The following is a 1,090,088-nucleotide window of genomic DNA, read 5'->3' on the forward strand; positions in this document are numbered from 1 at the left end:
CGAGCGTCAGGATACCGCAATGCTTCCTGCTGCCAGTTGCTGTTGCTTCTAAAAAGACCCACAAAAAAAAGTATGGAAGCAAAAATAAAAGGATGGAGATTCGACCCACAGCACGCTTCATTTCTGCTCATGTTGACCATAAGCCGGCAAAAACTCAATGCACAAAAGGCTCCGGCGACACAAAAACGTGCCAAAAATATCCTGCTCAGAAAGTGGAACAAATGCACTGCTCCCAAACTCACTCCAATACCTTTTCGAAAAACCACTCGAAAACCGGTTTTCCTCCGCGAGAGTCGAACTCAAAGGGAAATTTTCTCGCTCTCAATTTTCTTCTCAGCTTGTGCGCACTCGCTCTCTTGGTTTCCCTCGCTCTCCCGCTCTTTGATTTTTCTCTGGCGAGTGGATTTTCCCATTTCCCTGGCAGAGAAGCCAAGTGAAAATGAGCAATCCACGGCAGTTGCCTTTGAACTGCCCTGGGTGAAAGGTCACACGGTGTGTGGGTGTTTGCCACAACTAGAAATGCCAGGGGTCAGGCGGCTGGAAAATACGTAACTCGCAGACAACTAAAACGTTGTTTCGACTGCCCTGTAATTGCCGGGGGAAATTGAAATAGATGCCCGATAATAAGCACTTAGCTCGAGACCAAAGTCACTCGATAAATGCATTAAAAACTTTTGCGAGCCGCCGAAAACTTCTGCACTGCACTTTGGCAAGCCGAGCTTATCGTTAATTAGCTTTCGGCTAATTCTGAACTTGAGCATATGTTTTAACTGCAGCGATTTTAATCAATGCGTGTTTGTGGGTGCAGTTAAGATAGTTTCGCAGTAAAGAAACTTTGCAGAAGTTTGGGTTAATAAATATCGACAGAATAATTAGAACCGTTTATCGTTTAAAGCATCAAGTCTATGAAGTAATTTAAAAATATGTTAGTCCTTCTTTAATGTAGGGAAAATTTATAAAGATTTCTAAAACAAACTACACAGTACTTATTAATGGGAAAGTTAGAAGTTATACTAGTACTATTACTATTTATTTGAGCACCTTTAAGGGAAAGATTTATCGAAAATGAAAAAGGGAGTTCTCAATATTTTTTATCTTAAAAAGGAACCAGGAAAGAACTAACTTCCTGAAGCTCTCGAAATAATTCAATTGTGTTCTTTTGTAAAACACCACAAAAAACGTCATCACACAATTTGATTTGTTAAAATTCCTCCTTGAGCTTTCAATAACATTTGTTCGCATTTCTTCGTTTGTAATCCAATTTTGATGGCAATGCAAATTAAATTCACATCACTTGACTTGTCGCATTCAATCTGCTCAGATGGAAAACCAACCCCGAACCGCTTTTCCCAACAAAAGTAGAGTTTGATAAACAAGTTTACACCTCTTTCGTTTGTGTGCAGCCAAGGATGAAAACCTCACAGACAGGCGAGATTTTAATATGAATCCTTAGAAAATATTCTGCCTTCTTCGAGGAAGGACACACATGCACACGCATGCAGATGCTCCGTGACACCCAACTAAAAGTAAATTCATTAAAAATTCCATCATAAAAATACCTCGGCTGACGTGAGCGCCCCAAAAAAAGAAGGAGGAAAAACTTGTATTCTTTTTACTAACTAACTAAAAGTAAACCATAAAACAGGCAAGCTGAAGGGGGAGGGGAAGGGAGGGGGTTGGGGTATCGTGGTTCGGGGTCGGAGTCCTAAAGACGGAAGGAAGGATGTGGCATATATCTCTCGGTTCTGTGCTTTGTGCAGGACTCGCTTCGCTTCCATCTTATCTTGCAGCTTCCATCACACTTCACTTACATGCTCTTTAACATGTCAACATGTCAGTCCCGTACGTGTATTTGTGTCCCTGCATTGGTGTGGGTGGCCGTGTGGGTGTGTGACATAGTGACATAATAAAATGTTACTTTAGTTAGTAGTTTAGACGTTGCGAACCCCGCAAAAAGATCCTTTCCTCGGCACTAACTGCGGGACTCAGCAACTTTTCGCCTTAATATTTTTCTAAGGGTTTCCAAAGTGCTGAATAAAGTGCAGTTTCTGTGGGGGATATGGTTTTAACTTCCTGAACTGAAACATATTTTTTGTACTAAAAAAATTAAATAAAATAAGTTAAAATTTACTATTTAGATTAATGTACTTTAAAAAGTAAATTTTGTGTACAATTATCTAAATGCTATTAATCGTTCATTTATAAAAACAAAATATAAAAATAAAAACTTAATAATTAAAATCCTCTAATATTGTATCAAGATAAATTAAGATGTCACCCTATCAGCAGAACCTTATGTTCTGTAAGTAAACAACCCCTTTCAATCTGAATGGGTTCCACCTTGGTTTATTCATTCAGATGCTGATTATGCAGCAGCCGGTGAATAAGCATCGAGATCTCAGTTCCCTTTCATTATTCAAATCGATTCACATCCCAAAGCAGGCCACACATAACATGCAAAAGTGATTTCCATTCGCCATGTCCGCATGCCATCAATGGCAAATTATGCATTTAATGGCCAGATGCAATTAGCATCTCCTTCCGAAGGAGTGAGAGGGGGGTGGGGTCCTTTAAGGCCCCCTTCCACTTTCAATCCTGCCCATACCAAACGCAATCGTCTGCGTGTCCGGCATAATTGCCCAAGATTAACATAAATCAATCAAAAGGCATAAAGCACCTTTGTACCTTTGGAACTCCGCTGTTGTTGCTGCAATTGCATATGGAAAATGCCTGTGAAATTGCGCAGAAAGTTTTGCGCGCTGCCAAAGGACCCGTCACAAAGGATATATGTGCAAAGAAGCAAAGAAGTGAAAGAAATGCAAACAATGCGGCTGAAGGAGCGGGGGAACTCAGTGCTAAGCCGTCCGGGTAAACAAATACAATTGCATAAGTCCTGTCGCCGTTGTTGTTGTTTTTCTTGTTCTTCCTTCTGTTATTTGTGTATTGTAGTGTGCACTAAAAAAAAAAATAATTAATTTGAACTGAGGTGAGTAATTAGTTGCAACTAGTTGGGTTCATAAAAACTATCTTTTGCGGAAATTAGTCAAATATATTTTATAAGGTTCGCAATATTTTTCAAAGGTTTGAAAAATAACTTAAAATAATAAAGAAGTAAATATAGATTGATTTTAAATAGATTTTTATTTAGTGCAATATTTTGAACAATAAAAAACTAAAGGTAGATGCATTTGGATAGCTTTAAATAGTGAGTAGTATCTTATTCCAGTTTGTGTTTTTGGTTTAGGCCTTAGAAAACATATATTATGCCATATTCATATATTTCTTTATCTGTAACTTCAAGATTCGGTCTTCATAAGTGTGTTTGTGAGTCTGTTTATCATATGTGCGCTTGATTAGCGCTGACAACATATGCAGGCATTGCAGACATCAGGCCACAGGACCACAAAAAGGACTGCCAACAGGACTCTGTTGACAAACAAAACAAACAAGTGCACATTTTTGTGCCGAGCTGCATATTTTCGTTTTTGGCTCAACAACAACAACAACATTAAAGAAAACAAATATAGAGGCCTTTTCCCCAGGCTCCCCAATTCCCTTCGGTATCCTGCTGCAACTCCTGCATCCTGTAGCTAAACAAAAGGGTCCTGCATCACGGAGCAGTTTTAAAAGGATTTGCAGTTGAAATATGCTCCGGGGCACGGCTGCTGTAGTTTATGCAAACAGTAGAGAAGACGCCACATAAATGAACACTGGTGATTTTTTTGGCAAGGATTTTGCCAGAGTATCTAAACAAACGACAGAGGAATTCAACTGGAAACTTAATGTATAGTTGCAATGTGTAGTCAAGGGAGAGAAGATTTGGCTGGCGATTAGTCACCAAAGGTGTTGATATATGGTTGTCACTGACGAAAACGTGCTGAACGAAATAAAAAAATAAATTTAGTTTCTAAAGGAGTATTTCATGAAGTAGATAAGTTTTTAAAGACATTCCAAAAATTCTTGAAGCAATTCTCACAATAATAATTTATTAAAATATATTTTTTTATATTCGAAATAGTATGTGAGTATGCTGAATTCCATACAGAAATTCAAGAGATTTTCTCACAAACTCCACATAAATAAAAAGCTAGTTTTAAGTTTTGTAGTGGCTTTTCCATTCATCATGTTTATGGCAGCGCAACATTTTTGAAAACCCGTCAAGGACTCTTTCTGCTCCTTTTACTGTACAGTCTTTGCTTAGAGTTTTCCAACCCAATTATCTAATTAATCTATTTCAAGAGCATTCCCTGCCATTTCGACCTACATTAATTTCCTATTCATTGTTCGGGCGGAGAAGTGGGCGGTGCTGCAGCACCAGTCGAAAAAGTGTTTGTGGCAGCATCAGCTGTTGCCCCACATACCAATGCCCCGCCACCCTGTGAAAGCAACACCACTTCCCCCTTCCCCCCTCCTATTCTCCCCTCGCGTGCCATTTGCGCATATTTCGCGCACTTCAAAAGTTTCGCTTGCTTATTAAGAGAGAGCCAGCGAAACAAAAAGGCCGAAACACAATTTTTTCGCCATAACTCAAGTGTGGCAGGCAGACAAACAAATATGCACTGAGAAAAAATATTAGGCAATTCAATCATAAGTATTTCTTGAAGATTTTGTTTTTGTGCTTTAAATGTATTTATAACAATTTAAAAAAAAAAAATGATTTAAACTTTTTATTAAAAGGGGAATACCAAATAACTTTATAAAGAGTTGAGCTTTAGAAACACCATTAATATATTTGTTAGGTTTAAGAACTGTACTTTAAAGATAAATAATTATGAAATATGCATGTATGTTTAGAAGGTTTGGCTTTGTTTGATACGTAAATTTATACGTAAATTTGGGTATTGATTTCCCTGTTATATTCACGATTTTTTCTCTGTAGGCAAACAAACAAATGCAGAGGGCCGGAGCCCCTGACATGGCCGTGCTGCTGTCTCCGGGCCGTGGTCGAGTACGGTATCCGGAAGGAAGCCGGCTGCACGCTTCCGTTTTTGTGCCTTAAAATTAATGAGCTGAGCGGAGCAGCGGCGTTGCCACACTTTTCGCAACTAATTCCCAACAACTTGTTACAGCAGCAGCGAAACTTTTGCAGCCCATCGAGCCTGAGGAGGGTTAAGGAGCTGGAGGAGGGTTAAGGAGATGGAGGAGCAGGAGCGAAGGACCCTCGACCTTCGCGCCGGTTCCTGCCTCACGCCGCACGTATCCGTATCCGTATCTGCCCCATCTCCGCTGTAACTCTCCGTTACCCTCGGTTTTTTCCCACCACCCACTTCCAACCTCTTTCCCTCCACTCGCCACGTTATTTGCGCAAAATTTTCGCTTCAAAGTTTGCTTATTGTTTACGTGCGTTGCTTCATTAAGACCTAACAAGTTGGAGGGGAAAGGGGAAGAGGGGGGCACGGGAGGCATCCTCCTCTCCGGTTAGTTGACTTACGGATATATAGTTACAGCACAGCAGTACAACTCGAATTGGGTCAGACAGACAGAACGAACTTACAATTGTCTGCCGTGGATTGTGCAACGGGGGGTTAAGTTCGTTGGTTGGTTGGTTGGTGCAGCGAGGGGTAGGTTATGATTTCGAGGGGCACGTGTTTATTTGCCTTTGATATAGATTGGATTGTTCAACAAAGAGTGTGTGCGAGCTGATTATGTGACGGATACAGTTACCAACTCGAGATCAGACGAATGAAGTTCCTAATTAATGCGAACAGCTCGAAGTTCTAATCAGATATATTAAGGTGGGAAACGAAAAACAAATCCATTAGAAGAGATCTCCAACTATAAGTTCGTTTTACACAGAAAAGTTTACTGTAAAATACGACGCGAAGTGTCTCAATTTGTGATAAGATTTAAACTTTAATATTTCCCTTGAATTACCGTTTTAATTCATGATTGAACGCATCGAATCCCTAATATTTTTATTAACATACATTAAGTGCCCTCAAATCCATTTAAATATTTACATTAAGTATCCAAAAAACGAATCAATTTATACAAAATCTATGAAGCTTTAATTCTTTAAAGAACTCCCCACAAGTGAGCACACAAATTTCACAAAAGGAACCCAAACAACCCCCGACTAAACTAAAAAGCCGTTCAGTTTCCAAATGAGCAGGCCAATCGTCGAATCGACAGGAGTAGCAACAAAAAGCGAAAATAAAAAGACGAACCGAAGCGGAAATTGAAATAAGCAAGTGAGTGAAAATAATCAAAAGAAACAAAAGCGCCAACACAAGAGCCCCAATCGAGCGGAGCATCCGCAACGAACCAAAATCATTCAAATCAGTGGAAATCAGCGCTGAGCCTCAGTCAAAAGTCCAGAAATTAACATTTCCACTAGAGTAAACAATCAACGCTGGCGCCAAAATCACAGAAAACAAAAAAATGCGGAAAATCGGAGGGAAAAAAAAACCCAACAGAAATTTGAATGGCGTGCAAATTGGTTTTCAGGTCCAGATGGGAGGAGAAAATGAAAGACAGCAATGCTGTGAGCGAAAACTTTTACCCCAAGGAATACTATTAAACAAATTTATTCGATATAATTAGAAAACTTGGCGACTTTTGAAGTAATTCGCTTAATTACTTTAAGTGCACAAAATGACGGCGAGGACCAAGTTCGAGGCGGTGCCATTGACTACCTCCCTGTGGGGCAAGGACTCCGCAATCCTGATGACAACAGAACGCAACAGCGAGGCGCCGCAAGCCAATAAAAGTTATGCCACGTAAATCGCAGAAATGTTCAAACTGCCTGCCAGCCTGACTTTGACATGAATAATGCCCAGAAATGGAAGGAATTTTCGGCGAACGGCGTACAATTAATTGATGACTAGGATAATGTGGAGTGGGAATCCTTGGAACGTGCTAACAATTCGCCTCAAGTTTCGAATAATTTCGGATCATAAATTTACCAGTTTAAGTCGATGTAAAGCCTTTGGTTACATTTCGAGCTTGAAATTTAAGAAACCTTAATAAAACAAGTAATTTGTTTAAATTCAAGCTAAGCTTATAATTACATTAAAAAATGATTTGGTGTACTGAAACTCTATATAATAAACTCAATGACTTTCATTATAACCATATACTGTTTCCAACTATAAAATCAATTGAAATCTCCAAAAATTCCCCTCTAATACACCAAACATAAAGCAAATTTCCACAAATTAATACCCATCGCAAATCCGTAACCTCAACTGACCTAACACAACCCAAAACGGACCCCAAAGTGATTCGAACCGAACCGTAACCCAGATTCGTGTTGCGACAATAACCGTTCGCCGTCAAGCGCCAAAGTTCCGGTACAAACTTGAAAACATAATCCCACTTCCGGTGACCACAATTTCCGGTAATATGAAAAACCCACAGTAAGCACAACGGCAAAAACAATAATAGCAACGACAACAACAACAACAACAATATCAACAAGAAACAACACAAATGCTAAGCCCTTAGCCGAAAAAACAAAGAGCTCAACTGACTCGTTTCGAGGTTTTTGCTGGGGAAACGCTGTATAAATTTGATGCCAGGATTTGCCAGGAAGCTGAACGGGCAGAAATGAAGATGAGATGGTAATAAGGATAAGACGCTTGTACATTAGGCAGCGAAGAGCAGAGACCGGAAAGCCAAATGGCAAGCGGGCAAAAAGGCGTTAAAAGCCACGACGAGGACTTTGTCAACGCAAAATGGCCAGGATCCAGGATGAACTGGCCGAAAGTGAGTTTAAGGGGAAGGGGATTGTGGAATGGGGGGTGGCAGTTGATAATGATGTTATTACCATAGGAATGCTTATGATAAGCCACCAGCTTTTTGCGGAGGGGGCGAATGTAAACCGAAAGACGCCGACGGTTCCCCGTAATAAAAATTAATGTTTATTTTGCTCACGCTTTTAATTAAAAATTGTCAGCGAAGCAAATTGAAAATTAAAATCCACATTTTATGGTTGACCCAGAAAAATGTGTGAAAAATTTCAGCTATTATTGTTTCTCCCTCGCCCAACAATTCTGGTGAGTGTTTTCGGTGCGACATTTTTGGCTCTTGGCTGAAAGTTGAAATGTTTTGGCCATAAAGTTTGCCCAACAACAGCAACCCCCTTTCCAAACCCCCGAAATCCTCCTTTGTCTTGTTGCAAATGGCAAAAGTTTGCGCTTTAAATAATTGGCAAGGCAAGCAGAAGTGGCAAAGGGAAAGTGGAAAAGCCTTGGCAGTTAGTTTTAAATATTGTTGCTAATTTGCCACATTGTGCGTGAGACGACGGGCGGGTGAGCTGCGACTGAAAGCTGGATTAAAATTATGAGCTTGGCATATTTTTTGAAGTGTCCAAGCTGAAACTGAAGATGGGCGATGACGATGATGGGCGGAATGCGGAAAACTTGGCTAAAACAGAGCAAAAATAGTTGCTGAAGAGTGCGAAAAATTACAAGACGGCCAGATTAAAAAATCTCATTTATTTTGCAAGTGTAAAAGGGAACTCAACTAGATGGGTGTGAAGGATGAAGTTTACTTAACGAAATGAAAGAAATTGAAAAATAGCTAAGATGCTGTTAAAACTTTGCATAATTCCAGGAAAAGTTGTAACTACTCGGCAACAAGGAGCTTTGATGAAATATAGTTAAGATATTTCTATTAAGCTTATGGGTGTGGAATCATATTTTGCATAACAAATAAAATTGAAACTAATTTCTTTATTAAGAACATTAGGAGCAAAGCTTTTCAACCTTTTAACCAGAAATTTTTGAACTTTAATCATGTTCTTACAAAAGGTGAACCATGTCCCCAAAGTAATCCCTAAGCCCTATTAAATCGGTGCTACCTTCGATCCCCAATTACAAGTTGTGGCACAACATAAATCCTTAACCCTCTTACAGATTATCCTTACAAGTCCCAAAGCTCACTCTGACGCACTTCCTGACGTTTGCGGGAGGAAGCGGATGTGTGTCCCTTCACGTGTTATCCTTCGGTCGGGGATAACCGCATAACTGTTTTGGCATCTTATTACGGGCCAGTTGACAGGTGCATGACATTCTGTGGCCAAACGCATCGAAAGGACTTGTAGGCAGACAGGGTGGCCATGCAACTGCACAGGGAAAAATACATTATGCTCTTGATATATCATTAAATATAATATATATTTATTTCTTGCACTTTTCCAGCAAAATGCAACAAAAGGATATGAAATATGGCAAATGTTACAAAAATGCAAAACTGACTATAATGCACCAATAGGTTTTGAATATATTCTCTTTTATATTTGGTTATTAAATTCCACCTTTATCTCACCTTAATCGATTCCGATTTCTCCCTGTGTGGCATTGCTGGTAGACCGAATATAGCTGATGTCCTGGTCAGAGGCGTCAACGTGCCAGAAAAACGAGCAGACCACAGAAGCCAACATTGAATGTCCTGTCGACTGGCTGCCGTCTGCTGTCGCCTGTCTCCGGTTACCCGAATCCTGAAAACCCCCCGGCATCCTTTATCCTGCTGACCAATCCGTGGTATGGTATGGTATCTGCTATCAATTGCCGCCGCTTGGCGTCAAATTGCATTATGGCAAAGTAAATATAAATGGGAAATTGAATATATATATATTTGTGCATAGCATATACCGATTTATTCGCCGCCAGACGAAAATTGCTGACAGCTTTGAACTCTTTTTTCGCGTTCGTGCCTACACAAAAAGGTTATTAAAATTGGCGAAACACTTGCCAAAGTTTTCATCTTTTTTTTTTTTGCCGTCATCAATTTGTTTATTCTTTCATTCGTTTTCCATGCACGAATTGAGCGCCATTTTTGCAAACTGTTGACAGCTGTCGACGAAGAGGCGGGAGTCAAAAGTGGGCGGGGCTGGTTTGAGCACAAGAGATACAAAACGAATTTAAGCTCTTTAATCCGGTGCCAAAAACTACTTTTCGTTATTCGTTGAGTGACAGCGTGGTGTGAAAAGCAAATTAAACTTGAGGCAAAATAATGGGATTGTCAGTTGATAAATTTTTGGAATGTGATCTGAGTAGAATATACTTTTAAAAAGCTGAACCCATTTCAAGAGGTTTAATGTTGATTAAAACCAATTCAGCTTAGAAGCTACTTCAATAAAAATGAAAACAACGATAATGATAATGACTATATTAATTTTTATTTGTTTTCAAAGCAGTTGCTAAAGTGCATTGAATAATATTCACAAATTAAAAATTAAATGTCACTTATTTTAGTAATAGCTTTGGATTCTTAATTAAATTATTCAATAAATCAATTTTTTAAATCCAATAAAATCAAATTAATTCAAAGTCAAAATAATTAACCAAGGCAATAAATAAGGGCAATAATGTTACTTAAAATGTAAGCGGTTAAAGTAAACAATAATGCCATTTCGAACTAATAAACCTGATGCAAATGTCCCCTTTTTAAACAGTCCCTAAACAAACTCGAATAAACCCCGTTGATGGCAGCTCGAATTCCCCTACGACAATCGCAAAACTCGCTGTGCCGTGCAAATAATCCCAAGTTCAAAAGCCCGGCTGTCATTTTGGCTGACAGTTAGTCGGCCGGGCAGCCGCTGCATTGCATTGGCAATCTGTGTCTGCGTCCCTTATTTGATTTCTCGCAACTGCCAACTGCCAAAAAGTTGCTCTTACCCAGACCAACAAACTGCGTCCGTCTGGCAGCGTCTATCTTCATTCGATTCGATTCCAGTCGATTTCCTGGCGAAACGCGACTCTACGTCATCTTGACATAAGTCAACGGATTTTGGATTGGTCACGTAGCGACGCCGTCGACAACATCTGTTCGTCTGCACATTTTCCCCGCTGTTTTGGCATATATGAATCCCAAATGCTCGAGAACTTATCGTCCAAGATATGGGTATCACCCAATTAAAGAGTTTTTTATCACCCCATGAAGATATAGCTCCTTTCCCCTCCATCGCTCTATAAACACATCGAGTCGCAGCTCTCGGTCTCGGCATAAATATGCAAATTTAATGGGTTTTTAAATAATTTTCTTGTTTCGGCGCATCGTTTTGCGGCCCACGCCAAAAACATTTCCGTTCCCATTTTTATGGATTCTAAACGGGTTAAAAGTTGAATGTGTTGCACTGATCATCGAATCATCGATCAGGGGCAATTAGGCGGGGCAATGAGGAAATGATGAAGGAAAGTTTTCCCCAGCGAAAGTTTTTTCCTCGCCCCAAGCGTTTTCAGTTTGTTTTTATGGGATTTAGATTGGGCGTTTATGTGTGGATGGCTGGGGAAATATTTATGATTGGATTAGGGAAGGCAAACATTCGTTAATCCCATACAAAATATATTTGTGGTATTTTAAAAAGTATGTTTAAATATTTTGGAATGCATATTAAAGTGACAAATACCTACATAAACATTATTTCCAAACTTTTACAGATTAAAGAAACGGAAAGTCTTTTTTAATGGGATTAGATTGTATATCTTAGATACCACACTGATTTGAATAGATTTTAAGCAAAAAGGTAAGGTAAGGTGTTCAAATGAACGCCTGATTCAAAATATCTTTGAATCACAGCCTTAAATGATTTAATTATTTTAACTTCAATCAAAATTTTGCTCCAAAAAACTCATAACAGCTTTATAAACATTATAACTGCTGGATAAACTGTTTATGTGCATATTATATTTTAAGACTCCATTCATACCCTAATAACGTTTTAAAACTTTTATTTTGACTTCCAAAGGAAAATAACTTACGAACCTTACCCATTTCTTAGTCATAAACTTAAACATTCTTTTGTGCAGCCGTCCCTGACCAAGTATTTATGATTTTATTTTTATTACACTAAAAGGATATACGTCGAAATGCAAATTCGCTTCTTTCGTTTGAAAAAGGCATCAAATTAATTTTATTTTCATTATGACTCATAAAACGCCACCACATTGCGGAAACTTTAGGCGCCCAAAAAAAGAGGGATTTCTGTGACCCAAAGCCGTCAAAACAAACACAAAAAATTAGGGAAACCTTTTTTGCTGCCAACCAGCCGGCCACATTTAATCAAGCTACTCGGCAGACAGAAAAAATGTCCAAAGTGCGTACTTCCAGCCAACACATAATTAAGCTTAATAAATTTCTAATTATCAGATGGTCAAACTAAGTGAATAAAAAAGGGTCTAAGGACTCACTCAGTCCCTCGAAAACACATGGTCCGTTTGGGTTTGGGGTTCGGGGCTTGCAAATTAACCCTTTTTCGTGGAGGAGCCAGAACTCCGACCTCGGACACGACTTGCCAGTAAAAAGTGCGCTCGTAAAATGCCAAGTTTTATGGTCAGAGTCGCTCGTCAGTTGCTGTAGCAGTTTAAATTTAAATAAATTGTACAAAACTGGCTGCCGCCGAAGACTTGGGAAACTCTTTGCCACTTCCCACGTGGAGGCTTTTACGAGTTGGCCGGGAATTAAAAAGTTTATCTTGATTCTCTAAACAGTTTGATGAACAAAGAAAGACGGCGACACAGCGAGCTGCATAATTAGACACCCGCTGTCCGTCTTTTATTTTGTTTCTCTCCTATTTTTAGCTGACCATCTCCCTCCCCCTCGGAAAAATTATTCACGCTCAGTTGACCACCTGTGAGTGGGACTTGGTTACGGTATCACCGCCGATCCGACCTGAACCTGAACTTTATCCTATGGCGTTGACACAACTCGAATCGTTTCAAAGCGAATTAGCATAATTGAATTAAGCATCGATAAGCCATGTTTTTCTTTCCTCCTCCTCGACTGCAGTCGATATCATTAGCTGCCGTTGCATAAACCAGGAAAAAAACGAAAGATAAACCTTCGAGCTGAATGCTTATGTTTGGAGTTCATTAATTTAACATTTGATAAGGTCGCCACGAAGGGTTAAACTGCCAGTGCGGCGAGGGAGGGTTAAGAGTGGTGTCTGTTAGTTGTCAAAGTGGTAATAAACGTTCGCTGCTCTTAACCCTTTCCGGGAAATTAATTCGCCAGGGTTGTCAGCAGATAAAAAGTATTAAAACGCAAGAATCCAAGTTAAACGGGTAAAATGTTTAAAGTCACATTTAGGTTTCACTGGTAATAAATCATACACCAGTAAAATATTTATTTCGATACTGAAATTAAAGATAAGCTGATTTGTTCTTGTAAATAAAATAATACCATTTTACTTTAACAAAAATATTTTCATAAATTTCAAACGGTTTCCTATATTCAAAATTTATGTTTTCCCTTAATTTATATCTTTGCCCAACAAAGTTGCATTTTCGTTACAGAAACATTAATTTCCTGATATCTGACATATCAACTGCGTAATCCCATTTCGCATTATCGATGCAGACACTACACAAGATAACATGGCAAAGTGCTGTTCAAACTCACCTGACAACCCGGCCAAATAGCCGATTGGCTTTTCTGTCCTGCACTCCAGATCCAACTGGCAAGTGGCCAAGACTTTTGCTAAGCCCAGACAGACAGACAGCTGGGCAAATATTTGATATTTAATCTTATGAAACAACAAACAGACAAACAAACGAATGGAAAGAGGTAAGGGCGCTGATGTCTGACTGAGTTTCGCAGCCAACGCATAAAATTGTAATTAATTTAATTTAAAGTCGAGTCAACAGGGCGGATGGGTGATGGGGATGGCGGAATGGTGGCAGACAACGCCCCGAAAGGATTAACAAATACAATGGCCAAACAACTTGAGGCTTAAAACTGTTCACTACAAAACCGAAGATAAAATGCAAACACAAACACAAATACAAACAGCGCCCAACCCAAAATGGGGGCGTGGCGCAAAAGTCCAAGAGTGCTTTTAACCTACTTTTTCGCGAGTAAACAGACTCGGAATCCATCCAACATATGCATAAATAGACTTTAACCCTTCATGACGGCACCGCAGGAAAGTGGGGAGCAGCTGGAGTAACATGAGTATATAAAACAGTAAGCAAGAATATCGCCGGTTGAAAATGATGAGCTGGAGGGTTACTTATTAAACAAATAAAAAAACACCAGGGATTAAAAAAAAAGTCGTACTATTTTTAAAAAAAATGTAACAAAATTTATTTGTAAGAAAACTTACATTAAGCCTTTTACATCTTATTATTATAATTTTTATAATACATTACCAGGAGCTTTACTTTTAAGACCACTTTTGCATTTAAACAAAAAAAGTATAGAGCCGATAAATACTACATTCTGTTTTTTAACCCATTAACTATTTAAGTTCCTTCATTTATGTAACTATAAAAACGCTTTATACATATATTTTAATATTTAATTTAAGTTTTTTAAGATTTATAAAAACGTGTGCTTTCGCTATATTTTAGATACCCTCTGTAAATCCTTTCTGGTGGGGTATATAAGTGTGGACCACACTTTGCTTTTTGGTCGCTGTCGTCGCAATGCTTTCAACAAATTTAATCTTATTTACCCACACACACACGCACACTCTTTGACTCTGGAACACTCACACACTCTCATCTACACTTAACAGTGTGCAGAACGTAATCCTTTAAATGAGTTTAGCGTCACGTTCGCACTTATGCGTTAAACACGTGTTTTTTGCCCAGCATTATCCTTGCGCCTAGGCACTTCTCACAACTGGTTTCCGGGGCGGTGGGGGTGCCAAAAGGGGGCGGGGCAGCGGGTGGTTTCGGGTGGCTGACCCACCCCCCTGCAATATGCAGTACGTTTATTTTTTGTTCAGCAGCAACAGCTGCACAATTCAAAATGTCAATTGAGGCAGTCCGTCGCAAAGCAAAAAAGAGAATGGACGCACGCCCCAAAGCCATTCCCCCAAACAAGGACCTAGGTCTCTATTCCTGGACTCCGAAACACTCTAATCCTGCGAGTGTTTGTTGCATATACACAGGAAACAAAATGCATAAGTTATGTGTTAAAGGAATTAAGAAGCAAGAGACCATAGTTGCAAAGAGCCATATAGTTATCAGCAAGAATTTAAGCTGAAAATTTTAAAAATAATTTAAAAATATTGAAAGGCTAAAATATAATACATAAAATAACCATTTATTATCAAAAATTTTGTTTCAATAACGTCTTACCAATTTATTAAACGATGGTTTAAGGAACGTAATTCAGTTTATTTAATTTTTATAATTTGATAAGTAGCTAAATGAATTTAATTTTGGTATTATTGTGTTAGGCAAAGTGGTTTGTGATTAAGAATTTATTAATTTATAAGCCAGCACTTAAGTCCAAAGCTCAGATGAGATTTTCCTGAGTGTTGCTCCCTCAGTTGGCCAAGCGCCGCTGGCGGGATTCAGTTTAGTCCACGCCACTGCACCAACAACAACTGTTCCTGTGGAGGGTGGAAGGGGGTCTGTGGCGCAGGGGCCACTGGAAAAGGACTTCAGGGCGGGTCGGGAAGGGTTTGCATGCAAGAGCACTCAGTGCGCAACGTTGGCTCATTAAAGTGGCATATTTCACACATAGCCCGAGCGACAACCACTGAACCAAAGGCAACGACAGCAACTTGAGTGAAGAGAGTGCAGGACAGGAAAAAAGTGTTCCAGAATACTCTTTTTTGGCAGCCGAAAATAGCTTATGCAGGCGCGAATTCTATTAAAACTTTCGGTCGGTCTTGTATTTTGTACTCGCACTTTTTATTTAAATTATTAAACAGCTTGCTTTTAAATGTGGTGCTCGGTGACAATAAATCTGAATGAAGAACTTACATTTTAATTAATTTTTTTATTTCTTAATAAATCATAAAATGATGTTAATTTTTTCCATTTTATAAATTAAGTAAAAGTATATTAAATATAAAAAATCAATCCAACACGTTTTATGTTTAAATTGATATACATTCCAGACTCATGCTTTTGAATTAAATGTTATCTAAGGAGATAAATCTCCGAAATATTTTAGGCCACGTGCACCTCCAAGGATGTGTGACAATGTCAGAGGAAAAAGGACAATGGACAGGGAGGCCCGAAAGTGCAAAATTCCCCAGAATGCCACCTAACTTTGACGTTGGCCTTTTTCCAGCTACGTGCGGCATGTTTTTTGGATCCTGGCGTGTCCTGGCTGGCTGCCTGAAACGAGTACAGTTGGCCAACGGCTGCTAGAGTTAAGTGCTGGCAATTTGGCCTTCTTTTTCACAAAAGAACATTGTCGTTTTTGGTTGTTGGTAGCTGGCTGTTGCATTGCGTCGGGGGACGACGCGAGTATGTGGCAAATTATTTTAATTGTTTCGCAAGTGCTCAGAATGCCTCGAACTTAATGGACTCGCCGGAAAGTGGGTTGAGTCCGAGAGCTACGTCGTCTAAATTAATGTCAAGGGAAATGCCATTTTTCGTTTGGATTAATTTCCTCTTTGTTTAGTTAATTTTTGAGAAAGGTTTTTGCGTACGCCAGTTGGGAATGCGAATTCACCATGGGCCTGGCATAATTATCCCTCTAACTTTTAGCTATGAAAGTTAATTACATATTTAGTTAACCAACAATTACAATTACTAAAACAAAGAACTGTACAGCAAGGGCACAGAAAAAAAGTCACTAAAGCTGAAAGTAAACTTTTTACGAGGACTAAAAATTAAATAAAGCAAGTTTACAGCACAGAATCAATTTTATTTAATATTGGCAAACATATTTCCCAATCAGAGTGCTGAAAATCTAGAAAATCCATAAAGTTTCCCGTTGCTCGGAAACCTATTAATTAATTTATACGGTTAATTGTGGCAGCCAAAAGCCGATTTACCATATAATTACTATCCAATATTCATAAATACAAGCGGCGTGCTCGTGAAAACCCATTACACTAAATTAATTTCACAAGGACAGTGGGTGGGTGGTAAATGGGAGGTTGGCCCAGAACACTTTTAGTGAAAATATTAAATGCATTGCGAATGACGAAAAAAAAAACAACAAAAAAAAAAAAAAAAAAAAAAGGAGCAACGAACAGCGGGCAATATAATAATAAATAACATGCAAACGAGGCGAAATCAATGTAAAACGCGTTGAAGCGTATCATTAGTGGGCGGGGCCACGCCCACCGGGGCGGTGAGTGGGTGGTGGAGTGGGCGTGGCATCGACAAAATAACCACATGCTGTCAATCAATATGCATGGAATAAACGTGCATGGGATGTGGGCTGGGAATGGTTCTGGCTTGGGTTTTGGGCCCTGGCATCGGGGTTCGAAAGGCAATATATAATCGAGGCATATCAACAACTTGCCGTCACGCTGGTTAACACTTCAATAAATCGATAAACGCATCAAACAGAAAAGCTGTTGCATAATTATGACCGTTTGTGGGCCAGGCCCAGACGGGGGCTTTAATTAAATTGCCTGTGTTTTAGTGCGAGAGCGATTGGCAGGCGAATCGAAGGGAAAACAAGAAAGGAAGCTAGCTTCGGCAAGCCGAAGCTTATATACCCTTGCAGTCATCAAATATGTCGAACAAAACGCATAAAAGCTAGACAACATCGAAGTTAAGACGATTTTTCTATTCATTTTCCATATTTTCGACTATAGATCATATGGGAGCTATACGATATAGTTGTCCGATTTTGATCAAATTTAATTCGTAATTCAAGAGTCGTAAGAAAACTCTATATTCCAAAAATCATTCTTGTCTGATGAAAAACAACGATGTTATAATTTTATTTCCATTATTTCTATATAGATTTTTCGATCTTTCCTATGGCAGCTTTAAGATATAGATTACCGATTTTTATGAAACTTTTTTCTCAATATAAACGTTGTTAAAAAACTTTATATTCAAAAAATCATGCTCGTGGGATAAAAAACAACGATGTTATCAATTTATTTCCATTAATTCTATATATAATTTTTGATCTCTCCTATGGCAGCTATATGATAGAGTTATCCGATTTTGATCAAATTTAATCCGAAATTCAATAACAGTTAGAAAACACCATCTTGAAGAATTCAAGTCGATCTGATCAAAAACAGCGAAGTAAGAATTTTTTATTTCATTCTCTCGTATGGGAGCTATCCGATATAGTCGGCCGATCCGGCCCGTTCCGACTTATATACTGCGTGCAATAACTACACACATTTTGGGAAAGTTTCAGCGAGATAGCTTTAAAACTGAGAGACTAGTTTAGGCAGAAACGGACAGACGGACAGACGGACAGACGGACAGACGGACAGACGGACAGACGGACAGACGTACAGACGTATTCCGATTCTACTCGTGATGCTGATCAAGAATATATATACTTTATGGGGTCTGAGGTGTCTCCTTCACTGCGTTGCAAACTTCTGGCCAAAATTATAATACCCTTTGCTCTGCAAGGGTATAAAAATGCAGGCGGTCCACGCATGCATTAATCATAAAAATGCAATCAATCGGGCGAAATCGTACGGCTGCTCACATTTTCGTCCCGGGAATACGCTCATCCGCGGGCTATTTTGTTACAGCGAAAAAATTGGTTTAATAACATAAATTCGGGCTATTTTTAATTCAATTAATTTTTTTGTTTCTGCGCAGTTGTTCAAGAACCACCTGTACAATGTAATCCACGAGTAATTTAATTCGTATTTATTCAATAAAAACAATAAGAGGATTATGCGTGTTGTATTTTTTTAAATTTATCAAATTAAATAGAACTTCTTTGATGGCAACGATTTGGCATAATTTAATTACAATTATTTATTGAGGCTTGCTCCAAACTTTAAATAGTTGCATGCTTCTGACCTAGAAGCTGAAATACAATTTATCTTTAGATAAAATTCATTCTAAGTAGATCCAGGATGATTTAAATATTTTATAAATTTTAAAGATATTCCCTAGGGTTTCATTTTACTTATAAGAGAGCATCTGCGGTTCGCGTGACTCCAATATTTCTTTAACGGTACTTTTCATCTACCGTTTCCAAGTGAGTGGGCACATCAGTCAGCGATAACGATGACGATACCGATTGCCAGTACGTCAGGTGCGCGGTGCAAAAACGAAAATTAAGTTGCCGCCACTCCAGCAACACTAGCACCACCCAACACCCATCAGCCACCACCCATCAGGCGGCACCCAACGCCCACTTGCCACCCACCGGAATACGGCTGTAAACTGAAGTTGGCGCACGTGTCCAACAAACGTTTGCCACGGCACTCCACTCCACTTGCCACTCTCCTCTCCACTCCATTCCACTTCCACTCAACTCGACTCCGGCAACTGCCACGTGTCGATGCACTTGTCAGCATATGTTCCACGTGACTCCCAACTGCCACTAGTTCCCCTCTTCCTGGATTACTTCCTTGCTGCACTTTTAGAAAATAAAAGAACGTCTAACAAATGGAGAGCTACTAAGGCAAAAGATATTGTTAATAGGTTGATACCCATAAGCGAAATTAAATTCTACCTTTAGTTTTCTTTAGATTTCCTTTTTTCTCAAAGAACAAAAATTTGTACTTAAAAAAAAACTCTTCCAGGAAAAACTCTTTTAAAAATCAGAATAAAGCTTAAAATGAAAGTCATCTTTTTACAATACTTCACTTAGTTTGTAAAATTTCAGAAAACTCGCTTTTTGAAGATAACATTTTTTAAGTAGTACACATTTTTAGATAATTACTTTATTAGTTCAAAATTAAATTCCAGAAACCGATTTCCAGTGCATAGTTATCATCCCCAGATCCTTTGGAAAAGTGGTTTGGTGTCATTATGAAGATATCCTGCGAATAAAAGCCAACTAATGGCGGCTTTTGTCATTACTTCGCGCTATCAGGATCTCCTTGCAGCGCGCATCCTTTCCTTAATATCATGTTGCAACTTGTTGTTTGCTTCCCTTTTTACTAATTTTATTTAGCACTTTGTTTGCTGTTGGGTTTTTAATGCTGTTAAATGCAATGCAATTTTTATCTGGTCTAAAAGGATTTCCCAACCTTCGGTTTTTTTTCGCACTCCCCCCTCGTTGGATTACGTGTTTTTGCATTTTGAGCTGGACTTGCATATCCTGGCCACGTCCTTTTTCCATCCTGGCCCGCTGTGTTATCTTGCGGTTTTTTGCATCAAGTTGAGAATTTTCTCATTAATTTCAACGTTTTTCTGCAGCTGCCGTAGCTGCTGATGTGTTTTGTGCTTGCGGACAGTTGTTGGTCCTTTTGTGTGTTGGTCCTGTCCCACTGATTGTGGTTCCCCGGACGAGGATCCCGGACGTCCTGACGTCCTGATGGGCGGCTTCATGGTGACAGGGCTATTCACATCTAAAAGCATGTAAGCCACGAAGAGCAAATTAAAAACGGAATTGCTCGATGAGGGCTTGGAATTAAATTTAAACAAAACTACATTGTAAATATCAGCAATATTTAAAGTAAACCTTTAAGAACGCTTTAAAATAAACTAAAAATTTAAAATAAATACCCTTTTAAAAAGGTTCAGATGGCTTTTTTCTATCATCCCCGGCATCTGCTTATCACCTTTAACAGTACCAAGCCAAAAAGAATTTCCCGTAAATAAATTCTATTTTAAATCAACTTCAACCCATCATATCTGACACATCACAATTGCCTCATTTGAAGTTCATCAACCTACCGCACTACTCTTTAATATCCACGCCTCATTTCCGATAGACAATTCCGGCCAGTCGGAACAGAAATAACGAGAGACCAAGTGGAAATTCACACAAATTAAAGCCAAGTCCGGAGAATCCAGGGCAGCGAAGAGGAAAAGCCAGGGAGGAAGGGCGGCCAAAGTCAAGTAGACAGCCAAGACAAACACCAATTAAATGCACATAATGATAATGTTGTGCCGAAAAGTCATTCGGAGCAACTAAATTACAACTTCCACTTTACATTACATGGCACGGCAGCGGAACCTCAACCTCCAGAATGAGAATCCCCAACCCCAACCCCAAACCGAAGCGAAACTCAACCCCAACCTAACCCAATGAACTCTTGGAGTTGGAAAAACTCGAACAGAACCGAAAAATCCACACGAAATTAAAAGTCTGCTGCAGTTGCAAAAGAAGAAACAGATGGCTACTGCAACGTAATGAAAACAAGCACCAACAAAAATCGCCCAAATTTGTGTCTAAAGTGTTTGCCCTCGGCTCCTCCACCCTTCGCCCTTCTTCACCCTCAAAAAGAAAAACCACTCAAATGGAAAAAAGAAAAGACAATCCTAGAGCTAAAGTTGGTTTACCGCTCGGTTGAGCGAAGAAGTTCAATGCACAAGTTCATGAACTTGGCCAAAACCGGAGACTTGAAAAGGTTTGCCTTCTGGTCCGCTGACGGAGCAGTTTATAATTAGAAATCGTACGGAGTCGGGGGACTCGGGATTTCCCATCTTCGTCTGCATCTCTGGAGTGTATCTCACCCAAAAGAAAGTCAAGTGGATTTCGGCGGCAAAAGTTGGGAGTGCATTGCATTGCCACGAAGGGAAACCCGGGAGATGAAGTCGGAGTCCTCCGCCATCGGTTACGTAACGTGGGATTCTCTGTTTACCCAACGACGGCGATGATGGCGACAAGTGCATACAGCTCCTTGGATATTGACAGAAAACAAAAGCAAACAATTTCTCGTGCGCAGGTCGCTTATGTAAATAAAACGCACAAGAAATAAGGATAAATCCAAGAAAAAGAGGCCGAATGTGCAACTCCCTTTCCAAGATATACCACAGAAAATTTAAATAAAATTGTATACCCGCAATTTTCCTAATAAAATTATATGGAAAATCGTGCGAAATAAAATGCTTAACATACTGAAAGCAATCAACTATTATCAAGCACACTGAATTAATTTGAATCATTTAATGTATTTTAATTGCCAGATCAACCTTTTCATTTTAACGCAAAATAGCGTTGCTTAAATTAAGAGAACTTAAGATTTAATTATTTATTCATTTATTCGTTTCTATAAGGCAAATTGAATTGTTAAACTATTCTAAGCTTTATTTACTAGATCCAAATGGTAATCTATTAGCCACTTAACACAACTTATTTACTAAGCAAATCGATGTTGGAAAAAATGTTCAATACCTTCGTTACAAAAATATAGATATACCTACATATGTATATGGGGAACATTTTGTAAGTCAAAATAAATCAGAGCTCATCATGGCTGAATAATTAATTCGAAATAAAATTAAGCCTACGAAAAATAAAAAAAATAACAAAAAGATGTTGCCTGACTTGGCCTGAAAATGTTAAATTTTCCCCTCGAAACGTATATCTCGGCCAAGACAATTGAATATGCCTAGGGTATTTAATTTTAAAATAAATAAAAAAAGAGGAAACGGAGCGCGCTCGCCACTGTACATAAAAGAATGTGGGCGAGTGCCCTTTGTTATTGTTTTCAGCGGCTTAAGCAATGTTAAATATTTAACAAAAATAAAGCCGTGGCAACAAAGGCGGAGATTCCGATTTAAACGTATGTATGCTACGGATATTTTCGGAATGGGGAACCTGTAACAAAGCGGAGTTTCGTGCTCGTGGTTAATCTTTTAAGTGTGCCGTACAGCCAACTTCCAGCTCTCAGTACAGGGCCTTTACTATATCATTCCCGCGACGTGTTTATATTTCGATTTAAAATTCTGTGCACGCGCCGGGCATTATAAACATTTTCTATATGATTCCCACATACGAGTGCTGCAATGGGTTTCGATATTGCCTGCGAAACTTCAGCGGCAGCGGCAATATTCTGTTTTCTGTTTGTTGTCGGTGGTTTTGCAACGCTGTTGTCATTTGTTTGCGTTTTAATATGCAAATAAATATAATAGGACACACGATGCTTTTGAAATAAATACGGCCAAAACATTTATGACAACTCCTCGGCGGTTCGCTTCGTTTGTTCGCCGATTTTATTGTCCACTTTTCATTGATAAGCGGACCGAACTGCAGTCTGCAATTGCACTGCGTTGGCAAATAAATTGCAGGAAATGAAAAATAAAATGTTTATTTGCCATAAATCGGTCGAGCAGTTTGTTGGTTAACCAGTATTAAAATCGCGATCGTTCAGTTCAGGTGGTCGCTGGTCTGCCAAGAAGTTGCTGCGGTGAATGTAAAATTGTTCGTTTAATATGCGCAAACGATTGGGGGTCCGCAATCTTTGGCATTTGGTAGCCGGTTTACGACAGTCCTCTTATTGCAATTGCTGGTTTTAATAGTTCTATAAACGATGGAAATTAGTTTCAAAGGTTTCTCAGAGTGGGCTCAAATTTCTGAGACATTGTACTGCAGTTTTTTATTTGATGCGGGTTTTATGCCATTGCGTAGAATAAATTCCGCATAATTTAATTAGCTTCCGCAAGCTTTAAGATTGTTGTACCCAAATATTGTTCTTTACAATATTTAATTAACAATGCGATAAAAGCAATGATTACAGAATTCACAAGCTGTTTTATTTACTCATATTAAGTAACAGTCTTGTGACCACAGATAATAAATAATTTATCTTGAGTTAATACTTGTTTTCCATGTTATGCAACCGTTTCTCTTTTATAATGCGCAATCCTGTGAGGCAGTAAATTTACAGCCGCAGTTGGCAATTGTGCAACAAATCTGCTTGCTCATGGAGTTCTCAGGCGAGAGGACTTTGCCACTCGAAACGCAATCGCAATAGGTCCGCATTCATAACACTCGGCCACATTATGCTCAGACAATCTAATGCCTCGCCTAATATTTATATCCGCTCTCGACTTAAGCTATTACCAAGACAAACACCATGGCCGTAAATCCTTCGAGCAGGCATCTGCATAATGCATTTATCTCCCCAAACCGACTTACATACATCCATGGTCGGCACTCATTTATCACATTTATCGCTTGCAAGCGAATGCAAAAATTCTATTACTGTCCACAAGGAGCAAGGAAGCAAAGGACTCCTGGTCGGGGGGAGTCCTGGGAAGCAGACCATTAAAAATTATGGAATAAAAATCTAGCACATCATGTGAGACCGACGACATATGCGATAAATTTGCCACAATGGAAACAGAAAAAATAAAACTGGAAATGGGGAACTGGGAAGCACTGCATCATTCCTCGGGATCTTGAGAAGTCCGTAGACTTGGAATTTGGTTTTTCTTTCACTGCACTGCACATTTTGGCCAGCTGCCATTTATCACTGTCCAAGTTATGCCTGTTCGCATTGCATCTAAGCCGTGTCCATAAGGATCAATGAGGATAATTCGAATCTATGGCAGAGGCAAACTCTCTGGCCAAATGTAATTATCGTTTGTGCCGCAATGGGGCACGTTTCGTATTGAATAAGGTGGGTCGGGTGGTAATATGTATTTCTGGGTGGTTTTCTAGGTGGCTCGGCTTAGGCGGGGGCCCTTAGATTTGTCATGGTTTTCAGCTGCACATTGTGATAAGCACATGTTATGGTTTTTCACACTCCCACTCTCGCGATTGTGGGGTTAAATTTTCCTGCTCGGATTTTTCGTGTTATCGATCGGCTTACTATTCCCCGCCGACTCCTTGTTTGCGGTTGTTACATGTTATCCTATCTGGATTATGATTAATTGATTGCCAAGCGGTTTGTTTTGTTTTGGGAGGGGGAATCACAATTATTGGGGCGGTTTTTGTCACGCCCGCTGCAATTCGACTTTGGGTCAATGCTCTTCGCCGAGAGTGGGAAAACTTTTTACAGTTTTTCAACGGAAAAAGCATAAAACCATTGCAGCGGACGCTGATGTCAAACAGCTGGAGTTCTTTTGGACTTTTCGTGCATCGCATAAACAGCCAACAAATGTGCAACACACCAAATTGACAGCTCGAATCAAGCATAAGCAACGTTTAATTGGCACTTGGCAACCAAAACAAAAGGAAATTGTGGGTTTCGAGGAATTTTGGATGCTCTGCTTTGTGCTAAGGAAAACCATTTCCTGTTTATTTAATGAAAAACCTAACAACCTTCTATTCAGCACACATTTAAAAATGATTCACTTAAAAAAGTTATTTAAATTAACATTTACAGAATTTTAGGTTGCAAACTATTTGGTTATATTTTGTTGGCAAGGTATGACAACGAACTTTAAGTATGCATTACCTAGTTTACTTTTCCATAATTTTACGTAAGAAAAAAATAACCCATCTACCGCCGCAATTATCAGAGTATAATGAGCAGTCAGTTGGTTCAACATGCCATCGAATGCGGCAAGTGCAGGGGAGTCTGTGGCCGCACATGTGTGCTCGGAGGCAATCATTTAAATAGTTATTGCACTTTTCCCCACCCGGCGCACACGGCAATGCAATTAGTTTAAAAGGCCAAAAAGAGCAGGAGCCAGCAGAAGTGAAAAAAGGGAGGAACAGCGAGAAACTGACAGGCTGACAAGCCAAAAAAAAAGCAGGAGGATGAGCTATGGCCCAGGGAAGAATGTCAAAGCAGAATGAAGCCATTAAATGAACGGCAAAACTTCGAGCCACCCGAAAAAAAAATCGAATAGACGAAGGAAACAGAAGTAGTTTTAAGCCAGAAAACAGAGGCAACAAAATCTAACACCCGCTGCCGTTGAACGTCAACGTTGCCACAGCCACAGCGGCAACATCAACATACACAGCAGCAGCAGCAACAGCAGCAGCAGCAACAGCAGCAGCAGCAGCAACAGCAGCAACATCATCAGCCGCAGCAGCAGCAACACCAGCCGGCAACATCATCTCCTCGTCATAGTCCACATGGAGTTCCTAGAGGAGAAGGATGCAAGGGGCCAAGACTCGTAAACGTCGACATCTTTCACAAGGAAGCACTGAGAAAAACGATTTATCTTTGCTATTAACTTAGTAAGAAAGTCAACTAAAATAATCTTCAGTAATGAAAAAATAAAATTCTCATAAAAATTAGTTTATAATATTATATATATACATTATTGCATGTACAAATAATACGGCTTGAAGAAAATAATTAAAACTTTAAAATTAAAAAAATGTATAAATTAGACAGAAACTGTTTCATAAAAATTTAAGTTACGCAAAAAGTTTTCCAAGTTTTAAAGTTCCACTAAAAAGTTCATTTTGTATGCCATTTTAGAAGAAATCGACATTTATCCCCAGTGTAGATGTCCACGGTTGACGTTGACAGGTCGCGAAAAAACCTATAAGCTCTACCGAAGCGGATTCCCACCAGAGATTGAGGTAAAGACGAAAATTTTAATGGCCTTCCCAGATGCAATTCCATATAGAAGAAAGCTAACGCTGGAATGCCCAGAGAGTGCTAAAAGTTTTCCACATATTGCCTTTTCACATTGTGCATATTTCACACTTTGCCTCACTTTGGCAATTGAAGTCGCTTTACTGCGCTAAGTCAAGAGCGTGCTCCACATTAATCAGCTAATAATGCCAGACAATTAGCATTTGCGACAGCCATTTACTGCAAATCCCCCAGATACTCCAAAGAACGTGAAATGCCATCCATTTTCATATGCCAGCGTTTTGAGGTAGCGCACCGCCGAAAAACTTTGCTGGAAAGACAAACGACTTGTCAGTTGAGGTACACTCAAAACAAATTTAAAAGATACCGAAAATATGTGTAGAAATATTTGCCATTATTAATAAGCGAATATTGACTAAGGAATTTCTAATAAGCACTGTAATTAAATAGGAAAAGCTTTATTACCAAAAGTAGCCTATCAAACAATTACTTTTAAAACAGTATTTATTCAAAAAGGAACATAAATCCTTTAGTAAACATACACATATATATATATATATCTCATTTAATTTGTTGTGTAGCTTGAAGAATAGGGTCTTTGCATCCGTTTGGGGATCTGCTTTTCGCCTGAGCCCTGTTCACGTGAGTTCTGCAACATTTTTGCAAAGTAATTGCTCATTTTGACAGGTCGAGCAACGCCCTTGTTTGCAGTGCCAGCTTCTTCGGCTTTTTCTGCTGCCGCCGGCTTGTTGCTTCCTGCCAGCAGCAGCAATGGATGTTGCAGTTGCAGCAACAGCAACAGAAGCAGCAGCAGTAGAATAACCTGCAGCAGCCCGTATTTCTTCACATGCGAGAAAGCAATAAAATCTTATAGTTTGTTTTTTGTTCCCGCTGCCTTCTGCACATGTGGCATGCCGACAACGACAAATACAACTCGGAGTCTTGGAAAAAAGGCGACAACAATGACGACACTGACTACTGACTCGCCTCTGTCACTGACAGCCTGTCAAAAGGGGCTTTTTCTGGGGGGGCAGGAGCGGAGGTGAGAAGCGCACGAGGGGGAGTAAATGTCCTCCAGTTGTCGTGAACGGTAATGTTCCTTCCTCGTCCTTTATCAAGGAAGCTTGGCAAAGAAGAAAAAGAAAGGAAGGGCTAAGCTGGGGGTTCAGGACCTTCAAAGCTTTTGTGAGCTGCAGTCTGATACCTAAAATACTGTAGCTGTTTTCAAACTATCTTTTGTAAGCTTGAAGCACTTTAATCTCTTGAGTAATCAACGTTACTTAAAATAGCAGGTCCACTTACGCTTAACTACATAGTATTTATATCTAAGCTAGAAACTCTTAAACTTCTTATATAGTAATTTGTATATTTCCTTTTTAAAGTGTATATCAAAATCGTTGTTTTGAGGTAATATTAACATTTTCTGTTATAATCATATTTCAATTTTTACTCCTTCCAAAGAAAATATTAGCAAATACAAAGGGAATCTCCACTTCGCTTATCAACGAACCTTCAATATTCCCTCTGAAAGTATTTGCTACATTTTCGCCCTGCTCCTTTTTATTGCAACTATTAAATGCATTTGACAATAGTATGTCGATGGATATGTTATTGTTAGCCATAAAATTAATATGCGTGCTGGGGACAACAATGAAATGGTTTTGATGACAGCGTCTACATGGAGCAACATCTGTTTAGCATAACCCGGTGGCAACATTGAATGCGATTCCTTGCAGTTGGGTCGCCTGAAACCCACTTGCTTCGCATAATGGCACTTCTTTTGTTGGTCGAACGAGGAGCGAGAGTTTTTCACAATTTAAACGGATGACACAACACAAAAGTGTCAATCAAGCGGGGAGTTAAGGCCCCCGAGGGCCATTCGAGGAATTCTGATGGCTGATGGGTGATGGGATTGTGGATGGAGTGTCGGTATGGAGCAATCTGTCACAATCAATTAATTGCTCGCAGAACTATCAACACACACAGAGAGGAGGGACACTCACATCAAACGGATCCAAAGGTAAATAGCAGCGATGCGTATCTGTCAGATGCGAGTTTGTCTTTTATCAGCACGCACGATCACTTCAAAGTGGGGAAAATCGTGGAGCGGGGAGTTCCAGTCCCAGTTCCAGATTCAGTGAAACGGAAGTGATTGCCTTCACACCCATCGGGTTCACTTTTGCGGTTCGTTTGGATCCGATCCGGGGTCTCCACTCCTCCTCCAGACTCGGCGGCAACATCAAAATCTAGTTTCTGTTTGTTGGCAGGGAAAATATCAGATCGATAATTCGATCATGTCAAGGTTTTCCCCGTAGATCCACGCATCTGTGTGTTTGACACAACTTGTCATGTTCGCATTTGTGTTAAGGTTAAATGGAATTTGTTTTGGTCTTGTGACCTCTGAAGCGTGTTTTCGGGTAGAACTTAATTGAAGGTGACATATTTGGGGCTATTTTTCATGAGGTTGCTCAATTGATTAATCGAAAGAGACATTTTAGAACTACGGCACTTAAAAGTTTTGTTATTGCATAAAAAACGCAGACCTTTTGTGGAATTTATTCATGGTAAAAACTTCTTTTGATCTGTACTTAAAACAAATAATAATTCCGTTCCTTAGTACCGAAAAATTTTCAAACATCTGCTTAAGGTAACCTCATCTGTTAAACATCAAACTATCTCCACTAATTAAACTCCTATTACACATATGCCACTTTCCCAGGTAACCTCCATTAAAGACGCATTACTTCCTGCTCGAAACGAGAGCGAAGCCAAAGAAATGCAACTGCAAACAATTTGGCTCATAAATAACACGTTGACAGTTTGTAATTTTGAAAAGTAATCAAGCAAAGCTAATTAACAACAGCACCCATGGTCGAGGTGTATATGTGGAGTGCACTTTTCAAATGAAGGCGTGTCTCGCCGAGGGAGAGGATATAGTCGGAGGAGACATGTAGAAAGTCGGCGCTAATGAGGAAAATATGACACAATTGTAATTATCTGCAGGGAGCGGTGATGCCGCGCTGGTCTCAACGGTTAATACCGAATATGCCACAAGCAGTCCGAGCAAGATGAATGAGCATGAATTATAAAAACATAAAACATAAAAAAAGAAATGAGAAAATGCGAGTAAATAAAACAGCAAGGAGAGCTCTTCACGTGGCTGGAAATAGTTGCTACTCTTGGTTGTAACTGCAGCTGACATTTCTGTTAATTTTGATGTATGGCCAAGACCGGGAGGGAATATGTTTCTGTTGTTGTTAACGCAAACGGATTTCCACTCCGGGGGGAAAACAGAAAAAAAAAAACAGGCAACCGGAGAACGCTTGAAAAAACAATAACAACTCGAACGGAGAATGAAATGTGGGCGTTATAAATTCAGTTGGTTAGTAGTTGGCAGTACACCTGCCTTCCCCGCAGCTCTTAATTGCGGAACAGGTAAGGCGATCCAAGTAGGCGCTATAAAGTTTCATTAACCGTGACGCACACACCCTCCAACTGGACTATCAAAAGGCCGTAACTGATTAACAAAATGCGCATAAATATAAGAAATTTAACTGGGGTCACTCTCGCTTTTTCCCCTGTGACAGCATCCCATGGTGGAAAATCCACCCTTAGGTGATCGTGATCTCATGGCGAAAATGTATGACTCGGTGAATTTCGGTTTTCATGGGAAAATATTATGTTTGTAGGATGCACAACATTGTGGTTGGTCCTCGGCAAAAGGGGATCGCCTCTATCTGTGGGTGGCAGAAATATCTAACTATCACTTGTCGGGGAAATATGTTGTGTCATTCCTGCCACTCGAGCGTGTGTGTGTCCTACAGATCATTTAACTTGTGAGCAAGCAGGAAAATTTGTTCAGACATCAAGAATTTTGGGTAATTTTTCTATGGGAAAGTCTTTAGTAGAAAGTCAAGGGTAACATGTGTAGATCAGCTGAACTAAAATACTGTTGGAATTACAATAATGTTCCATACTATAAACTAATTAATATGCAAGGGTATATTTATATATTATGGAGAAAACAAATCAAACCTCTTACTCTTCAAATGCTTAAGCCAAACAGTTTTATTTTAATTTTCCCGTTTACAAATGTCTGATCACAGATTACACATGTAATCCACTTGCATGTCCACACAACCAAAACAAAAATCGTTCAAAGTTTTCCAAAATCATTTTCAGCAATTTCGATGCATTACCGCATTTACGAAACTTTGACGTATATTTACAAATTGATTTACAATAACACATGAGCCAACAAAAAACATAGATGTAGGATGCAACTTTAAACAAACTTTTACTTTTTTTTTGGTGCGGGGCGGACTTCTGTTTGACCCAGATTGCAGGGTAGATGAAACATTCTCATAAATTGAAGGCGTAATGCGCAAAATTTATGTTTCACAATTTATGCAGTCGAGATTCCCCAATTTGCAGGCACATGAATCCCCAATGTGTGTCGGCAAGTGGCAACATGGTGCGGAAGGAGAAAAAAAATTCAAATTACAACTTTACAACTTTGCGAGGCAGAAGAAGAGGTTCTCACTCTGTTTATCATAAAGACTCGAAAGGAGAAGCGAACAGGGCAGGCCCAAAAAACCAAAAAAAAAAAAAAATGGGAAAAGAAAAAATCAGTGAGAAAGCATGGCAAATGTTTTCACAAATTACGAATCTGAGTCCCGCTCCGATTTTTCCCCTCTGCTGTGTATATTTGAACGGCTACCGTATTGGAAAATAAACCAATTGCCTTGTGCATTCGTTAGATACGAGAATCGATGTTCAGGGCGATATGTATATGCGAGTGTGTGAATATATCTGGGAATGGAGGAGGACGTGCAAACATTTCCAGCCAAACTGACACACGGAGTATGTCAGATGATAATATTTTTCCAAATGTCGATGGTGTGCTACAAGTAAATGGTGTGTACATCGGGAATGCCAGTCTGTTAAAGAGGAGAACGTGATAAGAAGGTCCTTGATTAAACAGCATATGAGCTGTAAAATTATAAAAAATATTAGATAGTGAATATTACGCACTGTTTATTAACATTTATTAATTGTAGGTTGTAATTCGAAAGAAAAACCTTTTAAAAACAAATGCAACTAGGTAAGACTTAAACTTACACCGCAGCATAAAATAACAAACACAAGTAACTATTTTTGTATACCTTCACTTCTGTGAATAATAAAACCCATAAAGTAAAATGATATTTACACCTCACGTTCTCATCTCTAGGTCCAATCTATCGAGTCCTGGTCGAAAGCAAAGCGGATTGAAGGTGTTAAATGGGCATGAAACAGCTGCAATGCGGACGACGACGACGCCGAAAAGGGACAACGAGGCAACGATGACAACAACTCGCAGGACAATCACCAAATAAATACAAACAACGTGAGCATTGAGAGTTTTTCCAACCGCCTCCTCCATCAACCCCAAACCTTCACCACCCTCCCCCACTTTCCCCTCCACATTGGTCTGCCGAAAAAGCTCAAAGGACGAACACAAAATTCCCAATTGTTAATGCATGTTGGGATAGGGGACATCGATCGGGAATGTCTACTCTGGGCATATGTAAATACCAATTTACGCTACGGAAATGTCAACAACAACGATTACAACAACCATGGGGTTACCCTTTAACCCTTTGAGGCCGGTCCTCCCATTTTCCAAGGTGTGCAGCCTGCTTAGTCGCTGCTCACTGTTTACTTTTCATTTTGTGCCTGCGCATATTAATTTTCACATCGATCGGGAATATATAACTGACCCCAGGGCATATATGGACGCACCTTGATAGCCACCCTATATCATGACCCAAATAGAACTAATTGACCATGACGTAATTAGTCATCTATTTAATTGTGAATTGAAAAACATTTCTCCAGGGTTGATTTCCCAGGATTTCCCTTTGTTTTGGTTGGGTTTTTGGTTATGGTTTTTCGGTTTTCGCATGGGAAATATTATATTTCTGTTTTCAGAATACTCAATCAAAGCATATCGTATTTTGATTGAACTTCTGCAAAACACAATTGCGGTCATAATGTGAACCATGAGAAATTTATGAAATTTGCTTCAGTAAAATGGGAATCTTGAATATTTTCTGTACCTTTTATTGGTTACCAATTAGTTTTTTGATCTAAGCCACATACTTTTTAATAATTTAGTTTAACCAATTTAGTATGGCACAAAATAAAATTCTTAAAAAAAAAAACTCATAAACCTAAAGCAAATATTTTATTATTTATAAAATTAAAAGAAAATGATACATATTAGAGATGGGCAGATTTTTTTAAAACATATTAAATGCTAGTAATGCAACTCGCCTTGTGCTAGATTTCACATAAAGTTCGAGGGATAGTTTTAATTTACCCTGGGGAAACCCGAAAACATATTGCAGTTACAGCGAAAACTGCAGTTTACTCGTAATCAAATAACAATTTGTTATGTCCGACGGATTACAACATTTAAATCATTTAAATTTGAAATTAATTTCATACCAGCACCGGACACCAGCATCCAACCATTCAGCATCCAGAATCCAGCATCCATAGCAATCTCAATCTCAAAGCGCCGCCGGCTGGGGAACCGAGAACTGGGAAAAGTCAGAGTCAAAAGAACATTTGTTATGGCAACAGGCAGCAACAAATCTCTTAAACCAAACGCAACACCCACAAACACTGGAAGTGAGCAAAAAACGGAGCTGGGAAAACCCCATTACCGAAATGAATTTATGCACATCTCAAAAACAGCAAACAAACAACGTGGCACAGGGCACAAGATGCAAGCTGGATGGAAAACAAGATACGGATGATGATGCTGCTGCTGCTGCTGCTCCGCTGACGAGGAATGGAAAACTTTTGCATCTCTCTGTGTTTGGTTTTTCTTCTTCTTTTACTCCCCATTCCCCCCTTTCCCACCTATTTTTTCCGGTTGAGTTTTCTTGTTTTTGCCATTGTCGACGCTTGAATTGCAGGGGCAAAAACTAACCAGGGTAAATATTTATTTTTTAACACGTTAATCTCACAAATCCCCTGAAGTGGACCAACCACAACACACAGAACACACAGAACAACACGCAGCAGCCACACGCAGTTGGCTGAATAAACAAAACGACATCAGACACCGCTGCCACGGGCAGTTGAAGCTTCAAGCGTTCTAAATCTGTAAATCATGCATCATTTTGGCTCTTTTTCCCATCCGCCACTGGACGCAGGAGGGTAAACAAACAGTAGCCGGTCTTCATCGGCTCCATAATCAGCGGCAGGCCGCTCCGGAGCTGTCAGCACTTGACTTTCCCCCGGACTTCGCTTTCCACGACGAAGACCACAGACGACGGCCTGCACTTTTCCCCTGAAATTCGAGGCAGGCGCTGCTACTTGCTGACAAAAATGTCGCGCCTGGAGGCGCTGGCAAAAAAATATTATTTAATTCTAGAAAAGACAAAAGTCACAATAAGGAAAGAGACGAATTTTTAATGCTCTAGAAGATAAATTTTTGTGCCAATGAAAAATCCTTAATTCAATTTAAATATCCTCTTATTATTCAATTAAGTGAAACAAACCAATTTTTAGTTATTTATTTTTAAGAAAAACAAAATGCTGGAAAAATAGAAATGGTGTAAAAAAAATGTTTGTTTTCACAGAAGTGATAAAACATTTGTTTAACAATTTTTTTGTAATAATCTTTTTTTTACTGCACTTTATTGTATTATAGAAAAAAAGATAGGAAACTATTTGTTTTTGTTAGGTAATAAAAAGCTTTATGAGGGATTTCCACGACACACATACAAATTATTATTGCTGTCTCTTAATTTCTTTTTAATATTTTTAATTTATTTAGATAATTTATTTATACATTTCAAATGACATTATTTAGCAATATATCGTTATATCCCAAATGTACCCCAAATCTCTTGAGTTCTCCCTAGTGTATTTATAAAAATATTACAGTTAATTCAATTTTTGAACCAAAAAAGACAAGAGACTCGGCGCGCTTTTTGTTTGTCAGTCAAGAGGCGACGAGACGAGGCGCGGCCTCTTCGGGGACTGTTCTCCGTGCTCCCGACTCCGGATATCTGTCCGGGAACTGTCAGCCTTTTGTGTGTGGTCCGGTTCAAGTGGCCATGGCTCTGCCAGTTGGCCAGGCGAAAAGGAAACGGCTCGATGGGTGGCTCTTGTGCTTTCGAGGGGGCGGCAGAATCTCGTTTCAATTGTACTTTGGCCAGAGCTTCGCGCCCGTTAATTATGATAACCAGTTGTTGGTCAACAGGGGGGCGTAGAAAGGGGTTTCTAAAGAGGGGTTATGAATGGGGGTGAGGGGTCAGGGGTCAGCGAGGTGGCCAAACAATAGCTGCGAACGCGATGCAGAGCTTTGCTAATTAGCAGGCAACTAAGAGCCCGCTCTAATTTGCAGGCAGCTCTCCAACTGCGAACCGGACTTTGACTCCGACTTGGACACGAAATCAGCTTCATTAGCTGGCATTAGCACTAAGTAAATTTCCTGGGCCCTTCCTACACGAAATATGATTAAGATGAAACACATGCCAAGAGAAAATAACACAACAGGAACTCGAATTGGAACTGCTGGAGAAACCGACACAAAAAACCATCAAAACGCCGCAGGTGATTTCATTTCCATACAAAAAAATGAAATACAAAGGCCCCAAAAAAGGCCGAACAAAAACAAAAGCGCACAACAATATAATTAAGAGCCTCAAGTGTGTTTAAATCAAAAGGAAGCAAAAAATATTATAAAAGCAGCAACTTGGGCAGACAGGATCATCGAGGTAGGCAGCGACAGATTGGCAGGCAGATGTTTCCTTAAACTTAAATCCCCCATGGAGCCTGAACAAGAAAAAAAAAAAATATATGCAACATGAGTTAAGCCAAATTTTGGCAAGCTGCAAAAAATATGAAATGTGCTACAAAGGAAATTAAGAGGCATATGGATTAAGGAGACTTAAAAGCTTAAGTAATGTAGCATATATTAAAATACATAAACTGGATCCGGGTTTTGTTATAATTTAAATTAAATTTCTGTTGAACATAAAAGTTATAAAATAGTATGGTAAAATTATATGGTATCGTGTCCTATATCCAACATTTTAAAAGAGTCTTTAAAGAGTGGAAAATCTAAGAAACTTATTACAGCCTAAGCAATATATTAACCAAGAGGAAAGCTACAAGATTTACACCACCATCATTAGCTAAATATCTTTATTTACACAAACATCTTTCAGGCCAGGCAATACCGGGACATATGAAGTGTTGGGGAAATATGCCCCAAAGGCACTGCAAGCCACACCGCAGAAATTATAGCAACCAATGGACCTCGGCAGCGTATGCGATTATTTTGATGAGTCCGCCAGTCAGTTCGACTTACGCCGTAAATATCGGAAAAAATATGGCACAAGAGCAGTGCCCAGCGGGAATACAGAACGAGGGGGATCCACCGGCGAGGATCCCCCAAACAGACAGAGAATCGGAACCAGAACAGAGGGGTCTGGTCTGGCAGAGAAGATATTCCAGCAACGCGAACAACTCGCATGCCCCGATGCCCCCAACTCGCCAGCCAGCGAGTTGCGTGTGATGTGCGTGAAATGCAACTAAATCATGCCGCGAAATATTTCAGGGATTGCTGCTCTCTCACAAAGAAGAACTGAAAAGGTACACTGGGAGAATTAAAATATTTAGCTACAATTTAAAAAGCAGGTTTCTTAAATGAAGAGCGATCCCCTTGTTGACAGGGAATAGTTAGATACTAAAGATACGAACTTTCAACAACAATTATAAATAATTTTGATATATAATTATAAGGTTCTATATTTCTCTATATTACATTAAGCAGATAAATTAGTTTTTATCATTTCAAGAAATAAGTTATAAAGTTATTTATACTCGGAAAATCATTAACTGAGCTATGATATGAAAAATATTATTTAAATAAATGTATATGATGTTATATTCTATTTACTATACATGTAAAAGACACATCGACAGTTTCTTTGTACATCCAATTTGTATTGCCATTAAAATATATTTTTAAAATCGGAAAGCGAAATCCTCTTACCGAAGTATTGTTCATGATTTAATTCCGATTTTTTCGCTAGTGCAGCGACCGTTGTCGGATCCAACAACACGAACAAGCTCCCCGCCAGGCGGCAGATGGCCGGTCGAGCGATTCTTGTTGTTGTTGATAACTTAAATGCCACATTTAGATACAGAAATTTCAGTAAAGTCGACGCATAAATCAAGCGGCAAGCGGCAGGCAGAAGGCAGCATGCAGCAGGCAGCGCAGCCAACTTGGGGCATCCAAGATCACCAGAGGCAGGAAGCAGGGGGCGTTGCACAAAGACTCTGGACTCCGGAGATCGGCTTCTTCTACTGCAACTGCAACTCGATCGCCAGAAAGTCGGAAAGACTGAAAGACGGAAGTGTGCAGGGACATAAAGTGAAAAGAAAGGGCTGCCATTCAGATTTCTCCACCCCGTGCGCTTAATTATTGTCATTTTTTTCAGAGAGTCTTTTTTCCAGAAAGGGGGAAAATCGGAGACGAGCCGCTTAGTCACAGCTCTTTATCATCATTCGTCGCCCTCGTCGTCGTCATTTGACACTTTTCTGACATTTTTATCATTTAAGTCACATTCAGATACATTTTTTGTTTGCTTATTTTCGATCACTTCCCCTTCCCCTGCATAGAGTCTTGGATATGACAGCTTTTCAGGGCCATATAGAGATATTTTATTGTTGCCCAATTCCGTTCTGTGTTTAATGAAAGTGTTGAGTTTTAGTTTTCGTTGCGCTTTTTATTCTTTTAATTGTTTGTTTATAGTCAACGCATTCGGGGCGTGCTCGTTAAGAGGCTCCCTCCATGATAAATTGCTGGGGATTTGGGAAAGGAAAACCCATTCAAAATACGCCATAAAACTGCCTCTCTTCGCCTGCACATTTCAAATTGATTTAAGTTGCTGCCCGTTGTCGAAACACGGAAAATCTATAAAACACCCAAACTCACCTTAACAACTCTATTAAAAAAAGGAGGAAGGGAGCGGGGATAATACCTCTTCAAGTCAGCATTTCAAAACATTTCAATGAGTTCGCCTTTAGTGCGAGTACTAAAGAGCTGAGCATTAGCAAATACAAAACGTGGAGCAAATCATCGGTGGGTTATTTAAATGAAGGCACAGAGTAAACAAATGTAATCCAATAAAATGTAAGTATTCAGTAAAATGAGCAGCCAGGGAATGTTGATTTTGTTGCCGCTGTGATTGCCATTCAATCTAAAATGAGTGAGAGAAAAGTGAGTTAAAATGCAGTAAAGTCAGCTACAAAATATCTCACATACATATGCTAAACGTTAAACACCAAAAGGATCCTTTGACTTGGGATTATTTATAGTTATTTACCTCATACAACGGTAATAACATTAAATCTTTGAGAGAATTAAGTGTATTGAACAAGTTTGAGCTTTGCTTTCCCAATTTCGAATTGAGAGAATAATACAACTTTATTAGGTAGTATATTATTTTACATTGAAAGTATAATCAGTTAAAGTATTCTTTTAGCTGCTCAATTATTATTTGTATTATACAATTATAAGAAGTGTATTATTTTATATTTATGTGCACATTAAATTGCTAAATTTAAAGCCATGTTTGCCAAAAATAAATAAAACCAAATCCTTTATACAGCAATTTAAATATTTATCACCTATTTGCAGAGTTTTTTTTTATAACTATAACCATATAAAATTTTCATGTTTAAATTACAGAATGCCTATCAGATAATCTCCACTGCAGCCAATGCAAATTATTTTCTGGCAATTAACTACAAAAGGCAGCTGATACTTTACCTAACTTTAACCACCACAGAACAGAAAACTACAGCGAATTATGTCTACTTATAAATCAAATACTCTAACAACATGGCCCCTGTAATTATGGGAAACTTATAAAAAATTACATAATATTTACAAGATGTTATCGAACTTAACTATGGGGGAGAAGAACGAAAGGAGATAGAACATAAGTTAATTTGTCTATTAGGACCAGTTGGCAGCCAAATGCATTCGAAGAGAGTTTTTTTTTTGGCTTGTAAATGGCTCTAATCAGTCAGGCAAAAGGGTAAGCCTATAATTTGGTAATTACGACTACCAGCCCAAAGGAAACCCGAGGAGATTACCCTCAACCAACGGCATACAAATGAAGGTAATAAGTCAAAAACGGTTGCATTTTGGGTGCATAATTTTGGGTATTCGAACTTCTGTTCTTGACTTTCTTCCCGTTCTCATGGCCTGCGGGTATAATTAGCGGGCCCAAATGCTGCAGCCCCGCTGTTCGAAGGTCTCGACCATCGATCTCTAAGGCGGAAAGAGCAGTAGCCCATCCAGTTCCTGTTTTCCACTTACAGCAGTTGATGATCCAATCTGCCATAGAGACATCAACAGCTGTGGGATTTTTGACAATTTGATTTGTGGCTATCACGAAATTGTTTCACTAGCATACACATTTCTCCCGCATCACAAACGTGCTCACAACCCGAAATTACATTTTAACAATTACGGTGCGAAAAAAGAGCAGAATGCGGCAACATTGTTTAGAGGAATGTTTTCAAAAACCGCAGGACCTAAAAACCGTTGAATGACCACAGCCGTCAGTGGCAGTTCAAGCCACACGGAAATCGTCGTCCTTTTCACAGTGCAAAACGAAATTGATAATTGCAGATCCAAATAAATGCACAGAAAATAAGATACAATGTAACAAAGGCATTTTAGTCGTGAATTTAATGGGTATCTTAAAATGGGATAATATTTTTTGGTTCTGAAATATTTAAGTTCTAATACGAAAAAGTCAAGCACACCTTTAATTTATAAATAGTTGTATGTGGATGCAAAAATAAAATTAAAATGCACTTTTAAATAAAAAGCTATAATTTCAGCTGCCTTTCTAAATTTGTTTTCAAATTTCAGTAACAAACATTTAACTATTATTTTTTTTCTGTGCACAGAAATAGGAATTTCGCATTAAAACAACAGGTACGAAAAAAAAGTTCAAAGGGCTTAAAGGTTAAAGGCCATATCCCTGACCAACATTTGTATTCTCAGCCACCCATCGTGACCTTTTTTTGGGCCGAAGTCCTGTTTTTGGGACACGCTCACGCACTTTGGCGCTTTATCTACAAAACATTTACCCCCCTCGGAAAATGGAAAAAAAGGAGGAAAATTGGTTGAATATTTTTGGAAACGGAAAAACGTTTCTCAGCCCACATATGCTGCTTCTGCTGCTGCCGTCGTCTGTGTCAAAATTACTGTTTAACTTTTATGGTGTTTTGTCGTATTTTGTCGCATTTCGCCAGCTATTTATACTTGGCTGCCATCGCTTTTGCAGCTTATTTCTTTGGCATTTTTCGGCTGTTCGGCGTCTGACACAAATGTGACATAAAATTTTCGGTTCGAGCAGTTTCGGGGTGGCCATCATCCCCAGAAAAACTCGATTCCCAATCCCCGATCCCCACAATATGGCGCTTGTCTTTGGCCAAGTTGTTTGCTCTGGTTGCATGGCGTGTTGTGTAATTGCTGCAATCTGTTTTTGGGAGGGTCTCATTGGAAATATAGGGAAAACCATAGGAAAAAAAAACACAACAACAACATGAAATTAGAGGTGTGGCAGTTGTACAAGGAGTGGGAGTCGCAGGGGGACACATGTTGTCGGAACAGCTTTTAAATTGTTATTGATTGGCAAAGCGAAGCGAAACAAAACGAAACAAACAGAACAAAGCCAAAAGTGTGACATGTTTTTGGTCTAAGTGGCTGGGAAAAGCAAAAACAAGCGCAAGCAAAAACAAACAATTTAATATTGGAAATCGGGTTATGGAAATACACAGATATGCGTATCTGAAAAGTTTCAGCAAGAGCTCGTAACTGTGTAAACACCATCAATCAATGCTATTTAGGTATTGGCTGCGGGTAGTTTTATCTTACCATGGGAACAAATGTGAATCAGGAGTGAATCTTTAAAGACGTATATGAAATAGTTTGGGAAAACATACTAACTTAGAAATCATTCATGAAAAAAGGTATCTAAAAACAATTTGAATTTGGTGCTTTAAATTCTTCTTAAGCCAATAAAAGATGAGCAATAGTAACATAAAAATTTAAAGCATTGAAATGAAAAAACCCTTACATCATTCAATAACATTTACAAGCAATTTCTTGCAAATTATCTCAAAAGGAAATATAAAACCAATGTAATTAAGAAGGATGCCATTGGCCAACCTTTAAAATTTATAAGTTTAAACAATTTCCTTATCGGGCAGCTGCGGTGCATATTACACATGTCATATGCCGAAGAAAAATGAACTGAACGAGCGGCGAGCCGACGAGATGGCCACCGAAATGCACTTTTCTCTTATCTAATTGCATTAAAAGTCGATAAATTAATAAATAGCAAGCAATAAATTTAGTAAAAACAAGCCATTAATAACACTTTGGTTGACACCGCCGGCGAGCGAGTCTCGACTGGGCTGAAACCGTTGGCCAGGTCGGGTCATCCAGTGGTCGCTGCTTGGGGATGGGGTCAGAGGTCAAGGGTCGGGGGTTCGGGGATCGCGGGCCGCCGACATGTGCGCTGAAAAGTTGAAAAATCGAGCGCACCATGTTTTTGTCACCGCCAAACTAGCGGAAATTCCTAAGAAAAATGCAGCAAGTAATTTAATTTTTGGACCACAAAAGCAAGGCGGGCACACAATTCGTTGCACTTCGTTGCGTTTTGTCGTTTATCAAACAATTCATTTATCAAACGACGTCCCACAAAGCGAGGCCAGCCTGTTGAGGTGTGGGCGATTTGTGTGTGAGTGGCTGCCGACAATAAAGCGTAATTAAATTTTTAAAACTATTTAAATCAACGCCGCCAAACAATTGGAATTTTTACTGTAAATTAAATTTGATGGCCCACGAGTTTCAAATGCGGGCCTTGATTGAAATCGGATCTGTGTCCAAACCCAAATCGAAAAAGAAATCCTGCTAACGCGTGCCACTTTCCGCTTTCCACGAATGTTTTAAAAAAAAAAAAAAAACTTTTCTGTTGTGCATTTTACAGTCGATACTGTTGTTTGGGTAATTTGTTTAATTGGAAAAATCGTAAAAAAGCAGAAGAGAGAAGCAATTGCCGCACAAATTGATTTTTACGACATTGAGCAATTGACAATAACGGTGGCAAAGTAACGGATAATTTACGATACAAAGTTAAGCCTGTGGCATAGTTGTGCCAAAAAGGGGTGACAATGGAAAATCAATAAATCTATGAAAACTATGCGGCACTCCGGAATTCATTTAAATGCCCATAAAGCGAAATTTATGTGAAGAAGCGATCGGAAAGTCAACCATTTAAGGGGCAACTTTAGAATTTCCTTCACCGCAACAAGCCAACGAGGCCGAAAATATATTTCCTGCTCTAGAAGTATATGTTTGTATATATTTCCATCCCTACCACCGCAAGGCCAATTAAATCAGCAGCAAGAGTCTCACACTTTTGGCCAGGAAGGAGCATTAGCCTGCGGCACGTACCGCACAATAGGCCACAATACAGCACTCCAATTCCACTTCCATTTCCACTTCCAACGGGGCCAGCTAGTTAGTGGGCTTTCCCAGGCAATGTGCGTAGGCAATCAGCCTCCCGATTTTCCTACTTTTCCAGCATCGAGAGGGTTGGGGGTGGTGGCGGGCGGGCAGCTTGAGAGACAACCACAAAAATGCACGCCACTCGGTTTGTGTGTGAAAATGCCAGAAAAAAAGAAAGGAATACTGAGGGAACCAAATGGAAAAGTGGTGAAATGTATTTGGTTAGAACCACTGGGAAACGTGTCTCTAACTAACTTTCTGACTGACATGGGGACTGGCTGACCCACTGTCAGTCCATCTGACTGACAAACTGCACTGAGAACAAAATTAGAAATGTCTTATTTTTTTTTTATTTCGAGAAAAATGCAGCCCATGTTTGTCTAAGATTTCGAAACAAGACCATTTATCCCTTCAATCTAAACAATTTAGTTTAAAACCAATTAAGTAATATCTTTACATATTCTTCTTCACATTTTAAATGTTACTTACTCTTCAAAAACATTACAGCAGTAATGCTGATGATCATATTATGGTCAAGTTTTTTCCTGTGTAATATTGTGCGTTTCCAGAAGATAGAACAAATAGCATTTGGACACGCAATATGGAATTTATGTTGGATAATGTCGGAACGACTCGTGCTTGTGTCGACTGCCGATGCAGAGATAAAGTTTCAAATTAGTTTTGTGGCTGGTAATTAAATTTAATTTTTTTATTAGGCCAAACCACACAGCGAACAATGCGGAATGTGTGCTGGGGTTAAATAAAACGAAATGAGGACACTTTTAAATTGAAATGGGTTTTAAATTCAGGAGCGGGAGTTGGTGTTGCGATGTGAGTTGATCGAAACAAATATTTTCACAATTTATTCGGATTGCATGTCTCGAAATAATTAGTGATTTTTGGCCATTTATCAACATCATCCGACGAGGAAATTTGCATTTGCACAAGCCCAAAAAGCTTTCAGTTGAACCATCTTGATTACCATTTGATTCGTGATCTTCCTCAACTCAACTGTCAGCTGACTTGACTTGATGACTCTGGCCCCCAGTTCTGCCAAAAGCTGATTGATTGATGATGCTCTCTTTCTCGATTGTGAGGTGTGTTCTTTCTGGCAAAAACTTCGTCAAGCACTCCTCTTAAATTCAGGAAGTGTGGGCTGCTTTAAGGAAGCCCCACCTCAAGGCGCTCTGGCAACCTGTTAACCCACTAAACAAAAACACCCCAAAGAAGTAAAAAGTTTCCCTGCATTATTGTAACAGAAAATTCTGACAGAAACAACCAAATGAAAAACACTGGAAAAGCTTGCCAGCAAGGTAAACACGTGAACCAAACGAAGCGGCTAAAACAATATTGGCAAAAACAAAAAAAAACCAAAATAATAGAAGTGAAGTCAGCTGGGTCTGATAGCTGGCAAAAGGAAAACGGAGGTAAAAACCCAATAAAGTAGCAAACAAATTGGAGCACATACATATCTCCCGGAGCAGACATAATCCAACGGCATGCCGGGGTTATGATAAAGTGTCAAGAAATTCCGGAGGTTCACCCCGAGAGGTAATTGAAATAAGCGTGAAAAATTTGTTAGGCTCAGAGGAAAAGCTCTTAGCTGGAAGTTCCCTCCACTCGATTTGCCCTCTTTTGAAATGTATTCGTGTCTATTAATTATGATTTTCAGGCAGGCTCCTAATGGAGCTCACCTGAATTCTGAGTTTGGCGGGGGGTGAATAGGGTTTCTCCGGAGTAATAAATTCAATTTAAATGAAGCGTAAAATTCAATCAGTTCGGTGGTTTAAGATCACTAGGGTTCGGCTTCTGCGGCTGCGGCTTCTTAGGTGGTAAATTGCTTCCCAAGACGCTCCTCGAGTGGAGTTCTGCGAAATTAGAGGCAAACGCCACAATAAAGAAGTCAATTTATATACATTTTCCACTCCTCAGGTTCTGCGGTTCTGCGGACAAAAATGCAATTTACGAACTGGCCCGTCCTTTGTTTTCCCTCCTCGAGTGGTTTTCCTTTCTTTGCCGCTCGCTTTTCTTTTGTGTAATGAAATTAAGGAAAAAATCTAGGTAGACAAAGACCGGGTAGCATATGTTATGCGGTCGAGTGATGCGGCATTCTCGAGTCTTTCGGTCCGCAGGAATCCCGGGCGGCATTCAATCAAAATGATGTTGTTTTAATTTAAGGGACAAGCGGGATTTGCGTTGAGAATTTTTAATAAATGCTTTTTTACGACCATAAAGAATTGCCCTGTGGCTGCACTCGAGTGTTCTTGGCCCGGGTCCTTGCTCTAATTTTATTGATGGTGTTTCATGTGCACTGGATTGCTCGCCGCATTTGTTAGCTGTAATTGCACAATTTTTGGACAAGGCGCAGATGTAGTGGGCAACCCAGTTGGGTTGAGTTAGGTTTGGGTTTGAGTTAGGGTTGGGTAAGGGTTAGTTGCATATGGTCTTTGGTCCTGACTTAACAAATGGGTAAACGAGGCAGAAGGGGTTTTGAAGTCCAGTTTGCGGTAAACAGAAAAGTTGGTAGCCTAAACTACAATTCAAGCTGTGCAATTATTCTCCAAAAATATTAACTATTTTTAGAATCCAAGAAATAAAATACCTAGGTTTGAAGGTATATCAGAAGGTGAGATATAATATTATTGCTTAAAGCCAACTTGAGTATATCTTTACCACTTTAACTAAATGTTAGATATTTTTCAGAAATTTTAAATTAAACATTACATCCCTCGCTTATATTGAGCTGCAGCTCAGAGCGACCTCATCTGAAACCCAACTTTGCTTTGGCTTACCCACGGGATCCAATTGCGAACCCTCGCATATCCCACAAAAGCTTTTCATTGATAAAGAACAACAAATGTAATGGCTGTCGAAACTTAAGCTTCAATTTGATGAACCAACAAAGGGAACCTCAGGCAGTCCTTTGAAAATGGTAGCCCCAAAAAGGTTTCCACCGGAGTCCCAAGCAAATAAGAAATATGCTTAGCTTGTCTTTCTGCAGAGAGAGAAAATTTCTATAAGTACTATGCCTAAAAACTGAATATATATTTTATTTGTCATTCAAATTTTTATTAGTCTAGTAACCTTTAATGTAAAAACCATTTCTAATGATTCATTGAAAAAAAAAAATTTATATATGACGGAAATATTTTTCCATGTGTAATGCCAGCATTGATTTGAAAATTGCAAAACGTTTGGCATGCGTATGTGTGTTTGTGGTTTTTGTTTGCTCAACGCTTTGGATCGGGGATAGCCCCCAACTATTTAGAAAATTGAGACACCTACGGGCAAGTCTATTAGTCGAATGTAGGGGCGGCTGGCTGTGCTCGAAGCTGTAAAACAAAATATTTACACGCGCCGCAAACAGCACGCAAGCCAGCTGAGAACCCTCCTTGGGTTCACTTTGCTTCGGTTTTGTTGGGCTCACTTCAGTCCAGGACATGGCAAGGACATGCGAACGAGACATTAAAGCCAACAAAACGCTACAGAACGGAGCAGAACAGAACAGAACCGAGTTGAAGGAGTCTTAGGCTCCCTGCAAAAAATAAAAGCGGAAAACACTTTTGCCTGCCTCGCATACATTTAAACGTTGGCAGACAAACCTTCCTTCTGACTCGGAACTCCATTTCACAAAACAAGGTAGTGATGACCGATTTACGTTTAATGAAAAAATACGGAAAAAATTTAAAAAAAATATACAATTTTCTGTAAAGTTTTTACTTTTTCTATTAAGTGCAACGTTAACTGAAAATTTAAATCCAATTAAATGTAAAATGTCTTACATAAAGTAACATTTTTCCGATCTATACAGATGAGAATAATGAGATCAAAGCGATCATATTTGAGTTATTTCTACATTGTATAAGGCGTTTTCAAATTATAGATTTAATTTGATTAAATTTCTTAAATATATATTTTAAAGAAATACATTTTTTCAGATAAAACTTATATAACTTAAGTAATTTTATTGAAGTCAGCTAAGCTTATTAAATTCAGAAAAATTCGGTTATCATATTGGTTGCTATTTGAGATGTTTTCCAACCAAATTAACCAGTTAAAACCCAAAGTGCCAGCACTGTCGCTCATATAGATGGCAAACTGGCCTGGCACGTCTGCTCCGACGCTTTTAGTCTAAATAAAGGCATTTAAAAGATTTAGAGCAAATGAACCTAACCTCAAGCGTTGCCAGTTCCCAGTCCGCCATTAATGGCTGCGGTTTTGACAGCGCGTGGGGCGTGCCACATAAAAACAAAGGACACGCATGTCCTGCCTTGTCCTGTCTGTCTCTCTGTCTGTCTTTTTGTCAGTCTGCCTCACCGAAAACCCGTCCTCCTTCAGTTGTGTGTGACATTTTTATGGCGAATTTAAGACACGCAACTTTTTGCGCTGCCTCCTTTCTTCTTATTTCTCTGCCATTTTTTTCGGGTTTTTTTTTTGTGATTTGTCAGGAGCCGCTTTAATTTCCTGATTGTACATATTTTTTGAGGGATTTCGGGGCTCCCCGCTCGCTGCTGATGATGATGACAAAATGACGCAAATAAAACTCTACTCTGCATTTCCCGATCACATCCAGCGGTCTGCGTGCACGTAATTGCTTAATTTTTTATGTTTTTCTCCTCTGACCCCCTCTTTTTTCCCCACATTCTCTTTGATTCTGCTGGGGATCCAATTTTTATTTATTTTCCGCTCTTGGCGTATTTTTATTGCTGCCTCCGTTTTGTGCAGATTTTCTGTTAATTTTTGCGCTTGATTTTTATCTGCCAGCCGCTGTAGTTAATTAAGTTATTAAGTGCGCCAAGGGAAGGACGTCACCAGCAACTTTATTTTGTATTATATAAGACTGTGTATGGTAATATCTTGTCTGGGGATGCACATATACTTTTATGGCCAGTGCCAGGGGCCTAGATCAAGGCGGTTGATATTAAGTCTGCGACAAGCAGAAGGTGGCGCAGCTGCCGAAGCTTTTAGCTAATTAAGTCGAGAGGCGCACTCTTAACGATTGAAGCTTACAAGCATAATTAAATGGATTCACCTCATTGGGGAGTTATAATAGAGCCATAAATTAGGGTTTTCAGAATGGGATATAACCCATTAAAGATGGGATCGCGGGGAAAGCTAAAAATTGGGAAGCGCTAGGTTGGTCATTTCGCATTTAAGATTGATTGATAAGTAAAAAAAATAAAATTGATAGTTAACAACTCCAATAAAATTAAAAAAATATTTTTAATTCTATCTGATAGTCTAATGAAGTCTTATCTAATCTATAGTATTTTTATACTTATGAATACAATTAAGAAAATACAATATTTTACTGAATGTTAAGATATTTAAACCTATTCCATGCTTTTTTGTATCAACTTAAAATTCTTCTACTAAGTAATATTCTTTGCCCAACTCATTACAGTATTCTCTACCAGCAAGCACAACCATCGCAAACACTTTTCTTATTCCGAGAAACCCTTTCATTTGGCAGTCTCTGCTTTCCAGTTAAGATATACCCGAACATTTTCGCTGTCCACGCTCCAACGCCTACTCCAAAGTTTTAGCGCAACCAATGCAAATTAGCATTAGCATTTCGGGCAAGACAATGTTGTGCCATTAAGTTGCTCTCGAGCTCTCAAGATCCATTGTTATGCATAAAGCTGAAACCTAGACGCGACGTTGTCATGCATAATTCAAAGTGTCCGTCAAGTTGTCATAAACTGCAGCAACAAAGAAAACTGAAGCTGGCGGAGCTCAAAGGAAATTAGCAAGCCAGAAACAGAGCAGCCAAATTTGGCAGGAAAGGAAATTTCCCAGCAGCCAAGGAAACTCTTTCGGCAGACGAAAAGAACAGCTCTCCGAACTTACTCACAACTTATTGCTAATGTAAATATTTTGTTTTAATTTTCGGTGCTGATAAAAACAACTTCTCATGCGGGCCTTCGGCTGTCTGAGGGACTAGAAACAGTCAAACTTCGAAAGTGGAAATTCGAAAGTGGAATTGTGACGGTAACACGAGATAGACAGACAGCTCTCGAAAGCGCAGTGATATAAAATAAAATTATGAAAACTAATTATAGGGGTCGCTTCCCTTGAGGGTTGTTCGGCAGAGGTGAGTTTTCCCCAGTTTTCCCGTCAAACAGTAGCCGATATGGAATATTCGAGCCTTCGACTGCCACGCAAACGTTCAAGATAATTAACCACTTATGTTTAAACAAATTTTAAGTGCTATACCCCGCGCCCCCCGACTCCATCAAATGTGGGAGTGGCACATCGACGTGGGAATAATCTGAATCGCTGTCAGGCAAAAAGAAATTCAATACCTTCAAAAAGCGAAAGGGGAATGCTCTCGCATTATAGAAATTTTATTTCATTATCAGAGTTACATTTAGGAAAATATATTTGATTACTTTTCAGATGATTTTACACCGTTTGGATATCTAAAAAAGATTAGTGAAAAAATAAAATAGGGGAATACAATTTGAGAGCGAAAATAAAATTAAATATAGATAATTTTCTTAGAAGTATTAAATAAATTTGTTCAATAATAAAATTTTATGAACCTCCCAACTATTTTCGCTGCAACCCAAAGGACTAAAGTTTAACCGCATAATTTAAAAAGGAAGCCCGTGACCGTATCAATAAAGAATCCTCGATCCACTTCCTTTGTGCGTCACCAACACAATTAAAAAGTAATAATACCCATTATTTTAGACAGTTCTGCTCTGTTCAGGAACTCGCTCACTGTGCAGGAACTCTCCTCTGCTGCATTGCGGCGAAGTTTAAGTGAAAAACTTTTCTGTTTTTCCTTTTTTGCGCCGAAAGTTTTGCAGCTTGGCCGAGGAAAATTGCAGCGGCTGCCATTACAACGGCCAGGGAAATCACAGTTGGCGGTTGGACGGGTTCGGGTTGAGGGATCGGGCAAGGAAATGGCAGCGGAACCAAGGAATGTTAACCGAAAACAAACAGCAAACAGCGCGGTGACATTGATTTTTACGTGCCCCTGGACCAGGCACACAACAGGCCACAAATGGCAGCTCAAGCCATCATTAACACGCACAGAGCTTACTTCCAGTTTCAGTCTACACAGAGGTAAATAATTTAAAAAAAAATCTGTATCAAAAATATATGTAGAACATGTTTATTTCTCCGATTGCATGAGCTTTAGATGAAGCTCTTAACTTTAAATACAGGTGATTACCTAAAAATAACAAATTCTGTTTATTTTATTGCATACATTTCACACCAAAAAATATTTTTAATTGTACAATTTTTAAACTAATGATACTTACAAGTAAAAATTTCATAATAAATAATTTTTCCAATAACAAAAATTGTTTATTTGTTAATCTGTTGCACTCTAATTTAACCCAACTAACTGACTAACTAACCCTAATTTTTCCCAGTGTAGACCACTGCTTGAAGGCAGAACTTAAGCAGCTTAACGGAGTTGCATGCAAACGGAAGCACATTGTAGCTGCTGCCCCCAAACACAGGACCGTAGAAAGGACATTACACTCAGGACCCACATCGAAGTGAAGCCGGGCAGCAAGAACTACAATGTTGTCAGACATTTAGACAATTGGACAGCCCTGGGGAGTGGTAATGGTTGTAGTATAGGGACATGGGGATATAGGGGGTGGCCCTGGGTTTCGGGGCCAGTTGCAATTAAAGCCAAAGTAGTTTTGCCTTTTTAAAATAGTTTCCTTTTTGGCAAAGACAACGTCTGGAGTGGCTTTACCATCGGGGGCACAAAAAAAACGGCAGAGGAGACCTACAAAAGGGAAGTGGCAGAAATGTAGCAATTACTTTAATTATTGGCGGCAGGAAATGGGTTGACAGACAGAGCGGAAAAAGCCGAAAAAATAAGGGAAGGAGATAAAAGCAACGAGTAGATCTAGGATGGACAAGTAAAGTACCGAAATTGCGAGGTTGGAGTTATAAATATATAAAGAAATATAATATGATCTACTTCTTAAATTAAGATTGAAAAACGAATCATCAACTCGTCCAAATCGTCCTATTATTTCTTCTTATTTTATATGTTTAGCTGATATTGTTTTATTCATTCAATATTTTTTGATCTTGAAAACTTCAATTTCCCTTACTTTTCTACCAACCCTCGCCCCTTCAATTACATGCCAAGGCAATTTCGCAATCGCTGGGAAAAAGTGATTTTACTTTGATTTTTGTCTGGCACTGAATACTTTTTGGCGCCTTCTCGCTGATTTGTAATAGCAGGACGAAGGACCCCTGAATTCGCACTCCACCACCCACTACTTAGTTTATTCCTTTGTTCTTTTGTTAATGTCGATGTCACGTAAAAAATTAGAGTGACCACCCGCTGATAGCCCTCCGTGTTGTTTGTGTTGCTTTATTTTATATACCACCCAAGGCGTTCGTTTTGGCACGCCCAGAAATCCGAAAAACGTTTCATTATTTTTTGTAAATTGCTTGCACGCGTTCAATGCAAAACTTTAAGCATGATAAATGAGTGCAATTGTCGTTCCTGTGTTGGTGTTGCTCCTGTCAGGCAATTAACTTCTGCGTTTCCACCAAGTGAAATTTGATTTTTTTTATTGAATTGCATTTCCAACCACCGTGAAAATCTCATAAATAAAGCAGTCAACGATGGTCGAGCTGAAAAGGTAGGTAGACAGTTAGGCAACCCGCTGACAGCAAAAAAATAGGGAATAAAATTGAGTCATTGTCAATAGTTCGTTTTGACAGGCTGACACACAGCAAGAAAATTTATATCTAAAACAATTATATTTAATTAGTATTCCGTATGTTTTCTGATAAAAGATATACTATACTACATCATCTTTATTTAAATTATTAAGCAAATTTTGTTGTTATCTTTTGAATCTGCCAAATTATTTTGTTTTTTAATTTCAATCTTTGCTTTCCTTTTTCGAAACAGTATTATGATTTTCTTCCAGTGCAGATAGAACTGATGGATATTAAGTGAATTATGAAATATTCCCCAGCTCAGTTTCTTTCAGCTAAGAAACGTCTATTTCAAACTCCGAAAAAGAAGCCCAATCAATGTCTTCAGTCCGCCTTTGAATTTACCTTTGGCTCAACCAGTCCGTTGTCTGGCAAGTTTGACTTTGACATTTTCGTTGGCATTGTCGTCCCGGCATTCATGTGCAGCCAATTTGTCCGGGTTTTTTGGTGGTCGGGGTGGAAATGTTGGAGATAAGCGGCTTAGCTGGCTTATAAATGGAAATTGCAGGCAAGTTGCGTTTCCTGTTTATATAAGATCATGATCACAATACTGCTGCTGCTGCTGATGACGTTGCATGCTGGCGATTTGAAAAATCAGATTAATAACCTGAATTGCTCTTGAGCTCAGACACACAGAAACTCGGTGGCGAAGGCTTAAGCTCCCTTTTTCCCTCAGTTTCGATCCCGATAATTGGCTCACGTTCCAGGTAAATACTCAAAAGAGCATATGTGAACTGAGAAATGGGAGGATGAGTTTTCGGAAGGCAGAGCCCAATTGAGCTTCGAGGTGTGGGAGTGGGTGTGTCTGCGTCTGTGAATTTTAATTAAAAAATTTTTCCCAGCTGCACTCTTGCAATTTTGATTTCAACACAGGTAAAAGTGAAGATAACGAAAGTTATTTGAACAAGAAGCAAGAAAAGCTGAAGAGGAAGGCTGCCAAAGTTGGTAATCGTAATGAAATCACGTTTGAAATTTGACGGTACAAAGAATAAGTTGGGAAAACTTTAAGCCATTATTTAGATTATTTTTATAATTTTTATTCAACCCTTTTGTTAGTATTTTTAGTATTAAATAAAAATAATTTTAGTAAATAGTTTAAACTTTGTATTCATGAAAATAGCGAGAATTACCAGCTTGAAAGTATAAATATTCTAACAAAAGGCCATCCGAAATTTCCAAAGCCAAACCATTTACGATTCTAACCGCCACACATCAGTATCAATTTTCGTAATTAAACGTTTAGAAAACTAATCTAAATTAAAGCGCAATCACTCCCAACGCACAACCCACTTTAATTTAAAACGAAATTAAACTTTTATTAGCAACTTGGGAAGGCCAGGCGGGCACACTCACTCGGCAATGGCATTTAATCAATGGACACCAGCATCGATCTGCTGACCGACCCTAAAACCAGGCAGATGGCAATGCTTCACTAAATAAAGAAATTAGTACCAAATAGAAAACAAATTAGGAAAGGGTCAGTTTGGAGAAGCGAAGGCCATAAATGCCCAGGGGATGACCCACCGGACAGCCTCCCCCTTTTTCTCTTTTTCCAGCGCCCGATGAATGACAAAATCAAAGTGATGGTCAGTTTATGATGGTCCACTGGGCCCGCACATCCCATACGAGAATTCGATAAGACACGAGCATAAAAACTGACCACTGTCCGGAAAATAAGAAATAGTTACCCCGCCCCTTATCGTTTTTCGTAGTCATGTGTCCGCCTGTCAATCATGCGGTCCATGGGCGATAATTTAACTATTTCCCGATAATGAAAACGGTCCAGCAATTTCTGTCTGCCTCGGCAAAAACGGAAAACAGAGCGAAAATCAAATGTACTTCTACTGATTGCCTTGGGGACCTGTGAATTGGATTGGCAAAGGGAAAACCCCGGCTGATGAGGCCGCATATGTAATGCCATTGATTAACTTTGATGCCTAAACATATAGATTCTGCATAATTTGCCGGGGCGACAAGTTGACAAAAATTGAGTTAGGCACCATGTAAAAATAGCTCTGGGAGTCACTGAGGAGCAGGACAATCGATGGCCAATTAGGGAGCTCGGAAATTGTGGATAATCAGCAGATTAAAGGGGATTGAATACTGCAAGTTAGCTGATTCATTTCAACCAAGTTGGTTTAACTTTCAAGGTTGTGTTTTTACTAAAAATATTTCCCGAAAATTTAAAGAAAACATTTACCATAGTTTAGAGAAACATTACACACCCATCAATTAATCTCCATTTGTCCAACGCCCCCTTCGCAGAGTTTTCCCAATCATTTTTCATGCCTAGGTGCAAATATAGAACTACATCATCCATCTGTGTTTCTTGGCGTGAGAAATGTGTAACTGAATACACGGCCGCGTCTCGGCAATTTCCACTTCACGTCCCCCAGTGACAAACCATTAGCATGTCGGACTCAACCCCAAATACCCCAAATATCAATCCCCCGATTGTGTAGGGGCCTGCCCAAGTTGGATCCGCTCAATCCTTTTGCTGTCAGCCTAAAAATAACATTTCCCTTAATTTGAGCCAGAGAAAGGCGAAAGACTTTAAGCGCCTTTTTGACAATTTTCACGTCAACTACAAATCCCCCCGAAAAGATGAAGAGACCCTCGAAGAGCCAGACGAAATTTACATACCCGACATTATATATGTACTATATCTGGTGTACGAGTATATATAAAAATAAACACAATTTTTGTCGCTCTGCTTCATCTCTATCTGTGGCCCTCTGGAGGCATTCGTTGATATAAAAATATGAAGCGGAAAATCAGTGACAGCAGCACGGCGAGGACTCCTTTCCTCCTGTTTTTCCCGACTGGGAGTTCTGAAGTGGAGTTAAATTACTTTCGGGTTGGGGTGGCATTCACCGGGATCGGGCTGGAAATTCGTATCTACACGAGATACCGGCATGTGCAATGCATTTGCCTCGCCGTTCCCTTGTTTTTATTGGAAACTTATTCCCACAGTTCGTCCGACTGCCGGTCCAATCTGTCTGTTAGCTTGTCCGATTTGACTGGCAGCGAATGAAATATGGCTTTATGTGTAAAAAAAATAAAACAGAAGAAATCCAGTGGTGTGGGCAAAAAGCATACACGAAAATCAGCCAAAAAGGTTTGCTGATGGGTCTAGCAAATTGCATTCTGATATTTGGCAACTTCTGTTGGCTATTGATTTTCCTCAATTGTTAAATTTCACAGCTTCAAGTGCTCGCTGTCTTGGGTCCCACATCAAGTTGAAATTATCTCAACCTATTAATGCCCTACCCTTATATTCAGTTACTTTCTCCGCTCCTCATTGATTTATGGGCAAATCATGTAAATTTTACTGGGCATCAAACTTGATTATTATTATTATTGATGAACTCCCCAATTCTCCCTCGGCTTTGATGGCTTTTTATGACTTTGCCGCTGCAATTAAATGATTTCTAATTGCTGACAGAAAAAAAGTCCCTCACAAATGATTTGTTGATTTATTGTGCCTCGAGACTTTAGCTCATAATTTGTCATATTTCCTTGACGGCCTGTTTTTGATAAAGATTTATTATGACATTTCCATTTTTTGTTGCGTAATTAATTATATCGAAGTTGTAAATACGCATACAGGCAATTTGGCTTGAGCAATTTTCATGCTGGAAATTGATTGAGTTAATCAAATGAAAGTTGATAGGCTAATAAAATCGGGATTGGGTTGGAAACGAACAGGATTGGGGTTTTTCTGTGGGATTTCTTAAGGTTTTTGTGCAGCCATTAAGATCTATTAATGTCTTAATATTCAGTGAATTTATGTAAATTGATGAATCACTTTCTTTTGTGTTTTGATTAGAAAAACTATATAAGTTCACCACAAATAACTTTTGTTGATAATTTTATGTTGATTTTAGGGGAGTCTAATTTAAACAAGAGTAATTTAGAATAAAAAAATCATTGTTTTAAACCTTTCTAAATTTATTAAGTTAATCTGTTTATAGGTTAAAGGCATGCATAAATTTCTTTGAATTATTTTTGGCTGCCTTAAAACAAATGAAAATAATTTCTTGATGATAAATGGGTTCCCTATCAGGAGACCGCAGTCCTGAAAGCATTTTCTCGCTTTTATGGCCGCCTTTCCAGCATGCTGCACGCATTCTTGGCCAAGACGTGTTGGCTTTATCGCGGCCTCACTCCAGCTTACAGAGCGAAATGTATACGGTGAAGCTTAACACAAAGCGACCAAAAACCGCCAGCAATTCGAGCGACCAAGCAGAGCCAACACATTTCGGTGATTTACATTGATAAAGTTAATGGAATGGAATGCGTGCGCACTCGCTGACTCGACTGCGATTTCGATTCCGGTTCCATAAGGCGATATATGGATATATGTGACTGAGAAGTGTGTGTGCAGAAATTTGCATTTCTTGTGAGCAACGCCGACATCGTCACACGCCAAACGGAAGTTGTATACAAAGAGTTGCACTTAAAAAGCACCCAGCAATGTTCCCGTTTCCCATTTATTTTCAAGAAGGTACACCGCAAACTTTTTTTAAACTTTAGAAAGGTTTTCTTGTGTTTATAGAAAAGAAAGTTAAAGCTACAAATTCAAAATTAGTTTTTATTTTAAAATGATGAGCTCAAACGTATTAAAATAATTGTAACAGAAGCAATTTCACTCCAAATAATTTATTTCATTATATTGTTATTTTAAAACTATAGGCTAAAGTGCTACAATCTTTTCTTATTGTAAATATTTATTTCATAATGTATATTACAAACAAGGTGTATAATTTTTTCTGTGTAGCTTTCAACATGCATACGACAACCAGGACATGCAATTTTTATGGCTTGTAAGCTGGCTCCCATTTCGGCAATCGAAATGGGGCTGGTTCATGTTTTCCCGGGGTTAAATGAAAATTGTTTCTCTTTTTTCTTGGCGGGGAGACTCCCAAAGCGGAAATGAAAAGCGCCTAATCTAACAAATTTTCGTGCTAATTTAGGTCAGAGGCGGATTTGCATAAATTTTGCCCCCGTATTGCCGGCTTTCACCTTTTGCCACCTTATCAAAGTCCATTAGAACCGAACCAGCCGACATAATTTGTGATGCCGACGTCAGGTGCTCGTACTTCCTTCTGCTCCCCCCTTCCGTTGTGGCAAAAAAAAAAAGCGAAGTATTTTCTCGGTATTTAAGTCATACTGACACATGACAAATTCCACATGAAAATTCCAAAACAGTCCAAGAGGGAGCCATGGGAGCCGATGCCAGAAGTCATTAGCCCAAACACCCAGTTCCCCGCCAAGTCACCCAGTCACCAAGTCACCAACTCACCAAGTGGGCCTGGGCCAAATGGAATTTTGTCATAAACGCCGTTGTCGTTTCCCTTTTTTTCACCTCTGTTGTTGCTGCCGACACTACTGGCATATTTTCGTGCAAAATTTCACGCTCATGCATATTTAAGGAGAGTTAAGCGGAAAAAAGCCCACGAAAATCTTAAATCGTTGGATGGAATGTTTTTACACTTTTTACTGATGGCATCCATCACATTTCAATGAATATTTTAGTAATAGATATTTTTTTGTTAATCGAGTATTATTGCTCCTATGTGAGTCGAGGTGTATTAATCCACTTTAGTTTACAAAGATGAAACATCATTAATGTATAAAGAAATTTTGAAGCTTAAATGCAATGGTAAATTATTGGTTTAAGTTAATCAAAGTAGCTAAAAACTATGTTCCAGATTTTTTATTTTACAAACTTCTTCCAATTTTAATTTGAAAGGCTATCATATGGCTTGAATAATTTCTGTAATAAAAAACTTATATTTTTGCCTGAACCTTTTTTCAAAAACTTGACTACATTTCCCTGTAATTATCTTAGCATAACCGGAAAACCCTCTCTCCCAATTTCGACCCAGAGTTCCACTCAGTGTTATCGAAAGGCCCTCTGGCATGGAAATGCGCTAACTAAATAAGCCCGAAATTATAAATTACCATTGGATAGCCGGCACGAAAGCCACCGGCAGCTGATAGCCGGCTTTTCCCATAATTTTGCACTTTTGCAGCCGTCCAAACGGAGGGACATCAATCAAATGTCAGGGCGAGAGAATTTCAACTTAGCGCTGAGTTATTGTTGGAAAGCATTTTGACCATAGTTTGAGGTCGGGATACGAATTCTTTGTATTTTACGATTCAGTTTTTGGGCGTGTCCTTGCCGGTTTTTGGCCGCATTAAGTGCACAGTTGCGTGCACACACGCCCAACCCGTTCAGAGGTGTAAAAGGGGGCGTGGCCGGTCGGAGGTGACGCCACGGGGCGCCCAGTTAGCAATTTGCCTCAAATTGTTGCCATTTGTTTGGCCGGCGCTTACTATGAGAGCCTTGGAACACAAAGTTGCATTAATATTTCTTGTGTGTGGCTTAAATTGTTCATCAAGTTGTGCAAATTATGGAAATTGCCGTGCGTGAGGAGAGGTGTTGGGAATCTGGGATAATAGCTGGTGGAATGACATGGGGGAAGAATTTCTGTGCAAGGAATCTTATGCCGGAATTTGCATTTCAATCGATTCAGCACAAAAATACATCATGCACTGGCAACCACTTTTGAGTAACAATATTCATCAGCCTGTGAGAACATTCTTTTAATCGGATTTATCGCTTCTATTCATTGTGCTATTATGCTGAACAAAAAATACAAATATTTTTGTGTTCTTGCTAACATTTCTTCAGCTTAAAAATGTCTGCAATGCACTCAATATATGTACATAATAAAAACTAAACTATTGCTCTCTTAAATAACTCAAAGTATTGAAACTATTTCTTGCATTTTAATTGTAATAAAACCCGCAGCAGCAGCTTAAAGCTTTCAGCCAATAAATAAAACATTTTATAAATCCTTTTTAAACCTCTACCAATCCTTTTCGTTTACTGTAATTCCTGAACTTTGACTAAGAATTATTAAAATGTTTTACCTTGAGCTTACGGCCAAGCCCGGCCCCACTTGTATTTATCAATAATAATTTTTTGCCGAGCTCTCGTTAAGCGAAATGCACTTCAGGCCTTTGCCTCTTGGCCAAGTCCTTCACGGTTGAATGCACCCGGTTCTGTTTGGGCTTAACCTCGCCTGACCTACTCCAGAATGGAGCAGGAGCAAAAGCAGTAGCAGGAGCATAAGCAGGAAAAGTGGCAGTGGAGTCCACAGATGGTGGCTCCGGGCAGAAGGAAAATGCAATTTCCTTTCTCCATTTTTCATATGCGCATTAAGCGCCTTTTCCACATTTCAATTTGCAGAGCGAACTGCCTGGCTGGCTGGCTGGCAGCTCGGCACAGTTGTGCTTTTGGCCAGGCCCACAACTATTGCCACCTGGGCCTGTAAGCATATAAAAATTAATATTTGAATGAGTAACCCGAAAGAAGCCCGACTGGGTTATGATTCCAGGACCTCGGGCACCTCAGGCTTCTCAGGCTCCTGGCAGAAGGAGCACTCTGGGCTTATATATATGGCCGAAATGTGGGCGGTTAAAAATGCATGAGAAGTCAGTCTGCCGGAAAACTGGGTGAAAGCTACGACTACGGCTGCACTGGCACAAACAACTTTATTTCCACTTAAGTTGTAAATTATACGAGAGAGCCTGGCGCCAGGATGCCACCCACCAGGGCATTTGCCATTGTCCTTGGCCTGTGACATATTATTTTCGCAATTGTCCAACCACAAAAAGGCCAGGCATTAAATTAGGCGAAGGCCAAGACCATCAACCTGTCCGGGGACTCAACAAAAAAAAACACACACATAAATTTAATCGAGGAAAATTCTCACGCATTCACCTGTGGCTGCAATCACGTCCCCTCCAAAAATATAACAAAAGCGAATTCTCCCCTTTTAAAACGTGGGCACACAAAGGAACTCAAACAAAAGACTTTAGACTCGAAGACGACGATGTCTCGCGGTGCAGCAGCCTCAAAAAAATGTTCCAAACTCGAACACAAAAAGATGACACAAAACAAAAATAATTTCATTTCTATTTCTCGTTACCAATTTCTATTCTTCCCATTGTATTGTGCCAGTTCCCCTTAAAAATGGGTTTGACATTGTCTATGCGTAAAGTGTTGGGCCAGTGTCTACAAAAAGCCTCCAGCGCACGAATATTCGAACATATCCGAACATCGTGTTAAGCACACGTCGCTCTATTGTTTCGGTGATTTTCGGGCATAAGGATCGTGTTATAAAATTGATTATACACACTTGCCCGGAGACAACGAGATAGTACAAAAGAACAGACTATAAATATAATTTATTATATGATTTCTTTGAATATTAAAGGCAGGTTGTGGGAAGACTGTCTAACAAATAGGTTTAGTTGGAGTACAGTAAGACACAGAATGGAGCGGAAGTGTGTGGGTAGTTTTCCCCTTTTTAGCTTCATTTGAATATGCCAATTGACTGCAACTTCCTCTCAATTGTGGTCTCAAGTAAGCAAAGAATCCTGCCAAAGTTTTAACTTCATTAGACGCCAGGAAACCTTTGCTTAACCTTTTTAACCCTCGGTGTGATTTACACTTTTTGATGTTTAAGTGACATCAATTTAATATCTTAAAAAAGTGCAAGTTAAATAAAAATACGGTAGTACCTTTAAAATTATTAATTTCCATATTTATATTCAATATACAAATAATTATATTTAATTTATGTCTCGAAGAAGACCTAACATTTGCATTAAGAAAAGGTGTTTAAAGAAGCTTTTCAATTTATTTGACTTTTTAAATTTATTAATTTTGGTGATTCAAAAGAAGCAACAAAGTTTCCAAAATGAAACCCCTGTCGGGTTAAATCAAAAGTTTTCTTAGCTGCAGACTTTATTAGTTCCACTCGCTCACCTGAACTTGCGTTGTATAGTATGTATCTTCAAACTTTTTTCAAGACCAACGCGAACCGAGCAATCATCGTCAAGTTTGGTCCTGGAATCCTGACAGTTTTTTGCCAACCACTAAATGTCAAACTTTGCGGAGGACCCGAGCGAGCGGGACAAAAGATGCTGAGTGAGAGGGACAGCAGCCACGTCCTGTCTCATATGTGACATTCAAGTGTCATCAAAGGGAACGTGATGGTTTGCATTTTTATGAGAATGACAGCTAAATGTACGGAATCCCGGCTCCAATGACTTGAGTGACTTTCAATAACAGTACACCAGTTCGGGCCTAAGATTTAGCATAATTAAATTTGGAAAAAGTTTTTTGTATCCAGCGCAGACAAAGGATCTGCGATGCCGGGGAAATCAGCATAAAATAATTGAAAATGTGTACGGTTCTGGTTCTATTTGAATAAACGCAATTTGAATGCAAAAGCACGAAGTGCAAACAAGATGGCAGACGTGAAAGGATATCCTGGATGGATGGGTGGTTTTTCGGGTGGAAGTTAGGATCCCAGGATGCCAGGATGACAGTCTCCTCTTGTCTGCCGTTGATAGATGGATGGCACTGAATGGGGTGTCTAATGGAGTCTCTTTTTTCCAGCGCGGTAAAGAAAAGTCAAAAGGTAGGTGGGTATTCTTGAGCTTTGGTCAACTTAAAGTATCTTAAATCTCAGGTCCTCTTCACTGAGTGATTTTCCGTGTATCCTATCTCTAATCAGCCAGTTTTTCCGCCCTCTTAACCCTTGCTAACCTAATCTAATCTCATTTGCCAGCAGCAGCAGCAGACATGAAAAGACCAGCTGTGGGTCTCTCTCGGCCTAAGCCTTTTGTTCCCCTATCAAAATCGCACATTTTCCGCACTTTCCACTCTTTGGCAATTCACAAATTTCCACACCTACGCACACAATTGAGCGTGCGGGCAAGTGCAAAGAGCACTGTAGCAACAACAAAAAATTGTTAATGCCATTTGACAGTTGACAATTATAGCAATTGTCATAGCATTTAACACGAGAGCTGAGCACTATACGAAAAGGCGGAAAGGGATGGATGAAATAGTCCATTGTTGTCTGTACAGTGAAAAAAACAAAGAGGCTTTTCGGAAAAAATATACATAACAAAAATCGATTGCAAAAGAAAAACAGAAATAGCGTTGGATAAATAGATACCTACACAAAGCATAAAGAAAGCATTAGTATCTAATGTAGTCTAAAATAATAATAATAATAATAATTTTTTTTAATAATTAATAATTAATTTTTATTATATTTAGTATAAAATGTAAATTATCTTTCTCCTAAATTAACCTCATATTAATACTATAAACTATTTTGTATATATAACTGTTCAATGAAATATTCATTTTATTTTTAGGAATGGTATCCTTAATTTTCTTCAGTGCATTTCTAGGCACGGGGATAGAAAAACCAAACGAGGGTTAAGCGACAGAGAGAGGCGAGTGTTAACCCTTGGTGGGCCGAACTCGCCCCACGATTCGTTTTGTCCTGTCACTCATTTACCCTTTTTTGCATGTCAGCGGGCATTAGTTGTCCTTGCTGCTGCTCCTGCTGATGTTGTTGTTTTTGTCCTGGCTTATACCACTACTACTACTGTTGTTGCTTTTGTTGCTGTTGTAGCTCTCGGACTCTGCTTATCTGCACCAAATTTGCACAGTCATTGTCAGGACTGGAGGTCCTGGTCTGAACCGCTCATCCCCTCTTGAACCTCTATTTTTGCCCGACCATCCTTTCATTTTTGCTCGCTCCATTTTCCTCGCACTTTTTGCCAACTTTGCATATGTGCAAATAATTTAGCATCCCATCTACAGCAAAAACTAGAAAAAGAACAACAACAGCAGCAGGACAATTGTGGATTTACTCGAGATTAGGGATCTTTGTTAGTTGGTCTGCGGGTCTGTTTGTTTGTCTACTGCTTTGCTGGCCAAATAAAAATTATAGTTGTCCGTCGGACGTGGAGGGTTTCAATGTTAGTTGCTTTGTTAAAGGAGTTGCCACTGGTTTAGGACAAATAGAATCTGGCACTGGTCCGAGTTTGGACCAACTCCAAGTGGGGATGAGCTGCTAAGTTTTCCGAAAGTGTGATGGAATAAATGTGCTGATGATGGTTATGTGATGTGGGTGCTTTGAAGTATATTTGTCCATGGATAATAGAAGTAATATAAAATATAAATAATCCCATTGACATGTTCTTTTTACTTCCTTAAATAATTTCATTTTCTTGAAATATCTTTCTATCTGACGAATATAATAAGCCAAATCTGTATTTCAATAGCACAAGCATTTCTTTATTTTTTTTTTTGAACACACTAGCTAGTAATTGGTTCACTTTTTGATGTATGCTTGCAGATACTCAGATGCAGATCCCCTTAAGGAGCTCACTTTTAAGGCCAAAGAGCGTTGAGGGAATCCGAACAGAAAATCCTTTGGCTCCCCTTCTGGCTTATTTTTCTTTATATTTTTCCTGTGGATTTTCTTTCGCACCCTTTTCCTTTTTCAAGTTCGTCATTCCGTAAGCCAGAATCGCACAAGAGTTGCCTCGAGGATTTTTCCTTGGGCTCCCCAGAAAAGTCGTGTGAAGTCAAAAGTGTCTCATCGCTGCTTATCTATACTGCAGAAATTGGCTGCTCAAAAGTTCGACGAGGCGGGCAAATATGAAAACTTTCGGTTCAGCCAAGCGAAGTTCCCTTTTCCAAAGGCAATCTCTCATCTTTATCTGCACCGTTCTGGGAGAGATGAATGCGGCTTTCAGAGCCCTTCGCTCACATATGCGCCTCAACACTCCAGCTTGTGCCAAATGCATAAAAATTCAGAGGGCGCGGCGCCTGGCAGAAGATGAAGAACGGAGCTCCTTGACAGCAAAACTGCATTCAGAACAAGAAATAGAAAGCAGAACAGAAGCTGCACTCAAGAAAAATAGGTATCAAAAAATATAATATATATTTAGAATGTCTCTTAAAGGTTTCTGCAATAAATACTTTTTATGATTTCTCACCCCAAAATGGTAATATAAAAAACTCATTTGAAACATGTAAATCCCATGAAAATATTCTCGTATATTGTGAATAAAACTATTTAATATTAACATTCTGCATACCTTTTCTGTATTGTATATCTAACCCACATACGAAAACATGATTGGATTTAAAGAATCACATTATTTCTTATAAATGAAGAAATTTCCATTAGACCAACAGTTAAGACTTTTTAATAGCTGTTACAGCAAGGATTAGATCTCTGTGTAGTAGTAAAGTAGGTCAGTTAAGGGAGTTTCCACAGAGGGACTTAAAGCACATCCTTGCTTATTGTGCAAACAACAAAGTGTTCGTCCATTTTCAACACCCACTGGTGTTCGGTGTTTGGTGCTTGGGATTCTGGAATAATGGCCGAGCATTGTAACAACATTTCAAATGCAAAATCCCATTTTCCTCCTAATTGCTTTATCGCTCAACAAGCTGTTGGATGTGTTTCACTCACACCCACTCATCGCTTCGCTCATTTCTCACTAGCTGACTGCCGACAGGATAAACCGACACAGACTCAAAATGCCACCCTATTAAGTAGGGTGGCCCGATTAATCGGTATTGGAAGCTAAAGATATTGAAACTGGTTTGAGGAATTTCTCAATAAGTAAAGTAAGTAAATTGTAAGATGAAAAACATTTAATAAAACCTAATCAACCAGTTATAATATTAAAAACTTATTGGATAATTAGTTGAATTTTCAGTACAAAGTTTAAGGTGGAATTTGTTTTTTTTTTTCTGAAAATCTTTAAGTACAACTGTAAGAATTCATAAAACTATGATTTTTTAATCAACCCTTTTGTTAGTTCCACTAAACGTATCCTATAACTTTATCCCAGATCGATCCACCCTAACAATAAGCCTCTTTTGCAGCCCCTAGTTTCTTGTTTACGTTTGTGCTCTGTCAAATATGTTCGAATTTTCTAACGATTACAACTACATTGGACGCTCTCGCCTCTGCTGACCTGATTTTCCATTTTTCGCTTAGCCGTTTTGGAACATGTGCTTCTGTTGTTGCAAGACCCTTTTGGGAGCTGCCCGTTCAGACTTTTGTTTGCCAAACGTCCCGGGGCTAAACGGATTTGTCCAACCTGCCATCGTCACCGAGTCAAGGGTACCGAGCTGCAATCCCTTGATCAAATTGTTTGTTAATTGCGAAAAATTTTCGAAAATTGCGCATATTCTGCTCGGAACGTCCTTTGTTATCGGGCACTATATACGAGTATACTCTATATAGTGACTGCGGTGAAGTGGGGGCGGTTGAGGTGTTGGCCTATTGATCCGATGTGGCCGCTCCGCATTTCGTAACAGTTGTCAGCTGCAGTTTGGCTAATGTCGGAGGCAATTTCCCGTATGGGCTCAAAAGGGAAAATTGCTGGCGGAACATGCTATTCGATGGTTTAAAGCGTTAACTGGGGCAAGGCTGTAAATGGGAGTTATTGAACCCAATAAAAGCAAAAGTCAATGCTGCCAATTAACCAAAGCATTTTTGCGCACGAATAGCGAGGCAGTTTTCACATCAAATCCATTTGTTTACTTATAAATAAATGAATATAAGTGCATAATTAATTAAAATATGCCAGAGAATAATATTAAACATAACCCTAATTTCACTATCATCACATCATCAATATAATGGGTTTTGACATTCTAAACATCATCCGCGTTTCAACATATCGCCGCATTTGTTAAAATCATTATGGAACCCCCATATCTCTTACCGCAACTCCAGACCTACGCCAACCATCTCTCAGCCAATAATTGAAATGTCAAATCCCTGCTAATGACAAATGTAAGGGCCAAAAAACTTTCCGAACCGCAAGCGAGCAGAAACCCGGACAGAAATTAATAAATGACACAGATTTTAGCACTTTAGTCGAGAGCGCGGGCACTTGGGAGACAAAACTGCTATAAAAACATAAGTGACAAGTGTGGCAGACACATGTGAATGAGATTTTCGGGCAGCCGGAAAAAAGGGCGGCGGAGAAATCTGAAATGTAGTGGGAATTTTGACACTTTTGACAGGCGAGCGGGGTCCCGGGTAAGCGGCCATTTGATAGCCTCATTAGTGAAGAGCCACCGCAGAAGGAGCCGAGTCCACCGAAAGTGGCTGTCAAAGTGCTTAAGGAGGCTCCGATTCCTCGAGCTGTTTGCGTAACACAAAACCGAAAGGATATCGACCATGACGCACATGCGATACTCGACCCCCGCCAATATATCCAGAGACCTATAAATATACCCAACCAGAGGTAGGCGTTGTGGTCTCCCCACAACAAACAAAAAAAAATAAAGAAAAAGTATACAAAATTAAAACATAACCAAAACCGAAACCGAAACACGAACACAACGCAAAAGTGGGTTGGTCCCCCACAAATTCAGAGGCTGACACAAACTTGGCTCCTCGCTCGGGGGTATTTAGTCATATTGAAACATTAAAAAAGTCAACACCCCCACATGGAAAACTAACAAACAGAACTTGACCGTATGGCTTTGCGGTTTCTGGTTATAATAAACAAGTCAAGGGGGTAGTCCGAATGAATAATATACCAGAGGAAATCTGGAGCAGTTGCGGCTTTTTGGGGGAACTACAAATGCCCTGCAGGTTGGCCAGAAAATGGGAATAACAAAGGTCAAGCTGAGAGATAAAAAAGGGGAATTTAAAAAAAAATGTTACCTATTGTTACATTTGAACATAAAACTACATACACTAAAAGTAAACATTAACGCATATAAAATATATCTATGCTACAAATTATTATTATTTTAAATTATTTATAAAACAAAAAATAATAATGTTACAAGTTATTTAATTTATATTGTAGTTTCCCATACTTAATGACAAAGACATATTTATAATCTCAAGCCACTGATAATTATTTTAAAACTTATCCCTATATCTCTTATCCTTATCGACAAACCGCAACTAAACGATTGTAACACGATCATAGCTATCGTTTATATGGTGACTTGGCCTTTAGTTTTGGGGACATGAGGCGGGCTACAGTAAATGCCCAAAGCAGCCATAAAAATGTCAAAAAATTTCTATGTATTCATAAACACATGTGTGCTGCAAAAGAGGAAACCCAAAGTCGATGGCAAGCGACCCCAAGGAGAAACCGAAAACCCCAAAACACGCCAACGCAATTCGACCACAAAGTTGTCCAGGACACTCCGCACTTCACTCCATATATCCAAATATCTATATCGGTCGATGTGAGTGTGTGTGTGTCTGTGTATCTTGTAGTTTATATATATGAAGGGTACATAACTTAAACGTCCCAAACCCAAATGTCCATATGTGCATTTAACATGCAAACTACGCCCGATATGAAAGGCTCTTCATTGGGGAGGGCGGGTCTCAAATTTCCGGTCAAGCAAGTGAATCCTTACAACCAAACGAGGAGCATTCCATATTTTTTTGGTTTATTTCTTTCTGCTGCTTTTTGCTGGCTTTATTTTTTTGGTTTCCTTTTGCTTGACGCCCACAAAATTTCTGCTAAATTAAATTATAAATACGGGCAAAAAGTCGACGATAAAGTGGCCCGAAGGCAGAGGGTCTGGGCTTCCATTATGATTCATGGCCATGTCTGGACTCCCCACATCCACTTCCTGCGTTAGTTAAAGCTCGCCAAAGGATATCTCTCGCCTTTGGCCAAAGTGCGTGTCAAATTGGAGGGGCTAGCCATTCAATCCTTTGACAAGTCTGCATAGTTTTTGGCTCCGATATCCTTGATGTTGTGCTCAAGCATATTTGCTGGTCGGGATTTGTGTATTTTGTGGGTTGATTTGGGTAAGGAGATTGCCGATGGGGGTGTTTGGATAAGCCTGATGTGGGTTGATTGTTTCCGAATAGGTTATTCGGTGCGTTTAAATCAAGTTATTAAAGGGAAATAGTTTTGGCGAAATTAAAGAAATATACTGGAAGGCATAATAGTGGCGCAAAAAAGAATTCAAATATTTTCGTTTGAATTCTGTCATTAGATTATATTTTTATTATTTTACTTGTTCCTTTTACGCGACAAAGAAATCAGTGTTTAAAAAACTGCAGTCGAATTAGCAGAAGTCGCAAAATATAAGCTATTCGATGCTTCGACTGTGTGCAATATTCTAAAAGTAGCAATTGCTTCTGCTTCTGCTTTTGAAAAAATCAAAAGTCGCAGTCGAAGCATAGCACAAACTTATGAAAGCAACGAAAAGCAAAAATCATCAGCAGGCCTCGCTTTTCGTTTTCTTGCTTCTGATTTTGCTGCTGCTTTCAATCGTAGCCGAAAGTCGTTGCTGTTGCAGGTGTCGGCTTTCGGAAGTCGTCAGCAGTCGAAGCCTCAAAAAACGAGGCATTTGACTTATTGCTGCTTTTGATTTTTGATTTCGACGCTGCTGCTTTTAATTAGAAGATGAATAATTTAAAATTATAATGTTTTTATTTTTAATATATGAACATACATGGTTAATCATTAAATTTTTTTAGAAAAATGTACATTTTTATGTACTTCTTATCTCAGCTGCTTCAGCAGCAGCTGCAAAATCAAAAATCAAAAGCAGCAATAAGTCGAATGCCTCGTTTTTTGAGGCTTCGACTGCTGACGACTTCCGAAAGCCGACAGCAGCAACAGCAACGACTTTCGGCTACGATTGAAAGCAGCAGCAAAATCAGAAGCAAGAAAACGAAAAGCGAGGCCTGCTGATGATTTTTGCTTTTCGTTGCTTTCATAAGTTTGTGCTATGCTTCGACTGCGACTTCTAATTTTTTCAAAAGCAGAAGCAGAAGCAAAATCATATAAAATGACACTTACGGCAGTTTTTCAAACGCTGAAAGAAATATAAACAAGTTTGCATAAACAAGTATAGATTGCATTTCGGAAACCACATCCAAAAATAATCATTTCAACAATAAATAAATGCTATTTTATTTTTCCCATCAAAAATAACAATTACCATATCAACGCAGTCCTCTTTCTTTGTTCGCTTTGCCAACCCAATTTTCCTGACAATCATAAACAAAGTTGGCAAACAGGATCATAGCGTGCCTACAGAATCAAGGCCTTAATCCTTCCACTCAATTGTGTGTCGCCTCAATCAACATTCAAGCAACACCTCAGAACTCGAGCACCCACACCGAAAACTCTGCCCGGAAGTGAACAATTTTCGCACCAATTAATCAAATTAAACAACAAGGACATTCAGCGGTGGAAAAGGGATAAAAGGTTAACCTTTTGCAAAGTTAATTGAAAATTTTGCGGTCGTAGGTTATCGCCAGAATAGGGGAAACGAGGACAGCGAAAAGGATAAATGTCGTGGGTGCAGCTGCAGGGATTTTTTCAATGCAGCCCCAGGATTCCATTCCGCATCGGGATCAGGATCGGGCTCACGCACTGCGGCAGGACAATTACGCAGACGATTAGGCACGTTGCTAAAATCCACAGACAGCACAAGGACCTTCGCAGGACACCCTCGCCCCCCTAACGCTCTCGGGGATCTGCCAAGTTTTATCAGCTGCAAAACAGTTGCCACTGAAATGGCGCAGAAAGTCGTTAGATAGATGGCCCGAAAGCAAAACAAAAAATAAAGGAGCAGCCAAGGAGTCGAACAAAGGACCGCGTAGCCATAACCCACAATCCGCAGACCTATCCCATTGCCACGCCCACTCCTCCGATACTGCTCTCGTTTATAGAAAAAACATTGCGAAAATTGCTTTACAACTGATTAAACATCGAGCGGAACGCACGGCACGTTTAAATTTGGGTTAAATAGATTATATGAACTGGAAGTGTTATGAAATGATGTGCGCTGCCAGCCATAGATGCGTTCTATAGTTCTTCCCTCCGATGGAGATACCCTAAATGGGGAGTTGGCTGATTGTCTATGTTCGATTAAATCCGAATTCATAGACTTTTGGTGAATTTATTTTATGATAATCTAATATACATAGGGGCTCTCATAAACATAAAATTTTATAAGTAATAATGCGGAAATAAAATTCATTATTGGCCTTTTTAATAGAGGCTGCTATATTTTCAGTATTTAAAAAGGATAGTATAACTATTTTTGGGGAAAGTGAAATAATAGTAGAAAAACCCACACAAATTTAATCGTTGTAAGAATTTTTAGGTTGAAAGGATATTGAAATTTAATCATATAAAATGGTTATAATCAAGTGAATATTTCATTGTTGTTTGAATCTATCAACTGAACAATTTTTATTAATATTTTTGTAATCTTTGAAATAATTTTCCCCGAAAGTGTATCCCAGATCCGCTGCCTACGCTTCGCTCTATTTCTTCATTTTCTCCGTTTTATTTTGCTGTTCTCGCACTGTTGCTCAGCTCAGCTCAGTTCAGCTCAACAGGACTCAGCCGCAGGACCCGGCTCCATCTCCAGGTCCTGGGGCAATCCTCGCAGCTGCGGCGCCGCTTTTCACGCTCGAAGGGTGCAAGTTAATGGCCGGATTCGATTTGCTCGTGTAGATGTTAACCACAGTTAAGGATTTTCGGGTTTTGGGTTTCCTTTTATTCTGGTCACTGGTTGCCGGAGTGTGAGGTTTGCAGGACCTGGGTTAATGTGACCTTGACTCTTATCTGGCTTTGAAAATAAATTTCAATTCAATTATCCAACCCAAACCAATACTTTTCGAGCTCATTCAGATAGATGTATGGTTATATCTAGCGCATCGTAGAGCATGATTAATGAAGTCTTAAACCGCGAAACTGAAGCTTATTTTTCCGGGTCGCTGAAAAAGCAAAGAATCCGGAATCTGCCGGGGTAAACTTTTAAATTCCCTCAACGTTTTGCCATTAATATCGCATTTATCAATATCACAGTTTTTCATTTTGTCGTCCGGTAAAACGTATTTCACTCTATCCACACTCTGCCCATGGCCCCCCCGCCAAACTCCATTTTCCTTCTCCTCCTCGGCTCTTGTGCAATTTTCTTCTTCGCCAGTGTTTGCCAGGCGCTGGAGGAAAAAGGGAAAAACCCATTTCCATTACACAATGCCACATTTCTCTTTTCCGGTTTATACCGTTTAGATCGATTGCATTTTATAGTTTGTTTTAATGTTTTTTTTTTTCTCTTCCTGCGTCCTGTCCTTTGTGATTGCAATGGTAGCGGGGAAGCCAGGATGCCACAGGACGAAATTGTCTCCAGCAGGAGGCCTCCTCATCCTTGCTTATTTCGGCCGCCGGAAGCGCTACAAAAAATATTCTCTCAAGTCGGTCTAGAAAAATTATTTTATTGCTTCCCTCGCTCGATTCTCAGTCTTGTGATTCATTTCAAGTGAATATAGCTTCCGTTTTGCCCGCACAGACACACAATGGCCCATTGTCCTGGCTCCTTGTCCGAGCATCAAAAGATTTTAAGTGTTTCTTTGCCCAATTTCTGTTTCAATTTCTTCTTATTTTTTTTGCTACAATTCAATTAGGCATTTGGCAGTGTTCTGTGTGTGGAGTCAAAAGTGAGAGCACTTTGCTTTTGACCATTTCCTGTTATTTAGATACCTCCCTTAATGGGGAAAATGTTGGCGGAGGGTCATTTGCAGTTTAAATTATATAGTATAAATGTTTCCAATTCAATTTATGAAGTCTTAAAGGCAGAACGTTAAAGTAAGAATATCTAGAGTGTTCAGGGCCCAATAATTTAATTTGCTATCTCTTAATACTGTGTTTTTTTATACAACCTACCGAAAAATTGAAAATTAAATTTATGATTTAAGTGAACTTAGAAGTTTAAAGTTTTTCTTCCTCAACTTTTCCCCAAAACGCACTCATCCCGTAAAACAACCTGAAACTCCCATATATTTTCTCATTTCCTTATCTCATATGTACCCATATTCTCGGTGTTTTTTATATGTGGCCTCCATTAAATAAGCAAAAAATCTCTTCTTATCTTTGGCAAAACTTTTCCTGACCCCAGCGCAATATTGTTTATGCCCGTCAATTATCTCCTTCCCCAAAAAGGACTGAGATGTCGGAAAAGAAGGAGCTGAAACAGCAGCAGCAAAAAAAATAGCAAACTAAGTAAATCTCTCCCATTGCTAACAATAATCTGACATAATGTTTCAATTATGCGTCGTTTAGCATTATATGGATGTCCCAAATCCCCCACTTTCTACATCGTAAGGAATAAACAAGGCCAACTGCCCCTGCTGCGCAAAGAGGAGCATTTGAAGAGCTAAGCAAATCTTACTAGAATAAACATTTTAGCATTAAATTTACATAAGAAGCGACAATGAGCGAGAAGGCGTGGCACATAGAGGGGGAGAGGGAGGGGGAGGTGGAGGAGGAAGGACGGTCTACTTACCAGACATTTTCATAAACATCAGTAGCAGAATTTTCCGCTTCTTTTTTTCTCGCTTCAGCTTCAGCTTGATGTGTTTTCGCGTATTTGCATAAACATTAGCAAAACAAATTTGCACATTTGACTCACAACCCCCTACCCCCAACCACCACCCCCTCTTCCATCACTCCCCACTCGACATATGCAAACAAGCCGCAAAACAGCAACAAAAGTTCACGGGCGTCAAGGAAAATGAAGTTAGAGAGCAAAAGAACGGAAGTCTTTAGGCCAACGACTGTGGAGAAAAAATCCAACCAAGGCGGAAACGGAAGTGCGTGCCACGGATAGGAGCGGAAAGGGAAGAGGAGAGGGGAGGGGGAGGGGAAAATATGTCTGAAAGGAACTCCCAAGTGAAGAGCCAAATATGCCAAATCAGCCAAAAATGTTTATAATCATTCAAAAGATGAAGACCGCGATGATGGTGATGATGATGATGGTGATAGCGGTTGGAGAAAGATGATTTCATGGGGATTGTCAAGGAAAACTATTTGATGCCCTGGGTAGCTATATTCTTTCCAAAACTGTAAATATATTTTTAAAGGTGAACAAGGAAAATTCTCCTTATTTTGTATAAAAAGTAACATCCTAAATAATTTAAATATGATTAATTAAAATATTTACCTAATGTGAAAAAATTTATTGATTCTTATTCCTTTATCATTTGTTTATCAATGTTTTTACTAGGTTATTGCTATTATTTATACTTATGTGAAATATGAGTAAGGATGCAAAAATTAAAGCAAAAATTATACACTCCTATCCACTGACTTCCTTACTTATGTCTGTCTAACGTCTATTTCAACTGTCTATCTCCCGCTTTCTCCCCAGTCGACTGTTCTTCTCCTCCGGTTTTGTTTGCTTTCTTTCGCAACTTTAGCGCCATTTCTGTTTGCTCTGTGGCAAATTTTGTGGCTCTTTGGCGCCCAAAACTCGGAACAAATGACAGCCAAATATGCGTTTTATTGAATTTTATGTGCTCGGCTCTCTCTTCGCCGTTTTTCGCGCTGTGCCTCTCCAAGGATAACGCTCCTCGCTTGTTGACTTGGCCAGACATTATTTCTTTACAGCTTTTTTTTTTGGCGCTTAGCCGCTTTTTGATATCTTTTTTCCTTATTTTTACTTCGGCAGGGAGATCACGCTGAGAGAGTGCAAAATACATTTTTGTATATTTTCGTTTTAGCCGCCAAGTGTGCATGAAATGTGCCAAGGACCTTTTATTTTAGACTTATTTAGTACCGTCGAGGAGAGCCCTTGAACTTCATATTATGGGACTTCATGACTTTTGGCAAGGAACTCGGTAATAAATTTTGATCAGGATGCAATTCGGAATTTGGCATCTCAAGTGGAAACATTTTTGTGTGGCTTTGAAACTAAAAATACGCTTTTGTGTTTAAAAAAGTTTCAACGAGCTTCACAACTTGTTATCTTAAATTTTGAAGTATCTCTAATCCTTTTTAAATAAATTTAAAATACCTGCAAGCTTTCACAACTAACGCCACTCGACAACGTCCACTTAAGGCTAAACCTCAAAAACTAATTAGCACAAGTCAAAGGAAACCCGAAACATTTTCATTTGGACGTGTGTCTTGGCATCTTCTGGTAATATGTAATCAATTAATCAACGCCTGAAACGGCACCCACAAAAACCAAATTTCAACCATTTTCCAAATCCTTTCGACAGTTGACCGCATCTGGATGAAAGTTCCCAAAACAACAACGACAACCAAATCGAACTGACTTGCGGATGGGGAAAATGCATAAAATTTCAATTTTCTCTAGCATAAACAAGGCAAAAGGATCAGACAGCTGAGGGAAAATCAAATCAAACCCGGAGGCAAAATTTAATTGCGTTTAACCTGAAATCAAATTTTCAACAAGAAGCTGACCAGGCCTAGATTCAATCAATCCACAGAAAATTCTTACTTGAGGCGGAAGGGCCAAAGCACAAATCTGAAGGGTTCCTTGTTTATCCAAATATTTATACACTGAGAAAAAAGTGCAACTCGCAGTAAATAAATAAGAGAGTGAGCATAGAGTATGTAAAGATAAATATTTCATCCTCATCTTGAGCTTAAAATGTATTTTAGTTAGTCCCTTTTGGTATTTGAAGCCTTCGGATTTTATTAAATACATAAGTTTCCTTAAATTCAAGCAGGTGGTAAATTAAGTATTAACAAAAAGAACAAAGTACCAATTATCATTATAGTTATAAACTGTAAATTAATTTTTTCTCTGTATTTATATGTTGGGAAATTCTTTTTCCCACACAAGAAAGGATAATAAAATGCCTGGGGCAAACAAAAATAAACAAGATGCGTACGCCCGGCTGGCTGCATCCTTCAAGGATGGATCCTTTAGGGAAGTCGGGCGAATTGGGACGAGTTGAAGGCTTAGACTTAGATTGTGGCATTGATTTCATTTTCAGCTGTCTATCAGGCCAAATGGACAAGAACATTTAACACAATCACAGGCAGTAAGGATGCCCGCCAGGCACTGTTTGCTTTGCCTTTTTTATTATTATTATTTACTTTCATTTTGATTACTTTTTGCCCACCGGCAAAGTTTTCCCTATTCACACTTCATTTGATAAAGCCCCAAAGGGCTAAAGGAAGTTAAGGGTCAACATAAGAGTTCACCCAAACTTTTTTTGTCCGGCACTTTGAACAAATCATCGACTAATTTGCTTCACTCACACCGAAACTAAACGGAGTAAGTTTTTTATGGCCGGCAAATGAAATTAGCCGCCTTATCAACAGGTGTAGCGCCTGAACAGATGTCCCACTGCCCGACCTTTCTCATATTTGTGGTTCCAGGTAAACCTACATAAAAATGAAACCTCTATTCCTTGTACTACCCCTTCTCGAGATTGATGTTTATCGTCGGGGAACCAATTCCTTTATTCCTTTTTAGGAATCATAAAATTTTGGTATTAATAAACGCGCGCCTGTCAAATGAAATCTAATGGATTCTGGGTTCACCCGAGATAGAAATCTGTGGCCTGACAGATCTTTGGTGGATAGTTTATGGCGCGGTTTGTCTTTGCTCCGGTGACTCACATATGAATGTTGAGTCATAGATACAGGCTGTGAATATTCTTTTTAAGATACTTTCAACAGGTGATGCGGGTAGAAATATTTTGGACATTAGTAAAAAATTAGATAAAATCAAAGTACAATCAAACAATAAAGATTATAAGTACATTAAACAAATATTATGTTGGGACTCTACTCGCATATTTTTTTATTAGTATTTAATATTTATAAATTACAATTGCATGTAAAAACGTAAAAAAGCGTTTTTTCCTTTATCAATTTTTGACAAGAAGTACAAATTTATGAATTAATAAGAAAAAAATTAAATTTGTATGGCATACATTGCTATTTTTCCTGAATGTCAAAGTAAATAAACATTTATTCATCAATCCCTAATTGGTTTAATTCCACAATTAAATGGCAATAATTTCGTTACTTTCATAAAAAGCGCAGATGACCACTTTATCCTACAATCAATATGAATTTCATTTGCTCAAAGCCTCTTCCTTTTTCGGTCCTCTGTCCATTTATGTCCTGTTAAATGCAACCAAAGAAAAAAAAATGTTACAACCAGATTCAATGTACCGATTCGCCACTACATAAAAAGGGTTTGAATAAAAATAGAGAATCCTTTTAGCGGAATATCCGAAACTATAAATTATCAACCCATTGAAAGTATCGTCGTGAAAAAAAGTCGCTACCATAAATCCCCAAAAGAACGTTTTTCATATGCAACCCAAAACGTAACTCATGAATATTTCAGCCGAAACAGAGGAACTCAAAAAATGTATAGAGCAAGTGTGGGAAAATAGAAATGCAAAAAGTGCGACAGACGCCAAATGTAAAATCAACAAATAAACAAAAATAATAGACAGTTTTATTTAGAAGTTGTTTTTATTGCTGTTGCTCTCGTTATTTTGTATCGGAATGGGAGCAACAATCACAAAAGTAACCTCAAAAATTTCAATAAAGACCACAACAAAGCAATTTATAAAAATGCCACAGAAAGGAATGGGGCGAACGACAACAAATGAAAGCTCAAATAGAACAGAAATATTGGTAGGGGGTATTTTTTGGGGGTTGGGGGAAGAAGTCGGGGACCCGGCACGACATTTTAACAAAACAATAGAAATCAATTGATTGCGTTGTGGGAAGCTTAGCACTTGATTTCCGTAGAGTGAGACGGGATGGTGGACAAATGGACCAGAGGTGGATATATTGCGTGAAAGCCAGAAGAGCTTTTCCTCTTTGGGTACAGGTGAAATACGATACAAGGAACTATCCAAAAAACTATTTTGTATGCCAAAGAAGTTACTTCATTTTATTTACTAGAACATTAAAACTGGCGTAATATGAGTTTTTAGATCTGTTTTCTTTTTTCGAAAAGTTTAAGGATCAAACTTTTAAGTTTAGCTACAATAATAAATTCATAATTTAAAAAAGAATAGATTTTTAAAATTTATAGCATATGCCAAAACCAGATTCAACTGTACAGGTTGTTGCTACTGTTATTGGAAATGGTGGTGCGGCTAAAATTCTATTTTTCCAATTTTTGCGCAATTTATTGCATTGTCAAGGGATTCGCAGGAGTCAGGAGGAAAACGAAAGCAATCGAGGAAAAAAGGCGAGAGACATTGGGAAAAACAAGCAACCCAAATGCCAAAACATAGTGCGGCTTGTTCGGTTTATTGGGGGGATGAGGACTGGGGATCTTTGGGGGGCTTTTGTCTGGTTCCAAGCGTAAAAGTAAACAAGGCTAAAAGCGGAAACGCAAGTGAAATAATACCACAGAAACTCGGCAACAGCAGCAGCAACTAAACATCAATAAGCATTGACTAACTGGATTCGCATTCCGAACACAACAAAAACCCAAGGATACGGGCGACTGGGGAGTACTCCCCACCTCCCCCCAGGACCCCACGGCATTAATAGCTCCAGATTAAATAATCGTTCCTTAAGCGAGCGAACAAAGAAATGCAAGAAAATTGAAAAGACACTGCTGGGACTTGATTTCGAATTGAATAAAATTAATTTTAATTGGGTCTGCTTTTTGCGTGGAGTCGTTCTTGGGGATAGTGGAATTATTTAGGGTGCTGGATGCTTAAATTGTAGTGGTTTTTCGGGTTGATTGGTTTAATTGTGGAGCTGAACGAAATAAGAAATCTGTAAGATTCTTTAAATCAGAAAAAAGTACTTTAATATGATAGTTTATGAATCAAATTTAAGTTCTTTACTAAGTACAAAATTAAATAAAAAAGTTTTTTAAGTTATTGAAGTGCCTATATAGCTTTAATTTTTTTGTAAATCCCTTAGGAATATATTCATTGTGTACCAAAGATTAATGTCATTCAGCAGCCGACAGTTTTTCCCTAAAAAAGATATCAAAAGGACAATCCCCCGAACAATATCAACAACAAAGTCATAATCTACTGTCGTCTTTGATATTGAGCCCTAACTCTAATAAAGATGCAACATTACAACGATTATATCGTAGGGCAAAGAAAGATCTTTTAGCGAGAAGAATGCAACAGAAAGACAAAAGGGCGGGCGAACAAAATGTCATGATTATGGCAAATTTTCGGAGTCCTTTGTGGCTTTTCAGTTGCGCTTTTTTTCATCCACACGACACACATTCGACGGATCGAGAATCTATACAATTCGAAACTAACAATGTCCAGCATTGAAAATCATCGACTGCAAAATCTCAAATGTCATGGGCCGAGGGACTGCCCGTGGCTCCTTCTAAACTGTAGGCGAGTTTCACAAATTAGAGGCTCAGGCAGAGCCTGCCGAGATGTCCTGCAAGGATGGCCCGCCAGGGGCGGTCCTTTCTTCAGTTTTATCTCCTGTTGTCCAGGTCGGCTAGTTTTATGGTCGACGCGAGCATCTTTTGACTCCGACTTGACATCATTGTTCCCGATTTGCAGCTGCGTCTATATCTGCTGATGTCTTACTCCCTTTCAGCTTCCCTGGTAGCATTTCTTGAAAAAAAGGTCTCTTTTTTGCGCAATGTTTGTTTGTCTTTCCGATGTCCTTTGCTGGCTGCTCGATCCTCCTGTAGGTGGTTACTAATTGGGTTATTGTCAAATATTTGATAAGATTAGACGGCAGCTGCTCCTGCTGCAGCTCCTGACCAATTAATATTTCTCTCGGCGTAATCATGAGCTGGAAAATTTATAGTTCCGTGGAAGCGCCGGCCCACCTTGTTATCCTTTCCTGTTCCCTGCACACGGAGCACTATAAAAAATTAGTTAAAGGTCTACCATTAAATTGAAAGCACCCTTAATTAAGGAAATTCATATCAATAAATATGCCTTAATAAATAAATAAAAATAAATAAATTCATAATATAATGTAGATTCAAAACTTGTATTTCATTCATTTTGAGAAGAAAAAATGAATCAATTTCTTACTTTTGCACGCTCATTTTATAAGTTGTACTTAATTTTAAAAATAAAAGTAGGGGAATGTCGTCAGGGTTGGACACATTTTCGACCCTTGCCTATAATTATCGTTTTAATAAGAATTAAGATCATTTGCGTAAATAGTTTGAAAGGTAAAGGCAAAAGGTATGTCTGACAATGAGCATTATGTTGTGGAATGAAAAACATAGAAATGGCGAGTATTTAAAAAAAAAAAAAAAAATGTAGTCAGGCTTGGACACTGTAGTCAGGGTTGGACACTTGAATTGCTACTTCAGAAAAGTAGCAATAAAAGCGGACATTATCCATGGATCAGGTGTATTTTATGTCTTTTGACTCTTTTTTATTGTGATCAACAAATTTTACAAACAATTAGGACAAACAAAATAACTTTTTCAGGGTCTTCTCGAGATCGTCGTCAGTAACAGTAGAAATGTCCTCATATTCTTCATCTACAATACTTTTTTTAATATATCGCCGCAAAGTCGTTCTAGGCAGGTCATAAGCCCTTGCTACTGTCTTTAACTTTCCTTTCTCCAACTTAACTGCTTTAATGGCCAGGACAGCATTATGCAAGTCGACTTTACCTCTTTTCGTCGTTCGCTTGTAGCGTGAACCTCCTCAAAGGGAGAAAATAAATTATTACTCAAAGAATTTATTTTTTTTTACTTATTTACTAATTATTTCACTTTTTGTTGAATCAAGTAATTAATTACCACTGTAATAACTGTAAAAAACATTGGAAAAATTAAAATATTCTGACAAAAGGGAAAAAACCAAGGGTGTCCAACCTTGACAACAAAAAGTGTCCAACCCTGACAACATGAGTCATAACCCTACCGCACAACATAACTACCAAATCGCTTTATTTAGAACAAATTTTTTTTAGGATTTCGTTAAGGGGGAACCACTTAACGTATTTTTAAACTTACCCTGCGGATGGCATATTTTCCGCTGAATTATGCCACTTTTTTAGCGCGTTCTCGAATACTTTTTTCTTCACTATCACGACACTATGTCAACAAAACAGGAAAATTAACAGTTATGGGATGCGGCTAGGGATGAAAAGTTTCCCACAGTGATAACAATTAATACCACATTCGCACACAGATGGCGATAGTTGGTTTATTAGAAAAATTGCAAGTGTCCGACCCTGACAACTGTCCAACCTTGACGACATTCCCCTATTCATTGAAAGTCTTACAGTAAGTATTCTTAGTTTTTCTAAGTGCCTTAAAATATTAAATGGAAATGGGATGGAAACAGAGGCCCACCAGCAGGTCGAGGAGGCGCCTTGGCGTCATCATAATTTAAATCGCGCCACGCGCACCGAGCGAAGGTAAATATGGAAAATGGGGAAAACTATGCCCCGGGCACTTTGCGCCACCGTCAGACATAATTTTCCAGCGAAACCGAATGAAAATGAGCATTATCCCCGCTCCGGTCGACGGTCCTTGCCGCATATAAAGTCAGTTTTTACCTGTTGATCGGACGGGCATTGGGATTGTGATTCAGATTGGGATTGGAATGGGAATGGGATCCGGATTGGATTGGATCCCGACCTGCGGCTACGGCGCCCGGCGGAAGGTTATGACAATGTTATACGCTAATTGAGCACAAAAACATTTTGAATTTATGGAAATTTTATTACACTGCCAAGCAGAGAATGTTTTGTAAGGGAAATAGTTACGGAAAATGTTTAAACTGAGGTAAATTGGTTGATTTCGAATGGAGCATCGTTGCTAAAAACATATAAATATGTTTAAAAATTCTGTAGTACAATTACTTTAAAAATTATAATGTTTACTTCCTAAAAAATATAACAACGAGTCATCATATGCCAATAATTCATATTATTTTGTTTTTATTATTATTTATACTTGTTTTTCAAAGGGGAATTCAATTTTAAAGAAACGAAATAAATAATCCAAGAAAATTACAACATTAGGCTTGCAGTGTCGTCTTAAAATCATATGCATTCCATGCCTACGTACCCCTTGGTGCCATCCAAGTATTTCTTTGTCACACATGTGTCCCCAGAAGAACATTATTCCCGATTCCTGGCGGTCGCCTCCTCTCGATTTCGTTGGCAGCGCCTTATGACAGTTTTATGGGTCTGGTGTGAGCTGCCCTACGCTACTTTTGTTTAAATGCAGGCAACAAAATCAGAAGACAAAGAGGAAAACAGGGAAATTATGCATAATTTAATTTGAATATAATATATGCATTTTCCGAGCACATTTTGCCGCAACAGGAATTCCTAGAAGTTGGGCGACGGAAGCCGTTGGCGACAGGCTGCCATCGCTCCCCAACTTCGACCCAATCAACAGAAAATATATATTTCTGCGGGGGAATTTATTCATGTTTCTCGTTTTTTATTGTGTTTCACTCGTAATTTGATTTTGATTTGGGAATTTTAATTAATAATCATGTTTTTTGGGGGCGAACGCTTTGAATTTTTGATGAAATATTGTTATGAATGCGCTGCGTGTGCCATGAACATGTAAATTGGAATTCGAATTGGACTCGGAATTAAAAATTGTGTCTGGATGGGGACATCTAAATAGCCACCAAACAATATAATAATAATTTTATGGCTTTTAGAACATCTAATTGGCCAAACAACAATTTTATGTTCAGATCATTTTTTTTTAATTGCTGCATTGTTGTTTAACAGTTTGTTGAATATTCACTCAGGTGTGCAATGATTTCGATAATGGGTTTTTGTTTTATTAGGTTAAAAATGTAGTAAGTAGTATAGCAAACACATGTAATAAATAGTTTAACAAATGAACAGGGCATATTTACTGAATACAATAATACAACCTACTGGCCCACAAACCGTAGACCATCTTACAATACCCGATTAGTTCCCGAAATTTTTTTCTGAAAAAACTTTTCTTTTAAATAACCAAAGAGAACCATTGTCGTCGACTTGAAAGCGGAACTCGTGTATTGCATTACCCGAACCGAAATGAAAAAGGAGGAAAATCTCAATTAGTGAGCACTCGAGAACGTTCTGAAAAGAGCAAAAGACCAGAAGCCGAGAAGGAAATTTGCAAAAAAGATCAATTTTCCAGCGAAACGGAAAGCCGGGGCGCACATTTTAACAGGATAAGATGCGTTTAAGCAAATGAACGCACAAAAGGACAAAGGACGTGAGCCGGTACCGGCCATTGAAGTTGCAGCCAGACAAAGCGAAATGGTCAAGCCACAAAAGGCAAACGGTGCGGAGCAGCTGGCCGAGATGTGAGCAGTAGAGATTAGCCAGGAAAAAAAAGGAGCAGCAGATCCTGAACACAATACCGTTTGAAAGGGAAGAGGGGAAAAAAAAGCGGAAGCAAAGTCTTAAGACGTCTCGCTAGTCGATTTAAAAAAAAAAAATTGAAAATTAATCCAATTTGGCGGAAAAGATACTCCGGCAAAATATCGAAAAAGCATGGCGAATCGAATAAATGCCGCCAAAAACAGCTGGGCATCCTGCAAGGCGGCATCCTGCTGCCAACTTTAGTACAAATTTCATGCTGGCTTTGGGTACTGAATTTCGTCTCTCAACTCGCCGACAGCGTTTGGCAAAAACTGTTGACACTTTCAGCTGTCCTTTGATGTCCTGGTGCTAATATGTTAAGCAGCAGGCAGCCCAAAAGCCGGACCATTCCAAAATTCATGCTGCGAGCCGAGAAATTCCTTCACACTCCAGAGAATTGGGCCTGTCATCGCTGAGTTTTGTCCTGCGGCGCTTTAGCCAGAGAAAATTCGGTGTCTTGAAAGCGTTTCGGTGGGTTCCAAAGACACGCTGTGAGAATATCTCTATCTGGTTTCCCTTCAGCTGAAATCCACTCTGTACCCAAACACTTGACCCACATCTTCGTCCACCAAACTATTTTGCCTGCTCAATCGAATCGCGTAATCGATACTTTGCCCCAATGGCAGGCTTACGATCGATTGCTAAGATACAATGGCGGGGACAAAAGGATTTTCTGCTACATTGAGTTACGTAAAAAGAAAGATCCCCTGCCATTTTTTGAAAAGGATGTCTAGACAGATGCTTTACCTATGTGGGCTCAATCAATTAAATTCCTCTATGTTCAAACAGATCAAAATCAACTTGAAAATATTTCAACTGGAAACCCCTAAACAAAAATAAACCGGCTGCAGTAGAATATAAAAGAGATTATTATGTTTTAGTGAAAAATAAATTTATTTGAATACGCAATTTAAACTGATTCTTTTGTAAAGTTATTTAAAAGTTTTTAAAACTGTTTTAGTAAACAAAAGTAAAGATGTCTTTTAATTTAAGTCATCAATCACCCTTCAATTTTAAAATTTTGTAAAACTTAAAATTCATGCTTAATTTCTTTTATTAAATTTTACGATCTACGATACCAAAAGCAGCCACTTTTACGATCAAATCTCTCAAATATTTTTCATAAAGGGACAGTATTGCATACTTTTCGGCTACCCAATGTTAAGCGGCAATGCATATACAATTTTTTAACTGTGTAAAATGTAGAATATACGTACTTTAACTTAAATATAAAATATATTTTAGGTATTCCAAAATTCCTATATATATGTCGGGACCATGTTTTCCAAAAAAAAACTTGTTATCTAATTTGTATTATTCATCATTAGGCCCAGTCCCAATTCAAAACATAATTCTAGCTGCCGAAATTCCCAAGCACGGCCTAAATATGCCAACCTTGAGTATTCTCCAAAAACCTCGAACTCAATAGCTATGCTAATATTTTGTTAGTTTTTTAATTCGTTCATCTTGGGGTAGTGAAATACTTGGGTCGCACAATTTGCCATACAACTGCCAAATTGGGTATATAAGCTGGAGCTGAGAACTCACTCAGCTTCAAAGGCATCGCCAGCTACGATCAATTAACAAATATGCAGTTCGACAAGGTTTTCTTCCTGTTTTTCGGTGAGTTGAAGGAGAAGTCTAGGAAAAGGATATATAAACTATATAATTTATCTATCTGTAGGTGTTTTGGCCGTGGTAATTGCTGCTACTATGTCCGCGGAAGCTCAGGACAACGATGTGATTAGTGACCGTCGTTTCCGTTGGGATTTTTCCCAAGATTCTGATGACTCTGCTAATGATTTGCAAGAAGATGATTCCGCGGATAATGCCGCTCAATCTGATAACGGTGGCAAGTCCGGCGGACAAGATACCGTGGAAATTATCGAGGAGGGGTCCTTTGAGAATGATCCAAAGCAATCTAAGGAAAGCGCATCCATCGAATCTTAAACATGATTATTTGTTTTAATATCTGTTTTTTAAATAGAAATTGTTTTTATGGTGAAAGGAAAAATTATGAAAGTACAAATCATCTAAATTGTTTTTGACCGCATATTTTGTTTTAAAGGCAAAATGTGTCAGCAATAAAAAATGTTCATAACTCTAAATCAAAATTGGGTTTTCTTCCACAAGATACAAAGATGGTTTGTATAATTAATTTTATTTAACATAATTTAAAGTATGTATAATTCAATTTTAATATGGTTTACATATTTATAGTTTTATTTTGCATTAATTTAAACATTTTATTATTATGCATTTAAATATATTTAAGGTATATTTAAACTATGACTAAACATAAATTTTACATGATCTCTTTGTCACCTCGCTAGTGATGTCGTTCAATAATTTATTTGCAATTTCTACTTAGTTGAACCAAATTTTTTTGGAATGATGGGACACAGGCAACACAATAATAGGATATAGAAAACGCAAAACGCTATTTAACACAATATACATATACATACATTTAATACAGATCTGATATTTTTTATTAATTTTTCCTTCAAGGGGGTCATCGGATTTAATAATTTGGACAGCTCTAGAAAGAGATCAGAGCTAATCGGATTTAAAAACACCTATGATTCTTCTGCCTCGGTTATTGAACAATTGGAAATTGCACATGATTATGTAGATTGCCTGCTGATGTTCTCTTGGTTGGGTTTGCCCTTCAAATGTTGCGTTTTGAGTCTTGTTTTCTCACGGCACACCAAGCCCTCCACTTCTGCGATTTCCCGATCAGCTAGCTCGTCGATCACACATTGCTGTCTGTGCCCACGGCCCCGGTGAAGGAGAAGGGCTGGGCGTTGTTCACAATCCCCGCTCGGTCGTTCGTCTGGGGCGTGGCACCTCCAAAGGTTTGTTGAGCCGCTGCCCGCATATCTTCAGAGGATGCTCTGTTAATATAAATAAACTTTTAGATTTTTGCATTTCAAGATTACAAATCTATAATCTATAATACGAAATAATAGACTCTTTACAAGTGCTCAACTAAAAACTGTGATGTTGCCTACATAGAACCAAAAGGACGAAAGAACAGCCAGAATGTTTAATATCGCACGATGCGTGCAAACTATTTTGCTAAAAAAAAAAAACAAAAAAAAACTAAAGCATCTATAAATACTTTATGAAATACCGGGATCTACAGGAACTAAGAATTTAATATGTGCTATAGACAAAGCAAAAATACATTATTAACTACTTAAGAGGTCCACCTGTGTGAAAGGGGTATTTTAAACTCTATCTCGGGAACTTTTATCATTACATAATAGAATACCAAATGTTGTGTATTTCCATGAATTACGGAAAAGTAAAAGAATAGGTTTTTTCAAAAATTATACACAGGTAAACTCTATTTAATAGTTTACATTTCTCTACAAAATACAAATCTACAATAAAATATTGAATTTAGGAAAAGCTCAAAATGTATTTGCCTTCAGTGATCTCATAGGCGCAGCAAAGTTATCAACGAGTTGTTGTAGCGTAAATCGTATAATTTTGTTTCTCGCTGTTGGCCACCGATTGATGTAATTGGCTTTAACGGCAGGGTTTTGGACAGTTTCATGTGGCATGTACAAAAACATTGATATTTGATTCATGCGCCTTCAATTGTTAACGAAATATTTTACATGATTTCATTTTTAGTGTTGCGTTCATTGAATAACAAATTTCAACAAATTTATTTCGATTCAATATTACTTCAGGTGAGATTATCAGTTTCCATCGAAGGCTATATGTAACAAATTCTTGCGAGTATTTTTCAAATAAAGCCTGCTTAAAGTTATGATAAATAAAGATACAATAACCTATAATTTTAACAAATTTGGAATGCTTCTTGGGGGAAGAAAGCCAAGGGCAACAATAGAAACAATTAAGAAGTTTTTCTCAGACTATCAAAGTTAAAATGGTTGGAATAAATACTTATAAATAACTTAGGTATACCAAAAAACTAAAGACACATATTTCTAGCAAATGAGAAATAATACGAAGCCCGATAAAGAAAACCTATTAACCAAGTGATTGTCTAAATTAAAAAGCTTCTAAGAATGCCTAGAAATTTAAATGGACATTTCTTGTTTACAACATGTAAAAAATAGAACTGGTAAATCCTCAACTGGTTGTATATATATCTATTTGTATGCTTGATTATGTTCAATTTCAATTTGTGGCTATCTTGCGAGCAAATTCATTCTCAAACAACGTTTAACATTTAATTGTATGGTTTACATTGAAGCAAAGCATATAAAGTTAATACTTTCTGAGTTGTACATATTGCTCTAGTTTTCTCGATTTTCACTTTTCCATATCATCAGTGGCTTTTCATTAGCTTTAGCTGTGTGTGAGAGTGTGTGGAAGCTGTGGTTTACTTATAGGTTTCTTTTGCGTTCGGCTAGCTTTCAAATATAGTTTCTCACTAAAAATATATGCTTGCTGCAGTACGACATGTGTATTACGTTATTGTTATCAGTAGTTTCTCTATGCGTATAATATATTTAACTGTAGTTTTTAACAACACCAACCGCTCGACGAAAGACATTAAAAAAAATTTGAATACGAATACGAAGGACATGCAAAAACGGACGAATGACAAAAATGCATTTGCCCAAAAAACACTTTGATTACTAACACTTTCGGTTTCAACAATAATGAGAATTTCGTTCAATTTCTTTTTGTAATTGGTGGGGTGTTCTGTATTCTAGTTCTCTGATGCCCTACAACGCTGATTTTGTTTGTCTTCTAGTTACATTTTTCCTTGGAACGAACACTAAAAACTAGGCGCCGTAAAATATTTGTTACTCGATCAATTTCTGCATCGTTTGCAATTCTAGTGGATTGTTTTGTGTGTGTGTGTGTGTGTGTGTGTGTTTGGGTGTATCTGAGTATCTGTATCTGAGGGTGTGAGAGTTGTGGTTTCTTTTTGGCAGTTACTAATCGCGCGACTGGGCATTTATGTGGGGCGCCAGACGTCTGGATCTTCCATGAGTGTGATATGCTGATCGCCGCCCATCTGCATCTGACCGCCCGCCTGACTGCCGGCCATCTGTGTGGGCGATGTGGCAGCGGCGGCCATGTCCTCCCGAGAAGCTCTACGTATTAGTTTATATTTATTAAGCGTTTTCACAGTGGCAAGCACATCGTGGGAATATAAAGAAAACAATTGGTTTCGATTAGCAAAAATGGCTTAGCTTAGCTAACTAATTTCACACGCTCCTCCGCTCACTTAGCAACTGAACTAACCCCCAGATTAATTATAAAAATCGCGTTAAAATTCTTTAAACGTTCCTTGAAGAGTCTTTTCGTTTTGAAAAAAATTCTTGGACGTTTTAAATTTCATAACGATTTTTACCATAGTGACTAGTACCCCTTACTCACTTCTTGCCTAACGCCATCATTCCATAAACCACGCCAGTGCCGAAGATCAGGCCACTGCCGAATAAGCTGGCCAATCCGAAGCACAAGATGATGGGCGGACAAGCCATGCTAAAAATTGAATAAACATTAAACAACGAAGTTTTCACATTACATTATTAGCAACTCACGCAATATAAAGTCCAGCCCGGAAGTACAGGGGCTTGGAGTCCACCTTATCCGCGATCATGTTCACCTGCTCGAAGCAGACGAAGCAGCAGGGCGCTTCCAGTAGCATTACCACAAATCCTGCCACCATTTGTATGATTCCCGCCACAAGGCAGGATACACTGAGTGTAAGAATGGAGAACACATTCCACAGGCCAAAGAGAATGGCAACTGAAAGGAGGTAAATGTAAATTGGATTTAATATAGGTAACTATTGTATAAAAAATAATATAAGCTTAGGGAATAAGCAGGCCTTAAACTGATTAAATTTTTAAACAGCAATAGTAAAAGTTTTGAACTTGGTTGATTTCTAATGAAAGGCGTATTTCCTTATCTGTTAGCACTGACCCAGGAACTCCTACAAAAATGTTAATCACATTAACCCACTAGTTAAAATTTGGGAACGCAATCTAATCTACTTCGCTGACTCATATGTGTGCCAATTTTGAACTTTTATGTGCCCACCTCTCTTTTATTTATAAATTAACAACAAAGCCAGCCATAGAAGCGTAACAAAAAGCATCGAAAACAGTTGGTCAAATTGTTACTAGACGTTTATGGAAAAAATGCTCCAAATTCAACTTCATATCGCTAGGGGCGTACAAGCTAACTACATTAGAATATTTTATCAGCTGCTTTTCGTCTATGATAAAAGCATAAACAAAGAGTAAACAACACAAACGACTTTAATTCTAAGATAAATAAATGGCTCGACGTAATAATTGGATACGGGTAGCTGGAAAAAGTACTCTAGAAAACGAGGGAGACCACGACTTTTCTTATTTAATAAAGATTCCTTTGTAAGTTTTTTCTTACGTTTTGCGAAATTCGATCTAGGTTTTGAGGTTATTGCGGTTCATAAAACCAGACAAAATGACCCAACTTGGGTTAGAAGTCATTGTGCTCCACGGCTTATAAAATTGTTTATTAATCATAGACTTTTGGTTTTATTTTACAGAAGCACAACCGGTTCATTGTAGAAGCCGCACGAGTGAGTTTGCTCCCTTAATTGAGGTATTCAGCTATTTATATTGATTTTAAGTGGATACTGTTTGTTTGTTGGACAACAAGTGCTTGATAGAAATTTCACCATTTCCCAAGTGAGAGAAACACATTTCCAGAAAATTAAATTGCATATACACAGATAACAAAGAAAATACGCAAATCAGTCGAAACAAAGTTAAAAACAGAGAGAGGCAGAGAATGAAGCAAGGGATGCTGATAAACAAAAGGCTGTGTGAATTTTGAGTGAATGACCAGAGAGAATTTCATTTGTTATGGAAAAAAAATAGAGCGCCAAACTTGACACAGAAAACCTACTTCACACTTTTTCCGATTTTCCACACACAGAAATAACAGTCCAACATTGAAATGAAAAATAAATTGATTTGTTAAAAAAAAACTAACAAAATTAAAAATTAATCTAAGTTTTTTTACATATTTTTTTTTTATCAAAATAATTATATGAGTATAAAAATACTCAACAATTGTAAACATTTATTCCTGTGTACGAATTTCTGTATCCTTTTTGTGTTTCCTTTCTCCGCTTTCTCTCACTCAATTTCTTCCTTTATCAATGTCAGAGAGCGTGCGTACACACACACATGCACGAACACAATCCAACACACTCCTACACCTACAAATAGATAACAGCAACAACAACGGTTGGTACACAAAAATCGATGCAACATATTTTTGGGCCGCCCAATGTCACGGCTGCTTTTCTTATTTCTTTTGTTCTAAAAAGGGGTTTAAAAGATGGTTCAATTTTACGCTAAATATGACTTACAGAAGGCGGCCACAATGCCCAGTAGTCGACTTCCATATTTGAGATACCAGGGCTGCTCCGGTCCAATTGGATCTTGTTGGTTTGGCCGTGCCAGCAGGCCCGTTATCTTTTCCGCAAACGACTGATCCAGGAAAATTACATCGGAAAACGTGAAAAATCGAAATGCAATTAGGAAAAATCGAAGCACAATTTTGTATTGTGACGCGGCGGCCGCTTTTTTTTACACGCACACACGGCCTCACAAACGCACACAATGTAATTAATGCGCGGCTCACACGTACACACGGCCACACGTCGCTGCGTCAGCATGTTAATACCTTTATTCGCCCTTATTGCGTTACAGCTACCTACCATGGCTATTTGTTTGGCTAGTTAACTGGACTTAAGCTAATTTGAACAATTATTATGTGCACTTTTCACGTCACACCGAACGAAAAAAATCCTGTTGTACTTTGCGTTCTGGTGCACAAGTATCGAACTGGTTCGCGATTCTGGCTGCCGTTGCGGCATATCGATAAGTAGTGGGTATCGGCACTACTAGTTCTCAAGAATCTGATTAAAATTGAATTAAACTAAATTTAACGAACATTTAAAAAAATGGCATTTCCGTCCCTTCTTTGTGATAAAAATGTCTTAGAATAAGTAATTTCATATCTCGCAGAAAAAAGTATCCCATGTACATTTGGTAAAAACGGAAAATGACGGCTGAAACGGAAAATGGAAAGATTTAAAGGCTATTGTCATCCTCGCCTTTAAGGGTTCGACAAATGCATTAAAAGAAACAAATTTTTCGTTTTTAATAAAAATTGCAACTTATGCATCAGCAGTGGAATAATTTAAAATCACAAAAGAACAAGGAATTAGTTGAATAGTTTATCCCTCTTCACTTGACTAAGATTAAAACACTAAAAAGCTACATACATTCTGGGACATCGCCAGTTATCATATCGATACATTTGTTTACCAATGTTACTACCAGCTCTTTATAGTGGTGTCCAAATTATCGATAGTGCTTGAAAACCAGCGATGTTTTAGATTTTAGAGCTTCATCGATAGTATCGATTGGTAAACATCGATGGAAACATTGATTATTTGGCAGCTATAGTTTATCAATAGAGTTTTTAGAATAAGTAATTAACAAAAATTTATTGAAAAATGTCTGAAGAAGGACTCTGTAAACTATGCAAGGAAAATCGGGCGTTTGATATCGACCTGGAGAAGAGCAAATTTAAATTGGCCAACAAACTGCTGCAAAGACTCTTCGAGAGCTACAAAATTGATGTGAGTTTGATAGAAATTCTCCTATTCTCCTGTTTAAGTACTAACATGCATTTTTTAGGTCACCATCCTGGGAGACAATTCCTGCATTTGTGAACAGTGTTTTAACGAGGTTTTACATATAACTGAATCCCTGGAAAGGTGGAGCAAAGCACAAAAAGAAATTCAAGAAAAACCCCTTGACATAGACGACTCCATGGCGTTTCAGGTGAAATCGGAGGTTGACTCTTTGCAGGATGAGGGGGAATTCCCCCGAGAAGATGTCACTGATCTGCCGGATGAAGATCAATTGGGTCAAAACAAAGAATTGGAACTGGTAGAGGATGAGCTCTTTGATCCCACGCCTCAAGATTTCTTTTCCGTTGGTCTGGCACGCGATGGTCTGGCGATAACCAAGTTATTTAAGGACAAGACCAAGACCACTAGGATGCTGTGCACCTGTTGCGATCAGGTCCTCGAAATCCTGTCCCACATCCGGATGCACAGTGGAAAAGCACGGCCAAATCCTGTCTACTATTGCCGTGAGTGTGGCTCGGGTTTTCCCAAACTTCGCGAACTTCAAACGCACATGACGACAATGGACCACTTTAAGACCAGTGATGGGGGCAGGGATCTGGAATTCCTTTGCCTAAAATGCCACCAGCTATTTCCACGATTCTTCGATGTCATTCGGCACGAAAACAGCGTCCACAATTCGTTAGAGTACTTCTGTATGGAGTGCAACATGTATTTCAAGTTCCAAAGATCCTACAAGTGTCACGTAAAGCAACACGGAAACATGGAAACGGTATTTTCCACCGCGGACCACGAACCGAAGATATATGAGTGCCGCTATGGGGACTGCGATCGAAGATTCCGTGTGTGGGGACGATATGTGCAGCACATGAAGTGGCACAAGGGTGCACGAAACCTCCATTGTCCCTATCCCAGGTGTAAAGAAACGATTCAGCCCGGCCATTATATGATGCACATGAACTCGCGACACAATCAAAATGGTCGATTCATGACCATTGATCCCAGGAAACGGGTGGAGCCCGATACCCGCCAGGTGCCATACGTCAGGAGCCAAATGCGACCCAGGGAGTTTCGCAATCTTTCGGAATCTCTTCTAACTGATTATTCCGGCGGGCAGTTTATAAGTCTGGACAAGGAGTTAACTTTGCAGCAGGGAAAATACATAAATGTTGACGGCAGTGAATGCACATAGCTACCATTAAGTTACCTCAGCTAAAAAATAAATAAATTAGTAATTTTATTTTAAGCAACCCATAAGAAACTCTCTTAAATAACAATCCCAGTTAAGTAAATGAAAAGCAGGTGCTTAAAACTTGGTACATCAATTTATTGCCGGAATTTTGGGGGAAAAATATGGGAAATATATATTGCCACAAATTAGTTATTTGATAATCTTTTTACGTTACAATTGTTCTGGATTGGAGAGTTAACTTTGTTTTTCGTTTTTTTGTAGTTTTGGCATTATATTCTACGAATTGTATTTTGATATCGTATGATTTTCAAGGAGGTGTTTACACAAGAACAGAATTGCTCAATCTAAAAATTTTGAAAGTTAAATTTCTTCTCTCAAATTATTTTTTCGGTTATATTTTTTTCAAGAAATCTATTCTGGTGTACCCAATTCCTCCATTTTTTGTTTTGGACGTGTTTACAGATTTGTTTTTCGCTTTTGTTTTTTATCGGATACGGGGGTTAAAATGCATAGCAAATTTAGCTTGGAGCGAGTATTCGGATCGTCGGGCGGTGCAGACTTCTGGTGTTGGCAAGATTTCAATTTATCAAGTCCTCACTCGTCCAACGTTCTCTTAAATTTAATGTTGTCTGTTGTTGATCCGGGAGCCCTTTACTAAAGTTAATTAACGCTATGTCTATGTTTTTTGCACAAAAAGTTTAAGTAAAAAATAAAATATTGTTTTCGGGTTTGAGGAGTTTAAGACGATTGCAATTAAAAGGTGTCGGATTGGACTGCGTTGAGTTCCTTAATTGAAATATTTCACTTTGCTTTGTATTTTGATTCTATTTTTACAACAAAATTTGAATTCTGAGGTTTCTGGTAATTTTTTAAGCTGTGTAAACAATATTGTTCTTGTTTTATATTTGCAGAGCTCTTAAAATACGTGTAATGAAATTAATATTTTTTAAGAGGTCTGTTTACTCAAGAAAACAAATTAAAGAAACGGACTCGAAGCAAAAGTTTTTTTGTGTCAGGAAGCAAGTGGTTTCTTTTTTCTGACAACAAGAACGAGATACCGATTATTGGGAGCTCTGGTAATTTGATATTTATTGCTTGCTGGATAAGTTTTTTGTTTTGCCAAGACAAATGTCCAAGGAAATAAAGCTTTTTTGTACAATAGAGGAAAACAATTCATTAAAATTTGTGAATCAAAATAATTTGCCAATTTCGTTGGGCATTTGTCTACGACGAATGGAAACCTTTTTTTGAAAAATTTCCAAAAATATAAGTTTTAAATATACTTTTTTTTTTTAGTAAAATGAACAGAATCCAAATTAAAATGAGAAAAGTTAAAAACAAATTTTGCTGCTTAATTGTGAACATGTAAAATAAAAATTAATATGGCTTTTCAAAAAGCTTTAAAAGTCAGTGGTAAAAGATTGAAAGCAAATGCAAACTTCTTTCCGATTTTGCTTAAATAACTAGCATTGAATTGTACATAAAAGACCGAGTTACAGGGAACTTCTTTTGATTTTGGTGCTAAAACTCTGAGATTACAACTTTGGAGACGCTGCTGATCATTGCTTAGTCTAAAGATATACGCTAATAGGCAACTGTTTCACACGTTGGAGACTACGATGATTGATGGAGAAGTTAGTTAACATGTTGCGACATGCTTACGAATTATAGGAAACTTGGCTCGGTAGAAAAGCTTAGTTATCAAAAGACTTAACATTTCTTAAAAGGCTTTTCTTCCTCATTCTTACGCACTAGTGGCTCACAAAAATATACTCCTTTGCTGGTTTTCATAAAATTACAAATCGCTCAAATACTTTCAACTTACTTCGTGTATATCATACAAATTTACCATGATTGAAGACGTTTTAAGCATTCAATTTTAAACTAATTTAAATTCGTTAAATGTTTTGCTTTCTCATATTTAGCTTTGCATTCCCCAAGTGGTCAAGAATGCATTGACGAAACGTTTTCTGCTAAGATATGCCTGATATTGCCCCTGATTGTGGGGAAAATGGGTATCAATTTTGAACGGTTTGTGCGGGGCCCTTTTTGATTGATTAAAATGGTATTGTTTGTGGTTTGCTTATAAAAGTTTTTGTAGTTGCCAGCCGTTTGTTAAGATCACAATTGTGCTAAGAAATACTATATCACAATTTAATTATTTACATTGTTATTATTTGTATTCTTTCTTACACATCTCTCTCTCTCTCGCTCTCTCGTCCATCGTTCGTAGGTGGGGCGGGCAGTAAGTAATACGGCCCAGAAACTTTATTTGCTTATCATCTCATTCTCGCCCCGCAGAAGCGTTTTGTTGCCCTTGTAAAAAGTCAACGGTGGACTCTGAAGTTAAAGCAAAACGATCCGTACTTTGGGGCGGTTTAAAGCTACGCTTTAGTTAAGTTAGATTTAGTTTGTTGGTTTTCTCTAAAAATACATTCAAACGGCGAGCACTCGGCTCGAAGTAGGCTTGGTTCACTTGGCTCACAACAAACGATTTTAGCTTATACAAGAAGGATTCTAACATAATTATACTCAATCTGTTCGTTTGCACTCGGATCTTAAGGCCGAGTAGCGATTGTTGTGTTTTTACAAAATATTACTTTACATGTGCTGAGCGGAAGACTCTCGTTTTTGTTTCTTTTCTTTTTTGGTATGAAAACGTGTTGTTTTTTCGTATTAAAAATGTCCTATACAATTGATCGCATTCAATTTTTGAATTTGAGTTTGAGTGTGCTCGCAGTTCCCTAATGTAGAATAAGTGTGGAAAGTTGAATCTCCAGTTAAGAGATCGGGAAACTTTACTTTTATACATAGTCTCCAAAGCCTAGGACTAGACATGATTAGTTGTCTATAGTGTTGGTAGTTGTAGAGTTAGTTTTATAACAAATGAACTTGTTAAATGCAATTGGCATGCTTTCATTTTGTGGCAAGTCTCCAAAGTTTCTGTCCCCCAAAGCGCGAGTTCTTCAACTCCACAGAGCCTGCTAAACTATTCGGTGTTCCCGGTAACTTGATCTTTTGCTGGGAAATGCAACGATTGAGAATTTGAAAAGGATTGAAAGATTTTTGACTCGAAAGAAATGAAAAGTTTAGCAAAACACATTTGCTATGAAGTTCTTGGTGAAGGAGAAATTCGTCCACGAATTGAAATTGGGCGTAAAGTCAGTGCCCAGCTGCTGCTGTTGATGTTGCAACTGCTGTTGCTGCAACTGTTGCTGCTGCGGCGGTTGCTGCGACTGCGCTCGCTTCAGAATCCTCAAGTTTGTGCCCGAAGCCATGCGCTGCAGCTTGTGCATGTCCTGGGCATCCGGGGCCGTTGGTGTGGCTCCTGCGGCACTGCCGGCTCCAAAGTTCAGCGAAACCGAAGCTGGTCGTGGTCTTTGCTGCTGCTGTTGCTGCTGTGGTTGCTGTTGCTGCTCGTTCTTTGGTGTCTTTTGAGCTGCAGCCGCTGCCGATAGCATGGCTATTATATCAACGCTAGTTGTGGACTGCTGTTGTCCCAGAATCTTAATTGGCTGCTGGGGATTGCATGGCTTCTCACTTTGGGACATGGTGCGCAACCTCTGTTGTTGTTGTTGCTGCTGCTGTTGCTTCTGCGCCTTAGCTGCCTTAAGTTGTTGCTGCTTCTCCTTGCGTATTAAATCAAAGGAGCTGACAATCTGCTAAATAATCAGTGGTAGGACAAAAGTACATTTTAGACAAAAACCAAATAGACTCACCTTCTCATTGCTTGCCGACTGCTGTGCATCGTTCTGACTTTGGCTATGGAACAGTTGACGCTTCGAGGATATTGTGCTGCCGCCGCCTGATCCATTCGGCATGGCTGCCGTTGCTGTTGTTAGTGGCGTTGTTTGATTGCTGCCCGCAGCCGCGTTTTGTTTATTGCGCTTCCCATTGCTATTGCAGATGTTCATCGGATTGATGGCAGCGGTGGCTGAGGCGGGGGCTGCTGCTGCTGATCCTCCCGCTCCCGGCTGAGCGATCACCACCTTGCCATTGAGATTATTCAACTTGACACCATCCAAATCCCCCATGGACTTGTGTCGCTGACGCCGCGAATCATTTCGCAGTTTGGCGGCGTCCTTCTTGCAACTCCCATTGATGTTTGTGGGAGAACCCGCTTTCGGGGGAGATTGCTGGCCGGAGCACTTGCGACGACGCGGCTCGATACCGGCCTTCCGTTCGCCCACCCACTTCTTCAGGCGCTTCACAAACGGCATGATCATGAAGAAGGAGTTGGAGTTCTTGCCCAACTTGGCCTTCGATATGGCATCGTTCTTGTTCACCGGCAGCGCATCTATGCGGAACCACTCGCAGCACTTGATCTCGTTGCGGGTGCGGGGCGCGAACTGCGTGTCCAGCGGTATGTTGCGCACCACGTACAGCCGCGTGTACTGGTAGTTGATGAAGGCTTCGATGTAGTCGTTGGCATCGATGGTGTCCGTGATGTCGAACCCGGTCTCCTCATAAACCTGCAGGAGTTCAAATAATGATCAGAAAACATGTTCACATTCGATTGATATTCTTATAAAATATACCCATCCTTCTTTTCTGCCTCAAAAAGAGTTAATACGATAGTTTAAAACCCAACTCAGAATATTACTAAAAACCAATCCGTGAGCATTTGTTAATTCTATGCATTTTAAATATATTTACAAAAATGTTTTAATAAATCATTCAACAGCATATCAACAATACGAACTTAGAGGATCGAAATAAACCAAAATAATCCCACTTAGTATTTGCTTATATTCTTGACTTGCCTCTCGAGTGGCACAATGAGCTGGGTCCTCGTTCTCGTTTATCTTGCCCTTGGGGAAGCCCCAGGAGTTGCGAGCGAAGTAGGATTGCACTAGCAAGCAATGATTGTGATCCTCGGACACCAAAATAGCTCCATATGTCGGCACCGACAGCTTATAGTTCTTCCACTCTTCCAGGATTTGATCCACGGTGCCAAAATATTTGTTCAAAAAGGGAATGTGCTATTGGAAGGACAACAAAAGTTATAGATTTCGAGTGAAGCTATGTACCGAATATAAATCTCACTTGGAACAACTGCATGGCAAATTGCTTGATGCCCACCGTCGGCAGCTTTCTCTGCACACACTTCGGGGTCTCAGCATCCACACCAGCTTCAGGGGCACAAAAGAAATCCAAATAGAACCAATGGGCCAGCTCGATTTGGAAACACATTCGTATTAGATTGTTTAGCTCCATGTCCGGTACATTGATTATGAACCGACTGGCCAGATCATCAAGTATATCGGACGGAATTTTCGATTTCTCTGGCAATTTAATGTTGGACGCCTTCGTGGTGTTTGTTCTTGGTGTTAATTTCGATAATGCGGCAGATGCTGCCAATGTTGCATCCTCCGAGGAGGAGCTGCCGTACGAGGAGTTCGTTGATATCGATGAGTGGGTCGATGATATGGATGAGTTGAGGCGTTGTTTCTGTGCGCTGCATTGCTGCTGTTGTTGCTGTTGTGCATTTTGATGTTGCTGCTGCTGCTGCTGTTGATGCGGCGTCTGCTTCTTCTTTGTCTCGATGGCAATGGGCGCTGTGGGCGTGACGGTTTTGGTGAAAACAGCTCCATTTTTAAGCAATTGGTTCAATACATCATTCTCGCTTTTAATATCGAGGTTTCGTCGTTGTGGTTGCTGTTGCTTTTGTTGCTCGTGTTTTTTGATATCGCTGCTGTGGTTATGGTTGTTGTTGCTGTGCTGACTATTGTTGTTGTTAATATTTAGCACTTTTTGTAACGTCAGCGAAGCGAGCAGCGCCAGATTGTTGACTTGAAATAAAAAAAAACAAACACTTGGAGATAAGAGAACGAGCCAGAAATTGATAGTACAAAAAAAAAAAACAAAGTGAGGTAATGGAACTACGAAAACCGCTAGAGGATATCTATTTTCCGTCTGATGTTTTGATTTCACTTTTTATGTGACCTTGGATGGTGTCAAAGAGGCTGAAATTTTGGGTAATTGCCAGCTGACCAAAACTTTTTTTGTTATTATCAAAGAGAAAAATCATAAAAACTTTTACATTAAAAAATTGACAAGTTATTTTTGATAGTTACTATTCATTTCATTATGTAATCTTTTGTGTTAATCTCATCCGTAAACTTCCTTTGAATAGTTGTATCTTTATTATTATTGGGTTTCCTGTTCAACAATTTGAATATGTAGTTAAAACAAGTTTTACAAATTGAGCTGATTGATTTATGGCCTGCCTAAATTGTCTACCGAATGTTTTGTAAACTCAAAAATGTTAATTAGCGTTCTTACTTTAAAATGTCCCTCAGAAAGTTAACAACGGTTTTGTTTTTAAAGGAGAATTAATTGATAAGCTGCAACTGTAAGTGACTTAAAATAATCTTTAAGACTATTTGTTGCCAAGCTGTCTAGGAATTGGAGGCAAATGCTATTGAAGCACCTTGGCAAACTGCTGAGTAATCGCAATCACCCGTTGGATGGCCGTTTGGCCAATGATCTGCGCTGCCAGTTGCGCAACAACAAAAAGCGAGATAAAAGGCAAAACTACTACTATTACTCCGTTCGCTTGGCCTCTAAAAAACAATTGAAAAGAAAAACTCACGGCACAGTTCACCGACCTCAGTTGAAAAGTGTTGCAACATGCACATGGATACTACTCGGTAGTGTGGGTGAGTATTTGTGCAATGTGCACTCAGCACTACAGTCCGACCTCTATAATCGGAACTATAAGGTACCTCAACTAAATCGACCATGCAAACAATATTCAAATTTTCGTATCAGTTTCTTTCATGAAAATAAATGATATACAGTTTGCGCTCAACATGTGTGTGTGCAATTTTCCATTCCAGCGAATTTTTTAAAAAGTATAGTCGGTTAACTTTTTCCATATGTATATTTTTTTCCTAGTTTAGCTATTTTTGCAGATTGCTTTTAAAGTTCTGAAGTCGTAATAGAAGTGTATGGAAATGAGTTTAGGCAATATGGACAAATAAGTGTAAAGTTGTTAAATAGAGGAATATGCGTCGTAGAAAAAAGAACATGGGGTAGCGACTGTATCTCCTGATTGCTGTTTATGGTTTATTGCGGGCCTACTCTGAAGCCCCTCTTATCATCTGGAGCTCCGCTTACCGTTATCATTTTCCTTGCTGCTGCTGCTGCTGCGCGTGACGCTGGCAGAGGCAGAGGCGTTGGCGGAAGCAGCGACTGCGGCAGAGGCTGTGACGACAGCGACGGCGTTATTGATCAGAGGTGCAATTTCCATAATATTTCGATATTGGGGCGCTCTGTTTGTTTATGTAATACACTTTATTGGATTTTTGTGTTTGTCTTTTTTGCAAAATATTTTTGTTTGTTTGTTAATTCACGTTCGCGTCTCTCTTGCTCTCTTTTAGTACGAGGGTATGTGTGAGTGCAAGAGTGTGTGGGTGTACGACTATGTGTGAGTGTGTATGTAAGCGTTTTGTCACGTATATTTACAACGGCGTTGTTTTTGTAGTAAATATGGCTGCCAAGTTTCGAAAATTTTTGCAATCGACCGCTTTTGTCGCACGAATTTTAATTTCCAATGCAATTGCTTTACTTGTACTGTATTTAATTCATCGAATGCTTTACATTCTAACGCTTTCGCTATTGTTCTCTTGTTTTTCGTTCTCTCTGTGGTTTTCTTAACATTTTCTGCATTTGTAATGGTTGTTGTTGTGTTAGCTATTGCATTTTCTGTTGTTTTTGTTGCTGTGTCGTTGTTGTTGTCGTTCCACTCCATCCACAAATAATTGAGTGCGCTTCACTTTGGTGCGAGCGAGACGGAAAATTCTTCGCACGCACACAATCTCACTTTTTTGCGTTTTCTTTTCTTGCTCTTTTCACGTACTTTCCACTTTTTAATCTCGAATTAATATTTATCGCTGCTTGGGAATTTGAGGCGATCCGTACTGCATCTATTTACACGTTGTACTTAAATTTAATATCTATTTTGCACTATGTTATGGGCCTTTTTACTTCTGGAAAATTGCTTTCCTTCCTCGTCAGTCGCGTAAAAACAGTGTTACCAGGTGGTACAATGGCTATCCTCTATTTGCTCTGGACAAATCCAGATTTCGCTTCCGTTTCAATCGAGTTGGCATCACCGACAAAAATTGTTAACGTTTTTGTAGCACAAATTTTTATTGTTTTTGTGTTAATCTGAGTTTTCAAGCGATTTTATTATAAATAAAAACTAAACAATTTCAGTAACTTGCTAAAAGTATTTTTAGCATTAAAATACATATCTAAAATCTAACCACTGGTTCCAGCTTGCGAAGACACTATAATTCCGTTTATGATTTTAGTATATTTTCCCACCCCGACCCACGGTATTTTTTGTACGGTACGAATGGTCACGCTGAATACCTACAATCGTGTGTTTCGACTTTTCCAGGCCACAAAAAATCAAGTTTTTCCTGCTGAAAAGTGCCTTTCGCGCAAGGAAAATCTTCGATGTGGTCGCTTTAAGCCAGCAGCAAGATTGCATTTTCGAAATTTTCCGCCTGCAGCTGGCCCTGGACGTGCTTTGTATCCGTGGAGAACAGAGACGCAAAGGTTGGGACACCCACATCTACACCTACAGCTAGGCACATCTACATCCAACCCAACATCGGCCGCGTGTGTGTGTGTTAGTGCTTTAAGGTGGACCTAGTTGCCTCCTAACTTAAAGGTGACCCAGTGAAGTATCTGGTTTAATAACATTAAAACAGCTATGAAAAATTTGAGGAAAACCAATTCATTACGAGCCACATGGTTTTTTTACTACCATAGTTTTTAACTATTGCTAAGTGATTTTATCGTGTAATAAATGGTAGAAAGTGTCACACCACATATAAGGCAAACTTTTTGTTTGTTTAAAACAAAAAACAATTACTAAGGATAACGTTATATATTAAACATTTAAAATGTCCACCTTAATGTTCATGTTCGTGTGTATGTGTGGTTCATACAGTGTCTGTGTGTGGGCGGTGCAAAAGTTGGTGGAGCAAAGGAAAAATAAATCAAAATTACTCCTTTCAGTGTTTAAAACCTTATTTTACTCAAATTTAAAAAGCATTAAAATTTGAAAAAAAAAAAAAAAAGTAACTTTGTTGTACAGTACGAAAGTACAGAACGAAATTAGTTTCACAAAAGACAAAAACAATAAGAGTTGTTACGGTTAAGCTCCAAAGTAATTACATTAAATTTTAAGCATTTCATAAACATAGTGCGTCCCACTTTCTTATCTCAACCTGAAATCGACTTCAAATAGACCGCAAAGATTGTAAAGTTAATTAAACTGAAACTGATAAAATTTTGATACATTTTAAACCGAAGTTCAGAATTATTGGGTGCCTCACAAGATTTTATTAACTTTTCGCGTCTATTTAATGTACATCTTATCCACTTTTCAACCCACAGATAGACGCCGTGTGGGGTTGGGTTGCTTCCGGCCCGCTGCGCTTAGCAGCGAACAGAATGGGCGACCTGCCGGGCTCCACCGGCGGCGCTGGCGGCGTGGGCGGTGGGGGCGGTTCTGGCGGCGGGAACGGCGGCCCCACAGTCACCGGAACGGGTGGTAATTCCACTGCCGGTGGCGGCTCATCCGTCGGATCAACGGGCGTGGACCGACCGCCGTCGCCCGCCCGCCTCTCACACACGTCGGAGAAACACCCAAAGGTCACGCTCACGGAACTCAATATGCTGCGGCGCCATCGAGAGCTCTGCGATGTCGTCTTAAACGTAGGTGGGCGGAAGATCTTCGCCCACCGAGTAATCCTGTCCGCCTGCAGCTCCTATTTCTGTGCCATGTTCACCGGAGAGCTGGAGGAATCGCGCCAAACGGAGGTCACCATACGCGACATCGATGAGAACGCCATGGAGCTGCTCATCGACTTTTGCTACACAGCCCACATCATTGTTGAGGAGTCCAACGTCCAAACACTCTTGCCTGCCGCCTGTCTGCTGCAGCTGGTGGAGATTCAGGACATCTGCTGCGAGTTCCTCAAGCGGCAATTGGACCCCACCAACTGCCTGGGTATCCGCGCCTTCGCCGACACACACTCCTGCCGCGAATTGCTGCGCATCGCCGACAAGTTCACGCAGCACAACTTCCAGGAGGTGATGGAGAGCGAGGAGTTCCTGCTGCTGCCAGTCGGCCAGCTGGTGGACATCATCTGCAGCGACGAGCTGAACGTGCGCTCCGAGGAGCAGGTCTTCAACGCGGTCATGTCCTGGCTCAAGTACAACGTCGCCGAACGGCGTCAGCACCTTGCACAGGTGAGTTAGTAATATACTAAAGCTCTCTCAAAAAAAGTACTATAATAACGTAGTTTTTTGTATCTTACTTTATTCATTTACTGGGATTCTAATCGCTTTTAGTTACTAACTAATTTATGAATGAATAGCTACTAAAAACTCTTGTATTCCCCCTTCGTTTTAGGTTCTCCAACACGTCCGTCTGCCTCTGCTCACTCCAAAGTTCCTGGTCGGCACGGTGGGCTCCGATCTCCTGGTGCGCAGCGACGAGGCCTGCCGGGATCTGGTGGACGAGGCCAAGAACTACTTGCTCCTGCCGCAGGAACGTCCCTTGATGCAGGGTCCGCGCACCAGACCCCGCAAACCGACTCGACGCGGCGAAGTGCTCTTTGCGGTGGGCGGTTGGTGTTCCGGCGATGCCATCGCCTCCGTGGAGCGCTTCGATCCGCAGACCAACGACTGGAAAATGGTCGCTCCCATGAGCAAACGCCGTTGCGGAGTCGGCGTGGCCGTTCTAAATGATCTTCTTTACGCCGTCGGCGGTCACGATGGCCAGAGCTATCTAAACAGCATCGAACGCTATGATCCGCAAACGAATCAGTGGTCCTGCGATGTGGCGCCCACCACTTCGTGTCGCACCAGCGTGGGCGTGGCCGTCCTAGATGGTTTCCTGTATGCCGTGGGGGGCCAGGATGGCGTACAGTGCTTGAATCACGTCGAGCGATACGATCCCAAGGAGAACAAATGGTCGAAGGTGGCCCCGATGACCACACGACGGTTGGGAGTGGCGGTCGCCGTCCTTGGAGGATTCCTCTATGCCATCGGTGGTTCCGATGGACAGTGCCCGCTAAACACCGTGGAACGATACGATCCCAGGTAAATAAATCCTATATTAAGAGTCCGTATTCAAAATACTATTTTAATTAGTTATTAAACAAGAATTAAATCAGCAGATTTGGTTTTAAAAATACATTTTCCAAAAAAATAATGATTTCATATATTGTTTTCATAGCATAATTCCAATTAAATTCTATTTAGACTCTTGTTTCATAAAAAGTTCCCCTATTTAAATCAGCAGATGTGTATAAAACTAATTTAAGATATTGTAGCACTACGGCCCTTTGGTTTTAAAAATACATTATCCAAAAATAGTTGTAGTTGCCCCGGTTTTTTAGGGCGACAACATAGGGGAGTCTCCCCTTTGATTGCACCTAAACTGACTGCCTGATTTGATTTAAAATGCCTGATTTAATTATTGTAGACAAAACAAATGGGTGGCCGTCAGCCCGATGTCCACGCGACGAAAGCACCTGGGCTGTGCGGTGTTCAACAACTACATTTACGCCGTCGGCGGGCGGGACGATTGCATGGAGCTCTCGTCCGCCGAGCGCTACAATCCACTGACCAACACCTGGAGTCCCATTGTGGCCATGACCTCGCGACGCAGTGGGGTGAGTTTGCCTTGTCCGCCCCCCTTTTCCTTCACCCGTCGAAAAATATTTGAATTGATGAAACGCTGTCGTTTTAGGTTGGCCTGGCCGTCGTTAATGGGCAGCTGTATGCGGTCGGCGGCTTTGATGGGTCCGCCTATCTGAAAACCATCGAGGTGTACGACCCGGAGACGAACCAATGGCGTTTGTGCGGCTGCATGAACTACCGCCGACTGGGCGGCGGCGTGGGCGTGATGCGGGCCCCTCAGACTGAGAATTATATGTGGTGCGAAAACAGTTTTAAGCAGCAAAACCCCTGAAAATAATCCAATCCCCAGCCCTTCCATTGCTGATCAACTGTTGTTGTCTTGTCTATTTCTCCCCCAAAAACGAAAACATGCTAACAATCGCAGGATACGCAAGGATTCTGTTGTCTGATGGGAGCAGCAGCCGACGACGTTGCCCTCTCAAACGTTGCCGCCGCCGCATTTCTACTAACAATATCCGCAATCGAAGCCAAATCTAATTGTCTAAACACCTTAAACCCCCCGTACACCCCCTCCATCACCACCTTCATTGTCTAGCAGCTTTGTAAGATTGTATTAATTGTTAATTGTTTATTTGGTAGAGCCTAAAGCACGTGTTTGTTAGACTTTCCCAGACTAGTATTAGAGTTAGCATTGCCCCTCCTCTCCCGCTAACTGGCAATCACTCATCCCCATCACTCTGTACGTAATTTATATTTGATTCTACTGTATCTTGTAAGCATCTATATTTTATAAATAACAAAAACAACATCTAAATGTTGCTGGTGGTATTTCATGGAAATCGCTAGCCCATAACCATGCCTTCTTTCGAAAAAAACAAATCAGAATCAAACATTAAACTAGAAACGAATTCGATTAGTTGTAAATCTTTAATCGATGAGCTCTACAGTCAAGTAACAATTTGGTATTAACATAATTTAGCCGTAAGAAATTACTTCAAAAAGTTTGTCCGAAATTAGACATCACAATGGTGCAATATTTCGATCGACCAACTTAATGCTGTATTAATTGTTTAGTCAAGACCACTTAAATCCGAAACTGCAAACGTCTCCAATAATAATGAGGTAATATCAACCGAACCGAATAATTAAAAAGTTAGGAAGAGTAAATGTTCTGCCTGTCAAGCTTACAAAAACCTTAAAGATAAAGATAATGAACTAATAATGAACAAAGTTAGACGTAGCCTCAGACATTTCAATAGTAAAATTAACAATTACACAGCCGTAAGATCAACTGTAAGCCAATAAATTTTAATATTGTTACTCCTAGATCGTAAGAGGTCACGTTTTAAAAATAATTATTGTTGAACCAAGTTTGACCATCGAGCTGTAAGAACCAACTCGAAATAGTTGCTTAGAGGAGGGCGCCCAACAAAATGAGTCTCTCGATAACAACAAATTTAGTTTGTTGCCCTTTTACACCAACACCTATTAAACAAATTATTTATTTTCAAAACTATTATTTATTATGCGCTTTTGTATCTCATATAGTTTATTTTATTGTGCCCTTTTGTCATTACTTTATACACTGTTGTTAAATCGAGCAAATGGGAATGAACTTTGCTTCCAAACGATAAATAAGAATAGCATTTACAAAACAAAACCAGGCTTATTTATATTCTAGGATTAATTGAATGGAGAACACGCATACAAATATAAATATCCACATACCACACACTATGCATAATTAAACAATACAAATTTATAGTTATATTGAATGGAAAAAACGTGCTTAACGCAAATAATAGACAAAGTGTTAATAAACGTATTGGATCGTAAACCCGTGCTAAGTGTAAGGATATATGATAATAAAATATATCTAAACTTAAAAAAAGTAGTTTAATTCTGGAACTGGTTTGGTAATATTGGTTTGGCAAGAAAGTCATGTCGTTTTTTTCAATATTTTTAAAGATGATTTATTTATATCAGGGGACTTATAATTAATCAATTATGTTTTGGCCGTTTTGTTGGACCATTTATTTCCTTTAAGCTCTGCGGAACCCAAACATCGTCCTCCCTTACGTAGCCAAGTTTCTTCAAATGGTTTTCAACCGTTGTATGCGACACACTGAGCTTCTCTGACATCTCCCGTGTTGAACAACGCCGGTTTTCATCCAGCAAAGCCTGAATTTGTTCGTCAAAAACGGTCGATGGTCGACCAGAACGTGGGGCGTCTTTAACTTCAAAATCTCCAAGCCTGAATCTGGCAAACCAGCGCTGACATTGGCGATTACTAATGGCATCTTCACCATACACTTCGCACAATTTTTCGCGAGCTTCGACCGCTTTCTTTCCTTTTCGGAAGTAAAAAAGCAAAATATGCCGAAAATGCTCACTTTGGTCCTCCATGTTTATTTTGCTATAGCTTCCACAAATGTTATCGAATAATTACCAAATTTTCGTCGATAGCACCTAAGACAATAGACTTTAAAACGATACTAAAAAGTGTGACCCTGGTGCTCGATTGGTCGTAAATAAAATAGATTAAAAACGATTACTAAAAAAAAGACATGACTTTCTTGCCAACCATATTTACTTTTAAGACTACTTATCCAAAAGCTTTATGTTTTGGAACGGAACTTGAGCTTTTCTTACAATCCGCCACGCCTATTTTTACGCCCACAAGCCTTGGGGCACTTCAGCCTTCATATCGCAGAACATATTTCATAACACTATATTTTGAAAGGGAAAACGAGGAATCTTAAAATAATATTTCAAATTTTTTTTTGCAACATCGGCTGCAGTGTAAACAAGTCTTTAAAAAACTATCACACACCGCCAAGAAATCGATAAATTTGAATACATATTCGATAGTCGCTCGCCACAGCTGTTTATTCTGGCGCTCTTTCCTGCTTTTGCTGGAATAGCTATTATTTTGGCTCCCCAAAAACCATGTCCCAAGCCCCGGATTTGGCCGGCGGGAATGTTCAGCAGAAACGGAGGATACTTAGCGGAGTGGAATACAACCGGATATGCCAGTTCATTAACGGATACCACGGACTGCCCATCGACTGCGAGTTCGAGTTGAGGAACCGCTTCTTCAAGGACGTGGAGCCGATGGCCTTGACATGCATCCTGCAATCGGAGCTTTTCAACAAGTCGCGGGGTCACCACTGGAAGCAGGAGCAGCGGGGCAAGAAGCTTCTCAAAACGTAAGATCCTTAGGAATGTCCTTATATGTTCATAGGGATTACAGGTTGGTTGCTCCTTACGAATTTCTCTGGGAACTTAAAGTTGTAAGAACAACTTTATATATGATTTACCTGTAACTGAATCTTTATTTGCCTTATTTTTTAGGTTTGAGGAGCAGAAGAACCTCTACGACAACGCCCTGCTAATTCGAATGGCCTGTGTCGAGGGACTTAATCCTGTGGCCGTCTGCAGGATGCTGTTGCAAGAAAAGTACAAACTGCGCCATCGTTCGCACATCTCCCGGTTTCTAAAGCATCCGCACCTCATCGACGATCCCCGGCTGGCGGCCAATGTGCAGCAGTGCATGATCAGCGACAACCAAGAGGGACCCATCACAGATCTGCGGCGCCGCATCATCGGCGAGGAATACGAGCTGAAGCTTAAAACGCTTTCCAAAGAGGCGGGAATCCACTTCTACGACGAACAGGACTTGCGGCGGATGGGCTATGACAAAACCCCAGACATCAAGATGATCCTACCGTTTCTGTTCAAAGGATCCGTGATCAACTGGATCGAGAGCAAGGCCAATTTCGGGGACACCAAGGGACACAAGTTCAACATCCAACAACAACTACATAGTTACTGCAATCGGTACGGAGTTATTATACAAAATATTATTTTTAAAGACTAAATCAACATATTTTTTATTCAGTTTTGGACCAGGAATCATAATCTATTGGTTTGGCTACCATGAGGAAACGCCACTTTTGCCGGATAATAATATTGGCATCACTGTGCTTGCTGATTTTCCTGCCAAAGAGGATTTGGTTTTCATGCAACTCGCTCAAGCAGAATTGCCCACTAAAAATGCAACCATCAATGAGGAAAACAGTTCAACGAGTCAGAAACCAGAGGAATATAAAGAGCCTTCGTGAAGTTTTACCTTTTTTAAAGAAAACGGCGAAACAGGGAAAATAACTTTTTCGGAACTTGTTGATTAGGCAGCGACTTGTTTTACCATATTAAACGATATGTGCTTGTTTGTACAATGTACATGGACAACCTAAATTTTAACTAGAAATTGTCATTAGCCAAAACAATCAAATTATTATAGTTGTATTCTAAAAACACTGCGAATATAAATTTAAAGACGGGAATGCTTTGCATTTAAACTGTAGCTATTAAGACAATGCTGATGCAGCAAAACTACATTTCTTTCAGATTTAACAATTATTTTTCTTTTTATTGTATTTATAAATTCTCATTTACATGATACTCTCGTTTGTTTATAGTACAAAAAGATTGTTTTATTTTTAAATTCCCGGCATAAGTCGTATAAAAAACTATAAAATATTGTAATAATCGCTGTTTATAAACCGAATCAAAAACGGAGCACGAGTAATTATTGTGACTCAAATTGCTTGTTGTCTTTCAGGTATAATAAAATAGGGAATCAAAACAAACGTATTTATCTTGCTATGTGGTAGGTTGCTATGTATTGTGGTAGCCATTTAGCCAAGTGTTCTTTTCAATTTATAAATCAAAAGTCAGCAGTGTGTATATAAAAAAATTCAGCTGCGCCCTTCGCATTGGAAATTAAATAACTATAACTCTTATCCACCCTCTTGGCTTCGGCTTAATTTCTGGTATCCGTTTTCGGGCTGGTGTAAAGTTATTGTTGCAAAGGTTTCGTACCGGTAGGCAACTCGTCGATCTCGTTCAGCTTGATATATGAATATACGCACTCGGCCGCGTCGGCCATCAGACATCCTTAAGCTCCTCGGGCAGATCGTTCTTGGGGTGCTTGTTCTCGAAATGCTGCTTGTAAGTCTTGGGATCTGGCATTTGCGACTGAAACGGAGGAGGCATTTATTAGATTTAATGTAGAACTATTTTCGTACGGTAAATAAATTCCTTAAGAATGTATACAATAATACTTTTGTTGACTATAGGAACTAAGTACTGTGTAATTGGCTTAACAATTACTATTAAAGTAAACCTTTGAGTGTGGAACACCTTTCAAGTCGTTAAGATAACGAAGTAATACAGTCGACTCTCGTTAATTCGAAACTCGAGGGACTCTTGAAATATTTCGAATTATCGAGTGTTTGAAATATCAAATGGTTCGAAATTTGCGAGAGAAAATAAATAAAATTTCGAATTATTAAGTGTTGGTTAATGTTTATTTATTAATATAAAAATGATAAGAATTAAGATGTACATTCGTGTACGTACATGTATTCGTAATGTGAATTAATTAATCTTTCGAAAGAACACTAACTTTTAATATGCATACCAACGAAAGAGTAACAGTAACTGAATAACTACACAAAACCAATTCGTAAGAAGTGTGTGCGTCAAATGGTCAAACTACATAATCAAAACAAAAACAAAGGCAAGTTTGAACTTGTCGCAAAATTCCCGTCTTTTTTCTCTGCAACTTTGAATTATCGAGTGTTAGACGCTGATGAGTTCGAATTAACGCGTGGTTTTGTTAAATATCAATGATTTTTTCGTTCGAATTACCAAGTGTATGAGAATGTACTGATTTAGTTCGAAATATAAAGAGATTTCGTAGGGACCTCGAGATAACTTTGAATTATAGAGAGGTTCGAATTATCGCAGGTTTGAATTAATGAGAGCCGACTGTAATTAACACGGGTAGCGCTTTTATCCTAAAAATGCCATCGGCACGAATTGATTTTGTAAGAGAGAAATTACACCTGATATATTCATAAAAAAAAGCGAAGAAAGTTAAATAGTACTACTATTGTAATTTAAGTCGTATGACGAATAAAAAACCATTAAGAACTGAAAATATTCAAGTTTATTTTCGCAGTTCTGATGCTACGATTGACCCTTCAGTATGTTAAGCATTTTTTCAGTCAAGGTCAACTTATACAGTATCCACTGTGGCTGTCTTACCTTGCAAACAGCGCACACATGCACGAGAGCCTTTTGAGCCGCCTTTTTCTGATCGTTGGCACTGTGTCCCTGCTGTTTCTTCAATTTAGCCTGCTTCTCGGAGGCCTTCGCCTGCGATTGGATCTTCTGGTGTCCGCGTGCCATTTCTTGCTGTATAAATGTAAAACAAATGTGGGAATATGTAAGTTGTACCATTAATCACCTTTGTTTGTTGTTTGGCTCAAACGGGATTTGCAACAAAGGCGGCAGAAGCGCAGTTACTTTCACTTTTTTCCCCCGCCCACAAACACTCGACTTTGGGGGTTAGATGAACAGGAAATGGTTTTCCCAATCTCCGTACTCCCAACGTTGGGATCGTAAATAAAAATCAAATACGACACTGTACTGCAATCACCCCCGCAAAAGAAAATGTGGCATTGCGACCACGTTCTGCAGCCTTTTTGCGAATTCGTACTAACTTACCTAATTAACCCGATTAAGTTTGGTCAACTTTAGTAAATGCGGTTGCTGCAGCCTTTTGTTTTCAATGTTACTCGTTGTTCAGAAAGGTTTAGATTTGGTACCCGAAATTGATGAGAATTTGCTTGGGAAATTTTTTCTAATAATTTGTTGAGTTTTGTTTCGCTGCCAGGGTTGAATGAGACCAGATGAATATAAATACAAAATACATCGGTAAAATAAAGGCCAAAGGGTGAGGATGTTAGGTTGGACTTAGTGCGTACCCAAACCTCACAAGGAACTCAAAAATCTATATTTTAAAGGACTTGCGTTTTTTTTTTAATATTGAATATAATATTTAAGGAATGTGCATACAAAGCTCCAAGTACTTTTTTTTAGCTAGATTATAATGCGGATCACCTCTTTTATTTTTCGTTCTAACATTTTTTCTCATTTTATTATATTTATAAATTCTCATTTACATAATTTGCTTAAGTTGTATGGTACAAAAAGTATGGGTTTCTTTCATTTCATATAAAATGGTTCTTCACGGAGGAATAAGTTCCGATAGCTGTCTTTAAGGATAATAATTATCAAAATCAAAAAACTCGCTATCTGATACGTTGTCTTGTATTTTTGTAGCCTTCCATTTAACAATTGCATACTGTGTTATTTTGAATGTATAAACTAAAACCAAAACCAAATGCCAGCAGTGTTTGTATAAAAATTCAGCTGCTTCCCTTGCATTGGCAAATATAATTATTACTACTATTATCCATCATCTTGGCTTCGGGTTGATTGTTGATTTTAATGTATGGTTGCAAAAGTTTCGTACTGGTAGACAACTCGTCGATCTTTCTCAGCTATATATAATGTTTATAAACCCACTCGGTCGAGCTGGACATCAGACATCCTTAAGTTCCTCTGGTATGTCGTTCTTGGGATGCTTGTTCTCAAAATGCTGCTTGTAAGTCTTCGGGTCTGGCATTTGTGACTGGAATGGAGAGGAACTTCGATTAGATAAGATTCAAAAATAAATATTAATCTATTAAAAAAGGAAGTAAAGCGAGATACTGATATTTGTTTTTCAATTTTGAAAAGATTATATTTTTTAAACTAGTGTTGATATTGATTACTGGTGGTATTGATTATTAATTACCAAATTAAAATAGCTTTGGATTAACACCTTAAGATGAAGTCGAACTTAGTAAAAGGAAAAGTTGTCGTCCGAACTACAATTTATACGTGGTTATCCTTATTCTTAATACAAAAGACAGCTAAACTTGGTTCGATTCTTTTAGGTTTCACTCGAGTTGGCTCACCTTGCAAACAGCACACACGTAAACCAGAGCCTTTTGGGCTGCCTTTTTCTGATCGTTGGCACTGTGTCCTTGTTGTTTCTTCAACTTGGCCTGTTTTTCGGAGGCCTTTACTTGTGATTGGATCTTTTGGTGCCCGCGTGCCATTTTTCCTGTAAAATAGGATGTAAATTAGTTAGTACAATTGGTTTGAGAAGCTGTCATCTTTAGCTTTTGTTTGTTGTTGGACCTAAAACGGGATTTCCAACAAACGCGGCAGAAGCGCAGTTACTTTCACTTTCTCCCACCACTCCGATGACATGAATGGGAAGCTATTTTTAAGATCTGTAGCCGTTGAACTATTAGATCGTAAACATAAATCAAATAATTCCACACACTTTACGTCAACAAAAATTCGCACCTGCAAAAAAAATGTGGCGGCCACGTTCTGAAGCCTCTTCGCGAACCTCAATTAACTTACCTTAATAACCCGATTTAATTTGGATGCTTCAGCTCAATGCAAGTTCTACGGCAGTTGGAGTAAAGCCAAATTCTTTGTCCAGAAAATGTTAAAATTTGATACCCGAAGTTGTTAAGGTTTTTCCTCAAAAATTTCTTAATTTGTCGAGTTTTGTTGCTCTGTCTGGGTTGAATGGGGCCAGAATTTGAAAAGGTATAAAATACTCCTCAGAATAACTAGAGGTTGATGTCTGCGATAAATATATTACGAAGACTTAGCCAACTGACGTAAAATAACGTAACAACTAACGTGACGGAGAAACATTTAAAATACTTAGGATAAAGCAACCATTTAAAAAAAAAGCAGCATTAAAAATTCATATTTTTGCTTTTATAAAAAATGTATATTTATTCGGTAGAAAACTTAACAAATTACAACTATTTACAATTAAACCAGCATACTGGCATTATTATCGCAAAACTCGTAAATATTATCAACAAACTGCATTTCCTGCGAACTTTTAGCAACGTGAGGGGTAATTTTAATTTCTGGTGAGGGTTGAGGCAGTTTTGCAACGCCCCTTTTACTGGCAGTGTCTGCCTCCGTTTGTTCCAAAGTCAGTCGTTTTAAATTATTAATAAGTGAGATATCGTGTTTTATCTCGTTCTTCAGTTCAAGGAGTTCGTGTTCTGTTTTAATAATGTCCTCGGCATAAGCTTCGATGTTTTCTTGCAATTGCCCAACCGATAACTCCATTTCCGGTCTTTTGTACCGTTCGTTTTGCAATCGATATAGTCGACACTTTTCCGATAACTGACGAGTTAGTGCATATTCCTTTTCGTACCGGAAATTCATATCGGCATGAAGGGCTGCCAATTTGTTTCGAACACTGTTACGCAACGGTTTATCCTTTCGCCTCTTTATGCAATTATTAGCGTTATTATAGTAATTGTTGTTACATTCGCTGGGAATTGCTGTTCTAAATGTTTCGATTGAAGCTTTGGTTATTTCATGACGACTTCGCCTTCGACGTCGTTGCTTGGAAACTCGATTTTCGGCCAGTTTAAATAGCTTGGATTTGGCGGCATTTTCATTGCCCCTATATAGCTGATCTGGCATTATAACCAGTACTAAATCATTCGGAATCGATCGCTTTTTGTCTGGCACACATCTTTCTTTCAATTTATTGGGCACTTTGGGAGGAGTTTTTGTGGGTTTTGGCATAACCTTCTTGTCTTTCTTAAGATGAAGTAGTTTTTTGAGCCACTTGATCATCGAAAAAGTATTGGTCGATTGAGTATGTGGTATTAGTTGCATGGCCAAAGGATCTCTAAAGTTATCACGATGTTTCAACGATAGGCGGAGCTGGAATTTAGAAAAGAAAAAAATGTTTAATAAAAAAGGGGTGTGTCCAGCCTACGCACGACAGAAGTGAAACTTCTAGTATTCCTCTCTCTCTTATCATTTCATTTCCTCTATCTCATCACTACTCATTTTTAAAATTGAAATTCTGTAGGAAACCGAATAAAAGCCATTTTAGACGCTTATTTTAGAGGTCTGGAAATGTGCTGGCGACTCTCAAAAGTTAACAAACCGATTGAGAAGAAGAAGAAGACAAATACATATCGATATGTGTTTTCATTTCTAGGTCAAATAAAATGGATAGAAATTATGGTGCCAATTAATATCTGTATGCAACCTGTTCGATTTGAATGCCTTTTGACATTCACACCTCTCACCCCTTTTTCAACTGCAACTTTGTGCGAGCGCGCTGAGAGCGAGAAAGGATAGAGGAGGATAGAGACATCGTTCGTCAGCGGTTAGAAAGGGATGGGGATCCTCGCTTTTTCGTGACGGTAATTTTCGTGACGGTAATTTTCGTGACGGTCATGAATCGGTTTTACTCCGTCCCCGAAAATCCATAACGCGCCTAAAGAAGTTTCACTTCAAAAATATATTGTTTCCTGCTTAAACAAAGATTCTTGTGAGTTTAATTGGTATTTGTTTTAGTTTAATCTGTCTAACAATAAGTTCACGTTAATGTGTTTTCTTTTTCCCAAAACCCTTTCAGTCCATTAACCGGATAAGATCATCAAATAACAATTAGGAGTACACAAACATTAATCCAATTGCTAATGGCTGGGATCATAAAAAATTTACAACATAATTAAGTCGAAACGAAAACATGAACTTTAATATAAAAATCAATAGGCAAATTGATTTCCCTCGGTGCGTCACAAACAAATAAATACGAAAAGCCGGAGCATAAGTCAAATGCGAATGGTATTATATAGTAGGCGCGGGTGTGACTATGAAAGGGGGCTGACAGGAAAAAAAATACGAAGGGAATGGGTTTCGAGAACGACATGAATTTCACATTTCTTGGCTTGCGTGTGGCGCCAGGAAAAAAGCGCTTATTATGCAATCACTGTAGACGTTTTTTTTTTCGGGCCCAGTTCGCTGGTGTTTCGCTCTTTTTTTTCTGCACGCCAGGTGGGATTCCCCCTGGCTTCCTCCGGATTGTTGCCATTACCTCATTGTGTACACGGCTCCAAGCGCGCCAAACGGGCAAAATGGCCATGTTGCCATCGTAGCTCCGCTCTATGCCGCCCCAACTTTCCGTTATAATGTAATCGCCGTAGTCACGCGATGCTGCCGCCGTATTCCTCTGGCCGCCATCTTGTTTTTCCAACGTCCGGAAAACAAAAAAGAAATTCAATGAAATGAAAAGAAAAGAAACGCAAACGCAAAGTGAAATAAAAGTAATTGTAAATAAGTAGCATAAATAAATAAAAAGCCAAATTGTGATGTACTAACAAAATAACAGTCACGACAGGATCGGCTGTAAAAAGCATATTGACTTACCTTTTGGATTATTAGCATTGTTCAGTTCGTCATCAATCAGGGCCTTGATTATGTCATCGCAGGTCGTTTTATTCGTCACTCCCGATACGTAACGCGCCTCGCCATCGTCCATCCAGATGGGGATTTCCTTGTGGCCTTGTTCCTGATGGGTCGCAGGAAAAAAGGGGAAGTACGGAGATCAATAAACAGAGTTGCCAGACATTCAAACCGGAAATAGCTTAAGGTATTGGGTTAGGGACCTTGAGTAAACTTTGAAATTGCGTCAGAGATTCTTGATTCAATGAAATCATTCTGAGCAAATTTAATCCATTTTTTCTTATTAAATTAATAATAGAAAAATATTAGTTAAAATTATTTTTAGGAATCTCTTTATTTTAAAAAATATGGTTCTTTGTAAAATACTTTATACGGCGTCTGTAAGTACTAGGAAACTTCAAATAGTATTCATTTGCCTCTAATCATATCTTTGAATACTATAAAAACAATGTGTAGATGGTAAAGACTTTTTGTAAAGGATAAAATGTAAGTACTTCATAAATATCTTTGCGTTCAAAAACCTTGAAGTTATAGTTTGTGGAAAGGCTAATGTTGTATAGCAGCACCCAATCAATATCACAACTAACGCACATTAGGAGTTTCCCCTTCCCATTTAAGTACAGGTCCCGGCGAAAGGTAGCCTCTGAGTTTGCCTGTTTATGCATATGACTAACGCCTGTGGCTGCCCCCAATTAGATGATTTGTTTGATTTCAGTGGAAAAGCTGCCGCAGCCGAAAATCAGGGGAGTGGGTTGTGGATTGCAAAGGGGGGGTTAAGGATGGGGAAAGGGTGGGGGTTTGTGCACTTACCACAGTGCTATTAACGCCGTAGAGGGAAATGGAACGGTGGCGTCGACTGGCCTGGCCAACGTTTCCGTTTTCCCTGCCGTGTTTATTTTTGCATGCTTGCCGAGTTGCCGGTGCTTTGGGCATTGGTGGTGCCACGGGTGGTGCTACGGGTGGTGCTAATGGTGGCTCCCCCACCGAATCGTCCACCAAACGCTCCTCGAATGCAGCCTGCTTATTATTATTATTGTTGGTGTCTTGATTTTGACATCGTCGCGGCGGAAGAATGGGGCTTTCGGGTAGATCCAACAGCGATGGACAGCTGTCCAGATTATTATCATCGATGAATGTGGAGTTCTGTTGTTGCGGCGCCATATTCCTTTTGAAAAACCTCTTTCGCTAATTGGCACTGCAACGAATGAAAAAGCAGAAAATACTTAAATATATATGTATATATAAAGAGTGAACATGCAATATCCTTGTTAGACATTTTGTTGGTACAGCTGGTTGTTCGCCTACGCCTAACGATCAATTTAGATTTGTTTCCCGCGATTAAATAAATTATGCAGTAGCCCTTCACCGTACTCGGTGTGTACTTCTATACTTTCTACATGGCTCACATATGTACTGGCTTTGTTGCACCACAGACACGACGCAACCCCATCTAGATTCCTAGAAAATTGCCTACCAACGTCAGTTGGCGCCGGTGGCCCATTATTCAGGAACATGGCCAACGTTTAGCCTGTCGCACCATCCCAAACCATTTCGAACAGAACCAAACCAAACCAAACCAACCGATTCTACGAGGCCTACTGAGCCCTTTTCCCCCGATTTTCAGGCCCCACATAATTTGTTGTTATGGGGGGCGTTGTACGAACCTTGCAGTTTGTATGCAAATTCCGCTTTCCAGCCGAAAAACATTTTCCTTTCTGCTTCATTTTCTCCTTCCTTTTTTTGCATTGCAATTGCTGGCCTGGTTGACTTATGAATTAATGCTAATTTATGCCGCCGGAAAATGCAGCGAAGGAGCCCAAATTATATAGATTGGCGCTGGTCGGCGAATAAATATTTTTGGAGAACAAATTAGAGGGAATAGGCAGCTAATCATCTTTGGGTTTTTGGTTGAAAAGCTTCGATACAGTCCTTTTAAATATTTATACTTAAATTTATTATTATGGTTCAGTCATAGATTTTTTGAAATTCCCTTCTATTTTGTTGGAAAAGAGCAGAAAATCAATTCGCGTTAAAATATTTATTTATATATTTATTTGTATTAAAAATTGAATTAAATTATTCTGAAATTCTAAAAACTACTCTATACTTAATTGTAAGATTATATTCGAGATCCATAAAAAATCAATACTAATATTACTTTGATCAATTCTGCACTTAATTTTTACTTGAAAAAAGTGTTTAGAAAACAAAATTGAAGTTGCACCCCCAAGGACCTAATTCCTGGTGAAAACTACAATTGAAATGGAATTAACAGACGTTTTCAGAATTCCCTCGTCAAATATTTATTTGCTCTCTGGACAGGTGCCTCAGGCAAGGGCCACGCCCCCTCTTCTATTAGAGAAATGAGTTATGAGTGGAGCAATTTGCAGAAGGATTTCCCCCTGCCAGGACCAACACTCGTGCCGCGGAATATCCTTCGATGTGTGCTGCCTTTGATTACGCTGGACACCTGGACATGCCAGCGTTCATTTAAAAATGTAATTTCCAATCAAGATAAGTTCAAATGTAAATTTCCTTCGGCGAGGTCAATTACTGAACTCTGACCCGCCCCCCGCATTGCACTTAATTGTTTCGCGGTGGGGTGGACGGCCGCCCCCTGATTACACATTCATGGGCGTGCAGTTGGCCAAGTTAGGAAATACTTCTGACCCCCGCCGAAAGTTCAATGTCTCTAAAGTTTGGCCAGCGATCGGGTTTCACTCTGGGAATATTATATTTTTAACTGCTTCACAATTTTAGCCTAACCCCAATTAATTGCTACTGTGCAGTTCCCCTCGATATTTCCGTTGCGTGTTGGGGTGAAATTAATTTTGTTTGGGTATTGCGCATTCGATTCTAAAATGAAAATAGAGAACCCAACGCAATCGTGACGTTAGCAGTTCACTAGGCCTGGTAATGGGGGCGTATGAGTAATATTGCGAAGGCTGTGATTTAATAATGTACAAGTCAAAGTTAAAGCTTCCGAAAGACAAAAATCTTTCAGGAAAAGTTGAACAACTTTTTATGAATTGCGTGAATTCAATTTGATTTTCATTTGCAATCGATTTTGGAAGTAAATTTTAGGTGGTCATGAGTTTGTATGCTGCTTTGGTTGTACATATTTATACAAGTTTTTATTTTTGTATTTATTTTGAAATCTTTTTTAACATCTTTGGTGATTCAATTGGTTTTCATAAAGTTTCTTAAATCATAAATCCAATTCTGTTTCATTTCTTTTTCTCCTACATTGATTTTATAGAATAATTTGATCGGTTTCTCTCAGTTTTTATCCCTATGATCCCTATTTTTTGTGAAGTTTTTTTTTAACCTTTGTTGTTTAAAGCTGAAACGTGAATTTTGGCACCCGCAGAACCACAGAATAGTGAAATCAACTGTGAATTCTCCCAGTGCCAAGATTCACAGCCAGCCAGTCCTTGATCTTGGGTACCAAAAACTCAAAATCTAAGCACAAGATCAACTGGGATCGCTTACCTCTTGATGTTTTCTGCAAATGCGGCAGCAATATTACACTTTTCCGGGTGATCCTCTCGTGCTTTCTTTAGTTTTTGACAACTTGGTGTATGATTTGGCTCTGAGAATTGTAGTTTTGAGCGAGCTTCACTGTTTCACACATGCTGCAGCTGCAAGGACATGCTAATCCTTTGAGCTTTGACACTTGACTGAAGTTCAAATTTGAATTTGCGGCTATGTAAGGTGAGCTAGGCAGCGACGTCGACGTCGCAGTCGGCGCTGACTGCGCTGCCGCCTACCGGCCGGATAATGTACGGTGGGATATATATAAAAATGTTTCTAGATCTAGACAGGTGCTAATGTTGCTATCCCTGTCGCTAGCACTCGATTCGAGCCTGGCACTGAAAAAAGCCTTTCGCTCCGTTCGCTCTGTTCGGTTCGATTCCGCATTCAAATTCTCCACACGGCACAGGTCCTTCCTGCTCGATGACTCGTCGTTGCCAGGAACAACGTTGCACAACAAATAACTGAACGGCGTATCCTTGACGACGGCAAGTGACTAACTAAAATTTTATTTGCTACCACACAAAACTTTAAAGCAAAAAAGGAACGAGCTCGCGAGCTCAGGCAACGCACACCGACACACCTGGCGTTGCAAGAAAGAGAGAGTCCGAGGGTAGGTTCTCCTGCACCCTGCTCCCCTCCTCCCGCTCCTTGCACCCCGCTCCCTGCTGTCGTCATCATCGTCATCATCCTGCCACGGCTGCCACCGTCTTTGGCCAACCACCAGCCACCACCGAAATTGAGTAAAAACAACACAGTATAAACGAACGAGTGTTCCTACCAATTTCCACTAGCCCTAGCCTTCTAGAACTTCTCTCTTTCGGCCACAACCACTACCACTGCCACTTCCACGGCCAACACCGATAGCAGCACCAATACCAGTGCCACTATCTCGACCACGACCACTCCCTCCGCTCTTGGTTGCATTTTCAGCTATTCCGTAAGCGAACTATAGCGTGTGCTACCCGCCAGCAGCACCAACACCACCAAACGCCACGAAACACCGGGAACCACCAAAAACCACCATCAACACCAACACAGAAGTGCACTGGGGAAAAAATATTACCAAAAATAAGACCCCTCTTTATCCCTTATAACGCCTATCCAGTTGTTCAGCTTTAAAAACATTTTATTTTTCAATTTTTCAATTACATTTTAGTACAGTTACAATTGAAAGCCTTAAAATAATTGGAAATGAAAGGTTATGGCATTTGAAATTCGATATCTTATAATAGTTGCTTGTTTAACAACAATTATCCTATTTAAACTAATGTTTTTTACATTTTAATAGACAACGAATGATTCTTTTATGAATATTACAAGTTAAACAAATAAATAATGACAAATTTGTAAAGTTATTCACACACATTTGTTTGGCTTAGTTTAAGTTTAGTTTAAAAAAGTCTTCTAGCACACAATAAGATATATTGCAATTTTTTTGTCAGTGTACCAATGCCATGACGCGCACTTTGCGTTATTTGGTAAAACGAGATTGTTGATAACGTGCCACCAACAACAGCAACAACGAACTATAAAAAACTAGCGGTACATAAAAAACGAATTTCTGCCTTGTTTTTATCCACCCCCCACGGCCGCCCCCCACCCTTTACTTCAGCCTATTTTGCCACCCCATTGTTTTTTTGCTGTGTATTTTATTGTTAATGGGCAGCATTTGCTTTTCGATTCGATTTTTTTCGAATTTTTTCCTTCGGTTGTACATTTGTTGCTAACAGACTTTTTTCGGCCAGGATCAAAAACTTTGGGCTCGAATTTGGGATGGGTTCAATAGCGCTATCTAAGAAATAGTGCTAATGGTGGAAGCAGAAGGCATTTGTGTTTTCTGTAAATTGGAAAAGTAAAAGTGTCTTTTGCGGAAATTCAGTTTATTTATTTTCTGATTACCCCTTTATGAGGACATTTCCCTTAATGGTTTTTAATAAAATGTTATAAGAAAATAATAAACCATGTTATCCACATGTAAAGATACTTTAAATATAAATAGAATATATGATCTTTAGTATAAAAGAAATAGGTATTCCTGTGACATATTGAAGAACTGTTCCTAAAAGTGGATACTACAAAAACAGATCGATCAACTATGGCATTTGACTATGGCTCCAACTTCTTGTTTGGCCACCCTATAATTTCCATTGGACTCATTAGGATTGGGCAACACAAATATTCAATAATGCTCAAGCTCATTAGGAATCGATTCAATGGAAGTACGCCGCATTCTAGGATATAAAGTTGAAGCCACCTCCTGCAAAGTTGTTGGCAGGTGCCAACTTATCTGTGTAATATGACAAATTGCCCCTCCCTGCCAGTCATTACAACTTTGCTTAGTAATGCTCAGGCAATTGCATTCGAAGCCAGAATAAAGTGGCTAAGTCCAACCACCTTAGTAAAAGAGAAAAAAAACAATTAAAAACACGCAACTTGTCCATTTCTGGGGAAAAAGCGCGTGAAATTATGAAGCGATTTCGGGGCGAAAAGCGAATGTGGCTATGACGATTATGTAAATGATTGATTTGGAGCTGGAGCAGGTTAGGCTGTACTTACTAGCTCTCAGTGGCTAGGAGTTAGTTAGGGGTGGCTAACTGGCCCGATGTGGTTCAGCGATTTCACGGTATGGCACCGCGCGTTCGGAATAAACAAACATAATGCTCGTAATATCCTTATAATGGCACCAGCAGCTCTCCGGGGGGATTATTACTACTATTTGGTACTGTTCTTTTATGCTTTTATTGTGGGAACCATTGCTAGTGGTTATTAAATTTTATTTGGATTTTCCTCGGCCACATGAGGTGGCTAATTGCCACGCCTCCGCCGCCTTAGCTCCCTAATTTAGCAAGGTTTTTTCTGTCCATTTCGAGTCCTGCATGCAATTGCCTGGCGCCACGTGTCAAAGGGGCAAGGGGGCGCCAAAAAAGGGGGTTATTTGTGGAGGAGGAGGGGTAGTGGGAGGGAAAAGGGGGTGGGCCGGGTGTCTGGCGTTGCATGTGTCGCATATATGGAAATTTCCTAATGACAGGGGAGTTCAACGCGGTGCCCAAGTTCATTGTAGTCGAGTTCAGTGCTCAAGCAATGATTGAGTTTTATTGTTGATTGTTGAACAGAGATTGCGGCTCAGCCGAACAGGGTTAGTTGTCAGTGGGCAATTTATACCATATAGGGTGTCCCCTCATAAAAAAAAAAACGAAACGGAAGTTAGTTTATTTAGAACCTTGCTCTACGATTTTAATCTCAGTTAATCTATATATTTTTGTTTGGTATCCTTGTAAAAAGTTTTTATTAATTAAATTCATTCTATTCTTTGTTCTTTAAAAAGTTATCGCAGATCAAATACCGGTTACACTTTTTGTAAAGAATTCGTATAAAAAATTTTTATTTTCACTTTACACGTGCTCAATATTGCAATCCATCTTTTCAGAGGTAATCCTGCATTGTTCTTTTCCAAAAAGTAATTTTTCTTCCTTTTTCCTTTAAAACTCTGGAGTTCATAATCCCGGGTCACAATATATAATACAATCATATAATTTAAGCCTCAGCATCAGCTGTTTTCCGGCATTGTCGCCTTGTTATGGCCTAACACACATGTCCTTCTTTACAGACTGACCCTGACATAAATATTTCCTAAGATCAATTCACATGTGTTCGATCCTCCCTCCACATTAATTACAAATTGTAACGTATTTTACCGCCACAGAAACGATTATAATTCGCTCTTAGCCAGTCCTAAAGAGGGGAGATTGTTACCTTTTGGGTACAAAATAATTACAAGTGGCAACCGGCAGACGACAAACGGCTAACTGCATCCAGGTAGAACTTGGCCTGTCTCCGCGTTTTGCCTTTACTTTTCCTTTACCGCGTGCCATCAATGCCGGCTGCTGCTGCAGGTGCACGATTCAGCGAAGCGGGACGCGATCCCACTTGAACTCAAGCTGGTACACTTTAAAAAATGCTTTCATAATTAAAAAAATGTAAGTTGTTAAGTCTTTGTATGATAGATTTTTTTAGCGTTGCCCCTTTACTCCCAATGAAATTCTTCGAAAATAATAATATGAACTATATTTTTTGCTGTGTACCCACATACGTTCTTAGAGCCAAAAGACAGTTGCATTTTATGCAACGGGCGGAAGGAAGCTGTTGCGCGGGTCAAAACACTTGTCCTCATTCGCCGGTTCCGAGTTTGAACCTTTCGGTCGAACCTGTTTGCTGGCTTATCTGGCAAGGGCGGGCTGTGAGATCTGGCCAACAGTCAGTTCCAAAATGTACACTGAAAAAGTAACACAAGTTCTTTAACCTGTACTTAAAAAAAATTATAAGATCCAAAGTATTATAAATTATAATTTATAATGATTCTCGTGGTCATCCTTTTATCCATTTTATGTTTTGATGCAATTATATTTGAAACAAATATAATGATGAATTTCGATTGTATTATTTTAGTTCCACTAAGGTTTTTAATTTTTCACCTAAAGAGTCTTAAGAATACTGTAACCATTTTATTTAAAAAATGCTATTATTTATACAGTTTTGATAAGTGTAGTAAAAGTAGCCCTGGAGCACTCAGTTGTCATTCTTTGGGCAGGTTGTTTAACATGTGCGGTGTTCGATTTTAGGGGTTGTACCTTCTTAACGGCAACTGCGACTGCGCCTGTGACTCGTGTGCATTGACCTGAAAACTCAGCGCGCCTTTTTTGTTAATAAAGCCTTGTTGCTATTTCAAGAAAATTAGCTGAATAAAGAGAAAAAGATTACATCCTTTACGATTTTTACATGATTATAGCTGGAGTTAAAGAATCTTTTAATCTTTTTTTTACCCTCGCAGAGCGTATTATAATTTCAGTCAGGAGTTTGCAACGCAGTGAACAATACACTTCGACCCCATAAAGTATATATAATTTTGATCAGAATCAAGATCTGAATTAAAATACGTCTGTACGTCTGTCCTTCTGTCTGTTTCTATGTAAACTAGTCTCTCAGTTTTTAAGCTATCTTGCTGAAACTTAAGGCAAGTACTAGTTCCCAATCCCAATAAAAAATCCAATTATTTCAAATTTATTTAATAATGGTTTTTCGTTTTCTGATTGAGACGATCTTTATTTATGCGAAGCTGCTGTTAGTTTTCTGTTTTTGTCTGGTTGTTGTTTTCCAATTTTTAGTTTTTTCAAATTGTTTCTCGATTATTACTAATTTTCGACTTGGTTTATGTACTTGGTGTATTTACATGATGTTCGTTTTGGGAATGCAATGTTAATAAATTGGTTTTTATTATGCTCAAGGTTGTGCATTATAAAAAAGTTTCTTTTGTTATTATTACGTTGGTAGCATTGTGGGGATTTTGGTTTTTGTAATTGATCTTTAAGAAATCTACTCGTATGTGAAATAATTTGGACAACAGAAATTGCCCCAATGGCTCAAGTGGTTTTCATTTTTTAACGTTTTTATATATATATCTTTTTTAACAAATATTTAGCAAACAATTCAGTTTGACTGGCATAGATTTAGCAAGTATTATTTAAAAAGAAATTAATTTTAAGTTATTAGATAAAATTATTTAACTACTAACTGTGTTGTTTTATTATTATGTACATTTCGTTCATTGCATTTACAAATTATAAAGCTTTGGGTATTGAGAATTTAAAAAGTGTTTTGAGATCTGCTTTTACCACTCATCAAATATGAGCACTTAACAGATTTTCTAATGCGTTTGAAATCTCTTGTTTAGCTTTTCTTAATTTCATTTTAGTTGCTAAGTTCATTAATGCTTTTGTTAAGTGTGAACTTTTATGGCTTTTTATTAGATCTATTTCATTTAAATATATTTTCATAATGTTACTGGTCTTTGGTTTAGCTTCTACTTTGTTTTATCAGCAGTTTAGCTTGTGAGGAGTTAAAAACGATCCCAAACTTAAATCGTTATAGGGCACAGGGGTTCGGTTCCTATCCATAACAACTAAAACTGTGTTTCGCTTGAAACCATCTAAGCAATCAATAAGTTTTTAATTCTCTCAAAGAAGGCACCTTTACCCAAATCGATTGCTAACTAACATTTAACGGAGTTATATGGTTAAGCGGTTTATTAAACATCGTTAAACAAATCGAATATAGTTTCTAAGGGTCCATCTTTATCGTATTTTATTTGTACATTCCGTATATTGGCCACATATTCAGCAATTTCCACTCATATATCTACCCTTCTCTGTATTTTGCAACAAAAATATTTTCTTGGACGCGATGAATTTGGATTTCCGGTTTTTGTGTATTATATAAGCAGCTAATTATTCAAAAAGATTCAAAATTATTTGGTATTGCTGGTCGAAAGTTTACTAAGCACTTCCATTTACTCAGATGTACATTTTTGTTTTACTAAATTGCAAAAAGATTGTCCTTGTCTTTGGGTTTTCTCCTCTTTTTTTAAATTGTATTTAGATATATTTATTTTTTTTTAAACAAGAATTAATTGAGACGAGCTTGCAAAAAGGCGAAAAGAAATTTCCCAAAAAAATCTACAAATCTCTAAATTCATAAATTTATTTATTTGCAAAAAGCATTTTGTGTATACGCATATTGTGTTCTATATAGTTAATATTGTTAAACAATTGGTAACGGTGGCCCTCAATAACCTGCTCTCAATTAATTTCAATAAAATTTCGTATGCAAAGGTTCGTTTAATTTTTGTTTGTTTTGTGTTATTTATCACAAGGTTTAAATTTGGTTTAGGTTTAAATTTGTTTGAATTTTAGGTCGTGCATCTTTTGGGTTTTGTTAATACATATTTTAATTGTCCTACAAACATTCGCAGATCGTTTGTTGACATACATTTTATCTAAAATACTTGGGTGTTAGTTTGTGAGTTCATAGTTGGGTTGGCATATGCATTATAGCTAGTTATGAGAGTTCTATAAAGTTTCTTGTCATATATTTTTTTGTAAATATTTTTTAGCTTCTTTTTGTGTTTCTTCTATGAGCTTTGATATGTATTTTAATAAAAGTTTTTAGGCAATTCCTGCTGCTACTTAAAAAGGCGTTGATGAATCAATCAAAATAAATATCTAAAGGTGTAAAATAATTAAATTTGATAACTGGTTTTTATACACTTATATAAAACCAATTTTTTCTGTTCTTTTTTCACCTGAATTTATGTTTAGGAAAGCTTTTTCTGTGGTCTACTTTGCGGCGGTTCCATTTCAATTTATGTGATGCAATTGAGTTAATTTTTATTTTATCAATTGAACATTTATTCAAAAATAAACAGAATTTAACTAAACATTTAAATAAATATTATATACAGTGTAGCATAACGTAAAATCGGTGTGGTGATTAACAATTGGTTTAATCTGTTTGTTTACTCTTTGACATTTGAGGAGGCGGTTCAACTCATCGAATGAATTAGAACAAAACTGGGTTTTAATTTCTTAATATTTGACTAGAGCTGTTTGTAAATATATAACATCTATGTGTGTGTGTATAAACAGTTTGCATCCTTTCGACTACTCAAATAGGTAAAGCCTTAAAGCTGTTTGGTTTGCGTTTCATATTTCATAATTATAGGCTAGGTCTTTTTATCTTCTTGGATCGTGTTTGTTTTTGGTACTTTCAGCATTAATTTCTTTGCTTAATAAATTGTTTAAATATTATATATTACAATTGCTAGACAGTGTTTCTTTGGTTGGTATAATTAACTAATGCATTTTCGAGCATATGCAAAAATTTGCAAATTTAATTTAAAGTATTTTTTTTGGTTTTTTTTTGTTTGTTTCTACTATTTTTAAAAAAGGCAGTCGAAAATGTTTCTTTCGTATGTTTGCTCATTTGCATAAATTTAACTTTCGTAAATATTAATTATTAACAACTTATTCATTTTGTTTTATCCCCGTTAACAACTCAGTTTAAACTAATTTTTCCTTTTGACGTTTTTATCACTGGTTTTGTCATGTTGCCATTTAAATAATCGTTAATGAGTAATTAGATGTACTTTGTGTTTCCCTTTGTTACATTAAAATTAGATGACTTTGCAAGGCCCTAGAAATTAGCAAACGAGTTTCCATGTCCGGTTTGCATGTTTCTCTACAAATTACTTTACGAATAATGCATTCTGCACTTCTGGCTTTGCTTCGGCAATTTAGCGTGTTCAAGTATCTATATATGTATGTTTATGCATTATTTGTTAGTGGTTTTGCTTAATTTTACGAAAATCCTTTATAGTGTACAAAGAAGAATATCAGAAAAATGGCATAAGCAGTTGGAAATGTAATTCTAGCGATGACATCGATCGTCTTGGCCACGCGAATTGGATGTGGTGGCTCTTTTTTCCTCACTTGAACGAAGCAGGTCTGTAAAACAAATGAAAAGTTGTAAATATTTGTTCCAAATAAAAAAGAAAATTAGTTTCTCCATTTTAAAATTGTATTTTAATATTTGTAATTCAAAAAATTACATATGTAGTTTCTATACTTTTTTATTAAGTTAACAGTCAATAAAATTATTTTTGGAGAAACTAATTTTAGGATAATTTTATTTATGAATATCTAGGGATGATCTCACCTCCGTGGCACAGCCATTATTCGCCGAATGGGTGCACGGACTGTTGCTGCCGCCGCAGGTGGTGCATGCCACAATTTCATTCGGTGCCCCGGCGTCGCGTCGCTTTTCGCCCTGATAGACGGCGGTAAATTTAAAAAACTTAATCGTTAATTTTCATTGAGCCACAGTGGTGGTTGGCAAACAAGTTGGCAATTTTACAAGTCAAATATAATTGGTGAAAAAGGAGTTATTTACACATACATACATACACACACAAACGCATACGGAAAAAAACGTAAAATTGGTTTTGGCAGTTGCAGTTTGGTTATATTTTGGTTGTTTGCATATCGTTTTTGCAAAAACCCAGCAAAAAGCGTATAAGTATGTTATAAATATATGAAAAAAGGTAGAAAAATATTTGAGTTATTAAAGTTTATTAAACATGTGGCACAAAAATTGTAATTGAAATTAACAAAAGTATCACTACGAAATTTGTCACAAAAGCGCTTCAAATGCTTTTACAATTTGAACTACAAAAAGAATTGAAAAACAGTATAAGCTATGTTAGTCAGCATACTTACGGGCTTTTAAATGTTATTATTATTTGTTTATGTTTATATCATTGGCAGCAGTTGAAAAAGCAAAAAAGAGCAAATTCGATTTTAGTACGGGGTATTCTATTTATAACCACAGCGCAATTTAATTAAATTTGTTGAAATTTGATTCAAATTTTACTATATTTTTTTGCACGTACAGTATTTTATTTATTTGTTATTTTTGTTTAAGCTATAGCAGTTTGTATAGAATTTTGTATTTCGATTGATATGAGAATGGCATGAGAATTTTGCTGTGTTTTCATTATTAACTGGGTTTCAACTTAAATTTGGCTTAAATGGGATGAGAATTTTTTAAATAAAAAAAACACCAAATAAAAATATATTTAGTTTTAGTAATAGAATGTTTAGTTGTGTTTACTGTAAGTTCAGTGTGATGTAGAATGCATTTATTTTGTTATGATTACGAATATAATGATTGGAAATGAACTCAGACGAGGTTAGTTTGGGTAATTTTATGTAGAGTTTTGTGCATTTTATTGTGTGGGTTAAAGCGTGCTCTATATAGGACAATACTAGGCAGAGGTGTTGGGGTTAAAACACAACAAAGCTTATAGCTTTCATACTGGTATAGTACTTTATATACAGGCTGTTTACTATGTAAGCACACATTTAAAAACGAACTAAAGGTGTACTGGGTAAATCTTACAATACAAGTTGGACTCCATAAACGTTTCTTTCGAGCTTAAAAACACCAGAGTAATTGTTTTAATTGCATAACTACTCTGATTACAGTTCTGTTCCATGTAAATTGTTAGCTTAATTATCATCAAAAATTTGTGAGCGGTATATAAATAGTCAAAGGGGTCGTAGGTGGCAGGCTAAGAAATTAACTGCGTCCGCTGGCAAGTATGCTACAATTTATTGCAGCCACTGTGGCACGTACTACTACCAAGTTGCATCTGAAAACGCCAACGAACCAAGGGAAACGTATAGGGGTGGGGGTGGAAAATCAAGGGGATTTTCCGGGGGGATTTCTGGGCAGTCGGGCGGTGGAAGCCGACTTGTCTTTGTTTGCCAGCAGCTGGCGGGCATTTGCCGAGTGCACAAATGCAGCCAAAGGTGGCCGAAGGGGTTGCGAAAATGGAAAAGTCGGGAAAATGGGGAAAACGGGCTGGGAGGAAACAGTTACTTAGGTAAGATGTATTATGCGGGTGTGTTTAAGCAGCCAGAGAGCCGGATAACGTGGCTGACCTAAATTAAGCCCGCTTGCTGTGCCAGAACTTTTCTTCTCGTTAATTTCCACAAAATCAACAAGGCATTTTTAATGATCTATGATTCAAAGGGTATTGGAATTGTCTGTTATATATGTAAAAAATATGTTTGTTGCTTAGTTTATACATTCAAAGAGCGGCAAAAACGATTATTTGTTTGCTCTTGAAAGTTTTTTTTTTAGAATAAAGTGTCAAATTATTCTAGCGCTTTTTATCTTAAGTACTTAAAAAATTCGAGATTTCCTAAACAATAAGATTTCTTATATACTTTATGCGAAGTGCTCCCCAAACTGCTTATTTGGCAATTTAATTTTATTAACACAATACTGTGAAAAACACTTGAAAAATGTATGACAAGTGAAGATTTATACGCCCAGTGCAATTAGCATTGGCGAGGAAAAGTGTGAAGGAAAAGTATCTTCCCTCGTGAGTTTTTCGCCGAACTTTCCGAATTTGCATAAGACTCCCAAAGGGAAAAGTCTGCTTTAAAAAGCCGCGACTCGAACTTTTCCGCTGAAAATCTTTGCGCATCCTTTCGAGAAAATTTTCGGCTATTATGATGCATGTACCGACGCGTTTTATTTTCGTTTTTTTATCCACGTTTTCATTTTCATTTTCATTTTCATTTTCCTTTTCTGCCTTGGGCCGCATCCTTCGCATCCTTCGCTGCCATTTGTTTGTGTTTCATTCTCGTGTCGTTGGTTTTTCCGGTGCTCTCGGGCTCATTACGGCATTTTCCACTTTGGGGCGCTCATGAATAATTATGTTGTCCTGTTGCGGCACAGTCATCCTGATGTCCACCTGGCCGGGCGCCAATTTAAACGCGTACACCATTTTTAATTTACATGCTAATGGTGGAAAACATTTTCCCAGCCACCTTGTTGTTGACGGTTTTCCGTTTTCTGGCCAACTGGCTGCAACTCCTTCATGGGCCGCGTATCCTGGCGTTCTGCTTCTGCTGTCGGAAGTCGTCGTCAGCGTTTCACAATTTCCCATAAAATAGTTTTGCCGCTTTTCATCACGCCCACTTGCGTTGGTTTTATTTGGTTTATGACGTTCCTATCTTGATGGCGGTTTTCTCCTCCATTCCGATAAGTTTGATTTACTTGGCCGCTTTTGGGGGGAAAGTTTTGTGATTTATGCGCTGGCAATCGCTTGCAAATCTTACCATTGAAAGTGAAGTCGAGTGGTTTAAATTTCTAAAGAACTCTAAAGTTTTTACAATTAATGAGCTGTAATTCTACTTGCCAATTTATAAAATTTGATTTCTAAAGTGGAAAACAAAATAAGAGTTTAAATTTTTCAAAATTGCTTATTACTGCATATAGCAAATAAAATGAAGAAATATATATTTTCTTTTTTGCTTAAACTATAATACTAAAGATTTAAGACATCAAACCCCATTAAACCTGAAGCAATATTATCCCCAAGTAAATGACTAAAACACTTTAACTAAGGGTAATTAGTTGAGAAAACATCTGCGTTGCTTGCATTTGATTTCGCAAGACAACTTGCGAAGCAACCTGGCTTTTAGCCCTAATTGCTTAACCCTTTGTTTTCTTTTGGCCACCAATCGCTCATGTCTAATGCAGTTACTCTCGTTAGTCGTTGTTAGTCTTTCATTAAAAGTTCAATTGCAAGTTTGGGAGAAAAATCCAACTTTTGGGGTGCGTGTTTGAGGGTGTTTGGGTGCATTTTGTGGGTGATTTCATTTTTTGTTTGGCAAAAGGCAAAACGGCAATCAAAATAACCGCAGGCAATCAAGTTTGTTAAGGGACGAACTTTGCTGTTCGCCTTGGGGCCAACTTTCTTCTTGCTGACGTTTTTCTTTGGCTCCGGCTTTTTATTTTCTATTTTTTTGTACATTGTTATGGTTAGTTATAAGTTATTAGTCGGTTGTGCAAGCAACAACAACAAGAATGAATGCGTTTTTTTTTCTTCTTAGGTGGTTTAATTTTTTGTTAGTTTTCGGGAGCGTTTTTTGGTATGTCCTTTACTCACTGTAGTTTCCGCAGTCTCGAAGGCATCGCTGTAAATGGATGCTGGTGAATTGGAGCGTGAAGGCTTCCTGCGCGGCGGTTTCTGTGGCAAGGACAACTGCCTCTCGGTCATTTCCATATCCTGCTGGGGTTTCGCTTCCCCATCCTGATCGGTTTCGGCCTCGATCCTCACGACCAGGGCCGGTGTACTGGTGGCCACCGATCGACGGAGGGCCAGGGACTCCGGCTCCTCCTTCAACTCGTCCTTGAACTTCACCTTGGTGTTGGTGGCACTGGAGGCGGGCTCTTCGTATATGTGCTCAGTGGCTTTGCCACTGGGATTGGGCGATATGGAGGTGGAGGGACTTCTGGCCGCCTTCCGTTTTATCGAGCGTGCCCGCAAGTTTTGAACCGCAGCTCCAATGATGCCGCCGTGCGCCTCCTGCCATCGCATTCCGCCGCCGAAGAACTCCTCCGGATCGGCGGTCCTTGGGGTTCCGGGCGTGGCCGTGGCCACCGAGGAGGAGGCGGCCGGTGTGCCACCGGACATGGGCGTGGCACCGCCCATCATCGACATGGCCGGCGTGGCAGCGGCACTTGCCTTTTCGGAGGACAAAAGCGGCATGAAATTCGCGTTCGATTATTTCCTACAGAGCAGGTTGGTTCAATGGGGATAGTTTTTTGTTTTGGATTGGTTCTGAGCTTTGGTTTCTTTATAGTGTTCTATTTTTTTTTTTTTGGTTTGGTTTGGTTTGTTTGAACGCGAGGAAGAGAAAGACAATTTTCGGAGAGAGACACACAGGTGGTTTTAGTCAGGATAATCGAAGGCCACACAAGTAATTGGGTTAATTGATGGGCATTATCAAGAGAGGTTACTTGGACTCAAGCGGTTGTTGTGAAAAGGTTAGTCAGTTTGGTTAAGTAATACCATATTAATTAACTTTCCCTAGTTGCGTCGAAATTCAATTTTAAATTTTTACCTTTTGCATTGCAGAAATTCTCTCAAAATACTTTAAATTGCAAGGTGATATTTAAAGGAATTGTCTCGTTTACTTAAAAAAGCAAAAACAGACCTTACCATTTAATAAAACAAGCTTATAAAAAATATCTCTTATACTTTTCAAATACTATCTTTTGTGACAAAGAAAAGTGCTCAGTTTATGCACTGTTTGCTTAGTTCTTATGTTTTCTTTTTGTTGCTATACGAAAATATACCCATAAAAGCATTCAACGATGGTTTCGGTGTCTCGTATGTAAATTGAATGAGTGTTTTTTATATATTCATTGACAAACATACAGATGCACAAAATGCACTAAAACTATTCGCCTAAACAAAAAGCTTTCAAGCGAACACAGACAACACAAAATAACCAAAAACGCAAATGCTTCAGCTACTACTTGTTAGTACTTGTACCATAAATAATAGTGGCCAACATTTCCGGCACCATATATCTTTTGGTTTTTTTATTCGAGTAAACGAAAGAAATATTTGTTTTATAAGTGGTGGAGGGCGTGTCAGAAAATCAATAAAGAACTTAATTCAAATGTATTTTTTTAAGGCAAATTTCATTTACTAAAATTAAAATGTAAATCAGGGACAAATAACAAAATTGATTTATAGCTTTTCCGATAACATTTTTTTCGTATAAGTAAGAAGAGAAAGAATATTTTTCCATATTAATTGGTAATCTTTTTTTCGCTTTTTTGTTACAATTTTCTCTCGTAACATTTTTCCCAATTGTAAGTGACCTTAAAGTGTGTTTTATTAATATATATCGTTTTTTTTTTCATTTATTTTTCATCATGAGTTTTTATATGTTGTGGCTGTAGTTGTCGTTTCTGCTGTTGGTTGTGTGAAACAGATTCTTCAAAAACAATTAAGCTACGCATATCATGTACGCATAGAATTGGCTGTCAGGTGTTTAAGTACATTACGAGTTTGTTTATGGTTGGATAAAAAAAAAACAAATAATTGTAAGTAAATTATGGAAATAATTATTGTAGTAAATATGGAGTTATATACATTGAAAGCGAGTGCGAATCTACTAGGTAATTATTTAAATTTGAATTATAGTTATTGTTATTTTCATTGGTTTTCCGTTTGGCTCGAAAATTAAATGAAACTCTGTTGTTTTGGGAAACACAAAAACCAAAATCGAAACAAAACTTTCTCAATGCATTTCATCAAAGCGAAATTCGCATGCCATTTTTTTTGTCTTAGGTTTACTTTTCGCTGTTTGGTCGGGAGAAGGGGGAAAAAGGACTCGGGGGTGTACCAGTGTGTGTGTGTGTGTGGGTGTGTGTTTCAGAGTTGGATTGTGTGTGTGTGTTTTTAGTTGGTTTATTGCTGCTGTTTGCTGCTAAATGGTTTTGTTATAGTTTTCTGGTTTTCTCAAGGGGGGCGGGGCGGGGTGGTGCATGAGTTGTGGTTGATAGCTTACCAAAGGACTTGCAAGAATTACTCCGATCCTGCTTAGTACTGCTGGAAGACGCTGCAAAAATGTACACAATACAATGTTCATACTCAAAACACACTTTAAGTTTGGTTTGGTTGTCATTTGGTTTGTTTGGGTTTAGTTTTGGTTTTTGTCTTTGTTTGTTCTCACTTAGCTGCTAATTTCGAGAATAAATTAAATTTGGCTGGTGGTTAATCGAATAGTTGCATATCACTAAAATTGGGAACAATGTTCGATTTTTTATAGTTTCGCTTACGTCATTTGACTCTTTTAGTGGCGTTTTCTTATTGGAAAATAAGGTATTTTTATGATGCATGGGGCTAAAAAAATGGCATTGATTTAAGTGGCTTTACAGCTTAATTTATTTATGAGTTATCTAGTTATTTCATTGATTTTTTTCTATCATCCACTTAAATTAATTCCACTAAAAAGGATTTAAAGTTCGTAAATCACATCAAACAAAAATGCTTAACGTGCATTATTAAACGATTTATTCTTAATTCGAAAAGTGCCTACGTAAAAACAAAATGCATACTTTATTGTTTTTATTTTGTAAAATCAATTTTAGTTTTTGTTGCTTCGCTTTCATAGAAATTAATGAAAACATAAACATACCTACCTACGGGCATGTTAAACGCTTCAATTGTTTTATTATTATTGTTCATTTTATGTTTGATTTTTTTTTTTGTTTAATATTTGCAAACTAATCGGAGATGAATAAACGCATTGTTTCCTTGCGAACGATTGTATTATACAACACTTAGAAAATAATTAAAACATAACAGAAATAAATGTATAGATTTCTATCGTAAAGGGAGGATGGGCTGTTGGCATTTATCACTTCGATTGGATTGGTTAATAAAAATGCAAACAAATAATACAACTGAGCATTGGCACAATTATTACACATACATAGACAGTATCTTGAGGTTGGACAAAAGTCAAAATCAAAAAAGAAATGTGTGGACAAAAATCAAAGGGAAACACGTTCGGTTTAAATCTCTTAGTTATTCGAAGGACACACAAAGTTACGTTTAGTAGGATAGTTTTAAAAAGTTGTTGTACAAAATGCTAAGTTCGGGATCAACACAAAGTGAGTTTTTATAGCGAGCATTTTGTTGTTGATAATGTAAATATGGCAATGGTTCTATCAACTAAAGACCGACAAATAAGACTGGACAGTACACGGATAGGTGATCAAAAGGGTATTTCGGGTATACGCAGATAGATAAAGGAAGATATATAGACGGATAGAGAGAGAGGGAGAGATAGACAGAGAGAGAGAGAAAGAGAGAGGGACGCAACACAATGGCGGTAATCGAATTTGTTTTGACTGAGTTTTCATATATATATATATATATAGATTTTTCTGTTGTATGACTTTGGGCTCAGGTGTTTCTGGCTTCTTAAACAAAGGAAGAACAAATAACTTGAATAACTTATATAGTACGAATGTTGGTTGTTGTGTTCGCTGTGTGTTCCATTTTTATTTCATTTGCTTGGTTTGTTTGGTTTATATAGTATAGTATATATATATATAGTATAGGTATATTTGGTTGGCTTTGCACGCTCATGTAAAATTCATATTTAATTGCTTTCAAAATGCATACGAAATTAGCTTTTTTTTCGGTTGGGGCGGGGCTGCCTGGGTGTGAATTGGATTAAATGATTATTTAATTTACCTGTGTTACGGGATTCTCGCCGGGACGATAGACGACGTTGTGCAGGGGCCGCTTTCGCCCCACATAATTGACGCAGACGAACTCCAGCAGGGAGGCGTAGATGAAGCACATGCACACGCCGTCCCACACGTTCATCGCCGTCAAATTAGAAACAACCGGCAGAGTGCTCCGGAAACCGTTCGAGGTAGTGAAGAAATTCAGCATTGTTGTCACGCCTTCGCGTTGTTCAAGTTGTTCATGTTGTTCAAGTTGAGAGCAGGTCGTTTAAAGTTGGCAAATGTGGATTGCGGATTGTAGAGAAACTTGCATTAGCCATTTGACACGTAATTAGAAAAGCATTGCATACTTTTTGGGGCTTTGGGGGCGGGGCAAACGGGTGTTTTTTGGGCGGAATGGCAGTATGTGGTATGTTTTTGGTGGCGTTTAGTTGACTTGTTTAATTAGTTTTGGCATATGTACAAAAGATTTTAGTTTTAATTTTATGCGTCCGGGATCCGGGCGTTAGTCGTTATGTCATAATTTGTTTTTGTTTCATTTGTTGGGTTTTATTTTGTGGTTCATAAAATGTGCAAAAGCTAAAGAAAAGTAAACAAAACTACTGAGTTGAAAAGGCGAAATATTTCTAAGCATTCGGTTGGTTGCTTTTGTTTGTGTTTTATTTTTTTCCGCTGATTTATGGTTTTTCAATCATTTAATCGTTTTTTATTTATGAGAAAGTAATAAAATTATTTATTGCTATTCATTTTTAATGTTTATTGCTTTCTGTTAACCTTAAAAGCTTTTGCACAATAAACGCAATTACATTTGCATTAATTTAATCAATCACAATGCTGTAAAGTTCTTCTCTTTCATGAATATTTTATGACGCTGCAAATACTATATTTCTTGCTTCATTAATCAGGTTTTTCCCCATTGGCCGAAGCGAGACTCCAAATCAAATTAATCAGGGATAATGCTGGCATTTTAATTAATTATTCAGCTCATGTCTGGTCGACATAAGAATGCAATTGGCGGATGAAGCGGGGATTGCGACATTATCAATCTTGGCTGCCTAATTAGTTGCGTCAACAACTCGCCAGCTGGCTTGAGTGCAATGGAATTTAACTAGTTTGGTATGCAGCAAGGAGCTCTCGCCTCGCTGTATCCACGAACTCCATCGATTTTCAATTTGCCAGCGTTTCGGTTTCCGCCCTACACTCTTCAAAAAGGAAAAGGGGAAAATATAGGAAATCCCGGCGCTGCAATCGACTGAAAATGCTTCGAGGAAAAGCTGGAGCGTCGAGCGGGTCACAAATGAGGCAAGGAGATGCTGCCACGCTAAAAGGAGCTGCTGCAAAATGCATGCAACGTCGGCACTTTGACTTACAAAACGGCATCGCTTGCCTTCAGCCACTTCGCCCTTTTTTGACTATTTATTTATTTAGTTTCCTTTTGTCACTGAAATGTCGTTTGATTGTATTTCCTTCGGGCAGACAATGCCAGCCAGAAATGGAATTATCTTTCTCTTTTCGATTTTCAGAAAGCTATTTGAGTGCTTTGCTAGCGTTTTGTCAAGTGCATTATTACTAGAAAAATTGTTAAAGATCATGTCGTTTTGTTGTTTAAACCTATAACTTACTTATGTCTGTTTAATCATCTCCAACTTTGGTTGCAATACAAACTTATTCTAAACCTAACTGATTTAGCATACTACGAAATAATATTGTATGATAAACTATTCCCTTTGCAGCCCAAACTCAAACTGATGACCAACTCTTGGTGTATTTATTCTCTGTGCACATATTTTCCTGCAATTTAAAGTCAAGTCGAGCACTAAGCCTTTTATAATCCCCATCTGGTCTTCCATCTCTGTCCCTACTTTGTATGTAGTTTCTGCATTACACGCACAGAGAGCTCTCTGTTCTATTTGGCTAGTCCATGTTGGCCATATGGCTTATGCATAAATCATCATGTGTGTTGTGGCCCCCGCTCCACGTCATTCTCATCATCATCGTCATCGCAGGGATGTGGATAACACAATTCGTGGCGAAAACCAGGAAGCGGCCGTGTCCCTTTTTCGGTGCCTCCTGTCCAGGAGCAGCTGCCAACGACGCAGGACACTGATGTTTCGACTGACATTCCCTCTGCGAAGCTTTCATTATTTTCATTTAGATTTCCCTTTCTCGCTTCTCACTCTTGACCAGGATGGAGAGTGCTAATTGCATTAGATTTGCTCCATTCACCATAAGCAGGTGAAGAAAAATTATGGAAGTGGGCCATAGAAAGCATTCAGCTCTAACTTTGAATACAAAGATTGAATAGCAAAGCTCTTTTATAAAAAGCAATTTATTTTTGTGCTGCTCAATTAAAGGTTTGACAAAATACAGACACATCAACACATTTTTTATATTTTTCAGAATTAGTTTAAGAAACAGTTGGTTCTATATTTGTTTATATTTTATTTTATTTTCATTTATTTTTTATTATTAATATTTTTGGTTTGCGTTTGCTTTGATTTTTGTTATTAAATGTTTTATATTATTTAAAGTTTTTTTAATGTTTGTTTTAAATATTGTTCTGTTTTGAATTTAAGTGTTTTAATCTACTTGAAAGTAAATTTATTTAGCCTTAGCATGATGTTAGTATTAAGCTTCAGTTTCGTAAATGTTTTTACCAAAGCTTCTCTAGAAAAATAAAGCTTAAAGGGTTGCCTATTTTAAGTTAAGAAGTCATGCAATGCACAAGGTCTTAAGGGAATTGGGCGTTTACCAAATACGAGTGCAGGAATCGAAAAAAAACAAAATGAGTAAAGTAACATTGCTTAAATCAGTTCAAGTAATGAACCGAAATGAAAAAGGAATCCATTTAAATCGAGCGGCTAGCTAAACTTGAATTTTAATGAGTTAGATGTTCCTAAGCTGTTCTAAGCTGGAAAAACACTTCTATATTATTTATGCATGGCCAATTGTCTCGTGGTTGCGTTTAAATTTTGACTAAAACTTACTGGACAGCTACATTTCGTTTTACGACTAAATTGTGATTTGGATTGGTTTTTCATTGATTTTGGAAGACTTCGATTTTTGTTTTTGGTTTAGTTTTCAGTTGCTTCATTGAGAATTTGGAACTTCTTTTGGTTTTTGGTTTCTTTTGTTGGTTTTAGATTTAGCTACGTACCGATCATAACCCGGGCTGGGACTGCATTCCATTCCAGCCAAAATGTGATAAACGACGAGGTGACCAATATAATGCCAGGTATGAAAACGGTTGTAAAATAATACGCACGATCACGGGTAAATGTCAACTCGACCTGTAGGCAACTGTAATTACCTTAAGAAACAAGGCCGGAATTATGCAAATTCGGCCAGAGGTTAACACACGCACACACACAGAGACAGACAGTGAGAGAGAAAGAGATAGATTGAGAGGCCTATTTGGTAGGAGGACGAATTTAATTATCTGAGGGCCTAAAGCTAGCCTAAACTATTTCCCGATTTTTGGCTTCTTTGTGGCTGAGCTACACTCTGATTTCAGAACGGAACAAAAATGTAAACTTGAATAAATTAAATGGTGGTTCGGTAATTTGGGCTTTGCTTTCCAGATTTTTTGGGTGGGGTGGGTGGCTATCATTCAAGGAACAGAACCCATGCAGCAATCCTTAAACTCTAAGATCTTGTTCGGTGTGGGCATACTTTGGGTGGGCACTGTATTTCAAATTTTTTTGCTACTACTTTGGCCGCATTGAAATGAAATGGAAAAGTGACAATCAGAAATCATAAAATTGTACAAATTACATTACAGAAGGGCAATCGAAAAAGGCAAATGCTACGAAAGGCGGAAAGTAAATCAATTCTCAATGGCGTACAAAATTGATTTTTGGTTCGGTTAAATTCTTAAAAGTACATATTTTAATTAAGAGTATATATATTTTTTTTGGTTTGGTTTTGGTTTAGTGTGAGAGAGAGAGAGAGCGAGGGCAAAAATTGGTTATGGTTGTTTTGTTTGATTGGTTGGTTGGTATTTTTTTTGGTATTGTTACCTATCATCGATCTAGCTGGCACGGCATTCCATTCTAGCCAGAAAGTTATAAAGGATGACGTCACCAATATAATGCCGGGTATAAAAACGGTGGTGAAATAGAATGCACGATCTCTGGTAAAGATTAAATCGACCCTAAGACAGCTGTAGTTCCCTAGGGGCATTATTTGTTTTGTTTTGGTTTTGTGGATATTTTTTGTTTGTTGGTTGGTTGTTTTTTTTGTAGCGTTTTTGATAAGAGATTGGAGGAGCGGGAAGGTAGACAAAGAGTAGACCATTAGATAGGCGTTGGATTCATTTTTGTAGATTCTTTGCTAAAATGTAAAAGCTGCAAAAGCAAGTCTAGCCGGAATCTGAGACTACGAAAGAAAATCAAGAGAAAATCAACTTTAAAAGCCAAGCCAAAGAATGGAGAACTAAACTGAGAAGGTCCGTTTGGTAGGAAACCTAAAATAATTGTTTCGAATACGCCTTTTTGTATGTTGAATAAAGAAAATATGTACCATGTTACCAGAAAACACTACGATTACTAAAGAGCAAAAAGTATCCCAGTTATATAATTTCTTTGGCTAATACAAAGTATAAGCAAATGAAGTGATTGGCAATCGAGTCGAGCTGAGCTCCCAATGACTTACCTCTCCAGCTGTTCTGATCGCAGGCCGTCGTCTGATTCTTGATCAAGTAGGCGTTTAATGTGGTCAGCGAAGGGCTTTTCCTCAGGGTGTCCTCATCGTTTTTCCAGACGTACTTGATTTGCGCCTCCTCATAGGAAACTGAGCAGAATAAAAACAAGAGAAACATGACTTAAATGACTGACTTGCTCAATTAGATTACATGCTCAAGTGCCAAGTAAGCCCCTCATCCCCGTCATCCCATCATTAATTAATTAGATTAATGTAAATAGGCGGGCATACACAAATGCATATTGTCTGGGCCATTTGTCAGGGTTTGGGAGCCGCAGACTCGGCAAATTAAATCATATTTGACAAACAAGCCACGACAAAAGGCACAACACTTCGATGGATGCTTCCCGCACTCGTAGATGAAAATCTCGGCGGGAAGCGACATCATCATCCTCTCAAAGTAATTTACGATGTTGCTCACGTTCTTAGCCGATGTTTCCAAGAGGGTTGGCAACCGGAAACAACTTTTCGAAAACAATGTAAAGACAAAAAGCCCAGAACAAGCCTGACTGTCTGTCTGTCCCTCAGTCTTTCTGTCTGTGTGGCATCCAGTCAGCCTTGTTAGTCACTTTGTCAGCTTTTGTCCTCCTCCTGCTCCTTCTGATTCTGCCACGCCCCTTCAGGCCCCCCATTGTTGCATAAACACACACACACCCACAACCGAACACTCGACAGAATGCAGATGGAAGCAAAGATTTCCCCTGAGTGGCAGTCAACACGCTCGCCTGCCCATCTTTTTATCATCAGAAAATCGGAACATCAACATCTTGAGGTTCCCTCTCAGCACTTTGCAATTGTCACATTGTTTGAACATTAATCCTATTCGTTGGCTATTCAATGGCATTATTTAAAAAATACTTGGCTCTCAACATTTGTTTTTGACATCTTCATGCTTAAAATTAAAATGATTGGAGGGAATATTTTCATTTGACTAACACAGGTTGAACTTTTTAAATTAATTTGAATACCCTCCATCTTTCGATTTTATAACAATTATACAAATAAATATTGTTTTACTTACTGCTCTCCATGGAGAAGGAACACTTTGGATCGTCGAATGGAAATATGTGAAGACTTCCCTGGCAGGATAAAATTAGGTGACGTCTGAAAGGAAAATGCCACAACAAACGTTTTAATTTAAACTGACCCAATTAACAAACTTTAACTTTAATTATGAAATAAACCATTTTATACCCGCCCGTTTATTTAACTCACTTTAATGTTCTTAAGAGATTAAATTTATTGCCCGGAGGTTTTTGGCAAATATTGTACTTGAAAATCCTTGACTTGCTCATATAATATTATTTATGTAGCTAAGAATGAAATGCAAATCGACATAAACACACACAACTCATGTTTTATCTAAGCTTTTAATTATTTTTCAAATGTTTTTTGATGAGCGGCAGTCGTAAAACATTTTTGACCTTTTAATTCTTTGAATTTTCTCCTCGAGCAATTTCATGCTTGTCTTTGCCACTTAATATCACGCTTTGTTCGGGAGCATCAATTCATAATTTTCCACTCCGTGTCGCTGTCGCTTTTCCAGCAAGTTTTCCCGACGTTTCCCCTTGTCGGCTATGCAAACAGCAAAAGGGAAATGCTGGACCAGAAAAAGCTGGCAAAGTAAATGGCAACTGCAACTTATTTTAATTGCTGGACGACACTTTTCCGCTATGCAGTCAATTGGAAAAGTTCTGTTGAATTAAAAATGCAGACAAGTTGGGGAAAAAGTGGAGAGCACGGGCGAGAAAAGGGGTAAGAAAGACAAACATGGCCATCCAACAAATGCTGGCCATATTGTAAAAAGTTTCTCCTTTTTTTTTGCTCCCAGCAAACAGCATACAACCTGAATTTCCCGCTGGCCAGGAGTCTGGATATATGTACTTTGTACCTGGCCAAATATTTACATACCTACTTTCTCTTTTTCTGTTTTTTTCAGCATTTTACTCATATTCCTATACTTCTGTATGCTGCCTTCGCCATATCTTGCGCTATTTTTCATTACGGCCTCGTATGTTTGCCGGCTAGCTTACATATTTTCGTGTGCCCTTTGCTCAAATTTTCCACTAGCCAGCCAGCCAGCGAGAAAAGTGTGGAAAACTGAGCAAAAAGAAGCAAGAGCAAAAATGTAGATAGAATAAAAAAATATTGCCGCTCTGCCTGTCATCTTGCTCTCCCTAATGAATATGAACTTTGAGCGAAATTTGCATTTTCTGGCGCCATTAAAGCCGCTTAGCCCGGCCTCGTCTGCTCGCCTCCTCGCCTCCTCGCATTTTTTGTATAAAAAATTCATTCATATTCAAATCGGGGGCTACCGAAACGAAACGAACTACAGACGAACGACACACACCTCATTGCGTACGTAATGGTCCCGTTCCGAAATATTCTTAAAGCGAAATGCATTGGTATGATGGGATCCTTGAAGTCGCCATGCATAATGAAATACGTATCCGGCGTCCAGATGCTATCATGATGATGCAGGGCATTCAAGAAGTCGTAATGAGACTTATTGCCATATTGCAGTCGAGGATCGTTCCACTGCTGGTTGAGCAGAAATTCCACCTCGTATTTCTGCAAGTAAAATTGTTTTTTTTTTATATAGCAAAAAATCAAGGTATTACTTTCAATCGTCCTTGGACTCACCAAACTGCTTTCGTCGGGCGATGCTAAGCTCAGGAGCAGCACGTTCACGTTCACCGTCAGAGTGCCTATTAAAAAAGGATTTAGGTGTACACAAAGGCGGTCTACTTAACATACATTTTATTGAAATTGGAAAGATGTGCCGGGAGAAAGAAAAAAAGTTCGAACTACCAATGACCAGATAAAAAGAAAGTGCTACAAAATAAGTTACAGAAGAAAGTAAAGAACTAACTAATTATTGAGTACCCCAATTTAAACTCAAAGTTTTAATTACGTAAAGTGCTTTATGAATTTATGAAACTTAAAATCACTAAGAATTAGTGCATCCATTTTACTATATATTTTGGAAGACACCAACCGCGATTATGTGGTCTCCGTGCATTTTGATTAGTTGCCATATCGGGCGATTGCAAACCACAGCAAAAGTCTTCATCTGCAAAAATTCAAGGATAGAAGTCTGAGCAAAAACCAGAACAAAAGTTTCACTTTAAGCTATTTGAAAATTAATTTCTGATCAATAGTGGCTTATCTCCCCTCAATAGCAAGATATTAAACTTTATAACTTTATAAACATATCGAAAGTAATTGCATTACATAGATGGTCTGACCAAAGATAGTGGTTCCCCCTCCACAAAAGTGTCCACTTCTTTTGTGCATCGCATCCAGGGCATTGGAGCCATTAACTTTAATTGATTTTATAGTGTCCATCCATAGTGGTGGCTCCTCCAATTGTTGTCTGCTGGTTGTCATTTAGCAACCAACACTGAAAGTATCTCTCCATCCCCTTTTTTAACTCTTGCCGGCGACTTTTAATGGCACAAAAACTAAGTATAATTCTTACAAACTCTCTCCACTTAGTGAAATTGAAAATTGAGTCAAGACAATGGGAAAATGGCGGATAAGTTCTGCAAGTTCTTACCATTTACAGGCGGCAGTAATCGTTTATCGTATCGCTTCTTTTCAAGCAGTAAATCTAATATCTCCTTATCCGAACTGGACTCGTCGAATCTGTGGGGAAAAGCATACAATTAGCTTGGAATGTTCATAAAGTTTTCCATTCTATGTTAGTTTGTGTTAGTAATTGTAAAAAAAAGCTGGTTTATTCTCCCCAGGAATATTTTATGTACAACAGTTTTGTGTGCTGTTTGCAATTGATGGGAAGATTGTTATATTCTGGATAAATAAGTCGAACAACAAATCGATTAAAACCGTTTAACTCGTAAGAAGCAGTAAGTTATTTAATTTTCTATTTAAAATATAACTTCAATTAATTAAATTTTTGAATCTGGTAAATATTGGATTTGCCATGAAGTAGTTTATAAAGCAATTTAGTTAAGGCAAATCATAAACTTGTTTCCAAATTGCATGCATAATATCAGCAGATCGAAGCTGAGAAAATCCAATTACCTTAACGAAAAATTAAACAAACTCAAAAGGTATTTTGTGTGCCAAAACGAAACTTCATAATTTTTATAAAAGATTGAACTGAAACTCTAGTTTGCTCTTTTTTCATATAATCTCTGTTTTCGTTTCTTTTATTTGTTTTTAGAAAGGGAAGGAGGTGTGCATTAACTTACTTCGACCAATCGATGCCATGACTGAAAGAATTTCAAAAAGGAAAAAATAAATAGAACAATTTTTGTACGTGTTATGGAAGGGATTGAAAGGCGATACAGATTGATAGATACATGGAGACACAAAAAAATAGTTGGGAAAATAGAAGGCAGTGTGTGTATTCAGGGGTAACAAAATCAAATTTTGGTGTTCTGAAATGCATTTTGGGTATTTTCATGAGTGCAGCATATTTGCCATGATTTTTTTTTACTTTTATTTAGATGAGATACTACAAAAGTTGCGATTCTTTCTATAAAATATAAATATGTAATTGGTAAAATTGTCAAATTGTCAAATGTAACCATCAATAAGTCATCTTTAGTCTTAGGTATTTTAATTTCAATAAAAAGTAATCGTTTCCGATCTCATTTTGATTCTGAAAAGCAAGTATGAAAACGGAAGTTGCAGATTTGCTTTCTGTAAATGCAATGCTATTTAGATTTTCTTCAAATATCAATTGAAAAATCAAGGCAAACTGTGCAGTGAAGTGGACTCCGAGCGGATGCCACCCGGTGGGGCACTCACATGGGATGCTTGTCGAGGGCACCCGCCTCCGCCTGCGTGGCAGCCGCCGCAGAGGCGGTGGTCAGGTAGCACAGCATCAGGATGACGCTGGAGGCGGCGTAGAAGCTGATCGACTGGCTGTAGTGCTTGTAGTGCTGGCCGAGATACTGGAAGGCGGCCGCCGAGGTTGCCGCCGCCGTTGCACCGACGTTCGCGATGAGGGCCGCCGACATTGTGGCGGGCATTTGGCTCTCCGCGTACGCATTGCCTTGCCACGAGCGGTAGGCTAACGAACCTGGCTGGCGATCGTGGCAGTCCTGGTGATCCCGGCACTCCTGTTTCAGCTGCAGCGTTTTCGCTAAAGCGGCGATGGCGTGAAAGTGCAGGGAGAGTGCCGAGATGCCAGAAATCGCTGGGACTTGGCTCGCAGGATCCGACGGGTGGCGCCTCCGCCGGCGGACATGTGGATGTGGATGCTGCCGCTGCCGCTCATCGTTCCCATCGAATCGCTCGCTTGCTGCCGCAATATTGATTCCAATTCTGGCCGTCGTCGTTGTATCGACAATGGATCCTTGTGTCGCCAACGCGTCCTCGCCTTCGTCCTTGTGCGTTTGAGCCACTTGAACACCCCGCCCGTTGTTCTCCTCCCGGCGCAACGTTAAAAGCACTTGAGCCGTCGCTTTTCGATGGTCGGCCACAGTTTCTGCTTCTGCCTCTGATTGTGTTTGATTTTTGGTTTGGGTTGGGATTTGGGCTCCTTCTTCTAGTTCTGCTGCTGCTCCTGCTCCTTCTGTTTCTGTTTCAGTTTCAGTTTCTATTTCTATTACTATTTCTACTTCTGTTTGTGTTTCGGTTTGCGTTTGCGTTTGCGTTTTATGGCTTTGTTGATAGTTATCCTTGATTTTGATGTCCTCAGCTGGTTTGTCGCCTGCTCCTCTGACGGCGGCCTTGCCTCCCTGGCTCCCCGTTGCCGTTGTCGTTGCCGTTGATGCCTTGCCACGGCATTGGTTGCGCCTCGGTTGCTTGCTTCTCGGTTTGTGGGGCTGCTCTTTGGCCGCTTCAAAGACGCAGCCCATGTTACGACAACTGCAAGGAGACATGTGATAAAATATGAGGGCTTTTATTTCAAACTGTACGCTCATTCGGAATTGTTATTTAATGTACACCGTTTACTCGGCATAAAAACAAGATGTTTTACTATTTTCTGCTGAATATCTTGAAAAGGATTCAAACAAGATGTTTTACTTATTTCTGCTGAATGCTCTTTAATCAAAAAAGTTTTACTTCTTAAAAATCTTTGTTAACGAATTTAACACTTTTATATCTTCGACAAATAAACATTAAAAGTAATTTCTATTCTGTACCATATAAGAATATTTTTGGCTGCGAAATAAATAAATTTAAAGCAACAGGTAATTAAATGTAGCTGTATAATTTGATCGCATTTTTTATAGAAACGAAACTTTAATCACTTTTCTTAGATAATGTTGTTGCCAAACTTTTTATTTCAGTGCTAACCCAAGTAAACTATTATTCGGCATTTCAATTTCTTAGCGCCCCCACAGAACTAATTAACTAAGGCGAAGGCAATTCGCGCGGCACAATCTGAAATAAAAATCTATCGTCACCCACTTGATTTTCCTTTCGAATGACTTGACTGCATCAACACACAAAAAGAATTTGATTGATGTGGCTATATTGGATTGTTTCGGGCCAACGGCCACGCCCACCTGCGTGCACAAGTAACCGTAAATGTCAGTTGCCAAATAACACGGTTCCTGAAACCGATTTACGACTGACACTTAAAAACTTTTATTTTCCAGGTAACTTGGAGCATAAGTTTGCGACTTTTTGAAATTCTATTATAAAAGTTTACTGTAGTGCAATTGTGATTTATTGGGATTAAGTTTTAACCAATTAAAAAGCTGGGGGAAATATAACAAAGTTAAATTTTCCTTTTGTAAAAATAATAACAAAAAACAATAAATAGGTAAAAAATATAGGTAATTAGATGGAAATAATTTAATACAATTATTGAAAGAGTTTCTAATTCGAACTGACTTTTTATTACTGCAGAAAAGTTGTTTCTAGACAACGACCTGAAATTTCGTTTGATATGAATTGTCGTGATATCCATTACCAACCATGATCGCATTGCAGTCTGGAAATGTAGAAGTGTAAGCGGTTTAGGCCAGACCCAAAAACCGAATGTCAGTCAGCCAGTCAATGGGCCAAACGAATTTTTATTGTTGCCTGTCAAAGGCTGTCTTTTGCCTGTCTTCTCTTGGCTGCTGTTGTTGCCATTTCGTTTCTATTTCTTTTTTTGTTGGCCATTATATGTAGTTGTTGCTGTTGCGGTTGTCAGTTTGTGGCCAACTCAGGGAGGAATGCAATTTTCGTTTCGGCCAATCGTATATGTAGTTTTCAAGTAGGTACAAGTTTGCCTATATTTTGACATTTATTCAACATGCAAAGAATACAAGGGCCATTGCACTAACTGAAATGAATTTAGACCGCAAAAATTCAATTTCCGCTTTTGCTCCAAATAAAACTGAAGACTAAATGGCATCCATTGAAAACGAGTGATTTGGGTCTGATTAGTTACGTATGTATATGCTAAGGATTGTTTTTTTGGACACATGTATTTTTTTTTGGTATGTTAAAGAAATCGGCTTATGAATACAAAAAGCAGTTTAAGGAAATCGTATAAGCTGCTTAAGGAATATTTATTCTAATACTTTTAACATAAGTTTACACATTAGGAATCCGGAAAACATCGGAACAAAACCGCAGTCAATTTAAACTTGATTGCCTGAAACAGCTTATCCCCGGCCATATGGAAAAGCCAGTGAAAAACTTTGACATGAGTGAGTCTGCTCTCTGTGCTTTTCCCCATTTTCAGACGAAGCAAAACCGCAGAAAACACAGACAAACCCACCAAGGCGGGCATTCAGTGGCTTTGTGGCGTCCTTCTCCACATTCAGGGTCTTCATTATACATTTATTCGATTTTTACGTGACTTTGGCCATAAAGCACAAAAATAAACCCCAAGACGGCAGATACCAAAAGTAATAGGCCCCCGAAACTAGGAAAGGCCTAAGAAGTGGGCTTGTAAGTGGGTCTCATATACAAATTGGTACCAACATGGCGTATACGTGTTTTTTTTTTTTTTTGCCTCGGCCCACCCACATGTGCCAGGACAATTATTGACCTCAATCTATTTTAAACGCTTGTTCGTTCGACTTTATTTTTTGTTTTTCGGGTTGGTGCACCAAAAATGTCAAAAAACTTTAACGGAATGCGAACTTTTTGAGCAAACCGCAGAGGGTGAGAGGAAAAAAGGGTAAAAAGGCACAGAAATAACTGACCATAGATCAGTTCATACCGGGTTTCCTTTGAATCCTTGCCGGTCCTCCCCCGCTGATATCCTTCATGCCTTCCGGGGCATAAATTTATACAAGCCGCGCTCCAGAGTGCCAGACCACTGCAGCCTGGCCAAAGTTAATCCGGCCATCGTCTGGCGGCCGGAAACGGCGCCAACTGACAGCCCAAGCCAACAACTAAACCGAAACACAACCAATCCCCCACTATTCCCTCCCTAACCCCTCCCCCTCCCTTCATCCAATTTTTTCTTTTTCGGTTTAGTTTAGTTCGTTGTGCATTTCATTTTCGCTCTCAGCTTTTTTCATATTTTTACTGGAGCAACTTTTCATAATCCGTATCTGTATCTTCGTTTTGTATCTTTTTGTTGGTGCGACTTGTTCAGTCAATTTAATAATTTGCTACTAGTTTTTGCCCTCCCTTCCCAAATTAGTTGACACTGTGGGGCGATTTGCAGCCAACATTATTTGCATACTTTTGGGTGGGCGCTTTTGTTGCGGTCGTGGCCACATGTCGGATACTTAATGTCCCTCCAACCCACAAACATTTCGAGCACGTTTCGTGTTGGATCAGCTTTAATGTCCTAACTAGCAATTTCATCCAAATCAAGCGGTAATCCAATTAGATGTTAGTCCAACACTTTTCAAGCTGGACAGAGTTAATTGAAAATTCCATTAAATTTGATGGAAATTATTTCCCAGGATGAGTAATTGAAATTTACATCTGCTGGTCAGTTTCGAGTGGGCTGCAGGTGACAGAACTCCAAATCAAGTGATCTTATATGGAATTCCACTTAATTATGTGTATCTTTACCTAAATATTTAGCTTATGTAAATTTAAATTTTATCTTTCGAGTCAAATAAACTTTTCAGGTACATATTTTAGTTTTCAGTTAAACAGACAAGTGTCGGTCACAGACCATCGCGTAACTTCAGTAAACAAGAAAACAATAAAAACTTTATCCACAGCGACAACAACAAAAATAGCAACAAGCAACAATTACAAACAACTTGCTATCGATTTTTTTGGAGCGTCCATGTTTGCCATGGCGCCATTGTTCGAAGTCACGAACTTTCCAGTGACAGAAAAGACAAGAGCAGAAATAAAGTTGATTAAACCCATTGAAAATTTTCCTGGCCTTTAACGTAACCCATAAAGCCACGTATATATAAAGATTGTGGGCGGCCAAACAAGAAAGGCTAAATGGCGGCATTGTTGCGTTGAAGGCAGCTCTACAAATTATAAATGTGGACAACTCAACAAATTGTGAATTAATCCATTGTTCTGAAAGAGTTAAAAGTGAGCAGAGAGAAAGCCAATGCTGCTTCCCCCTTTAGGTTTTTCTTTATTAAGTCCCTACATTGTAATAAACTTTACCATTTTTCCAAGCAAAATATAGGAGGTTAATAATATTCTTACTTATAATTACCATAACTTTATTTATGAATAAGTAATAAGCTAAGTAATAATTGCAAAACACATTTCCTTCCATCTGCTAGATATTAACAATGTAATGTTGGGATTTTGCTAATAAACCCCTTTAGTAATCCGCAATGTGCATTGATGGCCTGCCCTTCAATCAAATTTACGCAAAATGAAATCCATATTTAATGAGCTTAGCCTCCCGCAGACCATAATGGACCATAATCTGTTGCATTAAAAGTTATTAAAATGTCATGGTGGATGGCAAAAATTTATGACCAGGCAAATGTGGTAATTGAAGAAGGGCACTTGACCCAGTTTCGGTGGCCAGTAGATTGCAATTGGAAATTGGCAGTGCGAGCACTAAGAGCAATCTGCATGCAGCCATGCCTAATTAAATAACTCGGCGGGTAAATGCAGTGAAGGGTTAAGGGAATGCAGGTGCTTTTCCGGAGTGGAATGCCATATTGCGATGGCAATAGCAATTGCAATAGCGATGGAGATCGAGCGGAGTCGAGTGCAGTTCATTCGCATTTCAATTAAAATGGAAGTGCAGACACAGAGACACAAACAGGCGGCGGGCACTCAACAAATGGCAAACCACTCAGAGGGACGCTAAGCCGTTTAGGCTTAAGTCAGCTTATTGCTCGGAAAAGTGGAACACGCGACGACATAGTTGACACACGACTACGACTACGACGACGACGACCTGTTGGAAACCGAGAATTTTCCAATAATCGAACGTACACGTTTAATTAATGCCAGCCAATGGTTATTGAATAAAACTTCTGCTGTCTCCACGGGTTTTTTAATTTGATTGCATTGTTTAATTTGGATTTTAGTTCGAATAGATTGTGGTACATTGCCTACCCCTTATACAAAAAAGAAAAGGATTTTTTAAAAGCAAAAAAGAAAAGATAATCCTCTTATTTTGATCACCACAAAACTCTAAAGGCTTTTAAACATTTGATAAGGAAATAAGATGGAATATATTTATTTTTTCTCAAAAAGAGGGTATGTTAATAATAACTTCTTGTATTTGTACAAAAAACCATTAACCAAGTTTTTATTTAATTTTCAATAGTTGCAAGGTACAAGTCGCGTTATGACAATTATCATCAAAAATTTAATTATTTTCATTCAAGGATGCCCTTAACCAAACTCTACTGTGCATGCTTATGATTCATCGCTGAGGTGAGCCATTTAACCCAACTAATTGCACATTTTGACAGTTTGCGGTGCAAACGTTTGCGCAAAGTTAACGCAAAATGACAAAGTGCAAATGTGCAACGGTCGTGTGGAGATAGAGCAGGAATTGCGATTGGGAATCGGTATGGGATGGTGGTGCACTCAGTGGTGCATTTAGAGGGGGTGGTGCGAAATGTCTGCGTGGTATCACATTCTGTACACAATAAGCCGGGGTCAGCTCGATGACGATGTTGGCCAACACAAAGAAAACTCGAACACAGAAACATCGCAGAAAAGCCAACTTGTTATTTTCTATGCCCCGGAGAGCAAAACTGAAAAAAGGAACAGAAATCGAACAGCTGCTATTCGAACATGTTTGCCTTGGGAATTTCCGCGAACTTGTTGGGTTATGTAACATGTTTTCAGTTGAACACTTTCGAAAAAGTTGCAGTTAAATATTTCATTCATAATTAAAACTGAATAAAGCAATTGCGGTGGATATTCACGGATGACCGCGACCACAGTCCCTTAAAGTGAAGCGGAAGTGTGCCACGCCCGCAATTATTACCTGCACAGTTGTGGTCAGGATAATAGCACTGGGAGCTCAAGTTTACACAGATAAACTAATTAATTGTAACAGGTATTTCTTTAAAATTTAAAGTAATATTTTTTAGAATATTATAACTAAAAGCACCGTTTTAATAGATTAGCTGTAAATTAAGGATATGGTTTACATTTATAAACCTTATTTCAAGGAATCAAATTTAATGCTTTCAAAAATGTTAAACCTCTTAAAGGTTTTAAATTTTTGTTAACGCATAAATTGTAAATATTTATATTTTAAATTTCAACACGGCTATACATGTTTTATTTAAAACCAGCACAACTCTTTCCCATTTCATTGATTGTTTGAGTAATTAAACAATTGAACCGAGCAATCCCCTTGATCCCATTTTCAGATCGAACTTTTCGAGGCTTCGTCCTTTTCAGTTATATATTTGTTTTATTTTTTTGTGCATCATACCCTGTTTCGTAAAAGGGCTTTGGAAAGGATTTGTTTTTTTGTTCGAGGACCTGCCTAAAATGTCGAAGGGGAAGAGTTCAAATGCTCTTGATCCTGTCACAGCCACTTAAATGCCATGCATCATGGAAATTTATGTGAATAAATTATAATCAAGCAAAGAAAAACTTACAGACCGTAATAATTCAGATTAAAATGTATTTATACACATGACACAGTTGGTGGGGGGGATGGCGGGAATTCGCGCTGGTGGAATGGGCCCATGGGAAGGGGGCGTGGCAGTTGGTATATTGGGATGTTGGCTGTTGGTTGTTGGGTGGGCTTATGCTGCTGGTCACGCGTGTTGGCCGCGTGTGTCCAGCGCTGATTTCGCCATAATAAATTGACATTTTTTGGACATTCCTCTTGAAGTGGCCACTGTTCTGCTTTTCGCTTGGGGAAACTGGGAGCTGTCTGTCAGTTAAGCTCCTCCTCTTTTTTTTCATTTTCCCCCTTTTGGCTGGTGGTTTCTGCTGTTTTTACAAGGTCCCTTGGGCGAGCAGATTACTGAGTTGAATCGAGGACGATCTCAAGGATATGAATTCGGCACTTTCGAAATTAATACTTTGGTCGAATTGCTTCTTAAAATTTCCTAGGCCAATTAAGATGCAATATTACTTTTTTGAATGGCTTGAAGTTCTTGAAGCGTTTTTTACATTGTGGTTTAAGTTCTTCGGTAGGTTCAGAAAGGAAAAGTAGTCAATTCTTATTTTAGAGAAAATAACTTAGAGGTAGGGTTTGTAAATCAAAAAAGAACTGAAGGTAGTATGTATTAGTATATCATGGTAAGTAGATTATAAGCCGTACTTAAATTTTAAACCTTTTTGGTTCTGCATCCTGCAAAATCCCTAGTCTGTATGTAAATAAACAATGCTAATGCGGAATTTCCTTCACAAAATCTGGACAATCAAAACTCCCGGATTTCCCCCATGAACACAAAAAAGCCAGCCAGAAATAACAGGAAAAAGCAATAAGCATTCAAATAACAAGTAGCATAAGAACAGCGAACAAGCAACGACAAATAATTTGGCACAAAAGCAAATAAACAAGATAAACAAACAAACAAACACGAGGAGAAGACGTTGAAGACGCAACAACAACACTGAGGAAAGCAAAGACAAAAGCGAGCCAAGTACCAAAGCACATAATGAGCATAATGGGCGTGTTGAGAGGGGGAAGGGTGCTTACTGGGGGTCACATTGCCCCCATGCATGTAACCCCCCTTCAACCCCCCGACAACCCCCTTCCATGGACATGAAGAGTGCCAAAGAGCTTTTTGTGTTGGTTTCTCTCTTAGTGCTAGAATAAGCGCCACTTTACATGCACACACACACACGCCAATCACATACGCACACACTCGAGGACTGAAAAAAAAACTTCTTTAAATTTTAAACTTCTGCAACCTTCAACTACATATATAACGGCAATGTTATAAGTAATAACTAACCAAAATTCAAATAAAAATGTAACCTAAAAACAAAGTTTGTCTGTTTACACAATTATTAGATTTAGGCTTAGAATTTTTAATATATCCTATAAAATAACCCCATTGTATTTCAAAACCAATAATAAACAAAATTATTTATAAATTTTTGTTTGTGTAATATGTATGTGCAGCTTAAATTCAGGGCTAATTATTATTGATTTAAAGATTCTGGGCTGACTTTTGACATGCATTGTTTTTGATCTTGATCTAATTAAAACTAGGTTCTCTATTTATTATTACAATGTGTTGTTTTTTAATCTAATTTTAGTAAAATGTATTAATTTTTCACCAAAATTCCCATAATTAAGGCTGTTGTTCAAGCCATTTTCACCAGTGCACTCGCCGAGGGGCTTGGGCAAAGGAGATATTAGGGTTGTCACCCCTCCTGGCGGGATGCAGTTACCAACCAGCTGCATCTGTGAAACGAGGGCAAAGGCACGTCGCCAACCATTTAAACTAATCTTGAGGCAGTTTATTTATATATCTCAAGGGTCGTTTGTCCTAACAATGTGCCCTACATATATAGGAGCAGATATATACGCAGATACGGGGATAAATGTATGTATATATACCTGAGTTAAGTCCAGGTAAGCTATAAAAAAGGGGAGCGAACCAAACGAAAAGGGTTGTGTCGCCAACTCCCCCAAAGTAGATTCGCTTGAGTTCTATATATTTTTGAAAACACATTAAGGGGACTGTTACATAAAAACGAATTAACGAAATCCTGCAACGGCGTTCTATTTCTTAGATAATCAGAAAATATTGTTCCCATTACAGAGAATGCAGGTACAAAATGCAATATTTTATTTATTGTAAATGTTATTTATTACTATTGTCCGAACTTTAGGAACATCGGTGCGTATACGTTATGTATTTATTTATATGTATATTTTTCATATCCTTAAATTGCTTCACTTGTTGTTGAACTAGGGGTTTAGTCTGCATTTTATTTAAATGTACATAAGATGTCCTAAATTGATTTTCCTGGCCTGCTAGCTTGTTGATTCTCATAATCTGTATTAAAAGGACTTCAATTACATAAATGCATTGAAATACCCCGCTTCCATGCCACACCTTCACCTCCAGTTGAATGGTTCTTGGGGCTTGGGTCGGAGTTGCACACTTCACTGACCTTTACCCTAAGTAATACCAGTTGTAAGGCTATTTAATTTCTATATAAATATTATGGCATAGACCACAAATCTGCGGGTCATAAGCCGCAAGGACACTACGCCGCAGGACACGCAGCTCCTTGGAAGCTTACGAGTCCGTCAGGCTCGCCAATCCTCGCCAAGCCTCAAGTGCATGCTCCACTGAACTTGTATTAAAGCAGCCGGAAATTAAACACACAAAAGTTTTCTAAGACCTAGCCCGCACCTTTACTAGTACATATGCAAGGTGTTACACAGAAAAAAAGACCGCATAATCATAAAACTAGAAGTTCAAGAAAGTAAACATAAAGTTTAACCTAGTCACTTTATGCTGAAACTCTTGTTTAAAGTTGTTTATAGTTTTTTTAAATTAAAAATTATTTAATGAAAACATTTCACTGCCTAAAGAAACATTTGAAGTATTTCTAATAATTTTTTTCTCTGTACTCGTGTATTTCTTGCTAGTGCTTTGCATTTTTTTTTGACTCGTTCTGTATTTTCATATTTTTTTTCTCACAACTTTCCTGGCTAGCAAATGCATTCAAAAATGCGTTTCAGCTTGTGGAGCTTTAAAAAAGTAAATCCTGCCATTGTGATTGAAAGGAAGTGATTTGCACTCACCAAATATAACTCGGCAGCCAGTTCAATGGAATCCTTTATCGCTTTGTGTCTGCATAGGCGCACAAGACGCGAACCACTGAAAGAGATAAACCCATTAAAGCCAAGCAATTATTAAATGGATATCAACACCGAGTGCCCGCACATTTTGGCACTTCAAGATTGTCTGGTTATAGTGGGCTGATGCTTGGATTAATTCCCCTTTGTCCGGGTCACAGGGCAACAACAACAAGCAACAGATGAGTAGCTTTTAGAGGGAATTGAACGCATGATGAAGGAAAGGAAGGGTTTGGGAAGGGGTTTCGGAAGGAGTTTAGGAAGGGGTACCACCAACTTGGAATTCCCCAGCATGTGCCGCTGGCGCAAATGATGGAAATCACTTAACACTGAGGGTGGAGGACTGGATGGCGATGGCGATGACAACAAGGATATGACAGGAGTGGGTTCTAATGCCGCTGGAGTGTGGGTCCTGCGAGTGGGAAAAGAGATTGTGTCTGAGTTCTTAATGAGCTTTTGTCTGCTGCATACTTTTCAGCGCCGAGCTCGGGAGACAAGACTTCTGCGTCTTGGGCTTTGTTCAAATATTTGACAGGCTGCCAAGGGGGACGTGGCAGTCCCTCGGCCATTATTGCCAAGTTTCTCAAGGAATAGCGAAGAACTAATGAAAAATCAGAGCAGAGGGTTCGCTGGGAGAAGTTTAGCTTTGACAAACCTTGCAGATCATTTCATTAGAATGCAAATGCAAAAAACTAAAATTGCTATTCATAAACAAAAAAATAAAAGAGAAAACAAAAACCACAGGCGCGCTTTAAAGAATATAATGAATAAATAAAACAAAATAAGTTTTAAAAAAAGGGTTTTATATACCTTCTGTGCTTGGAAAATTTAAAGTGTATTAATGATATTTAATATTTAATCCTAAAAATGATCCTTGTACTAATTTGCAAATTTCAGCCACAAATGATTAGGAATATTCATAAGCTTCAGTAGAGAAAATCCAAAATGATTATCTACGCATCAGAATTTAATTAAAATCTTAACTTCTAATAAGTGTCCAGTTAATTATTATGATTTTGCATAAGATTTGCTGCTTTCCGGCTGCAATAACAACATCAATATCTTGTTTATGAGCTGCACACAAAATGAAAATTGCTCCACTTATTTAATACACTTAAGCCATCAACTTGGACTTGGTGCACATGACCACACGTCCGAAATCACTTACGGCCAAGTTCAATCAAACGAGTTAATAACTTCCGCAATGTGCCAGCCAAAATTAACCATAATTCACATGCTACGGCCAACTAAACTGACCTATTAGCCTTCTGGATTTCGGACTTGGGGGTCTTGGCCCGGGTTTTGCGCTTGAATGGATGGTCGCTGGTGGCTCGGTGTCCGAGTGGGCCACGTTTATCCGGGGCCAAGACAACTGGGTGGCTGTCGGGGGGACTGGTATATGGTAATTTTAGCGCTTGTCTCTCCACGGACTCTCACACGGCAATCAGCACACACAAGCCCAGGTACACAATGAATAAAAATGCCGGAGCACATGTCACATTTGCCACATGAGTTAACGTAGCTCATTTATCATGGCCCCCTGTCCTGCAACCTGCGTCCTGCGTCCTGCGATGTCCTATATCCTTCTGTCTCCCTTAGGCGGCAAGGCGGTTCAAGGTGACCAAGGCATTTGCCGGCCAATCTGAGGTCGTGTTTTCACGTCAACTTGAAAAAAATTGTGTGCCCTTTGATTAAGTGTAAAGCAAAACATAAATAAATTATGTTTTTAGCAGGCTTTTCAGATATAACTAATGGTAGGTTTAAGAAACTAAAATAAACAAGCATTGTAAAATTGGTTTAAAAATTAATAAAGGATAATTCTACTTAGTTTTTATTTCATTAAAAATTCTATACAATTTAATACATTTAAGAAATCAAGTACATTTTCTAAATACGAAATATAAGAAAATCATTTGAAAAACACTTTTTTTACTTGTCTCTAAGAACTAAGGTATTTTCTCTGCTAAAGAAGCCTACTTCTTTTCACGTGTAAGAATACATGAGTACACATAACGCCAAAATCTAATTGTGGCCCCTGGCCATCGGCAGATGGTGGCGGAACTTTAATTACGGTGGCCACGACTCCTCAAACTGAATGGACTCCATTCCCAGTATCACAATGCAATATTTATTAGTGCGTGTGTTCGTGCTCCCTGGCCTCCACATATACATACATATATGTATATATATATAGTAAAAATGTATGCATGCGAACATACACTGTGTGTGGTATGGCATTATATGTCGCCTGACTAAATTTAGATATGCAAATCGATAAAGGAAAAAAAAATACTAAGGCACGCACGCATTTTTAGTGCCCAAGTTTTGCCTCGAAACGTTTTTTTCATGCAGACTTCAGCCTAGTAGTTCGAGTCGGAGTCGGAAAAAAAGGGCTAGAACTGAGGGACATGTGCATAAAGGTCGCGCTTTTGTTATAATTGTATAAAGATAGTAAAGGTCTTTCCCCGGCAAAGCGATTTACAAAGCTGCCACGAGGATTCGCCCCCAACTGAGGCTCAAGATTTAGGCTAGTCTGATAGCATTTCACATGAAATGCCAACTCATTTGTTTGCTCTATTGAGTGGTTGGGCAATAAAGTCGAGCACAATATATTTAAACGGGGATATAATGTATTTGAGTCATGAGGATTGGTAATCAATCACTCTTCCAAACTATTTCTCAATACTTTTAATTAAATACAAGAAAAGTTTGCACAAGTTCTACTTATAATTATATTACCTATTTTAACACTAAATAATACTTTTTCCTTGAACTCAAAAAACTTAAATAGCAATTACTTTAAATCGGTGTCAGGTGCTTGGGCTTTCAGTAACTGTCCGACTCAGTCGTTTACCCTTAATTATATTGTTCGGCGGCTTCTTAATCGTAATTATAGGACTCCTGCCTGAAAAATGGTTTCCCTTGCAGTTTAGCACTGTGGGAACCTTAACTTTTGTTTTACTTTCACTAATTGAACCAATCGGGGCCACACAAACACCAGCATATGTTTATAGCCATTCATATATCTTTTCCCGTTTGCCTGAGAGCTCTGTGCAATATTTATGGGCATATATTGATTAAATAATTAGGCCTAGGCAAGAGACCAATTTACAGAGATATAAATGAAATTTATGTCAAATGCCAGAGAATATAAATTTTTGCCCAGGCAAAGGCTGCTTGTTCAGTTGCATTTCATTTCATTTAATAAAGCAAATTGCACAAACTGGGCGAGTAGAGCAACGTAATTAATAATTTATATGCTTGTTAACACTTTTTTCCCTACTTGTTGTTCAACATTTTCTCTGCTGGTATCCCCTTTTTTTATTTGTTGTTTTCTTTGTCAGGCGCAGCCCCTGGATATTTGAGCAGGGCTCAGGCGAAATAGGGTTAAGTTTTTCAGCCAGACCGAGATAGACAAAGTGAATAATAAAGCTGTAGCCAAAGTGGAGCAGACCCGGCTAAAGTATGTGGCAAAAGGTAAGAGAAGCACGAAATTTCGTGATGGATTTGGCTGTCGGTCTTTCCATTAATAAAGCGAATGGCTTAAAAGGAGGAAAAGTTAAAGAAATCGTGATTTTGTAACTACCAAGAACACCTTATTAAAAATAATGAAGTATCACACAGAGCTTTGTAGAGTTTTGAATTACTTAAGTAAGCTTTTCAAAATATTGTACTAATTAAAAACTATGTTGTACTTACTCATACTATTTTAAATATTTAATTTAGTAAACTACAATAACTTTATTGCCAATTACAATTCTTTGTTGTGATTTACAAATCTATTTAGAAGTTATTAAAATTAAACAGACAGTTTTGATTTCAGCTGTAATTATTATTAAAACTTTAATCAATGCACAAAACCATTTGTGTTTAATTTTAACGAGACAATCTATTTAATAATGTAATTTGATAAAATCTATTTGAAAACGTGTATAATTAGGTGTACATAGCAACTCCCTGTGGCTTACATGCGGATTTATTTGAAATAAATACAACTTTTTGCTTGTAATGTCAAATCCCATTGGAATTCCGAGAAAAATAGTTGAAATCGCGGAAAATGCCGAAAGTCACTCGCTCACATATTGATGGATATTTATGGCGTTCGTGGTTGGGAAGCGGAAAAGCTTCAAAATACGTGCATTATTTAAATCCCTGGCAGGAGCACACGGATATGCGGATATGGCCAGCGGACATGGCTCAATCAAGCCAGCCAAATAGCCACGGGCTCCGAGAGCGTCTAAATTGGCTTTGTAACTGTTTGAATTTGTTTATCCAGCATTTTATTTGGCCAAATCTGCGGGGCAGCGGAGATTTCGTTTGTGGCGGTGGGTTCACCTATCGATTTTCCCATCGAAACTCCGGCTATTTAAATGCTATATTTTTTCGGTGCCAAATATTTGCTCTTATTGTGTGTTTTTACCACTAATTGCTTGCAGGGGATAAATGGCGAACAAGTTTGTGAGTTTGGGGACTAATATTCAAATAGTGTATACTATCTAGAATTCAACAACTTTTAATTCGGTTTATTTCTTTTGGGGCTTGGTTTAAAAATTGGGGAAATTTTAGCGAAAATGCAAATGTAAAAGTTAAAATAAATTGCAATTTGCTATAAACATTTTTTATGGCCAAATTAAACTATTTTGAAGGCTCCCAAGAGTTAAATTAAAAATGAACAGTCATGGAATTGACATAAATGAATGAATAAATGAATTAGATAATACTCTAATTACTCCAACAAATCAATAAATAATGGTTGCTGCATAAATCATATAGAAGAGCAAATTATTTGTTTCCGAGTATAAAAGCGAAACCAAATAAAATTTTAGCTTTTCAACTAAAAATATTAACTTCAGTTTTAAATGCCTTTTTTCCCTACAAATCATTTTCGTATCTTTTACAAACACCCTAGATGGTTATTCTAAATTGATTACTTAGAGCAAATAATAAATTCTGCAGGAGCACAAACATTCCCCTCGCAGTCCGCAAATAGCAAAGTTAATTAGTTTTATGCACAACCTTTGTTTGCGCAAAAAACTAGCAGACTAACGGAAAGCAGAGGGGAAATCTACAAAAAGTTTTCACATTTCCGTGCAAGGACATGCGTGACGTAGTTGGGTGACCCCTCAGATTTCACACTTGCCACTTTCTCACACGAACACACGCTTCTTTTTTGGCCGGGACTCAAGTGGAAAACAAACTTGCACGAGTTTCGAGGAATTAAGAAAACGAACAAAAAATATATTACGTATATATATGTTACAAAGGACATTGCTATGATTAGCATTTCAATGGTGCTGGGTTGAGTCCTTGCCGAGGATATTATTCATAAGTGGCGATTACTTTTAATGCCCAGGCAGGTCTCGTGTGCCACAGTATGCAACTATAACTATAATTAGATGGCCAATTATGGCGTTGAAAATTGAAATTTGCAGCGCCTGCAGTCAATTTGCGATACAAAGAACAACTTGGCTGCGGTGGCGTATACGTAATATGCACTTGTTTCCCGTGGACCTCTTAGTCACGCGTCGTCCTGGCATCTCGAAATCCCAGGCGCCAGGTAGCCATAAAAAATCGTGTCATCCAAGCGATTATCCTCGCGTGTCCATGGATTAATTTTAATGCTCGAAATGACGCACGATTTGGCCTAATGCATATGGGCTTTCGCCCCGGGAAAAGTCCCTTTATGTGGGTCACTTGGCCCACATCCTGATCACGAATCGGAAGGGACAGGCTGCTGGAACGTGAATTATCCAACAATTTAATGTACTAATCCCCACCGAGGACCATATACCACGACAAGGTTTAATCAACTCGCGACTAACCACAATTTGCATTTCATTTCCCTACGAACAAAGCTGCATTGCATTTTTTTTCGCGTAACTAGGGCTCACTATGATTGAATTTTAATTAAAAAACACCCACGAATCAAACCGTGTAAAAAACACACGTCAAACTGTTTGGTAATAAAGTCAGCCGGTTCATTTGCCATTTAAGGCAATTAAACTACAATGTTTATATCAATTAAATGCGTTTCCACGGCTGTCCACGGTGGACTGGTCCACCGAAATGTTTACATAATAAAATAATTAAAAGTAATTGTGCTGCGTTAAACGATAATGAAAATGCGTTGGGCGAATATCGCAGCATTGACATTATTAAATATGAAGAACAGCAAAATAATAAATGAAAAATCGAATTAAGCGCTGTGTCACAACCTTTGTCAAATAAATATTTACATTTTATTGTTGATGTTTGCTAACTGCAAACTTTAATGCTTTGGGTAAATTACAATTTAAATAAATTGTGGAAAAGTGTCTAACTTTGTTTTCGTCATAGCACTTTTATAAATAAAAAATACATTGTATTCCCCTTGATTTTCTAAAGTCAAGAAAAAGTCCTTGGGTTTTTACGCATCTCGTCGAGTGCAACATCAAAGAGCGAATAAGAATAGCGTTGGAAATTCCTTAAAATATTCTCATCTCACAAACGCAGATATATATGTTGCACTAACTTATTACCATACAAAATTTTCCTCGCAAGCAGCAAAAATTGTTGCACAGCATGTGGCGTGGAAAACGGGGGAAAGTGGAAAAGGGGAGAAAAACGTGGGGCAGGAGTTAGGATTTTCGGTACAGAGAGCATATTTGAGTTTCCTGCTGCCGAAGCCTTGCATAATAATCTTGAACACACACACATACACACAAACATGTGTGTGTTGATACCTTGTGTTGAGGGGAATGTAAACGAAATTTGTTGTATTGAAAGCATGGCTTGGATTTCAACGCCCTGCAGATGACACGCTGTCCCCATTTCCACCTTTTCCTTTTTGCCGCCCCGAATGTTCAATGAGTTTGAGCTTTGACTTTTTACCTGCTCGAGACTGTTGCTGGTTTTTGGCTGGATTGCTGGGTTTTTGATGTCACACAGCCCGCATTTTGCAGGAGCAAAGATTAAAGGGGCATATATCACATTTGAGTCAATACGATTTGAGCCATATTTCAATAAACGCCGTCATTCAACTTGTCAACGTGTCGCCTGCCAAAGTGGCTGTAAAATGGAACTCCCTTCGCTCAGCATTTCACTGTTTTTTTTTTTATCACTCCCGCATATTTTCCCTGCACTCGAAACTTATTTTTTCACGCAAATTTCCTTTTGCCAGGACCGAAAAAAAAACCGCTGGAGGAACGGAGGGCGTAACTCATTTAAGCCGTGACATGTGATGCCTGCCTGCCTTGTTATGTGACGGCCAAGGGTGAAAGTTTTGCATAATTTACGCTGAGCGCGAAATGCGAAAGTTTTGCATCCCCCTGGCCGCCATTTCTTTTACTTTTTTTTTTTTTTTTAGATGTTCGGTGTCAGGCCCGAAGGGCAAAGGACTTTCAGTCCGGAGAGTTGAAATATGTCTCTGGCAACATTAATTAAACTTATTACAAGGCGGTTCTTTCCTTTTTCATGTTATTTCAAGTTTGTAAAGTTGTGTGGCCTGGGTTTTTTGTATAAATTTGAATAAGTATATTCAAAGGTTTAAAGTTAAATATAACTATAGCATTATAAGTTTAAAACTTTAAGATTGTTTTAAACAAAGAAACAAATCTCCCCATCTGAATTTTAGGAAACGTTTTCTATTTCCGTAAAACTGTTTTAAATGGATGAATACAATAAATTGTTACATTTTAAAGTGTCAAGAACGTAATATTAAAATAAATAAAAATAAAAATACTATTTTAAAAGTTATTTCAAATTCAATATTTCATTTGTTATATTTTTTTGAGAGACAATCTAATGCTGCCCCAGGCCAGCAACATTTCCATTACGCCAGCCTGATTTGCATTCTTCGTTTATTTGAAACTTTGAAATTCAATATGTTCCTATTGGAAAGCTCATACTGTGACAGGTCTATATCCCCTTGCCAACAAAAACATGGCCAGGTATCGTTTTCATTTCGGTTCTTGCAAAGAAAACTGCAAAAAATATCGAGCAAATATAGATATGTACGTATGTATATATATATAATTAAATACATATATATATGTACCACCAGTAAAAACAACAAATCAATTTCTGTTTGACCAAACGCTCCAGTGAGCTGGACATCGAGCTAACTGAAAGCGGCGGCAGTCGGATTGGAGGGCCAATTCAGTGCACTTCACTCCAAAACCCCTTCAATCTTCCTCCCTTTCTGATTTGGTTTATGCCCTTTTACTACCTGCAAATAAACTTGGCCCGCTGCTTGGTTTCTTACCCCAATCCCCAATCCCCACTCCCCTCTCCTTTTCTTTCTGTTTCTGTTTCTGGTTTTGGTTCTCGTTTTTGCCCGTGGCACTGGCACTGACACTGATTGCTTGTGAGCCATATGCCCGACTTGACTGCAGTCAAGACGGCCATTATTCACTTGCACTCGCCACTTCAGCCATTCGGTTCGGCCATTCGGTTGCGTCTAAAGAAAGAAAGCCGCTTCTCGTCGCAACTTCACGGGTAATAGGCGCCCAGCCACAAAGAAAAGCGACGAGTATTTCCCTCGCATTTCCATTGCACCCTGAGAAAACTACAATTTCGAGAACACACTGACAAAAACAAAACCGCAAAAGGGTTTCTAACTTGAATTTATTTCTGAACAGCATGTGACTATGGTGAATATGAATACAACTTTTCTTTAAAAAAAAGCAAAATGTGATCTCTTTTAAATTATTTTGTATTCCTTTTTTGATTTGAGCTGAAAAGAATTTGCAAGCATCTCTTTCCATCATCAAAATAAATTCGATTGCAGAATATTTGTTTCTCTGTATCCAATCCCAATCGCAGTGGCAATCCCTGGAGGGTGGTGGTGGTGCGTTTGTAGGCTTGGCCACCGTACCGGATGTCCTGGCATTTCCGCCCCGCTAATACGGAGTTGCCATGAGTCAGCCATCGTTGGCCATGTTTGCCTTCGTTTGGCTCGTCGTTTTCTTAGTTTTTCATTAGCATTTCTCTTGCAACTCTATGGGGAAATATTGTCGTCAATTATGTTACATAATCAACAAAACAAAAATGTAACAATTCCGTTACTTTCGCAGACTTTGACATGGTTCCATTTTCCACTGTTTTCCTTGGGCTTTTCCCAGCAGATTAGTATTAATGATGTTAAGTTTGCACGCGCCCAAAACAAGGCTAACTTAATATTTGGGTTAATTCGGCTAATTTTTCTTACTTTTGGCATCAAGACGAATGGATCAGGAAACTAGACCCAAATTACGCAATTATGATTTTAGCAACGGATGTTTGCTAGAAATGTTTGCCACTTTTTTTATCGGAAAGTTTATCAAATCAAGGTTACAGCTAATTATATTCTTAGAAAAAAGTAACACAAAAGTAGTTCAACTGTTTCAACAAGTTAAAATTTAAGTATATATTTCCATTTTTTTGATTCTATAACTTTTTTAAACTCAAAATTATTCAAATGAAGAAAGGTTAAAATTGAAATGCTTTTAAATCCAACTTGATATTTTTAAACATGTCTATATTTCTGATCGTTATTAAACCTTGTTTTCGTCAAGTTCTCTGCTGCCTTCGAGGCTAATGTAGCTGAATTTATTGCCAAGGCTTTATGGACACACACACACAGTTCACACATACTCGTTTTATGGCCGACAACGCAAAATAATGTGGCTGAAAAGCAGCCAAATCGGCTAATGTATGCAAACGTACGGCGGTTGGAAAAAGGAAAAAGGGGATGTTCAGGATGTCAACGCTGTGCATGCCCAAAAAGTTTGTAACAAAATGGATTTTGTCTGCATTAAAATAACTTCTAGATAAAATGAGGAAATTGCCTTTGAATACGGGCTAGAATATATATATTTTTGATGGCAAATTGAGACGTTTTCTGTGGCATTTTTTTAAGTCGTTAAGCGGCAAGGAGCAGACATGACGTATGCGCAATTTTCCACATTGTTTACCAGCAGCATCGATCGCATAAACAAGACGGAACCATTCAGAGTATTTCAAATTTGCATCTCTGTTTTTTTTTCGCTTGATGTTTTGCCAACGAAACGAGTGCCAATGGAGTTGACTCCCACACAACAGCTCATAAATCGTAGTGCAAGTTCAAACTGCTGAACTGAAGACAAAGCATAAATCCGAATTTGGCAGAGCAGAAATCAAGTTTCCAAGCACGCACAGTTAAGAACGGACGCCATATCCCAGATATAGTTTCGGCCAAATAAACCCACTCAATATGTTGAAATATCTGGGTCAGACCATGAGTTATGAGCTCCTTCGCAGTCGTAAGCCGCTTAAAGAGTTCGGCAAACATAGTGGTCGAAACAAAATGAAATCTTTCGTCTGGCGAGGTTTTCTATTGGATTCGTAACCTTGGCTAAGTCTATCCGCACTTCTAGGCCGGCCACACGCACACATAAATAATTAAAATGACCTCATAATGTTTCGATTTTCTCGCTTTTTCCTCGCTCCTTTTCATTGTTTTTCCCTGGTTTTGTCTGCTCCACGTTGGACTTTTTGGCGCTTTTTCGACTTTTTGCCGCAGTCATTAATGTAATGGTCTGCATTATTTGCGAACATTCGGAGTGTTAGTGTCCATCTCTGTCCCTCTATCCTCTATTTTGTTGCCTGCCTTTTTGTACGCTATTTTTCGTCTTTGGGCCGAGACACTAAATATATGCGAATGACACGCAACGCACTAGGATGTCCTTTAAAACATATTAGGAGAAGGTGAAGTTCATGGTTTTATATACAGTGAAGCGATAAAAGTAAACAAAAGAACAACTTAATTGATATAATTATATTTAATATCCAAAGAAACCAATAAAACAAATTGATTTTTATAACACCATAATCTTGTAAAGTAGTTAATATTTTTTATTTTTTGAAAAGGAAATGAGATGAGATTATAAGAATCGTTAAAAAATTGTAGCTTTCTTTTCAATTCCTAATAGAGTTGTGGTTCGGATCAAAGAAGTTTTACTGTACATTCTATTTCTATAATGTCCTTCTGCTATATGTGTTATATACTTGTTGTATGTTCGGTCCCTTTTAGCATTTTATTGCTGGTCACTTTTATTTTCGTTCCGCTGCCGTTCAACCTTCGATGGGAAGCTTCAATTTTTTGCGTTCTTGTTCCTTTTTTTTGTGTTTTTGAGCTACCGCTTTCCTCAGCAATTTTTCCACTTGGCATTCGAGGGGCGGTCATTCATGACGTGGCCACCATTGCTCCGGCCTAATCCTCCACTGCCGTTTTGCCTGCCAAATCGGTTGTGCCATCAAATTAAACGACAACTAAATTGGCGCAAATTTTGCGCTATTTGGCAGGCTTTTGTCTGCTTTTCAGGGTTTACATAAGCGCACAGAAACCGGCCAACGAGAAGGCAAATAAAATGCTAACAATGACAACAGCTGACATTGATTGGGGCTACGATGGCCAGCGGGGGGTGACTGAGGGGAGGGTCTAATAACTGTAATAATAATAAGTAGCTGATAATTCGACACTAAGCCACGGGGTCGCATGCGTAATGCGATAGAACAAAGCCGGAATTGGTTTTGACCAATAATCAGGTGATTAGAAAGGTCATCAGGTAACAAATAATAATACCTTTGAGAGGTATTCTTTTAAAGGATATATTTATCCGGTATATATTTAACAATAATACTCAAGAGGTACTTTTAAAAGTGTCTTGCCAGTATATATATTATTCTATATCCTTGGGTGGCAAAGAACCAAAAAACCCAAAGGCAGCTTCAAGTATGTTTTAAGCCAACATCTTTAATTTTTGAAGTGTTTCCTTATAAATACGATTTAGTTTGGCAACATATTTTCCACCAAAGAATCTCCAATTTTTCAATGAAACTATAATCGTTTTAGTGGCTTTCACCTTTTCCAAAGAAAATGCGATGAGTGGCAAATGCATCGGAATCACATCAAATGAACCCCAATTTCATTCCGCGTCTGTGCAGCGATTCATTGGAGTCTTGCCACGCCAAAAGTGTTAAAGCAACCACTTTCCGGGCGCGAATCTCTCGACCGACACTTTTCCGTCTTTCCCACCTCGGAAAATGTCGAGTGCAATTTCCCGACTGACTTAATTAGTTGCTGTCACATTTTCTGGCAGCTTGTTCGGCAAGACGAAAGCCCCGAAAAGTCCGCAACCCACCAACACTCGCTTGCAGCTCCCTTGGCGCACATGGAAAACTTTCAGAATAGATTAAATTTGTTCTCGATGCGGTTCTGCGGGAGGGTGAAAAGCTGTGCATTGCAGTGGGGGGCTTGATTCACCGCAGCTTCCAGCCCCAAAAGAAAGCGCCGAATTGCAAGAAATGGCTAAATTGAGTGCACACAAAGGGGAAAAGGCGAAGCGGCAGGGGAGCAGATAGTTGTTGCACAAGTGCAGTTTTCCTGCTGCTGCGGCTGTCCAAACATAAAAAGGATAACACATGCAGCCGCCACAGCAGGACCAATAAGTTGTCAGATAGTCCTGCCAACAGGATGAGCCGTTTTTTTTTTGAGCCCCGCAGCTTAACAGCTACTGCTCAGTGTTGGCAACTAAAGATTGAAAGGAAAACTAACTCTCTAACCTTCTAGCCATTTTTTAACTAAAAATGTAATTTTTAGCAGAAGAGTTGTATATACAATTTTGCCTACTAAATTTGATTTATAAGAAATTGAGCTTCTGAGCATTTTAAACAATTTTAAAATCAAATGCCTTGTTTAATATTTGAATAAAATTTAATGAACAAATAAAGACATGACATAATAAATATAAGAAACTAATCTCTAGAGAGTAGCTTACACTCGTAAATAACTAACTTTGAATAAAATGGTTTCTAACTAACTTTCCAGCTACCATCTTTGACTATAAGTTAGCCAAGCTGTCGGATTTGGCCGTGATGTTCGTCCAGTTATGACAACAAAAGGATGGGCCAACGCGAAAGCAGAAAGGACACAGCGAGCAAGAGCAGAATGGAGCCTCTGTTGTGGACAACCGAGCTGGGGGAAAGGCCAAACTAGTTGGGGCTGCCTTTGGGCCATTCAATTGTCCGCCTGATCCCCGGCAAGGAGATGCCAGTTAGCCCCAGCATCTCTTTCCATTTGCCTGCTGGCCTTTTCATTCTCTTTGCTGTTGATTTTCCATTTGGCCGGGACACCGCCGCCTCCGCTTTTTCCCCAGGCTTAATGTTTAAGTTTTTTGGCTTTTAGTTACCTTTACCTCTATGTAGGTCAGAGTTCTACGGCCAAATGCCAGGATACCCTTGTGGAATACAATTTCCAGAAATATTACGCATAAGTCAGCATGAACGTTGACCATTATACAGAAAGCTAGCAAATGCGGTGTAAGCTAGAAATGGAATTAATTCCAACGAATTGAAAATGTTTTTATAACTGTGCGCTTTGTTTTCATAAGGCGATTTGCCAGTTGATTTCCTAAAAATTCCCCAAATTTTAGACGCTTCATAAAATAGAAACTACTGTCGTTTCAGGTCAGATTAATACAAAATTCGGCGATACTTCGCAAAAAAATGGAATTGACCCAGAACACATGGAGCTACTGGAGTCTCCATAAAGTTGACAAAAATAAATTGAGACAGATGGCAGAACTCAAAAAAATATAAAACACCAAATTTACAGTAATCGAATGCAATTTATCATGCATCTATAATGCAATGGCGGAATCTACTCAACGTGAAATGAAAGCCAAACATTTCAGCATCATTTCACCTGTGTGTATGATTATATGCACCCTCAGTTTCCCCGGTGCATTTTAGCCAGGAAATTCAATTTGGCGCAACGCGGTTTATCCGAAATGAAGAGAAATCGGTTCAAAAGCTTTTTTTCCTTTTTTCCTGGCAAGAACGATTGACTGCCTGGGGCAAATAAACGGTGGAAAAAGGTTGAATTTAAACTGCCGTAGAGGTAACTATATATCCAGAGGGTTAAATATGTAAAAACGGGTTTGTTTTTGATTCAACTGATCAGCTTGTTAAATAGGAGAATTAAAAAGCGGGAAAAGTAAACATTTTCTGTTTTAAAAAAGTAGAATAAATTAAGCGGAAATAGTCGTTGATTAGTTAAGAACATTATCATATTAATTTAGTAGGGGTTACTTTTAAAACTAACGAAGACAGTGATTAATATAAGTTTAAGCCTAAAATAGGTTCTGGTGCCCACGTGGCGTATGTGTAACATTTCCTGCACTCGCCCGGCGGCTGACGCAAATTGCCATAATTACAGGCTGGCCTCTAAATGAAATAATATGCCCATCACCTCCTGACCACAAAGGACACACTCCTTGCGGCCGCAGTGGCAGTGACTTACCTAATTAGCGACAGGATTTCCAGCGGCAGCACGCAGCACGTTGTTCTTGTTGTTTTTGTTGCTAGTTGCTGCTAGTTCAGCCAGCAGCGCCACCAAGCGGGCGACAAGCGGACTAGCCAACAACGTTCATTTGGCTTTGGCCCTCCAGGCGATTGTTGTGGCGTTGTGTTGTTGGCTGTTGTGGTTGTTGTTCTTGTCGCTGTTGTTGTTGTTGCTGTTGCTATAGCTGTTGTTGGCCAACAATCTGGCAACGCCTTTCAGCCTGCTTACAATGTTGTGTTGTTTATTTTTACCCCTTTTTTTCTACCTTTTTTGTAAGGTTTTTTTTTTTTTTGGTTGTTGTTGTTATTTTGCTTGTTGCAACTTATGTGCAATTGCCGCTGGCTGTGGGCTGTGGGAGTGAGCGAGAGGGGTTGAGAGACGGAGGGGAGTGAGTGAGCGAAAGGACGAAGGGCGAGGACTGAGCCGAAAGTTGCAAGGACACGCATCGCATCGCCTGACGAACGACACACACACACACACACTCGCACACACTAAGGATTTCGCACTAACACTCGCGAACAACCGACAACGTACGACACTTTGAAATGTATATTGCTTTCCTTTTCGTTGTTTTTCTTTTGATTTTTCACTGGTGTTGGTGTTAGGTCCTTTGAAGCCACCATTACCAACTACCCACGGACACCAACAACAACAAAACACCCTCGGTTTTATTTTATTTCTTCTTTTATTTCGGCTCATTTCTGGCCAACTTTTGACGCTTTATGTTTGGCCATGTGATTTGCTTGATTTCGTTTCCCTTTTTTTATGCCTTTCTTACTTTGTTTTGTTCTCACATTCGCACTCGCCTTTTACGATTGTTTTGTTTACTTTGAAGTCTTAACTGCCCTGTGATGTATGCTAAAGTTTTCTTGATTTTTTCCCCTACCTTCACTCAGTTGCTCATTTGGCGCCACTTCCTGGCCAAAAACTTTTGTGTATTTCTTTCAGCAAGTGATGGCCGAGCTGCTTATGTAAGTGGCAGCAATTTGCCAAGCAGTTAGTTGGCGGCGAAAGCGGGGGAAAGCTGGAAAACACTTGCCTTGAGGTGGAAAACTTATGGAAAGTAATGTAAAGCTGGTACGCAGATAAAAGTCTTTGGAAAACGACAGGCAACGTCTTGTTGAAATTTATAATGGGATCTGGTAGAGTTGAAGAGGTTAAGTAAAGCGAAAGTTTTTTTTAAAGAGAGTCTGGGAAGACGAGTAACTTGCAGGATCCATGCTTTCCGAGATTTTAAGTTGTGATCTACAACTTTTTAAACGATGGCTTATTGCTATGGCAAAAACTTTAAGTTGGGAATATAAATTTTGACCAAAGAGAAATTGACAGAGACATAAAAAAAAACTAAGATTACCATAGATAATAAAAGTTGGGAAATTGAAGAGAGAAACTTTGAGAATGGGAAATCGAAAAAATAAAAACAAAAGTTGCAGAATTCTTTCATTAAAAAAATTAAAAATATAAAAAATACTTTATTGAAATGAATGCTCATAAAATATAAAAACAAGTTAGTAAATAGTTGTTTTGAATTCTCATTTCCCAAAACATTTTCCTAATTTTCATTCTATTTGAACTCAACCACCTCAATGTATCCATCGACTGTTCATTTGTGCACTCGCTGTTTTCCCAGCGATTCATTAATAAATAATTTCTTGCACTTCCTATACTGCCGTGTATTTGCATGCCTCTTTGCCACAAATGTGCACTTGCGTACATACATACATATGTATAAACAGCAAAGGCTGTAAAAATCGTGTTTGTCTTCTGCCTCAATGAACTATTTTTATTTATTTATGCACTAGATTATTGCCAGGCGTATTCGCGTGAAAATGGTGCGCTTAAATGAAATGAAATTAAACAAAAAAAATAAACCCCTTTGGCGAGGAAATTCAATTCGCATTGCATCTCTAAGTAATTACGACAAAACGTTTGCTATTTTTGCGCTTCAGCGCGTTTTTGGTGCAGTTTTTGGACTTTTATTACCGGGATGGCCATAAGAAAGGTCGTTTGTCTGAGCTTTCAAAAGCGATAATAAATTATCCCTGCCTTGGCCTTATCATCTATTTATTTCACATCATCTGTGCCAGACAATGTAGTGAGGAGGAAAACAATTTTTCACACGCTCTGAGGAAAGCTGTTAAAAATAAACCAAAGCATTGCAAAGGGAAATGCAAAATGCGAAACATCAGACCAAAGCAAAAACGAGAAAGAATACCATTCGTATCTATGTATGTGTGATGGTTAACAAGCAAAAAACAAGGAACACTAAATTTAATTTAATTGAGTTTTATTTTTTTTGGGTGAAAACAAATTCGCCCGCAAGTCGGTACAGAAATGCTGAGTATATTTCGGTGTTTTTCATCTCATTACTGCGAGGGTGGCGGTCAGACAAATGCCTCTGTTTCAATGTCTGTCCTTAACACAGCTCTGGTATGCCGGGAATTTCGTTGGGAACGACATTTTTGTCTAGCAGCCAAACACGCCCCGAAATATGCAACATGTCTTCCTGCCCCCCAATCGCGTACCGCCCCATATCAACTTTTCTTCGGCGGAGGCTCCACCCAAATGCACGCAAGCTTCGAGAACGAGGACTTTACACTGGAAACTTATATAGATTCTAATCGGGGAAGGCACATTTTTACTTTTTGAACTCTTTGAAGGATAATCTTCAAGTTCAAAGGAATTTTATCTGAATTTTTGCTTTGTATGTTTTTACTAAGAATGAACAAGATGTGTAATAAAACTAAGATAGTTGCCAACTTTTTAGAAGATTTTTATAGTGCACCGCAATATAGGTATACCACATAGTAATTAGTAAACTCGCATATAGAAAATTTTAACAATTATTTTTAAATTTGAATAAAAAGCTTAGAAATTTTAAATTTTATTAAAAAAAAAAATATCTCAAGGTTTTCAATTTTAAGCTTGACTTGTAATCAAAGTACTGAATTGGCCTCCAAGTGTAGGTCACATACTGGCTGACTCATAAGGCATTTTGGCTAATGATTGACGGACTGACTGGATGGACTGGCTGACTGACTGACTGACTGAATGACGAAGTGGCAGAGTGCCGGAATGACTAACCAACCAGCCAGCGTGTGTGACTTTTCCCAGTTGTGTGTGGGCTTTCGGCGACTTTGCGTGTAGTTCGTAATTTAAGTAATGTGGGTCGCAGCCTGAAAGCTGAGCCCTGCGTATCCTTGTTGTTGTTGCTAACGCGATTTACCTTTTGAGTGAAACACGCGCCACGGTTTCGTTAGGTTACCTACAGCTATAGCTTTACCGTTAGCCCGGCGTGTAGCATATATAGAGCTGCGGTTATAGCAGCCTAATTGTCATTGAAGGCAACCCACCCAAGACATAAATTCAATTTCTTTCTGTTCGATGTGACAAGTCTTGAAGGAGGCCCCCTCCCCCCACAGCCGCACCTCCCACTTGCCACCCCCACTGCCCCCTAATGCACCGCCCCCTTGCTGCTGCTTTTGTTTTTGTTATTATTTTTTGATAGCCACCTTTTCGTGTGTTGCTTTCTCGCGATGTCGTCGCCGCCAAGAAAAGGGGATTCCCCCTTTGCTGCCCCTTTCGCGTTCTTTTGCGTTTTCTCGACTTGTTCTTTTCGGCTCGCCTCTCGCCGTCTCTGTCTCAGACTCTACTTCCATCTCTGTCTCTATGCACTGGCTGCACCTTGACACTAATATTGAGCAAAGTAAAAAAAAAAAAAAAAAAAAAAACGGAAAAAAGGAAAGCAAGTGCAACTAAAAATAGTCGGAGAGAGACCGCTAAAAGCGAATTGATTGGCGGCTGTGTGTGTGGCTTTTGGGCTCTTTATGCGGACACTTGGCGATTTTATTGTCAAGTTATAATTGGTAATTGATGCCGATACCCAACCTGATTGTGTTATGATACAGCTCACTCAGTGGGCTGATTGCCATGGATTGAAGGGTCTGTAAATGATATTTGATTGATATGCCTAGCAGGGAAAGTTTGAAGTTTACATAAACCTTTGCCAGTCTTGGATAATCTATCATTTGGGTTTCAAGAGGGTAAAATACAAGATTGCATTAACATGAAATTGAAATGAATAGATATAAAAGTAATAAAAAGTATTTAACTTTTTAATGCTTGTAATCAGGGCCTCAGTATATTTTTTTAAGCCACTGGTGCGTATACTTAATTTTTTGGTTCAAGACCTTTCTAAAAGAATCTTTTGTTAGTTATTTTCTTTCTAAACGTTTTACGCAATACGTTAATAGAATTCTTCAGTTTTTGTATACTCCAAAAAATACGGTTAAATAACTAATTAGAATAAATTAATTCATACCACTGGTGCGTATACTTAATATTGTTCATTCTATTCTATTTTTGAGGAGAACTTTTTCTAACAATACTTTTAAGATTTAAAACATTTGAAAGTTCTTTATTAAACACGCAATAACGCGTGTTTTTATTAAGTATTAGGTTTATGCATCTATAAAAATTAATTCATGGTTGCATACACTTTATTTTCATTTCTAACACAATCCTCGTTTGAAATCCCATTTTCGCATCCTAATTCTCTCGCCTTTAATTTTTAATAACCACGTTATTTTTTTAAGCCACTCAATCTTGCAACGCTTATTGTCGCTTCACACGCTCGCTGATTTAGTTGTTGTTGCTGCACTTGCCACTGACCACGGTTATTGTTGTTGTTGTTGTTGTAGTAGGTGGTGTTGGTTATTATCCCGCACCCAATGAAAACACCAAAAGAACCCAACACCAGAGCTTTACATAACTCACTCGCTCACTCACTCACTGCAAAAAATGGAACTACTGGGTTGTACGTTAAAAATTCAAAACACAAATGCACATTTCATTTCGCACATTGCAATTTCCACACGTTTTTCAATTATTTGCTAGAACACACACGGTTGGCAACTTAACGGGACAGCCACAATCGCAATTTTTCCGATTTCGTTTCCTTACGACGAATATCGCATATATACTATATATATCGAGGGCGGTGAAGTCGATATTACTACGCTAAGGCTTATTGTTAGGCCCGTCCCGCTGAGGTGACGAATTTTCTCCGCTTCCGCAGTGCTGTTGAATTGCAAACCCGACCCGAACTGAAACCTCAACTGACCAAGTTTTCCTTTTCATGCAGTTTGGCACGCATTTTCGATTCCGATTCGGATTCGGATTCGGGGACTCGTATTTTAGATTCGGTTTCGGATTCGGAATAGCGGAAAAGCAGGAGGACGAACAGCAGGCGCGACGACAAAAAGAAGAAGAGCCAGCGTCAGTAGGGCTGCAAAAACATCGTGAAACCGAAGAAGAAGAAGAAACTGTGACTTGCTGTGACGAACAGCAAAAGGTCTCTGGTGCGCCGCTAGCTTTTCGATGTCGTCTCCTATTTTCCGTTCGGAGCCAAAGCTCCCAGCCGGCTCTCTCAGAAGCTCTGCAGATTGGCCAGCTTTCCTTTGGTGCTCCAAAGCTCCACAGCTGATTGCCGCCAGTGCATGCGGCGTTTACCCCCTTTCCCCACTGTCCTTCTTACCACCAAGCATCCTTCGTCCGTAAAAACAGCTGATGGCCGGAGGTCAGCCTCCCTGTCAAAAGAGACATGGCGGCAAGTGACGTAATATTTTGCGGATGCATGCGGCACAGTGGGATGCATACGAATGACAGCACTGAAAATGGCGGTGAATTTATTTAGTAACAATATAAAATAAAAATAAAATAAATATATATTTATGAATTTAAATTGGAGTTGTATACAATTCAAATTTTTTCCAAAAATTAGAGTAATAAGTGACCAAAAAAATTTATAGAGTATATATAATTTAGCTGAAAGCAAGAAAAAAATATTTAAAAAATTAATCATACGTCATGAATACCAAAAATAAAGAATTATTTCTAAAACAATTTTTTTAATTCGCATTTCAATAAAACATAAATCCTGTTATTTGAAATATTAATTTTATTTTTAAATTGCAATTACAATTTGTGGTTGTTTGCTTGTCTGTTCACTGTTTGTTTTTATGCTAAATGTTATTTTATTTATTTATATTTATATATATTTCACACATTTTCTTGCAAACAATATCAATAATTCTTTTAACCTAATAACAGATGCCACTTTGTTTGTTTTGTTTTGTATTCCTTTTTTTTTTTTGGTTTTGTTGTTCCTCTTACACGTGTCGGTTTTAATATTTATCTCTTTTATGGTTCGATCTCGGCCTGGTTTTCGACTCACCCTCAGACGCGATTCTTCAAGCTTAAAATTAAATTACAAAATACAATCATTCAACTTATATCCGAAGATACAAAACAAAGCGCACAATGCCGTATTTAACTTAGCCGTAATCACTTGCAAAACTAATTACAATATTACAATAATATGTTGAAACGCAGGGGGAAACAAAACAACAACGTAAAAAGCGTAGTACAATACACAACATTACCCTCTAAATGTATTTTAATAAGTATGCGAATCGTTTATTTCGTAATGAGTAATAAACATTTCTCCATTGCACAGCATTTGCATCTGAAGTAAAGCGCTTGCTCTGGTGTATAATGCTTGTATATATATAGGGGTGTATATATATACTATAGATAGAAATATGTATACGTTGCATATAAAATTATCTCGGCGCAAATATTCGCTGCTCATGCTGAATGTGAAGCAGTTAAAATGAGTTAGTTGGGTTTGGTGGTGATTATGTTTTTGAGAAGAGCGCGAAAGATTGGTTGATCATCTAGTATAGGCTTCAGTTAAGGTAAAAAGGTAGGCGTGGCATAATGCAGCATTGAGTATTATGTTCATTTTTTCATTGTGTTTCCTTTGGATTGGTAGTCCTTATAAAGCAATTATCGTTTTACTTCTTTTTTTCGCAGCTGCGATTGGGTTTTAGTATGCAGAGCTTCTTGGTTATGCTTAGGCTTAGTATTGTTAGGTTTTAGTATCAAGTGAAAAATATGATCTTTACATTTCTTATGATACAATTTGGGTGATGAAATGTAACTCGTATTAAATGCGATTGTATGTAAATATATATGGATGTACGAATGCAGGTGAGGCATATAGATGTATACGTCGTATATGTTGGGTATGCTGGGAGGACTTTGTTCTTGTATATGAAAGTAAATACAGAATACAATATGATCGAGGTGTATATGATATATGCATGTATAAATATATGTAATGCCATCTCTTCAAATCGGTGAGCTTAATTTTGAATGTATGTTCAGCTTAAATGCGTTTTCTTCTTGAGTATTTTCCATATGATGAGCTTTAAATAATTTGATGTATTGTAGTTAATGCTAGAAAGTAATTTCATTTCAATATTATTGCATGATTTTTGTTTGAGTTCGTCTCGTGTGATTTTTTTTAAGTACTGATTCAATACTTTTTAAATAGGTATTTTAAATATTTATTTACTTTTCGCGACCCTACTTCGGTTTATCATTAAGCATTTATTAACTTGCCATAATTTGTCCTTTAATATTTGTTCTAATCACGTTTTAGTATCGCCTCTTATCTCTCAGCTGACTATTTTGATATTGCTGTCATACACAGTTTCAGTATAGATTTATATCCTTTTACAAGTTACATACGTCGTTATTCAGCTTTCACTTTACACTCGTATCCAGTAGATTTCACAAATTGCTGAGGTGCCTCTACATTGTTGTTAGCTTTAAGTGGATAAATGGACGGTTTTTTGTTTGGATTTCATTAGCTTTATGTCGTTTTCTTAAGTCTTTTAGTTTCAAATTATCGTATGTGTTATAAAAAGAACTCTGATTGATTGGCATGGGTGTTAGAAAGTAATCTATAAACTATGAGAACCACTCAAAAGTAGGGTAGGGAAGGATTCATGTGATTGTTTGTGGGGTTGCCATGCGAAACGCTCCTTACACTGAGAGAAGAGTTGAGTAGATCATAATAGCATTTGTGCATTCTTGGACAGCTTGTTTGCTCTACTTGTTTTCCAATAAAAATATACAAACTCCAATCGAATTTCTCTCCTAGGTATTATTTTTTTGTCACTGATGCAACCCAGCAATTTGTTCAATCCCTGATCCATTCTATACATAGATAAATATTTCGTCCCAATTGATTTATACAAGTACTGGTTAAGAAAGCTTTATTTTAGGCCCATGCAAAATATATCTTGTTTCTGGTATTTAATGTCGTTACTTTAATGTGCTGTATATGCCTTATTAGCCATGTGCTGTGCCGTTTTTAGTTATTCGTTATTCGGTGTCTTATGTACATTATACATGTTTCTAATCGTCTCCTATATTCTTTGTCAATATCTGCTGAGTTTATCTACCGCACAACACTCTTTTGATCGTCATGTATGCATCTCTGAAGTTCGAAAGTTGGCGCGATTTGTTTAGTATTTTGTTATTTAGGAAAAATAGTTTGCCCTTCCCGTCCTGTTTCTTCGATTTTCTTTAGTGGCTAGCAAAATAGTTATATCGATTTGGTTTGTTAGAAAAACAGCAACGCTAAGTAATGCAAAAGTTATTTTGTTTTTCTTTTCTTTAATTTTGTTAGTAGTTTAAGATCAGTGCATTTGCGTAATATTCTTTATACACTCTATACAAATCGTCAGCGAATTTTCTTGAGTAGCATTCCTCGTTTTCGTAGCTAAATCTGAGGCCTAATCTAGGTAAAGAAAATGACTAGAATAACTGGTTCGACTTATGCTAGTGCTAACTTGATTCCATTTTTTTGTATATTTTTACACGGTGTTTTTATTTGCAAGCTTTTTAGGCGCGGCGGCAACAATGTCCCTCAAAAGAACATATTCAAAAAGTCACTCAAAAAATCAACAATAACTAGAAAATGAAGTTTAATAAAAGCTGGAGCAGCTAGCAAAGTTCTGTTCAATCGTTCGGCTTTCAAAAGTTCAGATTCGTTATTAATGCTAGTTCATATAAATTCCACTATTATTGCTTTGGTATATTATTCGGATTTGTTTTTCGTGTGTGAGAAGTGTTACTTAGTTTGAAGATCTCTGGCTGATGGTATTCTAGAAAAAATACTGTTTGAGTGGCTGATTCGTTATCTAGTTGGAGTACAATATTTGGTTGCGTTTTGTGTTGACTAGTGCCATATCGAAACAAATGACCTTTAGAAAAATGTAACTAAATCAGAGAAATAATTCTCATGCGATTGCACTACCGGACATCGTTGTCGCCTGGCGCTCACTCTGCAGTTCGCGGTTGCGTTCGTGTTCAGCGGTCTCAGAGCTGAAAAAACGACGGAAAATTAGTTAAAGAAAGGGAAAATTTTGGTTACCTAAAATTAAAAATTATAACAACATTTGGAATATGTTGGGTTGCAGTAAGTTTATAACATTTTCGACAAAACATAAACTTTTCCTCATCATCTTGGAACATATTAATTTCTTTAATTTTAGTTATAAATGCTTGCAGTAATATTTTAACATGAAATATGGTTTGGCAAAAACACAACAAATAAATTTAAGTGTGTAATATTATAAAAAAAATTGGTATTTAGGACTTCACAGTCTAAATAATTTTTATATCAACAACTTTCTAAGTAATTTATCCTTAGTTTTATCTTACTTGGATCGCACTGCAATGGGACTGCCGGGAATGTCCACTGGATTGGCATTGTTATTGTTGGTGGTCGAGGCTCTACGTCCATTGCCCGACTTGTACGAGAATATGGAGTCGTTCTCCATGTCGTTTTCGATCTAAAAGGATTTTAGTTAGCAGTAATACTTAAAAATCTGTTCTGGAAACGACTCACCACCTGTCGCTTGTAGGACAACCTCTCACTGGACACCGATCCGCAGGAGGAGCTCTCGGAAACAGCCTGGGTTACGCTGGTCACCGTGGGCGGACTACTGGGTCCCGGGAATCGCTTGGAACACACCTGCGATTGGATGTGCTCGCAAATGCGTCGAAAACGCCGAATGTTACCTGAGTAATCAAGGAGTTTAGTTCTACTGGTTACAGGTTTTCATGGTAGCATATTGTTTACCTGATAGCAGCGTAAATGTTAATGCAAACAACATATCCGCTATGTCACCTTGTTTGCAAATGGCACTGATGTCAACCTGAAAGGCATTCACAAGCCATTAGTGGGTTAAACTTTGGCCTAAAGCTGACCTGAACTAACCTGAAATTTGACATGGCGCTGGAACATGACGGGTCCATTGCCATTTCGCTTGTACTCCACTCGAAATGAGGTGGGCGACACCACACTATGCGATAGTTCAGCCATCTATAAAAATATGTAAAAATTAATATAATAATTTTTAATGGTATTTAGCCACTTACGGATAAAAATGCGTGTATCAAATGCGCCTTGACCGTGGCAATTGGCTTGCCCTTGACCAAAATAGTAAAGGTTTCGTCCTTTTCGGTTGTTATGAGATTACCAAACCAGGAGCGTTTTGTCAACTCCGGCGAGGATTCGGGCGTCAAGTGCACCTCATCGGCAGAAACTAACCAGATGAATCAAATAAATAATTACATATGTAAAATTATTTTTTAATTGTATTGACTTTACCCTGCATTTTTCTGCGATGGAACCGCGGACTTCCCAAGAAACTGTTTTTGATGTTGGTGAGCCGAGTCTTCCACAATTGGCCACCAGGTGTGTTGCAAGGTGATCCAGGCATTCCCGGACTGCTGTTGTTCATCATGGGCGAACCATTTGGATTCACAACTGCAAGATTAACAAAATGTGTGGTTATTCAAGAAATGTTTCTGTACCAAAAAAAAATTAAATAATAAAGCGATACGTCTATAGGGTAATTAAAAATAATCCATAATTCAAACTTGTTATTTTAAAAGTTGATAATATTTTATGTTAGCTTGGCTTATACATTTTTTGAAAAGTTATTAAGTTAATCCATGACGTATCGATTTTTTTACATGAAAAAGTATCGAATATATATTGTAAACATACATATTTTATCTTTTTCTTAGCTTAAAAACTAAAGGGGATCTACGGGGCATGCACACACCACTATTCGACTCTGGATCGTGGAACATACTAATGGCAATGGTCGGACCTGAGTTGGCACGGTGGTGCACCGACGGCGATGCGGAACTGGAGCCGCTCGAATTGCCGCCCGGACTGCCCGGCGGTATGCCGCAATCGCCCCGCTCCCTCGGCGATCCTCCACTGCGCTCCTGGCGCAACGAGTCCCTCCTCTCGATCCGCGGCTCTCGCACCACCACCACATCGCCCTCGATGCTCTTCTGCGAGCTGTGCGACGGTGTCCTGCTCACCGAGGAGTGGTGGCCGGAGCGATCGCGATCGCCGTACGTGGAGTGCCGAGTTCCCGCCGCCGGTGAGGATGGTCGCGAGATGGCGTTCGCCTGCTGCTGCGCGGAACTCATTGGGGAGTTGCAGCGCGTGGGACTGTGATATGAGGAGCTCCGCACCGACGAGGAAACTGTTGTGGGCGAGCGCCGTTGGTGGTTCCGTGTGCTGCTGTACGAGCGGAAGCTAAAAGTAAAGAAAAAGCAAAAGCAATTAATTAATAGTAATATAATAATAATAATAATTAATTATAATATATTAAATTGGGAATTGAGGATGCAGTTTCTTGCAGTTTATGTCACAAGCATTTTGAAATCGGAAATCTAACATCATTAAGAAAATTTATTGGCTTTCAAAGGCTGGCTTTAGCCCTTTTTTCGACAAATAAATTTTTCGAACATTTAACATTAAACATTGAAAAAATCAACCCAAAATTTAAGAGGCTTGTCACTTTTGATTCGGACTAAAATTGGCGGAGTTATGGCCTCCAATAAATAGATTGCAATTCATAGGAAACTTGGAAAAATCAGACATGAGCTCGGATAAACAAGTTTATATTTTAGTATATTTTTGTATTACGAAACACTTACTTGAAGGCCTGTCGTCTTGGCGTGAGCGGTGAACCCTCTGAGATTTGTCCGTAGCTGGGTGCATTGGTTCCGTTGATGCGGCAGGTGTCCAACCGCTTGCGAGGCGGATCCACTGCGTCGAGTTCACTGCGGGACTTCTGCGCAATTTCATCATCGTCCTCCAGAGCAGGTCGCCTTCGCTTGCGCTCCAGCAGCAGGAAATAAATGACCTTCTCCGTATTGTGGCTACGGTGATTAAGTCGTGTGTGATTAAACATAAAACCACTGTTAAGTGAAAGGGGAATTTAACAACACACCTCGCACTGAGCAGCTCTTGGATGAGCTTCTCCTTCTCCTTGAAGCAGCCCAGCGAGCAAATCGCATTCAGCACATCCGGATCCACCGCGGTGGCTGTGGGAATAACGTGTGTCTGCACCACCTCCATCATCGGAAGCTCCAGCTCCAGCTCACCTTTGCCCCCAGCTGTGACCCACGGATGGCGGTTGATTTCGGCCAGCTGGATGCGGTCAAAAAATAAGGAAATAACCGGTTTACAGGGTTTTGCAGGGAGGAAGTACAAACGGGGGGTGGGTAAATAGCTGACCCAAAAACCAACAATTGCCTGGGGGTGAATTCCAAATGACTCACCATCAACACTTCGAGAAACTTATATTTACTAATATTTGAAAAGCTTTAAATAAATTTTCGTTTAAAGTTACTAATTTTTAGATAATTAAACTTAAATAATTTAATTATCATATTCAAAATTGAAAGAGATCTTCCAAAAAAACAAATTAAATATGTAATTACGTTAATTATTTAAAAGTGAATAAAAGGATTTTGAAATAGTTTTCAACATGTATAAACATTAAATGTTTTCTAATTCTTTAAAGCTTCAAAAGGAGGTGTTTCAAGGTTGGTTTTTTTTTTTTGAGTACACTTAGGCAGTCGGAATTTTGAGAATTGCCATTGTGGGATGACCGCTGCATTTCGGGTGTGAATGAGTGAGAATGTGGGGATGACTCACCGTAAGCCGCCGGTCCGGATTCACCTCAATCATGCCGCGCAGCAGAGTTTGGCAGTCGGGGGGCACGAAGTGCGGTATGTGAAAGACGCCGCGCTTGACTTTCTCGAGCAGCTGTCGCAAGTTGTCGTCGTCGAAGGGCAACGCACCCACCAAAAGGGCGTACAGGATGACCCCGCAGGACCAAACATCCGCCTTGCGGCCATCGTATTTCTCACCCTGAAAAGATCCCGAGAAAATAAAAGAAAAATGGGGAATCAGAAATTGAGACACTTTCAAGGCGAACATATTTCTGTTGGGTTGACTATTTTTTTTTTTTCTTTTTGGTTGGGTTTGCTTTCAGCTTGATTATTTCGAAAATTCGATTGGCCATTGTGCGTGGCCCGAAATCGTTAGGACCCATCACCCTTTTATCGAACCACACTCGCATGGGAAAAGCATTCGATCTGAATGCTTACTAATTTAAAAAGTTTTCTATTTAAAGACTGATAGAGGGCAGGTCCGTTCAACTCGTTGACGTCCATTGACGTGTCCATCAAATGCCAAGTCTCTGTTCCCAGTCCAGCGATTCTGTTTTCCCTGGGGACGGTTATTGACTTGGCAGGTAAATGGCACAATGACTCGCAGTTTGTTGCCCAGCACAATGTGTAATTGTGGCACGACTGTAAATTGCAGGCCATGTATTTCCCCTTTAAGTCGCAATGGTAAATCTTTAAGCACGAAGGTGGTGTGTATTTAATGTTTACAGAGGTATTTGATTCAAATTATACGTTACGTTGCTCTATTCATTTGGAGTTGATTAATAATCTATATTTTTATGTCCTTTTAAAGTATGAAGTTGAGTTAAATATCTCCTAAAAATCTCTGTCATACGCTTTAAATTACCCCTAAAACCATTACTTATGAGCATTTTCCAATTACACCTACACTCGAAACTCCAATTTGTAAGATTATATGTCTGGAGTACGCTCGATTACCCCTACCAATTTTTGTTCGTCGGTAACCCTAAACGAACTTGGGCCTCATGTTGCGGTTTAAGCCCCTACCATCTACCAAAGATTGATAAACGACCACTTATGTGATTGAGCACATGGGCTTTCCACGCAATTTTCCCCTACAAATTGTCAAGGTTTTTCCCTTGCAAAGCAGATTTGGCTGGAAGACATCAATTAGGAGGTGGGGAAAACTACCAATCCCCACTGAACTGTGACTGTTGAATATTTATAAAAGAATATAACGTGCAGATAAGCTAAACATCACGTACCAAGCCAGATTTATAACCCAGCTGGAGTATATATGATAAGACTGAACGAGGAAATATTTTAAAATTCCCCTTATGAATTTATTACGGGTGCAGGAGCATGAAGCCTTGCCAGAAGCTCCTGCAGCTCCTTCTTGAAGGATATGCTGCAGGATACACTTAGAAAATTGCAATATAGAATTCAAAGTTGATTTCTTTGGCTTTTCTGATATAAAAAATTCATTGTAAGAAGATTAAAGCCCTCAATTATTTTTTCTTATGCGATTTTTATGCGTAACTAAATACCTAATTTGTTTAAAAAAGTCTTAAATGCCTGAACTTAAACTTTTTAAAATGGAAACCAATATTCAGAAGAAAGAAAATACTTTCTGCTTATAATAAACACCTCTTTTAAACTTCACGTAAACTTTAAACATTAACTTTTTGAAAAAAGTCAAAGTTTTTAGCTTTCAATAAAATGTTCCTTTTACAACCGCAAAGAGCTCGTTGTCCTTGGCGAAAAATCGAACACTTTAAGGGGGAATCGAAACTTTTTGTTGGGTGTAGGGAGCGCAGGGCTTCCCGAGATGGGAAATCATATGCGCACATGACGTGCATTTGCATAGAAGGGATTTCGGATCCAGCCCGACGAAATTTGCATAGGAAAGCGACTCCAGGAAGCCGCCTCCTCGACTGCCACCGATGGCTGCAACTGAAAATTTGCTAGAGAAAAGTTCGCCTTGATTGACGTTTATGCGTTTGCCGCACCAACCAGCAGATATGGCAGCAGAGGAGCAACCGAAGAGCAATCTTTTGGCCATTTTTTTCAGTGGGGGGGGGAGGGTTACTTACCCGTATGACCTCCGGACACGCGTAGTGGGGACTGCCGCACGAGGTCTCCAACATACTGCCAGCTGGCTGCAGCGAAGCCATCCCAAAGTCCGCTATCTTAATGTTATTCTTCTCGTCCAGCAGCAAGTTCTCCGGCTTCAAGTCCCGATGGCTGAAAAACACAACGGAAAACGGAACAAACACCAAATAAATCCAGTATTGATTACAGTTTAGCTGGGAGTTTGCTGCAGAGACTTACCAAATCGAATGTGAGTGGCAGAAATCCAGGGCTGAGATGATTTGCCTGAAGAATTTGCGCGCCTCCTTGGGCGTCAGACGGCCCTTCTTCACCAGGTAGTCGAAGAGCTCTCCGCCGGATACATGCTCCAATATCAAATACAAATACTTCTTGTTCTCGTACACATCGCTCAGGCCAAGGACATGCGGATGATCGATTAGTTTCATTATGGCGATTTCACGTTCAACCTTCGCAAAAACAGAGAGAGTGGAGCAGACAAGCGATTTTAATCGACTTATCGACAATGTTGCCAAGTTCCCCTAAATCCCCGTGCTCACACAGAGAAAAATAAATATATTAAGGCGGAAAAATAAAGGCATACAAAAAACATAACAAAGTAGGAAAATCTAAAGCTTCAAGTTAAAAATTTGTATCATTTTTATTGAAAGTATATTTAAATAGCAGAAATATTTAAATACCCGATAAAAGATTTTTGGTGGAACATTTTCTAATTAACTTATATAAATTTACTTTTTATTTAATTTTTCTAATTTTAGAAAACTATCCCTAAGCATTTTTGAAGAGTGCAATCAGCCTTACAATGCATTCAAAGTGCTTGGTTCTTGGCTGGCCATTATGGGCCATTGTTGTCCCCCGAATGGCGTCCAATTTCTCATTGCGTGTCCCGACCAGCTGGTCCTACAACACGGACACCACACGCAATCATCGACGGTTCTTTATCCTCATTTGCACCCTCGACCCCGCCTTCGTGTCGAGCACCTTGCATTTCGATTGTCCTACATGTCTGAGCTTTGGTCACCCCTCCCAGAAACTCCATCCCAACCCAAAGAGCAGTCAATTTTGTTTTACTTTGTTGTCGCACGCACTAATTTGTCCCATGTCCTTTCAATGTCCTACAAAAAAAAGTGCACCACATTTCGGGTGGATAAAACGGAAAAGTGAGGGGGAGGGACATCCCTCCTTTTCTAAGGTTTTATTATGACAGCGCAGAGAAGATAAATAGTTGAGCTTTACTGTGACTTTTATTGGAAGCGAATGAATGGACTTGAAGTCTGGAAATGAATGAAATCTATTTAGAGTGTTTTCCACGTAGTATAAAAGATATGGTGCGTTCTCGATTATGGCAGGAAATCGATTACGGGCTGAATATATATTTACCACAGATAATTGCTTGTCTATTTGTGGGGTAATTGTAATTTTAGTATCGACTTATGAAATGTCACACAGGCAATGGATTATAACATTATATATTCTAATGGCATTAAAATTAAGCATTGTAATAGAGTGACGTCTCCTAAGAAGCGTCACACCTCACCTTTAAATGTAAAGGTCACGTCGAAATGTCCGAAACATTTTAAGTCTAGCTTAAGTCGCAAAACATCCTTTTGACTTTCCCTGACTTTGGCACACTGAAGATCCAAATCCGAGGAAACCACAAGCCTGGTAAATCCCCAAAGCATTTCCCCTTTCCCCAGCATGTAATGTAAGTCCAAAAGTCCAAATGGCTGTAAGTTTGACTGCAATGCCCCGCCCCCTTTTTCTCCACCCTTGCGACAGCCCCAAAAACCACGTTACACTTTCAAGGAGCCGGGCAATAAAACAACGAACCACAAAACAAATTTTATTGTCACAGTTTTTTATGACTTGTACGCCAGAAGAGAAGACAAAAACAAGAAATAAGGGCGAATCATGAGAAGAAGGCGAAAAACAAAATCATAAACAGCGGGGAAAACAATAAACCCAAGGCAGAAAAAGTTTCCATCGCGTCGTGACCTTCGACCCCGGGAAACTACTTACCTTCATTAGCACCGATTCGCTAAGTTTCTCGCGATTGATTATTTTAATCGCAACCTTCTTGCCAATCACACAATGCACGCCCAACTTGACGAGTCCTGCAAAAAGGATAAGTGGAAAATCGCAATTGCAATAACTTTATTGAGGACTGCAGATATTTCTTGTTTTTCTTTTATTGATAGAAAAGTTTTCCCAACATATTTAAACAAAAACAGCAGCTAATTAATAAGATTCTTAGCTTTTATGAGTGATTTCTAGTCGTGAAAGGAAAAATATATATTTCTTGAAGAGCTGGTGAGAAAATAGAATGTTCAACGGGATGTGTAGATCATAATTAGCTTTCCTAATATCGATTTGCTTTTTCCTCTCCATTTATTTTATTTCGATCTTTGGATTTAGATAATATATATCGAAGTAATGAAAAAAGATTTATCTACTTCAATGAAATTCGAGAGACCCATTAACGAAATTGCAATAAATAAGAGCCAAAGCATAGATTCGCTCCAGCTAATAAATGCAATGATGGTTTTACTCAGTGAACCAGGCACTTAGTAAGCCGTAAATGGCGAGAGTTTTCCTGCACTTACCCGTTTGACCCTTGCCGAGCGTTTTCTCCAGGCGATAGGGCCCCACAAATTGGCAATTCTCCGCCGTGACATTGTTCTCCTTCTGCATTTTGTCGGCCGTCGCTTCCTCGTCGCTTCGTCCTGCGTCCTGCGTCCTTGGTCCCCGCGGGGCTCCTTCGTGTTGGCTGTTAGCTGTTTGCGGCTGGCAGCGTCAGCTGGCTTTTGGCCATGTACAGGACTCCTGGCCCCCAGTCGCCCCACCTCTCGGCCGCACCTTCTCGCCTCTACCAACTTTGTTGTCCCATAGCGTACGGTGAGGTATTGGTATGGGTGTGAGGTCCTTTAATTACTTTTGTTCGACAAAAGTTTTATTGCGATTGTTAAGAATTCCTTTTTGCTTGCAGCTTGCAAATGATGCAGCATTTAATTAACTTTTGCCTATAATTGTAGTGGTCTTGTTACTGCTGCTCTGGTTGTTGTTTTTGTTGTTGTTGTTGTGGCTGCTATTTCCACATGACTTCATCACAAAATACTAGCTGCAATAAAAGAGCGAGACAAAGAGAGTAATGAGTAAAAGAGAAGCAGAAGCAGAGAGAGAGAGAGAGTGAGAGAGGTAGTAAGGTCAATGTAATTACCAATGAATATTTATGTTCCCCTTTGGCCGAACTGAATTTTTAATTGAAATAAATGGAAACTAACCATATTACCGGATAACTATTTTAGTGTGTGTGCTAGATGGTGTTTATGTGTATGTGTGTTAGTCAGTCAGGTGTTCTAATTAAAACCCCTCCAGCTGTGTTCGCTTCTCCTTTTGCCCATTTCAGTAGTAAATTTATGAGCCTGACAGCCTCCTTCGAGGCAAACACACACACACATAAACAGGTAAGAATCACATATATTTGGGGAGTAGTGTACATGTGTGTGAGTTCACTTAAATTCGTAATAATCTTGGCTCTTTGAAGTGTTTCGTTTTCAATTATTTGGCTATTAAAGTTAATTAAAGATTCACACAAAGTGGTTTTCCTTGTAGTAGAAAGATTGTTACTGTGATTCATTTAGATAATTGCAAAATATTAAACTTCTTCTTATTCTACCGTAACTAGAAATCTTTTTCTCACTTTATGATTTAAAGGTTAAAATTCCAGAGTTTAAATCAATTAAAGTTAAGACACGATTCCCATGCAGAATGATATAAACACTTGCTGGGAATTTTCCTTGCCGGATTTTAGCCATTTCTTGCTCTTCAATCTGCTGCGTTCCGTGAAGTGAGACGAAATCGTTTAAAAATTTCATTAGGAGAGCACTAAAAACACCCATAGCAGCAACAACAATTGCTCAACGGGGCGTGTTGGCATAAAAAGCGAGCATAAAACTTGGCCAACTACGAATGGCCAAGAGATGGGTAAGAACAAAGCCCGGCGAAGGATGGCAAAGCCAGGGAATCAGGCAGAATTCCTGGACGAGGGGGGGGCAGGTGAGCATTATATTTAGATGCTGACGCAGTCGCTGATAATTCTTCGAGATGACGTTGAAGTGCCGAGTCCCTGGGACGGACGGGTTTGAATGAGACACCAAACTGACAGGACGATGGATGCTCACGCGCACAAATTGAAAAATAAGTGCACATCAAAATGAAACAGTGCGCAAATGTAAGAACACAGAGAAAAATTGTTAAAATAAAACAAAATAAAACAATCCATCTTAGCTTTAAAATCACAATATTTTTTTAAATAATTCTCATAATATTTTTTTACAAAGTAGCTCGTCAAAATTGGCAACCAGATTCCTGGGCATAAAAAATATTTTCAAAAGAAAAACAAAATCTTTTTGGACTTATTTCAATTTAACATTAAATGTAACGATTTAAAGATATCATTACTTTTAAAGTTGTGGAATATTATAAACAAATTAATGAAATGAAAACCGTATTTTATTTAAATAAAAACAATATTTTTTCACGGTGTGGTTAAGGGCGTAGTGTTTGAGTGTGAAGGGTGTGGTTCTGGTTTGGCCCAAAACATTAAGGTTAAACGGGCAGCAGATGGTGGCTTTACACAGGAAGCGCAGGAAGGAAGGATGCTAACAAGCCTACCATACCAAGCCAAGCCCTTTCCCTTCCGCTCAAGACAATAAGAAAACTTTCACTGGGGCCATCACACCCCTATATCCTTACACTCGCACACCCTGACATCCTAACATCCTTTCGCCCAGCCCTCCCCCCACCGCTGTTCCGCTAACCTAATTTGAAAAATGCGCTAAAAGTTGAAAACTGACATTGTTTGGCAAGTGCCAACAAAAAAAATGCGGAAAGATAAGGTCAAATTGAAGCCACGAATGGTAGATACTCAGCATAACTTAAACTTTCCATTAGCTTGTTCTCTTGCGATTTTATCTTTACTAAAGAATTTCCGCTCAAGGCGATATCGATGTTTTAAAGTTCGGAGAAGTAAGTGACCCCATACCATCGATTAAATAGAAGAGTATTCAAAAGTTTTTAAATTTGGCTGGCAACTTTTAACGATTTCCTAAATGTCATCCAAAAAGTATGCTACGTTTCTTTTATAAAAAAGCTTTCTTTAAACATTCCATTTTAAATAATGCTAAAATATGTAGACCGTCTCATCAAAGTGAACTTAATGAAATAAACCAAGTGCTCGCCCATATAGGCACACCAAGTATAAAAGGGGCGTGGTCGCCGCCTGCCATAAAGAAGCCATCGTCACGGGTCGCCTTTTTTCAGTTTACTTTTTTTCATCTTTCACACTTAAGGCTGCGGCAAAATGTCTACACAGGGTTTCCATCCAAACATACAAATTTATACTTATGTATATATAGTTATATAAGTCTGAATAAGTGTGCGTTTGTGTGCGTGCAATAAAAATCATAAGCAAAACGTTTACAGCATTTGGCGTTGATTTTGGCCAAGCCACGGGAAATTTATGCTTTTAGGTCGTGGCAACTAGGAGAATGTCACTCACCAAAAAGGAAAGCGGAATGGGAAGAGGAAGCACCCGAGGATTGAGCCAGGAAGATGAAAATGGAGACGACCGTTATTGATGTAGGCCCAAAGGACCTGGCGTTGTGACCGCCTTTTATGGCTCCATGCCCCAATAAAACGCCATCAACCATAATTAAGCGATTTGCAAACAATGCACAGCCATATAAAGGCAATGAATAGTGCTGAGATAGATCGAAGCTGGAAATGGCTTGATTTCGCATAAATAACTTTATGGAAACATAAGAGAAATGAGACAATCCTTAGAAGTTCGTCTAATTAGCGAGATGTTTCCAGAACAAGTTTATTGGGCGCTGGGAAATAGAGCATTTATGTAATTACCATAATAATATTGAATCCTGTGGATAAAATCAAACCATTCCAAATTGTTGAAAATATTTTTGTATCTTTGGTTTTCACCTTAAGTTTCTTTAACTACGTCATTCAAACATACAACCAATATATTAAATACAAAACCTCGTTAAAATTCTACAAAAATTATAACATATTTCGGGTAAAAAGACTTCTAAAGTTTTTGTAATTAAAAATCTATTATCATTAAAGCTACGCATTAACATATGAATTAACAATCAAAATTGTTCCTGCCACCAAATAAACTTTCCCGCTCATAATTCATAGGGCTGAAATTCAACCCCAATTAAGAGTCCCCCAGCTCCAGCTTCTCTAGTTTTCATCTAATTTACATCTTATTAATGTTCACTCAACGATTTCAAAAACAATTAACAAGCCGAGTCTGAAACGCAGCTGTCAGATGCTGCCCAAAAGCCATGTTCATTAGCCTTCTCGCACAATTAACCCCGAGGGGCGAAGAGCGCCGGAATAGAAGGAATTTTTCGTAGCCAAATGTGTTATCTAACCAGCAGTAAGCAAAGGAAAAAAAATGAGCAGAAATGACTTTGATTTCTCAGGCGAGCCCATCCACATTTGCATACATCTGGCTGGGAACCTCGAGGGCTAAATTGCCTTTGCAGCAGAGTCAGGAAAAGACCCCAAAGTTTAACCAAGTTTTTTTCGGGGCGAGCGGGGAGAGGGAAGGTGGGGCCGTCTAAAAGCCAGAAAAACTCAATTTCAAAAACGACAGTCAATAAACGCACACGCACATTCTCAGTTGGGGGGCTAAAAATTCTGTAGAGCAGTATGCCAGCCAACGTGGCGTATGAGTGTTTTGGTTGGCTTTCCCTTAACCCGGCGTTTTTAAAGTGCAATCAATAAAATGCTTTTGAGTTGTGAAAATTGTGCGTAAGTGGCTTTTCATCAGGCCCCCCGACAAGGGTTTGCAGGCTAGCAAGTTGAGGAAATTCAAAAACAGCAACAGCAACCGAAAGGGGAACAGCAAAAGGGCGTTGCTGCCATGGGAAAATGGGTACTTGGGCACAGTGGAAAAGGGGGTGACAAATGGGAAAAGCTTATCCAGCATTCATAATAATCTCAGAAAATCTTTTCAAATTTGTATGAATTTTATGCTTATATACTTTAAAGGAATTTCATATGCTATTTAATCTACTACAGGTAAATGCAATGCTCACTTTATTTACTACAATAAGATGATAAAATTCTGCCTTTAATATATTATTATAAAAATAATAAAGGTAATTGGATTAGAAACTTCATAATGGTAAGAAGAGGTACCTAAGGAACATTTAACACCCCAGCTAAAGGTTTTAAATCTAATTTCTGTAACTTGGTGGATCAATAAAATTAAATTTTACATCTTGGCTTAGCCACTGTGCCACTTCGAGCCATCATAGTGCTGGCTGCTCGACTGGATTCCTCCTTGAATGTCTGTTTTTGCCGGCGTTCCTGTTTTTGATGTTGCCCCGACACCATGTTTAATCAGAATCAGACACCGTCCGCCCAGAGGCGATGACAGCGGCAGGAAATGGGAGGCAGGATTGCAACAGCTGGCTCCACATTCATCAGCTAATTGCAATTATGTGGAAAATTAAAATCAATATTTAACTAACTTCCGCCCCTCGGATGCTTCCCTCAACTGCTGTTGTCACTTGCCATTTAACATTGATTTCAATTTGATGTCAGTTCGCTGCTGCAGTGTCAGCAGTATCGAGCCCTTTTTGTTTACTGATTGCTTTTAGACTGAATTCCTTAAATACTCGAACTGCATGAAGCTTGTCAACTGAATAATTTGTAATTAAAAGTGCAGGAACGAAGCAAAAAATTTAGTTCGAGGAAATTAAAGGCTGCATTTTGTAAAATATTAAAGATATTACCATCAGCATTTTATTGCAGTTATTTAAGGTTTCAAGACATTTTATTTCAAGTGCGTAAAGGTTAAGAATCAAACTAATTTAATATCTAAATGTCACAGTAAGAACAAAATCAACATACATTAGCAGTAATGAAGTTTTCTGTTTCATTTAATGCCACTCAAGACCTAAACAAACTATCAAACCAGCTTGATTAATCATTTATATAGAAAATCAACCAGAATATTAAATGAATTTGTCACTTTGTCACCACAACTTGATGAATACTTTTCTTTCCCGAAAAAAACCAGGAAAACAAACAAGTTGTCAAGAAAATCAACTGCTTGGACAAAGCTAACAAAAACAGGGCCAACAAGCCGACAGACAAAGTCCTGTGCCAGCAGGATATGCCAACTTTAAGCTTTTACCATTTAAGTGGGAAGAAAATGAGGAACTAAACCGCCTCTCCTTTCATTATTAAATAACAGCAGCAGCAGTATTCGGGAAATGGAAAGCCGCTTACTTGCAAATCGGGGCTAATAAACCGCTTAGATCAACACGCAAAACGCAAAGGCAGCAAAGCAGAAAAAACCTTTAACCTGAACACCGTGAACTCCTCAAAATGCCGCAGTTGGCTCAACAGCAAAAATTCGATTAAAAACGACCGAAAACTAACACAGTGGCCGGAGGAGGAGGATCCTATTCGAGGCTCCAGGACATGGACCTCGGCACAAATTAACTCGATTCGATAGGGCGAAAAAGCAGAAGCATTCACAGCAACAGCAGATGTTCCTGCTCACAGCAACAGGAACAAACAGCAACAAGACACTTAAGAAAAATCATTTAAAAAGTTTAAAATTAGAAACAAAAAAAAAACAGAAACTTATTTACTTTGTCACTTTTTCATCTTAATTGTCGAGGTTATTTTCATGAATAATTTGTAGTTATTCAATATAAGAAACTCATAAAACACTTTTAAAAAAAATTATTTCGGTTTCAAATCTGAGTGTACTTAAAACCCAGTTTTGCTCATCTTTTTGCGAAACCAGCATCGAATCAAGTTTGTGTTTGCCTACGGAGTGTCCACCTCTCGTCCTCGAAATTTGCAAGCGGAAAACATTTGCCAGTTTATTTGCTCTGCCTTTTGGCAGGACGATTTCGATTACCAAACACACAAAACTGACTAACCTGGCCGGAAGCTAAAAAGATGAAATGATTAAGGTCGCAATTAGATGGCTAACATCCGCACCAAACTCTAACCTGGCCGTTTTTCGGTTCCCTGGCGGCAAAAAATTCAATTATTTCTTACAAAAAAAAAATGCAGAGCCAGCCAAATAAAATGCAAACGCGAAAAAGGGAAAAAAAAACTGAAAATTGGCATCGGGGCAAAAGAGAATGGCGAATGGGATAGCTGGAAATGGCAGAAACTATGCAAAAACTCAATTAAAAACGAAGGCTGAAAACGCAGCTCTGTAGATTGTTCAATTCAATCGGACAAGAAAACGGTGGAGAAATAAATGAATGATTAAACGGAGTTGAAATGTGCGAATAACGAATATATTTTTGGCAGAAAAACCGTCAGAAAAAGTGAAATTTAAAACTATTAAACAATGAGATTTTCTCTGCAACGCAGCATCCATTTTTTTTTTTTAGCAATGAAAATTCGTTCTATCAAAAATAAATATAATAAAAGAATGACCCCAAATAAATCGGTGGTGATTTTCACATTACCAAATAAATCATGACTCATAAGTACTTCACTAAACATATTTCATTTTATATTGATTGAAGACCCACAGGAGTAATCTTGAGTTTGGGAATCGCTCCTGAAGCTTCTTCCCTTATTCCAGACACATTTAAAGAAACCTCCCCCGCAAAGTGTTTTTCTTACAAAATATGGAAATCAAGTTTAGTTGTACAAATAATCCGCAACACAAAAAAAAGAACAGCAAAAAGAAATCCAAACAACAACCGAGAAAAACAAGGCAAAAAACAAGCAGGGCATTTTTCAATTTTACGCGTAACACTGTTCACTGTTCACCCCTCCGACCACGAACATCCCCTCCTCACCTTGCCCGTGAGGCAAACAATCCGGTCTCCGGACTCCTGAATCCACAATCCGGGGAACAAGATCTCAGGACATGAGCACGGACTTGGCAAAGCCCGCATTTGTTTGCCAAAGCCATGGGCTCTCGCCAGCCATCACCTCCAGCTGCTATCCACTGCTCCGCTCCAGCCCGCTTAGAATTCAATTAGGGAGGGTGTGGGGCAGCCAGGGGAGCAGGGGATGCCAGGACACTCAAAAAAAAACAGGACAAGCCGGTAGTCGATTATTAAATATTTTTTCATAAATTGCAAGCCAATCGTTATGCAAAAACATGTATTATTAATTACCACAATCCGACATATGCATATCAAACAATACCTCCCAAAAAAAAATGGAATGCAAATAATATTTCAGGAAATAAATAACTTACTAACCCGAAAAAAAACTAATTTATATGCAAATATTTATATAATTATAAAAAACAAAAATGTAGATTGATGCAATATTAAAATTGCATCGCTTTATAATTTTTCGATATTTTGCTAAGTTCATTGGTTTCTAATTATGAATAAATGAATAGATTAAATTCATGAATGATTTTATATTTTTGTGAGTGATGTAGCCCCACTTCCTTTAAGGACGAGAATGATTGCTCGCAGCGCGTATATTTTGTGGTTTTGCAACCGCACTTAATTCAATTTTCATTTACTCAGTTATGCATGCGTGTTGCCGTCGCCACGCCCCCGTCCCCGTCAGCCCCTTTTGGCCAAGGATGCTGGCCTGGCCAATTTGCGATTGCCAGCCTCTTGTTATTTTGTTGCCTTGGCACAATTTCTTTTTTTTCACCGGGCCAGGACGAACGTGTTTACGCCTTTCGCGCAGTCACTTTGACGTTTTAATTCGCCGTCACTTTGTGTGTTTTAATGCAATTTCTTGGCGGGATTGAAGGGGTCCAGAAGGCCCAGCTGGCGGCTGGAATTGCACTTCAGATACGGCTTAATTGGCCACCGACAGTCGACGAAACTTTTCAATTAGAATTAATGATGTTAGGGCCAGTTGCCAAGGGCAGGAAAAAACTCAACGGGAAAAAGGGGAAAACTTGCACTTGCTGTTGCGGTGGAGCCAAATTATTTTGCCAATTACAACTGCAATTTTTGCAGAAATGGAAAACCGCCTGACAGACAACTGAAATATGCAAATGAAATTTATGACTCGACATTCCTCGGGGCACAAACTGCAAACTGTGAAATACAATTCTCGTGTTGCATACTTTTGGTCGTGAAGAACCAGAAAAAAAAATACCAAAACTACAACGAAAACGAGAAAGCCCAAACACCGGCCTTTAATGGCAGGCTAAAGCCTTAAAGTACGGCTAAAAAGGATATTCGGCTCCATTTGCTGCCAAGGATTTTGCATTTTGATGTTGGATTTTGTGTCACTTTTGTGTTACGTGTATTTCTCTTTTTTTTTTTTTTTTTTTGGCAGACTGAGCCATCGCATTACGGCTAAGCAGGTGGCCCGAACCCGAGCCTGATGGAGTCTCTGGTGTAAGCCGAGTTGTGTATAATTGATGACATCGGAGCGAGACCGCACAAGCAGGTCAAGGCAGGTGGCTGGGGGCACATCCAAGGGCAGTTGGATTGGAACATCTTGCAGGTAACTGGGCGTTTAAATGGCTCACTCTTAATTTCTTTGTCCTGTGGCGCTTACCAGCCATGAGCTATCATTTGGGTAAGGTGAAACTGTGTTTAGTAGTGTGTTTATACTGTTAAATAGAGAAAACATGTTATTTTGCACAGTCCTGCTGGATTTCACCAGAGCTCACAATAGTAGTTCTCCTTTGGTTAAGTCTAGATAAATTAAACAATGAAACTACTTTATTTAGGACCATTCTTATTTTCCATTTTTCTTTACAAAAAGGCGAGGTGAAGGAAATCCATTTTAAACGAATATAATTTTTACGAACCAATTGAGCTATATATAATTCTCAAAGTATTAGTTGTCCTTGAAGAAGTGCAAGAAATTTTCCAATCGCAGATAAGCACTTTCAGGACAATACTCCATAGAATTCCTTCGGTCAGCTACGAGCGTAGCAAAAATCGATTTCGGTGACACTGGATGGGGATAGCTCCATCGCGCTCTGTGGCTCCACTCGTGCAGGCAATAAAGCATTCCCAGAACGCATAATATTTGCCTAAACAAATGCCACGGTCCCTGCATCGGAAAACCCCTACGGCGGATACTGGCTTAACCTATGACAACAACAGCCGGACAAACATTGCCAAGCGCAAGGACGATGGCAAAGGCATTCCCAGAGCAGAAATTTATGCGGTCGGTGGCATAAGCAAATTTCAACTTTAAAACAAGGCGAACAAAAATTTTGCAAGCTGGCGCAAGCTGAAAAACCAATTCGATTTAGCCATATGCAATGTAAATCCTCCGAGGATTCCGAGGAGGAGAACGTAGGGATATGCGGCACATGTTAGAAGCTCAGAAGTTGAAAGCAAAAATGTGGCAAAAACGGGGAAAAAAACGTTTGCATATGCTTTAATCAAAGGCAATGACGTACGGGAATGTGGTTCATTCTTAAAAACGTAGCCAGGATTCCGGAGAGGGCTGACGGGGTTCTCAGAGGGTGTGGGATTTTGAGAGAGGGCTTCCTCCAGAAACGGAACTGTTGACAAAGCCATGCGGGTAGCTCCTCAGCCAAGATTGCGAATGGACATTGTGATTGTCCGCTGGCAAGTCCAGCGCCTGCGCAAGGGTTAAAACGGAGAGTGGAGAACGGAGAACGGAAAACGGACAACGGTGAAAGGAGAGAGGCGAGAGCTTTGCGACTCTCTCTGCCGCCCTTTCTGCGGCTTACACGCCCCACTGGGTGGTTGTTGTTCTCTCGGCAGGGTTGCTTTTGACATTCTGTTTGCCATGTGCCCCACTGTAAGACGGATATGCACCGAGAAAAAATTTGTATATAAGGGATTCCATAAGTCGATTTGAAATTCTTTAATGCTTATTATGCTAATTTCTATCTTTGCAACATTTCTGATTTTTTTTTATATAATAAGAGATTTTATTTTACATTGCTATTATGACGGATTCAAACTGTTGCTCTCAATTGCCCTGTTTAGGTATAATTTTTTAATTTGTTTGACTATTAGATCATTTTGGAAACTATTTGCAGTGTACCCTCCCCGCTTCCCCATTTTACGCCCATCAACCCCTCGTGTCTTGGTCGCCGCTTATAGCTTTTTAATTGCAAATAGAAATTGTTAACATTTTTGTTTACGTTTATTAACTAATTGGATGAGGCAATGTCGTTGCATAGTTTAGCTCCTGGTCACCTGGCCTTTCTTGGGTGTTTTCGGGATGCAGGAACACCCACGTTAAGGGGAGTCGGGACTTTGTCTACAGCGGTAATCCCCCGGGTCATTAAGGCGTCTACGTGTCTGCAACAGCAGCATCCCAGGATGCTTCCAACCAGGACATTGTCGCCTGCCGATTGTCGCATGTTTTATTCAGTTCGGCGACGTTCTCCTCATCGCTGCCATCAGGTTGTAAATATTGAACAACACAAACAACAACGGGAAAGACGAGAGGAGAAATTCACCGGAAGCTGAAATGGTGCTCATATTTTAAGATGTTGCATTTTTGATCTGACGCGACAGTTTTTTTATTGCCCAAGACGAAGGACACCTTAATTGTTTGCTGGCAAAAGGATGAATGCCAAAGGATGGCGGAGCTAAAATTGCAAGGACCCCTGGGACACGTCAGTGGATTTGAAATAGAAATGGCAAAAGAAACGGAATAAGAGATAGTAATAAAGATGGGGATAGAAATTGAATTAGAAATGAAGATGGAAACGGAGATAGGAAAAGGAAAATATATATATGAAAGCCACTGAAGCTCAACAGAGCTACACATTTTGGTATATTTATCGATAAGCCAAGTCGCCTGTCGTTTCCCTTATGAAAAACTTCCATGGTCCTGAGTTTGATTGATAAAAAGTTTGACGTTGCAAATGCCCGATGAAAAGTAAGCAAGTTGTAAACGCAGAGTTCAAAAAGAAAACGGCATAAACAAAGTTATATAAAATTTAGCACAAATATTGCACTTTGGCACATTTTTTCTGACAGTTGAAAGATTACCAATTATAATCCCCGAAGATAAGCCGGGCTCAATAGTTGTGGCCTGTAACAACACGATTTGATGTTTGCGTTGCATATATATTTAAAGCAACAACAAAATACTGTAACTGGCAAATACAAATACATGTTTCATAAAATACCTTTAACAGTTTAAGCCTTTGTTTAAATTTTAATAGCATTCAATAAATTTTAGGAGCCATTCAATTTATCCTCGCTCCCTGAGAACAATGTCCTGCCATTTATCGACTTTTTCATTGCATGGATTTATTTTTTGGTTCGCTCGAGAGTAGAGTAGTTCATTAGGACAGTGCAATGTTGACAATAACATTTTGAGGGTTGAACTTGGCTATAAATACGAAACTATAATGCTCCCAAAGAAACTAAGCTGACAAAAACAGACAACAAGACAGGGGATCACCGCTTGGGGTTGAAAATGAACGGAAAATATTCATGAACTCACGTTCATAAGTATTTCTGGATAGGTCTGCGGTGACGTCATCGCCGCACAAATATGATTGCAATTTATTGGGTATACTTGAGCAAACAAAAACAACATCAATCAATTTTGAGTATTTATCATCTTAACTCGGCAATCCGCTGCCCCGTTTGTATATCAATATTTTGTGCGAAGACAATTTGATAACGAAGACGTTTAGCCATTTGCAGGGCCAACTTCAGGCGCACAAGTGTCTCCTTCATTTCCCAGACCGCCTCCGTCCCGTTCCGCCCCTTTTTGGCCCTTGATTAATGCCCTTACTGTCAGGCCAAACACCTCAAGTGCCCATTGAGGCCCGGCTCCTCTTCCACCTTTTCTCGAAGCTCGCAGGTGAGCACTCGTAAAACTCAAAAGCCACATCCGCCCGCCATATTAAATTCTGCAATTCAACTTCGTTTTCGAGCAAGAACAAAAAACTGTCTATAAATACTATTAAATGAGTGAGGTGAAAACTCCTGCGTACAAGGACACTGGGGAAAAATAAACCTTCTTAAGAGTATCATGCTTTCAAGCTTAAGATAAGTTTAAAGATACAATATTTTAGCTTTAATTTCAAACAAAAATTGATGGTTCTTATAGATTTTAATTCACAAGACAACATAGGGTTCTAGATGCAAAAGATTTGAACTAATTTATTAAATTATATTTAAGGGATTGTACCGATTTTTCAGGGGAAAGGTTAGATTTATAAAGCACAATTTGTTTCATTCTGAATCCTGAATATAAACACTCTTTAATAAGCTGGCTCCTTGAACTCTTCTTATTATTTGAACCCTTTTTTTCTCTAAATGTGGGTTTATGTGTGGCCATACGTAGTTGCGGTTGTTTGTGGTTTCCCCCTGAAATAATTGTGGGTGTATGGGTGTTTGTGTGTGGGGACGCACGGATGGATGGTTCGATGTTGTTTCCCAGTTGTTTTTGGTTGAAAATCGATATGAACAAAAAAATCCATAAAAACAAAAGAGTAACAAACAGGGAAAAATGTGAAATATGCAGAGCACGCTTGAAAATTTATTGACTCCACAAGCCAACTATTTCCGTTTGCCTCTGTTAAAAAATCTTGGGTTAAAGACAGTTGAAAAAATATTTTTATAAATTTATTTATGAAATAAAAATTTAATAAATTTGAAAAAATCGAAGCACATCAAGGAATTAACCATTTAGAAGTTGAATATATATCTTCTTTTAGTGTTTCCTAAAAATATTGCAGTAAGGAAGAATTCTTGTCCGTAAAACACCTTAGATACAAATGGTTCCAATATGGGATAAAATACGAGCCTGCTATGTATAATATATGGGCTCTACGTACCAACTATTTCCGCTCGGGTGTAAAATTTCAGAGGCTTTCGGCCTTATACAAATCACTTCCGGGATGAAGCGTTCACGTTGTTGCACCCACAGTGCACACATACAACCACCCACTGCCGCACACACATACACAGACAGCTGGCCACGAGACACCAACACACGGCCGCACTTGCCTACACCTACACATACACACGCGAAGAAAAGGAAATGGAGCTGCAACCTTTGCCTTTCTTTGTATTTGCCAAAAAAATACTTTTCGCTTATTTCCTTGTGGCGCTCCTTAATTATATAATTTCGTTTCACTAAATGCACTTTACGATTTTACGCAATTGGCGCACATTCGTCGCATGATTTGCATAAACATTTTACTGATTTTTCCCATCGCACACACACATACCCGCGCGGTCTGTGACGTACGCACACACACACAGCCGCACTTATATTTTCCTTGTTTTTTTGTTGCCTATAATCGCGCTGCCGTTTACAGTTGGAAATGCTATTTCAACTAAAATAGTGTTCGTCCGTTCTTTTTTGGCCACGGCAAACGGTGTCTACAAACTGAGCGAACTGAAGCTCGTGAAAAGCCGCGCTCTGTATAACTGTAAAAAGCGTGCCAAAAGGAAGAGAGCGCAAGAGAGACCGACAGAGTGGGTGAGAAAAAGCCTGTGAGAGCGGAAGCACTTGCTGTGTTTGTTGTTGTTGTTTTAATATGGTTGTTGCTGTCGAGGTGGTAGTTTAGTGTCCATAGGGTGCTCCACCCTCAGGACAAGAAACACCCTGTGATGAAAACAACATGCGCGCCGCACAGTGGGCTATCAAATAAAGCGGAATTTCAAAACAAGTTGAAATAAAGAATTCAGCAAGTAACTTCCAAATAACAATTGGTTAGTAATGGTTATGGAACTCAAGCTCTTTCACAATCAAACAAACCAAAAAAAAAAATTTTTTTCGGGCCCCGAAGCAAACTAGGTTTGATTGAAATTAATTTTTGTGTATAAAGTTTTCAGCCTTATTAACATTTTTGGTTATTTATATAAGTCCGTAAAGCCATCAATTAGTCTCCTGAAAGGTTTAAAAACTTCAAAATTCAATATTTATTTTTGATTTGAAGTTGCCTCCGATTGCCATAGATAAAGGCAATCGATTTCTCAATTTTGCGGTATCTTGGACACAAACCGGAAAGCGGAGAAATGGCTGTGTCCAAATAAGCTGGGTGGGAAAAATATGTTAACAAAAAAAAAGAGATAAACCATTTTAATTAAGGATATCAAAATGGTAAAAACCTATTTATTTAACAAAAAATTGTTAACAATATAAAATCAAAGGATGGTTGTTAACTGTAAGTAGTCCCCGATTAAAATAAAAAGAAACTGTTCAATATTAAAATAAATATAAAACTTTAAATATAAATACCACAAAACAAATTGTCTGAGATAATTCCAAAAATATATAAACACAAACGTCAAACAAAAATCACGCTGATACGCCTTCGTCAGAACGACTCGTGTTCAAGATCTGACAGATTTACGGATCCGAAACTAATCCCTTCCCAAAAGTAAAGAAATATATGCGAAATAAAATACAAAGACTAGACAGAATTTCAATTTGTATCACTTTATTCAACGTTTTACGTTAATATTTTTTTGTTTTTTAAGAATATTTATTTTTACTGTACTTTAGCTGTACTTTTATAGGTGTTCCTTTTTGGGTGTGGGAACTGCTCGCAATTTGAACATTAAACAATTAAATAATTATAAATAATAATAGACGTCACTTGCTAGACATAACATTACGGGTATAAACTTAGGCTTACTATTTAAGGGTGTACGTTTATGTATAGTAGTATATTATAATATAATTTATGTATAGATATATGTACCGCTACATATCATTGCAAAAGCACAGCACTTTAAACACTTAATTGCCAGTATAAATAATGAATGTTCTTGCTGTCGCAAATTATAACAATTTTCAACAGAAAACAAAAAACGACAATTTCTCGGCTTTTATTTAGAAATCATTGAAGTACTGCAAATCTCTTTGGTCTACTGCCTTGGCGGGTTTCCAATCCTTCTCGGGATAATCATCAAAATTTTTAGTATCACCATCGTGATGTACATCGGGTAAAATTGGTGGCTATAATTGAAATAAATTCGGAATATTATTATTTTGATGTGAATATCTTATATAATATTTTTGGCACAAATTACTTATTATTTATGATTGTTTTAATGCAAGGAAAATAGTGAACGACTAATTGCAACCGAAATATATTTTCAGAAAAGTTTAAACATTTCACAAATACATTGTTTCTAGACATATATAAAATATTTCTAAGAAAAAGTTTTGCAAAATATAATACCAAAGTAAAAGTGCATACTAAGTGTGTACCTTTGCCCCCATTTAAAGTTTATTCTTGAAGTCTCTTCAAACTCGCATACGTGATTTGCTAAAAAAAAACGCTGAGAAATGTGTGCAAAATTCAGCACGTTTGTAACAATCATTTCTGACGCATTTAACCCATTGACTCCCTCCTGGGCGGAGGCGTCCATGTGGGCAATTAACACCTTGTTCTTCTGGGGCGAAATGCCCCCTTTTGTTACATTTCACTCGCACTCGGCGCTCGCAATGGGATCAGCTGGGTTGGGCAGAGGGAACCGGCAGATTTATGGCTCTAACACCCACCCAAAATAGCCGAAATAGACGCTGCGGTCATTAACTAAAGGCACAGCTAATTTGGAAAACTGATTTGTTTATTTGCTTTTAATTACGAGAACGTATGAAAATACATTGGCGGACTGACAAAGAACTAGACGAAAACCAAAAAAAGAAATGAGTGACGCAAAAATCTACACAAAGTAATAACCACAATTACTACTAATTAAAAAGGGAAACTTTGAAGACAAAGACCCTTGAACTCACCTTAAGTTTCTTGTTGTAGACGTCATTCCAATTCAAGTGCTTGAACCAGCGATGCCTCTTCACGTCATCGGCGCCATTCTATTAGGGTGAGACGTATTCCGAAATCGGGGGACGAACATAGAATTAAATACAAAATATTAGACATAAATAACGTTTTGCATTTGGCTGGCTCGTGTTGCAAAAACGCGCGACAAATCTATTAAAAAAACGCAAACGCGACGTGGCGAAAACAAAATTTGGGGGGAACAAGAAAAAAGATTTGAAGAAAATGTATTAGACTAACTGACAACGAGCATGTGCAGATCTATTTGCGATGGCCAACAATTAATTTTTGATATATGCGATGCAATTTTTAATGCCAGCAACAAAATCTGGCCATCCAACTGTGACAAGTGTAAACAATTCGCTATAAATATAGGGCCTAATAAGCCGGAAAATGTTAACCGAAAGCTTGCCAAGTATTTTTATGCGAAACTATCTAAGGAAGATAGAGGTGGAAAAAAATAAATAAACTTTGACAGAGCTAATTTTACAAATCATTAAAAAGGAATCTTGATGGATAGAATGGCAGCTGAACAAACTTTATGCTCCAGTATATTTGTTTATTTATCGATTCTCCTGTTAGATCTTTCTATATTTTAATTTTTAAGAATTCAACATCTGATTGGTGATGATTCTCACCTTCATGTTGCCCAGTCGCTTGGTTCTATCATTCACCAGCAGCTTTTTGATCAGGTCTTTGGCAATGGGATCCATATGACGCTCCCACTCGATTTTACCACTCAATATCTTCTCGTAAATGCCGAAGGGCTGCTCATCGTAGAAAGGTGGATATCCCACGAGCATTTCGTAGATGAGAACTCCTACAAATATGAATCTAATCAGTATTTTTCATTATTGATAGATAGAGATTTAAACTCACCCAATGCCCACCAATCCACGGCTTTATTATGACCCTTGGACTGAATTATCTCAGGTGCTATATACTCTGGAGTTCCGCACAATGTCCAAGTGCGATCCCTCAGCTTTTTGGCAAATCCAAAATCTGTTATTTTCAAATGGCCATCCCGATTGATCAGCAGATTCTCGGGCTTCAGATCACGGTAAACAATTTGCAGCGAGTGCAGGTACTCCAAAGCACTGACGATCTCAGCCGCATAGAAGTTAGCTAAAATATAGGTAACTCCTTATGATTCAAATAGAGATATTAGAGGATGACTACTCACAAGTTTGACTAGTGAATTTTCCTGCATTCCGCAGATATGTAAACAGCTCTCCGCCGCAGACATAATCAAAGATCATATACAGATTTGAGTCATCCTTTGTGGACCATTCCCTGAAAGCAAAAAATATCAATAAATTTATAATGTTTTCTCTGTGGAAAATATAATGGATATTTTTTAATAAACAGATAAATTATATAAAAAAATTAAATATTTATATCGTTTCCAAAATTACATTGACCTTTTCATTTGTATTCGTACGTTAAGGCTTACAAAAATTGTGTTTCATTTTCTGTTTATTATTAAGCTGTATATGCAACTTCCAAAAAATTTTCAATTTTTAATAAAAAATATTTATATTTGTTAAGAAAACTATATTTTCCTATCGTTCTACTTACAGACTGATGACAAACGGATGTCGTATCTCGCGCAGTATATTCCGCTCGTTCTTCACGTGTTCAATCTGTTTGAGACGAATGACTTCGGTCATGGCCAAAATCTTCATGGCACAGTACTTCTCCGAAATGCGATCACGACATAAGCACACTCGTCCAAAGGTGCCAGTGCCTAAAAGAAAACAACAACAACAAAAAGAAGAGGTAATGTAGGGTATCGTATTATCGAATGCATCGAAGCCAAAACCGCAAACAACATTCTTGAATATCGGGGCATGCCCCATTAAAGTGTTTGCAAACGATATGGTAAAGGTCTCGTTTTACCTTAAACGTCAGCGGGTAAACAATCTAGGTCGAAATAATAGAACTGAGACATTTTTAAGGAAAGATAGAAAATCTTGGTTTAACACCTTCTCAATTATATTTATCAGAAAAAAAAAAAAAAAAAGGAATTTCAAGAGATATTTTTTAATTTATATCTCCAACTTATCTCTTTGATTAGAAAACAATATATTATATTATATAATAATAGAATAACCAGCTTAAAGATTTTAACTAAAGAAACTGTACTTTGGGAGACTATGTTTCATATTGGGCTGACATTTCCTAAACCTCCATGTATACTATAAAATATTGACATTTTAGAGGAGTCTATTTTCAGTAAAACTTGACATTTCCACCGCAACTGTAGGCAAACATACTTAGGTGGCTGGTGCATAATTACTGTTTTCACTGTCGAGCACGTTTTGAGGTTACAAATGCGAGCTGGCTTACCAGCCAAGTCAGTGCCACTGGTACCAGGTAATACATATGGCCGGCACGGGGTGTTGGCTTACACGCCCAGCCGAGATTTTCTCAACCTTGAGTTTTTAATTGGGCTAACGTCCGACTCTCTGGGCGCTCTTTTTTGGGGCCGGCAAACGAGCGAGTGAGTGACTAACTGGCAGGAAAGGAAACACGGAGCGTGTGAGCCTCTCGGATTTCACATACTATAAACACTTTGGCCAGCAGATACACTTAAGGCCAAGACCAACGGCGGAAAATTTCTTTTCGTTTTTCGTTTCGTTTCGGTTTTGCTGCTTTGTTTTTCATTGCATGCCAAAACAACAAAACGGCTACAAATTGATTTGTCTTATAAATCAAAAGGCGAAACGCAATCATTTCCAATTACACGAGGCAAGGGAGGAGTGAGAAAAATTTTGCTTTCTACAGCTGCTTTTAGTTTTTCAGCACGTTTTGCCGGTGTGTGCCGATGGTTCGGTGCTCTCGATCTGGCCAGCAATAATTAGCCGTGATTTTCAATGTAATAAAGCAAAAGTGAGCAGATTATTGAACTCGGCCACAATCGTTTGCCACGTGCGATATTCCCAGAAAATCAAACAATACTCGGCGAAAAACTGGCCAGAATAGTTGGCTCCGTACAGTGGAGGTCAGAAAAATAAATACAAGCATATAAGATATTTATGGTAGATATTATATGGTATTACTTTTTTTAATTTGATATATGTATATGTATTGCAATTATTTTTATTTATAGTGTGCATTTAAATTTCGTGGGCTATTGTAATTAAACTTTCTATATTACATATTTTTGATATTAAATAAGCTGGTTTTTCGAAACTTAAACCCTATTTTTTTGACCGCAAAATTGCGTGGGTGTTCTTTTGTGTGAAGTGAGTCAAGCATTACACGTGCAAATCAAAATATTAATCCCGACATTGTAATTAATGGATGGTTCTTTTTGCTGTACAGAAATCGGTTTCTTGATTACGTAGTTCGAGTGATTCAGCAAAGCATCGGGATTATATAATTTTGAAGTGGGGATGGAAAAGCTTGAAAACTGAGGCAAAAAGTATGAGAATCGAGTTGATAAATCCCAGAGACGCATCAATGAGCCACTAATACTTTTAGCAAAGTATTCGAATTTTGTGCCTTTAAAAACATTCAAATATTCAGAATTCCAGACTTCCAGAGAAATATTTCAAGAGAAACAAGCAACTTGGCTACCAAAAAAAGATAGGGAATGTTTCAAACATTTTTATATGCTCAAGTGCAAACAAACCCAAACAAGAGGAACACCCAAAATCGAACTTTGAACAAACCTACTAAAATATACAATAACGAATTAAGCCATTATAAATAAACAGCTCATAAAACATGCATTTGAGGAAAATCTTTCCATGTTATAACCATTGCTTAGCAATTGCCATTGCCATGGCATGCAAAATTCAAAATTTAGCGAAACGAGAAATAAATATTGCAAAATGCCAGACGAAATAAATCAAGCAGATATAACTACAGCAATTGATGGATGATTTTATGGTTGAAAATCCAATTCGAGGGCGGAATTGCAGACACCGGCACCCTGCAAGGAATCGGGATTCCAAGGCGTGAAGAAAACAACAAATTGCAGGAAACAATTTGAATTATTTTGGGGGAAAAGTATTGCCCCAACGGAAAGTTCTGGCTGGCAACAAGTTGCATGCCTTACACCGCACATGGCTGCGGTGAAACAATTCCGGCGGCAGCAAATTGGCAACAGGAATTCGGCTTCGGTCTGGAGAAATAAGTTTTTTAAATATTTACATGTTAATATAGGGCAAAATTATACTGAACATATTTCAAAATTTCTAATGGGGAACAAACAAGTGAGAAACAAACAAGTGAAATGTTTTGTTTGAAATGCCAGAATTTTCAGCAGCTAGTAAACCACTTGATTATTTACATTTATTTTAAAAACTTTGCTGCAAAATAAATTGAGAGAAAATTAGGTATTCTACAATAGTTGAGTTTATTATTTAATTATATAAATTTATTTGAAATCATTTTCTTTAACTAAAATCGAGAAAAATATCTTAACTTCTGTAATAGCTTTTTACATGCCAGCTTTAAATATTAAACGCTAATCCCAACTTTGTGATAAATGAAAAATACATAAGCCACTAGTTTATGTCAAGTACAATGACTTCGCATATGTGAAATCCCCAAGTTTCGAAGACTTTTCAATCACGCTTTCGAAATAGAAGCAAACACTTCCCAAGCGATCTCTTAGCATCTCGTAGACGAGCCACTCCACCTCAAGTGGATCGCGTCTAGTGCAAAGGAAAGTGCTTTTACCGATGTTTTAACTGCCACTTCCACTGTCTCACTACCGCCAACTGGAAACTGGCAACTGGCCGCCGGCTGCTCCTAAATGTCTGGCCAAAGTGAAATTGTGACAGCTGCGGAGCAGACAAAACCGAGACTGAAGATTGCACTGCGATATGGTGAACAGGATCAACAAGATCGGTCGAAATGGTCATTCATTTAATAAAAAGGTAAAGGGTTTCCATCAAAAAAATATCAGAACTGTGTTTACATTCAAACTTAATTTAATTTGATTTAATTTAAGGAAATAATGCTGTCATTAAAATAAACATTATTAAAAAGAAAACTAAGGTGGAAACATTTTTAATAAAAATTCTCCACTAAATTTAGTTTTTATCATTGCAACATGATTATTTTTGTTACAACAAGGCAATGATGTACAACCTATCATTCAAATAAAAGTAATTTTTTTCGCATTTGGTAAATTAATAAATATCTATAAAGCCACATTTTGTTGCAGTGGTATTGCGGAGTCTTCAGACGATGCCGCAGACGGTCGAGTCCGCCGATGTCGGCCACAATTAAAGTCTGGCTGAGAGGTGGCCAAACCAGTTGGCGGCTGCAGACGGCAAACGGCTCACAAGTTGCAGAGATGCAACTGCAAAAAGTGCGTGAAAAAAGGCGAAACATATTTTACATAATACGTGAAACTTTCTATTTGACGAAGCGATGCCATAAACTGTCCAGTGAAATTGCCATCCCGTGGATGCAGTCCGTCCATCTGACGGATGGATGCCTTTCATTTACGCTTGGGAATAAAAATCATTGCAGTCGGACGCGTATCTGTTTCTGTTTTTAACAAATTAAAAACTTTCCGAACATCAGAGCATGTAAATGCGAATATAAACTTGGCACCATTTGCAATTCTCGGCAGCTGCCGACCAAGTTAAATAAAGTTAATTGCGTTTTATGCAGTTCGTCGGAGCAAAGATTGTTTAAAGATCCATAAATGAAGGAAAACCGACTGAGAGACACGGAGCTATCGAGGCCAGTTTAAATATAAATCTGAACAGATCTTAAGTTTAAACAATTCCGAATAGGCATTAAAACCGATATTTAAGCTGTTGTAAGAAATAATAAACAAGGAGAATTTAGGTCGCGTAATTGTTGCCTAACTGATCTCATTTTAGCAGTCAGTGAATAATTGTTGATTTTGCAATTTGTACTTTTGAGATAAAAATAGTAAATGTACCTTTTGGGGTAGGTTTTTTGCTAATAAATATTTGCAGGCTTACTCATTTATACCTTGAGGCAGTTATACCAATTAGTAGGTGCTGTTATTCGCAGTTTCTTGATTTATTTCAATATTGATTTATTGAAGGTTATGAACTAGCGACAGTTTACGAATTAAATACAAAATAAAGCAAGTCATTGAAAAATATATAAAAAAAATTTTACATGCGGAAACCAATCGTCAAGCTAAGAAATTATAAGTGACTGCAATTCCTAGAATTCTTTTAAATAAAATGCTTTTAATTGAATTTAAAGTATAGATACATTTCTTGGCGTTTTTGAATATGGTCCACAAAATTAATTCAAGTTGTTCCGTTTCCAGGAAAAATAAGATCAATTCTTTTGAATTGAAATTTTGAAAATCAAAATAAATGGTTCTTTGTTGTTCATTTCAGCTTATCGATGCTCTTCAAATTTTAAAGTACACAAAAAATGATTTCAAGCCTTTATAAAAATGGAATTACCTTACACCTTATCGGTTTATTTCACTTTTTTTTTGCGTATAGCCTTGTATCTTTATTGACGCAATATAGGCATGATGTGCACCACGGAAGTCACCCACTCGCCCACTGAACCACACACCTTGCCCAATCACCTTTCCATGGGCGACATCCCGCCAATAACTTAAGCGATTTACGACACTTACAAAGCAGATGTTTACCATTTACCACACGGCATATTGAAATTGGTCCACCTGTGCCTGCTTGTCGATTTGATTTTCACATTTGTCAAGTTTTCACAGTACAATATTTACAAAACCACAAAGTGGTGGGAGGCGGCGGTGATCGAACATAAATCTGATGTTGAAATGTGGAAAATCATTCGGCGTTCATTTCGGCCTGATGGGTGCAGTTCAATTTGTCTATAATGGCCAGATGCAAAGTGCATTTTTAGGTCACCTTTATTAATAAGAATCAACAGGGGCGAAAATGTGTGCTAATAACGCGGTTTTATGTGCTCTTTTAATGTTTCAAAGAGCAACGCGACATGCGATTTGAATTCAGGGATGGGTCCCCTAAAAACACCAGACCAAATCTTTTCACTCCCCCCAAAAAATTGGTAGATGAGGGGTCTTCGGTTCTCGGCATATTGCCAAATAATATTTTCTATGATATTCGCCTATACGTTGGCTCGATTTTGTTGAAATAAAATTCAGATTTTCGTTCGAGCTTCACAAAGTTTACAAAGATCGGGCGAGGCGAATTCAAATTTTCCATGCGATCGTAAATTTCCCGTTGACTGATTTTGTCTTTTCATGCGGCGAGCACAGACAAAATTATTATTACTTATACAGAAAATATATATAATATTTTTGTTAGGCACTTAGCACACAACAACAAAAATATAGCAGGAGATTTTCCATTTGAACTATGAGTTATACTTTGCAGACGGAACGTCGACACACAACTTGTTGTTCTACACGGAGAACAACCAGGGGGACATGTGTTCGCTATCCGACAGACACGTTTGGCCGCTCGAAATTTGATTGGCTTTTATTATTTAAAAATCAATTTATGCTAAAAGCACACGAGAGACAACCCAAGAACGAAAGGAATCCCCGCCACACACGCCGTCTGACACTCTGCGATTTCAATTCGATTCCGAACCGATTTCAATTGGCAAACGGCAGAAGGCTATTGTGTTTTGGCCAATTTTATGTCCCGACTGAATTCCGTTTCTCAGAATCGTGCGTAAATATTTATATTCGTAAAAAATCCATCAATCAATGGGCAGACTAAAAGGATTGTCTGCTTGCAACTCTTTCTGTTTTTCAATCATTAAGACAAAGAGACATCCCCCACTGGGAAAATTAGTCAAGTTGATATATTTGCTTTGGGAAACAGAAGGTCAGCGCCTCAATTGTCAGAGATTTCCGCATTGCCTCTAATTATTCAAAAAAAAGTGGGCCACCAAAGGAAATTTATAACTTTTTCGCTGCGAATTGATGGGGTTAATGATCCTTTCCGAAAATATCGCCCACTTTAACTATACTTTGTACAATTTTAGAGCGTTTGGGAATTTTTAATGAGCCAATTGATTGCCCGAGAGCACATTTTAAAAATCCAAAGTAATGTCTATCAAGTCGTTTAAGCTTTTCAGTTTTAGTACTTTGAATTATGTGGAAAAGATGTTCTTATATTTTTTTTGGAGGGGAATAATCTTGAAAGAGATTTTAGTACTTTGTAAAATACAAAGAACACTTCAAATAACTTTAAAGAACGAACGTGTTTTTAAACTTCGTATCCTGATAATAAACTTTCTTCCCGGACACTTAAGCGCTGACAAGTAATGGACTTTCACTCAAAGAAAACTCTTGCCCAGACAGGCACAAACTTCAATCCAGTTTCCCGATGCGAACATTTCCTTTTCGAATGGCCACCAGAGTCCATTTCATTCCATTGCGGTGTTAATTGCAACCGAGCTGTTGACTCGACAGGTTTAAGGCCAAAGCTAATGGCATTTTCTGGTTGTTGGTTGTTGATCCATCGAATCACATGCAGCCAGAACGTGCACAAACAAAAACATGTTTTATTTGTTTCCCAAAAGCGCTGTTGTTGTTTTCCGAAATTTGAAAACATTTCTTGGGAAATGTTCTCCCGGGAAAATCCCCGTTTTGTTCTCTTTTTTAAAGCAATCGAAGGAGACCTGAGGTCGCTGGTTAATCAATGGGATTTCGTGCCGGCAACCGAATGAACTATCAATATTTATAGTAAATCTTAGGGGGCATATGTTCAGAGTTCCCAATGTTTTCGTTGCGGTTCGCTGCGGTTTTTCTTCATATTTTCTGGCCATATTGTTTTCAGCATCCACTGGCTTTTCCGCAATTACGGCGATGATGTTCACTTGCCCGTAGCCGCATCTCCTGGCCATCTCAGCCATTATTGTTATTATCGAGGGGGGGAATTGGGATTGGGATTGGGAGAATAGCAGAATAGACCGGCTGATTATCCGTATGCCCTAATAGAAGCGTGACTCACTGGCATTAATTCCCCACAGCCCATTCCCATTCCCATTTCCATTTTCCCATTTTCACATTTTCGCATTTTCATTTTGGGATCCCGTGCGTGTGCATGGCATGATATCCGCTCTGGTTTATTTACTTTTAACGGATTTCTCTCGAAAATCGCACTCAATACCTTTTGGGCAGTGCGATGTTGGCTCTGGAAATTGTTTGAAATCCATGCTACAGATTACTCATACGTCGTGTGGTCTGCTCTAAACTCGTGGATCGTGAATTGTTGAAAGAAAATACGGATAGCAGATCTCGGGGGGGAATTACTCATACCTCGGAAGAGGTGTTGACTGAGGAATTTTAAACAATGGCCGAAAACCGGAAATACTGGAGAACATCCTCCCCTTGACATAGGACAAGATCGATAAGGTAAATAACACATATATTCTGTTAAAAAGCTGAATCTGATATTTATTTCCATGCATTACACCCACAAAAAATTGATGCTTCTTTAATAAAACAAATATACTTCAAATATAATTTGATTAATCAGCTTCCTTTAAGCTTGGTAAAATTTTTAAAGAAAGTTCTTTCTGATTAATCTGTTTCAAAACATGCCTTAGAATTTTTGTTTAAACAAAATGCATTCAAACAAAAAATCTGTGTTGAATAAAATATATTCGGGGAATAAATTATAGTGGGCAGCAAAAAACCATTAACTCCTACAACGATTTAAAAAATATATATTGCTGTAATTAATCTGTTGAAAAAAAGAAAACGTAGAACAATTTAGCAGGTAATTGTTGTACAAAAAGCCATTATTTACTCCCACAATATTTCCGTGACTGTTTGAGTTGGCTCTAGCAGTTTTAGCAGTTTGGAACTGAAACAATCGATGCCTAAATGTTTTCAAATGATTTTGATGGCAAAACGAAAAATTATATTGTTCGCACGTGTAGTAAAGCAAATGTTGTGGTAATAAATCAGGAAAATGCTCTGAACTTGCCCAAGTCTCGGGTAAATATTTATGCCGCAAGGCTTAATGAGTGTTTGAATTGTATACTAAATTTAGTCGGATACTAAAATCGTTTGCTTCGCTCATACCGAAGACGTCAAAATGGGGAACAAATCAAAATATTATGGGCATTAATTGGCCGATCGTCTGAACGAGTATGTAAGACCCATTGATGATCCTAAGCAGAGTCCAAGAATAAATGCCCGTACGTAAGAGACTACACTTTAAATATTGTCTAATGAAATTTTACGCAATCCAGATCGCCGTGGAGCAATGAAAACAATAGCCGCTGCCCGCTGTGCTGCGAAAATCTCATAATATTCATAATACGAGCTCCTAGTCTCTTTGCCTCCCAGCCTCATTCAATTTGCGTAATCAATAATAATTTATTTATGCATAAAACCAATAAAAAGCAATAGAATTGAATAGAAACCAACGCTGAGCTGAAGGAGCTCTCACATGCCGATGTGCTTAAAAATGAGGTAATAAATATTTGAAATTAAATCGTTGAGCGAAATCAAAGAATATCAAACAGAAAGCAGATAAAAAGTAAGACAATGGCATTTGAATCTTTTTTTTCGTTTTTCAGATGAAACAACTGCAGATGAGAACGAATTGATTGAACAGGTGAGAAAACTCTTTTAATTAAAATGAATAATCAAAGTAAAGAAAGATTTCGAATGTGTGCGGGGGTTTGCCAGTTTGCATTTTTTTGACAGGAATAAAAATGTGTTTTCTATTAATATTTTAAGAATTTTTTATACCAGAGAGAAGTATTCAAAAGGTAGGTTGCTGATTATTCCACTGTAGTTAAAAACAAGAAAGGAAGCTAGCTTCGGCAAGCCGAAGCTTATATACCCTTGCAGTCATCAAATATGTCGAACAAAATGCATAAAGGTTTAACAACATCGAAGCTAAGACGATTTTTCTATTCATTTTCCATATTTTCGACTATAGATCATATGGTAGCTATATGATATAGTTGTCCGATTTTTATCAAATTTAATTCGTAATTCAAGAGTCGTAAAAAAACTCTATATTCCAAAAATCATACTTGTCTGATGAAAAACAACGATGTTATTATTTTATTTATAAACAAATCTATATAGTTTTTTTCGATCTTTCCTATGGCAGCTATAAGATATAGTTGTCCGATTTTTATGAAACTTTTTTTTCAATATAAGGGTTGTTAAAAAACTTGATGTTCAAAAAATCAAGCTCGTGGGATAGAAAACAACGATGCTATCAATTTATTTCCATTAATTCTATATATATTTTTCGATCTCTCCTATGGCAGCTATACGATAGAGTTATCCGATTTTGTTCAAATTTAATCCAAAATTCAATAACAGTTAGAAAACGCCATCTTGTAGAATTCAAGTCGATCTGATCAAAAACAACAGAGTGAGAATTTTTTATTTCATTCTCTTGTATTGGAGCTATCCGATATAGTCGGCCGATCCGGCCCGTTCCGACTTATATACTGCGTGCAACAACTACACAACTTTTGGGAAAGTTTCAGCACGATAGCTTTAAAACTGAGAGACTAGTTTGCGCGGAAACGGACAGACGGACAGACGGACAGACGGACAGACGGACAGACGGACAGACGTACAGACGGATTTCGATTCTGCTCGTAATGCTGATCAAGAATATATATACTTTATGGGGTCTGAGGTGTCTCCTTCACTGCGTTGCAAACTTCTGACTGAAATTATAATACCCTTTTGCTCTGCAAGGGTATAAAAAAGCTAATTTATTAAAATATCAACAAATATTTTCTATTTATACTGTTGTTACCATACATATTTCTAATTTTATGGAATAAATGTAGGTGTCTTTATAAACTTGATTATAAAATTGGTTATCAGAAGTATGTTAGCGGATCTTTAGTAGACTAAGTTCAATCTATTTTATGTTTAATTCTGCAAGTGAACACAGAAAGTACAAAACTTTTGCTCGAACTATAAACCAACAAATTTTATTCACCAGAGCTAGTTCTTCGATTCGAAAAATAACACCCATAAATCCCGGAATGACCTCAGCAAGCCTTGACTTGCAACCCGACCTAGAAACGAGTGTGTTTTGATAGCATCCGTCGAAACATTTTCCCCTGGAAAACCAACAAACAGGCGAAAATCGATCGGATGGTGAACTATGTTCGTTCGCGCGACAAGTTGAAGGTTAAACGGCGCGGGACCTTAACATCAATCATACGCCCCGTGGGATTGTAAGTAAACAGCTTCATCGGGGGGACTTACCCACTGTCTTGATTATCTGGTAGTCGTCCAAGTGGTATTTGCGCACTCCCTTCGCGGTCTGGACACTGCTGCTCTCCTCGGAATCGTCGTCGTCCTCCTCGTCGTCCGTTTCATTGCCATCGTCCTCCTCGATGCTCTCGCTGGAATCGTGGGTGGCATCATCGGCATCCCGTCCGCTGCCGCCCACCTCTTCGTCATCGTCGTCGTCCTCGTCGTCCTCCTCCTCCAAATCATTGTCATGGTCAGCGGAACTGGCGGAGGAGGTGGTGGTGGTGGTGGCGGTGCTGCTGCTCCTCCTATTTGTAGCCGGATCCGGCATTTGCTGACTTGGCTCCGGATCCTCCTCGCTGTAATCGGACTCCAGCGGATCGGATGACTCACTGGAGGCCACGTTGCTGCTGCTCCGGCCATTCGAGCGGCCCAATTTGAATGTGAATGTTGTCTCTGTGTTGTTGCTGCTGCTGTCATTTGTTGTTGTTGCTGCTGCTGTTGCTGTTGTTGTTGTACTGTTGCCACTGTTTGATGGAATTTTCTTCTTGTAGGATGACGTCATGTTGCCGCTTCCGCTTCCGGTTGTCAATTTTGATGTGGATCCTGTGGTGCCGGATGTCAAAGGCGTGCAGAAGCGGGCACAAGTCGCCGTGGACATCTCTCTCGGTCCCTCAAATGTCCTTGCCGGAGTTCCTGTCGCTCCTGTTCCTCCTGTCAATGCTTCGCCTGCAATCGAATGGAAATGAGTTGTCTGGTTATATTTGAATAACAAAGCAAATAGTCAAGCGAAATTGATTGAATAGTGAACGGAAAAAATATGAAATGGATTTCACTGGCTATAATTACAAAACGATGACGTTTTTAGTTGGTAAACCAATTTCCAAAAAATATTTTAATATTTTAGATATAAGGTGGGTAAAATCAAATTTTGTAACCTAAATAAATAGACAATGTTAGCTAACTTTGATCTTAATGAATGCAATTAACCAAATGTTCTCTCCGCATTTAGAATATAAAAAAAATTTAATTTTTATTAAACAATAAAAACTTAAATGCATACTAAAACTAAACCTCGAAATAGTTCTGACACCAAAACATTTAAGGAAGAGAACTGTAATAATAATAGTGTCTGGCATAAACTTGCATTATTTTCCGTTTACTTCCTACTCCCCAAGTTCAGTTCACATGTCCATTAAAAAAAATCGCAGTGCTCTTAGCTAAATGCCGCCTCTATTGTTCTTTCAAATTGCCTTGGGTGTATTTATACGCCGAGTCCCACAAAAAATCCAGTCCGATCCAATCCCATTGCCAGACCATGGTCGTTTAATTAACCAGCCGAGGATAGTGATGATGATGCCTTTGTTTTTAGGCCATTCTACTGTCCATAAATTGAAAGTGAAATGCAATGGCCGCCGGTCAGTTTGTAGTGTGTGTGTATATGTACTATATATTCATCGAGCAACAAGTGTGTGTCGCAGGTTTTTTCAACGAAGAGACAGACAAAAGGGCATTATAAGCTGTCAGCCTAGGAAAATTGAGTTCGCATGCCAAAGGGTTTTCCACCGGCGACGCAAACACAAAGGAGTCGCGGCTGCAGTCCGGTTAATATCACATACTAATATTATTAATAACAATAACTGCAGTCTTGATTCAATTTGATGCCTGCCTGACTGCCTGGCTGCCTGCCTGCCAACAAAAGGAAAGCCCAGAGTCCCCAGACACAAAGGCAATTTCTTGAGGTCCGCCTTAATGCACAAATGCATTTAACTCAAGAAATAATAAAGACGATAGAGAGTCATTGAGGTCGGTCCACCCGAAATGCAAAATCGAGATGGATGGATGGATGGTCGGATGGTTGGATGGTCGGATGGATGGATGTGACTATAAAATCAATACCCATCTATATGGCGAGCATATTCTTGGCTGGCCTGAGTGGCTTTTATTGTTTAAGCGGGTGCAGGGGCAATCTAGGCCAGAGCATTCAATTGATTCGAGGATGGTGCAAAAAACCCAACCAAAATGTGTTCTCGTGGGCAGCGATTGATGCGCATCATTAACTGCAGCTTATGCCGTTCGAAGGCCAAGTAGATGACAATAGATAAGTCAGGCATGTCATTCGGTTCAGAAAAATCGAAAGGGTTTACTGCGAAATTTGGCAGAAGCGAATATTTCAAAATGAACAAATATTCAGCACAAAAATAAGTACAGAAGAAAGCGAAATAAAATCTTACTCTGTGATTTTTCATTGTTACAAAAATGTTATACAAATTTAAAGAGAGTTCCTAATAATAATTAAAATACATTCTACTAAAAACATAAGAAAACCCCAATGGACTAACAAACCTGTTAGACTTTTCCTCGAATTCAGGCGACTCGTAATTTTAATTAAAGCTCTTCCCCTTCTATTTGTACACTTGGAATCATCATCTCAATTAATTTCGCAGTCGATTGCCAGTCGATCTTAACCACGTAACCAATTTCCCATCCCTTAATGCAATCGACACGCTCTAGTAGCAAAGGTAACCCCTGATAGACATGGGTTTACGTAAATAAATCTAACTACGCCTCAAGAGAAATGAGTTGTACGTATATGCATATCTATATTGCTTTGTTATAGTAAACCTTGTCGTAGTAGAACGTTTTGATATTTACGAAAAATACCAACCAACGTTTTCTTGGAATATTTGCTTGAGCTTTCGTTTTGTTTTGTTTTGTTTTTTTTTTTTTTATTATTATTACACACACATTAATTTTATGAAAGGCTGTCACTCAAGATTATTTACGTACGCGTTCAAAAATTATTGCACTTTTTCGGTAGGAAAATATGAAAATGAAACGCCAACGCATTGAAAGTGCGGAAATATAAATTAAAGTTGTCTAAGGCAAAGTGCATGGATTGTTTTGAGAATAATTTCTCAAAAATTATTGTAGACAATCACTCGGGCTGTAAATTAGCCAAGAAGCAAGCAGCAAGAACCAAGAAACACAAACAACCGATCTCGATCTCGATCTCGATCGGCGGGTCCTATATGAGAATATATCCACTCACACTCTGAAGAGCCGCCCCATTCACCTTGGCGGCTGCCAAATTTGAAAATGGAAATGGAAATTGGGGTCGTCGCTGCCAACCAGCCAGCCAAATGTTAAATTGTTGCCTAATCTTCCGGTGGCCAGCACTCTTTTTCTGCTCGCGTTGCCGCTTCCACTTTTCGTGAATGGAAAACGCAATAAAAAGTATATACTATATACACAAAAGTTAAGCACAAGAATTAGTGCCAACGAGATAAGGTGGAAAGATCAGGTGAATGAAGCGGAAGATTGCGAAAGATCAGGGTTATCAAGTTCTTTTGAAGCATAAAATATATTTTCAAATTCTGGTTAGGGAGAGTGATCCTTCTGGTATTTAAGAATTCATACAAAACATAATAAATCTTAACAAAATATTCACAAGAATTTCTGGGAACTCATTTAATAATATTTTATGAAGATCTCTTCCTGTTTGTTAAATTCCTAAAATATTTCACTATTTTAGTATTACAACACATTAAAAATTCCCCTAAATATATTTATTTATATTTACTTATTTCCCCAATCTTAATTATTGCAAAAAGTCCTATAAATTATATGGGAGCATCTTCTTGTTCGAGCAGATTTTCCGTGAAAAATTATGAAACTCATCCCATGAGTGTTGGCTCACCTCGCCTAAAGGCACTTTGATTTATTCAAAATATTAGCAAGTATGTCAAAAGAAGACATTGCTTAATTTTGAGACTGCAAGCCAATTGACCTCTGATTCGGGAAATCAAATTAACGTGCAATGTCTGCAACATTTATTAATTCGTTGGGTTACCCAGGGCATAAATTATGTTATTAATTAATAAAAAGCAACGTGAGGCGATTTGTTTAAAAATATATGCGCTGGTATAAAAAGCAAGCGTCTCATATTTATATCATCGTCATCGGTTTATTTTCGAAATTTCCAAACAGTGGAAAGAATTTGATGTAGGCGTTGGGCATTATTAATATTTTCCGTACGCCAGGATATGTAATTATCTGAATAAGTGCAAACGCTCGAATAAATAACAAGAGGGTGTTGCAAAAACGAAAATTCATTGCCCATTTTCGGTTGACAAAATAAAGATTTGCACCCCATCCCCTCGGCATTTTTGGTAATAAAGCCCAAATGGCAATAATCGTCAAAAATAATGCCGGCTAAATGTAATCATAACGTAAATACATATAACAGCCAGCGACACGCTTTGTTTCTTCCTCGGTTTTAGTACGAGAATATTTTCTGAGGGGTTCCTCGAACTCGCAAAAGGGCCAAACAGATTTATGGTCTTGGATTTGTTTTTATAGAGCAAGTGTTTCCGTTGTCCTTGTGCTAGTTCCTCACTCACTCACTGAATTCGGCTATGAAAATATATGAAACTTTTATGCGTATGGGGAAGTTGGGGAATTGATTTCGAAAGTCCTTGGCTGAGTTTGCTGAGAGTTATTGAAGCGAGTCATGAAGAAGGGCTATTTAAATGGGGTCAACTACATGGAAATTATGATAAAATTTGGAAAATGGGGGAAAGGAAACTGAGCAACTTGTTGTTACACAAAAACTAATTATATTTTGATTATTTTACATATTATGAATATGTCGGAAAGGCATCTAAAGTATCTTCATAATCTCCACTTTAATTTTCCCCCATCTGATCGAAAGTTAATCACTACATTAGCAAGATCTCGGAAATCTCTTTCTTACAAAGCGAGAAGAAACCACATTAACCACCGACACTCTTTTTGTATCTTTTCCTCTCCAAATATTAAGATTTACCTCTCTATGTGAAGTGTAATTAGCTAATTGCACTAATTAAATCGGATCGCCTAATTATAGTACTCAAAGCTTAATCATCAAAACGAATTTATCTCCACTTTTTGTTTCTATTTTGGAAAGCAAACATTTATGATTTGTTGCTGGCTGCTGTTGGCTGCTGGCTGTTGGCTGTTGGCTTTTAGCTGCTGGCTGCTGCTTTTTACACTATTAACGATTACTCACCAAACTAAATTTTAAGAGCCAAAGTTGCCGGCCGTTTGCCGCTGCTGTTTTGGTTTTCCTTAACGATCGCGCCGCCGATCTATTTATTGTTGTTGTTCTGGTTGCGATTGTCTGGTTTCTGAGTTCTGAATTTTTTGCTGGAGCAAAATTTGAACGCTTGCGAAATTGTTAAAAATAAATATGTTACTTTAAGAGCGCACGATTTTCCACGACTTTTGCCGTCGATTTTCCTTTGCTTTTGGCCAGCAAGAAGAAAAAAAAAACGCGAAAAACCGCCGAAGCCGACACAGAAACAGAAATAAACTCAACACTCAGCGTTTCTCGGGGAGCTATAGGTATATAGGTAGTATCTGGGGGGTATTATAGGTATTATAGGTACCAGATCGACTGGACACACCGACCGCGCTTTGCTTTATTTGTGTCACTTTTTTGGTGGGTTTTTCTTACGTTGTTTGCCTCTTTTTCTTGTTGTTTTTTTTTTTTTGTTTTTTTGGTTGAAAAAAGTGCCGCTTTGTTTTGTTTATACGCTGGGATCGTGAGATTCAAGAGATCTAGAATTTCCGGTTTTTGCAGAGCAGCTTGCAGTTTTTCTTAGCTTTTTGTGGGTCTCCGCTTAGCGAGCACAATGCAAACTACTTCGTCTAACCGCAATTAATCAAATCTAACGTTCGGGCAATTTGAATTTTTTTTTTCGTTTCTTGTTAGTCTGAAGAACCTCTAGACCAATGCCGAGTTTTCCAATTTTCTTTGGCTGATTTTGTTTGTTCTCTGGTGGTTTTCCTGGGTTGACCAGCCGCTTCCACGTTTTGCACGAAACTGAAACGTAAAATCTGCGAATCGCTTGCCACAGCTCTCGACGTCGCAGTTGCCGTCGCCGTCGACGTCGCAGTCGTCGTTGTTCGGAAAAGGGGGCGGCGCCGTCGGGAGGGGGCGTGGCAGCGGGGAAACGGCCAACGATGATGACGACGGCGATGATGATGTTGGCCAAGAGGAGATGGCTTTGGGATGCTCGGATGTGGCTGTGTTTGCGTTTGCTCTCCATGTGTGCGGCTGTTTGATTTTGGCCAAGTGCCTCGAGTGTTGTTCCATTTGAGGGCCTAAACGGTTTGGCGGCAACAGGATCATCGCCGCAGGATGGCGCAGCGACTGTAATCAGCGACAGCGATAAGGCGGCCGGAATATTGTGTTTGGCTAATTGACAACAACGCCACGGAACACAAAGTCTTTATACAGATAATATTTCATGTTAAACACACGAACAAAAATTTCTACTGTCCATCTTATAACTTAAATCTTCATAAATTTAAATTTAACTACCATTAGGTATTTAAATAGGCTTTAAATAATAAGTTTAATGATTCTTATCTTAGAAAATACTTCAAACCCAAGAACTACAGTGATAAGATGGTCATTTAAATCTTTACTATAATAAACTGTGAAAACTTGTAATCTTTTTTCCGAGGAAAGAAACTCATATAAAGCATATTAAAAGGATTATCTCCGATTTTAATTGCGCAGAACAATATTATAGAAGTATATTTTTTTTATTATAATAAGTTCATTCGGTCAAACTATTTTATCCATGATAATTACATTTTTTTTTATCCATTTGACGTTAATGATATGTTACATTATACCTATACATTTTAGACACCATATTCGTTCCTCCAATTTTTACCTGAATTTTACTAACGAATTTTCCATAAGAGATTTGTTTGTATTAAGCAGGCATTTTTCTCGGCAATAAAACTGAAAATGTTCAGTAGGGGTTTTCCCTCAGTGTTGGGTTTTCATGAGCAGACGTTTTGTCAGCGAGAAAAGAAAAACCAAGAAATACATATTTATATATTGTTACCTGCAGAACATCAAAAATAATATGTCTTGTATAAAAAAGCCTTTTCTTTTAATAAATCATTTCTTTTTCAACTGTATTTAAAGAAGTCCCATTTTTCTAAAGTTCTAGTTGCTATTAGAAAACATTTATACTAAACTAATATTACAATATGTGCTTTAAAAAATTACAAAAAATGTATATATTTTATTTGGTTAAAGCTTTTAGTTTCCAAAACTAATAATGAGCAGTCCTGAATCGGAATCGCCAAATGTTGGCAAGAAACCAATTCGAATGAAGAGGTTTATGTGCGATTTTATAGAGGTGGGTGTTTTCCCTCAGTGTTTGTTTGTTTTCAGTAGACTTTGCGGCAGCGGCGTTAGCGAAACAAAAAAATCTGGGGAATATGTTTTGTGTATTTACGAGCCCTCTGCCAGTGTAAGCAAACAGGGAAAGCGCCTCTTTAACCCTTATGTTAGTAACCGGGTACCCGGGTACCCCCCGCGGTATATCTGTGTGAAAAGCTTAAAGCAAGTTCGATATTTCATGTTAAGCTCTTAAATCGTCGTTTTTTAACTTAAAAGGAAGCTAGTTGCGAGTTCATTTAATTTATATATATTTTTTTTATTATATTTTTTTATGCTTAAACTTCAGCCATCGCCTCATTAGTAACCGGGTACCCGGGTACCCACAGTGGAAAGCATAGGAAATAAAGTGAATAAAATTTTTATAAATGCATGCAATATAATTAATTACATTGAACACACTGGACACGATTTACTGAATGTTCGTCACATACAGGTTGGCGACAATTGGCACAAAACTTGCGTGTCTTTCGCCGTCTTCTTATTGGAAAAGCATTGCAGACATAGCAAGATCCTATAACCATTTTTCTTCCGGTTTTATCTTTTGGAATCTCTGGACCAGGATTTACCACGACTGTTTCTGTCAATGCATGGCCAAAAATACTTTGAATGGCAATCTTTGTTGAAAAGTGACGCATAATTTGTGGATTCGCGGTACGATTTTCAATCATCGGCAATGCTAGTTCCTCACTTAGCTTACGCATAAATTGACGACGTTCTGTCGTTTTTTTTTATCATTTTATTATTTTTTTAGAATAAATTATATATGTCGCAAGTGAAGAAATGTCTAACATATTGAAAAACATTGCCATTGGCCATCTCGAGGATCGTCGTTGACTGGTGTATCTCCGCACCATTTGGTCCATTGTGTCGACTCCAGTTTTATATTTATTATAGAAATTTATTATTTCTGGTTTCTTTTTAGCGTCATCACTATTTTTTTTTTCCTTATATTGTCACTTACTATTAATATTTTAAGAAAAAAATATTTTGGAAAAATTTTTTTAATAAAATAAACAAAATTTTTGATATTCAGAATTATGGGTACCCGGGTACCCGGTTGCTAAAAGACGTCGGTAAAGTTGGTTACTAACATAAGGGTTAACGCTTTTCGGGTGTTGCGTTTGCATGTTTATGTATGTTGATTTTGTTGGCAGTTGTAATAAAGGCCAACAAGGTCAGGTGCAAACGAATACGAGTGACGCCTGCGTGCCAGAGTCGCATTTCAGGTGGGCCGCACAATTGCCGTGTGCATTTCAATTTGATGTTATAATTAAGCGTCGGCAGGCACGAGATGTCAGCATGGTTGTGTGTTAATTTGTGTGTTTTATTTTTGTGTATTTTTCTTGCCACTGCGGCTGCTGCAAGTCCTGTTGTCAAGGGCAAGGACATTGGGCACTCACCTCCTCCTCGAGTGGGCGAAGCAGGCGTGGCAAGTCCCGTCCGCAGACCGGAAGCCTTGTCATGGTCGCGCCAGTCTGACAGGTATAATTATTTAAATTTCTTCCGTTCTTTAATATTAATTTCCAACATGCAACTTACTTTGCCACCAGCTGGGAAGGAAGAATTGGATACCTAATTTGGCTAAAACGCACTTGCTTATATCGGTAAGTACTACAATGTTATTTAAAATTTTCCAAATTCCCATGGAACACAATTATTTTTTTTTCCGAACACTTTTGAATTTTCCCTCCTAATAGTTCGACAACTTTGTTTCAGGTGCTGCCAGACTACTGGCATTTAAGTGTGTAACAGATGGCGCCACTATAGGACACCAAATTTTTTTAAATTATTGTTGATTATCCATTGATTTTCAGTTAAGTAACAGGTGAACACCATCCTAATAATTATAATTCCGTTCTTAATATTTATTTAACTCATCATTTAACATATAGTTCCTGAGCCGGGTGGTATATTTTTATAGTCTTACACCGGTCACACTGCTAGAAGAATCTTAGGATAGTTTATTATTATGTGCTCACAACAAATATATCATCTCCCCTGAAACGGACAATAGAACAAACAAAATGCAGTTTTCCTGGATGAAGGTGGCCATATACCTCTTGACTTTCCTCACATACGCCTATTCCGGCTACGGATCCAGCACAATAGTTCATGTGAGATAGTTCTTTGCGAATCTGTAACCGATTGATATCTGTATCCCTGTATCTTCTCTCCCCGGATTTTAGCTAAGGGATGCCATTATTGCGGCGGAAGCAATATTCGGTGACGTGTTCAAGAACCTGATTGTTCTGGTGCGCAAATTTCGTACGGTTCATGAGGTTTTCGATGCGGCAGTGGACGAGAACTGCGTTTACCAATGCCCCGCTCCGGATATCGGTGGACCAGGTGTGTGACGCAAATCGAATTATGTAAATTGCCCGGCAACCGTGTGTACATTTTCTTATCTTTTACAGCCCCTCGAGCGGTGCAGAATAAGTTCTATACCCCCACGGCGGATGGCTGTGGATCCTTGGGTTTAAGGATCAGTACAGACTATCTGCCGGCCAAGGAAATGGAGACCTGTTGCAATGACCACGATATCTGCTACGACACCTGCAATAGCGACAAGGAGTTGTGTGACCTGGATTTCAAGCGCTGTCTCTACAAACACTGTGATAGCTACGAAAAGTCCATTGCCAGCGATCTTATGATAAAGGGATGCAAGGCGGCTGCCAAAATGCTATTCACGGGCACTCTGACCCTGGGATGTCGTTCGTTTTTGGACTCCCAGCAGAGATCCTGCTACTGTGCTCCGCCGAGGACATCCTCCTCCTACAATGGCAACAAACAGGGGAACAGCCGGGAGCGACAACAGCGCCAAAAGTACGGCTGGAAGGATCGGAACGAGATATAGTACAGGATCACTTATTTTGAGGGTGCGGGGCACAAGGGGTATCTGAATAAGTGCGCGTTAAATGTTGTCGTTATCCTGTGTTGTGTTAGTTTATGAAAGGCTGTCCATATCCTCTGGATTGTCCTTTGACGAATTTCATAATTGTATACCAAATAGTGGCATGCAAACGGTCCAGACTGTTAAATACATTGATATTTTTACCTATAATATATATACTATTATATATCTATTTTTTGTCTTTTGGAGGAAAATGTTAAAACTGACGTGGTTCTTAGTTATTGATTATGCAAAACTTATTTTCTGGAAAACAGGGCCGGCGGAAGGTGTATACCGGGTGTTGAGCACTCCACACGCCAAATCTTAGCGGGTGTGGAATTCAACACCCCAAAATGCTTGACTTGTAGAAAAAAATTTATTTACATCCATTATTATCAGTTGAATGTATGATTCAAAACTGTTTCTCCGAAGAAAAACGAAGAGAAATCCCGCCTTTACCACGGCCCAATTAAATCAGTTTCTATTTAAATAGATAGATAGTAACTCTCCCAAATACTTCCCAAGTTAAGCATTTTCCAACTTAATGTAACAACTACTTAAATAATTATGAGATTATCATAAATAAATCTTTTCAGATTGGTACTTACTCAGTTAGCTCCTTGATCTGCACTGCAATCTTTCGTCTTCTTGAAGTAAGATAATCACCGGAACCACTTTATTCGCAACATTAACACTTAACACTTTACCCTGAAATTAAATAAGAAAAAAAAATAATAATAAATAATTTGTTACAAATAATAATAGTTAGAATTATTTTGTTAGTAAAAAAAGGTATTTACCTCTTTGGGTTATTGATTCACTGCATCTTGAAGTACACTCCAAGTAGAAAGGTATAGTCATCACCTGTAATGAAAAGAAGCATTCCAAAAAATTAGTTAAATTATTTTATACAAATCGGTTGTTTAACAAATACATAATCCAATGAGGTGATGCACTGCATCCTGGAGTGGAGTTCAATAGAAGATCACGCCATTCATAATTGATCCTGCAGCCTGTTGTCCAGTCCATTTATGTGGTGTCAGCATACTATATATTTCCGGTAACCGCGTTCTTACAACTATTACTATATATAAACTATATATATTTATATTATATGTCCCTACTTTTTTACAATTATATATTTATATTATATGTCCCTACTTGTTTACAATTATTAATTGTGTTTGATTTTCATGTACTTCAAGTTCAATATTTGATAAAATTTACCTTTCAAATTTCTTTCATGTTCTTGAAAACTTTCAGATCTTTATCTGTTTCTTTTAGTTTCTTTGTCAAAATATTTATGATTTTTTAAAATATATAACTTAATTATTTATTGTCTAAAGGATGTACTCACTGCGTAATAACTTTGGTGCAGTGCATCCTGATGTCGAACTTCAAGTTACAAGTTGGATGGTGTCACCAATTATTTTCTGCAATCAGCCAAATACACAACCAAAAACCTGAAAAAAAAATATAAAAAAAAATTGAATTAATTAACTGCTTTTTTTTACAAAAGCCACGTCATCACATAATTAAAAAAAACTGCAACTCACCTTTTCAGGTTTGGATGCCCTGCATCCTGGAGTCCACTACATGCAGGAAGGGATCGGGCACCTTTAAGTTCATGCCAAGTCAGGTCATGATGCAGTGCATCCTAGGAGGAGTCGACCCATGGTGCACTGCATCCGGGAGTGGACTCCAGTAGGTGGAGTCGACCCAAGATGCACTGCATCCGGTAGTGGACTCCAGTAGGAGGAGTCGACCCATGGTGCACTGCATCCGGGAGTGGACTCCAGTAGGAGGAGTCGACCCATGATGCACTGCATCCGGGAGTGGACTCCAGTAGGAGGAGTTGGCCAGATACTCTCTCCCACTCTGGAACCACGTCACTAACACACACGCACACACGCACACACACACACTTCCAGAGACCGGAAAAAGTTTCTTGGAGAAACTGCCGGTCATCCCGGAGAACTGAGAAATTGGCCAAAATCAAGGGGTATCCCACTACGAATCAGCCAGAACCACTTGGGAATTATAGGTGCAAGAAAACGAAACAAATAATTAATTATCATTGTCGCTGACGTGGCCATATTAATTTAATTAACATTTAGTTAACATTACATTTACATTATATTAAATTAACATTATTTTAACATTAAATTAACATTATATTAATATTAAATGGATTTTAATTAACATTTTAGATTTAAAATAGTTTTTTTACCTGTTGCATTTTTATTATTTTTTAAAAAATATATTCTGTTCAATTCAGGATCCATCATACACTGGTCGGCATATATATTTTGACAAAATAAAAGTGAAATATACTCGAAACTTGAACTTGCTTCTTTTAACTTTTGGTATCAATGGAAAGGTAATTCAAATGCCGTTTGAATGATACCATACTTTTCTCAACTCATTCGATATTTATTGAAAAGGGCCATTTTAAACAAAAAAGTAAAAAAAAAAACTTTTTCCCTCGGCTTCAAAACTAAAATTAAAAATATTGAAAATTTGTGAGGTCATCACCCCACTCAAAACTGTTTCTCCGGCCCTGCTGGAAAACCTACTTATTTTCAATGTATAAGGTCAATTTAAATTTTGGAGTTGTCCCTTAAGTTCTTAAAGGATTTTTAAAAACTTTAAAATATTATTTTGTTGGGCAAAAAATCGAAAAATTTTAATAATTTTTTGAGGCAATAGAAATAGAAATAAAAATAGTTTTCAATATTTAAATTCTATTAGAAATATATTGTTGCATTTCTATTAAGCAAAAGCACACTTTAAATTAACCAGATGTACTGTTTCCGCGGTCAGGCAGTCTTTTTATACAAAACAAAAACTGCTTGAAATTCGAATCTGTTTTGTCTGCACTGCTTTCTTTTATTCATAAACATCCATTCGCGATATAAAATAGCTGGTGTGCCACCACTCCTTTCCAACACTTCGATATTTTCACATTGCACAACACTGAAACGAAACAAGCGCAGCGAAAGATTTTGCAATCCGCAGAAAAGACTTATAAATAAAACTAACTTCATGCGGATGGCCAGCGCATAGAGAACCTAAGATGGGCTACGATGTAAACCGCTTTCAGGGGGAGGTGGACGAGGAGCTCACCTGCCCGATTTGCTCCGGGGTATTGGAGGATCCGCTTCAGGTTTGTTTTGTTTGTACATTGCACGAAGTACACATATGTGTTCCCCCCACCATATGTATTTTATGTATATTTAACGATTCAGGCGGTGATGTGTGAGCACGCCTTCTGTCGCGGTTGCATTAATGAGTGGCTAACCCGCCAGCCCACGTGTCCAGTGGATCGCAACGCCCTGACGACTGCCAATCTTCGGGCAGTGCCGCGCATATTGCGCAACCTACTGTCTAGGTAAGTGCCACCCAATCCTCCTCCTCCTGCTGCAATATTAATCTTTGAACCCTGACCACAGACTGTCAATTACCTGTGACAATGCACCATACGGCTGCACGGCTGTGCTGAAGCTTGATGCCTACAATTCGCATCTGGAGGAGTGCATCCACAATCCGAAGCGTCCGTTTCCCTGCGAAAAAGGCTGCGGCTTTGATATACCCAAGGATGAGCTAAAGGATCACAATTGCGTACGCGAACTGCGCACGCTGATTGTCAAGCAGACGGAAAAAATGGGCGAGCTCAAGTCGGAGCTAACAGATCAGCAGCTGACCATCAACGAACTGAAGCGGGAACTGCAGCTGTTCAAGGACTTCATGCGTGCCATGCGCGTCTCCAATCCTGCGATGCGAGCCATAGCCGACCAGATGGAGCGCGACGAGGTGATCCGCTGGAGCAGCACGCTGCCCCGAGCCAGGGTCACGCGCTGGGGGGGAATGATCTCTACGCCCGATGATGCACTGCAGGTGAGTCCTTGGAAATGCATGAAATGGAATTTACTAAGACTTAATTTACTCCCCTTTTCACAGCTCATGATCAAGCGCGCTTTGTCCGAGTCGGGTTGTCCGCCACACATCCTGGACAGCCTCATGGAGTTTTGCCACGAGCGACGTTGGCCTCGAGGACTCAGTTCACTGGAAACGCGACAAACCAATCGTAGAATCTACGACAACTATGTGTGTCGGCGCATTCCAGGTACCTGGCATAAATCCTTTTGAAAGTGAGAGATACTCATCCATTTTTTTGTCCCCAGGTAAGCAAGCTGTGCTCGTGTTGAGTTGCGACAACCTCCATATGACTGAGGACGTCATGATCGATCCCGGCCTGGTCATGATCTTCGCCCATGGCATCGAGTAGGCCCAACAGCCCAGCCGCTGCTTAACCACTTATCCTAGGTTAACTGCTAACTATATCGAACAGTGCTCAGTTTTGTTGATTCCTTAACTTAAGTGTAAGCATTAAAAGCAATAGTCTAAGGAAAAAGCTCGCAAAACGTACCATTCAAGCGCCTCATGACGACTTTCAAGTTGTACAAAAAATTATACATTTATTTTGGATCATTGTTTTTTTCCATTTAGTTCATAACAAATTTCATATATTCCATTAAAAAAATCGCATACACAATATTAAATGTTTGATTAAGCGATCTCAACAATTACCAATATCCCTTTGTTATCGTTCACTTCATCCTCGTTTTGATAGAAGGTAGCTATGAGTGTCTTAATTCGTGTTTTAATTACTTATGCACACCCAACTTAAAGTTCTGAAATAATTGTCAATACTTTTAAATTTATTGTGGGACAAGTAATAAAGAGTTCACTTACTAAAGAAATGTTTCACGTGATTATATGAAAAAGTTCTGGCCTTATCTGAAATTTGACACTAAAAATTCTACGAAATTCAACGAAGGAACTTTTTATTGTCTTTAAAATATAAGTGTAATGAGTAATACATTACACATTAGTACACTACTCTTTAAATTTATAAGAACACATTCATAGATAACATTTAAATAATTTTTTTGGTTATACATTTTATTTCTTATTTGATGGCAACATTTTATAAATTTTATATGTTTTCCTTTTTTAATTTTATGAATATTTTATAGTTATTAAACTATGCTGTGTTGAAACTAAGCGGAATCAATACATTTTTGTGGATGTACAAATATGTTTGATTACTACAAATCAATTCATAAAATTGTCTTAACTTTTAGAATAGGATTAGAAATAAACATGTTTATTCAAATTGAAGTATTGGGTCTATACTCTTATCAGCTAAAAGGGCAGACAATCAAATGCATTTAGAAATCTCAGGCAGAAGTTCACTGGGATGCCGCGTTCATAAACACAAACACATCGAGGAGATCTCTCCGCCTTCGCACTTAAGACCCGTAAAAGTTCTGGGCAACATCTGTTTCCCGAAAAGGAAATCGAAAAAGCAACAAAAACCAGGCACACCGCCGAGCTAAAAAAATAAACAAAAGAAAACCAAACTAGTTCCTCCACGAGCTTTGGTTACTAACCGGTTTCGGCTTTTGTACACCCGTTTTGTTTTTTTCCTACATAATACAAAATTATTAAATGTTTGCATCTGTTACATGTGCCAAAAATCGTTTGATTATACAATCCAGTTTTTGTCTTATTTTTTTCTGAATTGTTTTCGCCGAAACATTTTGAATATTGATAGAAGCAATTAGCGCCGTCGGACAAAAGGGGAGGCCCCCTGTGGCCATTGAAAAGTGAGAGTTGATCGGCCGATTGGAAATGCTGAGATACATCCAACATCCAACAGTTCATCGTGAAGCGGCCTAGCTAGCGGACGTGTCCAGCTGCGATTCCCAAACGAAAGCCAATCGAAGAGTTCGAAATGAATCTGTCTATTCCGGTGCTAATTGTGGCCCTCATCTGTTTGGGGACCGTTTCGGCGTTTCCCCAACTAAGGCAGCGCAACGAAAAGCAGGTCCAGACCGGCGAGGGTGATTTGCGTAAGTTGGGGTCTTAATCAGGGTTTTAAATTAGTGAGCACAAATTGCTAAACAGTTAAAGAACAAATCTATTTTTAACACTTCTCCATTGTGTTATTAATTACTTGTTTATGCGAATCGGGAATCTGGACCCGATTTTGTATGACAACCATAAAAAACGAAATATCAAAAATTTTCTTTTAGTAATTGGCAATATTTTTTCGTTTCACAGCTTCCAAGGGCGCCACAATCGAGGAAGTGGTTGTGGAATCTGCCTTGTACATCAAACCCAAGTCCAATCCGCAAGTGCGTCGCGTACGGTCCGTTTCGTTAGGATCAGCAACCACCCACAAGCGGGTTAAGCGCCAGTTTGGTGGTCGGCAATTCGGTGGTCAGTATGCCGGAAATCCCGGATTCGGAGGCCAATTCGGTGGAAGTCCCGGCTTTGGAGGTGGATTCGGTGGTAATCAAGGATTCGGTGGAAATCCAGGATTCGGTGGCAATCAAGGATTTGGTGGTAATCCAGGATTCGGTGGCAACCAAGGAGGAAGTGTACAGTCCGAAACAGAAGCCGGAGCTGGAGGAACCAAGGCGGGCGTGGATGTTGGAGCTGGACCGAATGGTGGCAACGCCAATGCCAATGTCCAGTTGAATCCGCTGGGACCTCTGGGACCAAGTGGCTACAACCAGGAGCAGGCAGCCTCGAATGGAGCTGCCCACAGTAACTACAACAATGGACCCAACTCAGGCTCCTCGGCGGCCATTGGACAAGCGCAGGGCTTCCAGTCGCAGAGTGCAAATGGATCCTTCGGTGCCTCCTCCGCCAGCACAGCTACTCAGTCCCAGAACTCCAGTCCCTTCGGATTGAATAACGCTGCAGGAGCCTCGCTGAGTCAGGTGTACCATCTCCCCAATGGACAAACTATCAACTTCAGTTCCACCAACAGCTTCGCCAACGGAGGAAACAACCATGGCAACAGCCACGGATCTGCGGTGTCCGTAAGCCGTTAATGCAAATTGCATCCTACAGGGTAATTACCTCCAAGTAAATTGGTCAGCAATCCTACTATATGTGCAAAAGTCGAAAAAATACTAATAAATATTTATGATTGAATCGAAGAATTAATTGACTAATTAATGGCCAATAAAGGTAAGAAGAAGGAAACGAATTAAAAACGAGTATTGGGCAAGTATTTACCAAAAAGCTCATAAAATTTTTAACTTTGTGATACTAACAGAAAAGATAAGATTCATTTTAAAATTATGACTACGTTTAATTGGTTTAAATTGTAAAATGGTTGATCTTTATTTGCGCGACTATGCCCAACTGATGTGCCTTAATATAACTAATCCGACTCGCTCTCGCTTTCCGACTGGAAATCGCCCACTTCGATGGAAAACTTGTACTCCTGATCGCAACCCAAGTAGGAATCGCTCATGTAGTACAAAGTGTAGTCGTGTTTGCCCGGACTGGGGGCCACAAAGTCCAGCTTGACCTTCGCCTTTTGCTGCAGCGTGAGTCGTTTGATGGAGAGCAGGGAGTTGGTCTTGGGGTCACCGATAACGACCCACCAGCCCTCTTCACGCTTCTGCGGGAAGAAGGGAGCTATAACTGGACCGGTAACCTCATCCTCGCGTTCCAGTTGAACCACCACATTGACGGTTGATCCCGAATTGATGCGATCCTTGTCCACCACTTCGTAGTTGAGCTCAATGTTGGGATACCTGTTGCAGAAACGAGCCACATCGGCCATTTGTAAATCGGAGAGCTGCAGCAGGCGGGTGCGATCCTCATCCTCCAGCTCCATGATATCGAAAACAGTTTCGATTTTCTGTAAAGCAAAGATATAAAAATCAAATAAGAATAGTTTACAGATGAGATGATTTTCCAATCTCACCTTTTCTGTGCAGCGCTTGACAATCTCGGGACTGAAGTGAGGCAATTGTTTCAAGTAGGAATCCTTGCTCCACATGGCCTGGGTGACCATCTGGGCCAGCTCCATGGCAGCCACAGCCGGCGATAGCCAGCCATTCGAACTCAGCACATCCACACAGGCCTGAATAAGTCGAATGGCCTTGCTAAGTATCTGTTCCGTATCGCCCTGCAGTTCTGGACCCAACTGCAATCGCGAAAGATGCGCCTGAAGCAGCAAATTCGTCTTGATGTGGGGATCATTGAACCTAAAATAGGGAGTTGTTATAATTGTTCGGTATAAAGGGGTATGCGTTATTTACTTTGGAGCCGTTTCATTTGGCCCTGTTAGTTTGTTGGGCAATCGCTGTGAAAGCGTGCGTAGAACCTGCTCTTCGTGGTGTCTGACCACCACATCCTCGTACTCAGCTGCCGAGGAAATGATCTCCAGCAGGCCACGTACTTTCGTTTTGCTGTTCAGCGACAAACTGAAGAGTTCTGGAATAGGTTTTTGTTTTTTTAGTTATAAATAATGTCATGATTAAATTTGAATAGTATTTTCTTTACCAATAGTAGTGTAGTTGATGTAATAGTAAGCGGCAATCATTCCCAGATTGAGTGGCAATGTATCCATATCGTCCTCCACGCTGATGCACTTCGACTGCTCCAGATCGCTCAAGGTATTCTCCACCAACTCCGAAAGATGATCGGATAGATGGCGATGCGTGACGCCCTGCAGATTGTAGTAATTGGGATTCTGTGTCAATCTCCTATAGAGGAATGTCCAAGTGAGATAATCCACGGCATCCTGTTTGTTCTCAATGGTCTTGGTCACCACCTCCGCATTAAAGTGATCGTGCATTCGATGATCCAAGTGACTCTCGATGGGCAGCGGCTCGTTGATGAACTTCTTGAAGAAGTCCTTCTTGCTGCTCTGGCACATCAGCACACACTTGGCATCCGCATCCTCGTTGGGGCGATTGGCGCGACCAATCATCTGCAAGACATCGGTGATGGGATAATCCTCATACGAGTGATTCTTGCCGTTGTAGAACTGCGTGTCCATGATGATCACCAAGTGCGCGGAGATGCTCATGCCCCAGCAGAGATCCCTAGAAACCACAGCCACCTGTACAGCTCCCGAGTCAAAGAGCTGCTCCACCAGGCGGTGATCGGAGGAGGATAATCCCTCATGCAGATAGGCCACTCCTTGGGCCAGAGTCTCCTTCAAAGTTTTATCCGTCATTCGCTCCAAGAACGGCTTGATGTCCTCCTCCTCGGCATGGAAGAATCGATTCGGTTGCAAGTCCGATGCAGCATAAGTCAAGACATCAATAGCAGTGAGCCTGGCCTGCTTCCTCGACGAAACGAAAACAATCACCGGCTTGTGGGCGCTGTACTTGAGAATGGCATTGTAAACCGGCTTGGACATAGTGGCAATCCTGGTAGCATTGTGGGTGACATTAAATCCCTGAATGTGCAGCTCCAGCGGTATGGGACGCACACTTGGGTGGAAGTTGAAAGTGGCATTGGGATTGCAGCCCAACCACTGGGCCACATCCCTGGCATCGGTCAGCGAGGCGGACAAGGCCACAATCCTAATCTGCTTCTCGATCTGCGAGCTAATGTACCGCATCCTGGAGCACACAATCTCCAGCACAGGACCATCCTCGCCGCCAACCAGCTGCAGTTCGTCCACAATGAACAGATTAACCAGTTGCACGTTCTTCCTTTGCTTCCAACGGCGCGACAACACATCCCACTTATCCGCAGTGGTGATCACCAGCTGTCCCTTGGCTATTAGCTTCAGATCGGTGCCAGTTTCGCCAGTCAACTTAACCACTTTGATGTCCAGTGAACCAAACTTGCTGTGCCAATCGGCAAAGACCAGATCCGCCAGAGCCTCCTGTGAAACCAAATAGACACAGCGAGCATCCGATTGAGTGGTGAACAAACGCATAATGGCGAACTCCGCAATGGTCATCTTTCCGGATCCCGTTGGAGCTCCAACAAAGACATTTTCATCACTGTTGTAAACGGCGTTGAAGACCTGCGTCTGGATGGGATTGAACTGCGGGAAACGTTGCGAATAAAACGCTTCAAACTTGGGCTGTCGAAGAGCACTAATGGGAAGTGGTTGCAGATCCAGCAGCTCTGTAGGTGGCATATTCTTCTCGGGCAAAATCAAGTGGCGGAACGAGACTGGTAATTGGGTCTCGGCTCCAATCCAGCGATCCGAGACGATCCGGAGGAAATATTGCGGCGGCAGAGGCTCGAAAACGGGCACAAAGAACTTCAGCTGGTGCTCATCCTGGGAATACTTCTGCTTCAGCAGGAAGAACTCATGGTGGAGTATGAGTTCCGAGTCCACATCTTCGATCAACACCCAGAATCCTTCCGACTGACCATGCACCTTCTCATCCCATTGGAAATCCGGGGTGATAGTGAGTTCCACTCTTAGTGTTCCCCTTGTTATAGGTTGAATGTGCGTGGATAGCTCCAACTTCGGGAACTGGTGCACAAACTTATGGATGGTTTTTCCTAGCTTGGGCACTCTGATCAGCTCTCCAAGTTCATGGGGCTCCAAATCATAGAGCCTTCCCCAAGGGAAGTGCTTCTTCTCCAGCTTCTTGGCAATCTCATCGGGCATCTTCTTGAACTGTCGAAGCGGTGTCATAGATTGCCACATCCTTCGGTCAATCATCTTGCAGAGCGTCAAAGTTTTATCTGCCAATTGAGCCCATCCGCGGTTCAGGACGATCTCGAAGATGGCCCTCATCAAACGGGCTGCGGATTGTGTGATGAACACCATGTCTGACATCAAAGCAAAGCCCTCCAGTTTCAATTGGGAGATATAAGCCTGCAGCAGAACATTCACCTTGGCGCTGTGCTCTTCAATGGACTCCTTAATGGGAATGGGCACACGTTCCATCAGTTTCTGTAGCTCCAGCTTTTCCTCTTCCCTGACAGAAATGTGTCGGAATTCCGAGGATAATGAGAACACACGGAATAGTTCGATCTCGCTGAGAGTTTGCTTAAGCAGCTGGTTGTAAGTGAGCATGGTTTCGTGGGTCAGGTAATAGTGGGAAGCAATGCGTCCCAGGTCCGTCACCTGGAAGTGTCCCGTCTTGCGATCGTATTTAACGAGGCCACTCCTCTCTAGACAGCAGGCTGCGGTATGCAGTAGATCCGCCCGATGCTGCTCCAACAAGGGATCCGCCTTAATGGCATCGTGGGAAACACCATACAACGTGGGATTCCGCAGCATTCGAATGTACAGATAGGTGTACCCCAGCCAGTTCACTGCATCCTGAAGATGTTGCACGGTTCCCAGCACAATCTCTGCATTCAACATGTCAGGAAGCTTGGATATGAACTGCGACTCGATGGGCAACTGCTGATTGAGCAGGGAGAGATAGAACTGCAGCTCGCTGTGATTGGTAATGAGAATACCCTCACCCTTGGTATCGTACTGCGGTCGCCCAGCACGACCCAACATCTGCAGGACATCCAAAGCACTCAGCTCCACCCAGCGACCCTTCTCCGGATTGTAGACCTGCGTTCCCTTGATGATTACCGTGTGAGCCGGCAGATTCACACCCCATGCCAGCGTGGCAGTGGAGACCAGCACCTGGATGTGCCGATCAGCAAAAAGATCCTCGACGAGGGTACGATCGACCCGAGTCATTCCAGCATGATGGATGGCGAATCCGTAGGGCAGCAGCTCCTTCAGCTCTGTGTTCTTCACTTGCTCGGCTTCAGTGCGCAGCACCTCCATGCTGGCTGATCCTTCCCTGAGGAAGCTTCCAAGAGTATCCTGCTCCAGGCACATGTCCCTTACGGCCCTCGCCGTTTTTCCAGTCTCCTTGCGCGAGTGAACGAACACAAGCACCTGATTCCGTCCAGCGTGCTCCATGGTCTTTTCGTATACAATTTCGTTCATCACCTGGAAACGCTTCAGGGCTTTCTTCTCCGTTACACCGATATACTGCTGCTCCAGAGAGACTGGTCGATAGCTGTTGTCAAAGTAGAAAAGGCCTTTATCTGGTTTCACGCGCAAGAAAGTGGCCACATCCTGGTAGTTCGGCAGGGTGGCAGATAAGCCCACCAGACGAACCTCCTCCTGCGTGGTCTCTATATTTCTAATGGTACGCGCCACCAGGGCCTCCAGAACCGGACCACGCTCGTCGTGAAGCAAATGAATCTCATCGATGATTACCAATCTAACGAGGCTCACAAACGTACGCTCTCCTCCCTTTCGGGTAATGATATCCCACTTTTCCGGTGTGCAAACAATTACTTGCGTGGCGGCAATCTGTTCCCTGGTCAGCTGATGATCTCCAGTCAACTCGGATACCGTCAGATTATAGCAAGCAAGGCGTCGTCCAAAGTTACCCACCATTTCCTGTACCAGCGATTTCATAGGAGCCACATAGATGATCTTGAAATCCTGCGCATTGATGGTCCCATCCTCGTTGATGTGCTTACCAATCTCCCGCATCATAGTGAGCAGGGCTACATTGGTTTTGCCAGCACCCGTGGGAGCACACAGCAGCATATTTTCGTCACTGTCCAGGGCGGCTTTGTACAACCGACTTTGGATGCGATTAAGGGTCTTGAAACCCTCAAAGACAGGCTGAACGTATTTCGGCAGCTTGTCAACCGGTTGCAACTCCTCGTTGGCATCGAAGGGAACTGGTTTCAGGGCAGGCACATGCACTTCTTCGTAGCCCTTGCGCTGCTTCCTATAGGAGCCATCAGGCAGCTGACAGCGCTTGTTGGCCATGAAGTGGGATCCCTGGGTAAAGGCCATTTCCTCCAACTCCAGGAGCTGCCGCACTCCAGCCACCTGACCAGCGGTAGCTGCTCCTCCATCCTCAGCATCGCCTTTGCCACGTTTGCTGCCCCGCGCTTCTCCTTCGTCTTGTTCCTCCGATTTTCCTGTATCCAATTGCCGCAGGATTTTTGCCAGTGTGGAATTCCCGCGCATTTTCTCGCGGATTCTCTGTCGCTCGCTGTCTGTTTGAGCTGAGGCCAACATGGTGCAGTAAAGAACCATTTGGCGGTTCAGTTTCAATTGCTTGATGAAATCAAAGCAATCGTAGCCAAGCAGGAGCACCAATTGGTTTTCACAATCACGATCATCGGCGGCATCCTTGAGGATCTTAAGCACATCGGCTGCCTTGCTCTGCGACACCATGGCATCCTTATAGAACTTGCTCAAGCAGCGCTGCAACCAATATGCATCTATGTCCAATGGATGTAAGGAGCGCTCCTTCTTAACATTGTTGGCGGCTTCCTCGTTGGCCAACTGAGAACAGAAATTTAAATGACAAAGGTTCATCTTAAGATTAATATTATTACTTACATTTTCGGCATGCAGGGTGTGATCAATGCGCGCTTCTTCGCCTTCATCCTGCGCATCATCATCACGAATCTCACCATACATGTCGTTATCGCTTTCCTCCTCAGATTCCTCGAACTGAACATTGATGCCGTAGGTCTCGTCAATTTGCTCCTCGTTATTTGGAGCAGCAGTCAATGCATTTACTGCATCGCTGCCAAAGTCTGTGATCTTCTTACCCAGATTCACCAACAGAGCGAATCGCTCATCTGTGACAGCACCCAGCAGGCTGTCCACATCCCTTTTCCGCTCTCGATCCTTCAGCCGATCATTTTTGAGCACAGCCAGAATCTCGTCGGCGGCACCGCATAGGATGTCCCTGGGCTGATCCCCCAAAGCTTCCTGGATGAAACTGAGCAGAACTTCGTAGGTCTGACGGGTTTCTTGAGTTTTGGGCCGGTAGACAATGCCCACCATTTCGTCGATGCCCTCGGAAAGCAAAGTTGCGCCCTTCATCCGCTCGAAATCGTACTGGGCCTCATCTCGCTTCTGGCGCTTTACCTTGCGCTCTTCCGTTTTCTCTGGCTTGGTTCGCTGGTATCGATCGCCCATCCGGGTTCCATCCAGCTTTCCCACCAGGGAGCACACCTCACCGGTCGCTTCATCTCGTCGCGGCCGTTCGATAAGTCGGACATCGGCTTGCAGCACAAGATTGGAGTTCTGAAAAATGAAATAAACACATTTAACATTTCTGTGAAATTCTTCGGAGACGCCGCATGGGAAGGGGAAAGTTTTTTCGGTCTGGAATTTCGCACTTACCGCCTTGTACTCGTACTGCAGCTGACGTGCTGCGGCATCAGCCATGACTGTTGAATGTTTTTCACGGGATTTTAATACCTAAATTAACTTATTTTTATAGATTTTTCAGTAAAATCGTAGTGAAAAGCCGCTGTTTGTGGTTCGGCCACCACACAGAGTTGCAATCGAGTCGTTCACACAAAAGTGGCATTCAAACACAAACGCGTGTTTTAATTCTTTGGAACTTTTAATAAATTTATTTTTAAATAATAAATTAACAATAAATAAATTAATTATTAATAATGGCACATAAAAATTAAAATTTTTCATTCACTATTTTCATTACATTTTATTATTGTTTTGTTATTTTTTTTATTTTTAAATAAAATAAATTTAGTATATTGTCTTTAAGGGACAACCCATTCAATAGGTGGTAAATTAATTTACAATATCTAAAATTTAAATTTACAGATATTCCTTTGATTTCGTAAAATTTATTTTTAGTATGTTTAATCTCTCGAATGTATTCACTTTGGCCACACTAAAAGCGACGCCGGCAGCGACGCTGGCGTCTATTTACAACGCATCGTTTTTGTTTATTGTTCAGTCAGATTGGATCAAGAGCTTATATATGAGGCTGCAGCTGGTTTAACTGGAAACATTTGTGGTCCGTCGACTGTTCGAGATCATTGCACACGACTGTCAAAACTCATAAGCATCGGGGAATCCGGAGTAACTGAGGAATCCGAGTGCCAACATGTTGTTGCCCCAGGAAGCCTGCAATCCCGGCTTTTGTGATTGCCCCTTTCCCAACTCCGTTGAGGTAACCACCCACAAGGGTCACATTCCCGACCTGGTCAAGTGTCGGTGCGGTGAGGATGAACTTGGCAACGTAAATCCCTGGAAGTGGCACGTCTCGGATGAATCGGATGCCATAGTGACCGAGCGGGACATCATCTTCCATCCCACCTACAGCCAGGGCACGGCTATTGTGCGAGGAGAAAGGCCCCTGAAGCCTGGCATGGTTCACTTCTGGGAGATGCGCGTCATTACGACGCTGGCCGGCACAGATGTGGTGAGCTATCAACCCGGCTTGGCAACTATGTGGGATGCACGGCGAGATGAATGTCAGTCAAAGTCGCCGTCTGAAAATAGAACGCTGCCTGCGGAGGCATCTGGTGTGCTCGATTCCATTGGCAACAACTTAATTGTTCGCACCATTGTACGCTAGATTACAGATTACAACGAAGCGATAAGATAACAGACGCGGCGGGACGAGGAAATCTCGGCAGACAGCCCAACTAGATGATAAGCCAGAAAAAGTTCAATGTAAACAATGTTTTCTTTTTAATCGGCTTCCCTTTTCTCTTCTCCTAGATGTTTGGCATCGGCACGGAAAGCGTAAATCTAGGGCAGTTCAAGTTCCACTTTGTGTCGGCTTTGGGCACCAATGCCCAGTCATGGGGATTTTCGTATTCCGGCCGAATTCAGCACTGCGGCGAGCAGCTACCCTACGGCCAGAAGTTCTCGCAGGGCTGTCTGATAGGAGTCTGTTTGGATCGGACGCGCGGCCAGCTGGAGTTCTACCTGAACCGCCGGTCACTGGGAGTGGCCTATACGAATGTGCCCACGGATCCGGATATAAACATATATCCCATGGTTTGTTCAACGGCAGCCAAGTCTGTAGTAAGGCTGATCAATTGCACATCACAGCCGGTGACGCTGCAGCTGCGATCCTTTCAAGCTTTGTCCCGGCAGCCGCTCAAACTCGCCGAACTGCGCCGGATGCCGGGTCTTAAGGGCATTCTGCAATCCTACTGGTTCCTAGCGCCGCCAGTTCGCTATTCGCGAAACTCTCGCGAGCATGAACTGGATCTGGGCGACGAGGCGGTGCTCTCCAGCTCCAAGCTGAGGTTGGGGCGCAAGCAAAAGTACCGAGGTGAGAGCGTCAAGTCGCTTTCCACTATTACTTAAATAATTATCAATTGCCCTTAATAGAAACTGACGATGCGGTTGTAGACGAGGACGACCTATACGCCAATGCACACAAGATCGCGTTGAGACGCAACGATAGCGGCGACGAGGAGCAAACTGCTTCCGTCCACGAGATGTGCGACGAGTACTTCCACTACCTACTGTAGAGCCTAGAAAACATATCAAAATAATAAATTATGCATTTATTTAAAGAAGTGTAATTATTAACATAATAAGTAAAATTGAAATCATAAACAGAAATAGAACAAACAAATTCAATTAGCAATTAGTAAACTTAAATAAATTGAATTATAATCTGATCAAGTGTGGATATTATCCAACCAATGTCTATAGGTGTCTACATTTTCCTTGCCTTAGTTACTTGATAAGCTTTGTTAAACATTCTTATCGTAAGAAATGGACACGCTTTTAAATTTAAGTTAATAAAGAAATAAATGTAGATTGACATGATTCATGGATTGGGAAATGAATTGGCTTATGAATTAAGAACCGAGAACCGATTATCATTTACTCGTTATAACAAAATCGACGGAACTTCAGTTGCAAATTGAATTCAGTCGTGGGCGGAAGTGTTCACAAACCTATCTTATTCAAACTCGTTACACATTTGTCGACTTCAAATGTCTTCTAGCTTTTGTGACTGCAGGCTTCCCAACACATTCCAAATAAGAAATAACTTGGGGAGCATTTCCGACTTGCTGCAGTGCCGATGCGGCGAAATTGGGGTCAGTAATGTCAATCCTTGGGCATGGAACGCCGACGAAAAGACAAATGCTTTGGTCAGTGGGAGAGACATCATATTCAATCCAATCAAGAGTCGAGGCACTTCCATAGTGAGGGGAAGTCGATCTCTAAAACCTGGTATGGTTCACTTTTGGGAGATGCTCGCTATCTCTCCCCTATTCGGAACTGACGTGGTGAGTCGGGTTATCATTCAATTGATAAGAGAAGATTCAATCCTACATTTGATTAACAACCTGCCTTTCATTTTCTTCCTAGATGTTTGGCATCGGCACGCAGAGCGTAGATCTAGCGGAATATAAATCTCGATATAGATCTGCATTGGGAAGGAGTGAACATTCCTGGGGTTTCTCGTACTCTGGAAACGTTCAGCATTGCGGAATTAAAACATCATATTGCCAAGAGTTTTCCAAAGGCTCGCTTATTGGCGTCTATTTGGATCGTTCGCGAGGTCATTTGGAGTTTTTTCTAAACCGAAAACGATTAGGCTTAGCTTATACTAACGTGCCTGTGAATCCAAACGTGGATATATATCCCATGGTCTGCTCAACAGCCTTACAAAGTGTTATAAGACTTGTTAATAGCACCTCAATGCCGGACACACTTTTGCTCCGATCATTTCAAGCCTTGTCAACCGATCAACGCTCCGAACTTCGTAAAATTCCGGGACTCGAGAAGATTTTAAAGTTCTATTGGTTTTTGGACATGCCATTTCTCCACACCAAGCGATAAACTTGTATTAAATCATATCCATCCAAGAACGTCCATCCAAGAACAAAATAGTATCCGATAAAACTTATGTTAGGTATGCATTTATTTTAAAGCACATAATTATACAATCAATAAAGATGGGAGAAATAAATTTTGTGAGCATAATAATTAGGAAAGGAAGCTTAAAAGAAACCTAAAATTAAAACCGATGGGTAGAGGATAGAAGTGATAGCCTGGACAGGGAGGCCAGATGGTTAAGGGAACCCTTGAGTCAGGGTTTCGGTAAGCATCTCTCTCGAAAGGGGTTAAGCTTAGTCTAACTAATGATCAATTGCCCATGCCTTCGACATCCGATGATCGGCGCTTGAAGATCACGCCCAGCGGTAGCTAGTCCATATCATCGTCGTCGTCATCGGAAATGGTGTATTTCTTCTGTGACCGCTTGCGTCGCGTTTGCTTTTTGGACGTGGTGGCTGCACCACTGCCCACATTCGATGATTGCGTGGGCGTCGCCGGAGCACTGGCCAAAGATTTGTTCAGTTTGAGCTTCATTTTGACAGCAGCCGCGGATGTTGTGGCAATCTCCTCGTCATCGGAACCATCATCGCCTCCATCTTCGTCCTCGTTTTCCGAGTTATCCGAACCACCGCCGTTTCCGTGCCCTTCACCCGTATTTTCTCCGGCTGCCACTGCAACTGCGTCCGCTGCAGCTGTTATTCTCTGCCTGGCGGCAACAAACACCTTTTGCAAGGCCATCGAATCCAGGTAAATCAGCGAGGCCTCTTCGTTATAGATCTGCGCATTTTGGCACAGCTGCATGAAATCCTTCTCCAGCTCGTTGAGATCGGCGTACTTGCAGTCCTCGATGCGCTGCAGAATTTTCTTAATGTCCACCGGCCGTTTGATGATCTCATAGTAGTCGGGCAACCGCTGGCGAGACGGCAACTTCATGAATGGCTCGGACAGGGTGCGACCATCCTGGTTATGCTTGATCACCGCACTCATTATCTTATTCATCTGCTTCTTGGAACGCTTGTCTATGTTCTGGCGTCGTCGCCGCTTCAATATCAACGAATCGTCGTCGGACTCTTCTTTTCGGTTCTTACGCTTGCGTCGTTTGCGCTTGGAGTCGTCCTCCTCCTCTTCCTCGTCAAACTCAGCGCCATCGTCAATGGCTTTCAGCCACTCCTTCTCAGTCAAACTGTCCGTGTAGTCGACCTCCTTGCGCTGACGGGAACCTCGACCTACAACCAAATAGTAAGACAATTAGTAAATTAGTTAAATAAATCATATGACTAGGACTCACCGAGAATGGTATCCTCATCGTACTGATAGTGGAAACGCTCAACCTCGTCGTCGTCCTTCGTCAACCAGTCGGGCAATTCGGACTCATCGATCAGGCGCTCCCTGCCCGGATGGATCTCCTCGTCCTCCTTCTTGCGTTCTGCATCCATGCGCTTAAAGATCTCTATCTCCTCTTCGCTGCGAGCAATCATCATGTTGATCATCTCGTCATCGGGCACCTCATTTTCCTCCTCCTCCTCGTTGTCATCCTGATGCAGGATCGTTTGGAGGAACTGCTGGCGTTCGCTGCCCGTTGATTTTTGATCGAACATACCGGCCTGGATGACCTTCTCGTCCATGTTCAACTTGTATCTAGCGGCAGCCAGAATTCGCTCCTCCACGGAGTTAACTGTCATCAGACGGAGCACGCGCACCTCGTTACGCTGGCCAATACGATGAGCACGATCCTGGGCCTGCAGATCCTGGTGAGGATTCCAATCGGAGTCGAAGATCACCACAGTGTCGGCGGTCTGCAGATTGAGACCCAAGCCACCGGCTCGAGTGGATAGCAGAAAGACAAACACATCCGAACCCTTGGCGTTGAATTTGCGCAGCAGTTCGCCACGATCCTCGGCTTTGGTGGTGCCGTCCAGTCGAAGGTATCCAAACTGGCGCCATCCCAAGTAGTCTTCGATAATGGTCATGCACTGGGTCATCTGACAGAAGAGCAGCACGCGATGGTCTGTGGCCTTCAGCTTGGGCAGAATGCGGTCGAGCAGCTCGAATTTGCCGGATACGCGATACAAATCCGGACCTAAAAAGCAAAAGAATTAAGATCATAAAGATTGCACTAAAATAAGAGTAAGGAAAACTTACCGGACACCACGCCATGTCCTCCGGTGTGGTCGCAGTACTTCTCCTCGATGTGCTGGAACATGAAAGGATGGTTGCAGAGCTTGCGCAGCTGGACGATCGTGTTCATCAGCGCCTTGGCGCCACCCTTGCCGTGCTTGCCCTTCTCGGAGCCGTCGGTGAGCAGGACGCCCTTGCTCTGCATGTGCTTGTAGAGAACCCGCTGCAGGGCGGACATGTCGCACTTGATGATGTACTCGACCTTGTCGGGCAGCTGGTGCTCCACCTCCTTTTTGAGACGGCGCAGCAGGAAGGGACGCAGCACCTTGTGCAGGCGGCGAATGATGAGGATGGTCTCCTCCTCGTTCAGCTCGACCTTCTCGCCGGTCGTAGCGAATGGTGCATTGAACCACTGCTCGAACGTGGAGCAGGACTTGAAGATCGAGGGCAGCAGGAAGTTGAGAAGGGCCCACAGCTCGGGAAGTTTGTTTTGTAGTGGAGTGCCCGTGAGCAGCAATCGATAGGGAGCAATGTAGTGGGTGTTCAGCACCTGGGTGAGCTTACAGTGGTGGTTCTTCATGCGGTGACCCTCGTCGATGATCATGTACTTCCACTGGATCTTGGCCAGCACCGCCTTGTCCTTAATGACGTACTCATAGGTGGTGAGCAGCACATTAAACTTGGTTGCCCGCATCTGATTCTGCAGCAGTCGCCTTCCCTGCGGACTTCCCTTGTAGCTGACCACGCCCACTGCCGGCGCCCACTTCTCGAACTCCAGCACCCAATTGGGCAGGGTCGAGAGTGGGACGATGATCAAGTAGGGCCCCATCACCTTTTTGCGGTCCATCAGGTAGGTAACCAGCGAAATGGTCTGAATGGTTTTACCCAAACCCATTTCATCGGCCAGGATGCCGTTCAGATTGTTGTTGTACAGCGACACCAACCACTCCAAGCCCTTGATCTGGTACTCCTTGAGCGTGCCATTGACCATAATGCTGGCCTGCTCCACCACCTTTTCGTGAATGGTGTGGGCGATGCTGTAGTAGGTCTGCTCCTCTGTCCTGTACTCATCGTCCTCCACCTTGGCCTTGGTGATCAGATCCTTGGGATCGACATCGCCGCCCGCCGTCGCCGCCTTATCGGTCACATCCTCCGTGGCCGTTGGCTGCTCCTCCACCTTGTGCTTGTGGTCCTCGTTGCTGCCGCAGCTGTCCTCCTCGTCGTCGATCCAATCCCAGCCGGGATGCATGTTCAGCCAGCGGTGCAGGTGCTTCAGCATGGGAGCATCGTCGCCGGTTAGCTTCTTGCCCGTGCACTGCTCCACCACATGGACACGCATATCGGCAACGATGCTGCCCTCGTCGATGCCAATGTACTCGCCGCTCATCAGGAGCTCCTTCTTGAACTGCAGCAGCCGCTTGCCCTCCTCCTCCTTCTTCTTCATCTGGTCGTCCTTGTGCTGCTTCACCATCTGCGTGAGGTTGCTGATGTACTCGTCCGTCTGCGACAGCAGGAACGCCAACCGCTTGTCCTTCTTCTGATCGATGAGCTTGCGGTAGCCCTCCTCGTCCTCGGCCATCAGACGGCGCATACGTTCCTTCTCGATGCGCTCCTGCTCCTTCTTCTGTTCGCGCTCTGCATTCGCGTGATGGTTCATCACGGCCTTGTTCATCCTGGCAAGCTGAGCCTAAAGGGAGGAAATGAATTATTAATCACTCATATTCTAAATTCCCTATTCCATATTTCCATCAACGTACCTTATTATTCCTGTGGAACTCCCTCAAATCCTTGCCGTGCTGCAGCACCGCCGCCAGGAACTCGAGATGCTTCTGCCGACGCTTGCGTTCAGCCTCTTGCTTCTGCTGCTTCTCCAGCTTTTCGGTGGCGCGTGCCTCCCGCAAGCCCTGTCGCTTGGTCCTCTTGTAGAACTTGATGTTCAGCGCGGTCTCCAACGTGGTGTCCCTTCTCGTGCACTGGACAAACTCCATGCGCAGCTGCCGCTGGAAGTTTAGGACCCTCAGGGCCCTCAACTCAATGGCTGCCTGCAGGCGCAGATCCTCGGACATGGTGGCCGGCAGACGCTGGAGCTCCTGCATGCGAAGCGATATCCTGGCCGCTATCCGGTTCTCCCGTTCCTGCAGCAACGTGATGGGATCCAGACCAACGGGCTTGGCCACCGTTGTGATGCGGTTGGGTTTCGGCATGGGCATGCCCGCTGGTGGCACCTGTCGCGGTGGACCGCCTCCTGGCTGAGGAACCTGACTGCCAGGCGGCATTCCCGGCAGAGCTCCCCTCACCTGCGGCGACGAAGGGATCAGTGGCTGTCCTCCGGCGGGTCCCATGCTCAGCGGTTTGCCTCCATTAGGCAACTGATGCTGCAGTTGCTCCGGCGGCGGTGGCTGCGGCTGTTGTTGCTGCTGCTGCGGCGGCTGTTGCTGCTGGATGGGCGGGGTCCACCCACCTGCGGTGGTTGGGGCGGCAACGGTTGTCCCTGCTGCAAGTGTGGCGGTGGTGGAGCCACCTGCATTTTCTGGCCAGGAACAGGTGGTCCATAAGGATTGCTAGCCGGTGGCGTGGAGCACTGGGGCGGTGTTCCCGCCGATGGTGGTGGTTGTTGCGGCTGTTGTGGCTGCACTGGCGGCTGACCGGCATGTTGGCTGCCCGGTGGCGGTCCACCTGGTGCTCCGGGTGGCCCAATCGGAGGTCCCGGCGGTGGCTGTTGCTGGGCCGCCTGCAACGCCTGCTGCATCTGCATGGATATGGGCTTGTTCCGCGCCAGCAATCGGTAGGCAGTGATCTGTGTGCGCAGCAGGTTAACCTGATTGCCATTGAGGTGCTGGTGCTTGGAGGTGGCCCGCATGGCCAGCAGTTGGGAGTAGCGCGGATCCTCCTGCAGACCCTTCTCCTCCATCGAGTCAATAGCGCGCTGCAGGGCGTGCAGGTTCTCCTGGCTGGAGCGCTCCGGCGGAGGCGGGCCGCCAGGCGGTCCTCCAGGTGACACTATGCAGGGTTGTGTTGGGGCCTAAAACATAAGTTTTTGTCAATAGTTATATTTTTTTTCTTATTTAAACCATTAACTTTGATTATAATATTATTTTTTTTTTTATTAATTATAAGTTATAACATTTTAATTCTCAAAAATTATTATAGGATTGCGAAAACAGTTTAACCAGATAATTCTTTCTTTTTATGTTAATTCTTTGTCTTATTTAAATTATGCAAATAAGACTCAAAAAAAAAACGTACTGCAATTTCCATTCTGTCGAAAAGCTGACTTCAAGTGCAAATAAATTAAAAGCTCCCTTCCAGAATCTCAGTTAGCGAAATTCAGTCAGTGAACCAAGTTACTGAGTTGAAAAAACTCGTTCTACTGACTGCTCTCAGTGTTTAATTTGCTCGAAGCGAAGTCACAAGAGTCGCAAGATACGGCAATTAGATATAGAAAGATATCACAGATAAGTGAGATGGCAGCCAGCAAGTCACAAATAGAGGAGCTATACGATTTCATCCATCCGCTGGCAGTGAAAGCTGGGGAAATCCTACTGGAGGGTTATGAAAATGCCGGGAAAGCTGTCTCCCTCAAGGATGGAGAATTCTACAATGTAGTCACTGCCTATAACAACCAGATCGAAGAGTTTCTCATGGAGACGATACTGGCTAGCTATCCGGATCACAAGTTCATTGGCGAGGAGGATACCCACAAGAACAACAACGTGACTAAAGAGCTCACGGATGCGCCCACTTGGATCATAGATCCCATCGATGGCACTTCCAATTTCATTAAGCAGATCCCACATGTCTCCGTTTCGATTGGTTTGTCCATTAACAAGCAGATTGTACTGGGGGTGGTCAATAATCCTGCCCAGAGAAAGCTATATACAGCTAAATTGGGACAGGGTGCCTTTTGCAATGGGAAACCCATCCATGTGAGCAGCTGTGAGCAACTTAACGATGCCAATGTGGCTTATGAGGTTTGTTTGCTGCACGCTCCAAAGATTCGGAATAAACATATCAAGAGGATTTACCATGTGGGATCCAATGCCAGGAGGTTGGATTAACCATATAAAAAGTATCCCATGTTTTCTATACTTTTTAATCCTTTTTCAGACTCCTTGCCTATTCAGCTGTGGTGGATTCACTTTGCATGGTGGCTGCCGGTAATCTGGATGCCTTTCACATCGAGGACATGTATCCCTGGGATTGTGCCGCTGGCTACTTGCTCATCCGTGAGGCTGGCGGAGTGGTCACCCATCCGTATGGTGGACCTTTTGATATCATGAAACCCGATTTAATCTGCGCCGGAACGGAGAAACTGAGAGCGGAGATAGAGAAACTCATTCGGAAGGCCGATCAGGAGGAGCATGTTGGCGGGGAATGAGTTTTAAAACCCTGAGAGCTTTTGTCAACAAGAATATAATCTTGTCGTCAAACATTGAAGAGCGCATCATTTAAATGGGGGGTTAAGATAATGAGGGAAACTGCAAATCATCATGCAAACACAGTTTTAGAAACTAGGTTTATTATGTTGGTTCTATAATATAAATGGAATAATATCAGATTGTTTGTACGCTTACAAACCCCGACATTACAATATTGACTACAAAATTCTGGAACTACTTTAAATGCACAAAACAATATTTTCAATTAAATTTTTTTTTTATTAAATCATATTTTTAGCTTCTATTTTCTTGTCTTGCACTGTATCAACACACCCACGAAACCGAAACAACGGCAGTTTGTAAGCAACTCTATCGCCGCTCTTCGATATGTCCAAAGTTCTATTGGATAGAAAAAGCTTCCCCGAAAAGCTCTTCTCTCGCGTCGCACTTGGTTGCCCAGCTGATTTCCATTCATATAGTCGAGTTGCTCAGTCGGAAATCAACAGAAAGAGCGATGAGTTCCCCGGTCAGCGAGTCCAAGCTCAAGGAATACTACGATGTGGCCCTGAAACTGGTCCTCAAGTGCGGACCTCTGATGCAGGAGGGCTACCAGAAGGCCAAGACGGACTACAAGGTCAAGGCGGACTTTTACGACTTGGTCACCGTGTACGACAAGCAGATCGAGGACACTCTCACCGAAGGACTGCTGGCCGCCTTTCCCGAATCCCTGATTATCGGGGAGGAGGAGTCCGCGGCCACGCATCGCGAGGCGGAACTAACGGATGCGCCCACCTGGATCATAGATCCCATCGATGGAACCACCAACTTCATCCACCGCATCCCGCATTGCTGCATTTCCGTGGGCCTGGCCATCAACAAGGAACTGGTGGTGGGCATCATCTACAATCCGCCGGCGAACGAACTGTTCTCCGCCTACAAGGGACATGGAGCCTACCTAAATGGCCAGCCCATCCACACCTCTAAAGTGACGACGGTAAGAGAGAGCTTATATAATTCGGGAGCAACAAAAACAAAAGAATTCAGAAAGTATACTGTGACAAGCAAGATAAACGAAATATAACCATGCATGTCATTCTGACTGCAATCAGGTTTATCGGTGCACGAAAAAATATTGGTTTAACTTGGATGGGTTAAAAATATTTTGTTAGGAGAGCCTTATCCATGTTATCCATTTGACTGATCGCAAAAAAAAAAAGCAAATATTCTTTATCATTTTATAAAGAACAGAAATAACAAATCAACTTTTAAAAAATGTTAGCAGAAACTCATTAAATTTCTGCAATTGGCATTTATTAGACTAAATTATATTCCAATTATATTCTCCCCCTTCCCAGATCAACCAAGCGGTGATTGCATACGAAATCTCCCTGATCCACGCCGCTAGGGTGAGGGACAAGAACGTGAAGCGCATGTACAAGATGGCCTCGAATGCCACGGGAACCCGGTGCTTTGGAAGTGCCGCTCTAACCCTTTGCTATGTGGCCACCGGTCAGTGCGATGCCTATCATGTGGAGGATCTGAAGCCCTGGGACTTGGCTGCCGGAGCCATCATCCTGACCGAAGCCGGTGGCACAATTGTTCACACCAGCGGATCCAAGTTTGATGTGATGAAACCGGACTGCGTGTGCGCCTCCACGCCGGAGTTGGCCAAGAATGTGATTAGCCTTATCGAGGAGGCCAATCAGATCACAGAGTACACATTCAAGTAAAGATAAGACCTAATTCAGTATGCAAAGTCAGTATCCACACATTTATCATTTGTCAGTCAGCTATAAACAATTGTAATCGCAGGAGATTGAAGTAAAATATTCCAGTATATAAAATAAATAAAATAAAACAATCCAGATCTCTGAAAGCATGTTTATCTGGACAAAGCTTACTTAAAAGCTTTTTCAAATTGATATGGAGCTCAACAGCTGTTCGCCTGGAAAAATTAAATAGTTTGCAAGCCATGAGCTACGAAATTAGCGAAGAAAAACTCCGGGAATACTACCAGGTCTCCTTGGATCTGGTAAAAAAGTGCGGTCCCCTTTTCCTGGAGGGTTTCCAGAAACCAAAAACTGATTATGAAGTCAAGTCGGCTTTTTACGACTTGGTCACGGTGTACGATAGACAAATAGAGGCCACACTAGCGGAAGGTTTGCTCAAGGCCTTTCCGGAATCGAAAATTATAGGGGAAGAGGCTTTGGCCGACGCCAAAACACAGCCGGAATTGACGGACGATCCCACCTGGATTATCGATCCCATCGATGGAACTAATAACTATGTGCGAAAGATTCCCCACTGCTGTATTTCTGTGGGTTTGTCCATCAACAAAGAACTTGTGGTCGGCATTGTTTACAATCCGCCGGCAAATGAATTGTATTCCGCTTGGCAAGGTCACGGAGCTTTCCTAAATGGCCAACTTATTCAAACTTCTAATATTAAAGTGGTAAGTGCGGTAAAAGTTGTGAAATAATCACAATCTCTGGGAACAGATAAGATTTGGTCAGAGTACATATAAATGTGGGAATAATTCAAAATAAAATAGGCAATTCCCTGAGACTTTTACACAAATTAAAAATCCTTCAAAGCCACGCATTCAAATCAACATTTGAGTTAGTTTATTAGTATTGTGATGTTGTAGATAATTGTGAATTAAAAAATAAAACGATCTTAGTCATAATGTTTCTTTGGAAATATATAATAAGTATAAGTAATAAAAAACAATTATTTTACTGATAACAACATAACTAGGGAAATACATTAATAAAACAAACGTATTTTTTAACACACTGTATGAGTTTCAATTGCAGATAAATCAAGCGGTGGTTGGCTATGAGATCTCCCTAATTGTGGTGTCCAAGGGGCGGGACAAAAATGTGAAGCGTCTCTACAAGTTGGCGTCGAATGCCACTGGGTTAGTGACCCAAAAAACTCTGATCTCGTCCTAATAATTTTAACCTCGTTTTCCCTATCAGCACTCGCAGTTTTGGTTGTGCAGCTCTCACGCTTTGTTATATTGCCGCCGAAAGATGTGACGCCTATCATGTGGAGAACCTTAAGCCGTGGGATCTGGCAGGAGGTACTGTAATCCTCAGGGAGGCTGGTGGAAAAGTTTACCACACCAGCGGATCAAGATTCGATGTGATGAAGCCTGATTGTGTGTGCACATGCACTGAGGAGTTGGCCAAAAATGTAATTGAACTTATAGAAGAGGCCGATAGGATATCAGGTTATACATTTGTTTAAAAAATAATAAATTAATATCTTATGATAATCAATTGCAAAACAAATTGACAAAACAAGTATTAAAGTATGGCAAAAAATAAAATCCAATTCCTAAATGGAATTAAGTAAACCGATTACAGGTTATCCATTTGAATAATAAAGCAAATAATCATTATTGTTTGGTAGTCAATAGATATAGTTACCAAAGATTTTAAATTTAGGCGCAACACAGACTGCCAAAACAAAAGATTAAAATTTCTTAAGAGAAATACAAGAGACAATTGTCATTGGAACCCATTCAAAACATTGCTCATAATAAAGACTTTTGATTGATCTTTACATAAAAGATATGAACAAATTTAGCACAATACTCCTTCTGTGAGGCCTGTTAAACAATAATGACTTGCTGCCCGAAATTATAAATCATCTAATAAGGTCTGCGAGAGGGAAAAAACGCTGATAAAAACGAGTTTTACAACTATTTGACTACACCGGCTGCCTGCGGAGATAAAAGAGTCTGTCTATGTGTGTACATCAAACAAATTGAGATAAAACTCAGGCAAGCAGCCAGGTGAGATGCCAATTTTCAGTACACGCTATAAGGAGGGGCTGTCGTGCAGCGTTCATAAAACTTGATGCAGGCAAACAATCAGAGAACGAATGTTTCGCAAATGTAACCGAACCGAAAGAAAGCTTCAGCGCCAGCCAGACAAAGTAGCCGGAGCGTGGAGATACTTCCAACCGGGCACAATCTCTCTGATTAGTTGGCACCGCGAGCTGAGCAGCAACGCATCGGTTTTGTTTTTTTGGTCTGGAAATACAATATCTTCAAAATGGCAGAAGTGAATCAAGCGGATATCGAGGAGTTGTACAACTTTATCTATCCACTGGCCATCGAGGCGGGCAAGATCCTCATGGAGGGATACGAGATGGCCAGTAAAAATGTCTCGATCAAGGGCGATTTCTACGATGTGGTCACCGATTACGACAACAAGATCGAGGACTTTCTCATGGCCAAGATACTGGCCACTTATCCGGAGCACAAGTTCATTGGTGAGGAGGCAACGGCCAAGAACAACAATGTCTCCGGCGAACTGACGGATGCACCCACCTGGATCATCGATCCCATCGACGGCACTTCGAATTTCATCAAACAGATCCCACACGTTTGTGTTTCTATTGGTTTGTCCATCAACAAACAGATCGTTGTGGGGGTGATCAACAATCCTGTCCAGCAAAAGCTCTTCACCACCAAGTTGGGTCAGGGTGCCTTTTGCAATGGCAAGCCCATCCACGTTAGCAACTGCGAAAGCGTCAAGGATGCCAATGTGGCCTACGAAGTGTCATTGCTGCACGTTCACTCGGTGGCCAACAAGCACATCAAAAGAATCTACCATGTGGGATTAAATGCTAGACGGTGAGTTAGTATTCAGTTGTTTTAATAACTTTCTTTAAGGCTGGAAAACATAAAAAACATTTTGTTTGCTTTCGTTTATACAAACGTTATCTGCGTACAAAACAATTAACCAGTCAAAGCTTAATTTAAAGCTTCAATCGCTTTGCATTCCATCGATCAAATCGAAAGAGTCTTGCAATTACTATAAGGAACATATGTACATATAGATGCTCAATTGATTGGTTAATTTGTTTGCTTCAAAAGCGATACCATAACCCATTGTTCTGACATAAATAAAAAATATTTATACAGTTTGTATGATCTAATTCGTCTTTTAGTTTTTGAGTCGATTTTGTTACTAAAAGTGTAAATAAACCTAAATATTTCCCTACTTATTTTCAGACTTGTAGCCTATTCCTGCGTGGTAGATGAGCTATGCATGGTGGCAGCTGGCAATCTGGATGCCTTCTACATTGAGGACATGTATCCCTGGGATTGTGCCGCTGGTTCCCTGTTAGTAAAAGAGGCGGGAGGCGTGGTAACACATCCTTTTGGCGGACCCTTTGACATTATGAAACCAGATCTTATTTGCGCCGGAACGGAGAAGTTACGCAAGGAAATCGAGGACCTGCTGCGCAAGGGTGATCAGGAGGAGTCAGTGGGAGACAAGCCAGTGCCAAAATAATGTTGGCACAAAACTCAAAATTGCTTCACAATAAGGTCAGCTGAACTGGCACTTATCGTTGGAAGCTCTTATTATGGTGAGCTTTTAGATATATTCCAGCTTTGATCGCCGGCAGCTGGTAGACACGATACACAAAAAATGGCGGGAAAGCAAACAACTCTTCGTTTAGCCTTTTTGAAAATAACTTTTTATGATTTTGTTATTTTAATTTTAAGCCTTGAGCTGCCAAAATAAATCCCTATACAAATTTCGGAAAATATTGTTTAACTATTCTGCGTGGAGGTTAAGAGACGTCTGCTTCTACATATAAACATATGTTATAAACTCTACCAATTTTAAAAAATATTAACTAAGTACATATGAATAAACACCATAAATAAACAACTCCAAAATGAGTAATTCTAATTTTAAACTCATCAATCGTTTGGAATGTTAGTGAGGCAGAGAAATAAGAATTATTTTGGTTGTCCTTAAAGGACGACTTAAGTGGCACTTACATTGGGAGGCATTCCGTGAGTTTGGTAACCAATTGGCGACATATTCGGCCCCGTCGGCGGCATCTGCATTCCCATGTGAGGACCTTTTGAGAAAACTACGGATAATTACATGCGAATAAGGCGACGTTGCTGTGGGTAAGCTGGTTAACATACTCATCCCCTGGTGATGTGGTGGCATATGGTGACCGGGAGGACCTTGTCCCGGTGGTCCGTGCTGCATGGGATGTCCGTAGGCACCGGGATGACCCGGGGGCGGGGGGTCCTTGCAGAGGTCCTGGCTGCTGATGCGGGTAGGGGCTGTGCGGTGAGGGGGCAGGGCTCTGCGAGGGCGGAGCCATCGGACTGGGCGCCTGTGGCGGTGGCATGGGACTGTTCGCCGGAGAGGGCGAGGCCATATTTTCAGCTCCTTTTTATGCGCTTTACAGAGAGAATCCTTCCAATAATAGCCAACCAACTTGTGCAGCGTTATCTGCAAAAAGAACACACGTCAATGCACTGTATTTAACAACAATATAAAACATACAGCCACGATATGTAATCGAAGCTGATTTTTTTGCAGTCGTCGTTCGGCACACTTTTTTGCGCAGTCCGGTGCAAACATAAAAATAAACAACAATACACCCGCCAAAAGGGGCAAATTCAATGTTATTCTTATCGCGCACGGTGTAGGGAACCGCACTGCTCTATTTCTGACCGAAAGTATTACCTATTACCACGGTTTTTAGAAGGTTTTTCACACTTTTCTCAACGCGACGCGACAGCAAAACTCTAATGGCGGCCGTCTCTATAACAAAAGTCACGTAGGGGTGGCAACTCTGACAACCGGCAATAAGGCTGGGCGCGTTCAGCAAAGTCACCATTAGTATTTTTTTAAATATTATCTTGTCAAAAAAGCGAAAAGTTAATAAATTATTTATTTATTATTATCAAATATAATATTAATATTTATTTTAAAAAAATTCGTGATTAATATTTAACTGCTGAACGCACGCTGTGACACGTCATGTTCACGTGGCCTGTGAATGGCAAAAACGCAACCATTCTCTGCCCAAAAAAAAAAGTGAAAACAAGATTGTTTCAATTTTGTATTAATTGTAGCACCGAATACAATTACCTAGGTTTATACTCAAGCATTTAGAGGCAGCGCCAGCACTAGACAAAGTTCAGCCGGAATCATGGGTACGTAGTCCATGGAAATTGAATCTTCCGATTGGACAACACCCGGTGACGATGTCTGGTCATAAAAATCGTACGTTCCTTCATTCCAGGTGGGGTGCTCAGCTACTTTCGCGGATTGCTCGGCTCCCGGGAGATGCGCATCTTGATCCTGGGCCTGGATGGCGCTGGCAAGACCACGATCCTCTACAGACTGCAAGTGGGCGAGGTGGTCACTACGATACCAACCATCGGATTCAACGTGGAGCAGGTCACCTACAAGAACCTCAAGTTCCAGGTGTGGGATTTAGGCGGACAGACAAGTATTAGGTGAGTGGCCGTTACGGATTCCAGGACATAATTGGTTTAATGGATTTCCATGTTTTATAAGCCCTACTCGTTTTTGGCGAAACTATTTTTGGAAATGAGATAAAAAAAAATGTTATATGTATTTCCAAATCAGACTTTTTATATCCACATTTTGATATAGTATTATCTATAAATTTCTTTTAAAAAAATTAATGAATGCAATGAAGTTAAATTTCTAAAATTCAAAACTTTTAATTCTCAAAAATAATCTTAATTTTGAATTATTGATCCGATAATTTTTTTAAGAATGTAGAGCTAAGAACATTTTGGTGCCAAATAAAACTCAACTGCTGCCAGTATATCAAAATATTAACTATTTTTATTATTATTTCAGACCCTACTGGCGTTGCTACTACAGCAACACAGACGCCATCATCTACGTGGTGGACTCGGCGGATCGGGACCGCATAGGCATTTCTAAGGATGAGCTGCTCTACATGCTGCGCGAGGAGGAGCTAGCAGGCGCGATACTGGTCGTCCTGGCGAACAAGCAGGACATGGACGGGTGCATGACCGTCGCCGAAGTGCATCATGCGTTAGGGCTGGAGAACCTTAAAAACCGCACATTTCAAATATTCAAAACATCGGCCACCAAGGGCGAGGGTCTCGACCAGGCCATGGACTGGCTGTCCAACACCCTGCAGAGTCGCAAGTAAAACCTTAGCCAGTCTCAGTCCCCCAAACCCCTGTGTAAAAATGTATGTCCAAAGCATCGCCAGCTAGGAAACGTCTACAGCTTTTTTCAAATTGCATATTGCGCAAAAAATCCACGAACCTAAAAAAAAAACTTTGTAATAACTTCTAGTAATATAATTATTAAATTATAGGATTAAACAATTCAGTAAATCGGTAAATTCATGCATCGATCACCACTCGGGCAGTCCGAAACGCTGCACTCTCTTCTCCTGTGCGTCCAGATCCATGCGCACCTTTTGTCGCATGTAGAAGATGGGGCAATCTCGATTCGAGCAAATCACCTCCTCATGCAAGGATTCCTGACACCTCTGGCACTCGGTCCAGAGGCGGGAGAAGTGCTCCTCCAGTTCCCTCTTCGCGCTCACCTCCTTCTGGTAGAGCTCACTCATCCGTGGCTCGCAATGTGGACACAGGCAGGCCTGCTCGTACCCCTTGGGCATTAAAGATTTGCAGCCCAAGCAGGAGGTTTTCTTGGTCATAAAGCCAGCCAAGCCACCCACTTTGGACGTGACCACAGTTCGAGTGCGTGTATGCTCTCCTTTCAACAAAATGGATTCAGCATTGTCCCCCAAAATAGGTTCAAAGATCCTTAGCAAGGGCTTCGATAGTTGCTGCTCCAGATAATAATTAGCATCGATGGGCACGCTGTTCTCCAGAACGTACAACGGATCCTCTGCCTTCTGATAAGCTGGAGTATTTTTAGCTGCCGCACAGATCACATAAGGAACTCGATCGCCTAACTTGGGAGCCGTACCCGGATCCCTTTTCTTCATCTTGGCAGCCAGCTCGACGTGTGCCTGCTTAGCTGCGTAATCCGTCTTCGCCAGCTCCTTGGTGATGACCAGATGCGAGATGTCTATCCGGTTGCACAGGAGGTCGGCTATCACCTGTTTAACATAGGCCACTGCTCCATCGGGATCCCTTTCAATGAGCAGTTTCTGCAGGCAGGAGTTCATCAGGTTGGCCACCAGTGGGGAGTTGTCTCTCCTCACGGTTTCAATGCCCTTGCAGTCCATTTTGTCGTAGGTCTCTGGACGCGTAAAGTACAAGCCCGCATAGCGTTTCTTGTTGATCAGGAGATACGGATAGTACACTTTTTCGAACTCCAGTTTTATGGGATGCACAAACTTGGAGCTCACAAGCTCTGCTGCTTCGCGTCCCAACTCCATGCTTCGCTCCAGTGTTTTAACGCCAAAATTAACCATCACGGAATCCGTGTCGCCGTAAATGACCACCGCATTGTTCTCGTAGCCATTGGCCTGGGTGTAGTGCGACTCCACCTCGTTTTTGGTCATTTCAATCATGGTACGTCCATAGGCGGTAACACTGCCAGAAATCTCTAGACAAGGTAACTTTCCCACCTGAGCGCCTGTGAATCCATATACGGAGTTAGCGGAGATTTTTAACGCCAGCTGCCTGCCATCCAAAACCTTTCTTTTAAACGGATCAGTTTCCACTTTAAGGTCGTTTTTGGCCCGCTTTCTGGCTGCCAGCAGCGATTCCAGGATCTCGGGAAGGAGGCCTCGACGCACCTCCGATTTCACAAAGTAATTGTTGGCCGGTGTGCGCTCCACTTGATCGTCCTGGATATTCTCCTGCTCCCTTAGCTTCTCCCGAGTGCCACCCAAGATCAGAGTGGTGTAGCACAAGTTATGTGCCATCATAATACTTGGGTACAGCGAGGCGAAATCCAGTGTGGAGATGGGATCGGCATAGTAGCCTCGTTTGGGCTCAATCACAGTGGCTCCCTCGTACTGTTCATCCGATCCTTGAGAGGTATACGACGGCATTATAAATCCTTTGGTTTTAGCTTTGCGCAACAACTGACTTAATACTTTTATCTGCTGACCACGGGTGAGCAGAGACTCTAGCGGCACACCCGTTACCCTGGCCATTTCCATGTAGTTCACAATGGCCATTAGTTTCTCCAGCAGTCGTAGCGGTAGGTAGGCATCTTTTAAGCAGTACATGGCCAAACGGCGCCGTGTTTGCTCATCTCCATTCTGAAGGTCCGTGATGATGCTATGATGCACGTCCTCCTTTTGCTCCTGCAGAAAGTGATAGCTCACAGCGTTTAGTGTATATGATCGCAATTTGTAGTCGCGCAACAGGACAAACAGAAGATCAAAGGGAACCCGTCCCTCGAAATTAACATACTGGTTCTCCCGACGGCCCATCTGCTTGGACTGTAGCATCTGCTCTTTGATCACCGAACGGATGTTCTTGATTCTGCCCAAATACTCAAAGTTCTTCACCTTCAAGTGCGCTGCCCGATTGAGTAAGTATGGGAAATCAAAGTTGTTGATGTTATAGCCCGTCAGAATATCAGGATCGACTTCTCGGACGAAGGCAGCCCACCTGTCCAGCATTTGGGTTTCTTTTTCGTGGCAAAGCACTTGACTGCCAATAATGGGAGCACACTCATTCAAGGTAAAAACATTCCTGATGAAAGGTTCACGCTCGCCTTGCCTTATCACCATATTTGCTATCTGAATGACTGGATCCATTTTAGCTTCGGGGAAGATTCCCTTACGACCAGCGCATTCAATATCGAAGGAAAGGATGCGGAAGGGAGCAACCTTTGACCATTCGCCCTCGGGTTCGTGGGATATAAACCTATCAAAGGCAACGTCCACTTCGATTTGACAGCGGGATTCGGGCAGGGGCTTGCTGAGGCTGTTTCTTAGTCGCCAGTGGCCTTTGGGCAACTCAATCCAATTGCAGCCCACCACTCCATTGTCCACCATGAAGCGAATATCGAAATCTATATTATTTTCAAAGGCACGGCAGTCCTGAAAGTCAATCTCCGACATGATCACCTGATTTTTGAGCAGACGTGAGGCGGCAGCCACGAATCTAGGCAGTGTCAGCGAGATCTTAATGTACCTCTGCTTTTTGTCCCCGTTGTAACCGTGGATATTCAACTTCTCCACCAGTTCAACCATTAACACAGCCTCCTGTACATTGTCCTTATTATTGCGAATATCGGCTATAACTTTCTGATCCAAGTCTTTTTGTAGTTGTTCGCAATGGCGCTCTTCGAATTTCTTGGGTGCTTCGATATAGAAGTACGGACAAAAGCCATGAACATGGCAGCACACGGAATTGCCCTCCATAGTGATGCCAAACATTCGTACCACCGGCACGGGTCCTATTTGCGCACCCGGCATCCCTGGAAGCGGTTGGCCCAGATAATTTTCCACATCTAACTGCTGAAACTCCAAGCCGTCCTTTGAGGGATCTAGTTGTGGAGGTCGTGGTCGGGACCAACGCTCGCTGGTCTGCTGATTCTCAGGTCCATCGCCCAGTAGCAAGGTCTGGTCCATCTCCTCAGAGTTTTCGAATGCAGCCAGCTCTGCCTCAAAGTTATTTTCCTCATCATCATCGAAATTCCTGTAAGAGTTAACATGTAATGTGTTTTATACTTCAGTGTGGTAAGCCTACCGAGGTTTTTTGGCCTGGCCATTAGAGGTTCCATTAAATTTGCGTTTGGCATCCATTTCGGCACCCAAGTATTATGTTTATTGCAAAAACATAAGATAAAAATTGATGATGCCAAAAAATTAGGCGCGCTTTTGCAGGTGGTTCAAGTTAGTGTGACCGCAGTCAGCAAACAACAAGTGCACTTTAAATTTAAATTTGCATATGGTAAAGGAATTATAATAAGAAAATTTGTTTCTCTATTTAAATTGTTATATTGTAGGGATGTTCAGAACAGCGGCTTATCGGAAAAATTGTTCAAAATTTATTGGAAAACGTCTTAAAATGTGTGTTTTATTAACATGTGCATATGTGCTTGCGCCCTATTCACTAGCGAAGAATAATTTAAAACAGAATCTGAACATTAGCCTTATACATAGGTTAATGTAAATTGCAAGTTTAAAACGATTAGCAAAATATTGTACATTTTAGATTTTTGCAATAAATTATTTAGAAAAAAACAACAAAAAAACACATCATTTCCATATTTTACTTTATTTTTTTTAAGCTGTTTTTACCGTGCACAGCACTTGTAAACAATTACCAAAACAAGTGGTATAATAAGTAAAATATAATGTATAATTTTTAATTTAAATATAATTTAAAAATAGTTTTGGTGGAGAATACAACAACCCTGATATAAAAATACCAAAAAAGTTGCGAAATTCCCCGTGACAGTGTTGAAAAACGCTCAACCGCAAGCAGTGCTATCAGCTTGTACCACCAAAATCGCTTAGTCCTCCAAAATTGGAAGGTAAAACGCAAAAAACAACCGCGATATTCGTGAAGTGTCGAGGAGATCCTCGCGAGAAACGCAATCAGGATTACGACGGACCAAGCAACTGCAGTCGTCAGACAGAGGGAAAAATGACAAACCTGTGATTCGCCCGAAACAGTGCCTGGTGGGGGTGTCTCTCCTACTGTCTCCCTCTCTCTCTATCGCTCGCCATCCGCTCACCCCTCTCGCTCACTCGCCCGCTCGTCCGCTGGAAGGAGGGGGGATGGACGGTTGATGTTACGAGCAGCACAGCGCAGTGTGAATCACGTTTGGACGGACCCAAGGGAACCCAGTGAAGCTAGCGATGTACCAGAGTGCCTGCCAGGCGGCCACCACGGGCTCCTGTGTCCCGGGAACCGGTCAGCAGCCGGATAATGAGCGCCAGTCGGCACTCATAGCCCAACAACCCCCCACCGCGCCCGTGGAGCCCGATTACAGTGGCTTCGATATCGTTAAGGCTACCCAGTATGGGGCAATCGCTCGAGTCCGGGAGTTGGTCGAATCCGGCTGGGATGTCAATCAGCCGGACAGCGAAACCGTGACCCTACTTCATTGGGCGGCAATTAACAATCGGCGGGATATCATCCGATACTTCCTCGAGAAGGGAGCCACCGTGGACGCCGTGGGCGGTGAACTGAATGCCACGCCCCTGCACTGGGCAACCCGGCAGGGACATCTCGGTGCCGTCGTTCTACTGATGGCGGCGGGAGCCGATCCCAGGATTCGGGATGCGGAGGGGTGCTCCTGCATACACATCGCCGCCCAATTCGCACATACCGCACTGGTGGCCTACTTCATAGCCAAAGGCGTGGATCCGGATCTCCAGGATCGGGGCGGAATGACGGCGCTGATGTGGGCAGCATGGAAGGTGGGTTTGGTTCTTGGCATTTTTTAAGAAAGTAAATTTAAGATAAAATAAGTTTTTGTAATTTTAAATTATTGAAAAGAGTTTGGTGTGAATGGATTACTGCATCTCACTCACAAACATATTTCTAAAGAATACTTACAAGTGTGAAACCAGAGTGAAACCATTTTCACAAAATACAACAAAATATATATGTATAACAAGATTACAACTTCTAAAAGTTTTTAAAGAACTTTAACCTTGGGAAGTTTTAAAAAAGTTTTAAAATGATCGTTTTGTTTTCAAGGTTTGCGCTTTGGATCCCGTGCGCTTGCTGCTGACCCTCGGAGCGAATCCCGCCATGGTTGATTACACTCATGGAAACACGGCCCTACATTGGGCTATTCTGGCCCGGAATGCCACGGCCATTTCCACACTGGTGCTCAAGTCGAAGGCCTCGCTGGATGTGCCCAATCTGCGAGGCGAGACGCCGCTCTCAATGCTGGAATCCCAGTCGGGAGCCATTTGGATTGGGGCCAAGGTGATGGATCGCGTAAAAGAGGCGGCGCTCACCTCGCAGCAACGCCGATCGCTGCTCTCCAAGCTGCGGCACGACAAACGCCTGAGATGGTGGTCCATGGTGGCCTGCCCCTTTACTGCTTTCTATCTGGCTGGCATTGTGTTTACCGTGAACACGCTGTACATTATCAAGTTCTTTCTTTTGGGCTGCTTGTATGCCATATTCCACACGATCGGCAAGGCCTTGTTCGATGAGCATTTGATGGCCCTGTTGCCGCTGAGCGTTTACCTGGCCACCAAAGCCTGGTTCTATGTCACCTGGCTGATGTACATCGACGATGCAGTTTCGTTTACGGCCACAGTTTGCTTCCTGATCTCCTCGCTGGCCTTGTGGGTGTGCTTCCTCAAATCTTGGAAGGGAGATCCTGGTATTATTCGACCCACCAGGGAGCAGAGATTTAAGGTAATTAAGTTATATTTCTCTGTTATACCATGTCAAGTAACCTATAATCAATTTATGTTTACAGACCATCATCGAGTTATCTGAGCGAGGTGGAATTGGTTTTGAACCGGCATCTTTCTGCTCTGGCTGTCTGGTGCGGCGACCTATACGCTCCAAGCACTGCTCCGTGTGCGATCGCTGTGTGGCGAGATTCGATCACCACTGCCCCTGGGTGGGCAATTGCATTGGGCTGAAGAACCACAGCTACTTTATGGGCTTCCTCTGGATGCTGTTGATTATGTGCGTCTGGATGCTGTACGGTGGTTCCAAATACTATGTGAACCAGTGCAATGTCCGATTCGATGGTGAGATTACAGTTTGATTTTTCTAAGAATTCCTATAAAATTCAAGTCTTTCGCAGATTTCCTCGGTGCCATGCGGGCCATTGGTAACTGCGATGCCTGGGTGGGCTGGGTCATGGGCAACGCCCTACTGCACATGTCCTGGGTGATCCTGTTGACCATCTGCCAGACATATCAGGTGATTTGCCTTGGCATGACCACCAACGAGCGCATGAATCGGGGTCGCTATCGCCACTTCCAGGCAAAGGGCGGCCACAGCCCATTCACACGTGGGCCCATCCAGAACCTCATCGACTTCCTCGAGTGCAGTTGCTTTGGATTGGTGCAGCCGAAGCGTGTGGACTGGATGAACTACTACGATTACGATGCCCAGACGCATCAGACCATCGAGAAGGAGCCGTTGCTGAGCGTTGACTGCCCAGATGGAATGGCCGGTGACCACCAGTACGTGTAGGATAAGTCCTATCGGGATGCGAAGACGCTTCAGATGCCCATCGCGCATGTTTAACAATCGACACCAAATGCTTTAGAGAGTCCGCTACTGCTTTTTCTCTCTTCCTCAAAAACGAAACCGTTTCATTTCCGTTAACTATTTTAATTGGTCCACGCTGAACTGATGCAAAACTATATATTCGCCGAGAAGAATTCTACACAACCAAGACAGAAGCGTCATCGCTGACCGATATCGGATGATCGAGTTGGGGGTCAAGGCCCTTTACTTACGTACATATTATTCATGTATTACTGTAATTACTCTGTACATTTCTGCGTATTTCTTACTCTTCGATCATAAGCCGAAAGTACACAAAACCTTTTTGTCCTTTAAAGTATTTGTATACCAAAAAAAAAAAACTAAATGCAAACGTAAGCAAATGAACACCGAACAAATTTACCAATGCAACCATAATCAAAACCAGAGTTTGTTTAAGAGTGCAATATTCAAGATTTCGATTCACCTACTGAGATATTAAATTGTAAAGCGCACACAACCAGAAGAAAAACCAAACGAAATAACAAGCAAACTAAAACTTTGTACACGTTTTAGGGGATTTGCACGAAGGTGAAATCTGAGCGAAGTCGGTCTTAGGCGGGCTGGAACATTGAGCATTATGTATAAGAGAAATGTAAACTAATAGTGAAAATTCGGAAATACGCAGTCTTCAGGAACTTGGAGACACTGGCAGCTCTCTAAAATCGACGACTTCGCTTTAGGTACGGCAAGCAAAGGTTCCCAATATATTACCAATAAAAATATAGCGACGACAAATTAACCAATTGATACCAAGCACTAGCATACTTAAACAAATAATGAATAAATTCTAAATGCGATCCAATTCTAATTATGCACTAGTCTAGTCAGAAAATCATTTAAGTAAATGTTAAAGTGCAACTACAGCCTCAAATCGATAACAAATTGCATATTTATATAAACCCATATAGCTATGAAATTATCTAATTATAAAGTAAAAGGAATTTCAGCAACCTGAGAACAACACGCATAGCAATGAATAAAATATGTTGTAATTGTAACACGTTACTTAAATGCATTTAAATATTAATTCAAACGAAGTCTACAAACAAATTTAACATGAAGAATCGCTAAGCAAACATTTTCAACTATGTACTAAATATTGATAAAAAAACACAACTTTTTCGAGGTATTTTGTATTTGAGATTATACAAATAATGATGGAGATGGAAATGAAGCGATTTGCTAAGAAAGTTATATGTTTCAAATCCATTTTGTATATTCCTTTCGCTCGCATTGCTAACACGAAAAAAGCTTTCAAAAGACTATTTCAACCGATCACGATCTAACATTAAGCCAGCCCCCAAAAAGGATGGCGCATATAAACGTAATAATTAAGTGTTTTTGGCCTATTTAATGAAAACCAAGCAAATCAGCCCCATTGCCTACATCTTTAGTTTAGCAGCTAAGTTCAAGACAAATATATTTAACTAAAGATATATAAATGAATGTATTAAATAGTGTGTAGAACGATGGGAATTGTGAGCTCGAGGTGTCTGTATGTATGTGTAACAATGTGCGTTAAAAACAAATTTGAATAATAAATAGAACTTTATTCCGTATTCAAATAGACAATATTGTTTGAATGAATGAAAGGGTTGCTTGCCAATTTGCTCAATGAAATAAAAAGTCGCTTCGAATTGGGTTTTAATTTGTTTTTATTGTTTGATGACATAATATTTGTAGATTTTAAATTTCATTTTTTGTTTTTATTATGTTTTTGTTGTCGACATTGATGCATTACATTTATAGGCTCACTTTAAAAATAGAATTTCTTTCCATTTATGATAAATTAAGTTGAATGATTTATCGGTTGGTTTTTGTTTTGCTTTTATTAAAAGTAAAACATTTAAATATACGCAATTAAAACACGTAATCGCATTTTACACTTCAATTTTGTGTTTAGTTGCAATCCTTTTTGTTTAGCTTTTGCTTTAGACTTTTGCAGCGGGTGTAAATGATATACAATACATATATTATTTTAGCATTATGTATAATTTACTTGCTCGATTGCAAAAAATATGAGAATTTTGCGCGTTTGCAACGTGCCAATTTTTGTTTCCTTCCGATATTATTATTTTAAGTTTAAGCAAATTAAAAACACAAAGGCTTATGCACTAAAAAAGAATTGTTGCAAAAGTTAGTTGAGAAATACATGACATAGACATTACATAGAGAGTAAAAGATTGAAAGAAGATCTGAACTGGTCTGTGAGCGTGTCGTGTAGTTTGGATAGCATTAGCGTCTTTTGTCTATATATAATATTTATCAGGTGGGATTTCGGCGTGGCCAGCTTGAGCTCAATATATATATACATATATATACTATATAATGATTGATATTTGGTCGGAGTTGAAAGAAGCTATTGGTGTTTCATCGTTTACAATCGATTGCCGTTTTCACATGCTAACACAGAATACAGATCGCGGCCGAAGGTGAAGTTCAAGTTAAAGAAGGGTTAAAGTAGACGTAAATATATATTGCAATGCGTTTCATAAGCGCACTTGATAAGAGGGGAAATTAACATAAGTTTGGTTAAAATATATAGATGTATAATTTTTTCCATTTAAGCCTAGTACAATGTTTTGCAACTGCGCTTGCCTGAGTCCCAAAGACGGGAATCTGAATTTGCGCTAGGACATTGGGTTTAATCTTAATACCAGATCGGATTGAATGTGAGTACACAGAATAGGATCGAATTGAAATTCGGGACTTTGGGTCACAGACAAGCGCAGTCTCAGTGGTTTTTGTTATATATTAACTACGGACGAGCCGCAGACATTTAGATGCTTTACAAAGTGGCTTACAGATAGCCCATTTTCACCCTCTTGCAATGCAACTTAAACTCGTTTACACGCGACCAACCACTAACGATCGACAGACATTTCAGGAAACCAGAATGTGATACGATGCCATCCCCGCGATAAACCCGATCTACTAACTTTGACATTTGCCAGTGCCAGCGATCAAACGTGAGTGGGTGACCGCGTTTAAACTGATTTCTTTAATAAATATACGAAATATTATACATGCCTTAGCGCTATTAACATGTGTAGACACATGCCTTAAATATATATCCATGTATGTATATATAAATTTCTTTTAGTACTCATATTAAATATTTTTGTTTTAAGTTTTCTTTCTGCTTTCTCATCGTCGCCCCTTTTACTCTTAATTCTTTTTGTTTCGTTTTCTTTTTTAATAAAAAATATATATAAATATAGCTATTTAAATTTGATTTTATCTCTCTGCTCATATGTATAGTTATCATTTTTGTTTTATGCTTTTAAATCTTTTGCTTGCTCAGTTGGTTTTCCATTAAATATGCTTACAGAGTTATGATTATTGGGTAAAAGTAGAGGCTTATTATACCCCTTAGACGGGGTACCGCAAAAACGCATTAGCAATTAGCAGTTGTTTAAAAAAAACACAAAAAAATAATAATAGTTATAATTGGTAGAGCAAAACAAAAAATAAATAACAAATGTGCCGTGTAAATAGGGTTCTGTAAAAATTATGTATATCATATAAAACTTATGCTTAGCCTAGGTATCGAGCGGGGGGTTATAGTATATAGCAAATGGTAGTTGGTTTCATCTCGTCACCCCGTCTTCTTTCATCCAGGGTTAGTGAGTGAAGAGCAGCGCAGAGGGAAGGGGAAAAGGGAGGTGTTTGTTTGCTTGCTTATTGGCTTGCTTGGTCTTGTAATATGTATACAATTTATCATATATTTATAAACATTAGTTCCCACTGATGTTACGTCTTTTGCAGCAGCTCGCTTTGTGGGCTGGGCGGACTTGGCTGCTGTTGGTTCAACATGGTCGGAGCAGACAGAGTGGTTGCCTGGGTAATAACTGTCGTGGCAGAGATGGTCTGTTGCTGCTGCTGTTGCTGCTGGTGCAGCTGGTTCGGCGCCTGCTGCAGCTCCTGGGGATGCTGCTGGTTGGTCTGATTGTTCAGCGGCTGGTTCGAATTGCAGAGCACCGAGTAGACGGAATCAACTTTGCTAAGCTTCTCAAAGAGCGGGATCAGTTCACGCAGTTCGCAGTCGGTCACATCGTCGAACCAGGATTTAACAGGAACCTTTCAAGGAAAACAAACATAAGCTTTAAGATGCTCTATAATTATAGGGTACTTTTCTACTTACTGCATTGTCTGGATGAAAGATATAACTGGCCGGTGAATTGTCGACGATGACAATCTTTTGCAAATCCCGTCCTAGACGATTCAGATCCTTAATGTAATTACCCCTGTAATAAACGCATGATTCCCTAAACAGTCTTGCACGAAACACATTCCATCTGAAAAGGAAATAGTTTATTAATACATTTTTTCTAATAAAATACAGTGACTTACTTGTCTAACAGATCGGCAACAGGATCTGCATATTTGGCTAGTGATGCTGTAAACAAAACGCACTCGTACAGTTCACCCATCTTCTGCAGAAACTCGTCCACATGCGGTCGCTTCAGAACGTACACCTGATGTACGGTCCCATCGATCTCCACTGGAACTATGAAATCAGCATTCGGTATGGGCTACATATTAACAAAACACCCAATGTTATTATGAGAAATCGGTAGGGATTGCGGAGGTTCACTTACCTTAAAACTACTGTGCACTAGGGTCTCATCCAAATCGATCACCATGCACTTTCTGTGCATATCGGTGAGCCTAACTTGAGGTAGTAGGTACCTTTGTTGGTCCGGTAATGGTGGCGGTGTTGTCGAACCATCGATTTGTGTGCCATTCTGGTTGGTTTTCGTTCGGTTTCGTCGCCAGCAGCAAAGCAGAGATTGGATGAATCCTCGCTTCTGTGGCTTAAGGCGATCCACATCGTCTGGAGAGGACAAAAGAAGGAACCAAAAATTGTAATATTATCATCATTTATCTTTGTAAGTAAATAAAATATTGGTCTCTTGAGAGGTTCTTGGGAGAGGAATAATTCAGACCCTTTAAAGAAATATCTCCAACCTATATGTACTATTTTAATCAATTCAAGTTAATTTACATACTTTTCAATTATTCGAAACCATCAGTAATTGATGTATTTATTCACGTCATAAATTGTCTTAAGGATATCCAAATACTAAATACATTCTTTCGGTTAAACTTCATAAACTTTAATACAAATTCCAAGCATTTCTGTTATAGCTCCTCCATTAATTTAAACAAAATTCTAGCAGCCTCATAAAAACTTCTCCCGCAGAATTTAAGACCCCTAAAAACGCCCACGAGGCTTCCAATACGCGCGTATATATTTTTATTCCATTTTCGTCTGTGTGCTTTTAGCCTTGCTCAGATTACTATTTACAGTTTGCGCCTCATAATGACATAAACATTGTCTGTTTGGTTTGCTACATTTGCATAAAACAAATATAGATCTATTCCAATTTCTATATCTGGTTAATACTGCAGTACATGCAATGCAGACAATTTGTTTTAGTTATTCGTTCGGCCGCCAGTGTGTTTTGGTTTGTGGTTTTTTTTCTTTTTTTTTTTTTTTTAGTGCGAAAAAATTTAAAAATAGAAGTCAAAGGCAAAACTAGAAGGCAGCAACACTGCGGCGCGAGGGGGTGGGAGTGGGGCAGAGGGGGTGGGAAAATGCGTTTAATCGATGGGAAACGCTATAATTGCATGCAAACACAAACAAAGTAGCAGGTATACTGAGCGTTACAGTAACACTTCAACAAACAAAACAGCACACTATAATTTGGGTTGAAACTATTCTTTAATTAGACAATTTAATTTAGTTTACCTAATTCTAATTTATCTATTCTCTTAACACCATAATAGTATATTGTTCTCAAGTAATTTAGTAAGGCTTTTTTAAACTCGCCAAATTACAGTATAATAAATTATAATACAATGAAAAAATAGAGCAAAAGCAATATAATAAAACTAGTGAGTTTGAGTCAGAGCTAAATTGAGATTGATTTGTAGGACTGGGATAAACACGTTTAAATGTAAGATGATCTAAAAATGCAAAGGTAAGCATTGAAGAGTTTACTTTACTGAAGTTGGACTGTAGCAGATAGAACGAGCAAGGAAGATAGTTAGTTGGATAGATAGATAGATAGATGGATAGAAGGTCACATGTTGACCTTTAAGCTGGCTTGAGGTGCGGCCACCTTGGCTAAAAGGGATAGGGGGGATGGGGGAAGGGCGATTAGGGAGTCAGGGATAGAGGATAGCGAAAATGCGTCCGTCCGCCATTTGCATTGTGTGGCAACAAAAGGAAACAGCAGTCAAACATCACTTAGCAGAGAAAACAAGCTTCAAGTGGGTGATGTGGGGGGCGGTAGGTGGGTGGCAAGAACGGGTGCAGGGTGCTGGAGGCAAGGGGTCCTTCTCGCTGGCTAAGCTAGACGTAACGGTTCATTGAACCGTTAGCCAAGTGAAAACTGTGCTTAGGATGTGACGAGCTTTTTCTTTCTGTGTCGGTCTTTTTAATATACCCTTACTTAAAAAATCCCTTATAAAATATAAAGAAACCAGCTAACTTAAAACCTGGGAAGACTAAATGTTTTTAACTATAAATTTATTATTTGTATTATTTTATTTTATTATTCGAAAATCTTCACATCTAAAAAAAGCTACATTTGAGATCTATAATAAGTTATTCAAATAAAAATAAAGTATTTAAAGAATCTTCGGTAATAAAAGTAAAGATCTTGTTGGGACTTTTTCAGATCGCAGCTTACTTGTGTAGATGCATCTACTAAGAGTACTTAAATCCACCATTTCTCTTCTTTTCTCTGTTCCTAATGTATTTTTTTCGCATAGAACCTTTGCAAGTGAAGTGCAAATGCACTTGAATATTTTATGAGCGTGTGCTCTTGTTGTAGTTGCTGCTGCTTCTCCGGCATAATGAAAGCTTTTTCCAGCGTCTGGCATTTGTAATTATTAGGCAGGTGAACCTCCCTCCCTACCCCTCCTCTCATCCTTAACCCCTTTTCCGCTCCTTTCGCTTACCTCTCAACTGTTTTTTTGCATAACTTTGCATAAAAGGGGCCGAAAGCCAACCCGTAACACTCAACTTGTTGAAAACTGCTCTGTATCCTTGCTGATTATTGATAGGCAATCTATATTTGGGTCGTCGATGGAGCAACACCTTCAGCGAAGCAAGGCAACCCACTCGAATCCATTCCGAACACCCCCCAACCACCCACATTACACTCAAATAGGCTTTTGTCCTATTTTTAAGGTGTTTCGAGCAGAGCGTCGCTGGAATTGTGTGGGAAGCCGCTTCGCATTCTTCTTGTGCTCGTTTCCAGACATATTTAGATGACCATATTTATAGCTCATTATTGGGCCAACAATCTGTCATGTCTCTACAAGATTCTTTTTTAATAGACCCCCAAATATGGGCCGAATGTTTGCGAAACGAGTCGATCACGTTGAAATATTTAATATTTCAAGGGGCTTGAGAGCAATTAAATTTTTTGAGGTTGCCTTTGATGTCTACAAATCAAAATTAATTGTAAAAGGCAGTGTATACATTTTTGTTTTTTCTTTTTTCCAACAAATACTTTTAAAGAGACTTTTAGACCGTAAAGTATATAAAAAATCATTTACATTTAGCAATACAATAACAAGCTAGAAACAATTTTAATTATTCACTGGTCATAACAACTTAATATTCTTTAGAATAAAGCCAAAACCCGCCAATAACAACAAGTAGTATTTTGTTCAGAGTACATAAGCTGAGAGCAAACAATTAAATCAAAGATTTGTGTATAAGAAAATAATACGACAAGGACGTAACAACTACAATCGGTGCATTAATTTATGCAAATGCGAATCCTTCTCCGCCAGACTGTTAAACGGCCTCACGCGTCAATTGGGCTTGATTTTCAGGACAACCCGCCAACAAACACATCCAGAAAAGCCAACACACCCGTCTATATATGTATCTACTGAGGCGAAACGCCAATGGTAATTTCTTAAGATTTTCTTTTGTTATAATTTGAACATATTTCGTTGACAAATTTCGGTTCTGTTGGCGGGCAAGGTCTTTTCAGTCAGATAAGGAGAGGGCAACACGACAAGGGGGCATTATTTGATAATTAATTTAAAACAAATAAAACAACAAAATTCGTAAGAAATCGAGAATATAATTGTTCACATACCGCACACACACACACCCAAAGTGAAACAGTTTTTATTCGACTTTCGGCCACAGACGCTTATCTAATCAAAATGTTTGTTATCTGGTGGGGGGCACACTATGATATCATTCTTTCCGATGCCAAGAGCAACAAAAAAGGCCACACAGTCTCGACCTTCAGCATATTTATGAAGCTTTTTTTTTGTTTTTTAAACTTCAAGATAGAGAGGGCTCAAAACTTAAGCCGCAGCAGAAAAAGATGGCAAACAAAGTTAATGGCACGTGATATAAATGGACAAAAAAAGTGTCAACGACTACAGTAAATATCGCCAAAACGAATACCTTTTTAAAACAACAAGCTTTAAGTCATTGAAACAAGAATATTTTTGGAAATGACTTAACGAAAACAAGACAAAGTATCAGAGATTCTTCCACTTTACCTATAGAAACACCTGTTCTACAGTTTTAGAAAAACATCTCCCTTATAAGAATGGCTTTTTAGAGCTGCAGCACCCCAATCTTGCCTTTGGTTTTTGGGGGTTGGCCTTCATTTAACCCCCAACGAAGTTCAACGAACCTGTATCAACCATGGAGATAAAATCTTAATGTACAGAACTCGTTGACCTTTATCGATTCAAAAAAGAAAAGCCAAGACCATCATTTTTAAAAGTGTTTCTTATTTGTTGGCATGAGTATATAGGAACTAGAACCACACAAATCTTTTGCACGCAGTCCGCTCATCTTGTTCCGCATATAATATTATTTTTTCAATAATTAAGCATTGCATTGCATCTGTTGTGTCTGTTTTGTGCCTTTCAAAAAACATAAGGTTGTAGAACAAATACATACACTAAGATATGAAGATATGTATTTTTTTTTTTTTTATTAAATTTTTTTATCGATTAACTTTTTTTTTATAAATTTGATATAATTGCTTGGGCAATGTTTAAACATTTAAAAAAATAAAAGACATTTTATCGCGCCTTGTTACACTTTTGGGATACTTGAATACTTTCATCATTAGCTAATACCATATGTTTAAAAAGTTAAACATGAATATTAAAAAAATATTACGAATACGCTATTTTTGGCATAGCGTAATAAATGAAACAATAAAAACAATATATAAATATTTCAGCGTACTACTATATGTATTAAAATAAGTGAAATGTTTGTATGAAAAGTATAAACATTTCAGCATTGCACCGTAAAAATGTACGGATTGGACTGATCCAGTTTTTCCCATTTTCCCAAATTTGTTTATGCACGAGATCTTTGATCCCAATTCGCATTCTTTAAAATAACATTATTTGGCTATTTTTGGACTTGATCAATAAATGTGAAAAAATAATAAATACTCAAAAAGGGCGTAAAATTGAAGAAAAACGGGTTGTCTGTGTGTGCGTGAGTAATTTGGCTTTCAAGACCTTGAGAAAAATGAAAAATCACAGCAGTTCAACAGAGGTGGATAGAAATGAGAAATGAGATACTAGGAGAGCATTTGCGTTTGCCCATAAAACCAATATAGATGTATTTATAAGCGAGGGGAGTTAAAGGCGGAGAGGGAGGTGGGGGTTGGCGGTATGGCGAACATATATTTATATAAATATTTATACGCGGTGAGGCAAAGCAAAAAGCACTTAGGCGGCGGCACCCACTCTCAAATAAAAAAGAAAAACATATTTCAACTGTTGCTTTTTGCTTGCCGGTTTGCCCCCATATTGCCGTGCTCCTCGCACTCACACACGCCCCGCACACCCACTCGCTCACATAAAAAAACAGCTGAGATCAGGGTAATAGCAGTGGGTTTGACAATAAGCTTTAACAACATATCTTTATAGCAAGTGATTACGTTTTGGGACCCTTTAATTTACTGCAAATATAATTTTAAAGGAAATACTGCAAAAAAATATTTGTAATACATATGTACTTATTTATTTTTGTCAACTTTACTTATTGTGTACTTTAAAATTGTAACAAACCAGATTTAAAAAGTAAAATACATAATAAGTTTATTAAATTTTTGGACAGTGTTCTACTACATTGACCACAAGTGTTTGTACATACAGCTGCGATGACGACTCGCTCAGTAACTCACGCTCTCTCAGTTGTTCCAAAGTCGACTAGAAAAAACCGCTTAACTCCCAATTTGGAGCCCATTGGGATAACTTGTATTCTAAAATGTAGGCTCCTGGAATTGATTTTCGATACAAGTAACTGTTGACACATATAGATTGGCGAGCAGATAAAGAAAAAGACATTTTATTTGCGCCAAATTGGCAGCACCGTCAATCAAAATTGAAATCAAAGTGAGCGAGCGACGTCGATTAACACCTAACCGCAAAAATGCTATATATTATATATCAAGTTTAGACTGTACATGTGTGGCCATGTATTTGAGGTGCACTGGCGACCGCAGATTAGATTAAATTAGTTATTACTTTACTTTAAAGGCGTTCATCGCGGTTTTTTATACGTCCAGCCCCACCCCTCAACTCACTGAACAGAAAAAAGTGCTAATCGATACCGAATGTAAATATTTAGAATTTGTTATTTATAAATAAACAATTTAATGCGATTATATTTTTATTATCGAAACTTGCGTTTTTCTAAACTATTAAAGACAGCATGTTTTTTGAATAAATGAAGGCAAATCGTATTTTAAATGTCAATGTTACAAACTAGTTTTTGTTTTTAAACTATACATAAAACCACAATTTTAATAATTGTTGTTACTTTTCATCTGTGAACTAGCCCGCTCTCTTTGGCTCTCTCCATTCATTTATTCATTCATTCATTCATTACAACCATCTCGCAACCTTTAAGCTACGGTTTTGTTGTTCGTCTGTTGCTTTGTTTGTTTGTTTGCATCACTATAAAAAAGCACACACAACTAGTTTTATTGTGCTCTCGCTGTATCTCTCTTTATACCGGTTTTCCTCAATTTTTTCTTAACTTTTCTACGTTTTTTTCTGCTGCTTTTTACTGTGCAATTTAATTGGCAGTTTCTATTGTTGGACCCTCGAAAGTAAACATGCAAAGGCAGTTAAGCGAAGGAAAAGAAAATAACATAAGAGAAAGAAAAGGCTTTCGTGTCGAAATTCCATGACGTCACTTGTGCCGAAAGACGTCATCAATTGATTACAGGTGGGAGTGGGCCAGTGGGTGGCAATTGGGCGGGTGGCGGCAGAGTTGCAACTGCGTCGCAAAATAATTCAATAACCACAAAGCGAAGAGAGCAATTTGTTAGATCATTCACAATGGCCAACGAACAAGAAAATACAGCGATGAAAAGGGGGCGAGACAAACACAGGCAACTGGGGCGAAAATAATACTACTATTATTAATCACAATAATGGAAACCTGTGGAGACTTACTTAATTTAATCGTACTGCACTATACAATTCAGGTTATACGGAGAGATTTTTTAAACAGAAGACATACATACTTAACTTTTTACCCCTTTTTCAATTGGTACAACAAACAATTATCTTCTTTGTAAGGTTACTTCGATTTTAAGTTTCCCTCATTCTTTCAATTGCATTTTGAAGTACTTTTTTAAAGCGTTATTTTATATATACATACATAATTGATTTTAGTTACGAAAATCATCTACTCTAAAACTACATCAATTTTTTTTAATGTTCGTAAAGTATCTATCCCGTCTGACTGGTATGCTAAAAAAAAAACTGTTTAAACATCCACGTCTATCAACTACTCTCAGTAAACCGATTCTTTTTATAGTTACAATGAATAAAAATATCAATTATAATTTTAAATAGTGCAATTTTTAAGTAAGCGTTAAGGGTTATAAAGTACTTAAAAATCTTTTTTTAAATGTGTTACGTTTTAATTCTTCTTTTTTTACTTATAGAGCGTACTTTGTATAAATTATAGAAAAAGGCCACTGCCATTAAGTTTGTTGAGACAGAAAATACGACATATGTAGCAACTAACTATTCCCACAATTATATTGACCGCAATTGGGTGAGCACGAAAGGTCAGCGGGGTGTTGGGGGTTATTTTTGGAGCATGGTGGGTGGTGGGTAGTAAGGGGGACAAAAACTTCTTGGCAGCGGACAAGTGTCCTTTCGTCTTTGTTGTGACGCCGCGGGTCTTTCAAGTAGCGATGAGTCATGAGGGGAGGTTAACTACTGGGTCTTGGGTTTTCCCCGTTTTCCCCCAATTTTTACTTGTGTTCTCACCTTTGTCATTGGGATAGCTGGGATAGACGTTCAGTTGCTCGTCGTCGCGGGAAACTTGCGTGATTATTGATGTTGCATCCATTTAAGCACTCGGTTTTGGGCTCCACTTCGCTTAACAGGTTGATAAATCAGATCGGTTTCGGATAGGATAGCTGCAAAATGTTGCGCACACATGAGAGATACATATGACAATTATCGCGAGTTATTTCCATGTTTTCTTCGCTTATATATATGTGCCATAAATACATATATGTATATACCACGTATATAGCTCACACACACATGCACCAATTGATAGCCTGCCCCAGACAGTGGAATTTTACAATTACGCTTTGGCCGTCCGTTCGCTTCGTTTTATTTCTCGATGCAAATGGGTTTTCCCTTTGATATTCACCTCTCTCTTTATCGCTCTCTTTCTCTCTCGTCGCTCTGTTGCACTTTCGCCTTTCGGTTTTTTTAACTTTTTTAAAACTATTAAACGCTTTGCTGTGCTAAAAAACACTTTCTTTTCCTTCGCTCTTGTTTTTGGTTGCGCTCATTCTTTTACTTCTTTATCCGCGTCTGCTTTTCGCACTCAGCTTCGCAGCGTTTTATTTATAAACGCCCACACAGACACACACACTCTCACAGGTACGCACACGCACGCACACTAGCTCGGCCGCCGATGTTTTCGTTATTTTCTCCTTATTTAATTTTTCGCACTCGGATTCCCTGCTCGCATCTTGCGTTTGCCATTAATTAATCGCGCAACAAAACAAAACGCGTGCGTACGTCGAAAAAAAGTAATACGAATAGCGCAAAAAAACAAAACGTGTGAAGAGTGTGCCCGCCGTGGTTGCAAGACGAATCGCCAAATCTTTGGGGTTAATGTACTAAATTTGACTAGATACCGCAAATGTATCACCTGAAAAAAATTCTTTAAAACCAAGTTTGGAATTATAAAAAGAAAGTAGGCATTTAAAGGGTTTAAACTAATTTTTAGAAACAATCAAGAGAAAATTTAAACAAATTTTTAGCAACATTCGAGAAGATCATAAGACCTAGCCACAAACGGTCTCCAGTAAGGATTTTGAAAATTTGCCAAGGGTCATACCAAAGTGTTGCCAACTAATATAAACTTTGGGTAGCTCTCTTCAGATGTTAAGAAACTTTAAAAAACATTAAAAATATATTTATTTAGTAAAAAAACCTTTTTTATTTAAATATGTATACCATTAAGTATAGATGTCTCTATAAACATTTATAAGAAAAATAGCCGAAAAATAGCTAGGTTCACAGACTGAAAGAATTGCGGTGGTCTGGCAACCTTTTGCCGGGTTGTTGTTACGCGAGCGATTTTTTTTGGTTTATTTCTAGTTAAATTTGTCAAAGAAATTGGATAAAATGCTGAACCTCCGTAGCGCTCAAAGATTAAGCTTGCGGTAGGCTTTAGGTTAAGACCTTTGAAACCTAAACAAAATTTTGGAATATCAATCCTGACCCTTATTTATTGCAGCTCCCTTGTGCCGGCTGCCTACAAAAACGTGGGATTGGTCAACTACTCCTCGAAGTCTAAAAACAACGATGGGTACTCCTCCTCGGACGACGAGAAGCCCACGAAGAAGAAGGATAAACCCACGGAGACGGCAGCACAGCGGTTGAACCGTTTGTTGGGCACAATGCAAGCCACAGACCAACTCTCTGCATCAGATTTCCCACGTCCTGGCGATGCAAACAGGAAGCGCAGAGAGGCCCAGAAACAGGAGATCGCTTCTAAGAATGTCCTGACCGCAGCAAAGAACATTGCAAGCATGCTGGGCACGAGCGAGAGCGACAAGAAGCAGACCGAATCGGAGCTGCTCGCCAAACTCTTAGGCCATAGTAGAGAATCTTCTTCAGCTGGGACAGGAGAAGCTCAGGAAACAAATGCTGCTACAGCATCTGCCGGCGATAAGGAGCTTAATCTAAGGTGAGGACAAATCTAAAAATTAATTTTGATTAAGAAACCAGTAATCGCCAGATGTTCAATATAATACTTTTTTTTTCTCTTTTAGCGAACTAATTGTGGGCATGAAGATTGATCGTCGCCAGCAACCGCAACAGGTGGAGCAGACTCGCGGGGAGTATGTGCGCCGCTCATTGGCTTCCAGAAGCAAGTCTCAAGGCAGGGATGGTCAGTACCAGCGGCCACAGAGGCACATCAAACGCGAGGCTGAAACCTTTACGGGCAGCGTCAATCTGTACGGAGGCGAACCTCTTGGGATCTTCAAGGATACCACATTGCCCATTTCTACAGACATCCTTTCCACCTGGTCGCAACTAAGCGAGCGGGAGCTTAGCCTACAAGCTGCCCATCCGCCGGCGAACTATTTCGAGCAGATGGTCCTGTGGACGGATCAGAGCAAGGTGTGGCGCTTCCCCATCAACAACGAGCAGGATTGGACCGACGAAGTGAACGTTGACTTCTCGGAGCACATCTTCCTTGAACAGCATTTAGAGGACTGGTGTCCCAGTAAGGGACCCATCCGTCACTTCATGGAGCTCGTCTGTGTCGGCCTTTCAAAGAATCCCTATGTGACCGCGCAGGAGAAAAAGGATCACATCTTGTGGTTCCGTGACTACTTTCAAGCCAAGAAGGACATACTCAAGGATCTGATAAGCAAGGAACCGGGCAAAAGTATTTCCGCCTAATGTTTTGGTTTGAATATTTGTTAAAAATATATTTTTGCTTTATAAGACCATCGATATATAGTTATATATATGATATTGTGTAGATATATATATGTGTGTGTGTATAAGAATGTGAGTCCGTTAAATATCCTAATACTTCGAAGGCTGTGCAGGCTGTGTGCGGAATGTGTGTGCCGGAAAGGGGCTTCAGAATAGCAGGATGCGTTTCTCTACCGTCTTGCGGCAGATGGGACAGCCCTCGATCTGGTCGCCGCACATCTGGCAGGTTCCATGGCCACACAGGAAAACCATGTTCTTGATGCGATCGAAGCAGACGGGACACATGGTCTAGAAAATAACATAGAAATAGTAAAGTGGCCTTAATTCGTAGTTTATAATATGTTTAAACGTACCTGCTCCTTAATGTCCTGCAATTGCTGCTTCAACTTTTGCACATCATCCATCTGGAAGTTGTTGACGTTGGATGGGGCCACCATGACACTTCCAGCTGCTGCCAGATTCGAGACATTCGATGAGGCTGCCGCTGCAGCCAACAAATTGTTCTGGCTATTTAATTGATTGCCGCTACCGGCCACTGGGGTAACCACGGTGTTGTTCATGGCCACGCTGTGACCTGATGCATTGGCACAGGCTGCTGCTGCTGCTGCCTCCAGGAATCGATCCTCGGCAAGTGGCAAGCCTACGGTCGGCACTCCTCCTGCCACCGCCGTTACCTTCTCCGGTCGTCCGATTCCTCCACAGCAGAGACTAAACGACAGGATCTCGTCGATTTGGGTACGACACAGGACGCATTTCTTCATCAAAGCACTGCAGTGCTCACAGGCAACCATATGGCCGCATGGTCGGAAAAAAACAGCTGCCCTGCGATCCGAGCACACCAGGCACTCGTCGATCTTCTCGCGCGATGAGACGGTTTCGCGGCAAATGAGGCACTTCTTAACCCGCGGCGCGCAGGTCTCGCAACAACTGACATGACCACAGGGTTTAAACACCGTGTCACGCTTGGCATCCGAACAAACCAGACACTCATCCAAGCTGGCCGTCGACTTCGGGGCTTCTTCGTGCAGAGATTGGCTCATTTCGTTGGCCTTACCGTTGAGTGCAAAAATGGAAGATGATGAAGCGGCAGGGAAGGTGGACGAGGCAGCCATACTGGCCAGGGACAAACTAGCCGAGGAGGATTGGTTAAGGCTGCCACTGGCTGCTCTTGCCCTGGCATTTGAGCTTGTTCCAGCCACATTTCCCGGTAACTCCGAGTCATCAGTTTTCCTTTCGTTATAGCACTTGACCAGCGTCTTGCAGAGATTGGGATCCGGACACAAGTCCAATGGAGTTTGCTGCTTGCGGTTCTTCAAAGTCAAGTCAGCTCCGTTGGCAGCCAAAAAGCAGGCAATCGAAGCCGACGCCTTCTTGTTGTTAGCATTCCGTAAGCCCATCAACAGCTTGCCAAATCCCTCTACATCCTGCAGTTGCTTCAGCTGCGAAAGCGTATGATGCCTGAGCGCTTCATGCAGCGGCGTATCCCCGTCCTTATCGGGTATGTTTAGATCGGCGCCATCCTGCACCAGCAGCTTGACAATCTGTACGTGCTGACGTTCCACCGCAAGATGCAGAGCCGTCTGGAGATTCACATTCTGCCGGTCCATGTTCGCCTTGCCCATGTGCACGAGTAGCTCCGCTATCTCAACGTGGTTATTGAGTGCCGCTAGGTGCAGGGCAGTGTAGCCATCATCCTTTTTCTCCTCCACGATCCAAGGACGGTTTGTCTTGGTCAGCAGAATCTTCATGGCGCTGGGGTTGCCCTTCAAGGCAGCATGATGCAAGGCATTAAAGCCATTGTTGTTGTTCAGGGTGATGTCAGCCCCGAAGTCCAGCAGCAGAGACAGCATTTCGTCGTGCTCCTTGGATATGGCATCGTGCAGCGGTGTATCACCCTCGGAATCCTGCAAGCTGGGATGGCAGCCCAGCGTGAGCAGTGTCTTTACCACGTTCAAATGGCCCTTATTCACGGCAATATGCAAAGAAGTTTGCCTTCGCTTGTTGCGCGCATTCAAATCCGCCCCAGCTTTGGCCAAAATCTCGATGACCGCCGCCTCATCGCCGAAGGCGGCATGGTGTACAGCTCGATCTCCGTCCTTGTCCTCGATCTCCACGTCGACGGCGTGACGCAATAGCACTTGAATGACCTCGATGTGGCCATTCTGGCTGGCCGCCTGCAGGGCCGTATGTCCGGCAAACACGCCATTCACATTCACATCCGGACCGGAACTTGGCGAGGCGCTGGAAGTCGAAGGTTGAGCTGCGCCGGCCAAGTACTCCTCGCAACGTGCCTAAAAGCAAGAGATATTTGTTTGATTTCAAAGAAATATACATTGAAGACCTTGAACTTACTGCAAATCCATTGGCTGCTGCCTTGACGAACTCCTCGGTGGCATCGCCCGAGACATTTGGTTCGAACAGCTTCTTAAGAATGGCTGAGAGTCGCTCTCCACTAGGAATAACCGGAGCACATCCCCCATCGGAGGCCGTGGACGAGGCCACTTTACAAACGGCCAGCGGATTGTAGGTCCACGAAGTGTTGCCCACCTCCACCTTGAGGTCATTGTCATGGTAGACCTGTTGCACCCTGCCAATCTTGCCCAGGGTCAGCTGCATGGCATCAGCCCATTCTCCGTGGCCACGCTGCAGAATCTTGATGCTCTCCACATCCGAACAGATCTTTACTATATCGCCCACTTGGAATTCCGGTGGAGCTGTCGTCGGCGAAGACACTTTCGTGAGAACAGCTGGGTTAAAGGTCCAGCGATTGCCGGAGTTGTAGGCCACCACAATGTCGTGATCCTCATCGATGCCCACAACCATTCCGGCGTTGCTTAAACACTCGAACATGCCATCGGTCCAGCCGCCATGTCCGTGCTGCAAAGATTGCACAATTTCCAGGTCCAAGTCCACGGTGACCTTGTCGCCAATCTGGAAGCCATGTGGTCCTTTACCAGGGCCATTTTCACCCAATAGTGGCAGATGATCCCGGTAAACATTACTGCCCTTGGCATCGTTGACGACCTTTAGATCAGCCATTCCCTCGAATCCCACGCGATACAGATTCTTGGAGCCATTGTCCCAGATCACATAGGCGGCGGATCTCGGCGAGGCGGAGGACCAATCCTGTATCTCGTTGACCTTGCCACGCCGACCAACTCCACCATCCTGGTCCTCCCACTGCCAGTCCACACCACGAACGACTCGAGCTCCCGGGAAAATGCCCCTGGCCAGTACTTTCTTTGACTTTCGACGCGGTTCCAACATGGTTCTCTCGCCTCCTGGCGTCGTAATCCTGTAGAAGCGATGCCTCAGGTGATGCTTATCGCCGTGATAGCAGATGGAGCATAGATCGTAGTTGATGCACTCGGCGCACTTCCAGCGGATGCCGAAGATCGGTTGTTGGCGGCAAGTGTCGCACATGGTGCCCTCGTGTTTTACGCCAGTCGGAGCACTGTCCAGGATACGAAGATCATAGGCTCCGGCGCAGCGGTAATTAGCAGCGGTGCCGTTGTCCCAGACAACCACTACCTCCTCGGCGGATTCGAAATTGCGCACGGTGCCCACGTGTCCTTCTCCGCCATCCTGTAAAAAAAAGGGAAAAATATTTCATTAGTAAATCAATTAATCTTACGATTTGGTATTGTATAAGCTGAAACAGACGCTGATTAAAATGCGAAAGTTGTACTCGAAGTGCATAACAGCAACTGACTAAGTGTTAAGGTAGGCAAAAGCTACTAGTTCGTTTGACTATCTCTCAAAGGGATCAGCAAAACAAAAAAAAATATGTATTATAAAATCGTAAGGGTACGAAGATGCATTCCCTAGTTCAATCTGACCTGTTTATATTTCTTAAATGTTAGTGTATTTGGTAAAACCAGATCTCATTATTGAATAAATTCCACTGATAAGTTTTGATTGCAAAAGAAATATTTAAAGCGAGAATTTAAATCTACTTAAAAAATTTTTGCACTTTGATTTCATCAATGAACAGATATTATTGTCTTATGGTTTGGATTTGATTTGTGGTTCACTTGTTAATGCTGGTTATTCTTCACTTTAATTTAATTTTTAATTTCGGCACGTATTTGCGGAAATAACCATATCTTGATTAGGTTTTATTCACTTTCAAATATTTTTTTCCGCGTTTCGGCAAACACACTTTGAAGATTGCATGAGAGTTATGACTCACTTGCATAATGTCAAGTAAAGTGGACTCAAACATTTTCAATAAAACAGGTAAAATAAATCAAATATATTACTACTGATTAGATTTATTTCACTATTTTCTTTTTAAATCCAAAATCGTAACAACATTAATTATTTAAATAAACATATTTAAAATGTCGTGATATCACACTTACTAAATTTGGCTAAAGGAAATGTTTTTTATTTTTTTTAAGCAAACACTTTAAATTTTTCTCTTGAATTGGGATAGGAAATACAGCTTAATGCAATCGCTAGTCTCAGTAAACAATATCTATAAGACTCCTCTGTGATTGTTATTCTTCTGAGTATCGAAAGAGGACTGCATGTGGGTATACACACACTTTCTAGGATCACCTTCGTCCATCGGCATTCTGGTGAAAATGTGAAAAGAGAAACCTGACTAGTTTGGCAAGATGACAAGAATCGCTTTTACGGGGTGTGCAATTAACTCAATTGATCGGTCAATTGAGAACAGGGAGAGTTTTGCTTTTCCCCAGAACCAGAACCCGGACCCGCAGACTTGTTGACCCCTTTCGGCTCACCTGTTTGTTCCACTTCCAATCTGGTCCGCGGATCACTCTGGCACCCACTCCTTCCATTGAAAAACGGCGGACAACGGCGGCCGCTGAGCTGGGAATTCCTGCTCCACCGCCCCCCGTTGTCGCGCCCCCCGCTGATGAGGAAGCCGACGAGGTGGTGCCACCCGGACCTCCACCCCCGCCCCCTGTTGCACTGCTCACTACCACACCCACAGCCGTTGATTGTTGTTGTTGTTGCTGGCCGCCTGTATTGGTGTTGGTGTTTGTTGGAGCTCCACTGGCATTTGCTGCATTTGTCGAGTCCTTGGCCGTCGATAAAGTGGCCGCACACGACATTTTACCACTCCGCAAGGTCGTTGGGCGGATGGTGTCACTTTTCCACGGTTTATTGCACTATTTCGCTGGGGTTTTCGCGATGAAAATCGAAACAACAGCAGAGCCACGGAATTTTACAACTAGCCGAGTAAGACCGTAGCCGTGAAATCGAACAACACCATACCATATGCAAGCTATCGCACGAACGTGTAGTGTTGCAAAATGCTGGTCACTCTAAGGCGCGCAGTGGAAAATTCATTTTATGCAGTTAAGTTTTAAAAATCAAAAATAAAATATATTTACTTTAAAAATATTTAATAATAATCTAATGAATTAAACAATGATAATTGAAAAGCAACCCAAATAAATTGGAATTACTTATTTTGTCACTATATAACTACAGATTTTTTATGTTTTAAGGTACTGCTCAGGATTGGTAAGAAACGCTTTCAAAAATGCAATTCCCTTCGGCAGATACTGGATATTTTCATTGAAGAGGTGGAGCTCAGGACGCAATATATCTCTGAAAGAAACCTCGTTAATGTTGGTGATCTCAATAAGGAAGTTGGTCTTCTCGAGTTGCACAACCGGTTCGCCCTCAATACATTTTCGTACGGTCTTCTTTACAACAGTTCGATGATATGCATCTCTGTAAAAATTGAGATCATATTATTATTATTAATGTTATGAATATTATTTTTAATTGTTTTTAACTTTAATTGAACCTTCTTGGCATCAGACAAATTCAATACTTAGATTTTAAAATCCAATAAATATTTGAAAATATATAAAGCAGAGCTTTTCAAAAAAAAGGACTTACCTTATGAGCCTCGCCCTCGAATCCGTTAATACCGTCATCAATTCGTGAAACGATTGCCTAATCTTCACAATGCTCTGATCAATTTGGTGCAGAAATTTCACAAAAGCCGATTCATGGCTGTCTTCGATCGCGTTAGTAAGATTCAGCGGCAGATAGAGACTCAGTTGGAAGTCCAGAAAGTGTTCACGCGAAGACCAATGTTCCTTAGGAATGGCAACCGCGTTGTCCACTTCAATGGAGACCACTTGAATGGCCGACTCTTCCACCACGTCCTCGATTTTGTAGTTAACTACAATTCGAAATGTGGTCAGCAGACGGTGGTAAAATATCAATTGCTTAGAGATCTTGCGCTGAAAGTCGAAGATCCAATTTGGTTGCTGCTCATACAGTAATACTTTGAGGCGATCAAAGAACGAAGTCGCAGGTTGGGTTGTAAGCTTCTGTTCACCGATTCGTCTATTCATAAAAAATAAAGAAGAACATTTTATAAATATTTAAATATATTAACAGATTATAATAACCTTTTGAACTGTTCTAACAGGCAATCCTTGTTCCATGTAAATGGTTCCTCCTCAACTTTTGTCTCATCCACCGAATCGTCGTCAGACTCCTCAAACTTGGACAGCCTTGCCTGTTCTTCAATCTCAAAATAGAGCATCACCTCCTTCAAAGTTGGTTTCTGCCTCAGAATCTGTAATCGCTTTCGTTCCTTTGAAAAATCCCAACACTTCTGAGCAGGCAGGAAAAATGAATCATCGCCTAGCTTAGTTTCGCTCATCGTTTGATTGCAATTGGCGCATTTCTTGCAGGTGCCACTGCTCCCGGGAATATTAGCTGAATTTTTCTGCCCTTCGCAGAGTTCGGGGTTTGGTTGAGGCTCAACTTGTTCCTCCACCTGTTCTTCGACCTCATCGTCCGTTTCGTCGGCCAGCGTGGAAACCAGACTGAGTCTTTCTTTGTCGATCTGATAAGGTTGTTCCATTTCCTCCTTGTCCGAATCCTTTGCGGCTGCAAACATGGTGGTGTCTCCCGTAAGATTAAGGAACTTTGTGATTGTGACAGCGTAGCTTTTAAAGGTTCGATCACTGGAGCTGCCGCTTTGCCTTTGCTCCTCCTTCTGCTTTTCAAAGAAATCTGTCACATCCGAGATAGTAATTGGTTTGTCCTCCACGGCATACACCGATTTTCGTGGCAACTCCAGCATATCAAGAGAGCTCTTTTTGTTCAACTCAGTCATGGCAGGATGGTAATCCCTCACTGGCTGTACCGAAGCATCCATTGGATCTACTGTAAACGTCCTGCGCGACTTATTTGTGGCTGCCTCCAAGTTTATGTTTGTCGTTCCCCAAGCTCCTTCTTCTTCGTCGTCCATTTCCATGTCCATATTGCTATCCGCAAAGAGATTCGTATGTTGCTTTTTGGACTCTGGCAGGTTTGGTGTGAGATGTGTGACGGACCGCTTTAATTTGAGGTGATTTATTGGAGTTCCAACAACAGAGGCATTCGCTGTTAGTTCCATCTGCACTGGCTGGTACATGGACATTTTTTTTCGGAGAGACGTTACCATCATTTTTTTGGGAACCGGTGTCTTGCACAACTCCTCTTGATTCTCAAATTCAGTCAAAGACATTCCCGGTGTGTAGGTGGACAACTGTTTTATTCTTGATATGGTCCTGGTATTTGGCAAGGGAGTTATGGCGTCGAAGTCAGGGTCATTCTTCGTGGCTTCGGGACTTTGGTAGTCCATGGATTCGGACATAATCATATTTTGATGAGTTTTACTGACAGCTTCTTCTTTTTCTTCCGTTTGCAAAAAATTGTTAAACATTTTCTTCTTAAGGAATTGTAAAAATCCTTTTGGTTTTTCTAAATTTTCCGAAACTTGTTCTTTTGTTGGGGTTTTTGTTTTCGAAATTTCTCCATCTTCTTCAATGGGCTCCGATAAATGCAAAGTATGCCTTGTGGAAGATGGAACTGGAGGCATATTGTTATTTTTATGGAGAGTCTGGTCCATTGTCGAGATATTTCCATCATCGATGGGTTGAGTGCCGACAAGATTAGGTCTTGATTTTCGTGATATTTCTTTAACTCTTAGATCCACATCCTCGGCAATCGGCTCGGTTAAGACGATTGTATTCCTAGGTTTATGTTTACAACTTTCTGCAGGTAAAGTCATCACATCGTGTTGATCTGAGATATTTTCCTCCTCTATGGGTTGCGGAACAAGCAAAGTGTGTCTCGAGTTTGAAGTTACATTTTTAAATGCTTTACTATTCTGATAATTAGTGGAGTTATTATAAACACTAAAGTCTTCTTCAACGGGTTCTGCCATAATAAGGGTCTGTCTTGCTTTTGATTTCAACGGCCCAGTCAATTGAACCGCCTTTGGGGCTTCCAAGTCCTCCTGAATTGGTTCATGCGTTAGAAGAGTATTTCTTGGCTTTTGACGATGATAATCATTTTGATAATTTGCAGAGTAGAGGGGTTGAGTATCTTCTTCTATGGGTTCCGCCAAAAGAAGAGTTTGCCTTGACTTGGAAGATCGTTTTCCAATTACTTGATCAGCATTTGAAAGCAGCTCGTTTTTAATAGGTTCTTCTAATTTCTGGTTAAGTAGAGACTTTTCTTTCACATTTTTCATTGATTTATGGATTTCCACATCCTCCTCTATCGGCACTGCATTATGTAGTGTGTGACGGCTGGACTTTAAATTTACATTCGACGCGACTTGATCTATTGGTTCCTCAAGCATTTGAGTGTTTCGAGAAAGATTATTATGGATATCTTCTTCTATGGGCTCTTGCATTAAAATAGTTTGCCGAGACTTGCGTGAATGTTCAGTTTTTTTAACTTCCGCTTTTTTGTAAGGCTGTGTCCATTGCAACTCCTCTTCCTCTATAGGCTCTGCCATAAGAAGAGTTTGACGAGAGTTGGATGGCCGGCCAGCATTTTCAATTGGCACATCTTCACTATATTCTTCCACAATTTCACTTCGTTTTTGGTGAGTCCTTGTCATATGCACCTCTTCCTCCATTGGTTCGCACATCCAAAGAGTGCCTCTGGGTTTTGTTGACTTATTATTTGTGGTACTTTTAGAGACCACTTCACTACTTGGCGCTTTAGTTTGATCCACGGGTTTTACCTCCCAAAAATCATCGTCTATGGGTTCGGACATCAGAAGAGTATGTCTGGACTTTGAAGTAATAGAGGCTGTCTTTTTAGTTTGTATGTTACTTTCGGGGTTGTTAAATGATTTATGTTCTGTCTGACCAACATCTTCCTCAATGGGTTCCGACATAATAAGTGTTTGCCTTGGCATTAATCTTTGCTGCCCAGCTGGGTTGTTCTCCTTTTCGGCTTCCAAATCTTGTATTGGCGCATACATAAGAGTATTTCTTGTTTTACCGCGAGGCAATTCTTTTAAATTGGGTGAAGGATTCTCTTCTTCAATTGACTCAGACATAGTTAAAGTCTGCCTAGGCTTTTGGCTATGGGGAACATTTGTTCTATCGATGACTTTTTGTTGCACTATTGTTTTTCTTTTAGGCTGCAACGTTACAACATCCTCCTCTTCCATGCGTTCTGATGTGGTAAGCGTTTGCCTGGATTTGGCGCGTGGTTGATCAATCGATTCAACGTTTTTCTCCGTTTCTATGGGCTCCTCCAATAGAAGAGTATTTCTGGACTTAGTTTTGTTTGTGTATAATTGCTGGTTTTTAATATTGGAGCCAGTATCTTCCTCTATAGGTTCAGCTAAGAGGATAGTTTGCCTGGATCTTTTGCTGACTTCATTTCCAGAGATTTTATTTTTGTTCAAGTTAGTTTTCTGTTCTTCAGTAATCATTTGCCTGGATTTGGGGCGTGATTCAAAATTTTTCTCCGTTTCTATGGGCTCCTCTAAAATAAGCGTATTTCTGGGTTTAGTTTTTGTTGTATTTACTTGCTGGTTTTTTATATAGCAGTCAGTATCTTCCTCCATAGGTTCAGCAAACAATATAGTTTGCCTGGTTCTGGGTTTGCTGCCTGCATTTGCAAAGACTTCTGGATCCTCTTCTTCGGTAAGCGTCTGCCTGGATTTGGCGTGTGATTCAAAATTATTCTCCGTTTCTATGGGCTCCTCTAAAAGTAGCGTATGCCTGGGTTTAGTTTTAGTTGTATACAATTGCTGGTTTTTTATATTGCCGCCGTTCTCTTCCTCCATAGGATCAGCTGACAGGATAGTTTGCCTGGCTCTGGGTTTGCTGCCTGCATTTGCAAAGATTTTATTCTTGTTTGGGTTTATTTCCTCTTCTTCCAGAGGTTCCGCCAAATGGAGAGTTTTTCTTTTGGAATTGCAAACTGGTAGATCTTTTACATTGTTGCTTGTCTCCTCTTCCATGGGTTCCTCTAGTAACAGAGTGTGTCGAGCTTTGGGACGTATTTCCTTTTTAAAAGGTAACATATTGTTTGGGTTTACCTTTTTTTCCTCCACAGGAGCAGCTCTTGTTTTTAAGCTTAATTCTTTTAGAGGACTTATGATGTCTTCTTCCATGCTCTCCTGCATCAAAAGAGTCTCCCTGCGCTTGGTCTTAGTGCAGGCCAAAACGGTGGCTTTTTGATTCGGGTTCTGCTCATTAAATGTGACTTTTTCATAGCTAATCTTTTCTGTGGTCACAGATATCTCCTTTCTTAAATGCATGGGCCTTGTGGCTTCCTGATCGATGGATTCATTAAGATGCATAGTACGACGATTGGCAATAGATTTCCCTTTAGATGCAGCAGGCAAATCTAGGTGATCCTGCTGCATTTCCTCAGCCAAATTTACAGTCTGTCGAGATTTCAAATTCGGCATGGATTGAAGTACTTGACTGCTTGTAGGAAATTCCAAATGCAATTCAGAATTATCGTAAGTGGTTTCCCTTCTCGTCGAATTTTTGGAAGTATTTCTAGACTGCGTTTCGTCGCCCAATTTCGCATGAGCCAAGAAGTTTGTGTTGTCAAGCATCAACTCATCCGCCTGTGAAAGTCGATACTTTTGTTTGTCATCCGGCATCTTAAGTTTCTCCTTCTCCTTAAGAACTGGACTTCTTTGAGCCGGTGACATAGTCATGTTCTCACTGAAGTTTAGCGTTGCTCGTGGCTTGATGCTCCTTATGTCAATCTTGGGACTACTATCCTCATGTTCCAGGCCACGCCAAAAACGATTTTTTTTCGTCTTGCGATCCGTGGTTGGTGTTTTTGGTCCGTTGGAAAACAATTGAATCTTTCCAGCCTCCAGCTCATCGTTCAGTTGTCGAAAATTGATCTTCTTGCTAATGTTTTTTCCCGAAATCATGTCAAAAGGTATGAGCATGGACTCATCTTTCATATATTGAATGGTGCAGTTGTTACTCTCAAGGGAGCTCGATGGCAACGGATCCCGGTCCTCAGAAACTAAAAAAAAAAACCAACATTAATGATCAGTTTTAGACAATTTCTAATACTCTTTTCCAATATGACTAATGAACTCAGATTCTCATAAAAGTAATAAGGAAAAAAGAGTTTGATTAACACAAAACAAACCATTTAAGGGACAGTCAAAGGATATATTCATGTCTCCATGTTGAGTTTGATTCTTCAGTCCCTTTCCCACCTCCTCTAAATCCATGAAAAGCGATTTCTGTGCAGGAGTTTTTCTGTCCTTTTCGTTGAACTCTCTCATTTCCCTCACCAAACTGTCTTCTTCCATCTCCATGAAGCTCTGCTGTTTTGGAGGATAAGCAGTTGCCGAAGAAGCAGGAACGGCAGCTGGAATAACTGCGACAGGAGCAGGAGCTGCCGGTACAGGAGCAGCTGAAACTGGAGCGACGAATCCCAATGGCGTGATGTCCATGAAGGAGTCACTTATTGCCTTAACTGGAGGGTTATCTACCCTTTTTTCTGTTTGGTTTGGTGGCATTTCAAAAGAGGTATCCTCATTTATGCTAGAAGGTATTTGTCTTCGGTTTACCAAGGTTCCCGACATCAGATCCATGGTCTTGTCCATACACCGGCGATCGTAGATACTGCTTTGCATTATCCGGCGTTCCTCTGTGGACAGACACATTGAGTTGGTCTTTCTGGTGTTTTGCAACTGCTCGCTGGGCAACATGGTGACGTCCAAGCTGGTCTGCAAATTCAGTGTCAGGGTGCTCTCCTCCCGTTCACAGATGCCGGGGAATAAAACATTCTCCTTGTTGGCATCTTCTGTTGCTCTCGGTAACGATCCTGATCTTGATCCTGATCCCGATCTCGATGAGTCCTCGGCATTGTGTTCGGAAACCTCGTACGAGTCGTCCCAGTTGTTTGTCTCTTTGGTGTTTACAAACTCCCTATACAAAGGTGGTTACATTTTTTAACATTAGATATACTGTTAGTGGATTCCCATACTGTACTTACCGCACGGACTTTTTTCCGCTGAAGCTGATGCGTCGCTTGATTTGTTGTTGCTTGGTTATTGCTATTGTTGTTTGATCGTCTTCCTTCGGCGGCGCCCTGCGCAACTGCAAAATAGTTGAAGCAACTCTTTGTTAGTTTGTTTATTTATTAATTTATTAAGAACACTCACAGAACTTCGACGTTTGTTTGCATTCATTGTTTTAAATGCTGTTTCAAAATCTCATTGGACAGACGCCGCCAGTTTTGTGTGAATGGCATATCGTCGTTGCCAGATCGTTGACAGCAATAAGCAAAATACTAAATAATTTGATATAACAAAATACAAGTTTCCCAACAATAAATATTAATAATAATAATAATTTTCAGTTTCCCAATTAAATGGTAATTAATTATTTTCGTAAAAGTCAAAACTACACACTTTATTAGGCAAACTATAACAATGTACTAACGCGTGTGGTGAACGCTGGAGATAAGGTAAAACCGTTGAATTTAAAATAATTTATTAAAATACTTGAGCTCATTATTGTGGTTGAATATGATACAAAATGATCAACATTATTTTGAACCATAAATGGATAAAACACGTTTTTTTTTCATATATACCGTTAATTTTATTAACCATTATTTCCAATATTAAATCACATGTTCAAACGTTATTTAAAAAAACCCCAATATATAATTAGGCTTTGAAGTTGTCCTTCTCCTTGCGTAACTTGCCCATAGTGACGATGGGATCGGTGGCCCCACCGGCATGCTTCTGCACAGTGGCCTCGTGGACGCGCATAAAGGGATTCCAGGACTTTTCCTCGCCAATGGTCGAGGGCACCGTGGGATCCTGCGAGGCGCGACGATGCTTAGCCCACTCGATCCTCTGCTGGATGACCTCGTTGTCCGGCTCCACGTGACGGGCGAAGCTCATGTTCTGCAGCGTATACTCGTGGCCACAGAAGACTTTCGTGCTATCCGGCAGAGCGGAGAGCTTGGTGCACAGTGCCTCGTACATTTCATCAGGAGTACCCTCGAAAAAGCGTCCACAGCCGCCCTGGAAAAGTGTATCACCAGTGAAGACGGCTCCCTCGCCATTTCCATCCTGTGCAGTGACGTGGTAGCAAATATGTCCGGTGGTGTGACAAGGAGTCGATAAGCACTTGACATTCAGGCTGCCAATGGTGAAGGTGTCATCCTGCTGCACCTTTTTGTTTAAAGCGCCAATCCTATCATCGCCACCATAAACATCCAATTGCTGTTCCCAGAGCTTCACTAGCTTTTCATTGCCACCAGCATGATCCCAGTGATGATGCGTGGTCAGCACCTTTTTGAGCGTCAGTTTCTCCTCCTGTACTGTCTTTATGACCAATTCCGGCTCAACAGGATCCACAACGGCTGCTTCCCTTGTTTTTCCGTCCACAATAAGATACATATAGTTATCCTGCAGGGCAGGCAGGATTTTAATCTCCATGCCTTCCAGCTTGACGTCCTCCAAAGTGCTATGCATGCCTCTAAAGCCGACTTTGCGCAGTTTTTGCACTGTAATAAGGGAGATACACAGATATGGATTTTGACATTTAGATTCTGACAGCAGGAAGTAAGGCAAACAAAAAACAACGATAAATGGAAATGCAGTGGGGGTAGAGATTAGATTAAACACATATGTACGGATAGATTACGGTTGACGAGACTTTGACAGACGGGCACAGCCAGAAATCGTCTTCGAATTGCTCCAAAACCAGGGGAATCCGGATGAGGAACCGCCAGCCGCAGACGCAATCGCAGATTGCTGGACGAACCTCGAAAGTAAGTGGCGGTCAACTGAGTCTCCACTGAAGTGGCCACGCTGCGCCAAGCGGAGGCGAACATTTCGGGCGTTTATATTTTGAAGATTTTATCTAAAAAGCGTGTGCAATTTGGTATGAAATAATAATGGCACCTAATTACAGTTCAGTTGTTTTTTTTTCTGTCCAGTTGCTCCTAGAGTATCCGCTTGCGAATCGGCTTAAAATACCGCAGAAAAAAATTTCGTATCGAAAAAATATTAAAAATATACTAGATGATATAGTAAAGACACACATAGATTGATAACTTGGTTATCTTGTTAGTGCAGTCTCAAACCTATATAACCGTTAAAATTAAAATTAACTTTAGCATCATTAATATAAATAAGTGAATATAAAATAAAATTGTTCATTTCGAATTTTTGCAAAGTTTCAATAAAGCTTAGATAAAGCTTATATATTTATTTCCTTTCTAATAGAATAACTTGGTGTACTATTACTATATAATCAACAAAGCACTGACCTATTTATCTTTTCAACAAACCAATTTAAAATAAAGTGTAAAATATAAAAATTCAACCCGATGTCCGAGTCAACAGATCCTCAGTGCGCCACCTCCAAATCCAACCTGATCAAAGTCCATCATGTGGGTGTAACGGCCAAGATGCAATCGCCGTTGAAGAAGCTGCTCCCTCGAATGAGTTCCTCCAGCGATTCGGATGCTTGCCAGCACAGCCAAGCTCAATATAACATGTTTAAGGACGATCAGCGAGGTGAGATGACCGAATCCACAATTTCCGGTAGCTCCCCACATACTCTCTATCAAATGCACGCCGAGCCGGAGAAGAGTCTGCTAAACCTTTCAAAAAATAAGCCGCACAGGATCGAGTTCCAGCGATACTCAAAAAAGCGTCCCCATGTTATTATTCCAACGAGATCTGCTCCCAAGGTAAAAACTCGTTCGAAATCCCATAGAGAATCTGAGGTGAAGAAACGCAAGGCTGGTTTCCTGACCCGTTTGTTTGAATCGCTGGACAAGATGTGCAAGTGCCAAGTGCAGACTCAGAAGTCTATTATCGATGATCTGCCGGAACCGCAGTGGAATCAAAAAGAAGCCAGCAGGCATACCTGCATAGGTATTTACCCATTCGAACATGGATGTGCGGACTATCTGAGCACCACTGACACCCATCCCAAGATCAATTCAATTGTTTTGGCGGATCGGGCAACCACGTATGCCACCCACTTCTGGGCGGAACTCTTTGGACTCCTCCACATCGGAGTGGCCTTCGTGGTTGCCTTCATTCTGCAGAGCTACCGATTTGTTCTGTACTCCCTGGTGAACACTTTGATCGTCGGACTTCTCCACATGACGTCGGATTACTTTCTAAAGCCCTTCTTGACCATGACTTTTAACGGTTTCCTGCAGCCACCTTTGATTTTCCTTTATAATATTTTGTGTTCTATAAGGGACATAATGGAGCCAGTGGCAAATACCCTAAACAACTTCATGAAACCACTGGCCACTGTGGGAAGTAGTATACGGTTGGTGGATGTCAACTACAAGCAGATTCATAAACTGGCCAAAGACGTTTAGGAATACTTTTTTCTTATCTGTTAAATTGTTGTTTATTGTTATCGTTCTGTTTCTTAGTTTAATTAAATATTAAATTGTTCTCACTTGTTTACCCTTAGTTATAATTTTCTTTATTAAGTTCCAAATTAGCTTTTAACTTGGGGAATCCCCTTGTCGAATTTCCTACACCAATTTGTTTCAATCCCGTTTAATTTTGTCATTGGTAGTTCCGTTCCACTCGTTTCCCTAAAGGGCGGAGCTATTACAACCCCTAATATTTCAACAAGTTCTCCATCAACTTCCCCATCTCTTCCGCACTCCACGCACAATATTACGCACATTTTAAAAACCAGATCGGATTACATTGTTTTTCTTGTTTCATAGAAGTGTAGCCATGGTGACACACACACCCTTCCCCTTAACAATTTTAAGGGTGAGTGCGGGGCTCAATTACGTTGAATGCAACATTTATGATTTATTTGCTCATTTTGCGGCAAGGGAAAGCATATGTCCGAAATAAAAAGTATAAAAAGTACACTAATTGTGTCCCCCGGGACTTAAATTTGGCTGTGGTTAATTATTTTTGAATTTAAGATTGATAAAAGCTTTAGAAAAACCGGAATTTTAGATTTGTACACCAACAATTTATTTTAGAATAAAATTCAAATATTTTAAGTTAAGTAATGAAGGGTTTTTTTGTGACGCATAAGCTGTTTAAATTTTTAAAGAGGAAAGTTATAAAGAATAAAGTTATATTTACTCTTTTTTGGTAAAAATGCAAATTTTTCTTTTAACATTTTATTTAATCAGACATTCGCTTCGAAATCAAGAAGCATTTGTAAAACGGAGTTTCGGTTAGTGGTGTCCTGATTTTATCTCATCAACATCCTTTCGCCATATTTTTTTCCTGACCAAAAGAATTTCAATGAACTCAACTCATTTTTTTTTGGCAAAAAGAAATCACACTATCTGATCTACAAGAAAGATGACTATCAAAGGATTTTGTTGCCATTCCGGCTAAGTTTTAATTTTCAATGGAATTCCCTATTCACTGCAATCAATTATCATATTCAAATCTTCGCAGGTACTGTGTGTATACAAATAGTTGAAGAGAATTAAGTGGAAAAGTTGTAGTTTTGTTATTTATCGCTTGAGTGGAGAAAGGAAACACCAGCGGAGCTTTCATTAATGAGAATAATGAGCTGGTTGCCAACTAAGGATCGCCTTACATTGCACCCTTTCCGATTTCTGAATGGGGGAACTGGACTCGTAGCCACTCAGTCAACCAGTCAACCCGCCCAATTAGCTGGGGAAATTGTTTGGGTGTTCGAGTATCCCGGCATATGTTTGAAATTACCGATGGAAACTCGCGAAGCATTGATTGATTTGCGTTACTAAGTGGCAGGAAAATAAAATCTGTTTTCCTGGTTTTTCTGTCTGTAAAGGGGATTGATGATTTGTCTCGTGATTTATTTTTTTCCTTAACTTAATACAAAATTTTTAACTTCCTAAGAAGTTGAATATGAAATTATGTTATATTAAAATGTGTATTTTAAATAGTTTGGTACTGTTTACAACAAGTATTATAATCATTTCAGGCCACAACCAATTTTATCAATTAATTGTGTATTAGGTATTAAGCGTTTTAATTAATGACAACTCTCTAAGGTATTGCTTTCATTATAAAATAAATAATGTGTTATATTTTCGACAAATGTGTGTGTTATGTTTTCATTAATTGGATTGTGATGTGATGTCTCTATAAACACCATTGTTTGCGCCGCGTAATGCCCACAACATTTTCGGCTAAAGGTGCGAAAATCATTTGGCATCGCCAGACAAGAAAACTCTGCCACACATAATCCCTCGGTTGGCCCATTATTGAGTGATCGACAGGCGGATAAGGGAATCCTCCTCATGAATGGGAGCAGACGGAATAGCGACAAGGTGACACCTTGCAGAACGCTTTGTTGGAAATTTCAGGATTACAGATGGTAAGCTGTTTTCTGGGCTGCTCTATTTTCTGTTCGGAAACTGGAATTTCGGGATTAACCGGGCAGGTTCTTCTCTTACTGGGAGGATGACGTTTGCTAAATATCCCAGAGTGTCCTGTCTCTTTTTGCGAGAAGTTAAGCAATTTGTTGAACGTCGTCAGGATAACAATGGGCTACAATGGAAAACTATTGAGAAACGATGGGCTGGCCAGCCACAAATGGTTATGCAAGAAGTTACGAGTAAACACAAAAATGTGAAAAGAATTTGAAGATCTTCGCTTGGAAAATTGAGTAAGAGTTGAAGATTATTGCAAAGTGCTCGGAAATTCTGGGTATTTGAGACGATATTATAATGCTGGATGATGCAAAAAAGATGGAACTGAGATGAAATGTGAGAGGAGCTACTTAAAAAGTATTAGCCAGGAAGTACTTGCGGCTGTGGGATTTCACGATTAGGACTATTTTAGACAACAGGAAATTAAGCGATATCCTCAAGAATAAGTTTAACGAAAAAGTAAATACTTTATATACCTAGATACTGTAGGTTGAAATTCAAATACATATATGTATCTAAAAATTCATTCAAGATTACAATTTAATTTTATTTACATTTAAAGTATTGAATCTCCTGTCATCTTTTCTACAACTTTTCTATCTCAGTTGGACTTTTTTTAGTGGTCAGATGCGGATTGCATTCATGTGCTTGCATTATTTTAGAAACAGACACCAAACGCCCGAGGAAAAAATTCAGCTTGAGTCAGCTAAACATGATAGTGTGGGAACCAAAAGACGCGTTTGCACGAAGCTCGAAAAAACTCGCAAAAAGCTAAAGCTTCGTTTGATTTAGCCTGACAGCTTGCATGCGATCCCTAAGTCCTGCCACGTGATTTTAATAATGGAATTAGTTCCGCTGATATTACAATCCTTTCACTGCGGTCAATTAGAGGACACACCTCTGCAAAAGGGTGTTGCCAAGCAACGGAAAACAATAAGCTACCTTAAAAATAACACTAAAGACGATTTTTAAATTTAAAAAAAATATTTGAATTATTCAATTTATAGATCTAACAATTTTGTAGATAATAACTAAGCCAGTTTATTGATTTATACCAAATATGTGTTTAAGCTATTTCAAAAACTTATTAGCATGGCACACCGTGCAGAAGTTTATAAAATTTTAATAGAGATTTTAATAATCTGGTAAGTGCAGTAAACAAAATAAACCCCCAACACTAATCTGCAATCACTTTCGACACCTGTACGATCATCATTTGGTGACAACAAAAGGGCTATGAAGTTGTAATATTGTTCGGGGTGCTGATGATGTTGGCTGTGACAAATCTGGGTTTATGGGACGCTGTCGAGGGGATTTACGAGTGTGACGAAATCGTCAACCCTCCCAATTTGATGCTTAATGAATTCCCATCGACAACAAACAGAATCCGTGAAGTGCTCCTGTTTCTGCTCCTGTTCCTGGGGCAACGCAATTGTTTGGCCTTTTTGTGGATTGTCACCTTTGTCATGTCACTTTTATTTCATTTTATTCTATCACACCATTTCGCGTTGAATGCAGCCGAGAGGACCGTTTTGTAATTGAAATTTGATCCTATTAGATGAGCAGCAGAAGGAATTTTCCCAATCCCAGCCCCAGTCGAGCATCAAATTGCATCGAGTCTGACTTTATACGTATTGCATACATTGACGAAATTTAAAAACTTGAAATTTCTGTTAATTTAAACAGAATTTACGTATCTATATTTATTTATAAAGTGACTTGAATTAAAAACAAAAATTTAATAATATTTTAAATATGTAATAAAATAATATTAAGTATGTATCATATAAAACTTGGTTGAAAAAAATAACTATGGCCGTGTGTTTTGAAGTTTATATAAAAAATTATTGTACTCTTCCAAAATTAGGTTTGCAAAAATATTAAATAAATATTTATTTAAATTCAATTTATCATATTATTAATCCGCAATATGAAGAAATCTATAATGTTAATTAAAAAGTATTTTATATGTTTTTTGTCTGTGAATTTTCAGCAACTAAAACATACTCTATGTGACAAAGAAGCTCGGCTGTGTAAAGAAAGCTCTTACCAGCTCGCCAAATTAAGCAATGTCAAAGAAATCCGATGTAAATTCCAAGAAGCAGCACACGGGCATTCATTAGACACCCTCAAAAACGCTAATGAGGTCATGATGTTTCCAAATCCAAGACCCCTATTCTGCACCTAGATAGAAACAAAAAAAGAAAGAACAATACAAAAAGTTAGCACAACTGGGAGATAATAAGACAAAATGGCTGCCAAGGACCACGCCCACCGCCAGAGGGCGAAAAACGGAAACGGAACCACCCCTAAATTGGCCAGATTGCAACCAGTTAACGGTGGCCTTCCCACTCACCCACTCGTTCCGCAGGCTAAGCGGAACGGAATGGAACGAAACACACCCTCGGAATGCAGTTTTCTTTGGCTTGCAGTCGAGTTTGAAGAGCGGTCGCGTCAAGTCGCAAGGAAAAAACGGTCCACAAATATTATTAAAAAAATACATTTTAATTTAAACAAAGTTTCTGTTCCAAAAAAAATAAATAACTGTGCAAAGAAATGATAAAACAAGTAGAATAAAAAGTTAACAAATAATACAAATTAATTATTATGTTGCACATATTCGAATAATAATTACTAAAACCCAAGTCAAATTTACAACTTGAGATTAACAGTGTTTTTAAAATAAATCTAAATAAATTTTAAGAAACACAAAGTTTTTAAAAGTGTAAAAGTATGAAAAAACAGCAGTATTTAAAAGTTAAACACTAAATATATTTTGAAGTACAACTTATTATGAGGGTTTGAAATTCCAAACAACGAAAAATAAACCTCAACTAAATAGGATTAAAAGTTTAAAATAAAAACAAATCAAATACCAACTGAACTTTGTTCAGTAAAATCGCAAGATATGTTTGAGAAGAATATGGATGGCAACAATTTGTCGGTTTCGATTGGCGGAGATTTGGATTCTACGAGTTCCGGCGGCACTTCCTCGGATCACTCGGCTGTCCAACAGGATAACCTAAGTTCGCCAATGGCCTACGGATCACTCTTTCTTCCAAATGCTGGTGAGTGCCACCAGACCCATAGATTCGTGTATCCAAATTGGATCCAACTAGGTCTAGTCTTATCGGTGCAAATTGTCTAGAGACGAAACCGGGAGTATCGCGTTTCTGGACAGAGGCGTCAATGAGGCGCTGCATAAACAATTAAAGCCTGGGACTTTTATTCTGCTGAGGAGCACACATTTTTGAGGACTGCATGTTCAGGGTGCATGATGAGGTTGCGAAATTCTCTCACAGTTTATAAATTTCGGTTAAAAAAGTTATATATTTTTTACATTTTAACATCAAGTATGCGTCGTTTTTGTTTATCTTTTGGGACGCTGATATTCCATTTAATTTTAAAAGATAAAATGATTAAATACTTATTTTTAGTTCTATCATTTTTCACCATTGTGTAAGCTATAATCTCGACCTTAAATATTACAATACTTTATATTTATGTATATGAATAAAATATTACAGAAATAGTTTAAAAACATTTTAAAAAGGTAATACACAATTAATTGCATAACTGTATTTTATATAATCAATATATCAAGTTATCTGTTAATTTTGTATTGATTCAATTTTGTTTAACTGTTTAAAGAGCACTCAGAATTCGTTTATTTTGTAAGTAATCCCCAAGCAATGCACCATCAAATGAATTATGTTTTATAACATTTACATATTCACAACTGCAATATCCACACACAATTACTTATGCAAACTAGTATGTGAGCATATCGCATTTATTTATTTATTTGCTCGATGTCTCTTTCGCTGCCCAATATGATCCACAGTCCCCGTCTGAGGTGTCGAAAGACAACGATCGTTTTGGTCATGTCGGGTATTCGATTAGTCACATTCTGATTTGGGGCTCCCCTGGGGAAGGCGGGTTCTTTCATTGACCACATAAATGGCACGTGAGAAAGAACCAAAAAGAACAAACCTGAGGTGTCAGATAGTTGTAATCAGATTGGAAAGGCAGTTGCTTAGAAAAGCTACCGTAAATCTTTTAGAGTTTCTAGAATTTGTATTGTATTTGATAAGCCATTCTGGTCAGATGTGGAAACAAAATTGTTAAAAGCATTGTCTTAAATATATGTAAATGCATATAAAATAAACAATATTTTTTTTAGTTAACGTAATCATTTTCCATCTGCAGGTTATCGTGGAAACCTCTCTTGCAAAACAGTTTTGCAATTGGATAAATTTGCACCTTATGAAGGGGCGGAAAAGGATCATCTGCTGGAGCGACGGTTCCAGGATATAACCAACGATTATGATAAGTCACCTCCGCCCACCGCCTCAACCACGCCCACCCACTATCCCAGCCTAAATAGCATAATATTTGAGAACGGTAGTGGCGGCGCTTTAGGAGATCTCAATGGCAATACAAAGACCGATTCCTTATGCGGCAATTTGCAAAGGAGTGGAGGAGGCTTGGGTGGTAATCCCGGAAGTGGAGGCCACCTCATCTCGAATCTCACCGCCGCCCACAACATGTCCGCAGTAAGCAGCTTTCCCATCGATGCCAAAATGCTGCAGTTTTCCACGGATCAGGTAAGGGATTATTGGACTTACATTTTACACAACATTAGTAACAAGTTTTTGTAACACTTTGGGTGAGATCAATCAATCTGCGAATATATGTTTTAAAAGAAAGTTTAATTAAATATAAATATCAATAAAAAATTATACAAAAATTTTTATTATTTTCCAGATCCAGTGCATGTGCGAGGCTCTCCAGCAGAAGGGCGACATCGAGAAGCTGACCACCTTCCTCTGCAGCCTGCCGCCCAGCGAATTTTTCAAGACCAACGAGAGTGTCCTGCGAGCCCGTGCCATGGTGGCCTACAATCTTGGCCAGTTCCACGAGCTCTACAACCTGCTGGAAACGCACTGCTTCTCCATCAAGTACCACGTTGATCTGCAGAATCTCTGGTTCAAGGCGCACTACAAGGAGGCGGAAAAGGTTCGTGGTCGTCCACTTGGTGCTGTGGACAAATATCGCCTGCGGAAAAAGTATCCCCTGCCCAAGACGATTTGGGATGGCGAAGAGACGGTCTACTGCTTCAAGGAGAAGTCGCGGAACGCCTTGAAGGACTGCTACCTGACCAATCGCTATCCCACGCCCGACGAGAAGAAGACGCTGGCCAAGAAGACGGGACTCACGCTCACCCAGGTCTCCAACTGGTTCAAGAACCGCCGGCAAAGGGACCGCACGCCCCAGCAGAGACCGTAAGTTGACCCATTACCAAAACGGGAATAGAAGTTACACCTTCACTTTCACACTCACTGAAAGAAATCTATGCCACTATTTTAAATAAAAGTATTATTGTGCAATAATTATTGAAACCAAATCAATATTTACATCATATTATAGATTCAATTTACTTTAAGAGTGCTCTAAGAAAATGTTTAGACCTCCTCTTTATCTTCAAAGTTCCTGTATTGTTCCATTTCTTTTACGATTAATTTTTTAAGTTGATCCTGGCAACAGGAAACTTAATTTTAGCTTTCCCCTTTTAAATTCATATCCAAATGACATACCTTCAGATCAAATTCCAACATATTTATAAAATGAAGGCATTTCATATAGAAAATAAGTTTTGAACTCTACCAGAACCATTTCGTCCAATTTTAAACCCCCTGTTATTTCCGTTTGAAGTGAAGATAGATTTACTTAACATTTCCCTGAACTCCAGCAAATGTCGTTTGGTAAGAAGCGAACGTAGACCCGGCATTTGCGTTTCCATTTCCTCATAACTCGTAAAACAATTCATTCAACACTTGAGCGTGTTGCGCCCCTAGAAACGAACTTCGAAATCCGAACGAATATAATCAATTGTTTTGGAATTGGCATTAAAAATCGTTTGTAAGTGACCGTAAAGCACTTGTGCGTCCAGTCCGCCCACTTGAGCGTGTTTTATGTCCAATTTCGGGCGGCTCCTTGCACGGTCCTCTGCATATTTATAGAGCCAAGGGACTCGGGACGTGCCGGCTCCTAACGCAGCGCATGCGTGTAGCATGTGCCCCACATCGCACCCCGAATGCGGAGTCCCGCTGTTCGATCGCCTGGCCTCTCCACGGGCGTCAAGTTGCAGCACACACAAGTGGACTAAATGTGTTCTTTTTAGCTGGTAAAAAATACACAGTCTCACTTCCTTAACGAGTACCATCACAATTTCAAGTAACGCAGTCTTCGAGTTACAAAAATTTTATTAAATTTACTTGGGGGAATTATGGATTTTTTTATAGAACTTTTAAACTGATTCTCGTAAAATTAGCCCAGCTTTTCGAATTAAAATAAACAGATCCTAGTTGAAAAAAAAAATGTTTTTTAATATAATAATGCAAACGCTAGTACTTCATTTATTTCATGTTTATACATTTTAATTTTTACTGTACTGTATTACCCAAGTTTTATTTTAGATTTTCTATTGCGCTGAATTTAACAATTATTATTATTTATAGATCTTAAGGTTTTTAAGTTTACGACACTGATAATAATACAAATTTTTTTATTGTTTTCTTTTTAGAGATATTATGTCGGTGCTGCCTGTGGGCCAATTGGACGGCAATGGATTCCCGCGCATGTTCAATGCTCCAAGCTATTATCCCGAAACTATTTTCAATGGGCAATAAACTGCGACCCATGCGAGGCTGTTTTTTCGTGTAAATAAAGCGTAATGCGTTTCTATGTTAGGACAAAAGCAAATGGAAAATTGGTCATCAAATGGCACATCTTCGTTAGCTTTAGAATAAACTAATTTTGCTTTATGTATTGTACAATAATATTAATAAAAAATAGTAGACAAATAAATTTGAATCATGCGTTCATGCATGTGACTTTTGCTGAAATAACGGTTTCTAACGGATTTTTTAGTTTACCTTAAAAATTCAAAACTGTCAAAGGTCGAGGCGGGTCGAAATTAAAAAGTATATCTTCGAAACATTTCAACCAGTTATTACTTCTGTAGCAAAGGATTAGATAATCTATCCCGCCAACTTTCATTTAAAACTTATGCTTAAAAAAAGAATAGCTCATAATATATACATTTTTATGCGCTTTTCAAACATGTCAACTATTGGCGCCATTCATAGCCGATAGTGTTTGCTCTGGCAGCAACGATAATGCCATCTCGAATAAATTATCGAAAAACAATCGGCAAAAGACATGTCAAATAAAATAAGCGAATATTTTGCAAACGATCCGCCCAGTTTTTTCGATGAACTGGCAAATAAATCCAAGTCTAAGGACTTGCCAGCAGAGGGCAGCTCGACCAGCAGCACCACTAATTCCGCTAACAACATGATGTCCAACACCTTCGCCGGATTTTTCCAGCCACCTGAATATGTTGAGACACCTGAGGCAGGCGATGATTCCATAAAGGTCAGCGACGAGGTGCGAAATCTGTGGGAGTTGCCCCGGGAAAATGATACGGGAAAACTCATAATGCCCGGCATTCACCTACAAAATGATTTGGTAAGTAATGTTTTAAACAGGATAGGGTTCGATTATGTTCATATACATACATAAAAATTCATATGAGTTATTATTGTATATGATAGGAGACATTCTGATAGTATGAGGTACTGATTCAGCTGGTTAATCTTTTAGACAGATCCTATCAGCGTGGCTGTGACCAATCACCTGGGAGAAGCGGAGTTGGCCAATCGCAAAATCCTCCGAGTCGATGATGTCACACAGGATGAACGGGGCTTAAGGACTCTTATCCACGCCGGTTGCTACCGATCCGCTGTGAACCTAACTGGCCGCCTTCTTACCATTTATGGCCAGGGATACGGAAGATCCGGTCAGCCGGCCAAGCATTCGCCGCACTCCCTGCAACTGTGGTTCACTCGCCTTGCGCTTCTTGCAAAGCTGGGCGAGTTCGAGCTCTTGAATGCCGAGGCGGATCCTTTTGGACAGCTCACCAGTCCAGACGTCTTCTACGACTTCTATCCAGAAATGTACAATGGCAAGAGTGGATCCATAGCCTGCTTTTCCTTCCGCCTTTTGCTGGCAGAACTTCCCATTTATTCGGGAAAACCGCACATTGCCTTGGACAGACTTTCAGAGCTTCATGTAACCAGTCGGGAAATCAAAGAGCACTATATTAATCTGCGGAACAAGCCAGCCGAGGAGTTTTGGCAAAGGCGCTGCGAAAGAGTCCTGCACTCAATTATCAACTGTGGATTGATGGTAAGTTCAAGATGGGATTGCAGTCAAAATTATTAAATTGTAAATGTTTACTTTTTCTTGCAGATGAAGAAGTTTAGTATGATCGACGATATAATGGAGGGAACTCTTTTAAAGCGTTCTAACCTCAGCAAGGAAGATCAACGGTCTTTGTACTCCGCTTGGGGACGCATTTACCTACAAATTGGTGATATATTTGGAGCAGAGCAGAAGTTTGCCGTCTCAAGAAGATTGAGGGAAATGTATGTTGCCACCAATTAATACAAGAAACCTTTTTATCGTAAACTTATTCGTCCTTAGAAACTGTTCGCCTGATTTGAGGGACCTAGTTGACAAAGGACTAATAGCTGTGGCCAAAAACGACTTCCCCGAAGCTTATGTGATATTTCAAAAGGCTCTGCACTTGGATTCCGGCAATACAATGATTCTAAACAACATGGGAGTGTGCCTTTTATATGCCGGAAAGCTAAAGGACGCTATAAATCTTTACGAACGAGCTATCAATCTGAACCCGCAGAAATCTCTGAACGAGAGTTTGCTGGTCAACCTCTCTACTTTATACGAATTGGAATCAAACAACTCCAAAGCGAAAAAGTTTAACCTTTTGCGGCTTATTAACCGATACAAACCAGATCTCAACATAAGCATAGAAATTTGTCTTAAACTGCAGACGATAAATTAAAAATAAAAGATGTTAAACATTCCAATTAAAAAAGAAACGAAACATAAATTAAGGTTAGGTAAATTATCTTAAAAAAATATTTTTACCACAATATGTGGGTTTTTTTCGTAGTTAATATTTAGACTTTTTTATGGTATGATACAAACTTAGTGTAAAAGCACGGAAGCCTAAATTATTTTATGTATTTTGAAAGTCAACAATTTCCGGAGACGTATGCTCCCCGGTTCGGTTAAAAATCGAAATAAAACCCGCATAACTATCGGGAAAGACAAAGCACCAAGCCAAACGATAGGGCGGAATGAAGCGGGCAATCGATATCACGCCTCCTATCGATGCAATGCCATCTCTATCCGACTGCCTTGAGTTTCGTCGCTGAAAAAGAATTTCAGAAGAACTTATTTATAAATTTCGATAGAAAATCGCGGGAATATTTACGTCCAGAGCACGCCCAAATGTTTGCAAACACAAAGCGCGTGCTTATCAGACTAGGATAGTTGAAACTAGGTGAGTTTTGTGGCGTTTCAGGGCGTTTTGAGCAGAACGGCCACACGATGCCAGGCAGCAGGCAGCGTATATAAAATGGAAAATATTGATGTGCCTGTGGTGCCTCGGTGGGTGCAAAAAAGAAAGTGTAGAGAAATTTTCGTTGCACCCAGAATGTTGTTTATTTACCCCGCAGTCCAGCGAGTCCTCTTTGTTCCCAACACCGAATTAAATAGTGCTCGTTTGCAAAACCTCCAATTGATTATGTTTTTTTCCTTTAGATTTTTAGCGACTTTGCGAGTTATTGTGGGTGCATTAAAAAGCGCGCCATTATTTTAGTGCTATGACGTAGCCGCCGTCGGGGGCCACGAAACCAAGTGTAATTTTTTTTCGCAATTGTTTATATGGCCTATGCATAATGCCTGCACTTTGTGCAGGTGTGTGTGACGGATAGTGTGCCAGTATGTGTGTGCGAGTGCAGCAAATAATTTTGTATATTTTTTTATTCTGCTTGTGGCGGTGCGCATACGCTTGGTACACGCTCGTCAAAACATATACACATAACCCAGGCAGAAAATCTCTATTCTTTTGCAATTTGTTTTGATTTCTCATTCGTGAGAGCGAGAGCGGTTGAGTTGCTCTCTTTGGCTCTCTCGCTCATGCGCGCCGCCCTCTCTTTCTGGTTTTTAATTGTGTGGGCGGCGAATTTACTGTTTTTACTAGTTTTTAACTTTCCTCTAATTTTTGGGATGTTCAGTCTTAAATTTATTGCTAATTTTTGCCAGACCTCCACGATCCCACGCATTACTTCGGACGAATCTAGCGCGCCCCCGATCTCGCTCCGCTGAGAGTCTGTTGTCGACTGGTCGACTAACGGCAGTTATAGCTCTCCGGTGGTGGTTTCTTCGACTTCGACGCGCGCTCACTTCATTATCTGCTGGTGTGGCACTGTCTACCTGGCTTGTTTACGGCTAGAACTAGATTTTCAACTACTCAAAAAGCAGGGAACACGATTTTTTTTTTAAAATAGTATTTAGTTGACGGTGTAATTCAAGTTTTAATTATAAAGAAATCATTTTCTTATTATTGTAAAAATAGTTTGTGTATTTTATTTAACATTAAGTTATTGAGTTGAGTACAAATTAAAAACTTCCATATACCACAAAATAATTAAGTTTCTTATGAATTAAAATATGACTACGAAATGATTTTTTCATTCATTTTTGATAATTAAATCTAAAGAACACCTAAATAAAGCTTCCTTTAAAATCTGAACTGTCATTACTGAGCATTGATTATCGTTTCTTCTGATTGCCTTGCGCTCTTCTCCACCTTTCCCACCCCCTGTCAATAGCAATCGGTCGCTGTTCTCTCGCTCTCCTCTCCAATTGTAAACACTTGTTTTTGTTTACCTCTCTCTTGCAGAAATATTCCCGCAGCATGGCAGCTAACAACAGCAGCAACATACACAACCTGGTCGGTGGAACAGGTGCGGGAGGCATGACGTCCTCCGTGATTGCGTCGACGGGAACGCCAGGAATGGGATCCTCGCCAGCGCCTGTGGCCTCTAGTTCCTCTGCCTCCACCTCGTCCGCCTCCTCCGCCGCGCAGAGTGCCTGGGATCAGCTAACGGCGAGTGCCTCCAACAACATGGCTCCATCACCGACTGCCGGAGCTCCCACGGTAACGGGACCTATATTACCGGATAATCAGGGCAGTGGAGCGGGCAGCTCACCGGTGGCCAGCTGCTCATCTCCCTCAACGCCAACGAAGTCGCATGCACCGTCGCCGCTAGAGAGCATGGCGCACACGCCGCAGGGACCACCAACTTTGGGACCCGGTGGATACGGCGAGGAGCTCACCGCCGAGCTGGTCAACCAAGGATGGCGCAAGTTTTGGTCGAAAAGGGAGAACCGACCGTATTATTGGAACAAGGTCACCGGAGAATCGCTGTGGGAAATGCCCGGCACTAGACCATTTGATCCGCTAACCGATCCCTTGGGCATATGCCATGCGGGCGGACCCACGCCCATGACGCCCAATTTGCACCAGCAGCCACAGCATCAGCACCACCATCATCACCTGAAGCGTCGGCCGTCGGATGATATGCACATCCACCCGAATCAGCAGCACCATGTAGGCGGTGGCCCGCCAATGAAGAAGTTTGTGCTGGCCGGTCCCTGGGATCTAGAGGTGTGCACCAATGCAGTGATTGTGGAACGTCCGCCCACCCTTCTGCCGCAACCGCATCCAGAAGTAGAGGCACTACGTGCGGCCTTCACAATGAAGCTGCTGAAAACCTACGAGGATCTGTGCATGCGCAGGGAGAATATCAAGGCCCCCAGGGATTCCTTTAATCGCTGGCTGATGGAGCGCAAGGTCATAGACACCGGTTGCGATCCGCTGTTGCCTAGCAGTTGCCTGCCAGAAATCTCTAGCTCCATGTACCGCGAGATCATGTCGGATATACCCATAAAGATCGTAAAGCCCAAGTTTACTGGCGATGCCAGAAAGCAGCTTTCCCGCTACGCAGAGGCAGCGAAGCAGATCATTGAATCCCGATCGGCGCCGGCTGAATCCAAGAAGGTTGTCAAGTGGAATGTGGAGGACACGTTCCAGTGGCTAAGACGCACTGTGGGCGCCAGCTACGAGGATTTCCAGGATCGTCTGGCCCACTTAAAGCGCCAGTGTGAACCGCACTTGGTGGAGACTGTCAAGAGTTCGGTGGAAACCTTGTGTGTCAAGATCTATCATTTGTCGGCGGATCATGCTCGGAAGATACGGGAGCGGCACTTGCAGCTCCTCAAGGAGCACGGAATACCGGAACCGACGCCACCTCCACCACCGCCGCACTTAAAAAAAGTGTGGTGCTATCCCATACAGTTTGCCGTCCCATCGCCACGGATGCCGACGATTGAGTACTTGCAGGATCGCGACCACATGATCATAAAGTACACGCCCGCCACAATCAATCAGCCGGATGCGCAGTATATCAACCTCACCTATCTACAGAAACTGGAGCAGCTGTACCGCCACAATTGTTTCGATGACAAAAAGTTCGATCTGTTCATCGGGCGGGTGTGGTGTCTGCTCAAGCGGTACCAGACCTTCCTGGGCAATGCTCTGAATTCCTCCCAAGAGGCCGAGCTTACCCAGGCGGCGTTGCCCGTGCCAGTGTTCGAGTGTCTCCATCGGCACTTCGGCGTAAGCTTTGAGTGCTTCGCCTCACCATTCAATTCCTATTTCCGGCAGTACTGCTCTGCGTTCGCCGATACGGATGCTTACTTTGGTTCCAGGGGGTAGGTATCCCATAAAAAATGTTTATCAGCCTTTACTTACTGTTGTATGTTGCAAATACAGTCCCTTTCTGGACTTCAAGCCCGTTTCCGGATCCTTCCAAGTGAATCCCCCTCATTGCGAGGAGTTGATCGAAGCCTCATTGCTGCACATCGACAAACTGCTCACCGATACCATGGAACCACTTAGGTGAGTCACCTATTTATTATTTCAACTACAATTTTATCGTGTATAATCCCCCTGCAGCTTTATTGTATTTCTGCCGGAGTGGAAGAGTATATCCAAGCTGGACGATAGCATGTACAAGCGTCGCTCTATGGTGGTTTTAGGCATGGCCCACGAGTACAGGCACGGCTATCAGCATATGCTGCAAAAGTGAGTTAAGAAAAAACTTTTCAAGACCGCTTTATCACCACCTTTATTCTTGGCAGGTCCGATGTGCTGATCAAGTGCATGCAGGGCACCCAGGTGGTGTGGCTGCAAAATAGCGCCGGATACGCTCGATGGGGACCCAACGAGATACGCGTAGAAGCCCTGCGCGAAGCCTTTAGGCCGCAACGAGATCGAGAGCGTGAGCGAGCGGCAGCGGCGGCGGCAGCAGCTGGAGTGACAACCAGTCAGCAATCGCCAGCGACGCCGCCATCCGCCTCATCATCGGCACCAACAACCATATCCAGTGCGAACAGTGGATCCAACAGCAACACATCCGCCACAGCCGTTACAACGAGTGCCAGCAGCAGTCCATCGCCGGCGGCCACTTCATCCTCGATGTCGCCATTGTCGCCGCACACGCCCACCGGGAATCCGCCGCCTCAGTTCCCGATGACGATCAGTAACACTAGCAGCAGTAGCAATCTGGTGGCCGCTTCGCCCACGATGAGTGTGCAAAGCGATTGCTCATCGCCTTCTTCTTCAACTATGTCCCTGTCACCGGCACCGGCATCGGGAGGATATCCGGATGGAGGGACATCCGCCACAGCGGCCGCGGTAAGCATTACGGCCACGGCGAGTACATCGACGGCTGGAGCCGGATCTGCATTTGGCCAGGCCAATAGCATCAGTAGTTCCGCCTCCACCCAAGCGGTAATCAATTCAGCCGTCTAGAGGGCATCCTTTCTGGGATCCCGCAATCCATACTTGGTTATCTTTTGTCCACGCTATCAGTGCACTTTCTTTTAGCATAAATTAGGGATACATTTTTGAGCAGGAGGCAAACCAATTGGGGTTAATGTCACACCACTGGCCATCGGTTACCGGTGCCAAGCCGATTTTAAATAATTTCTAATCAATCAAGCGAAATTGATTTAATTTTATTAATTCCAATTAAAACAAGGCTTTAAAATTTAATATATTGTTAAAAATATTTTCTATTTGTTGTCAAAAATTTGTCATCAAATTTCCACACTGTTCGGTCTTTGGCAGCTGGTAATGCCCCAATCGAAAGATATGATTAATTGTAAATATGTTATATTTAATTTGTAATAGCTGATAAATCCCGGCCTGGCCGCTGTTTATCTTATGTATCGAGTATACCCAACAAACAAGGGCTTAGCTCCCCAAGAACCACATCGCTACCCGTTCTCAGTATGCAGTCTGCTAAAAACTACAAAATGAGTTGCAGATCGAAATAAAACTAACTCTGTTTCCAGTGTTGCGCTGATCAACTCTTTTAAGTAGATGCAGTTTATGCAATTGGAGTAATAGATTTAAATATATCTGATTTTGTTGTTTCTAGCGCGCTGCATACTAAGGATAAGTTAGAGAATGGTTCCCTAGCCTTGTTTTTTCGTATATTCCGCAATGGTTTTCCATTCACAAAACAAAGCATACAATAAAAACCCATTTAAACGAACTTTGAAGCCCTTAACAATCTTCTGTGAGACTATTAACTTACTAGGATATATTTACTTTAAAAGAAAATTACGGCAAACAATTATTTGAATACTAAATTATCGTATGTACAAATCGATAAAAATTAACGTAAGTAGTGAAGGAAATAAAGTGAAGACGAAGCTAAATACGGAAAGCGCAGAGAACCAAATTTGTAATTAAAACAAAACCATAACTACGCACCGCACAATAATAAATAAATTAAAAACCATATAGGATCTGAGTGGGTTCCCAAACGAGAGTTCGAATGTAACTCTTTGAGGAGCGCAGCTCAGCATATTCTTAAATCAAACTAAAGGGAATTTAGCCAATTTATAGAAAGTAGCACTCGGCAAAATTTTAAGAAACCAATTAAAGAATAAGTTAAAATTTATTATCTAATCCGATATGCTACCCCCACCCCCCTATGTACCGATAAAAAAAAAACAACTACACAAAAGCATTTTTGCGCTTAATTAAACAGTTTCTTTAAATTCAAACCTGTTATTATGTAAACATTTTTTATTATTACATTATATAGACATCGTAACGCATAAGTGTGTATATGTGAGTGTGAGTGTATGTACTTTTGGATATGGATTAGCTGTTGACTATAAAGAAAATTTAAATGCTATAAACGCAAAGCAAAAAACCAGAGTCTTTAAGCTATTTAAGGGAAAACTCAATTCACAAACGTCCTGCAGTCTAACTATATACTACATCTATATAGTGCAGCCCCGTATTCTGATTGGATTACATGATCTCCAAGCTGGAGTCACTGTTCTTGGTGACCACTTCGGTCTCCGATGATCCGGATCCGGAGCCTGCATCATCGCCCTTCTCATTGTCATTGTCCGACCCGCTGTGCCGATGATGATGATGTGGAGAGCCGGCTAACTGCCAGGCGGGAATGGATGGCACTGTTATGGGGGCTACGGGGCCCGCAAACTGCTTCCGGTTCAACAGCAGCCCCTTGATGGCGTCCAGATCGCTGCGGAAGTTGCTAAATTCGCGATTGAGCTGCTGGGAATGTTCCCTTTGTTGGCTGGTGATCAGATCCCTAACAGCTGAGATCTCCTTGTTGAGGTCGTTGGTACGCGAATCTACTTTCTTGTCGATGTCGTCCAGAGCTTCGTCCACCGGCTTCCTTTTGGGCTTACCAAACAGGTAGGGAGCAATGTATTTCTGTCCATTAACAAAGAAAGGTATTACTTTTACGAGAGTATATATGTACATGGCCTTAAAAGTTTGGGTTAATGGATTCAATTTGAAATGTTTAAAAAACCTATAATCTGAGCTGATCGCTTCCAAAATGATTTGTATAACCATAAAAAGAAACGAATATTAATTTCCCAAAAATCTATAAAAATGAGTGTGTGGACGACTCCACTAATTAAATAATAAGTACTAAGATAAGTGAGTGCCGTCAAGATGAACTTAAGTACGTTAGAATGGGATGAGACCTTGACCTTTGGACTCTTATTTCGTGTTTCGGAAAATTTCAGTTATTTACTTCCATGTAGTATTGATGCAAAACAAGAGGTTAACAATTTAAACATTATTCCAGTTGAGAAGTCTAGATGATTACTTAAAAAATTTTAGCCTAAATAACAAATTTTAACACAATATTGCGGTAATAATAAAAAAATATTCAGAAACACAGAACTATCACTCACCTTCCAGAAGAGATAGACTGCATAGACCACCCCGCTGAAAAGGGCCGCCGAATGGATGATCTCTCGAATCCGTCCAAATACAGTCGGCTGAGGCTGCAGGGCCTGCAGCTGGGATCCGATGCTGATCACCGTATTCGGACTGTGGTTGGGATTATTCGGATCCTGGGTGAAAACGCCGGCACGCTCGCAGGCCAACTGGATTTCGGGGGCAGTGAGACCTTTGGACCGTAGGAACTGCTGCTTCTGGATAAGTGTCGTATGGCGCACTTTCGTGTTTTGTAGAAAGCTGACTGCAGTGGTTATCTGCGGCGAATAGTCGGATTATAGATTAGACAAACTCGAGGGGGTTACATATTACCAGCGATTCTCGGGGCAGTTGTTCATCGGCTCTGGCCTCCAAATCCTGTTGCAAGGAGGTCGAGCTCGCCGTAGCCATGATGGTTGTGTCTCCGGTGTCCGTATTATTACTGGTCATCTGTATATCAACCCTTAATTCAATCTTGCTAAGCTAATCCACACGAAAACGGAACGACCCGATTTCCCAGTCGCAATTCGATCTTAAAGTTCGGCACAAACAAAAGTGTGGCCAAGCATTTTAAGTCGACTAAAATCTCAACGCGTTTGGAACTTCATAGAGTTTAACTGTATGGTGTATGTTGTGACGTCAACTAGTTGGTGGTTTTAGTTTGCTTGTCATTAATGTAAATATGCAATATGTAGTTCCTTATAAAAACATGTAAAGAAACAAATTTAAAATAAACTTAAAATTAATTTGTTTTAAAGTATTTCTTATCAGAAGAAGGTGATTTAAAATTATTGGTTTCTTAGCAAATAACTACTGTACTTCAATTAATAAAGAACACATCGCGCCACCTTCTTATTTCTAGCAAAAAGCACTAACGCGTCTCCGGAAAAGCCAGAACGCCACAGCTGCACCGATTTGATTTACCTGCAAGCCGTATTTCCACATTTGTATTTGGTTTTCCAAGGGACAGGCGATATTTTCCAGATATAATGGACACTCTAAAGGGCATATTAAAGGCGTACGAGGCTTGGGTGGCCAAAAACCCGGATGTAGTGGGCGATTTCGAGACCACCGCCAAGTGGGTTTCCTACTTTATAGCAGGTAAAATATTCTCTATGTTTACAAATGTTAATGTATTATAAAGTTAACTCTTTTGGACGCATTTAAGGTCGCATATCGTCCTCGAATGTGCTGAGCGAATTGGTCTACACACTGTCCAACATGCTGGTGTTCTATAACGATCGGATCATCGAACGAGCACGCAGTGCCCGGGACAATTCGGTGATCCAGCTGCAATCGAAACTTTGCTACCGTCTAAAGGTCACGCTGACGACACTCGAATATAGCGAGGTTTTCATCGAGATATCGGCTCGCCGGCTATTCGGTCAATCCGGCAAGTGGCTGGTGATAGCGCTAATACAGGCCTTCAAGGCGGCGGGGCGTTTCTTTATCTTGAAACACTCGACATCGGATATAATCACGTCGCCGCCCATCGCCTCACTAAATCGAAGGGCTTTGGGTAAGCAGCGCAAAGCTTCAGGCGATGATGTGCCTTCCAGCAGCGATACGCTGCAGTCCCAGCACTCCATCACCTTCCAATTAAAGCGATCTGGCCGTGTAATCCGCAAAGTAGAGGGGGGCACCGCCACTGCAATACCGAGATTTTAAGCTCCACATAGACAACAATGAGGCGGTCAAGACGCAGATCCCACGGAAACTACTTCAAGCCGAGTACCTGTATATATCAAAGCCCCTTATCCACTTGGTAGCCATGGGTTTGTTTGGTCGGAGAAGCTGGAAGCAGTACATGGTGGCCCTATCCATAGATCTCTACAGCATCCATCTGTACCGCCAGCACCGCGATCTCATGTCTAAGCAACAAAAACTGGAGCTGAGTAGGCGATGCATCAACATTCTGTACTTCCTCGTTAGGTCACCGTTTTACGACCGTTTCACCAAAACCAGACTGGAGCGAATCCTCGACTTTGTGGCGACTAGTGTGCCTATTGCGAAGGTGGTGGCCGGACCCCTAAAAGATTACATTCCCACGTGGCAAAGCACTTACTTCTACCTCTGGTCCACTTAGGCAATTCAGAGAAAGTACGAAAGTATTTCCCATAGGCTAAGTTTTAAAGTTACAGGTGTGGATGCATTGGGTGTGAACAGGGTTTGGGCTGATTTTCGGTCTTTGCGAGTTGTAGGAGCGGAAAGTAAATCCCTGAACGATGTAAAATAAAGGCGATACAAATTGAAATTATTTTTTCTGCACAAAAAATATTGATATAAATTATATTTAATGTTTAAATAGTAGAGTCATGATAAAGCTGCCAAGATAAAATAATAAATCGCTTAGGTGTATAGAGCTAGATTTCTTTCTAAATCCCTTCAGTTTTTCGTTAACTGCTGTATGAACAAAAGCAATTTTAGCTTTATAGATTACTTTCTGCCCCTACGAATGTTGTCCACAAATCCTCGATATTGGTCTGCCCCTAAGTGTCAAATTGTCTCTACTTAAATGAAAAATACGGTTTGACCACAGTTTTTTGTATGGCTTTTTAAATTATATATGGAACAATATTTTTACACATACAATTAAACGAAATTTTTCACTTACATCGCTAACTATACATAACAATTAATCTTAATTGTAATTGGCTAAAAACACACAGAATCCAACATGGAATCAGAACTTTAGACTGAATCCCGGCCCCATGGCCAACTGGCGTTGCGTTAGCCCGGCGTTCAGAACGAATCCCGTGCTGGCCGACGATCCGCCGGCTCCGTGACTCTTCTTGTTCCCGGTGATTATTCCCGATGAGAGCTTGTTTCCCGGACCAACAGCGATCGGTTCGTCGCGGCCCAGTTGCTTGAACTGCGAGCCACCGGACGGCGGTTTGGGTGACGAGGCCTGCGCCTTGCGGGCGCCCAATTCACTCTTGGCCGGCCAAGTGGGAAACATGGAGGGATCGATGGGCAGTGGCAGTTCCTTGAAGTAGTCGTGCTTCAGGGCCGCGTCGGCGGTCAGTCTTTGTTTCGGATCGAACGTAAGCAGGCCCTGCAGCAGCGACAGTCCCATTTCGGAGGTCTTCTCCTGGAAGTGCTTGCGCAGCTGCGAGACGGGATACTCGGTGAACTGTGAGTTCTGCGACAACATGTTCTTAACGGCGGGCAGCTCAGTGTAGCCGGGCCAGATCTTTTCGTTGGGAGTGCCCAATTCCTGGAAAAAACAAGAAAGCTAAAGTAAATATTCGATTCAATAAAAAGGTAAATAAAGCAATGTTCGTACCTTAAATATCCTGTTAAGCTCATCGATTTCCGATTTGCCTGGAAAGAGCGGCAACATCTGCAGGAATTCGGCGAAAATGCAGCCCACCGACCAGACATCGATGGGCGTAGAGTAAACGGGCGAACAGAGGAGCAGCTCGGGGGCACGGTACCATAAAGTGACCACCAGCGAGGTGTACTTCTTGATGGGCGAGCCATACTCGCGAGCCAGTCCAAAGTCGCCCACTTTGAGAATGCCCTTGTGGGAGAGCAACAGGTTGGAGGTCTTCAGGTCGCGATGCAATATCCAATTGTCGTGCAGATGGGCCACCGCCCGCAAGAGCTGCTGCGTCAGGCACTTGACTTCGCCGGGGAAGAAGCTCTGCTTGCGGTTCTTCATCGTCTCCATCAGCGATTTAAGGTCGTGCTCGACATAGTCCATCACAATAAAGATCTTGTCCATATTGGAACCGACCACGATTTCGCGAACGGTAACGATATTGGGATGTTGGCCCTTGAGAAGCGTGTTGATTTCCCTAAGCGACGTGATGGGAAAGCCCTCCTTTTCCTTCTCCATCTTGAGACGCTTAAGGGCTACAATCTCGTTGGTCCGTTTGTCCTTTGCCCGATAAACCACGCCATAGGTTCCCTCTTCGATGCGGTTGAGGCACTGGAACTCCTCCACCGAACGGCAGCCCTGCACGCCGGGATAATAGTTGGGCAGGGGAAGACCTTTGTCATCGCAGGGTATCTGATCCTCTATGGCTTTCTGTGGTCTATCCTTGAGTTTCTCCTCCGGCTTCTCTTCCAAAGGCTGCTGAGTCATTCCGCGTTCCTCGCTGCGCGTGCTGCTGCTCGGAGAAGCAGTGGCTTCCGCGTCTCGGCGATCGTCCTCATCATCCAGGCTGCTGTGACTCCGGGAACGAGATCTGGAGCGACTGCTGCGAGAGGACTGGGAGCTGCTCTTGGAGCTGACTGAGCGGGAGCGCTGTCGCTGCTTGGGTGACTTGTAGAGCTCGCCCACGCTGAGTGGACTGTCTGGCAGAGGCAGATCCTCGTCGTCGTCCTCCATCTGGGGTTTGGATTTAATCTTGCTTTTCTTTTTGTTAGCATAGCTTTCATCGCTTCCCGACTCCGAGGCACTCTCTGCGCTGTCCTCCTCGGCATCCTCCTTATTGGAGTCGCTCTCTTCACTCTCCTCATCGTCTTCATCATCCTGGATGACCTCCACCTCCTCCTCTCGCCTCTTCTTGTGTTTGGTTTCCTTCTCGTAGCTATCCGACTTGGATTTTCTTTTCACTTGAATGTTTAGGCCAGCTGTCACGCTCGCAGCCACTGCCGTTGGACTCAGTGCATCGCTGTGCTCGTTTCGCTCGCGAAGCAACTCCCGCCGAGCCTCAAGCTCTTCACGAGCCGTCTGCTTGCGCTGGCGACTATCACGATCGGCGGCCAGCAGTTTCTCTCGGCGAGCGAGCAACTCCAAATCCTCCTTTCTCCTGCTGATCTCAACCTCCTCGCGCCACTTGCTGCGATGAGACTTGTGCTGGTGCTGATGTTGGTGCTCCGGCTCGGGACTGTCCAGTAGCTCAATGACTCGCTCATGGCGGCTTTGCTTGTGGGTTGTTCGGCCACTGCGATCTCGCTCCTTGCGAGATCCGCCATCCCGCCGTTCGTTTCGCTCCCCGCGATGCTCGTAATTCTCCTCCGTCTCGTAATCCTTAACGTAGTTGTGCCGCTTCTTAAGCAGCCTGGAACGCAAATCCTGCTCCAGACTCTCTGCATCCTTGCTCTCCGCGTACTTACTGCCTCTGCGCGGTGGCTCCTCCATTGGATAATCGGCGTGCCTACTGCTCGAGTGATAGTTCGACGGATAGGAATGGTAATCGCCACGGGACGCGGTTCGTGCTCCGCTTAAATGCTGGTGGTGATGATGATGGTGGGCAGCATAGCTGGGAGCCGGCGGCAGGGGCTGTTGCTGTTGAGGCGGCTGCGGGTAGTGGTAGGCATGGCCCAGGTGGTGCTTCGGATACGCGACTGCCACATTGCCGGCCCTTTCGCGATGCTGGTGATGGTGGTAGTGTTCCTCCCGATTTCGATACTCGTAGCGGTGCTCCCGATCCAGTGCGAGTCCACCGCCGCCGCCGACATCTTCGCGTTCCTTGTGCCGCCGCCGTTCGCGGGAATGTTTCTTTTTTTCACGCCTGGAACCCGATCCAGATTCCCGGCTCGCCTGCGGCGGTTGTATGTACAGGGCATCGCTGTCCGCCTCGTGGTCCTCATCTTCGCCACGGCTAAAAGTAAGAGAGAAAGTCAAAAATTATGGTGTCATGCTTAATGTGGTGTCCCCATCTGCTGATGATTCTGGAACGTTGCCTGACGATGACCCAGCTGACCCTCGCCCCAGTTGACCAGGCGCTGCTATGACCATGTTGCATGTTGCCGCTAGCAGGTTGCACGTTGCTGCAGTCGGTGTTGTGGATTACATTTTACACTTGCCCTTGGCGGCCTTAAAAACTCGAGTCCATGCTAGCTCTGGAATTCTTCGAGATTAGATACAGAATCTTTGGTGCAGACATAAGCTGATTATTAAGTGTTTATTTGAGGCAATCGTTTCGAAGTTGCTCGGTTAAGGTGCGGCATTATCCCATTTCCGAGCAGCATCGAGTGCAAATTGGTGGGTCGATTTGTGGTAATAAAAGCAAAGAGTTCAACGACTTTAATATGTCGTTAAAATTCTACATATAATTATTTGAGATTTTAAACAAACTTAAAAAAAACCCTATACATAGTAATATGCTTATCAAACACTTACAAAAACAATTTAGTTATTATGTTCGATTTTTTTTACTGGCTTAATTAATGTTTTAATGAAGCAAAAAAAAATTAAAATCGGCCCACCATTGAGTGCAATCAAATGCAGTACTTACCTGATCCCGGATCCCGTGACTATTCCATGGAGCTCGGAGCTCCGAGACTTCCAAGGGCTGTAAAATGCAAACACTTACACGACTGACTGCGCAACCTGCTTGGGAATGGGAGTTATCTTTTGAGAGACAGAGACACGAAAGACATTGAGACAGGACTTGGAAAGAGGCATTAGCAAAGATAGTATACAATATTTTGTGTGTTTGATTCAATTGAGTTACAGGTTATTACAATTTACCGCCATCGCACATGAGAGAGATCGGATCGATCGATCGGGTCGGAGCTTATCAGATCTCGATTCTCGGGTGTTCGGTTCTGGGAACACACATAATAAGCCAGCGGCGGTTCAAGCGAGATTAGCGTGGTTGGCTTGAGAAGATTCGGTCCCATCTGCCGTTGACACTGCAGGAGCACACTTCAAAACTCGAATTTTGCACATTGCTTGACTGTTTTCTTTCGTTTTCGTTTTCATTTTGGTTTTGGTTTTTATTTTATAGCTTTGTTGGTTTTTTTTTTTGTTATGATTATTATTAGGTATTGTTGTTGGCCATCGCGCGCCTCGGTCATGGGACAAGTACACACTTTTTGGCCTATTTGCAACGAAAAAATTCAAGTCAATTAAACGGTTCAATAAATTCAATAAATTTTTTAATCGTCATAAATTGGTTGTTTATTTTTGGTTTTGGTATTTTTGTTATTATTATCAAGGAGAGCAAACAAGCGCGAAAGGGATGTTGGAGGTGATTTATGTATATTGGGGCGAATGTTCATCTTACAAACGCAAATTTCGTTTCAAGATTATAGAATTAGCATGTACAATTCATAATAGTCAACAGATAAAGATGGTGGGGGGAAAATTGGCCACCCACTGCATACACACACACGCAACAGTTATTGCTAAGAGTGCGGTCAAAATAATAGTTGCAATTTTGATTAGATTGACAATTAAAGAGGGTAAACGGTAAAATGTTTATTCAGTAAACGTCAATAAAAGAAAACAATAAACGGAATATCCTTTACATTTTTTCCTCGAACTAAGTAAAAAAAATAGAAACAAAAATTGTTTATCGCAGCTGTAAGTGTGGGCGAGATGTGGCAGTTATATATCTAGCTTGATTTTTAGCGGAATTCCCGTCGCGTTGCCAGCCCTTTCGTGTATATGTACGCCTCTTTGTGTGTATGCAGCAACAATTTTCCATGAATAGCATATTGAGAATGGAATCTCCGTATTTTCCCAGGACCCCCGGATAATACACACCTGTGATAATGCCCATCGTTGGGGCTCCGCAACTGGCCATCCTCGCTGCCGGATGAATTGACCATTTTACAGCGTGTTATTCGCAGTTGTACAGCCAATTAAAGTGCCAATTTCACGGGTTGTCCTTCCGCTGATTCACGTAATTTTCGGCAGGTTTTTGTGGCGTTGGCCTCTCTGCCGTTGGGTTCAATCGTTATGCTGGCGGTTAATCAGCATTTAAGTGATTTATTTCGGTTTTTCGGTGGTATCTCACGCACTTCAGTAAAAGACGTCTGCGTTTTTTTTGGTGGAAATGTGAAATTCAGCGTTTGACAGCACGCAAAAGCAAAATGGCGTCGCATCGGCTTGGTGATGCCAACTTGGGACGAAAGTGAGTCTTAGCAGCTGATGCGTCAGCTGCTGCGATTTTACAACGAGCATTCGTCGTAACAAGTCACGCAAAAATTTTATTTATTTTAAAAAATAATAAAATAATTAATGCAACCTAACAAAAAACAGACAAATGACAGTGTTGTCCACGATTAACTTATTACTGTTTTTTGAGCAAAACAATATTAATCGCGCTAAAACATAATGTAAGGTCGTGACTCACGCCAGAATTCATGTAACGTGCACATCCCTAGTTCAGTTCCTTCAGAAAATTTATTTACTTAAATTACATTTACAGCATGTTGCAGCGCCTGTGGCGTGGAACTCCTTCCTTGGGACGGTGTGGTAGACAATTGGCCTCTACCCTGCCCACAAATCAGGAGCAACCGGGCGAGGAGGTAGAGGTCAGTGCAACGGTGAAGAGGATTCGCGCGGAATTGGCTGCTGACAAGCAAAAGCTAAAGTGGCGGACTCCCATTGGCGATCGGCCGGAGGATTGGAACAGCAAATTAAAACTTTTCTCCAACTCGGAGCAAACATCCGACTTCATTGTGATGATGCAGCAGCCCCTCGACTTGAGTCCAAGGAACATGCGCCAGTGGTGGGACAACCGGCAGGAGCGAATCGAAAGGCACATGCAGCAGTTTATCCCGGAGCGACACAAGATTCTGGGTGCCGACTTGGCTGCTGCACATTTCATCCTGTATCGCGGTGGTGCCGCCAAGTTCCTTACCGATTCCCGCTGGCACAGAGCCACGGAGGATGGGGAATTCAACCTGCCCAATAAATTTGATCCTGCCTACAAAGTGGAAGCATTGAGGTGCGATAATATGGTTCTCTACTACGAGGGATTGGAAAATCTGCGTTGCCTGGATTCGCTCAAGTTCTTGTCCTTTCACAACGTCAAAACTATTGATGATTGGTGTCTAGACAGGATTTCGGGCGGTGGCTTCCCGCACCTGGAAGTGCTCGACCTTTCGGGCACCCAAATTACCACCAATGGACTAGCCTGCCTATATCGTCTGCCGCAGCTTAAATTGCTTATCCTGGATGATCCCAAGGGAACCCTGGAGTGGGAATTGGCCACGGCTATGCTGGAAGAGTCTATGCCGGCCCTTAAAGTTGTGGGAGCCGATGTTGTACACGGCTAAGGCAAAATTGGTTATGTGCAATTAGAAGATTTATAGGCGTTTTTAAATTAAATGAAAATTGAATTGTTACAACCTCAATACAGTGTGCTTTTTAAGAACATAAAACTTTTCATACAAAAAAACTATATGTTCCTTCATTATAAAAATCTTCCCGGCATTTATGTACAATTAACTTGTATACGAAAAATTAGTTATGTAGAATTCTATCAACTTTGTTTGGGTTTCCCCTTCATATATTCTGCTTTGATTGCATCGCGTTCGTCCAAAGGTGGCAAGTATGGGGCGATTCCCTTGGCTCTCCTGTCGCTTTTTACTTTGTTCTACAAAAGAATTATGTTTTAGTTTATAACTCGACGACTTTAATTAATAATCTCACCCAAAACTCCTTGCAGTTGTTGTAATTCGCGAAATAAACTTCGCACTTGTCGCGATCAAAGTTGTTTTTGTTGAGACATTTAAACGACAGTTCTTGTTCCTGTGTATTTAAGGAAGTAATTAGCATACATTTATTTTCTAATGATCAAGCACCTTCAGGCAGGGATTGTCCCTCTCCGCATTCAAATTACGAGGCATTTCGGTTTAAATAAATATGTTCAAATGCCTTATATAAATTACCAATTGTTTTGGTTTTTTGACATTAAGGAAATGCCAACTTGCTAGTCAGCTGGTCCCATGGTTGCCAGATTGACCCAAAATTAATCAGCTGTTTCATTTGTTTATTTTATAAAAATGGGTTCTTTACTCTTTGATATTAAATTAAAGAGAGAGAATAAGGTTTACTATGAAAATGTAAGTTTTTGCAAAAACTTAAAAGTGTTCTTTAATGCATGTTTGTTTTTTCCAGGACATGCTGTTGGGTTGTGTTCAGTTTCAGTGCTCGCAGGAGACGAAACACGAAGGAATTATGTTGTATCTGGAAGGAATTGTTAATCTGCAACTAAGTACTAAAACAGTGGGGTTATTTGATGCTTTTTACAACTCGGTGAAGCCCATAAATCTACTGCAGAATAGTCTGGAGCTATCTGCTCCTGGAAAATTAAGTGCCGGTCGTTCGGAATTCCATTTTGAGCTGCCTTTGGTGTGCAAAAAGGAACCGCGAATTCTCTATGAAACATACCACGGTGTTTTCATCAACGTTAATTACCAGTTAAATTGCACTGTTAAGAGAAATTTCCTGGGTAAATCCATGACCAGGATCCAACAATTCTGCGTGCAATATAAACCAGTGGCTTTGGGCGAAGATTCCCTAAAAGCGGCACCCTTCAGTTTGAGTCCGGACTCGCTGCAGAAGAATGCCAGCGCCAAGGAGAGATTGTCCATGCCAAGATTCCTGATCACAGGACGTCTGGATAGGAGTGAGTCCTGTGTAACTACTCCGATTACCGGTAGCATAACGGTTCAGCACACGGAGGCGGCCATTAAGTCCATTGAAATGCAATTGGTTCGCGTTGAAACCTGCGGTTGTGACGAAGGATATTCCAAGGACGCAACGGAAATCCAGACGATACAAATAGCCGACGGTAATGTGCTGCCAAAGTTTGAGCTCCCCATCTATATGGTCCTGCCCAGATTATTCACCTGTCCTACGCTTCTCACCAAGAATTTCAAAATCGGTAAGAACTTTATTTGTACATTGTAAATATTTGTTTGTCTGCATGAATGGTATATTTTTATTCATTTTCAGAGTTTGAATTAAATCTGGTTGTCGTGTTTAAGGAGGACTACACCGTTAGTGAGAACTTTAAAATAATTTTAAAACGTTCGGCAGGACCTCTGCCCAGCAAAATAACAACCGCAGGTCGTTAATGAATGAAATGACTTATCGAATATGGCAGCTATTTTATAATTAATATATAAACTAATTGTTTGTATGCATCTCAATATAGTTTTCGAAAATATTCTTTGATTTTTTCCTAATGAATGTTCGGAGATTTAAACAATGTATTCCTTAAGTTTAATAAACTAAAAATATTATTTCCAAAAAATTATGGTAGCGTATCTCCACTTATTTTGAAATCTCTTATAATCTTGTTTAAAGTTTTATAAATGGGTGCTATCGAAGAACAAAAATCACTGATATTTCCAGGTTAAAAACCCGCCCACAAAATCATCTGATCATCTACTACTTTCCAGGATTTCCAGGTTTTTGCTCTTCTTCTCTCCTCTGACTTCCGTGTTGCCGGTAAGTGCATATCCATTTCCTGAACTGTCCTTCGTTGCATGGATTACTATTTAAATCTTAAATAAGCTGATACTGTTTTTTTTGAAGAGCTGCTATCATATACACATAATGCACTTTTTTATTTACATATTTTTATTATTCATATTTATATGTTTATCTGGTCTTCTCTCCATGCCCTCTTCTGGGTTGGGAGTCATCTGTCTTACAAATTTTTTGATTAGTTTGTATTAAGCGAACGCTTAGTTGGTTTGGGGTAGCTTCTCCTTTTAGATGTCAGTTTCTTCAATTTTTGAGTCTCCTAAAGGCTTCTCCTTAGGCTCGGATTCCTCCTTCTCATTGGGTTCCTTTTCTCCTGATGACTTCTCAGACTTTAAATCGCCTTCACCATTAGACTTCTTATCGCTGGGATTGGCCAACTCCGCCAGATTGAACTTTTTGCAGTCCAGATAGTTTTCGATGACACTTAGCAAGCACCAGCCCCTCAAAACCTCCACAATGATGGATTTCTTGGCCTCCTTCAGGTCCACTTTGTTGCCCACATTCTTTGAGTTGACTAGTTCGGCCAGCTTGGCGATGATTTGATCTCGCTTGATTTGCTGATTGTAGCGATGGTTGAATATGATGCCATAGCTTGTGGGTTCCTTGAGAAAGTGCTTATCGAAGAGGATTCCGGCTGCAGAAATTATGTCGGGCATGTTGGCACGGCAAACCACTTCAATGGGCACCAAGCGAAGGACGAACCGGGACATAGACTTTCCTGTGGTGGCAATGTCGTTAATAATGTATTTTCCTAGGGCCACAGGATCTTCCAATTGGGTGCGTATGAAGACGCAGTTGGTAGTGCTGGTATCTAAGCTCTGGAATCGCACTTTTCGCTGGGAGTTCTTCTCACGACACTTGGCTGCAGCTGCTTCTAGATCATCGTCGTCATCGCTGGTGGCTTCTCCTGCAGTTGCTTTTCCAGCATCCCCACTTGCCTCACCACCTGCTTCTTCCTGTGCCTCCTCTTTTTCCGGCTCATTCTCCACTTTTTCCGGACCGTAAAGAATATCCGCATAGTGGTTCAACAGATTGTAGCATTCGCGGACACACGCCTTCTCGTTTATGTTGCACGTGGCGAAGAATCCACGTTGTCCAGGTTGAAGCACCTGCGCCTTCGATTTGAAGTACTTCTTCTTGTTGTTCTTAAACTTATAGTTCTTTGTCATTTTCGATTTTTTGGCAGAAGGTTCCATAAAATAAACAAAATTGTACCGGTTGCTGGAAACTAAAGAGACCGTAAATGGTGCGTTAAAATAATACCTCAACATTTCAACAAAGTCAAAATTTGGCACTAAAAAAGTAATCAGGTATGGTCACTCAAAAAAAAATGTATATTTCAAAATTTAAAAACCGTTCAGGTTTTAAAGGTGATATATGAAAATGTATTTAGAAATAATTAACAACACTTTCAGACCCCTTATTCCTAAACCGAAAGCACAATTAAGAACGACCACTATTAAAATAATAAGCAGTAAGTTTTTATTTAATTTTAGTTACTTTTATTATGCCGACATTCTCTCATACATTTGCCGTAGTCTGTCACTTAAATTCAATTACTCTCAATCCATTTGATGCTGTAAACATTTTAGCGTTAATACGTATGTGCCTGTTTTCGGTTCGAATTTAAAATTAGATAAATTTAAGAATTTTGGAATTATTTATTTTCTGCGTTCGCACTAAGATTAGTTCATCATTCGTTCACATCGCTTACTAAACATAAGAAAAACAGAATTCATCAGTATCAGTTGTTTTTTGCACACTTAAATGCTAAAGCATGGTAGCATATATATGCGAAATGAAAGTACAAAATACAGATGGAAAAGGCTGCTGAAAATCTAACTAAAGACCTATCTCGCTCCGCCTGGACTTACTCCGCAGACTTTCGTTTCAAGTTTTTGATTGTGGTTTACCAATATACAGCGGTATATCGCATTAAAGTATAAATAAATGTATTGCAAAGTGGCGTCGAACATAACAAATGCAGCGCCGCCCGGCTTTGCTTTGACTTAAGCCTTAAAATGTTGTGAACTTAAACGTCTAGGGGTCCCTAAAACATAACTAATTCACGCACTATCCGCATGATTTCGCTTCTCGCGTCCTTTTAAACATAGTGTGTGTGTGAAAATGTACAAGGCAAAGAGCAATACAAAAATTATCATCAAACTAAAATTACGAATTATGCATAGAGTAAAGTAAAATGTACAATTGTTGCTATTTATATAAAACAAGCTAGCGCGTTCTTTGCTTCCGCAATTGCATATGCCGCGTGTCATGCAGGATTGCCATAACTTTTGCCCACATATCCTTGAGTTTCGGGTGTGTATTCATATGGGGTGTGGTGATCGATGACCGCTCTCTAGATCTTTGCATATTTACCAAAGTTTTAGTGCTTCAATTTGAGGAAGAACGCACTCTGCCGCTTTTCCAATTGGTCAGCGGGAAAAGCGGCAGGTGCTTCGCTCCCAAGGCTCCGAGCCGAGAATCGAGCAAAAGTAACTATTATCAACACATTGCCAAATGAATTGCATCCGAGAATGTGTTCACAAGACTACTTTTAATGTCCGTCGGCTGTAGTTTCAGTTTTTTAGTTTCTTTTCATGCTCTCACGTATTCAAGTGCCATATAAATCTGGTTCCATATATGTATATAAATAGGTGTTATCATGATTGTTGTGGTGAAGAGGGAAACGTTGCGGTGCTTACAATTAGGTGAGGTCTGCTCGTAGGTGCATATGACTATAGTATTTATAGTATGATATAGCTTGCACTACCATAAGATCGATGACGTTTAAAATCAAAGTAAATATACAAAGCATACGAAGGGTAAATGAATCAAACTTAGCTTAGGTCAAAATGTACAGTGTTGTGGGAAGGTTAAGTGTGGTTTTGTGTGCGGTTTTTTCTGTGTGGTATGGCTGTCCGATAGAACGCAAAGTTATGACAAAAGTACACAAATCAATCGATCATACGCAAGAGTTGCTGAGTAGGTAACATTTAAAACCGCCCGGCTGGATTGCCCGCCCCGAAATTAACTTAATCCTAAGCATAGAGCGTGCACTCGATGTAACTCGTGGGCACGAATCCCTCGTCCCAGCCATTGGAGTTGTTCGCCCGCCGCACCCGCGTCCATCCGTCTCCTTGATCAATCTCGATCACCTGCAGCTCCTCGCCCTCGTTCATGGGTATGCTTCCCTCGCTGGAGGCTGTGAGGAATAGAATACTTAATTAATTGAAAAAGAATTGACTGGTATTTGAGTAACCCACCTTCGAAAGGATACAGGGCTCGACATGTGCCCAGTGGGTTTAGGGTCTCCACTTCGGTTTCATAGTAGGTGTCCTCGCCAATTGCATTCTCGTTGGCACTGCCCTGGCCCGATCCCGGCAGGGATGTGTGCGAAGTGCCCAGGCCGCTCTCAGGACTTGCCGAACTGCTGGATTTCACCATGGAAAAGGCAAAATGAAACGAAATATTTGAAGAAGTTGCAATTTTCACATTATTAAGTGTCATTATGTATGGTGTAGAGCAGTAAATAATCAAACTATAAGGCTACAAATTAGGAGTTAAGTCAATTTGGTGTTTAAATTTTGTATCTTTGGCTTACTGTGGACTTTCTGGGCTGTTATTGCTTTATAGATTTGTGATTTGTGAACCAACACCAAAGAAAATGCCACACACCATGAAGAGTGCAGTGATAGAATGGTCGAATAAATACAAATAGGATATGCAATGCCAAATCATAATGCTACGATAATGTATGTACGAGTATAATGCATGTGGTGAGATATATATATATTTATAAACATTGAACGTAGACTTATGAGTGTACCCGTTATTGTTATTATTATGCCCATTTTGTATTTGCGCCACATTATCCTCAGAATCTGACCTGCTTAAGCTGCCAGCGTCATCGGGCTGGTCGTCGCCATCTTCATGATGGTCATCGGCACTGCCATTGGAATGTCTAAAAGAGTAAAATCCATTTAATAATGAATATGGATAGTCCTTAGATCAAGACGCATCCCAACTCACCTAGAGGTTCGGTGACCGTTTTGCAATTGATTTCGATTCGCCTGCGGACTGCTAGTTGCCACCGGCACTTGACTGGCCTTCTCCAAGAAGCCCTGGTACTTCTTCAAGTCCACTTTCAGCTTCTCCAACTTGTGTTCCGACTCGTTCAGTTGTCCCTCGACGGTCATGGGATTGCCCAGCGAAGAGTTCGCCTCATAGACGATCTTCATCTTCATCAGGCCGTCCCGTGCGTTTGTTTCCTGGGAGATCTTCTGCTGCAGCTCGGCGATCTTCGCCTGCAGCTTCTTTCTCCTCTGGTTCGGTGGCAGATCGCTGAAGTCCTCCTTTTGTCCATCCGCAGTCAGGGAGTTCTGTGGCAACGGCAGTTTGATTAGTTCGGCGTTTAACAAAAGCGAATAACGATATCTTTTTAGGCAAATGCAATGAGTAATAAAGTACAAAATCAGGGCTAGAAGGACATCCACAAGACACAACAAGAGTTGCACGCAGTGATTAGAATCAGTACAACACAAAAACAAAAACGAATATCAACAAACCATAAATAAATGCAAATATTTAGATAAACCAATGACCCGCTTTCGATATCAATCAAACCCGTTCGTAAGGTCATTAAAGAAAAGTTATGGAAATGGAACGAAAGGGAAAATAAGGCGATAAAGGCATTCAATCATGCAGAGAGATTTTCGAGAGCTAATAAAGAGCTAATAATAAAAAAACCAAACTAAAGCAATCGTAAAGTTTACAACTGAATAGAACAAAGTGTGAGTGTGCTGCTGTGGCTTTCAGCTTGTTAGCTAACAATTTAATGGTTAATTTAAGGTCTAAACATTTGATGATAATTGGTTGTGTTAATTTTTAGAACTTGACTCTCTTTTTGGTCAAGCCCAGAATATGCCGATCGTTTGCGTTCAGGCGTTTAAAGTGAAAGTTACTCAGACTATTAATTATCATTAATGGAAACGATATATGCTAGTGATGGTTAGATTTATATTTAGCTGATTGTGATTAGTAGATAGCGAGATAGTGGTGTTATTAAGATTAATCGTAGGGGGCTAGTTAAGGCTAGGCTTAGTTAGAGTTAGTTACTTAGTTGGGAGAGAGCTGAAAGATTCATCATACCTTCATGGTGATACAGGCTTCAATTATCTGCCGTTGCTATTGGCAGCGAATTGATTTAGTAATTTATTTGTAGGATTGCATTTTTGAAATTGTATCACATGTTTGTCGGTTGTGTGTGTGTGTGTGTTTAAGCATTTTAATCGTTTCAAAACCGAATGGCAGCAACAAATATGTGTACAAAAGTAGAAATCAAGAGTTAATCAATTAATATCGGTGAGTTATAGAAGAAGCTTTGGATTTGGTATGACTTTGCAGTTGGTGAGGGCAAACTCAAGGCACAAAGTATTAGTAAATGCGACACAAAACATGGCAATTCATAAGCGATCCGGGGTGAGGCGATGTATGTATATATGGAAATGTCGATCTGGCTGAGGATTATGCATGGAGAGGAGGAGACGAGTCGAGGACTTTGGACACTTGGTACTTACGGCAAGAGACAGAACCATGTCCAAGTGAAATAAAGATATGGTAATCGAGATTCGATCAAATTAATATAGAAATAGAACGGAAAAGAGAGAAGACTGGATGAGTAAACCATAAAGAGAGACACAAACCGAAACCAAAACCAAGACCTACGACTTATCAATAGAACATCGAACTTAACAACTAATCAAGAGGCGTCTCAACTCAAGAGGCTGGTGCACAGAATGGAACGGACAAGTGAGGAGAACTGAAAACTCTGGACAATATCGAGATAGAGAGTCAGGCAGTGGTGGAAACCGGGTCTAAACACCCACTGGGCATCCCACCGGATTTGGCCCCCACAAATTGGCCACTGACTCTCTCACCTTGTTGCTTCCGAATATGTTGAAGATTCCCACGCGCTTCTTCAGCTTGTTGGCACTCATCGTGCCCCTCATGGTCAGGTGGTTCGATGTCGAGTTGCTGTAGTGCGAGTCCTGCACGGCGTCTGGATCCAGTTTGGACAGATCCTCGAAGGGAATGTCTCTTGGTGGCGTGAAACCGGATTGGTATCTGCAAAAGAAGAGTAACATTAATTTCTATTCGTTTAAAACCCTTTCAATCTGTTTCCAACCTTTCTATGACTTTAAAGGTATCCTCCTTCTCGTTGATGGACTCGCCGGCCTTCACGATGCCCTCCATGCAGCGTGCAATGATGGGCGCCACCGAGGACTCCACATCGGCCGCGCCCACAATGAACTCCCGAAAGCCGCGGGTGCGCTTCTCGTCCAGCTCCTGCAGTCGATTGAGAACCGCGGGCAGCAGCATGCTGAAATGCTGCTGCTGCAGATTGTTCGTCTTCTGCAGCTGGTTGGCGTACTCGTTCTTGGCATCGTCCGACTGCTGGATCTTCGACGTCATCACGTTCTTGTAGCGCTCCACCTCGGCCCGGCTGAGATTGAGGTCCATGTCCGCCCGCTTGTAGCTGTCCACCGCCTTCTCCGAGTCGCGGTAGGCCTTCTCGTAGTTCCGCTTGGCCCGATCCAGCGAGGAGAGCTGCGTGGTGAGGTTCTGCTGCAGGGTGGCACCATCGCTGAGGCATTTCTGCAGGCATATTGGATGGATAAGTTATTTATGTACAATATATTTGGTTTTTCCCATGAACTCACCTTGCGTTCTTCGCGCAGTGTCTTGGACAGCAGCGTCACTCCCGCGATGATCTGCAGCTGCAGGGACTCGGAAACCACCTCGCGCTGTCCCGCCAGATCGCCCACCTCCTTGAGCAGATTGCGGAACGCTTGCATCGATGTGAATCTGTAAAGTGAGGGGAGCATGTGAATCAGTTCGACCTACGCCAATTTGCGCCCGAGGAGTATTACGAGTTTAAGTGCACAGAGAAAAATAGGTACTGAAACTTACAAAAGAAAGCTTATTTCATGAAAGTAAGAACATTTAAGGTCATTCCCTTTTTCTTTTCAACTATATTGTTTAGTTCAAAATGTTTCAAAATTGTTTATTTAATGCAATGATCATATATCATATTTTTATTTGCTTCTTATGGTTTGGCTTGGAAACTACATTATTTAAAGAGAATTTTCTAATTTATGACTTTATCAAGATTATTTTTCTCTGTGCAATATAGCTCTGATTATGAACTTAAGACAGTCCATAGCCGAGGGCCGATTTATGGAGGCGCTCGGATTGACAGAGTTGGACACGCGCTATGGAACGCCCACGCGGTCTTACACTCCGTCCAGTCCGTCCGTCCGTCTGTCCATCATCGCCGACTGTCAGAATGGCCACTTTATAAGGCCGGAGAGGAACGGGCATAAATTTATGGATTTTACAGCTGGATATGGCAAAGCGCTGGCATTTCATTACCAAGTCCTCCACTTGGCTATCGCCATGGCTCTGGGTCTGGCTCCATTGTCATGTTACACACATGCCACATATGAATGCTCATAGCCAAATCCACATATCTATTTGCGGGTCATGATGTCAGTCGCGGTCCGACAGTTGGCCCAAGATTTGCATGGCGTGTAATTAAAAACTGAGATTCCCAGACCACACAGACACATACGATCCCGCTTGTGGAGTGGACTACTTGAATCTCAGTTCAACTCCAAGTGGATTTATTCCGCGCAAATTGAATGGCACACAACACGCACAATTAGAGCAAAAGTCATATGAGATTATCCCAGAGCAATCCACTTAGCACGTTGTTGCCGACAAACAAACTTGGCAAACAAAGTGCAACAAATTACGGATAATTTTCCAAAACATTTAACACACGAAAAAGGCAAAAAGTAAATTGTCTATTGTAGAGTATATCGTTTCAGTTCGCGTTTTTGGTTAATGCTTACTCATTGTCTTCCTCCTCCTTCTTTTTGGGCTGGTAGTTTTTCACTAGGCGCCTGCAAGAGAGAGAAAAAAAAACGAAAGGTAAAATCAAAATCATGGCATTAGTGAAACTTTGCCTATGCATAGAAAGAAATAAAAATAATAATAACAATAGCAGAAGCAGCAGCAGCAGCAGCAGCATTTGCATTAACACGAGACTTTTCATTTTGCGATTGCCAAGGCGGCTCACGCAAAAGATTTCACTGCGCCGCGCATTTTAATACAGTTTTTCCTTAGAGTTTTCATGCGGCTGCTTTGTGGTCTAGTTGCCACTGGTACGGGTACTCATCCCGACTTCAGCTCAGAGTACAAGTGCACTTGCAAAAAGTATTGGTAGTTTGAAAAAAAAAAAAAAACAAATTTCTACTAATTACCCTATAAAAGATTATTATATGAAATATTTAATGAATATAAATGCTTAATGAGGCGTTGAAAATGAATCTTCAAATATGGGACAAGTGTCAAAAAAGCAAAGTATTGAAAGTTTTTAAGGCGAATAAATGGATATTCTCAAGAGATCTTTCTTATAAGCAATATAATTTCTTGAATGTTTCTCTAACAGCTAATTGTCTTTAATGCAATTATATTCCATTTCAATTCAATATGGATATAGCATTCTGAGTTTTTTTCTGTTTTTATATGTGATTTAAAAACCTAAAAGTTTTTGCGAGTGTTGGACTGCACCTTTAGCCGCAAACAACGTTAGACGCGTAATGATAAAGTCATTAAAACGAGCCAAGACGGTAGCTCCCAGCCGTATCAGGGGCCACAGTTCAGTCCCACCAAACGAGGCAGCTGGAGATGGCCAAGAGGAGAGGCTAAATCTGAATCTGCGGCTGAGACTGCGGCTGCGACGGAGTCATCAAGCAAAGCTGCGACTCATTGTGGGAACTCGGCGATCGGCAGTGGGAAACCAACTAGCGATTCCCCTCCGAGCGAACGACACCTTGACGGGGCAACATAATCTTCGCTCAAATTAAACAATTATGACGGACTGACAGCCCGCAACTAGCAACTACCCACGCTGCCATGCTGTTGGGCAATCGTCGTCTGGGTAACCGAAGCCTAATCCCATTAGGTCCCCACATGTCCACTCTGCTCTTCTGGGGAGCAGTCGCGTGTCAATTGCGTGGGGCAGGTCGCGGCTTGCTCGGGTGTCACTCAATTTAGTGCAATTTACAGGGGTTGGTCAGCTCCGCGAGGTGCAGCTCTCCGAATTCACGGGATCCATAAACATACATACAATCAGCCGCAATTGAATTGCGCCACAAGTACTGAACACTCGTTTAAATGCACACAATTAACTATTTACGATTATTGTTTATGGCGCGTTGTGTTTTTGTCGCCGTCGAAGGCTGCAGAAAATATTTAGCCAGACAAAGACTTGAATTAAATACGTTTTAGCCTGGAAAGGAGCCTGCTGGACAGCTGGGCAATCACTTGGCCAAGTGGCCGACCTTGTGCTTATTTCTTGGTAGCTGCTTTTTTGTATTGACGGATTTACATTAGCGAGAACATTATTCGACTGCCAAAAGCCAAAAGACATGCCACAAATGGGCGAGGCGAGATGCAGCTGGTAAAATAATGTTGCTACAAAATATTTATATTTAATTGGCTATTTGTTAAGGCCAAATTTGGAGTCAATGCCTAAATGGTATATAAGCAATGGCAAATAAATCCTATGATTGATGTTGATATTGGAGAAAAATTTAAAAACTTTAAAATATTTTATTGATTATGATTAAGCAACAACAATTAACATTCGAAATTTGATAGATGTTGAGGACTCACCTTAATTTGCCGGCATATTCCGTTTCTATGGCCACTCGATCGCGTAAAAAGTTGGCATATTTCTCGAGAGCATCGATGCCTCTGTTTGTGTGTATCGCTAGATTATCGTTTTGATCCTGAAATAATAGAGAACAGACACAATCTATTAGAAAGAGCTGAAAGCTAGCACTAATGCCATTTGACATTGAGCCAACGCAAATGTATAGATCGCGATAAAGGAAAAAATCGAGAACAGCGCAAAAAAATAATACGAAATTAATCTAATTTTCTTAATTGGCTCGATATACGAAAGAAACTGCGTAGCAAATGGAATCTACTTATACTCGAGCACTGTGGATAGAGATCTATATCAAGCACTGCCATAATGGATTCACTCATAGACCTTTCAAATCGCATAAACCGAACCATTAACTCATTAGCCTTAAAAAGGAGGAATGAATTTTAAACGCCACTAGTTGACAACTTGGCGTGATTCAATATTAATTTATGGTATGGGTATTTTGAGGAGATATGTATCATTAGTTTACCGCTGACACAAATATGGGCAGTCACTTCCTCCTCGTCGAGCGTTATGACATAATATCGCTCGCTATTTTCTTTATTTCTTTCTCTTCGGGTCTTTGTGGGCAATTTGCAACACTTTTCAATATAGTTTGTCAATAGCAGCGACCTAACAACAATCAAAACAAACTGCGCTCCACTTTTTGATTTTATTTTCGCACGCTGACAAAAACAACAAGCCCAGACATCAAAAGACGCTGCCGGTTTTTTTTTTGTTTCGGCTGACTTAGCTGCCAATCACGCCCCCAAACGCAATCATCGGTGGCAAACAGATTTGAATTTTAAGTAAAGTCGAAAAAATATGCTAAAAAACCCCTGCGAACCGCTTAAATGGCACACAAAACTAGACGCGTAGCCAATTTGCATTTGAAGTTCAGCCGAGAGTCAAGAAATTAACATCAATTACATAATGAAACCCAGTTCCGATCATGGCCCAAACAATTTCCAAGCGGTAAATTGTCGAAAATTTACGTTGCCTGTATTTTTTTGGTGTCTTCTTTCGGGGTCTTGCAAAATGTTGTAATTTTGTCTCAATGTGATTATAATAATTTCAGTCGTTAACAAGTGAAATTTGGCAACGCTCTGCCGTTTGATTTTACCTGGCTCATTTGCCATACGACGTGCCCGCCATTAATTAAGACAATTGTCAATTAGGCTTTCAATACAACATTATCGAGTGCGTTTGTAGAATCTGTTTGATTTGGTTATTTATTTCATACTGTTGACTCGCCTTGCGTCACACACAAGAAACTTTCACCCGCCTGAAGGTGCGGCACATCTTGGCACTCAATGAAAAGCGTTTTCGCGTGGAAAAATGGAAAAGTGTCAGGCGACAAGCCAAATGTCATGCGAGGAGCTGCAGTAATTGAGTTGCAACCGCCGCCGAGGGCGTTGGCCAACTTGGTGTGGGTGTCAGCCATCAGGACTCGCAACTGGGCCTATAAAATACTTGCATCTGTCACTTGTGCCCCTGGGAAGTGGCCCCTTTATATAATCGAATGTCTGACAGGCAGACAGAAAAATAGTTGTGGTCATTTAAAATGGGTTGCCAAAATGAGATTAATAGTTTCAACTATATAAAAAAATAAATAAAATCATTTGAATTATGTTGGAAATATAAATTCTCATTGGCTCCCATTAAATCCTGTTTTAGGATCGTATTTTCTCGGTGTATAAATCTACCCGCAGCGGCTTTCCATCAACTTCAGTCCGCTCGACTGAAACTCAAATCAAATTAATTTACTTTTAGCAGTAACTGTGCGGTGGTGCGCTTGCGCAATATTCCCGCCCCCCGCCGGCGGGAAATTGTTTTTCCAATTGATCTGCTTCGACTGCTCCCCGCCTATATATAAATCGTACACTATATCTATGTATATATCGAGGCACGGGTGTATGCGTGCCAGTTTTCCATCTTGTCTGATTAAATGGAATGGCAAATTGGCCGCCGCTCGCAGGAAAGTTGCCATTAGCGCTATTGATTTATATAAATGTTTAATGATAGACCGCAGTCAAATGCACTGATTGGAGGAGATAAGTTTATGCTGTCGCCGGTATTATGAGGTGAGAAAGGAATGTCTGGGGATCCGGGGACTGGTTCTCTAAACGATCGATCGATCGATCATCGTTTGATTAGCGGGAATGTGGGAAGCACTTATGCTCCGATGTTTTTCACTGAATTTCTATGGTTGCCGAGAGGCCGAACATGATCGCTGTCGCTCATCCAGCGGATCTGACATTGATAGACGACTCGCGAGGTTATTTGCCAATCGGATCGCATTGTTGACCTTGACCGGATCGCGATGCCAAGATCGGCGGCAGTCTGTGCATAAAAGGAGTGGAATGAAACGCCATTCGAGGGTCTCTAAAATTGGCTCCGAGGTGGAGCACATGTGTTGCCACTTGAGGAGGGTCTCCTCCGGCTGTCTTTCGCTCGCCCCGCGGGTTAATGACATCCCAGCGAACAACCCAAAGACTGGCATTTAAATAATATTTATTTATTTAACTAGCCAGAGCCGGAAGATTAATGTCGCCGCATCCCAAAAGCTGGCTGGCCAACACACTAACAAGCCAAGCCGGCCAATAAATCATGGCGAAAGTTTCACATGGGGTCATCATCGGATGTCACAGACTTTATTAGCAGAAACCCCGCAATCCAGAGACGCACCAATCCCGATTCCCAGCCGCCACTTGATGACTTTCACTTGACACAAGTTGGTTCATCACCGTCATCTCGACTCGGGTTCGTCAAAAACAATCAACAAAATGTAGCAATAAGAATGGGAGAGTCAAGAAAGCCCCCAAAGCCCCCAGCAAAACAATGACAATAAAAAGCAATAAAAGAAATTAACAAATTGCTGGCGAGAGGCAGTGCCCGGAAAATAAAACATTGAAAAGTGTTAAATTCGATTGAAGATTGTCATCGATTGTTTGGGTTCTCTGTTCGTTGTTTTTCTTATTTTTTTTTTTTTTTTTTTTTGGAAGGGTAAGTGTGAGCAATCAATGTCGTGAAGTGGAAGTGTGAGGAATGCGCATGGGGGCATTCCATTAACCATTAACCATTAACCAGGCCCTACTGACACCGATCAGTGGGTCAAGATTGAAGGCTGATCCGATTGATTAAACGCATTTGTCGCGTTTTATTTGTTCGACACATTGCATTGTTCTGCTCGCCATCAATTTAATCGTGGTTTCGATTCGTTTCGATTCGTGTTTCAGGGCTCGTGATATTCGATCAAAAAAGAGAGGCGGGAGAAAATGGAACGGGGACGATTTCGACGTGGTAAATAATGATGATGATGATGGAGGAAGGAATTTGTACTTATTATGAGTATTGCAAGAACAATGATAATATTTTATATTTATAACTTAAATACAGTCATACAAAGTACTCATATTGGGTGTGGTGGAAGTCATTGTAAATTAAGATGTCTCAACATTTACTATAAGTTAGTAAGGCTATCGCCTAGGAAGTACTTGCTACATTTCAACCACAAAACCCATAAACTGTAGAACGCGCTGATAGCTACAATTTCGCAAGTAATTTGCGATAGTTGCATTAGATAATGTCAATAGCCCACGGCGTCACCCCTCGTCGATCTAGTTAAAAATCGGTAACCGCTATAATCAGGGAGCTGCAACAAACCAGACGGTTGCACAACCGTTGCAACGGTAAAGGGAAAATCTGCTTGGCCTTAGAGACCCATGCGCCCTGTCAATTGTAACTGACTTTATGCAACAACCAATGACGGCCAAATGCAACTGCAGCGAATAGTGCAACTTGCGGCAACACAAGAGGGTGTCAATTGAAGCAGAAAGCGTTGACGGCATCTGTCTGGCACTCGTCTATAGGTATATAGCTATATAGGTATATAGTATAGTATCTCCACCGATCGGTGTACAATATGGTTCCTGTTTGCATTACAATTGCAGGAGTGCACTCGACCAGAAACGTTGGCTTCCTTTTGCCTCGGCTTTGGCTTTTGTTTTGTTTTGGTTTGGTTTCCATCCAGCAGCGATTAGGAGGAGAGAGACCCAGTTCGGACGACCGACTAACCGAGCTGGCAATGCCAACGGCTAAAACCCAATGAAACTGGGTAACAGGTGCACATCGGCGGGTTGGGGCTTTTGGCTTTCGGCTTTCGGTTTGCCAGCAGCGATTTTGTTACCACCGCGCGGGTTTTTGTTTTGTTTCCAAGCTGCGGTTTTGGAAGCCATAGGCAGCGGCTCAAACAAAAAATGGGGTGGCTTGAACAACGAATCTAACCAAAGTTAGTAGTTAAGTACACTTGGCAACAGGATAGGGTAGAAATTCATGGTCATTATTTCTCTTGACTACGAATAATATTATATTTTTGCAAGCTGTTATCTACTTTAGCTCTATAATTTCTGTGGCTCATGTATGCATTTATGAAGTAATCTACACAAGCTCAGTGCTTCATAATTAGGTTTTTATTTATTCAAACGAATTTGGTTTCTAGTTTCTAGCAGTGCATGAATGATGAATTCTTGGGGAAGAACAGAACCGAATAAACAACGGATTCAGCTCATGGGCAGCTCGCTCAATGGAAGTTCCGCAGCACGCGTTTTTATCTGCAACGGACGTGGCACGCAAACAACAGCAACATCTACTGCAGCAGCAGCAGCAGCAACATGCACAACAGCAACATATTCATTGCTGCTGATAAGCAGGGGAAGTAATAACACACACAAACATATAGACAAATCGGGGGAGGGGTATATATATATGTACGTATCATATCGATAGCGAAGTTGACCGCCCGGCATGACGATGAATTGTTTGTTGTCGCTGCACCCAGTCGACATTCAGTGGATGACGATGATGTCCGATGATGAGTGCTCCCTTGGCCGACGCAAATTGACATTGCCCCCAGTGAGTGCAACATGCAACCTATGGCGGTATGTCTATATGTCTAGTGGCTTCCGCCACGCCCCTTCTTGCCGCCTGCCCGCCGTATTTTTTTTAGTTTAGCATGACAACGTTTGGGCGGCGCCTTTGTTTGTCGTGACGCCAAATGAAAATGTTGTTTATGTGAAAGCTCTACAGGCACTTTTTTTTACTTTTATCAGTTTTTCCATTAAGACAGGTCAGTGCGATGACCCCGCCAAATCTGTCGGCTTAACATCTTTAAAAAATCTTTAAAGTGAGGAGGAGTACGATGAAACTAAAGCTGATTAAAAACAAATAAAATCATAAAGCTGATATGCATTCCTGATATTTTTTTTTACAGTGCATCAACTTTGATCGGTTATCAAGTGGCCTACTAAGAAATACCCACATGAATAACCACTGCAAGAGCAATTTAGTGGCGGTTTTCCGCAGAAATTTCCCTAACAATTTGCCAAGACAATGAATGGGAGAAAAACGAAACTAAAGAAGCAACTCCTGACCCGTTTTCTTGCCATTTTCCATTTCCATTTCTATTTATAAGCGGCTTTCCTTCGTTGGTTTTTTTTTCTGCTCATTATACCCTTGCAGAGCAAAAGGGTATTATAATTTCAGTCAGAAGTTTGCAACGCAGTGAAGGAGACACCTCAGACCCCATAAAGTATATATATTCTTGATCAGCATCACGATCAGAATCCAAATATGCATGTACGTCTGTCCGTCTGTCCGTCTGTCCGTGTGTCCATCTGTCCGTCTGTCCGTCTGTCCGTTTCCGCGCAAACTAGTCTCTCAGTTTTGAAGCTATCTTGATGAAACTTTCCCAAAAGGTGTGTAGTTATTGCACGCAGTATATAAGTCGGAACGAGCCGGATCGGCCGACTATATCGGATAGCTCCCATATGAGAGAATGAAATAAAAAATTCTCACGCCGTTGTTTTTGATCAGATCGACTTGAATTCTTCAAGATGGCGTTTTCTAACTGTTATTGAATTTCGGATTAAATTTGATCAAAATCGGATAACTCTATCATATAGCTGCCATAGGAGAGATCGAAAATTATATATAGAATTAATGGAAATAAATTGATAACATCGTTGTTTTTTATCCCACGAGCATGATTTTTTGAATATCAAGTTTTTTAACAACGTTTATATTGGAAAAAAAGTTTCATAAAAATCGGTCATCTATATCTTATAGCTGCCATAGGAAAGATCGAAAAATCTATATAGAAATAATGGAAATAAAATTATAACATCGTTGTTTTTCATTAGACAAGTATGATTTTTGGAATATAGAGTTTTCTTACGACTCTTGAATTACGAATTAAATTTGATCAAAATCGGACACCAATATTGTATAGCTTCCATATGATCTTTTGTCAAAAATATGGAAAATGAATAGAAAAATCGTCTTAGATTCGATGTTGTCTAGCCTTTATGCGTTTTGTTCGACATATTTGATGACTGCAAGGGTATATAAGCTTCGGCTTGCCGAAGCTAGCTTCCTTTCTTGTTTTCAGTTAATTTGCTGTAACGATTTTCCGCCTCAATGCTGCTCCGTGGAAAACTCTGCTCCCATTTCCCGCCCACTCCACTCGGGATCTATATTTACATGTCGTTTGCCACTTCCTCTTTATCACCCACTCTCCACACACACAACACACTCGTCGCAAATTGTTGTTGACAGTGGGAACCCAAAATTAGCACATTAACCCATTGGTGTCGCCGCCATTTGTGCGGCTATTGATTAAATAACTCATTCTAACTTTTGTTTTTCCCGCACTTTTCGCACTCACAAATCGATATTTAGGTCATGTCGGTCCGCATCAAAGACAAACTATCCAATTAGATCGAAGTACAGGGCCCACGAAAAAGCATTCCATTCATAAGACGACAAATAAGAGAACTTAGAATCGCATAAGTGGCTAACAAATTGGCGCAGTTTGATAATTACACATGTAAATCTGCAATCATGCAGGCGAATGAATAAATCAAACGACGCCTTTTCACAGTTAAAAATGTGGAAATTCAACAGAGGCGGAAAACCGAAAACACAGTGCAACATGATCTTGGCCAGAAGCAGCAGCTAGAGCGGATAATATCCACGACTGCGAAACAGGAAGCATAAAGCATCGGCTGGAATGAAAAACATATGTCTGAGTTTCTGGCCATCATGTGCGAACCGTTAGTCACCGCAAAGTTGTAATCATAAAAATAGTTGAGCCACATCGTTCAGTTGAACTTTAACTTTCAACGTGGTGAGCAGTTACAAAAGCAGAATACAGAATACAGAGACTCCGCCAGCAGCAGAAGCCGTTGGTCAAGTACCAGCGAACGGGTCTCCAACATCATTAGACTTGGCCAGCCCCAAACGCTGGATGTAAATGAGCAAGAGTAATATGTTCCCTCCAGGCTAAGATTGCTGATGAATAGTTCTGAGTTCGGTACTGAATGTCTAAAGATCAAAGGGGCTTAACTGCAGTTCTCATATTTTTAAATTTCAAGGGGGTAGGGAGAAAATAAATGAACCGAGTTTTACTCTTTTCAGGAAAGTTTGAATGTTCTGGCATGCGAAGACCAAGAATCAAAGATATTAGTTAAATATAATAAAGATACATATTATTGCATTTATATTTCAAAATTTTGTTTTAAATATAAATTACTTTTCCAGCTATGAAACTATTGCCAGCTTATTTACACTTCACAGTTTTGAATTTCGGTTTCCAATGGTGGAATGCACTTTTTGCCACAAACCACTCTACATTTCTCTTTTTAGGAAAGTTTGAATGTTCTGGTATGCAAAGACCAAGAATCAAAGAATTTAGTTAAATATAATAAAGATACATATTATTGCATTTCTATTTCCAATTTTTGTTTTGTTTTTTAAGCTACTTTTCCACCTGGCAATAGTTACAGCCAGCTCATTTACACTTCACAATTTTAAATTTATGTTTCCAATCGAGGAATGCACTTTTTGCCACAAGCCCCTCTACTTTTGCACAGTGCACTGGTAACTTGTTTTGGGCCAATCACGATCAGCTCTATCTACCGCAAGCATTCAAAGCTCAATTGCATTTCGGTTATGCAAAGAATCAAATCACATTTAAGCGGCGACATTTAATTGCAAACTGGTTGTCCAGTTAACCACCTGCGGGCATTCTTGTCGGTGGTTTCTGCCCCACCAGGTACACCAAGCACCACCAGGTATACGTATACACACAAGCTCACCCAAAATTCCACACGGCTATCCCTGAGATCCAAAATGGTTGCAACTCCGGATTCGCTGAGGCTGCGAGCAGCATTCAAATAGCCGAGAAGGCAGTTCATGTTGAGAGCCACGAACCAACTAATTGACCAACTGTTCAGCCAGTTAAGTGGTCTCCGGTGGCCACGAGAAAAGTGGTAGAAAAAGACGAAGAAGATGGGGAGGCGAAAAAATGTTCAAGATAAGCCAAGAATTTCAAAACATGTGCCATCCAAGAAGAGGCACTGCTTCCAGTTACAGATATGAAGACTTGAATCAGAATCCAAAGCTCTGCTCTCTTCCTCACTATTATTATTATTATTATACTGTTCTATACTGTATTTCGCTGATTGCCCGCTGTCCAAGTAACCTCGAAACGTGCCAAAACCAAAGCAGTGATCGAGTGTACAGAGTGTACTTGGGCCCAAACCAAAACGGCAAACAGTTGACAATTGGCGCTCGTTAGGTGAACAGCCAACAAACAAGAGGGAAGTTGGTCAGACTTAAGCAGTTTAGCTTACAACTCAAACACTTCCGGGCAGATTCGGACTTATATACAGCATATATGTACCATATACGAAGTGGATCTCTGGCTGAGAAGCGCCATTCAAGTTAATTTGCTCCAATTATGAAAATGCCCATGTGCTCATTAAACTTAATTGAGAACTGGGAAAAGGAGAAGGCAAAAGAGAAGACGTTGTAAGTAAAAAAGAAAAATATAAAAAAATAAAAACAAAAGCTACGACCAGCTAAAAACCAGCCTTGAGTGAATCAAATGATTGAAAGACTGTCGTGGCAAACGGATCAACGGATTTTCCTCTCCAGCCATCAACACATCTTCCATAAAAATACTACGATTTTTTATTCGAAGGAGGCGAGTAAAAGTACAACATGAATCAAAACACAAAACACCATCTTGGCCCAAACAAGCGGCTTAGGAAATGAGTTGAGAAAACCATGGAGTACACTACAAGTCGAATAATCATTTGATATAATTTGTGGTTTACTTGGCACAGATCTTTGCTTATGGCACCGCCTTATAAATTAACCTAAATATTCAAACAAAATTCCAGCCATCAAAATTCAAGAATGATTTATGATCTACTTATTTCAGATACGACTTATTGGATGGCGGACAGCTTTACATATTATTAAGAAGCGACCCAAATAAAATAATTCCTCGTTTGCAGAGTGAATTTCCATAAGCTGAAAAAATTTTTGCGGTGTACTTCACGTCTTCCGTTTTGATGGGAAGCGAAAAATCTGATGTCTGGTGCTTTTTATACACTTTATGTGACTTAACCATTTTTCAGCAACATTTTGCGTAAATCTCGCAAGTAAATTGCCAAGAAAGTTTAATCTTTTTCAGCTAATGTCGCGGCGGATGCTGCTAAAAATAAAGATAAAGGGGCAAGAGCGGCGAGGATGGAACATAGAAGCGGTTGTAAGCGGCGCAGAGCTGAAAGCAAAAAGAGCTATAAATTTGCAGCCACATTCTTTGGGACCGGGCCAAAGCCACCGAACAGGTTGAACTACTTTGGCCAGCAGAAACCGACTTGAGCCAGCAGCAGCAGCAGCAGAACCGTGGCCAATGATTCCGAGGCTTAGCTGCAAACTGCAAGACCGGACATTCGATGGACCCAAGTGCCTGGTGACTTCGCCATCGCCATCGCCCAGAACCGATTGGATAAAGCTGCCCGCTCTATAAATAGAGCCCTGTCCAGGCCTTATCAGCCCCGATCCGCGTGGTCAGAGTTTCGCTTTTCAAGTCGCCTTTTTTCACTCACTCACTCACTCAGCAGCTCACTTGCTCCCGAGTGGCCATAAAAATTTGTTGCATTTCCGTTGCTTGTACAAGAAACTATGCAGCAACTCTCTTGCCTGGAAAACTGAAACTGGAGCAACAACAAAGGCTGGCCAGCATTTTCCGAGTAACTCATTTCTCATGTCTTTACTTTCAGCTCCTCAAAGTTATCATTAATCTCGTTGCAGCCAAAACAAGATGCACACTGCGATCTCTGGGCAATGCTATATGCTATATATGCTATATGTACAGAGATCGTTGCTGGTAATTAAAATTTCTCACATATGTATTTACATACTCTGTGATTAAACGAGGCGATAGCTTCGTGGAAAACAAGGTGGCAATTAGCCGGGGAGAAAAACTAGCCATATAATGCAAATACTTGGTATTCCACGATCCATAGAACAGAATGAATTGCTCACACGCCTTTGCGCCAACAAAGAAGAAATGTTGGAGAAGTTTAAAATGTTTACAGTACAGCAAATGCAATCCATTTGCTATTTTTACAGCAACAAAAAACAACAAACATAATCTACACACATATTCTTGGCCGGGAATATTGCCATTTCCATTTATTTATGAGCCATGAAAATGCAATGGGAAGCGGCGGGAATAAAATGAAGACACTTAGTTGGCGGGTGGGAAAACTTGATCAATTTCCTCGAGCGTCTGCTTCCGAACTTGTGAGTGCCCCCCTGTAGTTCGCCCCATCTTCGAGTCTCTTTTTTTTTACTAACCACAGACAACGGGGCGTATGCGCAATAAATTAAGCGCTGCCATTTCGCCCAGCAAGTCAACTCAAAAGTCAATTAATAACGAACAGCTAGCAACAGAAAAACGACAGCATTTCACTGACCAGACAAACATCTCGATGTTGCGGCATCGCAGCTGCAGATGAAGCTATAGCCGATACACAGATGCACTGGGAAAAATTGATTGAAATCATAAAATAAAATTAAATAGATTTGGAAAAAATTTATTGAAAATTTAGTAAGGTTAGATTAAAGTGTTTATTAAATAGTTATTAAGAGAGCAAAAATTTATAGATTTCGTTTTGTTCGGTGTACGACTGAGAGTTGATTGCCTAGTGACGTCACAAGATGTCTGCACTCCGACTTTTGACCAGTTCAAAAGGTTAACTCGGTTTTGCCTTCTTCCACCGAACGTGAGAGAGTTTCAGTCTTTCGAAAAAGTCATTCCCAACATCTTCCCCCAGCTGTTTGTTTTATGGATTCCGTTTATTTCTAAGCGCTTCATTGTTTTCGCAACCCAATCTCATTTCGCGTCAATGTCAATTCCGAATCCCGATTGCCCAGACAATGTCCAAGTCAAAGTGACTAACTAACGGCCGCAGTTCAAACATTTAGAGACAATTGCCGCTCCGGCACAAACGCTTTCAATTAAGGCGGTGAAAAGCCGGGGAAAATGCGAAGCCTAAAAACAAAGCTCGGTTTAATGGAACATCTGTGCCTCAGAACGGAATAATGTAAATTGCCCGGCCAGCTGGAAAAGATCGGGGGATCAGGGGTTCCTGGGTGCGGAGGTCAGGAAAGTGTGGGCTTAACACGTGCCCGAAAAACCGAAAAACTTTTCGAACGGCAACTTGGGGTATATATTTAATGTGCTCTGCCTGTTTTACTACCCAATAATAAAAAATATTTGTAAAAAAAAATTATACCTAAAGGAAATAAAATAGAAATAAAATATGTACTTTATGTATATGTAAATCCAGTTTAGAGTTTGTCAACTTAGTAATTTTGTTAGCCAAAATATTTTGTTGAATAAAAACAAAATGATCAACATTTTTCTAGAATGCAGGATATATTCAAGTCGGATTTGCATTCTAAGTTTTAACTGATTCTGAAATCGAGTAGGGCAAGTAAAAGAAAGGCAGGAAGGGTTAGGGGAAGTGAGAGGGCCGCCGTGGGGGAGTGTCCGCCAAAACAGCCGCAAAAGTGAAAATCTAAACCAAAACCGAATGAATTCTGGTTTCAATTGCCCGCGGTCTGAGTTTGCCATTGTTTAGACACGAGTTTTGTTTTACTTGGCGAGGGTTTGGAGAGTTTTTTGTGTGTGCCGAGACTGTTCCAGCTGCTTGACGACGGTAAATGCAGTCTGCATGCGATGGATGGAGAATGCGGAGGATGGTTCAGGAGTTGCCGGGAGGTTGGCAACATTTTAGCAGCCACAGAGAAACAGTCGTAAAAACCCAAACTCGTTTCGTGCCCCAAAGTGCCAGTCAGTCTGTCTGGGACTCGAATCGAGGGGCAATCAACACTGGACCAGAGACTCGGAGACTGGGTCTGGGTCTGTGGCGATCGCTCCATTGTTTCGCTCAGCTGGCCTGGTTCAATTTTTCGGATGGAAAACGCCTCGGCGGCGTCCAGAGGGGGAAATGGGAAAATCATCAAGCATGTTGCGGTGATTTCATAACAAGTGTTGCCAAATGTTCGAATACAATCGGCCTATAATTTAGATCTCTTCATATGTATAAGCGTTTGACGTGGGCGAATATTTCCTTTGCAGAAAATTCGTATAATTTGAGTGGTTTTCCACTGAAAGATCTCTCTCCCGCTTTGTTTCTATTATATTCAGATATTTTTAGACCATTTCTTTTATATATTTTCCGTTAATTGTGCGCGAGCCGTTAGGCATTCTAAAAGTTTTCCCAAAAAAAAAAACAAATATATGTTGCATCAACAGTTAGGTTTGGGTGCAACTGCCGTTAAGAAGATTCTCTGAATAAAAGAAATTTATATGTTAATTAGACCTCAAATTTGATGACCCAACACCTTAAAAAGGCCTTTGCGGCGCTTCTTGATTTCCATTCAAATGATCTTTCATTTGTTTATTACAGAAACCTCTGACATTTGTCTGCTCGAAAACAGTTTTCACTTTTGCAAATGAACAAAAGAGCATTCACAGTGTTGAGGGATCATAAAATAAAATCAACTCCCCAATTTGTTTATAAAATTATGCAGCTTCCCCCTTATTTCTCTTTCACCTTTCCCTAAACCGGTTTTGCACTTGTCAGGAAATTATGAAAGAGCCGGCCATAGAATGCATAAATAATAATACCAACAAACAAATGACTAAAGCAAACATACGAAAAAACAACATCAAAATAAAATCTTTTATCAAAACATTTTTTTGTGCTGCCTATACAATGGAAATGCAAATCGAGTTGACGCTTGGAAATCTTTATGATTTGTAATGTTAATTATGGCGGAGGGGAGTAGTTTCCATTAGTCAGCAAATCAAATCGAGACGAGACAATAAAGCGAATAAAGCATAATCCATATGAAAACTGAAAGTGCCCAAAAGCGAAATGCGGAAATAAAAATTATACGAATCTATAAACAAATTACGAACGCACTGCGTTTCAAATACAAATTGATTCGTTTTCAATTTCAATCCAACGTAAAGTAAAAGTAGCCGGCATGCCTTTTTGGGAAATCGGGAGAACCGCTTGGGAATTATCGATATATGGTTTCTGTCTGGCCAAGAAAATTGGACGTGATGTTTACTAAATAGAATGCCACGGAAATGCGTCAAGGAAAAACTGCTTTCTGTGGGTGGTGGGTTCTGTACATCTCCCCGGTGGTTTTCTCTTTTCTTCGGGTTCAGGTTCGATCCACTGACTGGCAGTCAATGTTAACGTAAACATTATTGCGGCTATCAACTTGCTTTTGTTTATAATAAATGCGCCGAAGTCTTATAAAAATAAACTCGCACAGCCAAATGCATTGCCATTGGCTGGAAAAATTCACTTCAATTCAAGTCCAGACTTTTCCCAACTCACAGTGCTTTTCGGCCTAATTGTTTATCGGCAGTTGTTTTTCACGTCGCTTGATTAATGTTTATCGGAACTTACCTGCAACAAAAAGAGAAAATAAGGTTAAACACAGTTCCAGTAAATATGTTGAAAAGTTAAATTTCCCAGAAGAAAGAAACAAAGATTTTCCATTATAATTTATTTGTACACAGTGCAGATTCGATTAAACATTAAATTGAATATGTTTATTCCATTGATTTATGCTACAAGAACAAAGTTTACAAGGAATAAAATTACAAACAAAAATTGGGTTTTCGATGGAAATGAAATAAATGTCGACAACCTTTAAAAAAATTTCATCATACGGAAATTTCCATGATAAAAGCAACGAAGCATATTCTTTGGATGCTAACAAAATAAAACAATTTATTTTTAATACCAGGAACGTAAAAATTTAAGTTCATAAATTCGCCTTGTGAAATAAGTCTTGGTTTTATTGATAGTAATATCGTTTTATCAATGAATCACCTAAACCAATTTAGGAATTCTCAGAAAAAAAATGTATCAGCCAATGGTCTGATTAAGTGAACAGCTCAATTTTCCTCCAACGAAGCAAAGTCAATGTTCCTGCCCTAAAGTACTTATTCTTGTTGGTCGTCAAATCAGCGCTACCATCTTTCCATAATAGTATTAACTGAAGTAGACGTCGCGTCTTCTTATTTACAGCAATGAGCAAACAAACACGAGACACAAACACTGAGGAGCACTCACATGGATGCAAAATAGTTGGCAGCTGCCTCAAGTTTGCACAGTTTTCCACAATGACGGCGAGTGCAATGCTCCGGGGATCCCCTTTCCGTTCCCCGTTCCCCGAGCCACCCACCTTCTCCTAACCACCCCCCATCTCCCCTTCTTAACCCCACAAAGACCCCGCTGAACTTCTCTGCTCCACTTGCCACCAAGCAGCGCGCAACTTTTATGCCTTCTTCGTCGCCATCTGCAGCTCCCACTGGCATACCTTAGTGCTCGTACCTCTCAACTCCCATCCATCCACTCCGTTTCCCAACCCATCCCCAGTTTAGCAACGTTTTATGGCGGTGTGCTGCAGTTTTTAATAATATTATGTGGCACGTTTGAGTGGCAACAATGTTGCCAGCTAATTTAGCGAGGGCTTTTCACAAGAGCAACTGGGCTGAAACTTAACAACTTTATCGTTGACATCTTGTAAACTTTTCAGAATCATTAAAACTTGTATACATATTAAAGAAAACACATATTTTTTATAATAATTAGAGAAGTAAATATTGTAAGCCATTTAAATATTTTACTTCTAAGAAAATATTAATCTCCTGAGATTCTTCTGCGTAGCCTACCACCTTTTTCCCCTTTTGCAATGCTCTTACTAATGATGATGATCCAAAAGAAAGTAGATAAACTGATCCACTATTTTTGTAGCCATATCAGTGCAATTTCTCACGGTGGCCCAGCAAATCATAACACACAACAAAGCCGAGAAAAACAAAGACCGGCAGCAGCCGTTGATGAGGCGATTTGGGTTTTTTAATGGATGCTTTTTATTTGAAACTGTCATAAAACATCAAAAGGCAGACAAAAGGCGAGCACTTCGTGTGCAATTCACATCATAACACATCAACTCCCCCTGACACGCGTTGAAAAATGCCTGAAAATGATTCAGGATTGCTGCAGAAATGGAAAGCGACCCCAAAAAGCATATGGATGAAAGACCCGATGATGAGTCAAAGAGTGGATCAGGGTCCAGAGAATCGATTTTAGTGCAACCTCCCCGGTTCAATGACATTTCCCAGCTACATGTTGCTGCAACATTTTCAGCCTTATCGCCAGAGTATTTAACGATTTCCGCTATGGCTCCTCCATGTGGAGGAGTTTCAGTTTGCCCACACGCTGGCAAAAAAATAAAAAAAAAAAACGAAGAAACAGACAACAAAGTTTGTTCAAATTTTTGCAACAAACACGATGGCCAAGCGAACAACAAATTTATGTATTTCTGAATACAAAAAATACTTGAATTTTGGCAGGGCTAAAGCTGGGCCTGCCATGTGGGCAGGAAATGAAGCTAATTTGTTTTGCGGGAGTGCCATCGACTGTTTTTTTTTTTTTTTTTTGGTTTATGTCAAGGGGTTGAGGAAGACCCGGCAACAAAGGCGGTGCTACCAAAAAAAATATTAAACGAAACCCAAACTAAAGGAAACCCAAGCCACGCAAGCAGCCTGACTTAGCCTTCGCATTTAGCTGCGTTTATGTTTATGACAATGATAAAAGCGAAGCCGGGCCGCGTCCTCAATTCCTCGTTTTTCTCCTCTTTGCATAACATTTGATGACGAAACAGGGACACAAAAGCCAGCCCTTCCCCTTCTCCTCGGGCTTTGTATTATTCCCTGCCACGCCAGCTGCCTTTGAACTTGCCTTCGAGCGGGCGGAAAAAGCTCCTTTGAATAGGCCAAAGCTGTGACAGCTTCCCTAGAATAGCAGGACACTAAAAAAAAAAATGTTTTTTATCTAAAAAAAAAAGAATCAAGATTGAAGATTTGTTTAAAATAAACCTCATTTTTTTTGTTAATTTAAAATGGTGCTGTCAAGAAACCTTATGCATAATGTATAAGCTGGCTTATTATAAATTTCTCCCCTTTTTTAAAACCCCATTTCCTGCAGTGATCCCCTTGAACAAACATTGTCACACTCCGCACGGCAATAAGTATTAAACAAACATCGTAATCAAGCACTTTGCCGCAATGTTAGCGGCATTACATGGGGGCCTTTGGGTGGGTGGGCGTTCATTGGGCTGAAGGACAGCCAGGCTCAGCTGATGAGTCATCCAGCTGTTCTGTGTGTGTGTGTGTGTGGGAGGGTGGAAGCAACAGAATCAGGAGGCAGCAAGGCCACCCCCTTTTGGGTGAGTCAGTCAGACGAAGTGGGTGACTCAAAAGGAAAGAAGCTTTTTATCAACAAGCTGGGATGTAAATAACGAATAACGAAACGTGTTGCTAGAATCAACGGCTAAAACGTGATATAAACTGGCATTAGGGCACATTTTCACATATACTATATACTGCACACAGCACACAGGGGATCGAGAACAAAGGGCATCGGTTGCCATGACGTCCCATTTACCACTTCAATTTGAGTGCATTTTGGACAAGAAACAAAAAGAAACGGGGTTGCCCGATCCAACTGCAATTTCAAGTGATTTGTGGCCCATTTCTGTTGCCGATTTCTGGCAAAATGGCACACACTCCCTCTGGATAACCAGAACCACTCGAGAGGAGGACTCTCCAGACATTAACTTGACTTGGTCATGAGCCATCAGCGGCCACATGTCGCCATGCCGCCAAAAGTCAGAAGGCGTAAATGAATTATCACCGGCTGCCCATAAATCTCTAGACTAATTAATAAATGGTGGAATAATAAAAGAAAAATGGCCAAACAAAAGCTGACAGCGCAGGGTCAGAGTTTAGTTCGTGAACCTGTTGATAATCAACAGCGGAAAACCGTTCTTATCGAGCAAACAAACTACAAATTCCACTTACTCAATGAATCGATAAGCTAGATCAACACAGTAAATATAGATATACACATTACTATATGAATAGATTGCTACATAATATATTTTAGGAATAAATTAAAAAAAAGTTGTTTTCCATAACTTTCTGGCAAACCAATTTAGTTTTGACTATAGAGTTGAAACTGATATTTTTCTTGTGGGAGTGAATTCCCCTTTGGTTAAAGCTTTCTATGCCAAACATCATAAATCTTTCCGTGGAATTTTAATTATAATTCAAAATCGAAGTCTTTGATTCATGATTTTGTATTCTGTATTTTTTGCCTTTGGTATTTTTGCCACACCCAACTTGGCCAAGTTGTTGCCGGCCGCAACTATAATTGAATTTGGCCTTTGTTCCCCTCAGGCAACCACAAAAAATGTTCTAAGCGATACGTAGCACTGCCCATTGTGTATCTAATGTCTAACTAATATTTACTTATTAACCTTTGCTGATATGATAGGCCATGTGTGTGAGCTGTTTGTAAGCGACTGTGAGTGTGCTTAGTCAAACAATAATTGTTTGACTGGAAAACGCTGAAATTCACATACTCTAGCCAAAAATAAAATGACAAACGAAAAGTAAAATGAAAGAGTCTTATATTATTTTAAATTTTTGTGTAGGTGAGATAAATCACTTTGGGATAAATTTGCATATGCTAATAAAGTGTAAACATCCTTAAATTAAGATAAATATTTTTCAATGTCACTTTTTGGAGTGCAAACTGTATAAAAAATGTCATCTGCAAAAACAACATATTTATGGTAAGATTAACTTTTCTAAAATGCTTAAGTGAGTTTAAGTTTAAAAATACCATTATAAATGTATGTTAAAATTAAAAAATTCGGTATCCCCGATTTCTTAATAGGGTACAAAATAAATATTTGATATGAAGTCAGGCAAACCCTCTACTTCCGATTGATAAAAACTCCAACAAAAAATATAATAAACTGAACCAGGGATTTTTTTCACCTGTCGGTGTGCGTGTCTATATAGATTTTATGACCAGCAACAGGTTCATTTAATTTAGTCACATACGGCTTGCTCAGTGGATTTGCTGATAAGTTTTCTTCTGACACATCGCCGACAATGAAAACGAACTGAACGGAAACATGGAAAAAAGCAGCACTATGCCAAATAAAACTGAAAACTCTAAAACTTGAAATTATTTAAATGAAGTATACACAAGATTTCTTCCAGCTGAATCAGCAGGTATTCGTAAACAAAACAGATTCTCTGACTCACTTCAAATGGCAACAGATTGATTTGTTTTGGAAATGCCAAGGTGTTAATCATGGAAATAGAGAAATTCGGTTCACGTTTTTTGCACTTGAAATATTTATTTAGCACAGCAGAAGAAGAGTATGTGGAAATATTTCTGAAATATGTTTTGGTTCTTTTATCGCTTCCCAGGGACACACTGTACTTAAGTTGGTCAACTTATCAAAGCTGCGACTTTCGAAGAAGGGAAGTTGCATGCGCAATATATACGAATTTATCGCGCCAGAATTCAAACCTTATCTCTGAAATGTTTTCAAATATTAATGTAATATAATATACCAAGCATGTAATGGCTCTCGTGTGGTGCAATAACTGAGTAGTGACACAAATTTATAAATGGTCTCCGCAGGCGCCGCAACCGATTTTTATTTCAAACTCCAACGGTCACAATTTGCATTTTAAAAGGTTTTTTTTTTGCCTGCACTGGCAAAAGTATCTTGAGGCTGTTTAGTATGCATGCGGCGCAAACTGGCTGAAGGCTACTGAAATCAATAGAGACGCCAGAGACAGACAGACGAAATGGCAACGCGGGCCAAAACGTGCTAAATGCAAAAATGCAAACAGAAAATAATAACTTTACAATGCACTGGCCAGGTGGATGTGAATAGAATTTGCAATCATGGCGAGAGTTATGGGACAAACAGAGGAGGATATCGATAGCGAGAGATTTTTTATGGAATGTAGTGATTAAAGTGCTGGCTAAAAAATTAAGTAATTCAAAAAAAAAGTTTTGTATTCTCTTTTATTTTAAGTATTAACATATAATTTTTCAAAACATTCCTTTTGTAATTTTTAATAGCACCCTCCTTTTAATCGTTTTTCCAAATATTTTCAATTGATTCCACACATGACAATCGCTTATGCATTAGCCCCTTACTTAGAAAACAGGCGATTTGGCAAATAAATAACTCCTTAGTCAGCTTTCAAATTGCGTCTCAAATTGCCGCCGAATTCTGTTGACTTCGCAAATTCACATCCGGATGCCATAAAATCAGCGAAAATGTTTTTGCAACCCCCCGTGGCGCGAGTGAACTTGGAAAATTCCCTTGAGTAAGCCGAAACTATTTTGATTTTATTCAAGGGACATATTGCAAGGAGGATAAGTCGAAAAGAAATCGATAAGGATGCGGAAGAGGCGGTGGTGATGCAGATTAGGATTTTCAGATAGGGTGCGTTCTGCACTCACGACGCGAGCAAGTGAAGGAGGTCCAAGGAGCATGGCCTTGAGCCAGAGTCCACCCCATTTCCGGGGATGTCCTGGCCCTGACACTTGCCTCGCTTAATTGGAATTGTGCCCAAGGAGATCTCATATGGGGGGAAAAGAAAGCGAAATGCAGTCTTAAAGAGCCACCCTCTGCACGACCTGGTGATAGAATTCCAATAATGGCGGACACGTTAGAAATAGAAAAGCATTCATCCCCAGGTCCTCCCCCTAGAAATAACCTGCTGCGAAAAGATATATGAGCTTCGACTTTATTTCGTGCGTTTTTTATGGAGCGTACGACCAAACAGTTCCTTACAGCAGTATGTCCACACCCGGGACACATAAAAAATGCTTTATGGCCGTCTGACTCTGGCCATATTTTTAGCCGCTCAACAAGTTGGGACAACCGAACCTAAAGACGTTCTCCAATTCGACACATACTTTTTTTTTTTTTTTTGCTAATTGCTGGGTGAACGTCTCGGTGAATGTTTCGGTTTGTTTTGTTTTCTGTCTTGGGCCGTTCAATGTCATGTGAAAACGGATCAAAAACGATCTACAGCAGCAGCACAAATTGCATGAAAATTATTTACACAGTGCTCGACAACATTAAACAGCTGCACTCGACTCGATGGCATTGAACGCCGAGTGGAGGACCGAGGTCTGGAGTTGAGGAGGGTTTGTGTAAAAAACTGGAGAAGAGCCGGTCAGTCATCGGTTTGTGGTATACTGAATAGTGCTCTGGAAAACCAGCTGATTATATAGGGTATGACAAAGCACAACACTCAAATAAAAACAAATTATTCATGGAGACAGCCAATTAGAAGGCAGATAAGTTGAAATAGCAACGCATCTTTACAGCATTGCATGTTTTCGAGTAAATTCTAGACAGCATTGGAATTAATTTTGATACAATAAATACTTCATATATCTTCAAACATCTAAAAACAAGAAAATAGTTTTTAGTGAGTACATATTTGGAAAATCAGAGTAATAATAGTATAATTAATTCCGAAAAGCAAAAAGTTGGTCTAAAAACAGCCTGTGAAACCAATTTGAAACTCCCAAATTTTCTGGCACCAACATCATCATTAATTCAATATACTTTGTCTAGACCCGACGTAATTCGAATTTACAAAAACAACGGACTATTTTTAGGCCCACTCTGTAGACACGAGAAAAACCAAGAGCTGCGGCAGAGAAAAAGAGTACGAGAGAGGAAGAAGGAAAAAGAGATATGTGGGCGGGGTGTTTTCCCAAAAAGAAATTCCCATCAAATTCAAATGTCGAAATAAATACTTAACAAAAAGTGATTTTATTCAACCGAGTTTTTGTGGACCCACAACTATTTTTTTTGCATATGCAAAGCAACGAGTCGCAGTGAACGGCGCATGCTTTAAATTTAATTAAAGTGAAAATCTTGAATATAAAAAAAATGGGCAACAAAAAATCCAAAGAAAGTTTTTTTTACCATTTTATTTTTCGTATTATCCGACGACTGGCGCTTGTTACTTGTTGGCTTATGCAGGCCGGCAATTGACCCGCTTAGCCACGCGCTCGATCGACGTAGTTATTAGCCAAGAAACTGGACAAGGGGGGGCCTATGAATTTGCATTATAAATGTACAATATTATTATTAGGTTTTTTAATTTTTCTCGCTTCGCTTTCCATGCACAAATTCAATTAACTGAAATCTTTCTGGTTACACTTTCTTTGGGTTAAGTGGCATATCGAGTATTTCTGTGGCGTGCAAATCACTTATGCAAATGCTCAAAAAACAGTTTTGGGCATATTTAATGTTCGACGGCTACTGATTTTCGCTAAGCGAACAATACTTCGTGATTGAGTCTGCAAAATGGGTAGGAGGAAAATGGGCAGAGGGGGCTCCAAAAACTGGATTTCTACCACTGACATGAGTCACTTAACAATATCGTGAAGCCAAGAATAAAGCAAAAACTCTAACAATGTTGAATTGGCCATAAAACATGAGAAGAATTTGTTTATTTTCATAAGAATTTCTGTGTTACCTGTGTTACTTATTTCTAGGTTCGTTTATAAAGTTTTAGATAATTATTTTCACTTTATGTTAAGCGTGGTATTGTAGGTTATAATTTTTTTAGTTTAATAATTTTTTTAATCTACTGTTTTTTAAACGACATGCAATGTGTGGTTAATAGTCTATATAGAAAACTAAATTTTTTGGGTTTAAAGATATAAATTTCTTATTTTAATCTTCCGGTACTTTAAATTCTAGCTGCATTTTATTAGTTACTGTCTCCCAACTTATTCAGTCGTATGCAAATCCGGTAGGCAAACTTGGTAAGCTTTTCAGAACCCAAAACTAAGAGCAGACGCTGGGCAAAATCCATCTTAATCCCCGCAACTAAAAAAATAGAGAAAACTGTGGGAAATAGAGAATAAAAGTGCCAACAAATAGTTTGCAAAACGTTGTCTAGACGTGCAATTTTGGTCCTGACACCGGGAACCTCCTCTGCTGTCGAGGCGAATTTTCCGCTTACACACACACATATAAACACACCTACAAGCAGACGCACACCACCGTACGTTTTGAGGGTGTGCCGGCTGCTGTCTGATGAAAGAAAACTACCCCCAAAACGCGGAAGGCATATACAATCCATCGATATCCGAGTATCCGAATTGAATTGAAATCAGCAAAAACTAAATCGGGCTTAGGAGGCGGACAGAAAAAGCAGCTGAGGCTAGCTAAAAAATTTGCTTTTATTATACTTTTTCGTGCATTTTAAAATCCCTGCTCAGGCAGGTAAGCTTAAGCTTTAGCGGGGCGTGTCAACGCCCTGGCCTAAACGGGGGAAAAAACAGTCAGAAAAACAGCTGTGAGGCGGAGAATCATAGACAAGCGGAAAAAACAAAATAATAATAATGTGGAGACCCGGTACTTGGAACTCGATGGATCGAAGCGGAATGTGGGGCCTCCGAAACAGAACACAAACTACGAAGAAAATAAAAACAACAAGAAAGCCACGATATATCCGAGAAATATATATATTGCTGCTTTGAGGCGCACGCTGCTGGCCGTGCTCATATGGCAGCAATTTACATAAAACCCGCAAAACCAGTTTTTTTTTATAAAGTTTCAAGTTCCAGCTTGGTTGGTAGAGGAACAGAGACGGCACAATGCAGAAGTAGAAAGAGACAGACTTTATAAGCGCGCGTTCTTAAAACATTTGCCTGCACTTTGGCTTATGGAAAGCAATTTGTAAAATTCTCACTGCTCGACCGTTTGGAGTGGATTTCCTATGGGTAACTGAATGACATTGAAATAATTAATTAACTTGGTTGGATTTGCTAAGATTGTTTATCCAACTAGAAGATATTTGATTTTCTAACAAGAAATTTACGCCAGGTTACTTGATAAAACGAAAGATGGAGCTTGTGGACAGAATATACATAGAAGGAATGATAAAAATTTGTATTTACTAGGTTGTTGATTTATGTTGATAAACTTAGAAACTTGGAATCCTAAGTGATTAATAAAACACTATTTTTTCGATCAAAATTATTAAAACCTTTTTACGTTTGAATTGTTTTTCGTTTTTCCTTAAGTCACGCATTTGACAAGATAACCCCCTGACAATCCAAAAACAAGAACTTACCCATAGCTCGGTGCCCCAACTCATGTTGTTGGAGTTTTGCGCTGCGTTTTCCGATTCGGCCAGTTTGTTGTTGCTGCTGCTTCTGCTCGATCCGCTTGCCACTGAATTTGTTGTTATAATAATAATCCACAGAAGATAATGTAATCCACAGAAGTCGAAGGAAATGAGAGAGAAAGCGAGGGAGAAGAGTAAAAGATGAGAACTTTTATTCGTTTTTATTATTTTTCCCGCAAAGGTTAATTAATTTTATAGTTGTTTCTTCGTTTTCATTTTCCGTTTTTCAGCGTTGCGCGACGCGATGTTTAATTTTCTATGAAAGAGAGCAATTCGAGTCATATATTTCATTTTTTTCGGTGGTTGGGCAGGTAAGAAAGCATGTTAAAAAAGAGTGGCAATGCAGACGTGTCAGTTGCAACGGCAGGTAGAAAAAGGTACAAGATATTATAGCTAATGAGTGTTAAAACTCTTTTTTGGGGGAAGTTTGGGAGTTCAGAATAAGAAAATTTTATGCACTGGCATTTCGCTGCGCAAAGAGAGAGGGAGAGGAACAGAGAGTTAAGTGCAACTGCATTTCATAATTGAGAAAAAGAGAGGACAATTGGAATTCTACTATTGTTGTATTTACATAATTTTGCACACACGCACACTCGTTCACATAAATAAACACAATTGCCGAGTGCACGCACTGTTCTTCTTCTGTCACCGTTTTTTATAGCTCTTCGTTTGTTAACTTATTTTCTGCACATGCAGTTGCAATTTCTTCAATTTTCGGTTTTGTTGCACTCGATGTATGCGTCATAATTCGGGCGACATTTGCAAACACAAACACACACAATCACTCGGAACACCCGCACTCACACAACGCAAGCATTTGTTTCTCCTTTTTGGCGTGCGAAAAACAATTTTTATCCGCTCCGTCCGCAACTGTCGTTGTTTTCACTTCGGCATAAAAAACAGTGTGACCATGATGGAAATGTAAGTGTGTATTTACTTGAGATCAGTATGACCATATGTGGTTAACGCAAGTATACTAATTTTAAGCGCATTCAGTAGAGACGCAACCCCAAAGATGTTTGATACAAATTGAAATATAAAATTTAATTTAATTTGCTGTTTTTAAGCCCAAGACAACTGGTAAATTGTTTTCGGAGCTAATTTAAAAATTGTTATCAATAATAAATAAAACAAAAGGAGGTCCCACTGTGCAAAACAGGCGCTAGTGCTTATTATCTGAACTGCGGACAACAGCTGTGCAATTGACGTTTGACAATACTGTCAGCCGGTGGGAAAAGTTATTTTTACTTACCCGAGATTTTAATGAATTAAAACTCTTAGTTAAAGCCATTAAATATTTAAATAGATTACTGAAAAGCATCGTTTAACCTACCAACTACAATGCCTTCGTACGAATTAGCCCTTGTGCTGCGTCAGTTGCCCCGCGTGAGTAGCACATCAAATGCCACCGGCAGTTACATAAAAGTAAACAAGAAATGTGCCCTCCCCGACAGCCCGAACTGATTTCCGTGATTAAGCGAACAGCAGAGTCCATCCTGGATAAGGGTGGTATTATCAGGAAGCTGGAGAACCTGGGAACCCGTGCCCTGCCCCACAAAGTCAGCGAACATGGAGTGGTTCATCGCGAGGGAACCCATTTTACCATCGCCTTCGATACAGCGCCCACGAGGATTGCCGATTTGAAGGAGGAGTTCGGTCGAGATATAGATATCATACGGCGGTATATCTTTAAGGTTGAGGAGCCCGAGGAGAAGCCCTGCACGCTGCACGAGGAGATGCTGCCGCCCGCCTATCGCAAGGATGTGCAGGAAATTATTGCTGCTGCCCAGAAAAAACAGAAGAAGAAGTACAATTATAACTCCGGTTTGGACTACTATCCCTTCCAGAAGTAGACCCAAAATAAAGCTCGTTAATGTATTTGAAAATGATAAGAGGATTCCCCGATCTTTTGATAATTTAAACTGAAGCATTCTCATGAAATACCCTTCTTATCGGGCCTTTTTGCACAGTGTTTGTCTTTGTTTAGTTTATGGCTCCCAATCAACCGGTTATCAGGCAATTGATAAAGCCCCGTAAAAATCGACCGTCAATAGAACGTTGATTGGGCAAGTAGTGCCCCAAGAAACGCAGAACAGTTCACTAGTACTTCCTCTTGATTCAAAGAACTCAAGAAATGGCACCGCAAATTCGCCCACTCACGCCAGAGCTGCAAAAAGTGGCCAATGAGCAGCTGAAGGAGGACCCCGCCCGCTTGGAAGCGGATCTGCAGGCTTTCAAGACCTGGATCGAGCAGCAGCCCCATTTAAATCCCCGAATGGACGATCAACTACTGGTGGCCTTCCTGCGCGGCTGCAAGTTCAGTTTGGAGCGGGCCAAGTCCAAGTTAGATAAGTACTACACGCTGAAGACGAAATATCCGGAATTCTTTAGAGTCACCAGCACGACGGAGGGGAAATTCCGGGAGATTCACCAAACGGGGTAAGGAGAACGGTCCCAAAACCCAAGGAAAACCAATTTTAATGTCGATATTATCAGGGCTATCATTTATTTGCCCACCCCACTTAATGAAAATGGACCTCGCATTGGTCTTTGGCGTATGGGCCTGTGTCCTGTGGAGAAGTACCACATCCTGGAGTGTATGCGTGTGGCTCAGGCTTTGCAGGAGATTGCCATCTTGGAGGACGACTACGCGAATGTAAACGGTATTGTCTTCATCATGGATATGAAGGGAGCTACGGCAGCGCACATGTTTCAAATGACGCCGGCGATGGCCAAGAAGTTCACGGTGTTTTCAGAGGAAGCTCTTCCGCTGCGTCTAAAGGCTCAGCATTTCATCAATACCATTACCGGTTTTGAGCAGGTGTTCAATATGTTCAAGCCCATGATGTCCAAGAAGATGCAGTCACGCCTGTTTGTGCATGGCAACAAACTGGATCTATTAACGGAGCAGATTCCGCTAAAGTACCTTCCTGTGGAATACGGCGGCGAGAATGGAACTGTGCCAGAAATTGTGGCCGAGTGGGAAAAGAAGCTGGATGCGTACACCGACTTTTTCAACGATAATGTCAATTACGGCACTGATGAGAGTCTGCGTCCGGGAAAACCTATTGACTTTGAAGGCCTCTTTGGAACCGAAGGGTCCTTTAGGAAGCTTAACGTAGATTAGTGCTGTTCAAGTTGCCTTATATGAATTTGTTAGCTTACTATAAAAATCGTTCATTATTTGGTCAGTTTTATTAAATCACACAAATCAGGATCTGTAGAAGCAGATCTTTCGCTGCCATTTCGTGGGCGTTGATTCGAATATCTTTCTTCGATCTAGATACTTTTCAAGATAGTTCTGTATTTGAAGCTCCACATCGGATCGCCAATTGAGTTGTAAGAAAAGTGGAAAAGTTTCTCCTGCTTTTTTCAGACGCCTTTCTGCTTTTTGATAGCATTTCCAAGGTTGTGGTTCTACCACCAGGAGTTCCGCCAAGTTAGAAAGTTTCTTTAAAAACAATTGAAGGCCTTCGTCGTGATGATTCAGGTGAATCCACATGGTGATTGAGTAGCAACAAATGACGTCGAACTTCTGGCGTTTATTAAGCTCTAGGTAACCTTTTACGGTTTCAAAAGCCTCTTCATTTAAAACATCCACGCAGGCGTAGCTTATATCTTCCGGGGATTCATTCTCCTCCAAAGCACGTTGAATTAGGCGATTGTCTATATCGACTCCTAGGATTTTAACTGGTCTCTGAAGATTTTCCTTTAGATACTTATATAGTAGTTGGGTAAACACCCCGCAATTGCAACCGACATCCAGCACGAAATAGGGACTATTTCCGGGGGACTCTTTACTATCTGATGGAGGTAACCATACATCTTTATCGGGTAGAAGTTTCACGCGCTCCGAGGCCGAATTGAATTGATAATAGTTGAAGAAATTTCCATATTGCAGAGCACCGGGATCGTTGTTTCGCATGTCCATGATTTGATGGAATGAGTTCTTTAACGGAATGGTAAAATAAAAATGCACTTAATTCAAACCAAATGTTGTTAGCCGTCGTGGTAAAATCAGATGTGCCGTTGGGCCTGCCAACTCAGCTCTTGGCCAAAAAATACTTAACGAGTTTGTTCTTTGAAAAATACCAAATCAAGTGCTGGAAAACGTTAACTTTTAAATAGGCCGCCAAATTCAAACATCAGTTAAAGAAAACTTTTTCAACCGAAATAAAAGCTTCACTCCATATCCTCATTTTTGCATTTATTTACTGCGTTCATTGTTTATATTTGTCGAATCGCCTTTCTATCTGCTTATACGGCTCTAACAATTTCCTTACACTTAAAAATCGATAACACTTGCGTTTGGTGTGTAAATTAGTTTCGAACTATAACTAAATGTACAAAAGATCGTCAATGAAATGTACAACAACAAAATATACACAATGTTTCGTTTTCGAATTCGTTTCATTGGCTTCGCCCTTGGCATGTTTGCTGATGGGATATCATCGAAAACGCTGGAGATCAACAACAATACTCAACGGCAAACACTCGACTTGGGACCCTGGACGCTTCGCTGACGGAGCCTGGGAAACTGAATTTGACCCACTAAGGGAACTAGGCAAAATTGCAACAGTCTGTTGGGAACCCCACCAAATCGAAGCGTTCAGGGGCGGCCGAAGGGAAAGCACATGCACCTGTCGATTTTAACAACGATCGAAACTTGACACTAGCCTATCATCCTTCATTTTCATTATTTACCATATCATTATCGCTAAGAACTATTGGAAATGTTTTTTTTAGGGGTTTCTTCGCTTTTTGGGCTTTAACATTTTTGCTGGGCTGAGTTTAATTTCGCTTTGTGGGCCTGGGATTTCCGTTTCTAAAGCGCATTCGCAAGGCGTGCGAAGATTGAATGTTCTGAATTTTGAATTCTTCATTTCCGGCCCGTCGTCAAGTTTGGCAAATTGTTTAGTAAACTCTACACGATTTTGTAAAATTCTAAATGCTACTTAATATGGACTTTGAAAAAGGTATATACTTTAGATAATTATCTTGCTGCTTGAGTAGCTTATGATTTTCATATTAATCTGTATAGTAGCAAGTTTGAACTGTAAACCGGAAACGGAAATGTTGTCCTTGCCTAGTGAATTGTCTCTTTGTCTACGAATTAGAGTTAGAATCGCTGCTACATATGTATATGGCTATAGTTAAGTACAAGTATATACGTGGTAAGCTCATAAATACACAATAATAATCGTCAATCAATTCAATTCAATCAATCAATTAATCAATCATAATTGGATACGCTAAAAACTCTTAGCTTAGCTTAGGTCTAGAAATATGAAAATGTCTTTCAACGTGTCTGTGGTTTTGGTGTTTCTGTGTGGTTGCTGTATGGTGGTTGGGTTCTGAGTAGTTGAGTGGTTGAGTGGTTGCGTTTTTTTTTTAGGTTCTTTAGTTTTTCAGTGGCTCTGTGGAGGTGCTTTCATTGGCATGTCGCGTAGCGCCAAACGGCCCGTAAATATGCAACTATATGGCAAACAGGCAAGTTAGTGTTCAATATATCGAGAGATAGATAGAGAGTTGGAGAGTTAGAGAGTTAAGGAAATGGCTCAATGCAGTTACAACCAATTTTTTACTTGCAGGACTTTGTAGTTCTTCTCAAAGGGATCTCGGATTACTGGGCGGGGGCGGGGCGGGGATGGGATTGCGGATTTATATATATTTTTTTTTTTTTGAGGAGAATGAAAATCTAAATCTAACTCTAGTCATCTGGGTCCAACCCGATTAGCTCTGCTTGCAAACGGCCCTTAGTCTTACAACAAATGGTTAAGCAAAATACTCTCAAAGCGATACGGAATTGTGGCGACATACTGGTCATGATCAGAATTTTCCAAAACGAATTCAATATGCCGATCCAGACGACGGCGAAGTTGATAAGAGTACTTTGGATAACATCGCCCGTGACCACCTCATACAGACGCAACAGAATCCATGGCAGCCAGGACACCCAGAATGCAAAGACTAATGCGAATGACATCATATGACTAGGGTTCGATAAATTTTCAGCCAGAGCAGTTGCATATTCTTTATCGTGTATCGGCTCGCCGGACCTAATCTTACGCATCATTACAAAGATATAGCCGTAGTTGTGTACGATTGAAATGAGGCTGGGACCTAACACTAAAATCGCCAATGTGGCACTATACGCGGCCATATTGCCCCAGTCCAGCATGCAGATGTGCGTCATGTTGTTCTCGATCGGCATCGAGTAGCCCAGGATTGGGGGCAGCAGAGCAGCGCCGCCGATATCCAGGTGAACACCATCCAGCACTGGCATCTGCAACAAAAATGCCAGATTATGGTTAAACAATTTGGTCCCATTTTCAAATAGGGTAACACGCACCTCGTCTTCGTTTGGACCGTTTCGTATCGCAGTGGCTTGCGCACCGCCAGATACCGATCCACCGATATCCACATGAAGGTGTAAACAGAGACCGCCCACAGGGTGACCTCCAGGTAGCCCGTGAAGCGGCACACGATGTCCCCGTACATCCATTCTCCGGTCAGGGCGGGATACACGGAGAAGGGCACCACCAGCAGTCCGCAGAGCAGATCGGCAATGGCCAAGGACAAGAGGTAGTAGTTGATCACCTCTGTGGGGCCTGCAGAAACATTTATCATTAAAAAGTGACGTAAAAGGTTTCCCCAAATAAAAATTAAATAAAATAAATAATTTTAAAATTATGTTATAAACAAAGTCTGGGCTAATCTACTTATACAATCATCCAATTTTCTAAAACATCTGGGGTGAACAAAAAAAATTAATTTTGAAAAATTCTAGGGAATAAAAATCATCTGCTTGAAATAAGGCCACAGATTTGTTTGTGATCTAATATTTTTAGGGAAATTTAACTATTTGGAAATAATAATTAGGTACATTACTAGATACTGCTTTACTTTTTCTCCATACAGTCAAGCTTGGAACTGCTTTTAAAAAAATAAACTTTCTTCTTCACTTATTGATGCTGTGAAAACATTGCTTTTCCGATCAAACCTAACCACGTTCGTGGAGTTCCTGTTGAAAGCTGAAATCGTATGTTATTCGTGTAACGTACCCTTGAAGTTGGCATAGGTGGCGATGATGAGGAGGTTGGACAGGACGATGGCCACGCCCAGAATGGATATGAGCACCGCCTTGGTGAGGGCCTCCACCTTGGAATTATCCTGCAGGTAGCTCATTTCCTGCATTTTTACGGGCCGCTGTCGGTTGAAAGTGGCGCTCCTGTGCTCGTTGTTTTTTTTTTATTCCTTCTGCTCCTCCTCCTCCTTCACCTGCTCCTGATTCACCTGCTTTCGCTGGCTTTCTCCTGCCTTTCTCCTGCCTTTCTCCTGCCGTTTGCCCACCTTCTTGGCGGCTCCTTGGCGGGCTGATTGTTATGCAAAGGCCAGTGGACGTGGACGTGACCGTACTTCACTTCCGGTCATGGCGGCCGCCCATGCAATTGTCCTGTGGCCTGGTTGTGTGTGTGTGTGTGGCTGTGTGCTGCACTCTGTGTGTCTAGGTGAGTTTCCTTTTGGCCGTATGTGTACGTACGTGTGGGTGAGAGGGTGTGTGTCTGGGTGGGAGTGTTAGTGGCGTCCTTTGTTGTGCAACGACGCTTGCACACGCGAAGGTCGTCGGAGTCCTTGGCGCTGCTACTTTTCCGCTTTTCCTTTTTTTCGTCCTTTTCCACCGCTGGCGCCAAATTTGTATAAATTTTCTGCTGCCTACTTTTTGGGCTGTGTGCTCTGCTGCTGCTGCCTACTTTCTGGCGCTGAGCCAAGCATTTGATTGTTAGCCTCACAGTCCTGCCGTCGTGGTTAAGGTTAAGGATAAGGTTCTGCTCGGGTGTGGGTGTGTTTAATATTGTGTGTGTGTTTGAAGCTCGTTTAAAAATGTTGCTTGGATTAAAATCTTACTTTTAAGAACTACTAATTGCGTACCATTTGCTCTAGGTTAGAGGATCGTTAACCGCTTAATTTAATATTTTTTTTGTTAAATTCACAACGCTCTTTGCTAAGTATTAATGAACGTTAAACAGTTATTCGTTTATATATCTTTTGGTATTTAGAGTTCGCTAATAGTTTAAATATCGATTTAAAAATGTACACATTTCAAACTCGCAATTGGAAGAATAATGATTACTATTATTATTTAATGTGTAATAATTACGCGGTTTACGGGCTTCTCTTCGTGGTTGTTGTAATTTTTGGTTGACTATAATTAAAGCACAGCACAAATGTTGTTTTGTTGTTTTATAAGGCTTCTGTTGTGCTACATGTAAGTTGTTAAAATAGTTCGATAATAGTTCCGGTTGTTAGTTGTCGGCTTTGGAATTTAATTTCGCTGCATGGTGATTGTGATTATCCTTTTGCTTGTAAATTCTGGCTGTTGTTGTTGTTGTTGTTGCTGTTGCTGTTGTTCCTCTCCACGTTCTGCTGTCAGTTTAAGCTAATTGTGCGCATCTGCAAGGACAAAGGAGGAGAACAATTGAATGCCTTCTGCGCTCCATAAATAGTTTACAGAATCTCCCATCTTGAGCCAATCAATAAATTATCCCACATACGGCAGGCGGAAAAAGCCTTTTAGCAGCACAAACGCTTTACATAAGCGTGCTTATCCAGGGCCCGTCACTTGCCTGCTATTTCAGAGCCACCCAGACCTACCCAACCACCAACCAGCCACCGACCACAACCACCCACTTTTCCCGCCTGCAATGACCCACTTTGACGTGCCACTTGACACAGTTTGAGAGCCATAGCTGTCACTGGCCGGCTGCTCAAACTGCGTTTGTCTCTCGAGGGCCTGGAACTGTTAAAAATCTCGAGGGTCCTGGCTTTGGCCTCTATTTGCGGACCACCGTCATCGATCACGCCCACTCTATCTATATTTAGCGGAGCCCTTGCAAGTGTTGTTAGCCTGGCTTTAATCTAGAAGCCAATTGAAACCCCTTTATTTAAAATTAAGTTTAAGGCAATCTGTAGATAAGTTATTTGAATATCTCATGCGACAAATTTTTATTGTTAATAGAAAAAAATTTAAAAAATTAGAATTCAATAAAATCTATTTTGAGATGTTCTATTTCTTTCGGAACAAATTAACTCCAAGACCATTATTTATTGGTGTAATAATATTTTTAAGCCCTTTTAATAAATTTTTATAATGCAGTCAAATATCTTCAACCAATTTAAACAGTATTTAATTGCCATCACTGATTTTCCGTCGCAGCTTCCTTTAGTGGCGTTTCCTACGTCATTGAGCCATTTTCCACGCAGACACAAACACAAACACCATTATCAAATGCCATTAGACATCGGCGGGGGGCGGCTCTCTGTGGCAAAGGGAGGACGTCAAAGGGGGTGGCATTAGGGGATGTCGTTGAGTGAGGTAACAAGTTTGTCATTTGCGCCCAGCATCGCCACCGTTCGCTCGACTTGGTAATTTAATTAACGATAACGGGGTAACGCTTTGGGTTCGACAGTCAGTCACACTGGCCAGGTGATAAATATCAATGAATTGCGTTGGAGCTCCTGTCCCCTGCAAAACGTCATTGCCCCCCATGATTGTCAATCATTACGTAAGCCACTGCAGTTGGTGACGGGACAAGAGGCAAACGTCATTTGTGCAAATGACTTCCTGCGGTCCACCCCACTGCAATTACGCTGAAATAACTGTTATTGCTGCCAACTTAACCGGGCCCGTTCGCATAATGAGTACCGTGGCCCCCCTCCCATCCCCCTTGACCCCTCTGACGGATTCGAAAGACCGGAGACCGGATTGCCGGAGAAATGGGTTCAGCGAACCCTCGCCGCTTTTTCTTGGAAGTATAATCAATAAGCGCGGCCAGTGATTAATTATGTAAATACATTCATTGTTCTGCGAGGCAACCGCTAACAAGCTGATGAGATTTTGATTGCCATTGGGGAGCGCAGCGCAGCTCATTAAGCGTGTGGCATAATTAAAAATAATATGTGGCCTGCTTTTTGGGGCAGCTTTAGATCCTGTCGGAAGGTAAATCCTTTGACCCACTTGAATTGGAAGAGTAACGAAGCTGTAAATGCTGTAATGCTGTAAACTGGGTTATGAAAAATAGAGCACACTAAAAAATCTGGAGATAGATGCTAAAGGAAACTCACATCAATAAAAACATCAATAGCTGTGAAAGCAATAAACACAAAACTGGGTCAGCTTCATAATTTTCAGTTGACAAATAATGTTTAATAAATGCGGTGGAAGAGTATTTTATGATCAACATTTTCAAAGGGAATAATTCAGTTTTCTTTAAATATAAATTAAATTATAAAGTGCAGTAAGTGGCTGTACATATTTGATGTTTCTTATGAAACAAACTACTAACTGATATTTTTGCAAAAAGCTTTTTACAATTTTTTAAAATATTTTAGTACTCATGAAGTTATATTTATGTACTTTGTGTAAAGGGCCAACTTTAAAGCCATTCCATTTATGTTTCTGCCCCACATTCCCGGAACACTCTGCATGTTTGCGCCCGACTTTCAGCTGGCCCCTTTTCATTTCAGTTTCTGTAGACTTTCCAGCTTTTGGGCCCATAAAATATGTATCCCATGCGTGTTTATGTCGCCTCGGAAAACACAACTTTCGGCCCGAATCGAAACACAGCCCAAACAGAGGCGGCAAGCCTTCGAATGTGACAGAGTCATAAGAGCGTAGCCAAATGCCAGGCAGGTGGGAAATACTATCTGTGGGAGGGAAGGGCGAAGGATGGAGAAAAGCTTTCGGGTGCTATAAATAAACTTTTGGACGGCTACGTGTTTAAAACAAATTGCGAAATGCCGCAACAAAGGCCAAGGCGAGCTGCAGGCCCAAGAAGGATACCCGTTTGATGACGTTAGTTGTTGGCAGGAAGCCCCAGGACGAAAAGTGGGTGGCAAGGCGGCGGGTTGCTTGGTTGCTTGGTTGGTGGGCCAAGTGGGTGGGACAGGCTGGCAAGGCTGCTGCGGATGGGTGCCACGTCATCGTCATCGTCGCCATCCACGTGGCTGCGTCTTTACATAAGCATGACCTCACCTTGGCTTTTATTTCCATTCCCATTGCCCCAGCAGCTATTTTATTCGCCGTATTTACTCCGGCCACCTGTTTTGTTCAGTGCATCTGCTGCGGCGCCTGCATAATTTATGCTTACGCATGTCAGATGTCGCATATGCCTGAAAATGCTCGTCCTTGAGTGGAAGGAAGGGGCGTGGAAGGGGGGGAGGTGGAGGCCCAGACTTGGCAGCTCCTGTCACTCAGTGGCTTAAGGACTTTGCTGGCGGTCCTGCAGCCTGTTGCTTCGCCCAGCGCTCACCGAGCCAAACTTTTGGCCGCAAACTTTTGTCAAACCGAAAATGCCTGCAGGCAAGTTGCAATTAAATTGGGAGAAAGCTGACAACTTTGCCGCAAAGTGCAACAGATCGACCACACGAAAAATTGAGTTCAATTCGATATTTTACTGGTAAGATGAAAAACTAATATGTAGATACAAATACCTTTGCGTTATTTTACCATTTAAAAACTTATTTAAAATTGACAATAAATTGAAAGTTAAAATAAAACTATCCAAGTACATATTACTTGGCTAATGCTTGGTTTTCCAAATAAATAAAAGATGATTATACAATTTCTGAGGTAAAAGCTTCCCCAGCTAAAAGTGCCAGCTAAAATTGTAATCTGTGAGAAACTCGATGTTGGCATAATAATAATAAGCAGCCCGAAGGCAGTAACTCCGCCAAGGAACGCCATAAAAAATCCAATTTCCCTATGAAATGCCCTGAATATTTTCGCCCTCAAAACAAATGCCGGCGGGGGGTGCGTGATTGGGCCAACTTAAATTCACGTGCTACCCGCTGTTATGGCCATAAACCGCATTGTGAAGCGCCGTACCACATGTCGTATACGCAACGCTTTTATTTGGGCCAATTTTGCGTTGTGGGGGCGGTGATAGAGCCAATGCGAGAGGGGGCGTGGCACGGGCCAAGGACAAACAGCGACTTGGCGTCGCGCGCGTGTTTAGTTTTATATTGTTTTATTCCCCTGCTGGATTTTTTCGGGGCCCTCGAATGCGCTTCACTAATTCTGATTTCCCTTGGTCGAAAGTTTTCCTTTTTGAAAGTGGCAGAATGGCTTGAATAACGAGAATTGCAAGGGTTTGCAGACGTTTGCAACTGGCAAGGTCACAGTCATGGGCTGGCCTTTTCCCTTTCCTTTCCGCACCGCCTCCCCCTCTTGACAACGTGACGTATGCGTAATAAATAAGACTGGCGGCATTCGACGCTAAGGACAATTGTATTGGCTCCTGATACCGGTTTTACCCATATACACACACACGCCCCCGTGCACACACACACACACTTATACTCAATCAAGCACTGGAACAATCGATCAATAAAAAAAAAACCCGACACGAAATTCGTTTCAATGCTGCGACTTGACATTCAGCCAAGGCGTTCATTGTATTGTGGCAGTGGCAATCGCGAAGCCAGTCGGGCAATCAATACGGCAATGCATCAATTTGTCATCCCCGCCATGCCTTCTGCTCGCTCCGCGGTTTTTGTTGCTGTTGTTGTTGTTGCCACCCTCGCTGCAGCAACTTGTTTATTTGTTGCTGTTATTTGCTGTCTGATTGATAAGCAAAGGGGAGGAGACTAGAATCAAAGGGGGAAGGAGAATTATGACGGTGCGGTTTTCATGCACGTACTTGGAGAAAAAACAACTAATATTGTGCATTACGTTAAAAATATAACATATTTTAGATTTGTTTATATATTCAATGGTTGATAAGTTAGTTATGTTTAAATGTTTCATATATCTTTTTTATCATGTTAAATATATATTCAATGGTTGATATTTAAGTTCTGTTTAAATGTTTTATATATAATTTTATCATGTTAAAGCAGAACGCCCTTTATAAAGCCTTTAAGAAATAAAAAAATGGTATCTTTTATAAACGAATTAAAAAAAGGTTTGATTAGGATACGATAACAATCTTTTTAAAGTTCCCAATAGATATTTTAATTATGTATATTTCTAAATATATATTTGAATATATTTCTAAATCTTCTTCGACTATTTTTCCCCGTGCACACAAGGCTTATCCGCTGCCTTGTTACTTGTATTTCATTTACAATTTATTGGCCCGATGTGCAAACTGACGCTGAAAGAGCTGCCAAGTCTGGTCGGGATTGAGACGGAAGCTCTGCGGACGGTTGACATTTAACCAATTTGCTGGCAGCAGCTGCCAAATGCACACTTATTAGCGTCTGTATCTGTGAACGATTTTGTATCTGTATCCGTATCCGTATCGAAGGAAGGAGCAGATACTCTTCGAGGGTCACCAACAGGATTGGATGAGGAATGGAGTAACCCCCATTACTGGCGGCAATTAGTTGGCACTAGCCCAGGGCCACGCCCATCATAAATATATAAATCAAGGCGGTCACAGCCCACAACTAATTAGACGACGATGGTCTCGACAAACAGAGAGTTGCGATTTGTGTGTGCGTGAAAGGAGGTGAAAGGAAACGCTCACATTCGAAAGAAAAGTGGGTGGGCGAATAGGAAGGGGGGGAAAATTGAGCGCGGAAAAACAAGGGAGTGGTGGGGAATTTAGGCTGAGTGGGTGTGTCCATTTAGGCCGGCCATCGACCAGCGTTTATTTTGTTTTTCTCTGCCCGTTTTGGTTAAAATGTTTTCTTTTCATTTAGAAAAATGCTGTTTTTGTGTGTGGGAAAACAAATTGCGATAGTTTATGGGGTATAGGCGACACATAATGGCACACTTCCGACAACTTTAACAAAAATTTATCACAAATAGTTTAAGACTTGGTAATATATATTATTATGTTTATTCCAACTTATTTTCTTCCTCTTAAAAGAGTATCTCTTAGTCATTACCATATAAAAAAATGTTGATATATACGTTCTTTCAAATTGTTGTTTTTATTTCGAGACATCTAAATTTAGCATTGCCTTTTTGTTTGCCTCATCTGTTTTGCTATTTATTTTTTGTCAAACCAAAAAGCCGCCAAAAAACCACCTCTTAAGTTCCAAAATTTCTTTCGTCGTTGCCACGAGCAAAACAAAAAAACCACGCGACATTTGCCAATTGCAGACACGTTGTGGCCATAAATCAAACAAGATATAAATTTGTGAATATATGTACATAATGTGGTCAAATTCTTTCAGGAGGAATTGTTGAATAACCAAAATTAATTACTTTAAAATTCCAAATTTACTTAATGTTAATCAGATTATAAAAAATATGTTTAAACCATGTTAAAGATAAAAAAAACAAAAAACTTGAAAGAAAAGTATCGAAACATTATTAATTATTCACATCTCATTTAATTCATAAAGCAGTAATCAAAGCAAGTCATGAAAAATAATATTTCAAGAATTTATTTAGGGTGAATGCTCCAGTTTCAGTTCAAGGGTAAAATTGGCCAACAATTGCTGGCCACTCCTGAATTTCCCCCACTCTCGTATGCAAATGTGTGGGCAACAGCAGCTGCGGCGTTTTGCTTCCTTTATCGCACTAATTGAATACGTGTGTCGCAACACAAAGCGGCGAAGAAAGGATGGCGGACAATCGCACGTCACGAGCCATAAATGCAGAGCAAAAGGCGAGAGCAGCGTCATTTGGCATGTAAATTAGACTACGGCCAGCCTTGAAGTATGCAATGGCAATCGCACTCGAGTGCCGGACATGCGGCGAGTGTTGCATGTTGCTGGTTGCTGGTTGCACGTTGCTGGTTGCTGCTTGCTGGTTGCTAGTTGCTGCTGGCTCTCCGGCTTCTGGCTGCTCGCTGCCGGTTGGTCATGTGTGAAAAATGGCAACTGTGTCAGCGCCCACACGCCCGCGTCAATTGCATTATTCAGAAACTGTGCAGCAGAACAAAAGCCACTCGGAGCGAGCGAGAGATTGGGGGTCTGTGTTTGGTGGATGGGGAGAAAGGGAGGCAGAGAGAGAGCGGTGGGCGACCCTTAATTATGCAAAAGACGACAACGACCTTGAGGCTGCCAATTGCAGCACACGTAATTAAAGACGAGCAACGGAACGCCACGCAACACAAGGGATTTCTTTTTGTAACAAATACTGGTTGGATAAGGGAATTGGTTGGAAAACATAGAGACCTATTTGTTAGAATTAACCAGAAGAAGGGTTTAAAAGCAAAATAAAACAATTTATAACATTGTGTTAGATAATAAGTGTAATTCAAACCTGATTCAGTTAGAAATGACAATAGTTATTAAGTCAATATATTTTTCTTTAAATATTGTATATTCCCTTGAACTTTGTATAGCAAATGCAATCTAGTAAAAAATATTATTGACTACATTTACGAAGGCTATGAGTAATGAACTTTAAAAAAACTAGAAGCTACCCTGCAATTAGGTAGAATAAATTAATTGAAACGTCTACCGACGGACCACTGTACCTTTCTGGCCATTTGGCAGCCCTTTGGGACAACGTGTGAAATTTCCCATTGTGTGATCGATAAAGTGGCCATGTGGCGGGGCAAAGGGCGGTGGGCGGATGGGCGGATGGGTTTGTGCGGTGTGTCGCGTCCTTGAAGGCAAATTTACGACAAAATAAACAACTTGGCAGGAAAGGAGACCACGTCTGAGCCCGGTCCTCGCCGATAAGGATAAGGATACGGGCTCTGGCTTGGCGCGAAATTTTATGACACAGCAAAAGCTATCGACGGCCGACAAAAGACAAATTGCCTATAAAACGACAAAGTCAATAAAGGGGGGAGACAAAAAAAAAAAACAGCCTACAGCCAAGCGTGTAACGTGCGACCGAGTTACAGATACATAATCTTGGCTGGTGCAGGCAACATATATGTATGTACGTATGTATGTGTGTACATATCCTGCAAATCCTGTATGCTACACATAAATTGAAATTTTCGCAAACGAAATTTGCGTGGAAAATGATGCGCTGAGCCCGAGCTTTTCAGTATTTGCGCAAAGTCTTTGGCTTTGGCTAATCCCCAACGAATGCTGCGAACGCTGGCATTCTTTGCATTGAGCTTTCCAACTGAAATTCGTTGGTTTTTTGCCCAACTTTGCCTATTTTCGTATCTCTACATCAGCACCGAAGGGCAGCACATAGAGAAGAGGAGGAGAACAGCACAGCATTTCCGATAGGAGAAGAAGGGAGCAGAGTGCACGCAAAGAAATAAAGTTCAACTATTCTTTAAAATTCTTTATCAGAAACAAACAATTATAGTTTTAACCGAACCAGACTTTGATTTGCATTGCAGAATAGAATATACGTTTTACTTAGAAATAATAAAGTTTAGTTTTCAAAACTTAGGATTAAATTAAATGAAATTTATCTCAGTGTTTCCCGGCACTTTCCTCCTAACCATCACTTCTAGTGACTCGCTCTTTTCGGGGATGTTTATGTTTTGCTTTGCTCTTTCGCTCATTCTCCCAACTTCCTCCCAAATATCCTTTTTGTATTGAGGTAGGATGCGTCTGGAGCAAAGCTCGACTTGATGCTCCGGTTTAAAGCTACTCACCTTAGACGGGACATCCTGTTGAGATCTGTCCCTTGACATTGCTCCGATTTCCAGTTTAGCGTTTAGTTATCGAGTAATTAATTCGGTTTTTGTATATTTAATAATATTTATTACATTTTGTCTTGAACACTTTGTCTTTATCACTTTGTTTGCTAACTCTTTGGCTGCAACAGGCATGAACTGTAAGATATCTAGATGAATGTGGGCTTAAGATATTTGTATCTAACCAAAGTCGGCCGCCCTCAAAGAAAAGTTGAGCCGCGTTTATTCACTAATAAATCAATCAAATAATATTTTAATGCATGCATTTGGTGGTGTATAATTAAGTGGATTTCTCTTCAGATAAGATAATTTTGGAGGGGTGGAATTTATGGCTTTGCTGGCTTGAAATATTGTTTGAACGTTGTCACTTTTCACTTTTGACTTCATTTGTGGTCGGGCAATTTTCCATTTTCAATTTTCCAATTTTCGGGGCACATGCAACTTTTATTTCTCGCTTTACTTGTTGGCTTTTTCGTGGCTGCTGATTCTGCTTAGCCTTCAACACACATACAGCCGCAGGCGCCTTTACACAGATACAGATACACATACACACAGGACCCTCTCACAGACATGTGCGCAGGTGTGCGCCTTGATTTTTCAATTATCCTGCAGCTCGTAAATTTCACTTTTTAATTGCATTCACTTTGGGCTTCGAATTTTCCAATTTTCAACATTTGATTGCGGGGCAAAACGAAAAGATTAAGGATGAACAAACTTTTCGTTTTTTGGTTTGGCCAACTGAAAATTGTGTTTGCTGGCCGCGTGTTGGTGAGTGTTTGTGTGTGTGGGTGTTTTGATGTGTGTGTGTTGGTGTTGTGTCTGCCCGTGTGACAGTGTGTGGGTGTGTGTATGTTTCCACCGTTTCCAACAACAACAACCACTGAACGCGCTGCTGCTGCTGCCGCTGAATCTTTTCGTTGCGTGCGAAGGTGCGACGCGCTCACTGTCTAACTGGCAACTGTTTTCCGCTTTTCCATCGCTTTTCTTCTCAGCTGCTAACGCCCCGAGAACTCGGCCAAGAGAGAGCGGGCCACGTTTAGCTGGAAAGCAGCAACAGGAGCAGAGAGAGAGTAAGTGAGAGAAAGCTTTTGCCAAAAAAAACGGGAAAACATTGTACGAAGAAAAAAGAAAAAAGAAAGGAAAATATCTTTAAAATACTGAATTACATTTCTGTTTAGTTTAATAATTTTATTAATAATTTATTAAGATCTTGAAGGTTTATGGCTGCAAAACTGTTGCATGCCACACGGCGCGCAGTGAACCAAGTTTGAAATTTTTGCTCTCACGCACAGTGAGCTTTCCCCAGCTGAAAGCTCCGCCGCGCACATGGCGTTTGTTTATATTTGTGGCAGGTAAAAATAGCACTGCATATTTTTAGGCACCGCCAACAAGAATGCAACACTGCGCATGCCCCAAAAATCGTTGGCAAGAGCCTGGTTTAGCTAATTAATTTATCTACTAGCTCTAAGTGCAGTTGGGCCATTTATTTCAGCACCAAGTTGTTTTAAACAAAATGGATGGAGTGCATTATTATTAAATTTATTAAGGTATATTTAACTAAAATAGTTCAGGATTATACAGGATAACACAAGCTATAGTTGTAATATTTTAGAAGCAAGGTTTGCACTTCTTTATGAACTTAAAAAGAAATCAAACTTTTTTTTTGTCAAATTGCTATTTTGTCAAATGTATTTCTCCAATTTATCGCCGAAAAAAAGAAAGCTTTAGCTTAGGATTGACCAACTTAATCCTCTCCTGCATTTGGTTCCGCATCGTTAACGTTCAGTGAGAGCTCGGCCACCTGCTGCTGATCGGCCAGAGGATGACGTAGTGGATATAGCTGGTCCATGTGCTCTATGAATGGACGAATGCCCTCCGGATTCTTCATGTACTTGGCCACGCTCAGGATAATATGCCGGTAAATCTGGTGATCCCGGTACGCGGCATTTGGTCGGCGTTTCTGTGGGGGTCTTGAACAAGAGTTAGGAACAATTTATATCTTAAAAAAAGTAAACAATTATCAGACCTCTCCTGAGCTCTCTGAATAACCCGTCGACGGCGCACTGACTCAGACCTTCGACAACGCTCGCAATATGCAAAATATGCACACACTAGGATTACCAAAGCGGACAGGGTGTAAATAAGCCAACTCCAGCTGAGGACACTATGTGGTAAATAGGTTGAAGTGATCTGAGTATGAGGATATCCCATTCCGATTCCCATCTTACGTCACAAATGTTGCATTCAACTCCTTCCAGATAGGCGAGACCTGATCGAGCTGGCGCGGCTTTACCTCGCTTCTCCAGAAGGCGAATTGATGCATTATTGGCCTGGAAAAATTTTGATTACAACTAAAGTGTGTGTGTCGTTTGTTTTCGACCTTCTCTAACTCTATGACGAAATTTGAGTTTAAAAGAAAAGCAAGATTTAAAATGAGATTTAGTTTGACAAAACCTGCAAAAAATTTCAACTAAAAACCATTAATATAGAACATCTTACTTCAAATTTAATTTATTGTAAATATTATGTACATAAGTGGAACTCCATTTCTGTTAAGATTTAACAATAGATGCTTTAGCAAAGTAGCAATTAAATTATCGCCTCATTAATGCGAAACATGATCAATGTATCATCATCAGACGGTTATGCTGTTTATCCTTAACAACCTGGAAGTTGCGGCTTAATAAGGCCTGAAGGTCAGCGATCGTCGAACAGTCTACGATCGATTGCCTGGCCGGATCATCATTTGACTATTTCAAGTTGGCAAGTTGGCGAATTCAACTTTTGTCGCTGCGTTGCAATTTGCCATGGCGATTCGTGCGCTTCCGTCAACAATCGCCTCGGAAAAGCGTGATCATATAAATTATGGGGTTGCTGGGGTTGTTGGAATGCCGACAGTGTCAAAAGAACATTTCAGAGAATTTGTTGGAAAATTCGCCTGGCGCTTGACACATTCGCTTCGGATTTATGGCCATGTGTCTTGGCCTCACATTTTCCCCTTTTGTCTTTCGTTCTCACCCACCAGGTGACACTGCACATTGCCCCAAATTGAGGCACGATCGTACGACTGCTGGTCAAGCGACCCCACCCCATACGCGAATTCAAACCCCAATTGAAAACGCAAGCCAACTCAGATGCAAGTCATGGATAATGCATGACAGTTACGATTTTACGGCCAAGAATCAAACAAATGTGCTGACACACCGATAAACATCTTGTTGTGAATTTGAGCAATATATATTCAGAATTAGTTTTCGGGTTTATCTTCTTAAAATTGCAATAAAGATTTGTTTAATGAGTCTAGATAGTTTTATTGTTTTGAAATCGTTTTTACACTTTAGCTTCGTGTCAATTTAAGTGAATCACACTTATAAAATATATTTTATGGTCAATTATAAATTTACCATATAAACTCATATTTTATTGCCAAATAACCTTTATAGATTTTAAATTTTAAATAGTATTTTCATTTAGAAAAAATGTTTTTTTTGTTTTATTTTTCTGTCACACTCCACTCCTAAGAAGATTGTCCATGACAAAATTAATTCCATGCTGCCACCCACCTTATATTTGAAACCATTAAAGAAGATACAATTTGGCTGCGCGTTGTGGCTCATCAAACGGCTGTCAAATTAGCTAAACACTCCATGAAAAGACTCAAATCAGAGCTGCAGCAGCTGATGAAAATGGTCGTGATAATGACGATGACGGCGATGACGATGCCGATGGGGAACCCACACGAAATGCTAATGAATTGTTATCAGTTAATTGTCTGAGCGGGGTACCTGGCTTTTGTTATCAGCTTTTATGCTTTATTCGAATTTGATTTGGGATCGCGGCGTGGGTGTTCCCCAAAGTTCCCACTCAAGTGGCAACTAATAGCCCAATAAATTGTGATGGCCGGCGGAGAGGAAACCCAAGAAACATGCATAATGATAAAAGAAGACCGTACCTTTGTGCAGCTAAGCGAACTGTCAATGGCAGGCACATTGTTCGATTTATGACCATTCTGCCGGCTGGGGAATGTGTAACCAGTTTATGGGATAGCCAAAGACGATTGCTGACTGCTGGATCTTTCACTGCGCAGGCGCAAATCCTTTCGACATGTCCAACGTGCTCAGCGTTTAGGCAGTGGGCAGCTGCTCCATTGCCACTGGCTAATAGTACGTGGCAAGGCACTCGGAGAAAAGTGCTTGAAATATTACTCAAACAATTCAAAGGGGAACTAATAAAAAGGAGGAATATTTAATAAACTTGTTGTGTAATTTATGTAATTCGTAAGTATCTGTAATCTGTATAGAATTTTTATATTTCTTTAATGTAATTTGTATGTAAAGCATAGAGTAGAAATTTGTTTACTGTATCTGTATAGAATTTTTACATTTATTATTTGCAGCAAATGTTCATTTTTAAAACATTTTTCCAGTGCTGTTGACAGTAGCACTTTTATGATGACAACGACAGATCCAGCACCCGATATGGTCAGAAGGGCTGCAAACGAGTTCTGAGCTCTCGGATTCTCCATGTGAAAGATCAGCGAGCCGTGCACTAAACTGGCTGCCCGGCAGCGGCGGGTAAATATTTAACTTAACAACTTGCCACCGACCGGAGAAGAAGCAACAAAAGCAGCAGTGGCTGCAAGAACAACAACGGCGGACCATAAAGAGCATAAACCGCAAACTCCAAATAGTTTGAACCGTGGAGGTGGGCGGGCGAGCGGGGGCGCGGCGTTCGCGTATAAACAAAACAGCTGTAACGCACTCAAAAACCAGCCAACGACCAGCCGAGGGCATACCTGCCCACTGCACCGTTCACCGCCCACCACCCACCACCCCCTCGAGGTCGTCCGCCTGGGGAATCCATCCCGCTTTCCAGTTGCATCGAACAAAGGAAGCCAACTTCGGCCCCATCGGTCCAATTTCGTTTGAACGAACCAGCGAATGTGCACCGAACTTGGGCTTCGACTCGTCTGACAGTGCTGATCAGTTGGCTTTTATTTGTTCAAGCTAAAAAAAGAAGTTTTTATAAACATAATATCTTTGTTGTATGCTTTTTATATTGCAAACATGGGTCAAACTTTTGACTTTTAAATTAAACGTGAGCTGCACACTTTCTCATTGAAATTTTTAAATAATAAAAATAGTTTAAATACCAACTTATTTTTCTCATTTTTTCAATTATTCCAAAAAAAGGTAAGAATATCAGAAATAAATCACAGTTTAACAAAGGTGATAAGCTTCTCGTTTTCTTTGTAATTGCAGTATTACCAAATAAATTGTTCATCAATATATGTTTACGGAAATACAATTATTGAAATAACAATCTCAACTTCAAGATAAAGCAATAAATAAACAAAATATGGGTTAATCATTTTTATACAATCTGTCTGGGAAATCCATTGATAAATATTTACAGATTTTCGGGAACTTGAATTTGTTATATACGATTTTCGGCCCCATCGACTGACAGCACTGCCAGCGCCGCTGATCGGCGATCGTTAACTGGACTTTCGGTTTCGGCCGTGCATTTTCAGTTCGTCTCGGGACTTCTAAGCGATCGGTTTGCTTTTGTGTTAGCTCCGCCGCGCCAGCTGAAATTAAAAAATTGTATCTCGAAAATCGCAGCGAGTTTGTTCGTTTTTTTTCGACTGGCATACGGAAGCGGCTAACGCAGAATCCGGGAAAAAAGCAGACGAGGAACAGTGCTCCTTCGTTAATTTTATAAATAAATATTTAAGAGCCACATTCACGATCTTGAATATAATTTATTTTACAAAAAAGCCAAATGCCGCGTATCTGCTTAATGTCAGCGCGAAAACTCAATTCAATTTATTGTTTGTGATTGCCAATTTGACATAATTGTGTTTTGATTTATTTGTGTGCCAGAGGAGGCATCTTCAAATAAGGCAAATATAATCTGGCCACGATTATCTCCGATTTTCTTCTACCGCATTGAACTCGCGGGTCAGTTGGAATTTGCTTGCCGAGTGTAAGTCGCATGCAAATACTGTTAATTAATAGCAATTATTTATGAATTGAATGTGTGTCAAGCGACGTGAGACATTTCCTAGTGCATTAATCTTGCTCGAAATCCCATAACCGATCCTGTCTAGGAGTTACATGTCACTTGTGGACGCAATTTGCATTTTATGGTGCGGCTAACTAAGTTGTCTTGCGAAGTGTCTTTCATTTATGTGCCTTAACTGCCAAACAATGCCATAAACGGATTAAGAATTAATTATCGTGTGAACTTTCAAACAATGTTGTTAAATACTTGTAGATCAATATAAGTAGTTTTTCATGTATAATTAATTAGATTGATAAGCTTAGGAATTATCAAGACACAATTATATTTTATTTGCATATTTGATTATTACTTAGGAGTGTTTTCTTTGAATCTAGTGTAATCAAAGCAAACTCTTTTCTCTTCGAGATCTCTTTAGCCTTTTATAAACTTTATTTTAATCTTAAATAATTTTTACCCTAGATAAGCCATTCATTTTAATGCCTTGCCCATTTTTATATCAACACATTAGGTGAATATGCTAATTTTATGACGTTATCACCATCACGCATTTGTTTAAATAATGTGACAAAAGCGGAAAACGCAGCTAATTTGAATAACTTTATTAATACTTTCCATTGTTTTTTGCCTTGCTGGGAAAGCAATTTCGCAAGGGCTTAAGTTACTTGTTTTTTATTCTGCATTTTGACACATATCGCTCGACAGGTGCGCAATCGAAATTGGAAGTTTGGGGCACGATCCGTCCAAGTGCGATCGTGCCTTCCTGCCTATCATAATCTCCGTACAAATATTATTGTGGAAAATGCCACCGAGGGGGGAAGTTTGCCGGTGGCGCATGTCCAACGAGTCTCATGTTTTTCCTTCGCCTTGCTAATTAACCAAAGTCATTTGCATAAATTACGCAGCTAACGGTAACTGGGTTTATGTCTTTTGTCTGGCTAAGTCCCCCCAACAAAGTCTGGGGTCACCGTGAGCTTTGCGGGGATATGGGCAACGGGACCACGGGACTACGGGGCACGTGTGGGCGTGGCCTTCGCCCCCTTGCAGCTGCAAAGCAATTAGCAAAAGACACACCAGCAAATTGAGCGCCGCTGTCGAGTTTTTCCTTTGCCTTTTTTGGGTCTTTGCAATTGTTATTGAAATGAGTTTTCGCATTTGAAGTTGAACTTGCCTGCGAGCCCTGTGCAGTAAAAAAGAACTATAACCCGAATATTGATGGATGAATTATTACTCAATCACTGTAAATGTTGAATGTTATGGGATATCAGATAAATTTAATATTATAAATAGGCATTTAATAAAAATATTTATTGAATTTTATGCAAATAAAAACAGTTTACCAGTTTCAAGAGCTTGATTAGATAAAAATTATCAAATAAATATTATAACATTTTTAATCCTTAACAGTAGTAAAGTTATATTTTGCCAATATCCATTAAATCATATATTTTTCTCTGGGTATTTTAAAGGGGTGTTGGAGTGCAGGGGTTTCGAGATGTCAAACTGTCGATGTTTAACATGTTGCATAGTTTTCGCTTTTCATCTCAGACTTTGTTAGGGAAGCAACGCAACAACAAAGGCCAACAGCATTCCTTTAATTGGACTGAAAGTAGAGTGTAAACAAAAAGCTGCGATCGACCGACCCGTGGCCCCTTTTAGCCCCCCCGATCCCCCAACTCCGCTGACCACCTCGCTCCCAGCTTGTTGATCTTGTTAAAAAGTAAAAACATTTTCAGAGATAGAGGGGCGGGAACGTCAAAAGTAAACGAGATACAAACTCCGGGCAAATGTGTCATGATTTTGCATATTAAAGACAGCGACACAATATCAACAGAAGAAATAAAACAGCATGTGAAATATACTATCAAATGGCCTGCCTGCGACACACTATTAACATTTGGCTGTGCTGGCCGTGATTTTTCTACCCATCTCGGCTGTCTTGGCTGTCGTGGGAAAAACGACGACGAACCCGTCAGCCAGAACAATAAACAAAGCGGGGGAATGAATGAAATGTGTAACCCCGACCCCCCCCCTTCGCCCCACGGCAAATATTTGGCAATCCATCAGATAGATATATTCGATAATCTTCCGTTATGTTCGGTTATTGAACCCCAGAGCTGCGTGAAAACTGTGGCAGCGGTGGGTGGCTTTCCTCCTTGATTTTCCCCCATTTTCACACAATTCCCTAGGTGCGATCATCTAGTGCAGTTTTCCCGAGATCTAAGGCATTTTGCGGCCCATCTCGGCTGTCCAGATAATGTTAATAAAAGCAGCGCTGAAAGCGTTTGCAACAGCAACAAATTGGAAAATTCGAGTTTTCCTCGGGCCGCCATAAAAAAATTCACAGTTTCCAAACAATTTCTCGTTGTTGGGGGATCTCCTCGGCAGGCGGCGTTAAGCTCTTAGTTTATCTCTTTATAAGAACTTGAGGAGCGGCCCCGATTACACAAAACATAAATAAAAACGCATGCTAAAGTGGCAGCTGTTTGGAATTGCACAAAAAAATGTTTAAAAAAAAGAGGGAAAGGCCGAGGCATTTAATTAACATTTAAATGGCTGGTTGTCGGAGAAGTTGTTAATTTAAATTACAGCGCTGCCCGAATAACATCGAAAGATGATCAATTTACACGCCATTGAACACGAGTAAACAGATTCGAGAACCGAGGAGTATCCGAAAATAACGTACCATTTCCATAATGATTGCGTTAATTAAGTAATTGGTGCAGTTTCAGTCATGCCTCCTTGCATGATTTATTTTCGAAATGCAAAATTGTTATTAATAAAACGGAATGGGGGGCATTTCTGGTGATTTTTCCCCAACAACTATTTCCTACGACAACCAAAACATGTCAAATAGAAATGAGACACAGGCAATGTTGCTGGGGAGCAAGCTTGTAGAGTCAGAAAACAGGATGAATTCGATATAAAGTATTTTTGTATTACCTGTATGAAAATAGAACTTCAATTGTATTTTAGATTCCTCTTACAAATGTTTTTATTTATTTATTTTGATTTTAAATATAACTTATAAACATCATTCACTTTTATTTTGAACGAATCTCAATACTTTACATATATAAAAAAAGAATTTCAATTGTATTTTAGTTTTCTCTTGCAAATGTTTTTATTTATTTATTTTGATTTTAAATATAAATCATAAATATCATTCACTTTTATTTTGAACGTTTCTCATTTATTTGCTAAGATCTTTATTTTTTTTTGGACACTGATTCATAGTTCGAGGAGCTTAAGATTAGATTACCTCATATCAAGATCCCACCGTATCCCACAGCTTCCCCAAATTGCCTGATACATTTGTGCTTGTACGCATCTCTGGTGATTCATTGGCCATAGCTCATGTCTGGGTCAGCTCACAGTTGCAGATACATATACAGATATATATATATATAGTTTCTACGGATACTCCCACCGAGTCCGTGTCTTGTCAGGGTGACAGAAATAAAGTTGACACTTTTCCGCCGAGGAGGCTGCAGCCGTTTCCCTACTCTTTCCGCGCCCCTAGAAGTATTTAGCCCGTGATTTATGTGCTGGGAAAACGAATCAATAACATTTAACACACACTAATTTCTGGACCTACAGCATACAGAGGAAGGAGAATTTATGAATAAATTCCAGCTAAACTGCAACCGCGACCCGAACGATCGTTCATAAATAATTTCTAAGGCATCGCCATCTATTAATTACAAATATATCAAAATATATCCGCCGATCGGTTGTGGGCTGGCTTTAGGTATATATATACATATATAATATATCTATATCTCCACCTTTTCGGGTTCAGACGAACGCCGCGCGATTTGATTTATCTCCGGGCTGACCGTTTTTGGCAATCCAGCAAGGTCAAGGCGAGTTGTCAACGCGGCTTAGATTTCAGCGGAATCAAGTTGTTTTTCCCTCTGCTTGGATCTCTTTAACTCTTTGGCTTCATTTTGTGTTGTTTTTTTTTTTTTTTTTTTTTGGTTTGTCTGTCTGCAGTCTCGATTAAGTTTGTGGCGGCGCCCGAAAACCTTTTTACCATTTTTTGCGATTTTGCATTTCTCGGAACTTTTGCAGAGTTATGACAACTGGTTGGTTGGGGGTTGGGTCTGACATTTGGCAGTCATTTGAGTGGCAGTCGAGCCCAAGGGGCCTTCAGGGTTTCACTTACTAAGCGGCTTAAAACCACACCTGATTGATACTGCCCCAGCTCCTTTGCTGCGCCACAAGTTGCATCCGAGAAAAGGGTCGGACTTGCCACATTTTCCCCACTTTACTCGCATACAATTTCTCAATTCCCAATCTTTGGCTGGTGTTTTTTAATTAGCACATCAAATGTTAATGACGACTCCGGATGGCTGTCATTTGAACCCATCAAAAGTTCTTCGGAGTTTTTCAATTGCGTGTACACTGAGAGAAAAATTGTGTACAGCTTAAATAACTACATGAAAAAGAACCATAGTGTTTGTTTGACTTAAATGTTAGGCATGCCTAAAATCAATTTTATATTAAATTACTATGCTTGCTTCATATGAATGAAAATCTTAAAAAATAGAGTGAACCGTTTAGTAACAGTGTAAAGTTATTAAAAATTAAAAAATAAGACCAAACACATGTTAGATCCACTTTAATGAGCTGGGCGTTCGAAATCGTAAATTCAAGTGGCAGCAATGAATATTAATAAGCTCACTGAGCAATTGCAGTAATGGCTTTTTTATATGTTAGGGTGGTGCAAGTGGTGCGGGTGGTGCGTCCCTGACAAATGAGATGCCACTGCTCCACAATCCCGCAGTGCGTGAAATTTTGAAAAATGCCCCTGAACAAAGCCAAAATTAATGCACTTTTCGCTTCCGGCTTCGGTTCACTCCACTTTGCTTCACGTTTTGGCAGCTCCTGCCGGTTAACTGTTAACGCGTTTACTTTTCTTTTTGTTTGCCCTGTGATTTATCAGCCAGCCACAAAAAAAAACAAAAATAAGAATAATAATCACAGTCACCGTCATCATCGTCGGCTGTGCTGAACAAATTGCCTTTGTCCCTGGGCTGAAAAAATTCGAACCGAACTTGGAAGTGTTGGCCACTCGACCGTGAAAACCGTTGGCCCCATCAAGAACTGGGTTCGAAAAACCATCTCACTTCCTTAACACCTTTTCAAGATGCCTTAAGTGCCTGAGAAATCAATAACATACGTACTCATCTTTATAATAGTTTTATTAGAGCAGGAAAATCTTTTAAAATGGCAATCGAAGTAATGTTCCAATCAGTTTTACTTGCGAACAGTGCATCTTGGTTGCGTGGTGATCCTGCGGCTCAGTTCGGAATCTAGTTAAAACGTTTATGCTACCTTTCAATTACCCGATGATGGACAGACAGGTCGGCGCTCCGTCGGACAAAGGAATCGCTAATGAGGGCCGTCTTGCTGGATCCGTCTTATTGCTTACATTAAGCGAGGCGTGCAAAATGCCTAGGAATTTGAATGAGAACGAAAGTGAATGTAGTCGGGCGGAGGATGGGGTTTTCGCAATGAAGAAACAAGTTCAGCACTTAATAAAGTCAGGCTCTTTTCTTTTTTACTTCATTTGCAGTGCCATCGGGCGAATTGAGATAGCGGGACATCACCGTCGAGATGCCAGAAGTGACTTACCCCACCTTCTTCCTGCTGCTCTGCTGCACAATCCTGCTGCTGGGAGCAGCGGCGTCAGGTGCACAGAGTGGCGGACTCAACGCCACTAGTCCGCACCAGAACCGAACCCATCGAGGACATGGTCACGGCCATCGAACGCGTCATCAGGGTAACTACTTGCCCACAAATCTCAGGCAGCAGCGGAGACTACAGTCGCTAAATCAGGCAAAATCGGATGTGGAGCTGCTGCCCGGGGTCACCATGCAGGAGGTCACCCGATTACGGCGGGTTCAGCCACATAATCCCTATAATAGAGTGCAGACACGACGCCTCCACCAGTCGCGAACCCCCTCCGAATGGGACTATAATACTTATAATATCCTCACCAACACGTTCGGTCCTCCTCCACCGCCGATGCCGTCGTCATCGAGAGCCGGAAAGGGCGAGGACAACACCCAGGATGTGGAGTTCATCGGGGTGAGGGAGCGGGGCAGGGGCTACTCCTTCGTGCCTTCGGTCAGCACCACCGCACCACCGCCGAATCTGAATAGGAGATCTGCGAGTCCCGGCTTTGGCAGCAGCCTGGGCACCATTCCTCCACTGGTTCCAGCCAGAAGGGGCTACGACTATTCAACGACAACTCCCGTGCCAGCGAACAGCTTCACCACCGAGAATCCCTTCGAGACGAACCTGATTGGCAGGGGCTACCCCACGGATCCCAAGGAAATGGAAAGGTAAGGAAAATGCTTCTAAACTTCACTGAAATTGGTTAATGAAAACATTGCTAACAATTCAATGTTTTTGTATTGCTAAGGAATAGAGTAAAATATAAAAGGTCAAGTAAAAAGTAATCCATTATTTGAAGAATAGATGGCTCCGTTTTTTGCAAATAAGGACGAAGGATTTTATGAGACGGGTATCATGAAATTACCATCAAAATGGCAATCGATTGTAGAAAAAAAATGGTGCTTATTTGAAATAAATCGGTTAAAATAGCTTTGAATTTTATATACAAATAATGGATTTTTACTTGACCTATTATAATAAATAAGTAAGTAATGGGTTTCAATGCAAATCTGGTCTTGGTATAACTGTCAAATAATAGAACTATTTTTTAGATGTTTATAGTGAACGAAACTTTTCCATTGGCTATTATTACAGAATTTGGTACAAGAATTTTACCTGCTCATCTAAAATACTAAACCAATTTCCTGGATAACTAAAACAAATCCTCTCGGCAGCCTCAGTATCCTATCTAAATTAACCAATTAAACGGCACCCGAACCCAGGCTAAACCCAATCGATAGCCTTGCCATCTTCGGTTCACTGAGCCATGGCTAAGAGTAATGGTTTTGGGTCACACCCCTGGGATAGATGAAGCCGGCGATCTTTTCGTCGGCATTTGGGCGGGCGTGTCCGATTGCATTTATCAGAGGCTCAAGTCGGCGGTTCAAGGTTGTTGCAGCCATAAATATGACCGAAAAGCCGGGCCAGATTTACCTTTGGCCCAAGATCGGCCAAGCTTATCGCGGCGCACATAAATTATTTAAATATTATGACACGCCGGGCTTTCAATGTCAGCAGCTGCGCTTCGCGGCTAATTCGAGCCCAGTTGGACCAGTCCGGACCAAATGCCAGCCAACCGGCTGGAAATTAGCCCCAAGGCCAAGTGGCCGTGATTTTTCCAGCCAGCACTTCAATTGTCGTGTGTCAATTGCAGCGAATCAATGAGCGTGCCTTTGTGATCGAAGCAATGGCAATTGCAATTGCAGCTACTTAAGTGTAACAAGTCGATCTTCAGTTAGATATCGATTGTCTTCGCCCCCTTTAGCTCTTTTTTTTTCCAGCGATCTGGCCAAGATCGTGGTGGCATTGACTCGAAAAGGCAGGCTGTCGCCCGCGATGGTCGTCGTCTTTAAGGTAATGAACTTTAACGAGTTTTCAATTGCCAGTGCGGATGTTTTCTAATTGGAATTAATGCGACTCTTCTTAAGGGCACACAGGCACGCCACTGAAATCCGACGCCTTTGCATCTGCCACGCGGGAACACGCCGCGTATGCGCAATCTGCGATCGACACAGGCAACATGATGCTGGTGCTGCAGTTGCAAATTATGACACTTTTTGATTTATGCAGCAACTGCCAAAATCACGCCGCAAGGCAAACTCACAGCCAGCATCATCAGTCATTGGACAGTGGCTTGAAAATGTTGGGAAAAATAGTTTAATATACTTCAGATTACAAAAAATATCATTAACAGACTAATTTGACATGACTGAAGGTAATTAATAGTGTAAATTCAGGATTAGCTTAAAACAAGTTTGGTTTTACAAGGAAATAAACTTATAAATTAATTAAAAACTAATTCCTTCTGGGCTGAAATACCACTTAATTTATTTTCTATTATTACAATTATTTTTTTAGTGTACCAAAAGTACAAATCTGCAATTGTGCGGCACTATTTTCCACAGTGATTGCCTCAATACGTAGGCGCTGTTGCCTTGCCCATTTGTTTTTCTATTTATCTAAGCGCTGCACGTGCAGCTCCAAGATACTTTAACTGCAACTGCAAGTGGCAAGTTGCAACAGAGCATATGGAAATGACTTCTCGAATGGATTGGCTTCGCTTGGAGATATTCACACGCCGCCATCAGCACATAAATCCCCCTCCTTCCTCCGATCGAACCTGGTTAATGGCCGGTGCAACGATTCAATTGCGGTTACAGACTCCGTGTTAATCAGCGTCATATGCGCCGATTTGCGGATAAAAGTGAACTTAAGTCGTTTTCCGCTCCTTTGGCTCTAAGCACACTGAAATAAAATTAGTTTTCAATTCATTGAATTTGGCAGTTTATGTAATTAGTAGCTAATAACATTATTTAAAGGAAATTTTTAATTTAAATTATTTTTCTTTTTTGCTGAAATCATGTTCAGCGCATATAATTATAAGGGTTTTTAAATTTGTTGAACTCCAAACTGTTTTTTTTTATTATATTAAAATTCAAATCCATTTTTTCCGGTGCACCACACTACTCGAGGCGAGGGAAATTAAGTTTTTAATTATCCACGCCGTGTTGTAACTCTACTCGTATATGCAAAAGCCAAAACATTTGAACCAACCGAAAATTTGTGGTACGGGGTCCGGTGTTTGGCTTCTGTTTGATAAATTCAATTGATGTCTGCACTGTGCATGTTTTGGCCAATTTGTTGTTGCTGCCGTGGCAGTTGCAGTTGCATGTGTCCGACACTTGATTGATGTCTGTTTCTTTTCGCTGTTGGGGCAGCGCGTATTGATTGACTTTTGATTTGACTCCGCCGTTGCACCATCGATGGATTGGGGGGAGTGATCTGAGACGCGAGCCAATGAATTAATTATAGATTCCGGACTCCACATTCGAGGAGGTGTTGATTCGGGGAGGGTGCACCTACTCCAGTGGGCGTGTCTCGCTTAAATGCCACTTGCAACTCGAACGGAGCTACACGTATCTTACAGATATCTCCAATCCACTAGCACCAATATCGAAAACAAAGCAGGGCCTTGACTTCAATCAGCCGCAACAATAAAAGCCAGGCAACAATTGGCAAATGCACAATCAAATGAGACAAGAGTCAGCGCGGAGTTATGTGCACTTCAAGCTGCTCTGTGACCCCAGACTGAGCCACAAACTGCACTCGAAAAATATTTAAAAAAAAAGGAATTATGTACATTTAAAATAATCTTGTTTAAAGCATAAATTTTTAGGAACATTTTGAGATTAAATCAAAGTATTAAACTTTGGGAAAACATTCTTTTTTAACACAGCTTCAGTGGTCTCGAACCCACAAGAGCTTAAATTTGGCAGCCGGATTGATTTATTAAATGTGAAAAAGGAGTACCGTGTTTCAGGGCCATAAAATTTATGTTATATTTTTTTATGAGTGTGCGTCTTAGACGGCGGCCCAAACGCAGCTGGATGCGAAGTCAGGGATCGAGTCCGCCGCCGCCGCCTGCAAATTGCTTGTCAACAATCGACTTTGGCTCCGAAGCCCGAACTCCAGTCTGCGATAATTATGGACACAAAAGGGGGGAAAACAGGGGGGGCGGGTGACGAATGATTTGATATGCTGCGCTTGGAAAAACTGCACTTAGAATGCGGCTGGGCCTGTGAAAATTCGTTAACATTTTGCACCGTGAAGCATTGTGCTCAATGGCTACGCCTACGCGTGCCCAGAAAAAAAAATACAAAAAATCCCGAAGACTCGAAACATTAAAGCCGAACTCGGAGCCACAAGCTGTGGGCTTATCTGAAGTCCAAGTCATGCCATCGGGCTAAGAAACCTTGGCCCAGGCAGAAGCTCGTTAAATGAGTTTTTCTCGGGACTCATCAGGGGAAACTTGGCAGAGGGTTTACTCCTACTCTGTGCAAAAAATAAAAAGAAAAACATAAGCAACTTGTGCACGTGCTCATCAAAAATCAGCGGAGAACACGACATGATACGACATCAATTGAACAAATTGCTTGACAAATGCAAATCGTTGATTTGCCATCTCAATATTCGTTTTAATTAAGATGGATTTCTCATTTAAGCCGGCGCTGTAAACTTTATGGGCCCCCATGGAAAACTTGCTATTGAAAGGTTTATGGCTGCCTGCACAAATTGGTGACCCCGTTTCCCCCATCAGTCATGGTCAGTGTCACCATAAATGGATCAGGCTGGGCACCTTTTATAAGTGTGTCTCGGGAATTGTCAAATTTATTTGGTCCAAAGGTCGGACAAAACATATTTGTTACACTTTCCCTCAAGTATTTGTTGGGGTATCACTTTACCAGTTGAGTTATTTACCCACGACTTGAGACCCTATTCAAATGAACCCCAAATAATTAATGATTGTGCCGAGAGGAAATTGAATTAATTATCAGACAAAAACTTTCATTTACAAAGGTTGTTAAAAGTATTAAAAGTGCATTTGCACAAGAAACAAATCCAATTTAAGATCTATAGTTTCCTAGATAAATGCAAACCATTCAGAAATACCTATCACACCTCTTGCCATAAACTACAAAGAAAATTTATTAAATGGATATGCAAATCACACTTTATGGTCTGAATTTACGCCTATTGTCTGCTTCTCTGTCTACGCCATGCAATTAGTGAGTTTTTCATATAAACATGAGTAAGTCGCTTGAAACACGAATTGGACGGGGGGACAGTAGACTGCGGACTGCGGACTGTGAACAGTGGACACTGGTCGGATGGACAGCCCGTCACAATGGAACTGCATCGGCTGAGCGGTAATTTGCAAATCACGCAGCTTCGCATCTCAAGCTGGAAATTGGGTTAATGCAATGCTGGGGGGGATTGCGACCGAGTCCGAGTTGGAGACCGAAAGCAGTTCCCTGAGCCCCAGACAGATTACATGGAAACCCGTTCGGGGAGTCGCCGCGGAGGAAGGGGGGTCACGGCTTTTGTCTTCCAGCCAGTACAAAATACAAAAGACAACAAAACTGCGAGCGCCACACACGAGCTCCAACCAAAAAGTCAGGCAGAAACATGACGCACAAAATTCCAGCCGTACATGCACTACACTTTAAAAAATATCGCTTACGGAGAATTTTTAATAGCTGTTGAAAACTGAGTCATGAACAAACATTTTTTTTAAGATTCAGAGAAGTCCAAATATTTTTTTATGAGTTAAATGCTTGAAGATATAATTCCCAAATTTTTAAATTTGTATTCTTCTTAAGAAGTCATATCAATCATTCTTTTATGAGTTTAATGTTTGAAGATATAGTTCCCGAAATATTTAAATTTGTATTCTTCTTATGACTTCATATCTGTTGATTCACTCATCAAGCATCAATCAGTCAAAGCTGAATTAAATCAAATCATTGCACAAATACCCAAAAAAATTATCATGTGAATAATTTGCTTTTTCTGTTCTTGAACCACATTCAAATTAAAATCGTATTATCAAGTAATGAAACTAATAAATTTTTAATTAAAGCTTATTTATAAAAATTCCTAATTAAAGATTCCCCTAATTAGCATATGATGTTTATGATTTTCCCTAAGTGTATCGAATAAGGCAGCTAGCCTGGCAAGGAGAGCAAACGAGACACGCCATTTGGCTTACTTAATTATGTTGCAATTGGATACCAAGCGGTGCAACATACTACCTGGGATTGGGATTCGGATTGGGAGTGGGATTGGAAATGGGTTTGGGATTGGGTTCGGGACTGGAGTCGAGTGGATAGGATCGGGTGCTGGCGCTGCACTTGCTCGACTGAAGGCGTGGGCCACAAGATTCGTTGGAAAATATATCTTCATCTCGGTCATTTCGGCAGCAGCTTCTTTGGGTTTCCCGAACCAACGGAGGGCTTTCAAAATCGGTTACGGCCTTTTCACTCGTCGTTGCGCGATTCGGATCTCAATTTCAGCATTAACATTAAGAGCAAGATATCACAAAGGCAGCCGAGAATGGGGTATGTTAATTTGATGAAAATTTGTGTGCGTTTGCCGTTCGGTTGCGCTTTTGTTGGCAGTTCATCGGAAAGACCAAAAGCCGACGAAGAGGTGGAAATACGTACAGCAAGGCAACGTTGAAAAAAAAATGGAAATCGTGCACGCCTCTTGCATTTCTCTGGCCTTTTCTTCGGCTTTTTCGGTGTATTGGGGGTTTTGGAGAAGGGCAGAGGCTCAGCAGCAGCAGCAGCAGCTCACGTTGCCACTAATCGGATTTTCGGCCACGGCTCGACACGGCCGTTGTTTAAACAAGTTTGGGGCATTAATCATGATTTACACACCGACACACACTCTCAATCACATTTACACTTTGGCAGCAGAGGCTGCAGGGCCCCCGAAGAAAAAAGGGCCTCGAATTAGTGGGGGATTTCGACTCCACAAAGGCACAAACGAAAAACAAAAATCGAAAAAAAAGAAAAAAATAAAAAAGGGGAGGGACGCATTGACAGGCCACGAGATCGCTTATCGCGCGATTATGTTGTACGGAAAACTCGAGGGGCCGGGCGGCCACTGAACCCCACTTTCTGGGGCCTCGACCATCTTCCATATAATCAGCTCAGATTACCACAAAATAGTGCTCCATCTTCATCGCCGAAACCCCACTTTCGGCTCCATTGCAACTGCAACTCGTACTCCGTCTGACACTTGCGGCAATTTTCTTTTCACTTTTCGCAACGAATTCTTTCTGCGTCTTTTATTGCATAATCTGGCCAAGAGTGCAAGACAAATTTACTGCCAAATTAGAACTGGCTGGCTGCGGTTAGCCGTGACTGGCGATTTCTGCCACGAATTCTTAGAGTAGAATTCAAATGCATATGCACTTCAGCAGGAGGTTCGTTGATCAGATAAATATATATTTTGTTTGTATTGCAAAAAAGTATTTTTATTGCTAATATTTATTTCATTTATAATATACATATATTTCATTCTTTTCTTATAACTTTAAAATACACAAAATAAATAAGTAGAAAAATATTTTTCTTCGGAAAATATATTCCAGTTGTACAGCATTTTTTCTCCAAATATTGAATTTTCCTTGGCGTAGACCAACATATGGTGGCTAACAAATGATGGCCATATATTATCCCGATCTAGAAAAGTCCAATCTGATGTGCTGCTGACAAGTACTTCAAAGCAATGAAGGAATTCCAGCAGAGCTCGCCTTTTTGGATGAGGAAGTGGCGGCCGTGATGGGCCTTCTTCCCCGGGGAATCGCCGTCTGGCTGGCAGGGATTTCCCTCCTCCGGCCTGGGTATTTGTCCAGTCGCATATTGGATTTCCACTCCAGTCGTCGCTGAGTGCTGTAATAATTCTCTACGCAAAAGGAGGAACAAAACCGAAAGCGGTGGAGCTGCTGCTTCGGCTGCTCATTTTAGTTGCACTTGCCGGCCGTGGACATGACTGAAATATTATTAGAAACGGCGAGGCAGTGCGTCGTCGTCGTCGTCGACTTTGTGGCATCTTCCTGGGAGCCGTGGTCACATGGGCGTAGCATTTTACGCTAAGTAAGAATCCAAATAAAGCTGGGGCAGCTGGACCAGGAAGCACGTCTAAAAATGTTCGCCTCTCCGGCCGCATCTTCTTCTGCGGCTGAGGCTTCTTTCTTTCTTTCTTTGCTGCTGTCGTTGTCGTGGTTGTTCCTCCTGTTCTGTTCTATTCTGTGTTGTTCTTCTTGTCGTTGTTGTCGTCGTGGTCGTGTTTCAAGGTGCACTCAAAAAAAAAACTGACAAAATACCTTTTGAAATGCTAGATAAATCATGATTTGGTCATGCCATTAAAAAATAATAAAAATATTACGTTCTTAAATACACTTTTTCTGTTTTTAATTTAATCAGGTAGAGTAGATTGGTTTGGTTCTTTCAATTTAACATTTTATGTTCGCTCTCTTCTTGTTAGTGTTTTTTAACTTATTTGGAATAAACTTTGAAAGTTTTTCTTTCAGCTTAGTAAAATGCAAGGAGGATGGATAGTGGGTGAGTGCATCCAACTCGCCTAATGATGCAGTGCAGCCCGCTCGTTCTGGAATTGTGCATTCATTGGTCGGGCCAATTTAAATTCTAATTCCATGTAGCAAATCAGATTAGCTGCCCAGTTGGCCGACCGACCGACCACAAATGGCCCGAACAGTTAGCCAGAGCGGACCGCACTTGAGCCGCCTTTTTGGCCAGGCTTGGAGCCAGCCAGCCTTCTGGCTTTGCTCTTGGTCTTGGCCTGGCCCAAAACCGTTTTCACTCCTCCATCGCAGACGCGGCCGTAAAAAATCATTTTACGACTGTGGCAACAATATTTTTATGATTTTATAAATTTATTTCACATTTTCATTTGGAAACCAGATACACGGAGGTGGACTTGCACTTTTCCCCGGCATATCTAAGCCGTTTAAGGGGGGAAATACAATTAGAAGGCCTGAAATGAGGGCTATCTTTGGGAGTGGATTGCAAGTAGGGTATTAAATGAATCTTAGCGATTCTTTTTGCATGCTATTAGGTAGTTATTGAGCAATAAAAATCAGTCAAATTTTTTGAAAAATATTGTAATTAAGTCCATTTATGATCAATTATGTGGAGTCGTGTTTTTAGGGAGGGACTTTGCGCCGTGCAGTCTCCAGGTCCAGGATCACGACTTAAACAAAAAACAGCAACTGGGCTTTAAACTTAAAGGTACAGCGCACACCATGAATTATTCCATATTTGAAAAAATTATTTTTCCATTAAAAAATTTGAAGTTAAAAAAAAATTTCAAAAAAAACGTTTTTTTTTCGACTTTGTTTGTAAAAAAAACATGTTTTAACCAACAAATATGAAAAACGGTTATATTCATGGTGTGGAGAATTTAATTTCAAACATAACGCAAAAAACCGCATTCGATTAAAATAAAATCTCTGACCTGTACATTGCACGGCGACTTTGAAAACACGACTTTTCAGGAAAAGCGTTTAAAGTTTACTTATGTGCATGTCCGCCATATGACACACCCTCACTAAATTGCGTATAACTTTGAAAATAAGTACCGGACGGCTTTATGCTTTTAAAGGCTTATTCCCAGACATATTTAGAGTACATTAACCCAAAAAAAAATTTTCGAAAAAAAAAAAATTTCTAATTGTATTTCCCCCTTAAAGCCGTTAAGTGTCGCCAAGTTTTTGTGGCTTAGGTTTTTACTATTCGCTTTAACTGTTTTTTAAATGCATTCACGTTGCAGTTGTAAAGATTGACAAAATGCAAACTGGTTTCCGAAATGACCCAATCTCGAAAGAGCTCAATAAAAATGATTTAAATCGGGTTTAACATTATTAAAAGACTCTTTATAATGCCAAACCATCTAACCGGGGTTTCATTTCGGCTAAAAGCCACTTCATCTGCCTAATTTGTTCAATCATAAAAGAATTGTAGACAAAGGAAATTACGAGCTTATAATTTTAATAAATTACGATTCCCATCACGAGGTTTAATAAGATTCCCAAGGTTTGTCTTATTTCGAACACAATTAAATGTTGAAAGATTAAGCATATAAAAAGGAGTTTAATTAAAAGTTAACTTTAGTGAAGGGAATAATATTTTGACACCTTATTAACATTTGAGTTTATGAGACTTCAGCCAAGGATATATTATATGTTCACAAAGTGCAGGAGCTGAATGATACAAAATTAAATTAAAACTGGTCTCCCTGCTTGACAACAAGTAATAAAAATGTTAATTTAAATTCTACTCTTACGGGCTTATATAATTTTAAAGGAAGTGAATTTCTTTTCATTAAGTTTATAATCCTCCTTCAGTTAACTTATTCGAGACATCGCAAATGAATCATCATCTTGAGAGGGCTCATTCCCCCCAGATTTTTATGAATTTCGAGCTCTATCCATTTATTAGCCAAGGGTCCATCCACACACACTCCATTAAGCCCACACACCCGCTCGGGGTCACCTCTTGGCCTGCAGCCATCGATGGCTCATTAATTTCTGCGTGGCGGCCAATGAAAATAAATCGTAAATCAATAAACCGCGTAAGAAACTTTGGCCCGTGTTCCGAATCCCCACCTCCCCCATTTTTTACTGCCTTTCCTTAAGTGCATCTTTTGGGTCTCTCCTTCGCGACTGACCAATATTTCGCTCGATGCGTTTCTTGTTAAATTTAACAGTTTTCATTTTGTGATTAATTGGCCCGCTTGCATTTTATTTCTGGTGGCAGCTGCTCCTCGTCTGTCCCCCAAAAAGGCAATTTTGATTGATGCTTTTATAATTTTATGGCTCCGTCGAGGGAAACCCTTGGACTTAACTGGGATTCAACTTCTTCCGCAGCCAAAGAAGAACACTAAGGTCTAGCCACAGGTGTTCAGCCTTTGTGCAATTAAAAATTCAAATTTAATTTTAGCCTAAACGTTTCTAAACAAAGCAATGAAGCCATTCACAAACACACATGCATGCGATTTACACTTTGTCTGGCGCTGTCTGGCGCAGCGGGATATATACAATGCAACGGTGGGCGAGGGGGCGGGCTGAATCGGCTTGGGGTCGGGGTGCATCTTCTGCATATACACAGAACAAAAAATTAAACACTTTAAAGCTTGCATGATTTTAAGAAAATAGTTTTACACACCAGCAGCTAAAATTTATTATTGAAAATAACATCAAATCGTTTTAGAGTTTCGAATGGAATTGTTGACTATGATTACCTATTTTATTGATACGTAATAATATTTTATAAACATTTATGACACGTTGTTTAAATGTATTGATCCGATTTTTTAAACTTTTTAATGTGTATTGAACCCGCTCGGAGATTTATGCAGCCAGCGGATTGGAGATGGAAATGGGAATGAGCATTTCATGTTGCACTTTGTTGGCACAGTTTCTTCTTTTCGAGCGGAGACTTCCGCATTTTGTTGGCCGTTCTTGTTATTGTTTTCGGTCGGGGCAGTATCTTTACCCGATTCCGTTGCCGTTTGTTTGGCGCCCTTAACGCTGAGAATGCTGGCGCATAAATAACGTGAGAATTATGGTACAAGAGAAGCCAGTTACAGCAAACAGAAAAAGAACAGGGCATAAATATGCATGCGCGGCAATAAAGAAATTGGTAAATGTCCCGGTCGCAGGACCATTGTGGCCAACTGTGTGCCACTTTCCGCTTTTGAATCGAAGCGAATTTCGGCTTTGGCCAGCAAAAGGCCAGCGATCGCGGCAGTCAGTCGTCACTCAGTGGCCACGTCACGCGCTCGCAATTGTTTTTGGCCCGCATTGCCAATTACGACACCATCAGCAACCAGCAAGAGCAACGGCAACAGCAGCAGCAACAACAACTGCAACAACAGCAACTGCTGCAACATGAAGTGCACAGCAGCAACACCAAACATCAGCGTTTATTCGAAAACTCTCAGCCTGCCAATTTATGGATGCACCTCGCTTTTGGGCCAGTTGCCTCTTTTTTTTTGGCAACCAAAATCAAAAAACCGCTTATTATCAGCGTTTTTTATGTTTGACTGCTTGGGGCCAAAGGTCTTAGGAGCATTGGTACTTTAGGTTTTGGTTGGGTTTGGGAAGCACTCGTTTGTACAAGAAATCGGACATAAAGTTGTGGGATGTTGGGTGTGTTTTTCTGCTGTGCGGAACATAAAGTGTGTAAAGCAATAAACTTGCGGTTTAGGTGAAATTTTTCTTCTTTAATGAGCTTTCCAGTACTCCTTGAATAATGGGATTTTAAAGCTGTTTGGTAATGGGTATTTTAAACCAAACATTTCAATAATAAAACTCATATATAATCATAATCATACACCCAATAGTATATTTAAATAATGTTTAAAAAGCTTGTATAAAGCTATTGACAATTAAATACACACGAATAAAGATTTTTTTCTCATGTTGAAAATGTTTCTTAAATTGGATTACAACTAAACAAAATGTCCATGTGATATTTCTGTCGACGGTTTGACAAGCACTCCAATTGGTTTGACAGCCACTGAGCTGTCGGTTGCGTGAACTGGAGCACTTGGTTGCCAGTTTCTACCTGGTCACCTGGTTGCTGCTCCTCCAAATGCTCGAAACAAATGACATCGCTGCAAGTCATCGGTTGGGAGTGTGTCGTGTTTGTCATCGCAGATACCGAAACACGCTCATATCGCTCCAGTCCATTGGCGTTTCCAGACACTTGTGACAATTGCCCAGATCCCACTCCCAAACACAACCTGTTGGTCGGTCGGCCGCTCTGTCGTTATGACAGTAATTGGCGGCCGTCGTCTGGAAAAGTCAGTTTCACTTTTGCCGATGATGAGCCGCTGATTTGGGTCAGACACTCCGCTTTAATCCAATATTCACACCTCGCTCTGGTTTTCCTTGTACTTCTTTTCAGGCGGCACATTTGCGTGCAGCAGCGAACGGTGACGATGCCCGTGAAGCGGACGGAGGTCTACACCCGCCCCACCTGGAAGCACGTTCCCACCCCCTGTCAGCCGCCCACCTTCAACGGCCAGGTGTGCACCAAGGTTCAGGTGGTCCACGAGCAGGCCTATAGGGACGTCATCGATCACAAGACCGCCCAGCAGATGACCTACGACTGCTGCGCGGGTTGGAGCCGAGAAAATTCGAAGGCGGATGCGTGCATGAAACGTAAGCAAGAAATATATTTCTTACAAAATAAATTCAAATCCAAAGTAATTATAGAAGTTCTAAAGTCTTTACAACAGATATGAATGTAAAATTGCGTATACGCCTTGTTGAACAGATTAAAGTATTTATAACTAGAACTTCAGACTTTAGTTGTAAAATATAAAAAAAGAGAAAACAAGGTCTTTAAATTCATGATTTTAAATAATTTTAAAAATAAATAGGAACCTATTCTGAAACAGTTCTCTTATAAAATGATTACAAACAAATATTTTCAGCTATTTGCTCCACGCGCTGTCAAAATGGAGGTAATTGTACGGCTCCGAATACCTGCAGTTGTCCATCTGGTTACACAGGACGTCACTGCGAACAGGATGTGAACGAATGCCACACGGAGAAGCCCTGTGATCAGCAGTGCGTTAATACTCCGGGATCCTACTTCTGCCGCTGTCGCCAGGGATTCGTCCTGCAACCGGATCAGCAGAGCTGCAAGAAGGTGTCCTCCCACGCAGACGACGCCTTCGAGGCTCGAGATCTGGAGAACGACATCGACGACACGGATGCCGAGGTGGTCACGCGGCTCCAGAAGATCGAAAGGTCCTTGGCCAACGAGCGGATTCACACCAACGAGCTGCAAAAGTCACTTCAGGCTACTTACAGTGTGGTGGACACACTCAAGAGTCGGCTGAGCACGCTGGTAAGGATTATTCTTTTAATTTGTGGCATGCAGATATCCAATGATTTTTATTTAATACCTTTTTATATTGTTAACAACAGGAAAAACAGACTCAGGATGTCAGTCGACTGCAGACGAATCTGTACAAAACAGAATCGCGGACCAACAAGCTGGAGGGGATGCTCAATCTCCTGCTGAAGTGCCGGAACGGTCCCAATGCCAACTGCCCCTAAACAGAACTGCATTTCCCTACGCTATTATTAAATGTTAGTTAACTTAATTGACCACTCTGTTCACGTGTAGCTGCTCCTGCTTGTAAGCCATTCCCGAATGCGAGTCGAGTGTCTCCGTAGTCTCTAGAACCAGCCCTCGGATCGGGCTATTAGTACTTAAGCGAACGTGTCATAAATGTATCGAGATCTGAAGTTATAGCCATAAGCGCACCACCGCACTATGCACCGCCCAAAGTGGGTGGTGCACCGATTAATTTCTGCATGTATCTGTATATAATTTTAATGTATATGAGAAATCACTGCACAAATAAATGCATTTTCTGATTCAAAATTTATTGTGTAATTTCGCATGCTTTTTTTTTACCATATTAATTGACATACAACGATCCTAAGCTAAAGATAAAAAATTCGAAAACAACTTTCATTTTTATAAGAGCAAAAAGTACATAAAAGTAAAAAAATAATGTTAAAATTCAGTATGCTTTTTTGTATTTGCTGATTCAAAAAAGAAAAATAAAATAATGACTGAATTTTACTCCTAGGAGTCCAAACTAACGATCCAAATCGGTGTTCGGCTGTTTTAGAAAATAACATTTTTTGATGACCTTAAGTTCTTAACAGAGCTCTTAAAATGTTATCAAAGTTTTCCACCCTACGTTTGGTATAACAAATTATTACTAAATCCGTTTTTATTGGATCCTCTGGTCACACTTCTGAAGACAAAAACAACGACAAACACAATAACATCTAATGTGCAAAACAATAGAATTTTTATCAGTATAAATAATGAGGGCGCAACCTGCGTAATTGAAACCATGCCAGTTTAGTGTAATTGAGCACAATTAAACATTACAGACATTCTGGAAAACCCTCTAAGAGGTAGTGACGTCATTTGTAAAAACAAAACGAAGACTGCGCAGAAAAACAAGGGAAATCTGTTAGGCAAGGTCCGTTGAAAAAGGGGCGGGGGGAGTTATAGAAACTGATCCCCCAGATTTCACTTTTACCACAATTAAAACTGATTAAAAATCGAAGCACAGAGTTCAAAGTATTTAGTTCACAATGACTCGCGATGAGAAGTTGCCGCTTAAACAGGCGGAGGTCTCCATACAAAGGTTTCAGGATACGGCGGTAAATCGTATATTGAAACTCCACAAATAGTTCCAGAACTAATAAACCTTATTAAAAAAACAGGTTCCCCACCATCTGAGCCTTTTAAAAAACCATCGCAGCAATATAGAAAAAAGTCTGGCACTCGGCGACTGGCAAAAAATAAAAAAAGAGGAACTCAATGCTTTGAGGGTAATCAAACAGATCAAGAACCTCCTTCTGGAAATGGATGGACTGCGCGAAAAAATAGGTGAGGAGGACCTGGAACGCTTTGATGATCTAATGAAACCAGGAAGAGAAAAAGCTTTTGATGGCATGAGGGAGTTTGCAGGTGAGTTTATGGAATACTCTGGAAAGCTCTAGGTTTGTTTTAATATTTTCGAGATTTTTAGAGCTTCAACTTAAATCACCCACCTCTACCTTGAGTTCCCAGTGTGACGAGGACCAGGACAATCAACCACAGGAGGTGGACATAACAAATTTACCTGCCCACCGGCACATGCCACAACTGCAACTAAATTTTCAGCTGGAAGAACACCAGTTGGCCCAACGACAAGCCTGTCTGGATCAGATGGAGAACCTGCAAAGGGAGATCTATGATCTGCATGGGATGTTCCACGGCATGCGGCAGCTGACTGCTGAGCAATCAGTGGCGGTGGAAAAGATCGCGGACAATGCGGAGGAAGCTTTGGAAAATGTCCAGCAAGGCGAGTTGAATCTTCGCCGAGCTCTCACCTACAAAAAGGCCATGTACCCCGTGGTGGGAGCTCTCCTGGGCACCTGTGTGGGTGGACCCATCGGCCTGGTGGCCGGTATCAAAGCGGGAGGCCTGGCAGCAGTTGGTTGTGGCATCCTCGGCTTCACCGGTGGCTCTGTTCTCAAGGCCAATCCCAACGTAATGCATGGCAATATCGAGGAGGAGCAAGCGGAACCAGATAGTGAGTCCACCGAGAGACTGGAGCTCAAGGAGAAGCCGGAATGACCCGCCGGAGGAGGTGCCCGGTCCGCATCCACGGCTCTGGCCACCACGCACATCTGGTCGTCGAACACCCGGCGTTTGGAGGAGGCCACCAGTGGAGTGATCTGCAGTGTGCGCAGCTATTGTTCCGTTCAGTAGAGTTTTGACACCGATTTTAGTTTAATATTCCCCTAATTTGTGATTATTCATGTGCAGTAGATCATCTATACTTTATGTCTAGTCTAAGCGTTGGATATTTGTTGTTCACATGACACTGCAATTGTGTGTAGAATTTAAGGCTTCAAAACGCAATAATAACTCGTAGCTTTAACAACTGAGAAACGTTTTGAGTGTTTTTTTTATAATCTTGTTAGTTCTTTAATATGCAATATAAACTCCTAGCTATAACATCTTTGTAGAAAATGCCTACAAAATCTCCTAAACTAAGCGAGGACTTACAAACTAAGATAAGATACCAGATGGGTAACCCTGCCCCTGATTTACAAGGGTACGTTGACCGTGGTCCAGGCCTGTTTGAAGTTCTTCTTTTGCGAGTGCTGCTTCTTCCTTAGACGCTTGGCAGTCTTCTTCTTCTTAAACCACGCAGGATAATTTCCAAACTGATCTTTGAGTGTCTTGCTGTTGAAAACGTGCTCGACGCCGGTGTTCTCATTTTTCACAGCGACTTTTTCGCCTTTTTCTAGACTCTCCTGGTGCTCATAGATTAACTCCTGTTCTTCCTTGGATTTGGCCTCCTGTGAAAAGATTTAAAAGGGTTAGAAAGGATTTATTTTTTGAATTATTGATAAGGGGAATGTTCTGTGTAAATTATAAAATCTGTACAAAGGAATGTAACGAGATACATATAGCAAAAAACGTACCCTCTTGAGTTCCTTGGAGGTCTTAATTTCGACCACATCGCTAATATCTTTCATGATCTCATTTCCATCGGCATCCAGGAGTCCCAGGGTTTTCTTTAGACGAATTAACTCTTTAGCTTCATACCGCGCCTTTTTTATCTTGTTCATTTCATCGCGGCGTTTGCGGGAGCGGTTATTTCTGCCCATTTTGCTTTTCGGATATTAAAATATACCCGGAAAAAGCAAATATAAAAGAAATTGCGTTGAACTTGTTAAAACGTAAACACGTGCGTTCTACAATATCGATGTTCAGTCGATACTATCACCTATTATTCGATACTACTCGGTCTGCTAGGGAGTATGACACCGCTAAGTAAACAGAGTGACCGTATAACATTTCTTGCTAGTAATTCCTACAAATGAAATACACTGCACGAAATTCCGAATTTGTATATAAAAAATAATTTCATTGTTTAGTATATATATTCATTTTTATTGTGTTGTGTTCCTTTTCGTTTTAGTTTTTTTTATTTACAGATGAAAATAGAGTTCAAAAAAGGTATTGTTTAACTTTTGATTTTTATGACTTTGTGTATCGCTAGTCTAAAAACCACAAATTAAGCTTTGTGGGTTTGACTCTCCCCTGTTTAACCATTCCCCTCTTTGTTTATTTACCCAGTAGTTCTCTTTCCCTCTCTCTGCTCTCAGAATGCAATATGATTTTTGTATACAAACAAAATCAGCTGCTGAAGAGAGGAAATGAGAGGCTTGCAAAAGCGAAATAATACAATAACTAAGAGGAGGAGAGTTAAAACGACAATGGGATACCCTTCTAAAAGTTTTATTCAAGCTGAAATAAAAAGCTTGAATTGCAAGTGTTAACATGCATCCTATAAAAATAAAAGGAAAAAGGTATTTAAAATCGATATTCTTGACCCCATTTTGTATGCAATGAAGTTTTTAATAATGGAAATACTAGTTTTATAAAAAATTTAATATGCTTTTCAGAAAACAATTAACTCGACTTGTATTATTGTCAGGGTAACTTTCAATTGGAAAAGGGTATCCGAAAATCCCTCTCTGCACATGCGCAGCAGCGGAAACCGAGGCGGAGAAGCAGATTCAGGGTAAGTGTGTCGGACTCAGCTGTAGACCCACCAATACAGCAGCAGCCACACCAATACAGCCTTAAAATAGAGACACAGATACTGGCAGCCAACTTTGTTGGCCAGTTTGTAAACCTTCTGCCTTCATTCGCTCGTCAGTCGTTGCCCGCAAACGTCACGGAGATCCTGTAGCGCTGCTTTCCGCACTTCTCACCCCCTCTCAGTTCTCAAAAACGGAAGCAATAAGCACAAAAAACAATAATCATAACAATTAAAAACATTTTGAAAACTGTGTGAAAATCCTTGCTGGTGCAAAACAGTGCAGAGAATTGAAATCAGAGAAGGGGAGATTCCGCCATCGATCGATCAATAAACTCCGGGCAGCAAGTAAGTGCAGTTTTAACCCCCAAAAAAAACTTAGGCGGAAGTCCTCCAAGGAAAGGACACTCACACGAATGTGTACACATTCTCAGATATATTTCTCAAACTTTTGCTGCAAGTCGATTTACATGTACACACATCTCAAGTGCAACCAAGCGATACATACACAAAAAAAAAGTGCACATAACAAAAAAGCAGGAAAAAAATTCTGATTGCACCTTCGCATCCAAAGAGTTCACACTTTTGCGACTGTGTGAGTTTTCCTTGGTTTCGGTCAGGCCGACTGTTCCCTCTCCACACAGTTTTCCCCCTTAACGTATTCGGCTGCAAATCGGCCGAGTTTCTCGTTAGGGGATTTCCATTCTGGGCATCTAATAGCCATAAATTTGACTTGCATCACGTTTTCAGCATTTGTAGCGATCGTTATCAGAGCCGTGCCACATCTCAGATCTGTGGCATTTCCCAGCTGAGGGCACTGCAAAAAATTGAGTGCCTTCCACTATTTCAATTTGAATTTGATAGGGGGAATCGAATGGATAAAAATCATTTTAGGCACTTTAAATGATTTTGTTTTTACCTATATGGATCTATGAACGTATATTTAAGGTCTCCTATTATTTTTTAAAGGGATGTTAATTTTTAGTTCAATTTAAGTTGTATTGTCTTTAATTTCTCTAAGTGTTCAGGCTCATTTAGCTGTTGCACTTTGCCCCACGATCGAGTTTTATTTTTTGCAAACATTTTGTCTGTGTTCATGGAGTGTCATCTGGCGATGGCAAGTGCAATGAATGTTTCGCTGATTAACATCTTAATTAGCCTTGCCATTATTTCCTCATCTACAACTGAGCATTTCAATGCCCGAAAAATCATTGGCTGCTTGCCAAAACAAACGCATTTGCCAAGATGTTGAGATTTCGACAAAGACAAACCGAAATAGGGAGCCTATTGGTAGAAGCCTTTGCTACTCCACAACCATATATGCAGGCCCGAAAACCTAAAACCCAAGTGAATCATGCGGCAAATGTGCAGAACAGGTCTTGCTGTTGCCATTGTCCATTGTCCATTTTTCGAGCTGAAGAGCCGCAGAGCCGAAGAGCCGAAGGTGCTGGATCGAAACGGAGGGGCCTAAACGAAGGGGCACTATGGTCCCGGATGATAAATCAAGTCTGGCCAGTTGTTTGTCTGCGGCAACGAAAGAAAAATTGAAAAACAAAAGCCACAGACAACAACATAAACAGCGAACAGCTGATGATGCTGCACTCAGCTCGCGAACTGCGACGAGTGTGTATCTGCCAGATATAGTAAGCTGGCTGGCCCGATCGCTGCCATAATTGGCCAAAAGGGTAACCGTAGTCACTGGGAGTCCAACTTTTGCACTGACGAAAAATTGAGACTAATACTACAGCCCAAAAAACAGCAGAATACCCTGAGTAATAGATTGTTTCTTATTTGTTTTCAGTTTATCTTTAAGTAATAAGATCAATGATGAAAAAAGATTTAATCGACCCATTTTGATGATTATTTCTCACTGTATCAGTGTCAATTCCTTTGTGAGCTATTTTTGAACTAGTCGCGGCCTTTTAAGGCAGTGACCACCTTTAAGTCGCTTTTCACTCGGCAAGCTGATCTGAGTAGGGAATGAAGGCAATTAAGTCATCGTTAGACGGCATTAGCGGGTTTAATTAGAACAGAGCGGTGCTCGCCGCAGCCAACTGACGCGGCAGTTTGTCACGGCAAGAGGGTCGTCTCAGCCCATCGGAATCGAAATGGAAACCCAGCTACCAGGTAGCTGGTGGCTAATCCCAAAATGGCACGCATTGCGGACGGACTCCCTACGGGACCGATAATGCCGGACTATAATTAGAAAGTTAGTCAGGCGACTTGCCGTAACTGTAATTACGCATGTGTATCCGAAAGATACCCAAACAAAAGGCGAAACAATGTTCACTTGATGTTCTTGTCTTGGTTTTGGGTTACTGTTTGGGTTCCTGGCAGGTCCTGATTTACGGCAGCGAAGAAAGTGAAACTCGGTGTGGGAAAAACCTGTTTGCCATTTACTCAGGCTACCACAAACAAAATAAAAAAAAAAACAGAAAAAAATAAACAAAGCCAAAGACAAAGACCAGAGTCAAGTTCAAGTTTTATAGTGACGCCGAGTTATGTAAGTATTTTTCCTCCGAGGTTCTTGACTGCGCATCAAAATGTCAAAAATTATGTCATAATTGTAAAAGAAACGCAGCTGCAGTTATGCTCATAGGGGAGGAATTTCGGACGGGCAGGGCTCACGGGGTGGTGGTACCAGGTGGTAGGACGTAGGCCCAGTAACTGCACACTGCGCAGTTCCTCCCAAATCCCTTCCCCCTTCCTTTGGGGTTGCTGACGTGTTCATTTTCCACTGGCGCTGATTTGCAGCTACGGGCCTTTCATCGATTTTCGTTTTAACCGCGTATGATGGGATTTCGATGGGGTCCCTTCTAAACTAGGCACCCTCCATGCCCCAAAAATAGCAAAGGTGACCCCCAAAAATGATGCGGAACGAGAGGCTGCGAAAAAGTTTTTCGGGGCCTACATTTTCACAAACGCGGAAGTCGTTACTTTGTATATGTATATATTAACCAAGCATACATATAGACACATAATTGCAGCGAGAGAGTGAGCCACAACATTCGATAGGGCCTGCGAAGGTTGCTAGGTAATCATCGGGGAAAATGGAAATGCCCTCGACTGCGCAGGTCAAACAATTTGTTTGTAAACAAAATGCGCCTGAGAGGAGAGAGGAGAGAGAAGACCCTTTCTGCACTGAAAGTAGGGGAAAGCCAGTAACAGTTACAGTAACCAAACTATTTAAAGCCCAGCGGGGGGCGTCTGCAAGGGGAGGGGGCGGTCGATTTATATTTGCCCATAAATCTTCCTTTTAATTGGCGTCGCTCGAACCAAATTGCGGCGCTTAAATTGAGGCACTTTGAGTGCTATATTTATGCCCGACGGCTATGGAAACTTCTTCCACAATGGTGTCAAAAATTAATTTGATTATGAAGCAAGGGTGTTTAACAAGGGGTAAATAAGGAGACAAAAGGGTATGCGGAGTAAAAAAGTCAGCAATTGGAATAAGAATATAATATGCAGAACATATTCTCAGTATTTTAACCAATCCGATCCTATGATCTGTTTTAGGCTTTATTGCGAACCTTTTCATAAAATAAACTTTCTTTAAATTACAAATTAATTTATTGCCTACTTTTGGGCTCCAATTATCCTGTTTTCAATTTGGTAGTTCATTAAAATATTTATGGAATTAATAAAGTTCAGTTACCTAGTTTAAATTCTATAGTTTTTTTCAGTATTTTTATAGAGGAGGTTAAGCTCTCTTTCCCCGTGCAATCTGAATTTTACAAACGTGCTAAAAGCATGATTGTGTCATTACGACTTAAAGTTGCATTTAAGTCTAGTCACTGTTGAGTCGCCAGTTTTGCGACTGATGTAATCCAGCAGAAGGGCGCCTAAATCGATTGACTGCCGGAATATTAGATTGATTGATTGTTTACTGTAGATTGGGGCCGCAGACGGCGTTGACCCAGTATTCTATATGCGGCAGCTGGACGTAGCACTGATACTGATAAACAAAGTGATAAAAAATGTGCGTCGTGCCCAGCGGATTTGCCTAAGAAGAGACACACGGAATGAACACAACTGCGTCTCACGTACTAATTGAAATTACGCGTTATAAAACATCAATTTGTATATGTGCGAATACAAAAAAAAGCTCATCTAAATGCCATTAATATGTACAGCCAAAGTGCAGCGAGGTGCGCGAACTTGAAATTATATATAAGCGGTGACAGCGAACCTGCAATCCCACATTTATCATCGATCGTTTGATAAGCAGCCACCACACAATGAACCTCGAATTACGGAGGTATAGGTACAGTGGGACCTAACAAGTGCCTCTTTGTTCGAGTGGGATGTGTGTGTCGCTGTGACATCAAAGAATCACTTGCGTCATTTTATAGGGAGCTTTACTGGGGGTCTTTTTGGGCTTTGTAGATACGGCTAAAAAAAAATAATAATCTACGAATTAAAAAGCAGAACTCAGAATATGTGTGTTAAATTTTATTTGTCTAGTAACAATCACATGTTTGTATTTCAAACAAACAAACTCAGATAAAAACATTGACCCACTTTAAGATAGAAATACGAAACAATATGATTATTGCAAATAATTATTATCCATGGTACTGCGTACGACCATTTCAAACATTGCAAACCAACCATTATGTACCCTAAGTAACTCATGATCATATTGCTCTGCCGCATATGGTATCCATTACAATGCACCTAAAATTCCACTTGCTGCAACTGAAAAGCATTTCATATTCATGGCAGCCAGCATAGCATTTCCACAAATGTTTGCCTATCCACAATGAAAACATAAAACGAATAAAATGTTGCCTCACTCGATGTCGCATTTAGCGTCTGCCGATGCGTTGGCGTTTGTCATTTGCTTTATGCTATAGCGATTCAATGCTCTAAACTGCGCAGTATCTTGAAGCCATGCTTATAGAGGGGGTTATACAGAGTGGGGTGGGTCCGATCCAGCGGAGTTTGTGCGCAATAACCCAGAAAGAAATGCTCGGAACAGTTGAGTTCACTTGGGTTTGGCCATGGTTCACTCCACTCCCTTTGATGCTGGCCGCTTTCCTTGGAGTTTCGTGTAAACGACAGCGTTTTGTTGCAATCATTTGGAGACACAAGATGTGGCAGCTAGCATAAACATTGCCCGATTAGATAAAGCACCCGAGACCCACCATTTCTCTCTGGCTGGGTATGTTTATTTGAGTTTAGAGTGCCGCCGGGCGCAAATAGTTTTCTATTTTGTTTTCTATTTCGTTGGCGTCTTCCCGATGACGCCAATATTGTTTACCTCTACGCAAAAGTGGGGGAATTTGTTTTCTTCAGCATGTTTTTTTTTTACTTTTTTTTTTGAACATAAACAAAACGCGTGCAGACTGAGATTAATTATAAAAACTTTGGGTTGGCCAATGTGGGGAGAGATCACAAGATTTTGTGTACGTATAGTGGCCATAAACACACATAAATTTTCCCTATATATTTGGACATATATACCTGGCTATATCCGGCGATCTTTTTGCCGCTCTTCCGCACCTGTGTGCGCTTTGCAGCTTTGCAGTTGTGGTCAGCCGTGAGCCACTTTCCTCTCTGCAAAAGCTACAACTTGTCGCTGTCAGCTGTTGCATGATAAAATTTCTAAAAATATATAGAAAACGCCAATGGCTAAGCAACCTTGAACCTGGCCGAGAGGTTGTGCTTTTGCCAGAAATATGTATCAAAACATGCACTGGTGTGTCGCTGGCCATTATTATCTAAAACGAAACGAAATTATTTAATGGGTGGCGAACGAGAACCACTTTTGGGTGTTCAAAAGAAGCGGTCTTAGATAATTAAAAAAAGCACAAATTGAATAATTCCATAAACAGTTTGAAAAGCAGTAAAGAGAAAATAATAAATAAATAAATATAAAAACACTTATTATACTAAAAAAAAAAGGTGAACTTCAAAATAAAATCCAGTAGCTACGAGAATGTGAAAGTAATCATTCACGACTTGTCCTATATACATAAGTATAGTATCTACAAAGCAATTGCCGAGCCAACACATAAAAATTATTGTAAATGCGGCCATTAGCTTTATCTTATATAGTACTTTATATCTGAACGAGCAGTAGCCGACACTTGCTTATTACTCGAATTGATTTCAAATTGCATAATGCGATGATTGGCAAACAGCAGCGAAATTAAGTCAAAACTTATTTGGATGCGTGAGGGTTCTCTGTTCGGCTGAGAATGACAGTTTGCAAATAGTTCCCAGCGTTTCATTAGCATTTTTATGCGTTCCGAATGTCCGACAACTTATTGCTTGGCTGCCTCTGCCTCAGCCGTGACTCGGCATTAAAATCTGAAATTATTAAGCAGAGAAACTGTAGTTCAGCATGAACTTTGGAGCTGCCAGCTGCCAACTACTTTGCCAATGCGAGTACCCCACACCCATGCACTTGAAGAATGTTTTCCCCCTTTTGTTGGAATATTACAAGTAAACAAAAATATTCCTTATGTTTTAATCAAGTAGTAATTTAATTTACTAGTCTTGATAAAGTGGTAACGATTAGAAGAAAAACATAAACACGTATTACTCATATCGGAAAGGGCGAAGGGAGGGTAGCGAAATAATAATAACAAGATTGTTATTTTTTCTAACGAAATTCATACCGAGCGAGTTTCTCTTTCTGTATTTAGTGTTTGTTCAATATTTAACCTTAACCACATAGGTTAAATAGGATAAATAGTTAAGAAAAATAGTTTGGGATAAGATATACTATCTTAAAAGTGTACAAACTTACACTTTTTTGTATAGATCCGTATTTTATTGTATTAAAACTAATTTAAAAATTAAACATTTTTCTTGAAGTGTACCTAGCGTTTTCCACCACCCCCCTCGCAGGCAGCTTAGTCACTCGGGCGGCCCGTGACCAGTTGGCAGCGAAGAGCCACTTGGTCTGGCGGCTATAGAAAAGTATCTAACAGATACAGTTGTTGGGGCACTGTGGGCAGGAAGGGGGCGGCGGTGGGGGCGGGAGCGGGAAAGTGTGTCAATGCGCAAACGTCAGAGCAGCTGATCGGAGAGCGAAAACGTTAGTAATAGTATTCAAAGAGAGCGCGAGAGCCGCGATCGCTTTGTTGGTAAACAAAAAATCACGAACAACACGTATGATCGAGCTCTCTTTTTTTTAGCGCTGCCCAGCTGGTTGGAGCATAATTTTGGCGCTGGCTTTTGTTGACGGCTGCGATCGGGGCTTTTTGCGTTTTAAAAAAATACATAATTATGGGCTTAGATACGCTCGCGAGCGTGTGGCTCTCCGCGGTTTAGTTCTCGCTCTCTTTTCAAAACTGAAATACTGAGATACTTTCCAGCCTTTACAGCGATCGCTGCTGCTGGCATTCGCCATTGATATTTGAAAGAAGACACAACAGCAGCAGCACCGTAAATCGAGTGCAGCAGAAGAAAAGTGAAAATCCCCCAAGAAGATATTAGGTAAATAAACAAGAGTGTGAACAAGTGTGAACTCGGCGAGAAACGCGCCCAAAAAAATAATAGAGTAAGAACTGCAGCGGACAAACAATAGAACACACTCAAAGATACAGGTACGCACACACTCGCTTCGGATTCAGATACAGGTACTCGCAGATACAAATAGCGCTCGCAGTGTAGCTTTTGTTCTTGCGACCGCTTTTGAAATTCAAATGCGCTTCCGTCGCTTCAGTTGGCAATCGAGTGTCGACTAGGCTGTACCGTCTGCAGTGGCATCCGCATCCAAGTCCGAATATCCGTTTCTCTACCCGTTTTTGTGGCTGTGTATCTCTTGAATTTACGTGATTTTAGTGAATTTTACTTGTGTTTTCTTTGCAATCTTCTCCACATCCATAAGGTGAGCATCATCCATCAGTAGACACATTTGTTTCCAATTCTGTGTGTTCCAATTAGTGTATATAATTGGCAGAAGTTCAGCCACTGCCAAGGCCTCCACTGACGTCATTTGGCTGGCTTGCATAATTCCGCATTATGCCATAAAGGGAGAATTCTATACCCACCACTTCGCACTCGAGTGTTTTTTGTTATCCCAAAAGAACAAAAAAAAAAACAACAGAAAAAGTAACAAACGAAAACACGAAATTCCTTCAAAACAAAGGAACTTTTGCACTTTGACTGGGGCAGAGCTTAAAGCTAATCAGATACGATTTGACTGATATGAATATATGCCCACATATAGATACCAGTCCGTATATGTTCTGTATATAGATTGGCTATTGGTTAGTACTTAACCAGAAAGCTTTAGATATGGTTCTTTGTTTGAAACACTTGTGGTGGTGTAAATAAATTCGGGAGAGATGTTTGGACTTTATAGTCCAGATATTCCAGTTCTGTGGGAGCCCCCTTTTGCTCCATAAATCTCTGCTTTGTACTCCCCGATCGCTGGAGCTGTCGGCTCAACTAAATTAGTTCAAGTTCATTAGCCCAGCCCCATTTGAAAGCCCCCTCCTGCCCCCATTCTCACTAACTATCCGCACTATCTGGAACTAACTATATGGTACAATCAATTGAACAAAGCCCGAACTTTCGACCGGCGGCTCGTTTGCTGCACACGCCAGACTCTGCGCTGTTCAGTCGGACCTAGACTATATAGTAAACAATAGTATACAAATAGAAATTATTAGCATAGTTGACGCTGTCTGGCGAATGCGTCTGGGGTGCGGCTTATCGGCCCCAAATGAGTTGGCGAATTCTATGTTGTTATTCCGCGCCGATAAAGAGCCAAACTTATTCCATCGGTGAGCTGGTTTGTTGACTCGATAGCGAGCGTTGCCAAAACATTGTGTGGATAACGATTTCCTCAATACACCCGTCTAGTCTTATATAATCAATTAGCGATCAAGGTCGATGACAAAGGAAAACAAACAAACAAACCAAAAATCTGAGCTAAAATAAACGCGATGATATGGTATCTAGCGATGCAACCTGACTAGAATGTATAATGTAGAGCAGAGCACATATTGAATTGGCACATTCCAAGGTCGCGTTTATTTGGCTGCAGATGTGACAAAAGTGAAATTGCAGCTCGGGCAGAGTAGGCTTTGTATCTCGGGTCCATGACCAACCGTTCCTTCGGGTTATCAAGGGTGCTGTAAGCTGTCGGCCATAAAAGTAAGCCCCCGATCGGTGTCCCCCCTACGTGTTTATTTTTAAAATGCCTGCACGGACCCGCAAACGCTGCAATCGCTGTTGTGCAATGAAAATTTATTTCGACTGCAAAATATTTCGCCTCTATTTCGGTGGGATGTGCAAACGTGTGTGCACTCTTCAATGTGCAAAAATATGGCAAGGCATTTTGAGGTCAAGCTGTCGAGGGGCTCTTCGCAAATGCTCACAATATTCCCATTCCAATCATAGATGCAGTCCTTAACTGCATCGCTGTGTTGGCTTCATTACCATCTCGGGGCAATTATCAGAATTTATTTCGGCTGGCCAAGTCAATGGCCCCCCATCAAATTTGATTGTCAAACTTTCGCTAACATTTCGACTCGGACTGCCTCATCAAACCCAATTTTCGTATGCTTTTGTGTTTTGTGTCTCTGCTGCAGGAGATTTCACTTTGCTAGTTTGTGACTTTTCACGTTTTTGTTTTGCGGTCAAATTGCAAATTGCCCCGGCAATTGTCTCTGCGAGTCCAGCTCCATTTCCACTGCTTTTCGCTTTGAGTTTTCCGTTTTCCGTGCGCAGTTTGATCGACAAAAATAAGCCACTCGGATGGCTGGCATCTTTATGACGAATGCGATAATCAGCTCCAAGAAATGCACAAGGAAAAGCGTTTTAGATTGAGTTCTGCATAATTTATGTTCGCTTTTCCCATTCGCTTTTCATTCGGGCATTAGAAAGTGCCATAAAACTATTTCTGTTTGCACTTTAATAGTTTCAGCCAGCAATACTCATATAAATAAACTTCTGCGCAGTTGAAATAGATATATTTCTTTGAGTGCACCGCCGATTTAGTTCAATTCATCTGCTCCAGAGATATATGCGGGTATAGTTCGAGCACACACTTTCCTATTGTCATGACGTGAGCCCGATTCAAATTGCATTTGTGCAGTATGCACACAGTATTCAGGCAAACCGCTCGGCGATTGTGTGTGCCATATATAATTGCCTCGATCATAAGCTCGGCGCATGCACACCGCTCGAGTTCGAAGGGAGAAGGAGGAGGGGGAGGGGAGCTATCAACTGGGAAACTTAATGGCCAGTGCAGCGATACTTTATGGCAGCGGTCCGTCTATTACACAGTTGTCAGCACAGTGCTACAGAGAGAAAAGATCTGATTAATGTAATCACACGTAATTGCCGCCTTTGGTTAATTTGCGTTGAGAAAATTTCACTTTCGCAATCGAATTCCGAACCCCATTTGCATTGATTTCGCTCGCGCTATATATTCAATAGCATCCAAGTGATGCAATAAACATTAATAGCTATTTTGGGTAGGAAACTTTTTTGTGTGTTTCGAGCTCACATTCGGATTCGCACATCCATTAAAATTAAGTAAAGTAACTGACTTCCAACCATAAGCAATTAAATTAATTGTTATGGAAAACAAGGATAGCTCCAATGACGCATATTAGATACACTAAAAAGTGCTTATTGTTTTCAAACTTAATTTCATTAATTTTAAAAACATGAATAGTCGGAAATTCTTTAAATATCTCAAATATTCCACCATTATTGTGTTGTGGAATTATTTGAAATATTCCCTGTTACCCAAGCACTCGATCAATGCACGCAAAAAATCCTCCTCGTCACTTAGCAGAGTATGGGAATTGCAATTAAATGAAATTAAGTAGCCGCCCCATTGAACCGCGTGCGCCCACGCAAACAAGCGGCTTACTGAAAAGAGGCGGTCTCCAGGGGGGTGGTGATTACGCAACGTGCACACAATTTGCTAAGCTCATTTCTCACATTCTTCCGCACTCTCTCTCTTTTTTCCGTTTCTGCAGCTTCTACGCTACGAAGAAAAAGAACAAGACAAGAAAACAGCGTACAAACAAGTAACAGAAACAAATACAAAAGAATTAAATAAAAGACTGAGCAACGTTCAAGCAAAAATCCAAGGAACAAAACCAACAGCAACATAAGCAATCTCCCACACACATTTGACTCTCTAACTGTGAAACTAGGCCCCTAGAAAAGGAAAATCCGAGTGGAAAAGCGTAACATTGATCTCAGCAACCGCAAAACAAAACAAGAAGCAATAACGAAAAGCCAGCGCCTTTTACCGCCGGATCAGCCGCATTAACCCCGTATAATGTTAAGCAGCCTCGCCTCGTATCTCTTTGGATCGCCAGCAACACCCGATTCCACCAACCAAGACGAAGCTCCCGCCCAGAACCCCAGCCACTCGACGAGTCCCGTTCCACCGAGCGATCCCTCGGCGGGCGATGTAATTGAGGTCACCTCGTCGACGCCCTCGGTAGCGGGCAACACTCGGGGGGCGGTGCGCGCCTCCAACGGCAAGCGGGGCAAGAACAGGCGCGGCAAGCAGCAGCGGATCCAGCAACAGCAGCACCAGCAGCAGCAGCAGCGGAAGCAGCCGGCCATCACCAAGTTGCTGACGCCCTCGGGCGAAACCATCGACGAGGACTTTGACGAGGACGAATGGTACATTGTCGAGAAGGAAGGTGAGTTGAATCACAAATCCGGGAAGTTTATTCAAGAATATATAGCTAATATCGTGGGTAATAAAAAAACTTATATATGTATATATATATAAACATATGGAAATATATTAATATATTCATATATACATATATTTATTTAAAAATATTTTTCACTTTTAAAACCTACTTATGGATTGTACACTTTAGCTAGTATAATTACACATTTTTAGAATATCAAAAATTTGTATTAAATTAAGCAATACTTACTCTATTCTCCATTCGTTTTCCAGAAGAGGAGGACGACTCCCTGCCGCGCAGCGACTCCGAGGAGGAGCTCTCCGTGGTGGAGGTGTCGCAGTCGCGTGGCGCCACCGCCAGCAGCGGCTCCTCGCCGTCGGGCTCCTCTGCCGCTGGCCATGGCCCAGCGGGCTCCAGCCGCCGGCGGCAGCACCTCAACTCGCATTCCCTGTACAGCGGTCCGCGGCCGCAGCAGCAGCGCAACTATCTGCAACGCTCGCGCGTCGCCCGACCGCTGAGCATCAGCACCCTCAGCCCGCCCAGAAGTGTGCCCGCCCTGGGATCGGCGGACCCTGACACCCTCAGCCAGTCGCTCTACGTGGCCTCGCCCAGCGGCAGCGATCAGGGTCTGGGTCAGGGTCTGGGTCAGGGTCAGGGTCAAGGTCACGGGCAGCAGGGTGCTAACGTGCTGATGGAGGAGTCCTGGTACGTAACACCGCCACCATGCTTCACCTCGATTGGGCCAATCAATATGGAAACATCACCATTTGAGAATCTATTGATTGAGCATCCAAGGTTGGTGATCTTTATAGTACACAATACGACTCCTCGACCCCCCACCCTACCTCCGATCCAAAAAAAAACACAACTTACAGCCAAATCGCACGCCAAATTATAGTTATCCCCCCTCGAATTTTGTAACTCGAATTAATTTGTGGTTTCTTTTTGCCTTGCAGCATGTCCGTCTATCGTAGTATTAGGTCCACCCAGGAGGGCACCGAAAGTTTTGTTAATCTTGATCTCGGGGTGTCGGCGGAGGTGCCGCAGGAGGATCCGGAGCCGGAGGCTGAGCCGCAGGACCAGCGCCAGGCTCTCCAGGAGCAGCGCTCCCCCAACGCTCGCTTCGATCGCCATGCGGCCGCCCAGCTGAAGCAGCAGTCGCTGGCTCGTCAGAGCCAGAAGGTAAGGATCGGGTATCTATATAATAATGGAAATATTTGGAGATGTGCGATCTGTTCGATGTTTTTATACCCTTGCAGAGCAAAAGGGTATTATAATTTCAGTCAGAAGTTTGCAACGCAGTGAAGGAGACACCTCAGACCCCATAAAGTATATATATTCTTGATCAGCATCACCATCTGAATCCAACTCCGTCTGTACGTCTGTCCGTCTGTCCGTCTGTCCGTCTGTCTGTCTGTCCGTCTGTCCTCCTGTCGGTTTCTATGTAAACTAGTCTCTCAGTTTTAAAGCTATCTGGCTGAAACTTTCCCAAAAGTTGTCTAGTTGTTGCACGCAGTATATAGGTCGGAACGAGCCGGATCGGCCGACTATATCGGATAGCTCCCATACGAGAGAATGAAATTAAAAATTCTTACTCCGTTGTTTTTGATCAGATCGACTTGATTCCTTCCAGATGGCGTTTTCTAACCACTATTGAATTTCGGATTAAATTTTATCAAAATCGGATAACTCTATCATATAGCTGCCATAGGAGAGATCAGAAAATATATATATAAATAATGGAAAAAAATTATAACGTCGTTGTTTTTAATCCCGCGAGCATGATTTTTGGAACATCAGGCTTTTCTAATACTCTTAAATCGAGAAAAAAATTTCATAAAAATCGGAGTAATATATCATATAGCTGCCATAGGAAAGATCGAAAAATCTATATAGAAATAACGGAAATAAAATTATTACCTCGATGTTTTTCATCAGACAATCATGATTTTTGGAATATAGAGTTTTCTTATGAGTCTTGAGTTACAAATTAAATTTTATCAAAATCGGACGACTATGTCATATAGCTGTCATATGAACAATATGGAAAATTAATAGAAAAATCGTCATAGATTAGATGCTGTTTAGCCTTTTTGTATTTTGTTAGACATATTTAATAACTGCAAGGGTATATAAGCTTCGGCCTGCCGAAGCTAGCTTCCTTTCTTGTTTATAATTAATTTAATTTAATTTGGGAATGCATAGGACAAACAGAAACCTCTATTGTTTTTCTTGATACATAATTTCATTTGCGAGTCTTTAAAAATAAAAAATATATTTGTTTTGAATCGCTTTGTTCCGAAGGTATACATCAGACTAAGGATCTTGAAACACACACACTTGAATAAGTTCAAACATTTTAAACTCTTATCTTAAATATAACATTTTTTTTATATTTAAAAGAACATTATCTACAGAAGAAATATCGTATGAGCGTTACCCTTTATTAAACAATCATCGAATAAATCGCGAAGAACTTCCACTTATAAATATTTCCAAAAATTATTTAACTGTTTGGTAAATTGATTAGCATTTAATCTATATAATTTTTGTATCTCCAGAGCAACAACAAGAAGCAGCACCAGCAGCTCTGCCGCAGTGCCATCAAGCGGGCCAACAAGGTGCGCGACTTCCAGGCCAAGGCCAACCGCCCGCGCCGCTCGGAGATGCAGCACTGCAAGCTGGTCAGCGGCGCTAACAACAACCGCAGCAAGTGCTGCTACTAGGCGCGCACCACCCGCACCACCCACCACCAACACCAACACCACCACCACCAACACGCCTCCCACGCCCAAAAGCGCTGAAGGAGGAGCATTACAATCATGGCAGGCGACGCGAGGGCAACGCGTTCCGATTTTAATTAGTATTTTAACTTAACCCCCAACAACAATGAAACGAGAAAACCCGCAACAAAAATGCCACAAAAATATCAAAATCTAGCAGCTACAAAACACATATGTTTAATTAATTAAAATTAACAATTAATTGTGTAGAAACGAAAAACAAAAACCACAAAAAAATTTAACTATCTGTGTAAATGCGTAGGTTTAACGTTTGCCGTTTCAATTTCAAAACTTATATGAAAAATACCAAAAAAAATGCAATAAAATTTTCAAAATGAATATGCAAAAAAACCCACAAGGAAAAAAACACACATGAAAAATGACAAAAAAACATGTATAAACATAAGCAACAGAAACGATTTTGTTAATGTAGCTAAGAAACCTATTTTATTTATTTAACAATCAACCACACACACACACACGATTACTTTATGGTATGTTTTGCAAAAAGTTTATGTTTATTTGCGTGAGCAATCTCTTGAATTTGATTTGTTTGAGTTTGTATGAATTTCTGTGTGTAAAGTGTATGCTTATCGACAAGTAGGATGTATTGTATTAATCCCCTGGCACCAGATAAAATGTTCTATTGTATGCCTGATTATGTTGGAAAAGCGCGTGCGTATGTATGAAACAAAAATGTGTGAAAAACGGGGACAAAAAAAAAGATAAAACATATATATAACAGACGGAAAAAAACCACAATAAAAAATGATTATGCTAAAACAAATGATTGCCTTTTTATGGGAGGATATGTTTATTACTTATGCCTTCACTTTTTTTGAAAAATGGGAATACAATTCGTTTACAAAATTTCAAAGATTTAAAAAATCTTTTTAAAGGAGGCACAATTTAACGATTTTTACCACTGAAACTTGTATCAATTATATATTTATTATTTAGCTATAAATAATTAAAATACTTACTGAATTAATCTCGAGAAATGTGGGTCAGTAATGGCGATCTAAGGAGCGTGTTGTTACGCTCGATGGACAAGGGCTGCCCTTGCTTGGACATGGATATGGATTTTAAGCCATTGTCCATAGAGAGGCAGTAATCCCAGGGTCAATTGGTCGGGAGGCGGATGAGCCTTTCACAACGCTTAAAGTGCCAAGTAACTAATTAGTGATTAGTATTTTAACGCAGACACGCTTGGCAAACGGTGGCAATTAAACGAGCCCAACCTGCAGACCCGCACTCGACAGTTAGGTGCCGTTGACCTTGGCCAAAAGGTAAGGGGTTATATAGCTCCTCTGACTCCTCTTTTCCTCCTTTCCTCCGACTTCCGCGATGCAAAGCGAGTCTAACGGCGAATCGCAACGAAAGTAAATCAGCAAATGGAATCATCTGAGGCTGGCTCTTCGAAATTCTTTCACAACCTGCAACAGATGGAGAGCCCTGAGAGCTACTGCCACTAGAATGCGGTTGGCTGGCTTTGCTCTTTTACAGATAGAGAAAAACCCTATAAAGTAGATATTTCTTAAAGTAAATACTTCTTTGGTAAAGCAACTGAACCTTTTACTCCAGACAATGAGTCAAATTCATGCCTCATAAGATATCTTCAAATGTGTTTATGATATGCAAAGAACATTTATGATCACAAAGGACATATACAAATATTATAAGTATTACTATACATCAGTATTTTTATAATTATTGAAAGTAACGATCATAAAGTACATTTTCCTCTGTGTAGCCCATTGGACGGCTGGATGTGTGGATGGATGGAGGAAACTTTATAAGATCCGCACTAACCGCGCTTGGCTTCACACCTGCTCGAATCGCGAAGAGCTGCAAGCCAGCGTCCGCAGAAGCTTTAAGCCTCGAAAATTCAACCGGCAACGGTACTCGGAACTCCGTTCGGACCATTATGTAAGATTAGGCAATCTGCGAACACACATCCACTTACATACTCGCCCAACTCCCCCACTTTGCGGCTGATTCTATTTGGCAAGTTGCACTTGAGTGATTTTTCGGGCTTCCAAAAAACGGAAAACCAACAAACCTTTGAACATTCGTGCAATATGTAAAGCGGCCCAAATGACGTAGCCAAGAAAACCCGACAAAGGCTGCCAACCAAAGATCGCGCAATATCAAAAACCATTATCGAAAGTGAGACAAAACCTCGACAAGAAAAAAAAAACAAAAAAGTGCCTACCGTTTTGCAGCATTTTGAGACCAACATCGGATCCGGATCGTCAACTTTTATGGCCAACGTCGCGAGGATTTGCTAAGCCCCCGAAATGGGCCAAGTTGTTCGGTGTCAGTTGGTCAAAGTGCGTGCCGAGCTGTGAACTGTGAACCGTGATTATCGGTTGTGGGTGTGAAGAAAAGCGCTTGGGGTAAACCAGAAAAAGTTGAGCGGGTCAGTGGTGAAACTACTGGAGGATTGTGAAAACCAGAAGGTGAAGAGACTTGAATCAAAGGAACATTACTGACAAGGTAAGAGGATGTTTAGGATCATTATTACAAGAAAAAAGGAGATAAAGGATCTTATGAGATTAAATAAAAAACCATCTTCTTGTTGTTATCCCCAGACTTGATAGATTTTTTTATAATAGAAATGATTCTTTATGGTAGATAAAGCTTTTCATAGAAGTAATGTCCTTAAAAAACTTTTTATCAATCCACAACCTTCACCAAAAATTTAGTGAATAAAAACTATCTACGGATTTAACCGGTTTAACCACCTACCTATAACGTTTTTGGAACCGTTAGGTGTCTGCAATTAATGCAGTTAAAGGAAAACGGCTCAAGGTCAGTTAAATGCGATTAACTATAATTATAAAAGCCAAGTGTAGGAGCAAAGGCAGAAGAACAACAGCAACAAGAGTGGCAAATAATGAAAGCCAAAAACCGAAACCAAAAACCCAAGAAGAAGAGGCGGCAACAACATCAACTATTGCATAACAAAGCAAAGCGAAAAAAAAACAAAAAACAATAAACAAACATGAAACGAACACCAACAAGAAGTTGAAGTAATTATAACAACAATTAAGCAAACGGCGTGCGTTTTTACAGCTAAGCGAAAAGGCAGCCAAGCATTTTGATGGGCGAGGGGTAATGCGTGGGGCGGTGCACATCATTCATTAAATTGTAATCCAAGTTTAAGCGCAGACTAAAGTCTGAGACGTCGGAGTTCTGCGTGGGCCATAATTAAACCATCGCAACGGGTGACAGTTTTATGGCTTTGACCTTAACGCCAGACGAACGGAGTTAGAAGATGATGTATCTGCAGTTGTCATTGTTCTGGCTATAACTTCCTAACGACATTGATAGTGGGGAGAACTAACAAGCCGAAGAGTTCAACGGAAGTTACATTATGTGTGTTTAATAGACAGAGATAAAATATCAAGATAAATCAGTTATTAAAATTCAAGAATGATTATTTAACCTAAACGATTTAATAGTAGTTCTTGATGATTTTCATAGCAGAATTATATTTAAATACCGTTTAAATTTATATGTTGTAGTATAATAATTAACGCACATGAGTAGATAAAAGCAAAAGATGGAAGCCATAGAATAATGGCCTCTATCTTTATGATCTGTAATAAATCAAGTTAAGGGCATCTTGTCTCCCTGTTCCGAGATCTTCTGCCCATGCACATTGGCCACAATTAATTTATGAAGCACAAACTTCCTTCCTGCCAGCACGCATTGGTGTAACCGGCGGCGGAGAACACTTGAGTGACCACTAGCAAGGTCAGCATCGCTTTGGCAGCACCAAGCATGACGATAATTATGATACCGATTCGCGATCCGATAGTATTGACTGATCCCCTATGGGACGACGTCTTTATCTTTGCAGCTGCCAGTCGCGAGACGAGCATGGAGATGAGCAGATTGCCCAAGAAGATGGGGCTCCTGAGGCCGGTTTTCCTCATCGTTCTGCTGATAGAAGTGCAGGTAAGGAACCTTTCACCTCCGACTGATTGCCCAACGAAGTGCATTGCTCAAGTGCCGGCCGATGGGAATCTAATCTACTTAACAGTTCTTAGCATGAACTTCCTGATTAGGCCACATGAACCGTGGCCGATCGCTGGTTGGCCAATAGCCAGCTAGCCCGTCTAACGGATATGCTCTGCTCTAATGCAGATTGCGTATCGACCGCGAGCGGAAGAAGCTTTGTCTGGCCAAAATTATGTGGCTTTGTTGCTGATGCAGCACTTTTACTGTTTCTCATTTGGCGGGCTCATAAAACCAAAGACTTGAGACACAAACTCGACCGAGTGATTTATGGCATTGCGTATACGCCCCACGCGCCCTACGCACTTTTGTAAACGCTTCTCTATTTTTTCGCAGCAGCCCATCAGCGGATTGGAGCAGAGCACGGACTACTCGGTGGTCAGCAAAACGGCAGGTGTGGCCACCACCACCTCTGCACCACCCACGTTGGTGCCACCACTGCGTATTTTCAAAGGACGCATTCAGACCACAACTCCTTCCTCGAGAACTTCTTCTGGCAGTCGTCCTTTGGCCGCAGGAGGTGAAGCTCAGCAGGAGCTGGTTGGCCTCTCCTCGAAATCGTATATTTCTGGACCCACTACACAACCCTCGAAGTTGTCCAAAAGAGCTGGACTAGCCGGACCCAAAAAAGTTCCCCAAAGATGTGCGCAATCGCAGCAGCAATGCTGTGGAACGCAACAAACTGCAACATGAAGTGGTGAGTTCAAAATTTAATTTTATGGAATATAGAAAAAAATTTTGTTGTTGTAATAGCCTGATCATGTACCGGATTCCTCTGGCTATATTCCCCACCGCATTGGTCCTCCTGTGCATTTGGATTATGGTTCCACGGGAGTGGATTCAAGTGGAGCTCCCACAGGAAGCGGAGGTTATCATGCGGCTCCCTATGAAAACAGCAAGTGGCAGGAGGAGTACTGGGATCAGGAATACGCAGGACATCAGCACCAACACAATGGAACCAGAGTTCAGCGTAAGAATTTCACACAATTTTATAATCTTCACACTTAATAAAGGGATGGTGTATTTCCTACTAGCAACTTCATTTTATTTAAAAGTTTAAAATACTTCCTTTAACTTTTCTAAACAGACATTGAAGCAGAATGTCAGGATGACTACATGAAAATTCGGATTGGTTTCAATGGCTCCTTTAGTGGTTTGCTTTACTCAGCTGGCTATGCTTATGATCCGGATTGCATGTACATAAATGGATCTGGTCGGGATTACTATGAATTCTACATACAACTAAATCGCTGTGGCACTTTGGGAAAGAATTCTTTGCAAGAAGAGAGTCGGAAAAATCCCACGGTGCGTATGATTAATATATGATACGAATGGAACTAAATGCATTGTAATATGTTTGTACTATAGAACTTTATGTGGAACACCGTAACAGTGCAGTATAACCCACTGATTGAGGAGGAGTACGATGAACACTTCAAGGTCACCTGCGAATATGGCTACGATTTCTGGAAGACCGTGACCTTTCCCTTTCTGGATGTAGAGTAAGCTTTTAATTTTTTCTTTAGATTCAGTAGTTAATAACTTATTTCCACCAGAGTGGCAACTGGGAATCCTGTGGTCTTCACCTTAAGTCCCCCCGAGTGTTATATGGAGATCCAGAATGGTTATGGCATCGGAGGTCCGAGAGTGACGGGTCCAGTGCGGGTGGGCGATCCCCTGACCTTGATCATCTACATGAGGAGCAAATATGGTAAATGGATTTAATCTCCGCATCACAACTGATCTATTAATGGCGTTCTTGCGATGCGTAGACGGCTTCGACATCGTGGTCAACGATTGCTATGCACACAATGGCGCCAACAAGCGGATACAGCTCATCGATCAGCACGGCTGTCCGGTGGATGACAAGCTCATCTCACGCTTCAGGGGCTCCTGGTCGGACTCCGGAGTGTACGAGACCCAGGTGTACGCCTACATGAAGACCTTCCGGTTCACTGGCTCCCCGGCGCTCTACATTGAGTGCGATGTGCGGATGTGTCATGGGCGGTGTCCAGTAAGTGATATATTTAATAAATCAGTTTTAAGCCCCTGCAAAATTCATTTCACAAGTTTACAATAGATTCCTTATAGGTTTGTTGGCCAAAAGTAAGTTATTTTATCCAAAAATATGAAAAACTGGTCCGAATATGAAAAATCGATTGGGGTTTACATTTAAAATCAATCAATTATTTTAAAATAAGCAAATAAAACTCATTAGTTTAGCTCTTTTAGTTTTCAAAATGACCTTTTTTTCGGCTGTAGCTTATTCTTTGCCCGACTGAAAGACAAATTACCGATAAAATATGTTTATTTTGCTAAAAATCTCATAAAATCACTAAAAATCCCATTTTTTGCAATATCTGAGGAAGTCCTCTTGCAAATATGGAATGACATACATCATTGAATTCTTAATAAAATTTTAAATCCGATAGCGTTCACACCTATAATTGTTGAAATTTTTCGCTAAAAATATGTTCCAACAAAACAGACTTATAAAAAAAATTCTACAACATTTAAGTTTCATTTATAGAAAACTGAGATGCTATTTAAATCTTGTTATTAACGATAAGAACTTAATTTTTACAGAGCCAACCGTGTCACTGGAGAAATCTGAAAGCGGTGACCAAGAGGGACACCTCAAATATGACGGCCACGAATCTTTCCATTCCTCCACTTTCCGCAGATGGCGAGGGTTTCACCACCGAGAATCCACCTGCAAATTCACTTTCCGAGAACGTGAATCTTTTCCAGTCGCTGCGAGTTCTGCAGGAAGGTGAAACCGATGGGGACGATGTATACGCCCATCGGCAGACTAAACCATTATCACGACACCAGACATGTCTAAAGACCTCCACGTTTTCGGCACTGACCGCTGGCTGTTCGGCGGCATTGTGTGTGCTCACTGTAACGCTATTCATCGCCTGTTCCAGACTAAAACGCCGGAAGGAATCCTCACTGTACGACTCCTATATAGCACACAAAGGTCAAATCGATTGATGATGCCCAAATTTTGGCTTTGTTCTGAGCACATTGTGTATATAGTTTATGGTCCACAACATTCTGTTTTAGTTAGAGTTAAGTTTGCTGTAGTCTTTTTTTAGGTTTTGCGTGCTAGTTTAAGTTTTGATTTTGCCAACAAAAATCGTGGGTGGAAAACCATGGTTTCAAAAATTATAAACATTTTAAATACTTCGTTTCATAATAAAGAAAAAAATGTAGAAGAGAAGTTAAAAAATGTATTTGTATTCTGAAGATTTTTTTTACTTCTACTGAACATTTACCAATTGTATTTTTTACACTAGTAATATTTTTACCTACGTGTATCCAAGTTCCGATTAAATCTGTAGCCAGCTTATAGGCTGCAGAAACATTTATTTACAAAATGCCTGATTGCTTTTGGGCTCTCCCCTTAAATTCACTTTAATGTGCCTAAGTTGAAAAGTGGGTAAGTCTGGCCTTTGGAGGCGAGTTGTTGAGTTACTGCTTATGCTGCTCCGAGTGGCAGGTATAAGGAAGTCGAAGGTGACTCGTGCCACCTGTAGCACTTCCTCATGCGACTGGCTGTGTCCTCAGCCATTGACACATTCACATTTGGTGTTTTGAGAGCTTGTCACCGATCCGCGGAGATTTATGTATTTTGACTGACTTTTTTTTTACGGTCGTGCACCTAGCCGCATGATTTTCGCTTGTTGCCGCTTCCAAGACGCTGGGGTTTGACACAAATTTTCGACTGCGGCGCGCCGCAAAACATTGCCCAAAGTGTTAATATGGTTGAGGACTTTTAATATTGCCCAACCGGCAGTGCAACTGCTGCATTAGCAGCATTCGGCGGCCACAGAAATACACTGCTAATTGTGCAATTTTCGATGGCCTGCTCATTTCGCCTCTATTATTGTTTTGGCAAACGCTCATCGTCTGTTCTTGGGTGTAAAAATTAACACGGAATCGGCCGGAGCCAACGGCTAATTAATTTATTTGACTGTGCGAAAACAAACAAAAGAATCCACACAGTAAACAATCTAAATGTTTATGATATCACATTACACTTATGCGCAGAATGGCAGTTTTTTTCGCACACAGTTTTGCATACAATGCTTGCTAGCTGGCTTTTTTGCTCATTTATGATTAATGACAGTTTAAGAAGCCAGTGGGCGCAACACACTAATTGAATCATAAGGTGGAAGTGGCTCTCGCCAAACTTAAGATGCGGCGGCATACCTTGGCTCTTTCTTTGCACAACGACCCCGCCCAGTGGGTTTTTAGGTGATTTCTCCACCTTTTCTAGGCCATCTCGCGCACGTAGATCTGCGGCTCGCTATTTTCGAGGCGACCTTGGGCAAAGTGTTTCAATTGAATGCAGCGAAATGATTAACTAAAAACTTATGAAGATACAGAAATTAATTTGATGTAATTTGCGTTGGCGTTGCCATTGATTTTATCGCTCTCCGAGCGGCGGGGAAAAAAATTGCCGCTGGCTGCTGGCTGCTAGCTGCTGGTGACACCAAAATGGCACCCAAATTGCGCCAACAGAGCCGCACAAAGGCTCCAAAGCTGTGCTTTTTATGCACTCCACGGCGACCTTAGAGTTTTTGCCCAGCGCAGCCGCATGTCTCATAACTTGCACGTTCGTGGCCTGAGTTTTTCGTCTTTCGATACATTGTATTGCGCTGTCATGCGCACATGAAAATCATCATCAGCAGGCCAGGCAGCCCATCGCCGAAGAAAAACCACACCGAAAGAAGCGAACGTTTTTCACTGCAAGTAGTCAGGTCAAAATGTCTTAATAATTTTGTAGGTGGAAGCAGTTCAAAGTACTTCTAAGCTCTTAATTTACTACGAACAAAAGGTTTCCTTAAAATGTATTTCAATATTTTACAAACACACTAATCTATTTTACAGAAAACAAAGCTTTAAACTGCAACGTTTAAGATAAGCAATTGTTTTGGCTGAGAAATAATGGGGTTCTTATCTCTGACTTATTTTAAGCAAATCTGTATTATGCACAAGCAGACAACCAATATATTTAATGCAATGGTTCCTCTCAATAAAAGTTTTGTATTACCTGTTATTTAAATTTATTTGTGCGAATCGATTGCATTTTTCCTAGTGCATCATAGGCAACTTCAGTAACTTGGTAAAAATCAGTAATGTAAAAATATGCTTTCATTACCAAACGTCTCGCGCGCTGTATAACACATATGGCATGTATAATGTTTTGCTCTGGGCAACTCATCGTTGCCTTATTTCAGGTTTTCCTGTGCAGAGAATCTTTAAAGGCTTTTAAGTTTTCATTGTACTCGTTTTTCCCCCACCCTTATAGATTAAATAAATTGTGCGGCTATCAATCAACTCACGGAAGTTTACATTGCCTCCAGCAATTTGGTAATGTAACTCAAAATGTAATTAAAGGCTGAGACAAGTGTCGACAGCTGAATGAGAGTTGGAAAACGAAAAGGTCAAAATTATTGCCTTACTATAAAAGAGCAAAAGAAGAATGGCTTTGTGTTCCAGATAACTTTAACAAATTCCAGATGGAAACCAAAAATCACTGAGTTTGTAGGTTTTTGTTTTTTGTAGTCGCTTAGCATTTAGTGCAAATTTATTTAAGTCGCTTATGCGCCATGAGGAACTGCGCTTTGCTAATGATACCCACCAGCGATTAGGCGCAGTATAAAAACTAATTAAGTGCCACGCCCACATGACCTTTTGAGGCGTTGCCTTTGTTCGTTATTTTGTAGGTGCTTGCTTAATTTATAGGCCCAAGTGTTGTGTCATAATTAAACATTTTTATAACACAACAAAGCGAGATTATCTGATAGCGGAAGCATTCTTCCATTTAATTTTCGCAACCACTGTGGTGGAAACTTTTTGTAGGGGGCGGCAACCCTGGAGGCCAAGCACATGGTAAAGCAAAAATATCAACAGCTGATAAGGCCAACTGCTTTTGTTTACAAACTAAACATTAGTGGTAGGGTGGGTTTCGGAAAATCCTCCTCTCGAAAAGAGAAAGCTTTTCCATTTTCCTCCTAGTTATCCGGGTTTTTCACGCATGCCCATTGCTTGTCATCTCAGATTTGGCTGCTGCGCTCTAGAAAGCCAGAATCCCATTGATTTTTATCCAGAATCCCGAAGTAGAGTTCTTAATCCGCACCCAAACTGACGGCTCCAGTTCAAGACGAAAAGTTCGGAAAGAAAAATCGCCAAAAACCAGTGAAAATTAAGCAATAAATTGGAAAAGAAATATCCAAAATCAAGAAAAGCTTGAGTTAAGGTGAAGTGTGATAATTTCAAGATGTTTTTTGGGGCTTAAGGCCATCTTTTCGTGTGTCTACAGTTTTGGGGCGTGGGCCCGAGCAAAGCAGATACTCCAAATTAGCCATGTCCCTGGAGTAAGTGAAAAGTGGAAAGCGGAAAAATCATGCAGTCTTCCAGCAAATCCTGGCTGCTGTGCAGCATCCTGGTGCTCCTGGCCGTTTCTTTGGGTACGTACTTTGGGCTGCGAAGGGAAGGACTGGGAGCGTCCAGCCCCGCCCACTTTCGGGCTGGGCGGTTATGTAATAAAATAATCGAGAGGAGGCCTTTTAAAACTCTGTTAACTCTGCTAACCGTTTCTTAGTCCCCGAAAAAAAGCCAACTATCTCTCTAATTTCTTTTCTCTTAGCTAGCTTACGATTTTACAGCAATGATTTGATTTTTTTCTTAAATTTACGCTTTGCGCTGGCAGCGCCGCCTTAACAAGTTCTCCAAGCTCTCATTGCCAACCACCAAGAACCAACTACCACCGGCCCTCCAGCTCCTGGCATCCAACGTTTTGTGTATATAGCTTAGCCACACTACCCCCAAAGAACAACAACCAGTACCAGAACCAGAACAACAACAATAAAGTATATAGCAACTATATCCAGTAGACCAGCAAAAACAACAACCGCCACACAACCACCGACAATCTCGACTTGCGATTGCCCGCAAAAAATGAGACTTGGAGAATCTGCCAAAGCGTCGCTGCTGCAGCGCTGCAAACGAAAAAAAAAAAAAAAATACCAAAAATTATAACCGAATCACAACTGCGCTAGTCATCAACTCTATGTAAACTATATATGTATATTCCGTAATCTCAAGTAGAACTCCTCATAGCACACCCCGCACTCAGCTCAGTGCCGCCCCACAGAATAGATCTTCTGCCATAGCTCTATATCTCTATACAGATTCAATCTTAACCCTAGCTTAGCTCTAGCTATCTCTCTCTCGCTCTCTGTTTCTCGCTCTCTCTCTCTTTCGCTCCCGCTCTACGACTCTCTCCAATGCTCGAAAACTATATACTTCCGTACCTGAACCAAAAACTATACTTCCAGTACACCTGCATACTCGTCTACTCTATCAATATTATATATATATAAATATAAATCCCCAGCTATTATCGCTTTTGTAATTAAACCTTTCTCCAGAGTCCCCTCTGCATCTCTCTCGCTCGCTCTCTCTCTTTGACTCTCTCTAACTCTCTGTCTCTGTCCACCCCCTCAAAAAAAAAAAAGTACAAAACAAAAAAGAAAACCCCTGACTGTGTATCTACGAAAAGCGTGGTAGCCAAGGTCCTTGAAGGACCCGCAGGATGGGTGGTGGCGTACAGCATCCCGACCGACCACCGCAACCGAAATGAACAGCAACCGAAAAGAAACAGAAAATGCACACCAAACGAAAATGCAATGAACTGAACAAACAATGCAAACGTATATATATATACATATATGCAAACGTGTATATAAAGATTTCTGTATCAACTGCCGAATCTTAATTCATACTCCTTCTCTTCTGAGCAGTCCAAGAAGTAACGAAAAGAAAAGCAAATAGAAATTGTAGTCGAAGATCGTATAGACAGAACCCCCCAAACAGGCATAGATCTATCTTAGGAATATATGATAAACATATTAAATACAAATTAGAAAATTCACTCACTCGCATACCGACACACTCACACATACATTCGCTTAGTATCATCATATATACCCACCCTGAAAAATCATATCGTTCACCTAGAGAAAAGTGCAACTCCAAAAACGAGTTTCGCGTTTCACGCACCCACACTTTAGCAAAGTTCGTGCTCCATATACGAGACCACATATGCACACAAACACACTCAAATAGCAAGGATAACCCGGTCACACACACAAGCGGCTGAGAGTGTGGGCCCCAGCATCCCTGAGCTTTCTATCTCCCGCTCTCGCTCTCTCTCTCTCACTCTCTCTCTCTCTCTGGAAGGATATCGCGTGGAGCTTTTTCCGGATAAAGTTCGCTCAGCTGTCAGGCAGAAAGGAAAACATTTGCAACCAGGGTATCTAGCCATCTCAGTCCCTCGTAGAACTTAGCAGAACGAACTTCCTAGAATGTCCTTAACGGGGCTCTACGAAAAGCGTTGCACCTTGCAAGCACAAATTACTGAATAGCTAGCTGCGTTAACTTAGTCACTTGTTTAAGCCAGGACTCTAGGACTGTAAGAACCACGAGGCACTTGCATTAAACCATCCACTATGCGGGGGTTGGGGTTGTCCCGAAACCTTGAAAAACCACTTCCCCCGCTCATAGTTCTTGTTCAATGGAAGTGCCTCCCATGCGGCGTATACTCAACGTAGGCCAGAACAACAGCAACAACATCAACAAGCCACCAGTATAAACCAGCACCACCACCACAACAGACACCCACCTGCACCACCAAAAAGAAACAGTAACAGAATAAAATTACCACAATCGAGCGGTTCTCATGTGTCGTCCATTTTTGTTTAACTTTCCCAATCAAAATTCTAAAATGATGCTGAAGTCGAAGACGATGAATCGGTATAAAGTCTGAAAATGTCTCTGTCCTATCTGCCTATATCTCAGTCTCTCTCTCTCTCTCTCTTTCACTCTTCCTGCCTCTCTCTCTCTCTCGCTCTGTCTCTGTCTAACTCTATCTGTCTATAAGCTAAATCATCCCAAGACCATTCCAAAAAAAATTATGAAAAAAGAACAACAAGAAAAACTTAAACAAAGAATACAACAACTTTGCTCATCCGTTCGTTTCTTTGTTTCTCTGTATTTTCTCTTATTTTGTCTTTAAAACCCTATATGTAATTTGTGGCCACCGATTTGTTCTGATTAAACCCGAAACCGAATCCGAATCCACATCCCCATCCCCGATCCCCGAATGTTTGTGTACCCTTCTCTGTTTTTTTTGCGTTTCGCTTCCGTTTCCGTTGTGTTTTTTAGTCAGTGCATCCGAAGATGAAGAGCGCCTGGTGCGTGACCTCTTTCGAGGCTACAATAAACTCATACGACCCGTACAGAATATGACACAAAAAGTTGGAGTAAGATTTGGTTTGGCGTTCGTACAGCTAATCAATGTCGTAAGTGTTCTCAAAATTAAATTTGTCAAACAACAAAAACAACCTGAATAATAACAATAAGATTATGCTAATAAAAAAAAACAAAAACAATAACTAACATTCCGTAGAGTGTAAATGTGTTTTCGAGTTCTGTTCCTAACAAATTCTTCAGTTTCGTTGCTGTCATAATCGTTCATTGAAAAGAAAAACATACACACACCCTCACACACATACACACACACGCCCATTAACAGTCAGTAACACCCACACACACACACACTAACATGCACTAACTGCCCCCTCGGCCACGCCCCCAGATGGTCGGAATAGGGGCGGAAGGAGGAGGGGCGCATTCAAAGTTTTCAGTTTCGGTTATGCTTTGTAAATAATTACGTACACGTTGTCTTGACTTTGTATGTTTGTAGTGAACTTGATGCTAGTAAATCAAATACAAAATACAAATACTAACCCTAAACCATTAAGATTAAACAAGCAAAACAAACTAACCAACTAACTAAGCAACTAACTAACCAAAGTAAAGCCACATGCGAAATAATGTCTTAACTACCTTCCCACCCGCTCTCTCTCGATTTCTCGATATCTCGATTGTGTACGCCAAATTCGATTCGATTTTGATTCGTTTCGAATCTCAAATGCAAATCGTACCCGTACTCCGTACTTCGTACCGTTCTCTCACACCACCAACCAACCAACCAACCAACCAACCAACTAACCAACCAACCAAACCACCAACCAACCAACCAACCAACCACCAAACCACCACCATCTGATCACAATCAAAACCGAAAAAACAAAACGAATTCCCGAAAAAAAACCGAAAACAAATCGAAACCGATCAAGAATGAGAAAAATCAAATTATGAAATCAAACGTTTGGTTACGTTTGGTTTGGTACGACTACCAGCTGCAGTGGGATGAGGCCGACTACGGCGGCATCGGGGTGTTGCGTCTGCCCCCCGACAAGGTTTGGAAGCCGGACATTGTGCTCTTCAATAAGTGAGTAAATGGCCATTTTCTAGCTAACCCATCTCAACTCCAAACTCAGAACACTAAGACAATCAAAAAAGAAAAATCGTAGGCGAAAGTCGGAGCTTTCCTTGCAAATATCTCTTTTGAATCTGAAACTAATATTATGCATTTTCCGCCAACAGTGCCGATGGCAACTACGAGGTGCGCTACAAGTCCAACGTGCTGATCTATCCCACTGGCGAGGTCCTCTGGGTGCCGCCGGCCATTTACCAGAGCTCCTGCACCATCGACGTCACCTACTTCCCCTTCGACCAACAGACCTGCATCATGAAGTTCGGCTCGTGGACCTTCAACGGGGATCAGGTCTCGCTGGCCCTCTACAACAACAAGAACTTCGTGGACCTGTCAGATTACTGGAAGTCGGGCACCTGGGACATCATCGAGGTGCCCGCCTATCTGAACGTCTACGAGGGCGACAGCAACCATCCCACGGAAACGGACATCACATTCTACATCATCATTCGCCGGAAGACCCTCTTCTACACTGTGAATTTGATTCTGCCCACTGTGCTCATTTCGTTCCTCTGCGTTTTGGTATTTTATCTGCCAGCCGAAGCCGGCGAGAAGGTAAGATAGCGATCGCCGATCGGCGATCAAATCTGGCCTTTAGAGGGTCACATCTGGTCAGGGGATGGGTTCGTGATTACACACTAAAGATGTCTTTATCATAATTAATACGCCTATACGTTTTGTCAAACCACGTATTTAGATTTAATTAATGATCAGGGAATCTTGTCGAACGTAAACATAATTTGATAAACAACATCAGGTTTTTAATTAAACTAATTCCCAAACACAAGATTGATCAGTTTCAATTCGCTACGCAGTGGTGATTAAGATTTTGACGAATATATAAAAATATGTTTTTAATTAAGTCGTGCTGGGAAAAACAATACTTCGATTCTCGCTTCCTAGAACTTAATTTGAATCTAAAATAAATTTGGAATTTTGACGAAAGTCCCGAAAATAGAAATAACTAACCAAAAGAATTATGTTAAATTGAATTTTCTTTTTGAAAGCTTTATGCTTTATATTCCATAGTTAATTTTATTATTGCGTTTTTATTGTTCTTAAACAAGCAGTTGGGCCACATTTTGGCCCTTTTTCCGGATGGGTTCTAGGTCACAGAAATAACCTGATCGGCTACTAACGATTTGTGTCCCCAGGTAACGCTCGGAATTAGCATTCTGCTGTCACTGGTTGTGTTCCTGTTGCTGGTGTCGAAGATTCTGCCGCCGACGTCGCTGGTGCTGCCGCTGATCGCCAAGTATCTGCTGTTCACCTTCATCATGAACACGGTGTCCATCCTGGTGACCGTGATCATCATCAACTGGAACTTCCGGGGTCCGCGCACCCACCGCATGCCCATGTACATCCGCTCGATCTTCCTGCACTACCTGCCCGCCTTCCTCTTCATGAAGCGTCCGCGGAAGACCCGCCTGCGCTGGATGATGGAGATGCCCGGCATGAGCATGCCCGCCCACCCCCACCCCTCCTACGGCTCGCCGGCGGAGCTGCCCAAGCACATCAGCGCCATCGGGGGCAAGCAGTCCAAGATGGAGGTCATGGAGCTCTCCGACCTGCACCACCCCAACTGCAAGATCAACCGCAAGGTCAACAGCGGCGGCGAGCTGGGCCTGGGCGACGGGTGTCGCCGGGAGAGCGAGTCCTCCGACTCCATCCTCCTCTCCCCGGAGGCCAGCAAGGCCACCGAGGCGGTCGAGTTCATCGCCGAGCACTTGCGGAATGAGGATCTCTACATTCAGGTGGGAAAATATACACTTCAAAATCTCTTTAAACGTATAAATTCAATTAAATGCATATTAATGGTTAAATAGTTTTTTTTTATACCTACTTATTGTATTCAGATATTAATAAAAATTAATCTATTCATGGAGATAAAAACGACAAAACGATTTCTCATAAAAATCAATGGATCGTGAAGAAATGTTGATAATGCGGTGTTAAAAAAAATCATTAAAATAAAAAACTTGACTATATACAGCTTAACGGTTTAGTCTTTGCAACAAAATTAGTAGCCCCTGCTAATCATTAGTAATTACACCTTTTAGGGCTAATAAATAGAATTAACTTAAATTAATTAGTCATTAAAATATAGGAAAATTCCAAGTATTAACCAATATTTTTTATTGTATTCTATTAGACGCGCGAGGATTGGAAATACGTGGCCATGGTCATCGATCGCTTGCAGCTGTACATCTTCTTCATTGTGACCACGGCCGGAACGGTGGGAATTCTGATGGATGCCCCGCACATCTTCGAGTACGTGGATCAGGACCGCATCATCGAGATTTACAGGGGAAAGTAAGCGGGTAGAAAAGAGAGAGAAATTGGAGCAGCCAGGGGCTGATTGAAATGGTTAACAGCATTGCAAACGCAACAATAATAGGCAAACGAGGTATTGGGTCAGAGGAAAACAATGAAAAATTGCAACAATTACTGCGGATTTTTAGATTTTAACAATTAATGAAACACTAAACGATACTTGCTTGAGCAGCATTAACACCTAAAATAACTAACTAATATTAACTCTTTTTGGTAAACACACGAATTGGAACACTGAACACACACACACACACTGAACAGTCGACAAGTAAACCTAATAAGCAAATAATTCACCAGCAACAAATGTTAAACGAATAAATCAAAACAACCTAGTGGAATTGTGAGTAACTTTATAATTTTTAAAACGAATCGCGTAGCTAATATAGTCGTATAGAAGAAGTTTAGTTTAAGTGCAATAAACAGAACCTTGTTATGTTGTGCCGAACTTAATCATAAGTATCCAGTTTTACGCATGAGATTTAAGAATGGAATCGCCCCCAATCAATTTGTAAATGCTTCTCGACCGATCGCATCTAGCATAGAGATCGACTCAAGCGGAGGCTCCCAACCGGAGCCAACATGAAATCAATAAAAATGCAAAGTTAATTAAACAACCACCACCCGGCTGTTAAATTCGTCGCCGCATCGCGCATACGCCGCGTGTTACGCGCTCGGTCACTTGGCTTATTAGCTAATTGATATGGGCATAATATTTTATGGGCCGACTGGAGAATGTCGATTCACATGAGCATCGATCGCATCGATCGCATCGATCGCATCGATTGTTGGGCATGCAAAGTCAATAAACATCGCAGTGCGATGGACGGGGGCCAATTATGTAAGCACGATTCTAACAGATATTGGCCATATGTGTTTTCGAAATGTCTCTTCTCAGTCGGATGTTCGCACATTAATCATCCGCCCACGGAATTCAGCGCGCTTGCTGTGATTTCTGTCGTCGTCTCCCATCGGACCTAATTAGCCAAACACATAAACGGTCAGAAATCCCCCCATTTGGTTCCTGGTTGCCGCACAAAAACTAACTAGTACGCGCTGTTATTGACTTACAACCGTTGCCGTCGCCGATTGCCGGACTACCAGATACAGATATAGATAGAGATACTGTATCTCCGTCCTCACCTGTGGCTACACATCAAAGGTTGCAGCATCACGACGACGACGACGCCGGCGATGACGACTGAGCCCGGTTTGAGCGGCGATTGAGCCAAACTCGAACTCGTCTCGCTGGCTGACTCAAAACTTCGGCATCTGGCGAGCGAGCGGCGACTTGGCCAACTTGGCGAACTTAGGGGCTGCTCTGGGCCAGGCCGGTATAAATGCGCCAAGGGAGAACATTTGGGCATCATTCGATTTCTGATTTTGCAACGAAGACGTCGCATCGGCCGAGCCAAAAGTTCCCGTGGCAAATAAATAAATATCGTGTGCGGCTCGTCTGCGAAACCGGTAATAATTCGATTCGCTGTCTTTTCTCTGTCGCGTTGCGAGGAAAACTCGGAAAAACCGCGCTTGCTCAGCTTTAAGCGAAAATGGTGAGTTCGCTGGCCGTTGGAAAGCGCCACCGGTTTCATCCGTGTTTTGTGTCTTGTGTTTTCCAGCGCTGCTTCCTGCCTCTGGTGGCCCTGCTCCTGGCAGCAGGTGTCCACGCGGACGTCTCCCACCTGGACACGGATCTCCAGGAGGATGGCTACCACTACAAGCAGCCCTCGGTGCCCTTCCCGCCCCCGGGATCGGGTAACGGCATTGAGGACTCGGGCTTAGGCCCAGGACCTGCTCCCTCGGCTCCGGCTCCCTCGTACGGACCTCCGCAGACGCAGCCACCTCGTCCTCCGCCGCAGCCGACTCCCTCGGCTCCTGCTCCTCCTCCTGCTCCCCGTCCTTCCTACGGACCCCCGCAGACGCAGCCACCGCGGCCACCACCACAGCCCACACCCTCGGCTCCAGCTCCATCTCCATCCTATGGACCACCGCAGACGCAGCCACCACGTCCTCCACCAGCGCCGACTCCTTCGGCCCCAGCTCCCGCTCCTTCTTATGGACCTCCCCAAACGCCGCCACCTCGTCCTCCGCCGCAGCCAACTCCCTCGGCTCCTGCCCCGTCCTACGGACCACCGCAACCTCAGCCGCCGGCACCACAGCCTCCAGCGCCGCAACCGGGACCGGAGTACCTGCCTCCCGATCAACCCAAGCCGAGACCCACTCCCTCGCGTCCCCAGCCGCCGCCACCACCACCACCGCCATCCAGGCCGCAACCCACGCCCGGATACGGTCCCCCACCACCACCTCCTCCGCCAAGGCCGCAGCCCACTCCCGGATACGGACCACCCCCGCCGCCAGGACCTGCTCCGCCGGCACCACCGCCACCAAGGCCCCAGCCAACCCGCCCACAGCCACCGCCTCCTCCGCCGCCACGCCCACAGCCAGGAGCTGAGTACCTGCCGCCTCCGGGAGAGAACGAGGTGACGCCTCCTCAGCCGCAGCCAACAGCTCCGGCGCCAGAGTACGGACCTCCACCGCCGGCACCGCCACCGGGACCCACCTACCAGCCACGCCCACCAGCGCCACCTGCTCCTCCGGCACCCACCTACCAGCCACGCCCGCCTGCACCTGCACCACCAGCTCCTGCTCCAGGACCCACCTATCAGCCACGCCCACCAAGTCCTCCTGCACCACCAGCACCCACTTACCAGCCACGCCCACCTGCACCACCAGCACCTGCTCCAGGACCCACCTACCAGCCCCGTCCACCAGCACCAGCACCACCAGCTCCTGCCCCAGGACCCACCTACCAGCCCCGTCCACCAGCACCACCTGCACCCACCCAGGAGTACGGACCACCACCCACCAGCGGTGGCGAAGAAGCGGGATCCCTGGGACCCGATGGCTACAACTACAACAAGCCTGCCAAGCCCTTTACCTTCTAGAGAAGTGAACCACTTAGAACCACTCAAGTCCTTTGAACCACCAGCATTGGACCCACAGCCCCTGCCACTCAAATATTTTTCCAAATAAAAACAAATCTCAAAAGCCAAAGTCAAAGCTGGATGTGTCAATCACTCGGGGGATTCGCTCGCTGGTGGGTCAATGCCTTAAAAAAGCTTAAACTGCAACCTTCTGAAGCTTCACTTTTGACAGCTAGAACAGGGAAAAAAATTATATCGAGTTTTAGTTCTTCAATTTAAAAAAATTAAGTTATTTATTTAAAAGAAATTAAATCTTTTGGAAGTCACAACCTAAAACTTTTTACAGAAGTAAAATAACATTTTGGATTTGAGATTTGTTAATATTCAGTTAGATCTTCTTAATGTTTTTTGCAGTGCTTGCAAACGGCCTAGCCGAAATACCAGGGGTTCAAGTGCAGTCGCCAGAAAACACCCAGTTTTGCACGGTGGTCAGTTGGTAGGTCAAATCAATCATACTTGGGGGCGCCATAAATCAGAGGCGGAAATTCCGAGAGCCTCAAGCAGCCGTGAACGATTCTCAGGCCGGCGATGCTGGCAATATCTATAAACCCCTAACGACCATATCTATATAGTATAGAGGTATATATGCATCGGTGAGAGCCCATAACGATTGCAGTCGGCATAGCCACAGACATTGCATCCATACATGGGACACTCAAGGTGCCGGCGGAGCCAAAATAAATATGACCGAGTCGATCGATGATCGGCAATCGGCGGCGATCAAGCGCGGGATCGACGACTCAATATTCCCACCGGCTGTCGCCAGTCGCTTAGTCAGTCAGTCAGCCAGGTTCATCAGTCATTTGGTCAATATGCCAGTTGGCTCAGTCAATAAATTGAGTTAGCCGTGGCAACTTCATTAGGTTGCCCAAAAATAAAGATAAACATGAAAAAACTGCAACTGCAACTGCAACTGCCACTGCAACGGCCACTGCGGTTGTGCAATGATTTTCCAATAGGGTTTTTTTCGACGTTTACGTTTTCGAAAGGAGGGGAGGGCGAGCGTGGGTACTTTGCCACTAATTACATAAGCACATACGTCAAACGGCCTTCAATTTCGCTGGACACGGGCGCCCTAAGTCTCACTCTCGGCCGATCTGAGCCATTTGATTAACGTCTTAACGAGCGGCTTGGGTGTGATTTATGTTGTCAGGCATCAGCATCGGATCTGCAGCTGCACTTAGACTTAACTTTTTGCGTGATTTATGATTGCGGCACGGCACTTGAAAAGATTGGGCATGACAAGAGATTCGCCACGCATTGTTTGCCGCGCTTCGATAATTATGCGATGGAAATTATGGCAGTACAAATGGGCCCAAAAAGGCTCCCCCGAAAAAAAAAAACAAACAGAAGTTCATGCGAGTCACCTGCTGACCCGGCTAATTTCGCAGATGTTGCTCTGCTGCTCCGATGACGATTCTAATTCCCTTCGATTCCATCCGGGTGTAAATTTCCCAAACAAGCTATTAATATTCTGATGCCTCCATCAAGCGAACACGCAAATGTAAATGCGAGTATAAATATTAAATCATTCTAAATATGAAAGCAGCGACAAAAAAAAATTGTATATTACCCGAGGGCAAAATTCTCAACGAGCGGCTTCTTCATCGTTTATATCAAATTTCCAATTAATTCTTCAAAAATTCATCCGACAGGGGCTAATCGAAAATATTAATGGACATATTATAATTATGACTTAATGGACATACAATAAAGTCATCTGCTGATTTATGCCCGTGCTAAAGACGAAAGAAGTCGAAAAACGCCAGCTGTTCTCGTACCGCAAGAAATATTGCGCATACGCAACGTGCGCCACTTATGAGTTGCGTTGCTTTAGCTTTGCCCGCTCTGTAAATCAATCACAGGCGAAATTGCCCTTGGCACAGTTTCCGCTCGTTTTTTTTTCTATTCTTCAACCGATTTCATCTTTTTGCCGTCTTGGCTCATAACTGTTCAATTGTAAAACGGCAACGCACTCAAACGTTTTCAAACGTTGCGTACGATGATTTGTGTAGACGGTTCAGGCCAAGCGAAATATGAAACAAGCCGTCAGCGAAGCTCGAGTGGATCGGCGAGCAAAAACCAGCTATGAAAATCACTCACGCATGCCTTTTGCTCTCAGCTCAAAGAGAACCTGGTTTTTTCAGCATAAAGTTAGGCTTTAAATTTCTATATAAAACAAGCTTGTTTTAGTCTATACTTTTAGCAGATTTTGTTGTCTACTTTTAACCACATTAAAAATACAAATCAGCTTAAATTATAAACTTAAAGTTGCTGTAGAGCTTTACCGAGCCTCATATCTTAAATCTCTAGCTTTTTATTGGTGCTTAATAAGATTAAATCGTTTTACGGCTGACAAAATGAGTCAATTAAAAACATAAATGATTGTTAAACAAATATTAACAGTAAGCTTAGGACAGTTTTATTTGAGGGACTTTGTTAAGGCTGCTTAATTGTTGTAAATTATGTATTTAAAATATACGTAAATTGTTGCGTCTACAAAAAGAGTTGTTGCTTTATTATTAAAATTATCTCTAAGCCTCTTTTTCTATTTTTAAATAATGTTCGTTCATAAATCACATTTAACCCTAAATCTGAACTAACTTAATGACTTTACTAGTCTGCGTTTTGTACACTTTAGAGCGTGAGGAGTATTTTTAGATCTTCATAAAGCGATATTAGTCTCAGACCTCGATTTATTTTTATATTACCCTAATGTCTTATTTATTCTTTTGCGAATTTTCTGTTTTCGAGATCGATTCATTTAAATATCTGCAATCAGAAACGAACTGATGTCTCAATTTATGGCTCCGCAAAATTCCGCATAATCGATTTGCTACTACAACTTCCTCGTACAATTGACCGATATTTTTCCCTTCACCCTTCCCTCCGTTTAAACACCCTGACCCACGCCTCAAGTCGCATGCTTGTATCGCATTAACAGTAAATTAATCAATTGCTAATAGATGTTTAACAACTGTTAACCTTCCCGGCGAGCATTCAAGTGGCTTGCGAATTAATCACGAATCGCCCAGACAGCAGCGATTTATGATTGAACGCTGCGATTCTTGAGCGTGAACAAAATCGTTTAGCAGTCGAAAATTGGCAATTACTCGCTTCGAAGTTCCAGACGCAGTCGGCTCGTGGCCAAAAAAGATTGGCTTAGCCTTTGTTAAGGATGATTGCCCATGTGAGCCGAGAGACTTGAACGATTGCTGTGGGCGCCAGTGATTAGCATAATACCAAGGCACTGCTCTATTAAATTTTAATTATAAAACGAACAAAACGCCGACATTAATCAAAAACTGCAGAAAAGAGCGACAGGCAGACCCGATGCGGTCTAGATCGATCAGCAACCCAATATTCATTCATTCGAATGGTGCGACTTAAGCCCCAGAGGGCGGCTTTGTCACGCAAATTTCGTTAAAGCCGCTTCTGATTGCTCGAAAAAGAGCTGGCTGCTCGGCAGCGTGAAGCAATTAACGGCAAAAATAGTCTGGGCCATCGAGTCATGTGGGTCGTTGTCTTGAGCACTGACAGCACTTGTCAAACCAATCCATAATGGATGTCAAAACAGCAGCAGCGGTCGCCACAATGGATCTTCGCCTTAGTCGTTGGCTCAGAAATGCAAATGCAGAGTCAACAAAGGAAAAGAAGAAACGAATCCGATTGAAAAGGCAGCACGACGCGTAGCAGTTAATCCAATGTTTACAATCTCTTTACAAATTTCGACCTTGGCCTTACACACACAAAGCGCAGCAAACGGCATCCGATTTGAAACAATGTCATAGCAGTTAGCCAAATCGTCAACCAAACACCTCACAAGCAAATTATCTGCTTTTATCCGACAGATGGCAAGATAATCCGTTGACTCACCGCCGATGGCGGCCAGAATCTTACAGAAATCGGCAGACAGATCGGCGGGCCAAGAAGAACCTTCTTCATCATCGCCATTAGCCGCATGGAGATAATAATCGTGATTATCGTTCGGCAAAACAAAAAAAAGAACCCAAGAAACGGGTTCTCCTAATGGCCATTAAGCATCGTCCGCGTCTCGAATACGACCATAATAATCAGCATTTGCATTTGTGCAAATTGGCTAGAATGGCTAATACTTATAGTTATAAACATTTAAATCGACCGCCTCTCTTGGGGATTTGCCGAGCCAGAACTGGTTGCCCGACTTCGTGTCAGGGTGGCTTTGTCACCGAACTAGATCAGCATGAATGAAATCGATCTGATTGATCGCCTCGAACTATTCCATTAGCCGTATAAGCTTAATGCTGGTTTTATTGGGGCACTTACTTGGAATTCACGTTCAATTCAAGTTCACTGCCATTCTATTACAGCACGAATGCAGAGTATTCTTGGGCATGGTGATTGGGGAAGCGTTTCCGTCTCCATATACGTCTGTTTTATAGTTTTGCTTATCTGGATGGCTATACTAACGCTCTACTAATGAATTGTTTAATCTGACCTTAATTCTTGAGTTATGTTCAACCAGTTCCGAATGCAGGCCAAATTCTATGCTTATTAACATAAATTGAGTCATGTTTGGTCGAATGAAAAACTCTATAATCTATAATAAAACATTCTGTTTTACATTTGAAGGCAATATATTGAATATATAATTAACTACTTATGTCGTTAAAAAAATTAGTTTGGAATAAATATATTATTTGTATTTAAATAAATAATAAAGGCGGCTAATAAAACACAAAAAGATAATGAAACTATAATTTGTGCGACTTATTCCATTAAAATATACACTGTATATCGTCAAGTAGACATAGCTCATTCGTGAGTTTTATGTCTTATCGATTTGTATTGATTATAATAATATTCAAAGTCAAAGTTCAAAACGCCAGCTCACATGTCTTAGTCGGCGGCACGAGCCGGCCAAAAAGGTGCCAAAAGTGGCTAAATTGCTGAGGTTCACAGCCGCCGAAGTCGCGACGTCGCTGATGCTTTTTGCCCCTCGGGCGGCATCGATTTCATTGTTTGCTGTTGTTGCGAAACAAATTAAGGGGGGAGATAATAAAAAACTAATTATTAAGTTAAACAATGATCAGATGGAGCTCTTTGTGGCCATTCTCATTCTCGGGTATCGGTCGCTTTTCGATTCTCGTGACCATTTGGCTTTTATTTTATGTCGATTCTGACTAATTTCAATAATTAATTTATGCTTCCCATTAAATGCTAACGTTCTTCTGCGGCAGCTTTCACTGTGCGCGTGTCCCGGACCGCCGGTTTGTCTACGACTGGGAATCGATTGGAACCAGAATAATCTGCGGAGAATCTGCCCTGGCCGGGTAAACATTAAACAAGTCGAAACACTTGCCAAACAACATGTCGTCGTTCCAGAGAATTCTTCGTATTTGGACACAACTAACTGCTCCACTGTAGGTCAAGTGGCTGATCGACGATAATTGCTTAAATATTTATTTCAGTCCAATGCAGAGGCGGAAACGAGACCAAGCTTTAGTATTCATGGGCTATTTTAAGACAATTTATTGAGGCGGTTATAAATCTTTCGAGTACGCCAAACATTTTCAAGTGTTGCAATAAATATTTCTGAGCCTAGATCATCGCAACTTCCTTAACCAAAGGGTAACCCTACTTTTTCGATCATTTTACCGAGCAGTTTGATACCTTTTTTCGCCAAGAGAATGCCAAAGTTTTCAATTGGCTCTTCAGAATGATATATTTGCCGTGCTTCGGTTGCTGTTTGTTATAATTTTTTTGCGTAAAATATTGAATATTCATAATGCCTCTGCTCGGCGTCGTGGTGGTGAATGTGCGGAAGCTTCAGCAAATAAAAATTCCACAAAATATTTACGAAGCATTGTGTCTAGAATCGTGATAAAATGACGGGAAAGCTAGAACCCCTCGAGAGTCATCACTCAGCCAAGGTCAATTAAATATAACTTTACAGCTGAGAACCATCCGCATTATTTGGGGCTCTGGAAATCACTAAAGTCAAGCTAATCTTACTAAGAAAGATGTCAAAAAATGAAACGAACCGCTCGAAATGTTTTATTTTCTGTTTATTCACACGCGCATATTCAAATGCTAAACAAAACTGGCAGCCAGATAACGAGGCGTGTCTTACCAAAAGCAAATCTCTTGGTAACAAATGCGGCTGTGAAAAGGTATTCAAAATAACTTGGGTGGGCATCTTTTGTGGTCCTTATCAGGTGGCTTGAATCGCATGTAAACACACCACACGACCAGCAAACGCTTGCCCACGGAATTCGGATCTTTTTCTGTGTTTAACCCCGCGGATAACAGGTCGCATGCTTAATGCGAATAAACGCTTGGAGCAAAACAAAATGAGTGTCGAGCGGCACGTGAAATCGACTGGACTCTGGCTATCAGCAGGCATAGGGTCATAAATTAAAAGAATTTTCGATTACCGGCATTTAGCCGAGACTTCTACGGCGGCTCATGGCTTTTGATTCACTCGGTGCGATATCTGGTTCCTGTATGCAAATTGGGCAAAAGTAGTCGCCTTGGTTCCACCACAACACGATGATGGAAAGATCAAAAACTTATTTAGCAGAGGATATTAATTTTATATTGGCATTAACATAAACAAGAGTCCGTTAATATAAATGTTATCACTGCGGACGGCTGCACTATATCGAAATCGATTGTTGGCCGCATAAATCTGCCACACCCTTGTCATTGATTTATATATCTTTGGTGTTTTGACCGGAGCTAGAACGATGCTTTTCAGACGCAAATGACACATTTTGCAAGTCAAATCGCTGACTCAATAGACAATGGCCGCAAATGGCATAAGCGGCCAATAATGAATGTTTCGCGGGAGATCAAATTTATGAATGTGAAACCCAAGATGCCAGCGAACCAAAGCATTATTAATTACATTTTAAATTTTCTAATAACCGTAAAAACACACAAATTGTTTTTCGGTGTTTATTATTTTGGTAAGATTATGAAAACGTTGCATAGATTTTGTATGTTTCACCGTTGGCCGATGACAAATGTTCCATCAATCAATGCAAGTGAAAGGCAGCCAAAATGATGTCACATCGGTCAAATCTGTTAAGAACCATTTTAAAGTGGGCTTATGGTCATAGTTTTATTCATGGTAACATCTTTACAATAAATGTCGGTTTCTTAGTCGAAAATAGCCAAGCCATTTCCTGTGTTTGTGCCACTCAATCTTCTCGGGCCGGCCTTGATATCGAACAAATCATTTTTATTGGCACTGCATCTTTGGCTCAAGTGGCTTCATTCACTTGACGGTGGCAGGTGAATGTATTTCCCCACACACACGCATGAGAAACGGAAATGATGTATGCCCAAAAGCCGTTAAATTTGCTTATTGTTGCCACTAAGGTCAAGTGAAGATACAAACAATCAAGTCAGCACACAGTCCAGCGAATGGAGGAGAGGGCTACCAGGTTGGCTGGCAGATGGGCAAACCATCTACAAATTGACATGATAAAGTCAAATTTTGACTTTTAAAAGAAAAAAGGAGTCTTGACTGCTGCGGGAATATTATTTTTGATGACTAATTTTTTTTCCCGAATACGTTTTGCAACTATTTTTTGCATACTGGCTGATAGCCACTTTGGTTTAAAAATATTATTCTAACAAAAAATTATGCAAATTTATTTCTATGCGGGAGTCAAAACAAAAGACTTAGGCAACGAACTTTAATTGAGGCACGCGCTGCGTCGAGACATTCTGCGTAAAATAAGAGTATTTGCACTGAAAAAATGGTTCAGTTTCGATTTTGAAAGAAACTTTAGACTATCCTTTCTAGTAAATTAAAAACCAATAAAAAGAATTAGTCAACAAACTTAAACTGGTTTAAAGTCAAAAATCAATCAGAGTGACTTTTAGTCTATTAAAAGTAGAAGTTAAATTGAAACTTATAATTCTAAAAACTGGAACCTCTTCAGCGGCATAACCTGATTTTTAGGAATTATTTTTATTGGATGACTTTCGTTTTTTTGGCAGTGTAGTCGTTGGTTATTTTAGTGTCTTGTGTGTGGCTTGTGCGTCATGGCTCGTGACGACATCAAAGTGATTGTCCAAAGGGTTTAGAGCCCATCGACATCTGTAGCAGGCTCTTCTAGTCGCCGATTCTTCTCAATTCGCTTCGTTTCATTTAATTTAAATTTTGATTTGAATTGCCTGAACTGTTGTTATTGGTGCTGAACGATGCCGCTTCTGCTGTTAATATTTTGTTTTTGCCTTATTTATAACGCGCTGTGCGGTTTGTGTCTCATCGGGTTTTGGTTTTTGGCGGTCGCCGCTGCTCTGCCCAGACTCTCTTAGACCCACGTACCGAACTGAACCGAACCGAACGGACCGACCCGGCGATATAGTATAAATTTCATACCCACGGACCAGCTCATCATCATTTGTGCTTTGAACTTCTTAAGTGTAAATTGCTCGTTAGCTTCTGCTCGAGAAAATTTCGTGAAACCCAAAATCCGCAACAAACCAAAATGGTATGTGATCCTTTTTGTCAAGGATGAAGAATCCTAGTGATCAGCAGCTGCTTTAAGCAGGATGCAAACAGAAACTGAAAACCAAGTGAACGTGAACGAGAACTATTTAAATCAGAAACCAAAAATAACTCCAACCACAAGTGCTTTCCAACCCGAACTCAAGTGTTCTAAACGACTTCATCAACGCGCTGTCCCAGTTCGAGTGGCCCTCGGGAATTGATTCACTTCACACCCGTGCCGGAGTCACGCACATAATTATGTTCCAGAAAGCTATAAAAATAGCAATCCCACTTATTGGCATTTGCACTTGATACACTTGAAATTCTTTTGTTTTTATTCCACGTGAATCCCAATTTTACTAACAAGATACTACACTGAAAATGTAGAGGAGAAACGAGTCCTTTATATGCAGTCTTACTTAAAAGACTTTATGCACAACTTGTTTTCAATAATCGAACTTTCTTCTTAAAAAATTTAAATATTTTCTAATTGTTTAAAGGTTATAAAGTTGTGAATAATATAGTGAGCAGCGAATATAGTATATCTTTTCATTTAAAGTTATCTTTTAGAAACCTTACAAGTTCACGGATATATTTAGTACCATTTTTAAGAATTTTTAATCAAGATCCTTTACATTATCCTTCAGAAATTCTTCTTGCTGTTGGCCTTGGCCCTCGTGGGCATTGTTGCTGGAGCTCAGCTGCCCGACTCCGCCACCCAGGGACCCAATCCCCAGGACATCGCCACTCCCGAGCCTGAGTACATTGACATCGATGAGCCCGCCCCGGCCGCTCCTGCCGCTCGTCCCGTAGCCGCTGCTCCCCGTCCCGTCTTCGCTGCCCCCGCTCCCGTCGTGGCTCGTCCTGTGGCCCGTCCCGTGACCGTGGCCCAGTCCTTCGTGCAGCAGCCCGTGGTCCAGCAGCCGATCGTGCAAAGGGCCCAGTACCTGGCCCCGGTGGCCCAGCAGGTGGTGGTGCCGCAGCAGCATCTGGTGGGGCACACCTACAACAGCAGGGCCGGCTACCAGTACCGCCGACCAGTCTACGTAAGACGCTTCTACCGCCTGCGCCGCTACTAAGGGGATGCAGCTAGCTATTAACTATATTTAATACATGCTCGACCCTCCTAGTAATCCACGCCTCTTTTTTGTCGTTTCTCTTCCTTCTCCCCACCTCCTCACCTGCCCGAAATCAACTCTGTACGCACCAATCTTCGACACCACACAACCAAATCCAATCAAATCAAACCAAACTCTAAATCCGAATCAAGCATTAACACATTACTACGCACTGATCACCACTACCAAACTATCCAACTGTCCAAATATCGTATTTTAACTATCCTAATCCTAGAACGAAACCATCAAAGAAACGACCAACAAGAACAAGCCAAGATCAAAAGCATAAAGAGCGAAGTACAAAGAGACAAATGATGTTCTAAAGACAAAGATCGAAAAACGAAGTATTCAGTTATTGTTGAATTGCCCAGTAAAGTACGAATAAATAAACGTAAATTATTTGTAAAAATGATAAACAAATTTTCCCTCCATGTTACTTATTTCATTCATCTGCCAAGGCCAATAAACTGGTCAGCGGCAAGTGGAAGTGTGGAAGTGGGAAGAGTATCGGGTTTTAATTATATTATTCACAGCTCATCAAGCCACAATAAAGTGTGTCGAAATTGTACGCAGATTCGTTCTCGATTTGATGAGTACCCCCCCGTGGTCGTGGGCTTCTCATTAATCATGGAATGCCATGAGGAAAATGTATTTGCCATCTGATATGGACATTTGCATACGGAAGCTGCGTACCTGCGCACTGAGGCCAACTTATTATCCGCTGGCTGGGAAACAATTTGTGGGTTGCGTGGTGTCGGCACTCATTAAGCCACCGCCGAGATTAAGTGGTGCGGCTTCTTCGGCCAATTAGGGGGAATTATTTATGCAGGTTCTTGCATGACTTCTGACGGCTCATAAACTGAAACTAGTCACAGCGAGAACAAATAGAAATACATAAATCTGCGGGATTACTTTCAAAATACATTAAATTTAACCGGTTTAAGCTTCTGCCACTAAACCTGCTAAGTAGTCCCAAACACACAAGCAACAACCCGCTGGCCGCATAGAAAAATCAGAAGTGTAAACAATCCGTTTTAAGAGCCACAGTTCGTCCGGGTGGCCTGAGCTGTGAGACAATGTGCTATTGATTGATGGATTGATTGTCAATTTGATTGCCTTGCCTCGGCTTCTATTCAGGGGCATTAGCAGTCGCTTTTGTCAGTGAACTATGACAAACTGGGTCTCGATCCATCCACTCTACTCCGCCACGCTCCTTTGTCTGCCGGCGATGACAGGTGTGGAATCCATCTATGGAGGTGCTTCCGTCTTGTCTGGGATTTCCATTGACTCCCTGGGTCAAGTGGTAATTAACGATCGTTCTTGACCTTGCTGGTTGGCTGTTAGTTACATAGACTTACACACCTTTATCTTGTTAACCAATATTACACCTAGCGCGGTCCTTTCTCTATTAAGATACGGTTTATCCGGGATTTTATTTAAACAATCAATAAACGTATTTACACAACCAACACAGTTGTATTTATTTAATTGTTGCTTGGCTTTTACGCTTTACCTTTAAAAGTACTATTTCATTTTCGTCCTTATTGCAAATTTTTTTGAGTATTATATGTTAGTCGTATTGGTTTTTTAAAACTGTTATACTCGCACTTCTAATTTTTATAGTATAAATTGAGGATGTCTTACGAATAAAGTGTTTGTTTAATAATTCGCCAAAAGTTAGGCTTTAAAAAATATAAAACACTCCAAATTTTATTAATTCGTTTCCGCAAGCAAACATTTCAGAGAGTTCAACGTATTTATTTATTTATTAAACGAATAACAAAATGCACCCACTTTAATTAATGGTTTTGTGATTTGATAATCGTGTAGGTCAGTTTTAATAACCGTTTTAAATTACATTAAAGTAAAGTAAGTAAATCTTCTTTTGAACCTTGTTTAAGGTGTTATTATCAATTAATTGACTTAATGATCGAAATCTTTATTTCGGTATCAGTCGCCAACTGCATTAATATTACGCACTGTGGGCACATGCAAGCCCGAAAAGATAATATAGTTATGATACACCTTAGAGTCAACGTCTAGAACGATTCGATATAAGCCGATGTCCAATTAGCATTTTGTCTATAATGCATCAACAAAAATATCATGCCCGAAACGAGGAAACAAATACGTATAGTTGGTTTCGTTAGTGGCGTATAAGAAACAGGCTAGACCGCCTGGTCGAGTGGGGTCATCAGTTCTCGGTTTTGCTTTCTAAAATCAATGATGAGTCCGAAAATTTATGGGCCGTCTTTATTTAAACGGCGCTACTAAGAGCAACAACCGTAGATAAAGCTCTTAAGTAAATCATTGTTGGGCGTTCAGCCGAAAATAAACGTAATAATCTAATTAATTTGCATTTGCTGACAGAGAGAAGCGGTCGGGTGAGCGGGGAAACGGGTTCCCAGCCATTAGATCATGCATGCCCATTCCCATTTGCATAAGGCCAATTCATTTTGTCAACAAACATTCTGCGAGCATTCTTCTCCGTTGATGGCAGCCCCGAAACACGATAATACTCAACTTCCTGATCGCATTAATTTCACTTTCACAGCATCGTGGGCGGATCTCAAGAACTCCGGGGGATCGGAGGCGTATCTTCACACCTTTTAGACAATGCCAGCGATTGTCTCGGGCAATTAAGGTGATGCCATAAATTATGAGACTCTCGTTTATTGAAGCTTAGCCACAATTCTGGCCATAAAATTAGAGCTTATGGCCGTTATGGCCGCTAAGTTCAATTACTCAAAGCTGGGTTTGTTTGGGGTGTCAATAAATCAAGCCGGAATTGGCCATAGAGCATTACTCAGTCTAGTTCCCAAAATAACCACGACTGGATTGTCCATGAATGAAACTGTTCTGCCTGGTTGAGAGGTATTTTTACCCGACCAGAGGCAATTATGCTGTCTCTCTAGACACTTGAGACGAGTTCGTGGTCTTGGCCTCTCGAGTGTTAGGATTTCCCCTCTCGAGTTCAAGATCAGAACAGGATACAAAACTTGGGGTTGAGTTACGTTTTCGCAGTGCTAAGCTTTATTTCGTTTTTAGTGCAGGCTGAGCTCGGTAAACAATAAATAACTAGAGGTAAATACACGTGACATTCGAAGGCAACAAACAAGAAATGGCTTGGGATGAGTGCGGTTTAGAAGAGGAACGGCTCGGCCGGGGGATCGTAGTGGTAGCCATCGTCGCTCTTGGGCTCCACGATCTCCTGGGGCGGCAGGTAGGTGTTCAGCGGTTCCTCCAGCGGGGCAGCGTACGAGGGGATCGGGATCTTGAAGGTGGGCACGATGGCAGGTGCCACGTAGCGGGGCTCCTCGACCACGGGGGCGGGTGGCAAGTACTCCGGCTTGGGTGGGTTGACCTTCACGATTGGCGGAGGAGGAGGCAGGTAAGCTGGCTTCGGTGGGCTGGCCTTCACAACTGGTGGTGGCACATAGGCTGGCTTGGGTGGGCTGACCTTGACAACCGGCGGCGGAGGAGGCAGGTAGGCTGGCTTGGGTGGGTTAACCCTGACCACTGGTGGTGGAGGCGGCAGATAGGCTGGCTTGGGTGGGCTGACCTTTACAACTGGCGGCGGTGGAGGTGGAGGAGGCAGGTACACCGGCTTGGGAGTCCTGACAATCGGGATCGCGGGCTTCACGGTGGCAGGCGGCAGGTAAACCGGAGGTGGGGCAGTCACAGGTTCCGGGGGCAAGTAAGCTGGAGCCGGAGTGGGCAGGTCGAAGGGGATGCTCGGAGGGTCATAGTTGTAGCCAGGATGATCGTGGTGATCATGGTGATCATGACCGAACAAATGCGACACATCAGCGGCTACCAGAGCCAAGCTGCAAACAGCCAGGATGAGGACTTTCTGAAATTGATATAATAGATATATAATATGATATTCCAGTGGTTATTCCTGAATGGCGAGTTACAAACCATTTTTGCTGGGGGGAACGTTCTTGCTGCGACGACGGCCTCTAACAAAGTGATACAGATTCCGGCAAGTGCTTCTTTATTTATACAGTTAGAGAACCTGAACCTGAAACAGTGGCCGCTTCAAAGCGATCTCGTCACTTCATTACGCGAGAGACGATCTGGCTGCGATCGAACTATATGGCCGGGCTGTCGGATGTCAGCCAAGCGGCGTTTAGGGGTCTCGCCCCTTTGACAGCCGGTATTGGCAATTGGCATTCGATTTTTATTAAATCTCTTAATTCGAAGTCATCTCGTTGCGTTGGCTTTTGTTTTTTGGCCCGGACACCGAGCTCTTTATGGCTGAAAGCCATAAACGTGTTGGGTTTTACGAGCTTCGCTGCGTTTGCCAAGTATTTAAAATAGTTTTGGTTGGGCAACGGCCGGAATTTATAGTTGAGCGTACTTTTTTGGGAGCTAGTTTAATGTTCGATTTGATTTTAATCCTGTTTGAAAGCCTTTTTAAAGGAAATCTTAATTTACGGTTAATTAATTGCATAGCTACAAATATTTTAGAATAACTAGCAGAACTCATTTTTCCTGATTCCTTTTTTAAGAACCAAAAATTCCTAATGTGTCTTTATTCTAATTAATGCTTCTTATAAACGAGTAAATTTCATGACTTCACGCTTTTATTAGTTTACCATATTTATAGCGTCAATTTCATTTAACTGAAAAATACTTTAAATCTAGGAAAAAAACATTTTAAAAAGAGTATTAAAAATTCGTAAAGGACCTAATTATATAATTCTGCCTGAAAGATTTTCCCCGTCTGTGGGCAACCGTGAAAGAGGTCACCTGTCGCTCCATAGCTCCCGGCTGCAACTGACGATTAGCGATTTTGGCCCGGCTCGAATCTTTCTGTAACAGACACCGCATCCAGCAATCGATTCGATATTTTTAACCGAAAACCAACATCATTTTTCATCCGAAAAGACAGTAATTATAGACACTGCAGGTGATGATCAAGCTAAGCTAAAGCCAAAACCGAAGCTGCTTGGCTACTCCGGTTGATTGGCCGCAATTAGATTTGGGGGTCAGATTGAAATCCCTCGTTTGGATCCCTTGGGGCAGGGTGACAGCAATTTGGTTCGATATCTTTGACCTTGAAGTTGGTTGGTGAAAGAGTTCGGGTGTTGTAACATAAACTATTTCATTTGACTTTGGGCTTTAATATGCTTTTAATTTGTACAGCTTAAAATAAGGTGGAGAATGAGTATTTGTTTTTCGGTGGTTGGCTATCCTATTGCCTGAAGCGACGCAGTGGTGGCTTGTAGTGGTATCCCGTCTCGGCTTCCTGGATGGGACTTGGGGCGGGACCCAAAGGAAGGGCGTAGGAGGGGATGGGGATGTGGAAGTCCACCTCGGGCTGGGGAGGCAGGTACTGTTCCACGGGCTTTGCAGGGGGCAAGTACTTCACCTCAGGCTCGGCAGGAGGCAGGTAGAGTGCCTTGGGGGCAACTGGTGGTGGTGGTGGTGGAGGGGGAAGAGTGGGCGCCACCTTGGGTGGCAGGTACCTGGGTGTTGGGGCAGGGGGCAGGTACTTCTCCACAGGTTTCGCAGGAGGCAGGTACTTGGTCTCCGGCTTACTGGGAGGCAAGTAGGTGGGCTTGGGGGCCACAACTGGCGGCGGTGGTGGAGGAGGTAGGCTGGGAGCCACCTTGGGTGGCAGATACTTGGCCACCGGTTCGGGTGGCAGGTACTTCACCTCTGGCTTCGAGGGAGGCAGGTAGGTGGCCTTGGGCGGAGGAGGGGGTGGCGGCGGCAGGGAGACCTTGGGGGGCAGGTACTTCTGACGCGGCTTCTCTGGAGGGGCATAGTTGTATCCACTGGGGATATCGGACTTGGCCTCGTGGTGGTGGTGATGATGCGTATCCGGTTGATGGTGGAGATCGATGTGGAGATCGTGGTGATCGTGATGATCGTGATGATCATGGTGATCGTGGTGATCGTAATGATCATGGTGATCGTAATGATCATGGTGATCATGGGAGTGGACATCAAAGTGGTGGTCGTGGTGATGATGGTGATCATGTCCGTGATCGTGATGACCTCCTCCGTAAAGATGGGAGACATCTGCGCGAACGCAGGCGCCAAACCCCACCAGGGCCACAAGGATCACCAGGGGTTTCTGCAGAAAAGTCACTGAATAAGACACCAATTTATAAGATAATCCTGCTACTGTTTACCATTTCGTCCAAGAGATTATCCACTGATCGAGCTGATGTTGCTGCCGTTTGCCGACAACAGGTAGTAATGTCAATAACGACGCTGGCCAACTCTTTTATACACGAAACATCACCAGCTGACGCTTTGGTTTTCTTCACACTTTTCTCGGTTTTCTTGAACTTGAGGCCGGCCAATTATCGGCGTGTGGTGGTATATCTCTGTCGCTACCCCAAAACAATTAATGCGACTTCGGCCAAATTAGCTCTCAGCAACAAAAGCGGCTCATGAATATGCAGCGGATGCGACGAAATCCCCAAGACAATTGGCGGTGATTGACTTGGCCATCTGCACCACTTTGCCTTATCCCATTTATTGGGGAGATACGGATGCTAATGGGGTTAACAAAACAGCGTTTATTGAGATGGTTTTAACCTTATGTAAAGCTAGGCTTAGTGCAACGATTCAAAACAAAACTAATCCGGGGAAATCTTCCATTTTCAGTGCAGTTTTTCGGTGGTTTCCGTTTTCCTTTTTTTTTTTGGCTTAGAAGAGGAATTCCTGAGCGGGTGCATCGTAGTGGTAGCCGGGCTCCTCTTTTGGTGGTGGAGGAGGCGGAAGGTAAGTGGGCACCGGCGTGGGCGGTGGGGTGGTTGTAGTGGTGGTGGTTGTTGTGGTAGTGGGAGGTGGGGGAGGCAGGTAAGTGGGAGCGGGAGTGGGAGGGGGAGTGGTTGTGGTGGTAGTTGTGGTGGTTGGTGGTGGAGGAGGCAGATAAGTGGGAGCAGGAGTAGGAGCAGGTGTGGTTGTGGTGGTTGTAGTAGTAGTGGTTGGTGGTGGAGGTGGCAGGTAAGTGGGCACCGGCTTGGGTGGCAAATAAGTGGGTGGTGGCGGTGGTGGTGGCTCCGTCGTACTGGCAATCACAAATGGCACTTCCGGCTTGGGATAATCGTACCCATAGCCATGATCGTGGTGCTCCTCCAAAACCTCCAATGGCAAATGCGAAACATCTCCGGCTGCGAAAGCCAACAGGCAGGTGGCCAAAATAAACAGCTTCTGAAATGGTTTAAGCATCATGAAATCCTGCTTTTAACCCACATCCGACCACACTCACCATGTCCGTTATGATATGTCTGACACCTTGAGCTCTTAAACCACAAATGATTGACCGTTTGCATCGACAGCGGTTTATTTATAGTCAAAATTCTAAAACAGATCGACACTGTCCATGGCAGTAGAGGCCAATTATTATCATTTAAATCGATATAACTCCGCTAGCCCCACGGCGTTCTTTGTATCGGTAAGTGTATCTGTATCTGTATCTGTAAACGTCTGTATCTGTAGCGCTATGTTTATATGAATGATTAGCGCCACAATAGTGAGCCAAAGTTGACATAGGAGCACCGTCAACACCGCCGTCATTGTTTCGGCATCGGCGCTCTGCAACCATTATTATGCCTTTATGGGCCCTACTGACTCGCTTTTCATCGACGTCGTCACTTCGCTCTTCGGTTAACGCTGCGGTCATTGTTATGGTGTTAAAGTAAGCCTCCACTTCCGAGGGAACTTGGGGAACAATGCCCAACACACAGAGAAATAGCAAAATCTTTCAGGTTTAAATTCGTATATTAAAACTGCTCATCAAATTTAAGCCTTTAATTTAAAGTATTATTTGTTTTAAAGATTAATTTGAAACATTTATGCCACCGCAAAAAGTTGAGATATTTATTGAGATTAATCTAAGCACATTAATTATTTAAATCAAAACTGCCTAACGAATTAAATTAGTGCCCCAGAAATGCTCATAAATTTATGCATAATAATTAAATTATTGATTTAATTATAGGGCAATTCAAATCACCTTTTCTGCCTCTTAAAGCTTCTTATTTTTTGTGTGAATTGATTAATTCGAGGAACATTAGTTATTCTATTTAATTAGTTTGTTTTCTTGTTTATCTAAACTTATGGATATTCAATAAAATATTTGACATTTTTCTCTGTGCATCCGAAGAGTTAGTTCCGTCGCTAGGAGCGTTGTAAGCGTGCTCTGCTGACTGTCATAAATCATTTAGACTTCATTTATAATAATTATGGCGCGCGCTGCCTTTTGCCGCTCAAGAAGTTTCAGTTTGAGTGGTCAGCGTTTCATGGACAGATGGACAATGAAGCCGTCCGCTGGACATGATCTTGCGGAAGCAATTCAGTTACAGATCAGGCGAGTTATGTTGCAGAGGCGGAGAAGATGGTAAGGAGCTTACAGCAAGGTGAGAACACGGAAAAATCAAGATCACTTTTCGGTATCAATGTCGCCATTACATATTTTAAAAATATTTACAAGTTCAAAAATATGTGCTCTATTTAGATCGGTGTTTACCAAAATATATAACTATTTTGAATAATGTCATAAGCTTTTGAAATACGACCCATCGGTTTAGCTAACAGCAGCGTTAAATCAACTAATTAGTTGGATTAGCGTATTCAGCCGCGATTGAATAAACAAACAGACGATACTGGTCTGGGTTCAACTATCACTTTTTGTTTCATCGAGATGCCCAAAACTATGGGTTGTTGAACCGCCCGCTGGAGATCGAGCTGATCGATTGTCAAGTGCCGGAATCGGATGGCGTGTGCTGAGCCATCCTCGTTTCTGCTCGCCTTTTGCCAAAACGCTCGTTTCTTATATGCGGATTATGCATTTAATTGCCGTTCTTTATGGGCATTAGTCTCAGCGATGGCTAGGCCTCAGACTTTATGGTCTATCGCAAATCTGTGCAAATTTTGTGAGTCCTCAACCGGTTTAGTTAAGAAATATTTGGACATTTTATGCTTCGCTTTTTATGAAGCCACAAGCTGTGAATCTCGTTCTGAGCCAAGTCCAAGGCAAAAAGTGTTTGGACTAAGCCCTGTCCAAGGGCCTGAGTTGTGAAAGGAACACAGTTAGATCTTAGTTTTGATTTTATTTTTTTATTATCATTACGAAACTTTGGTACAAAATCAAGTTAGTAGGGCGGGTATTTAGCTCTTGAAGCGCCGACTGGGCACCTGGTACTTGTAGCCGTGGATTTTCTTCGAGGGAGCACTGTTGGATTCGGCGGTTATCACTGGTTCCTCGGGCTCTTCGGCCAGCCCCAATTCCGCATCGGAAGGAGCCACCGGGATGGCGTCCTGGGGGAACTCCTCGCCGGTGGGAAACTCGTTGCTGACCTCCAGTTCCAGTTCCGTGACCTTGGGCACGTCGTACACAAATCCATTTCCAGATCTCACCAACTGAGAGACATCTGCTCGGGTCGCAAGACAAATTGCCAGAAGAAACAGACTGAATACCAAAAGACGCTAAAAAAAAACATTAAGGAAATATAAGAGAGGGTAAAGTAAAAGTAATTAATGTTGATTAAAAAATTCGAGAATTTATTTTAAAAGGCTGAGAATAAACTATGCTCAACACATACATTTATTTAAATATTCTATTTATAATAAACTAGATTTTTAATTGCCAAAAAGTAGCAATAAAATTCAAAGTTCTCACAAAATAATATGCATATATTGAGATTCTGCATTCAATAGATTTCCAAATATAAGAACCTGATTTGATCGAATTGATAATAAAACAGTTTTTTATGAGCCAAATGATTAATGCTTTTAGCAATGAAATCTGCACGTTTCTATGCAACTATGTTAAGCTTGTGGGTAATCTATTTATTAATTCCTTGAAATGACAAGTGGTGGCATCCACAATTTGCAGCAATTTGTAATTGAAAAACAGCAAATTACTATCCACTTTAGTGCCACGGGTAAGCTACTAAAAGCAGTCGCTTACCATGATGATAGAGAATCCAATGTCGGGGATTTCTTGTAAAGGGAACCTCTTAGAATGCCGTAATAGTTGTCGCTGCCAGCGGAACGTTGCTCAAGCGAATGCAGGCGCCGGCGATCGGGCCCAAACTATTTATACTTCTATATGTTCGCCACATTTGCCTCATTTTATTAATTGCGGCAAGCCGATCGTGATGACTGTGCTGAAGCCAAAACATAAACCGAAGCGGTGAGCGGCCCTAGATAAACAAACAAGCGAATCGATGTCTTGGGCCAAATGGTGGTGGAGCTACAGCTACTGCTACTACTGCTGCTCCACTCAAAACGCTACAACATCTCCATCTCCATCGCCATCTCAATCCCCAGCCACATCGGCATCCATAGCCACATATCCATTGCCAAGGCTAAGACTCGTTTTGTGGGGTCAAGTGTCAGTGCGTTGCTTTTGTCTCTCGGGCGCATTTGTTTGGCGATTTGTATTCGAATTAATGATTCTTTACGGATCTGTGTTTGCCCCCAGCCACGTGATCTGAGTGGCTCGTAAAGCCATTCAATTATGCAGCCCTGCCCGATCCGATACCTGGGCATATAAAGAGCTATAAACAGCATAAAAGCGACGTTTCAACACGTTTCCGTTTCACTGCCTTTTTACGGCCGCAGATTCGCCGACGATCGCACATATTATCCATGCCAACTTGACATTTTGATTATAGTATGAATCGCATTTCGGTGGACACCGAAAGATTGATTGCATTAGCCGCTTGGCCATTGATTGGGCTTAGTTTATGTGGCGGAAATCCCACCTGCTGTGAAGTGCCAACGGGATCTGAATGGAGACACGCCCTCTAATTGATTACCCAAAGAAAGACAAACAAAAGTAAAGTAAAGAGTTGATAACTGGATTAGGTATTTGCCAGGGAATATTACTCACCGACTTAATTGTGAGAATGTGGTAGTATTTAAAAGCTACAGCTATAGAACAATGGGTATACCAACCTATTGTTTTATTCAGTTTACATAGTCAATTAAAATGTTAAAAGACATCGAATTACTTAGGGTTAATGAACTCATTTCAAGGATCTGGCTTCAGTGTTAAAATATTTTACCTATTTTTATTCAGTTAACATATTCCCAAAATTTTAATAAAATAATAACAGTCTGCTAATGGCTCGTATTAAGTTTGCTGTAAATTTTCAGTGCATAATTTTAAGCTGTTTTATTACTCCCAAAAGATACCAATTATTTGACCTTAGAAATCGACGGAGTGGCAACCTTGCGCACCGTTTCTTTACCGACTGAGTGGCAGCCCAAGGCGCCAAATCCCCCCCTTACCAGTTTGGAAATTTAAATCCAACGTCGCGAGGGGGGAAGCTGATACTGAAGGTTGTGGACCACGTGACCCTAAGGAAGGTGGAACTAAAGACGAGGTGAGTGCTGATGATCAGATCTTTCCCCCAGTTGCTGGAGAAACCGGAGCCCTTGTCCCTGCTCTTCGTTGAGTTCCACCTGAGCAGAGTCGAGGCAGCGCCGCAGAAGTTGAAGGAGCTGATGGCACCAAATGGAAGCTGAGCGGACTTGACTTCTGGATCGTCTTTGCTGATGTGGGATGTAAGTTTTCGAAGGCGCGCTTTTTGAAAGGGCACCTACCTAAAGACCTAGACTTTCGGTTTTGACAAGGCATTTTGAAGTTTTTCAAATCCAGAGTTATAAAAAAGAGAATTTTAAATCGAAGGATTTTTATTTTCACGTTAACTCGAAGTGGAGTCGGCTTTCTCGCGAAAGGCCAAACCACTCATTCACAACTCGTTCAGAAATATGGCTAATACTTAATCTGCGTATTTACAATGAGCTTCGTCAGCCTAGAAGTTGAACGCCGGATGGGGGTCGTTGGGGTAGCTGTATCCCTTCTGGGCGGGGGGCAGGTACTCCACTGGGGGGGCGACGTACACCTTCTTGGTTGGTGGTGGTGGGGGAGGGACGTAGACGACCTTCTTGGTTGGTGGTGGTGGGGGAGGGACGTAGACAACCTTCTTGGTTGGTGGTGGTGGAGGAGGCACGTAGACGACCTTCTTGGTTGGTGGTGGTGGGGGTGGGACGTAGACGACCTTCTTGGTTGGTGGTGGTGGGGGTGGGACGTACACAACCTTCTTGGTGGGTGGGGGAGGCAGGTACTCAACCTTTGGTGGAGGAGCGGACACCTCGAACTTCACGGAGGGCTGGCCGTAGTGGTAGCCGTCGTCCTTCAGGATCCCAGTCGGGGGTGGGGTGTAGACGACCTTCTTCGGTGGTGGTGGTGGTGGGGGAGGGGGTGTACACGACCTTCTTGGTCGGTGGTGGTGGAGGAGGCACGTAGACGACCTTCTTGGTTGGTGGTGGTGGGGGTGGGGTGTAGACCACAACCTTCTGGGTCTCTGCGGGGGCAGGTACTCAGGCGTGGGTGGGGTGTACTTCTTCGGTGGTGGTGGTGGGGGTGGGGTGTACACGACCTTCTTGGTCGGTGGTGGTGGAGGAGGCACGTAGACGACCTTCTTGGTTGGTGGTGGTGGGGGTGGGGTGTACACGACCTTCTTGGTTGGCGGAGGAGGCAGGTACTCAACCTTCGGTGCTGGGGGCTTCACGTACACTGGCGGGGGAGCGGACACCTCGAACTTCACGGAGGGCTGGCCGTAGTGGTAGCCATCGTCCTTCAGGACGCCGGCGGGCGTTGGGTGGTAGACCACCGGGGGGGCAGTGTACACGGGACGGGGAGGCGTGGGCCTGGGCTTGGGTGGCTCGTATACCACGGTTGGGGGAGCGGACTCGTGGGGCACGTAGGGCACGTCGATCACGACGGGGGAGCGGGGCGGGGCGTAGTGGTAGCCATCCTCCTGCAGGTTGTTGCTGCCCGAGAACAGATGCGAGACATCTGCGCTGGCGGCGGCCACCAGGGCGAAAGCGATCAGGAATTTCTGCGGAGAGAGGACGGGGGATCAGCCTTCTGTGTATATCGGTCTATATATATATTCCACGGTCTGACGGCTCGGTATTCGTATCCACCACCGAGTGCAGCGCTCGATCCTTGATCCTCGAAATGCGATCTTACCATTTTGCTCAGAACCAATTCAACACCACGAAGGCAGAGTTGCGACTGTGCCTTCTCGGGCGGAGTCTACATTATTTATAGTTCAGCGCCTCAGGATGGCCAAAAGATGTTTCACGGCAGAAGCTTCTCGTCGGAGCCCCGAAAACTAAACAGAACCTGCTTGGGTTGGTTAACCGGCTGCTGCTCGACGTCTCTGCCTCAACCGCAGAGCAGCTCCCTCAGAACGACACCCATAAACTTACGATCCATCTCGTTCGCCGTCATATTCCCGGCGAAATGTATATTTTTGGCGACAAAATCAGATTTTGGCCGGGGCAACAAAGACGAACCAGAACAAGCCGGGCCAAATAGAACCAACGTAAATGAGCTTGAATCTAATAAAAATCATAACCCAAAGAAAGCAAAAAAAAAAAAAAGAACAACTCTAATATATATGATAACTTAAAAGCAGACTCTGCGGTTCGTGAGCTGTTTGAAAAGAGTTTAATTTGAATTCAAGAAAAACCGGTGAAATATGGACGAACTTGTGGGCGAGATCGGAGAGTTGAGGGGTTCGAAGAAGCTGGGAATCGGGGATGGAGGTCCCGCATGGGTGCGCAATTTCATGCTCGACAATCTGCAAATATTTGATCGACAACCAGCAGGGGTGTTTTTTCCGGTGACATCCAATTTGTGTGGCCTATCGCGATGATGGAGCCTCTTCGCACTCTACGACATAGACAATGGCACTTTTAATTGATCCCCCACATAAATCTAGTTTAGAGCCACGTTTTGGGCTGGTTAGCGCGACGAAAAGCATAAATTAATTTCGATTCTATATGGTTCTACCATAAAACTCATTTGGAATGTTTTATTTATGAGAGCATGCGCGGATTTGCATAAATTCTCCAAAGTTCCGCCTCTGACTGGGAGCTAAAAAATCCAAAACAAAATTAACTTCGAAATTTTGCAATTACTCACACTACCGAAGGGCGAATTCATCCAGGTGCATGAATCAACCGCAGAGAAGGGTCAGTTATCAGATATAACCGGTTCCTTACAATGTGGCCTACTCAAACTGACCTTTGCCTTGGCTCTCTGCAAGGACAACCACAATATCCCAACTTTCCCTTAACCACTTAACCCACTGTTCGGGATTCCTGTTCTTTGACGCCAATTGAAAAATCGATTCACGCAAAACAAAAGTTGCACTCTTAAACTGATTTTTAATGGCGTTCATTTAAATTCCAACGCTGAAACTCGATTGTTATACAATCGATTTGAATTTTAATTAAATCAATTTATTTTTGCAAACCAATCGCTAGCAAATCTTTCTTTTTAGATTGCTGTGTTAATTGCTTAATGATTCAAACTCATAATTATACTCTTCGGTTATGACGTTAAAGATGGTTGAATTCGAAGAATTCCCACCAAAACTGCTAGGTCGATCGTTGACCGAGCAATTAATAATTTTATGCTGTTCTTTTTTTAGAATTGCGGGGATTTTTAGCTTAATTTCCATTTTGTACATATCTTATGCAATCGATGGGGAAGATCTTTTGTCATCAATGCGATCTGGTTTGAGAGTCTAACTATATTCGTCATGGCTTGGACTATGTTGTCAATCAAGTGATTGCTAGACATTATGCTACAGTCATTGGAAATTCGAGGTGGCTCATTTTAATTCATTGTTAGCGAGTCAGCCAATTTGTCGGAATTTGATATGCTTTTGACCTGATCGGATCAAAGTTTCCGGCATTTAAATGAGTTCTCAGGCGATGATCTGCCCGCTAATGTTGAAAATTAGCTCTGATTACTTCATCCGAAATCAAAACAGCGCTTCTGCCTGCGGTTTGATTAGATGGATGCTGGGTAAATGCCACACAACGGTAAACGAGTTTGAATTCTGCAGTCGCCTGTATATAAAGCCCATATATATCATCGCAAACGTGTGTTCTACCCAATGGGTTTGTTTAGCGTTTTGTTGAAACAGCCAAATATGTGCACCGCTTAACACGCGTGCGTTGAATCGGATGACGGGGATCGAAAATTGCAGAGCCGCAGAACTGTAGAACCGTAGAACCGATCCCGAAACCGGTTCAATTAGTTTGGTGAATGCTTTAGAATTTAGTGTTTATAAATTTCACATTAGGCATAATTAAGAACAAGTTTGTTCTATTCATACCTATCTGTGAGTTCGCCAGACAAAACCGAATCCGAAACCGAAACCAAAACCAAATTCCTGCCGATGCATGCAAATAATTTTGAAAACTGTTTATCAATCCTAGCATAAGCCACCACCTAATGCCAGACATTAATCTTCAAAAGGGGGAGAGATAATGTGGGCATCAATTAGCCGCCAGCAACGGAAGCCGAGTTAACACAACCGACTAACTACAGGCCAATATTTACTGGATGTTTGGCAACTTTTTGCGCGAACAAAACGAAACCGCAAAACCAACAACCGACAACAGAAACAAAAAGCTAAAGTTCATTAAAAATACAACAAAATTTCTTTCTGGCTGTATAAATCTGCATTAAGAGCACATAAATTCGAAGTATAATTTAACATCACCTTTGAATTAGCCGTTGTGGTTAACATTCGTGGTTTGTGTCTCGACTAAGAATGTTAAGGCCAATACGCAGCATATCACGATTTTTAATAACAGCAATCGCGACCAAACCAATCACGACAATAAAATTATACAATTTTGGTAAAATATTAATGAAAAAAAAAACTATATTAAGCTTAATTCTTGTAACGAAACACATTTTTTTCCGGAACACATTTTACATATAATATTACGTTTTGTTTGGGTTAACCATGACAATGATTTATTTTGAACATTTTTTCCAAGAAATTTAAACATTAACTTGTTACATCTCAAAGATGATACAAAGATAGCCCCAACGCTAACCCGTTTTATATTTGTTCAGCAAGCACGCTTGTATGGTGTCATATAATTGAAATTGAGGCCATAAATTTCAGCGAGATATACACTTCATGAATGGGTTGATTATATTATAATTTTATAAATATATATTAAAGTTAAAAAATAATAATTCCTACGTTTGTTGAAGTTGTCGATTTTTTTTTACTAGAAATGGAATTAAAACTTAAAAATGTTATTTTTCCAGGGTGTTTGAGTCAGAGCAAACATTTTGACTGCATTTTACATAATAATAATATCCATAATGCTTTTTGGATCACTTAGAAAAATCAAGTTTTTGAATTTTTGATAAGCCATAAAATATGAAAAAACATCGACCAAAAATGGAAAATCTAATGATATAGGTTTTTTAATATTTTTAATATTATTTATATTATCATTATATTTTTATTATTTTAATGAAAAATTAAAAAAAAAGTACACCATCCATAAATCAGACAAGAAAAAAATTATAAAAAAATAAAAAACAACTAGATTTTTAATTTCCATTTTAGTTTTTCGCTGGCATTTACAATTTTCAAATTTCTTCTCCCTTTTAACATCTAGCTATCAATGGGATTTCAGATCGTCAAAATTTGTTTGCGGAAAGTTTTGTCCTTTTCGTACGTAAGAGCACTGCTGCACATTCACCTACATCATTTTTCTCGATTTTTCTTTCCAAGAGGTATAACATTCTAAAATCGGAATATTGTTGCCTAGTTTTCGACCATAAACTGATATTCTTCGATCCAAATTCGAGAGTAAGGTTTTCTTAAAACAAACTTTTTTTGGTGCTTATGAATAAAAAGTATTCGTAAGTCGACTTTGTAAAAGAGAACAATATTTGCAGCTTCTTATTCGTCAGCTCATAGCCAGTAAAAAGTGAAAGCATCTACCTGAGTCAATTTAATGGACTTGACGAGCTACTTTCAATTTGAAATATTCTAACTCATATTGATTTACCAAATTGCTTTATTGCAGACATGGAATCTGCGTCTGGATTACTGCTTTTTATTTATGGGTATCAATCGCAACCGCGTTTCGCATTTGCCTGCAACCTAGAATGACAATACCCATACATATGCAAACGATCCAAACAGAATTTTATTATATATACTATATATTTTGGGGTTCTACCCAAAATGTCTTATAAATACCAAATGTTGCGCTCGCAAAAAAACAGTTTAATTGTTTGACTTTGTGTGATCAACATGGTGGGTTTCGATCGGATTTATTTATAATATTTGCGAAAGCAGGACTAACGAAAAGTATTTCTCCCGCCAGCGTGTAATCTTCGTTACTTTGGCAGTGGCTCTTCTGGGAGTGGTTGGTGCCACTTCTCTGTCCAGGACCTACTTGCCTCCTCAGGTGCAACATCAGGTGGTCTCGATTCCTAGGGTTCAGCAGCAGATCATCCAGCGGCCACAGAACACCTATTTGCCCCCTGCTCCTCGTGTGGTGCCCCAAGTGATCCCGTCTTACCGTCCTGCCCCACAAGTGATCTCGGTGCCTGCCCCCCGCAACACCTATCTGCCACCTCCCCAAGTGATTTCGCGTCCCGCACCGCAGGTGGTAACCATTTCTCGTCCTGCCCCACAAGTGATCTCAGTGGCTGCTCCTCGCAACACTTATTTGCCACCACCCCAAGTGATTTCTCGGCCTGCACCACAGGTGATCTCCGTGCCACGGAACACCTATCTGCCACCCGCACCCCGCAACACCTACCTGCCACCCCAGTGAGATGCATCATCAGCCAAAAACGAAGATGAAAACCACATTTCTGAGCCACCACCAACTCAACTGGTTTGTGGTTTAACCCACGACGCCAACTATATTCGAATGCTAATTCTCCATCTCTGCAAAGAAATGCAAAAATACATTTAGTAGGTTCATTTGCATGCCAGACTCGATCGATTTGCATATTCCCGAATTATAGAAATAACAATAAAGTACGCTCAGGAACATAAACAAAGACTTTGTTTAGTTTTAAGATCAGCAGAGGGCGTCAACAGAAATCAGATAACACTATTATGCTAAAAAGGGCTCCAAGTGCCATTAACCTCTGGAGGAATCGTTTGAGACCTCAGTGAATTTAAACGATGCCGCGATCTTGAGGCGTCCCCAAGCAATTAATCATTCAATCAGTCAATCCAGTTAGCGGAACATTAAGTCATTAGCTTCAGCAGTTTGTCTGCAGTTCCTAAATGGATAAAGTTTACGGCTAACTCAGATAGTTTATGACCAGTTAATTGTTATACCTCTTGTTCTGGATCGAGTTTTAAGTAACTTCCAGCTACTGTTTTCATTTAAACCATTCCAGTTTGGTTATTGAAAAAGCTTTGGCAAATGAAAAAAGCTTTGCGAAGACGGGTCTAAACTATCAGGTTTGCGATAAACTGTCTTACCAAAAATAAATAAAGCTGTGATATGGGTATTCTGATGAATATTTATATTCCGCATGACAGCAAAAAATGAGAGTTTTTAATCCAAACTCCGCAGCGTACCTAACTGATAAAAACAAGCCCCATCTGGTGCCGTGGTCGAGGTATCTGTTTGCCTAATTAAACAAATTTTTCGACGCGAAAAACGTTTGCTTGATTTATGATACTCAGCACTTCCGTTTGGAGCCGCGGATTCGCTAATTCGTATAAAAGTACAGGAGCTGCTGGCAAAAGATATTATTCGATTGGTTGCCCTCAAAGCCAACAGATCTGCGAAAATGGTAAGGATCTGCCAGCTGTGAATCTTCAGAGGATCTTGGATATTCTTTTTTGTTCTGTTTGCCTTTTAGAAATTCTTCATCTTGACTTTGGCTGTTATTGGCTGCGTGTCCGCCGAATCGGGCTACAACTACAATGCCCCAGTGGCCGCCCCCGCCCCCGTGAGGTCCTACTCGGCTCCCCAGGTGCACCATCAGCCCGCCGCCTCTGCTCCTGCTCCGGTCAGGACCTACGTGCCCCCAGCACCCGCTGCTTCCGCCCCTGTGCAGAGCTTCGCCCCCGCCCCCGCTCCCGCTCCCGCTCCAGTTTTCCACGCCGCCGAGTCTGCTCCCGCTCCAGTGAGGACCTACGTGCCACCTGCTCCTCAGGTGCACCACCATGCCGCCGCCTCTGCTCCCGCTCCCGTCCAATCCTTTGCCCCCCGCTCCCGCTCCCATCCAATCCTTTGCTCCCGCCCCCGCTCCCGTAGCCGCTCCAGCTCCAGTTTTCCACGCCGCTGAGTCCGCTCCTGCTCCGTCCAGGTCCTACGTGCCACCTGCTCCCCAGGTGCACCACCACGCTGCCCCGGCTCCTCAGGTGCACCACCACGCCGCCGCCTCCGCTTCTGTGCAGAGCTTCGCCGCCCCAGCTCCCGCTCCCGCCCCCGTGCAGTCCTTCGCCCCCGCCCCCGCTCCCGCCTTCGAGGCCGCCGGACCTGTCTTCGAGGCCGCCGCCTCCGCCCCCCGCTCCCTCCCGCTCGGGATACGACTACAGCCAGCCCGCCGCCAGCCAGCAGGGATACAAGTACAAGACCGTCCGCCGTCGCGTGTTCAAGCACCGCGCTTAAGAACCGCCAACGATTATGCCAATACGATAATATGATACGACAATAAAAACGCAATCAAAAATTATGAAAACATGCAGTTTTATTTGAGCATTAAATTACTAAAAACGATAATATGATAATAAGCTTATTATTCAAGAATGCCTTGGGGTACAGTTTTACCAAAATAAAAATACTCAAAACACAAACGAGGAAAAGAAACTATTTTAAACTAATAACAATACAAAATGTCATACAAGGAGCAACAACCTTAGATCATTATTAATGTATTTTGTTAGAATGATAGTCTAGAATGCAACATTTTCAGATAAGATAAAAAATAAAATGACTTCATCTTTTGTTAAAACCTCAAGATGGTAGACCGTTAGTCGAGCAAAACATTTGCGAATCAAAGCAAACATCTGTGGTTTATTATGCGGAAATAGCTATTATACTTTGAGTTAAAGTCAAACTATTATCTGATACCCAGCATAAAAAATCTTTTTAACTGATTTTGGTTCTTAAACGAGATGTTATTTGGTTTTTTCTTTTGTTTTTTTTTTTGGAAAGAGTTTCACTTTCATTAAAGCTAGGCAAAAAAGTGAGATCAAAGAACCCATTTGTTTTGCACGGCCCGTGCAGCGTACTTAGGTCGATAAATTCGAACGTTTTGTTCTGACTAATTTACGGGACACTTTCGATATGCTAAATTTAGAATATCCGATAGAAATTAATTTGCGGCTATTCAATAGGAACAAATGGGTCACACAATATGGGGAATCGATTTCTCACGCTCGACAACAGGTTTCGCTTTCAGTTTTTATTGGATTTTGGGGGCTCGATGTGGGGATGCAACCTAATCCAAAGAGAGTATAAAAGTTGCATCCACTGCTGCTCAGAATCACTGGCACTTGAGCAATGGTTAGAGATCAACGATAAGTCGGGGTTCTTAACTCACCTTAAACATTTGTATTCCAGAAACTCCTTTTGGTCCTGGTTTTGAGCCTTTTGGCCATCGTCTGTCTGGCCGATGTTTCCCAGGCGAAACACCACAAGCACCAGCGGCACCACCACTCGAAGGAGCACGAGGATGAGGACGAGGAGTCCCACTATCTGCCTCCCCAGGAGGAAAAGGATAAGGACCAACCTTATTACAAAAAGGAAAAGCACACCAGCGAAAGGGTGGTTTACCACAAGGAGGATGAGCACGAGGAACCACAGCACCACAAGGAGTATCACCACGAGGAGCCGAAGAAGCAGCGAGTGGATCACTACCATCACTACGACAAGAAGCCCGAGGTGAAGACCCAGCACATCCACTACAAGCACAGCACACCCCACGCTCGAACGGATTACAATCGGGATTTGTTCACCCCTGCCGCCACTCAAGTGGTTTACCGTCGCCGTCGACCAAGTCGGATTCTGTATGCCAGTGCCCCGAACTCTGTGTTCCATCACCACACTCAGATCAATGTGCAGTCCCAGGACTCGGAGCTGAACTCCCTTACTCGACCAGATTTCGGGCCAGGAGCACAGGATCCTGCTGGAGCCCAGGCGAACACAGGAGCCCAGGCGCCAGGCTTCCGACCCAACTGCCAGTTTATTGGACCAGGAAATGTTAATCCGGGCTGTGGACCTTCTGTTCCTGTTGGCGCACAGCTTCCAGCCGGTGCTTTGGCTCCCACTGAAGCTAATCTTCCTGCCAGTCAACCTGCTCCTGTTCCCGGTGGCCAATTGGCTGTTTTGGGAAATGGTCAGCGTCCTCCTTTGGGTCCTGACTTTGGCGGATACGGAGGTGGCAAGCGGTTGAACTTCTTCGTTGATCCTTCCCTGGGAGCTCAACTGGGAGCCATAGGAAATGCCGCAGCTGGAGGTCAACAGGCTGCGGGAGGAGCACAGCTGGGAGGAGCTCAACTAGCAGGAGGAGCTCAACTGGGAGCAGGTCAAGGATTTGATCCCTCTTTCGGCGCCCAAGCTGCTGCCGGTGCTCCATTTGATCCATCCTTTGGTGGTCAAGCTCCAGTGGCCCAAAGACCCGTGGCTCAGGCTCCTGTGCAAGTCCAATACAATCCCAATGTACAGCTTGGAGGTGGATACAATCCCTCTTTAGGAGGAGCCCAGTTGGGAACTGGTCAGGGTGTTGCCAACCAAAGGCCAAGTGGACAGGCACCTTTTGATCCCTCCTTTGGAGCGCAACTTGGCACTGGTCAAGGTATTCCAAGCCAAAGACCCATTGCACAAGCACCATTTGATCCCGCCTTGGGTGCACAACTTGGAACTGGTCAGGCTGTTCCCAACCAGCGACCCAATCCAGTGAATCCACCGCAAGGAGCTCAACTGGCCGCTGGCCAGGGAGCCTTTGATCCCAATCAGGGTATTTTTGATCCTTCTGTGGGAGCTCAATTGGCGGCGGGACAAGTGCCACGCCTCAACAACCGACGTCCGCCCAACCGATCCAACTACCAAGGACTGAATGTGCTGAATGGCAACGTTTTTGGCCAGCCACATCTGCAGGGACCCACAAATGCACTGGGCAACCAGCAGGACACCAACATCATCGATGGAAACTTCTACAGCGATCCGCATCATGGACATCAGAGGGCTTTGGTATCTGTCAATCCCAATCAACGATCCATTCTGCTGCCCGCTGATGATGATGATGATGCAGATGGCGACTCCCAATCTGGATTCCTAGGCTTTGCAGCCAGTAACCGTCGGTCGACCTATGTAGTTGCTCCCAAGAAACACCGATCCCACAGGAGCAGTTCGAAGCGAAAGAATCTGGATCAGGGAACTTCGGCCTCTGAGTACGATACCGATTACCGTGAAGATGGCTATCACTACCAGAAGCCCAAGCACACCTTCGAGTTTTAAGTTTATAAATAACAGAACGTATTATACCCAACATTAAATCATATACTTTACAGCATTTGCTACAAGAGCAGTCGAATCAAAGTTGTTTCATTTTATGTAGCCTACTTTCAGGCACCAAACTTTGTGCTCATTTCCTTTTCCGCTTTAAGCTGCTTTGAAGTTTGTCGAGCATTTTACACGGCTTTAAAAGTAAAGCTTCATTAGAAAGTTTTCATAGTAAACTTAAACCAGACTACACAGAAATGAGTTCCACATTAGAAGTCCATATTTTATATAAAATGTGTTTTATGGGTTTGTTTGCGTCGAAAGAACTTCTGTAACCCATATTAACATAACCACACACGTGCAAATAAATTATCGCATTAAAGTTCTGGCAATGGCAGAGATGGCTTTTTATAAAAAAAAAGAGTTATATTTGAAGTCCATTAGGGTACGCGGAAAGAAAACTAGTTCAGAGCGAGAGAGGCTCGCAAACACATGGGCAAAATGAATTGTCGACATAAATTTATGCAATCATTTAGATTCGATTCTCATGCAAATCCAATCAACTGAAATCAAAATAGAAATAAAACAAAGTCTATTGTTTCACCGAGCAGCAAATCTTGGCCAGTTGACTGCATAGAGGTGAGCTGGCCAAACAAATTCGGTGGATTTGTATCCGTTTTTGGCCAATCGCATATTGCGATCCATGGATAAAAATCTGTGCGTATGTTAGACATCGATCTTTGTGTTTTTTTGTTATGATTATTAATTTTTGCCAGACTTAGGCGGGCTGCGGTAATGTTTAAATTCGCCCATCAATGTCAATATTAGCGAACGGACCCCTACATCAAATGTAGGCAGTCCATTGTTCGTCTATTTTTGGCCAACTGTAGGTCAGAGCGGATTAGCCGATCTCCTCGGCTCTTGACCCAATCCAATGCACAGCCCATAGAAAGCTCTTAGCTGCGGCCCATAAATCAGCGCACTTCCCCCGGTGAAATTAGCTCGCTTAAGTGAGCCAAATGCCCGCAACAGGGCAAAAAAAAAAAATGTCTACAAGTAGCATTAAATTAAAATAATTTACGGCAAACTTTCGGATCAAACTCCTCCGTTGAGCTCGGCATAAAATTAACGGAGACCGCTAGGGCATTCAAAGCCCGCTGATTACAGAAATAAATTTTGGATGAGGTCTGTGCGAACTTCGCCGGCTTGTGGCTATGCAAAGCGAGTGGGTTCAGCTCGGAGTTCAATGATCCGCGAGCCACCCGCTTCTTTGGCAATTATTGCTATCAAATATTGCAGACCGTCACTCAATACTTTTCCAGGAACACGGAGAAAAAGGGTTTCATTATTTAATTACAGATTTACCTAAATCAAACAAATTGGTTTTGCCTTAAAAAAGATTAAAAATTGAAGATCTCTTGTACATTTCGCTTACTTTGAATTAATCACATTAAGTTTATTCAAAATAAAATTCTACAATGAAGAGATATTTATTCCGCACATTTATTCAGCTGATATGCAACCGAGCACTTTAATTTAATAACTTCACCACGATTCTGAATATTTATTTGGAATGAATATTTAATTTGAGATAATTAAACAAGTTTTAATTATCAATAAACGTCATGCATTCATTTCTTTCTGTGTAGCCATTATTGAATGCCCCTCCAGATGTTCAACCTAAAGCTAAATCTCTGTGGTTACAGATTTTTTGAATCAGATCTAATCGGATATCGTGTAACTCCGCCTTGCGTCATCCGTTAAACATAGCCGAAGAAATCGATGAGCTCCACATGCGAGGATGATTAATTTTCAGCACTTGGCAGCCACATAATTAATTTTAGACAGCCCACAACCCAAAATACGATTTCAGGCCCGATCGCACTTTAAGCCTCATGAATCCATCAGCCATCAAACAGAGAACCACTCTATGAGCCGCGGGCAGCCCCAGAGAATTAGATTCAGAATTAGAATCCAAACAGAAATTACATGAAAGGAACTTGCCAAATTTCTGCTGCCACGCGTATCCATTATTTATTGGCCCCGAGCCGAGTGTTAAAAGTGTGCGGAGTTCTTTTTTTTTCTGCCCTGTTGCCTGGCGTTGATTTCTGTATATTTATAATTTGGCTCTTTTCGGTTTTGTTTTGTTTTCTGAGCGCTGGAGATGCGCTTCATCGCGGTGGTGGCACTTTCTAGTCGCCGGCCCAAAAGAGTGGGGCGATTTGGAAACGGGTTTAAAGAATGATTTATCATACATTTTAGTTAAGCGAAAAAAGAGCAGCACAGGCTAAAAAAAAACGTTAAAATTTATCATAAAAGACTAAAACGTGTACTTGGCTAGTGGAGATCGAGGTCTTTCTGTATCGACAATGCCTTACTCTTTACCGTAAAAATAAACAGCTTGATTTAGTACATAGAACGAGCTTAATTGGACAAACAAAAATGGAATGACGTAGAAGAATTGTAATTACATATTAAACAAGTTGGGGTTCCAAAAAAAAATGTTCCTTAACATAAACAAGAATTAAAGAAATTGAATTGAATATTATGAATGTGTATTTATAATTTTAATTTAATTAGGTAACATCTCTATATTGTTCTTAAAATTATTCTTTGTTATTTTTTATATTAATTGGAGCTCTTTATAATTTCTATATTTGTTTAAGTAAATAACAAATCATGGATTAGTTCACCTAGAGCAAACATCCCTCGGAAGAGTATCTTAAAAACTAAATTAACTAGCGCGTGTGACTATGCCGGCCAAAAGACAAAGACTAAGACAAAGGAAAGGCAGCAGCCACGAGAAAGATGTTGCCGCCTGTTAAGCAAAAATCGAATGGCCATAATATTAATTAGAATAGAATTTGCATAAATTAAGCCGGGGCGAAATGGTTTTTGTTAGACAGAGCGACGCGGCCTGTGGGATTATGCAAAACCAAAAGCGAAGGCAGACTGAATCTGGAATATAGTGATTCGGAAACTCCATTTGGGGATTGCGATCAAACGTGCCCATCCATTATCCATTATCCGATAACACAATCAGTCGGAGGTCTCCTTTCGCCGATCCGCTCTCCTGGTTTCTTTTTATAGGTTACGCTAATTCGGGGCCCACGCTTACTTATCGGGCAAAACTGACGATTTAAGTGTTGTCTGTGGCCATTGTGATCGGTTTTTGTCCCATTCTATGGGGCGAATATGGGACCCCGGCTGCCATTCACTAATTTGCATATTTTGCTATTTTTCAGCATAAACACCGATTCCGAAATGGAACTTTTAAGTGTTCGGACCGGCTCACCGAACTACTGATGGATAATATAAAAATAATAACCAGATGAGATGATGCGTTGGCCGGGTTATCGTGATCTATTGACTGGCAGCATGCGTGTAGAACATTTATGGCCAACTGGACCACAATAGAAGCAGAATGTGCTAGAACGCGCGATGCTGCCAGTGATTAAAATGTAAATTGGCAAAGCCATAAATTCAGCTCGTTGATAGTCGTAGTTTGCGACCTTTTTTTAGTGCTGCACACACACAGGAAATGAAATGGATTGTCTCAGGCGAACAATGGGAAACAAAACTAGAATTGTAAGGCTCTAAAGCTTAATGCATTTGGAAATAGGAAAAATGATATAGTTGTTATTTGATACCAGCCAGCTTCTTTATGACCCGAGTTAATTAGACAAAACTGGTGCTATTAAGAGCCGTCTTCTGAGCAAAAGGCGCCGATTGGTGGCGCGTGACAACCATCCATCACCATCATCAACCCAAAGCTCCATCAATATCAGAATAGTACAGGCAACCCCTTAGATCTTGGCCTTGACTTTCGCAGCTCTACTGTGACCCATCCAAACTTAGTCATCGTTTATCCTTCAGTTTCACGGAACCGATTAGATCTTAGCAACTCTAACGAGCCTTGCTTCATGGCTGACTTTTTGGCTTCGATGTTGCAAATACTCCGAAATATGGCCACAAAAATAAACATGTACTCCCCCTCTTCGATTTGGCCATTAATCATTGCCGAATAGTAGCAGCTGCCACTGCTGCACTCCTCGGTTTTCATTGGCTCCAAACAAATTGATTAGCATGAATTGATGGACTGCGTTCCCCTCTAAACGCCTCAATAAATCTGAATCGAACATTCAAACCCCTTTTATCAGCTGAAGCGTGCGTTTAAGAGTAAGTTAACTCATAAATAAGCTTAATTTTGTTCTCCCAAGGCACTGGTGCAATCAACCCGACTTGATTTATTGGAACATCGCATGCATGTCCATGTTCGATTTCAAAGTAACACTCTTTAGTGAGAGGTTATAAACAGGAGTGTCACAGAAATCAGTTGCAAACCAAATGTCAAGTCTGGTGTTTAGTTGTTAACCAAATTTAGAGACTTATAAATAAACAAATTTCTTTTAAACGAACTTTTATATATAAATACTTCTATGATCTCTTTTAGGCATCAAACAGTTTTGGTGAAGAAACTTCAAGTTGCGGAACGCGAATTAGTTACAAAATATTTTACTTTTTTATAGTAAGTGCCTTAAAAACTTGGCTTCGGTATTCATAGGGACCTTTTCACCATCCAAAGCATTAAATAAATAAGCTTGCATCCGCGTAAAACAATTGATTCTCAGAATCGACAATAGACTTTTCTGAAGAGCTCTCAGTCCAATATCCGGCAGTGTGTTTACAAACTTGAGGTTTTCATAGGCATCAGGCATAATTATATCATATTTCCAAAAATTGAATGGCCAGCGCTCGGTCAGTTCCTATTTTGTGATTAATGGACGGCGACGATATCGCCACAAAGAGAAGAGGCTGCGATCAAAATAATCGACTTTCGGCTGGAGCTTCAAACCTATTGAAGTGAGCGAATTTGATTGAAACATATAACTCATCATTTGAATTTAAATCGAGCGGCGGCTTGAATGAAACAAGGCAAGCAAAACAAACACAAAGAGGTGTAAACAAGGCGAGAGAGCCAAGTTTATACGGACGTGTCGGTGTGTGCGCACGCTCGACTTGTCCAAAACGTTGATGTCCATCAAATCTTTTGCATATGATTAAATAAAACAATTAAGAGAATCCGTGCGAACGATTTTGGCCATTAAACTTTTTTTTAGCCATCAACTGCTCTCGAGCTTGAGATTTGTGCGAATGTAAGCGTCGCAGCCGCCGTCGATCGTGTTGTGTTGGCCGTCTCAGGGTTTGAGCCGCAGAAGAGAGGCTTAGAACCCGCAGCCTCGCAAAGCCAAAGCCAAAATCGTGCGAATTTACAGACGCCGACGCCGGCAGCGACGTCTTTTATTCGGGCAGCGGCCAAAAACGCCAGCTCTGTAATGGCCAGCGAAGAGCGGAGAATCTGTATAAATACCAAAAGGTTCTGCGTATTCCTCATTAGAGTTTCGGTTTTACTGCTGTGAACAAGCAACTCAACGGACAATATGGTACGATCGGGCACTTTGGCTCCCCCATTTGGATCCCATCCCATTGAGATCGAGCCACCGCCAAAGGACTAGGCCCACTAACACTCACCCCTCTGACTCTTGCAGAAACTCTTCCTGGTCGCCTTCGCCGTGATCGCAGCCGTGGCTGCCGATGTCAGCCACCTGCCCTCCAACGAGTACCTGCCTCCCGTCCAGGAGCAGCAGATCGTGGCCGCCCCCTCCAACGAGTACCTGCCCCCCGTGGCCGCCGAGCCCGAGCCCGCCCACGAGCTGGCCGATGATGGCTACCGCTACAAGACCCACCGTCGCGTGGTCCTGCGTCGCCACCGCCGCGACGTCAACGAGCTGCCCTCCAACGAGTACCTGCCCCCTGTGCCTGCTCCCTCCAACGAGTACCTCGCCCCCGTTGAGGCTGCTCCCGAGACCGTTCTCGCCGATGATGGCTACCGTTACAAGACCCACAAGCGCGTGGTCGTCCGCCGCCACCGTCGTGATGTGAACGAGCTCTCCAACGAGTACCTGCCCCCCTTCCAGGCCGCCGCTCCCTCCAACGAGTACCTGCCCCCAGTTGAGGCTGAGGCTGAGCCCGCCCACGAGCTGGCTGATGATGGCTACCGTTACAAGACCCACCGCCGTGTGGTGCTCCGCCGCCACCGTCGTGACGTGAACGAACTGGCCAACGAGTACTTGCCCCCTGTCCAGGAGGCCGTTGCTCCTTCCAACGAGTACCTGGCCCCAGTTGAGGCTGCTTCCGAGACCGTCCTTGCCGATGATGGCTACCGTTACAAGACCCACAAACGCGTGGTTCTCCGTCGTCACCGTCGTGATGTCAACGAGCTGCCCTCCAACGAGTACCTGCCCCCAGTTCCTGCCCCTTCCAACGAGTACCTCGCTCCCGTTGAGGCTGCTCCCGAGACCGTTCTTGCTGATGATGGTTACCGTTACAAGACCCACAAGCGCGTTGTGCTCCGCCGTCACCGTCGTGATGTGAGCCACCTGCCCTCCAACGAGTACCTGCCCCCAGCACAGGCTGCTCCTTCCAACGAGTACCTGCCCCCAGTTGCCGCTCCCGTCCAGGTTGTTGCCCCAGCTCCCGCTCCCGTCCAGATCGCCGCCCCCGTTCAGTTGGCTGCCCCCGCTCCCGTCGAGGTTGAGGCTGAGCCCGCCCACGAGTTGGCCGATGATGGTTACCGCTACAAGACCCACAAGCGCGTCGTCTACCGTCGCCACCGTCGTGACGTGAGCGAGCTGTCCAACGAGTACCTGCCCCCAATTGCTCCCTCCAACGAGTACCTGGCCCCAGTTGAGGCCGAGCCAGAGACCATCCTTGCCGATGATGGCTACCGTTACAAGACCCACAAGCGCGTGGTTGTCCGTCGTCACCGTCGTGATGTCAACGAGCTGCCCTCCAACGAGTACCTGCCCCCAGTTGCTCCCTCCAACGAGTACCTCGCTCCCGTTGAGGCTGCTCCCGAGACCGTTCTCGCCGATGATGGTTACCGTTACAAGACCCACAAGCGCGTGGTTGTCCGCCGCCACCGTCGTGACGTGAACGAGCTGTCCAACGAGTACCTGCCCCCCGTGCAGGCCGCTCCCGCTGCCGAGTACCTGGCCCCCGTGGAGAACTCCGTGGAGGTGGCTCCCGCCCATGTCCTCGCCGACGATGGCTACCGCTACAAGACCCACAAGCGCGTTGTGATCCGCCGCCACTAAATGATGCGATAACGGCCTCACTAGGTGATCGAATTGTGCTCATTTTGGAGTGCTGACCTTACTATTAGAATACCTCCTTTTCATTCGAACAAATACAATAATACGATAACGAATCCATAAATTCAAAGTGTGTTTCATTTGTGGTTTTGGACAAAGGTTTGAAAAAAAGTTTAAAATCTATGGCAATAATAACAAATAATAAATAGGTAATAAATAATTTATACGTTTGATGAAAAGCTCTTCATTCATTCTTCATTTTGAAGAGCTTATGATAATTATAGCCACATCCCAAATAGACACCTTTCATGTACCGTAAAGCAAATGTTGAGCAGTGAAGAAGAGAGAGCCAAAAATGCCATGATCTAATTATATAAACGTAAACGTGGGCTTGAGCAAACAATGGATACTTGGCATATAATTGAATTAATTCCAAATCTTCTTCGGCAGATGCTTCCGCACTCTCATCTTTAAAAAGTTCAAGCCTGCTTGACGCATTTAGATTGGTTACCTATAGTAAACGGGGGATATTTGTTTTGTCGAATGAATATCTGAGTTAAGAGAATTTTTAAGCAATACAAATTAAGAGTACAATATCAAAGCTTTCATAAAAAGAAACACTGAGTTCACATTTAAATTATTTAGAATATTAAGAGGCTTTTGAAGGTGTTGAGGATTATTTTTATATATAAAACCAATTCAATCTACTATATCCAATAATTCACAATTTCAGAATGCATTTTTACATTTCTAATTAAACCACGCAGTCTTGCTTACCAGCTTATAAAAAAATTGGATTAATTATGTTGCTTTAATTTATGGCCAATACATTGTTAAGCTTCTTTAGACTTGATCTGTCCAATCGTTAATTTTTCCATAAGTGTGTTTAGTTCTTCTCGTTCAGGTTTTCATTCAGGCTTTTGACATACAAATCGGCTCGAACAGTCAGATGTATTGTTTCGGCATTGAGTTCGTGATTTATTTCCGCAATTTGATTGCCTTTTTCGGCGGTCATTTCGCTTTTCAACCAACTGTTTTCGGCCTTTTCTCCGCTCCGCAATCGAGCATCTGATTTTATTAACCGGAGTCATAGAACCCGATTAGTACCAGTTGATTAAGCCACAATTTAATTGCCGATAATTAAGCAAATTGAGCTGGAGTGGATCAGAATCGGCACGCGTTGGCCTGGGAGAAATTGGCAAGTGCGGATGGGGGAACAATGGAACCTGATCTTGGCCACTAAGTCTAAGCCAAGTATATTAAAGGCATAAGGTGGGGCTGCGGAGGGGAGATCCCCCGGCACTGGTTCATGCTGCCGATGAGCAGAGCGCAAAACCCGTTGCAAACCTGATTGCAAAACTATAATGGATATGTTTTTTGGCGGTGTCACTAAATACAAATTCATAAATTAAATAGCCAAATGCAAATTTCCTGCCGCAGGCCGGTGATTAGAATCATATAAATAAGCGGCAGAACATCGGTAAAAGCATCACTTCCATTTGCATTCTCCGATCAACTGGACAGCCGAGCACCCAGCAAAATGGTACTAGCCAGGATCTAGTCCTCCCCGAGGATACCAACCTAATCAGCATGTACCTTCTACTCTTTTTGCAGAAATTCTTGTTGATCTGCGCCTTCGTCGCCGTCGTGGCCGCCGATGTCAGCCATCTGCCCTCCAGCCAGTACCTGCCTCCCCGCCAGGGGGCTGCCTCCGCCCCGGTGGCATCCTACTCCGCCCCAGCTGCCAGCTACAGCGTAGAGGCCTCCGCCCCGGTTGCCTCCTACTCTGCCCCCGCTGAGTCCAGCTACTCGGTCGCCGCCTCCGCCCCGGCTGTCTCCTACGCCGCCCCGGCTGCCTCCTACTCCGCCCCAGCGGCCACCTACACCGCTGCCGCTTCCGCCCCAGCTGTGTCCTACGCCGCTCCCGCCCAGAGCTACGCTGCCCCGGCTGCCACCTACACCGCTGCCGCCTCTGCCCCAGCCGTGTCCTACGCCGCCCCAGCTGTCTCCTACTCCGCCCCCGCTGCCACCTACACCGCTGCTGCCTCGGCTCCTGCTGTCTCCTACGCCGCTCCCGCCCAGAGCTACTCGGCTCCCGCTGCCACCTACACCGCTGCCGCTTCCGCCCCAGCTGTGTCGTACGCCGCCCCCGCTGCCACCTACACCGCCGCCGCCTCTGCCCCCGCTGAGAGCTACGCCGCTCCCGCCGAGAGCTACGAGTCCGCCGAGTCCGCTCCCGCCCACACCTTCTCGGCCACCGACGGATACCGCTACAAGACCCACCGTCGCGTCGTCCTGCGTCGCCACCGTCGCGGAGTGCCCTCCAACGACTACCTGCCCCCCTTCCAGGGAGCCGCCTCCGCCCCGACCAGCGAGTACCTGCCCCCCGCAGCCTCTGCCCCCGCTCCGGTCTACTCCGCTCCTGCTCCCGTTGCCACCTACACCGCTGCCGCCTCTGCCCCGGCCGTGAGCTACTCCGCTCCTGCCCAGAGCTACGCCGCCGAGGCCTCCGCCCCAGCTGAGAGCTACGAGACTGCTGCCTCCGCCCCCGCCCACTCCTTCTCGGCCAACGATGGATACCGCTACAAGACCCACAAGCGCGTGGTGCTCCGCCGTCACCGTCGTGATGTGAGCCACCTGCCCGCCAACGAGTACCTGCCCCCAGCAGCCTCCGCCCCCGCTCCAGTCTACTCCGCTCCCGCTCCAGTCTACTCTGCCCCCGCTCCCAGCTACACCGCCGCTGCCTCCGCTCCGGCTGTGTCCTACGCTGCCCCCGCCCAGAGCTACTCGGCTCCCGCCCAGACCTACACCGCTGCCGCTTCCGCCCCGGCTGTGTCCTACTCCGCTCCCGCCCAGAGCTACGCCGCTCCCGAGTACTACAGCGGTGCCGCCTCCGCGCCCGCCGCCTCCTACTCCGCCCCCGCTGAGAGCTACGAGTCCGCCGAGTCCGCTCCCGCCCACTCCTACTCCGCCAACGACGGATACCGCTACAAGACCCACAAGCGTGTGGTCCTCCGCCGTCACCGTTACTAGAGGCTCCACCGAATGCCCCAGCAAACCGGGCCAAATCCCGCTTTTTGGCTCTGGGTTTTTCGGTCACTCCGACTGAATCTGCTGGGGAACGAATTTGAGAAAGTATAATAATAAAATATCGAAAAAAAAATATTCCACTGCCTTATTAATATTCCCTAAACAGGAATCTTTGGTGCTGGTAGCACACTTATTTGCTTAACAATAATATTGCATAATAGAGTAAAAAGCTTAGGCCATTAAAGCCGGCGATTATTAAGCATTAATGCCGAGCTGTCGTCAAGCGGAGACGAAAAAACTAGTTCAGTCCGAGATGCGGAAACTCGCCTAATGATCCGAAATTAATTTTTTCTCCGTTAAGTGCATTGTCGTCTCAATCTTCAAGTTCAAAGTCAATGCTGAGATTATTTGAGGTATACTTTTTGGCCTTTAGTAATAAAAGTTTGCGTATTTGCCAATCAGGACTATGTTACGGAAGCCACACTATGAACCTGTACAAACATAACCTTCAGTTTAAAAAACGCTACTAAAAATATTTAAAATTTAAAAGAATTTTAACACATTATTTCCAAATAGAATTTTTATTTAAGGGTCCAAGAGAACTGGTTCAGTTCATGGTACGAAAACTGTTTTTTGTGGACATATTTTTTTGTATGTTGTTTTGATCTTTTGTAGTATAATTCTTGGAGCCCGATTGTTATATACTTTTCGGCTGGTGCAATTAAAAAAACTACTGATTTTGAAACTATTAAAGTGGATTTAAGATGCTTTAGTTTATTAGGCTGCTATCCATTTTGACTTTAGACTAATCTCATTTTATGTTGTCTCAATTTTTTGTATGTAGTACATCTCAAGCAATAATAATATTTATTTAATTTTCAAGCATTTGTTTTGATTTTTAGTGTTCTCCCACAAGAAAAATCGTCTGACCAATAAAAATAACCTATTTAAACATTCACATTGTCGTTTTTAATTCGGCAGCATTGCGTAATCGTTAAAACATAAATTTAATAAACATATTTTAATGACTAAGTTCGAGTGGAGAGTCCGCTGGCAAGATCCCCGATAGGTATTAAATTAAATATTACAGTTAATTACAATTATTCAATTTCGTACGTTCCTAAGGATCACTATGCGCACACAGAGGCAATTGTGTCATTTAATCAGTGATGAGTGGCAGCCGATCGACGGATGAGTTGTTCTTTAGAAGTCGAAGGCAATCGCCGGTTTCGGGTAGGAGTATCCCTCGGATTTGGGAGCGGGTGGTGGTGGGAATGGAATGACTGGCTTGGGATAGTCGTAGCCCTGCTTCACCTGAGGGGGAGGCAGGTACTTGGGTGTGGGAGGTGGTGGTGGTGCTTGGGTCGTGGCCACAGGAGGCAGGTACTTCTGTGGTGGCGCCGTGGGTGGTGGGAATGGAATGGCGGGCTTGGGATAGTCGTAGCCCTGCTTCACCTGTGGTGGAGGTAGGTACGTGGGTGTGGGAGGTGGTGGTGGTGGTGGAGGTGCTTGAGTTGTGGTCACAGGAGGAAGGTACTTCTGTGGTGGTGCAGTTGGTGGTGGGAATGGAACGGCGGGCTTGGGATTATCGTATCCCTGCTTCACCTGCGGGGGTGGCAAGTACTTGGGCGTTGGTGGGCTTGTAGGCGGCAGGTATTTTGGCACTGGAGGTGGGGTAACGACCACTGGCGGCAGGTACTTTTGTGGTGGGTTAGTCGGTGGTGGGAATGGAATGGCGGGCTTGGGATAGTCATAACCCGACTTGGGTTGCGGAGGTGGCAGATACTTGGGTTGCGGCGGGTTGGTTGGCTTCACAGGTGGCAAGTACTTTGGCTGTGGTGGACTGGTCGGCACAACAGGTGGAAGGTACTTCTGTGGTGGGTTAGTTGGTGGTGGGAATGGAATGGCGGGCTTAGGGTAATCATAACCCGACTTGGGCTGCGGGGGTGGCAAGTATTTTGGCTGTGGGGGGCTGGTTGGCTTCACAGGTGGCAAGTACTTGGGCGTTGGTGGCGTTGTGGGCACAACAGGTGGCAGGTACTTCTGTGGTGGGTTAGTCGGTGGTGGGAATGGAATGGCGGGCTTTGGGTAATCGTAGCCCTGCTTCACTTGAGGTGGAGGAAGGTATTTGGGAGTTGGTGGCGGTGGTGGTGGAGGTGCTTTCGTGGTGGTCCCAGGTGGCAAGTATTTCTGTGGTGGTGCGGTGGGTGGAGGGAATGGAATGGCTGGCTTCGGGTAGTCGTAGCCCTGCTTCACCTGAGGAGGTGGCAGGTACTTCGGTGATGGTGGTGGAGGTGGAGCTTGAGTTGTGGTCACAGGAGGCAGGTACTTCTGTGGTGGCGCAGTGGGTGGTGGGAATGGAATGGCGGGCTTGGGATAGTCGTACCCCTGCTTCTTTGGAGGTGGTGGAATGTAGGTGGGAGTGGGTGGGGGAATGTATTTGGGCACAGGTGGACTGGTGGGCACAACAGGGGGCAGGTACTTCTGCGGTGGGTTCGTGGGTGGTGGGAAGGGAATGGCTGGCTTAGGATAATCGTATCCCTGCTTCACCTGGGGAGGTGGCAGGTACTTGACGGTCGGCGGTGGTGGTGGTGGCGGTGCTGGAGTCGTGGTCACTGGCGGAAGATACTTCTGAGGTGGCGCCGTCGGAGGTGGGAACGGAATGGCTGGCTTGGGGTAGTCGTAGCCCTGCTTCACCTGCGGCGGTGGGTTGGTTGGTGGCGGGAACGGAACGACGGGCTTGGGGTAATCGTATCCCTGCTTCGGCTGCGGCGGTGGTGGGAAGGGAATCGATGGCGTGGGGTAGGCGTATCCCTCGGTCACTTTGACCTGAGGTGGCTGCGTGGGCGGCGGGAAGGGCACCGCTGGTTTGGGGTAGGAGTACCCACTGACCAGCTTGGGCTCCTGCGGGATGATCTGCTGCACCGGCGGCGTGTACTTGGGCAGCGGCGGTGGGAACGGAATGGCTGGCTTCGGGTAGGAGTAGCCATCGCTCACTTTCGGGGCGGGCGGCGGAAAGGGGATCGCTGGCTGGGGGGTACGAGTAGCCATCGCTGAAGGGCACCTTCGGCTGGGGATAGTCGTAGCCCTGCGGACGATTCAATTAGGTAAGCATGCTCAGATTAATGAGACTCCACCAACTTACCTGCGCTTGGGCGAAGTAGCTCTGGCTTAGGGCGATCAAAGCCAGGCTAAACACACGAAGCTGCTGAAAAGGTAAACAAGCAAAAGAGAGATATCGTTCAGTGATTGGTTGTCGAAAACATTAATGGTCTTAAATCAGAGTCTTGGACATTTATATTTATATTTAGTCGGAGTGACTGACAATATTTACGTGGGCCTCGGCCGTTTATGGCCATTTTCAGTGCCGTCGGAGCATCGAAAATTTCCGCATATTATTAAGGCCCGACAATTTGGCAAATGTCTATGTCGGCTTTTGACACCATCAGTTTTTGGCAAAGAATTCGACACTTTGTTCGCAGCCCAAATAGGTCACGTTCGGCGAAGGCTCTCTACGCACATTAGCGATTAACCAGTCGAGAGCCAAATTAAACGCATTTTTGTGCGCTAATTGCTTGTCCGTTGATTGATTATTGGCAGAGGTGGAGACACCGGGCCTAAACCAAACCCGCATGCGGTTGCATTAAAAGCTATTAATTAATAAAAACTGGTAGCTACCGCGGGCGGCACTCAGAGTCAAGGTCGACGCATCTGCCACTCGACATTGGACCGAGAACGAGGCGATCTGGACCGCCTAGAAGTGTTCTAAATACCTCTCCAGTGTGAATGGCCTCGTGGATAGACAAAAGCACTGGCTGGCTGGCTTGATAGCAAAGTCACGCCGACCGGTTCGATAAACTCGAGAAGATGCTAAAATCAAATTAGATGGAAATCCCTCCACTCGCATGGATTTATGTAAATACCAGTTAGCAATTTGCCGGGCACTAATTAAGCCATAGATAACAGACTTAGAGAGAGAGAGGCACTGGAAGCTTTTATCTTTTGGCCAAAACAATCTTTGGAACCCGGAATTCCATTTCTCAAATTGAAACACATAAATTTGCCCAAAAAAATAAAACTAAAAATAAACTTAAACGGCTTCTACGAGTGCGCGTCAAGTCAGAGTCGTTAAAGACTGGTCATTAAAACAAAACCTTAATTGAATCGAGACAAAGGCAGCTACATAGAGTGTATATAAAAAATGGAACAAAGCCGCGCCAAACAGCGAGATCATCTCAATCAAATGGAAATAGTTTAAGCATCCCACGCAATGTTCTTATGGATTTATGATTCTTTTGCTGTTTTGTCTTTTTGTGTTTTTGTGAACGACATGCCAAAGAGTCTCTTTGATAAATCGTTATGGAAAAATGCCACTTGTGCGGTACTCAAGCGGCTTGTCAGCTGTCGGGCCTTAAAACTCTGTCGGATTTGCCAATCTTCTTTCAACTTGTGGCAAGAATAGCAGCCCCCTCAGTAAACTAGTTCTAGCATCGCGTTTAATTTGGGTTTCGGCTGCGTTATTAGTTGACAACTCGCGGTGATATGTGTTGTCCATTAAAGTCAGAACCCAATTAAGTTTTTGTGTTGAAATGTTTTTTATGGCAGTGACGCACTCAGGTGTCGCATAACATGAATAATACCCCCGATGCCGGGGCGTTGTCGGAATCTTTTCGTTAATATTCGCTTAGAATCAAATCCGCCAAAGATGGTATGTCACCCGAATGAGTCTTTCGAATTCTGTTAATCCGAATTGAACATGGCTCAGACGTATTAAGATGTACATATCCGTCTTCCTGCTGACCTTAATTTAAAGTTTCACCATAGCAATCTACAAGCTCGTAATTAAAGCACCCATTACAAAATACCTGTCCGATTGTGCGGCGTCATCTCGAGTGGCATAATTCTGTGTGGCTTGAAGAGTGTGTAAAGTGGGTGAGGTCTGCCGCTCGAGGTGCGCCCGTTGTTGGAACTTTTTTTTAACACAGATTCTGCCCCGATCATGTCGAGTCATTTTCCTTGGCTCTGCTCACAGACAAAAAGCCAAAACCTTAGACAATTCGGGCGACAAATACCGCCAAACGGGGGGGCGTTAATTGTCACAATTGAGGCGTGTGAAATCTCATAAAACCAGAGCCAGCACATCTATTTATATGTAGTGTGACGACCTTGGGGGAAATCAGTTTGGCGCTCCGCGTTCAGCGTTCAGCGTTCGGCGTTAATTGCGGTTGCTCAACACTGGTTCTCGTGCCCATTGACTCAGCAGCCACTTGAGCCTCAGGCGGCCAAAGGCTTATTGCCAAATCTCGTGGCCCGCTTAGCCGCTCTTGAAATGGCCAAGAACACGCGCATGCGTGAAGAGCTGCGCAGGGCGGAGCGGTCGGTTATGACTGCTTCCGGTCGCAGCTCCGGAGTCGCCCTCCAGTGAGTCAGTCATTGGCAGCGAGCGCGGTTTTCAGAGCCGGCGGAGTCACTCAATGCAGTTACCAGTGCCGCAGGCCTGCACTCAAAGAAATTTCGTGCAACTTTTTGGAGTTTAATTAATTATAAAACAATAAACTTAATGCGTTCCAAGTAACCTGCTTGTACGTAGTCTTAGTCATATTTAAAACAAATCTTTTGAAACACAAAACTCAAAAATATATCAGGCTGATATTAAAAAGTATACAAAAAATATAATATCAAAATCTTGATTGTGATTGATTTAACCGTATTCATGACATTTCTGGAAACAAATGCACAAAAAATAATAGACTGAACTCTGATGATCTTAACAAATATGTAAATCTTTTGATAAATTGTCAAACATTTATCATTTCGACAAATGAGTATTAAAACGGATTTGTGACAAACGAATAAAAAGTTTGCCAACAAATTCATCTTAAATAATATCAATGCATATCATTTAAAAGGTAAGGATAATTTATACTCCTATGTGAAATGCAATTAGTATCTTCCTGATAATGATCCTATTTTTTCTGTGTATGTCTCCGTCTTCGCCTCTGACTGATGACTGCTGCCAGCTGTTTTCTGTTATTTTATTTGTACTTGTACCGATTTTCTTCAATTGTAGCGCCATTTATGCAAATTTACCATGCGACTCCTCCACTGGCAGCGCGGAGTCGTTTCTGTTTCTGTTTCTATTTCTGTTAGTTTGTTTGTTTTTCGTCGCTGTCGCTTTTTAGAAACTCTTTGGCGTTGGGCAATTTTGTTTGACAGACAACTCATGGGATGCCAGCAGGCCAACTGCCGAGCTGCAAGTCTGCGGCAGCAAAACTGCGACTGCGACTGCAACGTGCAGCGCACAACTGCACCTCAAAAAAGTGTGAATATTTCTGGGATTCTAGCCGCCACAATGTTACGATTATGGCCTGATTGTTCGCACATTTCGGTGCACTCGTTTCGCACTGCAACAAGCAACAACCACTCACCATCTTCATTCTCGAGTCGTGATGCAACAACGCGTTTTTCGATTCAACGGCGGATCAACAGCACTTGCGTCAGCACCTAAAATATATATATTTGCGAACACACTTATTTACAGCCAAATGTTCTATATAGAAGTCACTCTGTTTATGGCAAACAGCTACCCACTTGTAAGCACACAAAATCGCCGCGGTAAGGCGGTATAAAACGCTAAGAAAACGCGCGCGTTTCGCTAGCGGCCGAGTGCGCGAGACGAAGCGATCTCGAGCAAATTTGAAGTTCAAATAACAAAAACTGCGCCGACGCCCGGCGTATTTATAAGGCTCTGCTGCCGAAGACAGCCGACCGAGTCGATCGGCTGCCGCCACGCATGCGCAGTGCAGCCACCTCGTCGTACCGCCGATGAGTTCCAGGCGAGACGGGTCTGCAGACCACCTGTAGGGTATTCGGAGCTGGGGCTTCGTGCGTGCCCACAATTAGCCCGTCTTCGAGGCGCTAATCGATTCCGGAGCTCCTCCCCCTGGCTTAGACATATTTGACTAAGCAGTGGCTTCATGACCTGCTAAAGAAGCCCCCAAATTGGCCCACAAATAGCCATCATTATGCGCCAAAAATAGCAATTGAATGACCTTGGGTACTTACAATGCTTGGGAATGCGAAAGAAGAATAATTCCAAATAACTAATTAAAGTAAAAAAAATTCTCAAGCAAAGGTTTGCTTTTAAAAACTCTAGAAGATTTGAATAAGGGTTTTTTTTTTAGCAATAAAGCTTTGGTTCTTGAATAATGCAAAACATATAAAAATGTAAATATACATATACCGAAATGAGTAGGCAGTCTAGGAGTAACTTTTATAATGCCCAATCACACAGTTAATTTTCATATTGTTAACAATTATTACTGCTTATATCTTAAAACTAGCAAACCTTTTCATAACTTCCGAAAACAGTTCGCAAGCGTGCCAAAATATTCCATACAGTTTGCCTTGCAGTTTGGCTACCGTTTGAAGTGAGTTGAGATGCGATGACCTTGATTGATTTTATATTGATCGAGTTGCAAAAAGAACTCCCAAAATCCAAACCTGAAGCGGTTTTGATTTGCTTTTATTTGGGTTGTTGAATGACCTTAGTTGGCAGTTAGTTTGAATGATGGGGAAAAGAACCCCCAGCGGACTGGAAGTAGAAGTGGAGCTGGCCAAAAGTGTGAAAAGCGATCGGATAGCATCGATTATTTGGTTTCATCAATCAAGCGGAACTGCACCCTTTTGCGATCAAGGGGAAGTGGGGGCAAAACCTTGTTCGTGCCGCTTTTAATGGCTTATTAATGTTGAACTTCGTACTAATCCTTTGACTGACAAATTAGACAATCGATCAAGCAACGGTTTCCATTGTTGATTCCATTAAATTAAGCTCTATTACCCAAAAAAAAAATCCAAAAAGCCCTGCAAGCGAAACAAAGCCACAAAAAGATGCTGGTCTATGTTCGCGGCTCGTCGAACAAATAGAAATTCAATTATTAATAATAATCATAAATCGAACGAAAACCGGAAGATACCCGTACAAGATGCGTTGTGTACAACAACCATTTGAACCGACTCAAGTATTTCAACTTTCAAAACTATGAAACAAACATAATGAAATGCCATTAACAACAACTGAAATCGTTTATTGCCAGCCGATAATTAAAACCAGAGAGCTAGAGCAGAGATGATCGACGGCTGCCACAGATGACTCGAGTTTCCGTCGGAGTTCTATATGCGTGGCTAACTGGAAATTCTGTCCGCTTTAAGCGGCTTAGCACTAAAACTAAAAGCTTCTAACAACTATTTAGCATCGCCACACATGCGAAAAAAACACATTGGAATGTTAAGCTTTTGATTGCAAAAATCTATACCCTTCCAATTCTCTAGAGCTTGCAAATCCGACAATAAATTAGCAGGGATTATTGTTGCAACTAGGATATGGCTAGAACCTGGTTAAAATTCATCCGACTCTGTCCATAAATAATATCAGCCACCTGAAGTTTTTATGCATTTCGCCGGGACAATTTCGCCCATGGCATACAAATGATTCGCCACCGTCAACCGCAAGGTAAACGCTCATAAAACCAACAACCAACAATAATAATCAGCAGGTGATTCAGCACCAATGGTTTTCACCCAAAACAAATCCGCCAACAGTTCATTAAACCTCAGGGCGCTTTAGCACTTGTACAAGTGGAATTGATACAAAATATTCACAAATAAATAAACAATCAAATATGACAAATGAAAGTAAAACTCGAGAAGGCGCAGTCTGTCATACTCTTTAATTTAGGAGATGAGGGTGGCTACAAATAAAATTCAAAAGGTAAATGACACAACACGAGCGCATCAAATTTAAGCTAGATTTATCTTTGAGGTTCGAGAAATGCGTGTTTTAAAATACATAACGTTTACTACTTGTATAAATCGAACTGCTACAAATTATTTGTGAATAAATTAACAGTCATGAGTGACTAATCAAATATGTGTCTCAGAAGATACAGCTTTTGTTGCCCTTTCCAATTAAAATTAATATACAGAACTAGATGGTTCCACATAATTTCATGATTAATTTAAATGAATCTCTGGCTTGATAACATTTTAACGTTTCAACATTTAATGCAACTTAAATAGGAAGTAGAATAAAGAACGTTTATATTTCAAAGTACAATTACTTGAGTTTTGCTCTGCATTTTTATAAATATTAAAAGTGTATGACTTGCCAAAAAAAGTTTTTTGATTTATGTTACCAATTTTCCATAAAAGCAGACGTACTTCACACCTTAAAGTGAACCACCCACAAAGGCCCGTTCATCAATATCTAATTACGCGAGTGACAATGGATCCAATCGTTGTAATGTATTTAAGTGACAAATTTATAATAACTTTGGGGCGATTAGCTGGAAGTGGGGGACAGATGGGGAGGCTCTGCGAGATGGATGGGGCGTCGGTTCGTTTTCATGAAGCACATTTTTTTCGGTCATAAAGCCAGCGACTTCGGTGAGCAACCGAAGTGAAACCGGCGACCATAACAAGTTCAGGTTAATTGCAACCTACACGGAGATCGGGGCAGCAGCGAACATCTGAACGGATTTTTTGCACTCTCGTCTCAAGGTCGCCGAGAAGGCATCGAATCGGATCGGATCCTCATCGGATCGGCCGAGAACCAGAATAGCCGGTTAATGGCCGGCACATGAAGCGCAGTCCCGAGATGATCCTGTTACAAAGGAGGAAGTGACTGGGAACGGGTTCTTGATCGGGCCAGAATGTGACCTTAGTGGCACAGGATTTCGCCTTTCTAAATCGCTTCTCGCTCCGCTCAGTCGCACCCGCAGACAAACTTGGTCATAATTCATGGCTAGAACCGAGAGATGAGAACTTCCTGTCAGCACTCGGCTGCAGCTAATGGAAACTTTTGATTTAGTTTTTGGGCAGAGCGCCGACGTTTCCGACGGGCAGTTCGTAGACTAGTTCCCAGTACTAAGCACTTTAAATTAAAGCCTAAAATAGCTTGGCAAATCGAAAGCGAAACAATTGCCATACGTAGGTATTTATGGCTCAGCAGGCGTTCATAAATCACTTTCAGCCATTGAACGCACCCACAACGAATAAATACTTGGATGGGAGTTGCTTGTATCTGTTAATTTTGTAGTTTTATTTTTGGCAAGACAAGCGTTCTTTGGCGCAAACGTTGCGGAAGTTAACAGCTAATTAAAGAGCTTGACTGGAAATTAAATAACGAGCAGTCTCCCAGTCTAGATATTCATTCTCTTTATTCGGTCTCGTTTCTGGTCGGTTGCACTTGGAGCGGTCTTTTCGGTGGTTCTGCCACAATTGATCGCCCTTGCCCCTTGCCAAGTCGAGCATGCCACACACATTTAGATACACCCTGCTGTGCTCTATTCACCTACGCGAAGATCGGATTGGGCAAGGTCAAAGCCAAAAGACGTTAATGCCTTTGGTATGCAAAATGTTTACCATTACAATCCGGCCAAGTCGCCTCGACTCTTAACCACAAAAGCCACGCCGGCAGCTGCCACAGAAACGATAAGAAGCTGGGGGAAAACGAGTTTGGCCGCAAGTTCAATGGCCAATTTTGAGGGCCAAATTCAGGATGCCAGCGCAGGAAAAAAGCCGCAAGTGATATTAACTAAATTGCATTGGAAATAGTTTAGCTTTTGCAGTCTTCATAAATTGAGGAAAGAAAAAAATTATAATTAAATGTTAGTTTGCTTCATCAAAATAAGAATTAACTATTGATAAAAGAGTTCATTTTGAAAAAAAAAAACCAAATATTTAAAGACTATTTAAAGAAATTCAAACATAAAATCATTTAAGAGTAGTGGTAAATTTTTTTCAGTGTACTCCAAAGGGTTCAAGTGCGTACAAGCTGCATCGACCTTGGTGGCAAGGAAGAATCAACTGCTGTCCCGGGACTGCCACAACATTGCGGATGGGGATTGTTGTTCGACCAGAAATTATATTATACGTGCTTGACATGTTAATTCCACGAAAGACGAAAGACTTAAGACACGAACCTGTCGCAGCAGGAACTTCTCAGAGCGGCTGCTGCTGAAGCCAGATTGCGACACCTTTAAGCCGACCCGCTGACGGGAACGTGGAATTAATGCCATCGGCATATAGATTGATAATTTACTGTACTGAAATTATTATCACATCAAGTGCTGACTGCATTTTGAATGCAGTCGCCGCAGTGTCCGCTAATGATGATCGTCTTACCATCTAATTGAGTTATAAAGCTGCCCACGCATGGGTGAACAAGCAAATACTTGAATGCAAATCATATTACTAGATCGGATTGTTTTGTAATCAAACAATGGGGAAAAAATAAATAAATGAATAAATTATTATGAGAAGTATTTGGGAAATATAATAAATAAAAAACTAAATAAAATGAGAGATTTTTTAATACACAAATTTTCCCAATTTATTCATTAACCCTCAACAAAGTTTCTTTAAAAATGTACCAATATTTGATCCACTGTGCTCTACATCTTAAAAATTCGTGCACTTGAACTCGAGTGTACGTTGCCCAAATTAAATACCATACAAAGTACAATAACTCAACCGAAAAAGCAACAAAAAAGACCATGGATTAAACTTGAATGGTTTTCCTCCTAACAATGGGGCGCAGATTTTCAATAAATTCCAGCATCTCTGTTTTCGGCTAATGAAAGTTATAAATAGGCGAAAAACGTCAACGAAATGTTAAGTGCTTTTGGTTAAATCAACTAAAACAAACAATCAATTAGCCAACTCATCAGGCTGAAATTTTGCTGGTCTATTGCTTAGTGATTTATGAACTAAGTAAATGAAATGATCTAGAGAATACAAGGGGCAAAATCCTGGTACTGTGAGAAAGTACAATGAATGTCGGTGTTAGCGTCATTTGACTTAATTTATTAGCCACAAAATCTACAGAGAAATCTAGACCTGAAGTGAGTCATTTCGGATTGATGAATAAATAATAATCATATTTAAGCAATATTTTGAGCTTAGTCACGCTTCGGATCAACAATGAAATGCTAAACGATCTTTTAATAACCAATTTAACGCTATTATTGTCCACCGATATAGGCTGGCCGTCAAAATATGAATACGAATTAGAAAAAAGACGAATCGTTCTTGATTTTGACGTTTTTAAGCCAAGAAGAAAAGTGTCAATGCAGAGGTCAAGTGGAGAATTTCGTTTCTCGGCTACCGATTGACCTTAGATAAACTCAGCTAATTTATGCAAAGGTTCCTCTGTGAAATCAAACGATTATTGTCGCACCATCGTCGCCGTCCGCCGACCGTTAATCTTCGATGTCCATTGTCCGTCACTTCCGTGACCTTTCGGTCTTGATGTCTGACTTCCAATATCCGATTGTTGCCTGTCAAAATCCGATCAAGACAAATCGTCTTAGGCAGCACCGTTCGGCGGGCTTGTTTTGAGAATCTGAGACACTTGGCTTACACAATGCTCGTCTGGCTCGTCTAAAGCGATTTATGGTATTCCACTCATAAATTACGCATACGCGTCGTGGAACAACAGGAGTCAAATATCCAACGCTGGCTCGTACTTCTCTGCCGTTTATTGCTCACCATTTACGGCTGAACTTTGCTTCAGTTCTTGCCAATTTGTACAGTTAATTTGCTTCTGAAATAAAAACCCCTATTAATTAGATTAGCCCAGCGATATAAAAAACCAATGTTTGTTAAGCACAATTTGAATTGCAAATTAGGTGAGCTCTTCATGTGTTTTTTACGATGGCATAAAATAACGAGCTCGCCGAGCTAAGAGTAAAATTAAAACAATCAACAGTAGCCATCAAACAGCCAGGCATTAATTTGTACAAAGTATAACATTTATTTATGTAATATTTAGTTGGTTGTACTCTTTTTTTGTGATTTTCTGCTTAATTGAAGCAATTATCCTCGCTCAAGGGGGCAGTGCAGTTAATCTGTTCGCCATCCGGTCAAGAACGCATCGTCTGGCTATTGAGTCTAGTGCTGGCTATTACTGCTAACTGGGCTGACTTCTATTTCGCTACTTATCTCTCTCTATTCGAGCTAGTGCTGGTAGATGTCCGGTGCTGATAAAACACTACTGAGGCTGGAAAACTATTTGGCTGGGGCGAAGAACTCCTGCCTAGAAGTAGTGGCCATAGTGGCCATGGTGTCCGTAGTGTCCATGCAATCCGTAGTAGCCGCCGTAGTAGGGATAACCTGTGGATGTGATTATAATCGAAAAAGTATTAACTAAGTTCATTCAGTTCAAGTTGAGCCTAGCCAAAATTGTATGGTAAAGCTCATAACCGAAGCATAAGGTAAAGATATTCCTCACAATTTAGTTAATACGTTATCCAATAAATATATGTTTTATTTAAAACCTCACTGACTTCAAGCAGGATATTAAGCACTTTTTATCCCAATCGAATCTTACCAATTCCGTAGTAACTGCCGCTATAGTGTGGCCAGTATCCGCCTCCGTAGTAGCCACCCAGGTAGGGCGATGAGTAGTATCCGTATCCAAAGGATGCAGCTCCCTCGAGGTCCTTCTCCTCGGCCTCCACATTCGACTCCAGCTCGCCGCCGCCCTCCTCCCGACCCTCCTGGGGGCGTGGCGCGGCCTCAGATCCGGCGAGGAACAGGGCCAAAAGGCAGAGGGCGAGGAGAAGGCAAACGGATCTGGCTTGGATCATCTTGGCTGGTTTTCCTACGGATTTCCTTCGGGGCTGACAACGGTGGAAATGCCACTCGGGGCTTACAACAACTGACTGACTGACGTTGGGAGCGTGCAGCGGGCTTTTATAATGGCCAAAAGCGATTCTTGCAACGCGGCACTGCCATCAATGCGCAGCGACAAAACAATTGTCTAAGCGAAAAACGGTTTTCCCCCTCCAATTTGGGCGACTCCGGCTGCGTGTGCTTCTAACAATCCGAAAGAAAACCCCACCGAAACATCAATGATTCGGCCGACGGGGGAGGCTTCTATTTCTTGCATGACCGACTGCTAATTACAATGCTTTGGGCCAACTTGTGTTTGCTTGTTTTTCTTACTCCCCAACCACCCCAACCACCCCCCGCCCACTGAGCCCACTGACTGCGATCAGTGGGGTCAATGTCGCAATGGGCAGTGCCCCTCTTCTTTTCGCTAAAGGCCAGGAACTCATTTGGTTACATAATGTGGTCCGATTTCTCTAGTTTACCTATCGTTCCACTCTAATTTATCTCTCGCCCCGCCAACACACGAACTAATAATCATAAAAACCCAACACACGCTCTATAAATTAAAAAATACTTCGTCAAAGTGGCTCGACAACATTCTAATCCCATAAAAAAACTGCCGCCCAAAAAAAACGTTTGACTAGGTTTAGTAGCCAAAAACAAATGTGGAAATGAAAATGTTCCAAGAATAGAGATGGGCTTCCCATAAAACTAGCCGAGAAGCCGAAACAAGTCTCTTCTGAGCGAGAGATCCCACAGATCCCACAGATCCGACAGATCTATTTCCCCTGTAATAGAGGTCAGGTGTGTTTTCTTCCGCTTCATCTGACCCACGGGACTTCCCCGCACCCCCGCACCTCGGTCAGCTGCCGAAAAGCCGAAAATCTTCTCATCACTTTGCATGTTAGGCGGGGTCAGGGCTCATTACAATGCGTTTCGCACGTTTGGCAGCCCAAGCTCGGGGCTAATTGCCGGTTTGGGCTTATCTAAATTGCCGCCAGGGGCGGATACAGGTATCTGCCTGGGGGGGGGCGATCAAAATTTTTTTTTAAACAATGCAAGTAGCAGGTGGCAAATAATCAAAAATTATACGCAGTTTTATTCAAAACACTCTGTACAAATAAATTAATTAATTTTAATCTAAATGGCGAATTCCATTATTCTTTTCCCTCTTTTTAAAAACTTTTCTATAACTCTCTCGATGTGAATACTGATTTCGGAATGCGTATGTAGCAATGCTAGGCTAGTTAGTCTTAGGAGGAGCGATAGACAAGGGAAGAAGTAGGGCAAGGAAGGACTGGCGACACGCTGTAACACGCAGGTTTCCGAAGTTCACGCCAGTGAAGCACCTTTTTCAGAAGCTGAGGGGGGCGATCGCCCCTATCGCCCCCCCTGTATCCGCCACTGATTGCCGCATTAGCCAAGAACTTGTGACTTGAGCTGCGAGTTGTTGTAATTAGCCGAATTAAATGCTTCGTTGGCCACCAAGAATCCCCAGAGATGTAGCATTGAAAGAGGTAATCTGAGGAGTTCCAGGGCTAATACTTAAGTTATTTGTATACAATAAGTGGTATGGTATAAAGAGAAAGGATTCTATTCCGAATTCAAAGTAAATAACTTAGAAACCCTATAGAACAAACGGTAAAAATTAGCATAACAAAAATACTATATTTAGTCCACAAATTCGTATAAACTCCGTTAAAAAAGTTAATTTAAAACCACTCAAATGTTGATGATCAATAATTACACTGTTTTTTTCTCTTTTTCCGTAATAATACTTTATTCTTTGTAAATAAATAAATAATAACTAGTAGAGTAATATTTACTCCAAGTCCAATGTGGACACATTCTGATTTTGGTTGGGCATGTCGGGGAATCGATGAAACAGAGACGAAGATGGTTTGGTTTGACTATCCATTCGGGTCTCGAAGATCCCTCCCTCCGAGTTAATCAGATACCAACTCGGAGTGGGCGTGGGCCTGTGCAGTTCCTCCTTATTTAAACCAGTTATAGGAGCCACCGTGGGTAGTTTTTTGGCCAGATCATCCAACTCCTTGAGGTACACATCCAAGGCCCGGTAGTCCGTGTTGTTGGCCACCTCGCCCGGGGCGATGAACTTTGGTCCCGTCAAGAGCTCGTGCTCCTGCCACAAATTGCGTATGTTCGTCATCACATCCGCATAGAGTATGGAGTCATCGCTGCGGCCCAAGTTGCGGTGGTTATTTGGCGATTTGGATTTGCGTGAATTCACCAGGCGGCTGGCCAACGGAGTTGCGGAAGTTGCCGCAATTGAATTGGCACTTGAAAACACTGATTTACCACCGCTCGTTGTTGTCGTTGTCGCCTTGGCTGTTGTTGTTGTTGTTGCTGCGGTTGTTGTTGTTGTTGCCTCGTTGCGGAAGTGGCGCCGCCTCTCCTTTAATTTTTCCCGCTCCGCTGACTTGACTTGGTGTTGTTTAAAAAGTCTTTGGCGACGTCGCCGACTGTCGCAAATAGTTGCATTGCTGCAGATTGGTGACCTCTTCACCTCGTTGGTGGTGGTGGTTGCATCGTCTGGTAAATACTGGGTGGCATTCTTCAGGAGGTCCCCAATGTGAGCCACCAGCTTAAGACCCTTTTGTACATCGTAGGCTCCTTTTCGGTTCTCCGAAGCATCCCTCTTATTCCTTTTGTTTCTCTTGTGCTCTTGATTGCGACTCAAAACTGCTCTAAGCCTTTGCTGTTGGCCACGATGATAGAGCTGCTGTTCCATGGCCTTTTGGGATATCAGAGTGTGACTTTGTCGCTGGATATGACGTTGTCTCACCAAAGGCAACTTTTGCCTTTGACGCTGCAACAAACGCTCTGTTTTTCGCACGGAAGCCAAGATTTCCATGGGAATTTGCAACTGATTGGGGGCGTTTTGCAGCTGTGTTTCCTGAGTGAGCAGGTCCGACTGGGGTATAATTTTAACCCGATTCGTGGCCAGTTTTCGAGGTTGTTCCCACACCACAGGTGGCTTGGCAGGTTGCCTTTGTCGCAGTCGTTTCAGCTGCTGAAAATGCTGAGGCGGCTCAATGATCCTGATGACATCGCCCGCGTCGTCGTCCACATATCCAGTGCGAATGTCCTGCAGGTGCGGAGGCACCCTTTTCTCGGGTTGCTTGGGCTCGGGCTTGGATACCCTATAAACTGGGGGGATTGAGGTGCTACTGGAGGAGGCCACCTCCTGGCCGGGATCATCCACCTTGATCGCCTGACTCAATTGCGAATACAGGACGAGCAGGCAGCAAATCCTGAGCAACGCCATTGCACTTTTACTCTCACTGTCCCAAGGTCGGGGAAATGCCACTTTTCACTTTCGCGTTCGACGGCCGAGCGACAACTGTGCAGTAAGTGTGCTATCATTGGGCCTTTATAAAATTTCCTCGACGTTTTTCCAATTTTCCAGTTTGATCGTCGCGCCGCGCCGCGAGCCTTTCTTTCTTTCTTTCTTTCTTTCTTTCGTGACGAGGTAGATGTCTTGGGAGTCGTCATCGTCGTCGTCATCGGTCGTTTGTTTGCCTCGGCAGCAAATGAAAGCGAAACTGGCCGGCCGAATGACGTTGCAAGTGGCTAGTTAGTTGCAATCGCCAGTGGCAGTGGCAGTTGCAGTGGCAGTTGCAGGTTGCAGCGTTCAACGTCCAATGTTATAACTGGTCAAAGTCGGGGAGTTTAGGCCTCGTTTCGCTTTAGAAACCCACTTTGCATACGCGCACCACACAGCACACCGTGCACCACACGCCACACCGCCAGTGTGGCACATTGCAACTTTCTGGCTCCTGCGCAGAAACTAGTTTCCAATTCGGTTTTCGATCGTGTGGGCAAGTGTTTTTATTTTCGCGGTCTCGAATCTCATTAGCGCCGCCGCCGCTCGACCCTCAACTTGAACTTCGCCAAAAAGAAACATTAGTATATGTATTTGTGTCATTTGGGCGAAAGGCGAAACGAACGGTGAAATAATTTATGCACTGGTCATTTAATTTGGGTATCTTAAGTATTTGTGGGATAATGGGAATATGGGAATGATTTATAGATATTTTTGGTATGCGTTGGGAATATATAATAGGCATAATACATTTATTCATGATCTTGGTTATATGTAAAATGAAAATTTTTTTTTTTTGGCTAGTTTTGAATAAAGGTATCTTTTACATTGATTTTAAAAAGCACGTTATCAAAGTTATGATAAGTAGGAAGTTTTTTAATAAAAGAATATTAGGTTACTAAAGTTTAAACCTCAATATTTGGAATATAAAATTATTTTAATACTTTAAATTAACAAAAAATGGTAAATACCCATAAATTAAATAATAGTTCAATTTCCGCTTTAAAGCCTTAAATAAGGTTTTACTCATCAGTATTTATTGCAAGTATATGTTGTCAATAAAGTTTAACAGCTCTTTTAATGGCATTACGGTTGCCCATGCGCACATCGTTAACATTGGTCTGCATTTTTGCAAGCGCCTAAAAGATACTTTAAGTTTTCTTTTCCGATCGTTAACAGTCGTTTAAAAGGAGAGTTAACAGAACAGTGAGTGCAGAAAGTACTGTCCCACAAAGATAAATATAAATTAAAAAAGCATTTATGCCACCCAACTGAAAACACACGATCAAATTTCAATAAATTATATTTATTGCTAAAACTCTTGCGACAAGTCGACCAAGCTTTTGACCAATAGAATCTCCCCAACAACGAGGTCATCTCTTATTTTTTGCTACACACTACAAAATAAATAAATAAATAATCATAGCTGGTTAAACATTAGATTGGGGCTGGGTGAATGGGGAATTGAGATTAGGAGCCAACAAGACAAGCTACAGGATGGAGCTCCTGGCGAGAACGGCAGAGACTACGAACTAGGGCATCGTTGGATTAATACGTTAGATTTCGGGGACTTGAGGCTTGCGAAACCATGCAACTTATTTATAGGAAGCTACTCCACAACCATGGGCAGCCAGGCGTTATCGCTGGCGAAGCCAGCACCACCACCACCACCCACAGCACCAGCCAAACCACCTGCACCACCGCCGTTCACCACGTAACCCATGCGCCGTTCGTGCGTCTTGGCCACGGGAATGGGATGTTGGTAGACACCAGCGATGCTCTCCATGCCCGAGCCCATGCCCTTAAGGTTGTTCTTCTGCGGATAGGTGCGCTGCTCCACCCGGCGCGATTCCTCCTCCGCGGGATTCACTGTGGCCGCCGCCTCCGCCCGGCGATTCTTCTCGAAGAAATCGATGATGGGATGGTAGTTGTAATTGATCCGCTTGCCCGCCAGCTCGTTGTTGTTGGCTCCGCCGCTCGGGAAGATCGGGCTCACTGGATAGACGGCCGGCGGCTGTGGTGGTAGTGCCGTCGATTGATCCCTTTCCCGCTCCCGCTCCCACTGAGTGGTGCGCTCGGTCGGAAGAGCCGCCGCTGTGCCGTGGGCAACCACTGCGGTCGTCGCGGCTGCTGGTGGTGGTGCATAGAAGCGGGGTCGCGACTTGCCGCCTTGCTGCCTGCCGCCGGGTGGTGCAGCTGTTGGGGATGCAGCAGAGCTGCCGCCGGGTGGTGCGAGGGCACCTGCTTGATGGGCATGGGCGGCATGGGCACCACTGAGGCCGGAACTTGGACCGCCGGCGCTGCCAGCGAATCCCGGCCCAAGGGCAGCGGTTCCCGTTCGGGCTGGTAAACTTGTGGTCTGTGGAAATCGTAGGCGGTTGGCAGCTGCTCCTGCGGACGATACTGCTGCTCCGGCTGCTGCTGATGATGATGATGATGATGATGTTGCGGTGGCAGGGGCTGTGTGGGTGGAGGCATAAATACGCTTGCGATTGAGCGGGAGACGCGGCTTCTCTGCACCGCCGATTGGAGGGCCAGCGAATAGGTTTACCTCTTGGTCCGAGTGCGTCTCGCTTGGCGCCAAATCCAAGTCCAGACGCGCCTCCGATTGCTGCGGCCGCCGACGGCTGCTCACCTGGCTGTAATACTTCTTCGAGCTGGAGCTGGAACTGGAGCTGGGGCCTTGGTATCCGCCGTAGCGATCCTCGTCGTCATCCGGGGGACTGAGGTAGGGACCCACACTGGTGCTAATACCAGGCAGCTTCACCCGCACCTTGTTGCTGCTCGAGTAGAGCTCGTTGGTCTCGCGATGGCTGAACGAGGGATACCGCAGACCCAGCTCATCCTCCTCGCTCTCGTCCGCGTAGTCCAGATCCTCCTCGTTGATGGTGCTATAGCCATTATTGTTCAGATTGGTGTTGCCCAAGGGCGAGTAGTCCTTGGCCTGGATGGAGGAGAGCGGCGGGAACTGCTGGCGATAGCCGTCCACCTGGCAGGAGCAGCAGGTGGGCACCTTGAAGATGTCCACATGGAGACCGCGCACCTTGTCCCAACTGAGCAGTCGGTGGTAGTTGTACACCTGCGAGCAGTGCGAGCGATAAGTCTGTGCCAGATACGAACAGCTCTCGCCGGGATTGCTGCGGAGATTACAAGTTAATCGAAGCCATCGAGTGAAAAATGATCAACACCCACCTGCACTTCTCCAATCGCAGGGTTTGCGTGTGCTGGCCGGTGTTCACAATGTATTTCCACTCTCCCGAGGCGGACTTCGCCTTCTGGGGTCGGGCATAACGCACCACGCTCTGGCACATTCCGCCGGCGCTGCCTTCGTCTTCGCGCCTGCAACGGGTGTTAAAATGTACAAAAAATATAATTAATGTAATCTTCGCGATGCTCAAGCAATTATTTATTGGGTTTTTAAAGCATAAATTGTAATTTCTGCATTTTTTAAAGTAATTTTATCCCATTTGGTTTCTATTATACGAGCATGGTGTTATTAAAAATATCTAAATATCTAATGCAATAATAAATAAATAAGTTTAAATCGGGAAAGAATTTACTTTACTTTAACAAACAAAAGAGCATTAAAAAAATAAGTTTAAATTGGGAAATAATTTACTTTACTTTAACAAACAAAAAAGCATGAAAAAGATCAGGTGTTGATTTATAAGCTCAAATAAAAGGTGATCAAAAATATCACCTTTATTGTCCTGCAATAAAATTCTTTTAAGCAGAGTGCACACCTAAAAACCCAACTTTCTAATAGCCAATCCCCCTTTCTACTCACCGCTTTTTGCTCAAGCTGAAGTCATCGAACTCGTCGCCAAACTCGAGGTTGTTGTTGGGCTTATCGTAGAACTCGGCCAAGAGAGCGGACATGGCGTTCTTGTGCCTGCGAATGCTGCCCATGATCTGTTCGCTGTTTGAGTTTAAGATAAGAGATACAGTGTTCAGCTGCTTTTTCGAGGCACCGCAAACCGAAACCAGTGACTAAGCATAAGTGCAAGGAACCATTGTTGTTGGCCAGTGAGTGCGTTTAATAAGTTACTGTTTATTAAGACTAAAAATTCGGACTAAGCTAGGACTAAGAACTAAGGACTATGGACCGGAACCGGGACCCTGGGAGAACCGCTCACCAACTAGCTACGGGGATCTTACAGCGGATAGTCGTCGGTGCGGATGCACATGTTGCTGGTGAATCGTTCGCACTTCTTGTGGGGAGGAGTCACCACGGGCTTGTGGGAACTGGCAGCGGTCTTGGGTCTTCCCCTCACAGAGGACTGAACCCTCTTTCTCTTGATGGAAGGTCCTGATTTCTGGCCAGGCAGTGGTCTCTTTCCCAGGCGGTAACGAGGTCCAGCGATGAGCTCCTCGGGATTGGGCAGAGGTTCCTCCGATTCCTCGGCGCTGTTTCTTTGCAGGTCCAACCGCTCATCGGCACTCAGGGGAATTTCGGTGCCATTAAGACCGGCGAAAGCGAGATCTTCAACCTCCAAGTATGACTGTCCATCATTAGCGGAAGCCACCTGCTCCTCCTCTTGGCTACTTGGCTGTTGAAAGGCGGTGGTATTTAATTTGATGGTGCGTCCAGCCATGCCACCCAAAAGCTGCTGCTCGTTCACAGAAGCAGGCACAGATCGAGTCAGCTTGTGGACAAACTCATTAGCCGATCGGCGAACTCTTTGGCCATGACTTTCCGGTTTCGCAGACTTTGTTTTATTTTCGTGGAGATCGCCCGTTAGAGCCTCATTGATCATCTGCGGATCCAGCACCTCTTCTCCCATCTCATCGAAGAAGTCCTCCAGAGGCTCCGGGTCATCTTGAGCCGAAACCTCTTTTGGTTCTACATCAACAGCTATTGTACCCACTTGATCATCTCGCTGGGACTCCTCGGCAGTCAAATCATCCTCTCGACGATTTATGGGCGTGTGCAAAAGGGCAGCCGAGTCCAAATCGGAGCCGAGATTAATGTACTTGCGAGTGGAACTCTTTATGAGATTAGCAATATCAAAAACTATGGGCAGTAGCAGCTTCTTGTCATTGCCAAACATCATGCGAACCTGCAGAAATATTAGATATAAAACAAATGTAAGCATTCAATTTGTAAAGACTTATTCATATAAATATTGTTCATTTGTTTTAATAATAAAATATAGTATTTTGTTTGCTTAAATGTTAGATGAATCATTTTTTCTGAATTGGAACTGTTTACAATATTTCTCAATTATTTATTTCATTAAGCTCACCTGTTCAAACTTCAGTTCGTGACCCTTTTTGGCGTTCATCTGAGCCGAGATTAAAGCAGAAAGAGCCAGTCGCTGTTGGGAAGAAAGAACCCTCAAAATGGGCATGACCTCGACGAACTTCTGGCGCAATCCTTCATCGGCCAAGGCTTTAGCTAATGCATTTCTCAGAACCCGTTCCCGCCAGTCGAAGGGCGGTAATTGCTTCTCGGGTTCGGGTTCATCCAGATCCACGCTAAAGTCAAGCATATTCGATTCCAGTTTCTTGTCAGCCTGCTCCGCCTGCTGAGCCTCCTCGATGTCGTCCAACTGCCAGTCCTCCTGGACAGCATCCTTGGAGTCCGTGAAGTCAAAGTCCATCAGCTCATCGTCGGCGGAGTTGCCGCTGACCAGATCCAGATAGAGCACACAATAGAGAAGCGCCCAGAAAAGGCAGCTGAAGGCGCGGCCCGCTTTCATTTTCGCTCGGCTTTATTTTCTTGGCTTTGTTTTTAATTCAGGCCCGGTCGTCTGCAAATGACAAGACAGAGGAAAGTTGAATGTGAGGGGGCGGTCACTGGCGGTTATTAAGCTGGCTTTAATTTCCCAAATAACAACGGAACAATGACAGCCGGCTAATTGTTTATTTATGCCCACCACCCCAAACTCGCACGCTTTCAAAAAACAGTTCGGTTCGGTTTGGTTTATTCTTAGACGCGTTCAATTTGCCTGGGCAATTCGTAACCGGCAATTTTTGGCTTTCCATCGAAAGTAAGAGTCATTAACATGAGCGTAAACTATTACGACTGTGGAGCAGCAGTCATAATCTTGGCCAGGCTATTACAGCAGCTTTAGGTAATCGCACTCAGCCATCGGGCTCGTCATCGTGATCTCCGCAGCCGCAGTCGACTGTCATCTCAGTTGACTGCCCAACAAGGCGTGAAGCACCAAAGCTGCTCTGCTTGCTGTTATTTTACCCATTTATATGGCTATTTTCGTTCGGGGGTTATGACTCTTGTCTAAGCTGGCCGTTTTGCAGTAATAGGGCACGCCAAGAGGTCGTCTGATTGATTTGACTGGGCCTTAACTTCCTATCGTCATAATGAAGACATTCGTTAGGCTTAAAGAGCTTCCCCCTGTGAACTTTGCTGCCTCGGTTTTCACTTCTCAACTATGCAAATGTGTGCAGTGTGCAGTCCAAAGGAAAGTCTTTCTTCGTTCGTTATTTCGTTAGTTTTCCTTATACATACTTGAGTGCCCGCAAGGAGCTGACAAATCTGAATGCTAACTACACCCAAGAAAAGCAAACTCCTCCGAGGAAACGGCCAAACCAGCTGCATCGATGCTCGCCGCCGATGCGGTGACCTTTGTGCAGATGAAAAGTGAAAATTTGGCTGCTTCGGCGGTGGCGGCAAACAGTTGACAGTTTAGAAAAGGCTGCCAAGGCCAGCATGAAAACTTATGGCAGACGTGGGCCGGCGGAGATCGGCGATATTAGCGTCTCTTGCTGGCACCCAAGGCAAATAATTGAATGAAATGATGCGCACAGTTTGCGGCACGAACGTGAGGATGCTGCCGCTGTTGTCATGGATCAGGCTCCATGTCTTTAATTTATCTCGCACACCTGCACCGCGGATGGGGATTGGGATGAGGATGGGAATGGAGATGGAGATGGGGATGGGGATCCCGCTAATGGATCCTAGGCCAGAGGGAGATGGCGGCGCTTCTGGTTTTTGTGTGGCTTTTGCATATAAGTACAAGCATGGGAAAGCGCAGTGCAGCAATAAATCAAATTAAACCAATAAGTCGCAGCCGTTTCCCATATATGCCAGCCATTATTTCGGTTCCCAGGCATCCCAGCAATTTGGCGTGGGTGCCATTTGCAAGAAAGTAAATACAAATTACAGACGAAAATGGGAATGCTTCCATTGACTGATGCTGCAGCTGACTTGGCATGCAATCTCTCGGCGAATTCTTTGGCCACTTTAATTAACTTGTAATTTGCGTGCGTTGCGCAGACAACGAAACGGGGCCAGTCAAAAAACAAAAAAAGGAAAAAACAAAACTACCACAGCAAATACAAACGAAACGAATTGAAGAAAACAAATTAAAGCGCAGCAAATGAGGAAAGAAACCTCTGAAAGCAAGAAAGTCGCACTGGCAGTCTCCCGCAGAATCCTACTAAGCAGACTAAGCGGCTTCGGAGGCAACTAGGTGCTAACCGACTAACCTAGTAAGCGAACCCGCTGAACCACTAACCACAGATGTCGAGCTCTATTAGACCGATCTCGGATCGATATCTTCTTTCCAAAGGTTGTCCACCCAAGCTGCCAACGACAGTCGTATAAAATTCAAAGCAATTTGCCGGGCCCTAAACGAAAGACTTAAGGCACAAACTTGACGGCTCACCGAAAAGCGGCAACTCATATAAATAAACAGACACACACGCACACCGTAAACAGCGCCGACTGACACAATTTCCTCGGGCGTAAAGAATAAAAAGAATTCAAATTTTTGTGCGTCGTTGTTGTTTTTGTTTTCTTCCGTTTAGAAAGTTGTTTCCATTTCACATATTTGGCTAAAATACATACACACACAAATAAATGCTATTTTAAAATTCCAATTTCGATTTTGTTTCTTGGTTTCTTGTTCTCTGCTTTACGCTCTTTTTTTTATGATTAATTTACAAAACGAGGCTGAGCTCAAGAAATCACCTCGGATCAGCTCGTCTTCAGTCCACTGTTCTTCTCCACGCCACTCCCTTCTCCAGTCTTCTGTTCAGCTGGGCTGGAGCTCTTAGCTTTTGGTCACTGATTATTTCCTGTTGCCGCGCAAGAACCGAGTTTCCATTCCACTCCACTTTAAACAGATAATTTTCACTTTTTACAGCTGCCGTTTTGCTTATTTTCAGTCAGTTTGCTGATTTTCACACTTTTCACACGCGGCTTTATTAACAGATTTTCTACTTTGCCACACTTCTTGGCGTTGGCCGCTTGGCATTCACCTTCACTTTGCTTTTTTTCCGGCTGCTACGTCCGAACGCTTTCAACACTCGCCGCAGACTGATTTGCTGCCTCAACTGCTGCTTACTGCCTCTTTAACTGCCGCAGTTGCTGCTGCTGTTTTTGTTGCTGCTGCTGCGGTTTCTGCTGCTGCTCCTACTGCTGCTGGGACTTTGGCTCAGTTGGCGTTCTGGACCCGTTGCAGTAAATCCAACTCTGCTGCGTGTTGGTGCATTCAAAATGCGCATCGCAAATTGCATTTGTTGTGCAGAGTGCAAGTTCATTGAACCGTTAGTTGGCTCAATTTGCATGGTGTTTATGGGAATCTATTAGCGTTTTACGCGGAAGCGTGCTTGTGTTCGAGATCTTGGCGCAGACCCGCTTGCCCAGTTCGTGTCTTAAGTCATTTGTTTTAGGCACTGGGTCAGGAAGCAAAGCGCCGAAAACGGAAGCATGCAAAACACATTTATTTAAACTGCTTTCTATCGGCTTCATTAGCCACGAAAAACACTATGACCACTTTATTGGGAGGTTCCGCCCGCCTGCGAGGGTCAGCCAGCCCCTAATAGTTGAGGAAAGAAAATTAATTTCACAGCCGCACACTTTCGTTTTTCAGAAAACAGCCCTCGGTGGCAACTTTGGGCAGGTTGTTATCGCCTCCGCCTGTTTGCCAGCCACCGAACAGTGGAGCAAAATGGTGTTAAAACTGGACAAAATTAAAATAAAAAGCTAAACAGAAAGAGGATTTAATTGAAAGAGAGAGTATACATAGACTAAATAAATTCATTTAAATAAGTTTTCCTCAAAGTTTTCCTCAAGTCTTAGAAAAAGAATCACAAAAAACTGTCTAGCATGAAACATGTAAATTATACCTCAAAATCTCATCAAAATTTTTCGATTATTAATTTAAATTTATATCGCGTTGCAAACTCATCGACTATGTTTAACATGGTTAATGTTAATTACTATTTATAGCTTAGCACCCCACTGTGCGATGACTTTGACTTGCGTCTATTAACGACTGTTCGTGCTTTTGACGTCTCGCTTTTTTGCGCTTTATTGTTATTTCTTCATCATTGGTTAAAAGCATAAACTATCGCCTCGATTGCTCCAGGGCAGTGGCAAGTGCCCCTTCCCCCGGCTTCTGTGGCACTTTCAATGACCACTTAAAGAGCATTTTCTTCACACTTTCGTTGGTAACCACAGCGGCAAAACGGGGCATCAGCTGAATTTTCATTTCATTTTCTGTTACACGCAATGCTTTCCCGCCTCTACGCATTTTATCTTAATGTCCATTTGTCGAGATTACCGCATCGCTGGACGTGTGTTTAATTGCAGCGTCATCAATCAAGCAGCCACCGCCGAAAGTGTCCTCCGTTGACTCAACTTTGTTGCACTTGCTGTATGGTTTTGCTCGTTGCATATCGGCTGATTTTCCGGCTACATGGCTGGCCAACTGGATGTCCATAAAAAACCACGATGCACTTGGCTAATTTGCACACTAAATTATGTTTATGTTTTTGCTCTGTCTTTTCCGGTCGAGCTGTGAAGAATAACTTAGCCACTGAGTTTGCCCTGCAGTCTGGTCATTTTGGAATACTCACTAGCTTTTCGAATAATCAATCGACTGCATAGGAACTTTGACATTGAAATGGATCAGGTTTGACTTTTGAGTTAAACATTTCTGGTTAATATTCAAAAGTCATACCGCTTAGTTATGCATACTTAATTATTTTCATGCGATGAAAAGTTGTCGCCCAGAGCTATTCCGGTTTTTAATTAAGTCTTTTAAGGTTTAATAGTCTTTGACTTTGGGAAGTACCTTCTTGGATTAAGGTAAAGTATGGCTCGAAAGAATATACAGTTTTTCCAAGCTTTTAAATAATATCAAATATATTTATTAGAATATGAAACGTAATTAATGGTATCGCAATAATTGTAAATTGCTTACGTTGAGAGTTAAAAAGTTTTATAATTTGAATTCAAAATTTCCGCTCAATTATATTGAACCAGTTGAATGGAACCAGTGGCTTGGAACTAAAAAAATAATACCAGACCAGACAAAAAATATTAAAGCTTCACTGATAGCTAACATGGTTTCCAATTTTAACAGCAAAGCTTACTGTTATCACTCGGTAACTTTACAGAGGTCTTACAGCGAATTAAAGCCAGGTCAATTATCAAATTTAAAAGAATAAATTTGTCGAACATTCAAGACATCTTTTGAATCCCAAAGATCCATTTTAAACCATTATCACCCATAAAATCACATTTAATATAAATACGCAGCTCAAGTGGTGTAATAATCATAATTATATTTCGTGTTTAATTAATTTATTTGTACAATTCTATAGCTAGATATCAATAAAATTACATAGATCCTATGCGCTGCACGCCTATATCAACGAATCGTTTTCACAACTAAAGGGGGTTACAAAGTTTCAATTTGTGCAGTCAAATCTGGGCTACGTCCAGAGGAAATAGCTCAACTCGAAATGGGATTTCAGATACAGACTAGAAGAACTAAGTGACGAATATTAAACTAGGCATAGGTAGCGCCATTCATTAATCGTAAGGCCTAGGTCGTAGATCAAAGGCATTTTCGTATTTTGTTGCGTCAACAAATAAATATTTACAACGAAAGAAACTCTCTGGGGTTCCAAGTGGAAAATTAACAATAAAATACAAATAATACTGCTCGACAAGCACGTCACAAGGGGAGAATTTCGAAAGAACTACAGATGGGCGGAGAAAAGATGAGGGTGGCGGTGGATGGGGTTCGGATGGAGTGGTTGAGATGCACAATTAGTGGGTGGACGGAGGACCGGGAGGGGGTGGTTCAGTCAGCGTCATATCTCGCACTCGAACTCCGAGATCCGGTGGTTGAAGTAGACCACTCCGTGCTCGAGATCCTCGCTGAACCCGCTCACATCCATGTAGTCCGAGGCCGCCGAGTCGTCGTCCACCCACTTGTGCAGGGACCTCGTGATCTCCAGCCTCGACTGGGCGAACGAGGGTCGCATGTGGGGCTCCTTGTGCCAGCAGCGGGACATCAGGTTGTAGAACTCGTGCCGGCTCTCCTTGGGAAGATCGGGTCTCAGACCCTGCGGCACCCGGCGGATGACCTCGCGTCCCGTCAGCTGGGAATACGGCGTAGAGCCTGGGAAAATAATACATAATATTAATATTTATTTAATGAAATTAATTTACATTATTTTATTATATCACTTAAAATTAATCTACAGTCGGTACTGTATTAACTGAGCTATACAATCCAAAGCTTAAATTTCATATTTACTTTTTATGTTTGAACATATGTCTTGTAAATAAATGTTAACTTAGCTTCCCCTATGCAAAACAAGAAAACAAAGCACAATCAAGAAGTTTCTTAAGTGACTATGTTACATTTTGAGGTATATAAATCCAAATTCGGATAATTTTTAGAAAAGTTTAGGGGTTTTGGGCCATGATCAAGAATATATACACTTAAGGGGTCAGAGGTGTCTCCTTCCCTGCATTTCAAACTTCTGACTTGTATTATAATACCCTCTGCAAGGGTATAAAAACAGTTAACCACAACTCCAAATTGAATAATCTCATTAAAAACCGCGAATCGATACTTTAATTAACTGCACGGCTCACTTCACAAACGACAACATCTGGTTCTTTAAGAGATTAATGTTATGATAATATACTATTGTCTTTATAATTTGAATTGATGGTTGATTGAGTTTGTTTATATTCTTCCAATAAAAATTCTCGAATGTAAACGGTTTTGGTATTTAAACAAATACATTTGGAAATAGATTTATAAGTCTTCAAAGGGGATGTCGTGTCTTGTATACCATATATATTCTGTTGCTAACATGATAATCATCTTGAGTACCAATTAATCTTAATTGAGGTGTTATTTTACCGGAAGAATTTAGTATCTCAACCTTTTATTTAAACCTCATAACAAAAACCCACCTAGAGTGGCGATCTCCCACAGGACGATGCCAAAGGCCCAAATGTCCGTTTCGGTGGTGAACATGTGGTACTGCAGGCTCTCCGGAGCCATCCACCTAATGGGCAGAGCATGCCGCTTGCCAATGGTATCGTGGCCATGATGGGACTTCTTCTCCCCGTGCGGGTGATCCTTGGAGCAGTGACCTTGGCCCTGACCTTGGCCGAAGGTGTGCTGCCAGTGCTGCAGGATGTACCTACTGCCGAAGTCGAACTTGAACTTGTGCGCATTGTGGCGCAACAGATCGTTGGCCGCATTCTTCTCCTGCTCCTTGCGCAAACGCTCCGCGTCCAAGTCGATGGACATGCCAAAGTCACAGATCTTGCACATGCCATTGTGATCGAGGAGCACATTGCGAGCAGCCAGATCTCGATGGACAACCTGTAAACAACATACAATGATTTGTTATTAACTCCTTTTTAATTCATATAATATTTTACCCTTCTGCCTGCTATATACTCCATTCCGCAGGCTATATCCAAAGCAAATCCTGCTAGGGTTCGGGGTGACAAGGGAGCTAGGCTTCGACCTCCTGGCACTGAGGCAGGCAATATATTTGTGGCACTTCTAGCTGCCCTCAAAAGGGACAAGAGACGTCCCCTCATGGCATACTCCATTATAAGCATGTGGGGTTCTATGAAAACAATTAAATACAAGTTCAGTTAATTTAAAAATAAATTTATTTCGAATAAATACTCACCACTTTCCACACAAGCACCCAGTAGGGTAACCACATTCTGATGGGATCCCAGCTTCCTCATGATATTGGCCTCATCCTTAAGACTCACCTGCGCACTGCAAGCCCTGATTGTCTTGACGGCCACAATTCTGGTGGCTCCAAAGTGGCCACTCAGATCATCCGCCTCCGCCTTCCACACCTGACCGAAGTTTCCCTCGCCCAGGAGACTCTTCAGCCGGATGTTGCTCCTCTCGAACTCCTGGAACTCGCTGGCCAGCGAGGTTTTATCATCGTTGTTACCATATCGATTGTGGTTGGCATCCCGCTGAGCCGCCTGCGACATCGGCATGGCCTGGTGGTGCTGATGGTGTTGGCTGTGCTGGTGGTGCGGGTGATCCACCTCGTCTTCGTCGTCGTCCAGCTGATACTTGGAGTCCACCTTCTTCACCGGACTGATGGGCTGCTGATCGGTGATGCAGACATCGAACACCTCACCCTGTTTGGCTCGCCTTCGCACTACATAGTTGCGCACCAAGTAAAGGATAATGGCGGCTAAAGGAATCACTCCCACAGCCACCAAAACCAGGGTGACCAGATTCATGCGGCGCATCTCCAGATTCACATCCCTTTCGTTGGCGATCACCGTGGAGCTTATGTCCGCAGGAGCCACCGAGGATGATGACTCCACAATGCCGATGTAAACCTCACCGGGTGGAGTGACTGGTGGTGCGGTGGTTGTGGTGCTCGTACTCGTACTGGTGGGTCTCGGATGCACAGTGGATCGAATGGAGGTCAGGACAGTGGTGCGGAGTATCTTCGGACTGGAGTCGGTGGTGTGCGCTTGGTGGGTTTGCGTGCGTGGGGTGACGCCACAGTCGGAGGTGTTGTTGCAGAAGATGATCAGGTTGTTCGCATCCTCGATGTTTATCTCCTGGGTTAACGCGGGTCCCAAGGCTCTAATGAGTTCCTTATCCTTTTCAATAATCGAATTCATTTTCGTTGTTGTGGGAATGGCAGTGGTGGTGGAGCTACTACTGGTTGTTGTGGTGCTGGGAGTAGTGCTACTAGTCGAAGTAGTTGTAGTTGTGGTGCTGGTGCTTGTTGTTGTCGGTGCAGCAGTAGTGGTTGTTCTTCTTGTGGTGCTGGGAGCTGCTGTCGTTGTGGTTGTGGAAGTAGTAGAACTTGTTGTGGTTGGCTTCTCCGTTGTTGTGGTTGTTGTCGTCGTGGTGGTTTCCTCTGCTGGCTGAACTTCCGCCTGCCCCACTGTGGTTTCCTCCTCGGCACTTAGCACTGTGATGATCAGAGGTGTCGAGGATGAGGGTGCCACTTTTTGCACCACCCTGCGCACCACCGGCTTGGCCACTTCCGATTCGCTTTGCTTTACTTCCTGGAGTGGATCCGCCAGCCCAGCTGTGGGTCTTCCCGAACCCACATACCGCGTTCGACTCACCGGTGGGGCCGGTGGTGCTGCTGCGGGTGGTGCAGCTGCTGCTGCCAGTCCCCTTTCCCTCATGTGGTACTTGTATTTACTGCGACTTCGCTCCACCGGGGTCAGAGGTCTTCGCGTGGAGGCAGTTGGTCTGGTGGTGCTAACTGGCTGCGGAGTGGTGCTGGTGGTGGTGGTGGTGGTAGTCATCGTGGCGGTGGTGCTTTGGGCCACCGAAACCTCCAGAACTCGCGGATGCTCGTCATCCCCGTCGGCTGCTTTTATGGTCAAACCCCCAGGACGAATGGGAGGCAACTTGGCTCCAAAGTAGACATATGGCTTCAGCTCATCCTCCTCCTCCTCAGCGTCCTCCTCCATCGAGTTGGTCTTGCTGGGCACTCCCTTGCCCATCACTGTGGGCTTAGTGCCATCTGCAATGTGGTTCACGGTGGCATTCTGGTCCTTGGCCACCACGAAAAGTCCGTGAGAGGACTCATCACTGAAGAGGATCTCGTTGGTGTCGCGATCTCCTGCCGAAGCAGATGACTTCGAAGACCCAGGCCCCTTCAGCACCACCGAACTGTTGCCATTCGAGGGCATTGCCATACGGGTGAAGTTCGCACATTGCCGCATGCAACTGGCGGTGGTGCGGCGCGTGAAGTTCTTGGTGCAATTGCGGATGCACACGGATCTCGGATCACTTGGCGCCTTCGAAGTGGTCTCCACCGCCGCCGATGGGGAAATGGCGCTCCGCCCGGTGGTGCCGATCCTGGTGCGGAAGCCACCGCGATGCAAAGCGGTGCGACGAGCTGCCAGCACATTCATCAGCCTCCTCTCGCGATCCTGCGCTGAATTGAGTGGTGCAATCGAGGGTCGGTTGGCGCCCGAGGGCCTGTAGGTGGTGGGCTTATCACCAACCGCATCTGTGGGTGGGGATGTAGAAAAATATTTGCTTAGAACGGTTGGCATATTTTCAAAGTGGTTATGAGTACACGTTACTGAATATCGTGACGCAATCGTGAATCTTCGATTAATTCTAATTGTCATTAAAGCAATAATCTTGGCTTTAAGTGGGCAAGATTCTAATCTAAAGTATATTAATTAGTTAGAGCTTTACAAGAATAGCAATTATATTACAGTATTTCTAATGCTTTGAAAATAATATTAAGTGGATTGCATTTCTTTTGTTTACAACAATTATTATATCAACTAAATATTAAAATAGGTTAATCATGAAACATGATTGCAGTTGACATAATTATTTATAATAAAGTGCAACCAACTCTAAAGCCGATTAATCATTTCTGCTTTATCATTTCGACCCCGTTTCCTTATCAATTTTCGTTTCAGTGTAGGCCGCCTGGCTCTGGCATTCTTGACGCCAGATCGTGACAAATATTGGAAAAACAAATCTCGAAATGGAAATTAAATGCGACTAAGGCAACGAGCACGAAACCCGTTTGGAATGCGAACTTTGCCTAGGGTAAGGCCGACTCGGCCACAATCATCATCGCCATCACCGTCTGCGGTATTAACAAACAGCATCTCTAGCCATCGGCGGCAACATGAACATCTTGAGAAACGAGGCTGCTCTTTGGGCCATTAATCAGTTGGCCAAAACGCTCCTTGGCCCAACTGGTTCACCGAAATCTACGATATTATACCCGTTGTGCTGCAGTTTGCTCCGTCGACTCGTTAATTAACTAATGGCTCGCGGCTTCTATGTTCTATGTGCCCCCGGCCAGGCAGCTGGTCATTAAAGCCGATTGAGCAATGGGCCTAAATCCATGCTGTTTTGACCCGCGGAATCAGGCAAACAATTACAAGCGGCTGCTTGCACAATTGTTTAATTTTCGCGTTGCCAAAATGGCCAAAACAATGCCAGCAAACAAACAGTGAGCCGCCGCTGCCGCCGACGAAGTTGCTGCTTTTCACAAACATTTAGTTCATTGGCTGGCAGTTTAGGCCAAGGTTGGGCATCTCAAGCGCGGCAATGCGGCTAGAACAAGTTGCAGATGCCGCTTCCACCGCCGGCTGCCGCATTTCGGCCACTTTAACCCCACCACCACGTACCTCCCCTCGCCTTTTGTTTTCGCCTAACGATTGGTCTTTGTTTTGGCCAAGTCGTTTCTCGTTTTCGCGCTCCGCGTTTTCCACTCTTCGTTCGTCGTCCATTCTGCCGGATTGTACAACACTGGGCGCTCCATTTGGGCGTCTCGTCACGTCGCAGCGATGCCTTCAATGAAACGACAAGCAGCCGTCTCTGTGCTACCAAAAGGTGCATTGACTAGAGTCTTGATGGCAATTATTAATAAGGGACAAGTGTATACCTTGAATTATGTTCAAAAATAAAAATAATTGGTTTTGGTAAGTGCAATTACTATAGAAGCAAAGAAGTTGCAACCATCAGAAACTAAACTATATAGTACTTCTTAAAAATTATTATATAAAAATTATAAAATAAAAAATAAAAATTATATATTCAAAAGCTGACCATAGTTATTTAATATTTTTTAACTTTATTAATACTCGTGTTTAATTCCTTAAAACGAATTCGAAGTCTTTTTAGCCGTTATGTAGTGTGCATTCAATGCGGCTTACACTTCCTCCCGACTCCACTTTTTATGGAATTGGGAACTACGGCCTGGCCATTGCTTATTTCTTGGCCTGCGCGACTTCTTGGCATTAGCTATGCAGCCGTTGCCGCGGTGGCCATCGCGCCGCCGCCGCCACTTGGCATGCGTTGTGGAATTTTAATTTGATTTTGGTCATATACACGATCTTTTCGGCTGCGCCAGAGCCAAGTTGAGCGAAGCGGACCAAAACCAATGGCCAACTAACCCAAGACGGGCATCCGAAACGGTTCTCCCCACCGTCAACAGCCAACAGCCAGCAGTCGAGAGTCGTTTCGGAGTTTTTGGAGCGCCGACAATTGGCAAATTGGTATTGCGACCTGCCAGAAATCGACTGCGAAATGGGTTGGGGGAATTCTAATCTGGCTGTTTACCTAACTGCCCGCGAGCTGCTTACATAATGCCCAAAAATTGTGCAGCGTTTGGCAGGTGATTAATCTCCGGTCAGCTGAGAACAAAGCAGCCATCAAACGGATGCGACGGCGTGACTAATGCCAGCATTGGCTTCTACATTTTTGCGAAACTCACCATCGAACTCTGGCCCCCGAGCTAAAAAAAAAAAAAAAAAACAATGGAGAAGACCCCACCCGGTTTGGCTGGCGATTCTGGCCGAAAAAGCCAAGTTTATTTGGCAGCTAATGAGTCTTCGCTGCCGCACAAAGCCCATCAAGGTCGATCCCACTCTTTCGCCTTCCCTTCCCCGCCCAATAATTGCACAGATGCTACCGAACCGAAGCCGAAGTAAGTGTTTTTATACACATGAAAAATATATTAACCAAGATATATTTATAGATCGAAATCAACGCCTAAATGGTGTATTGTTTACTTAACATACTAACTGTTAAAAACATCCATACAAATGTTAAAAAATAAGAATATTAAAGCTCTATTAATAAATTCTTAGTTTATAACAATAGTATCTTGCAGTGTATCTGGCACAATTGAGTTAGAAAAACACAAACTAAACTATAGATAGGTAGTTGAGCTGGGGATGGGTATTAGCGCTTGAATGAATCGCATGTCTTGGCTTTTGTTTAGAACTTTTAATTAAAAATAAATTACCGACACGAGTGGGCAGTGGCTGACAGACAACTGACTTTGCAGTTTGTTTTTATTATTTTCTTTTCACGGCTAATTGACAAAGAAACATGTACACAGACACCCCAGAAAACATCGCACAGTCAAACACACTCAGTATTCGCTCACGCAATGCAGTTGATCGCGCTGACAGCTGTGTTTGATTCGATTGTCTAAACTTATTTAATGGTGTCACATTCAAAGTTATGAAATACCATTCAATGAGCGGAAAATTCATAATCATATGGCTGCAAACGAGCGTCTGTGGCTATGACACAAATGTCAATCATACGCAACGTTGCACAGCCAGCCAAAGCCAAATTACAGCCTGGCCAAATTGACAAAAAATTTGGAAATTTCCGCCCAAACGCAACCATGACACATCGACCGAGAATTCAAGAATAATAAAGAACTCGATTCATTAGCTCTGCATGTTGGTTAATAGAATTTTTAAGTTGCAATACAACATTTGCAAAAATTTTGAATTCTTTAGGATCATTTACTTGTATTTGAAAAAAATAGAAAAAATACCTTTTGGAGGTTTTATATTAATTGCGACTTTCTGTGGATTTGCCGGAAATCGTTTTTGAAGGGAGTTAAGTAATACTGAACCAAGTAAATCTAACTTATTACTCAATTAATCGAATTCGGTAACAAAAAAGATATGTGCAGAACGAAGGCTAATTGTTTAATGCCATTGAAAGGTTATTAATAAATTCAATTAAGGGGTTACATGGGTTTCCTCGGGTAAAAAACGGCCTTTTTTCAAACATTTTTTTTGCATATAAAAAATGAAATATTTCAATGAAACTTTTTATTATTTAAAAGATACATATTTAATAAAGATTTTGTGAAATTTTCAAAAAAAAATATCAAAATGTCGGTCATTACGACGCCATTTCCGGCAGTCCCTCGGAAAAAAGGTGCCTCCGCGTTGTCAGCAGAACTTCTTTCAGGATCATCCAAAGTAAAAATAAAAAAAACGTGTTTCAGTATAGACAATAAACTAGGTATTGGACGAAGGAAAAAAAAAAAAATGAAAATTGGATTTTTGGCAGACGTTTTTACAAAAAAATGCAAATTTCGATGAAAATTTCACGACATTTTTTTTTTTTTAAATAGTTGTAATTGAAAAAAAAAAAAATCCTTCGTTCAATACCTTGTAAATGATATCTCGAATACTTGTGTAAAATTTCATTAAGATCGGTTGAGTAGTTTGCGAGAAATTTTGACAACCGACTTTGAAAACATAGTTTTGAGAAAAACGCGTTTAAAGTTTTAAGAGACAATGAAAGTGGTCTCAAGCGTCCACTTTCTCAAGGCTGTATCTCCGAGACTATTACTCGGATCAACTTGAAAATTTAGGACAATATTCTAGAAATGTTATAGAATTTAATAAAACAAAAAAAAAAAAATCGATTTTTTGAAACCGTGAAACCCATGTAACCCCTTAAGCAATGCAAAGTTAATTCGTTAGAAAAGGTTGCTAAAATAAATTCTATAGTAAGTTGTAAATATATAAATAGGTATTACGCTATGATCGAAGTTATTTATAGAATATTTGCCTAAAATAAAATTCATTAATCACTCGATCCATATTTATTCACGCCAACGTTTTCTACTGAAAAGACTTACACTTATTGACCTTGACTCATCACTTTCTGAATCATTTATTCGTTTCCTGGCCAACAAAAGAAAGCCATTCAAGCTGAGCAGATGCAAATCCATTGAAATGGACGTAAAGTCTGGAAACTTTCGTTAATTCACTGGCACTAATTCCCGCGTCGCAACTTCACTTTTGCTTTCTGGTTTTTAGCCCGGTGTTTGTATTTGCTCAGCTTGGTGCATTCAAAAACCACACAGAGGCACTCATAACCGCGCACACCGATACGACAGGCAGTTCATAAATACTGTTTTTAAATGCCGCCTTGGCAGAAACAAAAACTTTCTCCGCTTTCGTTGCAATTTTCTTGCCGCTCTGTCTCTGTGTGTTATTTTCCCAGCTTTTTTCTCGCTCCTCGCTTTCGTTTGCAGCGTGCAGTGTTTGCTGCACCCTATCCTGTCCCACGTTCATGGCTAAAACGTGTTCGCTTATTTCGGCTCATTTTCGGCATTTCGTTTTTTTGTTTTTTTTTTTTTTGACTCGCTGGGCAGCAGACATGCAAGACATGTTTCTCTGTTTTAAGGTGGGATCGCCAATCGAAAGCATTTCTAATGTGAAATCGAAGCATGCAACACAACGCAAAGCGAAATGGGAAAAGGCACCGAATGCCGCATGGCTCCTTGACCATAACGGGGAATTCCGTTTTGTAGGGGGTGCACTCCCCCCACTAGTGGACTTTGAAAGTCCCCAACGAAAAGCGGTTTCTTAGGAGCCACACGGAAAAACCGCTTAACTGGTTTATTGAAAAAATTACAGCAAATGTAAAAAGCATTTGTTATAAACGATCATACTAAACCGTATTACTAGCGTAGTACGGTTCGCTATCCAAATTTTTTACAACTATTATTAAGGACAATTTAAAAGTCAAAATGTGAACGTATATTAAATACATAAAAATAAATTGATCCCCCCAAAGAAAACAAACTTATTGATGTGCACTTAATTCCACAACGAGTGCAACACCCCGCAGGAGGCAGCAAAAAGTTGACCGGTTCGACATTTTGGCCAAAAAAGGAGCCATCGGTGCCAGGCAACTCTTGTGGGTGCAGAAAAATGCAGCTAAATGCAGTCGAATGCAGGAAGTGCAGCTGCCAGCGACGACGTGAGAAAGCCAAGAGAAATGGCAAAGGTACTCGCTGCGGGCTAAGACGAAGAAATGCAAGCCAAAAGCATCGCGGATGTCAATGCGGAAATGGTGCTGAAAATGAAAATGAAACTGAAAACGAAGCTGAAGTTGTCGTGAAATGCCGCTAAATGAATCGTTTTGGCGTTGGCTATGGCTCTTTTGGCTTTCTGGCTCTCTGGCTTCCTGGTTTTGGGCTTTAACCCTTAGCTGCCTTGACAGACCGCCGACACCCAGTCTTGCCAACTGAGCGCCTGACCTTTTAATTGCGCAATTACGGCTCAGCGAGCGATTTCCACTTTAGTTCCCCATTTCCAAGGGAGCCCCATATGCTAAATGGTCAACAATACGACGACCTGCAACGTCGGATAATTACAAAGTTTTGTTGTTCATGATTTGTTAGGATTTTTGTATTTCTTTTTCGCCGGCTTCCGTTTATTTGTTTGGCTTAGCGAATTCAGCTCGGGGCTGAAAAGTTTTCAATACCCCAACGCGGCTGTGCATTGAGGCGTTGCGAACGGCCGAGGGGCGTGGCACATGTTCATCACCAGTCATCAGTCGCATCCAAGTCGGTATTTACGCAACGTAAACTACAAACTACAGCTTTTGCACCACCCCCATCATTAGCTTGTTGGCCGCTTTCTTTTGTCCCACGGATTTTAATTAAGTCCCCTGTAAATCATCGCAGTTGCGTAACCCTTTTCCCCGGACTTTTGGGTCATCAGTGGTTTTATTATTAATCACGCACACGAAAAAAAAAACACAAGAAAGCGAAAGACAAAACAGCCAAGGAAATTAACAAAACGCTGGACCTGGGGCTTAAAGAAGGGTTCAACAAACTTCCCCGCAGGCCACCTTTTTCGCAACGAAAGCTAATGAAAAAGAAATTATAAACATTTTATATAAAAATACGGCAAAAACACACTAAATTGAAATTCGCTGTGGCCACCGAAACACAAATTGCGCGTTTTATTTCCTTTTCCTAGCCCAAAATAAAAAATAAAAAATAACCACCAACCACAAAGTTACCAACTGGGAATGCGAATTTGGGTCTTCAAATTAAACTCAATTGAAAGGCAAAAACCATGCTAAATTAACGTGAATATCCAGGAAATAAAGGAGAAAAACGCAGCTATTTTAAATCATTTTGAGGTTATTGTATAACTTGATTTGAATATATTTGCATTTCATTTTTGTTTCTACAATTATTTCTAACAACCAATTTGATTATAAGCCAGCAGATTAGATTAGCCTAATTATTTCAGGGGATTCACAATGGTCAAAATATTTTAATTATGAAAATAGAAATATGTTACTCAAATAATGCTATACTTAATATATATTCTGAAAAGAAACAACAAAACTTAACCAAATAAGGAAGAGTAACAAGAATATATATAAAAAATGTATTTTAGTTTTGTTGTGTTTGGAAAGATGTTATTATAAAGATAAGATTTGTCAAACATTCAAAAAATAAACATTTGAATATTAAATTTATTCATACGAACTTATCTACAATCTAATTTTAAACCACCTAAAACACTATTCTAATTTTCTTTGTCTCTTACAGACCTTTGTCAAACATTCCCAGCTGTCCCATCTCTCCAAATTTAATTCTCATGCCAAAGTAACAAAAAGTATATTTCCCTTAAGTAACAATTGAAATGTACAGAGTACTCTTTTATCTGAAAACGAAAATCAAATTACTTCAAATGCCTTATTAATTAACATCCCAGATTTGTATTGTTTGTTTTTCTAGTTGTCTGTATTATTTATTTTTCTCAACTGTTTCCCCAGCTGAAAACCTTACATAATTATATGTAAATAATTCTTGGCCTTGCCATCCGGCTCAACTGAACCCTACTCCATCGATTAGTTCCGTGACGAAGATCTATTATAAATGGATCGATATCGGTGTGTTCGCCGTGCTGTTTACACATGTGAGCTTCGAACAATGAACAGAGCAAATGTTTTGATTGAATATTTGTTATTTCATATTGGGAGCAAAGGCAAAGGTAAGCCAAAATCCGAATCAGAGTACGTAACACGGTAGTTGGCAACGTGAAAGGGCTAAATATTTGAGCAGTTGCAGTGGCTTTTACCTCCGGCAACAATGTATCCCAGTGCCTCTTTCACTCTCCATCTTTCCCACATTGATGCACGCCCTCATATTGCGTATTCGCCCGAGTTTCAATCCCCTGCAGTTGCAGACCTGGCCCGAATGCACTTGGCTGGCTGACTGGCTGACTGGCTTTCTGGCTGGCTCTCTGTTGACTTTTCAGATTTGCTCTTTGGGGTCTTCTTCTTCGAAACTCGGGGCTTGCCAACGCTTCACTACGCCTGCTAAACGAGTGGGATTACGCAATGGACGCACATGAGGTCTCTTGGCTCCCCAAAAAAAAAAAAAAATATATATCGAAAGAAACAGGTAAACGTAATGAGCACACAACAAAATTTTTTAAACCGAACCCGGGCCACACCAATATTGATATTTTTTGGCCAAGTACCGCGAGTGTTCAAGTGGCCAGCAAACGACACCTACAACTGGACAGGCCAACTCCGAAAATTGCATTTCGTAAGCGACTGGCCAAGAGGGAAAAAAACAAAACGTAAACACCGAAATTATGTCCATTCATCGGGCATAAATTAAGCATAATCAAAATGCATTAACATTTGTTTAGTTACCTCTGGGCCGCAATAAAAAGTCTAATGTAGTTTCGGGCCAGACAAAAAGTTCATGAATAAAGATGCGAACCACATTTTTGCTTGAGTGTTTTTCGAGTCTTGGAACTTTAGGCCTAACACTTTGTACCAATAAAAAACACACTTATGTCGTCCATTGAATTCCAATTCAAATTCAAATTCGAAATACAATTTGAATTTCCATTTCAAACACCCACGCAGCTGAGCATTCGAGAAATCACCAAGTCCAAACTTAATTGTTTATGAAAATACTTAATTGAAATAACAATTACTGTTTACATTTATGAGTGTGCGAGAGGCAGCCATGGACAAAAGAGCCGGTCTAATCAATCCATTGGCCGCCGAGCACTTGCAGAGTTTTTAAAAAGCGTTTATGAAAGGCAGGCTGAAGCCAAAGCTATCTTCACCTCGACATTTGCCCTTGCAGAACAGTTTCATATTTTCGACAGTTGCAACTCTATAGGGTTTCACATTTTGTGGGCTTATCTTTGCGGTGGCATCTTGTTTTAACATACTCAAAGGGTCACACGTTTGGATTGGACCTTTCTAAACCTAATTAATTACTTTAGAGTACTTGATAATATTTATTTTTCGGAAGGTTGGGAAATATTTAGTGGATCCACTGATTGAGCTTTCAATTTGCATTGCATTCCATAATAATAAAATAAAATAAAAGAGTCACACTTTTGAATTGGACCTTTCTAAACCTAATTAATTGCTTTAGAGTACTTGATAGTATTTATTTTTGGGGAGGTTAGGAAATATTTAGTGGATCCACTGATTGAGCTTTCAATTTGCATTGCATCCAATAATAATAAAACGTTTAATGGTTTTCCCATGCAAAAAGAGGTAACCTAAAACGTTAAGTACAGCCATTAAAAGTCCCATGATTGAATAAAATCTCAAAGCCTCTTTTTATGTATCCTCAGCTGACGGTGGCCGAAAGCGAAAACATAAAATTGAATGCAAGGAGACTGCCCCATAAAGCCAATTCCTTTCTGTCTCATAACAACCGCAACGTTGACAACCACTTCTGGCTTTCAAAATGCAAAAGATTGGCCAATGCCAGAGTGGCCTGCCGTTGAGCCGCTTCTTCGGCCACATTCGTTCGCTGGCTGGCCGGGCCAATTGTTTCCAGCCAGCCGACACTCGAATGTTGCAGCGGCGATTGTTGCCTCGTCTGCTGCCAGTTGGTCAATAATTGGCATAGATTTATTTTGGCTAGTTGGCAATTTTTTTGTGTTTCCCCTTGCGCGAGTGTTCGTGTGTGAACGGGTACGGGTATGGGTATGGGTATGGAATCGGATTGTAATAGTAATATGCTAGAAAACTTACCCACATCGCCGGGGCTGAAAATTTCCGCTGAATTTCGGCTTTCGCCGTCGCCGGCGGTCGCATTCAATTGGAGTTGCTGCTGCTGTTGCACAGGCGGCTCTCTAATTGCACCATTAGTTGCATTCGTCTGCGTTTCACTCAATGTTGCCGCTGCTCCTGCCTCGGCCAACAACAATGCCACCAACAACAGCAACCAGCAACTGCAAAATGATTCATTGCCTCGATGGATTTTCATCAACGACATCGTAACCGAAGCATACACCGAATGAAAAATAAACAAAAGTACTCAAATTATAGTTGCTGCTCTGGCTCTGTTGCTTTGGCTGATTGTTTTCTCTGCTGATTTTCTATCTGGTTTTCTATTGTTCGTTTTCGCACAGACACAAGCACACATACACATACACATACACGCGCGGGTTTTCCACTTTTCCACAATTGTCTTGTAGAATGAAGCTGCGTCTTCTGGTCGGTTACTTTGGCTGCAACTCCTCCCCTTTCTCGGCCCGCTGAAGTTGCCGCTGTGGATGTTGCTGCTGTGGATGTTGCTGCTGTTGCTGTTGCGTGCAATAATTCAAGTCGTGCTGTCGACTTATCTGTGCTGCTGCTTTGGGAAATCGTACGCCTGCCTTTTGCTGCAAATGTCGGAAGAGAGATCGGAGTGCATTAGTGAAATGTTGGTGATTGGTACACAAATAGTCATGGAAAATGCGGCGAAAATCATTGGGAGAGACAATGCATTGCACGGAGATCTAAACGGGTTTTAACTAACTTTACAGTGCGTTTCGTTTTAATAATGCGGATGTTGAAGGGCAAATGAAATCCGTTTGTGGTTGGAGGAAATATAAAACAATGTAATAAATAACCTTTATTAAAACTGTCCGAAACTTTATTAATAAAAAAATATACCTCCTCAAAAAAGAAAAAGAAGGGTCACCTATCTGCAATCCATCTTAGACATTTTTAAGTGTTTTTAACACCAAAATTGGAATAAATCAGAGTCATACATTAAAATTCTAAGCAGACCCATTAATGTCTTTTTAACCCTCGACAAGCCAATAAAATGCTCAAAATATTTGCCATGTCAAAAGCATATTCGTGTCATAACTTGTGTAGTTTAGAAACAGCTTGCCTAAAAAATTATGGACTGCGGCCAGCTCTAAGGTCCCTGCTCAGTGCACAACCCCGGTAAGCTGCTAACGAAAAAAAAAGATATTTACGGCTGACTTGGCCATCACATCGGGCCTACCGCATGGGCAAACATCAATTATAATTCGCGGTAAGTAAGAGTGATAACTGAGGTCGCCGAGCTAAGCCCGGGCAAACCGATCAGCGCCACCGCCTGCGGTTCAATAAAATCCCAAAGCCCAAAGCAAAAACCACAACGACATCACGCATACGCCCTGTTGTACGCGGGACTTGTCAGTGTCGTTTCTGGCTCGTCGCTGGCCATTAAAACATAACCAACTATGAATTTTTATGGCAATGTGTGTCATTGCCTGGCGAGGAATCAATTAAAAAGTGTTCGAGGGGCCTTTTTGGCGCTGCTTGCGCAAAATTACGTTGACAATTTCACTCGATTTGGTATGCGGCATAAACTGCCACTCAACTCGAGCGAAGACAAGAAGCCTTCATGCCTGGGTGCGGCAAGGCTTTGCGTAATTTTGGCTAAAGAAATAAACCCAAGTCTTACTAAGCGGATGAGTCCACATTTTGACCCTCACTTAAGTTATGATTCTTTGTTATGCTGATGAATTATTGTGGCAAAGCAGACAAAACTGCGCATAGCATTTCTATTTTTACATTGGCCAAGAACCTTTCTAGTAGACGGCCAAAGAGGATGGGCGAAAGTTCAACGCTCGTTGGCCAGAACCTAAGCCGAAACTTCTTTTTTGGCCATTTGGCCATAGGCAGTTCCCATGATTAATTGAGCCAAGCAGGATGCCATGTAAGAAAAGCCAAAAGAAAGAGATTTGCATGTTGATGATGGTGCTAATGCCAAACTGATGATCACAAAGAACAGACCCATGATAACCATTTTTAAATTATATGTTTTTCGTAATTTGGCTATAATTCGAGAAGATATTTTTTGTTTGCCAGCCGCCAGGCTTTGCTCATTAAGTTCGCTCCCAGTTTAATTATAAGAAATGCCTTCGACTCGCTCGTTCACGCTGGTTTTTATATGATTATATTTTTTTGTTAATTTGTTATAACATCAGCGTTCTAAACTTAACTGCCAAAGCGCGCAATACGTCTGCAAAGAGGCAAGACCGAGGCAAGAAGGTGTCGAGGCTTAAAGATACTCATTATTATAAAAACCATCATCAAGCTAATGTACTTTGGCTTAAAAATAGATTCCTTGTATGTATTGTAGCTGTAAAGAATAAACCTTTTGTTGCGGAATATCATATATTATATTTCTTAGAGTCGGCATTCTGTTTTTCATACCTCATACCTGTACCCTTATTTTTTAATTGCCAAAAAAGCAGCTTAGAATCAGATTTTGTCATGTTGGCTCTCGAACTCAATCAACGTCTCTACAATGAACAGAAATATTTTCGAGTGCCTAACAATTGGATGAGTTTTGAAGTGGTTCTCGGCTTGTTTGTTTGATTCCTTCGATGATTGATATAGTGCGCAGTCGAGAAATCTGAGGGGATTTCAGCCCAACGTGCGAAAGAATTTCTGGTCGGCATACGGATAGAATTCCCCATCTCGAAAACGCCCACACAACAGATCGTGCGATGCTGCGGCTTTGTTTTGCCGTTTCTGTATACTGTATAGTATAGTATTGTGGCGAACAATGGGTTAAACTTGGCCACAGCTGATTAAACATGCAAATTGGCGTTGGGAAATCGTGGACGAGCAAAGACACGACACGGCCAGTTAAAAATGTTTATCAATCCGGAGATTTTATCAGCCGGGAGCGATCTGCGGATCGCATAAACATAAACACACTCGTCAAACAAAACATCGCGGGCAAAATAAATGCAAATTTGATTGCCAGTTTCTGTTGCAATCACTCAACTCGAGTGCAACCGAAGAGGAGCTGGGGATTCATACAGCGGATCGAAGATCGGCTTCTAAGATTGGCTTAAGCACGAAAATATTTTAATTTTGCAATTAAGCAATACTTAATCTAAAGAAGTGTACGTAAATTTTCCTTAATAAACAGAAAAGCAAAATGTTTTCCTTTACTGCTTTGCCTATTCAATATGGTAATAAATAGGCGCCGAGGAAGTTTCAATGAATCTGAGGAATGCTGTATCTCATCCATAATTAAACTGGAAGGGGGAATAATTAGAAACCATCTAACAGTTAGCTAATTATAACATGTAATAAAACACAGGCAAAGGTCAGTCTAACCAGTTAGAAGATTAAGTTATTGTTGCAGGAAAATAAATCTAGTGACGGCTTAAAATATGGCAAATGAAGTACATTTTAAATTAGATTTGGGTTTGTGAAATTAATTTTGAAGTTCCTAGAAAAAATATAGAAATTAAGCTTATGAACTCATTAAAAATTAGACGCCAATTTGCTTAGTTTCTATGCATATTTCGAGTACTTTGTCAACCATGAAGGTGAAGTCGTCTTCAAAAGTTTTTTAAAATCCAAGCCACGCATGACAAAATCGACAGTAGATGTCGTCAACTTCCTTTTGGGTAATGAAATAATTATGTAGAATAAATATTAAGTAACTAACGCTTTCGGTGTGTGTACCCGCCGAGTGCTGTTTGTATAACAACCGACAAATTTAATAATACAAATAATGCATAATTTAGTCATACGCTGGCACAGCATTCAGCCAGTTCCGAGTTTCAATCCGAGTCTGATTTTGAGGCTCAGTCCGAGCGTGCAATAGAATAATTAACCCTGAACCTAGCAATATACTTATGGCTCTGCGAACTCACGTACGTAAGAATGCCCCATTGTTGTTGGCCCACTCACTATAATCATTTACCAGGCGGATTTTTACACGTTTGGTTCTCGGAACCAGGCAGTATCTACAAATTCCTCTTATGTGCCAAAGTGCGCAAATATTTGTCAGCTATTTTCGGGTTTTTTACCGAGTGTGATTAGCTAATACGTTCGGCAAACTTCAAGAAGTGCCCTCCCACTTGGAGCATTTTATCGAAATGCCTTAACAATCCCCCCGGGGTGCACATTTTGATTATTGGTAACACTCATTCCGCATCTCCGTTTGTGCAAGACTTTTAAAAAGCGCTGAAAATTAATGAGCTGCACTTAAAATCGCGTTTGGCGGAGGGGGCCGGCGGATATACGTCTATATAGGGAGCGGGGAGATTTGATTGAAAATGACAGTTAACGTGCCAGCGCAGTCATTAAGGCAAATTTGCAGTTTGCGGTCAGGCAATATGGAGTGTTCGGATCGGATCGGATCGGGGGACTTGAGCTTGGATGGGGATAGCGATGCCAGATTTGCGTGTGTGATTATGCAAAGGCTAAAGAAAAGCGCAAGTGGCTGCGAAAAGTGTGTGTAATCAGTTAACAACACTGCTGTTGAGACAATTGGGGCTCCGATTAGATAACCTGCCTTTTGGCACACTAACCGCTACAGCAATTATTGATAATTTTTAAGGTAAATATATATTCGCAACACCAGGTTAAATCTCTGACCAGGTAAAAGGAAGTCTATTTCCAGAAACAAAACCATTCAAAATAATGAAAACAAATTAGTGTACATGATAGCTAAAGTGTTGTGCTTAATCGGTAGTTTAATTTCCTTACCAAACAAATATTATATTTTATGTCATTTAAATACACACTTAATAAATATGTTATTTTAAATCTTTAGGTATTAATTTCTCAGGATTATATGACATTAAACCCATCTAGTTTTAAGTGGGATCAAGTGGAACAGGGAGTGTTTCGCCGCACTTCCCACAAAGATTGAAGCTCTCCCCCACCTAAGTTGCAATTTGCTCATTCTTTTGTCAAGCTCAAGGCTTTCGTACGACTCTATTTACCTCATATTGTGCACTTTTAAGGTGCCGCCTCCAAAGACGCGTGGGTGGATTGGAGTTAACTCGATAGAGGTGGCAATGGAGGTGCAGGGGATCTGATCGCTTTGATACAGTGACCGATTTTGTTAGGAATTTCTAGACGCGCCCATGAGTCATCGAGTAGGAGTCTGTGCGGTGCGCAGTTGCAAAAGCACCAGTACTTAAATGCAAAATGCCCATTAAACTGATTACAGTTGCAGACGGCGAGCTGCCCTCCATTTCCTAATTAATGCAAAGTACTTGGGGGAGCGGCGCCGAAATAGACCAAACTCGAGCTTAACCTAAGCCCAGACAGTGATCACTCGAACTGAACCACTAAACCACCTTTTTTAAAAATTACTATGAAGATTGTTAACCCGCTTTTCTATTAGAAATCTAGAAAAATTGTGGCACATGGTAAGTAAAAAATACACTATTTTGTAAATCATATTAAATGGAAGACATCTCTGTATGTATTGCTATATTTTCCTGTGATAAATATTAGGTCTTTTAAACCAGAGCTTATTTTTCGTACCTTTGTTTCATCGTTAAAACTTAAATAAAAATTCTTTGTCTTCAAGAACTCAATTCAGAGGGACAGCTGTATCTGAACCTAGGTAAAGTAACTCATTCCCCGAATTGTTTCCATATCGCCAACCGCACTGAGTCACCAAAGCTCCGCCGGCAACAGCGGCCAACAACAATCACAGCAGCACTGCTGCTGTTGCATAACGAAGACCCACAAGTGGCGACTAACTAGCAGCTTAATGCTCCATTGGCGGCACATTAACGGCTCCGTTAGCATCCATTTCGAATGCAATTAGGTGGCGATGCACCGGTGCAGCGTCCGGTTACCAGCTGGGTTCGATCCGCTTCGAGCGTACCGTACCGCTCGTCGATCACCGATCACCGAGATCGTCGCTTTACCGCTCCAGTGTTTACCGGTGGACAGATCGGTGGCGTCTCCTCTTTCCATCCGCTTCGGATAGCCACCGTATTATGGTTATGGTTATGGTCAACTTTGCGGCCGGACAAACAACTTTTCAATTTGCACTCGGGCAAAATGTTCACACAGTTTCGAGCTCGCCATTTGTGTTTGTTTGCCTTTGCGTTTACACGATTTATGATAAGTTTATTTTTAAATGTTAAACAAGCTGGCAACAATGCGACGGGCAAAGTTCTAGCCCGACTCCCTTGGGCGATATACTGCATACTCTATATGGGGAGGGGGCGTGGCCGCAGGCTAGCCGCCTGATCTGCGGCGATCCCAGCTAATGAGCTCGACCCCCGGCCTTTTTGGTCCCCGCATTTGCCACGCTCCAATTATTGCAACTCGCGGTGGCAGTTGGCAAATTAGAACGGCAAGGTGATTCCGTTTTGCCCCTGCAGACCGTCGGAGGTCAGCAGGAAAATATGGAAAAATGCACGGGCCATTAATAAACTCATATATTCGATATAGTGAAAAAAAAACTCGGCGAACTACAGAACCAGCCAGATTAAACCTGTTTCGCGACAAGTGCGCCATGGTCCACGACTGTCCATGTCCATTACAGTTAGAGACATGGGCACTAAATGCAGTTTCAGTCTGCCATAACAGTGGGCAATATCTATATTTATTGATCTCAAATTCCCAGGGGTATCACGGAAACAATAAAAAAACAAGAAAAAATTTAAAATGGATTAATGATACAAAATGTATTGTTTAGAATATTTATTTCTCTTGGAAACTTCATTTAAAAATGTTACCTTAATCTGGGTATAAACCTTTGGATGATCTTTATAACAGTTTACCACCAACTTGAAACATTGTACATAAAAGAGAATATTTTAACAATCTAGTTTAATTTTGAAAAATCAATGTTGTAGAATTTATTCTCTGATAACTTAACATTGTCTGCAAAAACATTTAACAAAGTAAATAGAGACTGATAAGCCCATTTTCAAGGCGAAAGGTATGACATATTTTCTTTTTTTCAATCTTCTGACAACTGATTATTTCCCAACTATTTTTTGAAATTCTAAAACCCATTTATGGGCTTTCCACTCCACAGTACCGCGAGCAGTGCTGGTGCTGTAACAGTTGTTTTTGCTTGGAACCTTTTTTGTGGGCCCGGTTTCGGTCTGTTTTTTGTTGGTGTTTTCAGTTTTTCTTTTTTTTTTTGGTCTGTGAAGTTTTGTTATGTTTTTTCCAATTGCTCATTGATGTCTGTTTGCTTTTGGCTTTAGTTTCGGCTGTGGCACCGTTACACGCTGCCTGCCTGATTTTGCACTCTCCCGTTTTAAAGTTCAAAGGTGTCGGTACACAATGTTTGTACTACGATTTTGTGTCGTGAGAACCGAATTGGTAAGATACTTGCAGCATGCAGATGGTCAGTTTTTATAGCTATTTTCCTAATGGGAATTTTTCGGGGGGCATTTCGAACTCACTTTAGCAGCCATTGGTGGAGGTGATCCGCAGGTGCTCAGGTGCAAACGCATCTAGCATATAGACCGATTTCTTTCGAGAGCTTTTCGGGTGAGAGCGGGATGGCAATACTGCCCGAGTTAAAAAGCAGATGATGCTCGCGATTTTACATAAACTTCACTGATTGAGATACAGATATTTTATTCGCAACAATGACAATGCACGCTGTAATTAATTTCGCTTCAGGCCAATTGATAATAACAACATTTCGCATTTCATCTGCGCTCGTTTCATTTCGCTTCATTCATTTATTTATGCATTTGACCCGCTTTGTGTGGCTTTGACAACAACAGCAATACAAATTGTGAAAACAACAACCGAAACGAGTTGCAACAATATTCGTACGGCAAAAAACACACACGGCAGGTTGGCTTATTTACTTGGAATTTCGCCCGTCGCTGGATTCTACGCAAAAAAACTTGTTGCCCGTCTTGTTGTTTTGTTTATGATTTTCATTCTGCACTTGTCGACTTTTTAGTATTCTTTAACACACGCACAACACCACCAACACACGGACGCCCGGGTTTTGGTTAAATACTCGTATTTTCACGGATTTCGTGAATTTAGTGCGTTTCTTATTCGGTTTTCGGTTTCGTTTCAGCACCCACGACTTGAGTTTGGCAAGCAGCGAGCGTAGTTTTCTCTATCTGCCTCTCGCTCGCACTCGCTTAGGAGGCGGGGGGTGGTGGGCGTGACGGGCGGTAAATCGCATGCGCGCGTATCGCGTATTCGAACTGTTGGCCTCAAGCTGCGCGAATCAACTGAGCAAGAGTGCGCGATCGCGTGAGCGAAGCTCTGAGCACAGCTTAAAAGCGAAAGCCGAGCTTTCGCAGGTGAGCAAAACAGGTGAGTGAGGAGCTTTTTGGTCTAACGACATCTGGCGGCATTTTGGAGTAACCAATATCATATTTTTGAACGTTACTAATTTAAATTAAAAATGGAATTATATTTCTATACTGTCTACATTTTTAATAAGTTATTAAATGTAAAGGTTTTCATTTATAAATGTTTTTGTCTGTTTTACAAATGACTATTTAAAAAATAACTTTGTACCGTTTTTATAGAAACGATCAGAAATATTTTGTTATATATCTTCACCCTTTTTTAAGTATCAACCCTTTTCCCTCGCCACATCTGAAAAAACTACTTTTACATTTTTCGGCTATATTCGTAAAAACCTGTTGTCCTCAGAGATTAAAATAAGTAACATAAATTCAATTAAAATGTATTTTTGAAGCATCTTGTAAACCTGCAGATCCTGTATTTATATAATTAATTAAAGGTTAAATGTACGCAGTCTCAGAAATTTTAATTGGGTTTAATTGTAGCAAATAAAAGTAAAACGACAATGTTTTGTAATTTTAGCAGAAGAAGGTATGTATTTTTATTATTATATACGACTGTAAAAAAGGGTCATTAGTTTACCCATTTTAATGTCACTCAATGAGCGCGTTTTGATTGAAGCTTTGGGTTGATTGAAGGGACCGTCTGGACCGTCCGAGAAAGAGACAGGGAAAGAGCCAATGAAAGAGAGAGAGATTTTAATGTGCGTGCAATTGACGAGCGAAAAGCCGAAGTCGAGCCAAAACTAACGACTACTGACCACTGACAAATCCGGACTGAAAACTGAAAACTCGGACTCGGGCGCGTAAGGGAGTCGGCAGTCGGTCGTCTTTTGTTGATCTTGAGACTGAAATCCCAATTGTTGATTTATCTCTCGGCTGCTGCGCTGCCGCTGCGCAGTCCACTCGGTTTGACCAGCGACCAAGTTTATAAAACTTTGAGCCAAAATGCAGCGGCGCACAGTTGTTACCAAAACGTTGCACGCGTCGTGGCCCTCATCAAAAGTTAAGCGAAAATGAAAACGAAATTCGGTTAACGTCAACAGAAGCTGACAAAAGGCAAAAAAAACCCAAACAAGTTGCAGGGCCAGAGCAAACCGAGAAAGAGAGGCAAGAGCCCAAGAAGAAAGAGTGAGCAATACCCATATAGCCAGCTAATCTGTTGTGCAGTGCGTTTTATCAGCCAGCGAAAGAAACGAAAACGAAAGTCGGTCCAAGTCCGGGCTTAAAATCTTGGAGGTACAACGAAAATCAAGAGGCACGCGGATCGCATCTCGGTAATGTCTCAATAAAAGTAATCTTAACTACCGCCGGAATGTAGGAAAAAGTGAAAATAAAAGCGCTCAACGAGTTTCGAAAAGCAACAAACAAAGCAACAAATCAAACGCAGAAGATCTAAGTAAGTTGAGTGGGAATTCCAGCTGGTTCTGTGCTCTGTGCAAATAGGACTTGTTAATTGGGTTCTGATCAACAGACCCCCAAACAGTGTCCAATAAACAGCCCATTAGTGTGGATGGATCCGCATCGCACTCTCTCCCTCACCTCGCGTCGCACACCAATTCCGCGAGTTCGGGACTGTTATGTAAATGCAGATCAAACATATTTCGAAATTCCCCAATAGGCGAAGTCCGCATGCATAAAAATATATGAACGTCTCGTTGGGCGTCTCGGGTTGCGCCTGCCACAAAAGAAGCGGCGGCTAAATTATGCAAAACTAACAAAAAGATCGCATAGAAAAGCGAGAAAACGAGCAAAAAGCGTTAACTATGCACCGGGAGAAAAAGTGATCAGCAATGAGCAATCAAAGTTCTTAAGTGTCGCTGTCACTAATATAAAAAAAAACAAACGTAAGAAAATATAATGGTTTTTGTAGCGAAGTTATGTATAGAAAGTCTTACTTTTCATTTTAACAAAACAAAAATTATATGGCAGTGTACTTTCAAATGCACAAGTTAATAGATTTTCCTTTCTGATTATGAAATTGGTTGTTTATTTCAATCGGAATCATACATAAAAAAATCCTATTTGCTTTTCAAATTTACAAAAGAGTTTTTTTTTTGCAATTTTGTTTTTTTTTATTATAGTTACCAACGTTTCAAATAGATTTATTTTGTTTCTATTTTTTACATTAAATTAAATCCAATTCTCCAATTTTCCCAATTTGTAATGCAATTGTAATAAATGCAATCTAGGTAGTTTTTCTTTACCCACAAATCGAGTTCGCTACATAATTCTTTAACCGCAATTCGCCTGTTAATTTTGATTACGCGCACCTTTAGTCATAATAAACAATAACCTGCGAATTATTACGTATGAGTGCGCTGCGATTGTGTGTGAGTGTGTCAAAGCGAAAACGAAAGGCCAGCAACAACAAGCCGTCGATTGTGTGTGGTCAGCAGCAGCGGCTTCGAGTTGGGTCCGAGCCCAAATCAATGGAAGTACCGCTGCCGGCGACGCTGCCTTTACACATGCGCAGAGTTCACTCCAAATAAATAACAACTCAAATCGAAGCTCAAGCAGATACACTCGGCCAAAAACTCAAAGCCGTCGCCGGGCAACGAAGGCAATCAATTGAACCTTAGTCTCCATTTGAGTCGCACTCCCCGCGGAATTGGGTTGAGACTCGTCTCGTTTTTCGCTTTTTGTTTATCTTTTTGCTGCGTTTCAAAAACTTTTACTCCCCTCGCCGTTTGTTTGTGGCCGGAGATCCAATACAATCAAAATAAAACGCAAAATTATTAACGCCTGTGTTAAATGTTAATTATTACATAATTTTCCCTCGCCTCGGTTTTTGTCTTTCGCCGATTGTTTAAACGGTAATTGGGCCTACACGCCGTATGCGTAATATTCTAATTAAATCGATTATAGACAATGTATATAAAAGTGCTTCTGTTGCGTGTTTTGCACAGTTTGTTTACCTTTATACACGTAGAAAAGAACTTGTTAAACTCAATCCAATTTCACTCAACATCAATTTCTTGCCAAATCTTTAAAAAGTATAAATTAAACAAACATCAAACGCATAAAACAATAAAAACATTTAATTTGGTAACTATTGAATTTGAAAAAGTTATTTCACACCTTTAATTGCCTAAAATACAAAAATAAAACGGACAAAAAAATTAAGTGCTGACCCATTTTGGAGCTTGTATCTGAGTGCCTTGCCAAACCTTTTTTTGGGTCTTAGCCATAAGCCAAAGAAAAATTGCAATTCACTCATAAAGTAAAAAAGACATTAAATGTTAATTATTGCTTAAAAATCGCTCTCGTTTTTTTGGCTTGCACCGCAAGCGAATGTTGGTTAACCGGCAGCCGTCATACTCGGCGTATGCGTAATATTCTAATGCAATCGGCAAAACCAAAGATGAGGTTCGCTCGGTGCTCGGTGTGCAATGTGTGTCAGTGGGAAATCACCACAATGCGTTTGAAAAACGTGCTTATTGGCCGTCGATGGCCGACGAAAGTTTCTCCCCATCAATTGGCAGGCATTAACCAATATCAATACCGCAGGTAGCTGGATCCGGGAGGGGCGAGAAGAGGAGAGGCGTGGCCAGGCGAGGTGAATCGTAGTGCGGTGACCTTCGGCGAACGGCGGCGGCAAACAGCAATCAAACAAGCCATTTGAGATAGCCAAACAAGCGCGGTCCAAATATCTCGGCACACTGCGCGCTCTCGTATTAACAACAAATAAATATAAATAAGCCAAGGTGACTAAGTACCGCCGCAGCATGGAGATCAGGCGCACCTCTCGCCCATATCTATGGGTTGTGCCGATGCTGCTCGGCCTTTGGCTGGGTTCGGTTTTGGCCAAGGGCGCCAGCAACCAGACCGCCTCACAAACCTGGCAGCACCAGCAGCGATATCAAAGTCAGCTCAATCAATCGCAGTCGCCGCCAGAGGAACTCGAGATTTTGGACAACACTTCAGCCATTGTCAGTTCGCCCCATGAAACCCATTTGACTCGCACCTCCGTCATCTTCGGGCTAACAAAAGTGGCCAACGAGAGCAGCGTGAGCCAGAAGTGCCACACGCAACTGAAGCAAGTGCAGCGCGGCATTCTCGGCAAGCAGCCATGGGCCATGAAGGGTGAGTAAAAATATTTTAAAAATATTATTAATACTGTTATAGATATTAAAAAATAATAAAAAAAAATAATTATTTTCAATAGTACAGAGATTAGATACATAACAACAATGTTTAATCAAAATTAAAAGCATTATTTGTTCACTTACTTTGTCGTAGTTACTCACAAATCTACATATTACTTTTTTATAAAATATTTGTGTGCATATTGCAAAAGTCTTTGCTAATCAACAATCATAACAGCAGATTTAAATTATAAAATAAATATGTTGAAATCATGTTAAGGGAAGACAGCTTTATTTGGACCACAGCTCTTACACAAACTTAAACGCTAATTATTTTCAAACTACACGAACAGATAAACAAATGATTCACAATATCAGCTTTTTCTATTATAACTCGCACCTTACGAGAGTTTTGACTACAAGTTAACCATACAAAACATTAACGGAAAAACGATTCAAAAATGATTCATTAAAAGGTTTTTTTGTAGAATAATACATTTTGAAGTCTGTACTTAGGAGCTCCTTACTCTACGAATTTAAATAGTAAACATAGTACATTTAGACCCTTCAGTTGTTCTGAAAACCTACATGATTCACCAAAAAATGCCAATGATAAACCAACAGTGGTTAGTTAATAGATGCAAAGTAGTCTAAAACAACTTGAACCTTTGCCTACAAAAGGTTCACTTTAAAGTTAGCGGCTTTTAGTGGCTTCGTACATATGTTCTACCAATAATCACTATCAATTGGAATTTGATTAAATTTTCCCACAGTTCTGGATGCGTCGGGTACAAAACCCTCGGGCTTTGTATATGGCCAGAACTACTGGCTGGGAAGTCGGGAAGCTTGTCGCGGAGTCCAAAGACCCGTGGGCATAACCCTGTCGAAAAACTTCGATCGTGTGATGCACTATGGAATTATCACCCAGAAGGCGCCCTTTGACATGGACTACAGGGTTCTATACCTGAGCCACAGTTCCCCGTGGCAGGTGGAAATAAAGCTGATGTCCGAGCAGATTATCCACATAGGTTTATGCCTTCCAAGTGCCTGCGATTCGGAGGAGGTTAAAAGTCTGGCCCGGAGTTACGTAGCTGGGGGAATGTTCACCGAAAACGACATCTTCGACATTCGACCGGAAGTGGTTTATATGAAGGATCTGCAGCTGAAGGAGGAATTCTTCGAGAGAGCCAGCTTTCGACTGTTAGTAGCTTGTGTTTTGGTCACTGGAGCTCTGGTGCTCTGTGCCCAACAACTGGCGGCCACCAAAAAGCTGGAATCTTCAACTGAGGAACCCGATCCTAGATTAGCTCCCGCGGAATCGGAAGTTTGGCGTGGACTCAACTCGCTGCTTCAATTCGAGAAACTTCAGAAGTATATACCCTGTTGGGATGTACCTACAAACTGGTCGAAGATCTTTGCCGTAAGGGAGAACTCTCCCAATGAAATTCCCCTGATGAACGGTCTGCGATCTGTGTGCGCCATATGGATAATGGTGTTCCACGTGGTGTGGTTCATGTACTTCACAGTTCACAACAAGACGGTGCTGATTTCGTATGCAGAACAGGCCTTCTTCCAATACGTTTCCTCTGCGCCCCTACTTGTTGATGTCTTCTTTACCATCAGGTGGGTATTAAACAAAAGAAATGCGAACCTTATGAAGCTTTAAAATACAGGCGGAAGTTTAACTATTTTTGAATATACAATAAGACACTTAAACAAAGACCTAAGCTGATATCAATATTCTTTTAAAAATGAATTCTTTGCATCCCTTCCAGTGGCTTCCTTCAAACTTTTAACTTTTTTCGGAACTCCCAGCAACTGGAGGCAGTACGTGGAAATAGCTTCGGTGAAAATCTGAAGCTCTTCGGCAAACTGCTCTTCCATCGGTATTTGCGCCTTGGACCACTTTACTTGGTAGTGATGGCCACGGTGGACTTGGTTTACGCCTATATTGGCGATGTCTCAGTCTACCACATCAACGAGCGATTCGATGAGATGTGCTCCCGCCATTGGTGGCGAAATCTCCTGTTTATTCAGAACCTCTTCGATCATAGAGATATGTGCGCGAATTGGAGTTGGTCTCTGGCCTGCGAAATGCAGTTCTTCATCCTGGCCAATGCCTTGCTGTTCCTCTATGTGAAGTAAGTTATACCTATTAAAATCTTAAACTATAATATTTCATATTTCCTTTATTCAATAGATATCCCAAGGTGGTCAAAGCACTGGTGGCCTCTTCCTTCGTGGCCACTGTGGCCTGGTCCTACAGCATCGGCGTGAGCATCAAGTTCCAGTTGTCATTCGACTCTGCTTTTGCCACCGGAACCGAGATCTATACATCGCCCTTCGTAAGGGTCCTTCCTTATATTCTGGGAGCAGCCACAGCTTGGTTGCTTCTGGAAAATCGAACCCAGTTGGAGATGAGTGAACCCAAGGAGCGATTCTGCTGGCACTTCGCCTTGTTGGTGTTCTTCGCCTGCATTTACTCGACCGTCAAGAGGGACCTGGGACCTCTGATGGCCATCACGCTGTTTGTAATGGGTCGCCTCTTCTTTTCGCTGAGTGTATGCTGGATGATAGCGCGCAGTTGCGTTGGGCGGGGGGTGTGGTGGTCACGTCTCTTGGAGGCCAAGGGCTTCCAGCACGTCAGTCGACTGTCCTACGCCATTTACCTCCTAAATCCGCTGGTCATCGCACTATTCTACAGTTTAACCAACGCCAGTACACATGCAGATCCCTTCATGCTGGTGAGTCACATAAATAATATATTTAGCATGGCTTTTACTAACATTCTTATCGATTTCAGTGCGTGGTGACCTGCGGCTTTGCAGTCATCGTCTATCTGGCCTCAATTATCTTCTCGCTGGCCTTCGAGCTGCCCTTTAGCAATCTTTCCAGTCTGCTAAACCGACGGCAGGGCAAGTCGAAAAGTGCCTAAAGATGCTAGCCTTAAGTTAGATCGTTAGGGTCAACGCACACGCCTCCATCTGACAATTGTGATCGCTTTCATGTACAACTACTCACCATATTCGAATCAGTAGGCTTAGTCTTGTTTAGTCAATGTTAAACATATGCTTATCAAAATACTTTGTACATCGGTGGCCACCCTATTTAGCTTATTAAACACCTAGTTGTAGACGAGCTCTTATACTATATGTATTGTATTTACTTAAACACTTTACCGTCCCCAAAATAGAATATAGAATTGTTGATAAAACTTACAAATTCTTTCTTTATTTAAACATTTTTATATATCTTTAAATGATGTGTAGGCACTGGACTTTACATAAATCTGGAATTTACACATATGTAAATGCAGTTTCTTAAGCTATATGGCAAACAATTTACCATTAATTTTGTAAAAACGATTAAGTAATTTCATTGAAAGAATTTTAAACCATTTCGCGTCTTTTCAGGAAGTTAAAAAATACAGAAAGGGGAATTTTACATCCTTTTATTTAAATCGTAGTACCCGACACATTTATCGCACTTCTTGAGAAACTCTGGTCGGGAATTCGGGTTCCAAGAGGCAAAGCAATATCGCACATGCCTTAAAATATCTGATGATTGCTCTTCAACTTCTTTGTAGTCCAAGTTTGAAAAATGTTTTGTTATGTACAAAATGATATGATAAATAACGAATTCCGTGGAGAAGAAGAATTTTATCTGCTGGCACATTTCTTCCCTCGCTGTTTCCAGAAAAGTTTGCGCTAGTTGCAGTATCAGCCTAGACATTTCGGGTTCAAAGTGTTCAGACATTTTGGCTATCAGATCTTCAAAGCTCTCCAAGCTGAAAACGTGCTCTTTAAGAAAAGTGCCAAAGTCTTCAAGTTGAATAATTTCTGCATTTGCTTTAGTTGTGGTGGTTTCTGGACAATCAACAGGTATATCGTTGGGATTTTCAGGCTTCTTAGTTACTTTCTTTGGTTTCTTTTTTGTGGATTTAAAAATCGTTTCCAGGTTTTGTTTTGTGGGCACTCCGTTAGCACTGCGTATAAGGTCCACTGTGCCCTGCAGGCGTTTAAATTCTTCGGATATTTTGAGGAAGTCGCTTCTTAGTCTGTTTATTAGAATGCTGCGGGGGTTGTCTGCTTTAATCATTTCCAAAGCCAAATTAAAGTTGTTGACATTATGCGTAAATAAAATTAAGGAATCGGAGAGGTCTTTCACATCACAAGCCTGCTGTTTATTATCGAAACTCTAAGTAAAACAAAAATATTAAAAAAATGTGAAAATAGTTTAGTTAAAAATTCTTACCAATAGAAAACTTAGCATCCGTTCACAAGAGAAAAAACTCGGAGAATATAATACTCGAATACCTAGCCGCTTTTCCTTTTGTTTTGTTTCTTCGCTTTTAATGGGTGTTTTTGCGGCTTTCAATAATGATTGGGGCGTTATGGAGGGCTCTTGGGGGAGGAAACGATAGCTCTGCTGCTCTACGAAATGCGATTCCAGTTCCACCTGACCATCAATCAGCTTGTAGACTCCTCGGTGCGGGGTCACCATTACACCAGAACGGAAAGTCGGTAGAATCAGAAAGGTTTTCCAGTTTTCACAAGACGTATTATGTGTTACGTACATCATGCAACAGTCGGTACTGCTGGATTGACCAGTTTTGTCTGTTGTGTGGAGATATAACATTATTTTGTTAAGCAAATATCGAAAACATTTAACTTACCCACGCATCGTCGACAACGAAAAACCGGGTACAAGTGCCAGGATCTGCTTTGCTCTGCCAATTTCGAGTCACGGATATTTTCCACAATCATAACAAAAAATAAAGACGCAAGCACCTGCCCATTGGTATACTTTCCTGTCGAAAAATAGTTATTGACTTCATTGAACAACTTCCAGTTATAAATAACTCTTACTGGTATTCCAGATAGATTTAAACATATTCGCATGTTTGTCAGAATCATCCCAACGATTATTGTCGTCTTTAAACTGGAGTAACTTGCTTTTCAAAACTTCATCGTTCTGTGAAGATCTGATTACCTTGGGTTATAAATTCTAATATTGCCAGTTTGTTTACAACTTACAGGTCCCAGACTATATCTTCTCCACGGCTTAGGAGTTCCGCAAATAGTTGCTGCACTTCCCTGACCGTAGGAACTAAGAATTCCTCTTTATTATTCGATGCGCTCATTGCTGCGAACCCTCAGTTGCGTTGTTGTTGCTTTGCGATTTTGTTTTTCCTTTGTTGCACATCGTAGATGGAAGTTGCCGCAACGCGCTTATCGATAGTCGAGTGTTTGAAGAAATCTAATTTATTTTAAACACTTTATTTAAATATTGCGTTAGTTTCGTACATTATCAATAGTTCAAATAGCCGACCGTTACATTTTTCTAATGAGAACTAGCTCAGATAACAGTCTTGTCAGATTCAGTATTGGTCACCCCAAATATTGAAGAATATCGATATCCAAAGGTGTATAAAAAAGCTGTTTAAGCCCCTTCAGAATATATGTACATTCTTACCAAATAGTCTCTCCTTGGTAATCAAATTGAAAATTTATAAAAATGCATATGCAAGTTCTAGGTATTATTGTTATTTTTTTATTTAAAAAGTCTATCAGTCAAATGGTAACCCGGAAAGTCGAACGTATGTATATCGATATTTTCTCTCTCTCTCTCTCTCTCTCGCTCATGGCTAACATTGCAGGGCGCGCTGTTAATAATTTCTGGGTCGTTAACGATTACGCTAATATATCTTAATAAATCTTTATCCTTATTAATCTTTATTGTTTGTTTGTTTCCCTTTAACTTCTAAAACTAAAAACTGAATAAAACGATTTAACAACAGAAGCATCAAGGGACTAAATAATAATACATGGTTTGTTTTTAATATTTTGAATTATTTTAACAGTTTACAGTTAACAGTCAAATTTAACATAACAATCTCCAGTGCGACCGTACCCATGCCCTAAAAAATCACAAAAAATTACAGGGTACGATATTATCGAATGTAAACCCTTCTCATATTCCAGCTCTAGAAAAACAACAAACATTTTCACTCGAACGCGCTGCTTGGGTTCGGACCCGTTAAGAAAATTATTATAAAGTTAATAAAATAAATTGCAAATAATAAAAGCATCCGTTGTCATTTGCGGCGCACAACATTTTTCTGAAAATTTTTGCTACTTGATACTGATAATAGATCCGTTTATAAAAATTGACATCATGGTATGATGATTAGTGAAAAATAGCCGCGCGGCGGTTTTTTCGATTAGGGGCGCTGATTCTTTCTGTTTAAGTTAATAATAAATAACAAAAAAATTAAAAAACAACATAATTAAGAAAATTTAAAGTGATCAAATAAGCGTTTAACGCCTAAAAATCGCAGCGAAAAAGGAAATACAGGCCCAGCATCCTTCAGCTTCTTCTTCTCCTTTTGCATTCCTTTTCGCCGCGTGTGTATTGGTGATGCGTGTGTGCATGAAAATTGTTTTAAATAAGTTTATCGAGCTGCCAACAACAAATTGATGCCAAAAAGTATATAACAAATTCGCTAGTGTGTGCGCGTGTGTGTTAAATTAGCACTCCCAACTGCTGTCTCTTTTGCTCCGACTCTGTTTTTTTAACTGTTACCTAAAGATGGGTGCGTTTGCGAGTGTGTTTTCTTTGGAAATTAATTAAAAAACGCACCCAAGCTGCTCTCTTTGGGAAGGATAAATGGATGGAAAATAACAAGCAGGTAAATAATAAAATGAATAAGTGTTAGATGTTAATTAAGTCCAGCACTTGGATTTTATCTTTTTTTTCTGCTCTCCTAAGGGCTTATGTTGTCTTTTTTCTTATCAGCATCATTGAACAGGAGCCCATTGTTGTTGCTGCGAGGGCGGACACCCACTCTCTATCTGTCTCTCGCTCTTTTCATGTGTGTGTGCTGATTGGAATTTTGTTGTTGTTGTTTTCGCTCTTCATTCGCCTTTAACTTGGCCAGCGGAATTGTGTTGCTTTTGGCTCGTATGCTCTTCTTTTTCTGTTGTCTTTTTGTTGTTTCTTGAGTTTTCTTCTTTTTTTTTTAGCATGTCGCCGTCACTGAGGACTGACCTTGAACAAGTTCAGGCACAGTGGCTCGCATGCCTGTTTGTGTGCCTCCGTTTTGGCTCCTTTGATCCATTTCGCGTGTTTTGGGCCCTTGGCCTTGGCCCGTACCACTGTGCCGTCTCCCTTCCTTTCCATGCATCCCCCCTCTCTGACGCACAAATGTTTGCCCAAGATTGCGAGAGTGTTTACTTAATCACTTACGGTGAAACCTCCGCTAGTTGCGTTATCTTAATCGATAAATTGCACTGCCTCTTGGTAACAGTTCAAGTTCCTTTCCTGCTCACTCTTTAAGACTCTTAAAAAAAAAAAAAAATAAAATAAATTTTTATTTAATCAGCTTGATGTTGGACAAACTTAAATTGTTAAGTTTTTGTACATTTTTGCTTTCTAATATAAAATAAATTAGAAATTATGTTTGTTGTGTCACTCCAAATTTTCAATCACATGCTCGCTGGCATATCCAAAGCTCTGAATTTTAATTGCGGCAGCTTCCGCGTGAAGCTCTCACTCTCATTTATCTATATCTCTCTCCCTCGATTATCTGTCTTTGTCATTCAAAATGAAACATTTTTTTCAGTGTCCCATCACAATCTTGTCTTCGCTTTGTTTGTTTGTTTGCGTATCCGCCGTCGTTGCTACTTTACGCCCACTTGCGCCTTCTGGCCCACTGATAACTGACGGTGAGAAGCGTTAGACAGTTGGCGGCGTTACTTTTTTATTACAGTACAGTGACCCCGAGATTCACCGCCAACGTCAGAGGTTTAAGCTTTTTGCTTTCTCTTTTACTCCCGCTTGCCGCTATCCCCGTTTTGATATACAATTCGCGAACTTTGTATTATTTATGATCACGTGAGTTTTAGGAATATCTGAACACACTTTTAAAACAAAACAAAAAAAAAGAAAAAAATAATCGGTTGATACACACTTATATTAATCAAAGAATGTTTCTGGTCAAAGGTTTGATTATAGGTTATAATTAACTTATATTATTTCTTCTGGATTGAGTGGGTATTGCAATTTATTTTCTAATCTGCTAATACTTGATTGCGGCAACTTGATTGATCAATCCCATAATCCGCTCAAAATTAATTTAGTGCGGGATTGCCGCCTATCGAAAAACGAATTTCGATGTCCGATTTTATAAATTTTCTATTTCTTCACTATTTGCATACATTTAAATTGCTCGAAAAATGTCTATATATATTAAGGCATTTACAATTTTATGATAATGAGGTGTAACCTTCCTCACACATATTTGCGCATATAGAAAATGTCTATAAATATTGCGAGTGTTTGGAATTTATTTATTGGCCGTGTGAATGGATAAAAACCAGACATGTTTGGAAACTTTTGCATTGAAGCGGTCTCTAATAAAACTCGAGTTTTGTTTACTTTGAAATCATCTGTGTATTCGATTTCCATTTAAATATTGCAAGACCAACAGAGAATTGCATTGAATTCCTCGAAAGTGTTGATTAACAAAAAAATTTGCATAATTGCTTATAAAGACTGAAGCGTAAAATTTAACAGAAATGTGAACTTTTAGTCCCCAAGAAATCTGAGTCATCGACCGAGCCGTTTTTGGTTCTCCTCTTTGTCTTTTTATTTTTTCCTTATTTGACTATTGAAACACAAACGTCTTTTGTGTATTTTGATCGAGTCCGTTGGCCCAAAAGAGTGCGTGCACAAAACTCGTTTCGAAACGGACTTTGGCCTGCTGGCTTGTGAAAATGTAAACAACAGGAGCGTAATTAAATTTTCATACAGAGCTAAGGAATATGTATTCATAAATTATTTAGCGTGCGAGAGAGTGACCAACCCTGCAGGGAAGGCCATAAGGAAGGCAGGACCTCTCCTTCCCCCTTGGCTTGGGCTTGGGCGTGTCCGGTTCTTCTATTTTGCATTTTACTTCTCTCTTTCACGGGCCACCTCACCTCACCTTTCCCCATTGGCTTTTTAATTGCCAATTTGCGGCGTCCGCCGGTCTGTCCCTCAGTCTGCTGTGTCCTTCAATCAAACTAAATGCATTTGTCGCCGCTCTGCCCTTCTACCACCCAGAGGGTTCCATTCACTTCTTATGATCCCTTTTTTGAGGTTATGACTAATGCTTGCAGTTTATGTGGCAACAGGAAGCTCTGCCATCCGGGTTCTGAATAATAAAAATATTTCCTACGCTGCAGACTGACTTTATGAGTATATTATGGTTTTATGGCTATGAACTGCAAGAAATGCTCCAAAGCTCATACCAGAATGGAATTCTATAATTTTTGTTCAGAATTTCTTATCGCAAGTCTATATATGTAAATTCTATAAACTATTTAAAACAAAACTATGAATAAAACAAGCGATAAAGCTGGCTCTTTAAAGCAAAACTTAAGCAAATGTATTCGTTTCTAAGTTCTGTGAGTGCAGGCCAACGCCCAAGTCGTGGCCGCAGGAATTGGGCGAGTCGGGCTCGTAAATCCAGAAAAGGAGGCGGATAAACCGTCGGAGGCTCGGGCAGATTGCATCCGCATCCGCTGCCTGCTATTTCCAACATTGCGATTGCTGCGCCGCCACATGGCGTCCACACGCCCACTCAGTTGCATTCGCCTAAATATCTGTCTGGCATCGTCATTTAGCATTGCCTAGCAATTTGTTTGCCCACGTGAGTGAGTGTGCGTGCATTCGGCGTGGAAACGGGAACGAAAATGGGAAAAGTTTGCTGCCTATGCAGTTTCACCCACAAACCGCACCGCAAAATGCTGTTGTCGACAGAGGGGAAAACTCCCTCAGCATGTTGTAATTGCCGCATGTTAGTTGCAGAAAACACGTTGGGGTTTTCCCTTTTTTCTCCCACCACAATTTTTTTCTACCAGTCTGCGAAACTCCTTCAAGCCGCTGACTCACATTTTTCGACATCTGGGACAGGGCGAGTTTTCCCTGGCTCTCAGCATGTTGTATGCACTCAGAAAATCAATTTTAAACGACAATTAAAATTGTTACTACACAATGAATTTTAAAGTAATACCCTCATTGTGCCACAATAAATTACAATAAATATTCGAGCAAAAAGGAATAAAAAACAATTTGACAGAAAACATAAAAGTTGATAGAACCGAAGTGAATGCATTCGATCTAATTGAAGTGTATGTTAAAGTTATTAGTCCTCCGGACTGAAATTCATATTGAATTCAAATTGTTTCCCATTCCTAATTGATCAATTTCAACTGGTTTTTTCGGAGTGTGTCTGCATGTGGCATGTGTACACAGTGCGAATGTTTGTAGGCGCACATGGATGGCTACATTTGTGAGCCATCAACATGTGAGGGGCATTTGTCTGGCCGGCGGCGTTGGCTGAATGTTTAATACTTGAGCTCTGGACTCCCATTTGGCGACGGCGACAGGATGCCAAGTGGCGAATGCAACGCTCTCTCCCTCTTGAGATGTCTTCAGATTACAGTGGCATATATGCGATCTCCAGCTGCGCGCATCCCTCGCTTCCTTTACCCAGAACTTGCGTCACTCTGGTGCGTAAACAATAGCGCCGCATCAATTGAAGCAAATTCCAAGCAAGTTTAATAAACAAGTGCAGATGGGAAATACTAAAGTTGTTTCTAACTGGGAAAAGGGAAATACGCTTTTAAACCAGACAAAGCAAACGTGACTTGCATTGCAATCACCAACTTTGAAAACCGGTTTAAAATTATCCACACATTTTCAGCTTTATTTCGCTTAAAAACAATCTTAAGCTGCTCAGCAGAACTTGAAAAACGTTAACCACTTTTTTCTCCACTTTCAATTGGCACTTGCATAATGGATGCCGGTGCGTATACGTAACTATTTTAACTGCAGTTTGCTGCACTTTTCGTTGTAGGTTGGTTTATTTTAAAGTTGCTTACTATTCGCTTTGTTTCTAATTACCAGTCCAGACTAGTGAGTCTCAATAATGGAATTTGTTGCTTTGAAGGCCAAATAATTTTAGTTGTTTATTTGTTGTGTATAAAGTATTGCACTCCCTATTGGTGGCAATTGCCACAAGGCTTTGCTGCACGTGAAAGTTGCATTGTATACAATTGAGGGACAACCTGACAGGCATTCAAAGTGTTTTTGGGCAGCAGCCAAGTTTTCGCAGTGCCAACCTGCTGCTATTCAATGAATACAATTCCTCCGAGGGAAAAACTGCCGGTCGGTAACTAATCAAAAGCACGAAACGATACCAGATAAACAATAGAAGACGCCTAGTCTGAACTGCAGGCGAGTCTATTGTCGCTGCTGATGTTTTTGTTGCCCATTCAGACCACGATAAAATTTAACCTTCGACTTGAAAAAGTTATTCGGCGTTGCTGTTGGCATTTTATCGACTGCAAAGTGCCAGCCTTTGGCAGACGTCCCAGCCCTGTGCCACTCCCCCCGTATAAAACCAGCTCCTCTGCTTCTACAGGCGGAGTCTAGGCTTATTTGTGTGAAGTTCACGAGAGGTGTGAGCACTTTAATGGAAACAAAGGTGAGGTGTGCGAGAAATGTTTGCTCAAGGAGGCGGGAAATATAAATTGGTTCAGTGCGTTTGTTCTTTATCATTTATATCATCGACAAACATTTGCTAGACGATCAGCAAGGTTTTACAATGTGATAAAAAATTGTACACAAGAGACTACCGATCATAAGGGTTTCATCATTTTTTATCTTGTCGAACGAAGATACTCCCGGCTTAGGTCAAAGGGCAATGAAGTAATTTCCTAATTGAATTCGTATCATGCTCTGAATGTCACGTTGCGCAGGTCAGCCAGATAATTGATGAAGTTTTCTCTTCCGTTGTGACCATCAGATAGTTAACTTAATTAATAACTGCAAAGTGAAGAGTGGAGTGTATATACATATATAAAAATCGATTCGTTATTTAGCGTAATTGAAAGATGATATCCAGAGTGAAAATCGAATAATCAATAGAACAAATATACAAAACGCAATTTGTAGAACTTCGAAATGTCATTTGTGTGTGGAACCAACAACTTCAATTAAAAATTTAAAAAAAAGTACTTGTATATATTTTTAATAACCCCGACAAGCAACATTTCGTGACTGTTGGCAGTCAACTTGTGATAAAACCACCCTCGAAATCAGGCCTGCAGCGAAACTTTATTTTGAGTTGCATTCTGGCCTTGGTTTTGGGCCCAAAAGCAGAACTGGCTTGCAGTTCGTTTTTAGACAGGCTTTGCCGCACAGTTGGCAAAGGTCAAAGGCTCAGTTGTAATTAGTTTTTGCATATCTTGAGGGCCTCGCATCCGGCAGTTAGGCCCCAAACCTCGTTACATTTCACCAGATCTGGGTGCTGGTTGGATAGCGTGGCCCAAAGCCAAAGGACGCAATTGTTCCGTGGCAACCGTTGCGTGCTAACATCAACCTTTAACAACCAGCCAGTGCCAGTACAGCCCTTTTTCATTAGCCGTGTCTATAAAGAACCGTTGACTCCGGCGGGGAATTTGCATAAATATAAAAATTTTCAACGTTTCGTGTTAGACGACGTTCCGGCCTCGAGTAAGTGACGCTTTCGCTGTTTATAATCTAATATAAAGTGCTTGAAATATGGGGCGGAAAAGGAACACAGCCCATCTGTCATTAGAATAGTTATCTTATCGGAAACCCGCTGGCAATCTAATCGAGAGCGCTCCTAGAAGTTGTTTGAGAAACACCCTTGGGAGAGTTTCGCAGCCTGGTAATCAGCTGAGTGCCACAAGAACCCTCACAAGACCATTTTAATATTTCCCTCAACATTGTATTTGAATTATACTGCAACTCATGTGCAGACTTTGGCGGACTACGTGACACCAGAACACAGACTTGAGTCTGAGTTCCTTCTTTTTTCTGACGCGGTATCACCGGACATGTGCTTGAGTGAGTCTTCCGGTTAACTTAAAAAATAATAAAATATAATATACACGGCCACAAAAGAAGCAACAGTGTAGATAAAGCCAAGAAGCATTTAACTTTAAATGTCCATCCTCTGATTATCGTATTTTAAATCTTCTTCAACAGCCAATAATATTAAATATGTATTAAAGATACATTAAGAGCATGTTTTATTGTCTGGCACAAAGCCAACTTAAATACTTCAAACACCATTTTGTTTGCCAAAGTTATCAGAGTTTTAAAATTTATCGCTTAATTGCCGATAAGATAAATCTAACTACCTAACTTAAATTGTCAGTTAAGAAATTAGTTGCTGCTTGCTTTGATTTTTTTCAAAGTAATCTTTTAAGAAACCTATTGTAAGCCACTGTTTGTTCAGCAATTTTAGTCTCTAGCCCAAATACCTGACCCTATAAATGGTTGTTTAGGGTAATAAGATAATTCCCCTTTTTTTGTTTAGTTAGTTTGATAAGCGTAACTAGCGAGTGCAAAACTTTGTGCGACTTCCCAAGTACGTAGCACCCAGAGCTGATAGCAAATCAATTTGAGCATGTGAACCTGACTAATCACCAGGAGCCACGAGCGTGTTTAGTACAGCCAATTAATATGTTTGCACGACCATAACTATTAACGACTCGGTTTCGATAAGGTTTCAGTCATGGGACGTCATGGATTCCGTTGTCAGTGGAGCACTTCTAAAAAAGTTGTGCTCGAGTTCGAGGAATTCCTTTATCGACGTTGACAAAGCAATCGAAATCGCGAGCAATAAATCAATAAATTCAACTTATCTCTAAGCGTTTTTAATTTTCGATTTTTGGGCAAGAGCGAGGAAAGTGTTTGGGAGAATTCATTCATTTCAGTTCGGTTTCGGAAGTCCCCGGGAATCCATCAGGTGTCACGCTGCCGACTTGAATGAATTATGGCAGGTGCGTTTTAGTGCCATCGATGAAATGAGTTGCGTTCAGTGAACTTGTCCAAAATAGACGGGGAATAATGCTCTTCGCTTTATTTATGTGCGCCCATTGACACCTGTTTGATGGCCACTTAGAAAGTTGACCACATGTCATATCAGCCAATTGCCCTAATGCCTCTGGCCATTATCGCATTCGCGATTAGTGCTAGCGGAAAGCGCACTTCAAGTGGCGATTACTAACCGTTTCCATTTACCTTTTGCCGTTGCAGCCACTCGGATCTGGAGTTAAATGGCCAAGGCACGCAGAAAACGCTTCCGTCTGAGGTGTCCGGATATAGAATTGGATCAAAATGCAAGCCGCTAGGATGGACAAGCGATCGCTGTACCTGCTGCTCATCTGCGTCTGCCTGGTCATCTGGCTGGTCAGTGTGCAGCAGCCGCCGATGCTGGAGGCCGAAGTGATGACAGATTCCGGTGGAGGCGGCGGCGGCAGCAGCAGCGGGAGCAGCACCTCACAGCCGCCAACGAGTGCCAATGGATTGCGGAGGAGCAGGGGGAACCGGAGCAAACCAAACCAAATATTCCAATTTAGTCGCACACTTAGTAGTAATGATAGTAGCCTAGTTAGCAACACCTTCGACCATAGCCAACTGGCCACGCCCCCGCCGACGGCGTCGCAGACACCAGCCCCTCCGGGCAGCAGCATGCACCTGATGGACCTGCCCAACTTCGTCTATCTGATCGACCAGCCCGCCTGTGATAAGGACGTTAGGGTTCTGATACTGGTCCACTCGGCCGTGAGGAACATTGAGAAGCGGCGGATCATCCGGGAGACCTGGGCGGACCGCACGTACATAGACCAGACGCCGCTGAGGGTCCTCTTTCTGGTCGGCGGCGTGGGCGAGAACGCCGAGAGGTGGCAGCAGTTCCTGGGCCGGGAGAACCAACTGCACGGCGATCTCATCCAGGGCAACTTCGAGGATGCCTACCGCAACATGACCTACAAGCACGTGATGGCCCTCAAGTGGTTCAACGAGAACTGCGCCCACGCCCAGCTGCTGGTGAAGGTGGACGACGACGTGTTCATGAACACGCCGCAGCTGGTCAAGTACTTGGCCAATCCCTCGCTGCCGGAGCACGCGATGCTCCTCTCGCCGGATCTCCTGCTCTGCCGCTCCGTCGATCGGTCGAGGGTCAAGCGCTCCTACCGGGTAAGGGATTCTACGCCTTTTTCTTTAATTAGTTCTGATTACTTTCACTCATTTCTTTTTTTATTGAATATGATTACTCAAAGTTAACGTAGGACCTTAAAGATTCTTAACATGTTATTATAGTTAAATGGATTTAATTTATTTGTGTTCCATCAATGTTATCATATCCTTATTTTTGTTGTTTCATTTCGAGAATATCAAGTTGATAGGTTCAACATAAAAGCATTATTGCAAAGCTCCCCATTAAACAGTTTATGTTTGTAATTAAAAAACAATTACCATTAAGCGAGTTAAGTAAGTTGAGAACTCTGTGACACCGATAACAATACAATTTAAATTATCTTATCTGAGAGTATTCCAAATGAAAATGAAAAATCAAAGTATTTATAGAAGCACTTTGCAGTTGCCAAGATAGTGATCCGAATTACCTTTCTTGCAGTCCAAGTGGCGCGTGACGTACAAGGAGTACCCGAACCGCTTCTATCCGCAGTACTGCCCCGGAATGGCCATCGTCTACGCACCGGACGTGGTGCGTCGGCTGTTCGAGGCGGCGCAGAAGGCGCGGTACTTCTGGGTGGACGACGTGCTCATCACGGGCATCCTGGCGGAGGAGACGAGCACCAGGATCACCCCGCTAAAGTATTACCTCGAGCAGAAGGACGTTAGGGAGCTGGTCAGCGGAAGGACGGACTTGGAGGAGCCGCCGTTCCTGTTCACCAACCACGCCATAAAGCCGGACGAGAGCATGGCCATTTGGCAGCTGGCGATGGACCGCCAGAGGATCCAGAGGCCACTGCTCACCCAGCCCGCCTCCTCATCCGCATCCTCCGCTTCCAAGTCCGCGCCGGCAGTGCCAAGTGAAAACATCTCCGAGGCGCAGACGAGCACCGGCCTCAGCTAGTTTGTCGACTGGCACACAACTCATTGTGTTACCTTTAGTTTCTGTGGCTGTTCAGTTTTAGGGTTTCGTTAAGCCTAAGTTTTAGTTTTAGTTCGTAGTTATACCCAATGTAAACTGATTAATGTTAGGTAGCATCTTTTGTCGGGACGAACACAACGCAACGCAGCATTGCAAGTCAAGTGAACCACCAACCACCTGCCTACAATCATTCGTATCATATGAACCGTAACTAATCGTAAGGACTCTACTGTTAGTCATGTACATCCAATGCGAGTCGCTCACCAACAAGAAACCGAAAACCGAAAACTGAAAACCTAAAACCGAAAAAAATCAAATACGAACACCAAACTCAAACAGCATCAGCAGTAAAACGAGCGCAATACCTTAAGCACAACTCTTAACTCGTAAGAAAACTACAATAGTACTTAATAAACGAAAAAAATATAGAAAAAATCTGAATACAAAGCAGACAAAGGATTTAAGTGTCTAGTGAAGAAGTCAGTGAATAACCAAACCAAATATGGAGTTCGATGTGGGCCGCATGACAACGGACGCGAGTATTTATTCAAATATATATGTAGGGACGGAGGAGATTCGGATCGAGCCGTGCTTATAAATACTAATTAACTATTTTTTGTAACAGTATGTATTTTGTAGCTACTCATCTCTCTGTATCGTTTTGATCTTAGTATTCACGTAAAGCCAATGCAACTGGATGGAGTAGTAAAATCTGCATGTGCATCCGTTTATACGAGTAAACTCGATGAAATGAATATAAAATAAGTGGGAACAGAAACGCCAGGAACGTTAACATGAAATATCAAAACAGAAATAGTAAATTGTACGGTCCGAGAACGCTGAAAACGATAAACGAACGAAAATTGTAACAAATGAAATTTATAAATGTGTAATGAAATTAATTAAATGTTCAAGTTTGTCAGAAATTATATGAAAATCATCTCCAAATATAAATTACGATCGTATATTGTTGTTTTAATAATTGTTTTTGAAAATTGGGTTTGAATGCAAGCAGTGTTTGGAAGCAGTTCATACATTTGCGAGAAAGAGATGGCTATAGTACCCCTTTAAATTTTATATCAAGCAACTTTGGTTTGACTTCCAAGCAAGCAGTTTTATGAGTTTCATAGCAAGCAAACCAAGACAGCCATGCAAACAAAATTAGTTTCGCAGCAAGCATTTTCATTCGTGTTACGTTTTCAGTTTTGGCGGGTAATTCCAAAATCACTACTGAAACTTTTCTGAATAATTTAAAGCTTTTCAATACGTACGTGCTTCTGTCATATTTGCACTTGACCAGGACACGCCCGCACTTGTGCTAATTCACCTGTTTGCCTTGTGAATAATGCATTGCGAGTCTGGAAACCAAAAACCTATTTAAGCAGCTGCGTTCAAGGACTTTAAAACCGCCACGTTTTATGACAGAATCGAAATGCGGAGAATTAGTTTTTCGTTGGCCACTTATTTCGGCTTGAAAAGTAGTGGCATGGTGCACAAATAAATGTATGTACAAATGTGTGCACCGTAGACAAGTAATTGTTTTTATTCCCACGCTGAACGATTGACTTTGACATTCTGGTGTGAACGGGGAAATAGCAAAGGAAAGCGAAGGGAGGGAAAAAGGAGGCAAAGGAAGTGGCAAGGACCCTCGATGACGTGTGTGCGGGAAGCCAATTGTTGCATTATCGCGGCAACCATTTCGGTCTGATTAGCCAAGTTCCGTTCAGTGTTGCTCGGCTGTCCAGCGAGTACGGTCATAGTTTAACTTTGGGATTCAATATTGACTTTGGAACGGACAGGACATGGCAGCAATGGGTTCGGTAAGTGCCTGAGTTCTAACAAGCAAGTCAATAAGCCAACCACTGCAGGGCGTTACCTATGGTTGATTGCTTTATAATGGCAGAGCAAGTTCACGGCTTTCCTGTTCAAGTGCTTAGATAGCATCTTAAGTGCAAGTGTATTGCATTTTAAATTACATGTCCTAATGGATAGTGGCTGAATTTATTTTAATTGTTACTTTAAAGTCATATTAAAACAAGGTTATAAACAATTTAACCAAATTGAAACTGTGGAGATGCAATACCTTCAGGGGATAAAAAAATCGATCTTCACCAAAATTAAAATTTAAACGCAGATTGTTTTGGAATTTGATCAGAAAAGTTTAAAGTTATGCCAGCTTAAATTCGGATTAAAATTGATAAAGTTATGGGATCAGTAAGTTGGCAAACTATAGGAATCTTTAAAAAGTCTGAAATAAACGGACACCAAAAAATGTACCTTTACAAAATGAAAAATTAATACGAAGATCTATTACTTTATGGGGTCTGAGATTTCTCCTTCACTAAGTTGCAATCTTCTGACTAAAAATATAATACCCGTACAAGGGTATAAAATCACATTCTTTACAACATTTTTCATACCGGAAAGTAATAGAAATTATTGTGTACCATATCCAGCTCTGTACTGATTTTTCAACAAGCTACTTTGGTAACCTGTGCGAGTCACTGATTGCAGTGGCTTACTGGGGCAGTCCTCGGGTTCCCCTGAGGTTAATTGTTGTTTTTCCAGTGGTGATTGCTAGGCAAACACAGCCCTCTGACAGCAATCGATTAAGAGCGTGTGCTCGAGATTAATGATAACGCTCGACTTGGGCACACATTCAGGTTCCGCCAGGATGCCGGATTTACTAGGATAGGAACAAACGGTGGCAGGAAGAGCGGCAGATCGAGCGGCAGATAGAGTGGAAGGAGGGTCCTCCAGAGTGAGACGTCTTTGAGTGGGCGCCGCCTTCGTTAGCTGCAAATTATTTACAAGTGCTGGCAAAACAAAGGGACAGCGGCAGCATGCAACATGCAACTCCCCACTCGGCACTCAGTACTCGGTACTCGGCACTCCACAAGCGATCCACACGGCTCCTCTGGATGCTGTTTTTCTTTTTTTTTTTTGGATTTGCTCTCTGCTCCTTTTGCACTTTTGGTTTGGACCGCAAGCTCGGCGCGTGAATGTGTGTCAAGTCAGCGCGAGAGGGGAATCCCCCAGAATCCCTTATACATACCGGGAGAGTCGCAGGAGCGGAGGAGCCAGCTGAGCCAGCTCCTCTGCTCCTTTGCTCCTTTGGATTGGAAATTTCTCAGCTCGGCTGCCCCTTTTGCGCTGGCTCGCGCCGGCGCCCAAAGCCCCGCCGCACACACACTTTTTATTATCGGCCAGCATCGGCTGGCGTCAATTTTCGGGGCTCCACGGCTCCTGAGTGAGATGCTAGGCTGTTTTTAGAACATCATCTGCTCATCTGCTCGGGCCGTCGATACGATGGGTCCGTCCCGATGAGCAGGACTCGTCGTGTGTGTCGCTGGCTGGCTGGCTGCCTCGCTGCTGCCTGGCTGCCTGGCTTGCCTGGCCTGGCCTGGCTATAAATGTTTTGTTTTTCTGCAGTTTGTTGTTAGTGCTGAACGGCAGTGAACGGACAGCGCTTGTTGGTTGTTGGTCTCTCGCACACACGGAGGGCCCCAAGGAGTTGGCTTTCGAGGGAGTTTTGGCACATGTTTTGGTTCCGCTACAGCTTCAGCTTCAGCTTGTTTTTCTCCTCGCTTCCTAAATTGTATCCTTGCGTCTTCGTTTGTTGTTCGCCTGTGTGTGTTGTTGGCTAAAACTACCGCCCGATTCGAGTGCCAAGTGACCAGAAATATACACAACCCCCCAGCCATCGTCGACCAGGGGGCAAGACAATCACAAAAGACAAAGAACGGAAAGTGCAAAAAACTTAGATTTATCTTAGATCAGCCGCCAAATAGGCAGTAAATACTCTTACAAATAAAGAACAGCAACCTACGAATTTCCAGTGTGTGACATCCAAAAAAAACTATAAGAAAAAATAACAATAACAACAGGTGTTTCAGCTTTAACTTTTGTCAATACCAAAGACCACAAAATAATTAAGCCCTTCGGCGGCAATTAGCAGTTGTCCATAATTGATAGGCAGAAACTTTAATTTGCTGCGTGTCAATTTAATAGCAGTCCTGCGTGAGTGCGTGTGTGTGTGTGTGAGGTGCGTGCGTGTGCGAGTGTGTGTGTGTGCGTGGGGGGAGTGTGTATGCGTGTGATTGCTCTGCTCGGCGCACGTGCAACGAAAGATGGTTGAGGAGTTCCTGGAGAAGTTGCCAGAAATCGACACACGCTACGAGGTGAGTCCCTGACCTACAGGTCTGCTTATCTATACACTATATACCATCCTGAATCGGAAACCCTTTTAGAATATTTTATATATTAAATGGAACCACATATGCTAAATACATTCCTGGTATTTTCTAAAACGGAAGGTGTATTTAAAAAATATTTGTTGATATTTAATTTTTTAGGAAACTTGAATAATAGTAATAGAAATTCACTTTGGATTGAATATTAAATTTTTGCTGGTTAAATCTATATTGTGTTTATAGCTTGTAATTATGAACACGTTTTTAAATATTTTTATTTAAACAAGAAATGTGTTTGTGACCCATTCTCTTAGCTTTGAAACGACCAATTCTGCTGTACTTTCCGCCGTGTACGTCTTGGGTCCGTGCTCCATTTCCTATTGTTGTGCTGTGTTCCTTTATTTTTTAATCACATTGCTCGGCTGTTTACCGAGGCTTTGTTTTGTGCTCCCTCAGCTGCCGCTAAAGCTGCTGCCGTTGCCACAGCTTCCACCGTTTTTGCCGCTTTTGCTGGTTTTGCTGCTTTTGCTGCACTGGCAGTGGGTAAATATCCAGCGGCGGCCTTTGTTTTTCAGCCCAAGCACCTGCCCAACTTCCTGGCAGCCTTCCTGGCCGCCATTCAAACGGTTCCCCAGTTCGCTGTTTGTTTTGGCGTTCAAATTACATTTCCCTACATGGATTCGCATTATGCTGAGTGTACAACTGAGCCAGGGAATCCGTACTCTGAACCGTTCCGTTCCGCCAACTGCGGCCCGGATATTTAATCAGTGCGCTGCTGTCTTCCGTCTGTTGAGTGCTGCATTTACCCACTGCACTTGGCCAGAGCTCTGTCGCAATTCGCATTTCGCAATTCACATTTCGCATTTGTTTTACGGCGAATATTTGGCTTAAACTTGCACCTGAGGCAGCTCAGCCCGGCATTAGCCCAGATCCAGATTTATATTCAGCTTTAGATTCAGATTCGGATCCTTTGTCTTCGGTGCCCTAAGCTTCCTCCAAATATTTGGTTTGTCATCGACTTGCCAACGGCTTTGGCTTGAGTGTGGCTCGGGGTCAAAAGCCAGATCAGTGGGGGAAAGTCAAGGGGGTTTAGGCTGCACACACGAGGATTTAAGTCTGATGTGAGTGCAGAGGTTGATTGCATATTTGCCCTAGGCCATTCCGCCTGTTTTTTCAGCGGAATTTAAATATGCACACTGGCAATACCGCAAACGGAAGAGGATAATCACAGAAGGCAAACAAGTGCAATCAAATACATGTTTCCCTTCAAAAGTCAACAGATTAAAATTTAAACTAATTTTATTTGCTCTTACTTAAATATTTGTTTTGCAAAACAATTGGGTTTTAGATAAAAGTTTCAAGGATAGAACATTATGGGATGCAATTTGAGGTAAATGAAAGTTTTAATAATTCATTTAATTACTTTCATTGCATGCTCTTTCTATTTATTTAACAGCCGTAAATTTGTTTTATATGAGTTTTGTATCCTTAACTTTGTGGTGGCTCTTGACCTATTTTTGGTTGGTTTATATTTACTCAGAGTTTAGTTAGATAGAATGATGAATTTCGGATAACTTTTTAAAGAGATACATACTTAAACCTTTAATATAAAAAAATCTCTACAATTATTTGGCCATTTCATATGGAACCTCTAACCGCAAACTCTTTAAGTAACTTTGGTTGCCACATCGATTATGTCTTCAGCTGGCATCCCCCAAACTTTGCTCCTCTAATAGTTCCTTTGCCACTTGAAAGTTGGCCGTTACACTGCTTAGTTGTTCCGGCCAGGCCAAGAACGAAGCACGCACTGGGGGGGAAAGCCATTGGGATGGCTCAGTCAACAACTTGAAAGGCAATTAGCGCACTTCTCGCACGGGCTTAACTGGGCTGACTGGGGTCATCTGGGCCAAAGACGAGTCATGGCCAACAGTTTAGCGAGCACATTAACTTTATTAGCGCGATACAATTGGGTAAACAGCGGCAAGTGCGCCCACACACACACACACAGAAACACACTCGCAAACACACTCGCAAACTCAGTGTATCAACAGTGTGTGCTGATAATTATGCGGCACATCGGGAACAATGGCGCCCGACCCTCGTAAGCCCTTTATGCCCCACAAAACGGGGCAGAGACAAAGCCTCAGAAAACTAATAAACAACAGCAGACGCGGCCGGTTGTCAGTACGCAATCGCGATCAATAAAAATTAATTATTCAGCATACATGCATATGCGGTAAAGTACAGGCCATCAACTTTCGCTCGCACTAATCCCGCCGATGGCTTATTTATGACCAGCACATATAGTACCTCCCCCGAATACATTTCAAAAGATAGAGGAAACTCAGAAAGTCCTTGCTTTGGAAATATATTATTCCCATTACAACTTAAAAAATATTAATTTAAAATGCATTTACTAATATTTCAATCTTGTTTATCTTACCCATTTTAATTTGTTCTGATTCGAAATTAAATATGAAATTTCAGTATTTTAAATTTGGCCAGTAAAATAGTTATTTTCTCAGTGTACCCACATGCGTGCTGGTATCCTGCGAGAGGACCTTTCTCTGTGTGACTTACAGCTGTGGCTTTTGGTCGCGATGTCGCAACAATATACCCGTTAATTTACATGACAAAGTAGCAGGCCTCTGTTGGAAAAGCGGCGGGGAAAACGGTTTTCAACGAACAGGCCACCGACAGAAAAGTAAATGAAAATGTTTAAATTTGCTCGGGCTACTCAAATGAAAACGAAAAAACCGCGATAGAGAGGGGGCAGATGGGCAGTTGGGATTAAAAAATTCCATTCAGGCTGGACATCGAAATTCATCCTCTGTGTCCTTGCTAGCGCAATTGCATTTAATTAAATCCGAGCAGTGAAACCGACAATTTTCAAATTGAAATCGATGCCAAAGTTTTGGTGACACATGAGCGGGGGAAATTTGAAAAGGTGGCTAAGGTGAAATGTGCTCACGGCTTCTTATCGAAAGTTTGAAAGCTCATTTGGGTTCTCAGGACCTCAGCACGTGGTTTATGCAAATTGCACACAAGTCCCTGTGGCAACTTTGGGGTGAAATAAAACCTAATCTGGCAAAAGTAGTCATGCGGAAATTTGCAAGAAGCTGTGTAAAGAAATTTTTAGTTATTACTTTAGTTTTATATATTTTGATTTGAAATAATTTTACAATTCATAAATTCTATACGTTCAATTTTATTTACATTTATTACCTAAACAAAAAGTTTTTCCTTTCCAACTTTTTTTTTATTTTGACATTTTTATATGCTGCATTAAATTTTATTCAAAAAGCTTTTTTTCATTTATTTTCCACTTTCAGTAAGGAATTTATGCAATGGATTTTTATGGCTCACAAATGGCAAATGCATTTTTATTTCTCTGCTTTTAAGTGCGAATATAATTTCATTCAGCTTCTGCCTTTCACCTTTTAAACCAGCATTTGAACTTCAGTGCGCTTTGTTTACACCACATTTTGCCATATTCATGAGCACCACCATTGATATTCTGTTCAGGTTTAGTTTATTTGCAAAACAAAAAGCAATTTCGGCAACATTTTAATTGAAGCCCGAACCTGTCGCTCCGCCTTTTCCTGCCACCGGCACACCTGTTCAAGCCCACTCACCTGGTGGCTTAGTGCTCAGTTGCCGTCCGTTATCCGGGGAAACACACACTCCTGGCTATAGTCCCTCACATCCGCACACGGCAGATATATATCTGCTGGCAGGGAGCCAGCCATACAGTCATCCAACCATCCAGCCAGCCAGTCAACAGCGCCGAAAAGGAAAACTCGCAACGACATCGTCGAAAGTTTGTCACATTTTGCAGGCAAAACATTTTCAATATGCAAAGGCCGTTAATATGACAGTCGGAAAAGTCGGGGAAGTCGGGGAAGTCGGCAAAGTCGGTGGGCAGGCGGAACTCCGCAGAGGAGCCATGCATTTAAATTGCTTCTGTTTTATGGGCTGAGTATGGGCACATGGCGTATGCGTAATATGCTGCATAATGCGTGTTTAGATCAAAATTGAATTGCGCATTTTACATGTCGAATACGTGACGTGCTCAGCCGCATTCCGCATTCCCCACGTGCCCTTTGACCCGCCGAAGGGATCACATTTCCACTGCATTGTCCAAATGACTCCTGTTTTCTGTTTGCCAACGAGTGTGAGTGACTGGTTTGATTTCCCTCAGCCGCGGGGAAATTGTTTGTTTTTCCCAGATTTTCGCTTTAAATCTTTTTTGATTTCCTCCTCGGCCATCAATCAAACTATTATTTGCTGAAATATATTATAAACTTCAGCACTCTGGCACCACACAAATCATCATCCAGCTAAATAGAACAAAGATGGCAGCTTATTGAGATAAATTTAAATTGATATTTATACGACTTTAGTTCTTTGCTTTTTATACCCTTGCAAAGCAAAGGGTATTATAATTTCAGTCAGAGGTTTGCGACGCAGTAAAGGAGACCCCTCAGACCCCATTTTGAATCAGCATCACGATATGAATCGTAAAGTATGAGGGAGTGCTCGCACTCTGGCGAGGAGTGCTATCAAAGTTGGCAATATGGTGTTAGGGAATCGCAATTATTACACAAAGGAATTTCCAATGAAAGTTGACTTACGCCCCACCACCCAGTTCTTTTTTGTCATAGCGTCGTTGTCAACCTATTAAAACCTAAAACCTATCAAAAAATTCGTTTTGGCTGTTTGTCTGTTTCAAAATTTATTATTTTTTTTTTTTTGGCTTATTGTTTTTGTGCATATTTCCGCTATGACTGTCAATGTTGATAAGAAGCATATTCCGTACTATGTGAAGCCCATCAAGCATGGGTTAGGCGGAATGATGGCCACAGTCATTTTGCAGCCGCTGGACTTCATAAAGACCCAAATGCAGCTGGCTATCAAGGGCGAGTACAAGAGCTCCCGAGATTGTCTGACGAAGGTGGTCAAAAACGAAGGAATCCGGGCCTTGTACAAAGGATTAAGTGCCGGATTGATGCGACAGGTGACGTACCCGACGGCTCGAAATGGATTTGCTGACATGTGGATCCATTATTACCGCAAGCAGTACAACGCTGGTCCGACTCATTGGGAACGTATGGGAATAATAGGTTTAGGCTCAGCTTTTGGAGCCATGATCGCAAACCCGGCGGAGGTGGCCATGATCCGGATGATGTCCGATAATCGGTTGCCGCTGGAGGAGAGGCGCAACTATAAAAATGTAGTTGATGCTTTTGCTAGGATCGTAAAGGAAGAGGGAGTGCTCGTCCTCTGGCGAGGATGCATGCCAAACATGGGTCGTTCCATGGTGGTCTACATGTTGCAATTCGGTGTCTACTCCAAGTCATGGCGCGTAAGCTCCGAATACTTCTCTGGTCGACTGCCGCGGCAAATTTCGTCCGCGATGTTGACCAGCGTGGTGACCACCATGGCCTCAATGCCCCTCGATATGGCCAAAACGAGAATCCAGCAGCAGATGACGGGCGAGTACAAGGACACCTTCGATGTCCTGATGAAGGTGTCCAAGAGCGAGGGTATTTTTGCTCTGTGGAAGGGCTTCACACCCCACCTGTTACGTAGAGGTCTGCACATTGTGTTTGCGGGCATATTTTTCGATCAGCTCACTAAAGCCTACAAGCGTTATGTGCTCGGTGACGACTAAATTGGTTTTACCTTCTCTTAGGTATCAACCAATATGGGGCAACGGAATTGCAATAATTTCAAACTTGTTCTTACAACAAGAATCAAATTTACGTCAGTGTATAAATTTCTTTTCCTCTGGGTCCAATATCTATCCGTAATAAAAAATAAATAAAACTGCAAAAATCTCTGACTTCAATTTATATTAAAATTATACTTAGGGGAGGGTGGCCCGATACCGACCCCCTAAATGGCAAAGGCGATAAAGGTGAGAAAAATCAATTTTTCAGTTCAGTTCAAAAATTTACTATGTAGAGGGATCAGTTTACTATACATCTAATTGATTAGTAAGTGCGTAGGTGCTTTGAAGAGTTAGATATTCAGGCAAATATAAAACTCCACTTTTTGGTCGTACTCAAAAGTAGTGGTCCGAAACCGACCGCGAAGTGATTTAAAGCTATCTGGGTAAAACTTTCCCAAAAGTTGTGTAGTTGTTGCACGCAGTATATAGGTCGGATCCACGAGGATGATTTTTGGAACATCAAGTTTTTTAAATACGATTAAACAAATCGAGAAAAAAATTTCATAAAAATCGGAGTACTATATCATATAGCTTCCATAGAATAAAAATTATTACCTCGTTGTTTCTCATCAGACAATCATGATTTTTGGAATGTAAAGTTTCCTAATGAGTCTTGAGTTACAAATTAAAACAATATGAAAAATGAATAGAAAAATGGTCATAGATTCGATGCTGTTTAGCCTTTTTGTATTTTATTAGATATATAATATTTAATGACTGCAAGGGTATATAAGCTTCGGCTTGCCGAAGCTTCCTTTCTTGTTTTACCATTTTTCTTTTTGACTAAAATACATCTTTAGTAACATTTTCCCTATCTCCTATTGAATTTTCATTAAAGCTTGAAACATTATTATTATAATGGCTTTAATTGTGTTTGCGCTAAAAGGTATTTTAATTTTTTTTCTGTGCCATTAATCAAACAGTTATTTACTGAAATAAAATCTAGGCTTCCCATGTGAAATTATAATGTTATGTGGAATTACATTCCGCTGAAAAGCCACGCAATTATTTTGAAGTATGCATTTTATATTGAGTTTAATTTTTATTTCTTTTTGCAAGTGGTTTTCTCCTACACATTCCAGACCTTTTCAACTTAAACTAACTATTGTTTAAAGTGAGAAAAGAAGAGGAGCAGTCAGCGAAGAGGAAAAATCAAAGTTTGCAGTTCATCCAGATAGGGAAAACTAATGCTTGTTCAACTTCATCCGCTTTCCCTCGGTATCTTTTTCCATTTAAAACCATGGCAGTCGTGGTAAAATATTGTATGTATTATACATGCTTTCATTGCCTACTGTTCGAGTGCATTGAGAACCACTCACACAAAACATTTCAGCAGCTAATCCGAGGAAGCAGCAGCTAACCGACGGATCAAATGCGTTTATTACCACGCTAATCCTGTAAATTCATTAATAAATGTCGGCGAACGAGCCGAGCATAATCCATTTTACTCAATCCACGCCCCCTTGAAGTCCCCCCCTTTGGCACAGTCCGCTGGCTGCACACAATACAGATACATACATATATCCTGGCGAATATATCACGGATGGCTGGGCAGGAGCAGCTGCTCCACTCGGTTTTTCCTATCCGGGCAGCTGGAACCAGTCAAAGTGGCGAATACAAAAAGCACAAAAAAAGATGGAATGCCTTTGTTGGCACTTCAACAAAAGCGCAGGGAAAAAACCACAATTTATCTAGTTCATTTTTGGGTACAACCGCTGCACATACAATTAAAAACGTGAAGGAAATTTATGAAATTCATTTGGCCGCCGGACAGGCCGAAATAAATGCAATTTTTTCGCCTTTCCTAATTAGGTTTCCACAGAGATTTTTCTGTTTCCCGTTTGCCGTATTTTTTTTTTTTTTTTTTTTGCGAGGGTCATGACTTCTGCCAATAAGCAGAGGGCAAACATATGGCGGGCGTGTATGATTGATGGGAGTTTTGCATTGATGTTTGTGTTTTTCCGCTGCTTGCAGGATATTGTGCCCATGGAACAAGTGAGCTCGATGGTCTCCAACGGCGGTGGCAGCGTGGCCATGCAGCGCGATGATGAGTACAGGAATCGGATCATGAAAAGTAAGTGTGTCGTGAGGCAGCCAAAAACAGAGAAACCCCCTACCGAAAACCCCACCGAAAACCCTCAATCCAATCACACTGAGAGGTAACAAAACTGGCAGGACCACTATCCCTGACCTACTGGCTTTGCAGTTGACATACTTAGTTTAATTCCCACATACCCTACCCGTACCCACCCCCATAAACCCCCCGCAGGAGGGGCAAATAAATAGCGTTTCACATTTCGCTTAACCGTTTTGCATCCCCCTCCGCATCTGCGCCCCTGCATGCTCACACACACACACACTCACACTCACTCACACACACACACGCTGCGCCTTACTCTTAGCCTAGATTTAAGCCAAGCGTAGCTGCAATCGTCATTTCGACACACTCTTTAACACACACACTATATAAATATATATATATATATATATAAATAACTGCCACATATACACACTTGTGCAATTTTGTAAATTCGTCGACTAACCAGTTTCTTTCCTTTAAATTATATATTAAACGTAAATTCATTTCATGATGCTTGCCCAACAAATTCGACGAATTTGGAACGCTCTCAATCTGTACAAAATTGCATTACCAATATCAAATAACGAAAAATGCCTCATCAAAATCCAACTAACTAACCAAAATCAACCAACCAAAATCAACCAACCAAACCAACCAAACGCTTCTCTCTCACATCTCTCCATCTGTAGTACGTAGACTCGGTGAGTGCAACATGATTAATATTTTAATAACAATTCTTTCGATTGCGGTTTGTATATGGTATATCCACCATATATAAACTGTGAAACAACCAAAACGAACTAACCAAACTGTGTGCATATATGCGCATAAGTTGTGTCCTGGTAAGTATGATTTCATTTACAATTGAGATATAGTTTAGCCTGAAATTAAGTTCCGAGTGCATAAATGAAATATTTACAAGCGCCTGATTGCTCTCCAGTGTTCAACAGGGCGTATGAGCAATGCATTCCATCGGCATATCGGTGTGTCTGTGTGTCAGTGTGTGTGTTGGCCTCTCTGTGTGCGCTTGTGTGAAACGCATTAGCATTACATTTACATTTACACTACCGGCTACCGTCTACCAGCAGCAAAAGGAAATGGTCTCGGGGGGCGTATACTTAATATCTGTTTGTGGCTATATATGCCTGACGGGCCTTTGGCTCTGTGGCCTTTCAGTCCGTCCGAGCGACAACTTCATTTGGGCCAACCGGGCAGGCGGCCCATAAACCATAATGCTGACCTCCGCTGTAAATTAGTGGGCAGCACAAAAGCCCTCGCAAAGGGACGGCATTTTTCATCATTAGTTAATTTGGGTCCCCAGTTGTCGACCAGTCTCCTTTTTTTCTTTCCCTGCCATGTTCGACCCACAAATTTAGCATAAACTTGGCATTTAGCAAAGGCAACGAAAACAAAAGTATGAAACAAATCATTTGCAGGCCAATGACAAAAGCGGGTCGGAATAAAAGGAATTAAAAATGGTTGGCTGGGCCCAGTCTAACCCCATTTTCCGCAGAGCCCTTCAGCTAGTCAAGTCCTCCGGGAATTGGCTGCCAACAAATGCAGGAGCTGCCGGTTCAATGCTCTGGATGCTGCAGCTAAAGCTAAGAAAATCGCCTTGGACGCGGCCACGAGCACAAAAAGCCATATAGAGCAAATATTTTATGTCTTTCAATGAAAAACTTTGCGCAGGCTTTTTCACTTTGATGCACAGCAAAAAGAATAAACCCGTTTTGGGTGATAATCTATATAGTGTAATCTCAATAAATTGTTCTTAAAAGATTTTAATTATTGTAGTTTTAATAGCCAAGAGTTTAAGTTTTGTAATCTTTAAGCTTGTAAAAAAGAGCTGGCTTAGAATTTAATTGAAATTAACTGAAGTTAAAGCCGAACATTTAAGAAGATCAAGATCTTGAATAAAAAATAACACGTTTACTTAAGTCTAGAATAGTTGATGCAGCTTTTACCATTTCAACTCAAACATTTCTATTGTTAATAGCCTGTTTTCTTTGAAACTTTTAGTTTCAAGTACCAGCCACTTAGTTTGCTCCGTGTAAAAGTCCAAAAGTTTTTCCTCACCCGCTTCGGTTATGAGTTTTCCCGTCCGAAAAAAAGCCAAGTAGAAAAAATAATAAAATAAATGTCTGAGCATTTTTCCCCTTTTGGCCAGATTCAAATGATACGTTTGAAGCATTCTTGATGCGCACAGATTTTTCACAACTTTTACGGCGGATGCTTGCCATTTTGGTCCATTCGACTCGAGAGCCGGGATATTGCCTATCGATCGGGCTCGGATTCCCTAGGGACATTGAGCCAAGCGGAAACATGGCACTTAAATGCTGGAAATTGAGTATTGAATAGTTGGCAAACAATTGCCAAATGCTTTTCATGGAAAAGTTCTCTCCGGGGGGCGGAGGGGCGGACCAAAAACCCCTTAACCCCAAAAAGGGTAAACTTTAAGAATGCCATTAATTAGGGCGCCATCAGAGGCGTGTCTTCTGGCTAAATAGCCCGCCAGTTTAGCTGCCATTAAAGCACAATAATAGGCCCTGTCGGCTCCGGTCGCGTCAGTTCTTAGCCAGACTCTGGCAGTTGGCCAAGCGCTGACAATATAGCTTGGCAGACAAAAGACAACGCAGCCCAGAAAATGACGCATTTGGGTGCAAGTGGCTCGTGTGGCCTCATGCGGAAGTTGTTAATTTGACGCACAATGGGCGAGTGGCGATGGAAGTGGCACAAGTGGCGTTAGCAAGAGACACCACTGTGTCGTGGTGCAACAGGACGTGTACGTAGTCCGATAATTACCAGCAGGACAGCAGCTCTTGGATGCTCTCCAGTCGCTAACTTGTTGCCAGAATGGCGTTCTTGTTTCGCTTTTAAACTAGTTTACTATATATTTCTCTTGGCAGCTGGCAGGTGTGGTGCATCCTGCTTAAGCAAACACAGCTAGCCAATTAGTGTAATTTATATCAATTCAAAGACCAGTTTTTGCTCATTAGCCGAGCTTGAAATTGAAAATGCAATTACTTGCCCCAGGTAGTAAAAGGTAAACAAGAAGAGCAACCATTTCAGCAGCGCACGGGGATACACAAAAAGGAAAAATGAAGTTAACTTTTACTTCACTCTTCAAAAAGTTACAAACGCTTTTCCTTTAACACAAATAGAGTACATGTTGTGCTTCTTTGCATTTAATAATAACATAAACATGTTATTATTATTGTAATATTACCATTACAATTTCATTATATTCTGTATACTTTTTCAATTAATATTATTCAGGGAAGAATATTAAATGTTGTTGTGAAATGCATGGGAGGCCAGATATTTTTGATATTTAAAACAAAGGTCTATTTGAATATCAATTACAATTAAAAGTTGTTTACTGATAGCAACCCCCAAATGATTTATTATTGAAATGGATATATATAAATTCTTCCAGTTTATTTAATTTGTTGTGCAAACAATACCCATATTCTCGAAGTATTCAAACAGTTTCGCCTTGAACTCATCGGCTGCATTAGTTTTCCCTTCGGCAGCTGGAATAAAGACTGTCGCCTTTCAAATATTTACAATTCAATTTGACAAACACAAAGATAACGAGCCAACAGTTGTTGCGGAGCGGCGCATTAAATATTCAGGTTTATGCAAGCATGTAAATGCCAGCCGAGAATCGGCGAGGATATGGCCAAGAGTCGAGTCCTTGCGTGACTTTCGCTCGCCTTTCGCCCGTTTTCTGGTTTTCTGGTTTTCTGCCCACGGGAGCAACCGGTTGAAAGTGGAGGCTCGAGCCCTTGGTTCGTGGCTGTGGACGCGTCTAAGAACATGCTAAACTGGCCTACTTGCTGGGCCAAAATAATGGGGTCTCTCGAGGAGAAAGGCAGGGGGGGGAAAGGAGGGGGACACAGATGCGACAGTTGACAACGCGGTCGAGTTGACTCAAGTCGACTTGACTCGTCTTGACTTGACTGATGCAAAACCATCAGCGGCAGCCAAATGAACACTGGCATAATGAAGGCGGTTGCGGGGTTTATTTTCAACAATGCCTGGGGTTTCGTCAGGGATTGAACTGCACTTGAAAAAAAATCCCATTTAAATATTTAACTACTTATGAGATAACTCACTGAACTTTCAGAATGAAATTCTTTAAAGCTTAAAACATTTTTCGTTATAAAAATATCTTTAATTAAATTTGAAGGCGGTTGCGGGGTTTATTTTCAACAATCCCTGGGGTTCGGTCAGAATTTAATTTCAAGAGGTTTCCCCCGTTTTTCAAGTGTTTATTTTGCAATATACATTTCGGGGGTGCCTTTAGTTCGAAGTAAACTAGTTCGAGGTTGCCAGCGACAAAGGATGCGCTGCATCAAAGCCATCTGCGAGTGGTCTCCGTTACATCGGGCATGGCATCCGGCAGTCCACATCCTGCATCCTTGAGCTGAAAACGTAAGCGGAAAGCGAAGCGTAGTTCTCGAGCTATTAACTTGTCCACTGTCAATGGCAATTAGCATAAATTGTGGCCCACTCCTTGACCCGCCACCGCCATCGCCATCGCCGTCGATTGTTAGCTAAGCACAAACAAAGGGATATATATATAGTACGCCCGATAAATAAGCAAATAAATTTAAAACCATCGTTCAGTTCGGTTTGGTCTATAAACTACGCCGGACTGTTGGAAACGTGGAGCGGACAACCAGCACGTTGCATTTCCCCCAGGCGTGTTGTTATTAAATTAGTTTTCCGTGTTTCCGTGTTTCTGTTTACGGCGTTCTGTTTTCCGTGCGCTCCGAGCTCGTGTTCCGGTTGGTCGACTACGGATTAAGGACTACTCCGTATTAAGGACTGCGATGAGTCTCGGCAGCAGGAACGCCATCTTACGTACGGCTCACTTGACAATAGTCGCTGCTGCACCGCACACTGTTGATGTTGTGGCTTTGCCTTTGTGGTTGTCCTAATTTAAGTGGGGAAACTGTGCAAAGGCCCCTGGAAAAGCGGCAGCCCAGCCGGAAAACTTTGTGCCCAAAAACTTTTTAACTGAGTTTCTGGCGGTCGCTCGAGTGCTGCTTAAAGGGGAAATTAAATAAACGAAAGCGGTGGCAAACTCAACCGAAAGTTCGCCTCAGACGTTGCAGAAGTTCTGCGTGCGAACTTCTGGCAATTAGCACAATTGGCAGGAGCTAAGTTCTCCCCTAAAATTCCCATCAGTTGTCACCTTAAAAAAGCGTCAAGATATCGGATCGAACCGACAGCCTGTGGCAAGCGACTGCCACCAGCATGCAACAGCCACCCCAGCGGCACGGTCGACCTGCACCACAGCACCAGCACAATCAGTACCAGCACCAGCACCACAACCAGTGGGCACTGCACCACCAGAACCACCAGCAGGCACCGCGCACCACCGGCAGGCACACGATGCTGGGCAGCAACCACAGCAGCCAGCGGGAGACCAGTGTCTCGCCCCGCCGCGTGGCCCTCGACACCACCGCCTCGGGATCCACCAGCGGATTCGGGTTCGACCGGGGTAAGCACCGCTGAAAAAGCCAATTTCCGGATTTTTGAAAGGGGTCACATCCTCAAAATATGAAAAAAATCTACCCAAAAATCGAAACAAAATTTAAGATGTAATTTCTTAGGGGATTATGTTACAAGCATTTTGAGGTATACCAATTTAAAATCGGACAAGTTTTAGAAAAGTTATAGGCTTTCAAGTGCTGGTTTTGGGGCATTTCCGAAAAAGCCATTTTTCGGATTTTCGAAAGGGGTCCCATCATCAAAATATGAAAAAAAAGATCCAAAAATCGAAACCAAACCAATGATGCAGCTTCTTAGAGAACATCATCACAATCATTTTAAGAGATATGCCAATCCAAAACAGGTATCATTTAGAAAAGTTTTAGGCTTTTAAGTGCTGGTTTTTAGGCCATTTTTTGAAAAAGGCATTTGAAAATAATGCGAAAAAAACAAACTTGATTGTCTCCTTTAGTTTCCGCGAACGCAATTTATGGGTAAATAAGGTAGGGAGCTTCCTCCATCCACAATTATCCTAAGCCATTCAAACGCTGTCGCACAATTCCAACTATAATTTATAATCCCCGGTAAGGCATCTTTAAGTTCCTGGGCTTTTAATTAAATCCTCCAAAAGCTGGGGCGACAGTTTTCCGGAAAGGGGAAATCCAATGAGAAGTGGGCTTAACTCAGCAGAAATATGTTCGAAAAATTGCCGAGGCGTGTTCTCCGGCGCCAAGAGGAAGAAAAAAAGGAGCGGAGTGCAGTGGACGTTGAAGGAGGGGGCGGATGCACACAGCGAGTGGGCGAGTGGGCGTGGCATGTGCAGGCAGGCAGGCACACACTTCCGACCCATGCAGGGCCACATCCGTCCGCCATAATTAAGTTCCACCAGCGGGGAGCAAACACCCAGCTGCCCAGGACACTCGACCACAGCCCAGCCAACGAGCCAACCAGCATCGCCGCTCCCTGCTGCACTTTAATTGATTTCAAAGTTGGTCACGTTATCAGCTTTTGGCTGTTTGCAGCCGTCCTAGTTGAGTCCTCGGGCCACCTTGCACCCGCCACATCCTTTATCCTCTCGGTTTTGCGTGAGCCCCGTGACCCCGCTCTATTTATCCTCGCGCGCCCTTTGATCGCGCTCCGCGGAGAACAAACAATAAAGGGGTTTGATTAATTCTCCGTGCGGTTAGCTCAGCGGTGCTGACATCAGCAGCCCACCAGCTCGTAGGTTTACACTGCTGAGAAATACTATATTATATTGAAATAAATATAAACGGGATTAAAATACTGTAAGGCATTTTAAATGATTTAAGAATGAGAACATTTTGAAAGAACAAAATTTTTATCCAAGCTAAACAGATATCCATTTATCATTACTTTTAATTGAAGCCTTTAAATTCCTCTACTTTGTAATAATAGAAAACCATAAACAATCATAATATGCCTACACCTACAATTTATTAACTTTTTCCACTATCATGCAATTTATTTTGAAGTGCAAAAGCTGTAAGTTGCCGACCAAAAACCACGAGCCACAAAAATTATTAATTATAGCTCGGCAAGCTTATCGAAATCAGCATGCAAACAGCAAGTAATGAGTGGAGCGGTGGCGGGGGAATTATTGCAGCGTGAAAACACATACTTTGCGGTAAACTTCTTTTTAATTTCGATGTGAAGTGAAGGGTCCGCAGCAAAAATCAATTAAAATTAAGTGCTCTGTGCCGTTGGTCATGCACAGAGCATATGTCTATATAATAAACTTGATGCGAACGCTTAATATGCCGGGCACAACGCTCATGGAGTGGGGCATCAATATTTCATGCCTCGCTGGGACAGAGCAGCGACATTATCGAGAGAGCGTGGAAAAACCGCCCAAAAGATAGTAACAAAATAAGGAAAAGAAAATGGCAAAAAATGAGCAAGCGACCAGCTAAAAGGGAAAATGGAAGAGGAAAAATAAAAGGACGGAAAGTCCGACACTCGGTGGCGACATCGAAATCGACAACGACATCGAAGCTCGGCGCCGCTTGCCATTCATTCATTGTGTGGTCGAGGGGCAGATATATATATATATATCTATATATACTTTCGACGTCCAATTCACCATTGATAAAGTCAGGAGCAGAAGCAGGAACAGAAGGCAGGACCCTGAACCAAAATGTGAATTATTGGCAAGCATTCGCTCGGGCAGTTTTTTATTTCGCTTTTCATTTTATAGCACGGCAAATACGAATGCGTCGTCAATGTGTGGGGTTATGAATTATTGATTGGGCGATAGTCCTGCCTGACAGTCACTCTACTTAGCAAGTCGCATGCCAAAGATGAATATTCATTCTAATGAAGGCCATTGATTGGATGGCTGCAATCACAATCAGCAACACCGAAAGAAACCAAAGCAAAAAGGACCCTTAAAATGGTTGTTGTTCTATCACAGAATTAAAAATGAATAATTTTTATAGAAGTCAAATACCATACCCGATAATATATTATAATAGTTTTAATCTAACAGGGTAAAGCCATTTTATATATCGTGCTCAAAGTAATTTGGTAAAATGTCACGAGGATAGATTAATATCGTTTTAATCTGGGTGAATTTTAAATGGCAGAGAGTACTTAAGTATTCAAAAATAACTTTTTAATGATCCGTTTCTCCCATATTTGTTTTAAAGTGCGCTTAAAGCTTTGTGAGTATTTCCCACTATCCAAGTTGGCTTTGCAGCATTCACAACTTTAACAAGAAGCAAGAAAAAAGGAGGCTCCTCTTTGCCCAATCACTTTCATAAACTGAACTGGCATATTTCATTCGGTTCACTGTGGCGGCGTCGAATAAATTCCGACCCCGTCTATTCATATTTTATGAGTGCGAAAGGAGCAGTGGAGTATCCAGTGCTCCATAATACTAACGAATGTGTACGGGTCCCCGGGCTTCCGTAATTCTCCTGGAATTGATTCGAAGCTGGTGAAACAAACACACCGTCCGCATCCGCGTCCGCTTCCCTTTCAACAGGCTCCTTTAGAATTTCGCTACAAGCCGCAGATACATGGTAGTTACATCGTAGTACAAGTTGTACTTGTGGCCATGTTCGAGCAAACTTTGCTTAACTTCTGGCCCTCATAATAGAGAAGAGGCAAGCGGGCCAAACAAACAGGACTTGGATGTGTGTGTTTGTTTGCCCGAGTGTCTCTGGCAAACTTTCACTGCGCGACAGGGACAGTGACCTCATATGACAATAATTCGACGCATTTGTGTCACATCCTCGTGCACACCAGAATCCCCCTTTCCGTCGCCTTTCCCGCCGTCGGAAAAGCGCAAACGTCGACGATTGCGAGGACTGAGTATGAAAAAGATAGGGACAGTTATCTCCGCCTGACCCCTTGCCTGGAGCCTAGACAATTGCACAGACCATTGTTCGAGCCACAGTTCCTGGCACCACCCATCTTTCCACCTAACACACCAACCCACCCACCACCCACTCGACCCACCGACCTCTCCCATTTGGACGTGCTGCTACACTTCCGCCAGCAGTTAAGTGCGACATATTTGCCTGGCTAATTTCGCACACAGACCGCCGCAGGACTTTCGGTTCAAAGTCCTGCGCCTGCACCGAAATTTCCTACAGAGAAAAATAAATCACAATCTAGAATAAAAAATCTTATACTGTGTAATATTTCTTGTATGCCAATCTTTGTGATTTAAGGTACATTTATTCAAACATAGTAATGTTCCCCTTTATATTACAATATTAAAATCAATGATTTAATTATAATTTTTTAAGACTGGCCAGAATTTTTTTTTAAATTCTCGACACAAAAATAAAGTTAATAGTACATAAATACCCGAAATTTGCCAACAAAGGTTTCCAAACATTTCAGAAAACAAGCGGAAATGTTCTTCAAATTGTTTAGCCTTACTAGCTTAACTTATTTAAGTTTTTTTTCTCTAGTAAAAAAATTGTGCTTACTTTCTCCCACAACCCAAATATGAGCTCATGTATCGTTTTTTTGGCTTACTCCATGTGTGTGACATCATTCGCTCGTCTCGGCTTCCCAATTCGGACAGGAAAACCGCTTGGAAATCCTTTGCTCCGCTTCACCAAGAACAAATCGTGTTTATGGCTTTAGCAGCTTTGTCTTTCAATAGGCAAAAATGGTCCGCCTTCGTTTTTATGTTTGTCTATAAAAACTGCGTATGGGAAAATAAAAGCCAGGGGCGGGCCTCACTTAACTGCCATCCGGTTGTGGTTAAGAAGTCCTCTCCTGTCGTTGGCACTGCTATGAAATTCCTTTTTTGGAAAAGCGAATTGTTTGGCTAGAACTGAAAGCGGTTTAGCAATCTTCAACTGTGAAATTCTGTTTGAAACCTCAACTTTATTTCCGCTCAATTTTCCATGCTCTTGCTTTTATCTAGCTGGCCAAATGAAGCAGTTTTCTCTAATAGAAAATGCAAATCGAATGGAAAGTAGTTTCGTGCTTGCCCCGAAACAAAGTTCTAAAGTAGCTGAAGCGGAATGGAGGAAATTCTTTAAATTCTTGGGTGAAGATCTTATCACTGAAAAGATACAATTTGGCAAACCAAATTAAAAGTTTGTTGAATATCTTACTCTCAATAAATAAATCAATTATAATGTATAGATGTTTAATGTTAGTAAGAACAATTCTTATTTTGGGAGAGCCAAAATCGATAGATAATAACAACTCCCAACACGAAATTTGACCTTTATTGGAAGGCCAGAACACATCGGAGACTCCCTGGTCTGTTAGCGATTAGAATCTGATGCTAAATGTGTGCACGTGTGACACATGGGCAAAGTCGCAGGGTCCCAGGACACACTGATTGCCCGGTAATAAAGCACCTAGTCTACGACTCGATTGCCCCATTTGTCTGCGAAAGGGAATATGTGGCAATACCCAAATCAATCCGCACATTAATCAAGAACCCGAGATTAATTAACTGCCCTGCCCTGCTTCACTGTGAAGTGCTCCTTTGTGGAGTGTTGTGAATGAATGTCAAACATAATGACACTCATACGCACTGTGGTGCGACAGTTGACACCGTGTATCGGATGCCCGCGTCCTGTACTTCAGGGACTTCCCGCCGTTGTTTGCTTTGTACACAGGAAGAAAAACTTATTAATTAGGGCATAATGTAAAGAGCACATGGGCTAATAATCAAATAAAATTGTTTTGTTATGTTTATCAAATGAAAAAGATACTCAACACTCATGATATTTAAACTACCATGATCGTACTCTTACCGAACTACAAGATATTTTACTGGGAATAATTTATTAGAAATTTAAAGGACTTCACTTTGTAAGTCTAAGGAATTTAATAATGTTGTTAAAGGATCATTTTTAAACTTTTAAGCTCTTTTCAGCTTAGAAATACTAAGCAGTTAAGACATTCGTTGTGCTCAATGTCTACGTTCTTTTTCTTTGTGATGTGACGTGTTTTCTAGAGATGATTTTTTGGCCAACCTTATTGACACTTTCTCGCTGTGCAGCCTGCACCCACCCCCTTTGACACCCCCTTTTTGGCGCTTAATGAAGCGTAAACGGTAATTGACAGCTGAAAGCAAAGCTCAGGAGCTGCAGGTGACCTAAAATATTCGACGGTTCGACAGGCTTTGGAGGTGGGTTCATTAGAAATTCGCAGTCGAGCGTGGCGGGCTGTGTCAGGATGTGTCAGGATGTGTGTTTGGGCCAGGATGGCGTTACACTGGGCCGGTGCTCGTATCATTCCATGCCAGTTAACAAACACAGAGGGCACTCTCGTCTTGTCTGACTACAATGGCAGCGAGTGGTGGAGCAGGTGGTTCGTTCTCGAGTCCCTGTGTGTGGCATCAACATCGTCGAAGGTGTCATAAATTAGGTTTGTCACCTGTACACACACGTATGTACGTTCGTTTCTGCGGAGGGGAAGGTCCTTGTTTTTAGAACACACTCACTCACTGGCTCTCTCTCCTCGTGCGGGGATCTAAAAACCAGCATCGCTCCATCTCTGTTGCGCATTTCCCCAGGCAAGAAACACAGAAGCTTTGGAAAGCTTCGTTCCTGAAGTTCCCGTTAGCCAGGACCAATGTTTCGCGGAGTGCGCAAGGTCAGTGCAAGCTGGGAAAGGTGAAAGTTGAATCTCGGCTGCACCTGCAACCTGCAGCACGGAGAGAAAAAAGCGGCCGAAAAGCTCTTCGATCCACGATGCCAGCCAGCGAACTGGCAACACGGCCGCCAACACAACTTGGTGATAACAAAGTCGAGAGCGGGCGAGAGCTTTCCCTCGGTCCTGCTGGCAAGGATATAAAAGGATGCTGGCTGCTGGCGCACTTTCAGTTGGATTCCGAGCGAGGCAGTGGCAGCAGTGGCACTAGAAGAAGCAACAGAAGGAGCAGCAGCAGGAGCTGGAGCAGCAGAGAAACCAGGAGCGCCCGCAACCCACCGCATCGATGGGAAATGGACACAGAGCTGGGAAAACTAGCTCAGCCTAGCTCAGTGCGTTTGTGTGTGTGTATGTGTGCGCGAACCCGTGACAGTTGAAGAAGCAGAAGCAGCAGCAGTGGCAGTGGCAGTAGCAGTGTATGTGTGTGTCCGTCACTGAAGAAGAAAAGGGAAAAGAACCGAGCTAGTGCGATGCTGAAGGACTAGGGCTAAGCGTCGAGGTTGCGAGTGTCGTGAAGAGGGCCGTCAATCTGATTGACCAGCAGGAGGAGCAGCCCGCAACAGCCGTCGCCCTGGCGTCGTTTTGCGAGCGCGGCTTGATGCCCGATTCGATGATGGACATGGAGCACAGGGACCACCAGCTGCACCGCCAGCCGCAGCAGTCGCACCACCATCAGCCATCCGCTCGCCTGGCGGCCAGCACGAGCACCTTTGCCCCGCCAGCGCCGGCGGCCAGCCAGACGGACGATCGCGAGCGGGAGAGGGAGCGGGATAGGGACCACCATCTGCACCACCATCAGTCCAACCACAATGTGGCCTCCTCGCCGCTGCCCGTGAACGCCTCCATTCAGTTGCACCAACAGCAGCAACAGCAGCAGCAGCAGCAACAACAAACGCTGACGCAAATGCAGCAACCGCAGTTGAGGGAACGCGACCACCATCAGCAGCAACAGCAGCAGCAGCAGCAGCAGATGATGCAGCAACCACCGCCGCAGCAGCAGCAGATGCAGCAGCAGCAGCAGCAACTGCCGCACAGCCATCACGCCCTCATGCAGCAGTCGCAGCAGCAGCAGGCCATTCATCGAGCCGAGGCGCGAAGAGGTGAGCTCTTGTTGCAGATGCGGCGCTTGTAGCCAGTGTGCACTGTTGCTAAGCGGGCCGAACTTGTTGCTTGGTCTCCGAGGAGCCCGACCGCTTTCAAATTTGCATTCGCATCACCAAAATTCGATTAGAGACGCCACAAATCACAACTCGGGTGTTTTACTTTTTTCTTGTATCCATTGTCCTGTATCCTTAATCGGGTTAGGTGTACATAAATGTCTAGAACGAACGTACAATTGGCAGCCATTTCACATGCATGCTAATCGCTTCATTAGGTCCTGACAGGAGGACTCCTCTGACGGAGGAGTGTACAGTGTACAGTCCACCCGCTCTCACATTCGCCATGCAAAATTCAATCAGAAATTGCTTTAACTTATACCAAGAGCACCACAACACAGCAACACCACACCAGCAATAACAGCAACAACAACAGCAGCAACAACAGCAGCAGCAGCAACATCATCAGTAGAGCGAACAGCAGCAACATCAAGCTGACCTATTTCCCGAGCAAAGCTTTTTGCCAGGGGCTGCCGCTCTGACGTATGCGTTGAAAGGGGGCGGTGGGTTGGTGGAGCGGTGGCGCGGGGGAGTGGGTGCACGAGCAGTGGGCTGAGTGGGTTGAGTGGGTTAAGTGGGTGGCAGCCGGACAGCCGTCGGCTGGTCATTAAAAAATTATGACCACACATTGTTCTCTGAGATTGTACATTAAGGTAAATTCAGCTCTTCTTTTTCTGTTTCGTGCCCACACAAACAGAATAACAGTATCTAAATAACCCGCAGTCAAAAGTAGTCCAAATAGTGCTTAAATAACTCTTACCGATCTTATCTTTGGCAGATAGCATATTAATTTTACCATTCTTCAGTTTGTTTTATTAAAATGCCAGAAAACAGGTATTAATAAGTCAAACGTCAAGAAATTTGATGTCTAAATGGGGAACTAGATTTCGTTGATTTAAAGTTTTCTCAAAACATATATCATATATCATATATAGATAGCTATATCTCCCCATTTATTCCCAATATTGTGTATCTAGGAAGTGATGACCCAATTACCGCGCATATGGGATACATGCTTGGGTAAGAAAGCCATTTGGCTATCATAGCCAACAGTTTATAGTACCTTTTCTGATTCACCTCTTCAATTCTCACGTGCACATACAACTAAATGAAGCATATGAAAATCTTCGTCAAAAAGTGCATAAATAAATATTACCGATCGTTTGCAGACCACCAAAGTGACAGCTTAAAACTGCCAGCAGGCAGAAACTAATAGGTTAAAAGTCAAGACATCAGCTGTATAAATGGGTTATGTTGGGTTAAAGCTTCTAAAACGTTGCAATACCTATCTCTTCAAATAATCCCCATTTTGTGTATCCGGAATGCGATGACCTATTTATTGAGCATAAGCATACACACTCGGGTAAGGACGTCATTTGCTTACCAGTTTCTAGTTTTTAATACCTTTGCTTGACCCAGAAAAGAAGATCTACCTAAGGTAAAACAAGAATCAACTTTATATCGAAATCAGCAAAGAGAGATATCTTATTTATTTATTTATTTTACACTGTATGCCTATGTTTAAACTTAGGCTAAAGGGAAGGGGAAAGCCATAGCTGCTGGGGCGAAAGATATCTTAATTTAAAAACTAAACGGTAAACGATTTGCTTATTTTAGTATTATTACACAAAACATATCATAACTTTTTTCACCTTTTTTATGGTTAGCTGAACATTCTAAATTTAGCTGTAGATTTTTGTAGATAAGTTCCTGCCAATTGAATGAAGCCCACTTAAAACCTAGCTTAAGGTGATACAATTAGGGCCAGAAAACCATTCGCCTAATTACAATTCCAACAGCTACACTTTTTCCGGCTGCTCTTCCATCTTTTTATCATTTTTATGGAAGCAATTCAGCTATAAATCTATTAGGTCTGCGGTTAGCAGCCTCGGGCGTTACACACAAATCCAGAAAGCCTTTCATCTCGGCGCAAAACTCTCGGATTTCGCCTGGCACATTCAAATCGCAATTATTCTGAAATCAATTTCAATAAAAGTTTGCTGCGGTGCGACGGGAGTTCCAAGGAGCGGGAGACGTAAGGGGAGAATGCCCAGAATGTTTGGCAGCTTGGTGGCTTAGCCAGGCTCCAGGATTCTCGCCCATCAAAGTTTTCCTTTTTTCCAGTGTCGCTTTTCATGTTTTGTCTGTGTCTGTGTGGGTGTGTGATGGTGTGGCGGTGTGTGCGTGTGGCGGCAGAGTGAGTCGGTGGGTGAGAGCTCGTTAAAAACACTTTGCTGACGTCGCCGTTGCTGGGTGTTGGCATTGTGGCAACTTTTCAATGAACTGTAATTGAAACTGAAATGCAAACTGTGCCGTGCCGCTAATTGCCAGCAGCTGCAGCCTGAAACTGAAAACTGAAAACAGAAAACTGGAAGCGGATAAATGGTAACTGGTAACCAGAAACCAAAAACCAGAAGGCAAACAAACTGCAAGAGCAGCGCGTAAACAGCATTTAAATGTGTGGCATGAATAATTTATGATTTTTCTTGGTTCGTAGTTAGTTTTTTTTTCATTTCGTAGTTCGTTCAAGCATGCTATTAACCCGAAAGATATACAAAAACTGCATGGCATGGAGTAGCTTAGTAGATCCCCGGATCCGCCGAGCACTCGAATATACGGAAACACAAGAACCAGCTCCCAGAAAAAAATAAACACACCAATTGGCTAGCTGCTGATCGAGCCGAAAAGCATTCCCCCGATTAATTTCTCTTGTTGTTCGATTTATCGTATTCTTGCAGATACACAAGCAAAACATTCACATGGATTTCTCTATTGTAAGTCGCACCAATTTGGACAATGCCCAATAAAAAACAGAAAAAGATCCCCACATCCTACAGCCAAAATCAAACAGAAAAAAAAAAATGAAACACAAACATGAAACACGAAAGCTACTTTTTAACCTGTTACAAAACTATACTCTATTTTCTATGTGTAACTCTATCTGACTATGTATAACTTGCTACTATCTTCGAGTATTTACTGAGACATTTCCTTTGATATATGCACACTCCTTGTTTGCTTGTATTTCGATTTCCGTCTCCGCCGTTTTTTCGGTGAGCGCACCTAAGTATGCTACAGATTTTTTCAAGCTCCCCAAGGGAACAACATTTTGACTTTTACGAGGCGACGAGGGCCCCATCAAAATTATGGCGCGTCTCAAGTATCAATAAGCGAAATGGGCGACTTGTTGCCCCCAAAAAAAAAAATCTCAATCTCGCACAAACTTCAATTTTTGGCTAAACTTTAAGTAAAACGAGTGAATTGTTATGGCCCATTGCAGTGAATGTCCGTCCGTCTCTCCATTTATCTATCGCCGTGTGTATATGTGGCTTATGGTTTTCTCTGTTTGTTGCGTCTCCATTCAGTGACTGGAAGACAACACGGAACCGAAGGAGGAGCAAACAAACAGCCGCACGTGATATGCAGCCAAGAAACAGGCGATGGGTTTGGCTAATTGGGGAAACTTCATCGAGCCATCCAGCCATCGAGCCATCGAACTGTCAATTGTCAAAAGGCAGCGGGTTGAATCAGGCCCAGCACTAGTTGAACTTGGTAATTCCCCCTTTGGGAAAGTGAACTTTGTGGGCCTGCTTTATATGGATCCCAGGCCAATTATTCAAGAGTTCACGCTACACAAAGTTCAAGTGAAGTTGCCAGGTCTGCCATTTTTTCCGACTAAACTTATGTACTTGATCGATAATCCTTTTCTTAATGCTGCGGTTTGGTTTACTTTTTCATTGGTGACACCTGTGTTGTTTAAGTACTTTAATTTGCTGTACAGATTCTGCACTAAATAAATAAATAAAGAAAAAAAAAAAAAAAAAAAAAAAAATTTCGGTAATGAAGAATGCCCTTTTTTTTTCTCAGCATTTTTCCGACACTTTGTCTGCGATTTTTGTATGCGCCGTGCGGAGGTCTTTCGTTTAAGTATATTTTCTTATTTTCTTGATGCCCAGCGCATTATTCATGTAACAGTCTTGGAGTCCTGGCTTTTGCTCCCCGAGCAAGCCGGGGAAAGCGAGGAGAATACAAAACGAATTTATAGCTTAAGCCTTAATTTGCAGCATTTGCTTTGAGCACTTGATACCATCTTGCCATGCTACATGTATTTATAATAAATTTCTCGTTTTCTCGCCACGTTCTCTCGCAGCGGACGAGGAAATCAGCGATAAGGCATCAACATGCGGAAAATTGCTTATATTTCTCTCCGTGGCTCTTGTGATAATGACGCTGCCCTTCAGTCTTTTCGTTTGCTTCAAGGTAAGCGTTGCACTAACTTATATACATTTTTAATGGTCCTCTAATTACATTGCCTTTGAATTATTAATTGGAAGCTTGTGTTTCCACTTTCAGGGAATCGAAAAATATAAAGTGTAGAATAGATAACTTTAGTCATTAGTAAACGATTCGTGTATTTATTTTTACAAACTATCAGAAAACGATAAATCCTATACTCAATAACAGAAATACAACATAATAACTTTAGAAACATAAATACACATTTTTTTTATCAAATTAATGACCTAGTTTTTTTGTTTGAATAAACTTTTTGTTCTACTTAAGCGGATTTATTTAAATGTTAAGCCTCTTACGGCTCAGAAAAGTAAATCACAAATAAAAAAACTCAAACTAAGCTGATTAGGCTGAACCCTTTTTTAAACATTAATAAATTAACATTTCCGCTGTTTCTCGAAACCATTTTATTGTAGCAGAATTAAAGTTTAAACTTAAGGATTTTTAGGCACCTATATAATCTAAGGCTTCTACCGATTAAAAGATGTTATTACTCCCAGGGTACTTCGAACTTGTCACCCATGCATTTCTTCAAGTTTCAATTTCATTTCACGAACATTTCACTTACGTGCCACATTTTGCAGGTGGTGCAGGAGTACGAGCGAGCGGTTATCTTCCGTTTGGGTCGCCTCATGCAGGGCGGTGCCAAGGGCCCAGGTGAGTACCCACTGCAGTTTCCTCAGGTGAAGGAGTGAAGGGGGCGGGAATGGAGGTGAGCGGTGCTAACGATTCTATGCAAATTTTAGTGCCGCTCGCTGGCGACAAGAATTTGTGTTAATTGCTGCACTTGCTCCAAATTAGCGACTCTGGGACGAGCCTCTGTCCGTGTGCTCTCCTTTTGTGCTCCCATTCCGAGGGAGGAAGAGATTAGGCAAATCGAGGCGAACTTCTCCCACAGTCGTGACACTAGTTTGCATAATTTTGAAAAGTGTTCGCTGGCCACTATAGTTTTCTAGCCCAAGGGGAAACACTGAAAGCGCAGGTGCTTTTTTATGTTCGTAATGCAATTTTGAAGGAAAAATTTAGAAGAATGGTTGGGAAATTAAATTTAATAATTTTTATATACAAAAATATTTTCCCTATGCACTAATTTTTATTTATTTTTTAATTTTTACTTAATACCAGTTTAAATAAAACTAGCAAATGTTTCCTCAAAGAAGAGATATATTTCAAACGAAAAATATAGTTTTATTGGATAGTAAATATCTAAAAGAAAGTCTACTTTTATTTTTTATTGCATTTTAGGGGTAAAATCCTTGCTAGCCAGTGTAGTTCTCGCTGTATCTCATAACGACCGTTTAAGCCATCTCAACCATAATTACAGGTATCTTCTTCATCCTGCCCTGCATCGATTCGTATGCCCGCGTGGACTTGCGTACCCGCACCTACGACGTGCCACCGCAGGAGGTAAGTTCCGGTTACAGTTTTCCGGATGGGAAACTAAAAAGCAGTTGCAACCTGCAGTGGCAGCCACAGCTGCTGCCTTCTTCGATGTTGTTGTTGTTGTTTTTATTAACCAGAAGTGGAAATCTTTTTAGTTTATGTACTTCAAAAAGCCCCCCAAAACCCAAGCCCAACCCACACACACACTCACACTCACACATGAGACAACTTAAAACGATGCCAAGTAAAGCAGAAACCAATTAAACTTTTAGCTTTTGCCACAAGTTATTCCAGCCGACACGTTTGTTAACAAGAGAAATATATATATTTTTTGGTTGCATTTTCTCGTTTTGTGTTTTGACCAAAAGTAGAGGATACGACACACAGACACACACCCATACACACATACATACATGAGCTAGCAAAAAAAAAGATACAGATTTTGGCCTGCTGGCGGAATCCGCAAGAGAAGCTCGGCTGAACACAGCCGGAATCTGAGTTGTTGTGTGTGGATTCTGCTGACAGGACACCCACACACATGGATACAAAAAGCCACACAAACACCGAAACAGCCACACAAACACACACACACAGATACAGATTCAGATACAAATACAGATACAGACACAAGGATACAGGACGCGCAACTGGAGCGTGAATTACGCATACGCAACGTTGTCTTTCTGTTTCTTCGTATCTTGTTCTTTGACTTTTCCCCTCTCGTTCTCGTTGTCGTCGCATGTCACGGTGTTTACTTTTGGTTTCTACTCTTTCTTGTGAAATTTCTTTTCGGTTTTCGTTTTCTTCCTGCTGCAGCCCCTCAATCTGTGTGTTTTCCTGCTATCTCTATGTGTACACTCTATATCTAAATGTCTATGGCTATCTGTATCTATTAACTTATCTATCTCCCATCTTCCCAACCAGCTAAGAAACCCACTTTCTAACCACCACTACAATCGACAAAAAACAGCATCATCAACAACAAAGTGAAATAAACCCATTTCTGTTAGCCACACTTATAGTTTATTTAATTTTTTCTACCACTTCGAGTGGCTGCAGACCATTTTGTTTTTATATGAAAATGGAAGGAAAGTGGTTCTAACACCCACAACGCAACCATTCACACATACACACACATTGCTCTCTCTACTCTCTATCGTTGTTGTTGTTGTTGGTAGTCTTGTTGTATCCTATATATATATATATATATACATTTTAAATACTTTGTATGGTACTTGTTGTCGTATTGAAGTTGAACAATGTTGCAGAATTTTTATTATTATTGCCATTGGTGTGCACTCAACCACACTGCCACAACTCACACACACACACATTCAGCGGAAGAACTCACCTTTTCCTCACACACACACATGCATACCTGTACACACAGATACCGGAGTCTCATCAAGATACGCGCTCCATTTATTTTTGGGAATTTTTCATCCTTTAGTTCGCTTACTTGATCTTTTATCGCAATCCAACCCAACCCAACCCCACACATTTCTCATTTTTACCTGTGCATATTTCATTGTTCGCTTGGCAGACTTAAATGAAATATGGAGGAGCGAAAAATGCGAGGCTAATGTGAATTTAAGATAGAAATAATGGTAACTGGTTCGATTTCAATCCGCTGGCTTTTCGACCATCTTGCTGACGTCACGTGGAGCAAACTCACACTCATATACAAAAGACCCATACACCAAAACCAAAATACCCCGATTTTGTTATTTTTCCTTTACTTTTTTTTTGCATATCCACCAGCATTTTCGTGTTCCATTTGAGTTTGTTCGGTTTCGGTTTTTTGTGTAAATCGCATGAAGGCCACTGCAGAAAGGATAAAAAATGGCGAACAAAAAGAGAAAAAAAAACCGAAAAATCCCCAAAAGCCATCTCGTTGACGTTGTTATTATTCACAAACACCAGAAGACACATACAAACCCAGATTTACATACACATTCACCCGAAAATCTCCCTTTTAAGTGCATACGAAATGCGATTTTTGCGCATCATTTCGTTTCACTTTCATTTTGGTTTTCTTTTCATTTTGAATCGTATCGTAATCGTTATCGTAATCGTATTTAGTTTTCGATGTCTTTTGAACATTATCTTCAAGTTATTACAATTTGCATAGTTAAAGCTCTGATTGTCTCCTGCAATTAGGAATGAAAAACCCAAAAAAAAAAATACCAAAAAAAAAAATTAAAAACAAAAAATAATATCAAAGCAAAGTGCCAGAATGCATATCAACTGAAAATTCTATCTCTCTCTATCTATCTGTCTCGCTCTCTGTGTTCAGCCGAGCACCACATATGCATATGCAAAACGAATTGGTGGGCGGGGGCGGGGCAAAACCACAAAAGAACTGTACGCATTACGCATTGGCTCTCTCTCTCTCACACACGCACACATAACCCCCACTACCTCTATCTCTCTATCTCTCTCTACCTCTATCTCTGCCTCTCTCACTGTCTGTCTCTATCTCTGTCTGTCTAAAAAGAAAACTTGATGAAGAAATGAATGTCAAATGTTTGTTCACTGAACACAGGGTGCTGCACTCACACAATCTTAAGTCCCCAAAACCACCCACACAACGACAGCAAACACCAGAACACTGAAAAAAGAAAAACTTTAGGTCTTGCGTAGCTTAAAATGCAAGTGGAACCCCGTTAAAAACCAAACAGAAACACTGTTAATTGCACACCCTTCCACCAAAATATAATCTGTCTATCTATACCTCTCTCTCTCTCTAACTGTCCACATCTGTCTTGCTCACTCTCCTGCTAAGCAGCCACAAACCGATCTCTCACTGTCTCTCTATCTCTCTCTGTCTAATCTACCTATATGTCTATGTTTCTATCTGACTGTCTATCTTACCCACGCTCTATATAAAACTATATATATACTACCTCTCTCTGTCTCTATATATCTACATATATATTGATTTTGTTTTATGAGCTATGTAAGTTTTGTTTAGCAAAACCATATTTAAGAACCGGAACCAACCAACCATGCGAAACCCTCAAAACAAATCACACAAAAAAAGAAATTACTATCGAAATGCACTTACTTGATAAATCCCCACTCTCCCCCTGTTCGGTTAAGTGTTCAAATAATTTTTGAGAGCATGCTAAATATATATTTCCATAAATGTCTATTCTAAAAAGCTTTCTAACTGTCTTAAACGAAAAAAAAAACCAAAAACAAACAATACCAAAACTGATACGAAATACCAGCCACAGATTGTTCACAAAGTGGGTACAAACTGGAAAACGAAAATATAAAATCAAAATATAAGTAAACCACACAAAACATAACACACACAAAGCACACACAGACATCAAACATTCGCCGTTTAGTTTACACGCTCACTCACACCAAAACAGCTTTTAGTTTCTACAAACATAGTCACCACCACCACCACCCCCAAAGAAAAAAGAAACCACCCCGTCCAAAATGAACAACAACAATTATGTATTGTACAACTAACTAATTAAATCGTTACAATTTGATTTGTTTGAGCACAAGCGAAAGGACGCACCCCTCCCAAAAAAAAAAAAATGCAAGAAAACACATTGTATATATGCGATATATATATCCGCACAGCGAATATACATATATACATATAATGTCGAGTTCATCTATGTGTGTTTTGCGTGGTTTAAGCTGTTAAAAAGTGGTAACTCAACTCCTGCACGCATGCAGGCCAAAAGCCAAAAGCCAGAGCATTAGAGAAAGCTAAAGGCGCCGCCCGCCCGCCAAAACGCGCTAGAATCGTAACTGTAATTGTGATAATATAGTAGCCATATAGTAAACTCAAGTCGAAGTTAGAGCTAGAGCAAGTCCCAGCATCACAGCATCAGCATCAGTAGTTGCCCCATAGACTAGGCCATAGTTTACTATAATAAGCATATCTATTATAAAGATAACAAAGTCCAGAGCTCTAGCTAAAAATAATCAAAAAACCAGTGAAAAAAAGGTTAACCAATATTCTTTCTGTCTAACTCTCTGACTCTTTCCAACTGTCGCTCTCTGTCTCTGTCACTCACTCAGTTGTAGTCGATAGCTAATAAACGATATTTTCAGTTGAGTCCCTTTGCAAAAAAACCAAAAAAAAACCAAACCAAACAAAAATCGTTTCAAATGCTGACTAATTCCCAGCATCAACTGTGCAAATTGTAATAAATAACCTAATTATGTTTTATTGAAAACTCATTAGTTTAGGCGTTACAGTGTATAAACTATCGTTTGGAATTTTCATTTCGTTCACTTCCGATTCCCCTTTTCTATCTCTAACTGTCTGCTCTTGTTTCCATGGTTTCATCACTGATTCCTGAACGTTTGCTCATTCAATTCTGTATTCAGCAAAATGCAATGAACAAGCGCCTTATCCCAGCCCACTCTACACCACTCCACTCCACCTAAAAACACAGTCACTGATAACCACCCACCTGCCACCCACCACCCACCAACCTCCACCCACCGCCCGATCGCCACCCTTTAAAGTACCACCCAACTATTGTTCGAAATAATAAGCCATTGTTCGAGCCAAATTGATTTAGAGCTTTGTCCGTGGACAGGCAGCAGGCTTTGGATGTTCGAAAGGCATTCATAATGAAGTGAATCGTGCATGACTATGCGAAGGTATGCACAGCGAAGGTCCTTGAAACAGCTCAATAGATTGCACACAATGCCCAATCGAATTTCGGATTATTTGTTTTAGCCATCAACTGGTTGTAATATAAGCCAGCTGAAGTATGTGAAGGGCCAAAATAATTGCAAACTAATCTGCAAACTGGAAATCAGAGATTTGAAAGCATTTCCTCAAAGTAATCATACGCACTGTTGTCCCAATTTTCTGACAAAAGCTGAAAAGCCGCCTAAAGGGGAAAATATATATTCAATATAATGCACACAACGCCCAATCGGATTATTTGTTTAAGCTTTTATTTGGTAGTAATAGTAAAATCTGAGTGAAGTGTGTGAACGCAAATTTATCATACGCACTGTTATCCCAGTTTGCAAATAAATTTTATATCAGCCAAAACAACAAAACAACTTTCACAGAATAAACTGAAAAGCAGCTTTTGGGGAAGGTTAGATTAAGACCAATAAACATGGGTTTATGATTGCAATATTGCTCCTTTAACTCAGAAGTTTACCATCTCTTGTATAAAATCTAAGAAATAAATGTGAAAATGCAAGCAGATGCTTTTTTAAAATAATAAAACAAGTTTGATTCCCATTTAAAAATGGCTTTATACAATCACCTCTGCCATAGTAATAAAACTTGCACTCTCGACTTTAAACTTTTTGCCTCTCAGAATGAGGAGAATAAATCATTTTAAATTCAAATACATAACTAGATTTGCAGAAATGTCTCCGGCCCCGTCGCTTGACTTCTCCAGTTGCTGCTCACTTTTCAGTTGATTCACATGCAAAATGCTAGAGATTTGCCTTTTGCCGAAAGTTCGCCCACAAAGGGCAGGGCTGGGAAAACCCTCGAAACTGGCCGAGTGGAAACGATGACACTAAACAACATTGACACCACAGCTTCAGCTTCAGCTTTAGCTTTAGCTTTGTAGCTTTGTAGAGGCCGTAAAAAGCGGTCTAGACTACGCCGAACAATGTTTGGGCAGGTCATAAAATGTGAAGCGCTCCTTCGACGTTGAGGGAGCAACTTTTTACCACTGGAATATGTACTTGTGTGTGCCAGTGCGGGGAGATAGTTTGCCATAAGTTTGGCCAACTTATGCGAGCTGGGCCTTTGGCCGAAGGAGGAGAAAAATAAAAATTTGAGAATTCGATTTGGGCATCATGAACCGAGGCTGACACCATTGGGGCAGGGTCAGAGCGGAATAATCCAATCCCGAGCCCAAAAAATGTGTACATAACCCTGTAACATCTCTCTTTCCCCCAACCCTTTGCCACTCTCTAAAGAATGTAAGACCCTTTCTGCAAACGATTTAATGCCTTCGGTTGTTGACTTTGATTAGCTCTTGAGTTTCCCACTTTTTGGGCTTATAATTTGTGCCGTTTACACGTGTTCTCGTACTCTTATCGTTTTTGCCACCTCCCAAACTCTCTGTACCATAACTTATACACTGTAACCCCCAAGCTGTTGGGTTTGCTCCACGTATCGTTATTGCGCAGATGATCGAATCCCACTTGAGCACATAAAACTTGTGTCGGCAAATTGCTAGGATAACTCTCGCTGCCAACGAACAAAGTTCGCTGAATGCAAAACAATGCGAAAAGACTTTGGGACTTTGGGATATGCACAGGCACACAGATCCACATTCAAATGCAAATCCAAATGCAAATGCAAATGCACAGACACAGATGCAATAATCAAAATGAAAGCACTGCCTTTGTGCGAGCGTGAGTTTGTGTGGCTTTCGGCATTTTTGCGTCCCCGGTCCCCGGTCTGTGGCAAAAGTTTTGCACTCCCTGCACTTAGTTCTATTAGAGAAAGCGACCCGGCCAAGGAGCCAGCCACGTTCAAGTCAAGTGCATTCGCATTATACCACTCTTGGCCATAAAGTGCACAGCAGCCGCCGCAACTGGCCAGCCACTGAAATACAGATACAGTACAGATACAGATACAGATACAAAATGCTTAGCTTATCACCATAGAACCACCCACATGTGTATATATACTCGTGTACGGACTGCGGCTTTCAAAGCGCGTCTATCTGTATATACGCACATATTTTACGTCTGTGAATGTGTTTGTTGGCAACAATAACAAGCGAATAATAAAAATAACTAACAGACCAACTACAACAATGGCAGGAACAATAGAGAAAGCAAAAAGCAATGTCCCCAAACCAAAAAAAAAAAATACCCACTGCATCTTGTAGGTTCTCACAAAGGATAGCGTTACGGTTTCGGTGGATGCAGTGGTTTACTATCGGGTATCAAATGCAACCGTCTCTATCGCGAACGTGGAGAATGCTCACCATTCGACCAGGCTACTGGCACAGACTACTCTACGAAACACAATGGGAACTCGGCATTTGCATGAGATACTCAGCGAGCGTATGACGATTTCCGGCACGATGCAGGTGAGTTCAAACCAGTTGACAGTTGCCAGTTGGCCCGGCCCGCCGACAAGTTCTCTCTCTTCTTTCCCCCAAGAGTCGCGACTCCGTCGGGCTGCTTCCTCTAATTTAGTTAGCATACCGCCACAAAGGGATGTACATAGAAAAATAAATTAGTGACAGGAATTGGCTTACGAAATGGGGAATTATAAAAAAAAGATTTAATCAACACAAAATTAGCTTATACTTTTTGCTTTAACAACGTTTTTTAGTTTAGGTGTGATATTTGTGCTTTTCAAGTTTGGATAGATTCAACGTCCCGCGTTGGGCGCCATTTTAGCCAAACCGCTGAGATATCTATCAAAATTTCCTACCTAAAGTTAACCGAATGAAGTTTAAAGCCCATTTTATCCGGACTAAGATCCCCTATTTTTCTTTGCCTGTAAAAAGGAAACGGGAATATTCACGCAGAATAAATGCAGCCAGGCAGCTACTTGCCAGTTCCTTCTGCTGACAGATGACATTTAAGTCCCTGCTCGTAATTATGCAGCACAAACCTTAAAGTTTGCTGCAAAACTGCGACAGCGAAATATTAATTGCATTATTAAACAGCTGCCAAAGGCTGAGTCTGTCGGAATCCGTGCCTGGCATGAAAATAATCTCGGAGCCAAAGCGTTTTTTCATAGCTACAAATTGAAAAGGCAACGGAGAGGCGGTAAAGTTACGAGCCGCATATCTTAGCAGCTGCCAACTTAACCCAAATTCTATGGCGAGCCCAGGCAACGGGTCGTTTTATTTATTTATTTTCCACGCCATATGAAAAATAGTTCAAAATCAGGCGAAAATCTCGAGCAGCATCAGCGGCAGCCGTTGGTGCACGTCGAAGCGAGCATGTGCAAAATGCCAAGTTGCCAAGTTGCCCCGGCTCCGGCTCCACATCGCCACAGCTTTCACTCCCCTCGACGATGGCAAGTGCTGCATTTTTAGTTTTTCATTTCAAGGATGCTGCCACGACCCACAAACAATGTGCGGAAAAATGCGGCAGGCGATGAAAGGGGAGAGGGTGGGAAATAAAAGCAAAACCGAAACAAAACTGTTAACGACCTGAAAAACGCGTGTAAACAAAAACTAATGTATTTCTACTGCTATTTCTCACACGGCTCATCCACCTCCAACCGACCGAACGTCCAACCAACATCCAAAACAACCAACACACCAACCAACCAACCAACCAACCAACGACTTCACCCACCTCAACCACCTGGCGTCCAATCATAAACAGGTTCAACTCGACGAAGCCACCGATGCCTGGGGCATCAAAGTTGAACGTGTTGAAATGTAAGTAGCACAGCTTTTTTTCTGCCCCCCACACAGCACTTGCAGTGGCAACCTGGAAAAGTTTCTATGTCAAGCTATAAAAGTAATGTTATAAACGTTTCACCTCGCCTAGTCGAAGTTGATATGCTCTAAAGGACATTGTGAGCCTTGCTTTTTAGTGCTACTCAAGGGGTGATTTGGTTAAGGGGAATGGATTTGCTTTAGTGTTCTCCAATTTTATTACTCGTTTCAGGATATTGTAAAGTGGAAATCGGGTTTGCGCCCCAGTTACCTGTTAATCGATTTAAATCGCGATTTTCGAAATTTCCTAGACCAGATGTCGTTTAAAAGCAATGCTCCAATTTTGCTTACACAAAATATAACATTTTGCTAAAAACCTTTTTTTTTATTTACAAGAGAGATAGTAAGAAACACATACCTTTACTTTTATGAGGTTAAGTTATTTTTCATTCAGCATTTACCTCTTTATAATAGCACTTTCTTTTAAAAAGGATGTTGGATGTTCACCCAAATAACTTCACCCTACAATAACGTTATGAAATCAGAGAAGCCCCCTCAGTTTCTGCTGACTAAAGCCTCAAGAGTCCTAAGTAATTCCCAGCTTATATAACATTTAAATTGGCTAGTTTGAGCCCGGCAACCATTGTCATAGCCCCGGCAAGGCCACAGCACTCGAGTTTGTTGGTTATTTGTTCTATTTGCTTTACCATTTTTCCGGGCATTTATCACAATAACGCTGGCTGATGGGGCGATGGACTGACTGGGCGGGAGCGATGGAGGCGGGAATGTTGGATTGCGGGAGCTGCTGCCCTTTGTCTGCTGTCAGTGAGGCCCTGTTGTTATAATTTATTATTTGCCGCGCACGGGGGGCAAGTGGCTACTTTGTCAGCTTCAGTTTTCGCAGCGCGAGGAGTGTGACGTTGGCATGTCAAATGCTCATACACGGCCAACAATATGGCGTCCTGGAAGAGCCTGCTGGTGTGTCGGCCATGTTAAAACAGCTGCAACAACTTGACGCGCCCGACGCGTTGTTGCTTGTATTATTGTTGTTGTGGTTATGCTGCTGCGGCTGCTACCTTTTTTCCCCGAAACTCCCACCTTCCAGCAGCAAAAACTTGGCCGTTTCGCCATGAATACGGTTTCATTTTATGGCAGTTGTTGAATTTTTCATTATTGTATCTCAGTTCTTCCTCGCTCGCGGGGTTATTAAATTGATCAGCTGGTTTATAACTTCCTCAAATGATGCGAGAAGCGGCGGTGTTTATGAGTTATATTACTCGATTTAAATTCAAGACAAATAGGCCGGTATAAATATTATTTGATCAATTTAACTTTACGGTTCGTTGCTCGTAAAAAATTCTCTCAGAGAACGCGTTTAAATTAAAGATGCCCCATTACACTGAGATGCACATTAGCATACAGTCCCGGACTTTTTGGTTGATTGCTTAAAATGTTTTACGGAAATCGGTAGAGATAAGCACTTTGAAAAATTAAGTTGCTCATAATAGCTTTAAAAAATGGTTTAAATTAGTATTTTATTAATAAATTGGAGGTTTGTTTAGTACATTTTTTCAATTTTTAAAAAATTTTTAACTCTCTTTACTGGAAGTTGTTATTGCTTAACTTTTTTTAAGACGGCAACTTTGTAAATATAAATAATGGAATATAGTTTGGTTTCCATGGGTGAATTTTTCTGAGTGAGGAAACTTTGTAGGAGCAAAAACGCTCTTAGCTTTGAATAAGGGGTATTTCCGGCATCTGCAATTCATCGCGGCTAATCTCATTTTCTCCATCGACCGAGCAGCAAGGACGTGCGTCTGCCCGTGCAACTGCAACGTGCCATGGCCGCCGAGGCAGAAGCCGCCCGCGAGGCCCGCGCCAAAGTCATCGCCGCCGAAGGAGAACAGAAGGCGTCGAGAGCTCTGCGCGAGGCTTCCGAGGTGATTGGCGATTCGCCGGCTGCTCTCCAACTGCGATACCTCCAGGTGGGTGTTTTTTTTTTTTGCAATCCCAGGGATTTTCAGGGATTTACTAGAGATTTATTATTGATTTATTGTTTCCATCCCTGGCAGACACTGAACACCATATCCGCGGAGAAGAACTCGACCATTGTGTTCCCGCTGCCCATCGATTTAATAACGTATTTCCTGAAAACCAACGAGGCGACCACGCAGCAGAATGCCAGAGCAGCTGCGGCAGCAATTGGCAACACACCGCCACCGTTGCAACTGGCACCGCAGCAGCAGCAAGTTCAACAGCAGCAGCAGCCGCAGTACCAGCAGCCGCAGCAGCAGCAGCAGCAGCAATACCAGCAGCAGCCGCAACAGCAACAGCCGCAGCAGCAGCAGCAACAGGATCAACTTTATCAGCAGGGGCAGCAGATCTCATCAGCCATGTAAATCAGCTTAAGATCACCGAAGTTTCGGCTTTGTCGATTCCAAAATGTCCTGCACAAAGGCAATACGAAAATAGTGGGTTGGATTTAAGATTACACTTAAAAATACTTCAGGGGCATAAAAGCATTAATGTCTTCTTAGCAGAAACTCATATCCGAGTATGGATATGTATCTCGAGATACATTTAACAGAATCGTAACCGATTAGTTGACTATATTCCATTTCATGTTCTTGAGTTAGGTAACTCTTATGTATGTATCTCAACTCTCCCTGTTCCTTGTTTTGTGGGATGCATATTTTTTTGGGCTACTTGCTTATAGAGGATGAAATAAGATACGAATTTCCCACAAGGAGACATAACTGTTTTTAAATTCCTAGGGGAGCAACCCCAACCCACAAAGGCCACTATTTGTGCAGAGCATTTCTAGTTCCAAAAACCAACGGAAACAACGATTCAAGAGAATCAAAAACTTAGTTCATAACACCGAAAAGTGCGATTTGAATGAGTATAGAGTATAACTTTTCTAGTTTTACTACCAGAAGATGCAATTCTTAACATTAAATGTAGGACTTAGCAGTGCAACTAAGACCAGCACAAAACAAATCATGGATTGTAAATATTCAAATTACACAATCTATGGTCGCTCAGGTGAAAATTCTAAAACCAACCAGTTTTGAAAATGTAGAATTACGAAACTCTGAATAGTCAAAAATGGTTGGTTTGGTTTTGTATTTTCGCGCAGCCACAGAAGGTGTTTTGTAAATTTTTATGAGCATGATATTTGCCCTGTTTATTACGGGCGACTTTAAAACCTTTAGGGCAGTCGACAACTTTTCCAGTTATATTTATGTAGGACTACGCTGACTTTTCTACATCGAAGTATAACTGCTTTAGGGTTCTCCTGGACTTATCCAGGAAAGTTCATAGGCCATTGGCTTAATTGCAGGATTTTGAAAAGCTGTGGAAGTGTCCTACCAACTTATATAAAGTTGGGTTAGCTCACGTCCTCAGATCAGATCCGTTATCAACAACATTCGTAGGTCCAAAATACGAATGCCAAAACAATAAATAAGAGTAATACGAATTTATTGTACATACAATAAACAAATAGAGCAATTAAGCCGATGTAAGAATTTTATTAGTATTGACACCGATTAAAACTGTAGATGGAGTGAAAGAATTCATTAAACACAACAAACACATAAAGCGTGGTAAGTAATCGCGTCGTCATCTCTCTCGAAGTAGCTGGAGGCTACTTAAAAGCGTTAATAGTAAATGTCAGTAGATGTCAAACATAAAACAAATATAATAAAGTGCATTTGCAACACAGAAATGTTTACTTTTTAGCGCACTTCATTGATTAAAAAAGAGTTATTGAATTAATCATATATACATATACAAACATAACGAATTACATATTATGTAAAATTTGCCTTTGAAAAATTTTTAAACGGAAACGATTTCATTAAAAACATACGTCTAGATATATGTGTAAAGGAACAATAAAATTTCTTCAACTTTTTTGGTATCCAAAAGAGCAAAAACAAAAGGCAATCCCGTCTTTTATTCAAGTCTTTAAAATTAGTAAAAAATACTTACCCATCTGGGATGAATTTTAAACTCTGGTAAGTCTTAAAGAAAGTTAAAGGTACTACATTCCAAAACACCAATTAAAAAACATAGCTTAGTTATTACATATTTTTCAATTTTATTAGTTATTATCATTATTATTTGTATTATGCATTACACACCTAACCGACTTAACGGACACATTTCTATCATTTTACATCAGCTTAATTCAGTTTCCATTCATATTTGCTTCGTGAGTCTGCGTTTCAAGCGTTACTTAATCCGCAGAACATGACAATTCTCAGTTGTTATCTCAATAATTATTCATCCCACATTGCTTTCGTGTCTTATTAGGCAATTAGCAATTGGCAGCGCATGCAACACGCCTACCCAGGCAAAGGCTGAAAAATTTTTTAAATCTTTCACTTTGATTGCCGCAGTTTGTATAAAAAATTTGTGAAATTTTTGTTCTTTTTGATGCCTTGCGTGCCGCTTGCGCCGCCAATAGCTGATTTTTGTTTTAGCTGCCACAAAATCATTCATTATAGTTCGGTATTATCATTCAATTTAATTTCTCGTTTATTTCTACATGTTATGTCAAGTTTATATACAAAAATTCATCAACTACGCTAAACAATTTCAGTTTTGCCTGTGAGTTATAACAATATTTTAATTAATTATTTGCAGTGATTCAGTTGTGATTACGTTGAATGCAATTTCATACAATGATTGGTTGTTGTTCTCGTTAGTTTTTTAAGCCTGGTTATCCTATAAACTGATCTCTGTGTGTGTTTACGTGTGAAATGCTTTGAGTTGCAGTATAAATCTTCTTTACAAATACATATATCTCCATACGAAAAATGCTAAACTTTGGTTTTATGCTACAGAATGTGCACACAATGGCCAACACAATATATGCTATATCGATAAACGACAAACTAAAACTATAACAAAAATCAAATAAATTAAATAAAGTCTCCTCAATCGATGTTCGATTCATGTGTTTTGTGTCTGGATCTGTTCGTGTCGGTCATCTAGAAGCTAAGATAGGTGAGTGTGTGATTTGTGTGGTGATTGGTTGATACGTCGTCGATCGGTTAGAATCATTATCGTCTGATATTTTGCATTTGAAACCCTTGAGATAGCAGTTTATCCTAATGGCTTGAGTCGGGCTATTGATTTGGGCTGCACACGCAAGGAACAGCAGGTCTGGAGAGGAACTAAATGCGGGCCAACGCTGCAGGTTGTACATCATCAATAGATATATCTAGACTACATGGACAGTGCCCAATCGTGTTGCTTGTGCTTAAGTATACAAACAAAGAATAAACAATAATTTTGGTATAAACTTAAATGTACTATAAACATTCATTGGTTCAATTGCTAACAACGAAATACGTGAAATGCGTTATTTTCCTTTCAATGATTTGTACAAAATGCAATTTTCGCTTATCTGTTTTTTTTTTCCTAGCCTCAACTACTCGAGGAAGAAGCAACATGTTATTTTTCGTTTCGTTTCGGGTGATAGATAATAGATCATCTAGGTTTCTGACTTGGAAGTAGAGACGAGGGGTGGGCGCCACCTTATAAGTAAATGCCATCATTGGAGTTTCTCATTAGCAACAATTTGAAATACGTAAATGTTCGATTTCTTGATACGGATTGATTGAGTCAAATAATACTTGGCTTAGTCGATAGTCGTGTTTGTGTGGAAAGTATCAGAAGAAACTATTCAGCAGAGGGAGGTTAAGATCAAAAAGTTCTAGTTGTAGATTGGATTGGATTGGATTGTTTATACATAAAACCTAAGCACCGATTAAAGTAGCGTTAAATTGTAGCTGTATATTCGATTTGAAATTCAATAGAGTTGCCATCAATTTCTTTCGTGTTCTGTTCGTTCTTGATTTCTTGGTATCATTTTTCTGCCCCTTTCTGTTTCTGGGTAAGCTTACAAAACTAGTTAAATACTTTCTATTTCCATAGTACATACAATTAGGTATATAAATTATAAAATAGTTTTGCGTGTAAAATATAAAATTTTGTTTTTCCGATTTTAGTTTTTTTTTTTTTTTGTTGGTTTTGTTGATTTTTTTTGTTTGTTGTGGTTTGTAGTTGGTTTCTGAATTGTTTGGATACGCTTAAACACATACATATACCGACATATAGAGTTCATGTGTGTTGGTTGGTATGCAACTATGCCATTAAAAAGTCTTAAGAATTATAGTAAATATGCATATAAATGTATAATATATGTATAACTTTATATACTATATATATATATCGTACGTGTGTGTATGCGTGTGAGAGAGTGTGTGGGTGATGTGTAGGTGTGTGATTAGGCTGGACTCTGTTTAGTCTTGCACCTCTCGATACGGCACCTCGGACGTGACCGAGAAGGACTCGAAGTAGTGGTTCAAGAACTCGAACGTCGGCCGCTTCTCGGGCACGGCATCCCAGCACTGGAGCAGCAGTTGATAGATGTTGTCCGGGAAATAGTGGTTCGTCGGCTTCGGCATGCGGAAGCCGCGCTCGATGTTCTCGATCACCTCGCGACTGTGCATGCCCGGATAGGGCACTTGTCCGTACGTGAAGAGCTCCATCAGCAGAATGCCGTACGACCACACGTCCGACTTGATCGAGAACTTGCCGTAGATGATCGCCTCGGGCGCCGTCCACTTGACCGGAAACCGGGATCCCTGCTTGGGGCAGTACTCGTCATCGGCGATCACACGCGCCAATCCAAAATCACAAATCTTCGCCACATTGTTCTCTCCAATCAGCACGTTGCGGGCCGCCAGATCGCGATGGATGAGCTGCTTGGACTCCAGATACTCCATGCCGCTGGCCACCTGGGTGGCTATGTAGATGAGATCCTCGAAGTGCAAGTAGCGGCCATCGCCCTCGCGCAAGAAGTCCAGCAGACTGCCCTTGGACATGTACTCCTGCACAATGTAGATGGGCTCCTCCTGCAAACAGTAGATATAAGTAAAACATTTAATTTTGTATTTAATTAATCGAACTTACCTGCGAGCAAACCGCATAGAGGGCCACCAGGCGGTTGTGGCGGAACTTCTTCATGATGGCCGCCTCCTGGAGGAAAGCGGCCGTGGACATGGTTCCTTCACGCAATGTCTTGACCGCCACATCGATGCTGTTGCGCCACTTGCCGTAGAAGACCTCGCCGAAGTTGCCGCGTCCCAGTTTGCGCAGCAGCTGAATCTCCGAGCGCGGAATCTCGTACTTATCGCGCAGCTCCGGTCCCAAGTCCCACATCTGGGGCTGCGGTTTGGGGCAGGGACGCGACAGTATGTGACAGAGGCCAAGAGCGTTTTCTTCAGAGATAAGAAATCGGAAAAATAGGCTTTACGGTCTCACGCTGTTTGACATCGGTATACTCACTGCTGTATGCCATGACCAAGGCCTGAAGCGAGGGGAACGTCTGGTTGGTGGCGATGTAGTAGCCGCCGTTGTCCAGCGGCTTGATGCGGTAGTGCTTCACGTGGTAGCCGCGTCCATCCTCCCAGTCCTTTACCGACAGCGAGTAGCCGTTGGGATTGTGCTCCGAGGGACGCACGAGGAAGGTGCCGCGCGGATTCTCCTCGGCCAGCAGCAGCTTGTCCGCCTCCTTTCGAAGCACGTTCTCAAAGAACCAGCTGTTCCAAAAAGGAGATGTTGTTTTAATATTTAATGTTAACAAATGATGCTTCAGCTATCCTACACTACATTTTTATAAGAGATAACAGAAAATTGTTCAGTGTAGCGTGATATATAATCGAACCCATGACAGTTTTAAATCTCCTCAAAAAGAAAGAACCTTTTGCACAATTCCATCCATTTTCGCGTGTACTGAAAACCCAGATACATTCGAAAATCCCTGCCAAGCCCTTGCAAAAAAACACCTTAAATCATTTAAATGTGTGGAGAAAAAAAAAGCACTTACTCTTCGCTGTTGACGCTGCGCTCCTCGGCCACAAAGTTAAGCGGGATGAGGCCCTCCTGGCGAGTAGTCAGATTCACGACGCGCCACCAATCGGACTCGGTGTCGTCGATGACCTCCATGCGGTCGCCCTTCATGAAGCTCAGATCGGATTCATCGCGGGATTTATAGTCGTACAGGGCCACGACCACGCGCTTGAGCACGACACCAGGAACGCCGGCTGTAAAAATATTGGAGTGGAATGGTGGAAAAGAGGTCGTCGAGTTAGTGGCAATTTTCGTCTGGCTGGGCAAATTTGATTTGCGTCCTTAAATTGCAATTTATGGCGACAAATTGGGAAATAATATTTTTTATATTTTCCTTTGGCTATTTGACTAACCAATTTGCCATCGCCGAAACTTAATTGGAATTTAATGAGTTAAAGTACGGGAGAGACGAGGGTGCCAAAATGCAAATTGCAAATTGGATAGCATACTTTTTCGGGGGGCCCATAGCCCATAGCCCATAAACAACAAAACAATTTCATTTGGAGCCTCGCGAATCGCTTGCCAAGCCACAATTTTTGGCACTGACTTGCATTTGGCTAATTGATTTAGACCACAGCGAGGCAACGCATAAATAAACTGCTGCTCTCGCCGCTTGTGCCAGTTGCCTTGGCCGCTCGCTGCCCTCCATTGGCCATCCGCCGCCCCCCCTCGCTGACCCCTCACCCCTTGATCACAAACCCCTTCACTGCGCCCATGCCAATGCAAAGTTCGTGCTGACAAAGGCGGCACAAATCACTGGCCAAGCACTCAACCTCTTGATGGGTTTACACGACTAAGCGGCTTTACCGCCAAATAGGCGAATATATACTATACTAAGCATAAAGCAGTGCAGTGCCGTCATGTCACGGATAGAAATGCCAGCAGTTAATCGGCTGCCAGCGAGGTCTTCGTTCCCAGCCGCTGACAGGTCAGATCAAAATAATTCTGTCATTCAATGGTACGCAAATGCGACAGTTATATGAAGGGAATTGCAAAGAGGGGGTTTAGGTTAAAACTTAACTTTGCTGAAAATATGTTTATCTGTAATTGGTGCCTTTATAATAAAAGTTTCTCCAAAATAAACCCTATTTGCAATAAAAATATCTAACCATTTTAGTAATGTTCATGAATATTTAATTGCTTCATTCCCTACACATTTTTCATTTCGATTCTGTTATTGATTTAAGTTTATAATATCTTTTTTTAGAAAAACCCACCCTTTACTTTAAAAACCCCATTAGCTAAAATAAAACTGTGTTCCACTCCCAGAGCTTTTCAGCATGACCCCCTTCATTTGCATTACTAATTTCCTTCCTACTAGAACCAAACTAACCCTTCCGAGCATTGCATTTCGCCCGGGGCGAATATAGCAACAACCCGACAACTTAAAATGTGTTTTTCCTAAGCTGCAACGCAACTCATTGGCCAACTCTCTGGGGTCTCGTAGAGAAACGCAATGTCGTGTCATATGGTATGCAATATCGCCGTCAAGGTGGCATTAAACCAACACGGAGAGCAGCCCCCTCCATCCTTTTCTGGGCCACGCAGCCGAGAAGTGGTCAAGGTTAACGACTGTCGTCGTATTACCACTGCAAATATGAGAATTGCGTTGCCACCTGGCAGATGACTTGACTCCACCACCTCTGAACCTCCTGGGAGGCGAACTCTAATTATGGCAGTGCGGCGGTTCAGGCGGAGGTGACTTGGATGAACGTTGATTATGTGGCAGGTCGGGTCGGTTAGTTGGCTGACTGCCGTGCTGCCGGGTTGCCTGCTTGCCATATTATGCAAACACAAGGCCAACCAGCGAGTAAAAGCCAATCTCTGTGTGGCAGGCAAAAAGTCAAATTGCTAATTAAAAGCTGAAATTATCGCTCCACCCACGGCCCAGGAGATTACCAGGAAAAGATAATTACTAATGCATGGCAATATACAAACAGACAGTGAAACTTCAGCGGCTTTACTTCATTAAATCGTTAAAGTACTCGGATTTTATAGCTTCCAATATAAACATTTTAAAAGGTATTTTGCAATTGAGCTTTTAAAACTACCATTTTCAAGATGGATAAATATTAAAATGTTATTGTAAACGTATTAAAAACTGTATTTGTAAGCAAACGTAATCGTATAAAATTGTGTTTGTAAGAAGAATTGAGTAAAAGCACTCTTCTCTAATGGCAGTTGTTATAATTTAATCATACAGAAGTGGCACTGTAATTACTAATGGATGATAATACCCATATCAGATAGGGTTATTTGCAAAAGTACTCACTTGGTGTGGTGCGGGGCCTGATGATGTCAACGCCTCCTTTTCCGCCGATTTTCAGCGGACCCCGATGGTTCGGATCGGGTGTATAGCGCGAGTCCAGCGAACCGCCGTTGTTGTGCTTCTGGCCAAGTACGCCGCCCATGTTGCCACCGCCGCTGTTGTTGATGTGCGTCTGGCCGAAGGTGTAGTCGGATTTTTTGTAGCCGCCCGTGGGATAGGCCAATGCCAATTCCTGATCCTGTCGCTTGCTGCAGCATTTGTTGCCCATGGCTTATGCAAGTCTCTCCAGCTGTGAACTCTCGATCTTGAGCTTTTCTTGGCGATTTCTTTATTTCTTAGATGATTTCCTAATTTATATTCCTAATATATTTGTTAAGCTTCAGTTGCAGCAACACATATTTTTGGCAATTAACGAGTTGTTCTTAGCAATATTGTAATAAAGTTGTTGCAGCCGTGTGTTGTTGTGTTTGTTACTTTAGAGTAAGTAGTTTAAACTATCAGTCAAGTTGGGTTCTTTTTGGGCCCCTGCCTTAAGATTGCATCAAAAGCTGCAATTGGAGGGCATTTGCTTTAGTTCATCTATCAACTGCTATCTGTGTCTTCTTATTGGCCGAGTTGCAAAAACGCATTTCGTTTTGGGTATATAAAAAGGAGCCAATATTGTTGGTTGCTGGTTGCCAGTTGCCGGTTGCCAGTTGCTGGTTGCCAGTTGCCAGTTGCTGTTGCATTCACAGCTGCAACTGCTGCACGTTGATTGCGTTGATCCTTGCGGTCTGTGTCCTGCCAGCAATTTCAGCCAGCGACCGTCTGCACATTGCTGGCCGTCGGTCGTCAGTCACCTGTGAGCCGAATAAAAGTAAACAAAAGCGGAGGAACCGAAATTAGTTAGTGTGTTAATAAATATTCATTAAATAAGCATTGCGCCCAGACAAAGGACCCACGGCCGTCGTCAGTCCACTGACCCGTGTCCACTCAGCTGGACAGTTGCCTTTGGCCAATTGTCCGGCGTCCTGTGGCTTCCTAAACGTTTTTGGCACATTATTACACTTGACTTGGCCGGCAGGCGAATCCAGTTTATACAGTGAAACCCCCCTTGCACATCTATTACCCCTTTGAGCAGCATTGAGTTCATCAGCCCTATACTAGAGATGCCCAGAGATTTGAATATCAAATTAAATATGACATGTCAGTTTTAAATTGGCTTAATAAATAATAAACGGATTCACCTATTTATTTGCCTGCATACCGTTTTTTTCCCCTTAATTAGTTCACTCATATTACTACAATTTGCAGAGCCAAAAAATAAATGCGACTGTCATGTAATAGCTGCTTTAATTAGCATTCTTTTCCTTGCGGTAATAAAATTTATTTATTGCAATAAAACAAAGCAATTAAGTCGGTCACAGTACAGCCATTAAGCTTAAGTTACCTTTTGGCCTAATAAAATTGTTATACAAGAACGAAGATGTTGGGGGAAATGTTTTCACTTTAAATTTAAGCAAATATACATTCAAATGGAATTGTCTAGTAGATATATAAATATTTATTTTATCAATTTTCGAGACAAGATTTTAAGAGCAGACTACAGAATGAAATAATCAGAGTTTGTGGAGCACGATTGCAAACACACTTTTATCTAAATTGAGATTCCCAAGGCTCTAATACGATATCACTATTTCTGGCTTGGAAAACTCATCACTTTCGTCTGCTGGAAGCCGACAGTTGCACACAACCTTTCGACATTGCCACAATAACCACAGTACAGCAAATGCAGTGGCGAAGGCAGCAACATCAACCGCTGCAATTGCTGCAACAACTGCAGCAGCAGCAGCAGCAGCAACAGCAGCAGAAGCGGCAACCAAAACAACAAGGCCCAGGACAACGACAAGCGGCCATTTGAAAGGCTGCCAGCTGGGCAGGATCAACTTCTCTGCGCCGGAGCCATTGTCTATTGACTCAGGCCTGCCAGGCATCTGTTTATTGTTCAATTGGATAATTATGGTCTCCAGTGCGGAGTTGAGAATGCAAGAGCACGGGAACGAGAACGGGAACGGGCGTGTTGTGAGGCCAAGGTTGAACATCTCGATTGCCCCGCCTCTCCACCTCCACCACCACCTCCCTCCTCTTGCACCCTCCCCTGGCAATCCGAGTAGATAGCTGCTGCAGCTTCAAATTTTAATTGTTATTGTTGCGCATTTGTTGTGTGTGCGCAGCTGGCATGAAATTGTCGCTCTGCCTGCAGTTGCCAGTTGCCAGGATGCATTTGCGGCATTAGCTAATATCCTGTCATTGTTCCGGTTCGCCTGGCATGGCATGCCGTCAATTATTAAAGCCATGTTCAACTCGAGACTCGAGTGAGCTCTTCAATCTCTTAGCAAACCAAAAGGAATGCACTCAGAAAATGTCTTTCTTTATATATAAGAGAAACATTTTCCTTAATAATGGACATTGTCACATAGTCGTATTTTTGTTCAGTGCATCTAGCCGGAGCACTAAAATGTCATTCTGCAAGTGGTGGAAAGTGTTGCTGACTTGACAGCGGAGAACGGCAGGACATAAAGTGTGGAAATTGTGCCAGGACATTTAAACTGTCTGAGTTTCGTCGGCGCGACGTCTGCATTTATTGTCGCCTCAACTTGATAAACACACAACGTGTGGCGCTTTAAAATCCGCCAACAACAACCATAAAAGTTTGAATGGATTTTCGTTCGTTTGCCCATAAAAAGTCAAAGTTTGTTTTTCGGCGAGTTCATGAACCCATCCGCCCAGCAACAAATGCGAAAAGTTCCACGGGGGTCAAGCAACCTTTATTTTTGGGGTCGACGTCAACGGAACACAGTAGCCAGCATTGAAGCTGCAGTAATGTTGGGAAATTGTATACAATTATGTTCGCAGCTTTACGAGATGTACTTTAAAAGTCAGTGACTGGATTATTTTTTTTTTTACTGCTTGTCGAACAAAGGAGGAGCAACAGTTGAAGGGCTTACGATAGGATGAAGTGATAGGATAATATGCTAATAATGTAATCAAGAACTTGTAAAGAGATGAGTCAGTGTTTTTGTTTTAAAAGGAATCAACTGACACCAATGCTGTTTACAGAAAGTTGAAAGTTCACAACGACTAAATTACAAATTCCTAAGCTTTTTGAGACACACTCTCCAAGGGAATTCCATGAGATTTGGTTATATTCTGCTCTTTTATTATTTTTGTTCAGGGCATTAACATGTCCCTCCAATGAAAATGCCATAAAATCCAACTTTATTACAATATTCCCACTTTGATACTTTTCCTACCCAGACCGACAGGTGGCGGAAAGTATCTGTAGAGACCTTGCCGCAGACACGAGCGATTTATAGCCCCAACGCACTGTCATATCAAAAGCCCAATGCAAATGGGCGATTGGGGATTGCCGGCAAAGAGTTGGAATCGAAAAAGTATACGAATATATCATAGCTGATGGGCTGTGATGGCCAGCAAATGAAAAGCGGAGCCATCAGCTACCCATTCTCGGGTTTTCCATCGCTGACAAGCGATACGGTTTCATTTGTATTTGGGTCTACCATGTGTGTGTGTGTGTGTGACATGAAAATGTAATTTTCTAGTTTACTTTTTGGGGGTGAACGGGTCATGTGTTGTGGGTTGGTTGTTGATGGTTGTGTTGCTGCACACGAGCACTGAATTTCCATTGTTGAAGTTGACAAAACTAAATGAATACTTAATTGGATATTGCGGCTTTGAATGCGCCCGAAAGTCGGCAACACGAATATGAAAACTTGACAGTTATGATGCGTGTGGTTGTGTCGAAATGGAAATAGAAAGTATGCATTCAATAAATCCAAGTCCTGTGTTTATTATTATTAATTTAAGAACGTGTGGGGTAGCAAGTTTAAATTATATGTCCTATTAATATTTATAGCCATTGTTATAATGAAATATTTATACTAACTCAACCAATTAACTATCCTTCCAAACTGTTGTTTTGTTTTAAGAATAAAGAAGTAAACAAAATTTAATCAAAATCCTAATAAGGAACAATATATTCAAGCTCGTTTGCGTGCTTTTTTTCCGGCTGATCCCCAAGCGTTTTAAACAGAGCATTTGAACTACATTTTCGGCAAATGAACAATCTGCCCCCAAAATAGTTGCGACAATGGTCTCACCACAGTCTAATAAAATCAAATATTATGCAAAAAAGAATGTGATTCCCCTGGGGGGCCAAAGGCAACCGCATGTCAGGCCAAATCCTCGAGGACATAAAGGCATTAACTGTAAATGCCGTAATGCCGTCATTTCCCGATGACAGCCCCACAAGCACACACATACACACACACTCGCACACTGCGAAATGTAGAGCGTCTTTGATAAGGGGGTTTCCGGGGTTGGTTGTTGGGGAAATGGAAATGGTTCTGTTTCGCCCACATTTTTTTATTGCGATCCATTATTATTATACTGGGTTTGCCGCAGCCCCACTGCCATCGTCCTTCTTCCTTCGTCCTTCGTCAGCTGTAGCCACATTGTTGCCTACTTAAAAAGTCAATTTGTGTGACGTCCTCGTTGTCATCCTGTTGCCGTGTGGATGCCGGTCTTGCCGCCCTCATATACCCCCCGGATCACCCGATTTAACCCCCCATCTTTTGTCTTATCTGTGCGTTCAACCCAGAGTGACACAGTCGTTCACCTTTAAGCGTCACGTGCTATCGATTAGTCCTCTAAAAGAATTACACAAATGAAATACACACGGACATCTGTTGGTGCGGAAATGTATGCCAGTGGAATTTCCTTCGTCTAAGTAATGAAGAACACAATAAATTCTCGATTTATGTATCCCCAAAGTGAACAGGATGAGCTGTAGATTAAATAAAACATTCCCCATCTGACGTTGACGTGACACCGAAATTGAATTTGTTGCATTAAACATTGCATTTAACCCATTTGACTGGCCTCCATCCACGTCGCTTTAATATTAAATGGCACTTTACTTTAGAGCTCCATAAATAAATTCAAACATAAATATATCACAGTGTTTATTGGCACGTACTGTGAACTTTTCCTCGCCAGCAAATAAATATCAATTTTTATACATTTATCCTTATATCAATAAAGTCATAAATAATGCACCAAGGAAAAAGTTCACAACACAAAAAAACAGGAAATGTATATTGGCGTTAAAACAAAAATGTAGATGAAATTATGACATCTCGGCGGTACCGTAAAATACATCCAACGCTAATTAAATTGTTCATCAGACAAGTGGAATATTTTGTTTCCAATTATGAATTGAATGGCATTTATTTAAAGTTTTTTTATTGAGAGAAAATTCCAGACGAAATTCATTGAAAAATAAAAATGTAACCGAGATGATCAACTTTCAGGAAATTACTTCTTGGAAGTTGAAAATAATTAAACTTTGTCTGGGGATGCCCGAAATGAAACGGAATTTAATGAATGAGTACATAAATTAAGCTAATTTATGCCATAAGCAAAACGGGAGGAGGCAGTCAGATATAAGGGACCAATCAATTTATTACGCAAGTATCTAATACCAACTCCCTAAAACGGAACGGATCTGTACAACAGATTCTATTTAAGAGGGTCTGGACTTGGCAGTCTAATGATTTCCGTTCCCTGCCTCCGAGACCATTAAACAAATTAACTTGAAGCAATAATCATAATAAGCCAGAGTAGTGCAAGCCTCCCCTAAATCTAAGGCACTGAGAGAAAATGGGAAATAATTTGATAACGTAACAAAAATGCTTTCAAAACCTTTTGGAAATGGTTCTGGAAACCCTTAATGGTGGAACTTAAAGAACCGAAGCTCAAGGTTTTGTGTTATGATTTCCTTATTAGGTTCTTTTGTTCAAGTGTAGTTATATTAATACGGCTTTGTATGTATTGACCGACTTCAGGGCCAGAGTGACAAGTTCATGTGACAAAAATCAATCAGATGGCGTGAGCAGCCGCAACCATATGGAGATTAAAGTTATATATAGACTCGGCGAGAATGAACCGATGGGCGGAAGATGGAGAAGGCTGAAAGGGAGTAGCTTTATAGTTTGTATGCACAATTAAAAAAAGTCACGTACTTGGATAAAAAATACACAACAACTAAACACAGTGGGAAAGATAAAATCAAAAGCAAACGCAAAAAACTGCATGGAAAACAACCTTTATTGTTCTGTGCACCCTGTAAACAAGGGTTATTAGTTCTGTGTGAAACCTGCATAAAACCTCATTTTCAGCCGCCCCAAAAATTCCATTAAATCCCATTTAATCTAGGCTACGGTCGCCATGAATTCCATAAGGCAAAGCTCTGTGTGGGGAAACCCCAGGGGTTTTATGGAACCAAAGCTTTCAGTAGCGTATACCCACTGGGTTTTCGGTCGGAGCAGATTTGCAGATTTATTTGTTGGCGCCACTACAACTGCTGATTCCCAACTGGTCGACCAAGGGTTAAGGATTGTCGGGGTTTTCGAACAAGAGCAAAAAAAAAACTACAGGAACGTGTTTTGTCTAGAGGCGGGTTGGGGGCGTGACCCGCTTGTAACGCACAATTTCACGCAGTTCTTTCGTTGTTGCCTGAAAACGTGAGGGTTATGAAAGTAAAATCAAACAAGAAAAGAAGCTAGTCTCGGCCATCCGAAGCTTACCTACATATATACCCTCTTGCAGTCATCAAATATGCCGAACAAACTACAAAGGCTAAACAACATCGAATCTATGAGCAAAGGGTATTATAATTTCAGCCATAAAGTGTATATATTCTTGATCAGCATCACGATCTGAATCGAAATAAGTTTGCACGTCTGTCCTCTGGTTGGTTTCTATATAAACCCTTTTATCGCATTCATAGCACCCTAGAGGTAATATGTATAATTTGAACATATATTGATGTCAAAATGTCAGAGACTGTTTGCAGTTTAATATATTTTTATTACGGATAAATATAGCACCCAGAGGAAAAGAAATTTGTACATGGACGGAAATTTGATTCTCGTAGTAAGAATATAGCAACAAGTTTAGAAATATTGTAATTCCGTAACCTCATATTCATCAGGACATCGAAGGTGCCCTTGCACTCGCCCGTCTTCTGCTGCTGAATTCTCGTTTTGGCCATACCGAGGGACGTTGAGGCCATGGTGATCAACACGCTGGTCAACATCGCGGCCGAAATTTGGAGCGACTGACCAGAAAAGTATTCGGAGCTTAAGCCCTTTAACAGGGATTAGGAACCGAATTCCAACATGTAGACCACCATGGAACGCCCCACGGTGGGCATGCAACCTCGCCAGAGGGCGAGCACTCCTTCATCCTTATTTGTTAGTCGTCACCGAGCACATTACGTTCGTAGATACGTTTGAGGCGATAGTAAATTAATATTAAGAGCACGTTGTGTGGACCTTTACGAGCAAGGTAGGGTGTGAAGCCCCTCCACAGAGCAAAAACACCCTCGTTCTTGGACATCTTCATCAGGACATCGAAGGTGCCCTTGTACTCGGCCGTTTTCTGCTGCTGGATTAGCGTTTTGGCCATATCGAGGGGCATTACAACCATGGAGAACATCAGGGCGATTATCAGCTTGACCGAAAGGTAGGCCGGCAGACCAAAACAGTGGTAATTGCTGCAAAAGTCTGTTAGCGGGTAGTAGGAAGCGTAATGCACCACACCGAACAGCATGGCACGACCCATGGTGGGGATGCATCCTCGCCAGAGGGCGAGCACTCCCTCTTCCTTTGCGATCCTAGCAAAAGCATCAACTAAATTTTTGTAGTTGCGCCTCTCCTCCGGCGGCAACCGATTATCGGACATCATTCGGATCATGGCCACCTCCGTCGGGGTTGCAATCAAGGCTCCAATACCTGCCCCTAAAATGCAAATTCCCATCCTTAAATAAAAAGGCGCACGACGGTTGTACAGCTTGCGGTGATAGAGGCACCCCCAATCGAAAAATCCTTCTCGAATCGTCGTGTACGTCATCTGTCGTATCAATCCGGCACTCAGTCCTTTGTACAAGGCCCGGATGCCTTCGTTTTTGACCACCTTCACCAGTAAATCCAGGGAGCTCTTGAACTCGCCCTTGGTGGTCTGCTGCATTCGGACCTTGACCAAGTCCACCGGATGCAAAACGAAGGCTGCCATCGTTGCGGACACGCCAAAGTTGATGGAATGCACATAGCGCGGCATGTGCTTCTTATTAACATTGAAAGGCATAGCGGAAATACGCACCAAAACAATAAGCCAAAAAAAAAGAATAATTTTTGAAACAGATAAACAGCCAAAACGAATTTTTTGATAGGTTTTAGGTTTTAATAGGTTAACACTGACGCTATGACAAAAAAGATCTGGGTGGTAAGCCTGCTTTCATTGGTAATTCCTTTGTGTAATAATTGCAATTCCCTAACCCCATATTGCCAACTTTAAAAGCACTCCTCCCCAGAGTGCGAGAACTCCCTCATCCTTTACGATCCTAGCAAAAGCATCTGATCAAAAACTACGGCGTGAGAATTTTTTATTTCATTCTCTTGTATTGGAGCTATCCGATATAGTCAGCCGTTCCGGACCTTTCCGACTTATATACATACTTGGGAAAGTTTTATCAAGATAGCTTTAAAACTGAGAAACTAGTTTATATAGAAACAGAGAGACGGACAGTCGTACAGACGTATTTCGATTCATATCGTGATGCTGATTCAGAATGCTCCTTTCCTGCGTTGCAAACTTCGGACTGAAAGTAGAATACCCTTTGCTTTGCAAGGGTATAACAAGTAGAGCTAGAAAAGGAGCAAACCGAAGCAGAAATGTTCGACAACCAACAATAACACTCACGTTATCACTAATGTTCAACACATAGTTACATTATTATTTTAAAATGTCATGTTTAAATTTAAAAATAGAAAGCAAGCCATATTACGAATGTGACAAAACCAGAGCTACTCACTTTATTAGGAACCAAATAAAATCTCCCAATGACATTCGTCACCTCCTGATGACAATACCATATGTCAGGGCATAAAAAAGAGGCTGTCTGATAGGAGGATACTGTAGGGGAACCGGAAGCGCTGCGTGATCAGAACGCATAACAGTTGGTGTTGCCTCCAATGATGTGCGAGTGTGTTCTGCGGTTTGGGTTTGTCAACCTCCGCGAGGCGGTGGATCCCAAACGGAAAGCAAACAGCAAAAAGGCTGGGTTCACAAGGGGGAGGAGAGGGAAATGGGGCGTATTACAACATCACGAGATGAGCTCATTACTTTAATGGGTTCCCACCTCCTCAGACGCCTGCGGTCGCGGGATGCCATGCAAACCGACAGACATCCTGTGGCTTATTCGCGTTTATTTTAATGAAATATTTGTATGTGGCTAGAAGTTAAAAGTTATGATTTTTATTATCAACAAGACGGAGAGCAAAGGGATTGTGTGGATTTAACGGGCGGCAATCCAAGGACACGTAATTAGTTCGCTAAATAAACAAGCGCTGTCAAAGGGCCGGGATGAATTCGCAAACAACAAGAAATAACCCAGAAATCTAATTACCGTGTGAGAAACAACAGCGGGAATGGCAACAAAAAATAAGGAAGCAAGGATTAAGGCGGGGAAAGTTCAGAGACGGAGTTCATTGCGTGCCAGGACACCAAAAACGGGCAAGAGAATCCAGAAAAAAAGTGAAGAAAAAGCGGAAAACAAGTTAGCAAAAAGGAGGCGTGGAATGTGCCGAACGATGACGGTATCGAGCTGGAGAAGAAAAATGTGGATTTGACACGCCGAGAGCGCCAGGAATAAAATTCGTGACGGTCAAACATGCCATAGATGACGTTTTAAGGCTATCCCTGCGGAATTAAATTGGTTGAAAAATACTAAAGTATTTTATGCACTAAAAAATTTAAATTCTATAATAATCAGGGCAGCAAAAAGCTTTGAGACTTTAATTATATACGTTTTTTCAATGTTTTTGCCAGCTGTCATACAGAGTCAATAAAAATAAAATTGCTACTGCTATTTTTTCAAAAATTCCCTATTAAAAGCACACACATCCCAGTTCAGTGAAAAAATGTAGTAACGTTTTTATCAACATCGACTAAATGGTGCCAGTAACAGAACCCACAATTGTTATCGTCCTCTCAACCTTTCTTCCTTTTAAGTCAACGGAACATGTTATAGTTACAATTGTTGGTAGTACAAACAAGCGTAATTTTCGTCAACAATAACACGAGTTGCCTTTTCATAGCCACCAAGAAACTTAATTGCAGGTTAAGCTGACGGCAGCGGAATGGGAAGTGGGAGTGACTAGTTGAAGAAAGCTTCAATGTGGCGCTCGCTGCAATATTAAAACAATATTTGTTCGCGATTAGATGGCAGCAAACAACACCCACAAGGACCAAGAGCGAAGGACGTGGCAAATTACAGCGCTACGGTATACGGGAAATGGCGATGCGGCGCCAGGACGACGCGGCGAGGTGGCAATATTTACACGCTTTTGTTGGCCCGCCGTCCGCGACGTCAGCAGTTGGCTAAAAAGGCTAAAAAGCCGCCAGTGACCAGTTAAGTGGAGGCAAAGCCCAGTCAAGTCGCTGTTACCAACGCCGTCGTCGGTCGCCGACTGTCGATGGCCATGACGACAGCAACAGCCAGTTGCCCCACACAATGGGGCATTAGCGTCCGTATCCTGAATCCTGACGCTTCGTTTCGAACTCAATGCCACACGCAACTGCCATAGAGAGAGTTTAATTCAATGTGGGGCAAGGCAAAGTAGATGAACAAATTAAATACATAATCCAGAAATTAGCAGAGCCATGCTTGTGGAAATAATCCATAATCGGCCGGAATATCCGGTTCCGGTTTAACCTGCTAATTGTTGTAACCTTTCGTTTTATTATGTTAAGAAGTTTGGGTTGAATGGCATTTTGATGAAATTTGACTAAATATACATAAGTTATTCGGTCGGTTAATATACTGTTTTCTAGCTGATTACTAATCTTTTTAGCTAAGATTAGATTGGAAATCGGTGGTAAAAATTGTTTACTAACACAGTCTTTATAAAAAGAACTAATTTAAATAATAACATTGTTTGTTTTATATACTTTATAAGAAACTATAGTTTTAGTATTTAGACTCCAAGGTGGCATTGGAAGTTGTTAAATGGAAACTATATTTGGATCTACCTCGAAAGTCTCTACAATGAGAGGTGGAGTTACGAGTTGAATGCAGCAATTACTCAAAGTTTTTCCCCAACTCGGAATCTTGTAGCCTTTGGCAGCTCATTTCTCATGTGTGGGTCCCTCGTCGCACTTCCAATTGGGTCAAGCGCGGGATTTCGACACTAAAAGTTATGTGATGGAATCGAAAGGCGGCAGGAGGGTGAAGCGAAGCGGTATTTCAACCCACCGGCTGATAAGCCATTAAGCCCCAACGCAGCCGTTGTAACAGAAGCGGCACCAGATGCGGTCTCTTATCGGACAACACAAAATTTAAACGCCCGAGAGTCGTTAGCTGACCCCAAAACCCAAAAAGTGAAATGTACAAACGAATATCGATAGAGTGCAGTTAATGGTCTGTGGAGGAGGAGTGTCCGTTTATCGCACACGTTGTTCCAGGTCTTTAGTGTTCGTTCCCTATCGCTTTCGTTTTTAGATTGACACACAGTGTCTTGGATTGTTTGAAAAGGAAACGTGATGTTTGCTACCTCGTTTTTCCTATTTAGAACTTAGTTTTTGAAAAAGGGATGTACTTAAAAATATCTACTAAATTCAAAGCAATAATAAAAGTAGCAATAATAAAAATTACACGGTATATGTTTTCTTATTTGTTACTACAAATTCTCTGCTGAGTAGATTTAAAAAATGTGCTAGTTTAACAACAATCTTTCTTTAAACATTTTTCATTTTTCACGTTGGCCTAAAACATGAAAAAATATGTTTTCTCTCGCTAGTCGGGAACTTATCAGACATTGAAATCAACAAGACAAATTATCGAAAATGTAATGTCGCACTCCCTCTACACCAAAATTTCTTATACAACTCGGCATGTGGGCACAATCGCGATCGAGAATCGGAGAAAAAACATTCTTCTCTTTCACTCTGAACGTGTTGGCTGCATTTGCATGCATAAACACATGACGTGCTCCACATTCGTGTGACATTTGTTGCGAGGAGGGGGCGGCGATGGGGAGCTGCAAAAGTGTTACACGCAACAACAACTGAACAGCCAACAAAGGGGTGTCCAAAAAAACAAGAAAAACCCTATACAGTTTACGTGCTTAGGCTACGATATACCTGTTATTAGAATACATTAATTTCCATTTTTATAATAAAATCAATTATAAATAAATCAATAATTCTTCCCAGCAAACTTAATACATTTCAAATTCTTTATCTTTATCAGTCCAGGAATATATTACTCTTTCCAATCTAAAACACATCATACCCTGGTTTCCGAGTACCGTGTAAAAACTGAGTGGCAAAAAAAAAATCGAAATGAGGCTGCAAAGCCTTGTTGCCTTTTATATCGTTCCATTGCATTTTTGGCGCAGTGCAACGCAGATGTGGAAAAACAGGGGAGGGTTAACGAAGGAAATTGGGGCAAAAGTGCAGCAACTGAAACAGAAGCTGACCATGGGGGATTATCATGGGAGCCGGGCTAAATGTCATTAGAGCCAGACTAATTGAATGGGCGATAATAAAAATGGGGGGGTTGAGAAACAGAGAAATGCATGGCAGATAGTGCACCCGTTGGTGAAAGTCTCTGGTGGGTCATGAATTTATAGGAATTTAGCCAAATATGCAATTTAAATAACTATACAAATTGCTGTGCGATTTTCATCGAATATTCCCCGGCTTAAGGAAGCGAAGGTAAATTTTAACAGACTTTCGGTTGGAAACGAGGCAAAAACGGAAATTTCCTCGAACTTCCGACTGAAGTATTTAATTTCCTACTCAACGATGCAGTCTGAGCTTCGGGCTGCCACTGATGTCATTTCTGTGTACGTGTGCAGACATTCTAGGTGGTGGCAACGTGCGGAAGAAGTGGGTGGGCCCAAGTGGGTGGTATACAGACCCGGCCAGACATCAGACATGGTGGGAAAAGTCAGGGAGTCCCAGTCAGGTAGCAGTAACATAACATAACATAAATAGAAAACAGCCACAAAGGCTTGACAACGCGACAAAGTTCCCTCCCCATCGCCTCCCCAAAACAGCCACCCACCCACCGCCTTGCAACACCCACCTCCACGTTACACCCCCAAGGGACACATCAGGTACATCCTGCAACACTCGGAGCAACCCCCACGGTTACATATGCGGCAGAAATTATGAATGAAACGAAAGATAAGCAGAAGAGCAAGCAAAACAAGAGGGAAGCAAAAAAGAAAACAAAACAAATTCTTCAACTAACTAAGAATGCCATTAAACGAACTTGAAATGCGCTCAAAAAATTTAATTTGGAAATCATAATACATACTTGCTTTCGTATTCCTCAAAATATTATTATTATTGTTTGCTTGGGAATTTTATAAAATATTTTGTTTGCTATAGATATTAGACAACATAAATCCGTTTCAAGGCAGCACAACATTTTTTTAGTGTCCTGTGTTGCCTGTTGGAGAGAATTTAAGCTGTACATCATATTTAATGAATACAATTTGTGATAAAAAAAACCCCTTTCCTCATTAGCATCAGTGGCAGCTACTATTTTTTTGTACTTTAGCCCGCTCTTGCAACTTCGGAGCCTCGGCAAAGTTTGTCACAAAGTTATAATGCTCTCATTAGGCTTGAGAATTATGCAAGGACACAACCGGGGACTGGGATTCAGCCGGTTCTTAGGGATGGACTGCGCCATTCTCTCCGGCATTCTTCCGCTCCTTTCCTCAACTTCAAATGCAGCACACAACAGCCAGCGCAGAACAACAATGCAGCTCAGTTTTAAAAGATTAAAAAATGTTCTGTGGGCACCAGGAACTTAAACATCAGCGGCAGCGGCAGCAGCAACGGCAGGACTTTGGCACAGGATGCAGTCTGGGGGCATGAAACTTTTTAGCACTTTTATTGCTGCCTGCCACTACAGCAAACTGTCTGAAACAGACAACAACGGCCACACTTTGCCATCAGACGACGACGGGAGACGTGAACAAATTGTCAGGTTGTTGACGAGTCGCTGTGCTGATGTTGCTGCTGCTGCTGCTACTGCCTCTGCTGCTAATGTTGCAGCTGCAGCTGCAGTTGCAGTTGCTGTCAGAATGCAGACATAAACAACAATTTAGAGGAATACAATAAACAGCAATTCTAGCGGGGAACGCAACTTGCCACTCGGCCAGGTCATAAAGCAGGTCTCTGACTCCATATCTTCGTTGAAAAGAATGGGGAAAAACATCAAAGATTCTTCTACCTTTGCCAAGCACTGAGGAAAATTTCTTTAAAGAGTGTTTCCTCTAAACTTTATATAATAAATATCAAGAATATTTATAGGGAATTTATTTATTCATCCTTAGATAAATCTGAATTTATTGCAGAGAATGGATGATATCCCAATCGAACTATCAAGATTTAATATGAAACTGTCTAGACTCTAGACCAATTTTATGATTGTTTTGGCTTTGGGAGCCAACGACTACCACTGTTTATGTTTTCGTTCAGACGCACGAGATGAATCTTGATGCACTTGAACAAAATTAAACTACTCATTTAAGTTGTGATTACCCGTTGCGCTGCCTCAAGTGGCCGGCGGGCAAAGTGTGCTTATCAACACCAGAAAATGCAGAAAATGTGGGCGTTGCTGGCTGCCGGGGGGAGTGCGATGGCAAGTTTAAACAAATATTTTATAGAGCACACACGATGATGGCACCCGGCTGGGCTGGCAGCATCCAAAGCCCCCTCTTCAGGTGCAGCAGCTGTGGGTTAATGCCGGCATTAGTGCTGCTGTGCTGTGCTGTGCGGTGGTTTGTGTGTGTGTGTGTGTGTGTCTGGGAGGGCTTGACATAGTTTCGAGCGGGCGCTTAACGCTGAGTTATCTAAAATACAAACACACGCACCCGTTGCACCCGGGAAAACAAACACTCGTGCTCACAGGTGAAGTTGATTTATGCAACAGCTTGCCAAGGCAACTGATTTTGCACTGCAAAAAGCTGGAACGCCAGTCTAATGCAATAAATACTGTTTGGAAATTACCAAATAAATTCCCTGATTGCACGTTAGATTGGAAATTAGGGAACATAAAATAAACAATTGTTTCCCCGTAAATCAAAGTTTTGGAAGCACTTTCGTTGATAACCTCACTAGATATTCTCGCAGTGCCCAAGACACACTTGCTGAGTATCATAATTTTATAAACTTAAGGCCTTTACACCTATTAAAACGGAAAAGTGTTGGTATGCTGCCGCTGCAGCACATGTGTTCGTTTGTTTGTGGCACTCAAAAAACTAGCAGCGCAAAATTGCATTTCATCCCACAACTGGGCCAAAAGGGATGAGGATACGCCGCCACACCGCTCCTTTGGTCCGTTGCAAATTCATGAAATTTTCATCATCATTTCATGCTGCAGTTGCAGCCTGCACTTATGTGCAGCTATTTTATGCATGAAACCAAATAACGAACTCCCTTGATTTCCACAGTCTGCGGAGGGAGACTTCCATTACTTCATTAATGGTCAAAAGGCCGAAAAGCCAACGAAAAGGCAGCACAGAAATTGGCCTCAGAGAACATTGCGAACATACAGAAGAATTGCAAGTAAAATACAGTGAAGAACATAAATATAATCCGCATAACTTTGTGAAGGAAACGGGCGGGCAGAGGGCATGGGCGCTTAACCTTCTCGCCTTACCCGTTGGCACATGCGTTCCCGTATAATTAGTCATGAAATCGGAGACCCGAGACGTGCCGAGGGTTTGTCTAGGCGGCATTGAAGGGTTGCCCCAGTCCCAGTCCCCTTGGCCCCCAGAAATCGTATACCCAACTGCCCGCCAGATGCGCTTGGCTACTTGTCGCGTGTGTCATTCATCCATCCACCTTCGCACAGCGGGGGTCACAATAATAGCATTAAAAGGTTAATACCAACATGAATATTACGAATATCTGTTAGTATTCAGAAAATTTAATTTTCTTTTTATTAGTTAGTTGAACAAATTAAGAGCAATTTTTATCCATTTAATAATTTGAAAAGTTTACAAGCTCAAGGTGCTACAATATTGACTTGAACTGTTCATGCCGCGTCTTACTTCGCCCAGCATGTGGCCCAGGTGATTCGAACACGTTTTCACGTTGCACAACAAAAGATCCAAGGAATGCATCGCTGGAAAACCAAAAGGTAATGACGAGGAGGGTATTCTGGTAGTACTGGCAATGCATCGATGACTTTCCCCCTAGCGGTGCTATATCACAAAAAGCTAAAGCCGGACCTGCCAGCTGCATTGCGTGTGGCGCAGGCAACATGGTAATTCAATTTATCCGTCGAAATCCGTCAGCGGGAATAGAAAACAGGGAAAACAAACACTGTGCAAGCCATCTCTTTAAGATTGGAAATGCTTAGGAAAAGACCTGATGAAAAACAGACTCATTCAATTTAAAACCAAAAAAGTTTCTAAAAAACTTTTTTTATTAGAAGATGCAAAATCATTATGATGTTGAACTTAATTGAACTAAAGTTCCTGCGTTTCCAAATGTAATTTCTAAAGCTATAAACATTCAAGATATAGCCAGCCAAAGTGATTTATTTTTACGATTCTTTTTCAGCCTCCAACGAAATCGTTGTTTAAGATTGGTCAATTAGCTGTAGATGTGGGGATATGCACGGAAATTTATTACCAGTTAGGAACATGTCAAAGATATAATAACGGATTTTATGCGGTCATAAAGAATATACTCGCTGGAAAACCTTGGTATTAGGCCTATGGATCGTGTTTATTTTTCGTTAAACAACTATCTGAAAACCAGGCCTAACTCAACCCAAATGATTTACGTATGCGAAGCGGGGATTAGCGGTGGCAGGCGGCTGGGCAAGTGCCGAAAAACTCGTTTTGGAGTCCACTTCAAGAACTGGAGCAAGCTGCTCGAGTAACCACTGTTATTCCAGCATCTCTAGCTCCATCAGGTTTTTTTATTCTCTTTTTTTTTTTTTTTTGAATTGAGCACACAGCTGGCAAGCCAAAAGGAAAACACTGTGGGCCAAAAAAAGAATATTTCGCGTTTTATCTGGGCGTTAGGGGCAGAATAGGAGAAGTTAGGCGAGAGCAAGAGAATAGCGCCGATAGACAGATGAATGCGGAGATAAAGCTGCCCCCACAAATTCCCGCTGCCAAAGTGGAACAAGTTCAAAATCGCCCGCGGCCATGTGACAAAAACTTGGCAGTCTCAAAAAGGAAACCCCAAAACCCACAAAAAGGAAACATATTTCCATTAGTTTTTCGTGTTCTGCTCACCTTTGATTCGGTCAAAGTTGGTTATCGCAACCTGAAATGAAAGAGAGATAGTGGTTCGTCAATTATAATCAGAAGTACTCCTTTATGAATAAAACAAATTTGTACAGATATAGGTGTACTAATAAATATATACATCGGTGGAAGTAAATAGATTTATTGCCAGGTCCCTTCCGATGCACATTTTCACATCCGCATGGCGGCTTATCAGCTGCTCTTGCCTGACTCTGTTTTTTAGTCTGACTGACTGCTTTCGTCGCAAACAAAAAAAGTAAATAAAGGAGGAGTAAATGTAATAATAAATCATGTTCCTCTATTGTATCAACTTGGGGATACCTGGTAAAAAAATAAATTAAAATAAATTTGCTTGATGCAGAGCTCACATATTAATTAATCTTCACCTGATTCAGGCAGCCTTCATTTGACTCCCTTCCTTTCATATATTTTTCTCTAAAATGGCTTACTATATATGAAAATAGGACTAAGCCTAGTATACCCTAAAAGTTTGGTGATATGGGAACCCAAAGAGCGGCGCTGATGACGACGCCGCGTAAATATTGATTTTATGTTTGTATGTATAAGAGAATTTTTCGTATTTATAACCCCGCCGAAACTTCATTTTTATATGCATCAGCCGAATATGCGTAAACACAAAAGACCCAAAGCGAATCAAAACAAAGGAGGCCCAGACCCTGAGCTTTATGGCCGGGCCGCGCTTAAAATATTTCAAACACGTTGAAACAATTGCCAAGAGAAGGCGCTAAAATAGAGCGAAAACAGAATCAAGCAAATTTGTTCTGTATTTTATGATATGAGAGGGAAGTCAGTCGAACGAACGGCAGAAGACGAGGTTGGTAGGTTGGTAGGAGGTTCACCCGTCTACGCCCCCTTTTTCAAGCAATCACATTTTCAGAACGACCACCCCTACGAACTGCTAGGATTTCCCTTTGTCAGCTCCCCTCTTTGTTTTTATCCTTTTCGTTGCTGGAAATGCTCACGTGACCTGCTTGCCAAAGTCAACGCAAAAACGTCTCAGGATGTGCGGATTGTGCCTCGAGGCATTTGCTAAGGTTATTCCAAGCAAGAGGGGCTTCTGACCCTATGAGGCAACTCGACTCGACTCGGGTCGTTAGAGAAGCAGCAGATGTATCACTTTCAGTTTCCGTCAGTCAGCTGAGTTTCTCTCCTCAACTCGGTCCGCGCCAGCTGTCCCTCGTTTTCCGTTTTCTCTATATCTCTTTCTCCGATTCGAAGAGTGTACGCCCCAAATAAAAGTGTTGAAGCGGCGAGGGTCATGCATGCTTCTCTTGTTTATTTTAGATCGGGCACTTGAAGATAGCGAGAAAGAAAATTTGAGCAAACAGCAGGGGAGCCGAAAAGAACAAACGATGAACACCACTTTTATTGCCTTTTTTCTGGACCAATGCCTTTTTACCATATCAAGAAATATTAAAAAAATACAAAGTACTCTACATAAAACGCTCCAACATAAATAAAACTGTATCAACGGATTTTATTGTTCAATAACGAGATTTTCAAACCGGATAAGGATGAGTTCAGGAAACTGAAATGAAAACTTATGTAAAGACAATATTTAACTCCTGTTTTACAGAATTCAGCTATCTTTAATAGATGGACATCGTCAACGAGATTTATCAGTTACAAACTAAACATTTTTGTTTGCATCGTTCAAAGCGAAACCGCAAATGAAATCAAAGCAAAACTGAAGTGGTGAACAGATAAGAGAGTCTCAAGAGAGTTGTTATATGGCGGCAAAAAAATAAGTTACACTAAAAGCGTAGTTTTTGCACTGCAAAAATAATTCTAAGGCCCCCATGAACTAAAGTTCTAAAAGTAATAATCGGAATTCAAGGGAAATAACTTTCTACTTAGTCATTTGTATAAAAGTAAATACTTAACGTTTGGGTAATCGAAAAAAAAATATTTCTCAGAACTTTAGGCGATTCGTCACGGAATTGTCGTCAAATAAAAAACGTGACGTTAAACATGACGAAGAGGAAACACATAATTATTTCACATTGCTTATAAATTTTGGTTCATTGATAAATAGGGTATAAATTTTGCTTTTCTGAGTTCCCAATTCCATTTTGTTACCAAACCCAAACTTCCAACCAAAAGTTCAAAATCGAAACCCATAAACAACCAAAGCAACATGTTTTAGCCTGGCCAAAAATGCAATTTATGTGGCACAGTGGCAAAAAAAACGGCAGTAGCAGTTCTCGAACATGCAATATGGACATGTGAACAATTTTCCGTCAGCACAGCTGCCTTGTACAATCGATGCAAATGTGGGAAAATATTTTTTGATAGACCACACGAAAGAATAAGGAATTTGAAAATTATCCTCGCAGCGAAAATAAATTTCAATTTACGATCAACATTGGCGGAATGCAAGAAATTCGAATTTAAATTGAACATAAAACTTTTTAAAAAGAGAAAACTATGCTTTGAAAAAGAAATGTTTGTTTGTTCGAGTTGTTTGTTTTATAAGCAAACATAGCAAATATGAGCTTTTATTGCATCCCCAGTGTGTTAATTGGGGAGGAAATTGAGAAGCCCTTCAGCCCTGGTCAAATAGCACTTTAGCTTGGCTCGTGACGAACCCATCTATTGATTTAAAAAATCTATGTCAAATTGATTACAGCTGCGTCACGTAGCCCAGTAAAAAATCGAGAGAAAAAACTGCAATAATAATCAGCAAAGTGCATTGCATTGGAGAAGCGTTTGGGGAGCGTTCTGGGCTGCCATTCATTTAATTCCAGTTCACTTGAGTTCAGTTTCAGTTTTGGCTTCTGCTTTAGCTTCTGTTGGTGATTTTCCAGCTTTTTTGCGACAAGTGCAGCCCACTCTAGACACAATCCCAACTGCAATGCACTTGAGACAAAAGCTCCGGCGCAATGCAGCAGGAAAATGGGGGAAAAATCCACGAGAAGAGGGGCAGTGAAAATTCTGCCCACCCAATTGAAAATGAGTACGAGATTTCGCTATCGGCACAATCGCAGCGTGACATTTTGTCAGTCGTTTGGACAGTCATTCAATTGAGGCAGTTGCAAAGAAATAACTCGAGTCAAGCTAAAAAGTGGAGACAAATTACTACTTCATCAGAGGAAGTACTGCACAAAAAGTCTGTTCTAGATTCCAGTAGTTGTAATTACAATAAAAAAATGTCTCTTGATTAAGTATCTCAGCATTGAACCTTCTCTAGAGACAGATATAAAAAAGACAAATTTTTTGCGTCATCGAAGATTGAGTTTAATGCCTGTACTGCACAAAAACTTGTCTTAGTTTTATATACTTCGAATCTGAGACCGAGAAATATTGATCTGCTTTATTTGAAAATTGGAACTATGTAGAATATGTTAAGTTCCGTGTACTGCACTAAATAAAAATAAATCTTCCCACAATAAACAATCAGAGTTTTAACATTGATAAAGATATGTTATTTGCAGCAGCGCAAATTCTGTCAAACTATTTTACTTGATCAAAACTACCATAGAAACTATCAAAGCACAACAAATCCCTTTTGTTTGGCGTTTTCTATTTTTTTCCTACCACCAGAGTTTGTGTGGCGCCTTCATGCCAAGTAAGCTCAGCATGAAATATGCTATGAAAATTTGTAGCTGTCTCCAAAAGCAACACTCACTCCTTCACAATTTTCCCGCCCTGCATTTCCTCCCTCGCAAAGCGCATTTGCGGAGCTCAAGACTCCTCAGACCTAAACTACGTTCATGTCGCGCGTGTTTGCCTGATGAGGCTACAACGAATTTATCACGTATTTGTCACAAGAAATTCACGTGTTGGAACAAATAGTCGGTAAATGGAAAAGTGCTCAAATAAGCAGAAAACTTTATGAATGGTTGAGCAAGAATAGAGGTGCAAAAATAAAGCGCACAACTTTTATATAAGAGAAAGTCGTTATTTTATAATAAGGAAGCATTTGCTTAGCATGAGTTGGAGAACCAAATTCTAACTTAACTAACTTAATGTTAGTCTGATAAATACAATTTATTTAATGATTGCCATTTTTATAAATGCCGATTTTTTAAAGCGTCCTGTGAAACTGCTTTCATGAGCCTGTTAAGCTCACTTGTCCCTCTAAAGTTTCCCAGCATTTGCGACTAATTACAAACATTATTTCATCCAACGGGCATCTCCAACTACTCCAAACACACACAAAATTGCAGGACTCAAAGAAACTTCCTGCCCTAAAAGTAGCTGGCTAATGTCATATAAGTGCTGGGGTGAAAAATATCTAGAGCTTGATGAGGAAAATGAAGAGTTAGAAAGCACAAATTCAGATGTGAGTAAGGGGTTGTCTCTTCCACCAAGTTTGCAGTTTAACTTTTTAATTTCATTCGAGGGTTTTGAGTGAGGAATCTCTGTGTGGGAGCGTGTGCGAGTTTGTCTAAGACCTCCCAGAAATGTGAAGTTGTCAAGTTTTCCGTGCGTTTGGGGAATTGCTAGGGGAGTGGGAAATGGCGTAGAATGAAGGGTTGGTTGCAGGCATCTCGAGCATTTGCTTTATTCGCTGTCATTCTGGAAATGCCTTTGCATCGAATTTACTTTGCTTCCACACTTCTCTTTAGGGGCTACACTGGGAAAAATTGTATAAACACAGTATTATCTCCATCAAAAGATTATTATTTCATATTATCGTGTGTAATATACACTACAATTTATAATTAACGTTACATTTGGGAACTGTGAAATTTCTTAAAACGAGGTGACTTTTTTAAATAATGAATGGTTATTATCAGTGCATTTGGGGAGCTTCGGGGGGAATTGTATCTCCCAAGACAGTTATTGCGGCAACAGCTTTGCCTGTGATCCAGTTTCGTGTTTATATTTATCTGGCTGGTGGCCCGAAGCTGCTTCCTGCCGCCGACCAATTCACATCCTGTCAGGAATGCTGCTCCTTGCATGGCTGGCAAATTCACACCTTGTACTGCTGATTCGGGTTCAATGCTCGGAAATTTCATTTGAATATTAGCCCCAGCAGAGAGACAGAGATTGCATTCGAAAATCGATTTGCCATTTCGTTGGCCTGTCACAGGCAATAACCAAAGTTCCCAGGACCTTTGGCCCGTCCGAAAAAAATATTTACAAAACTTTGTGCCAAAAAATCCAATATTAGCGCAACAGTCTAATTTTTCGCTATTTATTGACTATCTCTACTTTTTCGCTTTGAAGGGATTAGCCAAGTTTTTGCCACACACATCAAGCGCTCAACTTCAACTCGATTTTCTAGTTTTTTTTTTTTTTTTCTACTATGACGGTTGGAAGCCGAGAGTTAAGTTCAGTTTTATTAGTTTTTGCCACGCTTTTCGTATTTATTTGCCAGAAATTACAGTGCGAGACCGCAGGGAGGCAGGGATTTTCGCCTCATAAACTTTTATTGTCCTGATCCTTGTAATTAAAAAGTTTTACTAAGTCGCAAAGCAGAGCTCTCATTTTAGTGTCATCCTATAAGTTTGGATGAGTGTCTTAAGCCTTCGAATTGGGTCGAATTTAAGTTGCAGCTGCAGTTTCTTGTACGTGACTGGCATTCATTAAAAGTGTTCTAATAACCGAGTAAATAAATTAAGCATTTTTTACTCTTATTTACTAAATTATTTACACTTGGTGTCCGATTTTTATGCAAAGTTAAATAAAAAAAAATATATATAACCTTATTTAAGCTTGGATATAATGCTCAATATAATAGTATACATTTTTGTCAATGCATTGAACCTTTGACCTCCTATTCTAAGAGTTTAATAAAATAATCCGGTCAGTTTCGCTCCAGAATCCAACTTCAGTTAGTTTGTTTATGGCCTCAGAACACCATAATAAAGGAATAAATACAGAAAGAAATTTATTTTTCGGTCGGATGCGTCCACAAAGGAAAATTCGGTCGGAGTAAAAACTCAATTTATGAAGCGAATACCAAAGTCTCCCCTCAGCCGACGGTGAAGCGGAGTCAATGAAAAATGCGAATGGAATGCCAGAAATGTTTGGCTTCACCTGGTCAGCAGCCAAATTGTTCATCTCCGACAGCGTGTGCTTGTGCGCTTTTGCGTTTTTGCATCGATGTGTTTCTGTGCTCTAATTGGAGTAACAGAGGCGCAAACTTTCTGCCACTGAATGCCGCCCATAAAAGCAGCTTTATGAAAATCGATAAAATCGAAAACTAGCCAACACAACAGGGCAACAGAAGCAGAAATAGGAAAAGCAACAACCACCGCAGCTCACACAATCGACACACGCGAAAAAGAAGTAACGAAGGTTAAGTTTGGGCATCGAAGTTTCAAATACCCTTTTTTTTTAAGCTATAACAATATTTGATTCATAAAACCGATTCTCCTAAAAAAAGATTAAAAAAAAAGTAACAGAAAATTTAAAGAAAAAATAGAAAAATAGTTTTAGTCAGCATTCTGGCTCAATATATCGAATAAAAAACATTAAATGCCTGTTTTTTATAGCAGTAGTAAATACATGTTTCACCAATAAATAGTCATACCCTTTCAAAGGATAGAAAAACAGTCCAACTGAGTCCGGAAATGTGTGCGGCGGAACGTGGTTTTGGGAATGGGCCAGGAGCACGCGTCATCGTCGCGGCCTCTCAATGGCAAGGCAAACAGGACGTGGAGTGGTGGTGTTGGGGGGCAGGACGACTGGCGGATGGCGGGTAAGGGCGACAGGAAGAGCCAGGGAAAAGCCGGAACAAAGCTCGCCGAGTGTGAGAGCGAAACAACCACCGACGAGGAACGATGCAAAAGTTGCCGGCGGTTTATGGTATGAAACAATGTTTTGTTGCCCAACGGATGTGCGCTGAAGGTAAGCGGTGAAGTAGGGAGTGGTAAGTGGTGAACGGGCAGATTCAGGAGCTGCGTGCAGCAAGATAGGGGGAGATATATGGGAAGAAAGAGATAGTAGAGCTCAACAGGACAAACAATGCAAATGTTTGCAGCGAACACAGAACAAAATAATACAAAAAAAACCATGTTTAATTTGTAATAATTAAATTCATTGTTTACAATTCTATTTCGTGGAACTCTTGAAAAATTGCAAAACCCTCACTATTAGAAAGCAGTTTAGTGCAAACATTAAATTGAAATTAAAATTTAAATAATTTTAAATTTGGATGTACTGTTCCAGTTTTTACTAATAAAAATAATTATTTAATCATTCACCCTGTTTTTCTCAGTGATCACACTCATCCGACCGTTTCAGGTTCCATTTGCCAATGGGTATGTGTTTTGGAGGGGATCCTCATCCCCATGGTCTCGATTTTCACGTTGATTTTGCCCCGCTGCAAGCATGCGAGTGTTTTATAGCCAACGACCTGTGCTAATCCCATAAATCTAATTGGCCCCTGGCCTCGCTCCACTCCCGGCCAGCTTTTGGGTTAGGCGGTCACACACAGGCCGAAGTGGAAAAAAAATAAAGTTGGGAACAAAGCAACATCCTCCACTACGTCCACGTCCATGTCCATGTCCATTTCCCTGTCTATGTCCAGTTCCCGTTTGAATTACACTCTTCCCCGGTGAAAATTGCGCCTGCAGCTTGACCATTAAATGTGACTGCAAACTTTTCGTTCGCAGGCAAAAACTTAACGACATAAATTAGAACTTTACCTGGGAACATCTACTCTCTCTACCAGCTCCACCTCAATTTATCCCCCCTCAGGTGGCTGAGCTCCAATAAAATGTCTCTCGCCGACTAAAAACAATTGCGAAATGCAATGTTGCGCCTGCAGCAGCAACAACTTTATTTTTAGCTGCACTTAGTCCTGGATGACTTGTCATTGTGCAGCCAAAAAAAAGCAACAGAAACGTGACAAATTTTTCTTAGGAGAATAAAAACTATAATATATATCCAACATTATAATTTTTTTCCATTATTTATATATTTATTTTGGGAAAGTTTTAGCCAGATAGCTTTAAAACTGAGAGACTAGTTTACATAGAAACCGACAGGAGGACAGACAGACAGACAGACGGACAGACGTATTTCGATTCAGATCGTGATGCTGATCAAGAATATATATACTTTATAGGGACTTAGGTGTCTCCTTCACTGCGTTGCAAACTTCTGACTGAAATTATAATACCCTTTGCTGTGCAAGGGTATAAAAATGAACTAATGATGCAGTTTGTTAGGGAATAAAATAAGAAAAGTTATGGTCTAAGAATTAGTGTATTTTGCTCAATTTTCAGCAACCACTTACAACCCCTTGTAAGAGTAACGGAAAGAAAAACTTTAAATTGGCATAAAAACTTTGAACTTTTGCAAAAAGGGCGAGGGGTTCAATGAGGGAGTTAGTTGGGTCAACGGCAGCCCATTAAATAGATTGATGACCAGGCCAACCAACTTGGGAACTATGTCAATTGCGACAGTAAACTGACAGAAAGAAGGTTACAAGTTGCACCCAAGCAAGCGGGGTAAATAAAATCAGAATTGCCAAGTAAAATCTTTTACTTTCATACAAAAATGGTCGAGGAGGTGGAGACGATCACTGGCTTTGCGCCCCGATATTTTGTGTCGCTGCCCCGGAAGATCAAGAAGCTTTTGGTATATCGCTTCCTATTTGCCACTTTACTGTGCTCGTGGTTGGATTATCAGCTGCTGGCGATTTTTTTGTGCATAAATCTATTTGAGGTGAGGCGACCGCTGGATTCCCTTAATGATATCTTGAACTGGACTCTGTTTTCGGTTTACACCGCTACAGTTATGTTGCTCATACGATTGAGCATAGTTCTTTATGGATTGATATTGTGCCACGTCCATTATGCCATTCCCCAATGCTATCCCAACAGAATGGCCAGGATAGTGTCCGAGTTTCCTCAACATTTTTGCCTACTTTCATCGATACTCTCAATAACTACCGCCAGCAGCTGGCTGTATGCATCCTTTGTGGAGTTTATTGATAAAAATTACTTGTTAGGAGGGTCTTGGTATTATCTTATGACCTTCGGTTGCTTCATTGGGATTTCCTACTTCCATAAGCATCACGGAAGGTGCCTGACAAGATTTTCATTGCCCATAGTTTATCTGGATATGAAAGAATGTCTCCTGCGAATGTGGCTATGTCAATTGAAAAGTTCTGGAAAACAAGCTATCGTACCAACATTATTATTTGCCCTGATTTACTGGCCATCAATGGGCTACTGGGAATCTACAGTATTCGATGGACTCGCTACTGGAGTTCAAGTGATTATAACTCAACCAACGCGACTTTTTCAAGGTTGGTTGCTATCCACCTTGACCCTTGCCAAATTATGCCTAGTTCGGGAGGTCTATGGCCTAATAATGCAACGAAAATTATCTTTAGTTAATGATTCAAGACGCCTGCACGAGTTTTTAAATCCTAACCTATTTACGCTTATTTTGGAGCGATGGAAAAACTTCACATGCATAATGCGAATGAAACCGATGGCAAGCAATAAACCGGGCAATAACTTCTGCCTCCCGGTTTCCATGGCTCTGGATACTCCTGAAATATATGGCTTTCAATTACTGGCAGCCCGCGATTTTTATGTCGCAATGTCGGGAAGTTTATGCAGCGAGTTATACAAAATCAAATGCTCAACTATAAATCGCAAATGGACTGAGCTACGCGACGTTATACTGGGTTCGGCAAATGAATTTCTGGCCGGTATGGATTCATGTTTGGAGTCGACTCCTCGCATTAAGATTTCCCATTTACTAAAGACTAAAGCGCCGCAAAAGCCTGGACTTCGTTTCTTGGTAAAGCCGCCCACACGCCAATTACCACTTCGATGTCGAGGTCATCCAAACTGTCAGGTACTAGAGCAAACTTGGTGTTTTTGTAATCTTCAACAATATTTTCTCAAGAGAGTGTTTTACTATTGGAATCGTATTTGGTCTCGAATGCCAGTAGTTCTTCAGTGGTATTGTTTTCTCCACGATCCAGTTCCTTTGGCCAAACTTAACCATGTGTTGAAATGTGCAGAGCCTCTAGTTTGGTCCCTTCAAGGACTTGTTTGCATTTGCGTAAGATCCGCTAAAGAAGACACATTTGGCTACATCCAGAGCGATTTAGAGAGCATTTTGAAATGTTTATTAAATGTGCAAGAGAAGTTGATCAGTGCCGAGGAGATGCAGATGAGGGAGCTGGGAAAGCTTTGCTCCAGTCATGATCTTTTATTGAAGGCCATAAACCGTTGTTTATACAAAATGCTGTTTGTTTTTGGTCCATATGTCGATTTTCTTCTGTACGACAAGCATTTGAATGAAAAAGTCAAAAGCAGAATGGACTTGCTGCCCTAAGTTTGTTATGTTTCTTTTACGAAAACCGATTTCAACAATTAAAATTAATAACGTTTAAAAGTTTTCCGCAAAAAAAACTACTTTTTACTTCAAAACAAAACCTTTAAAACTTCTTTAGCTCCAGCAATCATCTCCACATTAATTCTTTTTTTTTTTGTCGCACTTGCCACGCACTTTTCACTTTTCCACGCCTTTTCTGCTCTCCAATCTTCTCTTTTCTCCTTTTCTTTCCTTATCAATAAAACGCTGCTGCATTGTTTGCTGGCTAAGTGGACAAAACACACACACGCACAAATGGCAGGGAAAGGAACAAAGGAAGAGCTCAAAGAGAGTGGCGAACAATTGAATTTTCTACTTGTGCTTCTTCTTACTCCTCCACTTTTGCTTTGACTATTTTTTTTATTCGTTCGGATTCTCCTTATTGCACCTCCCACGCTGTGTTATCCCCTTATCTCTCCCCTCCCTCCTCCTTCTCCTTTTGATTGCCATTTGCCTTTGTGGTCGTCCGTATCATGTAAACGCTTTGTGTGCAAAATAGAAAATGCGAAAAACAACAACAGAAAACAAACTGCGAGCAAAATAGAGAAATGAAAAGATCTCAACAAGTTTGCCGTTAGTCGAGCTAAGCAGATTTACTTGTTTGAGAGCGTTTTGCGATTGCCATTTTGCAATGATTTAAGAAGGGGTCGAAAGGAGAGCTGCAAAGGAGGGGTAAAAGGGGTCATGAGCAAGTGCAGAGGCCAAAAAGCATAATTGCCCAGTTGCACTCAAATGAATCTCCATTGAAAACCCCCACTCACCAATCAAGGGTTAAAGTGTGGGCTGCACAAGAAGCGGCATCAAATGTACACAGTGCATAACAAAAATAGTTTTTAACGATTATAACAAAGTAACAATAAAGCTACATAAATTAGGATTGGGATTTTGTCCCTGAAAAAGTTTTTTTCGGTTTTTCTTCTAATTTGGCTAGGTATTAAAATATTTACCTAATTTCTATCCTAATTGGCGTATTAACATAGATGTGCAACTTGTGACCATACAAGTTTTTATTTCATAATTCCTCGACATTTTAAATTTAATTCCTATCATACAATGATAAGAAAAATTCTGTTTTCAATTTGCTTTCGACCACTGTAAATAAAAAATGTGAAGCAACGATAAACTATTTGTGGTCTTTATCAGCGGCTTGTCTTTAATAAAAAACAGAAGAACAAATTGTGGCAAAAGGGGAAGAAGTTGCAGAGACAGAAAACAGACGGCAGCAATGTTAATTGAAGGGTTTTTATTTTTTTGGGAGTAAGAAAACTTCACTGCAACAGATAAGCAACAAATACAAAAAGTAAAAACAAATTTTGTGGCTTGAACTTCAAAGCACACGAAGCGTCGAAAAAAGGAAGGGGTGTGTGGGGGGGATGGTTAATAAACAAGCCACCAAAAGGTAAATAAATAAGCACAAAATGCCGAAAATAGCGCTCAGGGAATAAATACAGTAGGACAGAGCGAGAGGGAGAGAACGAACAGCAGCTGCGCCGACGCCTGCTGCTCTTCAACTTCTTCTTCTTCGTCGTCTACCCCCTCGCTCCAATGCTCTCCTCCTCCTCTTGTTCTCCACAAATTAAAGGCAATTACAATAACAACAACAACAACCAGAAATGCTCTTTGACTTTTTACAGCAGCCGGAGCAATGAATAAATAAATACAGTGCACCCTCTTTGCAGTGAACATAAGTTTTTCGTTTTTATTATTAAGTTATTAGTTTATATTCATAATTACTGCCAATGACATAATTTTTTAAAATGTAATAATTTTTCATTCAAAACTTGTATAGTATTTACTCCATCGAGAATCCACTGTAAAGTTTATCAGCAGCAAATGAATAAATAGAAATGCAGCGGGAGAGCAAATCTGGCTCTCACTCTTCTTTTTTTTAGTTTTCGTGTTTACTTATTTGCGTTCATTGGCTTCTCATCTTAACGGCACTTTGGGCCAAGGAGGTGCGAATGAAAAGGAGCTATAATCCGGTTTTTTTTTATCGCACTTACCTTTTTTAATTAGAATAAATCAAAACTTATGCTGCGGATTTTTTGTTTGCTATCAACGGCAAGCGAAACTTACAGTTACGTCTGCCACTGTAGGTAAAGTTGATGTTGTTTTTAATTCACGGTCTGCGGGCCAAATAAAAAAAACAACAAATATGAGATTTTTTGTATTTTTGCTTTTTTACTTTGCGCTGAAGTTCGGCGCTAATTGGAAAAGAGATGCGAGAAAGGGAGAAAAACTATAATTAAACGCTAGCGAAAAAGGGTCTTAAATATCCTGCGGGCGCAACAAAAAGGAGAAAAACAAGAAAAAAAGAAGGGGAAAAAGTAACAAAAAGTAACAGAAAGTTGCAGGAGAGGCGTTGGTCTGCAAGGGAAGAGGTACGGAAAACGCTCTTCCGGGAAAAAGAGAAAAATTCGAAAATCACAGAGAGAAGTGCTGCGCAGGATATTTTAGCCGTCTATCAAAAACTATTATTTAAATTTAATAGGCACTGCGGGTTCGTCATGTTTTTCTCGTTTCTTTATTATTGGCCACTCCGCTTTGTCACTCTACTTCGATTTTAATTTTTCCACTTCTTCATTCGCCCCATGAAAGTATATGTGCGAGGGAGGGAGATGGAGCGAGAGAGCGTGTTTGTGTTTCCACTGCAACTCCAAATCTTCTTTCTCTTTTTTAACACACACAAGGCACACACGCACACTCCAACAGTGGGAGTTGGAAACTTACGCGTCGCCGTTATTAACTTTTTTGCAAATAGCAATAGTTTTTAATTCAGCTTTCCGCACTGCAAGCCCCGTTTAATGCACTATTGTTTGACGATAAGAAGCCGCCGAAAACGCCGACCGAGAAGAAAAACACCCACGCTGGAAAAACGCGTCCGAATCGCGGTAAATTTTTTTCAGAATGAGAAGTAGAGATGCATGTTTTTGATTAAAAATTGTTTCGATGTTTTTCCTGATGTATCGATGTTTTGAAACATCGATGCACCTCGTAACCGAGCGAGTACAACCTCCTTATCTAGCGAATACACACTCCTAACCTAGCGGATACACCCGGTGCGGGACGCAATCCACAGTGTTGCGTCCCACAGCGCAGACTCGAACCCATATACATTTCTCCTTTATGCTACACAAAATATCGTATGATATTAAAATAGTTTTTAAATTATAAAATCTAAATTAAAGTAATGTCATATGTCATAAATCGACTAAACTTGTAAAATTGCATATTTTCGAGTTTGGTTGGTTTTGGTAACAGAAAACAACAGACTTTCTTTCTTCTCCACAATAACTGTAATTCTTTGCTTAACTTTGGATATATTTTCTATACAAATTTTCTATATTTTCTGCTTTTTATTTTCTGTTTTTTAGAATGTGTTATTTTTTGCATTTATGGAGTATATGTGCGATCTAAAAAAATATGACTATTTTAAGTTTGGATACATGTATTTATAAATTTATATGAACGATGATATTTAATGATCTAAATATCAGAGTACAGAAATATATTCAATTTAACATGTACCTGCAATATGTAGGGTAATTACCTTTACGTACTCACTTTATTTTAAGAGATATGTATGTTTTTAAAGTTTAGAGAGTACCCTTTAACATTATAACAGATCTTTTGGCAAAATATCAATTTATACTGAAAACGGGGTGGTTTTCAATTTTCATCGGCAGCAGAGCTTCAGAAATATAATGCAGCTAATCATAAATAGTAGGGTTGTTGATAATATATCAAAATATCAATATATCGATATTTTCTTTTTAAAATGATATATTTATATCGCAATTTTTTGTTTGCCTAAATATCGGAAAATCGATATATTTTTTTGATATTTTTTGATATTTTTGTCTTGGTTACTTTGTATTCCAAAGCGACTTCAAGTGAACGAATTTAAGCGCAAAATAATATTTTCGCAAAATGCGCGCAAAAGAAGGAATGTACATATGTGATATGTGTGCGTATGGCCAGATTTCGTTGTCTATTTGTGCATATGTAACTTACGCACATACCACCGAAATTTGGCGCCAAACGCGCACACACACGTTGTATATATATTAATTAGCTTTCATTCTTAGCTGTCCACGAACTTTGAAGGTATTATGACAATAACGGAGACTTTCAAGAATGCTGAAGTAAGGATTGTTAATAACAAAAAAACGGTGCAAAATTTTCACTTTCCGCCAACGGATTTCGAAGTCCGGACCGCACTTGTAAACAATTACCGAAACTTATTGTCTTTTTATTGTGGGCAGGAAATTTTTTTATTTAACACAAAAAATATCAAAAATATCAAATATATCGATATTTTTCGGTGATATTTAGAAATATTATTATCATATTATTTGATAAAAAAAATATCATCGATACGATATTTTTAAAATTTTCGACAACCCTAATAAATAGTTCTGATAAATCTTTTTTGACTAATAGATTTTTTGCATAAATTTTAGATTGTAGAGAAATAACAAAATTATATTTTTATCAAATATTAGAAACCAAAACATCGCTTGTTAGATTCTGCATGGATTTTTGTCATCCCTAAAAAGACTACCGGCATTAAGCAAGTTTCTATGAGGGGGAAAGAGATACAACTATAAAACTGGGTGGCAACATCGTGCTAAGGATGGTTCATAAACACAATAGTTTCAAAGACATTTTTGATATTTTATATATTTATTAACTGTAATGAATAGAAGATGTGATTTTTTAACATGAAATAAGCAAATCAAAGTTTTCTGGTTTATTTTCACATTCACCCGATATTCACTGAATCATTCTATCGTAGAGTCGCTCACGAACGAGTGAACTGGTTCGCGGCTTGCTGCCACTCGCTCCCACCGCTAACAGTAGTAACAATTTTGTGCGCGTATTTTCTTGCTGTTGGCTATATTGCCAAAACTCGGAGCGGCGCCAAAGTTAAATATCTCCAACATATTTTGGTTCTCCCCGATCAGCAATCGGAGTTTATAGAACCGGCAAACACCGATTAAAGAGAGATTTAAAACAGCCGACCAAGCCGCAAAATGCAGTCTCACAGCAAAAAACGCGTGTGCTACTACTACGACAGTAAGTTAAAAACAAATACATAATGTTAAAGGCCTACTAAGCAGAGAACTCTTAAATGCAAATAAGCGTTTTTGCTTTCTATGCCGACTTTGTTTTTTTTTTTGCATCCACTCGACATCCGATGATAGCATTTTTGCGAATTTCAAGTTTTACGGCGACTGTACGAGCGCGTTCCGGTCCACAGCGCACTTTTCCGAGACGGCCGCAGTGCGGTTGTATGCGTGTGCGTGTATGTACCTGTAGGTCTCTCCGTCCTCTTTGTGTTTTTGTTGCTGTTCGTTCAGGGCGAAAGTGCGACCGCTGCGGTCGTTCGGGAGAAGTGAAGCTGGGCCACAGACGCCTCGCCGACAGTGCTCATAAAATTTGTATTTTGCATAGCGTGGCAATTAATTGTTTTTTCAACGAGCTAATGTTAATGATTTTTGATCCCCAGGTGACATTGGCAACTACTACTATGGCCAGGGTCATCCCATGAAGCCCCACCGCATACGCATGACCCACAACCTGCTGCTCAACTATGGGCTCTACAGAAAAATGGAGATTTACGTAAGTTACTGGTAAATAGTAAAAACTTAAACGAAAATGATTGGGTTACCGTATTCGGTAACACGTATAAAATATTGCTTATTTAAAAACCAATAATATTTTCAAGTTAAACTAGTTTATCTTATACATGAAGTTGTTAATTAAATTATAATCTCCCCTTGCAGCGTCCCCATAAAGCCACTGCCGATGAGATGACCAAGTTCCACTCGGACGAGTACGTCCGGTTCCTGCGCTCCATCCGGCCGGACAACATGTCGGAGTACAACAAGCAGATGCAGCGATTCAATGTGGGCGAAGATTGCCCCGTCTTTGACGGACTCTACGAGTTCTGCCAACTCTCCGCCGGTGGATCCGTGGCTGCAGCAGTCAAGCTGAACAAACAGGCCTCCGAGATCTGCATCAATTGGGGCGGTGGCCTGCATCATGCCAAGAAATCGGAGGCCTCCGGCTTCTGCTATGTCAACGATATCGTCCTGGGAATTCTGGAGCTGCTGAAGTACCACCAGCGTGTTCTCTACATAGATATAGATGTCCATCATGGCGATGGCGTGGAGGAGGCTTTCTACACCACCGATCGTGTGATGACCGTCAGCTTCCACAAGTACGGAGAGTACTTCCCGGGCACCGGCGACCTGCGAGATATTGGCGCCGGCAAGGGAAAGTACTATGCGGTGAATATACCCCTGCGAGATGGCATGGATGATGATGCGTACGAGAGCATCTTCGTGCCGATAATCAGCAAGGTAATGGAGACATTCCAACCGGCAGCAGTGGTGCTGCAATGTGGCGCCGATTCCCTGACTGGCGATCGCCTAGGCTGCTTCAATCTCACCGTCAAAGGTCATGGAAAGTGCGTGGAGTTCGTGAAGAAGTATAACCTACCTTTCCTCATGGTCGGCGGTGGTGGTTATACCATCCGAAACGTCTCCCGCTGCTGGACTTACGAGACCTCAGTGGCCCTGGCCGTGGATATCGCCAACGAACTGCCGTACAACGACTACTTTGAGTACTTTGGCCCCGATTTCAAGCTGCACATTAGTCCCAGCAATATGACAAATCAGAATACGTCCGAGTACCTGGAAAAGATCAAGAACAGGCTGTTCGAGAACCTGCGCATGCTGCCCCATGCTCCAGGCGTTCAGATCCAGGCGATTCCCGAGGACGCCATCAACGATGAGTCCGACGACGAGGACAAAGTGGACAAGGACGATCGCCTGCCGCAGAGCGACAAAGACAAGCGGATCGTGCCGGAGAACGAGTACTCCGATTCGGAGGATGAGGGCGAGGGCGGTCGCCGGGATAACAGGACGTACAAGGGTCAGCGGAAGCGACCGCGCCTGGACAAGGACACTAACAGCAACAAGGCCTCCTCGGAGACGTCCAGCGAGATCAAGGACGAGAAGGAAAAGGGTGGGTGATTACTCCGATTCATTCGGTAATTGGCAGATCAAAGATGATTTTGTATTTGCTTAGATTGATGTAATGGAAAGAAAAAAGTTATGACCGATAGAAGAAAAACATTAGACTGGATCATTTTAATATGATCACATACAAAGGTCTTTATGTCTTAAGAAAAAGTTCTGGGGAAATCGGCATTCCATTTTAATCGGCCTGAAAATAAGTTTTCTTGATGTTTATGTTAGCTTCCTTCAAGCAAATACAATAATCAACTAGTTTATTAATGTGATTAAACCCCGACTAATTAAATCATTATCCTGTTTTTAGGTGATGGAGCTGATGGCGAGGAATCGACGGCGTCCAACACGAACAGCACCAGCAACAACAACAGTAACAACAAGAGCGAAAACGATGCCGGAGCGACGACCAATGCCGGATCCGGATCGGGTTCAGGTTCCGGTTCCGGAGCGAAGGGCGCTAAGGAGAACAACATATGACGTGGCGGCCGCAATTGGTTATAGAAGCCAATTAAGCGACCGCCGAAGTACAAGCCGCCGGATTTTACCTAGCGTCGTCTCATCGTGTCCTCTCATCCACCACGCCCCCTGCTGAGCCACGCCCACGGCTCCCTCTACACGCCCCTGCATCAGTTCCCCTGCGATCGGCTGCTATATAGTGTGCATGCTAAAATCCATCGCTTTCCGGGGGGACAAATCCGTAATCAGTGGGCGGGACTTAAACTCATCGTAAGATAAAATACGATTTATTTTAAGGCAATCTGTGCAGATCGCAAGTGTATAAGCTAAGCAAAAAGAGTAAATTCATAAATTTAAGCGATCCAATTTGGCGAATCAAGCAGAAAATAATCTAATCCAATAAATATTTATAAATACCAAAAGCCTTTGAATTATATTCTTTGGAGTTTTAGAAAGTATTTGATATTCAAATTGGATATCTTCTACTTAATAGGAGCACAGAATCTTATCTTATTATTTAAAAACATAATACTTACTTTTAAGTTTCTAAATTATTTCGAAATTGGTTTCGGTAAAATAACAAAAAATCAATTTAACAATTTATTTGTATCCGGACTAAGACTAGCTAACAATTTGAAAGTTTCTAACCGACATTGAGTTTCTAAGTTGAGGTTGTGGCATCGGGGAAAAGAATCCACTGGGGGATTTCCCGCCCACCAGTTGACAGTTTGTGACTAGTCTGCGAGGCTTTTCCGGGGGAAGGGAGCGACTGGGCGGCAAACTGGCTGCGGCGCTAATCCAGCGATAATATCGAGTCGATGCTGCACAGTGGTCGGTCTTGTATGGAGAAGGCGGCCAAAAATACTTCCAGTAGGAATATCGAGTTGAAATTTTTTTTGTAGGTATATAATAGCGTATGAATGTTATATTTTAAGTATCAGCACCATTAAAGCCAAATATATCCGCTACCATCGTGTTTACCATAAAATGTTCAAAATTTGACTCCCAAATGCATACTACACTTTTTTTTAAGCGTAACTGACAAAAATTATATTTGTTAAACACTTAATTTTGGTTAAAAAATTAACAAAAGGTAACAAAAAACGATGATTAACATAAATTTATAGTAAAATAAAAGTAATAAAAAATAAATTTTTCAATATATATTAGAAATGGTTACTCTAGAAAATCAAAAACTGATGAAAAAGGAACGAGGTACTCGTCTTCTTTAACAGATTCTGAACGGATTCGCAGCTATTCGCAGATGATTTTCACAGATAATACTAATTAAATATCGATTAACATTTTAAAAAAAATTTCATTATTGAGAAGTTTTGGGAACACAACTTTTACCTTTGCAGAATATTGATGTTTAGTTCTGCAGAACTTGTAAAATTGAGGTGGATAAACAATTATTGTCACAGTCACATATAGCATGTAAAATTAATAAAAATTAGAAAAACACAATCTACAAACCTTCAACTTTAATATTCATTTCACTTTCGGATATTAAACGATTGTTTTATATTTTTTTTAATTATTAACTTAACGCTTTCAAAAGACATGCGCACGCTTTCAGTTGATCGCTGGGTTTGTGCGCTCACTTTGCACCCCAATTTCTCCGCAAATATGTGGAGCAAGACAAAACTAATACTTGCTTTTAAAGCCTTGTTTTATTGATAAACAGATGCGCCAAACTTGAAATTAAAATTCCAAAATTGATTTTTTGATTTTTGGCCTATGGGACCGACCACTGTGTGCTGGTGCGATTACTGCGCGGCTGCAGTCGTGGTCCACCCAAGTAACTAATTGGATTCGCGAACTGGCGCTGTAGTAGTGAGTTTTCCAGGAAAATCGGTGGCGGCGGCATCGGCGGGGACGTCAGTTTCGGGTGATGGCGACGCAACGGCACCGAGGGCGGGAGTTTTCCACCCGGCTCCTCTGGATTTTCCAACCCATTCGCTGGCAGGGTGGACCCTGTTCGCGCATTGGCATTTGCGGCTACATCAAAGGACTCGTCGTTCGGCTTCTGCTGCTTTGGAGCCTCTGTGTCATCGGGCGCTTTGTGGCGGGATTTGTGTCCCTGTGGCTGCTGCTGCGCTTTCTGGGGGAGATTGGGCATGAAAATGGCACCAGGACATCGGGCGGAACGGAAACAGATGCAGGTTTTGCGAGGAGGGATCGGAAAACGGGCGGCGGGGGGGAGGAGAGGTTCAGGAATTTAGATCAAATATTTTTCAGGGTTTAATTCTATTTGGCTTTAGTCAAAGTGACGTTCAATGGACATGGACGGCAGTGAGGGGATCATGTTTGTTTGTGTGTGTGTCCAAAGAAGAGATAAAGTTTTATAATTATTTAAAGGCTTTGAGAGATAGATAGAAGAGGGGGAGGGGGAATGGCGGTTATTCAAGCTGCTTTTTGGGTCCGGGCAAAAGTTTATTTATTTATTTTGTTCACGGGATTTTGGCACCTGTCGTGATTTGGCACTTTATGTTGTTAATACAAATGCACTGAGCTGACATGAAAGTGTACACTCGAAAGTTGTAAATGTTTTGAGTTTTATGGTTTTCGTACTTCTAGTTTAAACACCTTAATAGCTTGAGTTTTAATAAATAATAAAAAACGTATAATTATAATATGCAAATGTTTTTTTACTTCTAGTTTAAACACCTTAATAGCTTGAGTTTTAATAAATAATACAAAACGTATAATTTTAATATGCAAATGTTTTTTTATTACAAAAGTTCCATTTATTTGAAATGAAGATTAAGTTTTTTTAGTTTAATTGTTTAATAAAATCATCAGGATATCAAAATTAAACCTGTTTTATATTATCATAAAAGAGTCTTTATTTTAGTTATTATTATTTTCTAGGTGTATGTTGGCGTGTGTTTTGTGTGTGTGCATCTGCTGCATTGCATTTTGGATTGCAGAGCGTGTCCTGCCTGGACCCCGTCCAAAATCCATTTTGCTGCCCCATAAGCCCGGCCCAAAGGCCCTTGCCAACAAAGGCGCCACGTCAGTCCCCGGATGGTGTCTTGGTTACACGAAACCCGCCAGTCACTTCACAGCATTTTGTATGGCAGTCTCACAATTCATACTCCATGTCCACGACCCCAAGCCCCGCCCTTCCTATTCAGCGCTGGGGGCGTGGCATCGTGGGCATCTGCCCGAAAATCAACTGCAAGGAGAGCGGCTAGAGCGCTTCAGTCAAGTGCAAATGTGTTGGCCAAGCGACAGCGATGCATTTACATACTTTCATAGGAGGAAGTTGCGAAAATCGGGGATTCGCGACCCTAAAAGTATCCTAACCTAAATATTCATAAAATTAATAATACTTTTGCCCATAATATTTAGTATTTCAAAATGGAATAAACTATGAAGAGAAGGGATTACTTTAGGGTAATATCTAAAATTTTGAGAGGCTTTAAAAAATATAATAAAAGCAACTATGTTTTAACCTTTTCAGTTTCATATGTTCTCGGTTAATAGTTTTGAAAGTAGATCGCTGCACTGCCAAAACTCTTTGGCATTGGGCACAAAAAAATGCATTTAAAATGTTATTTTTGGCTGGCATTCGCAACTGCCTGCGCTTTTCATACTTTTCCATTTTCCATTTCGCATTTGCAAGGGACCCATTTCAGTTTCATTTTCGAGGAATTTTATTGTTCCTCGCTGAAGGTTACTGGCACTGGAGCCGTGGAAACAATAAGCAAAACTTGCACTTTCATGCAGCACACTGACACTGACACACTTCCTTTGGCCCTCAACCCGCCACGCCCCCCCCCCCCTTCACCCGCTCCGCCCTTTTAGGATCCTGTGGAAGCCGTATTAACATTGTTTTTCCGACATTTTTCACTGCATATGCCGCGGCATGCATTTCGAATATGTTTACTTTGCCAAGTCATCATCCAAAGGTGGAATATTACAATTTATTACTTGACGCACGGCGAAAAAATGTGAACAAAAATAGGACTTTATAAAAGAAAATATTTACTACAAATACGAAACTAAACATTCCCTATAAAATTTGGGAAAATTGTTGTTAACAAAAGTTTGTATTGCAGCGACAAAATTAATGTTCATAAAATGAAAACTTAAAAACCTTGTAGGTATAGTTTTTTTTTCTTTATGTACCATTTACAACAATTACGCCCTTGAACACACGCACAATCGCCCATACATGCACGCATTTTGTAAGGGTGGTGGTGATGAAAATATATTTATTACACATGTTGAACAATGTACGCACAAGTTTTGCTGCTCATTTGGTCGATGGTCAACAAGCAAATGCCTTGTTAACCATTATGGGCCATGTTTTAATGTGGCAACACACAAACGACACAAACAAGAGCAAAAAACGACAATAACTTTTCGCATTAAATGAATGCCAAGTGGAATTGAGACAGTAAAGCAGAGAGAAAGACAGGAAAAATTCGGGAAAATATAGGGGAAAAGCGAAAGAGCCGAAACAAAGGAAAGAAAAAGTTGGCTCTTTCAACTTTTCAACGCGGAAATTAATAACAAATTGCTTTAAGCCACCATGACGATTACGTTCTGCCACATTCTGCTTTCATTTAACAGTGATGGCATTCCAGTATTTTTGATTACAAGAAATTGATAATATTACAAAAATAATTAGTACTGAAACGTATACACTTAATTTTTGACCCATTTTTAACCAATTTATTTTTTTAAATTTATCTATTTTTAATATCAAATAAATGCCAACACTTGCTCCTCAATTTTGGGCGGAAATCAGTGCGTAAACATAAATACATCCCAACTTATATCCTGATTTTTCCTGGCAACGCCTTAAGTTCAGCATGGCCGTCAGAAAAACTTTTTCCAGCACAATAAACACTTCATTGCGCACTTGAGTTAATTTGTCAAGAAGGCCAAACGCATACATACATATGTTGAAATTATTGAAAAAGTTTCGAGTGGCAAATGGCAGCGAAAGATTTTGTTGGTCCTGATGGTTTTTCATTAAGCACAGGGACTAGAAAGAGCAGTTTTTCTTAACCCCCATAGCTTTTCCTGCTGGACGTTGGCAGTTGTTGTAGAACATGAATAATGCATGCTGTAAAAGTTTAATGAAAATGCAGGAAAAGGAAACGCGGCAGATTCGGCACCAATGGAAAGAAAAAAATAGCTAGACACACAAAAAGTTGCAAAAATGTAATAATTAGAGCAAGCTGCCAAAATCCATGGCAATTGGGTTCCATTTCCTATTTTTTCGTTTTTAAACTCCAATTAGGTTTTTATACATTTTTCGAAGTTATTATTTATAACATTGCAGAAGGTATTAAAATTTCAGTCGAAAGATTGAAAAATTCCTGTAAAATTTATTAAACTAAATTGTACACTGTAAATTTTTTTTTTATCAGAAAATACGATTTTTTAATATAGAGTTTTCTAAACATTGGGCTTTTTCGGATAATTACTTTTTCGGATAGTGGTCGAAAACCAGCACTTGAAAGCCCATAATTTCTTTTAATGTTGTCCGATTTTCGGAAAATGTCCTAATACAAGCACTTGAAAACACATAACTTTTCTTAATGATGTGATGTAATTTTGAAAGCCTAATAGTTGTTCTATAAAAAATTAAGGCATATATGTACGTATAAATTAATAAACACATAAAATATTGTTGGAATATTTAATGATTTAAATAGATCGGTTAAAATATACATGAATATTATAAGAATTAAGATTAGTCAATAGAACCTTTTTTTCAGTAAAATATTAAGGACAGAGAATATGTTTTTTTCGAAAATATCCATAAAATAAATATCTGGTAAAATGAGAAAAATCTGCAGCTGCTAAGCAATGGAGACATTCCAGACTCCTTTTTGTCCTGCTTTGTTTTTACGCTGCGCATTAGATGAGCTCCACTCTCGTCGCCATTGTCCTGGGTCCATTATCCTGGCTCCTGCTGCTGCTGCTGTTCAATAAACTGTAATTCGTGCGCCACTTCCATGTGCATTCATTTGTCGCTTCGCACACACACACACACTAACACCGAGGCACCACTCAGTTGCACACACACACACACACACTCAACTCCGCTTGGTGGTGCACATTGTGCTTGGCGTACATGGCGTATGAGTGACATTTAATTAAAATTTATGTAGTCTAAAAAGGCAAGAATTTTTCTACTCCCCGCCTGTTCAAATTTATGCAACGCCCCATTTTGTTTGAGTTGTATTAAATGTTCGCAGTTTTGCAGACCGGGTTTTTGGTAATCATGTGTAAATTTGTTTTTACACCCATTAAAAGTACAGGTCGACGCCGACACCCTGCTTCCTGACAATTGCGAGTGGGGAATATGTATACGTAATCAAATATTTAAATGGAAAATTGCACTTTTGCCGGGGCAAAGATAAGATGTGAAGGTGAGGGGCATTTTTCTTTTCATCTCTGCCATCAAATGACTGAAGTTTAATTTAAGTTTCAGTTTAAGTTAAAGATCTCAGATATTCTTAATTGAGATGATTGTGCAGGTGTATTTGGAATAGGAGAAAACTTTGGTGTGAATGTTTTTTGCATATTTTATTTATCTTATAATTAATTTATATATTAAAATTTACTATTAAATAATCACTTTTGCTGTTCTTATGATAACAAATTTCGGTTTCTTTCCTTTCACTTTTTCTTCTTGGCTTGCAGTTTTTTCTTGTTCATCAACCATTGATGGATCTGCATGCGCCGATAGTGCAAGTGTCTCTGCAGATTCTTCTTGAAGAGCGTCTCCCTTGCGAGAATCTCCAGATCCTCGTTGCTGCACTGCCTTATATTCAGCTTAGTCCTGGCAATAAGCTCGCTGGTCAGATGAAGTTTGGTGGCAGAAGCCCGCGATGCATGGACTTTTTTGCGTCTCAACTCTTCGCGATGCATAAACATCGCATATGCGGCAGTGGGTGACTTTGGTGATGATCCTACTGAATTCTGGGAAGGATTATGCTTGGAGTTCTCCGCGACTTCCTTTTTCTGCTTGAGGAGACACATCTTAACTGTTTGATTGCTAGACTGCGTTTGCTGGTTGAGTCACTGCTGCTTGAGTATTTTATATGCAATCCTCTTTTTTGACCTGCCCATTCATGAGACCCATTCGCGCAGGTCAATCAGTTTCCCAGGCCAGAAACTGACCTGACTGCAGTTTTTTTCGCCACTAATTTTTTTACAGCACACCGGTGGCAGTGGATTAAAAAAAGTAATCTCATTCATTACCTAAAAAGTGTTGTAAAGTTCTAGAGAATGGCAAAAAAAATAATACTCCTTGGACGCACTCCTTGCCGCTAATCCGGATATATAACCGGATTAAGTCGACCTTAAATGTTTATGGGTCGAAATACCGTCGGGCGAGTTTTCTCATGTTTCTTCACGTCCTGGTTTTGCGGTCTCATCGATGCCATTCCGTACACTTTACATGCGGCTAATCCTTTGGCCAGAGTCCTGGCCATTAGCGTCATAATGAAGCGACAGCTGATAGACGGCATTCCATGCGAGTCCTCTCTCTATTTTGGGAAATTCACAGCGTTATGGGTTGAAATCAGTAGCCGGGGACAGCAAGAACAAGAGCTGTTCAGCCGACGGCCAGGGCAAGTGACCAGCTGACCCAATTTGTAAACATCCAAGCCAAATATTTGACTTTGATCGCCGGCCACAACCGCAACTTCTTTATTATTCGTCAGGCGAACGAACAGTGGATGAAGGTCGATTTAAAAAAAAAAACAATACAAATTTAAACAGCTCAGAGTTACTACAAATTTACTATCATAATAAATTGCCTTTAAGGATTTAAGCACCTAAGAAAAATATAGACCATTAAATTCAATTTAGCCAGAAAATTTGACTTCGGTATTTTTTTAAGCAATTTTCTATCTGATATACATAATCGCTTCGAATTTATTCCACTGTATTTCGGCTGTGTTGTTTTCTCATAAATTTATGCTTCGGGGCAAAAGGGCGATATAAACTCATTACATTGGCTTGACTGCTGTTGATGTTGTTGCCACTTTTGATGGGTCTGCTATTGCTTATTCCAGCGCATTCTCCATCCGAAATATTTGGAGTTCGCTTTCGGGTTTCATTACCAAAAAGGGTTTTCTGGGCGGCCCAGACTTCGTTCCATGTGCAAAAATCACAACATTTTAATCTCATAATCTGAATTTATGTGCAGACTCAATTTCGTTATACTTAACGACATTTTATGCGGTTATTTTATGCAGGCAGGAGGCAAAACTAGAGGAGCTCAAGGGAATCCCTGCTAGCCAGACTAGCTACATAAGCTCCCTTTTTCCACACACACGCCTTTGCGGTTCCGCTGGCACCCTTCAAACTGAGTGGAGCAGGAAAAAGCACCACTCAGAAAAACAGTGCAGGTTTGAAATATTTTCAGGAGTTGAAGTAATATATTATATGTAAAAAATTGAAGGGGTTGTTGAGTATAAAAAACAGTTGCTTTTTAAGCATTATAATTCAATTTTATTAATACAAATTTTATTAATAAAACGAATAACTGTTTCAAAAACCAGATATACATTTAGGAGCCACAATTTTCTCGCAGTGCAAACGTTAAGTACATCAAATATGTGAAAGATCCAGTGCACGTGTGTGTGTGCTTCTATGAGTACTTGAGATTTTCTATGGTCGCACAAAACACATTAGTTAAAAGTACTGACCAACAAAGCCACTAACAAGCTGTTGGTAACCATCTCCCCCCTGAAATCCCCCTCTTCCCCTCATATTACACACAATATCCCCCACTTCTACCCTATTTCCCACCACATATATTGAAGTGCCATTATGTGCGCTTTACTTTTTCCATCTTCTCCGACTTCATCGCTCCTTGTTGTTGTATCAATCTTGATGATGCTGCTCAGTTGTTGTTGTTGTTGTCGTCAGCATTTTGCTGCTCGGAAGTTTTTTAATAAACGCATTTAAATGAATTGATGTATGGACGAGTTGTTCTGTGTAATTTCTCATCATTTTATATAAAACAAGTTAAATTTGTGTTCTCATTTCCCGGCCAAAGAACTTTTATTACCTTCGTATATCACACAGTAAAGAATGAAAATTTACAAAAACAAAAAGGGAAAGTTGCAAAAATGGGAAAGAATGAAAGTTGTGCCATTCTTAAAACTTAATGGAGGCAACTTTTGCGTTTCAGCAAAAGCAATTTTGAACTTAACTTTAAAGATATCAATTTACATGTAAGTTTATGAGTTGGGAAAGGATTACTGCATAATCCAAACTTGCCTTACTTGCAATATGAATTTAGTTCTCTTCGTTTTTTACACAACAATACTTTTCATATAAAAATAAAGCTCTAAGTAAGAATGAAATCATTTAATGCTAACCTAGTTGTCTTTTATACGAGTTTCTAAGCTTTAATAGTTCTTCATTGAATTTCACTTGTTTAAAAAACTCTTTAACGGAATAGTTAAAACTTATTTTTTACTAGTTTAAAAATAGTTGCTGGCTTAGTAAATAATAAAACCAAATGTATTTAAGCCAAAGTCTTCAATTCCATGGCGTATTTAATAATATTCTTGCAACATTTGTGTGCAAGTTTCGTTTGGTTAAATTCGATGCAAAAAGTTTGTTTTTTTCATCTTTTGAGGAATATTCATGTCGATGGGCAGACAGTTTTCTTTATACAAAACAATCCAAGGACTTGCCTCTTTTCAATTTATATTATTTGTTTTGCCTTTGTCTCTGTCGCACTTTGACTTGCTTTTATTTATACAAATTGCTTTTGTTTTTGGCTCTCGTGCCTTTTGTGCTTTGTTTATTTTAGCCCTGTTGTCTTGCCATCAATTTGCCGAAATATTTATGCTTTTATACATCTTTTGCTGGCCCACAATTTTTGCATTCGTCTCGCTGGCCTGGCTTGGCTGGCCGTCAGTTTCTGGTGGTGGTGGCCCTTCTATTGACGCCATGGTATCCGTTTTGTTTGCCGCCCGCCTTGCGACTTCCACTGCCGTTGCTGCCGCCGCTGTTGGCCAGATCCACATCCGTTTCGGCCACGATTGGCGGACCCCAAGAAACTTGTCGCCGCACTGTTGCCGGTCCAGCTCCTCCAACTCCAGTTCCAGTTGCCGCTCCCGCTCCCGCTCCCCCGGAGCCCCCGTTTCCTCCCGATCCGGGTTTCGTCCTCCGCTTGGAACTCTGCGGCTGGAGCGATGCTCCTCTTTGAGGAAGTTGTCGTGGCTGCGGCAGCTGCTTCTGCATTTCATGTTGCTGCTGTCAAAGTGCAGAAATGTTTCGAATTGCTTTTTATTAAAAACTTTCTCCTCTCATATTTTTTCGTGTGGGTGGTGTTCTTTTTTCTTTTTTTTTTTTTGTGTAAATAAATTTCATGCAACTCTTCGCTTGGAAGAGACATTCCGTTTAAAAAAGAGTTTCTTTGATTAGTTTTCCACGTTCCTTTCGTTGACAGACCTTCATGCGGGTTTCGTTGCTTTTTCTTTTTTAATTAACATGCGCGAGGGGAAATTCGTCAAGCTCACTTGTTAGTAATACGATTTGCATACTTGATGTTAGAGCAAGCAATTGGGTTCCATTTTTGGTTTTTGTTTTGGACAAGCTGCAGCTTTGGACCCATTCAAGTGTGCAATCTGAAAACGGAGCACGAAATCCAAGCTCTTTGTATTTTCCCCTATGGTTTTTTTTTTAAGCCATTGTTTTTCCGTACTTGAAAAGCATAATGAAAACATGCAAGGCTAATTAAAAACGTTCCCACAGGGGACGTTATTTATTTAACACAATATTGGACCACCAAAATAATAGAAAGTTGCTTCCTTTCATATTTCCTAAGCTAAATTATTAAACAAATAATTGGAAATTTGTTTCCTTCCTTTACAAACTCCTAATGATTTGGTTAGCCACCGCAAGCCACGTCTAATGATTCCCCCCTCCAATTTATTTATTAAATTGTGGGCAGCGTTTTAATTTACACATCATTAGCTCGCTTCGACTTCTTTGCCTTCATTAAGATTTATATAAAACTTGAGCAAACAACGCAAAATCTGTGTGATGGCCCCTGCATGTGGGTGTGCCTTTGGGTGTATTTTTGGGTGTACTTTTGGGTGTGCTTCTGGGTGTGTGTGTTCACTTGTTGTTGCAGCAACTGTGTGGGCTTTGGGTTTCGTTTTTGCATTCTAAGCTCGTAATGAGTTTCACCGCAGCATTGTGGTAGCTGGCAAAGTTAAGTGCGTGCTGCGTTTGCGGCAAGCCAAAATGAACAGCGGCAGAGGAGGGGGAGGGGCGGTGGAAATGCTGGAAAAGCGGGAAAGCGAGCAAGAAACGGAGCAGAAGCACCAGCACCAGCAGCAGCCACGCAAGATGAAAGAAAGTGCAAAGACGCCCACAAACATTTCGGAATAAAAAGAAACTTGGCATGCATGACAGGAGCAACCACACTAGAACCAACAGAAGCTGCACCACCAACCCACCAACCAACCAACGGCAGCAGCAACAGGAACATGCGGCAGCTGAGGCACTTGCACTTTTTCGTGCTGCTCCAACAAAGGATGCAGCTCCGACCTACGACTTTCACTACAGTAAACTTAGTTTATACTTTACTTTACATGAACTTTAACCCTAATTGGACAGTTACAAAATATACCCAAAACTATGAAACAATAGGTAACCCTTCATTGATCAATGTACATTTTATTTGTAATTTATTTTCAAAAGTTAATTCTGCTTTTTAAATTTTAATAGCCGATAATAAATAATTTTAAAACCTTTTAAATATTTCCAGAAGATAAAATCTACTCCACATTAAAAAGACACCAAGAATCTTTCGCAAGCACAAAAATTAACGAACATAATTAATCAAATTTAATTTTGGAACCCCTCGAAAAGGGATCCAACTACCGACCAACCACTGTACCAGCACCTTCACCCTTTACCACCCACTCTTTGGGAAGCGAAACTTTTTGATTTTGAGGCAGGAAAAAAGTTCTGAGTGCGCTTCAATTTCGGTTGCTTTGCAATCAGGCTCGCGTAGACGCCGCAAGTCAAGTGGAAATGTGAAAAGCGGCGGGGAAATGGGGCCAAATTGTGGGCCAACTTGGGCGGTAGACAATGCCGCACGCACTTTGCGCTTTGCACAACTTTCGCCATTTTTCGGGTGTCGCCAAAGCGCCATGGAAAAAAAGTGGAAAATTCATCGCCAGATTTGAATGTGCAGCGATTGGCCTCGGGAAAACGCCGGGAAAAATTCAATTTGGCTGCAGCTTAAGCTCAGACAAAGTACATGCTAAGTAAGCTCAAAAGTAACATGCGACCCCCTCGATAGACACTTTCCCAGCTAAAACTACATGAAAGCCAATAAGTTCAATATTTTGCTTTTCCAATTTCCCATCGAGATGCCCGCCGAGATGCGAAAATCGGGCGACGGAAAAGGGAGTTCGAACTTCGGTGGAAGTTTGTTTTTGGGCGTGCCGAAAAGTCGATGCAAAAGTTGAAAGTTCTTGCCGCGTTTGTTGCTTAGTTGAAGGTTTTGTCTTAAGTTTTCTGGCCAAAAGAGTTTCTGGTCACCGCCATGCATATACAATCTATATAAATCACGGACAGGCACTTGATAAGCAAGAAGACCGACCTTCCCATCATGCTCCCATAAATTGTGGCCTGCAACAATTGTTATTCTTGGCCCAAAGTTGCTGGCAAAAAGCAGGACTTTTCTGGCAGTCTGGCAGGGACTTACCAGATTTTCTTCGGCGCATATTCATTTGGCAAATGTCCCCCAACAAAGGAGCATGGGCATCCTCACCCCTTCAATGCAGTTCAATTTATTTTTGTGCGGAGGTATTTTAACTTTTGTGCTGCGCAGAGCACTTTTTCTATTAAATAACATTTTAGACAATTGGCTTGTCTGTAAAAACCAAAGGGGGAAGCGAATGCCGCTAGCAAGAAATTGCATTGATGCCGCTTAAGAAATTGTCCTGGCCACAACAGCAAAGCAAAGGTTTGTTTTTGCTGGATTTTTTGCTTTGGCTAACAAAGGGAGCGCAATTGGGCAATATACTAAGAAAACGAGTGTGGAAAGAAGAGAAAACCGCACCCAAAGAAATCGAAAACTTTCAAAATGATGTAAAAACTATCAAGTAGCTAACGTTCAAGGGTTATTTTTACAAACATTAAATGCTCAAAAACAACTATCCTTTAACTTTTAAAGTTTGTAGGAAAAACTTCAAGGAAATAAGAATTAATCAACTGAGGAATGAGTTTTACACAAGTTACATAAGAACTGTAGCATACTTTTTGGGGAACGACTTCGTCAGCCACTTTCGCTGCAATTAATTCATTTAACTTGATAGCGCCGTTAATCGGCTTACACAATAATTGAGAAATAATTGAATTGACTCGATTGGCAAAAGCATTGTGCCAGCCAATGCCTATTGGCCTGGCCAATTTCGTCGCGTTAAGCCAATTGTCAATAGTTCTCCCCCTTTTTCCTTGTCTTGTTTTTGTTCTCGGTTGGTTTGTGTTAAATTTAATTAAACAGTCACACCATAAGCGCATTCAATATCAACAATTAAAACGACACGCACAAAAACACATAGGCATGCGCTCGGGTGTGTGTTTTACCATTATATTGTGATTAAATATTTTTAAAACACATATGAAATTGTGTGTTGCTGTTCAAATATGCACACCGAATGCGGGGGAAATATTTTCACAAGTTTTGTTTATTTAGTTAAATTCAATTAAATGCAATTTAATTAAACGGAACACTTTCGGCCGCCAGGCAGTGTGCAAAAGAGAAGGCCGAACGCTCACATACACATGCACACATGCAGAGTAAATAACTTTACTCGCCGCCAAGGATATGTTTAAAATATTAGGGTCATGCTGTACACTTTACATATAAATTGTTCTCTATAATAATGTGTTTGTGTTTCGGTCAAATCAATTAATTTTTATTGCAAATCCAATTAACTTTCTCTGATCAAAAATTCCAAAGGATCAACTGATATTAGTTTGTTCATTTATTTAAATTTAAATTAAGGTTATTTTTTGTATAAAAATGCATGGGATTTGTGGAATTATATAAAAAATGTTTTTCGTTATTAAAAATTAATTTACTTTTTACAAATTGTTAATTTTTATGACAGGTAATAGCCATGTAATCGATTCAAGTTAAAAAGTTTTAAAAATAATTCAAAGTTGTAAAAGTTATTTAATATAAATATTGAGTTACTGTTTTTTTTAATATTTAAACTATTTAACTTATTTATATAACAACAGGCAGAGGAAAGTATTTATAAAAATAAAAACGAACACTGGATTTATAACAACTCTGAGTTCATAATGTTTTTTTTCAAGTACGAAACCTGGAAATGTTTCATTGTTAGTAATACTAAATCCCCTTGAGTTGCAATTACAGTGGCCTCCCGTTCGTGTGTACCCCTGATTGTACTTGACATTATTACAGTTGTTTATCCAACCTGACTGCTAATGTCCCCTGGGACTGTCCAAATATTAGTGCATGAGTATGTGTGTTTGTCTACGGGGATGTCCTTGCGATTGTGATTGTAAATGATGCACTTTCATGCCTTACAGCTGTGTGTCTATATATTCGCAGGCCATTTACTCAGCTTACATTATGTAATGACAGCTCATCCACTTGACTTATGATGTATGCTTGTGTGTGTACTATATGTGTGTGTGTGTGTAAGTGGTGTGTTTAGGTGGACAGGCGGTTTCGGGTGTTATTTACATGCCAATGCCAAGGCCGCGCCTCTCAGCCCAGAACATGCAAATTGGTCTCGCTGATTGTGGCCATTGGCGCCATTCTGATAAGGTTTTCGGTGGGTTGGGGTCCTCTGCTTACCGGTAGACTGGGCTCCTGCACCTGAACCTGAACCTCATCCCCCGCAGCCACCTGCTCGTTCTGGGGCAACTGTCCGTTTTGTGCGGCGGGCGATTGGGAAGATGGCTCCGAAGGCTCTGCCTTCGCCTCCAAATCCTTGGAAGCTGCACAGAAAAAATTAAAAACAAATATATTATAAATATATAAAATGATGTATGTTTCAGTGACTTATATGGACTCACCATTTGCTGGGGCAGAAGAATCGGTGGCGTCACTTGTTGGAGGCTCAGCCGCCTGATCCTGTGACTCCTTTACTTCTGTGGCAGCTGTGTCCTTTTGGGACTCTTCTTTATCGTTGACTTTTTCTGCTGCTGTCTCCACTGGCGCCTCATCCTCCTCCTCTTCTTCCTCTTCGATGCGGGAGGCAATGTCTCCGTTTTTCGACAGGGCGGTGGGCGTTCCTGGCTGCGAGGGCGTGGCACTGCCGTTCTTCAAGATGCCCACCAAGGGGGCACCATTGCCTGGTTTTTTGTCTTCCTGCGGCAGCTGGAATGTGCACCAGAAAGAAATATTTAAATGTATAATGGTAACATTATTTTTATAATGTGCTAAACTTACAAGAGCTAGTAAAGATAGTATGCAAAAATCAAAAATTAATTAATTACTTAAAAGCAATTTATATTTAGTTATAAGTGTAATTTAAAGTATTATTAATTCTGTACTCATTTCTTCTATTCCAGTGCAATAAGCATAAGTTAAGCAATATTAAGTTGCCAAGCCATTACTTACCGCCTTGTAGGTATATGGCGGCAGGCCATTCCCCGATCCCGCCGTCACTCCGCCCAGAAGGCCAGCCTTCACACCTGGCGACTCGTGCATCTTGGTGGCCTGCTCCTTGGACCAGATGATGTCCTCGTCCGTCTCGCGCTCAATACGCTTCTTGTAGGCCAAGTGGCTGCGATACACCTCCAGCAGGCAGCAGATCACGATGACCACGAAGACGGTGGTCAGTGTGAGGAAGACGACCTGCGTCGAGTCCTCCTGTTTGTTCTCGTCGTAAATGAATCTCGAAACGTAGGGCACCCTCGCCGGTGGCTCCTCGACCCACGGTTCCGGAATCTGCGGTGCACAGGTAATGGTAAAGGGCATTCATTAGCACAATTTGTCGCCTGGTTGCCTCGGATAATCCGATTTCTGAACCCCCTAGCAGGCATCCTCTGTTTGCACTGACAGAAAAGTTATTTCTCATAGTTGAGTTTATGTCAAAGAATTTGGTTTTTTAATGAAATTAATATTTGTTTGAGTATTCTCTTCTAAAATATATTTATATTAGACGTTGTGGTAAAATGTTTGTGTATTGAAATTATTTTAAAGTTCTCTTAAATTATGTGTCCCATAATGTACTTTTAAATATTTTTTTTTTTTAAATACTCTGTTATTATTTCACAATTTTTTTTTAAGTTTTAATTAAAGTTTCACACATTTGTTCACTTAATATGGTTTCAAAGGCTTTTCTTTTTTGTTATGGTTTTTTTGAAAAAGGGAATATGAGCTTTATCCGTAATTTTAGATGACTTCCCCACATTTTTTCGAAATGTGTTTTACCCACCATGCTGACGTTGACCATGGGCTCCTGGGTGGGCTGCTCGCTCACGTCGAATTTGGCGTTGCACTGGGCGCTCCGCACGCCCTGCGGATTGATGACCGTTATGTTGTCGGCGCCGGACTTTGTGAATAGCATGTACTCCTCGAGTGGCTTCATAACATGCCCGTTCACCTGTATATAGATGTCTGCCGGTGGGCGTGGAGTCGGTTTACCCAATTTGCGGTGGTTGGGCGGTCGCAGGGGATTCCGAAATTTTCATTAGTATTGGTCATTAATTCAAATTGAAATGCAAATGTGTGTGGATGGCGAGTGGAAATTGGAATTGCGTTTGCCTTCTTGGCTCGGTGGGTTTGGCTCGACTGACTTTGCTTCCGTTCCGTTCGAGGACCCGTGGCAAGTCGCTCGTGCGTGTTTTATGCCCCTTCCGAAATTAGCAATAACATTTTTAATGCCTATTGGTAAACTCCCACAACGCTAACACAATTTGATTGTGTGATCCGGGGGAGTGACACTCTTAATTGGCAAATTAATGGAGTTTTTAGTGGGTTTGGATGATCTTTAACATGCTGATGTGGTTTTTGATTGAGTGTATTGGGGGGCGGATTTCAAAGATTAACTACTATCTCATAAACTCTTTTGTTAACCAAAAAAACAAACATTTTATACCATTGTGAAAAAGGCTTAACCAAAATGTTGTTCTTCGATGTATCTTAAAGATAATTCAAAATAGAAATGATATACATCCCATATGTGTTGTGGGCGTGGCTGACTGTACAGATGTTTTACGAACGGATAAGGATCGTAAATCGGAGAGCTCGAGTGAATTTTTAATCAAAGTGTTGGACATTGTGCTGCGGTTTGGAGCGGCAGCAAAGCAGCAATTTAAATATAAGCCACTGTAAATCTTGAGAGCAAAAACTGACAGAATTTATGGCAACGACGCCACGGCCACGGAAATGACTTTTTATGGCAGCGAATAAATTTAATTTTTTGGTCAACAATGTGAAGCAGTTTGCCTCCAGCTCCCCCTGCGAGCACTATCCCCCCGCTGCCCGAGAATTTTGAGCGCTCAGCTCAGTGAGTTCATAAAGTTGCAGCAGTTAAGCAGAGGACACAGTGAGAGAAAATCTGAGTACTTTATGGCATTTATATTCAAAGATAAGGAACACTCTTAAAACCATCACCAATTAGTTCTCTTAAAAAAAAAAAATATGTTCTTCTTTGTTTACAAAATAAATAGAGATTTATAAATATGTTTCAGCTATTATTCATTTTCAAAAAGGATGTTTATATTTCCTTTTTATATAAAATCCTTTTGATTTATTAAAAATTCTCTAACCATTTGTTATTATAACATATTAAAATTTTCCCTGTGTACTTTATTTTGGATATTATCCTGCCTTTTCTACGCTTTTTTTCCTGCTAAAGGAGTGCAGGGGGATGTCACTTGATGAGACCGAAAAGAAATTAATGGCGGACGGGGATGAAATTTACGACACTCACTCGACAGACAGCCGCTGTAGCTTTTGAAGACGGCGAACCGCGGGTCCGTGCTGTTGATGCCGCCGATTTGGACGCGATTTGATCCCGCCTCATCGCCGTTGGTCAGGACACGTGCAGCAAACTCGGTGAGGGGCACCTGCTCTCTATCGATGAAAAGTTGCGATTGGGTGCCATTGCGCACATAGTACACCGAGTGCCTGGCGCTGTTCAGGAAATTCCTGTCGATCCGGGCACCCACGGTCCGTCCGTTATCGCGATCCTCCTCCAGCTGCAGGTAGCCATCGGAGGTGATGGCCAGCAGGAGGTAGTAGCTCCGCTCCGCCTCCGTTTGCATCAGCAGCATAATGCGATTGGCCCGTCGCAGGTCGAACGAGGAGAAGGCCAGCTGCAGGCGCACATAGTCAACGCGACCTGTACCGGGCAGCTCGAATTTGCGCTGCAGCGCGGACTCGCCGCTGAAGTCCGCTCCCTTTTCCTCAGAGCAGAACTCGCCCAGGAAACTGGTGTGCTCACAGTCGCAGGTCGAAAGTTGCTCTGCGAAGTGCTCCTGGCAGGTGCCTCCATTCTTGCACGGCTCCGCATCGCACTTTATCTGGCAGTTGGGCAGGACCCCATCCTGAGCTGGAAATATATTATAAAATTTTAACTACCACAGAAAAAAGATTTTATTTTCTAAAAATTATTATCTTAAGGGGAAATAAGTCATTAAAGTATACAAAGTAAAAGTCAAAGGAAATAGAATATTTTATAATAGGATATTTTATAAAATTTGAACTATCACAGAAAAATGATTTTATATTCTAAAAATTAGTATCCCACAGGGAAATAAGTCATTAAAGTAGCCAAAGTAGAAGTCAAAGGGAATAGATTTATATAAAATATTTTTGTTGAATTTTTTGGAATTGAATTAGAATTTAATTTTAACAATCTAAGGGCCTTTCCCTTCTTCCATTCCCATTAACCTTAGAATTCTTCCGAATTCATGGTATAAAGGATTTCCTATGTATGCACACACACCCACGAATATTTACCCACTAACCTCTAACCTCATTGCCTTTCAAGACACAACCATTCGATTGCCAATAGCGAGTGCATATTGAAAGGAATGGCTTTCTAACCCGAAGTGTTTACATTGACTGCGGTTGCGTTTAATCGCATCAAAGTCAGGTTGCAATTTCCGCGATACGTGGCCGCATAAATCATACGCCATGTGGGCCTGTAGCTTATCGCATTGGCATTAATCTTGGCGCGGCCCCAAAGTGGCCTGTTGGCCATCTCTCCGCTTTCGCAGTCGCAGTCCCCAGCACTTAACGGAAATTGCATGCATATTAAGTTAGCCAGACGGCAACCACAGATGCAACCACAACCGCAGACGCAAAGTCGACTCGATTCAGTGGCCTATGAATTAGAATCCTTGCGAGTAGAGGAGTAGGAGTATCGGAATCCGGCGGAGCAGCCATATCAAACGGCATTAGGGCCAACCGAAAATTGCACTCACTGAAAATTGATTTATACTGCCTACTTACTGGGCGCTATATTCCTTTCATTGATTTCCGCCAAGTCGATCAACTGCGCTCCGATTTTCAGCCCCCTCACACAGCCGATGTAGCCTTCGAGTGCCGGTGCATCCACGTTGGGCCGCAGCAAATTCGCCGGATCGTAGCCGCCCACGTGGAACTGGAAGTACTCGGTGGGCGGGGCAGGGGGGCGGTGCGGCGACAGGACCTCTGCAAATAAACAAAATCAAATGAGATTGGGTAGTTGGGGCAGGGTATGGTTGGGTTTTGGGGTCAACCATACACTAGAAAACAAAATTTGTTGCTTACAAATTTGAAAAAATATTTATTAAACATAAATAGAGAAACTATTTTGTATAATTTATAATTATGTCTAATTTGTACAGAACTTAAAGTATTCCCACTCGAACTAAACTCTTATGAATCATTTGTTTAAACAAATTCCAGTTGTAAACCAAATGTTTGTAGAGCTTCCAGGTCAAAGATTAAAAAATATGTGTTTAAAAAATATAATAAACTACATATTTAATTAAAAAACAAAATCAGGCAAAGTTTTGCCAAGAAAAAAATTGAAAAAATGCTTAAATAAACTCTTATGAATCATTTGTTTAAACAAATTCCAGTTGTAAACCAAATGTTTGTAGAGCTCCCATTTCAAAGATTGAAAAATATGTGTTTATAAATATAATAAGCTAGTTAGCTAAAAACTAAATCAAGACAAGTTTTGCCAAGAAAAAAATTGGAAAAATGCTTGAAAGGTGTTACATAAGTATCTATTCTTTTCTTCCTTTGTGAAAGTTCTTGGATAACACCTTAAATGTTTCAAAGTGTAGATTCCGGTACGGCTTGCTTTATATAAGCAGCCATATCTGTGTGCTCGTGGGCGGAAATGAGCCTTCATTGCCGTGGCATTTCGGGTTTTAGCCGGTCTGCCGGACATGGGCCCAGACCCAGACCCGGATCGAGCCTGCCAGAGCCGGGCCGTTTGAGGTTTAGGCCCATCAATTTCGAGTTTAAGTTTGTCTAATTGAAATGTTTGCCGGCCAGCAGAACGCACCAAACTCAACTGAATGGAGCGATACGAGGGCTGGATGCCACAATCTAGGGTTCAGTGCAGTCCATATGGTTAACGCATTTAATTACAAAAGTGCTTATGTGTTATTCTGTGGAAAGTATAGACGAAATCACATTTGCAATCGCCCGAAAATAGATTTTCAAGCGCAATGCTTCAACCATATTTCGGGGCAGCGTGGAGTAATTATGATTGATTTTACTGGCAAATCGCCGGCATTGAGTTACGGGCAATTTGATTGATTTTACCCTTTTGCCAATTGCCAAGTTGAGCTCCATGTGCAGAACTTTTCCATTAGGCTTTGAAGTGCAGTTTGGGGGAAATATTGTTGCCAAAATGCATACATCTGGTGTAATTAAAGAGCGGTTGAGTGGAAAATTGTCTGGTTATGATTATGAGGGTTTTCCAATTCAAAGAGGACATTTCATCACACGAGATTTGGAGGAAATATAATTTAAAGCTCAAAACTCATTAAAAACTATAGATTCTGTGATAAAAACAGGAACTAACTATAAAAAGCCTACGCTTTTTAATTCGTGATAAATCAAGATGATTCCTTTAAATTTGTACAAATGTTTTCCATACACTGACAGCTTTTAAAAAATCCGTTTAGATTATAATCAACTCTGTATGCATTTCCCTCGTTTAACAACAATTTCCGCATGCTATCTGCCATTGAAATGCCGTTCAATTTACATATTGAGTGAGCGGAGCGAAAAAAAAACTTTGAACGTTTTCAAATATCAACCAACTACAAAGCAACTCGTTGTTTTTACGCCATAGAGCCAAACTTTATCCATTCGCATGGCGTTTATTTTCCAACAGTTTTCTACCGAGTTTAACGGCCACTCTCAAACACACACACTGTTCGCCAGAAAAAGAAGTGAAGAGAAAAAAATTCAAGTGCACATAATTTGGCCATCACACAGTGCACAGATTTTGTGAGGGGAATTTTTCGGCATTTTTGCAGCTTAACTTGCTAAACTATTTGAAAATTTTGGTGCAACGCTTTCGACTACCTCCCCCCAAAAAAAAAAAAGCTTATGAGAAAAAAACAAAAGGAAGCGCCGCCTGGCAACCATTCCCCCATACAACGCCAACGAAAAAATAAAGGGTTGTGAATAAATTTCGGCTTTGTTGGTTCAATAAGTTGGGAGGAGGTTGGCAACATGGCCGTTGTCTGGGACATGAGCCAATGGACGCAGGCGTGGCGGATTGCCAGTCTGCTGCCGACGGTCCGCTCGAGCGGTCCGAACATCCCGAGCGGTACAACCATGTACGGACGCCAAGCGGGCGGTGCCAGTCAGTCGGTGGCCAATGGCGCCTCAAATGGTGGGGCAAACAGCGGCGGTGGCGGCGCCCAGGGACATGATAAGCTGAAAATTGGCTTTTGCACGGACCTGGATAAATCGGTTTTGGTCAACAACTTCGAGAAGCGCGGCTGGCATCAGGTGAACGGCGACGATGACTGGCACTTCTATTGGGCAGGTGTGCAGACCTGTCGCAACATCTTCAGCGTGGACAGTGGCTACCGGATGCATGACAACCAGATGATCAATCACTTTCCCAATCACTACGAACTGTCGCGCAAGGATTTGCTGGTGAAGAACATCAAACGCTATCGCAAGGACCTCGAAAGGGATGGCAATCCTCTGGCGGAGAAAACAGAATCCAACAACTCCAGTGGCACTAGATATTTGTATCTGGACTTTGTGCCCACCACTTTTGTTTTGCCCGCGGACTACAACATGTTCGTGGAGGAGTATCGCAAGTTTCCGTTGAGCACTTGGATCATGAAGCCCTGCGGAAAGTCGCAAGGAGCTGGAATATTTCTAATCAACAAGCTGTCAAAACTCAAGAAGTGGTCGAGGGAGGCAAAGGGTCCCTTTCACCCCCAAATTGCCAAGGAGTCGTACGTGATTTCCAGATACATTGACAATCCCCTGCTGATTGGTGGCAAAAAATTCGATCTGCGACTGTATGTTTTAGTGGCTTCATTTAGGCCCTTGAAAGCTTACTTATTTAAGCAGGGCTTCTGCCGCTTTTGCACCGTAAAATACGATACTAGTGTTACGGAACTGGACAATATGTACGTACATCTGACCAACGTGAGTGTGCAGAAGCATGGCGGTGAATATAATACCCTGCATGGTGGCAAGTGGTCTGTGCAAAATCTGGCTTTATATCTGGAAGGAACCCGAGGAAAGGAGGTTACGGATCGCTTATTTGGAGCCATATCCTGGCTTATTGTGCACTCCCTAAGAGCTGTGGCTCCTGTGATGGCCAGCGATAGACATTGCTTCGAGTGCTATGGCTACGATATCATAATAGATAATGCCCTGAAACCTTGGCTCGTGGAGGTCAATGCCTCGCCTTCGCTGACTTCCACCACTGTGAACGATAGGATACTGAAGTACAAGCTGATTGACAACATTTTGTCGGTGGTCCTGCCCCCTGATGGAGTTCCCGATGTCCGTTGGAATAAGGTGCCCAGTGCGGATGCCTTGGGCAACTTTGAACTACTCATCGATGAGGAGTTGGCCGCTCAGGATGAGCAGCAAAACAGCAGCAGTAATGCCCACAGTAAAACCTCTAAGATGGGCAGTCGCTGGAAGTGACGAAAGTAGATCAGGGGTTGGGATTCGCTGGTTCTTCAAAAATAATACTTTGTTTTAAAAAGTACTTAAAATATCTGTGTGAATTTATGAGTACACACGAACCAAAAATTAACATAACCCAAATAACAGTGTAAATATAGAACACTAAATGAAACTTGAATATTATTAAATTGTTTCTTATAGAAATAAATAAAAACAAATGGTTTGTGTTATGTGAAAATATTGATTTCCTTTATAATGAGTGGTAAGTATTAGTTTGATTTACCTTTATCTGGATTACTCCATGGCTTGTTGGCATATTCATCCAGAAGCAAAGTTCCTCTATCGATGCTCACACTTCGCTGATTCACATGCATCCTAGTTTCCTGTTCCCCTCGAACAATAGCCACTTGAATGCTTTTCAAAGAGGCCATCAACGTATCATCCAGCAGAGTGAGATTCACGATTTCATCACCATAGTTGTAAAGGAAAACTATCTCGCGATTCAGACTTATGTACAGGTGCACAAAGTTATTGTAGTGATCGTTGGCATAAAGCACCAGAGCATTCGTGTCGTAGGTTCGTAGATTGATCAGTAGATCCTGGTTGAGTATGCCCTTCAGGATATCACGCTCACCGTCCATTCCATGCATAAGGATAACAGGTGTGGCACCCACACTCAAATAATTTCGCATTAGGAAGGACTCTCGGTTTATGAAGGTCAGTGCTTTCTCGTTAATATCTGAAATAAAAAATAATTGGTTGATATAGTTTAAATACAACTAATGGCTTTTGTTATATCAAATGATTCAAAATATTATTAATATTTTTTGAATGTTAATTTATCCCATTGAAAAGGCACTATTGAAGTAAATAATTCTTGAATTGCTTTTTGGAAGAGCATAAGGATTTTTTTCTGAGCGAATTAAGCCATATATTTTGTGAAAGGGGAACATAAATTCAAGATTTCGCCCTCTTCAACTCACTTGTCTCGCAGAACTCGCCGATGTGTGCCCAGGGATTGTTGCAGACGCACTTGAAGCTGCTCCAGAGCTCCTTGCACTGGGCTCCGTTGCGACAGGGCGATGGCACGCAGGACGGCTTGCAGTCCTTGATAATCTCCGACAGATGCACCGACATGTAGCTGTAGATGTCGAGAATCTCGCCGTTGACCACCAGGCCACGGAAGCAGCCAATAAGACCGGCCTTAACTGACAGCTTCTTCAGCAGGTCGCTGTGGAGGCGGAAAAAGATGGAAAATATAAATCGCTAAAGTCAGCTGGGGATTACTTTTTATTATGACTTGTCGTAACTATTCAATAACTTGGCCACTTTGGCGCTTTGGCCGCACCAGCTGCAGTTCTCTCCCTCTTCGATTTTCCCCTTCGATATCTCCCTGTTAGACAAACATAAAACATCATTGGGGATCACGTCCTGCGTCCTGGATTCTTCGTATTTGCCCAGTCCGTCACAAAGTTTATGCAAATAAATTGCGGCCGCTCAATCGTACGCTACGCGTTTGAGTTTTAAACTTGCCGAGTTTAAATCGAAGCGACGCTTTTTATAAAAAGTAAATGGCGAATCGAATGAACAGCTGTGGCAAAAGTTTTTCTAGTTAGCCTTTTTATCCCCTTTTAGGGTATACAAAAATATAAGTTAAAAATTGACTGGTCAGCAAATAAAATTTCAAACAGACAGGCCAAGCAAAAAAGTTCAAAATTTATTAATAACAGGTTCAATTAAACTATTAAACGGTTTGGTTTTAAAACAATTAACATCCAAACCACTCACACTTTAAATATTCAAACCGCCTTTTCTAAAGTTTCAAGTTACAAAAGAGCATCTCAACTTCTTAGCAGCTTACTTTAACCTCTTCCTTTTTTTTTTTTTTTGCAATTCCTTCTCAGCGATTCTCATTTTATTTTCGCATTTTGCAAGTTTTTCCCCTGCACTTTTGGCTTCTGTTTCGCTCGCTTTCCCTTACTCGCCACTGCCGGCAATGAATTGGCCAATAAAATCTCAAGTGTAAGCTTTTGAAAATTAAAGTGGCGGAAATGTCTTGTTTATACGCGTACAGCAGCAAAAGAAAGTTGCTCAAATGTCTTTCTAAATTATGTAAATTTCATTACGAGCATTCCACCCACCCACGCCCCCTGATCCACTTTGGCACCACAAGTCGGCGAAGGATCCCAAGTCCCCAAGTGTTGTCATGAAGTGAAATTAAAATTCTTGTTCCCCAAAAAAATAAGTAAAAGAAAAGTCTTTCAACTCGGTTTTTGGGGTTTGCTTTGCGCCTTCGCTGAATTTATAACAATTTCTTTTCGCTTTCTTTTCGCTTTTCCGTGTAATTGTTTGCGGAGCGTTGCGTAATCGTTATTTAAGCGCCGAACTTATCGACGGCCGTCAACCGAATTGGCTATAATCGGCCAGTAAGCAAATTCTCGATTTGCATTTACCGAGTGCACTTCACCCACATTTGGCTTTAGTGCCTCTGCTGGGCGATGGGTGTCCTTGCCGCAGGCGAGCGAGCTATTAAGTCATTAGTTTTTGCAACGTGTGCTGCGTTTCTTTTTGCTAGCATGTCACAAATGCATTTTTAATTTTTTTTTGTCAACAGTTACATACAAGGTGGGTGGGTGCATACAAGTGCACTGGAAAAACAGGGATATTTTATCTAACCAATACAAAATTAGATATAAAGCTGTCCACAAAAAGTATCTGTTGGTAGTTCGAAAATTTTGTGTATTAAAAAATTTTATGTGTCCTGTATTTTAAACTGATTGCTGAATTAAAATGAAATTTTATTCTTAATAATTAAATATTTTCTCTGCGTGTTTAAACGTTGTAACCAGGACGCGTGGGAGGACACGCGTGCCACACGCGTATGCAAAATGAAATTTAGCGCTTTGCCTTGCAAATGATGTGCCGCCGGCTGCTCTGGCCTGGATGACACTTGGCTAAAAGGATTTGCACGGCGGCTGGCCAAAACGCGAGTACGCAAGGGCTGCAGAGGCAAACGAGCAAAGAGGCAAAAAAAAAGGAACCGAAATTCCGCGGAAATTAACGGCAATAAAACGCAAAGGAAAGGAGTTTTTCGGCCAGGAGGAGGAGCAGAAGGAGGAGCAGGAGCAGGAGCTGGAGAGCCGTAGCCGGCGATGTGCATATCCTGGCGACATGCAGGCGACGGAAATCCTATTAACGTTGCAAACGCGCAAAGTGCGAAGCAATTAAGAATTTATTTAACGCCGTCACAAGCAATTAAGCACTTTTCATTCATTCATGGCCGCCGCGACACACAGCAACACATTCTACCGCCCGGCCACTATATGTATGCGTATATACTATATATATCCACTATCTGGGCGATCCCGGGATCCGCCATCGCGGCCATTGGAGCCATCGTCCGGCTTCCTGCAGCGCTGAAAATAATTCGCATATTTGGCACGCCACTCGCCCGTGTTTTTCCCATCGGCATGTGGTGCCCCCTGTGCGGTGCGGTGGTAATCGATGGCCATGCAAATGATGAGACGGACATCCGAGCAGCGGCAGCAGGACAAGCGGCTGCAGGACGAGCGGCAGGACGATTGGCAGCTGCTGTCGCTTCCTAAACAACATGACATCGAATGGTGGAACGCGGTCGGACCACATGCAAAAACCGATTACAACAATCATTAGCAGCATCGGCCATTGTAATTTCTGCCCTCCCCGCGCCTTTGCATAAATTTCCATGCATCCTTGGCGGAATTTAAGCTGTGTGAAAAGCACTGCTTAACCCATTAACTGAATGGCGTTGAAGTTTTCAAACTGTTTGCAGCATATTTCGGAAAGTTTTCCCATTGATTAGGGGCGAAAAACTTCGAAAAAAGGGACACATTTGCCTTTGAATAAGCTTAGGTCGCCAAAAAGTGACTTTAGACTCGGCTTGGGTCAGCAAAAAAGTGCCGATTAACTTTATCCTCATAAATTTAGAGTCGTTTGAAACTCTATTATAACCATATTTATGGGCATAGAATGAGAATAAAGATGGGAAACATAAGTTGCCATATGTCGGAAATAAACTTTCCATAAGATGAAGCAAACAAAGTATTAGTACAAAATTAATTTGATTAATATAATACTTTTTCCTTCCAAATTACATTCTATCTCAATTTTAGAAGATAAGTTTACGTTATATTTTTCTAATAAATTTATTTAAACGCCAACGATGCTCATTTTGCTATTTTAGCCACAAAAAACCATTTCCAGTTCACCCCCTTCCACGATCGAACGTCTCAATGAAAGTAATTTTATTTCCAAAGTAAACTTTGTGCGCTTTTTGTTTGTTAACCCAATTGAACAGCTATTGAACAATGCGCGCAGTGGCGCGGAATGAATGTTAAGCTCCCCACAAGTTCTTAATGGGTTAACACGCCACGCCCTCGATTCTCGGGCTCGTCTCGCCCAAGTCTCGCCGTGTCTCTATCAATATGTTGATTAACTCTTTTATTTATGAGCCGCAGCCACAGCCGCTGATGCCGCTTATTGGCTTACGTGCAACCTTATACTCCACTTCGCCTCGACTCGCCTGAATTTCCCTTCGCTGCCGAGGGTAAAGTGCATCAATATTGCATTTTCCATATTACATGTATGTTTTTACGGAGCTTTCTTTTCCGTGATAAATAAATTGAATAAATTGGCTCGGTGAAAGCGGATCGAAACCGGGGGATGCACTTTACCGTTAATTACTCTGCGTGTTTACCGCTCATCGAAATTTCACGAGTGGTCCTGGCAGTTCAGAACATTTCGGGGTTAAGTGCCAATGAGCACACATCCCCCTTACCGTACAAATATGTATGCATATATGAATATATTCCAATTTGATTTTTATACATTTTCAATAATTAAGAATAAAAAAAATAGCGCTGCACATGTGAGCACACTTAAGGAACCCTCGAAAGCTTTTTTCCATCGCTCCATCTATCTCATGAGCACGAGCATCCGGTCGCTGCTCCATGGAAACTGCGAAAAAAAAACTTTATAAATTATGCCAATCAAGAATAAGCGCGTTTTAAGTGCGCTAAATTCCGAGGGGGATGAACTGGAAAAGGTCGCTGCAGAAAAATTCTGCAGAAAAAGCCACAAGCAGCTCTCGCCCCTTTTGACGCCGTGGCTTGATTATTGATAATGACTTTAGAATGAATTTCCAGCGAAAAGTTAATTTAATTATGGCAATTCTTTTCAGACCCCCGAAGGATTGGGTTTCCAGTAACACTGAAGCAATTCAAAAGTGAACGCGGAAAGCAGTTTGTGCATACAAATTACACGTTTGACTAAGGCGTTGAATTCAAAAGAAATTCTAGTGAAAGGAGTCTTTTATTTAAGGGGTGCATATTAAGCCCTGTGCTTATAGAAATTCGATTTTTAAATCACACCTAATGAACTTAGTTTCCTTTAAAAGTACAGGATAAATTTGCAACTAAAACTGAAGCATAAAACAATTGACGAAAACAATCGATTTTAACGCCCCAAGCTATCGGTCGTTCCATTAAGCGTTGCAAAAGACTTTCATCAATCCGTAATTAACTCATAAGGGGCGTCCCAATTATCAATCGAACTGTGTCGGTCAGCGGGCCGTGGCATGCACCACCCGCGGGGCAGAAATCGACGGATTCCTTTGGCTGCACTCCGACGGACGCGATTGTCATTGTTAGTGCTGCTTGGTAGTTAGTCGCGCGTTTATAATTAAAACGTAATTGCCGCAATAAATTGCACAAACCGCAACTGCCAGCGGACTCGCCGGCAGGAGGGAGCAGAATCGGTGGCAGAAATAGAGCTTTTTCCCCGTCGATTGCCATTGCAGCTGCCACCAATGCAGGCAGCCATAAAAAGAAATGTCTGATTACACTGGAAAGCAGCTAAAAGGATGCTTCAATGCTATCTAGTTTTTGTTTTTAAAACCTAAAACCATTCGTTATCTAAAACCATTAAATTGTCTTTAAGGTACATATACGTATTGCGTATACGTAATTTGTAAATTCTGAAATACAATTTTTTTTAAGACTGAAGAAATCGATTAAACTTAAAAACAAAAATTTCCTTAAAAATTTTTAGCTTGTTTTTCACAGCTATGTCGACATAACTTGCTTTTAGATGCATATTTTGTACCAATCAGCCATTGCTGATCCAAGCTTAAATATATGAAAAAACGAACCATTTTCTTTCCCTTTTTGATAAAATTAAAAATATTTTGGTAGCCCAGTGTTAATCGCAACCCGAAGCCCGCAAAATACTCACAACGTGGCGCCACCGATGTACATGCTGCCCTCGAACGGACCGAACTCCTCCTCGGGCAGCAAATCGAGCATCTGGTAATCGGTGTTTATCATGAAGCGCACATGATACTGGTTGTAGTCGATCCATATTTTATGCCACTCGCCGCCGTTCAGCCGGCGGTGCGAGTTAATGACCAGTTCGCGGGTGGTGCCCGTGCTCAGGGTGAAGGTGAACGTGAGCTGGTCGTCGCCGGTCAGGGCCACCATGAAGGATGGGTAGTGCGGCCGGATGGGCGGCTGGAACAGCAGGATGGCCTTCTCGCCGGTGGTCCTAAACGAGAAGGCGATGTCGCCCTTGCGCCACCCGGGCACCTCGATGTACGACTGCGATGTGGTGAAGGTGACCACGTACTTCTGCGTGTCTGCGGGCGAAACGAGAGCAGAGTCATTAACTAGCTAATGGGTGATGCAGTAAATAGTTATAGAGTGACATAAAATTAAGAGTTTCTAAACAAAAATAACAAGCAAGAGGTAAATTAATACCCAAACAGGTATCTAAAGGTTGTAAAGGTTGTAACTATTAGTGCGAAAACTCGAAAAGGTTTTTTACACATACTTATTTTAAAAATTGTGGTTATTTGTCCAATAATCTACTCACTTGTTTCAACGCATTCCAGAGGACCCAGAGTTATGCGGCCCTGGGCCTCGTCGTCCATATCCTTCTGCTGCAGGAAGTACATATTGGTAATGCCCAAGCTCTGCGGATCCTGGTAGTATCCCTCATCCGAATTCCATTTGTTCTCCTTCACATCGCAGTTGCATGATTGATTCGGGTCCACGCACGTCTTGTTAACGGAGCACGGACAGGCGCCTCTGCAGAAGAGTTGGTTTCGGTTTTCCGTTTTCGGGTTCCGGGTTTTCGGTCGGGGTTTTTCGGGGTGGGGTCCAGAAAAAAAGGTGAAAGGTATTAGAAAAAGTTCGCATACATTTGCATACATTTGAGACGCAGAGCCGGCATTTTGACGAGCCCGTTGAGTGACCGACTGAGCCACATCCGCCGCCCACTTTTTTCGCTTTTCGCTGCGCCATTTATGCAGAAATATTCGTTGGGTATCAACCAATTTGAGGTTGTATCAGTGACAGGGCAATTAAGGGACAATCAACTTCAATTACTAAGGGCAGGGATTTTATTTTATGGGTTGTAAATATTGGACAAAGTCTCATTTAACGAGGCTCCTAAAGAAAACTTTATGAATTATATTATAAAACAAATACACAATTATAGAATTAATGGTATCTGTTACTAATGAGTTTTACATAAGATTAAGGAATATAAGATCTGATGGATCTAAAGAACTATGTTTTAGAAACCCCATAGAGTATCCTATGATCCAAAATTTCTTCTCTATGAATGCCTCTCTTTTTCCGGCTTATGTTTGTGTTTTCTGCGGTTTGGGACTGCATGTGCTGCTTCCGTTTCCGTCTCCGTGTTGCAAGATCCGCAGCGAAGCCGCCGCAGCAGCAGGAAAACATTCGCACACAAACAAAAACAAACGAGGCTGTCAAATTTTGAATGAGTAAAGACCGAACTACGAGCCAATGATGGATGGCCAAATGGTCTGGGCCAACACATGCACACGCCCGGAACCGAGCTAGAAGTTAACCCATTTTTTTTTGTCTTGACCCAGTCTGTGTGTTTCGCTTTCTGCATTTTTCGGGCCGTGGCCAACCAGAACGCCATTCATTCATGGAGGCAAACAAACAAGTGGCAAAAAAATGAAAACGAAACCAAAGTCGGAGCTGTTAAGGCTTTCGAATTGATTTACTGAAAGCGGAAATTAGTGACGCAGTCCGAACAAAACAAAACAAAACAAAGAGCGAGCGGCAGCAACAAGCGACTGGAAATTGCTGCCGCCAGATGTTGCCTACTTTGCTGCGCATGATGTATTGTCAAAAGGGTTTCCATACAGCCATACAGCCATACAACCAACCATACAGGCCCAACCTATGGCGAACTTGAGTCACGAGGATGAGGTTTGGCAAAGAAATTAGGCGTAAAGACTAAATTTGTGTGCGCAAAGCCATTCATTTTAAAAAGGTCTGCCATAGCAAGAAAAATTACCCGGACAAACTTGTAACGAACAAAAAATGAAGAAGCTTATGAATAAGAAATCTGATAAATCGAATGTTGAATACCCGCTATAAAAATGTATTAACTTTTTAGGAACCAAAAAAAAAATAGCAAGCATTAAAGGGAATGACAGTTCAAAGAACTTTACTTGAGATCTTTAAAAAATTATACAACAATACAAATTCAACTCTGAACTCTTAATAATATTAATTAAAAAGTTCAGAGTATTATTTTTAACTTGTTTAATCTGCATACACTTTTTCATGGTTACATTAAGTATATTCCTGAATATACCCTTGGAAAAAATATAAAAAATCTGGAGTAACGAAAGAGTTGTTCGACAATATGGTGGCTGGGCACATAAATTTGTATGGGCCGGGGAAAAAACGAGAAGAGATATGCTGGGACTCACTCATAAACCTTATTAGCGCTGAGGCGGAAACATATTTGCCTGACATAAATACCAAACTCAGGCCTTTTGTTTTGCACTTTTGCAATTTTGCCGTATTCTGGTCGACATGCCGTTTTGTCATTCGGTTCGTTTGGCTTTTTTAAGGGTTTCGCCATTAGTTTACCTCGGATGAAAGGCATTTGGCAGCCGGTTATGCTGCTCGAGCTTTCGGCACCATAAAATTTTATGCTCCAATGCATGGCAACAAATGCGGCAAATATAACTTTGGCTTAAGGGACGAGCATTGGGTTAGGTCTAAAAAAAGGAAGGAAAATTTCAAGAGCTAAGCAAACACTAGATCTTGGTCAGTTCAGTGGTCCGATGTCCATGACAAATTAAACAGGACAGATGGCTCCAAAGTACAACCACACACAACTGACAATTGTAGACGTGGTCTGAGCCTCTGGAGCATCTATCGATGCTTTATGAAAGTGAAGTTGCAGTCAGTTTTCCCTGGAAAATAGAACACAGCATCAGCATCTGTGTGTGATGGGTAAATATGTCAGTTTGCATTAGGCGAAGTTTCCAGCACGGCATTTATAGTATGCATGTGCGAGCAATTAATTTAAGTTTCGTTTACAATGGAAGCGCCAGCGTGAGGAATTTCTCTCCCTTCGAAATTCGGGATTTATATTGTTGGATTACCACGTACTGTATAGTCCACTGGAGCAGAACGCACATACAATTTCAGGGGGCGGATGGGTGGGGCACGGTGATAATCCAGGGTGCAACAACAAGTTGGGCAAATAGACTGCAACATTAATTGTGTGGCCAGCGGTGGACCAAATTATCCACCAGCATGTCTAGAGTCTAAGCTACGAATTGTGGGTTGGAATTAGGAAAATGGATTTACAGAATATAAACAGGATTTTAGGATAAGAGTTTTGAATATTTTAAAAATTGTTTCTTTTCCTAAAATAAGTATTTTGTATATTAATGATCTTTTAGCAATATATTTTTAACGAAACTTGCTAGCTTAATAAGTTTTCTAGTTTTCCTCAATTTTGTCCACTGTACCTAAAACCCTGCTTCTGTCCAATTGTGTGCTGTTTGCGGTGACGTGGCTCAGCACGTAAATCACAGACACCCCAAGAGCACCCCCAGCACCTGGTGTGATTCCATCGCTTACCTCTTGACATTGCCCAGGAAGTCGACGGTGAGATTCTTGGCCGAGGACGTGAACCAGGTGGCCGAGTGCAGTTCCAACTGGGCCCGAAAGCAGTCGTACTTGATGTACTGAGTGCAGTACAGCGAGTGCGAGATGAGTTCCTGCAGCATGTGAGGCGAAAATTCCCGATATCTGATGTTGAAGCTGAAGTCGCTTTCCCTGGCAGATCTCACATCCACTTGACTGGGCAGATTGTGTTCCACAATTGTTTTTGTGGCGTTCTCGAGACTCTGGAAATCGCACTTAACATGGGCAGGCGGAAAGACCCCATTGCCATCGATGTCGATGAGGTAAACGTCGGACTTTGTGAAGCCCAATAAGGCCAACTCCTCACAGGTCTTTCGGTACTTGGTAAAGTGGCAATTTTTGCCAATGTAACCAGTGTGTTTGCAGTCACAGGTGACACGATCGTCCTTCACAAAGCACTTGCCACCATGCTCGCAGGTGTTGGGTCTTTTGCAGGGATCTATGTAGTTGCAATTGTCTAGGGCAACCTGAAAAATACAAAAAGTATAGTTTGAAAGGGTTATTAAAAGAAATATTAAGTTTGAGGTGCCGTGATGGTGATTATGCTGAATAAAAATGTGTTATTCAGTCTTACCTCTCCCACAACTCGTTCCGTTTTGACCACATGGCGGGGCTCAATCAGATGATTGTTGATCTCTATATCCCGGATACAGCCCACTAAGCCCATGGCCGCCGACTTCAGGCTGCTGCCGATGATCAGCTTATCGCCGATGTTAAAGGTCAATCCGTACATTTGGCTGAGAGTGTGTCGATAATCCACCGTGAACCGAATCTCGCCCAGCTTGTAATCCAACTCCACGCTGTGCCACGAGGTGGCCCTATTGATTTTAATGGTGGTCGAGTGCGTTACATTGTTGTTGACATCGGGGACCAGATCGAAACTTAGTTTGTCCGACGTCAGACGTATCTAATGGATGGGCGGCCATTTTGCAATTTCCGTTAGGCGCGCGTTTCCGGTGGAGTTGCATGGTGGGGTTATTTTTTTTTTTATCGCAGTGGAGCCATTGTTGCCGCCGACGGATGTTGCACGTAGCGCCGAACAAAACCCGAAGCCGCGCATTAGCGTGTTGCCAAATATTAGTTTTTGTCATCGACATCGCATATGTAAAAGCCGATGGCGAGTGGAGAGAGAAAAATAGAAAACTCTGTTAGCATTAGAAGATTCGACTGCGTCAGTGTGTTTGTAAGTGGAAATAAATCAAAATTGTGAAAATGCCCGAAATGCAGAACTGCACAACCACATTCAAATACCCCCATCGCTCCATTCCCCGCGCCCACGCACACATTTCAATTTAAATGCCTTTGTGCATTAGCTTCGCTTAAATCATATTACGCATACGCCACGTGGCCACGTTCAGTTTGGCAATTGCCGAATCAATCGGCCAGTTTCGATGGGGTCCGGAGGGAACTGTTGTTGAAATTGCTGCCCATTAATGTGCAGAAAGCGTGGGGATTTTGAAGGGGGATCGAGTGGTATTTATCCACGACTCTTTATCATCCATTTGAACCTCTGTAACCAAATTGCTATATTCTTGGTGTCATATGCATCTGAAATTGTCATTTCCAGCTATGATGCTGATTTAAGGAACTAGTTCCATATGGTATAACCCTTTTTAAGATTATTTTTCTACTCATCAGTTATTTTATTGCTAATAAATGAAAAAACAATCCAGACAATTACAGACAAACAAATCTGATGTATAGCCTTGCCATCAACTATTTATTTATCTGCAAACTTTTATACCATAATCCTACTAATTTGATAGCTATACATATTTTTTGCCCATTCGCTCTCGGCAGTACATTATTCTAGGGAATCAAAAACAAAATATTTATTGAAATTTCATGAACTTGCTGGTGCTGCAACACACAGCTCAGCACAGTTGCAATTTGTACACGTCCGTATAAATAAATGTACCAACAAGCTGGCGAGTGTGTGTGTGTTTATGTGTGTGTTCCATATTTATCTATGCTCATTGTGAATTGCGCTTTTGCGTCGCTTATGCGAAATGGCAAACACTCAGATTTTATTGCATATTTCATTAGATTTTTGTCAGAGCGTTATGTTTAAAGGCAAACACTTTTCCACCCACCCGGACATTCGTCGCCAACTGTGACAATATTTCAAATGATTTTTATTCCTGCGCTGCCACCGCGAGTTTTGTTGTGTTGTTTGCCTATTTCGCCCATTTGCGCGCTGTCAATAAATTCGATTTTCGATTTGTGATTTGCGATTTATGCGGGCGCATAGTTTTTATGTCACACCCCGAATCCAAACCCTCTGTGCAGCATCTGACATGACATTCCGTGTTGCATACACATGTTTGTGCTCTTCTATGGAGGCTTTCCTTTTTTTTTTGGGTTTTTGGGGGGTCCTATTGAGTGACGGGGGGCGAAAATTCTGTTGGCAATTTATTAGTTTGTTGAGCTCCATACGCAACACGCAGGTGGCAATTTTGTGGCCTACGCCGGGTAAATAGTAAATAAATAAAAGCTCGTAACTGATGCCTTTTTGAAGCTGCGCAAATGCAGATAGGATATCGCGTGAAATTAAAGCGGCGGTCAATGTAATAGCTCTACTTATGGCTTTGTTCTCAAAATTAAACACAAAATTGAATATAAATACTGCAACTAAATGCTGATATTTGCTCGAATATTATTATAATTTAATACAAGTCAAAGATTGCCATTAACATTTATATAATGGACGCGTAGAGCTCCTAAAGCTATTATTTCAACCTCAACTGTCTGCATTTGAATTATTTCCCAAATAAAAAACACAAACAGAGTCATATTATAAAACCTGACACAATCAATTTAGTATTAATTTGGGTGCGCATAAATCGTCAAGCGGCAAATGGCAAATAAGCCGTAGAGTCGTAGAGTCGATGCAAAATTGAATGGCTTGCGGCATAAATATTCATTGGCATTACAACGGCAATTTTATTGCAATGCCAATAAGTCAGAGTCTCTGCAGTGACATTTCGGGCTTGTTTTTGGGGTGAGTGCGACTTGCAATCAAAAGGAACAAAATCAACAATAAAATGCAAATAAATACGGCCGGCACACATGAATATTCCTTTTAGTACGTCCTACGTACATTGCCCAAATGTCAAGTAACCAAATAAACGTTCTTGGACAGGCCAAGACAAGGTTTGTTTGTTTAAATACAGATAAATGCTACTGACAACCATATAAACATCAAATCACTGGAGGTTTTACGTGTGGGTGGGGTTGAAAATAGGTCTGGTTTTTGGGAAACATTGTCACCCGACTGGCATTAAACTGTGGAATTGTTTTTGTGATCGATTACAACGCACTTTTATGCCGAGCCTCAATCTGTTGTGCCCAGTATCTCTCTGTTTGTCCGGTTATAAATTGGTTTTTCATGGAAACATTTAACTTGCCTTCAATTGTTTTGCAGCAGCCATGACATAAATCTATAAAAATGGTTATATGAAATAAATGGCAGGCCACCGAATGGAACAAAGAAAAGAAAACATTTTTGGGCAATTTCGGTTAATATTATTAGTATTTTCTTGTACGATTTATTAGCATTTTTTGGCAAAGATGTCGTTTTCGGAAATAATAGAGAAGATAGTCTGTGAGTCTTTTTGGTAATTGTATTACTACTTTTCGTTATACCACAAAATACGAATCATTTTTTTCACAAAAGCCAGGCTCTATCCTTTAGAATAGGCTAATATAAGTTATTTCCTCTACGAAAGCTTTCGGAAAGAATACAAAAATAAATATTTTAGGAAAATAAAGTCCTTGCAAGAGCACACAATCGCTTTGAGCTACCGACGAGATGAATAATGCCAAACAATTACAAAACACTAAGCTCATTTGACTTTTCATTGCATTAGCCGGAGTCGAGTTTCACTCAGCAGCGCTTAAATTTAATTGCATTTTCCGCATTCCCAATGGCAGCCAGTATTTTTGGGTACACTTTCGTTTGCCCCCCAATGTGTGCTGCACACTACATATATGCGAACGGATGGAGCATGCCTTCGAGTCCTGTGTATGAATGCGAATGGCTGTGTGTGCGTTTTCGGGGGAATTTTGTGCTGGTATGCAAGTATCATACACAAGCCTGCACAGTAACACACACACCCACACGCACACCCGCACAACCACGTGCACATTTGATTTGCATTTCATTTTCTCAGCCGAAGTCTCTGCTGCTGCTAAGTCGTCTTAAGCAGCACGTCGTGTGTGTGTGTGTGCGTGTTTGTGGCTGTGTGTAATGCGTGTGTGCAGCTCAGAAGCTCAAACAATGAGCAGGAGTGAGTGTGTGAGTTCCAAAAGCACGGTAAAAAATAGGACATTTGTAATGATGTTAGAGGAATTGTAGGAAAATTCTTGGGTGAAAATAAATATTGTTATTATTATTCAAAAAACTTAATAAGTTTTGAGATTTGAAAAATGATTGTTACTTCTTGGACTGAAAAAATACTTTATCGAGTATATAGCGTAAATATAAGCAGGACATTCTCTTGATATCCTGAAGAGTTCCAAGGCTTAGCCTATTTAGTATTTACTTAAGATCACTAACCCTCCTTAAGACACCCCCTTCTTTCAGTGCACATTTGACTGAATGCTTGGATGGCCGCACTTACCTCCCAGAAACCATTTCCGGCACTGGTCGTTACGTCACTGTAGGCCAGCACGGCACCCGGCCGACTGCTGCGGAAATCGAATTTAATATTAAATTCTTCGGCGTGATTTATGGGCCACCAAATGTGTGATGTCGCAAAGGGATAGGTGATAGGTATCACATTCACTTCGTTCTCGACGAACTCCGCCTCCAGTACGCCTGACCCAGAAACGGAAGACACAGAGAGAGAGAGAGAGTCAGAGGCTCGTTAGGGTATGCCAAACATGTCGCCAGCAAATCGCTGCACTCGATATTAAATTGCACTCCACTCACCGTGATAGTGCACCTTGGGATTCCCCCGCTGCAGTTCGTACAGGATGGATATGTCGTTGTAGAAGACGTACTTCAGGCTGCCCACGAAATTGTTGTGGGAGGCCAGGCCCTTCTTCTTGTGCAGCTCCGGACCGCCTCCGAAGTAGATCTCCGGATCGAAGAGCAGATTCCCACTGGCCGTGGCCGGCAGCTCCAGCACCTTCTGCTGCTGATCCAGGATAATGCTAACCGTTCGCTGTTCGTGCAGTATCGTCAAATTGTGCCAATATCCTCGGGTCAGGTCGTCGGTGAGCACGGTACTCATTACGTTATCCCCAAAGTCCATTTCCACATGAATCGATTGGTTTTTAATGGCAGCCGCTATATACTGATGCTTCAGAGACTCTCCGCTGGCGTAGAACAAAGCCGAATCGTCAAAGTTCGTGCGGAACATCAGACTTATCCTTCTGGTGGAGGAATGCACTCGATCCTTCCAGTCGTAAATCCTGTAGGACACATAGCTGGCTCCCCGCAGAGTAATTATAGTGGCCGCTGAAAAAAAAATCATATAGAATACATTAATCGCTGAATGACACTCTTTCTCAAAAAGTATTGGTTTACCACAATTCAACAAGCAAAGAATTTTTTTTCCTTGAATACTTAAATCCAATTATTACGCTTAAAAATGTTACATAAAAAAATATATATATACATATTCAATTCACACTTTTATTGCCAGTAAATTCACTGCTTAAACCGACTAAAAAATACAACTTAATTTGTAAATCAGCAATGAATAAAATCGAAAATTGTAATCCGGATATTTGTAACAATATGCACAAAAAACTTTTGTGTCAAACACCTGTTAACCCAGATGATGTTGAAAAAAATTAGTTCACTTATTTAGCATATTTGTATATTTTAGCATACGTATTATCCGTCAGAGTTCTTGAAACTTCAACCATAGTTTTCCTTTTTTTTAACTCCCTTGCCACTTGTGCATTATCTGCCTCCTGCACAGAACAAAAAAATAAAATTCACTGAAAAAGCTTTGGTGGGCCGCAAAAATAGATTATGTATACTGTTTGCTCTATGGCGGCCTTTAGGCATTCGCCTGATGTTCGTCCTGTCCCATTCTTTTCTGATCCTGATTCTGGCCTCTTGTCCTGTCCGTGAACCAAATGTGCAAATCGTGTAACGCGCTATTTTCATGCTATTTTTTTGTGGCCGCTGGTGGTGCAGTTTTCAGTGGTTCGTACTGATGGGTGGTTTGGGTGGTGGCATGACAGCAACCGCGTTTTGCCCGCTTATCTGACAGTGCACACGTGGTCCCACTCGATAACGCATCGCCACCCACACATACCCCGAGTACTTTACACTGAGCGAATATCTATAAGCAACATACAGTAAATATCTAAAGTTACAGCTTCTTTAACAAGTTTATAAAAAAGGATGCAACAATTTTTATAACTTTTTTCAATGCTCAGACAGTTTATGTTACTGCTTTGAACATACATTTAATTAATTTTAGTTGCCAAGCATAATTTCTCTAGCTTTTTCCCAGTGTCTAGAGCCCCACGCAGATACCCGGCGTACTTCATAATTTTATTTGCATTTTGTTGGAGAAAAAACATTCTGCTGCATTGGACCACAGAGGTGTGCTACAATTTTGTTGCGCTAACCCGAGTTGCGAGTCCTTCGTTGGGTTTATGTTAATGCAGGTGCATAATGAGGCGGGCGATGTATGGGGTCCCATTAGAGCAGGCCGCAGCGTGTGACAATCACGGTCTTCTTGGACTTGCCGTTCTTGGTTCCGAATGCCTGGCAGTTCTGGAGGACCCTGAGGCCACCGCACACCCGTCCAAAGATGACCCGATTCCACGGCGCCACCGAGGGCTTGAAGCTGATGGTGTAGCTCAGGAGACCTTGGGGAAAGTGGCGGCGATAGTCCCATGGATACGAGATCACCCCCGTCAACTTGCTGGGATCCAGAAAGGAGTACTTAACGCTGTGGTGATCCCGCAATGGATCATTGCCACCGGGCACCAGTTCCCCCTCCATCCAAAGATCTGAGAATATTCGCACGAACTGATGGCATTTGATGTCGTTATGAGTGGCCATGCGCACAAATTCCAAAACCACTTCGGGACTCAGTTCCGTGTAAAGTTGAAGGAGTAACCTGCCCAGGAACTGGTTATTTTCCCGCACGGCCAAGTCGAAATATATTGTTGGGCGGAGGAGAACATGTGCACTTCGTTTTCCAAGTCGCGGCGATGGCATATAGGGTATAAACTCAGCCACCGTTTCATCAGAGGCTTTTTGCTCCATGGTCTTGACAGGAACCACCCAAGGATTGTGATTGTCCACCTTTGGGGTAAATGGTTAGCTTAGGGAAATCTCATAGAATTATATCTACTGTCATTTATAAGATGATTATCGTTTGTAAATAACGAAGTACTCAATTTAATGTTAACCAACCCTTAACCTCGCATGAAAAAATTTGTTGTAACAATTGTGTAACCATAGGTATCCATTTTACCCAAAATTAAAACATTAACCCACCTTGGACTTGACCTTCGAGAGGCGACAACCTAGCTGCCTGTTCTCCTGATTCAAACGCTCTGCCAGTTCACGGATCTTTACCCGATTCGGCTGAAGGGAAGGAAAATAGCGATTGAAGCTATTAACGCCGCCCTTCAACCGACAGGTCTGGTTGATCCGTCCCAGGAGCTCGAGGTTTTTGCGAAATATATTCTGCTTCCGGTTGAATTCGGTTGATAGCTGGCTACGATTAAAGATGCGCAGCTGATTCCCAATGGAGTCCCCAGACGATTTGATATTCTTGAGGCGCCTACGATCGATTTGTGCCTGTCGGATCTCCATCATGCTCTTATAGGTAACCAGGTTATTATCCGCTTCCCTGCCTGCCGATCGCATTATCCGCCTGAATTCCGCATAGGAGGGAACCCTCTTATTCAGCAACTTGTCGCGCACCTCTCTGTTCTTCGTCATCAGTTCGTTGGCCACCTTTTGTGCCCGCAATTGGGTGAGTCTACTCGTTGGAGCATTTACATAAATCTCTGCGAAGTTAGCTCCACGTTGACTCATTCTACTAAAACTGGATTACTGTACACAGTGCTAATGATTTTCGCTAAAGCCTAACTTCAAAAATTTGTGGAGTTGTGTCTAAGGTAAACAAACTTAATTGCAGATAGTAAAGTTCTTGTATGTAATAAATGTGACTTTAAAACCAAATGCCTCCTTAGTTGGCTCAATTTACTTATAGAATAGTTGACATATTTTTATAAAAAAAAACCCAAGTATTTATTTTTGGATTCATTACCAAACTGATTTGATAAAAAAGTAATTTACCCATCACGTTCCAACCCATCCACGAATTTGTATAAATTCCATTCATAGATATTTTATGGTTAAATTTATAAATACACTTTTTATTAAAGCCATGGCTCTAATTGAAGGTGTGACATTATCATTTCGGCAAAGCAGACCACAATCTGGTGTTTTCTATTTTGTTGTGTTACAGCGTAAATGGAAAACTGGCCACAAAATTAACACATGCAGTTTTAGTAGGTTAAATAAACCAAAGATAACAAATAACAATCAAGTATGTTAAACTACTAAACTGTCATTTATATTAGTGAGCAGTGTGGTAGAGTGTTTAACAAAAATTCACTCAAAAAGTGCAGTCTTTGCTGTTTTCCCTCGAATTGGAATCGGAAAAATGCATTCCTTTCCTGCTGCATTATGAATTCCACTTCGGCTGACAACTGTCGTCCAAAGTGCAGAGATGAACTCTGCCCGAAGTCATCATATCGGACATCACAGGACATTCTCTTTCTGGCCTTCCCCCGATTCGTCCTATTTGCTGGCATTTCAATTCACTCATGCCGGAAGAAGCTGAAAAATCTTGTAGTCTCTTTCAGATATGTTGATGCCCGGCTTTTTGGGGCTAATGATTTCCCCAACTGAACGCATTTCGTTGACACTTTTAGCATGGAAAATTGTGAAATCAGAGCGAGTGTGAAGGGGGCGGTTGTGGAGGGATTTCGGGGTGAACTGCACATGAACAGGCTCGTCCTTGTACTGGCAGTTGTCATTTTAGTTATTGCATTACAAAAGGGTCTGCGTTTGATTATGTCTCGTGTCCCTCGTACCCTGTACGAGCTTTCACCATTTTCATACACTGAGCAAAGAGGTGTTAAAAAAATAGGGTTCATTAAAGAAAGTTACAGATTAAAAATTCTACTGTACTTTAAAAACTTTAACACTAACAAGTCAAATTAAATTCTAGGTTTGTAGGCAATTTCCTGAAAATCCCCACTTGGCCAAACTTTCTAAGATAAATCCCCATAATGATTATTAAATTAAGATCTGTTTGCAACATACTTTTTTTAAGTTTAACGGTGAAGTAAGCCGAAATTTGTCACTCTGTAGTATAGCTTCACCATTTGGAATGTGCGAGGTTTTAATGGCCTGACACTGTTTCCGTTCCAGGAGCAGTTCAACATGCAACCGGCAAACCAGCGGGCGGCGAGCGGTGGGCGGTGGGAGGTGGGCGGTGAGTGGTGGATGAGGTACATCTGTGTAATTTGCTTGCACTTGCCGGCGCTCGTTACGTAATTGTGATCAGTTGCAGCAGCGGCAGCAGCAGGCGCTGTAAATGCTTGACAAACTCGCACGTCACGGCGGTCGCTCGATGTCCTTGACAGACGCCATTTAGACAGATAGAGTGAAGAGGAGGAGGGGAGGGGAGGGGACGGTGGAGATAGAGGACACGCGGCATTTTCCAAAATGGCCAACGCTGTCACGGCTGCTGGCGAACCGTTAGCGTTTTTTTTTTTGTTCATTGTGCAATTTGCAGCTGTCCATTGCATCAATACTCCACCTCACTTTCCCCTTGACTCCACTTAATTCCACTGCCACCCGCGAAGTGTGGATTTTATTTTGGATTTTCCTTTTTCCATGGCTGGCGTGTGTTGGTCATCATTTGCATGCAAATTTTTAGCAAACATTTGAAATTCGAGGGGGCTAACTCAGAAGAATGCATTTTGAGATGCCCTAACTAGAGGTTTGCTTTGTAAGGTAACTTGATTAAATTTCTACGGGATATTTATAAAGTGAAACTAAAGTTATAAGTCCAAATATTGTATTTAAATTATACTAGTATATTTACCCGTTGAATTTTGTATTCATATCGTATTTAAAAAATCTTTAACCATTCCCAGTTAGGGTATCAGAATTCTCTTGGCTGCTCCTAACTAACCATTTACATGCCGTAATGCAAAGTTAGTGCCTCGAAAGACCCCTGAAAATTGTGCAATGTCAAAAAACATAAACGAGCTGCTCAATTTTTAATAGGCTTGCCTACATAATGGCCTCGCGTGACTTAATTGAGATTATGGCGGCCTGGAATTGGCTTTATGTCATTAACTAAATGTCGGATGTTGCTGAAGCGGCGGGGTAAACGGAAGGATCGGAGCGTCGGTCTACGGGGTGTATATATATTGAGCTTAACAAACTAATTTTGCGCACATTCTGCCTGGTGTGGCCCGAGCTGGCCGGCAGTCAAAAAGTCAAACACTATTTTGCATAATTTATGGTCAGGTCATTAGCGTGTTTAAAACTGTAGCGACCGAAGGGGGCGGGCGGTGGCAGTGGCTAACCGCTAGCAAACAAACATAGTTTATAATTAAAACAAAATGGCGCCCCTAGGGCCATGTCCAGATACACAGATATATTGGGATTTAGACCGAGTTAGATGGATGTGAGTGACACTTGGAAAAATTAGGGGGTTAGAATTTGAAATTTTTATAGAAATTAATAATGCTGCTTAAAGCTTATGTGTAAATTGTTGTATTGTATGCGAAGTTCTTTAGACCTTATATATTTCACTTAACAAAAAAAAATACTTTGCTATTGCTTACAACATTAAGTAATTGGAAACATAAAATACGAAATTAAATTTGAGTTTAATTTTAAGAAGAGACAGAGGATCTTAATACATTTTTTGTTATTCTTGTACTCATGACATTTTGTTAGTATTAATTTATTCGCTTGTAATTGGTTGTTATAACTTATCGTTTCAAATGCTAAAATATCTTATTTATTCTTATATTTTTTTTGCGGTTAAGTACTCACTGTATATGTCGCAGTGCTCGCCCTCGTAGTGGGTGCCAAAGCAGTCGCAGGATATGCCGCCGTAGTGGTTGATGCAGCGCGATCCCACGAAGCAGAGGTTGTGCCGGGACTCGCACATGTCGGAGCAGCCTTCGTTGACGTTCTCGTGCTTGGTGGCCACCAGGGGGGCGATGGGCAGGAGGTCGGAGGCGGCCTTGCCGGAGCTGAGCACCACATTGCGGATGCAGCCCACAAAGGACTCCGTAATGTATTTCACGCCGTGCAGCTTCTCCTCGGAGGAAAGGCCTGCGAAATTGCAGAACGGGGGGAGATTGTGGGGATTGGTCAGTTGTTTGGTCTTGGCTGGGAAACCACAGATTAATTAACATGCTGAATATTTGGGAATGGATTTTGGCTATATCTGTGTGGGCTTTGGTGGGCGGAGTGACCATGTCGGACAGCCATAACATAATTTCGTTGTTTACAGTTGAAAGTTTTGATGGGATTTTTGGCTGCTGCTGTTGCTAGAGATTTAAATATTGCTTAATTAAAAAAGTTGTCTCCACTCAGTTTTCGGATCAGCAAAGAGCGGACTAAATAAATACAATCAGAGGAGGCGGTAGATGTTCCGCAATTATTCATTGTCATGAAGGAACTAAAGTTACATATTCAAAACATATTCAAAATTTCGATAGAAGCTACCTTTAAAATAAAATAAATGTTTGCCTTTTATTTGGCCATTTTGCTTAATGGAAACACCATGTGCAAAATGCCATATTTATTTATTGACTTCATCATAACAAATATTTGGTGCAATTGTTCCATAAAATGCTTTTAAAGTTTATTGATTGCATGCTTTCCATTTCATTTTCACGTTTCACTTTCGGCTAGTCTCCTGGGTTTTCTTTGAAACGCAACCACAACAAAATTATTTTTCCACGCTCTAAATTTTCTATAGACCCAGCTCGGCGGGAGCTGGCTCGGAAAAACTAGACCAACATCATCAGAGTGCAATCAATGGCCCATTCTGTCTGCCTACTCACAAAACCCTTTTTTTTTGCCATGGCCTCTGGTGTTCGCAACGTGAAATAATTAAATTTTCAAATAACGCACCAAAGCAGCTTTCAAAGTCATACATACGAACACTTACAATGCTCCGATTCAATGGGAAATGAGCAAGTTCAGTTTTCGGTCGTTCACTCGACTTTTTGAGCTTATGCACCAAAACAAAAAGTTTTTAATCTGTGTTATGTTTGTTTTTGGTCGTATAGTATTGGTAGTATAGTATATATGTTATTCCCAGTTCTGACACATTGGTTGGTTATCTAAGTGAAGCCTGATTTATAAATAAATATATCAAACTTTCCTTTCACCACATGATTTTCCAATGTTTTTGATTACTTTCTGTGTATTGTGTGAGTGTGTGCGTCGCCACCGCGAAACTGCAAATTCGATTTAAAATTTTCAGTTGCACATATTCCGAATTTTCGCCAGTGCTTTTATATGCTATTCTATCCCGTATATATATATGTACATACATATATGCATACTAAACTTTCTATGTTCCACGCTGATGCGCTGGTTTATGTGTGAATTTCGCGTACGAAAATCGTTGCATATATTCTGGCGCTGCCTTTAATATGATTGATTGTGTGGAGCTTGGGCTGGGAGAAGGTGGGAGATGGGAGGTGGGACTTTCGATGGATGGGGAAGGCATACACAATTGATTTGGGCACTCACCTCCGACCAGGACCACCGATGGCAGATTCGTGGAGACGCCGTAGTTGTACTCGTGATTCAGTCCCTTCAGATAGACCTCCTCCTGACTATTGTCGACGCGTGCAATTAATCTTGCGCCATGGACATCGATGCGCACCTGTGCCAAACAGACAGCAAGGGATCGGATCGGTTAGGAGTGCAAAACCAATAAACCAGCTAGCTATTGGGGCGTGGGGATTTCGGATGGGAGATGGGCGATGGAAGATGGGAGATAGAGGGAGGCGTGGCCCTCGCACACAGACAAATGATAAAAATTTATGAATTTATGCGTTTTGGCCCCGAGTTGAAGTTGCTAGTTTTTGCAGGCGGCAAGCGATAAATTGTTGTTGCTACCGCTTGTGTTGCAGTTGCTGCTGCTGCTGCTGCTGCAGCATGGCTAAAAATCTACGAAAATGAATTGCAACTGCTGTGCGCAGAAACTCATTGCTGGGATCAGCTGAAATTCATTAGGAATTTTCGTGTTATTTATGAGTGTCTGCATGTGCCTGCATCTGTGTGTTATAATGCACTGAAGGAAAATGAAAATGATTAAAATAGGGTATCATGACTTATAGTTTGATTCCAATCAGGTTAATAATTACTTCAAAAAACGTTTTTAATAGACAAATCCTTTAGATTGATATGTTTTATTTTAAATCATCAAGGGTTACCAAGAACAGTTAATGAAAAATAATGCAGAATTCACATAAATATATTTTCTCTGCGTGTGCGAAATATAGCAAATATTTCGTATGAAAGTGTGATTAGTGTGCTTGTTTTAAATATGAAAACATGAACTAAACTGGTCTGTTGCTACTGCTTTTTCGGTAGCTCCTGCCACTGTAATTGATGATGATGATGCTGACGATGCTTGAGGGATTGCGGTAAGGTACATGCGTGGAAGCAGCAACAGCAGCGGCAGCGGCAGCAGCAGCAGCAGCAGCAACATCCCAGGAGCAACATGCAACCACCGGACCAAATGTCCGAGGTGAGTTAACAAAGTTGAACGCACATAAATCAACTTGCTCGCTTTGTTATAAAAGTTTGATAAAGCGTTTTGCACACATGCACACACAGGCAGCACACATTCCGCATTGCAATCTTGCTAATTGCTTGCCGAACGCACGGCCATGCTAATGTTGGCCGAAACGCCAGATGTTAACCGACTACCAACTACCCTGGGAGCCCCCCAATGAGTTGAATCCACCGGAAGTCCGATGGACCCGCAGGATTACGCATTACGGCATTCGAGCGGGCTTTTCTTTTGAGGGCTCCGGCCAGACTTGACCCCGTTTTCCGGGGAATCGTCCGCACTCACCATCACACTGTGCCATTCATCTCGATTCAGGCTCTCGCCCACAGTGACACTCGTTGAATGCTTGCCAAAGACGTGGACCACCTTCAGCTGGCCCTTCTCCACAATCACGTAGAGTGCATAGGGGTCCAAAATAATGCGATCCGGATTCTTAACGTTGTGATAGACGAGCAGGCCGTGCGGCAGTCGGGTGCGGAATTGAAACGAAATCTCACGGCAAAGTCTGCAAAGACAGAAGGTCGTAGAGCCGGCAGTGAATTAGCATTAGTGTTGCAAGTGTGGGCTCCCAAAAGTGGCTTAATATGGCATTTAATGTGGCTTAATTCTACGCGTTATATCCCTAATTAGTAAACACCAAAAATAAACAGCTAAAAAAAACATTTATTGACTGCCTAAAATTTAAATTAAAGTAAATATATTTAGTATAATTATTTTGTTAAACTTCTTAAGTACTGAACATCGTTTGCCTTTTTTAATTAAATCATTGGTTTGGCATACATATTTTATTATGACTTATTCAGACTCAACAATTTTTGTTGTCATAATTAAAGATAAATAGTTTTGGCCATAAAATAGCCAAGTTGGCCACACTTGGCACTTGTGTGGGTGCTGGTCTATTTGCTCGACAGAGTTTTAAATTTATTTGTTCTTTGCTCTTGACTGCTGTTGTCGTTGCTGTTGTTTGTGCTGCTCCTGCTGTCGGCAGCCACATGAGTTACAATTAAAACTACAGCACAAATTGCCAACTTGGCCAAGTACGTTGAGGCCACTGACCAGAGGCAACAACGATGGCAAGTAGAAGTTCCATTTGGCAAAGTTATGTTTAATTTTATTTGCCCCACTGTCTACATGTTTGTCCAACATGTGCGCTCTCCTCCGCATTTAAATAATATTTTTTATCTTAATTTAATATGCAAATGTCAAATGTTTCTGGCCAAATTGAATTTTAAATTTGACAACCCCGAAGATCTTGGCCAGAAGTCGTTTTGGACCATTTAGATGTCACAACATGGGCAGAAAGGTTTTGGCAATTGAGCAGAAAATTAACTTTTGACCTGGTTCTTGGTAAGCTTTTTTGCTTCTGCCTTTTATGCTTCTCTTTTGATTGTTTTGTGTAAGCTACCGATAAGATTGCAGTCCTTTTAAAAAACGTGATTGTTGAGAGAAAATCAATTTTGAAACTGGGGAGGCGACGTCAGTTTGGCTAATTGCTCTTGTACATTGCTTTCACTATTAACCCCAGATGTCATGGTGTTTTATAGCATTTTTCATACTTAATTTCTTGGTTGTCAGATTTAATTTTTTGCTTCGGTCAATTTAATGTCAGATTAAATTATTTTACAATTTGTTTTTAAAGCTACAGGAAAATGATTTACGATATTTTCTTGAGCATTGGTAATGGTTTTATTATACTTCGTAATAATTGATCTTTTGAAAGATAATAAAGTTGGAAGTAGGTTTTATATTCTTGCTTATTTTATTATTTCTCAAACTTATCAATGACCTTTATGGGGTTAAGCGAATGAAGCACTTTGAGCCAAAAGGCCAACAATCCGCTAAATGACGCGAGCGTTGCAGCGCGACGAGTTGAAGTGGCAGGAAAAGGACCTGAAGCTGCCACCTGGCAGGTGGTCAGTATTCCCCGCAGCACTCCCGGCCCACTCACCTTAATTGAAATGTCTGTATGATGTCGCCGTCCATTTGGATGAACGTGTTGTTCTTGGCGAAAACGAAAGTTTTGCCTTGGCCCGTCTCCGCGAAAGTCAACTCGGGGCCGCGCTGCTCGATGGGCACGGGCGTGGTTCCGTCCCCGCCCTCCGCCCCGCCCATTCCGTCCGGCGACTGGGCCGGACTCTGGGTGTACGGCAAACCGAGCAGCATGGAGCTTTCCGTGGTGCTCGGCTCACGGGTCGTGGACTGCAGGAAAGGTGGCAGGGTATCTGCAAGAGAATTTACGTTAATTGGTATTATTTTTGGCTCGTCGGAAGTATGCAAATTAATCAATGAAAATAAAACTCCCGAGTTGCTAATGCATTGATTAACATATCAATTTGTATCAATGTTTTCACTAGCTTTTGCGGTTTTCAAAAAGTTTTAATGTTTATTTCGCATATAAATTAATATATTTTATTATACTGCTTCAGTGCCATTAAATAATAAATTGTTTAACGCTTGATATGTGGATTGGTTTGACAACTGGCGGCTACTATTTAAATATGGGTTAACCCAATTATTGTGGCTGGCTTTTTGACAATAAGACTTTTGGCATGCAAATATTGGAACTAAAATGTGTTTACTTTTGAATAAAATATAAATACTTTAACTACTTACGTGGTCCGCCGATGCAGTGGAAAAGGCACTCAGCTTCGGTGCCGAAACGATTAGCGGGATTTCCTTCACAGCCGCCCCAAATGAAGTTGGTGCACTCGTTGGTGGTCGGTTCGTAGCGCCACTTGTAAATGTACTGCTTGCAGGGACCAGGATCACCCGGACCGGCACACTTCTCGTACTGGCTGTTCTTTTGTCCCTGGATCATCGCGGAGTTGTTCCCGCTGCCACTAATGCCGCTGTTGCTGCCACCGCCGCCGGCACCGCTACTCCCGCCCGCTGGCGAACCGCCCGCCGAGCTACCGCCCCCCAAGTCCGGTGCTGATTGTCCGCCGGGATTGCCGCCGGCCAATCCGCCGCCTCCGCTCAGGCTTACGTTGCTGTTCCCTAGACTGCTGGGATTTCCTGCAACAAGGATCGGCGAAATCCCTCCGACGGCAGCCGCCACATCCGTTGCCGTCATGTTGGGCAGGCTGAGAGTGGAAACTGAGCAAATTAGGTGCAGCAGTACCAGGCTGTGGGGCAAGGCCATCTCGAGGATGGAAGGCTGACGTCGCCCCATTTCTCTTCGGAAACTGTAACAAAAGATTTAGTTATTGGGTTAAAAAAATATTATATTATATTTAATTTTTATTTGTATGCAGAGACATTACATTCAAATTCGAATTTTGAATGTAGCTTATTTCGAAATTTAAATACAAGCGTTTTTAAATGTACCACTTCGAGCTCAAGTTGAAATTTGAAAGCTATTAGCTCTGAAGGTGTAAATATATAAATCCAGGCTTTTTATTATATCTCCTTTAAAAAACCTAAAATAATCATACTTTTATATTTGGTCTACAAAGTAAGCTCTTTCTTTTTTTCTGCAGGAACTAAGTGTCTTCATAGTCCTCCGCCACTTTTTGCCGCCTCATCCTTTACTTTGTTCATTAGATCTCGTGGTAATTGCACAATAAATTCAGCAAGGCAATTTACTTGCATGTCACAAGAGCAGAGAACAGATCTGAACAGAGACATTACAGCTTATGATTCCGGCTGCTGAAGAAGTTTACTATTGTCATGTGCGGCACTAAAATCCCATTTACATCATCGTGCTCATCATCATCAGTCAATGTCTCTGTTCCTCTGGGGCGACGATGCTGCATTTCTTGATGCCATTTAGCGGAGAGGAAAACGAAGCAAGTTTTCTGCTTTCACTTCCGCCGGAAATGTGACACACTCGTACACCCGCACAAACACACAAGACACTGGATGGAAGGAAGACGCATGAGCTTGGGTTGATTTACAAGTAGCTTAGCACCATCAAGCGAAAAAAGTGTCAAAAATTTCAAAATAATGATGCTCACAGTTTACACTAAATGGATGGGAGAGGGAGAAAAGTGAGCGGAAACTAGAGGGAAATAGGAAATTAAGTTTTTCGCACACCCTCCGGAAAAGTTTGAGAGCTTTCCATGGCTCAGATTATGGCTTAAACTGAAAGTTGGCTCAGCTCCACTGCGGGAGGCATTTTTTTTGTCTGCCATTTCCGTTCATAAGCAATTTTTAATTGTGGCTTTCGTTGCCCGGGCAGCATGAAAAATGAGCGCAGGGTCGACCAGCCGGGCGGAGTTCATGCGAATTAATAAACCTCAAAGTGTTGGTGCGGCATTAGACACGGGTCCGGCTCGGGTTCCGGGTCTGGGTCTTGAGCCAGGTCAACACAGAAAAAAAAATTGTAAAGCCGAAAGAAGAATCTTCAAAGGAGTAAACTTTAAAAGTAGGTTTTGAAGTTCGCAAAAAGAGCTACGTTTAATACCATTTATTTCAGACCTAAACAAGTGTTATTAACCCAGAAGAATAGGTTGTATATCATTTCAAAAATACTGAAATAAATAATTTAAAACACCACCGCTCTACTCTTAATTTGCACATTGAAATTTATGATTTGCAAAGTTATTCATTGATAATCGTAAATTCCGAATTCCATTCATCATTTCGTATGGGATTTTCCCGCAGTGAAGTCGCATGCTGGCAGAAATTATTGATGCATATGCCGGGTTGTCCAGGACGTGCGTGCCATCCTGTCGTGAGTGGGACCAGAGGATGGTGTCCTTTAGATGGATGGCCCAAAAATTGCATCGGATTTTGCCTGCTGAGCTGCGTGACCAAGAAGTTGGCTGGATGTCCATGTGCCACCCCGCAAATCTCCTCCTACTTTCAGGACCCGTATTCCTTTTATGTGGCCAGACGAGTGCAAAAGTTTACCTAACTTTGCCCAGGGACCCGCAAGGCAAATCCAACGCGATTCGGCCACATGCGAAGGATTTTGGCCTAAAGTGCATTAGGGAGCAGAGAAAACTTGGACCGATAAACCATCTGTTACCTGCGAGGACAGACGAGCAGACAGACCTAAGTCGGGCACTCAGGTAAAACGGCACCCCAAAGGATTGGCCGCGAAAAATGGGAAAACCCGCCGGGCAGGCAAAAACAGATAAACACGACCGGGCCTGCATAACGGGAGGAGGTCCTCGAGGTCGTTTAAAAACCCGCCTAAACGCAAACCTGGCATGCATTTGCCACTTAGCCGCCAGAATGGAAGCATCGGTCGCCTACGCTTTATTTTTGCACCGCCAAGAGCTGCAGCGCCGCAAAATGCAGTACACCCAAGTGTCCAAGACGAAGATTCAGTTGACCAAGGAGCTTATAGCCGAGCAAAAGCAACGGCTGTCCACCAGCTCACCCGAGGACCTGGAGATCCTGAGCAGGGAGACCCAGTTCAAGCGGCAGCTCCAGCAGAAACTCAAGCACCGGAACAAGCAGCTAAAGGCGATTGCCAAGCACCAGGAGCGGCGGGGCTGAGGCAGCAGGATGAGTCTCGACTTCCCTCAGGGTTACCACTTTAATTAGTTTTAGTTGTACGCAAATGATGTGTGCTTTTCCATAGTTTAGTTTAGTCCTAGCTCAAAGAAATACAATTTCCCATTAAAATCAAGTAAATCTTGGAGATACTCTCTTGAAAAATAATAAGATATATAGAACTACCTCTAATGTATAAGTTTTTATATAACGTTTATTAAATAAATTTAAAAATCAACATTAATCTCATAAACTCAGTCTTTTCATTCGAATTTAAGACATTTATCAGCTCACGTTTATCAATAGACCTCCTGGCGAATTGCATTAATTCAATCACTCACTTGCACTTGCGGTCCAATATCCTGCCACGACTATCCCATTTATTTAACACTCGCAATTTTTTACTAACCCCATTAAGGGTATTCATTGATCGATGCATTTTCCGCGAAACTTTTCGCACTTTCCCCGCTCTGTTGCCATTTCCTCCTCACTTTTTACCGGCTCCACAGTAAACGCAAAGCGATTTAAATTGAGCTCGCGTACGTTGCACACCAATAACAACAACAACAACAAGAATAATAATGGCAACAAGAACAACTAGTACAACAACTGGGAAAGAAGCAACAAAACTAAGTAATAACAGCACCCTGAGGGAATCCCCTTCCACCAAACGCCCCCGCTAAATTACACGTTTTGTGTTCAACGTCGACGCCTCCCGCACTATATAGCGCTATATATATATTCAGCTATAGGATGGAAAAAGAAGGAGGCAGTAGAAAAAGAAAGCGCGCAAGGCAGAGTGAGAAAAAAGGAGGAATGGAGGGCGAATGAAAGCAAAGTGAAGTCAAATTAAATTAAATGACAGATGTCTGACATTTTGATAGTCGTGCGTGAGGCTCTATATTTCTTGGTATGTGTGTGTGTGTGCATATAAACACATGCAAATAGTGCACTTTGAAAAACAATAGGATGATTAGAAAAAAATAGTAAATTGTTTTACAACTTGTACAAGCTAAAATAAGTTATTATGTGACTTAAAAATGGAAGGCTTAATTGCTAAATAATTATCAATAAGTAGGTAAAATTTCTATTTTAGGACTTAAGATTTGTGAGAACTTAATATGGGTTTCAACAGATTTTTTAGGAATTACTCATAAAAGCTATTAAAAATGATGTTTTTTTTCCAGTGCCCAAGCACTTGTGTATGTAAATGTCAAGTGTCGCAAGGCAAAATGCACATGCACTTGCAGGGACAATAGTGGGGATCGATGGGCCTCAGGGGGGTCAGGGGTTAACAGGGGGATTGTTGGGGTGTTCCTTAGTGGGACTGACTGGGTGTTTGTCGGCGGTGTGTGCATGTCTCCCAAGTGTTGGTCGCGTAAGGGTAATGAATTAAAATAACTTGATTGCATGAAATTGAACGAATTGTTGCCCAAGGAACTCGGGACAGAAAATGGAAATGGGAAATGGGTTGTCGAAGGGGCTGTTGGGGCAGGAAGGAAAATTGTGTTCGGCGCGAATGCAGCTCGCGGAAATTGCACTCCTTGAGCGACTTTCTGTCTGTCAGTCGGTGTGTGTGAAAAATATTTACTGAAATTTGTATATTAAGTGACGACGACAACGGCAAAGACAACAACAATGGTTATAGTCATTGTTGTTTTAGTCTTTTGATGCTGTTAGCGTCACGGTCGCGTACGCCAAGTGCGAAGTATATATCTTCCATATACACACACATGTGTGCCCTACAATAGAAGTCAGAATGCATGAATGAGTGCTGCTAACTGCGTGGGAGGACTCTGAACATTTTCAGGACCAAGAAAGGAACCGGCAAGACAAAGGATGTGAGAAGGGAGGCGGCAAAGAGGAGCAAGGAAGGTCGAGAAACGAAGCAAGTGCTGCAGGCATTTAGCCGTTGTGTTCTGCTTCACCAGAAGTCCTTATGTGACTGAACCTTACAGTAAAGATTAGCTAGGAAAAATGTACGCATTTACTATATGCATTTCTTTTCATTCCGATTTTCTACAATTACAGAAGATTTAATATAATCAAATGTGACAAACAAACTCAAATTTGAAACCAACACAATATTAACAAAATATTTATCTGAAAATTTGATTTGCTCAATTCGCAAATTAACAAATCTAATTAAGCAGGAAATAATTCAACTTGATACTATTCCATAAATTTGTTATGCAAATTTAAATTGCCCAAGTGTCACATCATAATTAATATTAATAACCAAGAAATAAATTTCCTTAATTAAGAAAATAAAGGGGGTAACATGTATTGGCTTTCTTAGATTTTTTTGTGTTAAACACCAAACTATTTAGCTGGGCTTTGAAACACCATTTTCCCCTATCCTTTGTAGTCACAACTCACTGTGGAGGCAAAGACAAAACAGACAAGATTTGTGCGAGCATTTTCGCACTAACAAATTCAATTATTTGCAAGCACTTTAAAAATGATTTAATGCCTGTCGTCCGTTGTCCGTCGACGAAGCGAAACACTAAGCCATTAAATGAAACTATAAATGTTTGCATTTAGCAATAGTTTATGTCGCACACTCACATTCGCTTAAAGCCCAGTAACATGGCTTAGAATACTAAACGAAATTTACACGCCTAGCTGGGTAGAGTTTAGTTTTCGGATTGTTTGGCTGTCCGTTTGTCCGGGAATTTCCGTCTGGCCTGCTCCATATGCATTATAATTGCCTGTTATTTTGCCATTGTATAAATGATTATTATTTAATTTGCTAGCACTTGCGGGGAAATTGTTTGTTTCTTAGTTTGTCAGCGAGTGCGTCGCCAAAGAGCTATGCCAGTTCTGGATTAATGAGCAATTTTTAAAAGGTCGTTGAGCGTACACTGGATTTTAATTGAGTGGATATCGTGCAATATGATAATCTGCACAATAAGTTAATCCTTACCTCATCACCATGTCATAAATTGCCCATCGCTAATAACCAACTGTGCAGCTTGCTGATGGCCAACTTCAAATTAGTAAGCTTTTTTTGCGGCTGCGTCGTGTGTAAATAAGACTGGCTTAATTTAATATCTCTTTAATATTTATTGATGAATTTAAAATTTGGTGTCTAGTTTTTTTAATCACTGAGCACCTCAGTTACTTTGTGCTTGACTTAATTATTATTCTTACTGGCAGGAACTTTTGTAGTATTAATGTGATTTTGTTTTTGTGCTTCTTGTAAGTCAAACATTTGTGTTTTAAAAACCCTAATCCATTTGGTTTTTCCTTTATATCTTTGGTTGGCTTCTATTTATCACACAAATTACCAAAAAACATTTTAAATTCCGCTCGAGAGATGAACTTTTTGTACTGAATTACCTTGAACTGCAATTAATTTCTTTACAACACGATATTAATTTGATCCTTTAAATACGTTTAAATGCAATTTGTATATAATTGTTGATTTCTTGCGGAGACACACATTAAAGGCTTTAACTTTATTTACTGATTTACAAAACAACAACTTTTATTGCATTCGTGCATAATTGGCATCATTTACATTTAACTTGCACTTATTCCATTACAGGCCATGTTTCACTAGTGAATACAAAAATAATATTTATTTAAATGCACTTCCGCAAACACTATTATAATTTTATTAGCCAAAATGAGCATGTTAAAAGCGTAAGCACGAACACATAAAAATACCTAATTTATGTTTGTTATTTTATTCAAAAACTGGGTACTTTAAAAATTTCCATATCAATTCACATTTGCTGCGGCTCTAGCACTCTTAACACCCGCATTTATTAAATTAAACGCGCTTTCATTTATGCATTTTTATTAACTGGCCAAAAATGGCTTAATTACATGCAATTTATACCAAAGAGCACTCGAAACGATTTTATAGATGGCGAAATAAAAAAACAGCAGTGCGCTAAAATCGCAATCTGCAGTTTATCCTGTTTAAGCGATGATATGCCAACTTATTGATTTAATTTGCTTCCTGTGCGCTGAAATCATTATGGCCGAAAGAGGCGAACTTGCGCAAACACATGTCGATTGGGGGCTTGCAGGGATTGGAGGGGGCGTGGCAGGGTCACACACTCGAGCGTAAAGCGTTGCCCAAAATGAGGTCAAAGTGCGCTGGCGTTTTGCGTGACTGAGCGCTCGTTTCGCTCTTTCTGTATAAACGAGTATGCTTGTATGTATGTACGAGTATGTAAGCGAACTCTTCAAGGATGTGTCGCTGCAGTGGTATTGTGCTTTATATTTTCACTATTTTATTTTCTGCTGACGCACACACAAACTCAAGCTCGTGTGAACTCATCGAGCTCTGTTTGTTTGTTTGTTTGTTTGGTTGCCTGTATCCTGCGGCTGATGAATCAACTTTTGCCTTTACTCAAGTCACGAAACACAAACCGAAAAACGCACCGAAATCAACCGGTCGAGGATTACATTTGCGTGAAAATCAGAGACAATCGAACACAAGCACGGCTCCGACACGCCGGAAAAGCCGAAAACAGGACACAGACACCGAGATCCGGTTGAGGACCCGCATCCCCAGAAGGTCTCTTGATTAAACGAGATTCGAGTGGCCCACGCGTCGTATGAGCAATGCCAGTCCGCATCCTTTGATTCCGAATTGACCCGTTCACTGCCGACGTGCTAATTGCTTGTCCAGGATAATGAATACTCCATTCGGCGGCCAGAGACAGGGGCTCCTTGCTCTATTTCGTCGCCATTTAATCCACTTGCCTCGACCTACGCGGTGCGACTAATTCCAGCGACGAAACGTTAAAGCAACGACGCCGGCAGCGACTACAACTGCTAGTTAGTTAGCGTGCTAAGCAGCAGGAACAACAATAGCACACCCACGCACTTAAAGAAAATTTTACTAATAATGTGCGAATTAAAAAGCTATTTATTTGGCATTTACTGATTCTAACAATGGCATATAAGCAAAATGAAGTTACCCAATAAAATATATTTAATAAATAATATAATATAATATATTAAAAAATGTAAATAAAATATAAGCTATCAACTACGTGATTTAATACTACTGAATTTCGTATTGCTTATCTTTCAGCTTTTATTTAATTTAATTTGTTTTATATCACAACGCAACCCTGACTTTGTTTGGATAAATAGGATCTTAACTAATATAATATATTCTTCGCCCACATATTTTGGATGTGGGAAACTATTTTTTTCCCTGTAGACACACATTGGTGGGGAGTGGTTAGCAGAGTGGGTGGCGACATATAGCATGCGAGACAACGATGTTGTGCGGTCTTGTGGCGGTTTTGTCGAGGGTGCCGACTTAAGAGGGGAACTCGTGGTGCCTTGGATTGACCGGGCGATTTGCTGCGGCTTAGCCATTAAACTGGGCACATTATTAGTTTAAGTTTGGTCCGGACTTGGGTCACTGCTACGATTAACCGTAATAGGCGTCAATTGGAAAATTACCGCCGATCTGCCGCACATCTGAGGCCATGTATCCGTGTCCGTTGGGTGTTTTTGGCTGTGATTGTGTCGAGGTGGAAGACAAAAGGCCAGGGACTAAGATTTCTCGGATTTATTCGGTTACTCTTTACGGTATACTCTACTCTTAGGGGTTTTTAGGGGTTTTTTTTTAAAAATGGTTAATATAAAAATATAATAATTAGGAATCTTTAAAAGTTTGAGCCCTGAATAGTCAGTGGTTCTTTTATGTTACTCAAATAATCATAATTATTTAAAATGTTTGCTTGCATTTGAAATTTATGGCGAAATATAATACTACAACACAAAAAAGTCTGTACACCTAGAAATGCATATTTCTGTTAGTAATTAGATTTGTACCAATATGTACATATGTACATGTTACCATGACAGTGAATTGTACATTTTTGCAAGAGCATTGTGCTGTCCTATGTCCTTCCATATCTGGTGTCTAGCCTTGGGCTCTCAGTCCCCAGTGTTATCTAAATAAATGATGACTTTTTCTGAGGTTTGTGTGGCTCATTTAAAATTCAATTTATTTTTGGCAGCCTCCTGGCAGAGCGACTGGAAAAAAAAAGATTCTGTCACAAAATTTGCATTACTTTTGGCATTGATTTTGTGCACGGAGAAGAGAAACGAGACACCGAGACACCGAGACAGATGTCTTGGGTCGCGAATCTAGCCGGGGCATCTTGGCTCCGTAATTCGTGTGGCAATTGTCTTAATTCGAAAATTGCAACTCTCGCTGCTCGCCGCCGTAGACAAATTGTGGCCATGCACGAGTGTGTACGCATCTGGGCAACCACGATAATGATTGTGTCCCAAGATCCGACCAGATGACAGCCACAATTCTATTTTGTTGCTGCTGCGGCTTATCTTTTGCCCATCAATGGGGGAGAAAATGTATTTGCACACTGGAAAAATAACCGCAAATAATTTGTTGCTCAATATATATTTTAATTTATCGTTGGGCAGTTAATTATGAATTTAAATACCACTCAAATAAATCCGTTTATAATAAATGAATATATTTTAATCTTAATATGTTAATATGTATTTAATATATTAGCGAAATATTTTTCTTACTGCACACTTGGTAAATGTATGTATGTACTATGTCTTGTCTCTTTTGATACAAACGATGACATGTGAGATTTGCGCGGCTCGGTCAAACAAAAAATTGGCGATTGACCTTTGACCCCGAGTTTTGCGCGCATACTTCGAGATGGGCTTTTTATTGTTGTGAATTCATTAGCTCGCTTATTAGTTAATTGCGTTTGATGCTCGAAAACATATAAAAAGCCCCCCGATAACCAACCAACGATCTGTTGTCATGTGATCGAAAAAGCGACGACGAGCGAGCTTATTAAACCAGTTATGGATGCAGTTGTGTGTGCGGGTGTTTTACAACAACAACAATAATAGCAACAACAGTATAAACTGGGGGACTTGGATCACGTGCGGTTTTGTCTGCCCGTTATAGGCTATGCTAATGACTTGACACAGACTCACAGATACACACGAACACCAAGAGAAGTGTGCCCACTGTCTGTCAGAAGCTTTGTCATTTCAATTTGCAAAACACCAAATGAGAAGTGTAAATGTGAGTACAATCACTGTGACAAGATATTCGCAGATACACATTTTAAACACGAATTGGTTCCACGTAATTTACCTTAGAATTCAAGCATTTGTTCTGCTGACGATATTAGTCAGTTATTTGCATTCACTGAAATTCGAAAGGGTTTGTTAGATGATGTGTTATGGGATCAGAAAGTGCCGCATCAGGTACCTTTTTGGCAAAACTTCGAAAATTCTGACATGAACAGAGGATATAATATCGACCATCGGAAAATGAAAATTTCTGAATAAAGTTTTATCGAGGATGCGATTACAAACATTTAAAGGTATGCTACTTTGGAATCGGACTGAAATTGGCAACATTATGGGTTGTGAACCTCGAGAATTAGTCTCCTGTCGGCAAAACACCGGAAAGCTTGGAAAAATTTTAGAGAACAGAAAATCGACTTGAACGAAAATGAAAAATATAAACCCTTTTGGCAAGCCAACTTCCGACTGTAGTCATAATACCCCCTGCAAAGGTGTAAAATTAAGAGTTCCATCATTTAATTTCTGACTCTATTTAAAATACCATAAAAAATCTGGCCACCTCACTTAATTCGATTATTGTGATATTTAATTTGTCACTATATACATTGCTATATTTGTATATTGTCACAACTTCAACCGCATTCAGTTTTTTGTTGACACATTTCGGTTTACCCTACCAATTGTTCGCTCATTAATCGCTCTAACCAAACATTAACTACATTATTGAGTTTTCGAAGGGAGAATTGCATTTTAATTTGATTTCTGCCGCTTGATTTCCAATTAAAATTTCAACAAACAACAAATCGGAAAAAAATTCAAATGCCAAGTGAAGCGTGACTGCTGGAACTCATTGTTTATTTAAACGTATTTGTTGACAAATTAATATGCAGACAACATGAGCTAATTAGAATTTCTAGTTCAAATAACCCGAGCAATCGTTTGGGCGGTCTTGCCGCAAACGATATATGGAAATGGGATAAATATGTATATAGAAAACAAATATACTTCAAACGACAGGGAAGCAATTAGATTGACGGGGTATTTTAATTAAATTTAAATGAAATTATAATGCTCTCCATTTAATGATGAAAATTATTATTTTATGTTGCTACTGGAAAAACCTACTGCAAGTCTTTCTAGTTGAGTTTCCAACAAATATTAAAAAGTGTTTACTATTTGCTTTTCACTATTCTAGTGCTTTAATTCCTTGCTTTTGGTAATTACGATTTCAAGCAAACATGCAAAACTTTTAATTGCCCAAAGAAAAAGTCAACAAGAAGTAATTAAATAGAATTGGAGCAAAACCTTGCGCGTCATTATCTCCATGTTATCTGAGGTAAATAGCTACAGGCACTGTGGGGATTATCAGAGATTCAAATGATAAATGCCAAATGAGTTACATCCCTAACCACTAGACAAATCCCCACCTGACAACCCGGCAATTATCTGGCATTCAGATGTTTTCCCTCAACGGTAATCGAAGTGTCAAATCAGACGATTGGGAAAATTGCACTTTACTGTGAACATCCAACATGCAAGCTGATAAACTGCGAGCTAGTCGATGTTCAAATGCACATAAACCGTTTTATGAGGTCATAATTTCAGTATAGAAATAAGAAATAAACGTATAAATAACTAAGCAACTAAGAGATGCAACAAGTTAAATAATTATTATTCAATTACCAACTTGCTTGGAAAATGAATAGTTTGACAACTGTATTCGATTGGAGATCAATCAATTTGCAACGTTTTTAATGAAGAACTAAGGAATTTATTATAGAAATTTAAAAACTCCGGAGGAGCCCTCTTTCTTTTCATGTTAAAAACATTTCGATAAGTATAATATATAATTGTACTCAACGATTACCGAATATTATTAGGTAAAAGTTGCCAATCTACAAACGTCCCAGACTTTATGACAAATTCGCCCGGCAATCAATGAACCGTTCGTAAATTTCCTCGAGATTCAAGCAATCATTCAATCACACTCAGCTATAGAACTTTCCTATCGCCCCAATCTGAAGGAGCCCACTGTACCGCCATTAAAACCGAGATAGATATAGATATAGATAAAGACACAGATTCTTATCGGGCAGCTCACCTTTGTGTTGAAAGGTTCCGTCGGCTATTCCGGCGACTTACAGCGCCCAAAAGGACTGCAACTGCTGTCCGGCCTAATTCACACCATAAATAATTAACACTTAACTACCGATTTATGTGTCTATCTTGTACACATAATTTCATTGAACACATAATTTCATTCGCATATTTTTATTATTCGGAAAACGGACAAGCCACGATTTCTGGACAGAAAGAGCACTTGGCGATGGCACTTGTTGATTTCTACAAGTCGTATTTGAACGCTAAACTATCATATAAAAAGTTAAAAAATAAAAAATATTACTAATGTCAATGAAATAAAAAGCATTTTAGCGCATTCATTGCACCCTACAAGAAATTTGTATAATTTGAACATAAATTGAAGTCAAATGTCAGAGATTGTTTACAGTTTAATATATTTTTATTACGGATAGATATTGGACCCAGAGGAAAAGAAATTTGACGTAAATTTGATTCTGATTCTGATTTGTAAGAACAAGTTTGAAATTATGGCAATTCCGTTGCCCCATATTGCCAACTCTAAAAGCAGATAAGTTATTTTGTTGGTTGATACCTAAGAGAAGGTAAAACAAATTTAGTCCTCACCGAGCACATAACGCTTGTAGGCTTTAGTGAGCTGTTCGGTAAAGAAGTCTGCAAACACAATGTTCAGACCTCTACGTAACAGGTAGGGTGTGAAGCCCTTCCACAGAGCAAAAATACCCTCGTTCTTGGACACCTTCATCAGGACATCGAAGATGCCCTTGTACTCGCCCGTCTTCTGCTGCTGGATTCTCGTTTTGGCCATATCGAGGAGCATTGAGGCCATGGTGGTCAACACGCTGGTCAACATCGCGGCCGAAATCTGGAGCGACAGACCAGAGAAGTATTCGGGTCTTAATCCCTTTAACTGGGAGTAGGAACCGAATTGCAACATGTTGACCACCATGGAACGCCCCACGGTGGGCATGCAACCTCGCCAGAGGGCGAGCACTCCTTCATCCTTATGTATTAGTTACGTTATTTTGTCGGTTGATACCTATGAGTCGTCACCGAGCACATGACGTTGGTAGATTCGTTTGAGGCGATAGTAAATTAATATTAAGAGCACGTTGTGTGGACCTTTACGAGCAAGGTAGGGTGTGAAGCCCCTCCACAGAGCAAAAACACCCTCGTTCTTGGACATCTTCATCAGGACATCGAAGGTGCCCTTGTACTCGGCCGTTTTCTGCTGCTGGATTAGCGTTTTGGCCATATCGAGGGGCATTACAACCATGGAGAACATCAGGGCGATTATCAGCTTGACCGAAAGGTAGGCCGGCAGACCAAAACAGTGGTAATTGCTGCAAAAGTCTGTTAGCGGGTAGTAGGAAGCGTAATGCACCACACCGAACAGCATGGCACGACCCATAGTGGGGATGCATCCTCGCCAGAGGGCGAGCACTCCCTCTTCCTTTGCGATCCTAGCAAAAGCATCAACTAAATTTTTGTAGTTGCGCCTCTCCTCCGGCGGCAACCGATTATCGGACATCATTCGGATCATGGCCACCTCCGCCGGGGTTGCAATCAAGGCTCCAATACCTGCCCCTAAAATGCAAATTCCCATCCTTAAATAAAAAGGCGCACGACGGTTGTACAGCTTGCGGTGATAGAGGCACCCCCAATCGAAAAATCCTTCTCGAATCGTCGTGTACGTCATCTGTCGTATCAATCCGGCACTCAGTCCTTTGTACAAGGCCCGGATGCCTTCGTTTTTGACCACCTTCACCAGTAAATCCAGGGAGCTCTTGAACTCGCCCTTGGTGGCCTGCTGCATTCGGACCTTGACCAAGTCCACCGGATGCAAAACGAAGGCTGCCATCGTTGCGGACACGCCAAAGTTGATGGAATGCACATAGCGCGGCATGTGCTTCTTATTAACATTGAGAGGCATAGCGGAAATACGCACCAAAAGAAAAGGCCAAAAAAAAGAATAATTTTTGAAACAGATAAACAGCCAAAACGAAATTTTTGATAGATAATGACGCTATGACAAAAAAATCTGGGTGGTGGGGTGTAAGCCTGCTTTCATTGGAAATTCCTTTGCGTAATAATTGCATTCCCTAACCCCATATTGCCAAGTTTAAAAGCACTCCTCGCCAGAGTGCGAGCACTCCCTCATCCTTTACGATCCTAGCAAAAGCATCGTCATAATTTGAGTACAAATGCAACACGTTAGATGTTTATTATTTAGTTACCAACTTGCTTTAAAAATTAATCATTTGATACCTGTATTAGCTAGGAGATCAATCAATTTGCAATGTTTTTAAAGAAGAGCTCAAGAATTTTGCAACTCCGGATGGGCCCCTCTTAAATTTTTTCAATATATCATTGATTACCGAATATTATTAGGTAAAAGTTCCCAATCTATAAACGGCCCAGACTTTATGACAAATTCGCCCGACAATCAATGAACCGTTCGTAAACTTCATCGAGATTCAAGCAATCAATCAATCACACTCAGCGATAGAACTTTCCTATCGCCCCAATCTGGAGGAGTGCCCACTGTGCCGCCATAAAACCGAGATAGATATAGATATAGATACAGATACAGATTCTTATCGGGCAGCTCACCTTTGTGTTGATAGGTTCCGTCGGCTATTCCGGCGATTTACAGCGCCCAAAAGGATTGCAACTGCTGTCCGGCCCAATTCACACCATAAATATAATAATTATCACTTAATTACCGATTTATGTGTCTATCTTGTAAGGTAGCGCACACATAATTTCATTTGCATATTTTTATTATTCGGGCAACGGACAAGCCACGATTTCTGGACACAAAGAGCACTTGGCGATGGCACTTGTACCGAGTTGATCTCTACAAGTCGTATTTGGACGCTAAATTAACACTTCCGCGGCATGAACTCAACGGTTGATTCATCCCAAGTGAGAGATTTCCTCCCCAGATCTCCGGCGGCAAACTTAAGTGGCTTTAATTGAGAGACGCCGCCGGCTTTGCTTTGCTTTGCTTTGCTCAGCTGCCTGCCAGAAGTCGCTGAGGAATCTCGATCCGCACTCCCGATCCGCTGACTATCCAACGACTATCCACCGAAACCGCTCGCGTACCGCTCGATCGCAACGTAGGAACGCAACTGACTGGGGAAGATTACCGAACCGGCTGATCGGGCGACTGATAAGCGCCGCAGAGCCCCACGGAAAACAAAGCCAGCTGATCGTTGGAGCGGGACGGATGGATCCAGTTGCGGATCGCTTATAGCATGCGATAAAAAATATGGATCGTGCAAATTAGGAGCTTCTATACGTACAAAAAAGTTCATTTCAATAGATTAGGTGTTCTATCCAGAAACTAAGCACATGTTTAAAAGTTTTAATATTAATATATAATTTTATTATTATTATTATATTATAAAATATAAAGAGTTAAGAAATAAAACAGATATCTAATGTCCATGAAATAAAAACCCTTTTATCGCATTCATAGCACCCTATAAATAATGTGTATGATTTGAACAAAATTTGAGGTCAAAATGTCAGAGTTTGTTTGCAGTTTAATTTATTTTTTATTACGGATATACATTGAACCCAGAGAAAAAGAAATTTGTACAAAGTCGTAAATTTGATTCTCGTTGTAAGAACAAGTTTGGAATTATTGCAATGTGGAGTCGTCACCGGGCACATAACGCTTGTAGGCTTTAGTGAGCTGTTCGATAAACACAATGTGCAGACTTCTACGACACAGGTCGGGTGTGTAGCCCTTCCACAGAGCAAAAATACTCTCGTTCTTGGACAACTTCATCAGGACATCGAAGATTTGCTGCATTTGGGTCTTGACCAAGTCCAGCGGATGGAAAACGAGGGCTGCCATCGTTGCGGATACGCCCCAGTTGATGGGATGCACATAGCGCGGCACCCCCTTCTTATTAACATTAAAACAGACAAACAGCCAAAACGAATTTTTTGATAGGTTATGGGTTTTAATAGGTTAACAATGACGCTATGACAAAAAAGTTCTGGGTGGTGGGGTGTATGCCTGTTTTAATTGGATATTCCTTTGTGTAAAAATTGCAAATTGCAATTCCCATATTGCCAACTGTAAAAGCAGATAAGTTTTTGTCGGTTGATACTAAGAGAAGTCAAGAGGTGTCTGACAATTTTTATAAAAGATAATGAGTAAAACCAATTTAGATGGTAGACTCGGAGTCGTCACCGAGCACAAAACGCTTGTAGGCTTTGGTGAGCTGTTCGAGAAATATAAACGAAAACACGGTGTGCGGACCTATACGACACAGGTAGGGTGTGAAGCCCTTCCACAGAGCAAAAATACCCTCGCTCTTGGACACCTTCATCAGGACATCGAAGGTGCCCTTGTACTCGCCGGTTTTCTGCTGCTGGATTCGCGTTTTGGCCATATCGAGGGGCATTGAGGCCATGGTGGTCAAGAGGCCGGACAACATGGCGGCCGAAATGTGGAGCGGCAGACCTGAGAAGTACTCGGAGAATAAGGTCTTTAGCTGGGAGTAGGAAGCCAGTTGCACCATGTTGACCACCATAGCACGACCCACGGTGGGCATGCATCCTCGCCAGAGGGCGAGCACTCCCTCATCCTTTACGATCCTCGCAAAAGCATCGCCTACATTTTTGTAGTTGCGCCTCTCCTCCGGCGGCAACCGATTATCGGACATCATTCGGATCAGGGCCACCTCCGCCGGGTTTCCGAACACGGCTCCAAAGGCTCCGGCCAAAATTCCCATTCCCATGCTGGCCAAAACAGTCGGAGGAGCGTTGTACTGCTTGCGGTAATACTGGTTCTCCATCTGGTAGAATCCCATTCGAGCCGTTGTGTACGTCGCCTGTCGCATCAATCCGGCACTCAATCCATTGTACAAGGCCAGGATGCCTTCGTTTTTGAACACCTTCGCCAGACAGTCCAGGGAGCTCTTGTACTCGCCCGTGGTGGCCGAGAGCTGCATTCGGGTCTTGACCAGGTCCAGCGGCTGCACAATGCAGGTGGCCATCATTCCGGCCAACCCGCCATTGACGTACATCATATAGCCCGGAATGGGCTTCTTGTCAACATAGAAAGTCATAGTGGAAATGCGCCCCAAAACGATAAGCCAAAAAAAAAAAGAATAATTTCTGAAACAGACACACAGCCCAAACAAATTTTTTTATAGGTTATAAATTTTTATAGGTTATCACTGACGCTTTGACGAAAAAGGATCTGGGTGGAAAGGTGTAAGCCTACTTTGATTGGATATTTTTATTGTATAATTTCCAGATATTTTCAACCACCGATACATTTAGTTCTGTGTATTATACAATTGTTTATTTAGACTGCCGAAATCAATTTCGTATTCAGTTAAATGGTTTTTTTTTACACAAGATAAGAATAATTGTTTTACAGAACTACAGAACTACTACTTCTGCTTCCCGGACAATTTGAAACTGGCTGCGGTGAAAAACTATGCTAGGATACTAAGAAGTCGTTGAATCCGATGCTGAATCTTCGAGCACGTGCTTCGTGTAGGCCTTGTTCATTTGCTCCAGGAAGACGAATGAGAAGACCGTGTGCGGACCCATTCGAATAAGGTAGGGAGTGAAACCCTTCCACATGGCGAAAGCTCCCTCGTTCTTCAGCACCTTTTTCAGGACATCGATGGTGCCACTGTACTCCGGCTTGCCATCGATCACTCTCATCTGCTGGATGCGCGTCTTGGCCATGTCCAGTGGCATCGAGGCCAGACTGGTCAGCAAACTGGAAATCGTGGCGGCACTTAGGTGGAGCGGTACACCCTCATTGAGGAATTCACGGAACTGGTTCTTTATCATGGAGTAGGAGGATAGTTGAATCATATTAACCACCATTGCTCGACCCACAGTGGGCAGACATCCTCGCCAGAGGGCGAGCACTCCCTCATCCTTCACGATCCTGGCAAAGGCATCGCCCACATTCTTGTAGTTACGCCTGTCCTCCGGCATCAGGCGATTGTCGGCCATCATTCGAACCAAAGCCACCTCCGCCGGATTGCCAAAGAAGGCTCCAAAGGCACCAGCCACAATGCCCATGGTCATGGCGGCCACCAAGGAAGGATCACTCTCGTAGTTCTTGCGATACCAGTCCAATTCCATTTGGAAAACTCCCATTCGGGCAGTCGAGTAGGTGGCTTGCTTCACCAGACCAGCACTCAATCCATTGTAAAGGGACAGCATGCCCTCGTTCTTGAAAATCTTCGAAAGGACTTCATAGGAGCTCTTATACTCGCGAGTGCCCAAAGTCCCAGATATCTGCATTCGGGTTTTGAGGAGATCCAATGGCTGGACGATACAAGTGGCCAGCATTCCGGAAGTTCCGCCCATCACGTATTTCATGTAGGTGGGCACCGTCTTCTTCTCCACTCCAAAAACGAGAGCCATGTTGGAAAGGAAATATATATATTGTTAAAAAGAGTTATTTAAGTATTGGGAGTGTATGGTTTCAAGTGACCCAGTTGTGTATTCTTTATGTCAGTTTGTCTACTCTTCTATCCAAGCCTTCTCTGTTAAAACCATTCATATAATGATAACTCATGTAATGGCACACATATATTTTTTAAATCCTAAATGAAACCCACAAGATTATTGAACAATAAGTATCATTTGGTTGCCTTGTGGATTTGGGTCGCCGTGGCATTGATTTTAATTGTGGCAGTTAACAGGCCAACACCTCCGGCCAATTAACGGACCTCTATAATTTTCCTCACATGCCAGATAATTGTGCCGCTTTTGGGCCACCCACAAATTAACGACAGCCTGGCAAGCGGCTTATTATCTGCACATGTCTCGTTGCCAATCCAACCCTTTGCCTTCTCGAACCGAACACCCTTTTCGCCATTAGATGAGTACACACAAAATCGTTTGGCATCGTTGGAAATGCAATTAGAGAGCGACTCAAACCGAAAGAACACTTTGGATGGAGGCACCGAAGCCCCCAATTAGACAAGCCGAAATTGTTATGTCAGGACAGGGCAAAAACCGAACCGAATTTCATGTACTCGCAAATGGCGTATCGACAACTCATTGCGGGCTAATTAGGAACTCATGCGGTTGTAAAGAACAACAAGTATCGCAAGGGAAAAACGGAAAACGGAAAAGCGATTGGTGGTGATTTCTTTCCCAGCGAGAAAACGAAAAAGTAGCATGCGATATCGCAATTAGCTTGTATTTACCCGCCGAAAAGTATGCAGAAGAATCTTCTATTTGGCAGTTACAAAAAAGTCCGCTAATTGGATGACGGCGCAACTACAGTGATACCTCCAATTAAAGTATTAATTCAAATTTACCGAAATAATATAACAAAGTTAAAAATGTGGTGATTGATATACATGACTGTACACATTATTTTATTTGATGACTACTTATGCTTCTATTTTGTATATCTAATTGGTTTTGCGATAAAAAAAAAAACTTCTGCTCATTGAGTGTTGAGAAAACATATTGAAAAGACATTCGGCAAATTAGGATAAACACACAGAGAACCCCCTAAAACTTAAGACATGCTTGTGTTAACTTGGCTAACGATGCAAATGTTGTTATCAAGCAGTTTACAACATAAATACTCTAATTATTTATGTGCATAAGTAAAAGTGGGGCAACAGTCTGCAGCAAAAGCAACAATAACAATGGCAACAATGCAATCAAACAATCAGAGACAAGCTCGCTGAACTGAAATGCCAATTGTGAAAATTGTAAATAAATATTTTAACAGGCGATGGCAACAACAAGAAGTCGGGAAACTACAATAAATCAGATCATATCGGCGGCCGACTGCTGCGGTTTCAGTTTGTGGCATATACATACATAACCATATAGCTATATGCCAGATCTAGCGGCAGAGCAGCCCTACAAGCGTGGAAGGCATGGCGCAGGGAAAACTGAAAACTGCGAATAGCTAAAGGAAAATCGCAAAAAGCGAAGAGCGAATAGCGAATAGCGCGCAACAATAACAATAAGGGGAACGACTCAACGAACGACAACGATGACAATGCTGATAATAGCAAGGGGAGAAGTGAGGGGAGATGAGGGGGAGAAGGGGGGAGAAGCGGTCTGCTATCCAAAAGAATCGCCTGAAAACCACAGAAATTTACGCTCAAGCGAACCGAGCTGAACCGAACTAAGTTGAGGTGAAGCTGCTGCTAAAAGCAAAATGACAATAACAGCTGCAATTCCAGAGGGCAGCGGGGAGATGGCCCTCTGTGGGACCCGCATCCAATGGCAAAAAACTAACTACGACACGGAAAAAAATTGAAAATTATAATGCCTTCAGCAGGGGTATAAAAAGATTGAGAAAAGTGCTAAAAATAACACATATTGCCTTACAATAAATTATTACATTTTAACACTTATATGCGGTAAACGAAAATCACCTCAAGTTGTTAGCTACTTAAATAAACAACCTTTATTTGTTTGATGAACACAATCAGTCATCGTGTTGTATACTTAATATTTGCTCCGATTTGCTTTCTTTACCATTATAGGTTATATTTATTATTTTTATTAGTTCATGCAGCTCATCCAATAGCTAATAATTCTTAAACAGAACAGAATTTCCTATAATCATTTAATTAAGTGCTTTATTCTTTCCTCAGTGTACGAAAAACAAGGCATTAAGTAGCGAACCGTTAAGAAGTCATTCGAAGTTGGGTAGACCAAAAAACCTGAAGCCGCACTAAACCGCCCTGCGAGTGAGTGAGCCAGCAATAGGCGGTAATTTCTAGAGTAAACAGAGCGAATTCAGAGCTAAGCCCCAAGAAAAAACTTCGAGTGAGAGCAGTGAGAGCTCCGATCGTAATTGCGCTTGGCTAGAGAGTAAAAGTCTTCGCGGAAACGAGAGCGGCGAATAGCGAAAGTTAAAGCCGAGCTGGAGAGCAAAAGATTAACCGATCTAAAAGATCAACAAATAATGCCCGAAAAACTCAATTCTTCCCGGGAAGTGTGTCATCAAAAAATCGATCATTTGGCGTCTCTTTCGCTCCCTCACAAGTTCAACGCACAATGCAAAATACAGTTATTGTTGGACAATAAATCAATGGCAACAGCAAACTACAGATTCTAAGCCAACAAAAAAAAAAAAAACAGAAAAAGTCGAGGAAAAGCAAAAGACTCAGGCAACGAACTTGCGATCTTCGGAGACGAAGATCTTAGGCTCTCTTTTTAGAGACAGAGAGAGAAAAGTCGGCTTGCTCGATTTTCGAACTCAGAGCGGTGGGCTTTTCGAACTTCAAGCTGTCCAGCAGCTGAAACACTCTCTCACTCGCACTTATTGCAGGTATTGTTAACGGACTGTAACAGCCGACGATAATACCCTATAACTTTTCTACCATGATCCAAGCTCCAAACTTTTGGTCATTCGTCAGTGAACCGTCGTGCAGCTCGAAACGCGACGCGATCTTTTGGATAGATTTTCCAAAAAATATATAAACACGATTCTTCTTCGCCGAAGAACGAACGTTTTGTGTGTGTTTTGTGTGAGTGTGTGTGTGCGCGGTGTGCGTGTTACCATTTGCATTTTGGCTTTTTAGCTTTTCAGTCTTAACTCGCTTTTCGTTCCATTTCGCCGCGTTGCATTTGGCCAGCGATTGCATTTCTCGGTTTCGTTTTTGGATCGGCTTTCGTTATTTTTGGTTGGGGGCCTTAAAATAGCCTTTTGCCGTAATTACTGGGCTGGTCGCAAGAAAACGTGTTTGTGTCTAAACTACAGTTACAACCAGAGCAGCAGCTGCAGCTGCATTTCACTCAAAAGTGTTTGCCGAAAAATAAAAGAGAAATAATAAAAGAAAAGTCGAGTGCTCCGTGAGGAGAAAGAAAACGTCACTCGGTGTGTGCGTTCTTCTTCTATTTGTTCGCCAGTTAACATTGTGCTCATAATTTATTGTACCCAGCGATATGCAAATAGAAAGCAACAAATTTGTACAGCAAGTGGAATATTTCAACGTTTAATTTGGGGCCCCAACAAAACCAAAAGGTAAGGCAAATGCATTCTAACAAACGAGAAAGAGAAATAATACATTCGAACTATAGATAATATCGCCGGGGGTATAAAGCTAATGAGGCAAATTGTGAAAACGTCAGAAGAACTGCTCTGAACTTGATTTGGTTAATATATTCATTAGTATACATTTCTCCCGCTGACGATTTGCATATCAGTCGGTGTCACAGGTTCCCAACTTCTGTTTTGGTTGCCGAAGAAAGCTCAGGTTAGATCATCGCAGATCACGTTTCTACCCCCCCATCCTCGGAATAGATCGATGTTCCTTCTTTTGCGAACCCCTAAATAACACTTGCTGCACGATTGAACTTTAAACCGCATTCTTGGCCCGTCGTCTGCCTGGTGGTTTTCTCGGCTCTCCGACTCGGACGCATCTATCACAGATCGGTGAGTGGTGGCCAATTTTCAATGGATCGGATCGGAGCCGCTTCGTGGGAACTCTTGACTCTTGAGCCCGAGTTCGGGCCTGGCATTTCGCGGCACACATTTTAGCCCTGGCTAGCTAGCAAAAACAGAGCCAAAAAACAGGCTTACAGAACAGGAATTTCCACTCCTACAACAAATGCGCCGACAATTGACATTTTTGTGTAATTGCCAGTTTTATTTCAGTGATTTTTGTTTCGACTTTTGTAGGATTATTGGTTTTTAATCACGAATTCCTGGGGCTTAATTTGATTACGATTTAAAACCTACCAACAAAAAGCTGAGAGCTCGAAAAATAAAATGGAGCCTGAAACCGAGTAATTTTTATAATTAATCTTTGAAGATTTTGTAATTTTCCAATAACACAAGAAGGTTTTCATAATTTTCAAAATTTCATTTATTTCTCTAAATATTTTTGTTCTTTTACTTATGTGTATAGTATCATGTTCTATGATTTTTAATCGTCAACAATTAAGGTAAAATGTTGTGCTAAACTAGTGAATTTAAAATTGCAATAGAATAGGCTGGACTCAGACAAAGATCTCTGGCCCGAAGATGTCCATCTTGGAGGGTCCGCCCGTGGAGGATCGCGGTTTGGGGGGAGTGCTCGGCGGCTTCACACTGACAGTGGAGCCAGTGGATGTGGTGTTGGCACTTATCTCGGTGTTGCTGGCGGAGGAGGACCGCTTGCGTCGCATGTTCCTAAGCTGATCGCGCAGCTGCTCCTTGTAGACGAGCTCCCTCTTGCAGGCCTTCAGGTCCTCCATGCTGCAGTGCTTCATGTGGCGGATGGTGCGGTTTACCAGGCCATCGATTATGTGGATCTTGGTGCGGGACAGCCGCGTGGGTTCCGCATGACGGCGGGTCAGCTCGCTCTGGTACTGGAAAAGCAGATAGCCCACGCTCGGACGAGCTCCGCGTCGGTGGTTGACGGTATTACGTTGGCTTTCCATTTCAGATGTATATACTCGCAAAGGTATATCTCTTCTTGGTTAATATTATTATTGTCTGAAATCGGTGACGCAGAGAGCTGTGACTGCTTGGCAGCTTGAGCTGTGAATGATGTCCTGTTGTGCTTTACCAGGATTATTTATATCTAGGGCGCTTAGCTACCTGTTGACCCACCGACTGAATCCGCTGACCTGCTGACTTGTGCACGCCGCGTAATTACCTGAAGTGCCTCGGTAAAACCAGATCCGTTTCTCCGTTTCCTTTATATTTTTTTTGACCCCTTGTAAATGTTTGACATCTCAGGCCAAAGTAACTAAACCTCCCACACACGTGTGGGTGGCACTCGGCTTTGGGTCGTGAGTTCGTTACGCGGCATTTGCGAAAGTTGAGAATGTTTATGGCTGACCTTTTGGCTAAAGATACGTCTAAGCTAGCCGCTGAATAAGTATGGGGATAAGGGAAAGATTACGCCATGACTAAGTGTCTGCGGATTGCGTTCAATCGTTTTGAGCCATGATTAACTAGCGCCAACACTTTCCGATGGAAATTTTGTCAATGAATCGCTATCTTGGAAAATGTTCTATTTTCTGAATGAATTAATAACAAATATTTAAAAAATATATAATTCAAATATAATTTTATTTTATTAAACGTATTAAATTAAACATTTTTATCAGCACTCAAAACATTTACAAATAATCTTACAATGACCAATCTTCAACTTTAAAGCAATTCGAAATTTTATTGTTTTCTTCGCCCCAAACTTTTAAGAATAACACACAACTTGAACCATTCCTCAAGAAAAGTTTGTGTTTCGGTTCAAGCCCACTGCAACAAAATAAATTCATTCTCAACTCCCTGCAAATGAAAAACATTTATATTTAATGAGTTGCCATGAAGTGATAAATATAATCCCAAAGTGGCACTCGGCCACTCGTCCTCCTGCCATTTTTTGTGCCACAACCCACGGCTGAAGGACTGCGTGTTAAATATTTATTTATGAACGAATGTCTGCGACCTTGGCTTGACCCCCCGCCATTATAGCGATTTACTGTGGGTTGGTTAGATGATTTTAAAAATGCTTTTCATGTAATTGTAATTTCACTTAGCGTAATTGACACGAGTCCCCCGCTCTAAAAACGCAACGGAATCAAGTTAATTTCAACTTAATTACGAGCGAAGGAAAGTGAAAACTCCCTTAGCATTGTCTGGGGCTTATCAACGAATTCTTTAAGGGGAAATTTATTGAGCTGCATTAAGCCCGAATAATAATGGTAATAACAATAACAATGACCAGTGAAAGTTGGCTGCTCTGTGTTTTATGGTAATTCTTTGGGGCTAAATAAACGATGATTCAATGCCCATTTGGGTGCGTATATAACGACTACGAGATGATAATGATGATGATGATGATGCAGCAATCATTACGATTGTCTCGTCTGGTTAGGGTACTCTGAAATATATATTCCTCGACACGCACAGACTTGCTGCTTCAGCTTCGGATCCAATCCAAATCCAAATCCATTTCGAAGCGCGGTTCATTGAGCGCGTTGAATTGGAAGCTGTCGGCGAGCTGTCAAGAGCATTTGGTCAAAATGGCTGCTAGCCCGCATGGCCTTTTCAGCCAGCCCCTGGGCCTCCGTTATGACCTTAGTCTACCTACCTGCCTACCTGTTAGCTGGCAAATGAGCAGGAGGAGTAGGAGGTCGAGATCTCGGGTGCCATAAACCGCTGATGCTGCACATTTGCTTAATCCGGCGCGTGGTCTTTCCCAAAGTTCTTAATCCGGTTTCGACATCCTTTTGTTTTCGCTACATTTCGGCTACTAAGTGCAATTATAAAAGGATTATGCCATCCACGGACTGAAGCAACCCTCGACCCGAGCGTTATGAATTACCTGGAAGTAGTTAAGTTGCAAAAAGTCTGCTCTTTCGGGAACTGCAGCTATGCTAATGATGTACATTTACATACGCATCTCTGGGTTCCATGCAAATGCCGCGACACATGTGTAAATTGACGTACTTTACGTTGATGTCACTCAGGTGCTGAGTCAGAAAAACTCTGCTCGTCGGGTTACTCGGAAATGGCTTTGAGTTCTTGCAGAGGTTCTACGCTGGAGGTTCATTGAGGTTCCCCAAGAATTCTCTGGAACGGTGGTCGGTGAAAGGTTTACTCGGGGCTGAATGCAACAAACAAATACAAGTTCCCGGGAATAATACTAAGAATTTATGGGAATGCTCGCCTGAGAATGCGATGGGAAAAAGCTATTACAATGGTCACAAAATATTCCTAAGGTGGGTTCTAAATTAACTTAACAACTTGTTAACACACATATTTCAAGTTTTTCTTTAATATTTAGACTGTAGACTTTATCTTATACCATTTTGTATTTATTTCATACGCACACAAATGGGTTGACTAGAAAAGATTTTTCATAAATAATAAATGCAAGTTTATCTGGCCGAGAATTCCTTAAATCTTTATCCAGAACACTTTGCAACATGTTCATGCAGGATACTCAACTGTATTTCCCTTTTTAATCCTGCAATCACTTTTACTTACCCTTTCCCTGACATTATGTGTAATAATGTCTGGTCAACCGAGCGCAGGCTTAAGATCCAAGTGGGGATTAGGCCGGCTTAGGTAATGAAATATTTTGGCACAAATATTTACAAGGGGAGACAGTCGCACTTGACCCGTTTTGACCTGAACTGACCTGCCGTGCTAGAGGTAATCGCAGACAGGTAGCACAATAAAGGTTCAGTTAGATATATAAGCACCGTCGGCGGGGCAAGAAGATATCACTCTGCGACGAGTAGTCACAGCGAAAAGAACTCTGTACTTTCACCCGGCGAATATTATATCGGCAAACCGAATCATGGAGCTCGAGAAATCGCTGAAGCCCACCGTCACCTACCACCTGTTCTTGTACCGAGTGGAGCTGGCCCGTCGGAATGCCCGGCAGCTGCGGCTTTCCCGCACCAAGATCGAGATCACGGACGAGCTCATCTCCAATACGGTGCGCAACCTGAAGACGTGCAGCATGGACGACCTAAAGGCGGTCAACCGGGAGCTTCTGTTCAAGCGGAAACTGCGGAGCAACGTGTCCAAGCTGAAAAAGGAGGCCAAGCGGCAGCAGCGCGAGGAGAACCAGCCGAAACAGGATTAGTGGCGAATCAATCAGACCGCTTTGATTTATTGTATATAGCTTGTGTAAATAAATACTATTGATAAGAGTTTTGCATCGAAAACGCTTTTGAAACTTGTTCATTTTAATGGTCTAGAGGGGGAGCAAAAAAAAAACTGGTAGCTGATTCAGCTTGGCTTGGCTTAGAGCTTCTCGTTTGCATTGAACCGCGGTTACACTCAGAAAATCAAAACCGTTTTCCTTTAAAAATAGTAATAGAAGATGTATATATACAATTTTATTTCGAAGCAAAGTCCCATAAAAGATTGAAATGCATAAAAGCTATAATGAAAACTTAGTGATGTAATTTCACAACACTTTTGTGTTAGTTGTTTCTTCCTGTGTACAAATTAACGGCACAAGCAAAGTCACTAGAGATCCGCTCGAAAAAAGACCTCTGACAGCGACTGACCCAAACCAGTTGGAAACTTTATGATCGCTGCTTTTGTTTATTTCTTCTCGATTTTTTGCCTTTGCCAACGAACTTAATTAGAAATTGCAAATGCAATTAACAAAAAGCAAACGGCCAAATGCCAATGTTTTAATAAAATTTTAATTCGATATATATACATATGAGCGGCGGTAAAGAAATATACCAAGATTGGCTGACACTGAGCGAACGCGCTGGAAACCAAACAAAACTGGTTCGTTGCATAAATTAACGAAAAGGCAGCGGCAACAAAGTCAAAGAGTTAAGAAGGGGGTGGTGGTGGGGGCGGTGTGGGAGCAGCAGTAAAATGAGAAGAAACAAAAAGTTAGCAACTTGCTAAAAGTCAGCGAAATAAATAAAAATCAGCCAACGTTAACAGACGTTGGTCGAAACAGTTTTGCCTTTGTTTCGGCTTCCTCTGCACCGAGGTCCGCGCTCTAGACAAATTTATTTCGTGACATTGTTCAATTTATGTGTGTGCCCGGCTCCTCGGAGATGTTGTAATAAAACAAGCCCAGTTCATAGATCGCAACAGATGTCGTCGCTCCGAGTTGCTGGCGCCAGCTCTCGAAATAATTGCGGTGATCACTCTTTTTTTAATCCCATAACTCATATGTTTGGGGCTTTACTGAAGATTTTTTATGGCTTAAAAATATTTAGGAGCCACAATAGTTAAATTTTACTGCACACTTATTTATTTTTAAAGCTATAACACCGCAGTTAACACGAATAGAGTATTTTTTAGAAGGATTTAGGTACATAGTTTTCAAATTTTATTGTGTGCCCAAACAAGGTTCCTTTCGCACATATTTAAAATTTATTATAACCCTGTTCTTTTTAAAGTAATAATGTTTATACATTAAGAGCCATAACGAGTTAAAATATTAGCTTTAATTTTACCAAAAACTAGAATAATATTATGCCGAATTGTGTGCTTTATATCATAATTCATCAAATACTCAATTTCAAGCAAATCAAAACCCCATGCCTCTCTCTTTTGATTAGAATTCTCTTTCTCCGCCAATCACAAATTGTTGGCTTCAATAATTCATTGTTTTTGCCGCCGTCACTGCTTTTGGCAACGATTATTGAAGGACAGGCGAGCTTAGAATCACAGGCAGGCGGACAGACAACTTGAGGTTGCTGTTCTACTTGACAAATGGATTTCTGTGGCCTGACCCACGGCGGCAATAGCAACAAAAGCAACGAAATTCGCTGCGGCATAGGAAAATCATCAAATCACGACTTTGAGCTCTTTTGATTGACATGCACAAAAAGGAGCAAAAAGCGAGAGAACAAACATTAACAGCAACAACTACCGCCGCCTGATTGTTCATAATTAAAGCCAGCGGCCCGAGGCTGTTGGCAGTAAAAATCGCGAATTTCGCAATAATTCTTTGGCGTCACCAGAGTCGCCGTCTCGAGGTGACAGAGAACGAATCCAACAGTTTGCTCTAACCACCGAGGAATTATCTTACACACTACGTATATACATATATATACCACATAACCAATACGCCCCGTTAGCCAGAGCGCTTATTAACGCATAATTAGCATATTTAGTGTGGCTCGAAGATTGCATCCCGCCGAGTAATTGCTTCGATACCCTGCCTTAGTTTCGCTCGGATATAAGTGACACGGCATATTTCGACACTGGGAGAAATATAATACAAAAAACATATAAGTGTTTAAAAACATAATTTTAACTTTGTTGACATCTAAAAAAGTTCGCTTATAATACACTTATTGATTTCAATTTATAAACGTTGAAACTATTTTGTATATATAAGGATGCAGCATTTTTTAAAGAATATAAGTTAAGATTATTCTTTTTAAGTATAATTATGCTTTAAAGTAGTTTTACAAATTTCTTTTGAATTTATTAAGGAAACAATTATTTTTTAAAGTGTACTCATTTCAAGTTAAGTCCCATTTAGTGCCGCACTCTGTTACCATTGCCACGAACCAATTGACCAACCCACCAGTCCGTCAGTGCCCCGCACCACTTCCCCTTGCTGCCCCACCATCTTGACCGCTGAGCTTGTACCGTTCACTTTGCGGGCATTTCAGTGGCCAACGCCAAGAGTCGACAATGGCAACAACTACAAGAGCAACTAAGGCAACAATTGTCGCATTTGACATTTAGCTACAATTACTTTTGTTTTAGCCGTCTTTCGTTGCTTATATTTGGCATGACTCGCTCGCCAGGTCTCCCCCTTTTTTGCATTTCCATAGCGAAACTTGTTATAAATTTAAAATATGCACACTCTTTTTCCCCGCCACTTTTGTTTTCAAGGTGTTGCGGTCAATTAAAATGCGACAAAAAATGTTTTTTCCTCGTGCACAGAAAAACAGCTGACATGACCAGAGATTCGCTAGGTTATTTTTAGAAAGTTGATCACGGTTATGGTGAATAAATGGATTATGGTTTTTGATTACTCAATACAGTGCCAATATGAGAAAAATGATTTGGCTGAAATGTAAACGGATTTTCATTTGTGATTGAAAATATTTAAATTATTTTCTGTTAATTAATGTCAATATTTATGTGTATAGAACTTTAATTTTTATGTTTGGAGAATATTTTTTTATGTTCTGGAGTTTAAAATTTGCAATCGCAATTGAAAGCCCGGTTTAAGTTGTCCTTTTCGGGTGTTGGTATTTTCTTTGTTTGCTGCAACTCCATTCTGGCCAAAACAGGCAACCTGATGCCCCTGTGACTTGCATTGTGTCTCGAAGGTGTGGCCGTTGCACTTTTCCACATCCACTGATATTCTGCGGTGGGCGTAATCGGCTGCCCCCAAAACTGGAATCCGAGTTGTCTGCATGGCTTCGAAACCCACTTCTTGGGGCGGCCCCAGTGAGCCTTTTCATAACTTTTGGCATTTACAATATTTAATCATGTTTCGTGAGGACCGTCGACGGGCTGAAATGTCGTTCGAGCGTAACTTATGGATGCTTTGTGGGTCTGCTGGATCTCCATCTGCATCTTTCTCTCAGCAATTTAACCGTTTCCATTTTTTATGCATGTGCATTGCATTTGTGGCTCATTTGCATTTGCGGTTGCTGGCGTCGTCATCCTTGTGCTTGGTGTCTGCCATGCAATTTGCCGCAGAAAAATCCCAAAAAAAAAGAAAAAATTATTTAAAAAAAAATTGAACCGAACGAGTGCCGGGCGCCAAGCATTTGGCAGCATTAAATTTAATTTTATTAAAGAAAAACTTTGCTCTCGTATGCATGTGTGTGGGAATTGCACAAATGACAACCGGCGCAAGTTGATGTTGCTGATGTTGGTGATGCTGTTGCTGTTGTTGGGGTTGCTGCTGCTGCTGCTGCTGCTGTTGTCGCCACATGTTGTTGACGTGCATGTTGCCGCTGTTCGCCTTTTGTTTTATGGTCTGTGCGGGTGTCGTTCAGAACTTCGATAAAGTTTTCCGTTCTCCAACGCGATTGAAATTGTAACAATTACATTTATATACGTATCTCTGCTCGTTTCATGCTCCTTGTGCCTTTTAAACCAATCGGTTCTTCTTGGGTTTCCTGCTTTCAGAATCCCTGTAGCAGCTCTTTGTGTTGCAGTTCAGCATCTTAACCTGTTCGATGTTGCATATTCATTTCGGCAACCAAGGACATCAGCGTCAAGAGTCATCATCATCAGTAAAACAGCAGCTGAAGAGGATTCGTAGAAATACACGTAAAACAAATGAATGTTTATGTTTATTTAAATTGTACAATTCAGAAAGAGACTAGGATTTATATTTGTTGTAATTGTAATTTAATAAATTCTTTTTACAATATATCATTTGTCAGAAAATTAATTAAAAATGCAAAATGAATGCAAATAAAGCATTGACTTATCTCTGTGTATTGACAGAAGAAGAAGCCGCTATATCGAAACGCTTCTCATCATCATTTGCATATGTTACACTTTATTTATTGTTGCGGTTGTTGTGTTTCCCTCTGTTATTCGCGCATTGCATTACAAAGAAAATGGCATTATGGCGGTGGGGTTTTGGGTGTGCAGAGGAGCAGATATAACTCATACGCAATGTTAACCTCGCTCTTTCTTGCTCGCATATTTATAGCAGTTACGTGAGACTTTGTTTATGTGACAATTGCTTTTTGTTTCACAGCTCGGCTTCTGCACACATGCTCGCTTATTCATTTATTTGTGTTTCTCTCTGTTTTGTTATAATTTTTTTTGGGAGTTGTAATTTATGTCATTCGATTGTGCAAGAATTTTGCAAACATTTGCTGTTGGCACCTCAGCGTTCGTCTGATGAATGGAAGCCTTTCAAGTTCTCTGTGGAGTTAATTAATTATGCACTTGAAACAAATAGCAAACAATATGTATAAAACAAATGGTTAAAGAGCCTTATTTTATATTATGACCTGGCTTTCGGATTGATTTATTGATTTTCTACCTTTGATACTCATGCTACAAAGATCTTTTAAATACTTAAAGTGTTTAGCTTCAAGACTGGTTATTCTTTTTTCTTTTTGCATCACCTGGTAATTGAATAGAACTCAGCCCCCTTTTTTTTTTTGCCCAGATCGCTTGTTGCTCATTATTGGCCAACAATCAGTGGCTTATGGAAAGGGGAATAGAGGAGGAGGAAGGTGCTTTGGTCTCGGGCGGGGCAGTATCATTTTCGCATTTTGATGTCCGATTACAAGCGGCAACGCTAACTAGAGCAGCAACAATAGAAAAAAGTACAATGGCAGCAGAAGCAACAACTATTATGACAGCGACTGGCTGAAGCAAAAGCGATTTGTTGCACTCACTCAGATACACACACAAGCACACGCATACAGACACAAATACACGAATGCAGAGTGGCACAACTGGCAGATAGAATTGTATCTGTGAGAGACAACTCAATGCGCTGACTCTTTGCTATGAAAAATGGATCTGCTCCAGAAGATTTCAGTAATCTCGTTCGTCACACTTGGCCGCTCAAGTACAAATTTATGAAGACTCCGCCGTGGAGCATTCAGCCCTCCCTTTTTGACCATGTCCGAGTGGGCTTTATTAACTTGTTCTACGGATCTCCCCCTCGGCCCAAGATGCACTCAAGAATGTCACGGTAGAGTGGCCAAAGTGTCAGTGGATAAGGCATTCCGATTGCCGGTTATGATGTAAGTTCAATAATTTTTCCATTGCAACAATGTTAGACAATGGCAGCCGGCAATCAGCGTTGCCTCAGCTAATTTGCATGGCAATCTTTTGCGAAATCCCAGCTAAATGACTCCGGTATCCACTCCTGTGTGAAGAAATGGGCGTGTTGTTGAAAGCGCAAAACAATTAATGTGACTACGATGGGCTTAATGAACTTAAGTAAAAAAAAAACAAAACAAGAAAAAAAATGTAAGCAAGCGGGAAAAGGGAAAACATGCGATTGTCTTCGTCTCCGCGGATCGTTATCCCTTTCACATTCGATTTAGCATTTAACGATGCACGAAATCAGCCTCTCCGGTGGCCATTTCCACAGCGATTTCCACTTCCACGCCGACAATTTCCACACATTTTCAATTAATTAAACCAAAAATATTCCTGTTGCTTCTCTTGTTCGTTCGGCCGGAGCCTTTTACAATTGACGTAAAATATAATTAAAATTGTTCATGTCAATACGCAAAGCGAAATCAGAGTCGAGGGGCTTGCAAGGGGCACAAAAAGTCAACGCGATGCGACGCATTCAATCAATGCGTTGCAGACAAAATGCAAAATGCACTTTTATTGTATTTTAAAACAAATTGAAAGCCAACAGCTCGCAGTAGAAAAAAGGTAATAGTGGCAGGAGCGGAAAACAAAATACCACGTAGTGGTATGCTCTGTAAATAAATCTGGTTTTGAGCAGGGAATTAGTAGGAACTTATTAAGCTTCTTTCTGGCTAACCTTTTTTAATTACTTCCATCTAAGTTGGAAGTACTAATTGCTGACTACTCTTCACCTTCTACTAATTGCCAGCTCAATTAATTCGGATTTGTTCAAAATGAAGACATATCACTAAAGATTACGTATAACTTTTTTTTAAACGTATTGTCGAAACCCAAACATGTTTTAACTGACCTCGATCCTCCTCCACTCATAAATTTTCATGTCGCCATGTCATATGATAATCAGAATTTATGGTTTAATTGCCAGATAATAGAGCAAAGAATAATTCCCATGTTCCCATGCCATTTATGGCAAACAAAGCCCATCAAATGTCAGTTGAAAACAGTTTTGGGTTAGGGTATTTCTGCATACATTGCTGTGTAATAATAAATATTTTGTTTGGCTTTTGTTTATGCAGAGCTTTGCTTTTTGTGGATGGTTTACGCCGTTTTTTGTTGCTTTTAATCTTGCATTACTCCCGTTGCAGCTTTGATTTTCGCTGTTGTTGGCATGTAAATGGGCCAAAAAGGGCGGGGTTTTGTCGCTGCATTTTTACGCCTGCCTAGCTGGCAGTTTTGGGCTGGCAGTTTTTACTTTCACCACCGAATGCAAAATTGTCAAACGCAAATGGCGTATAAATTTCAGTTTCGATTGGCCCCCCAGCGGAGTGATCGATGTCGAGCAGTCGGAAAGTGTCAACCGAAAAGGTGGCCGATGCACCTGCATTGCGACCCCAAACAAAGCCCAAACATCTTTTCACCAGCCTCCACAAAACGCAGCGTCAACATCATTATGGTGCTGCTGCTGCTGCCTGCCTGCCTGCCTGCCTGATTTCTTTTGACGAAAGCGCAAAAATTTTCCTAATGATGCCGCGCAAATTCAACTGCAACTAACTGTTTGCAGTGCCCCACCGATTTTCCACCGCTGACTGCAGTAATCTGGTCATGGCCAACGTGGATGATTGTTGACTTTTATGATTTCCATTTCTTAGCAGTATTATGGACGTGTGGCAAATCAACAGCGGCAAATAGAAAACACAGCAGCAGCAGCAACAGCAGCAGCAGCAGCTCCAATGCAACGAAAAATCAATAGAAATCCCCCGGATGGAGCAACTCTCCCCCGTTCATCTGCTGTGCGTATGCCATAAATCGTAACAATAACTGCTTGCCACTTGGCCAGCAGACGTCGAGCAGACACCGACGTCCAGTTTGGATTCATATTCGCACTCGGACTCGGATTTGGATTCGCATTCGCATTCGGACTTCAACTCGGACTCAAAGCTGGACATGGAGCGGCGGACGCAGAAGGCGGCATACGATTTCACTTGACTGACAAGCAGACATGAGCCAAGTGTTTGGCTTCACTCGCTCGATGCTGGCCATATCCCTCAAGTGACTTTCTAAGCGATTCCGAATGCCTGCAACATGAAAAATGTGGAGCGAAGGCAGTGCAGCAGGCGTAGAAGCAGTAGCAAAAACAGCTCAATGCCATTATCATTGGGCATTATATCCCCAATTACTCGAAATGTACTCTGTCTGTGCACTGTATTGCTTTATAAAAAACACCTGGATCTTGGGTTGTCCATGGCTTAGAGGTACCACCATTGGTATGCGAACTTCTTGTGCGATTATTGGGATAACTCGACACACCTTCATATCATAACAAAAATTCCCCCATGAATTATGGGCTATAAACTTATAAAATACAGGTTGTATGTTTACAGTACTTGGGAAATTAGCTGGATCTCAAGCTCTTTTATAGTTCGGGTAAAAAACTTTGGTATGCGATATTCTTTGATGTATTCTCCATTTATTTTTACAACTTCTTCCTTATTGTATAATTAATGAAATGGTTATAGCAAGATCTTAGAAAGTAACGCCATATTCATTAACGGGTATCTTGTGTTCGAAATCATGGCACACAGGAAAAGTTTGATAAGGCCCATTCATCCACCTCCTCCTCCGCATGGGAAAATCCGTGTGTCCTTCAACTCGTGTCCAGTGTTGTGTAGTGTGCTCACAAATATTGTCCCACACAACTCATAAAAAGCCCATTTATAACTGTTAACTTGTACAAAAGTATTTACAGACGATTTAGCAGCTCACAGAATTACAACCATCGCCACACAATTGCAATTGTTTATTTGTGTTGACTGCTCTCACACCGCCCCCCCTTTTCCACCGCCGCCCCCACTTTCATCCCCACCCCCTCCTCAATGAAATTTCCCCCCCTTCACTGGCCTGCTTCTTCTGCTTTGGCAACTACTCCATCTCCCTTTTGGTAGCAATAAAAAGTGTTGTTATTTGTACAATGTTGTTTGTGTGTGCCGGAGTGTGTTTTTTGTTTTGCTTGCTATTATTGTTGCTATTATTACAGTTGTTGTTACACTGCTCGTTGTTTAGTGACCAAGACAGCTGCTGCTGACACGCAGAATTCAATGCAACAAGAAGAAGCCCAAGTGCAAAACAAAAGCAAAACACAAAAACAAATAAACCATCAGTGGCAGCAGAAATCATCGGGAGAACTTAAAACGGGTGAAATCCAAAGTTTACCATTGTCCCTTGGCTGAATGAACATAGAGATAATGCGGCGATAAGATGGAACTGTGTGTGGTTAATGATAACATCTGCAGACTTTTCTTTACAAAAAGAATAGAAAAAGTAGTAATTGCTTTAAGCCCACAGAACGCGAATTCTTTTTATTATCGAAAGCACTCTTAAATAAAAATATTATTTGGCTTAAACGAAAACACGACTTGGTTTTGCTCGTTTTTAAATTTGAATAATTGCTTCATTAAGTAAAAAGTTCGTAAACAAACAATGTGTATTTTTAAGCGCAGTAAAAAATTCTTCGTTTTTTTTTTAGATGCCCCAGTTGCTGTATTTGCTTCCCATATTAATTTTAAACCGTTTGCTAACTGTGCAAAAACTCCAATATATTTTCACATATTAATATACTAAAGCGTTCGCTCATTAATTGCGTTTAAGCTAGTTTGATGAACAAATCTCAAGGCTTCTGTGCAACGTAAACAAGCTGAGCTTTTGGCTTCTTAATTAGCTGGGTACACAACATTTGAATGTGTGTTACGTTCTCTGTATAGTAATCCGCTTACGGACTTACCAAGACATCTTCCTATATATTCTCCGGAAATAATAGATATTATGAGGTAGTTCTTCAAATATCGTTATAATTTAAGCTATCACAAACATGAATCAATGGTGATTACATACGGTGAACAGCTTATAGCCTTATTATGAGCTGAATGCCTGCATTTAAATTCGTATTTAACTCCAGATTGAAAACAGCTTGTTATTTAAGTACATTACACGAATATAGTAGAGTTAGCTCAAATGATATGGGTAGAAAATATTTAAAATTTAACAAAGAACATGTTGAGTTAGTTGGCACTGCTCGTATTTGTTTTGGCCGTTGCAACAATAACTGCAGCGTAAAATAAAGGAAAGGTAAACAAATGCACTTTATCTGCTGGCCAACAGAGTGCAGCAGCATTTATAGGAAAATGGGTTATGAAAAACAATTTGAAAAGGTATTAAATTTATGTCAGTCGCCGCCCACGGGCAGTTATAAAATTTTATATGCACATACGCGGCGAGCTGGTCGCTGTCAGCGGAATTTCTCATATTGATTTTGCTTTAAATAATAAAAACTCCTTTTTCCCTCTTTTCCAGTGTGCAGCGTTTAATGGCCGATGGATAAAGTGAGGTAAGTGAAACAAAAAGCCAAAAGGGGAGCGTTTTTGTTGCATTGCTTATTAAAAATAGCTGGCTGGGGAAAAAAAGAGCTCGAAGTGCTTGGACAGAGACACCGACGCAGTCTCGAGGCTTGTTTTAGTATTTTTCAAGAATTGGGACAACAAGGCGCATAAATAACCGACATGCCAACAAAAAAGAAACGAAGCAAAAGCCTGTAAAAAACTAAGCGAAACTCGCCAAGATACTGCACTTAGAATAGTAAACAAGCGGTGGTGACTAGGGTTGCTACACAGAAAGATATAGATGGGTTTTCTTTATATTTACCTAAAGTAATACTTAAAATGTAAGACAAATTTAAAAGCAAAATAGGGATAATAGCAGGTTAAATTCTTCGCATGGATATTTTTTTTCTATCTAAAAGATTTTATATTCTCAGAATTTACAAACCATGAATTAAGATGGCTAAATAGTTGTCTTATTTCTTTATTTTCATTGAATTTTTTATTGAAGTTTATAGTAACTCTTGAGCTAAAATAATTTTGCCAGTGATAGATTTATTTAAAGAATTTACTAATTTAATTTTCCACTGATTTGTTTTGGTTTTCTTTCTGTGTGGGTGCAAGGAACGAGTGTGTGCAAAGGAATTGCAACTAAATACGAGAGCTAAGATGAAACGCAATGCATCCCGCCCCCCGCGGCATTTCCCCAGTAAGCCGACAGTGGGAGCAAAAAGAAAGCGCACATACCGGTTTTCCGCGGCCCAGAGACACTACCAATGCACGGGGACAGGTTTATTTTCCCGTTGGGACTGTGTGACAAATCAAGCGAGAAGCGAGAGCGAAGACAACAACCGCGACCAGAGAAAAAAGTCGTAGCCTTCGTGCGCGAAAAACGTCAATGGCCAGGAAAATTCTGAGCAGGAGGGGGAGGGGCAGGGGGAAAGGTGGAAAACCGTGTGCAAGAGGGACGGCGCACAGCTGCGACGCTCTGCGTAATGTCAGCAGGAAATTGAAAAAAGTTGCCTCGCGCTTACCTTTGGACTGCTTCTGTTGCATTTCCTTGCCCGTTCTCGGCGCCTTTCTTTTCTGAGTGGTATTAGTGGAAAGTCGGGTATATTAGGTCGACTTTCAAAACATGAAAGTTATAAACCAAGCTTGGATTTTATTATTATTTTTGAATTTCTAAACCATATTAAATTAGACTTAGGTAGATGACAAGATGTAAATGCAAATCAAAACTTGCAACGCCATGTTGATGATATGTATTGATTGATGGTATTAATGGGTATCCCCTAGTCGTTATTTGCTTGCCAGTTTGCAGTTTTTCCTGCACTTGACAGTCGTTCCCACCTCAACCGCCTAGAAAAGAGTGTCAAAAGTCAAACACTTTTGCTTGTCTCAGCCCCGATCTTTTGAGTTGTGGGATTCACAAGGAGGCACAGTTTTTTTGGTGATTTACGATACTTTATTTCGCTTGGCTTGAACTAGTTGAAATTCCCTGGGATGGAAATGAAGCAATACATCAAAGGAATAAGCGTATACTAAGTGTAATAGTACGTCTATGTCAACTATGTATGGTAAATTGATTGAACATTATTGTTAAGCGAGTAGAATATTATTTAAAAATTATTTGGTTTTTAAGTTCAGTTTTAGTACAATAGTTCGTCTTTAGTTAGGTATGTGTGTTATTGTGATGTCTGACAAAAAATGGTTATTTGTATCACATTGGTTTCTTTGCTTCTTCTCTATCTTCTGAGTAGATTATCACGTTCTTAAAATGACTTAGTATAGTTCTGAATTTAGTCTTCCGGTTGGATTTGCTATCACTTTGGGTTTGGCTTAGAGCTTTCCGATTTCCTGTAGATACTGTCGCTTGCGCTTCTCCTGCTTCTCGAGCTGCCCCTGCATGAGGCATCGCAACATGTCGCGGTACTCCCGTTCCCGGTCCAAGGCACTCATCTGCTGGGAACTCGACTCCGCATCGAACTCCAGGTCGAAGGCCGACTCCCACTGGCGGCGCTGCTGGAGCTGGATGAGCTCATTTGTCAAATGCAACTTGGTGCTGGCGATGCGCACCTGTCGGGGCTTCGGGCGGCCCAACTCCCGCAGATAGAGATACAGGGCATAGCTGACGGAGTTCTCCGTCCTCTGGGAGTTGCCACTGCAGTTGCTGGAGGAGTCTGACATTTTGCGGAATGTATCGGCTCGTGTCCTGTTCCTTGGTTGCTATGCAAATCGAAGCGTTCTCCTCGCTGATTTGAGGCCAAATGATGCAATCAGTGCGTGTGCGGGCGACTTTTAAGCCAGCCAGGTAGATCGATCAGGGACTCCCGGGCTTCCCAAGCCCAAGCTGGCAGGTATGCAAAAATCCTGAATTTATTGCTGCATTTGTAACTCAAGAGCTCAATTAGCTGGGCGGACGGGAGAAAGGAGACCATTATCTGCTCCTGCCTTTTACCTGAAGCTAATCTCGTGCCGCGATTCGAACTGATTTTCCAGCTCAGTTGCTGGCAGCGGTGTCATTGCTACAAGGCTGAGCGGAGAGCTCCAGCAAATGCGCTTTGCATGTTGCCGCTAATTGGGAACAGTTGTCGATGCTACTGTTTTTTTTTTCTGCCTCACTCGATTCGCTCTAGCTTCACTGCACTTTGCAAAAATATTTACCCTAAGACAAACTAAATTAAGGAGCACGAAAGTGGCTCGAATGTGAACTAAACTCATTCAAATTTGTAAAGTTATAATTGTTTATCGCTGCTTTGAGCTTAAGTAAATTTAATTTTGGGAAACAAGGATGTAACTATATCAAAATATATTTAAATAAAATGTTGTGGCCTAGTAACAAACAATAATTCATAATGCCAAGGGTCAACTTGTCTGAGTTTCTTTCGTGGTTGTTTAATTAAACTTCCATTGTGTTTAATTTCCCTTTTTATTGTAAAAATGCCATGCCTAAAATAATAAAACAGATAATAAAACAAAATTATATAAGTACGGCAATAGTAAACGACTTCGGAGAATAAAAAATAATCTCGGCAAAGAGATTGGGACGTTTTCAAGGTCCGATATTTTAATCCGAAAACCTCATTAACTATTCACAATTAGTTCTCCGTTTACTGGAGCACATTCTGGTTTTTAGCCATTTTGTGTTAGTGTAGATTTTCAGTTCTTTTTTCCGCACCGACGTGACCTGCATGATTAATGAGCGCCGTTATGCTCATACGGACGCCATCGAAGCCCTGCGAGCGGTACGCGTTTAGTGTCCATGTCCATATCCATGTGTGTAATTTAAGCGCATGCGTCGCTGCCTCAGAGGTGTTGCATAAGTCGGCGCCATAAAGTGAACCGGCAGAAAACAATAAAACACCAGCAAATTAGAAATTACCTTTATGTGCAATATGAGGCAACGTAGAAGACAGAAAAAAAAAACACAGAAAAATGGTAACAAATTTACACACAATGGGCAGTTAGTCGTTGGAAGGGGCATTGCCTTGTGGCAAATGTGCGTGGCATTAAATCAGCGATTTCTTTTGGCCAACTCTGCATCTGCGGCCTCATTAAGCCGGGTTAAATCGGAACTGTAGTTTCCAAGCCCGGGTTAAATCGGAACTGTAGTTCCAAGGCAGTGCGGAAACTCAAGAGCAAGAGATTGTAATTTGCAGATACAAACGTATCTGCCAGTGCGTTTCCAAGTTGTTTCCCTTTATCTGAGGAATAGCTGCTCCTAATTAACCCACATGGCCGGGAGTGTGAACTGAAAATTGTTCTCCATCCAGCTCGTCGTCCAGTTCTCCGGCTGTGAAACTTTGCAGCAGTCCAGCTGCATTACAATGTTATCCAAATGACAATACTCAAAATATATATCGCCCTAAAAAAGTTTTCCGGGTGGCGACAAATTTGCAACTGGCCAAACTCCATGTAGCAACAAAAAATATATATATTTGCGCTTACACAGAGAAATAACTACGACAAAGCAAACAAAAAGCAGAAAAAGAATGTTTTCCACATCAAAATGCACATAAATAATAAATGGAACCAGCCAAACGACCAGAACAGGAACCTCGGACGAACAAGGCTCGCAACCTGAAACAAAAGCGAATCGAGATCCCAGAATCGAGCCAGCTGAAAACTGCAGTTGAAACCGAGAACTGAGCACCGAGAACCGAAAAGCGAGAACTGAAAACTGAAAGCGGCGAACTGCCAACTAAGAGGACGGAAAATGTTGGTCAGCAGTAGCCATTGTTTTTTGGGACAACTGTTAATAATGAACGCGCTGGCGAAAATTATGAAATTAATTTTCCAATTTTAATTATGCAACAGTTGCCAGCTTCTCCTTTGCAGCTCCTCAAAATGCAAATTGACTGGCACATGCAGAAAGTTGTGAGCCCCAGTGGAGTCCCTTTTGTGTCCCTGGGCTTCCAGGCCATTCAGTTTTGGCCAGCACAGATACACACACAGAAACACATACATTCACATACGTCATCACATCCGTGAGATTTCTGTCGGGCGGGCTGCTCAGCTTTGATTAGAGTTAAGCCCTAAATTAGTTGTTGCCTTTGGCCGCGTTGACGGCTCGACCTTTGGGCCGCGTTAACGTTTCCTCTGTCAGTTGCTTGGGTGGCGAGAATGGGTTTCTCGATGAGGTCATTGAGATGGTAACGGATGTGGAAATGAAGAGGGGAGCTTAGATTTTATACTGATATATGTACTTAGCACTTACCTTAAGTACCAATATAGTTAATTATTTTAGTAAAGCTTTTTATTTTCTGTCTACTCTTTAAGTATAAAAGTATACAAAGATTAGGTTTACAGATATCAATTTTATATTACTAACGAACAAAAAAGTTAAGTAAGGTTAAGTTCTGTAAATTAACCAATTTAGACAAAGAACTCTAGAGATAATCCCAGCATTAAACCAAAGTTCTGAAGGTATCCATCTGTCGGATGTGGTTAATCCAGCCAAAGTGGACCTGGATCACGGATTGGGATGTCGTTTGGGCCGCAAACACACACAGTCCGCCGTAAACAATTCGAGTGTTAATCGCTTCGATTCCGGCACAGCTGTCCGCCGGACAAGGCCGAGAACAGCAACAACAACAGCAACAATGGCCGGAAGAGCTAGAGCGGCACTTCCGAAACTAAGTTGATGCCAACTTATTAGCGAACACCGTTTAATGGGTCCAATTAATGTCAACCAAGTTGGCGGCGGCGCCAGTGATTTCGGGGCGATTTTCTGTGGGCGCCTTTGGGCCAAGAGTGAAATTAAGGCGAAACGAAAGTTTCGCCGGCCATTGATTGGCTCGCTTCGCTGCACGCGAACAAAAAGCCAAGTCCGCATCGAAAACTTTTTCGGATTGAACATTTGTAGAAATGCATAAAAATTAATTAACAAGCAGATGCCGTCGTACCGCGCACTTTTTGGCTGAAATTATTGTTAGCCATTGGCGGAGTGAGCGCAGCTGAAGCTGCTGGAAAAATTAAAGCAAAAAGCATAAGAATTTTTAATTGGCTTTTCTGCTTCATCTTCTCGCAGGCCATTGTTGCTATTATTCTTGTTGTATTTGTTATGTTTCCTACTCAATGCCGTCGTCATCGTCGACTTCTCGCACATTTAAGCCTAATTAACTTTCTACTTAGAGCTCAGTTTTCATCTTCTCGCAGCCGTGGAGAGTGGATTTACACTTGAGAAAAATGAATTGAATAGAATTGAAAATAGTTTTAGTCAAATCAAAATTTCGTTTGTTGATTCGAAACAGTTTCTTTTTTAAACGAATTGTATTTAAATAAAAGTAAAACTATTCATTAATTTTTTATGAATGTAGGCTTATGCAAAATTCATTATTCAAAGATTTCGTAGTGTAGGCCTTTGCTTCTGAATTCACTTCATTCCTTGGCTTGGGCTCCCCGTGCATTTTGCATTGTTGGCTTTTTGTTTTAGCCCCTTCCGTCCCATTGTACCTTATTGTGTTGGCCGTCTTTTGGTGCTTTTGCTGCTTTTTCTACTCTTGCACTGCGTCAACTTCTAATTTCATTTGAAGCCTCCGCTGTTGGCTTTGATGATGCCAGGGCCAAGCGCAGAACTTCGTTGCTGCTGCTGTTGCTGCTGCTGTTGCTGCTGCTGTTGCTGCTGCTGATGCTCGAACGTGGCTAACAAGGTGAAAAGTAGGTGAATGTTAAGCAGCGGCACCAACAATGTTGGGAAAAACAAAAGAAAAATGGCAACAACACCAACAATGACAGAGAGTAAACAACATTTAGCGAAAGAGTGGAGAGAAACAAAAACACGACACACCAACAAAGGCAGAAGACAAAACGTGCCAAAAAGGGTTAGAGCCAAAAACAAAAGACAAACAGACAAACATATTAACGTAAAATGTTGTTGGCCCGCCGATGTTGCCACTGTAGATATTGTTGTTGTTGTTGTTGCTGTTGCTGATGGCACCGATAAGATACTACCGCCTTTGCTCCGACTTCGACTGCGACTCCGGCAGAAGCAACTCAAGTCGCTCTACGGCAGTCTGAGATCTCAAATATAGTATCTCCGGAATATTCATCCTCCTCCCCCACCGGAAGTGCACATTAAGTGTTTTTAATTTCCAGTTTCGCACAAACTTGAGAGCTGTTTGCGAAAGAAAAGCGAAAGGCGCGGGCGTGAATGGAAAGTGCTGCTGTCTTGGCCTCGCACAAATCATTTTGGCCCGTTCTCATGGCTGTTAAAGGGCACACTTGTAAATCGCTGACAGAAGTTCCCTGAAAATATAAGGAAAACAAAGTTACTATAATATATTATAAACAGAAAATTTTTATTTACATAATAAAATATGAAACAAAATTGGAAAGGTAACTTTTAAATGTATAATTTGTTCCCAAACAATCACTTAAATTTCCTTGCTAGTTCTTTGTTTTTTCACCAGTGTAAGCTGTTTTCGAAAGCGTGTCTTCAGATTTTTATCAATAATTTACACAACAGCCAAGGTCTGGGCATGGGTGTTGTCAGCCGTAATGGAAAGCTCTCTGACCTTGAAAAATGATGCTAAGGAAGATAATCCCGGGCTGAAATCGCGTGCAGCTATGATGGATTTAACTCCGAGATACATACAAAGTCGCGCACAGTTTTCCTCTTTCCAAAAAGTACAATAGACGGCAAAAGATTGCAACCAAATGAAGAAAACAAGTGCAGCAACTACCATTTTTAAAGCGAGCATGTGTGAGAGTTCACGGGGTGTGTGTTAACCATTTTTTTCAGCGCATTGTGTTTCAGTCTGCCAGCGCTGAGCTTACATTTTATTTCTTTTATCTTTTTGGCAGCGGGGTTAAGCAAAAAGCTTTACAGACATTTTTGTGTGAACAATTTGATTAAACCTTCGCCGTTGCAGAACTCAATTCGTTTTTACATAATGATCGGATTTAACGAAAAATTTAATTACTATTTTTGCTGTGCCGCTGACTTTGACATTAATCATCTTTGTAGTGTGTTGACTGGCCGTGAAGTGTTAGCCAGCTGATGAGCCACTAACGGGCATGGACAAACAGATTTAAAAACAATTTACTAAGCAAATGCACAGCTAACTGCATTTGCCGAACGCGACTTGAATTATTCATGATGAGCCTGCAGGCTCGATTGTGTGATCCAAGTACACTGGGAAATAAAAGGGACTTACATTTAGGTTTCATAAGTTCTGAGGTTCTTAGATCATTTTCCATTCTAAATAATTTCTATTAATGCAGTTGAAAGTACTAAGTTTATAGTTTACACTTTAAACAGAAGTTAAATACCAAAGCTAATTACTGATTTATACCACACAAAAACGCTTCGTAAGTTTGATTTAAAATTTATTACATCAATCAAGGAGTCCAAATTACCGAATAGAACTTAACCAGCACCGTTTAAAGTAATTTTTATGTTTCTTCCTGTGTCGAGTTAAGTGCAGCTCAATAGCGCTTTTTCCAATTTTAACGATTCAGTGAAAATGTCACATAGATTACGTGACTTTGATGCGATTGACATAGTGGCGAGATTTATGCGTGTCCCCTCTGCACAGTGGTTGGGCTTGTACTGAGCCGCGGCCATAAATACTTCTAGTTCAGGTATTGTAACGAAATTTAGACCAAAATTCTAAAAAAATATTTTAAATGTATAGTAAAAAAATTGGCCATATCGTACGTCTATATCATATAGCTGCCATAGGAACGATAGGATAGAAATAGTATATAGTATGAAAAACTTTTTTGTTTTTCAAGATATGTAAACCAAACTTACAGATTATATGCCTGGACCAGTTTTATATATACTTGCCAAATATAGTCCAAATCGGAAAACTATATCATACAGCTGCCATAGCAAAAATTGTAAACACAAATAAGTACCAGTTTCAAGTAATATTGAAATACTTTAATAATAAGACACTTTTGTAAACAAATCAGCAGCCATAACAAATAAAATAAAATAAAATAAAAAAAAATTAATTAAATCAAAAAACATAACAGTTAATCAAATTCTTCTAACAAATCTAACGTTGACTTCATCAAATTGGATTTAAATTTGCAAGGTAATTTCCTTTGTCCTGTAATAAAAGGATCAGAAGACAAAAGTAGTCTATTAAATAAATCTAAGTTTGTGGCAGTTCGAGATATTTTTCGTGTGTTCTGCTTTCTATATAGTTTTATGTCTTTGTTTCGCGACTCTGCAGCTTCTTCCGATAATTCTCCAATTGAAACCAGAGCAAAATTAATCACATCTGCACCATGGATTAACACTTTGTGCACTGAGGGTGGGAAGTAGTACCAATCATACAAACATAACAATTGTTTGGCAGTGTCAAGGGCATATATTCTGAATTTGTCAGCATTAATCCTGTACCCTGATGCCATGGCTTGGAGCAATGTTGAACATCGTATTATTACGCTTTCATCTAAGCCAGTTATTTCAGCAGATAGCTCCGAATTATTGAAAAATGTTCTCGCAGTATTTCCGTCATTTGAACTTCCGCTACCTCCACATCTCGGCTGGTCCACTATTAGCCCCATTTTTGCCCTGAAGTCTTCTTGAATTCTTTTTTTTCTTAAAGAAACTGACTGTTTTCCCTCAGCGGTATAAATTCGCCAACTTTTTTGATCTAATCTGTAGGCAACGTGCAAAAAATATTCGAAGAATCTTATGTATGAGTGCAACGGTGATAATCCAAACTCGAAGCAGTTTTCATTAACACTCTTCTCCGAACACTTTTCTAAGTCGTTCATTTCCGTTGGCTTTGCTTTACAAATGTAACATTTGACTGCAGACGTATCGCTGAGGGCATTACATATTTTTCCATCTACCATGGTCAATTGCAAGCTGTGTTTAACCTCGATTCTTTTATTGCCGATATCGCATACAGTCTGGTTTAGCTTTTTAATTTGTTCCTTATAATGCCTTTCTTCGTTTAAAGCTAATTGAGCTGTTTCTTTTTCAAATTGAAACCTCAATGGTCTGCAGAAGCGTGTAGATGACGGTCGGGGATTTTTCCAAATTATTTTTTGACCTTTGGGATCACTAGAATTTGTAATCAGCTGCAATGGTACGTATGAGGTAACAAAAAGAGTAGAGTCGTCCAAATTATTGTTAAGCGCTTTCTGTTTATATTCAGACTGTCCGGTGCTACCATCGAATCCCCATTTTCCTATCAAAATTAAGTTTTTAGCGGAATCATCATTAATGTTTTCAATAACTTCATGTTGAAGTTTTAAAATCCGTGAAGCTGTATGGTTTAACAAACTTTGCAATTGAACTTCAGCTTTTGCTTCAGTAACGCTGATATCTTCTGGGTAGCTGTTTTTTTTGCTTTCAAAACCTGCTCGTAACTCGGCAATACATCAAATGACACAAGCGTATTAATAAACTTACGAATAAGCAAATATTGATGTTTCGTTAAATTCGTCTCCACAAAAAGTGATAAAACTTGGTCAATATCGGCTTGGCAATGTTTTGGGCCTGAAGACAAGCTGCACGATCGAAGCAAGGAAGCAGCAGAGTCATCCATTTTCGCTATTTCAGCAATCCTTCGACGTTTTGCTCTATTCGAACAATCTGAAAAGTCAATCTTCGGCCGTCCAAGATTGGCACTTTCTTGTGTTGGTTGAGACAACTCATGAGCACAGGTCAACACAATTGTTTCTATTTCATTCAACCAACTTGATTGATATTGCATAATTGCAGATTTCTTCCGTTTGTAGGTATCCCAAAAAGTAGCAATTCTTTTGCATATGCAATCAACACGTTTTGGTAGTTGGCTTAGCTCGGGAATGTAACCGTTGTTTTGAATTTGCTCTTGCATAACTTCAATAATTTTTTGAAATCTTCCAGTGTTGGTGCCACCTTCTGCACACCAAAGATTAAAAATAAATAAACGTGTAAATACACACTTATGGGAATCTCCTAAAAAATGAATTTCAATGAAATAAATAAATAAAAATATTTCAAAAAACATTACAAACACGAGCGACGAGGACAAAACAAAAGCAAAATAAGGAAAAACTGTCCCTTGCCAAACGATAGATGGCATCAGTATTTTCCCGATTATATAAACATCTGCAAATTTCTGCAGCTGATTTTAGGCATATAGTACCCTAAAAGTCAGACGAACACATTAACATACATACTATTTGTGGGAAAACGTGGCATCACAACTAAAACTTTAACTAAACATGAAAAAGACGTTCACAAAATAGTCAAAAAAGGGTTAATCGATCTAAAATACACAAATAAAATGTAATTAGTCAGATAAATTTCATAAAACCAATTTTTTAAAGTTAATACCTTCAACTTTAAAATGCATTTTAAATAATTAAAATTGGTGAATTTTTGAGAACGTCCGACCACTTTGAACTTCACTTTTGTTTTGACGAAAAGCACTAAAACGCAACTGCAGCAGCAAAATTGAACACGTGTTCACAGTTTGCATTCTATTTTTAGAATGTCCCGTTAGATTTCCGGAAAAAACTAGTTTGCAATGACAAAATATGGACAATTTGGAGACAAATTCTTAACATTTTGACTAATTATTTTAAAGTCGATTTTTCGATTTATGGCCTATGGGCGCAACCACTGTGCTCTGGCAGGTGGGCGTGGTCAGTTGGGCTTGGTTTCTGGCCCTCACGAACGTGTGTTGCCTGAAATTAAAACGGAGAAAAACGAGGGAACAGCGCCCACGACTAATTTGAATGCCTCGGCGTGTGTGTTTGCCAGTTAGTTGGACGCATCGCAATCGCTCGAGTGGAGGAGCCGGTGAAAGAGGCGAGTGAGTGAAAGATCACGACCAAAAAGTTGGCAGCGAAGGCGGCACATGAAAGTTTACGACGTCGCATCAAAGAAATGGGCAAAAATTGCTGTTCGTTTCTGTTTACTAACGTCGAGACTTAATGGCCAAAGAAAAGCGAAATTTAAGAAAAAGTGAAAACCCTAAGTGGGCGCGGGCTGGCAAGAATTTTTTAATCGCCGGTGAAATGTGGAAAGAGTGGGTTTAAGTGGTAGAATCATCCGATTTAATGATGGCTTTTGGTTGGCTTAAAGAATCAGCAGATGCTTCAGGTAATAGCTAATGGACTTTTGGTTTTATCACTTTCTTTAAATTTCTTACCCTTAGTTTTAAGAATTTCAAAGCTAAGCAAAGCCAGATTTTGTTTTCTCAACTTCTGTGCAATCCTTAGAGGTGCAGACAAATACCAATATCTTGTTTCCCCTTCTGTCAACCGATATGCGTTGCCATATGCTGGTAATCCATAGCTAAGACCTTAACGAACATATTTTTGTAGCTTATTCTTGGCGTGTTAGCGAGCTTGCCGCAAGTTTCAGTACTTCATTATGTATTTTTTGTGGCCACCGAGCATTTCAAAGTCTTCCATTTCCGCAGGGAACAGAACAGGTGCAGAGTCTTTAGCATTTTTTACCCTCTTCCCGAAAGGTTCTTCCGCTGACTTCGTCAGCGGTATTTGTATTCCATTACAGCGGAGTTGGTTTTTCCTATTCAATTTGTCGTCGGCATTTGACTAATTTCCTTTCTGCGTAATGCAACGAATTGCAAATGTTAAGCATACGCAGTGGGGTACGACCACTCCTAGCCAAATATTTTAATATGCAGCGTTTTGTTGAGCCATTTGCAACATTCTTGTAGCTGCCACCCACTCACTCGTTCAACTGCTCACTCAGTCATTCATTCATTCATTTATTCGCTGCACTCGTGCAACTTTCATTCATTCAAAACGTTGGGATAAAAAATCGTAAATAAAAAGCGCAAAGGCTGAAAAAAGCACTCTACGTGCACACATAGATACTCCTTTTCCGCCCACTCAGACAGGACCAGATCCCCAGACTCGGAGCTGCAGATACATATAGCCGTGGCCATAGATACAGATACATCTGCAGCTACAGACATTCTTCAGCCCGCCAGCAGTAGAGAGCATTTTTCTGCACAATTTATGTCTTTTAATGAAAATGCTAAAAAGGAAAAAATATTCGTATGCGCAGGGCTGAAATAAAAAATGTTAAATCAAAAAGAAAAGCAAGAAAAATGGCGCTCAACACGCTAATAACTTTTGAAAAGGAAATGTGCAACATACAGATGTAAAAACAGAGCAGAGGGCCATAAGTTACAGCAAGTGTTGGCCTTTTGTAGGGCCCCCTACCAAATTAGTTCGCAATTTGTAAAAACATTATGTGGCGGAAAACGGGAGGGGGCTACGTTGCTTTGGGCATTTGTGGCTTTAAACTCTCGCCCAGACATCGGTAGGCCAATTTGCCTTTTTGCCTTGGCTAATTATATATCATTGGCGGCACACATGCTGGGCCTGGTCACCATTAGTCAAAAGGGAAAAAGATATAAAGCCAGCCACTAAAAAAAAAAACAGGCCACCAATTAGCCCTGTTACTGCAATCACTGAAAGCTCGGTTCACATCAAATTAATTTGAGCTACCCGAAATCCCCGATTCCAAGTACCTGCATACATACTATATTGCCATTATTAGTTTTACGACTTTGTCTAAAACATTTCACGGCTTAGACCGAAACAAAAGCAAATCCATTAACGAAATTGAATAGAATGAAGCCGAAGTAGCTGGACAAAAGCCGATAATGCCCGGTTGAAACGGTATCTTCACTTGGCCAGCAGCCCGGCGTCATTGTCCCAGCGTTTTGCTTGATGTCTGCCATTTCCTTTGAGCGCTCTAAACTGAAATTAGTTGTTTCTGGCTTTAATTCGCATTGAGTTAATTCAATTGCGGCGAAGAGCGGAAAGTCGAGCAGTTCCAACTGCCTTTAACTACAGATGGTTAAAAAATTAATTATGGTAAATTTGTAGCAGTTTAATCTGGGGTTTCGACTTTCTACGTGAATTATTATTTTTTGGTGGGAAATACAAAACTATTTTCCATTGTGTTCTGGACTAGTTAAAGGGAAGAAATAAAGTCACGTTTATTCGCATTAGACTATGTAGGATTAGGTTCGAAAAAAGAAAAGGCATCTCTTAATATATCCACTTTTATTTCAGCATTGCTTTGAAATCTGGGACATTTGGCAATCTCGACTTTGAGTGTATCCCCCTTTTTAAACGAACCAAATCTTCGGTTTTATTTCTTTTAGTCTAATGGTTAGGTAAGCTTTGTGGTTATCTGTAATACAATATCTACCTCTCTCTTATTATTTCCCCATTATTTTAAGCCCCCAGTTTTGTTCGACTCACAATCTCAAGCTTGATATTTAACTACCACTTACGTGACCGATCGATATACTTTACTTACAAGACAATAAACAAAAAAACAGCAAAGGTCAGCAAAAACAGAAAAACAGTCGATACAAAAAGTTTGCCAAAGTAATTGAAAAGCTGAACAAGCAAACTTTAAAAGCGGAAGCCACTCGCAAGCCAACTGAACAATAGGTGGAAAAAACTGAATCTATAAAAACGGCTCATTTTTCAAGTATTTCATTATATCTTGACAAAAAGTGCCAGCTCACTGAACCGAGTTAAAAAACAACCGATCTATATTTGGCCACGGCACTTTGGCCACATAACACCTCTCGTCTAATTGCCCGTGGGGTCAGCAGACCAGACTAGACCAGACCCAAGCAGACAGAAAAAGGAAGGTAATACCCACAAGTCAACGAGGCAACGCCATCATCTTTTTATAGCCCCCAACATCTTGACACAATCGATTGGGTCGAGTCACAATTAACGACTGACATTGATATTTGATGTGATTTTGTATGCATTTCCAGCCTTTCGGCCACGCTCATAATTGTGTATTTGTTGCGGTCTCCGGACAGTTATTATTTAAGCTTAGTTCACAGTGGTCTCTGATAAAGACAAATACGAAACGCAACTCGATTCAAGCTGCTTCGGTTTTAGCCTTGACTCTTGAGCTGCTTGGCCGCTTGGCCGGTTGACTTGGCTTTTGTTGTGTTATTGATTTCGAACCACACGAGAAAAAATGCGCAACAATGGGAAATAATTGATCACGTTCATGGTCCAATTTGGCAGGAGTTCAGTGGGTTTGGCAGCGCGGGTTTTTCATCTTCTCAGGGTTGCATTCTGCGGATATATAGACTTTGAGCCTTCCCCCGATACCAGATGCCAGAACTTTAGAAGCGGCCTTTCGTGGCTTGATTGCAGAGCAAGAAATTATAATCTATAAATAACAACTTTAGAACCAGAATTTTATTTTACAGTAAAGCTCAGCTGCTGTTTTGTTTGGAAGAATAAAACTCAAATTAATTATTTATGAAACAACGTACAGATTAAACAATAATGTTGAGTGAGGACTTAGGTATTTTCTTGACCCCAATTGGTTTGCGAAAATTTCAATCCCTCTTTTAGTGCCATTAAAAGTGGCTTACAGTTGTCCAGCTTCTTTGTTTCCCCATCCACTTAAAACGACTGCAATTCCTTAACGGAAGTTTGGTCCGAAGCTTGGTTATTGACCAACCTCTTTTCTCCCGGTGGGCCATTATTTGTTTCGTTTTTTGTGTTTGCCACGGCAATTAAGAACGCTCAAAAGGAGCAACCCGAGCCGGCCCAGCTGTCAGTCTCCTTCGGTTATTGTGGCAGCTCCGCTCCGGCAGCCTCATCAATGTCGGAAACTTCATCATAACCCCAGGCGATGCGATGCGATGTGATGTGAGAGGGTGCAACTTTATAAGACCCGCAACACTCTTCCCTCTTCCCATTCAGCTTTTCTTTCTTCTGGTCGGCGTTCTGCTTCCGCATATGCTTCATAAACTTGCCATTTTGCATTGGCCTATAAACCGAAAGTAACACGCTCACACAGATACTCAACACACACGCAGGGGCAGACATTTAAGACGAGTTCCCGGTACCCTCTTCCATTTTCAGATGCCCCGTTCCGCCCGTTTTCTACCACTTTTTAGCAGGCGTTGACTGGAAGCCACAAGAAAAAAATATTTGACCTACATCAAGTTTTCAAGTTGCTTGTTTGTGTTTCGTCTTCTTCTTGTTTTGCGTCTTTCTTTTTTTAGTCAGAGAGTCTTCTTCAGAGCCATCATCATTATTATCATCATCATCGTCGTCGTTTTTACCATCATGTTGTTGCCACGCTTTATTTCTGCCTTTACCGGCTTTGCCTTGTTGTTGCTCTTTTCAAACCACAATATTTGCGCATATTTGGTCAACTGCATTTTCTTGCATCCCTCTCTTTCTAGTCCTCTCTCGCCATCCCTTTCACTCTCCATCCATCCGTCTCCCTCTATCCGCCTGAGCCTTGATTGTTTTCAATTTGGTACGGCATTTTCATTAATTTTTCAGCATCTTGTGTGTGTCAGTGTGTCGACGTCTTACCATCCCCTTCCATTCCACTTCTACCCTCCCCACCCACGCATAAAATATTGAAAGACATTCTGCTGGCTTGCTGATGACCAGCAAAAGAAATATAGTCAACAGAAGCTTCATCAACGTGGGCAACGTCACTAGGAAAAAAATTACATTAAATATACGTTTTTAATATGGTATTTTCGGAATGCAATCAAATCATTCAGATCTTGAAATGCGCACAGAGAAAAACATAATTCAATTAAATATGTTATGGTAGAGATGTTTATAAAGAGAAAAGAATTTATTTGGATTTTTGGTTTAATTTTATTTTATTTTAATAAAATGACATCCCAACTTTTAACTCATCTAAAAGTCTGAAAACCTCTTGTAACCTCTTGTTCTTCTATAATATATTGTTTTCCGTGTACTATTCACTTTGTAGTGGTCTTTTTCTATAGCTCTCTTTAACTTCGTCCAAGTCTGTTATTCAGTCACGCACTCCCCCGCCCACGTGCTCACATTTTTCCCTGATTCATAAAAAATTTGAATTTATTTCGGGGCTAACATTTTGTTGTCTCTGTTTTGGTTTCGCTTTTATAGAAAAATTTACATATTGGGCCGAGGGCTGCAGTGGCTGTAAAATTGCAAGGGTTGCCAGGGCAAGCCAACTGTTTCTACAATGAATTTCGTTCCGGCGAAATACTTACAAATTTAAAGTGGATTAAGCTTAATAGAGGATAATTTCGCCATATTATTCACAGTTTCATTGGCGTTAGGCGGAGTTTCCGCTTTTAAAGTTGCCCTGCAGCTTCACTTCAGAGGTTTTATGTACAGCAAGTGGTATTAAACAGACAAAAACCGAATCTTTAAGCAGCAATATTTTGCGTTTTTAAATAAGTGATCCTAATATAAATATGAAAGGTAAATGAAAAGGTTTAAATAATAAAGGATTGTATTTTTATTTGCAATATCTGAATGTATTCTCCGAAGTCTAATTTTGTTCGCTATTTTTAGCTTAAATTCATGGCTGTTCACGTGTTTTATAACCTCCAGCTTAAACGTGCAACTTTGCCAAACTAAAAGAGGGCCGCGGGGGCACCTTTGGCTAGAGATTCAGTTTCGGTTTCGACCGCGGCCACATTTTCCATTTCCACTTCGCTTGCCACCGCTTACAGATCGCTGATGGGTGTGGGTGTTTCGGGGAATGCGCTCCACTGCACGGATCCAAACACAAACAGTCTCGGATGCAAATCACTTGCGAAAGGCGGGACTGGGTGCTTGCCTCATGCAAATGAGCGCAAAATTAAATAATTAAACCAACGCCGGTCCAGTCGGATAGACAATCATGACTCGACTCGCAGGCTGTGAGTTGCAAGCGGCAAGCAGCAAGCAGCAAGCGGCAAGCTGCAACTGTTGCACAAAATCCGAAACTGGCACAGCAACTTTTTCTTTGAGCCAGAGTCCGAGACGGACTTGCGGCGTTTCTTTCGCATGTGGAGCGTTAATGAATTGCCATAGCGGCGAGATGCACTGGAAAAATTAAAAAGTTTTTTATTATACATTGAAAACTTATCAATAAAAGCAGTTATGGGTGAATTTTGGTCCTATAAATAAATTACTTGAATGAGAAACTCATCATAAATTAATTTGGTCTTGTCAAAATTAATTCAATATATTTGTTTACTGTGTAAAGACAAAGTCTGAGTCCGCGATCTGCCACCGCATTAGGGTGCCGTGAACCGGATGAGAATGGTTTGAGATCGTGGCAACTCGACTTGGCAATTAAAAGCGGCCAATTGTCGCCTAAGTTGGCCAATGTCCACAATGCGGGCCGAGAAAAGTCTGGCCGCGGCGATTGCAAATCATTAATATATTAACATTTAGTGCTGACTGCACTCAGCGCGGAGCACCGCTGGCCCACTTGTGTGTCATTCAACCGGATCGGTTCGAAATCGCTCATACGCCCAGTGAGTCACACTCTAAATTTACCACCCCAAAACGAAACTCTTGAGGATTTTTCGCATATCAGTGCTAAAAAGCTTACTTGACTTAAACAATTTCTCTCTTTTCATTTCAGGTTAGTAGGACAGAATGAGAAGAAACAAAAAACGTTGACTCGGGGCGTCTTAGGTTCACTACAGGTAATTGTTTATAATTGGAATTAAACAGCGAATTTGCTGTGAAATTCGAGTTCAGTTTCAGTTCGGTCGGGTTCACTTAAAGCGACAAGAAAATTGCCAGAACAGGAATATGGCAAACAGCACAACAATTTTGTGCCAGTTTTTATGGCAAAGCCAAAGAAAAAGTGCCGGAAATAATTGTCTTAAGTAGTTTGAACTTTGCGCATAAAAACGTGGAAAGAAAAGACTGCTAACAGCTAAATGAATCGCTTTCAATGTTCTACAAGTCGAGCAGCTCATTTTCATGTCAGAGACATCAGTTAGCGGATTTCGAGGTCATCAAAATTATTTACAGCAAACTAAACTATTTTTTCAACTTAATAACTTAGCTAAGTACCTGTACTTTCTCTTAACAATATTCAAAAATATTTATGAAGCTTTGAGATCACTTGCAAAACATTATCGTAATTAGAAATGAAAGTAAAATTGTAGCAACTGTGCGTGGGGCCATGACCAGGCATAAAATTTAAAAATATTCACTCCACATCTTGGATTGGCCATGATGGAGCAAAAAATCAAGCAAACAGAAATGTTTAAAATATAAATAAACAAATCAAATCGCAGTGGGGGAAAAACTGTGAGAGCTTTTTTTGTGTGGCTATTTGAGAGCGTTCTTGAAATTTCAATTCGGTGAATAGTCAATTTTGCACAGTAGCCAGTATATACATATAACTGCGAGTATATGTAAATACACTCGGACATACATTCAAAGTCATAATCGATGACTCCCCAAAGTGCGGACCAACTTCGACTCAAACTCACTTTCTAAAAATGAGTTCAGTTCAATAACAATTTTTGTGCTTGACAGATGAAAATATTCGGTTTGATAAATGATGTCGAGGCGCGGCGTATATGAAAAATCATATTTACTTATGTGTATGCAGAAACAACTATTTTTCGATAAATTTTACAGCATGGTATGAGACTGGGCTCTCTCGAAATTGATTGCCGCAATTAAAAGTTAAATATTGAAAATTAAAAAGCGAATGCCAACGCTACAAAAAAGAGCACTCATAAAATTTATGATATAGTATACATCATTTTTTTAATAGCTCTTTATTTTATTTGTCGAAATTATTAATGCAAACAGAGCTCAAATAAAAAGGGAATATTTACATATAACTCATATAGAAAGCGACAATTTCGTTTGCTGCCCCCAGAATCTCTTGCGCTTTACGTTCCATGCATAAATCATTGCCTGCGTTTTTTAACACTCTATTATAATTACATTTTAATTTATGCAAATATGTGTATATGAAAAATTAGCAGTAGCTCGTTGTTTATGTTTATTTTTTACGCTCGCATATTTGTTTAAACTAATGACAGAGTTTCAATATGCACAGTAAAAACAAGACCTAAAAAGTAGCTACGTTTAGTTTGTTAAACGGAGGGTCAAGAGAGCTCAAAAAATTACAGCTCAAACAATGGAAAATGAATTTTAAAATTAATGGCAAATATGTGAAGGGATGAGCCTAATGTGGGTTCAAGAGCACACTTTTTTATAATAAATGTTAATGGTGGGAATTAATTATTAAATGTTGGGAATGTTATGAGCTCAATGTAAATGCAAGATAATAAGGTATTTGGTATTTTTACAAAATAAAAAGGTTTTTGGGTAATAAAATATTGTTTTTCGCTGCTAAAGCTTTACTCATGCAAAGTTTGTTCTTCGCGTTTGCCTACAAAAGACCATAAATAAAAGCCCGTCTTTTCCCGCTTCGCACGTGGAAATGAAATCGTAAGCAGCTTCTGATTCGCTTTTCGCACAGGCGAATATCTGTGAAGGGCCTTCAACCACTCGAGCCGAGAATTATTCTACTCAAGAGACTGTCAGATTGTCGGCAGCAGGAACACACGCAAAAACACACACAGCCAATTGTTAAATTTCAATTTGAGGCTTCTTCCTGCTACATGTCAAATTGTGGAAAGGAAAAAACTTTTGGCCAACATTTGACTGCCAAGCTGCTACCGAATGACCTTGTACCCACTGAGATACACATGAATTAACGAAAGCGAAAACCCAAGAAATACTGTCGTTTATCTTCTGTTTATCGAGGGGAAGCATCGCAGCTTTAAATGCCTCTCGTTTTCACTTCCGTTTGAGATCGCCATGAGAGCCAGAGTTCAATATCTAAGATTACAAAAACAAACACCTGCAGGAGAGCTTGAATTTCAAATTGAGTCTCGTATTTCATAATCGAACAACGGTTATGTCTCCGTATCCGTTGGGCTGTCTCAGCCTATAAACATATCTCTGATTTTTTGCGCACAATTACCGACGATTTTCAATAGCAACCGCAGGAATAATGGAGCGGAGTTGATGGAAAGACATAAAGTAGAGGTGAACGCGTAAGGAAATAATTATTTTATTGAAAAAATAGGAAATAGATTTACTTACCTTTTCCAAGCTTATTTTTTTATGAAGTTTTTCTTCATGCCAATAAAACAATTACATGATAAAATAGAAATAAAAAAAATAAATACAAAAATTTATATATGTGTTTATCGATCATTATTCCATCTCTAGCAAAACATTCTCTGTGGCGAGCTGTCAATATGGATTTGGTATCCAACTCCCTCTTTCTCCCCCACTAATTGCCGTTAATGATACAATTATTGCCTGCCAGATGGCAACAATAAGATCAATGAAATGCCAAACGAATTTGCTTAATAGAGCACAAGAAAAATATAACCCGAAAAGAGAGCAAGACAGCCCAGCCACTCGACTTGTCAATCAAAATTTGATCAATGGGTTCAGTCGAGCGGGTTTTCGATTTGCATCTGTGTGGGCGGATGTGAGTCTATGGGACAAGGCTATTTGACGCCTCTAATTGAGTTTTGTAATGCAAATCACTTTCGGTTTTTTCCGTTTCCCCGCTGAAATAGATAGTTGAGACCTCGGCCGTACGCGTATGCGTCAGCATGACAGAGGAAACTCAATCAATCTGAATTGTTAAGACGGGAAAGAGGGTTAATATAATTATACATATTTTTAAATACGCATACGATTACTCATCGGGGGGCGGGATGTGTTACGGATGTAAATAACGTGTGTGCAGCTGGAGGTCAATTATAAATGTGGAAAATTACATACTTTTAGATTGTGCTATTAAGGTAAAGGAAGTATTTCCCAAGTGCCCTTTTAATAGCTCAGAAATTGTTACATATGTTTCGTTCCATAATAATAGTTTAAGTTTGCATAAAAAAGAGCTAAAACTAAACAGTATTCGTGATCTTACACAGTAAACAGAAAAATGCATTTAATTGCATGCGAAAATAATAAACAAAATTAATAAAAATATTAATAAAATCAGTACGTTTGTTAAACTCCCCTTGCGAAAAATTTTCCATATTCGCACCACATCAGCTGAATTTCAGACTGGATTCCAAAAATCGGTTCGAACCAGTTCTGAGTCATCCGGGCAACCGGCTTTTTGGCAAATATTTTTTTTATGGCTAGGCTGCACGCGTCGCTCGGTTTAATTGCCGCCGACTAAAAAATGCAAAAATTTAAATTTTCTTAATTTACATTACTCCCCTCGAACGGCGCTCCACTTCGCTGCTCCGTCTTCTGTTTGACTTTGTTGTTTTCGCTTTCAGCTTTGTCTCGCTTAATGTGTTGTTTTTTAAGATTTATTTAAATGCATTAAACTTTAGAGGTCAACTTCCTTTCACCGCCGGCGCTGACGACGACGTGTTGGCGGACCGAACTCGAGACGAGATAACGGCCTCAGATTCGGTTTCAGTTTCAGTCTCGACTCCCTTTTTTGAGGCCTGAAAAAAAAGTATTCGCAAGTAAACAATGTAGGTATTCGCAAAATCAGCCGCAAAATGTGACACATGACAAGTTGTTGGCTGTATTTCAATGCCATTTTGTCCGTTGAGCCTTTTTCGTCCGCACACACATACATTTGCATATCGCTCGGCTTTTGTAATTTTCCATATGACCTGAAAACAAAATTATTGAATGTGTAAGAAAATAAAATGCTCATCTGCAAGTTCATTCAAATTGAAATCCTTTGCACCCGAACACACCGATACACACACACACGCACATATATTTACATTGTCGTTGTCAATTTTATGAAAAGAAAGTGAACAAGGAAGCATGTCAAAAAGTAACTGCATAAAAGTTCCTTGTAAATTTAATAAACTTTTATGGATGTGTGTGTGTGTGTGTGCTTGTACGTTTGTGTGCGGAGCAGCTGCCTTTAATGCGTGCGAGTCCTTGTTGCCCTAACCAATACTGTTGCCTTTGCTGCCGGCAAGGACCTCCTCTGGCATCGAGTGATTGCTCCACGGGGTGCACTTTGGCTGCTCCTCGCGTCTTGTCAACCATGAAAAAAGGACCAAAATGGAGCCAAGCAGGAAGGACAGAAAACCAAAAAAAAAAAACAAAGGAAAAATAAAAAGGAAGGGGAGGGGGTGAAGAAAACCTACACACACAAAATAAACTTTTATTGTATCCGCATTTCAGTGTCACACGACAACGGCGACGACATTTCGCCTTTCCTTTTCTTTCTTTCTTTCTTTCATTGGGCGATCGTCTTTCTCTTTCGCTCTCGTGCGTCCGCCAGGTTCCGTTTCAGTTCAACTTTTGCCACATGTCAGAGATTGATACTTGCGGCGAAAGTGATTTATATACTGGCCCCGTTCCACATCCCACGAAACTGCGACTCCAAAGTCGATACCACTGATATGCAGCAGAAGATCCCCGACGTAAATTGAGCCAAATGGTTGGCTCATGGCAATTTGATAATAAAGCTGTCAGCTGCTGTTGCTGCAGATGCCAAGGAATGCAGTCGAACGGTTCAAAGTGCATTCACAATTTCCCCTTCGATGGCTGCCAAGCGACATGAACAGAGTTCTCCTTCAGTTCAAAATACTAAGAACATAAACTCCATAAAAAAACCTCTTAAATTGTAAATTACAAATTTATAATCCTAAATTGTCTTCAAGCTTATTTCTCAGTTTTTGCATAGGTTTTTCTGAATTTTATATTTTAAAATTTAATAGCACGCGTTAAATGCCATTTAAAGTTGGCAGACTGTGTGCTTAAAATTCCACTCACTTTTCGATATCCCACATGTGACCGAAAAGCACTCCTCCACCAAGTACGAAAAATCAATGTATTGATATTGTCTTCTGGCCATAAAAATAATAAATAAAAATAGCTAAAAGCAAGAGGAACAGCAGAAACATCCATGCCATTGATGCAATTGTTGCAAATGCCACAGCTAAAAGGAGCGAAACCGAAACCAGTTTTCCTTTGTCCACCGATCTTTTGGGGGTGCGGAGTCTTGAGGGGTCTTTCCCACACCGACTTACAGTAATGTAATGCAAAGTTATCGTGGCCATTGTGTGCGGCAAAGGCAAAACGAATGCAGTGCAACAAACGAAAATGACCCAAACCGAACCAAAAAAAAAATGGCAAAAAAATAGTGCAGCAGCTACACAAACAACGAGAAATGGTGGTTCCACTCCGTTTCCACGGGCAATTGAAAGCTAAAATTGCATTTTGCGACTGCAGTTACAGACAAGTTGGGAGGCGGAGAAATCGAGGAAGCTCTAAGATGCTTGCTGCCAACAGTGAAACCTTCCGCAGGCGAACGGCCCTAGGGGGACCAAGATTTCCTACTAGGATTCAGTGCTTAACAGGTTCTGGGTATCTGGGTAAAACAAAACAGAATGCCTGAAAACTACCAACAGAATGCTGGTAAAAAAGCTGTCTTGGATCAATGTGCTTATTTTAATATTGTTAGGTGTTTTTAAGCTAGCGACGACTTGCTGAAAGGTTATTTTAAAATGCAAGACCAAAGCTTATAAGTTCAATTTAATTTTAAAATTGTATACCACTCTAATTTACAAAAGAACTGCATGCAAATATGGTTTTTTTATGCAGATCGTTTTAAGTTTTCGATGGGTTGCAATGTGGTGACCCAAGCCTGTACTTTCCGGATCAAAAGCTTTGCCAATTTTAGCACAATACTAAAATGGCACATCACTAAACGTTGGTAATCGAATTCATTAATGAACTTCATTTAAAACTTTCTTTTTCGTGATCTAAGAATTTTTGAACCACTTTTATGTGGGAATTTTTCAAAAGCGAACCCAAAGTGACTTACCAAAATGCTAGTAATCATTTATAAATTTATAATTGCATCTAAGTTTTTGTTTTCACTCTTTTTGTGTCCGATGTCTTGCGGAAGGTGACTGCAAACGGCCTTCCAGAATCTTCTCAAGAATCTTCATTGAAGTTTCCCACTAATGTAAGATAGAACCATCTAGCCATGGAAGGTTGTCCGTTCACCGTAGACTCCACGTTACCGCGTCTTGCAAGCCATCTGCCCAGCTCTCCAGCCTTGGATCAGCTTCTCCAGTGGCTGGCTGCGTATTGGATTACCCTGGATGCCGGCCTTGTCCGGGGGAATGGCATTATAACTGAGCCATACAATTTGCATAGCTGCAGTGGCAGTTCTGCAGCTCGAAAATGGACGGGGGGAATGGGTCACGAGCATATAAATCAATCGAAATGTGGAGCTGTATTCTATATTTCATTTCATTCCATCAGCATGCCGGCTCCTGTTGGTTTTTCCGGTATGTTGAGTCACACAATCCGCGAAAGTCCTGCCGTCCTGCTGCTGCCGTGGCTTACAACAACATTCGGCGGGGCTTTTGTCGCCTTTTGTTGGGTCCTCAAATTGCTGCCAATTTGTTTGTGGCTAGCTACCATTTTGGTCGTTTCTTTCCTTCGCTGCCGAGTTTTTTATTTCCCAGCCCAGCGCATTGTCCATCTATGGGTAACCATGGTTTTGGGTTGGGTTCGGTTTATTTTTTGTGGCCCCACTTCGCTGGCATTGCATTTTGTATTTCGCATGTATTTTCCGGAAAAGGGAATGGAAATGCGAACGGGAATGGGAATGGGAATGGTAGTGAGTTCGAGTCTGGGTCTGGAGCTGGAGCTGGATCTGTGAGTCTGGGTCCCGGCTGCTGTCGCTGCCGTTGTCATTTGAGGTCAGTTTAAATGGTTTCCTGTCAGTTGCGGTCTTCGGTTTACCAGAAACGGCCAACAGCAGCAGCGCCGGCCATCATTTTGCATACGTCGCACAATATTCAATAAAGTATTCATTCATATTTCTGCAGGGATTCGTTTTATATTTTCGTTATTTTTTTTTTTTTTTTTTTTTTTTTTTGTGTTTTGTTGACTGCTGCCTGTCTCTGGCAATAACTCTTCAAGTTATCGCTCTCTTCATATTTTTGTTTGGCAGTAAAAGTTTTCCAAACTATTTCAATTTTGTTGCAATTGCAGAATTTAGCCTTGCAGCGTGCTCCAGTTGCAAGTTATGGCCTCCGAAAAATGTGCAAATAAAAGAATCGCTTTGCTCCGGCGCATAATTAAGCGCGTTTTCTTCTGGCATGAAAATGAACACCTCAAGGTGTCGCACGGAAAATGCATTGAATTCAATACGACAGCTACGAAATGAGATTGTGGCATCGTGGTGTTGCAGTTGCAGTCGCCTTTGCTCATTTACGTTTTATTTTATGCCACAAATACCACAAGAATTGCAACACAGTCTGCGAGGCAGCCAGTCAGCCAGCCAGCCAGTCGGTGACTATGACTGACTGACTGGCGTCGACGAATGTGACACCATGGGTTAGCTCGAGTGGAAATGCAGCAGCAACATCAGCGGCAGCAACATCAACAGCAGCAACATCAGAAGCCCTATGCATTTGCCACGCTGTTTCTTTCTCGGTTTGTTACTTTTTTTTTTTAGTTTTTGCTCTTGTCGTACCCGTACACACTGTTGTGTTTTTGGGGCCAAGCACTTGAACATGATAGGAGCTTAGCCGAGTCAACCAAGCCAAGCGGAGTTTTGTGGCAGCCAAACACGTAAGTGGCACATGCGCGGCGTAAAATTGCAAATGCCAGCAGCAGCGGCAACTGCGTTAATAATACGGCTGTCTAGCTGCAGAACCAAAAACCAGACTCATAGCCAGAGTCAGAGTCTGTTGGCTACCTGACTGACAAACACACACACACACACGCACACTTACACACGCACACAAACAGCGTCCTTTTCCATCCCTTTGGCCGTCCCATGTGGCGTATGCGTAATGTTGACTGGACAGCTGACATGACTACCTCCTTTCCGCTTGTTACTGCATCCGAATCGGCTTTTTGGGGTCGTGGGACATCAATCCGGACAGGGGAAAGGTAAAACGGGAAGAGGAAGGCTCAATTTTGATTGATGGAAAAACAATTACCGAATTGATGTGATTACTGCCCGTTGATTCGCAAAGTGGTTCATTAAAAACGAAAAGGTGGAAAGTAATGCATTATTGCTGCTCTCTATTCATGGGATAGCTGTCAGTAATTATACCGCTTCTGCTAAAATGGGAAAATATGAAAAGCTTCTTTGTGAAAACTTAAATACTTTTAAATTTTACAATGGCACGCTCACAAACCGCAGAAACAATGAGCATCAACAACAGTTTTTTACAGTGCTTAAATAAATGTGTTTTTTGTAAAGTTTAATTTTTTCACCCACTTATGTATACTAACGTTTTAAAGCTTTTTATGAATTCTTAGCATTTACCCAATATATTTGTAAAGCAAGAGGTTTGTAACGCCATGTAATCAGACAACGTAGAACCGCTTCCATTGAGGATACATTTTGTATTGTGTGCTTCTCTTCCATAGCTTCCGAATTACCATTCATCACTGCATTCTTATTAATCAATATGGCCTTCCTGGCCGCGTTCAACGCTAATGTACCGATCCGAATTGCCTGGCGTTGACAGAAGAGAACCGAACCCGAATAGAATGGAACGGGGCCGGGCCAGGAGTCCTGTCCATAAACAGAATGACATGGCAGCCAATTAATGTCTACCATGTCACGGGCTTGCTGTGCCCTCTTTGCCGGAGTCGCCTCCGCGCCATTTCCCCTAACTTGGCTGCTAACGAACCTTGGACCGTCATCATCGTCTTCTGTGCCAAATGGGCAATTTGTTGTCGTTTATATAAGGCGCATTCTGTGCATTTTCATTGTTATTATTGCGCCATCCTCTGGCCCTCTATTCCCCCCCTCTTTCCCCATCTCTTTCGCACACCAGACAGCTGTCTCCTTCTGTGGCTGCTGCTATCTTACTTGCACTTCCTGACCGCACTGGTGTATATTAATTTTGATGCTGGGCCAGAAAAGTGCACATTTACATGCAGAGCGGCATTTGTAATTTGTGGACTCTTAGCCAAGTACCTCCGACTGCCACGCCCCCTTTTTGGGTGGGAGTAGACCATGGCAGTACGTAATTGAGTTCATGTCATGTGCTGTCGAAGTCTGTCTCGCTGTGGCCTCTCCCACTTTTAATATTCCTTGGTTGGCCAACTCAACCCTCCCGAAAAACTGCCGAGAGTTGCACTTAAAAATATTGTTGTATACCATTCTTGTTTTTTCGGCGGAAAAACAGAAGCAGCAGCAATCCAAAAATCTCTCGCGGGGCCAGCTTAGCCCCTGGCAGTCCGGGAAAACTGAAAATTTCTATAAATCCGCACTTATTCCCAAAACAATAAAACGCGCAACAATTGCGCCCATTCGCCCTTAAATATGCAACGGCAACAATCCGTGGAAGGGGGCTTAGATGGTGGTTAAGAGGGGGGATAAGAGGGGGTCAAGAGGGGGACTTCGGCGGAGCAGCAACAGCTACACCCCATATTAGGAATGCCATAATTCAGCGGCGATGGCTGGGACGGCAGTCCTCGGCTCGAGTCCCTGCTAAGCCCACTCTTGTAGTCATTTGCCTGGGACCTAGACAAAAGCAGCAGCAGCACCAACAGCAACAGCAACACCAGAAACAGCAGCAGCAGCAGCAACAGCAGTGGCAGTTGCAATACAGTGGGCAGCAGCAACATACTGAAGAAAAAACCTCATAGGTTGCTACCATAAAACTGTAATCCTTTTTTGTTAAGTTAATAGTAAAAATCGCTTTTTAAAAGAATTATATATTTGTAATTTAATAGCAAAAAATATGTATTTTGATTAAGCATTCAATCACTACACGATGTTTAATACGATTAATACATGATTACATTATTAACCCATTTCAAATTTAGTTCATAATTGTATGCTAGAGTGAGCTCGGTATTTTAATATCAATAATATTAATCTTAACTAAGCTATTGTGCAGTTATTTGAAATAACAAAATAAGTAAACTTTTTGCCAATGTGTATTAGCTGTAGAATGTATGCCAGCAATTTAGACAACTTCGTTGGGGAGCGCAAGCTGGCTAAATTATCAAAAAATGGAGAAGCGAGAAACAAAACCCGAAGGAAGCGATAACTTGCATCGCTGCTGGACCCCCGAGGGGCGTGCGAAGGGGGTGAAAGGTCGACGGGTAAAGGGGGGTTATTACATGGAGGTGCTGCTTTCGGAGGCGTGGGCACACAAACACAATAAAACTTATTTACGAGTCACGACGGGGTGGATGCAGGGGCTCCGGCGTAGTTCATTGTAATGCACTTAAAGGGGGGAATAGCAGGGGCGTCGGGCGGGGAGGGGTCGAACGAGATGCGCGCAAATGATATGCAAAAAAAGGGGGCGAGCGTTTCGGTTAAAGGGTAAATGAGTGCGCAGCGTGAGGCGCATGAATGAAAGTCGCCCGGGCCAAGGAAACTGGGCTGGGAAAACCGGGGGAAAGCGGCGGAAAATGCAGGCGGAGTGGCGACATAAAGGCCAGGGTAATATAAATGAAGGCAACAAATGGCAAGCCAGAGAGCAGCAGCAATAATATAATAACAACAGACACGAGCTCCAGCGAAGTCGGCACTGAACAAATATTTTAACTACGGTGGAGGTCTGAAAATATTTTACTTTATGGCAGAGTTAAATCGAAATATTTCCCGTGGTATGCAAAAATGTTTTATGCTTTAAATTTGTGGTATATTGTTATGAACCTTAAATTACTCCTTTAAAACCTACCCTCAAAGAATTATTTTATATTCCCATTCTTATTAAATATTTTGCCAATTTTCCATTCGTTACCAATCCCAACTGACGGCAAATCCTCTTTTCCTGCATTTCAGTTCCCCAACGAAGAGAATCGGAACTCACTCGACGGCAATTTTCCTGGCAAGGTAAGCGCAGTCCCTCGAATCCGCTGGTAATGAGTCCGGCCACGCCTCTTTAAGTTTTAATAAGCGCGCCCATTACGCATACGCCCCATTAGCGTGCGCAACATGCGTTCAGCGGCTCAATTTTCGTTCAGTGCACACGGTGCAAGAAGGTCCAAAAGGGACGGCAAAGAAGATTGAAGGGATTCGGGGCCGTGGGAGTTGGAGTTGGAGTGGGTGCAGAAGCTGGAGCAACCTGAGTGGGAGTTGCGTCCTCGTCACAGTACGTAAAGTTCTCAGTAGTCAGTGAAATTGCTGCGCGTCTTGTTTATTGTTGTTGCTACTTGGCTGCTTGAAGCGGCTACAAGTGCTGGCGAGTTGGCTACTTGCCTCGGAAATGTGGCTACTTTTGGGGGAAATTTAAAGGAAAAGAATTCCATTTTAATATGCTACTTAAAAAATATAGAACATTTACCTTTATAATGTTAGATAAATTTAGCCAAACTTTTCTTGTTAGCAAATAAATGTTAGCTACTGTTATAAATTTCTGATGATTTATTTGGCAACTCTGGCTGCTGGTGTTGGTGCTCCTGTAGAAGATGCTCTTGTATTTGTTGGTTTTGCAAACGTGGCTGCCGCCTTTATTATGGCGCTTTATTGTCGACTCATGCTGCATGGAAGTTGCACCTCCATCTTTCCATCGTCGCCGTTGTTGCAGCATCTTCTCCGGTGTTTCAGCCCCCTGGGCTTCCGATATTTATGGCCGGCAATACTTTGTGCGATTATTTATTCGCTTCTTTGTTTGCTTGCTCGGTGGGTCGAAAACCATATGAGCGGTCGTCGCGACTGCAAATGCAAATTGGCAGCGGGCGGGTGCCAAGGCTCATTAAAATGTACGCCGCGCCGAAAAAGGACGAAGATGTGGGAAGTGGCCAGAAAAGAAAAGCAAACAATATGCATATCCGCCAGAAGGACGTCGGCAAGGACATCGTCAACGGATCCTGCGAGTGGCGATGTACGTGTGTTTGCGTGTGTGAGCGGGGGTAATCGTGCGTGTAATAAACGATAATCCATTATATATCAATTTTTATCGCACCCAAAGTCGGGCTAAGAGCATTGTCGCTATATTTTATGACCCTGACTGGGGGCGTAAGTTGTGTGGCCAGGCTTTTAGTGGGCATGGTCCTTGAATTAAGTGCTTTCCCGCCGACGTCTTTATATGGTCTTCTTAGTGAAGACGGTCGATTGATTCTGACTTGATTTTAATACCACCAAACAAGCTTATCCAGCTTAGTCATTAGGCTTCCTTCGTTTACAACTTGGTATCCAAATCGGATTTACTTCGCAGTGGATGATTAATAAAGGTCAGTAGCTAAGAAGAGTCATGTTTATTTATTAAAAGTTTTCAATTTTGTATGTATAACATTTTGCGCACACCCCGACGACCGTTATATACATATTTTAGAATATGTAGAAAAAAATAATAATGTAACATTCCTTGCAGAACTTGACTTCCTCTGGTTTATTGGTAAATTACCCGTAACCACACTTGTACTCATTAGTAGTAAATCAGAGAAAGATAAAGAAGTCGGAAAACATCAACCTGCTGATGACCGCACAGCACAAAAATGTAACGAACAGAAATCAGTTTAACTGTAATGCGTCACGCCAAATCGTAGTTAGAGTTTTGGGTTCGAGTTTCGGGCCAGAACTTTTGACAGTAACTGTAAACGCTAAGCGTGTGTTTTTTTCGCCGGCTACTAATTAGCAGCCCGAAAATTGACGCATCATCATCCTGCTCATCATCGAGGGCAAAGCTCGATACCTACGAGCATATATATGGGTACTCTTATATATCGGGCGTCATTATATCGGTGTGGATCCCCCGCATTTCCCCCACGCCCACCAACTGTTTGCATGTGGCAGGCGGGCCGTGGTTAATTAGGAAGCAATATTTAACGTTAATGCGAAATAAATCGCAGCAGAGTAGAAAAAGTCGATGGCGAGATGCCCGAAGAAGTCGCTCACTTAATTATGTTGACGTTTATGCCGGCATCTGCCATCAGACACCCACACAACATGGACAAAAGGGGCGGTGGAGGGGCGGTGCCCAAGTTGTATTGGTGGCGAGAACCCAGTAGAGATCCCCAACGGTAATCATTATTAATGATGACTTTTAGTTTACAAGCTAATTATTTGTTACTGTTACTTCCACGGCCATCGGAAAAAGAGTGTGGGGGCGAAAATGTTCTCAACTTTGGCGGGTTCTACACTCTTAAAAAGGGAATACTCCAGTAATCATATTAACTGGAAAGGATTAGTAATGAAAAACATTTTAAAACCTTTTTTTAGAAAAGAATGGAAGACACAAATATGACATTACATAATAGACCTTTTTATTAAAATATTACATATTTTGTTCAGTTCCTTTAAACAAATAGAAAACCTGAAATTTAAATACATTGTTCACATTTTCATATTCAATTACATTTTACTTTTTGTGTAGCGTTAACCATTTCTATGGTTAGTTCTAAATTAACCTCTTCTTTTTCCAAGTGCCAACTTCGCTGATTCTCAATTTTCAGCTTTCGGCGCCTTTCGCTTTGATATCGTGGTCGTAATTAATTTATTATATAGCCTGGCAGTGCTCCGGTTTTTGTTTGGGCTCTTATTAATTACCATTTGGAGTGTGAAATTTTTGCATATTATGTTTGTCGGCACGAAGACCAGTAGATTGTGTAAGCCGACGGTATTGAGATTGTTAACCCAAACGATCTTTGATCTGAAATGGCAATCTAAACGATTCGAAAATGTAAATTTAAGCTGCTTAAAGAAATATGACCGCAGTAAAAAAAGCACAAAAGAAGTCAGAAGTCAAGCGAACTGTGTGTGTTTGTATGTAAATCAATCGCAACGCCCACAGTACAAAAACTACAGGCGGTCATAAATTAGCAGACATCAGCGAATCGGGCTAACAATGAATGGATTTGGAAATCAATTCGAAATTGGGTCACTAGAATTGCGCAGACGCGGCGGAAGTTGATTCGGCCCAGATTGGCGGACTTAAGAGAGCGGTGGACTTCGGGTAGTGAATAGTGGGACATAAATTTAGCTAATGTTTCCTTCATTCAATGGTCTGGTTTGCTTTGGAATCGTTCAGCGGAAAGATAGTCCGATAAGCAGCGACCTGCTTTTTATCCAATCCATGAGAAATTTCGGCAATAAGAAGAAAATAACTAAGCTCAAATTGAAAAAAAAAAACATAAAGAATTGAAAACCTTACAGAATTAAGAGGGCTTCTAAAAAAAATTCCTAATCTAAAATTTAAAGCATTCATTTAAACTAGCACAAAACAAAAAATAACCGGCATGAATAAATCAACGACCAAAGCGAATGATGTGAAGTGTTATGTACACAGCTGTAATTATGAAAATTTGCATTAATTCTCTGGCTGACAAAAAGTAAACTTTGATGACGTTCATTCGCAGGCAATGGTGTCAACTGTGACGAAATTATTTTCGTGATTTGTTGTGGTCTTGCGTTTCAAAATTACGCAAACGATCGCACGACGACAGCCAAATAAAGAAAAAATTAAACAGAAACGTCTGCAAAGTGCGTGGGAAGCGCTGAACACGACATCGAACAAGACAAAAGCCCAAAACCCAAACAGTAGCAAAAAAAAAAATGATTACCAAATAACAACAACAAGGCGAACAATGCAAGATGACGACAAATTAGATGCAGCGAAGGTAAAATTAAATAAAAATGCAATTAAAATGCACAGCATTTTCTGCGACGAAATGGAGGTGGAGGCGGGCGTCGCTCACGTTGGGAATAATTAAAACAATTTCCCCCGCTCTCTGTGTGCGACACAAAACAAAAGCGAAAGTGTTGAAATATTTATGCAGAAAATGCACAGAAAAGTGTGCAGAGCAAAAGGTAGCGGACGACAAGTGTCTCCAGCAATATACGGCAATACGACAATACTCGCTCCGTTCGAGATAGTGATAACCGACCAACAACAAGTCGAATTTTAATTCGCGTTTTTAATGGCAACGACGAGTTGTAGAGCGGCACTTAGTGGGGAGATTGAAAAGTTTTGCAAGACTATTTCAACACAACATAGCTGTTAAGTTTTTCTACATAGGGGAGACCGGGGGTCGTGAGACACGGGGGGTCGTGAGACGCGCTTACAGCCCTGAACTAAAAAGCGCGACATCTACCAGCTGACTGTGAAACTTCTTGCTTGTTTCCAATCTTCATTTCCACATCACAAATATTCCGCTCATGCCGATTCTTTATGTCTTCCCAAATGGCAACTCCAATTTTGTGATCGAAAGTTTTGTAGACCGTTCGTTTTTGCTGTCTTTTCGCTTTGTTTTACAAGCTATTTGCGAGAGTGCATACATCCGAAACATTCCTTGGTGAGTAGCCTTTTGACACCCGGAACAAATTTTGCATAAACATTTAATGCGTCCATTAAGCAGAAGCCATATTTAAAATATAGCTATTGGGGGGTCGTGAGACAACGTTCTCGGGGGGTTATGAGACATTCTATTACCGCGTCATCTAGGAACATAAAATTGTATTTTATAGCCTGATATAGTGTTTCTGTACACAACCAAAACGTTTGATGATAATTTTGATATTTTTGATGGATTCAGTGTTTTTGATGATCGTTTTTTCTTTCTTTAGTCATCATGGTGCGTCATAAGTATAGTCAGACTGCCAAATCTGCGATTGATGACAATGTTTTTGTGGCTGCTATAAAAGAGGTTGCTATCGAGAAAAAGCCGCTACGGTCCGTTGGTAGATCATATAATATATATAATATATATGTATATATATAATTTTTAAAGATTTAAATAAAAAATTTTGATAAAATTAAGCCATTTTCATTCTTATAAATTTGTGTCTCACAACCCCCCGAACATTGCGAAAATCCATAAAAAACAACTTTTGAGCAGGCTTGCAAAACTTGAAGGTCGAACTAAAATTTCAACTAATTATACTTTTGTCTGAGTGAAATTACACTGAACTATGATTAAAAAATTTGTACGGGCAGAAAAATGGCTTTTCTATTATATTTTTTGTCAAAAAACAAAACCCGTCTCAAAACCCCCCGGTCTCCCCTACATTTTTTATACCCTTGCAGAGCAAAGGGTATTATAATTTCAGTCAGAAGTTTGCAACGCAGTGAAGGAGACACCTCAGACCCCATAAAGTATATATATTCTTGATCAGCATCACCATCTGAATCGAAATATGTATGTACGTCTGTCCGTCTGTCCGTCTGTCCGTCTGTCCGTCTGTCTGTCTGTCCTCCTGTCGGTTTCTATGTAAACTAGTCTCTCAGTTTTAAAGCTATCTCGCTGAAACTTTCCCAAAAGTTGTGTAGTTGTTGCACGCAGTATATATGTCGGAACGAGCCGGATCGGGCGACTATATCGGATAGCTCCCATACAAGAGAATGAAATAAAAAAAATGTACACCGTTGTTTTTGATCAGATCGACTTGATTCCTTCCAGATGGCGTTTTCTAACTGCTATTGAATTTCGGATTAAATTTTATCAAAATCGGATAACTCTATCATATAGCTGCCATAGGAGAGATCAAAATATATATATATAAATAATGGAAAAAAATTATAATGTCGTTGTTTTTAGTGCCACGAGCATGATTTTTGGAACATAAAGTTTTTTAAATACTCTTAAGTTGAGAAAAAAATTTCATAAAAATCGGAGTACTATATCATAGAGCTGCCATAGGAAAGATCGAAAAATCTATATAGAAATAACGGAAATATAATTATAACCTCGTTGTTTTTCATCAGACAATAATGATTTTTGGAATATAGAGTTTTCTAATGAGTCTTGAGTTACAAATTAAATTTTATTAAAATCGGACGACTATATTATATAGCTGTCATATGAACAATATGGAAAATTAATAGAAAAATCCTCATAGCTTCGATGCTCTTTAGCTTTTATGTATTTTGTTCGACATATTTAGTAACTGCAAGGGTATATAAGCTTCGGCTTGCCGAAGCTAGCTTCCTTTCTTGTTTAAATATCACATTTGTGTTCCTCCTCAAAGTTTATGAGTTTATCTTAAATATATCCTAAATAAATATCTTTATCTTGAGCTAAGCGAAGATAAAGATGAATGAAGACAGTGGCGGATCCACGGGGGGGGTTTTCGGGTCCGGACCCCCCCCATGGGATCATATACTTTCAAATTTTATGCTTTTATTGGGCATGTTGGTGCAGTTGAAACACAAAGTTATTAATAAAAATTCGTAATTTTTTGAATGTTTTACACAAATTTTAATTTATTTTCGAATAATAAATCAAGAAAAAATATTATATATGATCCACAAACGGTTCTAGTCACTCTTAAATTTCCGAGGTTTTTCAAAAAACTTTCTGAGAATTTCGTCTTCAGTCAAAGTTATGCGATGATGAATGTTCAAAGATGCAAGACCATTGAGACGCTCTTGACCCATCGTGTTTCTCAGATAATCTTTCATTCTCCTCAAAGTCGAAAATGATCGTTCTGGAGTTGCTGTGGTAACGGGTACCACCGCCAAAACCCGTTGGGACAGTTTTAGATCAACCAAAACATATATTTCTAGCAATAGGCTTTGGGTCATATTCTTGGTTGAATCTAAATCGATTCCATTTAGCCAAGTTATTGGCACTTTTCACCAAACTTTCTTTGTAATTTGTTAAATATATATTAACATTCATGATACCGGCAATAAAAACTTAGTTCCCGGCCCCGGATGCAGCCATATAAGCCCAAACCATGACATGGTCACCGCCGTGCCAATGCATTGCTTTTAACTTTTTAGTTTCCATCTTCGTATTGGAACATCTCCTCACTTAGCGTCTTCCAACAAACCCAAAATAATTAAAAATTGATTCGTCTGCTTAAATTTCGTCGTTCCAGAAATAAATCGGCCGAATTTCTAACACCATGGCGAACTTGACCCAAGGCATCATATTTGTATACTTTTGAATATATTTTTTCATGCAACTTGATCATTAAAGTTATGGTGGTGCAATATGTTCCGAACTGTATTTGGGTGAAATTTATTGACAATTTCGATCTCAATCTGCGCAGCAATTTTTGAAACCGATAGCTTGAGGTGTTCCTTAGTTTTCCGGACAAAACAGCGCTTCTCGAGATCGTTGAATATTTGGTTTGGTGCAACCCGGCTCTTTTTTTGTAGCCCTTTCTTGATCAAGAACTGTCCCAATGGGATTAATACGCCAACACAGTCTCCAGACTTAAATTTTATTGAACAATTGTTGAAAATTTTGGACTTGGAGATTCGAAAAAGTGGATTTTCCAACGAAAATGACCTGAAGATTTCTTTACTGCAGAAGTGGGCTAAAATACCCGTTAAAACAACTAGAAAAATGTTGAAATCTTTATGAAATTAATTTAAAGCCCTTAACAAACGGATAGGAGCTAAAAAAAAGTTTAAAAATTAAGAAATAGTTAAGTTATTGAACATTAAAGTGCTTGCACGAAATAAGCTTCGACGTCAGAAGTGCCTCGTTTTTTTATTATTATATGAAAAGTTGTTTTGTTTTTGTAGATTAGTAAATTTTTCTTTGTCATAATAGTTAATAAAGAGTTTCTTTAAATTACTGCGTTAAAATTACCCCCCCTTAAAAAATGTTGGACCCCCCCCTTATCAAAATCCTGGATCCGCCACTGAATGAAGATGTAGATACATCTAATTTTGTTTGAATAAAATAAGGGTCTTTAATTTTTCATTGTTTGTTTGGTAATAGTTTTTAATTCCTTAAAATTATTTTAAGCAAATAATTGCTTTAAAATTCTTAAGATGAAAAAACTTTTTCTAAACAAGCATGTAACTTTTGCAGTCAACCTCGCCATGTGCATTTGTATTTTAAACGATGCACGAAATGTGTGACTAATTTTTGCGGCTGTGTTGTTGTTGCCCATTGTTGGCCTGATGTTGCTGTTGGCTGGCTGGTGTTGCTGCTGTCGCCTGGTGTTGCTGGCGTGCTGGCGACCGTGTTGCCGCTGTTACTATGCATCACGACGCATGCGCCACTGCCGGCGTCGTTTTGCTTTTGCTTGTCTGCCGAGCGTCTGCCTTTTCGGTTGTTGTTTGTGTCGCTTCGGCAGAGCTGCCTTTGGAGGTAATTAAAATGGAAATTGCATTCGCAGTTGTTGGCCAGACGAGCGGACGGAGAGCGAGTGAACAATGCACGAGTGCGCCACGTCCGTTGCCACAGTTAAATGCGCTAATAACTTTATTCAGCCGCTGTCGCTCTGTGTGCGTTGTTTGCATAGTTGCTGCTGATGTTGCTGTTGCTATTGCTGTTGCTGTTGCTGCTGTAACCGAATGGCATTGCAACATTTTGGCTCAGATTGCTATCGGGCAGAAGCACTGCAAGACAATCGCACGGAAATGGCAAATGATGTTGTTACCAATTCCGTTTGTTGTTACTTCAATGCTCCCGATTGTCTGTTGGCAACTGCTTTTTTATGTCTGGCGCTCGCACTCAAAGTTCAAGCGTGTGAAGGGCAAACAGAGATAAAGAAAAAAAACAAATAAAACCAGCCAAATAGCCAAAAACAAACAGCAAAGTAACCGTATTTTCACGCAGATTTAATTTAATTTTCATGTGGCCATAAAAAGAGTGGGGCGAAGTGGACAAGGCGTTGGATTTGCCCGCCATTTGTTTTCGAATCCCGGACTCAAAGTTTTTTATGTGCAAATCGAAATGTCAATTAGCGTTAACCTTAATTTACATGTTCGTCTTATGCAAGCGAATCGATTCGGGTCACGGGTAAGATGGGTAATCTTTAGGGTAATCTTTTCGCTTCGAATAAAACAAATTGTCTATAAATAATTGATTCTGATTGTGGCCTCGTACTAAAAACAATGGTAAAGAAATTTTGCTGAATTTTGCTTCTTTAAAGCCCTAGCAAACAATTTCCCATTTTAGCTTCTTTTGACCAAATTTCCTACAATCAGCTGGTGACAAACCACAATTGTTAACGGTTATGGCCAAAAACACATGTCGAACTGTGGCCATAAACGCGAATCTCGTCGAATGGCCACAAATTGGCAATAGCCCCGCCGACAAGCTGGAAATTATTTATTAATAAACATAATAACAAGCGGAGAAGAAACGGCAGACCCATAATAAATAGAAAACGCACGGAATGCCAATTAAAATTCAAGCCGCATCGCCGCTTAATGTCATAATTATGAGCCAACTAAAGAGATTTACGTATATTTTGTTTCACAAAACTTTTCGGCCTGGCGCGGCCAGCTCCTGGTTAAATTTGTTATTAATATTGTTTTTGTTGTTGGGCTGCTGGTGTTGGTCCCTGTGCGTGTGAGATTGCTGGCCAAAAAAGTTGCCGACTGGCATCGATTATGCAGGAACAGGAAGTGGCACGCTCGGCTCCTGAATATATAGTAGATATATATTATACATAAAGCAGACAGTTGACACGTCAACTTCTCGGCGTGTTAACGAACAAATCCATCTTGGCGGGGAAGAAAAAATGGGCATAATTAAAGCATCATGCCACCAGTCAGCAGCAGTCACGAGTCACGTAACAGAAATAGCTAATTTAATTTGCGATTTAGCCTCTCATAAAATACCACAGCAAATTAATAATATTCAAAAAGTCGCAAAAAAGTTAAGCGAAAAAATTTGCGAGTGGGGAAAAAGTTTTACTAAAATTATGGCCATAATTGCCGAACACTGAATGCAATTAATCAATTACTAAAATGTTGTTAAAAGCCAGCCAATAAAATTCAATTTACTGAAAGAAATCTAATTGATTGTGGTTTCTAAGGTGTATGTAATGCTCTTAAAGATTAAATTTTAATTAGAAAGGTTACAAAGGGAAACTTCTATATAGTATAAATTGTTGTAGAATTTCCTGCTTTTGAAGTTGCTTTGAAAGTTTGAAGTTTTAATCAAGGAAATCATTATACATCCACTTTGCAGTTCAGTCACATCCCTCTCTTTCCTCAAAGGATATTGAATTTCCATAATTTGCTGCCTACTTTCGAGCGCTTGAATAACACTGCCCCCTCGAACTGCATTTAAAATTTAATGCGAAAGGTTGTGCGGGTTGATCTGTGCGTAATCTGACCAGGAAGCCAGCTGGCTGAGCGTTGACCTGAGGTTTATTATTCTGCTGCCTCGGCCTCTGTTGCTCTCACCTGCTCTTTTCCTGTCACACACACAGCACACACACACAAACACATGCACACCGACTGAAATTTAATCAAATGAAAGCTAGAGGCAATTATCCTTTAAACACAATTAATTAATCACGCAAACAAACACACGCCCACCGAGTTATTTACACATATAGTATTTTGTTATTTCGAGCGTAAAGTGCAACGATTTTTCCAGTGGCCCGTATCTTATTTGCGTGTGTGTGTATATACATGTGTACGTGTGTTTGTGTGTGGACGCCACAATATTAACATATCCTGCCTGTTTAAGTTACGCATAAAATTATATCCTGATTGAATTGCCCGGCCGGGAAAGTCTGGTGCCCAAGCGTCCATGCCCACATAAAATATGCGATTTTCAATAAAGTTGCCATCAGCTTGTTTGGGGCAGGACGAGGACCCAAAATTGGTAGTGGGGCGAAAGCAGCATTCTTGCCAATGTCGCCGCGTTAAAATGCGCACCCACGCACATAAATCACGTGCGTGAATCTGTGTGGATGTGTTGGTAGTGGGTTGGGGTGGGTGGGAAAAAGGGGTCGCTGGGTCACGGCAACTGTTGGCAAACGGCAAATCAGGAGCAGCCGGCCAGCTCTGGTCCCATACTTACACCGAGAAAAATTATAAATTTATAAACATAAGAAGTTGAAAAATTCGAATTTCTGATATCTAGAAACTTCTAGACATTTGTTCATCGAATTTTTGAGTGCCTTAAAATATCAATAGATTTTCTGAAAACAGTACCCAAGATTTTTCCAGTACATTTTATACGAGTTAACGGCCTATCGGCTGCACTGCATCCGCCTGGACATTTGGCCATTGTTGATTTTGCCTTTGTTGGTGTTGGTGCTGCCGTTTGGACCTGCGCCTTTATTGTTGTTGCTGGCGGGCACACGTGTCAATGGCAGCGCGAGCACATTTTCACTGTCGTGTTTAATTAGAGTGCTGCCCCGAAGGTGCATCCATCCATTTTCCACCCGCTTTTCCGCCGCAACCGCCATCTAATGCCATTGTCAGTGCTTAGGCCCTGTGCTTAGACCCCGTCGTTTGGGCCAACTGGAGATTGGAAGCTAAGTGGGATATGTGGCAGTCCTTGGGCAGAACTTTAAGGTGTTAATAACACTTAATTTAAGCTCCAGTTCCTGATTGGCACATCACTGCGAACTAGACATCTGCGTGTTTTAATTTTCGTGGTTAAGCCCTGATTTAATCAGCACAATCTATAAACTGCGTTTGCCAAAATAATTATAATTCCTGTCATCGCTGTATTGCGCTTATCTCGTTATTTATGAATAAACATAATTAATTTTATGTGCGCTAATTCAGATTCATATTTGTCATGGAATGTTTAGCTCTAAGCCTTTGAGTCGCTTATATCTGAAAATTCATACATCAACGCTCTTTTTAAAATGACTTTAAGCTGGTGTTTGTACCGAACTTATAATTAAACCCTTTGTTTCAGACCCTCGAGTGCCTTTAACTCGTAAGTTTCACCTGTCGCAATAACCTTTTGGCATCTGCCCCACCCACAAAATGCAACCCGACACGTGATTGCTTAGCAATTAGCGGAGGGGTCCACCTGTTTTCCACCTGCCGTCTTTCTGCACTGGATGATTTAATATTTTCCCCGTTGCGTGCTATATTATTTAGTTAGGCAAAAGTGAATAACCGCTGACGGGGGAGTGCATAAATTAGGCGAAGGAAAAGAAACGCGCAACAAATTGAACAATTTGTTTGGCCCAACGCCTCGTTTGTTGCTCATACGCCGCGGGTGCCAGCATTTTGGCCAGCTTTAAAGTGCAGTCGTTTGGGGCCTTCACATGTACTTTTTTGCTCCTCTGCTTTTGCCCTGCACATTTCTTATCATCTAAAGCACATAAACGTATCATGGGCCTGGGCCGGCGTTTATGGGCGCTTAAAGTCAATCCGAGATGTGAAGAGCTCCGGATGGCGGATGGCGGATGGCTGATGGCGTTTGGCGGATGGGAAAGCGACGCACATAGCTATCCCAGCCAACCAGCTAACCAGCCAACCAACCAACCATTCAGCCAGTCGAACCAAACGTCGAGCGAGAGCTGCCAATCGTTGACATCGCAGGCCAGTCTTTAACCGACGGCCAGAATCGGCGACTAGGCCCATATCCACCGAGCGACTCGCATGTCGCCCTGTCATATGCGCAAATTAGTCGTTAGCCGAGCTTTGGTTTCGTTTGGGCCAGGAGTAGGAGTTGGAGATGGGTTGGAGATGGAGCTAGAGATGGAGCTGCAGTTGGCCGGGAGTTGGAGCGTCCAACCTGAAGCTGCGCCGCGAGTTTAATGACTTTGGCGTTAGACGACGGCGCTGATGAGGCGCATGATAATGGCCCTGATGGGCCGCGTTCTTGTCAAAGTCGTGAACGAGAACGTGAAGCGTTCTGCACTCCTTGACAACGGCAAATGTCAGGCAAAAGTTTGCCGTAGAGCGAAATGTGTCCTCCTATGCACTTCACTGCACTTCGGCACACACGCACTTGGGGAAAAAGTATTATAAAAAAGTATACAACTTCTAAAAGGCATTTAAAATGACGCCAAAGGACAGCAAAAAGTTTTAAGAAAGATTCTAGTAAGTCAAGAATATAAGATATAAATTGCAGGTGTCTTTTATGCTTGAGATGATATGTATTTATAATTCAATGTAAATTAAAATTGAATTTAAATACTTTTAAATCATCTAATAAATACACTCATTTGTGATTTACTGACATGTTGAATCTCCTGCCACAAACTCTAAACTTCTCCACTCTTTTCCGCTGTGTACAGACTCTCACTTGAGGAGACACAGTTCCGGGCTGGGTGTTTTGTGCTTTTCACATAAATATAGCATAATTAGCATGTCGCTGGCATTTGAGCCCTGTTTCCCGTCCCTTGGGCCAGCATATTGTCAACGCTTATGGGTTCCTTGACTTTGGAGGCGAATCACCTTGCGAGTTGCGGCTTCGTTCATTTGATTTCGCTTCCCACTGATTTGTGCGACTCCGTGTGTGGAGTATATGCTAGTATCTCTGTGGAGTTGCATTCTGGGCTTCCCATTAGCGTTGCTGTACCTAAGTCAGAATTATGCAATCATCGTCTCCGGGCTGCTTTACCGTTTCGCTTGCTGCTTTCTTGTTTTGCATTTCAGTTCCTGAGTTGCCACTTAATTATGCGATATTTTTGCGTCTTTTGTACGTCTCATGAGCTGGATAAAGTCTTTTAATTTGTGCAGAAATAGAGACAAAGTGGTGAAACTTAATGAAACCCCCAAGTTGTTTGCCGAAAAGACCGAAGGCAAAATGGTAATTGCTAATGCCTTGAATTACAGAAAACATGTGCCATACCAACCAAGTGCGTGCTTCAAAGGCAACTTGAAGGGAAATTGAGTGAAGGAGGCCAGGAGTCAAGTGTTCGAATGCGTTTTCTCTCAGGAAGTTTGTAACTTGGGTATTGAAGTGCATTTATAGGGGAGATGGTAAAAAGTGGAGGATTAAATATTTGAATTGAAATGCATTTGTGCATGAATATAAATAACACATGATAACGATAAAATTTAAACTCAAAACCGTACCTTAAGTATTAATTGTGTATACCAGTATTCCAATCTTGAAAAGAAAACGAACTGGATGAACCGCTTTTCAAAATATAACGAAGCAACTAAGAAAAATGGCAACAACCGATAGTTAAATGTAACGCAACCGCAATTATTTTATGGGATAATCAAAAGCAAAGCCTTCTTTGGCTCTCCACTGCTCGGGTTTCGTGTCTGTGGATACTTGGCCATCGTTTACATAATCCACCAGAGATACACATCGGTCTAACGATCTATACTCTCGCATACGTAAGATGCCACATGATGGCAGCGTATCCAGCTCTAATTGACATGGATCTCCGCCACTCCCCCGAAGTCCCCGGGATCCCCAGATGGTGCAGCACCTGCCATTAGCAGACCCACTTCGGCTTCACTTTCTTTGGCCGGGCCAAAATCGAGTCAAACGAAACAAAACACAACAAAACCAAATCAAGCCGTGTAATTGTTGTGTTTTCATTCGGAGCTGTGTGTGTGGATGTATAACAACTTTGTTGCAGTTCAGTTTCACTTTCTATGCAGCGACACTTGCCGTGGAAAGTGCTGTTTTTAGCTGCACTTTTTTTCGCCTTGGCCGAAGTGTCGTTAACCCAATTTGAAAGCATTCGGCCAGGAGACGTCAAATGCAAATATGCAACGGCAGACAACTTTTGCTTTCGCTGGCCGGGCAGGGAAACCAGTTCAAAAGTTTGCTAACAGGCGGCGGCTATTGGCCGATGTTGCAGCATCATACTATTTTCATACGGCGTCCAATTAGGGGATCTCCCTGGCCGGCAATTAAGTTGATAATTTTATCATAAACTTTGCATCTGGCAGGCTGCTGCCACTGCTACTGCTACTGCTCCTGTTGCCTGGGTCAAGTGTGTGTATGGGCCAAGAAAATCTTCAACTTATGAGCTATAATTGCTGCTTTGAGGCGCCCAAAGGACTTTTGCCCGCAACCGCATGAAATTGTTGCAAATTGTTTACTGCAATTTGTCTTGAGCAATTATTTACGAACACGCCGGCCCAACGAAAATATTATTCAGCTGGTAAATTTATGTGGCCGAGCCTGGAAAATATGAAATGCCGAAAATTCTCCTCATCAAAAAATGTGAGCTCGGTCTGAACAATTAGGGATTGGCGAAAGGGCGGCTGCGTTGCCTGTCACTTTGGTCTAGACTGGGCCATAAATTATGTAGTCCAGCAACAGCTTGTCGGGGCTCCAGGACTTGGAAAAAAAGGAAATATAGGTTCAGATTTCGGCCCGACGCTTTTTGTGAGATATTTTTTCATACACCAAAAAAAAAATTACAAATTTGATTGAAGTTACCATATGTAATGGATCCAAATTAGCTCCACAGATTTTTCTTTTATGAAAGCTTTGCAATTCGATACTACGGAATGAATAAATGCATTAATTGCTCTTTCTTTCTTATACCTTTGTTTCTCAGTGTGTAGCTGGTCGAACACTTGAATCTGAAATCAGTACACAATTTGCATGTGGCGGTCCAGAGATGCTGATGCCGATGCCGATGCCCCAGCCGCTTTTCCCCGGCACTTGGCCCAGTTGAGTTTGAGTGTTGCCAATCTGAGAGTATTGGCCATCGATTGCATAATCATCCGTCGGTCGGTCAGCAAGGCATATCGATTCTTGCCAGAACTTTAACTTTGTGCCATTTTCGATTTCTAGCTGGGAATACAAATTAATAGCTTAGGGCCATCACAAAGGGTATCTAAACTTGGAGTTTTATTGGGTTTGCCACTTTATCTCCGCACTGATGAAAACTTTTTTGTGGTTCTCAGTTTTATTTAAATTCTGTGTGGCAACCTAGCTTCCCAGCAATTTTCTGAGGAGCACTTAAAGCGGATGGCAATTTCCACTGCAGCAGAAGCAGCAGCAGCAGTTGCCGGCAAAAGTGTAAAATAAATTGGCAAATATATGCGAAATATCGGCTATGAAAGGCCAAATGAAATTGATATGCCATCGAGGGTGGTGGTGGCATTTTGTGAGTTGATTTTTCCCAATTTGTGTGGCAGCCGAGCACGTTGCAACAAAATATATTTAAATATAGCAAAGCGGAAGAGGCGAAAGTGCAGGAGGTCGGCTAACGAGCCAAGCCAGCACTAGAATGTGCAAATACAAATCGTCTACATAGGTACACGAGTATGCATTTGCTTTAAGCCAGCACTTTATGTATATGCCGAGTCAACAACAACGCACAAATTTTTAATGTCAAAAAGTCACAACACAAGCGCCAGCAGAAGCACAAGCACCAGCACACACGGACATCGAAAGCCGAAGCCAGGGCACCAACTTGGCCAATAAATTCTGTCTCAATCAATATGGCCGGGACGGGCGGAGCTGCAGCATTCACACGTATCCGCCAGATACTCCAGCACGCACACAGATACTCCTCACCAGCACACTCGCAACAGCCGCTGCCGGCGTTAGATAAATTCTTCCTGCAATTCAATGCGTACACAAACTGACAGCATCCAACTGGCTTTCCCATTGCCACAGTCCCTACGTGCACCATAAAAAAAAATGTTCTTGTTTGTCTATGATTTTCAATTGTTCAAAACACTTAACTAGTAAATAGCTTTATCCAAAATGAAAAATAAAAAGTATTTTTTTTTAATTAAAACAACCTTTAAATTTATAAAAACTATGCATATAAATTCTTTTATAGTGTACATACTAATAATATTTGTTTAAGAAAGAAAAAAATATTTTTATACGTTTTTTATTTAAATAACCAATATTTGTAGCTAGTTGGTTTAAAAAATAATGAAAATTGTTAAGAGCCATAAAAGTACACCATGTATCTAACGAAAACATTCTGTAGATACTATTTTTTGCTGTGTGCCTGTGTGTAGAAAACTAAATTTACACAAATATGCACTGTCCTGGCAGCACCCCGCCCCGCTCGCTGTCGCGTTCCTGTCAAAGACGTATCTTATCTTCATTTGCTGAACCGAACCGAACAGAACCGAACTGGACTGAAAATTCTCAGCTGGAGCTTCCTTTGCGCTGCTGCCCCACTCGCTTCGGCACATTCTTGGCAGCGTTTTCTATTAGCCAGCGCCTTTGTAGCCTGTCCAAAATCATTTGGGCTATTTAACTTTTAAGACTAATTAATTACGAAACGACGAAATGAGCAATGTCCGAGCGCCGCTTTGACTGTGAAGTTTCAGTTACGTGGCGCAGCATTCCCATTTTCCCATTCCCATTTTCCCACTCCCATTTTCCCCATCCCATTCTTATTCCCCTTCCCGTTCAGAGCCATTTTCCTTTTGGGCTGATTTTTCCCGACTCGTTTTAATTACTTGGCCGTAACCAACTCAAGTGGCCGGGGCGCATCGATGTCGACTTCTGGCGCAGCCAGTGCGGTTAAAAGTTAAGCTGCTCCCTGGCTCCTAAGTAGCCGTGGCCATCTCCAATCCTCAACTTCTTCCCGCTCTTAGCCATCTCCAGCGATTGCCGTGTAATTGACGCCGTTGCCATGGCTGTGTGAGAAATTCGCTGCCTTCTCGAGTTCATGAACTTTGCCTCATCTTATTCTTGATTTTTCTGAGGTTCGGCCTTTTAAATGTTCTCACTTCGGGATGAGCGACTTTAAGTGTTTCGGTAGCCGGAAAAGCATTTATGTGAATTTAAGTGGGGAATGAGATTTATTTCGACTTTATGTTGAATTTGGTTCGTCGTTTTAATGACAGTTTTTCGGGCTACCACTGTACGCGACATAGATCTAAAAGAGATTCTAGACAAACGACAAACGGGAATTTCGAGTATTTATATCTTAAATATTTAAACGAAAGCCCAGATCATTTGATTAATTGCTTAGATTGTTAAGATTGTTTTTTCGAAACGATTCTGTTCTTTTCGGGCTTAAACCAGTTCTCTTTAGACCGTAAGTTACAGTACTTTATGAGGGTTCCCCACTGAGCTACCCCAGCTATTTTTGGACCGACTGCACTGCTGCCCAAAGCTGTGTTTACTGCTGAACTGGCTGTCAATTTGGGTATTTTTCAATTCATTTGACTGTTAATTAAAAAATCGATGATGACGCTGATTCGACGGCGACGTTCAGTCGTCAATTGATAGATTGAGAAATTGAGCCATTCAACTTGAACTCGGCTATTAGGCAAACGAGATTTTTGTGAGTTGTCGCCGCTGCAATTTACAGTTGCTCGACCGCTCCCCGAAATCTCTCCCTCCCCGCGGGGCCTCCAAAATAATCCAGCTTTTTCGAGCCAATGAACGACAGAGTTGTCAAAAACACAAAAAAAAGTACAAAAAAGTATTAATAAAAATTTAAGCCAGCTCAGGTAACGCTCAGTGACCGCTACTTGCACGAAAATGGCGTCGATTAGCGTTAATCAATTTGCCAGTTGCCTCAATATATATACATATCATAAGTATTTATATATGTATATCGTTTATTCTCGGGCTTACACACATCGTAAAGTGGCACAAGGTCTGGTTTTCGGGTTCGTGCTTGTCAGATACAGATACCACAAGATGTATCGCATATACACCGATGTAAGTGTAACGGCCAAAAGCGGATCAACTACTTTTCGCCGGTGTGTTAATGAAAAATGCGTTGGCCGCCGGCGGCAGAAAAAAAAAAAGTCGATGAGGAGGAGTTGGAGGGGCCAAGTGGAGGAGCGAGTTCATCAACGGAGCAAAAACCTTGTCGCCACGAAATGAAACGTGTTCCATTCCTGGAAGCCTCGTGGGGAGAAGGGGTTTAAGTCTGCTCAAACCCCTCCCCCCTCCCTCTTTCCTCTTTCCCCCTCAATATCTGTCTCTTTACCCCAACCCCTGCTCTATTTGAGCCCCCGCCTCCCAATCTTTTGGCCACGCACGAAAGTTGTTATCGTTGCCACAGTTAGACACTGAGACAGTCCCTGACTGCTACTGTTACCCACTAGACAGATATTGTGGCTGGAGTATCTGGGCAAAATGGGGGAGCCTTTATACACTCAACGAATATTGTTTTATAAAACTCAGATAAAGTAATAAATTGAAGAAAATATAAAACTAGGAAAACTAGTTTTAATTATGTTTTTGTAAACAAACAAATATTATAGATAATAATATCTTTCTTTTTATTTTTATATTCTAAACTTAACTACTTACCCAGTTGAAGAGCCAGCCCTTTCCCTTCTTTATTTTATGCCTTTGGTTTAATATGGGTATAAATTTCGAACTTAAACTCCAGCTCTACTGATTAGAGATCTAGAATTTCGATAAATGGCTAACTATTATTTTGCCAAGTGCCCAAAGAGCAAGATGAGTAGTAAATTCTGGCTCTATTGGTCAGCGGGGGCTCTTTCCTTCGAGGCAGACGGTCCTGCAGGCATTTAAGTAAATCGCCTGCCTTTGTTTTCCTTTTTTTGCGGGCACTTTATGGCGCTTTTAGTATTTGTGTAGTCTTACTGGTGCTGTCACGATGTCGCTTAATGTTTGCTTTTAATTATCAAATCAGCACATGATCATTACACTGCCGACAATGGCGACAATTATCTCGGAGATAACGATGATTATAATGATGATGACGAGTCTGATGCAGTGAGCATTTCCCAGAGGCATCAAATTGAACATTTTATTTGAACAATTTTTATGCATATTTGCCAAGCATTCCCGACTTTAACTCAAAAGGCAAATATTATTGTTTACGAATAAAATAAAATAAAACTGGTGGAGATAAATAAGGAAGCAATGAAAGTTGTCAAATTAATTTGTTTGAGACTTAAAGCGAAATGTACCTTTTGTGATTCATCCCGCGTTCAATATAATCCCTGACAATATAATTTCCTCTCACCTTTCCCTGTTCCGGACTAAAAAATTGAACACTTTGCTTTTTGCTAATCAAATCTCGGCCCTTTTTAGCCGACAATCGATGGCTGTTCCAGGTCGATAAATCAGTCAGTGAAGTATTTCATTGTTATCGCCGACTTCCATCAGCTCGGATCTCATACCATCCCATCCGATTCGATTCGATCCGATCCCATACCAATCCCTCTGACTGTTTTCCTTTCACCTTTCGAATTCAATTAACTGCAGCCAAATGCCGGAGACAATCTACAAAATTCGTTAAGCAAATGGAAGAGCGTGGGAGTTATGTTGTTCCCCCCGCGACCCACTAGCAAATATTTGCCATCAACATTTTTGCACGCTAATTTCCTCTGCAAATTTTTTGGGGCTCTGACATCACGCGCGCAACGCATAAAGATTGTTGGGGGCCGGGCGAGAAGATAGATATTTTAAATGAAATAAAAACACGAAACTGTTGCAGTTCAGTAGACACACTCACCCATACAAAACGATTGGCTGCAGGGGAAGCGCTGAAATTTCGTCACATATTTTTGCGTAAATTGCCGGAAAATCGCAAATCATTGAAGATAAACATCCCAGTCAAGAAATGAACAGAAGCCAAGAAGCCGCCGAAGGAGATGGGGTGAAAGGCGGAGGAAATGTGAAAAAAAGTGGGGAAAAGGTCGGAAAAGCGGGGACAACCGTTGAACCAAATATCGAACAATGTTAAGCAAACACTCACTCAAACACACAGACAAACAGAAATTCGGCAAGTTGTGTGCAAGGCGAAGGCAAACGCGAAAGGCATCCAGCAGCCAGCTACAAAAAAAAAGCGGATGACGGGAAAACCATTCAGCACTGAGAAGTGAAAATTTGATTTTAAAAAGCAGCGTGAAATATAAAAAAAAAAAAAAATTTTAAAATATATGTCTTTAAAAAATGCATACTAACAAAAATATATTAGTATTGAATCGCTGGAATTTCAAATAAAATTACACTGATAACAGACAAAAAAAAACTAACTAAACATGGCAAGATTAAAAAATTACTAGAAATACTTAGAAAGCCATGAGGATCAGCTAAGCCATGGGAAATTATCCAAAATAATTATTCTGAATTTAATAGTAATTATACTTATGTTAACCAACCTTTTTTTTCCAAGTCTATATGAGAGGCTCGGTTCTGCGGTGGCTGGCTGTCGACGAGCCTTCGCTGCCAATAAAATGGGGGAAGGAGCAGGGAGCCGGGGAAATGGGCCAAGAGTGCACTGAAGGGGCGATGGAGATAGACTAGACAGAGGGCAAAAAAGCAGAGGCTACGGCTGCCGGGGCAGAAACGTTTTCGCAACGCTTGAATTGCCACTAAAGTGGGGGAGTTCGTTAGCGAGGGGAGCAAATCGAAGGGCTTGCGGGGGAACCAGCTTCGGTTGCAACAAGCGGAGCTGTCGTTGCAGTTTCCGCATCGCAATTCGCTCGCTTTCCACGCATCTCGAGCCCGCTGAAGCTCACTTCGCCGCTCCGGGAAACCAGGAGGGGAAAACAGAAATCCAACATTAGGCAACCCAGCATGCATGGGGTCTTGACGTGTTTATAAATATTTATAAGCCCCGCTGAAAGGACACGATTATGCACCAACCTTGACTGGCTTAAACCGAACCCCAAGTCCAGAATCACGTGAGTTTGGGGAACGTTTTCGACAGTTGCAGTGGTCGACTTCAGCTTTAGATTACATGATACAGTGGTAAAAATGATTTATCAAAATTCATTCAGACTTTTCTAAACCTTTTTTGTGACATGATAATATTTTAATAATATATTTTTACACAGAGACCAACTTTCATAGTGATATTTCCCGAATATCACAAAATAATTCTACGGAACTCAGCTTCGACTATTATGCCTTTATAAATATAGATTATTCACTGTATTTAATCCGCTCTTATATCCGGCTCGAGCTTCGACTTCACCTGGCGTATCTAATCTATTTCGTTCAATATTTGGCCACCTTGAAGCGAAAGGGAGGCTGAGATTGCGACCGAGATTGGGATGGAGATTGGAGCAGAAAGCTGGAGCTTGTAATTTGTATTTAGTCGCCGAATGATCCGCTCCCTTCCAGCTGATTTCACTCGACTTGCAGCCAGATTTCTGGCTCGGCGCCGCTGCTCTTTAGTCTTTAGTTCCTGTTTCCTAGTCCTCGTAGACTTTTCCCATTAAATTGAATTTAGTTTGATTGCATTTGATTGTAGCTTATCAGAGAGATTTATGCTTCGTTAACCGTGCAGTGCAATTGAAAGGCGGAGGACGTGGTACAGTGCGGAGCATTTGCATAATGCCCCGATGCCAGGCAAAAGCTCAACAGTTTTTAATTAAGCCGTGTGTGTGTTCGCGAGAGTGAAAAGCGTTATAAATAGCTGCGAGGCCTTGGGCCCGGCTCTTTTACCTCCAACTGATGATTACTGCTCCTCGCCGTTTTCTCGGCTGATGCGGTGGCTTAAAGTGCGCACTCGTTTTGCCATTTCGCCATTAGGCAAGGAGCGGCGGCCGCGCTAGAAAACTCTCACTTTGGTCTATTAATGATGATTCGCACGGAACAGTCGTAAAAACAAGTCTCAAGCCAAGCCACACTTAACCCTTTACCAGCCAAGAAATAAAAGATTTTGTAGCAGCTCTATAAAAAGTTTATTCGATTAAATGGTGCATTTTAGTCAAAGAACTGAAATAGAAATATGTAAAGTATTTTTTTAGATAGAGCGGACCCAATCAATTCATTAAAAAAATAGAAAGCAACCTCCTTAAACTCTTAACTTAAATAAATATTTCTAGAACAATGATTTAAATTTAATTTTTAACTATATTTCACTTGATATTAATAGTAAATTCTTCTAAATCCTGTGCAAGTTAAACCCCAGATAAACTGCCAGGGTTAATCTGCGACGAATTCAAGTCAACTTGAAATATCATCAAGTTGGATAGAAATGATGCCGCGTTAATTGCGGCGGCCTCCAAGGCAAATGCAATTTTGCCTTCACTTTGCTTGTTGAGGCGTTAAGCCGACAGTTGCCCATCTGCAGCCCCGCCTTCTTTCCCCAACCCTTTCCCCAACCCTTTTCCCGCCCCTTTCACCGGCAGCTTATCATTTTCGGGCCTGGCCATGACGCGTGATGCGTTTTGATAATTGCGAGCCGGCGGAAAAGGGCCAAAGACAGCTAAATGTATATAATACCATATATATATATATATATAAATGTATGTGCAGAGCTGGCCAATAATATATATATATTCAGAAAGCAACATTGCTCGCCTCGCTGCACAATTAAAAGCTGTCAAAATTTCACTCTGCCCCTCGCATTACCCGCTCTCGCTTTGTTTTCCGCCATTATCATCAACGCCCATTGCCTTTTGATTGTCTTTGCATTTGCACAATTCAGCGCCAATTTTAAAATCATTTTCACACACGACTGCATCCCACCTCGGCCCGGAAATGTTTACGGGCAAAGAAATCAACGCCCACGCACCCGCAGAGCAATACCATAATACGATAATGAAGTTTTTCAGTCGCCCGGCTCCGGAATTTCCCCATCCGATCCGATAGGCACGAAGCGTGTTTGTTTATCTGCAGAGCGGCCAATGCAAATTCGGCCGCGAATACAAATACAAATAGAAATGAAATAAAATAAATTCGGGCCTTGCATGGCTGCTTAATTGCGCGCAACTTTCAGCGGCTAAATTAAACGTGAAGATTGCAATTGGCGCTATTCGCAAAAACTCAAATATCGCATTCGGGCACTCAGCACTAATAAGATAACGATTTATTTATGTTTACTTGCAGACAAAAGGCGGAGCAGATAAAGAACGCCAGCAAAACAACCGAAAGCCATTTGACGGCCGAGACACCGAGATTAAGCAGGTGAGATAAAGTTCGAATATCTCAATATTCTGCACGTATTTGCATGGCTCATCGAGTCAAATTTAATCCGTTTTATTGTATTTGCTCTTTTAAGAGACTCTTTCGTTATTTGGCTACTTTGTGTGCCGCACTCAAACAGATTGGGATTTGCAATCAAATATTTATTTATTCCTTACGTTCGAGAGCCAAACTGGATCAATAGTTGCTCAGGGAACTAGTTTCGCGGCTTTCAACTGCATTTTTTTGCTGTTACCTGATGTTAGCAAAATACATTTTAGAAAACAATAGGTCATAAATATTTTAAAACAACTATCATAAGAAAGGAAGCTAGCATCGGCGATCCGAAGCTTATATTCCCTGGTATTCATCAAATCTGAAATTTGGATTCCAATCCAAAAACGAACATCTTTAAGAAAAATTAGGCCATTTTCCGAAAAGACCAGTTCTTAGAAAAAAAAAAATTAAACAAATTATCATTTTATGTTAAAAAACATGGATAGTATTTTTTGTTCCATAAATTTTATATGGATTTTATGTTTGCTTCAGTGCGTTGCAGACTTCTGACTGAAATTATTTTAGTCTCCGAAAGGGTATATAAATAGATGCATCACTGTTTCAGTTTTTAAAGTTTTGCTTACTCCAAACAAAAATAACATAATTAAGAAAAAACACTTGTGCTTATGGATACTTATGCGACAGCCTTGACTTTCTTTAATGACCAGATCAGCATCACTCATTAACCGTGAACAGAAGAACTCCACTTCTTTTGGCCAAACACTCCGCGTATTTGAAGTGTGCGGCAACCTCGAAAGTTTGCGATGCGGTCAGCGAAGAAACGCTTTGCCCACACAAATAATTATCGCTTAATAGTCAAACCTTTTGCGGGAGGTGGGGAGCGGATACCGCAAGGCCAATCAAAGCGTCATTGAAACGGAAACGGAAACTGCAAGTCAAATGGCAGTCGGCCACAGGAAATGAGGCGCACAAGTGCCCATGGAAAAGTGCGAAGGGGGCGAACTGCCCGCGGACCGCAAATTAACGCGAATTCCACCGACCCACACTCGAATTGGCACTTCCTTGGCTGAGATTCCGAGTCCGATTCTGATTCTGGTTCTGATGAATTATTAAACGAGTGTCCGATGCAGAAGCATCGTCATCATCGTCATCGCCATCGCCATCACCATCGCCATCCTCATCCTCTTCGCGAGTGACCAAGGCAACGTTTGTCAAAGTCTGCGGGTTTGGCTTTCGGTCCGGGGTTCGAGGTTTTTCGGCCCTGCCTGAATGAGCGCTCAAATGAACACCGCAATGAATGTGCGCCGCATGACAAATACGTAAAGTTTCTTTTGAAATTAAGCAGCATTTGCTGCCAATTCTTAACTACATCAGCGCAGCGCAAACTTTGTCCTCTCACCCTTCAGAGTAGTTTTTCCTTTGGCTTCCGTTGGTTAGTTTTTCCTGGGCGAAGCTGGCACACGGAAAAACTGGCCAACAGTTGTAACTAGAGTTTAAATCATGAATCTAGTTGAACAACAATAATGAGTGCAGTTTGGTCTACAAAAGAAATAGTTTTTCGAAAGCTATTTCTTATAAAGTTATAAGCCGAATAATTTTAAATCAGTAATACAAGTATGAGTTAATTATTGAAAAATGATAAATACCTTACAATATATGTAACTTAATATTCAAAAAATTGACAAGCTTAAAGTTCTCTAAAGTAAACAATTTTGTATATTGCTGTCGAAGTTTCAGTGCCATCAGTTTAAGCTATGATTGTCAAAATAAACACTTTTGAGTAATTAGAAGCACTGTTTAATCTTGAATATATAGCTCGAATATAAGCTAATATCTCTCTGTGTATTGAAGCCAAGAGGAGCTTGCTCATTTCAAACTTTTGACACAGAAACTAATTTTGGCAAGCGGGCGTCAGGCAGCCAACCGAGACGCCGAAGGAGAAGAAGTCGCCGGCTGAGATGGAGAGGAAAACCCAGAGCTGCAAGCTTTGCTGGCTTTCCCCTTCCTTTTGGTGGCTTTTCATTCTTTCAGTGATTGCAATATTTCACTGCCTTGCGGTTCGTGTGTTGCATACTTTTGAGCGATGTCGCTGAGGTTTGCCTTAATTAATTGCCACCACTAACCCACTTGCAACGACCATTTTTAATCCGCCGAATTCGCCAGCTGCATTTTTCGCATGTGCCTTGCATTCGAATGTCGCATTTGACTTTGAATGGCGCTTTAATTGTCATTTGATTTGATTTATACCGAAAAGCCAGTGCTGGGTCCCGCAAATTAACGCTTTGCTGGCACTTCTCCCGCTGTCAAATCAAACATACCCCCGTCAGCTGATTTATGACGTTTTGATTGGGCGATAAGTGTCGCGAGTGCCGCAATTGTGTCTCCTAATGTTGTGACACAGCGGGGTTATAGCCTCAAATCGGAGCAAGAGCAGTTGAGCAAGGCTTTAAGCACTCTGCATACACAGCACTCAGTTCAATTTGCCTCCGGCCCAACTCATCGCAAATCCCGGCCTGTCCGTTTGCCAGAGCTCACCTTAATATGCTTCAATTTCATTGTGCACTCGGCAAAGCCTCCGAGTTGGCCAAAGCCAGAACCTAAGCCCACTTGTGCATAGGATATGTGCAGCCAGATGGAGGGGAAAATTTGTACAAATATCCCTGGAAAATAAGCCATTAAACGAGGCCAAGAAGTGGCCATTGAATGTTTGCCGATCGTAAATTGGACAAAAATTGCCAGAAAATTTGCACAGGAAAAAATGGGTATGACAGCATTGCAGCACTTAATTGGCAAACCTTTACCTGAAGAAGGAATATTAAGAATCTTGTGATTTCAACATTTCTATCATTATGTTTTAAAATATTTTAGAGAATATAAGCCGGTTTTTTTGTTTGTTTTAATCAAACTTTTTTTCGACTTGAAAAGTACATGTTTCTTTGGCAATTACTCGGCTAAAATCTTCACACCTTTCGTTAATAATGCAGCTGCGAATCGGAGTTGCATCCAGCAGATAAAGATGCAACAGCAGATACTGTATCTGGCGGCAAGGAAGTGCGCCAAAGAGCTCAAGCTGATTGCATTTCATTTTCAATTTAACTTACTTTTATTTCGAACTACTGCTGGGCTGCCGGTAATGCCGCCGTTCGAGCTGCCGTTCTTTGCAATTACCATCGGAGGGCAGACAACAGTTGGAATTACATTTTCAATATTTCCCAGCAGCAAAGGCAACAGCAAAAACACTAGCATCGGGTTCATTTTTTCTATTTTTTTTTCTCATTCGCTCCGCCTTTGCCCTTTGCCTAGATTCTTGCGCACTACGGCCATAAATTTTTAACTACAAGCTCTTGAATGCAATTACTTTTCAATTTTTTTATTTTCTCCAGCCCTTCTTGTCTAGTCTGCCACTCGCCCTATGTATATATGTTCTATAGTTGAACGCGAAAATTGCTTATTTCAACATTCAACTTTGAAAAGTTTCGTTTCGTCTCGTTACGTTTTAAGAAAAAAAATCAAAAGTTTGCCATAATTTTGCCAGAGGTCTATCACTTTCTTTATCCCCACTTTTCCGCCAATTTTTCCACCTCACTCCGGCTGTCTCAGCTGATTACTTTTATTTTTGTTGCCTCGTATTTATTTTAGCGCGGAAAAAGTAGGTTGAACTTTGTGTTATTTGATCAGGAATTTGACATAATGGTTTATGCAAAGGCAAAAAATGTGAAAATATATAAAAAGTTGCCGTGAAATCTAGGCGACATTTTCCATTCCATTTTCTTCTGAGTGCACTTTGCACTACTGCCCTTTACTGACAAGGCAGTTATGGAACTTGATCTCGGCGATTTTCAACTCGCAAAGTCATTCTCCTTTCACAAATAATGCATAGAGTTAAGCGAAAAGAAAAGCTGACAAAGTTTTGGTGTTAATGCGGTGGTAAAAGATTAAGAATTTAAGTCGATACTGGCATAAGCTAATTTTAAATATAGTTTCATTTGCGCTTAAACAAAAACAAATCTTATTTACAATGATGCAATGATTGTTGCCTAATTAATAAAATTAAAACGGTTATCATTAATCTAGCAAAAGTAAAAAAATTGACATTTTTTATGTGGTGAATGCACATGCATCATTATGCATATCGATCACCGAGATGTCTGCCAGGTTTCTCAGAGATCATTAATGAATCCTGAGGCCTGGCAGCTGTCTCCGCTCGCTAATCCTGCATGGCAGTTATCCTTCGCTGCAGTTCACCCTTTCCTCGACAGGAAAATGCTTGTTCATCCGGCAGCCGCTTGCAAATATTTTCAGCTGCTTGGGAAAATACGTTGTGTAATGTCACTTAATCTTTTTATACGCGCCAGTTGAAAGTATATTTTTTGTTGTAAATTGCCGGGGCGGCCGCGTGGGCGGATTAGTGGAACGGATTAAGAATGAAAGTGTTTGCAAAATACTAAAACTTTATGACGGGCGGCAGATTAAGAATGAATTGTTTTTTATTGCGCCAGTCGTCGAGGCATAAGTCAAAAGTGCAGGTAATACACAGGTACCGCGATCCCAAAAAAATTGGGATCGAAAGAGGGCAGGTAAACAAAGGCACCAGGATATGACAGCTCGAGGTGTATAAAAACCATTGTGGGTGGTGGTAGCAACATCAATCGATCTGCAAACGTTGAACAAGCAACATCGCAACTGCAATATCCTGAAAAATTAGCAATAATATTTCTGAGTGCAACATATCGGAGAGCTCCAAGCAATAAGCAACAAATCAGCATCGTTCAACGGTTTTTCAAGAGACAAATCGCCATCAAACGAGAAAATGCCCCGCTACCAGAAACTTATCAACGAGACCGACAGCAAACCGGCAACAACTATTGGCCAGCAACAGCAGCAACATCGCTATCAGCAACAGCATCAAAAGTCGCCGAGCGTGGGTTATCACCTATATTTGTACCGCCAGCAGCTTTCCCAGAAAAATGTGGAGTACATGCGGTTGTCCAAAGCCAAGTACTTCATCACCGACACGCTCCTGGCCAAAACGGTGCGGAATTTGAAAGGCTGCAGCGTCGAGGAACTGAAGACGGTCAACACACAGATCGTGTTTCGCCACAAACTCCGCCATCAGATCCAACGACTGCGCAAGCTGAAAAGTCTGGGGATCAAGAACGCCAATCCCAAGATGGAGAGCACGGAACTGTGAGGAGGAACCAAAGGATCTGGACTATCTGAAGATTTCTATAGCTATGATTACAACATAGTTTCGAAGAATTCTCCTCTAACGTCTACTCAACTTGTAAATCACTTCGTATTTTGCCAAGAACTTACAAAGCCTATTTTATGATTAGTTTAAGTGGCGGGCACTGCATAAATGTATATCTGTTAATTTTAAGCAAAGAATTTAAAGTTTAAAAAACATATTAATAAATACAAAAGCGTATTATAGCTACATTTAAAACAAAATTGCTGGTTTTTAAGTATTTTTTTTTATTATTAATTTCAGACAATAATACGCAGTTATATAATTATAACAAAAAAGACTATATTTTGTAGTATAATAGTCACACCATTAATTACATAAAAAGCATTTGTTTATTGATAACATAAGCTGATTAACAAATTAATTGGTTAAACATAAAACAGATCAAATTAAATCAGTCAATTAATAATTAGTTAAATGCTAGTTGATGAGCAGAGTAACTTCCAGGCATGCATTAAATAGGTTAATGTATTAATTGTCGGTTTTATTTCAAGTCGTCAAACTACCTGCCAGGCACTACAGCCTCCTCGAACCAGTATTTCGACCACAGTCGTAAATATTATTTTTGGAAGTATTTCGGCTGTCAGAATCCTGTTGCCGCCTGCTCAAATTTAGACAACGAGAAGTCATAGATGTGGACAGAGCCAACCTCAATGTAACTATCAACTGAGGCCAATTTGTGGCAGCCACTAATTGAGTTCTCTGGGCAGCATCTTGACACGTGTCAAGACAAATCATCTAAGCTTCTCCCCCCTTAACCCTCGACCGCAGTTCATTAGGAATTTATGAGCGTTTCGAGTGCATTGAACCCCAGAGTAATCGATTGTTAAAATCCTTTTTTAACAGACTGGACAACCCGCATGAGGAGTCCCGTGAATGATTGGCGACTTTTTGGGGCAGTCTTTAATTGGAAAATAATATTCACAAAGTGCTTTACACTTAACTGAGCACCGACATCATTATTTTCACTCAAATAATATTAATAAATGCCGGCTGGCACCCGCACTCCGCCCCGCGTTATAAATAAATGGCGCACATAATGCGGCCAGCAAGTCAATTTTATTATTGAAATGAGTTGCGATGTTCAAACAGAAACCTCAGCCAAAGTGAATGTGAGTGTTAACAATTAAAACACACACATCCACAGGGTGTTGTTTTACATATGCTCGCAATTATGCAGTCTGTGGGCGATGCAATTTGCAAACACTCAAAAGTAGGCTATGAAAAATGTCGCACGCACATTAAATTTTCCACACAATCAATTTCGTGCCAACGAAGCTCTCTCTCACAAATGTTAATTTATTTATTTATATATGTAGGCTTAATAGCTCCGACATCCTGTCGAACATTTCAGCTCTAAATTTAAATCAATTTCCATCATTTCTTGTGGGGCATAGGACTTTATGCTGCGGCAGTCGATTAGTGCGCTTCATTATGGGCATCATTTTCATTATGTTTATTATGAGGTCCCCCCACGGGTGCTAGTCCCGCCCACTTTTCCAAGGAACCGACCGGTCTCGAGTTAATGCAATAAATAAAATTTCAACTGCACCGTCGGGCATGTTTAGCCGCATGAAAAGCGACAGTAAGCCGGGCCTGCATAAGAAGTTGCCTGTTTATCTTGGCCCGGTCTTTGCCTTTTGTTTATCCCGGTGTTCACTGGAGGTCCTGGTGCCCCAGCAACACAACAACTGTCCCAAGTCCCGTTTTTTCCACTAACCAGGCTCATCTGTTACACGGCAAGTAAAACGAGTCGACGAAATAAGGATTTTTATTGTCATGGAGGTCGCGTTTTTTGTGTCCTTCCATTTCGTAATTGAATTCGAATATTAATAAATGTAAGAAAAAGAGAAAAAATTGGATATATCCATGGAGTTTATAATAATTAAATTTACTCTTTCAGCAATTTGAAAATATGTTTTAAATATTTGTTACTTTTTTAAACTGTTTCGTTTCCCCCGGTGTACCTCTCTGTCACTAGATGGCTGTTTTCTTTCAAAAAGTTGCCTTCCGTGCTGGCCTTGTTGTTGGCTTTGGCTTTGGCCCGTTTGGTTAGCGCAGTCGCTTGGCTGCCTGCTTGGCCAACTGCCCTAATGAGTTTACAAAAAGTTTTGCTTTAGCAAAATGCGCAGGAGTGGCGAAAAGAGAGGCGGGCAAAGGATGGGAGTTGGCAGGAACTGCCCAGCATGTTATACAAATTGCAGAGACCCTGGACAAAACTGTCATCAACGTGTCGTCCTTCTGCAGCGGTTGCATGTGGACGGAGGAGGATGGGGGATGGGGGATAAGCGGGGGATCCTGCCGAGCGACTTAGGCTGCCCCAGCCGTTTGTTTACCTATCCCATTTGCTCTGGCATGTTGCATTGTTGCTCGATACTCGGCGACCGAGCGAAAGTTTTCGCATTTATGTTGGTGTAGAACTTGCTGCAGAATATGCATTTTAATTAGTTTAGCAAAGTTGAGCAACTCCAGCCAGACACCGACACAGTCTCCGTTTGCGTCTGGTTAATTGCGCAAATTTAATGGCTGCTCCTGCATCTGTCGCTGCGCTTTAAGCCAACGGCAGTGTGTGCCTTAACTTGGCTGGCAAAAGTTCTACGACCGCCTACAGCCTACAAGCAGGCAAGTGTACCACAAAAGTTGTTAACATTTCACATTTCACTAAGTAGCAAATTCAATTAGTTTGTTGTCATCTCCCCTCCCTTTTCCCATTCCCCCTCTTTACAAAACCATGTGTACGTTTTAGTAAATTACTTTAATGCCCCGAAAAGTTGGTTTCCCGTTCGGCTTTGCAATTTATGCCTTTCGTAATTTACTTAGTTGTCTGGCACATAAATTAATTTGCCTAAGCATAAATCTGTCGACTGTGTGTCGGCGCTGCATTGTGGCCGAAACGAGGCTGCAACTGATGGCAGGAAAGATACCTCATTAGGTTTTTCAATAAATTTAATTCAATATAAATAGAGTGGCGCTTCAGACGCGTTCCGCTGCCAGTCAGCAGTCAGCCGTCTGCCGTCTGCCGTTCGCCGTCAGCCACTTCATCTTCGTCTGCGCATCCGCTGGGTTCTTTTGGCAACCGCCTGTGGCAGCTACAGGGGGAGTTGCATCAGCAGCAACGGCGGAGCAGGAAGCAGCCTCAAAGTTGCACACGTCGCCTTCGGAGAGGACTTAAGGCAGCTGGTGCTCTGTTCCTGCTTCTGCTCCCGCTCCTGCTCCTGCTCCTGCTCCTGCTGCTCAAACTCCGTCCCGGGATGAAGCTGCTGCTTCCACTTCAACGCTTGGCAGGCGCGAATTCCGGGGGCTATCCACTCACAAAAAATTACGTTGAACTTGTGTGTGAGCAGCAACATTTTTGGGGTGCATTTATTATCATAAATTAAAAGAAAGTCTAATAAAAGAATTTCACATTCGTTTAGCGATTCTTATTATACTTTTTTACAAATTTTAATAAAAAATTCCTGCCAGGTTGTTCCAGGTTTTAGCAATTGAAACCATTTTTGCAATTTGTGAGAGCTCAAGTATATTTTTATAATGTCAAATATTTTCTATTTAACTACCTAGTTTTTGTTCAGTGTTTCAGTAGTCTATGCTCCAGGCTCCCTGATCCCTTTTGACGACCACGTCCTCACTCTCCTTCGTATTTTATGTTTCTTAGCTTGAGCCGCACTAAGCTAAGCGTTTGCAACGCGTAAATTTGGCGCTCCAAAGCGGTGATTATGTCGTCGTCGTCTGGTTCTACCCATCCTCCTCCATTTCCCCCACCCCTCTCCATTTCTTGGCCAATTTTTCGTGCTGACTGCAACGGTGGCGCCGGCATCGTCATCACTTGAATAAATTAAGTTGCCGGCAAGCAGCTAAATGAAATTGTTAATTTAGAGCTGCACAACGGAGCGTATGCTCGATGTGTCTGCGTTACCTGAGGAACCGGAGCTGCTCGGCCGTCCGGCGTCTGGTTTCTGCTGTCCGCTAAGCCGCTTATGGCATGATCCCAATCCTACGGGCAGCGTATGCTCACATCAATGGAACCCCCTGGTGGACGGAGCTCTGAGCTCATAGCTCATCTGAGCTGCCTTCCTTCGCCTTTGCCTCTGATGCTCCGCATCTGCAGCGTAATTGCATTTTAAATGTTCGTGCAGCTGCAAATGGGCAAATGATTACTGGAATTTATATTAAACTTTGGCCCTCAGTCACTTAATTAGCTCCGACTTCGACTTCAGCTGCAGTTTCGATTGGGCGTTAACTACTTTTTCATATGACCATCAATCTGCGGCATGGCCAAGTTTCGTGGGTGGCTGGTCGTTGCGGAAACCGACACCTAACTACCCAGGGCCAAGACAATAACAAAATCGAAAAGAAAAAGGAGAACTTCGGTGCGCACAGAGAGTCAACTTGGAAATATATTGAAAAATGCAGTGGTACTTTTTTCCTCCGGTTTCCCTCGCCCACTCGACAGCAAACTTTTGTGCAACTCGGCTGCGTTTCTCCTGGCCCTCTCGATCCTGGCCCTTTGCCTTTGCCTAAACTGACGTAAATTTATAATGACAAATTGCATTTGGCGCAAATGCGGCGAATAAAAAACGTGGGCCAGCGATTCGCCAGCAGTCGTGGCCAATTGAGCGTGAAAAATTATGAAGCTGGAAAGAAAACGGATAAGACCAAAGCCAGCCAGCGAGAGACAATCAAAGTGCTTAATTACAGCTTAAATCCGCTTAAATGCAAATTCCTCACTCTGATTGCTGATTATGCCGAGTGAGAAATGAATGCGCCAGGTAAAGAAGTCGCAGACGAACCTGAAAAACTTTCACGAAACTATTGAAAAAGGGAAGCGATAGAATTTAAACACAAATGGAGATAATACAATAAAAATAAATTAAGTAATCACTTCCTATACATTTTGTGAATTTATGCAAAGTGCAAATATGACAATGATAATAAAGATTGGAAAGGATTAAATAACATTTTTCACAAATGCCTAATCTTTTATGCTTGATGGGCATAATGAGAAATATTAATAATAACAGCAAATGAAATTAAAACTGCAAAAATGTATGTGTTTAAAATTTGTCAACCTAAATCTCCACAGATTTAGCTGACACTTCAAAATAGCAAACTAACACATTAATAAATAATGAAATTCGTTTAGCAGGCACCGAAAATGTTTTCAATTTTATTAAGCCGTACAGAATTCATTGCGTGTGGATTTTGCACACTCTAATCTCTCCGCATTAGTTTGTCATTTCAATGTGTGTTTATCTGCTTATTTACACTTCAAAAACTAGTTATTTATTTGTGTGACTTGAACTAGAGACCCTGCATACTCGTGTGACCACTGTTTGCAGGAAGTGAAACTGGCCTTAATATTTACAATTTCAATAACCAACCCGAAACCATCAGTCAAACCGGCAGCAAACAAAAGTGGCTTAAATTTCAACCAGGCCATGTTGTTGGCCATGTTGCTGTTGTTTCCGTTGCCCATGTTGCCACATCGTCGTGTCGCTCTGCTGCTGTCGGGGTCAGGGGTCACACTCCACCCACGGGGCGACAGGGGCGCCACCGCGTCAGGCGATAAAGCAAAAAATGACACGTTTTTAATTTTATTTCACACCTACACAAGGGCAGCGACAACAAGGAGCCGCTGCCATGTAATCAAAACTGCAAGAGAGCAACAGTCATAGTGGCAACACGAACAACTGCTGCTGACAACAATGCAACTAACTGAACGGCAGCCCGGCAAGTTGGAGGCGGTAAGAGGTGGTAAGAGCCAGAGCTGGAGCCAGAGCCATAGCCAGAGAAAAATTAGATTTATCACGAGTGGTTGCCGGAAAAATTGTCAACATTTATCAACATTTTTCAACGGGCAAGCGCGCGAACGTGTTTGCAGGCCAAGAAAAGCGAGCAACAACAGAACAACAATAAGAAAGTCTGGCCAAGACTTAGCCGAGGTCCAGGCATCCAAAGTGTGCCAACACCTCCCGCGTGGGAGTTTGCTTCGCATTTTGATTAATATCCAGCAGGATGCAGCGGCGGCAACGTCACGAAACTGGCAACAGAAAGCGGCAACACGGAGAGCAACAATCGCAGCAAGAAAACTAGAAAACAAGAAAAGATTCTGGCCCGTCGTCCAGTTGCCACTGATTGTGAAAAGTGGTCACGATGATGACAAAAATTCACTGGCCAAATGAAAACAAAGTTGCCCGATTTTCCACTAGTGTGTAGGTGCTACTCTTAGCCAATCTCTCTCTCTCGACTCCAGTGAAAGCAGCCTGAAAAGAACTTTCAAAAAAAAAAAAAAAAATTGTAAGAAAAAGAGGAAAAGTAGCAGAGCCTTGAATGCGGTTTATATTCTTTTGACTGGTTTATTTGATTTGGCAGCCAAGGAGTAGGAATGAGCTAGAGAATTGTGAGAAATTGCCCGGGATTTGTGTGTGGCAAATTGAGTTTCAAGCATTGATGCGATTGGAGCTGAAAAGGCACAGCTGCCAAAAAGTGGGCGCCCAACCTTGACTGTAAAGGGCGAAATTAATTAAGGTAAACATGAAAGATTTTGCGGATCAATTTCCCGGCTAATTCTGGCCATTTTTTAGGTCCGCTTTTCATTAGGGAGCTCAAAAGCGAAACACAAACATCAGATGAAACCCAAACAGTTCGGTCACTACTCTTTTTTCCCCCCGCCTGCACATAATCGCATTTTAAACTTTTTCAATAATAAAACTTTTCTAAACGGATTTCCCGCTGGACTCGTTGCGCTTTAATAATTTTTTCCGTTTTTTATCTTTTTGTTCCAGGCAGCAGGCGGTTTTCAGTTGATGAGCAACAAAGGACAGAGTGCATCGGAGCCATTAATTTAAATTGGGTATTATGAGCGCACTAGCAACAAGGACAGAAAGGTCGGTCGTGATTTATGCTATATATATGGGCAAGTTTAAAAATCAAAGGGATACTTTTTCAGATAAATTTTTTTATTTCGTTTGCATTTGCTCAAATATTTCGTTTCGATTTTATAAAGCTTATGGTGCTAAAAAAATTATTTGTGTTAAAAGTAAACTTTAATAACTATCCATATGATGCTGAAAATGGAAATAAAAGTAAATTATAAATTTTTTATTTTTTGTTTTACGAAACGATCAAACATACAATATTAAATTTTCTCAAATTGGATATCATAAAAAGCTTTAGTAAAATCGATGAAAAATATTCCTTCGTTTGATGAAAAATAAATAGTTCCTAAATTAGGTTATTATAATATGATATTTACTTTCGCTCATATTCATTGCAGCTCATGTACGACAAGTCCAAGAAATCGTGGAGTCAGCGGCTCAAGACGCTCGGCAGCGGTGACAGCAGCGGGGACAAGAACGCTTCTCTAGCCGCCGTCAGCGGCATGCAGGCCATGCAGCAGTTGCAGCTGCACATGCAGCAGCAGCACCAGCAACTGCAGCAGCACCACCAACAGATGCAGCAGCAGCAGCACCACCACCAGCAACAGCAGCATCAGCAGCAGCAGCAGCAACTCTTGCCCCACCATGCGCACCACCAGATGGTGACCGCCTACCAACTGCCGCCGGTTCCCGCCGCCGAATTCCTGCCCAGCGCCCTCTCACGTTCGATGAAGTACGCGGAGCCCTGGATCTACGGAACGGTCCGTGGTATTCCGGCCCGCCCCTCCTACGGATATCATCCGCATGCGGCGGCGATTTTCGCGGCGGCGGAGGGCGTTCCGGGTGCCACAGCCCTGGCCGTGGTGATCTGCTCCTGTGCGGAGTACTTGAACGGCACGAAGCGCGACGTGAAGAAGGCGAGCGTGTGCAAGAAGTGCAAGGGGTCACGCCTGCCACTGGCCACCATCGGTGGCACCGGCGGCACGGTGCGTCTGCCGGCAGCTGTCAGCGGCGGCGGTGGCTCCAACTCGCGGCGCCCCATGGCGGCCACCATGCGTGTGGTGAGTGCCACGAAGAAGTCACGTCCCTCCATTCTGGACCCGCAGAAGGATCCCTACGACCTGATGCGCCGCACGCGACTCCTGTCGCCGGAGCCGAGCTCCAAGGACCCGGACGGCAAGTCACGTAGTCGCAGCGAAGGGGCCGCAAGTCAGCCGAGGGGTCGCACTCGCACCCGGGCTCCACCGCCACCGGCTCCCGGCCAGAAATCTCAGGGAGTGGTGGCAGCGATTGCCACTCCCGATCCGACGGACTGCTGGCTCATGGAGGACAACGAGTCGCTGCTCCAGAGCAGCGGACTGGCATCGCGGGCCTCCAGCCGACGGTCCATACTGCGCTGCCACGTCAATCCCTACGATCTGATCTCAAGCGAGGGGGGCAAGCTGCAGAGCAACGTGCGGAAGCCCCACGACCACTTCGACGTGGCCGACGCCCAGCTGAACGACGACGAGAAGTTGGAGGAGCGCAAGCGGAGCACCAGCAAGTTCTACAGCGGCAATGTGGCGGCCATCGCGGGGCAGCGGATCAGCCTGGGCGATAAATCCGGCGATAGCTCCGATCCAGGTGACAGCTACGAGCGAATTGTCGTGGTCGCTGGTGGAGAGAATACCTCTAATGGACCGCGACGACCGCCGCGCAATAAAAAAACGGATGAGCCGGCGGAATTGCCTGTGGCAGCGCCATCAACTCCTGTGGCAGCCACATCAGCTGCAACTACAGCAGCAACTGTAGCAACTGCGGCAACTATAGCAACTGCAGCAACTACAGCAGTTAAGCCCAAGGCGGCGCCACCAGTTGAGGTGGAAAAAAGCGAGGAGGACAATGGTTCGACCTATACAGTGCTCACTGTAACGCCCACTTCGCCAGCCATCAAGTCGATTCTGAAGCGCCCCTCGACTTTGGAGCTGCCCGGCGTGGGGATATCAACTCCATTGCCACTTCCCGTGGCAGACAACTCTAACCCGGTGACGCCCGCGGGCAAGTCACAGTTCTACATCCCGACGCCGACGGGGACGGCTGCCACGCCCACGCCCACCAGCCTGGCCCAGCCCATGGCCACATCGACACCTACGCCCACTGCCGCTGCTGCGACAGCAATCACGCCGGGTTCACGCAAAAAAGTGCAATTTATGGTCGAGGATAAAATCATAGCCACGACTGCCACTGCCACAGCGACTGCGACAGCGACAGCGGCGACAACTGATGACAGCGATGCCAGTGTTGCTCCAACGAAAACAAACTACGAGTACTACAATCGCAAGCGAAGTGCGGCAGCAGCAACAGCAACAGCAACAGCAAATGCAACAGCAACACCAACAGCAGCAACATCATCAGCAGCAGCAGCAACATCAACGGATCAGCAGGAGGCAACGCTGTTTGCGGCTGACGTTGATGATGAGCATAACTTTACAACTTCCGTCGAGGCAACTCCGTTCATGAAGCCGGATAGTTTGCATTACGAAGATGTTCTGCCCGGGCCCCAAATATTTGACAGCGGCGAATCCTCGAAAATAATCCAGCCAGCGGATGGGTCGCCACATGCCACTGCGAGTCCTGTCAGCGTTTTAACAACTGGTGAGTACTGCGCACTCCGCCCGACCATAAAACAGTTGACTTTTAATTATAAGCTGCAAGTCCGGACATTCGCAAGCCCAGCAGTTTTTCATTTAAGTTTAGTTAACCGGATGGCTACACAAAGCGATAGAGATTGTTTAATATAAGATGACTTTTTCAGGATTACAAAATTAGATTCTTCAATTAACTTGATTATCTGGGAAGGTGGGGTTTTCTGAACTATTTCTGGGCATTAGAATATAAAGTACACCTTTGGGATGTCAACGTTGACTACTTTCCACTAATGGACTGGGTCTCACCCACGCAATAGTCATCAAAATCCCTGTTAACTTAATTTATTTAACCTTTTTCACTGTGTAGTGCGCATAAATGAAGTGGTAGTCTTTTCACATGTGCTGTTTTACTCCTATTTTAACTGTCTGTCTGCCATTTACTCACCCACTCACTGGACCCTGTTTTGAAGTGAAAATGAAAATGCTGGCATTGTTTGCTAATTGCTCATCATCACGGCACGGTCTACGGAGTTTGCCACATTGCACATTACGTATACGCAAAGTTGGCGGCGACACTTTATGCATTATACAAATTCCCTAACAAGCATGAAAACTGTTTTGGCCAGGGGTTGTGCGAGAGCCAATTGAAATGCTGACATTTGAATGGGTATGATGATGGGAGGGATAGGGAGAGGGGGATAGAAAGGGGAGGGGGAGGGGCTGAGGGTCACACCTGGTGCAAGTTCACGCAGGGGTTAACACCATAATCAAGCATCAGACGGAGCCGCAGTCAGACCCTTTGACACAGTCTCCCTGTCACCGGCACACGCTCTGCCGCCCACCCACCACCGGAGCAGCTATTGAACCACCCAGCCAGTCACCCACTCAACCACCCACTCAACCACCCACTCTACCGCCCATTGAACCACCCACAAAGCACGTACCTGAGCGGCAAACAAAACGACAGTCACAACTACAACGGAAACGACTAGCAGGCCAAGTCAACGTGACATTTGCACCCACAAATGGCTGCGACGCACGGCGATATGCCAGCGAACTATTCGCATTCGCATTCACATTCGCATTCACATATGTACATATCCATGCTTATCCCTGTTGCAGTGGGCGTGCAGGGGGCGTGGCACACATGTTCGACTTCATTCAAAGCAAATTAACAGCCGGTGGGAAAGGGAGCGGCAGCGGATCTCATAGACAGACAAAAAGTTTTCATTCAATTAAATTTTGACGGTGGAGAAAAACTTGTGTCCATCAGGGAATTGAGTTGAGTTCGGTTGAGTTGAGCTCAACTGAAGTGAACTGAGTGGGTATCAGGACTTACTGGCCTACATGGGCCCACCTGCAGGAAATATTGTGATTAAAGCTTAGTTTTGATTAGCCATCTGCTTAAGTATTCAGCTTCCTAAAATGAGAAGGTGTTAAAAACAATAATGTGTTTGTAATACTTACTTTAATTTTTAATTAAGATATTCTTAAAGGGAAGGTTAATTATTAAAACCTTTTGAAAAATTATTTCTCAATAAATTTTGGCCTGTGGTATGATTTTTGATCGTTCCACAGTTGCTGAGTTCGCAGCTCTTCTAAAGCTCTTATATTTCCTAAGACCATGTCATATAGACTCTTTCTTTTTCCTTAACTTGGGAATTTGGGAAATGCGGCCAGACAAAGCCAAAGCATCGCGAATTTCGCAGGCACTTCTTGAGAGCCAAAAGACACCGGGCGTCAGCCATCCGACCACAATCGCGATGACTGCGCTTATGGCTGTCTATTATGGCCCAAAGGAGAGGGCCTGGGGGGAAGCAACAGTGCCATAAAGGTGACATGGTCGTGGCAATGGCGCCCACGTGTCTCCGCAAGACAATTACAAAGTTCCTCCTGCGCTGGCTGCAATTTGTTGCATTGTTTGCCGTGAGTTAAAGCGCTTGGAACTTTGCAAACTATTTTTGATTTGATTTTTGAAATTGGTTCGCTACGGGCGCTTAGCCACCCACCATATTCCGACCATCGGGCGACCGCCTTCCGAAATGATTTATGGCGCACGTGTTGCATTCACCGGGGGGACAGAAAAAAAAAAAAAACTGGAGGAGAGTGGGTCGCCAGACGGGCCAAATCGCAGTGAAAGGCATTAAAGTGATAGAGTCTGGCCGCTCGACGGTGAAATTTGCATTTCTAATGCTCCAACGCCAACGCGGCAAAGTTTGAGTCATGACCATGGCCTGAACTCGCAGGATTATTAATATTTCATCTTTGTCTGCGATAGGCGAAAAGTGCGCCGCGATGTCCGACTTCCGAATGGAATTTCAATGGAAATTGTAATATTTTAAGTGGTTGAAGTTGGGGGCAAAGTTTTCGCTTTTCCCAGTGAGACGAAAGAGTACTTTGTATGTTGAACTAAGTAAGCAAATGGAAGTTGAATCCAAATTTAGGGGGATTATCTTTTATGGACACCTTTTCATTTATTTTTCTGCCTATAAACAAATTGATTACACGATTCACTTTTATAAGTAGTAAGCATCCTCAGACTTTGACTTTAGGTGAATTAAATCTTTGCTTCGTTTATTTAAGTCTTTTAAATCTTTAATAGTTATTGACAAAGCAAATAATTCCCTGCCTGTGAAAATATGTTAAAGCCAATTGACTTGTGGTCACTTACTTTAAATTGCTCGGATGCCAGCTCAAATCCCGGATACAAACTCTTGACTAATAAAATGAAATGGCTTTGATAAAGGGCCGAAAGTAGCATTTAATTGAGCAAATCATAAAATTATTTTGTCCGAGTTTCGAGTGGCGTTGGGTTGGGAAACATTTTCAATTAACACGCTGCCGACAGTTGAGCTTCAAAGGAATATCTTTCAGGTGGACGATATTAAGTCATTAGCATTTCTGCAAACCCCCCGCCCCCTCCCAGTTGGCATTCAGGGAAATTCTTGCTTTGCTTTCCTGCTCATTGCAATTTGCTTCACTAATGTTTCTCCTCTGTTTTGAAACGTCGCTCCATTCATTTAATGGCGTCTGCTTTAAATTTCTTTCACTCTCTTTCTGTGTTTCTGTGCTGTGTCCATTAAATGAAGTGTGAATGGGAAAAGCGTTTGGAAATGAGATTTTTAAATATGGCCAGCAATTGTAATTCCGAATGCCAATAGCAGCAGCAGCAGCAACAGCAGCAATAGCAGCAACAGCAGTGGCAACATCAGCAGCAGCAACATTGTTACATTTTGCATTTTATATTGCCAAGCTCAGCGGAAGTTGAGCCTCATGTCTTCATGTACTTTGCATATTTACACTAATAGAAATTGTGGCAGGCAATTGAAAAAACGTTGTTGCTGCCACTGCCACTGCTGTTCTGTTGCTGCTGCTGCTACTGCCGTTTTATGTGTGGCCATAAAAATTGTCGCAGGCGGAGGGGCGTGGCAGGGGGGGGCAGTTTTACGACCCTTCTTCTTCTTGAGCTGCTGCTGCGGCTGTTTTATTGTTGCGACAACAGCAACATCACTAGTGTGTCCAGGCTTCGGCCATTCCTCAAACTTAATATATCCTGTTTCCTGATTTTCATGACGTCCCTATAAGTGCCCAACAAGCTCTGTCCAGCTATGGCCGCATTTTCCATGGCTTTCCCCCAGTTTTCCCCCAACCCCAACTAACTGCTCGACCCCCAACCCCCCGCCGCTTATGCTGTGTGCCATTTTCTGCATTTAAGTGCAATTCTATGCAAGAATGTGCCGACATGCATATTTGTGCTAAAGCCATTTCCCAGCTCTCCTGGCTCGCTTTTCCCCAGTTTTCCCCAGCTTTTGGCCCCTCTCGGCTGCCATAAAATGTTCGTTTTGCCAGCTAATGCATACAAATGCCTGATGCGCCTTTTGCATTACAACAAGAACAGCAAAATAAGTGAATGAAAAAGGAAAGAAAGGAGAAAGACAGCTTAACAACAAACAGAATGCTAAATTTCGATGTGCTCATGTGTGTGCGCGACGGGGGACATTCACTTTTAACTTGGCATTCGGAAAAATCGCATCGAATCTTGACCAAAAACAAAGAGGAAAAGTCCCAGACACTTCTAAAAAGCCGACAATTTCGGTGAGCATGAAAGTGAGGAAAGGAAAAAGTTAAAAGGTAGAAACTTTTTAAAAATCATGCTCTTTTTAAGTGCTTTTAATTAATGATTTGAGTTTCGTTAAGTTTTGACCAAAATCTGTTGGCAGCTTAGGAAAATTGCTAAAAGAAGAGATTCTTTTTATGCAAGTAAAAGTTGTGGAAATGTAAAGTAATTTAACAATTTTGTTGGCTTTTTGATTAGGTATTCATTTTCAGAAGTTTCTCCTGCGGTAATTATATATAAAGCAAACATTTTACGTTTTCCAACAAGGAATAAACTTAATTCAACCATGAAGAATTATACTCCTAACTTATTCTTAAAGTATTGCCAGCAAATCCGATTTCGATTTGGCAAACTAAAATAAGAAATTAGCCAAGCCATAACCCAAGAAAAGTTTTCCTGTCTTCGGACAAGATCTGGCCATTTAAAGCAATTGTTGGCAGAGTTCTTCCTGTTTCTATTTTCTATTTCTGTTGCTATTTCGGTTGGCTCTAATGCTGATGTTGTGTCGGCCATCGATTTAGTTGCTAAATAAATTAAATTTCAGCATGTGTGTGTTCTTGGCACAAGTGCAAAGCCACAAAGTTTGGGAGCGAAGCTCCACTTGTAGATGGAGGCGGACAGGAGAAGACAAATGAACTGCCATTGGGAGTGGCAGACAGCCCTGGCTCACTCAATTCGGCATGAGATATATCGAGTGTCACTGTCGATTTCGCTCAGTGCAGGTGAGGAAGAAAAATCCATCGCCGACAGGGAAGCAAAATATTTGGCATAATAATAAAAGTGCATGATGCATGCTGTCTACGGCCACTGGTCAATGGCCAAGGGTCTGTTGCAATTTTCCGATTATCAATGGACCTTCTTTTCCGGCTGATGTTGCTCTTGGACTTGGTTGGTCTTGCAATTCGAGTTGCTGGCATGCAAAAGTTGCCTTTTGTTTTGGGGCTTTAGACAAAATGAAATTTCCTAGCTGCTCTCTTGAGAATGTTGGCCACAGCAAATCAAAACCGCAACGTTCCGGTGTTTGTTGTTGAGTATCAGTGTGTGCTTTCGTCGTTGGCCAACACGAAATGCCACTTCATGTGAAGGGGAGCGAAAGAGAGAGCACAACTGCAAGCGAAAGAGATAGCACGATTGTTGTAATGAAACGTAACGAAACAAATCAAAGCATGTGGCACGTGAGTAGCTGAACATGCTCATCTCGATATGGCAAAAGCCCCTAACCAGTATGTTACTACACGGAAAAATACTTTATAAAATAAATACAAATATTTCTTAAAATATTTCCAATAAATTCTATTGTAAGACCGTTCAAATATCATAAAAGGATTTCGTTTTCAGTCTATTGAAACGAGAACCAATAATTGGCTGTGGTTTCTTGTTGTATTTTATTTCCGTGTACCCTCTTCAACTTTTGCAGTTGAAATTATAAAGTACATGGCTGGCAGTCGTCGATGTGTATAAAATGCTTGCATATTACTTGTATTTCTTTCTGCTCTGCTTCAGCTTCAGCTTCAGCTTCTCCCCCTCGTTGCGGTTTATTTTTCCTTTGATTGGCTGTATCCCCATCTACGTGTTGGGGTCACAGGAAGCGACCCGAGGTATTGTTGTGAGAAAATTGTTGACCAGGCGGCAGACAGCAGCCACTCGCCTCGGCCAACGACAAACTTTCCACAGAGTGCAAAAGTTGTAGGTGCAAATAGTTTTTGTAGTTTAATTTGCCAATCAAAAGTTCATATTAGCGAGTTACGACTCTCGATCGATTGTTAAGTTCAATTTTCCAGCTGTCATATTATGTGATCTATGTTTTAATATTTCATTCAATTACTTAAAATGTAAATTTGCCACTTTTCCCTGAAAATTATCCGGAAAAGCAAATTGCATTAGGAAACTGTCACTCAGCATTGCATTCAATCTAAGGAACTGCCAATCAATCGATTCGACTCGAACAACTCACTCCCTTTTCGTTTTAACAATTTGGCAAAAACGTCGACGACTACAAGTTTTGTGCCATTTACAGTTTTTGGCAACTTCTGTTGCCAACGACATCCGTCAGTCAGTCAGTCAGTCAGTCGTTCAGTTAGTCATTCAAGCAATCAGTTAGCTGGCCTCGGGGGCGGCCTAAATGTTGACACTTTCATTTTTGCAGGCACATGCTGTTGCTGCAAACTGCAGCTGCGACAAATATTTATTCATATTCATGGGGCCAAACACAATTTTTGTTTATTTATCGCGCCTCGCCGGGAGGGGGCGTGGCAACTCCTTCGCTCCTGCGACACTTTTCGCACTGCAGTGCAGCAGCTCTGGCGAAACCTCTTGCCGAAAAATCAACTGACAACAACACGCAATTTATGGCATTTATGTAAAAAGCGAGCAAACAAGTGCAGCAATTTTTGTGCTGCATACAAAGCGGCGTTCATGGGTGGCTGTCAACATGGTCGCAAAATTGTTGGGTGGCGCATTTTTCCTGTTTCTGCGCTTGGCATTGTGCTGAAAAATCAATTAACTACACTTTGAAATGTTACGTGAGCAGCAGCAGCGTAGAGCCACGCCCACTGCCAACAGCCAAGCGCCCACAGCCCCTTCGATTTTCGCCCCGTCTTTGTGGTATTATAAACTGTTGCACTATACTATATGCTCGATATTTTATATATATATTTTTTCGCAACTAATATTGAAATTCCGGCAGCGTTCGGGCAAATAAAAGTAAATCTGACGCAGCTGCAAGGTAAATATTTAGTGAATCGGCTCAGTCAAATGCCGGAGGTTGGGGGTTTTCCTCTTTTCATGAGGGGCTCTGCTCTCTGCTCTCTTTTTTTTGTGCGAACCCAAATAGCCATGACGCCGACAAGTGCACTTGACAGCGCACTCCGGAGGGCGGAAAAGGCCAGGGTGGGCGTGGCATCAGTAAATATTATGCCGGGAGTCACGCAGGGGCTAGGTTCCCTCAAAAACATAAAAAAGAACAAACAAGCTCGCACTGCTGCTGCCCTTATAAAAATGCAACTAGTTCCCGGCGTAAAAGCCCATGAGCTGGATGACTGCGGATGCGGATTCAAAAGCGGATGCGGAATTCCACAGACACACACACACTCATGCACGCACACACACACATGAAAGACCACAAAAGCCTTACTTCGAGGGATTTCCCCCCATTTTTTTGTGCGTGCGAGCAAGCGCAAAAGTTATGAAAACAAGGATAAAGAAGTGCAGGGCCAAAGACAACGAAGAAAATGAATTTTCATTTGCCTGCCTAGACGCAGAAAAATGCAACAGAAGCCACCGAGCCAACCGAAATCGACAAAGGGAAAAATGGAAGCAGAATAGAAAGCCACAGGAGCAGCTACAAATACAAAGCTCGACTTAACGTCGTCAGATTCAGTCAATGGAGAATGCAGGAAAGTCGGTTAAAAGGGGGAGGAATGTAAGCGGCATTTCATTCCATTTCAAATCAAATCAATTTCTTTGACAGTCTGCATTGTGACTCAATCAGTGCAGCTGAATGTCAACTATGTATTGGCAAACGTAGGTGGAAATATGCCATTCAAGAGGTTTTGACGAAAAATCGATTTTCACCAGAGTTGCAGTTAATAAAGTGAGAGTTTTTCTCTGTGGGGTTTAGAGCGGTAAATATTTGGTTACTAGGTTTTTTCGGTAGAACGACTTTCAGTAGACAAAATTCTCTATGTTTTGCTTACAAAAAAAAAAGAAATCCCTATAAACATTTATATGACTTTTTTATGCAATAAATTGATCTATGCTAAATAATTTTCCTCCTTAAAAACTTTTCTAAAACAACTTGTCGCGTTTTTCCACCTTTCACCCAGACTTTCCCTTTTCCGGCTCAAGATTCGTTCCGTTTCCAGTCACCCGTCTCCTATTTGCCTGTTAAGCTAGTTTTCCAGACTGTGTGTGTGTGTGTGTGTGTGCGAGTGTGTTTTCGTGTTTGCCAACTTAACAACAGCAACAAACAGGAGAAGCGCCGCCAGCAGCGACAACAGAACAGAATCCAAATCAGAATCAGCGGAACGGGAAGCTGGGCAAACAAACTGCGAAACAGGAAAAAGAAAATACCCGCGCTACAGATAAAACAAAAATTATTTGCATTTCACCTGCATGTTGGCACCTGATTGCGGGCGGAGTGTAACTACCCCACAAAGCATTTTCAAACACCGAACACCGACCAAAGTCACAGGACTCCGCCGATCCTGTATGGTACTAGAGCGCTTAGACATTTCATTGAGAAAAATCTGGCTCTAATTGTATTCATATGTATACAATTTGGTTTTAATTAAAAAATAATAATTAATATTTTAATTAATTTAGGAGCACCAAACATCTTAAAAAAAAAAAGATTTTTGGTCAATTTTCGCATTTTTGGTCATCATTTTATACGAAAAATGGGCAAGTTTTGACCATTTTAGGTGAGAGTGCTATCCGATTCAAAATTTTATTCCGAATTCAACGTTGTATGTCATTCCACATTTGGATGAGTACTTCCTCAGATATTGCAAAAAAACTAAGTTTTTTGACCAATTTTATTTCCGGAATAACTTGCTCTGTTTTCAAAATAATTTCTACCATTGTAAACTCATTTACTTGCTCGCTTTCCAGCGGACCAAAAAAGATTTGCGGGGAACGAAGAGGAGCTCGGTGCATCCAGCTGCAACGTTTGTGTAGGTGTTTAGTAAACACGTGGCAAAGAGGTGGTGGTGAAATGAGGAGGATCGCTTACTCCTGTCTCTTTGGAGGCACATCCACTTCAGTTGCAGCGACAGAGGCACGTGCTCGTCCTGCAGCAGCGGCAGCACCACCACACGCCTCTTTTTCACCCACATTTCACCCACATTGGGGTGTCATGTTGCCGAGGCTGAAATGTCAACAGTTTACTTTGCGTCCATTTGGCACACGCGGGGATTAAATGGGTTTTTGCTGCAGCTCCCTTTGACCCCAAACGCGCCCCCATCGCCGCCCCTTTTGAATATGACAAAAATTACAAAAAGTTGTGTCGGCAACTTCAAGCGAAAGTCACTTTGATTTGGCCACAAAGGCGAGGAGTCAGGTGAAGAAAAGCCTGGAGTCTTGAAAAATATTAATCGCGTGCTCGCTTATCTGATTTGTGGCTCCGACTGGCGGACGTTCACTTCAGAGTTGATGAAGTGCCAGAAAGCTTCCGCGACACTTGACACCGACTTCCGTCCGCCACGAATTTCAATTCAATGCGCTTCGAGTTGCGGCGACACTCAAATCGCACATACGCCACGTGGGCCGCTAGTCCTGAAAGTGGAAATGAGTCCTTCGCCTCCGCCTTCGCCTTCGCCTCTCTGCCTGGCCAGGGCATAAATAAAGGCAAATACGCAGGACGTTAAAATATATGGCGTACAAAACGTGGCGGAAGTGGCAGCAAAACAAACCTGGAAGCGAAAATATAAGTTGAAGAAGTCTGTAAAGCAGAACGAAGTCAAGATGCTCTGGGAAAGTAATGGTATTTGGGTTAGCAACTAGAAAAACAGAGCACGTGGAATTAAAATGGAAATAGGAAAGTACGTTTTTAAAACGGAGAGTTGCTATGGCCACAAGGTTTTAAATTACTTCAAGTTAATGGAAAAGTTATTAGGTTTTACTCATGGCTTGAAGGTTTTTATTAGTTTTGTATCTATCGAAACTGATTTCATTCAGAAAACACTCTTAAAGATCACATAAATTTCTACAAAATTTAATTTTTTTACTGACACCGCAAGCCACCAAAGATTCCTCCCTTTCTTGTAGAGTAAACAAAACAAAATGTTGTCCACTTGAGGCAAAGCAGCCAGGTAAAGCAATCGCAGCCCAAACGAGTCCTTTCCCGCGTTTCCTGCTCCTGGTTCCTTTTGCCATTACGCACGTGATTCATATGCAGAGCTCCTTATAAAGTGTCCCTTCGCTGGCTCTCTCCTCGGTCCGTTTGTGTGTGCTGGTGATAGGTGTGCAGGAGCCTTGTCACAATAAATTTAGTAAAAGTGACAAATATTTTATGCTTAAGAATAATTGATGAAGTGGCTACAAAGCGGCGGCGCTTTCCGGGCAACGAGACACGGTCACGTCGAAGCAAGTTGGCCAGGTTGTTGAAATGGTTTTGGCGAGATGGCGAGAAAAACGACCCGGCAAATAATAAAGCGCTAAATCATAGCCACGCTTAGTACTTTCAACTGCCTGCCCCTCCAAAAAAAAAAAGCAGAGGGAATAGAAGACGGGTGGGAGGGTGAAAACCTGGCCAAGAGAATGGCTGTCAGTTAGCTCATATGTCCTTGCGTAGGCCAAACGAATGTGTGCGTGGCAAATAAAAGCAGGCAGCGCCGGATATTACGACATATTGCTCCGTACACACAAAAATTGCGCCAAGGATTATGGCACTACATTACAGGACCCGCAGCAGTCCATCCCCAGGATTCCATTCCCCGCTCATGCCGTGCATATGAATGATGGGCATCATTTAATCATTGTCTATGACTCCAACACCTCCATCCCAAGGACCTGCGAGCGTGGGTGTTTGTTTGCCCGTCCTGTTTGTTTGTGTGCTGCGCTTGACATGTCCTTGGGTCTGTTTGTCCCGGAATTTAACGCAGAGCAGCGCGGAGCTGCAGCTGGCTTTAAGTTATGTACTTGGTAACAACAATCCCAAGCGGACATTATCTAATACAAACAGGGAGGGGGTCTGTAGGAACTTGAAGATAATGCAAACATCTCGGGGTGGTCCGGGAAATAATTAGTTTTGGGCACACAGGGAAAAATGTATATTAAATGATCAAAGCTTAAAGAGGCCATCTCATTCAATCATCAGTCATAAATCTTGTTTTGTCTATATGACACATTATTCTCCATTCTAGTGAATGTTAGAAATTCTTTTTTTTACCATTTATATGAAATGTCCTTGCCCTAACAATCTTAAAGAGAACACAATTCCACTGCTTAAATAAAACAGTTTTTCTATCTTCCCCTCCAATTTCAATTTCCAGCATATGCAGATTAGCATCCATTTACTTGCCTACATTTTTGCGCCCTTTTAACAAACAATTATTTGCCATGAATAAATTAGCAGGACTTTCCGACCCCTCGCACCCCTCTTCCGCCGACGGATGCTGATCAATTTAAAAGAAGTAATAACATTTAAAATTCAAATGCAGGCACACAGCGTGGGGTGAATGGAGCGGCAGCAAAAAATTGAGCTAATAAAAGTGGGCGTGGTCGTGGCTAAAACCTTGAGACAAGGCACATATGCAGAGGAGCAGGGAGGCAATCCGCAAGGAGCGGAGGCAATCCGCGTTGTCTGGCTGTGCCGGCACTTAGATGCCCATTATGCCTGCGGGTCATAGACAGCGACAACGACGACTTGGCAAAGGAGGGGGAAGTTGGGGAAGAGGGAAGCTGGGAGCTGGGAGCCTGGTCGCAGGACAAAACAAAAAGCGCCTTCAGCACATCTATGGTATATGCGAAATTAATTGTCTGTTTGTTGCCAACAAATTTGAATTTAAACCGCATGCACGGCACTCCAGCAGCAAAGAGAGAAAATGCACAGGGAGAAATAATTGAATTTAAAATTTTATGAAACAGAAAAATCTGGGAACGCTTTATAGGGAATTTGTTCTCAACGAACAACAGTTGCAAACTTGAAACCTGTTCATATATTTTAATACAAAATGCTTTAATTTTCAACAAGGAAGTAGACTAAATATAGTGAAGATTTGAAACCCATAAACTGTATCAGAAATGATTTTAAATTATTTGGTTTCAAAGCACATTAAACCAAACCTTTTTCACCAGTGCAAAAATGGATGAAATGTGTGAAATGTAAGCGGTAGCCAAGCAGGGAAACGTCCCGCATCTCAACTCGGCCTTATTCGCTGTCTACCCGGCAACTCCGACTCCCATTCAGTTGGCAGTTCCTGCTTCGGTTTCTGGTCCTCTGGTCCTCTGCTCCTTGCAGCGGCTCCTTGTTGTTGCCGTGTGGGTGCGTTCGTTTGTTTGCTTACGAAACAACTTCAAGTTGTTGGGCTTAAGTTGCTAGTAGCTGTTGTGGCTGTCGCTCGGTGTTGCTCCGTTTCACAGTTGGCCGTGCGGTTTGCTCACCGCGCCGAAAAGTTGGAGCCTCCGCCTGTGCGGAGCCAAAAGAAAGTTTCCCACGCAATGGCCCGGCAATTGTCTGGCCGAAGGTCCTTTGGCTGGGGAGAGGACATCCTCCCGGAGCCCTCACAGAGCTCTCACAAAGCCGTAGGACACCCTCACACGGAGGGAGCAAATTAATTGCTGCTGTTTTCGGCGCTTATTTGTCTTTGAAATTTGTTTCATGCCAGCAACTGGACCCCAGAATGTCCTGGCCGCCGTTTCTCTATCCTCCGTGGTCCTCCGCTTGGCTTGGCTTTCCCTCCCGCTCGGTGTTGCTGTGTTTGCCTCTCGCCTATTTGCTATTTAAATTTAATTTGCATTACTTAAAGAATTTAAAAAACGAAAATTCCTCATGCGTAATGCGACAAGAACTCCCTGTGTTTCCTCCTCGCTTTCGGTTTCTTTGAGCAGCTTTTCTGCCTGAACATTTTTATTTACTTGCGGTCGGCCACTGGTAATTTCTGTTTATTTTCGGCAAGTTTTTACGGCCGGCCCAGGAATACTTGGAATATAGTTTAATTTTTTATGGTGCACCATATCTTAAATAGTTGGGATTGCCGACCCTCTCGTGGCGCAAAAACGTGGCAGCTTTGCTGACCCAAGAATGCGCATACGCACCATTGACCACTGCACAGGCAACCGGCAACCGGCAACCCGTGTCCCTCTGTCTGGGCACTAAATTGCATATTACCGCAAAATCAATTTACATTCCTAAACTGATTTGCTGAGCTCTCCCACGCGACCGTGCGGTAGGAAAAAGATTAAATTAAAATTATGCTGCTGGCTCGCCGACCTCCAATTAGAACGGCAACGGCAACGCGACACTTGGTTCCACCGAACTCGAACTGAAAACCACCGAGATCTCATATGGGAATTGCTTTCTGCTCTGCCAATTAACCCGCTGCCTGCTGCAAAAGTTACGTTGAGCGAAAAGTTTTAAAGTTTTATGGATTCGAAGCGGTTGCACTTGATGTATTCGCACTAAAGGAATTTAATTTGCAAGTCGTTTTTGTGCTTGGTGACTCGTAGAAATTAAATAGGAACTTTGCTGGAAGTTGGGCTCTTAATATTCTAGTTATTCTTCGGTAAATATATTTTCCTCGTGTTATTATTATGTGCAAAGTTTTTAAACCTACTTAAGCATTGATGTTCAGTGTGTTAGCTAAAAACTACTTAGCTGAAAGTAGTTCACTTTTTTTTTTTACCTTTAAAGGAAGAATAAATTTATAAAGTGAACTGCACTGCAGTACATGACTATTGTTTGGTTGGTTTTTAAAATTCCTTGTGCAGTTTTATTCGATTTTTGTAGCCTTGAGAATTGACTATGGGTTGGCATTCGCCAGAAAGTGATTTCTACGCCACCTTTTTTTCGCCGTTCTGCCACAATGGGTTAAGTGGTCTTCTGGCCATTGGTGTTGGCCAACCGGCGACCCGAGCACGTAGACAGGTGCTTGGCATGAGGCACATGGCTCATATCCTGGCGGCGATTTCACTTTCGCCCCGTGTGCGTTGCCCGTCCCGGCATCCCGGCGTCCTGGCGTCCTTGGCTCGCTCACGTCGTCGTGGCCATTTAAGCCTTAAGCAGGCCACTTAGTGGCGCGGACATAAATCTGTGCGCCAAATCCGAGCAATTAAATGCATCGTAATTTAGCCCGGTCTGGCGTTGGAGTCTCCTCTTGCCGCAACCTCTTTGGCGTGCAATTAAGTAGAAGTACGCAAACCGAATTCCCAGCCACGCCTCCTGCCCCTCCACACACACACAGACACACACACACACGTGTAATAATCTGTGCCGTGCGCTGCTGCCATTTTGTTTCGCATTGCCACGCTCCACAATTCCTTATTAATTGACGCGAATTTATGTATTTGCCACGCGTTATTGCCGCCCCGAAGAAATTAAAAAGTATAAACAAACGCGTTTGCTTTTCGGGGGGAGAAGAGCCATATAAAGCACACAAAGCGTATCGGTTGAGAAACGGGCATCGCATCCACTGGCGAGATGAGGCGGAGACAAACAACAAACGCATTTTTATGGCACTTGGCAATTAGAGGAGGCAACAGGAAGTGGGTGGCAGTGGCAGTGGGAGTGGGAGTGGGCGTGGTCGGGGAGAAGGGGCAGCCACCCCGGGCATTCTGTAATAATTTGTGTGCTTTTTATTTGTACTTTGATATCCAAGCAAGCATCAACAAGCTTTAATACTCTTAAGAAAAATAATAAATAAATATGAATGGTCCTCGTAACAGGATTAAAAATGAAAGAAAAATTTAAAGCCTAAATTCGTGTACAGTATTTATTTCTTGTGAAAATAATTTTTGAAAATATTCGTGTTTTATTTTAGCAAAAATATTTTCTGTATTTTTACTTTAACTAAACCATTTCTTTGAATCTCTTAAAGCTTTCGAATATTTACGTTTTCATAATTTAAATGGCAGATTAGTAATATTAAGTCTCGTTTCTACCAAGGATTTCGGGCAATAATCCTACACCTTTAAGAGGGCATCTCCCGTTCGTCCGCATTCGAAAACCTTTTGGCTTGCCCACCCACTTCACTTTGGTCGTAATGTTAAGTTAACGTTGGCCGCTCGTTGTTGGCCGTTGTTATGGCCCCGTTCGGATGTTGGCTATTAGAGGACCATTAAATAATTGCTGGCAATTCCAGAGCAACATAGAAGGCAACAACATTTTTGTGCTTAGCTCTGCTCTGGTTTCTTTTTATTAAAGGCATCTAATTGCAGGCAATTTGTGGGGCTGAGATGGTCAGAGTGGTTGCGAAACTTTAAAAAGCAACATCAACTCTAGTTTAATAAACAGAAACCGAGTGGCCGAAAGCGAGGGAGGGCGAGAGCGGCAATAAGCGTATTAACAAGGCCCACACAAACACCAACATAATCGTAATAAAGTTAGCAGGCAACGGACAAACCGCACACGTGGCCCCCATATGGATGGACCGACTGACAGGGGCTCGGATTGGGGACTTGGGACGGGGGTTTTGAACTGGGGACGCCACCTTAGTGGCAAATCCCATGGCCGAAAAGCCCGACCAAAAAACAAAAACCAAACCCCAATGGAGGAACTCCGCCATGGGACCAGAAAGATGGAAGGGAGGTTCTAACCGCAAAACAGTGCAAAACCGAACAACAAAATGAAGTTGCACAACTGCAAAACTCTCAAACAGCCATCGCAGTTGCGAAACTTGTCTGCTGTGTTTCGGCTAAAGCTGTGAAATTAATTAAATAATATTTATTTGTTGTAAGAATTTATTAAGCCGAGGAATGGGAGTGCATGTGCATAGTTCCATGTCCAACAAGGTGTGAAACTTCGCCTTGCGCTGGAGCAGACAAAATCCTCCACTCGCACACACTCCGAAAACTGTTAACTTAATTGTTAACTGTTGGACAAAGGGTAAGAAAGGGGGTATTTGGGCCGAAACTGCAGGATATGCTACGCTCAGAAACTCCCTTAATTGTTGTTGCTGCTTCGCAAATTGCAAATGAACACGAAACTCGAAAAGTTACCCGTGCCAACGGGGCGAATACGTAACATTGCTAACTCTTGCTCCAATAAATAGTGCTTAGAATTTAATCGGCTAAATTGAACTGAACTTAGCTTTGCACTTCCCCTTTAATTGATCTGATTTACCAATTGTGTAGTATAAAACTATTTTCCACTTTTTAATTGAGTAATTACTTAGCTCTCAAAACAGAATTAGTTCTCATAAAAAAAAAAGTGTTGAACAGTATTTGAGTTATTCAATTAACAGTCAGCTTCTCTATTTAATAGCAACAAACAATTATAAAGTAAAGGTAACCCAGTTTGGAAATTCTTTCTTTTAAGAAGAAAACTTATTTATCAAAAACAAATCAACCTTAGGCTGAAATGAATCCCGAGCCCAGCTGTGGTCTACTTAAAGTTGTTAAACTTGAATGTCCAGAATCCAGTTGCCTTCGCCCTTGCGGTTTTTACCCAGTTTCCAAGCTTGCAATATTTACTAATCTGCATGTTGTTTGGATTGCCGGCTCTTATTTCCTTCGTTGTAGCTTACATTTTCTTTTTCCCTGCCAACGATGTTAAAACTTGCTGCCTTTAAGTGCGTAATGAAGCCCTCTACTTGAGTGATTCAAGTTTCCCGGTTGCCAAAATGATTTACTCTCCCTTATTTCCACGAAACTCAGCTTGCATTTTGCACTTTCGCCGCGCTCGCCTTCCTGCGAAGCTGATGCTCCTGTTTCGGAGTTTCCTTTTGTTTCGCTATGGCTTCTTTTTTAGCAAAAATTATCGTAAAAGAATTTTACCTGGTCTACGTGACTGCTGAACTTAATATCCGTTTGTCATAAGCGTTTCTAATGCTCACACAGCGGCACACACGTATACAGCAAAGACCAGATGTACGTATATCCTTGGCTGCACTTAGCCAGTCCAACACACACACACACACACACACACACCCGTAAACCTTTGACGGGCGCACGTACAACGGCCTGCCGGAATCGCCAACGAAGGAGGGGAGTGGGTGGGTTAGGAAGGAAAAGAGGATAAGAATGGTACGGATCCCTGGGACTTCGGATACGATCTCCAGGCAGGAACTGTAAACTTGCTATGCGCTCTGGCAAAACAAAGGCCAGCGACATTTTCAGCTAAATTAAGTATTTTTAGTATTTTTAGAGCTTGTCTGCCAGTTGTGTACTGCGCTGTTTTCTGATTTTGCAGATGAAAAAATGGGGGCCTCAAAAGATTTAAATTTCACTCAAATGCAAGACAACCCTTGCATTTGTCTTAATTGACTTAAACTTTTTCTTGTTTTCATGTTTTTGGTTATTATTGTATTACAACCATGAAGTTGCAATGAAAATAATTTGATTTTCTGTTGATTTAAGGCTTCATAGTTTTGCTCTGTGTGAAGCACTCGATTTCTCCTCATTTTTCTGTAGGTTGCCCTTGTTTTGTTGCCTGCCAATGCATGCGAAAACTTTGCCAGTAGATTTTTGAAAGGTTTCTGGATGCGAAGCGGCGCTTTAATTGCATTTTGCCGCGTTGCCCCGCCGCCTTCGTGCTGACCCAGCTCTCCAGCTCGCCTTTCTTAGTTTTATTCCTGGCTGGATTGCTTTAAATAATGCAGCGCATTGTCTAAACTGCAGGTGAATGCGCCATGGCCACGCCCCTTAAATGCCGGCCATAAAACGCCCCCTACCAACGGCAGCTTCCACCCAGATATAGTAGATTTTCTCTCGCCTTGCTCAATTTTTATGACATAAAAGCGCCGAGACTGCCATTAAAGAAAAGTGTAGCACGCTTCTCGGCGCCTCCGTGGAGTGGGTCGAAATGGCCACGGAGATTTTTTCAGAAGATCTCGCGCAGCAAGAAATTTTCCAACACATTTGGCAAGCGAATGGGGCCGAGGCGTATCTGGGGAATCGGTTTGTTTTGGCCAACGCAGTTGGCCCTTTTTGCCCGAGTCATTTTCATTTTCGTTTCCATTTTGCCTTCGCTGCCTTCGCTCCTGTTGTTGTCCTTGCGCAAATAATTTCCCTTATAAAGGATTTTCAACGCATCTTATGCTTGCTGTTTGCACTCTCGCAATATGTTTGCCGGCAGTTTGTTTTTGTTCACTGCCCAAGAAATATATATTATATTCTTTGCCTGTCGGTGCGTATATATAGCTTTCTACAGTTGCATTCAAATGAATAGCTCTGGAATTCTGGCAGCGACTATAAAAGTTGCCAGGGAAAATTTTAGATTGCTGAAATTTCCTTTTATCTTGTTTATTGTTTGCCATAAAATAGGTAAGAAAGCTATGAAGGTCGTTTTTTCTGCGCTTATAAAACAAAAATTTTTATTAATTTTATTAAGGCTAATATGGACTTAATTTTAAGGTAGAAAGAGCTTTATTGAAATTATTAAAATTGAAGTCATCTCATTAAATTAAAGATGGCTGTAGTTGTTGCTAGATTTTCGATACCTTTTGTATTTTAATCAAAAGGAGTCGCCGGATGCTCTTGTAAGTAGTTTACGCGCATTTAAAAAGGAGGAGCCTCGGCAGCAGGAGTCTGTAAGCTGGGAGGAAGCTGCCAAGGCAAAGGAGCCAGGGGATGTGTGCAGGGATTCGAAGCCGAGACAAGGAAATGAATGTTTCGCAGGCCGGCGGAACGTGCAACTGCAACAACAACAACAACAGCAACAACAGCAGCAGCAGCAGCAGTAAATGTTTCTGCTGCCACTACCTTACGCTGCACTTCGTTGGTCCATTTGGGTTGCAGTTGCATTGGGCATTGTTTGCCCGTTTCACAGCCAAAATGAAACTCAAATCAACTCGTGCATTTCTAATGCGAATTTATATGTTTTAACCCGTCGCTGCCATCAAAATGGCAACTGCTTTCTGACATGTCCGGCTAGTAAAATTTGTGCCCTTATTGAAATGAGCCAAAATGTACACAATGTTTGCTGTGGACCCAATAATGTTGCAGCTGTAAAAGGGCGAGCGATCACTGAGAGAAACAAATAGTATAGAAGATATCATTTTAGAAAGAGGTTTAGGTTTACATCATTTGTCTTCATTTTTCCATAGTAACCTAAACTATTATTTAATTAAATTTTGGAATATAGTAAGCTGGCAATGACTTAACTTTTATTTTAATTTGGAAACATTTTGATAGCGAGATAAGATCGGTGTTAAAGTGACCACTGCAGATGGTTTTTGTGACAATATTTTCTCCGTGTGGCGATTGGGGGAAATGGAATCGCAATTCCAATCGGAATCCGTGTACGTTTACGTATCTCAATCCCTGCTCAGCCACTATAATTTCTTTTTTGCTGCTTTTCCCACTTCGCCCTTCTCCCTTTTCCATTTTCCATTTTCCCTTTTCCAGACCCCCTGAGCTGCCTCGGCAGATTGCCAGACTCCCTCGGAGTCTCGAGTCAGTTTGTCAGCTTGTCAGCACATCGGAGGAGTGCCGGGGAAATGGGAAAGGCGGCGGGGAAAGCTGAGCTCACATAGCCTCGGCCATGGCTTGCTTTTGTTACTCATTTATTTTGATTTGTTTACCATTGCGATTTATATTTCTTCGTCTCGCTCAGCAGAATAGCTCAAGATGGGGGAAAAAGGCGGGGGAAGCGAGCGTGCAGAGCAATAAAATTAAGCTCGGATTTATTGACCCATTTCAGTTTGACTTGCTGCCATTTTCCTTAACCCCTCTCTTTCGGTACTCTTTGTTATGCATGGCAACTAAATTAAAATGTTTTTACTAATCCAGACAAGTTACTCTTTTAATTACTTTTTCTTCTCAAATGAACAAAGCCGCATGGGGCAAAAGGATTCGCCTCCGACCTGAAGTCCTCCCGAATTCACTTTGTTTACATTTTCTCTGCTTCGATTTTTACCTAATTTGCCAACTAACCGAAAAAGCCAGAAATCTATACAGCAGGGAATCGATCCAATTCAAGAGTGGATTTCAAATTTAACAATATTTTTATCCACATGGCTTGGCTAATTGAATCCTGTAACGAAATACAATTGAAGAGCTACGAAGCTCTGCAGAAAATATTTGCTTTGTTTAAGATATTGTTGTTATTTTTTGCATCTTTCCCTAGATGTACCTAGACCAAAGGCAATTAAATAAATGAAGGCTTTTGTTTGCGCTTGGCTTGTCAAATTTCGGATTTATTTGTTGCTCCTTTTGTGACCCTTTGTTGGGAGTGTATTACGAGCAGCCATGCATCGCAGCCAACTACAAAAGGCGTTAATTAAATATTTTCGCTCAAAGACAAGGCGGCAACCAATTACAATAGTCGACAACTGCGCGACTTGCCAACGACAATGGGAGTGTTTTATTCCCAACAAAAATCTCATTAATTGGCAGCGCAAAAGAGCAGTAGCGAAATCGGAGGTAGAAAAAATATATATTAATAGATAATCAATATTAAGTAGGATTCCAAATAATCGGTGTTATATTAAGATTCATAATTTGATTACTATATTTTTACTCTTACAAAAAGTATTTTTACTACATTTAGATGACCTACAATTATTCGCAGTGCAGAAACAATTTGAGAGGAGTTAACTGACAAGTGTTAGGTGAAAACCGAGTTGCCTTTTCAACACAGCGCCACTCGAGCTATAGCCACCCGATCCGCTCCCCATTGTTGCCGTTTTGCATGGCAAACTATTTCGAATGGCGGCTAATGCGATTAGCAAATCGAAGGGTTGTCGATTGAAATTCAAGTGGCTGTCGCAATTAATTAATTTCATTGTGCGCGGTAGCGAGTTGCCGCTCGCGGCGATGAGCTGTCAGGTGTTTATTCGATACGCTTTCGGGTTCAGAGTGCACCGACTGAGCTCCTCGAATCTCCATGCCGATGACACTCATTAACATAAAACGCAAAGGTGGCCGCAACCCATAAAGCCAGCTCACTTTTCGCACTCATTAAAACGGCGTTGGCTTTTGGGTTCGCTGTGTTCTCGGTATGGGTCACTGTCCGGATGTCTTATCTTTTCAAAGGGGAAATGGGAGGACGGGCGGAATGAGAAGGTTCTCGGAGGGTTATCAACCCATTTTACAGCTGACGTCAGCAGCGGCACTCAAATTTCGGCGACACAAGTAAACCCTTTTCGCAGCCTCGAAAGCATTTAAATGTAATCTATTATCTTAATTCCAACACAAATTGTTTGGATCCAGCCACGTCCGCGTCTTGGTCGCGGCATTCGTCCTTGTGGGGGCTCTTAACCCGGCTAACGAAAATAAAAGCCCATTTACAAGCCCACTGCCACTGCCATTGCCTCAGTCCCAGTAGCAGTCACAGTCACAGTCAAGGACTTGAGCCTGAGCCGGCTGGCAATTCAAATGCCAGGACTCTGGACAAGGACAGCCGGCGAGCGCTGAAAAGCAAAGCTTATCGGCCGCAACGTAAATCACCCAATTTACCATAAATAAAGATACGTACATATTGTCAGCCGCTTTGGGGATGGAGTGGCTGGTTGCTTGGCTTTTCGGTGGTTTCTCAATGGTTTCGGATGCCTTTGGGTGGTGCGGGCTGAAACCACAAGCGCGGCCACCGTGGAAAGCCAAATGCCAGAAGAGCCGAAACAAAACACCTTATCGCGGGCAGGCACATCTTTAAGTGGCTGTCAACGGAAGTGGCGGGTGGGGGAAATAGAGGGGGTGGTGCCACCACAGGCAGTGCGGAGTGGTGCGATGATAGTGGGGCAAGGACTGGGGGCAACTACACCATTTGGCCGAACATAAATCTGCATGAACTGAACCGAGTAAACAAGCAAAGGTGCTGCCAGCGATATAAATAAATAGCCGTCGAGTCGATGGGGGGAATCCCCAAAATTACGAGCAATAATAGCTTAAATACTGTATAAATAAACAGCAATAATAGTAAGCTTAAGTGCTCGACAAATCAGAAATCACTGTGGAATTTAGTAGCTGCAGCTGTGGAAAAAATAAAATGGGTTTTTAGAGTTGTAAAAAAATAATTATAAGATTTTATTTCTTTTGCAGTACTATTTTATTTTTAAGTATAATAAATTTTTTGGTACTTAATTTTTTTAAATAGCTAGAAAAATTTCCAAAAACCCATTCAGTTTAGCTATAAACTATGCACTGCTCCCAACTCTGCTGCAGTTGCTGTCTGCCGCATTTGATCCAGGGCAAATTCCCTTCGGCTCTTGGCCATTACTCTCATGATCAGGCAGCAGTTGGTTGGGAATGGGAATGTGGGTGTGGGTGTGGACGGGTTGGGGATGTAGGAGGCTAGTCCGCATCTTGGCAGGGGCTTGCCAGCCGTAGATTTACTTTACAAAAGCAACATTTTGCCAGTTGCGACACGCCACTCACCAGTGTCACCATCTAACCGGCTTGCCATCTACTCTTTTGCAGGCACATCAACTGGAGTGGGAGGACCAGGACCAGGAACAGGACCAAAAGGAGGAGAGGAACCAGCCACAGTACCGGCAACCCAAAAGACGACAGCAGCAAATCGCGATTATGACGATGATGACGAGCACAACGACAAGGATGAGAGTCACGACAACAAACCCAACGACTTGGCTAAAAGGGAGCAGGACAAGGACAAGGAGCAGCAGCAGCAGCAGCAGGAGGGGAAGAGGGAGGGCTTTTCGGTTCAGGAGAAGAAGGATGCGATTGCTAAGCCTGCGGCAAGTCAAAAGCGTGCAGCACAAACGACACAATCGCGAAATCCCATCAGACGGGCGCACAGTGAACGGCATTTGTCGACCGCGCCTTTAGCCGCCCACGCCCACGCCCATGCCAACGGCCACGCCTCCTTGGGCCCCTCGAGCGCCGGCAGAAATTGCCACTCCATCCCGACGACTCCAGCCAGTGGGCCGCAGAATGTCATTTTAAATTTTAAGGACACAATGGCGCTGCGCATAAAAAGCAACCGCAGCGACTCGAGAGATTTATTTCAAAGGAGGCCCACGGAGCCGCCGCCCCCGCCTCCAAGTGGAGGAGGAGCCGGCAAAGGATTAGAGTCGCTGCCGCACGAAATCAATAAGTCGCCTCTGTCGCCTCAAAGGACGGTGGTGCGGGTGGCTCCATTTAAGCCACCGCAGCAGCAGGTGGGTGGATCTGAGGGTCTCACCCACGAGGTGCATCGCCTCAAGATTTCACACAGCGAAGAGGATTCTGATTTGGGAGTGGAACTCCGAAGGAAATCGAACCTATTTGTTACCTCCCCCGATGAGGAGGATGCGGCCCCGAAGAAGACCTCCATTCTGATCAGCGGCGATGATTGCTACTCCACGATGAACCTGAGTGCGGATGCAGCCCAACCCCTGTACCAATCCTCCGTAGTGGTGAATAGCCACTCGGCCACGAGTGTGTGCATCAATGTGAGCAGCGCCGAGGAGCAGGAGCAGGAGCTCAACCAACTGAACACGCTGCGCAGCCAGCAGATGGGCATGGGCATCGCCATTATTCCGATCAGGGGCGCCAGCGAGGTGAACCTGCAGCGATCGGTGTCCTGCATCTCCTCCACTTCGAGCAGCTCCACCTCGAGCAGCGGCAGTTCCAGTGGCCGGGGAAGGACCCTCATCCGCTTGGACTACGAGAGGGAGAGGAAGGGCTCCGCCACCAGCAGCACACCCATAAACACGCCGCCCGTTATAAGTTCCACGCCAGCTACGCCACCTCCCCCGGAGTCCCCTAGCCAGAATCCCCTAGTTCCCCACGAAACGGAGCTCCTGAAGATCCTCCGCAATCCCGTGGAGGCAGTGAAGCTCAATCTAGTGCCGCATGTCTGTGGCCTGCGAGCTCCTTCGCGGGAGGCGGGGAAAACCAAGAAGGGCGAGGAGGTGGCAGGTACTCCGCCCAAGGAGCCCGGTTTCATAGCCAAGCTGCTGCAGGATCCGATGCTGGGCCAGGTGGCCGAGGGACTGGAGACCGAGACGGTGGCGGAACTCATCGAGAACTCGCTGCAGAGACTCCAGCAGACGCGGCGGGGAATCGACATGAGCGGCACCAAAGACCACGACGACATGAACCGCCTGATCAGCGCCTCGCTGCAGCGCATCCGCTTGGAGAGGCAGCCGGTGGTCAATGGCGATGGTAGTGCAACCAAAGAGGAGGACCGCATGTCCAACCGGGGCAGCATCAGTTCCGCCAACAGCTTCGCCTCGGCCCACAACTACGAGCTCTTCGACTTCGATGGCGGAGCGGGGGGCAATGAATCTGATTGTTATCAGAGTTGCTCCAGCGAACTGACAGCCTCTGGTGTCCTGGAGGAGGAGCCTGTAGCGCCCATCAAGGACCCTGAAACCGAACTGGATCCTGCCACGCGGGCCAAGTTCTATCAGCTCCTGGTGGATGCCACGCTGGCCGAGATCGAGCACTCCACTCATGTGGATCAGGACTTGGGAGCTGACACAGAACACCACTACGAATCCATAAGGCACAGTGGAGATCCCATTTACGAGGAGATCCACGAGGTCCCTCCGCCACTGCCACTCTCCGCTCCTCCCTTAAATGATGCAGAGCTCGACAAGAAGGCTGCCCGCTCCATATTCGAGGGAGCCTCCAAGTATGATATCCTATCCTACTTGGTGGATGCCAAGGAGCGTGGTTTGGCCAGGGAAGAGAGCTTTGACTATGGCAACAACCCCAAGATTATCGAGGAGGAAGCAGCCGATACCCTGAGTGACTTGGATAAGAGACAGGCGGAGGAGCGGGAAAGGGAGAGGGACAGTGGCCAGAGTAGCATGAGTTCCCTATCGCCACCACCGCACAACTTCATCTGCGGAGGAGGAAAGTCCTCGGGAAGCGATGTCGAACGCCAGGACTCGGGAGTGGGTTCGGAGACCAGCAAGACGTCCCGCAGCAAGTACCAGGCCACGCCCACAGTGCTCCACCTGTGCGAGGATTGCGATGGAGCCGTGGAAATGCAGGTGGGCGACGGCGGAGTCCTCTACGCTCCGCTGGTGTGCAGGAAGTGCGGCAAGAAGCGCGTGGAGCGCAAGGAAATCATCACGGAGATCGTGGAGACCGAGGAGAAGTACGGCAGGGATCTGCAGATCATACTGGAGGAGTTCTGCCACCCGATGCTGGTGGCCGGCCTGCTCACCCAGGAGCAGCTCTCCGCGATCTTCCTCAACACGGAAGATCTGCTCGAGAACAACCAGACGCTGGCCGAGCGGATGCGCGACGCCTTGGACATTTCGCTGGAGCAGGGCGACGACGACCTGCTGACGGTGAACATTGGGCGCATCTTCCTCGACTTCACCCAGATGCTGCACGCCTTCGAGAGCTACTGCGTCCGCCAGGCGGGCGCCAGCCTCCTGCTGGCCAATCTCGAGAAGGAGAAGGAGCTGCTGCGCATCTTCCTCAAGGTCTCGCAGATGGAGAACGCCGTGCTGCGGCGCATGAACCTCAACTCCTTTTTGATGGTGGGTTTTAGAAACCTTTCCAGCGTTTTATATACCTATTAACCGATATTTTTTTTACCAGGTTCCCGTTCAGCGTGTGACAAAGTATCCCCTCCTGCTGGCCCGCCTCTACAAGGTCACACCCGCCCACCTGGAAGGCCGCGATCTGCTCAAGCAAGCCCAGGAGAAGATCGAGCTGCACCTGAACCACATCAACCAGGAGGCCAAGGACGTGCCCACCAAGCTGTGGCGCCGCATCAGCTCCTCCAGTCCGAACAGGCGCGCCTCCTGCGAAATCGACATGATCAACATCAAGTTGCGCAAGATGGCCATCGATGTGCTGGAGTGGAACCACGACGAGGTGAGGTTCGCCATGGAGGGACGACTGCTCTACACGCAGCCCACGGACAGCAACTGGAAGAAGGCGCGCACCATCAAGTTGACCCCGGTCAATGCTCTTTTGGTAACCAATGGCAAGGTGAGTCCTGAAGTTAAAGCCATTTAATATCAACGAAACCAATAATAAGCTAAAACAAAAGTTTTGAACTTTCCTATTGGTGAATTGATATGAGGTAAGTATTAGATCTAAAAACCGTTCATTACCAATGATATACAACATATTCGTAAATATACATAGAACATACTATATGGAAAACATTCTGGTTTTTTGGTATATTTAGAATATATATGGTATATATATGATGCACAGTCTTGTCGACAGTTTCCTTACCACTTTTCTTGCTGGCGATGACCAAAATTGGTTCCCTGAATTTTCCTTAGTTCAATCCCTCTCCTTTGCTTGGTGGAGAACCTCTTGTAGTACCTATCCTTCTGCCCTTTTTCCCCCTCACCCAGCAACAATTGACAGGCATCAAGGAACGTGGGCGTTTGACACGGGCCAAGATGGAAGATGGCGATGCCAAGGCAATTAGCGAACGACGCCATCCAGATGCCCACTAACCCGTGCGGCGGAGCTGTCCGGAGCTGTCTCGGCTTTTCCGGCTGCCATGGCAACACTTTTCCGTGCGATAAAAGATTTCAACAAATCAGAGGCGAGCCCATTGAACCGGCACCACATCCACCCAGCGAAACACCCACTACAACCCGGTTTCGTTCTGGGTTTCTCTCCTAATGAAAAGTGCTTATCCCAGCAACTATCTCGGGTCCCAAAAACAAAACGATTTTAGCTGGGGCTTAAAAAAAGGAAAGGAAAGTGGCATCCTGCCAGGGGTTTCGGATCGGAGGCGTAATCGGCATACGGACGCAGTGCGTATGTCACATGTTTTGTTTGGTTTTTCTGCTCCAATCGGGGTTTTTTTTTTAGTTTTCCAGGCACCCTGCTCTAAATTTCTAGTCCGGCCTCGACCGCCGACAATTGCTCAATTCAAGAACAGTGACCATCCAGTTCGTTGCCTGGTCCACTTTTTTCTGCAAGTGCTGCTCTCGTGGCTCCAGTTGCTTCTTGGTGTCGCTTCCTGCGGCACTTTCTCGGGCTGACACGCTTTGTGCGTTTGCCAGAGCCTTATCTAGGATAGTCTAGCCACACTGGGAAAATAACCAGAAGGTTTCCAGGGATTAGAAAGACTGAGTCTTTAAGAGATTCTACTTTAGTATCTAATGAGATATTACAAAAGCTTAAGCATAATAATATTCCTTCGAATCTAAATATCTTTATACAGGTTTAGGTTTTCTTATAAATATATTAAGAGTCTTGGTTTGGTTTAAATCCTTAGATATTCTAATGTAAGAAAACAAAGTTCTTAAGTATTTAACATTTCTGTCTTGTTTAAAGTTTTTATCGTATAATATACATACCACTTTCTCTCTGTGCCATTTCACCCACCCACTTTTAGTTGTAATTTTGTTTAGTTTCGTTTTACACAATTTTCAATGTTTTTTCTTATTCTGCTCCTTTATTTCCATTGTCGCCGCTTTCGGACCGTTTTTCTTTTTTGTGCCACACCAAACGACATCGACGACAACTAAACCTGAAACAACGGCGACCGTACAACAACAGCCAAGTGCCAATTACAGGGCAGAGAAGGCCATGTCGGAAAAACTGAATTTCCCGAAGCACACGGGTATCCGCGAGGCCTCTCTGCTTCTGGTGAAGGAGAAGTGCGGACGGTACACGCTGATCCGGGAACCGCTCTATCTGGACAGATGTGTCGTGTGCAGCGAAGCGGATTGGGATGATTATTTCGAAGTGCAGGAAATTTCATCGAAGGACACATTCATATTCAAAGTGAGTACGAGCCGGAGTATCGGTATCGGCAGTCGAGCAGCCGGCCCTTTTGTTTTCCACTCCAGCTGGCCAAGCCAATTCAGTCCGCAGTCCGTAGTCCATAGTTTTGTTCTCGTTCAGTTGGCTTTTGAATTAGTGAGTGCCGGCCTTTTGACTGCACATCGCCCAGTGTTTGGGCTTCGTTAGTTTCCAGCTTAGTGTGGTGGTCATCGCTTTTCAGCGGGATGGGAATGATATTTTTTAGCCTTTTTTTCTGGCCGAGAAGTGCGGTTAATAGAGCAGCGCAACAGGATAGCCAACCTCGAAATGGTGTGTTTTCAAAACATATGGAACAAGATGAACAAGTTCGAGTTAAAAGATATTTTAAAGAATATGTAGAAAAATGATTTAATAATCCTTTGGTAATTTAGACTTGACAATGGATTGGACTTGATTCAAAATGGAAAATAGATAATTTGAGGTATGCAAAGCAAAACGAAAAAGCAAGCTGAATCAGCTTAAAGTGCTTTCCGCAGAATCATCGTGGAATGTAATAAAAGTCATCCCTGGATAGCTCCTCCATTCACACTTACATGCTCATAACCTTTTCTAGAGGGGATAGAAAATTCCTTGAGCTGGGGAACAAGGAAGCGTCAGCACAATGAAGAGTTTACCTTTTCCCGAGAAAAGTAAAGCAATTTTAATAACAGACAGAGCGCAAAAAGCGTATGCAAAAATCCATTCCGAATCTTTGCTCGTCTAATGCTTGTAGCATCATCCGACCAGCCATCCAGATTTTAGTCATGCAAATTTCCATTTTTTTTATTTATTTTTTTTTTTTTGCGCTGTTCAGGCTCGGCTAAGCCATTGAAGGATGGGAGCGGGTCCTGTTTGGGACCCGCAGGCGGGGATCCTTTCAGACGCGCTCAGGCAGCGCACGTAGAGCGGCTGCCAAAATGAATGACATTTATTGAAATACGTTATATAAAGAACGAAAGAAAAACGCACGGGAGCGCAACAAAATGGCTGCGTGAACGTCGCGGTGGGAAAAAGGGCGAAAAAGAGACAGCCAGACTCTGGGACAATGCTAGACAGACAGATTCGGTACAGGAAACAGTTAACAAAAAAAAAAAACATTTTTCAATCCCTTTTAACAAATTAATTTCCATTATAAAGAGTTTTTACATCGAAATTAATTGAAGTGGTAGTCCTTTTTGTCTCGTGAAAAGTAACCCAATACTTTGAATATTTTTTCTAGGTTTTTAGGTTGTTTTTAAAGTTAGTTGTGATTTTTCTTATTTTTAAGTTGTTAAAAAATATCAAAAGAGTTAAGAAGAATTCAGTTTCCTTATATTTTGATGAGTGTAGTCTGTTTGAGGCCGGCGGCGCATAAATTGAAACGTTTAGTTCCGGCCAACTGAGCGGCTGACAAACGCCCGCACACTCCCATACTCAAGCACACTCTTGCGCACACACACACACACGTGCGTACACGCACTCCACGGGTCCTGTCAAAATGACAACCTTGCTGGGTGGTAAAATTCAGGGGGATAGCGGGGGATTGGGGGTACTGGGTAGGGGGTTGGGGGTCAGGCGGACCAGTCAATCAAATACGTCTAACGGGTTTACACGCCGCTTTATTTATTCGCAGGCGGAGGACGGCGTGCGGACGAAGCAGTGGTACACACAGCTGCAGTACCACGCCCAAGGGATGGGGGCGTGGCGAAAGAGGCGCAACGCCCTGGCCAACATCATGATCAACGGGATGCTGGCGCGTAGTTAGCCGAGTTAGCCCTTCCCAAATGCAAGCCCGGAGCCAATCGAAAACCATCCGCAGGACACCGGACACCGAATAGTTGGACAAAGGACATAAAACTCAACAATTGGTTATGCATTTAATGTGTATTTATGCGCTATTAACCAACGAGCAATTTCGTATCGTAATTATAATTTAAGTGATATACAATTGAATCGAGCACGCATAACGCTAGTTAGTGTTTACATAATACCTATATCGATATCTATACCTACACCTATACTATGCATAACCATACGTACACACACGATTACCCTGAATACAATGCAATAAAATACCATACACTAATTAAACACTTCAAATGGCGCAATAATTGAGAGGCTATTTGTTTTTGGGCCTGCTTCATAAATTCTGCTTGTGGCATGTCTATTGAATCCACCTGGCCCAATCTGCACGAGGAGGAGCTTCACAATAAATCTCACGTTGCTGAATTATTTTTAAATTTGGCCCAGAGATTTATGGCCAGACGGCAAATTATATAGGGAACCAAGGCACGCACGTGGCCCAGACTAAGTCCAAAACAATCACAATCACAGTCCCTGCCGAAAAGTGCTCGGCAGAAACCATAAAGCATTGAAATATTTTCGGAATTATAACAGGCCATTGAGTGCGGGCGAGTTGATTAAACCATTTTAAATCCCATGAACTCATATTTGGCCAGCAACAAAAGCACTCAAGTGGCAAGGGTCTGGGCTTTGTTGTTTGTTTAATTACACAAACAACAGGGCAGATTATTATGGTTAAACACGAAACGGTAATTGTTATGGCCAGCAATTGCTGCGACAATTGTAATGGCCAAATACGAAAATAAATAAGTGGACAAGCTTTAGTTGTCGGGACCTGTACTATATATCTGTATCTGCGGTTACCTCTGGTTTAGAACACTAATCTATGGATATATTCTGCTAATGGATTTTGGTAATATAATTCTGTGCATGCAACAAAAACGTGAATTTTCACAAGTAAATAGCACATCAAAATTGAAATAACTTGTTATTTAAAGATATCATCAAACCATATAAAATGCTAATACTTAGTTTTAATAAAAGGACTTATACATATATACTCTTTTAATTTATATAATATTTTCGTTTTGTGTAGCATACATTTCCGGGCTGCGTAAAGCTGTAGTTATTAACTTTTCATTAGTTTATTAAGCCATTGAACTTTATTACAGCCTGTGCTGTTTAGCTAGATTCCAATTCCAGACATTCAACATGCCAAATTGTTTAGTGGAAACACTCGACCTCGTCTGCTTTCTGTTTTCCCTGCGGTTAGCCCACATAAACAACAACACTGCGGACACGTTGAAATTAGTTCGGTTAAGGCAATGGGAAAATGATTTCCAGACTCGCCTGCGGCGCATCAAAGCCTTTGATGGCTTCCGCTGTAAATTATACTAATACGCCACGTAAACAAGTTCCAAATCCTTTAAAGCTCCGCAAGAAGGCAAAACTAGGGAAAATTGAAAAGCGCCGGCAGAGGCGACGCTCTGAGGAAAATATTGTAGCCAGTGCTTCTCTAGCCACGGCAAAGGCAAAGGGAAACTGCATGCTGAGCGCAATTATGCTGGACAAACATTTACTAGTCAGGCGGAGCAACCAAGACTGTTACACAGAGAGAAATTTGAATACCATTTAACAGCAGGAGGTGTAGAAAATAATCAATATGATATTAAGAAAGCAAGTTGGTTATTAAACTTGTCCTCTTACTATATTAATTTAATTACCTTACAATCATAATTTAAATGAAACCCTTTGACTTAGTTACTAATTCGTTTAGTTTGTAATTTTTACTGGAATTGTATCAATTTGTTTTTGAATTTGGAATGGTCTGTTGTTTTCTCTGTGCAGCAGGTGGAAATGGGTTTGGAGGTCGGTACTTAGCATGCACCTTGGCACATACACTCAGAACCCTTTCGATGCCACTACGCTCAGTGTTCAGCTCCGATGCTTGCCAAACACAGACTGAGCCAGAGACTCTGGCCCAAGTCAGCTGGAGATGTTGACTAGGTCGTGAACGTGTTATAACAATAGGGTGTCGCGATGGCGGGCAGAGGGATGTGGGGATGCGAGGAAGTGGGGAGGCTGGCAGGCAGGCAGGCTGGCAGGCTGGCAGGATGCGAAAAGCAGCGCCACTAGCTAGCGACTAACACTAACGAGCAGTTAAACAAGCTTAAGATTTGCCGACGCAAATAAAAACACAGCCGGAGTCCCGGAGCAGGAAAGCCACCCGGCTGAGCCCTCCAATCCAACGGTTCCGACCAATCCCGCCCAGAAACGGCTGCCAAGCGGAACGGCAACGGAAGTACGGATCGGCGTGCAATAACATAACCAAGGCACGTAGCACAAACACGGTACATTATATTGTATAAGCAGACTTCATTACGGTATTTAAACAGAATATCCACAAATTCTGACATGCCAACTGGGCACCGTGGATCGAAAAGCCAAACAGCTTACTAATAAATATCGAATAGCTATCATTTGACTCATGGCTACCATTAAAAGAAATCCCTAACTGAGTTATCCATACGAAAAAACAATACACGGCGAAAACAACTGAAAATGTTGAAAACGTATTCCATTGAATATCGTTTCGTACGACTTTTTGAAGCCAACGAGGTGTCTGAATTTCAGCTGAATCCATACAAAAGAAAACATTTCGGGTCGAAGTCTTAATAAAAAAAGTAGTTTATTATTTTCCCTGTTTAATTGCTCTACCGCTGGAAAAATTCAGCACTTTTCTGTGGCTGACTTTCGATGATATCGTTTCAGGCGCCACAAATCAAATTATTTGCTTTCATAAATTCGATGTTATTGCTTTATAATTTCGGGTTCGATAATTAAAGCTGCGCCGCACCTGGCCGAGAAAGAGAGCTCTCCCCCGTTCGAATTCAATATCAATTTAAAATGGAACCAACATACATAAGTGGCAATGTTATTGGAAAACTTGCCGAACTCCAAACATTTTGGCAGCGAAACTTTTGCATTTCACCCATGGTGCTTGAGGGCGTGCCAATATCCACATACCCGCATCAAAAGTCGAATTGCGAGCAGTGGAGCAAGTCGAAGGCGAACTATCTGAGGACCGCAAGTCGGTCGGTTCGCCCGAACATTCCCTTTCCGTCCCACTGAGCATCTTGTAAAAAATGCATCACGTACTGCGAAGGTTGGCGTCTGATTCTCGATGCCTGATGCCTGGCAATGTGATTAGACCCCAGGCACACTGGATGCACTAACTTTTCCGGAGAAGCGGGATCCCACACAGAACGGGCACGAATGCGGCATATGCTGCCTCCGACCAAAACTACGGATGGGCAATAAAAATTTGTCGCCAGGCCAATAAATGTGGAGCAACTCCAAAAGCCAAGAAGCCCCGGCGCGGAAAAACTAACCGAAAAAACCATTCCATTGCTGTATTTAAAATGCCGCAAAACTTGCACACCACAGAACCAGAAACAAAAAAGGGACACAATGGAAAAACAGGTGAGACAAGCTGACTCTGGGTCATGTCCCCTTGCTTTCCCCCTCAGCTGCTCCTATTTTGACCGTGCTCAACAAGATTTGAAGTAATAAAAAATTGAAATTAAAAGTTCCACTTCAGTTGCCCACTTGGCCGGTAACCGCGAATGGCGACACAGTTTTCACACGAAATAGGTCGTAAAAATTATGAGAAAATCCGCGGTTTAAGGTGAGCTGGCGAGAATTGCCAGATATGACAACTTTTTAAGGCTATTATTATTAGCGAGGAAGTTTTGGGGGAAGTGCCATTTATAGCGATACACTTTTAGCTTATATTCATTTCGATAATACAACTCATTGTTGGAAAAATGAAGATTTTTTCCTGCTTTAAAATATCTATACCCAACGAAGTAAAAATGTTGCATATTTTACGACATTGAAAAAAGTTAATACTCATTTTTTTTATAAGTTTTCTATGAAATGCTCTTTTCAGGTTTTTTAGACAACATCTCTGATCCGTTCTTAGGTAAACTTGCTCTACTAATACCGCCCACCACCCCCTCCTTTTCTATCCACTTCAGCTGGCTGCTCAATGAGGTCAATGGGCAGGCATTTCATTTCCATAATTTTCATTATTTCGCGTTTAGAGCAAATCAAACAAATCGTTCTACGGAAACAAAAGAAATTTTAATTGTTCGGCGGCCTTGTCAGTTTCCTGTCTCCGTGTTGGTGCAGCGTGTGGATGTTTGGGTGTGTGGATCTAATCAAAATTGCTGTGCACACACATTCAGCATATTTCACACATCGTAGCCGACGGAGAGCACATAAGAATAATGTGCGACACGTTCGGGCATAAACCGAATTAAGTATACGCCGCGTTTGCCAGTCAGCCAGGCGGGCAGGCAGCCAGGCAGTCAGGACCTAGTACGGGCCGGAGTCGTAGAGCCGGAGTGTCGGAGTGTCGGAGTGCCGGAGTCCGAGCCGCAAAACCAACCGCACACACACACATACGTAAACACACTTTACGCAAAGTCGCATTTTTATGCGTTGTAGCTGCTCCAAAGTGGCAAGCAAACACCCCCGCCCACAATCCACGCCCCCCGGCAGCATGTGCTAAATATGTACGAAAAAAAAGAATAAAATCAAAAAAAAAAAAAAAAAAAGAAAATGTGGCAAAAAGTTTTTGTGCGCACGCCGTGGAAAGGCCAACGTCTAAGTGAATTTGCCATAGTCAAATTTGGTGCGGCTTGCCTTAGGTCAGGTCTGCGAACTACGGCTCACGGGTTACGGAATAGGGAATACGGAATATGGAGTACGGAATACCGAACATCGAATACGGACTCGAATTTTCCAAGCAAAAGCACAAGTGCCAGTGCCGCTCGCGTGAACTGCATGAAATTTGCATTAATTTGCTTGGCCAAGCTCTTTCAAACAATTTCAGGGGCCAGCCGCACAATAAAATCCCCAATCCCGAAATTATTAAAAATTTCAAATAAATCACAAGTTTGACCAACATCCCCGCCTCTCGTTTCGCAAAACCAAAACGACAGCAGCTGCCGGCGAACATCGTGACCGACTGCCGCCGAGTTCAGTGTGTCAATCGAACTCGGCCTTTTGGCCGAGTGGCATTTACAGAGAAATCCGCTGACAAAAGCGCGCGCCTGAGCAGTCGACTCGAGTGGACTTGGAAAGACTCAAGAGCAAATGAGTGTGCCATTTGAGTGCGACTCGAAATTATGAGGAAAAACTCCGCTTACACCAATGTTTATTGCAGTGGCAGTCAAAAAAACGTAAAGGGGATGATTGCAAACTTGACTACCACCAGAAATTCACCTCAAAGTTTGGTTTTTGGAAAGAATAGTCGAAAAGCTTGACTTCATGTCTGTAAAACCAGAGAGGACATGTCAAATGTATCTTTTCTTGTATTATATACCTTAAATTCAAGATAAAAGCTTATTTTGGTAAGCAACTAAGCCGTTAAATATTTGCTTGCAAATTTATTTGTATTTTCATGACAAATATACAAATGTCATGCTGGAAGACAACACGAAAAATAATTTAAATCAATTTAAAATATAAACAGAAGTAAGTTTAGCTTGGATTAACACATAGGGAACACATTTTCCAAACTCTTGAATATTTAATACGCCGAATTCAGTTATCAATTGTAGTTTTTCGAACTTATCAAATTGACCTTCTGTTATCCGAGGAAAACACTTAAGCGGCAATTGGTCATTGACTGGGCGAAGGAATCTTCGACCCATCGGAATCCTTTAAGTCGAGTTGGTAGGCTCGACGAGAAACGCTAAGATGTTTGCTTAGCTGGCAGGAGACTTTAAACTTGGGGGAATTTGCATACATTAAGGGTGTTTTGTTATTTTGTTAGCAAAAGGCAATTCAAATCCTTTTACTTCCGCTTTAGGCAGCAACGACTACGGCAAAAGACAGATGCGACTGATAGCAGGATTCACATTCGCAACACCACCCATCGCCCCCCAGGTTTTCCTGGAGCCCCAACCCCTTCCTCTAGTTTTCCCAGCCGTATTTAACGGTGACGCGTGCGTAGCGTATAAAGAAAAATATGATTACATATTGTTGTATTTTGAATAGCTGGGGTAAGGGAATGGAAAAGGGTTGACATTCTTTTTTTAAGGCCGTGTCAGAAAGCGGAGCCCAGCCACTCAACGGCAATCAGCGCCAAATTCCGCACAGAAAACCATTTAGTCCAAGAATATTTTTGATTATAAGTAATATTTTCGTGTAAATATAAAACACAAGCAATGTAATGATTTCTAGTGTCCAGCATAGGGAATTTAAACCGGATAAAATCATATATACTACTTTTTTAAGGTCAAATTTTCAAATACTTTTTTTCGGTGCAGAAAACTTAAATTCAAATAGCCAACAACAACAGCCGATGCAACAACAAGGCAACAACAATGGCGGCATTCAATTTTTATACCCGTTTTTCGTAGAGTAAACGGGTCTACTGCATTTGTGGAAAAGTATGTAACAGATCGAAGGAAGCCTTTGTGACCCCATAAAGTATATAGATTCTTTATTAGGAATATCAGATGAATTTTAATCTTTAAGTAATATTTTTAAGGATTACCTTTAAAATAAACCCTCACAAACTTACTATGCACTTGTAAGTAAGTGTAAAGATATTTTATATAATTGTCAGTCTCTGATAGTCGTGGCACTTGACTACAGCGTTTTCTCTTGTTAATATTTGCCTTGCAAATTTTCTATAAAATGCATTTGTTCCCTTCAAGCCTCCTCCCCCGGGAATCGCGAACCCCCTCAAAATTGGTGGGCGGCAGAACCGGAGACCGATGACTGGCGGAGGACCCACTATCACCCACAACACCCGAAACTTTGAAACTGGAAAACTGGCAACAGGAAGCAGCCAGCGCCGGGCCAAAGTGGGAAAGTGAATGGAGCACGGCAATGTCAACACATGGAAATTGCAAGGACAACGTTAAAAAAAAGGGAAAAACTAAAAAAAGAAAACGAATAGCAGCAGCCACAGTAACTATAAACTGGAATGATATTGCCAACGAACATAACATAACAACACAGACAAAAATCAACCATAATTGTAAACGATTGGATTTTAATAAAATAAAAAATATATAAATATTCATTTGGGGTGTCCCATAAATCTCTTGGTTAAAAATACTTTTTTGTGCCTTAAAGAAAATGATAAATGGGAACTGTGTTGCTTTTTTAAAATAATTTTGGGGGACCAAGTTTGCACATGTTTTTATGAGTGCAACCAAATGGCAAAAACGGAGCTACTGAACCCAATAGGACCCAAGATAGCTCCTGGAATGAAGTTAGGCTGGGCCGGGCGGAAGCAATAAATTGGTAAGGTAAAAAGCTTGTCGCAAACGCAGACACCGGTAAAAAGCGGCACGCGAGGCCGAGACAGGCCCTTCATTTTTGCTCCACCATAAATCCGGAGGAGGAGTGAAATAGAGGTGCAAAAGGATGGTTTATTTCCCATGAGGTTCCAAATTAATACGTAATGTCTGCCATGCAAATACATAATTGACTTTAAATTTGTTTTGACAAGAACAAGTGGAAAACTTTGCTAACGTGATTGGAGAAAGAGAACCTGCAAGTTTTGAATCTTACATACATCATTTTAGCCAGCGGCTTTAAACTTGGTTTAAAATAGTTCAAAAACAATATCAAAACACCAGAGTTCAATAGGTGGTTGCTGTTATTTAAAAATGATGGTAACGGCTTGGTATTTTAACTATCTATTTGCTGTTGTCGCAGAAAACAATTATGTATTGTCTAATAATAATGAAATATTTATCGTATTTATACACATATTATATGTGTCTAAATAGTACATTACTTCAGCACTCTAGTACACATAAACTAAAAATATAAACATTATATGATTTTACTAAGATTAAATTATTACCAAAGAGACCTTTGGATGGTTTTAATATGTTTTTTTCAACATCATTTTGTCTGATGCATTAATCTTATTGGACTTTTTTTATAGCAACGCTGGTTATGTCAGCTTCCTTCAGCTCCTCATCGGTGGTGCCATTATAGATGTGTTTGAGATACAGATTAAAGTAATCTGTGTAGTTCATGGGCGTGGAAATTTGATGCTTTCGAACAGGAAGTCGCGGGGAAAGGGACAACATGCTTGCCCACTGTCCATCGCAGAGGTCATCGTAACGCAGCAGACCCACCTCGTGACCTCCTAAGTCGCCAGGCCCTCGGCACATGGGTTGCTGACCATCCCAGAGCTTAAGCACAAATTCACGGATCCATCTGGCCAAATAGAGAGCCCGACAGTCGCAGTGCCAGGGATTCTTGTCAAGCTTGACGGCGACCAGCTTTTCCAGGACATGTAGTGATCCGTAGGGCAAATACATAAGCTTATTGGAATCAATGCGACTAATAAACAAAAAAAGAATATTAGAAAATCCTCTAAAAAATTCACGAACTTTTACTCACAGTTTCTCGAGTTGTTTTAAGGGCTCAAAAGCTCTTTCATTGAAATTTTTGAGAACATTATTGTTGAGCAACAAAATCTTAAGATTACTCAATCCCTGAAAGTCATCGGCCTCCAAGGTTGTCAGATTATTGGAAAAAAATGTCAATCGTGTGAGGCCACTGACATTCAAGAAGAGATTAGCAGGAATGCTGGACATGGAGTTCTGACCCAAAAACAGTTCATTTAAGTTATTGAGCTCCACAAAGGCGTTGCCATCAATCTACCATAAAGCACAAGATATTATTATTGAATTATTTATTTCGAATCTCTTACATGACTTATCCGGTTCATGGTCAAGTCCAGAGTCACTAAGTTAACCAAGTTATTGAATATTGTTCCCGAGAGCGATGAGATGCGATTGTTGTGCAACGATAAAGTTCGCAGACTCTTTAGACCCACAAAGAACTCATCATGTATTTTGGCTAAAAAAAAATAATACACTTCTACAGCAGAAAACAATGATTTAAAAAAAGTATCTCACATATTTGATTCCATCCAAAGTCGAGGGTCTTTAACTTGGTCAGATATCGGATGCTGCCCGATTTAAGTTCAGTGATTTTGTTTCGGGACATGTCAAGTTCCTCCAGCATTAGCTGATCTCTTAGGAGATTGGGTGGAAAGTTCTGGATCTTATTGTCGCACATATTAATCACGGACAGCCTCTGGGCATGGTAGAAAATTGATTCGGGCAGCACGCCAATTTCGTTTTTGCTCAGATCCATGATATTTAAGTTACGCAGTTTCCAGAAGGTGCGATGATCAATATCCTCCAGTTGATTATTCTGAATGCGTAGGACCAGAAGGCTGTCCAGATCCTGGAACAAATCAAAGGGCAGAAAATCCAGCACATTGTTGGATAAATCCAGTTCCCTGAGCACCGTCAGTCCGCGAAAGGTGTCCTTGTGCAGAGTTGACAGGATGTTCCGAGAGAGATCTCTATGGGATTAGGAAAACATAAGAACCCGCAAATACTTTATAAAGGAATTATCCAACTCACATGTTGACCATGTTCATAGGGATCACTTGAGTGACTGGCACCGACTTCAGATTGGTGTTCCAGCAGGTGAAGCTCTTGGTATCCGGATTGCAGCGACAAACACCGGAGGTGCAGTGATTCCACTCGATCTGGCTGCCAGTGGCCAAGTGCCAGATGGGCTGCTCCACGGATCGGAGACGACTCTCGATCTGCCGCACACGCTTCACCAGATCGAAGTTGGCCAAGTGAGACAGCGCATTTACCTCCCCACTGTTTCCATCTCCATTGGTATGGCCATTCGCCTTGGGTTTCGAGGCTTTCCTATCGTTGGAAGCTGTTTGGGTTCCATTCGGCATCGAATTGATGAGCATTAGTAGTTGCGATACAATTCCAAGCGATTCACAGGCATTCAAAGTGCAGTTTCTGGTGTCCGAGGAGATGAGGGGCAGCAAATACTTCTGCCGGAATTCATCCAGACTTTGGCTGGACAGATCCTTGGTTTGCGGAGGTCCTGTGATGACCTCGGTCGGATCCATCAGCAGGATAATGCTAATCAGTTGCAAGACTCCCAGCGACATGGCTCCAGCGATATTTACCGACGTTCTAAGTCATTCGCCCAGATCTGCAGTCCCTTTTATAGTCCACATCATTCACCTATTCAACTCGTAATTCAAATAATTTGCGAAAATTTGCATTTTCTGCAATTACGCTTAAGTAGCTCCGAGGGAGCCGGCAAAATTGCAGCGTATCTTGCGTTCGCCCAGGTCTCACCGGGTAGAAAACTATGGACTCTCCGGAATCCCGAGCCCGGCTAGAAACCGAAAGTCTATGTTTGCACGCCGAACAATCAACCGAACGCCAAGCATTCTAAATTTAAATAATTAGCTGAAGAGCTCTGCTGGGGGAACCCCCAGAACGCTGATTCAAATGCCTTACGATTCGTAATTGGACAATGGAAAACAGATGCAGTTCCATTTTGTTATATAATCAACAACATATTTACATTCATCAATATCAGCGATGTCAGCCTATAAGCTGAAAAAAAAGGAAACTAATAATAAACTATTTAAATTTTTTTATTTGGATAGGATAAATCATGAGGAAAATGAAGAAAGGCGCCACCTAGCGAGCTATACAACCCTTCCCATTAACGATTTAAACGAGAACAGTTTGACAAAAACTATTCCTACTGCCAGAATCCACCCTTCCCAGTTTTCTAGAACTCAACATGTAGATGGAGCTTTGCGAGAACCACCCCAAGCGAAACAGCGGTTTATTATAATTCCCCCTAACTTTCTACGAGTATAAGACTAAAAGCTCTTCCTGGACTGACACCTTTCGAAAGCCAATTCCATGGGCTTGACGTGAAGCCTATCTGCCACAGTTTTGTACTTTTCCAGAAGAGTATTGGGATAAGGTAAGGCCCGTAAATCCTCCACGTATTTCATATGCATTCCCTCCAGCTCGCCAGGTAGCCGAATGGGCTCAGACTCATCCGCCTGCTGGCTGTTTTGAATGCAGCCACAAAAGTCATCCAGTCTCTCCACGAAGTCGGGCAAAAAGAACCCAGGATCGAGGGCGATAAACACTTGTCCAAGATTGGAGGGTTGGTTTTGATCCAGTGGAATGTGGGTTGCATATTGGGCGCCGGAGAGCACTCCGCACAGAAGATCAATCACGGCAGACAGGCAGTAGCCTTTGTGACCTCCGGCCGGGAAGAGCAGTGGGGACCTTAGCGCCACATTGGGAAGGCAGGTGGAGAGGCCTCTCTCATTGGCCGCCCAGCCATGGGGAATGTATTCATCGTTGTTCCAAGCCCACTCCACTGCTCCGATGTCCTTTACGCTAGTCGCCATATCCAGCACAAAGTGGTGATCTCTCCCCTTCACGCAGAAGGACAAGCAATTTGCCCCGATCGTGGCCGACTTGGAGTTGGGAGCCATCATTGTTGGAGCCGAGTTGGACATCACTAGTCCGGCAAGTCCATGGGCAACGGCACGAAAAGCATACCAGCTGGCCATTCCGAAGTGATGCGACTGCTGGGCCACCACGAAACCGATTCCCGCACTCTGAGCCTTCTTCACCGCCAGATCCATGCAAAAGTTTCCCACTACGACGCCCAGGGCTGAGTTCCCATTGACATGGGCAGTCGCCAGCGTCTCGCTGATTATCGAAGGCTCTGCATTCGCCTTGGCGTGGCCTTTTTGCAGATCGCTGAGGTAGAGATCCAGACGATTGATCCCGTTGCCGAAGTTCCCTCGATAGTCGGCCACCACCAGGAACTCGCTGATGCAGCGCACCTTGGACGGGGAAACTCCAACCCGCATCAGGCAGTCCTGGATGAAGCGACGCGCCTCGTCCACCAGAACAAGGGACGTGTCGCCCTGCTGCAGCGGAGTGGCAACTGGCATGTGATAGCCGCGAAGGCAGCCTCCAAACCAAAGAGCTGGCCGGAGGAGCGCCAACATTGTGAGGAACTGGTTGTCATCCAATAGAAAGATCTGTCTGGGGTTGCTGGGATAGTATATTTTCAAAAAAATCTTACGGGGAATCTGAATTACAATTTAAAAATTATTTAAAATAAAATTAACGTTTGACGTTTGAAGAACAAATTAGTTTTCAATATACACTTCAGTAAAAACATTTGAAAATGGTAACTAGAATATCAAAGTTATCTCAGAGCTCATTGAATCACTATAAAAAAAACTTTAATTCTTCATAATAATTTAATATTTTGTTAAACATTTCATTGGAAACTTTATGCATAAGTTATAAATAATTTTAAGCTTTATACTTTTGAAGCGCTATTGGTTAAGGGATAATAGACAGTAATTAATGGAATATAGTGCAGAGCTTGAGCTGAGCACTTAGTTCAAAGCAGTGGAGGTTAAAACGGCCACGCCTCGTTCGTAGAAGCTGTGCGAATCCTGTCCAGCAGCCACTGCCAAGTCCACAGTGAAAAGTAGCTCCGTGCGCGTTGAGTTCAAGTAAACCGGCAAGGTCAACTTGCTGATGCGCGGCTCCGAGGATATCCTAGTGAAAAGCGGAACATTAGTAAGGAATACTGTTGCACAAGATGATGCACTTACTTCATCCACTTGAGGATGGTCACGGGAAGGTCCATCATGATGGTGGAGGCCAGCAGCAGCTCGTTGTTCTTGCATTGAGCGCCCTGCAGCTTGAGACCAGTGACTCCGAAACAGCAATCCTTCTGATCAGTTTTGAGCCCAGCATCCGTGATGGTGACGTCCAGGGCGAGCTCCTCCAGCGACCAGCTATTCGCCTGGGCCACGCACTGCCTGGTGGCCGTGATGTAGGCCTCCGGGTTGAGCAGACCGCCCAGCCAGACGGGGAAGCCCTGCAGCTCCTTGGCGCCCGCCTGCGAGACGAGCTGGGAAACCTTCTGCAGCTGCTGCACTCGGTTGCTGAAGTCCGTGATCCACTGGATCACTGTGCAGCCCGCGGGAACAGTGTATCGCTTCCAGCCCTTCGGGATAATGCCGCGCACCAATTCCGACAGCATCGAGCGGTGATGGTTGGTCTGCTTCTTCTCGCCCTGACAGATGAGAACCACGTCCTGGAGGTCCAGGATCACCGTTTGCAGCAGCCGGGAGCCACTGGTCACCTCGCGCTCGAAGTACCGGTACAACGGATCCTTGATGTTTTCCACAGTGCGCTTGAGCACTTGCAAGTTCTTCGGGAGCAGCTCCAACCAAGCAGTTGCCGAGTTGTGAAGCGTCTTCATCCACGATGGGCGTCCATCCTCGCCGCGGCCCACTGCCGATTGCTCCGACTGATCCTCCACGCTGTAGGCGAGCTCATCGTCATCCTCCAGCTGCTGCATCTTGAGCAACTTGCTGACCAGGTCGGTTCCACGGGTGGTGAGAAGAACCTTCTCCGCGTTGTTGGGCAGTCCCAGCCACGAAGGAGTCTGGCGGTCCGTCAAGTTCTCAATCCACTTCAGGAAGTGATCGCGACGGGTGCCGTCGGGCATGGTGATGTGGCGGAGTCCTCCGGAGGCGCCATCCACGTTGGCCACCAGGGCAAAGTCCGCCTCGAAGCTGCGCGCGGTGAAGAGTTTCTTAAGGAAGGAAGTCAACAGGCGCTGATCGAAATCATTGTCGATCTTTCCACCGTAAATCGACTGCGAGAGCAGGGTGACCAGGGCATCCCATGGCACCTTCTCTGGCGGCAGATTGGTGCGGCCCATTGCCGTGGTGTCGATCCAAGTGTCCAATGTGTCGCAGGCCACGCGGAGATCCGATTCGTTGAACTCGTACTTCTTGGCCCAGCCGAGGGGCACATACCGGAGTCGCTCCTGGACGATGGCGTGGAACCAGGCCAGCAGGAAGTAGAGGCGAGCCCGTTCGCTGGGGGTCTTCATCATGCGAGCCGCCGGCACCGTGGAGAAGGTGCGCAGCAGGTTCGCCCGGATGCCCGGCGGTGGTTCGAAGACAAAGATGCGTCCAGCACGAAGCAGGTTGACCGGAACCTTTGGATTAATCTCCATGGTGAGGAAGAGTCGGAAGCCGGAGTGCGGCTGCAGCGAGTGCATCTTCTTCTCCAGCTGCACCAGCCACTGCGGTGCCAAGTGGACGTTCTTCAGCAGCACCCAGCGGCCGGTCTTGCAGGCCATGTTGATGGCCCTCTCCGCCTGGTTGAATCCTTCGGCGGAACCGATGGCAATGCTGGATATCTGCTTGTTCTGCTCCGCAGCCAGGTCATCCACACGTCCGGAGGCATCGAAGCCGGGCACCGAGCACAGAAGGGCCGGAGTGTTGCAGTTCAACTGCTTGTCCACCACGGCGGCGAAGTCCAGTTCCTGCTCGGCGTTGGGCATGAAATCCTCTCCGAGCACAGTGTTCACCACGTTGTGGGCGGCGGCGATGACGCGGTCCGGTCGGAAGGCCTGGATCAGCAGCAGCTGGTGCACGGAGCTGGCAATCGGGCTGAGCGCCTTCGACTCGTCCCACAGCTGGGGAACAACCTGTTCCGGGGAGCTCTGCTGCAACCAGGCGCCCAGTTCGGGCATGGCGCGCACCTTCTCCAGAAGTTTTCGGAAGATGGGCAGGCGAGTGGCCAGGCGGTTGACGCTCTCGATTTGCTCGGCGGACAGACCGTCCACGGGAGTGGGGTTGGCCAGCAGACCCTCTCGGCTGCGAAGGAAGAAGTTGAACTCGGCATCCAGATTGGACTCCGACGTGCCCTTCAGGTGGATCTTGCACATGAGCAGGGCGAAAGTCAGGCGATCGTTGTGGATCATTCCACGGGCCACTCGCTCGTAGCAGACCTGGAACAGATCCCTGGTCACAATGCCCAATCGCTCCGAGTGATCGGTTCTGCCCTCCAGCTTAGTGTTGTTATACAGCACCGTTGAGAAAATATCGAGGAACATTTTCAGGGAGTACTGGTAGAGGAAGTGCACCTGGTTCAGGCTGTCCATGGTGAAGTAGATGTTGCTGCAGGCCACCGAGAGTGGCAGGTACTGCTGCGACACCGTTTCGATCTCGGCTATGACCTTGTCCGTTTCGTCCACCTTCTGGTTAATGTCGTAGGCCTCCTTTTTGAGCGTCTCCAGCGTGGTAATCACCGAGTCGTCGTCCAAGATCTTGCCCTTGGCGTCGTTGAGCGCCTGCAAGAGACTCTTCTCCAACTGGCGCAAACGCAAGCGGAACTCGCCCTGCAGCTTCAGCAGATCGGAGCGCTTCTCGTCGATGTCCGGGCGCTCAGCCTTCAGCACTTGGTTGAGGCACTGCGACTGCAGGGAGCTGCGCGTCACGGTAAAGTTCACGAACGTAACCCTGGAGCAGATGTCTGGCGGGAACTCCACAGTGGGATCACGTGTGGACAGGAAGATGACGAAGGAAGGCGACAGATCAATGTCCTGGTCGCCGAGGGTGATCAGCACACGTCCACCGGTGCGACGCAGCTCGCGGTTCAGCACCGGGTTGAGGATAGGATCGTAGTTCTCCACATCCTGAACGAGCAGAGGGTTGCCGAATCGAAGGGCGGACTCCAGATTCTTGCGGAACGAATCGTCCAGGAAGGAGGTCTTGGTGATCTTCTTGCCCGCGTACTCATTGAGCAGGAAAGTGGTGGCCTGACCCGAGGGATCGATGATCAGCGGATAGCGGTTGAACCGCTTCAGCATGATGGCATTCTCCGTGCACAGGTCATCCGTGGGCAAAGCATTCGCCTGCCAGCGGAGTCGCTCGTCGGGATTGGAAAGGTATTCGGTGCGAGCGATGTCCGCGCGGTATTGAATGCTGGCCGCCTGCAGATGCTGTGACCAGGTGGTGAACAAGTTCAACCGATAATGCTGATCGAAGTAGCCACCGTAGGCGATGAAGGCGGCCGAGAGCAGCACATCGCCCACAATGGTGGACATCTGCGACTTGAAGGTCTCGCTGGTGGACTCCCAGCGTTCGCGTTCGATGTTCAAGCTCTTGAGCAGAGCAATGGAGCGATCCACCTTGGCCTGGACATTCTCCAGATCCGTTTTGATGGCCTGAGCCTGGGAAATGAGCTGGGCGTACTCCTCCTTGTAGGCGGCAATACTGCGCTCCAGTTGCTCCACCAAGTCCTTGGTTTCCTTGGCACTGGCCAGGTTTACATCGGCCTGCTCCTCCAGGGAGCGCAGCTCCTCGCGCAGTGGTTCCACACGCTTCAACATGTCGGCGTACTCGATCTGATTTAAAATGGATTTCAAAGAAAATTCTCTTTCGACTTCAAATCAATCTCACCTGAGCAATTGCCCATTTGACCATAGGACCACAAGCCATACTGGCGCGGTTAACTTTTTCGAAGTTGTAGTCCGGATTGCTCAGATACTTGGACTTCATCTTCTCGCGTACATCATCGCTAGTTTACAACAATTGACAATTAGTTCGCTATGAAGCCCCAAGTTCAGTAAGTTATTTGAATGAATTAAGCAAGCAAAGCAGTCGAATTACTATGAAACAGCGATAAATTTGACCAAAAACCAAATTAAACTAAAAAGTTAGAGCCAATAACCAAAGTAAAGTCATAGGAAAGTTCAAATATTTACAAACCATAAGGCAGCTCGCTTGAACAATTCAAAATAGAACTACAAAAGTAACGAAATCAACTCAAATGAAAACCAGTTTCTACACTCAAAACTATTTAGCATAACATCAAAAACATCAACAAGAACAAGTATTAAAGTCGGGAACAAAATGGATGTTGGTAAAAATTTGTTCATGCTTACGTTATGTTTTCGGTACCGAAGTTAGATACAATTGAATTTATGAAATTTTCTCGCATTATCACTGCGCGGATCGACTTCCAATCGGTCGCATTTTCGCCCAGCAGCAGGCAGATCGATTCGAGAGCCAATTTGACCACCGAAGGCGGATTAGCCATGGTTCGCACCTCAACGAGCTGTTGCTTGCGGATCGACTTGACCGCTGCACATCGTCGGTTAGTTGATTGATTGATCGGTTGGTTGGTTAACATGAGGGATCAAAATTAATATACGGTTTGAGCACAACGTGGTTACAATATTAGGCTAGATTACCATCTAAAGTTAATTACTATGGACCGATGGTTCCTTTCACCTGGCTCTGAATCAGGGTTACGGCAGCTAGTTAAAAGTAATTCATACCCTTGCAAAGAACTATATTTTTTAAGCAACTCTATTTTGATTTAATGGATTACAAATTCTACACTCCTTGCAAGAGCACAAAGAATTCGGCGAACCGAACAGAACTGAACCTATTATAATATTCCACCTTAATATTCCTGTCTTTAGATTTACACACACAAATGTCAATAGTTTTTACACATCATACATCACATGTATCCAAATATAAAGGATATCGTAAGGAAGTTAGGGGTTATGGTAAGTTGAGTTGGCCAGTGCATTGCGTATGCTTTGGTGTTTGATTGTTTATGTATAGAGTATATATTGTAATTATGGGTGGTACGAATGGAGATTATATTCAAATGATAAGGATCGATTGGGTAAGTCGGGTTTAGACAATGAACGCGTGGCGTTTCGGTGGGTGAAGTGCTAGATGATGATCGTGATGCTAGAGAGAAAGGGTTGCGTACGTGATCTTGTCAGTCTCCAAGTTAACGATCGAGGAAATGAAGCTGTCTTTAACGAGGATGCCCCTAATGGCCTTCCAGTCGGTGGCACTCTCGTTGAGCAGCTCACAGACCGACTCCAGGGCCAACTTGACCACGGCCGGCGGATTGGCCATCGATCGCACCTCGGCCAGGTGTTTCTTTTTTATCGAGCTAACGGCTGTCGGAGGTGGTAATATGTGGATTGCGATCGTGAATTAAGAGTGGATTTTCGGTGGGGTGTCAATATTAAACACACGTAATTAAATATTAAGTAAAGAGGGCAGAAGAAATAGTTTTGGGCAGTACAAATACATTATCTTAGCCTCTTAAAATGCAAATAAATATTTGTTTAAATTGCATATAGTAACTATTTTCACCCAACCCCCAAACGAATTTTCTTAATTTTTTCCATTAACAGTAAGTAAGGCATTGTAAAACTTATTCCAAAATTAACTATTAAAGGTGCCCGCCCATTAAACAATTGTCGCCCGATGGACTCACCTGCTTGTGCATCAATAACAGCCGGTTCCACCTGGGCCAAATCTGCCATCACATATTTGCGCTTCTCCTCGATCTTGACAGTTTGATCGGCCAAACGGATCTGAATTTCCTGCGACTGGATCTTCTTTTTCTCAGCCTCCTGCTGATCCTGGAACATTTGCTTCAGTTTGGCGTTGGCAGCCTCGTTCTTGGCCTGCAGCTCCTGCTTCTTCACGGCCAGCGACTTCTGCATCTCCTCCACTTGCTCCACGGTTTCGGCGATCTTGTTGAGACCCACGTTCAGATGAAGCTGCTGCTCCTCGAGATCGCTGCGCTTCTCATTGTACAGCTTGACAAAGTGGTGAATAAAGTCCAGGTAATGTCGCGGAGTCACCGCCATGGTGCGACCGCCACGCTTGGCCAGACGGGCATTGGCCTGGTGAAGAGTCTGGTGGACATACACACACGAGTTGATGACCGCATCCCGATGTGTGGGATTGGCCGGCACCAGCGGGCAGACGGACGGGAAGAAGTCCGGCGCATGCCAGTTGGGTTTCTCCAAGTCCACGCGAGTGGTGAACTCCTTGCCCACTTGGAACAGAGCCGAATCCGACCAGTCGCCGAACCAGTTGAGCACACAACGATTGAACAAAGCTGGCGAGGTGGCAGCGCGATCCTTGAGTCCATCGGTGGACGGGTTCATGGTGAAGACGACGTGCAGATTGCGCATCACCTGCTGGGTGAACCACTTGTACAGTTCGTCACTGGAGTCCAGCATGAGACCTTCGCGCTGGGCTCCCTCCTTGCACTGCGTCATCAAGGTGGTGTATTCGTCACCCTCGAACAATCCGGGCACCTCTCCGTTGGCCAACAGCGTGTTCATACGCTCCAGGAATCCGGAGTCCAGCACATTGGACTCGTCCAAAATAAAGGCAATCTTTTCGTCCTTGCAGCCAGAGCGGCGCAACACGCAACGCAGATCCTCGTCGAAGTCCTCGCTGGTGTACTTGTTGTGCACCTTGATCTGGAAGATGGACAGGCCGTTCATCCAGGCCACGAAGCGGGAGAGCGTAGTCTTTCCGGCTCCCGAAACTCCAATCAGCAGCAGGTGACCCTGTGGCTGGCGGAAGATACGATCGATGCGGAGCACGTGGTCGAGCACCTCGTCGAAGAGCACAAGTGGTACGTCGAGCTCCTCCTCGTAGAAGACCTTCAACCTGGCGCGCACATAATCGCGCAGTTCCTCGCGATTCACCGGCATGTAGTCCTTGCTCAGCCAGTTGCTGTAGAGGATCGGACGCTGCAGCGCCTCCTCCTGATTGATTCCAGGGAAGTGCTTCTGGCCAACCAAATCAATGTTTTCGTTGGTCCACCGACGCTCCGAATCATCCACGAGTCGATCCTGGAACAGGCGCAATGCCTCGTGAGCCCACAGGCGAACCAGTCCCTCGACCGGAAGCGAGTCCAACGGTCGAATGGCCTCGCAGATGCCTCGCACCCAACGGGTCATCTCACGAGGCGAGTACACGTAATGCGGTTGCATGTCCTGCGTGAAGCGATCCTGTGAGGCCAGGTAAAACTCCACCATGGCGTTGGTCAGAGGCTCGGCGTAACCTCGAAGAGCTGGCATCAAGCGGAGCATGGCACGCGAGAAGGTGCCGTAGATCTGCTTCAGCGATGTCTCTCCGGGGTAATCCACATAGATGATGGGCACGTGTCGCAGGAATCGATGCGAGAGCGGTTTACGGCCGGGATCGGTGGGTGGATTACAAGCACCCACAAACTGGATGCGTTCCAGTGAAACCCAGGCCTGATCGCTGGCCCTGTAGAAGCCCTTGTGCTCCACCAGCTGGCGCAAGAAGGAGATCACGCGCTGTGTGCCATAGCTGTCCATATCGGGCAAATTGATTTCGTCGCAGAACAGCACAAGCCACTTGCCAATCTGCACGGGTGAGAGGACCACTCCGTTGGGTGTCTTGCGGTACTCGCAGTAGTGATCGAAAGTCTTAAGCAGCAGCTCCGGTGTGGTGGCCGAGGAGAAGTTCAGGCCCACCACTTCCATATCGGGCAGGGCACGGAGTGCCGAGAACAGGGTCATAGTCTTGCCAGAGCCAGGAGGTCCGCAGAGCACTATATATCAAATAAGATTAGTACCATTACTTTCGATTTAAATATAAAGATTGTTAAACTCACCCAGAGGTTTGTGCTCGGCCAGCCAGGTGTACAGCAGCGACTCGTGGCGCACGGTGTCCAATGTGGGCACCACAATGTCCGGGGAGGCTACCTTGTGCGTCTCCACCTCGATCACCGGCACCTTGTTGCTCCACGGGATCCAATCTCCGCTCATGTTGACTTCGTAGTCGATGATTGGAGCACCGGCAGCTCCCGGCAGTGGAACGGTAGTCACACTGCGCACAAAGTCTCCCAAATCAATGCGCACCTTCAACTTGGCATCGCCAGCGAAAGACCAGAGCACGGAGTAAACCAGCGCCTTGGGTATGTAGTGCTCCAACTGATCGGCGGAGCAGGGGAAGTCTGGGTGCTGGGCATTGAAGGTGAGCACATTGCGGGCTGCCTGGTTCAGCATGGAGAACAGGGAACTGAGCGCACGCAAACGGGTAAAGTCCATGATGTGCTCCTGGTCCATAGCGTACTCCAGAGTGCGCACAACGATACCATCGGCGGAGAAGAACGGCAGCAGGAGCAGAGCAATGTCTCGCTGCACCTGGAGGGAAGGTGAGACCTCCTCCTCCTTGTCCTTTGCCGGCTTAATGACGCCCACGAAGTCGTCGTCGCCGTCCTCCAAGGGAATACTGCGCAAACGGGACAGGTAGTTCTCGAATATCATCTCCGTGGAGAGCACGTCCTCCGAGAACCAGACCATGCCGCAACGGGAAACGGTGGCCAAAGTGGCGAACTTCAGATCCTGCACCTCGAACATCACTCGCACGTTGGGAGGCAACGACAGACGCTCTCCGTTGGGCAACGTCAGGAGCTTGTTGTCATCCAGCACAGAGTTCAAGTTCTCCACCCATTCGGGATCCACATCGCCGTCGAAGATGATCCATTGTCGCTTGTTGATCTCACCGCGCACATTGTCGATAATCTTGCGCAGAATATGGGTGAACAAACCATCGGTCCATTCACGGGTATTCGGATCCAGGACACCATAAAGCGCCTCCTTGGAAATGGCCTTGGGATCGATGACATGGGCCACACCCTCAACGCCCTCGAAGCGTTCCAGAGCCTTCAAAAGAGTCTTCCAAGCGGTGGACTTGCCAGAACCAGATGGACCCACCATCATGAGTCCATGGTTCAGGTTGGAGATCTGGTACAGTTGCAGCACCTGGGAATCGAAGGGATAGATTAGCACAGATATAAAACACCCTTTGCGGATTAGTTACTTTGTCGACCCAGGTGGAGCCGAGTCCCTGAAGGTTAGTAAGCATGTGTAAAGCAAATGGTTATGAAGAGGATCACAAGAAAATTGTGCCCGATTAGTTGTATCGATTTTTGATAAACACAAACCAAAAGTTTGAAAAGTAATCAATTTACTGAGATTTAAATTTAAAATTACTTTAAGATTAATTAAAAGATTCAAAATAATTAAAGGACGATGCTAAAAATGAGTTCCCCAAAGCAGTTGCTAGGCATTGTTAAGCGATTACTTTTCAATCCCTTCGGATTTTGTATCTTATAAACCGATCCATTAAATTATCTAATCTCTCTCTTACCTTCTCCATCCAGGCAGCGCCCTGCTCGTCGCCCTCGCCGCACACCAAGTAATCCTCCTGGCACACCTTGCGGATCTCCTCCTTCAGACCCTTCATCTCGGCCCGGGTGTATCCCACATTGGGGAAGACGTCGCTCAGCAACGAGAAGAGCAGCGGAATGTCCTCGGCCACCAGTTTGGGCACCATGGTCTCGCACACCGACTGGATGAGGATTTCCTGCTCGGGCAGGTTCTCCGCCACGGAAGCCTCGTCGATGTTTTCGTCGCCGCGTTGTTTCATCTGCTCCTTGATCTTCATGATGCGATCTCGCTTAACGTTTCCAGCGGAGATGAGAACGGATTTCAAGGCACGCAGTCCAAAGTCGTAGTGGCTCTGGTTGGACAGTTGCTCGTCGCAGAGCTTGAAGAAGGGCACGATCTTGCAGGCCAGTTTCTCGGCAGATCGGAATCCTTGCGAGAACAACATGACCTCGGCAATGAGCTGGCGATCCGGCGTGGTCATGGCCAGCGAGCGGAACAGCTTCTTCAAGTTGTCCGGCAAGTTGGAACGGCCGGCATAGCCAGGATTCATGGTGATGAAGATAGCCATGTCCGGAGAGACGCGGACCTGCTTGCCCACCAACTCGACGGTGATGCTCTCCTTGTTGCTGTCCATCTCGTACTTCAGCGCCTCCTGAATGGTCTGGATTTGCTGCGAGCAAGCGGAGAGCATGCGCTCCTCCAGTCGATTGAACTCGTCGAAGCAACCCCAGGCGCCCACCTGGCACAGACCGACAAAGATGCGGCCCATGGCCTGGAAGTCGAAGGTTTCGTCGCAATTGAAGACGAGCACAAAGCGTCCCAGTTGGTTGCCCAGTGCCTTAACCGATTCGGTTTTTCCTGTGCCCGCAGGTCCGAAAGGAGAGCCGCCAAGACGCGACTCCAGGGCCTGAGTCATGGTCAAATAACAACGATCCGTGAGTGGAGTCTGCACCAGTCGATCCTGGACACCCAGGTACTCGAAGCCATAGAAGAACCGAGCGTTGGCCATGTGGATGGTCAGCTGCTGCAGCACCTCGGTTTGCCGTGGATCGAAGTAGAATCGCATCTCGCACAGCCACTGGAAGGACTTGGGCGAGGTAACTCCGTTGTTGAGGAGTCGGCGGGTCACCGTTCGCTTGTGCACAAACTCGTTGATGAGGTGCTCCAGCTTGCGGCGGCGGAGAGGAGGCTGTTCCTGCAGCACAGAATCAGCCAGTACGTTTAGGGTGCTCTCCACGTTGCCCAGGACGCGCTGCATCGGCTTGGACTGGTTGTTCTCGGAGGCCTGCTGAAGAGCACTTTCCACATCCTCAGACCAGAGGATTTGGGCGGCAAGAACGACGATCTGCGCCTGGTATTTGTCGCACCACTCCATGTAGGCCTGCGGATCACAACAACATTAATTACCAAGAAATATAAAAGAGAATTTTCAGCTTTACCTTAGGATCGATCTTTCCGTCGCGGAACTGCTTGATATCCTGCACAGCTTGTGCCAACAGAGAGGCCAAAGTAAAACGCATCTGCTTCTCGACAAGCGACAACCATTCGTTGATCTTGGGGTGCTCCACGGTAGACACCGGATTGATGAAGTGCACCTCCTCGCCTTCGCGGGATGAGATACCCAAAATGACGTTGTTCTCCTCGTTCAGCAAGATGGCTGCAACGCCAGCGAACATTTTCTTGAAGTGCTTCTGCAGACGGGCAATGTTCTTGCTGTTGCCAATGATCTCCAAGAGATCTTCATCTCCCACGAAGTAGAAGCGAGGGAATGAGGTTCTCTCCCGCTCGAGATATTCGCCGAGAGCCTTTTGGATCTTGCCCAGCAAATCGGCCAGACGTTCCAGAGATCTCTGCACGGCAGGGATGTTAAGCACATCCATAACCTTGGGAGATTTGGTGACCTTCTTCATCAAGCCAAGGAACTCGGAACTGATGCTCTGGAAACGGGAGGTCTCCACCGGCAAGAGCGTCTTAATGTCAGCGCTGCCCGAGAAAATTCCCTCCAAATACACCCAGCGTCTCTGCACATCGATCCAGACATCGAACAGAGCGTTGATCCTGTTCAGCTTCTCCTCCCAGGTCAAAGCCTCCTCTTCGAAGACCTTGTAGTAAGGAGACAGCTTCATGGCGGCCACCGAGTTGATGTGCTCCTTCACCTTGTTGAACAGATCGTCCCAGCCACGAATGATGCGGCACTTGTTCTGGTAGTTGATTAAGTCCAGTTCGTAGTTCTGCCAGGACTCGCGCACCTGCTTCAAGAACTCCTCCAGCGCCATCTCGCCCTGGGCCACCAGGATAATGTCCTTGACAACGCCCTCGTTCTTCTGCAGATTCACATCCCACACTTGGCCAAGGGACAGATCAGAGATTACCCAGTTAACACGCAGCTGCTTGGTCAACTGCTTCCAGTGGCGCTCCTTCAGAGCATCCGACTTGAGCTCCACAATCAGCATGTTCACCTTGATGTAGCTCTGGATGAGCTTCTTCACGTACTCGTACGATTCGTACATGCGAAGACGAGCGGGCAGCTCCTTGAGCTGAGCCATCATGGCCTCCAGCTGCTGGCGCAACTTGCGTGGCTGCACGGACAACCAGGGCTTCTCGCGCGTCTCGTCGATTTGGGTCCACACCTTGGACAGCTCGCTCCAGACGCCGCGCAGATCCTGCAGCTCCTCAAGGGCCACGTTCATGCGTTCAGCGCTGTTGTTCGGCACAGCCGATTCCTGGAGCTCCAGTGCCTCCTTGGCCTTGACCACGTTGTCTCGCTCCTCCTTCAAACGCGAGTACTTGCTCTCGAAGATCTGCAGCTGTTGCAGGGCATCATCCGGCCGGATCTTGCCGCCGGTTGGTTTGGTCTTCTCCCAGTCGTTGAGGAAGTCCACAGTGCGTGTCTCGACTGCCTTATCCTCGGCCACGATCTTGGCCTGCAGACTGGCAACCTGCGTCTGGATGGCCGTGTCCTTGCGCTTGATGATCTCGTTGAAGGCAGACCACTCGCCCTCGATGTTGTCCACATGCAGCCAGTTGTTGGGGAACTGGAAACGCTGGCGCTCCAAGATGCGCTGAGCCTCCCTGAACACCTCCACCTGCTTGTCCCAGGCAATCATGTCCTTCTTCAGCGATTGCACATAGGTGATGAAGCTCACGGCGTCCGAGGTGCTGGCCGCCTCGATGCTCTGCATCTCCAGATCGGTACGCGACTTGGACACCTTGCCGTGGAAGCTGGTCATCTCGGTGCCCAAAAGGGTTCCGAACTTGCCCAGTGCCTCCTTGTGCCATGAATCATACTTCAAGGTAACCTTGGCCTGCACCTTGGCGTAATCAATGATGATAGGTCCATAGGCTCTGCGGGTATCAGAAGTATCGAAGGTTGTGCGCGATTGCTTGATGTCGTTCAAGCACTTGATCCACAAGTTAACGTCCTCGCCCAGCCGACCGTACAGCATGTCAGCCTGCAAGTCCCATAGGCTCTGGTAGCGCAGCCACTCGTCCACGTAGTTGCGCACCTCGCTCACCTTGTTCTCAATCGCTCCATAGGCGCTCTCCAGGACCTTGCCCTCGGGAAGCTTGGTCAGCAGGTTGCGGTAAGTCTGCGATACGGGTTTCTCCAAACCCACCTGGTAGCGGGTGCTCTGCAGACGCACTTGCGAGGTGACGATCGCCTGCCAGGCGAAGAACTGCTGCATGATCTGGAAACGGGCCTCCTCGATGGATGGGTACAGATACATCTGCTGATTGGTGATGCGAATCTCGTGCACAGCATTCTGAATCTGTGGCTCTCCACCCAACTTATGAGTGGGTTGAGCCGGAGCATCCGTATCCATAGAGGTGTCTACCTCCTTTTTGTTGCCGGTCAGTGCCTCGGTCCAGGCCTGAATTCCCGCCTGCAGACGGTGGGCCAGCTTCTTCTCCACCTCCTCGTCAAGCCGGGTCACCCACACACTCAAATTGGAGTACTGACGCAGCGAGAGATCGTCCACGGCATGCTGAATCTTCGAGAGAATCTCCACAAAAGTGGCGGCACTGTAGGGGCAAGTCTCTAGCGAGCGCACGTCCACATCCAACTGTTCCTCCACAACCAGCAAGTCGTCGACCTTTTAAGAAGATAATAATTGATCATGTATATGGTTTTTAAATTGTTTTTTATTTAGTAGTTACCTTCTCCTGGAACTGGGTCACACACTCCGACAGGCGTAAAACGTAGGGATCCAGCTTGTAAGACTCCCAAATGAGACCTATTCCCTCGGAGACCAGGTTCAAGACATCCTTACGCAGTCCTGCCACAAGTGGCACAATACTGGCACGATCTTCGATCTATATTGAACACAATATTTAATTAGTTAATGGTTCGAAAAGATTAACAGCTAGGTACTTTCTTTAGCATGCGGGAGTTGAACACTAAAAACTATAAAAATAAACAGTGGTTGCATTTACGGATTACTGAATAAACAAACTTTTGGGGGACAAACGACACTACCTTGAATACAGAATTTTGTGCTAGACTCCTATTATTAAGCTGCATGAAAGAAAGGTTGTTGGTTGTTCGGTTGGTTTAGTTCAAGAGCGGATATCGTGTCTAAGACTAAGATGATCGGTTATGGGCGTGTAGAGTGTTTAAAGTGTGGTGGATAGCAAAATTCAAGCTGCACGCCAGGATCAAAGCAATGCAAGAGAATAGAGCAAATGCTCCAGCATGGTGACATCTTGCGATAGTGGAGGGATGTGATAAGTGTGATTTTGTAATGTGTAAGAGCTGGGCAAGGGTGTACAAAGAAATGTAAGGCTGGTCTCAGAAGAATTGTTTAAGATTACATTCTAGCAATAATACATTTCCATAATTAAGATGATTAAAAGGTAATCATATCATGTAATCTTTTTTAATTCCCCTGATAACAGCCTTCAATTAACGGATCTTACCTTCTCCAAAGTGCGTTCGTAGGTACGAACACTTTCGATCAGGGATATAGCATAAGGATAAATCTGGTTGGCCTGATGAGCCTTGTTCACAATGGTCAACGGAACCCTGCAGGAAAAGGATTTACTAAAATCTATGCAAATTAAAAGAGTAGAGAACGAACCTGAATCCCAAGTTCTTGATGTTGCGAACCTCCTTGGCCAGGGTGATAATCTCCGGTAAAAAGTTAACCCTCAAGCGAAGCACATTACCACGTCCGATGCGAGAACGAGTTGACTCGATGGTAAAAATACGGCCAGTGCTTCCGAAGTTGCGCTCCTGCACTTTGCGAGCCCACTCATGGAACACGTCCGAAATGGAAAGCTTGGCACGGAAGCTATCACCGTCGGCCTTCAGCTTCTGGCCTTCGATGTGGGTCTCCCAGCCCTTGCCCAGAACATCCTCGACGCGTTTCAAGTACATCGTCAGCTGGTTGTCGATCTGACGGGCCCAGATGATGGAGCCAGCCACGGGCGGCAAATCTCGCACAGAGGACAAACGGCAGCTCTTGCTTTGGGGATACTGCACCTTAAACTTCTCGTGCAGAGCCTCGATGTCGTCCTTGACTCGCTGAATCAGTTGAGTTTGGTACTCGCGAATGGCACCTCGGATGTGCGGACGCACAAAGAGCGCGTTGAAGCGTGAGAAGATGCGGAACATCTCGTTGGCGTTCTTAGCTGTTCCAAGCTGATCGCGCAAGTGGGCCGTAATGCGGGTCTCCACGCGGTCTATAGTTGAAAGAAAGGTATTAAATATTTACTTAAATAAATACCAAACTTCCATAATTACCAATCTTCTCCTCGTATCGCTTGACAGCGGCCTCCCAGGCCTCCGAACCCTCCTTGGTAATGTCCAAACAGTCCACTTCCTTTACGTTCTCGTAGGCCAAGTTAACCTCCTCGATGGCGTTGGCATCGGCAGCATCCAAGCTATAGGGTTGCTTGGTTTCCACGGTGTTGCCGTCATCGCTCACAGCTGGCTTGGTGGGCCGCAGGACGCGAAGGATAACGGTGCGCAGCTGTTCATGCTGCCGGCGGAACTTACGCATGTGGTCCATGCGGGTTTGCAGCTTCTTGTGAGCCGGCGAGACGCGCCACACCATCTTGAGATGCTCGTCGCGCTTCTTCTTCACAATATCGCGGAGCAATCCCTGCAACTTGTCGTACTCATCATCCCAGCAGCTGAAAATCTCGAAGCACTGGTTCATCACGCGCTCGAATTCATCGAAGGGAATATGCATCAGGCGCCGGGTGCCCAGCACCTTGAGCAACTGCTGCGACAGATCCCGCGAGATGGCCTCGATGAGCTTGAGGCACCGTTGAATGGGATACTTGGTGTTGCGAACCTTGCGCAGATGCGAGAAGATCTGCTGCACGGCAGGACGGATCTTCTCCAGCTCGGTAGCCGAAAGTAGATCGTTAATAGGAAAATCCTTCATCAAAGGGTTGTAGTCGGCTACTGTGGCCAGAGCCTGTTTTAATCCGGTATCCGTATCAAACGAAACGGTGGCATGGAAACGCTTTCCATGCTTAAGAATGTCCAGTGTAAGGGCAACCTCTGGCGACTCACGCTTTTCCTGGATGCGATAGAGTGCGCGCTCCAGATTAAGCCAGAAGGAGATTTCCTTTTTAAAATAAGAATCAATTTAGTAGGTCTGTTCTTGCTAACAAGTTTTTCATGCTCACCTGCAGTGCAGTTCCCGAACCAGGATCACGATTCAGCTTGGTCACCTTCTTGATCTCGGTAATCCAGCGATTAACACCGGTCTGCAGCTGGTTCAGGAAAGAAGAGTCCTCCACCTTGTCGCCAAAGTCGGCCACCTTGGCCTTGCGGTTCTCTTCCGCGCACTTTCGGATCACAGTGTTGACGGTTTGGTGAGCCGTCAGTGTGATTTCCGGTATGTCGATGTTCTGCTGCAGGTGCAGCAGTCCCATCTCCAGCTCGGCCAGCTTCTTTTCTACGGATGGAGCCATCTTGTCGCCATCGCGATCAGCGCGTCCCGACTCCTTGACATAAGACTTGAAGTATGGGGCCAAGGATTTGCTGATGAACGCGTGCAGCGTCTCGTAGGGCGATCCGTCCGAAAAGTTGATCAGCCGCAGCTGCGAGTGGATCGACTTGTCCGCCTCCACGACCAGGCCACGCTTGATGCATGCCAGCGAGGCCATTCGGCTGTTGGTGAAGTGGACATCGTTGCTGATCTGGTAAGTAACCTGCTCCTTCTCCTCCTCTCCCTCAGCTGGCTGCTCAGTATCGTCCTCTGGAAAAAACAATTTTTTTTTAAATTATTAACTTAGGTAATTATCATCTATCAAATAGTCTTAGTTTCTTCTTCTTAAGAATCCATTAAATAACACTATGCCAACACCATATCCCTAAAGGAAACCAGAAACCCCTACTACAATCACTTATACTCAACATTCACCCCTCACTCACTTTCAGTACGGCCCATTTGGCATTGGAGCTCAATGCCACGGCATTGACATTGTTTCATTATCAAGGCGACGACCTCCGGAAATTCAGCGGCCAAGGGAGAACCTTCAAAATTCGTGCGCTCAAGGCTGGACCTTGGCGATGTCATTGCTCCCACGCAGTTGGCCCCGTTGCCAATGCCAATGTCGGTTCCCAGTGCCATTGCCACTGCTATTGCCTTCGGCCAATGTCAATGTCGGACACAAAGTCAACGAATCAGCGGAGGGTGTGTGCGCAGCCTCCAAGGTCGTTTCCGTAAACAAACTGGTTGCTCGACATGCGACAGCTGTTTCCCAACGATTTGTTTGTAAACAAAACCAGCCGGCAGCCGGCAAAACAGTTTTCATATTTATCGCTTGGCCAAAGTTATCGCTCTATCGGTATCGAAGTGTGAGTCAGCTGGGCTGACGTCATGCACACAAACTTGTTTTCATACTCTTGGTTTGAGCATGTTTCTTGCATTGCAGCTTTATATGCATAAGTTTACAACTTGCTTGTATGCCTTACTATCAACAAAAATATTAAAAAACAACAAAACAAACATATTGAAAGGTTTTAATGTACCGAAGCCTGATTTATATTTTAATAACCGAAAATGTAAATCCAAATCCAAAACGGTTAAATTCAATATTTTTGAACGTCAATCTAACAGCAGATTAGAAAATGACTTTTCATCATTTTATTCTTCTATTAAAAAGTAGTACATCGTACAACACTTCTTCAAGATTCCTTTTTTCCGATTTGTAGGGTAGGCAAAGGTCGCTCACATCAAAAAACAAAGAAACAGTCTTATTGGAGCTCAAACAAAAACATCTGCCGCATTGATTTTTAACAAACTGGTTGCGTATTCTGATAGCACACTGACAAATGACTCATTTTTACCTTACGAAACCAATATTTCTACTTCCTTAGCTGAAAAAATAACTCTTTGAAAGCTGGCCATGTTTTATCTCTGCAGAAAAGACGCCATTTTGTACAGGTGCGTGCACTTTTTTCAGCCATCTTTTCATTGCCAACAGGGCAGAAATTATGATCTCACCTTTAATGCAATTACGTTGGACGTAAAGCGCCTGCACCTGGGGATCGGAAAGGAACTTCCGGATGGTATCCTGGTTAATTGGATCATCCAGAGCGTTATTTAGCGATGCGGGAACCACATCCTCCTCCGGCAGCAAAATGGTCACCGCCTTGCGAAGATAGTTGGCAAATGCATCGTAATTCGCAATGGATAGGTTCACGACCGGATCCACCGATGTATCGGGGTTCTCCAGAGAGTCGCCCATGTCCGTCGATGGATTTGAATAAATAAATACTATTTAAAGTGTGTGCAATTGGATTTTTTCACAATGCCTCGCCCTGTGAAAAAATTACGTATGGTTTTTTTTTTTTGCGAAATGCACCTCGGGCCTTGCCACACAGTGGAAATTTCACTGCAAAAAGCAAAAAGCTGCCGTAGTTTCGGAGGGTTTTTAAGATACAACACTGGGCGAAAGGTTGCCAGTAAGCCAAGATTGTTTCCCGCCAAAATTTCTTAGAGCAAATACTCAGGCAGTGAGCAGTGTGGCAACTCTCTGCACTAAAACAGCTGTTCGGCTGTAGAGTGCAGTGGGTTCTCACGGTTTTGTTATTTAATAATTTTGATATGTGCAATTTAATCAATTAAAACAAAGAAAATGCAAACGCTGAAGAGCACTCGCCCCTGGAGAGGAGCATATTGGACCAGCTGGAGGCGTCTGCTGACCCAAAGCTGCACGGGAAACGAGGTGGGTAAATAAATACGGTCAGAAAAGCAATACAACGTTTGGAAAATTATAGAATCCAGAATTAACTAATGATGTCAAGCACCGAATTGAGGCTCACTGGCGTGAGCAACTTAGTGGAGGGCAGTTCAACCCCAAAGATTCCCAGGAAAAGTACTATGTTCTTTCCATGTTCCCGTATCCTTCCGGCAATCTTCACATGGGCCATGTGCGCGTCTATACCATCGCCGATTCGGTGGCGCGATTCCAGCGGATGTGCGGCAAAAATGTGTTCCAACCAATGGGCTGGGACTCCTTTGGTCTGCCCGCCGAGAACGCCGCCAATCAGCGGGGAGTGGAACCCGCATCGTGGACAGAACAAAACATTGGACAGATGAAGGAGCAGCTGAAAAGACTGGGTTGCTCCTTCGACTGGAACCACGAGCTGTCCACGTGTAGTCCGCAGTATTACAAGTGGACGCAACACCTGTTCCTTATGTTACACCGCCACGGATTGGCTTACCAAAACGAAGCCCTCGTAAACTGGGATCCCGTGGACAAAACTGTGCTCGCCGACGAGCAGGTGGATGCCAATGGCTGCTCTTGGCGATCGGGCGCTAAGGTGGAGAAAAAGCTCCTTAGGCAATGGTTCATCCGTACTAGTGCGTATGCTAAACAGTTGCTGGATGGCCTGGAAGATCCCACGCTGCGCGACTGGAGGGATATTATCAACCTGCAGCGTCACTGGATTGGAGAATGCGACGGTTATGCCTTTAATCTGCTTACCTCCGCCTCCGGCCTATTACGTGTATGGACAGCCCATCCTGAGCACTTAAAGGACCCCCATGCCTTCCTTGTCCTTCGCAGCAGTCATCATCTTTCAAAGCTAGACGATGCAGGCAGCCTCAGCGCGGAAAATCCCTTCGCAGGCACCACTATGCCTGTGGTATTTGGTGACGATGTTACCTTCCCTTCAAAGTGCGATGTCTACCTGGCAGCGCCCAGTTTCCGCGGCGAAGATAGGGAGCTGTGGGAGTCTCACGGACTGTCTTTTAGTTCATCTGGAAAAGAGGAAGTCAGCCTAAGTCCAGCCAACTGGGAATTGTTGAGAAAGGAGGTGCTCCAGGCAGCCGCACGTTTGAATGTGGGCGGCTATCGGGTGTCCTCCAAGCTGCAGGATTGGTTGATCTCACGCCAGCGCTACTGGGGCACTCCAATCCCTATTGTACACTGTTCTAAATGCGGAGCGGTACCCGTTCCCGAAGAGCAGCTGCCGGTGTCGCTGCCGCCAAAGGATTCGCCCAAGGAAGCGTTCCTCTGCGAGTGTCCCAAATGCGGAGAGAAGGATGCACGAAGGGAGACGGACACTATGGACACATTTGTGGACAGTTCTTGGTACTACCTGCGTTACTTGGATTCCCAAAACTCTGAGCGCATTTTCGACCCTGCCCTGGCCAATAAATTTATGCCCGTCGATTTGTACATCGGTGGAAAAGAGCATGCTGTGCTGCATCTCTACTACGCCCGTTTTATGAATCACTTCCTGCATAGCTGTGGGCTATCGCCCACTACTGAACCTTTTTCTCGACTGCTGGTCCAAGGAATGGTCATGGGACGCTCCTTCCGGGTAAAGGGCAGTGGACGTTATGTACCAGAATCCGAAGTAGAGATCGTGAACGCCAAGAAAAATCAGGCGGTTTTGAAGGAAACCAAAGAGCCCGTGGTCATGACCTGGGAGAAGATGTCCAAGTCGAAACTTAACGGAGTGGAGCCCAGTGATATGTTCAATGAATACGGCACGGACACAACGAGACTGATTATCCTAGCTGACGTAGCACCCACCTCTCATCGCAATTGGTCGAGTGCAAGTGAGTAATAACTTAAATAAACTAGAACCAAAGTAATATTTTATATCTGACAGCATTTCCTGGCATTCTCAACTGGCAAAAGCGCCTTTGGCTGACACTACAAGACTTTCAAGCGGCTCGAGAGGATAAAACTGCTTCGGAAGTTGTGGCCACCAGCGAGGAGTTTCTGGCTGAGGACGCTAAGCTCTTCGACGCCCGTAACTTTTATGTAAAAGGAGCCACTTTTAACTACCGCCATGCACATCAACTGAGTGTGGCTATATCTAAGATGCAGGGTTTGACCAATTCCCTACGAGTGAGTCGTTAAACAGATTTCATTTTGGAAACTTCTGCTAATATTAAGATTTTATAGCGCACACCGAAGCATGTTCTGCGACATGGCAAACAATTTGAGCGGGCTCTGGCCGCCCAGATCATCATGCTTGCTCCCATGTCTCCGCACTTCGCCTCCGAATTATGGTCAAAGTTTGTGGCTATACCTGGCAGATTAAATCCCGCCAGCGAGGAGTTGCGGTGGAGTGAAGACGTGCTGTCCCAACGCTGGCCAGATGTTGATCCCTCCTACAATCTGGATCTGAGTATCAAAGTAAACGGGTTCGAGAATTGTGTAATCAAAGTGCAGCGAACGCACTTGGATAAGGTGACGCATAGCGATGCCCTGGACATTGCCTTCAACACGGAATCGGTGACATCTTACCTCATCGACAAGAAAATAAGGACCACCAATTTTGTACTTTATCCGGGCATCGAGGCTATCCTGAATATCTACGTAGATAAGGCACAAAAGACTCAAAAGTCGGCGACTAGTGACGATGCGGAGGCTCAGCCTGGAGCGTAGGATATCTTTAATTTAAGCCGAATGGATTGCGGATGATTGTGAGAGCGGGTTGGACCCGCCCAAATGCATTTTCGGTGTTGGCCTGAAAGTCGCCATCCTAGATTGGTACTTTTTAATATTGTTTACTGTTAAATATTTATAAAAATTGGACTAGTTGTAAGCAGCTGCTTTACAGGATTGGTAAATGCCTAGGATCATAGGAATATAATGGTTGCTCTATCTGTGCGCCTCTATCTAAAAGCCAGTACGACTAATAAGTTCTCGTTTTATCTCTCGTTGGAAACGCACCTCACTTCATCAGCTCGCACATGAGGTTCCGCAGGTAGACATCCAACTGGGCGTAATCGAGCAGCGTGTTCCGGACGATGTCGAGCAGCATGCTGGGCCACAGCGTTTCCAGTTTGTGCAGCTTCTCCACGGCGTTGCAGGTGTTCTCCAGCAGCAGGGCAAAGTGCTGGCGACCCCGATCTCGGGCACTGGGCGCCATGGCAGTGCTCCCAGCGTCCGTCGCTGGATTCAAGTTCATGGAGGCCGCGGTTGCTGCTCCAGTATTCTTCTTCCACTGCAGTGCTTCTTTTCCCACCACCAGACGCAGGGATTTGTTGTCCGGCCGCTGGAGCCACTCTTTCGGAGACAACTTGCTGGCCGTGCAGGTCTCATCCAGTCGCAGTCGTGCCAGCAGTGGCTGCAGCATCACTTCAGGCATGGACCACAGCACCAGGTCTGAGAGTCCAACATACATGGCATTTGCAGCCTCCACTTCCGCTTCGGTGACCTCCTGACCGTTGAGCTGCTTCAATCCCCAGTGGGACAACCTGTAGATGGCGTAGGCTCGCCAGGATTCCTTCGAAGTGATGCCATTACCCTCGGCGTCGATGAGTAAGCTGCTGAGGCCCTGGAGCTCGGCCAATCCATTCAGTTGACCCAAACAGGAGATGTTTGTTTCCCGGAAAACGAAGTGCTCGGCATGGGGAAACCTCAACTTAATCCTGCCCAGCACACAGACGATGCTGTTGAAGTTTATGTAGCTGAAGTTTAAAGTGTGCACATCGTTGGCCTTGGCCGGATTCCACTGCTTGTCGATGAATCGGAGGGCTCCCTGGCCATAGATGTTGAGGTACCTTCCACATATCTCGATCAGATAGTCACCACCTTGCTCTCTTTCCCGTTCAGCGGCGCTTGGCTTGGATACAGTGATGGCGGCACTGGGAGTGGCTGTGGTTCCAGCAGCGGCTGCTCCAGTTGCCGATGCTCCTGCTGCTGCACCAGTTCCTGCAGAAGATTGACTGGAAGTGGCACTGGTTGCCGCCTTTGATTGAGTTGCCACTAAGGTTAATCCATTGTTGGTGGCCTTTCCTCTGCCCGTGCTGTTGGAACTGCTGCTGTTGCTGGTGCTGCTGCTCACGGTTTGTGCCCGCACCAGACTGCCGGCCATGTACCGCCTGGAGGACGCACCTGTTCCACCCCTCTGGTTGATCTGCAAGCCCAGTTGGGTGATGGGCGCATGACGGGAACGCTGTTTACTGCTCGTCGGACGACTTGTGTTGCAGGAGGCAGTGGCGGGCACTGGCAAGGTGGCAGTAGCAGCTGGTGGAGGAGTGGGCGCGGCTCCGGGCACTGGAGTTCCGGGAGCAGCTGGTGGAGTCAAGGTCACAGCCGGCGGTGAAGGGGAAGAAGCCACCGGAGCAGGAGGAATAACCCTAACCGCGTCTGGAGATGGACTTACTGGAGTAGCAGGTGAAGGTGGTGGCTTCTCTGCCAAACCCACTTTATTGCAGTTCTCATCGATCTGTGGCGTCAGTGGTTTGTTTTTAGCACCACCCTCCTCATTGTCTGAACTATAACAACTGGAGCAGGAGTCGACATTGGGTCCTAGGCTGGAAGCTTCCGAGGAGACACCGTCTTCCTCCTGCGGACTCTTCACATTCTTGGATATTGGTGGCAGTTTAATCAGTGCCTGCAGTTCGTCCATTAATTCCTTGGGTTGCTGCGATTCCTCGGACTCGGTTTCCGCCTCTTCGGCTGTTGGACCCTCGTTGGATTCGTTGATTTTGGCCAGCTCACTGGTCAGCCGACTCTTGGGACGACCCACCACAGTCTGTTGGGATCGTAGGAGTTCCCAGTTGGTCCTCGCATTGGATATCACCTCTTCCCGCCGGATGTTGTGATAGGCTTCGGAACTTCCAGGAGCAGCTTGTGCCTGTTCCTTGTGTTGACGCCAGGCAAGAGCCGCTCGACGCACTTGCTCCGTGATGGGCATCTGGCTAAGGGACTGCAGCAGTGGGAGATACGACACCAGGAAGGACACACAATCTCCGGCTAACGAGACAGGATTGTTCTCGATTGTCACTTCCAGGAGTTTATTGGCCCTGGCTATACTGGCCATATCGTCCACTCTGTGCAGCTCATTGTGGCACAACCACAGCCTTTCCAGAGCCACCAAATGCTGGAAGCCATTGATCCGCCTGAGTTTGTTCCTCTTGAGGTTCAGCTCCCTGAGGCACCGCAGCCCCAGGAAGTCCTGCTGGTTTATCTGACGAATTTGGTTCCCCGCCAGATTTAAGGACTTGAGTTGCTGCAGGCAATTGATGCGACTGCCCAAACTGGTGAGTTTATTGCCATGCAGATCTAGGACCCTTAGGGAATCCTTGAGCGAAGACAGCCCTCCAATATCCGTGATTCGGTTTTTGCCCAGCAGAAGCACAGAAAGTGAAGGCAGTCCATCCAGATTGGCTATCCTCTCGATCTGATTGTCATAGAGATCCAGGAAGACGAGCTGCTGAAAGATGCTTCCATAACTGGCGCTCAAGCTTAACTGCTTGTTCTTGATGCTTAGTTGGTCCAAGGCGGAAATGGAGTTCATCACACTGGGAGAATCCTCTTCCTCGCCACAGCCGCCGCAGAGCGAGAGATTGCTGCTGTGCAGGGCGCTGCCCTCATCGCAACTCTGGAGAAGATTGCTGGCTGCTCCACCGGCGACACCCCTGGTGGCCTTCAGAAATGCCCGCCTTTGGATGAGCTGTTGTTGGTGCTTCATCGCCTGCAGACTGCTGCTCACAAAGCTCTTGGACTTCTCCAGTCCGTAGCGCATGCGCAACGCCGGCGGAGGCGTCAGTTGGGCCTGTCCGTAGTTGTAGCCCCTTTTGGCCAGCTTGGAGCGTCCTGCGGGTCCTCCTCCGTTGATGGCCAGCGCCTGAGTGGTCAGCGGACTTCCTGAGCCCGGACTTCCACCGGACTTGGGCGACAGGCGATGGGAATTACCGCCTGCATTGGTCATGGCACGGGTTAGTCTTCCGGGATGATGGCCACGCAACCCGCTTCGTCCGCCCTCCGGTTTTCCATTGCCGTTGTACTCTAAACAAGAAGAGAAGGATAAAAACTGGAGGTAATAATTTTAGATTCGATAACTCCATGATACAAACCACCCAGCTTGTTGTTGTTGCTCTCCCGCGGAGTGGCGATGGGCGGAGGAGGAGCTGGAGGCGGTGGAGGTGGCAGCTCCTTGGGTATGTGAAAGGTGTTGATCAGGTTGTGCTGCAGCGACAGCAGGCGAAGATTGGGCTCCTGCTCGAAGATGGGAATCGCCGTGAGACCCCTTTTATCGTAGTTAATGCGATCGGGCAGCTCCTCGCGTTCCTTGGGCAATCTCTGGATCCGACAAATGCCATTTGGCTGCGGAGTGACTATGGCTCCGCTGACCAGAGTTCCACCCGCACTCCCCACTAGAGTGTTGGGTGTCACAGCCGCCGTGGCTGGACGACAGCTATTGGAGGCCGCCGAGGAGGAGGTGGACTTGGAGCGCTGACGCTGGATGCCAACGCCACGTGGCAGATTCCGTTGCTGCTGTTGCTGCTGCTGCTGGCGGATTTGGACGGCGGCGGCATAGCTCCGCTTGAGTTGTTGCTGCTGGCCAACTTGCAGCTCCGATTGCTGCTGCTGCTGCTGGAGTTGTTGCTGCTGGAGTTGCTGCTGCACCGGTCGCTTCGGGATGGCATTGTGGCTTAAGGTGCTATGGGAGCGACCAATAGGACGCCGGCGAAGTCTTTGATTAAAACTAGGAACGAACGGTTCGATTTTCAGCAAAGATGTTTGAGGTAAGTAGTTCTGTTGTTGTTGTTGCGGTTGTTGTTGTGGTTGGGGTTGCGGCGAAGGATTTGCAGTAGCTGGAGCTGGAGCAGGGCAGGATGCCTCCGGCGTGGGCGATTCATCGTTGAGAATGGAGCGACTGCGGCACTTGGCCATGGAGATCAGCTGGCGGCGCCTGGCATGAGTTGCCGCCGCCGTCGCCGGTGTCGCCCTTGGTGGCACTTGTCCTTGCAACGGCACCTGCACCTGCACCTGGACTGGCACCTGACCCTGCCCCTGCCCCTGCACCTGCACCTGACCCTGGCCCGTTGCCGTGCGTGTGGCACCTTCCACCTTCGAGTTTCATAATAGTTCGATGCGGGCAAGCGACTCCTGGAGAGCTTCGGACATGGTTACTGGGAATTTAAGATGGTCTCTGGGGGATCCTTTACTTCCGTTGCATAATATGCAGTTCTACAAAATCCTGTAATAGGGGTTTTAAAAAAATAATAAAATAATATCTATAAACTATATAAAAAATCATAAGCTCTATAACTTCAGAATTTTATTATGTTATTTTATGTCATGAAATTAAATACTAAATACTTTAATACTTTTATATGTCCGAAATCAAAACCAAATCTTCTGAATTTCTGAAGTTAATGATACATAAACTCTCTCTCGCTTTACAATTTCTGTATCACTGCAATATTATAAGATACTAAACCATAATTTCCACATTTAATCTCCTGAGGTGTACTTAATTTTAGCACTTTAACACACAAAGAATTCACTTTTTAATTACAACTGCCTTGCAGTAATTGAAAAGGGCTCACCCAGTTTAATAGTAAATCCCCGAATGCACGAAAAACCAGTCCTGGTTATCTAATTTGCAATTGCATTCAGCTCTCTGGTCGACGGATTATGGATTAGTTTGGTTCTTTTTGGGGACACACAAATAGATACAGTGGGAGTGCGGCGAATGGAATTGGGAGCGACTGCTCCACTTGAGCTGCTTTTCCCTTCAGTTCTCGTCGATTTTTGATGATTTATTTTTTTTTTCGGTTGTTTGGTGTTCAGTCTTTTGGGTTATATAGGTATATAGATACGGATATGGTATTTGTGTGCTCCTCGAGTGTTGTTGGTCGCCTCCGTGGCAGCTCTGAGCCAGGATTCGTGGACTCGCTGGCTCGGGCATGTGGGCCCGTTTTATTAGTTTGTTTATTCGGGTTATACATCCACGATTTTGGCTTGGCGCGGTTGCCATAGAATATAGTATGCGGTGCATTTGGAAGACAGTTGCTGTCCCTATTCCGCTCACTCTCACTCGCCTTCTCGCTCGCTCGCCCGTGATTTCTGTTATTAGTTTGTTTATTTAAAGCTCTTTTGGGGCAATTCGAGGCCCAAACAGCCAGGCCGCCGACTCACAGTGGTCGGTCCCATAGGCCAAAAATCAAAAAATCAATTTTGGAATTTTGATTTCAAGTTTGGCGCATCTGTTTATCAATAGAACAAGGCTTTAAAAGCAAGTATTAGTTTTGTCTTGCTCCACATATTTGCGGAGAAATTGGGGTGCAAAGTGAGCGCACAAACCCAGCGATCAACTGAAAGCGTGCGCATGTCTTTTGAAAGCGTTAAGTTAATAATTAAAAAAAATATAAAACAATCGTTTAATATCCGAAAGTGAAATGAATATTAAAGTTGAAGGTTTGCAGATTGTGTTTTTCTAATTTTTATTAATTTTGCATGCTATATGTGACTGTGACAATAATTGTTTATCCACCTAAATTTTACAAGTTCTGCAGAACTAAACATCAATATTCTGCAAAGGTAAAAGTTGTGTTCCCAAAACTTCTCAATAATGAAATTTTTTTTTAAATGTTAATCAATATTTAATTAGTATTATCTGTGAAAATCATCTGCGAATAGCTGCGAATTCGTTCAGAATCTGTAAAAGAAGACGAGTACCTCGTTCCTTTTTCATCAGTTTTTGATTTTCTAGAGTAACCATTTCTAATATATATTGAAAAATTTATTTTTTATTACTTTTATTTTACTATAAATTTATGTTAATCATCGTTTTTTGTTATCTTTTGTTAATTTTTTAACCAAAATTAAGTGTTTAATAAATATAATTTTTGTCAGTTACGCTTAAAAAAAAGTGTAGTATGCATTTGGGAGTCAAATTTTAAACATTTTATGGTAAACACGATGGTAGCGGATATATTTGGCTTTAATGGTGCTGATACTTAAAATATAACATTCATACGCTATTATATACCTACAAAAAAAATTTCAACTCGATATTCCTACTGGAAGTATTTTTGGCCGCCTTCTTCATACAAGACCGACCACTGTGCGACTGTCGACCCACCTGGCTAACTGACTGACAGTCGGAAAGGTGGAGCGACAGGCGGGCAGACAACTAGCGGACCCATTCGGCTTGTTGCTGCCACGACTTGCGCTTCTAAACATACCAAAACATTCTGATATCTGGGCAAAAGGGCGGTACACCGCACACGAACGAGTCCATGGGGAGTAAACCTTATAGCTTATACGATATTTACAGGAAATATGGCTATTTTAATAAAGGTTAATATTAACTATGTACACTATACCTTCATACCTTCAAATTTATACTAGATCAATCAGTTGTTAGAAAGAAAACTACCCACTAGTTAGGTAAATATAAACGTTGATATTTATTTGAATAAATTCAAGAAATATCCTTTAAAAACATGATCAGTTTTATTAAAAAACGTTTAAAGCCTTTTTAAAAAGGCTTCCCCCGCCTTTGCAATTTTCTTTCGTGGTCTCGGCCAGACTTTTCCAGCTTTTCATCGGCTAGCGCCCTCAGCATTCACCTTGGCCGTGTGCAATTGGAGGGAAAGTCGTTTGCATTAAAAACCCATTTCGTGGCTTTCCATAGCCGCTCTTGTTGTTATTGCTGTTATTGCTGTGGCTGGTTGGCTGGCTTTGTTGTTGCTGGTGGAAACTGTTTTGATTTGCGTATGGCCCCAACTATCAAGCGGAGACAGTGGGGCTGAATGGCTGACAGAAGGAGCGACAGAGACTGAGACAGTGGGGCGGAGCGGAAGAAACACGCACATAATTGCCTGCCATCGTAATGGATTCACGTGCCTGCTGAGCTGCTCTCGTTGTTCTTGTCGTAATGTTGTTGCGAAATATGCAAAAGTTAAGCGCCAACCGCAGGCGAGACAGAGACAGAAAAAGAAAAGCCACACTTGAACAAAAGGCTGTCTTGAATTTTGAAATGCATATTATAAAGGAAATTATTTTGAGGTAGGGTTATCTTTTTTTGAGGAACCTTTTACATTTTTTAAATGCAAAATATCTAAATAATTAATAAAAAACTTCAGAAAAATATTTCTCTGAGTGCATCCACACCTAAGCAATTAAGGTGCAAAAAGAGAGACGCCAACGAGGGATATTCGTCGCCTGGCAAATTGCCCGCTGAGAGGGCGGCACCTCTGTGAGTGCGAAAGAGACGGACGACTCAATCGAAGACACTGCAACAATTTGAGTTTAATTGATGCCAGTCGGCGGCAGCAACAAAAATCGGAGAGTGTGCGTGCGCTGGCATTTATGAGCTGAGCTTCGCCGGAAAGAAAGGCTCCTTTTGCCACCTGCCGAACGGACAATAACTGAGCCGTTGATTGGCACTGAGGCCAGGTGCAAAGGATTCTACCTCCCCCAATTTTCGCCTGCCATCTCACTTGATTCCAGTTATTAGTCTCGGCGGCGGCCATTGAACTCTTTCACGGGAGGCAACAAGTGACGGCAAAGTTTCCACGAATCGTGTGTGAAAATTTCTTTGAAAATTGAGGTATTTAAAGTTTCGTTAGTTTTGTTTAAGATTTCCATCTAAAATGTTTAGAGTTATGCTCCCTGGAAGAGTAGTATTAAGAGGAAGAGTATTATTATGACAAAATATTATATCAGAAACTTCAAATAAATTTCTATAAGCAGTTAAGGCCCGGTAGTTAATGATCGAACCCAGGGCCGGAGAAACAGTTTTGAGTGGGGTGATGACCTCACAAATTTTCAATTTTCAATAATTTTCAAATTATCAATATCATGATGAGGGAAACACTGTTGACATAATATAGGTAAGTATAAATTTTAATAAAACAACAACACCAATCAATCAAAATGCAACAGGTAAAAAAAACTATTTTAAATGTAAAATGTTAATTAAAATCCATTTAATATTAATGTAATGTTAATTTAATGTTAAAATAATGTTAATTTAATATAATGTAAATGTAATGTTAACTAAATGTTAATAAAATTAATATGGCCACGTCAGCGACAATGATAATTAATTATTTTTTTCGTTTTCTCGCACCTATAATTCCCAAGTGGTTCTGGCTGATTCGTAGTGGGATACCCCTTGATTTTGGCCAATTTCTCAGTTCTCCGGGATGACCGGCAGTTTCTCTAAGAAACTTTTTCCGGTCTCTGGAAGTGTGTGTGTGTGCGTGTGTGTTAGTGACGTGGTTCCAGAGTGGGAGAGAGTATCTGGCCAACTCCTCCTACTGGAGTCCACTCCCGGATGCAGTGCATCATGGGTCGACTCCTCCTACTGGAGTCCACTCCCGGATGCAGTGCACCATGGGTCGACTCCTCCAACTGGAATCCACTCCCGGATGCAGTGCATCTTGGGACGACTCCACCTACTGGAGTCCACTCCCGGATGCAGTGCACCATGGGTCGACTCCTCCTAGGATGCACTGCATCATGACCTGACTTGGCATGAACTTAAAGGTGCCCGATCCCTTCCTGCATGTAGTGGACTCCAGGATGCAGGGCATCCAAACCTGAAAAGGTGAGTTGCAGTTTTTTTTAATTATGTGATGACGTGGCTTTTGTAAAAAAATGCAGTTAATTAATTCAATTTTTTTATATTTTTTTCAGGTTTTTGGTTGTGTATTTGGCTGATTGCAGAAAATAATTGGTGACACCATCCAACTTGTAACTTGAAGTTCGACATCAGGATGCACTGCACCAAAGTTATTACGCAGTGAGTACATCCTTTAGACAATAAATAATTAAGTTATATATTTTAAAAAATCATAAATATTTTGACAAAGAAACTAAAAGAAACAGATAAAGATCTGAAAGTTTTCAAGAACATGAAAGAAATTTGAAAGGTAAATTTTTATCAAATATTGAACTTGAAGTACATGAAAATCAAACACAATTAATAATTGTAAACAAGTAGCGACATATAATATAAATATATGTAGTATATATATAGTAATAGTTGTAAGAATGCGGTTACCGGAAATATATAGTATGCTGACACCACATAAATGGACTGGACAACAGGCTGCAGGATCAATTATGAATGGCGTGATCTTCTATTGAACTCCACTCCAGGATGCAGTGCATCACCTCATTGGGGTATGTATTTTTTAAACAACCGATTTGTATAAAATAATTTAACTAATATTTTGGAATGCTTCTTTTCATTACAGGTGATGACTATACCTTTCTACTTGGAGTGTACTTCAAGATGCAGTGAATCAATAACCCAAAGAGGTAAATACCTTTTTTACTAATACCTTTTTTACTAAGAAATTTATTCTAACTATTATTATTTGTTACAAATTATTTATTATTATTTTTTTTTCTTATTTAATTTCAGGGTAAAGTGTAAAGTGTACATGTTGCGGATAAAGTGGTTGCAGTGGTTATCTTATTGAACTCCACTCCAGGATGCAGTGCATCACCTCATTGGGGTATGTATTTTTTAAACAACCGATTTGTATAAAATAATTTAACTAATATTTTGGAATGCTTCTTTTCATTACAGTGATGACTATTCCGTTCTGCTTGGAGTGAACTTCAAGATGCAGTGAATAAAAAACCCAAAGAGGTAAATACCTTTTTTACTAACAAAATAATTCTAACTATTATTATTTGTAACAAATTATTTATTATTATTTTTTTTTCTTATTTAATTTCAGGGTAAAGTGTTAAGTGTTAATGTTGCGAATAAAGTGGTTGCGGTGATTATCTTACTTCAAGAAGACGAAAGATTGCAGTGCAGATCAAGGAGCTAACTGAGTAAGTACCAATCTGAAAAGATTTATTTATGATAATCTCATAATTATTTAAGTAGTTTTTACATTAAGTTGGAAAATGCTTAACTTGGGAAGTATTTGGGAGAGTTACTATCTATCTATTTAAATAGAAACTGATTTAATTGCGCCGGGGTAAAGGCGGGATTTCTCTTCGTTTTTCTTCGATATACTCTGTATGCAGTCCCGGAGAAACAGTTTTGAATCATACATTCAACTGATAATAATGGATGTAAATAAATTTTTTTCTACAAGTCAAGCATTTTGGGGTGTTGAATTCCACACCCGCTAAGATTTGGCGTGTGGAGTGCTCAACACCCGGTATACACCTTCCGCCGGCCCTGATCGAACCTTAAACTCTGGATTTTAAATAACTTTTGTCTTTTAAAAAACTTCCTGAATAAAGCAGCGATTAAAAAGCGGATCGCTCGGATATGCAATTCAACATTGGTGAACTTCCGGTTCGGGTTGTTGCAAGGTTTATGAAAGCTGTTGCATGCTGCGATTTCTGTTGCACTCGGGGCTTTGTTTACACTGATGTCCTGTCCGTCCCGCTGTGCCGACTGTTAACCCGAGCGCTATTTACTGACGCTGCGGTGTTTCTGCTGCCTCTGTTATGGCCGCTTCAGCTGCCATCGACGTCCTTGTTGGCCATTAATTTCCCAGGCTTTCGCGTGGCCAAAATGGAAAATGTCCATGCTCACTGTTCCACCGCTGTTCTAGATAAAGAGTGCAGTGGGAATCGGACGGGGCCCTTCGCTCGATAGCGAAGCGTTCAACCTTTGGCCTTTCCTTTGTCTCTGCGCCAGGCTTTAGCAACATTTTCACTCTCGCTTTCACAATGTTGCACCGGGAGAAAAATCAAAACAAATTATATTTAATCTAATAAGGGTTTCAGCAAGTATACACATTTTATATTTATAATAACACATATTACACACATTAGTCATCAGTGTGTCATATAAATTTATATACAGTTATGAAAGCGAGTTTAATAGATCAAAAAACCAACTTTTGTTTACCTATTAGACTAATTAACCGACTATTTCAAATGAATTAAATTGCAATTATTTTAGATTGCTTTCTTTTGAGTGCATTGTTGCACTTGTGCTCATTATCGCGATTGTTGCTGCTGTCGCTGTGCGGTGGCCGTTGTTATTTACTTTTTAATAATTACAGCGCTCTGCTGCAATTGTCCCTGACCACAGGCTGAATGGTTCAGACGCAGTAAACGGGGCAGGGGCAAGGAGTGGGACAGGGACACGACACGGGCGGGACAGATAGCCGGTCGAGTTGATAAATTGCGAGCACAACGCAGAGACAAAGAATGCCAGCTTACGGACACCCACACAGAAACGGACACCTCGCTTATTAGGTACACTTGGGGGCATAATAATAGCATTAAAAAGAAATTCAAGATATTTGTAATGCACAAATGCTGCATATTTAACACATTGCAATTCATTGGGTTGTTTATCTAGATTAAACTACTTTAAATCCGGTCACAAATTAAATACATAAGATTAACATATCAAAATGTTCTGTAGATAAACCTTTTTATTAATAAGATATATTTAATAGGTAAACTGTAGTTGTTCTTGGAACCAATTACAATAATTTAACCTTTACTGTGCTTGCAAGACTCTGCTGCAAACTGCCCATCGCTTTCTCCACCCGCCACCCCGCATCCTTGGCCTTTTCCCAGCGATGGACGAGCAATTTAATCAGCCTGCAGAGCGCAGAAAAGCTGATAATACCGTTATGAATAATTTACCCACATACGCACACATTTGTCGACAGCAAGTGAAACGCGTTTTATTATTGTTGTTTCTGGTGCTGTCTTTTCTGGCTTTATTCATAATTAATAAAGCAGGGCCAGCGAAGAGTGCACAAACATCAAATAAAAGCACTTGTTGTTTACACTTTTGCTTTCGAGCCCTTAAGAAGCTGCGTGTGAAATCGTTTTAATTAGGTGCGGTAACTTGTTGCGGCTGACCAGTGGAAAATGAAATTACGGAGAGGGAAGCCCCCCGCCGAATGTCACATTCAGTTGGGATTTCCGCTCAACCGATGTGCTTTCTGTCAAAATCAATGCTCACCGCCACCGCAAATATCATGAATGCAAGATAACTGTGGCGGGGGCTAATATCGAAATGTAGCCGATACAAGCGACCGCAGTAAATGCAACAATCTGAACGGCAATTTATACAGAGTCATTTTGGTATAGCTTTCCATTAATGGGCAATCATATATTGAAGAAATAGGCGAAATAAAAAACCATAAGTTTAAATCAATTAATTTGACACGTACACCATATAATTGTCTTTATTTTTAGATGTAACACACAAAAGAACACTTGACATCTGTTAACGCCTTATAGTTAAATTCTTGTAAAAAACTGTACATTCAATGTTTGTATTTAAATTCAAATGTTTGATAACTCAATTTGTGGTTAGTGCAGTCTCTCTTATTAAGTTTATAAAATTAAACGATTCCTCAAAGTTGTCTGTTTATTATAGGAAATGGCTTTATTTAAAGATATGTGTTTGCGTTTAAAGCTAATTTGAAAAGCATTAACTATTTAATGTAGTTTGTTGTTGAGTGGCAGATTACAGTTTCTTCACACTTATTTCGGACTAGTTTTGCTCTCTAAGAGTTCCTTTGTTCGTTCAGCTCGTCTCCTACTGGACCTCCTGGAGAACCACAGTATTCTTGGCCGCCTTTGAGCTGTGACCACCTCGGATTCCAGCTTGATGCATTCGCTCTCGCCAGACGCCTTCACCAACTCCTCATCCAGTTCCAGTTCGCTGGCATTGAGTATTTGTGCGACGTGTGCCTCGTCGATTGTGCCTTTGAAGACGAGGGGATAGGGCCACTCGTGGCATATCGTGGGTCCACTGTAGTCCCTCAGGGCCTCGATCATCCTGTCCAGGCGCCGCATCTCCTCGTAGTCGTCGTTCAACTCGCGCACCTCGTCCAGCAGAGCGGCCACATCGGATTCGAGCACCTGCAACGGTTTTCGGTTGAAATTGGATTAGCTGGAAATCGCTTATTTTGCTCGATTTGCATTGTGGTATCCAGTGACAATGACAGCGACAGTGACGGCGTTACGCTCATTGATAGCCTTACTTTCCCTCTGGCCAAGTTATCCACCCCGCCCCGCCCCCTTCTCGTCATTCATTAGGCTACATTGGATCGGATTTCAGCTACCATATCTTCTCATAGTTAGGCCTCGTCACTAGCGTCTCTATTAGTGCCCAATTAGTAAAGCCTCGGAAACTAGCCAACTAAGCTCATGTTAGGGGTATGTTACGATGGGGGCTGAACGCCACCGCATACAACCACTAACAAAAAAATAGTTCCCAAGTGTCGTCTAGCTAAATTTAATAAATTAAATACTTGTTGTCATTGTTTAATACTATTAAATTACTTCGTAAGGAGTAGTAGTTTTTTTTAAATTTTTTATTTATTTTTTTGACATAGGTTCTTGTTAATTTCCCTTGACTGTGTGATACACATTGCAAACACGTTCCGTTGTTCGAACCGACGCTGTCTAATTAGCGGTGCAAGTAATCACTGCAAGCCTTCTACCCCCCATTTCAACCCACAACCCATTGACCAGCGAAACATTCTAACATTTCGTTCCCAATAACTGGCTATAATTGCATTAACATGTTCCAAATCGCTGCCGCAGCTGTTAGGAAAGTTGCCCGGCGAAATGTTAAACAACAGGTGATAACAAGTGGAATTGGAAATGGAGATGGAAAAGTAGCGTGGAGGCATTGCACGAAGGCCAAAAGGGGTTAATGAGTATAGTAGGTTGACAACTGATGTTAGACAAAGTGATAAATTCTTTTTCCAGATGAACTTTGTGAGGAGTTTAAAACTATTTTACTATTTATTGAAAACTAACTTTTGAACAAGTGAAAACACAATATTACGTATTCGACTAGTTGCACCAATTCAATTTGAGCTTCTTATTTGTAATAAATTTATAAAAAGACTAACTCATTTGAGCAAAGCTTATATCGATATCTTGATGAAGAGACTATTTTTAGAGTGAAAGCTTTCTCTTACAGGAAGTGTTTGTAAACCAACGACCAGATAAGGAGAATAACATATAGATAGATGGGGTTGCACAGATAGCAAACACAGCCGCCCGTCCATGTGTATGAGTGCAGCACTTTTGGCCCGTAACAAATGCAAACAAGTGTCACTTTGTGGCCGAGTGGATTACGCTTGTATGGTAAAAACGGTTTGAATGGAGGGGTCAGAATCGGATGGGGAGGGCACTTTCACGGGAGAGGCTTCATCGGTTCTATTACCAAAAACTCAATATGCAGATTAATAACACATTTCAGCACTTGACGAACACGACCGCGCAAACTTTCAACGCTCCGCAGGAGTTGCCGCCGCCGCTGCACCGCCGCACTAATTGGCTCCGTCATCGCGGCATCTGCGATGCCCTGAATTTTATTTTATTTTGTTTGCCCCCCGATCGCCGACGACACTTGTCCAATTTTCGGACTTTTACATAGCGCTAATTTGTGTAGATTTTTTTTTGTATTTATTTTTTTGTTGCGGCTTTTGCTTTGTTCTATTTCCGCGGCAGCTGGAATTCCGCTCGCGAACAGCGCTCTCCGTTGACTGAGGCCTCTTCTTTCAATGAAAAAATTGTTTACGTGCGTCAATCAACCGAGCACTTGAGTGTGTAAAAGTGGGTGAGTGTATGCACACACTCTCCCACCCACACACACATTTGCAGGGCGAAACACAAAGAATCAAATGAGAACATTAGTCGACCAGCGGAGCTCTTTATCACTGCAGTTTTCGATTTACATCGAAAAATATGCCACGATTTTTTTAAGCGAACAGTTTTTGTCACACGAAACACAGCAGCTTTGCTTTATTTTCGACTGTGTTCGAAATTTGTCTTCTTGCTCCATTTTCAAACACATCTTTCTGATCAACAAAGGTATGATTTTCATACAAAAACTGTTTTTTCAGTTTATATTTTTGTGGTGGATGAAAAATTGTTTTTATTCTTTTTTTTGTGATGTGGGTTCAAGCAATTGCCACAAAGATATACAATTTTTGATATTGTTGATATTGAGCTAAACAGATTTCTAACGCATCCCAGAAGCAGCCACTGTTATTTCCAACTAAGTTGAGCTACATATTTTTTTTTTTTTTTCGTTAAAGAAATATGCAACATTTTCCAACTTCTGGTTGCAGCGCTGAAGTATGCAGCAGATTTCCGTATTCATATGCACGCTATGGTTTTAGAAATGCTTGTTGGCTTGGCTTTAACCGTGCTTTTCTTTGCCCCAGCTCAGCCTCATCCCTATTCTATTCCCATAGCCACCCGCAACCCATTTTAGTGAAAGCCAAACAAGCATCAGCTGCTAGCCATTAAAATTTTAATTTTGTGCACCATTTGCCACCATCTTGGACCACTAGGCACCGATCCTATCGCCATCGCCATCGCCATTGCCATAGCAATCCCGTCCAAAGCCCTTGGCTTGAGCGATTATGTTGATGGCCAAGCCGGGGCTGCTTACCTGCTGGGTCACGCCCCCTCGTTGCTACTACTTCTCAACCGCCTCCTCCTCCGCCTCCAGCTCCTCCTTGCCGATAATACGCTCAATTCAATTTGCATATTCAGTTGTCCAATGAAGCGCACACCACACAGCGATGGTGCGATCCACCATCCTTGCAGCTTCCAATTCAATCCGGGGAATCCCCCTTCTTCGCCCGGTGGCACGTCCAAGCAAATGGTCTTTTTCTGAGCCATCCAGGTTGTTGGCCACTTGAAAGCAGCCAAAATGTGCCGCTGACAGCAGCGCACGCATGAGCTGCATGAGCAGCTCCAGAACAGTTTGTACACTGCGAGAAAATGTTAGCTGAAAACTAAGATGAAAATCACTTATCAGTTAGATATTTTTGGGTAGATTTTATTTTTTAATTTGTTATGAACTTTTTATTAGAGTTTCAATACCCTGTAGTAGTTTTAATAACAAGACATTTTTTTACAAATTGAAGAAAGTAATATAGGAAATTAAAATTTGATCTTGTTTTGCCTTTTTTTGCTGTGCACTTCGACCACCCAGGAGCGCAATCCTGCTCCTTGTATCCTTCTAGCGTGGAGTCGTCCTCACCTGCTGTTAGTCCATTACGTTAGCAATTTAACTTGCGCCACGTAAACATGATTATCATCTTAAGTGCAGTGTGTGTGGGCGGTGCAGCGTGCGTGCAGCGGGTGGGAAAAACTTCGCCGCCAGTTTCGGATTGTAAGCTCGTTGGCTCGCTGTTTAACAAGTTTCAATCTGCTTAAAACTGCAATTAATTTAAACGATTTCTTTTTTTTACCCCATTATTGCCGAAAACAGTGTTCCGGACCGCCACCCAATCGGGAAATGCGGATTTCAATCCAGTTTGAGTGCGCTGCCCTAATTGAGCTTGTCAAAATCAGCCAGCAACGTGAGCGAATTTTCGGGCAGGATACCCGTGAAGGATCCAGCTCCCAAGCGGCACTGGTGTCCTGGCCAAAACTCGGATTCGGATTCGGTCGTTGTCACCAGCAGGTGGTGGTGCTGTCCAATGCTGCTGCTGATCCTGACGAAGCAGATTGCAGCAGATTGAACCGCACGAGGAGTCGCCCACACATCACACACATGCCTCGCAGGAGTTGGGGGAAAATTGCAACAGCCGCTTGATTAATTTGGGGGCGGGCTCAAGATAAAATTTGTGGGCGTGCCTGCAACACAACACCATTTTATGGTCTTTCATTGATGGGTGTAGCGAGGGTGTCGCGGGAGAACGGGTATATTAAACAAGGTTAAAGACAAGAACATAAATATTTTTTAGTTTTTATTTGAAAATAAGGTAAACTATTTAGCTAACAAGATCTTTACCATTGCTTGCAATTAAAAATGGTAATAAATCGATACATTTTATTTATTCTCAGGAACAATTTATTAAAGTTTAATTTGATTGAGTAAATCATAAGAAATTTGTTTATATTCCAACATATACTTTTTTGTATGCATGTATTTCCAATTAAACAAGTATATCCATTGCTCCATTACTTCCATAAACTTTTTGTATCACTCTCACTTGTTTTACCGCTTGACAGGGTAAATACGAGGCCAAAAAACAGGGACCAACGGCAAAGAGTCTATCAGACAGACAGTGAAAAAAGGGGAAAGCTCACTCACAACTACAACTACATTTATGCAAATATTAATATAGATATCCACACACATACATACACACTGTCACGGACAGACAGAAAGAGAGGGCATCACAAAGTACCGTTGACAAACCCATTATCAGGAAAACAAACCGGAGATTAACTTGGCAAAATGTCTGCAGACGTCAAAAAAATCCAGAGTGGCCAACGAGTGCGAGCGAGAGGGCAGCAAAAGGATAACCACCAGATGCTGAATAAAATATGGGCACACACACAGATGAAAAGGGAGGGAGCGAGAAAGCAAGAGGTTGCAGACACACGCATTTGGTCCTGCAAAAGTGACACATGAGCGTAATAACAGCTAAGACCTTGCTAAGCATCCGGCAGTCAACAACCACTTGCTGAATGCCCATCCTCATCCAGATCCTCATCCTCGTCCTGCTCCTCGTTGTCCTGCTCGTCCTGGCTTCCAGCCCGACCTGGTCGAGCATCCCCTCCTGGTTTTTGGGCCGTCGCTGCACTCAGCATGATTACAAATTATAACGTCTGAGCAATCGCCGCCAGTTCTGCGAGTGCGAGTGTGTGTGTGTGCATAAAGGGGCGGTCCCGTCACCGCCCATAGGAAATATAACTCCTCAACTTTTGCCAGCCTTACTGAGGGAAAAATACTATGGGAGTGTATAAATGGGAAGTTGAGAAAAAAACTAATCAGATATATTGACTTTCAGATTATGTATTTAGTTGCTTATGTTATTATTGATTTGAAAGGTATCATTTATGACTTTTATTCCTGGTTTCATTACTAATTATTTATATGAGGAATTTAATTGCCATCATACAATTAGTGGGTGTAAACTATTCTTAAAAATGCTGAGCGAGCATACAAGCTTAACATTAGTTTTTCGAGTGTATCTCGATGATGCCGCCGGCTGCAGTTTTGGTTTGGGTTGGGCGGTGGTTGGCAAACGGTTAACGAATTTGTTGCACGCACCGTCGGCAGGACTCCGCTCCGTCCTTCGTCCTGGTCCGCGGTGTGCCTGCTGGTGGTTGGCCAGACAGGATGCCCGGCTGCTAACCTTGCCCCTGGTTGGTCCTGCCATCCCCGATCCTTCATCCCCGGCCAGCATCCGCATCCGATCTCCCCTATTCCCTGGCCTCTGCTTAGATAATTCCGTTAGCTTGCAGTGTTTTCGTTGTTGTCCTAATAACTTAATTATGCATTTGCCAGCAAAGTGCTCTAAGCGCTCTTTTTTTGTGCAGCATTTAAAATGGCGTCTGCGCCCCCGGAAAGAAAAAACAGGGAGGTGGAGGCCACACAGGTCATCCGTCTGGCGGCGGCTTTCCACTTTCCACTTTCCACTTTAAACCCAAGAGAGCACCACGAATTGGGGGCAGAAGTCAAGGTGAACAAGTGTTCTCGGTGTTTTCCTAAAATCTCGAGTGCTTTGAAAACAATGGTTTAATTGTGTAAAACTATGGCGCTAAATACTAAGTGTGTTTATATAAAGTGGCACAGGGTTTCTCAAATTTAGTTTAAGCTGTGAGACTGTGCTCTATATTAAATATTTCTATTTCAATGCTTAAACTTATTTTTGGTTCTAAGTTTTTAAGCATTTTTTTTACAGCATTGCTCTAAAACATTTTAAAGTATGAAGTCATCAAGGTTATTGCTTTTTTAGTCTAAAGAGAATACTGCAGCATAAAATGGTTTTACCTCAGACGTAGAATGTCCTTCCAAATTGTTCAAGCACTAAAATCCTTAAGCCCGCTTTTCCCCAATTTGAATAATAATAACACGAACTATTTCGGGCGGCAATTGAGCAACCTTTTCAGCTATCTGGACATGATGTCCTGACATCTACAACTTACTTTTACTACTCCACTAGTTTTATGACTACTTTCGCTTGGATTCGCGAGGGTTCGGGTGGCTTTAAGTGGGCCGGGAAAAAGAGGTGGCACGTGTCAGGGTGCGCGATTTTTCAAGGCGCAAGGTCAAGCCAAAGTAACCCATTGTGGCTGCAGAAGGCGGCCCACGCGGCAGAGACCTAAATCCTTTTTGATTAAATTCAATGGTTTATATCCAATATCCCCCGAACATTTTATATGTCTTTGAAACGCATTTTTCTCAGCAGAATCCCATTTTTGTTTTGCTCTTCTGGCGAGCGAACACACACACGCACACTCACACCGAAACACACCCACTCACACACGGAGACATAAAACAAAATGGAGACAGTCGACCGGAGGAGAAAATAGATTGAAGTGTAATCATGGTTTTGAACTGCTCCTCGGTCATACATTTAATCCGAGCCAACGTAGCAGACACAAAATGGCCAAAAACGGCCAACGAAGTGAGAGAGAAAGTAAGCGTTTAGGTTGCCGCTCCTGCTGTTTTGCTACACTCAAAGAAATCGATTAAACATATAATTCTAATAATTAAGGAACTAATCTCTCAGTACAGAAGTAGAATTTAACTTTTGTGTCATCCGAAAATAATGGGTTTAAGTTATTCTTTATAATTTATTACAGATTTTCAATAGTTTTGTATCCCACTTAAGTTTTCAGTGCAGTCACATATATAAAACAAAAGACATTGTAATTGGACGATATTGGAATGGGCAAAGGGACTGGGAAAAGTTCGAGGGCTCGTGCGGTGATGCTTATTCCGCCTGACTGATTGGTGGCTCCTTTGTCTCTGCTCCCTGCTCCGGATGTCTCTGTCTTTGTGCCCCCATCCATTGCCCTCCATCTCCGGAGCCCCTTGTTCCCCCTATTCTTCGAGTGTTATCTAAGTTTGTTTGAATAAACTTAAGCGAATGTTTTGTAAGAAGATTTCCTTTATTGCCAGAGAGTGACTTGGCTTTGGTTGACAACCACATATGGCTAACTAGCTGGATGGCGAGGGAGGGGGCTTTCAGCCGGGAACTGCAGTTGCTCCGAATTTCCCCCTGGAAGGCTTTTCAAGTTCGCTTTGCATTTTGTGCGGATATCTGTCTGTTTGAGTTGTCTGCCATTCCCCTTTTGATAACCCCGAGTATCGATTTAGTTCGATTCGTTTCGGTTCTCTATAATTTCACCTTAAGCCAATTTAACAGCACCGGCACTTGACCCGGCATCCAGTGTATCATAATAAAAGCTATAATTTCAGCAATCTAGGAAAACCGGACGGACACAAACAAACAAAGGCTTAGTGTGACTCGGTTCGAATTTGAAATAATACTTAATGGCCGTAAAATTATACGGTACAGACAAGTGTCCTTCGCATGCGTATCCTTCTGCTCCTGTGGCCCCAAATTCGGAGCTTAAGACCGTAGAGAGTTGCCATAATCGTTCTGCGGTTTGATGTTTGCCTTCCGAAAGATGATTACAAATAATCATGCAGTGCGTTTCATTAGAACAACACAGTTGGGAGCTTTGGCTCAGAAGCTAATACTCAAATCCGAAAAAAATTATAACAAAATTTACTGTATTACTGATCTAAAATCAAAAAAAAAAAATTAATATGTTATATTATTAATACTTATATGTATATTAATAATAAGCCCAAAAATGTTTATATAATTGTTTTTAAACAATGATAATAAAAAACAACCTGTTTTCTTTCCAAATCCCACTGGAATATAAATAATTTTGATAAGCTTAGACCAAACAATATACCCATAAAGGAAAACCAGACTTACCCACTCTCCTTATTATTTATTCAAAACACTACATCCATTCATTAGAGATGTACAAATAATTTTCAATTTTGCTAACATCTGAGAACAGCTCTTGAGTCCAATGTTCAAAACAAAGGCTCACACAGAATGATTGAATATTCTACACCAATTTTATATCAATTCCATCTCATTTTCTTGACCCCAAGCAGTTGGCCCCTGTCCATCCATCATTTTCACCGGCGGCATGCCGAGGAAAACCTGAAGTATTTCAACCGTATTCGATATGTGTCTATATCATTGTCTCAACCTTTGTCGTGGGTGTCGATGTTTCCATGGGCGTGTGGAGAATTTTCAACTCGAGACGGACTCTTAAAATGGTCATAAAGCAAATTGTGAAAAATTATTGTGTGTATAAAATTTAATGACATGTCAAAAAAGGATATCCGGCATACGCTCCTCCGCTCGTGTTGATGTTGTTGCTTCTGTGGCTGCTTGTGTTGCCGTTGACGAGCTGGACAAATGGCCAAGGTCCTGTGGCCATCGGCCATCAGATCCTCGTGGGCGGACGTGTAATGTCCTGTAAGTCCTGACAATTTTAGTCTAGTTGCCGGCGTATTTGTATTTACTTCTTTGTGTCCGAGGCCAACACATAATCAAGCGCAACTTTATTATTTTGCCCAACAACTACGGGCTGTGCCGGGTTATTTTTATGCCCGGTTCAGCCGGGCTCTATACGTTCGTACATATATATGGCCATATAGCTGTCTGTTGTGCGGTCTTTACGCCCGTCATCATTATGCTCTTTCCTTGGCTTGTTCGCCGGCTTCGCTATTTGCCATGTTCCATGTTCCATGTTCCGAGCTGCACATTTTATAGTTTTCAAAAGTCACAAAAATGTCAATTGCTTGTCTTGCTCTCCCCCACCACCTCCACCTCCCCCACGGCCCCACAAATGGCATTGAATAAATTATATTGTGGTCATAAAGTTGCTGCACCATGTTTACCACACAGATAGATATGGCCATGGCCATGTTCATGTCCACGTCCCTGCACGGAAAGAAATGGGATATTCAAGGATTTACTCTTTTAAATTGGCAAGGCTTTTAAATGTCAAGGGGTTAAAAAAATTGTGATATATAATAACATTTAAATCGTCAGAGATTTTCGTCAGGATTATTTAATCGTTTATTTTTCCATTAGTCATTCTATAGTGAGTCAGTAGTTTTATTGGCTCTGTGTAGCTGATGACATAATGCTTAAGCATTGGTATCTTGACATCTTATCCTGGCCCCGGGATCGTTCTATTTGCATGTGACCAAAATGGGGAGCCAGGCTAATCAGCGACAGGAATTGGTTTTCCGACCCGACAGTGGGATCAACAAATTACACCCACTTCAATAATGAGAGGCCATTAAGTGATAAATTATGGTCGAGCATGTGACCGGGAACTTTTTGAATTTTAATCAAGCTAAAATTTAAGGCAGTCGCCATCGGGTCAGGGTCGAAAGCCATAATTTCACTTTCATTACTGTCGCTGCTCCTTGGAATGTCCTGTTAATGTGCCATGCTTGAGTGGAGCATAAATCTCTTCGTGCGGTTCTCAGCAGCTTTCACTTGAACCCTTGGTAATTGAAAATATTTGAAATAATTCATAAAATTTTTATGCGATATTCCCCCCAAAAGCGAAACTATATTTGGAGAGTGGGTCCTGTCTCGACTTATCAGATCGTATAATTTAGCGCAGATAATTGTTTTAATGATGTCGTAATTTCGCCTTGATGGCGTGCTTACAAAATGGCTTCAACTGATTTATGCTCCATTCCGATTTCGATTTCGAGTGCCCATGCCCCCCAGAGTGGAGGCGTCAGCCCGGGGGCTCGTGCACTTGTAGATACCGCAGATAGTGGCATACGTAACCAGTTTGCCGCTCGACAAAAGAGTAAATAACGGCATTGCATGATTTATGTGGCCAAACAAAGCGCAACAAAACGGAGTTCACTCGAAGAAAGTTATGTATACTCCCTCAAAATCTCGCGTTTAGTAATCAAAACAGAATATTTTAGCGATTATCCTAAAAAGAACTATGCTAATTTGTTTTTGAATTATGTAGCTTAACATTAATTGGATTTAGTTTAACTTCTTAAGTAATACTTTAGTATCTTGATAATTCGCTTAACTATGATTGGTATATCTTGATGAACTTTAAAAAATAAATCACTTTTCAATAATAATGTAATCCATTTTAAAGTTAAACAGTAAATTTAAAGCAGAGTCTTTAGATGTATAAAACGACAGTATTTTACTTGTGAAAAGACACCAAGTTAATTTATTATATACTTTTCATTTGAAGCACTCCTCAAAAATGTATGGAGTAAATAGTTTTAGTGTAGTACCCCAACCTGCCCGCGGTCAATGGGAGCTCGGCCACCTGAGAGCCCCAATCGCTGACTGACTGTCCCTGCTCCACATCTGGCAGGGCGAGATTGTGTGGGCGCTAACCACTTGAAAACGTTAAATAAGTTGTCTAACCACACATTAAACCAATTTGGCACTGCGCTGGCCGCCAGTCTGGCACCTTGGATTGTGCCGGCAGGACCTGCCAGCTCCTCCCTTTTCCCCTTCCCCTTCCGCCTGTCCACGCCCCAGGATCCCCGTTTCGGACCCGCCCACTCGAGTCCCTGGCTGCCATAAATCATAGGGCGACCCACGTATGTGACTACTTGGGCTAGGGGATCGATAAATTATTATTAGTTGGTCTGTCCAACGGTCCTGCCCCCCGCGTCCTTTTCCCTCCATCCAATCGCCTTGTTGGAGGCGCGTGCAAAGGAAGTTGTTAGATCCCAGAAAGGAGCGCTGACCGAAATCCTTGGCTCGCTGCGGTTCAAATGCCTTTTAACTTAACAACTTTTTTTCCTGCTGCTGCCAACACCAAACAACGGCCCACACCCGCACACACACTCCCACAAATCAATGGGTGACTTTGCTCCTGGCGGGTGGGCGCACTGAGAAAAATATTAACGCAAATTAATAGCTTAAAATATTTACTAAATTACCATTAATACAAATGAAATTGAGTAAAGAAAAATGGAAATATTTAAAAACCATATCTTAAAATAACTTATTTTAATTACATATTTGTATGGCTTGTAAGTTATTGTATCATAATTCGAAACTCCTTTCCCCCCTTTTCTTTCAGTGCAGGGATAAAGGGCTGAGAAGGACATGGCAGGCCAGCGCAAACCCTTAACGTTGTGTGTAAAGTGGACTTGACATGAGATTAACATCTTCAAAAGCATAGCTTAAAGTATTTGTTAGAGTTCGCCGAAGTTGCGCCTGGTTGCGAGCAAGGTGCCAGGACCCGGGACCCGGGACCCGGGACAGAATACAGGATCCAGGGTCGAGTCCTGACCAACCCAGCCACCCCTTCTCTTCCCTTCGCCCACCTCGTTTTTGGATAATTGCGTTCTTGTGCGCTGAGCCATGAGCTTAACTGTTGCTGTCATAACTAAGCGAAAAGGTACACAATTTATGGAATCGAGTCCGAGTCCCATTCCCAACAGGTGCGTTGCCGCCGGATATACACGAAAACAGGCAAAATCGGGCTTATGGTATAACAATTCTCGTTGGATTTATTCGTTGATTTCGATCGTTAAATAATAGCAAACTTATGTCCTAGTAGTGGTTGGTTGGTGGGGTGAGGGGTTCTGGTCGTGAACGAGCAGCTCAGGTACAGGTTTATCTTCATACGTCCGGACTTACAGGGCTCGGCGGTGACGCAGCTTCAGGCGGCGCACTGTCTTGTACTGGTAGCCCTCGTCGCCGAGGACGGCGGAGTCCTGGGACGCTTCCTCGACGGGCGCATCAGCCACCACCTCCTCCTCGGCGGGCGGCAGGTAGTCGCTGGCAATCTCGGACACGTCGCGGCGCTGGCGGTACTTAAGGCGACGCACGGTCTTGTACTGGTATCCATCGGCGGCCAGGACGGCGGAGTCCTGAGAAGCTTCCTCAACAGGAGCCTCCTCCACGGGAGCCTCGGTGACAACCTCCTCCGCAGGAGGCAGGTACTCGTTGGCGATCTCGGAAACATCCCGGCGCTGGCGGTACTTCAGGCGACGCACGGTCTTGTACTGGTAACCATCGGCAGCTAGGACGGCGGAATCCTGGCTGGCTTCTTCAACGGGGGCTTCCTCAATGGGGGCTTCGGTGGCAACAACCTCAGATGGGGGCAGGTACTCATTGGCGATCTCGGAAACATCACGACGCTGGCGGTACTTCAGGCGGCGGACAGTCTTGTACTTGTATCCATCGGCGGAAAGAACAGCAGAATCCTGGGAAGCCTCCTCAACTGGTGCCTCTTCGACTGGGGCATCAGCAACAACTTCCTCAGTGGGCGGCAGGTATTCGTTGGCGATCTCAGAGACGTCACGGCGTTGACGGTACTTGAGGCGGCGGACAGTCTTGTATTTGTATCCATCAGCGGAAAGGACAGCGGAGTCCTGGCTGGCTTCTTCAACGGGAACTTCCTCAACTGGAGCGTCGGCAACAACTTCCTCAGTAGGGGGCAGATATTCATTGGCGATCTCGGAAACGTCACGACGCTGGCGGTACTTCAAACGACGCACAGTTTTGTACTGGTATCCATCGGCAGCCAAGACGGCGGAGTCCTGAGAGGCTTCCTCAACTGGAGCTTCCTCAACGGGAGCTTCGGTAGCAATAACTTCGGCAGGGGGCAGGTACTCGTTGGCAATCTCAGAAACATCACGACGTTGACGATACTTCAGGCGACGCACGGTCTTGTACTGGTATCCATCGGCGGCCAGAACAGCGGAGTCCTGAGAAGCTTCCTCAACTGGAGCTTCCTCAATGGGGGCCTCGGTGACAACCTCCTCCGAAGGGGGCAAGTATTCATTGGCGATCTCGGACACATCACGGCGCTGGCGGTACTTTAAACGACGGACAGTCTTGTACTGGTAACCATCGGCAGCAAGGACAGCGGAATCTTGGCTGGCTTCCTCAACGGGGACATCCTCAATTGGTGCTTCGGTGGCAGCTTCTTCAGAAGGGGGCAGGTATTCGTTGGCAATCTCAGAGACGTCACGGCGTTGGCGGTACTTGAGGCGGCGGACAGTCTTGTACTTGTATCCATCGGCAGAGAGAACAGCGGAATCTTGAGAAGCTTCCTCAACTGGAACCTCTTCAACTGGGGCATCAGCAACAACTTCCTCAGTGGGTGGCAGGTACTCATTGGCGATCTCAGAGACATCACGGCGTTGACGGTACTTCAGGCGACGCACGGTTTTGTATTGGTAACCATCGGCAGCAAGAACAGCGGAATCTTGGCTGGCTTCCTCAACGGGGGCTTCCTCAATGGGGGCTTCGGTGGAAACTTCCTCAGAAGGGGGAAGGTACTCATTGGCGATCTCGGACACATCACGACGCTGGCGGTACTTCAAGCGGCGGACAGTCTTGTACTTGTATCCATCAGCGGAAAGGAGAGCGGAGTCCTGGCTGGCCTCCTCAACGGGAACTTCCTCAACTGGAGCGTCGGCAACAACTTCCTCGGTGGGTGGCAGGTATTCGTTGGCGATCTCGGACACATCACGGCGTTGGCGGTACTTGAGACGACGCACGGTCTTGTACTTGTATCCATCGGCGGAGAGAACAGCGGAATCCTGGCTGGCCTCCTCCACTGGAACCTCCTCGACTGGGGCGTCGGCCACAAGCTCCTCCGAAGGGGGCAGGTACTCGTTGGCGATCTCGGAAACGTCGCGGCGGTGGCGGAGCTTCAGCCTGCGCACGGTCTTGTAGCGGTATCCATCTTCTCCCAGAGCGGCGGGGTCTTGGGCCAGCTCGGCGCCAACTTCCTCCGCCGGCGGGATGTACTCGTTCACGATCTCGGAGACGTCACGACGGTGCCTGGTTTGTTCGACAGGAATCACTGCAGCCGTCGCGGCGGCAATAAAGATGCACGCTAGGAAAAGTTTCTGGAATTTGGAGGGAGAATTCGGAGTTAGGAGAGGTAATCCTTGGATTGGGTTATCCTGCTGCTGGGATATTCACCATTTTGCTATAGATCTCCAAGCTAATTGCTTTGACGATGGAATCTATGGGTCGAATGATTAATCGTCGCAATTTGTCCGCATATTTATACGCTCCAGTGTTTGCCAGCTTCAACTCAAACAATGAGCAGCGCTCTGTTTGCCGGCAAACAGCGGCGGAAGCCGAATCGAAATCGAAACCGATTCCGAATCGGTAACAAAGCAATGAATCTGGCCAAAGCCCCAACATGCGCCACTCGAGCCCTCAAGTGCCCCCTTCCCGTCTCCGTCGCCCAGGTTCGAATTCACGTGGAGATTAAGACCAGCTGGGAGCCGGTTTGGTCCACAGTACAGTGGGTGAATAATTCATATATAATTGGTAGAAAATGTTGGGTAATCCAGTAATCTAGCTTATGTTAAGTCCTGAAATCGGAATCACTATCATCGAAATACCTGTATTACTCATTCGGTAGGAAGATCGGAACTTTTAATAAATAAAATTACAAGAACCTTAATAAGTTAAACTCATAACGAAGTTCTTTGTATTTTCAATATTATCATAACCCTTAATAATCGTTTATACTTAAAAATCATTTTACTTCAGAATATTTTATTATAGTTATATCGAGCTCTGAAATGTAACAAAATATGGCCAATAAAACCCATAGTGCAGAGGCGGAGTTGCCCGAAGATTGCCCAGTGCGGAACTAAACGCTCCACGTTTCGCTTTCGTTTGGCGTTCGCAGCATCGATCGGATTCGATCGGTATGGCCAGAGCTTTAGATATAGCTTCACGGTCAAGAGCGAGCATCGGACCTCTTAACAAGATCTAATGCAAAAAAAGGTATTCAAACATTTAAATGGCAGCGTACGTTTTCGTTTGCTCACTCGGCATGGGCATTTATTAATAGTTTCGAACGTTAATTTCTCAAGTGGCTATCGGTAATTTGCGTACTACTCGGTATCGGAGTTCAACGAACCGCTCAAGATTGATGGCTAACAAAAGGTCGCTCAGTCAGCAAGATCGTATTTGTTTAATGGGTTTTGCTAATAAGTTTTCGAATTTGTTTTAATTTGTTCCCTTTGCGGATTTATCTGTTATCTGATGATTGGTGGTTTGGAATTGAAATGAATGTAATAAACATAAAGATTAATCTTCAAGATACTCAATGATGAAAATAATATGTATAATTGAATGGGTAAGATGTTCTAAATATATTTGGCACTTAGATATTATACATTCATGTTTATGGATATTGCAAGTCGTTGGCTGACTTAAAACAGTATGCCATCGATAACCCATCCTGTCAACATAAGTAATCGGCTAATTGTGCAATGGTAGAATTTTATGGCCCGCAAGAATTGTTGTAATAAACTGCGGGTCTTGTAGCCCGCATCCCGTTAACTGCTCCTTGCGACGGGGATATCAAAGATTTCGAGGAAAATATGCTGCACGCAATAACGAGGGAAACGAAGACGGGAAAACAACGGAGCAGCTTACAAGTTGGGAGCATGTTATGCGCTGCCGAAAAACTTTGGCTATGAAATTCATAAACTTGGCAAAACAAGCTTGCTGGCGGCAAAAGGAGGGCTCGAAGGAGGTACCAGGAGGAGCTCAAATTGGCTGCGGAAACTTTCCACAAATCATGCATATGATGTTGGGGCACTTTCACTTTGGCGCTCCCGAGGGTCTTGCGAATATTATAACCATCCCGAGACACACCGCCCCGTACCGCCCAGCCCCGCCCCTTCCGCGGCCTTGGACTAATTAAAGAGACAAAACTGCGTAAGTTTTTCGGTTTTTCAAGAGTCATCGTCATATAACCATCTTGAGTTTTGGCCCAAAATGTGTGTCAAGTGGCAGCGAGTGCAAAACAAAGCAAATGGGGTGTGCAATCTGCTGTAAACAACCATAAATTTTGCCTGCTTTGGGTCTCGACTTCGGTCGAAGTTGCTAAGGGAACTATCGCCTTCATAAAGGGGCCAAAAACACATATATATTATATACACACCACTCCCGATCCCCGGACAGCGACGTCCTTATCGCCATCACTCACATCGCCACTTGTGAAATCTTGGTAAGCCACCGAGATGAGGATGCAAATACGGTGGGGATTCTTTAATATTTATTTTCAAGTTAAAGTGTAAGAAGAAAAAAATATCTAAGATTAAGGTCCAAAAATCTTTATACTCGTATAGAAAACTTAAAAACATCACTTATGTGTCTCAGTTTGTAAAAAACATTTTATACGAATTTAAACACATATTATTCCTTAGCTCAAAATTTATTTTTATATAATTTCAAAAATGTGGCAGATGGTTGTTCACGCTTTGCGGGCTCGACTGTATATTTTTTGGCGGTCTGGTTTCGTACTAAAAGTATTAAGCGAAGCATGAACATCCCATGACACATTATAATATGTATAAACGATGTTTTATGACAATCAATTTGTTTCAATCCAATAGACACACCCGCCGCATGTGGCAGCGTTTGTGTTGTGCTCTCATTTATGTGATTATTTGATTTGTGTTTTGACGTTGATACTCGCACACAGAGCCGATTCGGAACCAGAATCAAAATCACTGCCCGAAGCTATGGCATAACGAATTTTATGAACTAGAAAGTATCATTAATTTAATACGCATTCGCAAACAAGCCGATGATATGATATGGGAATGAAGTGGGGGTTGGGAATTGGCGGCCGCCCTTAGTTATGCTCTTCTGATCATTGTAATGTAAATACGGACCGACCCCGGCCGCGTGCAATCATAAATAAACATTCGACGCAAACACAATAAATGTCAAAAAGTTTCGCCATTATCCGCTCGCCAGTTAATGTCCTTGTCGCCGTTGTCAGCGTCGTCATCGCGTCGTTGTCGTCTTGAAAGCGAACACAGCGCTTTATTATTTTAATGATTTCGCAGTGCCCCCATCCTGTCAGCACTCCGGCGCTGTCCTGGCAAGTCCTGGCGAGTCCTGCTCTCCAGCGCTGTCCTGTGGCATTGTGTTTACATTTGTAATTCAATTCGCGACCGCCCCACCCCCCCTCCAAAAAGTCCGCTGCCACCGCCATCAGCGGCTCCATCTCCGTCCGCTTGTTATTATTTTACATGTCGTTCGCTGGCTCACTATAATTTATTAGCAATTTGCATAATTTTCTTTTATAAAGCATTGCCTCTGTTTTCCGCTGCCTTTTGCCTTTAGTGCTGACACCGCGCCGTCAACTCTTTTTGGCCAGTGTTATGCAAATGGCCCGCCCGTAATGCCCATGGGTTCTGCAGCCCGGTTTACGGTTATGCACGATCGTTATCAATGGGCACTTTGTTGCCCCGATTACTGTATGAATGCCCCCCGAAATTTGCATTCACATCTGCCGACCATCGACGAGCTGTGAACTCTGCTCAAGGCAAGGTCTTGGATCTCTCGGTTAGTTGGCTGAAAGCAGCTGCCGTTTATGGTTCTACACAGGGTCGGGGAATTCTCAAAGATCAGTGAATATTAATATAAATGTGAAACAAAAATCTTCAATACAAAAATATTTAAACTTCAAGAAAGATTTGTGTTTTTATTTAAACCTTAAACAGCTACAGCTTCTTAGAACACTATTTTAAATCCACTAATTTTCTTTTCGAGTTCATTGAAAATTGGTTAACTTCCAGGGTCAGGTCCTTTAAGAAAACAAAACAATACAAACAAGAAACAAAAGTATCTTTATTATTTCTTAGTGCTCCAAGAATTGTTTTTATTTTTCCCTTGTTTTTCTCCCTTTGCTCGAGCTGAACTTTCGCTGCATAAACAATTAAAAATTAATTTTAAAACTTTCGGCCAAAGATAAACGGAGGATGACGGTGAACAAGGAATCGGGAGAATCAGCTAGCTCATTAAACCCGCCACATGGTCTTGTGGTTCTGTTTTCGGGTTCCGCAACTTTCGGTTCGAGCGGAGGAGCGGCGTCTGCATCATTACGCAATGTTGGAGGGGGGAAGCTTTGAAGTGGACTTTAAATGGGGCTAAATGAAACTAAGCGAAACTATTTAAAATACCATTTGCTGTGGAATCAATCGACGGCGGATGGGATTTGTAATTAGGCGGCCAAAGGCACAGGGCACAGGGCACACAAGCACGCCCCCAAGTATATAGACTCGAGTCAACGTTATTTCATAAACACGCTCAAGTGATTCGGCAAACTTCTGGGGGGCGGACTTTGTGCAAGCCCGGTTTGATCCACAGATCCATCCAGTGTTTGCCCGACTGTCTGTTTGCCCGGCCGGCAAAGGTCTCGGGGTCCATTGTTTGACTTGAAGGTATTAGAAACTAATTTGTACAGCAGCCGCAGTGGAGGAGGAGCCTGGCCAAAGCTAACCAGGATACAAACAACAATTGTTTGCCTGTCCATCCATCTATCCATGGGCTTTGGCCTTGCTGGCCATCCACTTTGGACTCGCTGTTTTCGGGCTGCCCGAAGACAATGAGCAAAAAATCCAAAGCCAGAAGCAGAGGCAAAGGCAACGGCAAGCCAAATCCCCAACAATGGCAGCAGCAGCAACAGCAGAATGGCTAAATCATATGGCCCGGCCAAAAGGACGACTGACAAAAAGGGACTCGTCTCGTTTTTAAGTCGCCGCCGGCTTAAATTTTCTTAAATGTTACATTGTCTCTGGCAACGACAGAGTAACTCAGGCCAAAAACCCACCCGGACAAGCCGGTCTTTTTACGGTTTAACTAAACAATCTGCTCACGAGTAAATATTTTCGGGCATATGCAAAACTTTACAATGAACCGACACCGACGACGGGCTCTAGGCCTGATCCTAGTCCTCCGGCTCCTGGCTAAGTACATTTGTCTTTAAGACTAAAAACCATAACAATTTAGTGTTGGAAATTTTGAGCTACGCACTGCAGAATTTATTCGCAGACACACACACAGAGCAGGGAAAACACCCACATGGATCCGCATAGTTGAGCTTCATGGTTTATCTGCCAGATATTCTCACAAATATTTACCCGGGTCGAACATTTTATCGGGGCACGCAGAAAATGCTTAGCTAAGCGAATTGTTATTCCTGCAGCCGCTGCCCTTAAAGTTGCTAGCCCGATAATTTAATTTTGAAACTAACTCTCGGCATCTTTTCCCATCAAAAAGGGAGCGGACACGAACAATATGCAAACGAATTTTTAACTAAATTTGGGGGTCACAGGAAAATCAAATTGACACTTTGCTACCAAAACTGACATGGAATTATTAAACGAAGCTTCCTGAAAAATAAATATTTATGTTTTATCTGTTTCAGACTTTATTGATTTAATAACCCCTGACCCTAATTTGTTTTAATCTCAAGCTCTTTAATTTGTAAGGCCAGCTCTGAATAGTTAAGGCTATCAGGTATCCATATCTGTATATCTTTGACACCGCTGCGGTTTCCACTTGGTTTCACATTTTGTCCCCCCATCAGACGCCACTCGATCGCAATTGATGCGACGGTTCAATGATAAATCAGGAGTGACTGGCTATATTTGCAGTGAATTTGCATTGATGATTGTTGACATTTAAAACAAATATGAATATACAGTGGGCAGATTTCAGTAGCCGTTTTTTTTCAATCGATGCGAAATAAGAGATGCTGCAGGTGGGCGAAAGTGAGTTGCAAATTGTTATGATTAATGCGAACGCGAGCTGTGCCGACTTTCATTACGGGCATTAAATTTCTGCACATTTTATAATTTAATTGAATTTCGCTATGTTTTTTATCGCACTTTCCCAAAGCTAATTTATGATTGCTCAATGCGGCATGTAATTGCATACAAAAGCCTTTAATGATGGCCCGCTCACGTATCTCGTATCTCTGTATCTGCAACTGTATCTGCATCCTCATAAAGCGATTGAATTTCAGCTCTTTTTTCCGTTCTACCCACTTTGACATTCCATAATTATATTCATTATTAATGATAACATAAAGCGAGGGGAGAAGAAATATTAGCGATAAAAATTGATTAAAGTTTAAGCGCGCGCCGATAATTAACCAGCCATAAATATAGCCGTGATTTAAGCTGGCTTTAACCAGCAGAAGACATTTCGCATGCCACCGCCAATCGCTTGACTTCCGAGCTCGATCATCCCACCGGTGCGTGGTCCTTCATCTTGGAACCAATTAGCGACCGGGAATTAAGTGCTCATCAGACGTCTGGCCGGGCTTAAGTCGGCAGCCCACCTTCACCTTCGCCATCGCCGCCAATCCCAGCGACAAATCCCATTTCGATTCCCACTCCCAGTCGCGCATAATAGAGTCCACACAAATTAGTCGAACGCAGGCAAACTCGGTCGTAAACAGAGCTGCAAATGCTCCGCAACATGCTCGGTTCCGCCGGTGGAAGGACAGGATCCCTGACAGTCGGATCCTTGGACAGGAGGTGGGGTGCCTGCTTTGGAAGGACCAAAACGCAGACACTGCCAATTGTAGCTCCCAGTTTGGTCGCACGATTAATCGTCGTTGCAAATTGTTGGCACGTTTTCAATTGACAACAGAGTGCGTCGCCTGCACGGCAGCGTCAACCCCTAATTTGCACTATGACCCCCGACCATCGCCACCCCATTTCGACCCCTTTTCGGCCCAACCCCACCCCCTTTGGGTTGCGTGTAAATCACACGGTGTTTGCTCTCGCTCCTGTTGCATCTTTTACGTGCGTCAGGACGAGCCTGCTGCCTGATATGCGACACTGCCAATGGCCTTCTTATCCTTCGACATCCACACGACCACCCACCAACCCACCGATCCACCTCATGTCCTTTCACCCCCTCCCCACCCCTGATGACGTGTAACGGGCCGTTTTAAAACGCCGACCACGACGCCTCTGTCGTTTATTTTGAATGTAATTTTTCAAGTCGCGACGTCTTCTAGCGCTGCCCATTAATCACGGGGACAAAATGCGATTCGCCATGGCAGAAAACGGGAAAAAATACAGAATCGAGGAAAATAAACAATGGGGATGGAGCAGGAAGAAGAGATCGGAAAAAAAGAAGAAAACTTTGCCTTGACGAGGCAGTTCTTTAATTATACTCTACTCGAAAGAGTTTTAAGGGATCTTAAAGAACGTTTGTTAATAAAAACTGCAAGTAATCTCCTGTAAAAGTAAAGTGCAGCAATGCACAAGCATTTTATAAATTCCAATAATGAATAATTTAATAACTCAAATATTTTTAAGTTGCGGTAAAGCCTTAAAGTAAGCCTTTACATCCTGTCCTTAAAATGCAAACGCAAAGATTTCATATAATATTTTTCATGAACTCCAGCGTCTGTGAATTATTGCCTGCCTTTCTACCAAGATTTATTCCTTCCTTTGTGTTGGAGCAAACGCATATCCAATTTCATACTTCCCCACACCCGAAAACCCAGTGGAAGTTAAGCTTCTTAGGGTATGATTGGATTCGACTTATTTCCGTTCCGGTGAAAAGTGTTGCATACTCACAGGCTGGAAGCGATGCTGCTCCTCCGGAGTCCGGACTTTTGTTGCTGCTCGTTGACTTCGTTAATAATGATGTTGGCCCTCCTACCCCTCTGTGTGTGATCCCAGCAATGAGGTCACGTGACTGACAGCCGTCGCATTACGGCCCTTTGTTTGCCAAAGCCAAAACGGCCTCCCCAAAAGGCCAATGACAAACTAAATGCAATTTGATGCGTGTCATGCCCCCCGGAAGGGAGTCGAAAATGCGTGGTAATCATTATTTGTGACAATTGACGAAGTCGAAATCAATTTTTTATTAGCTCCCTGAGCCAAGATCAATCCTCTAATCCATGGTCCGCTGTTGTGGCAGTTAATAAATATTTGTCACGCATGGCTTTGGATGCACTGCAGCTGAAAGTTTGCTTCCCGGAAATCCCCAAAGGACCTGTCGGTGCCACCTGCATTGCGTTGGCCATGACGCTTAGGCACGTGACAGGCGGATGACCTCAATCCAGGCTACTGGCGTCTAACTCCGGGAGCCCGGACTCCGACGATGGTTTCGCATGCCCGGCTTTTCCCACGTCCTGTCACCTCGCAAACACACAATTGCAAAGCGCCTCGCATGTGTGCAAACCGCATTTACTGCGCCCTCAAAGTTGGTCATAGTTGAATGCCGACGTAAGGAGACCGCAAAGGTAAGGATACCGCAACGGGCCATTAATCAAATTTCCAATTAATTTGCCACAATTAATTGTCGCGCTAATTGCTGGTCCAAGCCCGAACCACTTTATTTGCAAGTCGGGCAGGAGACGTCTTTGTTAAAGCCGATTCCGTCACGGGACAAAATGGGATATCTCCTTAAAATCGGCTCATGATTATGCCGGCCCGAGGCAATATGTATGGGATTCCGCTGAGCTGCAACCCTATTAGGGAGCTCCGAACATGCCGAGCCCTGGTCGAGTAATATTATTTTCCATCATTGTCAACATATCATCAGGTTTGGTGACGAGCGCTGAGCTGCTCCTTTTGCCAGACGGATGGGATAATAAATACAGTGGATGCCTGGAGCAGCGGCGGCTGCAACACTAGGACCGGCTTTTCTGCAGTTGCAGCACTTTATTGGAAAATGTGTGCACATTTCGAGAAAAGCTGCCGCGCTACCTGCCTGCTCCGTCTGCTTTGCTTTGCACTTTAAGAAAATGTCAAGCGGATCAAGGTTTTATATTTATGCTTTGAAAAAAAAAGCACTGCAGTTACAAAAATTTTGCTTAAAAACAAAAAATATTATACACAAAATTTAAAAAACAATCCAACATACAGAGTTCGTGAGGAAAATAAACTACTGGTTGGTTTACTACCTTGTTTATATTATTTTGAAGTGGCTATTATTTTTTTGCCTTTGTTTGATAACTAATTTTCTTGAATTTAATTTTATGTTTGAATAATATGCCTCTGTTATTTCTCCATGTGTCTGTAGTGGCAGCAAAGGGAAGCCATCCCGTAGTCAGACACAAATATCAAATATTATCGAGCAGAGCGGAGGACGTTGAAAGGCAAGCACTGGTGAATGCCAGTTCCCAGTTGCCAGCTCCCAACTCCGTTGGCGGCTTTTGCAGCCGGTCCCGGTTGCCGGGGTTACACGTACGCCCCCGGTTCCCAGGTTCACAGGTTCCCAAGCAGCCAACTTCCCGGCCCCGAGTCCTCCGTTGCCATGGCCATGCCCATTGCCTGGGCCTCGACTTTGTTTGTAAACATTTCACGTTCATCGCTGGCCCGCAAATATTTCGCTGCTGCTGTGCAAACTTTTGCCATTCGAGCTGGAACTAAATTTTTTCCAGAAAAGTATGCCCTGCCCGTACAGAGTGAAACAAATGAGAGCAGACTAGAAATCGTGTTTCGTTGTGTTGGCTTTGAATACATCTCGTTAAAGGACCGACATCGACGGAAGGATCGCGCACACACCTCCAGCCCGGCTACAAGTCCATGGTTTCAGAATGCAAAAGAAGGTAGCGCCCGAGCGACGTCCCTTCTGCGATCCTCGGCTGCAGGACGACAAGTTGCGGAGGAAACGTACGCTCCATCTTCCCCGAGTTTCCCAGGCTCAAAAGAAGGGAGAGAAGCGCCAGCTGAACGATTGCCCCTTCTTCAATCTGCAATATGGCTTCGACCAGCTGCCCTTGGATCCCGTCAAGGAGTTTCTGCAAGAGAAGATTTGTAACGACAATATCAAGGAGCTCTTAGATCAAGTATTAAGTATTTTGTTTTCTACCAGCCCATATGCAGACCGACAAAATTGTGGGTCGCTGTAACCGGGAGTTCGACTTCCACCACTACGATCTGGATAACGTGAAGGAGCATTACGACGAGTGCGACGATGACAGCCTGCAGGAGTTGCAGTTGGAGGACATCGTCATGCCGGAGCAGTTCGAAATGCTGCGCGATGCCAAGGATCACACCTACAACTTTGATTCCACGGGTGAGTAAGAAGCCGGTTGGGGGAAAACCACAGCCTCGGTTGACAATTAAGTTTAACAACATTTGCGCATTATGCCAGCTGGCGGGAACGGGGATTGCCCAACAAATTGCCACACATTTCGTGTTATTCAATGAGTGAGAACTTTACCGCAAAAACATAACACTTAATACTTTATTAAATGCGAAAACATGCCCCGACTAAAGCTGCTCCCTCGCCCAACTCCCAATTCCTTCTCGGCTGCTCCCCTCTCCCCGGTTTTCCTCAACTCATTTTCCGGCTCCCACAGCGCTGCTCGCTGGAAAATTGTTCACCTGTAAACATAAAAATTCCAAACATTATCCTTTTAACATAAAATTTTATAACCGAAATGAGAAAAAAAGGTGAAACCGAAAAACAAATGCGTATGACATTTATTTGAATATCCTTTGGGAGTGCAGGGCACTCAGGGATCGACGAGAGGGAGGGAGTGGGACACGTAAAGGACGAAGGACTCTACAACATGTTTTCATAGTGTTTTATTTAGCATTTACATGAAACATTTTTATGTTTGAATTTTTTTATGGGATACTCTATGTGGAAACAACGTGGAGTAGTTACTGAAGAAGATTTAATAAATAAATGTATATTTACAAATGGTGTCCTTTCATTTTGATGATTTTAATTTCTTCTTTTAATTCAATGTGTTCTTAATATATAAAAATATTTATTTATTGGTAAATGGCTTAAAACCATAAATTTTCGAAATTATGTGCGGTTAGGATTGATAGATCTACATCTATAAATTCTTGCAATGTTACTTAAAATTGAAATATTTTCCTTAATATTAACTTGCTTCTTTTTCCAAAAATAAACAATTCTTTTTCTTATTTTTAAAGGATTTGTTTTTGTGGTAAATTTATGGAAAGTGAACCCCTAGGTCGCCTACGCTCACCAAACAACCTTTTCTATCTGCAGTCTCGACTCCTGTCGCTAGTTTGTAATAAAAATGTTTCATTTTTGTGTCTATTTTTTAATATTTAATGCCAGAATGGAAGTGCCATCCCAGTGGGCGGGCGACGTGGTCTAATAAGGGCTCCGGTTACACAATAGTACAAAAGCGTGTTGCCGATAGACATTAGCATGGAAATGTGACAAACAAACCTGGGCAAAAGCGTGGCCACAGATAGGCAGAGATGCCCATTTTGGCCCCGGGGATTTTCGTTTGTAAAGGCACGAAATGGATATTAATTCCAGTTTAATCAGTTAAAAATCGAACTCTGCTACCGTGACTTTTATTTAAAACAATTTCGCGTTGGGCAAACAAACGTATTTGCGCTGCCTTTCAGTTGCGGCAAAAGTCACGAAAAAAGGGGAAAAATCAAATTTGAAAAGTGCAGACAGACCCGTGTCATATGCGTTGGGCAAATATTAAATGCGATTTTCAATTTCATTTTTTACGTTTGGTTTGTTTTTTATTCGCTTGCAGCTTGTAATCAATTTCCCTGGATTGACAAATGGATGACTGGCGGTAATAAATAAGCGTTCATATTTATTCAGTGTGCATTATTAAAAATTTGACACCCCCTCAACGCATTTGTCAGTTCGGCCCAGTGAGCAGGAAATCTACGAGATGACCAGCCAGCTCCTGGACATCTACTGCAACCGCAGAGTGCGAATCTTCTATCCGGGATGTGGCACTAAGTCATCTCTGTGGACAAACCAGCTGAGGCGCCAGCACGGATCGCCCTCGGAGTTGATTGGAGCCTATCGAACGCCAACTGCCCGCCACATGAGGGTTAACAATATGAAGGGACCTCCAAAGAAGGAAAAATTCACAGCCGGCGATCATTATGCATTCCGAACGCCTCAAGGTAATATAATCAGGCTCTAGAAAATCATTCAATAACTAAAATCATAAACTTAACTATGATATTGTAACAAGATCCATCTGGAATGCAAAATTTCCAAGTTCAGTTGATTTTTGAAACAGCTATTTTTCCTTAATTTATATTTATTTTTGTTAAAGAATGCCGCAACGAACTAATGAGGGTTGGCAAAATAATCGATGAGCTTATCGAACCCGTGCTGAAAGCTGCCGAAGACAATATTGGACATGGGCGCACTAAGTATCCCGATGCGCCCACTTGTAAGGACAAAAGGAGCATAGCCTTGAAGCCAACAGGCCTCATTGAGGTTGGTGTAGACTTATAATTATTCAACAAATACTATAGAATATTTATATTACAATATATACCGAAAATTAGGCTAAGAAAAAAATATGCTGTGTGGGGAAAATTCGCATCCACCGCAAAGATTTTGCTACCAATGAGGAGTTTCTACATTGCCTGAAGAAAATGGAAGCCACGTAGGTAGAATTCATTATCTCTTTTTTTATGGAACTGAGCTTTGATTCTACAGTCACTTTCCGTACATGCAACCGTTGCAACCGGTGGATCCCGATGACCAGAAGAGGCTGATGATGACGAAGTATCAAAAGCAGTTGGCAGCGGCCGAGAAGCTTTTCCCCCTCAAGATGCAAAAGCGATACCAGTGCCTGCTGAAAAGTGTGAGTCCCCCCACGTGTCGCTACGTAGTTCTGAATTATGCAACTGACCAAACATACGCTAAGCAAAAAAGGCGGTATGGAAAATGAAAGCCAAATACCCAGCCGCAATGACTCCCTGACCAAGACCATAAAAAACCCATCAAAAGTGAGCACCAGCGACGGGCGTAAATAAATTTTATCGTTGACTCCGACTTTTGCTCCGTGTCCTTCTCCGTGTCCTGCTCCTCCGCCGTGTCCATATTCATGTCCGTGTCCGCATCCGCATCCATATCCGTATCTGTGTCCTTGTCCATAAAAAATGATAATAATAAACTCCGCACAAAGTAAACATGTGTGCGTGAGCGTGCGAGTAAATTAAGCTGCTTTGGCTTCGGGGAACGTGCTTATAAAAATTATATAATTCATACCTCGTAAATATTATGGTCCGGTGGGCGTGGTCAGAGTTATGAATAACGTGATTAGTTGTTAAAAAGAGAACCGCTTGTGCGGCGTTGGCGTGAATCACACCCGATTTAATGGCTCCACATCCATTATACTTATTCTTCTCCTCATCCGCATCCCAATTCAGATGTCCATAGTGCAACTGGCCACGTATCCCTCGCACCTCATACGAAGGGCCTTCAAAAAAATTGACCCACGCAGCGCACTTCTTCAGGATGCCTACCGATTTATACTCAAGGAGGAGGTGAGTAGTTGGCCATCTCCCAAGGGGGCCGCCTTAAACTAACAATAATGTTCGTAAACCACATTTCACTTTATTTTGCTCAACCACAACTATCTATTCCAATACTGCAGTCAATTATTTTTGCTAAGCTAAGAGAAGTTTTCTTGAACTTTCTTGTGCATTTTCGAGCATTTCTTATTAGCCAGCATGTAGCCAGGTTCTATAAAAACGGCTAGATTGGCAACACAGATTAACATAAAAGAGTTCCAGACTCAACAACATACCGTAGACATTATTAGTAAACTTAACTGGCGCTCAACCGAAGCTGGCTCAGTATTCGGCGGAAGTTTTGCCGAAAAAGTTTGCCGGCAGTGCGAGCATATTAAACATGCTCCCAGGATTGGATAGGAAATATGGGGGCGAATGGGATGACAAGTGACGGGGCGCGTGTTGATGTTTTGACGTGAGCGCCAAACAAACTTTGTCAGGGACTTAAGCCAAGCACTTGCCATCAGCACCGGCAAATCAGTGCAGGCAAAGGCGGTTTAATGAGCATCTGAAGAAGCTCCGCAGACATTCCTCCCCCGCCCCCTCCACTTCCCCTTTTCACCTTTGCGAAACTAGTTGAAATCGCCCCGGAGCGCCAGCAAAGTTTTGGGCCACCTGTCGTCCCCTTTTCATCCCCGTCCACGGTGTCTAATCAACTCATTACAGAAAGATTGGCCCAAACTGCCGCCAGAAGTTATATTAATGGATTATCTGTTCGTGGGCGACCGCGGAGTGCGCCAGGACCTGGCCATCCTTATAATCGTGTGCCTCATCGATCTGCAGGAGGACTTCCGCCACCATGTCAAGCGCACCTTCCTCAACTACCTGCTCTCGTGAGTAATCGCTGGCTATTATGTTGGCCCTTCATTCGAACATGTCAATTACCAGGTCTAATATGGAGCGAAGGCGTCTTCAGCTGGAAAGGGAACCCCCTCAGTTTCCCACCTTCACCATTTACCCGCCGGTTCCCTGGAGATCCAATCTCTTGAGGGGCAAGGCTCGCATTGGAGAGGTCCTGATGACCACACATCCCACTGTCCAGGCTTTGAATAGGCTGTGGCATGATCTCTACGAGGATCTGGTGGTTGTGGATCTGGGGCAGTTGCTTCTTGCCCAAAGGCCGCTGGATGCGGATACTGTAGAGGTTTTCATTAAGAAGAGCTGCGCTGACGTTCGGGATGTAAGTTAACTATTTTCAGATCAATATTAAATATTTAAATTATAAATTTTGCACTTTAAATTCCAGTTACTTCTCAACGATTGGCTGCCGCGTTGCGCTGACCTGATGAACGAAATGCGTGGCACTTGGAAGGACCTTGTGCCCATGTCCGGAAAATATGGAGGACGGGCTGCCATGCTCTTCCGCTGCATCCACTCGGCGATGTCCCGCCACCTGAACAGCCTCATTAGCAAGAGCATCAACTACCTGTTCAAGGTGCTGTGCGCCTTCAAGGAGGGCAACCGCATCGACCAGTACTCCATGTTCGATGCCAAGCTCAAGAGGATACCGCTAATGACCCTGATTGCCTCTGTGGTTGGGGCCCACTTCGATCACGAGCCCATTGACATGGGTCCCGGGGTCAGACCGGCCTCGAATATATATGTCTACGACGAGGACGATGCCGATCCTTTCCAGCAACCGCAGGCTAACCAGTTTGTGGAAAACGTAAGCAACACCCACCTATAACCAAAAGCATAAAATAGGTTTATCTTTAATCTTAATTTCACAGTTCCCCGACATTGATGATGTGGCGCAGTTCGAACTGGATCATTCGAATAAGCTCTATATATACCCCTACATGCAGGAGCTGCCTCGACTTTTCACAGAGCATTTCAAGAGTATCTTGGCAGTGGGCTACGAAATTCCCCGTCTCGAGTTTGTCATGTCTGGCGGCGGTGAGTAATTGTTCCTGGAACTTGTGCTTTCTGGAATTAAATCTATACAAATTAATTTTGTAACCTTTTTAGAACCCGAGACACAAGGCTTTTTGCATTATATAGACGAAGACCACTGCGATTTCCTGGAACTCTGCGAGAAAGTCGAGCAGATCGTCAAGGTCAACTGGCGAGGAGTTCACGTCTACCTTAAACCCATCTACAAGTACTACTTCGGTTTGTTCCAGAAGTTGATAATGCCCATGGTGCAGAAGGTCTGGACCGAAAATATCCTGCCGGAGCTCGGGGTGAGTTTAGCTATCCTGGTGGCAATCAGCGGATTCAGCCAGAGGCTCTTCTCGAAATGGATTTAATTATTTATTTCGATTTGATTACACGCAATGATGCGTAGAATTAACATAAAATTTCATTATGGAATATTAATAGACTGCTGGCTGACAGACAAGTCACCTGACAGGAGTTGGGAAGTGGCTGGCAATTTGTGTAATTTGACAAGTTCCACCTCTCCGGAATCCGGTTTATTAAGCCTCCTGCTTACTGTTGATTTCTGACAGTTTGTTGGCTATGTGCAATGTTTAATTAGTCGCTATTTGGCATCCCAGCCTGTTGATTTTGCAAAGTTTGGCATGCCATTATACTTAGACAGTCCGTGAGTTACCAAACGTACATTATGCGCTCAATTTACTTGCACATTCCCCTCCTCCTCGCTGCCCGTCGATGCGATTTCGCATTCATTAAGTTTTATGAAACGACCAGCAATTTCCTCTCCTCTCGATTCGTTTCGTTCGGTTTGGTTTTTTGCGCAATTTATATAAAATAAAAATTACTTCCGACTGCGTATGCTGCCTGCTGCCTGTCGATGCATGAAATGCGAGTCTGTCTGGGTCCGAACCACCATCGATGCACCACTGGTGGGTCAGGGGTGTAGCTGTGGGGACTGTTAGGGGTGCACTGCCTACTCGGTGCATCCTGATTTAATTATTTAGATATTTGGTAAAGCTTTGAATAAAAACTACCAAGGTGTTGGATTACGATCATTGTTTCTGATTTTCCGTAATAAATCAACACAACTATTCTTAATATTATATTTTCCAAATTAAAAGTGAATATAAATTTCTAGAAATAATGAAATGCTTTGCAAAAAGCCCATTAGCAATGCAAACGAGTTTTCATTTCATATTTGAGTTTAAATTTGCGTTACTAATACGCACAACAATTTTTAAAGAGATCAAAACCAATTGCAATAGTTCATTTGTTTAATTAAATATTTTAAATGTAATTGCTGGTAGTTCAAAGTTCATATTATTAAAAATGCATGTTTGAAATGTGTAATTAAAATATATAAATAAAGCATAGCAAATGACCTCATATACCGATTTCTATAATTTCATTGTTAACATTTTTTTAAGTTCACCCCAAAATAACCTATCAGTAATCCTCTTTTCACACACCCCCTTGGATGTGACACCTCTGTCGCTTACAGGTTGTCCAGGAGCTGCTGAAAAAACTGCAGGCCGTGAGCGATACGACCTATTATCTGCGCGATTTCATTCCGCTCAACCTGTTCATGTTGGATAATCGGCACGTGAAGCTATCGCTGCGGATGTATGTGCGCGAAATCTACGATTTCATAATTGATTTTTACAAAGCCCTCAATTGGAACGAGAATCGGGCGTAAGTAGCCGAGTTAAGCGGCGGGAACAGATTGCATCAGCGTTGGCCAAATGAAGTGCGAGCGCTCCTCCACTTAACTTTTATGCTGACTGCCCCCCAATGCCACTTAATAGATAACTTTGCACCACATATACGTACTATATATGCACGCTGGCTGATTTTTTACCTGATTTTTTCTGCCACTTCAGCATCTGCGAGGAGCTGGAGGAGATGTCGATGAAGGCCGGCGAGCGACCGGAGGAAACGCCCGAGGTGGTGGCCCTGCAGAACTACATCAACGAATGCCGGGAGATGCGCATATTTGCCATCAAGGATGAAATCAAGAACGTGTTGAAGCGCGTCGTCTTCCTGCTGACACACACCTACCTGTCCAGTGAGTGATGCAATTGGTTTGGTCAGCTCCTCCCCATCGCTCCCTCTTCTTCCTTCCTTCCCCTCGCTGTTTGTGCAGCTGCAGCTGGCCAGTGTAGCTATTTTTGCCTCGATCCTGGCCAGAGCCCAGGCACTGGGGGAAAAATTAAAGTCGGGCAAATCAGCCTTGCATCAATGGTACTTGTGTCTTTAAAGAGTTCATTGAGTAAGGTAGATTTGCTAATTAATCCTTTTGTCCTAGATTCACTTTCTACTTGGAACTAATCCAATAAAAATAGTAGTAGAAAGGTTTCCACAAAAATGTATGAAGTTATATTATATTTGTTTTGAAAAGTTAAGTTTAAAAATATAATATTGAGATTTGTTTGCAGAGATATTTTAGGACCTTTCAGACTTTGATTTCAAGAGTTTGTACTTATCCTTTCGATACCATTTTTTTTCTCAGTGCAGCTAGTGTGTTTGCTTTGCGCTGTGTTTGGCTTCTGGTGAAGGGAAGGGAAAAGGGCCTGATAGGAAAGGCAGGAAGTGCAGCTTCGCTTAACATAATTAACCTCAACTAACAAGCTGAGTCTACTAATTGGTTTTATAATTACTTGCGGTGAGACACCAAACATTGAGCTCCGCTAAAACCCCGAAAATGCAACTTAATGAGCTTAACAAATTCATGAATGTGTGAAAGTTGCTTTGACAACCGGCAAATGCAGACGGGCTCACACCCACAGAAATCCAGGCAGACAATTGCCAGTTATCGTCAAGTGTCGTGTGTATCTTTCGTATATGGCTTCAATGTTTACTTCAGACCCTCCGATTCTGTATCTGTATGTCTGTTTGTCTGTCTGTCTGCCTGCCTGCTGTTTGCCAGGCGTCTGTCCGAATGTGTGGCTTTGTCACACCAAAATGCTCACGGATACAGCTTGTCAGGGCCAAAGATACTCGTACCAACTCAGATAATTAATTAGTGTGTCGCCGAAAAAAAGAGAAGTGCTCGCGTTGCCAATTAATTAAGAGTTAAGCGCAGTTAATTAGCAGCGAGTACAATCGAGAGTCATCCAGTCTCACAAGCCCTTCCATCCGCAGGCGATGAACTCCACCTCAACTCGCGCACATTCATCCTGCCCGGCGAGCTGGAGGAGGTCCTGGATCTGAGTGCCGCCCGGCTGGCGGTGGTGCGTGATAATCTGGAGCTGGCCTTGCGGTGAGTGAAATGCCGATTAGCCCCGAATCCCGGACAGATCCCCAGATACTAAGCCGACGTCTTTGGCACACAGGGAGCGGCGCTTGGAGTTCGAGAAGCTGCTCGCCCAGGAGAAGCGGACGATGGACGGCTTTCGCATCCGGGAAATCCGGGATGTGCTCACGCTGGAGGAGCTCAAGGAGCGGGTGGACACGGTCGATATGCTCTTCACCACCATCGAGGTGAGGGATTAGCTCTGCTTTGCCGGTATTTATTTAGCAGATTGGCTCGATTCGATGCGGTTCGGGGATGAGTTATTTGGTAGGGGTCTTAAATTAAGCGATTTTGGTTTTGACGAGGCCAATGCATTCTTTGCTAAAGCTTAATACTAAAACAATAGGCTGTGTATATTATTTGTTAGGAAAATAGGGCCATAGGCCATAGTTTTTAGTCAAGTTTTAGCTATTTGAAATCCTTTTTTATCTCCCTTTTATTTTCTCCACAGAACCTCAGCCGAGAGGCAAAGGCCATTAATACTGAGGAGACCCTGCTCCAAATCGACGTCTCCGCCTTCCCACTGCTGGCCGAGATCATCGAGAAAATGGAGCCCATCGAGAAGCTGTGGAAGACCTCGTACGAGTTCGAGAAGGATTATCTCATTTGGTAAGCTGGGGGGCCCCGCTTAAGCCCATTGCAATTATACTTGTGTCAGCCGAAGGGGCGGCAGTGTCACACTTCCTGGGGGCCCGTAATATTCCGAATTGAAATGGCCCCAGTCCGGCAGTCATTTCCATTGACATTGCTGCACGCAAATCCCAATACCAATCGCAGTGGCCCTCACTCAATTCCCACAGCCCGGAGCGAGTTCCAGCAGAAAGCTGCCGCTTATGATGAGGACACAACTCCCTCCCACATACTTTCCCCCCCCCCCCTACTTTTTTCGAGTATTTCTATTTACATCTCCTCTGGTGCTTTCAGGATGTTCGAGCGCTTCGAATGCCTTAATGCGGACGGCGTGCGGGAGCAAGTGGAGAATATGCACAAGGTAAGTAGTTGCAAAGTCGGAAGTTGTCATTCCAGGGGGCTTCAGTGGCTCCAGTGCCTTCCTCCAGTAGCTGGCGGAAATAAAAACGAGCAACGACCGACAAAGTTTGAGTTGTTGTCGGATTTCTCCTGCTCAACTGCCCATGCATGGGTTCCTTCCCTTCTCCCCTTCTCCCCCTCCTTCCCCTCCTCATTCCTCCCTTGTCCTTTCGTCCTTTGTGTTTCCCTCTATCTGTGCCGTGTCCGTCCGTAAGCCAATGTAGCAACTAAAATGCAACTAAAAACCTCAAGCCACCTAGGGCAGCAATAGTAGCCGGCCAGCCGTTCAGCCAGCCAGCCAGCCAGTCAGCAAGGGACAATCCCGACCAGCAACCAACAACCAGCAACCAGCAAGCAACAACCAACAACTGGCTGTAAAAAGAAAGTTCCACTTGGCAGCCGAAAAGTATGCATGGAAAAAATGCCCAACATATTTGGCGGCTGGCTGGCACAAGATGTGGAGCTCGAGGGGGTGGGACTTTGGGGGAGGTGACCCCTCAGGGGTCAGATGGGGAAGCCGCTCGGAGCCACGCAAAAAAGCTGCACAAAGGCGCAAAAGGAAAGTCAGTTGAATTGAATTTTTCGGCACAGCTGAAGCGGCAAAGTGGGACCCCAAAAAAACAAGAGAAACAATACATCGACGAATTCTCGAATACCCTAGTGAAATCAAATTATTTTAAAACGAACAACTGTGCCATAAATTCTTGTATTGATTTTAAAAGGAACGGCACAATTTTATAAAGATTTATTATTTAATAATATTAAAATCAGTAACAATGGAAGAATCCCAACCAACTTGGGACCTAGGAAAAGAAGATATATTTATTAATTTCTTGATTGTTGATTGAACTTGATACTTCTCTATTCTAGTTAAAAATTATGGTATAGGAGTTAAAGCAAAAGCTCTTCTATCTAAATCAAAAACTTTCCAGAAAGAGGTATCAAACCTGGTAGACGTAACTAATTGAATTTCTGATAATTGCCTTCAAGCTTGAAACTTTTTTGAGTGGCACTGGGGATGGCTCTTGTCCGTTTGTCTTATGACCCATTAAAACCCCAAATTTCTTCCTTCTCCAGATAATGTACAAGCTGTCCCGCCAGTTGGCCTACAATCCGGTGGCCAAGAGAGCCGCCGAGCAAATGCGCATGAAGATCGAGAAGTTCCGCGTTTACTTGCCCGTTCTGGACTCCATTTGCAGGCATGGATTGGAGAAGCGGCATTGGGATCAGATCTCAAAGATCCTGGGTCGCAAGGTCAACCCGAAACTGTACCCCACCCTGAAGGACATGATCGACGTGGATATTATGAGTATCCTTCCGCAATTAGAGGAGATTGCGAATGCCGCCGGCAAGGAGTACGATCTGAATAACGGACTGAGGATCATGCAGGCGGACTGGAAGGACGTGATGTTCGAAGTGCTGCAGTACCGCGACTCGGACACGCACATCCTGGCCAGCCTGGATGATATTCAGACCTTGCTGGACGATCATATCATGCGCACTCAGGCCATGAAGAGATCGCCTTTTATTACTGCCCTTGGTTCGAAGGCAGATGATTGGGAGTCCCGGCTTCTCTTGATTCAAAACATCATCGATGCCTGGACTCAAGTGCAGATTACCTGGATGTATCTGGAACCGATTTTTAGCAGCGAGGACATTATGCGACAAATGCCGCTGGAGGGACGAAACTTCAAGGCGGTGGATAAGTTGTGGCGCAAGATCATGAAGCACACTCTTAAAGATCGACGTGTGATGCAGGCCACCGAATATCCAGACATGCTGGAAGTGTTCACCAAGGCCATCGAGGATCTGGAAACGGTGACCAAGGGCTTGAATACCTATTTGGAGCAGAAGCGCTTGTTCTTTGCTCGCTTCTTCTTTTTGTCCAACGATGAGTTACTGGAGATTCTATCGGAGACAAAGGATCCAATGCGAGTGCAGCCCCACTTGAGAAAGTGTTTCGAGGGGGTGAGTTTTTAACAATTAATTTTAAAATAATATGTTTTAGAGATGTATATTTACCAGAAGAATTTTTCTACGATTTTAAATTATATCTTTTAATAATGAACCTTCCATTTACTGTGTGCTAATATATTTAGAAAACCGTTGCAAGTAAATCACGAAACTGTTTTCAATCCCTTAGATTGGCAGTCTAACGTTCGACGACAACATGGAGATCATCGAGATGGTCAGCGATGAAGAGGAGCGAGTGGCTTTGGTTCGCAAGATAAATCCGCAGCTGGCCAATGTGAGCGAGTCGAGCGTCTTTAATTCCGATTAATCCTGCAGCAACTTACCTTTGTCTAATAGGGCCTGGTGGAGATGTGGCTCAAGGAGGTCGAGATGGTGATGCTGGACAGCGTGAAGGAGCAGATGCACGAAGCCTGGGAGGACTACGCGATGGTGGAGCGCATCGCCTGGGTGGTCAGCTGGCCCGGCCAGGTGGTGCAGGGCATATCCTGCATGGCCTGGACCTACGAGGTGAGTTGGCAGCCGTTGAAACCGCGACAACCACAAGGACTGCGACCCGGGGACACAAATGTCCATCAGCCGCCTGTCAGCGGGGAGTTCTCTCTGTGCCGCTGACAGTGGGATTAGTCCGAGTTCAGCACCTCTGACCCCCTGCACCTTTCCCAGCGGGCTCCTTCTTTTGTGAGCGCTTCCCTTTTGGGATTTGACTTTGAGTGTAGTTCCTCCGTGTTCGGTAGAGCAGCGAAATTGAAAACCATATTTCGCTTTTTATTTGCTTCGCTTCGCTGCAGTTTCTCAGACACTTTTTTTCCGCCAGGTGGAGGAGGCCATCGAGACGAAGACGCTGCCGGCTTATTTGGAGAAGTCCAATCTGCAGATTGCCGACCTGGTGCAATTGGTGCGCACGGATCTGCAGGCTGGAGTCCGGATTGCCGTCGAGGCGCTGATTGTCCTGGACGTACACGGTGAGTCGAGGGGAGTGAACTGGAGTCGGAGTGGAGTGGGGGGAAATGCAAAGAACAATAAGAGGAATTTTAAATGTGGACCACCGAGCTTTAACCCGTATTTTAACGCTCTTTAACCTAACCGCAAACGCAGCACGTTTACATAATTAAATAGTGTTCAAGCCAAAACCGCAAGAGATCCGGTTTGGCATTTACCTTTTTTTCAACTATGCGTAGATTGTATTTATGTTTAAAATCGTTTAAGTTTCTGACATTGAATTGGGGTTTTATTATGTTTTAAACTAATAATAATTAAATATTTATGCACAAGTGAACATAAATTATAAATGATAAACACACGTCAAATTCAGTTAACTAATGTTAAAACAACAACTATTTTTTAATTCAGACCGCGATGTGGTGAAATACTTAGCAGATTGCAGGGTCGCCAACATCCAGGACTTCGATTGGATCTCCCAGCTGCGATACTACTGGAAGGTCAACGAGAGTGAGTTTACTTTGGGGCTCAATGCTTCAACTGAAAGACCACAACTATAAATCGGCGAATATTCCGCAGAAAACGAGGATTGGGTGTGCGTTAGCATGGTGGTCACAGATGTGGAATACGGCATGGAATACCTGGGCAATCTGCCCCGACTGGTGGTGACTCCCCTCACCGATCGTTGCTACCGGTGGGTACAACCTATAGCCTATATATCTTACACAAATCCCACAACCCCCGGCCACTCCGCACCTGCATCCCCCGTATGAATATCGAAAATATTAATTGACAAACCGTTGCAAAAGCTCCCCTCCGCCGCTCACAGCATCTAAAAGTCAGACGAGAAAGCAGCCACGTTTATTGGGAAAATATTTATTTTATTTCGGTGCATTTTAAATTTATTTTCATTTTTCAAACAAAATACGCAAAAAGAGCTGAAAACCTTTTTGATGTTTAAGCTGCCTACGACAAACACACAATAACAACAACAATTACAACAAGGGCAGCAACAACAAAGGCGGCATATTCAGGACTAAGGGAAGGACACACAAACTGGCAGCAGGCTGGCAGGCAGGCCGTCGTTGGCAAGCCGGCAGAAAGGACATTTTAATGGGGTTTCCGATAAAACTTTTATATTAAACAAATAAATCAATGTTGGACAGTTTTTCACACACACTCACACACACACACACACGGTACACTAACACTCACACCCATGCATGGATAGTTAAAAAAAGGAGGGAAAACAGACAAACAAAAAACGTAACCGAGTGTATATAGATATTTGTACGGTTATGCCGGAAAAGCTAAAAAATATATGCACAAGCAACCGAAGTGGGGACACTGCCAATATGATAAAAATATGAACTTGCAAAACAAGCGGCAAAAATAAGCAATGTGTAAAATGATTTTCGTAGGTGGTTAGTCGAATGAAGAAGCATACTCAAATGTGTGGCTAGAGGATTTGTATGGGTAACATATTTTTAATTGAATAATTTTCAAAAGTTATAAACTAGTCCTGCTATAGATTCTCTGAAAAAATATCTTAAAATCAATATAGAAAAAAAATAGGTATTAAATGTACGAACTATTGAACATTTTAGTTTGAATCCCCTCACTTTTTATCTCAGTTCATATACCCAACCCCCTTGGACCTTCTATGTGGGTCAGCAAAAACTCCCATAAATGACAATTTTCTAAGCTGCAGCCGTGAAAAATGAGAAAAAATGCAAAATAGATATTAAAAGAGTGCCCACAGCATTTGCCCATCCCATCCATCAATTCTTTGTTGCCATTCCGCACTAAAAAGAATCCATTTTTTCCCTAAATTCCGATTCGATTGCAGCACACTGATGGGCGCACTGAAGCTCTGCTTGGGAGGAGCACCCGAAGGACCTGCCGGCACGGGAAAGACCGAGACCTGCAAGGATCTGGCCAAGGCGGTGGCCAAGAAGTGCGTCGTCTTCAACTGCTCCGACGGACTGGACTACAAGGCGCTGGGCAAGTTCTTCAAGGTAAGAGCCCCTCATTCGGGGAGATACAGATACAGAGATACAAAGATACGGAGATTCTAGACTCCACATTAGAGCGTCGTGCTGTCTGCGATTTGCTGCCCGACTGCTTTCTAATTGATGGCCCCGCAAAGCGAATCGAGTCGAGTCGAGTGGAGCACATTAATCAGGCAAAGAACTCGTCTTGATGCGGCGGCACACGCAACAATCGTGACTTTCAATACCGCACGAGCATAGTTAATTGGGCTCATGTCAGACACACTGGAGCCGACTTTCGGTGCGCCCTTCAAACTTCCCACTCCCCCTGCCCGACTATATGTTTATTGAAATTTATGCAACTCCCGGGATAATCGTATTTTCCCCTGGCCGTTGACTAATTAGGCAGTTTGCGAAAGTAATGGCCGGCCACCCTTCCCTTTTCCACGGACTCTTAACTTTCGTGCGCCTCCACCGCTCTAGTTTATGCAAATTTTTATTTGCAGGTCGTTAACCGTAGCCTCCTGGACACTTCCCCCCACCCGTTGCCGAAAACACACGCACATCTTAAGTGGGTGCTGAAATCTTGTAGTAAAATTTATGTTGCCATAGGGCCCTAATCGCTTAATACGCTCACACGGCTAATTGCATAATAGTTCCTAAGCCCCTAAAACAGAGAGAGAGGTAAGGCCATAAACACGGGAGCCACTCGATGATGCTGATGATTGCGATGGCGATGTGGTGGGTTGAGGTAAAGTGATCTCCTAGAGTTCTTGTTCATTTGCATGGGATTTGTATTAATAACGCCGACCCGACCGACAACTTTAGTTTAGTTGCGTCGATAGGAGAGCCCATAAATTGCCATCGCGCTGCTCAATTTAAATTAATGAATTTATGCGATTGGGATCCACTTGAGCTCGGACATTTGTTTGCTCTTTTTATTGCTTAATTTGGGTCTCGGCGTCTAGTTTAGATGATGTGGAGTCGAGTCGAGTGGAGTCTGGTTTTAGAAAGTCGTTCTGCGCTTTGTCACCAACTGGATTGGCATTTGTTCTAATAATCTCTAGGAAGTCGTAAATCTCCAGCGCACGATGCCCACCCACTCCGCCGGTTTTCGGAGTGGTTTGATCTCCAGTTGCCGGGCTGGGAATGTCTGCTAAACAATGTTGCGACAATAAAATAATTTGCAATTGACAAAATATGCGAAGTATGCCAGAGAAATGCCTGAGCGAGCCAGAAGTAATCGTAAATAAATTAAATGCAAATAAAATGGCCACAACAATGGAAGCTGCAGCGAACAAAAGACGCATCCATTGGCTGGCAAAAAGTTATCGCAGCGGCGGCAGGATGGCTTCAATTTTAGTATAGTTGATGTGGTGGGAAGAGTTCTAGTTTTTATGGTTAGAGAAGGTACACCGAATAGAGAAACCATGCATTTAATATTTAGCTAAAGCTTGAGAGAAGTAGATAGGGACTGAAAATTTATACGATGTAAAGTTAAACATGTTCATTTAAAAATATTTATTATTATTTTACTTATTTCTAAGTGAACGCATTTTTAAGGGTGCATTTTCAAGTTTACAAAAGTCTGTTGTTTTTTTTGTTGAATTTTCGTATACAATATGAATACCTGGACATAACTACCCAGATACTTTGCATCACTGTTCAGTCGCCATCGGCGCCAAACCGCTCTCAATGGAGTTCAAAGTGTGCAAAGGCAACAGCCACCTTTTTTCCGTGCTTCATCGAGTTGCGTTGCCCTGGCCAAACAGGTCCTAACACAACAGCCCCACCTCCGGGAACTCCTACTCCACCTCCAGAATTCGCTGCACCATCTGCACCACTGGTGGCACAGAGGCGCTAATTGTACGACGGTCTGGCGAAGCGAACCGGGTGTAGGGACAACAGTGACTGCAAAAAGCGTGCGAACGCGCAACAGTATGTAAACTCTTTGTGTGGAACAACAGGGAGGCGAAAAGGGGGCGTGGGTCCTAGCATAAGGACCAACAAACGCCACTTGCCAGGCGGCATCTCTGAGGTGGTCAAGTGGGTGCCCCGCGCACCGTCAAGAGCAACAGCTGTCCAAAGTTCAACTATTGATAGGAGATTCTGCTTATTTTGATCGGGTGTCTTATAGTAGTTCAACCACTTTGCATCTAAACCAGTTTTAGCTAAATAATAATAATATAAGTTAAGGTATAAATTCTCTACAAATTCATAAAATGAATGGTAGATGCTGGTACGAATCTTAACAAATATTGTTTTATAATTTCCCCATCTCTTTTATCTTTTTAGTCAGATTCGTTTAATACTTTATATATTTTTTGTTTTTTATTGAATGGCTGGCTTTCTATATTTTTGTCGCTGATTCAGTAATTGAAAACCGTAAGGAACACCAAAAGAAATCAGTTCGTTAGCATTGCTCATATTTTCTGCAGCAGTCGTGCACAAAGGATTTCCCTAATTAGGGGAAACTCGAACCTTTTCTCGGGCTAACTGTGGAAACCCGGGTGCATTGCCGAATGGCAGCTCGCAGGGACATATCATTGATAGATTCCGACCGGCCACGCCCACTCCGCCATCGATCCCGGCATATGGCACTTGCAGCCAGGTCAGCCCGATGCTTTGGCGTTCTGTTTGTGCTGCTCCGGGGTGTTGGGATGTGGCAAAGTGGGATGTGCAGGCTTCCAGCTGGGATAAAACAGCATATTTATTGCAACATGCAAAAAGGAAGCATATCAAAGGTTCGTCCTCCTGCCCCCCAGAATCCAGAATCCAGAATCGAGAACCTGAAAACGGAAACCAAGCCATGAGAAAGAGAAAATAATGTTTATGCTGCTGTTTGCTTTTTCCACTTTTCCCCATCGAACGGGATTCTCTCTGTGTGTGTGTATTCCGTGTGTGTGTGTGTGTGTGTGTGTGTGTGTGTGTGTGTGTGTGTGTGTGTGGATATTTCCCTTGCACTCTTGACCAGGAATTTCTGTTTCTATTTGTGTGCTATTTTTTTGCAGCCCTATTCGGGATTGTTCGCCGTTCTGTGTGTGTGCTGGTGTTGTTTTGACTGCTCCCATACCATCCCATAGCATCCCATAGCATCCCATCCCATTCGATCCACTCATCCTATCCATTTCTACGGATTCCTTGCAGGGCTTGGCACAATCGGGCGCCTGGGCCTGCTTCGACGAGTTCAATCGCATCGAGCTGGAGGTGCTCTCCGTGGTGGCGCAACAGATCCTGACCATCCAGCGGGCCATTGGACGCAAGGTTGTGAAATTCTTTTTCGAGGACACGATGCTCAAACTGGATCCGACTTGTTCCATATTCATAACCATGAATCCCGGGTGAGTGGCGTGGTTTTTTGGCCAGAGTGTCTGGTTGCCAGGACTCTCTCCCGTTTCCGAATGTCCGAATGCTGGGAACAGCAGCTGCGGTTTCACGCATCGCATTTTTTCCGCACTTCCTTTTTCTGTGAGGGGGGAGAGCACTGGGCATTTGAAAATACATTTAGTTACTTTGTAAGCCTACCATACGGCAGATATGCGACAGTTATGGCCAACACGGCGGAGCGGAGCGGGCTATTAGCCACCCACTCGGAGGTGGACGGAGGAACGCACTGCGTTCCGATATTGGTTGTTATTGCGTTATTGGAGATTTTCCCATCGGGATATTTATTGCCTTAGCATGCATGTGGAACAGCTGCGACAAACATGCATATTAGCCGGGCTCTCGGAATCGTTGCTTTTCCTGCTCCTCTCCGGCCGTAACTGATTGCGCCATTCAGCGAAGGTCTTAATTTCGATTGGACGTCGCTTTTGCTTTGCCATTTCTGCCGACTAGAAGTTGGCTTTCTTTTTCCCATTTTCCTCTGCTGCTCTGCCGCTCTGGCTCTCTGTTTTTCCTGCCTGCCTGCCAATTTGTCACGCAACCAGACGTTCTTAAAAGCAGTCACTCATATTGGTTATTGGCCATGGGCCAGGAAAATGGGAAAACGGGCGAGCTGTGCGAGGAGCCAGTGTTTAGTATTTATGCCATTAGCACTTGCACTTTGATGAATTTGATTGCCCTCCGGGCTCTAATCCGGTGTCTTTCATTCGGTCCCTCCTCTTTCGACTCGTCCTCATTTGATTTTTCCATCAGCTACGCCGGACGAACGGAGCTGCCGGACAATCTGAAGGTCCTCTTCCGCACGGTGGCCATGATGGTGCCGGACTACGCCATGATTGGCGAGATCACCCTCTACTCCAACGGGTTCGACATGGCCAGGAACCTCTCCCAGAAGATTGTGCAGGCCTACAAGCTCTGCTCCGAGCAGCTGTCCTCGCAGTCCCATTACGATTACGGTGAGTTTGGAAATAATTCTTTAATGGCAGAGCTTTTAAATCAAAAGAAAAACAAAGTGTTGATTGGTTTTAATTAATATGTACCCTTTTGTAAAATTGACGTCAATTGAAAGCGGTATATCTTACCAACATACAAAAGGCACCTTCTTTTCCCACGAAATCCGGAAACTCCCATGCACTTTGGCATAAAAACGGCATAGCATGAAGATGGCATTGGACAGGAACTGGTCAAGGAGCACGGATGCGGCTCCACCTGGCTAATAAGGCGCAAAAGTAGTCAACAACACGTGTTTTTTTCCATCTGTTTTTTTCCAGGCAGCAGTACAACTTTTTAGGGGGATCAGTATGGTTTTCAGCGAGGGATTGTGGAGCTCGGGCTCCAACTTTCCGGATGTCTCATGTCCTTCGTGCGTGTCTCCTTCCCTCGCTCCGTGCGTCCTTCTGCTTGTTTCAAGGCAAAGATATTGCTCCTTTTACGACGTAACATGTCATATGACATTACAACATGTCTGTGTTTGCCACTCCGTCCGGGCTTTCCACTCCGACCCGCTTTTCCATGGATGTGTGTGCGTGTGCATCTTTGTCCGGCCGTTGGCTGCAATTGCAGGAAGGCAGCTGTGTGCAAGTTTATGTGCAAAGTACATTTGATCAGTATCTTATTTTGAGTTTAAATTGAAAAACTTTCTTGCAAGTTTGCTGCGCTTTTGTGTTGCGTGTGTGAGAGACAAATGGCACATAGACACACACATTGTATTTGCCGCTCTGCCAAGTAATAATAAAAACTATTTGTACATTTAGTTCCCCTCCCACACCCACACCCACTTGCACTCTCACTCGCATCCCGGCGAATCCTGTCCAGCTGTTTTTTGCAACGTTGCGAAAGTTTAGCATTTCCCTGGCGCTATAATGAAGCCAGGATGCGAAGGGAATGGCCTTTCAGCCGGAGCAGGACTTCAGGTAGGACGACCGACCGGCTGGTCGACGCCATCGGCAGCTCGGCATCTCCATTGCCATCGCCATCGCCATCGAGAAATACCTGAAGCTGCGGGACTCTACGTTGAGTTATGCGCTCGCATAACTGTCAAGCTAATGCCCCAAAAACTCCAACTTCCCACGCTTCCGCAGAACTCTGCCTTAAAAATTATACAGTTTTTCCACAAATTTTATACAAATTGAATAATCAATGCTCTAAATAACAACAATGGTATTATGGGTTGTTCGATAAAATAATACTTAGGCATCTTTGACTTCTTAAGAAATTTATAAACATTTTTATTGGGTTCCTAAATCTCATTTCATGACTGGTTCTTTTCATCTATGCTTCACTGTTATTTTATTTGGCAGGAATGCGCGCCGTGAAGTCGGTCCTGTTGGCCTCCGCCTCGCTGCGACGGCTGTATACTGACCTGCCGGAGCCGGAGATTGTCCTGCGTGCCATCGTCGATGTCAATTTGCCAAAATTCCTGGAACAGGACATCTCCCTCTTCATTGGCATCTACATGGATCTCTTCCCCGGCGTCGAGCTGCCCATGGTGAGCAATATTATCTTCATCTGTTCGAATCAATTAACATTCTTCAGGTGTAATGACCTGCAAGCGCCGCCAATTAATTTGATAATGGCTTTATGGTAAATAAATAAAAAGGGCATTGACAGTAGGTGGAGGTTAGCATAATGAATATTCTATGCTCTGTAATTGGGATAACTACGTGGTATACTTATTAACCTACTCCTTTATTTGGGTTTTTTCCTTTGATCCAGAAGTATTTAAAATAAGCCTCTGAGGCATTTATTAACTGCCTGCATACCATTTTCCGCTTTTCATGTATTATTTACGCCGGACAGCCGCAACGTGGCGACATCCTCAAGTGGCTGCACATCAACCTGGAGGATCGGAATCTGCAGGCGACGCCGTGGTATTTGGAGAAAATTCTGCAGATATACGAGATGTTGCTCGTGCGACACGGCCTGATGATTGTGGGTGGTCCGATGGGCGGAAAGACCACCGCCTACCAGGTGAATATATGAGTTTCAGTAATACTCCATCCACACGCTTATTAATTTCACCGGCCAGCCAATTAAATGGGCTGGAATTAATGAGTTAACAAACGACTCAATCTGCACCGAAAAAAAGTGATTACAGAGTAATTCAAAAGGAAAAACTTATTTTCTTGCTTAAAAAGAAATTTTAGCTTTAAAAAATACAACAGAAAATTGTTCAATACTATTTAAAACTATATTATTTTTATTTATTATTATTATTTTATTGAATACAACAGATTTTGGCCCAGACATTGCGCAATGTTGCCAACGACGAGGAGGCGACGCTGAAGGAGTTCCCGGTTGTGTTCCGCATCATCAACCCGAAGGGCATCACCATGGGCCAGCTCTACGGTCGTTTCGACCCGGTTTCCCACGAGTGGTATGACGGGGTGTTGGCCAAAACCTTCAGGGAGCAGGTGCAAGGACCCAAGGGCGAACGAGCCTGGGTGATGTTCGATGGACCCGTGGACGCGGTGTGGATCGAGAATCTGAACACCGTGCTGGACGACAACAAGAAGCTCTGCCTGATGTCCGGCGAAATCATGCAGATGACCAAGCTGATGAACATGATGTTCGAGCCAGCGGACTTGGAGCAGGCTTCCCCGGCCACCGTTTCCCGATGCGGAATGATCTACATGGAGCCATCTCAGCTGGGATGGAGAGCCCTCCACAAGAGCTTCACCAATGTCCTGGTGAACAAGGTGGGCCTGAGTGATATCTACATGACTCTGTTCGAGGACATGACGGAGTGGCTGGTGCCGGCAGCCCTGGAATTCCTTCCTCAGTGCAAACAAATGCTGGAACTTTCTCCCATTTACCAGTATCAGACTTTCTCCAGGTTTTTCCTGCACTTTCTGGAGAAGCACAAGAACTTCAATCAGGCTTGGTTCCAGCAAATGTTCCTCTTCTGCTTTGCCTGGGCTTACTGCTCAGCCCTCACGGGTCAGGGTCAGAAGACTTTCGATGCGTTGCTGAGGAAGGTTATCTACGGTTCTAATGACAACTATCCGAAACCCAAGTACTTCTCCCTGAATCGCGGTCAAATGTTCCCCGAGAAGTTGCTCTTCCTCGACTACCGATTCGATGAGGCGGAGAACTGGTGGACCTGGCAGAAAAGCGATGACAGTTCGGGAACCACTGCCACATTCCCCGAAAATGCTCAAATCAGCGAACTGATTGTGCCCACCAAGGAAACGGGTTATATATCCTATTGGCAGGATTTCTGTATTTCAAAATCATACGCCATGTTGGTCGTCGGACCCACGGGCACGGGAAAAAGTGCAATAATAACGAGCAACATTTTGGCCATGCCCAAGTTCGCTAATCTGGTTAACGTCATCAACTTTTCGGCTCGAACCTCGGCTCAAATGGTGCAGGATACAATCATGAGCAAGTTGGACAGGCGGCGCAAAGGAGTTTATGGACCTGCCCTCGGCAAAAAGGTTTTAAAGGCTGCTAATTTGTAGTGATTTGCACTAATAACCTTTCTGAAAACCCCAATTAAAGTGCACTGTGTTCTGCGATGATGTGGCCATGCCCTCGAAGGACACCTATGGCTCCCAGGCTCCACTGGAGTTGCTCCGCACTTGGCTGGATCACGGATATTGGTCGGACCTCGTGGACACCACCAAAATCGAGCTGGTCGACATGGTAGGTGGAGTTGCCAGTTGACAACTTATTCCGTACATAAACTGGCCGTAAGTTATCTGAAAAGTTTTCATATTTGCCTCCCCGCTCTCCCCTTTCATCTATGATTCGCCGGATTCGCCGGACAGACTCTGATATGCGCCATGGGCACTTTGGGTGGCAGTAACTTCATTTTTCCGCGTCTCTATCGCCACATGTTCGTGGTGGCCGTCGATTCCTTTGAGGACTCCACCATCGTTCGAATATTCACAACGATTGGTGATTGGCATTTTGCCAAGGGTTTCCCAGAAAAGGTGGCTCTGCTATCCCGCGTACGTACCTCAAACTCCCAGCCCAAAACAACAATACACAGAGAGAGAAACAGTTTTAAGGGTATTCTTTTCATATCAGTTTGAATGGAGTATAACTTAGATAGAATTCCTGGATAAAAAACATGTAGATATGTATCTGCCATTATAACGTTTTATTTCAGACAATCTTTTTGCGATAGAAATCATACACCAACATTTTTGTTTGTTTAAAGAAACGGCTTTCTTTTTTAAGCCTTTGCTCTGGCCAATTTGTATTCGTGTAAAAACCACACGCAGAATGCGACCGGAGGATGATTGTCTGGTCAGCGGAGTCAATGGTCCATCCATGTGTCGTCTGGCGTGCTTGGCTGGCATCCAAGCGTTGGGTACATAATAAAATTAAAATGGCGTATTTTATAGCTCCATTTCCCCAAAACTTTGACTGTTTCTCTTCCTCCGCTGTGTGTGTGTGAATGTGTGTGTGTTGTTGGGGCTGTTTTTATTGTACCTTTTGTGGCACGGGTGTTATCCTTTCGCAGGGCTTATCGGAGGCCATGGTCAGTGTGTACCGCGAGGCGATTCGCAACTTCCTGCCCACGCCGGCCAAGTCGCACTACTCCTTCTCCCTGAGGGACATCACCCGCGTCTTCCAGGGCATCGTGATGGTGCCCCCCAAAAGAATGCCCGATCCCGAGAAGCTCGGTCGCCTGTGGGCCCACGAAACCTATCGCGTCTTTTACGACCGGTGAGTACTCACACCTCCATCTGATAGATGGTGTTTAATGACTTGGGAACTCGTTGTTTTTTAGTTTGGTGGACCAGCGGGATCGAGATCGTCTGCTGCTGATGGCCATCGATGCCTGCAAAACCAATTTGCGATTCCCCCTGGAGCAGGCTTTTGGCGAACGCATCGAGCCCGGCGAGAAGCTCACCGACAACGATCTCCGCAACCTCTTCTACGGCAACTACATGGAACCGGATGCCGAGCCCAAGTTCTACGATGAGGGGGAAACCTACGAGAAGCTGGAAAAGCTGATGAACTACTATCTCAGGGAGTACAACTCCTTCTCGAGCACGCCCATGGATCTGGTCATGTTCCGGTTCGCCATCGAACATGTGAGCAGGTATGTTGATAAAATAAATTATGAATTCCATATCTAAAATATTTTGCAAAGGAAATGTAATGATTACTGTATTTGCATACTCTTGAAATTAATATAATTTTATTTATAAATGTTTGGCTAGTAATTTTTCGTTATTTTAAATTTATAAAATGAAATACAAAAATGTCTCTATGTAGTAATTTCAAAAATGTAATTAATTTATGGCGGTCTAGTTTTAAATTTAAATAAATAAATTTAATTTTTTAGAGTTTCCCGAGTGCTGCAGATGCCGCGTGGCAACATCCTGATGGTGGGCATGGGCGGATCAGGACGTCGAAGTTCCTGTCGTCTGGCCGCCTATATAGCCGACTGTCGATTGATGACGGTTCAGGTTTCCAAGAGCTACACCATCATGGATTGGCGCGACGACCTGAAAAAGATTCTGATGTCGGCCAGCTTCAATCTGAACCACACCGTGTTCCTCTTCTCCGACGCACAGGTGAGTTGAGTGGAAACCAATTCTTGTTAAAAGACAGAGTGGTGGGTTAATGGTTGATGTGGATATGCTAATCCATCAGAACGGCGTTTTAATAAGGTTGTAAATCGGCTCGACATCAAAATTAAACCCTGACTGGGAACAACAAACCCATAAAGTCTCGACTCCGACTTCTCAGTAATCTGAGTATGTAAATTGATAAATTAAATTGACATTAATTTGAATACTCTTTGAAATACAGCCGAGTTTGAAGAGAGAGAGAGGGAGGGATTGGTTATCTGCCCCAAAATTTTGTCGCACGAGCGTCGGGTCAATTAAATTTGGCTTGATTCAGTTTTCAATACGGAAGCTCTCATTGTTTTGGCAAAATTTGCATTTATAATTAGGTTAATTGTTGAACTAACTTGATTATTGCTCGGCAATTTGTATAGGCAGCGGCTCAAATTATGGCAAATCAAGAGCACATGAGTGGGCTTCAGAAAATTGCCAACGAAACAAAGGCCAGCGTTCGGTGTCGCACCCTGCGTCCATATTAAATGTTGGTCAATAAATTAGCATGGACAAATTCCAATCGATACGCATGCCGAACAATATGCAGGTGTTTACACATTGTTGCTAAACATAATAATTCTCCGTATTCGCCTAATGCGCCCTTTGTCCACCGTAGCCGCTTGACCATGAAGCGTGACCAAAAGTAGAAAACCGTATACGAGTCTAAGAAGCCATTTGACCGGATTAAAACTGCTTTAATTCTGTTTGCCCAAAACTCTGCAAAGCCATTGCCATTGCCGTTGCCGAGACCAAATCGGATTGAGGCCTCCCCTTGTCGGTTCGATCGAAACTCTTCGGTGCATTAGAATGTTTTCGGCATCCCTGGGCGGTCCAATCAAAGATTTATTTCCCCTCCGCAGTCGTCTGTCTGTGCCAACAAAGCCCCATGCAGATATTAATTAACAATTACACCGAAATGACCAACGTGTGCCGACTCCTCCTGCTCAGGGCTACCTGCATGAGTCCTGAATCCTGAGTCCAGGGACAAGGCCACTTAGGCGAATGCAAAATGCATGTCCCAGGATCCCTCAGCAGAAGGGCTCTCCGGCAACATAAAAATGCATTTGGCCAGCAGCATAGCCCAACTTCCAGCTTCCTACTCACTGCGAAACTACCTTGCCAACTTCTACTTCGACTGCAACTCAAACTGCACTCCGATTTGCATTGCCCAGTTGTGAATTCTCCGTTTTTGTTTCTCCTGTTTTCCCCCCTGCCACCACCGACCACAGGCAACGGATGAGGGCTACGTGGAGGATATCAATGGCATACTTAATACCGGTGATTTGCCCAATCTCTATCAGCTGGAGGACAAGGCAACCATCATGGAGAACATGGCGAATGTGGCTAAGCAATTGGTGAGTGAGAAAATCAGTAGTGAGAGTTGTCACAAAAAAGCAGACATATAATGTTGATTGAATTGGTTTATAAATCACTGGTGTTAAAACTATTATAAACGTTTGGTAACCCCAGAAACTTTCTATAATATAAAATGGTAACAATTTTTGTACAATAAGCATTTGAACATTTTGTTGGTATAAAATGTTTGATTTGGTTATTAAATGTCTAGTTTTGGCATCACTGACAATAGGAAAGGTAACTGCATTTTTGCCAAAAATCAATATGCATCTCCCTTTGCTAAATCGCCTTTCAAACCGAGATGAGTGTTAACTAACCCGAGATGTGTTGCCGTAGGGTAAAGTTCTGGACACGCTGCCCAGTGAGGTTTATGCATTTTACATCGATCGGATTCGAGAGCAACTACACATTGCTTTGGCCTTCTCGCCAATTGGAGACTCCTTCAAGGAGCGTATTCGGGTGTATCCTTCGCTGATCAATTGCTGCACCATCGATTGGTACATGCCTTGGCCGGAGGAAGCCCTGTCCCGCGTTGGAGTTTACTTTGTCAGCTCGATGCACCTGAATCGTCCACATGGAGAGGAGCCACAGGAGCAGGTTCAGGCCAAGGATCCTGCAGATCCCGATCAGGAGGAGGTGCGTCGCGAAACAGTTGACGGGGATCGAGAATTGTCCAAATTAGAACTGGACCTCGTTGACTGCGTCATGTACTTCCATCAATCCGTGGTGGATGCCAGCGAAAAGTGCTACCTAGAATTGAATCGCAGGAATTATGTTACTCCCTCTGCCTATTTGGAGTTACTCAAAGCCTTCCGAACCTTTTACACGCGAAAGCTGGATGAGATTACCAGACTGAGAGATCGTTACACCACCGGTTTGGAGAAACTCGACTTTGCCGCCGGTCAGGTGGGTGAAATGCAAACGAATCTGTACGATTTGCAGCCCAAGCTGAAGGTTCTTTCCGAGGAAACGGATCGCATCATGGTGAACATCGAACGAGAAACGGCGGAGGCTGAGAAAAAGAAGGAAGTGGTGGGTGCGGATGAGGCGGCGGCCAATGAGGCCGCAGCTGCTGCTCAGGCCATCAAGGATGATTGCGAAACGGACTTGGCCGAGGCCATTCCCGCCATGGAGGCGGCCCTGGAAGCCCTCAACACCCTGAAACCAGCGGACATATTCATAGTGAAGTCCATGAAGAACCCACCTTATGGAGTGAAGTTAACCATGGAAGCTGTGTGCGTGATTAGGGGCATCAAGCCAGACCGAAAGCCGGATCCCAGTGGCCACATGGTGGAGGACTACTGGGGTCCCTCGATGCGCATGCTCAGCGACATGAAGTTCCTGGACTCCCTAAAAACCTTCGACAAGGATAACATACCTCCCGCCATCATCAAGAGGATCCGGGAGAAGTACATTGCTGATCGAGATTTTGTGCCGGAGAAGATCAAGGCGGCTTCGATGGCCTGCGAGGGAATCTGCCGATGGGTTCGGGCAATGGACGTGTACGACAAAGTGGCCCGGATTGTGATGCCCAAGAAGGCGGCGTTGGCCGAAGCTGAAGGGGAGCTCTCTCAGCAGATGGAAAAGCTGAACGCCAAGCGGGCCGAACTGCAGGTGATTCTGGACAAACTGCAAAAGCTCAACGACTTCTTTGCGGAAAAGTCGAGGGAAAAGAAGCGACTAGAGGACGAAATCGACAACTGCGAGAAGAAGTTGAACCGGTGAGTCCTGGCTGGGAAACCTCTCACCAATTTTGTCCCTTTTAATCCCTTTCCCCCTTCCATTTGCAGAGCTGAAAAGCTGCTGGGCGGCTTGGGCGGCGAGAAGACGCGATGGTCGGAGGCGGCCAAGAATCTTCACGAATCCATTAGCAACATTGTGGGCGATGTCCTGCTCGCCGGCGGATGCACCGCTTACCTGGGATACTTCACCACGGAGGTGAGTTAACCAGCCTTTTTTCGGTTTCAGCATACGTATGTCCTTGTCCATCCGTGACAGCTAATGGTCGTGTCCACGTCCTCGGTTCTCGGGAAGCTTTTCCATAAAAGGTTTTAATATGCATGAGCACGTGACATTGATTTTTGTCTCCGTGATTTTTCCCGTGCTCCATTCTCTGGGAACTTTTTCAATTTACCCGTGTATAGACGGCTGACAGGACATTTTCCTTGCTCCCCACATGGCTGCTTAAATTAATGTTCATATTTAACATATTTAGCCAACATTTGAACACTTTGTTTCCAGTACCGCGTTAATATCCTGGAGGACTGGAACGCCTTGTGCAAGCGCAAACACATTCCCAGTAGTGAGACCTTTTCGCTGGCCACCACTTTGGGCCATCCAATGACCATTAGGGCTTGGTCTTTGGCCGGTTTGCCAGCGGATAACTTTTCGGTGGAGAACGGCATTATAGTAACCAACTCCAGTCGTTATTCATTGCTCATTGATCCTCAGGGTAAGTGGGTTTTCGTTTAGCTGAAACCTCGTAAATCACAATCCTAATTCGATATAGTGCAAGCTAATAAATGGATCAAAAACATGGAGAAGAACAATAATCTTAAGGTGATCAAACAAAGCGATGCCAATTATATGCAAGTTTTGGAGGTAGCCATAACCTTTGGCCAACCCGTGCTCATTGAGAATGTGGGTGAGTTCTGATTGGGACTCCCTTTAATGCCCACTCCTCATCGTCCTTACCCTTTATCCCAAACTAGGTGAAAAGCTGGACTCGAATTTAACGCCCATCCTGGAGAAGAACATCATCAAACACAAGGGCGGCGTGTTTATCAAGAGCGGCGACCAAATGATAGAATACAATCCCAACTTTCGTCTTTACATAACGACCTGTCTCCGCAATCCGCGTTATCCGCCGGAAGTGATGGTCATGGTAAGTTATGCTCTCCCACAAAAAAAAAGAATAAAAAAAAGGAATTCGGGAATTCGGGATGATGGAAGCTACAGTCTGCAGTCTTCAGTCTACAGTCTGCGCCAATGATGACGTTAGTTGTGTAATAAAACGAGCAACTTAAATTGATATTTGGAGGAGGCGATGCAGCGCAGCCTGCGCTGGAAATATGCAAATTTTCGTTGGCATTGACGAGGATGTGGATGTGGAGGTGGAGGCGGTGGCGGGGGAGCAGAATGGTGATGTACGTGCGAGGTGGCTGCATAACTAGCAGCCAAAGCCCGCCATCGAGGACATCAATCCCTTCGCCTCTCCTGCCGCTGCTCCTTCTCCTCCTGCCCGACGTGTTTATAAAATTTTTCCAGCTTTTCGCTCCTGCTGCCGTTTGCCATCGCTTTTTATGCTGCAACTGTTGTCAGCAGTTTTCCTTTTAACCATCTCTATTTTAGCCACCCAACGCCCACACACCATTTTGGTTCGTTTTTTTTCGTTCATTTCTTTTTTGTGGCACATTGTGTGTTTATTTTGAGTTTTCCTTCCATTTTACGTGCCACTCTCGGTGGCAAAGCCCGGGAAAGTACCACTACCACTGCCACTACCACTACCATCACTGATCCTGGCCTGCCTTCTCCGTTTTGTCTCCTCTGTTTAGGTAACAGTATTAAATTTCATGATAACGGAACAGGGATTACGCGAACAATTGCTGGCGATTGTGGTGGCTCACGAGCGTCCCGATTTGCAAGAGAAGAAGGAACAATTGATTATTGAGTCCGCAAGGAATCGTGATGCATTGTACACCATCGAATCGAAGATATTGGAGGTAAGTCTCTCCGGCTCTTTGGCTCTTCTCGTCCTGCTGACTCTGCTCCTTCGGCTTCTGCTGCTGGTTTTGCTTCCACTGCTGCTGCTGTTGGCATAATAAATGTTTTTATTCCCTCGCATGCTCTTTGAGCGCTCCGGCAGCTTCCATTCCAATCCGTTGGCCATGCTCAGCAGATTCAATTAGAGCCCGGCTAGCAATTTATGCTTTTGTGCCTGGCCAATGACAATTCAATTAACTGGAAGCAGGACGCTCGAATCGCATCTAAAGCTGGGTTTTCCCACTGAAAGCACAGATCATAGCTTGAGCCAGTATAATTTATTAAAATTCTATATTCGAAAGTCATATTAAAATATAAAAAATCAAATAATTTGGTAACTGATTAGATTTTATGTTTATTTCCAAAATCGCAAATCCTTTCCTAGGTTCTCTCCACCTCTGAGGGCAATGTGCTGGAGGACGAAAACGCCATCAACATCCTTTCCTCCAGTAAGATCCTTTCGGAAGACATTCAAGAAAAACAGGTGATTGCGGTGGCCACTGAAATCGAGATCGATGCCGCTCGGCAGCAATATATTCCTGTCTCCAAGCATTCGGCCATCCTGTTCTTCTGCATCAGCGAACTGGCAAATGTGGATCCCATGTACCAGTACTCGTTATCCTGGTTCCTCAATCTCTTCGTAAATACGATCCTAAAAGCTCCGAAGTCCGACCAATTAAGCGAACGTTTGAAAAACCTCAATGACTACTTCACCAAGTCGATATATACGAATGTCTGTCGATCTCTGTTTGAGAAGGACAAGCTGGTCATTTCGCTGGTCATGTGTCTGGGAATCCTGGTTTCCCAGGGTCGAGTGGAGAAGGCTGCACTGCTCTTCTTCCTGACAGGAGGCATTGGATACAAGAGCATTCCGCCGAATCCCTTGACAGCCTGGCTGCCCGATAAATCATGGGCAGTTATTTGCAGAGCCTCGGAACTGGAAGGGTAAGATAGTGGTAACACTTTAAGATATAATAAAATATATAATGTATTTTCATATGTAAGAATGTATTTTAGATGTTGTATAAAAGGGAAGTTTATATAACCAAATCTATAAAAAGTATATAAAACTGTTAAACACAAAATAATTTTACATTCACTACAGTTTTTGTCAGTGCTGACTGATTAATCTTTTTTCAAATTGTTTGGTTAATCCTTTTAAATTCCCTTAGCCTGAAGAACCTGCCGCAGATGATGGAGGCGAACGCGGATGCCTGGCACAACTTCTACGACGCGAGCAATCCCGACCAGCTGCCGCTGCCGGCGCCGCACAACACGGTGAACGACATGTACTTCCTGATCGTCATCAAGGCTCTCCGGCCGGACAAGGTGGTGCCGGCCGTTCGGGTAAGTTGAGCCGCAGTTGGGGAGCCAAAAGCCCCTCGAGCTGGGAGGCACATTTAATATACCCCGTTTTGTCAGTCTTTCATTACGCGCAACCTGGACCGCTCGTTTGTGGAGCCGCCACCCTTCGATTTGGCGGCCTCGTTCGCGGACAGCTCGCCGAAAATTCCGCTGGTGTTCCTGCTCTCGGCCGGATCGGATCCCATGGCCAGTCTCTTCATGTTCGCCAAACAACGCAACATGTACGACAAGTAAGTTAATTAACGGGAGTGCTTCATATTTCCGTGTCCACGGATGGGCAGTGGGCGGTGGGTGGTGGGTGGTGCTTGATGGGTTATGGGTTATGGGAGGTGGTGCCGATGGGGATGCCGCAGGCGGATGAGGAGTTGGTTGCTATGGCTTTCGTGCTGGTGGCTTGTTTTCGATTAAGCGCGACATGTGCGCCTTGTCGATATGCACCCCCAACCCCCCGCATCACCATCCACATCCATTCTCTGCAGTCCGGCGCTTTAAAGAAATTTATGCTAAGCACATCTCGTCCCGAACAGATTGAAAACCATCTCGCTGGGTCAGGGACAAGGACCGCGGGCGGAGAAGATGATTACCGAGGCGGCGCGGCACGGCCAGTGGGTGGTGCTGCAGAACTGCCACGTGGCCATCAGCTGGATGGGCGACCTGGAGAGGATCTGCAACGACACCACCCTGACGGACGGCGCCAACCACGACTACCGCCTGTGGTGCACCTCGTATCCCAGCGCCGTCTTTCCCGTCTCCGTGCTGCAGAACTCCGTGAAGATGACGAACGAACCGCCCAAAGGACTGAGGGCCAACATGCACCGCTCCTTCACCTCGGATCCGCTGATGCGGGACAAGTTCTTCACCAACGCGTTCCTCTTCTCGGACAGCGCCAACAAGTGCTGGCTGCGAGGAGTCTTCGCCCTGGTCTTCTTCCATGCCGTTGTGCAGGAGCGGAGGGAGTTCGGACCCCTGGGATGGAACATCCCCTACGAGTTCAACGAGTCAGACTTGAAGTAAGAAAATATTTAATTTAAATGTGTATTTTAAATATGTTCTTAAAAGATTTTTCAAAGATTTGTAGGCAAAAACTGGTTTAATCTTGTTTTCGTTTTTTCTCGCTTATATTTAAGTCAGAGTTCACATTTAATTGATCCATTTTATAATTTATTTTATTAGTTAGAAAAACGTAATTTGGTAAAGTGTAAGCTGAATACTAATAGCTACTCAAATGAGACTGGTATCTGACTCAAACAAACTTGTTTATAAAACACTTAAAGATAAAACTGGTTGATGCGACTATGATGTTTTCTAGACAAAAAACATTTACTTCTCACTAAACAAACAATTTTTTTCTTTGTAGAATTTCCCTTTTGCAGTTGAAGATGTTTATTAACCAAAGTCAGAGTATTCCCTTCCGTGGACATGTTTATTTGACTGGAGAGTGTAACTATGGCGGTCGAGTCACTGACGACAAGGATCGTCGTCTGATTTTATCACTGCTGAACATGATATACAATCCAAATACCATCGAAGTGGATAAGTGCGTTAAGCTCGTAAGATTACAAAACAGTTTTTAATCTTTTATATTTCTTAGTTATAATCTCTCTCAATCTGGAAACTATTTGGTGCCCTTGAGCCCAACGCGTTTGAACTCTATAGAGTACGTTTCCAGTTTCCCACTGAGTCCACATCCCGAGGTTTATGGATTGCACGAAAATGCTGACATCAATCGCAATGTCAAGGAAACCAATGCGGTAATTTCTGAGATAATATTCCTCCTAAAATATTATTATTTATAATTATTTTTAAACCCTTTCCAGCTTATTAGTGGCGTTCTGCTGACGCAGACCGACCTGATGGCCTCGGTGAAGGCCAGTTCCTCGGGAGGAGCAAAGGAGGACCCGGCAATTGCCATTTGCAAGCAGGTGCTGAGCCAACTGCCCGAGGAGTTCGACATCGATGAGGTGTCGAAGACGTATCCCGTGATCTACACCAATTCGATGAACACCGTGCTGCGTCAGGAGCTGATTCGCTTCAACCGGCTGCTCTCGTACATCCGCAAGAGCCTGGTCAACGTGGGCAAGGCGGTGGTGGGCCAAATCGCCATGATACCCGAGCTGGAGCGAACACACGCCTCGATGGTCATTGGCAAGCTGCCGGCGGACTGGCTGAAGAAAAGCTATCCGTCGCTTAAGCCATTGGGCAGCTACGTGAGCGACCTTTTGGCCCGGTGAGTTCAGATTCAGCTGCCCAGTCTTTTGATGCAGTCATGTTTCGTACACTTAAAGGTATTTCCAATATGCAACTTTGATTGAATTTCTGCTACAATATTTATTTTAAATCTAAAAATTTGATGCATATTTATATATACTCTTATATATTTAGAATACTTTGCGTAAATATTTCTTTTATAAGGAGTAATTTTTTTCAACCGAATATTTATTGCAAGCTAGAAAGACCTTTTTTCAAGTGTACTAGTAGCAATCCTAGACATTCGGACGGCCATCAATGGCATTGTATTGAGCTGAGTTGCCTGTTATGCGCCGCGTGCTCCCAGCTCAGAGTTCTTTTCGTTCGTTTCGTTCTTTGCCTCAATTGTGCAAATATAATAAATGTATACGGCACACACATCCGATGCTCTTCCTCCTGCGGTTGCCACTGCCACTGCCATTCATGGCAAAAATCTTATTTGCTTTTGACATCAAAGGACGACGCTGTTTGTGTGTGCTCCTGCTCCTCTTCCTGCCAAATGCTTTGTGTGACCTCCATCCCCGGCTTGCCATTCGCCCATTCCCATTGTTGTCGCATGTTTAATATTTATTAATAAATTGAAAAATAAGATAACTCGTTGCCATTCGCAGGCTGGCCTTCTTCCAGGATTGGATAGACCACGGCGAACCGATGGTCTACTGGATATCGGGCTTCTACTTCACGCAGTCCTTTATAACCGGAGTGCTCCAGAATTACTCCCGCAAGAATCGCTTCCAAATCGACATGATCTTGATCGAGTTCGCGGTGACCAAGTTCGAGACGCAGGTCCCTGGAAATCCCGACTTGGGCGCATACATCCGGGTAAGTCTATTAGCCAACTTGTTATTATGCGGACAAAACACGAGCAGCCTCGGCTAAACGAGTTTTTAATTTAAATCGTTCCCACACACGCAACAGGAACAAAAAGAGGTCAATGATGAGACCAAGTTTATCCAAGTAAGACTATTTATAAAACACAAGTTTCCTGCACTGCCTGCTAATTACCATAGACAGTAGCAATAAACAATTTGTTTCGTTAAAATATAACCCACTTTCTCAGTTGCATTTCATTAATGAGATGGTTTAACTAGAAGCAAAAAGCATTAACAAGGTTTTTAAATTAGCTGTTGATTAAAAGTGTCATAATTTAAATAATTTATTACTCTCATTGGCACTCACCAAATCGTTATTACTTTAATTTGCACTTAAAATTTAATTACTTAGCTTGGCAATTATTTTTTTTAACATTCTTCGAATTTTTATAGTATCATTACAAATTCAACGGATATTATTTTAGATAAATAGTGTTATTTATTTCTTACTAATTGCTTATACTTCATTTAGGGCATTTTTATTGAGGGCGCTCGCTGGAATCGCAAGACCAAGGAGGTGGACGAGTCCTTCTCCAAGATCCTGTTCGATACCCTGCCGGTAATTTACCTGCGTCCCGTGCTGAAGGCTCTGGAGGATTTGCCGCGGAACACTGGCGGCGCGGAACCTGAGACCGTCTACGACTGCCCCGTTTACAAGACGAGCGAGCGGAGAGGCGTCCTCTCCACCACCGGACACTCGACCAATTTCGTGATGTACCTGCAGCTGAGGTGCTCCCGGAAGCCGATGCACTGGATTAACCGGGGCACGGCCTGCCTGTGCCAACTGGACGACTGAGGGGCACTGGGACTTGGAGGGGGAGTGACCGAGGGCCAGGTGGCGATCCAGAAACTGTGCCCATTTGTGTTCTTTTTTTTTGGCGGCACAAAGGGCCGCCTGTCGTCCCATCTATATGCAGATATATATTTTGATTTTGTTCCGTTTGATTCCCCATCCCAGAAGCCCCAGGAGCGCAATGTCTTGTTTGTTTTTTGGGCCCCCGCTCTCCGCATTCACCGGTCGGATCTGGGCCGCCGGCCATGTGGCAAGATTGAGGGGGCATTCGAGGGGGCAGTGGCATTTTGATGATGATGATGCTGATTGCCAGATACAAATTAAATATGCACAGTACTATACAGCCAGGCTGGATATATATTTTTTATGTGCGCCATTTACAAATGAATAAACGAAAGAATAAAGCCCCCAACGCTCTGTGTGAATATATTTGGAATTGAGCCCGTGTTTTTTACCCCGCGTGGCGCTGACCAGGAAATAAAGTTAATGAAAGAAAGATTTCGGTGTTTCGTGCGCAGTTTAAATCCGAATTACAAGACCGTACGTTCGTACACTTACACAGCATCTGTGGTCAACAGGATGTAATACACGATGAGCTAACGTTAACCAATTGAACACAATGGGAATTATAAAAAGCACATTCCGTTCTATTCTTATAACCCATCTACATATCGAACAAGCCACTCGGCGTTCGAGAGGTGCTCCATCATCCGTTCCCATCGCCAGAATCGATTCCTCCGAGCATCGAGCGCTTTGTGTGGGGGGAGATTGCCAAGCCATTTTGGCTTATCCGTGAGATTTATGGCCTGCCCGCCGCTCAATTGGAGCATCCACGCCATTTAAACTTAAAATTATAATGCCGAAAGATGGAAAAGTCGAGGCGATCTCTTAAATCATGCCGCTATTAATAGCCGACTAATGGAGCGTGGCGAGCGAAAACCCAAAATAGCAACACTCGACTCGAGTCTCAAGTCCATCAAGCGCGTATCGCATCAATCGAGATGGCGTATAAACTTTCAACCGATCTTGGCCTTAAGCTAAGCAACTCGAGAGCCTCCAAAAATACATTGGCCAAAGTTCCATCGGCGGTCCGGCGGCGACTTCCGCTTGCAATTACCAATGGCTATGGATTGTCACACATGTATCCGATCCATTCAGTTCAGATCGATACCCAATATCCAGTTCTATATGGCGAATAGTGAATACCGATGCAAATAGTCGAGACAATCGAAGAGCCCTCGACCATTGTTCCATCTGCCTACGAATCGGACGAATCGCTGGCTTTGTTTACTTTCGTTTTGTCTTCTGGCAGCTGGCCGCGCTAATCATCTTATATGGCCGGCCAGCCGGGGTTCAATTGGTGCTTGAGACACTTTTTGACAATAGCAACTAGCAATAGAAGAAGCCACCAGCACCACAACTAGCACCACCAAAGACTAGCACCACCGATCGATGCGGTAGTCCGCCGCTCGTTAACCGGTTTCCCCGGCGATCATCGTAGCTCATCTCAGCGCGGCTCATCTGATCGCAAAGTGAATGGACATCGGCCAGCCGAGAACTTTTCGCGCAGCTCGTGTATAAATAGTGTCGTTGGGTCTGGTTTGGAAACAGAATCAACTTTGGATTAATCTAGCAGACATCGTCTTGGATCTTCTGGAAAAATGGTTAGTTCTCCGGCAGCCATCCTGCAACCAGGACTAATCGTCTACCATCTTCTTCCTCTCGTAGAAATTCTTCGTCATTGCCTTTGCTGTGATCGCAGCTGCCTCGGCGGCTTCGATTGCCACGGATTACCTGCCGCCGGTGGACAACAACCTGGAGGCCGCCTCCGACATTGTCGAGCTGCCCGCCGAGCAGGGCGTTCTCGCCGACGATGGATACCGCTACAAGACCGTGCGCCGCCTGAAGCTGCGCCACCGCCGCGATGTCTCCGAGCTCTCCTCCGAGTACCTGCCCCCAGTTCAGGAGGCTGCCTCCGAGGCCGTCGCCGTGGAGACTCCCCTGGCCGATGATGGCTACCGTTACAAGACCGTCCGCCGAGTGATCCGTCGTCGTCGTGACGTCTCCGAGCTTTCCCCTGAGTACTTGCCCCCTGTGGAGGAGGCCGCTTCCGAGGCTATCGCTGTGGAGACTCCCCTGGCTGATGATGGATACCGTTACAAGACCGTGCGTCGCCTCAAGCTGCGCCACCGTCGTGATGTCTCTGAGCTTTCCCCGGAATACCTGCCCCCTGTTGAGGAAGCTGCCTCCGAGGCCGTCGCTGTGGAGACTCCTCTTGCTGATGATGGCTACCGCTACAAGACCGTGCGCCGTGTGATCCGTCGTCGTCGTGATGTTTCCGAGCTGTCCCCCGAGTACCTGCCCCCCGTTGAGGAAGCCGCCTCCGAGGCCGTTGCCATCGAGACTCCCTTGGCCGATGATGGATACCGCTACAAGACCGTGCGCCGAGTGATCCGTCGTCGTCGTGACGTCAACGAGCTGCCCTCCGCCGAATACCTGCCCCCAGTTCAGGAGGCTGCCTCCGAGGCCGTGGCTGTGGAGACCCCTCTTGCCGATGATGGATACCGCTACAAGACCGTGCGTCGCCTGAAGCTGCGCCACCGCCGCGACGTCTCTGAGCTGTCCCCCGAGTACCTGCCCCCCGTTGAGGAAGCCGCTTCCGAGGCTGTTGCCGTCGAAACCCCTCTGGCCGATGATGGCTACCGTTACAAGACCGTCCGCCGAGTGATCCGCCGCCGTCGCGATGTTTCCGAGCTGTCGCCCGAGTACCTGCCCCCTGTGGAGGAGGCCGCTTCCGAGGCCATCGCCGTGGAGACTCCCCTAGCTGATGACGGATACCGCTACAAGACCGTGCGTCGCCTCAAGCTGCGCCACCGCCGCGATGTCTCCGAGCTGTCCCCCGAGTACCTGCCCCCGTGGAGGAGGCCGCCGCCTCCGCCATCATCGATGTGCCCGCCGAGCAGACCGTGCTGGCCAACGACGGATACCGCTACAAGACCGTCCGCCGCCTGAAGCTCCGTCGCCACTAAGCCGCCGATTGCACTGATTCCCACCGCAGCGTTTGAGATTGTCGAGGATGCTTTTCCAGAAGAAGTCCTGCCGTCGAGAGTCTCACGATGAAACTAACCATAAGTCGAGCGTATTAGTCAATTTGAATCCCCTATGAAAAACCCGAGTACAAACCCCGAAATAACCATAATAAACATTTTTAAAACAAAACTTGAAAACTCTTCTCCTTTTCATGAAAAATATTTGCCTCAAGAATAAGTTCTCATGTTTCTTGAATATATTTATAATCTATAAAAAGGTTACCCAAACCATGCTTAACTGAAAACATATTCAAGAACCAGAAATGTTTCCCAAGGCACAAAAGAACTTAAAGATTTGTCAACTAGTTAAACAGCCGTTTTCGTTTGGATCAAAAGTGAATGGATTTGATTAAGAAAAGAATAGCAAAGCATAAACGAACCCGTATTGATTTTGTTGAAAAACAATGAACAACCTAGCTTTTCATAAGAATGAACAATATTTATTCAAAATCGAACTCATTAAATGGTTAAAATGATTTTTTTAGGTTCCGGAAACCCATTTAACTTATTGAAGGTGTATATTAATCACAGTTTTTTTGCAGTGTTGCTGACCTCAGATTGTATATACCTTAAGAAGAGTGTCCTCTAATCTTATCTGCAACAGATAAGGTTCGCAGCGATAAGATACTGGCACCTGCCGTTGAATGCAATCACACACAGGTTTTTAGTTCCACTTTGGAGTTGACGACGTGCGCGTTACAAACTTGGCTAACAGCTAAAAGCGAACAGAAGTTTTTCAAAACGAACCAACGAAAAAGACGGAAATGAAGTTGGCTAAGAAGTGCTCCACCTATCTGCTGATATGCCTGGGTAAAGTTCTGCATACTCGTTTGAATCTGTACAGTTTTGAGTGCCAACCAGAGATACGCAGAGTATCTGCAAGATACTTTTCGTGTGTGTGTTGTCGGTTTATTGTGTACCTGTGAAACCAAGCTGCATTATAATGTGCAGAGGTGTGGGATTTTAATGACCCAACTTCTGCAATTGGAGAGTTTAACGATGAGTAACTGGGCCAAGAGTGCGTCATACAATCGCCCACAAGAAAACTCTACAAAAATGTGTGTGCTTATCAGTGCGATTCAGATAAGCACTGTTTACTCATTGTTGCCCCATCACTCGGAGTGTTTATTTCAGGGCGTGGTACATTAGTAAGCCAAGAGAAAATCAAAATTTTCAAGCAATTAAAGATTTCCCCCAACTTAAATAGCTGACTTAGATAATTATAAATAAATCAAAAAACAATCTCGTCGGTTTCATAAAACTTTGATTAGGCCAAAAGAACAATGGCCCAAATCCGGAAGTAGCATAAGCTCGGTAATTATTTCGCATATAAATTATGAAATATGCCAGGCAAAAAATGGATGAAAACAATTAATTTTGGTTAGTGGCTGGCCAACGAAACTCGGTCGCATTTTTAGCCACATCCATTTGGCGCGTTGGTTTTTGTCAAAGCCCGTCTCCATGAATCACCGCCTAATCGAATCGGAGGGAAATCAAAATCAATACTGCGTTTTCCATATCGACAACTAAATCCGTTTAATATTTCATGCGCAAAATATGCCGAATGAGTTGAACCAAAACAAACAGATGAATACACACAGAAAATATTAATTAAAAATACATTTTGATCATTCTACGTGAAATCGAATCTGACATCCGCAATGGAACAATGGGGAAGAAAACGCCAGCTCGCATTTATCATCAAGAGTTGGCGCGCGCGCGCGATTTTGGCCAAATCAGAATCAGTGTTTTTTTTTTTTTTTTTTGTTGATTTTGACTTGGCTTCGTTCCTAAGCATTTTCTCAATAATTAATTGTTAATATCTTAACAAGTCTTCGCGCAGCTGAAGATCTATATGATGAATGGTCCGGCTGTTGTTTCAATGAGCTCCGTTCCGAGCGGTTTGGCTCGCTTTATGGCTTGGGGTTGATGGATGCTTCAAAGCCAATGCCGCAATCGCAGCGGGCCACCTTCGACCACACGCGGCGAGTTCGTTAAATACATATATGTTTTGCGTCTCGGACAAATCACTCCCAACATGCTCGAGTGCCCCCTGTCTAATAAATATATATTTTTTATGTTTTTTTTTTCGATTTTTATTCGCAGTTCTGCTGGCCTGCTGCCTGCAGGAATCGGAGGCCACGCGGCGCGTGAACCGCGGTCGTCGCACCCTCACTCGCAGATACTTCAGTAAGTGGTGGCGTATACGTGATATATTCCCTAGGGTATTACTCATCCGCCTCGTTTCCTTGCAGCTGGCTTGGCCATTCCCGGCTGGGCACTGGTCGTCTGCATCGCCTTGGCTGAGCTCCTGATTGGCGGAGCCCTCTACTTCATCCTGAAGAAGGTGATCCTGGATCAGGAGCCCGATGAGACGGCGGCCACTTCCTACACTCCTGCGAAGACCCACGACCCCACGGCCACAACTTATCCTGCGGCTCAAACACATGAGCCGGCAAGCACTTACACTCCCGCCCAAACTCATGAGACGGCCAATGTGACTCCCACGCCCACACACGCCACTGCAATTGTTTGAGGAGGAGCGTTTTAGCCGGAAGTGACCACCTCTAGTTCACAGCCCAGTTCAAATTCCCCTTAAAACTAGCTCTATTGCCATTTGATTAATTCACACTTAAGACATGTAATTCGAGCGCCCTTTGTTTGCCTTCATTTTCGAATAAAATCATTTGCCACTAATCCGGCGCCAACTAGCTCACACTCACACGGTTAAATGGTCTTAAAACGACCGATTCGATGGCTTTAAGCATTTTATTGCACCGGCTATGCGGCTCAATATCCGCCCATCTTCGATCCAGTTTGTCTACTGATTGTCTGCATCACACGCGACTCTAATTAAATTAAACTGGTTTTGGTGCTTAGAGTTTTCTGTAGTCTACGCTAGAGATAATAATAGAAAATAGTGGGCAAATACAAAATATTTGTAGTATAATTTTAGGGTCAGATGACAAATCATGACAGCTTTTTTCAAGCTAAATAATTTTATTCTTTTTTCCGATTTTAATTTACTTGTAAAGAATTTATTAAGCTCCATTGCAATACTCGAAGTATTCCAAAATTTCTGTACTCCCAGGAATGCATTTGATTACCCCGATCTTAACTAAAACTCCAGATTCGGAAATATAACATAGCTGTCCTCGATTGGAATGGCTATATCTGGGCTATATATCTGACTGATTTCGCTGCCATTTGGAATGCGACGTCCACTTGATGCCGGTTCCTCGCTTTGCCGCTGACAAATCGAAATTTATTATCAACGCAATTGAAAAATCCCCAGCGCACCACTTGAGCTGGATCTCTAAGCTGCAACACAGAGGAGATTCCGGGGAATCCCGGCCAAGTCAAGGGCCCGGCAGCCAAGTAGCTGTAAATGCCAACAATTGGCGCAACCAAAAGCTTTTCCAAAGCAACGCGCCGGGGGGGAGGGGGCGGTAACCAAAGCGGATTCCTAAATTGACACAAAACAGACAAAAAGCGAATCGCTTAGGCGCAGCCACCCGCAACCGAGTAGCCACCATCTCCATGCCCCAAGCCCCAAGCCCCGCATCCCCACATTTCGATCCCCAAACTCAGTCACGAGGCAGCCAAAAATTGTGCAACTGGAGCGAAGCTAGAATGCAGCACTTGGAAAAATACCTGTTTAATTTAAAGTCCATTCGAAAACTTGTTTAATGTCTCTGAACCTCTTCAATGACATAAAAAGTGTTGATCGGGTTTGATTTCAGTTAAGAAATATAAAGATCTATGAAAATTAGAAGCACACATTGATGACATTAAACGAGATATTTATTTAATAATTTAGAAATGTTATTTTAAGGTTCTAAAACATCATGTTTTTACCCGTATTTTCTGTGAATATTTTTGCGAGTGAAAAGAGTACTTCGCTGCGCTAGATACTTGGGCTTTCGCAGAAAAGCCACACGAATAGTCCTGTATGCAGACTATGCCCCCGAAAGGACTTTCGCCCCGAACGGGAATGCAAACAGTGTGCATACGGCCAGCGAGCGGCACTCCTGCAATTGTTATGGGTCAGCTGGAGCCAAAGGCAGGAGCCTCTGGTCGGAGGTCCTTCGACGAGCAGGAATCCCGGCGATGGCACTTCTCTGGGCACTTGGCCGGGTTTATGCGAGTGTTTGTGGGGTGTTAAAGTTTATCAACATATCGTCAACGTTGTTGTGCTCTTGTCTGACAACAGTGGCTCATATTTATTTATGGCTCAGCTGCCACTCATACCACAAACGTACCTCCACATGACCCAAACTGGCCGCAACTCGGATGGAGAAGCACTTGCGGTCGGACTTTTGGACGCAATCCTGACAGTTTGGCAGCAGCAGCTTCGCAGTGTTATCGGTTTTTTTTTCTGCCTTTGGTGCTCCCTGTACAGCTCCGCTTTTCTGGGATTTAGACATGTACGCTCGTTGTAAACAACAACATTAACAAGGGTTTGCCAGGACACACTCATAAGCATTCATTGGAAATCCTTTTCGATTTATTTGCGTATTCAAACGGAAACATTTAAAGTGATTGCGGATGCAAATTTCCCATCCAAGTAGGCAGCTCGAAATCGCTCTGATGTACAGCCATCCCATTCGACCCCGGGAAGCTTTTCCTTTCTTTCGGTTCTCTGCTTTCCCTGCTTTCTTTCATTGTGTGAGTGCATGTGTGTGTGTGGATTTTCAAGATCCGAGCGCGTGCCTGGCAACATTTGCGGTTTTTGCGCAAACTTCACACATTTTCTTATGTGGGGCCTGCTTCGCCTTACCTTTTTATTGTTGCCAGCGCCATGAGAATTTCAATTTTCACACAGGTGCGCTTGTGTTTGTTGAAAAAATAAATATCAATCATACGCCCCAGTGGCCTCTGTGAGTTTTGGCCCCCCACTAACCACTTTTATGAGTTCTGTTTAATTTGATATGGATATTTGCTTAAGCAATTAGTCGAACACTCTCCAGACTTTTAACTTGAGCTCGGTAATATTTTAGTTTTCGAGTTTGGTACTCTCTGCAACTCGGGCAGCTGATATTATTTTTGCGGGCTTAAATTTTCATCGGTAATAATTCTAACTGAATAAAGTAAGGCTCATAGAAACCGTTCTTATAAAAAATTCTTATTGTAAGGAAAAAAGTAGTTTTGTTGCATAAAAAAAGTAGTTTTGCATTAAGTTACGCCCAAAGAGTGTAATTTAAGCATCTGATCTGAAACCATATCAAACATTTGCAACTGGAAGCTTTTGGCACTTGTGTGCGACTTGTCGTGTTTTTTATGCCCATTAAGTTCGCACTAAACCACTAAAAAAGGCTGTTAATCAGCTGAAATTGCTTGAACAAACCAAAAAAAAAAAGAAAACAAATGGATTGAAGGGGCTCATCAATGAGCGGTGATCTGCGATCGAGTCAGCTGCTCCACTTAAGCTGTATTTTATTTTATGATCGTTCATTTCGGCTGTCAGCATGTTAATTACTATGAGGCAACTACTGGGTACGCTCGATTAATTGGTATATAGGCCATTCCCTGCCCGAATCGCCTTTGTTTGAGTACATTCACACTCAAGGCAATTGCCACTTGACCAGCACCGAGATTGCGGCTTATCAGTCAACAAGAAAACCCCCCTGAGTGGCTTAACCGATTGGCCCAGAGTCAATAACGACACTCTGAATGGGAGAATTCGTTAAAGTTTAAGCCACTTTCACCTCTCGAGCAATTCAATGGCGTTTATGCAAATCGTCCGTCTGCACATCTAAAATGCAGGCTGAGGATAAATTTGTAACGAATTACCAATCAATTGACCAACGAAACAAACAAACCAAACCAAACTAAACCGAACCCAACCGAAGCCAGACTTTTGGGTGGAGAGACCGCAAAAGAGGTCTGGGCTGCCTTGTAAAACGATTTGGAATCGGAATTGAAATTGCAATGCAACTAAAACAAAAACAATTTAAATATAATGGAACCACAACGACTCGGTCTCCAGAGGGGCTCTGTGAATAATTCAGCAACAGCAAGAGCCGGAGCCGGAGCAGAAGCGACTGCAAATTAAATCAAATAGTTATATCATGCGAGTAAATCGCTGTGGATATCGCACATACGCCCCGTTGACCGCAGACCCCAGTCGCAGCTACTTACACGCCGCGCTCATCGCTCCGGGCATCAGTACGCGCCCAGTGCTCAGCCGCAGCAGATCGTGAATGTGAACGTGGATATATATAAAGCACCGTGCCCCCCCATGTCTGGGAGATAGAGCCGAAAAGCACATAAATATTTGCACATCCCCGGGGGAGAAAGACTTCCTGCCCGGACTAAATTCCCCGTACACGTGCTGCATCGTCTGCGGCTGGGATCTAAAAGCAGAAACTCCCACTCCTGCTCCGACTTCGACTTCGACGCCAACTTCAACTCCGTCTCCGGTTTTTACACGAGCTCCAATCAGGAGCCGTTCCGTCTAGTTTTTTCGTGTGTTTTTTGCCCGGTTTCGCCACCTCCTGCCGCCATGCATTCGCCGACTGCCAAAGTGTCGGGCTACGTCGTCCTGATGATTGTGCAAATAATCTTCCTGGTTCTATTCTGGCTATTCGTGCGTTACGAAAAGACCGCGCTGCCCCGGGCAATCGACGCCGAAGACGTTGGATCAGCAATGGAACACGTTTCGAAATATCCGCGTGAGTAGCTGGGCTTTTACCCATCCTTCGAGCGTTTATGGAAAAAATGTTACACTTTTTACCGAAGCCAGTTCTTTTTTATTCCCTCGGAAGAAACTTTTCCAAGCAAAATGTTTACTATTCATTAAACATTTATTGGGATTGTAATTACTCTTTATAACTCTGGCTTAAACACATCAATTTTGCAATTGCTTTAATCTCAATGTTCCCCGCAAATTCTGCTGGTATCTCACTCTTTTGTAGTTTTTTGGCTCATAAAAAATTCAACTAAAATTATCTCCGCATCGCCATATAAAAGTTAGTAATATCACAAATTGTTTATAGCATAGCAATATGCTTCAAAAACGCCCAACTTTTGAAAACCTTCAGATTTGCCCCTCTTAAAAAACCCACAGAAGTGCGAAAAGATTTGCTGACTAAACTGTTTTCTGTAGGACATACATTTCAAGTATTCTCTTTTTGTTTAATTAGCTTGCGATGGCTAATAGGTTTCTGTATTTAAATATACCCGCCAGCAGCTAATCGAATTATTATTTATTTACGAGTTTAGTCGAGCTATCATTTTATTGTTACTATTTTTGCAATATTTTTCTGTTTGTTAATTAGCTCGTTTTATCTAACAAAAGCCCCAAAAGATTAGAATGCATACAAGCAGTACAAACATTTCAGACTGATACAAAAAATAAAGAAATTTTATTGTATATATTGGGGAATTTACATAGCATCCCCAAAAATTGCACCTCTTGTGTGCGGAAACTTGTCATGTGTTTAGATTTACCCCTCTGAAATAATAGAAAACGTGCAAAAATATCATGTTTTGTAATTGAAGTGTCCACATTATTTCTATATTATTTCAGCACTTGTTTGCTTTGAAGTATTTGTGTAATAAAAGTCACTGTGTACAAACGATTGTGGCAAGTGCACATCTTAAAATACTCAAACTAAATGGAGACTTTGTGTATACTTGTATAAATGTCACTGGGCTTAATTTTAGATTTGCTCTTTAAAATTAACCGCAAATGTGCGAAAGTTTGCAATAGATAATTTTCTATTTGTTGAGTTTTTAAGGCAGTATTTCTTGTGGGCAATTAGCCACCTAAGTCTAATGGAGGGCACTAAATATGCGGAGGCTTGGCAACAGCTAAACTTTATCATTGACTATCTGCACAATGTGTTCCTATTTTTATGCTGTTGTGACGGAGAAAAAGTTTAAAATGGATGATTAATAAAGAGTTTATTAATAGAATACAGAAAATACTTCTGATCTTGAGCCGTCGCAATGTTTATAAATTAAAAGTGAGTAGATATGATGAGCGAGGCAAAAATAAAAATAACGAGAAATGAGTTAATCAATTAAAAAACAGTATACCAATTGTACAACAAGTGTTTGAGCTGCTCGAAATTATATATTCCATTGACAGCCAAGTAATTAAAACAGTAAAATTGCCGTAGAGTAGAATTCAATGCAAAATGGTCAAAAACAATTAAAAGGACACCAAGTTGGAGCTCTAAATCAAAGCCCACATAAAGCTATTACCCATGCTAACCAACATGTAGATAGAGACTCTATTCCTGCTATTTTTTTGGGGGTTCGAGAAGGAGTCAGGACGAGAGCAGGACCCGCATTGTTTGCCAAGTGTTGGCGGGTCATAAATAAATGAAGTTCTTTTTCGCACAGTCTCCGCAGTCTTTGGGTCCCGTGGCACCAATTCCATTAATTACTTCTGCCACTGGAATACTAGCACATTGTACAGGGGACATTGTGCCGAACCGAACCGAAACGTACTGAACCGAACAATGGGACACACACACACACAGACACACACACGCGCACAAATGAATAATTAAAGTCATTAATTTCAATTTATGCAAATGCGTCTGTAAACAACTTGTTGCAATTCATAATAAATAAATTAAACCGTATTTCACACTAATTGCACCCGCGCGGGCACACATACGCACACAAGGGGTTGTTCGTGAGGGGGTGGTGGTGTAATGCTGGGTGGAGTGGGTGGTGGGTGGTGGGTGGTTGGTGGTCGGGTGGCAACAGTGGGGCAGCAGCCACTGCGTCTTGGTGCCCTGGTGACATCAATCTCAATGCAATTGACTTTTGGCAGCAGACAATTGGGCGGTTAATTGAAACGACTTGGGTCTATTAATTGCCATCCCAACTGGCCAAGACCCACTCCTCCTCCTCCTCCCCTCCTTTTCCAGGACTAACCTTCTTGATTCCCCACAGAGTTCCAGGACATCCAGGTTATGATCTTTATTGGTTTCGGCTTCCTGATGACCTTCCTGCGGAAATACGGCTACAGTGCCACCGGATTCACCTTGTTTATGGCTGCCCTTGTGGTACAGTGGTCCGTCCTCATGAAGGGATTCCTGCACATGGAGGGCGGCAAGATCAGGTGAGCTTCTGACTTGACTCCAATTTATTAATTGCTTGACTTCAAATCCTGAGCGAAACTGACAGTCAACAAAAAACAAATAAGTTTGCGATGCGAAATGAAGAAAAATATCCCGGGGCTGGAAATGAATTCAAGCAATTACTTTAAATGAAGAAGTCAACTCGAGGAGGCAGAGCTTCAGGTGGATTCCTCTACTTATGCTAAGTGAAATGGGCAACAAACCCAAGTCAAATGGCAAACAAAGGACGAGCTGCTGTAAAAGGAGCTGACAGAGAAATATACTGAAAGAAAAACAAAACTTGATAGGGATATAGTGTTTACATTTATTTGTTTATTTTAAATTCTCAGAGGGACTAAGCGGCTTAAAAATTTGATTTGAAAATACATTTTTAAAGACTTACAAAAGAGAAAAAGAAATAAGTTTCTGTGTATAAATGTAAACTGCCTGGAAACGCCTTAAAATGTATTCCATTTCATTTGGCGGCCATTTCTTTGGTTCAAATGCCTCCATTTTTATGCGACGGAGGGCGTGTCACCTGTCGCACTTCCATCTCATCTTCGTCCTCTTTCTTTTTGCCACAGCCTCTCCCTGGAGAACATCATTGATGCAGATATTGCCGCCGCCGTGCCCCTGATTAGCATGGGAGCCCTGCTCGGCAGAACCACGCCCATCCAACTCCTCTGCATGTCCATCTTCGAAGTGGCTCTCTTTGCGGCCAACGAGTACCTGGCCCTTCATGTTTTCAGTGTGAGCTTAAATACTTAAATTAGAGAATTTAATTTAATACTTATATCGAATAGAACCATGTACTAGTTTAAGTGAAGCATGCAACGATTTATTTTTGGGGAAATCCCATTAGGAAATATTATAATAATTTTTTGTTTTTGCCCAAAACCGTTTTATGGAAATAGGTTAGAAGTTATTGCGACAATTGGGTCATAGTCATGCCATATGTAAAACGAATTAAAATGCATGTTAACTTTTGGCAATAATTTTATGCTGTTAGCTATATCGTACAAAAAACAAATGATTTCCATAAGCTTTATCAAAGCAATGGAATAAAGTTTAAAATAAACGTGCATAATATTTCGCTAGGGATTGACATTTATGAATGCATAATTTCAAAATGAAATTTGGTTTTAATTTTGTATATTTTATTTTCGCAAACTCGTTATAAATTGGAAGAGTGATTTTCAAGAGCAATCTAACATTTTACTAGCAAATATTAAGTTAATTTAAATAGTAGGTAATTGTAAAAAGATACATTACCATAGGTTAATTAAGAAAATCTTTCTCGCTTAGGTTGCAGATGCTTCTGTTTTTAAAATAAGGAATTTAAAATGTGAATTTAATTTGCACTGCAGTTTTTTCTACTATATAAAATTTCCTTTTTAAATTGTTGTAGTTATTGAATTTATATATTTATTTATTTTCTCTGACAGATCTGCGACTGTGGCGGCTCCATCACCGTCCACGCCTTCGGGGCGTACTTTGGATTGGCGGTGGCTCTGATGCTGAGGCCCGCCGGCGACCAGAACGAGGCGGGAAAGCTGGAGGGCGCCAGCTACACCTCGGACATATTCGCGATGATCGGCACCACCTTCCTGTGGGTGTACTGGCCCAGCTTCAACTCGGTGCTGGCCGAGGGAGCCGGCGGCGAGCGGGCCATTTTGAACACGTTTCTGTCATTAGCCGCGGCAACAGGTGAGTCACGTTCCCCGGCAATTAGCCGGCTCGAGTGGAGGACGGCTGGAGGACATTCCGTCGCTCGCCGTCCATCGACCATCCACCATCGGTCGACATATCTTCCGGCCATCTTGGCCCACTCGCACATATCTTCACGCTCGGCTGGTTCGTTCCAGCTCCAACGGCTCCTCGGGCCTTGTTAATTATAATGTTGGCGGGCCTATTAGCACGGATCCCGATGAAATTGAAAAGGCTCGCAGGCTCACAGGCTCACGGGCTCAAAGCTACCGGCTCAACCCATCGCCCTTTAGGTCCTTGTGCATGCGACTCACAAACTAATTAAATGTCAAATAGTTTCGTTAACACATTTGAAAATTTATTTTGAGCACGTAGCGCACATAAAAACGAACCGAATGGCAAGCGGCCAGCCTGTCCGGCATTTGCTTAGTCCTTAGTTCTCCTTCCGGTGGATGGGTCAGTAGTCAGTGGCAAATCCCATCCAGGTCCAGTCTGTCCAGTCCGGGCCCTCATAGAAAATGTGCTAAAAGCAGCAGCCCGGGGTCGGGCTTTGGCCTGGTTGACTCGCTCGGTTAATGTAAATAACAAAACACAAATTAAATGTATACAAAGGACGCCCGGCAGCAGCGTCGCCAGCAACAACAAGGGCTTTAATAATAGTACGGCCAGCAGCCGAGATAAGCCAAGTTGGAAGGGGCGACACTTGGCTAACTGTGGCCAAAGTCTCGCCTGGCCTGGGCTCCGCTTCTCCTGGCCATGGTATTAAAGCCCTCACGTTACAGCGGCGGAGGTAACACCTAACAGGGCACATGAGTTGCCAGGAGATGGGCAGAGAATGCAGTACAACCGAAAAAGAAATACTCTAGAAATGATTCAAAATATAAAGAAGCTTATAAAAATAAAAGTTCAAGTCTTCAGTTGTTTAAAATATCTCATTGCTTGATTTTTGACATACTTCTCTATTTAATTTTCAACATAAAACTGGAATTTATTACCAGTAATTATTAAGCATAACCCAAACGTAAAATTTTTGCAACTAGAAAACTTCAATATGATTTTTCGCATTTTGATTGGAATGGGAAAACCAAAAAAAAATGAGTGAATCATGTTCTATATTTCCAAGAAAACCACTCTTCAGTATTTCATTTTGCTCTATTGCCTAAAATATTCTTTGCCTGAAGTGCTTTTCTAGAGTACATCTTAATTTGAGTTAAAAATTCTCGTCTCAATAAAGTGCATATTCAAATTTAGTTGCAATTCATATGCGAGCGGAGGAAACTTAATCAATGAATTCCAATCTGGGCATCTGAGTGGGGTGACCCAGCCCATAAATAGACATCATAGAGTATCCTGCAGGAGGGGAAGGTGGCAGTCTGGGCGGGCATTTTATGCGGAAGGATGTGCGATTAGTTGAGTCAACGTGCGGCTCCGTCCGTTGCAGTGGCCTAAACCCCCCACCCTCTCCCCCTCCCCCTCCCCTGCATCCTGCCAACGTGTCCTTGTCCATTCAGTGGCCGGTTGCTTGGCTCACTAGTTGTTGCCTTAATTAAACTAAAGCTGGGGTTCAGTTCAATGCTGAAATTAGAGGCGGTCTGGTGGGTGTGGCCACGGTCCCATGTCGGCCATGCGGGCGGACATGCATGGCCTGGCCAGCAGGATTGGTTTTCGGGAGGTAACACAGTGGCAGGAGCAGGAGCAGAAGCAGGAGCAGGAGCAGGAGGGCCTCGGATCAGACGACGCCATTTGGTGTCCGAATGCGGCGCCAACAGCAAAAATACGCCCCAGTTGTTGTTTTCACACCAGGCACAAAATGAGCCGGAGCGACGTCTGGACCTTCTCCTGGGAATACACTGAACAGTTTTAATTAATAATTAAATAACAAAATACTTTAATAAGGTGGATGGCAGGGATATTACTAGGTTATTTATTTAAACCCAAAGAATATATACAAACTTATTGATTTATGGTTTTATAATAAATAACTAGGTACACATAATTGATAGGTATTTTTCCTGGACATGTATTGTTTTAACATGTTAAAGTAGTTTTGTTTTAAACTAAACGCATTATTAAATAACAGAACATTATCCAAAACCAAGCATTTTACAAGCCATAATATCAGTTATTAAACTTGAAAAATATATGGCTATTTGGTACTTTTAACAAAGCAGATAATACACATTTTCATATGAAAATCAAGAGCAAAATGAATTTTTTTTTCTTCTGTGTGCTTTGGGTTTGGGCCTGGTTGGAACTCCAGTCTGGTCAGTGAGCTGGGTTTTCCGAAGGGCGGGGAAAGGGGGAGGGGGCTGCCCGCATTGGCCAACAACGCTAAGCACAAAACACATTTTACAGTCGCAAGTGACACCATTGGCGTTAATTTAAATTGTTTAATGTTCGAGCAAGAGAAGGCAAAAACAACAGCAGCAGCTGATGTCCTGAATCTCGGATGCCTCTGGCTTGGCTTCGCTTTGGTTTAGGTTTAGTCCTCGAGCAAGAGGACGAGGAGCGGCTGTAAAAAAGCTGTTTAATTGATTTTTAAGCCAGAATTTGCTGTTCTCGTTGTTTTGCGTCGCCCGGACAATGTCAAAAGCTGTTTTGAAATTGTTGCGGTTGCCGCTGCTGCTGCCCTCTGAAATGTCCTTGTTTTGGCCGCCGGTTGAGATTTGCCTTACTTATTTGCAGTGGCCAACCGCCGCTTGGCCCCAACTAATTTATGCAAATTATTATGGCTGCAACATATGCTCCGCCATAAAATGGAGATTTTTAAGTATTTAGTGTTATTCAGCCGAGATTTATGCTGGCAGCCGGTCATAAACTGAAGCGTCCTTGTTGTTTTGTTGTTTGGCTGTTGTGGCCAGCAGAAAAGCGGAAAGGCGACAAAGCGCCGGGGGGACAGCCGGAAAATCCTGGAAATCCAACGGGGATCTTGTTTACATTTTTATTAGTTTTGTGTTTATTGCAAAAGTGTGGTTCAGTCGTTGTCGCTGGGTGTGTCATTCCTGCTGCTCGAGTGATTAGCGATAGCAGCTTGTTGGTCTTAGCACAACTTGAGGGGAAAGTTTATTCATGCAGAGGATTTTATCCTGCAACATAGTTTGCCTTGCTGGAGAAACTCGGAGCAGTGGGTACATAACAACGGAAACGAAGACTTTGCTGTACAACAAGTCGTGTACGTGATGTTTCTGATTGACATGAAATTTGCGATTGATTGACTATTGGAAAAACTGCTTACCTCTAGAAAGAAGTGTTGAATAATATAGAACAACTAAGAAATAAATAGATAATTGAGGATTGCGTGATACTTTAGTATACTATTCTAAAATAGATTCAAATTCATTTTCCTCATACCTCAATTCACCTTTTTTCCATCCGACATTTTCAACGCAAACTCGCTTTTCCGCATCCTAATGAACTAACCAGAGACTCATTCAAAAATGCATTAAAATCATGTAATTAAGCCAGGCGCATTCGAAGTCCTCCACCTGCATTCAATTCGCCCGCCAACCATAAATGCAAGCCGCAGCCTCTGCGCCGCACTTTTTGGCCGTGTTCCTTTCTGGGCCACTGGTGTAACTCCACTCCCTTGGTATTTTGCAGTGACCACCTTCGTTGTATCCGCACTCGTCAGCCACGAGAATAAATTGGACATGGTGCACGTGCAGAACTCGACCCTCGCCGGCGGAGTTGCCGTTGGCACCGTTTGCAACTTGCTGCTGGGCGCCCACGGAGCTGTCTTAATTGGCATTATCGCCGGCACGGTCTCGGTGCTCGGCTATCGCTATTTAACCGTAAGTTCGCCAAGCAGAAACTGCACAAAAAAGCCCAAAAATAAATTGGGGAATGGGAATCTCTGTCCTCCATAAAATCCCGCCATACAAGCATAAGCCCGCTATTCAAATCGCGAATCCAGGAACTAGAACTAGCTTACGGTGGCTTCGCTTTAATTAGTGCGCCTAGGAAAAATGCGACGCTAATGAGTAAAGTTTGTTGCCCGCCGGTCAGCCGCAGCCGGACTCTCTACCCCGCCCCCCGCTCTCCGGTTTCCCGTACTGCCGGATTCCGGCGGACTTTCATTTGCATTACGACCACGCAACACCGAAATCCGTGAGGTTCCCGCTCGCTGGAGCAGTAAATAAATTTGCACTTTTCAAATGACACAGTGAGGCAGTAACTGGATTTTACTTGCTTTTAATTTAATTCGGGCACTGGCCATTAATTATTTTAAATTTAGTGACTGCATCTTGGAGCCAGACTTGTTGAACGTTTAAGGAAAATTAATTGCTTTATCACTTAAGGTTGCCCTAAATGGATTTATTGCACATAAATCAAATACGTATTTAATAATAGCCAACCTTGAGAGATTTTAAACTTAATATTCGATTTATTATCACCGTTATTTATTAAAAGCTTGAAGAGGTATATTGACTTAAATGGTTTTATATTTTTAAGGTCACTTGAAAACGAAAAACTACATTGAAAGAATGCTTTAAAATAGGATATGCTTGGCCATAAGACAATTAGTTTTCCGCATTTAAATTGTGTGCCTTGTATTTTAACATTTTCCTTGGCTTTAACGTGGTTGTCCATTATAATTCCTTTGTTTTTTCAGCCCTGGATGACAGCCAATCTGAGGCTCCACGACACCTGTGGCGTGCACAATCTGCACGGAATGCCGGCCCTTATTTCGGCCATTGCCTCGGCCATTTACGCCTCGATGGCCACTGTGGGCGACTACCAATCCGAGCTGCAGGACATATTCCCAGCGATGGTGGGCACCAACGGAACCGAGACCAAAATCATGGGCGTGAGTGTCCGCGACCAGAAGTTGCCACGCTGGAAGCTAATCCCCTCTGAACCCTTTTTCCGCAGGGTTTGGGCCGGAACGCCACTTCGCAGGCAGGCTACCAATTGTTTGGCATTGCTGTCACCCTTCTCATAGCCATCGGCGGTGGTATTTTGACTGGTCTGTATAAAAAAGTATTTGTGCTTTTATTCAAGGAAACAATATCAGTGCTTAAAATTTTAATAGTTGCCTAACCAACAAAAAAGACAAGAACTCTTTTCAGCCTAAACAGATTCTGCTTAAGGGATTTCCTTAATATATAAATTAACCTTTTTGTTTCTTCATTTTAATACCCATCAGGTGCGGTACTGAAGTACACAAACTTCCGGAACCTGAAGAAGGACGAACACCACCAGGACGAGCACTACTGGGAGGTTCCCGCCGCGGAGAACAAGGAGGAATAGTTAAGTGTTGCGCCTGCCAGATTGATTACAGCTCACGCGTCTCTAATGTGCCTTGTCTAACTACTTACGACTTCCTTGTTATTATATTTACATTACCTTATTGTACGAAATGCACGCGTTGCCACTGTGCCTGCCTTCATCCAGCAAAAGTTTGCCAAATTGTTTGCCATTTCCGCTTGCCTCGCTTTGCATTCGCATTTAGCTGATTTGATTTGCCGCCTCTTTTGCAGCGAACTAGAAAAAGTTGACGAGCTTTTGCTGTAAGCCAAATAAGCCAATGCCAAGCCAAAATGCACAAGCAAAATACCATAGCAGCAGCCACGAGGAGCGCTCAGGACAATGGGGTCCGGCCAATCCTTTTGTTGTCCCTGCCTGCTTCGCTTAATTTTTGTAGACATTTGTCGCATTTAATTAAAAACTCCAACAATTTACACATTTAATTAGCGTCGAGCACAGAAAGCAAAAATAACAAAAAAAAAAAAGTATTAGCAATAAAAATATTTTAAACGTGACACCACTCTCTTCGCAACCCCTTTGTGTATTTCGCATGCCGGTCGCAATTTTTAATGGAATTAAAATCATACACATAAAATCCAACAACGAACGCCGGCGCAAAAAGTTTAAATATGCTCGCCAAACTTTTGGATGACGACACTGCCGCCAACTCGAATTCCCAGTCTGCCGCCAACTTTAATTGGCGCCCATTTCTGCTGCGCAACTGGAATGCAATTGTCCCCGCCAACAATTTGTATGTGCGCGGAGCTCTGCACTAGGAGCCGCTAATTAAGTGGCCCTGGACAAAGTGCCGGCTAATTAGCCGACTTTTGGCCAAGACACCGCCTCTGCGATCAGCTTTGCTTTCTTGGCTTTCTTAGCCTTCCCCAGCTTTCTTAGCTTTTGCAACCTGGACAGCTTAGCCGGCGATTAGGCCACCTGGCGCCGAAGGCCAGTAATCGCCGGACAAAGGCGAAGCAGGAATAATGTCTTTCGAACGACTCACAGTCGCACCGGACTGGCGATAAGCTGGCGGCCAACTACTTAAGTTGGCTTTGTCACCCCACAGACGACGCACAAACAAAGCCCAAAAGGCAAACAATTACCGGCAAAAGTTCAACAAGTTTCAATAAAAATTGTCAGCCAACGTCTTGGTTTTCTGGGCTTGGGTTTTAACTCATTTACAGCAGTGAAGATGAGCCATTAAGATTGTTAGGCCATCGAGCTTGTTCCCGGATTCGGAATTCCATGATACAATGGTCTGCTGAGTTTTAAACATTCAAAAGTGGAGTACGCTAAATGAACTTAAATATTGCCTGTTTTATTTTTAAATAAATTGTACTAAATTATTGTTCCCATCAATTATTGTTATAAATGTTTTTTACGGAAAAGGTGACATTAATTTCGCACAAATGTGTCAGTGGAACTCAGTTGTTATTATTTTTCCATTTTTCCTGTTCAGTATGATAAATACTTAAATGGCCATTCATTGTGTTTTTAAACGTTTTATGTTTCATAAATTCTTTCGATTGCGTAAATATGACATTCTGAAAAAGTCTTCGTTAATAGTTGGGAACGAGTTTATGCTACAATAAATCTAAAAAAGAATCTTATTTTGTGAATGTTGAAATCAGAACACGCCTGTAATTTGTCGAAAATCAATGACACTTTATGGCCGTCAATAAAAGTTGTATACAGCAGTAAATAGCGCTTTTTTCGATATAAAATTCTCGTAATTGGCTTTCTCATTTTGGCCTGCCATTGAACTGCCGAAAGTATCTTTGCTTCAGATCTATGGCAGTCGAATAATACGGTTCAAGCCTACTGTTTTCCGGACTAAGCGGGCTAATGTTCCACGACGACAAGGCCGAGTAGTCAAATGAGTGGCCAGAGCTTCTGTTTCTGCTTCAGTTTCGGCTTCTGTCTGATGGCCAGACCAGTCTGGCAGGACTTGGGGAAGGACTCCACTCCGACCGGAGGCAGAAGTTTGGCAAATACAGGGGACGGGAGACTGAGTAGATTGTGCAATTTGGCAAAGTATTCCCCGGTGCACCGTACCACTCTTTGGGCGGGACAACGTTGACGTCTCTGTCCCCCATTTGCGGTTGTGTATGAGTTTGCACTTAGAACAAACTTTGATGAAAATGATTTTATATATTTTGGTTTTTTTTTAAGAAAAAAGCATTTAAATCTTTAAAATAAGACAGTTTTATTTAAAAATAAATCTATCTAGAAACAAATCTATTCAACTATGGTTAACTATATATTTATTTTAAAATAATTAAATAAATGTTTTAAACATTTTGATACTAGTAACCTTAAATATTTGATGCATTATATGAAATAGGATATATTTTTCTTTTTAGTTCCTTCGATGTTATCTTTTACCAGCAAGCATTTAAGTTTACAAACTTCTTTCTCCATTTAAATTTTTGTTTGATAATTTCATGGTTTTTATTTTGGTGTCTTTTTCTCGCAGTACACGTTTGTGTCTCTGTCCAAGTCTAAGTGCTGTTTTATTGCATGTGGTTGGCTGGCCGCCCGACTCCTTGCTCCTTCTGCCTCCGATGGTCGTGTGCCGTTTGCCGATTGCCAGGCCAGACAGGCGGACACTCACACGTCTATAATAATAATTAACAGCCTGAAACTGAAAGGAAAATATGTCGTCAGTCCCAATTTTATGCTGAGCCTTCTCCCCCTTCCCCCTCCCCTCCCCCTTCTGCTGCCCCGAAATCCCCTTGTCCGCCTTTGAGGTCTTGTGTTCCTTGCTGCGCCACGAAGTATGCAGCATATTTTATGCATGCCCGCCGCTAAAGGACAACTGTCGACTGTCGACTGTGGACTGTCGCCTGTGACACGGCTGCCATAAAAAAAGTGCAGGAACAGGAACAACAAAAACGACAACAACAAGGACTGCAATTAAGGCAACTTTAAGCGCGTTGACAACTCTGCCGGCATCCCGACATTGACTTTGTACTTCCATTGCCTCCTTGCTGGCTCCTCTTTGGCAACTCAACCCGTTGCTGCAACAAATTGTTGGCCATAGTTCTTTCCATTGTAGCTGCCTTTTGCTCCGGAATGTTGGACGAGCTGAGCAGCTGGGGATTTGCCGGCGTTAGTGTTAGTTTTAGAGCTCCTTGTTCTCGTTGTTGCAGGAAGCCTCGGACTCGAGACGGAAGCTTGTACAGCATTTTGCAACAGTAATTTTTTGGGTGTTGTTTCCGCCGGCGCTGACAGTTTCCCCCTTATCCCTCCCCCGCTCCCCACCCCTTTTATGGCCCGACAAATGGTCTGGTCTTGGCCCGATTTGAAAGGGTCGCCATTTGGTTAATGTTTCATCGAGGATCGGGCTCCTGCTGCCGTGGGCCGCTTGCAAAATTCATGATTTACGTTTAAGTGTCATTGGTGTTTAATTATTTAACCAGCCACGGGTCGTTTAAGCCGCCTGTCACCCGGGGAATCGACTGCGTTGCAGGTGCCCCAAGAACTCCACGATACGTACGACTACATGCGAGTTGTATTTGCTCGCCGGGGTCGAGGATTCACTTTGGCTGGGCTGCTGCTCCAGGTGGAGCGCTTTCCATTTCGATGCGAGACAGGCACTCAAAAAAATCCTAGTTCTAGTGCCCGAATCTTCAAACTGTGAAAACAAAAGGAAAACGTTAAAGTTGTGCTTGAAATGTATATTACACATATTATATTACTCTTTTTAAATAAAGCAACTTTTTTCATCCTGATTTTACCTTAAACTTCAAGTAAACTTAATTATGTGAGGAAATGTTGGGCAACTAAAGTTAAAAAGCAAACTAATGAAAACAATAATATAACAATAATACAACAATAATTGCAACAAGGGAAGCATGTGACTTTTGCTTGTTCAAAAATGCGCTCTTTAGGTAGTCAACTTTGGAGAGGAGTATTTCTCTCAGTGCGTGGGCCAGGCGACTACCGAAAATTCGAGCGTGTTCCTTGGCTTGCTTACATAAATATGCGCACTGGGCACGCAACGCCGGGGGAAGTGGATGGGCGGACCCCAAAGGAAGGGGCTGGGGTTCGAGGAAAGTCGACCCTGCACAATTTGCAATACTCCAGGGACTTTTCACTCCGCTGCCGGTTGATATGGATATGTCTGTGCTCGCTCTGGGATGAGGTTTTTTCCGCAGGGGTGGGGGAGTACATATGGGAGTCCTGAGTGCGTCAGGTGGATGAAAGTCGGGCTGGTGGCTTGGCTTCCCTTTGCATGCCCGGCGCACATTCCGTGGGCCAGTGTCAGGGCAACAAAACGTTCAGAAAAGTGAAATTAAATAAATTTTATAACATAATTTAAGCTATCAAAACATGCACTCCCCTGGCATCCCGAGCCACTGCACTTGTCGGGCTTAAATGTGTGTTTGTACATACGGGAGTTGGTATCCTGGGACCTGCATTAACCTCCTTTCCCCACCCACCGACCCCTTCCAATTTTTCGGCACTGCCGAAAGCACTGAATTGTAGGCTTCAATTAAATGTTAATTTTACAGAGCTTAAGCATGAAATTCGGTTTTATCCGGCGGGGATGGTGGTGCGGCTTTCACTTCTTGCCGGCGGCTTTTCATTAAGGCAATGTGTATAAATTGTGTATTTTATGGCTGCATTTTAATCTTTTTTATTGGCAGCTCACTTTTCAGGCGCACGAACGAGCTCATTTCTTTTCAGCCAGCTTACCTGGCTGAGAGATAAATATGACGGGGGATTGCCTTCAAATGCTGTTCATAAATGAAAATAAATTTTGAATAAATGGAGGCTTTTATTGGAACGTATTGAACATTTTGTTTATTTATATGAAATGCAACCGATTAAATCTTTCTTAAAAATTGGCTAAACAAGTTTGTTTTTTTCCATTTTATAGACAGTCTTTTGTTTGCTTCTCTGTTTTGTAAATAAATCATTCAAAGTTGTTAAAAATGGAACTCAATCTTTTAAACTGTCAACATTTTAACTCTTTTCTGTTTAATGCCAACGAGTTAGATGGCTGAAGAGAATATTCTCAATTTCGTTTATATTCCCTTCGTCTCTTTGAATTTTTCTAGCTGAAAAAATTGTTTGGTGACCCACTTGAAGATGCTAGAGAGCATCGCTTTGCACTTGACTTCACCTTTTAGCCCGGCAATTTTTGAGCATAAAGCATGTTGCAAATAAAATGCATTTGCCACTTGTCCGTGTCGTTTGTTTGTTGCCTGTGCCCCAAAACACATTCAAAACACGCTGCGAACTTGAACACGCTCGAGTGTTCATAAAAAAGCAGACCCATAAAATCCATATTGACGGGGGAATGGGTTCGGTTCGGTTCGGTTCGCTTTGGTTCAGTTTGCCTTTGCAAAAAAGCCACCATTGTAATAATGTCCAAAAATATGTTACCAACACGTGTAGCCTGGCATGCGAAAAAATATGGAAAATAAACGAAATGTAAAACATTCTGCCCCGTGGATGCAGCACAAGGGGATTTTCCGCCACCGAAGCCCCCTTTAATCGATGCAGGCTCTGTGTTTTATATAGAACGATATTTTATTTAACGCCAGCAGCTAGACGGCCGGGCAGACCGAAAGGACCCCCTCCAGTTTTTAGCCCCAGCCATCCAGACAGACAATGTCAATGCACAGGCCGCGTTCATCATCGCCCAGGGGACGTTAGACGGGCCTCTGAGCCGGCATAAAAATATAAAAAAATATGCTGACAATAAAAATTTGTTGAGCGGCTCAGCAGCATGCAACATGCTGTTGCACGACGCCGCCAGCAGGTCAGACGGAAGTCACCCGCTCGGTTCACCTACATATGAGGAAAAAAACGGATGAAGAACTGTGGTGGGAAAATTAAAACGAAAAGGGAATACCCTAAAAGATTATAGCAGAGAGCAATACTTCAACAAACTAACAACTGTCAAATAAATTACTTAATGAAAAGCTGGTTTACTTATAATAATTTTATCAATAATACAAATACAGAATTTCACTATCACTAGAATATGCACTCATAAAACCCCTTCTCAATGCCAGTGAATTTCCATTCAAGTCCCTGAAGCCATTAGTGTAGTCAGAAGAGAAATCTGCGGCACCCGGCCCTCACAAGATCATTGGGAAAAGTCTCACAGTTCAATGGCTGTCGGACTTCAATGGAGTTGCAATAAAAAGCGCGGAATTTGCCAGTGCAATAAAATAGAAACAGCCGTGCCTAAAAACCACTCAAGCATACACACGGGCAGCAGGGATTCAAAGGGGGGCTCTGAAAGGAGAGGGGGGAAGGGATATCCCATCTGGCGTAGTCAAAAGTTACGAAATCGGGCCGTGAGTGAATGCCGGGAAAAACAGACATTGACTAGGTAGCGAAAATAAAGTCGTAAACCTGAAATAAGCCATCAATGGCATTAAAACCCCGGCGCTGGCGACACAGCCCTTTTACAGCGCTCATCATGTGCTCCATGCTCCGTTTTCCGTGTCCGTGTCCGTGTCCATGCCACGCCCCCAATCCCGTCCGGATATTCGCCGCCTTGTTCGGCTTCAGTTTTCCAGTTTGTTTCCTTTTTTTTCGTTGGTGGAACGACGCCGTGTTTCATTTGTCAAAGTGCTTGGCGGCTCTCGGAGTTCTCAGTGGCATGACTGCCGCTTTTTGTGGCTTTTACGTATGGGTAATCTTATAGGCGGGCATTACTCATACGCTCAAATCACGCTGACTTTCCCTCATCCCGTCGGCGCACATTTAAAGTTTCCTGATTACATTGCAAATTATATAATTTCGTTGTTGATTTTTGGCCAAAGAAAGTTTGACATCCGCCCCCTGGCAAAAGGGAGGCGGGGGTAGTCTGAATGGAGTGGGCTTGGCCCACTTTCGTGGCGTCATCTTATTTAAAAATCAATATTTGCGGTGATACGTGCGCGGCATATTAATCATACGCAGCGTTGTCCCTGCCGAGTCGTGTCTGTGATTTCTTTTCCAGTCTTTTCACCGAGCAATTTCCCTCCATCTCTCGGATATCATTTTAGACACTAATAAAAAGTTTCGACGGCAATACGTGTGCGGCTTTGGGGGAAAAAGCGGAGATACCCAGTTCCAGTCTGACACCACTATTAGAATATGAAGCGCCGCCAACTGAAAACGAGATGAGATGGCGCCCCACACTTTCGCGTAGTTATAATAAGCAAAGTTTTCTGCTGACTGGAGAGTTGCTTTCGGTTTTTTCGGATATATAATCAAGCCGGGTTAAGTGCGAGTAAAGTCCGATGTCAAGGCTAATGGTCGGGGAACCAACAGCGGTAATCTCGCATTCCCCCAAGGAAATGAATTCTGCGAATTGCAGATGAGCAGGAGCGGAAGCATTCCATTAATTCTCCCGCACGGCAAAAGATTGCAGAAGTTTTGACCGTGCAGTAAAAGCTGGTCTACCACCAACAATTTTCAATATTTGCCAGAGCATGTACTCCTGGTCACCTGTTCGCCATCCGTTTGCACAACTTCATATGGATAAATGAAGACATTAGCAGGTGGCCGGGCTTGTCCTGGTTCCTGGAACACACCCACGCCAGAATTCATAATTGCCAAGCCGCAAATTAGTTTTATGCAACGCCGCGGCCTAGTTGGGCCACTGAAAAAAATATAACTACAAGCCCGTGACTTATTTATAAAAAACAAATGTCAGTTCCTTGAAATAAATTGCTTACCCTGATTTATTCTATTATATTCATAAAGAATAACGAAAACTTGAGAAAAGCTCATTACATTTGTAAGTTGTCTCCTCGAAGTGCAAGCTGCAAATCGTATTTTCCCAATTAGGAAAGTGTGCCAAAAATCAACAAAGGAGTAGTGCGAGTCAGCTAGGAATCTGATTGCTTTCAGTGGAGTCCTGTTCCCGTTTCGTCCTTAGGTTCTGCGTGCAGTGCTGTCTGCCTGCTCCGGCCCCCAAGGATATTAACTGCGACTCCGAGTTGGCTCAGCCAGTTGTTTGTGCAGCCAATAACCCGTGCCACCAACTGGCTGCTCCGCCTCCTGTTCGCTGCTCCCAGCTGGAGTCCTGGCGAACTGGAGTCCTGGCACCGCTGCTCCACCTAAACCGCTGCCCAGCTCATGAATGTTTGAAGAGCCCGGGCTGCGGCTGCGACGTTTCCCGGCTTTTCCCGCTTTTCCCCTTCTGCTTTTCCGCACTTTTCCTGCTTTTCCCGGGCGCCTTTCATGCGCCTCGCTTCCGGCTTGGCGAAAATTAAACATGGCGTCAGGTGGGCGGCTTGTTATTGTTGTCTAGCTGCGTTTTTGTGTGCATATTAATTGGATTATCTAGAAGGCGCCCCCTCAGAAATGCGTGTGTGGTTCTCCGTCGTCTGTGGTTCTTCGTCCGTAGTCACGTTAATCCCCGGGGATTCTGCCATTCCTGGCATGCAATTGTTTAAAAAGCATTTGCCCAAACAATGTGCCAGCCGAACTCGCCTTTTGCTGCGGCGTCGGTTGCTCGCTGGTTCGGTGGTTCGGTGGCCAGTAAAAAGACTCAAAATCAACATTAGACGGAGAACGCCGCCCTGCACCCTGCATAAATCACTGGCAAAAGGGGGTTAAGTGTGGGGCCGCGATGGTAAACAGCAGCTGCTCGGCGCTGTCTAAATATTTACACAATGCCAATGTAAATTAAAAAACAGACAGTGGGCAACAAGTTGACTACACAATACAGCCAGCGCGCCGAAAACAATAACTGGGTTGCGTTGGCAGCGGGCAAAGAGGAGATGGACTTCGAATACCCTAAAATGGCGAAATATTTCCACTTGAAGTCCGAAACCAAATACAGTGTTTTCATTACCCAAAATGACTTTTGGCTGCCGTATGCAAATGCAAATTATTGCGTTGACTTGGCTGGAAGGATTCACTGGAGCGTTAACCAAAGGATGAAGCTAACACAGTTAGATCTAATATCAAACGAACAACGACTTACACTCAGAAATTGTTTAATAAGTACATATCCAAATTAAATAAATACTGATATTCAATAAAATTAATTTAAATTAAAAAATCAGATAATGCAATTAATAGTTAGATTTTCTAATCGACTTGTTTAATTTCGTACATACCATTGTATTTTTGTATTTTCTAACATGGAATCATTGGTATTTCATTATTAATTTATCGGGGCTCTGCTTTGAATATAAATACAATTCAAGCTCCCACACCTCTTTCAGGGTTTTAATTTTTTGAGTGCATGCCATCCTTGGCCAGGGATCATTAGCCGCCTGTCTGTGGACTAATAAACTGAGCATTCAGACCCGAACGGTCCTTTGGCAGAGGCAAATAAGTCCGTGGTCACCACCACAGTCCAATACAGGCGGCAGTCATCCGCAGCGGATTACACAAACCGACAAACAAGCAGCTTAAAAACCCGGCCCAGGAGTTGCCATGGATTTCAGTTCCTGGTTCCTGGTCGCCGCTCCCCTTCCAGATTCCCTGCTCCTGGTTCCCACTCCTTCGAACGGAGCAGCACACCTTTGCCAAACCGAAAGAAGGGATGCCTTTGTCGAGTCCACATATTTGATGCTGTGTGCGTAAATTAACAAATAAATGGCATTTTTGTTTGGCCCAGTCCCTGTTCCCTTTCAGCCCTTTTGTTTGGTCTGCCGTTCTCGAACTGGAGCTGGAACCGGGATTGGAGTTGGACCAGGACCCTGGACTCTGGACTCTGGACTCTGGGTTGGGTGAGTCCAATGATTGGCCTCGCTGCTTCTTTGAAATTTCATAAATTTCCGTGCAAAATGCGTAAAATGTGCCCTGGGGGGCCCCGATCGTCGCATGGCAATTGACCAAACAAACCGAGCCGGGGCCTTGCTTCTAAAAATACACCGAAAAAACTTACTTATAGTTTTATATAAAATGGAAATAAATTTTTAAAAAATGTGTACAAATTAATTTATAATATTGGAGTTACCTTGAACAATTACTTTGTTAAATGTGGAAGTTTCATTCGGACATTCTATTCATTTCTATTCATTTCTATTCATTTCTATTCATTTCTATTCATTTCCATTCATTTCTATTCATTTCTATTCATTTCTATTCATTTATATTCATTTCTTTAACTTTTTTTTCAGTGTCATTCTGATTTTGTGCTTTGACTGCTTGATGCTCAGTGTATTTGCCCCGGACTTTGTCTGTCTTTTTGTGTTTGACCACAAACATTGCACTCTCCTTTTGTTGCATTTTTGTTTGCCGTCTTTTGTCGCCGTTGCCCTGTAACCTTTTCGGTTTGAGCCCATCCCCAAGTTGGCCAAATCCGTGCGGGTGTGCAGCTGACATAATACTTTTGCTTCATGCTCCAAGGCACATGTGGTCGACTTGACTCTTTGGCTCCGACTCGGAGATGCACCGCAGACCAGGATGCATTCTGGATGCAATCATAACCACCTTGGGACACCTGACCACAGCAGACTCACAATATAAGATACAACATATTGCTGGCCACTTCTTGCGGCTGTGGCTAAATGACAACGTCGCCGGCAGGACTTGAATTAATCCTCGGCTTGGGGTAAACAAATTTCTTATTGATTGCATTCCCATGGCGCTGCAGCCTGCAGCTTTCAATCGCCCACGGACGTCCGAAGGACGAAGTCATTTCGCCAACTTCTCAATTAAATAAAACGAAAGTGGGCTTTTGCGACGGCTCCTTTCGGGCGCTGTAAATCTCGTGCGGGGAAAACTTTTTAAAATGAAATGACAAACACACATAAATAACTTTCGTGCGAGCGCTGCAAAATGCATTTAATTTGCAGCAAAGTGGCCCAGGACGAAAAGGAGGAGGCTTTCGCCTGGCTCCAGTCGCCTCGGCTCCGTCGGTGGAATCGGCCTCCACAGCGGGCGGTCTGCCGGTGGGGCAACTGGGTGGTGCGGGGTGGCCAGTGGGCCGGCTGGTTGGGTGGATCGGGCGGCTTTTAAAATGATAAAAGTCGCCGCTTGTCGCGACAGCGAGACGCCGACAAAGCGGCGTAAATTTCAATTAAATGTGAAAGCAAAACAAATTTTAACTTTACTCGCACTCGGGCCGAAAGTTCATACCAGTAACTCATGTTTATGCAGTGATCCACAGCCCTTCAAACGAATAAATAAGTACTGGTCGAATCCTTTTAAAATCAGAAAACATACAGCACGAAAACATGGTTAAATAGTATTTTAATTAAGTGTAATGCATCCCCATTCATTTCCTGAACATTCGTACTTAAAAACTGTTAAGTAAATCTATTTTTTCCGCCCAGCATTCGCATGAAGAAACTTTGATTCAGAGAGTTTGCATAACAAAAGTCGGTAATCCTGTTATCCTCGCACGCGTAAACCCAAAACTGGGACTTATTTGCAGAGTACTCGTGTGCCTAAATGTAATTGTGAATTCCATATTTCACCGACTCTGAATGTGTGCTGCCATGTAATTGCCACTGCCGCTGCCCGTTGTTGTTGTTGTTGTTGCTGTTGTTTTTGCTGTTTCTGCGTTGGTTATAATAACAATTACTTGAAAAATACTCCGATATCAGCGTCAGCGTCGACAGAGCCGGCGAAATTATTTAAATGCTTTGCTGTTCGGGGATTACCAGTGCACAGTGGGGATTGCGAAATGCGAGATTGGGCTGAGACGAGGACGAGCAGGAGGGGAGGGATAAACACACACATTCACACACTCACAGTCAGTCGCACACCCACATACAGACACACACCCACAGTCTCATCCACTCCGGAGCCTTGTTAAACAATCACAAAAACATACAAGAGCTCCCATTATGCTGCCGGCAGTCTGGCAGAGAGGTGCGAGTGTATCAATGCACTGAGAGAATGTTTTTAATAATTATTAGGAATGTGATTAATTTATCGAAATTATTGTCTTCTATACTTAAGGAGTTTAGGAGTTAAGTCAATTTAATTTAAGAGTATTGAACTTTACATTTAATTGGTTTTTAGAATGTTTTGAAAAAGCCAATCATGATTTTTTGAGTTCTAGAACATCTTCTTATATTTTCTTTATAAATGCTTATGAATCATCGAGGTTTTTTCTTGCAGTGTATGCTGTGGAATGTGTGTTTGGCATGCGTGTGTCTGGCAGAGTTCCGGACTCGGCCCGGCGCGGCCGTCAGACAATTTGGTTTAATTGATAGTTTGGATAATGTAATTATAGACAATTGCGTTTCATGCGAAACCGATTTGCCGCCGCCGCCGTCGATTATAATGGCCAACAATGCTCAAGTGAGGTCCAGTGGCGGATAAGAGGCCCTTTACTCGGCGCCCTGACCGATGGCCGAGCTGGAGTGCGAGGATGGGAGGATGGGGAGGAAAAGTTCCGCTCGCTAAATGAAAATGGGCACCAAATGAAGTGCGTCGCCATCAAGTGTTATTAACTTGTAAAACAAAGGCAAATGGCGGAGATATCCCAGCTGAATGGGAGGGATGGATACTCGCCTAGTTGGCCAGTTTCAGCGAAGTTTGGCCCGCTCTTTGTGACCGGCGCATCAATCAATGCGGAATGTGGAAAAGAGCCAGGTAAACTCTAATTGACGGAGTGGTTCAGCGGGGGAAGTGGTGGGGAAGGGATGACCCGGTCGCCTGGCCGCAGGTACACGCAATTAATTATGGTCATTGCCAGTTGCACACGGTCGTCTCTCAATTGCAACTGCAGTTGGCCATCAAACGAATTGCTGGCCGGCGAAATAACAAAGCCCGAATGACCGTTGCATACTTTTGCCACCGTTCGGGAAAGGGGTCAAAATACCAAAAATGGGAGGCCGCCTAAAGAGCGGTGAAAATGCGCGCAAACAAGCACATAAACGGGGACTTTCAATCTCTGAACTCTGACCTCTGACCCCCGAAAAATTCCGATCCCCGAATTAAAACAAATGATGAGGTTTTTCGGCGACTTCGCTGGCCATTACAATAGCCGTTGTTGTTGTTGTTGTTGTTGGCGGGACAGTAAAATGGCGCCCAATTGGCAATTGGCAATTGTCGCTTCCGGTGGCTCATTGGCTGCACCGTCGAATGAAAACGCATCCCGTTACCCGTTACCCTTTACCGTTACCACTCCCGTTCCCATTCCCCTTCCCGTCCGCTGTTCGGCATAATGCACATCCGTATCAATATCGATGACAATCGACAATTGGCCTGCCAAATGCACAGCCAACCAACATTAAAGCACTGGAAAAAGAATTAATGGAAAATTCCAAAAAGCCAGAAAGAGACATTTTTTAAACTACAGATTATTTTTAACAAATATTAACTGAAATGGTTATTACAGTATTTATGTAATGTAGTATAAATGGAGTATAAATGGAAAAAACCAAAAAGCCAAAATGAAACATTTTTTAAACTACTTATTATTTGTAACAAATATTAACTAAAATGGTTATTACATTATTTATAGTATTGGAAATAATTAAATAAATATTTAAACTTTATCTCTTATGTTATATTTTCAGAAAGTACTTAACTATTTTAGCAGTGCAGTTCGGTCAGACACGTCGACTGCTCTCCTTGATGCATTTTTATGATGCGGTGTCTGATTTGCGGCCGTAAAGTGAAAATCGCACGGAAATCGCATTGCCTTCGCCGGCGAATTTTAAATATGCCTCAAAGGCATTCGACAATGCACACAATTTGCAGCTGGCGTAGGTTTAATGATAAAGAAACAACAGCTCGCGTTCGTGGAACTCCTTAAATCCGGGCGACTTCCTCTTGTGTCGCTGCACTAATAAAATTAATCAACTTTAATGCACTGCCGTTGTCCTTGCCGTACAGCCAGTTGTGCCAGATCCTGGCAAGCGCCATCCTGCAGCTGCAGCGCAAATGTTGAATGACTGAGATAACAATAAATGGAATCCGGTCGTGCCTCCTTCGAACCAAGCTGCTCTGCAGCAGCACTAAATAATTTCTAATAAAATAAAATAAATAATGAACGCAGCGGCAGCAAAAGCAGAAGCAGCAGCAGCAGCAGGAGTCGAGGAGGCCCCGTCCGTCCGGACTTTGCCAATACGGTCTAGCACCCACAGATTACTCTTGCCCCTCTCCTGCCCCCCCGACCCTCCTCCCCTGCCCCATCGACCCCTCGTTCCTATGATCTCCGGGCAACGCCTGCCATATTGCGCAAATATTGCAGTAAGTTGCTTTGGCAATGTGTTTTACTTTTATTGCACTCGAGCCGCCGGGCGCTGCACATTTTTAGCGCCAGTCATAAAATCCGACGAGCATCTCGCCGGGGCTTCAGCTTTGGCTTCAGTTCCAGCTACAGCTACAGCTCCATCCCATCTCCAGCTCCAGCTCCATTCCATCTCGCATCCTGGCCAGCACATTTTTCCAATTTTAAGGCTGAGTAGCGCGCACGGCGAACGCCAAATGACCGTAGAAATGATTGCCAATGGAGCTGGGAGGCGGTCGTCCTGCAGGCTATTGCGTAACCAGGCAACTCGGGAGGAGCCAACAACGAGGGTCATTCGCTGAGTGAAAAGCGTGGGAGAAAAGGAAATGCCAACCAGAGAGGGGCGAAAAGGGGGAGACGGAGGTGGAGGTGCAGATGGAGGTGGAGGCGCCACAAAGCCTTCCAACGCCAGGCGCTGTTGTTATTTGCCTCGGCTTATTTGCTAAAAATAAAATCAAACTGCAATGCCGGTCCACGACATAATAAAAGAAATTGCGTGAAAGGCGGCTTAAAGAGTTGGCCAAGAGAAGGCAACGACCTGGGCGGGAATGTCCGCCGTTTTATGAGCCCAACTAGCGCGGTTTCACTGGGAATAAAAACAGATACTCACAAAATGTATGATTTGATTTAATTGATATTCAAAACCCAGATGTGATTTATAGAAAAATAAAAAGAAAATACATATGATGTAATAACTTAATAAACCGTTTTTGATCGATTCATAGCAAATTGATCTTAAATGTATCTACCACTTTCTCTAAGTGCTTTCCCTTTCAATTGGTTAGTCGCCTTGGCGTGTTCTTAAGGTGTTGGCGGGTTCACGCCGGGAAGAGATTACTTAGTGCAATTGCAAATGAATAAGAGGCTTGCAGTGCCAGAACCCCTATTTCATTTAGTGAAATTAATAGGTAAGCCCGGCAGACTTAGCTCTTTTCGCTTTGAAAGTCTAATAGAGTTTTCCCCATTTTATTTCCCGTTTGCCAGGTTGTCAACGCAGTTTCAATTTATATTTATGACCTTTTCAAGCTTTTTATGAGCTGGCAACTTAGAGCACTCCGCAGATGCTGCCACGTTGAAGAAAGGGTGCGCATTTAGCGATTTTAAAGAAATAAACTCGGCCCATGTCCTGGCCATCAAACAAGGCCATTAAACTTGCAGGAAGTCGGGAGCCTGGAGCCTGTAGCCGGTAGCCAAGAGCCGCTCCTCTAGGCTGCTAGTTTTCGGAAATTGGCGCCCGTTCTCGGCCGTATTGAGTGACATCTATTAATCGTCGGAGGTCCTGCAGGACCTGTGGGTCCGAATGGAGTTGGAAGATGGAGCCGGCGGAAATGTTCGGCCATAAATCAACGGAGAACTTCATTAGACACATTTCATGTTCGGCTGTGCCAGGATGTGCAGATGTGGTCGCAGGACAGCTGTCCTGTCAGTTTCTGTGGGCTAATTAAGACGCCAGCTTCGATTGGTCGGCACCGAAAAGGTTATTAATAATGCCGCCTCGATTTGGCCGGGTTTCCCGTCCCTCCTTTTAAAGAATGAAATTGTTTTTTTTTTGCTCTGCTAATAAAAAGAACACGGAAAGTAAGCACTTTGTTTGTGGGGTTTTGGGTGATCCTTCAGCCAGGTCTGTGGCTCTCATCCGGCCACATTTCGAACTGGAATTGTGGTCAAGTTGTCGTTTCTCCTTTGGCCTCTTGTCTTTTATTGGGTAAACACGAACTCGTCTGTTGCCAAACAGTTTGCGGTTTTCGTTCTGACAAAAATTCTAGGAATTCTGCATAAAAACGCATTCACAAATCGGTTTATGGCCTCGTCTAAGTCATAAGCCCGATGGGCAAACTTTGTGACAATGGCCGATGGCAGTAAACATCAGTCACATTGTAAATAGGTGAGGAAAGTGCCGGCGGACAAAGTTGGCTAAGCGAAGTTGGATAACAAAAAACAAATCCTTTTATCACTTTATTGGATGCGATGAATATTATATGTTGGGCATATGAATTTTCGGATTTTAGGGCTTTAACTGTAGACAATGTAAGGAAATAAATTCTTTAAAAATCTGTTTATCAATCTTAAACTTCGATTCTTCTCATTGTTAATTTCAGACTTTTACCTTGACTTTTATCGAACTTCATCTGCGAAATATGTTTATTACTTGTTGGGGATCGTCTCTTAAAAACGCTGACCATCTCTGCTGTCATAATTGAATAATAAACGTTGCGCTTGCCAAAACTAAATTTTAAGCTGGCATTTTGATGCACGCTGATGCAATCTTACCCATCAGTCCAAATGCTAAAGAGGTATAATGGGTTACCAATAAATGTTGATAAACTTTAAGTACAACAGCTGTTAGCTAAACAAATTAAGAAACTATTTTAATTACGATACCCAAGTATTAGGTTTATATATAATTGAAGCTACTTATTAACCGGTACCTTGTCGTCGATTTCATCCCACTCTCGTCACCTCCTCTTTTTTCCGTTTAAGTGCACGGTTCACTTGGCTGGAAACCTTTTACCAATAGCTCTGCCTCTACCTGCGCATCTATTCCGCTATTCGTGTGCTGCCTTTTTGTTGGGTTTTTTGCCAAAAGCTTTTAGCCGGACGCATCCGACGGAGCGTGGCGACGTCGTCATCGTCATCGTCATCGTGTAGCTGCATCAAACGACATTTAGCTTGCGCATAAAGTTCACATCATTGCCGAGTTGTTTGCCATGTTAACTTTATTAGTGTGCACCGCTCCTGGACCCCGGCTCCTATTCCACTCCCGATCCCGATCCCGAGCCCGCTCCCCATCGCCGGCAGAGTGCTTCATTTGCGTTATTGATACGCCAGCCTGCTGTATTTCATTAGCCGAACGCCGGCTTGGATCGGCAAGTTTCTTTTAGCTGCTGTGAAATGCAATTTGCCCGCAGCCATCGTGGTGGGTATCGTAAAACTTATAATGAAGTTGCCTGCACATAGACACATCGCACTGTCATAAGCTGCTTTAAAGTGTTATGGACCTCCAAAAAAAAAGTGAACTCAGATAAGAAACACTGTGCAGTTTGCGCCATTTCTTCTGCATTTTATGAGTTTATTCCCTCTAACTTGTCAAAAATGATAGTCTTACCTAACACCCACATCATTTTTTATATGATTTAAAAAATGAATTTTTTTTCCAAAAAATTGACAAGTTTCAACATTTTAAGGTGTGACTGCCATCGGCTTTGAAATTTTATTACGAATTCAACCAGGTATGTCATTCCACATTTGGAAGAGTAGTTCCTCAGATAATGCAAAAAACTGGGTTTTTGTAGCAATTATATAAAATCGAACAAAACAAACATTTTTCAATGGTAATTTGTCAGTTGTTTGGGCAAGAAAAGAAGAAAGTATAGTTCTGGAAACCAGAGAAGCTCAACTATCTATGCTATCTATAATAACGGATTAAACTTAGTAATTAAAAATCATTACTGTGACTGATTTCAAACAATTTATCTTTCAAAAGGATAGGGATAAAGTTATAGGTAAGGCAATTACCCTGCCAAATCGACACTCTGACTAATGCAGTTTATATATTATTTATGAAACAGTAAGGGCTACATTTTACCATTTATTACCCAAACTCCCGCCGTCTCAATAAACCCTTGCAGTCCTCGAGTGGCGGGCATAAAAAAATACATATGTAGCGAAGGTAATAATAAAGCCACGTAAATCGCACGCCATATTGGCCCCAGTCCATAGACAGATGTCAATCACGTGCCCCTTTGGCCGGAGTTGCCTTTCGTCGTTCCGGGGAAATAGAAATGGAAGAAAAAACATAACCGAGGGGTTGGGGTTGGGGTAAGCTGGCTAAACTGCGGTGGAGGGTTCACTCAACGGGGCCAGGGTTGATCTCAAAGCGCATTCTGGTAATGGAAAGGAGCTGCGGGCTCAAAGCAAACAGCGCAAGGAGGTTCCTGCTGGCATTTTCGCATTTCCGATCGGGACTGCAGTATCAAAGCGGGCGCTTGATTGATTTTTTCTCCCCGGCAGTTGCTGGTGGTTCCTGCTTGTTCCTGGCTGTTGGCTGTCCCTGCTTGGCATATCGCGGAATAATAGCCCCCGATGCACCACCACCTACCATCCACCATCCACCACCCAGCACCCAGTACCCGGTATCCACTTGGGATTGGGCCGCGGGCACTTGGCAGGCCGCACTTAGCTGCCGTTGTCGCTGTCGTTTTGTTTGATAACATCGTCTAGCAACGTGTCTGGCAACCCGTGTGACGTAAGCCCAGCACTTTCCAAGGACCCCCTCGACCATACCCATGCTCATACCAATACCCATACCCACCTCACCCTTTACCCCTGCACATCCCCCTTCGCCCACTCATGCATGCACTGTGAACTCCAGCGTTGGCGCCTTTGGCATAATCAGTTGCAAAAATTTGACACGCCGGCAGTGAACGGGCAAAAAGCGCGTTGTTCCCGCGTCCGCCGCCATTTTTCCTGCGCCATTTTCTGGCCCACACACACACACACACACACACTACGGGCATGTGTAAGTGTGTGCGCTTTATTTGCATATCTGTTTTTGATTTTTGTCGCCGGTGGCGTCTATTCAATTTGACGTGCCGCTTGGTTGCTCAGCAGCAGCCCAATGAAATCAATAAATCTGCTCCACCGTTTGAATCCAATTTATCACTTTGCAGCAGAGGGGTTTTTCCTTGCAGCCCCCGCTCTCTCGCAACATTTTCCACTTTCACGTGCAGTGCCACGCCCACCAATGGGCAACCGAGGCTTATCCGCGCGAACGATGTGCATACAACTTTATTATTAGGGCAACGCGGCGTATGAGTGATGTGGGGCGCGGCATTAATGGGCTGGCAATTTCTTACGCCCACCTCACAATGGCTGCGAAACGTGAAACGTGAAACGTATGCCGGCGCCTCAGTCAATAATGAAATTTAGCAAAATATCCGCGCACAAAAGAAGCGCGAGTCCTGCGGCGTCCTGAATTCCACAATTTCTGAGGGGGGAGCTTTGCATATTTTACGGCGCCATCGAGCCATGTGCCGAAATGTTTTGTGCGCGCTTAAATTGCGGAAGTGATAAACAGGCGGCTCCGGTCCAGGAAGCATTTTAATATTTCAAGTTTCACTCGAGGCAGCAGAAGAAGATGCTTTCTGCTGCCTTTCAGCAGTCACGACAATAAAATGAGGAGAAACACAGTTTTTGGTTTATTTTTTTTACATTAAATATATTTAGATGGTTTTTCTTTCAAAATTGTTTTCTGGGCTCCATGGGCGCGACCTCGAAGGCAGGGCGACTTGAGGAGGGGGCTCTCCAGTGAAAGTAAAAGTTAAACAAAATATTGCAGTTGGAATGTGTTCTGGTTTCGGCTTTCTGGTGTCGCCACGCCCCCTCCAATCTCCTCACGCCTCAAAGGTCCTTGCACCATAGTATTTTGTGGGCTGGGGTTGACATTTCGGTTTCGGTTTCAATTTAGCAAACTTCTTACATCAAGTACATTTATATTTCGGTTATATTATTTGCTGCTTGCATTCCGTTCGCTCTGTGTACATTTAAGTTAAAATAATTAAGTAAGCTACATTTAGTTGTTAATATTTAAAAATTACTTTACTCGCTGCCTACTTCCATGCGCTGCTTAGCCGTAAAAAATAGTGAAGACGAACATAACTTCAAATGGCACGTAAAACGAAACAACCAAAATGTATATTAGGCAACAAGAGGAACGCAAAATCTTTGGTTAAAATTTCTCAATTCTTAAGGCTAAATATTAAATAAGTGTTCGTGTCGTTATTAATTTATTACAAGCATTTAATGCATTAGACAGAGTGGCTAAGTCAATCGAATTTCGCCCTACTCTTGAGGCAACTGAAAATCCTTTCACAATCTCTAGCATAGTAACTTCGTGACAATCGAATGAAATGAGTGTAAAGTGGCTGAGTATCAACAATAATGAAATTAGTGCCCTGCTTAGATAGAAGTTTCCTTAGATTTCACTTTTCTTCACATTTATAATTTTTTTTCGTTTTTCGGTTTTTTCGGTTGTGTTTAAGTTCTTAGTGGCTAATCAAAACACTAAATACATTTAGCTTATATCCATTTACTTAAAATAGTTTTGTTTTTTCTGCTTTGCTCACGTCTTATTCATTATTTCGCTTGTCTCAAGTGTTTTGAGTTTGCCCCTTTTTCCTTGGCGCTTTTCCGCGGTTCTGCTTCCCAGCTCTTGGGGATTTTCCCCCGTTTTTCCTGCTGTTTGCTTTCACTTCACTTATCTGCTGATTGTCCACTAAAACTATGCTTGCTCCTTATGCTCGGCGTTCTACTTTTCTGGCTTTCCCTTTCGGCTGCTCCCTTTTTTTGGGGAGTTCAGTATGCAAACTTTACCCCGTTTTTACACAATAAATTTGCATTTGGGCTTTGCTTATTTTAAGTTCTCTTTGTATATGAATTATTAAACACATTAATAAAACTTTTTTTTTTTGCTTTTGTTCATTTTTTCAGTTTTTTTTTAGTAAATCATAGTTTTGTGCATAATTAAATACGTAATAAATTGCCAAATAAAGTGTAATGTGCATTCATACTAATTTGAATGCACGATTCGTCCGCTTTTTTGGTTTTGGTTTCTCTAAAATGACATTACCCTTTCCCCCAGCTTGCATTCATTACAATACAATTAAACATACAGTATTTCCATATAAATATTTTGTATATATTAGCATAATTTACCTTTATATATTCAGTCTTAAGCTACAAAAATCGTTATGCATATTTCTGTTTTGTTTTCATTATTATATCTCTTTATGCTTTTGTTTGCTATAATTTGAATCTATTCAAATAAGTTATATAAATTCGCAATGTATTCATTTTTATTTCTTGTTTTCGTTTTCGTTTTGGTTTCTGGTGCGGCGAAAGAAGGAGAAAAGCAGAAAAGTGTTTTCCCTGGCGGAAAAGTCTGTTTTTCGCCAGAAAAGGGGCGGTGAGGAAAATTCAGGCGACAGTTGAAGGGTAGCAAACAGTCTTACTAACTAAAAAGCAGACTTAAACTCTAACGAGAACTGCGGGTGGCCGGGAAATATAATAATACGTTTACCTATTACATTTATCGACTATCTGCTATCTGCTATCTGCTATCGTCTATCGTCTATTGCCTATCGACTAACGGCTATCGTTGCAACATTCAGCGGTTGTGTTATCTCTGCGTTTGCGTTTATCTTACAGGCATGCCTCATTTAAGTGGTTTTTGGCCAGCTCTGTCTCTCCACTTAAGACGTTTAGCGCTTTCCAAGTTTAACTGTAGTATGTACCTTGCTCAAGTAAACCAAATGTGTCACTATGGCTAACCGTTTAAACTAATGCTATGTAGTAGAGTGTAGTGGTAGTCGTCATCCTGCGGTAAGTTGAGTATCTCTCTTTAAATGAAACGCCAGTTTGCTCGGAGGTTCTTCTTCTTAATCGGTTTCGTTTTGGGCTTATAGTTTCGGTATTGGTTTTCTGATTCTCTTTTTGTATCGGTCTGTGTATCTCAATTTGAATCTGAATCTGCTGCTGAAGTTGTTGGTGAAAAGTCGAGTCTATCATTACAGCTATCAGCTAGGTTTATAGTAGTAAATTTATCGAATTTCGTTACCCTTTTTACATATTTACAGGACTGTAGCTGGTATCTTTCGTATTTCGTGTTGAAGCTCGTTTCCCAAGGGCACCACATCTCCAAGACAGTATGTACAATGCAGAACCAAACGTTGGGGTCACCACTCGGCGGCAACCGTACTCATCGGAGGGAAGCTCCTCCTCCCCAGTGGACATTCAACCTCGGCTGAGCGTCAGAGCCGCCAGGATCGCCACCAGGAGCGGCATACCTTGAACCAAGGGATTGGATCCTCCCATCGACATGTCCTGGCCGACGTTGCTGCGCACATCCATGAGATCGCGGGAGAGGGGCAGCTCGGTGGGATCGCTCAGTTCGTCGTGGCAGGGCAGCATCTCCGGCTTGAGCTGGAACAGCTTCACGCTGATGGCATTCTTGTTGGCCAGGATGTCGAGGGCGTCGCCCGACGAGGAGTGCGAGGTCATCAGCACGTCCACATCGTTGTGACCCACCGGGGTAGAGCCGGCTCCGTAGAATCCCTGCTTGTGCAGACTCAGGTTGTCGTCCAGATCGAGGCCGTGGCCCAGGGACAGTCCACCATTGTTGTCGTCGTAGTAGTCGTATCGCTTGTGGGTGGGCGCCACCGCTGCCAGGTCCTTCTGCTTGAGCTCCTCCTGCTGCCGCTTCCGCCGCCTGCTCATCTTGGACTCCACCACGTTCTCCGCGTTCGAGGCGAACTGCCGCTGTCCCCGGAGAGCCTGTCGCGACCTGCTGGCCGAGTGCTTCCTGCCGTCGTCCAGGCTCAGGCCGCTGTAGCTGCTGCCCACCACGCTGTTGCCCACGCCGCCCATGCTGGCACTATTGCTGCCAATCGCCGTGAAGCCGCCGACGTTCAGTCTGTCCAGGATGTCCGACGGCACGGGGTCCACAAAGTGCGACAGCTTCGGCTCCTGCAGCGTGCAGTGGAGGTCCTCCAGCGAGTCACGCAGCTGCAGGTGACGTGTGCGATTTTTCAATTCGAAGATCCACTGCAGACGACAGTCGCAAATGAATTTGTTGTCTGCGGAAGACAGGTGAAAGAGAACGAGATTCGGGGGTTAAATATAACTTGCACACTGGCGGCGGCGGCGGGTTATCCCTGAAATTGCTTTTGTCAACTCGTCGCCCCAAACCGATTGTCCACGTCCGAATGCCCCACCATTCGCCTGTCTGCGTGTCCGACTGTCTGCCCAGGTGAGCGAATGATTTCCCCCTCAGCTGCTAAGTGGCCGACTGCAACAATTGGCTGTCATTTGATGGCCGATTGCCACTCAAGCTTCAGGGGAACTGGGAAAAAAATCTTAGGAATTAAAATGCTTCGGCATTTCAACTATGAATACTTGTACAAAAGGATTAATAACCCCTTTAAATAATATAATTTCTTTTAATAAACGATATATTCTGATAAATCTAAATCACATAAATTTGTAACCAAACATTGTAGGAATATTAAGAACATGTTTCAATTTATTTCAGAGTTTTTTTCTGGCAGTGCACGTTTCTAAACTCGGCCTTCAGCTTGGCTGAATCCTGGCAGCCGCTTTAAATGATTTTGGCCACGTTCAAGTCCCGAATCGAAGTTGCAGACGAAGTTGGAGTTGGAGCCGGAGTCGGATGTCGATGTCAATGTGGATGTCATTGTCATTGGGGCTGCTCCTCACGTTAAACGCCTCAATGACATTTCCAATTTAGACAGCAGCCTCCTCGCATTCGGAAGCGATTGCAGCCGGGGGTTTTGACCACTCCCGTCTGTTGGCCGGCGTCTGTCAGTCAGTTGGACAGTTAGCTCCGCTTTCCCGGCTTCCCCGGCTCCCCTGACTCCTTGCTCCTCGTTCCCCGAACTGTTGTCAATTATTTTGTAGTCCGCCCGGCCATGCGTGGCCCTAATCTGCCCCAGCCTTCGAGAACCCCTTTCAATTTGCCGTTTGGTTAGAGGACGAGGCCCGACTGGGCTCCAAATTGAGCGGATAAACAAGTGCCAAAGTAGGTCTAATCGCCGACAATGCTCTAATGAATAAATCAAATTACGTTCCAATGGCCTTCCGAAGGAGACTTCTGCCCGGAAAAGGGGAAACGAGGCGATCCCGTCCCCGTGGGTATAATTAGGCCCAAAGCTCTGTGGCACAGTTTGCCCTGTCAACATGTCGCATAATTAGCATAAGCGTTACGAAAAATATTGACTAACTCGCACACACAAAGACACAAAGACAGGACGACATCATTATCGGGAAAAGCACACAGGGAAAACGAGAGGGGCCAAAGACCCATTCAGCCAATTGAGTTGGCATACGAGCCAAAGGGCCAAAAAGCCAAAAGGGAACGGTCCTTTTGCTTCCCCGAATGACAATAATAATCCGAGGCATATTTTTGTAGACCGGCCAAAAACTTGCCCCGAACGACAAAAGGAAACTTTGCTTTGCAAAATAGTTGGCAAATTAGTGCCGGGCGGGGCAGGAAAACTAAGGAAAGCCAGTCAAAAATTCTAATTTTCCATATGAAAGCATGCAAAAACCATAAATAAAGTTAAATATGCACAGCCGGAGGAGAAGGGAAGCGGACTTCACTTGGAAGCCGGTCCGGAAAAATGCTGGAAAAATGGCCAACGACTTGGCAACATTTAGCAAGCAAATTACAACAAAATTAACATGATAATGAAGTGACCCAGCTGGGTGGTGCGGAAAATGCTGGGGAAGTGGGTTGGCGGGATGGAGGGTGGAGGATGGAGGATGTGGGTGGCAGTTGCAGCTGGCAGCTGTTCTCAGCTGACCAAATGACAATGACTTGCCCCCAGACAACGCTCCATAAAAGTGCTTAAAAAAATAGAAATTACAAAAAATATAAAATGAGTGGGTGGAGGAAAGGGTGGGGTGGAGCGAAGATAGGGAGAGGGGGTAGAGGGTTGAAGGCGAGGACACTAGACTGTCGTACTTTGTGTGGCATAAAATACTTTTATATTTTTAATGATACTTGGCCAAAGCGGTAGGAAGTGTTTTGGTCTGCTGCACATACTCCGGCACACACACACTCCCCTCCTCCCCTCTTTTCCCACTCTTTGGGTTGCAATGAACTCCCTCAACCCCTACCGACCACGCCCCCTTACTCCTATATGTATATATGTGTATGTGCGAAATGTGGCTGTTAGTCAACTAGATGACTTTCAACTTTAACAGCTCCTGCTCCTCGTTCTCATCCCTTTAACGCAGCACGGTGACAAAAATGCATACTATATGATCTAATGGCTGCATATTCAGATTAAAGTGATATATTCAAGCAATAAAACCGATAAAAACTTATTAAAATTATAATAAATGAAATAAATTGGAGGTACCATAGTTTACTGATATAAAAATTTCGGAAATGCAAATTCATTTTGAATTAACTTCAAACTCATTTCAGTTGATTTAACAAAATAAATATAAGTACTTATCAATTTAACTTAAACTTCCATTTCTTTCAGTGTCCCATGACGCTTCAGATTTTCCTTCATTTTGGGTGGAAATTTGGGGAGGAAACTGTCGGAAACGTTTTTACGGTTTGCAAAGGACATTTACATACACACGGACACAGAGGGCCGGCCACCTCCACATGCACATGCGTCTGTCTGTGTGTACATTAAATTTTATTATTGTCATTTTCATGGCGCAGTTGGACGGACGGATGCGGAGGAAAGGACCCCTCCTGCCACCCATAACTTTCCGGTCAGCTCTATTTGCATAAGTTCAGCTTTGTGTGTGTGCAGCCAAATTAGACTGGACTGGAACTTTGTTTGGCCAGTTTTAATGCCAGTGTGTCTGTGAGGCGTTTCATGTGTTGAAACATATTCATAATTAGTTGTCAGTTTTGGGTCAGTTGAAGTCCACAGACTATGGACTCCTTTGATTGGCTTTGTTTGCACAAGATGTTGGCTCTTTAAAAGGGTGTTCGTTGCTCTCCTGGTGTTATTTTACCCTGGCTAAAAAAGCAGCAATCCTTCATCATGACTCCTGACAGCCGCTCATTCGCTTTTGCGGACCCTCTAAATTGCGTTTCATTAACATTTATTTTAAATTTAATACACTAAAACTTGAGCTGGGCGGCCTCACAAAAAAAAGCAAGAAAAAAGTTTCAAAAGGAAAGGGCCGAAATTCGCTTTAATTGGTTGGTTTTAGGTGCTGCCCGGCACATTAACCCATGTTTGCCCCTCCGCTCTCTACATATATTGAAAAGCGCAAAGAAATCGCTGCCTGCTGCTGGTTTTTCCCTTCCTTTTTCCCCTGCTTTTTTCGGGGGAAATATCAACACAAATGCCCAAAGTTTCCTGCACGCCCCCAAATCAGCACAGCTGCTGGCCTAGTTTTAGGCCCTTTGTTTCTCCGGACTTTGGACTACGGACAACGGACTTTGGACTACGGACTACGGACCTCGGACTCCGGTCTCTTTCAAATCCCCGCACCCGCCTGTCGGGGTCACCGGGAATCCATGAATGCCGCGCGGCTCTGTTTGAAATCAGCTCATTTTTGGCGGCCCGGCCAACCAGTTGGCCAACTGGCCAACACCGGGCTCTTGGCCAACTGGGAAATGGTAACTGGGATCTGGGTTCGTTTGCGGTGCTCGGGCTTGGTCCGCCTTTGGCTTTCACCAGGGGACAGCACGCACAGTTGCCAGTTACCAAGTTACAGGGGGCGGACTGGGGTCAAGGGGGGCGTGTCGGCGGTGTCCTTGTGTGTGCGAAATTGTGTGTGTGTGTGTGTGTTTGTGCAGTGGTCTGCGCTCTCCGGAGGATTTTATCATTTTTTATTACATTTCTCGAGAGCGCTATGTATGCAAATGAAGTCGAAAGTTTCGCTTTGTATAGTTGCTAGTTGCTTTTGTTGCTGGACGAGTGGGGGAGTTGGTGATAAAGCCAGAGTTGTGGGGAAGGGGGTGAGGAGGGGACGAGTCCACTCATTGGCTTCGAATACTCTTTTGTTGGTCGGTACTGTAGATGATGAATGCAGCAGTTCAATAGGAAAGTTATTGATGCAGCCCAAAAATTTACATTTTTAAGCAAGATGATTTATTGTAAAGCAGACTAAAAAGTAAATAAATTATATTATTTACTAAGCACTTTACTAAAAAAATACCTAACAAGTTTATAAATAAAGCAAACAAGTTATGTTCACACCTTAAAGTTAACCCAGTAAGTTTGTTTAGAGTTCATCCATCAGAGAGTCCAAGTTAGTCGTCTTGAAAGTTTCTATCTAAGCTCGCATTCCGTCTCACTTTTCAGCAAGTTCTTTTATTTGTCCATTCGAGGGGAAGCCTTCAAATTTGTGGACCTTCTTCGTGCCGCCTTTTTTTTAATGAGCTTCATTTTCCGAGTTTTTCTTTGGCTCATTTTATGCTTTTTGTTGCTGGCTGTCGGCTTGTTTTCTGGCTTGTTATGGCTGTGTGTGATTTTGCCGGCTCATTCGCATTGCGTGTATTTAATTTTGTTCGTCCCTTTTGGAATGGTCGGCTGGTTGGCCGGTTGGCAGGAGGTGTGGGCTTCCCCGGCAATTTTCACCAAGTTCATTCAAAATCAAATGGGGTTCCACTAAGTTGGGGCCAAAAAAGGCGGAAGGAAGGAGCAGCCATTGAAAGCCATTTGAATGGCCGTCGCTTTTCTCGCCAATTTTCTTTATTTGGCCAAGTGAATGCTTCGCTCATTGAATGTTTTTTATTAGGCCAAATGAATGCGAGCCGGTACAGGAAGTGGACTAAACTGGAAGTCCCTTTTTGTTTTTTCAGGGGCCCCTAACTTTTGCTGTTTGAAGGGCCGTATAAATATATATATAACTGGTGTGTTGATTTTCGGCCAGAGTTTTGTAGTTTGTAATTTTAATAACATTCGAGTGCTTTTTCCACCGAAAGCGCAGGATTTTCCAATCAGACGCCAAAAGCGGAATCGAAAAAAATTACACTTTATTTCTTTCATATCAAATTATTTTCGGCAATCGAGCGTAAAGTCGAATAAACAGTCGGCAAGATCAAACACACTCGCAATAGCGGCCAAAAAAAAAAATAAGGGCGACTGGCAAAAGGGAAAGTCATTGCAGGCGATTTAACAACTATGCCGGGGGATAAATATTTTATGAAATCGCATAAACAAATCAAAGACGAATCACAGACGGAGAAAAAAGAAAATCACTTTCCGAAAAGCGGGCAGAAAAAAGAGAACTGGGGGAGACTTTTGGGCAGGAATCAAGGGCGGCGATCAAATATGACCACTCAACCGCGCCACGACTTGCACATTAGCCCTCGAGCATCTTTGCCAAAATATTTGCACAGCTGAGGGGATGAGGGCTGTCTGCACAGGAAGAGGGTTCGCGGGTACGCGGGTAATGTGTTTGTTATATGGTAAATCGCATAAAAAATACAGACGACTGGCGGGGGTAGATATATGGCCATAACAATAACAACTTGTTACCCCCGATCCACGGGCGATTGTCGGCCTAATGTTTGCCCAAATAGCCCCAGCATCATCGCCCAAGATTTCCTGCCCGCTCCTCGAAATTGAATTGTATTTAATAGAATATACAGAAGGGTGGCCCGAGGAAAGAGCCCCGGGGTGGGAATTGTATAAATAAGTAATGAATCTTTTGTTATTGCTCTGTGATTTGCCAAGTCAAGTGGATACTGCTCATCCCGTCGATGATTCTTCTTTTTTAAGGCTGAGGGGTGGTGGTGGTGGTGGTGGGCAGTCTATTATCGGTATTGGGATATGCATTGTACAAGGACACTGGCCATATATCAAGCATCAAGCTGACATAAATTGTCCGCCTGATCGGCGGGATTGGGGTTGGGATCGGGGGCACTATAACCACATGCCGGGTGCACCGTGCACTTGGCCAATGGCCATCCATCAATGCCAACACTCTCGTGTCCGCATCGCCTGTCATCCCCGATATATCGCTCAACTGGACACTCGCTTTGCCTTCGCCGATGCGATACGATGCGATGCGGATATATTGTAAATTGAAATTATTACAATGTGTAAACTCGGGCAAGAAACTCCATCTGTTTATTTATGGCCAGGCTGCACTATGCTAATCGATGGCCGGGCCCAAAGTTATGCGACACTCCATATATTTTATCGAATGCGGCATAAGTTGGCCGAAATATTCAATTAAATGCTAGTCGGGCACAATTTATGTTTGCCCAGTGCTGGCCTAATGAGTTTTCGGCCCTGTTAATATCGGTAGGAACTATGCAAATAAATATACCTGGAGTTATGTTTGCCAACAGACCTTACTCGTTTGCAGTTACACGGGAAATAAAGGCTATAAAATGATTTACGGGCTAGTAAATAGTTTTCAATTCGAAAATAGATCTTAGATAGTTACAGTTTATGGGGCTTAATACTAAATGGGAAAAACTACTCAAGCCGAATCCAATTTCAATCAGAAATAGAAGGTCTGAATATTTTAGAGTTCATTTATTATCACAGCATCTGAAATCAGAAGGTCCATGGCAAATATCCAGCTCAATTTAAATGTTTTCCCTGCGTGTGTTTCATTTTTAATGATGCCATCCGACGGCTGTTTACTGTCAAAGCCGAAACGAGTATTGATGAAGCTGTTTGCTGAGCACACACATCCTGCGAGTAGAAGGACATGGCATGCTTCAGCGATCCATCCACAGGAGGCATTACTAACCGAGCACACACAACTCGGCAAATTAGGCAAAGCAAGCGTGGCGGAAACAACAAAATTCCAGTACATCACATCAACTACTGACGAAAAACCGCAGGCAAAACATTACCCCGGGGGAAATCGGTGGCGAAGGTGGAAAATTCGGGGGTGGGGGGCGTGGTGCATATATTAAGATAGATTACCCCACTCACACACATGTCGGCGCATAAGTGCTCCAATGACAGCCCCGGATTCGCATTAAGAGCAAACCCAAAGCCGGCTTCCCTCGGAATTCAAGCGGGTTTATGCGGGAAATTAACACGCCTAATGCCCGGGCACCTTGAAGTGCGCATAAATTATAAACAAGCTTCATTATCCCACCGCCGAAATGTCGTCGTCAAACTTTAAGGCCCTGGCTCGCAAACTATGCGAGTTTGGCGTGCCACAGACAATTATAATAAATTCAGTTAATAAAGCGCGTTAATGATCAGCCATCAGCCATCAGCAGAGCCGGAGCTCCAGAGCACTAATCCGTATCTATATCTGTATCGTGTATAGTGAAGCCTGTGTTCTGTATTCTGTATTCTGTATTCTGTATTCTGCAGTCTGTATCCTGTATTCTGGCATATGCAAAGGCTTTAATTGCCGGCTGCGCCAAATGACGCGGACAGAGGCTAAAAGTTTCCGGCTCTATTGTCAGCTGAGCCAGATTGGATTAAGTTTCGGGTAGCTAACTAAAACTAAGTGCCAGGCAACGAGCGACTTTTCCCGCTCATTTCCAGGCACCAAGCAGCAAGCGCTTTTCTTTCGCTCTTCATTTAAAGTTTGTCCCTCAATTGCGCTTGAAAAACACTATAAAATATGCAGCTGTCGGGGAAAAAGCGCACATGTGTGGGTCCCCTCAAGGCGAGAAAGTTGTCCAACATTGTACAATAAAAACTCATTAATAATATGCATTTAAGTTATAATTGAACTACTTAATGTGGCCGCTGGCCCGGGGAAATGGCATGAATGTGTCCATTAGCTCCGGCTCCACTACCGGAATTTTCCGCCATTTCCCCCGGCATTCATTGTTTGTTTTAAAAGTATGCCGGACGAGAGAGAGCGCATAGTTTCAGCTTTCAGCTTTCATTCAATCGAATTGCTGCCTGCGGCTATAGAAAAAAGGTGCGTAATTAAAACGGCGCCGGGACAGACAATTAAATGCATGCCGCGCACTGTCGAACAAAAGATGAGCGATGAGTTTGCGTTTAATTACGTGGACAGGCGGCGGAGATTTTAATTTATGATGCGTGAATTTGAGCCCACGAAAGGGATGAGTCTTCCGCTGCCTGCCAAGGAAGTGCGGAAATTGAATTCTAAAATATTTATGGCCATCCTTTTGGCACACTTTCGGGGGGCCGAGGAGTGATTTATGCAGTGCTCAGCAGCAAATTGCAAATGAAACGCAATGAAACGAATCGAAACGGAATGAATTACTACTTATGCATGCATGTTTGCCACATAAACACACAAAGTACATATCCTACCATATATATATATATACATATCTATGGAGAATGTAGAGGCGGTCTAGTCCCATCAAATCGGAGTCCCACTTATTAGTCTGGCTGGACACATGTTACACAGTGCTGAGCCATAGATTTATGGCCGGCAATCATCGGGATTTGCAGCGGGAGCAGGACACGAAGGACTCGCAGGACATGCAGGACATGGAGCAACTGCTGCCCTGACATTGACTATTGAAAGTCAATTTCGGGTGCGTGCCATACGCTCATTTGTCCAGTTTATGGCCAACATCATTTGTTTTGGCATTTTTGCCAATGAGGCGCAAACGCCTTTTATGCGTTCCAATAAATTCTCGCTTCCGGCATCGACCTTTCCCTCCTTTCCCCAAAAAATCCTGCCCCTCCGGATCCCTAATACCTGTTTATTGTTGCACTTTCGTCAGCGCTGTGTTTACAAGGATGCTGATGCTGCATTACAAATGAGTTCTCCCGTTGCAAAGTTGAAAGTTTAATTTGCTGCCTAGTTGGGCAATTTAACTGCCACAGGTCGAGAGAATTTTCTATCAAGTGCTTTAAGGGGAATGCATTCAAGTAGTAATTATTATAATCAGTTTTGTTAAGTGCATCCAAATTATTCAAGGAGGTAATTAATAAAATTTCTAGAATGGTTAACTTGTTAAACGTAGCCCTTAAAGCATTTTGTGCTCATAGTTAGTTTAATTTGTATCTACAAAATGTAAAAGGTTATGTGAATTCTACTCAATTGCTTATGATTTTCTTATTGTGTTATTCCTTTTGAATTTTTTTAAGACAATAAGTAACTTGAACCATTTTAACCCCAGAAAACAAATATTATTTTACCATCCTCCTGCAGACTGGCTCTCCTCCGTTTGACCTCATGAAAATTTATGAACTCTGGCATTTTACAATACTCCATTAAGTGCTGCCTGGACAGCAGAAACAGAAAGCCAAAAAGGGTGGACCAAATAATCAAATTGCACTTTCCAGCTGTCATACTCACAGTCGCCGGCTTTTTACATTCATGTTTTTGGGGATTCGGGTGTTCGGGCATTTGGACTTGGCCGGCAGACAGCGCAAAAACAGAGCTCGGAAAAAATCTGTTAGAAATCCTATTTATATTTCGAAACAATAACCATTCAATTCCATCTAACGACTGGGGCGCTGGCCACCGGCGAGCATAACGAACCAATTGAGCTGGCCACGACCCTTTGGGCGGCGTGGGGGCGTGGCATTTATTAGCAATTGCCATGACGGCGCCTTCTCTGAATTCTGTGAAAAATTCGCCATGCCTTTAAAGCGGAAGCATTCGCAATGGCTGCCAGGATATGGGCGGTGGGCGACCAACAGGACACCACAGGCGCGACGACACAAACAGAACGTGATTCGCATACAAATAAACAGGGATACAAAGGATACAGAGGACTCAGGATACAGGGGCTTCCCACCCACCCACACACACACACACTTACAAACACACACATGACCCGTTGGGGCATCGGAATTGAAACAAATGCCACAGAGCAGGGCGTGCCTATAAATTTTTCACCAAATACATTGGCCATAGGTGCAACAGCAACTGCAACTGGAACTGGAAATGCAATTCTGGGATGGAGCAGTGGGCGGTGCTCCTCCATCAGCACGAGTGGGTGTGGCACGGGCTCAAAAGGTCCGTGAAATGGCCAACTGGGGCATTGTTTAGGGGCAGTGTCCAACTGCCCGCACACGGACAACATTTGAATGCAAAATAGACTTGGCCAGCGGTTGATGTCACTCCTCAATAGGACACGCAAAAAAATAAGATTTGTTTTGTGGTATTTGGGGAAAAAAATGGGTCATTCCATTACCGAACATATAAGGTATTTAGACTTTGATCAGAAAGCACTGCATATAAATATTTTCAAAGAACTGCATTTAGTTTAAAAACCAAAAAGAAAGCTGTGATTGCTTATATAAATAGGGCAGTTTTTAATTGAACCTCCTTGTCAATATATAACTCTAAAACTCTTTAACTTAATTTATCATAAAGTACTGAAAAATAGATCACTTAAATACTGAATACAAACTTGCAACTCAACCTTTTCTTTACCTGCACCTCAACTTTTACCAATACGAGGGAAGAATCTTGTTGGCCAAGCTGCTTAGCTGCCGCCTGTCAATGGCAATTACGAGCGGGAGCAGAGTTCAAGTGGCTGCACAAATCACGGCGCGAAATGAAGAGTCAACTATCGACCTCAGACTGGTAAACTGGCAGACAGTGTGGCAGTTGAACCGCCAGCTCCACCTTTCCCTCGATTTGGAGCTTGATGCATGTGCAGCGATTTGGGGACGAGGACATGCTGATCATTTGTCCTGTCGGAGGAGTCGGAGGAGCAGCGTTGGAAAATCCCCAAGCGAGAGCGTGTGACGAGCATTTTGGCAAATAGTTTTGCCGACTGCTGCTCACCTTGATGTCGAATCCCTGGGAACGGGCTGCCGAGGAATTCCATCAGCTGATCGATTAGTCCTTGCCGGCGAGGCGAATACTTTCACCCAGGGAATGCCTGTCACTGGAATGTGTGTGTGTGTGTGTCAAAGGAGGGGGTGATGTGGCCAGTTCGAAGCCCCCATGTCACGTTTTATAGCTGCCAGTGCGAGTTTATCTTTGGTCGACAGCCCCACCGTCTGTTGCGAGTCAACGAGTCCTGGCTGCCGTGTCCTTGGCCATTTTGTTGCAATTTTTATGTGCTTTTATGCACTTGAGTTGGCACATCCTTTGCCCGCCCACCTTCGACACATGGGTTCTGCTGCCTTGCCACTTGGAAAAATGTCTCGCTCGCTAAATTGAGCAGCATTTCTCCACAGAAACCCCCAATCCCCCCAGCCCCTCAATTCAATCTGGAAAAAAATTCAGATTACTCCGAGATTCCGTTTGAAGTGTGGCGGAGCATTTAGCCTCATTAGGAGCTACAACTTCTCCGCAAAAAGTTGGGCAAATTTAATCAGGAAATCGTATGTAAATATTTGAACTTTAGGCTTTCGCTCTAATGAAGCATTCAGCCAATGCCAAATGTTGACTACCAACTGCTGACTGCCGACAGCCGACAGCCGGAAAATGTGTCAGAGTGCGGGGATAATCACTGCATATGAATTAAAAAGTTTTCGGGGGGCAAATGCGAAAATATTTTGTAGTTTAAAGCAATTTGAAGTCATTTGTAGCCAATTTGCGAAATGTCTGTGCGCGTGTAAGTGTGTGAGTGTGTGTGCGAATGCAATTACAGTTTCTCACTCAAACACACACACACACACACACACACACAGACACATTTGTTTGGCAAATGCGCTCAGCCATTCCGACGTTTCATCGTCACTCGTCCTTTTTTTAGCCTTTTCCCTCGCCTTTTTTCCAACTGCAAATGAGTCATGCTAATGGCAAACCATTAGCAAAATGCCACTGTATGGGTGAGGGTGATAATTAAGTTGTGTGCATGTGTGTGTCGGTGTTCCAGAGAGAAATGTGATTTTGAAGGCTGTTGTTAAATATTTAAATGTATTCCATGGACGAATGCCATTCCCTTTGTCGGCAGTCGCATTTGCGCTTACGCCAAAGTCTAATTGCAGCCTAAGCCCGAAATAAAATTACTAAAATTGCACACAAAGGGAAATCTTTCAAGGTGGCCACCAAGTGGGTTAAACGTTTACCTGAGGCCTTGAAAGTATTCCATTTACTCGATGGATTTATAAGTTCTGGGATTGAAAGTTACCGAGCAAGTCATAAAAAACCTTTGCTTCATATGAGCATTTAAATGACTCGCAGCAAACATGGTTTCTCTTATAGCCACAATCCAAACTCTGTTCATTACTTAGATAAATTAGTTTTGGCCATTTCCCAGCTAAGTAGTAAAAATAAACCACAATGACAGGCCACAAAACGGCGACTTGATATTTCATTTTCATTTACCTTTAATTGAGCTAATCAACCCGCTAATTGCAAGCGCTATTAGCCACCAAACCAAAGTGGTTGCGACAGGCAGATATTTTATTGTTATGCGTTTTCGCCGCAAGGCACTTCAAAATTGCACTTTAATGACTAATTTAGACACATACGACATCCAGGACATAAAAGGACGTTCGGCTGCGGCGGCAGCAGTGGAAATGGAAATGGAAACGGCGGTGGCAGGACGTGAGTGCCGCCGGAAGTGGAAGTGCTCACTTGAGCAGTGGCGATACGACATTTCCTTAATGAAGGCGAGGGGCATAAAAGTTTATGGCCCTCCGGCTCATTTGGCTGCATATGCACCGAACGTGGGTCAACGGGGCGTATGTGTAATTATAACAAGTTCGGACTTCTGACAGCGCTCCATTTTGTGCACTTGTCAGCTTTTTGTCATGTCATCTCCCCTGTCGCCTGATGGGCTGTCAAACTCGGTAGTTCTGCAGCTCAGTGCTTCTCTGGCTCAGTAGTTCTGTCGCTGGGTAGCTGTGTATCTTAGTTTTGCGAGAGAGAAACTCACCTGACACCAGCAGCTCACTGGTGCTGTTGACCAAATTGTCCATAATTGGCTGGAACGTGTAGAACGTCAGCGTTTCCAATTTGTTTGCCTGCACGTTGATGGACAGCAGGGCGGGGGTTCCCCGCAGCAGACCGTTGTCGATCTTCTTCAGCAGGTTGTTCCGCAGATTCAGGGTTTTCAGCGTATTCAGGCCGTCGAGAGCACGCTCGGAGATTCGCTGAAAATGGGTTAAGGATATTAGTTTTTAGTTCGCTCCCAAATTTGATGAAATTAAATTTTTTGTTTGCGGGTGCAAAATGTTATTCGCACACAACGACCGCATAACATGGCACAGCGGAAAAACCGAAAAATATTTTCATGCTGCCATTTTTCCGCAGTTCTGCGTATTATTATTTTCATTGTTTTTCACAGAGTTTCGCTTTTCGTGTGCCATTGTTGTTGTCATTGTCTTCATTGTTTGTTTGCGAATTTATTTATGTGTATGTACATGCCACACAATCACAATCACACCCCTGCTCTTGTTTTTTTAACTTGTATGTCCCAATTCGTTTGTCTTGAATTTTATTATATGGGAAAAGTGTTTTCTTTTATTTTATTTCTGGTCTCTGCTTCTCTGTTTTGTTCGCCGAACAACGAAAGTGAAGGCGGCGTATTCCGCCATTATTTAATATTCAATATGCTTTGTCTGGGGAAATGGAAAAATTATGCATATTAAATGGCGCGGCCAAGGCGGAGGAAGCATGTGCCAAAGTTCCCTGCGCCCGGTGATGTGGCATTGAAAAATAACCCCGACTCGCGTAGCCAGCAATCTTTTCATGTTTGTTTATTTGCCCAGATGATTGACATAAAAAAATATATTTTATTGCGATATTTTGTTAGTTTGATGGGTGATCCTTCGATGCCTACGCGTCCAATTTATTAGCTTGACAACAGCGGAAAATATAATTTACGAGCGATTTATGTGCGGATTGGGTAAACAAAGTTATGACAACGGGATTAATGAGTGGAATGGGGTTCGATGGAAACCATGGATTTATCGCCTACACACTTCAATTTATTTCCGGATTTCCTAAATCAAATAAACATAGAAATCAACACCTGACCTTTAAACTTATTTCCTTATTAATCTTTCTAAAGTTATTTTATACATTTTATACATTTTAGTTACTTTCCATTATCTTGCGTCATTGCCTTTCCCACTGCAGTAATGGCTCTGCTAACTATTCAAACCTAGAGAGCTGATTAAAGCTGCTAATTTCATCTACACTTTCACCTTAATGCACTCAGTTAGCCCCTTAACCCGATTATCTGTTTATCTTCCTGCCTGGACCCGCACACACACCCACACACATGCATCGTTTTATGTTGTGTCAGACCTAAACCTTTCAACGGCAAATGATTTATGAAGTGAGCAAAAAATACAAAAAATACGGAAAAGGGAAAGCTGACGGTGAAGCCCAAGCCAAACATGCAACACAATTTGCTTTTATTGAAGGCGACAACGGCACGGACACCTAACAAAGTCGGTTTCGCTTAGGAAGGGAGTTTTCTCTTCTTCTTTTTTTTTGGGACAGGCAAATCCCGGCGAATCCTGGAATCCGGGGCTGGAAACAATGCGCAACGTGGGCGATAACAAGCCCAATCATTATGGCTATGACAATGCGGCCAGGGATCTGAGCAGAAGAGGACCCCACTTGAGCGGCTGCTCTCGAGTGTCCTGTCCTAGTGGCCTGACACATATGCGAGTCGTCTGAGTGTGACATGATATGCGAGCACTTTGTAAAATGGGAAAAGCGAAGGAGCAGCCGGGGCAGGAAGGAAGGAGCTATGTTGGCCCAGGATATGGATATTCAGGATTTACGCTCATACGTTCATACGTTCATACGGCTGCCTTACATAACTCCGTGTGTCCGTGTGCTTTGCTCCGAGTGTTAAGCGACATTTTTCTATTTACCCGCACACACACACACACACACACACTAGCTGGCCATTTTTATGGCGGCCAGGACACAGAAGGGACCCCGCATATCAGATGGCAGAAAGGGAGCGCCATAAATCCATTATTCCCATGATTTGTTATTCAATATTTTGTAAGTAGATTAACTTGCGGCGCACATTTGTTTGCCACGGAGCGCCGAAAGGCGACTGTCAGCGTGCGGTCCGCTTTGGAGTCCAGAGTCCGGAGGGTAAATGTGCGAATTAAGCCAGGACCCAGCGCAGGACCTTGTCCACGCCGAAAACGTAGAAAACATAATTTACCAATCTATTTATCATATTTGCGCCCCCCGACAGCCAACGGCCAACGGACCACCAATGCTGAGTGACCACTTAAATCACCACAAGAATAGACATTCGAATTGAATTTATGACACCAGCAAAAAGTTGTTTCTCTGTGTTAGTGTGTGTGGATGTCTGGGTGTGTGGTTGTCCTCGCCCCAAGGATGTGCCATTTATGGCCCGGTCCTCCTTGTCTCCACCGCCATCTTCTTCTGTCCCTTCTGTTTCTTATGGCCACTCGGCAATTTATGGCCTCTTAAGTCAGCTGCTCTAAGTTGACCAAGTGGCCGAGGCAGACAAATCTTTTTAATCCACTTGCATTAGAGTTGATTGAGAAGTTTGGTGCTCGTAGATTGCATTGCCCTATGCGGAGTGCTATAAATAAGGGCAGTCAAGCAACTATTCCGAGTGCTATAAATGCGCACTTGTAAAACTCAATCAATCTGGGAATTAATCTTTCTTCTTAAATGTGATTTTTACGGGCCGAAATTACACGAAAGAATCAGTTAACTAAAGTAATTTATTGTGCCACAGCTGATTGTTTTTACGGAGGTAACTTTAGGCTAATACATCATAATTTATTTTATTAGCTACGTTTTATGGTTTTAAGAATAAATAAAGTGGGTGAAACTTTTAAGAGGATTTACTCTCAAAAACCATTTTTGGTGCCCCAAAAAGTATGCTATGTTTTCCTTAAAGAAGATTCATCTCACCTCAATGCGATTATCGTCCAGTTCCAGTTCACTCAGACTCCACAACTCCGCAAAGACAGTATCCCCAATAAAGTTCAGATTATTCCTGGTCAACTTCAGCACATTCAGATTGCCCAATCCCCGGAAAATCTCGCTGGTCAGCACATTTATCTGATTGTGGGCCAAGTTAAGAGTGGTCAGCCTGGCCATGTCGGCAAACAGGCCCTCGTGCAAAGTGCTGATGTTGTTGTTGTTCAGGTAGAGGCTTTCGCAGAGCGGCAAATTGCGGAAGGCATAGCGGTCCATCTCGAAGATCTGGTTGTGCTGCAGGTTCAGCTCCTTCAGCCTGATGTGGTTGGCAAAGGCATCCTGATCGAGGGCCATGATGTGGTTGTGAATCAGGATAATGGTGTCCAGGAAGGGCAAGTTGGCGAAGGCATAGCTCTTGACAATCTCCACCTGGGAGTACTCGATCACAATGCTGCTCAGGTTCTTCAGCGGCTCAATTATCATGGTGGGTATGTAGTCCAATCGTGCGTTGTTCTGGATCACGAACTTCAGCTCCTTCAACCGCTTCTGCTGGTAGAACCGCGTCCAAGTGGTGTCGTTCTGGAGCAGTCCCTCCGAGAAGACCCAGCACTCGGCCTTCTGGACCGGCACATGGTTCTCATCCGGGGTGCAGTAGCACATCAGCTTCATGTCCCTTCGCCGGGTGCAAAATCCAGTGCTGTCCATGGGTCCGCTGTACCCGGTGCTTCCGGAGTTCACGGCACTGCTGCTGGTGAACACGTAACCGGAGGAGGAGCCCGAGGATCCCCCGTAGTAGTTCCCGTTGATGTTGCTGCTGCTCGAGGAGGATGCCAGCGAGCCACTGCTGCTGCCACGCCCCCTGTTGCGACGCTCCTCCTTGGCGCGTCCCTCGGCGGGCGCCACCAGGCAGCCGGCAATTAGCAGGAGCGCGAGGAGCAGGAAGTAGGTGGCGCTGTCCGCCGAAGCCGCCATTTTGTGGCGCTGATGATGCGGCAACATTGCGAGCGTATTCCTACCGCTCGGCAAAGGGGATTCTGGAAAATACAATGCGGAATGACGAGGTCAGTAAATTGATTTATAAATAAAAATCTCCCTTGTACAAAATTAGTCTAAAATTAATTCCCTTAAAATTACAAACAAGCTTTGCCATATGTTTTCATATTGTATTTAAATTTAGCGCTTACATGAATGATTAGCTATAAAACAACATTTTAGTTGTTTTTGTTTTTTTAAGAGGGGAAGCTATTAGACATATTAAAATAACCAATTTGTCATTGTTTTTCTTAAAAAAAATAAAAACTCTTTGCCGAAATGTAGCGATCATAAAAAGGGCAATGACTCTGCCTAAAATTTCGATTTTCATTGTCCTGATTTTGTGCTTAAAAATAACCCAAAATATACTCGACCCCAAACAAATGGATTTGATTTTACGGTGCAATGTCATAAACCCCGGCTCTTTTGAGGTGGCGAAAAATTGAAACTGGAATCAAAGTTGATAACCATCCATTCGGGTTTATTTGCCCGCTCTCGGTCTTTATTGTTCCCGCGGCTGGCAGAAAGTGCTTCATAAAAATGCTAATTAATGCTGTTAACTTTCTCACTGCTGCTCATATTTCATTTGGCCCAATTCACGGGACTCCGCGGTGGATTCATCCCAACCCAAACGCTTTATTTCCCTTACCCCCATGAAAGTTGAATTGGCCCGTTGCGAAGCCTCCTGCTGGCTTCATTTGACGCTCGGCTGCTTTGTCACTTGGCCCTCCTCCTTCCCTCCTCGGGCTGGCTTTCCATTTTACCCCCATAAACAAATTTATCGAGCTCATAAATAACTGCAACACTGTCGCTGATTGTTCGCTCAACGGCAACGGCTTCACTCGAGATGGCCTACGGTTTTTGCGACCTCCCCTTAATTTTGCATTTCAAGTGTCATTGGGCAAAGTGCTCTCTAATTATGCTCTTATTTTTTAATAAATTAATAAGTCACACTGACACTGGGCATATTTCGGGCTCTGGATTTCTGGATTTCTGAATTCCGGCTTTTGGCTTCTGGATTGTCGCTGCTGGAGAGCCAGACTGCCGGGTTGGATGGCATAATGAAGTGTAAATAAGTTATTGTCAGTTGTCAAGTGAGTTATCGTCGTTATCGACAGTCAGCCCAGTGATTTGCATAAAATATTGTCGCAATATCGGAGAGGGAAGTTCGGAAAAGGCAAATCAGGGGGGGATTAGTCGGATGGAGAGCAGAAAGTCACTTGAGTTATTGACTCGGGCATGCTTCATTACATTGATTTCGATTATAAATTTTAAATAAAACGATGATAAGTGCTGCGTAGCATGATGCGATGCTTATGCCGGCTTAGCTGGCTCTCTTTCCAGCTCCTTCTGCTGCTCCTGTCCTGGCCAAAGTTCAGGGCTCAAGGAGCATTAGAAGTGGCTCACACCGCAGGATTAAGTACTCAAAATATACATGAAAACTTTTGCGCAGCAGACGACGGCAGCTGAAGATGACTTGATGGCTTCAATTTAAATATCAAAGCAAAGTCGAAACTAAAATGCCCTCAAACCCACACAGACACACCCACACACACTCACACACACACTTGAGGGAGCGAACCACAGGATATATGGATGGATATATGCGGCGTTGGCTGGGGAGATATTTCACATATTCTGGGAATTTTTAAGTGTGTCGTCAAGCAGCAAATCAAAAAATACACTGCATGTGTGTGTAATTAGATTTTCCCACATGAAGAGAGAAAGGGAGAGGGCAATTTTCCATCTCACACTTCCTTTTTACACAGAAAAAAAATTAACTAAGGGGTGGAGCAGATTAATAAAGGATATATTGAAGAGGGGTGAGGCTTAGAAAACCTTTTTCACACTTTATTTAGACTTTGATTATTTATTCCACTCCCCAAATAAATTCTTAATGGACATCTGTTCTTCGATATAGCATTCACACATATCACCCATATTTTTCCTGTGCACACATGCAGCAGCGCGTTGCTGACAGCCAATTACTCAAAGGCCTGAATGGAGGCCAAAAGGGAAGGGGCTGTGGGGAAAAAGCTGAAAGAGAGCGTTATAAGCAAATGAAAAATCAATTTGTTGATTATGCATAAATCATAAGATTTATGCGACTCCTCACTCAGCATTCATGAGTCATTTATCAAACGAGCAAACTTCTCTTTTTCCTCCGTGTCAGAATCACAAAAACAGAAAGCGACGAAGCAAATCGCAAATCGAAGTGGCAATGGGGGCAGAAAACATCAGCAGTGCAAAAACAGGCGTGATGTTTCATTCATCCTGAGTTGAACTAAATAAAATATGTATGGGCGATAACAAAGTCTAGACCAAGAAGCTTTCAAATCATTCTGTTTATGCGAGCATACTATATATAGTATGTATTAAGATGGCATCTTTGCACAAGATTAAATGCAAGCTGCGTACAAATTGATCTCGCCGGCTTAAGTTCTTCATCTCGGAGCGTAAGCAAACACTACCAACAGCAAACCTTGACGACAAACAATTACCAAGAAAATTATTCCCCCAAGGAAAATTGGAGCAGCAGCAGCAGCGGCAGCAGCAGCAGCAGCAACGTTGCCTCTTGTCAGCAGCAACACAACACAGGCAAAGCAGCAGCAACTATAATATTGTTGGCAGCAGAAACAGCAGGGATAATGGGGCTGCAGCAAACCCATCGCTAAATTAAAGGCAGCAACTTTAACGGGGACAATCACGAAAGCAAGCCAATGTTGCTGTTGTAGGAGCAACATCAACAGTAAGGGAACGCCACCATTAGCAGCAACATGATCAAAATGCAGTCGAGCAGCAATATTTGCTGTTCAGGTAACACTAGCTACACTGGCAATTAAAACTCGCAGCAACATTAGATGTTCTAGTACCCGCTGAAATCATAAACCCAATATCTAGACTTTCAGCAGATCAAATAGCATGAGCAACAGCAACATCAGCTGCTTGAAGAAAAGTAAAAGTTGCATATGAACGGGCTACATTTGCAGTAAGAACAACAGCAACATGAGCAATATGTGCAATGAAAACAAAAGCAGTGACCTTAATTGCTAAGGTAACAGTAGCCACATCATTAAGCCACATTATCTAGTCAGGTAACAGCAGCAATATAAGCCACAGCAGCAGCAACTAATGCCACAAGCAGAGCAGCAGCAACATTAAAAACTTTCTGCGATACAAGTTACTTGAGCAACAGCAGTAGTTGCTGAAGAAATCAGCAACATCAACGAAAGTAAGAGGAACTTTAAGGAGAGACCGGGCAGCCACTGCAATAATAACATGACCAGCAACATTCGCAACAGCAACAGGACCTGCAACAACAATCGTTACAGGAGTAACAACAAGCCAGGATACGGGCTCCCGTTAACTTTCTTCGCCCCTCGCAATGATGGAGGAAAATTGCAACAAGAAGCAATTTGTCTTGTTGTTTATAATTTCGATTAAACTTTCGAAGCGACGAACGCATATGTTTGTGTGTGTGTGTGTGTGTGTTGGGGTTCGGGAGTCCTCGGCTGTGTTGCTGGTGTGCTGTTGTATTGGTGTGCGTGCAAACAATGGGCCATGCAAAGGGAGCGAGTCCTCGCCGGGGGGAAAAGGCGTGTGAAAGTGTGACAGAAGTGTCGACAAAGAGCGGAGCAGCAGCAACAGCAACAACAGCAACAGCAGCAACAGCAACCGCAGCAACAACAATGATGACGGCGACCCAGTGGGAAATTGGAGCAAAGCCGCAGCTAAGCTGACAGCCACGCAAGCAATTTCCCAGGGAGACCGGGCAAACACACAACATCGCAGCACAGCCAGCCAACCAACCAGGCCAGATAATATTTTCCAGCAATGTAAATTCTTGGCTTTAAAAGGCGGCCCTACCAAGATGGCTGATGGCTGAACCCGACTTGTTATAGTCGCTGTTTGCCGGTATCGGAGAACTTTAGGCAAACACACCGAGGACCAAGTCTGAGGTTGATCAAGACAAAGGCCCAGAGGAGTCGGGATGCTGCTATGTGGAAATTGTTTTCAATTTTCGTTATTTGACAAATGGTGACACTTCCGCTGCGGCAGCCAGGACACCAGCCGGGACTGCCAGGACTTTAACAATATGTACACACCCCACCTCGCATCGCAGTCTGTGTGTCATGAGGTTTTGTCAACAATAAGTTTTTATGCCGGAAGACTCGTAGTTGTTTATGGCAGTGCCCCATCAGCTGCAGCAACCTCGGGCTGAGCCGCATCATCATCATCATCATCAGACCATCACTCGCAGCGGAGTTGTGTGCACGGCGGAAAAAAGGATATCTGTATGCGATGTAGACATATCAATTTGGTTACTTTGCTAACTTGGTGATTTATTCATGATAAATCTGTTGGCTGCTACCTTAAGAAGAGGAAACTTTTTGGGTAGGGAGGATAATTATTAAATTGAGATCAGGGAACGTCAACTGTTTACAGTCACGCTAATTCATAATTAAATGAAATACCACAGCTTGATGTTCTTCTGAGTTATTCCTTTTGCAATGAAAAGAATAAATTTCTGGCATTTCACGTTTTAATTTCTGCTGTGGGTCTGATGGAATAAATGAAATACCACAACTTCACGCACTCCGCAGCCATTTATTTACTGGTTTTCTTCACGTGTAAGATTATCCGTTCATAAACGTGCGAGTCCTGTTCCCATATCATGTGAATATAACTTTAAGCTGTGACATGAACGCAGCTCGGACGTGCCTGACTTTGACTGACTGACTGACTCCGACTGACAGACAGACTGGCGAGGTGGGATTGCGAATGGGAATGGCAATGGGAATGGGAATGGAGTGGAGCCACTGAGGTTTAGTCGCTTCCCATTTAGCTGAGCTGCAAATAAAACGACAGCTACAAAAACTTGGTCAGTTGGACAAACTGCAGTTCCTGTCTTCGGTGCTCGGTCCTTTAGTTGGCTGGCTGTCTTGTCTATTCTGTCCCTCTGTCCTCCCTCGACCGAATTCCCTGACCCGTGAACCCGCCGGCTTTCGTGTCTGACAAATGACGCAGAGGCAAAACGGCAGACGAAACACAGCCATCAATCAGTTGGCCAAGTTATGACGTCCGCACGTTTTATTCGCATTTTTATTAAGGCGCACAAATATCCGGATTTGTCCTTGGCTTGCGTCACTTGTCATCGCCAGTTGGAGTCTGCTTCGATCAAATCTGCGGAGGGATTTTTTCGGGAGGATGGTGATGTGGATGGGGATGGGTGGCAAGAGGCTCTTTGCCCGTATATATATTTATTGTCAGCCATGTCACACTTCATAAATATTTCATAAATTGCTTCGCATTTATTTTGACAGTCGCACCAAAGTTTCGACTGCCATTTGTTAACCCTTTCAGCTGCCGCTGTTGCTATTTTTTCTTGGCCCGGTTATTGTTATTTCGGTTATCATGCGAGGCAGTCATTGCCAGCTGTCACACATATTGTCCTTGGAAGGAGGGCACCGCCTACCACTTACAAGCCATCCACCCACCTTCCACTGCTGCCACTTCCCGATTCTCCATTTCATATTGCCAAAAGTAAAATCTGCAAACTGGCATTCATGCAGCAGGCAGGACTCATTCTCGCACTTTCGAATACTTTTAAGTTCGGGTCCGGGTCTCTTTTCCCAGGACTGCTCTTCATCGACTCGGTCTTGTACGTTTTTTAGCTTTTAGCATACCTGTCAGCAAAATAAAATGGAAACTAGTTGCCGGAGCAAACTTTCGCCTTCGCCTTCGCCATCGCCTCTCTGTTGACACATATTTCTGGGCTGGAAAAACCTGGTCTGTATGCATATGCCTGCCACGCCCCCTGCGGCATTCAGACAGACAACGCCCCACTGCACTTGAGCTGCCTGGCACATTACTTTGGCCGTCACTCCCCGCCTTTTTCTAGACCTGATTCTTGGTGGCCTCTTTTCTGGCATTACTTTAAGTTGTTCCCCTCCATTTACCCGCCCTTTCGTTCCCCTTTCTCCTTAAAGGATCCCGGCACTTTGGAGAGTCCTGGCAACTGCTTAACGCCCAAATTGGCAGCACCTGGCCAAAAGTGTTGGCTGACTGTCCTGGCAGATAAGTAGTCGTCCGGGGCTTTTCCCCTTTTCCCCTTCTCTCCATATTTCCCTCAGCTTTTCTTTTCTTTTCCTTTCCTTTTGGGGATTTTTTTCGAGCTGTGTGTTTTGACTTTCAACGAGGAGCGAAATTATTTTCGCTGTTGCAAGTTTGTTGCAACTTTTCCCTGACGCAAAGTGAAAATTTGTCATGCTCGTTGAGCTTCTCGAGTTCCCCTCGCCCCTTGGCCAAGATTATATAATAAATTCCTTCAGTTAGGCAAAAATGCTCGACAAAGACAAACACAAACATAAATACCGACTTAGCAGACAGACTCGTCTGAGAAAACTTTTAACTCACTTGCCAAATATTTTAGCAATTTTTGAATAAAACATTGCCAAGATTCCAGCCATTTGGCCACCCCCTTTTTTACCCCACCACCCCCCGTTTGCACTCCTCATTTCCATCCACCTGTTCGGCGCTTTAAAAGTGAGTTTCATAGGGGTCTCAACTTAATTAGTTGGCATTCCAGCCGATGGAGAATTCCGGTCCTTTTTCATATGTACTCTGTACTGTGGATATTGCACCCTCGCAGGACGCCTTCTTACCTTTCGATTGGGTGCTGGAAAAGACCAAGTCACGTACACTGGGTGTCCTCGATCTGCTGACTAACGCAGTGCCTCTGCAAATAAATAGAGAGGGAAAACAAATTAGTTTGATATTACTTATTATAATGTCATGTTTCGGTCTCGTTACAGACATGTTTTCCACAAAATTATAGCTTTGCGGGAATTGGTATATACTTTATTCATAGGCCCCTGGGAAGGCCTCAAATGCTAATGGAAATTACGTACTAAATAAATAAGAGCGGGAATATTATTTGCTCGGTGAAATAAGCTAGTTAATCTAGTTTGAATCTATCATAAACAAAACCCTTTGTAAAGGTCAGCTTTATTGATTTACTATGATTCTTTTAAGTTTCATAAGAATATAAATTATAATTCTGATTTTTCTTATTTATAAATACATTAAAAATTATGTTTATGTTTATTTGATCTTATTTTTTTATTATCCGGTATGACCTATGTATTAATAAGAGGATTGAAGCAAAATAGCTTTCGTTTTATGTTCCTAAAATTAGCTCTATCACAAAGGGGAACTGACTCCACCTTTTCAGCGTTATCCATTGTGGGTTTTAATGGCCCTGCAGTGCTCAGTTTTTATACAACTTTATAGGCTTCAAAGATCAAAGGCTTGGCCCGGGCAAATCTAATTGCGTTAATTTTCCAGTAATTGTGGTCCGACTAAGTTCACTTCGCAGCCAGGACATGCGATAACGTAAACAGCAGAAAAGGCCGGTAACAAAGGGGAAAAACTATTAACACGAAGGGGACACTCGATGGGTGAGGTCCTGCCAGGATGTGGTGCACATGTGTGCGTAGATGTGTGGCTCCTAGGGGTCCAAGGGTCAGGGGTTCAAAGGTCGTGGGCGTGGGTGGCGCGTTATTCAAATAGTTTCGGTCGCCCGGCGCTGAGGAGACGATAACGACGATGACGACAGCCAGAGGCAATTCCCCGTCGGGGGCGACGCCACGCCCACATGTGTATGAAAATGGAATGAAATAATTGCATTGGCTGCGCCTAAGGAAAGGGCACACAAAAACGAAAAAAATATGCTGGAACTTGCCCCCACGGATTTTCCAGCTTTTTTCCCCCGTTGTTGACTGCAATCATAGTCGTTTCCCCCACCAGCCAACATTCGTTGACCATTTGTGGTTTTTTCGTTGTTTTTTACTCATTGCCGTTAATTATGCCCGCATTTTCTGGTCAGCCATACACTTTTTGTGTTACTTGAATATTTAATAAGATTTATGCCATTCATGCCGCTGATGCCTTCTGATGATTAAGCATTGAATAATTGCTGACGAGGGCGGAATCCAGTGGTCTTCGGTGGCGGGGGAAGTGCTTTTGTGGCGAACCGAACAATTGTCTGGGTTCCAAGGAGAGGGGGGAGGGTGCGGGTGGTTATATCGGGGCATCTAAATTTGATTGTTGGTGGAATGTCAAACAAGTTCAAACGGCGGCTGCCACTGGCAACCGGTCGAAGTCGAGTGAAACCCCAGAAAAGCAGTTGAACAAACGGCGGGAAAAATCAGGAAAATGCCATGCCCGAAGGGAAAACATATGGAAAATTGGATTCAATGACATTGATTGTTCAATCGGGCGAGTTTTTCGGGCAGGTGAGCGAGGTGGCCAAACATGTTTAGGCAGTAATGCGATACAGGAACATAAAAACGATCCAATTTGTTTAGATCATTAAAGGCGCTTGAGTTGAGCTTGAGTTTTTACCGCCAAAGTTTGCGTATTTATTTATATTACAATTTTATTTCGTTTTATAAATAATTTGCTTTGCAAGTAATAGCAAACTTTTGTGAATTTAACAAGGGAAATTATAAACTAAAGCTTTACTATAGCTTAAAGTGTTTTATTAGTTTGCTTTTAAGGACCAATTTAACTAAAACTCCTTCCCAGAGAACTCTAAACTGACTGAAACAAGAGCTTCCTCCGGATTTGATTAAAATCAATTTACCAAATCGTTGCTCCTCCGAAACTCCCCCAATTCCGACCTGCTTTTTATTTACCCACATGCCATGTGAACAATTTGCATGTGGATAATCTTGGAGAGACGCTTTCGGAAATTGCTGCAGCGTTTCCATTTCATGTGTGGGGCAATAAAAATTTAATATAATTACGCACAATTTCCAGTTGAAGTTTATGGCAGAGACATGGCCAAACTGTGGGGGTTTTTTGGGGGGAAGTCACATTCGCAGGACTCGACGTGACTTTTGACAGCGGAGGGGCTGAGGTCCTGGCAGCTCGCTTGCCAGGGACTTTATGAGCCGCCGCCTCGCCAAGACAAACATAAACACTTGTGCTTCAAAAGCGAGCTTGAGGGGGCGTGGCAAGGGGTCAGGGGGGCGTGGCAGGACTGCAGCTGATTTCATAAAGTGTAACAAGCCAAAGCTTTGAGCTCAACTGCTGCGACAAATAAGCGACAGCGGAGCCCCAAGCTCCTCACAGGAGGAAACTTTTCGAGTACCAAAGAATTTCGCTGTGTGGTGGCAGCCTCCACTCACCCACACACACACACACGCAGGCAGCTCACACACACAAGCACAGAGAGAGAGACTGTTGCAAATACAGGACAAGAAGGAGACACCGCTGCGAGTGCCTGCGAGTTAAATATTTGCCTCGCTTGTTTACATCCAGGACCCCAAAAGCAAAGTTGCCACACGACTCACGATCCTGCGAGCCCATGCCGTTCCCCTCCCCTTCTCGTTGTGCCTCCTCCTTGAGGTCCTCGAGTTCGCATTCGCCCTTGGCAAGTTGTTATTTCTTAATATTGAGAGCTGCGAATGATAGGCGGCATGATGGGGAGAAGCGAGTTGAACAAGCCCCCATAAACGTAAGTTGTTTCGTTTTTAATACACGATAAAAAAAAACCTTAATTTTTTTTTTTAGTTTGAAGATGCAAAAAAATGATTTCTTGAAAAATCCAAGTATATAAAAACTAATTAACTGCTTAAGCAGTACCCTTATTAAGTATAATGTATCTTGGCTGTGTTTTTCGGAAAATAAAAAAAAACTTCAATTTGTAAGGAAACTCATTGTAGTACCCCTCCCCCTAAGAAAAACAACACCCACTCCCGCTAATGTAATTGGGTAATAAAGCTGCTTGGCCGAGTGTTGAACAGCACCTGTTCCGTTACCGTTAGCGCTACCGTTACCTTTACTGTTACCGTTACCAACTATATAAACATTAGTGACAAAAATTAATTAGGCTGACACAACAGCGAAAGCGTTAGCAACAGGACGAATAACACACAACACACACCCGCACACACACACACACTTTTGGCCACGTTCGAGGATCGACGTTGGCCATGGCCATGCTAAATGGTCATAATCAACTTCCGTTATGTCCGCACCCACTGCCACGCCCCGCCGCCGCCCACTCCGCCAACGAAATGTGCTCATTTACAACAAATAAACAGGGATATAAAAACCATGAAACTGATTTTTCACGCCATTTTCATTTACATTTTTGCGGTTATTTTTTTGGGCCATTCTCCGTTGTTTGCTCTGCTGCTGCCTCTGCCACTGCCTCTGCCACTGCCTTGCCTTGACGCCGGCAGCGCTGCAACTGCGCAGCGACGGCAAACGCATGTGTAATTAAAATATAATAATTTCCCCGAATGCCGCAACAAGCAAATAAACAAACAAAAGAACGAAACCAAACGAAAGCAAGAGCACAAGGCAGCGAAAGCGAAAACAAAAGAAAGCAGGTCCCACACAAAAAACACAAAAAACCGTGCAGAATTTGCGTGGGAAACCGAAGTTTTATATGCCCTAAAAAGTCCCTAAAATATAAATGTTTACAAGATAAATAGATTATGACTTGCTTGGTTTAAATTTATAAATTCAAATTATTTTTTATTGACCTTAATATTTATTGGTTACTATTTTTAATCATTAATGAAATATATTAACAAAGTAATTTAGAATTCTTTAAGATCGAATTAGATTAAGCAAATCAGATATCTATTAAAATGAGAAAACAATTATCAATACTTTTCATACTGATATAATTTAATATTTGGAATAACATTTCCTTTGCTTAATATACAATTAATCAAGATGCTTCATAGTTCTAAAGGACATTGAAATACCCTCTCTACTAGCTCATAATAACTGTAGACACAGTATTTATGACGAAAGTTTCGAGTGGGTGGGAGGCAGCGGGGGCGGGGCCAGATTGTCTCTCGCGGCGGAGAGAGTGGGCGGCGAGGAAAGTGGATGGCTGGATGGTTGTGGGTGAAGGACAGGGCCATCTGCCAATGATTATGATGATGGCAATCCTGCACGCACAAAAGCCCGCACAGGTGAGCTCTGCGCTCTGCGCTCCGCCGGTGTCCTTCGCCTTTTGCCGTGAATCACTTTCCCACACCCGCTGGATTTCGCCTTGTTTTGTGCACATTTGTTACGCTCAATAAATGAAAATGTTCATATAAATATTTCATATTTCTTTTGGTGGCTGGGCGTCTGGCGGTGGGGCACTTTGGCATGTGCCACGCCCACGCAAAACAGTTTCCGCCCATTAAATTGACATACGCGTATTCGTATTCGTTTCGTATTCATTTCTCTTTTCTTTTGTACTGGCGCGCATTACCCCACGGCATTTCTTCACTTTTTATTGCTCCGCCTGTTTGCACAAGTTTGTAATATTTTCGGTTTATGTTTACAGTTGGCAAACGCATTAAAATCACAGATTTACATTTTTTCTCCTTCGTTTTCCGGCTTGAATAATTTAGTGTCGTCGTTGTTGTTGTCGATGTCGCATTATTGAATTTGCATGAGGGGCCATGTGGGTGGTGGTGGGTGGACTTCCAGGGGGTGGCAGGTCGGTCCTGCGAGCTTATTGTTTCAAATGTTTTCCCTGGGACACTTGAGAATGCAAACTGTTGATGGCACACACTCACACTCACACACTCTTAAGGAGAAGGTGGCTGTTGGGGGTTGGAAGTGGGCGGATGTTTTCCTGACGGCTTAGGCAGCATTGCCAAGTTGAGCATGGAAATTATTTTTTAATAAACACGACAGCAAACACACAGACCCACTGAAGGGAACAACCGCTCATCCCGACCCACAGACACCCAACCACCCCCTTTCCCCAACATTTTCCACCCATTTTCCGCCCAGTCGCTGTTGCGTGTCCTGTACCTTTGGCCAAAGTGGCAACAGCGTCGAGGGCAAAATAAATAAACCCACTTTAATATGCGCTCGTTATATTATTTTCTTTTCATTTTCTTGATTTTCATTTTTCGTTCGCCGCTTCCTCCTGCAGATTCACCCTGTTTTTCTTTCATTTTTGTTTCGTTCGTTTTTCATGTTTTGTTTGCTGCATAAAGGCGGACCGCGGGAGGGAGGGGGCTTCACTTGTTTGAAGTGCCACGCTCTATTTAAAGGCAAATTGTCTGTAGTCCTTTTTACAAATATTGCGAATTTTTTGCCGCACCATTCCGCCTCGCTGCTCCACGCCCCTTTTCTCTGAAGCCTTTGCATATTTTTCCGCTGCTTTCTGCTGCAGCCGTCCGAAAGTTGTTGCGGACTGCTGATCCTCTCCGGGAAATCCCCCGAATCCTGCGACTTATACCCCATCCACTGCCATCCAAATGTCCGGCGAAAAGACAAACTCGGCGAGAAGTAGCGTTCGAGTCTAGACGCCGTGGAATGGAATTGCAATCGGGCAGGGCAAATAGTCAAATAGCCGTCTAAAAATGCACCCAACTTTGAGTGGGCGTTTCTGGGGGGCGGGGGTCACAGGTCCCAGGTGGGCGTGGCCGGGGGCGGTAGGTTAAATAAGCATTTTGAACCCCTGTTTAGTCCAGTGACCTGTGCCATCGACATTTGTGTACTTTATTGCATTACGAAAGAGATATTTAGGCAAACAGTGGGTGGCGAGCAATTGGGAAAAGTAGTTTGTAAATTAAATAAAAAATATAAACTTAAATGCGGGTTCTTTAATACAATTACAGTGAAATACAAAATACAAAATTAAATAGGAAATATATGTTTTTTTAGCGGTGTACAAAATGTATATATGTAGGTCTCAAAAGGCGAAACCTCATTCCATTTTTCATGCTCCTTTTTATCATGCCTTTTAGCATTTTAAACCGATAGTTTCCATCATCTGGGGGCTTATCCCCACTCACCTGGCTGGAACGGCAGTTCCAGTCAGCCAGTCAGGAAATCCCCGCATTAGTTCACTGGCCTTTCCACCTCCCAGCGGGATATATGCGAGCCGAGCATTCGTATCCTGGTTATCCTGTGCGGGCTCATGCTCTATAAACATGTACGCATAGCCAGCTGAGGCGCCTAGTTTCAATTACACACGCACTTGGCAAATGCCCAAGGAAAGTGGGTGGAAATTGTGGGGAGGGGGCGGGGGTGCCCTCAAGGGGGGTGGGGGCGGAAAAGTGGGTGGGCGGGGTGAAAGTTCCACATTCCCTCTTTGCAATTGTTGCGCCTTTTATTTGTTTGCTTTCTGCTGTTCTGCCGATGTTTGTTGTTCTTGTTGTTCTGGTTGTTGCTGCTTTTGCTGCTGTTGTTGTTTTTGTTGTTAGGACCGTCGTCATCGTTTCGTGTCATTGCCTTTGTTTGCTTTTTGCAGGACCCTCTCCGTTCCTCTTCTGCAGGCAGGATATACCCCGCGCTTTCGCAGGGACCTCTTGTGTTTATTTTCTTTTTATATTTTGTGCGTGGCGCGCGATACGCACAAAGGCGGGAAAAGTGGGAAAAATGGTGGAGAAAGAAGTGGGAAAAGCGAGAGCGGCGCAAAGGACACGCATGTCCCGCTCTAACCCGCTCCCCCTTCCACTCGTTAAAGGTAAAAATTTATTGTATCTTATTATTATTTTTTTATTGACAATACGTGACGCGTACAGCAGAAACAACGAACAAAAAAAAAGAAAGTAAAAGCAAGTAAAATAAAAACACAGCATAAAAAGGACAGAGATCCTTGGCGGCATAAAAAGATTTCGTCCAATCGATTTCCTCGCCTTTCGTTTTTTTGTTATTTTATAATTTTCGATTGTTTTGCTTTGGTGCCTTATGCTCGTGCAATCCATTTTCCCGCCCATCCTTACGTGTCCTTTTTCCGGCGACCTCACACCCGCTTTTCCCGCTGACATTGCGCTTTTGTTGGCAGCCAGTAACTAAAAACGCCAGCAAATCCAGGACACACGTGCGTCGTCCCTTTGGCCCTTTGTTTTCCGTAGTTTTTTTCTAGTGCCAGCTAGAATGCCATTAAAAGCGGCTTAGCGCGATCCCTCATCCTTCGTCCTTAGTCCTTCGTCCTTCGTCCTCCCGGGGGGCTGGCGTTAATCATTGTTTACCGCCAGTCGCCAGACGGGGAAATGCGACCCGCAAATCGAAGATTACGCCGAACAATTAAGTTAATCAAATCCGCACAATGAAATGAAAATCAAGACATTATACTGGGCGAAAGGCAAAACTTTCACCAGGGTTGCCACCACCACCACCAGTTTTTGTGAAGTCCTCGAAGAGCAGAAACAATTTGCAGCTCCACCTTTGTAGTAGTCAGTCCACTCACTCACACACTCGCACACTCTCACGCACCGGAGGTCCTTTCGCCTAGCGTTTTATCTACGGCAGGCGAGGAAAAAGTTTTCCCTCATTTCCCCCGATTTCCTCCCCCTTGGCTGGCTGCTCCTCGGAAAACCTCTCAACCGTTTCGCTCGGGGCCAAGTTTTTCGTTTGCTTCAATTAATTTTCATTTGTTTACTAATCTAACAAATTAAACTAACGGTTAGGGAGCCATCGTGCTGTCTCTTTTCGGCAAAGGCAGTGCCAAACGCAAAGGGTTTTCCGCCCGGAACCGTTTCGCATGTCTGTGGGTTCTGTGAGCAACGGAAATTGAAAGGATTTTTCGTGCCCCCCGGCGAAGAAGTGGGGATGACATCCACCCACTAAATCAGTGGGTTTGCTTGCGGTGCCAACGAGGGGGGGGGGAAATGGAAAAGCGTTGCCTTGACACTGCCAATTGAAAGTTTAATCATCATGATCTCTCAATTGGCTCGGAAACCGGTGCCGAAGGCTCGGGTTTCAGTATTGGTAGGGAAATTTAGGTTATTTATTAAAATTACCAGAAGGATTTTGCGGTTTGGGAAACAGTCATGCATAAGTCTTTCTTCAATTAGAAAATCAAGGCAGAAATACATTAGTTATGAATAATATTTAAGCAGTATACTAAAATAAAAATCAAAAAGATATAAAAACCTTATAAAACGCAAAGAGCTTCTTGAAGTACTTAAGGTCCAAAGAAGGGATATCAATTCGTGACCGTTCATATAGATTTCCATCTAACGAATTTCCATCATGTTCTCGGCTCCAATCAATTCCCGTTTTTTGCCCCATCAAAATCTCCTCTTTTCCCCCATCTTTCCTCCACTTGCCATTGGTTAACAAGTTGAATCATCAGATTTCTTATCAATTTCTGTTGCCATTTTCATCCTGACCCTTGCCCGGTGTCGTGTCCCTGCCCCATTATCCCGCATTCTTCTATTTCCCTTTCCCATAATTTTCTTTAGCTATTTTTACTTTTCCTTTCGCTGTCCCAGCGGAACTGATTTTGGTGTGTATTTTATGCTAATTCATTTTCACAGAAAAAAATTGGAAATTGGCAGGGATTTCGAATTGTTAAAGGTGAGGGTTAGAAATCTTGTTTTTAAAGCTCTTTCAGGGAATCAAAGTCCTAGGAGATTTTAGTTGTGAATGAAATTATTATTATTATTATTAAATCGTAACCAAATTCTTGAAAGTTGCTTTCCAGCGAATTCAAGCCATCTGAATATATTCGGGGATTTTTTTGCCAAAACAAAACCAACTCCAATTTTATTTAAAAAAGGCAAATCTCGTAGAAGCTGTCACCTTTCGTATATTTCTCCTTCAGGCTCACCCAACTCCAAAAGGGAATCTTTGATAAATGTCCAAATAATTGCCCGTTCAGGCTAAGCGCGATTAGGATCTTGGACTTCAACTTTTTGGCCAGAAATGGCGGAAAGTCCGTGGAAAAATGGGCAAACTTTTGTATATTTCATTGTGGCCCTGGTCGCGTCAAATGTCGCGCCGAAAATTATACCTTTTTCGCCAAGGGAAGGCACCTAAAAAATGGGCAAACAGCCATGCAGAGTACCACATTTTCCGGCTTCCCATTTTCTGTTGTTGCTGTTGTTGTTGTTGTGGTGGTGGCGAGGCATTTTTCCGGCTTTTCTTCGGCGCTGACGTTGATGATGGTGGCTGTTTGGTGTTTCTTCTGTTGTTGTGCATGCAGCCACGCCCACTGAATGCCTTCTCACTGCCTCCGAGTTTTCCCCATCGCTTCCCCCTCCCCATTCCTCTTTCCACACTTTTCCCCATTTCCCTGGCCCGTTTTATGTATTCAGTCTCAGTGCGCTCACTTGACTTTAATTCTTTTTCACACGCCCACTTCGCGGGCTGTGGAAAAGGGCTGGAAAAACTGGGGGAGTGGCCGGGGAGAATGGCAAGTGCAATTTCCTAACGGCTCTTAAGCTGCACAACAACGAGAACAAAACTATATGAGAGGGGATGGCGAGGGGGGTGGCGATGGGGGTGGCGGTTGGAAAACCACTGAAACATGGCCGGCTTTGCATTCAGATGAGCATGTCAGCCGAAAGGTGCGTCCGTCCCCGGATTTTCCCACCCGCGCCACAACATGGAGTTGTAATTGCTCAACATGCCACACATTTTTACAATTTTATGTAGATTTAATAGCTTCCTGACGCTCCCAGGCAAATGGCACCGGATCCTTTTGGCCTGTCTCGCATTTCATTTGCTTGCGTGACATTTCATTTGAGTCGCTGTACCGAGATTCCCAGGATGTGTGCCGCAAATTGCTCAGGAATGGTCACTCCACCGACCACCTACCGCCGCCCACCGCCCACCACCCACTTTTACCGCTAACACCTCCCCGCTTTTATAATTGATTTAAAACAAAGTTGGCCCGGGGAACACGTGTCGGAGAATGTTGCGGCCAATCGCGTGGAAAAGTTGGAAAAGCTCTTTGGCCGGAGAGGAAAAGCCTTTCGCGAGCCGAAAACCAACAACTTCCGACACTTGACTTGACATGTTAATTGGCAGGCAGGCGAGCAATCATCGCTGGAACCAATTTTGAGGTCAGCACAATTGGAGGTGTCTACAAGTGAGAGTTGTGTCCTGAAATGTTCGTAATTATAATACAACTTTTCTCTAACTATCGATTTAACATATACTATTTTCTTTTTTTTGAAGTGCCCTTGAATTTTGATTTCATTGTACCAAGAATTATATTACAAAAGTGGTTTTTCTTTGAATTTGATATTTTGCTTTGCATCTTTTGTTTCGCTTAAAGCTTTATACTTGTGTTTACATTTAGCTTTTTATTTTATTCCTGTTTCCACTTCCCAAACAATCCCTAACGCAATCAACACAAATGATATTTGTGCCAAATTTCTTTTTATCCTTTTCCTACACATTTTCCTAATTTCGCAACTTTTCCGGGCTCTCCCTCGCTTCCAAATCAGCTTTCACACCGAGTTTACTGTGCTGTCAGAGCTTTATGGTAAAAATATGCTTAAACATCTCATTTGGCATTTCCTTTGAACATCCCTAGCTGCTGGCTCATACATCAAATATGAATTCGTTTGGCATTCCGAACCATTTCGTGCTGCTTCTGCTTCTACTTCTGCTTCTGCATCTGAATTCACTGCTCCTGCTGCTATTAAGTATCTGGCAGATACTTGGGTGCACATTTTGCATCTTGGTTGTAATTGTATGCAGTTGGGTGCAGCAAGTTCCGCATATGCAATTGCCTCCCCCACATTTTCCCCCCCAAGCAGTTGATGGAGTGCTCGACTAGAAAGTGGAAAGTGGAGCGCCCGAAGAAGTGCATAGTTTGCCAAGAATTGTCGCGGATTGCTGATGAGGCTGGATGCGGGATTCGGGACTCGGGACTTGGGACTTAAGACTTGGAAGTCGGAACTCGGGATGGGAGTTTTCCAGCTGCGAGGGGAGCGGGGTGGACATTTGGTTGCCCAGCAATTGACGGTTGTGGCTGCAATTTTATATACTTCCCGCTTCGCTGCGGTCCTCCATCTCCATCGCCCTGTCAGCTTTCGCTTTTCGAGCTGAAAGCCAGCCAAAGCAATCCAGCAATCCGCAAACTGCAAACTGCAGCCGCATCCGCAGCTCTGAAGCCGGGTATTTGTATCCGTTCTAGTAGTTGTATCTGTATCCGTAACTGTATCTGTATCTGTATCTGTATTTGTATCTGTAGCTGGGCTTTGGCTCGGTGCGTTTGTTTATGGTTTTATTTGTGCTCGGCTTAACTCCCCCTCAGATTGTTTGTCTTTTGTGGTTGTGAATGCATTTTTCAAACAAATTGCAAATCATTGCCTAACAATAGTTGCCTCTTCCTCGTTCTGCAGTGATTCCAACCCACTTCACTTTATCTTGCTGGCTCTGCTCTCCATATTAACAAGTACGGTCAAAATTATAGAAGTGGATAGAACCAGTGAACCTCTAAGAGCAAAACTGCTCACAGAAATCTTACTTGTCAGCTTTCCTAATACTACATTTAGTTTTTATTACTCACTTAAATACTTGCACTGAATAAAAGCTGTTTTGAATACTGCTAATATTGTGACCTCCTCTGTGCACTTTCCACTGCATGTGTGTCCGTATTTCGGGTTGTGAATCTCCAACCGCAATGACAGTGATTTAGTTTTTGGCTGTGAGTCTATTACACGAGGTTTTGTGGGCTCACAGAGATGGAAAGAGCTACAACCGACCCAAGGTTAATGTTAAATTTCCCAACTTTTACCAACAGGAGTGAAAAACTGGCCAGTGGAGTTCCCCAAACTTAAATTGCATTTAAAAATCCTAACTTGGAGACACTTTTGGGGGATCTATTTACGTTTGCGATTTGTCAAATGGAATTTCGTTCAGTCTGCGTTTTTCTTTGCTTTTCGCAAAGTTAATTTGCAGACATTTAGCCGAGAATAAGAAAAAATGAAAAACAACTTTGGGAAAGCAAGAGTGGAAAAGGACACCCTGGGTGCCGCAGAGCTGGAATTCATTTTATTGAATTAAATTCCGAGAAATGTCCCAGGGATTTGTTTGCCTTTGTTTGCTGCCACCGCTGCCGCTGCTTCTGCTGCTTCTGATGCTGCTGCTGCTGCCATTTGTTTGTTTGTTTGTCTGGCAAAAGTTTTCCAGCTGCGTGGAATTCGCTGACTTTGTTTAGCCCACTTAGCAGGGCAATATGTATAAATGCGCATAAGTATACATCATAGAAACATGATTTCTTTCGTTTTTATTGTGTGTTTGCTTTCGCTGGCAGCTCCTCCTTCCTCCGAGTGTTTGAGCGACCATTGACCCACAAAAAAATACGTCGGAAGTCGGCACACACATACACACACACACACACACACACGGCGGAAAATACAAGTGCTTTGTTCTAAAAACCTGCCATTCCAAACTTGAGAGCCAACTCGGTTTAAGTTGTCAAAGTCCAAAAAATTGGGATTTTCTAACCGGGCTTTAAATATAATATAACACATTTAATGGCTGACTATTGCTTTTGACTTTATGAAGCTTATTCTTATCAATGGTTAATGTCGGCAAATTGGACTTCGATTACCAATCAATTTTTTTGGAGTCACTTTATTGACTTTAAGTCAAATTAATATATACATTTGTTTTAGTGTTCAAAAAAATTTCCGACAGTTAAAAAAAAGTAAATCAAAGATTTTATACTTTTTAACAGTTCAAATTTTTAATACTGTCAACTAGCACTTATTTTATTTTAGGGTCTTTTGTAAATACGCTAAAGTAATTAAGTGCAGAATATTTTAATATGTCTCTGGTAAATTTAACTTGTGACAGTCTTTGTTTCTGTGTACTGCGACAAATGTATGCTGCACAAATAAGAACTTTTCATTCCTTTCCTCGTCCATTTTCCTCTGTTTTACTTGCACCAAAAAGCGGAACTTACTTGTACGGTTTTTTTTGTGGAGATGAATGCTCCACTTTGCACAAACACTGCGACACTGATATATCTTTCTGGGCGATACGATCGAGTCGTGTTTTGCACTTGTTCAAATCGGGAAATGTGGAAAGCGTGGAAATTGTTGCAATTAAATTACAGTCGAGACTTGTTGCACTTTGGCACGCACACTCGTTTATGGTGGGCCAAAAAACACACAAACACTTTTGTAGTCCTTGCGATAAACGAGCTGAAAAACGCGAGCGAAAAGTCGCGAGCGAGGGGCGATTGTTGGCTTTCGACTTTCCACCGGAGGGAGAGCAACACGTTGTTGACACAAAGACCGCCTAACGAAGACTAATGATTTTCACGCACACGCGACGACTGACAACGGTAAATGGGAACGGCCTGGCAGTGGAACACTGCTAACGAGGCTGCTTTCTCTCTCGCCCCAACCCCCATTCTTTTTAGGGCCAGCGCCAATTGAGCTATCAACTGTTCCGTTGCTTAAACGTTCCTCTCTCTTTCACTTCTGCTCTCTCCCACGCGTTTCGCTTTCAATTTCCTTGGCTGGCTGTTCTACTTTCACTCGGCGCATGCGCGGCTCATATTCGCTCTCTTTGGTCCACTCTTTCTTTCAATCAGCCTTTCAATCGGCCTTTCAACCACTTCTCGGCTCTCTTGCTCCCAGGTTTATTGGTCCTGTTCCCCTTTTCATGCCGTTCCGTTCCGACTTTTCGCAAGGAACAGCGACTTTTCACAGGACCTTTGTCCTGGTATTGTTGTTTTTGCTGCTCTTGTTGTTTGTTTCGTGCGGATTGTTGTTGTTGTGCGCAACAGGTTTACTCAGCCCGATTTTCCTTCGTCCTTTTGCCCCGCCCACTTTACCCCGCCTCCCTGTGTTTTCATTGCCTTTGCTTTGAGCCGCTTTGTTGTTGTTTTGCTTGTTGCCATTTTGCTTTATTTTTCTGCTGCCCAGAAGCCTGTGTTTATTTATATTTATTTGCGAGCTTGTTTTTTGCGGCATATGCAAATACTACGGGGAAGCTCGAGAGTTAAGTCCTTCGAAGTTTCGATACCCAATACAATTTGATGTTTTTAAGGCATTAAAGCTTAAAATTTAATTTTGGATTTTTAAATTATTTTAAATATCTTATATTAATTTATAAATGTATCTTAGTATCTTGTTTCCATAATGTTATTCGCTAAACTTTGTACATCTTAACACTTGTTTTGCATGACCCAAATATCTGCATGGGAATAAGTTAATTAATTTAAAAACTTCTGCTGTGCAATATACCCAACTAACACACTCTTGACAGGTTTAAACCGATTTCAACTTTGACTTTAACACCGCTCCAACTTGCTTTCCACTTTGCTTTCTTTCGGTCTCGGTGCATTGCGTGCTCCTAGTTGGCTGTGTGTGTATAAATAAATTTGCATATAATTGTTTGCATGCTGAGTGCCTTTTAATTGATTTTATTGGTTTTACAAGCAGTGCGCACGGCAGAAACCGCCGCAATGAAAACAAAAGCAGAAATCTCCATATCTCCACATAGCGCTTAAGCTCTCTTTTGCAGCAGTTATCCCCGAGTATCTGTGTATTTGCATCTGCACCTGTATTTGCATCTGCACTACTATATCTGTGTAATATCTATGGCCTGGCACCATTTATTTACTTGTAAGCACTTTGGCCCGGCAGCCAACCGAGTTCATATATGAATTAACAATGCTTCATATCTCAATCTGACTTTGTTTGTCCAACTGTGTGAGGTCCTGTATAAATTATGCAATTTATAAGCTGCATATTTTATGGGTCGCAGGTCGTAAATTGTTGTATTACCGCCCACCCGCCGTCTTTGGTAACGAATGCAGAATCGATCGACCAGTTATGCGGCTATGTAATAAAGCTTAAATCAATTTTTGTTTCATTTAAAAAGTCAAAAAATGTTCAAAGTAAATTAAACAATTTTACTTTAAATGGGACGATTACTCTTTCAAACACAAAAATACCACAGCAAATATGAGTTACATTTTGTTGCTATTTTCTATTTAGAAGCAAATGTGATATATAAAATGAAATTCACGATAAAATTAAGGTATACAAACAGAGAGCCTAAAAGTTATTTAAATAAATTAACAAATTTCGCTGATGAAGAGTATTATTTTTATTTAGCAGCTTTACTCCGTGACAAAACCAAAAATGTGGAACCTAATTTCGAACTTGAAAACAGAATTGTAATTAAGTAGCGACTGAATTATGTCGAAAAAAACAAAAGAAAAACTTTGGAGTCGTTGCCACTGTTATATAATTCGTCCTTTCCCTTTCTCTGCCCCTCCCCCTCGTCATCTGCCTCTCATCCTTCGTCCTTTCAGCTGTCTGTAGCTAATCAAAAACTGCGATTCATTGCCGCAGAGTAAGATGAAGTGGGTGGAGAAGGAGAAAGTGGAGATGGAGAAAGAGAAATAAAGCAAACAGCAAACGACTTCTGCCAGTGACAGACACTAGAGGGCGCCACTCGGGGCGGTGGGCGTGGCACTGCCCGAGAAGTTTAAGCTTCGCCATCAGAGAGTAAACAGAAGAAAAAAAATTATGTCACATTTTTCTTACCAAATTAATTAGGCAATATTTTTAAATTAAACAAGGGATGGTAATAATTTTTAATTAATAGGAAACAACACTAGTTTGTCTTTAATAAATTCACAAAAGAGTACTTTATAATATTTTAAATTGCAGTTTCAAAGCTATCAAGGAAATAATTTTAAAGTGATGAAAAGATTTTATTATTTAAAATAAACAAGGCTGCAATCATTTTAAGAAAATTGTTTAGAAAATCAAGAAATTAATAATTTAAAAGAATTTCCTTTTTATTAACAATATTATTTCCAAGTGTACTATAGCGTATCCTCGATGGACGAGGGCGGCAATGGGTGTCAATGACTGGCCTGCCAGTTGGAAGGTGATAATAATCAGTTGGCAGTTTTAACAAGACACACGCCTCGGCCGCCCCTCCCCCGTCCCGCCCACACAAACATGGTCGTACATAGAAAAACTGTTGACGCTGCCGCCATGGTAATCCATCTTCACAATGGTTGCTCCGGACACCAGTTATCTGGAATCCATCCCCACCCCGGACCACTTCTCCGGCCCCATCTGTTTGGGCACTAAATCCAGCACTAAAGAAACTAGACACAAATATCTTTAGCCCGGCTCTGTGTGCCTCTGGCCTTTGCTGTAATTATAGTGGCAGCTTATTCCTATCACCCTGCCGGTTGCTCCCATATTCCACATCCCGGATCCCGGCTCCCAGGCCCCAGTGCCCCAGTGGCCTGCCCCCAACTCCCACTCCTGCCATTGACAAGTCCAAGTTTGGTCGGAGATAGAGAGCGAGTGAGCATATCAAGTGAACTGCCCAAAACACACAGGCACATTAAACGCACACACATAAGAGTTTACACAAGGAGAAAAAGTAAGGGGTTAAGCATTGGAAAAATTATACGCCCTAAAAATGCGAATAAAGATTTTTGCATTTGAAATATGAGAGAAAACTGCAAATACTAAAAAAAATATTTAAATATTTGTAGGTAAGTGAAATATCCTATTAAGCTTTTATTAAAATCTTTCAACAGTTGTTTATCCCCATTATTATTTTGATTAGATTTTTTATTTTCTGTGGGTAACTCTTAGAAGCTTAATTATTATGAACTTCTTTTATTGTTACTTTTATTATAAAAAGAACATTTATGTTTTCTTGGGAATTTTTGTTTTTAGTGCCCGACGTGTGAAGAATGGCGGGGAAGGATCGTAAAGCAAGTCGCATGTGTCCTAGATGTTCGTAAAGTTGATTCATTCATTGCTGAAATTTATATGGCCCCGGACACAGCACGGATTTCCAGCGGTTCAGCAGCGGGAATTTGACGGTGATGCGGATTCAGATACGAATGCGAATGCGAATAATGCTGAAGATGATGCGGAGGCGGATGTTGCGGATGTTACGAAAGTGAATCCGAATGCGAATGCGAATGCGGATGATGATATGCCGCTGACAATGGCAATGACACTGGCAGCTAATGCCGCCCGCTCGCTGAGCAGCGCCGCGTGTGGCATCCTTCTTGTTTGCCGCCGAGGCGGATGATTTATCTCGCAGCTGGCTGGAACAGAAGTGTCCTGCCTGCCGTTCGCTTGGGGGCTCACTGTACGCTTCCAATTAGATGGTCATATGCTGCGACGATGCCTCAAACGGGGGGGCGGTTTCGCTGGCGAAAGACAAAGCTCAGCCGGCAATTTAAGTCGTATCTCTGTGGGGAACCCAATCCGGAAAGTCCCTCAACTCAATTTCGAGCAATTGGTGGCGGATATTCTACATCGACAAATGGGTGTTGATTGGGGCAATACACAAAATGGAAATGCGATTTTAATAGAGTTCACAACGGATAATAAATGAGGCTCTTTCTCGATATTTATTGCCAAGTCAATAAGATTTAGTAGTTAAAGTTGGGACTGGGATACAACATTATGTTGCTTTTCATGTAATTGATTCCTCGTTATGACTTGCTACCAAGTATTTATAGTGAGTGGTTCTAACTAACTTTATATAACAAGTCAATGCCTTACTTGAAAGCTATTGGTTACATTTTAGTTTCCTATCTAGCTTGATTATTTTACTTTAACAATTTACAATATTTTTACTATAACATCGATAGAAGCACTTCATGCAATCCTTACTAATCCTTGGACATTGCTTTCTTTCGCTTCCGGGCGAACTTGGCCAGCTCCTCTTCGGTGGGCCGGCGTTCACTGTACTTCTGAACCCAGGCGTCGGCCATTCTGAAGAAACGCACCGGATCATTGTGGTACTCGCCGGCCATCTCCATGTGCCAGGCGTTCTCCGGCTGCGGGTCGTTAATGGTGGCCAGCAGGACCTGCAGGACCTGGTCGATCCGCGTGGTGGGGATCCAGTGCTCGGTCTCCAGGATCGGCACACACACCTGGCCGCGCTCATTGACGTTCAGGTGGTACATCCTGGTGTTTATGTGGATGCGGGGCGGCTTGAAGGGATAGTCCATCGGAAAGTCGATCTCCATTTTGAAGGCCCCCTTGTTGTAGGGCTCGGCCACCGGCATCAGCAGCCCGCTCCACTTGTAGATGTTGTTCGGCTCCACCCACAGGTTGCGGAACTGCAGGTTCTGCTTGTCCTCCAGCATCAGGGCCAACTCGCGGTTCATCCGCTTCGGCCCGTCCATAAGGAGCTCCTCCTTTTTGGCCATGGCTCCCTCTTTTTCCCCCTGTGTGCGGGTGTGCGAGTGTGTGGGCTTAGGTGTTTGCGTGTGTCACAGTCTGCGAGTTGGGCAGTTTTCCGCTGGATTTTGTTAACGTTTTCGGCCCCGACTACTGAAATCCCGAAAGGTGAACACTCGGAAAAATATGGTATTAGGATTTAAGGAATATGAATAAGCTGACATTTAAATTTCTATATATTTTAATCAATTTTTAAATATTTAAGTTATTTTTGAATAACTATAAACAAGGCTAGCTAGAATAAAAACATATCTACACATTTTAAAGTTCCAAATGTCTGTAGTGAAAATTACATTAAAATGCCAAGTTGTTAGAAAAACCTTTTCGTTTTTTTTTCTTTCTGAAGTTCTTAATTCATGTATGAAAATCCCCATTGCTTTCGCCGAGTGAATGTAAATGGAAGTGCCACTGAGACGCGGAGCGAGAAGGACGCTGGTCGAGTTCCAATGCATAGGAAAAATCCTTTCACATTGACATTAATCCCCGAAATAGCTGGCGAGAGTCCGGCTGACGTCGACGGGCTCTGACAGCAGCACATTAGGATCAAACGTGGTCGGAAGCCGGCGGCCGGGAGACGAAGTCCTGGCCATAGTCGGAGTTGCAGACTGGAGCCTCGAGCGACGGCGATACAATTCCCGGCCCTCGAAATGAAAAGCCGTTTTATGTGCTTAGCCGCGTTGGAGTTGCAAAAATCGGGCTGTTTGCCCGCTTTTATTACTACCCAATTCAGGGGTTTTTTTTTCCATCCGTCATATTTATAGAGCAGATTTCATAACCCCGGGCAGCGAGTGAGTGGCATGTCTGGTCGAACAGAATGATCCGGGCAGGCGGATGATGAGATTGCCATTGACATTTTAGTTTTCAATTAGTGGGGGGCCGCACTCCTCCACCGGATTTATTCCCCTGGGGGACACAGTCGTCTGTGCCACTCATAAATATGTAAAACTCAGCCAACAAACGGTAGCACTGCCAGAATATTCACCTTTTGCCAGGCAGATAACAAAACACGAAAACATAAAAATTAAATATCAAAATGTATGCGACGGCATCGCAGTGCGTGTGTGTAATTATTTATAAGCAGAGATGTCATCATCATGTAAATGAAACCAGAGCGCCAAAGGACGCTCCAAGGGACCTTGGAAAGGACCTCCATGGCAACGGGACTGCCAGCTAAGCATAATTATTTCATCTCCCCCGGTCGGGTGTGTTTTCGCAAGGAAGAGGGTATCTGTATCTGTTCGGGGACAGGAGAGTGTGATTGATAGCTGGAGCTTCCTCGGTCGTGTCCTTTGCCGTTTGCTCGGCGGCTTCAAAGCCAAAGAGGAACTGAGGTTCCTGCCGCCAATAGCTTTGAAGTGCTTCCTTGATTTATATGTTTCGCATTTAATTATGATTTTTTAATAGGCCTTGGATTGTTTTGTTTAATTGTGGAGGTATTTTTGAAAGTAATATTAATTTACTTTGGGATTTATTTTTAGAGTAAATATAATAATACAGAGTGAATGTTCAATATAGTTACTTTAATTATTTGGAGATATTATTCGTTAACTCTATTATTTTGATATCCTAAGTATGCCTAAAAGACCATTTAGGCCAATGAAATTCCGATGGATAATCAAGAGGCGAGAATCACAGCGGATGCTCGCCAGATTGCCGCCAATCAATAGTTTCCCTTAGCTCGGTTCCCTTAGTTAGCGTTCGCGGGCTGCCAAACGCTGGGCAAAAGTCAGGCCCAACATGATAGATGCCTCCTCATCTGGGGGGCAGCAAAAAAAAAAAAAAAAGGCACAAAATCCAGTGGCAGCCAAGGCGTCTGACAGCTCAGCGGGCGGGCAGCTCCACCCAACCATCAGTGGCGTTGTCGTCGCCATACTTTTAGCATAAACAGCCGGAAGCGGAAATGTTGATGACGCTCGCCGTTCAGCGCTCGCAGTTAGCTGCTGGATACTCTCATATATCCATCCAAGCAACCCCAAAATGCCCCACCCTTCGGCCTGACATCCACCGCATTTGTGTCATTTGTTTAGCTGTCATTGCCGGCGTATTGCCACTGACAGCTTTCTGTTGGTTTGGAGCGATGGCGATGGCGCCAAGGATTCAAAAGGGGCTGCAGATCCTTTCCCGGCGCTTTCCCCACTTCCCCCATTTCGATGAGAAATCACCCAAAAATTAGCCGTCGCCGCATTAAATCTAATCTGATCCGATTTTCTATTAGCTGTTGCCTAGTGCCTGCTGAGCAGCCCCCTTTCATCCTCACATGTCTTTGTGTTTCCGGCTGCTTTATGTTTTATCTCAATTTGCCTGCGGAGGTTGCAGCTGTCGTCGGATGTCGTCCCGCTTTTCTTCCAGTGTGTCCGTGTGTTTGTTTGTGCACTTTAATCTTTTTATCGTACTTTAACACTTTGGCTTCGGTTTCGTTGACTTTCACGCCTTTTGTTCTGCTCCCTTTTGGTCCTTCATTAGCACCCGAATAAAAAAATAAACCAGGACCAGCAACAGCGCGCGCGAAAAATGTTGCGTGCTGATTTGTCCTTTTTCCCCCGCCGACTTCCGCCGCCTGTCAACGACCTTTTCGGGCCTTTTGTCAAGATCCGGGTATCGCTTACGACCCTCGGGGGGATTAGGGCGGGATGGCCAGCGATATGGCTAGAGATAGAGCGCCTGATGTATGGCGCGATTAACGTGAAGGGCTCCTAATTGATTCGGACAACGGACAACGGCCGGCGGGACGCGGACGGGTTTATCGACAAGTGTCAGCTGCCCAATTCGCCAGTTGACATTTGGCCAAAAGCGATTGGCGTTCGTGTTGCTGAAAGCACAAATTAATTAAGCGGGGTTTAACAAAAAGCAAATGGCAAAGGATACGCACACATTCACGAATCTCTGGCCGTGCAACAGATTATTTATGCTTTCAGTGGATGCACGACTGGGTCGTCATCGTTGCCATGGCACAATATTAAATTACGCGAAGTAAATAAAAGCCAGCACTTGAACACACTGGGACCCTGAGTCAACCGCACACTCAAAGCCACACGGCTCCTCGCATCCTGGGATCCTCTGACGAAGGCATAGGCACAGGATACAATTTCAGGGCTGTGCAAAAGGTATCAGTGGGTTCTCGTTCTGTAACTGGTTTACTGGTTTCTTTATGAACTTTTGATATAAGACCCTTAAAGTGCTAAATTCCAGGAACTGAAAACATCAATACCCTTTAAGTTCTAAATAATTAAAATCAAAATAAAATAAGATAAACATTAATAAACATATAAACATTACCATAATCAAAACTAAATTGTTTACCACAGCTCAGCATTTTGTAACACTAAAAGTTATATTTTGAAATCAAAGAGATCAGTTAAAATATTTTAAACTCTAACTTATATACCACCCCAACGATTAAGGGCATTTTTAGGTCTTCAACCATTTTAGAATCCGCCCTAAAAATGTATAAATCAAGCTTTAAATTAATGATATTCCCCATGGTGGGCCTGTTCGCCCGATTCGAGCACTTCTGCTCGACTTGCCTGGTTTCCAGTGGGTCTTAATTTGGTGCCCGTTTTGTCATAAATAATGCAAGGCAAACGTTGCAACAGCCACCACCATCCTGCCGCACACCACCCGTCGAAAACCGAGCAGCAATCCAATCCCCACCCAACTTGGAGGCCCCGTCTCTCAACCCTTTTTCGCCGCACAACCAATCCTGCTGCCATCGTTGTCGTTTGCTCGCGGGCATTACTCAATATGCAGTTAGCTGTGCTCAAACGTGCTGCAATTACGGCTCCAACCTGAGCCTCTTTCCCTGCCACGCCCCCTTACCAACGTTGCCCCCCGTGCCGCCCTTGCCGCTCGGAGAAAGGCTTTTTGCAGTGAGCAACGTCATTTGTACTTAATGACTTTTCAACGTCGTGTGCGTGCAACGTCATTTTCTTGAGGCTTTTTTGGTTGTTGCCGCTTGGATCGTTCGTTGTTCGCTCATTTGCTTATTGCATTTAAAGGGATGGAGGGGTGAAGGGGTGGGAGGGGTAGTTCCCCATAAATAAAACACGCACGCAACCCACGGGGCGGATACGTGATGCGTGCCATGCACCTGTTGCAGACGCCGTTTGCGCCGCGTTTAATTGCAAAACAAGTTGCGGTCCCGACAGGGTATTTACCAAAATACATCTACGAAAATGGAGCTAAGACTTAAGTACACAGACAAAATCGAACAAAAACAAAACATCAAAGCAAATCCTAAAAGGAAAAGAAACCAAGAAATAAAATAAATCGCTGCTTATGCAGTGCAGAATGCTTATCGGAAAATGTTTAATAAAACACATCTGCTTTGAGTGGCAAAATTATTATATATGGGCCACGATGGGATTTTCCGGGACCGAGGATGATTTAAAATATTTCTTTTGACAGCTCGCCCAAAGTTTGGGCCAAGCTTTAATCGGCGAGTGGGTGGGGCGGCCCATTAATAACACAACAAAAAGAGCAGACCAGGATAAAAATGAAATTCAATAAGCGTGATTTGGATAGCCAAACGAACTGAACTGAGCTGAACCGAACCGAACCAAACAGAACCGCATCGAAAGTGGGGCAGGAGGAATCATCCGAGCAACTGGTCAAAGCATTCGACCAACCCTCGGTGATTTTGCGAGGGGGAGAAGGCGGGGAAAAATATTTAAGGCGTTGGCCCGGGGATGCCAATAAATCAAAGGGCCCGAAAAAAGGTTGCCCCCGAACAATGCGCGGCATCTGTAGAATTCTCCATTGGACCAAACACTCGCACACACACACAAACACACGCACACACACTCTGCCACCGAAAAGGATGGCCACTAAATGTGTGTTTTGTGTGTGTTGTTCCCCGTTATTTGTTTGCTGTTTGTTGTTTGTTGTTTGTTGTTCGCTGGTTGTTGTGACCCTGTGTTGTTCTCAGGCACACTTTGTGTGGCTGGTGTCTAACTTTTGAGCAATTAGGTTCTCAACTTCTTGAATTCATCAGGAATTCACAACTTTAATTCGACATATGAAAGGCTGTTCGGAAATTCGATAAATACTCGTACTTCTATGGTTAACAACTTCTTTGGAATTCACTGTTATTGGAAAAAGTAAAATATACCTTTTGTTATTTGAGATGTAAACTCATTTATACTGCATTCATAAAAATTTTACCCCATAAAATCTAAAAATAAATAAATATCTTTATTGTTGACATCTATTTCTATATCATAAATGTTTCTTATTTCTGCCAGGAATATACTAATATGTATCCAAAGAATGAACGATTTATTTGACATCCTGCCTCCTGCAGCATCCAGAACTTTCATTTTTCACTAGAAAATAACCTAACTTATTTAATTTTCGGTAGCTTTTTATTTCATCAAGAGATTGTGCTAGTCTGTGGAAAACATGTTCATAATTGGTTTTACACACTCTTACTTATGTTGCATTTTTTCTGGCACGTGCATGGGGAAACAAGTAAACAAAGTTTTCCACCCAGTTTAATAAAATTAATGGCCTTACTTTCGTCCAGGAAAGTGTCGGAATTTTGCACCCCTGCAGCTGACCGATGCAACTGGATGGTGGCCTGGATGGTTGGATTCAGAAGTGGAATTGCAGATGGAGTTGAATCCCGGCAATGGAGCCTGGGGCAAAGGATCGCAGGACGAAGTCAGAGGCGCGTGCTGAGAGCACAAAGCTGCTAAGCGGCTTAAAGTTGTAGAAAGTTTTTCTAAACGCATTCGCGTCACCAAAGGCGCCGCCAAAGTTATGAGTGCCTGTGTCAGTAGCTCCCCGGACACACAGAGAAAATCCTAGGCAAATTAGTTTGCCAATCAATACTTTCAAAACAAAAATATGCACAAAAACAGGCCGATTATAAAGATGTACATAAAACCACAGAAGTTAATTTCAGGAAAGAGCTTTTTGTTATTTTTTTCGTTAAAAGATAAATGGATCACTTCCTCATTTTCAATAAATTATTTGTGGGTATATAAAACTAGTTTAAAATTGATTGAGAATTAATATCAATCTCCGTTCAATTATAAACAATTTGTAAAATTGGTAAAATAAACTATACTTTAATCGAACTACAGAAGGGCTAAAAAACCGGTTATGCTTTTTTCTAAGTGCACCCACCGAAAGGCGGACAAAGGATGCTATTCCTATGTGAGGAGTGGGTGCAGCTTATCCGGCCTCCAATTGAGGCGCCACAAAGAGTCGTAACGGGCTCCATAAAGTGCAGGGCCCATGTCCTTTATCTGCAGAGTGTGCTCGATGTCTGCGTCGCCATGGCAAATGAAGTGAAGCGCGGCAAGTAAAAGGATTAAGGACGCTTAATATCATTGATGAGCCTCGGCCCCCACATCCTCGTAATGCCACGGTTTTTATGAGATTTCCGCCGCTGCCACTCAAAAGGAAGCGCTGAGCCCAGATTTGTGTTGTCTATAGTTTCTTTTTTTTTTTTGCCTGGGAACAGCTGCAGCGGTCGCAGGAAATAAAACCAACCAACCAACCCATTTTCCACCCACTCGAGAAACCCACCCCAAGGTCAGCAGCTGGCTAATTAGGAATGCAGCCGGGGAGAAATACCAATTCACTTTCGGCAACTTTATGCAAATACCCCGGCAAGTTGCGATTCGTAGAATCCGTGGAACATACGGAACTGTAATGAATATTTACGAGTCCACGAGTCCGGTGCCAAGTGCAGAGCACGTGCGAAATCTCATAAAATTTCCCACACACATTCTTCAAATTTACGCTCGAAATAATACGGCAAAAATTTTCATTTAATTATGAACTGTTAAAGCCCCCGCCGAACGGGGGATGGAAAAACTCTGTGCCCACCTTGTTGCCACCGCCCGAGTAATTAAAAGCGAAAGGAAAAGGTGTGTGTTCGTCCGGGCGGAGTATCTGGCCCGTCGATGAACAATTGCAGCTCGGGGGTAATCAAAAATGTATCTTTCAGCTTGGGACTTACCCAAAAGCCTTCTGGCAAAACGGAAAACCGTCTGGGAAATTGCGAAGTGTGTGTGTGCGGGGAGCGAGACAATCGCCGGGGACTCGTTAGAGGAGCTGCAATGAAAAGTGTGGAAAAGCATTTACTTAAATTAGATTGCCTGCTTCAAGTGGAGTGTAGTTGGGTTTGAGTATATAGTGCTTTCAGGGGTTACTTTTTAAGGCAGAAGACTATTAGTGCCCTAGGATTCATAACTTAACAAGGCCAAAAAAAATTGGAAATATTTTAGGGGGTGTTTTATATACTATGTTACTGAAATATATAAGTAAATTGCTGAAAGCAAATCATGCGTTTTCCCTTACAACACTTTTTTTCTTCAAAGATTGTTTGTTCGAGAAAAGAGAATTGTTTGTTCGAAAAATAATTCTTGAAAATAAATTCCCTTAAAGCTCTTTTGTAAAAGTTATCTCCACTACTTCCCATTATCGGAGTCCCGAGCAAATATGTTTATGTTTCTGATTTTGTACAAGCGCATTTGGACTTCTCCATAATTGGATAAAATTGTAGCTGCCGCGGGAAAAGCTTAGAATCATCATCCTCGTCTCGGCAACAGATGCAGCATCTTTTTGGCCCATTCCAACTGGGTTCATGGTTGAATTCAAAGAGCAGCTTCCCCATTCGAAATGATTTCTTATTGCTTTAAGTCGGAATTCCCGGCGAAAGCAGCTCATATTTACAAAATGTCTAATGAAAATATTTTTCTGCTGCAATACGCCAGTCGGGTAAGCTTGCTTCAAAAGGGCTACGAAAAAAATCAAATTAGTTGCATGAATGGTGCTGGACGGATTAAGGGGGCGTGGCAGGAGAAGCAGGAGCTGCAGGTCCTGCAAGTCCTGTGAGTCCTGTGGGTCCTGTGAGTCCTGAATCCATGTGGATATATACGTACTCTCGTGATTCATGTTTGTGTGCTAATTGCGACTGCGGGTGGTTGGGGGGCAAAGTCGAGGGCTTATCAGAAATTCTTATCGCATTACTTACTTATGCCGTTTACTTGGTTATTTGTCATAATTATCTAGCAACTAGGAAGATTCATTTGCCAAATGCTCTGCCCAGCCAGCCCTATCTCACTCCCCGATTCTCCCCCCTCCTTTTAGCCTCCATTTAGGGCATTGAAAATTGATGTCCTTCAGTATTCATCCGGCTCCTTTCAGTCGTCCAAACCAGTCACATGTGCGCCCTTCTCGAATCTCAACTTTTAACTCCGTCACAAGCTTTTGAATGCTGCATGAGCCGAACAAAAAATCAGATAGCGCATTTAAAATGGAAAAATCAGGAGGGATCCTGAGGAGCACAAAGCGCACGACTGAGTAGATGAGCATAGAAACAACAAGATACTAAAGATGGGAGGTGGTGTTGGAAAAAAAGCAGAGCTCAGGCGACACACACACACACAAATGAGGGGCCAGCAAAAATAACGAAAATGAAAATCACAGGCAGCGAAAAAAAAAGAAGAAGAGAGCACGGCTTTTCCCGGGGCGAGGAGAAAAACTGTATCAAGTAACTGAGCCGCGCCAAGCGGCTGCATAGTGAAAATGCAACTGTGCGGAAAACTGTGCGAACATTTTCATTTTCAATGCAGCTCTTGGCATACAAAACACACAGCCAGAACAGCCAGAACAGCCAGACAACATTAACAGTAGTAGCAACAACTAGCAAATAGACAACTTTAAGTACACGCATGGATACGTACTCTCGGGGAAAAGTTGCAAAGAAATCGCAGAAAATCGCTGAAAATCGCTTAGAACGCAGAGCCCGAAAAAAAATTGTTAGCAATAGGAGCCAAATACGAGAAGGAAATACACAAAAGCATATGGACGTGGCCAAAGGGGCGAGGCTGGGGGGCGGGGATGGGGAAGCAGGGCAGTGGGCCACCGAAAATGGGGGTCAGAGGGGGCGGCAGTCGCTGACTTTTCTTTCAATTTGCAACATTTTCTGTTGCACGTACCAAAAATAACTTCCGCCAGCCTCGTCGTCGCTGCAACCTGCAACCTGATTTGGTTCCGCCTTCGCCAAATTGCAGGAAACATTTCTATTTAAAGTCTGCACCCGATTCCAGTTGCTTTCCCCCACAAAGTGGTTTAGGATCCGCTAATGGCGTCTCGTGACCGCAAATGTGCCACCGTACGGCAAGAACACCCCAATAATCTTAGATGCGATTATTTTATTAAATTTTTTAATGGCGGTAATGTGAGGAACAATAAAAGTGGATAGGTGGATATACCAAATAAACATCTTGTTTCTGACTAGAATATCTTAAATATTTAGACCATGGCTTAAACTATCAGAAACTTAAAAAAAATCTGACATGAACAGCGGAAACTTGGAAAAGTCTGACATGAGCGGGGGTCAAAAATTAGACCGTAACTAAATTGAAAAATTTTAATACAGATCGTACAGGAATTCCATCAGAAACGTTTGCGTATGCCACTTTGGAATCGGATGAAAATTGGCAAAGTTTTGGGATTCCTCTTTGGAATCGGATTAAAATTGAAAATGTTATGGGTTCGAAAAGTGCTTTCTTGGGTCTACATTTGACAAGCCATAAAAAATTTAGAAAATTATTGAAATTTTGTAGTTTCATTAAGCCTGAGAGTCTAGATCACATAGAAGCAGAATCTACTTCGATTTAGATGGTGATACTGATCAAGAATATATAAAATATACTTTATGGAGGTTGAGATGTCTTGTTTCTCTGCGTTGCGAACTTCTAACTGGAATTATAATACCCTCTGCAGCGGTATAAAACCGAAGCTAGGGTAAACTATATTGACCAATTTGAAATCGTGTGATTTAAAACCCACAGTGCTAAAAATACTATTTTAATATTCCAACTGTCTAGTTGACTTGATCGACATGACAGTTGGAATATCAAAATACAATTTATGACACTGGGGGCCTGTTATTTTAAAATATTGATAAACGAGTATGAAGAGGAAACTATGCAAACAATCATCCGCGCTTGGAGGTTTTTTTTCCGTGCAGCTTGTTCAAATCATATCAGTTCGGTTTTGTATCTGAGTTGTGTCTATTTATTTCTAATTTACGAAAAATTCAATTAGCTGCGCTGTCGAAAGCAGGCAGCATTTGAGGCCTGACTGAAGGGCTCCCTTTGAGCCACCAACGCCGGGCCACATTAATAATATAAACTTTCGTTGACTAGGCTGCCAATCAGTTGTTTCGAAAGCCCACAGTAAAGCCATACAAAACTTTGTGAAACAATGTCCAACCGTTACAGTGAAGCCACGACGAAATGAACTCCTTCTGCGGGGAAGTACAGTGACAGAGCTTAGCTAACAAGTGCCATTTTTATCTACCATAAGCACTCTTCGTAAACGCTTTTCCGACCACTGTGCCTGGCAGGGGGCCATTAGCAAACTTTTCCGAAAAAAATCGAGTTACGGTGGGGGGCTGTGAAGTTTCACGGGGAGGCTGTGGAAGTCTGCTTCTATGTTAAATGAATTGTTGTCTTAACTACGAGACAAGCCCCCTCCACAGTCGACAGGTGAGGGGGGATGTGTGTCTATTAAAATTGCGGGCGCGGTGCAGCAGCCAAAAAAAGTTTCATGAATTCATTTTTCGAAACGAAAAAGTAGTGAAACAAAAATTGTATATCTACCGAAAAATGAAATAAAAAATTAGATGCATTCAAGCCCGAATGATTCTACTCTTCAAAAGAGTATTAAAGTAAATTCAGTTTTATACAATTTCAAGATTTTGGTATAAACAAAAGAATAAACCATAAAACCTAGTTCAATTTTAGAAAGTAAAATCCAGGTAAATTCTTTAAAGAAATATATATGAATGAAGAACAAGTTTTTCTTTGACGATCCACATAAAAATAAATAGCGTTTTCTAAACGACTTTTCAGGCAATTTCAAGACGGAGACTCCAAACTAGCAGCTTTCACATTTAGCACCTCGAGATTTCACCTTTACTTCCTTCCTGGCAAACTCCGGCATATAATTGCAGTGCCCCGCCGAGAAGGGTATGGAAAGTTTAAATAACTTTGGCAACTAAATTTAAGTTGCGATGTCGGTGGGGGAGTGCAGAAACGGGAGGCTGGGGTGCCACACTGCGAGGGTCGTGACAAAGTTGGGAGCAGATAAAAACTGCAGCAGACGCAAAACTAATTTGCGTGGTTATGTAAATTAGAGTCGGAGAGTTGCTGCGATAAACTTGTTGAGGGCGAGGAGCAGCTAACAACAGCAGCAGCAGGAGGAGCAGTGAAAAAATCGCAGCACAAATGCGTAAACAAGGTGGGGATAATGCCGTGCGATGCAGCTGAAACTAAATTAAGCCCCAACTCACCTTGAAGTTCAGCCGAGTCCGAACTCTCGGCAGAAGTTCAAACACAGCTGAAAGCTGAGGCGGTTTCGTTTACCCAAATGTGGGCGTGGCAGTGCTCAAGACTCAAGGCTCTATATATGCATGGATATAGTATACACCTGGATGTGGGCTTTGCAGCCGTAATCCCGTAACCACAAACAGATAACAGAATCGTCGGGCGAGGAGACAAAGACGCCGCTCGCCTCAAACAACTAAATAATGTGCAGCAAATTTAGTGCCTGAGTGCTAGTATCTGAAAGATACACACGCACTCTACCAAACACACAAAGGCACTGAAAGAAAATGTTTCATTAAGCCTCAGAAAAAAACACGTACATAAAGATGCTAAAACCCAATCTGCAATGTAAAAAAAACTTGTAATCAAAAATAATTTTTTTAAATGAAATTTAATTCAGATTTTAGAAGTGGCAAGTTGTTGTTGTTTTTCATAATTATTTTATTACTTACAGGATACATTTTATTTTTTAATTTGCTTTCTTTCAAATCTCCGTATTTTCTTTCAGTTTGCGCTTTTTAATCCTCCTAACTAACTAATAATTGAAAAATATTTCTCTCTGCATTTGGGATTATTTTTCAAAGAGCAGTTGGCTGGGCTTAGGCATAATTTGGGCCCAGACTGGCGGGGAGACGGGAGTGGAAACGCATCCTGCAGGATACATCGTCGGCTGTCTTGGAAACCGCAGGGGTTCAGGGATATAGCCAGCAGAAGGACCAGTAGTTGCCGCTCTGTAAAGTCATATTAATAATTTTGTTGGAATCTGAACTACATCCATTGCCGACTGTTGGCCCACCACCTCCGCCTGCAGTACTTTTGGCATTCCATGGACCGCAACAACTGGCAGGATGCATCTGGTAGTTCTGGCAGTTTTGGTAGTTCGGGACACGAGCTGTTACCATGGCCATTAAAGCTTAGTTACACTTATACCCCATCTGGCCCCCAATATTCCCACTTTTGTTTACACTTCCCATGCAGGCCGAAAAAAGACGACAGCAAAGTGCACATGAATCGCTGCAGCTGCTCAAAAACTCCGACTGTTTTGCACCTGTTGTTGGGCTCTGAATCTCAGATGCTTGGATGCGGGGATGCTCGGATACTCAGATAGATTGCCACTCGGGCTGGCGAATTGAAGAAGTTTTGCTTGCCAATGTGCAAATGTTTGGACTGGGCTCCTCAGATAAATTCCCATGTGGCACAAAGACTAATATTCGGAAGCATTTCCATGGGAAAATATCTGCAGTGGATTGAGGGATAATTTTCCTCGGGCTGCCACATCAATATTGACTGCGCTTCGCCCACACAATATTGTGGGATTTTCCTCAACAGGCACTAATTAGTCGCCTCCGGTTCCGTCTCATCCTTGGATGACATGTGATATTTTTAGTGGCGGCTTGTTTACAGGGTTGCAGCCGTCGAACTCCGACCCTCATTTATTTTTAGCCGCCTGCAGCTCTATTCGATTTGTGTTAATGACATGCAAATCAACTTTGGTGGTCCTGCAACAAATACCCGCTCCAACTGCGTCGGGAAATTCCCACTGTGTTTGTGTTTTTTTGACAGCTGATTGTTTTATTGAGACGTGGCACGGGGCAGAAGGTATTTCTCCTTTTTATTGGATGGAATGGCGACAGCAAATAGGTAAATATTTACTATTTGCTCTAGCTGGGCTGTGAGAAAATCATTAAATCACAACCGACTGAGACACCACTTTTCCACACCCGAAAGCAAACACAAACAGCGAAATCAATATAGCGGGCGATCGGGCGGAAAAACTAACTCAAAGGGTAAATAATAAAAAATTTAATTAGAATTTCTGTTATTAAACAAAATGCCACCAAAGAGCGAAATGCCACTAAATTGAAAAATTTGAAATCGAGCTGAAACAGAGAAACAGGGATTCTGTGAAATTGGAAACGAAATGAAATAAAACTCTGCTAAGTTAGACCCGCACAAAAATCACGCAAACATTTCCGCTGCCAGAAATGGAAAATGGAAAATGGGAAATGGCCAAATAAAAACAAATGGTAAAAATGTAAAAGGTATTTAAAATGTTTTTCAAATGCGGTTGCAGTGGTTTCAATGTGTGGCCGGCAAAGTAAATGAAAATATTTCAGCGAAATGAAAAATGTTTGCCCACACAGCAAACGTGTGTGTATGTGTGTGTGTGTGACTTTCAGAGGAGATTAAAAAATCTGTGATGTTTTGCATTATTTATTATAAATATGCTAAATAGCACAAGTCAGTGTCGAAATACCTTTCAAGTGCTGCACTCGAATCACAAAATTAAAGGCGCGATTTTCGCCTGGCCAAGTGAGATAATGAGAAAAAATAAACGCCAACCCATAAAACGTCTAGTTCCGCACATAAACCTGTCCCTCTACGGCACAGATTTTACGACCTCGCCATCCCAGTCCGATGTCAGGGCATAAACCAGGAGATCACCACCACCACCGCCGCCGCCCACGCAATAAAAAACATAAAAAACTGGAGGTGGAAACTGTACACAAATTACCAATTTTTAATTTGAAAATGCGGCACAAACTTTAATTAGCCACTCCCCCTGACCAGGACAAAGTTTATGGCACTTGGCGCCGGCGACCCTGTCCGCTGCATATCAAGACTTTAGTATTTATTGGCCAACAAGGCGTCGCTGCAATTTATGGCCCAGAGTGTGAACGTGTGTCCGCACCACCGCACCACTGCACCGCTGCTGCTGCTGCTGCACCACCGCCTCCCATCGACACTGTCCCACCGCCGAGGCCGCAAAATCCACAGAATAATTTCGGTCGCTGGCTGTGATTTGGCTTTGGATTTGGCATGGCCATATCCTGCTCTAATTTTCCCCGCTCTCTCTTTTTTTTTTTGGTGTTGTTTTTTGTGTTTTAAAGGATAGGATAGCATGTGTGCTGTGCGTGTGGAGCTTGCGGCTTTCGCCACGCGCTAGAAATAAATTTTGCCCGGCACCCAAACGATTTAATTTGCGGTTTCTGTCACAGACGATGCGCACTCGATTTTCCATTGAAAATTGATAAAACTTATTTGCGGACGGTCTGCCGATAAAAAAAAGGAGGACAACAAACAGGCGATTAAGCAGCGAATCTGATATAAATTCTGTCAGAAAAGAGCATATATTTAAGATAGGTTCGGAGTTTTAATAAAATATATATATTTTTTAATTGTTACTGTAACTTAATAGTATCAAAATATAACAATTTAAATACAAATATATCTTTGAAAATATTATCAAACAATGCAACCGACAGTTGGGAAATCATCACATATTATTTCCGCCGGAGGAAGCAACCAATTGCCTTGCAGTACTCAAAAGTGGATTGCAGGTAGTGGAACCGCAACCACTCGTACTTCAACTCGAAGATGTTAGTTGGTTTCTGTCTGCGATAGGCGTTCATGACGGTCATGGCCCTCAGCCACCGATACCTCAAGACTCTGCTCAGCTTGAGGACCTCATCCAAGCTGCAGCCATATCCATCTCCTTTAAACTCAGATTGCAGCATCCTGTTCATGTGAAGCAGAAACAGTTCGTGGTTCTGTATTAATTCATTTAAATTGGGAAAACCTTGCACTCCGACTTCGTAGGTATTGAAGACCTTCCATAGATTCGTTGAAAATATCAGTATTTTCTTTTCGAATGTGCACACTAATGATTGCTGAAGAGATCTGAAAGCCGTAATCAGTCCGTTTTGATTAACCTTATCCAAGGAAGATATTTTCTCAAGTTGATACCGTGAATAATGCAAATTTAACATCAAACGAAAGCAGATGTTCATCTGCTCAATCTGCTCCTGCCTAATCACTCGGTTCAGAAAAGGATCATAGCTGACCAAAAGGTAAATAAATTCCGGATGTGGTTCTATTATATAAACTTTGAACAGATAACCCAATCTCGGATCCTGTGAAACCAGAATATCACTCAACACATAAGAAGCTTCCATCAACTGGTTTCTTTCCAGTAACTCAAAAAATAACTCAAATTCACTGCGGAAAAGGTCATAGTTCAAGAGGAGGAAAACCGATCGCAGGTGATTTACTTTCTTAGGCATTTGTAACTCATTTTCCAAGTCAGTCATATACGAGTTAACCAACAAGCTACGTCGGTGAAGTAATCTTCTCAGCTCCTGGCAGATAATATCTGATATTGGAGTGTAGGGAGCGCAGGCCTGAAAGTTCCTCACCAACTCATCCACTGAGCAACTAACTAATTGTCGGGGATCTGGTCGAGTTTCCATGTGAAAGGAGTACAACAATCGACGAACTGGATCATTATTGACTTTTTTAAGCTGCTCCAGGATATCAGGGGCATAACTGGTTTCCTCTATCCTCTCTGTTTGATAAGGAGTTAGTTCCTCTATCACCGCTTTCAATAGTTCATTGTGAAGGGATAATCGAGCTGCGTTTCCATGCAACAAGTTGAAGTCACCTATTCTTCGGGCATCATAGAGTGTGGCCACTGCCTCTCTAGATTGATCCATGTGTTGCTGAATGATTTGAAATAGCTTTCCATTTAGAAGTTCGTTTTCTTTGTTGTGTATTTTTCTCAAGGCATATTCCGTTCGTCTTTCGATCAGGAGTCTTTGGTAGGGAAACTCATCGTGCCAGTCTGTGAACTCCCCCGTTGACCACCAGCTGTCGATAAACTGACAATAGGACAGCAGAGAGTGAAGCAATAAGGATGCATTTAAAGATCTCTGAAACTTGGAGTAATTACTATTGGTTATGGCTTTGAACAAAGAGTCCAGAAGTCGCAGGCTCCTCATTGAGGGTTCTCCTTCAGAAATTTGCTTGGCAAGTTCAAAGAGTGTATTTAGTCTTTCCAAGGGAGCACTCGAGGCCTCCAAAAAGTGCTCCAAGGTGGGTTTTTCAATGCCCTTTGTCAGTCTACTCTCAAAATAAACCAGGTATTCAATCACGGGTCGAAGAAGTCTTCGCAGAGCCACAGAGAAAGAAGTTAAGGTCTCCAACCGATCACCAGTTATTCTTTTCGACGTCTGATCCTCAATGAACTGCCTTAAATGCCGCATCTGCTTCACATACTCAAGGATTTTTGCTAAAAAAGGACCCTCATATAACTGGTTAAAGGCACAGGTGTATGTTCCATCCTTTCGTACCTGCAAATCATTATCCAATATCTGAAAATGCCGTTGATCTACAGTTGCGAAAAAACAAATTACTAGTTCCCTCATTAGTTGATGTTCTTCGCTGATTTTTCGCACAGAGGAAAGACTTTTCCTTAGCTGATAAACCAGCCAATCGCCGTAGCCCTGGCTGAAACTGCTGGTAAAGATACGAGGTGGCTGATACACATGAATATCTACCTGCCACCATGGCGAAACGATCCTGGAAAACATATCATTGGTTCCCTTAAAGTAATTGGTCTTTGTGGGTTTCGCTGCGGTGGATTCCACCTGAGTGATGTTCAATTCGAGATCCAATTTAGCATCTTTTGTAGCGAATTCCTCTTTGATTTGGGTTCTATTCAGGTTGGATGTTCCATGGGAGCAATAGCTGTGAAGTGAATTCGTTTGTGGTTCATATAAGGATGAATTTTTATAGGCATCATCCAAGTTGGCTTCAACTTTAGCAGGCAAAACCGAGTGCATCTGATCAGAGGGAACAAGAGTTCTACCTATCAGATTCCTTCTTTCGCTACGATTTGGTTGGGAAGTTAATTGAGTTCTAGAACCATCATATAAATATTCAGATTTGTTGGAGAACGTGAAAGGGGCACTAACTGGTGTTTCACGAGGTGATGTTGCACTATTCGAGATTCCACTTTTGGAAACTCTTCTTCTGATCTCTTCTGCAATAACCTCCGAACTTTCCGTGGCCAAAGTAAGAGCCTCCATGATGTTCTTCCGCTTCTGCTCCATTTCATCCCGATTGTTGTGAACCTCTTTGAAAGCCTTGTAATTCACGCAGAGCATAAAGTCCAAAAGTCTGTACTGAAGATCTTTCTGCTCGTGGTTCACACAGAGTGGGTGGGTTAGAATCACATTGGCCAACTGCTTGAAGGTTTCCCCGTACTTGGGAAGCTGCTCCCAGCGATATCTATCCAAAAAGTGACCCATGGAGAGCATGACGGATTCCGGACAGCACTCCTCGAGGTCGGGATCCTCCAGGTGCTTCTTGGCATAGTTGAGGCAAATCTCGACGATGGCAGAGTCCACATTCTGTCCACTTTCTTCATGCTTTTCCCTGCCTTCGAGTGGCGAATCCAACAGCAATCGCACCAACTGCGGCACATTGCGAGCTATGACTTGCTGGCGCTCGTTCGATTGCATCCCTTTTGAGGATAATATTGTAGAAAAATATATAGATTTAAAAGTACAAACGACAGCTGAGAATTGATAGATACACTGATAAAAAGTATGATCTGTTACAAATGTTGAATAAAACATTTCAGTTAAAATTAGCAAAGATGAATTTCCATAGACCTGTATTTTAATTTATTTAAAAAATTTAAGGCAATGGTTAAGAGTTAAATACTTTTCAAAATTTTCCAAAATAATTATAATCATTGTAATGCTTTAACTCAGCATGCTTAGGTTTTTATATATTTTTGTCTGAATTGAAAACAAAAGAATCCTTGCAATTCTTAATGTCGTATCTATTTCTGCAAATATTTTTCGACTTTAAAGGGATTTACGCAGTGCACAAGTGTCCTGCTTCAATGAAATCGAGAAAAATACGGAGGCAAACAGCTTAGGTTGTTTTCCAATGGCCAGAAACAGGGCGGCTTACAAAATGCTTGAAGAGAATTCAAACATGTAAATTCCTGTGGCATTCAACGAGCAACTGGAGCAGCAAATGGAGGACCTTAGTGACCCACTTGGACATCCGACCCACCGTCTCCCACCACCGGAAAGTACATATGGTTTTGCTTTATTTTATTGTCCGACAAGATAAATACCAAAATATTGAATATGTACCGAAGGGCTGTGGAGAAATGCACAAGGACATGGAGCAGATATTTGGGAGGTGTCCGAAAGGGGAGGGGAAGCAGCTCCTGTCATCTGCTTCCGAGCAATAACTCAAATGCAATCGAGCATTCCTGCTGCAGCAGAGCAAGAAATAAACCCGGCAACCGACTTCTCCCAAGGGTTTCAGTCAAATGAGTAGATCCTTGAATTTAAATTTTTGAATTCTAATAAATTGGTATAGTTTTAGGCTAACATAAATGAACATGGTCCTCTTATTTGTCAGTGACCTCAACATCTTTTGCATAAACTTCAATTCTCTGTCAATAAAAAGTTTTTTCAATTTCCCTGAGAAAGAAAATAAAGCAGAGAAAAACAACATCATATCAGTGAAATCCGCCAATAATTTTTAAATTTACCATTTTGAAAGGGAAAAGTTTGTCAAATATTTGGAAAATATTAATTTGCTGCCAATGCAAACTTTTGGGGGATTTTTTCTTAGCAAGGCGATAGACAACAAATTTGCAGAGGACACTCCACAGAAGGAAAGTTTTTCCAAGGATTGCAAGAGATGAAATCTGCACCAGAAAACAAAAGCCGAAATGTAGAAAAACAGTGAAAACGCTTCGAGGGTAAACTTGCCGGGCCCAGAAACTTTCCGTCGCACTTGGCGAGAAGTAAGCGAAAAACTTAATAAAGATCGTCGTCCTGCAGGACACTCTCCAGAGGCAGGACGCTCGACTGGCGATGGTGACAGCTTTTGGTCAATGGAGAATGGAAAATAGACGACGACGGATGAAGAATGGCGGAGGTTCAGTGCAGTGCGACCGCAGCCTGTCGAAATTAAACCAAACTGAATTTGCACTTACACTTTGGGCAGACGCCTCGGTGGAAGGACTCCCGCAGGACTCTCCCTCTCTCTCTCCTTTCTCTCTCCACTCCACTCCATCCGGCGCCTGTCGAAATTGTCACTTTCGCAATTCCCCCAATAGTTGACTGGTTTCGGCGGTTGGCGGCGTCAAGAAGCGCGTAAGTGACATTTATGCGCCTGCCAACTTGCATCCTGCAACTCCCCAGCTGCGAAACCGCGGTAAACTTTCGCCCAAGGCCAAACGAGGATGCCGCACTCGACCCAAGTTTGTTTTAATAAATACCCCCATTGTCTCCGCCACCTGCCGAACCCAACTGGATACCATCCCATCGCAACCGAACTTCTCAACAATTTACCCGCTCCCATCGACAGTTGGCCAGAAGTTGGCGCAGCACAATGGAGGCAGTCGCCAGGAAACAATCAGCTCTGCCAGAAGCCTCAATCACAGCCATTCCGCGGAATGCAAACGAGAGCTGCTCAGAATTACTCATTTTTATGAACTTTTTCACAGCCCGCCACGATTGTTGCAATTAACGAAAGTTTCCCACTCGAAATAAGCCGAGAAAATGGAATAACGCCGAACGGAGATACCAAGCTGCGAATTGCGAGGTTAAAAAACATAAAGACAAAAGAAGTGCAGTTTGGCGAGTTTGCCCCACTGACAAAATAATTTTTCGCGAACTCATCAAGGATTTCTAGGAAGGTGAACCAACATAAATAGAAAAATACCACAGAAGAAAGGAACATTTTAGCTGATACAAAATAATGTTTCAAAAGGTAACAGAAGAATATGAATAGGTCTTTCGCTTTACAAATGACATTTAAATCTATTGTTTTGAATATTTAGTTAAGCATGTTTTCAAACAAATTAATTTACAAAGGTATGAACATAAAATTCATCTTACAGTCGCTTCACATAAAAGTGCGACTATAATTAAAGCAAGAAGGCAGAAATTATTTCCCTTTGAGTTTCCCTTTTACAGCCTGATGAACTTGAAGATAAAGTTCAACATTTTATGGAGACCACATCGCTCCCTCGAAGTCCGTAAATCTCAGTGCAACTCACCTCTGTCGCTGATGGGCCTCATTTAGCGTAGATTTCTTATCAAGCCACCGGATGTCAGCCGAACTACCTCAGCCCGAACACGTTTTCTATTAATAAACCGCTTTTTGGAGCCACATCACCACATCTGGTCGCCAGGAGCAGGCCACACGAAAAACGCTTCCCGATGCCAAAGGGCAATAACACCTCCCCCGGAATCCCCAACTCCCACATAATTTGGAGCCATGGGCAAAGTTAATTAGTTGTGATTTTTCAAAGAACATTCAAAATCGAAGCGGGCAGCCGAAAACACAAACAACATTGTTGGCCCGCGGCGAAAAGTCGAGGGGTAAACTGCAGCCAGGCGTGGCACATGTTGAGTGTATAAAATTTTGATGAATGTTTTGTTTACAGGGGCACAGCGAACAACACCAGACAACATCTCCCCCTCGCAAGGGGTTGATTACACACGCATTACGTGGGGCATGAGGAAGGGCCAGGAGGTAGTAGGAGGCAACTGCATCTGACGGCATCTGGGATGCGACACACACATATGTGCCTCGGGTGCCGCGGACGCAGATTGGAAATGGAAATTGAATGTGAATTATATCGGATATCCAGACACAAGACAGTCAGGCGATGACCTCACGCCTCTCTGAACTTTACACACAAGGAAATTCTGGGTAATTAAGATTTGGTGCACACAAAGAAATTATCTCCTTTAACCTTTTGTTTAAGTAAAAAATATTTTAAAATATAATTTGTAATCTACTGTACCATAAATTCCCAGTAGTTTAAAGTATTATTAATAAATTACAGATATGTTACACAAAAGTAAGTTTAAGCTTGTAAAAATTGTTTTGAAAGAAGCTACATAAAATGTTCTAAAATAATTATTGATCATTTTGTTTAAAATTATTTTCTTATTAAGTAGTTTTTAAAAAGTCTTTTCAGTGTATTTTTTGAGACGAAAAGCAAAAGCCATAAATTACGCAGCATAAACAGACTGCAACTAATTAACAAGAAAACGCATCATCTGCAGCCGAAACATCCCCGAAATCTTTTCTTGTTCATTTTTCCGGTCTCAACGATTTTCGATTTTCCCACAGCACAGGTGAAAGTGCGTCTGTGTAGGACAAGTTAGAGTAAATTGGCTCAAATTGGAATGGCATGTTAAGTCCCCCGGGTAGCATTTATTTTCCTAATCAAATTTGCCTTTCTTCGGCAGAGCCGAAAATAATAATTTAAATATTTTGGCCTGCGGACATAGGCGGCAGGAAATGGCATTTGGGCAACTGGCTGGCTAACAAGCTAGCCAACAGCATTGGCAAACAAGGAAAAACTGGAGTAAAGCCCTCACAACAATGGGAAAAACTTAACTCTGCCGCGAGCCACGCACACACAAACACAGGCACAAACACAAGCAAACACCCAGGCGATACAAAAGAAGCCGAAATCCCGGGAAGAAATTAGTTTCTCCTCGTCCTGCCCTCTAGCCCCGAGGTCCTTGCAGTTCTGTTCCTCCTGTTTTGCGGCCCAAGCCGTTGTTGCCACTGCCACTGCTGCTACTTCTGCCGCTTCTGCTGCTGCTGCTGATGTTCGTTGTTGTGGGCAGCACACAAAATTGGCAAATACAAGCGGACTTAGGCCACAGGAGCTTTTACTGGCGAAAACAAAAAGCGGCAAATTCCAAAACGGCCGCGGGGCGAAGGGAAAAGCGGCGACAAACACACAAAAAAATGTTCGCAATGCAAAAACTTGTATCGTCGCAAAGGGCGAAAAATGCAGGCCGCAGACAGACGCAAGGAAAAACCCACAAAGTGGGTGCCAACAGGATCGGAAAAGCGGGGAGGGGGGAGGGGTTAAAGTCCTTCGGGGGGGTGGGGCTTTTCTCAGATAATTTGGATTTTTGTGGCCCCGACAGCTATTTAATCGAGTCACAGGACATTTTCTTATTCCAAAGGAGAGCAGTTGCAGTTTTAGCACAACGGAGTAATTTAAGGCTTAGGATTCCTCCCTTTTGATTTCTCTTTGTTTATTGGACATAAATAGTTACAAATACAAAAAGCAAAATACATTCCTAAACTATGGAATTTTCCAAACATTCATCTCATTTTTCATTTGTTTTCCATGAAAACGTTATCTTTGTTATGCCTAAGTCTAGCCAATGTTATCATAGCTTTTTCATGCTCAACTATGAATACAACCCAAACCGAAATTGGGTCCAGCAAAAAAACGACGCAACAAAAGCCCACGTGAAGCCATCGAAGGGGCAACAAAAAATAAGTTCAACAAGATGATGAAATTCCAGCCATGCCGTGGGTGTCCTGGCCATTTCCGCTGTCGTTAGCCTCTGCCAAAGTTTTGGACCACAAACAGAGCCCGGGACAAAACCAGGTGTCGTTATGGCCGCACACGCCAGAAATTTCAATAGCGCAGCGAAAGTTTCATTGACTTGACAGGTGGGTATTTGCCCCATTCCCCCGGCGGCAGCTGTAATTGTTGCCGTTTAAATTCCCATTAAACGCGACTTGGCCTAGGCAAATGGCTCTCACTTGGCCGCCGGCCGGGAAGCTGGCCAGGATGCGAGGCGAAAATATGTCACAGCATTTAAGCCAAGTCGGCAGACAACAACAGACAACAACGGACGCACAAAAGCCCAAGAATCGCCGCTGCTTTTGAAGAGGCCGCCCGCTATTAACAAACCATAAAGTAATTTCTTGCTTTCCTGCACGGAAATTAGACATTTTGTCAAGGGAACACTCACTCCCATTCGAAGGCGAAGAAGCTACCGTCGATGTTGTGCCTTCGGGCCAAGAAAGCCGGGACAACAATGCCAAGAACAATAAACCAAAAGAGCCGGCAGGAATCGGCACGCTGAGAAAAGTGTTTGAGGAAGAAGAAATGAAATTATACTAAACGCGAAAAAGTTTTGTTCACAATTTTCAAGAGAATTATTTAAAAAATGGAAAAGGAAAATATATCTCTAGGGAATACTTGCTCGCAAACAGATTTATTCACTTTCTTGAGCATAATAAAAAATGAGTTACAAAGTAAAAAGAACTGTTTTAGTTACAGTAAGATTGATCATTCCTTTAACTATTGCTCTTACTTATTCAGCTTAAATTGTTGCACTATATTTTTCTGGAAAGTTATATTTCGATTTTAAATATTTATATAATTTTTAATCTTCATTTTACTTCACCCTAAATATTTTTCCCAGTGCCATCAAGTCTTATCAGGGACCTGGATGGACACTGCCTGGCAAGTTGAAAGTGAAAATATTATAATGAAGTATGTTGTTAGCTGTTTCGAGATTTTCAAATGTATCCATCAGATATGGGGTCTCCCATCGACGCGGAGAAGGCAGAACGAACATTTTGTAAGTAAACAAGCAGCGGCGGCAACAAAAGTTTGTCTATTTAAAAAGTTTCGAGCTGCACGAAAGTTATAAAACATGAAAATATTTCTTAATTATTTTTATAAACAAGCAGCCAGCGTCCCAGGCTCACTTGCCCCAGGGGGCGTGGCACCGCCTTGTCCTTGCCCTTGTCCTCGAAAATTTAAAGCAACCCGAACTCTGCGGTGGTCGAACTTCTTTGCAGCGTCCCGGATTTGTTTGTCTTGCTGATTTCTGCCCGAGGTCAGGATTCTGTTTGATTAGCATAAATATGAGTTGAAGCTGGGAAAAAAAGAAAAGGGAAAGCTTCGTCCCTTTAAATGTTGGCAAAATTAATTACGTGGGCAACTCGAAACGGAAAGGAATCCCGAACTGAAGCTCCAGGAAATTCCACCGGCCAAATTGAAATAGTGGCGGGAGTGTATGGAGTGAAATATGAGATGTTAGATGTTAGAGAGACATAAATATTTGGTTAATTAATTGCCCGGTTGTTTGCCAGGGAATTATTGAAATGTTTTTATTCGATATTTTCCTTCCATCCGTGTTCTACTATTTCTCCCTGCAATCCCTTGTCCGAAAAAACCCCCTCTCCTTCGGTCGCAGTAAATTTGATTGCCGTTATCTGCATTTTATTATGCTTTTGCCACCGCAAAAGCGACGCACAGCCATTTTGAAATGGTTTTTGATATACGAGCATGAATATGAAAATGGTTGCCATAAAATCATCCCAAATGGATGAGTGCGGCGGCTGAATATCTGAATATGGAGCGAATATTTTTCGGTTGGTCGGTCGGTCGGGCCCAAAACTTGAAATAAACTAAGCCAATGATTTATAGTTTGCTGGGAGCGAGCAAACAAATTTTGTATGCCAAATGAAATTGTCAATACTTTTTAAGATGGTAAAGCAATGCAAATATTTGCCAATATTTTGATTATTCAATTAGTTGAAAATTTTAAATGGAGTGTGGCTTAGATTGGCTTTAACATGAAAGCCATAATGGAGTTTGATAAATATTCTTTTAAACTGTTGTTTTAGGGAACACAATCAATTATCAATGTAACTTTATGAATTGACAAAATAAAATTATTGTTACCCCAAAAACATTACCTCTCTGTTTGGTTTCCAGTAATAATCACCTGATGATATATGCTGCCTTTGTTTGTTTTTATTTCCTAAAAGCTTTCGCTCTTAACCAATTGCTAGACAATCCTCAATCCCTGCAATAAAACCAACTCTCCCGCAACACGAAAGCAGTTATCCTTAAATATTTATTTGTTGGCCAAATTGAATGTGACGCATTTTAAAGTGCACCATTTGCAGCCATCCGTCGCACGGAGGTTTCCACACGCAGCCAGCGAGTAACATTTCAATTTGCTGCAACAAATGCTCATAATTTATAAATTTTAAATCTATTTCTGCCACCCACACAGGCGACTAGCGACCTGAATGGCGATGGAGCCCACAGTTTGGGAATGTATTGTTGCTGATTTATCGCGAACCGCAGTCAACGTTGCCATTGTCTGCGTTTTTGGCACTGTTAACCCGATTTTCCACTTTTCATGCGACAACGTTGAATGTAAGAGGGCGGGCAACCCAAATACCCAACCACCGCCCAACCAACCCAACCAACCAAGCAACCATCGGTGGCACACAGGATGATTATGTTTACGCTGCGCCACCGCTAATGTGGAGCACGTCCCGGCCAAGTCACGTCACCTAGAAAACTCCGCGATTCGGGCCAAGACAATGACAGCAGAACGCGAACGTGGACGCGAACGCATCGGGAAACGAGATCACGTCTGGGGACCGTGCGAGATTTCTTGCAATTTCATATGGCTGCTATCGAGGAACTATCTTTCAATTAAATTCCTATGCGGCAAGAGGATTTCATTTCTCCGCCGCGTTTCTCCTCCATCTGCTCGGTGGTTCGATTTCGATCGCAGATTCCGGCACGTTGCCCCAAAACTAATTTACCCCCTCTTAACTTTGGCAATAATAACTGCTGAAATACTGCAGACCGAGGGTTTGCACCTTAATTTGATTGCGAAATTGCCAAGCTTCGCCCGGGCGATGAGCAGGAAAATATTTTCATTGCATTTTTGCGCTTGTCGAGTATCATTGGAAGCTCTTTTACATAAATTTTCCCCGCCATAAACAAATATTTTTCGGTCACGGGCGATGTTTTTGGGGACACCGACGCTTTGTCGCAGTTTTCAACTTCATTTAATTTAATTTATTTTTCAGCAGTTTGGTAATTTATGTAACAACTTTCTGGCTGCCGCTGCTGGTTGCCCTCTTATTTGAAACTAATTTGCATAAAGCGAACGTCAAGTGTTTCGGCTCCTACCTAACACATATGTGCCAAAAAAGAGGAGCCAGTGAGGCCGTGAGGCAGAGTTTATAAAGCAACAGGATCCGAATCCGAATTGCCATAAATTGCGCCTTGATGACTCTTTTGAAAAGGGCCCGAGACTCGCAATTCGATTTCATTTTTATGGCGCATAAATTATTCAGAGTTTGTCTATAGTCTATAAAATGTTGAGCTTCGTTGGGCCAGCACTAAACAGGACATCATTCCGTTGACCCCGCAACAATAACAAGGATCCACGGAGCAATGGCTGACCTTGTATCCCTTTTCTTTCGTTTTTTTTTCTAAATAGACAATTTGCCCCATCTTTACGCACTATTGTTTTGTATTCTCGGGGCGAAAGTCTTCCTTCTTTTCGCCTTCCCCTCCGCTTCGGTGGCATAAAAATCAGTTTAGTCCTGCGACAGCGCCTCGATTTATGCCACGGTCCCTTTGTTGCCCGGATCCCCATTTTTTTTGCGGGCTGCCAACGTTTTTACGACTAAATCGAGAGCCACAAAACGTAACGGCAAATCACTTTTCAGCTTCAACTTTCGCAGAGCAGCATATGGGCAGCGTTTAAAAACAATTGGAGCTTAAAGCGAATGACCAGGACAATGTTGTTGATTGCCTTTAAGAAGTCGTACACCGAATAGTAAATCCCAAGCCAACGCAAGGAGGGGAAACAACCTTTCTACTTCCACTTTCTACTTTCTACTTGGGTAAATTCAATTTAATTTCCATTGGTTTTTAATCCATTTAAGATTTCCTCTGCGCTCTCCATCCGACTTATTGAAAATGCTTCCTCATTGTTTACCCCCCGAGCAGTGCACAAAAACAAATAGAAGTGATGTTGCACTTTTCGTTCGTATTTGCCAAAGCAAAAAGATAAACAAGTCGGGGAAAGAAAAGTGATTGAGTGATTCCAATTAGTTGACTCTGAGTGTGTTGCCATAAATAGGGGGATTTCAATAAAATAAAACCTCTACTTTAAACTCACCAAATATTAAGAACTCTTTCTTATATTTACCAATAATTCACAGTACAGATCCCCACTCTCCATGTATCGCATTTTATTTCAAAAGACATTGTATCTCGCAATCGCTTTGCATTAATATAATAATGTATGAATAAATAAAATTTAATTTTACGGCGAAACTGACAACAGTCCCCAGACAGAAGCGGTAAGAAAAACGGGCCAAAAAATACGAGGGAAATGGGGTTCGGGAAACATGGCAGCCACGGAGAAAGAAAACAGTTTTGTTTGCTTGCCCGTTTGTTGTGTGGCATATTTGAGCGTATTTGCACAAAATACGTGAAATTACGCGAAAAGTTCAGGCAGCTTGTGTCCTGCCAACTGTCCTCGTCCTCAGTGCCACCCGAAAAGGCCACGAGAAAACTTTAGAAGCAAAAGCTAAGTGCCAACGAAAGATGACTGGGTAACTTGTTGTTATTTTGCATTTAATTCCGACGACCTCCGGGGACCAAGTGGCGTATGCGCAATATTTTTACACAACAGCCAAACAAGCTTGTCGGTAAAGACCTTTGTTTAATCTTTGGCACATTGAGAGTGGCCCTTTGCCATCTCACTTTATAAGCGAATTATTAATGAGCTCCTTGCCATATAAGTTAATAATCCGCTGGGCGTAAAAAGTCGAAAGAAAGAGCTTCCCCCAATAAACACAGGAACACTTTACGCCCAAGCCAGGAAATCCCATTTGTCATGCAGCCTGGCCATTTATCAGTTGGCATTTAAAAAGCCATTAAAACCGAATCCGGCGGCAGAAGAATTGAAAAAAGTGAAAAATATATTTTTGTACGCAAAAAAGGAATCTGGCAGCGTGGAACTCGCAGGTTCGGCAGGTTTTCCTTCAGTTCCGATTCGATTCATAATTTAAAAGCCAGCCGATTGCCGGCCCAATGACTTCCATCCGAGTCAGACCAATAAATTAATATAAAAATTCCTCACGCCCAGCCAATAAGTGAACATTGAAGCGTTTTATCGCCCCGGCCAGACTCGCAGGATGGCAAGGATAACGGGGGCCAGCAGTCGCAGGACCACGCAGCCCACGCTTAGTCGCCCACTTGAGATCGTGAGATGTCTGAGATGCCGGCACACTCCAGCCGTTTGCTTTGGACTTGGAACTGGGTGCTAGGAGCTGGGAGTTAGGAGCTAGGAGCTGGAAACTGGGGAACTTGGGAACCCGCACTCGAACTTGGAACCCCGGGAACTTGGCAACTCGGTCCTCGGAGGCCATTGTCGACCACTTGGCAAGACATTTGTGGTATGCGAAAATAGAACATGGCATAAAACGGGGCCAGCTACGACGGCCATTAAACATTTATGGCCAGGCGGAGGAAGCTATTGGTTATTTCATTGTCTGCAAATAAATGTAACAAGTCAAATACCTACGCACACCAATTTTTTTGTACAATGACTGGGGAAGATGGTTGTCTGAATTCGTTTGAATTTTGTTTACCTATACCTTTTAACTGTATTTATTTTTAGAGAATTCTCAACAATAAATACTTCTTGGTTACCTTTCTCTTTCCCAAGTGACTTTTAAATCGTTGCTGGCATCGATTAATTTGTAAAAGTTTAGCCGCCGTCGAGACCGAGTGAGTCTCTTAAATCTGAAGGCAGTGCATAAAAAAGTCAAGAAAGTTTTGCATGTGACCCCGTTGGAGGAAGCCAGCGAAAGGGGCAACTTTGTTAATGGTTTTGTCATAAATTTTAATTCGATTGCATCAGAGCAGACGCTGGGGCTGCCATTCAAACTGGGCATGAAAAATGCATTAGGCGATGCAGCCAGGAGTCGAGGAGCCAGCAGCAAAAGTTTTTGATGGTGCGGTTGGCCGCCAAGACAGGATTCCCCACACACACACACACACCACCAACACACACAAACACAGACAGAAACTGCACACACTTTCGCCTCGGAGAGCAGCCAAACCGCAGACACAGCCGTTGTTTGAAGACTCAATTAATTTATGCAGTGTGAAGTTAAGTTTTCGGCTCGCAGAAGCCTTAAAAATTGCATTCAAGAGAATACGGAGAATACGGCCGAAATGCCCTCAATTACAGCACACAAATGGATGGAGGAGGCGGCAGCGGGATGGAAGATCGACTCCGTTCGGCAGGAAATGCGTTCAATTAATGAATTTTAAATGCGTTCTCATTGTCACTTCCGCACGCAGCAGCAGCAGGCATCGCTTCACCTGCAGCCCACGGCGAACGGTGCGTATGCGTAACGCGTTATTTGCAAGTCAACCACCGAGCCAAGTCAGCGGGCGAGGCAAGCCGGGGCTGATGAAGGATAAAGGACACTACGGAGCCATTATCTCTGCCGTAAGGCATACTGCCACCGGGCATATCAACCGCCAGCCGAAAGTTACAGTGGATTTTTCGGTAATTATTATTTTTAAAAGTAAAAAATATATTGGGGAGCTCTGACAACTTAATGGTTTAAAGACTTGGTATATTTTTATATTTTTTACTTAAAAATCAGTAAACCTTTTTTTGGAGAGCAACAAAATCTCATAAAACGTATGAATCTTTTTACTAGGATAGAACTAGGATGGTTTGAATTTCCTTTAAATCTTTTTCTGAATTTGATATACATTTTATTGAATATATTTTTTAACAATAACTTTTCAATCAATAAATACATTTTGTCCCACTGTACTTGCTGGTGGGAGGCCGTGCGTGCATAGCCTGTAAAAGCCAGGCGCCCACATTAACTACAAGGATAATGTCGCCCGGCGTCCGCCCGCCGGCTGCGGCATGAAAAAATAACAAGAAAATGCCTGGCATCGTTCATTACGAGCCGAGGCTCCGGCTCGGGCTCAGCCCTTTGGCCAGGTGCGTGGATGAGGATGCGACAGGCAGGACAAGCAGGACGAGGCAGGAGCAGAAGGATAACAGGGGCCACAAGACGAGCGACAAGACAAGGCATCCCATCCGAAATGTTTTATTGTCGTAACTGTCGCCCGGCGGCATAATATATAGTCTGGGACATATCCTGGAGCGCGACTTCGCCGCTGACACAAATCACATGCAACCTTTGTGGAGCTGCCCCCCTTTCGCCTTCGGGAAAATTAAGTGGAACAGAAGGGGAGACGAACGGACATTTTTGGTGCTCGCGTACGTGCCCGCATTGGTCCTGTATTTGGACTTGAGTTCCAGGACACCAAATTACGTAAGCTTAAAGGGGGTTTTGGTGCTCTATCTTGCCGGTAAACCATCGCCCTTTGTCTGCGTTTGCCGTCTTCCGTTTGCGTTTTAACAAATGTTTTGTTAGCACCGCCGCTTCCAAGTTTTCCGCTTGCAAAAATTATGCGGAAACGGAAGCGACAAAAGGAAAACCACAATTGGAGGGGCGTCCTGTATGTGAGTGTGTGTGTGTGTGTGTGGTATGTATTCAAGTGTTGTTTGAGTGGCACGTGTCCTGCACAGCCACCCACACACACACACGCACAATCTATATATCCACCTGGACCCACTTTGTCATCAGCCCGAATTAGGACTATTCAATTTTCATTATTAAATAATGCCCAGGCATTGATGCGTACGTGCGGCTCGACAAAATTAAATGCACATCGGAATTTATGGCGCCCGGACGAGATGACAAATAGTGAGTGGCTGATCCCGAGAAGACACAAGGTAAAACTGTAATTAAATTTGTCCAAAATTCGGATGCACATCCTGTTGGCTAAGCAAAGGAGCCGAGCCATAAATCTGGGCACATAAAATCCAGGCCCAAGCCAAACTCACAGCGATAAATCACAACGAAATTCACATAATTTTTATCGGTTTGCACAATTTTGCATGGGCACATACGAGAGAATGCGAAGGTTGGGGGAACTCCACCCACGCTCGAATCGGTTTTCAAGTTAAACGTTTCAATAAAGTCGAGCACCTGTCAATAAATCGAAATTGCCTCTCGTATTATTTTTATCGGCTACGTTTCGTTTACATTGCACAAGATGCTTCACTTTCAGCACAGCCAGCGGCCACGCCTGATGTATATATCCCTGTATATATATATATATATATATATATATATATATATCTATACTCGTATATATCTAAACCACAGACATGAGACTGTATGTAGGTCGGGAAAGCGGAAAAGCGACCTTAGCTATCTCTCACCGCCTCGTCATCGCCATCATTTTCTTCCAGTTGAGCGGATCCTGCGGGTGCCGTCCTCCTTCTCCGCATTCAATCCAATCCCTCTTGTGGTTTTCACTCCCGGCTCTTTGGACTCGAAACTTCTCTTATTTTTTTGGATGGTCGAGCTCGCTTTTAATTCAGTTTTTGGCAATCGAATTGTGGACAGTTTTCATGGCTTTAATTGCGAGGCCGCCTTTGAAGTTGCGCCATTCGATGGCTTTAATTTTAATCCACTTGTGCTTAAAAGCGCCCGAGCTCAATTTTTACGACCGCCTGCCTTATGAAAATTTAATAAGCCGGCAGCGAGGAGAGTGCGCATAATGAGAGTGGCAGCCTGGGCCTGGAAAATCGGGACATGCCAGGACAGACGCCACATCACATCCGAATCTGACTCCTCGGATAAACCGACCGCCCGCCCACATATGTCATGTAAAAAGATTGTTTAACAAGATGGGCCAAGGCGGAGGAAGCTTAAAAATGAAATGCGTTACTCGTTTTCACATGGCTGCCATCGGAGGGGTCACAGTGGACTCAAAACTTGGCAATCTAATTAAATTTCGCTTCAAGAATTCAAAGAACGATAAGTATAATTGAAAAAATCAATTTTCCAACATTTATTGATTATAGGCAAGTAAATAAAATCAGATAGTTTCAGAATGATCTACACTAACAAAATGCAGTTACTAAACTTAATTTTTATGTAATCTGAATAATTTGTAAGATAATTGCTGACTTTAATTTCCTGGCTAAAACTTGAGATAAAAACCCTTAAAAGGCTCCCCACATTTTGGCCCACTGTCTTCATTTCGTCCTTGTGTAAGACGTTGCTCTCGTTGTGCAGAGCCAACAAACAAGCGAAATATTATTTACGAGCTGTCAAATCCCAGTTAACATGCCGTACACAAGGACCAAGGACGTCTTCGCTGTATTTGTGTAGTTGTTTGCTCGATGCGGCCGCATAGTTCGCTAAGAGACAGCTGAAGATGCGCTGCCGCAGTTACAGATACAGATTAACAGCCACGGTACCAGCACACAGATACATTTTCACACACACAGATACTGACACAGATACAGATACAGATACAGGGGAACTGTGCACTGCTCTTACGGCATTCAGAAAGTGTGCCAGGATGTCTGGCCGCAGTCAAACGCCGGATCCTTGGAGCGGACTCGAGCGGAGCGGCATAATAAAATAAAAAAGCATAAATGAAAGCGAGGCCGGGCCACGAAAATAATTTAAATTTATGTACTTGTGCGTATTTATTTGTGCGTTTGGCTTTTATTTCCTCCGCGACGTCTCCTTGATTTGTTTTTCTCGCTCCCACACTCGTCCTTTTCGCCGCTGCCTCCTCTCCCTTTTTCTCTTCCGCTGAGCAACAGCAGAAAGCATTAAATTCAATTTGCTTATGTGAGTATCTGTGTGTCTGCCACTCAGCGTCAGTTACAGCAAACGAGGAGGAAGGGGGAGGGGGAGGGGTGGGAGGCCAAAGGACGAAGGACCAAAGGAGGGACAAGGCCATGCCAATGGCGGCGACCTGTTGTGTTGTTTAAGGAATTACTTAACATGGTAAAAGCATGTGCATGTGTGTGTGAGTACTGCTTATGCATGTATGTGCTTAATAAATATTTCGGTGCGTCCTTTTTTGATTATATACTGGAACAGTTACGAATGGGAAGCACAATTAAGACGGGCATTTAAGCTTGGAGATCCAAGAAATTTTTCAAGAAATAAAATAACTTTTTAAGATCTTTTATTGCAACTTCATAGAAACTTTATTAATATTTATCTAAAATTTGTAAAAATTGTACAATTGGCTATTTTTTCTTGTCCTTTTCATCCTTGCCCTTGGCTTCTTCAGCTTTCTTGACATCTTTTCCCTTTTTGTCATCTCCGGCTTTTACCTCTTTATCACCACCTTTGCTTTCTTTTCATCTTTACCCTTCACATCATTATCCTTGCCTTTTGATTTAGGGTCCATTTTTTTCGCGGCCTCAGAAGCTTTCTTTTGCTCTACCATTTGTTTATATTCGGGTCTTTCAAAAATGTAGTTTTAAATAAACTTAAAATATATAAAAAATAAATCAACTTACAACTCACAAATCGAAGTGGGATCAATATCTATATCAGGCAACACAAATTTGGGAAACTGGAGCATATCGATGCCCTCACCGCCTCCATACTTAAGAGCCAGGCGATCGATGGTTTCTTTAAGTTCCGCCTCGTATTCCGGACCAACATCTACGGGCTTTCCAGTAGGACTCTTAAGTTTGTACTCACGAACCTTGTCCAAAAAAATAGGATAAATGGGATCCTTGTAACGCAAACCAGTCGAAGTGGCAATGCTCCTCCGTAAATATAAACAGGGTCTTAAGACTCGGGAAAACATTTTTGTTTGATTTTAAGTCTCCGTCAGTTCGATATTGTTTCGATTCTAATAAATAAAGTTTTGTGCTGACTATCGCTGCGGTAAGTTGATCGTATATATAAATTTCTGATATCTTAAATACGAATTGTATTTATTTATCAATTATTAAGTAAAGAAGTCCCGTTCCCCAATTATTTTTAATTACTGATAACTGAACGGAACCTTAAACATTTAAAACTTTAAATTCAGTATCTGCCTCGTTCATCAAGCCCCAATTTCGGCTATCGCATCTCAAGTGCTCCTCCTTTGCAGGACGAATTTTTCACGCGCCGTTGCTGCCCATTCTCTTGTATTCCCGAGCGTGTAAGATTTTCTTTCTTCTGTCTGTCTGTCTGTCTCGCCTTATCTCCGCTGGATGTCTGTGTGTGAGTGGGCTTGACAATGCGTGTGCCATCTCGACAAGTTTTTCTCAAAAAGTGAGACAAGTGGAAATCCGTTAAAGAAATACGTGAAACACATAAAGGCGATGATGTTGCTGCTGCTGCTGTTGCTGTTGCTGTTGTTGCTGCCACTGATGTGCACGGCAGCAACATAAATATATTCGCGTGTGTGGACAAAGAAATGTCGTCGGCAGCAAATAAAAATTAATTGAAAAATGTTTATCAAGGACTTTGCATGGGTAAAAATTTAAATGCACAGAGGCCAGGAGAAAGGAGAACTCTGATAATTGATGGGAAGACATGGCTGTGGAAATTATAATTAATATAAATTTTCATCACCCACCCCTGCTGGCAGTGGCAAATAAATGGATCATTGTCGGGTGCGAAATGAGGAATGCGCAGCTTCTAAGCCGAGCTTAATCGGCCATCGCCACATGCGGCTCATTTCAAATGCAGCCAGCACTCACGCTGCGCCTCCCATCCGCCGTCAGAATTAAAATATTCGTATATATATAGCATATATTTTGTGCAAAATATCCACGCTGAACTAAAAATTATGCAAGGCATTAAAAATTTAACAAGCGCTTATCCGCTTAGTGCAACGCCCACAACACGAGCGGGGTTTTCCCCGCTGCGCCAACGTCACTTTCAATATTTAAATTTTGACATTTTGTGCATTTGACGCGGCTACAAACAAGGGGGAAAGAGTGTCGCGGGTCATGGACAATATTGCATCAATGCAAATTGGGCAGAAATAATATGCAAACATTGGCACAAACAGAATGCCAACCTAATTGGCAGCACTAACAAAGTTGCCGTGCATTAGCTACTGCCAAGCGGAGGCAATTCGGAATTACGTGTTTGGAATTGGCCAAGATCCTAATGCAAACGGAAATTTCAATTTTACTTCAAATGAGTTTTTTCAGCCTTATAACTTGTGTAGCATTTCTAGTTCTATTTCATATATTTGGTTTTTTATATTATAGAGTATTTCGAAACCTATCAACATTTGTTCAGTGAATTAAAAAGTTTATTTTTTGCGGGTAACAAGAAATTGTGGAAGTGTTATTGCTTGCATGTGGAGTATTTCAGGGATCTTTTGTCCGCACCGAACGCATGTATCTCAATCTTCATTGCGACTACAGCTGAGGATTAAGCAGTTGTGCGGCGGCAACGCCCCCGCCATTAAAGTAGTTTCCCCTAACTTGGTTAGAATTAATATTTAGCTGAGCGCAACTTTATTTGCAGTTGGCAAATGCTTTAACCTCCCCCCGCCGTCGACAACAAAGTGAGCAAAGTATCCTGCGGTTCCCGTTGCTGCTTCAATTTCTATCTGTGTATCTGTATCTGTGTATCTGTGGGTGTGTGCGGCTTTGTGTGCGTGTTTTAAAATGCAACAGATGCGCCAAATTAATGCGACCATTAAATTGTATTAGCGTGTGCAAAATGTAAAGCGCATTTGCCAGCAGATTGCTCCAGCCAAGTGCGAGTGTATCCGAGGCTGGGAGTCCTGATACTCCTGCCAGTCCTGCCAGTCCTGGTAGTCCTTGCAGTCCTGGGGGAGTGCAAATGCATCCTGCTATCGCCGCACTGGCTGTGCGTTGTACTCGCTGCGAATTTGTGTGTGAATAAACATGAGAGTCGTTGCATTAATGCGCATACAAAAGCCAACAGCGCCGAGTCCTTGCCAGCGTAACAGCTATCCCTGCGTAAAAACAAGGATTTAAATATCCCAAAGGGCATGATGGAGGGGGAGGGCTTTGCCGGGGATAGAGAGCTGCTCAATGCTAAAATATCGCACAGCAGCAGCGGCGTCAAGTTTATGTGGCATGCCACAAAGTACACAGATACACACAACTACAGCGAACGGAAAACAGAACTGCATTTGCCGCCCGCCTTTCGCCTCTGTTTGCGCTTTTCGCTGCGCTCTCATAAGTGCAACTTCAACGCCAACAACGCGGCAGCAAATAAAAATGATAAATACATTTTTAAATAGAGGATAAATAGAAAGGGTTAAATTAAATTTTAGTGTAGTAAACTTAATTGCAATAATGGGAACACATATGCTGTGTTGAAAGCCTAAAAAGTTTTTCATTTTTTCCATTACTTTTAGCTTGCTTTTAAACTGACGAAGTACCATGGTCCTTTTACACAGGAAATAATATTTGAATTGATCATCAAATAAAATAGTTTTTTTGAATGTAGTTATTTTATTTCTGTAGTAAAAGGGTTATAGATCTAAAGATATTGTTTTGTTTTCCTTGAATGGAATTGTTTATTAAATTTCACTTATTTTCTTGAGTGCAGCTCAAAGGACGGCAACTATCAGGCGAACGGAAGTAGTGTGCCAGTTGCAGATATTTATTCATTAGCCATTTGGCATAATTTGTTGCCTGGCTTTGGGCGCTGCTTGCCGCTTGTTTCGTGTTGCAATATTTGCAGTAACAATGGAAGAACTTCGATTGGAAATGGGGTGGTGTGTGGGTGGGTTGGCTGTTGCCACTAATAGGCTTCTAATTGGGCAGTCGCCGCCTTTTTGTTTGCCCTCTTTTTTCCGCCATTATTCGCCGTTTCGGTATTCCAATTAAAATGCATCTGGTGGTGATGTATCTGCACCCCCGCCGCCGGCAGTTGCAAGTAATTTTAGCCACATATTGCCGAAGTGCCGCAAATAGAAGCAGCCGTGATGGAGTTGCCCTTAAGCTGCACGCAGAGCTCATTAGAGCGAACCGAATCTGTGCTTAGTGGGGGGAGTGCAATTGGGTGGTCTGCTCGGTCTGCTCGGCAATGGGATCGGTGGTATGGGGCATTAGATCCATTAACAGTCTGTACCTGCTTGATTATACATTTCGGCCTGCCCGCAGGAAGCTGCAGCTGCAGCTGGCATTGATTTGGATTTCAGCTGGCTGATGCGATTAAACAAAACTCGCTAGTGGGGATTACCTTACTGATTCGGCGGTGAAAGAAACAAGTTTTTATCCAATACATGCATTTTAAGAAATTTATGAAAGTTACTCATATTTTAATGGATTCCTTTTTAACATTTGTCATCTAACATTATTTTGTATTCTAAACATAAACATTGTGGAATGATTTTTTGAACCATTTGTTACTAAGTTGAATCCTTTTAAAAGTTAGACTGTAAATACGCAATGTTTAAAGTTTTATAATTTTTTTAAATATTTTGGAACATTAAATCGCATTTTTTGGGCATATAGCTGTACCATTTTTGAACATCACCCTATTTTAATGTGGATATTTTTCCCGTGCACTGAATTTTCTCTTCGGAATCGGGCCGTGTTTATGCCCCACGCCTGTTGCGGTCGTAATTATATTAATGAACACATGCCCTGCTCACACCCAGAGCCACAGCCATGCACATATCCAATTCCACACCCACAGCCATGCAGGCGGATTGTATCTCACGGATGCCGAGATGCGGCGGACAAAGCACTGTGCATATATTTGCATAGGAATATTAATGCCATAATTATTTGCCACATGGACACAATGCACAAGATGTATGCAATATTTAGCATGTCAGTTAGTGCCTGCGTGTGGGTGTCCATCTGTGAGTCCACTTTTGCGGCGAGCGTCGTAATTCCAATTGCATTTCGGCCATTCAAGCAGTTCGGCCGACGGTTGCGAAACGCCAACTGCAGCATTGTTGCTGCTGTTTTGGGGTTTTGCGTTATGTCGACGCACAGAGCCACGCACTAATGCATAATGTAACTCAATTAATTTGGCCTGGCTATTATTTCAAGTAAATATCCAGCTCCGGAGAAGAATTCCTGCCGCAGTCATCCAGTCAACCTGTCAATTTTCTCCGCCTCCTTTCACTCTGCTCTGCAAGCCGAAAACAATTTTCCTTATCTCGGCCATTGGCAACATTGGGTTTTCGGCCAGTGACTAGTGAACTTGTCATTATATATTTATTAATCTGTAATTTCTGCTAATTATGGAGTTGATCAAACATTTACGTCTTGAGGACGGGTTATTGTTTTGCTTTCAATTTATGCACTTGCTTAAAGGGACAAATTGAGTGGGTTCGAAAACACACAGTTTATGTTAAGAAAGTAAATATATTTTGAAATAATGTAAGTAATATAAAGTGAGTAATTTAATGTAATTTAGTTTCGAATATAGTTAATAAATTTAAGCATTAAATTAAAATGTATCATAACACAGATTGATTTGATAAAATGGGATTTCCATACTTAGATAAAGCCCTTGGACTGGAGCATCCTGTACCACTTACACCATCGATATGGACAACCAATTAACATGATCTGGATACTGGGGTTGGAATTAAGTAGCGACTCCGTAACCCATTTAGCTGGTATCCCATTAAGACCATACTAGTACCGCTCTAGAAACTCCCCCTCGATCAGCAGCCACTTCTGCGGGATAAATTCCATTGTTCTCGGTTTAAGCGGCAGTATTGAACCTTGAACCCAATACCCTTCAGCATCCCCTGGAAAAGGAGGAAAGGTTCGAGGGAAGGAGGCATCAGGCCATGAAATAAACAAGTCCACCATCTCGCATCCGCATCAGTGGCAATGTGGCAGCGGACTCAAAGGGAGCGAATCCGAGGTGGTGCATAATGAATGGAATGCATTTGCAGCGGTGGTTGAAGTGTGGGCGGCGGTGGTGGTGCTGCTGTAATGGTCTGCTGGCGGTGGCCCCGCCATCTGTGTGCTGTGCACTAAGTGCGGATTAAAGGTGAAATAACGCAGCTCTCCATTCAAGCAGCTCCGAGCCAAAAACCGAACAAAAGCCACCACCAAAGGCAAACACTCGGCGGCCCAGAAGGGGAAAAGGATATTGCGAGCGATCCAGAAGCATAATGCCTTGCATTAGCGTGCAATTTGCTCATTTCCAGTCAGCTAGTTTACGACTGCCACCCACCCACCGACTCGCCCCCGCAGAGGAGTGCTTAGCGGTAATCCGAAGCACTGAGCCCCGATTCCCCGGCCTGCCATTTGTTTATCAAACAATTCCAATATGCTCGCGGACCTTCATCATTGGTCTATCTTTCTCAAGAGATACACAGGAAAAAGTTTAAAAGCACTATCGAATAAATTTAGTTCTTATTGTAGTTTTAATATTTATTATTAAATTATATCTAATAATAACAATCATATAATTGAATAATGCAAGAAGAACTTTTTAACACCAACTGTTTTGGATTAAATGTTTCTTAGGAAGGTTTATAACTTCAATACATAAAAGTTTTATATTTTGTATAGTTTTTTTTATAAAAAAATAATATTGAGCAATATTCAAGTTACTCTACTTTGTTAATAAGTAATTATTGTTTGATCTACATTACCCTTGAAATGCAACTTAAATTGAAACATCCGCTAAGCAATCCAACTTCTTCCTGTGTACTGTGGCCGCCCCTCCCCCATCAATATTGTTTTATTGCATAATGGGTGAAGTGTCTGTTCTGCCGAGTTCCGTTCTCCCCTGTTTGTTTAGGATTAGAGCAGAGAAGCCAGGCACGAACCCGAAACCGGCTGGGTTTAGCAACTTGCATCTTTTGTTCGAGAGTCTGCGGCGGCGGGGGAATCGACCCTTGACCCTGAGCTCTAATTTGAGTTTGACATTTATGTCAATATTTGGTCAGTCATTGTTCACACTCACACACACGCACGCACACAACACACACACACACAACATACACACATGCCTCGGGGGTTGGCCTGTATTATATTGTTACGCTCGGTGTCCTCATTGTATCTTCCACTTCCACTGCCACTGCCACAATGCCCCGCTGCCCCGTTTTGCGGTTGGCCATATGCGGGTGCAGGATCTGGGGTACACTAATATAAATTTATTGCACACACTAAAATACAATTAAATAAATTATGAGATTTACTCAAAGCAGGCGCTGGGCATTTCTTATGATGCTTGGCCGGGACAGTCGCTTCTGTCCCCGGGTAATTACCATCGGGGCCCGTGGAGATAATCAGCGCGTTCAGGTGAGCAGAACGAGAGCTTTCCGTATTGGGGGCAAAGGATTTCTATTAAAAGCCGCAACAAAGTAGCGCAAAGTAAGACAAAGTAGACACTTCCCCTCCTGCGAAATCCGGGGCAGTAAAAGCGCAACATGTTGCCTCAAGTAGCACGAACACAGCGACGCAGCAACACGGCTCCGGATGCGAGGATACAAATGGCCGGGCCAAGAAGCGGAGCCCAGACTTTGCCTACTTTGTCTGCCGGTGGCTCATCTACATGAAAGCGAACAGCCAGCTCCCCCACCCCCCTTCCCCCTTTCTTCACCCCCTGTAAATTATGGAGCCGTGCACGTCTGGTCATTAAGCCAAATAAAACCGGCGCAAGATTTATACACGCGCCAAGAAAGGATCCTTGCCGGAGGTGGGTGTTGGGTGCACTAAGAAAAACATCCTTTAAAAAGAGATATTGGAGTACTGAGATACAAATATACACAAATAAACTAAAGCACTTCATGGATGATAAACACAAACACGAATAAATATATGTCATCATATTTTCTATAAATTCTATAAATTTCTATTAATTCCTTAAATAATTTCTCTTAATTTTATTCTTTTGTAAAATTTATACTTTTTCAACCTCGAAACTTCTGTCTGTGTAACACCAGGAAATAACAGGCAACAGAAGGCTTCCTTTTAAATGGACTCGGACTAGTCCCGATTTTAGATGCGGTTGCGCGTTGCGTTAACTTTTTGATATAAATTTCCAGCTGCTTGTGCGGCACTTAATTTTCCAGGCCCAACTCCGACAGCGACTCTATCTGAGGTCCCACTACCATTACACATTTCCCAGTTGCGAGCTCCCATCTCTATTCAGTGTCTGACTCCTGGACACGTGCAGCTTTTTGCCACCTGCCTCCGGTTGGCGTTGCAGCATTTGGCATTCGAGCTTGCCGCGCAACAGTTAATCTTAGTTACGTTTAGTCGGCTGGAAATAAACTCACATTTGGGCTGCGTCTAGGCCAGAGGACATCTATTCAGCCTAGCCAGACGCGTTTAATAAGATCACGTAATTTATTTAATTTGCGATGCTCCTTGTGTGGCCTTTTTATGGGAAATAAGGGGATCAATACATGCGGTTGTTCAGGGAATTGGATTAATCGAAAAGCCTCTAAATAAATAAATTGGATGTTTCCATTCAAGTAATTACGAATAAGTGGTATGTTATTCAGAAGGTGTGATCAGGGGCTTATTATTTCATGGGCCTATCAATATCTTATCTCAATTAAGAATTCCATACAGATGTGCTTACAATAACTTATTTAGCTGCTACAAAGGTTTAATCCAATAATATTGCATGCATTTGCTGCTGCTTTTGAATTACTGATGAAAATCTAAAAACAATTACTTTCTCTCCACCAATTTGTGTCACTAAGCCAGTTAGAGTTGGGCTCTTTAATGCACTTTATCCAGCCGAAGAATGGTTGGCCATCCGCAGCACTTTAGAGTTTAATAAACTTTATCAAATGCACTCGAAATCAAGTTCCACTCGGCACGATACAGCTGCGAGCGCTACCGATCTTCATTTCGATAACTTTTCTGCGGCAAGGACGAAGGACGAAGGCCGAGGTGCCCGGGAGTTAAGCACACATTTTGGTCTGGCAAGTCAACAAAGTGGCGCCTAAACTTTATCTAACACTTTGCAGCTTGGCCAGATACAGAACAGCCTGCCACAGGAAAATATGGGGGGATTTTCCAAGGGGGGTTTTTCGGGGGAAATCTCAAGTTTCAAGTGCAGCCGGAATGCGTCACGCACTGGTGGCACAAACGAAACCGAGCACTTGGTCCATTGTTTCTAAGGGGAGCTCGAATGAAGGGGGGGCAAGGCCAAAGTTTCAGCACACTTGGTGCAGTCATAAAAAGACTTCTCTAACGGCAACAAAATCCGTATCAGAGGCTGGCATAAACCAAGCCGAGCAACCGAGCAACAACTGCAAATGGCCAAAGCCCAAAACTAACTGCTAAATGGTTTGCTGCGGACTTTTTACCCAAATGCGCTCTAAAAATTTCCGAACACTTTTCGGGACACGCAACTTGGCTCGTAAACTCCTGCCATTGCCATTTTATTTTGCAGCAGGACCTTTAAGACTTCGACAAGATGTTTAAGAATATCTGATACTAAAAGAACGATTTCGATGCACAGAAAATAATATTTCTGGATGAACATTTTACTGGAATTATTGAAATTCGATTGTTAAGCATAGAATTAATTAATTATAGTTATCTAATTATCTAAAAATCTAATTATTAATTAGAAAAATATTTTTTATTTTAAACAAACATTAGAGAAAGTATAACTAAAATTAATTGAACACCGTTTATAAAACATATGGTTTAATTGGACTTACAACAAATTTACGAAATTATACAGGAGTTTTTTAATAAAATCAAAAACTTTATGTTTCTTTTTGATGGTAATCCTTGCCCCCCACTCTTTTTTAAACAGTTGAACTGTAGGGTATCTGCCTTGTCCTTACTCCAATTTTCAGATCTCTCTGTTCGCCAGTATTGTCTGTGTTTTGTTTCTTTTGCTTTTAATTTTGCGAGTAAGTGCAACTGAAGTTTGCTTAGCATCTTTTTTTGGCGCCGCGTCGAGTTGCAATTTCCAATTTGCAATTTGCCCGAGGGCGCCATAATTATTTTGTTGCAATTAAAAGTCTTGACACTGCCAAAGGAAAATTTGCCCAATTTATGCGCCAGCTTTTACGGCTTGTTTGCCAAGAGGGAAAAGCTGCGATGAAACAATTACACCGCCCAAGCAATTGCAATTCGAGTGCAAACTTTTAGCCCCGCCTTCGTGATTATTTGGCAAACTCAAAACCAGACACTTGCTGAATGATTAGCTCACCCAAAAACTCTTATTTATGGGTCGGGTCAATCGGGCAAATCAGAAATCCGGAATCACACAAATCAAATATCAAACGATCCGCCATAAATGTTTGATGGCCATAAAATTTCAATTTGCGCTATTAATTCAGCACAATACACAATGCCAAAATATAATATTTCACAGCCATCCTCTGTCCTGAATATCTAAGCCATGGCGAGCATTTTACATAGAACGAAATTAATTTTAAATTATGCATGACCTGCTAGCGAAGCGAAACGAAACGGAGCGCAAACCGCCGGGGATTTCGAAAATTTCCACCTGCCAACATTAACCCAGAAAAGAGTCGAGGGTGTCTGTGTCTTGCGAATGCCGAACCCCCCCTGCTCAAAGTGCCCCCCGCCCCCAGTGGATGTAATTTAAACCCAGTTTCGCGGAACTTAAAGAGGACGCAGGAAGTGCAGCATCTGAGGGGGCGAAAGCCGGGCAATGGGGTTTTCTTTACGAGTGGCGAGTTTTTGCATTTATTGAGTAATAAAATCGTAAATTTTCCACGCCGCGTTGCAAGTGAATGTCCCGCACCCGACACCTCGACCCGCCAATCCTTCAGCCCTCGGGCCCTGCAACTGCTGGACATTCAACAAGCGCAACGCGCAACGGACTTCCCGAAAGAACAACACTGGGAAAAATGAAGATAACATATACGGCTTATTGTCACGAATCTGCTTTCAAAATATAACTTTTACTTAATCCGAAAAAATTTTCTTATTTGATTTGAAATAATCTCAGGTACTTAATATCCCGACCAGAAAGTGCATTCCCTTGGAAGATTTATTTAGCAATTTTCTTCTGCTGTTTCACTATTTTAAGTGTCTGTTTTACATTTTATAAGATAATATATGTTGTTGTTATTATTATACAAACACAAAATATTCAAATTTGTTTTTTTTTCGGTGCACTTGAATAACCAGGCCACAGGTACGTTATAGGAAAGGAGTACGGACTTCGATGGTCGCTTGCCTCCTAACGAGCCGTGGCCAGGCCTCCCACTCAACCACCCACCCAATGACCCACCCACCCACTCAACCACCCCCTCAACCACCCACTGAACCAACCACGCCTGTCTGTTGCTGCTGATGCGGCGCGATTCCTTTGTGTGCCATTGTCGAAAATTGAATTTCAAATTATTTTCACAGCTCTCTGGGCTAGTGGTGCTCCACATCCACTTTCCGCCAACTGACTGACATTGAGCCACGGCTGTCTCGCTGCTGTGGTCTCTGTATAATCGCAGCTTTATTAATTTTTTATCGCCTACTTGTGCGGCGATTTTTTGAATTTTTATTGGAAATTAAAAATGCTAATGTCTTGAGCGGCGAGAAGGAGACTGCTGGGCATTGCGGCTTTCTTGGCCTTTCTAATTCGTCGACGGGAGTATGCCAACCGAATGACCTGTCAGAGTTTATTAAGCGCTTTGATCTTGGCCAGCTCGCCCGGGGGAGTCGTCCACCGAGTCATCCTTCGAGTCTTCGACCAAGACGTTAATGATGTGGCAAATTATTATGGCAGCTGACAATTGACTGGACCCCCAGTCACACTGCCATCGAAAAATAAGTTTGGCCGAAATGCATTCAACTTGAATGGCCATTGATTTGAGCCTTGGGTTTCACTCTTGATTGGCTCTGGCTCTGGCTTTGGCTTTGGCTTTGACTTTCCTCCCCCCCAGCTGCATTTATTGAAAACTTTTTACTCTGAATTTGGGGTATGGCGATTGGTGGCGTGTGGGCGGCCCAATTGTCGAGCACATAAATTTCAGGCCACATGTCTGGGTCGTAACATTTAGCTTAGATGCCAAACAATTTGCCAAATTGGCCATGGCATTATTTTTTCTGGCTAAAGGCTTTTAAATTAATAAGGCGGTGAGGGCGCTTTATTTTTGGGGTCCAGACAAAGTTTGGCATGAGAAAGCCTGAATACACTAACCCGGAATTGGGGGTTTCTAAAAACCAAGAGGATTATTTTGCGGGTTTCCTTGAAGAAATAACTTTTTGTTTTGAAAAAATATTTTTAATTTACTTATTCAAAAAAGTTAAAAATTATATTAAAAATATGTTTTATTTAGAAAGTGCTGTTAGATAGCTTTATTCACTTTATTAAATTATTTTGTTTTTATTAAATATACATTTTTTTTACAACTTAAAATTTTCTTATATATTAGCAACTTCTTTTCACATTGAAAAATTTAGCAATTTGTATTTCTGTGTAATTTTCGTTCGCCTTTCGTGCATTTTTGATTCGCGTGCCAGCTTGGGGTTTATAATTTCTTAACAAAGGTGCATATGATTTGCTCAGCAGCTAAACGCGGCCAGTCACGTGCCAGCACCCCAAAACCCCTAGAAAAAAAATCCACCCAAAGCTGACAGGAGTCGGCGGGACTAGGAGAAAGTCAAATGTCATGTTTATGTCATGTTGCCATTTCGTTGGCTCCTTTTTCTCCACTCTTTTCTTGGTTTGTACGCTTTATTTCACTTTGGTATTGTTTGTCTGCGCGGCGCGCGTTTTTGCGGCACATTTCATTTTATTTGTTTGGAAATATTTCACTTACTCTGACATCCCGCCTGCGAAGGTGATAAACTTGGGCGCCCCGAAGGATGGAGGTTCAGACGGGGCGACGCCAGTCACGCAGTCTCCACCCAAATCATCAGGAACGGGATCAGCATTTCGACTGCCATCCTGCGACCCACACATCCTTTTATGACATTTACCTTTATGACAGGTGTTTTGTGCGAGTGTGTGTGTGTGTGTGTGTGCGCCCAACTAAAATATTAATTTCCCCCTTTCGCGACTCTCACTTTTTACGGCTCACACGCTTGATTTATGACCGACTCGAGAAATGTGCAACAGGAGGCCAAAGGGTTGGCGGCTGTACAGTTTCCCCGGAGAATTCAATTTAGCATATGGCCAAAAAGTTGCTGTGTTTAATCAACATCGAAGTGGAAGCCCCGGCATCCTACCCGGAAGAAAAGGAAAAATTAAAAGATTAAACTAAACGCCTGGCTGCGCATTTCCAGCCATAGATAAGTAGCAGGAGCAGGAGCGCGAGCTGCGCAGTAAAAGGAATTAATTCAGTTAAAAGTTTCACATTAAAAGCAAAAAAAAAAAGTAAGGGGGAAGCGACTTGAACAATAAAAATGGAAAATAAAAAATGAGAGAAGAAAAAAAAGGAGAGAAGAGCAGGAAAGTTGAAAACAAAAGTTTTTAAATATGCTCGTCTGCTGGTTGGCTTTGCCTTTAACTCCTTTGGCCGCTTTGTTTTCCCGGCTCCTCCATTTTGCTCGGCCCTTTTTCATTTTTCGGGAAAAGCAAAAAGGGCGGCGGCGACTGCAGCAAAACAAATTGCAAATTAAGAACTAATTGGCTTACACAACCTAAAGCAGCCATTAAAAGGGCTGAGGCCAAAGGTAGCGCGCATTCACTTTAAACTTCTTGGCCAAAGTTTTCTCCAGCTCACAGATCACAAGTTAAAAGCGAAGAAACGAGCGCAGAAAAGCGCGGAAAAGCGAAAAGAAAATCAAATAACTTGGCGTGAAGCACCAAACACAACTAAGGAGTGTCCAGCTGCCAGACCTGTTGTTCTACATAATTAAAAGTGAAACAGCGGCATCCTTGACGCCTGAACTCCCTGGAAAAGAAGGAAAAGTAGGAAACTAAAAGCCGGGAGTTGACAGTCCCTTTTTCGCTATCCCTTTTCAATTATTTAGATAATTATTTGCAGACAAACAGGTTGGCAGCTCGGGCAAAAATCGAAATGGGCCACCCTCTTCGCCTGCCAGAATCAATTATCACCTGGAGATTACATTACGCATTCGCCACGTGGGCCGAACACTCGAAGTTTTTGCCCCGGACGTGCATTTTCACTTAATTTATGCAATTAATTTACACTCTGCCCTGTCAAATGCAACTCCCTCCCCCTCCTCCTCCTCCTCCACCATCCTTCAGCGCCTATTATGCCCGGCAAATGAATGAAAAGGGTCGAAAAAGGCGAGCAACTTGCAGTGACAAGCTCTGTCACTGGACTGTGTCCTCTGTGTCCTGCAATCAATGCAAACAGCAGCGTAATCGCATTGACCAGGCCAGCCAGGACATTAACTGGGACAATATTGCTGCTGACATCGACAGCAACAACTACCACTACAACTGCTGCAAAAGCCACATCAACAATAATAAGAATAATGCAATGGCATAAATAAACATCATGAAGCACTCTTCAAGATGAATTGCCTCCGAAACAGAGGTTTAAAGAGCGTTTAAATTTTCTGAAACTTCGAGGAAGTAAAAGGAACAAAAGAGAAGAAGAATAAAAGTTTGATCATGGGTAAAAAATTCCTGGAAAATTAACTATTTGTTTTGGGAACTTAACAAGGGAACCCATTAAGTATTTTATCCTGATAAATAAAAGATAAGTTGAAGTTATATACACAATATTAATAATTACTTCCCATTTACCTTCACAATAAGAAATTATTATTAGCAGTTAACTATTGCTACAATCAAGTGAACCTTTTCTGTAAGATAAGACGTTTTTAAAGTTCACTTAATGATGATTAACTTCAGAAGCAGCAGGTTAAAATGCTTTTAAATGTTCTGAAACAACCAGAGAACGGCCAAAAAGTGGCCCGGGTTCATTGAGCCCCCAAAAGCCCGGCCCAGAACCTAAACAGCCGAAACGAAACGCATTAAAAGTGCAACAGTTTCGGGTAAAGTTATTCCTGTTTGACCGCTGGCCACTCGCCGACAACGGGTGCAAAAAAATATGCTGTATATGTATGAAAATCACAGCTTTCTGTGTGGCTGGTAGCACTCTCTCGCCAGCTGCAAAGTAATCACAGCAATGGGTTTTGTGCTATTTCCATTTGCCGACTGCGGAGTTTTGAGCTGTGCTCCTTGTTTTTCGCCTGCTTTCGGGCAGTTTTTAAAAATTAACACATAACAACACAGAGGCGAGCAATCACTGCACTGGCTGGAAGCACTTCCGCTCCGAGAGCTGCAGCCAAACATTTGAAAACTTTTTACATTTACATCAAGCGTTTGCTGTTAGAGCGTTTTATTAAATTATTACGCGAAAACACACACACACTTACACACACATAGAAACACACATACAGACACGCCTGCGAAGCGGAGAGAAAATTCATAGACTGAAAGTTGAGGCTTTATGAGCTGCTCCTAGTTTGGCCTGTTGGGTCGCATAAATTTCCGTTTCCGGAGACTGCAAATGAGCCACAAGCGGCCGCAGTCGCCCAGTTTGGGGTCAGTCGGAGCACTTTGGGCCACAACTAAATTTGTGGCCCTTTCGCGGCACGCATTATAATGCAGAGGGCACTGGAAGAATATTCCATTAGGCGGGGCTTACTGTAATAAAAACAATTTCATTAAAAATATTCCAATTACTTCTTATTAATCTTTTCTGGAATTTCTTAACAATTTTAATCTGTTCATTTTGAAGTCTAGGATTTTCAAATAAGCAATGGCAAGTTACTTTAATTAAAAATATATTTTTTTACAGTTATTCTATTAGAAATAATATTTGTATATTCAAATCATACATTAACTTCGATTATTTAGTATTTGGTATAATTTTTTTCGGTGTTGTTGGGGCAACAGAAGCCTGGAAAGTCTGGCCAACAGCAGGAGGCCATCCAGGACATCAGTCAAGCCGCCGAGCTTAATTAATTATGTCGTCTTTCAGTTTAAAGGCGTTTAAGATGCCCAAAGCGAGACGGCGCGAGAGGGAAAGCGGAAAAGCTGGGAAAGCCGGGCAAGGGATTGAAAAATGCGGCTGCCGCATGCCGACAATGAAAAACGCGACCACAGCAGCAAACGGCAACAATGCAGCTGACTAACTGCCGCCAAGTGACCCAAATTATTCACGATGAGGACGATGATGAGAAGGACGTCCGTTCGAGGAGATGAGTGGGCTGGAGAGACCTCTTCAGGGCCGTCAGCATTGCATGAATTATTTCATTCTTTTCCCCTTTTTTCGCAACTTTTACTCCTGCGCAATTCTGTGACAGCAGCCGTCAAAAGGGCGTGCCACTTTGTGGAGGAAAGTGTTAAACACCCTCTTTCCTTCTATCTTTTTCGCCAACAGTTTACTTCATTATTGGGTTCATACTGCGTTAAATTTCATTTAGAATAAATTCAGGGTTTAAAAAAAGAAGACATTCTAAGTAGGCTAACCAATAAATCAAATTTGCTATCCTAATAATAATATCCTAATATGTTTAACTCTTTATGATTGCCACAATAGTGTTTTACATTCTACAATTTAAATGTTTATATCAAAAGGATACTCAATATTCACTTTGTGAGTTTGGGTAAAGCGAATCTTTTGTCAATCAGCAATCTTTGGGCAGCCAGTTCCAGTGGTTCACACCGGCAGCATGAAAATCGTTTAGCATTAATAAAACGCAAATAAAAACTCTGTCAAAGCGCGGCTGAATCAGTAAATGGGGGACAAAGCGGCGTATACTTGATACGGGCTTAGCTTCTGTGTGTGAACCAGTGGGTGTGTATGTTGGTGTGGGTGTGGGCGTGTGTTTGTGTGGGTGCGCAAGTGTGTTTGTGTAGGAAACGGCACGCAAAGCATTTTTGATTAGGCGACGCTCTGAAGCGCGCTACGTTTTTTGACTTTGGCACACGGCGTATACGCAACGTGAACTTTTGCCCCTGCCAGCTTGGCTTATTTAAGCGCTGCCATCAATCCTTTGACTAACCTCTCCGCCCCCTCCTCCCTCCCCCTGTTGCCAACCCCTTGCTCTTTCTTTTGCGCGCTTTGACATTTTAAAAGCATTTTTATGTAGGGTCTGTATGTATGTGTGAGTGACTTTCTGCGGTTTGTCGGTATAAAAATGTGTTTGTGCCTGTATTTAAGTGTGAATAGCCTGCATTGCCCTTCCAAAACTTTTTCTCATAGTTTTCCCGCTTTGCCCTTCTTTTACATATTTTGCATATTATATTTCAGCTGTTGCAGAAAGTACGAAATTATTTCCGCCTTCTTCCAACAACCAATTCAGTCTATTTATTTTGATTTTTAATTATTTGCAGTTATTTAAAACATTTTAAAGCTATTATTGCGCTGTTAATTATGGGGCATAGAAGCGAAGGTGACTGCAATTCCCCAAAGCCGTTTATTAACAACTAATTGCGACGCAATGCGTAAAAAAAGTTTGTCATTCCCGGTCAGGTTAACTTTTTTCTATTTTTGTCAGTTGCTGTTTTTGTGGGGGCTGTTATTTAATTTAATGAAAATTGATGATAATTGTTTGTTAATTTAATTGAATATTGTTCGTTTCTGCGGTTTACGCATAGAAATTTCCGGAGGGCAAGAACACTGAATGGCACAACATGATAGCATCAGCTGTAATTATGGTCTATATTAACAACTCAGCAGTAGATGTGGTTCCAGGGAAATCAACGATTATTAACGTCCAATTGTGGCTTCAGAACTGACTCCTTCTTTTTCATTTTCCTATGGCTCTCTTAGGTTCTTCGGGCTGAAACCAAAACGTTAAACTTATTTACTTTTAAAGCTGATTAAACACACTCACTGCTGTTTTCACCACATCTCGCACTGCCTTGCTCTCCACTCACATTCAAAAGCCCTGTGGAATGGTTCAAAGCCTACCACCATTTTTCCTAATCGAGATGTGTCATCTTCGTAATTGGTAATACTTGAAACGCCAGCTCTGCAGAAAGACTGCGCCAGGTTGAGGAAGAACACCTGCTGGAGTGAAAGGTTCGTTTCCGATCTTGGTGCTTCGTAGTTCCCAAGGCGATCGTTGTCCACGTTAATGATATGATCGATACCGAAGTTATTGGGTAGACCTTTTACGCTCTCCAAGTAAGCAGAGTAGGCCAGCTTCAAGCCACCAATATCCGCGATTCGATTGTTATAGTTGTTGTTATCATTATTGCAAGACAGCGCTTCAAAGAATTGAGGCAAATTCCAGATATCATAGCCAATTTGATAGAGGTTTCCGTCGGCATCGTATAGGATATTTTCACCATCAACGGCGCGCATCAGTTCTCGGGCAAGAGCGAATCCCATGGAGCCATAATTGAACACATCGTGGCTGTCCAGCAGAAAGAACGGATCCAGCAGAAGGTCAATTGGCACGACGACCATGTTCCGACCGCTGACATAGTAAGGTTTTGAGCTCTGAACAGAGTTTATCTCGGGAACAAATATAACCTTTTGGGGGTCGTGCAGCTTGGCCAATTTCTTCGCGGTGCGGAACTGCAGCAGGTTGAGGTGCTCCCGCGCAAAATCCTGGTCGCCCACAGGAATCTCCAGCTCTCTATAGTACTCATCCAAGCACTCCGAAATGCTTCCGTCGCAGTTGAAGTCGTTGATGTTGAGGGAAGTTGCCTGGATCTTCCGGGAAACCATCTCCTGTTGCTCAGCGGTAAGGCCGAGGCGGTTGCTCTCGATCCTCAGCAGTAACTGCTGGCGGACATTATTGAAAAGCGCCTTGACCTTCAAAAAATCGTCATATGATACTTCTTCCCTCTCGATGAGCCAACTCGAGGCCACATAGAAATTGCGGCGCACATCCAGAACGCAACCGATGGAATCCAGTGCGCCATCGGTGACCTCCTGCAGATAAAGTGCGAATCGAATCATTATATAGTTGGCCAGGAGGTCATGGGAAGTGGAGTTGATTATACGATGAAGGTCCTTGAAATACTGCACATCATTAACCTTCACGCGTTGATCGAGTGAAATGTCTTGGTTATATATTATTCCGATAAATCTTAGCCAGTCGTAACCGGTTATGTCCTTCAGCTGTCCTACAGTCATAATTTGCCCAAGTCCTGATCGATTTCTGGGCAGATTCACAACATCCCAGTCGAACTTCGTTAGCTGCCTTAAAAGAGTCTTCATCCGTTCGAATGGCATTTGCAGCTCCCGCAAAACTCTCTGAGCCTCCTCATAATCAAACACCTTGTAAACTCTGGGACGTCTTATGTTCAATAGAAACTCAGAGCTGTTTAGTAGGTTCTGCGAGACATCCAAGCTGAACAAAGCATCGGTGAAGCTATATCGGTGTAGATATGCTAGGGTATCCATCCAGTTGAAACCGTCGGCGGACCAGGAATCACCAGGGCTGCTCAGGAGGGGCCAAGTGAGTCCCTCAGCCGGAGGAGCCAACCTCAAGAAGTGCCCTATCGTTCGTGTTTCCGCCGGAGCATTCAGGCAGCTGCGGTAGAACCTCGTGACCTTTCCACCCCCACTCTCTTGCTGGAAGCCTTGAAGATCCGATGTGTTCCATTTATTCTCCAGCTGCTCGAGAAGAATGTGGTTCCCCTTGTGGCGCATCTCCTGGAAGACTCCGTCAAAGGAGTCATTGACATGACGCGCCGCATACTTGCCACACGCGTATGCCAGAAAACTGTAGCAAGGAGTCTCTAGTTCGTCCAAATTGCTGAGTGTGTAATTCAACAGCCGCGCATTGAGATTCAATGTTCTTCTGGTAGATAAGGTAGCGCTCACAATCGGAATGAGCAAGAGCCAAACGGTCCACATCATTGCTAAGGGTAAACTAAACTGAGAGCTGAGACTGGTACACCGACTTTTATACCGACTGGGGAGATCGGAGTATTTGGCAGGCCGAACCCAGCTGATAAGAGATTAACTTAGTTTTCCAAAATCAGAGGAGAAACGAGAGCATTCATTCTTATCAGTGCGTTTATAAATTGTTAAGGGCCACCAAAACAGAGAGCGGTTTCTTTGGGTTCTTGAACCGTGTTTGAGTCATATTTTTTTTCTACTGAAAATACATTTTCTTAAATAATTTAATTAAAATAATATTTTGCTTTGTGTAGCTAAATCAATTTATTTATGGGTTCTTGATTCGTATGTGTGTCATCTTTTTTTCTGCAGGAAAAAGAGAACAAGGTCAAGATTCTAGGCGAACTATAATGGGATTTCGCTATGTGTAGCTGACTCAATTCATCTTCCTGCCGTCTGCTCATTCATCGAAGTGAAAACATCTTTCATGGATCCACTTTTGCCAAGTTTCCCGTGGCAGTTTTCCTGCACCTTTCCCTCTATCTCTCTCACCTCATCAGCTCGCACAGATTCCATTTCGTTTGCATTTTCTCCGGGTGCCACGCCCCCCGGCGACCCGCACCGCCCACTTTTCAGCTGGCAACGTGGAAAGCGCATACCATTTATTAAGAGGCAACTATCAGTTTCGCCCTGCAACGGCGACCGTGTAAAATACTTTTCAAAACTTTTCCTAAGCCAACAAAACGGAGGGTGGTGTGGGTGGAAATGGTATTGGTGTTGGTGGTGTTGGTGGTGTTAGTGTTGGGGTCCGATTGCCCGGCTTGGGGGTGGGGTCACCCAGCAAGGGTCAGTTGCCGTCTTACGCTCAACTTTCGCTTGCATGCACTTTGCTCACTTTCCACTTTTCGCTCCGCCGTTTGATCGGTCAAAAGTCAACTCGAAGTCGAGTTCACTTCAAGTTGAATTTGTTTGCAGGGGCCAAGTGGGGCCAACTTGGACGAGGGACACAGGACGAAGGACGCAGGAAGAGCAGGAAGCGCAAGAAGTGGGAGGGGGGTCGCAAATGGAGGTTACGAGCAGCTATACTATATAGCTGGAGTGATTCATTACTTTGATTCTTTGACTTCTATTCACTTAGTTGTCCTAGTTGCGTGCCATTTTGTGTGCTTTCATTTTCAGGCACCGCAAACTCGCCTCTGACTTTCTCATTTCCCGTTGCACACCCAGTTTTAAACTGGCTCAGACAAATAATGACTCAATCTTTTGCTATTTTTATGCTCATTTCATACTTGCCAAATTTCGAGCAGAACAATTGCTGCCGTCACGCACAACAAAAATCTCCGAAAATATGTTTTAATATAAGTTCCCCCTCGAAACTCACAGCACCAACTCTTGTCCATTTAAAAGAACGTCGAACTAGGGGAGGGATCAGGAGAAAAGTTTTCGGGCCAACTCTAATAATATTAAGCGTATAGCATAAATATTTAAATTTCATTGTCACTCGCACTCAGGCATCCCGCATTTTTATGCAAATACTCGCCAGCCAAATTTATTCGCCTTTGTCACGCCAAAAGCCGTAGCCGAAGCCGAAGCCAAAGCTAAAGATACACATGAGTCTGAGTTGGCAACATGCGGTGGCCCACGGCAAGACATGGCCATCAACTCTGGCCAGCCGGAAATATTACCAGTTGTAATAATATTTGATACCCTCACTGAATTCGGGAACTATCGGGCCAAAAATACAAGCAGAAAACTAAATAACTTTTAAGTTTCTCTTTTCTTTACCTTTTGATTATCATAAGCAAAATAAACATTATTGCAATTTTTGTAAACAAAATAAATTAATTACAGCATTATATATTACCTTATACTACTATTATATATTTTAATCTACTAATTTTTAATCGACTATCAAAATACCGATCGTTGGCTGAAGTTTAACCACCATAAGCTAACTGTCTTTGTTGATATCTTTTTATTTTTTTCGTGGGTGTAACCACCATTAAGAAGGGTATTCCACCCAGGACTTGATTAACCCCTCGGTTCGCCCTTTTGGGGGCATAAAACAAAGGACTTCTGGCTGGCAGTCGGCGGGGGTCTTGCAGTTGAGTAGCAGCGAAATGAAAACATCAAATGGCTTGTTTGCCTTTGCCAGGTGGGTCGCAATCGTTGTCGTCTGGCTGATAACTTGGCAACTTCAACTGCTCAAATTATGCCGCCAGACGCGGGTTGAGGACGACGACCGCCAAATGACGAGCGGGACAAACAAAGTCCGCACAGACAGAGACACGGGCACAAACACAGAGACAAAAACAAGGACATTTGCCGAACGTGAGCGGCGCGACATGCCAAAATCGAAAGTAGGCAACATCAACATCAATAGTAGGTGGGTGCCACACCCACACCCACACCCATACCCATACCCACACCCACTCCCACTTTTCCACAGACCAAATGTCGGCGAAAAGAAATGAACTGAAATAAATTGTACGTTTCCTGAGCAATTTCCTTGGACTGGCTGGCCAGCAGGATTTTCGCCATGCCGCCTTTTTTGCCATGGCTGTTGCTGGCAGGGCATTAAATAAAACGTCAGCTCCAACAATGCTGAAAGTGCCAGCAATCAAATAAATTCAAACGTGACCAAAAATATCCACATATTCGTATTATCCACTTTGGCCCGGTCTGCGGACCCTGAGGATTGCGGTGCGGTTGCATTGTGCAGATTTGCGTCGCGCCATAAATTTCTGAGAGTGTCCACATTGACCAGCTTAGCCCAACATCATCAACAACAATCGGGCAGCGTCTAGACCGGCCAACGATAATTCCACAGAGTAGGTAATCATAATGGAGATATTGCTGCCAAAAACTCTTATACTGAATCACAGCTGGAATCCTGGACTAGACTGTGGCCACAAAATGTGTAACGCCGTTTGCTGAGAGGTAATTTAATAAGTTACAATGTAAGCTATGCCGAAAAAAATTCAGCCCAAAAAATGCTCTTTAAAACTTAAACACACCAAACTAAATTTATTTATCAAGTAGTTAGTACGCAACCAAATAAACTAGTTTTATTTCAACATATAACATATAAAATAGTAGCAGACAAATTTTTCTGATGTATTTATCTTTACTCTTATTTCACCAGATAATCCTTTAGTGGCAAACATAAAAAGCCTTCATCAAGTCGAGCACCTGCAGATTAAATTGCTTCTTTGTTTTTCGGTCTTTAATAGTTTTATTATATAAATCTGAAAATGTAATTAACCATCAATATGCGATTGACAAAATTTATTTGAATTTTTGCACTCCGTGGTGTGCTCTATGGGGACTTTTTGCGCATCCGCTTGATGGCGAATATGGTTTTTCCGGGCCGCGAACAAAGCGATTGTCATTAAATAAAGAACAACGTTGTGAAATGGGGAAAAAAAAGTAAAGCCTTGCACCATGACACATTTAATACGCATACTATATGTGTGTATATATGCATGGGCAAATGGCTTTATTAACACAACAAGCAGATATTGATATTGTCTCGCGACAGAGCCAAAAATTTGCAACCGATGCTGGGCAAAGGTAAAGGGCAAACACGGCGGCTACGTGACATGCAGCTGAATTTGTGCATTTTAATTGAGTAAAATAATATTTGCCCAGCTAATGGCTTCATTGCATCCGACTAAAGCAACGGCTCCAGACAATTACCGCTTTTTAGTGGAAAATACTTAAAATCCGACCCAATCGTGCCGCCGTTCACTCCACGCGGCTTTATCCGTTGCAATAACAACGGCGGCTGCCGGATCCGGCTCCAACCGCACGGTCCCGGGTGAACGAAACCGTCGACCAGTAACCAAAACCAAAACCTGACCCTTACAGTCCTCTCTCCCTCTCCCTCACCCTCTCTCTTTCCCTCCCTCTCCCTCACGCCGCCTAGTTTCCACTGATAAAACGGATTAGGCGCTGAAAGCAAGAATTTAATCTCTATAAATGTCATTCACTGGCAAGCGAACTCATTTGCTGCCAAAAAATACACTGAGCCACCTGAACAGCAATTATATATTTCAGAAATTAAATCTTCAGATTATGAAAACAATTTGTATAATGGAAATAATACTATATTGATTTTAAATTGTTTAAAGCTGTTGATGTTTAGGATCTATTTTTTTAGAGCAGATAAAACATAAATTCATATGGCTCTCATTTGAGACAATATTATAGTGATAATAATAACTTGTTTCTCCAAAAAGTTGCTTAATTTTTTCAGTGTACTCTGCACAAGTTTTTAATGAAAGCACAGATCTGAGTTATCTGTACCGATTTCTAGAAATCATTGCAAATACTCACAGTTCGTGGTACTGATTACAATAAATCTTCCCAAAAACAGAGATTCGGGGAAGTCTACCTTATCAGTTGAATTTAAAGCTCTCTCTGATAGATTGTACAGTGGTTGGTATAACCTACGCTTTAAATTCAATTCAGCGCCAGAAATTGTTCTCAGTTTCATTTTGGGCCAGCGAAGATGTGGATTATCGGACTGTTGCTCGTTTTCGCTGTGCCTGCTTCTCAGTCTCGGGGTTTTAGGTCCGAAACCAACACCCGGCTAATGTACCATATAGTTGACAATTGGTTAACAAGTTTCGACTTCTGCGACAACTTCTACCTAGCTGCGTGTGGCACCTATGCGAGCCACCATGCCAATGGATCCTACCACAACTTGCATGAGATGCTTGTCCACCAGATGCACACGAAACTCATGCAAGTAATGGAGGAGCTGCAGCAGAGCTCGCAAACCTCGAACTTCGACCAGTCGAGTGTGGAGGCGAAGGTACTGCGATACTACCGCAGCTGCCGCGAATCCCCGCCAGAAACGCGAGAAATAAAGCACTTCCTGCGACTGGCTCCTCCGGCAGAGGGACTCCCCTGGCCATTGCTGGCCAACCCTGGCACTCTCTGGCCCGCAGATCAGTTCAATTGGATGGACACCGTGGCCGAGTTGCACAAGTATGGCCTCGACAGCCTTCTGATCAATGTACAGTTCGGGGCCAATTCCCTAATCAGTACGGAGCGCATTTTTAGACTGCGCAAGCCCAAAACCGTCCAGATAAATTACAAGAAAGCGACTAGAGCTCTTCGTGCCCTGCGAATGCCATCGGAAGGGATCGATAATCTCCTCCGGAGAATAAGGAAGTTGGAATGGGATGTTAATAACCTAACCGTACCGTGGGTCTATCCAAAAGCTGGCATAATGACTGTAGATCAGATGGAGCGCAGAACGGGATACAAGTGGCAGGAGTTCATCGGGAAAATAGTTGGCCACCGCATTCAGGCCAACTTCCGTGTGGCACCCGCTGACTTGACCTACTTGACAGCCCTCAAGAAGCTAATAGATTCCACTGACACCGAGCTGCTGGCCCACTACATGATGATTCGGTTCATTCTGCACCTGCAATGGGAAACCCCGGGCAGCGATGATCCCCTCGAATGCGCAATCGCTGTGCGGAGCAACATGTACTTGGCATCGAATCTGCTCTTTGAGAAGCGCTTCCTGCCGAACCTCTCACTCTACACGCGGCAAATTAAGAAGATCTTCGAGGAGATTCGCCAGCAGTTGCTTCTGAAAATCGAGCGCAATCGCTTGAACCTGACCGCCGAGCAGAAGGACATGATCTACCGGAAGGTTCAGAGTGTGGTCCTCAACCTAGGCAACATGCCGGAGGGCATGGATCACAGGAGATTTGCCGACGAGCACTACGATGATTTGGATATTCCTTGGACGGATCTGGACTTCGCTCGAGATCATCTCAAGCTGCTTGAGTTTCGAACCCGTAAGGGGATGGCAGCTAAGGAAAGCTATAAGAAATATGATATCCTATCCTATTTACCCGAAAGTTTTGCACCACTCTACGCCGAACAAATCATCATGGTACCCTACGAATATCTGCAGGAACCGTTCTTCCTGCCGGACAGCCACGATGTTTTCAAGTTCAGCTTGATGGGAGTTCTACTCGGTCACGAGCTCATGCACTCCGTTGACACACAAGGAGTTACCTTCGACGACAACGGAAACGCGAACGAATTGGGTTTGCAAATAGCTTATTCGCCTGGATTTCAGAGCGCAGTGGATCGCTTGGGCTTACGAATTTTTTCCCCCACGGTGGGCGAACGCATTGCGGATGTGGGGGCTGTTGATCTGGCCTACTCGGCGTACTTTGCAAAATCCAGAAGCCGCATTCGCTTCACTCGCCTTTCTCATGAAAAGGTCTTCTTTCTCAATATGGCGCAGCGATTCTGCACTGATGGCCTTAGATTCAAGTACGAAGTTCACGACGATTTGCAAGTCCGTTTGGCGATAAGCTTAATGGGTAACGCCAGATTCGACGCTGCTTTTAAATGCAAGCAGCGCCAAAATCCTTTCCAGCTGTGGTAAACAATCAATCAAATACAAATACATACAAAAAAATAGTACAAATAAAAATCCATGATTAAACAATATAGTCGTTGTATACATTTTTGTTCTAATTGAACAAAAATTCCAAAAAAAAAGGGTTTGCTGAAAATTGAACAAAATTCTATAACTCGAAGTCCATAACTCTTCCAATTTTAATCTGATTTTTAAGGGGCATACCTCTAAAAGTTTGTATTTTAATTCTCTAACAAACTTTATCATTAGAATTTTTTTTATTTTTTGAACGACTTATTTTTCATTTTTTACGATGTAACCCCTTTTCAAATTCCCAAAAAATGGGTTTGGTGAAAATGTACTTAATTTCACTAGTTATAAGTCCATAACTTTTCTAATTGTATTTAAATCTTGAAGTGGCATACCTCTGTATTTAAATTCTTTATCAACCTGCATCATAAATTTTTTTTTATTTTTTGGCCGATTTTTTTCAATTTTAATGATACAACACCTTTCCAGATTTCCAAAAAAAAAATGGGTTTGGTGAAATTCGAACAAAATTCTTTCTTTTCTAATCTTTATCAGATTTCGAAGTGGCATACCTGAAAAAGTTTTTATTTAATTATTATTATTTATTTATACAATACTTTTGGAATGAATAAAACGAGTTTTATGTGCAAGTGTATTATTAAATACTATTCGACTGGAGTAGTGCAATAGAATTGTGGACAGCAGGTGCCTCAGCTCCCAGTAAATTATCTCTGATAAAAATCATTTAATGACAAGAAGAGCGCCACTCCACACAATTAAGCCATTTAATTTAAATGAGATTAATCATAATTACAAGACACGAACCGAAGGCCAAAGTGGTGCGGGCGTGGGTCAGTGGGTGGTGCTGCTCAGTGACTTTGGTTACAGAAACTTGGTTTTTATGGCAGTTCGCCTCGGCTGCGGTCAGGAGCCTGAGTGACTTCGAGTGACTGAGAGTAGAACAGGAGTAGAACGATGTTGACGACACTGATTGGCAGCAGTTGCCTGTGGTTTTCCCATGTGTAAGCCCCTGCGGCCGGTTTGAGCCCACCTTTGAGCCGGGCTATTTGCCTCGAGTGCAGCGTGGGTTAATTTAAACACAAGCCGCAGCAAATTAACCTAATGCCAGTCGCGGCTCTTGACTTTTGCATTAAAATAAGGCAGCCACCATCAAGTGGCAGCCGAGTGAGTGGCATGCCCAGTAATGAGCTATACTACGAGTACTCCGCTTTCATCGGGAGTGTGTGGAAAGAACTACCAATTGAATTCCTAGCCACATGGCCCGTGGCGTAGGAGTCGGTGGCTCACTCCACGCCGCTTTCTTTTTCCCCCTGCCATTGCGCCGGCTGCAATGCAATTTATGAAAAATAATTTAAATATCAAAAGGCTTTCGTTTTAATTACGCGCAAGACAAAAGCCAAGAGGCGAAGTCGGAGCCGAAAAGGAAACGCCAGTGCTCAGTAGTTTGGGCTCGACCCCAGTCTTACTTCCAATATTTCCTGCTTTTCCACCGAGAAAGATTTTTCTTTACTAATTTATAAATAATAACAAAAAATAAGTTGTCGCTTAAATTATATTAGATATTGCTTCATTGAAATAAGAAAAATATAAACCTTTTTTCCTACCGAGAAAGATTTTGTTTATGAAACAAAAATACAAATGTATGAATAAAAATCAAAGATAAATTTTGGCTTAAATTAAATTAGTTAGTGTTGCATTGAAATTAGAAAAATATAAACCTTTTTTAAAACAGGTTGTAGTTTATTATATTCCAAAAGAATAGTTCTCCAACGATCCTATTAAAAACTAATTAGCAACTATAAATATTGAATGTCTTTTTTGTCGGTGTAGTTGTCAGCTTGGAGCTTCATCGTTGCTGCTTTAATTCTGGGCGACGACGCCATTTCCATGCCCGCTGCGTTTAAATAATTAATTAAGATTGATGCAGACTCATTTGTCTTGCTGCGCCGAGGACGATCCAGCCAGGATGCCGCACCCTGCGTCCTGCGTTCTGCGCCCTGCGACCCGCTCTCACTTTGCATTTTGCTTTTCAATTTATTTTGTTGATGTTGCTGTTGTTTCCGTCGCCATCGCCATCGCCGTCGCCGTTGCGTTGCGTTTCCGTGTTTCATATCGAAAGATTTTGCATTAGTTTGCATTAAAATTTCACTTTGTTGCTGGCCGCCTTTTAAAACAGACAGTGTCGATGCCAAAAACGCGGAGGAGCAGCGGAGCTCGGCATTTTCGCCTACACAGCAAGCCAGCGAGAGTACCCGCAACTCTGGCTTTTACATAAATTTTCCCCGGTCCCAGACAAAGTTGCATTTGCTGTAATTACATTGTAATGCTCGATCCGGCCCATTGCGCTGCCATATATGCAGTACTGAGCGGGGAGGCAAGGGCGCGAGCGGGGGGCGTGGCAATTCGCTTAGTAAGCACGCATGCACTCGCTTGCCAAATAGGCGGATTACAACGCAGAAATGGGTTTATAAACAAGCCCCAGCCAGACCATACAGATAAAAAATAATTGCAATTGCCGAGGCGGAAGGAAAGCCTTTATGATTGGGGAATTGCTCGAACTATAAATCTGCCCAACTTTTCAAAGACTTTACTGGCAATAGTTCCTAAATAAAGGATTAAAAAAGAGATGCACAAAAGCTGTAAATTCCCTTCCTTTTTATCCAAGATCTGTAAACAATATTTGATTTAAATTTACTATTTACTTCTTTTTTGTTTGCCTGAGCAATTATTTTGTATTTGGAATTGTAAAATCCTGTTGGTCGTCAGTCGGTGTAAAACCTGCGACACTTTTTCATGCGACATACGCGCCAAAGCTAACTTCTTGATTTTTACCATGAATTTATTTATTTAAATAATCCCATTTGTTCGGGAGCTGTAACACCATGGCGGCGGCAGCGTATCAAAATTTAAATTTAAATAATAATTAGTGGTGCGAAAATTGCATTCGATGAATCGAATCTCGCGCAAATTGGCAAATAGCGCACAAATAATGGCAAATAACAGCATACTATTAAAAAACAAAAGCCTTTCGGACGCTACTGTTGCTAATGAAAACGAAATTAATTAATTTAAAACAACAATTGCTCGATGTCAGTGGCGAGTAGGGCGGAAAAAAAGGGCAACCTGCCCACACAGCGTATGCGTAATTTCCAGTGGCACCCACATCGGCGGCATGAACCTGACTTCCATGCAGATATACCATATAGGAGTATATAGCCGTGAACAGAGTGTGTGCACATATTGCGAGCGATTGAAAACGCCCACACTTTGGCTGGGCTGTCATGCATATGTAATTATTTCATAGCAAGCAAAACGATTCGCACGGCAAATGTTTGGGCCGTGCAAACAAGCTTTGAGAGAGCGCCACTCCGGGGGCGCAACGGCCACGCCTCCTTTTCAGTCGCTGCCATATATTAAAAATATAGGAGGGCGGGGGAGTAAATCCGTAGCAAAAGTTCGGCAAACAGCGTTGAGCGGGCAAAAATTGTTGCATATTTTCTTCTTTTTTTTTTTTTTTTGAGGGGGGAATGAGGGCACGAAAAAGCCAGCCAGAAATGGCAGGTAAAAGACCAAAAGACCACGTACTTAGCCTGATTTACACGTCGCCATGGCGAAGAGCAGGCAGCAACGAATTTGCATCACAAATGTGTCTTTTTCAGGTTGCTTGACTTTGCATAACCCCTTTTTGTCCGGAGTCCCCAATTGGGATCCGCACTGCTCAAAGTAATGGAGCAGGGATGACTTCATTTCATATTTTTCTCGGGCATCATTTGCGTGCGATTTGCATCACAAAGAGTTGTACTTTTTTCCGCAGCCTGCATAAATATCTACTCGGGCACACTCATCTCAAGTTGGCTAATTAGCAAACATTTCTAATCTTTGCTCACGGCTTAAGTTGGTTAAGTGCTTTTCACTTAAAAAGGAAATCACTTGCAACTTAATTTCGATAGCACACAAGAATGTAGGATATACCCTATATCAACAGGAATTCTTAAGTTAATCTCCCAATCAATCAATTGTATGAGAAAATTGGTTTTTTTGTTCTGATCATCTCATGTAGACTAATAAACAAACATTCTTAATCTTTTCTTCGTCAACTAAAATCGTAATTTGTATACGAAAAGGAAATGAGAACAATGATTATAAAATCTCTTTGTGTGACATATTTCGCTCGACATTGGCTTGTTGTTTGCTAAACTAGTTTGCAATTTGTAAAATCAATTGAAACTACAAGCTAAGCTGGCAGAACATTCATCAACACACCCGTACCCACAAGTAAACGCACACAAAGGATATTCATAAATGGGAAAAATAGGGGCGAACAAAGGGGCTCAACTTGAAAGTGATTTATGGGAATGCATATTGATATTGCCAAATTGCAATCAAACTCGAATGAATATTCCAAATGACAAAAAGAACTTACCGTGAATGCTTGTGTGTGTCTCTGCGTTTGTTGAAATCTGAAATGAAAATTATGTGAAATCATTGTAGCAAACAATTTCGACTGCTCTCTGAAAAGCAGGCACAATAAAGGAAGGTCTAAATATATTCGGATTTTGATTTTATTTTTAAAATTGGTTCATTTCAACAACGAATCATAGAATCATGGAAATCAGCATTGAAATCTATAACATAAATAGTTCCATCCCTTCTTTTTCAGCTCTAATTATTGGCCAAATTATGCTAAGTATTCGTTTGTGTAGACTCGAAATTTGCTTTGTCAGCTTGTCTGAATGTCCTTTCTTTATGTTTGCGCTTTCCGTATTTGTTTAGCGCTCAGACACCCACACACATCCCACACTCACACACACCACTGACGTTCCATTTGTTTAGACGGTGTCCAATCGTCTATGAAAATGTACCAACATGGCGTCGCGTTGAAAGTTGGCCAAAATGGCCGGTCGGCCAAAGGGGGGAAGTGGAACATTTGACAGGGGTAACACAAACACGGCGACCACTACACTTGCAAGTGGATCAATAAGTGAGCTTATCGTCTGTTTTACACAAATACTTTTGTCCACCGTACATTGCAAATTTGACGGCATTTAAGTGCCGCCTAACGAACATCCTCTCCATCCCCTTTATTTTTCTATTTGTTCTGCATTGAGTGGGCCGAAATATAGGGATATGTGTGCAGGTGTTTGACATTTAATTCCAATTGCTTTTACCTGCAAATTGACATTTCATGCTACATACAAATGGCTGTCCATATAGAACATGTCAAGGTTCTCCAAATCGATTCGGTCTGAAAACTACACTTATAAATGAGGCTTTTCCTGCTGATGCGAGTGAAAATTTTAGAGTTTTCGGTTTGCAGAACGCATAACACAATTGCATTCATGTCATTGCAATTTGTTTCAATCTATCGTTTTCCATCCTCCTCTATCATTTTATCTCTATCCTTTTCCCTGGCCAGATATAAAAAACAGAGAAAACTTGCTACATGCACTGGCTTGTATATTTTGCATTTGATGTATTACCTTTTTAATTGCCATAAAGCATTTTCACGTTGCTAAAAGCCTGTCCACTGTCCATCCTGCTCTCTCTTTCCTTCAACGCTACCCGTCTCCTTCTCTTTACCTGCATACGATATATACGATATGTATGTTATACTCCTAGCCAGTGGCTTATGCATTGTGAACATGCGAGCTAATAGCTGCACAGCAAGTTGTAACTTGGATTTTTGATTTGCCGTAATTAAAGCCATCTCTGGAGGGCCATAAAACTGATGGATGTGCGATGGCCGGACTTCTTGGAGATGAGAATACATGCCAGTGAATACATAAACTGACATGAAAATCTTTAAAAACTACTCGTATAGTTCAGCTACACAATGCAGTATATTTTTATCCATGGCTACGCGTATTTTCCCATCCCTGTGATCGCAGTAAATTGATTAACTTCATTAACATTAGTTGCCCGGCCATAATCATATTAACTAATACTAATAGACTGCTGCGACACGGACTATTGACTCATCAGTGTCCGGCGTGTTTTTCTATACGCTCCGCCGGGCAGAGCAGCATGTAATTTGCCGTAACAATAAGTACTAATGTTTACAAGCAATAAAACTACCCGGACAACCCAGCGGCACTCATAATGATATATAGACCGCAAACGCTGCACACATTTACAGGCCGAGCGTGCCGACACACACACGACGCACACAAAAGCTTTAATTGTTATTTTAATGATAAAAATGGAGACAAATTGCGTTTCCCCCAAAAGCGATTGCGATGGGCGGAGGGTGAAAGGGGGCGAAGCGGATAATTGTGGGCGGGAGCGAAACAACGGCACCAGCCATAAAAACTAATAACAAACAATAGCAACAGTTCATTACTGCAGGCTGACTGTGCTCCACATTAGGCCCCATTTGGTAGTCGAATGGCTGCCAGGATCCCCGAATCCACTCCACTCAACTCAACTCCTGAACTCCTCAACTCCTGGCACACATCCGCACCCATTTGGGGCCGTTGTATACCTACAAATCGACTCATTCGGCAGATTTATCTGTTTGCATTAGCGGCAAAGGAAATCGATAAAGCACCGCTGGGGATTAATGAGCGCACAATAAGGGATAAGTGGGACACCGACAAAGGATTCGTGGCTTAAAGCGAAAGTTTTGGAGTCCAACAGACTGACATTAAACTTTATGAAAAGAAATTGCTGGAACTGGAAAAAAAGTATATGATTTTTTACATCGAAAAAATACACTACAAATAAACATAACACCTAATTCATGTGTTATAAAAATAAAATCAGAAAATTCAAATCATCAAATATTTATTTCATTATTAAATTAAATTAAATAATATTAAATTATTTACTTAAAAACCATGTCATGATGTTGTATCCTGACAATGCAAAACAAAAATCGACTTACCATTTTTTCTCAAAACCCCATTCAGCAAAGAACTTATGAAACCCCCCGAGAATAGTGGGCGTGGCTTGCCTTGCATGTCAAATGTTCATTTGACAAAATCAAAATAGAATAATTTAACTTTTAATTGGCCGGGAGCTGAAAGTTCACGTTCTTGTTATATGGAAATATGGCAAAACGTCTGCTTCGCAACTGGAAGTCAAGTTGGAGCCAAGTCTCAGGTCTTAGAACATCTTGGCTGTCCTTTGATCCGACAACTTCTAAACTAACACACATAGTTCTATGTCCTACTTCAACGAATCGCTGGCCATAAATTCCTTGGCCCGAATGGGAACCAGCGAACATTCCCGTCCCTGCCACTTACGAATTCATTTCACTGCCGCACTCTATCACCGAAAACTGAAAATGTTTTTCGGGGGCGATGAGAGCGTCGTTTTGGGGGCTGGGATCCCCGAAAAAAAAATTGAATAAAATGCACTCGGCGTGCAGGAGCAAAAGGCGAGATGTTGTGTAGCTACTAGCTACGTGTATTTCAAGTGCATATTTTGTTTGATAAATTGCCGGCCACGTTCGCCGAGTCGAAACAAAAAGGGGTTCCAAGAATGGGCGCCCGGGGAGACACAAATATGGCAGCGGCCCGGCAAAGTGTATAAACGTGCGGGCTCCCTGGGATCCAGGGATCCGGGGATCCAGGGCCATTCCCGATTCCCACCAGCTAAGGCCATACTATATGCAAAGTAAAAGTCCGCCCCGAGGCGGTAAACAACCTGGCGACGAGCACGACGACGACGACGACAACGACGACGGCGACGAAATATGAAAGTGTTAAATGGCCAAGGGAGCGGAGTCATGTGGGGCCGGCTTGTGACTAGTATTATGCCCTTAGCCTGCCGACTGTTGCCACTGCCACTGCCAGAGGTTTTTGTAAACCAACACTGGCGGAAAAGTTGGCTAAAAACAATGATGTGGAAATATTAAAAACATTAAAGATAGATAAATAACAAAGAAAATTCACAGTGCTCAATGCTGTGTTTGAATGTTAGCAAAAATTCCTACAATCATTTTTTTTTAGAAAAATATTGTAATAACATGACTCTCTATAAATTCATCAAATAAATATTTTTGGTAACATCTTAGAAAGGCTCATTTTGTTGTTTAATATTCCACATTTCTTTCTCTCTGGTTTTTAGTAAAATATTGTAATAACATGACTCTCTATAATTCATCAAACATTTTTTTTTTTTGTTGACATCTTTGCAATGCTCATTTTGTTGTTTAATATTCCACATTTCTTTCGCTCTGTGTTACCGTATGCCAGCAGTGAGCTCATATCTTTGACTGGTGTCTATGATATTTTGTTGACAGAATTAGGTCATTGCCTGCGAGCGCCCACAAGTCATGGCAAAAGATTAACATGCAAAGCAGTCTTAAGGGCAGCCAAACGTGGAGGAAAAATAAGACCCACAATAAGTTTAACTCAGTACACATGGCAACTAAAACCAGATTTTATATACCGACTTTTTTTCAGTCGGCTTTAAGTATAAATGCGAAATGCGAATGTTTGCCAAAACAAGCCACCTACCGAAATCTGTGAATTGGTAGAATTTTAATTGCCAAGTTTGTGCCTGCTTTGGTCGCAAATCCCCACAAAAACCCACGAAATTAGCCATAAACCGCATGGCCACAATTATATGGGCCAACCAAATATTTGGAGTGTCATCCGCTCACATCTGTGCGCAGTTGTAAAAATATTGTGGCAAAAATGGCGTTGTCAATTTGAGCTTGGGGTTTTTGCTAACAGCCAACAGCTAACAGCCAGCCAGCTGCATATCAAAATATTTGTGGAATCCTGTGACAGCTGTCCACGGGCGAAGTAGGAAACTTTCTGAGGCTGGCTCTGGATGTGACACCATCCCGTGCAGAATTGGGTCAGGCAGGGAGCGGAGCATACGGAGGAGCACACGGAATAAGGGACCCGAGGAGGATCCGAGCTGGTTTCTGGTCGAGGTCTCTCCTTTTAATGAGACGCATTTCATAATCAGCGCGTGTGCATGGCCTCTGCAATTGACGCCTTCATCCGGCTCGCATTTCCGTGTTTGCCATAAATTCGCATCCTGAGCGTTGCCACTTGAAGGCAACTAGAGCTGTCGGTGGTCGTTGTCGTTGTCGTTGTCCCGCCGACACAGCAAAAAAATCTTCCAAATACGATACGAAAAATTCTCAATCAAGTCTAAATTTATATCAACATAATGCAAAAAAGTTTGTTTAACTTTAAGTACATATAAAGATATGTAGTTTAGTTTAAATTTAATGTTGAAATATTTTTATGAATAAATAGAGAATATAATGATTAACAAGACAAATTAAATTATGTATTCTCCAAAGTGTTTATTGCCAACATAATTAAAATAAAATATAATACTTGTGTATTGAACCTATTTTCAACAGAATTATTTTGCTACCCCAGATAACCAAATTTGAGGATAACATTTTTTTATGTTAAGGTTTTGATTTTCTCGCAGTGTACTCTCGCGGTTGCAATCGGAGCTCATGTGAGCAGTGTCAGTGCGATGACAGCGAGGCGTAGCCAACTCATATTAGTAATGTGTTGGCGGTGTCCTGGCTGTCCCGGTTGTCCTCGTTGTCCCGGATCCTCTGTGGCCTCTGCGTGGGCGTTGCATTTCAACTCACCGTGCAGCGAATGCCTTTAAAAAATCAGCAAAGGCCCTGGCAAGCCAGACTGTTGACTTCATTTGTTACGATTGCTTTGACAATGTTGCTGCGTCATTTGATGCCCATTTGCTGCGCTCGCTTGAGCACGGCAACATCACACATACGAAGCGTTATTCGATAGGTATTGGGTTCGTCCTCGTCCCCGTCCTCGTCCTCTGGCTGGGATTCGGGTTCGGGGATGCCCGTAAAATGTGTGTGCTTTGGCTCAAGTGGATTGCGGATTTTGCATATTCCGTGCTGAGATTTGCTTTTTCAACTGGGATAACAAACAAAGGAATTGTGCAAGCAAATGAGCACTGTAATTGAAGCTGCTGGAAAATGGGTTCATCCAGCTAAACCATTTAAATGTTTAGCATATTTCAATTACTTACAGATGAACTTACGAAAATTCTTTAAAAGCCTTTTTTAAAAAGGAATTTGAAATGTGTTTTAATTTCTCACATAGCTTTTTAATAATAAAAACAAAATTCTACAAATTAATATGCTTTCATATAAAATGTTGTAATTTTTTTTCAAACTGTTACGATGTCATATAGAGCATTATATAATTCCACCTCCTGCACTAATTACAAAATGCTATTAACGTGTAATGGCCTTAACTTTCAGTTGATTATTAAATGAACTATTTTTCATTCCGCATCGGTGATCCAATCAGTGTAATTTTTACGACAAACGCCCACAAATCGATGGCAATCAAGTAGCTTAAATACCAGGCGAACACACAAAGGGGAAAAAACCGACGGATTTGGGCCCTGTAATTTGTCCAAATTGAATATTACGCATACGCCCCGTTAACCAATCAAACGATACTTAAAACCCAACAAGATGGGCAAAGAACCACAGCAGTAGCAACAACAACAACGAGGGTGTTAAACAGGGCCTAATCAGACACACACTTGTTCGGAGACACAAACACAAATAGGAGAACACATGGGCGGTGTTTAATTGGGGGGAGGATTTCGAGAGGGTGGGAGGAGGAGGAGGGGGGTCCTCAGAAGTGGCACAAAGCGAAACACTTTCAATGCGCGCTCACCGCTCACAGCTCACCGTTTAGCAAAGGCATCCGAAGGCGCTGCGCTGGCCAACATACCTGCGGCACATTATCCACTCTATTAACGCGATTAGTTACACAAATACAAAGGCACAAAGGACAAACACGCACACGCAGACGCACGCACACGCACGCACTCGCTCACAGACACGCATGGCCGGAAGTAGGAAATGGCGAAAGGAAACAAAACATCGGGCGGACAGGACAACGCCTGGCCCTCCGGCCTGGATAACCGGTTGTCCGCCTCGAGGGCGAACTTACTTAGCAAATAAACATTGATTAATTTGTTGACAATCCGCACTCAGACAAACAGAACACATACCAATACTCTCGCACACACACACACGTTTGAATTGCGGACGATGGGTTCGAATGCCCATTGAGTAATGGGTGTGAGCCCATAGCACGCATACCAAATGAAAGGACCCAGAGAAATCGCTCCGGACCCCCAATAAACTTCAATAAATGTTAAAAGGTTATGTACGCATCCGCACACCCGAAAGCGCCGGACTTTGACTTAATGGACGCCGCATCGAGGCACATAAATCTTGGGACGCGGCAACTTTCGGTTCCCCTGCTGACAGGTGTCACCCGAAGCGGGATTATGCTGATCAACAGTTTGCCTCCTTGACAATTATGGCTCGATTGGTCAACTGGTTGCGGGCCGGCCTGATTTGTGGCAGGGATTAATTCAACAAGGACCACGAGGACATTTATCATGGGCTCTCAAGGAGTCCGAGAGGCGAAGTCGCCAGTATGGCAGCACGGAATAAAACTAGAAACATAATGTTCTTATTGAGTTCTGGTTTCCTACTTAGCCAAATTATATTCATAACTTATACCAATAAATAAAAAACTTGTAATTAATTAATTCTTTAATATAAATAGAATTCAATGTTATACCTTTTTAATTTTATTTTTTTTCTTGATTAAATTTTAGGTAATATCTCAGTTTATATTTATGTTTATATTCCTGCAATGCTACCTGTCTAAAACAAACTTAATTGGTAAGCCAACCTATTTAAACCAATTTAGTGACTTTTTGGCCGGTTAGCTGGTATTGGTCTACTGGTGGTCACATCTTACGGGCAGCAAAGTTAATTTGTTAATGGCTCTGCTTAGTGCACTTCATGTTTAAATCGAGCAGCCGCCGAATGGAATTTCCGATGCCTTTATGGACAATTGCTGGCACCGCAAACCTCATTCAAAAGCAATTTAAATGCTCATTACGGCTTTAAGCAGCAGCGGAAATTAATTGAATTGCCGTTTTTCAACCGCACAGTACACACACACATACTCGCACACACTTACACTTACAGCCATTTCCTTTCGCACTCACACAGCCTCACGCTCACCAATACGAAGGCATTCAGCCAAGCCACAGCCGCAACCGATACGACACTTGAACAAATACACAGACAAGAGTCATTGGGTGTTGGGGAAAATGGGGGGCGTATTCCTGGGGCCAGGGGGCGTGGCCGCTTAGCTTAAGTTACAACAACAGAGCGTCACATCGATTACGCCGCTTATTTCATTAGGCGAAAAGTTTTGCGCAATGCAAATTAAAGGAAAAGAACAATACAATACAATAGAAAACAAAACAAAGATAAAGCCGTAGACAAAGCGAAAGCCAAAGCAAAAAGCGCAGTGAAGCGCAGACGAAACACCAATAAAAACAAGAAACCCTTACTCAAACACACACTCGAACTATTCACGAATTGATCCGATTAGCGTTGATTGCTTGAATTTCATTTAAAGCAAAAATAACCGCCGAGGGATTTGGTTTTGTTTGATGTGCGTCCGACGGTTTTAGCCCATTGAAGCCCCGACACCAAAGCGATGCACTCACCTTGTTTTAACTGAATGCTCAGCCGAGTAAATGTTTGTTAACTGCAATTCAAGTTGCCATTTACCTCCGACCACATGGCACTCAATTATTGGCTTCGATTTGCCATCAGCCTTGATTTGGACCCAGGCGGTGGGGAAATTCCAGCAGGTGCAGGTCCTAATTTATGTACACACTGGCACATACGTTGAACCTCAACTGCGATAAATTTAAATACTCATATCCTGTCAGGACGAGGAGCAGGCGATAAGAGCTCAGCCACCCACAACCTGAGGTTACCCTCCCTTCCTCTTTTCATCGTGCCCATGTGAACCCTCGGGCTTCCAGTGCACTCAGAATATATGCAAATCCATTGGGATTCAGCACTTATCTAAATTATATTGTCACATTATTATTTAAATTATATTAAACATTATAAATAAATTGTATGTTCCAATTAAATTTGTAGCCTTCAAAATTGCTATAAGCTATATATTGATCTTAACCTTAAAAACATAATTACTTTTAAAATAAAATGCATCTCCTTTAGATAAAAAACTTAAAAACTAATTAAACTATTTCCTAAAAACCTATATTTTCAATAAAACTATTTATTCTCAACTCCTTAAGCACGTTCCCATTTATTTTTTTAGTGCTCGCCCAGCTGGTGGCTTACTGAAGATTCAAACGCCTCCATCGTCTGGCTGGCTCAAAGTGGAAATTACTTTGGGAAAACCACTCGAAACGCTGCGCTGCGTTGCGTTTATTTAATGGCCTTGCACCATGCCTTTCCCCATTTGCCACTCCCCCGCCGAAGAACCCTCCAGTGACTTTGGCCTGGTCAACTGGCAGCTCTCGTTGCCAAAATCTTTCTGGGCGTTGGGTAAATATTTGAGCGCCCAGGTTTATTTGGCCGCCTTTGATAACCAATTAAAAGCAGCATCACAGTCGGCTGCCCCAACACCCTTTGACACTTTACCCCGGCAATAAAGTGGGTGGGAGGGAGCGAGAGGGTCGAGCGGAAGACAGAGACGGCGACTGAGATTTATGATGCAAGCCGTGACACTAAACAGCTTCCGCCATTAAACACGAACACAAGCTCCATATAGGAATATCTTTTTGGCAGTACAATGGTGGCAAAAATTATAGGTTACACTTTAAACAATAGAAGAACTCAAAAATTCCTATATGGAATTAATTATTATTAAGTAATTATTTTTATCATTTTTTTTTATTTGCAAACTAATTAATTTTGAGACCTTACATTCATCTAAAAAAAATAAACATTTTTTACTGCCTCTAAACTTTTTCCCCTTAGTGTATTTTTGGTTGTATTGGCGCTTATTCCATAAAACAGCGCGTTGTTGCTTTTGCTCACTTGGCGACATACTAAACTCAACTTAAATATAAATTATGAGCATCTTAAAAAGCCACAGCGAAAGGATAATTTTCATAAATATTCCAGCCATGTGGCTGTGTGTCTGTGTCTGTGCCTGTTTGTGTTTATATTTCTGGGGGCTGGGGTTTCCAGCGGAAAGACGGAGAGGCGGAAAAGCAACTGAGCGGTTTTTGGCTAGCAACCAACCTGACTCCGGATGGCTTCCGTTTTTAAATGCCTCTCCTTATATCTCCTTGGCTGCATAAACACACAATTAAAAATAATATTTTCAACGCGGTGGCAATTAATTAGGCGCCTCCCCATATACACACACACACACACACCCATACAGATGCAAATGGATACTGTGCACATGTGGTGTTTAGGAGGAAAATGTGGTGGAAAAAGGGGTTAAAAAGAAAACTGGGTGGAAGACCCCACCGCGATTATCGCTACCACTTTTTAACTCAAACTTAGTCGTGGTTGGTATATGTTTACGATAAATGGATGCTATTAGCTGCGGTTAGCGAGCTCTTTGATAATGGAAGCTCCTGCCCTGGGAAAAAGGAAAGCAGTGCAAGTGCAGAAGAAAGTTATAAGAGAGATGATTAGAATAGTAATTTTGTAATTTAAAAAAACAATGGTCTTTTCTTTGATTCTTGAACTCTACTTATTTGATTTCTTGTTTTCTTATATTAAATTGTTTATATTGTTTTGTTCACCGCTTACCAAATCTATTAAAACCCCTATAGCCCTCTTACAAAAGCTAACAACGCCCAAATCCAAAGCTCGGCGATCATTCAGTTGGTAAAGAAAGGGTTACAAAAACAAAACCGCCAGAAGAAAAGGAAACCGCGAACAAAGCTCGTAAGTCGTATGAAGCAGTCATGTCTGGGCGAAGCTTTTTGGTTGTTGGTTGGTTTTTGTTGCTCGGTTTCGGTGTTATTTATGTCGCCATGAGCAGAATGGAACTAGCCAAGTCTCCTCACCTTCAGATTCTGCTATTTATTCCTATTTTGTATATCACTGCGAGAAATTGTCGCAGAAATGTTTTAAGTTCAGATTCTTTATCATTAAATAACTTGTTTATGTTTTTAGCAGGTAAGTCTATTATATACCGAGTTACAACATTTTACTGATTGAAAATCTTACATTTCCCTGCAACTTTTTCAGGTGTACCCAAAAATATGGAAACGCGAAATTGAGGCGAGGAAACTTTCGACTGGAATCCTTATGGCTCCTGCTTCCCCTCCCGAATTCTCCAGTTGTGTGGGCGTTGAATGGCTTCGCGGGAGTGCTTAGAGCTGATATATCACCAATGGCACTGCCACTTCCTCCTGCCACTTTTGGCGGCCTTGTTGCTTTTGGCAATGCTCACATTAAAAGTTCATTGCTTGCGCATAAAGTACATCAAAAGCTTTGCGTACTAAATAACCACAGTTTGAGTTTTGTCGCTTGTCGTTGCAGCCATTAAATTCACACAGGGACACACACAGGACACAGGGACACAATTTCGGACCGCTTGCAGTGTATGGGTATATTTGTATATTATGCAAATCCAAGTTTTGTTTTGGTTGAGCGCTCGTAAAAACTTTTTGCTGTCCGCACGTTTGTCCCTTTGGTTTGATAGTGATTCCCGCCATTATTGTTGTTATTTTTCGGGCCGCCCGGTCAAATCGAATTTCGCATTTGCTGGGCGAAAACATTAGCGTATAAATAATGACATCTACAGGCATTTAAATTGTCTGGCATGGGCAAAACCGAAACGTTTCATTAAAATAAACCTATGGAATGGCTTACTTTCGTTTCGTTCTGCTTACACAGAAAAAAAGAATTAAGACAATTTTTTTCAACTGATTAAAAATTAAAAATTCAGCAATCTCGAAAATCCTAAATAGTCCTTCGTTTCCATATAACCATTATAAATTATAAACGCTTACCCAACCCGGGATTACTTTGCTCCACATGCACATTAGTTTTTCGGCTTAAAGGAGCTACGGTTAATTGCTTTATGGCCAACAGTAAATTGTTTTAGGACCCTTTGCTCATATCGGCCGCCCTACAATTAGCCAACTTAATGATGTCTGCTGCTAATTGCAATAACAAAACACAGTCTAGGCAAATGTGTAAGCCATAAATGATAACCGGCAACCGTTACCGACGACAACCGACCGAAAATTGCCGCCAAAAGGTTGGCCAACGGTGCCAGGAGCGGTGAGGTTCTCCCACGCACGTCGTGGCCGCCGTCCTCGTACCCCTGTAAATTGGCCAAAAGCCGCTTATAAAGGTAAACGCAGGGCAACACACTTTCTGGGCCAAAAAGTGGCACACAAAGTGGCGTAAAATAAAATGAAAACCCAAAAAAAAAAAAAAACCCCCACTTGCAAATAAAAAAAAGGTGAAACGAAACACCCAACAAGTTGTGAAAAAGTAGAACACAAAATATATAAACGAGAAACCGAAAAGAGTTTGGGTCACGCCCTCAGAAGGAGAATCCTGGGCTTTATGCCTGGAGGTCCTATGTTGCTTTATTTCAATTATGATGATGATGACAATATTAAAATGGCCCCGAAAACTTTGCGCACACACCCAGCTATTCGGAGGGCTGCTAATTAAAAGACCGAAAGGCTGGCTCTATACATATACATAGTGTAGTATCTATGAGCGTATAAGCCAAAAGTCCAAAGTCATGGACCAGGCGAAGAGATTTGCCGAGCAGGAGGCGGCACAGTCTGCCGTGTTGTTGATAACCCAAACAGGTCCTTGAGCACACAAATCACATAAATTCCAATTGAGTGCATATTCAACGAGTAAATGTGGAAAATACAAAATTTACTGTGCAGTCGACTGGGAGTTGACTCTGACTTCGACCCCCCTCTCTCCAGCTCTCTCTTTCCCTCTTTTGGGCACACAGTGCGTATGATTAATTTCCTTAATTTTGGGTATGTGTGCCTACTTGAGAAGACGAATTCCCATTTAAACGCCTCACTCTGCGGCAAGGAAAAAAGAAAGGAAGGAAAAGGGAAGGCCAAAATCAGGGAACAAGTTTCAGCAAATTCATTAATTAAACAAATTAAGCTAATGGCTGCGGCTTGACTGCTGCCAGCAAAAAGCGTTGACGTTGCCAGGGAAAACTCTTCAAGCAGCATGATTTAACAGAAAAGAAAATCCTAGCAAAAGTGTAAATTTATATAAGAAAAAACTATGCAAAAAATCAAAGGAACTCAGTGCACAATATTTATTTGCTCTTGCCCCGAAGCAAGCTTGAAAGATCCATTAAAAATATGAATAAATTGTTGGCTAAATAAATTGAACATGGCTTTTTATTGACAGGCAACCAAAAGGCTAATTTAACTTTGAGATTTAAAAATAGAATCCGCAAATTTCTTAAGACGGACTGAAATGTATTTCTTAAGTCTTTTCATTCTTTATTTATATATTATATAATATATAAAATGTCGTTAAGGCTCATGGCAAAAAAGTGAAGAGGGAAAATAAATTGGGGTCAATTTGATTTTTTCTAAAAGTAGAACGGCCTTGCATTTGATTTGTCAGGAAGTAAACAAAGACCTTAAAGTTCCAGTTAAGAATCATATTAATTAAATATAAAAAAAGAAATGGATATTGGTAACCTGAATTATTTATTTTTTCCTGTTTCTGGTAACTATTAGTCTATTTACTTGTTTCCTATCGCAAACTTTAAATACTCTTTCCCATACGGATTTATTTAAAACTTTTAGCGTCATTGGCAGCAAAATCAAATCACCCGTTTAAAGTGTTGACTATTGAGCGCTCTGTTCCGCCTCTGAAGTGTATCCTTTTGTCTTTAAATGGCGTTTAACTTCAAGTGCTGATGCTGGCTCAAACTTTGCCAGTCAAATTTGTGAAATTAATGCGATTTTGCCGCCCCGGCTGACGAACATTGTCCCAGTGGCAGAGAGGCAGTTGTCGTCTATTGAGTGTGGTGTTGCGGTTGCCCCAAAGTTGCTTAAAGTTTTGCCGCTTTGCAGCTTGCGAGGATTTCTATGGGCGCATCCGGAGGAGCAGCTCATCCACTCCGGAATCCGGAATCCGGAGTACGAACTCCAGACAAACTTATGTCATGCATGCATAAATATATTTATAGTTACAAGCGGAAAAATGTGCCATGGCCGGGAGGCGGGTCACCCGCAAAACGCTTCCAACTGCGTGCCAAAGATTTATTGTGGTGATTTATTTACCGCCCCCAGTTCGAAATCGCCTTCCTGTTGTGTAGATGTGTGTGTGTGTGTGAGCCAAGCTTGAAGCGTATTTATTTATTCATTTTCTAATTTATTGATGTTTGTCTGACCCAAAGCGTTTTGGCCCGACCCTCTTGGCCATCAGCTGTTCGGCTGATTAGCCCAGAACCTCATCGAGGAAAAGGAAACAGGAGCACTTAAGCAAACGAACACGCTTCTAATTTCAAACCCATTTAAGTCTGAACAACTAAATTCATTCAGGGGCTCACTTCAAAATCGTTCGGAAAATGTTCTACATGATGTGCCTTCGGCTCTTTTTGGAGAGCTTTTCTCAGACTACCCAATTATAGTTTAAAATTTGAAAAACAAGAAAAAGAGTTCATATTTTTGCTTTGGGGCACTCTAAATATTGGGATTAACTCGATTTGCACTTATCACGCACAAAGGGCATTGGTAATTATTATTTTCTGTTTGGATTATGAATTTGCAAATTCACACCTGTAGGCTAAATTAGAAGATTAAATTAAAATTCTACTTTAATATCTGTTTGGAGCATCTTAAAGTGTTGTTTCAGGTTTAAATTGCTGTAACATTTCTTTCAGGTTTTCCCAAATAATATTTTTTGTTTTCGGATCTAAAACTTTTTAGATTTATTCGACGCGTTTTAACAGAAAAAATACGCGCAGCAGGGGAAAATCAGCAGTAGATCCAGAAATTTCCATTCCACTGAAAACAAGAGAAGATAGAGGCCAACATGGATTTTTGATATACTCCCGCTTTGCTCCATTTTTGCGAGGGTTTTTGTTTTTGGCTCTGCCGCCGCCTCGTTTATTTGCCTCCACTTGGTCTGTGGTATTTTTTATGCATTTGCATAAAGCGAAATGTATTTCTATGCTCTGTTCTACGCTTTACCACCGCTCCCACTACTGTTTTTTCAGCGACTGCTTTTATTGCACGTTTCCCTTTTTGGCCATTACCGCACACAGTTGCATTTTAATGAGCGCCGGCGATGGGCACCTGGGCGCACGTGTGCAGACTTCTTTCAATCACTGTCTGTCTGCCCGGGTCCTCAGTCTATTTGTTTGTTTGTTTGTCTTGCCAGCGATTTGTTTGCGGACTAAAGTCTCGATGCGCCGCCCCCACTTCGGTGGCCCCACTTCGTCATTATAATGCAGCTGGAACTTGAGCTCCACTGACGCCTTGCCCTCGTCCTCGTCCTGTCACTTAATTAAAAGGTTGGAAAATCAACACAGGCAGCGGGAAAAAAACGACCCCAAAAGAGCTCAGTGCAGAACGAGGCGGACAACTTCAAGTTTTGAAAGGATCTGGCAGAGGCATAGCGGGATTTCAACTGGGGGTCATTTAATTTTATAATGAAATGTGTGTATAAATTTAAAAAAATTACAAACACAAAAAACAAATAATTTTCTTTATTATTAATGATAATAGTGGCTTTAGGCTTTTCTCAATGAGATTTTTTTGTATATTTAAGTAACCTTATCTCGTTACGGATTATTCTTTAGTATATCTTATCTGGGGCATCTCCCAAAATCCCACGGGCTACGCCTCTGTCTTTTGAGTGGGTGATTCGAGGGGCTCGCGGATTTTATCGCGCTCGCCTTTAGCTGATTGTGCCAATTATGCAGCGAAATGCGCTGCTCCGAATCCGAATCGCCCTCAAGTGGTTTATGCACTTTCAAATCATAATAATAAATCCAAAAGGCGCTGCCAGGCAGCCAGCAGCAGCAACAAAAACAACGAGAAGAACAATGGAAGCCGGGCTGAAGCAAGTGCCATTTGGGTTTCTGCCTCGATGGAAATCATTTAAATTTATCGCAAGCTGCATTTCACGCCCTGCACTCTTAATCAGCCGGCGCCGTTTTTGGCATTATCCGTGGCCCATTTTCCGCCACCACTTGGGCGGTAAACTTCGAAAAAGCGAATATTGAATTTTTATTTTAATGCTCAATGCTTACCCCAAAAAACACGAACTTTCCACAGAGCTGCAATGAATAGAAAAACAAATGAAATGTGAGCTTTAGTTATGCGCCAGTTAAAAACTTTAATAAAGTTAAACAAAAAAATTCATTGTTGATATATTCATTTTAATCCGACCACTTAAAGTCAGAGTCCGTATTTACTTTATTTTCACATAATTATTAATCCATAACTCATTTGACCAGCAGTCAACAATAATTCATGGCCCTAATCAGAACACGGCGAAATGTAATTTTAATTTCACTGCAATTTGCAATTCAGATTGCACTTTTTTCTCTTATAACAAATTTGAAGCATTATGTATATAATATTCATATGAATATGGCACTACGGCGGCTGTCATAAGTGACGTGATTGATTGATGGTGTCATTTAAAGCGGCACACGAAATAACGGCAGCAGGGACAACAAAATTTTCGCCTCAAACGTGCCAACGTGTAAATAAATAAATAAATCAAATAAAAAATTATTGAATCAACAACGTAAAATAATTAAATCAACATGAATGATTTAACGCTCCAAATGTGTTGAAACAAAACTCATCTGACACATCCACTAGCCCCATTCCACTCGACTCCCCACAAAGCATCCAATCACCAAGGCTCACACCTGTTTGGATTGGCATGAGCTGCGCACCTTTTTGTGTTGACAACTGCTGACAGGACGAGCAACAAAAACACCAGCGGCGACAGCAACTCCGACAGCAGCCACCATGTCTATGAAATATCATATATAAAAAATGCATTGAAACAAACTAAAGCTGAGCTATAACAACACAGGGGCTTTCAAAAGCAACCGAATCCCGAATTACCGTGGAGAATAAATGGGTGATCTTTGAAAGAAATGTTCTTTGTACCATCTAGTTATTATTTCTGGGTTCATGCTTTAGATTTGCACATTTAGTTTAATGAAATGATATAAGTTCATACAATAAATCTACATAAAAATAATCAGCTACCATTGATAATTGGAGATGAATGTAGGTCAATTGCAATAGTAATAGCTACTGCACAAAAATGCAATAAATATGTCTACTAATTGGAAAAGCAATACCTACTGCGCAAAAAACATAAAATGTTTATTAACAAAAGATAAAATTGTTCCGTCAAAAGTGTACCACTCTGCAATGGTACAAAAGTAACTAAATATTTAATCTATCCTGGAATACCTGAATACAAAAAATTAAGGCCACCGATGGTTCGATTTTCATTCATAACAATGGCTCCGTTAATTAACCGATTTAAGCCCGGATAAATAATCCCTTTATTAAAAGCAATACAAGCTCAATTCATCTGTGCAAATTCCCAAATGCTGCAACACAAAAGATATTTCATAGTTTTTTTTACCACATTTTCTTGCTATCGAACAAATATGCATTTCTCTAGCCCGCAAATATGAGCTTTGTTAAAAAATTCATTCAACATTTCTTTTCAAATGTTCTATTTTTAACTGCGGATATTTGGTAGCTTACAAAAATGCATTTAAATGGCTGGTTAAAAAAGGGGGTGGCGGTGGTGGTAATAAAATGGCATGACAAACGTTACGCATACGCCGCATGGTCCGCGCCACGGAAATGGCCACAAACGGGTAAAAAATGAAGGATACGAAGAGAGAGGAAAAGCGTGGAAAATCGAGAGGGAGAAACAGTAACTTTAATCAATATTGAAGCAGTTTTTGAGGCCAATAAATCATTTCATAATCAATTTTGCCGCTGACACACTGTGCGAGTGTGTGCGTTTCTGTGTGTGTGTGAAGCGAAATGCAAAAAGGGGAAGTACCAAAAACAACAAAAAAAAGAAGCAATATAAACACAAAAAAACTTTGAGCCACCTTGTGTCATGTGTCTGTGTGTGTGCGTGAGCGATAAACAAGCCACATGGACAGTATACACATACACACAAACACAGCGCTGCATTGTGAAGTGCAAAAAAGAAAGCAGCGCCAAAATAATCAACAGATGTTGCCAGCAACAACAAGATGGAGCGCAGGACACATGGACATCGGCCAAACAGCGTGCGTGTGTGGTTGTGAGTGTGTGTGTAAATGAAAAGCGGATGTTGAAAGTTCAGCGCAACTGACAGGACCAAGCACAGGGTGCATCAACAATGACAGCAGCGGCAGGAGGAGCAGCAGCCCCAAAAAAGTATGCTACGACTGGGAGCGGAAATTAAGTGTGACCTCTTCGCGTGGCTGCGAACAGAAACGGAGTCGCAGGACGAGAAGGAGAGCAGCGCAAAGAGAGAAGAAGAAGCAGGCAAAGGCCATGAAAAACTTTCCAATTGCATGATACCCAATTTTCGTTGAGTTCTATTAGAAACAACATGTGTCGCCTATTTCAAACCGCATGGGAATAGGCTTGAAATAATAGAAAAAAGCGAGCTCGTTTCTACTTTATTTATATTAGAAAAAGAAGACTACAATTTGTATATTTAATTTTCTTCTCAATTCTGTACACCAGATGACTTTAGAGCCTTCCCCAAAATGAATTTAAATAAGGGTATAGTCAATAATGCAAAAATAAATTAAATAAATCCTAAGCATTTAACTATATCTGATTGACTTTTGTTATTTAAGGAAATAGCTATATTTCGAATATAATTTTTTCTAACAAATATCATAGTGATTTCTGCATAACCAATATGCCCTTCAATTCCCCCTGATACCTCGTGTAAAAAAACCGCGACGCATATCAATGGCCAGTATGCACTATGCAGAAGGGGAATGGCGGACAATCGCCAAGTGCTGTTCCGACACTCCATTTTCTGTTGCCACTGGAACCCGCTTCCCGATCCGCTCCGCCCCCTATTCTCCTACTCCCCCAATGCCCCCTAGTTCCCCGCCCATTTGTGATTGTGTTTGCGTGTTGTGATGCGTTCAAAATTGTATTTGCCTAGAATTGTTCGTCGGGGCAAAAGGATGCGGCTCCAATTGGGTTGCCGGCTGCTCCCGGATTTTTTCATTGCATTTGATGAGTTGGATACGCGGGGTTCATGGCCCCCGCAACGGTTTTGTTATCAAACGATTTTGTTTGGCAAACAGCCATTGAAACGCTCCGATATATATCTATGGAGCACCGTGTAATAAAGCCGCTCAACTGAAGCCAATAACCACGCCTTCAAATACAATAAACCAGCTGACCGACGGGCAAGACCAATTGAATTTGAAGGCAATCAAAAAATATCCCGAGTTTACTGACCACCGGCCAGACCTCTTAACTTGATGGATTGGCAAGCAAAAAGTTTCCAACTTAGCTGGAAATTATTTCAGATATGACCATGTGACCCCGCAAGTAGGTGAAAGCAGGGACCAAATAAAATACGATAAAGTGCTATTACAAAGCGCAAAGTGCAATGATTAATCAGATTTATTTGTCAGTTTTATTTCGTGCTAAAAGTGTCAAAGAGAATATTTATAAAAGTTTATTAACACTAAGTACTTCGGCACAAACACACAGCAACGCCAGCAACGACGAAGGAGCACATTAGAACTGACCATAAAACACAAGCAAAACAGTTGCCAAGAACAACAAACAAGGACGACATCGAGGAGGCCAAGACGGGAGCAAGTTGAACGTCCTGGAGCGATCCCACGAGCAGACTTCAAGTGCCACCAGAAATAATACCAACAACGGGAGCGGCATTCCCAACAACAAGGAGCAGCTGCTCTAAGAGGACGCAGACGGGCTGGAGGAGGTTTGGTACACGCAGAGAAATTCAATGAAACTTACTAACTTTTCTAACATTTAAAAAAAGAAACGAAACAATGCTGTTTGAAAAGATGACACAATTAACCTATATATTCGAATGTAAAATATTAAATCCTATAATCAATTTATAAGTAATAAGATTGACATATCTTATTACTAAAATATTTTTTAATTTTTTCTAAAGCATTATTTTCCTGCATATTATACCGATTAAATATAAAAATCTACATAATTTTCCTCTCTGCCTTCGGAAAAAAACTGGCACAGTGCGAATGCACAGAAAGTACTTAGGATGTCTTTAAGTTCTACATAAAAAACATTGGCGCTTACAACTTGGCCCCAAACATAAATCCCGCAAACACACAATCGCACTCCCACTCGACATCCATAGACACAGACAGCGCAGACAACACATCGCACATATTAAGACAGATTTTGGCCTAAGGCAGCCATCTCAGCCGGCCTGACCAGCATATTTAGTCGGATATTTATGGCCCGGAGTGACGGGAGCCGGCTCCCGAGAAGTGGGATATACTATATGCTATATGCTCCATGGCCATGGGAGCATGGCAACATGGCAACATGGCAGCACATGTGCATATTATCTGTGGCCTGTGTGCGTGCGGGCTTCCTCGCTGGAAAAGTTTCAATAGCCAAATGCCTATTGACGGCCAAGAAGCGACCCGAAAGCGAACTGAACGGGAAATGAGATGCTGCTTGGCTGGGAAAGGCGGACGGATGGCGGGAAAGCGCCGGGAAATGTCTTCCTGCATGCCGAGCCACTCAATGACAAGTGGCAAATGCTCGCCGGAGTACACAATCTCGCATAAGTCTTTCGAACAGTGGGCTTCTGGGAAAAGTGGAAAACTAAACAGACTCTTTTTTATTTGAGAATAATGTATTGCGAATTTTTCAAGAAAGGTTTTTTTTTTTTAAATTAAAAATATTTAGATTAAATTCCACTTTACTGGTATTTCTCTTTTTTTATAAATAATAAATATTATTTTAACAAATGAAAAAATTGTATAATGTTCCTTATCTTTCTAAATGATATGAATAGAACAAACTGAATAGTACTAAGCTGAAACATGGTAGCAATTAAGCTGAACTAAATTCCTTATTGTACTTGTGTAAATGTCCTTTTGGTAAGCTCCTCACAGCCCAAAGAAATCTTTCTGTTGCGATGGCGGCAAAGTGCCAAACATTGATATGATACCGGGGCTTTAGGGAAGCTCATTTTCCGGATGCCCCCATCCATATCCCATCCATCCATCCATCCAGTGACCACTTGCCACCAGCCGCCCGTTGTCACATGTTGCTGTTGCGGCGGCCAAGCAGCGGGGGCGTATGAGTAACTTAATAAATTTGACAACAATGCCGCACAAAGGCAAACAAATGCAGCCAACGTCCAACAACCAGAGCTGTCACCAATTTGTGCTGTTTGGCCATTGTTGCCGTTGTTATTGTTCAAAAGGTTCGGGGGTCGTGGTGCATTTTCAATTTGTTTTCGTGCGGCGCGGCTTGTAAACAAAATCCGGCGGAAAATGCGAACAAGCGACGCTTACGAGAAGTCAAGCGGCCAAAAAGTCACAAGGAAATGCTATTTTGTCGCCCCAAACCCGGAATCAGCCCGTCGTCCTTCGTCCGTTTTTGGTCAACGTTGACAAGTGTGTGTTAAAGTCAACACTCCTAGTGCCTCCCAAATATGTACAAATTGCCCGATGTTTGTTTGCCACTCGTTTTGCTGACTAAAAACGCTTCTTTTCGACTGCCGAAATGAATTTCATTCGAATGGCTGCATTGGGATGTTTTTAATAAATTTCCACTGCAAACCACAAAACGCACTTTGGCTTATTGAAATTGGAATTGCCACGACAGCACACAATTCCCATAAATGTACTAAGTTTTCGCCTGGGCGAAGAAGAAAAATCGAAATGAATAGGAAACGCATTTGCTGAAACAGCAGTGGTCAGAATGCATTAGCCAGGATGCACTCGCTCACAGCCCAATTAGCAGGAACCCCAGACCATCCTCATCCTCATCCTCGTCCTCATCTGTAGTACATCCACATCGTCGTCCTTAGAGTCCTCGACAGCGTCGCCTCATTAGGGCAACTCATCAAACAATCCGCGAGTGTAGGCCGTCGGCAGTGCCACCTGTCATTCCGTATTTTTTAAAGGTGTTTCCACTGCTCAGCAGTTGGGTACGAAGTGCAGAAAAAACTTAAAAAATATCTTTAAAAAAATTAATTACTAACTTCTATAAGCCACAAAAGTAATTAATAAAAACTATACTATTTAAAATGGAATAAAAAAAATATATTTTGGATAAACTTTTACCATAGCTACCAGCTCAAAAATAATAACTTGACTGCTATTTGAAAAGTATTCTAATTTGAAATTCATACCTCTCCGTGGCCGGTGGAAACAAGTTGGGAAAATAGCAAGGACCTCGCTTTTTGTATTTTTTAGTATTTGCCCGCTGCCGTCTCACAAAAGCCACCTTACACATGCTATTAATGACAGGGCCACTCGGAGTGCGGCTGTGTGTATGACTAAACATTTACATTTCATTAAAACTAAAAACAACACACAAAGCAGTAAGCACGACACGAAAACGCAAAAACGAAAAACGAATACGCAAACTAAGCAAATACATATGCAGAAACGGAAAGAGAAACAGAAACAGAAACTGAATGAGGATCTTAGACTGCCATATAGCCATGTGTGAGTGTGTGTGTGTGTGTGTATACCATAGCTATAGTTTTTGGGCAAGGTAATGCGGCGCAAGTTGAGTGGGCGGATGGGAGGTCTCCCACCTGTCCGCTGCTCACGATGAGTGCCACTTGAGGAACTGAGGTAGCGAGCTCATGGATGTGAGATGTTACTCGGAACGGCGTTACTATATCTGGGTAAGTGCACAGGAAAACAGGCAAGTAACGAGTCTTGGCTTATGCGGTACAAAAATCGATTCATATTTATTTAAGAACGAAG

The 1,090,088-nt window shown here is 42.1% G+C and overlaps 111 protein-coding genes, 2 long non-coding RNA genes and 1 pseudogene across 197 annotated transcripts; 56 read left to right on the forward strand and 58 right to left on the reverse strand.

Annotated features, from left to right (window-relative positions):
- Positions 1-81,939: 81,939 nt before the first annotated feature.
- LOC108096157 lies at positions 81,940-82,313 on the forward strand. The gene is made up of 2 exons (XM_017197538.1): positions 81,940-81,986; positions 82,048-82,313. The coding sequence occupies exons 1-2, from the start codon at positions 81,953-81,955 to the stop codon at positions 82,311-82,313; spliced, it is 300 nt and encodes a 99-aa protein (XP_017053027.1). The 5' UTR covers positions 81,940-81,952.
- A 303-nt stretch (positions 82,314-82,616) lies between these two features.
- Positions 82,617-88,218, reverse strand: LOC108096418 (calcium channel flower). Of its 2 annotated transcripts, none has more exons than XM_017197998.2 (5): positions 88,081-88,217; positions 87,730-87,850; positions 85,904-86,111; positions 85,737-85,844; positions 82,617-83,260 (listed from the first exon to the last, which is right to left on the reverse strand). In XM_017197998.2, the coding sequence occupies exons 1-5, from the start codon at positions 88,081-88,083 to the stop codon at positions 83,119-83,121; spliced, it is 582 nt and encodes a 193-aa protein (XP_017053487.1). In that variant the 5' UTR covers positions 88,084-88,217; the 3' UTR covers positions 82,617-83,118. The 2 variants fall into 2 exon arrangements, with proteins under 2 accessions (XP_017053487.1, XP_017053488.1); XM_017197999.2 differs by lacking the exon at positions 82,617-83,260 and adding an exon at positions 83,997-85,450 and having other exon boundaries at positions 88,081-88,218.
- Positions 88,219-88,806: 588 nt separating this feature from the next.
- On the forward strand, positions 88,807-90,272 carry LOC108096332 (histone-lysine N-methyltransferase PRDM9). The gene is made up of 2 exons (XM_017197866.2): positions 88,807-89,010; positions 89,069-90,272. The coding sequence occupies exons 1-2, from the start codon at positions 88,885-88,887 to the stop codon at positions 90,212-90,214; spliced, it is 1,272 nt and encodes a 423-aa protein (XP_017053355.1). The 5' UTR covers positions 88,807-88,884; the 3' UTR covers positions 90,215-90,272.
- Positions 90,273-90,328: 56 nt separating this feature from the next.
- LOC108096331 (m7GpppN-mRNA hydrolase dcap-2) lies at positions 90,329-98,277 on the reverse strand. Of its 2 annotated transcripts, none has more exons than XM_017197865.2 (5): positions 97,337-98,277; positions 95,261-96,006; positions 94,978-95,196; positions 93,934-94,686; positions 90,329-93,873 (listed from the first exon to the last, which is right to left on the reverse strand). In XM_017197865.2, the coding sequence occupies exons 1-5, from the start codon at positions 97,467-97,469 to the stop codon at positions 93,304-93,306; spliced, it is 2,421 nt and encodes an 806-aa protein (XP_017053354.1). In that variant the 5' UTR covers positions 97,470-98,277; the 3' UTR covers positions 90,329-93,303. The 2 variants fall into 2 exon arrangements, with proteins under 2 accessions (XP_017053354.1, XP_017053353.1); XM_017197864.2 differs by having other exon boundaries at positions 90,329-93,876.
- Positions 98,278-98,560: 283 nt separating this feature from the next.
- On the forward strand, positions 98,561-103,778 carry LOC108096379 (kelch-like protein diablo). 3 transcript variants are annotated; one of them, XM_017197934.2, is made up of 6 exons: positions 98,561-98,785; positions 99,632-100,489; positions 100,653-101,344; positions 101,730-101,919; positions 101,997-102,184; positions 102,312-103,778. In XM_017197934.2, the coding sequence occupies exons 2-6, from the start codon at positions 99,689-99,691 to the stop codon at positions 102,334-102,336; spliced, it is 1,896 nt and encodes a 631-aa protein (XP_017053423.1). In that variant the 5' UTR covers positions 98,561-98,785; positions 99,632-99,688; the 3' UTR covers positions 102,337-103,778. The 3 variants fall into 3 exon arrangements, with proteins under 3 accessions (XP_017053423.1, XP_017053421.1, XP_017053420.1); XM_017197932.2 differs by having other exon boundaries at positions 98,561-98,900; positions 101,997-103,778; XM_017197931.2 differs by having other exon boundaries at positions 101,997-103,778.
- Positions 103,779-104,770: 992 nt separating this feature from the next.
- On the forward strand, positions 104,771-106,144 carry LOC108096428 (CDAN1-interacting nuclease 1). 3 transcript variants are annotated; one of them, XM_017198016.2, is made up of 3 exons: positions 104,771-105,096; positions 105,242-105,727; positions 105,789-106,144. In XM_017198016.2, exons 1-3 carry the CDS (start codon positions 104,837-104,839, stop codon positions 106,009-106,011), a joined length of 969 nt encoding a protein of 322 aa, XP_017053505.1. In that variant the 5' UTR covers positions 104,771-104,836; the 3' UTR covers positions 106,012-106,144. The 3 variants fall into 3 exon arrangements, with proteins under 3 accessions (XP_017053505.1, XP_017053507.1, XP_017053506.1); XM_017198018.2 differs by having other exon boundaries at positions 105,037-105,140; XM_017198017.2 differs by having other exon boundaries at positions 105,074-105,180.
- A 399-nt stretch (positions 106,145-106,543) lies between these two features.
- Positions 106,544-108,642, reverse strand: LOC108096430 (zinc finger protein 706-like). The gene is made up of 3 exons (XM_017198019.1): positions 108,464-108,642; positions 108,002-108,151; positions 106,544-106,927 (listed from the first exon to the last, which is right to left on the reverse strand). The coding sequence occupies exons 2-3, from the start codon at positions 108,143-108,145 to the stop codon at positions 106,838-106,840; spliced, it is 234 nt and encodes a 77-aa protein (XP_017053508.1). The 5' UTR covers positions 108,146-108,151; positions 108,464-108,642; the 3' UTR covers positions 106,544-106,837.
- A 411-nt stretch (positions 108,643-109,053) lies between these two features.
- LOC108096437 (zinc finger protein 706) lies at positions 109,054-110,411 on the reverse strand. Its single transcript, XM_017198030.2, has 3 exons — positions 110,219-110,411; positions 109,762-109,910; positions 109,054-109,433 (listed from the first exon to the last, which is right to left on the reverse strand). The coding sequence occupies exons 2-3, from the start codon at positions 109,903-109,905 to the stop codon at positions 109,344-109,346; spliced, it is 234 nt and encodes a 77-aa protein (XP_017053519.1). The 5' UTR covers positions 109,906-109,910; positions 110,219-110,411; the 3' UTR covers positions 109,054-109,343.
- Positions 110,412-110,572: 161 nt separating this feature from the next.
- Positions 110,573-117,116, reverse strand: LOC108096436. Of its 3 annotated transcripts, XM_017198027.2 has the most exons (5): positions 116,591-117,116; positions 113,909-114,293; positions 113,063-113,204; positions 112,731-112,876; positions 110,574-111,562 (listed from the first exon to the last, which is right to left on the reverse strand). In XM_017198027.2, the coding sequence occupies exons 2-5, from the start codon at positions 114,257-114,259 to the stop codon at positions 110,645-110,647; spliced, it is 1,557 nt and encodes a 518-aa protein (XP_017053516.1). In that variant the 5' UTR covers positions 114,260-114,293; positions 116,591-117,116; the 3' UTR covers positions 110,574-110,644. The 3 variants fall into 3 exon arrangements, with proteins under 3 accessions (XP_017053517.1, XP_017053516.1, XP_017053518.1); XM_017198029.2 differs by lacking the exon at positions 112,731-112,876 and having other exon boundaries at positions 111,448-111,562; XM_017198028.2 differs by lacking the exons at positions 112,731-112,876; positions 113,909-114,293; positions 116,591-117,116 and having other exon boundaries at positions 110,573-111,562; positions 113,063-113,179.
- A 6,722-nt stretch (positions 117,117-123,838) lies between these two features.
- On the reverse strand, positions 123,839-172,596 carry LOC108096319 (glutamate-gated chloride channel). 25 transcript variants are annotated; one of them, XM_017197836.2, is made up of 17 exons: positions 172,509-172,596; positions 167,224-167,614; positions 152,871-152,946; positions 142,583-143,647; positions 142,021-142,041; positions 141,363-141,451; positions 140,802-140,876; positions 140,447-140,511; positions 140,154-140,374; positions 138,825-138,907; positions 137,756-137,893; positions 137,122-137,274; positions 133,107-133,321; positions 131,410-131,460; positions 128,991-129,569; positions 125,183-125,293; positions 123,839-124,971 (listed from the first exon to the last, which is right to left on the reverse strand). In XM_017197836.2, the coding sequence occupies exons 4-17, from the start codon at positions 143,635-143,637 to the stop codon at positions 124,825-124,827; spliced, it is 3,003 nt and encodes a 1,000-aa protein (XP_017053325.1). In that variant the 5' UTR covers positions 143,638-143,647; positions 152,871-152,946; positions 167,224-167,614; positions 172,509-172,596; the 3' UTR covers positions 123,839-124,824. The 25 variants fall into 25 exon arrangements, with proteins under 25 accessions (XP_017053325.1, XP_017053321.1, XP_017053315.1 ...); XM_017197832.2 differs by lacking the exon at positions 172,509-172,596 and adding an exon at positions 172,388-172,501; XM_017197826.2 differs by lacking the exon at positions 172,509-172,596 and adding an exon at positions 172,284-172,372.
- A 610-nt stretch (positions 172,597-173,206) lies between these two features.
- LOC108096412 (serine/threonine-protein kinase BRSK2) lies at positions 173,207-198,638 on the reverse strand. 4 transcript variants are annotated; one of them, XM_017197987.2, is made up of 16 exons: positions 198,059-198,638; positions 184,863-185,377; positions 184,279-184,373; positions 182,482-182,708; positions 182,244-182,394; positions 180,155-180,370; positions 179,445-179,644; positions 179,149-179,373; positions 178,305-178,744; positions 177,797-177,955; positions 177,565-177,731; positions 177,404-177,508; positions 177,266-177,341; positions 177,032-177,204; positions 176,845-176,975; positions 173,207-176,505 (listed from the first exon to the last, which is right to left on the reverse strand). In XM_017197987.2, exons 2-16 carry the CDS (start codon positions 184,948-184,950, stop codon positions 176,421-176,423), a joined length of 2,538 nt encoding a protein of 845 aa, XP_017053476.1. In that variant the 5' UTR covers positions 184,951-185,377; positions 198,059-198,638; the 3' UTR covers positions 173,207-176,420. The 4 variants fall into 4 exon arrangements, with proteins under 4 accessions (XP_017053476.1, XP_017053475.1, XP_017053474.1 ...); XM_017197986.2 differs by having other exon boundaries at positions 178,287-178,744; XM_017197985.2 differs by having other exon boundaries at positions 177,035-177,204; positions 178,257-178,744.
- A 1,244-nt stretch (positions 198,639-199,882) lies between these two features.
- On the reverse strand, positions 199,883-223,959 carry LOC108096381 (cAMP-dependent protein kinase catalytic subunit 3). Of its 3 annotated transcripts, XM_017197936.2 has the most exons (9): positions 221,983-222,143; positions 221,844-221,918; positions 213,207-213,923; positions 202,601-202,769; positions 202,206-202,315; positions 201,902-202,147; positions 201,661-201,842; positions 200,980-201,057; positions 199,883-200,193 (listed from the first exon to the last, which is right to left on the reverse strand). In XM_017197936.2, exons 1-9 carry the CDS (start codon positions 222,086-222,088, stop codon positions 200,068-200,070), a joined length of 1,809 nt encoding a protein of 602 aa, XP_017053425.1. In that variant the 5' UTR covers positions 222,089-222,143; the 3' UTR covers positions 199,883-200,067. The 3 variants fall into 3 exon arrangements, with proteins under 3 accessions (XP_017053425.1, XP_017053427.1, XP_017053426.1); XM_017197938.2 differs by lacking the exons at positions 221,844-221,918; positions 221,983-222,143 and adding an exon at positions 223,942-223,959; XM_017197937.2 differs by lacking the exons at positions 221,844-221,918; positions 221,983-222,143 and adding an exon at positions 218,245-219,039.
- On the forward strand, positions 222,368-223,526 carry LOC108096382 (group XIIA secretory phospholipase A2). Its single transcript, XM_017197939.2, has 3 exons — positions 222,368-222,557; positions 222,630-222,789; positions 222,858-223,526. Exons 1-3 carry the CDS (start codon positions 222,468-222,470, stop codon positions 223,295-223,297), a joined length of 690 nt encoding a protein of 229 aa, XP_017053428.1. The 5' UTR covers positions 222,368-222,467; the 3' UTR covers positions 223,298-223,526.
- Positions 223,960-226,293: 2,334 nt separating the features above from the next.
- On the forward strand, positions 226,294-228,096 carry LOC108096413 (E3 ubiquitin-protein ligase NRDP1). The gene is made up of 5 exons (XM_017197989.1): positions 226,294-226,499; positions 226,582-226,724; positions 226,786-227,230; positions 227,294-227,459; positions 227,518-228,096. The coding sequence occupies exons 1-5, from the start codon at positions 226,410-226,412 to the stop codon at positions 227,619-227,621; spliced, it is 948 nt and encodes a 315-aa protein (XP_017053478.1). The 5' UTR covers positions 226,294-226,409; the 3' UTR covers positions 227,622-228,096.
- A 554-nt stretch (positions 228,097-228,650) lies between these two features.
- On the forward strand, positions 228,651-230,349 carry LOC108096414 (glycine-rich cell wall structural protein 2). The gene is made up of 2 exons (XM_017197990.2): positions 228,651-229,251; positions 229,463-230,349. The coding sequence occupies exons 1-2, from the start codon at positions 229,134-229,136 to the stop codon at positions 230,239-230,241; spliced, it is 897 nt and encodes a 298-aa protein (XP_017053479.1). The 5' UTR covers positions 228,651-229,133; the 3' UTR covers positions 230,242-230,349.
- A 158-nt stretch (positions 230,350-230,507) lies between these two features.
- LOC108096340 (putative U5 small nuclear ribonucleoprotein 200 kDa helicase) lies at positions 230,508-237,468 on the reverse strand. The gene is made up of 6 exons (XM_017197885.1): positions 237,306-237,468; positions 236,511-237,206; positions 231,710-236,453; positions 231,466-231,640; positions 231,129-231,411; positions 230,508-231,062 (listed from the first exon to the last, which is right to left on the reverse strand). The coding sequence occupies exons 1-6, from the start codon at positions 237,348-237,350 to the stop codon at positions 230,577-230,579; spliced, it is 6,429 nt and encodes a 2,142-aa protein (XP_017053374.1). The 5' UTR covers positions 237,351-237,468; the 3' UTR covers positions 230,508-230,576.
- Positions 237,469-237,848: 380 nt separating this feature from the next.
- On the forward strand, positions 237,849-239,729 carry LOC108096459 (SPRY domain-containing SOCS box protein 3). Its single transcript, XM_017198066.2, has 3 exons — positions 237,849-238,359; positions 238,662-239,223; positions 239,283-239,729. The coding sequence occupies exons 1-3, from the start codon at positions 238,042-238,044 to the stop codon at positions 239,423-239,425; spliced, it is 1,023 nt and encodes a 340-aa protein (XP_017053555.1). The 5' UTR covers positions 237,849-238,041; the 3' UTR covers positions 239,426-239,729.
- Positions 239,730-239,859: 130 nt separating this feature from the next.
- LOC108096292 (SPRY domain-containing SOCS box protein 3-like) lies at positions 239,860-240,768 on the forward strand. Its single transcript, XM_017197765.2, has 2 exons — positions 239,860-240,196; positions 240,279-240,768. The coding sequence occupies exons 1-2, from the start codon at positions 239,900-239,902 to the stop codon at positions 240,750-240,752; spliced, it is 771 nt and encodes a 256-aa protein (XP_017053254.1). The 5' UTR covers positions 239,860-239,899; the 3' UTR covers positions 240,753-240,768.
- Positions 240,769-240,816: 48 nt separating this feature from the next.
- Positions 240,817-253,852, reverse strand: LOC108096288 (ATP-dependent helicase brm). The gene is given in 9 exon segments (XM_017197759.2): positions 240,817-241,975; positions 242,038-242,829; positions 242,892-244,554; positions 244,625-245,319; positions 245,322-245,889; positions 253,056-253,150; positions 253,209-253,314; positions 253,316-253,524; positions 253,762-253,852. Coding segments are annotated over 8 exon segments (4,971 nt in total). The 5' UTR covers positions 253,451-253,524; positions 253,762-253,852; the 3' UTR covers positions 240,817-241,058.
- On the forward strand, positions 246,175-247,537 carry LOC108096290 (inositol monophosphatase 1). The gene is made up of 2 exons (XM_017197763.2): positions 246,175-246,915; positions 246,975-247,537. The coding sequence occupies exons 1-2, from the start codon at positions 246,332-246,334 to the stop codon at positions 247,243-247,245; spliced, it is 855 nt and encodes a 284-aa protein (XP_017053252.1). The 5' UTR covers positions 246,175-246,331; the 3' UTR covers positions 247,246-247,537.
- LOC108096293 (inositol monophosphatase 2) lies at positions 247,728-249,111 on the forward strand. Its single transcript, XM_017197766.2, has 2 exons — positions 247,728-248,240; positions 248,602-249,111. The coding sequence occupies exons 1-2, from the start codon at positions 247,761-247,763 to the stop codon at positions 248,974-248,976; spliced, it is 855 nt and encodes a 284-aa protein (XP_017053255.1). The 5' UTR covers positions 247,728-247,760; the 3' UTR covers positions 248,977-249,111.
- LOC108096291 (inositol monophosphatase 2) lies at positions 249,189-250,611 on the forward strand. The gene is made up of 3 exons (XM_017197764.1): positions 249,189-249,698; positions 250,063-250,166; positions 250,228-250,611. The coding sequence occupies exons 1-3, from the start codon at positions 249,219-249,221 to the stop codon at positions 250,496-250,498; spliced, it is 855 nt and encodes a 284-aa protein (XP_017053253.1). The 5' UTR covers positions 249,189-249,218; the 3' UTR covers positions 250,499-250,611.
- On the forward strand, positions 250,902-252,970 carry LOC108096289 (inositol monophosphatase 2). Its single transcript, XM_017197762.2, has 2 exons — positions 250,902-251,894; positions 252,276-252,970. Exons 1-2 carry the CDS (start codon positions 251,311-251,313, stop codon positions 252,556-252,558), a joined length of 867 nt encoding a protein of 288 aa, XP_017053251.1. The 5' UTR covers positions 250,902-251,310; the 3' UTR covers positions 252,559-252,970.
- Positions 253,853-254,077: 225 nt separating the features above from the next.
- On the forward strand, positions 254,078-255,433 carry LOC108096369 (ADP-ribosylation factor-like protein 1). The gene is made up of 3 exons (XM_017197920.2): positions 254,078-254,234; positions 254,324-254,540; positions 254,914-255,433. Exons 1-3 carry the CDS (start codon positions 254,231-254,233, stop codon positions 255,233-255,235), a joined length of 543 nt encoding a protein of 180 aa, XP_017053409.1. The 5' UTR covers positions 254,078-254,230; the 3' UTR covers positions 255,236-255,433.
- On the reverse strand, positions 255,375-258,906 carry LOC108096368 (DNA polymerase delta catalytic subunit). Its single transcript, XM_017197919.2, has 2 exons — positions 258,720-258,906; positions 255,375-258,668 (listed from the first exon to the last, which is right to left on the reverse strand). The coding sequence occupies exons 1-2, from the start codon at positions 258,773-258,775 to the stop codon at positions 255,446-255,448; spliced, it is 3,279 nt and encodes a 1,092-aa protein (XP_017053408.1). The 5' UTR covers positions 258,776-258,906; the 3' UTR covers positions 255,375-255,445.
- A 540-nt stretch (positions 258,907-259,446) lies between these two features.
- On the forward strand, positions 259,447-263,799 carry LOC108096309 (palmitoyltransferase Hip14). The gene is made up of 4 exons (XM_017197796.2): positions 259,447-260,401; positions 260,685-261,359; positions 261,424-261,703; positions 261,760-263,799. The coding sequence occupies exons 1-4, from the start codon at positions 259,838-259,840 to the stop codon at positions 262,152-262,154; spliced, it is 1,914 nt and encodes a 637-aa protein (XP_017053285.1). The 5' UTR covers positions 259,447-259,837; the 3' UTR covers positions 262,155-263,799.
- Positions 263,800-263,869: 70 nt separating this feature from the next.
- LOC108096310 (phosphatase Herzog) lies at positions 263,870-275,365 on the reverse strand. Its single transcript, XM_017197797.2, has 6 exons — positions 274,939-275,365; positions 274,545-274,696; positions 266,834-267,069; positions 266,586-266,767; positions 266,377-266,530; positions 263,870-266,312 (listed from the first exon to the last, which is right to left on the reverse strand). The coding sequence occupies exons 2-6, from the start codon at positions 274,624-274,626 to the stop codon at positions 265,986-265,988; spliced, it is 981 nt and encodes a 326-aa protein (XP_017053286.1). The 5' UTR covers positions 274,627-274,696; positions 274,939-275,365; the 3' UTR covers positions 263,870-265,985.
- Positions 275,366-275,831: 466 nt separating this feature from the next.
- Positions 275,832-277,268, forward strand: LOC108096349 (28S ribosomal protein S31, mitochondrial). The gene is made up of 3 exons (XM_017197897.2): positions 275,832-275,965; positions 276,040-276,492; positions 276,578-277,268. The coding sequence occupies exons 1-3, from the start codon at positions 275,928-275,930 to the stop codon at positions 277,212-277,214; spliced, it is 1,128 nt and encodes a 375-aa protein (XP_017053386.1). The 5' UTR covers positions 275,832-275,927; the 3' UTR covers positions 277,215-277,268.
- An 88-nt stretch (positions 277,269-277,356) lies between these two features.
- Positions 277,357-282,470, reverse strand: LOC108096348 (E3 ubiquitin-protein ligase mind-bomb). Its single transcript, XM_017197896.2, has 4 exons — positions 282,005-282,470; positions 279,606-280,838; positions 277,607-279,544; positions 277,357-277,541 (listed from the first exon to the last, which is right to left on the reverse strand). The coding sequence occupies exons 1-4, from the start codon at positions 282,335-282,337 to the stop codon at positions 277,401-277,403; spliced, it is 3,645 nt and encodes a 1,214-aa protein (XP_017053385.1). The 5' UTR covers positions 282,338-282,470; the 3' UTR covers positions 277,357-277,400.
- Positions 282,471-282,694: 224 nt separating this feature from the next.
- LOC108096447 lies at positions 282,695-289,784 on the reverse strand. Its single transcript, XM_017198051.2, has 6 exons — positions 289,702-289,784; positions 289,533-289,636; positions 288,678-289,465; positions 283,658-288,548; positions 283,137-283,592; positions 282,695-282,965 (listed from the first exon to the last, which is right to left on the reverse strand). The coding sequence occupies exons 1-6, from the start codon at positions 289,726-289,728 to the stop codon at positions 282,725-282,727; spliced, it is 6,507 nt and encodes a 2,168-aa protein (XP_017053540.2). The 5' UTR covers positions 289,729-289,784; the 3' UTR covers positions 282,695-282,724.
- A 333-nt stretch (positions 289,785-290,117) lies between these two features.
- LOC108096461 (hydroxyacylglutathione hydrolase, mitochondrial) lies at positions 290,118-291,549 on the reverse strand. Of its 4 annotated transcripts, none has more exons than XM_017198071.1 (2): positions 291,468-291,549; positions 290,118-291,059 (listed from the first exon to the last, which is right to left on the reverse strand). In XM_017198071.1, the coding sequence occupies exon 2, from the start codon at positions 291,025-291,027 to the stop codon at positions 290,212-290,214; it is 816 nt and encodes a 271-aa protein (XP_017053560.1). In that variant the 5' UTR covers positions 291,028-291,059; positions 291,468-291,549; the 3' UTR covers positions 290,118-290,211. The 4 variants fall into 4 exon arrangements, with proteins under 4 accessions (XP_017053560.1, XP_017053561.1, XP_017053557.1 ...); XM_017198072.1 differs by having other exon boundaries at positions 291,460-291,523; XM_017198068.2 differs by having other exon boundaries at positions 291,200-291,500.
- Positions 291,550-291,843: 294 nt separating this feature from the next.
- LOC108096199 lies at positions 291,844-292,974 on the forward strand. The gene has a single exon (XM_017197583.1). The coding sequence runs from the start codon at positions 291,888-291,890 to the stop codon at positions 292,899-292,901; it is 1,014 nt and encodes a 337-aa protein (XP_017053072.1). The 5' UTR covers positions 291,844-291,887; the 3' UTR covers positions 292,902-292,974.
- Positions 292,975-297,377: 4,403 nt separating this feature from the next.
- Positions 297,378-301,798, forward strand: LOC108096425 (homeobox protein SIX6). Its single transcript, XM_017198009.1, has 4 exons — positions 297,378-297,997; positions 299,139-299,536; positions 299,697-300,214; positions 301,516-301,798. Exons 1-4 carry the CDS (start codon positions 297,838-297,840, stop codon positions 301,619-301,621), a joined length of 1,182 nt encoding a protein of 393 aa, XP_017053498.1. The 5' UTR covers positions 297,378-297,837; the 3' UTR covers positions 301,622-301,798.
- Positions 301,799-301,967: 169 nt separating this feature from the next.
- Positions 301,968-303,892, forward strand: LOC108096424 (trafficking protein particle complex subunit 12). Its single transcript, XM_017198008.2, has 4 exons — positions 301,968-302,462; positions 302,598-303,182; positions 303,246-303,421; positions 303,480-303,892. The coding sequence occupies exons 1-4, from the start codon at positions 302,154-302,156 to the stop codon at positions 303,859-303,861; spliced, it is 1,452 nt and encodes a 483-aa protein (XP_017053497.1). The 5' UTR covers positions 301,968-302,153; the 3' UTR covers positions 303,862-303,892.
- A 295-nt stretch (positions 303,893-304,187) lies between these two features.
- Positions 304,188-309,493, forward strand: LOC108096279 (mRNA (2'-O-methyladenosine-N(6)-)-methyltransferase). The gene is made up of 5 exons (XM_017197745.2): positions 304,188-304,365; positions 305,770-307,643; positions 307,705-307,830; positions 307,888-308,016; positions 308,073-309,493. The coding sequence occupies exons 2-5, from the start codon at positions 305,785-305,787 to the stop codon at positions 308,743-308,745; spliced, it is 2,787 nt and encodes a 928-aa protein (XP_017053234.1). The 5' UTR covers positions 304,188-304,365; positions 305,770-305,784; the 3' UTR covers positions 308,746-309,493.
- A 480-nt stretch (positions 309,494-309,973) lies between these two features.
- Positions 309,974-311,777, reverse strand: LOC108096281 (peroxisomal membrane protein PEX14). Its single transcript, XM_017197747.2, has 3 exons — positions 311,545-311,777; positions 311,187-311,489; positions 309,974-310,695 (listed from the first exon to the last, which is right to left on the reverse strand). The coding sequence occupies exons 1-3, from the start codon at positions 311,659-311,661 to the stop codon at positions 310,264-310,266; spliced, it is 852 nt and encodes a 283-aa protein (XP_017053236.1). The 5' UTR covers positions 311,662-311,777; the 3' UTR covers positions 309,974-310,263.
- A 308-nt stretch (positions 311,778-312,085) lies between these two features.
- On the forward strand, positions 312,086-313,579 carry LOC108096280 (peroxisomal membrane protein PEX16). The gene is given in 3 exon segments (XM_017197746.2): positions 312,086-312,312; positions 312,380-312,846; positions 312,848-313,579. Coding segments are annotated over 3 exon segments (1,029 nt in total). The 5' UTR covers positions 312,086-312,200; the 3' UTR covers positions 313,298-313,579.
- A 166-nt stretch (positions 313,580-313,745) lies between these two features.
- Positions 313,746-319,003, reverse strand: LOC108096278 (serine/threonine-protein kinase PITSLRE). Of its 4 annotated transcripts, XM_017197742.2 has the most exons (5): positions 318,916-319,003; positions 318,659-318,856; positions 317,639-317,990; positions 314,498-316,766; positions 313,746-314,428 (listed from the first exon to the last, which is right to left on the reverse strand). In XM_017197742.2, the coding sequence occupies exons 3-5, from the start codon at positions 317,788-317,790 to the stop codon at positions 313,895-313,897; spliced, it is 2,955 nt and encodes a 984-aa protein (XP_017053231.1). In that variant the 5' UTR covers positions 317,791-317,990; positions 318,659-318,856; positions 318,916-319,003; the 3' UTR covers positions 313,746-313,894. The 4 variants fall into 4 exon arrangements, with proteins under 4 accessions (XP_017053231.1, XP_017053230.1, XP_017053232.1 ...); XM_017197741.2 differs by having other exon boundaries at positions 318,659-318,997; XM_017197743.2 differs by lacking the exon at positions 317,639-317,990 and having other exon boundaries at positions 318,659-318,997.
- A 254-nt stretch (positions 319,004-319,257) lies between these two features.
- On the forward strand, positions 319,258-320,256 carry LOC108096395 (distal membrane-arm assembly complex protein 2). The gene has a single exon (XM_017197962.1). The coding sequence runs from the start codon at positions 319,327-319,329 to the stop codon at positions 320,176-320,178; it is 852 nt and encodes a 283-aa protein (XP_017053451.1). The 5' UTR covers positions 319,258-319,326; the 3' UTR covers positions 320,179-320,256.
- A 51-nt stretch (positions 320,257-320,307) lies between these two features.
- On the reverse strand, positions 320,308-320,835 carry LOC108096396 (coiled-coil-helix-coiled-coil-helix domain-containing protein 7). The gene is made up of 3 exons (XM_017197964.1): positions 320,707-320,835; positions 320,555-320,653; positions 320,308-320,498 (listed from the first exon to the last, which is right to left on the reverse strand). The coding sequence occupies exons 1-3, from the start codon at positions 320,749-320,751 to the stop codon at positions 320,385-320,387; spliced, it is 258 nt and encodes an 85-aa protein (XP_017053453.1). The 5' UTR covers positions 320,752-320,835; the 3' UTR covers positions 320,308-320,384.
- Positions 320,836-320,837: 2 nt separating this feature from the next.
- On the forward strand, positions 320,838-322,076 carry LOC108096394 (vacuolar protein sorting-associated protein 26C). The gene is made up of 3 exons (XM_017197961.1): positions 320,838-320,967; positions 321,023-321,791; positions 321,863-322,076. The coding sequence occupies exons 1-3, from the start codon at positions 320,908-320,910 to the stop codon at positions 321,982-321,984; spliced, it is 951 nt and encodes a 316-aa protein (XP_017053450.1). The 5' UTR covers positions 320,838-320,907; the 3' UTR covers positions 321,985-322,076.
- A 384-nt stretch (positions 322,077-322,460) lies between these two features.
- LOC108096393 (THUMP domain-containing protein 1 homolog) lies at positions 322,461-323,650 on the reverse strand. Its single transcript, XM_017197960.2, has one exon. The coding sequence runs from the start codon at positions 323,593-323,595 to the stop codon at positions 322,627-322,629; it is 969 nt and encodes a 322-aa protein (XP_017053449.1). The 5' UTR covers positions 323,596-323,650; the 3' UTR covers positions 322,461-322,626.
- Positions 323,651-323,878: 228 nt separating this feature from the next.
- On the reverse strand, positions 323,879-356,591 carry LOC108096311 (formin-binding protein 1-like). Of its 8 annotated transcripts, none has more exons than XM_017197802.2 (12): positions 356,485-356,591; positions 355,627-355,727; positions 332,144-332,259; positions 330,316-330,366; positions 329,122-329,266; positions 328,587-329,056; positions 328,339-328,525; positions 327,551-327,586; positions 326,432-326,781; positions 326,289-326,363; positions 325,666-325,829; positions 323,879-325,604 (listed from the first exon to the last, which is right to left on the reverse strand). In XM_017197802.2, the coding sequence occupies exons 1-12, from the start codon at positions 356,495-356,497 to the stop codon at positions 325,441-325,443; spliced, it is 1,872 nt and encodes a 623-aa protein (XP_017053291.1). In that variant the 5' UTR covers positions 356,498-356,591; the 3' UTR covers positions 323,879-325,440. The 8 variants fall into 8 exon arrangements, with proteins under 8 accessions (XP_017053291.1, XP_017053290.1, XP_017053287.1 ...); XM_017197801.2 differs by having other exon boundaries at positions 325,666-325,832; XM_017197798.2 differs by having other exon boundaries at positions 325,666-325,832; positions 326,229-326,363.
- Positions 353,520-355,529, forward strand: LOC108096313. 2 transcript variants are annotated; one of them, XR_001771699.2, is made up of 2 exons: positions 353,520-355,273; positions 355,341-355,529. It is a non-coding gene; the product is annotated as an uncharacterized LOC108096313 (long non-coding RNA). The 2 variants fall into 2 exon arrangements; XR_001771700.2 differs by having other exon boundaries at positions 355,377-355,529.
- Positions 356,592-356,867: 276 nt separating the features above from the next.
- On the forward strand, positions 356,868-357,569 carry LOC108096452 (probable 28S ribosomal protein S6, mitochondrial). The gene is made up of 2 exons (XM_017198055.2): positions 356,868-357,066; positions 357,135-357,569. Exons 1-2 carry the CDS (start codon positions 357,022-357,024, stop codon positions 357,531-357,533), a joined length of 444 nt encoding a protein of 147 aa, XP_017053544.1. The 5' UTR covers positions 356,868-357,021; the 3' UTR covers positions 357,534-357,569.
- A 133-nt stretch (positions 357,570-357,702) lies between these two features.
- On the forward strand, positions 357,703-358,911 carry LOC108096450 (alpha-tocopherol transfer protein-like). Its single transcript, XM_017198053.2, has 2 exons — positions 357,703-358,119; positions 358,177-358,911. Exons 1-2 carry the CDS (start codon positions 357,815-357,817, stop codon positions 358,805-358,807), a joined length of 936 nt encoding a protein of 311 aa, XP_017053542.1. The 5' UTR covers positions 357,703-357,814; the 3' UTR covers positions 358,808-358,911.
- On the reverse strand, positions 358,892-359,702 carry LOC108096451 (probable RNA methyltransferase CG11342). The gene has a single exon (XM_017198054.2). It carries the CDS (start codon positions 359,609-359,611, stop codon positions 358,892-358,894), a length of 720 nt encoding a protein of 239 aa, XP_017053543.1. The 5' UTR covers positions 359,612-359,702.
- A 170-nt stretch (positions 359,703-359,872) lies between these two features.
- On the reverse strand, positions 359,873-373,056 carry LOC108096405 (beta-2 adrenergic receptor). Its single transcript, XM_017197976.2, is given in 6 exon segments — positions 359,873-361,914; positions 361,917-361,966; positions 362,033-362,291; positions 362,745-364,134; positions 372,213-372,403; positions 372,715-373,056. Coding segments are annotated over 4 exon segments (966 nt in total). The 5' UTR covers positions 362,878-364,134; positions 372,213-372,403; positions 372,715-373,056; the 3' UTR covers positions 359,873-361,390.
- Positions 373,057-373,777: 721 nt separating this feature from the next.
- On the reverse strand, positions 373,778-374,658 carry LOC108096205. 2 transcript variants are annotated; one of them, XM_017197592.2, is made up of 3 exons: positions 374,483-374,657; positions 374,281-374,418; positions 373,778-374,224 (listed from the first exon to the last, which is right to left on the reverse strand). In XM_017197592.2, the coding sequence occupies exons 1-3, from the start codon at positions 374,575-374,577 to the stop codon at positions 373,999-374,001; spliced, it is 459 nt and encodes a 152-aa protein (XP_017053081.1). In that variant the 5' UTR covers positions 374,578-374,657; the 3' UTR covers positions 373,778-373,998. The 2 variants fall into 2 exon arrangements, with proteins under 2 accessions (XP_017053081.1, XP_017053082.1); XM_017197593.1 differs by having other exon boundaries at positions 374,098-374,214; positions 374,483-374,658.
- A 3,142-nt stretch (positions 374,659-377,800) lies between these two features.
- Positions 377,801-398,236, forward strand: LOC108096350 (protein HEG homolog 1). Its single transcript, XM_017197899.1, has 5 exons — positions 377,801-378,242; positions 383,860-384,631; positions 396,743-396,999; positions 397,275-397,693; positions 397,774-398,236. Exons 2-5 carry the CDS (start codon positions 383,901-383,903, stop codon positions 397,903-397,905), a joined length of 1,539 nt encoding a protein of 512 aa, XP_017053388.1. The 5' UTR covers positions 377,801-378,242; positions 383,860-383,900; the 3' UTR covers positions 397,906-398,236.
- Positions 398,237-398,598: 362 nt separating this feature from the next.
- Positions 398,599-400,315, forward strand: LOC108096351 (syntaxin-17). Its single transcript, XM_017197900.2, has 3 exons — positions 398,599-399,036; positions 399,100-399,346; positions 399,408-400,315. The coding sequence occupies exons 1-3, from the start codon at positions 398,968-398,970 to the stop codon at positions 399,995-399,997; spliced, it is 906 nt and encodes a 301-aa protein (XP_017053389.1). The 5' UTR covers positions 398,599-398,967; the 3' UTR covers positions 399,998-400,315.
- Positions 400,316-400,324: 9 nt separating this feature from the next.
- LOC108096352 (protein LLP homolog) lies at positions 400,325-401,153 on the reverse strand. Its single transcript, XM_017197901.2, has 2 exons — positions 400,855-401,153; positions 400,325-400,728 (listed from the first exon to the last, which is right to left on the reverse strand). Exons 1-2 carry the CDS (start codon positions 401,038-401,040, stop codon positions 400,474-400,476), a joined length of 441 nt encoding a protein of 146 aa, XP_017053390.1. The 5' UTR covers positions 401,041-401,153; the 3' UTR covers positions 400,325-400,473.
- Positions 401,154-402,075: 922 nt separating this feature from the next.
- On the forward strand, positions 402,076-417,180 carry LOC108096333 (neurogenic protein mastermind). Of its 5 annotated transcripts, none has more exons than XM_017197869.2 (5): positions 402,076-402,326; positions 412,934-413,614; positions 413,884-414,406; positions 414,568-414,793; positions 416,173-417,180. In XM_017197869.2, exons 2-5 carry the CDS (start codon positions 413,242-413,244, stop codon positions 416,335-416,337), a joined length of 1,287 nt encoding a protein of 428 aa, XP_017053358.1. In that variant the 5' UTR covers positions 402,076-402,326; positions 412,934-413,241; the 3' UTR covers positions 416,338-417,180. The 5 variants fall into 5 exon arrangements, with proteins under 5 accessions (XP_017053358.1, XP_017053357.1, XP_017053361.1 ...); XM_017197868.1 differs by lacking the exon at positions 402,076-402,326 and adding an exon at positions 409,316-409,427; XM_017197872.1 differs by lacking the exon at positions 402,076-402,326 and adding an exon at positions 409,316-409,427 and having other exon boundaries at positions 413,884-414,316.
- Positions 417,181-418,241: 1,061 nt separating this feature from the next.
- Positions 418,242-423,547, forward strand: LOC108096204. Its single transcript, XM_017197590.2, is given in 10 exon segments — positions 418,242-418,893; positions 420,263-420,360; positions 420,757-421,041; positions 421,043-421,117; positions 421,174-421,390; positions 421,508-421,725; positions 421,789-421,922; positions 421,977-422,131; positions 422,193-422,434; positions 423,007-423,547. Coding segments are annotated over 9 exon segments (1,815 nt in total). The 5' UTR covers positions 418,242-418,893; positions 420,263-420,282; the 3' UTR covers positions 423,418-423,547.
- Positions 423,548-426,552: 3,005 nt separating this feature from the next.
- Positions 426,553-433,785, forward strand: LOC108096335 (acetylcholine receptor subunit beta-like 1). Its single transcript, XM_017197874.1, has 7 exons — positions 426,553-426,691; positions 426,755-426,902; positions 429,661-429,797; positions 430,638-430,792; positions 430,948-431,392; positions 431,992-432,591; positions 432,990-433,785. Exons 2-7 carry the CDS (start codon positions 426,839-426,841, stop codon positions 433,152-433,154), a joined length of 1,566 nt encoding a protein of 521 aa, XP_017053363.1. The 5' UTR covers positions 426,553-426,691; positions 426,755-426,838; the 3' UTR covers positions 433,155-433,785.
- Positions 433,786-434,400: 615 nt separating this feature from the next.
- Positions 434,401-436,228, forward strand: LOC108096156 (basic proline-rich protein). Its single transcript, XM_043209539.1, has 2 exons — positions 434,401-434,721; positions 434,788-436,228. Exons 1-2 carry the CDS (start codon positions 434,719-434,721, stop codon positions 436,111-436,113), a joined length of 1,329 nt encoding a protein of 442 aa, XP_043065474.1. The 5' UTR covers positions 434,401-434,718; the 3' UTR covers positions 436,114-436,228.
- Positions 436,229-444,558: 8,330 nt separating this feature from the next.
- LOC108096210 (induced stolen tip protein TUB8) lies at positions 444,559-446,178 on the forward strand. The gene is made up of 3 exons (XM_017197598.1): positions 444,559-444,641; positions 445,288-445,686; positions 445,994-446,178. Exons 1-3 carry the CDS (start codon positions 444,639-444,641, stop codon positions 446,045-446,047), a joined length of 456 nt encoding a protein of 151 aa, XP_017053087.1. The 5' UTR covers positions 444,559-444,638; the 3' UTR covers positions 446,048-446,178.
- Positions 446,179-448,768: 2,590 nt separating this feature from the next.
- On the reverse strand, positions 448,769-449,736 carry LOC108096213 (pollen-specific leucine-rich repeat extensin-like protein 3). The gene is made up of 2 exons (XM_017197601.2): positions 449,680-449,736; positions 448,769-449,611 (listed from the first exon to the last, which is right to left on the reverse strand). Exons 1-2 carry the CDS (start codon positions 449,680-449,682, stop codon positions 448,901-448,903), a joined length of 714 nt encoding a protein of 237 aa, XP_017053090.1. The 5' UTR covers positions 449,683-449,736; the 3' UTR covers positions 448,769-448,900.
- Positions 449,737-450,876: 1,140 nt separating this feature from the next.
- LOC108096176 (extensin) lies at positions 450,877-451,982 on the reverse strand. The gene is made up of 2 exons (XM_017197560.1): positions 451,905-451,982; positions 450,877-451,846 (listed from the first exon to the last, which is right to left on the reverse strand). Exons 1-2 carry the CDS (start codon positions 451,905-451,907, stop codon positions 450,959-450,961), a joined length of 891 nt encoding a protein of 296 aa, XP_017053049.1. The 5' UTR covers positions 451,908-451,982; the 3' UTR covers positions 450,877-450,958.
- A 295-nt stretch (positions 451,983-452,277) lies between these two features.
- On the reverse strand, positions 452,278-453,084 carry LOC108096178 (leucine-rich repeat extensin-like protein 3). The gene is made up of 2 exons (XM_017197561.2): positions 452,993-453,084; positions 452,278-452,934 (listed from the first exon to the last, which is right to left on the reverse strand). Exons 1-2 carry the CDS (start codon positions 452,993-452,995, stop codon positions 452,428-452,430), a joined length of 510 nt encoding a protein of 169 aa, XP_017053050.1. The 5' UTR covers positions 452,996-453,084; the 3' UTR covers positions 452,278-452,427.
- A 1,808-nt stretch (positions 453,085-454,892) lies between these two features.
- Positions 454,893-455,781, reverse strand: LOC108096179. Its single transcript, XM_017197562.1, has 2 exons — positions 455,696-455,781; positions 454,893-455,211 (listed from the first exon to the last, which is right to left on the reverse strand). The coding sequence occupies exons 1-2, from the start codon at positions 455,696-455,698 to the stop codon at positions 454,894-454,896; spliced, it is 321 nt and encodes a 106-aa protein (XP_017053051.1). The 5' UTR covers positions 455,699-455,781; the 3' UTR covers position 454,893.
- A 1,629-nt stretch (positions 455,782-457,410) lies between these two features.
- On the reverse strand, positions 457,411-458,807 carry LOC108096155 (extensin-3). The gene is given in 4 exon segments (XM_017197536.2): positions 457,411-457,997; positions 457,999-458,103; positions 458,106-458,639; positions 458,774-458,807. Coding segments are annotated over 4 exon segments (1,089 nt in total). The 5' UTR covers positions 458,777-458,807; the 3' UTR covers positions 457,411-457,550.
- A 480-nt stretch (positions 458,808-459,287) lies between these two features.
- On the forward strand, positions 459,288-463,422 carry LOC108096153 (extensin). The gene is made up of 2 exons (XM_017197535.1): positions 459,288-459,365; positions 462,952-463,422. The coding sequence occupies exons 1-2, from the start codon at positions 459,288-459,290 to the stop codon at positions 463,420-463,422; spliced, it is 549 nt and encodes a 182-aa protein (XP_017053024.1).
- A 1-nt stretch (position 463,423) lies between these two features.
- LOC108096152 (predicted GPI-anchored protein 58) lies at positions 463,424-465,228 on the forward strand. The gene is given in 4 exon segments (XM_043207686.1): positions 463,424-463,492; positions 464,474-464,822; positions 465,022-465,122; positions 465,124-465,228. Coding segments are annotated over 4 exon segments (624 nt in total).
- An 825-nt stretch (positions 465,229-466,053) lies between these two features.
- On the forward strand, positions 466,054-468,078 carry LOC108096151 (collagen alpha-1(I) chain). The gene is made up of 2 exons (XM_017197533.1): positions 466,054-466,074; positions 466,183-468,078. Exons 1-2 carry the CDS (start codon positions 466,054-466,056, stop codon positions 468,076-468,078), a joined length of 1,917 nt encoding a protein of 638 aa, XP_017053022.1.
- A 5,390-nt stretch (positions 468,079-473,468) lies between these two features.
- Positions 473,469-475,318, forward strand: LOC108096185. The gene is made up of 2 exons (XM_017197568.2): positions 473,469-473,507; positions 473,613-475,318. The coding sequence occupies exons 1-2, from the start codon at positions 473,505-473,507 to the stop codon at positions 475,218-475,220; spliced, it is 1,611 nt and encodes a 536-aa protein (XP_017053057.2). The 5' UTR covers positions 473,469-473,504; the 3' UTR covers positions 475,221-475,318.
- Positions 475,319-476,724: 1,406 nt separating this feature from the next.
- On the forward strand, positions 476,725-478,250 carry LOC108096150 (flocculation protein FLO11). Its single transcript, XM_043207747.1, has 2 exons — positions 476,725-476,760; positions 476,832-478,250. Exons 1-2 carry the CDS (start codon positions 476,758-476,760, stop codon positions 478,248-478,250), a joined length of 1,422 nt encoding a protein of 473 aa, XP_043063682.1. The 5' UTR covers positions 476,725-476,757.
- A 949-nt stretch (positions 478,251-479,199) lies between these two features.
- LOC108096471 (extensin-1) lies at positions 479,200-484,939 on the reverse strand. Its single transcript, XM_017198089.1, is given in 5 exon segments — positions 479,200-481,283; positions 481,285-481,335; positions 481,393-481,455; positions 484,676-484,751; positions 484,839-484,939. Coding segments are annotated over 4 exon segments (1,956 nt in total). The 5' UTR covers positions 484,685-484,751; positions 484,839-484,939; the 3' UTR covers positions 479,200-479,450.
- Positions 484,940-491,102: 6,163 nt separating this feature from the next.
- Positions 491,103-491,950, reverse strand: LOC108096219 (sulfur globule protein CV2). The gene is made up of 2 exons (XM_017197604.1): positions 491,638-491,950; positions 491,103-491,420 (listed from the first exon to the last, which is right to left on the reverse strand). The coding sequence occupies exons 1-2, from the start codon at positions 491,894-491,896 to the stop codon at positions 491,344-491,346; spliced, it is 336 nt and encodes a 111-aa protein (XP_017053093.1). The 5' UTR covers positions 491,897-491,950; the 3' UTR covers positions 491,103-491,343.
- A 1,761-nt stretch (positions 491,951-493,711) lies between these two features.
- Positions 493,712-495,271, reverse strand: LOC108096212. The gene has a single exon (XM_017197600.1). The coding sequence runs from the start codon at positions 495,208-495,210 to the stop codon at positions 493,744-493,746; it is 1,467 nt and encodes a 488-aa protein (XP_017053089.1). The 5' UTR covers positions 495,211-495,271; the 3' UTR covers positions 493,712-493,743.
- A 1,286-nt stretch (positions 495,272-496,557) lies between these two features.
- On the reverse strand, positions 496,558-503,566 carry LOC108096454 (neurotrophin 1). 4 transcript variants are annotated; one of them, XM_017198060.2, is made up of 7 exons: positions 503,204-503,552; positions 500,514-501,020; positions 499,426-500,327; positions 499,055-499,186; positions 498,460-498,606; positions 497,819-498,404; positions 497,167-497,727 (listed from the first exon to the last, which is right to left on the reverse strand). In XM_017198060.2, exons 2-7 carry the CDS (start codon positions 500,967-500,969, stop codon positions 497,260-497,262), a joined length of 2,691 nt encoding a protein of 896 aa, XP_017053549.1. In that variant the 5' UTR covers positions 500,970-501,020; positions 503,204-503,552; the 3' UTR covers positions 497,167-497,259. The 4 variants fall into 4 exon arrangements, with proteins under 4 accessions (XP_017053548.1, XP_017053547.1, XP_017053549.1 ...); XM_017198059.2 differs by having other exon boundaries at positions 496,558-498,404; positions 503,494-503,566; XM_017198058.2 differs by having other exon boundaries at positions 496,558-498,404.
- Positions 503,567-505,786: 2,220 nt separating this feature from the next.
- LOC108096373 (mucin-19) lies at positions 505,787-528,347 on the reverse strand. Its single transcript, XM_017197925.1, has 6 exons — positions 527,564-528,347; positions 520,137-520,768; positions 508,198-510,525; positions 507,938-508,131; positions 507,461-507,878; positions 505,787-506,651 (listed from the first exon to the last, which is right to left on the reverse strand). The coding sequence occupies exons 2-6, from the start codon at positions 520,378-520,380 to the stop codon at positions 506,341-506,343; spliced, it is 3,495 nt and encodes a 1,164-aa protein (XP_017053414.1). The 5' UTR covers positions 520,381-520,768; positions 527,564-528,347; the 3' UTR covers positions 505,787-506,340.
- Positions 528,348-529,040: 693 nt separating this feature from the next.
- Positions 529,041-529,715, reverse strand: LOC108096149 (annotated as a pseudogene).
- LOC108096438 (nose resistant to fluoxetine protein 6) lies at positions 529,596-535,731 on the forward strand. Of its 2 annotated transcripts, none has more exons than XM_017198032.2 (6): positions 529,596-529,841; positions 531,953-532,528; positions 533,304-534,153; positions 534,306-534,671; positions 534,731-535,274; positions 535,334-535,731. In XM_017198032.2, exons 2-6 carry the CDS (start codon positions 532,171-532,173, stop codon positions 535,463-535,465), a joined length of 2,250 nt encoding a protein of 749 aa, XP_017053521.1. In that variant the 5' UTR covers positions 529,596-529,841; positions 531,953-532,170; the 3' UTR covers positions 535,466-535,731. The 2 variants fall into 2 exon arrangements, with proteins under 2 accessions (XP_017053521.1, XP_017053522.1); XM_017198033.2 differs by lacking the exon at positions 529,596-529,841 and adding an exon at positions 530,644-531,258.
- An 8-nt stretch (positions 535,732-535,739) lies between these two features.
- LOC108096439 lies at positions 535,740-537,698 on the reverse strand. Its single transcript, XM_017198035.1, has 5 exons — positions 537,567-537,698; positions 537,399-537,514; positions 537,206-537,340; positions 536,785-537,146; positions 535,740-536,727 (listed from the first exon to the last, which is right to left on the reverse strand). Exons 1-5 carry the CDS (start codon positions 537,671-537,673, stop codon positions 535,972-535,974), a joined length of 1,476 nt encoding a protein of 491 aa, XP_017053524.1. The 5' UTR covers positions 537,674-537,698; the 3' UTR covers positions 535,740-535,971.
- Positions 537,699-538,525: 827 nt separating this feature from the next.
- On the forward strand, positions 538,526-548,956 carry LOC108096384 (beta-1,3-galactosyltransferase 1). 2 transcript variants are annotated; one of them, XM_017197941.2, is made up of 3 exons: positions 538,526-539,221; positions 546,649-547,590; positions 548,030-548,956. In XM_017197941.2, exons 2-3 carry the CDS (start codon positions 546,730-546,732, stop codon positions 548,489-548,491), a joined length of 1,323 nt encoding a protein of 440 aa, XP_017053430.1. In that variant the 5' UTR covers positions 538,526-539,221; positions 546,649-546,729; the 3' UTR covers positions 548,492-548,956. The 2 variants fall into 2 exon arrangements, with proteins under 2 accessions (XP_017053430.1, XP_017053432.1); XM_017197943.2 differs by lacking the exon at positions 538,526-539,221 and adding an exon at positions 546,281-546,392.
- A 1,276-nt stretch (positions 548,957-550,232) lies between these two features.
- Positions 550,233-591,333, forward strand: LOC108096321 (band 7 protein CG42540). Of its 7 annotated transcripts, none has more exons than XM_017197853.2 (11): positions 550,233-550,329; positions 560,411-560,510; positions 561,206-561,217; positions 576,067-576,102; positions 577,479-577,588; positions 578,206-578,278; positions 578,946-579,028; positions 585,865-586,068; positions 587,327-587,382; positions 589,187-589,367; positions 589,455-591,333. In XM_017197853.2, the coding sequence occupies exons 1-11, from the start codon at positions 550,312-550,314 to the stop codon at positions 589,779-589,781; spliced, it is 1,200 nt and encodes a 399-aa protein (XP_017053342.1). In that variant the 5' UTR covers positions 550,233-550,311; the 3' UTR covers positions 589,782-591,333. The 7 variants fall into 7 exon arrangements, with proteins under 7 accessions (XP_017053342.1, XP_017053340.1, XP_017053343.1 ...); XM_017197851.2 differs by lacking the exon at positions 550,233-550,329 and adding an exon at positions 551,965-552,690; XM_017197854.2 differs by lacking the exons at positions 550,233-550,329; positions 576,067-576,102 and adding an exon at positions 551,965-552,690.
- On the forward strand, positions 557,374-558,532 carry LOC108096322 (mitochondrial 2-oxoglutarate/malate carrier protein-like). The gene has a single exon (XM_043209055.1). The coding sequence runs from the start codon at positions 557,486-557,488 to the stop codon at positions 558,374-558,376; it is 891 nt and encodes a 296-aa protein (XP_043064990.1). The 5' UTR covers positions 557,374-557,485; the 3' UTR covers positions 558,377-558,532.
- Positions 591,334-593,069: 1,736 nt separating the features above from the next.
- LOC108096284 (tyrosine-protein kinase Src64B) lies at positions 593,070-628,219 on the reverse strand. 4 transcript variants are annotated; one of them, XM_017197749.2, is made up of 8 exons: positions 628,036-628,219; positions 627,382-627,431; positions 614,977-615,007; positions 597,584-598,419; positions 595,289-595,505; positions 594,748-595,001; positions 594,373-594,683; positions 593,070-594,314 (listed from the first exon to the last, which is right to left on the reverse strand). In XM_017197749.2, the coding sequence occupies exons 4-8, from the start codon at positions 597,846-597,848 to the stop codon at positions 593,700-593,702; spliced, it is 1,662 nt and encodes a 553-aa protein (XP_017053238.1). In that variant the 5' UTR covers positions 597,849-598,419; positions 614,977-615,007; positions 627,382-627,431; positions 628,036-628,219; the 3' UTR covers positions 593,070-593,699. The 4 variants fall into 4 exon arrangements, with proteins under 4 accessions (XP_017053238.1, XP_043065064.1, XP_043065062.1 ...); XM_043209129.1 differs by having other exon boundaries at positions 594,373-594,680; positions 627,309-627,431; XM_043209127.1 differs by having other exon boundaries at positions 627,309-627,431.
- Positions 604,490-614,966, reverse strand: LOC108096285 (mitochondrial 2-oxoglutarate/malate carrier protein-like). Its single transcript, XM_043209130.1, has one exon. It carries the CDS (start codon positions 605,786-605,788, stop codon positions 604,898-604,900), a length of 891 nt encoding a protein of 296 aa, XP_043065065.1. The 5' UTR covers positions 605,789-614,966; the 3' UTR covers positions 604,490-604,897.
- Positions 623,124-627,284, forward strand: LOC108096283 (nucleoporin Ndc1). The gene has a single exon (XM_017197748.2). It carries the CDS (start codon positions 623,467-623,469, stop codon positions 625,264-625,266), a length of 1,800 nt encoding a protein of 599 aa, XP_017053237.1. The 5' UTR covers positions 623,124-623,466; the 3' UTR covers positions 625,267-627,284.
- A 1,918-nt stretch (positions 628,220-630,137) lies between the features above and the next one.
- On the forward strand, positions 630,138-633,226 carry LOC108096264 (histone deacetylase HDAC1). Its single transcript, XM_017197724.2, has 4 exons — positions 630,138-630,384; positions 630,818-630,930; positions 631,095-632,340; positions 632,656-633,226. The coding sequence occupies exons 1-4, from the start codon at positions 630,342-630,344 to the stop codon at positions 632,823-632,825; spliced, it is 1,572 nt and encodes a 523-aa protein (XP_017053213.1). The 5' UTR covers positions 630,138-630,341; the 3' UTR covers positions 632,826-633,226.
- Positions 633,227-634,343: 1,117 nt separating this feature from the next.
- On the reverse strand, positions 634,344-697,520 carry LOC108096262. 5 transcript variants are annotated; one of them, XM_017197719.2, is made up of 22 exons: positions 688,586-688,800; positions 688,170-688,513; positions 682,412-682,983; positions 681,747-682,020; positions 680,084-680,303; positions 678,748-678,883; positions 677,029-677,313; positions 670,891-671,421; positions 670,580-670,776; positions 666,532-666,864; positions 665,892-666,424; positions 662,839-663,053; positions 662,203-662,602; positions 656,916-657,163; positions 656,216-656,671; positions 652,270-652,470; positions 650,744-651,364; positions 649,244-649,425; positions 648,424-648,753; positions 647,877-648,180; positions 647,656-647,798; positions 634,344-634,908 (listed from the first exon to the last, which is right to left on the reverse strand). In XM_017197719.2, the coding sequence occupies exons 2-22, from the start codon at positions 688,178-688,180 to the stop codon at positions 634,543-634,545; spliced, it is 6,558 nt and encodes a 2,185-aa protein (XP_017053208.1). In that variant the 5' UTR covers positions 688,181-688,513; positions 688,586-688,800; the 3' UTR covers positions 634,344-634,542. The 5 variants fall into 5 exon arrangements, with proteins under 5 accessions (XP_017053208.1, XP_017053210.1, XP_017053212.1 ...); XM_017197723.2 differs by having other exon boundaries at positions 634,822-635,062; XM_017197722.2 differs by lacking the exon at positions 634,344-634,908 and adding an exon at positions 641,470-643,052.
- LOC108096267 lies at positions 639,345-639,825 on the reverse strand. The gene has a single exon (XM_017197728.1). The coding sequence runs from the start codon at positions 639,813-639,815 to the stop codon at positions 639,453-639,455; it is 363 nt and encodes a 120-aa protein (XP_017053217.1). The 5' UTR covers positions 639,816-639,825; the 3' UTR covers positions 639,345-639,452.
- Positions 654,097-656,162, forward strand: LOC108096265 (probable tubulin polyglutamylase TTLL1). Its single transcript, XM_017197725.2, has one exon. The coding sequence runs from the start codon at positions 654,502-654,504 to the stop codon at positions 655,948-655,950; it is 1,449 nt and encodes a 482-aa protein (XP_017053214.1). The 5' UTR covers positions 654,097-654,501; the 3' UTR covers positions 655,951-656,162.
- On the reverse strand, positions 672,454-674,112 carry LOC108096266. Its single transcript, XM_017197726.2, has 2 exons — positions 673,432-674,112; positions 672,454-673,236 (listed from the first exon to the last, which is right to left on the reverse strand). Exons 1-2 carry the CDS (start codon positions 673,975-673,977, stop codon positions 672,625-672,627), a joined length of 1,158 nt encoding a protein of 385 aa, XP_017053215.1. The 5' UTR covers positions 673,978-674,112; the 3' UTR covers positions 672,454-672,624.
- Positions 684,935-685,275, forward strand: LOC108096268. The gene has a single exon (XM_017197729.1). It carries the CDS (start codon positions 684,980-684,982, stop codon positions 685,244-685,246), a length of 267 nt encoding a protein of 88 aa, XP_017053218.1. The 5' UTR covers positions 684,935-684,979; the 3' UTR covers positions 685,247-685,275.
- On the reverse strand, positions 694,805-696,412 carry LOC108096269 (mitochondrial 2-oxoglutarate/malate carrier protein-like). 2 transcript variants are annotated; one of them, XM_043209045.1, is made up of 2 exons: positions 695,012-695,497; positions 694,805-694,945 (listed from the first exon to the last, which is right to left on the reverse strand). In XM_043209045.1, exons 1-2 carry the CDS (start codon positions 695,373-695,375, stop codon positions 694,830-694,832), a joined length of 480 nt encoding a protein of 159 aa, XP_043064980.1. In that variant the 5' UTR covers positions 695,376-695,497; the 3' UTR covers positions 694,805-694,829. The 2 variants fall into 2 exon arrangements, with proteins under 2 accessions (XP_043064980.1, XP_017053219.1); XM_017197730.1 differs by lacking the exon at positions 694,805-694,945 and adding an exon at positions 695,850-696,412 and having other exon boundaries at positions 695,001-695,408.
- Positions 697,521-698,361: 841 nt separating the features above from the next.
- LOC108096468 (mitochondrial 2-oxoglutarate/malate carrier protein) lies at positions 698,362-699,602 on the reverse strand. The gene has a single exon (XM_017198081.2). The coding sequence runs from the start codon at positions 699,493-699,495 to the stop codon at positions 698,590-698,592; it is 906 nt and encodes a 301-aa protein (XP_017053570.1). The 5' UTR covers positions 699,496-699,602; the 3' UTR covers positions 698,362-698,589.
- A 105-nt stretch (positions 699,603-699,707) lies between these two features.
- LOC108096173 (mitochondrial 2-oxoglutarate/malate carrier protein) lies at positions 699,708-700,923 on the reverse strand. The gene has a single exon (XM_017197556.2). It carries the CDS (start codon positions 700,820-700,822, stop codon positions 699,884-699,886), a length of 939 nt encoding a protein of 312 aa, XP_017053045.1. The 5' UTR covers positions 700,823-700,923; the 3' UTR covers positions 699,708-699,883.
- A 2,882-nt stretch (positions 700,924-703,805) lies between these two features.
- On the forward strand, positions 703,806-815,881 carry LOC108096253. Its single transcript, XM_017197708.1, has 9 exons — positions 703,806-704,408; positions 718,992-719,025; positions 748,068-748,118; positions 783,698-783,799; positions 784,189-786,424; positions 808,550-811,572; positions 811,634-812,029; positions 813,569-813,796; positions 815,427-815,881. The coding sequence occupies exons 5-9, from the start codon at positions 784,192-784,194 to the stop codon at positions 815,556-815,558; spliced, it is 6,012 nt and encodes a 2,003-aa protein (XP_017053197.1). The 5' UTR covers positions 703,806-704,408; positions 718,992-719,025; positions 748,068-748,118; positions 783,698-783,799; positions 784,189-784,191; the 3' UTR covers positions 815,559-815,881.
- Positions 705,235-706,120, reverse strand: LOC108096254. Its single transcript, XM_017197709.2, has 2 exons — positions 705,969-706,120; positions 705,235-705,908 (listed from the first exon to the last, which is right to left on the reverse strand). Exon 2 carries the CDS (start codon positions 705,806-705,808, stop codon positions 705,386-705,388), a length of 423 nt encoding a protein of 140 aa, XP_017053198.1. The 5' UTR covers positions 705,809-705,908; positions 705,969-706,120; the 3' UTR covers positions 705,235-705,385.
- LOC108096258 lies at positions 708,625-708,977 on the forward strand. The gene has a single exon (XM_017197712.1). The coding sequence runs from the start codon at positions 708,685-708,687 to the stop codon at positions 708,973-708,975; it is 291 nt and encodes a 96-aa protein (XP_017053201.1). The 5' UTR covers positions 708,625-708,684; the 3' UTR covers positions 708,976-708,977.
- LOC108096257 lies at positions 719,973-721,940 on the reverse strand. The gene has a single exon (XM_017197711.1). The coding sequence runs from the start codon at positions 721,199-721,201 to the stop codon at positions 720,854-720,856; it is 348 nt and encodes a 115-aa protein (XP_017053200.1). The 5' UTR covers positions 721,202-721,940; the 3' UTR covers positions 719,973-720,853.
- Positions 776,133-777,063, forward strand: LOC108096255. The gene has a single exon (XM_017197710.2). The coding sequence runs from the start codon at positions 776,475-776,477 to the stop codon at positions 776,853-776,855; it is 381 nt and encodes a 126-aa protein (XP_017053199.1). The 5' UTR covers positions 776,133-776,474; the 3' UTR covers positions 776,856-777,063.
- A 7,162-nt stretch (positions 815,882-823,043) lies between the features above and the next one.
- On the reverse strand, positions 823,044-825,641 carry LOC108096198 (leucine-rich repeat-containing protein 15). Its single transcript, XM_017197582.1, has 5 exons — positions 825,079-825,641; positions 824,563-825,017; positions 824,355-824,503; positions 824,042-824,301; positions 823,044-823,981 (listed from the first exon to the last, which is right to left on the reverse strand). Exons 1-5 carry the CDS (start codon positions 825,633-825,635, stop codon positions 823,558-823,560), a joined length of 1,845 nt encoding a protein of 614 aa, XP_017053071.1. The 5' UTR covers positions 825,636-825,641; the 3' UTR covers positions 823,044-823,557.
- Positions 825,642-826,288: 647 nt separating this feature from the next.
- On the reverse strand, positions 826,289-827,525 carry LOC108096252 (uncharacterized oxidoreductase YjmC). The gene has a single exon (XM_017197707.2). The coding sequence runs from the start codon at positions 827,523-827,525 to the stop codon at positions 826,368-826,370; it is 1,158 nt and encodes a 385-aa protein (XP_017053196.1). The 3' UTR covers positions 826,289-826,367.
- Positions 827,526-827,563: 38 nt separating this feature from the next.
- LOC108096251 (dynein heavy chain, cytoplasmic) lies at positions 827,564-846,213 on the reverse strand. 8 transcript variants are annotated; one of them, XM_017197698.2, is made up of 16 exons: positions 845,848-846,213; positions 844,022-844,596; positions 843,126-843,960; positions 842,461-843,064; positions 842,300-842,405; positions 841,860-841,898; positions 841,541-841,696; positions 838,822-841,476; positions 837,363-838,763; positions 837,033-837,059; positions 835,822-836,974; positions 833,650-835,758; positions 832,286-832,484; positions 831,801-831,918; positions 828,147-831,745; positions 827,564-828,090 (listed from the first exon to the last, which is right to left on the reverse strand). In XM_017197698.2, exons 1-16 carry the CDS (start codon positions 846,089-846,091, stop codon positions 827,925-827,927), a joined length of 13,986 nt encoding a protein of 4,661 aa, XP_017053187.1. In that variant the 5' UTR covers positions 846,092-846,213; the 3' UTR covers positions 827,564-827,924. The 8 variants fall into 8 exon arrangements, with proteins under 8 accessions (XP_017053187.1, XP_017053188.1, XP_017053192.1 ...); XM_017197699.2 differs by lacking the exon at positions 832,286-832,484 and adding an exon at positions 833,131-833,326; XM_017197703.2 differs by lacking the exon at positions 841,860-841,898.
- Positions 846,214-846,384: 171 nt separating this feature from the next.
- On the forward strand, positions 846,385-849,500 carry LOC108096400 (probable leucine--tRNA ligase, mitochondrial). The gene is made up of 4 exons (XM_017197972.2): positions 846,385-846,571; positions 846,624-848,415; positions 848,469-848,710; positions 848,768-849,500. The coding sequence occupies exons 1-4, from the start codon at positions 846,482-846,484 to the stop codon at positions 849,251-849,253; spliced, it is 2,610 nt and encodes an 869-aa protein (XP_017053461.1). The 5' UTR covers positions 846,385-846,481; the 3' UTR covers positions 849,254-849,500.
- Positions 849,501-849,529: 29 nt separating this feature from the next.
- LOC108096399 lies at positions 849,530-853,575 on the reverse strand. The gene is made up of 2 exons (XM_017197971.2): positions 852,676-853,575; positions 849,530-852,607 (listed from the first exon to the last, which is right to left on the reverse strand). The coding sequence occupies exons 1-2, from the start codon at positions 853,493-853,495 to the stop codon at positions 849,543-849,545; spliced, it is 3,885 nt and encodes a 1,294-aa protein (XP_017053460.1). The 5' UTR covers positions 853,496-853,575; the 3' UTR covers positions 849,530-849,542.
- A 5,134-nt stretch (positions 853,576-858,709) lies between these two features.
- LOC122320740 lies at positions 858,710-859,334 on the forward strand. Its single transcript, XR_006245798.1, has 3 exons — positions 858,710-858,745; positions 859,158-859,220; positions 859,312-859,334. It is a non-coding gene; the product is annotated as an uncharacterized LOC122320740 (long non-coding RNA).
- A 2,375-nt stretch (positions 859,335-861,709) lies between these two features.
- Positions 861,710-864,072, reverse strand: LOC108096174. Of its 2 annotated transcripts, none has more exons than XM_017197557.2 (2): positions 863,751-864,072; positions 861,710-862,432 (listed from the first exon to the last, which is right to left on the reverse strand). In XM_017197557.2, the coding sequence occupies exons 1-2, from the start codon at positions 863,871-863,873 to the stop codon at positions 862,052-862,054; spliced, it is 504 nt and encodes a 167-aa protein (XP_017053046.1). In that variant the 5' UTR covers positions 863,874-864,072; the 3' UTR covers positions 861,710-862,051. The 2 variants fall into 2 exon arrangements, with proteins under 2 accessions (XP_017053046.1, XP_017053047.1); XM_017197558.2 differs by lacking the exon at positions 863,751-864,072 and adding an exon at positions 863,503-863,520.
- A 9,807-nt stretch (positions 864,073-873,879) lies between these two features.
- On the reverse strand, positions 873,880-876,378 carry LOC108096190 (fibrous sheath CABYR-binding protein). Its single transcript, XM_017197572.2, has 2 exons — positions 876,337-876,378; positions 873,880-876,260 (listed from the first exon to the last, which is right to left on the reverse strand). Exons 1-2 carry the CDS (start codon positions 876,337-876,339, stop codon positions 874,032-874,034), a joined length of 2,232 nt encoding a protein of 743 aa, XP_017053061.1. The 5' UTR covers positions 876,340-876,378; the 3' UTR covers positions 873,880-874,031.
- A 7,711-nt stretch (positions 876,379-884,089) lies between these two features.
- LOC108096148 lies at positions 884,090-884,418 on the reverse strand. The gene is made up of 2 exons (XM_017197531.1): positions 884,346-884,418; positions 884,090-884,259 (listed from the first exon to the last, which is right to left on the reverse strand). The coding sequence occupies exons 1-2, from the start codon at positions 884,416-884,418 to the stop codon at positions 884,090-884,092; spliced, it is 243 nt and encodes an 80-aa protein (XP_017053020.1).
- A 1,223-nt stretch (positions 884,419-885,641) lies between these two features.
- LOC108096339 (dynein axonemal heavy chain 3) lies at positions 885,642-921,365 on the forward strand. Its single transcript, XM_017197884.2, has 52 exons — positions 885,642-885,968; positions 886,027-886,230; positions 887,696-887,737; positions 887,811-888,080; positions 888,236-888,402; positions 888,474-888,574; positions 888,628-888,775; positions 889,344-889,460; positions 890,154-890,320; positions 890,376-890,667; positions 890,734-891,153; positions 891,218-891,383; positions 891,456-891,670; positions 892,867-893,057; positions 893,246-893,430; positions 894,507-894,624; positions 894,698-894,845; positions 895,109-895,266; positions 895,582-895,648; positions 896,764-897,654; positions 897,830-897,934; positions 897,997-898,167; positions 898,475-898,622; positions 899,011-899,109; positions 899,179-899,293; positions 900,449-900,617; positions 903,738-903,931; positions 904,728-904,930; positions 906,275-906,462; positions 906,774-906,944; positions 907,208-908,413; positions 908,478-908,621; positions 908,747-908,929; positions 909,448-909,653; positions 909,718-910,032; positions 910,279-910,510; positions 911,788-911,913; positions 912,251-913,635; positions 913,705-913,852; positions 914,156-914,366; positions 914,424-914,558; positions 914,626-914,798; positions 915,469-915,636; positions 916,062-916,621; positions 916,849-917,023; positions 917,099-917,271; positions 917,569-918,051; positions 918,399-918,578; positions 918,633-918,792; positions 918,859-919,268; positions 919,900-920,110; positions 920,633-921,365. The coding sequence occupies exons 1-52, from the start codon at positions 885,749-885,751 to the stop codon at positions 920,954-920,956; spliced, it is 13,158 nt and encodes a 4,385-aa protein (XP_017053373.1). The 5' UTR covers positions 885,642-885,748; the 3' UTR covers positions 920,957-921,365.
- A 1,168-nt stretch (positions 921,366-922,533) lies between these two features.
- LOC108096147 lies at positions 922,534-924,172 on the forward strand. The gene is given in 3 exon segments (XM_043208171.1): positions 922,534-922,617; positions 922,682-923,869; positions 923,872-924,172. Coding segments are annotated over 3 exon segments (1,302 nt in total). The 5' UTR covers positions 922,534-922,614; the 3' UTR covers positions 923,983-924,172.
- Positions 924,173-924,716: 544 nt separating this feature from the next.
- On the forward strand, positions 924,717-926,753 carry LOC108096170. The gene is made up of 3 exons (XM_017197552.2): positions 924,717-924,852; positions 926,149-926,232; positions 926,298-926,753. Exons 1-3 carry the CDS (start codon positions 924,807-924,809, stop codon positions 926,576-926,578), a joined length of 411 nt encoding a protein of 136 aa, XP_017053041.1. The 5' UTR covers positions 924,717-924,806; the 3' UTR covers positions 926,579-926,753.
- Positions 926,754-930,222: 3,469 nt separating this feature from the next.
- On the forward strand, positions 930,223-941,356 carry LOC108096453 (ammonium transporter Rh type A). Of its 2 annotated transcripts, none has more exons than XM_043208888.1 (9): positions 930,223-930,716; positions 932,956-933,124; positions 933,707-933,872; positions 934,568-934,829; positions 938,430-938,620; positions 939,442-939,636; positions 939,702-939,795; positions 939,976-940,078; positions 940,699-941,356. In XM_043208888.1, exons 1-9 carry the CDS (start codon positions 930,548-930,550, stop codon positions 940,850-940,852), a joined length of 1,503 nt encoding a protein of 500 aa, XP_043064823.1. In that variant the 5' UTR covers positions 930,223-930,547; the 3' UTR covers positions 940,853-941,356. The 2 variants fall into 2 exon arrangements, with proteins under 2 accessions (XP_043064823.1, XP_017053546.1); XM_017198057.2 differs by lacking the exon at positions 940,699-941,356 and adding an exon at positions 940,310-940,591.
- A 19,975-nt stretch (positions 941,357-961,331) lies between these two features.
- On the reverse strand, positions 961,332-999,579 carry LOC108096318 (connectin). Its single transcript, XM_017197822.1, has 5 exons — positions 999,224-999,579; positions 986,199-986,272; positions 978,493-979,535; positions 975,503-975,719; positions 961,332-962,873 (listed from the first exon to the last, which is right to left on the reverse strand). Exons 3-5 carry the CDS (start codon positions 979,498-979,500, stop codon positions 962,032-962,034), a joined length of 2,067 nt encoding a protein of 688 aa, XP_017053311.1. The 5' UTR covers positions 979,501-979,535; positions 986,199-986,272; positions 999,224-999,579; the 3' UTR covers positions 961,332-962,031.
- Positions 999,580-1,003,656: 4,077 nt separating this feature from the next.
- Positions 1,003,657-1,004,648, reverse strand: LOC108096193 (ubiquitin-conjugating enzyme E2-18 kDa). Its single transcript, XM_017197577.2, has one exon. It carries the CDS (start codon positions 1,004,480-1,004,482, stop codon positions 1,003,940-1,003,942), a length of 543 nt encoding a protein of 180 aa, XP_017053066.1. The 5' UTR covers positions 1,004,483-1,004,648; the 3' UTR covers positions 1,003,657-1,003,939.
- Positions 1,004,649-1,019,023: 14,375 nt separating this feature from the next.
- On the reverse strand, positions 1,019,024-1,022,163 carry LOC108096146. Its single transcript, XM_043207693.1, has 3 exons — positions 1,021,615-1,022,163; positions 1,021,509-1,021,528; positions 1,019,024-1,021,387 (listed from the first exon to the last, which is right to left on the reverse strand). Exons 1-3 carry the CDS (start codon positions 1,022,161-1,022,163, stop codon positions 1,019,146-1,019,148), a joined length of 2,811 nt encoding a protein of 936 aa, XP_043063628.1. The 3' UTR covers positions 1,019,024-1,019,145.
- Positions 1,022,164-1,037,385: 15,222 nt separating this feature from the next.
- On the reverse strand, positions 1,037,386-1,038,095 carry LOC108096446 (ATP synthase-coupling factor 6, mitochondrial). Its single transcript, XM_017198050.2, is given in 3 exon segments — positions 1,037,386-1,037,556; positions 1,037,559-1,037,670; positions 1,037,728-1,038,095. Coding segments are annotated over 3 exon segments (513 nt in total). The 5' UTR covers positions 1,038,024-1,038,095; the 3' UTR covers positions 1,037,386-1,037,451.
- A 16,388-nt stretch (positions 1,038,096-1,054,483) lies between these two features.
- LOC108096445 (endothelin-converting enzyme-like 1) lies at positions 1,054,484-1,056,878 on the reverse strand. Its single transcript, XM_017198049.2, has 2 exons — positions 1,054,897-1,056,878; positions 1,054,484-1,054,842 (listed from the first exon to the last, which is right to left on the reverse strand). The coding sequence occupies exon 1, from the start codon at positions 1,056,876-1,056,878 to the stop codon at positions 1,054,905-1,054,907; it is 1,974 nt and encodes a 657-aa protein (XP_017053538.1). The 3' UTR covers positions 1,054,484-1,054,842; positions 1,054,897-1,054,904.
- Positions 1,056,879-1,061,457: 4,579 nt separating this feature from the next.
- LOC108096145 (membrane metallo-endopeptidase-like 1) lies at positions 1,061,458-1,063,281 on the forward strand. Its single transcript, XM_017197526.2, has one exon. The coding sequence runs from the start codon at positions 1,061,458-1,061,460 to the stop codon at positions 1,063,279-1,063,281; it is 1,824 nt and encodes a 607-aa protein (XP_017053015.2).
- The last annotated feature ends 26,807 nt before the right edge of the window (positions 1,063,282-1,090,088 follow it).

This window comes from Drosophila ficusphila, unplaced genomic scaffold, assembly GCF_018152265.1.
Source record: "Drosophila ficusphila isolate 14025-0441.05 unplaced genomic scaffold, ASM1815226v1 contig_106, whole genome shotgun sequence".
NCBI lineage: Eukaryota > Metazoa > Arthropoda > Insecta > Diptera > Drosophilidae > Drosophila > Drosophila ficusphila.

Coding starts and splice junctions, on each gene's coding strand:
- LOC108096157 (XM_017197538.1), top strand. CDS start 81,953: ATGCAGTTCGACAAGGTTTTCTTCCTGTTTTTCG. Junction 81,987..82,047: donor GGTTTTCTTCCTGTTTTTCG/GTGAGTTGAAGG, acceptor ATCTATCTGTAG/GTGTTTTGGCCGTGGTAATT.
- LOC108096418 (XM_017197998.2), bottom strand. Junction 85,845..85,903: donor CGGGCTGGACTTTATATTGC/GTGAGTTGCTAA, acceptor TTCAATTTTTAG/CATGGCTTGTCCGCCCATCA. Junction 83,261..85,736: donor ATGATGGCGTTAGGCAAGAA/GTGAGTAAGGGG, acceptor TTATATTAACAG/AGCATCCTCTGAAGATATGC.
- LOC108096332 (XM_017197866.2), top strand. CDS start 88,885: ATGTCTGAAGAAGGACTCTGTAAACTATGCAAGGAAAATCGGGCGTTT. Junction 89,011..89,068: donor TCGAGAGCTACAAAATTGAT/GTGAGTTTGATA, acceptor TGCATTTTTTAG/GTCACCATCCTGGGAGACAA.
- LOC108096331 (XM_017197864.2), bottom strand. CDS start 97,469: ATGGAAATTGCACCTCTGATCAATAACGCCGTCGCTGTCGTCACAGCC. Junction 96,007..97,336: donor CAGCAAGGAAAATGATAACG/GTAAGCGGAGCT, acceptor TTTTATTTCAAG/TCAACAATCTGGCGCTGCTC. Junction 94,687..94,977: donor CTCATTGTGCCACTCGAGAG/GCAAGTCAAGAA, acceptor GAACTCCTGCAG/GTTTATGAGGAGACCGGGTT.
- LOC108096379 (XM_017197932.2), top strand. CDS start 99,689: ATGGGCGACCTGCCGGGCTCCACCGGCGGCGCTGGCGGCGTGGGCGGT. Junction 101,345..101,729: donor GTGGAACGATACGATCCCAG/GTAAATAAATCC, acceptor TAATTATTGTAG/ACAAAACAAATGGGTGGCCG. Junction 101,920..101,996: donor TGACCTCGCGACGCAGTGGG/GTGAGTTTGCCT, acceptor CTGTCGTTTTAG/GTTGGCCTGGCCGTCGTTAA.
- LOC108096428 (XM_017198016.2), top strand. CDS start 104,837: ATGTCCCAAGCCCCGGATTTGGCCGGCGGGAATGTTCAGCAGAAACGG. Junction 105,097..105,241: donor GGCAAGAAGCTTCTCAAAAC/GTAAGATCCTTA, acceptor CTTATTTTTTAG/GTTTGAGGAGCAGAAGAACC. Junction 105,728..105,788: donor CTACATAGTTACTGCAATCG/GTACGGAGTTAT, acceptor TTTTTTATTCAG/TTTTGGACCAGGAATCATAA.
- LOC108096430 (XM_017198019.1), bottom strand. CDS start 108,145: ATGGCACGCGGACACCAGAAGATCCAATCGCAGGCGAAGGCCTCCGAG. Junction 106,928..108,001: donor ATGTGTGCGCTGTTTGCAAG/GTAAGACAGCCA, acceptor CCTCCGTTTCAG/TCGCAAATGCCAGATCCCAA.
- LOC108096437 (XM_017198030.2), bottom strand. CDS start 109,905: ATGGCACGCGGGCACCAAAAGATCCAATCACAAGTAAAGGCCTCCGAA. Junction 109,434..109,761: donor ACGTGTGTGCTGTTTGCAAG/GTGAGCCAACTC, acceptor TCTCCATTCCAG/TCACAAATGCCAGACCCGAA.
- LOC108096436 (XM_017198027.2), bottom strand. CDS start 114,259: ATGGCGCCGCAACAACAGAACTCCACATTCATCGATGATAATAATCTG. Junction 112,877..113,062: donor CAATGCTAATAATCCAAAAG/GTAAGTCAATAT, acceptor TGGAAAAACAAG/ATGGCGGCCAGAGGAATACG. Junction 111,563..112,730: donor GGAGCCGTGTACACAATGAG/GTAATGGCAACA, acceptor TCTAAATTCCAG/CTCCGCCTATCGTTGAAACA.
- LOC108096319 (XM_017197836.2), bottom strand. CDS start 143,637: ATGGGCTGCGTCTTTGAAGCGGCCAAAGAGCAGCCCCACAAACCGAGA. Junction 133,322..137,121: donor GCCAGCTAGATCGATGATAG/GTAACAATACCA, acceptor AACAACGCGAAG/GCGTGACAACAATGCTGAAT. Junction 129,570..131,409: donor TAATTCTTGCAAGTCCTTTG/GTAAGCTATCAA, acceptor TCCTCCGAAAAG/GCAAGTGCCGCTGCCACGCC.
- LOC108096412 (XM_017197984.2), bottom strand. CDS start 184,950: ATGCAGAAGGAGAACAATGTCACGGCGGAGAATTGCCAATTTGTGGGG. Junction 182,395..182,481: donor TGCCACTCACATTCGATTTG/GTAAGTCTCTGC, acceptor TGTGTTTTTCAG/CCATCGGGACTTGAAGCCGG. Junction 177,509..177,564: donor TGATACACGCATTTTTATCC/GTAAGTGGCTAA, acceptor ATATTTTTATAG/ATGGCTGAACTATCGCATAG.
- LOC108096381 (XM_017197936.2), bottom strand. CDS start 222,088: ATGGGAATTTGGAAAATTTTAAATAACATTGTAGTACTTACCGATATA. Junction 221,919..221,982: donor CCTTCCCAGCTGGTGGCAAA/GTAAGTTGCATG, acceptor TATACCTGTCAG/ACTGGCGCGACCATGACAAG. Junction 201,058..201,660: donor AGCGACTGGGCAACATGAAG/GTGAGAATCATC, acceptor TCACCCTAATAG/AATGGCGCCGATGACGTGAA.
- LOC108096382 (XM_017197939.2), top strand. CDS start 222,468: ATGCAGTTTTCCTGGATGAAGGTGGCCATATACCTCTTGACTTTCCTC. Junction 222,558..222,629: donor GATCCAGCACAATAGTTCAT/GTGAGATAGTTC, acceptor CCCGGATTTTAG/CTAAGGGATGCCATTATTGC. Junction 222,790..222,857: donor TCCGGATATCGGTGGACCAG/GTGTGTGACGCA, acceptor TATCTTTTACAG/CCCCTCGAGCGGTGCAGAAT.
- LOC108096413 (XM_017197989.1), top strand. CDS start 226,410: ATGGGCTACGATGTAAACCGCTTTCAGGGGGAGGTGGACGAGGAGCTC. Junction 227,231..227,293: donor CGCCCGATGATGCACTGCAG/GTGAGTCCTTGG, acceptor CCCTTTTCACAG/CTCATGATCAAGCGCGCTTT. Junction 227,460..227,517: donor TGTGTGTCGGCGCATTCCAG/GTACCTGGCATA, acceptor TTTTGTCCCCAG/GTAAGCAAGCTGTGCTCGTG.
- LOC108096414 (XM_017197990.2), top strand. CDS start 229,134: ATGAATCTGTCTATTCCGGTGCTAATTGTGGCCCTCATCTGTTTGGGG. Junction 229,252..229,462: donor GACCGGCGAGGGTGATTTGC/GTAAGTTGGGGT, acceptor TTCGTTTCACAG/CTTCCAAGGGCGCCACAATC.
- LOC108096340 (XM_017197885.1), bottom strand. CDS start 237,350: ATGGCTGATGCCGCAGCACGTCAGCTGCAGTACGAGTACAAGGCG. Junction 237,207..237,305: donor TGCAGTACGAGTACAAGGCG/GTAAGTGCGAAA, acceptor TTCATTTTTCAG/AACTCCAATCTTGTGCTGCA. Junction 231,641..231,709: donor CATCAACTACACTACTATTG/GTAAAGAAAATA, acceptor AACCTATTCCAG/AACTCTTCAGTTTGTCGCTG.
- LOC108096459 (XM_017198066.2), top strand. CDS start 238,042: ATGTTGTTGCCCCAGGAAGCCTGCAATCCCGGCTTTTGTGATTGCCCC. Junction 238,360..238,661: donor CGCTGGCCGGCACAGATGTG/GTGAGCTATCAA, acceptor CTCTTCTCCTAG/ATGTTTGGCATCGGCACGGA. Junction 239,224..239,282: donor GCGCAAGCAAAAGTACCGAG/GTGAGAGCGTCA, acceptor TGCCCTTAATAG/AAACTGACGATGCGGTTGTA.
- LOC108096292 (XM_017197765.2), top strand. CDS start 239,900: ATGTCTTCTAGCTTTTGTGACTGCAGGCTTCCCAACACATTCCAAATA. Junction 240,197..240,278: donor CCCTATTCGGAACTGACGTG/GTGAGTCGGGTT, acceptor TTTTCTTCCTAG/ATGTTTGGCATCGGCACGCA.
- LOC108096290 (XM_017197763.2), top strand. CDS start 246,332: ATGGCAGCCAGCAAGTCACAAATAGAGGAGCTATACGATTTCATCCAT. Junction 246,916..246,974: donor GTGGGATCCAATGCCAGGAG/GTTGGATTAACC, acceptor ATCCTTTTTCAG/ACTCCTTGCCTATTCAGCTG.
- LOC108096293 (XM_017197766.2), top strand. CDS start 247,761: ATGAGTTCCCCGGTCAGCGAGTCCAAGCTCAAGGAATACTACGATGTG. Junction 248,241..248,601: donor ACACCTCTAAAGTGACGACG/GTAAGAGAGAGC, acceptor CCCCCTTCCCAG/ATCAACCAAGCGGTGATTGC.
- LOC108096291 (XM_017197764.1), top strand. CDS start 249,219: ATGAGCTACGAAATTAGCGAAGAAAAACTCCGGGAATACTACCAGGTC. Junction 249,699..250,062: donor AAACTTCTAATATTAAAGTG/GTAAGTGCGGTA, acceptor TTTCAATTGCAG/ATAAATCAAGCGGTGGTTGG. Junction 250,167..250,227: donor TTGGCGTCGAATGCCACTGG/GTTAGTGACCCA, acceptor TTTCCCTATCAG/CACTCGCAGTTTTGGTTGTG.
- LOC108096289 (XM_017197762.2), top strand. CDS start 251,311: ATGGCAGAAGTGAATCAAGCGGATATCGAGGAGTTGTACAACTTTATC. Junction 251,895..252,275: donor GTGGGATTAAATGCTAGACG/GTGAGTTAGTAT, acceptor ACTTATTTTCAG/ACTTGTAGCCTATTCCTGCG.
- LOC108096369 (XM_017197920.2), top strand. Junction 254,541..254,913: donor GGCGGACAGACAAGTATTAG/GTGAGTGGCCGT, acceptor TTATTATTTCAG/ACCCTACTGGCGTTGCTACT.
- LOC108096368 (XM_017197919.2), bottom strand. CDS start 258,775: ATGGATGCCAAACGCAAATTTAATGGAACCTCTAATGGCCAGGCCAAA. Junction 258,669..258,719: donor GGCCAGGCCAAAAAACCTCG/GTAGGCTTACCA, acceptor TAACTCTTACAG/GAATTTCGATGATGATGAGG.
- LOC108096309 (XM_017197796.2), top strand. CDS start 259,838: ATGTACCAGAGTGCCTGCCAGGCGGCCACCACGGGCTCCTGTGTCCCG. Junction 261,360..261,423: donor CCAGGGAGCAGAGATTTAAG/GTAATTAAGTTA, acceptor TTATGTTTACAG/ACCATCATCGAGTTATCTGA. Junction 261,704..261,759: donor GTGCAATGTCCGATTCGATG/GTGAGATTACAG, acceptor AGTCTTTCGCAG/ATTTCCTCGGTGCCATGCGG.
- LOC108096310 (XM_017197797.2), bottom strand. CDS start 274,626: ATGGATGCAACATCAATAATCACGCAAGTTTCCCGCGACGACGAGCAA. Junction 267,070..274,544: donor CAGCTATCCCAATGACAAAG/GTGAGAACACAA, acceptor TGTCCTCTCCAG/ACGATGTGGATCGCCTTAAG. Junction 266,768..266,833: donor TAGTGCACAGTAGTTTTAAG/GTAAGTGAACCT, acceptor GTTAATATGTAG/CCCATACCGAATGCTGATTT.
- LOC108096349 (XM_017197897.2), top strand. CDS start 275,928: ATGCTGAACCTCCGTAGCGCTCAAAGATTAAGCTTGCG. Junction 275,966..276,039: donor GCTCAAAGATTAAGCTTGCG/GTAGGCTTTAGG, acceptor TATTTATTGCAG/CTCCCTTGTGCCGGCTGCCT. Junction 276,493..276,577: donor GATAAGGAGCTTAATCTAAG/GTGAGGACAAAT, acceptor TTTCTCTTTTAG/CGAACTAATTGTGGGCATGA.
- LOC108096348 (XM_017197896.2), bottom strand. CDS start 282,337: ATGTCGTGTGCGGCCACTTTATCGACGGCCAAGGACTCGACAAATGCA. Junction 280,839..282,004: donor ATTGGAAGTGGAACAAACAG/GTGAGCCGAAAG, acceptor TTTTTTTTACAG/GATGGCGGAGAAGGACACGT. Junction 277,542..277,606: donor TGCAGGACATTAAGGAGCAG/GTACGTTTAAAC, acceptor GTTATTTTCTAG/ACCATGTGTCCCGTCTGCTT.
- LOC108096447 (XM_017198051.2), bottom strand. CDS start 289,728: ATGAATGCAAACAAACGTCGAAGTTCT. Junction 283,593..283,657: donor CTGTTAGAACAGTTCAAAAG/GTTATTATAATC, acceptor TTTTATGAATAG/ACGAATCGGTGAACAGAAGC. Junction 282,966..283,136: donor TCGAGGGCGAGGCTCATAAG/GTAAGTCCTTTT, acceptor CAATTTTTACAG/AGATGCATATCATCGAACTG.
- LOC108096461 (XM_017198068.2), bottom strand. CDS start 291,389: ATGTTCGCCTCCGCTTGGCGCAGCGTGGCCACTTCAGTGGAGACTCAG. Junction 291,060..291,199: donor CTGTCAAAGTCTCGTCAACC/GTAATCTATCCG, acceptor CCCTTATTACAG/TGCAAAAACTGCGCAAAGTC.
- LOC108096199 (XM_017197583.1), top strand. CDS start 291,888: ATGTCCGAGTCAACAGATCCTCAGTGCGCCACCTCCAAATCCAACCTG.
- LOC108096425 (XM_017198009.1), top strand. CDS start 297,838: ATGTTTGAGAAGAATATGGATGGCAACAATTTGTCGGTTTCGATTGGC. Junction 297,998..299,138: donor ACTCTTTCTTCCAAATGCTG/GTGAGTGCCACC, acceptor TTCCATCTGCAG/GTTATCGTGGAAACCTCTCT. Junction 299,537..299,696: donor TGCAGTTTTCCACGGATCAG/GTAAGGGATTAT, acceptor ATTATTTTCCAG/ATCCAGTGCATGTGCGAGGC.
- LOC108096424 (XM_017198008.2), top strand. CDS start 302,154: ATGTCAAATAAAATAAGCGAATATTTTGCAAACGATCCGCCCAGTTTT. Junction 302,463..302,597: donor TTCACCTACAAAATGATTTG/GTAAGTAATGTT, acceptor TTAATCTTTTAG/ACAGATCCTATCAGCGTGGC. Junction 303,422..303,479: donor TCAAGAAGATTGAGGGAAAT/GTATGTTGCCAC, acceptor ATTCGTCCTTAG/AAACTGTTCGCCTGATTTGA.
- LOC108096279 (XM_017197745.2), top strand. CDS start 305,785: ATGGCAGCTAACAACAGCAGCAACATACACAACCTGGTCGGTGGAACA. Junction 307,644..307,704: donor GCTTACTTTGGTTCCAGGGG/GTAGGTATCCCA, acceptor TTGCAAATACAG/TCCCTTTCTGGACTTCAAGC. Junction 307,831..307,887: donor GATACCATGGAACCACTTAG/GTGAGTCACCTA, acceptor ATCCCCCTGCAG/CTTTATTGTATTTCTGCCGG.
- LOC108096281 (XM_017197747.2), bottom strand. CDS start 311,661: ATGACCAGTAATAATACGGACACCGGAGACACAACCATCATGGCTACG. Junction 311,490..311,544: donor AACTGCCCCGAGAATCGCTG/GTAATATGTAAC, acceptor TATTCGCCGCAG/ATAACCACTGCAGTCAGCTT. Junction 310,696..311,186: donor CAGTCTATCTCTTCTGGAAG/GTGAGTGATAGT, acceptor GTTAATGGACAG/AAATACATTGCTCCCTACCT.
- LOC108096278 (XM_017197742.2), bottom strand. CDS start 317,790: ATGGGACCGAATCTTCTCAAGCCAACCACGCTAATCTCGCTTGAACCG. Junction 316,767..317,638: donor CTCTCTCATGTGCGATGGCG/GTAAATTGTAAT, acceptor TCTTACTTTTAG/CCGTGGCGAAGATGAGGACC. Junction 314,429..314,497: donor AGCTTAACAGGATATTTAAG/GTACGAACATTG, acceptor TGTTTTTTCCAG/GAATTGGGCACTCCCAACGA.
- LOC108096395 (XM_017197962.1), top strand. CDS start 319,327: ATGTTGCAGCGCCTGTGGCGTGGAACTCCTTCCTTGGGACGGTGTGGT.
- LOC108096396 (XM_017197964.1), bottom strand. CDS start 320,751: ATGCCTCGTAATTTGAATGCGGAGAGGGACAATCCCTGCCTGAAG. Junction 320,654..320,706: donor GGGACAATCCCTGCCTGAAG/GTGCTTGATCAT, acceptor TTAAATACACAG/GAACAAGAACTGTCGTTTAA. Junction 320,499..320,554: donor ACAACTGCAAGGAGTTTTGG/GTGAGATTATTA, acceptor ATTCTTTTGTAG/AACAAAGTAAAAAGCGACAG.
- LOC108096394 (XM_017197961.1), top strand. CDS start 320,908: ATGGGTTCTTTACTCTTTGATATTAAATTAAAGAGAGAGAATAAGGTT. Junction 320,968..321,022: donor ATAAGGTTTACTATGAAAAT/GTAAGTTTTTGC, acceptor TGTTTTTTCCAG/GACATGCTGTTGGGTTGTGT. Junction 321,792..321,862: donor CACCAAGAATTTCAAAATCG/GTAAGAACTTTA, acceptor ATTCATTTTCAG/AGTTTGAATTAAATCTGGTT.
- LOC108096393 (XM_017197960.2), bottom strand. CDS start 323,595: ATGGAACCTTCTGCCAAAAAATCGAAAATGACAAAGAACTATAAGTTT.
- LOC108096311 (XM_017197798.2), bottom strand. Junction 329,267..330,315: donor AAGGAGGAGGAAGACAATGA/GTAAGCATTAAC, acceptor CTCACTTTACAG/ATTCACATCGATGCAAGCGT. Junction 325,605..325,665: donor AGCCCTGTATCCTTTCGAAG/GTGGGTTACTCA, acceptor TATTCCTCACAG/CCTCCAGCGAGGGAAGCATA.
- LOC108096452 (XM_017198055.2), top strand. CDS start 357,022: ATGCCTTCGTACGAATTAGCCCTTGTGCTGCGTCAGTTGCCCCGC. Junction 357,067..357,134: donor TGCTGCGTCAGTTGCCCCGC/GTGAGTAGCACA, acceptor CCTCCCCGACAG/CCCGAACTGATTTCCGTGAT.
- LOC108096450 (XM_017198053.2), top strand. CDS start 357,815: ATGGCACCGCAAATTCGCCCACTCACGCCAGAGCTGCAAAAAGTGGCC. Junction 358,120..358,176: donor CGGGAGATTCACCAAACGGG/GTAAGGAGAACG, acceptor CGATATTATCAG/GGCTATCATTTATTTGCCCA.
- LOC108096451 (XM_017198054.2), bottom strand. CDS start 359,611: ATGGACATGCGAAACAACGATCCCGGTGCTCTGCAATATGGAAATTTC.
- LOC108096205 (XM_017197592.2), bottom strand. CDS start 374,577: ATGCATCAATTCGCCTTCTGGAGAAGCGAGGTAAAGCCGCGCCAGCTC. Junction 374,419..374,482: donor TTGAATGCAACATTTGTGAC/GTAAGATGGGAA, acceptor TTTACCACATAG/TGTCCTCAGCTGGAGTTGGC. Junction 374,225..374,280: donor ATTCAGAGAGCTCAGGAGAG/GTCTGATAATTG, acceptor CTCTTGTTCAAG/ACCCCCACAGAAACGCCGAC.
- LOC108096350 (XM_017197899.1), top strand. CDS start 383,901: ATGCCAGAAGTGACTTACCCCACCTTCTTCCTGCTGCTCTGCTGCACA. Junction 384,632..396,742: donor GATCCCAAGGAAATGGAAAG/GTAAGGAAAATG, acceptor ACTTCTTTTCAG/GCGGCACATTTGCGTGCAGC. Junction 397,694..397,773: donor AGAGTCGGCTGAGCACGCTG/GTAAGGATTATT, acceptor TGTTAACAACAG/GAAAAACAGACTCAGGATGT.
- LOC108096351 (XM_017197900.2), top strand. CDS start 398,968: ATGACTCGCGATGAGAAGTTGCCGCTTAAACAGGCGGAGGTCTCCATA. Junction 399,037..399,099: donor AAAGGTTTCAGGATACGGCG/GTAAATCGTATA, acceptor TTAAAAAAACAG/GTTCCCCACCATCTGAGCCT. Junction 399,347..399,407: donor TGGCATGAGGGAGTTTGCAG/GTGAGTTTATGG, acceptor CGAGATTTTTAG/AGCTTCAACTTAAATCACCC.
- LOC108096352 (XM_017197901.2), bottom strand. CDS start 401,040: ATGGGCAGAAATAACCGCTCCCGCAAACGCCGCGATGAAATGAACAAG. Junction 400,729..400,854: donor CCTCCAAGGAACTCAAGAGG/GTACGTTTTTTG, acceptor ATCTTTTCACAG/GAGGCCAAATCCAAGGAAGA.
- LOC108096333 (XM_017197869.2), top strand. CDS start 413,242: ATGTTAAGCAGCCTCGCCTCGTATCTCTTTGGATCGCCAGCAACACCC. Junction 413,615..413,883: donor GTACATTGTCGAGAAGGAAG/GTGAGTTGAATC, acceptor TTCGTTTTCCAG/AAGAGGAGGACGACTCCCTG. Junction 414,794..416,172: donor TGGCTCGTCAGAGCCAGAAG/GTAAGGATCGGG, acceptor TTGTATCTCCAG/AGCAACAACAAGAAGCAGCA.
- LOC108096335 (XM_017197874.1), top strand. CDS start 426,839: ATGCAGTCTTCCAGCAAATCCTGGCTGCTGTGCAGCATCCTGGTGCTC. Junction 426,903..429,660: donor GCTCCTGGCCGTTTCTTTGG/GTACGTACTTTG, acceptor TGTGTTTTTTAG/TCAGTGCATCCGAAGATGAA. Junction 429,798..430,637: donor TCGTACAGCTAATCAATGTC/GTAAGTGTTCTC, acceptor AAACCGATCAAG/AATGAGAAAAATCAAATTAT.
- LOC108096210 (XM_017197598.1), top strand. Junction 445,687..445,993: donor AGTACCGCCGACCAGTCTAC/GTAAGACGCTTC, acceptor TCCTAATCCTAG/AACGAAACCATCAAAGAAAC.
- LOC108096153 (XM_017197535.1), top strand. CDS start 459,288: ATGGACGAACTTGTGGGCGAGATCGGAGAGTTGAGGGGTTCGAAGAAG. Junction 459,366..462,951: donor GGGATGGAGGTCCCGCATGG/GTGCGCAATTTC, acceptor ACTAACGAAAAG/TATTTCTCCCGCCAGCGTGT.
- LOC108096151 (XM_017197533.1), top strand. CDS start 466,054: ATGCAACCTAATCCAAAGAGA. Junction 466,075..466,182: donor TGCAACCTAATCCAAAGAGA/GTATAAAAGTTG, acceptor TTTGTATTCCAG/AAACTCCTTTTGGTCCTGGT.
- LOC108096219 (XM_017197604.1), bottom strand. CDS start 491,896: ATGATCCAAGCCAGATCCGTTTGCCTTCTCCTCGCCCTCTGCCTTTTG. Junction 491,421..491,637: donor CGGCAGTTACTACGGAATTG/GTAAGATTCGAT, acceptor TCACATCCACAG/GTTATCCCTACTACGGCGGC.
- LOC108096212 (XM_017197600.1), bottom strand. CDS start 495,210: ATGGCGTTGCTCAGGATTTGCTGCCTGCTCGTCCTGTATTCGCAATTG.
- LOC108096454 (XM_017198059.2), bottom strand. CDS start 500,969: ATGAAAGCGGGCCGCGCCTTCAGCTGCCTTTTCTGGGCGCTTCTCTAT. Junction 499,187..499,425: donor CGCACCGACGACTATCCGCT/GTAAGATCCCCG, acceptor AAACTCAAACAG/CGAACAGATCATGGGCAGCA. Junction 498,405..498,459: donor CTGCGATTGGAGAAGTGCAG/GTGGGTGTTGAT, acceptor TAATCTCCGCAG/CAATCCCGGCGAGAGCTGTT.
- LOC108096373 (XM_017197925.1), bottom strand. CDS start 520,380: ATGTCGTTGATGAAAATCCATCGAGGCAATGAATCATTTTGCAGTTGC. Junction 510,526..520,136: donor TTTCAGCCCCGGCGATGTGG/GTAAGTTTTCTA, acceptor CCCCACCCACAG/ATGCGGTTGGTGATAAGCCC. Junction 507,879..507,937: donor AGTATATAGCAGGCAGAAGG/GTAAAATATTAT, acceptor TGTTGTTTACAG/GTTGTCCATCGAGATCTGGC.
- LOC108096438 (XM_017198032.2), top strand. CDS start 532,171: ATGGAGATCAGGCGCACCTCTCGCCCATATCTATGGGTTGTGCCGATG. Junction 534,154..534,305: donor GATGTCTTCTTTACCATCAG/GTGGGTATTAAA, acceptor CATCCCTTCCAG/TGGCTTCCTTCAAACTTTTA. Junction 534,672..534,730: donor TTGCTGTTCCTCTATGTGAA/GTAAGTTATACC, acceptor TTTATTCAATAG/ATATCCCAAGGTGGTCAAAG.
- LOC108096439 (XM_017198035.1), bottom strand. CDS start 537,673: ATGAGCGCATCGAATAATAAAGAGGAATTCTTAGTTCCTACGGTCAGG. Junction 537,515..537,566: donor GAAGATATAGTCTGGGACCT/GTAAGTTGTAAA, acceptor CAAGGTAATCAG/ATCTTCACAGAACGATGAAG. Junction 537,147..537,205: donor TCGTTGTCGACGATGCGTGG/GTAAGTTAAATG, acceptor TCCACACAACAG/ACAAAACTGGTCAATCCAGC.
- LOC108096384 (XM_017197941.2), top strand. CDS start 546,730: ATGCAAGCCGCTAGGATGGACAAGCGATCGCTGTACCTGCTGCTCATC. Junction 547,591..548,029: donor GGGTCAAGCGCTCCTACCGG/GTAAGGGATTCT, acceptor CCTTTCTTGCAG/TCCAAGTGGCGCGTGACGTA.
- LOC108096322 (XM_043209055.1), top strand. CDS start 557,486: ATGACTGTCAATGTTGATAAGAAGCATATTCCGTACTATGTGAAGCCC.
- LOC108096321 (XM_017197849.2), top strand. CDS start 572,770: ATGCCCGATTCGATGATGGACATGGAGCACAGGGACCACCAGCTGCAC. Junction 576,103..577,478: donor TTCACATGGATTTCTCTATT/GTAAGTCGCACC, acceptor GTTCTCTCGCAG/CGGACGAGGAAATCAGCGAT. Junction 589,368..589,454: donor TCCAACTGCGATACCTCCAG/GTGGGTGTTTTT, acceptor CATCCCTGGCAG/ACACTGAACACCATATCCGC.
- LOC108096284 (XM_017197749.2), bottom strand. CDS start 597,848: ATGGGCAACAAATGCTGCAGCAAGCGACAGGATCAGGAATTGGCATTG. Junction 595,506..597,583: donor CAGGCCCCGCACCACACCAA/GTGAGTACTTTT, acceptor ATATTTTTACAG/CCGGCGTTCCTGGTGTCGTG. Junction 595,002..595,288: donor CGCAGCGTCAACAGCGAAGA/GTAAGTGCTTTT, acceptor TTTTTGGAACAG/CTGGTTCTTTGAGAACGTGC.
- LOC108096285 (XM_043209130.1), bottom strand. CDS start 605,788: ATGCCTTTCAATGTTAATAAGAAGCACATGCCGCGCTATGTGCATTCC.
- LOC108096283 (XM_017197748.2), top strand. CDS start 623,467: ATGGTCGAGGAGGTGGAGACGATCACTGGCTTTGCGCCCCGATATTTT.
- LOC108096264 (XM_017197724.2), top strand. CDS start 630,342: ATGCAGTCTCACAGCAAAAAACGCGTGTGCTACTACTACGACA. Junction 630,931..631,094: donor ACAGAAAAATGGAGATTTAC/GTAAGTTACTGG, acceptor CTCCCCTTGCAG/CGTCCCCATAAAGCCACTGC. Junction 632,341..632,655: donor CAAGGACGAGAAGGAAAAGG/GTGGGTGATTAC, acceptor TCCTGTTTTTAG/GTGATGGAGCTGATGGCGAG.
- LOC108096267 (XM_017197728.1), bottom strand. CDS start 639,815: ATGTGTCTCCTCAAGCAGAAAAAGGAAGTCGCGGAGAACTCCAAGCAT.
- LOC108096265 (XM_017197725.2), top strand. CDS start 654,502: ATGGCCGTTGTCTGGGACATGAGCCAATGGACGCAGGCGTGGCGGATT.
- LOC108096266 (XM_017197726.2), bottom strand. CDS start 673,977: ATGAGTCAACGTGGAGCTAACTTCGCAGAGATTTATGTAAATGCTCCA. Junction 673,237..673,431: donor TCTCGAAGGTCAAGTCCAAG/GTGGGTTAATGT, acceptor TTTACCCCAAAG/GTGGACAATCACAATCCTTG.
- LOC108096268 (XM_017197729.1), top strand. CDS start 684,980: ATGGAAGCATCGGTCGCCTACGCTTTATTTTTGCACCGCCAAGAGCTG.
- LOC108096262 (XM_017197719.2), bottom strand. Junction 648,754..649,243: donor CCATGGTCAACGTCAGCATG/GTGGGTAAAACA, acceptor TGTGCACCGCAG/ATTCCGGAACCGTGGGTCGA. Junction 634,909..647,655: donor TGCAGGAGCCCAGTCTACCG/GTAAGCAGAGGA, acceptor AATCTCCCCCAG/AAAGCGCAGCAGCAGCCACA.
- LOC108096269 (XM_017197730.1), bottom strand. CDS start 696,338: ATGCCTCTCAATGTTAATAAGAAGCACATGCCGCGCTATGTGCATTCC. Junction 695,409..695,849: donor GGATCGCAAAGGAAGAGGGA/GTGCTCGCCCTC, acceptor CTAATACATAAG/GATGAAGGAGTGCTCGCCCT.
- LOC108096468 (XM_017198081.2), bottom strand. CDS start 699,495: ATGACTTTCTATGTTGACAAGAAGCCCATTCCGGGCTATATGATGTAC.
- LOC108096173 (XM_017197556.2), bottom strand. CDS start 700,822: ATGGCTCTCGTTTTTGGAGTGGAGAAGAAGACGGTGCCCACCTACATG.
- LOC108096254 (XM_017197709.2), bottom strand. CDS start 705,808: ATGGAAAGCCAACGTAATACCGTCAACCACCGACGCGGAGCTCGTCCG.
- LOC108096258 (XM_017197712.1), top strand. CDS start 708,685: ATGGAGCTCGAGAAATCGCTGAAGCCCACCGTCACCTACCACCTGTTC.
- LOC108096257 (XM_017197711.1), bottom strand. CDS start 721,201: ATGTCAGACTCCTCCAGCAACTGCAGTGGCAACTCCCAGAGGACGGAG.
- LOC108096255 (XM_017197710.2), top strand. CDS start 776,475: ATGCCCCGCTACCAGAAACTTATCAACGAGACCGACAGCAAACCGGCA.
- LOC108096253 (XM_017197708.1), top strand. CDS start 784,192: ATGTACGACAAGTCCAAGAAATCGTGGAGTCAGCGGCTCAAGACGCTC. Junction 811,573..811,633: donor ACCTCAACTCCTTTTTGATG/GTGGGTTTTAGA, acceptor TTTTTTTACCAG/GTTCCCGTTCAGCGTGTGAC. Junction 812,030..813,568: donor TTTTGGTAACCAATGGCAAG/GTGAGTCCTGAA, acceptor GTACAACAACAG/CCAAGTGCCAATTACAGGGC.
- LOC108096198 (XM_017197582.1), bottom strand. CDS start 825,635: ATGTCGCTGGGAGTCTTGCAACTGATTAGCATTATCCTGCTGATGGAT. Junction 824,504..824,562: donor CTTTGGATGGAATCAAATAT/GTGAGATACTTT, acceptor ATTTTTTTTTAG/CCAAAATACATGATGAGTTC. Junction 823,982..824,041: donor TTAAAACAACTCGAGAAACT/GTGAGTAAAAGT, acceptor TTTGTTTATTAG/TCGCATTGATTCCAATAAGC.
- LOC108096252 (XM_017197707.2), bottom strand. CDS start 827,525: ATGTTGGCGCTCCTCCGGCCAGCTCTTTGGTTTGGAGGCTGCCTTCGC.
- LOC108096251 (XM_017197698.2), bottom strand. CDS start 846,091: ATGGGCGACTCTCTGGAGAACCCCGATACATCGGTGGATCCGGTCGTG. Junction 841,477..841,540: donor TGACCCAGTTCCAGGAGAAG/GTAACTACTAAA, acceptor TCTTCTTAAAAG/GTCGACGACTTGCTGGTTGT. Junction 831,919..832,285: donor TTCGGTACCGAAAACATAAC/GTAAGCATGAAC, acceptor GTTGTAAACTAG/CGATGATGTACGCGAGAAGA.
- LOC108096400 (XM_017197972.2), top strand. CDS start 846,482: ATGCAAACGCTGAAGAGCACTCGCCCCTGGAGAGGAGCATATTGGACC. Junction 846,572..846,623: donor AAAGCTGCACGGGAAACGAG/GTGGGTAAATAA, acceptor GGAAAATTATAG/AATCCAGAATTAACTAATGA. Junction 848,416..848,468: donor TCGCAATTGGTCGAGTGCAA/GTGAGTAATAAC, acceptor TATATCTGACAG/CATTTCCTGGCATTCTCAAC.
- LOC108096399 (XM_017197971.2), bottom strand. CDS start 853,495: ATGGCCAAGTGCCGCAGTCGCTCCATTCTCAACGATGAATCGCCCACG. Junction 852,608..852,675: donor CAACAACAACAAGCTGGGTG/GTTTGTATCATG, acceptor CTTCTTGTTTAG/AGTACAACGGCAATGGAAAA.
- LOC108096174 (XM_017197557.2), bottom strand. CDS start 863,873: ATGACGGAGCCAATTAGTGCGGCGGTGCAGCGGCGGCGGCAACTCCTG. Junction 862,433..863,750: donor ATCTGCATATTGAGTTTTTG/GTAATAGAACCG, acceptor AAACCGTTGCAG/GTGCTCGAATCCGATGTGGC.
- LOC108096148 (XM_017197531.1), bottom strand. CDS start 884,418: ATGACCAACTTTGAGGGCGCAGTAAATGCGGTTTGCACACATGCGAGG. Junction 884,260..884,345: donor TGCAATTGTGTGTTTGCGAG/GTGACAGGACGT, acceptor GCCTGGATTGAG/GTCATCCGCCTGTCACGTGC.
- LOC108096339 (XM_017197884.2), top strand. CDS start 885,749: ATGCAAAAGAAGGTAGCGCCCGAGCGACGTCCCTTCTGCGATCCTCGG. Junction 888,403..888,473: donor AGCCAACAGGCCTCATTGAG/GTTGGTGTAGAC, acceptor ACCGAAAATTAG/GCTAAGAAAAAAATATGCTG. Junction 910,033..910,278: donor GCCATCGAACATGTGAGCAG/GTATGTTGATAA, acceptor TTAATTTTTTAG/AGTTTCCCGAGTGCTGCAGA.
- LOC108096170 (XM_017197552.2), top strand. CDS start 924,807: ATGAAGTTGGCTAAGAAGTGCTCCACCTATCTGCTGATATGCCTGG. Junction 924,853..926,148: donor CTATCTGCTGATATGCCTGG/GTAAAGTTCTGC, acceptor TTTTATTCGCAG/TTCTGCTGGCCTGCTGCCTG. Junction 926,233..926,297: donor CCTCACTCGCAGATACTTCA/GTAAGTGGTGGC, acceptor GTTTCCTTGCAG/CTGGCTTGGCCATTCCCGGC.
- LOC108096453 (XM_043208888.1), top strand. CDS start 930,548: ATGCATTCGCCGACTGCCAAAGTGTCGGGCTACGTCGTCCTGATGATT. Junction 934,830..938,429: donor GTCATTAGCCGCGGCAACAG/GTGAGTCACGTT, acceptor GGTATTTTGCAG/TGACCACCTTCGTTGTATCC. Junction 939,796..939,975: donor CGGCGGTGGTATTTTGACTG/GTCTGTATAAAA, acceptor AATACCCATCAG/GTGCGGTACTGAAGTACACA.
- LOC108096318 (XM_017197822.1), bottom strand. CDS start 979,500: ATGTTGCCGCATCATCAGCGCCACAAAATGGCGGCTTCGGCGGACAGC. Junction 975,720..978,492: donor TGGACGATAATCGCATTGAG/GTGAGATGAATC, acceptor ACCCATTTTCAG/CGAATCTCCGAGCGTGCTCT. Junction 962,874..975,502: donor CAGTGAGCTGCTGGTGTCAG/GTGAGTTTCTCT, acceptor TGTCTTCCGCAG/ACAACAAATTCATTTGCGAC.
- LOC108096193 (XM_017197577.2), bottom strand. CDS start 1,004,482: ATGGCCAAAAAGGAGGAGCTCCTTATGGACGGGCCGAAGCGGATGAAC.
- LOC108096146 (XM_043207693.1), bottom strand. CDS start 1,022,163: ATGCAATCGAACGAGCGCCAGCAAGTCATAGCTCGCAATGTGCCGCAG. Junction 1,021,529..1,021,614: donor CATCACCTCGTGAAACACCA/GTTAGTGCCCCT, acceptor ACCAAATCGTAG/CGAAAGAAGGAATCTGATAG. Junction 1,021,388..1,021,508: donor CGAAAGAAGGAATCTGATAG/GTAGAACTCTTG, acceptor TTCACTTCACAG/CTATTGCTCCCATGGAACAT.
- LOC108096445 (XM_017198049.2), bottom strand. CDS start 1,056,878: ATGATGTGGACCGTTTGGCTCTTGCTCATTCCGATTGTGAGCGCTACC.
- LOC108096145 (XM_017197526.2), top strand. CDS start 1,061,458: ATGTACCATATAGTTGACAATTGGTTAACAAGTTTCGACTTCTGCGAC.